At 33.7% G+C, this 1,153,433-nt stretch overlaps 11 protein-coding genes, 1 non-coding gene and 1 pseudogene across 14 annotated transcripts; 6 read left to right on the forward strand and 7 right to left on the reverse strand.

Annotated features, from left to right (window-relative positions):
- The first annotated feature begins 10,109 nt into the window (after positions 1-10,109).
- Positions 10,110-32,022, forward strand: LOC149409339 (uncharacterized). Its single transcript, XM_089649812.1, has 11 exons — positions 10,110-10,252; positions 12,833-12,960; positions 14,403-14,576; positions 14,704-18,461; positions 18,554-18,713; positions 19,557-19,628; positions 19,788-19,965; positions 22,066-22,257; positions 27,530-27,870; positions 28,397-28,541; positions 28,674-32,022. The coding sequence occupies exons 2-11, from the start codon at positions 12,851-12,853 to the stop codon at positions 29,901-29,903; spliced, it is 6,360 nt and encodes a 2,119-aa protein (XP_089505938.1). The 5' UTR covers positions 10,110-10,252; positions 12,833-12,850; the 3' UTR covers positions 29,904-32,022.
- Positions 32,023-36,462: 4,440 nt separating this feature from the next.
- LOC149409340 (pupal cuticle protein 20-like) lies at positions 36,463-37,636 on the reverse strand. The gene is made up of 2 exons (XM_089649777.1): positions 37,620-37,636; positions 36,463-36,850 (listed from the first exon to the last, which is right to left on the reverse strand). The coding sequence occupies exons 1-2, from the start codon at positions 37,634-37,636 to the stop codon at positions 36,463-36,465; spliced, it is 405 nt and encodes a 134-aa protein (XP_089505903.1).
- A 4,132-nt stretch (positions 37,637-41,768) lies between these two features.
- LOC149409341 (uncharacterized) lies at positions 41,769-113,761 on the reverse strand. The gene is made up of 24 exons (XM_089649778.1): positions 113,699-113,761; positions 112,919-113,133; positions 112,188-112,548; positions 108,616-108,795; positions 107,926-108,209; positions 106,754-107,192; positions 101,521-101,804; positions 99,486-99,957; positions 90,199-90,488; positions 88,229-88,608; positions 73,849-73,877; positions 73,277-73,560; positions 71,848-72,270; positions 67,652-67,780; positions 66,486-66,624; positions 64,842-65,053; positions 64,063-64,450; positions 60,619-60,812; positions 59,424-59,780; positions 54,839-54,944; positions 54,105-54,316; positions 52,526-52,940; positions 45,079-45,290; positions 41,769-42,162 (listed from the first exon to the last, which is right to left on the reverse strand). Exons 1-24 carry the CDS (start codon positions 113,705-113,707, stop codon positions 41,769-41,771), a joined length of 6,408 nt encoding a protein of 2,135 aa, XP_089505904.1. The 5' UTR covers positions 113,708-113,761.
- Positions 113,762-257,344: 143,583 nt separating this feature from the next.
- On the forward strand, positions 257,345-264,582 carry LOC149409342 (uncharacterized). The gene is made up of 4 exons (XM_089649810.1): positions 257,345-257,471; positions 258,521-259,710; positions 259,921-260,154; positions 263,479-264,582. Exons 1-4 carry the CDS (start codon positions 257,460-257,462, stop codon positions 264,044-264,046), a joined length of 2,004 nt encoding a protein of 667 aa, XP_089505936.1. The 5' UTR covers positions 257,345-257,459; the 3' UTR covers positions 264,047-264,582.
- Positions 264,583-280,771: 16,189 nt separating this feature from the next.
- LOC149409343 (chymotrypsin-2 pseudogene) lies at positions 280,772-290,984 on the reverse strand (annotated as a pseudogene).
- A 40,027-nt stretch (positions 290,985-331,011) lies between these two features.
- Positions 331,012-745,825, forward strand: bma (SCY1-like protein bma). The gene is made up of 19 exons (XM_089649833.1): positions 331,012-331,090; positions 379,421-379,499; positions 383,436-383,723; positions 641,223-641,447; positions 651,476-651,610; positions 673,832-673,952; positions 693,469-693,564; positions 710,070-710,215; positions 720,724-720,854; positions 728,585-728,699; positions 738,504-738,649; positions 739,213-739,366; positions 739,748-739,997; positions 740,314-740,450; positions 742,395-742,611; positions 742,724-743,034; positions 743,292-743,357; positions 745,224-745,364; positions 745,625-745,825. The coding sequence occupies exons 3-19, from the start codon at positions 383,553-383,555 to the stop codon at positions 745,649-745,651; spliced, it is 2,589 nt and encodes an 862-aa protein (XP_089505959.1). The 5' UTR covers positions 331,012-331,090; positions 379,421-379,499; positions 383,436-383,552; the 3' UTR covers positions 745,652-745,825.
- On the reverse strand, positions 387,055-389,475 carry LOC149409345 (uncharacterized). Its single transcript, XM_089649834.1, has 7 exons — positions 389,320-389,475; positions 388,974-389,160; positions 388,631-388,840; positions 388,344-388,538; positions 387,870-387,902; positions 387,640-387,695; positions 387,055-387,405 (listed from the first exon to the last, which is right to left on the reverse strand). The coding sequence occupies exons 1-7, from the start codon at positions 389,340-389,342 to the stop codon at positions 387,315-387,317; spliced, it is 795 nt and encodes a 264-aa protein (XP_089505960.1). The 5' UTR covers positions 389,343-389,475; the 3' UTR covers positions 387,055-387,314.
- On the forward strand, positions 389,588-392,117 carry LOC149409346 (uncharacterized). Its single transcript, XM_089649835.1, has 7 exons — positions 389,588-389,825; positions 389,985-390,171; positions 390,305-390,514; positions 390,607-390,801; positions 391,243-391,275; positions 391,450-391,505; positions 391,740-392,117. Exons 1-7 carry the CDS (start codon positions 389,803-389,805, stop codon positions 391,828-391,830), a joined length of 795 nt encoding a protein of 264 aa, XP_089505961.1. The 5' UTR covers positions 389,588-389,802; the 3' UTR covers positions 391,831-392,117.
- Positions 606,278-606,350, forward strand: TRNAL-UAA (transfer RNA leucine (anticodon UAA)). Its single transcript has one exon. It is a non-coding gene; the product is annotated as a tRNA-Leu (tRNA).
- Positions 745,826-757,999: 12,174 nt separating the features above from the next.
- CalpC (calpain C) lies at positions 758,000-853,049 on the forward strand. 2 transcript variants are annotated; one of them, XM_089649929.1, is made up of 11 exons: positions 758,000-758,420; positions 777,780-777,927; positions 835,566-835,635; positions 838,934-839,186; positions 839,505-839,688; positions 841,397-841,471; positions 844,451-844,796; positions 847,389-847,948; positions 850,338-850,602; positions 851,413-851,471; positions 852,626-853,049. In XM_089649929.1, exons 2-11 carry the CDS (start codon positions 777,790-777,792, stop codon positions 852,650-852,652), a joined length of 1,977 nt encoding a protein of 658 aa, XP_089506055.1. In that variant the 5' UTR covers positions 758,000-758,420; positions 777,780-777,789; the 3' UTR covers positions 852,653-853,049. The 2 variants fall into 2 exon arrangements, with proteins under 2 accessions (XP_089506055.1, XP_089506054.1); XM_089649928.1 differs by lacking the exon at positions 758,000-758,420 and adding an exon at positions 767,063-767,145.
- A 6,782-nt stretch (positions 853,050-859,831) lies between these two features.
- On the reverse strand, positions 859,832-1,114,017 carry LOC149409349 (ras-GEF domain-containing family member 1B-like). 2 transcript variants are annotated; one of them, XM_089649899.1, is made up of 11 exons: positions 1,113,565-1,114,017; positions 1,018,594-1,018,849; positions 958,053-958,199; positions 891,992-892,204; positions 878,018-878,163; positions 874,010-874,154; positions 872,185-872,412; positions 868,952-869,095; positions 868,297-868,481; positions 866,585-866,736; positions 859,832-863,100 (listed from the first exon to the last, which is right to left on the reverse strand). In XM_089649899.1, the coding sequence occupies exons 2-11, from the start codon at positions 1,018,735-1,018,737 to the stop codon at positions 863,018-863,020; spliced, it is 1,587 nt and encodes a 528-aa protein (XP_089506025.1). In that variant the 5' UTR covers positions 1,018,738-1,018,849; positions 1,113,565-1,114,017; the 3' UTR covers positions 859,832-863,017. The 2 variants fall into 2 exon arrangements, with proteins under 2 accessions (XP_089506025.1, XP_089506026.1); XM_089649900.1 differs by lacking the exons at positions 1,018,594-1,018,849; positions 1,113,565-1,114,017 and adding an exon at positions 959,745-959,930.
- Positions 1,114,018-1,134,792: 20,775 nt separating this feature from the next.
- LOC149409350 (paramyosin, long form-like) lies at positions 1,134,793-1,149,755 on the reverse strand. Its single transcript, XM_089649836.1, has 16 exons — positions 1,149,571-1,149,755; positions 1,149,402-1,149,458; positions 1,146,398-1,146,484; positions 1,144,911-1,145,077; positions 1,142,909-1,143,146; positions 1,142,305-1,142,424; positions 1,141,878-1,142,144; positions 1,141,294-1,141,540; positions 1,140,853-1,140,980; positions 1,140,118-1,140,230; positions 1,137,266-1,137,455; positions 1,136,677-1,136,811; positions 1,136,374-1,136,568; positions 1,136,165-1,136,260; positions 1,135,664-1,135,945; positions 1,134,793-1,135,573 (listed from the first exon to the last, which is right to left on the reverse strand). The coding sequence occupies exons 1-16, from the start codon at positions 1,149,685-1,149,687 to the stop codon at positions 1,135,376-1,135,378; spliced, it is 2,637 nt and encodes an 878-aa protein (XP_089505962.1). The 5' UTR covers positions 1,149,688-1,149,755; the 3' UTR covers positions 1,134,793-1,135,375.
- Positions 1,137,463-1,140,111, reverse strand: LOC149409351 (paramyosin, short form-like). The gene has a single exon (XM_089649837.1). It carries the CDS (start codon positions 1,138,808-1,138,810, stop codon positions 1,137,977-1,137,979), a length of 834 nt encoding a protein of 277 aa, XP_089505963.1. The 5' UTR covers positions 1,138,811-1,140,111; the 3' UTR covers positions 1,137,463-1,137,976.
- Positions 1,149,756-1,153,433: the final 3,678 nt, after the last annotated feature.

Here is a 1,153,433-nt window from a genome sequence, read left to right on the forward strand (position 1 = left end):
TACCGAGCACGCCATTATGTATGCGCTTGAATGGGTGAAGGTCTGTCCAAAGAAGTATGTCATTGGAATCTTCTTAGATATAACTGGTGCCTTCGATCACGCGTGGTGGCCGATGTTGATCACCAAAATTAAAAATAGAGGCTGCCCACCAGACCTTTTTAAAATCAACTGCGATTACTTAAATGATCGCACAATAGAGATCGTTTATGGTGATCAGAAAATAGTGCGTAAGGTTGATAAGGGATGCCCACAAGGCTCCATATTGGCACCTAAATATTGGAATATAAATTTTGATGACTCCTCCAGGTTACCCTTTCCTGAAGGATGCACATCGGTCGACTACGCTGATGATAAGTTGTATCTGGTCTCGGGGGACAGCAGAAGGGAAGTGGAAAGAAAGGCTGAAGAAGGTTTGCGAGCAATCCTCAGTTGGGGTGAGAGGAACAAGTTGAACTTTGCCCCCCAAAAGACCGTGGGACTCTTGATGAAAGGCACCCTCAGTAGAGGAAGAAATCCTTTCATCAGAATGGGAGCCTCCACTATTCAATTTGCAGACTCTGTCAAATATCTTGGTGTAACACTAGATCGATCGTCTTCCTTTTTAACTCATGTTAAAGAGGTCTCCAGCAAGGCCCAGGCCCTCTTCTTGAAACTGAGAAGAATCTCTACAGCTGAGTGGGGGTTGCGATCCCCAGCGCTGCGACTACTTTATAGGGGTACATATGTAGCGCAAGTCTCGTATGCTGCCTCCGTGTGGGAGCACCGTTTGGGGAATTCGCTTATACTCTCGGCTCTCAAGAGGGGTCAGCGAACCCCCTTGCTGGCGCTCTCCGGTGCTTATAGAACCGTTGCTTCAGACGCTTTGCCCGTGTTGGCCGGTATTTTGCCAATCGATCTAGAAATTAGGGAGGTTTTAACGAAGAAAAAGTTGACCAGGGGACTCCCCGCTACCCATCTCGGCGTAACTCTTACGCCAGGCGGTGTCGGGACTCTTCCTGGACTGCTTAGACAAATGAGTGATTTGTCACTCAACGAGTGGCAATCTCGCTGGGATAGGTCGAATATGGGAAGATGGACTTTCTCCTTCTTCCCATCAGTTAAAATCAGAATGGAAGGAGCCCACATTAAATTGGATCATCACATGACCCAAATTTTGTCAGGACATGGTGAGTTCAGGGGGAGACTACATAGACTCTCCCTGTCCCCACATCCAAACTGCGCGTGTGGTAGTTCTGATCAAACCGCTGAGCACATTTTGTGGCACTGTGAGATTATGATGGATGCAAGAGATGAATTATTGGCCGGTTTGGAAGTAACAACGAGACCGGTTTGGAACTCCGATCTCGTCTCGAACAAAGTGAATTTCGAGTGTCTGAGGAAGTATACAAAGATCTGGGTTGAGAGATAGTCTGATCTTAGAGTCGAGTACTAGACTAAAAACGATAGCTTTAACGCCAGGTGTTGCTCCTGGACACAATGGACTACGAGACAATTGTTTTCATGTACATATTTATAACTGTTTTTTTTTTCTTTTCTTTCTGTTTATTTACTGTATTAATTAGCATTCTACAAATTTTCTGTTCCTGATTATACTAATGTTTATTATTTGCATCTAATGTTTACTTTCTATCTCTTATTGCAGGTTATTTTGGATATTTTGTAACAGACTGATTCTGCTTATAATTTTTTTAAGATTTTCTTTTATTTTTATACACTGCTTTGTATCTTGTTCTTTCTTTTCTACTATAGAGTGACCTGCTTGCTGGTAGTAGCACTGAACTTATATTTTTCTTGTGTCAGTCCGGCGTACCCCAACTCTGGGGTGACAGAAGACCTCGTCCGTGCATATCAAACTTCAAGATCAAATCACGATGAGGGATCTGTGTCATCGTCTGCTCGCAGCGCCTCCCCTGAGGTCAGGAACTGGACTGAGGATGGGCCGAACGTGGATCGGCAACCTTCCGCCCTGCCTCCAGGTATTCCGACGCTTTCTCCTCATGGTCTTCGGGATATTCCCAACCCCAACTCACACTTCTCGTCGAGGCACAACCGGTTTCCTGGCTTAGGGGCGCGGAACCTGATTCTCGTGAAGCCAATCCAACGCCCAGCTTTCTCTCCCTAGGTCTGCCTGTTAGTGGGTATCGACACCCCCTTCACCACAGAAAGAGGCGCATACTTTACCATTTTTCTTTTTTGTTCTTTTTGTAGGTGGCTGTGTATTATTTTAATTCTTCTCTACCTATTGTTGACATTTTGTAAATGTGTTTTTATTATATTAACCAAGTAGAATAGAACTTACTAAAATTATTAAAACACAGCACTTGCATACTGCGAATAACATCGTATGCATGGACATTTTGGAGGTCTTGTTTTGAAATTTTAAATGTAGACTCGTTCTTTCAAAAAAATTAGCGTCCTTGCGAGAGCTCTGAAGGGGTACCATCAGTACCTAAAACAGGGCGGGGAAGTGGTGGGCCTCCTCCAAAATGGCCCAATGTAGGGTGGCCAAACATGATGCAGCCTGGACCTTCTGGCCCCGTACCGCCCGCCCCTCTGATAGAACAGAGGCAAGCCGTACGTGAAGTGCCAGCCGGACCTGTACCTCTGGTGGACCAGAGGTACGCATCACGTGCGCAGCAAGAGCCAGCAGGCCCTGCACAACCAGCACCCTGGACCATTCAGGGATGCCCAGTACTGATGCAGCCTGGACCTCATGGCCCTGTGCTGCCCGTACCTCTGCCCCACCCGGGGTACCCAGCGCCGATGCCAGGATCACCTGCAGGACTGCTGGAGCAGTGGGACGTGCCATGGACACAGCCTGGACCACCTGGACCATCTGGACCATCTGGACATGTGCCGCCCGTACCACTGCGCGAACAGGAGTATGGCGTGCCGGCACGGCCAGATGGCCCACCCACAGTCAGTACCAGCTCCATGCCGAGATTCCCGCCCCAACCTACGGCGGATGAAATGGCCCAACATACCAGAGCCTGGGTTCAGCATGATGGCAGTCCCATGGCTCAGCTGGCCTCCGCCCTGACAGAAGCCATCAGAGCTTCAAGGGCTCGGGACAGCCCCCATACCACAATCGAGGACGATCCACGAATGGCGGCCCTTATTGCCAGACAATCAATGGCCAAGGACCTGCCTCCATTCTCTGGAGATCCACTGGAGTGGCCCACATGGAGGGCACAGTTCACCCAGTCTACCTCCACATGTCGGATGACCTCCAGCGAAAACTTGATCCGCCTACAGCGGGCCCTCAAGGGGAAAGCCCGAGAAGCCGTCGGCCCCCTTCTGATGGACCCTGCTCAGGTTCCGGAGATCCTTGCAGTCCTGGAGCAGAGATTTGGAGGGACTACTTCACTCGCTGCTCTGATGCTGGACAAAGTGAAGAAGCTGCCCCACCTCACAATTGAGGCCTCTCTGGAGGATATCGTAGACTTCTCTGGCACAGTTCAAAACCTGGTGGCATCACTCCGCTCCCTCAACAATGATGGCTATCTGACGAATCCAGCGCTGCTCAGTGACATCGCAGGGAAGATGCCGCCCATCTTGCGGTTGGCGTGGCTGATGGAAGTGCGGCACTACGAGGCCTCCGCTACCATTTGCCAGTTTGCCGCCTTCCTGAAAACCGTCGCGAACGCCATCCCAAAGTCCGGTTTGGTTGACCCCGCGAGGTCCCGCCCACGCCGTGAACATTCGTTCTCAATAACGGAACAGTTTTCGCGAAAAAACAGTGCTCAAAATCGTGAAACATGTGACGAAAACCGTTTCGAGAACACGTCCGCCGCGTCAGAACAGTTTTGGCGAAAAAACAGTGCCCGCCAACGTGATACCTGTGACAGTTTCATAAATACGTCTGCCGAGTCAGAAAAGTTTTCGCGAAAAAACAATTCGAACAAAAGTGACACTTGCGACAACAGTTTAAACACGTCTGCCGCGTCAGAACGGTTTTTATCGCGAGAAAACAATATTTACAACAACAATTCTAGTGAAAAACAACAGTTCGCGAAAATTAATCGAAAGCCCCAAATTTTGTCTGGTAATAATCGAGAAAATAATCGAAGCGGGGAAAAAGTGCAAAACAGTTACGGTGAAGTTCGCGAGTTCGATAACCGCGCCGGGTGTGTTGAGTGTGGTGAAAATGGCCACCAACTTAGCGAATGTCGCACTTTCGCCGCGAAAGACTTAAAATATCGTTTTGAAACAGTGAACGACGCCGGTTTGTGCCGATTGTGTCTCAATGGCAAACATTATACAAAACAGTGCAAAGTTAGTGAATGGTGCGGCGTGGGGGAGTGCAGATCCCCCCACCACCGACTTCTTCACAACTATAATAACACTCGTGATAATGACATTACTGTGGCAGATGTTCACAATATGTGACGCCACACCGAAAGTGCCGTGTTAAAAGTGGTGGGAGTCATATTGTCAGGCCCGAAGCGGCAGATTAAAACCTTTGCGCTTCTGGACGAGGGCTCAACAGTAACCCTTATTGACGCCACCACAGCACAAAAACTCGGCGCTACCGGACCTACCCGTGAGCTACGGCTACACGGAGCGAAGAACATGAGCTCATCAGACATAACGTCCCGCCGCGTGCCAATCACTCTACGCGGCGCCGGAATGGCTGATGAGTTTATTATCAAAGCCAATACCATCAAGCAGCTCAGCCTTCCTGTACAGAGGTACCACGGTCGCTACATCACCCCCACACTTCTCATCGGGCAAGACAATGCTCACCTTATTGTCTCGAGGGAAGTGCGCGACGTTCGTGATTCTACGCGAATATTATCACGAACGGCGTTGGGGTGGACCACCCATGGCGGAGGGACCTCTGAACATGTGAATGAAGCTACCACATTGGCCATACGAGCCACAATGTCACCCAGGCGGGTGACATTGTGGCTCGCTCGCTCGCTCACTGTATAATGCCTCCCTGCCGGGAGGCATTATACAGTGCCCCATGGAACATCTGGCCCCGTACCGCGAGCACCTCTGATACAGGCGGCCGTACGAGGAGTACCAGCTGGATCTGTGCCAGCACCTTTGCAGAGAAGACCACCCAGGCACCATGCCCGGTGGCATTCTACCATGCCCCATGGACCATCTGGCCCCGTACCGCGAGCACCTCTTATACAGGCGTCCGTACGAGGAGTACCAGCAGGATCTGTGCCTGCAAATGGTACGAGAAAATCAGTCGGCCCCGCGAAAGGGTCTCCCAGGTACATTGAAGTAAGGCGCCAAAACGTTGGCCTTACTTCAACTGTGGCAGAGACACTGCCCGACATCAAGAAATTCTCCTCATTCAATCATCTTATTCAAACTACCTGCTGGATACATCGTTCTATTAAAAGGTGTCGTGGAAAAAGCCACGAACAACCGAATAAACATTTAAGAACCGATGAAATCAAGGAAGCAGAGGCCCGATGGGCAAGAAAATGTCAAGAAGAAACATTTTATCGTGATATAAATGCGCTCCAGAAAGGAGATCCACTTCCAAGTGACAGTCGGCTCAACGCCTTGAGCCCCTTCCTTGGACCTGACGGCCTACTGAGGATGAACTCAAGAATACGAGCCCTCAGTAACGTGCCCCAAGCAGTGCAGACACCTATAATTTTGGATGGTGATCATGCATATGCACGACTTCTAGTGAGATATCATCACCAGGAAGCCGATCATCCGAATAAGGAGATAAAAATGGCTGAGGTGCGAGGCAGCTACCATGTGCTGCGACTGCGAACAAATATTCGCAAAATCGCCCACAACTGCCCCACCTGCAAGATGCGCAGGAGCAAGCCAGCCCCCCCTCTGATGGGGCCCTTGCCGCCATCAAGGCTAGCCCACCATGTTCCTCCATTCACCCCTGCTGCAGACGGCCGAGTGAGGACCGCCCGGATCCAGACGAGCACCGGATTTTACGTCCACCCCGATGTGAAGCTCGCTGTAATCCTGCCGGCTCCACCTATCGATGCAACCTCAACAGTACCACCAGCCCAGCACCATCCCAGAGGGACTGGCCGCCGCGGACTGCGCTGTACCAACAAACGTCCTATTTTTTAGTTCAGCATAGCTAAACGGGGGGAGTGTAACGGACGTAGTTGACCACATTATTTAATTTCATAAAATCTGTTTTACATTTATAAAATGTGCCTACCCCACGCCACTGGCGAAATCATCACTCCCCGCCACTGGCCATTTTGTTCCCGGCCGCTTGAAAAACTTTGTCTACGAACGGCATCGATACCGCATCGCCGGCTTACCTGCCGCGTGGATCGATGTCCAGCATTTTTTCTATGTAAAATTTACTAGGAAAAATCAATTTTTAAATATTGCAAATGTTTATATTTTACTTGTTCATCCCCTCGGCGGTAGTCAAATAAACACTATTTTCAATATACTACCGCTGAGGAGATATTAAAAAAGCTGTTTTTCACACATATGTACAACCAATTTTGAACAATATTTTTTACATTTTTTGCGTGTACAAAAATCCAGGAACCTCGTAGCATCGTGAATCTTATCTCTTTCTGAGCGCTATGTTACGGGGGACCTGGGAAAAATACTAACTTAACATGTTTTACAAATTTGATCGCTTTGAGATCATATTTACACATTTATTTACAAACTTTTCTTATTTTTGTCGTATCTTGGCAAACAAAAAATCTAGTTGTCAAGATACACATTCTTATAACTACTATGCATTTAAACTATGTAATTGTCATTCATGTAAGCCTTCAAAATCTTTTCTAACTCGCAAATTTAAGCGACCACCTTCGACTGTGCTACCGGCAAAATGAATATGCGACATTTTGCCGGGGCTTATAAACTCATAACTAGCGCGGGTACAATCCTCCACCACTTTTGGGCTCCCAGCCCAATGTCGGGCGCGAGTCATGCTTATTGAATATAAGCAGCCACATAATTGAAAATAAATTAGTTCATCTTTACCACCGAAACCAAGCGTTTTATTATCTACAAGTGACTCCTGCCCAACATCTGCCTCACCTCGCCAAGTCTTCTGCTCCAAGATCTTCTGGTGTTACCTCTTCAAGACCAGCCGGCCCTCTGGAAAACCGCCAACGCCAGAAGCGAGCAGAGACGACAGCACACCCAGTGCCCAACATTCACCAAGCCTGGGTGCGGGAGGCAGATTTCATCATAAATACTACTACTATCATCATCATCGGCCGTAAAGGAGCATTCTCATCGGTTGAAGACACGGTTTGGACCCGGCGCCTAAATCTACAGTCTTGTGCGGACTCCCGTCCAGTACATCTACCTTAACTTATCTATTCACCTACCTACCTTTCATATTATGTTTACTTTTATTTTTTATTTTTATAGTCTATCTTTTTCCATTTAAAAATGTTTCTGTATGTTATGTTATGTAAAAGCTTGTTATGTAAAAAACTTGTTATGTAAAAGCCCACCAGGGCGTTGAAATTAATAAATAAATATTTTATAAAATATTAATGGTTTACTTTCAACACCGAAAACATATTCAACCTTCGCAACATAACTATCTTTCATAATATATTTGCCAAATAACTAACCTGATGTGGACACATAATTACGGCTATTTATTTAAATTATTTTTAACTGCATTCTAAATGATTATCAACTGATTAGATCATCCATAAATGATAAAAAATGATTAATTCAAAATTTATGAAATATACGAAATAAGAATATTATCTACTAATATTACACGAGTTATATTATATACTTATTTCTACTTATCAGTTAGTAATGGCCGGAAGAGCACTTAATTGCTTTTACCATTTGTTTGACATTATGCGTAACAGATGCCATCCCGAAAAAACGCAACATCTTATGCTCCAAGGCATTTGACACGTCTATTGATCATAAAAAATTATTGAAAATATTAGAAATCATAGGAATAAGAGGGAAACTTCTAAAACTCTTTGAAAATTACTTGAACAACCGATGCATGAAAATAAAACTTTTGAACACCTTAAGTAAACAAAGGAAAATATTAGCAGGCGTTCCTCAAGGTTCCATATTGGTACCAATTTTATATATTATTTATGTATCTTTTATTAAGTACATTTTTAAACGTGTAAAACACTTTGTATATGCGGACGATACTGCATTGGTGATTTCTCGCAGTGATTTGCAATTATGTATTGAACTATTACAAAAAGATTACATTGAACTTTTGAAATGGTCTCACGACTCTGGTTTAATTATAAATGCCAAAAAAACTAAATTGATACATATTAGATCACCCAATGCTAAGGCAAATATTATTACACCTGAAATAAAGACACACACTTCAAATTGCTTACATGTTGGTATTCCTGCAATATGTACATGTGAAAATATTGAGCTGGTCACAGAGTATGTATATTTAGGTATTATTATTGATTGTTTTTTCAAATGGGACTTACAAATAAATAAAGTATGTGAACGTCTGAGATCTATTGAGATTATATAAATTAAAATTCTATGTTCCAATAAGTACACTTAGAATAATTTATTTATCACTAGCTGAATCTATTATAAGGTATGGAATCACAGCTTGGGGGCTTTCATGTAAAACAAATATAAACCATGTTCAATCAGTTCAAAATTCACTAGTTAAATTATTAGCTCATAAAAGTTTATACGAACAAAGGCATAATGTTCCATACCTTTATCAGAATCTTAAAATTTTGTCAGTAAGATCAATTCTGTGGTATAAAATTATATTTCAGCATATGAATAGCCCTATATACATAAATAGACTAGACCACACTTACAATACTCGTTTTACGTTAAATGAAGGACTAATTGTACCTAAGCATTTAAACAAATATGGACAAAGAACACTGGACTACATGATACCTAGTTGCTTAAATATGTTACCTGCTGAAATAAAAAAATGTACAAATGTAAAAACAAATATTATGTTGAAAAATTGGCTCGCTGAATAGGTAGATACTATCACTGTTGTGTATATGTTTTTATATTTTTAAAACAAATTGTTATTTTTATTGTTATCACTGTTGTCATTAAGTAAAATAAGTTTTTATCTTTTTTAAATATTTTTTATGTGAAAAGTTGTCATCGACAAACTACTGAAAAGTAGTTTATTGGAACTTTTCTATTTTTTTCTGTATTTTTTATTTTATTATTTACTGTAATATGTATTTTTTGTCTTGCTTTCTTAATAAAAAAAAAATTTAAAAAAAAAAAAAAAAAAACACTTCGGAAAACTTTCCGCAATCCAGCACACTCTATAATAGAAATAAGACCTACATATTGTTAGTCGAAATAATTTTAAACGGTAAAGAAACTAGATAAAAATCACGAAAAAAACAGGAGGGTAATATTTATTAATCCCACGGGAAAAAACGACTATTGCTAAATTATTAACAATCTTTTCAAATTATTGGTAATCCCGGTTAAAAAGGGGGAATTAAGGACTAACGAATGAATTACCAGGTTTCCATAAACTTTTTGTAAATTACAAATATATTATCATGACTTCACAAAACATGTCCATGAAAATCCGAATATTTTTGTATTACAACGAAAATTTTTTGCACTGTCGTGATATATTATCAAAGCACATCTAATATTTTTAAATTGATGTTTTATTAATTGCCCTGACGATAAATTAAAACATGTTAATTTATCGTCAGGACAAAAATCGATTTCTCTCCGTGCAGAGAGTCGAAAAAGAGGTTAAATATCAGGGATATTAAAAACAACCCAGTTTTTATTGCTCTTTTTTGTACAAGTACTGGAAAATAGTACAATTTTATATTAAATGAATTTTAAGCTGTCCGATGCCCATGCCACTGGGTGAAATATAAATAAAACAGACTGTTATTATTATTGATTGTTTCCGTTTTACTTATGCATCGATAAACAAGAAAATAAAAATAGTTTACATCGTATTATAATCGAACTGAATCTGCCGGAGTAATTTTTTAAGTTAATACTGATAAATTAGTTCCGTAGTCGAAACAACAAGCACATCTTACTCTTGCGGTAACCATAGTTGATATTACTTCGAGGTTCGGTTCGCGTCTCCGCTATTAAATTTGTGTTCACGCAATTCACGGTCTTTTTCTCAGTTCGTCCATGGTGTTGCCGACGGTAGTTTGTCTCAGCTTTTAATTAAATGTTCTAAATTCTCAAAGCGCAATGTTTTTTTTGTAAGTGCGTAATTCGTAGTCTCCTTCAATGATGTAATATAGGAATATAAGGAAACAATCAGCATTGTACTAACAAACACGTAAGTACAAAGAACCGCCTCTCGCATACTTATCACCCATAGCGGAAGGAGCCAAACCCTCCGCGATTGTTCGCCAAACGCTAAACTCAATGGCGAATGTCGATAATTTTGAATAGCAATGTTTACAGAATGCCAAAACAACCGGCTAGTTATTTTGCGAGCGATGCGTTGCGGTCAGAGGAGAAATTGTGTTATGTGTTTTTAGAAATCTGCTTTCACATCACGTTTTTTCACACCTGACAACTAGTTTTTATATATAAACATTTTGTACATTTCATTGATGTAGCCATCTGTCATACTTGCCCAGATTTGCGAAACATAATTGCCCAGGTTAAATAAATAACAAAACGATTATTTTATTTATTTTTTCGCGGTGCAAAATCAGATTTGCCGACTTCCTTAATTTAAAATTTACACATTTATTTACCACACCTGTCAAACACGTACTTATTAGAATCTATTATCATTTCAGGCACGAAGTTTCGTGCTTAAACATAAATTCTGATTCAAGTCATTTAAATAAATATGCACAAGCATAAACGTGGTTCAAGCGTCTATTCATAATTTTATTAATTTAACATAGAAACTTTATTATATATTATCTTGTCAGTTATGACAGTCTTGTCAGTTTCGTTTTAAGTCGCGTTATTAGTTTAATTATTATCGGTTATTATTTGTTTTTTCTTTCCGTTGATAACTGTGTTATGTTATTACACAACGAGTTGGTTCTGTTCTGCCCTCCTAAGCAAAGAAGACTTTATCAGCTTTTGTTAAATTTGAGGTAATGTGCTTCCAGCTACATGATATTGGGGACTAGTCAATAACCTATTTGTTCCCATCAAATGTGACTTTTGTCAAGATTGTTCATAATACTTAATTGATGAATGCAGTATTTACACACAGATAACTTCGTTAAATATTCTTTCAATATAATTGTCATAAATAATAATTTATATTATGTTTTCAAGATAAGCCTTTCTTGCTTAGAAGGTTAAAATTGCATCCAACACAATTTCAAGCGTAGGTTTCATGTAGTTTAAGTGTTTTTGATAATAACTGATAAAACCATTTCACCCACTAGATGTTCTACCTTCTATATTTATTAACAGTAAATTCTTATTTTGATTGCTATCACATATTTATTTATATATTGTCGATTTTAAATTTTATCTATCATTCCGCTACAGATAAAATATCCAGAACTGACAATATTGTGCGTATTGAATTTTATTTTGAATTATTGAATCTCTGTTATTGCTGTTTATTTATACTGTTTTTTAGATAATACATTTTAACATGGTGTTTGATAATGTGACAAACAAGCTTCTGCTGTGAATATTTACTCTTGAATATTACTCTTTGTGTTTTTATTACGATGAAATGTCACACATGCCTTTGGCATTTCCTAAGGAGCAACATGGTGGTAAAAATTATTATTATACCCACATACAACTGCTCTGAATTTAACCATTGTAATTGCATATTATGAAATGTCCAGCGTAGTCAATTGAAATAATATTTTTATGAGTGAAAACTCAAATTGTAATGGACTTGTAGAAAAGACAATGGATGTCGCACATTAAAATAAAAATGGATATATTTATCCAAGACACTATCTAGATTGCATTTAGTTCAAGCAAAATCTTGCAATCATGCATAAAGATAGCAGCCATAAAATATGCGTTAAGAAAATGAAGATTATATTGGTAGCTCTCAGTCGAAGTATGATTCAGTTAAAAATGATGTAAATCAATATGGTCGAATTAACTCAGTGGTCAGGTCACTTCCCCAGCAAGGAAGAGGCCCTGGGTTCAATTCCTAGATGCGATGAAATATTTTTCTGTGTAACCCGTAGGAGCCATCAAGAATATTCAATAAATAAAAATACATTTTTGTCAAGGCCAACATGAAGATGCTAAGTCCTCCATCACAATATAAGCAACATTTTCCGCTTTCTTTTGCGGTAGTAGGAGACTTTCAAATATTGCCAGGTTATTATGTAAGCTGGGAATGTTTGTCTTTATTTAAAAAATAAAATAAAATTATATATACTGGGTGAGCTGCGGTTAATATACTTTAAATATATACATACATTTGAATTGTAGGTTTAGCGCATTGATACATTTCTACAAATTCTAGTTTATACAATGGTGGATTACTTATGTTTGCGACCCCTCTAGGGTTGAAAGTTCATCGCAGAGAGCAGTTGATTAGAAACAGGGTGCTTACTGAATGATAGAATCTTGTATTATTTACATTGCTAATGAAAAATTATGTTGTTGGATCTAAATATGCATCAAAATCCATCCGTCATCTTTTGTTGTTGGATCTTAATATGCATCAAAATCCATCCATCATCTTATGTTGTTGGATCTAAATATGGATCAAAATCCATCCATCATCTTATGTTGTTGGATCTAAATATGCATCAAAATCCATCCACCATCTTATGTTACTGGATCTAAATATGCTTCAAAAGATTCAAATTGCTTAAAATGCAAATACGATGTTTGGTTATTGTGTTGTGACTGTGATCTTTAGAAGAGACAATACAAATTGGTTGATGGTTTGTTTGAGCAGATCTGTGGGTGATGGTTGATGCAAGGCCCGCCGGGTGCCTCGGATGGACCGACTGATTCTGAGCTAAAGGCCCTTACTCAGCGCCTCAACAAGCACATCCAGCTGGGACTGCAGAACGACATTGCCAGGTAGCCATTTTATGTTAAAATATTCAGAAAATTCTTAAAAAAAAATTGTAGTGATAATCATAAAAAAAGTTTGGTGACACTTGGGAAAAGAAAAAAAGATTATTAAATATCAAAAAGACTTCAATACATAAAAAGAATGTATTTAATATATATTATCTAGTAATTTTTTATTGATGTAAAACCTTTTCTTGAAAATTGATAACGTAAGGGTGCAATTTGTAAGCAACTCTTAAACATAAATATTATCTTCAACATTCAGTGTTATGAACCTCAAAAATCCTACATTCTACTCATTCTTCAGAAATCCGGTTTTGAGAATGGGCATGCTAGGAATATTGCAGTTCATATTCCATTCAATTTTGCTGGAACCATGTTCAGTATGAACACTTTGACCATTTTCTTTAATGTTTCTTTGAACATTTTGCTTTTAGCACTGTTTTAGCTTATGAATATCTTATCAAAGCTATTCCCATAGTTATTCCTTTTCACTTTGTTTTATTTCTCAACAATTTTATAAACAAAACGTATTAGCGATATGTTAGCTCACTTTTAATTATTTTTTTACTTTCATGTGTATTTCTTAAAATTTTAACCATCCAGTTTCTTGCTGTAATTTCCTTTTCATTGGTCACTGCTCTCTCCACTTAGCACATAATACCAGCCGTAGCTAAACCTTTGTGAAGGTCTGCTGGAATCAATTATTTCCAGAAACACAAGAGCGGAATCCTGAAAAAAAAAACGGAAAACACAAAAGACTGTTCCAAACTATATTTTATGTAAAAGACCACAACATGTACTCAATTTTTATTATGCTCATGTTTGAAACATTGATGGCTTCCCCCTTTGCTGTTTGCTTCAGTTCAGTTAATTTTTTTTTTACATTGTTAATTATTATGTATTGGGATTTGATGTCACAATAGAAAAACATTACCTGCTCCAAACTTCAATGAATGTTTTTCAAATTAATTTACTTATTCGTTATGCATTGTCATTTTTCTTTGTAGTAACCAACTTTATTGTGCTTTGCAACTTTGCATAATATTTTTTGTTGTTTTGGTAGGGTTTTGGAAAGAGTCATGGTCGAGTAGAATAAAGAAATTGTAAAAAGAAGTTGTAAGTTGGTGAACCACTCTCCGTCTTGCTTTTCACAACAGTTCATGAGAATAGCACCATTCCATACCTCACCGTATTTTTTACTTACTAATTGACTTGTTGAAATAACCCTTCAAATAGTATGAGCATGCTTTATATATTTTGCTTAGATTTTGTTTCTTTTTTTCAGATGTATATTTTCTGTTAATATTTGAATGGTCTTCCAATGTTCATCAATTCATCCCAAATGTATTTAGGTGCGTTGTAGTTTTTTTAATTTTGAATTTTTAGTTTTATTTTGTTTTCATTTAGAGTTGTACAGATGATTTTAACGGTACTTTTTATTCAAGGATTTTTGATGAATCTCTTTACACGGATATTGAGCTCATTCTTGGCAAATTGAAAATATCAACACATCGGTGTATTTTGAAAACAAGATCACCAAGATTTTATGAAACATTGGAAGGTATTTTGAAGAAAGGAGTCAGCAAAGAAACATTTATAGAAATCGAATCATTCATCAGGTGTGTATAGTAATTAATTTATCAGCAACAATATATAATAAATAATTTACCAATTATTGATAATTTGAATTAGCTAATTAATTACATTAAAATGATGTAGTATTTAACATTTTTTATTTGTTTCCAGTGACACTTACTCCGAATGTAATGTTAAAAGACAAGAAGATGAAATTTTGGAATACTTGCAGGAAAATATAACTGAAGAAGATTTGTTAAATGCTAACCAATTTTCTATCAAAACTCTGGAACCATTTACTCCGGATTCTGAATTATTCCTTACCCCCAAGACCAGCCCTTCTTGCGTTAACAGTACTATCACATCCACTTTTACTAACCCGAGAGTTGACTCATCAGTTGGTGAAAGTGTAAATGGCCCGGAAGAGCCAAACCTTTTGGAGCAGGAATTAACAGAGCAAGATGAGCTATTAACAGCATTTCAGTCCATATTGAAAACTCAGAAAACCGTTGCAGGAAAACTTACTCCAGCGTCAAGGATAAAACCAACAACTCTGTCATTGAGATCTAGTCATACATCAAAAGTTTTCAAACATTCTGGAAGCTGTGATTTTAGTAGATTTAAGAGATTAAATAATCAGAGCGTTAATACCCAAAAAGGTAACCCTTATAGGCCAAAAACAGAAGGGCATGAATGGGCCAATCCATCATCGCAGTTCTACAGTCCTTGTAGAATTAAAACGGATCAAGCTATAATATCATACCAAGACGGTGATAATAAGAAAGAAAACTTCACTTCGCACCTCAAGAAAGAGGTTCGTAATGATTTTAAGTATGACGAAAACTCTCAAGTCAGTGAAGGTTTTACCCCCGATAGCTTAGTGGATGAAGATGATGATAACAGTTCACCATCTGACTATTTAACACCAGGCACTAACTTTTGTCCCTCGCTCCTGGAACCAATAATTACCAACAAAGTCTTTGTGAAGTCCAGGAGTCACTCAATGCCAGTAGAAATGGAGAATATAATCACAACTGTAGATTCTGGATTAGAAACAACAAGTGTTTCTAGCGGGCTGGTGGAGAGTTATGGTAGCCCCAGAGAACATACAGAATCTGAAACTTCCGGAATTGACTTTACAGAATCTCTCTTCTCCAGCGACCCTCTGAAAGATGACGATTCTCAAAGCTATTCTTTAAATTATAGTCGTCATCCAGATGCGGGTCACCAAGATGTACACAATGTCAAGGAATTAATTTCGATTAAAGAAAAAGGTGAACCATCTTTATTGAGTCCAAGTTCACAAACTTTTATTGGAGAAACTTCTAGTTCATCCTTGATTGGTCGCATTATTGATAAAAGAAATAATGCCAACCATACCAGTCAAACCTGTCAAGACTTGGTTGATCTTGGAATCTCTGTGAACTCGGATTCACCGTATGGATCTGAATGGGGCTCTGAGAGATACACCAACAGCAACACTGCTGAAACAGACAGCGAAGATCTCGCCAACTTGCACTACAGATGCGAAACGGAGTTTTGCAAAACCTCTAGCAAAGAAGAAAAAGAGCGCCTTAATGAAGAAATTGTTATTCTAGAATCCTCGTCAGTATCGTCCGAAACAGGTTCCTGGGAATCTATTTTCCCACCCAAGAATGTTGTGGAAATCAAAGAAGTCTGCTATGCATTTATTAAACATGAACAAAAATATTCCTCTGATTATAGTGCTTTTGTTGTGAAACGCAATACATCAGATAATGATCACATGTTAAGTGCAAAAATTAAAACTGCCTGCTTCATTGACGCAGCCGCGCTCGCAGATGACGGAGAATTATTTTTGAATTCCAAACCAACAAAAAGTTCTTCATCCGAAAGTGCCAACCATTTTCAGAGTTCTGAACCGATTATTAACAATAATTTAAGTCACATTTCTCCAGCCATTCTAGATGGAGAAAATAGTTCTGAAGCCAGTAATAATGAAGATTCGTTGGAACTTGCAGAATTTGATGAATTGGAAAAAGCTGTTTCTACACATGAGAGCGAAATAAGTTATGCTACCCAACATAATGATTCAAAATTCAGTCATGATAATTCAGCTTGTACAATGTTTGAACAAGATGGAGGTGAAAAGTCCCTAACAACTAGTGATTGCCAATCTAATACTATGTCTATGGAGTCAACTTGTCTTGTCCCCAAAACCCCTAGTAATTCTATAATGCAAATAGATTGGAAAAGATCATTTCAAGGAAATGAGAGTAATGGCACTCTTCCGGACTCTCCTAGAAGCAATTCACACTTTGATTCTCCGCATAGAATGCAAAAGTGTGATGACTCAATGCCTATTGTTTCAGGCGGTGCAACCATTGAAGATTTTGTTACCAATATTCAACAGACATCCCATTCCCTGCCCAATTGTCTGGCTTTACTTATGAGTGAAGGACATAGAGGTAGTCCCAAATCTTCTTGGATTGTCGATATGAGTGACTGCAAGAAGAATGATCACTCGGAGGCTGAGAGATATATGTCTTTGAACCATTCTGTAATAGAAAAAGATTCATACGACAAAGTGAGTGATGAAAATTACTATTCTGAAAAAAAAACATCTCTTGGCTTCTATGTTGACTTCTCAAACATGCCCACAGAGGCAGAGGCCAAATTAACAAGTCTAGAAAGTGACAAGCTGAAACAGAAGAAGAGCTTGTTTTCCATGTACGTGGACTTGGGTAACAACAAGAACTTGAAGGAAATGCCATCAAGATTGGTGTTAAATACTGAAGGAAAAAGGGACATCTCTTTGAAAAGTGTCCAAGAAAATGAAAAACCAGTAGTATTGTCAAATGAAAATAAAGATTCCGAAGAGGAACAACACACAGTTGTAGAAATGATCGCTGATAAGATTCCTCTTCGATCTAATCCGCAGCTGAACATGTTGAGAAAAGAAATGGATCCACTCTCTAAGAACAATAAGCCGGGGAGCAATGTGAACCGGCATTCGTGGAATTTTACCGACTGCAAAGCTGAAGCTGAGCCCCAGAATAAACTAAAGAATCTTCATAAGCACAAAAGTTTGAGTATGAGTAAGTTCACGGAGACCTCACCTGAATTTATAAACCAGATGAATACTAAAAAGGAATCAAACTACTCTCTGTCTGATGTTTCTCTGGTTGATGATCTGACAACTTTCTCCAAATCAGAAAGTAGCTGTTCTGAAAATATTGCCATTGCTCTTGATAATAAAGGATTTCATCCAAATGTTGAAGGAGTTAACGCCAAGAAACACAAATGTGATGCCAAGTTAAATGAAACATTTGATAAAAGTAGTACATGTTCAGATAAAAATAATTTAACAGAAGACACATCTCCCACGATCACAGATAATGAAGAATTAACTTTTCACCCAGAACCAGTAGTTGCCAAGGTTGAAGCTCAAGACCCAATGACTGACTCTATTGAAGGTCTGATTGAAGATTTACCAACATCAGACACAACAAGCATGAACTCAAAAGATACAGAAAAAGAGATTGATACTAGTGATACTTCTAAAACTTCAAACTTCGTACGTCTTTCAGATTTAGACAAGCCATTGCCCGCTCTCAACTTGGACATAACAAGAGAGCATTTCAAAAATCCCGTTAACTCTAGAATGACAAGATCTATACCTGAAGCTTCCTGGGTTGAGGATAATCGGATGACCCATTCTACTGAAATATTTTCATCATTTCACTCTGAAAATATATACAGTTTGACCCGCTTATTCCCGCACTTGAAAAACGAGTTAAGCAAAAGTACTCCAGGAAGTCTCGGGGCTCAGAATAGGTCATTGACTTATCTCCCAACACCGGGACTATATCTAAGGGATACAGAACTTCTGTACTCTGATGTGACCGAACATAGTAGCTTGCAGAGCAGTTCCTGTTTTTCTGCAAATGGTGAGAATATAAATAAAACTTCAGAACATTTTGTATCTTTATAAACCTCACATGATAGTCATCTAAACACACTATTATTAATTCTTTGGTAGATGGGAGTATGGATGAGCAGCAATCCAGTAGCCTTCTGCATTGCAAATCTCGCTTGGGAGAAGACCTTCTGAGGATGTTCTTGGAGGAGATAGCTCCTGATGTAACTGTGGATGTTGCTGGGAGGAAAATCAAAGCCCACAAATGTATACTCTCATCACGGTGAGTGCTCATCACACTTCTCAGTTTAGCCTTGCGCCAAAGACACGGCAATATTACTAAATGGAAATTCATGGAAGGCAACAGAATGTATGCACTTGTTTCAACATGGCTAAAATGTAATAAACTCGTTTTAAACTACAGTCAAACTTTTTATATAAACATTAAAAACAAACCTCACAATACTTTAAAATTAGAATATACAATACAAATTGCAATCAAGTGACATGTTTGCTGTGCAACAAACTCGCTAAAGTTGAAAAAATTCAATACTAGTGGACCCAGCAACGCTTCTTTATTGCCAATGCCTTTCTCGGGCGTGTCTTTAATTAGACTCCATATCTCATTCTGGTGCAGAGATATTGCTTTAAGTAACCCTCGGTTGTCTCCGACTTAAGTTATCCCTAGCCTAACGGTATTTTCTTATTATGAAGGGATATTTTTCACTAAGCAAAGAGTCGTGCGGCCAAAGGCACGTAACTTATTCTATATACTCAATTATTTCCAATGCGAAAATGCGTTCTACTTGCAGTATTAATTAAAGAATCTATAATATTTCCAAGCGATCAAATTTTCAAACCAAAAACACATAATTTTGTGTGATTTAGCATTAATTCGCATATGCGCTTTAATAAGTTTATTTTTATTAATATTCTATTAGTATTTTTTTATATTAACTGGCCCTTATTTTAAATTTTATACGTATATAATTTTTTATTGTAAAAATGTGTGTACTTTTGTATAAAAAAAAAAGTGGCCAACAATATCTTATTCACTTCTCATCACTTCTGTCCAATTTAATAATATTTTTTATCAAGGATCCCATAACACTTTATTTAATTTTAGATGCCTCTACTTTGCTGGGATTCTGAGTGGCTCCTGGGTACAGAGCTCTGGAAATGTTATATCTTTGGATGGGTATGTATGCCGTTGTGTTCTTCCTACAAACTTGTTAATTTTTAAGGAGCTAAGCTGGCACCCAAGACTGCCAATGCTTGCTTAGAAATAAAAAATAAAATGATTATTTTATCTTGAGAAGTGCGCAATAATAATTACTTTTAATTCTATTTCTTTTAGGTTTTCATTCAACGTGGTACACTTTGCCCTGTGTCATATATATTCTGGAGCCTCCACTATTCCTGATTCCATTAGTATATTTGAGTTAGCCGCATTATCAGACATGCTTTCGTTGGAAGGGCTGAAGGAAGTTGTCATGTACACTCTGAAAGTTAAATATTGTCACCTATTTCACAAGGTATGTTCGAATGCAATGTTTTTGAATTCTTACAAAATCATGTTGGTTCCAGCTAATTATAGAAAATACTGGTTCTAATTGTCAGCCCGCCTGGTGTTTCATCCGAACATATTACACGCCCGCCCCAATGTTTCAATTTTTAAAAAACATAACATTTTGTTCACAGGAGACCCGCCTACAGTGATAGTGATTAGTTGTCTAACATTGTCTATTAATTTAGAATATATTCGAATGTTAATTAATGCAGATTATTTCAACCGACTTAGGTTAATTTTGTGTTTCTTTATAGTATGTATAACTCACTCTCGGATAACTCATCAAACTGACATTTCAAAATACCTATAAAGAGTGTTATGAAGTTATGAAAAGCGATGAAACAAAAACTAGGTTAAATAGGTTACATACATAACTAATTAACATATTATTATTTTTTTGGTAAACTCATGTTTTAAGACAAGATTTTTTATGCATACCACAAAGGGTAACAATTATTTTTATAGGCAATAAAGTCCCGTTGGCGTCATGTATATTTTATCAGGAGATTTTTCAATGTGGATGAGTGTTTCAGGCTAATAATTATTGCTTATAAAAATAATTAACATAGTTTTTGTTTCATCACTTTGGATGACTTAATATCACCTTTAAAAGGTGTGTTGAATTGTTGTTTTGAGGAGTTATCACGGAACCAAGAAAAATATGTCAAGTTTATAAAACATATTACAATAAAAAATATTTATTGTTATGTTATTTAATTTGTAGAACTCCATTTAATTTTATTAATAAACTAGCTGTACTCGCCACGCGTCGCTGTGACTCAGTCTGTCTGTGCAGAAAAATAATCCGTGTTGCTTTTATGTCCAACAGATGGTGCTGTTTTTCTCCAAAAAGTTGTTTGTCCAACAGATTACCCTGTTTTTAAAAAAATCATGTTTTTATCCTTCACTGGTGACATCTATATATTATAGTTATAATTATATTATGTCCAAATTTCAAAGCACTCAGTGAAAAACTTTCAGAGATTTAACCTCTCAGACATAGAATTTTATTTATTATGTGTCCCTTTGAGAACTGTCAGAAAGTGATAATTTTTGTGTTATTTACGAGTTTTACTAAAATCTTCATAACTCACGTTTTGGGAAACGTAGCCTCATTCTAAAAAATGTTTTGGAAAGATTATGAAATCCACTATTGTGTTGTTATACGTAAATATTTGCGTTTCTAAATATACATTTTATGAAAACTTCAAAAATATGTAAAAATCGCTTACCATTATTTCAAAGCCTTGAAAAATGTACTTTTTTCTGAGTAGCATAAAGGAATAACACTTTATATATTTAAGAAATATATTTAAAAACTATTAGTCACCTCCAAATATTAACCGTCCAAACTAAAATATTTTTAATAAATTATTTAGAAACGCAATAAATTATTAACGAACATCTTGACAGTTTCAATCGGCTTAGATAATGCACCTCTACATTCCATAGATATTCTTGAATACAGACGCGTAGCGTTATTCATTATCGATACTCTGTTTTTTAAATCATGGCAACCCGTATACTAGTGATGGAAATAAATCAATTTTCGTAAAATCTCGCGCGTTTACGTGAAAAGACGTTCTAATGTCTTGACCGCTATTATCATATTTACGTCTTTTGACGTTCTAATGTTCTGAGTGGTTATGATTTTGAACAAACAAACATTTAGATTTCCATATAGATTTTAAGTAAATAAAATGTAATAATATTGATATTATTAAGTTCTGCAAATACTTCAGTTTTTATTATTTTGACAACTATTTCGGTGTGGCCTCGAAGTGGCCAGAAAAAGCTTTAACAATAATAAAATACTAAACTTGCGGAGCTTAAGAATAACAATATTATTACATTTGAAATACTTTAATAAAATATCTAAAAAAAAAAAAAAATTTTGATTTAACTGATTGCGAAAGAGTGCAAATCTGGATTAATGAAGTCAACTCAATTTACCTTTACGAAAGCTTTGTGGCTCTGGGATGTGATAAATTATTTTGTTTTCCTTGTCTAATTTACAATGTCTTGTGGTGTAATACTTAACAAACATTATTTTTGTCTCTTCTAGCCGTGTCCAGTTTGCTCGGTTGGTGTGTTGGAATGCCTCCCACTGTCATCAGCGTATGGGTTGGATGAAATCTACAGGAAGAGTTTGGATTGGATAACTAAATATTTTGTGCGAATTTGGCCGACAAAGGAATTTGCTGCACTGCCCAGAGAGCTGATTGACAAATGCTACCAGCAACATGTGGTGTATATGGTGAGTTGAAGTTTTTTTTATGTTATGTCAGTAGGCAAGTATTTCAAAAGATTCCTCCCCAGTTAATGTTACTCATTTTCTCTCTTCATAAAATATTATGCTTTGAGAGTGATTATAGTTTCATAAACAGTTTTTGTTATTACTGAAATGTGTTTCATTATATCATATGGGGGAACGGGTATATGGTACATAATACATACACAGTATCTTCACATTAGATCCAGTACTGCAACATGTAGAACTAAGCTTATCATTCTTTGGTATATACAGTGAAACCTCTATCTATTGGTTTTAAAGGGACCTATCGAAATAAACGATGAATGCGGGAAAACAATGAATGCGGGATTAAGAGGACAAAACACAAGGAGATACGATCCAGTAAAGATACCGTCCTCCCAATCTGCATAACCGTTGGTAGATTAAAATTATAAGAAGAAAATAAGTTTTAGATGTAAATAAATGTATTTATTTAAAAAAAATACAAAGCTAAACAGAACCAAGTTTATTGCATTGTAAATACATACATAATCTTTCATGGATATTTGTTTTTTTACTGTTTTATTTCCGCAAGTCAACAGTATATTTTCAGCTTTGCAAATGATATTCTTTTCGGCATCAGTTATTGAGTGTGCGAAGTAGAAAGTTTTCAATCTTTCAAAGAGGGTGCATGCTTCTAAAAATGAAGGTACAGGCAGCGGCTTCTCTTCATCAATATCGACCTCTTTTGTTGTCTCCGTCAATCTTGCGTCACACAAGCTTTCGATAGTTTTTATCCCACAAGTTGGGATATTGTCGTCGAAAGTAACAAAATTGTTAAAATTTGTCAAATTTGGTACCAAGAGATAAGAATTTTCTCCAGTTCGCTAAACTTTGATTCTTTACTGGTTTTTCTAGTTTTCGAAGATTTTCCGCACTTTTGAATTTGCTCCTGAATTTCGTTTTTTTTCAAGAAAATAGAATTTATCGTGGATGCCGCGATTCCTAAACGCTTGGCTATATCGATGCGTTTTTCAGCGGGGTTTTTTTCCACCTCTTCGATAATTTTCAATATTTCTTGAAGAGTACGTACTTTTTTCATCAAACGGCTCATTTCGAAAATAGTTTAAAATCTCAAAAAGGATAACTGCAAACACTCCACTAAGTTCGGGTATCTAGCGACAACTGACGACAACTAGCGACTGATGGCGGCGACAAACTGTTATTCTTTCTCTTTCTCTCTCAAAAGTTTCGCGCATCGTAACGAGTGCCGTCTGGCGCCGTTTAAACATAGACAAAAAATATCAAATACGCGACGTAATTCCTACGATGAATGCGGGAAAATGGTGGACATAGAAACGATCAATGCGATCTATTTTTGTATGAAATGAATTCGGACTAGAAGAAATAAATGATACATCCGGGAAAACGATTATTCGAGGAACGATAGATAGAGGTTTCACTGTATTTGTTTGTAACGCTCTCAGGGTGCAATATGAATATTTACGTACATAGTTGTTTGTTGTATCCTATATACACTTGAATCTTGCAAATAATATTATTTTTATGCGGTCTGGCATACAGCCATCAAACAATCTTTAATCTAGTCTGCACAAACAATTTATTTCTTTTGTGTTTGTGCAGACGGAAACGCAACCCTTTTATTATGTTGGAATGTGAGTGATAAATTACTCCCAATCTCATAAATATAAAGCTTGCAAGATTGAGTTTGATTAGAGGCACTGCAAAAATACAACTTTTGCTTCAGTGAAATCAGAAGATCCAACATACTTTAACGGCCTCGGTTATAATCCAAGTGGTTACAATTCTTGGCTACGAATCTGGAGGACGCAGGCTTAAATCCTGGCTTACGCAAGTGAATTTTATTAGATTAAACCATTGATATCAGAATAGTTAAGCTAAAAAATTGGCCCTCACCTCCAAATTTTTTAAATCTGCAGCGGTGTACTAAATCTAAAATAACTTTTAAATCATATGTTTAACCATAATAATTTTAAATATTTGTATTTTGGATCAAGTTATGTAAAAAATATATTTTGAGTTAAAATTATTATAATATCAGTAAATGTGAAAATAAAAAAATATATATAATATTATATGTATAACAATTTTTTTTATTTGGTTTGACAGTCCTCATACCATGCGTTTCTTCAAGCGAGGTTATTGGGTCCAGAACCACTCGCCATTTTGAAAAATCCCTATGACGCCGATTGCTAACAATCACGACGAAACGATTGTTTCATTATCTATGGAGCGATGGGTATTTAAAATTTGAAACGTCGAGGCGCCGACGTCGTTGGTATTTAAGACATAGCGATACACCCCCCCCCCCTGTCAATCCGGTGGGGTTTTTGATCATTAGGTTGATATGTGTTTCACAATTTCTCAATTATAAATAATTTATAGTGTATTTGCGGCACGTTCCAGAGCGGTAGATACTTTCAGTATCGCTCTGATGAAAAACCACCATTCCGAATCGAAACATTGCTTGATATGGCTTAAGCTCTATTTGGTGATAAGCCAGATACCTCCCCACCTTCCTCCCACTATCTTCCAGCCTTACAACATACCCTAATTATGGATGCCATAGTCTCATTGGCTCCAGAAGGTTGGGAACAATTGTAATTTGTTTGGTACTCAATAATTTGGCATACAAAATCGTTGGTACTGTTAGTTGAGTAAATTACAAGGTGATGTTTCGTACAAGATAGGTGTGTGTAGTTGACCCATATAGAGTCATAATTATAGGGCTCCAACTTTATCCCCTCCAGCGTTTGAGGGTGATGTATGATCGGGCGTCCATATTTTATGAAAGTATTTTTATCTTTTTTTCTATCTTGCGAAAATACATATTTTTTTTATATTAGAAAGAGAAATAATAATTCTTTCCAGTTTGCCTCAAATATTAAAAAATATTTGTAAATATTATCAAATACATAAAACATTAATAAAATTTTAAGAATAGCCAAAATGAATAATTCATATTTCGCGCCGCTATCGTAACAATCGGTTTAACTTTAAAAATTATTTCTAATTTTTTATTATATGAATGAGATATAGTGAAGGTACAATTTTCTTACTAATTCCCCAAACAAAACATAAGTGTTTTCGAAAAATCAAGTTCTCTCATTTTTTCTACGAGTGGATTAAAAAATTAAGTAAAATTAGTAATAATTTAAGTACCCTGATAAGTAAGATAAGTACAGTAATAATTTGTACCCTGAAGGTGCTTGAGTAAAGCGAAAACGGTCGGTTATAAAAATTATTAAAAACTTGTGGTTTTAAAACAAAAAGTATTTTATTAAATATGTCAAACCACAAAGTGATTGTTTTCTACAATAATATAAAATTTAATTATTTAAAAATAGTCATGTTTATTTTAAATGCATACACCGGAAAGATAATTTTATATAGTTTCTTTAACAGTATTTGTTTTCAATAAAAATTTAAAAAAATATATATATGTAGCGCATTTGAAATACACAGAAAACATTGCAAACTGAACAAATGTGATGAATATACTGAAGGGTCAAGCAAATAAAACCATATATACAAATTACTGTATGGTACCATTGGTAATTTTTTTCAAGTATTAAGAGGCATTATAGAGGACATATATGCAAATTATTATCCTAACCGTAATAAAACGGGATATTTGTACAGTTTGTTATATGATCCCAGATCGTATAATAACTTTGGGACTATGTCACCACATAGGATAGAGGCGCAAATAAAAAGGGATATGAATAAGGCAAAGTGTAGTACATACATATTATATTACTAGAAACAACAGCCTTCCTCTTCTGGTGGCAGTATCTTATATAGGTTAAGCCCGATCTTTGTCTTAATATTGCATGATTCTCTGTCTATCGAACAGGACCCAAATTCTTACTTATTGATATATTACTACAAATCCGAGTATTGATTGGCAAATGAAATAGGATTACACTTAGAATTACAAATACACCTATTGATTAAATACCAATAACCCCTCCGACTTTTCGCGAACTTGAAGCTAAAATGTCTTTATCGAAATGTCAATTTCACGAAAACGTTGTGTTATTACCGCCTCACAATCAAAGCTCTATAAATGAAACATTACTGAACGGAGCCGAATAGTAAAAACTGTTTTAGAAAGGTTACAAAATAGGCTTTCAAATTGTTGTATCATAAATAAATATTAACATTTGTAAATATTTAAATTTAGAATGGAAACATGAAAAAATTGTAAAAATGACTCACCTGTAATGTTTTATGTAAAAACGATACTAAAATCACGGATAATGTAAAAAAAAACACTTATTTCATCGTACAAATGTACAATAAACAATTCTGTCACTTCACTTTTTGACCATTTCATACAAAATATATTTTTAAAAAAATAATTAAACTTGCGAGGCGGGTCGGCACGTCAAACGGCTTTCTTGGCGTCGTTTTACGATTTGGCGGGTAAAATTTGCTTCCACTGAGTAGGTCTTTTTACGGGTTTCTATGGATAACTTTGAATAGAGATGTGAAGCTTCATTCAATACGAATATTCTACTTTTTGTTTTAGGGATGTCACTAGAAGAATAACGGAGTTATGACGATTTTTGTGGAAACACACGCTTTGACGTGTAAACACGCTTATTGTACTTGACTGCTATCGTTATTTTATCGTGTATATCTGCTTACGTTGCTGACCGGTTAACAAATCGTACAATCCAAACAATCCGAAATGATCGCTCAGTAAGTGTTTTTACAAATAATGTGGAGGGTGGCTCTTATTAAATCAAAATCAATATCTTTGTAATAATTAAATCGACATGAGCACACCTGTTAACGAAGACTGAGAATGGAGAATTGTCTCTTCCTGCCAATACTGAGAATAATATGAGTGGTAAGGCAGAGCAGGTCCACAGGAAACCACAGCGTCATGTAATGCGGCATACAGTTAAGGACAATGGAAGCTGATGCTAGCCAAAAGGAGGCGGCAGCTAGCAGTTTGGCAACTGATATTGGTAGTAAAACTATTGAACTGATGTATGAGGCTCATGCAATGTTTAATGAACATTTTACAGTCCATTCACAAGATAGCCAGGGTGTGCCATATAGCCGAAGCTACGGGTGCAGGCCTAACTCACGCGGGAGCGGACATTTGTCATGCGGAAATTAATGGCCAGGCCTTCTAAACTTCTGGGAATATCAGAAATTCTGAAATCATTATCATAATAATATTATGTATACAGATTTCAGGAAACAAATCAGTACCTCCATGTAATCCAATGTCTTTCAGACGGCAGATAACGTCTTGGAGACAGTGACCTGCTGCGACAAGCTGCTGGCTCTGCTGCCCCGTTGCCGCTGGAGCGCAGCGGTGTCGGGAGCGGCGCGCCGGCTGCTGGGTGCCTGCGTGCGTCTAGCCGGTGCGCGCCTCCCGGCTGTGCTCAATTCTCGCAACTTCCGAGCATTGGCCGGACCCGGGGCCTGGACCCTGCCGCGCCTCGAGGATGCGCTGGCAGCCGCCGCCGAGCGGGCGGCTCCGCGCCAGGCATGCGAGGCACTTGCCGTCGCCCAATCCATCATGACAGAAGAAGGTGGAAGGGCTTCACACGCCTTTGTCGATCTACTGAGGAGGTAAATATATATATATTTTTTTTTTTTTAAAAAGAAAGACAAACATTCCCAGGTTACGAATAACCCAACAATGTTTGAAAATCTCCTACTACCACCACAGAAAGCCGAAAATGTTGCTTGTGTTGTGATGGAGGACTTAGCCAGCCGAGGAATCGAACACGCGACGCTCGGGTGAGAGGTATATAGGTAGGTAGTATATATATTTAGTATGTAGCCTATATATATAGGCTCTATATACACATAAACATATATTTATATGTTTATGTGTATATAGTTTTTACAATTCATATGTTGAAATTGCAAAGCCTCATAAAAGAGACGACTGATAACCATAACCATAACCATAACCATGTAGCCTATATATATAGGCTCTATATACACATAAACATATATTTATATGTTTATGTGTATATAGTTTTTACAATTCATATGTTGAAATTGCAAAGCCTCATAAAAGAGACGACTGATAACCACATAGGAAAACTAATAGTGCCTTGAATTTTATATTTTTAATATTTTATTATAGGCTTGTGGTTCGATGTGAGGGTGTGCTGGTACGCGCGGGGGCGTGGCGCAGCCTGGTGAGGACTCCGGCTTGGAATGCTTTAGATGCACGTACGCGCACTCGTCTACAAGAATTGTCTTGTCTTGTGAGAGCACCGAGAACTGAGGTAATATCCTAACACTGCAAAATTGCCATCACAGTAATTACTGCCTCTTATTTAGTTATTTACATTTCAAAGTGTCAGTTTCTGTTTCATTTGTAAAATATTATTTATTTAATTGTTTTCTTCATTTTCTAGGATAAGCACAACCTCAATGCTTCAAAGTTACTAGATTTACATCAGATGAGAAGATCTATTCAGAGCCATTCAACAACTGGAACGAGCAGTACTCGAAGTGCTTCAAGTAGCTCCAAAGTCTCTGTTACGCTAGGAAGCCAGAGCAGGAAGGCTGATAATGCTCCACTCAGTGCTTCTAGAAAGAGTCTTCCGGGAATAGGTCAGTCCCGAGAATCCAAGACTCACCGAAGCCTCATTCCTCGATGCCGCAATACCAAGTTTGAGAATACTAAATCCAGGTATCTGGAACCTAAACCTGTCTATAAAAGCACTAGTGATTTAGCGACGACCCAAGCTCCCATTTCGTCGGGAGAATCATCTCGCAACATCAGCCCGGCAATGCGTCGGGCCCCTCCGTTTGTTAATAAACTTGACAAGAGTAATGATTCCAAACCCTCCAAACAGTCAGAGCCTTGCAATGATTCGGAAACTTCTCCATCAAAAACTGACAAACCTATTCACAGTGAAAAAATTGTGAGAAACCATTCTGAAACAAAAGTACCAAAATTACTTTCATCAAGTAAAACATCCTTGATACCTGCTGCAGTTCACAAGAGTGCAGAAAGTATAAATACTAACCGCACAACCAAAGATAGGGAAACCAATGCGAGGCAAGTAGTGAAGAATACACCTCCTGTAAAACACATTTCTAGATTGTCTAAAATGCCTGTTGTTGACAGTAAGAATAAGGTGCCACTAAAGAAAACTAACATAATTGGAACGGTTCAGAATAATTCCCAACTCACCAAATCCCCTCTTTTGGATTCCAAAAAGATTCAGAATAATAAGTCTTTTGCGGACAAAAAAATTGTATCCAAGGCTCATCCCAAAGTTTGTGCAAAAGCCACAACGAAGTTGGGTGTAAAATCCAAATCGGAGGAACAACCGAAAGATATGGCCAAGCCCAGACACTCCTTCTATAATCCAACACAAAGCACCAAAGCGAAAACTGTTTCTCAGCCAAATATCCATGAAAGCAAGAGTGCAACTAACTCTCAGACGAAAAATACCTCAAAGCCAAATGAAACTGAAATTAAAAACATGGACCAAACATTAGAAGAGATTTTTGAAGCCAATCAGAAGAATATTCCCATTATGGAAAGGTCAGGAACTTTTTTGAAGGATGAACCAACGGTCATCGATAAGAATATAACATCGGATTCTACCGTTGAAATGTATCCAAAGCAGTAAATAGATTTTGGACAGATAATTTTGTAATTCTTTTGCGTCGTAAACTGAGTTTGAGGCCCTATCCTATATTTATATGTTTAGTTTTAATCTAAGTTCTAACTGTGCAAAGTATATTTAATAACTCTTGTTTTTACTTGAGACCTCTTGACTATAGGTTCTTTAGATTTTTGAAAATACATTTAACCTTTTTCTCGACATTCCAAAATCTGCGGAAATTGATTACAGACATTCATTTTGAGCTGTCCGTACATTATTTCAAACGAATATTATCATTATGGGTTTTTGTTTTGTTTTGAAAATATTGCACTACTATCTACGCTGAAAGGATAAATGGCGAAAGGGCCATATAGCTGTATGGCGCTTTAACATTTTATTTATCATTTTCAGCATCGATAGAGACTAAAACTTATATTGTGCTGGCCAGTGTATTGCTCAGATATCTTCCGGGTCTGCCTAATGAGTATGTAATTATATTGTGATCTTATTTGTTTATTAGTGACAAGATTCTATAAATTGTAAACGTACATACATCACTTTGGGTTATATGATAAATGTACATTAACATATTATTTTACACGCTTTAGCGTTATTGTGTCATGATAATATTTCAGAGGCATTTTATAGTGTAAAATTTTCTTATTGTTGCCATTATTTTTTTGTTATTACATTTTATAAAAATATTACATACATAGGACACAACATCATTATGTAACATGCATAATAAATAATCCATACACCATCTCTATTGGTGACGCTCTATATTTGATAACTTTTGGACAGGAAATAATACTTTTGCCCATGTTGAACAACAAAGTCATTTTGTGGATTAACTGTACATAGTATATCTTAATACTCTTTTTTTGAGTTTAAACTAGTTATGGACACAACCGTGTAATATAGTATGCCCTCTGGGCAATATGACAATCTGATTTTTCAACTCAAATAATATGTACAAAGATAAAGAACACATTATGTAGAATTATTTTCAAAATTTTATACATATGTTTGAATATGCATGTTACTGATACTGTTTTTTCTAGATTCAAGAATCTTATTTACCATCAGTGCCATCATAAAGTATTTACACTGTATTGTTTTTGGGACTCCATTCTCAGCATTTTGAGAGCATCTCTTATTATTAATAATTTGTAAAAATTGATAATTTAATATTATTTATGACCATGAAGTGTGACATCTTGTTAGGTGCTAAGAATTTACCACAGATTTTTGTCACATTCGGTTTTCTGTAAAATTTTAAGTGAACTTACTTCTTTTTTTTTTTTAAAGAAATGCAAACATTCCCGGGTTACGAATAACCTGACAATATTTGAAATATCCTACTACCACCACAATAAGTGGAAAATGTTGCTTATATTGTGATGGAGGACTTAGCCAGCAGAGGAATTGAACACACTACGCCTGGGTGGGACCCAACGCGATATCAACTCAGCCACCGACCGGTCTATGTACCGGTCGATATATTTTATTTTATAGAAATGACTACTGATTATTGCAAGCATCCTTGAACTTATACTACAATACATTACATCACAATACTTACAATAAATTACTTTTCATCACTCACCCACACAACGCCGGTACCACGCACAGCTCCTGGCCACCACAATAGTAAACAATTACTTTACTTTCGGACATTACTTTTCTGCATGGCGGCAAGGAGTAGCGCATGGTACCGCTGCTCCGAAGTGGATGTGTACTAGAGCCTAATGAATAGATACAGACAATGATTATGCTTATGGATAACTACTGAACTTAACTTAACCCTATCTGCTCAGCTGTTGCTTATATGATCCACTGTACACAGATGTTTGATCAGCATTGAAAAGGTTGAGAATGATTTAAATTCAATGGCAGCCTTACATTGAATATATGATCAAATAACTACACATAATACATACTGTTAATTTTATGTAAATATTTATCATCACCCCATTTCGCACAGGACTATTAAATTTGTTGATTTTGTATGTCCTGTAGATAAGTATATTTGATCTCAGTCAATGAAATTCTCAGTTTTTAGAGTTTTTATTTTTAAAAGTTATTTCTTTTTTAAAATTTTATAGGGTCATAATATTTCCTCTCTCTATTTTGACACCTAGTGAGTAATTATTTCAAATTTATATTTAGACAATTTTTTTAAATTTATAATTATTTTTCTTTTACATTCCATTTTTCAGCATGTTTTCTTGAAAAACTTATTTTTAATGAGATAACTTATTTATTCCTTATTTGAATGTGCTTTTCATTTTCAATTTTATTGGAAAAACTGTACAGTTTGTAGGTACTTAATAGTTTATAACTTATTGTAAGATAGAACTGTACTATTATTCTGAAGGAAAAGATCTTAGGTTAAGTCTAGTTAATTTCATTGAATATGTGTAAAGTTTTTCATACCTATACTTTTCCTGGTTTAAAAAAATAGTTGATAATGACACAAGTTATCTCCATAATAAGATGTAGCAACTATACTTAATATATTTTGCTGTCCATAATGAGATGACAACTTGAAAACTTTTGAAAAATACATGATACTATTCTCTTAGCATTACATCACGTATTATTACAAACAATTAATTAGCATTCTGTGTCCGACAATAGTGGCGTATATTGCCCCACTCAAATCTCCTAGAGATTGGGCTAGTCAGGTTGGTGGCAGAACAGTGCATTTTTAATTTGTGGACATGTGCAATCTATCAAACATGACATATAGAAATTTAGTTTTTAGTTAGTGTATTTTCTTTAATATGCATACGTACTTCAATTCTGAGTGAACAGTTGGACATAGTACCTTTGATATTTTTTGTCGATCTTTATCGGCTTTTTGCAATTGTGAATTCTTATACAAATATTGCTTTGTATTTTTATAATATTGGATAAATACGTACATTATACTAAATGTAATATGTATGTGTATTGTGCTTTCTGAACCTTTTAAAAATTCACCATCCAAATAAAATCAGCGATCATTACTTGATTGCGATAAGTCTGGTTTACATAATTTACAAGAATCGTCCACCAGTAATGTAATGCACAAATAGGCCTTTCTACTTACACTGAAAAAATCTTCACTGTATCTAGAGCAAGTACATAATTGTTGTGGTGTATGTAATTGCTTAGCAAGCTTTCTATATTAATGTGTTTGTATCCTATCTATCTATACAAATGTATTTTAAGTAGGTATAGATTAGATAATATTTCAAATGGTCGCCATTTTTTTTCTCCTCTTTTGACAACTGATTTTGACATTTTCTCTGGGATAGGGAATGATTGATTGTATTACATATAATTAATACAATGTCTAATGCTTTTTTATAAACGTATTAGTAGTATTTTTTGACATTACCTAATTTATGCACCGCACTCTATGCATTATTCTTTTCTCATCTCTTCAGCAACTATTGTATTGATTATGTAACTTCTGTTTACAGATGTGTTCTTAATTATTAAAAAAAAACATTTTTCGCACTTGTAATATCTTACCTCAATAATATTTTATTTTAAATATATCTTTATCTATCATAAATGTTCTAACAGGGATGGGAGTGGCTTGTTCGCCATATTAATTGTTTTCATAGTAAATATTAAAAAAAATTGCCAATTAATTAACCTGCCCATGTTGTATCGAAGTTTAATATGCAACATATCCTTGCAGCCACTCCTACTAGACTTCAGTCAACTGTGTAATTTTTATATTGTCAAGTGAAATTTGGTAATTATCCATTATTACTTAATAAAAATATGTATATCTTAGATTAAATCACCCTATTTTTAGTTTTAAAGTCAACTAGTTTTGGAGTAACAACTCTTTGTTGCTTCTAAGCCGGTCCACTTCAGAACATGAATAATGAGGTTTGAACAAAGATTATAATATATGTGTATCTTTTTATTCCTTGTGTAATGTTTTCTAAAAAAAAAGAACAATAACATTACGTATTATCTGTCTGTTAAATATTTTGTTTATAAGATAACAACATATAATTATTATGTGCAACATAATATATGTGCCATAGACTGTTTTCCAAATATAATATTATAAAAAATAACCCGATTATTCCAAGATAATACATAATTATTTATGTTTTAGTTACTCTTTTGTAGTTTATCTATTGTTAGGATATTGTCATTCCAGAAGAATTTTTCAAAAGTTTCTTTATTTTATTATTTTTCTCAGTCTTAAAGGCGTACTCTATGAATTGACACATTCTAGTCTTGTCACCTGATTTGTACAAGTATTTTTTCCCATGTTATAATTTATTTATAGTTTATGGCATTTTTATGCAATTTGTGTCATTTGAAAAATAAAATGTCTCCAGCTGACGTTTTTGTGATTTAAGGATTAGTTCTTACTAGCACTATGTATTTGAATACATAACCTCTAAAAATAATAGTCGCCATTCAAAATTATGAACAGGCATTTCTCACTATAGTTTTATGGTTTTCTTCTTTAGAAAAGTCACCTCTCTAATACAATTTAGTTTAAACTTAAGGTAGAATGTTTGTTAGAATACCACATTTTTCATAATTGTTTGTTTTCTCTTGCTGAGGTGATGAAATGGATATTTTTAAAAGTGAAAGTTGTTTTCAAGTCATATTTATCAGAATGAACAAGTAGCCTTATTAAAGTTTCTTCCATTTAGAGTTTGTAATAATTGCTGCCATTGTAATTTTAAAGTAGGTATCATAATTATTTCAAAGATGTACAAAACTTTTGGTGTAATTCAGTTAATAGAGAGTGCCATTTTAAAGTGACTTTGTTGGTGTTGTTATAACAGCAGGTTCTGTAAATGTAAAGAATGTGGATTTGCTATGATTCATTTGGGGTTCTGTTTTGTCACTGTCTCCAGGACGTGAAGGATTTTTCATGTACTAAACATTTTACATACATGCATGGCATTTGCAGCATGAAATTGATTGGTTAAGTTAGGAAAAATATGTGATGAATATTATTTGCAAAATGCATTCGTACTTATTATATTATATTTATGTAAGCGATTTTTTAAGGGTTATTAAAACCAAAAATGTTACCCTGTGTATTATGTAGATGTCAGATATCCTAATGTATAATTCACTCTAAATTATTATCAAAGTACAAGAAGTGTTTCTATTTATTATACATCTATATTATAATATGTAATGATTACATGATGTAATAAACATACTTAAATGTGCTTAAAAATATGGTTTTTTTCTTTACTATCAATACCTATTGTCACGGAAATAATTCCTACTGTGAAAAATATATATTTTCCTGACTTCGACTGGCAAGATTTTTTTGGTGAATTTGGATTGGCACCGTTTCCGGCTGGGAAACGGCACTTCTTGAATGGACGCCGGAGAAAGAAACGACGTAGATTCGATTATGTCTGATAATCAAAGGGATTGTTCTGTGATTCGCTGTTGACTGGGGTTCGGCTTGTTGTTTATCATTATTCCGTATGGCTGCAAGTACGGAGTGCGTTTCCACGATGGTTTATGTGAACACTTCAAGAAGCAAGTAATGTTGTAATCATGTCGGATCAATCTTACAATCCTCACTCCATTATGAACTGGCCCATGGCTTCATTACTGCCGCTGAGGGATTGCTACACGCCATTCCGAGCGATATCCTGAGCTTCTCCGCACCACAACATCCTGACAAACGTGAGCACTTACAAGGATAAATACCAAATTTCAATGGACATCCATCAACTCGCTCCTTACGAGGTCACCTTCAAGACATCTGGGGATTGGATTATTGTTGAAGGGAAGTACGAAGAAAAGCAGGTTGTTAGTTTAGTTCAAATTTCACAGGTCCACAGGTATGTTGTTTGTTTAATTTTTGTCTTGCAATGGTTACCTGCTAAGTCATGGTTTGTTTTTGGTTAATACATTGCATGATTGCTCTTGGCCGATTTTTCATTTCAAAACAAAAAATGGAACCTTTCTTTTGTACAATGACTGCGCCAGCCTTGACCCACTATAACCTGGGAAGATCTCATATGCCCCGGCAATAGTTTTTTTTTACTTAAGATTTGACACTGCGTGCCTCAATCGTTACACTATACTAAGTATTAATTATAAGTAAGTATTGTATTTCAATAAAAAAAAAACTAATTATCATGAAAGGAAAGGTGAAAAGGAATCGACTGATGGTAAAAATCACACCTGATTAATTTGACCGCAATGGTTAGATTACATTACGGGGAAGTAAAACAGCTGCTTATCACTAACTCGCTTATATGAAATATCAAAGATTGAATGAAATTGGGGAGGAGAGGAAGGTGGGTTTGGACAGAAAAGTCATTACTTATGAAAACTTTGAATAATATTCATAACATATTTACTGAGACATAAAAATTATAAATTATTTTCATATAAATAATAGCTTAAATATGGCATAACTGATTATTACAAAATACCAACTATAATAACAACTATCACTGGCATTTTTAATACTTCCTGTTTAAGTTGAGCCTGAAATAAAAATCTAGATATCCTTATTCATTAATATTTAAGGCACATTTTAAATCTCAAAACCGTTGAGTCAAATTATTGTTATCTAGTATTTATATCCAGTTTGAGAGTTAGAGGATTGCTGGTTCTGTGCAAAGCCTAATCCCTGGTTTGATCCTTGGTTGTAAGATGTCTGGTTTGATCCCTGGTTGTATGATCCCTGGTCATAAGATCCGTGGTTGCTGGCTTCCTCCCTCTGGTTGAGCTCGATGGACTTGAGGATGGCTTCTGGGATGGGGGGAGGGGTGGGGAGGTGATCTCCCTGTGCGTGGAAGCCGTTCTCATCAGCCGTGTAGGTAACAGTGTACTGGTGGCCGTCAGGTCCGGTGTAGAAATACGAGCCCTGTACGGTTTGCGCGTCTCCCTTTAGGTAGACCGCCTCCTGCGCTTGAATTCCGTTTCCTGTCTCGTAGCTAAAATGCAATATTAAACCACTTTATAAAGTGGTTTAAAACAAAGATATTCTTTCGTTTGTGTAATAATGTCAAGCCACAAAGTGTTTGCTTCCTTCGATAATTTAATTGTAATTTATGTTGTTACTGTTTAAAATTTTTATTACCTACCCTGCAGTCTGCAGTGCACAAAAAAGAGCTTAAGTAACTTAGCATTTTTAAAGTGTTTGTATATTTCATATTTTTATTTGATAAAACCTAATCAGTTAACATAGCAGTGGGGCCCCATTTTTTAATTTTCCCCAGGGCTCTTGGTTACCTAGCTACGCCACTGATTAGAGGGTATTTGGCATCACAGAGTAAGGTAACACCGACAAGACATAATATATTATAACGGATCAATACGGTCTTTCAAAAGATGCCGCAGCCTTGTGTGGGGGACGTCACCTCGCGTTGGGCAGAGGAAGCATGAACCTGTAAAGTTCTGGACGTAGCTATTCGAGAATACTTTGAAGTTGTGAGGTGGTATGAAGAATCCCAAAGCCTACTTCATTTTTTAAATCAGATATGCCTTTCCTTGTCTCAAAAAATCCATAATAAATACATTAACAGCAAAAAAATACAACGATATTAGTTCATTATGCGCCACTTTACATACCACGGACCTAAAAGACAGAGCATTTGTGAGATTTTGTATGAAAGACATTGAAGCCAAAAAATAAAATTATAATATTTCATTATTCACCACTTTGTATACAAATCAATTTAAAAGTTAGTCATACAAAATGGCTGCCAGGCAATTTCCCCTCACCCTAGATTTGGCTTCATTGCCATTCATAGAAAATCGCACTTAAGCTCTGTCAGAGCCAAACGGAGTAAAATACTGGCACCCCTTGTCAAAACCAGTAGACGCCTAGGTAAGGCGATCACTGTAATAAATACTATAATCTGGATGATTTATATTTTTGTGTCGCGCGGTTTTCATGAAAAATAATCTGAAAAATAATCAGAGCTTTGGAGCCTTGTAAATTCGGCGCCCGGAGCGGACTACGCCAATTGCGCCCGCGTTGGGCCGGCCCTGTATTCTGTTCAGAGCTTTTTAGTTCCATGGGAGGGAGGCGAGTGGTTCATGGAAAATCCCCTATTTCATTCTTTTGGCTTCATTCATACATGACTCTGAGTTTAGTTTTAAATTCTTTTGAAAAGCAGAGATAACAGAATTTTTATTATTTTCCGTTTATAAGCAATTAAAGCCGGGGTCTCCACCTGATATTTCTGATATTGAAAAAAAGTGATCAACTTATCCAGGCGCCTCTTTCTTTCGCTCCATAGGTTATGGTAGTACACGAAACAAGGTGATCGCGATTAAGCTCAACTATTTCTCGCTTTATTAATGAAATGAATACCAAGGTGACCTAGTGTTAAGTATAACAAATATCAAATGAATTAAAGCTTAGCAAGGGGATATTTTTGGATACAAAAGTATATTATGTAGAATATTATAAAGTCATAAAGGCGTCCTGATGTCATACAAACATAATGTATTTCCATATCATAAAAACACGAGGCCTGACTCGTTGTCAAAAACACGAGTCACGACTCAACACGTGAAAAAAAAACTTCAAGAAATATTACGTAATAATTATTTTAAAAAAATTGTGATGCCTTTAATATCAAACTCGTATTTATTTATTATTCGGTGGGATTTTTTAAAAATTGTTTGTGATATCTGTTTTTCAAATTTTATTTATAAGAAATTATAATATTGTTACAAAAATAAATTCAAGATAAAGCACGATAAAATAGAGTAGTATTTATTTTTTGGTGTAGGATTTATAGAGTTTATACATTATACAAATAATTCATAAATGTGGCTCAGTTAATATATATATGTATATTTATATGTATATTTATGTATATATATATGTATATATATATATACACATGTGGATTTAACTAACGTAGTTAACTGTTTTTGGAGTCGACAGCAGTTCAGTTTTTTAGTAAGGTATTTATTTATTTCTTAAATAATACCAAATCTGTTATTTGTTTTACTTCTTCGGGAAGATCATTAAAACATTTTATCCCTTTGTAAATTTAATTTGTGGGCATTTGTTATGTAGAAAATAAAATAGTTTTGATGGAATATTTATGTCGTAATGAAGAATTAATCGTTTTAATGTGTATTGAATATTATAATGTTTTCTTTATCTGCTTTTATTATTGCTCCCATTTATAGGATTAAACTTACCATTATTCTTAAACGCCCTGGATTTCTTCATTATTGTCTGATTTGATGGCGTGAGGTGATCGTTAAGGTAGATTGATACGTTTTGCAACCCCGGGAAGGCTGATGTCTGCGCAGAAATAAATTTAAATATCGCTTTTGAAGACACTCAATAATATTTTACTTGGATTTTGGAATATGTTTGTTATTATTTAAAAAAGACAAAATTATAACTAGTATAATACGATAAAACAATGAGATAAATAGTAATTCGGAAACTTTGCTTAATATGGCTCACCAGGAAAGCCTGTGATGAAGTATTTATTATATCAATTTCCTTGTACACCTACACAAAAATATTTTTTATATGATTGCTACTTGTCTTGTGAAGTGTGGGGAATAACATTATTATGTTATTCCCCACACTTGCTGCTTGTCTTGTGAAGTGCGGGGAGTAACATTATTATTAGGGGATCGTAAATTTCGTTTTTACGAAATAGATGCGATAAAAGCGAAATCTGCATTTTATTTGCGATAAAAGCGAAATTTGAAAATTAAATACTTTCGCACCCTTTTACGTTACGTGCTTTCAAATGTTGATCAGACGCGCTAACAATTATTACAACTCTGTTCAAAACAGACAGAGACGGCACGAGTTGTTGCGTAGATGAGGAGCGAGCGTATTGCGGGATCGTGTTTTGGAGGGCGCGAGTCAATCGCGCCTTAAAATTCGAGTTCTGGTTTGCTGCTTAGCTAAAAAGTTGTGTAAATTGCGGAATCGTGTTTTGGTAGGCGCGAGCAATTGCGCCTTTAAATTCGAGTTCAGGTTAGTTGCTTAGCTAAGAAGTAGTGTATGTTGGCGTCCGTCCATCTCTTGTCTTTCAATCAGTCACTCGCTCATGCGCGTATGGTATAGTTGTGTTATTAACGTCAATATGGGCTGCCCGAAAGTAGAATTATCTGAACGAGTAAAAAAGTTCAAAGAGGATGGCTTGTATTTAAGCGATACTAACATCGTAACGTGCAAATACTGCAACGTGCGTTTGGAAGGAGAGAAGTTAGATACATTGAAGAAGCATACGACTTCTGTTACTCATTTAAGAAAGAAATCTGATCCTGATCCTCAACCAAGGTCCTCTGGAATAAAAAGGCAATCCACAATAGTTGGTGCTTTTGAATTGCAAAAGCGTGCCAAAACGGAAAAAGAGGAATTTGTGCTTGGCACTGTAAAAATTTGTTTAAACTAGATCATCCAGTTGTTCGCAGTTACATGGAAAAATATGTGCCTGGCTCGGGTAACCTGCCTTCTGGAGATAATTTGAGACGTAAGTACGTACCACAGTGCGGTGTTTCGGAGAAAGATGATGTGAAACAAAAACTAAAGGATCAGCCTGTAGTTGTGGTGGCCGACGAAACTTCTGACAAACAAGGCAGACGTGTCTTTGAAGTTTTACTTAAAACTGTCTCTTCAGAACCACAGTAGTCCTGTTTCTTAGCAAGTGTAAATCTGTTAGACACTGCCAATGCTTCCACTTGTTCTCAAGCAATAATTGATACTTTGAAAGAATACGAAATTCAATACTCTCAAGTACATGGTTTAGTGTCTGACTCTGCAAGGTACATGGGTGCATGTTTCAACTTGTTAAAAATACTACTGGGTGACCATGCACTGCACTTTCAATGCTGGGCGCACAAAGTGAATCTCGTGGGTGACATTTTTATAAAAGAATTTAAGGAACTGAACTCTATTGTGGCCAAGACAAAGTCAGCCTTTTTGCATTCTAGAAAAATGAAAAGTTCTTATTTAAATTTTCTACGACAGCATGCTCCACAATTAACTCCAAAACTTTATCCTACGCCTGTTGTAACCAGGTGGAATTCTTGGTTTAAATCTGTGATTTATTTGAATGAGTATATGCAGCAAATTATCGATTTTCTTAATGAATACGAAGACGACAATTCTAGCACTATTTACTTCAAAGAATGTTTTGAAAATGACATTCTAACCAGTAAAATTCAAGCTCAACTTACATTCGTATCAGAATTCTGTCCGAAAATTATGAAACTAATTGACAATTTAGAAGGTTAAAACTATTCGTTTGCACACATTTTGTGGAGTTAATTAGAAGATTTGAAGTCCTCTCAATGTGAAGGCTCTTTTGGCGAAAAAACAATGAATATTTTATTAACCGAAAATTCTATTGATCACAGCATGATGTTGAAGACAGCAGCTCAAAAGAGAAATTGTTGGTACACATGGGGGGCCGAATTGTTGGTACACATGGGGGGCCGAATTGTTGGTACACATGGGGGGCCGAATACAACAAATGAGTACTACAAGCACATTGGCAGATTATTATCGGAAGCTCTGTGTTAAGTCCGGGCAACGCTGGGGACTTGAGCTCTTAAAATGTAAATAAGTTTTGGGGTGGTGGAAAGTATTGGGCGGAAAAGTTATTATAATATGAAAACTTTGAGTAATATTGATAAAATCTTTTATATTTCATTTAATAAATATGTATTATAAATTATTTTCAAGTAAATGATATTTTCAATATGGCATACTGATTATTGCACAATATCAACAATAATAACAATAACGCCATGGGCATTGTTATTCCTCCTTGTTTAAGATGAGCCTAAAATAAAATTCAGGGTATCCTTATTCAAAATAATTGGTTAATATTTAAGGCACATTTTAAAATTCTTCGATATGAGTCAATCTATTGTTATTTAATATTTATATCCAGATTGAGAGTTGAATGATTGCTGGTTCTGTCTGAAGCCAGATCCCTGGTTAGATCCTTGGTTGTAAGACTTCTGGTTTGATCCCTGGTTGTATGATCCTTGGTTGGAGCCCTGGTTGTATGATCCCTGGTCGTAAGATCCGTGGTTGCTGGCCTCCTCCCTCTGGTTGAGCTCGATGGACTTGAGGATGGCTTCTGGGATGGGGGGAGGGGTGGGGAGGTGGTCCCCCTGTGCGTGGAAGCCGTTCTCATCAGCCGTGTAGGTGACGGTGTACTGGTGTCCATCAGGGCCAGTGTACGAGTAGGAGCCCTGCACGGTCTGCGCGTCTCCCTTTAGGTAACCGGTTTCCTGCGCTTGGATTCCATTTCCAGTCTCATAGCTGAAAAATGAAAAATAACACTTTTAATTTCAGTCGTACATAATATACAGGTACAATCATTCATGAATCTTGTCAGTGGCAGATAAAATTTAGACAATCCTATTCCTTTAATGCAATCAACAATTCTATTTTAATATTATTATATTACATTGTTATTATCAGAGATGTGCTTTATTTCAAATAAATCCATTTCAAATGGAAATGCAAAATAAAATGGGTATTTTCCATTTTGCATTTTAAATGCTTTTCTAAAAACCATTTTGAATTTTGCATTTTAAATGCTTTTTTCAATGCATTTTCCATTTTAAATGCTTTTTTGCAACATTCTTCCTACTATCTCCACTCATCTTTTTTTCATAAGCCCCAAATATCAGTCGGTCCTTCAACCTCGCTATGAGAGATAATTTACATTTGTCAAGTTGCTCCCTGGAAGGAGCCCTGGCAATTTAGTGATACCATTACAAAAAATACTGATTCAAAAACTGAACATGGGGCCATGACGCTGTAATATTAACTGCTAAGTTTCTATGTTTTTACGTTGGCAATATTAGTCCAGCGCAAATTTTTTGTGGTTTCATAATCTGTAGTCGTGGTGTTTTTGGATTTACCATCATGTAATATGTTTGTTCTACATTGATATCCATTATTAAACGACAAACATGTTCAGAAATTCTTTAATTATTTTATTGTTTGACCTGAGAAACAATTTTGCATTTTCAATGCATTTTTAAAATAGGTATTTTGCATTTTGCATTTGAAATGCTTTTCTAAAAACCATTTTGCATTTTGCATTTTCAAATGGAAAAATTTTGACCCATTTCCATTTTGCATTTCAAATGGTTTTGGGTACCCATTTTGCACATCTCTGGTTATTATTACACTGTCTGACATTTTCATCTACCACACTGAGGCGTGGGAAGATGTTGACCACCCATTGTGCTAGTGCAAAAAGTATTGCATAAAGAATTAAGAATGTAATGCCGGGTTCCATTTCTCCAAAAACACTTTAAAAAAAATTGTTCATCTTGCCAATCTTGAAAAAAAAGACGGTACTTACTCAAAAAAATCGTTAAAATTAGTCTGAGCACTGTGCGCGTTTTGTGATTTAAACATAATCTTTTCTTCCTCTTCAGATTAACTTGTGAGGGAACAATAATTAATAGACAAGAACCTCTAAATTTCAATTTGATACTTAAATAGTGAGAGCGTCCATAAAGATACAGTAAATAATTGCGGTTCCATCCTAACAAATACTGAGATATTATATCTGGTTTCGCATTTCGCATTATATAAATTAGGTACGCGTTGCAAACAGATTATATTAAACACCATTAAGTGCATGCATCTTTTTTTCGTGTTTACGGGTTAGTTGATAAAAATCAAGTTTTATGCAATGTTTCAACACATGTTCGTACAAGATTTATTGACGGTAGCATATTATGAAGATCAATTAATGAAAATAACTCACGGCTGACCTACTGCACATAATAGTCAGAGATAGTATAACCAAGTAAAAAGTGCATTGCTATTAAAAAATGTTCACTAAATAAAACTAAAGTGTTTTAAAGCTTTCATTACCTTACCCGAAATACTATTACGTTACCCGAGAATCGATTACGTTAACTAAGATTTCATTACGTTACCTAAACAGTAAAGTTACAGAAGAATTATCATTATCAATTAAAAATATCATCAAAAAATACAACAAAATATTCATACACGTTACTCGTCACACCGAAAATGTGTAATTCCTCCAACAAAAACAGCATTTGCCAAGCGACAATTTTCCTATATTGCTCCCAAGATATTCAATTCACTCAATATAGATATCAGAAAATCGGAAACCGAACATCTTTATATAAAAAAAATATATATTTATATCAAAATTGGCTGTTGGTAAAGGGAAGGAACTATTGCAAAGAGTGTCGCGTGTCATTAAATTAAATTAACTGCTCTTTTTTCCATTATGTTCAAATGTTTTCTTCTTATTTTTATTTTTTTTTTCTCTCTTAATTCTGTATATCCTAACATCGACGGCCGGCATAGTCCAGTGGTAACGCATTGGACTGCCATTCCGAAGGTCGCGGGTTCGAACCCGGCGTGCGCATTAAATTTTATTTGATTAATTTGTGTTATTTCACAATTAATTAATTAAAATAATATATAGTATATTTGCGGCACGTTCCAGAGTGGAAGATACTACCAGTATCGCCCTGGTGTAAGACCACCATTCAGAATTGAAACGTTGCTCCAAATGGCTTTAGCCGTGTTTAGTGACTAGATCTGAATAGCCAGGTACTTCCCCACCTTCCTCTTTCCCTTCCCCACTTACCTTCAGCCTCACAACATCCCCCAATTGGGGATGCCATAGTCTCACTGGCTCCAGACGGGAGCAGTTGGGACTCTTGTGAGGTATTCACTATAAAAAAAAAAAAAAAAAATCTTAACATTGTAATCTAAAGAAATATGGCTACCATAATACGGGCATGTGCCTAGTATGGTGGCTATAGAAAACAAAAAACTGTAATCATTAAAATTTATATGAATAAAGAAACACCAAAATATCGCTTGAAAGCAAAAATTTTCAACATTAAAATTACTATAATCTATTAAAATTTTGACATACATTGTAAAAAGCTTCAGACTTCGAAGGAATCTTTATCACGATAAAACATTGTTTATTGGTAATAAATAAAAATATGAAAACATCAAGTGATTTAAATATATTTTTTTTACTTGAGGTTGACACAAAAAAACTTACTGATGTAAAAAAAATGCAATTTATTCTATAGAATCTCTTCGTATAATTCGTAATCCGGTTAAAAATGGATTGCAGGTCTTTAACGAATGAATTGATAGGTTATATACCCACCCTAACTCACCCTATAATATAAATATCTAGTTTTTGTAGCTTACTTGTAGTTATAGCTGCCATCTCCGTTGTTCTCGTTCACGTACTTCAGAATGGGGACGTCGTTTTCAGCTGTGCGGAAGTTGCTTCCCTGATGGCTGCCCTGGTATCCGCCCTGCCCACCGTGCCCGCCCCCGCCCCCGCCCTGGTTAGGGGGTAGGTACTGGCTATCCAGGCGCCCGCAGGAGACCATGCCGAACAAGAATGCAAAAAGTACCTTAAACAAAATAAATGTCGTGAGTAGTGTTAAACCTAAAAAAATTATAACATGCGTTCTACACTTGAGATAATAAAGAATAAGATTATTTCTCCGGATTATTCGGAAATACTAAAAACTCTCGGATATTTATCATACTTTAAAGTGAAGTGAATCTATCTAATATCGAATATGAGAAAAAATTAATGTAGCTTGCTAATAATTTTCTAAAACAGTTTATGTAAAACACTTTTTGACCACATACTTATAGTACGTACACCAACGCAATAATAAAATACGATATCGAAAAATGATTTTAATTAAAATAATCATTTTTCCGTTACGAGAGCTGAACTTACGATTTTCATTTTAAGACGAAGTTAGCTGATCTTGTAATGAACGCAATGAAGAGTATGATACACATTGTGGATCAAGTGAAGAATATATAGTTGATCCCCTCCCATACTGTGTAATCCCTCACGCCGGGAGGTTACCTTTCTCAATGAAATTAAATGATTCTTATGCTAAAGATGCTGTAGGTACTAGCATCTTTCACAAACGTTTATAGGTTCAAATTATGTTCAACAAGGTGATCGAGATATGTACAGAATGTTTAAATTACATTTAATTTGAACACGTACCGAATTACATACCTACATATAATTTGAACACGTTTAGTTTGATTACATTTAATTTGAACAGATAACCGAATAATATCGCACAGTTTAAGGCCAAGATAAGTTTTAAAATTCTAGTATTGCCGTGTTTAAGTTTTTAGTAACTAAGTCATTTTGAGCATTCCCTTCTTTAGCCAACGTTTCGGACAGCTTTACAGTGTCCATCATCAGAGCAGTTTGTCCGAATCATTGGTAGAAGGAGAAAATACAGCATGGCATAATAAACAAATAATATCAAGCACGATAATGATTAAGGCCAGTTTATCATCATAAAGGTGTTCGCTGTGGAAATATTTGGTGTACACAATCGTAGTATTAAGAATAATTTATTTTTACTTTTATTTTGTACTTTTCCTTCTGTTTCGTGCTATAATAATCTGGTTTGTAAATAAAGAAGTCGCCAAGACCATTTTCAGGTGCATAAATATTATTAAATGTAGAGCTGAACTCAATATGTGAAACTTCACGGAACTAAAATTGTCAATTTATCTGACCGAAATTTCCTAGTTGGACCGTGAAAGTATCTGTTATTTCTACCGACTTCCCCAAAGAAAAAAACTTAACCCTAAAAAGGATAACTTTTAACTTTTAAATTATGAGAAAATCAACTTGTCCGGATGGTGTAATAGTTATTTAATCAATTAGACTTTAGGGCATCAACGATATCTGCTACTAAAAACGTTATGGTAGCCACAATCGTTAAACTAAAGGTACCTTGAATGGCAAGAGTGTTTTGCCGAAGGCGGTTGTGTTGCAAAACGAATTAACTTATTTTATTAACCGTAATAATAATTTAAGCACTAAGCTTATTATAGCGCCACATTTACAAAATCTTCTTCGTACTAATATATTAAATAAATTTAAAGCTGTTCAGGTTCACTTCAAAATGTTGTTATTTTCATTTTATTCATGAAGAAGCCGTCTGTGTAAGTAAGATTAGAATAACTATCTGATATAGGTAGATACTGAGACGAATTAGATTTTAAAAAGTAGGTAACTAAAATTTTATGTTAAACGGGTGCTTATATTGAACGCTGTTATATTTATACATAAAATAATAAATATCTTCCTGCCAAAATTTTACACAATTACATACAACAAGGTTATTCACACACAAGTGCATGCAATTAAATTAGACTACCAAAAAAGGACAAATCGAAAATGCAAAGCAGTTTATTCTACAAAGGGATTAAAATTAATATCATTAATCGCTGCCGGAAATTATAAACAACTACACAATTTAATATATTCATAATATATTTGAGGAACCAAATTGAGCAAGATAACATTTTATGGTATGTAAATAAGTTATAATTAGTAATTTGTAAACATACATGTCAAAATAACAAATATGAAAATAATAAATAAAATAAAAAAAACATAAAATCGTCTTTGATAAGTCAAGAAACAAAACTCATTGCATCAAATATCTAAATATAGAAAATCTTTTCTATTAAAAATTTAGGTAGGTATTATTTACTAGTAGCTACCAACCGGTTTTAACATATTAGTTTTTCAAAACTCCTTTATTTATTATTGGACACCTTAAAATACACAATATGGCTGGGCGTGGTTTTTGAAATTATAATAAACATAACCAAACTTATAGTTGATGATAACACTGGAGTTTTTTTGGAAAAAGTTGCAATGATCTAATTGTTTTGATGAAGGTTGTAGGGTAAATTGGTTATGGTATAATTGTGTGTGAATGTGCAAGTACGAGCATTTTGAATGGATAATTTTATTATGCAATTTTACCGTTATTGCTCCCTTTAGAATATCGCTAGTACTAATTTCAGAGAAATACAAAGGCAAACGAGCTGCTCATCATAAAGTTATTAAACCCTCTAAGAGCATCACTGATTATCGGTATCGATATAAGAATAGAAACTGCGAACAAATTATATTATTGAGTTTAAATACGGAAATGATAATTTGAAACAATAGGTCAGTAAGCGTGAAAGAAAATAGAATTTCACTGTCATGAGTGTCAGTGAGAAGATTGTATGATGTCAGAAGAATTGTCATTTCGAGAGTCGGTAAAAAAGATGACTACGTTTGAGACCATGCACGAAAGTTGAGAAGCAATGAGATCATACTATGAAGAACAGCTTCGCCCTTTTTACGCAAACCTACACATTAAGGATCCAATTTTTCGTATAATAAACTAGACACCGTGTCAGGTTAAAATTACACAGGAGTAAATAATTCGTTCTAAAACTACGCAATGAAAATCTTTTATTTTATAGCGAGACTGATGAGATTTTGTACACTTGACCTTCATTACCTATACTAGATTTCGAGAAACTTTGTGCAATCCCCGGGCAACGCCGATTTGAGCTAGTTGTACGATGTATTATACATTTTACAACATATTATACATTTTAATAAAAATTAGAAATTTTAAAATTGGAAATTCATATGTCATACGCATAGACATATGAATATTAGTAGACCTGCCCTAAGTGATTAAAAGCGTATTATCCCCACTCCCTATACCGGTTCCATTGGAGCCGGCTGGGCTCGCGTATGGCCTCAAGTGAAATTTGAAAACGTGACGTCCTCATTCTTGTGCGAACTATGGTCGAGGCATCATCGGTTCATTTTACGAAATAACACGGCAAAATGTTGACTTGTACTATGAAAACTTGTAAAAATAGATGTGAAAAAGAGAATAAACCCAATTGTCGTATTACATTCCATATATAAGCATTATTTTACTTTATTTTAAGCATATTCACATCGTATAATATAGATCAGTTTTAGAAACATATACTATCACATGGAGAAACGTCTGGACGCGAAACACAAAGCTGGTTGGTTGCTGCGCAAATTTGCGCTCCCATGTAAAAATGTCTATTCATTCAAAAGCAGATTTTACTTTTAAGAAGTAAATGGTGATATTATAATGCGAGATGCCTATTTACTGTCAGATTGATTTATTGACGAATCACAGCCAGTCTTACGCCCTTCGTTCTTCAACAGTTGATTTTACCCCTCGCCATTATCTTCTCGTCTATTAATTCCTATGTCTGTGGTCATACGGCATATATTCTGGTCTAATAATGTGTAATTTCTATCACCTAAGAAATTCTAAATATATAGTACTATAGGATTCATAAGTCTTATACTGATTTATAAATGTGGAAATTATAACAATACAATTATAAATGTTCTCCAAAATGCGCTGGAAAGAATCTCAGACTTGTGATGTCCCGAAAGAAACCATTCATCGGTTCTGAATGCAATTACTAATGTTATACAAATTGACCCTGGTAATAAATTACATCTTTGCGATTCTTTCAAGGATAAAGAAACCATCCTGTCACAATGTTCTCAAAATTTGTATTGACAGCATCGCCATTCCATCGTAAGAATAGTATGTACTAAATACACGATTTGGCTGTCCTGAAACGGGAATCCTTCCCAGTTGGACAGACAAAGGATCATTTATAAGTACAATAAGAGCTAATATATAGCTATTAAACTATTACACACAAGAGTTGATGCCATATTTATAATTAATTAAAAAAAATCAATAAGAAAATATTTTTTTAAACTTGGTCACAATTATTTTTACATTTCTTTCCTAAAATTTGATTACACTCGAAAAAATTTGAAATGATCTATCGAGTTATAGTGTATACTAACAGCCGTATTGTGGTCTGCGATGTTATAGTCACACAATGTTCTTAGATGTAGCGATGCAGCGCCTCACAGATGTTCACCGAAGGAAGGGTGCATGGGTTCGCTGCTTTGATGCGCCACAGAATAGCCAGGACGAGTCAGCGCTACCAAAGATCGGACAACACTCTTGTCCAGGCCGTTGCCCAGTGGCAGGGAGCGCCTCTACACCAGAGATGGAGAATTTCACTCAAGCCACCGTATAAGCCATCAATTTATTCATTTTTTATTTATTTCTATTTGATTTTTTTATGTATTAACTTAAATGTAAACTTTTATGGCAGGCAGAGCATTACCGCTCTGTCCAGCTGAAATAAACATTATTATTATTAGAACAAGCAATGTCGGGTATTAACTTTCTATAAATAATATCTTCAATATATTTCCATAGGGTTTACTTGGCGTTCAGCTTTTCTTTGACCGATGCTCTTAATATTCAATAATATTCATGTATGCAAGGGATATTCACTGCACGGTGTAGGGATATACCACTGAAGGGATACAACGATAGAAATGTTATAAGAGCGTGTCCGTGTGCCTGCAGTACTACATATTTACTTTGGGTGAAATTGATCAAACGTTCGAATATCAAAACCCTCTCCTGCACAAATCATCGATTTCATTAATATATCTGTCGCCCAGGGGCCGAATATATATTTTCAAAATTGGTGACATTTTTCGTTTTTTAATTCAAGTGCTACAAAAAATGCTACAAAATCATGGACACTACCAAAAAATGTTCAAGTTTTAGTACATATAAATATTCTTTTTAATGTTCAATATAATATTACTGGTGATCCTTTTGATTTTACAATCAAAACGATGGCCTTGTTTCAAAACCAACGATAGTTTTTATTTTTTTTTTATTTAAAAATATATTTATAATATTACATTATTTCCAATTTTTTCAATACTTCATTCGTATATTATATTATTATGTATGCAGGTACTGTTCGTTTTCTGTAGTTATTATTTTCTCTTTTCGTGCTTTTGTTTTGTGTAATTGGACCATTGTCAGTTAATAGGTAAATAAATAAACTTCTCATTTCTTTCGGTTTATGTCTTCCGCACCTGGAATACATTTATTAGCATTTTGTTCTAGAGTGAATGACAATCTCAGTAATTACTGCCTTTCTGAGGACACCATTTACAATCGAAACTTGTCGAAATAGCTTTATCTTTGTGTAGTTTATTTATTGAACATCAGGCCTACTTGGTGGAGGAGTAAGGTTTCAGACTATCAAGCTGGAGGTGCGCAATTAAATTTTATTTATTAAATGAACAAACACACTTTGAAACACACCACATTTATTTTTGAATTAACAAAAATCGCCAATCGAGTTTTGCTTTTCCAAAGCTTCGTCAGAGCTTATTACTAACTAAAAATAATAAGATAAAGGCACATATATATATGTATTCTTATATATATATATATTCTTTCCCTCCCCACTATCTTCAGCCTCGCAACATACCCCGTTGGGACTCCTGTGTGGCTTCACATAAAAAAATGGCTTGAACAAACATAATACATGCAAAAATACGATGCAATTGTAATATAGAAATAATAATGAGTACATTTAATAATATGATACGAATATTAATAATAATAATAATACATATTAGTGCTATGGTTGTCGCAGTGGAAAACATGGTGGAGTCGAATAGATTATTCCAACTCATAGTCACCGGTCACACATCTACAGATTTTCTGCTCAGTGCTACAATGGAGTCTAATTGCACATTGAATTGCGTATTTCTGAACAGAATGTTAAATCAACAAGGATAAGGCAAACAAAGCAATCAAACCCTCCATTATAAATTATGTGGCTTGGTTACGTGCACCCTGTGAGGTGGTTTATATCAAAAAGTGTCTGTATCAGCCCATGTACACTTGGTTAGTAAGTAATTTGAACATTTTATATTTACAATTGAATATGGGCAGATCTTTCCATAGCTTTCTCGTGCACTCAGTGATTGATATTCGAAAGGATTTGGTATAAACACTGAATACACGTAAGTACGTAGTACACGGAAGCTGGTTTATTTGGAATATAATTCTATAACAATGCAAGTAAGATGTTGCCCAAAGGCCGTCTAGCGAAAGAATGGTACTCTCTTGGCGAACATGACAATATAACAGGTGACGGTAGGTCGGTAAAACCCGAACTTACCCGAACCTTTTAATAACCAAATACTACAGTACCAAAGTTTAACAAGGTCATGAATGTCCATTTTAAAATTTGACATAGTCTACATATCTACACTATACAACAATCCTAACTGCCATCGGGATGGTATTAGCACTACATTGTTAAATGGTATCTTTGCATCTCTGGACTATTTTTTTACTAACGCTATCTGCTTTAAGATTCCTGCATTTACCTACCATTCTATCAATATCCTTGTCAGCAACATTGATAAAATAAAAATTCATTGAGATGTAAAATAAATAAAATAAAATCTCGGCATTTAGAATCAATTCATTTCCATGAGAGGACTTGACATAAATAATTATTTCAGAAATGTTACGCCATCATTGAGTAGATATAAAATATTTGAATAATTAAAAAATTTGGTAAATTTTTCCTCGTCAATGGAGCGAGATGCTAAATTTTCAGCAATTTCAAAACATTGGCAACTTGGCAGGTTTTATCGTGAGCGGCATGCAGCGAGCTAGCTTCTTTTCAGAAATAAAATTGGTGATTTTTGTGTCATACAAAGAATACTTTTCACTTAAGTAAGTTAAACAATGTTCTTAATAAAGAAGCTCATTGTTAATTAGCTTAAATAATTATAAATTTTAAATGACAGGTAGGTATATAAATAGTTTTAATAGATTAAAATGTTAACATCCTTGGTAAATGGGTTCACAAATAAACATCAAATGATTTAGTATTTGTATCCAGATTGGGAGCTGAAAGATTGCTGGTTCTGTCTGAAGTTAGATCCCTGGTTAGATCCTTGGTTGTAAGACTTCTGGTTTGATCCCTGGTTGAAAGATGCCTGGTTAGAACCTTGGTTGTACGATCCTTGGTTGGAGCCCTGGTTGTATGATCCTTGGTCGTAAGATCCGTGGTTGCTGGCCTCTTCCCTCTGGTTGAGCTCGATGGACTTGAGGATGGCTTCTGGGATGGGGGGAGGGGTTGGGAGGTGGTCTCCCTGTGCGTGGAAGCCGTTTTCATCAGCCGTGTATGTGACGGTGTACTGGTGGCCGTCAGGTCCGGTGTAGGAATAAGACCCCTGCACGGTTTGCGCGTCTCCCTTCAAGTAGCCAGCTTCCTGGGCTTGGATTCCATTTCCAGTCTCGTAGCTGTAACAAACGCATTTCATTGAAATCGATACCTGCATTATACGTATGTGAAGTAAAAAACTCTAGGGATAGCATTAAGGCTTGTTAATACGCTTATCATACTTTAACGCACATGCTGAAAATGTATGGTACATCAAAATGGAGGCAAATGGTACAGGGTTTGATGGTACAGGGTAGATGTTATTTTGATGTGAATTTGGTTGAATTTACTTAGATATAACAATCACAAAAGTTAATTCTCTAAAAAACATGATATTAGCGGGTCCATAGTGAGGAATGTGGACGATTTCTGTATTATAACTCAGATTTATAGAGGTTTTTTTTAAAACTCAAAATTCTAATTTAAAAGTGGGTCTATGAAATGCTACATTATTTGAAATAGAAGAATTTATTCAATATTAATGTTTGTTGGAAAGTAAAACATCGTGTGAAGCAGTCTGAGTTTTTTTGTAATAATTCGTAATTTTCAGTCAAAATGCAAAAAAAATGACCTTGTATAAATGCAAGTATGTGCATTTGATATGACCATTTTGCGAATGCTGGTTCAATAAATTAAATGATTTATTAATGATTTTGATACGTTGCAAATAATAATTAAAAACACTTTTGAAATATGAAGTAATCGTCGGATTATTATGTTTTGTTTCGTGTAATACAGCAGTACTTAAAATTAAGGAATATATTTTTTTTAGTCAAAAATTAATATACCAACAAAAATCATGTTTGCTTATGAAAAATAACTCATACAAGATTTTATTTAACAGTAAGTATACTAGTCCAATAACTTGTCACCTGAAAGGGAGGTTACCTTGCATCAGATCCGGTGGTTCTGCTTTTTCTTTGTCACCAAAAAACTAAAGAAAGTTAGAGAATTTCATGCTTTTATTTATCACAATGTTGCGTTCTTTGATATATTAATCACAGTATCCCGTGATTTTTCACGGGTCCGTGATACTGTAATATTATAATTTATTGGAACCACCAAGAGAGAGTCCTTTTACAAGTTTTAGCCTTCACGTTTCATTACTAAATTTTAATTTGTTCTATCAATTAAATGAGTTATTATTATTTTTCCGGTGATACAAACACATTTAATAATATTTTAAAAACTAAACCAGTTTTGAACTTTACATTTAATTAATGATAAATTAAAAAAAAACTCACTTAAAGTTGTAGCTGCCATCTCCGTTGTTTTCGTTAACATACTTCAGAATGGGAACATCGTTTTCAACTGTGCGGAAGTTGCTTCCCTGATGGCTGCCCTGGTAACCGCCCTGTCCACCGTGCCCACCCCCGCCCCCGCCCTGGTTAGGGGGGAGGTACTGGCTGTCCAGGCGCCCGCAAGAGGCCATGCCGAACAAAAACGCTACAAGTACCTGGAACAGCATTAAATATCACGAAGCTTATTATCGAGAATACCAAACAGCAATATATTTTCTTAAGTCAAACAAATGATCACGAGCAATGTACGTGATAAAATGCTTTTTCTGATCTATTCGCTATAATTATCAGACAATGGATTCCCATCTCATATAATTTGTCGGTAGTGATATGGTTATGATAGTTTACAAATATGAAATACCTTTATCAATCAAATTCCACATCCGTACACAAGTTAACAAACTCAGTGATTGCGTTTGTTAATTTAGAAAATGGAGGCAAAATCAGATTAACTTGTTTTTAAAGAATGTAACGTGTCTACATTTAAAAATAGTATCAGTACAGAAGACAAATGAAAATTTTATTAAAACTTATTCCCAACATTAAAATCTCGATAACTCAAAACTGTTACCACGTTTCAGGGTTTATGAGGCCTGAACGGGGAAGACATTAAAACACGTTTCTACACTTGAAAGAAAAAAATTGAATATCAATTATTTGTTCGAACGAGTACTTACTATCTTCATATTGAGAAAAATGTAGTTGTTCTTGTAATGAACACAGAGTAGAATATGATATGCATTGTATGTAAAGTGGGGAATATATAGTCTTTCCCCTTCCATACTGTGAGATACCCGGGAGGTTACATTTCTCAATGGAAACAGAGATGATCTTAATAAATTCAGTTACTCTTCTAAATGTCTTTCACTGAAAGTACAGCGTGTTAAACAAGGTGATCTACTTTAACAAGAATTTTTCAATTAATACCTGCACATTTTATTTAAACTGTTCACGAAGACCGAGGTCAATGAAGATTTTTTTCATGAAGAGTAAATGTTCGAGAAATGAAAACGGACGTTTGATTATGTATACTAAATTGTTTACTATCAAAGTTTGCTTAAGTTATTATCAAACCAATGTCACTTTTAGCGAAGTTAAGTTCAGAACTATTATTTATTGTTTTTAGTTTTTTGATGAACTTTATTCACGAAATGATTAATTCTTTTCTTTTAGAAACACATTTAAAAGTTAAATCAATCAACCTCATGGCGCCTAACTCATATTGAAACAAAATTTGTAATGAATTCCTCATCACGTACGAAGGTTTACGTATTAAAGTTTCCAGATCATTCTCTGAGTATGTCATTTGTAATGAATTTCTCATTACTTACGAAGGTTCACGTATTAAAGTTTCCAGATCATTATCTGAGTAAAAAAAATTGTAATGAATTCCTCGCACACATACAAAGGTTTACGTATTAAAGTTTCCAGATCATTCTCTGAGTTTAAAATTTGTAATGAGTTCCTCGCACAAATACGAAGGTTTACGTATAAAAATTTCCAGATCATAAAATAATGAGTATAAAATTCAAAAAGTAGCCTACCGGGTGAAGAAAATATACGGGCGTCAAGGATCATGCTATTGATAAAGTTGTAATTAGCAAATTTTACTAAAATATATGTTCGAGGAACGAACAAGGGTTGGGATAGCCGTATTTTAAAGGGCTATTCCACACAGATAAAGCATGGATAACGCCTATGGCTTATGACAGGAGAATGCGATAACACAATTTGTAAGGTTAATTCACAGTCAGCTTACCGGGTGGCGAACGAAATCTGCATCTCGAAAATCATCTGTCAGCACTGGAACGGTGATCGTTGTACGGTAGAACGCGTTATGTTGAATTGGATTGCGATAGTTGCGATAAAATACGTTTAAGAGATTATTTCGATAAATAACCGGCGATAGTGCACACATTGGTTTTGACAAGACGAACGTTTCGATGCGATTGTACGGCTCACGGCACTCCGTGATTATAGTTGACGTGTGTGATTTCAAACTATACAGTTCAAAATCTGACCATACTATTGGTCAGCACACGGCCTGTCAAAAGCAAATCGGCGTGACGGAACAATAGAAGTATAAATAGCTGTCAAAGTAGTTAAAATATAATAATTTACGGCGAAGGTAAACTTGTTTGCGGACAGTTTTCAAGTAGTTCAAATAGTTTTTGTTAGAATTACGAGGTTGCGATTTTACTCATGGTATAGAGAAGAAATCCGAAAAGACCCGAGAAGTAATTATACTTACCATCTCTCCTGTAAAAAAGCTTGGACATGTATTCAGAATGATAAAAGATCATCTTCCGCATAAAATACTAACGGCAAATTTCTAAAAAATTTTTTGCTTTAAAACGCTATATAAAATATGTTCAACTTCCCTCTAAGTGCACAGATAATTATGCAAATATGTTATATTTAATATATATGTCATGTTTATTTTAAGACAACAAGGTTCCATTATTTATTTATCTTAAATTTGTACTACGTACATGTAAAAACCCCCTGGGCATTAAAAAAATAAATGAATGAACAACAATGTTCCATTTAAACTTTGATCTATGTTCTATTATACTTGAACTAAATATAATTTTAAAATAAATAGAATTTTTGATTTGAAATCTGATAAAATGTTAAAATTCTGTGAAACAACCCGTCCGTCCCTAGAATCGAAATTGAAACTTTGAACCACAATATCTCAGTTTCAGGAGCATGAATAAGACAGATATGCCAGGAATTACCTTGTCGAAGAGATAGGTCCCTGACCCAAATAGGATAAGTGGAAAAAACCAATGTAGAGGAAGAGATATAATATATTATGACATTCTCACCAACCCTGATATTGCGTAATGCATGAACGCACTGACACATAGTACATTCTCATGACTTGCATCACATCTTACAGTTTTAATCTAATATAAAACATTCCCAGCACATCCCACATTGCACAAATACAAACTTAGCTACAACCTACCAATATACTGATTGGTAGGTTGTAGCTAAGTTTGTGTTTTTACGACTACGTAACAAACAGCTAAATAAATGCAATGGTTAGTTTGAAAAAATATCAGCCCGTAGTAAAAACAATTTATGTTTGCTAAAACACATCTATTTTCAATTTTCCTGCCATCTCTTGTATCGGCTAGTAGCCAATTTCAGAGAAATTCTTGTGGATGCGCGTGCCACCAAAAGTTGAAAAAATGCATTGCTATCGACAAAAAAGTCTATCTACTAATGACTGTAAGTGGGTTAATTTCCACTACCAAAATATACATACACGAAAACCTACCATTTACATCATATATTTGATTGGGTCGATTTTTTAAATTTTAATACAATATCTATACACATTTTTACCTATTAAACAAACAGTTAAATACATTTAAGATAAACCTTAAATTAACGTTTCATGTTATACCACTAATAACCATGGCCGGCTACAAACATTTTACGACGCTGGTATCGTGTAATGATTTATCGTCGTAGCAATAGGAACCGATAGATAAGGCATTTCTAGCACAGGCAAGCAGTGACTGGCCAAATTTATGTTAATTCACAATATAAAATTTCAACTAGGGCAGTTAGTACGCAAACGAAATGTATGATTTTCCGGCATGTTTACATACTCAGGCGGTCTCACTGCCTCGCCCGACCAGCGCTCAGATGCCCCTTACCCATCGTGATTGCCAGTTTCATTACAGAATGTCAACACCATGACGGAAGGTCAACTCAATTTTCCATAAAATTTTCTTGATTTAAGTGAAGCCGTTAGTAAATCAGAACAAAAATCCTAAAACAATTCCACATATAAATGTTTTTTCAACATAATATTTTAAAATTATTATCTTACTGTTCCTTTGAATCTCCTAATACGGAGACAATGATTTTGGGTTAATTTCATTTTTCGATTTCTGGTAGTTTTTGATTGAATATCCGTTGATATTATGAATATAGTTGCGTTGACCAAGCAATACCAGACTAAAAAATCTTAGCCACTTTCATCACTCTGGACTTAGAGGCGCCGCGCTCGAGATATTTGCTGCTTCCGCAGAAGGATTTTCTATTTTATAATTGAGATACACCAAGAAGGTTTTAATTTCGTCAAACGCATATTCTCTCTGAAAGAAAAGTCGCAAAAACGCCCAGGCTTCCTTGTGCAAAAGAGTGCTCAGTTAGCACTCAGGGTTTTCCCCATATAAAGTTGTTTTTTTTCTGATCATATAAAATTTTTGTGTAGTGCTAATAAGCTTCTCTAATTTTATGTAATTCTCTTAATGTGCACCTTATTTAGGTGAAACAATTAATGAACGTTTGATATTAAGGTTTCAAGTCGGTTGGTAGTAAGCCAGCGTTGGAATTCTGGCAATGCTGAGCCGAAAGCCGTTTTCATAGGAAAGTTGGAGAAAATGGAAAAACGTTTCAACAAACAGAGTATCCATGAAAAAAAACAACAAAATTAAAACAAAAGAACTAAGTACAAAAACATTGGTAAACAAGACTGATTCTATTTAAGGTTTCGATTAATCTGAAAAAAAAAACTCTCGCGATCTAGCGGAATGAAATTTTGAATGAAAGTTTCCACCTTCAGCTATGAAGTGTCCTCTGAACTTAAAAATTAGTCGATGGATAAGCGACCTTGTATGTTTCACATTTTTCAAAGTCGTTGAATGAAAAACAAAATACCGTTGAAATCTCTAGCGAAGCCGGGTAGTAATCGACTTTATTTCATTCAACTCTTCAGCTAACTAACTACTTTGTGTTAAGAAAAAAGATAAATAAAAATTATTCAGTCTGCTAAGTCTTAAGTTAAGCAAACATAGCATTATCGGGTATCGTCTGCACTTCAGTCGCTGCTTATCCTTTGAGTGTTATGCCTCTTGTGGTGGCCATTTTCTTAATTAATTTTTCGCAGAAATATAGAAGAAGAACTAACCTTGCAAGCTTTCTTCGGGAAGGTATTAAAGGTTCGATCGAGCGCCCTTAGTGGGACGTGTGGAGATTCTGAGATTCTCAAAATATTTTTATATTCATATTTTAAACATTTCTATTATATATAACATTGATTACACAGTTAGATGATAAGAAAATAATAGATCTGTTTTAACATATAAATAATGTATTTAAATAAACATGGCATTATAAAAAAAGGTAGGCAAAGATGTATCCTAGTCCAATTATTGTGCCTAGAGCATTGATGTTAGTCAATGGTCTAGAGTCTAGATCGTCTAGTATTTGTATCCAGATTGGGCGCTGAAAGATTGCTGGTTCTGTCTGAAGCCAGATCCCTGGTTAGATCCTTGGTTGTAAGACTTCTGGTTTGATCCCTGGTTGTACGATCCTTGGTTGGAGCCCTGGTTGTATGATCCCTGGTCGTAAGATCCGTGGTTGCTGGCCTCCTCCCTCTGGTTGAGCTCGATGGACTTGAGGATGGCTTCTGGGATGGGGGGAGGGGTTGGGAGGTGGTCCCCCTGTGCGTGGAAGCCGTTCTCATCAGCCGTGTAGGTGACGGTGTACTGGTGTCCATCAGGGCCAGTGTACGAGTAAAAGCCCTGCACGGTCTGCGCGTCTCCCTTTAGGAAACCAGCCTCTTGCGCTTGAATTCCATTTCCTGTCTCGTAGCTATAACAATTTTTTTTTTTTGAAATTCGATACTTAATGTATTTATTGAAACACACTTAAAGGGAAACGCTAGAGCACGTGTTTTTTACCCTGAATATTCACCACGAAATCATACCACATAGGGAAGTAAAATTTTGAATTGTTCGACAGATGTCTTCGGTCATGTATGTATTTATTTCATTTCAAGAGTGTAATAAACAAAATATATATTAATATTGTAGTTATTACCGATTCGTTAATATTATTTGCAATCACAATTTAACAACTCTTAATCGAAAATTTGAAACAGAAAAAGGTACATTTATGATCAAATATACATAAAAGGTTGCATCTGGGAATTTTACCCATTATTTTAGCCTTGCCTGGGTATGCTTCGACCCTGATTCATATTTAATTGTATCAATCTACAACAAAGAACTACCAATGTTATCTTCATTCTTCTAACGCATATTTTTACTGGCTTCATTTTTACTTATGAACGCAAGATTCTCGTTTAAAAATAGCCAATATATTATTTATTCGATTCTATTGTCAATTTTCCGGAATGACTCACATGTTTAAGCATCGAGGTGGAATTACAGAAGGTTTTACGTTTTACATCATTCTTCAAGACCCCATTTATATGGTTCACGAGTAGTGCGTATATTGTGGCAGTCGCTTTATAAAATAATGTATGTTTATTACCAGTGACAAGTATTTGAAGCATTTACAATGTATTTCTAATTATAGCCGAAAAATATTACATATTGTGCTTGTACTGGCTTTAAAAAAGTGCTACAGCTATTTCGCCCTCTGAAGGCATTATCAAAATGTCTATAAATAAAACTAATATACTTACTTGAAGTTATAGCTGCCATCACCGTTATTCTCAGTAGTGAACTTTAGAATGGGGACATCATTTTCGGCTGTGCGGAAGTTGTTCCCCTGATGGCTGCCCTGGTATCTGCCCTGACCACCGCCCTGGTTGGGGGGGAGGTACTGACTGTCCAGGCGCCCGCAGGAGACCATGCCGAACAAAAGTGCCACAAGTACCTGAACAGCAATAGCACAATTTTAACAACATTTTTATAGTATTCAAAACAAATTTTGAAAGCAGTTAGATTACATGAAATATGACTTTTATAGATTAAAACACCTTTATTAATTTTTTCGACCTTTTTTGTATTATGAACTTACAATTTTCATTTTGAGATATAGTTGATCTTGCAACGAACAGCGGAAATAATGTGATATTCATTACAGATCGAGTAGAGAATATATAGTTGGTCCCCTTCCATACTGTGAGATATCCCGCGCCGGGAGGTTACCTTTCTCAATGGAAACAGAGATGATCTTAATACGAATTAAAATGCGCTTCTTAAATATTTCACTTGCACGGAGGACTGACAAGGTGATCGAGTTCTTCAAGAATTTATCAAATAAAATTATAATGAAGCCAATTAATCCATGATGTTCACCTGGAAATAGAAAAGTGGTTCAACAATTTTATTCCAATTGAATATAATCAGCAAGTAAGAGAGACGATTGGTTTATAATTGAGCAATAAGTATACAGCCTACGTTTTGCAGTCTGTGTTTATCATCAAGTCATCTCTTGCAAACGGTTATTGCAGGATAACTAACTAAGATTTAACTTAATGTGGTTGAATCGCATTTCTTTAAAATGTCTATTAAAGTTTTTATTCGATAAGCAATCAACGAGTAAATGAGTAGTAAAATTTTAATGCGATAAAAAACGATATGCATTTTAAAATAATTATTTCGTAAACTGATGACGAATGTTAATATGCTCGTGAATTGGGAAAAATGCGTGTTCTCCTTTTTATTTCGTTGAATTTCACGTTACTTAAATGTATTGTGTACCTATGTATATCACATACATGGATACTTCCTTAAAATGTAATTATTGTTTTTTTGTCAAACAAAAAGCATAAGAATTATAATGTCCTGTTGGGTTTGACATAACCTTAATGATTAGTGTAAGATGTAGAAGATAAAATGGATAGAGAGGAGTAGTATAAATACAGCTCGGAGATTGCCATAGGAAGCTAAGTATAAAACAGATGTTTGCAGAGTAGTCGGGATGAGCCAGTGCTACCGAAAATCGTAAAACACTCTCTTCCAGGCTGTCGCCCAGTGACGGAGCCCCCCCCTACTCCATGGATGGAGAATTTCCCTCAAGCCACCGTAATACAAGCTTTAAGTTAAATTATTATGTTATATCTTATATCCTATATTCAATTTTATATTTTTCAATTCATTTATATAAAACATATATTTTCCAAGATTAATGTGCCTCGCATAATTTATTTGAATCATCCCAATTCATTCATTATAATTTTAAAAAATTTAAAAAATCTGAATAAGCGCAGTGCTCGTAGTGATTCATATTCCCAAGGTTGGTTTTTACTCAGTTTGTAATGCTTCTGCCTAAAAATAATTTAATAATAGAACTACCTATACTAATTATTGAAACCACTATTTCACTTTAGACTTCCTGGAACTAGAATTATATCTATCGATACATTAAATTTCTTATGTTAGCAGATATATTTCTAGAATATTTACGTCACTTTTTGGAGTCCCTGAAGATGTCCTTATTTATATATATATATTTATATACATTTGGCATTTAAATTACATTTAATTGAGTTACTTTTAAATGTTGATTTTATTTCCAAATAGTATAAAATAAAATCGCTATCTGCGTCTGTCTGTTTGTGCGCTTAGTTCTTCTAAGCTACGCTACGGATTTCGGTAAAGTTTTAACAATCACTTAAAAAATTTCTTCCAGAAGGTTTATATATATAATACATGTATATTATATTCGTAAGAAGTAGAGAAAATTTATTGTTTGTCAAAGAATTCAAAACCTCAAAACTTTACTCTAAATCATTCACAACCCCGTGCAACGCCGGGTACACGACAGATAGTTTTGATAATAAAGTAATATTTAAGACACAAGTTTTTTTATGCATAGCATTTTTATTTTTAGGCAATAATTTTTTTTTTTTTTTTCGTTGACAAATACATTTTCTGTAATTATTTAAATTATGCGTGTATTGAATTACCAACAAAACGTTTGGTGGACGTCTGTAATGTCAGGCTGCAAATCATATTAGTATCTTAATATGATTGGCAAGGAGTTGTTGTTAGCAGAAAGTTTCTTAAGAGTTAATAATTAGAGGTCAGGGTTGTTGTTGCGTAAGCGGAATACAAACCGTTCATGAATCAAAGAAATAATCTTTGATTACTCCACACCTTATTTTCTGTACACACGTGCTGACTTAACCGACCTAACTAAAAACTTCTGAGAATCAAAACAATATGTCGCTGTGTGTAAAATGTCAACAATTGAAATTTTTCTAAAAATTAGTCTATTTATTTTATGACCTTCTAATGTCAGCAACAAAAGATCAACGTAACCACCTTGCACTATAAATCGGTGAAATATCAAAAATGCATCAGACTGATTTCAACAATTATTACGCGTCAGCGCGGCGATCTAGCTTAGGGTAAAGTGCGTTCTTAAAACTATAATAAAAGTATCGCAGGATTTGTGAATCTAAAAAAATTCATAAAAAAAATTGCCAAAGGAATATACATCTACACAATGATGTTAAAAAAATACAAGACACGTTATATTCATACTAATCGAACAAAAAAATATAGCACCGCTTTTGAAAAGGATAGCCACTCTAGAGGAGTAAAACCGCGCGGGCTGTCTCAGTAAAGTATCTTTACTCTATCAATTAATCTAAATAAAGTTACGCATTTCATATTACTGCACCAACACCCGAAATTAGTGGGTTTAATTTATGAAACATAAGTAGAAAGTCGCTAAATAAATGCAGGAACGCTAATAATCACATTTGTTTTTGTCATCCGTGACGGGCGTGATCGAAATCTCAAAATTAAAAAAAACTCATTATTTTCATTTAAAAGGATCGCATTAGTAAAATAATGTATAGTTGTATCATCAAAAAAATATGGGTGGTCAGGGTATTGTTTTAAAATAAAAACTGTTTGTTTAAGTACATAAATAAATAATTTTATTAAATTAACATGGCATTTGAAATAGACAGAACCTTATCGTAATATACGTGTATTACAACGCGATGTCAAATTTATTCTTTTAACATACAATCAATTAATCTAAAAATTAATAAAGTTCTCAGTTAAGTCCGTCATTTTCATGGTGTTTTATGTTTTTTAATCTAAGGGCCATTTAACCAGTAAAAAAGCTGTTAGCGGTGGAGAGGTAAGATTAATACAATCTAGTATTTGTATCCAGATTGGGCGCTGAAAGATTGCTGGTTTTGTCTGAAGCCAGATCCCTGGTTAGATCCTTGGTTGTAAGACTTCTGGTTTGATCCCTGGTTGTATGATCCTTGGTTGGAGCCCTGGTTGTATGATCCCTGGTCGTAAGATCCGTGGTTGCTGGCCTCCTCCCTCTGGTTGAGCTCGATGGACTTGAGGATGGCTTCTGGGATGGGGGGAGGGGTGGGGAGGTGGTCACCCTGCGCGTGGAAGCCGTTCTCATCAGCCGTGTAGGTGACGGTGTACTGGTGTCCATCAGGGCCAGTGTACGAGTAGGAGCCCTGCACGGTCTGCGCGTCTCCCTTTAGGAAACCAGCCTCTTGCGCTTGAATTCCATTTCCTGTCTCGTAGCTGTAACAAACGCATTTCATTGATACCGGTATGTGAAATAAAAAAACTCTAGGGATAGCATTGAGGCATGTTTAATACGCTTATCATACTTTAACGCACATCTCATAAAACTAATCAACTTTTATTTAGGATACGATTCGTTGCTAGTAAGTCTTAGTATTATAAACCTTAAAGTCGCTTTATTATGTAACATACTAATGCACTAGACCCATTCGGTGTTTACACATTATAATGGTGTATCAATTCTAGTAGATAATGGTGAGAAAATATAAAAATTCAACTGTATTTGATGTTTTTAAATATACTGTGTAAATATAGGTAGCGATTATCCGCCAGTGAAAATAGGCAAAAATGAACACGCTTTCCGTTTAGAAAAGATAAAATAACTTACTTGTAGTTGTAGCTGCCATCACCATTGTTCTCGTTAGCGAACTTCAGAATAGGGACATCGTTTTCAGCTGTGCGGAAGTTGCTTCCCTGATGGCTGCCCTGGTATCCGCCTTGTCCACCGTGCCCACCTCCGCCTCCGCCCTGGTTAGGAGGTAGATACTGGGTGTCCAGGCGTCCACAGGAGGCCATGCCGAACAAAAGTGCTACGAGTACCTGAAAACAATGATTTTTTTTTATCTTCGAGAATTGTTTACAGTTTTTATCAACATATCTAGCAATTTTTTCAACTGTAACATCGTTACAGTCAACAACTAGAACATTTTGCACTCGACGTTTGACTTAGTCGCTGAACCGAAGTAATTTTTTATCAAAAATTGTAAAATTACGTTTTCAACTCAGTAAAACGACTTCCGAAAAATATTGGTTTTCGATATAGGCAGAAGTAGTTAAAATTTATTGATTGATGATATAAAGATAAGAAAATATTTCAACATGTGACATTATAAGGTATTGATGAACTTACAATTTTCATTATGATGTTAAGTAAGCTGATCTTTCAATGAACACCAAGAAGAGTATGATACAACTGTAGTACAAGTGAAGAATATATATAGTTGGTCCCCTTCCATTCTGTGAGAATTCTCGTGTTGGGAGGTTACCTTTCTCCGTGGAAACAGAGATGATCTTAATAATTCAGATGATCTTCAATAATACCTCACTTGCCCAAAGGACAGAACAAGGTGATCAAGTTCTTGGAATTTTTTAATTAATATATCAATTTGTGTTTTTTTTCTCGTTATTTAATCTATTTTACAAGAGCGAAAAGGTACGATGATCGAGCTTTAAAATGTTTTTAAGAAGGACGTTATTAACTATAAGATCTACAAGACCAGTGATATTTGATTGAACAAAGTGCACTGCAAATATTTTGAAGTTGCCGTAATCTATCGATAAAATTGCCTCTTGCCAGCAATGGACTAATTGATACGTGGATATGTTTCGTATAATTGTTAATTCTAATCATGTTTGTGCGCCTTAAGCTTAGTAAGAACGTTTTAACTCATATCTTTTGAACTTTGGTTGGTAACTATTTTTACAAATGTTACTTTTTTTATTTATATTTTTATCTTCTACTGTTATTATAATACATAGCCAGCCTCTCAGAAAATTTGTTAGGATATTAATGTCGTTTTTAACGTTAGTTTTATATCGTTTTGCTTTATATTCATAATCAATCATGGGTAACGGGGTGATTTAGGCACAAATAAATAATGGCAAATTGAAAAACTATTACCTTTTAAGTGTAGAATTTGTACAACTGTCAGCACCAGAATAATTCATAGATACCACAATGTCAATAATGATCATATCTCACATGCTGTTTACCTACGAGAACTGCAAACATCTTTAAGAGTGCATCGGGATGTACATGGGAAACTGCGGAGATTCCTAGTTTTTTATATTTTTTTATTTTTCCAGCTCCACGCAGGAGGTCTCAAGGAAATTTCTCTTATGGCCTATTTCATTTTTAGGAATGCTGTGTTTACGGTATTTTTATAGAAAAAAAGGAGAGGATGTTCTGGGAAGAAAAAAATATGAGGTGCGGTTAGGAATCTGGGGGTCGGTACATCCAGGAGTAACATACATTTGAATCTCTCCCGCTGCTGTACAAGGCAATCTTAACAGGCCTCTCCCGATCCGGCTTGTTACGCAGCTGGTAAGCAGACCTAGACCATCCGCCGCTAAGACCTAGAGCACCCTTCCCACCATGAACCCGGGCACCTCTGCTAAGTCGCCAAACGTAGCGAACCACATGGGTTTTTATGGAGTAAAAAAATTTGATAACATTTGATCTCCAGTGATTTTTTTTCACCTTAAACATAAAACAATATCAATATTATCGATTAGGGTTGGGTATTGGAAAATTAGGGTTGGGTCAAGGGTTGGCTTATCTGCTGAGCGACCACTCGAAGATTTTTCCACCCATTAATTGATGTATCTACTAAAATTTTGATAAATTTCAAATGGCTAAAGGGTTTTTCGTTGTTATTTTGTTATTTTTATGGAATGTATGAGTTAATGGATCATATCTCCATACCCCAACAAAGAGTTTACGTTATTTTATTTTTTTATAATATGCCCACATACACATTATGTATTTTAGGTTTTATGGCAATCAAGGTGCAACTTTCAGGCCATAAATAAAATAATTGGTTCCAAGGGTAGTAACATAATAACATAGTTTTACTTTTCATTTGAGTATTTGTGTTATATAATAAATTAATTTCCGATTATTTGTACGGGTTAAATCTTCCCCATAGGAAAAACTAAACCCTTCCACACACTTTTCCACAAATGATCATCTAGTCAATCAACATTATGCAAGTGCATTATATAAGCAAAATAAATACAAAATAGTACAAAAACAATACGTCAACTCACCAGATATCACTCCAGATATTTTCATATCAGAGGGTTCGGCTCGGTAGAACTCCTAACAAGGCCTATAAATCCTACTGATCCCTAACATAAATATTTAAAAAATCTTTCGTTATCCTACATATATTCAAAATGACCAACTTTTACATCTTTTTATATACATTTTTTCATAGATCTAATACGCCTAAATTTTTAATGAGAGAGCTAGGTATAATGCCAGTAGACGAAATAACAAATATATTTATAGTCTGAGAATGCCATTTTTTTTTAATTTCATTTCCTAAATCTGTGTATTTTATTATTTTTTCAGAAACAGATTTTTAAATATTAAAGGTATTTGGAGTGGGCGGAGTGTGGAGGTGGTCTCCTTACGCGTGGAAACCGTTTTCTGCCGTAATGGTGTCCGTCAGGGCCAGGGTAGTAGTAGGACCCTGCAAAATCTGCGCGTCTCCCTTCCAGAAGTCGGCCTCCTGCGCTTGAATTCCGTTTGTGGTTTCATAGCTTTAACAAACGCGAGATATTGAATAAAATCAATATATTTTTTAAGATCAACATACGATAAGACAGAACAGGTGTAAATGGTCAAATATTCGTAAGCCAAGAACACAAAATAATTCATATTATAAAAATTTTTTTAGATGGCGTTGGCAACCAGAATTCGCATGTGCTCTTATTAGTGGTAATCTACATAAACTGAATCAGTTCTTTATAAATAAATAATTTCATAATTTTATTAGTCGGAGGTGAATAAAGTTTAAGCGCAATACGTAAAACTCACTGTTGGGAAGGAGGATATCCTTTTTTGTGAATTAGCTAAAATAATAATTATCTTTTGTTTTAGATTTAAACTGACTATACAATAATTGATTTTATAAAGAGAGACGCTAATGAGGTACACGATGGACGCATTTGTAACTGCTTCTTTCTGGTAATAACTAGTATAACTGCCCAATGGTATAGTGCCTTCCCCCACCCCCGCCCTGGTTGTGGGGGAGGTACTGGGTGTCCAGGCGCCCGCAAGAGACCAAGCCGAAAAAGAGTACCTAGAAAACAAATACCGTAAAAATATTTATATTTTATTTCTGTTATGAAAACAAACATCTAAAACGCTCATTCATTTTTATAAACACATCGTTTTTATGGGTGATGGGTGAGAAAAATGTTTTTAACAAAACATTTTTTTCGTAGTTCGGCTATGCTACTCTTCTAGCTTGTTTTTGAAAACTGTTTTTTACGATGTTAAAGAATAATTTGAAATTTTGGGCACTTCATTTTTTAACCAAAATTGTATTAGATTTGTATTTCACATTGCAGTTATTGTGAGTTTTCGTGGGCACATTAATGATATTAATTACCAGTTAATAAATTAATATATAAATAGAAATTCAACATCATCACCAACACATTAAAACAAACAGAAAATGTTTGTTAAACTTAGTTGAGAATATATAGTTAGTTCCCTTCCAAACTCTGAGGATTCTCCTTGTTGGAAGGTTACCTTTCTCAATGGAAAGAGATGGTCCTCATAATATTGCATAAACGATGGTAAAATGTGAGCGGGTTTTTAAGGAATATTTGAATTAAACTAAATGAAAATCTTAAAACATTCTGTTATTCCTAATTATTGTATTGGTTTGGTACATTAGCAAATGGAAACGAGGTTGTGCTGTGATTTAAAAAGACTAAATCCGGTGACCGTCCGCCCGCTATAGACACTCTTCTAAACAAATGCGTAGATTTTTTCGGAAATATTATTTTACATGTACAATTTCCAATTAAATAGGTCTGATGTAAACAGTTTCAATAAATTTAATAACGGACACGGGCTTAATGTAACGGTGGTAACTACTTTTGTTATAAATTAAATTCTGATAACCAACCCTACTATATAAAAACTTTAATCATTTTTGCTATTTTTTATTGTCATTTATATACGCCCGTGGGCCTTTTAATATATAATCCAGATTAGAATATTGAATATCTTAACTCGACCGTTTTGCATTTCATATGTCTGTAAATTTATTTTAACATTCCATTTCTGTTTTAATAATTCAGTAGACTAGTTTTTAAATGTTAAATCAACGCGTTTATTTGAAGTTTCTTATTCGCATTTTTCAATATTATGGTACCTATCTGCCCGAATAAAGTTTAAAAAATAATTTTCTCAGAGATAATGACGTTTTTTCGTAGAAATTGTATTCCTTATTTGAAATTACAATAAAAACCTAAAATGTATGGTTTATAATTAAACGGTTCCATGATAACTCAACACACCTTTAAAAAGTGATATAAAGTGATTAGAAACGATGAAAAAAAATATAAACCTAACCTAACCTAACTTAACCTACTTAACCCAGTTAATAAAGTTTTTGTTTCATCACTTTCCATGACTTCATATAACTTTTTAAAAATATGATGAATTATCATTTTGATGATTTATCCAGTCACCGTTATTATTATAATATATTACCTTTTATATAACTCTGTGTATTTTTAGTACAGGATGTTTCATACAAATGGTCATTTTTTTGGGATACTGGGTGGCGAATGGTTTTGGTCTTAATGAGGCCCATTTGTTAGAGGAAACACGGTGGCCGGAAAATCATTCCACATAAGTAGAGCAAATATCGCCGTACAGTTACCATTGGCTATTTGGGTGTTTACCTGCTGTGTAGTTGTCAATGACGCTCTTTGGAGCATCTTTGATTAAAATCCTGGTAGAACAAGGAAGGCATTCCCAGCAGCCTCCTGTGCTCCAAAGACTGTAATTTGTTCTTTATAATATAGGAATAAATTAAAAAGGTAGAGTAAGGAGATTATATTATTTATGGTAATAGACGTCGGTAATGTCAGAGGAAGACATGGCGCGACCGAGGGAAACAGTTACATGTCATAATAACAGAAGATTTTGTAGGAGTGTGTACCGAAACAGCGTTGTGTTTATATTGTCTAATCCATCTACCTACTCCTGCCGGACCACGGCGTGATGGTTATTTGGTAAGTCAAAACAGAGGACATAAAATTAGGCAAAAACGAGGTTGCAGACCAGCAATAGCTGCCAAAGTTAACAGAGAAGCGCATCTAGGTTTTTTATAATATATAGTCCTGATCTATTGTCTGTTGTTTTTAGGAGGCTTAATAACGTAAGGCAATCTTGAATTCTACTATCATTTTTAAAGTAATATTTTTCCCTACTTTAGTTTTTTATACTAGTATTTTCAGATTCTCTAAGAATAGTTAGACCTCTCTTTCATCAAATAAGTATACAAGATAATTTATTAATATTAAAATTAAGGTAGACTTCACGTATAACTTCTGAGGAACCTTGTTTGATAAAATTTAAGGTCACATATTTTTAATGATAACATTGAAGTCTCTCTTACCAAAAAAATAATAAATATTTCTCTCTAAAGGGTCTTGGATAAAAACTATCAAAATCCCAAAACTTAATACAAAGCACACACAAAATACATATCTCTATCTAGGTATAACATATTTTAACATCCTTCCATTATATGACCGGTCAGTGGTTGAGTGGGCATAGCGCTTGGGTCTCACCCGAGCGTCGCGTGTTCGATTCCTCGGCTGGCTAAGTCCTCCATCACAACACAAGCAACATTTTCGGCTTTCTGTGGTGGCAGTAGGAGATTTTCAAACATTGTTGGGTTATTCGTAACCTGGGAATGTTTGTCTTTCTTTTAAAAAAAAAAAAAAAAAATATCTAAAAAATATTGAAGATATTCAGGAAAATTTCGGATTTAAAATAAAATTAAAAAATTACCTAAAACTATTATAAAAGTCCATATCTTACTCTTATTATTATTTCCTTCAAATCTTGAAACTGTATTATTGATAAATCTTGCCTATTCCATACTTATCCCTTTGGTTTTGCAAATATATTATTTACTTACTTACATGATTCCATATAATTGAGCTAGGATTCACTCACCAAACACAAGAGCCTCGTCTCTTTATGGTGAGGAAAAGCTATTATTATTTACCTTTATAACACTGTATAATATGCATAAATTGTATATTTATTGTAAAAAACATACAAATATTAAATAAATAAAAAAATATCCGACAACAGAAGCCGATTTAGACTTCCAGTTAAGAAAAAAAAAATTTTTAGACTTTTAACGAATACGTACGAACTTTTGCGCTGTGGTTGGATTGACCTCAAGGGTTTCACCATGAATTGGAATTCGTACATTGATAACTGCAAAATGTTTAAATACATAAGTAATTTTATTCAATTTGAGAAATTAATCATAATAAATAGCACCTATCCTTAATACATAGCACATATCCATAATAAACAGCACCTATTCATAATAATATATCACAACGCAAAGGTGTCTTTATCATAACAAATAAATTAACCTTACAATTGAGAGCATTGAACAGTGAGCAACAAGGTACATCGCAATAATATCCATAAAACATAAACCTCACATGCATAACATTACGTAATTGCGTTTCACGAATTTGCAGCTAAAGGTTAAGTTCATAGATTTTAAATTTGATAGCAGCGAAGAGATTAGATCAATAGAATCTAGTATTTGTACCCGGATTGGGCGCTGAAAGATTGTTGGTTTTGTCTGAAAGCAGATCCCTGGTTTGAGCCCTTGTTAAAAGATCCCTGGTTGAAAGCTCCCTGGTTTGGTCCTTGGTTGAATGATCCCTGGTGTGATCCTTGGTTGTATGATCCTTGGTTGGAGCCCTGGTTGTATGATCCCTGGTCGTAAGATCCGTGGTTGCTGGCCTCTTCCCTCTGGTTGAGCTCGATGGACTTGAGGATGGCTTCTGGGATGGGGGGAGGGGTGGGGAGATGGTCCCCCTGCGCGTGGAAGCCATTCTCATCAGCCGTGTAGGTGACGGTGTACTGATGTCCATCAGGTCCGGTGTAGGAATATGAGCCCTGTACGGTCTGCGCGTCTCCCTTCAGGTAGCCGGCCTCCTGCGCTTGGATTCCATTTCCAGTTTCATAGCTGTAACAAATATGTGTAAATAAACAATTAATACTTTTATGTTAACGAGTACATGCATGGATTCTTATATTAGAATCCGATATCTGAGTATATACACATTTCCTCGATCATAGTTTGTGACCGAATAACGTCGTACGAGAAGGCACAAATCCATTTTCATCGAAAAATGTCGGTTTGGGTGCTTTTAAATCTTACTGAAGTCTGATTACTTTTTAATGTTTCACAAAGACCGATTAATAATATGTGTAACAGTTTCATAAAATTACGTTGAATATATTTAAGCACTTTGAAGCGTTCTCGGTAGATGACGCTAGCAGCTCGATATTTATTATTTCCATTATTCACGAAAAATATATAGGTACATGTGACACAATATTTTTGTGTGCAAACGAAAATTGTTTTTTTATTAAATTTAAATCTACGAAATATTTGATATTTTTCCAAACTGTTTTTATTGGATATTAAAATATATGTTGATAGCCGCAAACGAAATATTACGGAATTTACTCATTTAAGTTCCTCGCACAGTTTTATAGGCTCACAATAATTTTTAATGATTTTAGCATTTTACGTGGCATTTTGGCACTATGGTTTATGGTTTATTAGGTTATGGTTAAAAAAAATATTTTTACTTTTATAATTGGTGTTATTCCACAAATTACTAATTAAAAATAATATGTGGTATATTTGCGACACGTTCAGTGGATAAACTTTAAATTAACTTCCTATTCTGAGACAAACATTTATTTTTGAAACCTTGCTTGAAATAGCTTTGGCCATGTTTGGTGACCAGATTTGAATAGCCAGGTACTCCTCCACCTGCCTCTTTTTCATCTCCGTCCTAACGTACCCCAATTAGGGATGCTATAGTCTCACTGGCTCCAGACGCTTGGGAGCAGTTGGGACTTTTGGAAGGCTTCCCATAAAAAATTCAAAAAATAATACTTACTCACTTACAGAGAGTATTTTTATGGCAGAAAGTTTATAAATAATTATTATAACTCACTTGAAGTTGTAGCTTCCATCTCCGTTATTTTCATTTACGAACTTCAGAATGGGGACATCGTTTTCAGCTGTGCGGAAGTTGCCACCCTGATGACCGCCCCCTTGTGAGAACTGGCCACCCTGATGACTGCCCCCTTGCGAGGACTGGCCACCCTGATACCTGCCCCCTTGTGAGTATTGACCTCCCTGGTGGCCGCCCTGTCCGCCCCCGCCCTGGTTAGGGGGGAGGTACTGGCTGTCCAGGCGCCCGCAGGAGGCCATGCCGAACAAGAAAACCACGATTACCTGAAAATTATATTTACTAAAATGTTAAAATTATTTGCGCACTGTTTCCACAATACCAAAAGGGGGTAAATCTAGCTGCTGTAGCCAATGTAAATTTATTTTATTATAATATATTCGTGCGACGCGCCTAAAGTTGTTCATTGTAAAAGGAGCACGAAATTTGATAATCAACAAAAAAAAACTAAGGAAAAATTTCTAAGATAGGTTTATTTTTATGCACATTGAAAATAATAAATAAACTGATTTGACTTAATAATTTCCTAACAAAACATTACTTGTCGATCTTACAATTTTCATGTTGAGATGATTTGGTAAATCTTGTAATGAGGACCGAAGAGAGTATGATAAGCATTGCAGAGCAAGTGAAGAATATATAGTTAGTCCCCTTCCATACTGTGAGATATCCCGCTCCGCGAGGTTGCCTTTCTCAACGAGTACACAGATGATCTCAATATGAATTTAGTGCTCTTCTTTCATATTTCACTTACTCAAATCATGGAACAAGGTGATCGAGTTTTAAGGAATTTTGTAATAAAAATTATTCATATTATTTTTTAGAATAACTTAGTGAGTAAAACCTCAAATTAAATCTTTAATTATTGAAGACAATGTTAGCGATTCTTAAAAGAATATATGAAACAGAAAAATCAGAAAAGGATACGGTCACATCTAGGACTTGAACCCAGGACCCTTGCCTTGCCGGGGCACAGAAAAAATAAGACATTTTTATCGAATAGACGCTGTCTAGATTACATTTAGTTCGGGTTGAATCTTGCGATAGTTGCCGATAAAATGTGCGGTGAGAAAAATGAAAACAATATTAGTAGTTCTTATTCGAAGTATGATACAGTTAAATATGACCGAAGGAGATAGCGTTCCATTAGCTCAGTGGTAGAGCTGTGCCCCGGCAAGGCTAGGGTCTTGGGTTCGAGTCCTAGATGTGACGGTATACTTTTCTGATTTTTCTGTTTCAGGTTTTCAGGAATCGCTAATATTGTCTTCAATAATTAAAAAAATATTAATTTATTAGTTTTTATTTATTGATTTTAAACCATCATGAAATTTTTAATTTGATAATTACACTTTTCAATGAAAATAAAATAGAACCCTGAAAAAAATCAACGATTTATTTTATTTACAGATGTTAATGTTATGTAAGACATAATTTTTGGGTTTGGGTTTGATTGAGGATTGAACCATCCTCCTCAGGGACTGGAGTTAACCGCGCTAACAACTGATACAAATCGCGATTGGGTAGGATCGCTATTCATCATGTATGTTAACTGCTGTAATGTAATCCGATCTCAGAGAAATGTCCGCAAATACACCCACATATATATATATATATACATATATATATATATATACATATTGTCCTCTTCCCGTAGTATGTTGATCCAGTAAGAAGTTGTTAGACTAAGTTGATCCACCTTTAACACCAAATAACTTGGCTATTATGGAATACATCTGTATGAACTGACAACAGTGGTACAATAATTATCAATGTTGCCAGTTTGCCAGAAAAACCATTTGATATACTGTTAATAAAATTTTCAAAATTTGTATGGAAATCGGATGCATAATTTATGTTGATCTACCCAAATTGGCATACTTATGTTGATCTCATATATATTGATCTATTCCCGTAGTATGTTGATCCAGGTAAGAAGTTATTAGACAAAGTTGATCTGTGTCCCTATATATGGTTTTACTAAATGAACCAATCAAGGGGCAATCGGTGGACTGTTCATCACAAGGTTTTATGTGATTCCGTAATCTTTTGTGATATTGAACTCAAAGTATTAGTCTCTAGAGTCGAATATCGCATGAAATGACTGTGAAATGGTACCGTTTCAAATCAAAATGACGTGTGTTGCTTGAATTGTTTATAAGAAATGTATGCGTATTTAGATCGAAACGAAAATTTCGCAAAAACAAATCCATAAAAAAATCATAACTTAACGGGGGTACACGGGTTCATAGGGTGAGGTTTGTCTAGGTCCTGGCGGCGGATGCGTTTTCCCATCTACTGCGTGGCGGGCCGGATTGAAATAAACTGGTTGAGGGATACCTTTCGACCACAAAAATCCAAAATGGCGGCAAAAGGAATAATGTTATGTAGGAAATTTTGAACCTGTATCTTTTACCATCTCTCCTGATTACGCTTCGTGACTTAGTAGGGGAGGCCGGGTTCTTGGTTATAATGGGTAATTAATGGATGATTGGACGCGGTTGGAGCTAACTAAAAACTGTCCAAAGAAGCGAAGCTAGCAGTCCACAATGGAGTGCTGGTACCTACCCTAATATATGGAAATGAGGCATGGAATTGGCAGAAGAAGGCTGAAAGTAGACAGAATATGATGCCATGCCTCACTTCCATATATTAGGGTAGGTACCAGCACTCCATTGTGGACTGCTAGCTTCTTTGGACAGTTTTTTGCTATCTCCAACCGCGTTCAATCATCCATTGATTACCCATTTTAAATAATTACCCATTATAATCAAGAACCCGGCCACCCCTACTAAGTCACGAAGCGTAATCAGGAGAGATGGTAAGAAGTTCAAAATATACCATATAACATTATTCCTTTTGCCGCCATTTTAGATTTTTATGGCCAAAAGGTACCTATCCCTCAACCAGTCTCTTTCGATCCGGCAAGTCCACAATGGAGTGCTGGTACCTACCCTAATATGTGGAAGTGAGCATGAAACTGGCAGAAGAAGGCTGAAAATAGACTGAATACTGTAGAAATGAGATCCCTGAGGCATATGTGCGGTAAAATCATGTATGACGAAATGTGCGTATGCTGTGTCTATTCTAGGGGTATTTTATTAGAGCCTGTTTATATATGAACGGGTCGTTTCTCCAACTCGTTTTATCGTAAGTCGGCTCGCATGTGGAACGAGCTATCGGCATCTGTTTTTCCTCCTCCATATAATCCGGGCCTCTTTAAGACCCGCATTAATAAATTCATTCCTACAGACCCTACCTTAACCCGCCCCATAACGCTGCCCAACTGGGTGGCGACATAGTTTCTCTGTATTTAACGTGTAAAGACAGGGGCGCTCTAGTGAGATGTGTCACATAAAAAAGTCATACCTCCGAATTTGAATATGGAGACATACAAAATGATCTATATTATAAGTTATAACCAACTTTCAACAATTCACACAATTTTTATCGATTATCACTTTTTATTAGGATTTTAAAAAAATCGTAAACTTTATAATCACATAACTCTTGAAAAGAAAGTCCCAATGATTGGCATAAATCATTCAAATCGAATAAACATTATTTTTTAAATATTAATATTCTGTTTAAATTATTGTCACATCTTACCGGAAATCGTTATATTTTAAAGTTCTCTAAATAAAATTAAATCTTCTTATTTAAAAGAATTATCTCACATTTAATATTATTTAAACAATATGACCGGAAGTCGGCATCTTTCAGTGGAATATACTAAAAAAACACCACAAGGTGGTTACAAATGCAATTATATTTAATCAATTTTTTCGGTTTTATTTTATGTGAAGAATTTTTCACAGAGGCCCAATGAATATTAATGAAATACAATGAAATCACTTGCTTCATCGGTAGAGGAGACCAAAGCCAATTGAACCAATTTGACTTTAACATTTTCTACGTCTTGCATATAAAGTTTACGAAAAAAATACTTATAATCAACGTCAGACAATTTAACTGCCCACCAAATTCGTATATGATTTTTTTTCAATCTCATATAAATTAAGCTATATTCTCATAAACCAATTGAGTGAAATGCTGCAATGACCCCGACCCCGGGGTTAGTATTAGTTTAATTTAGTTAGGATTAGTTTAAACTTACTCTTCAAAATTTCATTTTTTTTAACGTAATACACTATATATCCTCAAGAAAATCTGTTTAATCACGAACCGTAACTACTTGATGTAATAAAAAAAGAAAAACAAATATATGTTAATATCATAGTTTGCTTTAATCTCGATAAAAACAGAAGAAGAAAAAGTTTTTTTTTATGAATGAGATAAAACTTTACCCCAAACAACGTGTAAATATATTAATTAAAATCAAAATATAAACTTCACATTAGGAAAGAGGACAACGAACAAATAATTACATTGACTAAGTGTTACGGACGGACATGCACTTGAGCAAGACTTGGGAGCTGTACTCACAGAAACTTTAAAAAAACTTGGGTTTATTTGTAGTACGGGGTCAATTATTATTATTATTATTATGTAATGAGCAGGCAGCATTCTGCTGATGCGCTCATATCTGATTTTACAACAAGTTTGACAGTAATTGAGTTGTACTGGTATAATTATCCCCCGAAAACATTAAAACGGAAACAATATAAACTACTTTTTTAAAAGAAAGACATACATTCCCGGGTTTCGAATAACCTGGCAATATTTGAAAATCTCCTACTACCACCACAGTCAGCTGAAAATGTTGCATGTGTTGTGATGGAGGACTTAGCCAGCCCAGGAATTGAACACACTACGCCGCGCCTGGGTGGGACCCAAACGCGATGTCAACTCGGCCACCGACCGGTCTAAAATATGACAGAGATCGCTCCAGTGGATAAGTAATAAAACGTAGTTTATAGGCAGTTTATAAAAAAAAAATTGTCTAAAGAAACAGATACATTTTTAAAACAGTAATAAATAAAGTACATTCTGGAATCGTTAATAAGTCGTTTTGAAATATTTAGCCGTGTTAAGTAATCAATAGTATCCGGAAACGCGGTGGCAAAACGTGGAATTCCATAGCCGTTTTTAATTTATTAAAAATATTTATAAAATCAAAGACAAAACAATTAAATGTATTCTAATCAGGGTGTCGTTATAACAAAAGAACGCCGGCATGGATATATCGCGGCGCGGGCGGCCACGCAGCTGCATTATCTTAACAACGAAGTTTAGGTCTGATCAAATTCACAATAAAGTATTATTTTTTAACGAAATTAGTTTTAATACAGAGAATATCCAAATAAACCTTTTTTGTGTATAAAAACATATCGGCTTCTTTGTCTGGATGTGGTGTGATTTGATTTGTATTTTTTTATGAAACATTATTATGAAGCATCGAAGAATTATCAATATTTAAATAAAAAAATATTGAAGTGTTTTACGCTCTCCTCTAGCTGGTATTAGTATAACATGCACGTGTTCGGTTCTAGAAAAACTGTGAAAAAAATCAGCTTCTCATTGGGTGGTCATGTAAAATGAGTGTTATTCATTGATGTATTAATGTCACATGTTAGTCTGCTATTGTTACAATAATATTGAAATTTTGCCATTTTGCCGTGCTAAAAACATTTTATTCAACTTCTCGAAATTAGCTGTAGATTTTTAGTTTTGAATACCACACCAGAGTCCCAACTGCTCCCGTCTGGAGCCAGTGAGACTATGGCATCCTCAATTGGGGTTGTTGTGAGACTGAAGATATTGTGAACCTCGAAGGAGATGAGGAAGTTGGGAGAGTACTTGGCTCTTCAGATCTGGTTGCCAAACACTAATTGTAAAATAGTACAAATTAATTTTAGTAAAATTTATTTGAGCCCGCGACCTTCGGATTGCTAGTCGATAGCCTTACCCCTCGATAACGAAGGCCGTCATTTAGGAACGTTTTAAATTATGTTTTACATTTGAAAGTAGACGTTTATTACAATTTGGGAGGAGGGTATGTGCACCGCCGCCCCGGGAACCATTTATTGGATAACCTACACTTCTGCCATAGGTCTCCCCAAGTTGTTGGATATGTTTGGTGACTTATCAGGTGTGCCCGAGTTTATGGGGTGAGGTATGTGAGGGGCTTGGCGGCGGATGCGCCTGCCTAATAACTGCGTGGTGGGCCGGATCGATTAGTCCTCTTTCAACGCATCGCCTTGCAACGCAGTAGGAGAGTTGGATTCTTATGTATATCACTCAATCACACTGAACCCCAGATTACTACCCACCCATCATACCTATTTACTTCCCAGAACCCACTCTCCTTCCTTTCCTTCAAAATTCCCCCAACACAGCATTCACAAAGATGACATAGGCCCTGAGGGTTACGATTTTCCTCAGAGCCTCCTGAGTGGATATGTTGTAAAAAATATAAGAAATAAACAACAATCTCGCTAAACGTTGACGGTGACCTATGGTAGGGGTGTTGGTTATCTAATAAATGGTTCCCGGGGCGGCGGTACACATAATTGTAATAGTTCTCGAGGGCTCTGATGTACAGACATTATGGCTCTTGTTGATTGACGAACATATACTAAAAAATCGTTGGTTGGAATCGTAGCTTGAAATGACTTTAGCCATGTTTAGTAATAAACAAATTAGAATAGATTTTTTAGCAATCATAATTTAAAATTTGTAAAATTTAATTCTCACCAATCTAATCGCCGCAATTTTAATAGGCACATATTATGGATATTACGCTTTGTTTCAACTTAATCATTACAAGAAACTTACGTCGGGAGAGATGGTAAAAGATACATTAAAATAAAATTTTATTCAATCAAAGTTCAAAATTTCTCTTATAAAATGACCCAGACAAACCTCACCCTATGAACCCGAGCACCCCTGCTAAGTCACGAAACGTAGTAAATGATGTATTAAATTTACAATTTTTGTTTAATCAAGTTCAAAAGATTTTTTTAGCATGGATTTGACGTTTGCGAAAGTTCCATTTCAATATAAATACTCGTGAGGCAGTCTATCCTCTGTAAGTATAAAGTCATTTTCATAGAATATGGATGTACTAACAGGATCTAAAAAGTACGACAACGCGCGCGAAATTGGCGGTTAAGTTACAACGCATGCAAGCCGTCAAGTTTGTCAGAAATATATAGATCAAAAAAATAAATCGTGTAAAATGTATATGCGACCGAAAAATGGGCGTGGCTTACAGCTAAATCTCGATGACACAAGTTGATCTGTAGGGATTTACATATGTATGCCAGCTTGGGTAATGGATCAACATATCCGGGGTGGATCAACAAATGCAAACGGATCAACAAATACCTGGCGTACCGTCGCGCGAGATCAACATAGTACGAGAGGGGATAAATATATATATATATATATATATATATATATATATATATATATATATATATATATATATATATATATATATATAAAGTTGACAGAATGCATTGACATCGACAACGAAGATATCTACCGTGAAATAAAGGGAAATTTATTTTTAAGTCTTCAACAAAAAGATAACGGTCACATCTGTACTCGAACTCAGATCTCTAGTCCTACCAGAACCAAATTGATCTACTGATATCTAATTATTCGGTCATTTTCTCTGGTCGATCTAACAATATTTAACTTTCTTAGGATGGGTTGTTTCGAAAATATTTGAACAATTCATCAAATTTCGAAGTTCATTTTAAAATTCTGTGAAGGTTCTATTCAATTTCTGTTATTATATCATTAAAGGCCATTGTTTCAAAAAATGAAATAGTAACAGAACTTAAATAGAACCTTCACAGAACGATAAAATCATCTTTCAAATTTGATGAACTGTTCAAATTGGCAAGACGATTTTCTTGTTCTGAAAAGGTTCTATTCAAGTTCTGTTATTATTTCAGTTTTGTGAAACAACTGGCCAATAACGATTTTTTTTTTATTTTTTTTTTATTTTTTTTTTATTATTTAATAAAAAAGGTAAGTATAATATATATTAACAATAATGATATATAAAAATTAGTTTTCACAATTTTTTTGAATTTTTTGATGTTTCTCCTTTATGGAAGCAGACGCTTGTGTTTAAAAGAGATGCTGAGTAACGAGATGAACATTATTTATATAAGTATCCTTATTAATAATTTAAGGAGTTAAGAATATTAAAATTATAAGTGTATATCAACAATGTACAATTTAACGATTTATGACGTTACATTATTTAATTGGCGAATTTCGTTATTTTGATTTTTTACATTGAAATGATCTTTGATCGCTTTGAGTAGGGTTTTGTCGTCTTCGATTTTTCTGATATTATCAGGTAGGTTATTAAAGTATTTTTTGCCTAGAAATGTGTAATGATGTTGTGCAAATGAGGTGTTACATTTATGTATTGGAAATATATGTTTTTGACGAGTACGTCTTTCAGTTGAAAAATTGTGATTTTGTTTTTCTTTTATTATTTGAATTATTATGTTTTTTCGGATAAGATCGTTAAATTTTGGTACTTTAAATTCTTCAAATAAAAGTTGAGTTGGATAATCTCTCGGTTTTTTCAATATTATTTTAACAATCAGACGTTGTATAATTTCAATAGGTAGGAGATTAGTTTTGTATGCGGATCCCCAACTGGTTACACTGTATTGGAGATTCGATTGTACTAATGCGTAGTAGACTGAAGTTAAATTTTCCAATGATAGAAAGTTACGCAGTTTCAGAAAAATATAAATTAATTTCCTTATTTTGTTAATGGTAAGGTTAATTTGATCTTTCCAGTTAAGGTTTTTGTCCATTATTATTCCTAAGTATTTAATTTTATTTGTAATTTTTAGTGTGGCACAATTTATTGTACAGTGATTTGTATTATGTTCTTCAAAGTTGTCGTGTATAATTATGTCAAAATTTTGTGGAATATCGTTTGATTTTATTGCGAATGGCAATACATGGGTTTTTTCGCTATTTAGGGATAGTAGGTTTATGTCAAACCAGTATTTGAGTAGATTTATGTCTTCTGTTGCTTTTTGTTTTACTCCTTCCCATGTATTATCACTTTCAATGAGTACTGTATCGTCCGCGTATGAGGTTATACTACCTAGAATTGACTGTGAGAATATCCCGTTTACATATAAGATAAATAGTAATGGACCCAGTACCGTTCCTTGTGGGATTCCATATTCAGATGTCTCTTCATCGCTGTATATATTGTTTATTTTGACGTATTGTGGTCGATTCTTTAAGTAGCTTTTTATCCAATTTGCAACATTCTCCTTAATGTTCAGATTATCTAATTTTTTCATAAGTTTTAAGTGAGATATGCTGTCAAATGCTTTTCTTAGGTCTATGAAAATGCCTAAACATTTTTTACTCTTATCTAGGTTTTCGTATATGCGTGAAGTAACGTTTGCAATTGCATCTTGTGTGCTGCGCGCTTTTCGGAATCCATATTGGTTATTGTGAAGTATTTTGTTGTTTTCAATAAATTCCATGAGTTGAGATTTAACAATTTTTTCGAATATTTTTCCAATATTAGAGATAAGAGAAATTGGTCGATAGTTGGTAACATTAAGGGTGTTTCCACTTTTAAATATAGGCGAGATAATTGTTTTCTTATAATTTGATGGAAATATTCCTTTTTTAAGGCTCAGATTTATCAGGTGAGTTAATGGTTTAAACACATAGTTTTTAATAGATTTTAGAATTTGGATCGTTATATTATCATATCCTGGCGACGAACCTCCGTTCATATTTTCAATTATTTTTAAAATATCTACTTCACTTATCATTTTAAATCGGGACAATGAGTTTATATTTTGTATATCTTCAATAATTGGTTTTGTAGTTGATCCTTTTGTCACGTTAATTTTTTTGGCGAGGTTTTGCCCAACTTTTGCGAAGAAGGAGTTGAATACATTTGCCCATCTTTTTGGATTTACACTAGCGTTTATTTTTACTTTATTTTCATCTTCAATTTCATTGATTGGTTTATTTTTTTTATCATTTTCTATTGCACAATTAATTGTTTTCCAGATTATTTTTGGGTTATTTTCGGAGTTTATTATTTTATGTTTATAATACTCATCTTTACTGATTTTAATTATGCGTGTCAGCTTATTTTTGTATTTTTTGTATTTGCAATCCAGTTCTTTGTCATTTGGGAAATTAACTGTTTTTTTGTAAAGTTTACTTTTTTCTCTAATTGAATTTAATAATCCCTGTGTGATCCACGGTTTCAAGAATTTATTTTTAGCTAAATTTCGATTTGGAATTTCCGTTTTAGAATTTTCTATATGTGTCGCTAAAATGTTTTCAAAGTTATTTGAGCATGATTCAACCTCTTGACAGTCGATTACTTGTTTCCAATTTTCCGTTTTCAAATTTTCAATTAATTTCTCTATGTTTAATTTGGTATATGATTTTTTTATCGACATGTTTTTTGTGTGAATTACTTTTCCATCTTCGTACAAAAATATACATGTATGATGGTCTGTAATGTTATTTTTCCATACAATGGTTTTAATTTTATGAAGATCCTTTAAGTTAATATTTGTCCAGAAATGATCTAGACAGGATGGTTTTTGACCTTGAATTTCACGCGTGTTTTCATTAGTACACGATTTAAAATTATTTTCAGTCATACAATTTAAGTATTCATGTTTAATTTTACTATCATTATTTTTGTTAATGTTGATATTGAAATCTCCCGTTATTATGCATTTCTTATTTTTGAATTTTGATATTATATGCCGTATTTGTTCAATAAATACGTTAGCATTAGATTCATGGGTTCTGTATATTGCTATTAAAGAATAATTCGTTTTGTTGTTGCTAAGTTGAATTTCTATGCAGTTTGTTGAGTCCATATTGTGTTCCAAAAATGTTACAATGTTAAATTTATTATGTACCCATACCACTATTCCACTATTTTTATTAATATTTGTGTTTGTTTATATGTAAGTATATTCGTGTAGATTGTAATGTGGTGAGTCACTATTTGTGAACGTTTCCGTTAACACAATGACTCCCGGCTTTACTTGAAGATTATTTATATTGAGAATAAATTCTTCAATGTTTTTTTGAAGGCTACGTATATTAAGGTGGATTATTTCTATACCAAGGAATTTGTCTGTGATGATATCGTTACACTCTTTTGCACTATGACTCTTGAATTCACTGATTTTGAAGTTGTTTTCCAGTTGTATGTTAATAAAGTCATCCATTTTGTCGAATGTATTAATTGATGTTATTTTTTTTTTTTTTTCTTATTACTGGTATTCAATTTTTTGAATTTCCATATTCATCATTCTTTTTCGGTGGGTACATTTAACATCATTTGCTTTATGGTCCGTAGTTACATTTGTTTTGTATATCGTATTTGTTTTGGTACAGTTGAAACACTTTGGGGTTTTGTCCTTTTTCACGCAATCCTTGAATGTATGTTCTTCGCTGCAATACATGCATCTTGGTTTATTTATTTTGTTAAGGCATTTGATAGAGGTGTGTCCAAAACCAAGACAATGGTAACAATGCATCAGTGGGTTGCAGTCCTCGATATGGGCTCTTATGAAGCCTATATTTATTCGCTGTTTCTCAATTAGTTCTTTACGAATTTGGGCACTTGTTTCGATAATAACATTACACAGTTTGTCACTCTTCTTGTTTTTTTTTAATTTCATCACCTTAATTTGATTCAAATTTTTGATATCTTGATTTTGACTAATAATGTCATTCATGAAATTTTCTTCGCATTCTTCGTTGTATTCAGCACTCACGCCTTTAATTATCATGCATGGTTTCTTTTTTTCAATATTTTTGGCGATTATGCCAAATTCAGTTTTATTAATTTCGTCTCTTAATGTTTCGGCGTCCGTTTTCTTCGGACAAGTAATCAAAATCCGATTTTTTGTTGTTTTTTTTAAGCTGTTTATTCCAATCCCTAATTTTGAGGCTGATATGGATTCAGAAATGCATTTTTCAATTTCTTCCGAAGTTTTTTTGTCTTCTGCCGATATAAGAATGGCATAATTAGGTTCGTTTGTCCAATGTTTTTTTTCTTTGGTCATCTGGGCATAGGATGGTGCTTTAGTATTTTTATCTATAATTTTTTCGATTTTTTCTACCAGTAGGTCGTTACGTTCAATTAATTTGTCTTGCAATTGAATTATTTTATTTTGTAGTTTTAATTGTTCACATTTTATTGCTTCTTCCAGCTTTTTAATATTGTTTTCCAAACTTTGTTTTAATTTCGAGTCTTTTACAGTTGTTATTTTATTAATATCGATTCTTATGTTTTCTATTAATTCCTCCATAATTATATTTTTATTAAATTAACACTGTAGTGACATCTATTGGTTTACTTCTAGTTTTTGAAAGATATTGCTCGGTAGATGACTGGTTTCGCTTGGTCCATTTGTCGATAGATGGCGTAGTACGACAAATTATAAATAATTATTTAAATTATAACGAATGATTTCTGATTTTTTTTTTTTTTTTTTAAGTGTCGATTTTTTATATTGTAGTTGAATGTATCAGATTATAATTTAAGATCACATGGATTTGCCTTGAGAATCACTTTTTGCGTCTATTTAATATATGAAACACTATTTGACACTAGATAATGTTCTTGATCAGTTTTAGGTAGTTAGATAAAGTTTATAATTGTTATTTTATTTTATTTATGTTGAATTTATCAGGGAAACACTGTTTAGTTCATTTCTACTGTTGTTTTTTTTTGTTTTTGTTTTTTTGTTTTTGCACTATTTTAAACTGAAACAATGATGTTGACAAATTAGGTTTTAAAGGTTAGGTTTGTTGAGTAAAGTTTTTGAGTTTATATTATTGTTTATTTGAAATTCACTCTTTTATGCATTAAACTTTGATTATTCACTATTAAAGTTTATAATAACAGAACTTGAATAGAATTACAAACATTGTCCTTAATTATTACCAATATTAAAATTTATTCTCAATATCAATTAACTCTCAATAACCCACGTACGTTTGTCGACGTAAGGTGGCAGAGGAATTTATATAAATTTTTTATAATTGATAATCCGCGGCAAATAAATAAAATGCTTGGTTTTAATTGAGCACTGACCACACTGCATTTTTATACACTGCGGCTGAATGTAATCAATCCATCAAAACCATCTCATGTAGACACAGCGCGTGTTGATTTTGACTGGTTCGCATGGAACTCTGACATTTTGCAATAATACCGAACCAGTGGGATGACTGGCTAGTAGATAAAAATCTAATACGTGGAGATTTTGTAGTTCAAAAAACGCAATTTAAAAAATAAACAATTTCTTTGATTTCGTACACGGATTTTTCATGAGCTTTCTGGTATCCTAAATCAATCAATTTTATACAGATTTATCTATTCTTGTGGTTCTCGGCGCAGCTCTCTTCAAATTATTAGTCAGCCCATCTCACCTGCGTAGACTGACACAAGTCGTGCCAACTGTCTAATATAGTGCCACTGATAATAAGGACTGTTCGGAAAGTAACTACCGTTTGGCGATAAATTATTAAAAAAAAACACTATTGATATAAATATTTTATTAAATTCCTTTTAAAAAAACGGTTTTTCACTATTTTTCAACATGGTCGCTACTTAAAGTCATAGAGTATCACCAATTAGCCTTAGTACAGCCTGGACTTGTGACTTTATTTTCAAAATAGCATACAATACACATTTTTTTGAAACACCATTGCATCGTTTATTCCTGAACAGTACCAACACCATTAGATTAAGAGTAGTTTCACATGCTTATGAAATAGTTAATTTTAAATGAATCTAGCATAATCAAAACAAATTAATTTACTTTTAGATAAATGTAAAATAAAACAAGTGTTAAATTTTAAAACTATTTTCTGTGTATTCCTAAAATTTGTGAGTTGATTTTTATTACCATTTTTGTACAGTGATGTAGATCTAAATAAATTTACAGAATACATAACATATTTACGGCATACTGATTTAAGTATTTGTAATAACCCCTACAATTTCAAATAGGTTGACTAAGACATTAACACATTAAAATAAAATAAAATTGAACCCCAGATGGAATCCTTGAGGAATTCCACATTAATCATGAACGAAGATTTTAAACAATTATTTTTCACACTGGGCTCGCTGCAAAAAATAGTTTGTGTTGTTTTCTTATGTTGTATTATTTATTTCTTATTGTATTGAAGATAATATTGTTGCTTTTTGTAATAAATATATATTTTTTAAACATTTACTAAAAACCAATTGATATAACTTGGTAAATTATCTTTGAGTTCAAAGTATCAAGTATTAAATTATTTATATAGCGCCAATTCCTTCTTGACAAGAGAACTCTTCCCAGCGAGACAGGCATGTTAAAAACCAACAAAGTTGCAGAAAAATGCAGGAAAACATACCTTTTGTCCAAAAAAGGTTACCTTTTCAAAGTAACATTAACAAAACCCATTATTCAATTGGTTTTATAAATGTTTCTGTAGGAATTGTTGATGCAATAGAAAATGCAGTTGTGTACACAAAAATAATTTTATTCAAATAATACTTCATTCGGTAAAAAATGTATAACCTATAATAAATAACACCAATTCATAATATATCGCAATCGGTTTTCCTTGTCACAACAACTTTCAAGAGAATAAACTTAACTTGGTTTAAATAGGCTTTCATACAGTAATAGAATTTAATATTTTACATCAATTACTTGAAATTAATAACTGAAATGGTAAGTGCAAACTTTGAATAGTAAGTCAAATAAAATTAATAAAGTCAGTTACGATAAAAAACATTCACCTTTTTACTTCGCATGAATACTATTTGATGTTTGTTTTATGAAATTGAAACTTTAGCTAAGTACACTAATTTAAAAGTTGACAGCAGTGAAAAGATTAGATTTAGAATCTAGTATTTGTATCCAGATTGAGCGTTGAAAGATTGCTGGTTCTGTCCGAAACCAGATCCCTGGTTTGAACCCTTATTGAACGATCCCTGGTTGATAGATCCCTGGTTTGATCCCTGGTTGAATGATCCTTGGTGTGATCCTTGGTTGTACGATCCTTGGTTGGAGCCCTGGTTGTATGATCCTTGGTCGTAAGATCCGTGGTTGCTGGCCTCTTCCCTCTGGTTGAGCTCGATGGACTTGAGGATGGCTTCTGGGATGGGGGGAGGGGTGGGGAGATGGTCCCCCTGTGCGTGGAAGCCGTTCTCATCAGCCGTGTAGGTGACGGTGTACTGGTGGCCGTCAGGTCCGGTGTAGGAATAAGACCCCTGCACGGTTTCCGCTTCGTGTTCGCTTCCAGCGTCCTTCAGATATCCGGACTCCTGAGCTTGAATTCCATTTCCAGTTTCATAGCTGTAACAAAAGCAATTTGTTAAATCTTCTATTTAAATTTTAACATACTGGTAGGCATGACTTATTTATTAAATGAACAAGACTTTTCTTTCCTCAGAAAAGGGTACATTCATACGAATGAATGTGTTTTTTTATCGCCGCCAGATTTTGTCAGTCGCTTTCAGTTAGCCAATGAGTAAGGGAGAGCATTCAGAATGAGTGAGGTAAAATATATTTTATCACTTACTGGCTATCAGCAATTAATGATATCAGCAAAAAAAAACATCACACATGCTCAAGAAGGTATCTTCCACAACCTCCAATTAGAATACCAACCGTATTTCAATTGTTTTCGCAAAAAAATTGAAAAAACGGTGGTTGGAAAACTTTTTTTTTTTGTACTTAACGCTAACACACTTTAATGAGTAATAATTTCGTAAGCCAATCATAACAGTTATCGCTAGCAGCTCTATTTGTGTGGTTATTCAACATTTCTCACATTGAAACATGAATATCTGTATGTATATCTTGAAAATACTTCATGAATGCACAATAAATACTATGTAACCTTCTCGGACCGGAAGGCACAAATCGAACCATGTAAAAGTGTTTAACTATAGCAGTGTTTATCAACCTTATTAAATTGTATCATGCCCCACTTCAACCCCACAAAAAATTCACACAATATGGATGAAAAATATGCACTAAATGATGTCGGCTGAAAACAAAAAAAAAACTCGCATAGCCTAAATCACCTGTCAACTTTGTCGTTCACGCAACCTTGAAATATTTCTTGGATATCGGTGGAATTCCAGTTTCAAACCAAAAACTTATTTTTTCTAAAGTTACTATTAAATTACTCTTTTCTCGAAAGAAACCACCAACATCGCATGATTTTTTTTTAGTTTTTTTTAAGGCTGAAAGGATGGATTCGAATTTTTCTTCACGAAATATTTCCAAATCATTCGAAAAGTTACGAAATGGAAGACATTGAAATATGTCAAAATAAGTTGACAATAATTTTTTGCACGTCATTTAAAACGGTCAAGAAAAATTGTTTTCGTTTATATCATCCTGAAGTATTAAAGGGCAAGTACAAAAATATGTGATTTTGGAGAACTGATTCAAATGATTGAATACAGACACGCTTGTTAACTAGCTCGGAAACCTTTTGAGTTTTGTAAAACATGACGGATTGTTTAGAAATTTTAAGAATTGTTAATAGTTAATTCTTTGATAATTGCCCCTCAAAACATTCTAATAGGGCAGCGGGGCACTTTGAGACAGACTGAACAAGAGTATTAATTGAAAGTGGCATGATTTTGAAGCGCAAAAGTTTAGGAATTATTCATTAAAAACATACATTATTAATTAAGACGCTTCCATCAATATTCAAAGAAAATATTATAATCCTGAAAAAATAAATAACAATTGCAAAAGTTTTGAGTAGTAAAAAAACAATTACACAGAAGTCGGTTGGTAAAAAAACATAATTTTTTTTTTGAAGCCATCCTAAAATCCAATTTTAGTGAAAGAATATAATACTATTTTGCGCTAGAATACAAATAATTCAGAAACAGGAGCAGATTAAAAAAATACTTTATAACTCACTTGAAGTTGTAGCTACCATCTCCGTTGTTCTCATTCACGAACTTCAGAATGGGGACATCGTTTTCAGCTGTGCGGAAGTTTCCACCCTGATGACCGCCCCCTTGAGAGTACTGGCCACCCTGATGACCGCCCCCTTGAGTGTACTGGCCACCCTGGGGTCCGCGCCCCTGAGAGTACTGGCCTCCCTGGTGGCCGCCCTGTCCACCCCCGCCCCCGCCCTGGTTAGGGGGGAGGTACTGGCTGTCCAGGCGCCCGCAGGAGGCCATGCCGAACAAGAAAGCCACAAGTACCTGAATACAAAAATTGTTCGCAAATATCACTGTGATTAATGTCGATTAATGAACGAAAGAGTAATTTTTAATCTGCATGTATAAAAAAATCGCTCGAGTGGATAAACAAATGCACACAGATTCAACTTCAATAAACTTTTTGTTGAACTTACAATTTTCATTTTGATATAAAGATAGCCGATCTTCTACTGAACGCAAAGAAGAGTATGATACACACTGTAAATCAAGTGGAGAATATATAGTTGGTCCCCTTCCAAAGGTACTGAGAGATTCCTCGCGGCGGGAGATTACCTTTCTCTATTGAATGAACGAAAATTTTATCAAAAATTTAGATGCTCTTCTTTCATACTTCAATTTCTCAAAGGATTGAACGAGGTGATCGAGTTTTAAGGAATTTCATAAAATAATTATTCTACATTCAATTATAGCAAATACAAAAACATGGAGGTAGCTACGCAAAATTATGTAGCGGTACAATGTTTAAAAAATATGGAAATAGCGCCAAATAAACAAGATGAAAGGTTTGTAATTGAGCAATTCGTTTGATGCATTTTTATGTTTATATGTGTGTGTTTTACAATCAAGCACGGGCGGGAAACGCACATGCTACGCGTTGTTAGTACATTTCTACTTTTGGTTTATAATTTTCGCCTCCTACGAAAATTTTTTTTGCTATTATAAGGACGGGTTGTTACACAGAATTTGAATAATTCAACAAGTTTTAAAGTTGATTTGAAGGTTATATTTTAGTTCTGTCAAGATTTCAGTTTTGTTAAGCAACTGGCCGATGATGATATAATAATAGAACTTGAATAAAACCTCCATGACTTCCTATTAATTTAAAATTTACGAATAAATTTTTAATGTTTAACTTAGTTTACACTTTTAATACTGGTTTATTTATTTTTTCTTTTCTCATATTATGTACATCTTGATAGAAAATTGTTTACATCATGTATTATGTTCATTTTTTACGTTTTTGTTTATTAATTTTGTTGTTGTTGTTTTAAATAACCCTTTCCTTTCCTTCTGTTGACACTGTATTATGCTAATCAAGGGTTTAAATTAGTAAATAAATAAAATATTCAGATAATGAACTAACTAACTAATCAAACCATCACAGTATCTCCACGCATTGGTGGGCTACGAGGATGGATCGCAAAATATATTTTTCAAGACTCACACTCCTTGCTTCATTCACATTTATAAATTGCCTCATAAATATGTACACCTTCGTTATTATTCTGACATACATGACCCGTTTTGAGTATTGATTCACTTGGCCATCGCGTCATGTTTGTATTACACTTATTTTTTCGTCCATCCACTGTACTAATGCGAAGAAGTTGATTGGGGTCCCAATACGTCGATGACGATGTAGATTGGTTTCACTGACAAGTGGTCAAGTTTTATTTAGAAAGAATTTGTTAATTGGTGGAACGCTATGACAAATGAATGAATTTAAATGGCGACTATGTTGAAACATAGTGTATAGCTGTAGTTTAAAAACGAATGTTATAAAATTTGTGTCTCTATGTCGGTATTATTTATTTATAGCCAATCAGTGGCTACCTTCCGATAAGCCCTCCTATCACCACTTTGGCCACTCATTCAAATTTTATACATCGAGTCTTTTACTTCAATAAAATTGATGAATTTATTATTTTGATGCATATTTGATGGCCATGAAATCAAAGATCAGCGCCATTTTGTATTTTTGGCATATAATTGTTTCCATTGGCGATGCAATTCTTCGTGTAATATTTTAAATCGAACCGTTATCAATAACACCCCTTACGTAGATGGCGATAAGGTTTAAATTCCTTAACACCATCCACCTGTTTTGATTTATGAAAGAAAAAAACATGGCCAAAAAGTGCCTTTATTTTATTTTGTGGATGTTGTGTGGATAAATGTTTTTTTCTGATCATTTTATGAAAAACTTAATTTGCAACATTATACAATAAAATCACAACCGAAAATGAGTTCGTAAGTAGGAGATTTTGAACTTTAAAGCATGTGCCTTATACATTATTTTTTTCTGGGCTTATAAAAAGACTTATCTAAAAAATACTCGATTGTTTCAAAGGCCAAGATGTGTTCAACTCGCAGTAATTAATTAAGGCATCTGTAACATTTCTAGGCGACCAAATTTTCAATCCAAAACACATGATTTTGCATTATTACGTAGTAGACCTAAAACCGGCGTTTAACGATGTGATAAATAATTCGCCTGACTGACAGCGTGGTTCACTGCATTTAGTTCACAATTTATATTATCAATTATAGGTAATATAGGGCTTAAAATCGATAAAACACATTTTACATAAAATGCAATGTTTTAAATAATTAACATTTAAAAAATTCAATAACTTCATAAAAAATAGCTTTAGTCTTTTACAATTATAATTCCTAATAAACATGGAATTTTAAAGTTATTGGTTTAGCGAAACCACGCCTGGAACGAGTAAAATTTTGACGTCTCTTGTCAAAACAACCAGAAGTCTAGCTAGATAATCATTGTCATCAATAATATTCGGATGATGATGATGGTATTTTGGTGTAACGCCTTTGAGCGAATAATAATGTCAAGGGTGATGTGTTAGGACTGGCATAAGTATTATCAGCGCCTTGGCGCCTTGACAATTCGGGGCCCGTAGCGCAGTTGCACCCGCGTAGGGCCGACCCTGGTTATTAATAGGTACTAAAAGTTTAACTTACTGTAATTTATAATATACAAGTATGACACCTTCGTCTTTTTTTAATAAATTAAAATTAGTTAATTTTTTTTAAGTCTCTTTGTCTGTTTTAAATAACTAAAGTCTGATTTTTGTGCAAGCTTTCGAATAATTACACGTTGATCTGAATCAAAAAAAAAAATTGTTAGGATGTTATGATCAAAATAATCAAGCATTAAAGACAGCCAATTTTTTTTTACTTCTAGTGATACTGACATTTACAAATCCTTCAACAAATTATTAATATCATTGGCATTTAGGAACTTACAGGAGCCGGAAGGTCTTAGAAGCGTAAACTGGGGAGATTTTTTTTTCAAAATATAAGAAGCCCTTTTATTGTAATATTTTTTCCAGTTGCTTCAAAACTCCAGCATTTTTAGAACCACAATAACATAAAATTTTCTTAACAGTAGCTACACAATTTACTATCACGAGTAATTTCTTTTACTCCTAATACTAAAAATATGTAACATTCTAAAAAAAAATAGCGAAACCACATCTGATTGATCATTTATGTATTATTGATAAATGATAAATGACAAAAGCGTTCTATTTTTTTAAATACTTTTCTCAATTATTATTATTTGGTGTTTATTATAATTGTGTTCATATCAAGCTAATATTATTGCGCACATATTTTCAAATTAACTCTTTTCTTTGGCGCTTCGGTGTATTTAGAAGAAAATAAAATATTTCGTGCCATTTGTACTAACGAATTAATCCAAATTAACTTTCAGAATATTTTTAATTACCTTTATAGTTTAAAATATTTTGGCTAAGTTATTTGCACAATTAAATAAAATGAAAGTGGGCCCCAGGTTAAACCCTTGAGGGATTCCATATTCGAGTTTGTAAAAAATGGTACTAAAAATATGATTGGATTAACATTTTTTTAAATCCCAACCAGGAATTATTACTCGTAGATTCCTGGTAAAATAAAATTTTACACGCAAAACACTTCAATTATCTCAACTAAACGTATGTTGACAAATTGTCATCAAACAAATGGTTTAGCATTGGAGAGTTAAGCGCAGAAATAGAAAGATTTATGCTTGGAATTCAGGATAGAGTCATTCATTAATACTAAAAAATTGTCACGATAATAATTATTAAATACGAATAATTATTCTCCTGACATAATTAACTTTCACCTGGCCACTTACGTTATTTGTTGAATCGCCGTTGGTTTCTATCAAAGATATTAGAAGAACGAGATGTGCTATGAGCAGTTCATACTGTGTGGAATTGTTTTGCCCAGTGTCGCCGGTTTTGTTCACCAATACTACTGCACACCTTCGCTTACGCTAAGGTATCCGCACTAATACATAGAACAGATTTCTGTGCGTACACGTCCCGATAGTATTCAAAGTACCCTAATTAGGTAGTACTCCGCCTACGGTCCGGCGGCCAACATAGCATATCTAGTTCTTCTAATATCTTTGGTTTCTATTTTTGCGTGTGGCTATGTTAGTTTCCGGCACTTTTTGAATTTCCGACGTACGGGAAGCCACGTCGGCAATTCGACTCGTCACCTAGGAGTTAGATTTTTGAAGTTTTAACATGGGATATATTTTAATAATATCAACCGCGAGCCGGATCATAAAGTTTGATTATTTAATTAAAATGCGACCCGAAGTACTAAGCGAGCGTTGTCGGTTGCCGATGTGATAATTACATGTGGTTCGCGAAGTTTGATTGGATAAAATCCACGCAATCCTGTTTCGCACGGTGACGTAAATCACGGCAGAACACCTTTGCCTTGCCTGGCCTTTACTGCCTTTAGTTGTGGCGAATTCCTGGCGGAAGCCCTTGACGGAGCTCATGACTCAAACTTGTAAAATACCCCGAGTCCCTTGATGCCCAATCCTGGTGAATGATGGTGGAGCCTGCTGCCCGGCTGGCTCAGTCGGTGGAGCGTGAGTTCGCGGAAGCGGTCCTCGTATGCATTCCTCGGATTCATCCCCACGAATTCACAGCTGCATCTCATCAGCACGCGTTCGGCGGTCGTAACAGTGTTTCTCGAGATTTATAGAATTATAGAAATCAAGGTCCAACAGGTACGCTATTTATGTAAAAATGTATTCAGTTGTTTTGTCGCCCTTACTAACACTATTTTGGGGTAGTTGAAACCCTTGTTGTATTTTCTGAAATATATTTTTTGTTCTCTAAAATAACTCTTTTATTTACAAAAATGCTGGGGAGAATCCTGTATTTATAACCACAATCCCGAGGAGATTCACTTGCTCTACCTATTTACGTTACAAATTATACGAAGCATATAATCAAAGATACAAATCAAATTGATGATTTATGTAGAAAATGTTTGGCTTTTCCGGAAACTATAGAACATATTATATCGGGTGTTCTATATTAGCGCTGTCCGAGTATACATTTAGGCATAATCAAGTTTAAAAAATAATATACCAAAGTTTGGTAATTAAACATAACTTGATTGACTGCCGTAATATAGCACCATATTGTGAATACGAGCCAAATTCATTTTTAGAAAATGAATTTTATAAAATGATAAAACTATACTAACAGACCGCACGATTAGTCATAATAGACCCGATATTGTTTTACATGACAAAATTTAAAAAAAAAAGTAGCCTGGATAAAAAATCAAGACGTTTACTTTATTCAAAAGATTATTATTCCAAACCAAACAAAACCAAAATATAATAAGTAAAATTTAATATTATACACGTTTTTCAATAAATATCCAAAAATACATACACTGTGTGTGTTTGTACAAATGTGTGTTTTCATGTTTGAATATATGTCTGAAATTTTTTTTTTCTACTATACCACATAAATACCTGTAACACTCAATCACAAACACGGTAACACCTCAGCACAGGTTCTCCTAGTGAGGTGTTCACGTAACATACAATATCACCCACACACAATTTTACCTATATCAACCCATTTTCTTTATTTTTGTACCGTTTTTCTGTACTACAATATAAACCACTGTAATCATTTGTAACGTGTATTCAAGAAAAGACATAAATAAAAAAAACCTTGATGTCGCTACTCCAAAATTCCTGTAATATTAAAAAATCTGTTCCTGAAAAAATAAGAAAATACACAGATTTAGGAAATGAAATTAAAAGAATTTGGCATTCTCAGACTATAAAAATATTACCATTCGTTATTTCGGCTACTGGCATTATACCTAGCTCTCTCATTCAAAATTTTAGGCGTATTAGATCTGTCAAACATTTTATACATAAAAATGCAAAAAAGAGTCATTTTAAATACATGTAGGATTACGAAAGATTTTTTAAATATTTATACGGAGGGCTCAGTAGGATTTATAGGTCCAATTAGAAGTTCTACCAACCGAACCCTCTGATATGAAAATATCTGGAGTAGGTGAATTATATTGCCATTTGATCTCTGGTGATTTGACGTGTCTTATTTTGTATTTATTATGCTTATATAATGCACTTGCATAATGTGGATTGACTAGATGATCATTTGTGAAAAAGTGTGTGGAAGGGTTTAGTTATTCCTTGTCTTGGGGAAGATTTAACCCGGACATATAGACGGAAAAAAATATTTGTATAGTGCCGTTTTCGTGAGAAAATCACCACAAGGGCGCTCAACAACTTAATTTATGCATTGATCACATCGAATTATAACTAATTACTTTTGACTTAGATAGAAACTTATAACTAGTGGCTTAAAACTAAAATTAATGTCGGGTGATTTACAACTAAGACTTTTAATTAATGACTTAAACTATACATATTTTTATGACCAAGACTTTTTTTACGACTTATTACTACGGCTTAAACTAGAGATTAAGACTAACATACATATTTACATTTAAAAATACAGATTGCTATTATTTTTGCCCGTGGTGTCAGTGGTAAAGTATAAAATATTACAAAAATAGTTTACGCGTAATAAAGGGTTATTACATTAATGTGAGAAAAAAAAGTCAAATAGAAAAATCCCCTGGACTGAGCAATGAAATACTACTGATTTTGGATACGACAAGTTGAAAAGGTGAGTCTTAAGTTTTGCTCAGAACTCAGATAAGATCTTTCGCAAATGTGAAGGGAGTTTGTTTCAAGCTGTTGGGCATGCTACTACAATAGCTCGGTCTCCAAAATTGGTATTGTGATTGCGCATAGGTACTGAAAGTCTACCTATGACTGTTGAAGATGCTGATCGAAGGGTTGCTTGCCTAACATTAATATCGTTTGAAATGCACAGTTCCGACAAGGGTGGCGCCATATCATGTACGGCTTTGAAAACCATCCAGCAGAGTTTGAATTGGATTCTCTCAAGACACTTAAGCCAATGAAGGTTCCACAAATGTTGTGAGATGTGGGAATATTTAAAACACCGGTTATCAGCCTTGCTCCAGCATTGAAAACTGACTGAAGTCTGTCAGTCTATATTTTAGGGAGACTTGTGTATATGCCATTGCAATAGTTGAGTCGTGATACGACGTAAGAGTTTACCAACATCTTTGTGGCGTTAGCCGGAATATTTATTCTTATAGATATGATTTGACGCAGGTGAAAGAAACCTGCGCTTACTGTTTTGTTAATTTGGGATTTGAGAGAGAGATTTTCATTTAGATGAACACCTAGGAGTTTAATGCCATTTTTAGGGATGATGTTATATCCAGAAGTAATGAGAAGAGATTTGTCTAGCATTGACTGGCGCTTTTTTGTTGCTGCCAAAGAAATTCTGTTTTGGAGGGGTTTAGTCTAAATTTGTTCAAATACATCCACTCTGTTATGGCACCAATGCATTTAATAGTGATATATTTTAATTTGTCTTTCTCATTCGGTGAACATATATATTAGAAATATATTTGCTGATCGTCAGCATAGCAATGGGAAAGAATTCCGAATGAATCTATAATTTGATGAACAGAATAAAAAGTAGGGTCACCAGGACTGAACCCTGGGGGACTCCAGAAGTCAGGGTCACGTAGGGAGAGTTTTTACCGCCCGCTTGTACAAATTGGGTTCGGACACAGAGGTATGATTTTATCCACTTGCAAATTTCACCGCCCATTCCAAAAGTTTTTTCCAGTGTGTCGATCAGGAAATTGTGGTTGATGGTGTTAAATGCTGCACTCAAATCTAATAATTACAGCAAAGCTAGCATACCTGACTCATTTGCAAGCATCAAATCTGACAACACGCGCAGTAATCCAGTCTATGTAGAATGGTACCTCCTAAAGCTGGTCGAGCGAGCGCTCCTCCTCCTCCTATAAACGCTCCGAGCGCTGCCGTTGTTGAGTTTTCAGACTACATAATATTTAATCTTCACACTAAACTATCTTTGGCTCACTGAAAGAAATAGTTAAATAAGCTGTCATTTTTAGTACAAACCAATTATTATTATATTTATATTATGATATGTATCTTAAAATGTTTATTTTTTATAAATTTAATTTAGATTAAATTTGATAATATTATTATCAAGTTCTGCAAGTGTTTTAGTTCTTTTTTTATTTTATTTTTTTATATTTATATTTACATTATTGTTAGATATTATCACTGTTGAACTAGCGCTTGGTTGATTTTCAATATGTTTTATTTTGTTTTAATATTATTATTATTATAAAACTTCATCAATGTGTATGAATGTTTATGTATTTGTATGAATGTGTGCATAATATATTGTTGCTGTACAAGTACATATATTTTATACTATGTATATGTTTATAGTTTAACTAAGTATAAAGTATAATAACAATAATAATAATTCCAGAATGCATACAGGGGTAGTGCAATGCAATACATCCCATATTTGAAATAATATACATAGTTAGTATAATAGATAAATAGATGAAAACGTATTTTTTTCAAATAAACATTCGCACAACCGCAAAGCAAAGCAACAACGACTTGTTGATACAATATTAAAATGCTGTTGTTTATTCACAAAAGTTTTTATTCAACAAAAATTTTCATTTGGTAAAATGAATGAAATATAATAAATAGCATCAATTCACAATATATCACATAAATCGGTTTTCCTTGTCACAACAATTTTCAAGAGAATGAACTTAACAAGGTTTAAATAGGTTTTCAGACACTTATAAAATATACTATTTTATATCAGTCACTTAAAATTAATAAAAGTTTAGATCATTTGTTATAGTGAAATAATTAAAATAAAACAGACATTAACGAAGTTAATGCTAATATCTGTTTTTTTTTATTCAGAGTGAAAACTATTTGATGTTAAGTTCATTGTAAAGTTGAAAAGATCAGATTTAGTATTTGTATCCTGATTGAGCATTGAAAGATTGCTGGTTCTGTCCGAAACCAGATACCTGGTTTGATCCCTTGTTAAACGATCCCTGGTTTGATCCCTGATTGAACGATCCCTGGTTGATAGATCCCTGGTTTGATCCCTGGTTGAATGATCCTTGGTGTGATCCCTGGTTGTACGATCCTTGGTTGGAGCCCTGGTTGTATGATCCCTGGTCGTAAGATCCGTGGTTGCTGGCCTCTTCCCTCTGGTTGAGCTCGATGGACTTGAGGATGGCTTCTGGGATGGGGGGAGGGGTGGGAAGGTGGTCTCCCTGTGCGTGGAAGCCGTTCTCATCAGCCGTGTAGGTGACGGTGTACTGGTGGCCGTCAGGTCCGGTGTAGGAATAGGACCCCTGCACGGTTTCTGCTTCGTGTTCGCTTCCAGCGTCCTTCAGATATCCGGACTCCTGAGCTTGAATTCCGTTTCCAGTTTCGTAGCTGTAACAAAAGAAATTTGGATAGTTTATTAGTATTTTTATACACTGGTAGACATGGTTTGTTTAATAATTTTTTTTTTTAATGCTTCCGATTTTGTTGTCCGGGTTAAATCTTCCCCATAGAAAAAACTAAACCCTTCCACTCACTTTTCCACAAATGATCAGCTAGTCAATCAACACTATGCAAGTGCATTATAAAAGAAAAAAAAATACAAAACAATACAAGAACAACAACACGTCAACTCACCAGAGATCAAATGGGAAAAAAAATCACCGACTCCGGATATTTTCATATCAGAGGGTTCGGTTCGGTAGAACTTCTAACAGGGCCTATAAATCCTACTGATCCCTCAACATAAATATTTAAAAAATCATTCGTTATCCTACATGTATTCAAAATGACCGACTTTTGCATCTTTATATATACATTTTTTGATAGAGCTAATACGCCTAAATTTTTAATGAGAAGGTATAATGCCAGTAGCCGAAATAACGAACGGTAATATTTTTATAGTCTGAGAATGCCAAATTCTTTTAATCTCATTTCCTAAATCTGTGTATTTTCTTATTTTTTCATTAACAAATTATTAATTATTAATTTCTCTTAAATATATTATTAGTATTCTATGTGAACCTCCATACATACGTAATACATAATTCAATAAATTCATAAGCCAATCATTACAGTTATTTGAATTTAAAAGTTTTGTCGGTAGATGACGCTAGGAGCTCGATTTTCGTGGTTATTGTACAATTCTCAAATTCAAACTGTGAAGCACTGAACGAATGATCTTAACATTTTCATAAACTAAACCTTTTTTAAATTAATGCAAAAGAAAACATTATATCAGTCTTTTTTTTAAATTTTAGTCCGACTATGACATTTTTTTAAAGGCTGAATGAATTGGGATACGTATTTGTCTACACGAACTGTTTGAAATGGGTAACCCTAAAATATATCAAAATTAGCTGCTAACAAATGCGTCGAAGGCAAAATTTCATCATGTTCAAATGGTCACATAATATGTCCTCGCTTATATTGTCCAAAAAAAATAATTTTGGAGAACTGATAAAAAACGTTGAATACAGACAAGTTTGTCGCGAAAACATTTTTTGTTTTGTAAAGCAAATCGGTTTTTTTAAAAATAAATATACAAAAGTTTTTATAATTATTTATTTGCTCACTGTCCACCAAAAAAAAAAAAATAGGCCACCCATTGGGCGTGCATATTAATTAAGCCGTTTCTATCAACAGGTAATAATCCTGAAAAGAGAAATTACAATTGCTACAGTGGTTACAGAAACGGGTGAGAGTTAACGGAGATGTTGCCAGGTGTGAAGGAGGGGGGGGGGGATTAGTCCAAATTTTTTTTTTCCAAGTAATAGCTTTAGGTGGTAAAAAAAATTATAACTCTGAAGTCGCTTGATAAGAAAACATTTCAAAATAATTTTTAACACGCAGTAAAAAAATTGCTATTATAGTGAAAGAATATAATAATATTTTGCTCTAGTAAACAAGAATCAGTTACATGAGCAGATTTAAAAAAAAAACTTTATAACTCACTTGAAGTTGTAGCTTCCATCTCCATTGTTCTCATTCACGAACTTCAGAATAGGGACATCGTTTTCAGCTGTGCGGAAGTTTCCACCCTGATGACCGCCCCCTTGCGAGTACTGGCCACCCTGATGACCGCCCCCTTGCGTGTACTGTCCACCCTGGGGTCCGGCCCCCTGAGAGTACTGGCCTCCCTGGTGGCCGCCCTGTCCGCCCCCGCCCTGGTTAGGGGGGAGGTACTGGCTGTCCAGGCGCCCGCAGGAGGCCATGCCGAACAAGAAAGCTACAAGTACCTGAATACAAAAAATTGTTCGTAAATATCACTGTGATCAATGTCGATTAATGTAAGAAAGAGTAATTTTTAATTTGCATGTATAAACAAATCGCTCGAGTTGATAAACAAATGCACACATATTCAACTTCAAAAACTTTTTGTTAAACTTACGATTTTCATTTTGAGATAGAAATAGCTGATCTTCTACTGAACGCAAAGAAGAGTATGATACACATTGTAAATCAAGTGGAGAATATATAGTTGGTCCCCTTCCAAAAGTACTAAGAGATTCCTCGCGGCGGGAGATTACCTTTCTCTATAGAATCAACGATAAATTCAATAATTATTCAGATGCTCTTCTTTCATATTTCAATTGCTCAAAGGATGGAACAAGGTGATCGAGTTTTTAAGGAATTTCATCAAATAATTATTCTACATTCTATAAGTTATATTGGCTCTATCAGTGAAATGGTTTGGCGGTACAATTTTAGAAAAATATTGAAATACGCGCCAATATATAATAAACAAATGAGTGGTTTAACTGAGGAACTCGTTCAATGCACATTTATGTCTATATGTGTGTGTTAACATCCATCACGCACGTTCAGGAAACGCGCATAATACGGTTTAAATTTAGTTATCTACTTTTGGTTTCACAGCAAGGCTTGAATATGCGACGATTGGGATGATTTTATTATTTATAATAAATATAGAAAAATAACCGCCTCTAAATATAAATTTTGGTACAAGCGTGTACATTGTTATTTTTTTTGTTTGTTTGAGGTTTGTTTTCGAGTAAGTTCGAAATTAGAATTTCTTCATGATAAATTTGAAAATAAATTGGTCGCTGAGGAAAAAATGATTAAAGATTTTCACGGCCAACAGTATTTTGGTTATTTGTTTTTGGGGTGTTATGCCGTGTTGCGCTAACTCCTTCTTTTTCGGACAGCATTGCAGTGTCCATCATCAGGGCAGATGTGTTATTTGTGTAAAATAAACAAATAACCAAAATGGTCGCTGAGGGATTAATATCAGCTTTTAAAATGCATTAACATTGCTGAAACAAAAGATTTTTTTTAATTCGCTATAGACTTCTATTACTACGAGTTTACGGACAAAAATATTTGCCTGATGGAGGAAAGACTGAAAATATTTCTAGTCTATTTGTTAAAAAATATAAATTTCCAAAAAAGGACATGTAAAAAAATTAAAAATATCATACCGGAAAAAATATATATAGAATTTCAAAGTGAAGTTTATAAACATGTTGAATGTAAAAAAACATTTCTAGGTTAACAAACAAGAGAAAGAAGAAACCAACTTTGAAAATAGTGGAATTTTTAAAACAACGATCTTAATTTAGTCCTTCTGTGTCAAAGGAATAATAATAATTCATTTTAGATGTTATTCAATATCCTAGTGTTAGTAAGATCATAGCGTTAATTTAAGTGCTATGTGTTTTGCCAGAAAATGATAAGGAAGACCATTAATATTTTTTTATATTATTTTATTTTCAATTTGTATTGATATTTCAGCGACTAATTATTGCTTATAATTATTTGTTATCTTTAATGCTATGCATAAAACATTGTCTTATAAACATTAGTTTATCATTTAAAAAAAAAAAAATATTTGACAAGTCAAAAATATTTCACCAATGTACCGGACAGCGGGTGGATGTACATACATAATTATTAAAATAATTAAGGAAATGAATATTTACTGTTATCACGCATTTAACGATGCCGAATCCCTTTAGAAGCTTATCACCGGACACGTATCATGTGTCAAATGGGATTTAACCGTAGTAATTATAATTTGGTTATTTTTCTTGGTTCCGCTCTTAATGCATCCCGTTTAGAGATAAGAATAATTGCTGTACATTAACACGTGTTGAATTAAAACTCAATAAATATGCAAACAACTGGCACAATCAGTCAGTTGTCCGACGACATTCGCAAGTTGTGTTTCTTTGAAAATCCTTACCTAAGGTACCCCCCCGAGAGCGAGAGGAAACCGGCATTTACAGTCGATGTCACTGGCGTAAGTATCTGGTACAACCAACAAATGAAGATATAATATGTCTCGACGCCATCTAGTGAGAAATATAGCACTAACAAAGCCTTTCCTACAATAATAAAGTTCGTTGTTTACAGGAGTAAAAAATATAATAAGCAGTAATTGTTGATTGAGGTACTAGTACATATTGAATTATTTGGAGGGTTGGAAATAAGCCGACATGTTTCAATGGTTTCAGAGCACCTGACCGGACATCAGAAGGCACGGGTTCAATTCCCGTTGGCAGCATTTATTTTTACTCGGAAGATATTTTAATTTTATATCGATATTTCAGGCGACTAATTATTGCTTATAAAATGGTTTAGGTAGGTGTTTTAAAAATACAAAAAATTGTTTCTCCCTATACATACTTGTGTATAAGGACGTAATACTGTCATGGCCATTGTTTTACCACACACGCCTCACAGATCTCATTTCTAGAGCATCAGTCTACTTTCATCTTGCTGCTTTCTTGTTTTTGACAACATTTTTTTATCTACCTTTAGATAAATGGTAAAAAAGATAGTAAGAAAAGCTCTTTTATGTAATATAAATTCTCTATAAGTCTATAAAATATATGGATTCATTTTATATTTGTAGATGTATCCATTACTAGTAGCCATGCCGCTGATTTTGAAATTACCTATTCATTCTGTAAATTTTATGCAGTTTTAACCTGGATGCATTGAACGACAAAACATTTTTTTTGTTTTTGCTATTCTATTTTATCAAAAAAAACTGAAACTATAGTAATTAAATCAGTTGGGTTAATGGGTGGAAGGACCTAACGTCCAATGATGACGTGTGAAAAAGAAAAGAACAACAAAAAATTCCACTGGAGACCAAAATTTCATTGGAATTGTTAGTTACTCCAAATAATGTCCGGCAACACCGATTTAAGTAAGTCAGGTACGTCTCTTAATACCCTGCAAAAAGTTGATAATTTGACTATTTTAATTTGGGCTTATCATTAATAATAAGCGATATTTGAAGATGATAAAGTCAATTCGAGTGATATTTTGTTTGATAATATGTGTATTTAAAGTGTAGGTACATATTTATATCAGATATATATCTATACTATACTTAACCCTTTCGGACCATGTGATTTTTGAAAATATTTGGTTTTCGTTTATCAATAATTGTTGGAATGACTAACTTTGCTCGCTTATTTTATATTGGCTACTTGTTCAGGCGGTAGCCATTTTTGTATTTTGAAGTAATTTTGGTGTTCAATTCTTTCTTCCGATTTTTTTTAGCTCTGATGTTATTTTTTTTATGTAATTTTTTAAATGCAATAAATGTTTATATTTTTGGAATACAGTTTACGATTTGTTATTTTATGTGTAACAAGTCCTCAGAGACAAAATTTTCAATTTAATGAAAGTAGCAATAACTTCTTAACTATTGAAAAATTAACATGACGGCCGGCATAGTCCAGTGGTAACGCATTGGACTGCCATTCCGAAGGTCGCGGGTTCGAACCCAGCGTGCGCAAATAAATTTTATTTGATTAATTTGTGTTATTTCACAATTAATTAATTAAAATAATATATAGTATATTTGCGGCACGTTCCAGAGTGGAAGATACTACCAGTATCGCCCTGGTGTAAGACCACCATTCAGAATTGAAACGTTGCTCCAAATGGCTTTAGCCGTGTTTAGTGACTAGATCTGAATAGCCAGGTACTTCCCCACCTTCCTCTTTCCCTTCCCCACTTACCTTCAGCCTCACAACATCCCCTAATTGGGGATGCCATAGTCTCACTGGCTCCAGACGGGAGCAGTTGGGACTCTTGTGAGGTATTCACTATAAAAAAAAAATAAAAAAAAATTAATAAAAATTATCATATATATTATTAAAAAATTATCATTATATTATTAAATTATTAATAAAAAATATCCAATAACTGTTCCAACTTTTGTCGAGTATCAAATCTGTTCAACCACTGCCAATTTTAATTCAGTATGAAAGGGTTAATACATAGTTCCCGCAGACACTTCAGGTCCTATGCGTAATGTGGTGTCTCCCTGATATGCCTTATTTCCTTTGCCTTTCCAGATAAGTAAGTATTCTGGAAAACAACACACCTCCCCATAAATCTAAGCATTTTCTCGACAAAGCGCAACGCTTGCAGTGCAATAATCATTAATTAGAATTTCAGCAGGTAAGTTGCCCAATAATAAATGCGATTAGTTTAAATACATAAATAATTTTATTAAATTAACATTTCATTTGGATGAGAAGGTTAGTATGGCTTATTTAATATATAACCTATCCATAAGAATCAGTGGCGGCTCGTGACTTTTGGGTGTACTAGAGTGCTAATATTATAAAAAATGGCATTTCTGATGTTGTTATAGCTTAAAATGATTTTTTTTTTTTTTTTCGAAAATCGATTTTTTGTATGAAGATTTTCAGGAAATTTCAGTATAGCCGTGCGCCGCACGGAATTCCTGAAAATCTTCATACAAAAAACCAATTTTCGAAAAAAAAAAAAAAAATCGTTTTCAGCTACAACAACATCAATTAAGCCATTTTTTGTAATATTAGCACTCTAGTAACCCAAAAGTCACGAGCCGCCACTGATAAGAATACATCACAACGCTCGGTCATTTTTAACATAACTTTCATTATAAGGTAGTCAAAACAAAATTTTGAAGTCGGTTTCTTAAAAATTCTATCTAAATATATTGGGTGCAATGAACAATGGGTTCAATGAAAATTTAATCACTTAACTCAGGTCTTACACGAACTTCGAAAACGGCACCGTTAATATTTTTGCGTGAACTCTAATTAGATTTTGAACTCCCATAGCTTGTTATCTAAAGGTTAATTTTACTGATCGTAAAGTTGAAAGTGGAGAAAAACTACATCAATGGAATCTAGTATTTATATCCAGATTGGGCGCTGAAAGATTGCTGGTTCTGTCCGAAGCCAGATCCCTGGTTTGATCCTTTGTTGAATGATCCCTGGTTTGATCCCTGGTTGAATGATCCCTGGTTTGACCCCTGGTTGAATGATCCCTGGTGAGATCCTTGGTTGTATGATCCTTGGTTAGAGCCCTGGTTGTATGATCCCTGGTCGTAAGATCCGTGGTTGCTGGCTTCCTCCCTCTGGTTGAGCTCGATGGACTTGAGGATGGCTTCTGGGATGGGGGGAGGGGTGGGGAGGTGGTCTCCCTGCGCGTGGAAGCCGTTCTCATCAGCCGTGTAGGTGACGGTGTACTGGTGTCCATCAGGGCCGGTGTACGAATAGGAGCCCTGCACGGTCTCTGCTTCGTGCTCGCTTCCAGCGTCCTTCAGGTATCCCGATTCCTGTGCTTGGATTCCATTTCCAGTTTCATAGCTGGAAACAAATACATTTATTTTTATTTTTGTAACGCAAAAACATATCATGTATGCCAAACACCGCATTAATGGAGAGGTACAATAAGAAAGCGACTGAATGGTGGTGTTGGAGCAAGTCGACTAATACGGTTATAGTAATCGGCGAGCATGGAGAAAAATGGAGGTGGTGCGTTGTGACATGAAAACTATGTTTTTGGTTGCTAAATTTGCGAAAAATTAATTTCCTGTCACATTATTTTTCCAGCTAGCAGAGATTGCTGTTCCAAACACAAATGTTGATGCTATATTTGAAAGCAAAACTCTAAAATGGTATCACCTGAATCTTTGTGAGAAATCAACTTTATCTTTCTTACTCTTTCCCTCTTATCATATTTTTGATGTATTTTTATTTCGGATTATGGAATCCGATATTTTGTCTTTAATGTAGTCAGATAACTTAACAACAATTTTTTTAATACTATTCGCTTTTAAACCATAACTTCAACACATATTCAAGGTACTTAAATTATTTGGCATTAATTTCGTATAAATTGTCGATATGTTAAACTGCGCGCTATTTGGTTACAAGAAGGCTATACATAGTAACATACCTCAATAACAACAATGATAATTAATTTATCGTAATACTATTCGTATACTTTCTGTTAAAATAATTTCTGACGCAGACTTTTCGCTTGAACAAAACAAGACACCGGAGAAAGTTTTCAATTTAAGAACATAAAGTAACATACTTGAAGTTGTAGCTGCCATCGCCATTGTTCTCGTTCACGAACTTAAGAATGGGGACATCGTTCTCAGCTGTGCGGAAGTTGCCTCCCTGATGACCGCCCCCTTGCGAGTACTGGCCACCCTGATGACCGCTCCCTTGTGAGTACTGACCACTCTGTTGACCGCCCCCTTGTGAGTACTGGCCACTCTGGTGGCCGCCCTGTCCACCCCCACCCTGGCTGGGGGGGAGGTATTGGCTGTCCAGGCGTCCACAGGAGGCCATGCCGAAGAAGAGTGCGACGAGAACCTGAACACAAGATATGTCTTATCTTTATGACATGCATAAATATATATTTACGATGTTTTTGACATCATGTAGAACGAAACAAAGATTTTTCACGAAAACGGCGCTATATAAATTATCTTAATATTATTATTATTATAAATTATTCATTAATTATATTTTATGTAATGTTATTTTTTTTATCACGTTTATTATCTTCGGAATCGCTTTGATCACTTTTACCACTGAACTAAAAATGGATTTGAGGGTTATGTAAATAAATCATTTAATTATAATTTTTAACCACTAAAAATCACAATAAAAGTACATGCTATAAATATGTAGTTCGCATTTGTAGGAAAAATAAGTATAAATAAATATATATTCAACGCCAAAGAAAGATTCTTTAAATAACTTTAGATTTACTTACGATTTTCATTTTGAGATAATCTAGATGATCTTGTAATGAACACCGAGAAGAGTATGATATGCATTGTAGATCAAGTGCGGAATATATAGTTGGTCCCCTTCCATACTGTGTGATATCCCGCTCCGGGAGGTTACCTTTCTCAATGGAAACGGAGATGATCTTAATACGAAATTTGATTCTCTTCAATAATAATTCACTTATCCAAAGGATAGAACAAGGTGATCAAGAAGTTCATAAATATATTTTAATACCTCCAATTACCCATGTACCTACATAAGTTAAGTAGAAGGTGGCAGTATTTTAATTCAAAATCAAACCAAATAAAAAACTTGACTGTTTTTTAATTGAGCTGTATATATTATGAACTAGGTCTGTATAGAATCCATCCATAGTACGTGATTTGCAAGTTGCTTCTAGTTGAAGCGAATGAATCACTCATCATCTCCTGTCAGAAAACATTGCTTTATTTTATTTCTAAATACTTACGCATTGTCTTCATTTTCTAACGTAAAATTGGTTAAAATGGTTTAATATTTTTTGGTATTTTCACGTTTTAAAAGTAGGTACTTTATATTATTGATGTAATTTTCAAATGTCTCTGTAAATTGATTGGCATGGTTCGTTGCGTGGTTCACCGGGTTTTTTTTATAAGGGACAGATTAAAAGATAGACTGACTTATAAAGTATCCACAAATGATTTTATTTTCTTCGTTTATAATCAAACGAAAATAATCATGTTTTTATATTTTTATTTTCAATGTTAATGTTTCAATTAACCTGAGGGATTGTAATGCACATACCCACAATAGCTGGGAATGGTGGACAACATAATGGACGGAAATATCTGGTAACCAAATATAAAAAATCCTTTCAAGTAACTTTCCAAATTTGAGGACTTTTTTATGTGAGCTGAAACGAATTAGTTATTATTATTGCGATGATGAAAACTTTATCTTTATCGGAAGTTGCTTAAACCTCGTGAGTAATTGGTGAGAGAAGTTGCATTTGATTTTACTGTAACCTCCATTAAGTGAATCTCTTTTACAAACATATAAAGAGATGTTTTACTGATTATTAAGAAATTTGCCGACCATTTCTTGAAATAAATCATTTTTTATTACAAATAAAGGGTTCATTTTTTTACTTACAAATTCATTGGGATTTATAAATAATTGATAAATTTGAACATTTAGAATTTAGGAAAAGTAATATTAATAACCAAATATTCTGTTAAGAAGAGTTTTCTTTATATTTATTTTCGCATTAATGCATATTATATTAAAATATTTAATGTTATTATTTAGATACCTTGGTTGCTTGAATTCTTAAAATTTTTATAGTTTTTTTTACAATTACTTTACCATAAAACCTAATAAATTACCTTTTCCCACCGCTTATTACTGTATTTTTATCTAAGCTTATTCATAACTTTCTACACTCTGTATCCTGATGAAAAACCGACGGTATTGAAACAAGTTAATATTTTTTTATTAAATAGTGGTGTAATCAAAAGTTTGTTATTTTCATTTACTTAAAATGATGCCACAAAGCGAATTTGTAATTATTGAAGAAGCAATAAGCTGTTTTTTATTTTTTTTCTACACAATTGTAAATGCTTTTGTGTAGTTTTATTTACGGGCACGAATGCACTTTTATAATTATACTTCAGCTGACCTTCCTCAAAAACATTTCAACAAACCATCAGGTTATTATATTTGCTTTAAATAATTAAGAGTAACGTAATTTTTTCTTCGTTGGGATGTGACTAGCTTTCTTGATTAAATATTTGCGTTCAAAGTACTGCGCGGAAAATCTACAGAGTTTACACCTAACTAATATACCGATTGTTTCTGGGTTCTGCAGTTTCTAATACTGCCAATTGATTCGATAAAACAATAAATAACTTTGTACCACTTAATCCTTACTGCCTACTCGAAAACGCTGTTTAAATTGTGACTATTAGTTGATTTATAAATGGTGTTGTTAATAATTATCTAGAAAATTAAATACTTTAAACACATTATATTTACCAATTTTTTCAATAAAATGACTTTTTTGCCCTCTGAATTAAAATTAAGAGATATTTCTTTTTCATATACATTTAACATTTTTTTATATTACCCCCGACACAGAAAGCCCTGAGGAAAATGATTTATGTCAGGGCCTATGTCATATTTTGGGATGATGTGTGGAGATTTTTATTAAAGAAAGGAAAGCAAGTTCTGGAAATGTAAAAGGTATGAGGGTTGGTATGAATCTAGGGATCAGTTTGTCTAGGAGTGACTGACATATGAATACCTTGGGAGGGTACGGCGCAAGGCTATGGGTCGATCTTGAACACACTCCACCCGATGAACCCAAACGTAGCGAACCACTTATGGTGACCTATGATAGAGGTGTTGGTTATCCAATAAATGATTCCCGGGGCGGCGGTACCTGAACCCTTTCCTCCAAATTGTGAAAAAAGTTTTCTTATAAATTTAATAATAATTAAGGTCCGGTACAGATTATAAGATTCGTCAGGTAAATTAATTACTAGAACGGTACCTCATAATGATATGTGTAATTTAATTTACAATTTAGGCAAACATTTTTAAATGTTGCTTTACAAGTGCTTCATTATAAGGGCAGTAACAATAAAATATTTATTTTTAAATTGAAACTACCACAAATAGAATTTCTATTACAAGCCCTAGGCAAAAATACCTTATTTTTGGAGATAGATGAAATATGTGGGTATTATCGAAACTAAATCTGTTTGGTGCCCAACGATCTATTAGGGAAATCTTGGAGAAAAGCAGTTTAGGACTAAGGCCTAATTAGACAAGAGCTTAAATGAAATGGCAGGAGTATGTATTATCTATGTTAAAGGCAATATCCGCGCTTCTAGCATCGAAGTCGGCAAACTTAGCTACATTGGTATCGAGGTTGTAAATAATAAAGCAAGGAATATTATGCTTGTGCCATAGTCTGATGAAGGCAACTTGAAGATAATGGACCAACGGGAATATAAAACAGTTATTCAACACTGATTAAATAATAAGCAATATGTCAAAAATGACAATGTGGCAAAAGAACAATTATACCTAAATCATAAAAAAACTCCATTTTACGCAAACATAATACAACGGCCAGGAAAATATTCATATCAATAATACATCCAATAAACACTGTATTCAGGTTAGTTTTGCTGGTATAAAAATTGTTCACAAAATAAGTAAGATTTTTTATAAGGACATAAATAATTTTATTAAATCAAAACATAAATTATATCTCATTTGGATGCATTCTTATGGCTAATCGATCATAATAATTGAAAACAATTATTCATCACAAGCATTGTCGGTTATTAGAACAATTAAATAAGTATGAACATATTTTATACAATAAGGTATACTTGTATAATATTGCACGATAAAGAACCAATCCTACAACGACAAGACAACGAGTTGACCAGTTGCTGCTAATTTACGCATATACGCGGATTGGTAATGACATATTTAGTTCATAGATTTATTTGACTGTAGCTTAGAGGTAAATAAAATAAAGGCATTATGTCAAAGGAATTAATATTTGTATCCAGATTGGGAGTTGAAGGATTGCTGGTTTGATCTGAAGCCAGATCCCTGATTGGATCCCTGGTGGTCGTAAGCTCCCTGGTTGTAAGATCCAGAATCGTAGGATCCGTGAGCTTCCTCCCTCTGGTTAAGCTCAATTGATCGGAGGATGGCTTCTGGGATGGGGGGAGGGGTGGGGAGATGGTCTCCCTGTGCGTGGAAGCCGTTCTCATCAGCCGTGTAGGTGACGGTGTACTGGTGGCCGTCAGGGCCGGTGTACGAGTAAGATCCTTGTACTGTCTGTCCCTCGTGGGCACTTCCGGCGTCCTTCAGGTATCCGGCTTCCTGTACTTGTATTCCGTTTCCGGTCTCATAGCTGAAAAACGAAAGATTTTATGCAACAAATCCTCTGGTTCAATACCTAAGTATATGGTTAATATTGTGGTATTTGAGTAATGCTACTGGAGATTTCAAGCAACGCAACAATTTGTTCATATAGAAAGCTGGTGTGTTTTGTCAGATCTAATTAAAAATGTGCCTACAAAGTTAGAGTGTCTTCTTTCTTTAATGCCTATTGTAAGGAGCAAGTGAATAATAGTACAGTGCGCTTTGAATTTAATCACTTGTGATGATGACCGCTGGCATACGAAAAACAAGTAATAACGCAGAGGAAATAAATTTTAGATACGCATCACAAAATATGACAGAAATCGACAACAATTTTATATATTTTTAAAATAACTCACTTGTAGTTGTAGCTCCCATCACCGTTGTTCTCGTTAGCAAACTTCAGAATGGGGACATCGTTTTCAGCTGTGCGGAAGTTGCTGCCCTGGTGGCCGCCCTGGTACTGACCGCTCTGGTATCCGCCCTGTCCAACATGTCCACCCTGGTTGGGGGGGAGGTACTGGCTTTCCAAACGGCCACAGGAGGCCATGCCGAAAAAGAGTGCCACAAGTACCTTTAAAGAAAAATGAGGAATATTATATAAGTGGAATTTTGAGAAATAGAAATATTAAAATCAAAAATGTTTATTATCAAATCAATATTAATTTTACGCTTCCTCCTACTTTAGCTAACTTTTTTGACAAAATTACAGTGTCCGTCGTCAGAATCATCTTCCACATCTGGACACATCTGCCCTGATGATGGACACTGTAATGCTGTCCGAAACGTTGCCTAAAGACGGAGGTAAAACAACACGGCAAAATATCCTAAAAATAAAATACTTTTGGCCGTGAAATTCTCAAAACATTTCAAGCAACACCATATTCAACAAATTCACCGAGTTTAATAAAAAATTAAAAAAAATAACTTTATTCAAATTTAAATAATAAAAAAATCTTTGTAAATAAAAAAAAACATCGTGTGTAGTACGTATTTTAGTTCACTTTTTCTTTAGATTCAGGTAAAATAGAACAGAAGAACGATTTAAAGTAAATACAGTGATTTTGATGGCATTGTTTGCTCAAACACAAACAAATAGACAATGAATTGATAATTGGTTTATAGCTATTTGTTCTTACGATTTTCATTTTAACAGAGTGTTTAGTGTTGACTGTGTGGTTGATTTGATGCACAACTGGAGTATGATACGCATTGTAGATCAACCTGTGAAATATATAGTATTTCCCCTTCCACGTCTCGTGGGATTCCTCGCGCTGGGAAGTTGCCTTTCCCAATAAAAAAAGAGACCATCTCAATCATCTAGATCCTAAAAATGCTGAGCCATCTTGCTATGTAGATACTAGCAGGGAAGGTAAGCAAGGTGATCGAGTTTTGCACAAACTATACTATTCCCCTATAATAGATCAGCCGATAGTTAAACTATACACCAAGGGAAATACTTTAAGCAAAGTATAAGGTTAAATTAAGTGAATGTGATCCCACTATATTCTTTTTTCCCATGTAAAACTAACAGCCGATGAGTAACTGCATAATTTGTTTAATTAAACATTCGGAATATTTGTTGTGATCTTATCACAATGAGAAAAATGAATAATCGAGGCAGTGTTTCATTCATGGTTGAGAATTATTATTGTGAATACCTACGGCATTCAAAGGATTTTTTACAAATTTACGCCTGTTTTTTCTCAATTACATAGATAAATATTTTTATTTTATTATAATTATAACAAAAGTACGAACATTTAAAATATCAATAATTTTAATGCTTCATCACCTTAGACGATTTTAGACACCTATTTATCGCTATTGTTTATTGTTCCAAAGTGTTTTTTTGTTTATTTATGAAACTGGCATCCTCAATTGGGGTTCCATGATAACTCAACACGATGACAATTCAACTCACCTTCAAAAAGTCTTTAAAAGCGATGAAAAAAAGACTAATCCATAAACCTAACCTATGTGACCTATTTAACCTAGTTTTTGTTGTATCACTTTTCATGAGATGAACGAAGTATGCATGAAGAATGAGTTAATGATGAATGTAAGTAAGTCTAAAGTAATGGTGTTTGAAAGAGAGAGTACGAAAACAGTGTGCAATATAATTGTGAATGAGGAATACTTGGAGCAGGTGGATGAGTTTGTGTATTTAGGAAGTATGTTTACGAGAGATGGGAAGGCTGACAGAGATATTGAAAGAAGGGTAAATGCAGGTAATTCCGTTAATGGAGGACTGAACGCCGTTGGCGCTAACAAAAAACTGTCCAAAGAAGCGAAGTTAGCAGTCCACAACGGAGTGCTGGTACCTACCTTGATGTATGGAAGTGAGGCATGGAACTGGCAAAGAAAGGATGAAAGTAGATTGAATGCTGTTGAAATGAGATCCCTGAGGCGTATGTGTGGTAAAACCATGTTTGATCGTGTGAGGAATGTGGAGATCCGCAAAGAGTGTAAGGCTGATGTAAGCGTAATGAGTAAGATTATGAAAGGGACGCTTAGATGGTTTGGGCATGTAGAGCGAATGAGCGAAGATAGGAGTGTAAGGAGGATATATGATGCAAATGCGAATGGTAGCAGAAGTCGGGGACGCCCGAGGAAGACATGGCACGATCAAGTGAATCAGATACTAGAGTCGGGCCATGTCAAGAGTCAGAATAATAGAAGAGTATGAATGAGACGATGTATGAATGTGAATGAGGCAAGAAGTGTGTGCCAAGACCGAGTTGTTTGGCGGTCCGTCCTCTCTGCCTACCCCTGCGGGGAAACGGCGTGATGGTTAGTTAGTTAGTTAGTTAGTTTTTCATGACTATATGTCACACTTTAAAGTTGTGTTGAATTGTAATTTTCATGATTTATCCGTAAAATGCTATTTGGCTGCAGGGAGTTGTATAACTAGTAGTTAGTTACTTCCCAGCTCCGCCAGAATTGGAAATGATGTTTGAAAAAAAAAAAATTCAGATCCAATACAAAAGCGGAAACGTTTCGAATCGGATCGCTCTAACATCTCTTAAAGAATATGAAAATAGAAAAATATGCAGAAAATTAAATGATCAAGACAAACACTTCATGATCTTACATTTCATATGACTTTTCAATTTTAATATTATTTGAAGAATGTTAATATTCTTGCAATAACCACTATAACCATGAAGCGTGAAGCTTTGATAAATTAATTATAAATTAACTCTTCCTTGCTAGGCTGGTGCCGTCAACAGATTTGACATATATTTAATTATTTCAATATATCTGTAAACATACTAAACACATACTTGAACTGTTCTACAGCCATACATTTATATATTGGATACATAAATATTTATCTAATTCAACAGAAAAAACGTTGTGTAGAAAAGTAGGAAAATAATAGTTAACATTATATCTGCGTGAATTGATAACTTGCCGAGAGAGGTTGGCTCACCATGCTCGGTTGTCAGTAGCAGTCTGGTGTAGCGGTCTGCCGGCTGTAATGGATATATCTTGCGTTTTAGGTAGGCAACACTTTACGCTATACGCACCATAGCTTGGTCTTTGGCCTTTTTCAGCATATCACTCACCATACACTACCAATGGAAAATATAGCGCGCTTATAGCGTGGTTTGTAACAAGCTTTAAGATGGTGACAGATTACGTTATAAGTATAAAGCGTTTGATATAACTCCATATTGCTCGCTGTACAATAACGTGCAGACCTGTCACATCTAAAAAGGTTAGCTATTTGCGTGGCAACGAAAATTATGCGACCCCCTCTCCCACCTACGGTAAGAGAAGGGGTCAGAAAAATTAACGCGGCTGTTATCTGTCAAAGTGACAGATTCAATACAAATAAATGATACTCCGCGGCATTCCCCCAACTGAACTGACCCCCTCTCCTGAGTTAGAAGATTATAGCGTAGTGTGTCACCCCAACATATAATATTTATATGCCACGCCAAAATTATGCGCACATAATATAGCGTAATGTGTCTAAGGCTTTATACGTGGCCGTTGTTTTTTCTTCATTTTCAGCATAAGTACATAATATTATACTTATGTCTATGGTTACTATTATGTAAGTAATAATTGTAAACTTTTAATTTTTATCCATCTTGAAAATTTCAAACTTTTATGTGTGCAACTACCTGTGTAACGAATACCTCGAGTGATTTTCTAGTACCGTAAAGGGTAGTTAAAAACAACCCAAACTTTTATAATGATTAATTTAAATTTTATAAACCTTTGTTCCTTAGTTGGGATTTGGATTCAAACAATGGACTTCGAAAGGTAGGTTGTTACAGACATCAAAAGACCTTTCAAATGACAATCACGATCGTCCATTTACTCGTCAAATAAATGTTAGTCACTTAATTTGATGTTTTACTTATTGAAGACCAATGAATATTATGGATTCTTTAATTGAATGAAACAAGTTCATATTTTGCATGTTGTTATTCCATCTGAATACATTGTTTAATCTTTTAAAGGTCCTCGGTAAAGTTATTTTTTCTCCATTGTTAATTTTAGAATGTAAGATTCAATCTTCTTAGATATAATATAACGCAGGTACATCCCGTATATTACACGAAATGCCAAGCTGATTTTTAGCTTTATTGATCTTTACTCTTTATCGTTTACGCAATCCAAATAAATCTACCATTCCTTCGCGGAAGAAACGCAAAGAGAATAGAATTGCAAAATTTATCTCCTAATGTGAAAAAATGCACCATAAATATTCCACCACATTAAAAAGTGTTTCTAAAATTTTCACAATACATTTATAGAGAATTATTAGAAACAATTCGTTTTAATATAGATCAAAGTAAGAAAGCAGCCTGCAATAAACTATTCGCATTTACATTTTCATCACTCGAACGATTTTTGGCATATAATGGCAAATCGCTTACCACAATGTGCCAAAACGTAATAAAAATATGGGATAAAAATATATGTGATAAACGGTGAAATTTAGAACTGAATTCATTCCCTTAAAACCGCAGTAAGCAGAGCTCTTATATTTTCATATTCATATTTTGAGGAATTATATAAAATAAACCGAAAGCACCCGTTGCTTGAATGGATGATAATAATTTATTTGTATATGTACACGATGGCGCAACAGTCCATGCTCAATTTCCTTTTGCAGAATTTTTAATGGTAAATAAAAATAATTATTATAATACATTTTTCCGCATTCGTGTCAACGTGTATTCTGCTTATGTTTACTTCCCAAATGTCAAAGTCGTGATGACCTAATAGGCCATTAAAAAAAGGCATCTTCCGATAGGGTGATCATTTTTGCGCCCCCTTTACCGCAACTAGCGGTGGGTCAGGTAAAAGAAGAAAATATCCTAGATAACTTGTCCCTTTCCAGAAACACAATAATGCTAAACTACAGAAAAAATTCTGTGGTCAAAACAATGAATATTTCGCAGCGCTTAGATTCAAATCTGGCTAGGGCTTAGCCGAGGGTAACGACCAAACTTGGAATGAATCCAAATTGTTTTACTGACAGGTTGGATCATAATAGGAACTTAAATAATATTTATATTTGCATTCAGAACTATAGAATCGTTTTTTTTCTATTTGAGTCAGTGTTTGTCCAAACATGACTTATGGAACTTACGTCATATGAATATCTGCAATAATAACACTGGAATATTTTTTAGAAAGTGCCTTTGTAAATACGACTATTTTTAATGTGAATTACTGTAGACTTTTTTTATATCTTTTCGAGTCGATCTATTGGTCTTGTAGACGATACCTTATTTTTGAATGGTATCTAAATATATGCCTTCAGAAGATGAAATAGATGCCAAGCGTAGTAATAATTACAAACCAGAACTAATTAAAAAATGAACTGCAATTCAATATAAATTTATTTTAAGAAAACAAAAAAAAAAATACAATGGAAATCCACAAATTAAATTTACTAACAATAAGTAAAAATCGTATTATTGAGTGTTGTGTTGTCTGATTAAATATTTAATGTTTTCGTATTTATCATTTAAAATTAACTTCACCTCTCTTATCTCGATGTTTAGAATCTTTTACATTAAATTCGCGTCTGTGTCACCTTTCCTGTCATCTTTTCTATGTATTATCTGTCTATGCTCCGTTTTGTGTTGTTTTTATGTGTTTTTATGTCAAAACATCAGGTTTGGGTTAAAATGTGCAAATCATTGTTACAATTTTTGTATTTTATCTCGTATTACCTTTTACAAAATTCTCTTTCATTCGACACCTTAAAGCCTCTGAGCTAACAACTAGAATCATTGCAAATTCATATAAATTAAAACGCAATAAATCAATCTGTTAAAACTTAAGTGTTTTAATAACAACCATCTCTCATCTATCCATCTATCTCTGTGCGTATCCCTGCGCAAAGAAACGAAGGACTTCAAGAAAAGCAACTCGCCTTACAACCGACGGCAGAAGTCCTGAAGACTATCGCAGGAGCGTACACGTGTTAAATGACCTGAATACGGATGTGGATGTTTGACATGATCAAATTTATATATTTTTTTAATATTAAAATATAAGTACTAAACAATGTTTCCCATGATACGAATTAGGAATCTTCAAAAAAATATATTAATTTAATTTTAGATCAGTATTATTTCATGTTTTTAATCCGACACATCTCCGAATATGACACGACTGAACCATTTGACCTCTCGCCTTGGTTTAATTTATAACATCTGAGTTGCGACAAGGCGAGCGAGTATTGTTATTATTTTGTATGGTTCGGCAAAAAAACATAATAGTTATTTTTACCAGGCCGTTACTCATTTTTAAAGCATGCTCAAAATGTTGGTCATTTCCGGGATATTATTGATTATTTTTGCATTATCTAGAATCTAGGTGCCGACAAATGTTTTATTTAGTTGTATATTACATAAGAGTCATACTACTTGGAGGTGGTGGGACTATGGCACCCCCAATTATGAAATGTTCTGAAGATTGCCAATAATTTCCAGCAAAGTCAGCTGTGGTGATTGCACGTAATAAATACATAAGTTATAAATGTTTAAGATGTGTTTTACTATAATACATCTATTTTAAAAGGTCTTTTAAAATATTCAAAAATAGTTTGATTGAGGATTGTATATTCCTTCTCCTCTTCGACTGGAGTCAACCGCCAAGCTAAACCTCGACAAATGCCTATCGGGTAGTATGAACATTTATTTAGTATATAAACTGCTGTAAAGTCATCCGATTTCAGAAAAATGCGCATGCCCGCGTGTGTGAACATCGTAAAAGTATGTCAATTTCCACTTCCAATATTTGCATTCCTTTATTCCTTAAAACAAGTGAAATTAAATTATATATTTTAAAATTAAACAATAACTTTGTAAACATCACTTATAGGTAAATACTTAATGCCGACCGGGTTTCGCTACAACCGTAGCTTCATCAGGGCAGTATAATACTAAACATCTAAAATATAAATTAACATGTGTTGATATCACGGTAAGTGGACAGTCTGAGCTACAGTGGAAGAGGTAAGGATAGGTGGGAGATTGAGAGGCGAGTGCTCTTTGTCAATAGGGAACAATCTGAGCCCTAAAAGCCCTATACTCAAACTGTCCACTTACCGTGATATCAACACATGTTAATTTATATTTTAGATGTTTAGTATTATACTGCCCTGATGAAGCTACGGTTGTAGCGAAACCCGGTCAGCATTAAGTATTTACCTATAAGTGATGTTTACAAAGTTATTGTTTAATTTTAAATTATAATGTCACATCACAAAGTAACCGCTTCATATGAAGAAATAAATTATATATGTTTAAAACTTCCATTAATCCTATACTTATCATCATAAGTTATTATTTAACCACTAATTATAAGTTATTACCTAACCACTAAGTAAACGGATAATATGCAAAGTTCTTGCAATGGTTTACCTAGGACTTACTGGAATTATTTGAGTTTTTTTTAATTCCCTGACTCTTCAGCAATTCATCGTCCTCCTTTAGCTTCCACTTCCAACATTTGCCTGCAGGGGGCGGTACCGCCACCGTTGGGAAGCCTGATCTAAAATCTAAATATATAAAATTCATTGGCTTTGCCACTTTGATAGTCCGTGTAGTTTGACCGTAGCTCGGCGACACTCATCACGATTCAATGTCTTATTATTTGTTTTAACTACAAAATACTTTAAAAAGTTAACCGTAGTTATTACGCGGAGAAAGCTTATTGATATAAAATATATTCAGAATGTCCGGGGTCAAAGTGCAGTAACTTCAATAGGTAATTCTACATGATGGTAGGATCAAAAAACACAAATATTTTTATCCGAAATTCCAACTTTTTTTTTCCATACAAAAAGACATACCTACTAAAAATCGTCAGTGTAGGTACACACTTACCCTATAAATTCGCTGTGTGCTTGTCGAGCGGGTTACCTACCCCAGAATGCCCCCCGACCAAGATAACACCGAGAACACCACGCAGCCAGCTCTTCATCTTATGCGTTAAACACCAATGACACTATCAGCATCAACGATGGACCCGGACAAGCCGAAGCCGAAGCGATGAGAGATATAAAAAGGAACTCAACACCCCAGACAGGGTTAATCTTAAATCTTCAGTCACCAGGGCTATTTGTAGCTATCGTTGTTAGATTCTTCATTTGAATTTATATTTTACTCACTTGTACTTAATTATCTGTTTTAAAATAAATACTTCTACTTCGTCGACTCATAATTTTAAAAAGTTTAAAATAGTAAATACCCAAGAAATTTAAGTAGTGCGAGACTGGTTGTTTATTATTTGTCAGTGACGCGTAAACCGAGAGTTCGAAATTATAACAATGCGCTTCAAAATCTCTGTTTTATGATATTTTAAACCAAATTCGAAGAACAAAGAGAACTTACGAATTTACACTTTTAACGATAAAAAAATATTAATAACTTATTAAACACTTCACTAATGTCATCGCTTTTTTAATAATTTAACAGATTTTCAAAACGTCCACCTTCAGCTTGCATGCAAGTATGTAAACGTAAAATGGTATTATTTACAACTCGTACATTGTTGCGTATTTCATCTGCAGCTTCGTGAATATTGTATGTGAGGTATTTGTTTATAATATTTCTTTAGAGTAAACAAATTACAGCTGTTCTTTTACAAGCTGTAAAGCGGGGGAAGGGGGGTAGCGGGTGTTAGTTCTAGGATTGGCCGGTCGATTTCAAATGATCCAAAAGCAATAATAATGCAGTACGCACACGCTTTGCGTTTGTAACTGAAAAGTACATCTAAAAGTTGAAATTTCAAAAAAAGTTTTAAATCTTTTTTACTTCTACCATCTTGTAGAACCATCTCCCACTTTCACCCCGGCCACCCTGTATAGATTTTCTAATAAAGTATCTGTAAAATGCGAATGTGTTATGAGGGCGACAGAACACGTGTTCATAAAAATACCAATATTGTCGCATTTCGTAATTACATTTATCAGGAAAAGAACACCTGAACATATGTTCCAATATATTCTGAATGAATTCATATTTTATCAGGAAATGGATTACCATAACGTTTTTTTAACAAGATTTCAATAAATTAGCAATACTCATTTTTCTCGGTGTATTGGGTGCAAGAACCCATACGACACAAATCCATTGACCGAAACTAGGATTTCAAAAGGATACATTTCTTAAGCAAATTAATACAACTGCAAGTTTAGTAAGTAAGTATATACTGGCAGTAACATTTCAATTCGGGATGGATTTCTTATACCGGTGTAATGTTATCGGATTTTAATCAACCCGATAATGGACACAATGGGCTTAGATTAGCCATCTTTCATTATTGCTAATGTCATAATTATTGAGAAGTAGAAACAGATCAATGAGTAGTAAAATTAACATTTCCCAATACATTATAATGGTTCATCTGCAAATGCCAACGATTAATGCAAGATAACCTTATAATTATTGATTTGCACATAAATTATTACAACCATTATGTTAAGTAAAAGCATAATTCAATTGAAAATTCAATATAATATGGTTTGAAAAAAAGGAAATTTTATTTATGCATATAAGGAATCACCAGAACAAACCAAAAATAAACTAATAGATAAGATAGCAACAATAATAAAGGTAACTGGTATATTATATATTTATTTCGGCTGCTGGCATTATACCTAGCTCTCTCATTCAAAATTTAAGCGTATTAGATCTATCAAAAAATTAATAAATAAAAATTCAAAAAATCAGTCATTTTAAATACATGTAGGATTACGAAAGATTTTTTTAAATCTTTATATTGAGGGATCAGTAGGATTTATATTGACGTCTCAAAAACCCAAGCGTGTCTGATTTCGGCAAAGAGGGAGATCAATGACTGTCTGGTGCAATTTGATGGGAGCACTCTCCCCAATAAAGACTCCATTAAAATGCTTGGAGTTACTATATCAGACCAGCTCAAGTATCGGGGATCCATAGAAGCCCGAGTAAATCAGGCCTCCAAGAAGTTGGGCGTCTTGTACAGGGCTAGGAGATTCTTCAGCAGTGACCAGCTGCTGACCCTGTACAAGTCTCAAGTCCGCCCAACTATTAAATTTGGGAGCCACCTTTGGGCTGGTGCCCCAAAATACTTAATAAACCTGCTTGAATCTGTGCAAAGGAGAGCGATCCGTCTGATTGACAATCCGTTGTTAACAGACCGATTGCCTTCTCTAATGCATAGACGCAATGCAGGCATGCTGTGTCTGTTCTACAGGTTTTTCAATGGAGCCTGCTCCAAGGAGCTAGCAGCATTGATCCCTGATGCACCGGTGCACGTGCGCGAAACTCGAAGGACACGAGCTGAACACCCGTTCACGGTTGACGTTGGCTTCATGAGAACAGGCCGTTTTTACGACTCGTTTTTGTGTAAGTCGGCTCGTATGTGGAACGAGCTACCGGCATCTGTTTTTCCTCCCTCCTATAAACCGAGCCTCTTCAAGGCCCGCATTAACAAATCCCTTCCTACAGCCCCTACCTTATTCCGCCTCACAACGCCGCCCAACCGGCTGGTGATATAGTTCCCCTGTCTGTACACTGCACAGGCAGGGACACTCTTGTGAAGTGTCACATAAAAATAAAAATAAAAAATAAAAAATATGCCGTGTTAGAAGTTCTACCGAACCGAACCCTCTGATATGAAAATATCTGGAGTGGGTGAATTATTTTCCCATTTGATCTCTGGTGAGTTGACGTGTTGTTCTTGTATTGTTTTGTATTTATTTTGCTTTTATAATGCACTTGAATAATGTAGATGGACTAGATGATCATTTGTGGAAAAGTGTGTGGAAGGGTTTAGTTTTTTCTTTTGGGAAGATTTAACCCGGACATTAAGTCGGAAATTATACATATTATTATTGCCCTGGTGAAAGATAACCTTTCAAAATCAAAATAACGAGGTAGGTACTTCATAACCACAAACTTAGCATCTTTTTCCTTTTCCACTCCCTTCAGCTTCACATTATACTTCAATTATTGGGAATTCAATAACCCTTCTGGCTCAAGAAAGTTGGGAGTTGTTAGGTCTCTTAAGTGATATTCACATTAAAAGAAGTGATTGTAGACACTAAAAAAATGACTGTCAATATAGTACAGAACTGGCAATTCTGTAATAGGTCAGTTAGTTTTGATTTTTTGATATATGCATAGAGGGGGACATATCATGACAAAACTATGATCCTCAAAAGATATACTGAAAGAAAAAGTCCACGAAATCAAACAAGTGCGGAGGCAAAGCGCTTGAATACCAGGTATAGTGATTTTAATAAACTTAACACCAATTTAACATTGGAGGAAAATGAGAAAGCTTAAGATAATAAATGAATATTCCATATCTAAATTAGTATAATAAACTTCTAAAATTAACTAACAAAATATTTTTTTTAGCATTCACCCTACTTAGAAGAAAATTAAAAGCATATGCAGTTGTAATTTAGTCAAATGTATAATTATTTTAGCAAGTAGATCTGTTAATTAACATGTTACTACATATTAAAATATAGTGATTCGATTGAACCTGAAGACAAGTGTTCATATTTAAAAAGCTATCATATGAGTAAGCTGCAAGGTGCAGACAACCTGTCATGTTACAGCTTTGTGGGATTATCTATTCAAAACATATATAGGGTTTTCCAATAAGAGGTGTTATTTTGAATAGCCCGATATTTCGGTAGATGTTACTTTTAAAGCTGTCATTTTTTTGACATTTGACAAGTAGAAACTACGCCATTAATAAAAATGGAACGATACACGCCCCAACAATGCATTAAAATTATTAAAATTCACTTGAGTTAATCAAATGCAAATCATTTTGAGTGATGAGGCCCATTTCCACCTCGGTTGCTTCGTCAACAAGCAAAATTGTCGCATTTGGGGCTCGGAAAACCCAAGAGTTATTGTTGAAAAGCCTCTCTATTCTCTGTTTGGTGCGGTTTATTGTCCGGCGGAGTCATTGGACCTTACTTTTTCGAAAATGAGACTGGAGCAACAGTTACGGTGAATGGATTGCGCTATCGAGAGATGATTAATGATTTTTTATGGCCGGAATTGGATGGTGTTAATTTGGACAACGTTTACATTCAACAAAACGGCGCTACGTGCCACACAAGCAACGAAACCATTGATATTTTACGATTGAATATCAAAATAACACCTCTTATTGGAAAACCCTGTATTTATTTATTGTTATTAAGTTTAATTTGTAGAACTCCATTTTAATTTTTATTTTTTATATATTCAATAATATTGTTATTGGGTTTATAAAAACAGTTTATTTTTAAACAAGTTCTGCTGTGTAATTATTATTACGCGTGACAGCTGTTTCGCCCTCTGAAGGCATTATCAAACTGTGGGTAGCCCACTTACAGACGATACATTTATATTATTTCTAGGTAGGTATTTTAATTTCAATTACTGATTTCTTAATTGATTTTTGAGTAAAATATTAGAAATTATTAATGGTTATTACCCCAGCAAAGTTTCCCCAATTAGTGTAATGTTTAAATTTGACTGAATGTCTTAATGTTAGTTATTCCCAAACGATGACTCATAGGGTTATTTTAATAGCATAATTAAGTACTTCATAGTGTACTCATATTTGCCCTAGGTTTGAAGATATCTAGTAGGGGTGAACGAATTATATTTGTTTGTTCATTAATTAGAATAGCTTTCGGATTATTAGAGTTTTTGTTAATTTCTAACTGTTCTAAAAGATTCAGTTTACAGCCTTTATTTTGTACGTGTAACGGAGTTGGTTTATTATTATCATTAAGTGAGTGATTTTCATCTAGGAGATGTTTGGCAAATTGAGATTGCATTTTATTATTATTTTTAAAAGATCTTATATGTTCTTTGAACCTAGTGTTAAAGGACCGGCCCGTTTGTCCAACATAAACAGCGTGGCATTCATCACACTGGAGTTTATAAATGCCACTATTTTGTAATTTGAGTACCTTACTTTTTGAGTTTTTAAGAGATGATCCTAAGTTATTATTTGTGCGGAAGGCAGTATCTAAGCCACACTTTTTGAGGACTTTGGCAATTTTATTAGATGTCTGTCCGATGAATTCTAAACACCCGAATTTATTATTCGTCTTATTATTAGTCGCTGGGTAAATTAATTTAAGGTTATTTTTGTGTTTGTTATTATTAATTATTTTTTCAATGTCTCTACCCTTGAAGCCATTATTTTTAGCAATAGTTAGGATTGTATTTTTTTCCTTCTCGTATGCTTTCTTGTCGAGTGGGATGTTATTAAGCCTATGTACCATTGAGTGGTAGGCAGATAATTTATGTGACCATGGGTGTAAAGATTTATAATTAATGGTCGTATCTGTAAACGTAGGCTTACGGAAAATTTCAAACGTATGTTTATTATTTTCTCTACCGATTGTTATAGGTCTAAAAAATTGATTTTATTATTACACTCTCTTTCAACCGTAAAGCAGATTTTACGGTTGATGGAGTTAGCAAATGTGACAAAAAGATCTAATTGTCTGTTGGTACCTTTCCAACAGACCAAAATGTCGTCAACATAACGAACATAGTAAATGATGTGTTTGTTAAAGATTGAATTTAAAATTTGTTTTTCAATGTAATCCATAAATATTTCTGCAAGAAGTGGACTGAGGGGCGATCCCATTGGTAATCCGTCGTTTTGTTGATAGAATTTATCGTTAAACTCAAAGTAGTTAGTTTCCACACAAATTTTAAATAGATCGAATAATTCTTTTTTAGTAACTGGGTTTATATTAGATTCGTCTAAAATATCTTCAATGATTTTAAGGCATTCTTGAATAGGGATATTGCTAAAGAGACTGACCACGTCTAAAGATATGAACTGGCAATTGTGCGGTAGATTTATGTTTTTTATTTTGTTTACAAGTTCGAGAGAATTTTTAACGCTATGTTTTGGGTAGAATTTAGTATGTTGTTTGAAAAGAAAGTTAAGTTTTTTGGCGAGTATTGTCGTCGGGGCGTTTATAAAAGAAACAACGGGACGTATGGGGATATTATCCTTGTGAATTTTAGGTTGTCCGTATAATGCAGGAGCCCTTGGATTCATCACCATTGCACATTTTCTAGCGTATTTATTTGGGAATATTGATTGGCAATTATTTATTAGGTTGCGCACGTTTATTGAAATTTTGTCCGTTGGGTCCTTTTTTAAGATTTCGAAGTCTTCTGGCTTTAGGAATGCTTCTACTTTATTTAAGTAATCAATTTTGTTTAATATAACGACGGAATTCCCCTTATCCGCTTTAGTAATTGTGAGGTCGCTATTTTTAATTTTGGCTTTAATATCATTTAAAATTTCCGTTTCTTTTATATTGAATTTATTTTTATTTTTACTGGTTGATTTCAGAGTTTTTCTCAAGATATCCGCTGTTATTTGTTTAGGTAAGCCGTTATTTTTTATTTTAGACAGAGAAATTTCTGTGTCGATTGCCAAACATTCAATTTGTTTTTTAGTGATATCTGAATTTATTTTATATTTGAAGCCTTTATCTAGTAAATTTATTTCATCTTCTTCAAACGTTTCACCTGATAGGTTAATAGTTTTTATATAAAACTCCGTATTTGTATTATTTTGATATTCGTTGACTTTTACATTTTTATTTTTAGATTCGACAAGTTTTTTAAGTTTATTTTCCTGAGTTTTGAATTTATCATATATAATTCCGCCGATGTGTTCACGAGTATCGTAATCCAGGGTATCAAATTCCCATGGATGCAGTTTAAAAGTTAATTCCGAATGCAATACCTTGATGTAGTGAAGTATTGTGTCCCTTTTCCGACAACATTCCTTAGTCTCCTCTTTCAGCCATATCCTCTGCGCTCGATGCACAGTTTTTATGGCTGCCGAGGATTTGCTTTTGGTAGAAATATGCACGTACTTGGGGATCACGTTTAACTTCAAACACTCTTGGTTAAACCAAAGGTTTTGCACTATTTTCCTATGTTTTAATTTTAATCCAAGGGCTCCTGCATTATACGGACAACCTAAAATTCACAAGGATAATATCCCCATACGTCCCGTTGTTTCTTTTATAAACGCCCCGACGACAATACTCGCCAAAAAACTTAACTTTCTTTTCAAACAACATACTAAATTCTACCCAAAACATAGCGTTAAAAATTCTCTCGAACTTGTAAACAAAATAAAAAACATAAATCTACCGCACAATTGCCAGTTCATATCTTTAGACGTGGTCAGTCTCTTTAGCAATATCCCTATTCAAGAATGCCTTAAAATCATTGAAGATATTTTAGACGAATCTAATATAAACCCAGTTACTAAAAAAGAATTATTCGATCTATTTAAAATTTGTGTGGAAACTAACTACTTTGAGTTTAACGATAAATTCTATCAACAAAACGACGGATTACCAATGGGATCGCCCCTCAGTCCACTTCTTGCAGAAATATTTATGGATTACATTGAAAAACAAATTTTAAATTCAATCTTTAACAAACACATCATTTACTATGTTCGTTATGTTGACGACATTTTGGTCTGTTGGAAAGGTACCAACAGACAATTAGATCTTTTTGTCACATTTGCTAACTCCATCAACCGTAAAATCTGCTTTACGGTTGAAAGAGAGTGTAATAATAAAATCAATTTTTTAGACCTATAACAATCGGTAGAGAAAATAATAAACATACGTTTGAAATTTTCCGTAAGCCTACGTTTACAGATACGACCATTAATTATAAATCTTTACACCCATGGTCACATAAATTATCTGCCTACCACTCAATGGTACATAGGCTTAATAACATCCCACTCGACAAGAAAGCATACGAGAAGGAAAAAAATACAATCCTAACTATTGCTAAAAATAATGGCTTCAAGGGTAGAGACATTGAAAAAATAATTAATAATAACAAACACAAAAATAACCTTAAATTAATTTACCCAGCGACTAATAATAAGACGAATAATAAATTCGGGTGTTTAGAATTCATCGGACAGACATCTAATAAAATTGCCAAAGTCCTCAAAAAGTGTGGCTTAGATATTGCCTTCCGCACAAATAATAACTTAGGATCATCTCTTAAAAACTCAAAAAGTAAGGTACTCAAATTACAAAATAGTGGCATTTATAAACTCCAGTGTGATGAATGCAACGCTGTTTATGTTGGACAAACGGGCCGGTCCTTTAACACTAGGTTCAAAGAACATATAAGATCTTTTAAAAATAATAATAAAATGCAATCTCAATTTGCCAAACATCTCCTAGATGAAAATCACTCACTTAATGATAATAATAAACCAACTCCGTTACACGTACAAAATAAAGGCTGTAAACTGAATCTTTTAGAACAGTTAGAAATTAACAAAAACTCTAATAATCCGAAAGCTATTCTAATTAATGAACAAACAAATATAATTCGTTCACCCCTACTAGATATCTTCAAACCTAGGGCAAATATGAGTACACTATGAAGTACTTAATTATGCTATTAAAATAACCCTATGAGTCATCGTTTGGGAATAACTAACATTAAGACATTCAGTCAAATTTAAACATTACACTAATTGGGGAAACTTTGCTGGGGTAATAACCATTAATAATTTCTAATATTTTACTCAAAAATCAATTAAGAAATCAGTAATTGAAATTAAAATACCTACCTAGAAATAATATAAATGTATCGTCTGTAAGTGGGCTACCCACAGTTTGATAATGCCTTCAGAGGGCGAAACAGCTGTCACGCGTAATAATAATTACACAGCAGAACTTGTTTAAAAATAAACTGTTTTTATAAACCCAATAACAATATTATTGAATATATAAAAAATAAAAAAATAAAAAAAATAAAAATAAAAACCCTGTATTATTGGAATAAATATGATTATAAAAATAGTATTTTTTTTATGCACAAAATTTGGCTCAATATTCACTCAATAACGCTTTGGAAAGACGAGATACTTATGTAAGTTGAGCTTTCGAGGACATTTATTCAGCAGTAACTAAAGCCATAATAGTGGTGACGATGATAAAGTTTAGATAATACGGTAATCACCATTGTTTTAAGACAGGAAGGAATAAAAGCAGCGATTAGAATGAGAGTGAGATAAATGCACAAGTCAACGTAAAAATATATATTTATTTGTGTGGTGGGTTAGAACGAAATTATATTTTTCTCAGAATTGAAATCGTGTAGGATGTGCTTTGTAAATTTAACAATTTATTAACATAGTACATCACGTATTTAAAAAAATATTATATAACATCTAATGAAAAAGTAAGTTACATATCTAAATCAGTCTGCTTTTTGCAAAAGAAATCATTGATTTATATGATAAGTTTTCGCTTCCCGATCGGTTTTAGAAATAATAACTTTTCGACCTCTTTAAGTAAGTTTAAGTTAATAGTTGTTATAATAATAAATGTTCTTTCCGCTCTGGTGAAAACGAACTGCAGAAACATGTAAAACGTGTGAAAAAACATCACTTCGCGTTGGAATGGCACGATGTTACACGATAAAAGCATGCGAGTATTTATGTCTTTATGATGTAACGTGCGGAGCGATGTTTAAAAACAAGCAAAAGATGGTAAGATAATTATAACCCTTGAATTATATAATGTAATTTGGTATCCGTGGTAGAGGGGTAAGGCTCTCAACTTGCAAGCTGGAGGCCGCGGGTTCAAATAAGTTTAGCGTGAGTAAGTTAATTTTATGTGATTAATTTGTGTTATTTATTTATTCGTTAAAAATAATATATATCATATTTGCGGCAAATTGGAAGATACTTTCCGTATCGCTCTGGTGTAAGACCACCATTCAGAATTGAAACGTTGCCTTAAGAGGAAGCTACAAGCCTTAAATATGTATATTCTTGGTATACCTTATATTGTAGGTAATAGACATTGAAATCGCTTAACAAACGGAGTCTAGAAACGTTCGATTTCATGCACAAAAATGGTTTTGATTTATTTTGTAAATAATTTTATAAGAAAGCAAAAATGTTAATCAAGTGAAACTGCCACAGATGATTTTAGCTACATGACTGTATTTTTTAAAGTTATTTCCTTTACGCGTTCATACATTTCTATTGTAAAATATTTTTTAGTAGTTTACATTTATATTTTTTATTGAGCTCATTTTTTATTTATTTGTATTCTACTCAAGCGAAACGATAGGAAAATTTTCAATTTATCTAATGCACATTCATAATTTTATATATATATTTTTTTTTTTTATTTGAGACACAAACAGGACATTTAAGGTACATTCTTGTAAAGTATAAAACAAATTTATATACAAATATAAATGTCCCTAGACTAATGTGTCTGCAGCAATCACATTTGCATATTCACTATCAAAACAATATCATTATTTTTTTATACAAAGCTTAAAAATTACAGAAATTATAAGACAATAAAGTACACAAATTCGTTATAAAGTTTAATCAAAATAGTGAATTGGCATTAAGCTTCGCCTTAAATGATTGTAGCCGTGTTTAGTTACCAGATTTGAGCAGGTAAATTTTATGTGATTAAACAGAGTTATTTCAAAATTTACTCATTTAAAATAATATATAGTATATTTGCGGCGGAGTGGAAAATTCACTCACTCTGGTGTAAAACCACCATTCAGAGTTGAAACGTTGCTTGAAATATCTTTAACCATGTTTAGTGACCAGATCGGAATAGCCAGGTACTTATCACCCTCCTCTCCCCCATTTCCTTCCCCTCCCCGCTAACTTCAGTCTCACAACATACCCCAATCGGGAATGCCATAGTCTCACTGGCTCTAGACGATTGGGAACAGTTGCTCTTGTGCGGTTTTACATAAAAAAGAAAAATGAAACCATCAAACAATAATAATAGGTCATCCATAGATGAATTGCGTTATAATTTATTATTAATATTGCGATGCGGCAAAACGTGACATAACCCTTACAGTAAAACTAGTGACCAAAGCAGCAAACATTCCCTTTTTTGACGAAGAGTAGGTACCAAATTGTAATTGGTACAGTTCACAATGAAGTACTGATACCAACCTGATGTATGGCGTGAGAGAAATTATCAAAACTGAAAGCCGTAGAAATGACATCGCTCGGGCTATCGTGTGAACAACTTTGTATGGCAGTGTTAAAAATGCGAAGATCCGGAAAGAATGCTAATTTGATGTACGCCTAGTGGTTAAGATTAAGAAAACAACGCTTAGATGGTGTAAGGACAACATATCAAGTGGATGTTAATGGTAGAAGAAGTAGGGGACATCCGGCCCATGACCTATCAAGTGCATCAAAAGTCAAGTCAAGAGTCAGAATAATTTAATAAAAAAAATTCAAAATAATTGTTTCGTTTTCACTTACCCTAGAACTCTTTCAACAGCTCGGTATCATGCTTTGATGACTTATTTATTTTAAAATATAAGTCAAGATTCCGAGCACCGATAAACGATAACTTCCACACTTCATCATTCTTAGAAATTGTGTTGCTGGTGTGGAATACAAGCATCATAGTCTGTGTCTATGACATTTAAAAAAATGTTATTTATTTATTTATTCCTTTAGATTTACACACAGTACAGTATGATACATGATATAATTAAAATATTTTTAGTGATTATAGATTATTGTACCTTATCAGGTCGAAATTATTGATTCCTAACTAGGCAAATTGCCCGTTCCAAGGAACCAAAATATGTGAAAGTAAGTGTGTGATTTGTCTATGTCTATAATATATCTCATTAATTTGTGATGTTTAATCGTTACAATCTTATGATAGAATCGAGCTTGAGCTGTTGTGTATGTTTCAGTTGTGTATGAGCAATAATTAGAATAGTGGAAGATACATATAGTGTGTGATTAGTCCATGTCTATACTATGTTTATTTATTATGTGACGTTTTTTAACATTTTTTCGGATTCTCCTCTACCCAGTCCAATCAACCATTTAGTTATTATTGGGCCTATGTAGGAAATATTACAAGATTTTATTTATATACTTTGCCGTATTGCTCGTTTTTATATAGTTTTGACGAACATCAAGTACATTAAATTGTTTAAAAAGCTCATCGCTAGAGAACCTATATGGTTTGCGCATTATGACTTTAATTATTGATTTCTGGGCCTTCACAAGCGGATCTACAGTTGATCTTCCTATATCAAAATATTGAATATTCAACAAACAAAACAGGTTTTTTAAGATTTATAAAGAAATACAATATTATGCGTTATTTTTAAAACTTCCCTGAACCTAGGAAAAATTTATTTTCTGCCATGTAAAGGTCGTTCCGCTATGTTTACAATAGATGTACCTATTTATACGGGTTATTGGCAGCTTTAAGATGACTGAAATACTTAATTGTTTACGCTTTAGCCATTTATTTATTCACTTTAGAGTAAGAACTGAGCAGAAAACTTTTTTTATATTTTGAATCATTTATTGAAATAAATATGTTTCCTTAAATCGGATGGCAATATTGTCACCTAAAAGCGTTTATATAATTTTATCTATATTATAACTTAACCTTAGGTACCTACCTCACCTTTAATAAAAAAAATCGATTCGAAATTAGCTACATCATAAAATGTTGTAGTCGATGAAATATTTGAGAGGTACAAGTATTTCTAGCGCCCTTGAGGTGATTTTTCACAAAAACGGCGCTCTACAAATTATCCAATTATTATTATTATTATTATTATCATTAAATGTAACTAAACCACGATCATGCAATATTTTTTAGCAATTGTTATTACTTACAAAACCTTTCAGCACACACAAATTTAGCACTTTAAACGCGGCAAACTTCATAATTAACTATGTAAATTATTCGAATGTTTTAGCTGTATAGATAAAGTCATCGACCAACGAAACCTAGACAGGTGGTGGGGATTTTACAAATGGCACCAAAACCAAAATTATTGGATTAAAAAATTGGGATTTCGAAAATATTAATTAAAAAGAATTTGCATTATTTCGCAGTCAAAAGCATTGCTTTTATTTTTTTTTGGTCTGCGAGGAGTTTAATTGTCTTCCAAGATGTTTACGAAGCGAGGTGACGGAATCAGATGGGGAGATTGGTTATGATTTTCTCACTGGTGAGCCGAATTTGTAATAAACGCCATATCTACAATTTATACGGTTAAAGCGCATTGCTGAAAACCACACCTTCAATGAACAGGGTTATTTAAGTATTTAAGCCCTTAATTTGAAAACAAACCACGATCCTGCATTTGTATTTACATAGCCAATGCGTCACTAATGTGCCCTTCCTTTGTAAAGGATGGAAGGATAACAGACAAACTTAATTAGATGAAACCATGAATCTTAAAGCCCTGGAAAGAGCATTAGTGCGGTTTTGTGTGAATGACATTGAAATCAAATCTGGGGTGAGGGGAAATCGACTGGCAGCCATCTTGCATGACAAACTTTTTAAATGATTTGTATGCGAAGTGGTGCATAATGAACTATTATTTTTTTTTATTGCAATTATGACGGCTTTTGTTTATTTTTGTAGGTTATTTAGTGGGTTTGTTCCACCTCACCACAAGTCGGCTTTATATTTTTTTTCAAATAGATGGCTTTTTCGTTGGAATGTCCCGTGTGTGCTGTTTTGTCATGTTAAGTTTCAGCGTTTGTTTGGTTTTGTTTTGATTCACTGGTGGTGGGCATTATATGTTACCAGATCATTATTTTACAAAACACAATTGTAAAATAGTAATCTGGCAACATTGAAATTTTGGAGCAAAAGCGGGACAACCTAAAAAATTTCACAAATGAGACATCACAAAGTATACTAGATGCTCGCTATGGCGGAGTAAAAATATACTATCCAAAAAGGTTACTATTTTGTCAGTATTGACCGGACACGGAACACACAAACAAATTTATAGATTAGACGAATTTCAAAGCGCTCGAGTTAAAACAGGATTCCGCTTAGCTGAGTCTAATACAAAATTTTCCAGCCCCGTCAACGTAAAGAACACGAATGGCTAACGCATGTATCCATCGTGGCTATTCTTAGGTTAATAGTTAAGGTAATCTTGAAAAAACGTTCTACATTTTGTACTGAAACCCTTTTTCAGTACAAAGTGTAGAACAGAAGAAATTCGTTGGTAAATTTAGTTTAATTTTATTCCACGGTAATGTCTATCTGTAATCCACTTGTCTCTTCTTAGAATTGTAACTGCTTTCTTTATCGTGTTTCCACTTTCACCTGGATTTGAGTAAATTTTATACGTACCTCAAATTCAAACACACTTGGGCGAGTTCATTTAAAGGTGATACCTTAAAAAACATAGAATGACTAACAATGCCCGAATATTAAACGTATTTGACGTACTGAATATACGCCAAATACACATAAAACACTACTAAAGAATATTTTTTTACTGAAAAAACCACAAATTCAACAATCACAAACTAACATAAATGGACAAAATAGACTAGCGTACATACAAAACATTAGTCGTCTCACTCGTTATAGATAATACGGAGGAATAGGAACAGGTTAATAGAAAACGAAAAATTGTCAACACTATCAGAGGAATATTTTATAATAATATTTTTTATTCTATGATGTGGGGAGGTTACGTCCGATGTAGTTATACGCATTGATTGTATAATAGATATGTGAATATAACGATTTTTTGGAAATACAAGTAAATATAAAAAATCATAAAAATAAACGGTAATTATACAAATAAAACAATTAAAAAATGAAATATAGATTTACCAAACCACATACGGAACGCATAATCAAATTGGCGAAATTTCAAAGCAATTCAAAGCGGACCGGGTCAACCGGCCATCGCAAATGTCACCTGAAGAAACGTAAAATTAGCAACCAAACGCGAAATGCGAAAATGACCGTGTTTTTGAGGATTGGTAAAAAATGGTGTCAGTCTAAAAAAATTTAGAATATTATTAAGCTTAAATATTTTAACCCGAGCAGTAAACGGCCCTCCTCATCGTATACTAGCGCTGCAGCGGCGTATTAGGGAAACTCGACAGGCTTTGAAGAAATAAGCCAATCCAAAAGAATATAGGGCGCTCATGGTGTGGTCTATCACAGGCACCAATAATAACAACGATAGTTATAGTTGTAAAAATGGTAATAAAAAACGTTTTAATCGTAACTTTTCTTTGATTACATATTGTGCAACAAAGTTTCATCACAAATATTGCATTTGTAATGCATAATCCACCAATAACATTCTAACAGATTTTAAATATTTTTGAAAAGACTTACTAAACTGTGTTCTTACAAAAGTCTGAAAATGGTGTCACAGATTAATTATACTATGTTTTCTTGAAGAATTTGGAATAATAGCAATATAATATACGAGTAATTATATCTTCACTGGGATATCCCGTGCTTAGGATTTATTTTACGTATTATATATACATAGTATAGAGTATAGAGTAATCATAAATTTATTTTTTAGGAAATAAATATAAATAATATATATCGCAATGTGTTTTTTTTCTCATTTAAGTGTTTTCTGTTTCAGTCTGTATTTGGTGTCGGTATATAATCTATTTCTGATCTCCCTATGTTTGTTTTTAGCCCTTTTTTTGAGATTTAAATGTTTGAATATTGTTATAAGTTTTGAATGAGGGTGGGATTTTGTTGTAGAGTTTAGTACCATAGTACAGAGACTTTTTTGCCCAAATATTTTATTTATAGTTGCTTGTTGGATATGTTTTTGACACTGAGATATAGTGTTTATAATATTTGTGTTAGTTGTTATTTCTTGTATTTTGTATTTATGAATATTAAGGAGAATTGTTTAATAATAGAGTTTAAGTCAAAGCTTAATGCAAATCACTATTTTGATTAATCTTTATAACAAATTGGTACACACCATGAATACCAAAAATATGCTTTAGATAAATTGAAGGTTTTTCTATAGTTTCGCTTGAGTAGAATACAAATGAAAATCTCAATAAAAAATATAAATGTAAACTACAAAAAAAAAATATTTTTTCAATAGAAATGTATGGACGCATAAAGGAAACAACTTTTAAAAAATACAGTATTATAGCTAACATTATTTATTTTATAAAATAAATAAAAAACAGTTTTGTGCATGAAAACGAACGTTTCTAGACTCAGTTTGTCAAGCGATTTTAATTTCTATTACCTACAATATACGGTATACCAAGAATATACATATTTTTGGCTTGTAGCTTCATCTTAAGTGACACAATGTTAAGTCAGTTGAAGATTTGGCAGAAGATACCTAACCTAAAATATTTGCGCCTTCCTAATAAAATTAAAAATACAAGCACGCTAATGAAAGTGTACAAAACAAAAAACCATCTGAATCTTTGATTAAAAACCAGTTATTTCGATAATAACGGGAAAATTACAAATTTAATCTCCCGTATGTAATACCTCAAAATAGATGTTACTGCAGCGGTAATGACGGAGTTGCTTTATCTGAATTAGTGAGAGCGAATTATATTCCCAACGGCATTACATCACAATTCAGAATTAAATCATGACTACCTACCGACGCAATGCATGTATCGCTTAATAAATGTACGCGAAATACAAGTTATCACCTAAAATTAATCATTGAAGAAGATAACATTAATAAATAATCTTAAGGAAATTTTTTTTTTTTTAAAGAAAGACAAACATTCCCGGGTCACGAATAACCTGACAATATTTGAAAATCTCCTACTACCACAGTAAGCTGAAAATGTTGCTTGTGTTGTGATGGAGGATTTAGCCAGCCGAGGAATTAAACACACTACGCCTGGGTGGGACCCAAACGCGATGTCAACTCGACCACCGACCGGTGAAATAAATGAATAATCTTTACCTTCTTTATTTTCTGTGTCTTTGTCTGCTTTGTATGTCATTAATATTTGCTAGTATTCAAAGTTATTCTAAATCTGTCTTATACCGAAAGACGATGAATTTAGGGAGATGAATTCTTATCAAAACCTTGTACTGTAGTACCTTAGCCTAAGCTTTGCTTTTCTTTTCCTAAACACGCTCATTAAAAAAGATAAATACATGTTATTAAAATAAATACCGTAGTCCAATTATGTATCTAAATTTCTCGAATAAACAATAAACAGTGTTAATCTCAAGTGACCTACCAGGTAAATATGGTACTGTAGATTATCTGCCTATACATAATATAAATAAATAATTATGATTTCTTAAGTACATTCTACCATCACGTTCATCAATCAAATTTATTGTAAATATAGCAATCGACGAACCGGTGGATGCAATCTGTAAGCCATAAATTGATAATAGTTTGACTAGTCTATAGTTAGTAATAACGTAGATCATTGTAGAATTGCTTGTGATTTTGTGATTTTGCACAAAAACGGCGTACACAAATCATCAAAATATTATTATTATATAAGCAACAAAAGTTATTCCAATAATTTTAAACTTAAGAAAACATTATTACAACATTTAATTCCAAAAGCAGTGATGTAACTCAGGTTACACGTATGTACACACAGTAAGTAAAAGGATAAATAATACTTCATGCTTAAATCGTTGTAGGTTATGTGAAAAATATCCTCATTTCCTGTGAGGCAGTTAATTAACCTAGTAAGTCTTTTCAGGGGCGTCACATAAAATTATCCCGTACATTGAATCCTATTTTAGCCAGAATGTGTGGTATTGATAATAATAAGCCATTCATAACTAACATAATAAAACGTAATCTCTGGGTCTCAAACAACAAGTGGACAGTATATACACTGACTTTAGTAAAGCTTTTGATATGGTTCGACATCGAAACTTCGATTGTTGGGCATCAAAGGTAAATTATTGAGTTGGATTGTTGGTTATCTTAGCCAAAAGGGTGCTTAGTGTAAAGATTAATTCTGTACAATCTTAACCCCAGAAGTGGGGTTCCTCAAGGGTCCCACCTCGGCCCAATATTTTTCTTATTATTCATCAATGACATTGTTGACCAATTTAATGATCTAGAAGTTCTGCTATTTGCTGATGACTTAAAAATATGTAAAAGAATACGAAATGTATACGATTGTCAAATTTTACAGACTAACTTAGAACAGCTTCAACAATGGTGTGAACTAAATGCTTTATTTTTGAACATTCAGAAATGTCAAGTAATTTATTATTTATTTTTTATATTAACTCCACACAGGAGGCCCTGAAAAAAATAATTTCCCTCAGGGCCTATGTCATCTTTGGGGATGCTGTGTGGAGGGTCTTTTTGTGGAGAGGAAGGAGTGAACATGGGTCTTGAAGAGTCCCATGTTGTAGGAGGGAGGAAACACAGAGGCCGGCAGCTCGTTCCACAGCCGAGCTGTTGAACTTAAGAACGAATCGTAAGTAATACGATTTTCCAAAACTCGTTATAATATCTTATAAGAATATATATTAAATTAATACCAGCGTCACAAATTCGTGACTTGGGTGTAATATTCTATGAAAACTTGTTATTCATTGCACACATCGACTATATAACTAATAAGGCTTTAAAGATGCTTGGCTTCCTTTGCAGAACTTTAACTGGTTTTAAGTCCATAGATTGTATGAGAACCCTCTATATTTCATTAGTCAGAAGTCAATTGGAGTATAATTCACCTATTTGGTCCCCTTTATATAAAGTTCACTCCAAAAATATAGAAAGAGTTCAGCACAAATTTATTTCTTAAGTACGTAAATTTTAAGCTCGGAATTCCTATTGATTACATTAATTATGTCAGTTTGATGAATCAATTGCATCTAATAACACTGTCTGACAGGAGAATTATTTCAGACCTGGTTGTGTTACACAGAGTCATTAACAACTTAATTGATAGTCCTGCCATCCTTGCCACTATTAAACAACATGTGCCGACTAGGAATACAAAACAAAATATAACATTCTTCTGTAATACATACTCGACTTACTATCAGACACACTCACTGTCCAATAAGATGCATGATCTGGGCAACAAGTATGGGGGTGCTATTGATTTATTTATTGACTCCATATATAGAATTAAGCATAATCTACACCAACACTTTGTCGAATCCTACAAATTAGAGTAGCGTTGGTAAATTAGTTTTAATGATTTGTCTTATATGTAGTGTTGTTTTAATTTCTTTTTTACTTTGTGTTACTCTTACGTTTTACTAATATTGTTTCATATTTAGTTTTTTTTTTTTGAATTATTTCTTAATATTTTCTCATTATACTTGTTCACAATTTTACAATTGTGTATTTTGTATCTTCTTTAAAATGGATTACATCTATTTACTGTCAGTATCTCCTGTATAATACAGATATTCTCATATGTACACTGCATCATGTATCACTTCTATGTAAAAGCCTTTTTAGGCGTATATATATAAATAAATAAATAACCTTACAAGCAATCTGCAGCAATTGCAATATCCCTCCTAGAACTAAGGCTGCATATGCCTAGAAATCCCGCGATAAATGCTGTTGGAAAAAGCCATGGGAAAAAACCAAGCTCTGTAATGTGAAGGAATTATAAAAAAATAGTACCTACATAAACGGTGTCTTCTGCCCCCATACCTGAAGTACACTCTCCAGAATGCAACTCTATAAGTTAAAGTGAAGCAGCCTTGTGAAGCAGCCTCACAAGGTTGGTCAACTACTTTCAATTGTTTGTGTAAAAATGCCATTATTTTTATCAATGTATTAGTTATGTCGTTTTATTACACCCCGTTTCCCACCCTTTAAAGCAACATTCTGATACTACTCGATGAATTTGATGTCTGATTTTGAAAAATTCTACATAAAGCCCGGGAAATATCGGGATCTTTAGCTTTATATCTATCTATGTACATAAAGTTCAAAGTGGTTTAGCTCTCAGACACATACGGTGCGGTGACCATCCGAGGGATAATCCATTAATTTTAATTTTATATATTTACATTTTGTATGTAATCACTACCTATTATTTTTTTCATTTGCATCTTTATTTTAATATATTTTATTATTTTTCTTCAAATGGCTACCTATTTATAAAAATAATAGTGTCGGTAGGAAGCGGGCGGCATTGATTTGATTACTATACAGATCTACAGTTTTCTTCTGAGACTCATGAATTTTTGAAAAAAAGAAGAAGTATGTTAGATTTAGAAAAAAACTGTGTAAAAACCCGGTCAACGCCGGAGACTTCAGCTAGTATTTAAATTCATTAAACCAAAACGAATCAACCCGAACCTTCATCTTTAAATCCTGCTTACTGGTTAAAAATACTGTTTTTATAAGCAGTGATGCTTTCAAAATTATCTCGAGAACCTAGCAGATTTTATTTATTATTTTGACCACAACTTGTGTTTTAAGGAAAACTTTGTTTATTATGTGTATCTACCACTTTCACATCCTTCATGACTAACCCCTTGAGAGAATACCATTTTCTCGTTAGCTATTATCCGATGGATATCAATTCGTTAAATATGTGAATCATTTCCATTCTATCTTCCAAAAACGATACGACGATAAACAATATTCCGACCCAGATGTGTAACACTTCTGTAATAGATAAGTCCAAAATATAAAGGTTACAGAACCAATCTGCTTATGACGAAATATTATCCATAAAGAATTAACACGTCGTGCTTTACAATTCTACAAAATATCGTGTATTATAATAGTAGTCTCATCGCGAGGGTTGGTCTGGACACTGAGAGATTTGTTAGGAATGTTATTATAGAATATTATATAATATAGTCGAATGAGGTATGTTATTATTACCTTCTTGTAACTATATTCTGTGCAGTTGAAAAAATCTGTCACTGCTATCGGCAGCATTTTTTTATGTTTTAAAATGACGAACTATGATTTCAAACTTATTGATTGATTTTTAATAAAAGGGACACAAAACACTAAAATAAAGTCGGAAACTTAATGACGTAAATGACGAAGGCCATACAAAAATATGCGTCGCCCGGCTACTGTATACGGTCGAATTTTCCCTGGCAAGAACTCCAATATAATGTGGGAATCTTAACGGCACAAGTGAAGCTTTCCGCGCGGTATATTTTAAATATTTCTGATAAACGTATTACTAAAATCTCAGATATTTCTAACTGAACCCCTCGGGATGTTACCAATTTCGTCGTCTACAAAAAAAAAACGTTGTTCTTACCACAAATTTTATACATGAAAATTTTTGACATATTTTTCAAACCGCTTAACGCAAAATATTTTAATTGCATGAAACTGTTTTTATTAATATTAAATATAAATATCACAAAAAAATATATTATCGTTACGAATTCGTCCGAATTAATTAAGAAGTGAGCCTTGAGCAAGCCCCATTATTACAGTCTTACGGCGTCTTAATGCGTTGCAATAAGAAAACTGTTTTGGAATCTAATTTGCTAAATATTTTCACATTTAGTGTAGTAGTAATAATTATTAGTAGAGATATTTATTATTTAATTAAAGAAGCGGAGCGACAAAGCTATTAATTATTAAAGAAATTTAAGTTTCCTCTAAAATCATGGAAAATATAGTTTTTCAATGACCTATATTTTATTATTTAAAATCAAATAAATAAAATAGCACATATCAATACTAAATATTTGCTATACCTTTTCATTAAAAATAATAATGTTCAGTTTGGTTGGGAATTTCGAATTTGTATGAAAAAAGTTTTGTATGAAAACGGCAAAACCATTCCTCTTGAAAAACATTAACACATGCAGCAGATTGAATGCTGTTGAAATGAGATCCCTGAGGCGTATGTGTGGTAAAACCATGTATGATCGTGTGATGAATGTGGAGATCCGCAAAGAATGCAAGGCTGATGTAAGCGTAGTGAGTAAGATCAAGAAAGGGACGCTTAGATGGTTTGGGCATGTAGAGCGAATGAGCGAAGAAAGGAGTGTAAGGAGAATATACGATGCAAATGTGAATGGTAGCAGAAGTTCCGAGGAAGACATGGCACGACCAAGTGAATCAGACACTTTAGTCGTGCCATGTCAAGAGTCAGAACAATAGAAGAGTATGTATGAGACGATGTATGAATATGAATAAGGCAAGGAGTGTTAATTTTTCCGACACATCCTTTTAATGAGTAAAGAATTAACCCTTTCAGACGGTGTGTATATTTGAAAATACGTAGACAGCAGATTTTTTTCAAAAAAATTGCCTTTTTCGTTTTCCAATTGCTGATATAACTAACTGGCTTGGCACATTATAATTATTTTTTTCAAATTTAAGCTACCAGTTCAGGCGGTAGCAATTTTTATAGTTTGATAGACGATTTTTGTGATTGATGTAAGTGCTGAATGTATTTTTTCAATGTTTAATTATTATATATTTTTTTATAATAAAATTTATAATTTTTGGTATACATTGTAATATTTGTAATTTTATGTAAAAAAGCCCTCTAAGTACTCAATTTCTTTCAAAAATTAAAAACACAAATCATTCACAAATAACTATTCCAATAATTAAATATATTCTACCGCTGCCAGATCTAAAACGGTTAAGAACCGCTTGGGTATTGACGGTATTGATGTACGTCTATGAAGTAATTGTATTACAATTTAAAATATTTCATCGAAGTATAACAACATTTTAAAATGTGATTTATTTCTTTGTAGTCATTCACTCTTTTAATAAACAGTGAATAACTAAAAAATAGTTTTAAGTAGACAAGTCAACGAGTCAGTGGTGAATGTTTCGGAGCAAATACACCTTACTTCAAGATCGGACCAATGAACTGATTCTCAGTACTTACTGGGTTACATTATAAATACATAGTTAGTTTGCAAGCAAACATGACTGGACATTAATATAATATGTGTGTCTAATACATAGTTGAATGATTAATTAACGCTTTTTATCCGGTGCTATGCAGTAATCCACACGAACTTTGAAAGTGTGTAATCTGAACTGAGTCTCAATTCTCCAATAGCGAATAAACGTTATTTTTTATGATCATCATCTACGAACGAAAAATTACCCATCGTCTCGACGAACTTTGTGGAATATTTTTTTTTTATATATTCTTGAATGTCGAAGGGTTGAAGAGATGATATTTTTGCAGACCTATCATTATTGTCTACGTTTTTGATGATTTTGACGTTTCTATGATGTGACTTGGAAATATCAAAAAAAATAAATTATACTCGCCTTAGTTTCGACATCTACAGCTGAAGAACGTTATGATGGTGTTATTAATGGAGACACGGTATATACCAACCGACATACTAAGGATGTGTTAACCTAACATTCGTCTGTAAGAATCGACCCTCAGGGGATACGTTTTTGTTGGTCTCAATGCAGCTGCTTCAGTTTGCTCTATATTATGCATTGCAGCCACAATTGCCAGTAAATTATCCATTATATGGAACCTTAAAACAACTTTGTAAAAATATACAATGCCTGTCATTTAAAAAGCGCACAGGAAGCGATGGAGGTTAGGAGACAATAAACTAGATTTTGATAGCCGTCGGAGACAAGTCGGTGTCGACTGGTTCGACCCACTCGTTGTTCAAGTGGAATGAATTTTGACGACAGGACTCGAGAATAAGTAATAGCGACCAATAATAATAATATTTGGCTAATTTATATAGCGCCGTTTTCGTGAGAAATCACCTCAAGGGCGCTGTACAAATATATTTCTTAAATATTTAATACTAGAACTTCTGACTTATCTCTAAGACTTATATCTAGTGACTTACGACTAAGGCCTATAACTACTATCTTAACGACATATACACGAGTATTTACATATTTGGCAACTTAAAACTAAAATTAAAATTAACAATTTAATCTTACTAACGCCAGAAGAAGAAGGAAGTTCTATTATATTAGGGTGAATTTATTGTTAGCTGGATATATTATATGTTAAATGAATTAAATTAATGAATAAAATCAATCAATCGCCAATCTTAAACGCATTTAGATGATTCATCTGCCAACAATTAAATCGATTAACTTGTTATGTTCCCGCTGATATTGTCCATTGTCCACTGGTAGGCAAGTCAATAGCAAAATTGAATGAACGGAATCGCTAGATAATGTAACAATTACGGTATAAAAAAATGAAAAAAAAGAAATATTTGGATAGAATGACGGATTTATGGAAATGAGTGTCTGAAAAAGTGAGTTTTTAGTTTGGATCTAAATTCTGTTGGGCTGGTTATACATCTCAATTCCATAGGAAGTTTATTCCAAGCCTTGGGGCCGGATACTCCGAATGCACGATCACCAAACTTAGTGTTCGGATTTCGCTTAGGCTCTTTCAACCTTCCAATTGCAGATGATGTCGCTGATCTAAGAGTTGACTGCCTTAGACCAGTATTTTCCGGAATGCATAGCTCAGTAATATACGGTGGCGCCATTTCGTTGATAGCTTTAAACACCATCCAGCATAGCTTGTACTGGATCCTTTCAGGACACTTCAGCCAGTGAAGATTTCGGAGGTGTTCCGAAATGTGCGAAAACTTGGGTACCCCGGTGATAAGCCTCGCTGCGGCGTTGAACACTGATTGTAGTTTATCAGTTTCGCATTTAGGAAGATTTGCATAAATGCCGTTGCAATAGTCAAGACGTGATACTATATATGAGTTCACAAGTAATTTAGTTGCCTCTGTTGAAAGGTTTCTACGAACTGACTTAAGTTGTCTAAGGTAGAAGAACCCCGTGCTAACGGTCTTATTTACCTGACTTTTTAAAGAAAGGTCTGAATCCAGATAAACTCCCAGAAGTTTGACGGTTGTTTTAGCAGTTACGTCGTTGCCGGAAATAGCGATTGGTGAGTTTTCTATTAAATGTTGGCGTCTATGTGTGGCTGCCCAGAGAAACTCCCAATGTATGTACTTTCGACGGCGATTGCGAGTGGCCTGGATTGGTGAATTGAGACCCTGGTCGGTGTATTATTGTGTCAATTCAAAAGATATTATAGTTGTAGTTAGGTACTTGCGTTTATAGAAATATAAAAAAATAACGCATTTCTTCGGTACATATTAAATAACCCAAAAATATTTATGTAATTGGTTTTCTTGCATTAATCTACTTATTTCAATATTCTAGTCTGCTTTGTTATCTCTCGTATAACATACCTCCCAAATACACGATCACATTCACTTGCACCGAGCATTCATTTTCTTTATTCTAAGAACCCAAATTTTGAACCAACGAAATTATCTAATTTAAAAAAATAATCACAATACGGCAACATTTAAAAAAATAAATTATGTTGACCTCTTTCAAAAATGAACACAAAACATAATGTCTCAGTCAACAATCATGAAAATTTGTTTCGTGAAACGTTTGACCTTGGTCGATAGATTAATTGTATTAAAAAACCTCATAAATATGTTATTGTTAAAATAAATTGTCAGTTATCAACGGCATTAAAAATAATAAAGATTTAAAAATTAAGCAAGCAATATTTTTCGCAAGATGACTGCGACTATGCAATGATAGTAAAATTATGATGCAGTATATTGAACATATAGGGCTTTCATTTTACAATAAAAGTTTATACAAAATATTACTTTTTCAAACAGAAATAATCAAAACATGTGATGTCTAACCATCAGAGTGGTTAAATTCTTCGGCTATGAATCCAGCGTGCGCATTTTATTAATATGTATGTTTGGTTATTTCATATTCAATTATGTATTATGATATTTTTTTTATATTTAGAAAATGAAAAAAATGGTAATGTATACATCTGATATTTTAGTGGCTCGCTTGATGGTGGTTTTAGGTACTATTATTTTTATTATTATTTATGTATTGCTATGGTGAAATACTATAATTCAGAATCGAAATGTTACACATACCATATATATGTTACACATATCACATACCTCTTCCTGATCTTCTCCAATTGGGTAATGGGTATGCTATAGTCAAACTCACTCCTGGTAATTTAAACTCTTGTGAAATATTCACATTAAACTGCAACATTTTCATTTAAAAAAATATACGTTGCAAAGAACATTTTTATTTATTTATTGAATGGTTTGATTTACTCTTTTCTAACTACCTGACCATTACGCCGTTGCCTAGCAAAGTACTAAGTACTAGGTTCTAAGTTCTGTCTAGCCGAGAGGACAGGCCGCCACTCAAACCATATTGGTAAGCACTGCTTGCTTCATTCACATTCTTACACACTCCGATATTCAAATTCGGCCCGACCCAAATATTAAATTCTCTTGATTGTACCATGTCTACTTCGGGTTTCTCCGCAAACTCTTTTCAATCGAAATTAAGATAATGAGCATTTTCCTCAAGTTATGTATATTGTGTTTTTGTAATGTCCCAAAATTCTGACACGTGTTTTTATAGTTCTGTTTAAATTTATATAAAATTCATTTTTTACATAAATTTTTACATTTACATAAATTTAACAATTATTTTTATGTGTGTGTAAGATTAAATTTTGGGTATCATCAATTACTACCATTTTTGGAAAATATATAGTTTTACGCAAATTTTGATCAAAATCGATGACGTTTAACATTTCTAATATTGAATCCGTTATTTTCATTCCTTGATTTCGTTTATTTATTTACTTAGTAACGATTTTCCAGGGGATTTTACATTCGAATTGTTCATACAATTATACAAAATTCTATTACTATTGCACAATTAATACAAAACTGATCTGTACTCTTGTGTACCACTGCAGCTTTCCTGGCTGTGGGAAAAATCAAAACATATTATATGGTAAGCATAATTTCAGGAAATTAACCTACTTAACTACACTAGCGGACGAGTCATACTTTATTGTCACATGAAAGTAGTGGTGAGAAAAAAATTGAGGAAGTTCCTTGATATTCAGATCTGGTAACCAAACACGGCTAAAGCTATTCTGGATGGCGGTCTTTCTCCAGATCGTTTCTGGGAGTATCTTCCACTCTGGAACGTGCCACTAATGTACTAGGAATATATTATTTTAAATTACCAAATTGTATGATAAAACAAATACTTTATAATTGTGTTTATTCAGTTGACTCAAATAATGCTCCTATACCAGCGACAACGTGGATGAAACTCTTGATATTTCACAGTATACCATAAGTCTCTCTGATGTAAATAAAATATAATCGTGTTTATTCAGTTGACTCATAATAATGCTCCTATACCAGCGACAACATGGATGAAACTCTTGATATTTCACAGTATACCATAAGTCTCTCTGATTTAAATAATATATAATCGTGTATATTCAGTTGACTTAAATAATGCTCCTATACCAGCGACAACATGGATGAAACTCTTGATATTTCACAATATACCATAAGTCTCTCTGATGTAAATAATATATAATCGTGTATATTCAGTTGACTTAAATAATGCTCCTATACCAGCGACAACATGGATGAAACTTTTGATATTTCACAGTATACCATAAGTCTGTCTGATGTCAAAACTAAAATCAAATCGGAGGGACCGGTTAATATCCACACAATTTTTTTTAATTTTTTTTATTTTTTTTTTTTTTTTTTACTAACTAAATTTTTGATACATACAATTCAGGTACATACATAGTAATATAGATTGAAAGAGTAACAAAAAAAAAGATTTACATCATTCTTCCACGGTTTTAATTTATTTATTTTTCAGTGTGTTTTTTAACTAATTTCTTCCTTTTGACTTGATCCAGTTTTGTGTTTGTTTTTGATATCTGATATAAAATAAACAGTAAATTAAGTTGGTTTAAAGGAATTTACGAAATTAGGAGCCATTATTCATAAATTATTTAATAAATCAAAACATATTTGAAATTCCAATGAAAAAATAACACTTGGCTATTACAACGATTACGATTTAGGTTCTCATAACTTCTCGAATCCGGTTCTTGCAGTCGATCAGTAGTTTATGACCATGCATCCCGAAAGGTTGGTACGCGGGCCTTACTGTATGTAGGTACTTGCGATGGAAGTTGTAGTCCTAAAATTGTTACCCGTGTTGAAATTCACGTAGTACCTATTTAAAAAAACAAGCTTTCCCAGGTTACGTATAAATAATCTGAAAATTTAAATTATTATTAAAATTATATTAAATTTTCTACTACCATCACACTAAGCGGGAAATGTTACGTTTGCCGTGATGATGGACTTAAACAAGTGTGTCCCACGGTGGGGCATAGAGGTGGGGCACCACACTTGAGATGAGACACGTAAGCATTCTACATATAAAGGAGAATAATCATCGTCACACAAAAAAATTTTAGCAACATAAGCGAGTTACTCATTAAAAACTTAATCGATTGGATATAACTAATAGAGGGGACCTAAGACTGAAATTAAATAAGTTAGATCCGGACATTAAATTTCTTTGTAGCAAGCGTAACTGAATTAAATAATGAATTAGTCGTAAAGAAATGTGTGTGTTTGTACTAAATTTTAATTGTAACATGTGTTTTATTATTGTTTTCATTTTTATTTTACTCTAATTAATTACATTTTCATTTTGTCTTTTGTAATAATTTCATTTATAATATATGTATTAAAAAAGGTTTTATTTAATTTCATTAGGGGTTCATATGTTTACAAACATATAACAATATGATTTGAAAATTAATCTGCTGTTTAGTTAAAAAATATGCCGGTGGGGCATCTGACTTTTGAAAAGACTACGTTGGGGCATGACATAAAGAAAGAAGGAAACAATAACTTAAACAGTCGAGGAATTGGACTCACGTCACATTTTGAAATCAGCTACTGATCAATCGTTACTACACATCTTAATCTCCTAGATTGCCGTTGATTTTCTTAATCTGATGTGATTTAATATGTTTGCTATCTTAGATTTAACCTGTTTGTGGCGTTAATTATAATGTTTGACAATCATTTAGAGCTATAGCTGATAAATCCTGAAAAATAATAACTTATTTTATAACAAAATAAAATATGAAAATTGATATTAATGTATGGTTCAATTAAAAAAAGGTTACCGATTTCTTCATAACACTGTACGTGTCATCTTTTGCAGACTTAACACAAAAAATACACACATGAATAGCTAAACGATGTTACATCATATTCAAACTCGACCAGCCGTCCGCCCGTCGGCAAAAAAGGCGAAGCTTAAAAAAAGCAACAGTAAAAAAGGCGATATGTAATTTACGCTCATGATGTTCTTCTTCAATCAACGAGTTTTTAAGGAATACTGGTAGTCGTGATGCGCCATAAAGGATATGACTAGCCGTGCAATTGCGATTGATAATAATTATAAAAAATCTACGAATTTATATAAATCATTACGTAAAACCATCTAGTTTCAGGTAGAGCCGTACGGCGTGCAAGCTTCCAATCGCGATTGGCGCTGCTGTTGTATACAGGGTAAATCAGATCACACGTGCCAGAATGTATTCATTGGTGATTTTCTGTTTGTGGTCTATTTTCTTGCAAGGAACACTGTTACAAAAATGAAGTATACTATGTGTCCTACCCCCGGACACCTTGTGTACCTGCATAAACGGGAGGTAATTCTACATGATAGTTCAAGTAAAAATGATTAATAACTTTTTAGAAATTTTCAATGTTTTAATGTAGTTTTAAAGTTGAGTTGCTTGTATCGAAAGAAAAAATAATGTGAAATAGTATTATTGCATTGGAAAAAAATAAACTAAATTTCTTAATTTTTTGCTTCTCCATAATGTAGAATCACCTCTCGAAGTTTGTGCACTTTACCCCAGAACACCCTGTATATATATAGGTTTATATATATAATAAAGGGATAGAAAGAAAACGAAAGATTAAGACAAACCATAAAAGTTTGTAAGTACAAAATCTGATTGGATGAGTTAAATAAAACATTTTCTCTCGATCTTCTTCTTAGTCAACGCAACTGCTTTCAGTTCGAAAAGTTATTACCACCATGAGTTATTGGGGTCTGCATTGGGTTCTTCTTGAAATGGTTATATATCACGGTACATTTCAGTCAACTTCGAAATTGAGAAAATATGTCACATTTATAGTATCTTATCTTTCAAGTGTTCAATAAGAAAAAAACGTTTTCAAATCAAAAATAATAATAATTTTAGGAAATGAAATAAAAAGAATTTGGCATTCTCAGACTATAAAAACATTACCATTTGTTATTTCAGCTACTGGCATTATACCTAGCTCTCTCATTAAAAATTTAGGCGTATTAGATCTCTCAAAAAATGTATATATAAAGATGCAAAAGTCGATCATTTTGAATACATGTAGGATAACAAAAGATTTTTTAAATCAGGGATCAGTAGGATTTATAGGCCCTGTTAGAAGTTCTACCGAGCCGAACCTTTGATATGAAAATATCTGGAGTCGGTGAATTATTTTCCCATTTGATCTCTGGTGAGTTGACGTGTTGTTCTTGTATTGTTTTGTATTTATTTTGCTTATATAATGCACTTACATAGTGTTGATTGACTAGATGATCATTTGTGGAAAAGTGAGTGGGAGGGTTTAGTTTTTCCTGTGGGGAAGATTTAACCCGAACAATAAAATCGGAAGTTTAAAAAAAATAAATGTTTATTTCAGCTGGACAGAGCGGTGTGGGCAATGCTCTGCCTGCCATAAAAGTTTACATCTAAGTTAATACATAAAAAGAAAACGAATAAAGAAATAAATAAAAATAATAAATAAAAAATGAATACATTGATGAGCACATTAGGACTTTATGGTGGCTTGAGTGAAATTCTCCATCTCTGGTGTAGAGGCGCTCCCTGCTACTGGGCAACGGCCTGGACAAGAGTGTTGTCCGATCTCTGGTAGCGCAGACTCGTCCCGGCTATTCTGTGGCGCATCAAAGCAGCGAACCCACGCACCCTTCCTTCGGTGAACATCTGTGAGGCGCTGCATCGCCAGGGGAGGCCAAATAGGGCTCTGTATGCGTGGTTGTACTGTACTCGGAGTGTGTTCATGACGCCTTGTGTGTATCTCGTCCATAGCTCGCTAGTGTAGAAGCTCATACAATATGCTTGGAAATGTTGCTTCTTCACCGGAGGACTGCAATCTTTTGGCAAGCATGTTAGCTCGCACACTCAGTACTCTTCTTTGACGTTCTATGTCTTTTTTATCATTTAGGTCATCGGTGATGACATGCCCCAAATATTTGATTTTGCTGCAAATTTTCAGGTTGGCCCCACCGAGACGTATGGGTGGAATGAAATAATCCGTATAGTGTAATAATTCCTAGTAGTGTGATTGAAAGAAGTTTTCATAAAGGCTTTTGAACACTATCCGAAGATAACAGACTTTGTCCATAACCTTATTAAAATTTTGATTAATGGATTAATGTTGTATTTATATATAGGTTTTTTTATTTATTTTATAAATTTGTTTCGAAAAATTGAACTATCATTTGTGAATCTCCTAAGTGAGCTTTGGTATTTATTTTCCAAACTTCACACCACGTCCCACTTCTGATGTGTTCAGTTCACCCTGTATGTTATTCCTCAATAAGTAATAGATGCGTTACAAACAAGCTAGTTTAGATAAAAGAGAGCTTCTAAAACCGAAAGTAACCCATTTTGGTTTCGAGAGATGCATGTCAACCATTAGCCGAAGATAAAGGAAAATAGTGGCAAGACTGAGAACATGAGTACAGACTCTTCTTGTCACTCAGTGGCGTTCAAGATGAACCAAGAGGGCTAAAAATTACCATAATACCTTTGACAGACCACGCTATGTTCTCGTGTCTTGGCATATTTTAGCATATCGCTCTCCATACATTCCCATTGTGATTGTATGGCGATCGATATGCTGAAATCGGCCAAGCCATAATGCGTAGAGAGTAATCTGGCCCCAAAAAGGTCATTAAACATTGAATCGATGCGATAGACAAGAAGTGCATAGAACCGTAAAATAACGATCACTTTTAACAGTTCCTAATACAAATTTGCTTGGTTGATGACAGTGACAATGAGGGCCAGTTGTTTCACAGTACGTGAATAGTTCATGAAATTTCAAAGTTAATTTTCAAGTTCTGTTATTATTACTTTATGGACCGAATGTTTCCCAGAACTGAAATAATAACAGAATTGAAAATTTAAATTTGATGACTTGTTCAAAGTCATCAAACTGGCCATTAGATTTTTCAAAGTTGCATCTTTAATTTTTATTCGAGAGGCCTGGACAGAAACTGGCTTATGACGAATAACCAAGCTAAGTAAGCATTCAATGAGATGTAGCTGACTATGGTGACGATAATAACGATGAAAGTGTCAAGTATCAAGTTGCAAGTCAAATGGTCTAGACAAATAAAATAGTAATAATATAGTTAGTGGCCAAATATCTCATTAATTTTCCTTAGGACCTCCTGTGAAAGCGTAAATTTTTTTAAATAGTCAGATATGTAAAGTTTTGCACAGTGGTAACATAACATAGTACGCATCCCAACGAACAAAGGAAAATAAAAAATTGTCACTTAATAAAATAACGTTGTAAAATAAACGCCTTTATGTGAAGTATTAACATTGTTATATTTTACATCCTGATGAAGCTCGACTGTAACGAAACCGGTAGATGTAATAATAAAAAAGTCGTGGTTAATAAACAAAGTGTTTTATTTGATTTTAATATTAACATTATTAATTTTATTTAACAAATACAGAAGCTATCATCGGATAGAAAGGTTTTGAATGACCTTGTTTTGGGAATAATTTCTTGAATGGGATAATTGACGGAAATTACTCGCATTCATCAAATTGTAAATACCAATGCGTCATACAAGACAGCAATAAAACTTTCAATGTAACAGTTGCAAAAGTAACTGTCATTATTTTACTACACTATTTGCTCTGCAATGCCAAGATGAACATAATTATAGCCAATTTGTGGATATTTTTAACTTTCATTACACAATCACATGAAAATAGTATTTTTTTGGTAAATTTAAAATTTTTAGTCCTTGAATTAATTCAATTATATTTTTGCACTTTGCCTCGAGCGATTGTTGTTTGTATACACCATGTTATTTAATTAATATAATTTCTTAAAATATTAAATTGGAAATATATGAACGGCTGATTGTACTTTAAAGCCAATGAATCCACCAAGATTTCACCGTTTATCCCATATTTTTAGGTTCTATAAATGTGGCACTTTACGACAAGCGATCGTTCAAAAACGGTTTTGCAAATTTACCATAATATGCCAAAAATCGCTCGAGTCATGGAAGTAGATTTTGTAACAGCGGGAGAGAAAACAACAAAACAAATTAAACATCTAATCAAAATAGCGGATTACAAATTATAGTTTTTAAAAGAAATGTAAACATTCCCGGGATACAAATAACCTGACAATATTTGGAAATCTCCTACTACCACCACAAAAAACGGATAACAGTGCTTGTGTTTTGATGGTGGACTTGACCAGCCGAGGAATTGAACGTGCGACGCCTTGGTGGTACCCAAACGCGATGCCACTAACCGGTCATTAATTGTAGCATAATATATTAAAATAAATGGATGGTACCTATAGTTAAGGCCCCGTAGCAACTGGTCGAATGGAGTTCGATTATCAACGAGTAGGTACTGATAATTTCCTTTTTTTTCTAAAATCAGTACCGCCTTTCAGATTAATTTACATAATTTCATAATTTTTTAAATTCATCTTTATTAAGATTAATATTAATATTAAGAGTTTGGGTAAATATAAATATAGATTGAGTCTTGAGGTGCGTATAAACAAGCGAGCCGAACTGCCAAACTGAATCACAACTTACGGAAAGAATTCTTTTCCCTTAACTTGTGGCTCGGGTCGCGTGTTTTTTCTCGTGTCTATACGCAGCATTAAATGAATGTTTCTTGTTATGGTTAAAGCGACAACTCTTATGTGAATTAATAGATTGATGAAACTAAAATACCTGATGTACCAAAAAAACTCAATTTTAATTACTGTTATGAAGCACATAAATCCTTTTGAAAATTTGTACTAACAAAGCAGCAACCTGTTTTCTGATGGAGCAAAAACGAAATTAAATTTTCCCAGCTAATAGTAGTTAGTAATAATTAGAAACTTGTAAAAAGCGTAATTTATCGTAAAAAGACCTCTTCAATGTTTTCAAATGCCTTTTATGACAAAAAAAAATGTTTGTCTGAAGATTGATCAGGGACTGGAATCAAGCACGTTACTGACCTTGCCAGATGCCGATCGTGTAGGACTGACATTTATATGAGTGTATCTTCCGAGTTTCAACTCGTTCGGATGCTTCCATGTTTGTTATTTGTTTTTGGGGTGTTATGCCGTGTTGCGCTAACTCCTTCTTTAGCGCAACACGGCATAACACCCCAAAAACAAATAACAAAAATACTTTTGGCCGTGAAAATCTTAAATCATATTTGGATGCTTCCATGATTTGTATTTATTCACTATCTAAAACAAAAGTGAAAATTAAATAGATGTATTTAACCCCTACTGTGCAGCTGGCTACATTTGCAGTCCAGTAAAATTATGACTACCTTGAGGTACACTGCAGCAAGTAGTTTGTAGTAGAGCTAGGTTTTAGACCTATTAAAAGTATTCTGTTACTGTCCATCAAAATTCCACAGCAAAAAAAGTTAATTTTGTAGAAGTGTGTATGAAATTTAGGTTTAATATATTTACAAAATTTTACCCGTCACATAGAGGTTAAAAAGGGATTCCCGCTGTAGTAACTACTAGTCAAATACATATATCTTTTTCAGTAGGTTCTGGAAGTTAGTAACTGGTGTTGTTACTGTATTTAGTTATAAACACCGCAGTGTTGTGTCAAAATCTGTAGGTCAAATGCTACCCTCTCTTTGTTTTGAATAATAATGCTCTTCGGATGCAGAATATTTTATGAAATTAAGTCGTGTAAATATTTTAAATTGAGCCGCTATCAATAAGAACACTTACGTAGATGGCAATAAGGTTTAAATTCCCGCTTAACACCATCCGCCTGTTTTGATTTATGCAAAAAAAAAACATGGCCAAAAAGTGCCTTTTATTTTATTTTCTTGATGTTCATGCATAAATATTTATTTTTTTTTCGATCATTTTTAAATAACTTAATTTGACACATTATAGATACAATAAAATTATAACCGAAAATGGGTTTGTAAGTAGGAGATTTTTAACTTTAAAGCAGTTTTCACAGGCCTTTACATTATTTTTTTCTGGGCTTATAAAAAGACTTATCTTAAAAATACTCGATTATTTCAAAGGCTAAGATGTATTCTACTCACAGTATTTAATTAAAGCATCTGAAACATTTCTAGGCGACCAAATTTTCAAACCAAAAATACTACGCATGGCATCGCCTTAAGAATATTTCTTTATAATTGTATTTCCGAATAACTTTATTTCTGAAAATGTAGGTGCATCATGCAGTGGTAAATTTTTTACATGGGAGCATTTATTCTCAAATTACATAACATGCAAACAGGATAAAAAAAAACTCATACTCAAACAAACATTTAATAACAGATATGTTTTACAAGCCGTTAATATCATATGTAACGAAAACATCTGTTTTTGTTTTCTTTTTTATTATGGTTTTATTTTCGCCTTACGTGAAAAACAAGGAATATTTACGTATGTGTTTCGATCAAGAAGTAACATAAAGTTTGATCATAATAATATATGATTTCTGGACATGCTATTTGTTAAACATGAGTATATATACACACAAAAATTTTTAGAATGAATAATATGAAAATGAAATAGAATTTCATTATCAGAATACTATTTTTTACTTTTTAATTAAAAACGCGGAGAGAAACAATTGGAAAGTCACCGGACCAAGTGTGTAACCCTCAAGGTAGAAAAACAAACAAAAAAACGGTTTTTTTTCTCAACCAGCAGCCATTAATTTTAACACTTTACTGATGTTTCAAATTTTTTTATCAAAACAACTTAATTTATAGTTAAGTGCAAGTGTTTTGTTACTACCCAACAGTGATTTTTTTCATACTTTAAAAGCCAGTATATCTTCTTGCTTTGAAAGTATGATCCGAATCATCGTTGGATTAATAACAAAACACAAAATTCTTTAAGTTCAATTGTTTGGTTACTGAACCAACAATGATTTGGATTGTACTTTCAAAGCCAGAAGATACACATATCCATTAAAGCAAAGCCTCACCATCATAAATAAACAAGCTCTTCTGAATGTCTTAAGACCTTCGTATGTAATAGTTTTTATAAATCATATAGTCAGTATCGGAATAAAATCAATATTGATCGCTTCAAAAATTCAATTAACATTTAATATAAAACATCGCGAACCGAAACAAGATCTATCACAAGTGAACATCTGAACCACAATCAATGATCCATGGTCAAAATGAATTGACCAAAAGATTTAATCAATAACATTTCTGATATTTACACAGGTCTTACGTCACGTGACCACACATCCTCAAGTCCTTTGTGCAGGTATTTCCTAATTATTGTTTTTTCTTGTTTTTGTTTCTTTTAATTTCAGCCATACGGATACGAAAGGACCTTCTATTCAAATAATAGCATTCGTGAACCTTCTCCTTTGTTTCCACGAATAATTATTTATTATATTTGCAAGACGGAACATGTATCAATCAATGGGTACATTCATAATCGCCAGACAGTTAAACTTATTTATTGCAAACTTACGAAAGGCCAATCATTCAAATAAAAATTTATACTTACAATCTACCAACACAATATTATTTCAAATGTAGGATGATGTTTATTTTGAAGACAAACCACGATCTATTTCCATGGAGATTTACAAAAAATCCATGCCACTGAACTGTTCTTAGCACAAAAGAAAAATCGTTCTTGTGCTTCAGAAAATATGCACAAAACTTTTTAACGAGAAACTCTTGGTCATTCTATCCGTCAAATTCGCTTCCATGTGAGTTATAGAGCTTTCAAATGTAGAAAAAAAGACAAGTCACCGTTTTTGTTTGCTTCATACGTCATACTAATTTATAGAACGAGAAATTAACGTAGGTCTTCGTCGAAGCTTGGCAGTAGGTAATCAGGGTCGGCCCTGAGCCAAACGGCGCGTGTTGCTAGTTAAAACCTCAAGGGTGCTGTGTTAAGTGTTGGGTATTATCAACGCCTTGGCTCCTTCGCGTTTTGGCAAGTCAGCGCCCGGAGCGAACTGCTCCAATTGCACCTGCACAGTCCGGCCCTGTAGGTCACTACTAAACCCATTCTTATTAAAGAAGTTGGAAAAGGGTTTCGATATGTCCATTTTAATTTAAAAACAAATAATTTGTTACGAATTTTGCATAAAAAACTATTGACTCGTTCTCGGGAGGATGTTAAACAATGACCTCTGACTAACATCTACAATTATTAATTCGTTCTGTTTTTGTTTCTAAGACAGAAACTAATTACTGTCATTCTCATAAATATAATACCTATTCCTCTTGCAGTTGTATTTAGTGAATCATAATAGTCTAAAGTACGAAACACATTTGACTTTGAGTGGATTATCGATCCTAATGCAGAATAAAAGTTATATGGATAATTATTTTTTCCTGTGTTTCCAGCGAGAAAACAGTAATAATGCGATTGTTGAGATAATAAGACTTCGAAGTATACAATACAATAAATAGTTTGGACATCATTCAAATAAAACAACTATTTTATTTTCACTTGACATTATTATTTATTTCACAGAATAAAGAATAATCAATATTTTATTTATTATTAGATGAAAATATTTAAAAAAATGTGTATATTATTTAAGGTGTGTAAATAATTAGGAGAGAACAGAAAATGTCCATATGACAACAAATGAAAACAGTAAAAGTCCTTTGCTGGTACTAATTTTTTTCACATTTTACTTTTCATGAGAATTTACAGTATCCTGTACAAATAGTTCAAATACTATTTCGACGCCGGAAAGGCAAAAAGGCGTAAGCGACAATTATATCAAGAATGAGGTAGTCATACCGTTTTGATTAGATTGTATGATCAAAACTATTATTTGCCTCACAAAACTCATTTTTGTTTAAATTGTCGCTTACGCCCTTATGCCTTTCTGGCGTCGATATTGTCTTTCAACGTCACTCACTTTAATGCACTAAAAAGACTTGCAATACACTTTTTTTGAATTCTTGAAACCGTAGTATCCGTTTTATTATCACTTATTACATTAGCTCCATATTTTTAAGAACTCATTATTATTTATAAGTGACACGAAAAAATATACCCGTTTGTGTTCATCGTTCAAAGTCAAAAATAGTACCAACAGCCGTGACAATAACCAATAAGTTAGTCTGTAGGATAAAAAGTAAAGAATTACAGAACAATTTATTTATTTATTTTTTCATGTTCTCCATGAAACGGTTATACACCAATATATCTTGGAGAAGATTACAAATTAAAAGGTTTACACAGGCAGTTTTACTATTTTGTCACATGCGTTATAAGATAGTTACTGAATTGTCTGTAGGTGACATTTAAAATGTCGATGGCTAATGCAGAATCGTTAAGCAGTTGAGTCGCTCTGTTTATTGGCGCGTTCTGATAGGCTGAAGTCCTCGCTTTCGGAGCATATAAGAGTGCATGGGATCTCCCTCGAGTATAATTGTTAGGGACATAAAAGTTAACCTCTTTCAACATAGGCGGATAAACCAACCCAGCCGCGAAGCAAGCTGACGCATGCGCGGTGGAGATTGTGGAGAGAATAACAGGTCATATTTTTTCCTTTTTGACAGCCATCGAGCTGTTGCATTTATAAAATTCAGATAAAATTCATTGTTTATCGGTTAATTAGTAAAGTTCTGTGATCAAGGACAGTGCACGTGTAGTGATTGATTACAAGTGATTATCATTTGACAATACGTTCTGTGAATACCTCTTTTCTTGATATTTAAAAATGGATCTCAAAACTTTGATTAACCAGCGTGGAATTTGCAAGGCGAAATTAACTAGGTTCAATGAATATATAAACGGTGATAATTTGTCGCAATCTGAAATTGAAGTCAGATTGAAGAAACTTGAACCAATTTTAGACACTTTCGACTCATTACAAGATAACATAGAAGCAATTTCGCCGGAAGAATTAACCAAAACAGAAAGGCAAGCATTTGAAAATTTATATTATAATCTTGTTGCTAAGGCTAAAGATAAATTGTTAAATAAAGTTCAGAATACAACATCACATAACATACGTTTGCCTATACTCGAGTTGCCAAAATTTAATGGGAGTTACGAAAAATGGTTGAATTTTCGGGATACTTTTGTTGCCTTAGTTGAAAATAATCCATCTTTAGAAGTTATTCAAAAATTGTATTATCTGCGATCATGCCTCGAAGGTGACGCAGCTAAATTATTAACCTCACTTCCAAATAACCAGGAGAACTATCATACTGCATGGGAGATGTTAACTTCTCGCTATCAAAATATAAAAATTATTATACATAAGCACGTTGAAGCATTATTCAAATTGCCTGAAATAAAATTTGAAAATTCCGTAGCATTAAGGAATCTTATCGATGAATCCGAACTACATTTAAAATCGTTAAATAAGTTAAATATACCCACCGAAAATTGGGATATCATGTTAATATATTTATTGTCGCGAAAACTAGATAGTGAAACTCGACATCATTGGGAAGTATTTGCCACAAAAGATAATCTACCCACATATAAAGAGTTTATAAAATATTTATCAGATCGAGTTCAGATTTTAGAATTTGCTGGGATTACTGAAGGAAAATTTAATCAAAATAAAACTTTTCCTTTCAAATACCGAAAAGAAGCTATGATTTATTTAACGCCTCAAATGACAAAATGTATTATTTGCAAAGGCGATCATAAGGTTTATAATTGTAAAAATTTTTTAATATTAAATACTCAGGATAGAATTATAAAGATACGTCAAGTAAATGCGTGTTTGAAATGTTTGTGCTTGGGTCATAAGCTAAAAGAATGTAAAAGTAAATACAATTGTCGTATATGCGAAAATAACTCGCACAATACTTTGTTGCATTTAAAAAAGGAAACAGATAATTCGAAGTCTCAGGATAGGGATTCACCATCAACATCAAATAATGAACCTTTAGTTACAAATCACTCTACGAAAATATCTAATAGTTTTGTTTTGTTATCTACCGCCGTTATTAAAGTGTTGAATAATAACGGAAATTTGATTAAGGCTAGAGTTTTATTGGATAGTGGTTCTCAGTCCAATTTTATAACAGAAGAATTTGCAACAAGGTTGCAATTAAAACCCAAAAGGGCAAACATACCGATTACCGGAATCCAAAACAAAATATTGAATATTAAAAATAGCATAAATTTAAGAATTTTCTCGAACTATTCACCGTATGAAAGAGACATAGAATGTCTCGTTTTGAAAGAAGTAACAAGTCATCTGCCGCAAATTTCTTTACAGAAAAAGGATGCCAACATACCTGATGGTCTTCAGTTAGCGGATCCTGCCTTCTATGAAACAAGCTCCATAGATATGCTACTCGGAGCGGAAATCTTTTGGGAAATTATGAAGCAAGATCAACTTCGAAATGGAGACTCAGGACCCATATTACAGAGAACTGAATTCGGATGGCTGGTGTCAGGACCCATCGTCACAACAAAAATAAAAAGGCCAGTAAAATCTTGTCAACTATCATTAAATATAATCCATAAACAGATTGAAAACTTCTGGAAATTAGAAGAATTCCAACCGGTGAAGCACCGGAGCCATGAGGAGCGAGCGTGCGAGGAGATTTTCAAGGACACTTATAAAAGGAATGACAATGGTCGTTTCATGGTAAGCTTACCACAGCGCCCCTGTGTTAAACAGTTGGGAGAAACGCTGCCCATGGCGGAAAAAAGACTTTGCAATTTGCAAAGGAAATTTTCTTCAAATCCTGACCTGATGAAAAAATATAAAGAATTCATGCAGGAATATATAGACTTGGGTCACATGACCCAGTGCGAAGCACCTTCTAATGAAGATTGTTATTTTTATTTGCCACATCATGCAGTATTGAAAGAATCGAGCACTACCACTAAGACTCGAGTGGTATTTGACGGTTCAGCAAAATCATCCAATGGTATATCGTTAAACGATGCTCTCATGATAGGACCTGTTTTACAGAAAGATTTAGCCGCACAATTGATATGTTTCAGAAAACACCAGTACGCGATAACAGCCGACATTGAGAAAATGTACAGGCAAATATTGGTGCGACCCGATGACAGAGATCTACAGCGAATAGTATGGAAAAATTTCCCGGAGGAGGAAATTCAGCATTATCGACTTAACACCGTTACCTACGGTCTGGGGCCGTCATCATTTTTAGCAACTAGATGCCTCCAGCAGCTGGGAAATGAAAATATATCATCAAACCACAAGGTCAGTCAGATTATAAAGAATAATTTTTATGTGGATGATTTAATTACTGGAGATGAAACTGAAGAAAACTGTTTAATAATTAAAGAACAACTAATATCAACCATGGCATCCGCTGGGATGAACTTAAGGAAATGGCGGTCGAATTTGCCCTCGTTATGTTCGAAGGAAAAAAGCATGTCAGATATGATTATTAGCACAGATTCAAATGACAACAAAATATTAGGCCTGTCTTGGAACAATCAGCAGGATAATTTCTTATACACAGTGAAGTTATTAAAAAATCCAATTAATAGCAAACGACAAATACTGTCATGCATTGCGTCCATATTTGACCCGTTAGGATTAATAGGTCCTGTTACTGTTATTGCTAAATTATTGATGCAAAAATTGTGGCAGGCAAAGCTTCAATGGGATGAGCCTATTCCATATGATATGTTGAAGACATGGGAAGCATATGTGAATGAACTGCCTCAATTAAATAATTTAAGAATAGGTAGAAAGATAATATGTCAAGATCATGTAAATTTACAGCTACATGGATTTTGTGACGCCTCAGAAAAGGCATATTCGTCCTGTGTTTATATGGTGTCTACTGACAAATTGGGTAAGAAGTACTCCAATTTGATAATGTCCAAACCACGGGTAGCGCCTTTGAAAAGTGTTTCTCTACCCAAGTTAGAATTATGTGGAGCCGTATTACTGACAAGACTAGTGAATTACATTAAAGATGCTCTATGTACTCCGGATATACCTACTACATACTGGTGTGATTCCCAAATAGTACTGTGCTGGATCAGGGATCAGCCGGTAAGATGGAACACTTTCGTTGCTAATAGAGTGGCGGAAATCCAGGAAACCAGTCAGCCGGAGCAATGGAACCATGTACGGTCAGAAGACAATGCAGCAGACGTGCTTTCCAGAGGAATCGGCGTTTCACAGTTATTAATTTCCAGCATTTGGTGGCATGGTCCAGATTGGCTGACGTTGGATTCAGCGTGCTGGCCAAATTCCAACTCATTTTGTATTGATCCACCAGAGATCAAAACAAGCTCGGCACTGTTGTCTGCTGTGAAACAGGACTGGGACATTTTTGATAGATATTCCAATTTTTCCAAATTACAGAGAGTAACAGCATACCTTAATAGATTTATTTTTAATTGTAGAAACCCTTCGCAGCGCCGCTATAGTAAATTGACAGTTAGTGAGTTGGAAAATTCAGTAAACAAATTAATATCTCGGGCGCAATCATACTGTTTCAGAGACGAAATTCGAGCTTTAAATAATGGAGGTAATATACCTAGGAATAGTGCACTAAAGTCATTAGATCCTTTCATTGAAAGGGATCTAATTCGTGTGGGGGGAAGGCTCTCCAAAGGTAAATTGGTAACCGAAGGCCAGCAGCACCCAATTTTGTTACCTTCGCATCATAAATTAACAGAGTTAATTGTAAAACACTATCATTACTTGAACTTACACTCGGGAACGCAGTCATTATTGGCGTTGATTAGAATGAAATTTTGGCCGATTAAGGGAAGGAATATTGTAAAAAAAATAATAAAAAAATGTATAATTTGTTATAGATGTAATCCTAAATCCGAACAGCAGTTGATGGCCGACCTGCCAGCTGAAAGAATAACTGAATGTAGGCCATTTCAGATAACAGGAGTGGACTACTGTGGACCAATATTAATAAAGTCGGGTATTCACAGAAAATCACATAGCGTTAAATCATATATTTGCTTATTCGTATGCATGGTCACTAAAGCCGTGCACTTAGAAGCTGTGCTGTCCTTGAGCGCAGAGAGTTTTTTAAACTCTTTGAAACGGTTTATCTCGCGTCGTGGTAGACCAAGCAAAATGTTCTCGGACAATGCAACCAATTTTAAAGCGGCTAATAATGAACTAAGAGAAATTTATAATTTTTTAAATATGTCTAATGATAAAATTGATAATTATTTATCCACATTAGGAATACAATGGCAATTTATACCAGCTCGTGCGCCGAACTTTGGGGGGCTCTGGGAGGCTGGGATAAAGTCAGTTAAGCATCACTTAAAAAGAATAACCAGTATCGCTTCATTAACTTATGAAGAGATTAATACGGTGTTGTGTCAAATTGAATCTTGCTTAAACTCCAGGCCACTGTCTCCCTTATCAAATGATCCTTATGACCTTAATCCCTTGACTCCCGGTCACTTTCTAATAGGAACTAGTTTGGCGGCGATTCCAGAACAAAATTTGGAACATATCACATTCAATCGATTAAACAATTACCAAAAACTAATCCAGATTGTACAATTTTTTTGGTCGAGGTGGCGGAAGGAGTACTTAGCAGAACTTCAAACCAGAAGCAAATGGACCAATAGGAATCAAAGGCAGATGCGGTCTGGCGACATGGTCGTAATAAAGGAGGACAACGTCCCCTCTTGCTACTGGAGGCTGGGACGTGTGAGCGCTGTTCATCCTGGCGCTGATGGAAGAGTTCGCGTGGCGACCATCATCACGTCGAAAGGCATCATCCAGAGGGCTATTTCAAAGATCTGTCTGTTGCCAATAGATGACAACGAGGAGTTGAAAATGTCGACACCCCCACCCAACGGACCAGACGCTGAGTAAGCGCAAAAAAAAAAAGGTTTTGTGCAAAACAATATAAAAAGTTTCGTGATAAAAACAATATAAAATTTTTGTGTATTATCATAAATAAAAAAATAATAATAATAAATTAAAAGAAGAAAAGGAAGAAATAATAACAAATAAAAGGTAAAAACAGTGCATAAAAAAGTGGATAGCAATAAAACTTGCGAGTTTGATAAAAAATGTTCAAAATAAAAAAAAGGATTGTAGATCCGTATGTACTAAGAAAAAAAATGAACGCTTATAAACCGAGATAGCCTGCTGGCTATATGTAATTTCAAACTACACAAATACATCTGAAGAAACTAATTATAAATGTGGTAATGAACTATAGAAAAACACAAACCCTTAAGAAGGATGACCAGGAAACCAGCGCTCCATGTTGTGTTGTCTATATTATTTGTTTTATGTTTGATTATTGTTATGATTTCTGTTAGAACAAGGTTATTGGAATTATCTTAGTTGTTAAATTATAGTATAGAATAGCTTAGCGAATTGCATGAATTTGATTTGAACGAAAGTAATAATTTTAATCTCATAATTAATTTGTATAATTTTAGTTAGTTTGAAATTGTCATTTCGTTTTTAGAGTAGTCTTATGTTTAAACTTATGCTTAGAAATAGGTTACCTATTATTTCAAATATTTATTGTTAATCAATTTTTTTTGTATTAACAGTAATAGTAACTAATTACTATTTTTGTTTCTTCCAAATTAATTTTGGCATATATGTAGATATTTAGCCGCTTAATTTTTATTCTTATATTTTGGGGTTTGTTTCAGAAAAAATGACCTCCAATCCTTTTTTCGGGGAGAGTTTATGTTAGAAAATAGAGTTTAGTGTAGCTTGCATAGATGTCGCTATATGTAGATACTCACCTTTCCAACAGACTGTTAAAAGTTAATAAATAAGTTGATGTTTATGTTAGGATAGTTTTTCATAGATGTCGCCATAGATTCTTCCCTGTTAAAGGTTATAAATAGGTTGATCTATCATTTTTATGTCTCTTCTGCAATAAACATTTCTGGCGAAATAAGTGGGTTTATATTTCTACCTTGATCCAAAAAGAAACAAGCTCCATATTTTTAAGAACTCATTATTATTTATAAGTGACACGAAAAAATATACCCGTTTGTGTTCATCGTTCAAAGTCAAAAATAGTACCAACAGCCGTGACAATAACCAATAAGTTAGTCTGTAGGATAAAAAGTAAAGAATTACAGAACAATTTATTTATTTATTTTTTCATGTTCTCCATGAAACGGTTATACACCAATATATCTTGGAGAAGATTACAAATTAAAAGGTTTACACAGGCAGTTTTACTATTTTGTCACATGCGTTATAAGATAGTTACTGAATTGTCTGTAGGTGACATTTAAAATGTCGATGGCTAATGCAGAATCGTTAAGCAGTTGAGTCGCTCTGTTTATTGGCGCGTTCTGATAGGCTGAAGTCCTCGCTTTCGGAGCATATAAGAGTGCATGGGATCTCCCTCGAGTATAATTGTTAGGGACATAAAAGTTAACCTCTTTCAACATAGGCGGATTATGTATTGTACCAGAGATTAACTTAAAGTGTTTGCCTAAAAATATTTTTCTGCGGGCTTCTAATGTATTGAAATCGAGCATTCCTGTTAAGAACAAGGATGTATACAGGAATGGATAGTATGTATATTCCCTCATATACAGGTAACGCATAAACCTTTTTTGTACTTTTTCTATTTCTAAGATATGGTTTTGTTCAGAAGGGGCCCAAATAATGGAGCTGTATTCCAGGATACTGCGGACAAGCGCTTCATATGTTCTCCGTATTGCAATTCCATTAGTAAATGATCTCGCATTACGAAGAACAAATCCATGCATTTTGTTGGCGCGGGAGACAATGTCATATATGTGGGATTTGAAAGAGAGATTTGCTTCGAAGATCACCCCAAGGTCACGAATCTCGTTTTTGCGGGTTAATATATTTTTATTAATGTGATAAGGGAATAGAAATGTATCTTTGGATCTTGTAAATGTAACTACACTGCATTTATGGATGCTGAAGGGTAATTTATTTAATTCCGACCATTTGACAAGAGAATCAAGATCATTCTGCAGAAGAATGGAATCGATATAACTTTTGATAGCTCTGAAAAGTTTGATATCGTCAGCAAAGAGTAGATATTTTGAGCGGTTAATGGTCTTGCCTATATCATTAATGAATAAAAGAAAGAGGAGCGGTCCTAGATTCGATCCCTGGGGAATCCCGGAGTTAGTTTTGTATTCGTGAGAGAACTGGTGTCCGTAACTGACATACTGACGACGATTGTGTAAGTAGCTAGCTACGAAAGCGATAAAATCCTGAGACAATCCGATGTCACTCAATTTTATTAGTAAAATATCATGGTCGACTTTATCAAATGCTTTTTCGAAGTCTGTATAAATCACATCGACATGTCAAAATTTTTCAAACGATTTATTTATATAGGTGGTGAGATTCATAAGGTTTGTTGAGGGTGATAGAGTGGGACGAAATCCATGCTGATTCTCGGTGAGTGTATGTTTTGTTTGATTATATATTTGTGAGTAAATTATGGTTTCTAAAAGTTTTGCGGGTGCTGATAAGACAGCTACAGGTCTGTAATTATCGATTGCCGATTTTTTTCCTTTTTTGTGTATAGGCGTGACTTTTGTTAGTTTCCACATTTCAGGGAAATGTGGAAAAATATATCTCCCATTGTTTGTTTTCTCAGATAATGATATTTTTTATTAACGTTAATCTTAAATAACAAACACTTTTGATCATGGCAAATGGGCAAAGGAACTTTTAAGAAAATATCAACTTACACCATCAAAACACTATTAAATACTATTATAAAAAATGTATCAATATTTTTTTTGTTCCTTTATTAGATGGAGACAAATCTCTATCAAAACGTCAACCGATTATAGGTAAGTCTTATAAAAAAACATCCGTATCAAATGTTATTTGGTAACACTAATTTATTCATAAACATGTTTTGTAAATAAAGTTTTTTTTACATTAACACCATACAGGAGACATCTATATGTCATCTTTCGGGATGCTGTGTGGAGGGTCTTTTTCAGGAGAGGAAGGAGTGAACTTAGGTCTTGAAGCGACCCATATTGTAAGAAGGAGAAAACACAGAGGCCGGCAAATCGTTCCACAGTCGAGCACTTGAACTCAGGAACCACTCGTAGAAGCGATCCGTTCTCGTGTAACTTTTCTGTGTTTTTTTGACAGGTGTTTTTCCCGACCATGCACCGGTGCCGAAGGGATCAATGACGCAAGTTCCTCGGAGCATTTTCCAACAAGGAAGCATACCTACCTGACGCCTACGCTCTAAAGATTGCAACCCGTTTGTTAATATAAGGACCGGACGTTTCTGGGCAGAGTCAAGGGATTTTTTCAGGTGCTTTGGGCTTGAAACCAAAGATGGCCGGCAAATTCAACAGTGGGGTGCACTTACAATTTGTAAAATGTCAGCAATTGTGTACTATAAAGTATCTGCGGGCCCTGTACATTATGCCCAGCCGTTGAGCTAACTTGACCATGGCTTTGATGAACCCCCGTGCCCGAACTGGTCACATAGAGTTATACCAAGCTTATCAATGGAAGACATGTTGAAGATTGCTTCACTTGATTGATTGTTTATCATTTCTATCCCTTTTAGAGACACTGATATTAATACAATACTAATTGGCAATAACTTATTTAAATCAATTCTTTTATCCATTATTTGGGTTGGTTAGAAAAAAAACGATATGTCAAACATTCATTCAATGTTTTGATAATTTATTAATTTTGTGAAAATAGTTTTAAGCGTTATTAAATATATTATACATACTAGTATATTGGTAGGTAGTTGATTTAAAGCTTCAACACGTACTTAAAAAAATGCTTTTTTCATGGGTTTGCTGCTTTGATGCGCCACAGAATAGCCGGGACGAGTCAGCGCTACCAGAGATCGGACAACACTCTTGTCCAGGCCGTTGCCCAGTGGCAGGGAGCGCCTCTACACCAGAGATGGAGAATTTCACTCGAGCCACCATAAAGTCTTAATGTGTTCATCAGTTTACTCATTTTTTATTTATTTAGATATTGATTTTTTTATGTTTTAACTTAAATGTAAACTTTTATGGCAGACAGAGCATTGCACACACCGCTCTGTCCAGCTGAAATAAACATATATATTTTTTAAATATTTTCCGATTTTATGTCCGGGTTAAATCTTCCCCATAGGAAAAACTAAACCCTTCCACACACTTTTCCACAAATGATCATCTAGTCAATCAACATTATGCAAGTGCATTATATAAGCAAAATAAATTATAAACAATACAAGAACAACGCGTCAACTCACCAGAGATCAAATGGGAAAATAATTCACCGACTCCAGATATTTTCATATCAGAGGGTTCGGCTCGGTAGAACTCCTAACAGGGCCTATAAATCCTACTGATCCTTCAACATAAATATTTAAAAAAATCTTTTGTTATCCTACATGTGCTTAAAATGACTGATTTTTGCATTTTTATATATAATTTTTTTGATAGATCTAATACGCTTAAATTTTTAATGAGAGCTAGGTATAATGCCAGTAGCCGAAATAACGAATGGTAATATTTTTATAGTCTGAGAATGCCAAATTCTTTTTATTTCATTTCCTAAATCTGTGTATTTTCTTATTTTTTCATTAACAGATTTTTAAATATTACAGGAATTTGGAATAGCAAAATAATATAATTTAATTATTATATTATTATCATAAATTAATTATTAGGAATCAATAAATTAAACTCACAGATATCAACCGATTTGAATGATAACTGATGATAAAACTTCCATGAAATATTTATCTGTTCATTACAGTTCATTATATTTATCACGTTGTGTATATTTGAAAAAGGTTGATCAGTCAGGTAAAAACTCGGCAAACTTTGGGCACACGGAGACGGCCTCTACATATTTCAATCGGTTTTTCTCTTCAGTGGTGTCAATGCAATGTAACGAATTGTTCTGCACAGCCCAGCTAACGCAAAAAATGGTACTAATCTAGGCACGATTAGCCTCAGCCAATTTTGGTGAACTCTACAACAAGTGACCCAGTATCTCACTTTCTCCTTTAGTTGAGGCTAGTTTGTACACCTTTGATATTTAGCTAGGCATACGCCTCTGCCGCTCATACACTTGTCTAATTAAAAAACAATTTCGGATAGGTAATTCTGATCTATTAATGGTTGTTTGATTAACCAGAAGATCGGTCCATGATATTTTCAGTTTGCGTAACCAATGATGATATTTTATTATTGCGCTATTCATTGAGAATATAGAAGCCAGAGTTTTCGAGTTCGTCACGAAATGTTAATATTAAAATAAAACGTTAGTATTTTAATTGAATGGTATGTTTTAGTAAAGTTTTTGTCTCAACGATATCTTTCCAATGAAGCCAATTACTAAGGACTAGCTCTTTCACTGAATTTGAGCATATTCCCTAATTTTTTTTTTCTAAATAATTTATTTATTTTATAATATTTAAATACAGTATAATATATAAATACAGTATAATTATTTAAATTTACATAGTAAGAACATTTTTCAAATAAAAATTAACTTGTTTACCTTTACAAGAGTCTAAAACTCGTGTGTTAAGGGAAAAAATAAAAATCAAAACTTAACATATCTACATAATTATGTAAATAGAAGAAAAAAATTCATAAAAACATATAAAGTGAAGAGATTTTTGTTTTTTTTTTATAAAAAATATATATAAAATAATATAGTGAAATGTCATCGTCATTCTAATTCGCTTAATTATTTAAGGTAGTGAAGTTTATTTTATTTTTAAATTATAAGTGCATATTTGATATGGTATGAATTATTCCATTTACTATGATTTCAGTATACTATTCATCGAAAGAGCTTCTACTAAAGTTATTTTGAAATAATGCAGTGATAACTTTGTATATAATAACGAATTTATTTCATTTATTATAACCGACCGGTTTCGCTTCATCTGGGAACAAAATTAAATAAATAAGTTATCGTAAATAAATATTTATTTCGCAATATCGTTAGTATATTGCAATTCATATATTTAGAATGCTTTGTTTGGGTATTGATTAATACCACGATAATTTTTTAGTTTACCACTCCACTAGGACCATTGATGGTTTGTTTGTATTGGTCTAAATCATTGGGATTCAACATAAAATTAGACCCAATACCAAAGTGGATTCTCAGAAAGTGTCTGAAACAATTTAGACGAGAACTGCTCAAAAAGGCCCTTGTCTCACGAATTTAAAGAAACCCTAACTAGATTATGAGGATTTAAGTAATTATCGTCCCGTGTCAAATTTACCGGTCATCTCAAAAATCCTAGAAAAAATTGTGATCAGGCAGATAACCGCCCATTAGGCGAAAAATGAACTGCTGTTAAAGTACCAATCAGCTTATAGGAGGTACCAGAGACAGCTACAAAGACTGGATTACTGCTCGTGTTGTCAGATTTGATGCTTGCAAATGAGTCAGGTAAGCTAGCTTTGCTGTCATTATTAGATTTGAGTGCAGCATTTGATACCATCGTGTACAATTTTTTTTTTGGACTGGGCGGTGAAATTTTTAAGTGGATAAAATCATAGCTCTGTGGCCGAACCCAATCTGTATAGGCAGGCGGTAAAAACTCTCCCTACGTGACAATGACTTCTGGAGTCCCCCAGGGTTCAGTCTTGGGGCCCCTACTTTTTATTCTGTTCATCAACGATGTTGTCAAAATTAAAGATTCATTCGGACTTCTTTCCTATTGCTATGTTGACGATCAGCAAATATATTTTTAATGTTCACCGAATGAGAAAGACAAATTAAAATATATCACTGTTAAATGCATTGGTGCCATAACAGAGTGGATGTCTTTGAACAAACTAAGATTAAATCCATCCAAAACAGAATTTCTCTGGACAGCAAGAAAAAGCGCAAGTCAATATTAGACAAATCTCCTCTCATTACTTCTGGCTTCAACATCATCCCTAAAAATGGCATTAAACATAGGTGTTCATCTAGATAAAGACCTCTCACTCAAATCCTAAATTAACAAAACAGTAAACGCAGGTTTTTTTCACCTGCATCAAATCAAATCTATAAGAAGAAATATTCCGGCTAACGCCACAAAGATGTTGGTTAACTCTTACGTCGTATCACGACTCAACTATTGCAATGGCATATACTCAAGTCTCCCTAAAATATACACTGACAGACTTCAGTCAGTTTTCAATGCTGCAGCAAGGCTGATAACCGGTGTTTCCAAATATTCCCACATCTCACAACATTTGCGGAACCATTGGATTAAGTTCCTGGAGAGAATTCAATTCAAACTCTGCTGGATGGTTTTCAAAGCCGTACATAACATGGCGCCACCCTACTTGTCGAAACTGTGCATTTCAAATTATGTGAATATTAGGAAAGCAACCCTTTGGTCAGCATCTTCAACAGCCATAAGTAGACTCTCAGTACTTATGCGCAATCCCAATACCAATTTTGGAGACCGAGCTTTTGCAGTTATACCTTACCACTGACACCACGGGCAGAAATAATAACAATCTAAATTAGTAAACGTAAATATGTAAGTTAGGCGTAAATCTATAGTTTTGTCCGTCGTTGTAAGTCGTTTTATAGTGGTATTGTGTAAATACCCACTCGGTCATAAAAAAATGTATAGTTTTAAGTTATTAGTTAAAAGTTTTAGTCGTAAATCGCTTTACCTTAATCTTAGTTATAAGCCACTGGTTATGTCTTTAGCTATGAAACTTAGTTATAAGCCAAAAGTAATTATTTATAAGTCTAAATGAGAGGAATAAATTAAATGCACAAATTGAGTTGTTAAACGCCCTTGATTTTCAAATACTATGAAGGTTCTACTCAATTTATTATACCATTATCGGCCAGTTGTTTCACAAAACTGAAATGATGGAGGAACTTGAATAGAAAATCAACAGAACTTGAAAACCAACTTTGATGAAATTTGATGAATTGTTCAAATTCTATGAAACAACCCGTCCTAAGAGTTTGGCAAAAATTATAAAAAATAAAAAATATTGATTACTTTGCTTACATTTCTTAATACCTGACCTTAGTTGTAACTATCGTAAATTACATATATTTTTTTAATGAATAGCCCAAAGTTACCCAATTTGAAGCAAAAACCATAAAATAAACGTTTTCCTAAATAGCATGCACAAATAATGTTGACGACCTTCCATAGAAGTGGTTACGAATCGATTCAATTATAATAATTAAACTAATGGAACATCAATACAAACCGTGGTATTAACTGCGGTGCGAGTCTGAGGTAACAGATCAGAGAGTTATTTAGAACAGTTTGGCACGAAATCGAATTTCGAGATGTTCAATATAATTATTGCTTTAAATTCATTTGAATAAGGTCAAATCTCACAAATGAACATCGGTGAGAAAATTGAATTGCATTAACACAGGTTTTTTTTAAACATCCAAAGACTTTCATAATTCTGTTTTTCATCTTTTTACATACATGCTGGAAACAAAAGTGTCCTAAATAATATTTTTTTTTAAATAATCAAATTTGAAACTTTTAATCATTGTAAAAAAATCGTTGAAATTGAAGAATGTTTACTGGTAGTAAAATAATTATTCGGGGACGCTCTTCTTGAAGGACCAACATCATAAAATAAAGGATTTAACATATATTACTAATATAACTACTAAAGAATATAACAATTTATCAAGTATAAAATTAATTATCAAATTCTTAGGAATTTCTATTCAAGTTGTGCGCCAGCTGCTTCAAAGAAATTAAATTAACAGAACTTTCACGGAATTTGAAAATCAACTTTTAAATTTAAAGAATTTTAAAAATTATGTTAAAAAACCGGTCTCAATAGATTTAGCCTCGCTTGAAAATTAAGAACAGAATAGCAGATTTCTATTCAAGCTGTGCGCCAGCTGCTTCATAGAAATGAAATTAACAGAACTTTCACGGAACTTGAAAATCAACTTTTAAATTTAAAAAATCGTAAAAATTCTGTTGAATAACACGTCTCAATAGATTTAGCCTCGCTTGAAAATTAAGAACAGAATAGCAGAAATGGCCGAATGACGTGATTTGTGTAAATTTATGCCATAAAAATACAATCGATTTACACACATTCGATTTTTAATTATCTAAAAAAATGTTTCATTAATTATTTAAATAAATTTTAATCAGACAAAAAAATGGTTGTTAGTGTACACTGTGTTACTAGATTACACTTTTTTAAATGAAGTTATACCTTATATTATGTACCCCTAGCTAGGAGGAGGAGCAAACCTCCAGAGACCAGAAAGAACAAGATACCGTCCAATAATATTGATTCCGGAAAAGGGTACCCCACAAAACTGCTCATCAGTTCACTTAAATTCATCCCCATCCAAAATCACCCCAAAACTTCCCCAACGTTGGACCCTTGTACGACAATCACATAGAAAGGTCACACTAAATGACAACACTTTGTAGCAAAGTGCATCAATAATTTTTGACGTCATTGTATGTTTGATAATTCTAACTCAAGCTGTATAATATTTATCTGCAAAGTAATAAGCATTTTGGTTTAGTCATACTCATGACGAAACTGCAGCAGTTGAACAACGATAATCTACGTTTTAATCCTGTCTAGTTGGTCATCTCGTATTATAAGAACCATCCGAGCTATTTGAGATCATTTACCTTGGCATTTGCGTGGCTAACAATTGCACGAAAGAGGAACAAAGAAATAAATGTATCGCAATTCACATCTAAAAATACTATGACAGAGCACTTTGCCAAATAACTATCTACCAACCAACCTCTTAGCTGCCTTCTATGCAACAACCTGACCCACATTTTGAAATGTCTTAGAACAGATATAAAGTAAAACATGATTTTATTATTTGCGTGTATATTGATTATTGGCACAAAGCTAGTGAATGTTATTAATATTTAGATACTGAACGTCATTTCATCATGTTGAAAGATGCATCGGAAATCTTATTTTATGTGAAATCTACGTAACTAAGTTCTGTGAATAGTAAACCAAGCGTCCTTAAAAGTGGTTTCTAATTTTCTCTTAAAATCCTCTGAAATCATAAGATTTGTAAGTCGGTTCCTACTTAAATACTTGAGGAATTACAAAAATTTTCTAAAGAAACGTCACCATCTTAATGACAGTTATTTTTTCAAACTTTCTTCAGGCAAATAGGAGGTATCACAATATTTAAAAAAAATTCTTGAAAGAAAGTTAAAAAAAACACAATGATTTCACACTAAAACAAAATCATTAAAACAGCCGCCATCTTGAAACGGAAACGGAACGTAATTTATAATAAATTTACAGACAGACGAAGTGCAAAACGGTCGAGTTAAAACAGGTCTTCGCTCCGCTCAGTCACGTAATATAATTACGTCGCCTTTATTTGGTTTTATGCATTCTTTAAGTATGCCCAGCTTTTGTATAGAGGGAGAAAAACAACGAAGAAAAGTTTTGTAGATTAGAGGCAATTTTTTATGTTGATAGAGAATAATGTTTTTAGCCTTAGATATTTTACATTAGATATCTTTAATTTTTATTGTTGAAATATTTAAAAAAAACACTCCTTTCACATTGGAATTAATTTGGAACCAACAAAAATACTACAGAAAATGCATTCTAGGGTAGACGGAACTAATGCAAGAATATTGTTTTCGTAGATTAAAACAGGTGGTATATAACCATTAAATTTAAATATAATTCATAACAGCAGCGTGTACAAATGTTAACTAAACCAGGCAATTTGGCTGTCCTAAAACGGGAAAATTTCCTTGTTGGACAGCCAAAGCTTCCTTAATATGTATGTAATTATTTGTATCTAATAAATAAATAAATAAATAAAAAATAACCACAAAAGTTTATTGTGCTAAAGTTGCTTATGGATGGGACTTTATTGTTTCTTAAAACTAATTTTAGGTAAGGGGAGAGAAGGAGGAAAACGGGATAAGTACAGGAGATGTTCCCGATACATTCCATAATCACTTATTGATTTATGATATTCTTGTCGCCTTAGTCGCCGTCATAAGTTTCCTATGCAAAATACTCATTTAGAGAAGCTGCAGAGAATCTTGTTCACTAATGAGACTCTCATGATTCCGGATCTCATTAAATACGTACATGCCTACTGTCTTCATATTTTTCTGTACACACTAGGTAAAACTGTAATACAAAAGCATTACCGGTAAGACAATTCCCTTTCGCTCAAATTACAACTAATTACTCAAGTTTCGAGTAATTTTTACTGAACAATTATTAATTTATTGCACGTTTTAATAACATTTTTCTAAAATAAAGTTTACTAAAAAGTGCTATTAGAAATTTACGTGATAAATAAAAAAAGATATTAAGTGAAGAAAAATAATTCTCAAAAGAGAAAAATGGTGCCTTCTTTGTATCAAAAATGGTGGCTGATCATTCGCGTAATGGACTCAACAGAAAGCATTCTTGATTTTTTTGAAAATGTGGATCCTAATAGTGTTAGGAATGTGGTGCCTAATAGTGTTAGGAATATGGTGCCTAATAGTGTTAGGAATTTTGTGCCTAATAGTGTTAGGAATATGGTGCCTAATAGTGTTATTATTAAAGAGCTTTTTAAATACATCTCACTTTTATTTTCGGGATGCAAATCTTGGGATCGGAAATGAAGTCATTTCCTGATGGTCGATAGAGCTAAAACTCGGCAGATAGACTGGTTGTCGATGACAATGCATTCTTTAAATTTTTAGTGTCAATCACTTGTACACGCGGACATATAGGTATTTCTCGGAAATTGGATGACATTACAGCAGTGAACACACGATATAAATATCGGTCCTACCCAATCGGCCTTTGGCGAGGTTGCTCGGTTGACGCGAGTCCCTGGGAAGCAAGGTATAATCTTCAGTCACACCAAATTTTTTTTTTATGTTTTAAAATAAATGTATTATAAAAAAAAACTTTCATTTCGGATTTTTTTCGTGTTGATTTTTGTCTTACATGATCAAAGTTTGCATTAAAAATGATTAACAATTAGAATTTTAAAGCTCTGTTTGCTATCCACAGTTTTTAACGTCAAATCCGCTGTTTAAGTTTATTTAATTAGGAAACATGTACATATTGTAAATATGTTCTTGATTGACAAGGGCACTGAATAAGACATTGATACGGGGATGAACGCAGAAAAAAAAACAATTCAAATGATGAAATAGATGTGTGTTCAAAACTTTCGACGGAAATAAGGTTAACAATGAAATAAAAATAAAGTAAGTTTGTCTTTAAAAAATATTTTAAAGACAAACTTACAAAAAATAAAAATGTTTCCAATTGAATTAATCTCAAGAATAACTCATCTCAATTAGTTTCCTTAAGTAACATTCCATTCTTCAAATAAGTTTAAAATCATTTTATTTTTAATTACCTACATACTGTAATAAAACAATGTACACTCCATTTCCAGCCACAAGCTAATGCTTCTATGGAAGAGGGGTCTTGAAATATTTGATCATATATTGTAACAAATAAACAAAAATGTACTTATATAATAATGAAGTTGTTAAAACAAACTTGATTTGTGGCAATGTAAGTTAAGACTGGCTATCGAAAGAGTTGGTTTCTTACCCAGGCATCCGTGGGTTTATGAATACACAAAACATAAATAAAACCCACGAATACGCAAAATTATTCGTAACTTGAAAATGTTATTTTATACCACGACTCAATCTTTGTAGGTATACTACAGTTTGATCAGATATTATATGTAGAAACCCTTTGATAAGTTAGTTCAATAAAAGGGCACATCTGATGCGGAAATGATAAAGAAGATTTACCGTGTGAAAAGTGACTCGGTCTGACATTTTTTCCAAATTAGTTCACGCGCTCATGCTCATTGTGTCGCCACGCTTTGTTTCCCTAGTCGACCCATCTCTGACATTATAAAGCTATGTCGAGACAAGGCCATCAATACAATATGAAGGGTATGGGAAAATATCGTGCGTAGTCACTTAACAGACTGAATTCTCAGAAAAAATCTAAATATAGAAGCGAAACGTGACGTGCTTTTTTCTAATAAAAGGGATTTATATTCAGGAACCATTTTAAGTTGTGTTTTTATTCTAAATAATTCAGATGGCGGTATTGGGTACTGCCTTCCCGGGAACCATTTATTGGATAACCAACACCCCTGCCGAAGGTCACCCCAAGGTCAGTTCGCCACGTTTGTCATGGGCTTGGGGGTGGATGATACTGCGTGGCGGACCGTATTGGTAAAGGCTTAAGTGAGACTTATTGACTTTTCTCTCTCGACCCATAGCCTTGGGATGGGTGGATTTATATCTACCTTAAAATACATTCCTGTCACTCAGCGAGCACCCCATGCAATTGTCCTCCAATCACACAAACCGAAAATATCTAATATCTTGGTATATACTTCGACCGTTATTTAAAATGGGACAGACATATTGAGTCGGTTAAAGGAAAGATAAACAAGTTAATTTACTTTTTCAAAAACGTGAAAAATATATTAAACATATTTGATATAAAGAATATATACCTCGCATTAGCACAATCTATAATGGAATACGGCATTATTGCCTGGGGCTATGCCAGTAAAAAATACATAGACACACTAGTGTATAAAGCTCAGAAAACCTAAATAAAAGTAATACTAAAAGTACCAATACTAATACCCACTTCAACCATATTCGAAAAATTCCCAGTGTTGAAGATTCAAAAATTATATTCAAAACAAATACTTACTTTCCTTTACAAGAACCTAAACACATTTAAAACTTCACAAACTTCTCGCAATACTAGAACAAGACATGCACACCAACTACTAATACCAAAAACCAACACATCCTTTGGACAAAAACACTACAGATTCCAGGCTATAAAACTATACAATTCACTTCCAACACAATATAAAACATCTAATCTTACAGAATACAAAAAACACATATGGAACTGGCTACAATCCTTTTAATATTTAATTATTTATATTTCACTTTTTTTGTTTGTTATAACTATGGAAAAATCGCTTTTATATTTTAATTTTTATTGTTTCTCTGTGTAACCAACTCCACTGTATTGTTTTAGTATTATATAACTTTACAATTGAAAAAGTCCTCCACATCACAGGTGAACTCTTAGCGTGGAGGACAATATACTATACCATTGTAATACAAATATATTTAAGAATAAATAAAAAAATAAAAATTTTTAAAAAATATGTCCGTCACTTCTTGACACAATTACCCTCAGTTTCCTACCTAACCCAAACCAACCCTAATACCATTTTTCTTTCTAGAATGTCCTCATTTCCTAAAATATACTCCACATAGCATCCCCAAAGATGACATACAAATAATACCTCTCAGAGCTTTTTTTGTGGAGGTTTTGTAAAAAAATGATGTGAAGTAGATATGATTAGGTATGTCAACTTACACCACGTTAGGGAATGGTAAATATTCTCCATGTTTATTGATCAGTTCTGAACATCCAGGTAATTACTAACCTTCCTCTCTCTTATATTTTTCTCGTATCCACTTCGATCAGCCTCTCTTTCGTTCTAAAGATTTAAAATATTACTTATTTTTAGAATATTTATAACTACATTTTGGAGATTCTGCATGATTGACAGACTAACGGTTATCAATTTTGAAATTTTTAGAATGTCAATTTATTTATTTATCTACGGTAAAAGTACTTTTGTGATTCAGTGTAAACATATTAAAACGATAACTAAATTTTACAAATTAAGTTTACAATCACATTTTGTGTCCGGCTAGTCCAGTGTTAAATTATTGCATTGACTTTTAATCCATTCCTGAGAGCAGAACAATATTTCCTTTTGCTTAGATAACCAACCATTTGGCATCAAACCCATCGGTAGCAAATTGTCATCATCAGGAAAATTGAGAAAAAATCAATTTCTCTTCCTCTTTCTTCTTTCTCCTTAACAGCTTTTTTTTTCTTTAAATATCTCGATTTACGCTTTCAGAGATGCTTTTCGAAATGCTAAGAATAACATGATATTATGAATTTGAGGCTGTGTGATCCGTTGCTCGCTACAAAAACAATATAGTGATGCACAGATGTGAAAATTACGCATAAAAAAATTGCTATTTGGATGACATAATTTCTCACGCTGATCATGTCAATAACAATTTTGAATTTTTGTGCCATCGTTGAAATAAAATGCATCTAAATGCGTTGTTAAGTCAGGTTTAAAGTGTTGGCCAAGGATTGTGAGATTTACGTCACGCCACTGGTGATAACCCCAGTAGAGTACGAGTCAAGTATCATTGATTTACCGGGTTTGTGGGTGCTAATAAATGTTTAATGATGCTACATAAGCAACATAGGTTCATATGGCTATAGTAGAACTTAAATAAAAAAAATAAAAAATTGGTTTGACTGAGTATTGAACCTTCCTACTTAGGAACTGGAGTCTACCAATCAACTCTACCAATCTCGCTAAATGCTGATTACGTGGGACCGACATATACTAGTATTTCATATATTAACTGCTTTAATATCATCCGATTTTTGAGAAATGCCTAAATTTTGCAACCAAGAGTGGATCATCGACGACGAGTCTATCTACCGAGTTCGATCGAATATCGGGAAGTGGATTAATTTCTGCTTCCAAGTTTTGCATTAATTTATTACCGAAAACAAAAGAGAAATTCAAATAAATGAATTAAATTTTAAAAAGTGGAGTATTGAATAACCATTTACTATTTTCTCGAAGCATCGCATGGAGAACGAAAAGTGTATTTCCTTTGTTTGTTTGTTACCTATCAAGGAAGAAAATCGGGTTGGCGTAAGATTCATAGGTGATGGAAAATGATTTCAATATTTAACTTCAAACTTTGAATAAGTTTCGAGCATTTTAAAATATAATATTTATAATGTTGTTAGGCATATTTTGAGAGCTGTAAGTAGACGGTTATAGTGTTTTTGCATCCTCCGTTCAATTACAACAATTATGTGACTTCTTTCTCTCCTGTTACTTTCGCGGTATTAAAACGAAACTATGACGGCCGCGCAATTTAACACTTCGCTTCATATAATTCAAAACTTGGGTAATATGTGTGCACAGATTGTGATGTATGAGGTATATAGCTGATACAATACCGACAAGTACTCACAACTCGTTGGAGCAGAGCCACAATGTTTTTGTTTTCTGTGGCCGATGAGAAACAAAAAGTGTTGTGCAACAACATTTTTTATTTTTGTCCTATGTTTTGAAAACATTTGGTCGATGGAGACCAAACTTAAAAGCCGATAAATAAATATTTAGAGGAGTTTGAGAAAGAGATCCAAGATGGATGCCCCTTATCTATATCGTGCCGCGGAAGACCGTGACACTTTGAAGTGCTTGTCATCAACCTTCCACAGGAGATAACACTACAAAAAGAAGTTACACATTAGAATACATTTCTAGTAATAACAATGAAACCCGATTTTGTTGCGTCTATTGATGTACTTCGAATAGTGTTTGGTTAACAAAACATTTTCCTATTGCCCTGGTATATCATAACACAACCATTCGAATCTTAACGTTAAATTTTTCATAGCAGGCCTAGATAAATTGATTTTTCCGTTTTATTTTTAATTATTTCTGATGAACCTATTACTAAAATCTCAAATGTTTCTAGACGAATTCCTCAAAATGTTACATGAAATGTTCATCATCTAGAAAAAATTATTCTCATTTTATAGTTTATACAATTTTCAGTGGTGAGGTACTGTTTTAATACATTTTAAATAACTCGCTCTAAAAGATATATTATATTTATAAATATTATCAAGAATTATAAAAAATATAAGGCTCGAGCAAACCCCCGTTATTAGTGACTTGTGTCGCTTTAAGGCCGTTTTAACCATACAAACGTAGCGTAAACTTTTTATTATTAGTAAAAGAATGATGTATTATAATATTATAGAGTGCAAAAATGTAGAGAAAAGGCCATAATTACTTTAATTCCCCCCCATATAAAACATAGATCCTTCTTTACTACGGACGCTGAGATCTTGAGTTCAAAATCTGAAGCGAAAAAAAAGGTATATCGCTCTGGTGTAAGACCACCAATAAGAATTGATTTTTTAACCATGTTTAGATTTCAGTTACTTTGCGACAATCTTCTGTCACTTGTCCGTCTCTTGCCTTAATGAGACGTTATACTTACAACTTTTTCTGCATAGCTGGGACTCCAATGCGGCAACACACAAAAGTTAGGTACCATTTGTTTTTGGTTTATTAATTTATTATAAGTCGACCCGTGTAAGAACAAATCATTATATCTTACCGAAATCCCCCAAAGCGACAAGGCCCGATGCCGCACAAAGTATTCAGTGTTCATGTATGTGAGCATCACCAGGTAATTCGCTCTGCCTGTGATTCCACATAATGCTTATATACGTTTCAGGGTTTCGACATTATATTGAAACTAAAAACCATAATCTTCCCACGGCTCTTAAAAGTAAGAGGCCGAATATTCGTAAAATGCGGAGCATTTCCCCACCACGGTTTCTTAATTTGTATATGCAGTTGTACAAATAATACAGCTACGGCAAGAATGACTTGTAACATGGTCGCGGTGCCGTAATACTGCAACTATCTTCTTGGTATCTATATGATCAATGACCAGTATCATCTTATATTTGAGTCCTGGACGCATTAGAGCCCCACTTACCGGAGTAAGGCAATAACTAGCTGCTGCGGCCAACGGTTAGTAATTTTACATCATATGAAGTTTAAAATCTGTTTGTATTTATCAGCGAAAATTCTTAAATGGTGATTAAAGTAAAATTTAGTATGTATATAATCAGTGATGGTAACATTATAACATAATTGATACTATCAGAATACTAGTAGGTTAGAAGATACATACACCAAAGAAACATCTCTACAGGCCTGCAAGATTAACCCGTCGAAAGGGTATTTTTTTAATTTTCTAATCAACCAAAATGTCCTCTGAAATAATAATATTTGTAGGTAGGTGCCTACCTACAAATGTAATATATTGAAAAACATGCAAAAAAAGCAGAAATAAACACGACGACTTCACATAAAAAAAAGAAAAATTCTGTATCATCAAAATGGCCACTACCTTGAAACGGAAACGGGATATGCCACACAAATTTACAGACAGATGAAATACAAAATTGTCGATTTAAAACGTTACTTCGCAACGCTCAGACAAAAATACCATAATGTGATATTTCACTTATTTGAAAGAGCCACAGATACGCTGCATATAAAATTAAAAAGCTAGTTTATTGGTATATTAAATTCAATGTTAGGTTATTAGTTATTATTATGTACATTGATAAAGATTTTGTTTTACGACGAACTACACAATTCTAAGTTATATAATAATATTATGACATTAATAATTGTATATTATATGAAGACAATACACATATTATCTTAAAATTAATCCACATTAAAGTATTTTTGTTATTTGTTTTTGGGGTGTTATGCCGTGTTGCGCTAACTCCTTCTTTAGCCAACGTTTCGGACAACGTTACAGTGTCCATCATCAGAGCAGTAGCATGTTTGAGGCAGTGTGTGATAATGGACACTGTAACGTTGTCCAAAACATTGGCTAAAGAAGGAGTTAGCGCAACACGGCATAACACCCCAAAAACAAATAACAAAAATACTTTTAGCCGTGAAAATCTTAAATCATATTTCACATTAAAGTACATTTAAATTTTTTTCTGTCAATCTTTAGATGAACAGTTTTTTTTTCTTTATTTTTTATTCGATTCTCTATTTTCAGGCTATCGGGAAGGAAATTGTAAATATGTATGTATTATATTGTATCGTATAGTGTTCATATAGATTTTGTACGTAAAAAGGAAAATGTCGTAATCATAAATTTTTCTTATTTTTAGATTGTTTTTTTTTATTAGTATGTTTTTTGAGTGAGGGTATCTGGGTTATATTTTTTTCATTTAAAACCTCTTTTGGTAGCTACTTAAGCATAAATTATACTAAATAATACAATTATCACAGCGCATAATTTGTTGATTACTGCAGGTAAATCAATTGAAGAGGGAGATCATGATTCAATTGAACGATTTGTGATTTTAGGGAAAAGTTACTTTCATTTTGACTATAAAATCCACCGTCACGTATTATGTACTTAAATCATAAAACCCACTATCAATAATTAATAATCAATCGGTGACCGTTTGTAAATCATACGGGCTTCCATATAACGCACTTAATTTTTTGACTGATAAAAACACTTTGAAGTAAATATTGTTAGACATATGAATTCACTTTTAATAATTAACATTCTTGAACAGTTTAGAAAGGCTTGAAAATTAAAATTTCTCTTGAGTTCTGCATGAAATTCTTGAAGACTTTGTAAAAGGCTTTCGCCAATTTCTCACATAAATTCTCTTTGCATAAATTAAGTTCCTACCCTTGAAATAACCAAAAATATTTTGAATTCATTTGAAAATTATTCATACGAAAGAAAAATATCAGTGAAACAATTCACACTTTTCACGCCAGTTACAAATCTTCAGCGGCGTTTCAGTTGGAACCAGAAAAGTTTTCTAAGCCTATAAATTTTTTTTTTTTTTTTTATAGTGTATACCTCACAAGAGTCCCAACTGCTCCCGTCTGGAGCCAGTGAGACTATGGCATCCCCAATTGGGGGATGTTGTGAGGCTGAAGGTAAGTGGGGAAGGGAAAGAGGAAGGTGGGGAAGTACCTGGCTATTCAGATCTAGTCACTAAACACGGCTAAAGCCATTTGGAGCAACGTTTCAATTCTGAATGGTGGTCTTACACCAGGGCGATACTCGTAGTATCTTCCACTCTGGAACGTGACGCAAATATACTATATATTATTTTAATTAATTAATTGTGAAATAACACAAATTAATCAAATAAAATTTATTTGCGCACGCCGGGTTCGAACCCGCGACCTTCGGAATGGCAGTCCAATGCGTTACCACTGGACTATGCCGGCCGTCAAAATGACATAACTACACAGACATATGAATATTAATAGACGAGAAGTTAAAGGCGCGGGGTTAAACCATGAGTTACGGGACGCAGAGAAGAAAGCTGACTGTGATTCGTCAATAAATCAATCTGACAGTAAATAGGCATCTCTCATTATAATATCACCATTTAGTTCTCAAAAGTAAAATCTCCTTTTGAATGAATATACATTTTTATATGGGAGCGCAAATTACTCGCCACGTTATGAACAAATTTGCGAAGCCCAAATTCGGCAAAATAAATTTCTTCTATTTTCAGAGTCGAATATATTGTTCACGTATTTAGTTAAGACACTTTTATAAATGTTCATAATTTACTTCCCAGCAACCAACCATGAGCACACTTGAGAATCGCTACATTCGACCAATGTTGGAGGGTTGTCACAACCGCTCTGTTCCTATTAATAATAAAATAATTAAATCTTTAAGAAAATATATAACATTTCACTTTTAAAAAGATAATAGAAATGTAAAACAACTAAAAAAACAAATGAAATTATATACACACAGCTTTTACCAGTGATTCCTAAGAGTATTTGGAGTAAAAATTTGGACATCATTTTGCCGTCCGATGACCTATAACCTAGCGCATTACGTAATATGCACTCCTTCTCGTTCCAGCAGTACCGTACATACGAAACAAGCGCGTACCTAACACGCGGTCCGTTGCGACGTGTGATAGTATAATCCAAAGATAATATATGATCGGTGGTGACGTGCGATAGAAAAATATAATATTTTTAATTTTAATAGATAAAAAAATATCATCGGACAGCAAAATGACACATACATTTGACATTTTCATTCCAAACATGCTCACTGTATCTACATTTTACTTCCAAACATACCAATTTTTCACAATTGATAACCAACCATTTATCCTATATTAAGTGTTGTTTATGAGTTGTGTAAAATTCAAAACTCGTTTAGTAATAACGCCATTAAAGTGGAATAAATTAAAAAATGATTGGTTTATTATCTTTTATTAATACGACGGAGTTTCAAATGATACTATTATGTATTTTATCAAAGCGCAAAAGGCGAAGGCACATCCCTGATTCTTGTGCACGGCTTTGTGTTTCGCGTCCATCGCGTGATAGTATATGTTTCTAAAACTGATCCATATTATACGATGTGAATAAGCTTAAAATAAAGTAAAATAATGCTTATATATGGAAGGTAATACGACAGTTGGGTTTATTCTCTTTTTCACATCTATTTTTACAAGTTTTCATAGCACAAGCCACCATTTTGCCGTGTTATTTCGTAAAATGAACCGATGATGCCTCGACCATAGTTCGCACAAGAATGATGACGTCACGTTTTCTAAATTCACTGGAGGCCATACGCGAGCACAGCCGGCTCCAATGGAACCGGTATTGGGAGTGGGGAATAATACGCTTTTAATCACTTAGGGCAGGTCTACTAATATTCATATGTCTATGCATAACTACCATTTTTGATGGAGTTATGATATTCTAATTGGCCAATGATCTAAAATTTATAAAATCACTATAGATCTCAACAATTTTTAAGTATTAAAAATAAAATTGAGAGGCTCCACGAGTTCAGAAGTCATTCCTCAATACTGAATCTTGTAAGGCTACACGAGTAGGGCAGTCATTCCTCAATGTTGAATCTTGTAAAGCTACTCAAGTAGGGCAGTCATTCCTTAATATTGAATCTTGTGAGGCTACACGAGTAGGGCAGTCATTCCTCAATGTTGAATCTTATGAGGTTACACGAGTAGGCCAGTCGCTCCTCAATATTGAAAAATATTTAAAGATAACTTATATCCGAATCCAAAATCTCATTATGTTTCAACATAGTATCAATAATATGATAATATTTAGATGATTTGTATAGCGCCGTTTTTGGGGAAAACCACCTAGAGGCCGCTGAATATATACCTAAAAGGGTTGAGCACAAACAAGTAAGTTTTAAATATATCTATTTTCTCGAATGTAATGGATACAATGGCAAGAAGAGTAAAAAATAATACCTACCTAATGGTAGTGATAATTTTTTTTGAATTATTTACGATTCGCTTGAACTATGTTCAATCACTTCTGCCAAAAAGTAAACTAATAATTTTGCTAAATGCATTGATATAATTCTAATTAAAAGTTGTTGTCTTAATAAAATTACAAACGAATCACCTGCACTACTGGCACTTGCTCGTATTACAACGTAATACATTTGCAATTGAATTACAAGCGTTATAATTATTCATCGAAAAGTTCACACGAACCAGCCGGCTTTTTAAATGTTGAACCATATAATTAATTGTTTATTTGAATGATTATTCACTTGTTATCGGAGTTCATCATGTGGCAAGTTCATAATTCGTCTATTGCTACTATTCGTGATGAAAATAGTATTGCGCGCCACATTTTATTCTTGAAATCGTTTTAATATTTCACCAACCTAATTGTTGCAAGAAAATTAACCTGTTGCACTAAATTTGTTCTCACAAAAAAGGTTTTATACAATTTTTACAATTCGAATTCAATTTTCGAATTCATGTTCTCACCACAAAAGTGCCATGTGTAATGTGTATTACTGCTAAATTAAGAAGAAGAAAAACTGATTTATAGAATAGAAGAAATTTTAAATTTAAGATTTAAGATTTTTCTGAGAAAATCGGTAATCGCAATAATACATGACGCTTGGCTTACAAATATTAGGTACCTTCCTAATAATTATATACACAATAATTATTACAATAATTCCAAGTCTGCCCATTCTCAGATGCTGTGAGAAATTAGAAGTCTAATTAATGTTATAATATTGTCATTGGTAATAAAAAGTTCACATTATTCCTATTTTCATCTATGCAAATTTCAAGAATGATAATGATAATTTTTATTTTATGTTGATGTACACTTATTATATTTAAGAGGAAGCTACAAGTCAAAAATGTGTATATTCTTGGTATACCTTATATTGTAGGTAACAGGCATTAAAATCGCTCGACAAACGGAGTCTAGAAACGTTCGATTTCAAACACAAAACTGGTTTTTATTTATTTTGTGAATAATTTTATAAGAAAGCCAAAAATTTTATCAAGTGAAATTGTCACAGATAATCTAAGCTATAATACTGTATATTTTAAAAGTTGTTTCCTTTACGCGTTCATGCATTTCTATTGAAAAAAAAAATTTTTAGTAGTTTTCATTAATTTTTTTATTGGATAATTTATTTTTTTATTGTATTCTACTAAACGGAACAATAGGAATACCTTCAGTTTATCTAAAGCATATTTTTTGATATTAATATTGTACACTAATTCGTTATAAGGATTAATCAAAATAGTGGTTTGGCACTAAGCTTCGCCTTAAAGATGATTCGTTTAAAATGAAACACTATCTGTGATGCGTTATCTTATGTGTCCTGACGAGACCCTCATCATATAAAATAGTGGTTTGGCACTAAGCTTCGCCTTAAAGATGATTCGTTTAAAATGAAACACTATCTGTGATGCGTTATCTTATGTGTCCTGACGAGACCCTCATCATATAAAAATACTGGTTTGGCACTAAGCTTCGCCTTAAAGATGATTCGTTTAAAATGAAACACTATCTGTGATGCGTTATCTTATGTGTCCTGACGAGACCCTCATCATATAAAATAGTGGTTTGGCACTAAGCTTCGCCTTAAAGATGATTCGTTTAAAATGAAACACTATCTGTGATGCGTTATCTTATGTGTCCTGACGAGACCCTCATCATATAAAATAGTGGTTTGGCACTAAGCTTCGCCTTAAAGATGATTCGTTTAAAATGAAACACTATCTGTGATGCGTTATCTTATGTGTCCTGACGAGACCCTCATCATATAAAAATAGTGGTTTGGCACTAAGCTTCGCCTTAAAGATGATTCGTTTAAAATGAAACACTATCTGTGATGCGTTATCTTATGTGTCCTGACGAGACCCTCATCATATAAAATAGTGGTTTGGCACTAAGCTTCGCCTTAAAGATGATTCGTTTAAAATGAAACACTATCTGTGATGCGTTATCTTATGTGTCCTGACGAGACCCTCATCATATAAAAATACTGGTTTGGCACTAAGCTTCGCCTTAAAGATGATTCGTTTAAAATGAAACACTATCTGTGATGCGTTATCTTATGTGTCCTGACGAGACCCTCATCATATAAAAATACTGGTTTAGCACTAAGCTTCGCCTTAAAGATGATTCGTTTAAAATGAAACACTATCTGTGATGCGTTATCTTATGTGTCCTGACGAGACCCTCATCATATAAAAATGGTAGACATATATTTATATGTGTTTGTACATGGTATATGTGTTTAAATGATTGCATTTTTGTAAAATCAGGCTTAATTAAATAGACAAAGTCTGGCTCAAAAGTATATTTTATTTAGTTACCTAAATCGTGAACTTTCAAGTTTTGAAAGTTGTAATTTCTTGGTCACGTTTATATCAATTTTTGAAGGATTTCAAGTAAACCATATACCTGGTTGGACATGCAGTGGTTCTATCTTATGCAAATAAGAGTGACAATAATTATTTTTCTTAGATCTGTTTAGAAATTCTGCAATTGAAATCTTTACTTTATTTCCAATGTTGACTCAAATAACGAGGTTTGCTCGACGCACACATTTTAATTATTTCTGAAAACATATTGCCAAAATCTCAAATATTTCTTGAGATATCCCTGCGCATATAAGTTATTTATATTTAAGCTTAGTAAAAGTGGGACCCAACCATTAAAATATTTTATGAAAAACCGTTAGAAAATTTTATAAAATGGTTTTCAAATATAAAATTTGCGATAAGCTCCATTTTATTTTTTTAGTATGTTCCCGAGGGATCCCTCTAGAAACATTTGAGAATATATTAATACGTTCATCATAACTGCTTTAAATAAACCCCACGGAAAGATCAATTTTCTAGGCATGCCGTGGCAATGTTGACCATCGGTCCGTCTTATAGCTTTGAAAAAATATAAACTTACTCTAAAAAAAAAACATCAAAAAATTTACCGGAGATCAAAATTTTATTTACAGTTGTTACTGCAAACAAAGTCAGGAATTAATTAAAGTACATCCTGTATACTGCTATACGTAGGTACATTTTTAATTAACCGGGATACAACTCCATTGGAGTCGTTTCATGAATGATTCTTGTGTTTAATATATATGTGCTAACTCATTTTAAACTCCTCGTTTTAGGTTTGACGAATAAAATTCTTAAAATAAAATAACGCCATTGTATGATTAAAGCAATAGATTAATCAACAAAATATGTATTTTGTTAAAGATTATGATTTGTGTTTATCAGATTTAGCGTCTTTTAGAACGATATAAAATAATTATGCATAAGTTGTTTTGATATTCTTGTAGGTTTCGCCGTTGCCCGTTGGTACATTTTATGATTTTATTACGGCACAATTCGCTGAACTCTATAAACGTAAATGGCAGTGGACTTATTTCTCTTAAATTTCAACGCAATAGTAATTGATGGGGTTCTTTGGTATCTAAATGATTTTCCGTTCAATGTAGAAGTGAATGCACCAACACTATCTTTAAATCATTATATTAATATTATTTTATGTTGTAAATGCTGGCTACGTTATAAATATGAAGGTGATTTAAATATTTAGACCGAAAAAAAATTGTATTTAATTTTGTTTTCGGTAGCGAATGAAAGGGAATGGTAATTAATTCAATTAGGGAGGATGCTTTGGATACTGTTGTCCTGGGAACCGGTCACCTCAAGTTATGATTGGTGATTTAGCAGGAGAACCCAGGTTCATCGGGTGAGGTGCGTTTAGGATTCGCCTGCCCACCAGGTGCGTGGCGTGCCAGATCGAGAGAAACATGTTTGAGGAGACCTTTAGACCTCTCCAACTAGTCTCTATTGACTCATCGCTTGCAGAGGGGTAGATTCGTAAGTTCGTCAGTTCTGGACGCACCGATCCCTAGATTCCTACCTACCAATCATAAATTTTTCCTTCCCAGAACTTCTTCTCCTTCTTTTCCCTAAAAGACACTTCACAGAAGATCCCCAAAGATGACAAAGGCCCTGAGGGAAATTATTTTCTTGGGGCCGTATGGGTTTAATGTTAAACAAATAATGAATTTAAATCTTGGAAGCGGAAATTAAGGCGATGCACTACGTCGTGTAATATTTTAAATTGAGCCGCTATCAATAACAACCTTTTCGTAGATGGCGATAAGGTTTAAATTCCCGCTTAACACCATCCACCTTTTTTGATTTATGCTTTAAAAAAAACATGTCCAAAAAGTGCCTTTTATTTTATTTTGTGGATGTTCAGTGTTCAGGTATAAATATTATTTTTTTAAGATCATTTTATAAATAACTTAATTTGCCACATTATACAATAAAATCATAACCGAAAATGGGTTCGTAAGTAGAAGATTTTGAACTTTAAAGCAGTTTTCATAAACCTTTTACATTATTTTTTTGGGGCTTATAAAAAGATGTATTCTACTGGAAGGTTTTTTTTTAATTAAAGCATCTGAAACATTTCTGGGCGACCAAATTTTCAAACCAAAAACACATGAGTTTGCATTACTACGTATGGCATCACCTTAACCCACTTGGCAGACAGACTCGTTGTCGATGACAATGCATTTTATCAAACTTGCACGCACGCGGACATAAGCGCATTTCTCAAAGTACAGCAGTTTATATGTAAAATAAATGCCAATCCTACACGATCGGCACCTGGCAAGGTCGGTAACGCGGTCGACTTCAGCCCCTGGGAATGAAGGTTCAATCCGCAGCCAAACCATACTTATTTTAAAAGTCAACAAATTTTTTAAAATAGACGTATAATAACTTGATTTAAAAACACATAAATCTTATGCGCGAGTATATATCCAAAATATTAAAAAACAGAACTGCATCAATAAGTTCACTGATCAGAATTTCAAAGTAAATTTGAAATTTTAATGTTGTAATAATATAACAGTGTTTTATTTTGCTGTCGTACAACTAACTTCAGATTATCTAAGGATTTAACGAAAGACAGAAATCACGTTGATCTTTGTCCTTTTTTAAATATTATAAATCGGGTTCCGTGATAACTCAATACAATGACACTTCAACACCCCTAAAAAATGATAAATAAAGTCATTAAAAACGCAATTTTTTTCCATAATCTAACCTACGTAATTGAGTTTTTGTTTCATCACTTTTCATGACTTCATATCAAAGTTACTTTTACTTTTTAAGTGTGTGTTGAATTGTCAATATGAAAAATCGATCACTTTTATAACATCTAAAGAATACTTGCAACACTTTCGATTGAACTAACGCGCTACACTATCCACACAATAATATACAGAACAGAACAGACATTAGTCTCTAATAATTGTGGTTTGCTCAAGGTTCACATTTTAATTAATTCCGATGAATTTAGATTTCCGATGTATTTAGAGCTATCTCTACGGATATAAGTTATTTGTATAAAAGATTAATAAAAACAGTACCTAAGGATTAAAATATTTCATGTTGAAACCTTTGAAAATTTCTTAAAACGGTTTTTAACTATAAAATTAGCGGTAAGCACCAGATTTAATTTTTCTAGACGATAAATTAGTAACTTTTCAAGGGATCCCTCTAGAAACCTCTGAAATTTTAGTAAAACGTTCATCATAAATAATTATAAACTCCATAGAAAGATCAATTTTCTAGGCCTGCTAGGGCAAACTAGACCATACGTCCGTTAATTACGCCGAGCCGCGCGCTGAACAATGTTTTTACACGACTTCATTTTTTTGGAGATTTATGGGCAAATTCAACCATAGCTCTGAGCCCATACACAGAACCGCTCGTCGCATATTTTTATGCATTGCTTCTTCACTTACGTCGTTATTTTAGGGTATTTTTTCGTCTTAATAAATTATACATAATATTTGTGTGTCGTGTAAACCTATTTCTCAGGAATGATTTGATATTTAACGAAAGCGAGAGCATTTCCGTGATCTATTAATGACCGATGAGCCCAGCAGTGAAGTCATATTATTAAAATGCCGCCGGCCGTTACGTTAAGTGACCCGGGAGCGCAGGGCCGTACCGTGCCGCGCCTCGCTTTGCCTGACCGCCTCGGGGCGTCTCGCGCTGGGTTGAATAATGACTATGGGATAATAGCTGACAAGTCATTAGTTAAAAAAAGTAATCAAAGCTTGTTTTATGCTGTATACCTGCCTATTGATTAAATTGGTACAGTATTGATAAGAGAACACGAAGGGAATGATTAAGAGCTAGTGGATGAAGCAATTATTAAAAAAATGTTTCAAGAAATACTACATGGTTTTCCAATAAGAGGTATTATATTGAATAGCCCGCTATTTCGGTATATGTTACTTTCGATGCTGTCGTTTTTTAACATTTGACAAGTAGAAACTACGCCATTAATACAAATTGAATGATACACGCTTCAAAAATGCATTGAAATTATTAAAATTCACTTGAGTGAATCAAATGCAAATCATCTTGAATGATGAGGCCCATTTCCACCTCGGTGGCTTCGTCAACAAGCGAAATTGTCGCATGTGGGGCTCGAAAAACCCAAGAATTATTGTTGAAAAGCCCCTCTATCTTCAACGTGTGACTGTTTGGTGCGGTTTATGGTCCGGCGGAGTCATTGGACTTTACTTTTTAAAAATGAGGCTGGAGCAACAGTTACGTTGAATGTATTGCGCTGTCGAGAGATGATTAATGATTTTTTATGGCCGGAATTGGTTGGTATTGATCTGGACAACGTTTACTTTCAACAAGACGGCGCTACGTGCCACACAATCAACGAAACCATTGATCTTTTACGATTGAATATCAAAATAACACCTTTTATTGGAAAACCCTGTATTAATATACATTTAAGTGGTAGCGCCAATATTAGTAACAAATTGCAATAGAATTAAATATGCATTGAAGAATGAAGTAATAATTGTATAACAGTAAGAAGGAAATGAGAAGGAGAATTAGATGAAGAAAAAGATAGTATGGAAGCATGTGCTATTTAGATCTGAACACCAAACTCGGCTAAAGCAATTTCAGGGCAACGTCTTGATTCTGAATCTTGGTCTTTTACCAGGGCAATACTGAGAGTATCTACCACTCTGAACCGTTCCGCAAATATACATAGTATCATAATTTTTATACATATGTCATGTTGTATCAATAAAATGTCAAATAACACGTATTAATCACCTTTTCAATTTAATTTAACCGTGATTTAAACCGATGATATCGGGATCCATATTCTAGGATCTTAACCACTCGGTTACGGAGATTGGAAAACTATATATTTTGATGCGAGATCAAAAAGGGCCATTAAAATTTATCCTACATAGTTTTCGATGAGTCAGCGAAAACGGTAAGAATACCTCCCCGCGGTTAGTGTCTTATTACCGATTATACGTAAACGAGATCGCCATTGGGGGCATAAGCATTAACCGATAATAATAATATTACGAAGCCCTTGTTTTAGTTCATTGATTGTAATTTTCGATTACATAGAATAGGCAATCTGCCTATCCAGGAACTTATGTCGACCAGGGGGCCTAGCAAAGCAAATTTATAACTTTGCAATATCCGATCGATGGCCGTAACAACCGATGCGCGCTGTTGATAGACAGATATTGATAACCCCATAAATCATTATTCGACATACGCCAGCAAAACTTGAGGTATTATCTATGAATTGACCTTCGTAAATGTCAAACGTCATACAGTTACGCAAAAATTTTCATAAATTGGCAATGTTGAACTGAATTTCTAACTTAAATGTGCATTGACAGTTCACATTTACTTTTTGACACTAAAAACTGAGTTAATAGGGTCTTCATTCATAACTTGTAAACAAGTTTTGTTTCCGCAAGCCCGAACCAATGAAGCATCACTGGCCCGAACGGATTCAACTATAATGTTATTATAAATGTGACTATAAAGAATCTTGGAACATGTACGTTTCAAACGTGGGGTCATTTCTGGAACAAATCAGACGTAATATGAACTTTTCCTCAATCAAGTATATATCACAATCTCGTCTTGTAAACATCAACGATACTAATTATGGTAAACAAATTTCAGTAAAATGAATATTTACATAAAAAGTTTAAAAAACTTTACTTAAATATGAAGCAGATTCTTTTTCCACTTTTATTTTATATTCCCAATTACGAGCAGATTTAGCTAAAAAATAAATTGCATTTAAAACATTAATTTGTTCTGCACTGACTGTGTCATAATTCCCTTAACAATAATAAGCCGTTTATATAAATATTCGTCAACTATGCAAATACCCGAATGTAATATAGCCCCAGTCCGGCTCTGCCAGGCAAGTCAATCTATTGAGAGCAAGTGTCTAGAACATAAAGTCATTGGGTGCATTAAAAGCTATTGCGAAACAAACATGTTCTCTCGAGATGCTCGCGCAGGGCCGCAGCAGAAGCATCCAGGATTATATAAGGCAGTACATCCTTGATACCCGTTGCAATCTCCGCACGTAACTTGTCTTAGATTATGGGTTGATTTTTATGTGAATATCGCTCCAATCGTGTGGAGCCAGTTAGACTATGGCATACCCAATGTGGGTATGTTATGAGGATAATGGAGGGGAAGGTGGGGAACCTAGCTTTTCAGAGCTGGTCACCAAACACGTCTAAAGTCATTTCAAGCAACGTTGCGATTCTGAATGGTGGTATTTCACCAGGGTGATATTCTATAAATATTATTTTTATTGAATAAATTTTTGAATATTTTTTGATTCGTAGCCACGTGACCACGGAAGCCGCCACTATACGATTTTACTATTTAACGAAACAAGAAATCTCCAACACTTACGAGAATTAACTAAATATCACTGGGGTAGGCGGCAGGATAGACTGCCAGACACTTCTGTCTTCGCACACACTCTTTGCTTCATTCACATTCACATATCATCTCATTCATACTCTTCTATTATAGCTGTCACATGACCCGACTTAAGTATTTAATTTACATGACCGTGCCATGTCACCCTCGAGCGTCTCCGATTTCTTTTACCATTAACTTCCCTGTCATATTTTCTCTTTACACTCTTTCTTCACAAAGATTGTTTTATATTTATGAACTCAAATAACCAAAATGTTAAAAAAAAAATTACTTTGTATCATCACAAGAGGTCCTGAGGAAAATAATTTTCATCAGGGCCTATGTCATCTTGGCGGATGCTGTGTCGGGGATCTTTTTAAGGAAGCAGAGGAAATGCTGGGAAGGAAAATGGTATGAGGGTTGAATTGGAATCTGGGAATCAGCGTAACCAGGAGTGATCAAGACTCCATCCCTCCCAATGTGGTGAAAGGTGATGAAATTACTTCTAATTAGGTACCTTCTCCAGAATGAGATTTCAGAAAAATCAATAAATAATGACAAGGAAAAACAAACATACAATATAACAAAAATATTGTATAATGTAATATTACGTTTACACGATGACCTTGCTTTTTTCAGGAAATGTGCAAGTAACTTCTTAAGTGATCACCAATTTGAATTAGCTATCGTGTCACGATATCTGCATTGCACCTAGGTTTTTTGCGTTTAGAAGACGACAAAGCAATGTTATGGAAAAGTAGTGGCTTAATTAAATCATAGCGCTGAAATGTAATCCCGGGAAAATAAAGTTAATACATTCAATCGATATAAATTACTTTGTATTACTTGTGCAAGTAACTTATGATGCCACATATACTATTCATACATACAAGTAGATGTAAACTAAAGCATTACAAAATGAAATCAAGTTGTTTTAAAACAAGTTTCGCCTAGATTGCTTAAGTACCTACCATCTACATACCTGCATATAGAATTATTGATTTTATTTTGTTTTGCGTGCTCACATAAAATTGCAACAGGTTCCTATTTTTATAAATTTGTAATTCCTACTGTTACCAGATCTGTACAGTTTATGTTTATATTTGGTTTATTTATGCTACGTTATGTTATGGTTATGTTGGGTTTATGTTGTATAATCATCTGTATATTTATATACTCTCATTCGTTGTTTTTATTTGTAAGTTTTGAGACGTAAGAGCTTCATATATGCACGTATAGATGGTGGAAGTCCGCAATATGGAGCCAGTGGCCAGTAGTCGCCAGGGCCAGTGGGAAGGCTCCCAGATAAACTTACTGTTTCAGATTCCAATTAGCTAGCTTCTAGTTAGGTCGACTATCGAGTTACCAATATAATACGAGGAGTATTAAAAAATCCTTGATTAATCTAAAAGAACCATTTATTTATAAACTCCTTCCACGACGAGTTGCAGACCTGTTTGTACAAACACAACAGCTGGCGCCGCCGTAGTATTAATCGGTGGATTTTTTTTGCTGTCACACGACAGAAGAAAGTGCAACCAGGGCTAAAGTCACGGGCGTGACTTGCATTTTTTTTTTCAAAAAATGTAAATTGTTTATGTGTAATTGTGTGTAAGATAAATAATAATAATTACATTACAAACTCAAAGTTTTCTACAGAAAACACATAAACATGGACTTAGTAGGTATATTATTTCCAGAAATACGTAAATCAGTGCTGTTTCATAGAATTACAACATACAAATTCGACTCTGCCAGACCCACCCACCATTGCTAACTCTCAGAACCTTATTGAGAACTAAACCATTTTATAATGTCAGATGGCTCACATTTTATGGGCGTATTTTTTTCACTGCTGATTCTTAAGCCTTTTTACAAGGTATAATAATGCATACAAACCTGCGCAAACTTACAATAATTACTGTATTAAATGCAATCAAACTTTATTAAGAAATTTCTTGTGGGTATATAAGTTATTTTTTTAATAAAGATAAACATTACGAATAACCTGACCATATTTGGAAATCTCCTACTACTATCTTGACGAAGAACTTAGCCAGCTACGGAATTGAACTCACAACGCCTAGGTGGGACATCGGCAACTCAGCCACCAACCGGAATTATTACAGCAAACATTTTTTATTAAATTTTTGTGAAATTGCGAATTATTTACCCAGACACCAATCGAGCTGTAATTTTGGACGATATTAAAAAACTTTAAAATACGTATTGGTTATTTACTATTTACCACAGATGCTAACGTAGATTTCTATGACATCTCAGAAGTTTATACTTCGAATTATAGTATAGTGCATTCGCTCTGTTGATGTTTTCTTCTCGTGTGACTTTCTCATCAAATGTGCGCGCAATACTCTTGACTAGCCAATGTAAAAGCGGCCCAAAGTGAACGGACTTGCTTTCGAAGTAATCTGTCATTTCTTCGCAGAGCTGGCTTGAAAATGGCGCAATGCATTGTATTTTTTTTTAAATCACGATTGCGACCTGCAATCGCTTCGGAATCTATGAAGTCGGTGATATTTGAACTATTCCGTGATCGTATGTTGATTATTTATGACAGATATATCAAAATTTAAGAGATACACTTAAAAACATACAAGTTGATATTTTAGTGAATATGTTGAAATAAAAAATAAAAATTTCTAGACATATAAGTTTTTAGAAGTTAGTAATTTGGTTTATTAAATAATTTATATTATATAGTTTAGTAGCACGGTTGATACTTCAATACACTTTCAAGCCGCATGATTGAAGTGTCAAGGATCGCCCATAAATTGCGAATCCCAATTACTCGTATGATGGATGAGCTGTGTGAACACTGCGGTGGGTGTGCGATGGAATCCTATCTGAACGAATTTAGTGCTGTAACTGATGCTTGTTGGAAATAATAATAATGGCATTTTCGTGTTTTATACTTAAAGGAAGACTAATATATAAATACAATGAAATAATGCGCTTACTTTCATAAGCGTTGTACTCTAAAAAACTTACAAATGTTGAATAAATTACATGCTAAAGGAAAGAGGGAATTAGTGTGTGAGTCATCTAACGAAATGCAAAATCAACACTGAGGCACGTACCTATTTACTATAAAAATGTTATAGATCTGTTGGCTCACCTAGGGGGTAAAACCAACTTTTGAGTATCAAGCGTGGCAAGACGGGACGACGCTCTAGCACGTAAACGGAACGACAGTCATACACGAAACGGCACTTCATTTGTCCATCCTCGTGACTTCTTCTTTTTCAGTTTTTTCTTCCCGGCCGCCAAAACTCTGTGCGGTATATTTCCTTCTATTCTCACTAAAATTGACAATCTATTCTAAATAATGATTATTTTTTAATTTACTATGCATTCCTTTGTATATATTTAAAAAGAATTGTTTTGTTTTCCCTAATAAAAAGACTTATTTACTTTCGTTTTTACTTCCTTCAATAAAAAACAGTTTTAATGTTTCACATCTGGGGAGCGTCCAGTTATGGCTATTATTTATTTGCTTGGCTTGCGAGATAAATTAACACTTTACTTAAAACACGTGATTTACATTCATAGGTATCATTGTCCTTTTTGCATACAGTCCTTTATTATTCATGATTGCGAGATTTATCTAAAGCATTTCTATTATAAACTGTTACTGACGCTAGTACGAATAGGGTTCCGCGGAGTTGTTTCAAGCTGCAGCCTGGAGGGTGGAGATTGATCTTTTAATAGCCACCCTCCGAAAGAAGTTGGCGCCAGAAGAAAAGCGAAGATAATATTTCCCAAGAATTACATTGAAACCGATGATTACACGAGTATGGCATTTCTTTTACAGGTTCTCTATATACAGGATTTTCAAATAATAGGTGTTATTTTGATATTCAATCGTAAAAGATCAATGGTTTCGTTGCTTGTGTGGCACGTAGCGCCGTCTTGTTGAACGTTGTCCAGATCAATACCAATCAAATCCAGCCATAAAAAATCATTAATCATCACTCGATAGATTCACCGTAACTGTTGCTCCAGCCTCATTTTCGAAAAAATAAGGTCCAATGACACCGCCGGACCATAAACCGCACCAAACAGTCACACGTTGAGGATAGAGAGGCTTTTCAACAATAATTCTTGGGTTTTCCGAGCCCCAGATGCGATAATTTTGCTTGTTGACGAAGCCACCGAGGTGGAAATGGACCTCATCACTCAAGATGATTTGCACTTGATTCACTCAAGTGAATTTTAATAATTTCAATGCGTTGTTGAAGCATATATCGTTCCATTTTTATTAATGGCGTAGTTTCTACTTGTCAAATGTAAAAAAATGACAGCTTCAAAATAACACCTCTTATTGGAACACCATGTATATTAGTCATATTATAAAAGGTATATTAATCACTATTCATCTACACACGCCCCTGATAGCTACGCTAGCTAACTTTGGTTAGTATTAAAACACCAAAGTGAATAATAATATTCAATATTTTTTATATTATTCAGTAAAAACCTTAATCTGTAATATGTAATCATTGAAGATATTATTACTCGATAACGAAAAACGTGACACAGATAAATCAGAAAAATATTCGGTCGCATCTAAAAATGAACCCAGAACCTCAACCTCTTCCACTGAGCTAACCCACCCTATCTACTTCGGTAATATTTAACTGGGACTAAAAATACTAACATTAGCTCAGTGAAGCCCCAGCAAGGCTGAGGTCCTGGGTTCAATTTCAAGATTTTCCTGTTTCACATTTTTTGTTTAAGAGTTGTTTATACTGTCTTTAATAATTGAATAATAATAGGTAAGTGTAGAAAAGGAGAGTTATGTTGCAATATTGACGAGAGATGTATGTAATTTTTAAAGCATTGTTTTAATGAATTTCGCTATGCTCCGTTATTGCACCTCACAGATGCATTAAAATAAGGTGTTTTACTATTTGATTGATGAACGCAAAACTCGAGGCAAATTAAAGTAATTTTGATATTTACTTATGAAATGCTTTTTGAAATGAATGATCGCATTCATCATGATATTAATCCAGCAGCTTGGCCTAGAAGTCTAGAGGCAATGTTTTTGCTTGCTCACAAAATTTGAGGTCATTGATTTCTTGACCCGTTAGTGAAAAAACTTACAAAAATACTGGTACTTGTGTCATTCTGAAGATTGCGATTTGTAAAACGTTTATTACCTTTTAAAAGAGGGTGGAACGTGAGTCGTGAAGTTTGGAGAGAAGCTTATAAAAACAGGATCATGGTTGGTTTTTAGAATCATACGAAACTTTCTCGGCTTTCAAGACCTGAAAATGATTTATTTTGCAGTCTGCCAATCTATTATTGAGTATGGTATCATAGCATGGGGAGGCGGCACTTCATCTGCACTAGACCCAATCATAAAGGCTCAGAAAACAATTTTAAAAATAATTCTAAGGCTACCTATAATTACAGACTTGAATCTAATTTTTAATATTATGAATGTATTCGATGTTCGGCAGCTATATGCAAAAACTATCCTAACTCATCTATACTCAAATATAAATAATTACTACATAAAAAGTTCAAATACACGATGTACTCGAAGCAATAACAAAATCTTATTACAAATTCCGAAAACACATACTACGTTTGGTCAACGAAATTTTAAATACTTTGCGACAAGACTCTACAACATTCTTCCAGACAGCATAAAACAATGTGATTCACAAAAAAATTTCAAAGATAATGTAAAAATTTGGATTAAAAATAAAAATAGGGCCTTTACCGGTGCATTCACCCAAATTTGCAGTTATTGAAGTCACCACATTACCACCACATTATTGAGCGAATACTTCTTAATACAAGTATAGGTATGTTCAATGGTATTAGGAACTAACACAAATAATTCTGCCTCAACACAGGCTAGCCTAGTGAGGCGGTATTTGAGAAACCACAACTGTGATTTTAATTTCTATTTACCTTCAAAATATTATGTTTGTATTAATAGTTCTTCATTTTGGTTAAATTTATAAACTTAAATATAAAAGTTACAAATTAATGTACACCATAATATGTATGTATAGTTGTAATGTGTAAACTTTCCTAAATAAAGATATTATTATTATTATTATTATACGATCTGTTTCATATCTACATTTCAAAGGATGTTAAATACTTGTTTAAAATTTGAACCTTGTTCTGCCAAAAGCGCTTGGTCTACAGTAGAGTGGTAAATATTCTCAGTATCACCCGGGTGAAGGCTACCATGCAGAAAAGAAAAGTGTGTTTGGTGACAGATCTGTAAATCTAATTACTCCCCATTTCCCTCCCAGCCTCACAAAAAACCCCAATTTTTCGGTGTACGGTTTTCTGTTATAAAAAAAATGGTTCCATGATAACTCAACACAGTGACAATTCAACACACTTTTAAAAAGTGAAATAAAGTCATTAGAAACGATGTAAAATATTATTTTTTAACCTAACCTACTTAACCCAATTAATAATGTTTTTGTTTCATCACTTTCCATGACTTTTTATTACTTTTTAAAGATGTGATGAATTATCATTGTGAAGATTTATCCGGTTACCAAAAATATAAGCTGTAAAAACTCTCTCATTGTAACTAAACGGTGAATAAACACACATTAAAATAAACGGTATTTTTCTTTAAAAATAAATCTGTTTTATTTTCTTAATTAAATCTTCTATTTCATCCAATGAATCCAATATTTTTTTGCGTAATACGATGATTTCTTTCAAAGTTTAATTTCTTTAGTTTATTTATTTTATAAAATAAAATAATAAAACATATTGATTTGGCCCACCACATTGCATTGTATTCTGCAAAACCGTCCTAACAATCCAGAACAAAGCAATACTATACATTATTTGAATATATAATGTGAACTGAATATATATCAACTGAAAATGAGGCTAACGTTGACCCATGATAGTAACCCAGGATTAATGGCCTGTTAAAAGGTCACACTTGTTGCTCTCCGCTCAGCGATTCCCATCAAAATGAAAAACCTAATAAAGCGAATGGTGTTATGGAATTGTAATAAACATGATGAATTAATCAAGCGATACATTTGGCATCAATTTTAACATGTCTTAATATCACCCATTATTACTAATGCGATTTTGTAATCTCGCATTTAAATTAATTTATTAACGTCTTAGAACATCATTACACAATCGACTTGTATTTTAATCGACAGTTGGGTATTAAAACGACTTCGCCCAAAAAAAAATTTTCAGTGTCGGGTAAGAATATTCCTGAGAAAAAAAATCTTAAAAAGAAGGTCGACGTTTAAAGAAGTGAACACTGAATAAGAATTTTAACTCTTCTCAACTCTCTTAAGTTAATGGGACTATATTATTGATATCATACATAGCAGTAAAAAAACGTTAAGAAAACGAAGAACATGTATTAGGTCAGTGGTAGAGAAATGCCTCGGCAAAGCTGAGGTCCTGGGTTCAATTTCTCGATGCGAATATCCGAATCTTTTTCTGAGTTTTCTGTTTCAAATTTTCGTCTGGTCCATTCAATTCCATCCCGGTAATTCATCACATCTTTAAAAAGTGATATAAAGTCATGGAAAGTGATGAAACTAAAACTTTATTAACTGGGTTAAGTAGGTTAGGTTAGGTTAGGTTAAAATGTTATTTTTTTTTCATCGTTTTTAATGACTTTATATCACTATTATATTATATTATATTCCCATTGGCGTTATATGAGTCTGAAGGGACTCGGAAAGAGAAGCAGGTGAACAGAGGTAGTTTGTTAAGTACCTAGCTATTTACATAGATCTGCTCATCAAACACAGTTCAAGCCATTTCAATGATCTTTTCGAATGTGAATGATACTGCAAGTTGATATTTATATGGAAACAATAGAAAGAATAAAAAAATATTAGGTTCAAATGTTTTATGGATTTTATTTTAAAATAAGTCGAACTTCAATCTGATAATATTATTCAAACGTTTAGCAGTCATCGTTCGTCATGCTTCTCTAATTCAAAGTGAAGGCATCACGCACTTTACCGACACCTGTTGAAAGTCAGTCAAAGTAAGCGGTATATTTGTGTGTCCGTATTTTAATATTGGATCATCATTCTTTTTTTATTCTTTTTTACAATCATTATTTTTTTAAATTTGGGTGGCGAGCTTCGGTACCGCCGCCCCGGAACCATTCATTGAACCAACCAACACGTTTCTCTACGTTTAGTGATTCAGCAGGGATGCCCGGGTTCATCGGCGAGGTGTGTTCAGGATGCACCTGTTACCAGCTGCGTGGCGTACCAGACCAAAGAGGCTGGTTTGGGGAGACCCTTTAACCTTGCCAGCTGGTCTCTCGACCCATCGCCTTGAGCCGCAGTAGGAAGGATATATTCGCATGTCCATCACTCATGGACACACTGCTCCCTAGCCACCCCTGATACTTTTTTCCTTCCTTTCCTTCATTAAACAGATCATTCACACAGCATCCCCAAAGATGACATTAGTACCAAGGGAAATTATTTTCCTCAAGGCCTCCTGTGTTTAACCCTACGCTAAAAGAAAGTTCTTAAAGACAGAAAGTTAAGAAAATAATAAATATTATATTCTTAAAAATATATTACTGCCACAAATAAAACAAATTTGTTTTAAAAGAGGTCACAAAAAATGGTAAATATAAATTAGTACTGTATTTATCTTTTTAAAATAGGACGCACTAGCACGTTCAGTATGGCTACATGAAATTTGCACAGCTTTTTCAAACTGGGTTTTCTATTTTAAAGCATATATGATCGCATGTGCAATTTCATTGCATGGATCTACGGATTATTACATTACATGGATCTTTTACATAACCGATTAACCGCAAAAAGTTAGGGAAAGACATCATCATCGGAATATTCAATTTAATTATATAAAAAAAATCATTTAGGGCTATACAGGGATAATCGCTGAAATTTTTTAATGAATATTTCCCAAATATATTAGTTAAATATACGTACTTTTTTAATTATGAACAAATTAGTTTTAGTTCTTCTTCGTAAGCCGGTGCTTGTTATGAATCCAACCACGATTAAATATATATATATATATATATATATTTATAAATATTGATATGAGTGTAATTCTGCTGTTTTGGAAAATTTTATTATACAAATTCCTTATTCAATTTTAAATAAATCAGCCGTTGGAAAATTTATGTCGAGAATAATCACACATTGATTAAATATTTGGTATTATAAATATGGTAAATTTGCTTCCGCTAGAATGATTAGTATCGTATTATAAGACTGGAGGAGGGAGGAGGGGGGTGGGGGTGTCAGAGGAAAATATATAGTCACCAAATGGTGGTTTCTCGCCTACTCTGTACTGCGAGTGTATATACTGCACAATCTACCATCGAACCTCTTCTAAAAGCTCAAAAAATGGTAATACGTGTCATTAATAAGCGACCGACAAAATACCCTTCCACTCGACTCCTCATAGAGTATAAGGTCTTAATTATACGACAACTCCACCTAAAATTTTCGCTAATACATTTCCTGCTCAAATATAAAAACAAAACTCTTTTACAACACAACTACACCACCAGAACAATAACCAACGATCACTACAAAGTACCTTCACTACATACCGCGTCAGCTCAAATAACTAGCTCCTAAAATCTTTAACCTTATCCCTGAAAACCTAAACACCGTGAGTCAACCCCATTCCTTTAAAAAACAAATTACGAAATGGATCCTTACAGACGGAATACATTACAATTACAATACCCATTCATTCTACACTCTATCAATTTAATCACCTTTCAGACAAAACATAATATATCCTCATTCCCTAACTTAGCGGTATAGTATGTTAATAAATAATTAGTCTGATCTATCTTATAATCTTCTTATAATTCTCTAACTTCTCCATTCTCTTCTTGCAACCCAAACTAGCTTTTCATCATTTTTCTTTTTCATATCATAGTAATGTATAGATTCTGTTCAAACTGTAAAATTCACCCGCCATAACACAGGGTCATCCCTAGCATGGAGGGTGAAATATCACAAAAACCATATGTACCCTCTAAGTCTTGTATTAATAAAATAAAAATAAATAAATATAAAATCCTCTAAGTTTATAACTATATTTAATAATTGTCCATCAATGACGATTAATTAGAAATAACGTCAGGCTCGCCTAAAACTTAGCATAGTAATATAAGACACAATATTATAAAGTGCCGCAAACTCGCATGGTATATAAATTGTGTAATATGTATATTTTGATTTGGTGTTGGAAAAAATGGATGGTAATTTTTAGTATTGACAGGTATGTGTACGTATAAATAATATCGACATCCTTACAATCATCCTTTCCTTTATCGGCATCATGAATCACAAACCTAGGATCAGTAGCACGGATCGGAAGCAGTTCCACCACCTGAGGACGGAGAGGAACGGTTAATTAAGAGTAAGGTCTAAACTAATTTTTTTTTAAATAAAACGTTGGAACAAACATCCAGTACGCACGTCAGCTATTTTATGTATTTATGATTTAAATTATAAAACCTAAACCATTAAGGTAATGGTAAGATGTGTTCAGGATGCGCCAGCCCACCAGCTGCATGGTGTGCCAGATCGGGAGAGACTGGTTTTGGGGGACCATTTGACCTCTCTGGTCTCTCGACCCATAGCCTTGTGTGTAGTGAAAGGGATATGTCTGTCACTCCTCCTCTAGATTCCTGCCCAACCCTCATAACCTTTACCTTCCCAGAACTTCATCTCCTTTCTTTCGTTAAAAAAGACGCTCCACACAGCATCCCAAAAGATGACATAGGCCCTGAGGGAAATCATTTTCGTGGAATTTTCTTAATTTTAGAGACTACTTTGGAATTTTTCGTTAATCTTGCTCGATCTAATTGGGTTGAAATTATTATTATTAGTAAAGGACAAATCTGAGTTCCAACGCAAATGGGTCTTTTGTAATTGAAATTGAAGCCCATCAAAATGCTTCATCAATCCTTTTATTTAATATTTCATGATGATTGAATAGAAGTTAGAAATATGTACTATTGACAATAACTCAAACATAATTGCCAGAGTTGCCTTTGAATCACGAAAAGTCGAAATATTTAATGGCTATATTTCATAACTTATAATTTTAAAATAGCCCACATCCGTACTAGATATTTGCTTCACCTTTTGATTTAAGAAATATTAAAATATATGAAGTTTTGTATGGAAAAGTTAGCGCAGCCGTTCCTCTTAACACACGAGTGTCGAGTATTAAAATGTATACACGAATGCTTCAACCTTCCGGTGGTAGACTGATTTGTCTGGCCTTTAGTAATTGAACCTCCGGCTTTCATGGTCATCAAATCTCGTAAGCCTTTCCACCTAGACAAGGATGCGTCCGAGACAATCACAACATTCTTAAAATGTACCCCCAAATGTAATACATACTCTGTATTATCCCTATGAAAGACCACATTTCATTCGTATTATCATGATGGATGACATTTCATTAATATTATCAAGATCGATGACACCACATTTAGAATACCACATTTAATTTATATTATCATGATGGAAGCCACATTTCAGTGCTTGAAATTACTTTAGCCGTGTTTCTTACCAGATCTGAATAGCCAGGTTCTTTCCAACCTTCCTATTCAAAGTCCCACCGGTTTTGGAAAATGGGGAGCAGTTGGGACTCTTCTTAGGTACGGACAATAAAATATTAGAATAAATAGAGTAGGAGAAAAATAATATCGACAAATTTTATCGTATCTAAATGTTGTAAACGTGCTGCAATCTATTTAATGTTTGCTAAAGGTATAGTTTCCTTTTTTATAAGATTTTATTAATAATTAAACGCAACAATTGCAGAGAAAGTAACTATTACGAAACTCAAAATTTAAGAAAAAATATTTCCTTTTTCGAAAAACGTTTTTAGAAAAACAAACGACTGTACCAAATTGATAGCGATAATACTAGATCTTTGATTATATAAATGTCTACTAGATTAAAAATGATGGAAAAGTAAAACTAATTGATCACGATTATGACGTTGCTACTCTTACATAATATTTCCGAGCACGGAACAATACATAGTTATTAGCTTGAATTATTAATCGTAGTTTAGCATTTTAAATAGGGAGCTTTCATAAGATAATAATATTATATTGGATTCATTTAGATTGCTTTGGGTGGAGCGCTTATGCAAGTGATTTGCGTAATCGAAACATGTTAACATTTAGTGATTCTTTTGAAGACTACTACTAGCGAGACCAGTGAAAAAAGGGATATTATAATTATAGGATTCGTGAATCTGGAAATATTTATAAAAAAATTCTTTGCCTATTTATTCTTTTAAATTTTTACTTTGAAACAACCCGTACTTAGGATGGGCTGTTTCTCAGAATTTGAAAAAATCTTTCACAGAACTTGAAAATTAACTTTGAAATTTGAAGAATTACAAATTTTCTTACAACTCTCTTACACAACTAGTCCTAAATGTTCTTTTAGCACAATGGTTGTACATTTCGAAACGAATAACTCGGTTGTAACCATCGCAAATCTGGGAATGCGTGAAATTAGCAGAATTGACGCAAGAAGCGTCATCAATTCCGCAGGCTTCGATTATCGTCCGAACCGTGACACGAGTCGCACCCTTAAAACATTTGGCATTTACCGCTGGCAAAATCTGTTTTCTCGCAAAAAACATACTCACGCTAAGTAGACTGTGAAACGAAATAAATAAGTGGGATACTATAAGTTTTAAGTGAAATGCACACACAAATAATTTTAATCATAAAATAGTGTTGAATTTGGCCTCACATATTGACTAATTTTGTCACTCGTAGAAAAAGTGTGAACAGTGAAACTATGCAACTAGACATCATGTTTTTTGAATTGAGAGGATAAACTGACATACCTCTTTATATTGTAACAAGTGCATTTTTTTTCACATTTATTTTACATCTGGTCCTGTCATCAAATTTTTGATTCACAGTGTCACTTATTTTACCACTATCGCGTCATAATATAATACTATTATAGTGTAAATATTCTCTCCCTCAATAATTAATTTTGTGGATTCATTTTTATTAATCTCTTTGTATACACCACTTTTTAATCAAAATAATCTGAAATCTAAACTGTTTTAATGAAAATTAATAAGAATAGACGAACACGTACCAACAGATTTTTTTAATTGAACGGTGACTAATTATTTATTGTTATAACGAAAATAATAATTGAAAATAGATCATTATTAGATATAAATATATCAAAAACTTTTATAAATTAACACGATCGAATCATAGATGTAAGATGTACTAAGGTGTCCAAATAACAAACAAATATTTAAAAATCATTTATCATGAATCACTGTTTTTTTATTAATTTTAATAATTGACTTAACAGTTTCGAATTTCAACGTTATCTAACCCAATGAATTAGTAGGTAAAAAATAACCATTTATTTATATCAATTTAATATTTTTTTTCAAAAATAATTGAATTCAGGTATAATAAATTATTAATATTTAAACACTTGAGTTGTTCTTTGAGTCAAATATTGAAATGTCTAGAAGACTTATTGATATAAAAAATTACATTTCTAAACTATCTGTCACTTTAAATCTAAGACTAACTAATCAGGTCACCATCAAGACATTTCCCCGCTGGGCAGGCAGAGAGGAATTACCGCCGAACAACTCGGTCTCGGCACACACTCCTTTGCTTCGTTCACATTCATACATCGTCTCATCGATGATATCATACATAGTATTTGATTCTATTTGCAAATGTCGGGTTCTCACGATTCAATTGTTGCTGACCTATTTCTATTCAACGACACAATTTTCAGTAGGAAATGACCCTCCAATTCTTTTAAATTGGACAATTTTTATGTTTCTGATATTTTACAGGGCAAACATAGAAAATTTTCATTTTGATTTGTAAAAAAGTTTATTGACTAGGAATTTTAAATGTTTAGGGCATATTTTTTATGAGAAAACCGCTCAAGAGTCTCAAATTCTCCCCGTTATACGGAGCCAGAGAGACTATAGCATCCCCAATCGGGGTATGTTGTTGGACCAAAAGATGTGAGTATCAGAAGGATTTAAGAAATATTAACTTTGGAAAGTACTTGGCTATTCCGATTTAGTAACCAAACACGGTTTAAGTCATTTCAATCAAAGTTTCGATTATGAATGGTGGTATAGCACTAGGACGATGATGAAAATCGATACTATTAAAAATATTATAATAATTTTTTTTAAAATTTTATTGTCCGTAAAATTTTCACGTTACGTTTTTATTTATAACATAGCACTTCAACGAGTTTTAATCTCGAAACTCGTACATGTTTATTTACTAGGCATGCCAATGATATAGGATCTAGAACCCCGGGCACCAACATATATTTCAACTGGTACGTGTTTAATGTAGCGTCTTTAATTTTAAACGAGTTTAAGACACAACACTTAAATCAAAAGCGAAAACACGACTATGGTCAACGCACGATATTGTATTAAATAATCGCATACCAGTTGAACCGTTCACAGGTCGTGTCGATTCGGCATCAAACACACTTGAATCAAGTAAAGTGGACCGATGAACTTCAATTCAATCAATTCAAAAGATTATCCAACAAAGCGGAAACTACCTAACGATTTAAAAGAAAAGTTATGTCGCCAATTTAAAGAAATACCTTTAAGACGAATTGTTTGGCAGAATTTGAAAAATACATAAAATTTCAAAGTTGATTTTTATGTTCTGTGAAGGTTCTATTCAAGTTTTTTTATCATTTAATTATTGTGAAATAACTTACCGGCAATGCACAAGTACAAACATCACCATTTTATCGAAGCTTTTTGAAGTTTTTTATGCTAGTAGAACATAATTTGAAAAAATAAGGGGTCATTACATATGGAGGATATATATTTGAACAAAATAATAAATGCCAGATACTGCATTCCTTATAATTTACAACAATTCCACAATATCGGGGGTACTATCGTAGCAATACTACATACACCAAGAAAGTTGAAACTCTAGAATGGTCATCAGATAACAATTTTTTTTATTATTTTATGTTCATTTTCTAAAAGGGATTATCCAAAACTAACATGTAACCTCCCTACAGTGATGCTGTCTGACATTTATTTACATCGTGACCTTTTGAATTTTCGTGAATTTGATCATTTCGCCACCGATATGGATTTAAGAATGCACTTACGATACAATGCAATATTGGAACACTTTTTAATAGGTATTGAACAATTGTTTTTGGCATTTGCACAAGAACAAGCACTGCTTGGGGCGAGGCCGTTCTGGTGAAGCTCTTTCAATGGTGTTGGTAAGTAAAAGCGGATGCAGGATAATATACAGTCAGTCATCGTTTTAAAATAGACACGTGTTGTGTGTCTTTGTTAAATCGACACCTTTGCTTGTTTTTTATTTATCTTAATTGAAATGGCTTTTAAAATTATGACAGTTTTTTGATAATTGTCCAGTACAAAGATAGCAATACATTGCTATCTATAATAGCCATATTTAAAAACATTCGTTTCTGGGTGGGCTGGGCAATTATTGCTACAGTTAATTTTTTACACGATTCTTAACGCAAAAGGCTAAAAAATATGTAAATTATTTCGGTTGGAATTTTAAGATTCAATTCATTTTTTCTTCTTCAAAATAGGCTAAAGTTTGACTGTGATATTTTCGTTCATCATTTTTAAAACTAAAAAGAACTTAATAATACTAACTTTACTTCATTGCGGTAGTACATTATTTTGGATATTAGAATTTACGTACCCACCTACATGTACATTACGTATTTCGGTACAATTTTCGATTTGAATCCTTCATTTTTCATGGGCGTATCTATTGTTGTGTGTGTTACATATGTGTTGTGTATAAATTAATGCACACTGAAAACCTTATTAAATGGATATTGATTGAAGTAACGTATGTTACATAAAGATGTTTTGGTTTATCCTCATATTTCAGCTAAGGTCTTATGATCTCTTGATTGATGCTTCCAAGGGCATAATGTATGACTGTTATTTCGAATTTAAAATACAAACAATACTAATAGTTCATATTTTAAAATGCTAGGTCTAAAACATTATTAAAAACTTTTTGAAACTAATATTGGTAGCCGTCAATGATTTCATGAGAGGTAGTAAATAGTTTTTGCCAAATAATTATCAAATCAATCGATTTTCAAGTATCGTTAACAGCAATAAAATGCTATTAAGGTGATTGCTATACGGTTTTTCTACTTAATCGTGGACATATAAATGGCCTATGGTAAACGTGAACCGCAGGTGTGATAACCCACCTGGCTGTCACGGAATATCACGATATTACTATAATAATACTTTCGTAATGTAACATCCGATTGAAATGTTTTGCGTTTTGCAGAAGGTGATGTAAATCCTTTCGTATCTAGATTGTGAAGGAGTTAGGAATGCATACAAAACTTCAGATATCAATTCCGTACCATGAGTTTCAATCTCTTATTTTTAGTGTGATATTTTAATAACCGATAATTCACTTGAGAGTAATTTTTTTAATTGTGAAAATCGCAATTTCCCCCGACTGTCCGGAATCAATGATATAAGGGAGTGTTGAAGACAGTGTGGAACGGAAGAAGATGGAAAGAGGTAGTTTATTATGTTTATTGTTATCACCAAAGACGGCTAATGCTATTTTAGCAAGATTTCGATTGTAAGAGACACTTACAGCAGGTAAGAGTGTCTACCACTCTAGAACGTGTCACAAATACTAGATTATACCAGAAATACTAATTATTATTATTAAAATATTTTTTTAAAGTAGGTAAACACTAACGCAAAGCATTCTTCCTTACATATTTGAAGAATGGGGTTAAAATTGTTAGATGTTCCAAAACAAACGAATAATATCTTTATATTCGGTTATCATTACTAATTTAAAACACAAAGCATAATGCATTTCATTTTTAAGAATTAATAAGCTTGTACAAGCGTGTTACATATTATTTTTAAATTTATATATAATACATGCAATACAATACATAATTAAGATCAGTAACACACTTATTAACATTAAAAAACCATAATTATTAAGATTAATAACATATAAATATATTACATTCACAACACATAATTAAATTAATATTCAAAATACATAATATAGATCAATAACACATAAATCAACATTCACAATACATAACTAACACTCTATTCAGATACACACATTATTGTACCGTTACAAAAATACAGTAATTATAATAATAATAAGTGCTTTTTTTTTGCTGTAACAAATATATATTATGATATCCTCACTGGGATCTCCCGTACTGAGGATGTAATTTACACATGATTAAAATTTAGTAGAACGGATAATATAAAGTAATTATAAATATTTTGAATGATGTGTTTTTTAATAATTATAAATATATTATAAGGTGTGTTTTTTTCAGTTGAGTGATTTCGGTTTCAGTCTGTATTTGGCGTCAGTATATTATCTATTTCTGATCTCCCTATGTTTGTTTCCAGCCCTTTATTTTAGATTTAAATGTTAAAATATTGTTGTGAGTTTTGAATGAGAGTTGCATCTTGTTGCAAAGTTTAGTACAATAGTATAGGAAGCTTTTTTGCTCAAATGTTTTATTTGTAGTTGCTTGTTGGATATGTTTTTGACACTGAGATTTAGTGATATGTGTTAGTTGTTATTTCTTGTGTTTTGTATTTATGAATGCAAATTACATAGACACTTTACCTTCAACATTATTTTTGAGTTATTCTTTCAAATAATAATGTCACTAGTTCGCACATTTAATCTAGTTAGATACCTGATCGATTGTGTTGTGTAAGCTATGTAATCTAAAGCTTTCAGTTTATTTTGTTGAGTATGTGTAATTTGTTGTGTTGGTACGTCGTTATCCTAATTGAATATGGTGTTAATTAATGCTAAGTATTGAATTACATAACGTCATTTCCAGGGGTAGGAATGACGTTAGAGAGTTTTTGTAGATGTCTTTATTGAGTGAATTGCAATTTGTTGTGTTGGTATTTGTAATTTGTTGTGCTGGTACGTCGTGATCGTAATTGCATATGGTATTAATGTAAGCGAAGTATTGAATTAAATGCAATCTAGTGTGTGTTATAATGTGTGTATCCCACGGCAAACACAAGATATTTTGTAAGGCTCCATTTTTAAAAACCTCTGAAATCATTTTTTTGTTGCAAATCCCATATCCCGGAAAAATATTCGATCATACTGACTGCCTCACAAAGCTCATTCCTTTGTCGTGACTTGCTTAAAATTTAAAAGAAGATCGTATTTTGTTATTTACTAGGACTTAGAATTATCTCTTAAAAACAATAATTACTCAACAATTTATTATTGCTATTATCACATAGAATATCAGTTAAATTACTTAACGCATTCATTGTTATACACAAACGCAATGTTGGCGTCTTCGTACCCAGGGTCAAAATAATTTGTTGACGTTTACCCTTGAAAAGTCTTCAAGCCTCGTATAATTGTTTTTACATTGAATACCTGAGAAGTCATAAACAGTATTTATAAAAACTTTTACAACCTAAGTAGAACAGTTTATTGATTTTTTCAATCACTTCCCATCATGACGGATTCTGTGCTCTGATTCGTTCATTAATCATTTTTTAATCAATCAATCATTTAATGTGAATCAATCATAAACGCTCTTTAAAATAAAATATAGCTGTCAAATCAATGATCCCAGGTATTTACATGTATGTTAAAATCTTTTAAATGTCAATAATAATAATAAACTAATACCATTACATGTGTAACTTTGTTAAATTGATATAGCACCATGTGAACGTCACTTTAAAGGACCTTGTATGGAATGAGTTTGAATTGAGATGTTATTGCACCTCTTATCGACTTTCCACCTTTGGAATATTGTAATATTATAACATATAAACTGGTCTTTTATAAAACGATTAATATTATCATTATACTTACACCATCAATATGAGTATCAATTTTTTATTGAATGGCATATCGGACGTATTGCAGAGATGGGATGAGAAGTAGAAGAAGGTTTAATGACTATTAAAATCGGGTCACTTATCAAGCATCATTAAACGCCACTTTAGTTAATCATGAGAATAAAAAATCTTGGAGAGGAACGGCTGCCTTCTCAAACTAAACTTAAATTTGGATTTAAGGCCAAATTACCCAACCAAAATTAATATTTTTTATTCAAAAGGTATATTAAATATCTAGTACGGATATTTGCTTTTTGCATGATTTTAGAGGCAACATTGGAACTTCTTGTGTTTTAATTTATTTATTGATTTAATCATTTATTCAAAGGGTGTAGCTTATAGGTTACATCCTATTTCTTCCAGCTAACCCAACAAATACAAATTATATTACATAACCCAACAATTACATATTAACAAATGTAAGTAAATAAAAAATAAAAATAAAACAGAGGTATTTAATTTATATAAGATATTCATTTTAGGTGTACCTAGTGACATTTGTTTAAAAGAAATGTTTTTTGCGATGATTTAAATTATGTCGGTTATTTGTTTGATGCTACGTGGAAGGTTGTTTTGTACTTTAATGGCCATGTAGTGTGGTCCTTTTTGAAATATAGTTTTGTTTGCTTTTGGGATTAATAAGTTTTTTGTGAACCTGTTGTATGTTTATGTGTTGAGTTTTTTTGTGGGAACTTTTCTGGAGATGATCGAACTAACAGGCATAACTTCATTATATATATGTCCGTCATTGTCAGAAGTTTGAGATTTTTTAAAATTTGTCCAAAATAATATTTAAAATTGTATTTACTAAATCAATAATCTTGACCTGCCTAATGTTCGACATCGACATTTCTCCACTTTCTATAAATATAATATACACGTATTATACATATACACCTTTCGGAAGAAATTTTCTAAATGATAGTGAAAACCATCAAAATCCGGTGTGTGGTTTAGAAGAACTAAGCACAAACAGACAGACACGAATATCAACTTTATTTTATACTATTTAGAGATACCTACATTATTTTGTAAATCTGGATAAACATAAATCAAGTCGTAAGTTTTCATTAATATGTAACAATAACGTGATTATATTCCTTAAATAGGTAACGAAAATCATATGGGTTTTGTAATTTATTATCGCTTGGTATGGTGTAAGTGTGTCTAGACTGGTTGAAATTAAGTAGGTACTAATCACTATCGTGCGATATCAATCGAAAATCATTCAGGTTACTTAAAAGTAATCGAAGAATAAAAGTAATGAGCCTCAATAAAATACGTCTTCGGTTACATCCTCGCGATCCGTAGATTATATGCAGGTCACTTTTTTTGCGGCGTAAGTCATATCCAATTTTAATAATTCACGAAAATTACCTATCGCAATAACTACACTAAACTTATCAATCATTTTAAATATCAAGGCAATCGTGAAAGTGTTGCCAATAGTAAATATCGATCATTTGCAAACATAAGGTTGCCCAAAAAATGCACGATGCTACATTCAAGATTTGCATAATACTGTCCGTCAACGGTGGCGAGAGTGCATCTCAAGTTGCCAGGCCGGCCGCAGGAAAATATGCTTGCACTTTCAAACAAATTAATTTTCAATAATATGAATACAAAAATATACTGCCAGCAAAATAAAAATGTTGTGACCGGAATTAGATCTGAAATTTTTCGTTAGGGGCTGACGGTTTTACTAATAACTTTACCATCGAATCATTTTTCAAACTAGTCGTTTTTTCTCAGTTTGCATTTCTTGAAACTTTTACTAGGTACTGTTTTATTTTTTTTTACGAAATAAATATGATATAACAACACTACAGGTTGTATTATACCTTATTAGTTTTTAAAGTACCTACCATTTATACATTTAGTATTATTGTTTATTTCTAGCGGCTATACTCAAGCAAATAAAACCCACTCGGGAAGCGCGCGATTCTGGAACCGCGCGATTATCGCCGTGTATACCCACGCGTAGCTGAAGAAAACTGTTACCATTAATTAAATTATTGGACGTGATCAGCTATCTCGCTCTTGTGCTTGAAGCAACATTGCAATCATGATGAGGTGGGGTGCTCCCCAATATTGGGGAGGAAACAAAATATGGTTCTGACATTTCTCTACCTGAATGAGTGCGGCTACTAACTTTGGCTCCACCGACGAACTTTCTTCGGAGCGTGCTCGAATTTCACCCACTTATTCAGACTGCTGCGACAACTCAGATATATTGGAGCGCATGAACCTATGTGTTCTTGATGATTATTTTAGACAGCGTCATCATAGATTATCATTCTGTCTGTAGTACCAACTTACCAATGGTTCTCCCGGTTGGAAGGAGTATATTGCCCCCGAACCAAATCTCTTCCAATGTCGATTTATTTTGAGTCAGCGAGTAGGGATTAAAAAAGAAAACCTTATTGATTCTAAAAATAGTCTCTCCTCATTGGTCTTCACCACTAGCTGCATTTTTTGGTAATTTGTTGTTGTTTTTTTATATATTTGTAAACCTTTTGTTTTTGCAAACATGTTATATAAATTACCATGTTTAATGTTTGTAAGGCAAGTATAAGAAATTGAATATTCTTTATCTGATTGTTATTTATTATTAGTAATGCAAATTATTAGTAAGTAATGATGTTTCAAAGAGAGAGTACGAAAACAGTGCGCAATATAGTTGTGAATAGGGAATACTTGGAGCAGATAGATGAGTTTGTGTATTTAGCAAGTACGTTTACGAGAGATGGGAAGGCTGACAGAGATATTGAATGGAGGGTAAATGCAGGTAACTCCATTAATGAAGGACTGAACGCAGTTGGCACTTACAAAAAAATGTCTAAAGAAGCGAAGCTAGCAGTCCACAATGGAGTGCTGGTACCTACCCTGATGTACGGAAGTGAGGCATGGAACTGGCAGAGAAAGAATGAAAGTAGACTGAATACTGTAAACATGACATCCCTGAAGCGTATGTATTCTAAAACTATGTATGATCGTGTGAGAAATGTGAAGATCCACAAAGAGTGCAAGGCTGATGTAAGCGTAATGAGTAAGATCAAGAAATGGATGCTTAGATGGTTTGAGCATGTAGAGCGAATGAGCGAAGAAAGGAGTGTAAGGAGAATATAAGATGCAAATGTAAGAATGGTAGCAGAAATTGGGGAGGCCCGAGGAAGACATGGCACCACCAAGTGAATCAGATACTTGAGTCGGGCCATGTAAAGAGTCAATAATAGAAGAGTATGTATGAGACGATGTATGAATGTGAATGAGGCAAGGAGTGTGTGGTGTGAACGAGTTGTTTGGCGTTCCGTCCTCTCTGCCCCTGAGGGGAAACGGCGTGATTGTTAGTTAGTTAGTCGTTATGTATAAATAGCAGGGTATAGCACGTTTATACAGAATAGGAATATTCATAAAATTACAAATAACTTTAAATTAAAACTCTAATTAAATAACCAAATCAAAACAATTTAATTCGACTGCAAGCCGATCTTTCTATCTATCTAACAATATAATAACTCTTTATTGTCTAATGATTTATATTTGTACATAGGTATATAAAATCCTATTTACTTATGTTAAAAACTACTATCAATTATTCGTATTATATGTAAGTATTTATTGACCTTTACTCACATATTTTTTTAGTAACCCTTTAGTACAACAAACAATGTTTTTCATACATATCGAATACATTAACATTTAGAGTTTTATTATTAACATGCATTGTCTCATTCGACACTGGCAGTAATCGATTTTATCCGAATCAATTTAATATTGCCATATTATTAAAGCATTATATTGGAGCATCGTAATTCCACCGAGCATCAAACTATTAGAGTTTAGAGGCCACGAATAAAAATGTCAGTTGTAAATGTAAACCATCATAATTACATAAAAAAAAGAATCATGGCTATTTTTTCATCACAACATTCATATTTATGTTTCTAATGCGTTAGTTGCAATGCTGCAGATATAGAATAGCATGTGAGACACCACGCTTTAAGCATGCTATATTTTCGTATGCTGCATGGCGAGCGAAATAATAATAACTAGCAGTTAAAAACCCGCTCCGCGGGTTTTTGCTGCTAGGCCCTGCGGGCGGCACTTGGTTGGGCTGCGCCCAGTTTAAGTGATGTTAACAACAGTTACATTTAATAGATAGATATTAGGTCATTCACAGAGAGAGGGTGAGTATATATTGTTAAAAAACGGAACAGGAAGGAGTTAATGAATAATAACATGCTCAATTTAGGCATAATAAGAATGACAGTTGTTTGAATAAATGAAATTTTACGTATTTGTGATGGATTATTTCAAATGAAACACTATTATTGACTACATGTCTACAACTGATATTAACTGTTATGGTACCTAATATAATTTGCTCATAGGAGACTTGCAGTGCTTAAATATGTGTTACAACCGTCAATGTCTATAAGTTGAATCAATATCGTATAGTTTGTCACAACAATTAAAGATAGTTACAACAAAGTTGACTGAAATAATACATTATTACATATTGATTAATTGTACCCGTGTTTATGGATAAAAGGAGGGTAATTGTGCAATGTGATTAGCAGTCGGTTTAATTAAAAGGTGTGAATTTTACTCCAACTGGTGGTAATTCTTTTCCTAAAACTGTTACTGTATCTAATAAAGTTTAAAGTTAGATTATATATACACCTTCATCAGGAGAGTAAAAATCTATATATAAAGGTAGATTATTACAATATAGCGCCCCTGAGGTAATATCTCACAAAAGCGGCGCCATGCAAATTGTCCAATTAATAAATAAATATAATGTTTACATTTTATTATGTACGTATGCATTGATATACAATGGAAATAGATAAAATAATGTTATCCGATTAAACTTTATTTTATTAAAAAACAAATAACTTTTTTAACTTCACTTTATTATATACAACCAATACATGTTTCATGAACGAAGTATACACCGAAGTCAAAAATTAAATATAGATTACAATTGGAAAAAAGAAGTGGAAGGAGGGGGGAGGGGTAAGAGTAGGCTGGGTTTATAAGAATTAGGAATTACAATATGAGAGACCAGTTAAGTGGGAAAATATTTAAAAGAGAGTTTATAAAAAAAAATTCTTGTTAATTACATCTACTTTTATAAACATGTTCTCTTATTTCTAAAATTTCGAAATTATTTATTTGTGATGCTTTATATCCTGTGTGAAGTATTTTAAGACCTGAAATTTTTTATTGCATATAACCATAAAACAATATATTCATAAGACAAATAACATTTAATAACGGTTATTCTAATAAATTGATAGTTGAAATACTAAATAAAATAATTAAACATATTATCTTCAAACGGTATTTTTACCCTAGTTCTTAAGATATAAATAAACAATGGCGTAGAATTCTGTTTGTGGATAACGACACTTCTAAAATTATATATATATAAACATTCCTGGTACTATTCAACCGGAGTTTTACACTAATAACAGAATGAATAAATATATTCTTAATAATATAGATTGCGAAAATCAAACAAAAAAATCAGGAGTTTATACACTCAATTGGGCTGGATTGTAATTTATTTTACAAAGGTAGAACCAATAGAAACTTTGAAGTCAGAACTAAAAAACATCTCAGGTTCTAAATGGAAATAGTGAATATGAGTTTGCAAATCATCTTTTGAATCACACTTTCGATAAAAATTCAGGTCTTAAAATACTTCACTCAGGATTAAAGCATCGCAAATAAATAATTTAGAAATTTTAGAAATTAGAAAACATGTCAATATAAAATCAGATGTAATTAATAAGCAAAAAAAAAATTATAAATAATAATGAAAAATGCCATTGCAAAGTAGAACTAAACTTCCAGAAGAAATCTTATTATTAAATGCTTGATGTTCAAGTAATTTTGCATATTTAAATATACGCGCCAGTCATTTGATTCGTTTCTTAACCGCCAGAGGGGCGCTCTGTCGGCCACCTAGCCGCGATGCGTATCGGGAATCGGCCATATTGAATTAACGCGTGCTTTTTCGTCAAACGTCAAACGTAATCACGTAATTGTGGATAATTTTCACTGTAATGTAATTAATCCAATGGATTATGAACTTTCTAAGACATATTTTCTTCGATATTATCCAAAAATTGTATGAGCAGAAACGATATTTTTTAAGAAATATCGTATTACATGTGGCGATTCTATTTCAGTATGAAATGGTGTCTTAATCTTTAAAGTCTTATTTAAACACAATTTGAATTTGACCAATCACAGGGCCTACACCGTCCAGACGCTGGAGTAATAATATTATCAGATTAGTTCTACCGAGCGGAACCCTCTGATATGAAAATATCTGGAGTGGGTGAATTATTTTCCCATTTGATCTCTGGTGAGTTGACGTGTTGTTCTTGTATTATTTTGTATTTATTTTGCTTATATAATGCATTTGCATAATGTGGATTGACTAGATGATCATTTTTTGAAAAGTGTGTGGAAGGGTTTAGTTTTTCCTTTTGGGAAGATTTAACCTGGACATAAAATCGAAAAAATTAAAAATTAATATCTATATTTTGAACTTCTTCAATATTCACAAATTCGTTTTACGGCGTCATTTTAATTTAATGAAAATGAAAAATACTTTGTAAGAAAAGTTGGAAGAAAAAAAGAAAATAATGATGTTTATTTCAGCTGGACAGAGCGGTATGTGCACTGTTCTGCCTGCCATAAAAGTTTACATTTAAGTTAATACATAAAAAAATCAATACAGAAATAAATAAATAAGTAACTAAAAAATCAATAAATTGATGAACACATTAGGACTTGAGTGAAATTCTCTATCTCTGGTATAGAGGCGCTCCCTGCCACTGGGCAACGGCCTGGACAAGAGTGTTGTCCGATCTCTGGTAGCGCTGACTCGTCCCGGATATTCTGTAGCGCATCAAAGCAGCGAACCCATGCACCCTTCCTTCGTCATCTGTGAGGTACTGCATCGCCAGGGGAGGCGAAATAGGGCTATGTATGCGTGGTTGTACTGTACTCGGTGTGTGTTCATGACGCCTTGTGTGAATGCTGAAATAGGCTAAGCCATGATGTGTTTAGCATAATCTGCCATCTCCATTACAAGTATTGTGTATACAATGATGTAGCTACGAGTGGCGGTTGGTGACCTATCTCATTACCCAATTTAGAATGATTCACTGAGTCATCAAACCACTTTCAAAGAGTAGAACTCTCATCGGAAAAACTCCCCAGTCCTGGTTTGTGTTCTCTCCTGTACTGAACGTATAGAGATATGCAGAGCTTATATTAGAAACTCACCAAATTTCAATTATCATCTCAATCAAATGATAACGAAAATAAGTATCAAATATGTAGATAAGTACCTACACAACTTTATTCAAAGTACTAGCAGAGATAGGTCGTCTCAAAATGTTTATATACAATTCTTCCTTCTTACACGTCTATACGAAAAAAAAAAAAAAAACAGAAGATACTACAATCATGAATGATGAAGATGAGTTAATAGCACAGTTAAGTTAGAGTAAAAATATATTTTCAATATTTGCTGTAATTTTTTCATTTCATTTATATTTTTTGTAAATTCTATGGGCATGGAGAGATAACTAAAACGTTTGAATTTTTATTCAATTTGCCTAGTGTTAAATTAATAGCGTCTGGTTATAACTGTTAAATGGGAAATTTCGAATATAAAGCTTAATATAATAAAAAAATAGTATTTAGCGTGCTGTTCCACGGTCCGTTAAGGACTCGACATAAAGCGAATGCTGTAAGAGAACTGTTCACCACGGTGGCAGTGTGCTGATGTTGTCAGACTTTTCTGCGCCGGGTCTTTGGTTTACTTAGATTCCTTAGTTCAGACAGGCTTTAGTAAGTAGGTAATTAAGTACTGTACTCTAAGGGTAGGCTGTGTAGTCTTTTCGATTGTAATCAATATTATTTTACAATAATAAATGTTTCCGTTAACAAGACTCTAGTGTATTTTACTTTACTTTTATTTTACTCAAGCTATACTAGTACCAGCGAGAGATCGTAGATGATTTCATCGTTCTGGCATCTTCTGTCTTTTTCATTTTCAAACAAGACGGGTGAGGAAAAAAAGAAGACGATCATCGATGACTCTCGTTGGGACTAGTTTATTACATTATATTGAAAATATTCGAAGCGATGCACAGGCAAATCATTTTTAAGAGAGTCTTGTATTTGACTTGTGCGGAGAAATCAAATAGTATTATTGTCCCAGCGTCTGGACGATGTAGGCCCTGTGATTGGTCAAATTCAAATTGTGTTTAAATAAGACTTTAAAGATTAAGACACGATTTCATACTGAAATAGAATCGCCACATGTAATACGATATTTATTCAAAAATATCGTTTCTGCTCATACAATTTTTGGATAATATCGAAGAAAATATGTTTTAGAAAGTTCATGATCCATTGGATTAATTACATTACAGTGAAAATTATCCACAATTACGTGATTACGTTTGACGTTTGACGAAAAAAGCACGTTCATTCAAGATGGCCGATACGCACCGCGTCAAAGATAGCCGACAGAGCGCTCCTCTGGCGGTGAAAGAACGAACCAAGGGGCTGGCGCGAATATTTAAATATGCAAAATAAAAAGATTTCTTCTGGAAGTTTATTTAAACTTTGAAATGTCATCGTTTCTAAAACAAACATTTGATTCAACTTAATGACAATAAACAACAACTCTTTGCATGTACGATTTTGAAAAATATTGATATTTAATATTATTTACGTAAATAATAATTTCGCATTATTTTGACAGAACACCGATATGATATACGCGAAAGTATAGGCACTGCCAACTCAATAAAATAACATGAAAGACAATCGGAAGATAGAAACGCTTCGTTGATTGTAAAATTAGCCAACAAATCTCTCTAATCTGACATGTACTTATATGTATAATAAAACAATCATTTTGCCAGGTATAAATATTTATATAATATATATTAAGGTATTATTCGGAAACGCTGGACAAGGATAATACGAAATATTTTTAAGTAAAACCTTCGGATTTACCTTAATTAATATAGAAGGAATCTGAATGCATTCGGGAATTTTTGAATTTTAGCATTTTAATTTTTAATCACGTAAAATTTGCTTTCGTTGTATTGGATGACAGCCGGAATAATTTCTATTGATGACATTTTCTTTTTTTGGTATTCCTGATATGAGTGTCTAGAATTTTTACCATAATTTACTCTATGCAAATATTATTTTAGTATTTTGGTTTCTTTTACAAGTAAGGAAATATTTAAAAAAAGGTTATTATAGGTTAGGATAGGTTAGGTTGGGTTATGCTAGATTAGGTTAGATTAGGTTGGATTAGTATAGTTCAAGTTAGTTTATAGGTAAGGTTAGATTAAGTTGGATTATTATGGGTTAGGATAAGTCAGGTTATGTTAGGTTAGGTAACGTTAGTTTGGGTTATTATGGGTTAGGTTAGGTTGGGTTATTATAGGTTAGGTTGGATTTGTATTTGTTAGGTTAGGTTAGGATAGGTTAGGTTAGGATTGGTTCGGTAAGGTTAGGTTAGGTTAGGCTAGATTGGATTATTATAGGTTAGGTTAGGATATAGGTTAGGTTAGGTTGGATTATTATAGGTGAGTTAAGCTTAGGTCAGGTTAGATTATTATAGGTTAGGTTGGATTATTTTAGGTTAGGTTGGATTATTATAGGTTAGGCTGGATTATTATAGGTTAGGTTAGGTTATTATAGGTGAGGTTAAATAAAATAATAGTCAAATAAATCATTTGTGCTAAGTAGGCACTATTTTGCCGGAATATTGTATTACATTATATTTTTTTAATTTACGTTTTTCAATTGTCTCTAGCCGCTCATTTCAGGAATACCGACAAAAGAAAATGTTATCAACAGAAATTATTCAGGCTGTCATCCCATACAGCGAAAGCGAATTTTCATTTAACGTAATTAAAAATTAAAAAGCTAAAATTAAAATTTTCCCAAATGCTGTTCGATTCCTTTTATAGTAATTAAGGTAAATCAGAAGGTATTATTTAAAAATATTACCTATTTTCCGTGTCCAGCGATTCCGAATATTTACCTATATTAATTTACCTTTAGCCATTTAGGCAATTATTCGGGAAAGGTAAAGTTTTACCCGAACAACTGTCATTATTATTATGCCTAAACGCCTTCCTGTTCCGTGTTTTAACAATATATACTCACCCTCTCTCTGTGAATGACCTAATATCTACCTATTAAATGTAACTGTTGTTAGTATCACTTAAACTGGGCGAATCCCAACCAAGTGCCGCCCGCAGGGCCTAGCAGAAAAAAACCCGCGGAGCGGGTTTTTAACTGCTAGTATATTATTACTACTTAAATATATTTTTTTAAGTAATGTGTTTGAATTTTCATTTGAGAAATTATATTAAAAAAAAATCAATAAAAAATATATAAAGGTTCTCATCATGGGAAATTTTACGAGAATGGCGGAAGCTACAAACTCAACATCCTAGTTTTTTTGTTGTTAATTTGCCGCACTTAAGCTGATATTATACGGTAGTCTGCAGACATGAAGGCCGATGGACCGGACGCCTACAACTGAACTTTGCTTAGTGACTTATCTGATTCATAAATCCTTATTTTATTTTAAGTACCTGACAAAGGCGTGAAATACTCGTATTATCAATTTTTGGAATTATTCCAACTTACTTCCCAAAGTTCCTCTTCCTTTCCCCATCACCACTACCTCACAACCTCACAACTGACAACCCCAATTGTGGATGCGGTAGTATCACTTGCTCCAGATGGTCGAGAGCAGTTGATTCAGACTCTTATTGTGCTGTATTCAAAACTACACCATCTGTATCCTATTTCTATACTTAGACTTCTAAAAAATCACATGTTCCTAGGTTTTCTTACGAAACTATTTTGGATGTTGAAACTAATATTTGAGTTGTTTCTCCATCGAAAACAAGAGCAGTCTATGCATTCTTCCTCCATATAGAAATAGTACTATGTGAACTACATACTTTATCATTAGCACTGCTTTTACCAACCTCTTGGAAAAGTGTATGTAGATTTGCAATGATTATCGCCAAGGCAGAATTGCGTAATTTATTGTGTGCTGATATGTTATACTATAACAAAACCTTATAATAAGATGAGATAATGCATAGAAAATATTATATAACAGATTCTTATTCTTGTTTTAACTAGCAATTATTTTGGGATACATGGCAGCAGAAATGCAAGAGTTAAGTACATAATTGAACCTTACGTGAAGTCTATTTTGAATCGGTAAAAATATCGCTTAAAATATTTCATACACGGCTAGGAATTTCCAGAACAAAGATTTTACTTGTTTTTTTTTGTCTTGAACTTTTGGTAAACAGATAGTTCTCCGGAGTTCGGTCATTCAGACAATAAAACTACGAAATCTTTTTTTCCATACAAGTAAGTTCGAATTGGAAAAAAAGTTAACTTTATTTGTTTTAAGATGTCCATAAATTCTTACGAAAGGCACAGTAGAGATATAACTACTCCAAAAACTAAGAACTAACTCCTGCCGAAGAGATGTAATACAATATAAAACTAAATAAAAAAAATGTGAGTCTTCGTTTGTTCAAAATCTTAAATCTCCGAAAGTTCGTCACCAATTTCTTTGAAATTTTGACACAACGTTTCCTTCGAATACGCGTGTGTTTATATATCTATATTAAATATATGTCACCTGTCACGGGTAAAAAGATGTTTTTTTTTCACCTGTGACACGTGTTTTTTTTAAGAACAGCGCCATCTGTTGAACGTAAAAGCAACACGCGATATTTTTTTCTCTATCTGCACAGACAGACTGAGCCACATAACGTGTGGTGAGGTACAGCTAGTATAAAATATTTACTTAAAATCCATAGGTAAGTACCTACCTACTTGATTTTTTAGCTAAATATGAAACAGAACAAGACAAATAAAAATATAAGGGTTACAATTAGGAATCAAATCCAGGATCTCTTGTCTTATCGCGAGAGGCGTCCGACCATTGAGACATATTTATTAATGGTCATATTTGTCGGTATCATATTTCAAATTCAGAATTTTAAATATCATCTTGTAACTAATTTTTCTCATATTTTTGGCAGTTGACGGCAAATATGATGTTTTATAAATAGGTCCCAATGGTCAAGTGGTTAATACGGTATTTTGAATTATGGGGTAATTAATATTCAATAAAATACCACAACTTTTCAAAACGTTCAGTACCTATTCGCGATTATTGTATTTTGCATTCGGATAGTGGTTTATTTCTCAAATTCACTATGGGTTTTTTTCTCGACGATTCAACCGAAGATAATAATTTAAAAAAATTGCAAGTACTACTACTACTACTACTTAAATACTTCCTGATAAATTTTGATAAAAATAACCTTACTTTAATCAACTGCTTTAATTAAAGCGATGCCATACGCAGTAATGCATAATCATGTGTTTTTGGATTGAAAACTTGGTCGCCTAGACATTTTTCAGACGCTTTAATTAAATACTGCGATTAGAATACATCTTGACCTTTGAAATAATCGAGTATTTTTTATATAAGTCTTTTTATAAGCCCAGAAAAAAATTATTTATAGGCCTATGAAAACTGCTTTAAAGTTCAAAATATCCTACTTACGAACCCATTTTCGGTTATGATTTTATTGTATAATGTGGCAAATTAAGTTGTTTATGAAATGATCGGAAAAAAATTAAATATTTATGCCTGAACATCCACAAAATAAAATAAAAGACACTTTTTGGCAATATTTTTTTCTTGCATAAATCAAAACAGGCGGATGTTGTTAAGCGGGAATTCAAACCTTATCGCCATCTCCGTAAGGGTTGTTATTGATAGCGGCTCAATTTAAAATATTACACGACGTAGTGCATTGCCTTAAGCTAAATTCATATTATTTTATTTCTGAAATCCTTAATTCTTTTCACCTAAAGCGTATTACTTAGCAAGGTCTTCAATTCGCGTGTTGAAAGAATTGAACCTTCGTGCGACGGCGCCTTCCTCGAGAAATTTGTATTTGAACATAATTATCCATCATTCTCATTCGGATTATTAACGTAATAAGATATCGTGCTCCTCTTTGCAAAGTTCTAGAAACAAGCCACGAGTCCTAACAGTGGCAGGAAGAACACTTCTACCTAGTACAAAATGACTGAATGTTATTTTTTTAATTTAGCGTAGTAATAACCAAACATATCTTATATTTTCTTTTTTAGCTTCAATGGTTCCGTTCACATCGAAAATCACGCAATGCGTTGAGTCGCTCCCAATTAGCAAAAAAAAAAAGTAATATCATAGACATATGAATATTAGTAGACCTGCCCTAAGTGATTAAAAGCGTATTATCCCCACTCCCCATACCGGTTCCATTGGAGCCGGCTGGGCTCGCGTATGGCCTCAAGTGAAATTTGAAAACGTGACGTCATCATTCTTGTGCGAACTATGGTCGAGGCATCATCGGTTCATTTTACGAAATAACACGGCAAAATGTTGACTTGTGATATGAAAACTTGTAAAAATAGATGTGAAAAAGAGAATAAACCCAATTGTCGTATTACATTCCATAAGTAAGCATTATTTTACTCTATTTTAAGCTTATTCACACCGTATTATATGGATCAGTTTTAGAAACATATACTATCACATCACAATGTAGCGATTCTCAAGTGTGCTCATCGTTGTTTACTGGGGTAAGTAAATTATGAAACATTTGTAAAAGTGTCTTAACTAAATACTCTGAAACTAACTACGACTCTGCAAACAGAAGAAATTTACTTTGCCGAATTTGGACTTCGCAAATTAGTTCATAACGTGGCGAGTAATTTGCGCTCCCATGTAAAAATGTCTATTCATTCAAAAGCAGATTTTACTTTTAAGAAGTAAATGGTGATATTATAATGCGAGATGCCTATTTACTGTCAGATTGATTTATTGACGAATCACAGTCAGCTTCACCCCCTTCGTTCTTCAACAGTTGATATTACCCCTCGCCATTATCTTCTCGTCTATTAATTCCTATATCTCTGTGTAATATATTCCATCAATGCTCATGATTTTAGTAACTGTTTTGCTAGTAGAGTCTCAGTGCGTTGTGCGGGCGTCTTGTGGACAGAACCAATAACTTAAGTATTATCAGCTTCATTTGACTGTTGTGAAAAATAAAAAAAGTTCTAGATCATTCATAATACAATATATGCTTCACACAACGTTCTTCGCGAGACTCATCTAAGTTAGTCATGAATACTTTTGCTACTCAGCTAAAAACGGAACTTTGGTTAAAAACTACTAGCTGATGTGTACCCGGCGTTGTTTGGGGACTTACAAATGGTTTGGGGTAGTGTTTTGAGGTTAAGAGACCCTTTAAAGATATAAAATTCGGTAGTACATTATTTTGACGTATCTCATAGATTTTAGCTAGCGTTAGCAATGTATTTTTACGACTTGGTTACAAAACATTGACTTTTCTCTGCTTTTTATACTTATAATATGCATATATATATAAAATTCCGGAAGAAATTTCCTAAATGATAGTGAAAACCCTGTCAAAATCAAATCTGATGCGTAGTTTAGAAGAATTAAGCGACAGACAAATCCTATCAAAAATCCGTTGAGTAGTTTAGAAGAATTAACAGACAGACGCGGATTATACTTTTCGTTTTATACTATTTAGAGATGAGTTCATGGATGGTACTAATTGCACGTTATGATTTAAAATATAATAAGAATTATTTCTTTGTTCATGTACGCAAGGAATATGAATAAATAGTTTTGTACGCATAAAAACTAAATTCTTTCAATAATATCGCACAAACACAAGATTGTATAGATGATTAAATTCATTATTATAGTTGTATGCTTTCCTTGGAAGAATTGGGTTTTATGTGTTTTTAACTATTAAGTCACATTTATATTTCGTAAGTACATGCGCAAACAAATCATCTTAATATTTTAAAGCGCAACTTGAAGAAAGGGTTTTTTCTTTAAATAATTAATTTAGCGCCATTGATTAATGCATAGTTATAACGTACATTACGCTTACTCTTTATCTTTGTTACTAATGCTTCGTACGTAATTCTTGATTAGATTTGAATCTCGTAAAAATATACAATTCAGTTGTACCTAGACTGCTTGCAGTTGGCGACACTTTCGCACAATTTTTAGATGTATCAGTAATAATAACAGTTAAGGTCAGCATAATACTTTTCTAAATTCATAATACTTTTCTAACTTCACTAAATGGACATATATTATCACTTGTTTGTAAAAGCCCATGTGGTAGTATAATACATATAAATAAATATTCATTTAAAAAAATGCATTTACCATGAGGTAATACTATTTATCGCCTTTTTGATAAATTGTTACCCATTGTGATTGTTTGAAACCTTTTCTATCCAGAAATCAGCAATATGTTATAAATTATTTAACTATTACTTTGTAGTTCTTAGTTAATCAAATTGTTTTGTGTCACAATGTTATGACATAATTTTTTTCTTAATGGTTTATTGATCACGGTCTACGAGTCCCGTAGACCAGTGCTCCGCAACCTTTTCTCACCTACGACACACCAAATTTCTTCCTAGAATTCCGCGGCACACCAAAAGCTAAAATATATAGATGTGAAATTGATACACAAATTTTACAATAATTTCTTGTTTTTTATTTGAAAAGTATACATATATACATATAACTATAACATATTTATTTTTACGCAATCTTAATAATTATTATAAAATAATAATAAATCAATGAGCGATTAATTGTTAAATTAACCTGCGCTTGTTTCAATGAACACAAAAGTTTTATATTCGGCTCGATTTTTGACAACGCAATCCGAAGTTCTTGGTCAAGACCTTTTAAACATGACCACTTATCATTTTTAATTAATACAAGCATTGAAAAACTTTGCTCTCATAAATATGTCGTTGAAAATGGAAGTAGTGTTAAGAATGCTTTGACGGAAATGTGAGGATATTCTTTTTTAACGTAAATCCAGAAAACATCTAATTGATCTTGGTAGAGGTGAAGTTTTAATGTCATGTCATTATTTGAATCTGTAAATTCCACTCGAATTTGCAGAGGCAGTGCTTCCGTAGAATATATTGCATTGGTTGCATAAGGATATCGAATCCAATCGTATTGTTCCATATTAATGGAATAAAAATACTGATCAAATTTCTGCTGAAGCATACTTGAATGTTGTTGGGCCAGATCCACAGTTAATTGTTTGTTTTCAATTTTACTGTGGTTGATCCTTTGGTACATTTCCAAACATCCTTTTTGCAACTCTTTCTGCCAAAGTTCGTTATTAATTTCATTCAAATGCTCGAATATATCAGCCATGTATGCAAGTTTGGCTATCCAGTAATTATCATCGAGGTGCTGATATAGTTTGGGCATATTTTGATTAAAAAGAAACTCACATACCTCGTGACGAAGCTCAAACAATCTAGCCAAAACTTTGCCTCGGGATAGCCAACGAATTTCAGTATAAAACAATAAAGATTCATATTCGGCTCTCATTTCTGCACAGAGTATACCAAAGTTTTGCGAGTTTAGGGCACTTGATTTAATTATGTTTACGATTTTAATGCATTCATTCATCGTGTTCAAAAGTTCCTCATTCAGTAAATTTTTGACCATCAATGCTTCTCGATGTATGCAGCAGTGTGTAAATTGTAACGTTGGATTTTTTTGTTTACAAAAGAGACAAAACCCTTTTTACCGCTGTTTGCCGCAGCGCCATCCGTGCAAACAGCAATGCAATTGCTCCATTTAATATTAAATATTTTGAAGAAATCATCGGTTACTTGAAAAAATTCTTCACCGGTAGTTCGCTCTGGAACCCCCTTACAAAATAAATAAAGTTCGTCAGCGAAAAGTACAATAGCTATAAACTGTTTTTTTATTTATTTTTAATATCGGTTGTTTCGTTGATCTTAAGTGCAAATTTTTCAGCCAATAACAGTTTTCTAATTAGTGTTTCTAATATATTGTGAATACGTCTTTTAACAGTATATGCAGACAGTGAAAAATAGAAAAATATTATGAAAAATATTTTGTCATTGTGTATTAAATACGTAATGATATATTGTAAAATGTGAAATACATTGAATTTGACCGCGGCACACCTGTGTCCGACTCACGGCACACCAGTGTGCCACGGCACACCGGTTGCGGAGCACTGCCGTAGACAACCATATCGATTATGTATTTGTTTTAGTGCTGTTAATATAATAAGTACTTATTATTCTCTGTAAAAAAGCATAATTTTTTAAAATTTATTTTTGAAAGTATTCACCTAGTACAACAAATAAATAGGTCAAATTTTATGAAATTTATTTTTTATTTATTTATACGTGATAATATATTACAAGATTTCTTTATATATGGTATATTAAATCACCATACTAGGCGACTGCCTGTTTCATGATGAATTTTATTTGTTGTATTTAAAATAGGTACATAGTTATCTACGTCCTAATACAATCCTTGTACATAAACTGAAAATACATTTTTAGAATAATTAAGTTTATCACGTAGGTACATCAATGACTTTTGACTCTGTTTTTTTTCTGAAGAGGAAATTATTTAATTTATTTTCCTCATTTCATGTGTATTTTATGCTCTAGATTTTTTCTTAGAAATTCAATTGATTTTTTACTATTTATTATTTAAAAGATTAAAATTTAATTTTAATGGGTTATTTTGATATCCAAAGAAAAATTTAATTTTTTAATATAAATGATCGAATGTTTATTTCATTAAGAAGAAGGTATGCCGTTAACAATGAAAAATAACATCAGTCAAATGACCACCGCGACCACGCCTACAGGACCATATCCTTTTCATGAAATTTTCCATAACCAAATCGCAAAGTGGCTGCCTTATGTTCTTGATAGCCTCACGAATTCCATCTTTGAGGTCTTGAATCACCGCTGGGCTGTTGGCGTAGACCTTCTCTTTCACGTGGCCCAAAAGGAAGAAGTCGCAAGGTGTTAAATCACAAAATCTCGGTGGCCAATTGTGATCACCTCTTCGAGAGATAACACGATCCGAAAACTTTCCCGTAAAAGATGGCACGTAGCGCCCTCTTGTTGAAAGTAAACGTTGTCCAGATCAATACCATCCAATTCATAAAAGAAACATTAATCATCTCTCGATAGCTCTTTGAATATCAAAATAACACATCTTATTGGAAAATTCTGTATATATGTAAGTAATTTGTTTAAATATAAGATATTAAACTCATTCGTCAATTCTTCTTCAGTACAATTTTCTTAGTTCTATATTGAAGAAATGTCATTTGTTTCATTAAACCATCCTTGTCATTTATGTATGGTACAATGATTGCGTTGCATACATTTTTACTGAATAATTCTAGAGTAATGAATAAATTATCGTTTACAACTCCACGGGAACATAGTACATGAATTCATTCAATTAATATCGCACACCTATCTATGTATATTATAAAAATAGAAGAAAATGAGAGTTGAATGATGTATTCGAAGTCTCTGTTTGTTCAAATAAACAAAAAAATAAAATAAAATTCTATTTTGTTGTTCAACAATCGTTTGACCCTTGACTCAGAAATGCATAACATAATATATAATAAGTATGTGCTGGATAAATGATATGACTAAAGTTTTTCTTGATGAAACACGGATATTATTCTTGAACTGATGGTGTGGCGAGTAGCGATGAGTAAATCAAGAAATGGGTGTTTGAAAAACTTATACATTTTTTCTAATAGGATGTTGGATTCTCTTGCGTACTTGGAAGCGATTGCAAACCATTATATTCATGATATTATCACGAAAAGTAGTGTTAACACGATAAAGTTGTCAATGAAGAACTTTAGCTTATTTCATAATATAGTATTTTCCTCCAGACAATTTTTGTTTAAAACTTCCTTGTAAATGTTAGTTTATTCTATGTCAGCAGAGCAATTTGGTGATAATAGGTCGAGCCCATAAACATATCGTCTGCAACTAGTATTCACAGAACAAACATTCCAGCATCCCTGTTAATTATTATTAAGATGAGACATTGGCCTAAAATAAAACCAGAATCATAACGTCGTAAGTGAAGAAAACGTGCACAAAAATATGCGACGCGCGGCCATGGTGTATTGAACAGAAGTGCGTTTGATTTTGCCTTATTAAATCTAAAATAAGGTGGGAATCCTAGCGACAAAAATGATGAAGTCGTGTAAAAACCAATTTCCGGCGCGCGGCCCGGTGTAATGGACGGACCTACGGTCGACTTTGCCCTAGCATCGTACTTTTACTTGAATTTTTAGTTTTTGTATAACTTCCATAAAACAATTATATCTCTGTATAACCAATGCACTAAACTTCCGCATTTAAACTTGCACGAAGTTCAAAAGGCCCATTATTCCCAGACATGCGTTCATTCAATTATTATTAAACTGAAGTATAATTTAATTTCCTTTTAATAACAAAAGTAATTGGCTCATTTGTCTAGCGCAATTAGTGAAACATCCGCCGAAGGTCACGTGTTATGAGATTTAAAATAAATGATTAATAATGAATGGTTTATCGCCACTGTAATTTATTTTTAGCAATGAACCGAAGCGATTTTGATCGTGTTTTTTTTTTGTTCAACTTCTAGGCGCTGGGCTAAGGATGGGTCGAAGCAATTTGGACTTTTTTCCAAACCTAAAATATATGTAATAATCTAGTGTTATTGAACTCAGTAGCGGAGGAGTTGAACTCGTAGTTTTGAGGTTTGCAAGATAAAATGAAACATAAAACGCGTATGATTCTACTGGACAAAGTAGTCGAGACGATTCACGTGAATGCAATTGTATTTTTTGCTGTAGGTATTCTTCATCGGCTTTCTGTATTTTTTTTCCTCTAGCCTCCATATTTTGAAATGTAATCTTTTAAGCGAACTGTCAAAATTACATGGGTGATGTTTACGCATTACTTTCGATTTTAAACGATTTTTTGTTTTTGAACATATTTCAAAATAAAATACTGAAAGCAAGTGAAAGACTCTGTCAATTTCTGACGTATTAAAAATATTTAATATCAATATGAATACAAATATGGATCAAGTTTTTACCGATGGTTTTTAACGTGTATACTGTATTTACCATTTTATACGAAAAAAACCAAAAACCAAAAAAAAAAACACAGTTAATTGGACAAAAATATTACAAAAATTATCGTCACTTAATTTTTTCGTTTCGCAATATATGAAAGAAAACCTTGTAAAATATTTTTCAAATGCTAAAAATGTTTTTTTTTCGGAAGCGCCTGTGTTGGCTTTTAAATACAAATACAAAGTGTGGTGTTCTCTTTATCAAACCATTTAAATCGTACATCTCACTGTTAAACAAAATGAAATAGAATGACTTCCATGAGTTCGTGTCAGGCTTGGAGAACTATCTCTCAAAAACACTTTCGGTGTGTGAATTTGGGAGACATATCTCCCAAAATTGCTCTAGGTTTTATAAATGGATTGTACTTTTTTTAAATCTCTCTAATATAATTTTTTTTGCGTTTCGCTTGTATCCATCAAAATGCAAATTTTTTCTGGTAAGTATGTTGTCGCGCGTCGGACCTGGGGGGGCCCTGACTTACCCTCGGCCAGCTCAGAAGCGGGGCATGAGACGTCTCTCTCATAGTCAGGGTTCGGGGTCAGCGCGAGGCTCAAGAATCCATATCCCACCGTCTACACAAAACACTCCCATACAACCGCTATCCCCAAATGAAAGAGGTTAGGTTTTTATAAATCAACATTGTATTTGAGCGGCAAAATGGACATTACATGGGTGAATGACAATAGAATACAGGTTGTTACATCCTAACTAGAATTATCATCAAAGGGTTCCCTAATCTCTCTCTGGGAAATAATTAACAGCTCTCTCTAGACCGACAGGTAGCGTGGACGAATTTAGGTTATTAGCGGACACATTCAAGGGTAATAGGAAATGTAAGAGACTCACAGCATGGTGTTGTCGGGGTATCCTGTTGATTGCAGGACTGTGCGCCGTGTTTCAAACAAACGGTGCCAGCCTGTCGATGTTCAAAGCGCGACATTGTCGTACATTTGGCTTCTCGACCGAGCGGTGCGAATTGGAACGCGGGCGCCGAAACGAACACACGTCCAGCTAGGTCAGAGGTCGGCGCGTAAGAAGGAGGAACGAGGAGCTCGGTCGCCGGGGGTGGGGGGAACTGTAGCGGATCTTTTGCGCGTTACGTTTGACCCAGCAACTAGCCTGGTAATTCCCGCTACTCAAGTTGGCAACTGTAGGATCTTTGCGCCTAAAATCTGTTATATGACACCTCCCCCCGCGCTCGTAAAAAGGGCGACGTGGTAATGGAGCATCAGGGTTAAAAGATCCTCTATGTGCCTCCCTTGGGGTTTTTTTTGACAAAACAAGAGTTGCCCTTAGTTTGAGAGACTTGGATGGCCAGAGAGATGCCTAGCTAAAACATAATGACTAGCTTATGCCATAGGCTAGGTAACAATATTTGTGGGGAGAAATGAGGAAGGGTACATAGCATGTTTGGAGCAAATAATTTTGGGGAGAGAGCAGGTGTGGAAACAACAAGTAAAATTATGCAATTAGAAAACAAAAGACATGGTTATGCAATTGAAAGACAAAAGACAAAATTATACAATTGAAAGACAAAAGGGCATGGTTATGCAATTGAAAAAACAATAGACAACATTATACAATTGAAAAAAACAAAAGACGGAATGTTAAGGTGTGATTCTAGGGTTTCATTGGTCTGGAAGCTAAGTTTGCGTTGCGTTGGTTTTTTGGTTTCGAAGAGTTGCGAAGGAAACGAGATTTCACTGACTCTAAAAGATTACATTATCACTGTAATCTGACCCATTGAGATAACACTCAGGAGTACACTTAGGCCTTGGAAAAAAACACTTTGCTTCGTTGTGGGCGTTGATGTTTGTGAAGTGAGGCTGTGGTTTGCGGGGCTGCGGCTATGGTTACAGTGGTCATTGGAGAGAGTAGTCCAGGTTCCGTAGTTATGCCAGTACGAGTCCTATGTGCTATTATGGTGGGCACGGATCGTATGTGTTGGTTATCGGAGCATAATGTAGCTCAGGATAACTTTTTAGAGATGCGCAGTTTGTGTTTACTGGAGGGGCAAAGGGTAATTATGTTTCACCCATGACCTGGTATGTGTCACTGCATGACAGAGCAAGAGACGGTATAACTGGCATTGGCATTGAGGGCAAGAAATTTGAACTCCGGGACTAGCGTGTCCGAAAGGTAGTTCAGAGTGTCATAAAGTATAGTGGGACAACTCGGCTTGCAGTGGTGTGACAAACGTCATACATATGAGTGGTATTGTCTGTGGTTTCAGGAACAAGATGGAACAAGTGTGTAGCGAGTAGTAGTCGAGGGGCCTTTGTAACCACAGCGCAGGCTGCTAGGAGGTGAGGCTCAGCTTGGCTGCTGGAGATGGCATCCGCCTGGGCTTCTTTTTAAATCCGGGGGGAATTATTATTAAAGCAAATTTCTTGAAGTTTACCTGCCTAGGGACCAATGAAGAAAAGTTTGGAGAGAAACAAAATGTGTCCAGAAAAAATAAACAAACGAGGTTTAACTGCCGGTCCGGAGAGTGACGAAGAGTGTGAGAGAGAGGTAGAGAGAGGTTCCTAACTAGTTTTGATTACATAAACATTATCCTTTATTAGGATGACTTGGCGTTTGCCGAATGACAAACTGTCTTGGTTGAAAAAACAACCGGCCTTCTTTGGCCTATGTTAACATACAGGTGGTAACATTTTCGTAGGATTTCAAAGAACAAGACAAAAAAATTCGTGAACGAGTCACGGCAACAGCAGGGAAACTAATTCATGAATAAAGGTTGTCAGAAAAGACAGACGATACGCCAAGTGCGTATCATACATATTCAAAATTCATGAATGTGTTTCGTTGAGGAGAGAAAAAAAATGACAACATACGTGAAAGGTGAGGTAGGAAGCCTGTTGGTGACCGGAACAATTACCGATTCGAACTCGAAGTGAGGGCGAAATATGGTCGACAACAGATTTTCCACTTCATACATATGCCTGAGGGCATGGGGGTAGGGAGTGGGAGGAAAAAGGACGGGAATTGAGTTACGAAATTTGCTAGAGACTGGACTAATTTCCAATTCAACCTCTATGTGAGAGTGAAACATATTCAACCAGCAGATTTCCTGACTCTTTACATTTTAATAAAGTGGATTAATTTTAAACAGCATTTGAATACACATTGTACTAAAGAGGCTAATCTTTTGCGTGTATTTGGCAAAAGATTAGGGGTCGTTTTAAACTTCTACATGATTGTGAGAAAAGACAGACCCTAGTTCCAATTTCACAAACCTGGGATTCTTTTTATTCGTTTCCCAGACGACGAGTTTAGTGGTTTTGTGCCCATCGATTAACTCCTGCGGCACTATGCCCCATAATTGACAGTGAAGCTGAAAACTAGTCCTTTTGGGATAGTAGATATTCCTGGGCTTCTTTTCTTTTTGGAAAGCAGCAAAAACAGGAAGTCCACGGGCATTGGCGTTGAACAAAGAGGTTTCTGTGAAATACTTACGTAGTTCACATATAAAGGTTTGATATTATTTCGTTCGCACGATTCATGGTGAGTATTGTAACGTCTTCACGTATAGTGTACGAGTATGCAGTATATGCAAGGTACAACTCAATTATAGACAGAAGTCAAAGAGTGTAAAAACAGTTCCTTAAAGGAGATGACGATGTCGATATTATGTCGTTCACACGAATCACGGTAAGTATTATTATTACGTCTCCACGTCTCGTGTACAGGGTTGTACACAATTATACACAAAAGCGGTTCTCATGACATGTTAATGACACACGACCAGATTATACACAAGGGCGGTACTCATGGCAAATTAATGTCACACGACCAAATTATACACAAAGGCGGTACTCATGGCAAATTAATGTCACACGACCAAATTATACACAAAGGCGGTACTCATGGCAAGTTAATGTCACACGACCAAATTATAACACATGGTTATAAGTATTAAGTAATTGTAACGAACTTCTCGTGTAGTGGTGGATTTTTTAAGGATCTCTCCTATCGCGTGACAAATTTTACATTTAAATATAATTCAACAAAAGCTAGCAGTATCATTTGATACTGTTTGCAAAGATTTGTTAGATTGACTAACTCCGTAGCCTGGAGAGGCGTACGATGGAACAATAGAGAAGATAAACAATTTCAATGTTACTTCATTTGTTACAAGGTGCAAGATGATGGTAGGAGGTATTTCTACTTACATCGTGCGATGGTGAGAACAGGCCCATAATGGCTTTACATACTGTTCATTGTAGCGTGCAATTGGGTTGCAAACACTTGGTTAAATGGTGAGACAAAGGTTGGATGTTTATATTATGCAACGATGATCGAACAAAGTCCTGTTGATTTACGTTGTGATATAATTATTTGCGTTCGAAGATCAGGATAACCGTAAGGTTTTACTAACCTGTCCCGTAGGGTTGAAACGTGAGGTACGAGACATACGTGACGTAACAGTAGAGAAAAGAAATCGAGATCTCGTCATACAATAAAAGACCTTAATGGGTTTTACATACTTTTAGTTGAAGCGAATCCAGTTATGGTATGTGGTTTTATAGGACCGACATTTGGTTTTCTTTTATAAATACAATTTCCCAAAATGGATGTGTCAAAATCCGATTTTTGGTAAATGTGAGCTTGGGTAGGACGCCATCAATTTTTGAAAGGAAAAAATTGAAAAAAAATGAAAAAAAATTATATACATACAAAGAAGACAATTATGTTATTAATTGCTACTTGGTTCTTGCCTTTGAGACCACTATAGGGTTTTACATACTCAAGGTAACGTTGAATTGGACAAGAAAGAATTAATGGCTGTACTTGACAGGTTTTCTTTTTTTTAAAAAGGGTCGGTATTTAACACTTTGGAATTTACAAAATCCGAACTCTTTTGGATGGCACTCTTATGAGTGATTACCAATCGTTATTTTACAAGGAACAAAAACAAAAGTGGGGTGGTTCTTTCTAACACGACGAAGGGAACAAAATGAAACGAAAATGGGGTGACATGACATAAACATTGCATAGTGTAGAAGTTGAGAAGCAAAAGCGGGTTCGCGACTTCCCGGCGATTGTAACTCGAAAACGTGTCTCTATTCTAAAATGATCAGTTTCAGAACAGGTGAGAAAATAAAACGTAAAAAGAGAGAAAACGATTGTCGTGAGGGAAAGAACGTTATTACAGGAATAATATTTCATGGTCATAATATGTTAATATACATTTATTTACAAAGGTAGGATAAACTCGTTTTTGACGAATAGGTTGACATGTAGTTGACACTTTACACGCCTAATTATGGTAAGACTTCATAAGCTTACAATAGTTTGTGATAATACACAATGGGTTAGTTTAAAGTTGCTGGGGTGGTGGGGCAGTTTCAACTGTCTCCTCACTTCCAGACTTTACAATGTCCTTAATATGGTAATTACCAGTATGTTTGCCAGAGGAGTCGGACAGGTAGTAAACTAAGTCCGATATTTTTCTTACAACCTTGGCCTTGACAAAACGGGGTGCCAGCTTGGCAGAGAAGTACAGGGCTCCTTGAGAGAGGGTGTTATTCCTTCTCCAGACAACATCGCCTACATTAAAAGTGATGTGTTTCCTACGTAGGTTATATCTGTCCGCACTTTTTTGGTGGGCCAGCAATAGGGCATCAGTAACTTCACTATAAATGGCAGTAAGTTCTTCCAAACGATGAGCGTAATCAACGGCAGGATTGCTTGTGGAGGTGGTTGACGTGGGGAAATTCGTGTTCCAGTGCAATGAACCATGTACCACCTGTTCCATACCGTGTTTTAAAAAGAAGGGGGTGTAACCAGTGGTTAGGTTAACAGTGTTATTCATGGCAGCTTGAATTTTATCTAAATTCTTACACCAATTACGTTGGTCTTTGTCAACCAAAATGGCCAGAGCTGTGTTAATAGTCTGGTTATACCTTTCGACAGTGTTATTTTGGGGAGTGTACAAGGTATTATAATAAATATCTTTAATCCCGTATTTAGCAAGGAAATCTTTAAATTCTTGTGCTATAAACTGTTTTCCGTTGTCAACTATTACGGTTTTGGGTGTTCCGTAGGGTATGAAAATGTGTTTTTCCACAAGTTTGACAATGGCGGCGGCGTTGGCTCTTTTTAAGGGGAAGATCCAACAAAATTTGGTAAAGATATCCACAATGCTGAGTATATGCATGTGTCCAGAATAACTCCTGGGAAAAGGTCCGACGAGGTCCATAGATAACGATTGGAGGGGTCTATCAGCACGTTTGGGTTTTCCCATTAGGCCGGCAGGGGGTGCCGTACTATGTTTGTAAGCTTTACATGTTTCACATTTGGAGATGTAGTTGCGAACTTGCTTGAAAAGACCAGGCCAGTAATACTTCAAGGAAATCTTTTTATACGTCTTGAAGGTTCCTGGGTGTATAGAGTCGGGGGCACTATGATTGTTGATGATTACTTGTTTTCTCTTTTCGAGGGGCACAACGAGTTTCCAAGAGTAATCTTCAAGGATGGACAGTGGGGCCTTACAATTGCGATATAGTTGTCCTTCTTTTATAATAAAATTGGGAAACTTTTGTTGATTGTTTTTGCACCCTTCATAGATTTTAAGATACCATTCATCTTTTGTGGATGGGGTAGAGGCAATTGTATCGATGTTTAATGTGGCAAGTTCAATTCTTGACAGGGCATCTGGGACAATATTGTCCGCACCTTTACGGTGGATGACATCGAAAGTGTATTGGGACAAGCGAGAAGCCCAGCGAGCGAGTCTGCCGGAGGGATTACTTAGAGAGATCAACCATTTCAAACTACTATGGTCTGTGACTACAGTAAATTTGCTACCGTCTATGTAACCGCGAAAATGGTGAACAGAATCCAATACTGCCAGTAACTCTTTTTCGGTGATTCCGTAATTTTTCTCGTGTTTATTCAAGGTGCGGGAAAAATAGGCTACCGGGTGTTCGCCATCGGGGAATTCCTGAGTTAGGACTCCACCGATCCCTACGTTAGAAGCATCCGTGTGGAGGGTAAAAGGTAGTTCAAAATTAGGACAATTCAGGACAGGGGCTGTTTGAAGAGCATTTTTTAAAGTCGTAAAAGCTTCTTCGGCTTCAGTAGACCAACGAAAGTTGCTGATACCTTTACGGATACCAGTAATTTTGTTTAATGGGGCCGAAATAGTGGAAAAGTCTTTAATGAATCTCCTATAGTAACCTGTAAGTCCAAGGAAACCTTTGACTTCTTTCGCGTTTTTGGGTCGGGGGAAATTTGCCATTGCTTCCACCTTAGTAGGATCTGTTCTCAGACCTTTTTCGTCGACAATGAATCCCAAATAACGCAGGCGAGACTTACAAAATTCAGACTTCTTTAAATTGATGGTTAAACCAGCAAATTTAAGTTGTTGAAAAACTTTTTCCAGCATTAACAGGTGTTTTTCGAAGGTGTCACTAACGATGATGAGATCATCAAGGTAGCAGAATAGGTTGTTGTCAACTTCAGGGCCGAATAGTTTGTCCATCAGCCTCTGTAGTTCGGCGGGGCTATTTTTTAGACCAAAAGGTAGCCTTTTAAAGTGGAACATTCCCCTACCAGGTACAACAAAAGCAGTTTTTTCGCAGGATTCCGCATCTAAAGGTATTTGCCAGAAAGCTTTGCTTAGATCAATGGAAGAAATGAATTTGGCATTGCGTAATTTGTCTAAAGTTGCGTGAACGAAAGGCAGTGGGTACGCGTCGGCTTCAGTGCAAGAGTTCAATCGTCTACTGTCGAGGCAAAAGCGTGCAGAGCCGTCTTTTTTTGAAACCAAAAGGGTTGGGTTGGTCCAAGCACTTCTGCTGGGAACTACCACTCCCATTTTCAACATTTCATCAAGTTCATTTTCTAAAAGTTTCAATTTTTGGGGGGCTAAATTGTAGTAGCGTTGCTTGATTGGTGGGCCGTTGGTTTTGATGTGGTGTTTTACCAAATTAGTTAAACCCAGTCCGCATTTTTCGAAAGATATTGATTCAAATTTGTTGATCATTTCCTTTAATTGGAGAGCCTGGTCAGTGCTTAGGTTTTCGTGAGGAATTATAGTGCGAATCTCACCAACTTGAGCGACCGGAGGTTTTTGGCCAAGAGTATTAAATACTTGTGGAGCAACGTTAAAAGCCTTCCAGAAGTCAACGCCAAGGATGAAATTCTGGGATATAGAGGGTACTATTAGAAAGTTAATTGTAACTGTGTTATTGTTACATTTAATTGGTAATTGCAGAGTACCGATGACTGTCTGGGGAGTATTGTCCGCAGTTGTCACGAGTGTAGGTTTGGAAAAAACTTTAAAACCGTTGTTAACAAAAGGCAGGTGGGCATTGTTGCCAAGGCAACTAACAGATGCACCACTATCTAGTAGTCCAGAGAAGGGGACATTGTTAACGGAGAACAGGGCATAAGGTCTTCCATCTTTAGCTTGTTTGCAACAAACCGAAGAAACATTTAAGGTCTGGTTAAAATATTTAATGTGTGATAACCAATCAGTCCATTCCTTAGACCTTGGTACAGAATGAATACCTGAGAGGTTATTATTTAGTTTTTTTGTTTTCTTGCGTGAAAATTCGGTGGGGGTTTAGAGAAATCCACTTGAGGTTTAACAAAGTGAGGGTCTTGCAACCTTTCCATGTTATTTCTTGATTTTTTGAAAATTTCACGCAGTTCGTCGCGTGGAGGAGAACGATCCCTGGAGCGATGTCTCTTTAAGGTTCTGGGTTCTTTAGCTTCCAGAAATTTGGCCTGCTTGAAACAAGTGGTAGCTAGGTGACCTACTTTTTTGCAAAAGGAGCAAACTTTTTTGTTGTCAAATTCTGGTTTTAATCCAGAAGGACGGCTTGGTACAGTGATATTGTCCGTGGTGGTTTTGTTGTTTTTCCTGTCTTGGTGGGATTCCAAAATGAGGCAAACTTCGTTTAAATGGGCCAACGACACAATTTTCTGTGAGGTGATAATGTTTTCATATCTTTGTAGGAGGCCATCAGTTATAACTGGTAATAATTCGGCTTCCGGGACAGGGTGGGAAAGTTTGATGTTGATGGACTCGGCCCTCTCTATGAATGTTGCCACCGTTTCGTTTACTAATTGTTTAATGGATAGTAACGATAATTTAATTCTGTGTTGGGCCTCTGATTTGCCGAAGCTAGTGATCAGGGCTGATCTGAGTTTATTCCAGTCCTTGCATTTTGATTTTTGTATTCGGTGCCACGGGATTAATTCTGGAGATATTAGTTCTATAAAGTTTTTCTGCAGCACGTCAAATGGAACATTTTTAATTGAGGCCGTTTCTTCGATTCGGTCAATGAAATCCAGTACATCAGAAACACCGTTATATTTGATCTTCCAAGGAGTGAGATCGTATGTTTTTTCTTGTGCCGTGATGGGTGCATTGTCTTGTTTTACTGTAACATGTGTCCTGGTTTCTTTGTTAGAAACGGGGATTTCTAAAACTGGGGTATTGGGTGCCTTGTCTTCACTTGCAACGGATAGGTTTATTTTCCTGATGAACTTCTTGTTGAATAACAAAGCGTATGCTTTCAATGCTGACTTTGATTTGTTTAGTGGTGATATTCCTCTGTCTTTTAAGACGGCTTGTAGGTGCACTTTGGATAAGTTGTGTACATTGGGAATGACACCCATGTCCAAAGATGTAGCCATTTGATTGGAATTCATTGTTAAAAAATGGTTTAAAAAAGGAAAAAAAACTCCGAAATTTTTCTAAGTCTTTTTGAAGAAAATTTGGCCAGGGGGACACTTTAGGATTTGCATTATTTAATTTTGTGGGCACTATTCGCACTTATATTCACTGCACTCGAGGAAAGGCACGAAAAAGGCACAGAAAACAGCACTTTAGAAGCGAAAAAAAACACTTTTGATGGAAAGATTTTATATTTGCTTCATTTACTGGCACTAAATCGTGAGATTGAACACACGTTCTTATTATTGCGTCGAGAAAGCACTTCTTTGCAAAAAAACACTGCACTTCTGAAGTTAATTTGAAACAGTTCACTTAAAATCACTTTTATAACAGTCAAATGCTGAAAAAAAAAACAAGAAAATGGACGAACACCGTACCTATATAATTAATCGGGATAAAGAATTATTTGTGTTTTACAGGTTGTAGCTGATATACTTTTAGAAATCAGCTTCGATGGGCCGTTGGGTGTATTGTGCTTTTTTTAAAAAAAATCACTTCCGGTGTAAAAATTGGCTTCACAGTTCTAAATCCTGACTGTTATTATTACGGTGCAAATTATGCCGAAATTAAAACAGTGGGTTTGTTTTGTTTAAACAAAGAACACAGAATCTATGTTATTGAAGAAACATTATGTTCAAACTTTCGTTATCACAGCGTTTTGGCGGGAATTTCGTGCGTCTCTTTTATTCGTTCGAGAGGATTCCTACCGTTATTTTTTCGCGGCAAAATGCGCTTGGCAACAAACAAAAGTTCTCGCGGCGAAAATGCGCTTGGCAACAAACAAAAGTTCTCGCGGCGAAAATGCGCTTGGCAACAAAATTGCATAGTACATGTTTTCAAATTGGGGGCAATCGTAAAGGCAATTCTGTGCAGTCGGGAAGGATATGTTTAAAAAAATTCTGCCCTAAGTTGGTCGCCAGTGTCGCGCGTCGGACCTGGGGGGGCCCTGACTTACCCTCGGCCAGCTCAGAAGCGGGGCATGAGACGTCTCTCTCATAGTCAGGGTTCGGGGTCAGCGCGAGGCTCAAGAATCCATATCCCACCGTCTACACAAAACACTCCCATACAACCGCTATCCCCAAATGAAAGAGGTTAGGTTTTTATAAATCAACATTGTATTTGAGCGGCAAAATGGACATTACATGGGTGAATGACAATAGAATACAGGTTGTTACATCCTAACTAGAATTATCATCAAAGGGTTCCCTAATCTCTCTCTGGGAAATAATTAACAGCTCTCTCTAGACCGACAGGTAGCGTGGACGAATTTAGGTTATTAGCGGACACATTCAAGGGTAATAGGAAATGTAAGAGACTCACAGCATGGTGTTGTCGGGGTATCCTGTTGATTGCAGGACTGTGCGCCGTGTTTCAAACAAACGGTGCCAGCCTGTCGATGTTCAAAGCGCGAAATTGTCGTACATTTGGCTTCTCGACCGAGCGGTGCGAATTGGAACGCGGGCGCCGAAACGAACACACGTCCAGCTAGGTCAGAGGTCGGCGCGTAAGAAGGAGGAACGAGGAGCTCGGTCGCCGGGGGTGGGGGGAACTGTAGCGGATCTTTTGCGCGTTACGTTTGACCCAGCAACTAGCCTGGTAATTCCCGCTACTCAAGTTGGCAACTGTAGGATCTTTGCGCCTAAAATCTGTTATATGACAATGTAGATAAACGCACAACCGAAAGTCCCTAGAATTGTGATCTCTACCGATTTAAAATCACACAACATACTTCTATCGGCTTATGTCTTCAGTGCACATATGGCGTAAAACGTATTGGAGAAACCCAAAACCACAGGCCTTTTCAAAGTGTTTAATTGTGTACAGTGCTGAGTGTTTTACAAAACAACTGCGAATCATTTGAGATTTATCTCTGCATAACAGGATTTACGGATTTTCTGATAGATCAATCGGTTCAAACCACAAGCGACCAATTAAAATTATTACAAGTTTACCACAAGGATCTGTTTTTATTCCACATATCATAGATAGTGGATTTGGAGAGTGGCTGTAATATGTCCCAATCTCTTCAATATTCTAAGCGAACAAAATGAATGATAAATATTAAATAGATATAGGATTTGGTTACAATACATTAATTCACAACAGAAGGCATTTTTTATGAAAATTACAAAACCGCTAGTTAACTAAGGGTGTGCTAATTTTGTAGAACGACGTTATTATTATTAAAATATTTATTGCGGTGTTCATACAAATAATATACAGCCGCAGAAAACAATATAACTATTACCTGTGTCCCATGAAGTTTACAGCTCTTGATCAGCGCCAAAGATATTAGAGATCTAGTAACGTTTTATAAGATCACCAACTGACGTGGACCTGGCGTTGCTCGTAAGTATTTGTAAAACTTGATCAGTCATGTATTCCTCAGGCGTCCTCGACTTGTTCAACCATTCACTTACAAGTGATATATTCTCCTTACATCTCTCGTTCATCACGTACGAATCATTTTACCAAAAAAAATATTTGATTCATGTCTTTCTCGGGCGTTCTCAACTTTTTCTACCATTCGCTTTACGTATCAAATCTTGTTGTAAAACTTTACTATTAAAAAACTAGATTAAGTCGACTTTAATTCAACTCTGTATCTCAGACCAGTGCAGAGATAATCAAAATCCAAGTTTTGCATTGCTCACACTGTAATACATTTAAACCTTTAATGAGCTTTTATGATACTAAACCAACGTAAAAAACCAAGCAAACTCTATAATTTGCTGAAAACCTTTTTAGTAAATTTTCAAACTGTCAACACTTTTTCTATGTTGTTATTTATTAAGAAAAGTAATGATAACCTATTGGTATGGTATGCCATAAGAAAATAAATTAAAATGTGACAGTAAACTGATTATTCTGGTACGATTTCTTTTTAAATATCATATTGACCAGTTTGAAAGTTTAAATATTTTATATAATTAATATTTATTTCATAATAACGCAGGTCTTTTATTTTACAGTATCAACCTATAAATAGAATATCTGTTTATCTGCAGCAGAGAAAGCGAGAGTGGTGGGCTCGAGAGTCATGAATGATGTCACCATTTTCTCCTAGAACTACCAGATTATCATGTACTTGCTACCATCAAACATCATTTCCATCAGGAGCTTTGTAGCTTTAAAATATTCACTAGGATGCCGAGCTTGCCTAATTAATTATTTTTGTTCAATAAATACCAAAAATCTCACTAATAATATAAAGCTTTGCAACAAAAAAACCATTGAAGCAATTTTTGGCATACTATGCAAAGTTTGCAATAACATTTTGAGCAATCGCTTGTCATAATGTTTCACATTTATAGAACCTAAAAATATGGGATAAACGGCGAAATTTAGCTTGATTAATTGGCTTTAAACTGCAGTAAGCAGTTTCATATGTTTCCATATTAATACTTTGAGGTGTGGAAATTAAATAATACGGTAAATGTATAATATGTCACCAATCGCTCGATTGAAGATATATAGCGGATCATTGATTTAATGGAGTCTTTGAGAGAGCCTTACACGTGAGTGCCAAAGCAGATAGCATAGCTTAGTGGAATGCCTAGATTTTATGAACTCTTTTCACTAAGCAATAATATACATACAATTTTCTTTCTCCTCGAATGTTTAGATATTTCTTCGGAGGTTTGCTTCATCAATCGTTCCTTAAAGATTATACGAGGAAGGAAAAACGTAGTTATATTCTGAACAGCCCAGTGTCTCACCTTCGTTTCGTCCCCAGTCGGGTTTTGTCCACAAGTCAAAAGACGTTAGGTGAACCTTCGTCGTAGATAGGGTGTAAAAATTATCTTGGTGTTACGGAGGAAATGTTGGCAAAAGGCAAACACAATCTCCACATAAATAATAATGATTAGAACTACGCGTAATAAAGAGAGTTGCAAGCTTAGTCAACTCCGGAAAAGCTCGCTAATATTTTCGGCTAGAGTTTTTAGGCAAAAGTAAGATTTTAAGCTAGGAAATATAAATTGTTTTATCTTTACTAAAAACCGTTGTTTAAATAGAATTAGAGTTGATATTAAGGAGAAAAAATAATTTTGTAATGGTCAAATTCAGTTAAAACGTTTGAATAATAAACCGAAAGGCTTATTTGACAACTCTGTACCCAAAAATGAAAACCAAAAAATATTCTATCATCTAGACCAGTGCTCCGCAACCTTTTCTCACCTACGACACACCAAATTTCTTCCTAGAATTCCGCGGCACACCAAAAGCTAAAATATATAGATATTAAATTGATACACAAATTTTACAATAATTTCTTGTTTTTTATTTGAAAAGCATACATATAACTATAACATATTTATTTTTACGCAATCTTAATAATTATTATAAAATAATAATAAATTAATGAGCGATGAATTGTTAAATTAATCTGCGCTTGTTTCAATGAACACATAAGTTTTATATTCGGCTTGATTTTTGACAGCGCAACCCGAAGTTCTTGGTCAAGACCTTTTAAGCATGGCTTATCATTTTTAATTAATACAAGCGTTGAAAAACTTTGCTCACAAAAATATGTCGTTGAAAATGGAAGTAGTGTTAAGAATGCTTTGACGGAAATGTGAGGATATTCTTTTTTAACGTAAATCCAGAAAACATCTAATGGATCTTCGGAGAAGTGAAGTTTTAATGTCATGTCATTATTTAAATCTGTAAATTCCACTCGAATTTGCAGAGGCAGTGCTTCCATAGAATTTATTGCATTGGTTGCAAAAGGATTTCGAATCCAATCGTATTGTTCCGTATTAATGGAATAAAAATATCGACCAAATTTCTGCTGAAGCATACTTAAATGTTGTTGGGCCAGATCCATAGTTAATTGTTTGTTTTTGTTTGTACTATGGTTGATCCTTTGGTACATTTCCAAACATCCTTTTTGCAACTCTTTCTGCCAAAGTTCGTTATTAAGTTCATCCAAATGCTCGAATATATCAGCCATGTATGTATGTATTGTTTGTACTATGGTTGATCCTTTGGTAAATTTCCAAACATCCTTTTTGCAACTCTTTCTGCCAAAGTTCGTTATTAAGTTCATCCAAATGCTCGAATATATCAGCCATGTATGTATGCAAGTTTGGCTATCCAGTAATTAACATCGAGGTGCTGATATAGTTTGGGCATATTTTGATTTAAAAGAAACTCACACACCTCGTGACGAAGCTCAAACAATCTAGCCAAAACTTTGCCTCGGGATAGCCAACGAATTTCAGTATAAAACAATAAGGATTCATATTTGGCTCCCATTTCTGAACAGAGTATTCTCTTGATTTAATTATGTTTACGATTTTAATGCATTCATTCATCGTGTTCAAAAGTTCCTCCGGTAAATTTTTGACCATCGATGCTTCTCGATGTATGCAGCAGTGTGTAAATTGTAACGTTGGATTTTTTTTTTACACAAAAGACAAAACCCTTTTTACTACCCGTCATTGCCGCAGTGCCATCCGTGCAAACAGCAATGCAATGCTCCATTTAATATTGTATATTTTGAAGAAATCATCGGTTACTTATAAAAATTCTTCACCGGTAGGTCGCTCTGGAACCTCCTTACAAAATAAATAATGTTCTTTAATAAAGTCCTCGTCAACGAAAAGTACAATAGCTATCAACTATGCTTTATTTTTAATATCGGTTGTTTCGTTGATCTGAAGCGGAAATTTTTCAGCTAATAACAGTTTTCTAATCAGCGTTTCTAATATATTGTGAATACGTCTTTTAACAGTTTTTGCAGACAATGAAAAATAGACAATGTTATGAAAAATATTTTGTCATTAAATACATAATGAAATATTGTAAAATGTCAAATACATTGAATTTGACCGCGGCACACCTGTGTCCGGCTCACGGCACACCGGTGTGCCACGGCACACCGGTTGCGGAGCACTGATCTAGACTACTGACAAGAACCGAATCATTCACATGAAAGCATACCTACATACTGTGTCACGTCTATCGAAAGTATTTCGACCTCCTCAGCATTGATTTGAAAATTAGTACTGCTGTGCTTTTTCTTGAATGCTACCGACTGTAGTTAAGAAAAAAATCTACAATTTATTTATTTTGTTGTATTCTTTAAGTGATACATTATAATTGTAGATCTATCAATCACCGTACTAGGCTAGTGCCCGTTTCACGGGAGTCAATGTTGATAATTTGGTTGTGACAATGTGATGTAATAATCTGAAAGATAATAAAGATTTTTTTGGAATTTTTCGAATTGAAGTTATCTAGGTATACGGCAGACAACTTATTGCATTAATGATAGAACGTCCAAACCCTTGTCCTGCCGGAAGGAGCTTCCGGAAGGACAATTCGACGAGTGTGCGTCCTGCCAGCAGTACGCAATTTTTTGCGGTTTTTGTATGAATATAAGAGGCTGTCCTTCTAGCAGTACTCGACTTTTATGCATGTTAAAAATAGGCAGAGGTGACAAACTTTCTGTATTTTATTTAATAAAATTAGATATGGGCGCTTATTAACATAACAGGGTAGAAAATAAACAAGAAAATGAAAAAAAAAACGAAAGTGAAAATTGTATTTATTTTGAGAAAATTAAAAAAAGGTATAATAAAATAAGACATGGGCGCTTATTAATATAACAGGGTAGAAAATAAACAAGAAAATGAAGAAAAAAAAACGTAAGTGAAAATTGTATTTACTTTGAGAAAATTAAAAAAAGGATTATGCTGGAATTCCATTCGCGATATGGTAGGTGAAGCAGTTTCTTCCTGTCTGTGGAGAGCATAAAACACATCGCGGACCACATGTCTTGCAAAAAAAGCTCGCCTTCTGCTGTTTTTTGTTGACTCTGGAGCAAACTATACATTTGCGTTGAACTCTCTTTCTGTCATCTGATTTTGACAGGGCCTCAAGAATGTGTTCTCCGCTGTGAGCGATGTTCTCGTGTGGTGGCGGCTCATTCTCTTGTAGGTTATCATCGTCATTAATAGTTAGAGCTAATACCAGGTTGGTAGTAAACCACCTGTGAGACACCTGATCATGTTCGGAGCGAAAGAAATTATTAAAAACCAAATACGCATTCGTTTCTATAATGCCCAGAACTGAGGCATATATTCTATGTTCCCATTTTTGTGTGCCCCAAGCTTTCTCCAATGCCAATCCATCCTGCCTAATGTGATTGTGAATATCGATAGCCGCAGCCCCGTCAAAATATTGCTGGACTAATTTAGGCCGATCGACTTCTCGGTAAAATAAATTTCCTTCATCGTCCCACCTTCTTTTGCGTGATGGCAGGCCAGGCAGTGTCGTTTCGCAAGTGGCTACAAATGTATGAATCTTTTTGTCTCTCCAGGCACAGGCAGTGAGCTGCACAGAGTCTTTTTCTGCTGTACTCACAACAGATGCCCCCTTATGCGTAGGACACTGAGCTGCCATCTCAGACACAGGATAGAAACTATGTGCTGTCTTTACCAGTCCAATAAAATACAATCCAACTTTGAATAACTCCACAGCTGTTTTGACTGAAGCAAACCAAGAGTCACCAACTATAACTCTGCCAGAACCATACCATGGCTCTGTCAATCTCAAAGTAGTTGCAGTTCCTGCGCCAAATTCTCTTTGCCATTTCTTCGTACTCATTGCTTCTTTGCCCTCATTAATTTCCATTCTGATCATAATGTTTGTGTCACTATCACACGCTGTTTTTACTTCACAACCGACTCCTTTTGGTTTTCTTTTAATCTTCATAACTGCTGGCATTCCGTTTTTGAAGTACGCACCCCTTCCATACCAGGCGAACATGGATTCATCTACAGTTATTTTTGACCCAGGATGGATGGTATCTTTTAGTTTATCATTCACCATCGTTACTAATGTTCTAGTGTTACGCCATTTATCAGAAAAATCAAGGTCTGAGGATTGTGTGAAGCGCAATGCCATGAGAATGATCTCAAATCTTTGGCGGCTCATACCAAATCTTTGTCCAAAATTTGCAGGGGGATATATTCCATCAGAGGTGGTATTCCAATAGGATCGTCGATCTGGAAGTTCTTGAAGAGTCATAGCATATAATATGCCAAAAACAGTTAATAATTCCTTCTCGTTCAACAGTTTTTGTCTTGCTGGAAACGAATAGTTGGTGCAATGGACTATGTAACTAAGCTTCTCTCTCGGAAATATCATGAAAAATGCATCCTTGATACTTCGTGCGGGCCCCAATGGTACTAGCAAGGTAGCTTTGAAATAGCCTTGTTGTCGTTGATCGACACGTATTGCTTCATGAAAAGTCCAGGTAACACCCTTTGCAACTGTTGTATTTCGAGCAGAATTTACGTTGCTTGTACTTGAATTCGGATGTACTGAAATACTTGTCTCGTCATCTTCGCTCGAAGAAGAAGAACCCGATTCAGACGATGCTGAAAAAAAATCCATTATTAGTGATCAACAGACGCAAAGGGGTGTAGGTACTCAATATATTTAAACTTAAAATTATTTTCCAAATAAATATAAGCAATAATTATTAGCCAGAAACACCCATACAAATTGAAAAAATCTTCCGAGAAGAAATAATAACCGCCGACGCGTCGCGACGGTACTCACACCCTCCTGATTTCCGGTCAGGTGATCGATCCATTGAGCTACGCCGGCCTATCTCCTGTCCCGTCAAATTATTCAATATGTATTAGAAATATTTCGTTCAACAACTATTGCTTATTTTATTATTTCACCTAAGAACAACATACTTTATTATAGTAGGGAAGGCAATTTTACTTGCTAAATTCCCCACTAGATAGCGTCGCGACAAATTATGTCTACATTTTATTGGTGAATACTTAGAATTGTCAAATATTATTATTTTTCGTCGTCGGCAGTTATTATATCTTCTCGGAAGATTTTTTCAATTTGTATGGGTGTTTCTGGCTAATAATTATTGCTTATAATAATTTGTAATCCTTTGTGATATGCATAAAAACCTTGTCTTATAAACATTAATAAAGTTTATCAGTTAAAAAATAATAAAAATATTTTTAATACACACACACCCAGGCACAGACACACAGGCAAGCACGCGCCCACACACACAGACACGCAAATACATACGCATACATACCCATACAAGTCAAACTTAGCAAAGTTAATTTATGTTGTGCCTGTCAAAAAAAAATTGTCAATCACGTAAATAATGGAAACGAACAAGCAACCTCCAAGTACTATTTTTTCTATGGGAATATACTAGGCTTACTATAAACGTAAGCCTATGAATAAAATAAGAAAGTTTGTACTTACAATGTTCTTCATTTGTATTTGCTTCCACTAAATTGTCATTTTCGGTTTCAGCAATTAGAACTCCAACGGGCACGGTTGATATTTTTTTGTCAATTTCCCAATATACCCTTGCATAATTGTTTTCTAACTTTTTTACAGTGCCCCAACAATAACTAATGTCGTAATTATCACCAAAATGTTTGCGACTCCATGTGTTTAGGCCATCATTTTCGTCGAAATACGTGGCTTTGACGCGAACGCGGACCCCACGTCTTATACTCGCCGCCATTTTGGCCAGACTGATCGCAGAAATACGATTCAAAAACTCGCTGAATCAGAAAGAGACGCACTATGCAATGCAGTTAACGGCATCCTGCTAGCAGGCCTACAAAGCCGCATATAAACAAAAAACTTACGTCCTACCGGTAGTACGTAAAGTCCTGCTGGCAGGACGCTGGACGTTCTATCATTAAATATATCCATTTTATTTGTTGGAGTATATCGATTGTTTCATGCTATAAATGCAATTGTGGTCATTCAGGAAATGACTCGGTGCCTTGAGGCTCTAACATCTTATAATAATACAGCGGTATTATAGTTTATGGGATATTATTACATGCAACTTTTATTGCATCAGGGATTATCAAATTACGAAGAACTATTAGATATGATGATGTGTGTGGCATTTTCAAAGGACCTTGAGCTTTCCATGCAAGCATACATTATTAGGTACGAAAATACAGACCCAGTTTTTCGACCATGAAATGTGAAGTTTTTAAAATATTGAACATTTAAATATGTATTATTTCAATGGCTTCTATTTTCAAAGTTAATCTTTGTATTTATTGTACTTCAAAAGCGTATTGTACTTCGTAAGCTTTGTATTACTTGTACTTTAAAACTCTTTAGTATTTATCATTGTAAAGAAGAATGTAATACCAATAACTCAACACATAAAATAAAAAGGGAACTGGGAATCGAATCCAGGATATTTGTCTTAAAGGGACAACGCAACTTGACGTAATTTTTATAAGTCTTTATTATTATTTATTTATTTCGAATTTATATCCCTGATTCTTGATATTCTCACTCCAAATTATGCCAGGAATCACTGACTGATAAAGGATACGTTTCTTAACACCCTGTGTAATAAATAGTGTACTCAAATTTATACCAGTTAAATTTCGTAGAGATATAATAAAATACTTTTATACAATTTAATATTTGATACATATACAGGTATATTTTTTTACTGCAAGATACATTTGTCATGTATTAAATAGGGGGCTGTAGGTTATTGTGATGTTGTTATAATTTCGCTGTGTTCGTAATTTCTCATATTTATGTTATCTAATCCAAATTTTGATTTTATATTAGGAGAATCGTAGGATAAATTCACAGATTCCTTATAAAATGTGACCAATAAAACATTTTATTTGTCAACCTTATTGTAAACACTCAATCCCTTTTAATTTCCAGTTATATTTCTTTTTCAATAATTAAAAACATAATGAATTTACTGTCAAAAGCTGTTTATTGTAGAATTAAAAAAAAATTGAAGAGAAATAATGTAAGGGAAAACAAAAGAACAATGATTACCATGGTAAAATAATTGACGAATAAAATAAATTGGTTACCATGGTAATAAATAGATGAAACTAGTTACTGTGGTAAGGGAAGAATCTAATTTTATTGTTCTGGTGATAAAAAAGCTGAAGAGAAATCAATTGACATTGTTACATACATCTTTAAAATTAAACAAAGCCAAAAAATGTATGTTCAAGCAGCAAAGACTAAATAACGGAAAGCTTTGCGGTCATGAAATTTGTTCAGCATTATTTAATGCGGAGTTTCTTAATATGGAAATATTGTTGGAAATAAGGATCGATCAAAAAAAAAAAAAGATGGATGCGGATTTAGCGAAGCGTGGTGGTAAATATTGATATTATTGAAAAAGGAAATTTGTCGAATTTCGTTGCATGCAAAAGGTCTAAAAATAAAACAACACTTGGTTTTAACTTAAATATCTAACGGAGACAACTATTAAAGTCATGCACAAAATATTTTTTAGGATTTAGTTTGAGTTATTTTAATAATTTTTGCTTATTTTCTAACCTCCAAACATAAAATTAGTTGAGAAAACTTTAATGCATCTTTTGCCATCTTCCAACATATAATTAGTTATTTCTTGTAGAAATTAAGTTTAAACCAAGTGCAGCAAAATTAAAAGATATTAATATTTAAAATATCAAATGTCAAACTAAAATATGTGGTACACATCGTGTGACAGGTTGCAAGTTTTTTGTATTTTCAAGGATATAATTTGCTGGGATAAACCGCATGTCCCCTTTAATATTTTGATAAAAAATTTGTATAATTACTAAGCAAGATGTATAATTAATTAAGAAAAAAACAAACACAAATTCAGATCTTTGAGGTTCCGGATTTCAGAAATAATTAAAAAATGGTTGGAACAGTTTATAAAAAATCTTGTTAATTTTCATATTCAGTTTTTGCACGATCAATATTTTGCGGCATTCCTTAGAAATAATAAGTGATTTACAATGATATACGTTAGTATGGAAACCCTTTAAACGAATAACAAACACCATTATGTTTTTCCTTAAATTAGTAAAATATGCATAGGTATCGTAGGAATGTAACTACTTAACTTACTGTAATAAATATGACAATTTTAACGAAAATTCAAAGATGTATAATTCAATTTTTTAACATATTATTTTGGAGTCACCATTTCAAACAACTAAGGCTTTAATACTAATACTTTTAAACTTTATTTATGCATGAAATATATGATCAGGTTTTTTATATTGTCTTTTCCTTCCATTTTTCCATACCATTTACTATCACTCTATTCCAACCATCATTAAGGGTATGACGAACATGAAATGATTTAATAAAACAAATCTTCACAAGCGTTTGTAAAATAAAAAAAATTAAAATTGTAGTAATTTATTTTGGGGTATTCTGCCGTGTTGCGCTACGGCCTTCTTTAGTCAACGTTTCGGACAGAATTACAGTGTCCATCATCAGGGCAGATGTGTGGCTGGTGAAACATTGGCTTAAGTATTAAGTAGCGCAATACGGCATAAAACCCTAAAAATAAATCACTATAGTTCTTTGGCAGTGAAAATCTCAAATAATAATAATATTTTTGCTCATTACGGAGATTTCTTACAATTGAATGTCAAATTTTGTTCTACCTTTATACCAATAATAACCAAACTTAAACCCAGTATTGTAAATATTAGTAGCATCCTGATGAGTATTTCACGTCTTCCCTTTCACCCGCGCCCAGTGCGAAAGAGCGAGACATCGCCATGGTGGATAGATTAATTTTTTTACACTTTCAGAGGTCCGCGGTGGGGTTCTAACTCCCATGCAACAGTATAAATACTTGTGATTTGGAGCGCAGAAGGCATCATTCGGGGTTTGAATTGGTGTGGCAACAACCAAACTATAAGAAGATGGTTTACACTGTAAGTTTTAATTTCGATTTAATACAATTTGTTTTTTTTTTCTCAATATACTATACATAGCTTGTCATCGCTTTTGTTTATTAATCACCGCGTCTCATATTCAAAATATTGCATTAATTTTCTTAAAAACTTATTTCTTAAATTTTACAGAAGAGGAAAGAAAAACACTTTTCAAAGTGCATTCTAATTTACTAAATCAGCTTTTCTGCAAAAATTTTAATTTTCAACTTCAACGTAAGAACCGTAGGTCACCAAATTTGGCCCATGTCATCGATAAGCATAATCGAGGTTTAAAATGTTCATTTCGAAATGATACGTAAGAACCGTATGTCACCAAATTTGGCCCATGTCATCGATAAGCATAATAGAAGTAAATGTTCATTTCGAAATGATATTTTGTTTTCGATTACATCAAAAATGCAAGTTTTGAAATATAAATAACGATTTTTATGTTGCGTTTTTAGCACAATTGCGCGGATAACCCAATTGAACAGTATTAAATTGGTTAGTTTACATAAATCTCCCATCCTCTAAGTCGGTTAGATTTGTATTAAATTTGTATGAAAAATCGGGTTAATCAATAAGAAAAAATAAAACATCAATCTTTTTATGTTTTCTTGTTGTATATAACTAGCGCATTGTTGTTTTCTAAACGAAGGTGAATTTTGTAAGCGTTGCGACTCTATTTAAATTACTTATATATAACCAATAAACGATATGTCATTAGAGCAAGAGCCTGCAGGCAGCTGTGGAGGTGGTACTGAAGAATAGCATTTGGTTACAAGAAAAGCGTGAATCACGACTTGAGTCCGGTAAAAACTTGGCATTACCTACGAGTACAAATAATATTGTTTCAAATGTGTAAACATCTTAAATAATATTAAAACGGAAAATTCCTGACACTCTGAAAGCAAAATTGTAATACACGTAGTAATAATCAATCTCATTCGAAATTGTTACGATTTAATACAAATAGATTAAGTTAATGTTTTCTATTAATACTAATCAAAATTAAATTAAATGATGTTTACATCCTGTTTATTTTTCAGTGCTGGATCGGTGTTGCCCTACTTGCGGTAGCAAGTTTGGGATCAAAGCTGGATAATACATACCTTCCGCCAAGCAACGCCAAGACAGCAGGAGGAAGCTCAGCTTTCCTCTCAGCTCCTTCTTACATCACTCCCGCGAGACAAGGCGCATTCGGATCTGACTTCAGCAAAGTTGAAACTTTCTCATCTCAACAGAACTCCTTCGGGGCACCTCAAAATGGTTTTAAGTCATCTTTCGCATCCCAATCTGGGTTCTCCGGTAAAGGGGGACTTGGTGCAGGAGGGCAATCAAACTTCGGTGGATCACAATCTGGATTCGGTCAAAACAACGGGGCCCCACTTAAGCTCACCCAAGGATTTACTGGTGGAGTAGGAGGCTCGGGATCATACGGTGGTGCTTCTTCATCGTTAGGAAACTTCGGCCAATCTGGGCATACTAGTGGTGGTTCTGGATCAATCGGAGGAAATAGTGGATTTGGAGTAAAGAGTGGATCTGCTGGTTTGGGAGGAAGTTCTTTATCCGGAATAGGACACGGAGGAGCTTCAGGATTTAGTGGACACAGTGCATCCTCTGGATTCGGCGGGCAAGGAGGATCATTTGGACAAAGTGGAATATCTGGATTCGGAGGTCAAGGTTCTGGATTTAGAGGTCAAAGTGGATCTACAGGATACGGAGGACAAAGTGGATCTGGATTCGGAGGTCAAGGCGGATCTACAGGACACGTAGGACAAAGTGGATCTGCATTCGGAGGTCAAGGCGGAACTACAGGACACGGAGGACAAAGTGGATCTGCATTCGGAGGTCAAGGTGGATCTACAGGACACAGAACACAAAGTGGATCTGCATTCGGAGGTCAAGGCGGATCTACAGGATTTGGAGGACAAAGTGGATCTGGATTCGGTAGTCAAAGTGTGTCATCCGGTTACGGTGGATCCTCCGGAGCTAAGGGCGGATCGGCAGCATTCGTACAAGGTGGTTCGGCTGGATTTGGAGGACAGGGCGGATTCGGTGGATACAGTTCAACATCTGGATCCAAAAGTGGATCTCAAGGATTCAGCGGCGGTTCCCAGCCATCATTCGTTGGACAAAACGCATATTCTTCCCACGGTTCTTACAAGTCTCCAGGACAAGAAATCCCAATCCTTAAGTCCGTAAACGAAAATAATGGGGATGGCAGCTACAGCTTCAGGTAATAACAAAAATATAATATAGTTTCTTAAATACTTTCGTGGATAGTAAAATGAAATTTGATATCTGGTTTGTTCGTGTACATGTGAAAAAATGGATGATTATTCGATTAAAAGACTTGCATTACGTCATAGCGATATGATAATAATAATTTCACATTGAGGTCAGCATTGAACTTGAGACCGAATATGTAACGCTTGTTGTGTTGCAGTTACGAAACCGGAAACAGCATCAAGGCCGGCGAAAGTGGTCTGGGAGGGCAGGGGGCCAACGGAGGCTTCGCTTTCACCGCACCCGACGGCGGCCAGTACTCCGTCTCCTACACCGCTGATGAGAACGGCTTCCACCCCATGGGCGCTCACCTCCCTACCCCTCCCCCAATCCCAGAGGCCATCAAGGAGTCCATCGAGAGGAATCTTAGGGATGAAGCCAACAACCCCAATGGGTAAATACATTTTTTAAACTTTTATATAACCAAAAATAATTGTATTTGGGTGCGTATGTATTTAATAATAAATAAACCGTTATTTGAATGCTACATAAAAAAATAAGTATTGCTAATTCCGGAATATATGTTCAAGCACCCGCATTTGCCTCGATAATCATAATGACAACAGGTGTTCAGAAAATTTAAGAAATTTTCTGAACACCTGTTCCGTCGTCGGGATAATACATTCGTATTTTATTAAATTGTATTAGGAAACCTATCAATTTATTCGTTAAGAGCCTGCAATCCCGTTCTTAAACGGATTACGAATAATTTGAAGAGATTTTTATAAATTAGCAATATTCAATAATAGTAACTTTTCACCGTGTATGAATTCTTATGTCAGGTTCTCTAAATTGATGAAATTGTCACCTTTCTAATGCACAATTCAAAACATCGTTTTTGTTGTTTTACGCCAAGAATTTAATTTTCATTCCAGTGCAATTTACAAAAACGACATAGGTACTTCTAGCATGAAGCTTCAGATATAATGTTGCAAACCTATAAACCTACATAAGTATTACAATTAAGTCCCGTTAAACTGCTTTTCGTTTTTTTCGGCCAATTGTTAACTGCTTGTCACAGGTCATTTTTGATTTTACTAGTCCCGACTAATATTATTAACTAACTATTTATAAATAATCTAAAAACTTTACAGTTTTTAAGTATCATTAACTAATTCTGTATTAATATACCATATTATTAGTTAAAAGATTCTTGTATCGCAAAGATGAAAAAGAACCTACGATCATTGATCTTTTCAGTGTTTAGGGAGCACTCAGTATTATTTCTTTCCGAGTCTCCCCACTTATTTTAGCCATTGAACATACCGGGCTTGGGCCGTTCAAGCTTTTAGGCGGAATTCGTATCAGAGTTAACACCTTACTAGACAGTGCTTATTCTGATACGAGTTTGCATTTAAATTGGAATCGAAAATACTACATTGCTCTGTAGTCAACCGCTGAACAACTCAAGTCCACAAACTAGGATTTTGGTCCGTGGCCCTTCTCCGATAGCAGCGGCCAAGCCTTACAGAAATAAGACGAGGCCGCACCCAGGGGGCACCACTCGAAGGTAGAGATAGTATTTGTTGTCTGTTAAAAGAGATTACCAACCTTTTGCTCATTTTGAGCTGCGACAGTCCTACCACGCTAAGGATTTACAATCCTGAACCCCCCCAACATTCATAAATCCCATTTCAACCTAATAATATACTTTCATGACATTTTTTTAATTTTAATTTTTAATTTTTTTTATTAAATAATTAATCAATAATTCATACAATTAGTTTGCACTATTTTTGATTTTTCAATATAATAATAATAATTATTATTATATTCACTTAAGGTCGTATATCTATATACATTTCCGCACGCACATTATATTTTGTATATTGCATATGCTCAAATGAAAAAAAAACATCCATAAATCACTTTTATTGCTGGTTTTGCAAACTCATTCGTAGTATTGAAGCTATAACGGATAAAATTGAACCTGTAAAAGAACTGGCAGTTAATCAGTCATATTAAGCAGTCTATCATTTTAACCATTGGATGTATTATAATATTCACATCTAATCACAACACCCAGAACTACGAGGTTTAAACGAATAGATTTGTTCCTCTTCAACAATCAAAAACCGTACATCACGTGACGTATTGGACTTTTACCATAATTAGATGTCGAGGTACCGGAATAGATTTCTGTTGTTTTTTAAACAATAATACTAAAACTACCAATGATTTATATTAGTTATGGACATTTTCTCAAAGTAACAACTAACAGCAAAAGGGGAATAAGTATGTACCCACAATTTAATATTTTTTTTTTTATTATTTAATATATATATAAAGTGGGTACAGGATATAATGTGGGTACATAAAGTATATATTTACATTACAAAATATATTTATGTTCGCAATCTCACCAATGAAGAAACTGGTTCTTGTGCTTGGTGAGAGAGTTACACTAATTATAAGAAAAATAAAATATCATTATGCTATAAGTAAGTATATAAATGATAGGAACAATATATAAAGAGACAAAATCTAAATACAGTGGATGAGTATAGACTGATAATAAATATCAATGAAGGGAAAAACAGGCAATTATTTAATTGATTATTTCTGAAAGAGTAACTTTAGTTTTAGTTTAAGTATGTTAATATCCTTTAATTTCTTTATTTCAATCGGAAGGTTGTTGAAATACTTTATTCCTAAATATTTATAGTTATTTTGCATTTGTTTGGTTTTACATTTTGGAATTTTGATATTGTATTGATATCTTTTAGATAACTGGGTTTCAAATTTTTTGATTATATTATCTTTATAAATTTGGATAATTGCATTTTTCTTGAATATATCTTCTACTCGGGGCACCCCGAAATCTGTAAATAGCGTTTCTGTTGGATACGTGGACTAGATAATTAAAAAGAATGTTCAAAATTGATATTTATCGAAAAAAAATTCAGTGCTTGTGTTATGAAAATGCCAATAAATTGGAGACATGCGATAAAATATTTTTGAGCTAATTAAAAATCACTAATTAATTTACAAAATCAAACTAGCAATCGATGGTGTCTTTAAAACAGATTATTCTTTTTAAGTTGCAACACCAACTGAGAAGTAAAATCTGGACACGATAGTATTACGAAATAACAACCGCATTCGGAAAAAAATTCACTCAACGTGAAATAAATTCGTGACCTTTTCACGCTGCTGTACTGCCCCACGGTCTGTTACGTTGATTGGAACGTTTGCGTTGTTAAATACATGTATTTGATCTCACTTATAAACATGATAGTTCTCATTTTTGGGTTTTTAGTCATTATTTAACTGTCATTATTTGGTCATTTTTGTGTTAGTTAATTAACTGATCCAAAATAATTTAATAAAGTACCTGTCTTTTTTTTAAATGTATACCACACTTTGAAAGTGTTGTTTCATATTCGGATTGGATTATTATTAGTAAGTCATCCGGTTCTGCTTGCAATATAAATGCACTATTAAAAATAAGCAGGTGTGACACAACGCAATAGGTACTCGTACATATATAGGAACATACCAAAAACCAAGGAAAAATGATTACTAACGCTCAGAAAAAAATCAATTTCTGTGTGGTTCGCATTTTAATATTATAAGAACGTATATCAAATTTGCTCCTATTATTCAAATCCTTTTTAGATCTTCTGTAATGCTTTATTTGATTATTTTTATAATATTGCATTATGTACCTGATAGTTATGTCGCATTCGATCACGTTTGTTTATTATTGTTTTTTTAGAAGCGATGATGGTTCGTACAAGGGAGAAGGATCTCAAGCTTCTCAAGGATACGGATCTCAAGGAGGATACAAATCACAGGGACAACAAGGATACGGATCTCAGGGAGGATACAAATCATCACAGGGGCAACAAGGATATGGATCTCAGGGAGGATACAAATCATCACAGGGACAGCAAGGATCTGGATCTCAGGGAGCATACAAATCATCCCAGGGTTCTCTAGGATTTGCAGGTTCTCAAGGTTCGCAAGGGTTAGGAGGTTCTCAATTCAGCAAGAGTACTCAAGGATCTTATGGATTACAAGGATCAGGAGTTTCTCAGGGAGGTCTAGGATTTGGAGCATCTCAGGGTAATCAAGGATTTGGGGGATCTCGTGGAAACCAAGGACTGGGAGGTTCTCATGCCGCCCAAGTCTTCGGAGGAAATTCCCAAGGAATCAAAGGAGCTCAAGGATTTGGGGGATCTCAGGGATCCCAAGTATTTGGAGGTTCTCACGGTTCTCAAGGAGCGGCTATCAAGAGTCATTCATCCCAACAGTCATTCGACAGCACAGGATATCACTATTAGGCTGTTTCAAGGGGAAAGCTGGTAAAGTTATTTTATTTCCAAATACATATAAGTTGCATTTGTCAAATCTGAAAACTTCCACCTTTCTGCTTTGAGGCACTCTCAAAGAAAACCAGTATTCCATCAAAATTACTTGAGTACGAAATAGTTTTAAGGACAGTTTTAAACAACATTAAAATTGACGTATTTAATCATTTACCGTGCATTCAATCCGATGGCGATCCGGTGTTTATAATATTATTCTGGTTTGACGTTATGGTGAATTGTGAAAACATTTTAATATTTGAATTTTTCATAATCTGAAATCAAATGTAAAATGAATGTTTAAATTCTTGATTAAATGTTTTTATTACAGTCTACTTTGCTGTATATTTAAAAAAGGTTTTTTCATTATTTTTTTTTTCTGTTGGCGATCTGAAATTTGCTATTATCCCTTCTTTAAACAACATTGGTTAGAATATTGTATTATTTGTCCAATTTATGTTTGTATGAGTATCAATTACCTCTGTTATTATGAATTATTTTGCTTTGTGCTTTCAAATAAATATCTTATAAAACTAAAATGTGCGATGTTTACCTTCTATCAAATGCGATTGTTTGTATCTTTTATGAAATTATAATGTTCGTGTTCTCGTAATTTTCTAAACAAATCGTAAATTCAAATACTTTTAAAGTAGTCATAATTATGCACAGCAGTATCTACCTATGTAGTTTGCGTAGAAAATACATTTATTTCAGGAACTGTTCGATTCATCAAGTAGAAGTAATTTTGGAAAAAATGTATCAAGTATGTTCTTTACAAGATTTGGCAGATTATATGACATATATAGAAGATTTATTTATTCAATAATCTTTGAAAAATCAACAGTTGAATATTATGAATTGAGAGAAAAGATTATGTAAATTGAAAAAAACCAACATAATTTTATTCTTATTAGAAGGATAAATGTATGCGCATGAAATAAATTAAATACAAAACAGAATTTTCTAAACAAAAACAGAAAAGTTTCTCATGGCATGACGGAAAAACACTATTTTGTTAGCTTTTTTAAATTAATTCATCTTGTATAAAAACACCAATAACAAAAACTCACTAATGACAAAAAAAATCCTAAAACCATTATATATAATAAAAAAAATCTTTTGTATACCGGTAGTCACGGTTGTCATTTATTGGTAACCATACGAAGACAAGATGTACATAGAAAAATCAATTCATTACAGAATTATTAATTTAAACCACATACAAGTACTCATTAAATATCATCAAAATACTTATTAATTGACTTTTTATATTGGCTAGGCTCGCAAATGAAAACGTCCATCTTTGATATTATGTTATTGTAATTATTACATAGTCTGTCCAAGAAAGAGTTTTGATTGTTTGCATTGATCTCCTTTGAACAGGCCAGAAGAGCGTGTAGAGCACGCAGGTACAATAAATCGAATCGTATTTAGCAACTCTGGACATTAATTTTATTATTAAATAATTTATACAGGAATAAAGCACCAATGTGATGCCCCCGTACACTCATTGAATCAATTTTAACTCATGAAGCTGCCGCAGCGTGGTTATTAAATCTTACAAACGACCTGTAGCATATATATATATATATATATTAAGAATTTGTTTTGAATTGCTTCGATTTTGTTAATGTGCAATTTATAAAGTGGAGATCAAACAACCGAAACGATACAAACTCCACATGACTTCGTACTTAATCAAAGTAAAGTTGCTTGATAAAAAATACTTTAAAAAAGGTTTTGTGTTTCTAATGATGAAACATAATAATTTTGCATGTTTATTTGTGATTTGTTTTATATATAGATTATATTGTAGTTTAATGTCAAGGTTATTGTGATGTATGGTAATAGTCATAAAGCTTACTCCAGAGTCCGTCAGATGTCGCTAGAGTGTAACAAATGCTTGTGAGGTTATAGTGACAAGAAACAAGCTTCTCGAACCAGAGAATTACCAACCCTAATTAATTATGGCAATGAACAGTGTAGCTAAATCAATACCTATTTATTTATAACGTAAATAAACACTTTTATAAGTAGAACCTTTTACTTTTTAAGATAGAGTTCCCAACACATAAATCTGAAAAGTAAGAACAGGCATAACAGTTATTCTAAAAGCACGATGATAAATGTGAAAAACATTCATATTTATTTTATTTGGTTTTACGCACAGCTGGGTTTTTACATGGATTATAAGAACAGAATATACCTTGTGAGATAAACTAAATAAGAAGCATTAGTAAAACATGTAACAGTAAAATATAAACTAGAAGAATACTACATATAAGACGCTACCATAATTTGTAGGATTCAACAAAGTGCTGGTCTGAATTACACTTATTTATATAAACGGCGTCAGAAAATATATCAATAGTATCCTCAAATGTGTTGCCAAGATCATGCATCTTTTTGGTTAGTGTAGGAGTCTGACAGTTGGTTGTGTATGTACTGCAGAGTAATGTAACATTTTGTCTTGCGTTCATAGTTGGTTCACGGAGGCCTTTCATAATGGCGGCGATGGCAGGGCTGTCAGTTAAGTTTTTAATAACTATGTATTACAACCAGGTCTGACATAATAATATAATCACTTCATGGATTCAAAATTAAAATGTAATATTAAACCACAAATTTAAGAAAATCCTTGAATATTTTTAGGCTTTTATATTTTTAATATCAATTCACAGGAATGGCTTTGTACCAATATCAAATATATATTGATGGTAAATAATATATATCGGATTGTTTGAAAATCAAAACAAATAAGATTATTTTCAATTATAGCAAACATTTGAAAGCATATTACACAAGAGAGAAAAAATATCAAAATATTTGATGCATATGACCGGTCAGTGGTTGAGTGGGCATAGCGCTTGGGTCTCACCCGAGCGTCGCGTGTTCGATTCCTCGGCTGGCTAAGTCCTCCATCACAACACAAGCAACATTTTCGGCTTTCTGTGGTGGTAGTAGGAGATTTTCAAACATTGTTGGGTTATTCGTAACCCGGGAATGTTTGTCTTTCTTTTAAAAAAAAAAAAATATATATATATACATTATGGATTATAATGTCGTGCTACACACGGAAAAAATACTATTTAATATGGTCGTGCAAGGGTATGACTTTATCTTCAGCCCTCTTATTATATCTTTCGTGCGTAATATAACTTTACTTTATCAAAAACTAGCTGGCGAGTACCCGGCGTTGAAGGGAGTTTTTCTTAGGAGATAGGAAAATAGATTTTTTTTAGGTCTTTTTGAGATTTACCATTCCGTATTATATTATTTTGACACATCTCATAAGGTTTAGCCAGCGCTAGCAATGTAAGCGCACGAAAATATATTATTTGTGACTTTATTAGAAAACATAGACTTTTCTCTTATTTTATAAATGCACGTATTATATACATTAACCTTTCCGGAAGAAAATCTCTAAATGATAGTGAAAACAGTATCAAAATCAGTTGAGTAGTTTAGAAAAACTAAGCGCACAAACAGACAGACGCAGATAGCGACATCGTTTTATACTATTTGAAGATTACTACTGTCAACAACTTTTTATTCAATTCAATTCAATAATTTTACTCCTTTAACCCTAGAAGCCTTATCTACGCCTGCGAGGCGTACACAAAATCTTAAATTCTATTTCTCTTTCTAACTGTTGAAGTTAGCGCCTCGTGCTCTTTAACCAACCCAGTGGCCGACGGGAGCTCGCCGATGGTACCTGTATCGCTAAGATAAGTCCAGCCATTTTTGAGTTTTTGAGGTATAGTACGCCTGCGAGACGTATGTTTAGGCTTTGTGTAATTTTTAACTAAGATTATGTGTTTTTACTTTGGTGAATTTTTCGTCCATTTTATGTTTATTTTGGCATTGTTTCAGATACCAACATGTCATGGTCTAATGTATTAAACAATAACGATATTTTCTGCTCATGCTTCGCAATCTGCCAACTCAGGGCGAATTTATCGTGTTCCTGCAAATACTCTTCGCAGTAAGAATGGAAGCGGGATGTTTGGTCAACTAATAAGGGTCAATCATGTCACAGAACTTCAGCTATGAGTAATGTCCGCACCTCTCGAGGACCAGCTCAAATTACAAATCAAATCTAGTGGGCATTTTCCAATCAAATAGGCGGGAAATCCACGATTAATTGAAGAATTCGAGATCTCGACCTGTTGGCAGTTCTACGTTTTGTTTTGATGGCCCTCTGACACTTCTATCGTACAAGCCAAAACCTGCAAGTATGTTTTACCGTTTATCTTCTTGTGATGAAAATGCAATAATTAATAATTCAAGTGGCAAACCAGACATGATTCATTTATACAACCAAACAAAAGGAAGAGTAGATTTATATGATCAAATGTGCTCCTCAATGACGTGCAGCCGCAAAACTAATAGATGGTCAATGGGTGTATTCTATGGCATCTTAACATGGCTTTTGTCAATTCTGCTGTAATTTATGGCCACAACATGATCAAATAAACTCTCAAACCAAAAGAGAATTTATTAAACAACTCAGCATAGATCCGGTCAAGCCTTGGATTCAGACTTGAAGCTCCGACTAAAAAATATAAGCCAAATTCTCGCAAAACCTACTGATTCAGGTAATAAAATTCAGGTAGGAGAACCAGAGCCCGAAAATCGTAAATACTGCCCTTTTTGCTGCTAAAAAAGAGAATGTCGAAATTAGTGTGCTGTAAGTGCAAAAAGTCGATATTTTCTGAGCACAAAGTTGATGTCTCTGTATATTGCTCTAAAAATATATCTAGTAATTAAAAGCATGATTACTTTTAATGTTTGCCCTAAGAATAAGAAATTAATCTTAAAAAAATATATGAATATTTAAAAAAAACATATGTTCAAGTTGATTTTTAAGAAGATGATTTTTTTGTTTGAATATAAGCATAATGTTTTGATTCGTTGTAATAAATACCTGTGATAGTAGTTTTCATTGATAAAACTGTGTTTTATTATTAGTTTACATACCAACCTTAACTTTCTATCGAAAAATAGGGCACAAGTAGGTATATTTTGGCCTACTGGCTGTCATTAACATGTGTACGCTTCTGAGACGTATGTTAAGGCTTTATGTACCTTTAAAATAGATTAGGCTTCTAGGGTTAAAAACAATACAAAATTACATTTTAATTCGTTTTTAAGTACATTTGTAAAATAGTATTACATAATAAGTAGGCGGTGTATCAACTATACCAGCATCAAAATAGCTTGCTTTTTAAAGGCAGCTTCACCTTCAGCTAAATATGTCGATATCCGAATTGATTCTGTTCTACAGCAAGACTGCTCTCCCCACCGGCATGACCTGCAGGCAAGTTGGTCCTGCAGGCCGGGAGATCGAACAGTCTATGTTGTCGGTGACGGAGATAACCATCAGGAACATAGAGACTAATACTCTCCATGATAGTCGGATTTTCAAACCATCCACGAATCAGTTTGAAGAAGTGTGATACAATATGCATTTGACGGCCGGCATAGTCCAGTGGTAACGCATTGGACTGCCATTCCGAAGGTCGCGGGTTCGAACCCGGCGTGCGCAAATAAATTTTATTTGATTAATTTGTTTTATTTCACAATTAATTAATTAAAATAATATATAGTATATTTGCGACACGTTCCAGAGTGGAAGATACTACCAGTATCGCCCTGGTGTAAGACCACCATTCAGAATTGAAACGTTGCTCCAAATGGCTTTAGCCGTGTTTAGTGACTAGATCTGAATAGCCAGGTACTTCCCCACCTTCCTCTTTCACTTCCCCACTTACCTTCAGCCTCACAACATCCCCCAATTGGGGATGCCATAGTCTCACTGGCTCCAGACGGGAGCAGTTGGGACTCTTGTGAGGTATTAACTATAAAAAAAAAAATCTCTTCTGACCCCTAGATGGTTCATACCGAGCACGCCCAAGAGAAAGTCAGTAGGATAGAGCCACGGGTAGTAGCCATACTACCTCAGGTAGAGGAATCTCAGAAATTATATATGAGCGCATCAGTATAACGCTGCCTGCTCATTAAAAAAATGATATTAATAATATTACTCCTCCATGTAGTAATGCCTTGGTTGTAAAAATAGTAATGTTCTCTGAAATATTAAAGTAAATAGAAATAAAATAAAATACGAACCAAATTCATTTTTAGAAAACAAATTTTATTAAATATATTATGATAAAACTATATAAACAGACCGAAAGATTAGTCATAATAGACCCGATATAGTTTTACATGACAAAATTTAAAAAATAACTTATATCATTGATGTATCTATTCCAAATTTCTGTAATATTAAAAAATCTGTTAATGAAAAAATAAGAAAATACACAGATTTAGAAAATGAGATAAAAAGAATTTGGCATTCTCAGACTATAAAAACATTACCATTTGTTATTTCAGCTACTGGCATTATACCTAGCTCTCTCATTAAAAATTTAGGCGTATCAGATCTATCAAAAAATGTATCTATAAAAATGCAAAATCAGTCATTTTAAATACAAGTAGGATTTATAGGTCCAGTTAGGAGTTCTAACGAGCCGAACCCTCTGATATGAAAATATCTGTAATCGGTGAATTATTTTCCGATTTGATCTCGTGTTGTTCTTGTATTGTTTTGTATTTATTTTGCTTATATAATGCACTTGCATAATGTTGATTGACTAGATGATCATTTTTAGAAAAGTGTGTGGAAGGGCTTAGTTTTTCCTATGGGGAAAATTTAACCCGGACATAAAGTCGGAAAAGTAAAAAAAAAAAGTTCCAGATTTAAAATCTTCAGAATATCTTTCCTCTAAATCATAGGTCTCTTCAAGGCCAAGAATGAATTTATTTTACCACACAGATTTACCAAAAACCATTTAAGTTAATAATAATGATTGGATTATTTGTATAGCGCCGTGAGAAAATAACCTGAAGGGCGCAAGTTCCATAAATTTACGTCTAACAAATGTTTTAGATCTAAGTGTAATCTAAATACCACGAACACTAATATTGTGGGCATTTTCACGTATTGAAATGATTTTGCAACATTAATTTAAAGTATTTATGGCCCAGTGAAACCAAAACGATCATTAAAAGATTTTCATTAATAGGCCCGGTCACAAAACGAGTCACGAGATACATAAAATGATTCGTGTAAGCTGTATATGGAATATGGGAAATAACAATCTAGTAATACCATCACAATATTATTAAAAAAATACTATTACCTACAAGATGTAAATGCTAAGAAGAGCTATTGTGCTAAGCCTCTAGCTGTGTGACCTTAAAAATATATTACTGCATCATTACTTGATTCACACAGGAATGCGAAACATTATCGGGTATTAAATAGATTAGACCTAAAGTTACCTAGTTTAGACCTAAAAATAATTAAATTGATGATATAAATATTTGAGAAACACATTGTTCATTCAACGACTTTTCACAATGTTTCTATTCGAGGGTGGTCTTGGCTGTTGTTTCAATAGATGAACATAGGGAAGGCAAATAGTGTCCTTATTCTACCAATATTTCAATGGAATCCGAGGAACTGCAGTCATTAATCTCTTCAGCATGACGCATAGCCGACAAACGTGCGACACGCTAGCTGAATTTGATCTTTACAAAATGAGAACTGATCGTTTCTACTAGTTATACCTCTATTTAATAGATCGGCTACGGGATAATCTGATACCTCCTTCCTACAACGTGGATCTCTTCCAGACCCAGATATACTTTTTCTCAAAAAGTTCCACCACACAGTTTCCCCAAAGATGACAGAGGCCCTGAGAGAAAATGATTTTCTTCAAGACGTGTGAAAAATGAAAAATTTATGGCTTGACTTTTTAAAATTGAATTGCCTTCTCAAAACGCTATTCTTACAAATTAATTTGCAAGTTTTAATACATATATAGGGTTTTCCAACAAGAGGTGTTATTTTGATATTCAATCGTAAAAGATCAATGGTTTCGTTGCTTGTGTGGCACGTAAACGTTGTCCAGATTAATACCATCCAATTCCGGTCATAAAAAAATCATTGATAATCTCTCGATAGCGCAATCCATTCACCGTAACTGTTGCTCCAGCCTCATTTTCGAAAGAGTAAGGTCCAATGACTCCGCCGGATCATAAACCGCACCAAACAGTCACACGTTGAGGATAGAGAGGCTTTTCAACAATAATTCTTAGGTTTTCCGAGCCCCAGATGTGACAATTTTGCTTGTAGGTGGAAATGGGCCTCATCACTCAAGATGATTTGCATTTGATTCACTCAAGTGAATTTTAATAATTTCAATGCGTATTTGAAGCGTGTATCGTTCAATTTATATTAATAGCGTAGTTTCTACTTGTCAAATGTAAAAAAATAACAGCTTCAAAAGTAACATCTAACGAAATAGCGGGCTATTCAAAATAACACCTCTTATTGGAAAACCCTGTAATATTATTACCAATCATGTAAAAAAGGGTAATTACCTTTGGCTAACTGTGGGGGTATTTCGGATTCATGATTTATGACTGTGTGAAAACATGACCTTCAAAGAGAGCAACAGGTGATATTCAGTTAGCTGAGCCGTCAACATATGTAAGTTTTTGCTGGTATGATTCCTCTACTGAGTTCTATGACTAGCTACAAGAAACCGGAAACTTTCCAACTGACAATTGCATTCTTCAAAACTGTCTTTTATAAAAACTGTTTTTGGTGCAATGTTCAGAGGGCGTAAAAATTTTGAAATTCACAAATCCGAAACAAGCGTCTAAGTACCGTATTCATTAAACACAAAAAATATATTAAAATGTGGTATTACTTTGGCCTACAAATATATCCAATAAATCAGGTCCTGACAAACATACAGAAAGAAAAAAACGTTTATTATTACAAAAAAAGGGTTCGGAGCTTTGATATTATTCATTGGTTGCGGTAAATTCTCAAACTAGAATGTAAAAAGACTTCCCATGATACTTTTACGAGTTGTGGAAAGATGGCGTTAGTAATACTTCGAGGAAATATTTAAATATATCATTTTATATTGTAATTCCTACATATTTAGGATACAACCTCTTCAAGGTATAAATATTAAAATTATTTATCTCCATAAACATCTTAAAGATCGTCCGTAAATGAAAAAAAATACTAAATAAGAAATACTCCTCGCCTCAACTCAGTAGAAAAATCATATTAAATTGTATTGTATTGTATTGCATTATAATTGTAATTGTACGTCAAAAATATTTATGGTTCAACTGATAAGCCCAAAGCTATTTGAAAAAACATATAAAATTCAATTTATTAGGTAGATAGAATAGTAAATTGACCATATTTTGTAGTAATAAAAATGCCTGTTTTGAAAAACAAAAAAGGCAGCAGACGTAAAAGCCAAAATTCTTGTCAGCTTATAGTATTCATATCTCGTATGTTGTTTTTTGACCTAGTAAAAATAAAAATACGTATTGATTTTGAGGATTGGTCAACAAAATAGATGTTTAAAAAGATTACTGGGCCGTTTTGTTCAACCATGGAAAAGTAAATCAATGAACTAACGCCATCTGTGACGTTTCAAAATAAGTGTACAAGCAAAACAGATTTATCGATGATTTTTCTTTTGACTAACTAACTAACTAACCATCACGCCGTTTCCCCGCAGGGGTAGGCAGAGAGGACGGACCGCCAAACAACTCGGTCTTGGCACACACTGTAATAAAGGCATTCACAAAGTAATAACATTTTATTAATGAAGAAAATATTAGCGATTCTGAAATGAAAATTTTAAACATATTTTCTAAGAGTAATTAAAAAAAACACGCAGTGAAAATAAAACAAATTTTGCAAAAGTTTATAACATAAATTTGTCAAATTTTCTTTAAATAATTTCTGTTTTTGTGTGGGAGAAACTAAGTTATTTCTTCGTGAAAACTTTATTTAAGTGATTATAATAGATGTGTTAGTATAATTGGCAGCAGCGGTGCACAGTGGTTGTAGCTGAAGGACCAGTGTTTGGCGAGAAGCTGGGGAGGGGACTGGGCCGGGGGATGGCTGCAGCCACTACCATCCCGGGGTGGAGGTGCAGTTGCACTAGACGTGTGCTGGGATGCCTTGTTGGATTTCATTAATTTAAAATGCAACATTTCGTTGAGCGAATTAATTGTGTATCGTGTTGAAAGAAAAATGAGTTGTTGTCATTTTAATTACTGCCTTACCTTACATTTTACAGCCCTGCGCATAGTTGGGGAGATAATAATGTAATAGTAACAATATTCATTGAATTTCTTATACCTAATAGCACAACTACCATTTACATACAATATGAGTTATTGACTACGCTACTACAAAGAATAAAGAAAGAAAGAAGAAAAAAATACGATCGGTTACATAAATAACAAAAACCAAATCATATAAAATAAACACTAGTACGAAGTAAATGAAATCAATGAAAAAGAAAAAAAAACTGTTACGCAGTTCCTCGTTAAAATATACACTGCTAAAGTGTTTAATAAGTACAGCTTTATATGTAGGAATATTGGAAACATCAGCTGTATTAACGAGGGAGCTTCCAAAGCTGTGTAATCTATTTGTAACAGAATTGTAGCCTGAAACCTTATTATGATTTTCTCAATAATACAGACCAGGGAACCTTGTTCTGAAAGGTAGGGAACATGAAAGTTAATCAAATGGATATAAATGCAACACATGTCATAGAAATTACATGTAGCATTATTTTCAAAAAAATGAGATTTTCAAAGACCTTTAAGGAAAGCCGAACGAAAAAATTATGAAATGTCAATGAGGAAATAGATTTAACTTTTCAGTCTCTCCTCACTGACATCAAATTTATCAATATCAGAATATACATATTTGCTTCAGAAGCAAAACTAGCATCCCTACTATCTGTAAAATGTTAACTCTACATGATTTAAAAAACTTTAAGGCCTATAATGATTTTCAGCTTTCTATTGCATATATGGTTTGTTGCGTTCTCCAGTGCTACGGCAGCGTCGGTGGTGCCTCCAACTACTTACTCCCTTGCGTGTTCTTCCGCTTCAGAAAACAAAATTAGCGTTTTTTACAGTTTGGCCAGTTTTGCGCCGCATGGATTTCCTGAAAATCTTAATGCAAAAACACGAATTTTCGAAAAAAATTGTCTTCAACTAAAACAACACAAATAATGCTATTTTTTAAAATATTGGCAATCTATTACACCTAAAAGCCACGAGCCGCCACTGCATATAAACCTTACCTAACCCAACCCAACGTAACATATTGAATCAAGTTTTTTTCACTTTTCAAGGATTTATATCTTCTAAAGTGTGCTGAATTGCCACTGTTTTGAAATGTCCAGTCACCCATAAATACACTACGCATAACATGGAATTTATGTTGCTCAAAAACTCAGCTACATAATCCAGTTCAATAAAAGCCTTCTTCAGAATTTATAAATTAATATTGTTAGGAGTAATTTCATTCATTCACATTAATTCAACAGAGAGAAATATATTTTTTAATAAATACGTATATTTTTTATTCAACATCTAGCGGTGAAATATTGGACAATTGTCTTCTATTCAAGTGTTCATATTTTGCTAATCTTACGTAGTACACAATTATTGTAAATGATAAATTATAAACAGCTTTTTTTCTTATTCATTAATAATAATTGGAAATTCTCTTTACTTATACGAAAAGTGATTTATTTATTTGTTATCACGATAAATAGTTGAACAAACGATTTTAATAGAATCTTTCGATCAGTCAGCAAAGTTCGTTGAACAATTCTATAAGTTTTGGTAGGTTATTTATTAGTGTATTTATTTAAAATATTTTCTCGCCTATGGAAAAGCCTCAAACGCTCTCCCAAAGATGTCAGCAATATCGTAAAAAAACTAAACTTTCACATTTTTTAATTTTCGTTTTTTTGGAATATCCTTAACAATTGTGTTGTTTCCTACATTAGGTACGTTACAGAGTGGTATATACTGTCAGTATCACCTTGGTGAAAGACCACAATTCAGAATTGAATGAATGAGACCTTGCTTGAAATGGCCTTATCATTGTTTGGTGACCAGATCTGAGTATCCAGGTAATACCCCTCCCTTATCATCTTGCCTTACAATACGCCCCAATAAGTGGGGATGATATTTCAGGTCAGAGACCATCCCATGAGCGATCTCGTTTTCAACTTTCTCGGCGAAACTCGGCGGAGGCAGAAAAGCTGAGCAGAAGTGAATTGGCGGTTCCACCTCTCCCACTTCGGTAAAGTCGAAACTAGTCCGAAATGGGATTCTTGAGACAATAGCTTATACACGGTGTCCGGAAACTCGTAGTACAAGCGGGAAACTGGAGAATCTACACCACATGGGGAACCCAAAAAAACAAAAAGTTTTTTGATTTGAGCATTTTCAAAAAAAAAAAAAACCAAAAAAAAATTTTTTTCGGCTATTTTAGGGTCAAAGTTTTTTGTGGTGTTTAGGGTTGAATAACAGATGTTTTAACCCTGCAGAGCAGAAATATTTTATGATTACACCGGGTTAAATGAAGGGTGATTTCAAAATAATGCTTCAAATCCGAGTTTCTTCATTTGTTTTACTTTCAAATAGTTTTAATTAGTTGGGTACTTTGATCTTCAGTAATAATTTATAAGAATTTGATTAAAAAAAAATCAACTTCAAACTCGATTTACTCGATAACGAAAGCTCAAATTAAAAAAAAATATACTACAAAATCGACTCCAAATGTGATGTAGATTCACCAGTTTCCCGCTTGTACTACGAGTTTCCGGACACCCTGTATATATACCTTTTCTATAGATCTTCTTCTAGGTATATACCTATAGAGGTACGCCACTACTTGACTTGAACTTTATTCTAGAATTTTCCTAACAAGCTTCTAGGATTTTCTTTTATTTTTTAATATTTGTTTCTTTAGCAACTGGAATGTTCGAGAATGTTTTATTTTCCACCTAGATAAGCGACAACGTGAACGAAATGGTCAGTACATTACCAGCAACCGCGACATCGAATTATTTTGCCTACGTGACGCGCTTCGGAACATTCTCAAACCTTCCTTTCGTAAATCATTTTGTTGTATTTTCTACGTTTATTTATTGTTTTCGGATGAATTATTAAAAAACCACTTCAGCCAATTTTCATAGTTATTTATTAATAAAAAGAATACCGAACATAACTACTTACCTTTTCTATAAATCATGCTAACCCATTGGTCGGATTTTGCACCAGTGTTCTAAAATTAATTATGAAACACCATAATGTTATAGAATTTCCTTCTTCTGGCGCTAGTACAATTAGATAGAGTATTTATTGATGTATTTGTAAATATATATATGTCATTAAGACAGTAGTTAAAGGCCTCAGTCGTAAGTCACAAGATATAAGTATTAGATGTAAGTCACTAGCTTTAAGTCAGTAGTTATGAGCCTTAGTCATAAGTCACTCGAAATAAGTCATAGATGTAAGTCACTAGAATTATGAATTCTAGTTGTAAGCCGTCTGTATTTATTATTTAATGAATATATTTGTACAGCGCCCTTGAGGGGATTTTTCACGAAAACGGCGCATTATAAATTAAATTAGCCCAATATTATTATTATTAAAATAAAGCCAGAATCTAAACGAAGTAAGCGAAGCAGCCCTGGTGTATTGGACAGGCCTGCGGTTGAATTTGTCTTATCAAATCTCTAAAATAATGTGAGAAGGTGGCCCGGAAATCCAATATTGTATATTATTTATTATTATTATTTATTTATTAACGCCCTATTGGGCTTTTACATAGTAAGTTGACAGTATATGTATATAAGTGTAACATGTACATGGATAAAATAGCTAAATATAATTTACTCATAAGGTAATTATAAAATAATATGGTAAAGTAAATCAAAGTATGAAGGCTTGACCTTTTTTTTTAAAGCTAATAAATACTACAAGTTAATACTTAGCAAAAAGGTCTAAAATTAGTTGCCTTTTGAAACTCTCAAAGTTATTAACACCAAATATGTCGATAAGTTTACAATATTTGTTTGCAAGGTGATGAATTCTTGGAATTGGTGAGTACAAAGAGTAGTTAGTATTGAGGTTATTGTTACATTTAAAAGTGTCTATGCTTCGAGTTTGTCTGGCAGGTACATTCATATAAATTAATTCCAATAATTCAGGGCCTATGTATGCCTATTCATTTTATGTATGCCTATCTTGAAGGAATCGAGTTTTTATACGGACAAAACTATTTATTCATATTCATATTGCGTAATGGGCGCAAACAAATAATTCGTTTTGATATCGCTCACATTTTAATTATTTCCGTAGAACATATAACTACAATCTCAGATGTTTCTAGAGGGATCCCCATGGGTGTAAGTTATTTAAATTTTAGATTAATAAAAAATGGACCTTTTCATTAAAATATTGTATGTAAAATGGTTTGAACATTTCATAAAACGCTTTTAATCTATAACATTAGCGGTAAGCACCAGATTTTATTATTCTAGACGATGAACTACTTACTTACCATTATACAATATACGCTGTGTGTACAGCACTGGAACGTGAAGAATTTTCAAGCTGCGTAAATTTATACTCGTTTTACTAGTCCCTCATCGTACTAGTATCTTCTGTCTTTTTCGTTTTTATATAAGCCATGTGAGAAGGTAAAGGACGTCTAGAATTGTCGACAGCGTACGTACGAGTTCACGATGATACTAGTATAATAAAGTCTTTCTACTGGGAAAATGTTATTACATGAATAAGCACAATGCTGTTTTGTTTGGTTCGTGAATAGTGGTAACGCTTTTGATTTCAGCTTTACGGAAACGGGAGAAACGCGTGGTGGGCAGAAGAGAATTAACACAAATGGTTTCATCTCTTCTAATTTTTTTTTAAATTTCACCTCCAACTCTAGTTCCTAACAGCGTTCTCGGATTGCCTTGAGATCATCGTCCCGTGATTAGACCCGTGTAATTGGGCTGCATCCATATATGTCAGTGTGTGTTTAAGTTCATAAATGTAATTTCGGAAAAGAACGGCGTAGACTGGATGATGGACTCCTTCAGACCAATGGTCGACACCATAGTGGAGGAATTAATCCATAACGAATCCTCCAGTTCGATTGCTCGACACTATGGCGGTGGAGATAATCGATGGTGAACCCACCAGGCCGGGTGCTACTCACTGGTGGGAAGCCAGCGGGTCTTCCTAATCCTCCAGTGAGATGGTGTTTGGTCTTCGACGCCATGCTAGATGAAAGGTCGGAGTTGCGGTGGACCTTGATGACTCTATCTTTGTACATATGTTGGGCGCGCGTTCGGCGTGTTTCTCGACTATTCATCTGTGCCGAAGGGATTAATAATGCTAGTTTCTTGGAGTAGGTACGATTTCTGTATTTGAAATATGTATTTCTTTTGTTTAAATTTTAGATAGATATAGTATTTTTTTGAGGATAACGGTGTTCATTCGAACGATAAATTACTAATCGTCTCCTAAATAGAAAATAAAAGACGATAATGCTGAGGCAAATATTTTTTAATAAATTCAGTTCGCAAACACTACAATTATACTATTACACGATTTTTCACGGATTTGCCCTAAATAAATTGAAAATATTCCATAAATTTAAAATTTCCTTTATTATTTGTTTCCACGACCAAATAACTTTTTATTTTAGACCGCATACGAGTATATATATTGGTTCCATCAGACAAATCCAGCACATCCCGCTGAGCAGCTCCCAACTAGCAAAAGGCCAAAATATAGTGTAGCCTTCCCATTTAGCTAGTTCTCGCGGATCAGCGCTTTATGCAGGCGTCGGTTGAAGGTAACCAATGATTCATAATAACAAAAATCTGCAAGTGGGTCAAACGTTATATTATTTTATCCATTATGCCAAACCACATTCAGGTACCTACAAGCAATGCGGATAAAGGTTATTTTAAAATGGAACAATTTTCACACGAGTAAATTTGGCTGTTGCGAATACAATATTTCTTTTAATAGAGAAAATCAAAAACAACATACTGAAATGAAATATTTTATTTAGTTAAAATTAATATATTAAAATGTACATTTTTTTAATTATTTAGTAGGTTTAAAGTTTAATTGAGAATAAAATTAATTTAAGTGAATCAAACATAACAGTTTTTTCGGAATCATGGTTTTAATCAAAATAATGCTTTAAAATCCTCTGCAGTTAGACACATAGACGATGTGAATAGTGCAATGTTAAAAAAAATAAACTTAAGAAAACAATGAACTTTTCTTAAAGAAAACTAAATTTAAAGAATGTAGCTACTTAGAAAACCACGACTTCGTATGCCTGGTAGGGTATGTGAAACGCACTTTGACATTGATCCGGCTAAGGTATGCTTCCGAGGCCAGCATGGCTAGAACTGAGGATGGTTGTTTCAGAGAATTTGAACAATTCTTCAAAATTCACAGTTAATTTTCAAGTTCTGTGAAAGTCCAATTGAAGTTTTGTTATTATATCAACATTAGCCAGTTGCTTCACAGAACTGACATCAAGCGTACTTAGCCAAATTTCAATCGTTCTGACGGGCTTTGAAAAATGCAAACATTATTACATTATTAAACTATTTTAACTATGAAATTGATATTTGTGAAAAAAATAAGAAAAATACTGGTATTAAAAGAAGGTGAACAATAATATACATATATTTTATAAATTGACTGCAATTTCTTATTGGAGAGTTTAACAAGAAAGCACTATTTGTGTGATTCGATCCAGTCGATGAAAGAAGTAATCCTGGAGAAGACCCCTGGGAGGGAAGCCGAGGCGCAAGGCTTCTCACTCCAGGATACTATGCCCACTTGGTAGCCGTCCACCAGAAGTGGGCCGCCGGAGTCACCCTGCAAAAAAAGATAACAATAATTATAAAATTATTGGTAGATTAAATTAGAACGTGGGACAAATTTATATGCATAAACCCTTCACCATTATATTAAACTCATCGTCAAAAGAAAATTCAAAGAAAGGTAAATTTTAATTTTGAGAAAAAATATTTCTTTTGATTAATTTATATCACGCCTATTAAGGCTTTTACATACATATATATAAAAATATTTACGAAATTATAAACGAAAATAGTGCAGGAAACGACTATTTAAAACAATTGCAAAAAATGTCCAAATTTCACTGAACTTGATCTACACAGTATATTGGCACAAAACATAAATAATCCAAAATATTTTTGTTCTGTTTCAGTTGACAAAATTATTATGTGTTAGTCAAATTAAATACCTTTATTAAAATCTTCCACTACTTGATGAAAAAAACTTCAATAGGGTATGCTTATATATTGAAATTGATGTACTAAATATATCAACAACATCGAAGTATTTGTTTCCTAGCTGTTGAATCCGTCGCATAGGAGTGTGATATTGGGACGTTGATATAGAATTGCTACAATAATATGGATAATAATAATAATATAATAATGATAATAATACTGTTTTGTGATTTAATTTGTTAAAGATTATAATAAAATAAGTTTCACAGAAACAATTCAATCAATATAAATATTTTGTATAAATTTTTAAAAGTTGTTTTCTAAATTATATAATGTTTTTGTATTTGTATGTATAGCAAAAACCTATTGGGTAGGTTAAAAACAATTTAAAATGTTTCATTTTACAGCATCCGCGAAAGTTTTGTTTTTAAAATTGTGTTTTTTGACAATTTAAATAATATATTTTTTTGTATTTATTTTGGCATTCACTATGTAACAATTTCTAGACATTTTTTGTTTTTAATGAGTTTTATTATTCACAATGTACATTTGTCACATTTCTAGTTTTATTATTCACAATGTACATTTCTTAAATAATATACTCCCAATATCGCCCTGGTATAAGAAAACCTTTTTCCCACTACCTTCAAACTCAACAACTTACCCCGATGGGGAATTCTCGTATCATAGTCTCACTGGCTCCACACGATTGGGAGCGGTTAGGACACTTGTGCGGTATTCAAATAAAAAAATAAGAAGATATATCTTACAATAAAAGATATAAATTTGTTTTAGACAACTTTAATTTTAATTGTACTCTACCGGTTTCGGAAGCACCCTTCCCTCGTCAGGAGAATATTAAAACTAACCTATGACACAAATTGTTGACAGATATATACACAAAAAATAGAATTTAGGTAGTTTTAATATTCTCCTGACGAAGGAAGGGTGCTTCCGAAACCGGTAGAGTACAATTAAAATTAAAGTGGTCTAAAACAAATTTATATCTTTTATTGTAAATTATGACGAGCCACAAAGTAAATGCTTATTACAAATATATAGAAGATATATCGTTTACTATTACAGATTTTTTCATACCTATCATAATATCTTAAATCTAGTCTTCCATAAATATGTTTCTTGTCTTACTATAAACTAGCCACAGGTGCATAGTAAAAAAAATTTCTAATTCATTTTTACGATGATTTTTCTATTAAAATTTCGCTTTTAAATAATTAGGATTTTTTTGTGATAATATTTTACTCAGATACTGAATAAGAGTTCGTTTAATATAATCTTTGGGTTTGAGAATTAGATTATGTTCTGTGACCGTAAGATCTTCGAGATTTAAAGCCACCTACCGGGATAATATTTTGCAATGTCTGGCGTATTCCATAATCCACCTCAGGCAATAAGAATCTTCGATTCTTGGCTTTGATTGATTTTATCTTATCCGGATTAAAAATGACCTAGAAACAAGTAGCTTCGTCAAATCCAAGATAAGATCCAAAATATTTCTAAATTCGCTTTTAAGGAGTCATGCTTTTTCTATTATCAACAAAATCAAATGAATTTCTTTAAGAACTCAATCCAGGTTTATTATTTTTGTTAACATAAAAATCTCTAATCATTTTTCAAAACAGATATTTAGTCACGATTAATTCAGCTTTTAAATTAATTAAAATATTGAAGGCAATATTAGTGATTTCTAAACGAAAATCTGAAACAGAAAGATCAGAAAAGGAAACGTCCCAGATGTGACCGTTTCACTAATATTGCCTTCAATATTTAAATATTATAATTTGAGGTTTTACTCAATAAAGTTATTCCGAAAAATAAAAATTTAAATTAATTGATTAAATTAACCGTTATTAAATAAATATTTTTTATTTTATGTTATAACATTTATACTCTAAATTAATAGAACAAAAATTACCTCCCATTCATACGATGAAGATACATGCGATTGACATTATGAATTTTTTTCAGCAACTTTTTATTTGTATTTTTGAAAGTTTAAAAAAAATTTGTCTTTCAGTTTACATTTTTTTAGGACTAGGCCGCCATTTCGAAAAGCAATATTATGGCACCATCTTTGTTTTTCCTGCTGAAGATGAGCGTTATGATTTTATTTATTTTATTATGAAACCACAAATATAGTTGTAGTGTAAATCAATAAACCTTTTGTAAATTTCTTGAAAGCTTGGGAATTTTACAATTCATCCACTAGTGGCCTAAAGTATTTAAAAAAAAGTAATTGTACTTACGTGTTCCTCCATTATCTATGTCTATGAAGAAGCGTTTGTTTTTATGTTAAGTGTAATAATCAATGTTGGATACCCAATAATTCCTGAGAATGTTGTCATATTCTCTCACGTCGCTGGTTTCAACTCTCTCCAAATACAGGAAATTTGATAATGCTTGGCTAAGACTTACGTTCCATTTTTCTTTACATCCTTCTGCCTCAGATTGGAATACACGAGCATATAAGAAAATGAGTATTTCATAAAGTTTTCGTTGGTGAGCGCAACGTTTGATTTCAATGTTATATTGAAGATTTCACGGATTAATTGAAAATCACTGATGTTGATTGTTTGAGGTTTAGGTACATTTCACTGACTTTTGTCTGGTTCAGTCACGCCGGCGCAGCACAGATTAGACATCACGGGCATGACGCAAATCAGGGATCTCCAAACTTTTCAGCCGGAGGGCCACATTGACTACTCCAGTGAGTTCGGAGGGCCAAAACCGTTTTAATTTCTAGACACCCATATTTTCTGTCCTAGGGAGGGGGGGGGGTAGACAATAGAATTTTCAGAGGGATGAAAATATAGCTTTAGATAACGTAGCTTTGAAGATAATTTTTGATACTCGTTTCTCAGACCTTGATATCATTGCGAATCAAATAAAGATTTTTCAAAAAAATCCTCTTGATGTATTCGCGCGATACTTGTGGACGCAATGTATTGGTGCCAAGTACCTCGCCAACGAGCATATTTATTTAAAAAATTCGCGGAGTTTTCGCCCCTTCTGAGCAAGGTCTTAGCCATTAGCTGTCGCGGGTCCTTGATGACACTGGTCATAAGATGTCGCGGGCCGGATGGAAGACACTGGCGGGCCGGATACGGCCCGCGGGCCGTAGTTTGGAGACCCCTGACGTAAATGATTGATTTAAAATTTCATTAATTGATTGAAGCGAACAATCAACACTGACGATTATGTTAATTTTAAGAAGATTGCAATGATTGTTTGAAGTTAAGTCACATTTTTTATGACAAGTTGTGAGGCGGGTTAAGGTTACGATTGAATAAAGCTATTTATTAATGCAAGTCTTGAAGAGGCCTACATTATATGAAGAAAGAAAACATTAGTTTCACGCACGTGCAACGGTGTACCGGGATCAATGCTGCTAGCTCCTTAGAGCAGGCGCCAATAAAATACCGATAAAACAGACACAATATACCCACATTACATCTGTGAAATAGAGATGGCAATCGATCAGTTAACAATGCATTGTCAATCAGACGGACCGCCCTTTGCATGGGCATCAAGTATTGTAAGGTTCCAGCACAGAGGTGGCTCCTAAATTTAATTGTTGAGATGATGACTGTTCAGTGGATGAGATAGCATCGCATATAGGTCCTACCCATGCATCCTGAGTTCATTTACTCGGCTGGCTAAGTCCTCCATCACGACACAAGAAACATTTTCCGCTTACTCTGGTGGTAGGAGATTTAAAATATTTTAAGGTTATTCGTAACCCAGGAATGTTTGTCTCCGTTTCTGAGTCTCTCCGTTATCTCGAAAAATTGAGTTTTCCGCGTAATTTTTTCCCAGAAACTCTACTTTCTTTCGGGTCGAGTTCAACAGCCAAACATTGGGCTTACTCAGATGTGGAAAAGTAATTCTGCAGAAATTTCTCTTCATCGAACCAGCGAGCGACGAGAAAGAACGGCTACCGCTGGGGCAGACTTTGCTCTATTTAGAGTTTTTTTGGAATCTTTTGCACGTTTTCAGTATTGTGAAAGGTAATCCAATGAGCCATTTTATCCGGAGTGCATTATAAGCCATGTTTATGAGTCTGACTGCTTCAGCACAGTGATGGTCGAACCACGACATTGTACACGCTGTGGCGATTTTTACAGAGAAGGGAATGTAGAATTCCATCGCTTATGTGATTAACTTTCCCACCTCCCTCCTTTTCACAGATGGGTACTATGAGCTAAAACATACCGCACTCCAAGGAAGGCTGTCCCGTAGTGCCATATCTTCCTCTTTACATGCTTGTCAGGTTGACTGTTCATGGAGGATTGGACAAAGGTGGTAATCAGGCAGTGTTCAGAGGTCCTAAAGGCGCTGTACACTACACTCAATGGTATGAAACAGATCAAACAAGAGAATACGCAGATTCAATAAACTTCTCAGGGATAACCTCGGAATGCAATGGATGATAAACTACATAGATTGATTGAATGAATGATAGAGGAATTCGGTGAATGATAAACTACATAGATTGATTGAGACTTACATTGCACTGTCCTTTGCCTCCTTCTGTCAGACCGGCACAAATATTGGACTCCACGAGTCTGCCAGGATATGCGGCATCGCAGAAGTCTTCCGGAATGATTTCAATCTTAACCTTTTGGAGATTTGACTGCACAGATCCTTGAGTCTATAGAACAAAAATGGCCCACAAACATAAACATACTCAAAAACAGAGTGAGGAAACTAACAAATAACTTAACACATCTTTAGATGTCTCAGACACATCGTAAATAAAGATTTGCTCAGAATGAAGTACTTTACCTTATGCCAATCAATAATATTATATACCATTAGAGAATGAGGTAGAATTTTAAAAAACACACACAACTGCACAAACACAAACAACAATTCTATTTAAAACATTTATTTATTTATTTATTAACGGACATCGTCCAAATTACAAAATAATAACACGAATAAAGTAAAATGAAAAATATAGGAGTAGACAAAGGTACATGAAAGCAAAGACATATGGTAGATATAATATTAGAAAATAAAGTGACAAGTCGAATCAAGTCAAGAATACGCCGTGGGTCAGGACCACAGGACACTTAACATTCCGTCACTTGTTTAGCGACTGGCAAAAATCATTTAGAGTTATCCCAAAAAAGTTAAGGTTTTGACGTGAGTTGACCAGTCTACACATTCTGAACAATGGTGAATAATATCCATAATTTGTCGAATGATGGTTGAGGAAGAGCAGTTCATTATTTCTGAGTCTTTGCGAGGGGATATTGAAGGGAATGAGTTGCAGTAGAGTAGGTGAATCAATAATACCATTTATAATTTTGAAGAAGCAAATGAAGTCATTTCTTTTCCGACGGACTTCCAAAGGAGAGAGGTTTAGAAAAAAATACATATTCATCAGAACTTCTGTTTAGACGTTTGTGTTCGAATATGGCGCGGATACCAAAATAATAACAATATAATATGTAGTTGAATGATTGAATATGATGAAATAAGTTATTTTATTTTTTATTTACTTATTCATGTAACATGTAAAATATAAGTTGACAATCAAAACTGCTTTCAAACGTGACTATATAAAAAACATGAGTAGAGAAATGTGTCATACGTAATTTAAATGAGACAACATAAAGGTAGACAAATTGTTTTATTTTTTTACTTTTCCAGAGATACATAACTCAGAAGGTAACGTAATGTAACAGTGTAGAAGAAAGGGCGTTGGTGGTTGTGGAGGGGAGAAGGGGGGGATTAAATAAATAATGTTTATACTATGGGTGTGGTATGGTAAAATATAGCAAATTATACCTTACTTGACCTATTTGCTACTATTTAAATGTTTGAATACTAATCAAATTGAAATGCCATCACAATATTGTTATGTAAATCAATCTGGTGCTTGGCTGAAATTATCCAATCTGGTCCTCAAACCTCTTCCTTTGTATCTAACCACTATGACTCGAAATTTGTTTGCCTTCTGGACGCAAAGTAAATAAGAAGAGGACAAAAAACAAAAGATGGAGTTCTAAAACAATATCTTTCAATGAACATTGAAACCTTTTTATTTGGTTAATGGGTGTGTATTTTCACAGCATTTAAGTGTTTACTGTAATGTTTTTTTTACATTTTTAAAATATTTTGGAATATACCTAATTTATCTTAAGTCCGTGTTAAAAATGGGTTTAAAATGAGTTAAAAAAATATTTATATCTCCGTTTACATAATGTAAATAATGGTGACCGGATAAATCATCAAAATGATAATTCATCACATCTTTTAAAAGTTGTATAAAGTCATGGAAAGTGATGAAACAAAAACTTTATTAAGTCGGTTAAGTAGGTTAGGTTAGGTTAGGTTTAATTTTTTTCATCGTTTTTAATGATGTATCACTTTTTAAAGGTATGTTGAATTGTCGATGTGTTGATTTATCATGGAACCGTAAATAATTAATGGTTGTTGACTTTGCGCAAAGAGCCAGAGATGGCTATTTTGTATTCGTACGCAAGTATTTTTAAAATTTCAATTTGTTCATATTGTGTTACTAAAAATATTTTTATGTATGATCGTAAGATACAACCCGAACTAAATACAATCTAGACAGTGTCTTAGAAAAACATATATTATTTTAATTTTAATGTGTGACACCTTTTTCTGCAGTTCTAGGATGAATATATTATTTATGGAATAACTTAATGAGTAAAACAAATTGCAGAGAAAATGAAGACAATATTGGTAGTTCTTATTCGAAGTATGATACAGTTAAATATGACCAGAGGAGACAGGGTCCCATTAGCTCAGTTGGTATAGCCGTGCCCCGGCAAGAAAAGGGTTCTAGGTTCAAGTCCTAGATGTGACCGTATCTTTTTCTTTTTCAAATTTTCGTTTAAGAATCGCTAATATTGTCTTCAATAATTCAATTTTACAATTTGAGGTTTTACTCCATTAAGTTATCCCAAAAATAAAATTATATATCTACTTACGTCTTAAGCAAAAGCTACCGTAAAGTAATTTATTTTTGGGGCATTGTGCCATGTTGCGCTACTTCCTTCTTTAGCCAACGTTTCGGAAAGTAAGGCTTAAAAAGAAGGTAGCGCAACACCGCATAATAACCAAAATAATAAATCACTACAATGATTTTGGCCGTGAAAATTTCAAATCAAAAGTTCCCTTGATCTAGTCTGGATTTTGATATAATATGTAGGTTTTAAAGCACTTACACATTCAAACCACCTAACGTAAAAGTTAGTAATAAGCATGTGAAAAAATATGTTTCTAATTGTTTCTAATTTGATAAATTAAATCAAATATTTCATCTGACACCATAATATTTATAAGAGGTAACTACTTAAATGCCTACCTACGGACAAAATAAACCGTATATTTTATATTAATTTTAAATTTAAAGTGAGAAATTATATAATTTCACATTTAAAAAAAAATCTTTACTGACCCTTTAAAACAGCCACCGTCATGAAACGGATTCTTTGAAAGAAATTAGTCTATTACCAGGAGTGAAGAAATGATATCTTCAAACCATTAAGCAACTCAACGAAGACTCAAAGTAATTTGATTATTAATGTATATAACGTGTTTGTTCATTCTTGACTGTTCGTAACGTTATATTCAGAGATGTGCTTTATTTCAAATAAATCCATTTCAAATGGAAATGCAAAATGCAAAATGGGTATTTTCCATTTTGCATTTTAAATGCTTTTCTAAAAACCATTTTGCATTTTGCATTTTAAATGCTTTTCTCAATGCATTTTCCATTTTAAATGCTTTTTTGCAACATTCTTCCTACTATCTCCACTCATCTTTTTTTCATAAGCCCCAAATATCAGTCGGTCCTTCAACCTCGCTATGAGAGATAATTTACATTTGTCAAGTTGCTCCCTGGAAGGAGCCCTGGCAATTTAGTGATACCATTACAAAAAATACTGATTCAAAAACTGAACATGGGGCCATGACGCTGTAATATTAACTGCTAAGTTTCTATGTTTTTACGTTGGCAACATTAGTCCAGCGCAAATTTTTTGTGGTTTCATAATCTGTAGTCGTGGTGTTTTTGGATTTACCATCATGTAATATATTTGTTCTACATTGATATCCATTATTAAACGACAAACATGTTCAGAAATTCTTTAATTATTTTATTGTTTGACCTGAGAAACCATTTTGCATTATCAATGCATTTTGAAAATAGGTATTTTGCATTTTGCATTTGAAATGCTTTTCTAAAAACCATTTGCATTTAGCATTTTCAAATGGAAAAATTTTGACCCATTTCCATTTTGCATTTCAAATGGTTTTGGGTACCCATTTTGCACATCTCTGGTTATATTATGCATCGCCTTTGAAACGCTTTGCCGTCTGGAAATGTTTGCTCGTGTGTATCAACTAAATAGCTTCAATTTCTCTCGGGTGCAATGTGAGCGGAACTGACAGTTCGCAAAGCCCGATGTGTAATGAGGAAGGGGTGGGTTCGGGGTTGAGACAGGGCCTGGGGAAAATGTATGTCGCTAGTAAAACCGTCGTAAAACGTCAAAACCATACGAAACAATGAAACCGCATTAGCAACGTCTGCTGATATTTGTAACTTGCGTGTTACTGGATGAAATAGGTGCTAGCTTTTATAGGAGAAACTCTCCAGATAAAATTACAATTTTTATAAATAACGTCAATTTTTTTAAATTTAAAAACACACAAAGATAAAATGTTTATATGTACAATAATAGTGAATTTAGGTTAAGTTACCGATTTCCGCCTCACGCCTAATACGCTTCTTTTTAAATACTCTGTTTCAACTTAATTACTTCACCAAACAACTATTTATGTCGGGGCAAATGGTACTCGTAAAAGATGCATTCAAGTTCCATTTTTATAAATCTAAATTTAGAATATCATGTGCGACTTCTATGATTTGTCTCTTTCTTACGCAAAACTGATTAAAATAATCCGACCTAAGAATCCAATAACCTTGCATGTGCAAGTTTTTCCATCTCCTCCGACATAAATAGTTTTTTTCTTGTAGTAATTAAGTTGAAATCAGGTGTATTGAGCGTGAGGTGGAATTCGGCAACTTTATCAGAATTTGTTGAAAAAATGCCTCAAACGTAAGTACATATTTCATAAAAAAGATCAGTAAGATCGAACAAAGAGGATTATCTGCGCTATAACAAAATTATCTGAAACCAACAATGATATTATTTAATATAGGAATATATTTTATTTTCGTTATCTTGAAACATAATATAAAAAACCTACTTATGTTTTGTAATCTTCTTACAGACTGCCCAAGAGTTTAAAATATATTCAACCGAAGTGTTTATTCACCGACACCTAAGACCTAGGTTTTGTTAAAAAATTAACACACTGCTTTCCCACGGAGATAATCAATGTATTTTCGTACTTCGATGTTGGTATCTTTTAAACAATATCCTGTCTCCTTACTCAGAGCAAGATGTTTTGACCATCGCACAAAAGATTCTGGATCTCCTGATACTCTAATCAAACCGAATGGTAGAGGAATTAGCATAAAATAAAATAGATATGGAAGAAAAAAATTCTTCGTTACTCACGTCGTTAAGTCCCCACCCGATGAGCACTGCCGGGGCCCATGCTCCCGCCACAAAGTCTCGCGAAGGGAGCTTCACTGGACGCGCGTTCTCTCCCAGGAACATCGGTGAAACAAGCTGAAACATTGACACGATCGTTCAAATGGGCACGGTCACATGGTGCCATTTGCCAACGCTGCTACATTGCCTCGACAAGTCACCACTAGGAATATTGAAACTGTGATATGAAATGTCCTTCGTGGCGACTGGCGATTTGAGATGTCAAGTAAAACTTGAGATAAGTCATCGTTTTAAATTGAAATCGCATCAACGAAGCTCAGACAAAATTCTTTCTTAAGGCGATGCCATACGTAGTAATGCAAAATCATGTGTTTTTGGTTTGAAAATTTGGTCACCTAGAAATGTTTCAGATGCTTTTATTAAATACTGCAAGTAGAATACATCTTGGCCTTTGAAATAATCGAGTATTTTTTAGATAAGTCTTTTAATAAGACCAGAAAAAAATAATGTATAAGGCATATGAAAACTGCTTTAAAGTTCAAAATCTCCTACTCCCGAACCCACTTTCGGTTATGATTTTAATGTGTAATGTGGCAAATTAAGTTATTTATAAAATGATCGGAAATAAAATAAATATTTATGCCTGAACATCCACAAAATAAAATAAAAGGCACTATTTGGCCCTGTTTTTTCTGGCATAAAACAAAACAGGCGGATGGTGTTAAGGGGGAATTTAAACCTTATCGCCATCTACGTAAGGGTTATTATTGATATCGGCTCAATTTAAAATATTACACGACGTAGTGCATCGCCTTAATGAACTTGCCATTTTTATAATAATATATAGATATTGATACTGACATTTTGTCGCACAACTTAGGTACTTTCGCGAACTTTTACATGTTTTTTTTAATAAAGCCTTATAATAATTTTAATTGCTTACTAAATAATATAGCTTCATTGTTGTAAAAGATTATTTGGCACCATAACAATTTTTAAAAAAAGTACCATATCACAAATGCCATCTCTTCTTTAGTTTTTAACTAATTATTATGACTTATTTATATTTGTTTTTTTTTTCGTCTTTATGCTAATTACTTGTCAATTACCTCTGTATGATCCAAATTAAAATAAATTAATAGTATCTTTTTTTAATAATAAAAGCTATTTATTATTTACTATTACTTTGTAAACTATTTTAAATTCAACGTTGCACCGCAAGTTAAAAACCAAAAGCTTATGTAATTGGAGAAATGAAAACATTTAAAAACAGCATTTTTTAATGAAACTTGTGGCTGACAATAAAAACCCATTTTAATCAAGGGATTTTTTTTTTAAATTTCATGATATATTTCATTACAAAAATGTATCTCTTCGAAAGCTTTGGCAGCAAATTATGTCCCTATGTCGATCAAAGCTTTACTGGCTTAGCGCAAATTCACTTTGAAATAATTAACACCGTTCGATGCCCATATTGAGATTGTTAAATTGATAATTAATCGACAAGCTAACAGACCGACTTATGGGATAATATCCCACAAGGGATAATGTACCTGTGTTATAATCTAAAACTGTTCAAGCCATAAAATGAAAACTTTACAAAATATGATGAAAGCGATTATTTATGGATTCGTAAATCTAATTAAAATCCTGAAGTTTATATGAAAGTAATTTATTCTATAAATTGTTGATGTAAAATATTGCAATTCTGTTTTTTTAGTGTGAAACCACACAAGATTCCCTATGGCATTCCCAATTAGGGTATTTTGTGAGGCTGAAAGTAGTAGGGAGGAGAAGGAGATGGAGAAGAGGAAAGTGAGGAAGTACCTGGATATTCAGATCAAGTCGCCAAACACGGCCTAAGCCACTTCAAGCAACGTTTCAATTCTGAATGGTGGTCTTACACCAGGGTGATATTGAGAGTATCTCTCATTTCGGAAAGTGCCGCAAATATTCTATTTATTATTTTAAATTACTAAATTATGAAATAACACAAATAAAATTTGCATACGTAAGCCAGGATTTGAACCCGCGTCCTCCAGCCGAGTGCCTTACCCCTCAACCACGAGATATTTTACACGAGATAGTTAATGAGGCCATTTTTAATTAAGATTTGAGGGTAGAGTTATTTCGTTTACGGCCTACTCTAAACATCCCAAGAAAATTGTGCGCACAAATTTAGTTCTCAATATTAATGTATACAGTAAAAATTCTTTACCATGTTGTACTTTGAACACTATTCAATAAAAAAAGCACTAAAAAGTATCATTCCATAGAAATAAGGCTAGGAATGTTTTATCTGTGTACATAAATCCTGTGTATTTATGATGTTGTGGTCAGGAAGTATAAGTTAATCAGTCGAAAAGTTGATAATATTATATCTAATAATTGGAACTCGGTACACAGAACATAAATACATACCTTTACAAGAGCGATGTCATTATGCGCAAAGTCATTATTGTAAACTGTGTAATCCTCATGGCAAATTATTTCCTTCATCCGAATTGCCCTCTGGACATCAATGGAAATATTATATTCAATAATTGTAACTCGGTACACAGTACATAAATACATACCTTTACAAGAGCGATGTCATTATGCGCATAGTCGTTATTGTAAACTGTGTAATCCTCATGGCAAATTATTTCCTTCATCTGAATTACCGTCTGGCCATCAATGGAAATATTTAATACGCCATATTGAACGGTTGGAAAGGGTTCAGTATACCTGAAATTAAAGTTAATTACTAAGAAACACAAACTTAAATCAAATATCTGGAAATATTATATTAAAAATTAAAAAAAACTAGGATCAGCAAATGTACATCGTGGCTTATGTATTTAACGTATTGATAGATTGTATTATTAGCCGTCGGGAGAAAAATATGAAAGTCACACTATTGTCATTTTTGAGTTAACTCTACAATATGTAAGCCATAGATATAAAATTTCATTGTGTATTTTTCAGTTATCAATAAAAATCAGTTCTAAAAAATGTGCGGAGATGAGGCCGATCTATGAAGTGATGATGAAATTAAGGCTAGTCTCACGATGTTGGAAAATTTTATGATTGCATTAATAAAGTGAGTGACATTGAAAGGCAACATAATACATGTTTTGCAAATTATCATTGTCAATATTTATTTGCCTGAAATACGCATACAAATTGAAAAATATCTCCTGAGTAAAAATAAATGCCGCCGACTGGAATTGAACCCGCACCCCTCTGATAGCCGGTCAGGTGCTTTAGATGACTAATCTTAGTCGGCTTATCCCAATCCGCGAAATAATTCAACATGTGCTAGTATTTCATTTAACAATTATTGCCTGTTACATTTTTTTACGTATAAACAACCGGATTTATTTTTGTAGGAAAGGATTTGGAAAGGCACTAGATGGCGTTGAGACATATTATATCTACATTTGTTGGTGAAATATTTTGACTTGTCAAGTATTATTATTTTTTAAGAAAATTTAATGTTTATCAGACAAAGTTTTTTATGCATAGCACAAAGGATAACAAATGATTAGCAATAATTTGTTATGCCTGAAGAGTGCGGATTCAATTTCGGTCGGCGGCATTTATTTTTACCAGGGGAATATTTTCAATTTGTATGGGTATTTCAGACAAATAATTATTTCTTATAATAATTTGTTATCCTTTGTGCTATCCATAAAAAAATATTGTCTTAAAAACATTACTTTATCAATCAAAAGTAATAAATGTTTAGGACTATTCACTTCGGATGCTTTTAATTCCTCTGTAAAGTGAATAAGATTTAAAAAATTAGCACCGCAAATCACCTTTACTATTTTCATCTGACATCTTTTGAACCTTCTATGTTTTCTCTCAAATATTGACATACCTACCTTAAAAAATTACACATACTTTTTAAAAATCTGTAATATGTAAATTTGTATTCTTCTTTTTTTCTGATAGATAAATAATAACACAACATGACAATTACGAATAATTTTAATGTTTCCCATATTATGTATTATTGTAAGTTTTGAAATCCAATTATTAGCAAAAATTTACTAACAAAGCATCTAAAAGGACTTTCCAATTCATTTCCCCAATCAACATATTATTTTGACATTCCGTAGTAAAGTTGTGAGAGGGCGATCTATTGCGAGACGTGAGTAAAAATGGTATTCTCTCGGATTGATTTACTGACCGTACGTTTATTATCCTTCGTAGAATAAAGTGAAGGTATGTATATCTATTGGATGGAATCTTAGCTCCATATCGGTCACCGCGATCGCGAGAGGCATTCAGCACCAATCATTATCATGCCAATGGCAACCACCGCGCGTCCCGCATCTTCCCGCAGCCGACGACCTCAAGCCCCCACCCCGTGGCAAGTTGACCTGTAGCAAGCAATAATATAGCCCATATAGCCAGTCCCACTGGAGAAATATACCGATTTAAGTGTGTTGTGGGCGGGTCCGTGTAAGATAATTTCTTTCCGTATATCTGTATATTTTGTTAAAAAAATTATTTTATATAATTTTTTTTTTCTTGAGCTTATAAACAAATATTTGGCCTAGATCTTATTAAAATTGTTGACAACAGTTTACTTTCAAAGCAGTAAAGGTCATTGACCCATGCGGACACTAATCCGCAGACCTCTCCAAAAACTGCAATTTACATCTACGGGTAGTCCCTTTTTGTTTCTATGTACATACAAAATAGACTTTTTATTGGCTCCGATGATTTGATAGCCAGTGCAGTTGGTCGTGGCAACAGCCGGTACTCTTACGTGCTACATCTCTTTTGCCTAGTATATTTTGTTTATGTGGAAGAAGGTATTTTTTATTTTTTATTTTGCTTAGTTATTTTAAATGTGCATGGAGGATTACGTGCATCGCTCAAGAAAGTTAACGACGCTGGTACTCATTGACAACGTTTGATTTACACCCAGTAGAAAAAAAATGAAGTAACGTTTTTTTTTATGTCAGGTATATTATATTGTTTTACCCGCAAACGCAGTGTCCCGCAGTTAGGATGGTGTCCTTGTCAAGAATTGACCCTCCACAGTCATGATTGCCCAGCCTGCTGCGTATAGAGACCTATGAACATATAATCACAAGATCATCTTTTAAGGAAAACATGCATTTGTCGAAAAAAGTATACGTGAGTATTTACTTAACTGTACGAAAACATTCACAATTATAACATAAATAAATATAAGTTACACAAAACTTTGCAGTCGCTTTAGCCATGTTGATGTTTTATATTCAAATTTTGAAAATCTGAGCGCTGAATGGAAAGGTTGTAGGTAGCAAATGAAGGTCGGAATATTGTTATATATTCAGATCTGACCACGAAACATAGCTAAAACCTCTTCAATTCTAAATACTGATCAGTCGACATTACCTTGTAATAAAATGTAAATTCAATATATTATGATTTGCTTACGGTCTGTATAAAAAACTATTCTGAACTTTATCAAAAACTTTTTATAAAATGCACAAGTGTCACCCGAATCCAAACATTTATTTTCCACCGCCAATTTATTTCTTAGTCATAGTCGCCCAATTTGGTGATATCATAAATTGTGCATCTCTTTGACTCTGAATGTCTCACCTAGAAGGAACTTGTCAAATCTTTTTTAAAAAATAGACATACGCCTCCTCGCTTTTGCGAAGATTTTATATAATATGTGATAAATGATGTAAAATTAAAAATAAACGACACTCATTTTTAACTAATTATATCAATTAAATATGACCGACATGTTTTGTAAGCAATGCTCACTTCATCAGGGTTTATTTATTATTATTATTTTTTTTTATTAGTAAAAAAAGATAAATGATTTACATTACACAATATTGAATATAGTACAGTTATTAATTACATAATATATGTATTTGATGTACCCCCATAAATAAGCAGGGCTTGTGTGTATGGGGGTGTTGTTATATTGGTTTATATTTGTTATGATTCAGTTCAACTGTTCGGAATACTTTTTAAGGTGGCTTTTGAATTCGTTTATATTTGTATTCATGTTTCTAATTTTTTCTGGTAGTGAGTTAAAAAATTTAACTCACTACCAGAATGTATGAGATATTCATGGTTGAACTGTCCTATTGTTTTTTTACATTTATGAGTAGGAAGTATGGACGTTTGTCTAAGATTTCTGTTATTTTTAAAGGGTGCAATTTTATTTTGAATATTGTTTTTATAAATTTGTAATGTTGCATGGTAGAAGTAAAATGAACTTAATTTTCTGATCTTAAATTGTTTGAATAAAAGTTCGGACGAATATGAATAGGGTTTTTTTTAATATGGTTTTTATTATTAGTTTTTGTGATACGTAAATTGTTTGTGTTTGATTTTTATATGTATCGCCCCAGCCTATAATGCCGTATTGTATAATTGATTGACAGAAAGCGAAGTATGTGGTTCTAAGTAATTTTTCGTTTAAAATATCTCTTAAGCATCTAAATATATATGATAGTTTCCTTATTCTGTTGTTCAGAATATTTATATGTGGGGACCATTTTAAACGCTGGTCTATTGTTATGCCTAGGTACTTAATATCGTATATATATATATATATATATATATATATATATATACTTAGTAACTAAATTACAAATATCGACTAAAATATGCAGTGGGTGAAGGATGTGTACATTGAATTCGAAACATGACAGTTGTTTTAAAACAATAAAAGTGGATACAATAAGTGTCGTTATAAATTTTTAGTTTGGTTTTTTTTAAGAATTAATAAAATTGTTGCTGTCTTTCTTCTAAAACAATCGATTGTTGTTTTGAAAGAGTGCTTCGCTTTTATACATACGTTAGGGAGGTACTTTTGATGTTTCATATTTAAACATACACAATATTATTATATATAAAGTTTGTTGTTGCAAGTACCGTAGTTGTTGCTGTTATTTAAAATAATGAAATAAACAATACATTATTGAAACTGTTTTTTTTTTTAATTTTTATATAGTTACATCTAAAAACAACACATTAGACTAGGTACTTGTTGTTCTTGAAACATAAATATCTTTACAAAATGAAAATAATAAAAACAATCGGAAGACAACTTGCCTATTTCATTAATTGTTAATGTTGCACAACCTAGTGGAAATAGAGAATACAGAAGGAAAAAAAACTTTAAAAATTAAGCGCCTTACATATTTGACGCTGCTATTTAGTCATCGCTTTCTCAAACAAAATATACTATAAGCCTTCGCTGCGCAGTGATAATGTTTATGAATGGAATGCATACATTTTCAATTAAATTCTAAAGAAAAATTATTAATATTACGTTTTTTAAATATCGTGCGCTATCGACGGAACGGAAATCCTCCGCTTTATCACACGTAAATAAAGAAGGTACTTTAGAATTAGGCACTGAGGAATTATTGTAGAAACGTGGATACATTCTCATTCCTTATTTACAAACATGTGTTATGTACATTTATAGTGATTTACTCTTTCTTATTAAAACTGCATTATGTTTTACGCATGCCTAATACCTAATACTGTTGTTTAAAACTATTCTTTGATATGTTATTATTATGAGATTAAGATTTAGATTTTTTAAATTTAGAGTTCCTACGAAACTCCTGTTTTCTTTTGTTTTAACTAAATATGAATGTAACTATTTATGGAATGCTCCATGTATATATTGATATATGTCTATATTTGTTTAAAAAATGGATGTGTATGTGTAAACAAATATATGTACCCGCCTCTGAACAGAAACCTTCTAGTGAGGCGGGTTACTTTCACATTTGTTATATTAAACATGTAATTGCAATAAACGCCCGGGTTTCCGGCAGTAAAAAAAAATAAAAAATAAAAAATCGCATTTCTAAATTTAGGTGTATTGGAGGGAAGGAAAATGAATGTTTACCTCCTTCATCGTACATGTCAAAACTTTTTATAATGAAACGTACCTACAATGAATGATTATTTTATTTATTTATTTATTTATTGGATGATTTTTATAGCGCCGCTTTTGCGAAATATCACCTCAGGGGCGCTGAATTATGAACGACTCTAGCCCCTCCAGTGTCCATGCAGGCAGCATTTGTTAGTATATATATGTACAATTACAATACAATAAAATTCAGTAACAAATAAAAAATACATAAAAAATAATAATAATTGAAAATAATAAATAATTTAGGTACACCACAAACAAGGATTTCACAGCCATTTGACGCATATTTTATCAGAATATCTACTTACAAAACCAGTGGAAAATATTAGCACCAAAGGTGAAAAAGCTACTGAAATATTAATTCCATTCATGGAAAATAAACAATATTTCTCTTCATGTTTAACACAACCTGGGTTTATTAAAAAAATAAGATAATAAAACCTCTGTTTCCATTTCACTCAAAAATTTCCAAATAGGCTTAGATCTTCCTAATCCCGAGCGGCTCAAAGTAAATAAGTCTGATATAACGTGTTAGTTTACTTATAAATATAAGTAAACTAACACGTTATATCAGTATTATTAATTAAAAAAAATATCATAATTATAATTTTTTAATTAATATCAGTATTATTAATTAAAAAATTTGAAATATAAATACATCGCTATATTATTTAAATATTTATTTAAACACTCGACAAAAACAGCTCTCCTGCGACCGTTTATACAAACATTACCACAAACACTATCGCAAACATTATTTGTTCTCGTCCACATTCCATTTCCTTCCTTTATTGAAACATTGGGATTCGATGGGCGTGGTCACAAACATTTTATTTGGCGGTCCGTAATGAAAACGTATCTACTAACCACATACTTGATGTTTGACGTCTACCTAAATGATTACGTAGAAGTCCAAAAATTTCAAAATTAGTTTTGAGGGGGAAGAGATACTTACGGTTTTAGCGATAAGGTTGTATTTGTTACATTAGAGAGAAAACACAGATTTTGAATTAGACCATACATACCTACTTGAAATTTTTAATTTGTTTAATGAATCATATATCGATTTGAATTTGGCATTTGCTTCCGCGTCTCTGAAACCGATTTCTAAGAACAAGTTTTAATTATACGACTTACAGTTGTAAAAAAATGTTTCTCCAGAAATGCGAATTGGCATTTGATTTATTTGATTTATATATTATTATTTATTATTTAATCGATACAATTTTTCTCAATTCAGACTTTCAAAACTGTTTAAGAATTTCAAAAATACAATTAATGGACTTTATTTAAAGGTAAATTCTTGATAGAAACAATCGTCCATTACGAAATTATTTATTTACAATTATTTAAACTTATAATTACTAAGCTCGCTTAGTGCAAACATTTTTAATGCTCCGTGAATTAACTCACCGCGCGGTGGTTGTCAAACAAATGGAACGATCCACTCCCTTTTCTTTCCCCGTTTCACCCGGGCGGATAATGTTTTCATCCGCAACGGTAAACACAAAAATTGCGTCTGCAAATAAAAATATGAACATTTTGCATGTTTGAGCAAATTTTTGTGGTAATGTTTGCGTAAACGGTCGCAGGAGACTCCACTTTAGAGGAACACATTTATGAGAGGTGGGCATTTAATTTCGCTAAACAAAACACAATTTGCGAACACTGAAATTAATTGATCAATTACTAATCATTCTTCTGGCTGGCTCTCAGACATGTAGGTCTGAGAGCATTTACACATCACCGTCTCTGCAATAATGTGGGCACAACGGCTGGGAAAGCACCTTATCTTACTGATGGAGGACCAGCGTTTACAGTGAGAACCCAGGGTGCCTCATAGTGTATAGTTCATAGGAGCTAGGGCAAAGGTGTAGATTTCAGAGTACCGCTGATATTTCGCATTATGACATTAAGCTAAACGTCGAACATAGAAATATGGGCGCTTATAGCATTTACTGAAAACATCCATGGTAGTGGATACCGTTCTCTCGAGTGTATTGGCGTAGTATCTTCAGATTTTTCCCGCGGTTGAAAATTATTTATTTACTAAGTCCATAAAATTAAAAACTTCACTAAATTAAAACAGAAATGTTTTTCAATCACCAAGAGTAGAGAAACTAAAGTAGACCACAAGACTAGTGCAAAAGTTTCCAACCATAAGAACAAGGGAACACTCACATTATATAGATTTTAGTGTACAAACTTTTACTTATTTTCCGGAGTTTTTCCCTTCTCTTATGGTTGGAAATATTGTACTGGTCTTGTGCTATACTTTGGTTTTTCTACTCTTGGTGGTTGGAAATCATCAACATATTTCATACCATAATCACCAAGATTGAAAACCTATTATTTTTTTATTTACAAATTTCTCACGATTTTAATGATTATTTCTTACTTTTACTAATAATCATTTAAAAAGTTAATTATTTACATGTTTTTACTCCAAATTGAACATCTTCAATATTTGATAAATAATTTAGACTAAATATTTCTATTGGCTTATCTCTTAAGTAGTGTAACGAGTCTTGTTTCAGAATCAAGTATAGTGTTATATCAATTTTTTTTTATTCCTTATCTACTATTTTTCCATTTATCATTGAAAAATATTTTCTTTTAAAATCCCCCTTGGGCTTTATATACATACAAACACTAATAAATAATCCATTATTGATTTATTTCACGTAAATGTGGTGGAATAAAATCAACAACAAATATACACAGTTTTAATAAATCATTCACGTGTTTAAATATAATTTCGCATTTAATAGATATTTTTACAAGTTGTTATTGCGCTGCCTCTTGTAACCATTCGAGGTAAATAGTTCAAGATTAGTGGACTATTATTAGCAGGTATTGAATGCATGAATAAAAATACTCACCACAAAAGGAAATTCGTTTTTTACGGCAGGCGTTCCGTTAACAATTCTATAATGATCGCCACCTGAAAGATATAATCGAAAGCGTGTTATTTGTTTAATTATTTTTCAAACACAATTATATATGAAAGATTTTGCAACGGTTTCGATTGTTTAATGAAAGCGTTGTTGAAACATTTATTGGACATTTTTTTTTAAATTTATGGGTTCTTTTATTTTACACGAAGAAATGAATAATTTAAATTTAATGTTTTTTATATAAATAGAATGGCGCCACCTTACAAAATTGCATATTTTCTTTGTACAGTAATCCATAAGTTGCCTTGGCGATGTACGCGTACTTTGTCTGTTTATGTTGTGTTAGGTGTGGAAAGGTATGGCTATGGCTTATCTTTAGGGGTACCTCCGCATACGCCTTTGGAAATAAGGAAAACCATAAAAACCTTATCTAGGAGGAGATGGCCGCTTGTCACCATGAAACAAAGCGGCCTTCAGTGACCGCAATAAAAGAAGTCCTGCATTTTGTGGTGTGTGTATATCTGCTCTTGTGTAAATGTATACATATGGGAGAATAAAATAAAACTTACATGAATACATATGGGCAGATTATTATATATACATATATTATTAATACATATTATATAGACCTACCTAATTAAACGTAAATACAATTGCAGCTTCTGTAATGCATCTTTCAATACGGTTTAAATATTAGACAAAATGGTTTAATGTTACATTAACATGATTTTAATAAAAATTATGTTGTTTCATTTCGAAGTGTAGTAAATTTTAAATATTATTTTTTACATCGCATAGATGGAACACTTTTGAGCACTACGCTATAATCAAAGAGCTACTTACACCAAACAATCCCAATACACAAAACAATCGCAAATAACTTTACAAACATTGTTAAAAAAACTTTAACACTGGGAACCGTATATAAATATTTCAAGAGTGAAGGTTTCATCCAACTGAACAGAAGATGGTGTTTTAATCGTTATCATTATGTTGATCTCTTTACTTAATCTCCTTGCGATAATGCTAACACCTACAAATGACATTCATAATAACTAGAGAAATCGGATTACCAAGTCAATTGTCAATTAATTCTTTTATCAAATTTCTTATCGCATTTCCGTCTAATTATTATCTTTTTGTTGAAATTTGCCATTATTACCGTGTTTAAACACGAAAATAAAGTATTATTTCATTATCAGACAACTAAACTTTGCATTCGTACTGAAAGCATATAGAGTTAGCTTTAACTGTGTGGTCAACTGTTACTAACTAACTAGCTAACTAACCATCACGCTGTTTCCCCGCAGGGGTAGGCAAAGAGGACGGACCGCCAAACGACTCGGTCTTGGCACACACTTCTTGCCTCATTCACATTCATCCATCTTCTCATACATACTCTTCTTTTATTCTGACTCTTGACATGGCCTGACTCGAGTATCTGATTCACTTGATCGTGCCATGTCTTCCTCGGGCGTATGGCGTATCATATATCCTCCTTACACTCCTATCTTCGCTCATTCACTCTACTTGCCCAAACCATCAAAGCGTCCCTTTCTTAATCTTAATCATTACTTTTACATCAGCCTTTTACTCTTTGCGGATCTCCACATTCTTCACACGATCAAACATGGTTTTACAACACATACGCCTCAGAGATCTCATTTCAACAGCATTCAATCTCCTTTCATCCTTTTTTTGCCAGTTCCATGCCTCACTTTCATACATCAGGGTAGGTACCAGCACTCCATTGTGGACTGGTAACTTCGCCTCTTTGTACAATTTTTTGTTAGCACCAACTGCGTTCAGTCCTCTATTAACGAAGTTACCTGCATTTACCATTCTTTCAATATCTCTGTCAGCCTTCCCATCTCTCGTAAACATACTTCCTAAATACACAAACTCATCCACCTGCTCCAAGTATTCCTCATTCACAATTATATTGCACACTGTTTCCGTACTCTCTCTTTCAAACACCATTACTTTAGACTTACTTACATTCATCATTAACTCATTCTTCATACATACTTCGTTCATCCTAGACACGAGAGACTGTAGATCATCCATACTATTAGCAACCGGCACCGCATCATCAGCATACAATATGCAACTACTTTCAGATTACTAAAATTCTCGCCCAATCCCACCTATTTCAATTCTTGCATACAATTATCCATGTATAGATTGAATAACCACGGTGACATTACGCAGCGTTGTTTAACACCTTTTGTGATATCAAACCACCCCGTAAAACCACCGTTTACCCTAACACATGCAACGCTTCCATCATACAGAGACGCAATTGCCTGAGTCAGATTTGTATTCACTCCATACTTGGACAGCAAACTTCCATAGCTTTTTCCTGTCGACTCAGTAGGATGATTTTTGTAGATCTACAAAGGAAAGTTTTTGGTTTTTTTGCCAGAAACTTCTCAGTGAGCATACGCAATGGGAAGATCGAAGAATGAGGTCCATGCATATCATAAAAAATGCATTAATACCCCAACTAAACAATACCACAAAAAAAAGATATGATATTATTACGTACCTAATAACATATAGGAGTTTCTCTTCTTATATATATATATATATATATTTATGTATTTAATAATTAACTGTTTTATATATATATATATATATATATATATATATATAAAAGAGTAAATCTATAATTGGTTTCTCAGGTAAGTTGTAGTTGAATACTACACTTTAATATTAGACTTTAAACTTTGTATAAAAATTTTAAATAAACAATTTTTATATATACAATGTTTAAAGTGTAAAATTATGTTTTTACATTTTCACATTAATCAAATAATATAGATTATTCAAACAATATTATTGATTAACACTTTCTAATCATGTGGCGATACTTGAATTTAATACTTTGTTACAAATATACTTTTTTTTAAATTTCTCTTACTTACATCATTAGCACCGTAATATATTAGAGACTTATAATAAGATTAACATGTAGTTATCAGCATAAAGATTATATGTTTTATATAATTGTTGGCGAATGCGCGATGTGAATTATGTACAAACGTGCAGTAGGTAAAGATATTTCCTGAATTTCCCTAGTAAAAGTCCATGAAACAAAAATACGTGTAAGTATTTTTAATTTGTTCACTACAATTTGAATGTGATCTTTTAAAAATGGGAACTGATGGGAGTGACGGGCATGTTGAGAAAATAAACAAACTTAAATAAAAACTGATATAAATTAATAAAACACCATTATTTTTAAAAGCAATAATTATTAGCCTGAAACACTCATCCACATTGAAAAATCTCCTGATAAAAGATACATGACGCCAACGGGACTTGAACCCGTGTCCTTTCGATTTCCGGTCGATAGCTCTGACCACTTATGGCGGCTTATCTCTTATCCGCGAAATAATTCAATATATACTAGTGTTTCATTCCACAATTACTGCTTATTACATTTTTTAACCTGAAAACAACCAACTTTAGTGTATCTTTTATCAGGAGATTTTTCAATGTGGATGAGTGTTTCAGGCTAATAATTATTGCTTATAAAATAATTGTTACCCTTTGTGCTATGCATAAAAAATCTTGTCTTAAACATTAGTTTACAAAAAAAAAAAAATAATTAATAAAACACATTCATTTAATATATTTTATCCAATATTTTACTACTTTTAAAATATATTTCAATCTTCACTGATTAATAAGGCACTAAGCAATGATTTCTAATGGATAAATAATAACCTACCTACCCACGAAGAATATTAATGTTAGTTTTTGTGTCAGATTGATATGAGGTCTAACAAGAAACTTGGGGTGACATTAAAATGAAGGAGAAAGGAACGAAAATAGTTGAAAAATATTTGACTATTTAATGAAAGAAAAACATTCCTGGGTTACGAATAACCTTCAAATATTTAAAAACTCCCACTCCATCCAGCCGAATAATAGAACTCACAGGGCATGGAGATGTTTGGCAATTATTTTTGCCGTTTCAGGGAACGTATCGATTCTAAATGGTCTTTCACCATCGCGATCTTAACAGCTTACTTGTGGTGATTTTTTACATGGTGCTATACAAATTATCCATTCACTATTTTTATTATTATTTTCTACCAATTTATTTATTTATCGTTTCTTTACATTGTATCTTTTTTTTAAGTTAGAATTTTTAACCTCGCTAGGACAAGCCTGTGTTGAGACCAATTACTTGTCTATAACTTGTCGTGAATATTTTAATGGAAAAATACTTTTGCGAACATAAACAAAATACATTTCCAAACAAATGCAATCAACAATCATCCCTTTCATAAACTTACTCACCCAATTCTTTTTTAATATTATATTTTACACTTCTTACAAAACTGAGAAATAAGTTTGGCCCGTGAGAATAAAAGTAAAATCATATTTAGTCAACAAAAATCATTAAAATCATTTCTGGTAAATCAGATATATTTACTAGTCACCGCACGCCACTGTTTAGTGCCGCACTTACTTTGCTTATCGGCGCTAGTACACGAAAACATATAAGTAAATAAAATTTCTGAATATCCCATTTGCAAATCTTTTAAGCACCAGATTCAAAAACAGCAAATCCTTTGAGATATATTTGTTTAATAGTATCATTGTGCTCATTCTTTTATTTATTTAATCCTATTATCCAATGGTTCACACTTAAATCACGTCGTGGGACGTGATACCCGTTTTATGGAGAGGATGTTTAAATGAACCGGGGTTATTCCAATAATGAGATGGATTTCATCTGTATTGTTTAAAGATCGTAATTATCTTTTTAAACTTCATAATTACGAGTATTAATACTTTAAAAGTAAAAATACATCGAATTCGTAATTCGTAAAAGTGTCCACGGTTGCTACAGTGAGTACGTCTTATTGTGTAGTGTGATATAATATATTATTATGAATGTACATGTATATACTAAATACACATACTACAGTGAATATATTAATATGCATGTACATGCATATACTAAATACACATACTAGAGTAAATGTTTAGTATTTTGTAGTGTGATACAATATATTATTATGAATATACATGTATATACTACATACACAAACTGCAGTGACAATTTAGTAGTACTCTTGTAGTGTGATATAATATGTTATTATGAATGTACATGTTTATACTACATACACATACTTCAGTGAATATTTAGTATCTTGTAGTGTGATACAATGTATGGATGGATGCACATTGGATGTATGGATGCACATTGTACATGTAAATTCTACATACACAACTACAGTGAATATTTAGTAGTAGTCCTGTATTGTGTTACAATATATTATTATGGATGTACATATTTATACTACATACATGAGTATATACACTAGTATGAACTAGAGTGAGTATTTATTACTGCGCAGTGTAATACAATATTTAGAACGTAAATGTACATATATATACACACATTCGCTAACACAAATAAATATTAATATGAGCTTTTATATATTTTTTAAGTTTTCTATTTCATAATTTCTTTGACAAATATTTATTTTTTAATAATTTTCTTCACTTTTTTATATCTGTGGCATGCTTTAAAAAGCCAGTATAGACGTAATATAAATAAATACACTAGTGATCGCTTAGCAAGAGCATTTGGATATCGCAGTGCTTCCGTTGTGTAAATAACGAACTTCTGGAATCGACTGTTACTTATTGGTTGACGATCGCAAAACTATAAAATTCTTGTTATTGATGTTTCTCGAAATTCCGAACGTCAATTTTTAACTTACCGGTGGTGGCGGGAAAAGCACTGCCTTAGCGAATTGAGAAATTACCCCATACAACATCTTGTCTCTTGTTAAATCTTGTTGTCTGTTGAAGTTTTTGCAAATATAGATAAGTTTCCATGAATAATTTTGAAAGTAGCTATTATTTTGTGGTTATCCATTATAAATAAATAAAACAATGTAACTTTGTTCGAAACACTAATAAAAAAAAATATTGGTTCAAACAAAGAAACAATGTTTCGTTTAGTTTCTATGAAGTTTGGTTTGTTTGAATGTTATGAATGTTTTGGTTACATTGTTTCATATAATTTCTACGAAGTTCGAATGTTTGAATCTTATTACGAGTAGTCTTTTGGTTACATTCATTCATTTAGTTTCAACGAAGTTTGACTGTTTGAATGTTATGAATGTTTTTGTTACATTGTTTCATATAGTTTCTACGAAGTTCGAATGTTTGAATCTTATTACGAGTAGTCTTTTGGTTACATTCATTCATTTAGTTTCAACGAAGTTTGACTGTTTGAATGTTATGAATGTTTTGGTTACATTGTTTCATATAGTTTCTACGAAGTTCGAATGTTTGAATCTTATTACGAGTAGTCTTTTGGTTACATTCACTCATTTAGTTTCAACGAAGTTTGACTGTTTGAATTTTTATTTATTTATTTGTTTGTTACAAAAATATTACAGCATAGATTTTGACTGTCCAACTAGGAAGGTCTCCCGTTCTAGGACAGTCAAATTGACAGTAAATATACTTAATGGTGAAATCACCGATACTATTTATTTTGACAGATTACAAGAGTGAAAGCGAGGATACGTGTAGCCTTTATATTACTATATTTTAATACATAATAAAATAAACAGTAAAATAATATGAAAATAATAGAAATAAAATAAAAATAAAAATTAAAGAAAATAAAATTAAAATTAAAATTTTAATTTGTAATAAAAATTTAAATTTGTAAACATAAGAAATAAACCAGGCGCTTGTATCACATAATTATCATACAATATTTTTTAACATCTTATTTTTTAACGTAAAATAAAATTAAAATAATAGAAATAAAATTAAAATGAAAGAAAATAAAATAAAAATAAAAATTTTAATTTGTAATAAAAATTTAAATTTGTAAACAGAAGAAATAAATCAGGCGCTTGTATCACATAATTATCATACAATATTTTTTAACATCGAAATAAGACTATAAGACTTAAGAAATAAATCAGGCGCTTGTAACACATAATTATCATACAATATTTTTTAACAGTATTTCTGACTCCAACCTGCCTAAGTCTAGTAACCATTTTGTTATTTTTGGGCCAAAGGATGGCATTTCACATAGTTTTAGTTGCGAAGGAATTTTGTTATATAATTTTGGTCCCAGGTATGAAAATATTTTATGAAAAGCCGCTGTGGTACTTGTTGGAATATAAAGGTCATTTCTGCCTTTGCTTCTGGTTTGATGTTGGTGTTCGATTGTTTTCATTTTATGTTTATTTTTATGAGCATAGATTATTGTCTTCTTTATGTAATTCTGTCGAACATCGAGTACATTAAATTCCCTGTAGAGAGCGTCGCTCGGATATCTGAAAGGTTTCTTCATAATAACTCGTAAGATCGATTTCTGTGCTTTTAATAGCGGGTTTAATATTGTTATTCCTGAACCTCCCCATCCAATACAGCCGTAGGTTATTATCGAATTACATAGTCCGTAATATATATTTTATAAGTGGTGTGTTTTTAAAATTTCCCGCAATGAAATGAATATGTGAATCAGTGAACGCACTCTTTTAGCTAAATTTTCTATTTGGTATTTCCATTTCAGGTTATTATCAATTATAATTCCAAGATACTTAATAAATTTAACACATTCAAGAGTTTCACAATTACATGGAGAGTTATTATTTCCAAAACTACAGTCAATTTTATGTATTGTGAGCTAGTGAGGTGTTTTGGGTTGTCCTGTAATAGTAGCGCTGAAAGTTATGTATTTGGTTTTAGATATGTTTAATGTAAGCAAATTACTGTCCAGCCACTGTTTCACTCTATTAATACCGATGTTCGCAAGGTGGTGTGTTTCTTTCCAATCCTCTCCTTCAAACAATATGACGGTGTCATCTGCGAATGTAATTATTTTACTACCCACATGTTGGTTACATAGTTCGTTTATGAACATAATAAAGAGAAGGGGTCCTAGTGTACTTCCTTGTGGCACTCCAAAGTTATTTTCTAGTGAAGTACTAGTAGCCTCATTAATTTTTGTTAGCTGGAATCTATTAGAAATATAACTTTGTATCCATTGAAAAGTTTTTCCCTTTATTCCTATATTTTGCAGTCTCTGTAATAGTATTTTATGGGATATTGTGTCGAAAGCCTTGGCTAGATCCAGGAACAGGGCAATGGTTTTCTTGCCACGGTCTATATTTTCTGCAATGGTTTTTGTGAGACATGCGATAGCATCATCTGTTCCTTTACCCGACCGAAAGCCGTATTGGTTTGGGCTTAGAATTTAGTGATTCTCCACATATTCGCTCAACCTTGATTTGAAAATCTTTTCAATAACTTTAGATATTGCGCTTAACAGTGATATAGGCCTATAGTTTTCTACAAGAAATTTTGGTCCACTTTTGTGAATCGGGATGATTATTGATTTTTTAAAGTGATCAGGAAATATTCCCGAAGCAAAACTTAAGTTATAGATATATGCCAGCGGAGTAGATATCTGAGATTTCATTTTTTTTTATATTTGTGTATTTAGAGTATCTGGACCCTTAGCATGTGTAGTTTTAAGACTGTCGATTGTTTTTATGATCTCTTCAACAGTAGTTGGTTTAATTTCAAGTGAATAGGTTGGATCGTTTGTTTTAATGGCTGACGCTAAAATTTCTTCAGTGTTCTGAGTATTTATTAAAATATTATTCGCTAGATTAGTGCCAACAGATGCAAAACAATGATTAGTATGACATGCGATTTTTTGAGAATCAGTTATAGTCGAATTTCCGATTTTTAACTCAACTATAGGTGTACTGGTATTTCGTTTAGTTTTTGTTATGTCTCTAACAACGTTCCACGTATTTTTGCTGGAGTTGTCCTTATCGAGTAAAGATTTATAGTAACTCTCTTTACATTTGCGAATAACGTTTTTACATAATATAATTTAAATAATGTTAAATTAACACCAGTATCACAAATTCGTGACTTGGGAGTTATATTCGAATCAAACTTAACATTCACAGCGCATATAGATGATATAACTAATAAGGCTTTAAAGATTCTTGGCTTCCTTTGTAGAACCCTAACTGATTTTAAGTCATTGGATTGCATGAAAACACTCTACATTTCACTAGTTAGAAGCCAAGTGGAATATAATTCACCTATTTGGTCTCCTTTCTATAAAGTACACTCTAACAAATTAGAACGGGTTCAACACAAATTTCTTAGGTACTTAAATTTCAAGCTTAAAATTCCAATAGAAAACATTAATTATGTAAATTTGATGAATGGACTTAATTTAATTACGCTGTCTGACAGAAGAACCATTTCAGACCTAATTTTATTATACAGAGTCATGAACAACCTTATTGACAGCCCTGCCATCGTTGCTGCTATTAAACTCTATGTACCGACAAGAAATACTAGACAAAATACAACATTCTTTTGCGACACATATAAAACCAACTATCAGTCAAACTCACTTACCAATAGGATGCATGATTTGGGCAACAAGTTTGGTGGTATTATAGATATATTCCATGATTCCCTTTATAATCTTAAATTCAAATTAAACCAACACTTTGTGGAATCATACAAATTATTGTAATAGATTTAACGATTAGATATGTTATTGTAATGTTTTATATTATATTTTGTTCTTTGTTATTGTTAAATATTATGTTGTTTAAAATGTTTCTTTACGCCATATTCTTCAAAAACTACTTGTATATTTTTTTAAAATTCTTCACTTTTATAACTCTTAGTATAAATTCTAACTCGATAACTTATGTAAAACTTATTTATAATCTATGTAAAAGCCCCTATGGGCGTATAACAACAACAATAAACAATAAACAATATGTTTCGGTATCGGTAGTAGTTTTGTTGTTTAGTATCGTTCAATGGGTCTTGTTTTGCTATTTTATGAAGATGGTTCCTTTTATGTATAGATTTTACAATGCCGTTACTAATCCACGGGGTGAGTTGTAGTTTATTGTGTGAAATGTGTTTTATTGTTGAGTGTTTCATAATATATGCATTGATTTCATTGATGAAATAGTTTAGAGCATTGTTTACTTCAGTTTCTTTATAGATAAATTCCCAATTTTTTTTATTAAGATCATTTAACAAAGCCTCAAAGTCGATAACCATTTTATTATTGTTCTTTATTTTTTTGTGTTTTGAGTTTGGGATACTGATTGCAATGGTGTAATGATCAGTAATTGTCTTATTCATAACAAATGCATTTGAGCTTGTTATATTTCTGGTATATATATGATCCAAGCACGAGCTTGAAGTACCTTGTACCCTAGTTGGAGAATTAATATTGGAAATAAGATTACTTTCTGCCATTGCACATAAATAGTCATCACACTGTCTATGCTTTACTTCTCCTATTGTATTTATATTCATGTCCCCGATTAGCATGTATTGTGGTAAATTTTTTGATTTTTTTATCTCTACAGTGAGACTCTCCAGGAAAGGGTGGATGTCATTGAACGATGGAGACCTGTATATAGCTAGGATAAATAAAGTCTTATTTATGTTGATTTTTAAGCAATTACACTGATGTATGTCTATTTCTTGAACAAGAGAATTTAATGTGATATCGATATAAACTACCACTCTGCTATTTTGATTAATATGTGTTGTTGTGTGATATTCATTATAGCCTGAAATTTGTTTGGTGATATAAGAATCACTTAATCTGCATTCTGTGAAAATTATTACATGGAACTTTACCACAGATTTTATTTCATCCATAAATAAAATAAAGTCGTCCAAATTATCCATAGTTCTAATATTCTGATGAACAATATTAATTTTATTAGATCCCCAGTCGAATTGCATTATTTTATAATTATCTTCACAGATTATTTCAGTAGTCGGCATTGTGATACTATCGATTTCATCATGTTGGTTATATATCATTAGAATTTATATTTATATTACTCTTTGTTTGTGATAAGTGCGTTAAAATAAAGTAAACAGTTGCAATGCCTTTTGAAATGTATAAATATGTAGTTAGAAAGGAGCCTGAGAATTTGCAGTAAATTTCTTTCCAAGTTTTACATAATATCGAGATAATTATATAAAGTATTGACAGTGAACCTTGGGTAAGAACAGTTTTTTTGCTGTTGGTGATTATGTGGTTACATGGCGAGAGTATGCAAAAACATGAGTATAAAATACTATTAACGAAACGATCTACATTTTCCTTAAAGAATAATAAGAAGGCTAGAATTTGGACCAAGTAAGGTAATTGGTAAGTATTGTAAGGATATTTGAAAGTGAGATAAGCAACTATTACAATAATTATGCTGATACATAAGAAGACTATTAGAGAAAATAAGAGTATATTATTTTGAGTATGTGAATTGTTAATAATATGACTCATGCGAAAGCATGCATGGAAAGTAATATTTACAGAATAATCTACTTTTATCTTAAGGAATGTTAAAAAATCGTGAGTTAGGTATATAATAAGATTTGCAATTATTATAATAATTTTGCTGGTACAAAAAAAAGCTACTAAAGAAGGTAAGAATGCATTATTTTTAAATATATTATTTTGTATATTTTGGGTATATGAATTGTTAATAGCGTTATTACTTAAGTAAAAGCTGGCAAGGAAAATATTATTTACGGAATGACATATTTTTATCTTAGACGGCATTAAGAAACTTGAGTTTTTGCCAAAGGAGGAAACATATAATAGGAATAGTAAATAGTGAAGATTAGCAATTATTATAACAATTGTGCTGATGGAAGAAAACACTACTAAAGGGAGTTGAAATCCATTATTTTGGGTATTTACATTATTTTTTGTGGTGAGATTCATATAAAAACTTGCGATGCAAATAATATTAATGATATTAACTGAATGATTATCGTTTTGCAGCACAGTAAAGGTTAATGTTGGGATACCATTTATCATCAGTCATAGTAGTTGACGTTTTTCTCGATCAAGATCAAGGACATTTTTTATCGTAATAATTTTGGAGGTATCAGTTTGTCTTAGTAGAATACGCCCAGAAGTCGTCCAAGAGTGTTTAAAGTTATTTTCTCTAGCAAATTTTTTAGTTTGAGAGAGTAGAAATTTTCTTTTTTGTGTTAGGTGTTCAGACACATAAATCCGGTTGGCTTCTTGCGATAGTCCCAAGTCCGCTGTATTTAGTTTATTTGTGCCGGTGGTAGCGGATTTTTTATATGCTTTGATTTTGTTTAAGAAGTCATCACGAGATGTAATATTGTTGAACGTCACTATTATGGATCTGGGATTCCTCTCGGACAGTTTCGGTCCTAGCCTGTATATTTTTGTAATTTCAGCTTGCAAGGGTGTAGTGGTATCTCCGTAATTAATAATCTTTGATATTTTGTTTAGGGTTTCAATATTATTTTCGGTGTTAGATTCTGGAATACCTCTTATATCGATATTGCATATTTGGGCTAGGTACTCCAGCCTGTCAATTTTGTCTTCTTGTTGGGAGATAGTGTTTTGTAGGGCAGAATTTTGCGTATTTACTTCGATCATATCAGTATTGACTTGTTTCTGTGATCTTTCGATCTCGATTATACGCTTTTTCAATTCATCGTGTTGTTCCGATATAAATTGAATTGAATTTATGATTTCTTTGTTTTGCAATATGATTGATTCATATTTTTGGGTATATGAATCAAATTTTTTTTCCACAAATTCCATTATAGCTGTTTTAAAATTGGACAATTCTTCAATAAATAGTTCAGAGGTGAGAAGACCTTGGTTTGCGCCATCTATATTTGAGTTTTGGAATTTGTCAGTGCCGCTTGACTGACTGTTTGCAGATTTTGATGGTTGTATTGTCTGCTTGGCATGTTTGACGATAGATGGCTCTTGATCATTTGATATCTCACATAACAAGGTTTTAGTTTTGTTATTTTTTAAACTTTTAAGGCACTTTTTGCATTTCCACTGTATATTTCTAGCTGCACGGCGTGAGGTTTCCACATACTCAGCGCAAGTAAGATGGTAGGTGTTTTCACAAATAGCACAAGATATGAAATCAGCTGGAGTGTCAATGTTTTTATCACAAGCGATGCACTGTGTATTCATGGTGAATTTAATATAAAAAAGTGATTTCACGATTGATAATATTGATTATATGATGTTAGTAGTGATAGTTTCACGTAAGTTTCTAGAAATATGGCACTTTTGTGTTTTATAGAGGCTGGCTCGTTTCAGAATAGTTTGACAGTTTGTGTCAGTTTTTTGTGAAGACCAAAACACTGAAAATAACGCCACTTCACGAGATAAAAAGCACTGGTTAGATGCGCGGTCTTTGATTAAGGATAGTTGAGTACTGTAAGCTTCGTTCAATATTGATTTTTTGTGGTTTTTTTATTAATTTAACGCAGACATAAAAATACGTCAACACTAGACTCTGTAGATGTCGCTCGTCATCCCTGTTGATGAATGTTTTTGTTACATTGTTTCATATAGTTTCTACGAAGTTCGGCTGTTTGAATGTTATGTAGGTTAAACGCGACATTCGTTAGAATCTACTTGTTCATAGATGACGTTAATGATTTTATTAAATTTGCGAGTTATGCTTTGCGAAATTGAGATTTAATTTTTAACTACGCCTGTAGGTACATACACAACATGTTAATGAATACATAGTTTTGTCTGAATAAAATTATCATTTTTTTCTAGAGAAGCACACAGATACAATATTGTATTGAATCATTGATATTATAAAAAAAAATGTCTCAATATTATAAAGCATACCTAGCAAAAAGCGTATATTAATAAAATAATTAAATTAACGCCATCTATGAAGACGTTCAACCTTAAGTTTTGTATTTAAATGTTTACTTAGGACAGGTTGTTTCACAGAATTTGAATAATTCATAAAATTTCAAAGTTGTTTTAGATGTTCTGTGGACGTTCACCAAAATCTGCGAGCATACTCCAGAATTGGTCACCATTTATGTCGAACACCTACGGTGTCAAGCATCGGTCTGGAGAATTGGAACGACCATAGGGCTACAGGAACCCCGTCCAACTAGCGCCCGGATCCTGCCGCTGCCACTGGTTAGCGCTCGCAATATACCACCGCCACTGATAGGAACGGACTGTACGAGAAGGTACTCGTACCATACGGCGTCGCTCATCTGTCGCTGTGACCATATTACTGAATTCACTAGTATTTGTCTCCACCATCCACGGTATAGTGTAGGGGCCTGGGGAATTCGCCACCGTTTGTCTCCACTTTCCACGGTGTCAAGCGTCAGCCTGCAGGAATTTGTCTACATTTCATCTTCACCACTAGTGTCGAGCACCTCACCGGGGCACCAGAAATATTCGTGATCTTCCCCACCAAGTTGACCAGGTTGAGTACAGATCTACATCCCGACGTGATGTAACCCTGCCAAAATGCATCCCAACGAGATGCATACATCAATACTGTCCACATAATAATCACAGTGATACGAATATAAACCTATTCTATTATCTCTACCTACCGTTACCTACAGCACCGTTCTTAATCGCATCTTCTCACGCTTATTGACGTTGGAACAATGGAGTTATTTTACCTATTGATTCTCATATCAGCAGCTCGGCACCCGCCAGAGGGAAGCTATACCCGGGAATTAGTAATTTGCTCTGAACAATGCTTCACCACATAGGGGATGCAATTAAACACCTGGCTCCAGATAATTGGATTATTGCGAGGTCTCCGCTAACACCCTGGTGGTAATGTATTTAATAGTTTGATAGTTTTCTGTCTTGACTTGAGCTGTTAAAATAAATTACAAACAACTTTTAGCAACACTGGGAGATATTTATAAATCTTCTATTTTCCGCACGACGGTTTTACGTTGTTTCACAAACATCTAATATTTGTGAAACAATATAATACCTGTTTTCACATTGTGAATCACAGTTAATTTGTTTGAAATGTGAAAACGTAACATCAAAGTCGATCAATTAGATCAGTATGCAATACAGAAATCTCATGATCACGTATGTTCGGATTAATTATTACCATTATCGTGATTTATTACGGTGTAAATTAAACATGGTTACTTCTTTAAATTTTATTACCATTACCACTGTTAAAAATATACTATACTACATAGTTAATACAATCACCGGAACTTTATGAAAACGTTTAATTACTTTACCAGAAAAAAATAAGAATCCTTTTAAAATACCGCGACAAATATAATATTTTTTTAGTAATATTTAAATAACTAAGGACGGATTTTTTCTGAGAATTTGAACAATTCATCAAATTTTAACGTTCATTTTCGGGTTTTCTGTGAAAGACTTTTATTTTAATTTTGTTATTATATCATTATAGGCTAGTTGCTTGACAGAACTGAAAAAAATTGAAAAAATCTTTGACAGAACTTGAAAATTAACTTAACTCAACCTAACAGACAATCACTACGTTCTCACCGATATGTCAGTTATTCGTAATCTGTTTCTATAAAAAAAAATTATTATCAAAACTCTGAGTTGTATCAAAATAGAACTTATAAAACAATTTGGTAACAAATCAAATTATTGTTTACGATAGCTTAATTGGTTGTCCATTCATTTTCTTTATAGTTTTAATATTGCATCTAGATAACACACATATCACTATAATTAACGATATACGAGATTATTCTGATGTTATTATTATCACAATATTATTTCTTTTGGGTGAATTGAAATCTATTTGTTTTAAGAATGGTTTGTTTTTGTATTTAATAATCTTTATTTTTATATAGTTTCTTAAAAAATACCTGTTTTCTAAACAACAAATTATTCAGTGAAGGGGAGATTTATCATGAACTGATACCTTTCTTCTCAGGGCTCTACATTCCAACCTTTAACCTTAACAATGATTAAGACCGACCCTTTGTCTTTTAAGGTGTTTCATTATCTACTAATGTACGTAAGTTCTCACATTTCTTGTTATCTTTTTAAATTTATGTTTTAGACCAATTTGCTTATGAAGTGGACGCTATAGCCCGTGAAACAGACAATCGTGGAAAACACCGTCATTTTTGTATGTATTTGTTAGGTAAAGTTAAAATTGACTTATAAATTTAACTAAGGTTATTAAATAAAATGACATGATTTTTGTTCTTCTTTCTCATGTATTAATTGTCAACATAGAAATTTCCTTGTGCTCATCACTTTATGCTGTTTTCGTTGTTGCTGAAGACTTCGATCTTCTTGTTCTACTTACAGCGTTAACATCACTCCGAAGCAGTACCCTCGAAAATCCGGGAGAGATAAAACGATTCGGCGAATATTTTGAAATATAAATGAGCAGCCAACAACGTTCTGTTTCTTCGTGCGTTTAACGCTTGCGACACAAAATCTTCCCACATCAAACGGAGAAAAATAAAATTTTGATCGCTTTTCCACAAAAATACAAGAATTTTCACTATTCGGCTGACTTCAAACATCAGAATACAACACCTGACGACATAGCAGACGTTGGAGAACGCGTTCTTGTTGCTTTATACGGCAGCGTCATGGAAAAGGAAACCTTGGATAAAGTTCATTGCTTAAAATACAGATTCTATATCGCTTTTTGCCATCGACAAATGACGCTGGACGGAGTCATGCCTTTGGTACCTACCGCCGAGTCCAAAAATGGTATACAATCCTAAAAAATCAAGAAAACTGGGGGTGGAAACTTGACATTAGTGGGCTTACTCCAGTTACAATGACAGAGAAACCAGCATCCTAATCTTTTCATTTGATGCAATACTAGGTAAGTCAGATTGAAGTTCTATGGTATGTAGGTTCTGTGATGGTCAATCATGTCAAAATAAAACAGAGGATCGGATCGATAGTGAGTACAAAGATGAAGAGATCAATGGAAGCCCAGATTCTTAGGAGCACAGACAATGAGTTAGAACATGAGGAGGAGGGCAGTAGCTATAGGCATGAAACTAAAATTGAATAATGGAATATCAAGATCGTGAATCTGTGAATTAGATCTAATGGATACAATAAAAAATGTGAACATATTCTCTTCCTCCTCCTGGTCATAACGGTGTGTAAATGAGTTTACTTTGGTTTTCCAAAATTATCATAATTATTTATTTATTTTGTAAGAAACAAACAACTTTTATATAATATACAATGATAGATATAAATATACAAGTTAACTGAAGTCAAGTCACAGAAGTTTTTTATGTTAAAGTGCATTAGTAATAATTATGCAATGCATAGCCCCAAAAAATTACAAAAATGGATAGTTTTACCATTTTTTGGAAACATATTCTGTAACTCGTTACATATAAGACTTGAAAAATGTTAGAATCTATATTTTCAGGATCAACCATAGGGAAATCATTTTGAAAAATCCATTTTTAGCACCTCTAATCCAAAGTGGCGGCTCGAGCTCCCCATCCCCAAGGTCGAAAAAATGTTATTTTCGCAAGAGTCGCAACCTAAACAAAATTGCTACTACTTAACCTTTTACAAGGCAAATGCCTTTTTTGTCCTCACTGACTGGACTTTATCGTCAAATTGTTTTTATTTTAATTGCGAATGCCCACATGGACTTCCAGTAAATTGTCTTAAATTATTAATGGTTCCGCTGTTGTTAAAGTGAGGGGTTTCCGAAATAATTATTTGGAAGACACTGGGGTTTCTTTTTCTCTTTATGATATTCGTTCTTATTTGTATAAACATGTAAGATTAGTGAACGAATTACATTTGTTAAATATAATTCCGCCGATGTGTTCACCAGTTTCATAATCCTAGGTCTAGGTTATCAAATTCACTTAAATGCAGTTTTAAAGTTAATTCAGAATGCAAAACCTTGATAAAGAAAAGAATATAGTTCCTTTTCCGAAAGGCTTCCTTAATCTCCTCCTTCAATATTATCATCTACGCTCGTTGCACAGTTTTTATAGCTGCCTAGGATTAGCTTTTGGTAAAAATATGCACATACTTGGAGATCAAGTTTAACTTTAAACACTCTTGGTTAAACCACGGCTTTAGCATTATTTTCCGATGTTTTAAATTTAATGAAACATTACTTCGGTAGTTACATCAGCAATATTCAATTTATTTATTGTTATCATGTTTAACTTGTTTAATGTGTAAAAGTGCATTTTAATATTAAGTTTTTTAATGTTGAATAACTAACTGAAGTCCCCGGCGTTACCCGGGCTTTACACAGTGTTTTTATGTATTTAATATAAAAACTCTGTGTAAAGCCCGGGTAACTCAAAATTATATTATCAAAGTTATGTATAATCGGAAAAGAACATTTTCAACCGATGAGTTATACAAAAAATCCAAACTATTCTGTCTCCGTAAGCTATTTATTTTGCAAACTATGAAATACATCTTTAAAAACAAAAATAAATTCGAAATAAATGAAAACAGAATCAACATTAGAAATATTAATGTATTTTATACTCCCCAAACGAACACAAAACAAATGCAAACACACTACAGTTTTATTGGACCTCATACTTTAAATCTTTTACCGAAAAATATTCAAGTGTTTACTAAACTTCCTCAATATTTAAAAGAGTTAAATAAATAGCTTTTCGATACAGTATCAATTTATGTTTCTCTTAAAATATTCACCATAAATTACACTAAACACTTATAACTTCACTATACACTACTGTAAACACTTTTTATACAAACCCCTTAGACAAAATGTAATCTTGTTTTTTTTTGTATGCCCGTAGTTTGTTTATTTCTAGGTACAATAATATAATAACTTACATATATATATATATATATATATATATATATATATATATATATATATATATATATATATATATATATATATATGTTACCCACGCACAGGCTGCGCCTTAGTGGGTTCCCATTATTCGTATTGATTTATATAATATTGTATGTAATTAATGTATAAAATTGAAAAAAAAATAAATATAGACAATTACCTTTCTCGTGTTTTGAAGGTCAGGTGTGCGAAATTTCATCAGTCCCGGAATAAAACCGTAGGTTTGTATACATTTAAAATCCACGCCGCCGATCTGAGACACGCTTCTTAATATAAATAGCTAGATATTATCATTAAATAAAATATGTATTTTTTGGAAAAAATCTTTGTGTTCGTCTCACAAAAATAGCCCAAAGAGTGCAAATGATTGAAAAATACATCAGTTTTAATGAAATTTCACAATTTCTTGTTTTGTGAGTTGTTCGTGTGAGAAGAATTCTCTTAAGAAATCCTTAGAGATATTTTATCCTGTGTGGCGCTCTTTTGTTTATTCATTGAAGATACGATCGTCTCTGTGCCTCTCCAGTCAGTAAATTCCATCGAAGGAAAAGTGCCGGTAGATTCTCTTCACAATAATACTCTCTTTATACTTTTATTCTGTATATTTTTATTCTTTATACTTTTATTCTAAGGTTTCAGTTAGAAAAGACTCGAGAACTGGTGGAAAGAAATGTGAGATACATAAACTTGACCTGCAAGCAATATCGCATGGAAACCATATCCGATTGGAAATCTATAAACTTTTTTAAAAGTAATTTTGTTTCATATAACCTTTAAATCATTTCCGCTAAAATTGGCTTCCTGATATCCGTTGACCAATGTTTGGAGGTTTTCAAATAATAATTAGGTTTTTGGATTCACTTATTAAAAAAATCTTTATTTGTAAATGTTGACATTATTAACGACTCTCAAACCAAAATTTAAAACAGAAAGAGATTCGGTCGCATCTATTGATTTAGCTAAACTCAGGTCCCTTTCCTTGCCGGGGAAGTGCTCTGACCACTAAGCTAATTCAATCATAACAACTTACGTCATTTATCACTACTACGGCAAGTAAGAGGTCCTGGGTTCAATTCCCAGATGCGATAGAATCTTTTACTGTATTTTCTCTTCCATCTTTCGTTTGAGAGTCTTTAATATTGTGTTCAATGGTTAAATATTAATTAGGTACTTAAACACTGTTTTGCGTAATCTCTAATGTGTTTTCCATTCAAAGAGTTTGAATTTAGATAGATCCCTCCAACTGGTAGTTTTATAAAAACTTTTATATTTTTGTGTGGTTTTTTACAAAAATATTGATAGATTGTTTAAATATTCTGTTGATTGTTGTGGGCAGCTGAATAAATGAGCATACACGTTCCTTACCAATTTCATGAAAAATATGTTTAGTGATTTGATTTTCTTAGAGTAGAACATCATTTCAACCATTATAGCACACCACAGCCCTCAACATTCTCAACAACTACCTAGAACCATTCATTCTTATTCATCTTTAAGAAAACGGTGAACGTGCTTGAGATGTAGCTATTCAGTGTTACTTAATAAACATGATTGAATTTTTGACCTTAAAATAAATCAATTCTTGAGCCTTTTTCTGCTCCTCTCCAGATAAAGGAGTAAAAAAATTACTAGTTGTTACAAAAAAAAACAACATTATGCAATTAAGTTAAAAGTGTTGCGAAAAAATTTAGACCATTAAAAATTATATTCAGGATTTTTCAATAAGAGGTGTTATTTTGAATAGCCCACTATTTAGGTAAATGTTACTTATGAAGCTGTTATTTTTTTGAAATTTGACAAGTAGAAACTATGCCATTAAAAAAAATGGAACGATGCACGCTTCAAAAACGCATTGAAATTATTAAAATTCACTTGAGTGAATCAAATGAAAATAATCTTGAGTGATGAGGCCCATTTCCACCTCGGTGGCTTTGTCGAAAGCCTACAGTCTACAGCCTCTCTATCCTTAAAGTGTGACTGTTTGGTGCGGTTTATGGTCCGGCGGAGTCATTGGACCTTACTTTTTCAAAAATGAGGCTGGAGCAACAGTTACGGTGAATGGATTGCGCTATTGAGAGATGATTAATGATTTTTTATGGCCGAAATTGGATGGTACTGATCTGGACAACGTTTACTTTCAACAAGACGGCGCTACGTGCCACACAAGCAACGAAACCATTGATCTTTTACGATTGAATATCAAAATAACACCTCTTATTGGAAAACCCTGTATAATAATATAATATTTGAAACAGAAAAAGATACGGTCACATCTCTACGATATTTCCATTTTGCCAACGAGAAAATGGGTTTTAAATAATAGCATTGGGTGTCTTTTTCATATAAAATCCCATCATGTGTACATTCCTTACTTTGATATTTAATCGAACAGAGCAGACAATTCTACTCTAGTACACTATTTTATATAATAATATATTTATATTTGAAAAAGTTGTCGATCTTTATTGAAACATCACATATAAGATATAAGCACCAGCATCTTATTTAAAATAATACCGTAGCATTTATATAGCGCAATTTAATGTCATCTCATACAACATTCAATCCAAATTTCTATTTTGCATTGTTTACTTTGACTTGTAGGTCTTAAACCAATAAGCGAACTGCTATGTCAAGAGGGTTAATATGGTGATTCTGAATAATTACCTAAAATCTTCATAAAATTACAGAATTATAAAAACTCACTCAAATGACAAACAATACAAGCAGAAGAAAGAGTGATATGAATAATGCAACACGATTGATGAATAATATATAATTTACTCAACAATTGTACACATTTTTGAAAAAAGGAAGATATATTTTTTAATCTTTATGTATTATATTTCGAAGAAAATCTCTACTTCAGCACATTACACTTTATTACATGAGGGCTTAATAGACGATATTATTTTTTTAAATATTTTCTGATGAAACATGCAATAGGAATAGGGATATCTTGCAATAGGAATAGACAACATTTATCTCAATACTGCTAAAACAAAAGATAATTGTAATGAGTAAGTATCCAGATGACAGTGAATTAGTTTATTTACACGTGTAAGATCTATCAATTGCTTCTATTAAACTATGATTTATATAGATGGTCGTCGCAAGATGAGTAAACGGATTTTACAGCCCCGATCGGAACCAATGTCACCCTCTCTGAAAGAATATTATGCAAAGAGCATATGAATGCAATAAAATACGAAAAAACCAGAAAAGGCGTAGCCTAACGTCAAAGAGCATAACTTTAGTCTGGAAATGTCGAGCGCAAAAGTAATGTTATGAATTCCCGGTGCACCGCACCACGAGCATCGGAGTTCGTTTATCAAATAGAGAAAATGGGAGTAATATCAAACTTAACGTAGTTTTCCATAAATTGCAGAATTTTTGATTTCGGTAATTTTATTTGAAATCTCGTAATTTGTTAACTCACGGGTTTATTCGTTTGTAAAAATTAGAAATACTAGGATTCATCTAAAAAAATATGGGTTAACATCACTGAAGAGATAAACTATGAGTTTGTCTGGTGTACCTGAAGTGTGATCTTTCTTTTTACTTAAAACTTTATGAAATACTGAAATTATGATCGTCAAAAAATCTTATTTTGATCCTAAAAATATGTACAAACTCGCGAAAAGAAGATGAGAAACTGAAATACAAAATTACCTGTTTGATAATCCTGCTTATTTTCTCACTGATGAGAGTCGTAACATAGTGAAAACTCCACATAAAGGCTTAGAATTCTTCTAAATTACTGGTACGAGTGTAGTTCCGCCAATTAATCTGGGTTGCATTCTACAGGGGGACAATAATTTCTCTTCCGATAGCAAACCTTCGATGGGAGAGGGCATCGGAAGAAGTAATTTGTTTCTTATAAATGTCACTTATTAACTTAAAAATAAGAGCTCGTTGAGGAGGTATGTCCTACCCTCATCATTGTAGGGAGTGTTGGTATAGAGAACCTCATTAAAGGGTCAATCACCCCAGGGAGTGTGGTGCTTCCGAGCAGCTAAGTACATAAAACTTTCTAAAGAGAGATCTATGGTCTAGAATCTAGATTCTATAGTCCAAAGGCAAAGGCTCTATTATTCTACATCATCCCAATGAGTCTAAAATCATCCAAAAAATTGCAATCACAAGCTTAAATAATATCTCATGTGAATTGAATTCTCTTTAGGCCTTATTATTTCACCCGTATAAATTATATCTACGTAGTACTTTTGTAACAATGAACTTTAAAATATAATTCCTGTATTCACTTGATAATAACTATAACTCAATTAATTAATCATTTGTCACGAGTGTATTGACTTTTTTTAAGGATTTTTCGAAGGAAGCAAAGATTAAATTAAAAACTCACTTTATAATACTCGTACATCAATTAATATTGGATTAATAAATGACTCCCAACTGCCGCTTATTCCAAGCTTGGTTAGGGCTTTTATATTAACTATTACAGTTGCGAAGTTTGAGATAGGCGAAACCTAGTTGGCTGTAGTTTATTAATTCAATGAAAAGTGGTGTTTTACTAAGTGAGTTTTTTTAATTTAATATAAAATAATCATAGTTTTTTTGCCAGTGTCTTGAATGGGAAATGATGACTAACTAACTAACCATTGGGGTAGGCAGAGAGGACGGACCGCCAAACAACTCGGTTTCGGCACACACTTCTTGCCTCATTCGCATTCAAACATCGTCCCATACATACATACTCTTATATTATTCTAACTCTTGACATGGCCCAAATCGAGTATATGATTCAATTCTTCCTGCAATGTCTTCCTCGGGCGTCCACGATTTCTGCTACCATTCGCGTTCGCATCATATATTCTCCTTACGCTCTGTTATGAAAATAGTTACTTTTGTTGTATAAATAATTATTTTCCTAACTAAAGTTAGTAATATTTCATATTACCCCGGGTAAATTACAGGGGTAAATGAACTGACTTTTCATAACAACTCTTTTCTTCGCTCATTCGCTCTACTGTCCAAACCATCCAAATTTTAATGGGAAATGCAATACAATTTATCCACATTGGCAAGAGAGCAAACAAAGATAATTTTAAAAAAATATATGCGAACGAAGTGAATTTGAAAATAATAAATAATTTAAGTAAGTGAATTACTATTGTAATAGGAAAATATATTTTTTACCAACCTTTATGTACCGAGATCAAATCCGGGTTAGATTATTTACTCTGGGTTTTCATTATATTTTTATTCAGAGCACAACAAATTGTATTGTACTCAGTTAACTAATTTACTTTATTAAATAATCATGTACCTACACTACTATAAATTGAAGAAAATCATCTAACCGGCTCCTCACTATACAAGAGCTAGATCTACACTTAATACTCATGAGGAACAGATGCAAGACATTTTTCATACAAAACTTAAATTTGAAACTGATTGATGATGAACCCATTTTTTTGGTAGAAATTTTAATTTATATGCGGAAAATGTGTGTTTCAATGTAAATTGGTCATTAGTAATTCAAATTTCCGCTGATCAATTTTTGCTATTTTTTATTTCATATTATATCGTCAGATTTGTGAAACAAATAACGCATTAAAAAAATCGTATTATAAAGAATTAATAAATAAAAGAGCTAAATATTTTCCACACCTTATGGTTATAAAAATTTTTTCAGTTTGTTCGTGTCTTTTGGCGACAAATCCTAAATTATGTTGTGTACTAAAAAGGAATATTAAGTTAGAAAAACGCAGGTCGTGTTCATTTTATATTTACAGTACCAACTGTAAGTGGAAATCTTGAATATCAAATATCAACTTAATACCACTTATCAACATAAATACACAATATGTTGTAATTCTTTCAAACTTCCTATGAAAAGTTTCGCTGTCCACCAAACTTCACGAAATAAAAGCGATCAGGGGCGTAGCGTCGATTCGGGAAAACGAGGGCTTCTTCTCCCGGCTTGGGGGCAGACCGGGAGACATAGATTACGAGTTTGCTTCACATGGTGCGCTGGGCTATCGCTAAAAGTAATTCACTTTAGATGACCGTATTTTACAAAAGACGTGGTTATAATCCGATTGAACATTACGATTCTGTAATTTAATAAACAATAACTAAAAATTATCAATCATTCAATATCTTTCAATTGGTTATTGAAATAATACTATATAATAATAAATATAATGATAACGACTATATCACGTTACAATTTGAATTTGAATACAAATAAATAAAATTCAAAGTACATTTTTTTCTATAGTATTTTAAGAACATTAAAAATAGACTTCTCGTTTCTGAATTAAGTTTTTTATTTAAAAAAAATGTTAAATGAGGAATGTTATTGATTAAATAATATGGAATATATATATATTTATATTTTTTTAGCTGCGTGTTCTTCGTCTACTTCTAATTGCATATATTTTTTTTTAATTCTATGAAATGTAACAACTGTCTCATAAAATTCTTCGAATAGGTATGCTATAAATATAGCAATATTAAAAAAAATGCATTATTATTTTATTTTAAAATTTATTTAGATTTTTGTAATAAATGCGAAATAATACGTAAGTATTAGGATAACACGGTAGAAGATCTTTTTATAGGTTAGATTCGTCCTTCCTTACCTCGAGTTATCTTACGCCGCGCTGCGCCGGGTAGTGAATGCTCTGTGTAAACAAAAGGCAAAGCTGCCGTGGAAAACCATTTACAGGAATACCTAGTCCCGGCGGGGAATTTCTACAGGGCGCACCATTCGAATAAATTAAAAAAAATATAAATATAATTTTATAATTGTTTTACTCTCTTTTCTTTTATTGTGTTTATTTATATTTATTTCATAGTCCTGTTTTAAAAAAAAATAATGCTTCTAATTTTGGAAGAATCTTTTCTTTCAAATAACAAATACGCCCAAACGTACACAGTTCCCATTTTTATAATTTTGTAATTACCACAGACATAGGAATTAATAGACGAGAAGATAATGGCGAGGGGTAAAATCAACTGTTGAAGAACGAAGGGAGTGAAGCTGACTGTGATTCGTCAATAAATCAATCTGACAGTAAATAGGCATCTCGCATTATAATATCACCATTTACTTCTTAAAAGTAAAATCTGCTTTTGAATGAATAGACATTTTTACATGGGAGCGCAAATTACTCGCCACGTTATGAACAAATTTGCGAAGTCCGAATTCGGCAAAAAAATTCGGTTCTATTTTCAGAGTCGAATATTTCGTTTAAGTATTTAGTTAAGACACTTTTATAAATGTTCATAATTTACTTCCCAGCAACCAACCAGCTTTGTGTTTCGCGTCCAGACGTTTCTCGATGTGATAGTAACAACTGATTCATATTATACGATGTGAATATGCTTAAAATAATGCTTATATATGGAATGTAATACGACAATTGGGTTTATTCTCTTTTTCAAATCTATTTTTACAAGTTTTCATAGTACAAGTTAACATTTTGCCGTGTTATTTCGTAAAATGAACCGATGATGCCTCGACCATAGTTCGCACAAGAATGATGACGTCACATTTTCAAATTTCACTTGAGGCCATACGCGAGCACAGCCGGCTCCAATGGAACCGGTATGGGGAGTGGGGATAATACGCTTTTAATCACTTAGGGCAGGTCTACTAATATTCATATGTCTATGGTAATTACCTATTATTACCAGCTCTGTAATGTTTTTGTTAAGTTATGTTAATGTTATACCTATGTTATGTTTGTGGTTGGTTTATGTTTATGATATGTTATGTTCATATTATGTGCATGTTATGTTATGATATGTTTGTGTTATGTTCATGGTATGTTTGTGTTATGTTTATCTTTATGTTTTATAATCACATTTATTTACTCCCATTTATAAGATTGCCAATTTCATAGTTCTGTTTTAAAAAAAACGCTACTAATTTTAGAAAAATCTTTGGTTAACTATTGAAAAACGCCCACATATATTGTACACAGGTTGCTATTTTTATAATTTTGTGATAACCTACTATTACCAGCTCTGTACCGTTTATGTTACGTATGTTATGTTATGTTATGTTATTTTTATGTTTATGTTATTTTTATGTTGTTGTTTTTACTTGTATTATTGAGTAGAATCACCTCCCGAAGTAAGTACGCTTTACCCCGGACATAATTGTTACATTGTATTTTACTAACTTATAGTTTTTTACCGCTTTTATATATTCAATTCATTATTTTTAATAATATTTATCGTCCACGTAAGCCGCAAAATGAATGCTTGGGAGTAAAGTTTTGAGGTCGTGATTTGTAGTGTGTATCGTTTTAAGGTGACAATAATATTATGGTTTAATTGACACTTTTTTTTAATTTGCTTCACTAAATTATTGTGCCATGTCTTTCTCACTTCTTCTACCATTTGGTTCCAGTTAAAACATTATTCTTACACTCTTTTCTTCGACCATCCCATAAATAAGTACACGATTTTCTTGATTGTGCCATGACTTTGGGCATCCCTCACTTTTTTACTGTTAAGAAACTCAATTTTATCGATATATAATTCGATTTCGAATATATTCCAGTGTAGAGATAATGCATATTAACGAAACAACGTTACATCGTTAAAACACAGAGAAAATATGCCTGTAAGATGTATCTACATAACATACTATATAAGCGGCACCTTCTATAGTGATATACACTTTCATCATCGCCCTGTCGAAAGACCACAGTTCAAAATCGAAAGTTGTTTTAAATAGCTTTAGTCGTATTTGGTGACCAGATCTAAACAACCTGCATAATATGAACATCTTCAACCTCACAACTTATCCCAATTGCAACAGTTGAATCAGTTGCAACTCTTGTGCGATATTCACATAAAAAAATACTTAACTACCATTAACTTTAACGTGATATTTTATTCTCTTTATTCTCTGACGGCCGGCATAGTCCAGTGGTAACGCATTGGACTGCCATTCCGAAGGTCGCGGGTTCGAACCCGGCGTGCGCAAATAAATTTTATTTGATTAATTTGTGTTATTTCACAATTAATTAATTAAAATAATATATAGTAAGAGTGGAAGATACTACCAGTATCGCCCTGGTGTAAGACCACCATTCAGAATTGAAACGTTGCTCCAAATGGCTTTAGCCGTGTTTAGTGACTAGATCTGAATAGCCAGGTACTTCCCCACCTTCCTCTTTCCTTTCCCCACTTACCTTCAGCCTCACAACATCCCCCAATTGGGGATGCCATAGTATCACTGGCTCCAGACGGGAGCAGTTGGGACTCTTGTGAGGTATTCACTATAAAAATAAAATAAAAAACTCCTTTATTAGTTCACCTGGTTTATTTGCCCGAACCATCCAAGCGTCCTTTCTTAAAGTATTTCTCAATCAATTTCATTACCCCTTGAATAAATGTGTTAATCATTCAATAATGATTGAAAATAATCTTACATTTGGAGATGATTATGAAAGGGACAAAAAAAGCAAATGTTTTCAAAATAATAACTGTACATTACATCTGGAAATTACATCTATTTTAATTTTAAATACAAATATATCGGTGCGCACGTCCATATTTTATATCGTAATGGATTTTGATACACGCAACAACTGTTACCGCAACTAATGTCTCTGGTGTGCGGATTTCCTTACTAAAGAAAGATAGTCTATCAAATTAAAAACATATATATATATAGGTAGGTGCCTATTTTTATCCGTGATAAAAATTACACTTATTACTTTAAATATAATTAAATTATTATATACATATTAAATTATTACCATAAGTGTAATTAAATTAAACTCTTTCTGCAAGAAAATTAAATGGAATAGTTAAAAATTACAATATTATTAATTTCCGTGAAGCACACCCTGTGAGTTTGTTCTGCGGAAATACCCTACCTATAATATCTCACCACAAACCAGTGGCGCGCCGGAACTTTCACCGACATTCGGTGGTTTAGTAAAAATCAAAAGTAAACTATTTTAATATTATTAAAAACGAGTAGGTACAAAATAAAATACGTTATTTTAGCTATTTGAAGTGTGATTTATTTATGAGTTTAAACGTAAAGTTTGGTTTTCAAAATAACATAATATAATAATTAATTTTTTTTAATGTAAAAAAAAAATATATTTATTTTTAAATTTATTCTAAACATGTTCTTATGATAAGATTTTGTTACCAATTAAAAAAAATATATATTATTAAAACTTAAAGTTACAAAAAAAAGGGTCCACCATACCATATTTTTAATTTTTTTTTATCAATAAAAAAGGAATAATCTGAAAATCTTGCCACTTTCTCTAGAAATTAGATTTTACAATATTAAAAATAAAAAAATCATATTTTTTTTTATTTTTTTATCTTATGTATTTTTAATATTTTTTAAAAAAATATCACAAATACGAGTACGATTTTTAACGATTTATGGAATTTTTTTCATCAATATTAAAAATGTTATTCCGGGCCCCATTAATTTTTTTCCGTTTCTAAAAGGGCCCACCCATTGACGTTTCCTTGTTTCCCGTGGCGGCGTCAGGTCAACCGGGCGCCGGCGCACTCCCCTCCTCGACTGCCAAAAGCTTTGGTATAAAAGCGGCGTCTGGTGAAGCTACCCTCACTTCGAACCCGTTCGGGAATCGAGACGCACAGCGTCACTCAGTGAGACCGCCGGTAGTGTCGCGTGCCAAACTTCCGACGCCGCAACAGGTAGGATTCTCACACAACTTTTTGCTGTTTTAAAACCATTACAAAAATTACTTAAAAAATTAATTTTTGTTTCGGACGTCTTTGAAGGCTTTTTCAATTTTTTAGAGATTAAATAAATATGAAATCAAGGTAAAAAAAAATATTTTAACGCAAAAAAAAAAAATGAATTAAAGTATTGCATAAAAAATGTGCCCTTTAAAAATGACAATATTAATTAAAATTTAATTATGCATAAAATTTTTATTTAATTTTAAATTGTGTAAATAAATAATTTCAAAACTTTTAACTTTTATCACTTTGGCTTAGAGTCAAAATATTATATCTACATTAATCATAATGTTGAGAAAACTGAAATTAAAAGTTTGCAAACCATGGGACACAACATTTTGTATCTAATGTCAATTTTCTAACAAAGTTTGCTTTGGCATAGAGATATAATGATTTTTATGGAGATAAAATATAAATGCTCTTATAAATAATCCCTGGAGGATTTACAATGTATTTTAATATAAGCTTTCATGTAGCACGGTTCTCCGGAGAAATAAACAAACGAAAAATGTTTAAAAGTAGTAGTTATTTTGGACGTTAGGTTTAAAATATACAATAATTAAAACCATAAAAGGTAGACAATTTTTCGTACATTTCAGTACCTACTTAAATCATTTTCGACCAAAATTGGAGATACAATATTTTAATTAACATTTTTGCAATTATTTCTTCCTCCACATGTTTAAAGAATTGTTTTATTAAAAAAAAAATTGTGGATTACCTTTTTTACGAATCATATTTATTATTTATCACATCTTTTATGTATTCTATGGATTGTTTTTTATATTCTTATTACATATATTTTATTACTCTGAAATATGTAATACATTGAAAAATACGTACCTTTCGGTATAAATTAAATTATTATAATTGAATTAATAATAATAAATTATAATAATATTTGAACTAAACGTTTTTACGCAAAATTACCTCAAGGGCGCTGGTTATTGTTTTATAAATTGTACCTGCAGTTTTGTTAACTTCCACCATTGGGAAATTGTTTTTTAGAATTGAATTAAATAACTTACCGAATATATTATCTCATTAATAAACTTACTTTAATATATATACTACATTATTTTTAAAAAAAAAACAGTATTTGTGTTATTTTTTTTACATCCCGAGATTAACGAAAATATATTAAGAATATTTTTTCAGTTCTTTCTCAAAACTTTATTTGATTAAATTTTTGAAATATTATATGAAATATTTAGCACATTTACAAAATAACTATAATTTTCAAAACTCATTTGTGTTTGATGGATTCTCCTGAGAACCGTGTTTCATGGAAACATCAACCAATAATCCATCATTTTGGATGGCAGTTTGGAATATAAACCATAACACCGTGACACTCTTCAACATCAAATTGTTGACATTGTTGTTGATGGTAAATGCATTTATGAATAAATTGCACTTTATTTGATTTATTTACTAGATAAAAACGTGAAAATATTTATCATTGTTAAAATGCCTTGCACTATCGGCTTTCTGTTTGATGGTGCATAGAAAGATCGATAATTACTTTTTTACGAATTTATATTTATTTATTTATTACAATAATATTCATTACATTTTATGCAAGGAAGCTTTCGACTGTCCAACTAGTAAGGTTTCCCGTTTTAGGGCAATCAAATTAACAGGTTTCAAATTATCCTAGAGGAATACAGGATTTGAGAATACAGAAAATAAGTATGTAAAAGCGAAGATACATAAAGATATATAAAAGGCGTTCGTGATAAATAATTATCAGATCACATTTTTAAGTAATATTTCGGAATCAGTCCTGCCTAGATCTAATAACCATATTAAATAAATAATAATATTGCAATATTACATATGCATACTGTACTGATAAAAATATATATTACATAAAACTCAATTTGGGTACAAAACTCGTAAGCAGGTAAATAAAAAAATACATTTATGTGTACCTAATCGACAATTTTTTTTATAAAAATCAACTTACATAGTCAACACTTCACAGATTCAAATTAAAAAATTTTAAAACGAAAGACAAACACTCAAGAATTACGACAATATTTCTTGTGAAGATGTGGAGTGATGGAGGACTTAGCCAGTAGAGGAATTGAACTTGTGACGACCCCGGGAAAGGAACTGACGACTTTGTGAACTCAGCCACTGATCGTATAATAAGTAATCAAAATTAATTTTGTCTAATACTCATTTTTTTGTAATTAAATTTAAATTTATGAATTACATTTGACAAAAAATAATAAAAGTTATTAATGGTCATGTATACTTTATCAAAAAAGCGGAGCTCTTGAGCCTGGTAAGGTAGCAATTAGTCTTACTTTGGTAGAACTTTATTATGTTCTATAGACTACCGGTATAATATAAGTAGCTCATAATTAATAACATCCAAATACTTAACTCTGTATAACATCTAAGTATAAAATCTGAGATGTAAAATAAATGTTATTTTTAGTACTTTTAGTTTGTTTAACCTAAAAGTTTCGTTAATAAACCTAAAATAACCATTCTACGTGGCGCTAAATATTATTTCATTCATAATCATTTTCCTAAGCTCATAGAAGAAATAATTCTCCTCTCTATTCCATATCTAAGCGTATTTCAAAAAAGAATTATACGACTCAAATCGAAACTGAACATTGGACATTTGTCATGATTAGAAAAAAAAACATGATGATTTTGCACAAAGGACGACTTCTGTTCAGTAGAACTGAGAGAGTAGAAAGAATGTAGAGAGGTTCTACTGCGAACTCAATACCTTAACACTAAACGCCACCAATATTTGTCAACCATCGCAAATGGAAATTTGCACAACGAAGATAAATACATGACGTTTTTACTATTCTTAACTTATTTTAATAGGTTATGCGTTTATTATTTGGTCAATTTTGTTTGTTTGGTATCTCAGAGAGATTATTCTGCAAGATCCAAAACATCAAGTTACGTACATACATTACGTAGAGAAAAGTAATGTTATTTTAAAAATCTAAATTATATGTCGGAAGTAGGCGTTGATTGGATTAATAACCTGAATTCTTAATAAGTGAGGGTAAGACCACTCTTTTCTAGTGGCCTCATTTCAACGAGAATTTCGTAGAAGAATGTAAAATAAATTTTATCTTATAATATCTAAAAGCTTGATAGAAAAATCCACTTATGGTAACCTTCTTGGCAGGACGGCTTTGGTCTAAGTTTATAAGTCTTAAGTACCTCTTTAAGCGTCAGTGAACTGGATCCCTCGTAGGATGTCAAATAAAAAAATATATAGTTTATTTCTATGAATTACAATTGCGAACATAGACCAACAAAAAGCACAATTTTTCCAAGAATACTATTTATTTTGGGTAACGAAATATAAACATAAATGAAAATAATATTATTCGGCATAAAAAAATCCAACGACGTAAATACGTAAAAATAGATTGTTTTAAAGGAAAAATTGTGGGAGCAATTATTATTTCAAGTTAGAATATCCCAGCTACGAAAAACAGAATTGTGGATACTTTCTCGTTGATAATTTGTATTAAAAAAACCTTTACCTCATCGTCTTATTTTTCCAAATCCGTTTTATAATTCGCTACACACTCCGCTCAAGAGAGACCGACCCACAATCGGCCGTGTGGTTAATAATGAAAGAAAGCTGCAATTCTTTTATCTGTTGCGAAACATTTATTTTTGGGCTCGCATAAAATAATGGCACGGAAAGTTCAAACACGTGGAAAAAGTTTTTTCCTTCAATAAGGAATTTTCCTCTTATAATTTTGTTAATGTAAAAGAAATAAAATAATAATTACGAATATTGTATATTTGCAACGCGCAAGAGCAGGAGACACTTATATTAACGCTTTTGTGAGAAACCACCATTTAGGTTAGAAATGGCTTCGATAATTAAATTAAACAAACACTCTGTTTTAAACGACTAACTTATTTTAATTTATTCACCAACCAAGCTTCTTTGCTTAAATGGTAAACAAAAATACACAGAGTGGCCGTATACCGTCATATATATAATACAGGTAAGAGAGGGAGTGAATAAAAATAGAACCATGTAATAGTGAGGCAGATTAATTTATATAATAGGACAACACAAAGATACAAAATAAAGAAACGGAAAACCAAGGGAGAAAGTGATTAAGAGGTGGTGAGATTTTTTGATGATTTAAATGGATACTTACCTTATTCCTTTTTTTATTTTTAGAATTTCAAAATACCTATATGTTAAATCATTAGACTTATACAACATGAGAAAAGCAAACAACATTGATTTGTCATGAAACGTTCAATTGAAATCTAATTAAAAAAATAATTGTTCATTTAATTAGTCGAGGGCGAGAAGCTCAAAATCCTAATCCTAAATACTAATGGATAAATTAGATTGATTATTAGGAATATTGCTTTCAGTATTAACAGTTTTCTTTACTTTCATAGCTTCGTAATTATGCAATCTAATGCCAAAACTATTTTTGCAAAGAATATTATCACCAGTGCTATGATAAGATAGTTTAAATCTTTTTCAACTATGTGGTTGACGATTTTCAAAAACCGGGATGAGAAAATTTAAATAAATTATTGGTTTGAAACATAGTGTTTGCTTCATTTAATCATATGTCAAACGAAAAAGTATTTGCTTCTAACGAAAACGTGAAACCTTTATATAATAGTCATTTACTTGTATTTTTATGTGTCTGTCTCGGTAGAAATATCCAGAGTTGAGACTGGCAAGTATACACGTATATAAATTTTATCATTTGCTTATAATAGTATTTGCGTAATAATCGGCAATGTCAAAAAAGAGTTAATTTAGAGTAATGGTAACCATGTTGAATTGGAATGATGAGTTATAAATACGCTTAAAAATAGGTTACGGTTAGACTTAAGGGTAGTTAAGGATGAGTTACTCACTCTAAGGGTGAGTTCAGTGGTTATTGCACGAACTTTATTGATTTACCTTTATGAGCGGATTTTAAATTGACTTCAACCTACTTGTTTGTCTTCTTTTGTCGATTAAGTTATTGCATAATTTAGGATTAAAATATTTGAAGTTTCTTTCTCCAATTGTTGTTACTTTTTTGGGATCTAATAAGAATTATTTGGATTCACGTCGCGTGTTTCGTGCATTTTGTGAGAATTTTTATAAAATTTGTTTGTATAAGCGAGTATGTAGGTACTTGGATATTATTAAGTATACTTTCAGTGCTTGTCGTTAAAGGAGACTTCAAGAATAACTTTAAGGGTTAATTTTTGCACGGTCGATGGTTAATCCAAGTCAGAAAGAATTGCACCTCCCCATGCAATTGATCCGTTTTTGAAGATCGTTTGGCAGATAGCAGATTAGACAATTTTCATGCAACTTTAAATTGAGTATATTTATAATATTTTTATCAAAATAATAACTTTTTTGTGATGAGAGTTTGTGAGATATTATGTTTGGCTAGTACTCCGCATTACTGGTGAAATTATTTCAGGTAAGGTCTGTGGGACCTAGCAATATTTAATTTTATTTTTTATGTGTATTTCACGTTTCTTTTCCTATTTTAAATTAAAATTTCATAAATTACAATTAATCTATTCACCATGACTTTAGTCGCGGCCAAAGTTAGAAACTGTTCTGAAATTCATTCAAATTTAAAAAAAAAACACCTTTTTTGTCTCGTCGCTCGTGAGCGCACTACCATAATATTTAAAATATAATGGTTTCTATGCCCTCACTGTTGCGTTGCAACTTACAACGCTTACTAACACTTACCGTACGGGAACCATTTATCAATATTTTATAAGAAGGATCATAGTCTTTGTGATTAACTTTGGTTAGAATTTTTAGCTTAAAAAAAGGCACATTTTAGGCAGGGAAAAATTTAGTGCTCTAAATAAATATGAGTATGTTGGTATTGTATGGCTGAGATACGTACTGTGTCTTGCGATATTTTGGGTTAGAGCATATTGTACACCTGTGTTTACGCCAGGAAGGTAGTTGAAAATCATCAACCACAAAAAATTAAACTACATACATTCCTTCAGCCTCACAATGTAATTAAATTGGAATCCTTATCTCACTGGCTCTGGACAGTTGAAACTCTTAGGCGGTATCTCATAAAAAGTAACACTCATTATTTTAAAATATTCAAAAACAAACATGACAATATGAATATTCTAAAAATATTTGAATTACCCGACTGAACGAATTCTCGCAGCGTTGAAAATGCCAATATTTTATCAACATAAATTTACGTTCATAAAATACACATTCCTATTTGCAATTGCTCTATACGACAGGTTGAGAGACCCATTTGCATTATGCATAATACACGTGAATTTAAATATACATGCACATATTTGGTTTGAATCAATACAAAACATAGTTTTGTGTGAAAGTTTGCAAATCCCCAATTATTTGCGGTTTTAGTTAGATGTAACTTCAAACAACTTTCTTCAAAGTGAATATGGCCGTCTCAAATTTGAGGAATTTTATGAGGGTGAATAATGTTGGTAATGGAATTAAAAGAGGAAAAAGAAAGGTAGAGGAAAGGGTTGTTAGTTTAGAGGATAACAGTAATATTAAGAAAACCATTAAAGAAAGTGGGAGAGAAAGAATAATTTAAATTTGTAAATAACACTGGAGGTCTGACCTCCAAACATGTTGATGGTATCATACCAGAATACGCGCATTAACAGCAAAGTCATGCGCGCCGCGATATACTTTTTAACATTTGCGAAAACTCATAAATAACTTCTTGAGCGCCGCTGAATTCATATGGAACAATAAAAAAGTCAATATACTCAGCTATTCTGAGGAATATACTATTTTTACAAATATATTGTAACGTACAAATAATTACTAGATGATCAGATGAAATTTTTCTTCGTGGTTATTTATCATGTTGGCCGCGCCTCTGAGAGCAGAAGTGACAGACGCGTAGAGAAGATGGCGGCAGACGTGAATTGGTCGGCATTGATGGGTAGTGTTTTTTGGCGCTCTTGACGATAGGCTTGTTGCCGGTGACATTCAGAGAATTCATGGGATTCCGAGTTAACCTGTTTTTGTTTGATGTTGCGAATTTTTCTTGACTGGTCCTCAAAGTGTCGATGGTCGCCAATAGTCGGATTCTGGGCTCTTGAGGAGTGGAGTGGAATTTGTTGCCCCATATCGTAGAGATGGCGTGTTTCCTTTCCCACACTGGGTCTTGTGGAGGGGCGAAATTTGTTACGGAACGGATTGTTTCTGAAGGAGGATTTCAGAAAGAGCTTTTAGACGGAACCTAGGACCTTTGAAATGTCCTCTCAGATGATGGCTGTTGAAGGATCTTGTTGTTGGAAAGTTACTCTCCGGGAATTGGATCTGACGTTTAAAAAAATTAGATAATTCTCTCCCTCTTTCTTTCGCTTCCAATACATTATGATTTGTGATATTTTACGAGGTATTTATATAATCATTATTTCTTTCTTGCATTGACAGAATGTTTTTTATTTGGCGTTGATTTGCCTTAGTAAAAGTTTGTTCTTGAAGTCAATAATTTATTTAACAACAAGGGAGTTGGGACCCTCTTCCCACTAGTTGAAGACGGTAACAGGCTTCCCACGCAAACTTGAGATGGTTCAACAACAGTTTATGCTCTCTTGTCGTTTCTCCCGACAAAAAGGTAAGTGACCATCTTCATATTTTCTGGTAAGAAAGTACAATTTTCAAAAATATAATTTTGCAAAAAAAAAGAAGTTAATACGAATGTAAAATCAGCTGATCGACGGCAAAAATGAGTTAAATAAAAATTTCGTGTGATCTGCATCGGTGCCGAACCGAAAGGACAATAATTTTACAACGTTAAAAATATTGTCTTGGAACATTTAAAAGACATGTTTCATTAACATTATCAAAAGCGAGATCTGTGAATTTCGTAAAAATAAAAAAATTTCTACATAATAATAGAGGATTCAATAATCAAACTTTCCCTCAGTCGTGCACGGGTCAAAATTAACCCCCGATTCTGAAGAAGTTTTATTTTTTCAATTTATCCCTTGGACATTACACGGTTATTTTTATAAAATAAGTATTCCTAAAAAATCATATCAATCGGAATATTACTAAAGCGTGGAGGATGGGGTCTAAATTCAAAATCACGATCTGTCGAGCAATTTACTACATCAATGTAATTCGAAATTTAAATTAGAATAAAAACTTTTTCGCGGTTTGAATAATTATCAATCTCCCAGATAAGATATTCCGCCAGCATTCAAAGGCATTCGAAATTATTATTAGATACCGTGTAACGAGAAATTTCCTTTTTGATGTAATTTAAAAAAAATGTAAATTCAGTTTTTAAATTGAAAAAAAAAATCTCTTTGGATAAATTATATATACCTTTTTTTAGTAGAACTAAGAATTTTTACAACAATTTATGTCGATTTTAAACCATATTAGTACATTCAGATTGGGTTATTCTTGACTCCTTAATTTGACGGTTAACGTGTATCATTGAAATCATTAATTTTAAAATTCTTAGTGCGCTTATCAGCATTAGTTATCGAAATAATTAAATTGTTTACTGTATTGACGAAGTTCGATTTGATAAATTATCTACTTTATTCGAAACGTTCATTCGAAAAAAATAAAGTTATTTAAACGAAATTCTATCAATTATCAAAATAATCTATCGAAGTGGATCATTGTTCACCACTGCCAATCACTTTTTTATCTATAATACCTCACAAGAGTCCCAACTGCTCCCGTCTGGAGCCAGTGAGACTATGGCATCCCCAATTGGGGGATGTTGTGAGGCTGAAGGTAAGTGGGGAAGAGAAAGAGGAAGGTGGGGAAGTACCTGGCTATTCATATCTAGTCACTAAACACGGCTAAAGCCATTTGGAGCAACGTTTCATTTCTGAATGGTGGTCTTACACCAGGGCGATACTGGTAGTATCTTCCACTCTGGAACGTGCCGCAAATATACTATATATTATTTTAATTAATTAATTGTGAAATAACACAAATCAATCAAATAAAATTTATTTGCGCACGCCGGGTTCGAACCCGCGACCTTCGGATTGGCAGTCCAATGCGTTACCACTGCGCATAGAAAAATACTTTCATTATAAACAAGTTTTGACTTTGACATTTATTTACTTTATTTCTGTGGAATGAACTTGATAGATTGTAATAAAGCATTTCATTGATTTTCGATAAAAGTGTGGTTCGGTTTCTTCTCCATGTGTATATGCATGTATACCTGTAAGCGATATAAAGTTTCAGTTTTATGTAATTATTGGTACTTTGTTTTGTTCGTTTACTCATTTGAGGTTGGCTATCATCAGGGAAATCGTCATCCTTCTGAATGCAGCCCGAATAAATTTTCTTTTCTTGTATTTCCTTATAGTGTTATATTAACCAACTTATGTTAAGCTCACTAAGTTATTATGGAAAAGTTTATAAATATCTTCATCGCCTGTTGTATTCTTAATAGTGTGCTTTAATAATATACGTACGCGGAATAAGTATTCTAACAAACGCAAAGATATAGCTAAATCGAAAGACATGCAACAGCTTGCTGGGAAATCAGTAATTTTCTCTTGAAAATCTTGAAAAAGTTGCAAAATATAGATTTTTCTGAAACACAATTTTTAAAGGCAGTTCCGAAAGGAAAAAGACATATTATCGTATGAAGAGCTTATTATTTTATTTTTTTCGAATTTATATATGTTTTAAAATAAATCGCAGAAGTCCAATTTGTAAATAAGTCAATACCCAATAACAAAGGTGGTTTAGTCTACCATAGTATGGAATCTAAGTAACCTGCGTAGTATATTGATAATGCAAATTTATGAAGTTGGTAGCAACTTGGTAGTTGCTACCAACTAGTTGAACCTCTGGGAATCTTGCGTTTTGGAAACTCCATAATGTATTCGAACGGAACGTTCCGGGGCATTTCTCAGCGTAATCACATTGCTGTTGTGGTGAGGTTAATAGTTTACATTTTGCTCTGAAAATAAACTTCAAACTGCTTTACAACTTTAATTGAAAAAATTAAATTTGCATAGTACTATGTAAAACATATATTAATATACATTTAACCAATTTGAATAATTGAATTTATAAGAATTATGAAGCCGAAGATATTGGTACAAGAAGTCGGGGACGCATGAGAAAGATATGACAAGTTCAAGTGAATCAAATTGATGCTTGTATTGGGTATGTCAAGAGCCAGAATCAAAGAAAAGTAATATATCTAAACCAAAAAATTAACTTTTATTTTCTTCGTGAGATATTATTCATTTTGTAGACTCATTAAAGGTTCAAGGTCTCGCCTCAAGTGATGGGCGATTAGTACCAACCTTAACAACGTACGACGGGTAGCGTTGGTATATATTTTCTAATGACTTTATATCACTTTTTAAAAGTGTGTTCAATTGTCGCTGTGTTGAGTTGTCATGGAACCATAACCGGCGACCGGATAAATCATAACAATGATAATTCATCACATCTTTAAAAAGTTATATAAAGTCATGGAAAGTGATGAAACAAAAACTTTATTAACTGGGTTAAGTAGGTTAGATTAAGTTAGGTTAGGTTAATTTTTTTTTCATTGTTTCTAATGACTTTATATCACTTTTTAAAAGTGTGTTCAATTGTCACTGTGTTGAGTTATCATGGAACCATATAGATCATCCGTGCGGCATTTATATAACAAAGAGTTTGTATGAGACAATGTATGAATGTAAATGAACTGGTCGTTTTTAGTTAATGTTATATTGACCGGTCGGTGGCTGAGTTGAAATCGCGTTTGGGTCCCACCCAGGAGTAGTGTGTTTGATTCTTCGGCTGGCTAAGTCCTCCATCATAACACAAGCAAGATTTTTCGCTTACTGTAGTGGTATTGGGAGATTTGAAAATATTGTCAGGTTATTCGTAACCCGGGAAAGTTTGTCCTTCTTGAAAAAACAAAAAAAAAAATCATTGAGTGTATGTCAAGACACAGATGTTCGGCGGTCTATTAAAATAAAAATGTATTGAATAATATCAACAAATATCTCGTTCGTAACGTACTATTATTGGTTTTATTTTATTTTATACAAAGTCATTCATCATTCGAATTAAGCATCGTCGAAAGAAAAATGAAGCAAATAAAAAGTTGTCGTTCTTTGGACACGAGGACACGCCTACGACAAACTTGTATATGTATATATATACAAGTTTGTCGTATATGTATATATATGTTGTATTTTTTTCTTCACTAATTTAAATATTATTTTCTTGCTACAGTATTATACTTTTACTATATTATACTGTTTTAGTTATATTTCGACCGAATTTGAATACAGTTTTTTATGTATTCCAATTCAAAAACAGTAGTTGAATTTAGGTTTTTAAAATTCCTAAAATAAAACATTGCCAGTAAAAGGGAGGTTTTCGAAAAAAAAAATATGTTTGGGTAAAATGGGTAACCATACTTGTAACTCGTATACTCGTTAGATGAACAAAGAATTTTTTTTATAATACTTGTTTTTTTTATTTATTCACGCTATGAAGACTTCTACATGTACTTTTACATTGTTGTAGGTAAATTTTTCAGGAATTCAATAATAGGTGTATAGTACATAAGGGAAACTAAGTTTTAACGATATAAGCAAGTACAATTCAAGATTTCTGTTGTACAAAGGAGTTTTGATAATTGCATATAATAACAAAAGTACAAAATAAGTATTTAATGTACTGTATAGTAACTTTATTGATATTTATAAAAATAAATACAAACTGTTTATTGTAAGGCTTGTTTGTATTTAGCAAACATTTATTATGTCAGATTTGGGTGTTTTACACTAATACAGCGATAAAAGTTTATCTTTATGCTTTTGAACACCTAATTTAGAGAATCGACAAACAGGTTGCAGCAAAACAGACAGTGCAATTTTAGGGTAGGAACCTGGGAGAGGTCTCATTGCGTCGGGAGGGTTGTGCCGTTTCCAAGGTTCGGTTCGAACCACTTTTTTCTTTTTAAACATGGCCGTTCTTTTGTCGCTGGCTGCAATTTGCAACTTCTCTCTGCTGGGCCATCTTAATGAAAATGTTTTTAAGCACCGGTCTCACACCTTGGAAGAACTCGAGGACCAAATTCGGGAAAAGTAAATAGCCGTCGAAGTGTACCAGAATGCATGAGTAAAAAAAATAAACTCCATTTATGGTAGTCTTGCCTTTTTTTAATAGCCCTTAAAAACTGCACTGTCTGTTTTGCAGCACCATGTATTTTTGTTCGTTTTACACATTTTATAATGTATTTACTTCTGACGATGTGTAAAGAACAAAATATATTAGGTTATTATTTTTGTTTTTTTTTTCTTACCTCTTCTCTTACTAGGATTCGCATCAGAATCAACTCTACGGAGGATTGCTAGCGACGTTACTTTAGCCAATGTTTATAAACAAAACAAAAGTTGCGTTGAAAGGGGAGTCCAACAGTGGGATTTGGACTATTTAGTTTCATACTTATATTAATATATAGTTGAATGGTCATTCATTTGTGTTTAAGCTGTGGACCTTTTATAATATAATCAATTATTCTTTGGCAATGAGTTTTATAAAGGTATACGGGTACTTACAGAGGTGGAGGAACATTCACTTGTTGGGATGCACTTCGATTCCACTGTAGTTTTGGTATTAGCAAACTTTATTTATTGTGATGCGTTAAGATGATTTTTATTGCTATGCGATGCGTTATGGGTAATAATGTTCACCTCGCGTCACGGCTGTTGGTTTTTGACTGACTCCCGGACAAAGAGGATAGGTATGAAGGAGAGGAAAACGGGGTTCAGGAACAAAATTCGTTGCCATAAACAATTCTCTATGAAACGACAATTGGCCATTATTTGGCGTAAACAATTTGCCTTAAGATGAACATTTATTTGATGGCAAAGGTAAAAAGATTTTTCTTAATCCATTGCTGTCTTCATGGGAGCCAATCGGTGAATTTCCGTATAACCGTTTAGTGATTCTCAGAAATATTAATTATGCAAACAATTAAATACTAACTTTGCTGCGGATTTACAGAGTGGTTAAGACTTTCAAACATTTTTAGTAATTCGGAAGGTAGCTCAGTTTTGCTCCTCAAAAATGCAGGTTAATACTATGCGGAAACATACTCGTTCATCGATAAATCACGTTTTTAAATCAAAGAAATGGAAACTGCATGAGGAGCGTCATTTAGAAAAATGTATACTAAAGAAAAATGTAATACTAATACTAAAAGTATTTCGTGGGAAACTTACATTACTTATTTCATCTAGAATGGATAAAAAGCGTTTTTATAAGCAAAAACCTGAAGGTTCCCATTAAAGGCCTCTCTTTTTTATTTTAAATATGAACAAAATTAAACGTGTTATTAGTCATTCTAGTTTCCTATTTTACTCTAAGGACATGAAATTAAATAATTCTTTTGACTCCGTAGATGACTCGACCAGTTACAAGAATACATAGGCAAAATTAATCAATATTCAAAAACCATAAACTTTATCTAAATAAGTGTAATGTTATTATAACCTTTACGTAAAAAACATCCAATTAATTATCCTTACGAATTGAAACACGTACCCCTACAACGAGTAGAAACAATCACAGATCTTGGAGTACTGCAAATTCTAATATGTTTTTTAAGTATCATGTTGAAAATATTCTAGAAAAAGTTTATAAACAATCGGACTTAATTATAAGCATTTCAAAGCCTTTTATTGTAGTACACACACTAATTCTGCTATATAGGTCAAAACTCGAGTTTGCCTCAGTCATTTGGAATCCTTAATATCAAAGATAAATTTATCGTATTGAAAATATCCAACACAAATTTACTAAACACGTACATTTACACATGTACACGTACACGTACACGTATTATCCTAGTTTATTTTACTGTTTTAAATAGCAGCATCATTCGAAAACTGTATTTCTTTACTTGTTTTATAAAATTATTAAATTCCTGCTAACTTTTATTTTATTTTGATTGTTTTTGTTATTTATAAATATATTGTGTGGGTACAAATTGTAAATCAATAACTAAACCTAATAGAACTTTATTCGTCTAGACTCTTGTCTTGAGCATGTGAATAATTACTGTTTAGGCTTAAATGACTGTTTGTTTGCTAAATAAAATAAATACAAAATATTAACATTATTTTTCTTGTTTACATTTTATAATTAACCGAAGTATTCTTATAAATTGAATTTTTAAATATTATATAATATGATAAACACATGTGTGAATTAAATATTCCATCAGAAGACTTACAATATCATTTCTTATTAAATACTCTAAAAATACACACATTGGAAGACAGGCGTAAAAGAAACGACTTAACTTTTTATTCAACATTCTAAACTCTAAATTCGACTGTTACGAACTTCTGCAACTCATAAACAAATAAAATAACAACACGACAAAATACACTATTCCACTGCAACACACATAAGCGCAATTACATTGTAAACTCCCGAATACAACGGTTTCACACTATGGGAAACCAATACTTAGGTGTTGTCGATATATTTATTATTAACTTCGCGAATTTTGTGGATTACGTAAAAGACTTATTTCAACACTATTCCTTAATGGAAGTTATATTTTTATTGACCAGTCAAATCGTTGTATTTTTTAATTTATGTTCTTGTTATTTTTAATTTTGTTTCTTGCATATATTAATTTTAATGTAATTTTATTTTTATTATTTCTTTCGTATGTTTCAAAACTTTCATTAAAATTGGTTGTTTCAAAACGATCATAAATCAAAGAATTTTTTATATTTAGATACGTTTTTTATTACTTTTTGTCATACAAATAAAAAATAATTAAAGTGAAGGTACATCGTGTATTCATATTTTCGAAGTTTTCTGAATTTGGCACTACCTGCGTAATGGCCTATTTAACGGTATTAATGACGCAGGTTCACAGGACGCAAGAAGCCCGTAGTTTGAGTTCACGTGACGGAACTCACCACGGGGGCTAATAATAATTGTCTGTCGGCTGACATTTTCCTCGCGCGTCACTGCAACGTGATGTGGTTGCGCTTCAGGCCGTGCCATCAACGTATCCAGGTAATTTTATGAGATATTGTTCACATAGATATCCCGAAATTTGCATAAACCTATTTAGATAATTTATATATTTGTTAATTTTTGGGAAATCGACAGTTTACATTTAATCAGTTTGTACATTAGTGTTATTTAGTAAAATAAAACTAATTATAGAGATCCTCCTTGTGAGTTTAACTGAGACAGCATAATTTAAATTAATGAGAAAGGAATACGAATTAAAAAAAATTATACAAAATAAAAGATTATATAAATCATACGAAAATTTTACAAAACAATACATTTATAGCCATGGAGAAAGGTTGTAGATATAAATCGAATCATAATAGAGATGTAAAAAATATAAACAATAGAGACATAAACATTATTCACAAACCATCAGAGAAATATTCTTTTATGGACCTCTTGTATTTGATAAGTTCGCAACTGAAAATATCAACCTTAGATAATACGCTATTGTAATTATTGCATAGTATGTTCAGGCAAGAATTCTGTTGAGAGTTCGTTTTACTTTGATCAACCCTGAACAGGACACAAGAGCGTGTTAAACGCGCAGGTACATAACTACACTTATGTTATTTATCATTTTCATCGATACTTTTACGAGGCTTACTATAGGACATTTACTAATTTTATTACCACTAATGTTTGTTTTCCGGCTGACAAAGTCCTCGCGCGCCACTGCAAAGTGATTTTGTTACACTTTCGGGTTGGTCAGTCTATGTATCGAAGTTTATGATATGAAACATCTTTCAGCGCACCTAGGGGGGTGAAACCGAGGAGGTGACCACTCTCATTTGGCCAGCTTCGTGACTCGTCGACTCTTCCCGCCCGGCCGCCAAAACTCTGTGTGATCTATTTGCTTCTATTCTCACTAAAATTGGCAAATGATCTTTTCTAAGTGATGGTGAATTTTTAATTTATTATAATATATTCTGATATCGTAATAATATATTAAATCACGCAATAATATTTTTTTAATAATGAATATAGATTTATTTTATTAACAAAAACGTAAAGACTCTCATTTTGACTTCCTTCAACAAAAATAATAATAATAATAATAAACATAATCAGGTAGAAATGCTAAGAACTTTTTTTCCATAGGAAAGCTCATAGCTCAGAAATGCACAAAATAATTTGCAAGGCAGATAGAAATATTACACCTTTAAATTTATACGATGAGAATGCCAACATTTTCATAAATCCAAACCAGGAATTATTAGATTCCTGGTCAAATAAAATTTTACACGCAAAACACTTCAATTATCTCAACCAAAAGTATGTTGACAAATTTTCGTCAAACAAATGGTTGAGTATTGGAGAGTTGAGCGCAGAAATAGAAGTATTTATGCTTGCCATTCAGGATAGAGTCATTAATACTTAAAATTATAGGAAGCATATAATCAAAGATACAAATCAAATTGATGATTTGTGTAGAAAATTTTTGGCTTTTCCGGAAACTATAGAACATGTTAGGTATATCGGGATGTTTTATATTAGCACCGTCCGAGTATTCATTTAGGCACAATCAAGTTTTAAAAATAATTCACCAAAGTTTGGTAATTAAACATAACTTGATTGACTGCCATAATATAGTACCATATTATGAATACAAACCAAATTCATTTTTAGAAAACGAATTTTATAAAATATATTATGATAAAACTATACCAACAGACCGAACGATTAGTCATAAGTCATAATAGACTCGATATAGTTTTACATGACAAAATTAAAAAATATAACTTATATCATTGATGTCGCTATTCCAAATTCCTGTAGTATTCAAAAATCTGCTAATGAAAAAATAAGAAAATATACAGATTTAGGAAATGACATAAAAAGAATTCGGCATTCTCAGACTATAAAAATATTACCATTCGTTATTTCGGCTACTGGCATTATACCTGGCTCTCTCATTAAAAATTTAGACGTATTAGATCTATCAAAAAATTTATATATAAAGATGCAAAAGTCGGTCATTTTGAATACATGTAGGATAACGAAAGATTTTTTAAATATTTATGTTGAGGGATCAGTAGGATTTATAGGCCCTGTTAGGAGTTCTACCGAGCCGAACCCTCTGATATGAAAATATCTGGAGTCGGTGAATTATTTTCCCATTTTTTCTCACCAGAGAGGTGAGTTGACGTGTTGTTCTTGTATTGTTTTGTATTTATTTTGCTTATATAATATACTTGCATAGTATTAATTGACTACATGATCATTTGTGGAAAAGTGAGTGGAAGGGTTTAGTTTTTCCTATGGGGAAGATTTAACCCGGACAAAAAAATCGGAAGCAAAAAAAAATCAATTTAGATGTTTCACATCTGCCAGGCGTTTTGTGACGGTAATTATTTTTCTTTGCCGTTCTTTAAAGTATTTCTAAAAAAACAAAACCAAAGATAATAACCACATTTTTTTTTTATAATTATTTAGTTTTTGAGACTCGGCAAGGGGGTCCGAATATAAGGTATTTGAAATACCAAAAATTGATGTCATTAACGAATTTGATCCTTTAATTTTAATTTCTCATGTAACCTAATGAATTTATTTAGATTTTTACGTGATACCATACTAGAGCGCCTCTCTGTACAGTTTAAAGACAGCCCCCCATGTCTACTTTTTATATCAAAACTTCCCGAGCTGTTCGGAAATCATAGTGGAAGGGGTGTCAAAAAGACGACCCTCGTGAAGATCGTTGATGTGTACTTAAAACAGAGTTGGTGACACCACATATCATTGTGATACACCTGCATTGATTTGGTGCGGAGGGGAAGAAGATTGTCAACTGCGGTTTGAATAGTTTTTCTCTTGAGAAAGTCCGCAATAACTATGCATGTTCGATGGATCCCATACGATAATAACTTCCCGACAAGCGCCTAGTGCCAAACACTTTCAAAGATTTTGGAGATGTCCAACCCAACGGTTTGAGTTACTAGATTAGTTTGCTACACGATCGGTTTCAACAAGATACCTATTGCTAATCGATTAAAGTGTTGTTATTCTCAAGGTATGTGAACAATTTATTATTGAACACCCTTCCAATACCCCAATACCTTTGAGAGTACGCAGTGGGGAATCGAGTTTTTGAAGAATCGAGTTTTGTGCCCGCTCCAGAGGATTTGACATAGAAGGGATTGTAGCCATCTGTCACTGAGGTGATTACCTTTCTTTCATCGAGTGCAAAGTTTAATGGGTCTTCTGAGCTAAAACAGACCACAATCCAAGCAAAGACGCTGAAGAATGACCGCATACCTTCATCTTTACATGTTCGTTAAGTTGACTGTTTATGGAAGATGGGACAGAGGGGCTCACTATTAAAAAAAAATTGGCTCTATGTGATGTGACGTCGGTTGGAATTTCTACGAGTTTACTTAATTCAAGGATAAGATTAAGGGTATTGGGAGTAAGTTAGGTTAGGTTGTTAGGTAGTTAGATGGTTAGGTAGCAGATTGCGAATGTTCGGTTTTTTGGTATTGATTTTCTGTTTTGTTTGGGGATTTAAGAAGGGTTTTGGAGAGTAAAGTAACCGGATACACTAAATAAAATAGCATGTTCTCTGACTGCGGTACAGGGCAATGTGGCAGAAGAGTCTGGCTGTGGATGTTGACATATGAGTACGCCCCAAACGCTGGATACTGGTTCCTCACCGGTCTCGAACCGGCACAACATCAGCGGTAGGTTCTTTTCGTTCGCTGGTGGTGCATCTCACCCTTGGTCGTAAGCCCAAGGGTAGGGACCCTGTACTCCCCATTGGCACGGAGAAGGGTAACCGGCTTAAGGGTTCTCCCTCAACCGATCCGACCTGCAGTAAGAAGGCCGACCAATTCATCAGTGTGTTCCAGATGCATCACCCCCCCCCCCATGCCCTGCTAAGTAACCAAACGTAGCGAACCACTGTGGCAGAGGTGTTCATAACCCAGAGTAAAGTTCCCGGGGTGGCGGTACTGCCTCCCAAATTAAGAATAATCCTCCATGATCAAAAGTCACTATAAAAATCAAAGAACTTTCAAAAGTAAGGCTTATGCCTACTGTTCATAGGGGAGGTTTAATGAAGGTATAAATGAACTTTCATTTGAAAAAACTTATTGATTTTGAGGAAATCATACAAAATAAACATTATTTACTTTTATTATTTGAGATTTTCAAGGCCAAATGTATTATAAGTGATTCATTTTGGGATATTACGCCGTTTTGTGCTACCTCTTTATTTAGCCATCATTTTTGACAGCATTACATTATATCAGGGCAGATGTGTAATCTGATGATGGTCACTATAATGTTGTCCAAAACGTTATCTAACACGGTGTGGTAAAACACGGCATAAAACCCCAAAAATAAATAAATTTGACCTTGGGTATCTTTTTTACCTACTGGACCAAGCGTACATAAAATTTTAAGTTTTTGTTTTGTATTTACTTTTGTGAAGCTTCAAAAATCGAATACCCAAATTTTGTAACCACTAACGTATCGTATTCAATGTTTTAAAAAAAGTCAACTTATAGGGCTCAAATAATAAAATAAAATAAATAATTATTTACTACTCAACTTATAGCTATAACTTCCATACTCTATTCTTCAACTCCCATTCAAATATCGTCCAGCACAACTTCCAATGATTCCGCTGACATGTTTTGACGTTCAAAGAGATTAAGTTATTGACTTGGGAGAAGGGTGACGGGATGTATTATCGATCGACGTTTATCATCATAACGTCATTAACGGCTTTTGACTGAACATGAACACGCCATAATAACGTTATCTAACACGGTGTGGTAAAACACGGCATAAAACCCCAAAAATAAATTAATGTGAACTTGGGTATTTACCTACGGGTCCAAGCATACATAAAATTTTAAGTTTTTGTTTTGTCCAAAAATATCTCTATAAACAGTTTGTGTTACCATTGTTAATATCAGTAAAGCATTTCTTGAATTATATTTAAGGATTAAAGTCATTTTTAATAATTTATTTTATTATATTTATTAAATGTATAGTCCATCTAATTCACCAGAGGTCGCATTGTAGTAATATTTACAATAAAACTTTAACATAGATTTACTGGTTTTATTCTGCAGAACAACTCATCCCTGAAAACGACATAACGAAGTCAAACCAAGCTAGTGCGACAAGATTAGCTGAAATAGGTGAAGTCTTGAAGAAAATATTATTATTTCTCTAAGGGTACACTGATGTACAATGCATAGTGTAGGTACTGGAAACTAATGATCACTCTAACTGTCCCGCATTATTGGGCACAGAGTAAATGCTTATGCATATAATTATAATGGTACCTATAAGCGGTATTAAGCTTGTGATAACCATGACTCAATATTATGATGAATAAAACGAAATATCTGTATGAATAAAAGGCAATGTCCGTGTGTGTGTCTGTGCTCTAAAGACTGGTAGAAGACATCGGGGGCCCCCAAGGAAGACCAAACGCATTATCTCTTTACTTGAATGAGACATGTAGTCGAATTGGAGTCGATATAACAATATAGTATATGGTAGCGAATGGCAGAAAACATCGGGGGCGCCCAAGGAAGACCTTACGCATTATCTCTTCACGGGAATGAGGCATTTTAGTGCGCCCTACTGTCGAATTTGGCAGCCATCTCTGGTCTGGAGCCCCAAAATACCTGAAAAAAACCCTTAACTCTGTGCAGAAACGGGCGGTCCGTTTGATAGATTCCCCAATCTTAACAAACGGACTGCAATCTTTAGAGCACAGGCGTCAGGTAGGTATGCTGTCCTTGTTCTATCGGTATTACAATGGAAGATGCTCTGAGGAACTAGCGTCATTGATCCCTTCGGCACCGGTGCGTAGTCGAGATACACGCCAAACGCGCGCCCAACATTTGTACACAGTTGACACTTGTCACATGAGAACGGGTCGCTTCTACGATTCGTTCTTAAGTTCAACAGCTCGGCTGTGGAACGAACTGCCGGCCTCTGTGTTTCCTCCCTCCTACAACATGGGACTCTTCAAGACCCATGTTCACTCCTTCCTCTCCAAAAAAAGACCTTCCACACAGCATCCCCAAAGATGACATAGGCCCCGAGGGAAATTATTTTCTTAAGGGCCTCCTGTGTGGAGTAAATATAAAAAAAAAAAAAAAATGCAGTCAAATTGGAGTCGATATAACAATTTAGTATATAGTAGCGAATGGCAGAAAATATCGGAGACGCCCAAGGAAGACCTAAAGCATTATCTCTGCAGTGAAATAAGATACGTTATCGAATTAAAGTCCTTATTATCTAGTTTTTTATAGAAACAATGTGGATTTTATGATATTAAATAAGTGAATATTGGAAAGACATGAATCAAATAATTATTCGTGGTAAAATGATGCGTACGTGATGAACAAATAAAAAGGTTTATAGAGAATGTACACCGAGCTATTTACTGATATGAAATATTGTTGAATTATTAAAAATAATTTGTTTTCCTGTTGAAAACGCGACTAGAGGCCTATTAACGAATTAAATTATGTATGAATTTCAACGGTACAGCACAAATAAATAATGAGGAAGTCGGAACACGTGTTCTTGAAAATAATAAATTCGCATCTCGTCCGCATATTCATTTGTACAAGGCCTCCTGCGTTGAACACTTGTTCAACGCGTTCATATGTGTGAAGTGGAAGAGAATGGTAGAAGAAATTTGACATCTGAGGAAGAAAAAGAACGACCAAATGATTCAAATTCTATCTGTAAGTGTTGTAATAATGTTTTTTTCTTTTAATTTTATCAATAAAAACAATCAAAACAAAAGTTTTCCGAATAAATTTTAGTTGTAGGTGATAAAAACTCTTTTTGGTGGGTTATATTTTTAATAGATTGAAAGCCCGGTTTTGTCCTTATTTAAGGGATGAAGAAAAAATCTTTTACAAATTATATCACTGAAAAATATTAACACCTTTAACATCTTTTTAGAAGAAACATTTAATTCTTCTCGGAATTATGTTTCCTGTTTGGTAAGTGAGAAGTTTGGACAGACAGCAAGCATTATTTATACTTTTTCACAGTCTTATAAAGGTATTGAGGTTGTATTATTATTTATTTTTTCAAATAAAAGGTTGTAGTATAAATCTAGTGTAATAAGGACGGGTTGTTTCGGAGAATTTAAACAATTCATCAAATTTCAACGTTAATTTTCAAGTTCTGTGAATGATTTTTTCAAGTTCTGTTTTCGTTTCAGTTTTGTCAAGCAACTAGCCTACAATGATATAATAACAGAACTCGAATAGGACTTTCACAGAACCCGAAAATGAACGTTGAAGTTTGATGAATTGTTCAAATTCTCCGAAACAACCCGTCCTTAGTGTAAACCTTATTAATATTGATAAAAAAAACTTTTATTTTATTAACACGAAACAAAGTTTTCACCGATGAACTCCGGTGGTGAAGCCTTTTTTAGAATAGAGCTTATAAATCAATTTTTCAGCGTATTTTTATTGGAGCGGCCTGTTTTAAAATTGAATGAGAGCGTTTGTTGTCTAGGGGAACTTTTGAAACAATGCCAGTGGCTACGTTATGTTTACACCCTTTTAATATCAACTAGCCGCATATTTTTCAACGCCAACAATCGGCTTTGTTGTACCGTCGATTCAACAGGCTGAATATATTGTGAACCTTAATAAACCTGTACTTTTGACAGCTCATTTTGTTCGCGATGAAATAATTCAAAGCTCTCGAAACACTGGTTTTCATTTTTATTGTTGTATTCCGCTTGGGAATCACACGAAAAATTTGAAACAGCAAATAGACTTGTTTATGTTATTAATTTAGTTGTAATTTTTAGTGAAATACATGAGCTTTGATAGCTTTTTTGTTTCATGCTTTTAAATAATTCGTTTCATTATGGTTGGCTTGTATCAACGACAAGCACCTGAAAAACGCTTAATAAATTAACTTGAACACTTAATTTTTCTTAACTTACTAGTTATTTAATTACTCTACTAGGTACTTCCTTAAAAACAGATAGACCTCTCCATATATACATCTTAATGTTTCAATATTGATGAAAAGCTTCCAAAAGGTGAAAATATTTCAGAACATCTGAGCTCCAAATTTTAGTTAAAAAAAATAGACCTCGATTCAAAGGTCTAAATGCAAATAAATAAATAGCTAGCTTAAAGTAAAAAGAATGTGGAGGTCAGCCTTTATAATTTGGAAAAAAAGGATGAACGCAAAATGCAGAGCCCAATGTCACAAATCGCTTTTATTCAAGATTGTTTTCGAATAAGGCATCTTGTTGTGTAACGGGAATCTGAGAACTTATTTGTATTCTTTCTTGCATTAAAATAAAATTGGTTTTGATTTACAATCGTTGAGTGGAAATATAATACTTAGAAGTCAGGAAAAAAATATTTTTAACAGATATATTTTCACCTCCCTGCTGTTTATCATGGTAAATTTTACTTTATTTTTAGAAGATTGTATTTTTTTATAAATAAAGTTGTATAGCGGCCACTCCATAATAATTTTAAAAAACATTCCCTTCTCCGTGCGAGATATATTTAAAAACGCGCCTTAAGTATACTTCAATAAGGGCGGCTTGCACCAACTATCGCAAATTTTATCTTAAATTTTATTTTACTAAACGCATTTAAGACCCTAAATACATTTAACTTAAATGCGTTTAGTTGCGTCCTGCACCACGCAGTTGGGTGGCGATTTTAGTTAAACGTCATTAACGCGTCGGTAAAACAGTTACCGCGTGTTTACCGCCATTAACGCGTAAATAAAACAGCTACGATGTTTCATTTTACTTGAAGTGTCAAAATATTTTGTGATTGTGTGTGTGGTTTAATAGTGTTTTCATTTATTTTATGAAGAAAAAGTTAAAGCAAATAGACATAATGATGAAATAAGACAAAAAGAGCTTCTGTTGTTGGAATTAAAAATAAAACAATTATCCGAGTAATTTTGTTTTTATTTATTTGTTTTAAATATTATATTGTTTTAAAGTATTATAAGAATGCTGTAGGTATGATTAGAAGTTTACAACCTTGCAAAGTACTCCTCGATAAGGAGTGTTAGCTCCAGGTGACGAGCACCTCGCTGATGTTTTTATTGGTGTTGAATTTTAACTGAGGTTCAATTTCTTGCACTAATAATGATGTCATTTCTTTACTGAGACGAAATCTTCTTTGAAACTTCTTGGCACTGAGTGTTTCAAATAAATTTGCTCTTGTGTTTACTTATCTGACTATATTATAATTTATTTATAATTTCTATAATATAATTTCTTCATGATCGTCAGAATACAAATCCCAAATGTTCATTGTGAATACAAATTAAAATGAGATTTTAACCACAATCAGAAATCGAAGAGAAGAGATAGAGAGAAAAAATTTGACAGTACTGTTTAGAGTAGGGCTAAACACGTTTAACTCGGTTAAACGGCCGCTTTTGGGTATTTAACTTTGACAGTTCTTTAAACGCATTTAACGACTTAAATTTTGTGGTGCAAGACGCCAAGTCCACTTAAATCAAATAATGTGTTTAAAATTATATTTAAATCATATTAAACTTATGGTGCAAGCCGCCCTAAGAGTTATTTTTTGGGTTAAATGATTATTTTGGTTGTCCAGAACTAACCAATGGTTTGGGCATGTAGAGCGAATGAGCGAAGATAGGAGTGCAAGGAGGATATATGATGCAAATGCGAATGATAGCAGAAGTCGGGGACGCCCGAGGAAGACATGGCACGATCAAGTGAATCAGATACTCGAGTCGGGCCATTTCAAGTGTCAGAATAATAGAAGAGTATGTATGAGACGATGTATGAATGTGAATTAGGCAAGGAATGTGTGCCAAGACCGAGTTGTTTGGCGGTCCATCCTCTCTGCCTACCCCTGCGGGGAAACGGCGTGATCGTTAGTTAGTTAGTCAGAACTAACTAAATGTCTGCTTTTCTATAAAATCTAAAACCTTTTCTCAGTCTAAACTACACTCCAATTTTGCAAATCATTTTTAAATGTGATCAATTAAATAATATAAAACTAAAAACTTACCTTGTCTATTTCCCTCCATTAAAACGATGGCCAAGAAAGTCTTTTAAAATAGGCTGCATTGATAAACATAAAAAAAATAGTAACCTGTTTAATTGGGTTGCAATTAAGTGCTGCTAGCCCTATTCTTGGGGCCATAAGTAGACAGTTCTCTTGTTTGTTTGTTTGTCGAGTTTATCTCGTGTGTGCACAGGACCTCGGTGTCAGACAGGCGCAGTCGGTGCGTGGAGCTTTTGGAGTCAAGTTGACCCATTTTGTAACCGAAGTGAGGGAAGGTGAATTGAGGTATGTTTAGGAGGAGTGAGGTAAGGAGAGGTGAGCTTTGGGTAAACAATACCCAGTCCTGTGATGGACAGCGAACAGGAGGGTAAGTTTGGGTATGAGAATAATTATAATATACAACGCTCTTGTTTTGCAATGAAGAAGTAAGAAATTTTTTTATTGTTATAAAACACATTCTATTTGGTTAGAGAATTTGTAAGGAGGCTGTCACATCGTTTTTTTATTTTTCTTTCTTACAAGAAAAAAATAATAATTTTAGGAAATTTAAAAAATAGCTTATATTGGTGCTATTTTTAATATATAATTTGGACAGATGTTGAATGTTTACCCACACATACAAAAGGCATTTATTTTATTTAAAAATATTATTTTTATGAATATCTAAGTAAGTCGACACTGTCAATAATTTCAATGATAATGTACGGTGTAACCTTATCACACTTTAATATGAATTTAATTAACGTGAAATAATAACCAAAACTAACAAAAAATAAGGCAAAGAAGTCATAAACATTTTTATTTATTGTTATATAGGTAACGATATTTAAAAAAAATTAATACGGAATGGGAAATATATTTTTTGACAGATAACCGATAACACCGTGAATATGAATTCTACGCTTTGCCTATTGTTTTTTTCATTTTATTCTTGATATCGAGTTTATATCACTTAATAAATCGAATCGAATGAAATAAAACGAAAAAAAAATTGTTTGGAATAACTTAATGAGTAAAAACTGAAATTGTAATATGTAACTCTTTAATACAATATTAGTGATTCTAAAACGCAAATTTGAAACAGAAAAAAATCTTAAAAAGATACGGTCGCATCTAGGACTTGAACCCAGGAAACTCGCCTTGCCGGGACGCCGCTCTACCAACTGAGTTAATGAAACCCTATCTCCTTCGGTCATATTTAATTTAATAAAAATTATCAACAATACCTACATTTTCTCACCGCACATTTTTATTGGCTGCTATCTTAATGTGTGACAGTAAGATTCAACTCGAACTAAATGCAATCTAGACAGCGCCAGCGTCTTGGATAAATATATCCTATTTTTATTTTAATGTGCGACATCTATTAACTTGGATGAATATTTATATTTATAATAGTGTCCTACGCAATGTGGTAAGATCATCATAATCTATTTTAATAGAAAATTTTCAGAGTATTAAAAAAAATATTTTTAAATAATTGAGATTAAAGAAATATCTTAAATAAAATACATCCCATGGGAAAAGTTTTCCACAAAATGTACGAATTCAACAAAAATGTGATCGCTTTATTCAAGATTATTTTCGAATAAACATCTCGTTGTGTAACGGGAATCTGAGAACTTTGTGTTTTATTTGTATACTTTCTTGCATTAAAATAAAATTGGTTTTGATTTACAATCGTCGAGTGGAAATATAATACTTAGAAGTCGGGAAAAAAAATATTAACAGATATATTTTTACCTCCCTGCTGTTTATCATGCTAAATTTTACTTGATTTTTAGAAGATTGCATTTTTTTATAAATATTTTTTACCAGTGTCATATAAAATTATTAGTTAGAATAATTAGCTAGCAATATTGAAAGCATACGAAAAAACTTCGATTAATTCAGAGGTTCATTTTAAAATAAGAACGATGAACATTTTTCAAAAATCACACCTTCATTACATTCTAGACAAGTTTGAACTCAAAGTATACCTGTAATTAAACTAAAACTAATTTCTGTTGCTGATGCCTGAATAACGTGAAATATTCCTGCGTAGTGCGTAACATTATTCAAGGTCAATTAACTTTTTATTTTCACACTTGGAACTGGTAATAAGTATTATAAATCACGTCAGATGAGCGATAAAGTAACCAACATTATTTTGTGTATTAATAATCCTACATTACAGAGAAATGTGCTTTGGTTTTGCTGAACTAGGTTCAGTGGACATACTTTAGCGAGCCGTTTCATTCGTCCACACATATTCTATGAATGGCTATCCATTTCATAAGCGATGCTACATTTTCTACATTAGTATGAATATAACGTGTTTTTTTTATGATGTCATTAGATAGATGTCGTAATTTTTAAAGTATACTAACATTCGATAGATATATTTTTTTGAAAGGCAATGATCCGGAATCAATTTTTTCAATACATATCTACTCTCAGCCACACAAATCCTACAATTATAAATTCCAGCAATTTTTCACACGTCTGTGCTAATGTTTTTATTTAACTAGAAAACTAGCCCGCAGTCTTCTAAATCAAGAGTGAATGAATTTACCTCTGTGCTTCATTTACATTATGAGTGATTACATGAATCCAAAGAGTTATTATGATACTAACGTATAGCAATACCGCCTATTGGAAATCCAATTGACTAGAAATATGTGCTAAATTTTACAAACATATTTTTGAAAACTTATTGCGTACAAGCAATTTATGTTAATGACAATCAGTCGGGAAGATGGCTTGAAGTGTATGGGAATAGGCCTGTATTATCAAATCGATAACGTTCCCACCTTAGACATAATTAGAAAACACTCTTTCCTGAGGCTTTCCATTCCCTTGGTTTCCACTCCTTTCCTTGTTTTTCGGGACTCCCATCTCGCTTTTCTCACCCCCTTTGCTTACTTCTGTTTTCGTCGACATTCAACAGGAGGATTCAACCTTCGTTTTCAGTTTCATTTTCCGTTGTGACCTTGTCGTCTACCTCATCTGTATTCTTTTGATACCCAAGAATAAACTCCGCTTAAAATATCGACCTGCCGGCTGTTTTATTAAATGCGCTGAAACTTTTCAAACGCTTCAAGAAGATAAAAACGTACAATCTTTTTTTAAGCTTTACACTAAAGACTATCATCTTAAACCCCACAGATAAATAAAAAGGCTACAGAACAAACTGAGTTTAATATGAAATGGAATATTTTATTTGTTCCATTTTAAATATGTACATAGTTATCTAAATCCTAACACAAACGTTTAGCATGATTTATTTAAAATTATAATTTTTTTTTTAATAAACCAATCACAGATTTTTTAATTTAAGTTTAATTTGTTCATTTTTTCTTCTACTTTTATTTCTTTTGGTAATTCGCCAAACATCTTCATTGCTACGTACACCAACGACTTTTGACGCTGGATTTGTCGTTCTTCATTTCATTTGTGTTTGCGTTGTAGGTTTTCAATTTTTGACTTAAAATTAATTATTTTATAATTAAAAATAATGAAATAATTTATTTTTTTAATGCCAAGATATTTTACTCCGTCAAAATTTCCTTGATTATAGTATTTCTATATTTCTTCATTATAATTCTCATATCTTTATTTTTTAGTATTGTCAAATGCTTAATTAATTCATCGTTGGCTAATAATAGAATGCTGCTTCTTTGATTATGGAGGGTTAATTCTAACTCAAATTAGAAAATCATAACACAAAAATAATAATCAGAAAAGCAATAATTGTTACTTGCAGTTGGAGGATTATTTATTTTTCGTTGTTGTAGTTTTTTTACACTATTAGCTATTTTGATCTAAAGTGCGAAAAAAACTCTTTTCTAAAGCAGTGAATGGTTTCGAACGGTGAAGTTTAACTGATAATTATATTACGCAAATATTCTCCGAATTTTTCGTGAAATAGATGAAGTTTGATGTTATATTTAGGTAGATAGTACATGATTTCAAGGATAAATTTTAAAACTAGTTATACCTATGAAACTCATATAATCTTGATTTATATTTTATCACGACGGAAAATAAAGTAGGTGATGTGCGCGCGGGGAATTCTGATATTCTCTCCGCAACTGCCACAAGTGTTTGTTCCCAGGCAATACGGCCAGTCAGCATATTACATTTTATTTCATTGTGGCAACTGAGATCCCCAAAGATCGTCAAATCCCTTCGGATGTTTATTCGACTACTTCATAAGTTCTCTATTTGTCAAACGGGCCAGTGTAGCTTAAAAATAGCACCATTGAATGGATATTCGTTTTTATAAATGGATTTTTAGAGGCAATAATTTACGTTTAAGCAAACCGGAGAGTGATTTGGTTCTAAATTACCTTTTCGGTTTATTTTGCTGTACGAAAGGATTCTTTATCTTTTTTTCGAGCTACGAAACGTTTTTAGAATAATGATAATAATTCATTCTGATTTAAATGGTTCAATCCACATTGTAAAATGTAAATTGTGAAGAATTTTGAGGTAGTATCTTTTACACAGAAATAATGAGCTACTGCCTTAATATTGTTTTTAGTTATACTTAGTTCACTACTGAAATTGAATAACAAATGATGGTTAAGTAAATTAATGATGTGTTCATTTAAAAAAACCTTTAACCTTATGATTTATTAGTACATGATACGATTTCATTGATATTATCTTTGAGTAAATTGGCTTATTGTGTTCTACGGTACCTTCTTAATTATAATAGCTTAATTTTATCAATATCAAGAGATGACTATAGGAGGCTTATCTTTGTGTCCAGTCGTTGTTCTAGCATAGAAATTTGAATGTCATTGAAAATTGTAATTGTAATCGTAAATGTTTTACAGAAGGTTTGATACATTTAATACATTTCAGGATTTAATACATGGACGATCGATAAAGCCTTGATACAAAATTGTCGAAATCCCTCATCTATGGTCAGCTAGTAATATTTGCGAGCACGGTCAGAATATGAATCCGACAGCCGGTAGACAAAAGCCGCTATGTTTAGCGTGGCCTCCAAGGTAATATATAACCTTTGGATAATTTCGTTAGTTATACAAAATAACTGGCTTATTATTGAATGAAATCATATACACGATCCATAAACTTAATTAGTTCATCTAAGACGCGATCAGTTGATTCCGTTCTAACTTTGAGAAAAAAAAGTTGTTAGTGATAATTAAAGACCTCGTGAACTAATTAACTACCTTTTTAGCGTCACAAAGTACATGCGGACTGACAATGTATATTCAAGTTATTATTTCAATTGGCATTGTCAGTTTATTAGTATTTTTTATCTTTTACGTAGCCGTCACACGTGTTCGAATGTCAATTCATGAACAGATACGCCAGTGTTACCAGTCACGTTAATTTTCATTATCAATATCGGTCTGGGTATCAACAGCGCCACTGTGCTCGGGAAATCGGTATAAATCGATAGTTACGCCTGTCGATTTGCTAGCCCTATGGTGTGAACTCTCCTGAAGATTGGAGAATTTTACCTGTAGAAGTGTTTAAGAGTGTACGGCATAGTTATTTCCTTGATTTTGCCAATTATAATATTTTTCCTCCAATTCTCCCCCAATACTTCTGTGAGCCACACAGTTTTTTTCCGAAAATTTCCATTAGCTTATTTAAACCCAATAAGCCAACAGAGGTTCCGAAATACTACCGACCCGTCTCGCTTTTAAGTACATATACAAACTCTTAGAGCAAATTGTGATCCACAGGATTTCTCCAATTCTGTAGAACATGTAATGATCTGCCCTTTCTACTTCAAACTTTTCCATAAGGCTTTGGTTATATATATATCCGGGGTAGGAAGGTCCTCCCTGCCGTCTTTTCTTTATTACACACCCCTTCAAGTGTGTACATCCTAGTTTGTCTACGTGACGTACGACCTTGAACGTACTCATTTCACGTGACGGTTCAGTATAAAAAGGCTTCACCGAACGTTGTGTTGGGTTTTGTTTCTCGGTTTAGAAACCTAGTTATTTATGTTTTGTGTGGTATCCCTTGGTTCTTTTGAGATAGAGTGAGTTGAATCCATTACCGCTGTTTTTCAAAACCATTTTATAAACCTTATCTTCTAAGTCGCCTGCTCACCCCCCCCCTAGCTACTCGATTCTACCTATCGTAGGGTAATGTGAATATAATAAAGTGTTAGATTTTATATATGTGATATACATACGATAAATTTATGGTGTTAGTTGTCGGCGCCGTCCATGTATATATTTTGGGAGGGGAAGGAGAGGAAAGGAAATGAATTTTTTTCAAGTTAAGATTGACTCCTCCGCTTACCAAACAAAACTGATGGATGATAGTTCGAACAAGGCAATCGATATCTGCGTGTCTGGATATCACAACCGGCCGGGTCTCCCCTTGTTCCAAATCGGCAACCTTCACGCCAGAATAAAGGAAACCAGGTCTCTTCACCAATTTCAGAATTGCCCCAATCTCAAACACCTCCAGGATAAACTACTTTACTGAGTGTAGAAGGGGAAAACCATAACATCCCTTTATCACGAATCTAGTCGCGAAAATGTGACACGTAAGGTCCTAAGTTACGTGCCACCTCTAGAAAACGTTGTAACTCCCACGTCGTCGGGGATTTACATCCCTTTCTAGGTCAATACATAGGTAACACACGACGATCTTGTCGACATTTTGCCTGCTTATTAACGATAGGTTGTGTGCCTACCCATTCAGCCAATTATCATGTGAGATATATGTAAGGTCTACTCGAAATGCCAAATTTAGGATGAGGACTGTCTGTATTTTAATATTTGGTTCCAGTATTTATTTTATGAGGTTACTAGCATCCTCGTGTATTAGGTATGGGTAACTTCTACTGAATACCTATCCTCTCAGGTAAGGTATAAACGGATAATTGGTTTGATGTTTTGCATTTAATTTAAAGAGGCTGCCTACCTCTCGAAAGATACCTGTTGAGAAAAGTTGTTCGGTTGGTAGTTTTATTTTGGAGATTACCATCTCCCTCTTTCGTCTTTAGATTTGTTTTCGTGCATCCCAATTCGTAACTTAGAAAGTCAAACAATAGATGAAAAGTATTAAATTAGAAAAGTCAAATAACAGAAGAAAAGTTTTCATTTTGTTCCGTCTGGTTGCATCCGAACGCTTTCAATTTGGGACGGCATACGCTAGCAAAACTTCCCCTTTGACTGACTGTACTCCGCGCCTCTCGGCCTATATATGAAAAGTCATTGGCCTGTCTCTCACTCACAGCTGATTGACAATCCGTCTAGGGTATTCCTTTTAATGATAACATTATTTGGGCGGCAGGTGTCGTAAACTTAGTTGTATCCGTCTTTTAAAGGGGGTCCTCTGGAATTTAATAAATAATATAAAAAACTCACCCAGTTAGGCACCTCTCATTCTCAGCGTGAAGCTTACCTGGTTACACTATATAGCTAAATCACTTTAATTTTCGACCTCCTCCCTACGCTTATAAAAGGGTAATTAAATATTCCTGTAAATAAAATTGTACCTCCCTAATCTGTTAGGATTCGAACCCACAGTTAATAATCTATTTGATTCTCTGGTTTTCGGTCTCCGTGGATAGAATGCCATCTCGCCAAATCAATAACTTAGCCCGATTAAACACTTCCTGCCTTTAAGTACATTCACTCTATTTTAAAACGCAATCAATATTTTTATTATTTTCATGCTTTTAAGACAAGCAATCTAGTTCGAACTGTATACGAAGTCACGTTTAAATCAACACAACTTTATAACACAATCGCGATTGCACAACACCTGGCGCCCCTGAGGTGGGTTTTTACAAAACGGCGCTCTACAAATTATCCAATTTTTATTATTGTCATTATTATTAATTGTTTTCCCACTGAGTCGAATCACTTTCACTTCGCACAAAACCGGTTCAATAATATTTCACTTTAGTTCAAAATTCCACAATACTATTAACACCATCTGAATCCACTAATTCACTGCAATTTCACACAACACTTCTCATTTGTATAGATTTCATGGAGCTGTCAACGCACTCAAGTTCCAAACCTGACTGTCGCTCCGGTCTCCTTTCCCGTGGGAATCTGTTTACTCAAGGCCTGTCTGTCAATAAATCTTCCGTCGTTGTTTAAACAAAAAATTTTTAGAGCACGTTATTTTATTATTTATCGTTTATTTTTGTGGATGTCCAAAACATCACAGCCTCCCTTTAGTTCTAAGCCCAGCGGGTAATCTCGCTTCCTCGTGTTAGTCGATGGGATTAGAAATAACTATAGGTAATTTACGTTTCTCGAATACCTCTGTATTTATTTTTTAATTTTATTTTAAATTTTATTTTTAATTCTTCCAAAATGTTGAGCGCCCCTGTTCTTCGGTTTTTTCTTCGCAACCTACCATCTGTTTATTTTTTGGTTTCCGTGATTATCGGCTTGTTCTACTGGTGAGTTTTTTTCCGCCCTCAGCTTTTTCAAGTGTTTCGTGCCTCTATGGGTAGAAATTCAATATGTCATGTCACACTTGTTTATTTAAGAATTTTAAAGTCTGAGTTAATTGTTTAAGCAGTGTTGTTTCATCTCAATACGTTATTTGTATTATGTTCGAGTGTTATTTATTTCCATGTTGATTTGTTTTTATTTTGTGTCCTCGGCTGTGATCCGATGGTTTTTTGTCCGTCTGTGTTATTTATGACTTAAACATTCTCTGCCTTTTAGATCTGGAATAAGCAATAATTGTTTACAGTTATTCTAATATCAATGGTATAAAATATGCCATATACTTCACGATATCTGAATGCAATGTTTATTTTAGATTTGTCCCAGCTATCTTATTCTTGTGTTATAATTAATCCGATTTCGATGTTTGTTTATCCTTTGGCTTCGTTGTTTATGAACATTTTAGATGTTTTTTGTCGTCACAATGAATTCAATGTTTTCCGGGTCTGTCTGTTTATTCTATTTTGCCTTTGAAGTACGATGTCTCTGTTATCATTTTTGACGATAGGTACCATTTCTTTTGCTGTTAATGTGAATTAATAAGGTTTATGAAATCCATTTTTTTTTTTTCAACAACAGTAATGAATTCAAACCAGCTTGTATATCTATCTCTCCTGGTTTGCGGCATCAGATGTAATGATCTGCCCTTTCTACTTCAAACTTTTCCATAAGGCTTTGGTTATATATATATCCGGGGTAGGAAGGTCCTCCCTGCCGTCTTTTCTTTATTACACACCCCTTCAAGTGTGTACATCCTAGTTTGTCTACGTGACGTACGACCTTGAACGTACTCATTTCACGTGACGGTTCAGTATAAAAAGGCTTCACCGAACGTTGTGTTGGGTTTTGTTTCTCGGTTTAGAAACCTAGTTATTTATGTTTTGTGTGGTATCCCTTGGTTCTTTTGAGATAGAGTGAGTTGAATCCATTACCGCTGTTTTTCAAAACCATTTTATAAACCTTATCTTCTAAGTCGCCTGCTCACCCCCCCCCTAGCTACTCGATTCTACCTATCGTAGGGTAATGTGAATATAATAAAGTGTTAGATTTTATATATGTGATATACATACGATAAATTTATGGTGTTAGTTGTCGGCGCCGTCCATGTATATATTTTGGGAGGGGAAGGAGAGGAAAGGAAATGAATTTTTTTCAAGTTAAGATTGACTCCTCCGCTTACCAAACAAAACTGATGGATGATAGTTCGAACAAGGCAATCGATATCTGCGTGTCTGGATATCACAACCGGCCGGGTCTCCCCTTGTTCCAAATCGGCAACCTTCACGCCAGAATAAAGGAAACCAGGTCTCTTCACCAATTTCAGAATTGCCCCAATCTCAAACACCTCCAGGATAAACTACTTTACTGAGTGTAGAAGGGGAAAACCATAACATCCCTTTATCACGAATCTAGTCGCGAAAATGTGACACGTAAGGTCCTAAGTTACGTGCCACCTCTAGAAAACGTTGTAACTCCCACGTCGTCGGGGATTTACATCCCTTTCTAGGTCAATACATAGGTAACACACGACGATCTTGTCGACATTTTGCCTGCTTATTAACGATAGGTTGTGTGCCTACCCATTCAGCCAATTATCATGTGAGATATATGTAAGGTCTACTCGAAATGCCAAATTTAGGATGAGGACTGTCTGTATTTTAATATTTGGTTCCAGTATTTATTTTATGAGGTTACTAGCATCCTCGTGTATTAGGTATGGGTAACTTCTACTGAATACCTATCCTCTCAGGTAAGGTATAAACGGATAATTGGTTTGATGTTTTGCATTTAATTTAAAGAGGCTGCCTACCTCTCGAAAGATACCTGTTGAGAAAAGTTGTTCGGTTGGTAGTTTTATTTTGGAGATTACCATCTCCCTCTTTCGTCTTTAGATTTGTTTTCGTGCATCCCAATTCGTAACTTAGAAAGTCAAACAATAGATGAAAAGTATTAAATTAGAAAAGTCAAATAACAGAAGAAAAGTTTTCATTTTGTTCCGTCTGGTTGCATCCGAACGCTTTCAATTTGGGACGGCATACGCTAGCAAAACTTCCCCTTTGACTGACTGTACTCCGCGCCTCTCGGCCTATATATGAAAAGTCATTGGCCTGTCTCTCACTCACAGCTGATTGACAATCCGTCTAGGGTATTCCTTTTAATGATAACATTATTTGGGCGGCAGGTGTCGTAAACTTAGTTGTATCCGTCTTTTAAAGGGGGTCCTCTGGAATTTAATAAATAATATAAAAAACTCACCCAGTTAGGCACCTCTCATTCTCAGCGTGAAGCTTACCTGGTTACACTATATAGCTAAATCACTTTAATTTTCGACCTCCTCCCTACGCTTATAAAAGGGTAATTAAATATTCCTGTAAATAAAATTGTACCTCCCTAATCTGTTAGGATTCGAACCCACAGTTAATAATCTATTTGATTCTCTGGTTTTCGGTCTCCGTGGATAGAATGCCATCTCGCCAAATCAATAACTTAGCCCGATTAAACACTTCCTGCCTTTAAGTACATTCACTCTATTTTAAAACGCAATCAATATTTTTATTATTTTCATGCTTTTAAGACAAGCAATCTAGTTCGAACTGTATACGAAGTCACGTTTAAATCAACACAACTTTATAACACAATCGCGATTGCACAACACCTGGCGCCCCTGAGGTGGGTTTTTACAAAACGGCGCTCTACAAATTATCCAATTTTTATTATTGTCATTATTATTAATTGTTTTCCCACTGAGTCGAATCACTTTCACTTCGCACAAAACCGGTTCAATAATATTTCACTTTAGTTCAAAATTCCACAATACTATTAACACCATCTGAATCCACTAATTCACTGCAATTTCACACAACACTTCTCATTTGTATAGATTTCATGGAGCTGTCAACGCACTCAAGTTCCAAACCTGACTGTCGCTCCGGTCTCCTTTCCCGTGGGAATCTGTTTACTCAAGGCCTGTCTGTCAATAAATCTTCCGTCGTTGTTTAAACAAAAAATTTTTAGAGCACGTTATTTTATTATTTATCGTTTATTTTTGTGGATGTCCAAAACATCACAAACATGATTCCAACAGAACAAGCAAGCCATAACTGCTGCGACCAGGTGTTGACACTAACAACAGACGTTGAATCTGGTTTCCAGAAAAAGTTTAAAAACGCGGAGGCCATTGATCTCTCTGTGGTCTTCGACATGGTGTGGGATAAGGGCCTCCTTGTTAAACTCTACGACATGATAGAGGATGGCAACACATTACGACTGAATGTGAAACTGCTGATCGCACTTTCATGGTTTTTCTAGGGGGGGAAAAGCAATAGAAAATACCTCTCATTAATGGTGTTACCCAAGGCTCAGCACTTTTCAACATTTAGATCAACTAGACAGATGACAGCTCAATACAAAACCCTTAAAGTAGCAAGATATCCTTAATTCTGACCTGAAGGCGATGGAAGAATATTTCCTCAATTGGCGACTAAAGCCAAATTGGTCGAAAGAGGTTGCATAACTGCAAGATATGGTATTTTTTTCCAACTCAATGCAGAGCTTGGTATTAAATATTAATTGGTATTAAATTGAGTTCGATGGAAATCACAGGCAAATCACAGGTAAAATGTGCCTGTGATTTCCATCGAACTCAATTTAATACCAATTAATATTTAATACCAAGCTCTGCCTTAAGTTGGAAAAAATAACCATATCTGGCAGTTACTTTAGACAGTAACCTGAACTACCGGCAGTACATGCAAACAGTGAACAAAAAACTAGGAAAAGCGCAATTCCTTTGCATGATGGTGCTGTTTCTCGCCATGCAAGCATAAAGTCTAGAAAACCCTAGATAGAAGGAGAGAGGCTTCTCCGGTTACCGTGGAATTTCGCCTTTCAGTCATCCACCTCCAGTCATTTCTCCTTGTCGTACTATTCAAATCATATTAACACGTACCCAGCTCACTTCTTCTTTGGACTACCTCTGGATCAGTAATCAAAGTTGGTAATGATTTTTGGCGTCCTTTTTTCCATTTTATTTCTACATCAGTTTAGCCCACTATAGTCTCCGGGACCTAGAAAATCGTGCTCAAATAATGTTTAGTCCATGATTCAGTTTATTTCCAGTACCTTAACGTAGTTGTAAGTTAAAAAAGGTTTTGAAGTTTTTACATTCAAGATGCTAATTTTTGTATTTATTTTTTTTGTTTTTTTTTTTGTCTTATTGCATAATTGAAAATGATGGAATAAAATAAGGCTCTTGTCTTATTTTAGAGTAGAAAAAGATATATTAAAGCTCTATGTTCTTGATAGAAATGGGGTATACTGAATAGTGGTACTGACCTTTAAAATAAATACATCATAAAGGCTTTATCAACTTTCATGGTGCCAGAGTTCAGCTTTCGAGACTTTAAACCACTTCAATTTTTTTTAGTGTGAATACCGCACAAGATTCCTAACTGCCCTAATCATCTTGAGCCAGTAACACTATGGAAACCCCTGAAGGTAATGAGGAGGGGAAGGATATGTGGGAAACAAATAAAATTTACCTGCGCACGCTGGGATTCTAACCCACGAACTTCGGGTGGCTAATCGAGAGCCTTACCTTTCTATCATGGAGGCTGTAATACATAAAGATTTTCCGAATAATATTTATATAATAATATTACGAGACAATATCTTAGTCCAGTCACTCCACACAACGCACGTGTGGTGTCCCAACTAGCAATTAATAAATTAAATTCTTGAACTTGGAAAAAAAATTGGCTTGCATTTTATGCACTTTTGTTTCCTATTTTTACTGCTCACGAGTGCTTGGATGAAAACATTAAATATTTATGTATAATAATATAAATACATGAATTTAAACACACTGTGCCACAAAATGTTTTTTTCTGCAGACAAACATAATCTAAATTAGTAAATTTATTATTTATACGTCACCTGATTTCAGTAAATGGTATAATTGTTGTTCTTCGAATCTAAGAAATGTATTTATCTGTAGAAGAAATAAATACAAACAGAGTCAAATTATTAATGGGGATTATACGAATAAGTTTTCCGAAACCCTGCGTAAACTAAATTGCTTTATTAGGACTTTTATTTAATACATTTAACAAAGAAAGACAAGCATTTCCGGGTTACGAATAGCCTAACAATATTTTGTAATTTTCCACTACCACCACAATAAGAGAAAAATGTTGCTCGTGTTGATTGAGTACTTAGCCTGCCGAGTAATTGAACCAGACGCGATTCCAACTCAGCCATCGACCACCGTGGCGTTTCGTTAGACTCCATAATTCGTTTTGAGTTAGCCTTGTAGGGTAAATTATAGGCAGTTTACATCTCCCGAAAATAATGACAACATTATTTTTACCCACATTCTTGTGAGGCTGGCATCACTGTAAGCCTGCGCGCGAGGTATCGCGCGGAAAATATTTTATTCTGTTTCCAGCGGTCTAGCCGTCGGGTTAGCCCTAAATCTCCTCTAGCGTACGCGATCTGTTTGTTAATAAAATTATTGTAACGTGAGTTTTGTTAAAATAAAAAATAAATTGGAAATGTCCGAATTCTCATTATTACACACCGAGAGTAATCACGCAACCTTGGATTCTGCGGATTGGAGAACCACAGAATCAATCCGCAAACAACCCAATTAAATTGGTGATAATAACAATCCTCCAAAGGCTCAATATCAACAATTGGTCTTTTTTTTATTTTTTAAATTGTTAACTTGTTTTTCAATCATGCAAATGGTGTTCTTTAAATAGTTATGGTGGTAATAAGTTGTAACAATGTATGGGACATGATAACAACAGGATAAACTTTGATTCCAGCATTGAGAGCTCTAAGATATCGAATCAGTGAAGTGAAAAGGTATTACCAAAACCACCTCAACTCAGAACAGGGTGCTGAATAAAGTTGTAAAATTTATGTAGAACTAGCTGAAGTCCCCGGCTTTGACCGGTCTTTAAACAAAGGGTTTTTTGATTTCAACACCTGCCCACCCGCCGAAAAATATTTTTCGGAAAACTTTTTATAAGTTAATCTCTGAAACTATATTTAATCCACATATTTTGAAAGAGGTTAATTTACATCTAAAAGGTGTACTCGTGGAAGTTCTCATGCTCTTTATTTTGATCCAAAAGCGAGGACTTAACTGCTTAACGCTTCTGTATTGACCATCACTTACAGGCAGTTTAGCAAATAATATATTTTGACGCATGTCACACAATTAACCTATAAAACCATACATGTGCCTCAACTTTATAATCTTTTCCGTGATATTCTTCATTTTTTACTTTCCACAAAAACACACACATTGACCCACTCAAACGACTGTCATCTAAAAACTGTGGGTCCAAAATGGCCGAAACTTTGGTGAGTAACTATCAAAAGATGCACAACTATATTCACTAGTTTTTGTTGACGAGTACCGCCATCTTTGCGTTGAGGTCGGAAACTTTTCAGACCACCCTCGTATTGTTGTATAACCGTTTTACGGAGAACGTGAGAAATAAATAAACAATAGGTCTACTTTGTGTGCTGCCTGCGTTTAGGTGGATTTGGAATCACGCAAAGTGGACCTCCGCTGCGGAAAACCTGCAACGAGAATTTGCACTTTGTTTTTGCCATTTTCAAATTTCAAACACTTTTCAAGCAATGTGATGGTTAGGGTAAGGTAGGAACTAGATAAATTACATTCCAGTAGGAACTATGCATATTCTCATTTCCCAACCAAACAACATGTAAGTTCCTTCCTAACGAATCTAATTACGCTTATTCTCGCATTGTATACCCTGGCAATGATTTTAACATGAACACTCCCAACGCTTGGTTTATGACCAGCAAAATACGTGAAAACTACTGTGGTTATATTTATCCCTTGTGATTCTATAATAAAACACGCTGAATGCATAATTCTAAAACATTCTATTTTTATCACTAATATTCAAATTTCAATATTTTAATTCTGTTTTTAGATTCCTGGAAAACATGGAAATTGTGTTAGTTTTTTTGAAAGCTGCAGTTTTCCTCAATTAAACTATAAACCATATATTTTCATTTTAATTGAATACGATTGCTTAATTAATTTATGATAAAAATGAAAATATATTAACCGTAAACAAAATTACACTGCCAAATTTTAATCCGACACATTCAAAAGAAAAAAATTTAAACGAATTCTAGTTAAGTGCTTTATGAACCAGTTCTTTGTTAACGTATTTTTCCAATATCTTTTCTATCTTGTACTTCCTGGCAAACAGTAATTCATTTTAAAACAAGGCACTACATGCAGAAACAAAAAAGGCTTATTTCACAACTACACGGCCGTATATGAAATAGTGTCACTTAACGTAATACGGACAGTTGTGTTCGTCCTAAATCAGAACATGTTTCGAATAAATGCTTCATTTCAGTACTCAACCGGTAGCTCATAAAACAGAGAGAATTTTTATAAAATCTTTATGAGGGTTAACAACTGTTCGTATTTTACGGCAGTGGTAAAGTTATTATATCACAAACCTACCACGATGATTTTCATTATTATAGTTTTTTATTAGGAGTTGGAAGGATCAACAACACATTTTCTAACACGTAACCATAAACCAGTACTATAATAAGTGGTTTGTAAAATCATTCATAATACTATTTCGAATCAGGCATGGTTCCTTATACTGAATTTAACAATATAAGGAACCATTTTTAAAGTATCGGGAAATATTTCAAATAGTTTATACTTGCACTGAGTTGAGTATCTGCAGTCAATTATTTACTTTATGGAAATAGATTAATTTTGTTTTAGCCACTATTTTAATTAAAAAATATATAAATTATTCGGAAATAATGGTTACTTCTTGGTTATAAGGTTTAACATTACAGTGAAAATGAAAGCATAAAATAAAAGACAAATAGGCGTAAACAAAAGCATAACAATACGCGGTGAAAAAGGTAAATTTATAAATTATTGTTGTAAAAATTATAACATGAGACTAGTTAAATTTTCCTGGTGTTTTCGTTATTATTTTTTTATGTGAACAACACAAGATTTACATCTGCTCCAAGCCATCTGAAAACAGTGAGACTATGGCATCCCCAATCGGGGTATGTTGCGGGGCTGAAGGTAGTGGGGAGGGGAAGGCGATGTGGATAAGGAATATGGGGGGCTTCCTGGCTATTCAGTTCTGGCCACCAAAGCCATTTCAAGTAACTTTTCTATTCCCAACGGTGGTCTTACACCAAGGCGATATGGCTGAGAATATCTTCCACTCTGGAAAGTGCCGGACATGAGCCAAAACTTTAATTTAATAAATAATCTGAATTTGCTGTTCAAAAGATTGGTTAAGTGGGTTACTGAAAAAAAACGAACGTGCATTAAAATTATTCTAAATAACTAACACTACTTATTATAAACACACTTCATTAAATTTTTAACAAAATTACATAATGTTTCAATATAATAAAAAATGCGCCTATTTTTAATGTTCTTTATCATGTTTATACAAATCAATACTTTGATATTTCTGTGTGAATTTTTATTTTTTATATTTCATAGATGTAGTAAGTAAACTTTGTGTACAAATGTATGAATTATTAAAATATAATATGTATGCGTGTATTAATATTTAGTATAACAATATAATACATACATATATTTACTAATATAATACGTTAATTACACGCCGCAGATAGTGATGCGGGTAAAGACTACTATGTTATAATATATAATAAAACTAATTTAATAAAATAAACATCCTTTAAAAATTTCTTAAGTTAAATGTAACGAAAATTTTCATGCAAAGATAAAAAAAACTTGATTATAAAAATTCTTCTGTGAAAGGTCGATATTCGTAAAAGTCCAACGGAATTCCTGTTTCGAATTTGTTTGATTAAAAAATTCCAACCATAAGTCGTATAAAATTTTGCACATGCATTACGTTCTGCCGATAAAGGAAAAAAAGCAGAGATTTTTTGTGATGTCCCCACGAGCCATTATCGATTTAAGGAATGTGGACAGGGAAGGAGTGGGTAATGCAAGCGGTTAGGTAAAATGAAGAAAGCGAAGAACTTTGCTCTTCATATCTAGTAAATAAACATGGCTAAATTCATTTCAAGCAAGGTTTATTAATTGTATTTTATTTTGAAACCGAACGAGAGTCAAATACAAATAACAAATACCCAGAAAAGTTCAACCTTATTTATTCAATACAAAAAAATTATGTTGATTAATTAAACTTTCCCAAAAAATTACAGCAGAGCAAAAAATGCTTAGCCACCGGAAGCCATTTTGAGGGATAATTTCAAAATTAAAAAAGATCTTTAAAGGGAGAGAAATGTTTATAACTATTAAATTATTTACTCTTTCATCTAAATCTTTGTCTATCACATAATTGAAAACAATGAAACTAAACAAGGCTCTTATCTTATTTTGGAGCAGTGGAGGATGGTGACCGGATAAATTATCAAAATGATAATTCGTCAAATCTTTAAAAAGTTATATAAAGTCATGGAAAGTGATGAAACAAAAACATTATTAACTGGGTTAAGTAGGTTAGGTTAGGTTTAATTTTTTTTCATCGTTTTTAATGACTTTATAACCCTTTTTAAAGGTGTGTTTAATTTTCTATGTGTTCATTTATCATGGAACCGTAGAAGATATATTATAGCTCTATGTTTTTGATAGAAATGGAGTATAACGAAAATAGCGGTACTGACCTTCAAAATCAATACAAGAAAACGACTTTTTGAACTTTTATGACACCAGAGTTCAGCTTTCAGAGTTATATTTATATAATGATATAAAGTGTGAATATTTTCGTCCAGTCACTCCACACAAGGCAAGTGAGGGGTTCCCAACTATCAAGTTATAAAATAAATACTTGAACATTGATGGGAAGCATAAGATGGGAGAAATTTATTTCATAAACTTTCTTTTGCCCTTTTGAATGTTCTATTATTTATTTGCTGGTTTTGTGGAGTGAATTTGAACACACTTTGCCCCAAAATGTTTATTCTTCGACAAACTTAATCTTAATCCTTAAATTTATTATTTATTCGTCACCTGATTTTAGTAAATTGGAATATATGATGATCCTCGAATCTTAGAAATGTATTTATCTGTAGACAGATTAAATACAAACGGAGAAAATTTATAAGGGGATTATACGAATGAGCTTTCCAAAGCCCTGCGTAAAATAAATTGCTTTATTTTGACTCTTCGGTTCAAAATAATGAGGCTTCAAAAAGAAAATACACGAACATTTTTATTTCATTTATAAATGAAAGACAATTATTCCCGGGTTACGAAAAACCTGACAATAATTTCGACAGTCTCCGTGGTTGTGTGGTGAGGCTCTCGACTACCAAACCAGAGGTCGTGGGTCCAAATCCCGACAAGTAACTTTTATTTGATTAATTTGAGTTATTTTCCAATTAAATCATTTAAGATAATATTATATACTATATTTGCGGCACGTTCCAGAGTGGAAGGTACTCTCAGTATCGTCTTAATGGCTTTGGCCGTGTTTAGATACCAGGTCTGAGTATCCCGATAGTTCCCCACCATCCTGTTTCCGATCCCTTTCCATTCCCCGTAATCTCCAGCCTCACAAGATACTCTAATTGGGGAAGCTATAGCCTCACTGGCTCTAGACGGTTGGGAGCAGTTGGAACTCTTGTGCGGTATCACATTACCGCTGCCCCGGGAACCATGTATTGGATGACCAACACCTCTGCTATAGGTCACCCTAAGTGGTTTGCTTCGTTTGGTGATTTAGCAGGGGTGCGCGGGTTCATCGGGTGAGGAGTGTTCCGGATGTACCTGCCCACCAGCTGCGTGGCGTGCCAGATTGGGAATGGCTGGTTTTGGGAGACCCTTTGACCAACTGGTATCTCGACCCATCGCCTTGTGCCTCAGTGGAAGGGATATATTCACTGATCCCTAGATTCCTACCTAACCCTCATACATTTTATCTTCGCAGAACTTCATTTCTTTCCTTAAAAAATACCATCTTATAATATCCCAGTGTGGGGTTAACATATTTTCATGAAACTAAATTCATAAAACTTTCTCGGTTAACTTATTGATTTGTTTTTACAATAAAAACACATAAATTTGTTTTTGACAACTCTATTTTTATTTTCACTCTACCGGTTTCGGAAGAACCCTTCCTTCGTCAGGAGAATATTAAAAACTGATCTACTACACAAAATATTGACATATATACACAAAAATGTTAAGTGTTTGAGGGAGGGGTGGACAAAGTGGAAGGGGTAATTACGGATTACCTACGGTAATTACGGATTTGTTTTTAATTCACGAAGTACAAAAATGTTTACGGGACGCCTGGCAGATTAAAAACATCAAAATTTCGAGTCAAAAGAATGAGACTGAAATCCATTGATACTTTAAATAGCTCTTATCGAAATTCAATTAACGGTAAACCCCTCTTTGTTATAGACTAGCAATAACAATGTTATAGGCAGCAAGTGAAAGAGGAGAGTCGAAAAAATTTGGAAATGCATAACAGAATGTATATAATCCGATATAAAATCAATGAAAATTAGATATGTTTTAATTATGCATTGTCTGTGGATTTTTTTATTTTTTTTATTTGGTACAATTTTTTTTACATTTCAAAGTTTTCCAGTAATGTTGGCCTCACTGGGTGGCTTGCCCGTGCTGAGGCCTTCATTTTATAATATGAAAATATAATCTTCATAATACATTTAAAGAGAAAATAATACATTTAAAATATAATCTTTTGTGTTTGTGAGTGATGTGTGTTTATATTGGTTTTGTGTGTTACACGTAGGTTTTATTTATGCTATGATATTTTGGTTATATTATCTTTTTTGTTCTTTTATCCATTTTGTAATTTTGTGTGTGAATTTATTTTTATTTTCCTCAATTTTAATTTCAAGTTTTGCACTGTTGAAAGCTTTTATAGCATGGTATTGGTAGTGTCTTTGACCAAAACTTTAATTTACTGTCGGAGTTATTATTATGAAGATAAAATCCAGTAATAAGCGGACTGATTAATCACAGAATATTCAGTTTTATTAAAACTATGTAGTTAACCGAAAAAAAGTTTTACAACGAAAGACATAATATTCCATACTTCTATCAGAGTCTCAAAATTCTTTCAGCGAGAGCAATTCTGTGGAACAAAATTATATTTTAGCACATAAATAACCCTTTATATAATATATAAACAGGCTAAAACACAATCATAAAACTCGTTTTAACTTTAATGAAGGACTTATTGTACCTAAGATTACAAATAAATATGGACAAAGAACGTTAAACTATATGATTCCCAGTTGTTTTAACATGTTACCTGCTGAAATTAAAAACTGTGCCCAAAACAAACAATTGGTGAACTTACTAAAAACTTGGCTTATTGAAAGATTTATTTTGTATTAGCTTAGAATGATATATTAATCTACAAACTTTTAAAATTGTTACGTAGGGGGTTGTGTCGGAGAATTTGAACAATTCTTCAAATTTCAAAGTTAATTTTCAGGTTCTGTGAAAGATTTTTTCAAGTTCTGTTTTTATTTCATTTCTGTCAAGCAACTACCCTATGCTGATATAATAACAGAACTTGAATAGGACTTTCTCAGAACCCGGAAATCAACATTGAAATTTGATGAATTGTTCAAATCCTCCGAAACAACCCGTCCTTATGTTTACATAATTTTATTTTGCTATATTTCTGTATTTTTTTTTTAAATTTTGTTTTATAAAATTGTAAAAATGTAACTGTAAACTCACTACAATAATTTTTCACTTGTAGCAAACACTTTGTGGGTATACATAATTATAATAATTAAAATAAAATAACTTTGTTTAAATACCACTTTATTGTATATATTTATAACCAACCGGTTTCAGTTCAGCCCGAACCTTCATCAGGGTTAATAAAAACATATTATTGTGTTTTTATTAACCCTGATGAAGGTTCGGGCTGAACTGAAACCGGTTGGTTATAAATATATACAATAAAGTGGTATTTAAACAAAGTTATTTTATTTTAATTATTATCACTACAATAAGATTTATAATGTAAAGAACCCGCTAGGAAAACCGCTAAAAAGTAATTTATCGGGACTTTTTTGCCTTATATTTGTAAAGTGTCTAAACTATTAATAAAATTTTAAATAAAAACCCTCCCAAACCAATACGAAAGGGAGGGGGGAGTAAACACATCCTCAGTTTTGTACGATGTCTAAGTTACTTTTAACATAGCATGGTCAATAATTTACGCAAACAAACTATTTTCTAATGAATCTGCATAAAAAAATATCCCGTTACTATTTTTTATAATACCTTCCCCCACCCGGTTCACTATTACATTTTTTTTTTAATTTCTCACCACAAACAAGTGTATTTTACTGAAAATTGTTTCATACGTATTTGGGTTACGGTTTTTATTTATTTAGTATTTTTGCATTAAAACGGTAGGTGTGAAAAAATTCGACTTTTATCGGAGTATTACTGAAAAGCGAAAAAAGAGTATTAAAAGACACATTTGCTATGCGGTACATGACACGGTGCCTTCAGGTGTTGTGTGTTTTTTACCTTCACGTACGTTAAGGTTTTAACAGCATTTTTTACGCTTTGATGTTGGTTTTTTGGGGAAATATTAATATTTATATTCAAGAGATAAAATATACAACCTAGCTAGTTATCTATATATGGCGTTTTCTGCGGGCAATGGCGGTTCGTGACTGTTGAGTGTAATAGAATGCTAATATTACAAAACATTTAACAATATTATCATATGCCCATTGCAGACACAATAAATCAAAACGTTCTGTCTTCAAAGTCGTTTTATTTTCAGTACCAGTATGTTAAAATTATGAAATGCTGAAAATCTGAGAAATAAAACTGAATATTTTCTTCTCAAATTATCTAAATTTTATGAAAGACGCACATAATCGGTAAGTTTCATAAACTTACAACCGACATCCTTTTGGAAAGAGCTTTTCATAATCATATTTCAAAGGTAAACGTATTCTCTTCAAAAAGAAATTTCCCATATTATTTTATGTGACATCGCACAAGAGCGCCCCTGACTATACAGTGTACTTGAAGTGAAATGACACTAAACTGCGCAATATAAATTCCATGTTATTATTATTATTATATAACGACAGTGGAACTATATCGCCAAGTGGCTGGGCAGAGTTCAAAGGAAGGTTAAAATAGGGGCTCTAGGAAAGGATTTATTAATATGAAACTTGATGCGCCCCGGATTATATGAAGGAGGAAAAATAGACGCCGGTAACTCGTTCTACATGTTACACAAAAACTAGTTGGAGAAACGACTTGCTCTCGTGAATTCGACATAAAATTTAAACGTGTCTGACGTTCGTGTGCGCTTCAAGATTCTTCGAGCTGGGTGCATTGAAATACCTGTAGAATAAACTCAGCATGCCTAGATTGCGAATTTTTATAGATATGGCGATCGGTCCGTTTTAACAATGTCAATTAAATGGACCGCCCACCTTTTCACAGAAACAACTAGGTTTATTAGGTATTTTGGGGTTCAGTCCCATGTTACTTGTCCATAATGTAATTAAAATATAAAAACAAGTTTTGTTTGCATGGCGATTAGATGTTTTTCCTTTAAAATATATAATGTACATTTTTATATAGTCATAGTTCTCATCTCCCCTAGTTAATCTTCTGAAACAAAATATGAGGAGATAAGAATTAATTGTGTATTTTTCTTTGTTTCAGAACCGACGCTTGTGGCGGGAAGACGAAACCATTTTACGACCGTAATTTTAAAAAGGATACCTACATACTATTGCAAAAAGTATCTTCTTTCATAATATCATTATTTACTCTAACGCGAAATTAACTGGCATTGATTATAAATAATTTATAAGCTTTCATATATTCCCAACTTGATATATCATTATTTACTCTTACGCGTAATTAACTGGCATTGATTATAAATAATTTATAAGCTTTCATATATTCCCAACTTGATAACGTTGTTTTTATATTAAATAATTTTAAAAAATCACTTCGAATATATTTTGCATTAATATTGGTGCATCATATATCCTCATTACACTCCTATCTTGGCTCATTCACTCTACATGCCCAAACCATCAAAGCGTCCCTTTCTTGATCTAACTGATTACGCTTACATCAGCCTTGCACTCTTTGCGGATCTCCACATTCCTCAAACGATAATTTTTTTTATTTATTTTTATTTATTATTTTAATATAGATCATATGGGTTACATTAATACAAGCATATTTTGCAAAATATAATATTAAGGTTCATAATTGGTCATGTATACCTTATCAGAAAAGAGGAGCTCTTGTGCAATCATACTTCCATCCTTTCTTTTCCAGTTCCATGCCTCACTTCGATACATCAGGGTAGGTACCATCACTCCATTGTGGACTGCTAACTTCGCTTCTTTGGACAATTTTTTGTTAGCGCCAATTGCGTTCTGTCCTCTATTAATGGAGTTACCTGCATTTACTCTTTTTTCAATATCTCTGTCAGCCTTCCCATCTCTCTAGAATTCTAGAAAATACTTCCTAAATACACAAACTCATCCACCTTCTCCAAGTATTCCTCATTCACAGCTATATTGCACACTGTTTTCGTACTCTCTAGTACCTATGGGTAATAAAGTTTGGTCGGTAAATTTGTTCATAAACGCGTAACTTTTAAACTTTAGGTAGCTTACGAAAATGTAAGATATTATAACCAACTAACCATCACGCCGTCCCGCAGGGGCAGGCAGAGAGGACGGAACGCCAAACAACTCGGTCTTGGCACACACTTCTTGCCTCATTCACATTCATACATCATCTCATACATGCTCTTCTATTATTCTGACTCTTGACATGGCCTGACTCTAGTATCTGATTCACTTGATCGTGCCATGTCTTCCTCGGGCGGGCGTCCCTGACTTCATCTACCATTCGCATTTGCATCGTATATTCTCCTTACACTCCTATCTTCGCTCATTCGCTCTACATGCCCAAACCATCTAAGCGTCCCTTTCTTGATCTTACTCATTACGCTTACATAAGCCTTGCACTCTTTGTGGATCTCATTCCTCACACATTCCTCAGATATTATTAATAAAAAAAATATTGTAACCTTTCCTTTGAAGCTTCAACTGCAAGCTGGTTTAGAGCCAATCTATGAATAGAAGCGTATTTTATTTTTGTATTAGTTTTAATTGAAAATTTAGTACTAGGTGTAGGTATAAAGTATAATGTAAGTATTAATTCAATTTTTATTTCACAGTCTTTTTCACTAGGGTTTCCTGTTCTGGGGCGGTCTGTAGTTTTGCTTGAACTTGCACTTTTAGGAGATCGGAGGTTTATTTTTTCCTTATACACTACCAATACCTAACAACATACAGTTATAAAATAATAAATTGCACGTCGTAGTTTCGGCAGCAATATCTTTTAACTGACACCTTTTCTAAAATATATTATTTGTGGAATAAATTGTATAAATAATAGCGACATTGGTCAGTATTTTTTTTATGGTAACTAATTTAATTTACCTCTTTATTTTGAAAAACCATTATATGTAAGTAGACATATTTAAAATAAAAATATTGAAATAGTCAAACATGTATATTTTATGACCTCCTCAACGATTTTTTAAATGTTTTAAATGTTAAGAAAGGGAATATTTTACGAACGACGTTCACAGTGTGGGCTTTCGATATCCGCGCAACGTTAAATTCTGAACGATTATTCAATTAATTTGTGAGCGGCTTTAGGTCTGGGTGCAGTGTTGTTAGTTTTAAATGTAAAATAGATTACCTTTACGCTTAACAGAAACGAAAAAAATCACTTTACATGTTTCTTGGGAAAAATTTCAAAGTTTAATGCTTATTTATAAATCATTTATGATCCCTAGCTTTATTGGAATGTATAAGTACAGGGTTTTCCAATAAAATGTGTTATTTTGAATAACCCGATATTCCGGTAGATGTTACTTTTGAAGCTGTTATTTTTTGACATTTGACAAGTAGATACTACGCCATTAATAAAAATGGAACGATACACGCTTCAACAATGCAATGAAATTATTAAATATTTATTGTTTTTGTGTTTAATTCGTGGAACTCCATTTATTTTATTTTTTTAATTTAATTAAAATGAAATTTAATAATATAATTATTAAGTTCTGCAAGTATTTTTTTATAAGCCGAAACAGCTGTAACAATAACAAAAACCTTAAAATACTTGCAAAACTTAATAATTATATTATTAAATTTCATTTTAATTAAATTAAAAAAAAAAAAAAAATTATTAAAAATCACTTGAGTGAATAAAATGCAAATCATCTTGAGTGATGAGGCCCATTTCCACCTCGTTGGCTTCGTCAACAAGCAAAATTGTCGCATCTGGGGCTCGGAAAACCCAAGAGTTATTGTTGAAAAGCCTCTTTATTCTAAACGTGTGACTGTTTGGTGCGGTTTATGGACGGGGTAGTCATTGGAACTTCCTTTTCGAAAATGAGGCTGGAGCAACAGTTAAGGTGAATGGATCGCTATTGAGAGATGATTTATATTTTTTTATGGCCGGAATTGGATAGTATTAATCTGGACAACGTTTACTTTTAACGACGCGGCGCTACGTGCCACAAAAGCAACCAAACCATTGATCTTTTACGATTGAATATCAAAATAACACCTCTTATTGGAAAACTCTATTTATATAAGTCCTTAGAGTTCAAAGATTAGAAAAACATTATCCTTGTGTTATTATTATTACTAAAATTAAGCAAACAAACCAAGTTTCAAATTAAAATCATACCTCACGAAATTAAACATCTAATATGAAAATTACACTCACACTTATTATAAATGTCAAGCACAAATCTTATATTTCGATTTTTTGACTAAAATAATTTAAGTTTTGTGCCATTATGAAATCTCTAAACAACCTTTTTCCAAGAATTTGACACATGTAAAACCATAACAACTAAAGACGGGTTGTTTCGGAGAATTTGAACAATTCATCAAATTTCAAAGTTCATTTTCGGGTTCTAGGAAAGTCCTGTTAAGGTTATGTTTTTACATCATCATAAGCTAGTCGCTTAACAGAAGTAGAAAAATCTTTCACAGAACTTGAAAATTAACTTTTAAATTTGAAGAATTGTTCAAATTCTCCGAAACAACCCGTCATTACTGTTTCAAAATGTGAAACTCTGTTAAAAATAATAACTACTTGGAGATGTATCTTTGCTCTAGGCTATAAAATTAAATATATTACCAGAAAAGTAAAGCACAAGTACATCCGACAGAAAATACAACAGTTTAATGGCAGCGTAAAAATTTACAACTAAGAACTATTTACTACTAAATGTCATAAATGCTATAATGTTAGTAGCACCATTAAAGTATTTTGTCCACAAGTGTTATTTTTTTTAAAAGGAAGGTCATAGAATTTGTGTGTTTAAATCTACACCAAAATTAACGTAATCACATTTTAAAATTATTGCAATCAACTAGATTTTTTTTAGTGTATTTAGGAAACGTATAGTTTATTCATTTGAATTAATTTTGGATGTCATTGAAGTACAATTTGTATTGACGCTCCTATTAAAATGTGCGACACATAAAAACAAGCAACAAAAAAAACTTTAATCTTTTATAGCATTTATTAAAAATAATTCGTGCCAGTTAAACGGAGAAGCAAGCATAACGTCGGTGTTTGAGCTCGTGCCGCGTCGTTACAACGGCGAAGTTTCTTTCAGATCGTCGATCGTAAATGTGTCAAGATTCCGTATCATCGCGGAAACCCGAACGGTGAAGGTTGGGAGCGTAAGAGTTCGAGTTCAACGGCGCTGAACAATTACTCCCTGGAACGAACGATGCTCGCTTCCAGCATGTTCGCCAAGTTCAAGAGCACGCCAGTGGTGGTGCACAACCCGTGGGACAACAACCCCATCACGGAGTCCTTCGACATCGGCAAGGAGGTGGCATCCTGCGGCCCCGAGCACGTCTGGAAAATCCATGACGGCTACAGGAAGAGCGACGTCAAAGTAAGTGAAACTTGTTAATCAATGATTTAAAACTGGGCTAAAAGAATTATGATCAAATTGTCAGGGTAAAAAGTCATACTGCAATTCCTCGTCTATCTAATGATGCATATATATTATATATATTGGTGTTTAACAACGTGTGTGTATTTTATTATGTTAAACACTTTTTTTAAAGCTTTTACAGAATTAACTTAATCAATGCTTAATGGCTCACAAACATTGATGTATTATACTAGATTAGCCCTGTCTAGTTAAATTCATTTTAAAAATAACGCCACGTAGCGTACGTCACAAATATGGAGATGAACTTAACAACCTAACTCTGTTTAAACTCCTTGTACAAGCGTTCAAACTCGTAAGCGAAACCACGGAGAATTTGTTGTCAGAGGTGTTGTAATATGGACATAATTCAAATTTAAATATTTTAAATGGGTTATTTTTGTGATTGAAAAAATGAACTTGCCCAGCATAGCTGAGAAGTAAAATAGTTTACTCTTGACCAACAAAAGGTAAAACGCAATGCAAAGTGCCCATTTCGCATTGCGACACAATGCGTGGGCCTTTTCATAAATGTGCACGTGAACCAAACCAAAATTGTGTTGGGGTTATTTTTAAATGAATATGCCGTGTCTAGTCTAATTTAGTCTATGCTCACAAAGTATGTATTTATGTTTAAGTAAAAATGTTGTATAAATAACAAACATGTCTTAAAACGATTAGCATTGATACTAAATATGAATATTATGACAACCGCAGACATCTAAATAAATAGACATGCCCTAACATGAAATCTGGGTATCATTTCGATGAGCAGGGGCCTTAGCATGAGAAGTCGATATAGCCCTATAGCAATACGATATCGTTAAAATACGTCATCAATGAGCACTTAACGACATATGCTAGCACGATCAAAATATAACAACCGACGATTGTTAAAATTTCTTGTCTATGGTCAAAGTAGCGACGGTATCGTTAAAATTGCGAGCATGAGAATGTATCGATAGGATAACTTCCGACCGACGGTTGCTAAAAGCCCGCCGAATATAACGTGGGGTCTTGAGTGTCAGTTAAAACTTTGGTTGGCTGTCGATATACATATTTTTTTTAATAATGTCGTTCATTATGCAAAATTTCTGGTTCAATGAAAGGAGGCAGGTTAGGGAAGATCGTAGGATTGAAAGGCGTCTTTTACGCGATCAATTGAATCCGTTCGAACTTGCAGAGACGGAATTCAGACAATTGTTTCGAATATCTCGCATTATGGCTAGAGATCTCATTGATGAATTAACTCCTTTTCTAGTGTCAAAAAATACATTAGGACTTCCAGTATACATTAAAGTGAGAGTATTAAACATTATTGATATCTTAGTAAAACAAAAACACAATATAAATCTATCCACCACTGGAACGACCACGTGAAATAAATAAATTTGTTTCGATTGCTGATGATAATTTTTCACAATAAAGTGATTAAAATGATCAAAAGTGAAGTTTGTTAATTAGTTGTATTATTTATGATGTTGACAGATACTCGCACCCATCAGCTTCTTTGCTACAGGGAGCTACCAACGTGGAGTAGGCCAAGATCACTTCTTGGCGATAGGGCAAACTACCGTTAGCAAGTGCATAAAACTGTTTATGAAAGCAGTTTTAGAACATCTGTACAGAAGATGGATACATTTTCCGGCTACAAATGAAGCCCGCAAGCAAGTAGAGAGTAGTTTTAGGGAAAAATTAAACTTTCCACATGTTCTGGGATGCATCGATTGCACCCACATCGCCATCGTCACCCCTTCCAGACACGAGGAGCAGTACAAAAACCACAAAGGATTTTATTCGCTGAATGTTCAAGTGGTAAATATTTTTTCAGAAATAAAACAGCCGGATTGTTGTTTTCAAATTTTATTGAAGGTTTTTTATGTTTGATAAACAGGTCTGCGATGCTACGTTGAAAATATTGAGCATCAACACACGCTTCCCAGGTACTGTCCATGACCAATTCATTTGGAATAATAGTTTAGTCAAAACTGAAATGAACAGACTATACAATCAGAGAATTGGGACATATTTCTTGCTAGGTATGTATTTCAACAACTCATTTTAAAAAAAGGCAAAAAAATTATAACTTAGTAGTTATATGTACCTATTATAATGGGTGTTTTGTTTCAATCAGGCGATTCTGGATATACACTCGAGCCTTATCTGATGACACCAATATTGAATGCAGTCGAGGGGAGTGCCCAATACAGATACACAAAGGCGCACTGTGAGGCGAGATGTTCCATAGAACGCCTATTTGGGGCATGGAAGGCTATATTCCGTTGCCTCAGGAAAGACAGAGTTCTCCATTATGAGCCCGATGCTGCTGGTCAAATAATTATTACTTGTGCTATACTATACAACATGATGAAGCACTATAAGTCAGTTTCCTTGTTGAACTATATGCATTTAAAAAAGTAAGGCAACAGTACAAAATATTAATAAATTGTTCTCTATTTTCAGATTAACAGACTATTATAATGATAATGTAGAGTTAAGAGAGGTTGAGCTGCTGCACCAGCCTGAAGATGTCAGCAGGGTTGTTGCAGCCCGCAGAGTGAGAGACGAACTAGTGCGAAAGTACTTCTCCCACGAATGATAATATATTAAACAAGGAAACTGACTTATAGTGCTTCATCATGTTCAAACATTGTATCGTATGTACCTACATTGTAAAAACAATTCACGCCTCATAGAGACATTGCAAGAGTTTGAAGAACTGCTACTAATCAAGTATACATATATGCAAAGCGCTGCATGCAATATTTCTCAAAAAGAACTTCAATAGTACTTTAAAACACTGTATTGTATGTACCAACACTGTAAAAACAATTCACGCCTCACAGAAACATTGCAAGAGTTTGAAGAAATGCTACTAATCAAATATACATGTATGCAAAGCGCTGCATGCAATATTTCACAAAAAGAACTTCAATAGTACTTTAAAACATTGTATTGTATGTACCTACATTGTAAAAACAATTCACGCCTCACAGAGACGTTGCGAGAGTTTGAAGAACTGCTACTAATCAAGTACATATTCATATATGCAAAGCGCTGCATGCAATATTTCACAAAAAGAACTTCAATAGTACTTTAAAACATTGTATTGTATGTACCTACATTGTAAAAACAATTCACGCCTCACAGAGACGTTGCGAGAGTTTGAAGAACTGCTACTAATCAAGTACATATTCATATATGCAAAGCGCTGCATGCAATATTTCACAAAAAGAACTTCAATAGTACTTTAAAACATTGTATTGTATGTACCTACATTGTAAAAACAATTCACGCCTCACAGAGACGTTGCGAGAGTTTGAAGAACTGCTACTAATCAAGTACATATTCATATATGCAAAGCGCTGCATGCAATATTTCACAAAAAGAACTTCAATAGTACTTTAAAACATTGTACTGTATGTACCTACATTGTAAAAACAATTCACGCCTCACAGAGACATTGCAAGAGTTTGAAGAAATGCTTCTAATCAAATATACATATATGCAAAGCGCTGCATGCAATATTTCACAAAAAGAACTTCAATAGTACTAATCGTATTCATCCTCTGACTCCAACTGCAACGTATAGTTGGGCGAGTTGGCAAATGATGTTGACCGTTGTTTCGATGGTTGAGTTCGTCTAGAATTAGAAATGTTTTATTAGAGATCTTATTCATTCTACTTTCATCGTACCTCCTAGCTGGACTGCTTGCCTCTCCAAGGACAATTGTTAATAATCGTGTTCCATCCCTTGTGAACATACTTCGCAATCTCTCAAGTGACATATTAAATAATGCAATATTTAATTTAATTTGTTCAGTTTTGTACATTAAATGTTTTTAAAAGCCTGTATAGATGTATAGCAAATAAATACCTCGCCAACTGTCGTTGGAGTAAACAAACCCTTTCACGTTCCACTGCCGTGTATCTCTGAAACAAGAGATGATAATTCATTAATTTACTAACTTAATTTACCTTCTATAGTAAATTAGTTATTAGTGCCAGTGAGACGAGACCAGAAAAGCACCATGTCTATGTAGACACTGTATCTTGCCCGGTCTCGGGGTGCCCTGACAAATAATTACAAAAAGGAACAGGAAATACCTCAAAAATGTCAGCAAATCGATCCATTGAACTCTGAAATGATAAATAACAACTCATTAATTTAATTTAAATAACAATAGGTAGTCGACATACTAAAAGGAAGATTATAAATTAATTTATTCATTTTGAATTTCTCGCCAAGCTGGATTTTACATGTTTATTAAATTTTTTTAACACAAAGAATATCTAAACAAACAGATCAATAAAAACTCCACCGCGCAAAATGGAAAAATAGTACATTGGGAATAGTACAATAAATAAATGAAATAAGTCAAAGCTGGGCATTTTATTTTGTTCTACTAAGATTTAATTCTAATTTAAAAGTACAGTGCCACACTTATAAGTTGAACTTACTCACACTTATAAATTGAATGAATTTAAACATGAATTGACGCTATTTCTTTATATTTTAATCTGGCAACTTACACGTGTAGCGCTGTATTTGGGAGTGATTCGAAGAGAAATAGGAAATACCTTAAAAATATTGGAGAAATTATTAATAGCTCCCACAAGCTCCTTGGATGATTTGTTGCTAGCCTCCTGCGCCATCACCATCCGAACCCCCACATCTGGCTTGTCAGTTAGCTTCCTCTTCTTGCTCGGGCGAGAAGGGGAAGCTAACTGCGCCGTCTGCAAATCTGTGGGCCCTTCTCCAACTTCATCGGAATACTGTAAAACACACAAATAATTTTCATTGATAATGAAAGATCAACTAAATTTTGACAGAATATATTATATTAACATTTTAAGACATTAGTGACCTCAACATCCTGCATTATGAGTTCAGGTCCATCTCCTATACAGCTTTCTGGAAGTCCGCTGCCCTCAGAACTGGCTCTGCCGATGATGTTGATGACCTTCTGTGTCAGGTCAGTTAACACCGGTATCTCGGCAGTGTTTCCAGTCGTGAGGGCAGCTCGCTTGGCATCGGCGTTTTGGGCGCGCGATTTGCATTTTAAGTCACGCCATGTCTGTAAAATGTAAAAATAATGTCAGGTTAAAAGTGATTTACGGTCTTATATCAAGTGTCTCGATGATAGATTATATTAGAAGGTCAGCAAAGTTTGCTGCAACCAGTTTGTATAGGTAGGTACAAATACTCACTGTTTTCCACTGCTCGGCTGACTTAGGAGGACCCAATTCTGCCAGTTGTTCCGCCAAATTACGCCACATCTCCTTATTTTTTTGGGAACCCTGAGGTCCCACAAACCTTCCAGCCGCGAACTCCGAATGGTCAGCCATATAGCTGGTTAACAAATCCATTTGACTGGTCGTCGACCTTACTCTCTTCCTGAAATCATAATATCAGCATTTTGAATATCTTAAAATACTGCGTATGATTGAAATATTAGTAAAAATAACTTCAAAATTTTGACACAATAGAATGTAAGTATATCTCTTTGATAATAATGGAAATTCTTTCACATAAAAAGATAAATAAATAACTTACCCAGCTACCATTGCTTGCGACATCGTAAAATATTAAAACAAACACGGCGGTTAAAATGGTCACGCTTGAAATCTGACGTTTGACGTCTATTCAATTCATAGACAATTCCGTCCCAGTATTGCCAGCGTATATCGATTTGTATTTATTGCCTTATCGATGTCGTTAGAGTTATCAATAGCATTCTCATGCTAGGGAAGTCGTTATAAAATGGTCCCTAATGGTAAAAGGCCCCTGGGGCCTTAGCATGAGAATCGATCGAACTTAACGATATCGGATTGCTAAGCGTATCTACCGACCATTTTATAACGACTTCCCTAGCATGAGAATGCTATTGATAACTCTAACGACATCGATAAGGCAATAAATACAAATCGATATACGCTGGCAATACTGGGACGGAATTGTCTATGAATTGAATAGACGTCAAACGTCAGATTTCAAGCGTGACCATTTTAACCGCCGTGTTTGTTTTAATATTTTACGATGTCGCAAGCAATGGTAGCTGGGTAAGTTATTTATTTATCTTTTTATGTGAAAGAATTTCCATTATTATCAAAGAGATATACTTACATTCTATTGTGTCAAAATTTTGAAGTTATTTTTACTAATATTTCAATCATACGCAGTATTTTAAGATATTCAAAATGCTGATATTATGATTTCAGGAAGAGAGTAAGGTCGACGACCAGTCAAATGGATTTGTTAACCAGCTATATGGCTGACCATTCGGAGTTCGCGGCTGGAAGGTTTGTGGGACCTCAGGGTTCCCAAAAAAATAAGGAGATGTGGCGTAATTTGGCGGAACAACTGGCAGAATTGGGTCCTCCTAAGTCAGCCGAGCAGTGGAAAACAGTGAGTATTTGTACCTACCTATACAAACTGGTTGCAGCAAACTTTGCTGACCTTCTAATATAATCTATCATCGAGACACTTGATATAAGACCGTAAATCACTTTTAACCTGACATTATTTTTACATTTTACAGACATGGCGTGACTTAAAATGCAAATCGCGCGCCCAAAACGCCGATGCCAAGCGAGCTGCCCTCACGACTGGAAACACTGCCGAGATACCGGTGTTAACTGACCTGACACAGAAGGTCATCAACATCATCGGCAGAGCCAGTTCTGAGGGCAGCGGACTTCCAGAAAGCTGTATAGGAGATGGACCTGAACTCATAATGCAGGATGTTGAGGTCACTAATGTCTTAAAATGTTAATATAATATATTCTGTCAAAATTTAGTTGATCTTTCATTATCAATGAAAATTATTTGTGTGTTTTACAGTATTCCGATGAAGTTGGAGAAGGGCCCACAGATTTGCAGACGGCGCAGTTAGCTTCCCCTTCTCGCCCGAGCAAGAAGAGGAAGCTAACTGACAAGCCAGATGTGGGGGTTCGGATGGTGATGGCGCAGGAGGCTAGCAACAAATCATCCAAGGAGCTTGTGGGAGCTATTAATAATTTCTCCAATATTTTTAAGGTATTTCCTATTTCTCTTCGAATCACTCCCAAATACAGCGCTACACGTGTAAGTTGCCAGATTAAAATATAAAGAAATAGCGTCAATTCATGTTTAAATTCATTCAATTTATAAGTGTGAGTAAGTTCAACTTATAAGTGTGGCACTGTACTTTTAAATTAGAATTAAATCTTAGTAGAACAAAATAAAATGCCCAGCTTTGACTTATTTCATTTATTTATTGTACTATTCCCAATGTACTATTTTTCCATTTTGCGCGGTGGAGTTTTTATTGATCTGTTTGTTTAGATATTCTTTGTGTTAAAAAAATTTAATAAACATGTAAAATCCAGCTTGGCGAGAAATTCAAAATGAATAAATTAATTTATAATCTTCCTTTTAGTATGTCGACTACCTATTGTTATTTAAATTAAATTAATGAGTTGTTATTTATCATTTCAGAGTTCAATGGATCGATTTGCTGACATTTTTGAGGTATTTCCTGTTCCTTTTTGTAATTATTTGTCAGGGCACCCCGAGACCGGGCAAGATACAGTGTCTACATAGACATGGTGCTTTTCTGGTCTCGTCTCACTGGCACTAATAACTAATTTACTATAGAAGGTAAATTAAGTTAGTAAATTAATGAATTATCATCTCTTGTTTCAGAGATACACGGCAGTGGAACGTGAAAGGGTTTGTTTACTCCAACGACAGTTGGCGAGGTATTTATTTGCTATACATCTATACAGGCTTTTAAAAACATTTAATGTACAAAACTGAACAAATTAAATTAAATATTGCATTATTTAATATGTCACTTGAGAGATTGCGAAGTATGTTCACAAGGGATGGAACACGATTATTAACAATTGTCCTTGGAGAGGCAAGCAGTCCAGCTAGGAGGTACGATGAAAGTAGAATGAATAAGATCTCTAATAAAACATTTCTAATTCTAGACGAACTCAACCATCGAAACAACGGTCAACATCATTTGCCAACTCGCCCAACTATACGTTGCAGTTGGAGTCAGAGGATGAATACGATTAGTACTATTGAAGTTCTTTTTGTGAAATATTGCATGCAGCGCTTTGCATATATGTATATTTGATTAGAAGCATTTCTTCAAACTCTTGCAATGTCTCTGTGAGGCGTGAATTGTTTTTACAATGTAGGTACATACAGTACAATGTTTTAAAGTACTATTGAAGTTCTTTTTGTGAAATATTGCATGCAGCGCTTTGCATATATGAATATGTACTTGATTAGTAGCAGTTCTTCAAACTCTCGCAACGTCTCTGTGAGGCGTGAATTGTTTTTACAATGTAGGTACATACAATACAATGTTTTAAAGTACTATTGAAGTTCTTTTTGTGAAATATTGCATGCAGCGCTTTGCATATATGAATATGTACTTGATTAGTAGCAGTTCTTCAAACTCTCGCAACGTCTCTGTGAGGCGTGAATTGTTTTTACAATGTAGGTACATACAGTACAATGTTTTAAAGTACTATTGAAGTTCTTTTTGTGAAATATTGCATGCAGCGCTTTGCATATATGAATATGTACTTGATTAGTAGCAGTTCTTCAAACTCTCGCAACGTCTCTGTGAGGCGTGAATTGTTTTTACAATGTAGGTACATACAATACAATGTTTTAAAGTACTATTGAAGTTCTTTTTGTGAAATATTGCATGCAGCGCTTTGCATATATGAATATGTACTTGATTAGTAGCAGTTCTTCAAACTCTCGCAACGTCTCTGTGAGGCGTGAATTGTTTTTACAATGTAGGTACATACAATACAATGTTTTAAAGTACTATTGAAGTTCTTTTTGTGAAATATTGCATGCAGCGCTTTGCATATATGAATATGTACTTGATTAGTAGCAGTTCTTCAAACTCTCGCAACGTCTCTGTGAGGCGTGAATTGTTTTTACAGTGTTGGTACATACAATACAGTGTTTTAAAGTACTATTGAAGTTCTTTTTGAGAAATATTGCATGCAGCGCTTTGCATATATGTATACTTGATTAGTAGCAGTTCTTCAAACTCTTGCAATGTCTCTATGAGGCGTGAATTGTTTTTACAATGTAGGTACATACGATACAATGTTTGAACATGATGAAGCACTATAAGTCAGTTTCCTTGTTTAATATATTATCATTCGTGGGAGAAGTACTTTCGCACTAGTTCGTCTCTCACTCTGCGGGCTGCAACAACCCTGCTGACATCTTCAGGCTGGTGCAGCAGCTCAACCTCTCTTAACTCTACATTATCATTATAATAGTCTGTTAATCTGAAAATAGAGAACAATTTATTAATATTTTGTACTGTTGCCTTACTTTTTTAAATGCATATAGTTCAACAAGGAAACTGACTTATAGTGCTTCATCATGTTGTATAGTATAGCACAAGTAATAATTATTTGACCAGCAGCATCGGGCTCATAATGGAGAACTCTGTCTTTCCTGAGGCAACGGAATATAGCCTTCCATGCCCCAAATAGGCGTTCTATGGAACATCTCGCCTCACAGTGCGCCTTTGTGTATCTGTATTGGGCACTCCCCTCGACTGCATTCAATATTGGTGTCATCAGATAAGGCTCGAGTGTATATCCAGAATCGCCTGATTGAAACAAAACACCCATTATAATAGGTACATATAACTACTAAGTTATGATTTTTTTGCCTTTTTTTAAAATGAGTTGTTGAAATACATACCTAGCAAGAAATATGTCCCAATTCTCTGATTGTATAGTCTGTTCATTTCAGTTTTGACTAAACTATTATTCCAAATGAATTGGTCATGGACAGTACCCGGGAAGCGTGTGTTGATGCTCAATATTTTCAACGTAGCATCGCAGACCTGTTTATCAAACATAAAAAACCTTCAATAAAATTTGAAAACAACAATCCGGCTGTTTTATTTCTGAAAAAATATTTACCACTTGAACATTCAGCGAATAAAATCCTTTGTGGTTTTTGTACTGCTCCTCGTGTCTGGAAGGGGTGACGATGGCGATGTGGGTGCAATCGATGCATCCCAGAACATGTGGAAAGTTTAATTTTTCCCTAAAACTACTCTCTACTTGCTTGCGGGCTTCATTTGTAGCCGGAAAATGTATCCATCTTCTGTACAGATGTTCTAAAACTGCTTTCATAAACAGTTTTATGCACTTGCTAACGGTAGTTTGCCCTATCGCCAAGAAGTGATCTTGGCCTACTCCACGTTGGTAGCTCCCTGTAGCAAAGAAGCTGATGGGTGCGAGTATCTGTCAACATCATAAATAATACAACTAATTAACAAACTTCACTTTTGATCATTTTAATCACTTTATTGTGAAAAATTATCATCAGCAATCGAAACAAATTTATTTATTTCACGTGGTCGTTCCAGTGGTGGATAGATTTATATTGTGTTATTGTTTTACTAAGATATCAATAATGTTTAATACTCTCACTTTAATGTATACTGGAAGTCCTAATGTATTTTTTGACACTAGAAAAGGAGTTAATTCATCAATGAGATCTCTAGCCATAATGCGAGATATTCGAAACAATTGTCTGAATTCCGTCTCTGCAAGTTCGAACGGATTCAATTGATCGCGTAAACGACGCCTTTCAATCCTACGATCTTCCCTAACCTGCCTCCTTTCATTGAACCAGAAATTTTGCATAATGAACGACATTATTAAAAAATATATGTATATCGACAGCCAACCAAAGTTTTAACTGACACTCAAGACCCCACGTTATATTCGGCGGGCTTTTAGCAACCGTCGGTCGGAAGTTATCCTATCGATACATTCTCATGCTCGCAATTTTAACGATACCGTCGCTACTTTGACCATAGACAAGGAATTTTAACAATCGTCGGTTGTTATATTTTGATCGTGCTAGCATATGTCGTTAAGTGCTCATTGATGACGTATTTTAACGATATCGTATCGCTATAGGGCTATATCGACTTCTCATGCTAAGGCCCCTGAAGGCAAACTACATGACCATATTTTTGGCACCAGGGTGGTTCGAGCATGCTTTGAATAAATTATGTCATCAATTGTACATTGACCACCTAAGAGGGAACATTGAAATTACCAAACCAAGGGCAGAAAAGTAAAGTTCGCTAAACTAAGCCAAAAGTTTTCACCGTTGTTCATTAATTGATTTTTCTGCGCTGGTTCTGAATGATTGTTCTTAAACGAATCGCCTACTAGACAAATTTCCGAAAGTGGGACAGTCACGCAGCCTCCCGCGCTTCGCGCAATTCGGTTTGTTCGCCTTTCCATCTTCAGCTCATGTCAACCTTCACAATGCAGTTTCCTTCTTCAGTGTTTACATCTGCCTGGACACTGCACGACAAACTGAATGTTTGCTAAATTAAAAAAAGTGCGACATGGATTACTGTCCCAAAAATCAATCATAATACTTCATTTTTAAACTACTGTACGTACAGCTCGACACGCATCACAAAGAAAAAAATAACGTCATAATGTTATTTTTGTTTTTCAATCATTTTTAATAGGGTTTCATCATACTTTTAAAAAAAATTATAGAAATTGGAAAAGGCGAAAAACAACACAAGAAATATTATTTCCAAGGTATTGGCAATAATAGACTTACATTAGCACAATATGTCGTCGTTTAAGTTGTGTTGTCAGTTTTATAGATAATAATTACCGATGAAAATATTTATTCAGAAAGTGAGCGATAAAGAACTTTTGCTTTAACTTTAAAGTTTTCACCTTAACGTTTAAAATTCAGACTTTTTCCAAATAGAGCATCGGTTTTTCTAGGAATTGATATTAGATGGCGACACCTTCGGCCATAAAGGCCGAATCAAGCTCTAATGTGTATTATTTGAACTCCCTAATTATTGTGGTAGCACTGGTAACTAATACATTATTAATCAAACTATATCAGAGGCCACAGATTAAGTCGATTCTACCAAACCACTGAAGAAGTTCAACGAAATCTGGTTTAGATGAATCAGTTAAATATTGAAAGGTCTTGAGAAGTCAAGGAGGTTATAAATCTCAACTGGAGGAAGAGTCAAATTTTCTAAAGCCCTGCGCTGTGTACTCTATACTGTTTAGGTATTTTATTTAAATCAAAGCAACTGCTTCAAGGCATTCATTCAACCCACGTGATTATCAATATTCAAAATCGCAAGTAATCGGTATATAAAATAAATTCAAAAGGCGCAGAGTTAAGATTAAATGTTTTGGAAACATCGTTTGGCCACTCTAGGGAGGTAAAATCGACTCTTAGCAAGATTGTTCTAGCAACGCTCTTGCACGGAACGATGCTTTACTCGGCCAGCTTCGTGACTCGTCGGCTCTTTCCGCCCGGCCGTCAAAACTCTGTGCGGTATATTTGCTTCTATTCAGACACAAATTGGCAATGGATCTATTCTAAATGACGGTCAATTTTCAATTTGTTATATATTTATGTGTGTGTATTTTGGAGATAATTTTTAATGTAAAAAATGTAAGGACTTTACTTTAATTTTCACTTTATTCAATGAAAATCAACTTCTATGTTTCACAACTGCCTGGCGTTTATATTACGGCTATATTTTCTATCACAAGTATAGTGGTCTTAAGTAAATGTAAAAAAACGTAACATCGACATGGTACCAAACCCAAACTGAGAATTTTTTTTAATGAATATCTTATAATTATTGATTAATTTGTCAATTTGGCTAAAAATACATCCCCTAAAGGCAATGGGCCCGTGTTTTTATAGATACAGTTATTATTTGACAGTCGTAATAAAATTGTTGTTTTGATATAGTATAATCTGTCACATCTGAATTGCGATAAAGAGATTTTTCCAAAACGGTTATAAATCACAAAGCTTTCAACTTTTATAACACAATCTCTAGAAGAGTTAAAATTCGCTAAAATAAAAATAAAAACAATTATATTTTCTACGTGAATTTTGTACCGTACAAAAGACCCACCTGCTTCCCTAACTGCGGTATCTTGTTAGACTTGCTGAAGCTTGGAAAGTACCTGGCTAAACTGATCTGGCCAATGGCTAAACGTGTCTAGTATCATTCTAAGTATTGATTTGATTCTGAAAAGTAGACTTTTTTTAAAGTTTTTACCAATTATGTAATAAATAACAACATATTATTAGTTATAGTAAATACCCTGAAATGTATACTGTATACCGTGAAAATATTATTTTGAGTTTTATTTTTACAAATACTGATAATCAAATTGTTTTGATTCATATAAAACTAAAACAATATTTTTAAGATCTTTACGATTAGATTACAATCTGACAAATAAAATTCCTGAATTTTAGAGATGAATATTCGAATATCACATTCGTGACCGCAGGAACGAAATTATAATTGCAATTTAGACATTCCCGAAACATCGTAACTGGTCTTAATACGAACGCCTTCTCATTAATCGATCACAATGTACCCTCTTAATGGAAATCAAATATCTATTAATATACTTACTCTCAGTGAATTAATTATAAATTCTTCGATCAAACTGTAAATGTTAAGGTTATGGATTGTTAACCATTGCGTTGCCACGACAAGTATTATAATTACCCTACTAAAACATTAAGACAGTTATAAGAAACTTTGAAAAATTATATTACTTGTTTAGATAGTATCCATTCGGGGGCTTAGAATCACAAGGGCCTAACTACAAAAACTGGTGTTTTGGGTAACGCTTGGTTTCGGTAATGCCATAATCATATTTATTAGTGACACGAAACTCTATCTCGTACATACAGCCATTTAAGATATGCAGTTGGACATATCAGCTAGGTATACAGTTAGTCACATGACTATTCCAATTTTTATTTGCGTTTATCTGAAAACTGTGTTTTTGTAGATACGCCTCTGAGATCTTGAACTCCCGGATTCAAATAGCCATTTTGATCGTCATCGAAGTCTGAGTGTGTTTTAATAATTTTTTAATATGTTTTATTTTTATTTAACAGCTGAAATAATGCAACGAAGAAAATAGGGCGTACATAAATAAATACATATTTCATAATAACAGAACTCACTGTTAGTTTTTTTAACTACTTCGGGCCTGAGATTTTCTGATTTGAAGTAAGGATTTAAATTCCACATTCACAGAGGTACATGATTATTTTACAATTTCTATCTAAACGATCAAAATTTTACAAAAATTTACAATTTCTATCTAAACGATCAAACCAATCCATTAAAGTAGGCAGTGTGTCACTTCAAGACACACGCAGTTTGCAGGGTGAATTTTTCCGTGATGATATCCAACCTCCGATACGAGCGGGCACCTGAAGAGAATTTCAGTATTACATATATTACAAAAGTTTAACTTCACTTTAGTATCAGCACAATGTTGTTTTCACTTGGTAGGTATTTGAACGATATTTACAAAATGTAGTAAATGATCTGTAATGTACCTCCGTTACGATATCGCTAATTTTCGCTTAATTTATACGTAAGTGGTTTGCTTTTCTCATTTCTTCTTCCAGAGCCTCCCTCAAATTGCCTTATTTTCTATCTCGTTGAGCGTAATCTTGTAAATTTAGTCAAAGTAATACTCAAACAGATTTTTGAGAAAGAGTTTTTAAAAAATTTGCATTACAATTTGCACATCCTTCACATAATTTTTTTTTTGTGACGTAACGTCATAATATTATAAAATATTATTGTAATATTATAAAAGGGGCTTCTTTTAAAATACTCATTTTTCATCATAGTTTAGATTTTAAGCTTTAAATTAAGGCTTGTTTATATTTTATACCATAAATATTGCTAATTGATTTTTACAAAATTGATGATTGCATTTTCATGTGTAATAATTACGAACCAGTATTTTTATCATCAGATATTTCACTTATTATTATAGTTATTCCAAGTCTAATACGACTGTTGCATTAAATATTGTTTATGGGAATTTACTTATAAATAAACGGTAGTCTCATTCTAAATGAATAATACGAGAGGGTTTTTTCAAACACGGTAAAAGCTAAAATAAAATACAGGAATAAACGAGCGCAGAGAAAACAATATGCTTACATTTTACATTGTTGACTGGGTTCATTCATCAGAACACAATTATACATCGTACTTACATTTTCATTTTCGTTCAGTCATTTACGGTGGGAAAATTTTGCTGACTCAGTGCCTCACAAATGATTTATAACGTAGTTTATATCCTCACAGAGATGTTCACACACAGAGCTATTCTCTTGCAGAGGTAACCCTTCGGTTAGTAAATTTCTCTACGATTTGGTCCTTTTTTTATTAAGTTACCTTCAGATAAGAAATACACAAATTTAGACACAGCTTTTTTAATATTACTACATAAACCATCTTTTCTCTGTTTTAAAACTATCGCAATGGAGATTATATGTGTTGGTTTTAAATTCTTACGTTGATGGCCTGCATTAGTCTTTCAGTCAGTTAACTTCTCACGGATGTGGTCTCCCTTTGAGGGCATCAATGTCTGGTGGGTGAGACGATTAACTCACGCTATCAAACGGATCATTTTTTTTCAACCCTTTTTATCCCAAGCTTGGTGGTAAACAAACATGTACCAAACCATTTTTAATTTGCATTATTTTCATGTTTTTTTAAGGTGTATATTTCTTAAAGGATTTCTTTTATCTTCTCACATATCTTCAGCACATTTTAAGAGACCTATAAAAACATGCTTAAAAATCCATCTTAGGGATGATTTTCTTTGATTGGTACATTCTGTGCTTGTTCCACAAATCGTATAATAAACCGGTTATTTTGCTCAATAAAATGCGGCATTAGATGGCAACATATAAATAAGTATATTACCGCGGGATTAGATGACAACATATAAATAAGTATATTGCCGCGGGATTAGATGACAACATATAAATAAATATGTCGCGGGATTAGATGGCAATATGTAAATAAATATGTTGCTACGGGATTAAATGGCAACATATAAATAAATATGCTGCTACAGGATTAGATGGCAATATATAAATAAATATTTTGCTACGGGATTAGATAGCAATATGTAAATAAATATGTTGCTACGGGATTAGATGGCAATATATAAATAAATATTTTGCTACGGGATTAGATGGAAACATGTAAATAAATATGTTGCTACGGGATAAGATGGCAACATATAAATAAATATGTTGCGCGGGATTATATAGCAATATAAAAATAAATTGATATGAATACATCACTACTACTCTCAAACGGGTGGGGTTTTTTACAACAAAACGAAAAAGAAAAATTAAAATATATGTGTAATAAAATATATATATTAATTAATAGTAGCATCCTAAGTCAACATGTCTGGCAAAAGCGGATTGCTTAGGTAATAATTATGGTGCAATACCGTGCAGTTTCATGGCAACGTTGTAATCGAACTCCAAGGCAGGATTCAGCAGAGAAAGCCGGGATGTCCCTAATATTCCTTCCTCGATAGGGCGGAGAGTCTTGTCATCAGCTCTTTTCATTTCAAAGCCAGTCCGGATGCTGGATGAGCCGATGTCTTCCGAATTCCAATCTATAAGGGTGAAGCCACCAATTTAAAAATAATTACGGGATTTTTGAACAGAACTCATCGGCCACCAGAAAAAAAGAATGCTCACTGCTTTAGACTCTTGAACAATAAATAAATCTCCTTGATTTTGAACTGCTAAGGTTTTGTTTTTCGAGCCAGAGCCTAAAAAAAATTGGGGTTGGCAATCTAACCAATGCCCAATCGTCAATAAGTAAATACTGTGGATACACATCGAAAACATAAATACAAATTAAGTAGAATGATCCACCCACTTTTTTACAAATTCTTTATGTAATTGTCTGTTATACGTAGTCACTAAGTTACTTTAATGAGTTAGCCCACGAGAGTTCAAAAAACTAATATTTAAATAGCTTTAAAAAACGTACAGATTCTAGTCATTTCTATTTCGACGTTTTAAGATAATTTAATCTAAAATAACTTCACTATTCGATATGTCTTATTTTTAAGGGTAGCAAAAAGAATAATTTGATCATTATATCTGATATCTTCATCGTTTATTAAAACACAAAAAAAATAATTAAAGAACAAAGAATAAACAATATAAAAAAAAATAATTGTGAACAATTTGTTTTAAACTCCATTGTTTACGAATAATATTTATTCATGCGAAAAAAATAGAACGGAAAACGAAAACTTTTTTTTGTGTGTGCTTGAAAAACATTTTTTTTACTTTTCTCACCATTTTAATAGACAGTTCTTTAAGCGTGTTTCAATTTAATATATATTCGTGTCCGCTATTTATTATTCGCACATGTCACAGGCAGCACAAAAATAATTAAACACATAAAATGTTTTTATATTCCAAACAAGTTCTCTGATAATTTAAAAATATTAACTACAATAACGATATTATAAACGGTACTATTTAGTTTGATTCCGTTTTCCACTTCGCGGTCATGTTTTGGTCAGGAATTGTTCATTTTTACTAGTAGTTCGGTGTTACAATTATTCAACGCTACTGCATTACGTGAAGATAATCATATGAAGTACATGTAATGTATACTACTAATAGCAATCGTTGATAGACCGATGTAAATACTAGATATAAAAACATTTTGGAAACTTTTTATAGTATTGATGTACACAAATGTAGACAAAACATGTCTTGCTTGTACCAAATACCATATAATATTAATAATACGACAAACTCCAATGAAAAAGTGGTAATTTCAGCAGCTCTAGCCGCAAAATGGAACTAGTGTGGGATGTTGACGTTGACATTCCTATCAATGTAAATTGAATTTATTTACTATTTAGTGGGGGTGTTTTGCGCTTTCTAATTTGTATTTCGATTAAAAAAATATATATAAAAATGTTTAAAAAGGTGGGTTCCGTGGTTAAGTTTACTAACAAATAGCAAAAACACGCCCATGTCGTTTTCAAAGATGCCAAAAAAACGATTACCAGTTATACTAGGTGAAACGATTTGTTTAAATGTCAACAAATAAAATGTTCTTTATTACATAAAACGCGTATTAAACCATGAAATTATATTTATAAAAAAAAATTAAGTCATTCGAATTTCTTCTTCTATATTTTAATAACTTAAGATAAAACATTTTACGTTAATAAATCCATTAAACTGAATGATATAACCAAGGCGCGTAACTCGGCGATAGTGTAGCAGATTGCAATCAGAATGTATGGGAAACGTCAGAAGTTGGAGGTATTATTAATATTAAAGTGTGCCTGGGTACCTATACTTGCACCAATGTAATAAAACAAATTAAAGTAGTTGCTTTGATATTCGTACAATCATTAAATTAGATTTAAGTATTTTACGTAAGTTATTTACATATTTTTGGATAATTTAATTATTCAGAAAATACGGTGAAGATAAGATTCACGAGAAAAGGGTAGAAAAAAAATCATACTACAGCGGTTAAAATTAAACGAAATTTTAGACTCGCTTTATCTTTAGGCACTAATTTTCAAAATTTCGAATTTTCCGCTAATTCTTTTATATGATAAAAAGTATTCCCAATGAGTAACTTGCCGTAACTTTTCTCTCATATTCACGAAATTTCAGAGCGAAAATTGGAAGACAGAATTTTTATAGAAACCGTACACATTTTAACACACGTGATATCTTGCCCGGCTGTCGTGATATTGATTCTCAAATATTTAAACGGTTTAAAATGTTTTCACTTAGGGAAAATTGCATGCTGCATTGACAAAAATTGTCACCTCAATAATTACTGCCATTCGCCTTAATATCCGTCTGAGATGGATCAAGCCTTATGTCACAACCATAATTCAAGCAGTTAGAGCCAGGGGTTTCTCTTAACATTTCCATGACATGCCACCATGAATTCCACATGGATCACATCTGGACTTCTATGGTTGATTTTGTATATCAATGATATGGACACATGTTTTAAAGACTCTATATTCCAAATGTTTTCAGATGACACAAAAGTTTACAAAAAAGTCGCAAATATTAATGATAACTTATTAATGATATATATATATATATATATATTAATAGGCTTGAAATGTATTGTGCGAAGAACCAACTGTTCCTCAACCTGGAAAAATGTAACCTAATAACTTTCACCAAAAGCATTAACCCTATAACATTCCCGTAAAAAATCAATGACTTAGAACTAAAAAGATATAGTGAAGTAACGGACTAATAGGGAATAATGGACTCAGGAATGTCTTTTCGATCACATATAAATTTCATCTTTGACATTTTTCCTCGTAAGAGTGACTAAACCATTCGAATCATGAAATGACAATACTTTATATCTCTTTTGTTCGCTGAAAATTAGAATAAAATATTGAAATATTAAAACAAATTCGATAAACGTTCTGAAAGATGACTTTAAATGCTTTAAAAATTATCAAAAAACTAACCTACTAACCACAACGCCGTTTCCCGCAGAATTAGAAAAAGATAATATTAACAACTACGTCTTATTCGTATTCTTACATTGTCTCATTCGTACTATTGTATTTTTTTTATTATTTTGCCTCCAATCTGCCAGACTCAAGTGCTTCATTCCTTTGATCGTGTCATGTCTTCCTCGGGAGCCCTGAAAAATTTTGGAAAATATATACACAATTTTCTGGACCGTCCAAAACTAGAAAAAATTTCCAATCTTTACTCCTTCAAGGATAAAATCCAATCACTATAAAACACTCACCTACTACCTGTGCTGAGCTATACGCCTTAGAGTGCTTGATCTCCACGAATAATAGCAAAATGGGTTCGGTTATTTTTGAGAGGAAGATTTTGTGAAGGAAACTAGTCGTGTTTAGCAGATAAAATCAATTGCTTGAAGAGCCGTCCGTGACAAGATTTATAAAGTTACCTCCGCTGAACAGTGCATCTAGCCAAGACGGAATATGACCTGACCAATTAGCAGTGGCGGCTAGTGACTGTTGGAGATACTATAGTGCTAATATTACAAAAAATTGAAATATTGATATTGTTGAAAATGAAAAAGATTTTTCGAAAATTTGATTTTATGCATGAATATTTTCAGGAAATCCGTGAGGAGCACGGCAAAACTGAAATTTTTTGAAAATCTTAATGCAAAAAATCGAATTTAAAAAAAAATCGTATTCAGTTACCACAACATCAATAATCATTTTTTTGGAAATTTGCACTCAGTACACTAAAAAGTCACGAGCCGCCACTGCCATCTAGGAGGTTTTACTAAAATATGCCTTTTTTAGTTGGGGAGAAGCTAACAAAGCTAGCCTGATCACCATGGAAATTGTTCATGAATTATTATTTTTTTAAATAGCTGTCACGGGACGTTTGGCATATGTGAAACATTTATATAGATTTTTATTGAAGGAAGTTAAAAGGAAATGAACAAGTCTTCATATTTTTTTAATAAGTTTTTTTGTTTTATTATTAAAATATACGCGAATAAATATATTACAAGTTTAAAAAATCATCATCCATTAGAATACATCCATTGCCACATTTAGTGAAAATGGAACCAAATATACCGCACAGAGTTTTGACGACCGGGCGGAAAGAAATGAAGGACTAATGGTAGGACTACTAACGGGACACTGCCATCTCTGGAGACACATGCAGTTGTTACAAAAATTGTAAATTGTACTGAAAATTTATTCTTTTAGTCAAAATATTGTAATTTTTTAATTCGTTTCAAATGAAGGGCTTAGTATTATTCACCCAGTATAACTATTATGCAATAACGATTTATGCATATAAATCGTGCATGAAACTGCACTGTCTTTTTGGCTGCACACTGTATTATAATATTAAATATATTTCGATCATAAAAAATATGCAATAATTTACATATGGACTACATGGGAAAAATCTTTGCATAAATAATATGGCAACAATATTTCAGGGCAGTCAACATTGGGAATTTTAGTACGTCGTTATTATTTTTTTTCGCAATTTTTCGGACTTTGATCTATAAAACTTTTTTTTTATGCTAAAAAAATCATTTCAGATTCATAGAACTTCACATTCATTTTGTTTAATGAACATCAAAACTACCACATAGCTTAACATTTTTAATCTCGGGCCTCAAAAGCGTTACTTTGAACAATGGCGCATAATTACATTTCACTACCCATTATCTACTGTGAAGAATCCCCTTCAGGCGGCAAATCAACAGTTTTCTTTCCGCGCTATCGGTTTGTCTTTGTTAAGGGTAAAAGCAAACAAGATCAGTGGAAAATTAATCACTTTCACTGAGACCGATAGCCAATAGTGTGGGAACTATATTTACTATTAGTTTGTTAGTAGTAGTTATACACTACTGGCAGTTTTTATTTAGATAACCGAGTGTGTGGGAATTGGATTATATTTTATTTTTATTTTAGTTAAAATAATGAATTTGAAAGATTAAATTACACAGTCGAGGCAGTTTATAGTTAGTAGAACAAGTTTCAAAATGCTTGTGATGTAGTAGAGGTATTTTTTAGTTAGTAATTTGCAACATTTTTTTTTTAATTAATAAAAAAAAGATACACAAATTACATTACACAATATAATACAGTTTTTAATTACATAATATAATATTTACCCCCATAAATAATCAGGGCTTGTGTGTGGGGGGTGTTGTTATATTGGTTTAAATTTGATATGATTCAGTTCAAGTGTTCGGAATACTTTTTAAGGTGGCTTTTGAATTCTTTTATATTTGCATTCATGTTTCTAATTTTTTTCTGGTAATGAGTTAAAAAAATTAACTCCGAGATATTCATGGTTGAACTGTCCTATTGTTTTTTTACGTTTAGGAGTAGGAAGTATTGACGTTTGTCTAAGATTTCTGTTATTTTTAAAGGGTGCAACTTTATTTTGAATATTGTTTTAATAAATTTGTAATGTTGCATGGTAGAAGTATAATGCACTTAATTTTTTGACCTTAAATTTTTGAATAAAAGTTCGGAGGAATATGAATAGGGTTTTTTTAATACAGTTTTAATTATTAGTTTTAGTGGTAGGTAAATTGTTTGTGTTTGATAATGTAACAATTTATTTGTTTCGTAATATACTTTAGTATTTATTAGAGTGAGCTTGCGTGTATTAGTTATATAGTTTGGAGAAGTATGTAGTTAGTAGAGCAAATTTATAATATGCATAAAATTATGTAGTTTAAGCAGTTTTTTCTTAGTAGAGCAAGTGAAGTAAGTATTCGTGATATAATATTATAGACGAATTAAGTTAGGAAGACGAGTTTGTTAACGTTACTTTCCGATCACAAGAAAGAGAGAGAGAGAGAGAGTAATATTATGTGTTTAGCAAACACATAATGTTATTTTTTTTTCTCTGTCTTTTCTGTTTCACATTTCGTTTAGCTTTATTGTTAATAATATTGCTCTTCTCGAGTTACGTGTTAATTGTTTTGTTTTTAGTTTATAAATAAAAAAATAATGATTCGATGATTCTCTTCTCTTTTTTCCTCTTCTTTTTCCACTGTTTTATTTCCCCCAGCGACATTCCAATAATAATCTCTAAATAGTATAACATAAAGTCGCTATCAGCGTCTGTCTGTTTGTGCGCTTATTTATTCTAAATTACGGAACGTATTTTGATAGGGTTTTCACCATCATTTAGAGAATTTCTTCAGAAAGGTTAACATAAATAATACTTGATATTATATTTATAGAAAGCAGAGAAAAGACGATGTTTTATATTCAAGTCGTAAAAATATATTTCAATACATGTACTATGGAATTGTATATGTTAAAAAATCATAAAGTAAAGTTAGCGATAAGCCCTAGCAACGCCAGGTACACGTCAGCTAGTTATATATACAGGGTGTCCGGAAACTCGTAGTACAAGCGGGAAACTGGTGAATCTACATCACATTTGGAGTCGATTTTGTAGTATATTTTTTTTTTATTTGAGCTTTCGTTATCGAGTAAATCGAGTTTGAAGTTGATTTTTTTTTTTTTTTTTTTTTTTTTTTAATCAAATTCTTATAAATTATTACTGAAGATCAAAGTACCCAACTAATTAAAACTATTTGAAAGTAAAACAAATGAAGAAACTCGGATTTGAAGCATTATTTTGAAATCACCCTTCATTTAACCCGGTGTAATCATAAAATATTTCTGCTCTGCAGGGTTAAAACATCTGTTATTCAACCCTAAACACCAGAAAAAACTTTAACCCTAAAATAGCCGAAAAATATTTTTTTTTGGTTTTTTTTTTTTTTTGAAAATGCTCAAATCAAAAAACTTTATGTTTTTTTGGGTTCCCCATGTGGTGTAGATTCTCCAGTTTCCCGCTTGTACTACGAGTTTCCGGACACCGTGTATATTACAAAAGAACTAAATAAAGGCCTTGTAGATTTAAATTTTTTGTATTATTATTAAAAGACCTATAAAAAGACAATCCACCATTAGAAAATAAAGTGCTCGAAACATGTATTTTTTTTTTGTTTTAATACGCATGTATCCATTCCTTGCCGCAAATAAAAAAACAAAAAAGTCCCTTCTCGCCGGAATAATAATACGCGGTTGAATAAAGGGTTATCTCACTCGCGCATCAGTTCGCTCATGGGCCAACCTACTCTCAATCTAAAAACTTATCGTCCCCGGAACAATTTGTTGGATAACCAACACTCCTGCCATAGTGGTTTGCTACGTTTTATGAATAAGCAGGGGTGCCCGGGTTCATGGGGTGAGGTTATTCTAGGTCATGGCGGGTAGGATCGGTAGAACTGGTTGAGGGAGACCTTTTGACCTCTCCAGCCGGACTATATCTCGACCCATCGCCTTGCATCGCGGTGGGAGGATTGGATTCATACGTCCGTCATTCCATTGAATTGACACACGGACCCCCAAATTCCTACCCACCGCTCATACCTTTTTCCTTCCCAGAACTTTCTCTAAAAAGACCCACCGCACAGCATCCTCAGAGAAAACTTTTCCACGATAACTCAACACAGTGACTACTCAACACACTTTTAAAAAGTGATATAAAGTCATTAAAAACGATGACAAAAAATAATTTTAACCTACCCCACTTAACCCAGTTAATAAAGTTTTTGTTTCATCACTTTCCATGACTTTATATAATTTTTTATAAGATGTGATGAATTATCATTTTGATGATTTATCCGGTCACCAAGAAAACATAGGCCCTGAAGGATTTTTTTTCCTCAGAGCAAGTGAAAAAATAATACTCTCACAGTAACTTTTGGGTGAGGCTTGCTATCTCATCCGCTCTCACTATTACCAAAAGTGCGTGAGGGGATAGTAACATTTCAAGTCGCGGGCTGACTGTCAGCAGGTACCGAAGAACCGACTACTTGTAAATCCGTGTAACCCAAGCCGTAGCGACCAGAGGTGCGTTCGTTGATGAATGAGTAGTTTTATTTATAAAATTAACTGGATTAACATAATTATCTCCAGAAAATACAATAAATCCATAAGCCATGTGAGTAAAACTCAAGATGCCAGCCAAAAGAGAGGCATGGATATTCAAAGTGTTAATTTAATAGTATTTTTATGTTATTTCATAAATGTCTCTGATAATAAGAAAATATAATACATGGTGTGTGTAATATCTATTTAGTGGTATACATTTAATGAAATTTAAATTTATGAATTAATCGGAAAAAAGGCACTAAAATGACAAACTGCGTGGGATTACTGTGTCACCCCTCATCAAAGTTTTATTTTGCATCTTGGCATGTCGAAGGTTATCCTTGTCTGTGACATTTCCACTAAGGGTACTGTGTAAATTGGTTAAGTCCATGTGGGTCGTGACAAACAAAGTTAGGGTAAACATTAACAGATATAGTGGCAGAGTAAAAAGAGAGTGCAGTAGATCGAGTTACTGATGCCGCTAAATGGGGATAAAACCCTAGGCGTTTGTGAAAGGGACGGGTCTTAGACGGTGTCAAGAATAAGGGATAAATAATGTTACGAAAACAATTTAGCGATATAGCCCTTAACCTATAAATAAATAATTCTTTACGCTAAAAAATAAACTGGAGCACTGTTACCCAACACACTTTCATGGCTTCAATTTTTATGCGCTTTTAATTAAACTTTACTCTGATGTTAATATGTAATATAGAACTTTTCTCTCCGCAAAGCTGTTTAGGGAACAGAGTTAAGCCTGCAGGGGAACTTGGAATTTGAACTCAATCCATCCGAGCGTCTTATCGACTGTGCTTTTCACCGCCCTGAAAGTTATTGATGTTTTTAAGAGTGTAAGGGGGCTGGGTTATTGATGTTTTCAAATTTTATCGTATTAGTTCCATAAACTGGTTTTTAATTATGAAACCAGTTTTATATGAGATTAGTCAGAAAGTGTTAAAAATATTAATTATTCCATTGAAAATATGTCTTTTTTATCGAAATTATTTATTAAAAAACAATTATGTGCATGTTTGCAGTCATTAAATACTTTATGTATTTTTGACTATCTATTTTCACAACGACAAAAAACACTTTTATCATTGGTTTTATTAGAAAAATTAACTGGCATGCTTTCACAAAATAACAAATGAAGTTAATTTTGCAATAGTATATTTTTTTATGAAACACATTTATACATACATTAAAAACTCCCTTTAAAAGCGGAAATCTGATTAATCTAAATTACTTTGGGAGTCAATTTATGTTACACGTTTTTAGATTTGAGCATTTGTTTTTGAGTAAATCGGGTCCCTAGTTGGAATCTTTTAGGTCAAATTGGAAATAAAAATCTGTCGCTTTGGTGTGTAACTGTCTTCAAGTGCGTCGAAACGAAAACTCGGCTCCAAAAGTTTTTGAACCCTTTAGTTGCCGAAATAAAATATAATCGGAAAGCTCAGACAGATTTTTTTCACAGAACTAATAAATTTGAAATAATTTTTGGGTGTGTGGACTTCATACAGATAAAAAAATGTATACCACTAAATAGATACTACACACACTGTGTTTTATATTTTCTTATTATCAGAAACATTTATATAAATAATATAAATATAATATTAAATAAACTCTTTGAATATCCATGCCGCACTTTCGGCTGGATCTCGAGTTTCGGCCACCTGTGATCGAGCACAGTCGATCGATAAAGGTTTTATCGATAATATCGGTAACTTATCATCATTCCTAAATATGACTGCAGATCGCCAACGAACAGCAAAATAGTTGACACCAACTGAGTGATCTGTATTTATACGATGTGAACTGTTGTTTGTACGTTAGCGATCTGCAGTCGTGCTTGGGAACGATGTTACCAACATTATTGTCAAAACGTTTATCAATTAATCCTGCTAGATATCCTGGTCGTCGTGAAGTTTAAATATTGTGGGGAGTAAATTATGTAACACATTGTAAAAAGAGCAAATTAATCATTCCAACAAAAGGTACATTCATGTCTATTATGCAATCCACCTTTTAAATTATTGAGCTTTTACTTGAACCAAGACCGTTGGGTACGGAATGAAAATGCTAGTTTTCTATACATTAAAAAACTTATGTTCTTAAATATCATAGAATTATGATAAAATATTTTGTTAAGTGTACATAATTAAAATATTGTTTTATTTTGTGATATTTTTATTTTATTCATAAAACATTTTTTTGGTATATTAAAATGACTTTAAAGTTGATGAAAGAATTTTTTTTTCTTAAATTACTATCAAATCAAATCGTAATTAAGTTTTTTTTAATAAAAATAGAAATGTAAATATGAGGTGATATAGGAAAATATGTTTCTATGACTTTTTTTTCTTGTAGGACCACGGGAGAGAAATCTTTGGTAGTCGATTAAACATTTATTGAAAACATACCTTTCAAAAAAATAAAATAAGAAAAATAAGTTTTTTATATTTTTTATTGACAATTGGTTGAGATAGAAAACGCATGTGTGTAACATTTGTTCGATTACTAAATAAAATACTATTGTTAAATATTGTTAAACTATCACAGACCTGTGAAATATGACATTAATATAATGCGTGAAGCAGTGCGCGGGGACTTTTTCCTGACCATCGGAGTTAAATTGTTGGGATCGTTGGATGTCAAATTGGATTAATTTGAGTTAAAAAGTGGTACAAATTTTGTACAGAGAATATTTAAAATTTCGATAAATCTGTTCCAATTTTTTAAATGGCAGTTTAATCAATTTTCTATTCATAAAAATATACTATATACCTATATAGGTACTTCACAGCTCGTCTGAATTCTTCAAACAAACACTTAATAGGCAAAAAATCTAGAGATCATTAATAATTAGTGTTTTTAATTACTAGCATCCTATAAACTAAATATATTTATTATAAATTTCGTTTTCTTAAAAAAACACCAGGGGAGTTATTCTGTAACTTTTGCGTTATATAAAAAGGCGTTCAAAATAAAAACAAGTAAAATCAGTCATGTGTAATTACATTGTCAGAACTTCTTTGTTGTCTTGATCCTCTTTATAATCCATCTTCATCAGAACTCCGGGTATACTTTTTAGACAAGCGATACACATTTTTTATATACCTACCTATATATAAAAGAAAATGGCAACACGTTTGTCATAGATTTCATCCGCTTTCCCCCGAAGTATTTACAGTAGTGTAGGTAATTTCGGATTATAGCTGGAAGATTAGCCTGGCGAAAAAGGGGGCAATCCCGCTCCCCCCGGTGAGCCAGAAAGCCGAGAGCCTCAAGCAGTAAGGTAATTTCTCATACACAATGCATTGTCACGACCGACTGGTGCGTTTAAGCCATTCCCAGCTGATCCTGTGTGGAAATTACTGACGCAGCAGGTGGGCGCCTGGTTTACCGAAAGTGACAGGACGCGTTCCTTGTCTCACGAGCCAGCCCAGACTTAACTATTATTACGTATTTATCAGTACTTACCAAGACGTAAAGCTAAAGCACAAGAGTAAATTATATCAAAATCTATCCGCACGTAATATATTTTTTAAATCTTTTATAGTATACTAGCCCAGACCCACGAAAAGTCACTAGATGTTACATTATCCATCAGCCTTTTTGTCCTGTATGCAATATTATGGACCCAGAGACAAACATTCTAACACTGTGCATTATACAAATATCACTGAAGTCTAGCTCTGTACCCTCTGGTTGGAAAAAAAGTGGTCATTAATCCTATTCAAAAGAAGGGAGACCTGTAGAACCCGGCCAACTATCGCCCCACAGTGATCACATCTGTTTTATCCAAGAAGGTGGAACGTGTGATCAACGACAAACTGCTCACATACCTCGAGAAGAAGAACATTGTTAACGACCAGTCAATCCAATCAATCCAGATTTCGGTGGAACCGCTGTTGATGATGAGACATGTTTGAAGTAAGTGCCTGGAACGTTACGGTGATACCTAAACGGTGGCACTAGAGATTTCCAAGTCTTTTGACCAGGTTTGGCACAGAGGACTCGTCAACAAACTACCTAATATTGGACTTCACGTGTCCATGTGTAAGTGGATTGCTGACTTTTTGAGGGTGATGTCGGTTCAGACGGTGGATGATGGTTTTACTTTTACTTCACATTCAATAAATGCTAGCGTCCCACAGGTATCGATATTCCTTCACAAAATCCAATAGCTTAGAGGGCCTTGCAGCAGATAATGGACAGTTACCTCGAGCGGGTTTCTTGTTGGGGTTAGAATAGCCTAGTCGAATTTAACGTTTCAAACACTCGAAATCATGTCTGATTGTGATCATGTCATGACAATCTTCAACGAAAGCAATCTTTCCAATATCCAGTTGATCGATATGTTTAGTGTAACTCTAAGTGACCAACTGAGGCACTTGCGCTCAATCGAAGCCAGAGTAAAGTTAGCCTCTCATATGTTGGGCGTATTGTACAGTGCCCGCAGATACTTCAATAGCATACAACTGCTCACCATGTAAAAATCGCAAGTACTCCCCACTCTTGAATTTGGCAGCCACCTCTGTTCTGGTGCCCCTAAATACCTCGACTCTGTTCAGAAATGGGCCTTCCGTCTTACAGACTCTCCTATCTTAACAAACGGATTAGAATATTTAGAGCACAGGCATCAGGTAGGTGTGCTGTCCTTATTTTACCGGTATTACAGTGGAAGTGGCTCCAAAGAATTAGTATCATTGATCCCTTCGGCACCGGCGCATACCCGAGAAACACGTCGAACGCGCGCCCAACATGTATACAGGGTTGACATGAGAACATGTCACAAGAGAACGGGTGGTTTCTATGGCTCGATCTCGAGTTCACTAACAGTTCGTCTCTGTGTTTCCTCCCTCCTATTACACTTGGGTTCTTCTTTAATGTATCAGCCGGTGAATACCAGAACGTCCTTTGAACAAAAGAATTGTACTTATAAAGCTCCGTTGCTTTATAATATGCTCGGCGAAAATATTGAAAAAATATAGGTTCGTTGAATCGTTGAAAGTTCGTAAAAAATTCCATACTGGCTGAGAGTGGTGATTTTGGATTGCCCATGTCGTGGATTCTGTCATGAATTACCTTAGAAGCCCCATATTCGATATGATCCATCTATGTTTATGTTATGTGATTGACTTATTTGATTGAATACGAGTATAATTGTAAAGCTGCTCATATCGACAAAGGAATTGTGAAATATTTAATATCTTTTTAAATAATGTTAATGCTTTACAATTATACTAATAACGTATGTCGATAGTACCTACTAGGTCTAACTATAAAATAATAATAAAAGAGATGGGGAATGATGAAGAGCATTATAATGCAAAATGCAGTTTAATGGAAAACGATATAAAATAATATAAGTAAATCACTTGAACTAAAATAATCCAGGCATTATTTTCAATAGTAATTTTCAACAGTTGAAAATCTCCAACGATACCAGCTTTGGCATTGGATGGAATTATCTTCAACACCTAGTACTACTATGGACCTAGAGACAAGCATTTCCCCACTTTTCCATGAAGGCCTATATTGGGTAGGTATCTAATAAAATATTTGAAAAGGGCTGCGTCTCGACATTCTGGGAATAAAATTGTACAACATTCTTTCTTGAATGTTGTTCAACAAAAAATGTCACGATTCATTGAGTATTATGGAAATAAGTTTCAAAGTCGATTTCACTGCGTTCAATGAAGCTGAATAATTTGTGTAATGTGAAATGGAAATCTGGAAAATAAGTAGGAAACTTGATGACATAAGGAGTATATTATTTGATCAAGTTAGCAAGTAAGCGATTGGCGTCGTTGGAAGGGAATACAGGTCACTTGCAGTATGGTTTTATTATACACATGGCCTCCGTGGTCGAGGGGTAAGGCTCTCGAATAGCATGCCGAAGGTCGCGCATTCACATCCCGGCGTGCGCAAGTAATTTTTATTTGATTGTAATAATATACACGGCACGTTCCAGAGTGGAAGATACTCTCAGTATCGCCCTGGTGTAAGACCACCATTCAGAATTGAAACGCTTGAAATGGTTTTGGCCGTGTTTGGTGACAAGATAGGTTAAGGAATGAAAGTAAATAGATTTTTCCTTTTTCAACGGCACTTTCTTGAAAGCAAAAAAGTTTAACCAGTGAAACTGTCACAGATAACCTTAGCTATAATAATGTATTTAAAAGTTCTTATGTATCAATATATGTTTTAAGTTCTTTCCTTTTCGCGTTCATACATATCAATTTATATAAATATTTTTTATAGTTGTTTAGATTTTAATTTTTTACTGAGTAATTTATTTTTTTATTTGTATTCTACTCAAGCTAAACGATAGGAAATTTTTTAATTTGTCTAAATCATATTTTTTGGTATTTATAATTTACACCAATTCGTTATAAAGATTAATCAAAATAGTGATTTAGCATTAAGCTTTGCCTTAACTTACACTGTTAAGTTCTGCCACCAAGGACGGCGTTTATAAATAGAATTGATTTTTTTACTAGAAAATGAAATCAACAGTGTAATTTCCTCTCACGCGCTTCCTGCTGCCACACAACAATCTCAAAAATATAAGGGAAATGCTAAATTGCACTTCTAAAATAATTTATTGTTGGATTAGGTTAAGTTAAGTTCTATTATTAGGCTTATTCTTATATTAGGCTAAGTTTCATTTGGGTTATATTATATTAGGTTCAGTGGCGGCTAGCTCTAAGAAGCGTTGGAGCGACGGATCTTTGTATCACATGTCATAAGTCACGTGGTGCGAGCGAATTCCACATCGCGAAACGTCACCCGGGAACATCATCAACTGACAACTACTATAAGCGCAAAGCGTGGATGTCGACCATAGTGGGTGCGCCTGTTCTCACATTGCCGGAGGATTGGGGGCGGAGCTACGAAGTTTGCCGAGTGAACACGAAGGCTCAAAGCGGCTCGGAACTACGAAGTTTGCCGAGTGTACACGAAGGCTGGCAACAATCAACTTGATTTTGAATAATTTGTTTGAAGTCTTGAAGTTTGACTGTGGTTTGACGTTCGAAAATCTCTCAAGTATGAGGGAGATTTTGAGTTGAAAGAAACGAAACGCTGCATTCAATACTGACTTGAAGGTTTCAGGGTTTTCATTCTCAACCAGAACCAGTTATGGTAGAAAAGGTATGTAGCCCTACCCTACTACAATCACAGAGCGTGCAGCGTCTAGCCCTGCCCTTTTGGCCAACATAAACTAATTTGTATTCCATTTTTTTTTAACCTAACCTAACCTAACCTAACCTTCTACTTCCTGGTTACGAAACCATTACTAGGATAGGTTATTGTACTTTTTATTACTAACCTCCAACTTACCTAGCTCTGGTAGTTTGTATTGATATTTGAAGGTTATGTTTGTATTATTTAAGCTTTCTGCCAGAAGCCTGACCTCACAATTGTTATTTAATCTTATATATTCTAGGTTTTCCGAATAAAATCACAAAGTAGAAGAAATTTGTATTTAATCCGTGACCTATCCTGATATTCCTTTACGATAGGCCTACTTCACTAGTAACTCTTAAGATCATTTAAACTTGAATGCACTACTTGTATTTTTATGACAAAGTGCCTTCTTCGATGTAATTGTTATGCAGTCTTATGGAGAAATAACAACCAACCAAGAAAGCCAAGTTCTCATTGTCACAGGTTTAAATTTGCCGGGCAGATATGAAGTGAAGTTCGGATTTCGTAGCTCCGCCCCCAATCCTCCGGCAATGTGAGAACAGGCGCACCCGACCATAGTTTTCTCCGAGACATGAACGGCGCTCGCCAATGCATTCGGTGAGATGGCGCCACTTTAGTTTAGAGTTCGCATACCGATCACTCTAGTAGGTCGGTACGAGCTTCAAAATTGCTAATTGCTAGTATCTTTGACATGGCTTAGGGATAGATAAGCAATATTTTTAGCGCACTGCCTATTTTAGTGAGTACAAGCCGCCACTGATTAGGTTAGGTTATATTGGGTTCAAAACTTAATTAATCAATATGTTTAATAGTTAGATTAGGTTATGTTATATGTATCCCTCAATTCATTTTGCATATTGTTTAGAACTCGGCTAAATGTCCCTGTATTGTCCCCTGGCAGTGTTTATATCAGCACGTTTATGAGTGTGCGTGGGAACTGATGTTAATTACCTACGGTGAAAGGTCTTATCGCAATTAATTATATCTTCCCGACACACCCCCAGCCGGCGCAGCCTAAAACCACAGGGGGGTTATTGTTGGGAGTTAGATTGTCACTTTACACTAATAATGTGTCCGGACTAAAATAAAGGGACTATATATTATTGCGGTAATGAAGCAGACTACAACTGGTCAGTAATGAGTGGGGAATAGCTGCCCACATTGGTTTATAAATATATGGTTTCAATATGTCAATGCTTTTGAACGTGCATACTATATTGATGAAACATTATTTTTGGTATGCTAGCTATTTTGAGCTCTTCTTATATTATACAAGATTTATATCCCAAAGTTAAAGCTCAACTGCTTATTGCTATCCGTAGAAAATTCTCATTTTCATACAAGAACACAAATGGAAAGTTATAAAAGCTAAAGTTGTAGACCACTTTACATTTAAATAACGGTAAAACAAACAAAACGTACTTGTTTTATGGCGACACCAAACAAAAACCTACCGGTCTGTACAACGTAAAAAAAACTACATCACCACAAGGTTAGGCGACGTTCTGAGTCAGATAAAAAAAATCCTTGTCAATTTTATTGCCAAATTTCGTACACTTAGGCATTAATTATGTAACCGTTTGGCACTTGAGAGAAATTCATTTAACGATCTTGTGTTAAAGTTCTAGTCTTGAAACGTGAATTTCAGGACCATAGCAAATGGAAGGTTCTACCTTAGAACTTGAAGTTTCTTGTCTAATCCTCTAAATTAGTTTCACCAAAATGGGCGACGTACAATTTGACTAAGCTTTTCTACTAGGATTACTTTGGTCGAGAGTGCACTTGAATATTTTGGGTTGAAAATCTGGATTTCACACCACTCAATATAGATAATAATTGAATTTGAAGAATAAGCGATAGAAAAAGCTTTTAATTTCCTAAATGTCTTACTAACCCATCACTTTTTATCAGCTTTTTTATCTTTCTATTCAAAATAATCCTCACTAGTAGAACTGTAACAATTTAAATAATATCGTGAAACTTATTGCAAAATGGGGCGAAGTAATAGAAATATGGAATTGAAAAAACTCAAGTACCATCGACAGTTAGTTATGAGGGCGATCTCACTGCATTGGATGAATCATAATAAATATATTGGCAGTTCGCTGAAATCTCGCTAGTAGGAACTGGTATGAATAGTTGAAGCTATGGTTGTCATCAGAGGCGGCTCTAGGGATCCAATCGTGGTAGGTTATTTGAAAAAAATGTGTGACTAATCTTTATTTGATATTGTGAAAAATGCCCATTTATTATTATCTATATCAATTTGTTATAGTATTTAGAGTCCGCGTATTATGTTAATATAGTAAATTGGAAATAAATACACAATCTATGTACTTACAGCAAATTATTTTTAAGATATTAAGTTTTAATGTAGTTGTGTACAACATTAAAGTAAATAAGAGTTTGATTCTATTTGACAATGATCTTTTACATTTTTTGTTTTGTTTCATTCTTCAGCGTCATTCTAAATCGTTAACAACATAAATAATTATTCCAAACCTTTCCCGAACTATCCAATTGAAAAACAATCGTTGTTCCACACACTATAAGCGTTTGAAATGAAAAACCGACTTTGTTTATGTCACCATCTCTGTAAAACATATAATATTCATCGTGTTGTCTCCCTCACGGTCATGACCTAAGCGTCCCTAAGCTTTTTTCGTTACCTAATTTTTACTTCGACAAAAAATATAGTGCCATCTCGTTTATTCTATGGCGCGCATAGGGACAGAAGATACCAAAGTGGACATTCTTTAAATTGACCCAGCGAATCGTGTGGACTTGTGAATGAAAGCTTCTATTAGAGACAACAGATGTCACTGCTAGTCACTGGCCGCCGCCGCGCCGCTCGCAGCTCTGCTATTTCGCGTTACATTTTAAATAAATTAATAATAATGCCAGTTGTGTTGATGCACATAATTGATTATTATTGTTGTTTTATAATTTTGGGGGGTCAAACACCAATTGACCTAAGGGAAGAACCGCCACTGGTTGTCATAGTGGAAAAGATTATAAAGTCGAGTTGATTTAACAGGCACACGAATTTTAATAACTCTTAAAATTTGAGGATAGTATACGAAGTTATTCAGTAATTTAAAACTACAAGAATGTAATTTTAATTCTCCGGGTTGAAAGTAGCGGTAGTTATATTAGACATTTATGTTTTGAAGCAGATAATATTCAGGGTTGTATCAACTTGTATTGATCATATCTAAGAAACTTTCTTTGTACTTTCTCGGGGTGTATGTTAAAGGTACACATTGGAGATGCATAGTCTAGCTGTGACCTCACAAGGAAGCAATATAGTAGTTTAAGCTTAAAGGAAGGGTGCATGGGTTCGCTGGTTTGATACGCCACAGAAGAGTCAGCGCTACCAGAGATCGACACTCTTGTCCAGGCCGTTGCCCAGTGGCAGGGATCCCCTCTACACCAGAGATAGAGAATTTCACTCAAGCCACCATAAAGTTCTAATGTGTTCATCAATTTATTCATTTATTTCTCTATTGATTTTTTATGTATTAACTTAAATATAAACTTTTATGGCAGGCAGAGCATTGCACATACCGCTCTGTCCAGCTGAAATAAACATCATTATTATTAATTGACTCAAATTTATGAAAAGTCTTCAAGGTCCAAGGTCTTTGATGGATGATACTGATACAATTTCGTTATTATTAATTGAATACGATGTAGATATTCGATTTCGTGAACGGTAAAAACACTAATATTACGTATTACGAAACCTAGAATTTACATGGCTTTATTGGAAATTGTTAAGGTAAGTTTCCTGTCGAAAATAGCTCCAAGGTCTTTGATGGATGATACTGATACAATTTCGTTATTATCAATTGAATACGATGTAGATATTAGATTTCGTGAACGGTAAAAACACATGTGGAATCATTTTATCACGTTTAGGGATAAATTATTTATTTTACACTAGCTAGCAAAGTCTATCTATATTTTGCTGGATGATAAATGCATCATTTAAGCATTTAATAATCTTGAAAAGCTTCAGGTGATCTGAAAATAATAAGTTGATTAAGTTTACCTAGGTAAAACTATATCCACCTTACAGCACTTACGGAAAGATTTTAATTTGCATTTCTGAGTATAAAAATAAACCGTAACTTCTTGGTCAAGAACTAAAATGCCATGCCAATGTCACTCTGCCATGGAAGTTGTAAAACTAAAAATAAAATGAAAAAGGTGTATTTTTAAGATGTGTAAAATATTTTGTCATTTTTTTTTGTAAATTCGTATGTTATAACAACCAGAAAGTAAACTACACCTTAAATGCACCGCGCTTATAAGTAAGTGGGTTAGTAGTAGCTACTATTAAAATTTATTAAAAAAATCTTACGAATTAAAGTCATATAATAAAAATAATATATTTTTCACGTATGACGTCTTTATACGATTTATACGATCTAATAAAAATAATATAAGCATAAATAAAAAGTTCAAGTCACGAAATTTAAATAAAGCAAAAATCTTCGCAGGGAAAATCTTGACGAAAATGAATTACTTATTAATTTCAAAACTAAATTAGCTCGGAGCTTCAACAAGTACTGTCGCGCGTGGGCGCCGAAATGTGATGTTGGTGAAAATCCGCGATGACATCATAGGTTCTCCCGGCCTTACCCGAGTGGGGTCGCCATTAAGCTACGGGGCCGCAATTTATGATGGAAAATGTTGATAAAACTGATTATTATGAAACAAGAATGATTCATACTAAAGTCTACTAAAACAATAACAACGTATAAATTGAGAAAGACGAACCAAATGAACGACCAAGTGAATCAAATATAGGCAATAATTCAAGTGACAGAAAATAAGTATGTTTATATTAGACGATGTATGAATGTGAATGAGGCAAGGGGTGTGTGCGAAGTAAGCGTTGTGTGGCGGTTGGGGTAGCAGTGTGATGATTATTAACAATTTGATATTTCAATAGAGATTAGAGCAGTTCTATAGCGTCGTTTTAAGGGTTTTTGGTAGGTATAATACCTAGGCCTTGAGTACGTTTAATGTTAACATTAAATAAAAAAAATTAACTTTTCTTTTTAAGGACGGGTTGTATCTCAGAATTTGGACAATTCATCAAATTTCAAAATTAATTTTCAAGTTCTGTGAAGATTCTTTTCAAGTTCTGTTATTATATCATTATTGGCCAGTAGATTCACAAAAATGAAATGATGAAAGAACTTGAATAGAACCTTCACAGTAAAACTTAGTTACAAGCCAAAAATAATTTGTTATAAGTCTAAGGACCAATGCATCAATGAACGAATGTATCAAAACGATTAGAAAGAAAATAAAAAAAATATATTTTCTGGTCTGTAAGTTAATTTCAGAAGAATAATATTTTAAACCTCTAAGAAACCATTGGTTCCGACCTCAATTTCGTGAAAATTTACCAAAAGTGAATTTTTCATAAATTATTTTTATATGAAACGACATACAAATTATTTGACAATAAGGTTTTTAATACATTTGCCTAATAAAAAAGAATTTCAGTTTAAAAAACGTCAGATGAGCCATTCTTAAATTTTTTTTTTATGTTAATGCAAATTTTTATTTTTTAATTGTGTGTTAATTTTTAATAATAAAAATTGAAAGCTTATTTCAAAACCTTTCAAAAACAGTTTTTAGATTTCGTATATACGTTCAGGAACATTCCATTTATTTTGATTTTATTATTGAAATATGCCAGAGGCCTGAGGAGTGATTTTTTTAAGAGATACTCCCTAAAAATTAAAGAAAATTTTGAAATACACTTGCGTACAAAACGGTCATGGAAATTTTCAAAAACTCATCATAATTTTTTTCTTATAAAACCTCCATACCACTCAACAAAAAGCCTATTCGAAGAATTCAATTTTCTTACATTTAAATACTTGTATGTGAAAAATACTGTTATTCATGTTATAAAAGAAAAACTCAAACACTTAACTTAGCAGGCTCAAATATATATTTGCTCTAAATTAAATAATACTTCTTTTGTAAAACACCATTATACTCGCAAAAGGAAATGTCTTTAATAAATTACCGAAAGAAATCAGTAGCATTATTATTGATTAATTTCTACATCGAAGTCTTTTATCAATTGAATAACATTTTCATCACGTTTTTTAATTGGCTGTTAATTTACAGTATGTAATACACATCTATTCCATCCATAAGCAAATCATTTATTGTATAAATTCTAAAATTTGTGAAAAACGTGACTGAAATATGTGCAAAACTGAGTGAAACACATTATTTGAATGAATGAATTAATTATTTACTGGACAAATTGTATAGCGCCGCTTTTGTAAGATATCACCTCAGTGTAATATAAATAAATAATAAAATGTCAAGTTTTTATTTTAATTATCTTTGTACACAAATATTGTAACTTAGTCACTTCAAGGTGTGGACGCGCCTTTATATTGTGAGGTTTGCAGCCCGGCGGGAGACGGAAGTAAAGATGGCAGGCGACGTAAATTTATGGTCGGGCTGAGAGAAGTTATGGTGGTTTTTTTTTTCGCTCTTGTGGGAGTTAGGAGTGTTGGTAGTGATGTGGCAGGATCGCTAAGTGGTTCCACTGGAAGGATCTTTGTTTTTTGGACCTGTGTGGTCATTTTGTGTCGCGAGGTGTTTCTTTGATTTGTTTTTGTTTCCCTATCAGGATGGTGGAGGTATGATTGTGTAGTTGCGCTGGGGCCACTCTTATTGATGAACTTTGTTCCTGCGTTCTGAGAGCGCCCAACCTTTGGAGGAAGATCGTTGGTAGTGATGATTAGCGATTTCCAACAGTCATCTTGCTGGATGGATACAGAAAGGTGCTCAAACATCGAGGAAAGGACCTCGGAATTCACTCCAAGAGGGAAGAAGCTGTTGGAGATACATCTTTGTCGGGGCCTCAGATTTGGAAGTCAATGCTACCTTTACTTTAGAGGAACACGCTTTATAAAATCACTATACATGCATCAGTCTCCACACCACCCTATCCCTAAGAGGGAGGTTCTGAGCTGAGATGACTGAGCTGGAAAAAACCCTTACAACATCTCCATTTAAAATATATATATTTTTAAATTGATTGCATAAATTTGCCTAGGGGGGTTAACCTCCAAACGTTGCGTTTAGTCATCAATTTTCTAAACACTCTGGCGAGAGGGTGGATGGGCAAAAATTGCAAAATTTATTTTGGCCTCTCTTTTAAGTCTAAAGTATCGAGTTAAAATGATGATTACAATTAGTAAAAATATTTTTTTTTAAATCTTGGGGGTGATGGGTTCAAAATTATTCATAAATTAAAATGAACACTTCTGAAAAATCGCTTAATTCAACGCCGAAACTCCCCTTCATCGACCACTACTTGCGTAACTAGCGGACACTACCTGATAACGAATACCGATACTTACAGAAATAAACAAACTTTCAATGTGTAGTTTAAAAAAATAAATATCTCTTAATTGGAAAATTCCTTTATAATCAACAAGCGCAGTTGATGATGTAGTAGCGGCAGTAATCTGTCATGCAGACGTTAAGTTCATGATTGATTGAATAACATGACGATTACACGTGTATCATCATTTTGAAAATGAAAAAAATTAATAAGATGTAACTATGTCCGATATCTGGTTGAAAATACCCTTTCTTTTACACCGCACACTTTTGTGGTAGTGACAGTGTCTTTTAACTTGGTACAAGGAAGCATATTAATTATATTTACTCATCGGGTGTTGAATCTGCAAACTGGAGATAGAGATAATTATATAACTGAATTAATCATGTCGATCCCCGTGCGTCGCTAAGCTAATGATTGATTGAACAATGTTACGCTTACACGTGTTATTATTCAATATAATATTGTCAGGTGAGCAAACAATGTACACGGGCACGATGAAGGTTCATTTTATCTCGGAGATGTCACCGAAAATACAGTCGCATCAAAACAAGTTTGACGCAACAGATATTTTAGTAAGTAGAAGGATTTATACATAAACCTTCAAAACCGCTCCTGTCTAGAGGTGGCCGGGAGCGAGTCCTGGATTTATTTGGGACCGGGGTGTATTGTCCCATATACAAATCCCTCCCGACCCGCCCTATCCCCCACGACTCCCACCAAACTCCGCCTCTCCTTTCAGAACCGGTATCTACCCTATCTTTGCCAACAACTTGACCTAGTGTTGGGTTCATTATTGGACGGGTTTTGTTGGGTCTACGATTAAACAGTCGTTTTATAAACGTTACAAATAATGGAGATGAGCAGGTAGGATGAAAGGGGACATGAAACCTTCGTTCGTCCTGTCAGAATTATATAATTCTCTGCTTAGGTAATACACTACTTAGGTAATATTGTGATTGTTTATAAAAATTTCAACTGAATAGAACAAATTTATGTGATATTAACGAATTGTCTTTTATCTGGAAATGATCATTCGAAATTGGCATACCTAACGACTTATCAACGATTCCTGGGCTTTTTTTGAGAAAAAAATGTATTTTAATACAAAAATGCCAAAAAAATTACTAGAAATAGAAACGCCAAATTGTATATTGGCCTGCTTTTCGTCGCTTAAAACATTAAATAAGCAATTAAGGATCTTGAAGTTGAAATTATTTAACAGCCATATTTATGTGTGAGCTTTTTGTAAATTAAATATTAAGTTTAGTTAATAACGTAACATTAAATTTAGTTAATTAATAATTATTTATCGGTTTCTTTTTCCATTTCTAATTAAAACATTGCTCATCAATACATTCAAAGACATAACACAAGGGCGTGCAATGAAATCAGAAAAAGACTAGCTAATACTCAAAATAGTTTATGCTACGAAAGGACGATATATCACGATGCGCTGCGAGAAACCATAAAACCACACCAATGAATAAATAATTCAATATAGATTATATGAACCGTATAAAGATATTAAGTTATTATAAGTTATTTGTAAACATGAATGTACAAATAACTAAAATAAAATGTTACCGCTTAAAGTTCGGCTTTCTTGATAATTTTAAAATATTTCGATTTCGCATTAATTATGAATGTAAATTATGTATACACTTTACTAAAATAAATTGAAGTGGGTAGATTAGTAAACACGTACTTAAACACCTTGCCATTAATTTAACGATTATTAATTTTTCTACCCGATAAATAAAAATTGCTTAAAATATTCTCCATTTTGCATTACATAGACTTAATTACTTGCTTACAATATACTCGTACATAGGAAACAGTGTTAGTAGAAGCTATTTTCAGACCAGTTCTTGAGATCAAAGTAAGATAATAATTTGTCCTTAAAGGCCGGAATTGAAGGCTTAGAGATTTACGATGGATGTGAAAGTAAATGTAAAAAGTATATTAGAAATTCCAGGGAATCCATAATAGAGTAGGGGATGTTACAATAGGTGTTTATTGTTTAATGCTCTCTTTTTGTTTTGACAATTTGGAATCTATTGGTTTGTCATGAATCTTGTACTTACGAAAAAATGTATTCACCAAACAAAATTATAATTTTTAGCGTTTGTCAAACATTTTTTTTTATAACATATTATACCTATTCAGTTAGTTGCGAATCAAACGAGCAACCAGCAGAAGAAAATTAAAAAAAAACTCAAAACCTTAGATTTAACCCCACACAGAAGGACTTAAGGAAAATATTTTTTGTGGAGGGTCTGTTTTAAGGGAAGGAAGGTTGGGTAGGAATTTAGGAATCAGTGTGACCAGGAGTGATGTGAATATATCCCTCCCACTGCGGCGCAAGATGATAGGTCGAGATACCAGTTGGAGCTACCAAACCAGCCTCTCCCGATCTGGCACACCGCGCAGCTGGTGGGCAGGCGCACCCCGCACACACCTCACCCCTCCTAAATAAACAAATGTAGCGTCCACTATAGCGGAAGTGTTGGTTATCCAATAAATGGTTCCCGGGCGACGGTTCCCAAACCCGCCTCCCAAACTGAAACCACTCACAACAACTACTGTTTGCTTAAAGATAATTTCAACGAAACATATTTCAGGTTGAAGTTGTAATATTAAGAGTGGTAGGTACTATCAGTATCTCCCTGATGAACGACAATTACAAAATTGAAACAATATTGGTTGAATAGATTTACGAAACGACTGTATCTGAACAACCAGGGAATATCCAATCTCCTTCCCCCCCCCCACTGACTTCAACTCTTTCCAGTTGATTTGGAGTTGTGGCTCCTGCACACTTTTTAGGTTTTATAAAAGTGTGTATAAAACAGTAATATCATTTTTTGACAAATTGCGTAGAAGAATTTATTGATTTATATTGGTTTTAATCTTTTCTTTCCTCTAACGTTATAAAACTAAACCGTAACCATCGTAACCTCTCTTTAGCTGTAGGATAAGCTTATTATAAAATAAGAGATTATGACAAAGCTCTCAGTGGCACCTCACAACTCTAATTATCTGGCTATCTTACCTAAACACAAGAACATTCCCGTGATATTGATGAAGAAGGAGCACCTCTCCAGGCTTCCAAGTTAGTAGATTCCAAATCCCTCCGTGCATGAAACTCACACTGTTAGTTCCACATCGATCCCGCCCAGCAGCGGCAATGTATGTTTACTTTTGATAAAGTATGCAAACGAGCTTCGTCTCCTGAACGTACTTCGATTATTCAGACTCTTACTCGGAGAAACTTTATTTTAGAACCCACACTTGACTGAAATCACGTAAGCGAGTTATTTAAGGAACGCTTTTCGGTGTTAATCATTATTGTCACACCTCTGTTTTCTTGAACATCAACGATTGAAATTTTTATTAAAGTAGGGTATTATGTAAAAATGAATAACATTAAAATGAACACCATCACATAAAAACATACATAGAAGGCTTCTGACGTCATTGCATTCACTGCATTCACGAGAAGTCTCGTTTTTAATAGACATTTTAATATGTTGATATCTTTTGGATATCAAATATGTTATTTTTTTATAGTTTTCGGAAAAATTTAAATTCTATTAAAATTGTTGTTTGGGCTGTGGAATGGTGAAGTAATACAAATTCATACAAAATCAGGAATTTCTCTTATATCCAGACAAAACAAGGATGTTTAAAAACAATCTTTTGAGAGTCAAATTAGAGGAGGAATAATGGCAATCATTCCTGTCATCGCAAGATGTTAGTTATTTCAGCTGCTGATAATTTCGACCACTAGACCAATAAACGTATATGCATCTAAAATTCATAAATTAATAATAAAATATAATACTCCTATAAACCCATTTTGTAATTAGCGTAGTTTAATAGAGATCAGAGGAAACGTTGAATCATTTGACGACACTATGGAACGTTATTTGATGAGCCTGATACGGAGTATATACCTAATACATCCCGTGGTGTTCACTCTTCACCGCTTAGCATTTTATCAAGTGTAAATATAGCGTAACCGGCTGAGGCGGCAACCTGCACAGTGCACAGTTCATGGAAAGACCACCACTCAACTCCTGCCGTGTCGGGAGCAAATTCATCTCAATAGTGGCGAGCATCGGCGGTTTTCTCTAATGGTCGACTGTGCAGTGACCTCCCAAGGAAGATCTAATCTACGACTAACTTAAATTATAATATTACTAAAGTTTGAACAACGTACCACTTCTGTGTAGTAAAAATATTCAGCAATAGGTAAAAGCGTGGCGGTCCTTATGTGCGAATCCTGAAACGCACATATAAAGCTAAAAAAACCTTATGGGTTATTTTTCATACAACAAAACTACGGTTTTGAACACCAGATAGTGCGTCTAAATCAAAACTCACTATTCAGGAGGAACTTTTTTTATTATTTTTTTCTTATCTTCTATGTTTTTCATCCATTTTTTTATTTTGTATATATTGTACGTGTAATATAATATTAAAATGTATTGTTTGGATACTAAAAAATTTTTGCCATTTTTAAAATTGAAGTTAATCATAGTGGAATTTAATTTTAAAATTACTTTTTTGATTAAAAACTTTGCATTAGAAGAAATATAAAAGTTTATCCGCCTTTTTACTATTGTTCTTTTTGTGTCAAAATTAATCATGTCACGTAATTTTTATGAACACTATGCTTTTCTCGTATCCTTGTGGGGGGTCTTACAAATTATATTTTATTTTTGTACCTAATACCTTTTTCTCCACACGAGTACACATCAACTTAAAAAAAAATATGAAACCAAACTATATTCGGTGAAGAAGCAAATAAATTCATTCATTTTTAAATCGCTTCATTGAACTCATAATGATTTAAACCACGAACCGCCACTGTCAACAAGTAAAGCGAATTCGGAGGGACGCTTTGCGATCAGTTATTGCTTCAGGGGAAATATCTTATTACCTTTCACGCCTCCGCGCAAGGGTAAAATTGCTCAATCAATATTGTAAAGTTATTATTACTATCGTGCTAAATTATTAACGCTCCAGCTCTTTAACACTTTTATTTACTTCGACATTATAGAAATACTCGTGTAAAAGATTTACCTTCTAGACGTAGTTAATAGAGCGTCATTCAAATAATTGCCAGCACTTGTTGAATGCGGATTATTCAGAAATATTATAGTCATGTTGTAAAGGTTTAAAGCAAATTTTTTAAATATTTAATTGTGATTTTAAATCTTTGAAAAATTGTAGAATTAAAAGTATTCTTATATTAGTTTTCGATTGGTAGATTTGCGTGCTTTACGAGTAGGTATATTATATATTTATTATTATAGTCGGAATGTACGACCGCAAGACTAAAGCCAGACTTAAGCAACATCGATATTTAGGTATGTATGCATCGTTTTTTCAAAAGAGATATTTTGCACAGATATTCATCTGTCTGCGTAAATTGATTACAAATAATGTGTGTTCTATTGTTTTTTATTGTTCGTGTTAAATAGTTTAACGGTAAGTTTGTATGTTATTATTTTATGGATTGTAATCCATTTTTAGTGTACGCTCGAACTCAAGGCTTTGCATCTTCATGATTGTAAAAATGATAAAGTTGATCTGGGGTAGCGGTAAACAATACACTTTTTGAGTTCGCTTTGAGTCAAGACCTAAAATACAATTAAAGCCCAACCCTACGGTAACCAGTGGAGCGTACCGTACTATACCCGATGTTAACAACTTTACTGGTGACTGTATTAAAACTGAAATCGTGTAGATTATTTGATAATCTTAATTTATTTATTTAGACACATATTAACCACCAAAACTATTATTAATCCAAGCTTTGTGATATACTTTCAAAATGAAATCTGTCTAATCTTTTACCGGTCAAAATTACTTTTTATTAATTTACGTAATTGTGTTAAAAAATAATAATTTCATTGGAGGTTGCTGTAAAACACTATTTAACACTGAATATTCCATTTTTTATGGACTCTCTTCTAGTGAAACTTTGCTAGCAGCATGATAAAATATACCCTTCATTACAGACCGCAGATCGGAACAAACGATAAATAGATTTCTTCTCTATGATGTGAGGCGTATTTTATCAATCTTACTTAGGATTATCGATGGGATGATTTTATATAAGCGTTTCTCGTAATATTATGAAGATTTCATTTTAGTATAAATATTAAGTAGGTACATTTTTTACCATTCGACGCGACGATTTCAATCGAGAAGAACTCCTAAATTGATTTCGTATCTTATCTATCCATATCCAAATGGCCTTACTAATAAATTTGTATATTCATTTTATACCGCTGATAAACAACCATCAATAAATGGTTAATGGTTGTTTATCAGTTGGGTAAAATTAAAAACCAGTTTATTAGTAAGACGGAAAGCATTTAAGGATTAGTATACAAGATGTCCGATGATAAAGTGTACTAACTTCAGCAGGTGATTCTACATGATAGTGTAAGTAAAAAAATAAACTACTTTTTTCGAAATTCCAACGATTTAGGCAAAAAAGTTGAATTGTTGGTATGGAAAAATATTTTTTATGGGAAAAAACAACGGATAATTCTTATCTTATTTAATTCCACCATCATCATCAACCTTCTAAAGTTAATGCATTATATCGGATATCCTGTATTATATCCACAATTCAAAGGCGTGATGTAGTGTTTAAGTTTTCACCACGCGTCGTGAAAGGAAAGAACGTATACCAGCGTTCGCCTGGTTTGTTCCTTCTTAATCCCATTTTTTGCATGGATGTGGAAAAGAGGACACAATGTTGATTACTGGTTATTCCCTGATGCCGGTATTTTTCCGCAGTCAGATTGCATCGGGCGTAGGCAGAACAGAACATATGTGCTCCAGGGAACTGGTGGAGTTGAAATCCTTCAGCAGTATGCTCTGATGTATGCTCTTGTTCACATTTACACAATGCTGACTCGTGTGTAGGAACTATGTAAGATTTCTGATAATCAAAGTCCCTAATTCCGGCTATACATTCATCTAGTAGTTTTGTGAACAGTAATCCTCGCGTTTAAAAAAGTGTGTTTCAAATTATCTCTTATTTAATAAATCAAAAACAAAATTTCTTCCGCAATCAAACATTTGTGATTAGGTACATAAATACCTACTTACTAAATTACAAAAAAAATATTTATTTAATGTAAATAAGGAATTAGACAATATGTCAATAGAAACGTCACAAATTCAATGAAAATTCAATGAGGATTCTTCGGGCCAAGCTATAACTGTTCTAAAATACACTTTGAAAAAATAAAAATAAAATCATGTTTCCGTTCAAATGGAAAAACCCACACCAATATGCTAAAGTTTGTTTTGTAACCACGACCTCGTGACTCGGAGCAAAACTAACTAGCCGAGTAAACACCGCTATGTGAAAGTGAAGTTGACATTCTACACATTATTATTCCCCTGTTTACATTGAATAGCTTTGCATTCACAGTGGGTGCATTTCCGATGCATTTAACCGCCTCCGTTCTCTTGCCCGCAGTAACCTACCATGCATTATTGTCTGGTTAGACAAATTCATGCAATGTAATATTATCTATCTTCGGGCGTATTTACCGGATCTTCGATCTGAATTACTGATAGTTACGTCCAGTTATATTTACGTTGAACAATCAACCCACTTTTGTTGAGTTTGCTGTTTAATTAGCAAGAGCAATTTACAACGAATATTTATTTTTTAGGATTTTCTAGATTTCCAGGTCATTATTGAAAAAAAATAAAACAAATCTCTTATCATGATGGAGTTAATGCTTTATCCACCGCATAGAAAAAATCTGATCCGCGGCCAGTTACTTCCATCACGTAAACAGGGAGTGATTAGACAGACCATGGTTGTAAGGAATTGCAAGATGTCTGTTTAAGCGTATGTTGGGCTAACAAGATTTGTATAAACACAATTTATTTCAGAAGTCGTCAAAAGACTTCTAGTTCTTTCAATCTTGGTTATTACATCGTAGCATGAGATTCAAAGATTTTTGTTTCCTGAAGAATTATTGAAAAAAAGGATGAATATGATACCCGTTTTCTTCGTGTACGCTTTATCCCTCTCCAATAATATCACACACACACGTGATATCAATGATAACTGTGCTTTTTTGTACGATGGATAATTTTAAATAACTCAAAAGAAAATCAAATTGAAAATTATATTTGAAATAATAGACGCTCTTCTTCACTGTCAACTTTTTTTACTAAGGAATTGTCATGAGCTTTAACGAAATACGTTAAAAAGTTCTCGGCGCATTGCACACCGCAGTTCATCTGAAGGTATTCATTATTTTACTGGATTGCTAATGTAGCCAGCCGCACGACAGGGGTTAAAAATATATAATGCATGAGATATTTTTATGAAACCCTGTTTATTCCAATTCATAATTTGACCTATTTAGAATATTTAATGATAAATTCTGATTGGCTTTTCAACTCGGTTTCAATTTGTACTTCGTTACAAGAACTTTTTCTGAAATTGAACTGCTGAAATCATAAAGTAAATCATCGTCCTAAAAATACATATTTTCGAGATGTTAATGTTTTCTACATACAGAATTTTGTGTGGCAATCAACTGACTATTGCCGTTATTGACATTGGAATGGCTTTAGCTCTAGTTTGACGACTTGATTATGTGTGCGGTAGTACCAACAAACAAAACTTTATAATAGATTAACTTTTAAGGCTTGTGTAAAGCATTTATTATAAAAAAAATAACAAGTGTTCTTCCCACAAAAATTGAAATACATTTTTCTTCCTAATTGTCGAGATTATGATATAAAATTTACCAACAGTCATTGAAGTATAGAAAATCATATCTAGGTATGACAACCGAATAATTAATAACTGGCCAAATAATCTTTTGTCTTTCCGTGGAATGAAGTCATTCAACCAATAAATAAACATAATGTACGACTATCATCATATTTCTGATTGGTTGGCTGCAAATTACCATTTTTGCATTCATTATTTCCTCGTATTAACTGATTATTATTCCGAATGTGGATCCTTTATGAATAAACATTTTAATGGTATTTGCACAACATGATTGTTCGAAGTAAAACCCAATATAAGTGTTTGGTAATGTACCAAAAAGCGTCGATGCATTTTGATTTTATTTAATAGCTCTTAATAACTTGACACACAAAAATTCATTTTTATAAAACTAATAATAAACGGTGGGCAGAAAAATTAAAATTAACAATGCTTACATTTTAAAAATTTCTTTTTTTTTTCTTCTTGTTTACTCCACTTAAAAAGCCCTGGTGAAAATGAATTCATGAAGGGCCTGTCATCTTTATGGATGCTGTGAGAAGGGTTTTTATGAGCATCGGAAGAAGAAGAAGTTCTGGGAAGGAAAAATATATGAGGGGTGTCCAGGAGTGACGTATATTAATAATAAATAATGATTGGATTATTTGTATAGCGCTGTTTTCGTGAGAAAATCGCCTCAAAGGGTTATTTATGATTTCTTCCCACTGCGTTGGGTCCAGAGTAGAGCTGGATCAATCGAAGATTTTACACGACCCAGGTCGTGAAAACTCGCTCTTCCGATTACCCGTCACCCGGCTTCACTTTCGTTTGTCGAAGTTAAATAGTAGGTCCTGTAATTGTGTAAACTGAGCTTACCAAGTGACTTAGGTCTCACTCTCGAAACATAAACATAGAGATGGTTAATCTGAAACTTAATTGAATTGTCACTGCAGTTTCAGTTTCTTGTTACCAGAGTCACATGCACATGGATACATCTATCTAAGCTCCCCTAGCAATACTGGCACATTTGAGAATGTGATTTTAGTTGAACGACTTTTAATAAACTACAAAAATTTAACAAGATTTTTTTCAGACATTTCAGTTTAACTCGAACCGATATTATTAATCAAAATGGTGTCAAGTGATTTCGGACCTTTTAAAAAGCGCAAAAAACTTTGTATGTGGGCCAGAAAATGGATTATAAGGAGAAACGAATTGGGTGCTTCTAAAACTATATTGAGAATATACCGAAGGTTTTCGCAATCATTTGCGAATTTCGGAAGAACAATTTGATGTACTGTTGTCTAAAATTCAAGAATTAATCAAAAACCAGGACACAGTTATGCGCGCGTTTGAACCGGCGAAAATTACGCTGAGATACCTGGCAACGAGGGATTATTTTTCAAGTCTAGCTTATATATACAGAGTTTAAAAAAATACGGTATTATTATTTATAGAAGAGGTGTTAGTTGCAATATTTTATGTCCTAAAATTTGTAATGAAGGTAAAAAAAATATTATTTTTTTAATCATTCAGAGTTGTTCTATTTAAAAACAATAACTAACTTACAATAACATTTCAAAAAAATATTAAGTGCAGTATAACGGGCTTTAATATATTGTAAACTTCTTGCTTCTGATCCCAAAGACATCGATGGCTTTGGTATAGATCCATAAATCTTAACATCATATCATCCGACCACTTAATACATTTTTCATTGAAGTATATGCCATAATGGTAGGTACTAGGTACGTATAAATTAACCACTCACTAGGCACGTCTAACGTCTACTTTCTTTGAAGTAGATGCCATAATGATAGGTACTAGGTACGTATAAATTAACCACTCACTAGGCACGTTTAACGTCTACTTTCTTTGAAGTAGATGCCATAATGGTAGGTACTAGGTACGTATAAATTAACCACTCACTAGGCACGCCTAACGTCTACTTTCTTTGAAGTAGATGCCATAATGGTAGGTACTAGGTACGTATAAATTAACCACTCACTAGGCACGCCTAACGTCTACTTTCTTTGAAGTAGATGCCATAATGGTAGGTACTAGGTACGTATAAATTAACCACTCACTAGGCACGCCTAACGTCTACTTTCTTTGAAGTAGATGCCATAATGGTAGGTACTAGGTACGTATAAATTAACCACTCACTAGGCACGTCTAACGTCTACTTTCGACCGCAAGGAACTAAAAATCGCAAGCGACTTGAAACATATGTTAACACTTTTCGATTCGGTGAGAAAATCGAACGATAACTCATACTTGAACAACAAAAGTAGACGGGCTTTCAACTTTCGCCGTTCAACTGAAAACTTGAAGAATTTTGTTGTACGGGTGTTCACATTTGTCGATTAGCTTTCATTCAACACAGAGTTGATTAACTAAAATCGCCCTGTCTGAACGGGGTCAAGACCCAGGTGTGGCTCATGAGCGGGTTTCAATGAGCGGTAATTTACGATCGACTCAGGACTAGCCGAGAGAATCCAGTCAAATCTATACCACAGTTCCGTACGAAAACAATTCAAAATACCTCATTTCGAGAAAACTGTATTTGCAAGTATATCACAAATGCCTCGTTCCATGTAAAAGTATTATGATAACCTATCGTGCAGTAGGTTTACACAAAAGGTTTGTAATTTATCAACCAATCTTATCTATTATATCTCATACCTTAATTTATTTATTTATTGGACAATTTGTATAGCGCCTCTTTTGTGAGATATCACCTCAGGGGCGCTTTACAGTTGACGCAGGTATTACAAAAATATAAATATTACAAAAATAAAGTGAAATTAAGTTAAATAAAATGAAGTACATGAACAGGTGATGAAGTACAGGAACAGGAAGATAGAAGATAGAAGATAGAGACTCTGCAGAAAGAATCCTAGGTTGCGAAGAAACTGGACCAGCTTCTGCAGCGAGAGAGTCCACCGCGTCCACCAACAGTGCCAGCACGAGGTTTGTCATCCGTCCAGGTATGTGTCTGCTGCTAATTAAGCGCTGACACACTATTCGCACATATACACCAGACCTTGGCAGCACCTCTGTGACGTTCGGCAATTCCATCATTCATCTCCATGTAGTCTTGTTCCTGGTATTGTGTTAGTGGTGCATTGTGCCCATAATAAAAGTTGACGGTCGGGATAATAAATTACCCTAGGCTTAACGAAACACTTGTTAGGGCGTTCAGAGTTTCCGAGAATTCCGTTTAAAACATCTGGCGTATCTACAGCTACTGATCAAGTTTACGCAAGTTCAACTTCAGCGAATTTAGAATATTTTTTAGCAGTATTTTAAAGTTGTTGTCTCCCTCTAATTTGTTTTTTATATTTAAGCTCACACTTTTTACTTCTTGTTTAATAATAATTTGTATCATGAAGATGCTTGAGTAAATCGAAACCGGTCGATTCTAAAAATTATTAAGAACTCGTGGTTTTAAAACAAAAAGTATTTTATTTTATTAAAAAAAATCATATTGCTTTTTTCAACAACGGTGACCAGATGGCCCACGCTTTCCTATATATAATGAATTTATATATATAATATTCATACTATCATTTATTTTTTATTCATTTTTTTTTTTATGTGACACCTCACAAGAGTGTCCCTGCCTGTGCAGTGTACAGACAGGGGAACTATGTCACCACCCGGTTGGGTGGCGTTGTGAGGCGGAATAAGGTAGGGGCTGTAGGAAGGGATTTGTTTATGCGGGCCTTGAAGTGGCTCGGATTATAGGAGGGAGGAAAAACAGATGCCGGTAGCTCGTTCCACATACGAGCCGACTTACACAAAAACGAGTCGTAAAAACGGCCCGTTCTCATGAAGCCAACGTCAACCGTGAATACAATAATTACAAATTTTGTATTGCCGTCGAGCACATTTGAAAATCGGACATACTTTTACAAAATTGAATTCGAACCAGCTTTTGGCATTTAAAATCAACAATATTTTCATAAAAATGACTTTTAAATACGTTGTCATAATATATTATTCCCATGAGTATGAAAATTAAATGAATGTATATATTTTTAAACTACTAGTTATTTTCAACTATAATACCAAGTATATTCAACTATTAAGTGGAATAAAGTTAGAATATTCCGATCAATGTATAGGTCGAATAGAGTTAGTATAAACGGAGTAAAGTTTTTATTATTGTTTTTTTAGGTACCTAACATATCTAAATTTTATTACTAAAACCGGAGTTGAACACGGTTATCCAACTCACTGATTTTTCATTCTCGGACTATTATAATTACTAATAAAATTAATATTATTTTTGATTTACGCAACAAAACAATCCGTAATGCAAACATATTAAAATTTGAAGCACTTATTTTAATGATAAACCTTTTCTTCCTTTTTACTGAGACTTTTAATAAAATTGAGGTAAAAATACGTACCTTTCGATTTCCTTTTGCTTTGTGACCGTGGATTCATTGCTATTGAACTTGCACTTCAAGGCTCTCATTCCGACCCTAACTAGTTGAATCACAGAGGCAAGATCCGCAACCCGCTTTGAAAATATCTACGCTTTATTAAAGTTCTGCGATTTTATTAAGCTGACAAAAGGAATGCAATTCTCGTTATTATGAAAGCTTTTCATTACTCTTTGAATCAGAAATATTCATGAAATGCTGCAGCATACTTCGGTGATTGTAAAATTCCTTTAGATTGGCTTTTATGGCGATGTTATTTTGTGGTATTCTAATAAATGTAACAGAAATGATTTAAATTTCAGTTCAAAGGAAACATTCAGTACATATTAAATAAATACCAAACCTTTGTTTTAGAAATTATTAAAGCCTGTTGAAAATTTTGGGTAAGTTTTTTAATATTTTTGCATAAACACTTTTAAAGAAGACCGAAATCATTGTAGTTGTTTAAATTGATTATTTATCTAAAATATGTGAATGGGAAAACCGGATGGAAAACGGCCAGAGAGACGAAACCTAGTGAATTAAGAAAAACGCGAAGATGTATGTGGTTGTTGTTTTTATAGAGCGAAACGTGTTCGTGTTCAGTCATCTGTGCAAACTTAAATATATTTTATCTTATTCGTAAAAAGCATTTATTTTGTGGCCTGCCATAATGACAATGTAAACACGAATGTTTGTTTTACACCACTTTTTAAACATAATATTATTTTATTTATTACTTTTTGGGTAGAGAATCAACCTTCAAAAGTTAGCCTTTTTTACACTATACAAACTGCAACTAATTATAAATTTCCTCCTTATGTTAAAAAAATTATATTAAATAAAAATGGCACTATAATATTGATATTATAATACAAAGAGAGAATCTACACAAAACAAATTAAACTCTTGACAAAAACAGCAGCAGAAAATTTTTTATTCATGACCGAAAAACTTGAATCCACTTTGAATAGGACAGAAGAGCGCGTGGAGCGGGCAGGTAAATTAAATCTTATTTAGCAACACAGACTTGTCCTAGTGAGAATAAAAATTCTAACGTAAACAAATACAATGTAAAGAAACAATAAACACCCGGCATTCGTTTTGAATTGCTTCGATTTTGTTAAGGTGCAATTTATAATGGAGACCAAACAACTGTTGCAAACTCCAGATGAATTCGTAAAGTTAAAAATTAAAGCAAAAGTTTAGTATTTCTAACGACGAAACTTAACATGTTGCAGCTTCATTAGTGATTTGTTATACATGTAGATTATATCTGTATACTCGAAGTGTATTAATTTTATAAATTCGTCTTACGTTGGTTTGAGGTATGTTAAAATAAATTTGTTGAAAATTTTTTATTTATTTAAATTTGTTTTTCTTTCGGTTTAGTCTAAAACTATATGCGTAAAAACACCTACTTTACTAAACGCCCAATTTTCACAAAAGCAAAAAGAATTTGTGGAAGAAATGTCGCTTATTATGTTTTATTTATGTTTACTGGTTTGTAACTAATAATCTTGCTCGGTTTATCTTTTTCTCATTTCTTTTCTGAAGTAAAATAAATACGCACCACTAAAACCTTGGCTCTGACATTTGGGATTCACGTACGGTGAAGCGCAAAAAAAATATTTTTCTCATAGGAAAGATATATTGTGATTGAAAAGATCTTTTAAAGTATCCCGTGAACAAAGTGAATCAACATCAATACGTTTTATTTGACTTAGTGTCCTAATTTCCATAGCCTTCTGTATAACATTTCGGCTTCAGATTATCGACCAAAAGACCTATCTTCTCCCAACCGTCTGTTGTGATTCCGAAGGTAGTGGATGTTATGATAATGAAGGTAGTGGAGAGGGAAGGAATATGGAGAGGGTAAAGGTTGGGAAGTAAAGTATAAGCAAGTATAGTTGGGATATATTCATATCTGATCATTAAATATGGCTAAAGCCAATTCAAGCAATGTTTGGATTCTGAATGGTGGTCCCTTACTTAATATTTTCCACTCCCATATCCACACCAAGGTTCACCATAGCTATAAATATAATTATTTAATTTTTGCTGTCGTTTTATTCACTCTCTTCTAAATTTTCCCTTAAAATAGGAAATAATAGTTTAGTATCAAAAACTTCCAAGTAAATAATAATATTTCCAGGTGAGTTCGCTAAGCCGTCGATGTGAAGTTTTCTGACGTTTCTATTTCGATCGTAAACTTTCATACTCAAAGTAAAATTATTCTAACAATCGCTCTGCTTAAGTTTTCGAGGTTTATTGTTTTTCAATGGTTTTTTAGAAAGGGTGATTTTTTCGTTGTTACACTCCAGCTAAGGTTTTGAGAAGTCATAGAAAGAATTTCTTAACCCGGTTGTTTTATATTTTTGATTTTATTTAATCATATTATTTTATAATTGGAATTCTATTTATACCTTATACGGCACAAACCGATTAAAATAAATTATTGCTGATATTTGGCAGCTTTTGGAAGTACTGATGTATAAAAAATTCTCAGTTGAATACTTAGGACGGGTTGTTTCGGAGAATTTGAACAATTCATCAAATTTCAACGTTCATTTTCGGGTTCTGTGAAAGTCCTATTCAAGTTCTGTTATTATATCATTGTAGGCTAGTTGCTTGACAAAACTGAAATAAAAACAGAACTTGAAAAATCTTTCACAGAACTTGAAAATGAACGTTGAAATTTTATGAATTGTTCAAAATCTCCAAAACAACCCTTCCTTAATTATTTTTTTTTAAATCGTCCAATTTTTCTGGCTGCCTAGCCTTTTTTTTCATTTATGCCGTAAAAATCATATAATTGAAAAATATGAAGTCTCATATCATGTCATTACATGACTTTGAGAATTAATCAACACGTCATTGGAGAAGACCCACCCTTTCCCAACGGCTGTATGAGGAAACTGATTGTTTAACCTCCTTAGCCGCACACGTCAGGAATCTATTTTTTTTTTTAATAAAAGACGCAAGATTTATTTTTAAACTATTCTAGACCCTTCAATGTCCCTGTATGCATGATTGTTAGTAAGAATTAATGTATGCATACTTACATTAAAAGTAACACAAAATAAGAACACATGAGAGATGTATTCGCCTGGTGGTTTGGCATCTAAAATTAAATAATAAAGAAGGAAAACAATATTTACAAGCAAGCCTCGTATTGAGGGCAATTTACACCACTATCACGGGACAGTCCCGGTAAGAATGAGCGTGGCGAGTATCCTGGCCACAACGAGCCCAAGCACCCGCGTCCCTTAGACTTAGAGATACTCCCAAAGACCCTAGGGAATGAAGTGAGCCTCAGGTCACCGGAGGCAGGACGAAACATTTCCAAGGCCCGCTTATGATGCCGGGGAGGCACCCGTGGTTCGTGGGACGGCCGCACCGGATTAATGTCACCTTACTGGATGCAGGAACAGGGTCTATTCGCCCCCATGGTGGAGAAATGAACAACACAGTACGACAGAGTTCAGTGCGACAACCTTATCATAAACCAATTTGTTAGTACCAAATAAAAAATCAAATAACAAACTTAGAAAATAAGTTGTAATCAACAGCAAATTGACCTTTCATAATAGAAAAAAAAAGAAGGAAAAATGATTAACATAATAGTAAAGAACTAAAAACACAAAAAAAACATTTTTACAATCATCAACGCGTTCCTAATAAATAGGGCCCAAAATCAAAAGTAAAAGGAAGAGTATTTTTTTTTTTAAATTTTATTTGGGAAACAAACAGTTATACAAATATATTTTAATACAAATCATTTTTACCAAGTTGCATAAACCAGTAAAGTTTCCACAGAAGATTCATTTTATATATAGGTAGAAAAACATATGAATATAAATAATACAATACAATATAAATACTAACTAGTAGAAAAGGAAAATTTCCAAAAAAATAAAAAGACTACAGATTCAACCCATACAAAAACAATACACACACTAACACTACAAGTTTCCCGCGACGATCGAACGCTACTCTCTTAGGAATGCTATGAATCCTACGAGGCTCGTATTGAACACATCGATATTTGTGCATAATCTATTAAAGGTGCTACAGCTTCTTCTTATAAATACATTTTCAAGATAATTAGTATTGCTCTTAGGAATATAGGTCCGGAGATCGAGTTACTCTTAATGGACATCTGAAATGAATATTTTGTAAAAGGTATGGGCTATCAATAAAATAGTGGATTATCTTATATAGCATTACTAGGTCTCTGATATCTCGGCGTTGATCAAGAGTTTTAAGGTTCATGGACACATTGTTTTCATCATTTCGCATGCGATAAGAGACATATTTCAAAAACTTTTTCTGATTTTTCTTTCTCTTCTTCTTTTTCTGTATGCATAAATAAACAGTGTAATGAACGGGCAAAAAACGGTGTTAAAAGCCAATATACACAATAAATGAATAAAAAAAAAAAAATAATAATAATAATTGCATTGCGATCATGCAATAAGACAAAAAAGTTAAACCAAAGAGTATAAAAAAAAAAACACACGCACACACAGAAAACAATCGTGCATAAATAATATTAAAGTTGTGATAAAAGAGTAACCGTGGAGTGACAGGAACAATACGCTTGGCACCTGAAACAATGATGATTTTAATCTAAATCAGCAACTCTTAGCACAGGCCATCTCTCTACCCAGGAATTTAAAAACTTTTTGAAGCATTTAAAATTCTCTCTGTTCAACACGAGATCGGCATACCATGCCGGTCTTGTAATCCCTATCAAGCCATCCAACATTTCCTCTCGGGCATCCTTCATCATCGAAGTGCCACAGAATGTGCTCGGCTGTCTGGTTAGTGTCACCACATGAACAGTTGGGATGAGGAGACAAGGCAAGACCATGTAGCCGCCCCCTGAACTCCTCATGATCGGACACCAATTGCGTCATATAGTCATCCAGTTCTATGTGCACCCCTTCCATTCTGCTTTTGACTGAAGGGAAGATATAAAAAGTCAATCTACCCTTAATTGACCTATCCCATCGCTCTTGCCATACACTCAGTGTTCTATGTCGAATGGCTTTCAATAAGCCAGGAAGGGACACCGCTCTACCCGGTGTCAGTTCGACTCCCAGGTGAACAGCGGCCATACCTCTTGTCAATGCCTTTTTTGTCAAAACTTCTCTAATTTTTAGTTTAATGAGTAAATCTATTATTTTCGATAATCATTTTTGTGATTTAATAACCTCGGCAAAGGCGCCAACTTTCGCATTGGCGGCGGCACAGGTATTTGCCAGGTTTGCGAGCTCATTACGAATTATATTTATACTTACTTCTATAACTGAGCGGTGCTCCTTTTTCATTTTATTTTTCATCTCATTCACCTTTGCAGAGATTGTCGAAAGAGGGCTCCAAAATGGGGACCTCTTCCTCGACTGGCGTATCGTAGTTGTCACCTGAAATGAACTGTTCCTCAATCCTGCCACTTTTTTTTGCTGGGTTAGGCGACGAGTTTTTGGCCACGTCACCAGTACCAGTGGAAGTATTTCCAGAAGGAGCGTTCGCTGCATCCTTCCAAAATGGATGCTGCTCCTTCTTTACGAAGTAAGCTGCCATGGATACTGGTAAACGGTGAAGTGGGACATCTGGGACTACCAGCCTCCTTGTGGGCTCGCATACTGTCCAAGGTTGGGGAAGGTTGTCTTCTTTGTGAGGATATGTCCTTCCCTCTTGCTTGCACAATTTTAATAACTTCCTCCTTTGAAAGCTCGTAGAGAGCAACTTCCTTCTCGCCGGAGGAGTCCACGGAGGACATATTACATATAATAAAAATTAATTTAAAAGAAACAACCAACCTAAAAATTAACAAACAAAAAAATCCCGACAAAATACAGGAACTTACCGCTGCTGAAATACAAATGTTAGTTACAAAATCTGCAAACTCACCAGAATTTCACAAAATCCGAATTTAATTATGTAATTGAAGAGTAACACCGTACGGACAATAGTTTCTGCCGCGTTTTTATAATTCAGATTAACTCAAAACAAATTTAACGTCACTGAATATTTTCGCTAATCCGACCCAAAAATTAACTAAAAAAAATATTTTCAACACTTATTTTGTACTACTTTATTGCTGCAGTATAGAAATACGGTAAATAGTCGCCAGAAATGCGATTAAATATGATTATAATTAAGATTAACACCGTTTCGTTTCGCAAGTAAACAAACCGGTGCACGCAGGTAGGTATAATAACTGCCCGGTTCGGCCGGGCGAACTGAACTGATCAACACGTCAGCTTAGTGAAATAAAATAAATATTTCATATGTGTGTGATGGAAAAGCTTAATTCACGTGGCACTATTCATAAATTTATGTTATTAGCCTGATTTCGGAGCCAGCAAAGTTTTCTGCGGTTTTCTTAAGCACACACCTTGGACTTTTTTTGATGAAAGGAGATGAATAACGTATTGTTGGTGAGTCTCATTTCAACCTCCCATTTTACCTCATTCCTTTGACAGTAGCCCAGTCTCTTTGATAACTTCACCGGGTTGTATGTGGCAATGTCTCCTGGTTCCACAATGCGTCTTCCCAGGAATCTGAGCTTTGTTTCCAATAGGGCAGGACATTGGCACCACAAGTGAATCTTCATCTTCTTCATATTTTCTGGATCTATTTGTGTTTTCCACTCCCGACAACAGTTTGTGCCCCGTTAGTGGTCTTACCAGTTCTCTCAGTGAATTTCCGTTCATATTGAGTATTTGCTTGTTCGACTAGGTTCTGGTCTTACTCGCCTATTTCTTGCAAGTTACAAATTGAAATTGTACAGTATTTCCTATTCCTCATCTCCTTCTCCTCCTCACTACATTCAGCCTCACAACATAGCCCGATAGGGTATGCCATAGTCTCGGCTGTGCACGGTTGGGAACAGTTGGGAATCTTGTGCGATACTCACATAAAATTGCCTTACTTTGTTTGAAATATGACTCTCCACTACTTTGGCTGCTAATAAGTTCTACGGAACATCTTAAGTAAAGTAAGCCATAATAAGGCTTGTTGGCGTGCTCACGGGGTAAATCTGGATAAGCCCTGCAACTTATCTGGCTCGAGGTTGCGGTATTATGTATTCCAATTGCATTGAGCAGAAATGTACACAATACATCACTAAAGCTTATTTTAACCATATTTAATTGTATTAATTATTAAAGAATTATGAATGGATCGTACTCTCGTATATCAATAATGATTGGGGCACATTGTTTTAAGTTATGTGAAGACTGAAGACAAGCAGTGTAATGCACAACATCACATACCAAGGAACGGCCTATATCTACAACATTTATTCTTGCATTCTATATTATAATATTAGGAACACTACAGAAGCGTTCACAGTGCTCAGCACAATCAGTACATTACACCAACCCTAAGAAAATGTTTTGAAGCGGAGAGAAAGGAGAATGCTTCGAAGAATGTTGAAAACTACACGGATATTTAGATCTCGTTATTAAACGGTTTTCAGAAACTTTGTAATTCCATAGCGGTATTTCCGCTTAGCCTGTTTTTTATTATTCTAGAGCGTGCACTACGCAGATATAATCAGAAAATGATATCATCTTTTTGAAATTAAAATTCAACAGTTTCGCTAAAAATTAGAAATTATTATATAGGCTATCGTTACAATTTAACACTGAAAATTACGAACGGCCCACTTACAAATCCCGAAACAAAGTTTTTTCTCAACTTTTTTCTGTGATAAATTGTACCACTTTTTATTATAGGGGTAAAACTATATTTTCTCTTTCATTAAAATGTTTCTTTACTTACATTTATCTTTTTTCATTATTCGACAATCCAATATTATATTAGATACCAATTATGAAAACATTTTTGTTAACGAAATAATACATGTTAAAGAAAATTGAAATAACTAAATCACGACGTACTTCACATTAATAATCCTTGATCAAAATTATTATTTTCTAAATGACGGCCTCCGTAGTCGAGGAGTAAGGCTCTCTACTAGCAAGTGGAAGATCGCGGGATCTAATCCCAAGTAATCTAAAGTAAATTGTATTTGATTAATTTGCGTTATTTCACAATTTATTCATTTAAAATAATATCTAGTATACTTTCGGCACGTTCCAGAGTGGGTATCCCCCAGTATTGCCTTGGTGTAAGACACTATTCAGAATTGAAACGTAAATTTGAAATTACTTTAGACGTGTTTGGTGACCAGATATGAATTTCCAGGTACCTTCCTCTTCTCCTTATCCTTACCCTCACCACAACCTTTAGCCTCACAACCAGAGATGTGCTTTATTTCAAATAAATCCATTTCAAATGGAAATGCAAAATGCAAAATGGGTATTTTCCATTTTGCATTTTAAATACTTTTCTAAAAACCATTTTGCATTTTGCATTTTAAATGCTTTTCTCAATGCATTTTCCATTTTAAATACTTTTTTGCAATATTCTTCCTACTATCTCCACTCATCTTTTTTTCATAAGCCCCAAATATCAGTCGGTCCTCAACCTCGCTATGAGAGATAATTAACATTTGTCAAGTTGCTCCCTGGTAGGATCCCTGGCAATTGAGTGATACCATTACAAAAAATACTGAACATGGGGCCATAACGCTGTAGTATTAAATGTTAGATAGCAGTTTCTATGTTTTTACGTTGGCAACATTAGTCCCGAGTAAATTTTTTGTGGTTTCATAATCTGTAGTCATGGTGTTTTTGGATTTACCATCATGTAATATGTTTGTTCTACATTGATGTCCATTATTAAATGACAAAATTGTTTAAAAATTCTATAATTATTTTAATTGTTTGAATGCGAAACCATTTTGTATTTTCAATGCATTTTGAAAATAGGTATTTTGCATTTTGCATTTGAAATGCTTTTCTAAAAACCATTTTGCATTTTGCATTTTCAAATGGAAAAGTTTTGACCCATTTCCATTTTGCATTTCAAATGGTTTTGGGTACCCATTTTGCACATCTCTGCTCACAACATACCCCGATTGGGGATACTATAGTGTCACTGGCTCCAGACGGTCGGTAGCAGTTGCGATTCTTGTACGAACACATACATACCCGTTACTCGTCACACCTAAAATGTGTAATTCCTCCAACATAAACAGCATTTGTCCAGCGACATTTTTCCTATATTGCTGCCAAGATATTCAATTCACTCAATATAGATACCAGCAAATCGGAAACTGAACATCTTTATGTAAAAAAAATATTCAGAATTGGCTATTGGTAAAGGGAAGGAAGGAACTATTACAAAGAATGTCTCGTGTCATTAAATTAAATAAACTGTTCTTTTATTCCATTCTATTCATACGTTTTCTTCTTTTTTTTATTTTTATATCTTTTTTTTCTCTCTTATTTCTGTATATTATGAATAATTATCACCTACCGCCTAGAGTTCACAGTGAAATACGCTCCATATTAAAATTGCATAAACAGTAAGGATTTGCAAGTAAATACAAACAAAAAGTGTTAAATACTTTATATTAATTGGTGTTTTCAGTAATCAGTCAGTTATATTTCTTAAATATATTGTGTGCTGTGCAGTATCGTGTTTTAAAAATATTAAATAAAAACATTTCTGAAATCATAAACGTTCAGAACGCGCAGGCGCAAAAAATAAGTTTGTCATTGGTTGCAAGTGTCATCATTTTCTCGCTATTGGCTAATAGTGTCATCATTTTTTGAATCGTGTTTAACTGATTGCGGGAAATAGGCGCTAGTGTCATTTTTTTTCAAAGAATAGTGTAAACATCGTCTTAACTCTTATAAAACATGGATCTAAACGAAAACTCGCTCAACTACATGACAAAGGCAAAAGATCTACTTAGTTCCCTTATCAAAATTATAAATGACATTTAAAATTTAACTATAAAATAATAACCTAATAACCTCCTTAATAACCTCCCCAAAATTATCAATGTTTTGCCAAAAAACTCCAACTAAATAAATGTAACCTGTACTATCAGAATATCAGAGGCATCAGAACTAAATTAAATGATTTCAGAATAAATGTACCGACTTTCTCACACGACGTCATCATGTTAACGGAAACTTGGTTAATCCCATCAATCTTCTCGGCTGAACTTGGATTTCAAAATCACAACATCTATCGAGTAGACCGGAGTCTAAAAACCAGCTCCAATACAAGAGGCGGAGGAATCCTGATAGCTGTCCACAAAAGGGTTACTTCGAAAGTGCTTAAAAAATTAAAAATAGTGATGTTGAACAAATATTCGTGTTGCTCGAAAATAAAAATGCTGGCAAGTTAATATTAGGATGTGTATATTTCCCGCCATCTTCTAATTCACAGCTTTATAAGAATCACGTGGAAGATGTAGAAATTTTAAGGTTTAAATATCCTAGTGCTAAACTTGTAATAATAGGTGATTATAACTTGCCAAATATATGTTGGAACCATGACGACCCCGAATTATCTGGTGTTAATTTGTCAACTACAAATCTCAGCGAAAGAGAGATTCTGGGTATGTCGAATTACTTATCAATCCCACAATTAATCACTAATATAAATAGTCGTCTTCTTGATCTAGTGTTTTGCAGTGAGCCCACTGCTACCGTATGTAAATCCTTGGATGAACTATTGCCTGTAGACCTCTACCATCCTCCTCTTGATATAACTATTCCATTTATTAACAACACTTATCTTAAAAATGTCAAGTCGCATTATAATTTTTATAAAGCAAATTTTCCTAAAATTTCTGATTTCTTAAATTCAACAGACTGGTCTTTTCTGGAAAACACAGATATTAACAATAATGTCAATACATTTTATTCTATTCTTAATGATGCCATTGCAAATTTTGTGCCCATTCGACATAATAAAATCTCTCATTTTCCAAACTGGTTTAGCCCCGAATTGATCACATTAACATATAAAAAGAAAATTGCTCATATAAATTACAAGCGATCCAGAATGTCAAGTGATTACAATACATTTCAATTGTTAAGAAAGGAGTGTTGTAAAATCTCAAAATTGTGCTATAAAAATTATATTGATAAAATTGAAAATGATATTCGTGTAAACATAAAAATTTTTTGGAATAACACTAATTCTCAAAAAAATTATAACTTGGGTATTCCTCCTTGTATGAACTTCAATGGGAAAATTGGTTGTAATGATGAAAACATTGTAAACTTATTCGCCGATTATTTTAAGTCTGTATATGAAGAGGATATACCTAGCAACGAAATTCCCCAATTCTCATCAAATCTTAGTCTGGATATATCTGAAATACGCATAGAAATTAATGATATCAAAAAGCATGTAAATTTGTTAGATGTTAGAAAAAATGCTGGACCTGATAATATTCCACCGGTGTTAATTAAGGAATGTTTAAACGGCCTAACTGTTCCTCTTTTCCTAATTTTTAATCAGTCTCTAGAAACAGGTTGTTTCCCTGATACATGGAAACACAGTTTTCTTACCCCTATTTTTAAAAAAGGGGACAAAACGGACATTACAAATTATAGACCGATATGTATCCAATCAGCGATACCCAAACTTTTTGAAAAAATTGTACTCTCTAAGATAACTTCCAACATACAAAAAATTATAACTTCCTACCAACATGGCTTTTGTTCAAATAAATCTACTTTAACTAATTTACTAATATACGAAAACTTCATATCCAATTCTTTAGCAAACAGATGCCAGGTTGACTCAATATACACTGATTTTAGCAAGGCCTTTGATAAGGTGTGTCACAAAATATTAATTAATAAATTAGCCACACTTGGAGTTTATGGTAGTTTATTAAATTGGTTTATTAGTTATTTGTCCAATAGAAGTCTTAGTGTGAAAATAAATGGCACAAATTCATACACATTTATAGCCACAAGTGGAGTGCCACAAGGCTCTCATTTAGGGCCCATTTTGTTTATTATATTCATAAATGACATTGTTGATATATTTACTAAAATAAAAGTATTACTTTTTGCTGATGATTTGAAACTTTATAAAGAGATTAATAACATAAATGATTGCATTATATTACAAACTAATTTGAGAAATCTTTCTGAATGGTGCTCTATCAACAAACTTGCATTGAACATAAAGAAATGTCAGTTCATTAATTTTTACAGAAAAAATAATCCAATATTTTTTCAATATACATTAAATGATAAAAACTTAATTTGCGTCAGTGAAATTATTGACCTAGGTATATTGTTCGATAGCAAACTAACTTTTGTGTATCATATTAATAACATTATCAATAAGGCTCTTAAGACTCTTGGATTTGTTTTGAGAATTTCAAAAGACTTCAATAATTTAGGCACATTTATCATGTTGTACAAAACCCTTGTTAGATGCCAACTAGAGTATAACTCTACATTATGGTCTCCCTTTTACAATATTCATTCCGATAATATTGAAAAGATTCAACATAAGTTCTTGAAGTATATAAACTATAAATTGCATATTCCTGTAGAAAACATTGATTATAACTACTTACTAGATAAATTGTCCTTATTAAAACTTTCTGAAAGAAGAATAAACACAGATTTAATAGTACTACATAAAATACTTCATTACAAAATTGACTGTCCTGAGTTACTCCAATTAATCAGCATCCACATACCCAAAAGATCTTGCCGAAATTTACTACCCTTTTATTTTTACAACACAAGGACACTGTCTTATCAAAATTCCCCAATTCCAAGACTTCACCGTCTCGGAAATAAATACTCTGATCTGGGAGATATATTTCATCTTAAAAATAATCAATATAAATATTGTTTATTTCAATTCTTTTATAGATCGAGACACAAATAGACATCTATAATTTCCGCAATATATATATTTTTATTTTTATTTTGAATATCTATTTATGTGAGACTTCTTATCATTTTTACTAATGTATCTTATTTTATTATATGCTTTTGTTGTAACATTTAATATTTTTTTCTTTTTTCGTTGTATTATGTTTCCTTTATTGTTTTAATTTTGTAGAATCTATAATAACTGTGATACTCTACTATTAAACTTTGTGGTGTGTAAAAGCCCATTAGGGCGTGTAATAATAATAAATATATCATAACATCTTAACATTGTAATCTGAAGAAATATGGCTACCATAATACGGGCATGTGCCTAGTATGGTGGCTGTTGAAAACAAATAAATGTAATAATTTAATTTTTTATGAATAAAGAAACACCAAAAAAAAAAATAAACATTAAAAAAGATAATTTAAAAATAAATAAATATTTTTAATAATTCATTGAATATAGCTATAACTTTGTGGCTATCCATTATAAGTAAAGGAAACAATATAACTTTGTTCGAACCACTATATTTTTAAAATAAAAAATAAGATAGGCTTATCTAAAAAAGACGCTGTCTAGATTACATTTAGTTCTGGTTGAATCTTGCGATCATACATAAAGATAGTTGCCAATAAAAATGTGCGGTGAAAAAATGAAGACAATGTTGGTAGTTCTTATTCGAAGTATGATACAGTTAAAAGTGACCGAGGGGGATAGGGTCCCATTAGCTCAGTTGGTAGAGCGGTATCCCGGCAAGACAAGGGTCCTGGGTTTGAGTCCTAGATGTGACCTATCTTTTTCTGATTTTTCTGTTTCAGATTTTCGTTTAGAAATCGCTAATATTGTCTTCAATAATCACTATATTTTTGATTAACCCCGACCGGTTCCGAAACAACCGTTTCTTCCTTAGGCCAACAACAATATTATATGTTAAATAACTTAACATGAATAATATTACAAAAGTGTAGAAGTGGGGATGGAGGCGTGAATGCGGATTATTTAAGGGTGGGGAGGAGATTCAACGGGCGGTGAGCGGGAACATAATATGTTATGCTTAATAAACATCTTAGATGGGGTTTTAAGATATAATTGTCTGTCTGTTAATAATAGACTCACACTTTTTTCGTGATCTGGCTTCTAAGTTATCTAACCGTTTTCTGTTATTATTTATAATGAGAATATTGAACCCCGTATTTTAAAAATAAAACCTTGGTTATTTGCTATAATTTATTAATTTTAAATTGGGAATATTCATCGAAAACATTAATTACCCCTCTCTGTTACAATTATTGGATACATCAAAAGAAAGAAGAATTTGTTTTGACCTATTTTATTTATTTAAAATCGTTACCAACCTGTTGAACTCCCCTAAACTTCTTTCGTTAATATTTTTCCATGTACCTGGTCGATCAGTTCGTTTCAAATTACCCTATCATTGCAACAATACAGGATCCAACGCTGAACTCAATTCCATAATGAATCGCCTACATGTACTTGGAAATAAATATGTTTTGGATGAACCTATAAACATTGCTAGTTTAACCTCATACAAACACTACTTAATTAAAACTGTCTGTCAGCGCTTCTCAGATTGACTATAATCAAATACAGTTTTAAAGTATTGATTTCTTAACACTCATTACATAATATCCGGGATTTATAATATGTTGTATTGTATTTATAATAACCTACTCATTGTACTTTTTTATGTTGATACTACTATTTCTATTGATCTCTTTTATGTATTTTATATTATATATTTTTTTATCTATTTATATTCTGTATTCATATGTAAAAAAATGTTATTCTTTTTTAAAAGCCGCTATAATCGGCGTTAATAAATAAATAAATAAATTTGACTGGCGAAATGGGAAAAAAGATTATTATTAACATCTTAACCCTTTCACACCCGCATTATTGTTTCCACACATATAAAATATGTAATGCTTGATATTACCACAGAAAATTTTTGGCATTTAATTTTTTTTAGAAATTTTTCCATGTTAATTTGGATTAACATTGGGCGTCAGAGGGTATTTTTTAAATAGTAACGTAAAATAAACATAACACAAAAGTTATAAAAATAACTGTTTCATGTCAAAAATTCACATTGACAATGTTATGATAATCTCTAAGGTACAAACAAATAACATTTTAACTAAAATTCATTCATAAATAAAGAAATATTCAAGGATAGTAAATCTTTAAAAATTCTCCATACTAGTCGAAAACATGTCCGTCACTACCTGTGTTAATTTGAATGAACATTGAAATTCATTTACAATATTCTGGCAAATGACTGTGAACAGTGAACTGAACTGATTTTATTATTATAGAACACATCTTAATGCGTTAAAATATTTGTAATTTGAGTAGAAAATATTGATATCTCACCTTAAATTAGTAATCAATAACGACAGAAATTTTATGAAACTTACAATCAGCAGATGTCAAAATATTTATCGTTGTTGTGGCGGGAATAAGATTTCAACCGAGCGGAAAAAATAGACGCCACAGAAAAGACTACAAACTATAAGAAAACGAAAACATGGCTTTTCTAAATCGCTACAGTTACGGTAAAAAAATTCACAAAGTTCATGTTAATTTGAATTAACACTGGGGCTGAAAGGGTTAATGTTTTTGATTCTAAAATCGAAATAATTACGCGTTGTTTTACCCACATAAAATGAGGAACAATCATTACAATTCTGTTACCGGAGTGAGTTTCTACATGTCACTTTTTACTATGAAAATACTCTATTTTTGAAAGATTTTTATTCTAATGCATTTTCTTATACTTGTATGTATTTGTATTTTTACTGTCTATGGGATGTGCGGGACTATACTAACCTCCCCACATTCCGGAATAAAGATAATAATAACTGTTGCTATTATTCATATCTGGTTTGTAACATATGCCTGGGATACTGTAGCCGGTGGGCCTACAGCATCCCCGATTCTGGGGGTGCTGTGAGGATGAAGGATGCGAACTGGAATGGAAATATAGATGTTCTGGCAATCAGATCTGGTCACTTAACAACACTTTATCATCAATTATCAGCAACCTATTAATTGTATTAAACTGAACCTACATAGGTAATTTAGCCATTGATTTCATGAACAGATGTATTATTTTATATTGAGAGTATAAGAGTTAGCAAGTAGCGGTCTGTTTTCACTACGCACCGATCCCTTTAGTTTAGGACGGGCACGGAGGGGTTGACTGACCCTTTGACGCGCATTTAGGGAAATGTTCTCATCTCACTGGGCACGTTGGGATGAGCTGTTATGTGAAGGGTTGAACTGGGGAGGGTGTATTCCCCTATGATCCCTTTTAAACAGCGTTTTCAATAGAGAATAATAAATATTATCAACAAATAAATTATTTCGAAGGGTACCTACGTCACTACGAAAAATGATCTGGTTTGGGTTTTGCACGGTTTGTTTTTTGGTTCTGTTATAAGCCAAGATTTTTCTTTACGATGTATTTTTTAATTGAACAGCGAGTTCGTTGTCCCTGGGTCATCGCGGGTACAAAGCCAATAAGATATTCGTATTAATGTTGGTACTTTTAAACATCAATTAATAAAATTAATTTTTGTTTTACATTACCTCCACACGGATACCCTTAAGGGTAAAAATGGCCTATTTCATAATTGGGGATGTTGCGTAGAGTGCATTTTCTCTGGAAGTTCTGGAAAGGAAACAGGCATGAGGGATGGGCAGGAAAGGAGTTAGTGTATCCAGGAGTGATGGACGTATGAATCCTTTGTATGAAGCCTAGCAGTAGGTAGACAAACTTCACCCCATGAGCCCGGGCTCTCCTGTTAGTTCACCAAACGTAGCGATCCACTTTTGGTGATCTATTGCAGGGTTGTTGGTTATTCAATAAATGGTTCCCAGCGCTGCGATACCCTTACCCGCCTCCCAAATTGACAACATATTTTATAATACTTACAATTAGCAAATTATATTAAAAGTGGATCTTCATTATTATCGTGTATTCAAAGTGAATGACTCCCTCAAAAATATCACCTTGGTTCAGAGTCCACACATCGAAAGTGAAAATCTGTTTATAGTTTTCTTTTTAAGTTATGAGCAGATCTGATTTGTTAGGTACTTCATAACCTTCCCAACCCCGTTTTCATTTTCCTCCTTCACTACTTTCAGTTTCATACCATTCTTATTTTTTGAGTTCTTGTTCCGGGCAATTGAAAATTTTTGTTAGGTTTCAAAATTTAAAAAAAAATCAATTATTCGTGGCCAAGAGGTTAAGATCCTCATCTACAATTCGACCAGATCTGAATAGCTGGGTATTTCCCATCACTCCTCTTTCATACATGTATCACCCTCCCAATCCCTTCGACCGCATAACATATCGCAATCCAGGTACGTAACAATATTTTAACTCGATACAGTCAGCAGTGTGACGTACCAACCAAATTAAAAACTTTAAAACTGGTTAGTTTGTTGAACATTTTGAATTTCATTTATTTTCACGATCAACCCAAAAATATTAAACCGCTATGATGGACGCAGTTTAACTCGCTTAGTTGTATAAACAACCCGAGAACACATGAAACACACCCTCCTCGTGAAATGACCAAAGTGCACATATCAATAAGGCTGCATACAAATATCTTGCCCTCGGGCTGTGGCACAGCTAGTAAATTGTGTGTACAGTACGGAGAAATACGTAGTTACAGTACCTACGTATATGAAACGATGTTGTGTTGCTGGGCGCATTGTGTATTAATCGTGACTCTGTTTGAATACGAAATCTAACAATGATTACTCAAAACCCTTCTTTTATCATAAAATATATATGTGTTTATATTTTTATTTAGCCGTTCAAATGAGTACAATTGTTGAATTAGTAGTAAAAATCTGACTAGCCAGCAATTAGTTATAATGCCAATATGTTACAGACCCTACCAACAAATCTTAAAAAAAATTTTCGACTTAAATGTTGCATTAGCTCAATGACCGGAGGTCACGACTTTAATTCATCCATTTTTTTAATTTATTTAATTTGTCAAATGCATCCATTAATATACATCTATTAGTATATTTTCAACTAATTCTAGAGCACATGATTCCTACTCTCTATGAAAAATGGTACTGGTACCTTCTGGTAATGGTACCTTCTTCAACTATTAAATGACAAATATCTAAAATACCAAAATTAAGTAGTAATAATAATAATATTTGGATGATTTTTATAACGCCGTTTTTGTGCGATATCACCATAAGGTCGCTGTACAAATATATAATATATTTCTACAGTGATCTATGTTTATTACTAACTATATATGGAGATAATATACAGTACCATACTTACCTGGTAGGTCACATGAAATTAACAATAAATTAAAATTAACTGATTGTTAATTAGCGAAATTTCAATATAGGATTTAGGACATAATTAAAAAAATAGGACTTTCCGGTTTTTATTTTAGTAATATATTTGTGTATGTGTATGTTCTTTAATGAGAGTGTTAAGGAAAGGAAAAGCAAATTTTATGCTGGGAGGTTTTAATTTTTTTTTTAATATTAACTCCACACAGGAGGCTCTGAAGAAAATAATTTCCCTCAGGGCCTATGTCATCTTCGGGGATGCTGTGTGGAGGGTCTTTTTGTGGAGAGGAAGGAGTGAAAATGGGTCTTGAAGAGTCCCATGTTGTAGGAGGGAGGAAACACAGAGGCCGGCAGCTCGTTCCACAGCCGAGCTGTTGAACTTGAACGAATCGTAGAAGCGACCCGTTATCATGTGACAAATGTCAACGGTGTACAAATGTTGGGCGCGCGTTTGGCGCGTATCCCGACTACGCACTGGTGCCGAAGGGATCATTGACGCTAGTTCCTCTATGTGTAGTTACGTTAAAAAGAAAACATTTTTATTGTAATTAGTTTTTGTTTTTTAGCTAACATATTTATGTTTTTATATAAAAGAAATATATTTTTAAATAAAAAAAAAAAATATAAATATATATATTTTTTTAAAATATTTATTTATATATATATATATATATATAGTCCCTCGGCATAAGACAGATTAAAAATAGTGTACAACCTTCCGTTTGTATTTCAACTATATATCTATCTACTGAAAACAAAACTAGAAAATCTCTAAAATCCCTAGAATGAGATCTTCGATGTAAAATAAAACCTCTGTGGCCAATCATTTTATAGATTTTTGCACGCCAGAAAGACCAATGGAAGAAAATTAATTCTTTAAAAATATATATTTATATTAAACTCTCCAGGAGTAAAGAATTTTTTTTTGATTCAGGCAAAACAGCTTAACACTCTTCACTAAATATAATAAAACACAATCCTAATAATGGTTTATGTATCTATTAAAAAATGTTCAAAAATAGTTGAACAAATTGGATAAGGATTTTGTTGTAAAACATGATTTTTAAAGAAAGTTAAAGCATGAACCATGAAATTTGGTCCCGTAGAAATAACGCAAATAGCCGGTTTATTGTAACATGAAAATAATAACGGCATTTTATATATAAGTCTCTGTCCAAAAAACACAGTTCCATGCCTCATTTCCATACATCAAGTTAGGTACCACCACTCCATTGTGGACTGCTAACTTCGCTTCTTTGGACATTTTTTTGTCAGCGCCAACTGCGTTCAATCCTCCATTAACGGAATTACCTGCATTTACCCTTCTTTCAATATCTCTGTCAGCCTTCCCATCTCTCGTAAACATACAGTGGGTTGCCATATTAATAGGGACACCTACGGAAAATGTGTTTTTCACACTTTGTCTTCATAAAACACAGATGTTTATGATTTTAGGTGCGGTTATTATTATTTATTAACAAGGATATTGAATTTTGAAAAATTTAAAAATCGTTTTTGTCCTTAATCTGCGATTATTTTTTTTTTTTATTATTTTTAAACATTATCGAACAAAAAGTTAATATTTCGTAATTTCGCCTTTAGCCGCAATAACAACTTGTACACGCCGTGGAATACTCTTAATGCACAATTTTTCAGTAATATTTAGGTCAGGACAATGATGCCACACCCGGATGAGGGTTTCGATGAGCTGCTGCTTCGTTGTGATCACCTCCTTGGCAATCTTCCTCTTGGTGAGCTCCTACAGGTTTTCAATAAGGTTCATGTTAGGGGAATTCCCCGGTCAAGGTAAAACCTGCACATTTTTTTCAGCAAGGAATGCAGTGACAGTCCTGGCTTTATGACAGGGTGCGGAGTTGTGCATAAAGACGTATTCCTGGTCACCAGGGAACCATTCTCCGACTTGAGGCAGTAATCGATTTTCCAGTATTTGTCTGTACTTATCCTGCCTCATAGTCCCTTGCACGATGTGGAGGCGCCCCATCCCTTTGGAAGAGATGACTGACCACACCATGATACTGGTAGGGTGTTTGATTATCTCTACAAGGCAGTCCGGATGAAATTTCTCTCCTGGACTTCGTCGGACGAACGATGATTTGTCCAACAAAATTTGGAATATTGACTCGTCAGAGAAGCACACCTAAAAAAGGCCATAATCAGACTAATGGAATTTTTTTAAAGCTTGAAAAGCACAAAAATGTTAATTACCATATTCCAGGTCTCTATAGTCATGTTTTGGTGTGCGTTGGCTCATTCCAGTAATTTTTTCCTCATGTCTACTGTGAGGCGAGGTTTTTTAGCTGGCCAATGACCAATGAGGTTCTCCTCAACCAATCTCCTCTGGACTATCCTTTGGGAGACTTCGATATCTTCTTTGTTAATCATCAAGGTCAGACGAGCCACACTCTTTTTGCGGTTTTGGAGACAGACGTCTTTGATTTTGCGGTCAGTACGAGGTGTAGTGATTCGTTTTCTGCCACATTTCCCACTATGATTCAATTCAAGGGGCAGGTTTTGATTGATTTTCTAATTTATCCTGTTAACCACAGACTTCAAAATACCTATATTGGCTGCTATTTCCCTTTGGAAATGCTGATTGTTTAACAGTAGTGTCTTTACTTTCGGACATTTTCTTGGGGACGTGTCTGAAGACCGAGCAATACTGAAAAAACAGAACATTGGACTCAATATGGAAAAACTATTCACTGAAATAAGATATGAAAAAAAAAAATTACAATATTAATAGATAACTAATAATTACTTAAATTTTTGTACAACTAAACTGTTAAAACTCGTAAATATAATTATTATGTAGGTATATTTATTTACCAGAACTTCAATAACGCATTTTCACAAAAACGCTGGCGACGTGGAAAAAACCTTAAATTTTCGAGGGATGTGGCACTTTGCGAGTGTTGCCACTTCTTAAAAGTGTCAGTGGTGATACCAGCAACAAAAATGACGAAGGAATGGACATCATATCCAAGTTATTTAGAAGTAGAGACAACGTAAACATAAAAATCAGGAAATATTGGAACTGTCCCTATTAATATGGCAACCCACTGTACTTCCTAAATACACAAACTCATCCACGTGCTCCAAGTATTATATTATCCACCGCTCTCACAACTTACTATTATATTATTCACGCTGTTAAATATTCTCGATTTCGATAGTAAACAGAAGAATATTGTACAACTTGTTTGAATAAGAATAAGGGGCAATAATAGATAACACAAAAGGAAAGTGGGCGTTTCTACATTTTTACTACTTATGTATTCTAGTATTCCCAGGCAGAGCTCCACATCATCAAAACACATTTCAATGGAACGTACCTCGTAACTTCCGTCGTGTTATAATATTGGTGGGTGACAGCGACCATCATTCTATAATTAACAGGACCATTACAATGGGATACCTATCAAAGGCGAATTATCCATACATACCAACATCAGTTATTAAAATGCGATTTTATTTGTAATAATTCAAATTTGGAATTGAAATAAAAACTTTTTTTTAAATACATCTATTTGAATTTCACTTTTGCTTTCCGTAATGAATGAATGAATGAATGAATAAAGGCAAATCTTGGAAGTGGAAATTAACACGCTTCTCGACATGCGTGTGAATGCCACCAAAGCTTATAGAGTTCATTGTCATCGACCGAGATTCAGCTTCTTGGAAATGGATTAATCCGCTTCCAAGATTTACATTAATTTATTAAAACAAAAATAAAATTCAAATGGATGTGTGTAAAAATACAACATTGTATCCAAATAAAAATGTACTAATTACATTTCCAAAATAGTAATTAATGCTAAATCACATTTTTACAATGAAACAAAACATAATTTGTTTTTTTGTTTTTTTTCAAGTGTTCCAATATTCAAAATTGTGTGGTCACATTGATGACACTTCAGCAAAATATGACTCGAAAACGATTGTAAAAACTACATTTACCTCATTTTAACGACGTCAGTGGTAAAAACGGTCCACCATTTTCACATTCTCGTTGTAATTATAGCAAAATATAAAAACGAAACTATTTTTTTGCTTTGATTCATTCAATAAAAAATGAATTTACTACCCCACGCGAATTCAGATTCAGTGTCACAAGTTTAGAAATAATTTGAAAGTTTTCGGAAAATCCAAAATCCAAATCCAAACAATAGACACCGCAATGTTTCCTATTGATAATGTCTTTCTCAGGCGCCTCCGACTGCTTCCACCATTCACTACTGTAAACCACAATGTAACTGTTAAAAAATACATTTATACATTTATTTGTCCAGAGTACTCTAATAATTGACATAAATTTTGCGATGGCGTCTTCAGTCCGTCGGTAAATCTAAATTATTATTTTTTTTTAATTTTCAGTTCCTATTATTAATTTTATTTGTTTATTGTCAAAAACAGTGAATAAGGTTAGTTGAGATACAGAATTGTGTTTAAAATATATATTTATTGCAATCTTGAGTTCAATGAAGTTTAACTGAAAATTTTATACCTCAGAAGAAATGTAAATTACATACATTCAAGAGTGAAATAGGACTTAAATAATTAGAAACGTCCTTCGGGCTACAGGATTTAAATATTAGAATAATTATAGATTTATGGTTGTGTTCGGAAATTTTCAGTCTTGAAGCTATAATTTATCATATGTGATAGGCGGTCCCTGCCTTAATGCATTTGTGTAATGCACTGCCTCACATTCACGGTATCATAAGATTTTATATAAGTAATAGAAAAAAGTAAAATAGCACAGTAATAACGAGGCAATACGTGCGCCAAACATCAATATAACAAACCAACGCTCTACTCATGAAGGATTTCCGCCGTTCATTTAAACCTTAGAAATTCCGTACTAGACGCGCGTCGTGCACACGTCGAAATGCCGAAGACGTGACGTCACATGACGTGCTTTCACTACGGGCACTACCTATAATGTCTGAAACTGCATCAGTCAGTTTTCGATGCTGCAGCAAGGCTGATAACCAGTGTTTCCAAATATTCCCATATCTCACAACATTTGCGAAACCTTCAATGGCTTACGTGTCCGGAGAGAATCCAATTCAAACTCTGCTGGACGGTTTTCAAAGCCGTACGTGACATTGCGCCACCCTACTTGTCGGAACTGTGTATTCTAAACGATGTTAAGATTAGGCAAGTAACCCTTCTATCAGCATCTTCGACAGCTATAGGTAGACTCTCAGTACCTATGCGCGATCCCAATACCAATTTTGAAGACGGGCTTTTGCAGTAGCATGCCCAACAGCTTGGAACAAACTCCCTTCATATTTGTGAAAGATCGACAGCTCATCTGAGTTCAGAGCAAAACTAAAGCCTTATCTTTTCAACCTGTATCCAGAATAATATACCGTTTTTTTTCAGTAGTATTTCAATGCTCAGTCCAGTGTATTTTTCTCCTTGACTACTCACTTTAATGTAATAACCATTTATTATGCGTAAACTATTTTTGTAATATTTATACCTTACCACTGACACCACGGAAATCATAACAAACTATATTTGTTAACCCAAATATGTATGTTAATCGTAAATCTCTAGTTTAAGCCGTAGTTGTGAGTCATATTATAGCGGTATTGCGTAAATACTCACTCGGTCATAAAAATATGTAAAGTTTTAAGTCATTAGTTAAAAGTCTTAATTGAAAATCTTATTTGTTAGCCACTAGTTATAAGTCACTAGCTATGAAACACAGTTATAAGCCAAAAGTAATAAGTTATAAGTCTAAGTGATAGAAATAAATTAAATGCATAAATTAAGTTGTTAAGCGCCCTTGAGGTGATTTTCTCACGAAAACGGTGCTGTAAAAATAATCCAATCATTATTATTATTATTTAAGACGCGTGATACTTAATAAGAGATACTAAGTACGAAAATATCTTTGACATATCTGTTTCAAACATCCGTTCCAGTTTCTAGTATATTATACGCTTCACCTCTAATTGGTACAGTGCAGCGCGTGCATTTGCGCCGCAAACGAAGACGCATCCTTGGTTGTTGACATTACGTTACACATGCGTATACTAAACCTTTGAAACCAATTAGTTTGGATCAACGGATTTGGAACTAATTAACAATATTAGAGCGCTACTAATCTAGATACGAACTTGACGGTATAATTCGGTATTAACACTGCGAACGGTTTTCGAGTTTACTGTTTGTTTTTGATTATTGAAATTGTTTTTTTAGGTTTGTAAGGTTAAGGCAAAAACTGTAAACAAGATATTTCAAAAAATGACTCAAATCGAGATTATATTAATATTAACCACTAAACAATTTCTATAGCGCCGTTTTCGTGAGAAAATGACCTCAATTGCAAGACATTATCATGGCTGTGTTGTTGTGATCGTTAGTTTGCCGTGTACAATTTTCAAAGTCGATATACCTATCGTGGAGTGACGGATAGGCCACGTTATCTTTCGGGTTGGTTAAACTAACTTCTGGTGGGAAAAAAGAGTTAATGAATTGCTGCATTGCAATACCTGTATTACCAATATTGTGGAAAATGCAGTATAATGTTTTTATTGTGAGCTTTGCAAACAAGTGGTAATAATATTTGCCTTCGGAAAATTGCATATTATTGACAAGAATAGTAATGAAATTGTCTTCGCAACCTCCTATTTTATTTAGGTAGCAGAAACTTATTTACATTCAGTAAGTCATTTATTAATTGGAGTAATGAAATTTTATTGATTATACTTTATGACTGTCTTATCTTTCAGGGCAGTGGATTGAAAATACCCATCAATGACTGTATAATCAGTTGTATCTACTTAGGTGGTCTTTTATGATTTTATTAAATTTACGGATAGAGAATATCACAAAAACCATCACGAAGGAAAAATTGTGTTACAATTTTAAAGGTTTAAGAACAGTTGGTTTTTTCGTACAATATATTCTAAGCTTATTAATTTACTAAATCCAACATATTAATTATGGTTCTGGGTCTGTCTGTGAGTGATTGTAACTTTGCTACAAAAAACTGAATTCAGAAAACCAATTAAGTACCTAACTACGGTGTAATATTTTTAGGTATAGACACCAGGTTTACTAACCGGTTTCAGTTCAACCCGAAACTTCCTCGGGGTTTATAATGAATGGTTCGGGTTTAACTGAAACCGTTTGGTTAGAAATATATATACCTACATACATATATATAATCGGTATTCAAACAAAGTTATTTTATTTTAATTATTATAACAAAAGTGAAAAAAAAACACAAAGTGTTTGCTACAAGTGAAAAATTATTTTTATTGGTGATGTAATGACTGCTTGCTTTCAGTTGGCTTCGTCGAATGAAATTTTGAGTATCAAAGAGTGAGGATATTCCATTGAGGTTATATCATAAACTGTGAATACAGTTAAAAACGTGCGGAAAATTAAAAGTTATTTTTTGTGATTAGCTATGATTTTCGTACCTAAAATTTTAGAATTAATAATATAGAACGTTATGTTATTCACACTAAGCTGATTATCCCTTCCGAGGAAACAGATTCAGATGTAAGCATTTATTATTATTTTTCTCACTTTAGAACTGCGTCTAGAATATTATTATTATACGATTACTACATCTGTAGTGTAACTTCAGACAAACACATAATACCAATTAGAGATCTGGAAATCACCTTAAATTCTTACATTCCATTTAGAAATACGACAAACGGTAAACAAAGCAAATAAATTAATTGGTTTTATAACTTGAACTACGAAACTAATTAAAAACCCAATTATGAATTATTATATTATGTAATCCTGGTTTACCAAACTTTGTTGAATATGTTCAAAGAGCCTTTGCTAAGATAATGTCCTGTAAAACGGGAACATGCCAAACTCTAAACACAGACAATGAAAGATTAAAGTATTTTATTATTATTATTATGTAATGAGCAGGCAGCATTCTGCTGATGCGCTCATATCTGATTTCACAACAAGTTTGACAGTAATTGAGTATTCAATCGTATAAATCAGACATGTCGTGCATAAACAAAGTATTGAAGACTCCTTCACGTAATTATCTCACGCAAACGGCACGACAGAAATGATCAAAACATTTTTGTTATTGTTAAACAAAATTGGTGAATTAGAAACAATTCCTGTAACAAATCATAATGTAAGAACCGAACTATAGAATATTATAATATAATAAAATTCTGTTGATCCAATTTTGAAAATGACACGTACGAGTAAAATCAACGCAAATATGAGTTCATAGAACCAAATATAAAGCAGGACAATACATAGCACAATTTGCTGGACAAAATTTCTATCAATATAAATTTAATAAGAGGGGTTTTCCTGTAATCCTTAAATAAATTAGTATGAGCAAAATTGGACATTCCTGAAGCGAAAATTACTCCGTACTTCTACTAATCTAGTGTTGGGCTTGTGGAATTGTATTTAATTAATTGTTTTTTGGAAGTGGATCTGCAAAAATGCAACGTATTTTGTAGATCGTAGACACAGACAAGTGACAAAATTGTTTTAGTAATTTTATTTAACCAGAACATAAAAAGAGTTGTGCAAATTTCAGAATGCCATGGCTCGCCGTTTGAGAGTTTGGCAGATCCATCCCGGGAAGAAAATATTAAGAAATTAACATTATCTCTTCAAAAAAAGCAATGAGACCTCTTAAATTGATTAGTGATTTTTGGGTTAAACATAATATTTATTTTTGGTGGAAATGTTTAAAATCCTAATCGGTATCCCAGAAGTTTATTTGAAGATATACATGTTACTTAAGGTAAGATGCATAATATACTTACCACGTAAAACATAATGTATTACACGTAGTATAAAATTCTTACCATATATTACCCTACATAAAATTAAAATACGTGTTGCCTTGTCAATTATTAGTAAATAAATCTGTCACATAGCAAAGCTTTGCAACTATTCAAATGTATCAAAAGCAATATATATATTTTATAAAATAAAGGTAAATAATGTGCGATACAAGCTTAATTTTGGATTTAGGCATGATCTGGATGCCTTAAAAAGAAATCCCTCTGTAATTTAATTATAATTAAAATGAAATACATTTCCCGACATTAGTAGACCCACACGCGAGGCCAATGCGCCGTACAATTACAGGGTGCAACTTCATCCAAAATAAAAGAAATATCTCAGCGAGCACAATTTCAATTTAATTTAAGTTTAAATGAAACTCTGTCTCCACTCAATGTTATTAATATTTCGTCATACAGACTAGCATGGTTTACATAATTAATCCGATATCATATTAATTGCGAGAGTTTATTGACTGAAGTTATGAGTTAATTTTCTAGAAACTTCGGAGATTGTATTAATGCATGCAAATCAACTGCTATAGGAAAACGTTGTTCAAAGCGCTCGCTTTGCTCTAAAAGTTTGAAACAGTTAACTTTCTTTTGATAAATAAATAAATAAATAAATAAATAAAAAAAAATAAAAATAAAGTTACAAAAAGTTAAAACTTAAGTTAATTGCATTTTTACTGGAGTAGAGTTAAAACAAGCAGGTTAGGTTTGATTGGTGTCAAATCAAAGAAATCGTGGCAGGAAAGAAGGAGGGAGTATAATGAGTACTACAGGAGTACAAGTTTTGAATAATTATAACAAAAACCAATTTAAATAACGGTTCAATATTTTAAATTGTCAAACGATGGTGACATTGAATGTATATTTCACACCGAAATGATCTCAAATTTTCAAAATTTGATTTGCTTCGTGATGATCTCTATAGTATGTAGTGGTCTTTCTACGCATTTCATTTAGAGTTGGAAGGAAGGGGGTTATTTGTATGTAATATTTATTCTTTGGATTTGGACATAAAGGTAAATAGAGTTAAAATAACACCATTCACTAGGCCTCGCAAAAGAAAAAATACTGATTTTACCTACAGAGTTTGTCAATCATTTCTTACTTTTCGTAAGCACTATTGTAACGTCAAAGAATTGTGCAAGTTTGGATTGCCACGGTAGTGCCTGATTATTGTTTTGTTGAGAGTTTTTCGGGTGGCTGCCCTGCGATCGGTTTGACGGGCGAACAAAAATTACGCGGGTAGGTAGATTGGGAACAATACGCGGGAGGACGATTCCGCGGTGCGCGTGGCGTTAGGCGAGAAAAAAATGGAGATTGAAATTTTGAGAAAAAGATCGCGCGGATACCTTGAACTTATCCTTTGGAGACTTTCCGTTTTAAATTTAGAAAACACATAACCAACGTTTCGACTCCTGTGTGAGATCGGCCTGTGCTTGTTCGAGTGTTGTGGCTTGAAGAGATGAAAATATACAATCGGTTATTTGGATTAAAAAATGGTTTTATTTGTGAAGCGTAATTCCTTGGAGACTACACTGGATTACCAAGCATGCTGTCGAGGTGACACAAAGATGAATCATCATTGTTCCGTTAAACGTTCAATGGATGCTGTTTAATTGAGGATGGCCTCGCGCACTCCATCAGACGAATCTCTACCCGGCGCAACCTGCTCACCGCTGGCGGACTCTCAAAACACCTTCAGACGTGACAACATGATCAAGGTTCTTCAATGCTTTTACACATTATGTCTTCTTGCCTTAGCCCCATAATAGCCCTGGTGATTGACAAGGGTCCATGCTCATCAGACGCTCATCAGACGCTCATCCGACGCTCATCAGACGTGACATCAAACGTGACATTGGCGCTCCAACGTAAATAAAGTTTTAAAACAACTTTAGGTGCTCGTATTTAAGCCTATGACAAGGGGATACTCTCTATCGTATCAAATTTAAGATTAAAAATTGTAATTTAATAATTTTTAATGGATAAATTCTCTAATAATATGCTTAATGTTTATATATAATGTGCATTACGAAGTACTTATATGTGTGCATTGCGTGGTTGCGTTGTGGCTTCGTTCGCTTTACATTGATGTTTTGTTCGGTAGACGGTGTACAATTTTGACGTGAACTAGCTTTGTTCGCTTATTTGCTCGAAATATATTTTTTTAAATTAACTACTGAATGATATTCGGGCACTGTTGTTTTAATCCACTGGTAACACGGACCTGTCAGTTGATATTGTTTTGAACATAGTGACAGCGATAATGTTTATTATTGTCGATCATTTGATATGTCATTACATTTGTAAATGCGAGCTATACACTTATATAGAATTTGAACACATTTGTTACGACTTGCGGTAACGTGTTAGTGTACCAGATTTTTTTTTAAATTTAAGAGTTAATGTTTTTTAAATAATTTTTGAAAAATTTCTCAAAAAATTTTTTTTTTTTTCCTTTCAATTAAAATGGCGATTCCTAACATCAATAGTTGTACGAGGGAGGAGTTGATGATACTTTTAGAAGATGGAAAAATTGTTCCAGAAGCAACCCTAACAGCGATGAGACAACAGGCACGTAATTTTAATCTATCATTAAAAGAAGGGGGCTCCGAATCAATAGACAAATCCTTGGATCCTCAAGTAAATAATATAACAAATAACTACTATTATTCAGCAAGAAAGGAAGATGAAGTCTATTCATGGCAGTTACGTTTTGACGGGACGTCAGACGTCAGGGATTTTTTGTACAGGGTCGAGGAACTGAGTAGAGCCAGGAAAACTAAGACAGAAAATTTGGTTTTGGGTTTTGGTGAACTTCTTGAAGGAAAAGCGGCAAACTGGTTTCGTGCAGTAGATAAAGAGAATTTAAATTGGAGTACATTGAGAAATAAGCTTATAGATCGTTATGAACGCGAAGACAGCCAGGTAGAAGCAACGCGATCAATTTACACTATGCGACAGGACCCTAACGACACTGTTGCTGATTTCGTGGACAATTTGAGAATAGCGAATTCCAAATTACTAGAACCCCTTTCTGATCAGCAGTTAGTGCGTCTGGCAAGGCATAGTCTTTTAGACAAATATGCAAGTGTATTAGCCTCCAGCGACACATCCGATCTAGAGTCCCTAGTTTTAGCTTGCACAAAAATAGAGATGTACACTTCAAAGCAACCCTCACATAGTCAACCTCGGCGAGCTGTTCATTTTGAAGGACCGACTTCTTCTTCTTCTTCTCGAAATAATTCTTCCCAGAACAATAGATCTTTTTATTGCAATTTTTGTAAATTACAGGGCCACTCTTGGAATAACTGCAGGAAAAGGCAAAATCAAAATCAACCTCGGTTTTCAAAAAACTAAAGGGCGGTTTTCACCATCTTACGTACGAGGATGAGGGGAACCGTACTTTGTTTTCATCTTTAGAGTGTTCTAAGACACGTGCAATGCAGGCATTCACGCCTCTGGAACATGCTAAGGATGACATCAGACCACATATTAATATTAACATTGCAAATAGGATCTTTTCATGTTTATTGGATAGCGGCGCTTCGGTTAGTTGTTTTGGGGGGAATATTTATAATTTTTTTACTAGTTTAGGATTTGAATTAAGATATTTAAATTCTTTTGTTACCACTGCAGACGGTAAACACCAAGATGTAATAGGCACGATGCGAATACCTGTTACCTTTAATGAAAAAATTAAAGATATTTTATTCTTTGTAATTCCGTCACTTTCACCTACGATTATTTTGGGGGTTGACTTTTGGAGACAGTTCCAAGTAGCTCCGCAACTGTTTCCAGAAGTAAACATCACAAGTAATGATTTTGAGAGGGGCATTAATGAAATTAGAAAAATTACTGCAGCTTCTTTTCTCTCTCCAAAAGATAATTGGAAGTTAAAAGAAATCATCAAAAAATTTGAAACAATTTCATTTGAAAAATGTGGGTTAGGACTCACCCATCTTGTGCAACATCATATAGAAACCACGGGACCACCGATAAAGCAACGTTACTATCCTTTGTCTCCAGCGCGTCAACGCTTATTAGAAGCTGAATTAAAGGAAATGTTAGCTTTAGGTGTTGTTCGCCCTTCACGATCGGCTTGGTCTAGTCCAGTGCTTCTAGTAACAAAAAAAGATGGTTCCGCAAGATTCTGTCTTGACAGTCGAAAAATCAACGCAATTATGAGGCGAGATTCATATCCACTACCATACGTGTCACGCATTTTGGACAAGCTTCGTGGCGCGCGTTTTATTTCGTCTGTGGACCTCTCGAAAGCTTTTTGGCAGATTGTTCTAGATGAGTCCTCAGCTCCTGTCACAGCATTTGTTGTACCTGGTTATGGTCTTTACGAGTTTACGCGTATGCCCTTTGGCCTAAAAAATGCACCCAGCGAATTACAACGTCTAATTGATAAGCTATTTGGCCCTGAATTTGATGAAAATGTGTTTGGATATGTAGACGACTTAATATTAATATCGGTTGATTTTGAATCTCACTTAAAACTACTACGAAAGGTTTTCGAACGATTAAAAGAAGCTGGTCTAACAATAAATTTAAAAAAGAGTGAGTTTTGCAAGAAAGAACTAAAATACTTAGGTTACGTGGTAGATTCAGAAGGACTACGGACAGATCCGGTTAAAGTTGATTGTATCAAACAATATCCAATCCCGAAAAACTCAAAGCAAATTAAAGCTTTCATTGGATTGTGCGGTTATTACCGCAGGTTTATTAAAGACTTTTCCACCGTAGCAGCACCGTTAACTAAACTTACTGGCTCAAGAAAAGGAGTAAGTAATTTTAAATGGTCTCAAGAAGCAGAGGACGCATTCAACAAATTAAAAGAAGCCCTTACAACAGCTCCCGTAATGAATTGTCCAGACTTCAGCTTACCTTTCATTATACATTGCGATGCCAGCGCAGTCGGGATCGGTGGAGTTTTAACGCAGAACTTTAACGGTGAGGAACACCCGGTGTGTTACTTTTCGCGTTGCTTAAACGTTCATGAAAAAAATTATGGTGTCACAGAGCGCGAGCTTCTTGCAGTTTTGGACTCGGTTAATCACTTCAGACCATATATAGAGGGGACTCATTTCACTGTGATTACGGATCACTCAAGTTTGCAATGGTTGGTGTCTCTTTCGAACCCTACCGGTCGGTTAGCTAGATGGTCTACGCGATTGTCGCAATTTTCTTTTGATGTCATACATAGAAAAGGCAAATTACATACGGTACCTGACGCACTATCCCGTATGGAAGTCTCATTATTGTCGACAGGGGATGCGCCTGCTCCAGTTCCCACAAGTACTGATACGTGGTACAATAATTTGTTCTCTAATTGTCTTAATGCACCTCAAAGATTTATTAATTTCAGAATTCTGGGTAACGAACTATTTAGACACTGTAAGACCCGTTTCGCCCTTTGCGAAGATACGGCGTGGAAATTAGTAGTACCTGCAGAGAAACGTATAGATATCTTGAGGAAAGAACACGAATCAGACCTTTCATGTCATCCGGGAATATTTAGGACTTACAAAAAGGTTCATCTACATTATTATTGGCCTGGAATGTATAAGGATGTGAAAAACTTCGTAAATCGGTGCAAAACATGCAAAGCTCATAAGATTAATACAGCTGCACCGGCGGGGATTTCTGTTAATCCAAAAATAGTCAACAGACCAATGAAAATGTTGTCCATTGACCTTGTCGGTCCACTGCCAAGAAGTTATTCCGGATTCACATATATTTTGTCAGTCGTAGACGTGTTTTCAAAATACACATGGATTTTCCCACTTAGGAACGCTACAACAAAAAGCATTGTTAAAAATGTAGAGCAGTACATTTTTCTCATTCATGGGGTCCCACAAACATTTGTTTGCGACAATGGCAAACAATTTATATCTAATGAATTTAAAAAATTACTCTCTGACTATAATGTTCCGGCACCTTTCTATAATGCTTACTACACGCCACAAAATAACGTCGTAGAACGTTATAACCAAACGATAGGTACTACACTGTCTATTTTGACCGAGTCCGACCAACGTAATTGGTCTAGGTTTCTGCCACAAATACAGTCAGCACTTAACAATACGGTTAACTTCGCGACAGGTTACACACCTTTTTTTTTAATGCACGGGCGTGAACAAATAATTGATGGCAATTTTCATAAAAATTTGATCTCTAGCGGTGCGGATTCGAATTTAGAGGAATCAAGAGATAGTTTTGCTAAGAAATTAGAGGACTTGGCTCCGATTTACAATAAAGTTTCGGAGGCCTTGTTGCAGGCTTATAGGAAAAATGCTCAACATTATAATTTACGTAGGAAGTCGGTAAATTATGAAGTTGGAGATGTGGTGTGGAGGAAAAATTTTGTCCAATCGAGTGGACCCAATTTCTTTTCGCACAAATTGGCTCCGAGGTTTGTGCGAAACGTTATCAAAAACAAAGTTTCTAATTTAGTGTATACCCTTGCAGACATGCAAGGCAAGGTAGTAGGAAATTTTCATGTTAAGGACATAGTTCGTTTAGATTAAGTTTAGTTTAGTATATCATAGGAAGCCAATGAAATAGTGTAAAGGACTACCAACCCTTCATGCTGCTTCATTCCCTTCTTTATGTGTTTGTTCCGGTCACGTGTTCTGGAGTTTGGTACCTTCAGGACTTGTGCTTGGAATAAACGCAACATTCTAGTGTACTGATGATAGATTTCATTTTTTTATCCTCGTTGGACTAGAATAGGAACATCTTCACAAAAGATGTTTCTCTGATCCTAGTGATCAGTGGCGCCCATTAATTTAGTTTAGGTCTTAATTCTTTATCATCACTTAAACTTTACTGAGATTTATTCTTATTTACGTTTTGAGTAATTTTCATTTTTTTAAATGAGACGATTCGTCTTCTTACTGTTGTGAGCTTAGTAGTGCGACGCACACACGCACACACACACATTGGTACTTTCCGTCAGCATAATGGACATAAGTTTGGTTGTCATTATCCTTTGGTCTGAACCCTTCTTCCACAAGTTCATTGGAGTTTTCTTATACTTTTGTCAAGTATCGAAGTTTTATTAGTATCCAAAGAGTCTCCAGGGGACTTGGAAAGAAGGATTCTTATTTTTTTTGTGTGTGAAAGAATTGAGCAATTTTTCATACACAAGATTATGTGATTTCTATTTTAGTTGTTCAATGTACTAGTTTTATGGTTAAATATATTAAGTTTAATATATATATATATATTTTTAAGTCTTAGTTTCTTAAGGAAATTCTCAAATTGTGTTGTTTCAAACAAAGGGAAGTACATACTGCTTTGGCGTGCTTACCTATTAAATAATTCCGTCTGGATATTATCACTTAACCTCTGCTACGTAAGAGTGTGTCTTTGTACAGTTTTGTTAGTTATAAGTACAATTTGGTTAGTTATAAGTAATATATGCATAAGTATCTCATTGCTAGTACCAGTGTTATGCTGTAAATTTTGTAGTACAAGTGTCGATCTCTTGAATTGTGCTCGTACACCTCGTAACCTGTGTCAATTATCTAAAGCACATAGTTGAACACCAATTATATTTTGTTTGTCCAAGAAATTTCGACTCTTTGCTTACGTGGTAAGTGAAATTTTTGTTAGAATGCCATCTAGGTTACTTCCTTAGTCATATTTCTTGAGCAAGCAATGTTCATTCGAAGAGAATATGCTGGGTATTTTTTATATGTAAACCCTGATTCAACCACGATAGACAGGTTTATCTTCTGATTGTAAAACCTCATCTAAAATTCTTGCCATTAAGTTATGTAAACCCTGCTCTGAACATTTTTTTTACATCAATTTTGTAATTGATTTAGTGAAGATCTCTTAGAGATTTAGTGGATTTTTATTTTGTTAAGTTCTATTGTTTCAAGTTTTTATCTTAGAATGGTAATTTTGATTTATATAAACATAGGGAGAGAAAGAGAGTTTAGGTAGTTACTTTATTTATTTTCTGTTAAAAATATATATGTGTTTTTGTTTTCTTCTTCAAAGAATAAAGTGGGAGCTTGAGTTCTCCATACTCACTGGTGTCTCAGAGAGATTGTCTCTCGATAAGTGAGTAAGTGTTTGCGAATCTCATATTAGAGATATAAAAGTGAAGGTACAATCCTCATGTAAATATTAATAATAATAACGGTTGTGCAACACCAATCTGCGAATTGGTTTTCTCTTTTCGTTTTCTTGGTTTATAACTTGTTTAGTTTTATGGTTTTCTGTAAAAGCTTATTTATTTCTACTAGCTTTGTCTTTTATGTACATGTCCGGGAAAGAAAGGTATTTGCGTGATTTTTATTGTTTTGGTAATTTTACTTCACTTCGCGGCGTAAAATTTCCGGGGGTTGCGGGGAATTGTAACGTCAAAGAATTGTGCAAGTTTGGATTGCCACGGTAGTGCCTGATTATTGTTTTGTTGAGAGTTTTTCGGGTGGCTGCCCTGCGATCGGTTTGACGGGCGAACAAAAATTACGCGGGTAGGTAGATTGGGAACAATACGCGGGAGGACGATTCCGCGGTGCGCGTGGCGTTAGGCGAGAAAAAAATGGAGATTGAAATTTTGAGAAAAAGATCGCGCGGATACCTTGAACTTATCCTTTGGAGACTTTCCGTTTTAAATTTAGAAAACACATAACCAACGTTTCGACTCCTGTGTGAGATCGGCCTGTGCTTGTTCGAGTGTTGTGGCTTGAAGAGATGAAAATATACAATCGGTTATTTGGATTAAAAAATGGTTTTATTTGTGAAGCGTAATTCCTTGGAGACTACACTGGATTACCAAGCATGCTGTCGAGGTGACACAAAGATGAATCATCATTGTTCCGTTAAACGTTCAATGGATGCTGTTTAATTGAGGATGGCCTCGCGCACTCCATCAGACGAATCTCTACCCGGCGCAACCTGCTCACCGCTGGCGGACTCTCAAAACACCTTCAGACGTGACAACATGATCAAGGTTCTTCAATGCTTTTACACATTATGTCTTCTTGCCTTAGCCCCATAATAGCCCTGGTGATTGACAAGGGTCCATGCTCATCAGACGCTCATCAGACGCTCATCCGACGCTCATCAGACGTGACATCAAACGTGACACTATTTAAGTGAATTCGAATAGACATTAAAAAACCTGTGTCATTTTAATGTTCCAGGGTACTAACAATGTTAGAAAATAACATAACGTATCATGGAATAGCGTTGATACTGAATTTTTGTGACAACTTGTTAATCAGTAAAATGGTAGGAAGCACAAATCAGGTTATTCAACTGTAGTTGCTTGTTTTAAATGTTTGTGCTAGTCCTGACGGCATTGTAAGCATGGTTTATCAGGACGTGATTTTAATAATACTCCAGTGATTAATAATTTCTGAACTTAAATTAAATCATTTGGGTCATTCATGCACTGGTGGTCTTAAATGGGAAACTGTAGTTCGTGATAAGCTTGTAATCTCGCACCTTTCATGAAAAACAGGAACTGGACAGAGTAATTATCCCATTATGTTTCTTTGCGTTTGCGTGGTTCCTCGAATAAATTAATGTAATTAGTTGTTCTATGAAAACGGGTTGTTGGAGACCAGTTTTACCGACTTGAAAGGTATAAAATATTTTATTACAACGGAGATAATTAGAGAACTGTGTGTTTTTGTTTTTTGCTTTACTGAGATCTCATTTTTTCGAATTTTAAATAAACAATTGACACCATACTCCTGGGGGGGAATACACAGAGAAGGCCACAATTCTCAACTTCTAACCTCCTGACAAAGCTTATTGGTAAAAGGTATTGCTAATATTAAATAGAATCTCTGTCTCCTTCCTTTGAGAAGTTAGACCACGGCATTGATGCACAGGACTTTAATACTTCAATTCAGAATATAATAGTGTCACGAGTTTCGCTACGGCTTCACAACTCTGGAAGATCACTCAAACACAAAGTTTGCCTTTTAACCTAACCTGTTATGTGGCATTTCTCCATATTATAATAGTTTTACTAACAAGCTTCGTCAGTGATTTAAATTTTGGAAAATTAAGTAATGTAATGTTCCCTTTCATCGTATATAATAATGTTATAGTCCTACCAATTTTTTTTGACGTGAAATATATTTTGACCCGCGTAGGATAGTAAAACCCCCTCTTGCGCAGCAAGCGTGGCAAGACGGGATGGCGCTCTTGCATGCAACATGGCTTCATTCAGACAGTCCGTGACTCGTCAGCTCTTTTCGCCCGGCAACCAAAACATACAATTAATAATACATTTATTTGTGTATATTATTATATATTCAGGAATTTATTTTTTCTCGGAATTTTTTTCAATTTGTGTTTGTGTTTCAGACTAATGAGTATTACTTATAATAATTTGTTTAGTAAAATAATTGTGTATAATATTTTTAAAAAATGTCAAGACTTGTTTACTTTGATTATTACTTCCTTCAATAAGAACAATTTCGATGATTGACAATTTCATATGTTCCACTGTTTTCTCAATGGCAAGACTGACTACTTCTTTTTATGTCTAGTGATCATGAAAACGTACCCAAACCCATCCCGGAAAAGTTATTTTAAAGAATTACCAATCTCTCGAATCCAACCGAGCAAGATAATGGACATTTATACAGAGATATCCTGGCACGTAACATTTTTCCTAGGGAATATATAATTATATATATATCATTTGTCTATTCAAAGCGGCCGCCTTTGTCTGCTCTCTAATCTCTTAGCATTACTTTCATCCAAAGGATGCTCTGAATTCCTCGCGGGCAACCACTGATTAATTATTTTCACACCTCTCTGACGTGCTCTTCATACTTGGTTCACCGAAACTATTGATTGAATATGGCCACTCATTTAATTTTAAAATAAAAATCCATTTGTTTTTTCTCACTTTTTCGTGAATGAGTGCAAATATTTGAGGTGGAAGTAAACCCATTTCCCAACTCATAGGCTCGCTGTCGATGACAATGCATTCGATCAACTTTTGGTGGCAGTCACTCACACACACGCGGAAATATACGCATTTCTCTAAAATTCAACTATATTACAGCAGTAAACATATGCAATATATGTCGGTCTTATCCAATCAGGATTTGGCTCTGTTGGTAGAGTTGTTGACTCCAGTTCTTGGGTAGGAAGGTTCGATCCCAAGTCAAATTATTTTTTTTAAGATTTAAAAGAAATTTGAAAAGAGATGGAGTATCATAGTATTTGATTACGTATCTTTATGCTATTATTATTTTTCTTTCAATCTACTAATGTTTCCAAATTGATTTTACTAGGCTTAAGACGGGTTCTTTCGCAGAATTTGAATAATTCGTCAAATTTCATAGATGATTTTCAAGTTTTGTGAAGGTTCTATTAAAGCTCTGTTATGATATAATTGTTGGCCAGTTGTTTCCCGAAACTGAAATGATAACATTTAAATTTGAGCTTGAATATATCCTTCACAGAAAATCAACTTGAAATTCGATGTATTGTTCAAATACTGTGAAATAACCCGTCCTTAGTCTTAGGACGTGTTGTTTGGGAGAATCTGAACAATTATACAAATTTCAAAGTATATTTTCAAAGTTCTGTTAAACATTTTTCAAGTTTTGTTATTATTTCAGTTTTGTCAAGCAACTAGCCAATAATGAAATAATAACAGAACTTGAATAGAACTTTCACAGAACCCGAAAACGAACGTTGAAATCTGATGAAAAAAAATCGAAGAAGAAAATAATATTGCAATTTTTAAATGAAACATGAACAGAGCAATAAAAAAAGGTTTGGGTCGCAACTGGGAATCGAACCCAGGAACTCTGTCTTACCGGTATAACTGAACATATTTTACGGCTTTCGTGGTCGAGGGGTGAGGCTCTCGACTAGCAAGCTGAAATTCGCAGGTTCAAATCCTGGCGTGTGCAACTTTATTTGATTAAATTGTGTTATTTCACAAATACTAATTAAATTAATATAAAGTGTATTTGCGGCACGTTCCACAGTGAAAGATACTCTCAGTATAGCCCTGATGTAAGACCACCATTCAGGATTGAAACGGTGCTTGAAATGGCTTTGGCCGTGTTTAGTGACCAGATCTGTATAGCCAGGTACTTCCCTACCTTCACCCTCCACATTTCCTTCCCCTCCCCACCACCTTCAGCCTCGCAACATATCCCAATTAGGGATGCCATTATCTCACTGGCTCCACACGATTGGGAGCAGTTGGAACTCTTAAGATTAAAAAAAAACACCTTTAAGCAATCTGCCATTTCATGCAATTTTTGAAGACCTCATAACTCAATCTTAGAATTACATACGCATAAATGTCAAATATCGCGTTGATAGTTAAAACCTTTAAAAATTATTTCAAAAAAATTTGATACAAACTTATTTTTATTTATTCAATTTATTTTATGTTATAGTACCTACCTATTTCTTACTAAGAGAATCGAATGATTTTTGTCAAAAAATATCTAAATATTTTACTAAAGTGAAATCGAAAACAAACCTTAATTTAGAAAAAAGCTTAAGAAAATTTCAGATACTTATTTAATATTAATCTCTGATTTTCAGGATTTAAAATTACAAGCAAATTAAAATTAAAAGAATCTTTAAAATTTAAAATTAATTACTAATATGTTGAAAAATGTTTTTTTTTTGTACTGGTTCAGTTTTTTGTTTTGTTGGATGTTAGTTCTATTTCTTACAAACTTGAGAATCTTAATTACTTACCCTTTTTTTCTATTTTAATAATTTAATTATCATTAAAAGGCAGGCCTGAACAAAGGGTGGACAATTGCTTCGTAATATACTGCTGCGTATACATTTGCGAAACGAAACGCGAGCCAAGCCTAAAATTATGGGAAAGGAACGAATCAACCGTAAGCGGCGTTTCGCGCCATTAGTTATTGCTTCGTTCATTCTCCATAATTCGATGATCGGTTCGCGTTTCGTTTCGCGTGTGTACGTACCTTAATAAAACTATTTTAACTAAATGAAAGGAATCTGGTGAATGGTATTTTTCCCACAAGATTTCATTCATTTAGTTAAAATGATAATATTTTGACTAAATGAATGAAATCTGGTCGGTGGTATTTTTCCCACAAAGATTTCATTCATTTAGTTAAAATGATAATATTTTGACTAAATTAATGAAATCTGGTGGGTGGTATTTTTCCTTGTCAAAATTGAAATCGCAGATATCTAAACGAAATTATGTTTAATATTTCGAGACAAATTTCGGCCTAGGTAGAGAGATAAAGAATTGTATTAAAAAAATTATATACCAACGTAGATTTTTTTTGTATTCATTCGTTCATTCCAAAAATAGAATTCTCTACAAAAGTAAATGTAAAGTAAAATGACAAGAGTCCTGGGTTCGTGTCAAAGATATGACCGTATCTTTTTCTATTTCAAATATTCGTTAAAGAGATGGTTATAATATTGTTTTCAATAATTAAATATTACAATTTGAGGTTTTACTCATTCATTTATTCTAAAAACAAAAAATACATCCTAGACTTGCAGATAACGTCAATAAGATGTCGCACATTAAAATAAAAATAAGATATAATTATCTAACACACTGTCTAGATTGCATTTAATTCGAGTTGAATCTTGGAATCACACATAAAGATATCAGCTAGTAAAAAGGTGCGGTTAAGAAAAGTTCTTATTCAAAGTATGATACAGTTAAATATGACCGAAGGAGATAGGTTCCTATTAGCTCACTTGGTAAAGCGGAACCCCGGCAAAACATTTGTCATGGGTTCTAGTCCTAGATGTGACCGTATCATTTTCAGATTTTTCTGTTTCAAATATTCGTTTAAAAATTGCTAATACTGTCTTCAAAAATTAAATATTACAATTTGAGGTTTTACTCACTAAGTTATTTAAAAAAAAATAAAACAATTAATATTTATTATTTTTTTGATAAATTAATGTTTTTAAGACAAGATTTTATTTATGCATAGCACAAAGGATAACAATTATTTTTATAAGCAATAATTGTTCGCCTGAAACACTCATCCACATTGAAAAAATCTCCTGATAAAAAATACATGACGCCAACGGGACTCGAACCCGTGTCCATTCGATTTCCGGTCGAAAGCTCTGACCACTGAGCTATGGAGGCTTATCTCTTACCCGCAAAATTATTCAATATGAAAATGTTGGTAAAAACACAGCGAGGTAATTTTTCCTGGTAGTTATATCATATTGTGATTGCGTGAGTACTTGAATATTTATTTGCTGCATTTGCCACAAAAATGTTTTCTTGAGCTTAGTTTCAAATTCGATGGCAACATCTGAACTTTTCACCATCGCACGTCTCACTTAGGATTGAATGTTTAAGTTCCATTAAAATATAAAATTGTTACCCTATAGGCTGAATCAGTAGATATATATTTTCTTTGCCTTTTTTTAATTTTTGACGTACCCATAACTACCTTTTACTAAATGTTGGGTTGGTAAATATTTTAGAAATACGTCTTATAACTTACAATATTTTCGAACGCACTAAAGAAATAGCTTTAACCATTGGATAAGCAATAGTTCGGTTGTAGTTTGAGATGAAATAATCTTATAATAATATGAAAATCACACTATAAACTTAAGAAAAAAAGTTAAACATAACAATTTTTTTTATAACCAATGTTTTTTTTACAAATTATTCACTGTGACATTTTTCGTAAGAAAGTTTTCGCCAAGCCATTTAAAATATTTCTAACTTAGCGAAGAAAATCTTCTTGTTAGTGAGTTCTGAAAGAGTTTTTAATATAAATGAAGATTGTTTTAAAACTATTATCATGTCATATAATTTGCATTTCACTTGAAAACTTTAAAAAAACTCAAATTTTTCTACTTGCTCTTAAAACGTAATACGTTAGGTCTGGTGTTAGTAGTGTTTTTAAAAATATTAACGCCGATGCCGCCAAACGTAAAACGTTAGATCTGTTATTAGTAGTGTTTATAAAGATACGCTGATGCCACCAAACGTAAAACGTTAGATCTGGTGTTAGTAGTGTTTATAAAGTTACGCTGATGCCACCAAACGTAAAACGTTAGATCTGGTGTTAGTAGTGTTTATAAAGATACGCTGATGCCACCAAACGTAAAACGTTAGATCTGGTGTTAGTAGTGTTTATAAAGTTACGCTGATGCCACCAAACGTAAAACGTTAGATCTGGTGTTAGTAGTGTTTATAAAGATACGCTGATGCCACCAAACGTAAAACGTTAGATCTGGTGTTAGTAGTGTTTATAAAGTTACGCTGATGCCACCAAACGTAAAACGTTAGATCTGGTGTTAGTAGTGTTTATAAAGATACGCTGATGCCACCAAACGTAAAACGTTAGATCTGGTGTTAGTAGTGTTTATAAAGATACGCTGATGCCACCAAACGTAAAACGTTAGATCTGGTGTTAGTAGTGTTTATAAAGATACGCTGATGCCACCAAACGTAAAACGTTAGATCTGGTGTTAGTAGTGTTTATAAAGATATTAACGCAGATGCCACCAAACGTAATCCGGTAGGTCTGGTGTTAGAAGTGTTCATGAAGACATTAACTCTGATCCGATTTTTTTTAATATTTTATGATCGACAACATTATTTTCGGAACCTGCCTGCAAATTATGCAAGTCGGAAGAAATTAACTCTGAGTGTGAAGGTTTTTTTTTTAATTGTATGTGTAATCGCAGAATAGCCCCAACTGCTCCCAACAGTCTGGAACCATTGCATCCCATATCGAAGAATGTTATGATGCTGAAAGTACCGAGGAGGGGAAGGAGATGGAGAAGAGGAATACTGTGAAGTAGCTGGCTATTCAGATCTGGTCATCAAATAAGGCCAGACCAGAGCGATACTGAGAAGATCTTCCACTCTGGAACGTGTCGCAAATATGCTCCATATTATTTTTAATGAGTGATTTGTGAAATAACAAAAAATTAATAAAATAAATTTTATTTGTGCATGCTGGGATTTGAACCTGTGACCTTACCCCTCGACCACGGAGGCCGTCATAGTCACTGTTTTGGGAATCTATTTTGAATACAGTTAGAGCGAGGACGCTTTACTGGAACGTTGTATAATTACCTTTCTACTAAGTGATATTGCTTGGCTTAAGTATCTAACTGGCTTCCTCCTTTTATTATGGTTTACGCAAATTACGGGTTCCGGGTAACGTAAATACGTATTTACATAAACTGAAATTTAACTTTTGTGTATAACAGTTGCCAGGCTGGGGGACATTAAGATTATTATTCAAAAAGTTTTACGGTAATAATCGTCGAAAAAGCGTATATCTGTAATTAATGTAAGTATTACCTAATGTTATTTGAAACATATCAACAAATATTGTGCATAGCAGGTTGATGAGTTTGTGTATTTGGGAAGTATGTTTACAAAAGATGGAAAGGCTGATGGGGATATTGAAGGAAGGGTAAAAGGATGAAACTCCATTAACAAAGGACTGAATGGTTAACAAAAAAGTTGTCCATAATGGAACAAATGATACAAACCTTCAGGCATGTAAGTGGCAGAGGTAGGATGAACATAAACTGAATTATGTAGAAAAGAGATCCAATTTATATATAATTTGGTGTAAAACCATGTATGACCATTACCATGTAGGACGGTTATACGGATTGGACATGTAGAGTGAATAAACAATGAAATGAGTGAATATATGTATGACGCAAATGGGAATGTTAGAAAAAGTCGTGGATGCTTGAGGAAGACATGGAAAGATCAAGAGAACCAAATAATTGAGTCGGGCCATGTCAAGAGTCAGAACAACAGAAGGGCACCTGTATATGAAGGGCATCTGTGATGTATGAATGTAAACGAAGCAAGGAGTGTGTGCGAAAACGGAGTGTATAGGCGGTCCATCTTTTTGTGGGAAAACTGTGTAATGGCTAGTTAGAAACAGGTCGATATAAACAAAAGAATATTAAATAAAAAGGAATAACTTAACATAAAGTACTTTAAAATTATCGTATCCTTCAATTAAATGCATATTCTTATATTTTATATCCGAATTTTAATCACACATAGATTTATCGCAATTTTTATGTTTGCCTAAAAAACCTTACAAAATTTCGGCCATTTATTATGGTCAAAATAATGATGGCATTCCGACGGCACCGGGCGAGATAATTCGTTTCAAATGACTCGCGAATTTGTTCGTAAATGCTCATACTAAAATACTGAGGCCGGCAATTCGGAAAAACATTCCGGGAAAGTAGGCGAGAATTGGCAAGAATCCGGCAAGACAGTCGAGCGAGGCTAAAAAATTACAACTTGAAAATGTCGCTAAGGAATTTATGATCGCTCCAATAATATGCGCCCCGTGCTTGTTCCCGGCGCTGCCATTACGTGATCGTGTTAACTTTACGAATAAGTAAATAAAGTACCTACTTACTTTGTCTTGTATTTAATATGCTGACTCGCGTATACTACGTGCCTTCTGGTGGTAAGGACAGATAATAACAGAAAAATAAAATTATTGCACGTTATATTATGTACTAGGAAGGAATATTTTTGGACGCTTCTTTTACAATTCGACGTTTCGAATAAAAGTTGTAACAGTAGATACTAAATTGCTGCGCGTTCTAAAAGCTTATATGTGAGTGGGTACCAGCATATCTACAAACGGAATTTATTCTTATGTCTATACAACTTTTAAAAAAAACGTGTGATATATTAAAACCAGCGTTGTAATCTCCCCGATTTCCTCATTTTATTATTTTCTTAGTTTATCATTTTAGTCTTCTCTGTTATTAATAAGTTTTGTTAATGTTTTTAATTCGAAGCCAGATCACAAAGCAGATTATGTTATATTAAAAAAGTATATTCAAATGAATCTTTTATTATTTCAATCCACTTAAATTTAACGTTATTTTAACATGAATACAACTAGATTCCTGTTAGAAAATTATGTAATAAATCCGAAAAATCGTAAATCTGGCGTATTTGGTAAAGTAACAGCTAAATAAGCATCAATCCTTCAAAGCAATCCATCAAATATTCATAGCTGTGCTTTTATTACCCTTCCGACGCGAGCAACCGACAGATATGGATTAATCTCAGCGAGTAGGTAGACAGAAAGGCGCAGAACGCAGCTCGTCTCGTGCCTCGTGTCACGTGTTCCGTCGCTGCTCGCGACGGGAGCGACTGCGACTGCCGCAACTGGCCCCTCCCACCGGCCGAGGCACCCCGGGGGAAGGCCTTGGCCCACATGGCAGCCTGTTGCTGGAGCTGACCTACTTCCCACGTTTCGGCGCTGACTCTCGCCAGACTTGGACTTGTTGCACGCACCCCTGTTTACCGGCCCGGGAGGGACTGCTACTGACATGTACCATTATCATACATTGAATATAGCCGGCGTTGTTATATACGTCTAATACAATTTTTACACTTAAAACATACTTACTTTTAGGTATTAAAAGAGTAGCGTGTCATAAAGATAAAACGTACATGCTTTCGGAAACTATACCGAGCTGAATAATATAACATTAATTACAAACAAGCCTGCTTATAAATTTATAAGCATATAAATATATTATATTATTTTTATATTCCGTGGATACTTAAGACAGTAACGAAGAAAGCCCTTTTAGGTGTTGGTACTTTGATTGATGGTAAATGAAGAATAATGGAAAGCATACAACAATTTAATGGTTGATAAATTACTTTTTATTTTTATTTCATAACAAAAAACAGATAGATTAATGCGGAGCTCGTTGAAGTAACTGATGAAAAAAAGTACGCTCTGACAAATAAATGCAGAAAAAACCAACAAATCGAAAACAATTTTTTTTTTAAATTCATCTTTTTTAAATAGAATTAGTAAAAATATACCTTTTTTTATTGTTTTACTGGGGATTCTCACTTCTTCCCAAGGGACTGAATCTAAACTGCTGTGAACAATTAAAATATCTTTCAAAAAAACACTGTTCACAATAACAATAATATTGTAGCTACTAGAGTTTTGTTTTGATAATAATGAAATTGAGTAAAAAATAATTAGACTTTTGAAAAATTTATTCATGTACATAAATAAACCGCGATTCTGAATATACTCATATATGTACTCGTATATTTTTACAGTCAGAATAAATATATCGTTCTTGAAAAATGGTTTAAAGGCTTTACTGTATATACGCTCCATAATTGATCGAACGAAATCTTATGTGAATTGTACTCCGCGTTATGTTTGTACAACGTAATAATTAAATAATAAATTATAAATAAAATATTATTACATAATTAATAATTAAAACCCATAAGGACTCCATCAAAAGAAATTTTTTAAAAATTTAATGTGTTCAGCATTATAAAACTGTACTCAAAAAATGCACTTTTCAATTTTAAAGAAAAATATGAGTACCTTGCTGAACAACACACCTACACTACAAGGACGAAATCCTCAAATCTACTAAACATTCCAAAATTAAATACATCTTTCTGCCAAAAGAACCACTATTTCCGTGCTATAAAATTATATAATGCCCTTCTTATTGAAATTAAAAACACCATGGGTATAGAAAAGTTTAAAAAAGACATCAAATTATGGCAACCAAACATGAAGATGCGGAAATCTTTAAATTTATGAAGTAACCCCAACGCGACCTACAGACAACAAACATAAATACTTTTTGGTTAATTTATTTTATATTTTGTGGAAACAAACAAATTAGAAGATGAGGAAATCATGATCAACACACATACAACAACCTACAGTCCACCCCGGAACAGGAATACCTAGTGAGAAGGACTGAGAACAAACTACATCACTTTATATCTTTATGTTACTTAATATTGTATCTTTTTTACATTACTTTATATTGCCGTTAAATAAAAAAACATTCCTTTCTGTTACATGCGTACTTTGATAATAAGAGGGAGAGGTCGCTATACAGTATTGAATTGTTTAGTTTAACATGTCTCAAATGGTCCGCGAGTCTCACCCATTGACCGTGGATTAACGCCCGTTCCACATTAAAATAAAATAAAAACCAACTTGGTTACAGACTTCCGCCATTATAAAAAGATTGCGACTGTCTCCACAAAGCAGCTCGCCTAGCTGCTTCCTAGCGAGAGTCACTCAGCATTTTTTCACTTCTGCGGGAGTGTTGGTCGCAACAAAAAACCATAGACAATTCCGCGGAAAAGAAAAGTAAAATAAGTACTTGATTAACAGTGTATCAATCAAGCACTTTACGCAACTGCATCATAACAGTGTTTGTAAAAATGAGTAAGTAAGAATCATTTCAAATTTACGCACCCTTAATTTAGTTAGACAGTAAACATTGATTAAAAAAATGTACTGGAATTCCTTACTAAAGAATAAAAAAATCTCCATATAAAATGCACTAACCCCTGGACGTTCAGCGCACGCACCCTCCCGCTTCTTACCGCTCGGATTGCGATCGTTTTGGCGGGCTAAAAAAATTCAAACTTGGATAATTAATTTAATCATCAAAACTAACTATAAAAATACCAGTATTAGGTTTGAATGTGGATATTAATAATTTTTTTTAATGGACTCAAATTCCCTATTATTAGTATTTTTGTGATATAAACATACCTACATGATAACATATTTATTTTATTATTTAAGATTCCGGAGACATGAAAAGCCTGACGGAGTTTGATTTCGTCGTAGGACGTAATACATTTTGGAGTAGTACAATTATTTTATTAACTTAAAGAGCTGATCTTCTTTTCACAATGATTTAGGAAGTAACTTTCAGGTTGTCAAATCCGCAAAGCCTGGAGTAATCCGGACGCTTTTACCAATCATTGGTAAAAGCGTCCGGATTATCGTTATTAACGATTATCATCTATAAACATCTCACATTTACATATATTTTTAGTTTTTTTTTTGTTATTTTTTCTTATGTCTTCCACTACACAATGATTACCCTTGAAAATTCTCCTCCATAACACAAACTGACCCTAGAACAATATACCATAAATGTAAATAAACAATGCGTTTAGATTTATCGTGGTTTACTCTTGGCGTGTTATGCCGTGTTGCGCTACCTCCTTCTTTAATCAACGTTTCGAACAGCGGTACAGTGTCCATCACCAGGGCTGATATGTAATTTTTGTCTATACTTATTTTCTACCCTTATTTGTCTATTTTTGAGTATCTCAATTTTACTATACTTTGTATTTTAATTTCATTATACAAGGAACCTTTGTTCTGAAACATATAGATAGTTGTTTATTAAAATTATTAAAATAATGGACAAACAAAATGTATTTTTTAAATTTTATATTTACATTAGCATGGTGCTGTAATTCATTGCGTTATCTCCAAAATGCATAAAGTCTCACAGCTATTTCACCTGTCGAAGGCACTGTTCAACTGTCGAAAAGCCTTTACTGACACGTGTTAGTGTTGTAGGCATACGCTCGTATCGGCGAATACAGGCTTTTACGCTCCAGGCTGAAACGCTAATGAATTCAATCATTGCATAACGCGCCAAACAAGCGATCGTTTGTACCAAAAGCTTTTTCACTATTTATAGAGCTTTCACCCGGTAGACGTGAAACCCGTCAACCATTATGTGCACCTATATTTGAAATACTTCAAGCCACCGTTTTTTTTTAATATTAATATTTATCATGACATATGTAACCCGATTTTGCGCTATTGAAGTAAACATTCAGATCAGAAAGCAACTACAACAAAAGAACTGAAAAAATCTATTTCATCTCTAAAATGCCAAAAAAACTAAACTTTTCGGCTTAAAGAAAACAGATATTTATAAACACAACGTTTCTTTCATAATAGCACCCTTTTTATGTATTCATTATAAATTAACGCCCTATTGGGCTTTTACAATAGACTTGATACTTCTCTGAGAGGATACATTGATGTATGTATTGTTGTTATATTGGGTAGTACACTTGTATTAGTATTTTTTTTAAATGGTTGTTATAATTATTGGGTATGTTTATATTACCAAGCTAGGTACATGCCTGTGTTTTGGTGGTTAATTTTATAAACAGTACATTAAAATAATATATCAAGTAGGAAAAAAATAAGAAATTAAAAGAAATATAAATAGTATGTATATAATTTATAAGAAAATAAGGAGTATTTAGTTTAAGAGAATATAAGTATTATATAATCAATATATAAAAACTTACAAATAAAAATTACATAAAAATTATATAAAAATATATAAAAATTAAAACATTTATAAAAAATTAAATTTTCGAAATCAATGTACTAATAATAAATAACTTAATTGTTGATATTTTATATGTGCGAGTTAGTGTTTATTTATATGTGCGAGCTAGTGTTTATTTGAAATACATAAAAAAAAATTGTAAGAATTTATCAAAAGATTGAAATATAGAGGAATTTAAAAATAAAAAATAAAACACAGAATATAGAATACATAACATACTAAGGAGTAAAGAATTTAAAAAAAGATGTAAAAGAAGTTGTTAAAATTAACTAACTAACTAACTAACTAACTAACCATCACGCCGTTTCCCCGCAGGGGTAGGCAGAGAGGACGGACCGCCAAACAACTCGGTCTTGGCACACACTCCTTGCCTCATTCACATTCATACATCGTCTCATACATACTCTTCTATTATTCTGACTCTTGACATGGCCCGACTCGAGTATCTGATTCACTTGATCGTGCCATGTCTTCCTCGGGCGTCCCCGACTTCTGCTACCATTCACATTTGCATCATATATCCTCCTTACACTCCTATCTTCGCTCATTCGCTCTACATGCCCAAACCATCTAAGCGTCCCTTTCTTAATCTTACTCATTACGCTTACATCAGCCTTGCACTCTTTGCGGATCTCCACATTCCTCACACGATCAAACATGGTTTTACCACACATACGCCTCAGGGATCTCATTTCAACAGCATTTAATCTACTTTCATCCTTTCTTTGCCAGTTCCATGCCTCACTTCCATACATCAAGGTAGGTACCAGCACTCCGTTGTGGACTGCTAACTTCGCTTCTTTGGACAATTTTTTGTTAGCGCCTACGGCGTTTAGTCCTCCATTAACGGAATTACCTGCATTTACCCTTCTTTCGATATCTCTGTCAGCCTTCCCATCTCTCGTAAACATACTTCCTAAATACACAAACTCATCCACCTGCTCCAAATATTCCCCATTCACAATTATATTGCACACTGTTTTCGTACTCTCTCTTTCAAACACCATTACTTTAGACTTACTTACATTCATCATTAACTCATTATTCATGCATACTTCGTTCATCCTAGACACGAGAGACTGTAGATCATCTATACTATTAGCAATCAGCACCGCATCATCAGCATACAACAGGCAACATACTTTCAAATTATTCAAATTCGCGCCCAATCCCACCTCTTTCAATTCTTGCATACAATTATCCATGTATAGATTGAATAACCACGGTGACATTACGCAGCCTTGTTTAACACCTTTTGTGATATCAAACCACCCCGTAAAACCACCGTTTACCCTAACACATGCAACGCTTCCCTCATACAGAGACGCAATTGCCTGAATCAGATCCGTATTCACTCCATACTTGGACAACACCTTCCATAGCTTTTTCCTGTCGACTCGGTCGTATGCTTTTTGTAAATCTACAAAGGCACAGAAAAGTTTCTGGTTTTTTGCCAGAAACTTCTCAGTGAGCATACGCAATGAGAAGATCTGGTCCATGCACCCCCTTCCACTCATGAAAGCACCTTGCACATCCCATATTTTATCCTTTGTTTCCTTTCTTACTCTTTCAATCAAAATTCTACCATACAGCTTGCCAACTGAACTAAGCAGGCTAATAGCCCTATGATTCCCACATTCCATACGTGACCCTTTACCTTTGTATAATGGCATGATCACAGCCCTTCTCCAATCTAAAGGCGTGTAACCTTCCTTTAAACATTGGTTAAAAAGATTGCACAACCATGTGAGAATTACACGGCTACCTCCTTTAAAATATTCAGCAGCAATATTGTCAAACCCAACAGCCTTACCATTCTTCATACATTTAATCGAGCTTTCTATCTCATCCATGCTAATTTCGGTAACATTCACTCCATCGTCATTCATATCTGATTCGCCACTGGAATCACTGTCATTCACTTCGCTTTCGAAGACTTCCTCGAAATAATTCATCCATCTCTCTTTTATTTTTTCCTCATTCGTCAACATTTTTCCATCTTTTGATTTTATCACTTTCATGCTTCCGTTTTCTGGGCCACTCCGGGACCTTTTGACTTCTTTCCAAAACAACTTAATGTTTTCTTGGAAATGGTTTGTCATTTTCATTCCTTCTTCCTCTTCCAGGCGTTTCTTTCGTTCTTTCACTCCAACTCTTACTTTTTTCTTACATTCCTTATATACTTCTTTCGCTCGATACTTCTCTTCGCTGGAAGCACTGCCAGCCGCAATCAGACACAACCATGCTTTCTTCTTTTCTGAGACCAGTGCTTTAATCTCATCATCCCACCATGCATCACCTTTCTTCCTACCTTGCGTACTTATTCCACAAACCTCCCTAGCAGATTCACAAAGACACACTTTTATGTGGTTCCATGTTTCGTCTATGCTTAGACCATCCATTTCCTTCGCATTCAATCTTATCTCTGCACAATTCACATACTTACTTCTCACATTATCGTTTTGAATTTTTTCTATTTTGACTCTTGTCGGAGCTGGTACCGTTTTCACTTTAGAGCGCCAACCGCGAAAGAGGTTTACTCTCGACACTACAAGAAAGTGGTCAGTTTCGACCTCAGCCCCTCTGAAAACTCTTGTGTCCTCGGTAACAGCTCTCAACCTAGAGTCAATTACTACAAAATCAATAATTGACCTCTCATTTCCTCTTTCCCACGTATATTGGTGGATACCTTTATGATCGAAGAAAGTATTCGACACAAACAGGTTCCACTCTAAACATACTTCAAGCATTCTGTTCCCGTTGTCATTCGTTCTTTTATCCCCAAACATACCTAAGACCAAATCAAATCCGTCACGTCTAATTCCCACCCACCCATTCAAATCGCCTGCCATTATAATCCTTTCGTTCATATTTTTTAGTCTCATTACAACATTCACACCAGTCCAAAAATCATCTTTCACTTCATCGCTTTCAGAATTAACAGGGGCGTAGCAAATAACAAGAAACACCCTTGTCAAACCGATTTTAAATCTGATCCACATTATTCTCGGACTTACACATTCATACTGCAACATACATTCAATCATTCTGGGAGACAGTAGCGCTGCAACACCTTGACAAGCCCTCTCCGTATCTGGTCTCCCAGACCAAATGACGAGCCTATCATTATGCTGCATTGTACCGCTACCTTTTTTCATACTCTCTGTTATACAAAGTACGTCCAAACATTTGCTCACCATAGTATCACACAGTTCGTTCATCTTTCTTTCCATTCCTCCTCTAATGTTCCATGTACCAATTTGACATTGATCACGTTCCGTCCTCCTCTTTGCGCCACCGAAGGGTTGGCGATGTGATGGATAGCGAACCTCATCGACATCTTTGTCGGCCATTCCCTTCCAAGTACTACTTAAACATCTAAATTATACAAATATATATATATAAAACTATATATATATAATAATATATAGTTAAAATTATATATATATAAAACACGCCTAACAATAAAATAAATGAAATCGAATTCAAGAAATACAGAAATAAACTAAATAAAAAAATATTAAACACAAAAAAAATATACTATAATAACAAATTTAAACATTGTTTCAAGGACATTAAAAAAACATGGAATGAAGTAAATCAAGTATTGGGTAGGAAAAATAAATCAGATTGTGATGAAGTCATATCTAAATATTTCTTAAATTCCCAAACTGCGGATGTGGTGGCAGAAAACTTTGCAAAATTCTTTGACGAAGGTGTAAATCAGTTATTGCACGAATGCAATGTTCGAGCGTCTGAGTTGAAGCAAGAACATTTGCAACATTCAATGTACCTACCAAGAGCTAATGCAGAACAAACTGAATGCATTATCGGAAGAATGAAAAATTCAAAGACACCGGGCGTGGATCTAATTCGCATGTATGATCTAAAAAAACATGTTAAATTATTTAGTCCTATAATTACTCACCTAATTAACGGAATTATTGACACAAGTCACATTCCAGCTGAACTAAAATGCAGCATCATAAGGCCCATTTTTTAAAATGGAGATCACACCGTGATAAATAATTATAGGCCTATTTCCTTATTACCCGCATTAGAAAAAATATTAGAAAAATATATATCTATAAATTTGGATAAATATTTAAATAATTTGGGCATTATTGATGAATTTTTGTTGTTTGTTTTTGGGGTGTTATGCCGTGTTGCGCTAACTCCTTCTTTAGCCGACGTTTCGGACAGCGTTGCAGTGTCCATCATCAGGGCAGATCCGGTAGATCCGAAGATGTGAATCATCACAATCCACACATCTTCGGATCTACCGGATCTGCCCTGATGATGGACACTGCAACGCTGTCCGAAACGTCGGCTAAAGAAGGAGTTAGCGCAACACGGCATAACACCCCAAAAACAAACAACAAAAATGCTTTTGGCCGTGAGAATCTAAAAACTTACCATTATTGATGAATGTCAGTATGGCTTCCAAAAACAAAAAAGCTGTGATAAACTGCTCGAAAATTTTTCCAATTATATAAATTCAGAGCTTAACTCAAAAAAACATGTACTAGTATTATTTATTGATTTCTCAAAAGCTTTCTATACACTCAGCCATACACAATTAATCAAGGTACTCGAAATCATAGGAATCCGTGGTAAACTCCTATCATTTTTCAAAAACTATTTAACAAATAGAAAAATGTATGTAAAGATTTTGAATGTAATGAGTAATTTTAGATTTATTAAATCAGGGGTGCCACAAGGATCAATTTTAGGACCAAAATTATACATTATATATGTAATTGCCATGTCTAAACTTTTTAAAATAGCCCGTAGATTTATTTTTGCTGATGATACTGCACTAGTTGTCTCTAATGAAAACCCTGAAATAGCCATTCAAGAATTACAAATTGACTTTAACGAGCTACTTAAACGGTCTCATGATGTAGGATGAATTATTGATGTCAAAAAAACTAAATGCATGTATATAAGATCACCGAGCTTGAAAATGTGGAACTTACCTAAAATAACTGCACATAATTTTGATTGTATACATAAAAAAATGGATAATATTTGCTGCTGTGAAAAAATTGATTTTGCAAACGAATATACTTACCTTGGCATAATCGTAGACAGTAACTTTAAATGGGACAAAAGTGTGATCAAAATTTGTAACCAGCTCCGATGTTTGGCGAGTAATTTTTATAAATTAATATTTGTATTGCCTCGATGTACTCTCAAACTTATATATCATTCTATGGTCGAATCAATACTTAGATATGGAATTCGAACTTGGGGACACTCGAGTAATATTAATATTATTATTATTTCATTCAAAATCTACAAACTGCTATAATTAAAAAAATTGTAAAACCTAGCATTTACAAACAAAGAAACAACTTAAAATTACTGTATGGCTCTGAGGGCCTACTCCCAATTAAAGGGCTTCTCTGGTTTATTATAATTATGGATAATGCGGGAGAAAATGCGTACAAAAAGCCATTGGTGCATAGTCACAAAACAAGATTTACTGAAAAAAAAGGCCTAAAAATTCCACTAATATCAAATAAGTATGGTAGCAGAACACTTGACTATTTGATACCTGTGATTTATAACAAATTTAACGAAAACTTTAACTTGAAAAATAATGAGGAACCTTGCCCTAAACTGACAAAAAAGTGGTTAATAAATGAACAAAACGTTCATCTATCCTAAACATTATATTTGGTATTAATATTTAAACTTAAGCTAATGTGTATTATGTTATAACATTAAATGGTTGAACCTACAGACAAGCTGATTGTCACAGCTTTGTGGGACTACCCATATCTTATATTGTATTAAATGTAATTATATTAAATTTAATAAATAAAAAATAAAAAATAATTAAAAATAAAAATAAAATATATATATATATATATATATATATATATATATATATATATATATATATATATATATATATATATATATATATATATATATATATATATATATATATATATATATATATATATATCATATCTATCATCAAAGTGTATGTATTACTAGGTAAGCAAATAAGAAAAATAGGGTAAACTGTTGATATTAAGTATAGGCGCGTTACAGTGACATTTTTGAATATATTATTTTTCAGCGTTTTTGAATAAATGCACATGCTTAATGTGGAGCTTAAGAATTTCAATCTTTTGATTTTGATTTTTGAAAAAAATTGAACAAAAAGTACATTCAAAATAATATTTTAAAATACATAATAACTGATTTCCGGGAAGGTTTCAATAAGAGAATATGATATGAAAATTCTTTAGTAAACTAATTAAGAAGTTTAAAAAAAATAAAATCGCAAAAAAAAACTCTTGCCGTATTTTAATAATATGCTATCGCTGTGTAATTAAAAACAAACGTTTTCGGCAAGGGTACGCATATATGAAGGAAGGGTACGCATATATGAACAAAGGGTACGCATATATGAAGGAAGGGTACGCATATATGAAGGAAGGGTACGCATATATGAAGGAAGGGTACGCATATATGAAGGAAGGGTACGCATATATGAACAAAGGGTACGCATATATGAAGGAAGGGTACGCATATATGAAGGAAGGGTACGCATATATGAAGGAAGGGTACGCATATATGAAGGAAGGGTACGCATATATGAACAAAGGGTACGCATATATGAAGGAAGGGTACGCATATATGAAGGAAGGGTACGCATATATGAAGGAAGGCTTCGCATGTCTGTCATGGAGCACACTCCTCGCTCATAAATATTTCGTCTTTAGCAATTACTTAACTTTCTGATGAATGTAAAAAGAGATACCTACATTGTGATGAATAAGTATGTATTTATTATATTAATACGAAATACTTTAAAAACTAATAACACAAAAACAAATGCTTATCCTATAAATTTATACTGCAACTGAAAACACAGCGTTTTCCTTGACACTATTTTTGAGACCGTGTTTTTATTTACCACGGCAGTATAATTCGAACCTTTTCACTAAGCACTACATTAATTGTATTATCCATCTACCAGACGAGAGTCCTACCCACCTGGCTTCTGTCTTTTTTCCTGAACTTAATTTAAAAAAAAAGCTAAATGAACATTCGCATGTTTTGCTTTCTACATTTTATAAAAGCATCAAGAGACGCAATTTATAAACGTAGCAGAAGATTAGGTAATAATATTCAGAAACAGTTTTTTTTTTAATTATTGTAGTAATTTTTTTACATGCTTTAATGAATAAGTTTACTTTTGCAAAAATAAAAATAAATACAAAATTTCGACAAAATTCGTACCTTCGAGATAATAATTATTTGCCTCCCACGCGTTCACAAACAGACGTCAAATATTTTAATTGAACTGACTACAAGGTATCAATTATCGCCCTTGAATCATTCGCAAAAAAACGGCGTTATTGAAATTACTCGTGTATTTTTAGGTTGCCTTCCAATAAGGCAAACACAATCCCAACCTGTGTTGATGGTGTTCTTTTTTGTCTGAATGTTTACAGTCCATTTATGGAAATCCAACCAAAAATTTGATCACCCGGACCTCGGGAAAGCAGTTACAGATTTGCTTTAATTAAATAACTTTGTAGAAATAGCACAATTTGTCATTATGTCGGTATCTATAATATGTTTTCGAATTTGATTTTTTGGAATGAGTAAAACACACTTGATCACTTCATAAAATAATTTCAATTTTCTCTGCTTGTGATCTTATCTTTGTAGCAGAAATCCTGTTGTTTTTAAGATTCAAAAACGTTAGAAAAGTGAGCTCTTAATTTTTTCTTCTACGGCATTTACAATCCTTAATAGGAGTAATCAGTATAAAAGTTTCACGTCCGGGGAAACTGTGAAGTAAAGCTAGTATTACCTACATCATTAATAGAAGCTCATAACTAATTCACGTCTGGGAATACCGTGAAGTAAAGCCAGTATTACCTACATCATAAATGGCAGGTCATAACTAATTCACGTCCGAGAAAACCGTGAAGTAAAGCTAGTATTACCTACATCATTAATAGTAGATCATAACTAATTCACGTCTGGGGAAACCGTGAAGTGAAGCTAGTATTACCTATATCATAACTAATTCAAGTCTTGGGAAACCGTGAAGTAAAGCTAGTACTACCTACATCATTAATAGTAGCTCATAACTAATTCACGTCTGGGAATACCGTGAAGTAAAGCCAGTATTACCTACATCATAAATGGCAGGTCATAACTAATTCACATCCGAGAAAACCGTGAAGTAAAGCTAGTATTACCTACATCATTAATAGTAGCTCATAACTAATTCACGTCTGGGGAAACCGTAAAGTGAAGCTAGTATTACCTATATCATAACTAATTCAAGTCTTGGGAAACCGTGAAGTAAAGCTTGTACTACCTACATCATTAATAGAAGCTCATAACTAATTCACGTCTGGGGAACCCGTCGTAAAGTAAAGCTAGTACTAAGTACATCACTTACTTTTTATGGCATCCGATTTTGAAATTAATTTCCATCGCCACGAAAACGAAACTTTTGCCTTTGTAACCCAGTAATAAGAAGCGAAATAAGTTTTATTCCAAAACGGTAGACAAATTAATTAAATTAAATGAACTGTACAAAATCTATACCCTAATGGCATTCAAAAGGAATAGATAGACGCAAATAATGCAAAGGATTCCACGGACAGCAATGGGCACCAACCGTTGCATTCTGGAACAGTTAAACATCCAAAGTAGGCTGTCAACTATTTTCCTACAACGATAAGATACTTTGAACACGTTGCTCACCAAACTGAGAACTCGATCCGGGAGACGCTCATTCGGTTAGAAGTGGACAGGAGAAATAGAGAAAGATCATCGATGCGTTGGACTGTTCATTGATCAAGTGGTGGTACAGGCATCCGGAAAAGGTCGGTGATCGTGGTTCTCCTTGCAGCGCATGACCATGAGGAGTGGAGGATCCTGGTTCTACAAGGCAATTTGAGTTGAGGTCACGATGATCAGCGAAGAGGCAACGACTGATGAAAAAGTTTACAAAACAGTATTAAAAACAAAAAAATAATAATAAAAACATGTTCGCACAGCCAATGTTATATGAATGGGTGTACAAAAGCGATATCGATCGTCCAAAAAGGTTATTTTTGTCCCGTCGGTAATTGGGTACTTTTGCGGAGAGTCAGTGCACCCGATTATGGCCATTCCAGCCGCTCGCTTTGAGTAAACCCCGGAACACACCAAGCGCTAGACACATATTTGTTTACCTCTGCCGGCCGGCCCGTTCGCCAGCCCTCCTGGCAAATACGCAAATAGGCACACAATATAGGCACACACACCGCTCGTCCGATACATAAGTTAATGATTAAATGCTTAATTTGTACGTTTCTTGTTTGGGTTTTGTTTCGAGAACAACGCTAGATAGATAAATAAATTCGTGGGTTGACCTTATTTACGGATTTATTGGGTAACTTCTTCTTGTCATCTAGCATATAGCGAGGTACAATATGAGCCCAATCGTACGTATCCATTTCGGGTTTTGTTTAGCGAATCTCTCCAAGATGCGGAAAATAACCATGTGCCTTAAAATAGAGTTCCATTGACTTAATTTTGTTTGGAAAACATGCCTAATGCTGTTTTATCTGCTTAAATTGTTACTCATATCGGTACAGCATTAACATGAATCATTTGAATGTTTAAATGCTTAATTTAAAGGTTTCTAGTTTGGATTTTATTCTGAGAATATCGGTAGGCCGGCGGCGTGGCGCGTTTCAAAATAACGAAGCTTGTGTACTGTTATTTTATGTTTGAAAAATCCACGTAATTTAAAAAAATATATGTAGATATTATACTTTATTGGCAAGGTTTTTTGGTACAAACAGGTACATACATAATAACATAAAACATGAACAAAAAATCGCACAAAGACTAAAATTATGCATGGATATTATTTTATTTAAATTGGACTATTTAACGAATACATATATGAACTAACTCACAGATTAAAAAAAAAACTGAGGTATACTGCCGTATCACAGGATAGGGAGTTAACTTTGTAAATCACTCAGATGATATGGTTTTGATGACGCCAACCATAAGGGTATTGGTTGCACTTGAACCAAACATGATGCATAATCCTAAAATACAGCACTATTAGTCATCAGATACGGAAAGGGTCTGAAAAGCATTCCACGAGCTTTCCTGAACTGTGAGTTTCTGAAAGTAATAAAAGAAACAAAGTATCTAGGGCACATTATCAACAGTAAGCTGACGGACGACGATGACATTGAACGGCAGGGACTACTGCACAACATAATTTCAAATACATTCAGTAGAAGATTCCAGCTTCGCAGCCCATGTGCAAAAATAATGCTATTTCTTCACGGAAGGGCGAGTACCACGTTTTGCACCCCTCAAAAGAACCGGGCGGAGATTTAAGGGGGAGAACAAACAACTCCCAAAAATGTAAAATGACTGTATTTTTAATGTATATGCTTTATAAATCTATGGAATCTGTTTTTTATATCTGTGGGATTGCACAAACTCAACAAATTCCGGAATAAACACTTATTATTATAACTGATTATCATAAGCAATAATTGTTCGCCTGAAATACCCATACAAATTGAAAAGATCTCCCGAGTACAAATAAATGTTGCCGATGGGAATTTTTATCCTTTGTGCTATGCATAAAAAACCTTGTCTTATATTACATTATATTATATCATGGAAGAATTATTTTACGTACCTAAATAGTTACAAAATTAAATAGGCAGATTTTGTCAGATAAGTGAATGAACGATTAAATGCTGATTTTGTTCTGCTAACCCGCCAGGAAAAGTCAACTTACATTTGGTCAAATATTAGCTTACTTGTATAATTTACTTAAGAAATATTTTAACGGTTTTTCTTTCTACTTAAATGGTTACATTATAATATATTACTAAGGTACAGTAATTTTCTGACCCGCAAATGAATAATTATTTATTTTGAGGGTAGGTGGGTACTTGTCAAATTTAGGTTTTGTTCTGCTGATAGCGCTCGGAAGAAAGACATAACTTTGATGCTTAAAAGGGCCCTTAGAAGATGGCTTTATTTATTTTATTTTCTTTTGGAAACTTTCTTACTTAAATCTTTTTCACTGCTTTTATCTTCTCTTATCAGCGCAGCATCCTGCAGCCCATATCTTGAAACAACTAATTGGTGTTGTACTTGAAAAATAGTTTTCTTTCAACAAAAAAATCTGTCAACGAGGTGCTCTGTAATCATTAAAACTACACAGCTTTCCTGGGTAAATTTTCTGGTTTTACGAAAATATGTTCAACTCACCTAATTAGTTTTCAATTCGGAGAAATAAAATAAGACACCACGTTATTTGATATGCTTTGTATATTTCTGAATAAGAAAAAAAATTGTTGATCCCGGGTTAGAACTACCAGTTATTTACAAAAGAAACTTAGTTATTTACATAAGAAACTACGTTTTTAGTAGCTTTATAAAGATTCTCTTAAAACTAACGAACGCTGCAAATTTTTGGAAAGTTTCAGTATTTAAATTTGCAAAAGTTGAATATAATCAATTGTTTTAACTATAGGATACAGTTTGTAAAACCTTTTGTTAAGACGTCTTTTCATAATTAATTATTTTTTTACAAGTAAGTATTTTATTTTCAAACAAGTAAGTAAGTACAGAACTGAAAATAGCATTTGAACATGGCTATTACTGCGATACATTGAGGTTCGAAACAGAACACCATTAGAAACCTCTGCAATCAACTATTCCATACAAACATCATATGTGTATACATCGGGGCAGACGTTTACACTTTAATGTTATACACTGTAATGCTATCCAAAACGTTGGCTAAAGAAAGAGGTAAAGCAACACGGCATAATACCCCAATAAATAAATCACAATTATCTCAAATCATATCTCACAGCTTTTCCGGTTTTTTATTTATGTAAAGAGAAAAATACGGAATCAATGAGCTGTTAGCTTAATTGTACTCATATAAATGTATTATACTCAATACTGTGTGCATGACACATGTAAGTTGAAAAGATAAAGGTGAGAGAAAAGTCTGCAAGATAATGGATTTAAAGGTATATATTAAACTTATTGAAACTAATTATCGCATTAATTTCTGGATGGTGGTCTCACCAGAGCAATATTACGAGTATCTTGCCCTGCAAACTTGGTTCTTAGAGATCAGAACGCTTTTGTTTCTATTTAGCAAATAATATACTTTCTTTCAAAAAGAAAGACTCACGTTCCACTTCCATCATTATAAGCGAAAAGTTTTTTGCGACTTGGCCGGTAGGAGTTTGAACCTGCGCTACTGAATGAGAACCCAACGCTTGGGACCGCTTTACCAATTAACCAATCGTATACAATGTTTCGTAACAAAATCGGTCCACGGCAGCTTTGTTCTGTTCCAGCCAATCCTAAATCCAGGATTCAAACCTTTAACTTTGAATCCGCACAATAATTGTACGAATTGCCGTCTGCGGTGAGTCTACAATGACGTGATGATTGCTTTGGATCAGTAACTACTTCTCCACTTCGACGTAAACACCATGGAAAAACATAATCATTGTAAGTGTCGTTCGCCGTGTGCTTTTGTCGCTGTGATTAGTATTTTTACGTACCTTGAAATCAAATTGATTTAATATCAACAGAGTGCAAGCCCCACTTATCGCATTAAGATAACCAAAAGCTGGTGAGTACAACGTAGTGTAATACTTTGTCTTTAATGTTGGTTAGTGCAATCCTGCAGGGATCACAGGTGTTCATTTGGAAAAGAGAGGACCAATTCCTTTTCTTTCACCCGTACGTTGCAGGCTACCGCGTCACATGTACGTACAAGTTTTTAAAATCCTTTCCTATCTTGTTATTATGATTCGGACTTCTGGCTCAAGTATGCGGAGTTTGATTAGTATGCCAGATTAAAAAGAAAAAAGAGATCAAAAAACATTTTGCTGACACTAAAGCATACCCACATAATGCATAGACTAATCCATGCGACATGACGACATGACATTGACATGTAGGTCTTTATGTTATGATAAAATATGTCTGGAATTTTAAAGGTGAACACAGAAACTCACCACATCTTCAATGGTTCGCGCCGATACACTGAAGCATATAAGATGTTGTTATTATTACAGGACTACTCAAAAATAAAAGACTGGAAGTGAACTAGATCAAAATTGAGTACCTAGTAAAGTAAATAAGCAAGTAATCAAACAAATTGCTGTTTAATATTCATCAGCTTCTCAATAAATCACCTCATTTTAAGCATCAAGTTTCTTCAAAGTTTTCGAATAATTACTGCCCCAACCAGACGCCCGCGAGCTAGAAATTTATAGCTCTTTGGTATTTCAATTTAATTGTTCTTCTTGAGAATAGACATAATTGAATCAGAGAACAAAACCGATTTAGCAGCGGTAACATTAACAAAGGGTTGGGTACAATGGATTCCTTTCATACCTTACAACTATTTCATTTCCAACATGTGTTCCTTGTTAAACATGATTTGTAACGAAACTTATTCGAAGGCAAATTTGACTCAAAGGTGATTTCTACTTCCTCGCACATTGTCGGATGCATCTAACAAATAATGTACCTTTAACTTTACGTACCGGAAGTTTCCCATGTATAGTGGAGCGATCGTGTTTCTTAATATTCCTTTTGTCCCTTCCAGCAACTGAAAATTAGTTTATACCCATTATTTTAACCGTACATCGCCCATGCACAAAACTCTCGTTTGAAGGAAGTAATTTTATTACCACTATCCGGTGAGGGAGGGTTCATGGAAAAAGATAGAAAAAGTCACAATGGGTATAGAAAAAATCTAACATCGTTATACAATATAGTATCACAAGATGATCTACAATGACCCCAACTTATGATTCAGTGGAAGATATATGAAATACAGTGCACCTTATGACTACGTTTTGTAAAAATACTGATGATAGACAACCTAAAACAGAAAGGAAAGATAAACGAAATGGGAAAAAAAAATTATGTTAAATGCAAAGGGTTAACAAAACAACGGAAACACTTTAGCTCATAATAAATTAAAGTCCCTGATAACAAATTGAGCACAATTAATTTATACTTAGCAAAAGCTAAAAAAATTATGGGAATATTAAATTAAAGTACCAGTGGCAGGCACTTTATCGAAGTCAATAAAATGTTATTAGCTACATTACTAATTTTATGTTGGCACTTAAGCGAAACGGTATTCTTGAAACGGTAACTAATTTTGGCTGGATAGCGGTCGACCGACAAAAAAATAGTAAAAATTTTAAGATCTGGCGCTCGGTAACTTATTCTATAAAAAATATGGTTTAGGTATTCTAATGTGCCGGTGTGGACAAATTGTTAGATTTCATTCCCAGGCTTCGTGGGTTCAAGCAGGCTTGCTTAGTCTCTAGTATTGCACAAGCATAATTTTCAGCTTGAATGAATCGAATTTTCAGCTTCAATAATGAATTATACCCCGGGAATTTCTTCCTTTGAAAATATTTTTTTTTCAGAATTTTGAGGATAATATTTTTTAAATTAAAACAACAATTGCTATTGTGATTGCTGAGAATGTTGAAAAAAATAACGCCGAAAAATAATCGCCTCTCCTGTACAAATGAGTAAACACGACGGGCTTGAGCCGCGGGCGAGCGGAAGCACACGCTTGATCACCTCGTGATTTTATTTTCCCCAGCTGTTTGAAAATACCTAGAATGATTTACAATCCTTTCGTTTGTTCAGTGCGTTCCGCTTTGAGAAATTTCAATAACAAAACCTAGTAATTATGACTGCCGAACTTTTTAAAGGATAACAAAGCCTTGAGACAGCAGTTAACAACTAAATGTTTATTTCACCAATTAATGAGAGCCCTGAGGCGTATGTGTGTAAAACCGTGTTTGATCGTATTAGAAATGTGGAGATCTGCAGAGGGCAAGGCGTGTGTGTGATTATTATGAGAGTAAGATTGAGAAAGGGTCGCTTAGATGGTTTGGGCATGTAGAGCGAATGAGCGAAGAAAGGAGAGTAAAGAGAACATATGATGCAAATGTAAATAGTAGCAGAAGTCTGGAACGTCCGAGGAAGACATAACACGGCCAAGTGAATCAGATACGTGAGTCAGGCCATGTCAAGAGTCAATAATAATAGAATAGTATGTATAAGACGATGTATGAATGTGAATGACGCAAGTAGTGTGTGCTAAGACAGAGTTTTTTTTTTGATGGTCCGTCTTCTCTGCCTACCCCTGCGGAGAAACGGCGTGATGGTTATATGGTGAGTGAGTGACAATTTCGACGATTTTCATAAAATAATTTAGATGGTTTATTCCATCCTTACTTTTCATTTTTAAATGTATATTAATAACGCACAATAGTCCCATCTAAATTAAGGTTACGTTGTGAAATTGAATTTGGTGAATTGGGGAACTATGCCGTGTTGCGCTACCTCCATCTATAGCGAAAGTTTTGGAGAGAATTGCAGTGTTCATTATCAGGGCAGATGTGTGATTCTTTTGATTAAATTTATGACAATTCATTTTTCAAGTTTAATTACTGTGTTCATCTTAACTGATGTCTCTCTAGTTTGTCATCTAGAACAATTAATTATATGGGGTGTCCGAGGTTAAAGTGCACTTACTTCTTTCTTTCTTTTAAAGTAAAAACGTATAATTAATTCGCCGTGTAGGTCTGGCATTATTACTGCGCGGAAGCTAAATCTACCTTCCCGCGCTATCGTTTCTCTCTAATTGCCGCGTTTCATGTCGATAACTTTTACTTTATTCGCAAAGAATCTGATCATATAATGTATCTGTTAGTGTTTAACTTTAAAAACTTGATTTTTTTAATCAAAACTTGTTAATATAGTGTGTATTTATCTTAGTGTACATTTATGAAGACTTACTTGAAGGAAAATCTTTATTCAATGCTTGTTTTTTCCAAATATTTACTTTTAACATTGTATTTATTTGTCCATAATTTTAATTACTGTGACAAATACACGAAGAATGGGCAGACATTCATTGGTTTTACTGGCTACATGATGTAAATAAACATCGAAAGTGGACATTATAAAACATCGTTTAATTATTCAAAAGCACCGGCATTAAAAGTGATTAATAGTTAAATAATTGTATCGTTCAAAGTGTTACTACATTTTGTTTGCAATTATTCAAAAGCACCGGCATTAAAAGTGATTAATAGTTAAATAATTGTATCGTTCAAAGTGTTACTACATTTTGTTAATTTTAGTAGAGTTATCCTTTGAATTTGGTTTAAAACATATGAATTATGGCATAATTGTCCGTTAATAAATAAATAAATAAATAAATAATTGTAAACTTCAAATGCTCAGCCTAATGTTATTGTTTACTTACGGTTTCTATGGATACGGGCCAACACAACGTTGCCACCTTGTTCTTGGTAAGCTCACGGCGAATTTATCGGGTAAGTTTGTCCTCACACTAAGGATTTTTAGCACGTATGTCTTTTTGTATGGGAAGAAAAAGTTGGAATTTCACTCCTGCCATCATGTGGAATCACCTCCTGAATCTAGAGCACTTAACCCCCGTTCAATTATTAAGAAAATTATCAATTTTTATTGAAAGGCAATGTGGTTCTCAGGCAAATATAAAAAAAAATGTTTTTCACAAATCTTACAATTTAATCAGGTTTTTAAGGGTTTGAGCTGGTAGTATAATTTTTAATATTAAAAAAAATGTGAAACAAAAAAAAATTTCGCGCTCGCGGAAATTAGAACCCGTGATAATTTAATTCGATTTTCGAGGATCTGAATCGTTCGATTACGAATGTCTTCAGAGTCATGTAGACTGAAGATTTAAACGTGATTATGATTATGAACAAAATTAATTCCTTAGTCATAGAAATAATTATCTACCAGGAAACTTACTTACGACATTACTGCTTTAAAACACTTTTGTTGATTGGAAGCAATTTTCCTTAAGTTGGAAAATTTTTTTCGGAATTTAATAATGTAAGTTCTCCTTCAAAGGCCGGCTTTGCATTCTGCAATTTCTTTGATGCAGAGGTAAATACAGTTTTATTTCATCAAAGATAAATTTATATTAAATTGTGTCTTGGGTGTAACCTTCCCGCCCCTAGTTAGCTCTTGCACTACAATCGATAAAATCCTGTTTAATTTTTATTTTTTTAGTTCGACTTACAAATTCGAAACAAGGGATCTTCACTGTTAATGTTACTACAGGAAATAGATATTTTAAATATTCGGAATAGTCGGATTATTAGTTGTTCATTTTTGAAGTATCATTTAGGAACCAAAAAGTCTAGAAATTAAGGTAAAGTTGTTTCGCAGAAATTCAGGTATAAAAGTGATTATTTCATTTATACATTCTACGCCGATTCTAGGTGCGTTTTAGCTTTCTATCAAATTGTAATAAGCTGAATAGCTTAGCAACGCGATTGCTGTCCTTTTCTGCTGACAATATATTTTTTAAAGCTTAAACGTACTTGGAATCGGCATTTAACGGGGACCTTTCAGCAGTATAAAAAAACTAAATTGGGCTAAATGGCCATTTGATGACAATGTTACATTTGAATTTCTGTAAAACAACCCGTCCTGAGAGTATCGGAGGAAGACATGTCGCATTGATATGTCAGGGAGCGCGGAACGCGGTCTTCAAAAGAACAAATATAATGTTTGTGTAGTGTAAAAAAATGTTAATAATAGTAGCATTAGTAGAAAATACACACATGTATATTGTATATGATTAAAAATTATGATTGGCCGTGTTCTGAGATTTTGACGAGATTTCCATTAGCGTGAAATATTATCATGTATATTAGTTTATTACAAGACTAATTAATAATAACTATCATTTTCACTGTGTCAAAAGAACATGCAATTATAAAATTAGCCTTTTGACCATACTGTAGTATAAAATATATAATTTAACTTAAATACATTATTTTAACTAAATACAAATAAAAAGTAAACATATATTACGGTGAATACAAAGTATTTTATTTTCATTAAATTAAAATGAACCCGCAAAACGAATTTGTGAATATTGAAGAAGTTCAAAATAAAGATATTAATTTTTCAATTTTCCGATTTTATGTCCGTGTTAAATCTTCGCATAGGAAAAACTAAACCCTTCCACACACTTTTCCACAAATGATCATCTAGTCAATCAACATTATGCAAGTGCATTTTATAAGCAAAATAAATACAAAACAATACAAGAACAACACGTCACCTCACCAGAGATCAAATGGGAAAATAATTCACCTCCAGATATTTTCATATCGGAGCGTTCGGCTCGGTAGAACTCCTAACAGGGCCAATAAATCCTACTGATTCCTCAACATAAATATTTTAAAAATCTTTCATTATTATCTTTTACTGTCTTCTTTAATTGATATTCATAATGTTATTGGAAATTATTCATGGTGGAATCGCTGTGAAATGTATAAATTAAATATTTAATTTATTTATGGATCTATCTTGGAAAACATCAGTTTTAGTTTCAGGTTTGTTGAAACAATTATAGTAACGGTTGTGTTTTTCTTTAATTATTCTGTATTGATTTAATAACGAGTAGAATTTATCTTATTAAGTTTGAAAACCTGCATTATGAGCTTTATTTTTATGAAGCGTAAATCATAAAACTAACAAAACCATTATTTTCATTAATTCCATGCACTCTCTAACAAGTTTCAGATTATCCTATCCGGTTAATATCTTCACGGGTTGAACTTGTAATTGATATTATTCTGTTCCTTGTTTGGAAGGATAAGGAGAGCTCAGATTGTTTGTTGTGGAATAAGCGATTCTCGGAATTAGAGCCCTTAATGCGAGCAGCGCTGGTTTAGTCTACCCTCACCCCTCCCTATCGCACTCTTCCCCCTGCCTGCAACCCACCCGTAGGCACTGAAGTAAATAAATATTGTTAGTCGGATGAACCACGTCATAATAAATTTAATGATTCATATTGAGGGTAGGGAAGTTATGAAAGTGTTGAGAACTAGTTCACACCGTTAACGACTATTTTTAATTTTTCAGGCAAATTTGTTCGCCATTGAGAACAACTCATGTGGTCTCACCGAAATCGTTGTAACTTCCTTGGTGTAGTGGTGAAAAATATAATCTAAAGAGGATGTTAGATAGAAAAAAAAACGCCATGCTTTATATACAAATCTAGAAGTTAGCCACAGGAGAATTAAAATATGCACCTTTATGGATCCAAATGTACCGACTGTGGACCTCGCATCCAAAAAAGTATTTTTCTCTTATTTGATAAATCAATGGGACTGAAATTTCAATCCATACCAAACGATTTATAAGTAGGTATTTAATTACTCTACCTACTTGTAAACAATATATTTATTACATTTTTTTAAAAAACGAATTATATAATTTGTCCGAAGAAACGTCACTATCTCAACGATAATTATTTTAAAAACTAAAATAACTTTGTTTGAATACCATTTTATTGTATATATTTATTACTTATATAGGTTATAAATATATACAATAAAGTGGTGTTCAAACAAAGTTATTTTATTTTAATAATTATAATTATGTATACCCACAAAGTGTTTGCTACAAGTGAAAAATTATTTTAAAATATTCTTCAGGCATTGAGGTACAATAATATAATTTCGAAAGTCCAAATAAATTCCAAAATACTGAAACAATAAAACTGCTACCATGTTGAAATGAAAACGGAATGAACACATACATTTACAGACAGACGAAATACAAAACGGTCGAGTTAATGCGCAATGTTTCAAGTTAGTTAGGACTGGGAAAAAATCTTGTTAACATTGCAGCTTTATTCATCGTGTGTACTGATACCGCGGGATTATAGAGCAACATAAAATTATCAATATATAAAAAATAGTTACATGCTAACTCAACACAGTGACTATTCAACACCTTTAAAAAAGTGATATAAAGTAATTAAAAACGATGAATTTTTTTTTGTAACCTAACCTAACCTAACCTAACCTACTTAACCCAGTTAATAAAGTTTTTGTTTCATCACTTTCCATGATTTTATATAACTTTTTAAAGGTGTGATGAATTATCATTTTGATAAAAAATATATGGATTGATTTTTAAAATACTGGTCTACTGCTCTACGACGGGTTGTTTTTTATAACAGAAGGAAAGACTTTACTTTTTTAAATATATTAAATAATAATGGCATCCTGTCTGGAAAAAAGGGTGTAATAATAAAATTATGGAACAATGTAATACTTTTATTTGTCATTTTCCTATAAATAAGACTGAAAAGGCATGCGTTTTCTCCTTTGATTTATTAAGGCGTACTTTAACTAAAAATAATTTACCGGGCACAGGGCAAATATTTCTCTCGTTAATTTTAAAGGTGAATATGAATAATTCATATTTTATTTTAAGAATAGTTGAAGTGTACCCGGCGTTAGACGAATTTTCTCTACTTTCAACAAATATAATATCCATGTATTATATAATTAGACTTTTCGGAAGAAATTTTCTAAATTATAGTGAAAACCCTATCACACTCAGTTGCATAGTTTAGAAAAACTAAGCGCACAAACAGACAGACGGGGATAGTGACATTGTTTTATATTATATAGAGATAATCTTTACGTTGCAATAAATAAACAAAAAATCATTTTAAAATACCCCACAGTTTCTTGTGCTCTAATAATGGTTAACTTTATTGATATCCGCATCAAATAGTTAAGTATTGTTTTATAAAAACTCTTTATTAAAATGCAATTACATACTTCTAAATCATTACTGTAAAAATAAATCTTCCGTACAGCTTTGATTTTGAATAATGGTTTCCCAAGCGTCACCCACAATAATGTTATAACGTGGGGTTAGGAACAGCAGGAAGTAATCAGTGCATGTGTCGACAAATATGCGGTTTGCGGTATCCGCTGTTTGGATATTTACTATATTGTGCACAGTGTGTTTCGATTGGTTTCCTCTGTAGGCTATTTCACATTAGGTCCTGCAATATTTATCCATAAAAACATTGACTACATAAATCTGAGCTTCCAGAAAAACTGCGAGTATTGTAAAATATTTATTTGATATAAATTACATTTTTTACAATAATCTCACTATCCACGTCTGTTGCAACAGATTTTGATAGTGTTTTCACTATCATTTTGAAAAATTCTTCCGAAAGGCTTACATATGCAAAACATGCGTATTTTATTTATAGAAAATTGAGGAAAGTCGATGTTTTATAATCAAGACGTACATAAATATTTTCGGGCACTACATTCCTAACGTTAGCTAAACTTTATGAAATATATCAAAATAATATACTACGGAATTGTATATCTTAAAAAGGCCTACATAAAAGTCCGTGATCATATATGTCTATCTGCTAAGGATAATCCCCAGCAACCGGGTACACGTCAGCTAGTACATAATAAATGGCATAAGAAATAAAAGTGATTGAAAAATTGCTACGCCGATGAAGAGAATGAGATCAGTACCTATATAAGTAAAAAGTACTATCATATAGTGTATAATAGTATAGGTTGTGGTAACATTAAATAAAAAAGAAACATGTTTCGATGATTTTATTGCATTTTTCTAATGATGTTACGAGTGTTCAATTTCTTTAAATAATTAACTTTTTTCTTGAATATTAACAATTAATTTTTCTTTTTAACTCATTAAAAAGATTATACCCATCAATTTAACATATTGAAGAAGAAGATAATACGAATAAATATAAATGAAACAAGAAACAGAATAAATGAAGACCAAGAAAAATAAAAATGTAACGAATACGAATTGAACCCACAGGATCTTTTATTAAACCAAATGTTATTGTTTATTTTTTTATTACTTCAAGAAGACTATTATTTTTTTATATTTTCCGACTTTATGTCCGGATTAAATCTTCCACAGGAAAAACTAAACCCTTCCACACACTTTTCCACAAATGATCATCTAGTTAATCCACATTATGCAAATGCATTATATAAGCATAATAAATACAAAATAATATAAAAACAACACGTCAAATCACCAGAGATCAAATGGGAAAATAATTCACCGACTCCAGATATTTTCATATCAGAGGTTTCGGCTCGGTAGAACTTCTAATTGAACCTATAAATCCTACTGATCCCTCAATATAAATATATAAAAAATCTTTCGTAACCCTACATGTATTTAAAATGACTGATTTTTGCATTTGTATGTATAAATTCTTTGACGGATAAATTTTGAATGATAGAGCTAGGTATAATGCCAGTAGCCGAAATAACAAATGGTAATATTATTATTATTTTATCCCTTTGTATCTATAATTATTATGCTTTTTGTGTATAAAATAATGGAATTTGAATATTATATTTATCTCTTAATGACGAATTAATTTTTAATTGTTTGAATGTATTTATTGTCATAAAGTAAATATAAATGTAAGTAATTCAGTTGTGTTTACTAGGCATTAGTTGTTCATTGTAACAATGATATTGATTGAAAAGTACATGGTATGGATTTATAAAATAAATAAAGTAACATCACGTTTAAGTTTATTACATTTGAAGTAATATAGACAACTCACTTCTTTAAAATAAGAAATAATATTGACATATTTCATTTAATAGTGTACCTATATTATAAGCAAATATAAAAGCATTAAAAAAATAATTTTGAAATATATATAGGTAAATAAAAATAAAGAAACAGGCAAATATATATATTCACTACGAAAAGGTTAACTCGTACAATTCGGAAAAGTAATTATTAAGATTTATTTTCATCACTAATACGGTATCTTTTAACATATCTGCAACATCCCCAAATGTATTACCAAAATTATGCACTCGATTTATAGGTGTATGAGTTTGATGATTGGTTTTAAAATTTTCTTTAAGGGCATCTAAGTCGTATCTTGCCGATTTATTAGCATCTAATGGTTTTATATCCTGCATCCTTAAATGATTCTTGAAGTGATATATTGTTAGTATTCAATATATCAATATCATAAACCCTTTTGAGTAAATCTTCAAAAAGATTTACTATGATTTCGGTATTGTCTACATTGATAAACTACAACCATTCTTTCGCTGAACATTAGATAACATATTTTAGATAATTCTTTGAATTGCCATCTTTTTAGTTCAAATAGAAAAATCGTTAACATTTTTAGATTTTTTATATATCTCGTGCATTTGTTTTTTTATTTAAAATTAATTATTTTGTAAACCATATAGGATAAAGAGATGTTTTCAAATTAAGTATAGGAGCATAAAGTTATTTGCGATATTGAGTGTTTTTCGTACATATCTTCAATTTTTGGAACGTGGACATTTTTTAAAAATGTTGCTGAAGGGAATGTAGGTTGTTTTCAAAATTACTTTTAAAATTATTCTTTGTACGATCCCCATTTAAAAATAATAATATAAATACTTTACTTTTACTTTATGGAGAAAAGTTACTGATTCAAAATATTGCTAATTTATTTAAAAATCTGCTCAAATTATTCGTATTCCTCTTCAAATCAGGACTGCAGGCATTTAACAGGGCTTACAATTGTTTAATAGGCAACCTCCTCATTCGATAATTCCATACTGAATTGCTGACGGGACAAGAACGTATTATTTTTTTTTTAAATTATCTACCTTAAGGATATTTCTTAGGATGTATTTCATCATCTTGCTTATAAGCTGTCAGAAGCGCTATGCATAGGATAAAGTATTTTTTCGATTTCACCAACGCTCAAAAACGCTTATGTATTAGATAAAGTCCCTCTTTACTAAAGAGTACTCGAAGAAGCTGATAGCGGTTATATATCGGGTAAGTTAGCCGAGTTTCCTACCTATGGTCTTTGAAGCTGTGAAGCTTACAGTTTTATTTAGAGTTTATTGTTTATTTTATTTAATACAGATTTATTTGAGCATTTTGCCAGAATTGAAGATGCTGAAGTATTTGACGGGTCGCGGGCGTCAATAATGCGAATACAAAGAGTGAACAATAAGGTTGTGAAAAGTTTTTGGAAGTCTTGAATAATGTAGATTTCAATACGTGCTTTATGGAATCCACAACCGAATCAACGATAAAATCTCTCGGATAACCACCACCGCTATGTTATTTTATTATAAATACATGACGAAATTGTTTTTCCTGGATTATCTTAAAAAAAATAAAAACTGCTGTATTTTTCCAGCGACGTTAGGTACGGTTTGTAATGTTATTTTGTGTGCACACATAATATATTATAATACCAACATTATCCTGTTACAAGCATTGTACATAGAAACACAATAATGTAATAAATTCAACTGTCTTCAGGAATAACGCTGCACCAAAAGGAGTGCTCAGAGGCTATTGTACACCTCCATCCAGTGTACGTTCACTTCCCTCAGAACCTGACTCTCTAAAGAGGTTTATTTATAAATTTGTTCGGTTCCTAAAGGCTATTCTGCAAACATGTTGCAAATCGCAATGTCACCAAGTAAGTACCTCTGCTACTTCAATATCATACTACAGTAGCACATACAATAGTGGTAAATAGTCGTTCCAACCAATGAAGACTATTAAAATTATGAAAGCACAAGCAAACTTTATTCACAAGACTCGTCGGAAAAACTACAAGCTCAGTGTTGTCGCTTAATGTCATTGCCATTATAGAGAAATGATAATGTTAATCACTGAAATCACTTTCCCTTGTTTCAGGTGAAAACATGTATGCCTCAACAGAAATTATATTTTCTTCATAAACTTGCAAGTAATCAGCAAAGCCTATTTAATTAGTATATATAATTGTTTCCAGGACAGGTGGCCTGGATCCAGAATGATATTTCTTGTTTACTAATCTTGTATATTTTAAGTTCCATATTTGTTAATAATTGTGTATTAAAAAAATATTTTTGTTAGAAGCGAATGGAAATAAAAATAAAAAAACATTAATTTTTTATTGCAATTTTAATTCTGGTTTTCAGTTTCAATCGCCTCTTATCATCTTCATCCTATTTCCTTAATTGATCTTAAAGTATCAGGACCCTCTGGAGTCTTCTGTGGAGAATTCTCTCTTCCTTTGTCTCCCTTCTCTTTAATGAGATGGTGGCTTACTTGAGACAGTGGCCGCCTCACACCATACACCAGCTGCGGCTGCCTGATCGTTAAGGCGTGCGAAGCAACGGGATGCTCAAACTATCCAACGGTAGAAGGTCTGAGGCGGGGGCTCTGTAGCGGAGACTGCATACTCAGCAATAGCCCTGGAAATGGACGGCTATCGAGGAATGCTTCGTCTTCATCTTCTTCTACGAAGAATACCTCCACGAGCACCTCTTCTGCAGTGGCATTCTGATTATCTGGAAGTAAAAGAGAGAATACTGCACTTTCAGTTTGCATTTAATAATTTACTATAAACGTTCCCGAAAAAATTCAAGTAATTCTATGAAACTTCATTTAGCTTTTGAAGAATACTTGTCAATCAAAATGAAAATTTTAAAATCTATAAAAATTATAAAATAAATTTGGCCTCCGCGTCTGTCTGTTTGTGCGCTTACGTAGAGATTTTTTTCCGAAAGGTTTGTAAATATAAAACATGTATATTATATTTATGGAAAGTAGAGAAAAGTCGATGCTTTGTAATCAAATGGTAAAAAAATATATTTTAGGACCCTAAAATTGGTAACCCTGGCTAAACCTTACGAGATTCTTCAAAATCTTAGTACATTACTACAGAATTACACATCTTAAAAAGGCCCACAGAAAAGTCCTGGTTGAAATAAGGATAACCCCTAGCAACGCCGGGTACAAGTCAGCTATTTAAATTATTTTATTATACCTTTGTCTAATTAGATACGTTTATTGTTTTGTGTAAAATAGTAATTAGAGTTTACACAATAAAAAAAAATCATTTGTAAGCGACTTTAAAAACATTATCCTTGTTTACATTCTAAATTTAAATATTTTTAATATTTCATCCGCTTTCAAGAACAGTATTTTATTTTGAAATACATTAAAAATAGCGAATTTATACAGAATCTGTATTCTGACATGCATATTGCAAGGCCTTGGGGATTAACAAAAAGAACAATTCTCAAGAAAACTGAGTAAACATTGTTTGACTTTGAACATTCTTATACATATCTAATATTGTTATATCTGTTGCTGAAGAATTAATTTTATTTCCTAGAGACATCACCTAGTAGATTTTTTTTATTTTCAAGCGTTTGGTTACTCTCGTTTATTAATCATGAAAAATAAGACAAATCTATTAGTTCGACTTAAATCTCTAGTAAAATAAGACAAATCTATTAGTTCGACTTAAATCTCTAGTAAAATAAGACAAATCTATTAGTTCGACTTAAATCTCTAGTAAAATAAGACAAATCTATTAGTACGACTTAAATCTCTAGTAAAATAACATAATAATTAACAAACCAAAAACCAACGAGATGTCGCCTGTTTACCGTTTTGACGTTTGCGATTTCATAGAAACAATCGAATTTTAAAGACAGGCGTTGCAGTAGACGCGATAAAAGCGCTGTTGCCAGAAAAATCGTATAATAGCTATGTAGAACATTTGTTATGTGACACATAGTTATAATGCATTTTTTAAGAGTTTGGTGAAAAAGCCCGATAATCTAATAAATATATAAATAGACTTCCTAATGCGCTTAACAAGTTTACACATGTGTTTGTTCCATTTCCTCTTCTGAGCACAATCATCAGTTTTATCAAAAGAGGTTTTGTAATATAAAAAAATCATTACTTTTAACTTGTAATACAATTTATTATGTTGTAATAACATTTATGGATAAATAAGGATTAAAAAATCTGTAGATATGTAGTATAATTCCGCTTACATATTTAGATAATTGTCTTTATCGTTAGGGGAGTAGTCGTTGCCAATATTTTATTAAACATCTCCGATAATTATACTGTTCAATTTTTCGAAACGGGCGTCCCCGACTTCTGTTACCATTTGCATTTGCATCATATATTCTCCTTATACTCCTTTCTTCGCTCATTCATTCTAGATGCACAAGCCATCTAAGCGTCCCTTTATTAATCTTACTCAGAGGCGGTCCCTGCCTTAGTGCATTTGTGCACTGAACTGCCAAACATCGATATACGTTAGAAATGTAAATTCGTATATCCACTCACGAAGAATTCACGCCAGATCATTATAATATTCTTACCAATCAAAGTTTGTACTAGACTCCCGCGCATGCGAAAAACAGTGTAATATATCAACCCGTGCATTTTCGGCTTTGCCCGAGACATGCCATGTACCTTCTATAGGCACTGTCTCTAGAGGTCGGAACCGTGAAATGAGCGAGACAGGTAGAAACCCATAACGGATGTTGATGTGTTAGAGCAGTGGAGATAGAAGCTGGTCGGTGCATTATCGGCGCATGCGCCGAAACATCCTGATATATATCAAAAACCTTAAACATGCGTAAAACGTTTGGAATGCAGTAGTTAGGATTGACAGATTTCGAACTAATTAACAATGTTATAATATTTTAGCGTTACCGGCGCGATCTACATATCTGCAAACTTGACAGTATTCATTATTGGCGATTGACGCGACGTTTTAACGGTTTTTACGAGTTTTGCTCTGCAAAAAGTTTTTTAAAAATGAGTGCTAATGAAAACATTGCGGTTAACATTGATTTTATCAAAAGTAACCGAAGTTCATTTAATCCCAACAAACTAGAGATGATTTTGCGAATGCTGACGGAGCAATATCAATTTTACAATTATTTTACAAGTGTAACTTGGTGGAGTGTTTTAGTGAAATAGTGAAACTGTTAAACATAATTTGTACTATTCCGATGACAACTGTCGAGTGCGAAAGGTGTTTTTCTACGTTGAAACGTGTAAAAACATTTCTGAGGAATACTATGTCCCAAGATCATCTCAATGCTTTATCAATGATGATCATCGAAAAAAGTTTGATCTCGTCTATACCAGACTTTAATAATCTTGTACCTAATTGAAGAATTTTCTCAAATGAAAGAGCGACGAATGGATTTTCTCTACAAATGAATTATTTGTACTGGGTATTTAGTTCCCTTTAAATCACTTTATTTTCCTATTTTACATGTTACCATTATTTGTGAAATGCACTGCTGGTAAATTCTGTCACGAGCCGCCTCTGATCTTACTCATTACGTTTACATCAGCGTATCTCCACATTTCTCACACGATCATAGATGGTTTTACTCACATTCGCTTCAGGGATCTCATTTCAACAGCATTCAATCTATTTTCATCCTTTCTCTGACAGTTCCATGCCTCACTTCCATACATCAGGGTTGGTACCAGCACTCCATTGTGGGCTGCTAACTTCGCTTCTTTGGACAATTTTTTGTTAGCGCTAACTGTGTTCAGCTTCAACTGCGTTATGCAACATAATATCTATACATTTGTTAAGCCCAAACAGTAATTAACTTCCCTCGGTAGAAAAATATCCTAAATTAAGCACCGAAATTATTAAAACACGTTTCGTTTTATTATTTAATATTTGTAAGTATGAAAATGAATTCACAGTGTATCTTTAAATGCAAGATAAACATTTATTTGCTTTGAGATTTTTGATATATTTCAAACGAGTCGTGTTTTATAAAAAAATTTCACCATTTTCGCTAGATTATTATCGTTTTTTTTAATATTGGCGCGCTCATTCTTTCATTCGTATTATTATCCATAATTTCCGACATTTCTTTCTTTATGCTGTCGGTGTGTTTTTTTTTTGTTTCTTCTATTTGAGATATAATATTTGTTTCATTACGTCCATTTTTTTTTTTCTAGGAACTGGATAATATTGTCTTCATTTGGCATGTTTGTTGTCTTGCCTCTGGTATTTGAAATTGTAGGTTTATAGATAAGAAATTTTACAAGAAAAGAAAGATAAGTAATTAAAATTAAATAAACCTCGGTTAAAATGATTTTTTTTTGCGTTTAGATAAAAGCAATGTGATGACAACTGGCGCCAGTTTCGAAATAAATGATATGGATTTTATTATTTCAATCAAGACAAATAAATTTCGATTTACTTTACAAAACCAAATGTATTGTTAGTGTTATGATCATTTCACTCGTAAACCAATTGATGAACAATTTTGATGTTAGTCTATTTATCACTGCTGATATGTAAAATAATTGTAAAACAAATAATAAACAACTTTTACTGTTAATGTAATACTATTTAGTAAATATTTAGAAAAAAATTATCAATAGTGTATTGTTGTTACACATTGAGTTGATTTCTAATTATTGATGTAAATCATCGTCCGGCGAGATACACGTGTATTATTGCAATTTATTGTAGATGGACTACCGTATAACACTAATAGCTTCATTCAAATTCAAACAACATTATTTTGAACAGCTATAGTAGCTACCAGGGGTGTCTGGAAAAAGAACTTAGGGTAGTAAAATTCAACCTATTTCAATTATTGTTTTTTACACTTAAGCTCTTTTAACGCCAATGAAGATATTGTATCAGCGGTACGAGAAATGCATTGACGTTCAAATAGATTACAGTAAAAAAAATGAAATTGATTAAGTTTTACTAACTTATGATCATTTTCATCAATTTCCACTCGTATTACGATTCTAAATTATTTAATTCACTAAATGACGTCATTTTCATGTTTTAACGTTCTTAAGGTGTAATTAAAGAGCGGGCTTAAATTTATGTCTGTAAAATTTCGGTTTGTTTTCACCTAAGGGTAGGTAATTGTCTTCGATCGCCGGTCAGCGGTTGGTTTTATACGAATGGGTTAACGACTGTCAGTAAAGATTTAACGGTTTGTTTTCCTCCGGGACACACTTAAACTTCTCCCCGGCGGTATTGCCCTCGGACGGGACTAGGAAGGGTCGGGGATGCCTAGAATGGTGGAATTAAGCGCGTAGGTGATCTACAATCATGATGATTAATTACTTACTAATTTTTGTTAGATTTTTGATTTTCATGATTTACTACCATTTAAAAACTATTTTACTTTGTAAAAAAATATCATGGCGTCTTGTCATATTTTTTCATATGTATTGATATTTCATGTATTATTTTTAGAAAGAAGAAACTTATAGAAAAGACATTGTAAGCTGAACATTGTTGAGTTTTCTTAGGTATAAAGTTCGCCAAGAAAATCTATACAAACTTCGTGGTGCCATAGCACACCTGAAATATTTAGGTGGAAAATACGAGCAGATTTTTTGCTTCGGGATATATTTATTTATCTTATTTTGTGTTTGTACCAAACACAAGATTTGACATTTTCACTCCGAGCAAGAAACATACGCTGATGTACTCCAAGTCTATTTATGTTGTGTTAAATATCGACAATTCTCTGATAAATAGGTATTATTATAAAATACAGGTTATACGTACAGATATAATAGTATGTACTTATCCACATAAATAAAAGCCAATATCTTTATGTGTGTTCCCTACTCAAAACTACTGGACCCATTTCGTTCATAATTTCAAAGTTTGTTCTTATAAGCGCCAAGTTGTAAAGATACAAAAAGTAGCATTATCTCTGCACTGATTCTACATAGATTTAAAAAAAATAAAATATAGTTTTTTAAACTAATAAACTACATTATAAACTATATTATAGAGTAGCGAATGGTATTATAAATTCTGGGATGCCCCAAAAAGACTTTATTACTACGAATTATTTCTTTTCTGGAATAGGATACGGAGTCAAATTAAAATCAACGTAATGAATTCTTTTTTATAGTAATAGTGTAAAGTTTTTGATATTAAATAAAGTGAATGGTGTAAAAGTTAGGGACCCCCGAGGAAGACATGAATCAAATAATTATTTTGATAAAATGAGGCGTGCATGAAGAACGAAGAAAGGGGTGTTAGGAGAATGTACTATGTGGAAAAGAATGGTAGAAGTCAAGGCGCCGAGGAGGTCATCGCGTGATCAAGTGAAAGAAATACTTATTTGTGTTAAAATAAGCCTCAGGTATGTATGATAAACGAAGGTGCATCGAGAGTATTTTACGCTGTACCTACAATGGTTAGCTAGTGGGTTCTAGATACGATGCGTTTTGCATGGGCGAACATTCCCGAATATTTTAGTAGCATCGCTACAAGTATATGATGAATGAAGATTGGGATGTTAGGAAAGACGTAGTAAAAATGGTAAAGAATTCGGGAACGCCCAAAAAGACATGGCACAATCAAAGAAAAACAAGGAAACTTTTCACAATATTATTTCCACCTTAAAAACGGCTCTTATTCACTATCTCTAAACTTTTCTCGAAGCCTTTCATAACCCCGTGCAACGCCGAGTAAATGTCAGCTAGTTGTTAAACAAATTATTCTTGGTGACCCTGTTCAAACTATTTTTACTACATTAGTATGCATAATATAAGTACCAATCTGCTCACGGTGCACGTATATTGACTCCCACATCAATTAAGATTATGGCCGAAGAGTATTTGCTGTCTTTTATCAAATTAATGTATTTTTACTTTAGTCAAAAATGTAAATTTACTTTAAAGCAGTTGGTAAGTTAATAAATATAGGGCAAGGACCGCTTTTTAAAGTCGTATTACAAACAGAAGTTTTTTAAAAATCAATATTGCCCATATCACACTACTCGCGAATACATTTGGGTGGGAATATTTATTTGTGGATGAATAATGTTTTATAACCGTAATGCAAACAATCCAACATGACGAATCGAAAACCATTTCTGCCGCCATCTTTCAGAATCAAGTCATTCGCTTCCGAGACAAATGTGTTATGGCGTTCCTCTGACGACTTTCTTCTTGAAAGAAAAGTGACACATCTCAAAAATCACAATCTTTAAAATAACTGGAAGAAAACTCTCTGAAAGCAATAATATTTTATAGCAAAGTGTCACTTCTGTACCATCCCTACTCACCGCTAGTGTAACTATTCTTATGTTGAGAATATCTTGATAATAATAAATAATAACGCTTCAGTATACGGTACCGCAAAAGCGATTTTCAGAGAGGATCTCACATTAATAATGTAATATTTTGACATGCCTCAAAAACCAACTGATAAAGTGATCCTCTATCTATTATATATTTATATTTATAATTTAATTTATTCATAACTGCCAAGTTGCCAAAAAAATGGTTCACCACATTGAATAATGTCAACAGAAGTTCAAAGCTTTCTTTCATTAACCTAGAATACCTTACAAAGGATTTGTTTGACTTAGATTTAGACTTTTTTTAGATTTTTTTTTAGATTTTTTAAATTACACTCCACATTGCTAATCATATAATAATATAAAGATGACTGTGTCGTCGCCTACCTTCAAAATAATCACAATCAATATCCTTATTACTTAATTAGGGTCACTAGAGGCGTAGGGTCGTGTATAAACCATATTATAAAGATTAAATAAATATTTGAAAGGCATATTCAGTGTTTGGAAATATCAACGTGCGCAATTTGTTTTTCCTGACTTGTCTGGGCTCAATATTCATGATCGCAATAATCTGAGCACCCCTATTTCACAAACCAACTAATGTTTCTCAACTACGGAAATCTAATACATCCTACACATCAACAAGTTTCCGAATTTACCCACCACTTGTTGCTCCATCAACAAGAGTTTTCTCTTCCTTTAGCTCCTCCTCGCGTAATTTTCTTTAGTTTCGTTGAATTTTACCTTTTTTAACGACTAGCAAACTCAGATTTGAAATGGCGCAGCGTTATGGTGAAATTAATATCGCCTCAACCAGGCAAGTGAAATTTCCCAGTTCTAATCCAGGCAGTAGGTAACTACTGACTCTTTTGTGTATTCTTACTTTTTGTGTGTTTTTCTTATTCACATTAATTAAGTTTTATCAATATATTCATTTTTTTACTCTGCTTTATACATACAACTTTTATGTACAAAGTTTTTACGGGCTTTTCTACTACCACACTACGCACATTTAGTAATTTAATATTGAAAAAGTAATAATGTCTCCATTATGTTCGACTTGGAACATGGTCGTTTTCTACGAGTGCAATGCTTAGTCACGTTTCAAGGAATAAATCTTGTTCGAACTTTATTTTAGTCATTCCCACCCACACCTATTTCATTTCATTTTTATTACTTCTGTTCGCGTTCTGCGCCCGCCCATGCATCAGTTGTGATTTTCATCCCTATTTTATGTGAATGTAAAAATGTACACATTTTATGACTAGATAAGCTTGACTTCATTTTCATGTGATGGTTTATTTTAAGCCTTGTCACCTTTCAGATTATACTGAAGATGAAAATAATAATTTTATATCAGAAGTCTACTACTTGCAGGAAAGGTACGCCTACAGTTTATCACATAACTGTGAGCCTTTTTATACGATGGGACACCACATAATGTAAACATGTATGTAACTTTGAATTTTTTGACGCTTCTTTTGAATCAATGTATATGCAAGTTGCTAAAAGTAAATATGTTAAAGGCATAAATTTTTTTTTTAAGATCTCGTTTTCGTGTTATATGGTGCCCTTGAGAAGATATTTTAAAAATTTCCTACAAAAGGATACTTGCAAAATCGTTATTCGTGTATTTGGACGGATTTTAAAGTATACGTATGTTTTTTTTTTCCTTGATACATCGATTGATTACCATACCAATGAATAATAATAACTTTCACGAAAGATTTTCTATCATCAAACAAATCGCTTTGAATAACAGGTAGAAACAAAACTAGTAGACAAATAAATAAAAATTTGACAATTAGCATCAAATAAATTTGTATTTAACAATTCTTCCAGCTCTAATAATATAAACATCAATAAAATTTTCCAATGGCGTACAGTCCTGGATACAAATATTTTTTTCTTCTTTAAGCTTTAAAATCAATACTAAAGATAGTGAAGACAAACTTAGCCATTCGGGCATATATAAACTGAATTGCAATGACTGTTCTGCTTTTTGCATCGGGAAAACGGCCCGGAATGTAAACATAAGAGTAAAAGAACATCTCCAATGTTTAAATAGTAATGCATTTACTAGACATTTGACAAAAATTCTGGTGCTAAAGTATGACATAAAAAGGGAATCGGAATTAGGTTAAACAATTTAGAAGCCCTCGAAATTTAAAAAAAGCCGTTAATTATTACTCAAACATAATTAATAATCAAATAAATTTAAATTGTAGTCACATTTTGAATTTATTCTGTTAATCTCCGCTGAAACTGTTTACTCCCACCCCCTACCTACCCATCCTATAATATTGTGTCTCCCTCTATTCCATCCTCTCTAATATTCTTGTTTTTCTCTAATCTATTTCTATCTCTTTCTTTTACCAATAAGGTGCATTCTTTTCTATTTGTATCGCTTTCACTCATTGTTTTATTTTCTTATGTATATATATATATATGTGTCTCTGTATGTAGTTATCTTTAGTTAATATAATAAGCCCTGGCGAAGCTTGAGATAAGCGAAACCCGGTTGGCTGTCATTATTAATTCAAATAAAAAGTGGTATATTACAAAGTGTATTTTTTCATTTAATATTTAAGTCAGTACATTTACAGGAAAAACTTAGGCTTCTGACGAGAGAAGTTTGATACAGTCAGCCTCTATAACGTTTGGTTTTTTCTCAATTGCTTATAAATATATTACATGGTGCTTTTTTAGTTTAGTTGATCGTTTCAGTCTGTATTTGGTGTCAGTATATTTTCTATTTATGATCTCCCTATGTTTTGTCACAAGGTTTTTTATTCGAAATATTAATGTTAATATTGTCTTGAGTTTTAAATGAGAGTTAATGTTAGTAATATATAATGTTAAGAACCATAATGTAGGACGTTATTTTGCCCAACTGTTGTATTTGTGGTCGCTTGTGTTTTAACCCTGAGATCTATTGTTTCTGATATATATCTTAGTAATAATGTACGTTGTAAGTAAGCACTTTTAAAATGTAACTATGTAATCGAAATTGACGATTCTTACACAATGATCTGACCCGGTAAACATTAGTAAAAACACGAATGTAGAGAATACCTCCGAGGTTGTGTAGGTGCAATCAACACGTAATGTAGGTGCCTACAAGTTTCACGTTTAGAGTTGAAAAGGAGAATTAGACGAGGGAAAATTTATAATATATAAACCATTCTCAGTAACTAGAGACCTACTTCTGAAATCCTAAGGCGGTCGTGGTCGGAGAATAATGAAGACTAAACCTTTCTATTTTAGGCAGAAATTGAAAGGGCTGAGTGGATTGCTAGCTGTTCTTTGTCAGTTTACTGATGATATTTTAGGTTTCTGTACGGCATGATAGAGGAAATCGTCAAATAAATAGCAAAGGCAAAATCATGGTACAACACGAATCTTAATATATATAATAATAATAATATATACCTATAATTCTATATTCTTGATGTAAACTTTCACGCACAGAAATATTCCTATTACAATTAAATAAACACGCTGTGACAAGTAAAATCTTTGCCATAGCTCACCGCTAGTAATTTGCTACATTTGGTGACTAGCTCTAGACTCCATCTAATGCTTGTGTACGGTGACACGCTGACCCTGATTTCTACCCACCACTCATACTTTTTTCCTTCCCAGAACGTCCTCTCCATTCTTGTTTATCTTGCTTGCTTATCTTATCACGGCCATTATTGAAGAGTGGAGGGAAAAAACAATTCTTAAAGATATTTGAATTATTTCATATTGCTTCTGTATTGTAAAATCACGCCAATTTTTTTTTTTTAATTGACACATATTTTGAGTGAATTTCAGAGAAGCATTTCAAAAGTAGATTAAAGTATAAAACATGAAACACGTTATTCATATCGTTGTCACCATTTTAAAACTAGCAATTATTAAATATGTTTTTGGAATTTGAAATTCTTAGTTTACTTTTTTTTCTGTACTTCGTGTTGTTGTTTTGTCATTACGTTCATTAATCATAAAATTAAAAATCTTTCACTGTATATATATAAAGTTTTCACAAATCACAAAAAAAAATAAAGATATAATAATAAAAACAAATATTCGAATCTTCTATAAAAATTCGCGAGAAAAACTCGGTAGAGATTAAATTACAAATATCAGCTTTTAAAACATAAACATGGCTTCCGCTTGAACGAGTAGCTAAAATTTGATAAAAAAAATATTGCGCCAGCCAGTAATGTAAGCAATCAGAAAACGAAAACCACCAACACTTATTCAGTAGCACCCACCTTTAAATAGGGAGTAAACAAAAATATGTAAACTTTTGTTGTTCTTGATTTTCATTGAAAACAATTTCATTCGTTCCCCGGACCAAAGGTTACATTATGTTTAAAAATAAACTTACTTAAGTTAAAATTTTAATTATTTCGTAACATAATATTAGCGAAATATCAGTAATTCATTTTTATCCTGTTTATTTATTTTTCCTTTGATGTTAATTTTTATCCTGTTTCTTTATTTTTCCTTTAATGTTGATTTTTATACCGTTTCGCTATTTTCCTTTAATGTTGAATTTAACCCGTTTCATTATTTTACCTTTAACATTGATTTTTATGCCATTTCTTTACTTTTCCTTTAATGTTGATTTTTAGTGTATACTGTAGGTAGGGAATCATATCTTTTTACGTATATTTTCTTTTTTTTTATACGAGTATTACGTGAATATTTTTTTTACAATTTTTTTCCAATATACAATTACATTAGTACGTAAATGTCAACAAAACTTTATTTATTAATTTTTTTTATTTCTTTTCCGATTTTATGTCCGGGTTAAATCTTCCCCATAGGAAAAACTAAACCCTTCCACATACTTTCCACAAATGATCTTCTAGTCAATCAACATTATGCAAGTGCATTATATAAGCAAAATAATTACAAAACAATACAAGAACAACACGTCAACTCACCAGAGATTAAATGGGAAAATAATTCACCGACTCCAGATATTTTCATATCAGAGGGTTCGGCTCGGTAAAACTCCTAACAGGGCCTATAAATCCTACTAATCCCTCAACATAAATATTTAAAAAATCTTTCGTTATCCTACATGCATTTAAAATGACTGATTTTTGCATTTGTAAATATAAATTTTTTGATAGATCTAATACGCCTAAATTTTTAATGAACGAGCTAGGTATAATGCCAGTAGCCGATATAACGAATAGTAATATTTTTATAGTCTGATAATGCCAAATTCTTTTTTTGTTATTGATGCCTTTTTTTACTCATTTAAAGTACGCTCTAGCGTGTTTAAATCGCACTTTATGGAACGCACGTTTTTTAAAGTTACCATGGCAACATCAACAAATCAACAAAATGTGAAGTCGTCAACTTTTAACTATAAATCTGACAGGAATATTTTAAACGTCAAATAAAACATTACAAATATTTCAAAAATTTTATTCAAAGTTTACATCCTTTTTTACATCGTTTACATTCTAATTATTTAAATGGATGTGAAAAGAGCAGTTCGTATTATTTGAAATATTAATACCTCCGTTTTTTAAATCGGAGGAAATGCTGTTCAAATTAATAGTATTCTCGGAAGTCAATGAGGCTGCACTTCCATTAATGGCAGTTCCAATAATGTTTGAAACATTCTTCTTATTGCTAATGCTCTCTTCCACGTAACCAGTCGCCACAGCTGCCGATTTCCATCCTACTTGTCGTTGGATTTGATCAATTGTCATGCCACTATTTGCCATAATGGTAGCGGATGTACGTCGAAACGCATGTCCTGTATATTTCTCAGGATCTTTTAATTTAAGATAGCGTGCGATTTGTAAGGGGCATGATCCAAATGTGTTAATACCAACCACTTGATTGGTGCACTTACCCTTATCATACCGTAAGAAAACCCTGTCTGTACTTACATTTTGGGGTCGCAATGATAAATATTGCTTCATCAAACGCACATAATCAATTGCACCACTGTCGGCAACAGTAAAACGTCGAGCCTTCACTGTTTTAGATGGTTGGATGGTAATAAGCAATACACTTCCTTCTTCTTTGATATCATATAAGCGTAAATCGCACAATTCACATCTTCTGCAAGAGCCAAAGATTCCGCAAATGGCTACCACCACCACCTTAAAAAATAAGTACGTAATGTCCGGTGCTTCCGTGAAAAACTTCCGCAAATCATCTTCTTTGAATACATACGCCTTCTTAGCAACGTCATCCTTGCTAATTGCCTTCATGAATGCATGCACTTTCACAAATGATTTTAAATCAACCCCTTTATTTATTCTCAACAGACATTGCAATTTCGAATGTATGGCCCACATAGTCGATGCTTTGTACTGTTCATTTTTACACTTCATCAATAATGTTGAATTTTTCAAACTTGGCACTCCATCACCCTCCAAAGTCACGAGCCGCCATTATATATATACTCATCTCTCTCATTTCGGACTTGACGTGCGGCTATCTCACTCGCTCCAGTCTATACCAAAGCCAAAATTAGGGGGATGGGTACACTAAGGAGATATGCGTAGCCTAGGATTCTGCCACCATAACCAAACTTGAGGTAAGTTTATTTTATTGTCAAAAGCGATAATATAAAAATAAAAATAAAAGTAAGTCCCCAATTTTAAATAAACAGTTATAACTAATCACCAGTCCAATTTTAAAGTTGTTTCCTTTCTCCCTATCTGACCCCACCGCTCCCTTACCCCTCTACCTACCTGTCTCTGACGCCCCCCACCCCTTCTCTAAAATGCTTTCTCTTTCTTTTTTTTTTTCCTCATAAGATTTATCTGTACTATATTTAATTTATATATTTATTGTCTTGAAGAAGGTTGGGAACAACCGAAACCGGTCGACGTATATAATAAAATAAAATGCTTTAAAACAAAAAAATCCTTTTCATTTTGTATAATGTCAAGCCACAAAGTGTTTGCTTTCTTCGATAATTCGATAATATATTATTATGATCAACCGCATTGTCAGCGTTTCAGTATAAATTACAATATAGGTGTAGTAGTATTTAATGTAGTTGCAGTAGGTTCTGCTCGCCGAGGTCGTGTCGATAAGGAACCACTCATAAAATACTGCACATAGGAAATAATATCAACGTTGCAAATGTAAGTAGGTACAAGGTAAACAAATCTCGAATGGGGACAAAAATTTAAAAACAAAATAAAGAGCAAAATAAAGATAACTTTACATACATCCCATCAAAATGTTTTTCATAAATACCGTTTTATATGTTTTTTTTAAGTCTTCAATGTTGCCAGAATTGCAGGTAGAAAAAACCTGCGAGAAATTCAAGATGGCCGTCTGACATTTGTTTTGCGGCATTGAAAAAAACAAAAGCAATCGTTTGATATGTCACATTTGGAATGAGATTCAAACGATATAATGTAGTTATCGTGATGAAGATGCCTGTGTTGAATGAATAATAGGTGGCTGCTTTTGGCAGATTTACACGTGTATCGAGACTGAGATCGAGACGGTTGAATGCAAGGAATCGTGCTCTAATTAGAGGCGTGGGTGTTGATTACTGAATTATTATCTCAACGTTTGCGTTTGCATCATGAGCCATTCAGATGGAATATTATATATTACATTGCAGAGCAGCTGAATCTAAGGAATGAAACTTCGGAGAAACTGAGGAGTATCTACTACCCCATTAGTCATAATTCAAATATCAGTATTAGACATCGGATTATATGCATAATAAATGCCTAAAATCTATTTATATTAAGAAGATTGTCTGTGGCGGAAGGTGTGGATTTGATTTGTGTGTAAATCTACACTTTTATTGAGAGACTGATGAAATTTTTACATTTGGCCTTCAAAAAAAGAGAAAGGCCAGTGCCGGGAACTTAAGCTAGTTTACAGTTTACAATAAAACAGAAAAAAAGACTACAATATGTATGTGTTTATAATTATTTGCATTTTTGCTCGCCATGGGTAAAATAACGTCATTTTCTGAAGGTAAGCAAGCACAACTCGTTCATCTACATCTACTACGTTTTGCTCCTCCATCCATGTTATGAACCTTTCATATTCTTTTTAATAAACGTCTTTGGATTTTTCAGGTATTAACCGCGATTCTGCTTTGGTATTTAAATTTTGAATGTTAGAACTCATTTTACAACACACAATAACTAATAAAAACTGTGATGTCAACTATTAATCTTATGTGACAGATTGCAAATTAATGTTTGTGTTTTTCATTTCCATGACAACAAGATATTGTGATGTCACATCACGAATTCATTAATAGTTCTTATTTCCAAATTTTTAATAATAATATCAATATTTATGTTTTCAAAGTGTACCAATAAAAAAATAGCGTAAAGTATTCGTGGATAACTGGTCTTTAAAACACTTGCTTTGTTTCGAGCACTCGGCTACGCCGTCGTGCTCGAAAAATCGCACGTGTTTTAAAGACCTGTTTATCCACTTATACTTTAATATACTATTATCTTCTTTATTTTAATAACAGTAATTAAAAAAAAATGCAATAAAGGGCCAAAAAAATGTATTTTCAAATATACGTAAGAAAAGGGAATAGACACGGATAGTTTTTATGAATGATAAAATATTACCATGGGTATATTTTTGGTTTTTTTATATAAGTTTATTGACAAAATCAGCTGGTTACTGCATTCAGTACAGTTTTTTTCAAGAACACCAGCAGAACAGTAAAAATAATTTTCAAAACTAAAACGAAAATAAAATAAATTATTAATTATGTTAATATTTATTAAAGGTAAACATTTGTTTACAAGACAAGGTTTTATGCAAAGCACAAAGGATAATCCATCATTATTGGCAATATTTATTATTAGCCTGAAACACAAATATATTTTTTTAAATCTTGCAAGAAAAAATAAATGCCGCCGACTGAAATTGAACCCACACCTTCTGATTGCCGGTCAGGTATACGGAAACACCGTGCTACGTCAGCTTATTTTTAACAGCCAAATAATTGTTGAATGAAATACTACTAATAATCTAAAATAATGGTATTTATGCGTTCAAATATTTGGTCGATCCGGGTTGAGATGAACGTGAATTGACATTACACACGTAAATCATTTATTAGTTGTAGCTTACATCTAGGTTAAGGTAATATAATGTAAACGACAACCAATTAACATTTTGCCGTTTATCCTCAGGGGTGGAGAGTAGCGTAGAAGATACATACGTCGATGTATACACTCTTCTGTTTTCTGACTTTTGACATGGCCTGATTTAACTATTTGATTCACTTGATCACGTACTATGTCTATATATAACAAAGACGGAATACACACGTGTTTCCATTGAAGCGATGAATCACTGCCATAATAATACATATATAAAGATGGTTTAACTTTATAAGCAACATAAAAACCGTAATAACTTATTTTCAGAACGATTTATAAAGGTATAAAATCTACCGATTGAGTTGATTTGCAAATTCGAGATATATATCTTAGATATAATTGAGAATTTAGAATTGTGTAGGTATGAAAAAATAAAATCAACATATAATGTTTTCGTGAAAATGTTTGAAAAAACAGATGTCGAAGACCCCGCAAAAGATTTGGTTTTTGAAAATCTAATCTATTTACATAAATAACAGTGTCTCGCCTAGTGGATTTAATAATTATATAAATGAACATTTTTATTCCGAATTTGATGAAATTTTGCATACTTGACCTACAAATCAAGAGAAAGGTCAAAGTTTACATGAATTTAGAAAAAAACTACACCCATCCTCTTTTCCCACACCTTAAAGTAGAATGGAGAAACTTTGTGAGGTAATTTTGTCCATTTGGCGTTTAAAATATGAGAAAAATGACTTTATACATCTAATTTCGAAAAACTTTGCGTAAAACCCGGTCAACGCCGGGTCTTCATCTTTATATCTATCTATTTACTGTACATATAACAATATATATCAAAATAAGTGTCTTGGTGTGACTTTAAAATAAGCGAAGGTCAAAGGTGAACATTCCCCTCATCCACTTTTCCAATCCCTTAAAGTAAATTTTTTTTATCATTTGACCTTCAAAATTAGAGGAAATAACAGTCCACATCTGATTTCGACAAATTTTCTATGAAGCTTGTACAACGCCGGGGACATAAGTAGTAAATCTTTATGATATATAATGTCGGTGTAGCTTTGTTTTACTTGCTTTAATGCAGTGCGATACTTTTTATAAAATTATAAACACTTGATGTTCCAATTAAGAATATCATTACGTCTCCATCTTTGCGTATGATCGTTTTTACTGTTTTATTTCTAGTTAAGAACTCGTTTGTGGAAAAAATTTTTTAAACAACAAAAAATGGAGTAGTTTTCCCATTCAAACGAATTGTGGAAATAATATTTATATCAGTTGCGTACTTATTAAGAAATGCCTTGTATAATGAAGGGCGTAAAATATGAAACTCAAGAAGCAAGATCAGGAGTATATGGCGGATGTCGGATAGTATTATTATAATATTTTGATGTTAATGAAATACGTGGTGCTTACTTTGGTGACGGTTGCTGAATAAGAATACTTGTGATTCGTCTTGCAAAGCACTTGATAGATTGCACGCTATGTACTATTGAAAATCTTTTAACTCTGCTATTGGTCTTTTATAGAAGGAAGATGCTTCTGACTGTCTTACTCTGTACTACGAAAATCATAGTTATAAAGTTCTATCCTCACTGAAAAAAAGGTATTCCAAGTTCCATAGCTCATCATGGAAAAAAGCGTTGGAAAGCGACATATTTTATTTTTTTTCTAATTCTATCAAAAAAAATTGTTTTCTTCGTTTCAGTGTTGCAGATTCTCAAGGATTCACCATTTTCAAGGAAAATCAGAATTACAGCAATATTGGTGCGCTAGAAGTATTTAATTTTTTTTTTGTTTTATTTCGTCATCACGTATTTTAGGTTAAAGTATTTTTCATAATATATGGGATTCTTGAAGTATTTGAATAATTAGAACATGAAATTACAATTTTCGACAAAGGAAAATGTGGAAAAATCAAACTGTGAAATTTACCATACAGTCGATTGAACTCTGATTCTATTTCACGTTTGATTTCACAATATTGAATGTCACCTGCAGAGTGATACTGGTATATTTGAACGGATCCATTATTCATAAAAGAGTGGTCACGGGTAAAATATTTGTTTTCTGTGAAAAAAATAACGAACTTTCGGAAATTCTGATAACTCGTGAAATGGACATTAAATACCGACTAACCGATCAAAAATATTTGTATGCATTTTGAATTATTTTGGTAAAGCACCCGTTTTTTTATTATTTTTTTATTAAAAATGTGAAATGCGTTTGTAGCTATTGAGCAGTAGGTACAATTATTTTTTAACCATAATTTTAGACATTTGTTTGATAAATGGTTTATTATTGTGTTTTCCGTTAACATGATTACTCGATTTAAACACTAATTATCATTTTTATTTTGATTGGATAACTTGTATAGCGCCGTTTGTGTGAAAAATCAATTCAAGTGCGCTGTATATCACAAAATATATCACTTATACAAAAAAAATTATGAAAAATTTGGATTAAAAACTGCGTACTGGACGCTACATTACCAATATTAATTATTGGTGGTACCTTATAATAGGAGAGCGTGTGCTGAAGTAGACACTTTCGTCGATAATTTATTTGGATTCAGAATAAAATGTCTCCGACTCTTGCATCTCTTTATGTTGAGTGTTTCTTTTAGTTTAATTTTATGTAGATATTATATATCATTTGACTGAGCATGTTACACAATAAATTTACCTATTTATATACTAACTGAGTTTTTATAACTAGTTTATTCTCACTTATATGTGAACATCTTTAAGAATCCAATATAAATTAATTACAATAGTTGGTTATCGGTTTATGTTAGTTAATGCTTAAAGGTAACGTATAATCTTAACTGTATTTTTATTCCGAGACGAAGATGTTTAAGAAACATTTGACAGTTTTACTTGATTAAGCTAACCAAAGTGGATTAGGCTCACTAACTTAACTAGGCAATATAATTTGAGCAAATTGGATTCTTTAGAGATAAGTATCTATTATCTACAATAGTTTCGTAGGCACCACCTAAACAGTTCCCGAGAAACTTAAATTACTTTCAAAGAATTACGAATTAAAAAAGTCTGTTGTGTAGCAGTTTTGTACCTTTAGTAAAAATATTCTTTTATGAAAAAGAAAATTCTAGGAAAATCACATAAGTTCTCAAATGATAGCGTCGACTTAACATCATAAGCGGTGGCTAGAAATATTAATACTACCTAAAAGTTTATGTCGTCGTCGATGCTTAGAGGATTATATATCCTTACGGATTGGGAGATAGAGCTTGCTGGAAGATGTTTTAGATAAATTTTTTCATTTATATTTATTCATGTCGGCTTAGATCGCACTTCTAGAAATTATTCGTTCATTGCATACCTACTTAGCTTTCGTTGCATCACAATATGTTAAATATCACTTATATCTTAAGCCAGTGAACACAGCATCACTGCTCAGAGAGTAATTAAACGGCGACAGGACCATACAAAAATTCTTCACCCAGACTTGTCTTGAAGTCAATAACACCGATGGTATTATATTTCGTAAGAGAGGTTATAGATTTCGAAAAAAAATTAAAAACATAAACAAACTTGTGTACGTGCATAACATATACATGCGAGTGTAATAGAGCATCACGGCTACTAGTTTTTCTAATGGCGTAGGACTATTATTGGTAGATAAATTGTGAACATTGCTCTGCTAAACGGTTTGAAGAACCTACCAGCTAAAATACTTGCTATGTCTTTACGTCATGATGAGTTACATAGCGTATTACTCGGGACTTGATATTAGAAAAATATATATAACACACATCTTCCTCTGCAGAAATGGTCGCATTACAGCTTAATACTTACGATACGAGATTTACTTATCAAGAAGCATGCCTGGAGTGAAACTCATACACAATGTCTAGAAACTTGGTGCTTAAAAATATTATCTTGTACTATCGAGGAGTCTAAGTTAGCTAATAAAATACATTTACTCATTAATCCAATTGGGAGGTGAGTTTGGGTAATTTATTGGATAATCAACACCTTTGCCATAGGTTACCCCAATAGATCGCCAAGTTTGGGGGTTTCAAATGGTTTAAGAATAACTAAAAGCATGTGGTTACGTCGGATAGTAAAACTAGTTGCATGACATAAATCACCTGGGAATAGCACTTTTAATGGACGTTACATTGCAAAGTTATGTTGGCTGTAAGAAACAGTAAAGTTGGTGTTATAAGGCGTTTGATTACAATAAATGTCCATTACTTGTTGTACTAACATGGAAGCCAGATTTGCGTGAGTATTTTTATTATAGAAACAACTTTGCGACTTATTTCATATTTATAGTCCCGTCTAAAATATTGTCATCTCCCTTGTTCCTCTCTTCAAATTCTAATCTGGCAAAAAGAAGAAAAAAGTCTTAAAAAAAACTACCTACTTGGCAGTGTGTTGGCATAGTAATTTAATCAAATTCGTTACATTATTGTTACCAACAAATAATCGTTACTCTTATTAACTCGAAATCATTTACTTAATATTGCGAAAATTGGCCAATAAAACGGTTGAACTGTGCATCGTGTTGTGGATTAAAATATAATTTGTGTTTATGAGGCTTACATCTAAGAACTAAACGTGATGCATGTGTTGTGATCTTTCCAAGAAAGCAGCAAAACTTAAAGGTAAGGCCTTATTCATTCTGTTCTGTTTTCGAACTTTTAACTCAATTGAATAAGCTTCAATAATCGATTAAAAAAAATAACGAGCACATTGTCATTAGACCGACATTCAGGGGTTAACAAGTACATTAAAGAGTACAACCACAAGTACAAGACACGTACAACCAGAACATTAAAAATATCGTAATTTTTTTACAAGTATATTGATTTATGGCTAATCGTTTAAAGGTTCAACTTCTGTTACAATATTGCATTTTTAATGATTTTAAGTGGAAAAATATACGCATAATAAAACGCTTTAGTGAAAACATTTAATTGAAGATTTTATTTATTTATTTCATGAGATTTGCCCTTCTTCGTCATATTACTCTAAATCACCAAAAAAATAAATTAGTATGACCATCCTAGGTCAACCGGGCGACTCTGGGCAGTTTGCGCCATCATTTTATAACTATACAAAATGGTGTAAAAAATAATTTCTTTGTTTTTTTTACGATGGAAATATTATTTGAAAAAGATTTTGTTTACATTACCAAAATATTTTTTGTCAAATTATTTCTCCACAAATAATGTGCTGTGGTATTTTATATTTTTTGTAGAAATTATTTTGTTCATATTTTAAAGGTACAGTTGTAAAAAGATGCCGTCGGACGAATATTAAAAAAAGTTGGATAAGTACTCCGAGTATCCAGTTTTCCGTTTTAATCACGAAGTTCCAAATACAACGTATCTTATTACGTTTCAGAATTAGGTACCTACTATAGCAAATTTAATATTAACGTCTATGTACACTATTTTACAATTAAAGTTAATTCATGGGATTTAAATAAGCCCGTTTGAAAGGAATATATTAATAATAATATTACGTCTTTCTTCAAAGCCGTTGAGTACTAACTGGTCGTATGTGAGGCGTAACTCCACTTAAATTGTGATGTGTGTTAAATGGTGTAGCATTTGTTTTTCATGAAGACGTTTTTAAAAACGCTCCCATACCAAGGTCCCGCGAAAGTTAATTTATATCATGGCCCAAGGGTTGTGGAGCCGAATGGTGTATATATTATAAAATTACATCATTGTCCGATGTTTTTTGTGTACTCAGGTCATCCAGCTCTCCGTTTTCCAAAAAAAAATCCAAAAATACATGAATATGTACTAGTGTTTTGTAATATAAATAAATATCAGTGGCAATGAGGAAGAAAGGAGGCTGTGGATATCCATACATTCAAAATATAGCAAAACTTTAATTTATTAAGCGTTACATACGCCCCTCCATATTAAAAGATTTGGGTGGGTATTTCATGATCACACGTTTCTCCAAACATATTATAATTTTGGTACAATCGAATAATATCTGAAAAAGCTTATATATACCATCATTGAAAAAAAAGCGGAAAACCTGTTCTAACCTCAAATAAATCGTCGTAATCCACAATACAATTTCTTTAAAATAAGATCTGCAAAAACTAATGATCTAAAAAAACAATAATAATATTTCCAATAAAACTATATGCAATAATATATTTTGTTTTTAATGAGTTTTTATTATTCACAATGTACATTTGTTACGTATAAATTTTTTTAGTAAAATTAGCGACCGGTTTCGACACGTCCGTCCGTGTCATTAACTAGCTATGTTAAAATGTAGTTTTAACATAGCTAGTTAATGACACGGACGTGTCGAAACCGGTCGCTAATTTTATTAAAAAAAATTATACGTAACAAATGTACATTGTGAATAATAAAAACTCATTAAAAACAAAAAATGTCTAGAAATCGTTACATAGTGAATGCCAAAGAAATACAAAAAATTGCAATAATATAACCTACCTCTGTGTGAGGTGTTGGCAGTATTATATCGAAATCCCTTTGATATTGAAGTTTACGAGTGACAACGAAACACGAGAGGCAAAGAGGTGCGAGCGATGCTGTATGATATCACGCCATCGCCATCGCCATTGCCTATTCCTATATCTAAATAGAGACCAGTATACTGTATCTTGATGCCTCCAGGAAAGTTCTTTGGGAATGCCACAAAGTAAGTAAAAACACTGAACCATTTCAAAAGAAACAAGAAACTACTTCTTTATTAATATTGTATTGAAAACAAATAAATGGGTTCCTTGAAAAAATAGACCAGCGACGAAACAAAATATACAAACAACAAAACTAACCTAACTTAACATTTTCTAAATTTATTTAACCTAACATATTACTGTATCTGTACCTGTAGATCACACTTCTGGCAATTATCTTGAGAAGACAAGCTAGCAAGTAATCATTTTTCTTGTCAAAAAAAAATTTTTCTTGTCAAAAGAAATCATTTTTCTGGTCTCTCAAGACAACCTGGGAAAATTTCTCAAATCTTTAAAATTCTCCCGAACATAAAACATATAGTTTATTACATAAACGTCCAGCATTGCTACACTCACAAATAAGCTTCTCCCAAATTATCTGCTCTTAATTATAATTTGAATAATCAGACGATTTTATAACCCATACTGCCCTTCTCTTTTCAATCCCATAAATAAAAAAATTCCGCGTCAAAATCGTCTTATTCCAATTTGAAAGAAATATATACTGAATTAAAGCACTTGAGACTAAATTCGCGTACCAATGGCTGCCAGAGTCATAGACCTAAAAAGCCCTGACGGAGCATTACGGCGTGCGATTTTGTACGAATGGCATTGAAGCCAAATCCGGAAATTGCCTGGCAGCCATTTTGTATGATTAGCTTTCTATGCAAAGTGGTGCATAATGATCTTTTATTATTTTATTTGTATTTTGTTAATGCAGTTATAACGGATTATGATTTTTTATATAATGTAAGGTATGGTATTTGATGAGACAAGGAATGGGATACATCATAAAATTTAGTTTTTTTGGGCATATTTCATACGCACCTCTTCCTCCGCACCCCGCGGCTTCAAATTGTTCTTGAAATCTAAATCTTTTGTCCAAATGAACGGTATGTGTTTGCGATTTCAGCGCGAGTGGTGATTTGCCGCGCGCGATCGCCGCAATTACACGAACGAAACGCGCGAGTCTTAACGCACCATCTGGACAGGCTCTTAACTAAACTAAGTAATTACTTCTGTTGAGTCTAACGAATTATAATACATGCATTTCCAAAGTGTTCAAAAACAATACATCAATTTCCTAAAAATTCTTATTAGGTAAATATAAAACGCATTGGGTGGGGGGAATACGTAAATGTTTTCATCGTGTGACGTGCTTTCAGTGCTCAGTAGGATAGTTATCAATTAAAATTAGATGAATTATGGAAATCTAAATAAATTCAAGCTACCTACCTACCTAGGCAAAAGCAGACACAATTAATATTGTCGTTATCAATATTAATTTAAGTTCTGTGAACCTTAGCAGACATCGCGTGGTGTTGATTATTCCGGATTGATAGCTCGTATCGTTCTTACGAACTTTGGCGGAGTAAAAACGTACTATAGAACACGGCTACCACCTTAAAAGGATTGACCAGATACGGAAAACACAAATAAATTTATAGACAGGCGAAATTAAAAGGCGAGTTGAAATTGAATTTAAACATTTCCCAGATGCGACACAATTTTTTTCTATCTTATCAGTTTCACTTTTTTGTTTGAGAGTATATTGTATTCATTCAATTCCGCTGAGCCGTTGACTGTTTTCACCGCCATAAATATTTTTCTACTTCTTGTTTTCCGTTATTTTGTGTTAATTACGGAAAACTATATTTTACCATTTTAAAATACTCTGTATCAAAGGCTAACGAAAAGTTCGAAAACTTTCTTTCCAGAGCAATTTAACTCCAATAACCATAGTGGTCTTTGTTAAGCACCTGAATAAATTTAATGATATGTATTAACACTTTGAGTGCTATTTAAAAAAAGCTAGTTTGGTTTGTTAAGCACCAAGGCGTTTTTACAGCTTGTTATTATAAGATAGTACAATTTCTTCCAGATTTGTGGGTGTGTGTTATACCTATGTATAATATTATAATCGTGATTTGTAATTAAATTAAATACTTAGAATTTCCACAAACAAATACAAACAAACTCGTTTATTCATTATTGAGTGATTATTATTTCGGTAAAACTTTATTTATTCTCATTGAATACGCATACGGTCCGCGTGCTCTGAGCTCTTGTCCATGATCTCCGTGCTCATAAAATCTTCGAAATATTTTTGTCGGTGAAAGTATCACCTATCTAATATATAAATTTGGATTTGTGAATGTACCTACCTATATGATTCATGTATGTTGATTATATCCTGGTTATATACGGTTCCCACAATTAAAGAAAAATTAGGGGGATCTGAACATTAATTTAAAGTCAAAAAGCACAATGTATGCTACACCATCTTAAATTTAACGAGATCTGCGTCGATCTGGTTCAAAACCAGTATAGAAATGTAAGGGAAACTGAACAACTGAATGCATGTTATCTATAGTTCTTCTTCAATTTGGATCAAAATAGAAGAGATGGAGAAGAGTTGAACATACACATTTTGTCCAAATGATTACTTGCCATCTTGATTGAGTTTAGAACCTATTTGGTTCAAAATCAGAGGATGTTAGAGTGGAGCTTCTCAAATCTGTAGTCAAGACGAAAAATTTCGGAGGACATCTTTAAAGAGAAGGTCAGGACACGAGTACACAAAATATATTTTTGGTCTAATTATTCTACTACTCCATAAGGTAAGCTCAAGGACCTCGTGATTAAGGGAGGAGTAGGTACATAAAAAAAAAATAATGCTTTAAAGGTGATGTGTAAACAATATCCAAAATCTTATTAGATTTAGACGTAATTCAACATACAAATTAACATAATTCATTTTTAAAATAAACTATATACATAATTCAATATTCAAATCAAGTACAAACATAATTCAAAATACACAATTTTAGAGAATTAGCATTTTAACAATAAGCAACGTTAAACACATTAATTTTGTTTTTTGGAAAATAATTAATAAACTATTAACACTCAAATACAAGTAGTAGTGCTGAGCGGTGGTCGTTCATTGGGATGGCTATTAGGCTCTTAGTTTTAAATCTATTGCTTATGCTGTCCGAGGGTGAATTTTATTGATGAAATATTCTTTATAACTTTGATATAAGGTATATATTTATTTATATTTATTTATTTAATCTTAATCGATAAGAATCTTTTTTGACATTTACTACAAGTAGAAAATTTCGACTTTCGCTATTAATTTACCGTTCAGTAGTGGCTTTTCAAGAACTTGATTAGGAAGTTAATCTTTATCCGCTGTGTGTCTGATCCTGCGCCATCCTATTTTTATGTTTTGATCTCTGAAAAACCAACTATCTGATAGTATTATTGTCCTAGCGTCTGGACGATGTAGGCCCTCTGATTGGTCAAATTAAAATTGTCTGTTTCGGGTAAATTCCGCTAACTTGTAAATTAAGACACGATTTCATAATAAAATATGATCGCCTCATAATAATACGAGATTTCTTCAAAAGCATCGTTTCTGCTCATATAATTTTTGGATAATATCGAAGAAAATATGTTTTAGAAAGTTCATAATCCATTGGATTAATTACATTACAATGAAAATTATCCACAGTTACGTGATTATGTTTGACGTTTATAAAAAATCACGCGTTCACATGGCCGATACGCACGGCTATAGAGCGCACCTCTGGCGATATAAAAACGAACCAAATGACTGGCGCGAATATTTAAATATGCAGCTCACAATACTTGACTACTTACCATTAACAAGCGTAATAAAAAGATTTCTTCTGGAAGCTTATCACTTTGTAATGGCATTTTTCATTATTATTTATATATTTTTTGCTTATTAATTATATCTGATTTTATATTGACATATTTTCTAATTTCTAAAATTTCCAAATTATTTATTTTCGATGCTTTATATCCTGGGTGAAGTATTTTAAGACCTGAATTTTTATCGAAAGTGTGATCATTATTCAAAAGATGATTTGCAAACTCAGATTCACTATTTCCATTTAGAGCCCTGCGATATTTTTTAGTTCTGACTTCAAAGTTTCTATTGGTTCTACCTTTGTAAAAGAAATTACAATCATCCCAATTGAGTTTTTAAACTCCTGATTTTTTTTGTTTGAATTTTGCTATCTTTATTATTAGGAATATATTTCTTCATTGGTGTAAATCGCGAGTTTTTTTGTTTTTATTCTAGATAAAAGAAAATTACATTTTCACTTATTTAACTAGAAATAACATATATATTATACATAAATATATTACACACCGATATTATTCACTTTCATTGTTTTGTTGATTGAGCATAAAACAGAACAATTTTTTTTAAATGTACCTAAACTTTTTTCATTTTTAATTAAATTAAATTAAATATTAACAGTTGAATAGTACTAGGATTGTTTTTATATATAATTATTTTAGAAGTATCGTTATCCACAAACAGAATTCTATTCCATTGTTTATTTCTATCTTTAGAAAGACCGTTTGAAGAGAATATGTTTAATTTTTTTATTTAGTATTTCAACTATCAATTTATTAGAGTAACCGTTATTAAAAGCTATTTGTCTTATGAATATATTGTTTTATGGTTATATGCTATTTGTTTTTTTAATGTCTTAAAATACTTCACTATAAATAATTTTGAAATTTTAGAAATTAGGAAGCATGTTAATATAAAAGCAGATATAATTAACAAGAATTTTTTTATAAACTCTCTTTTAAATATTTTCCCACATAACTGGTCTTTCCCGTTTAACGATATTGTAATTCCTAATTATTATAAACCCAGCCTACTTTTACCCCTCCCCCCTCTTTCCACTTCTTCTTTCCCAATTGCAATCTATATTTAATTTTTGACTTCGGTGTAAACACAATAAAATGTAAACATTATGTTTATTTATTTATTGGACAATTTGCATAGCGCAGCTTTTGTGAGATATCACCTCAGGGGCGCTATATTGTAATAATCTACCTTTATATATAGATTTTTACTCTCCTGATGAAGGTGTATATATAATCTAACTTTAAACTTTATTAGATACAGTAACAGTTGTAGGTAAAGAATTACCACCAGTTGGAGTAAAATTAACACCTTTTAAACCGACTGCTTATCTCATCGCACAATTACCCTCCTTTTATTCATAAACACGGGTACAATTAATCAATATGTAATAATCTATTATTTAAGTCAACATTGTTATAACTATCTTTAATTGTGACAAACTAAACGATATTGATTAAACTCATAGACATTGACGGTTGTAACACATATTTAAGCACTGCAAGTCTCCTATGAGCTAATTATATTAGGTACGATAACAGTTAATATCAGTTGTAGACATGTAGTCAATAATAGTGTTTCATTTGTAATAATCCATCACAAATACGTAAAATTTCATTTATTCAAACAACTGTCATTCTTACTATGCATAAATTTAGCATGTTATTATTAATTAACTCCTTCCTGTTCCGTGTTTTAACAACATATATATATACTCACCCTCTCTCTGAGAATGTCCTAATATCTATCTATTAAATGTAACTGTTGTCAATATCACTTAAAATGGGCGAAGCCCAACTAAGAGCCGCCTGCAGGGCCTAGCAGAAAAAAACCCGCGTAGCGGGTTTTTAACTGCTAGTATATATTATTGACGCTGCTCTTTAAAACTGACAACTTCTTCATCTTCAAACCATTATATTTCTCTAGACGTGAAGAAAAACTGGACGAGAAATGTACCGCTTGTAAACCAAACGGCATTGTTCGTCTTCTATTAATGAAACCTAAACAACGAAATAATGTTTTATTTCGCTTTTCACGATATATGCATTTATGTGTTCTTGACTGGTAAGGAGGTTTTTTGGTAGTTTGGAGATATTACAAGAATATTTTACAAAATATGGATTTACTGCAACATTACAAGTTGCGTATGTGAACGAGGCTTTATATGTAAGACTTTTTAAATGGGAACCCTTTATATTCTGTGTTTTGAGAATTTTTGGCATCGCGAAATATGTTTTATTTATGTTTCCAATTTAAATCCCACACAGAACGTCGTTTTCAATGCCTCCACGCTAGTGCCTAGTCAAAGAAAACCTTTTTGTGAGATAAGCGGAGGAACCGGCGTATTTTGCATATTTATTACAGTACTGAGCACCGGTTATCATAACAGGGGTGTGAGGAGTTAAAACTCTCACAGGTGCGGGGCCTTCGCAAACTGAATATTTAAACAGGAAGCAACCATAGTCGAATCAAGTTCAAACCCAAGTTGAACATTGAGTTATTATTACATAAACATAAAAAAAATACTTTGGGTAAGTACATAGAAATTAAAAAATATATTTCATATATAGGCCTACTTCGCAGCAAAGCAATAAGCTTCTTGCTCTGAATTCAAAAGATGGACGGTTCAAATCGTCAAACGTTATGTAGAACGTTTCACAAACAGAAAAAAGTAAAACAATACGTAAACTCGTACTAAAAGTGTAAGACAATATAGTATATCATTATTACGAAGAATTAGTTCAAAATTTGTATTTAAACTCCCAAATAGACAAAATAACATATTTGTTATTTGTTTTTGGGGTGTTATGCCATTTTGCGTTTCGGACAACGTTACAGTGTCCTAAAGAAGTAGTTAGCGCAACACGGCATAACACCTTAAAAACAAGTAACAAAAATACTTTTGGCTATGAGAATCTTAAATGACATAATTCTAATTTTACAGGGTTGGTTGTTACAAATAATGGTGGAAATCTACTTTCCGTAATGAATCGGTTTATTATGAAGGGTATCGTTTCAATAAGTTGATCTTGTAAGTATTGTGCTGTTTTTATTGTGATTTCATCGATACCATATGAAGATGTTGGTGTGAATTTAAATAAAATTTTATTATTTTGTGTTTAGTTGTTGGTTTTAGTTCAAATTTTGTTCTTTGAGAATTTTAGTGTTTGTTTATGTTCGGGTTAAAGTTTTGAGGTATAGTTATTTTGTTCGCTAAATTTTCACAAAAAAATTGTTTGTCTATTTTACTAGTTGATGTATGTTTTTGTTGAGCGAGAGTATACCGTATTCGGTGTCGATTTCTTCCAATAAGTTTGTTTTGTTTTGGTTAGTGTACATGTTTTCTTTGATTATTTGCGAGATAACTTTTGGGTTATTATTGGATTCATCTATTTTAGTTCTGCAGTAATTATGTTTAGCCGATTTAGTAAAATGAGAGCAGATGTTTTTATAGTTTATGTATAATAGTTTCAGGGAAAGGTCATAAGGACTGTTTCTTACTTGGTGACGAATTTTGTCCCTTTTTCTTATATACTCAAGTATTCCAGGTCAATTCCAAGCTTTTTACCATACATGTATATGTATGTTTCATTGAAGTCTGGTTTTGCATTTTTAATCAACATCTAGGTCTTTTTTTAGTTTTTCATAGTCTATAACACATTTATTCCAAGATCGGTTTTGAGTCAGTGGACTGTTGTTCTTTGAATGAAAGTTAGGGATTAAAGTGTTATGGTCAGTTATCGTGGATTGAGGTACGATTGTGGAACATTTTTTGTAGGTTTTTATCATTATGTGGTCAATCCAAGTTTTCGTGGGAATTGATTAATTCATTTTATATTCTATTCTTGTTGGAACACTTATTGCGGCAGATATCCCTTAAATTGAATTTGTTACACCTTCACAACGTTTGGTTTTCCAAAAAAACAAAAAACTTCCTAATTCTTGCTAAGATTTTTTGCAGAAGCAACTGCTAGCATCACATTACGTATTTGTGGAAAGTGAAATTTTATGAACCTGTCACAAAATCGGCTAAATAGAAACGTAATTAATTCGGTAAATTTAACTATTTATTAAGTTATTCGTTCAGCGTGGTCGTATAACAAAACGTGTTCATTTTTCTACTTGTCGGGTTTATTTAACAATTTGATCACAAATACTTGGCGCGTTTTATTCAATTTGATAAATTTTAAATGTGAATCCATCGGCGTATACTTGATAACTGTGATTCTATTACATGTACGCTTTTATTGGTTAAAAATAATAATAATATCGATAGTTTTTGTGCCACACAGAGAAAAATAACTGATATAAAATTTTACTTATTTATTAAAATTCTAGTAAAATTATTCATATTGCTGTTAAAAACGGGACTGCAGGCCATAAACAATGCATTGACAGATTTCCTAACAAAGTAAACCTTACTTAGTGCAAAACTCACCCGTAGAGTAAAAAAATTAAATTTTTCGGAGATTAAAGGAAGAGATTAAAGTAAAATTTTACTTTTAAAACAAATTTTTTATTTATGTATGAATTACATTAGTAAACACACTATTATCCAATAATAACAGTAACAGCAGAACAGAGTATTTATAGAAATGAAGGAAGAGCTGATGCTGAAAACAGCAATGTTAAATTGTGTGTTAAAACACATGTGTAAAGATGATTTATGAATAAGTTTTTGATGAAATTTATGATTTAAGCAATAACATAAGTTTATCTTATTAAATCGTAGACCAGGCATTATGAACACAATCAATATCACCGAAGAAAAAAAAAATAGTTTGTAAGAGCTGAGTTTTTAATTGTTCGTGATATTCTGAATTATGTCGGAAACTTCGTGATAGAATCATGATTTATGTGTTTGACGTTTTGTAATATGTAATTTTAGGTAGGTACTCATTGTTATGGATATTATTAGGTTTCAATTCAATCTTGTTTATTTTGGTGGAATATGTCTGGAGAAGACACAATAATTACTGTAACTTCTGATGTCTGCCGTAGGAGGACATTTTGCAAAAGATGGAGACCGCGATATCTGGAGCGAGAACAGTGTTCCGAACTATCTGCTGAAATGCAGTTGAAAATTAATAGTGATTATATTATAAACATCTATCTTTAATCATTAATCATCTCTCGATAGCGCAATCCATTCACCGTAACTGTTGCTCCAGCCTCATTTTCAAAAAAGTAAGGTCCAATGACTCCGCCGGACCATAAACAACGCTAAACAGTCACACGTTGAAGATAAAGAGGCTTTTCAACAATAACTCTTGGGTTTTCCGAGCCCCAAATGCGACAATTTTGCTTGTTGACGAAGCCACCGAGGTGGAAATGGGCCTCATCACTCAAGATGATTTGCATTTGATTCACTCAAGTGAATTTGAATAATTCAATGCGTTTTTGAAGCGTGTATCGTTCCATTTTTATTTATAACGTAGTTTTTACTTGTCAAATGTCAAAAAATGATAGCTTCAAAGTAACGTCTATCGAAAACAGTGGGCTGTTCAAAATAACGCCTCTTATTGAAAGTCCATTGTTTTTGATATTTATTTGTATTTGCTTATTAATCTATGTTTGAAAATCGCTCTATCCATCATCAAAATGTTCCAAACCTACTTGCTAGGGGAGTTATTGTTATATGCAGGTATATTAATTACAACTATAGGCATATTCAACAAAAAAACAAGGATCCTGGCCCAAATAGTGGAACATAACTCAGAAGATATTAGAATCACCAACTGTTAGTGATTATTGACTTTATTATATACCTAGTTCTAAATAAAAATAGTAGTTGGAAAATTTGCACAGCGCCGTTTTGTGAAAAATTACAGCAATGATTTCCTTGGTTCTCTAACTTCATTATTTGCAAACAGGTACAATTGAAACTAAAAACCAGAAGAAATTTTGTTAAGGGGTAAACTTCGGTTTATGGGCGAAATTCCTAAAAAATAAAACTAGTTATTTTTATACTAACTTTGGGCCGGGGAATCCGAATCTGGAAGAATTAGGTTGCGGCAAGCAATATTAACTGAATTACACGATTTTAAAATTTCGACGCACAAACAATTTAACTGGCCATTTTGAACGCTTTTTGACAATAAAACTAGTTATCTTTATACTAACTTTGGGCCGGGGAATCCGAATCCGAAATAATTAGGTGGGGGTCGGCACTATTAACTGAGTTATAGGGTTTTGAAATTTCGTACGCGATACATAGAAACCATGTTTTATTTATCAACAATCAACTGTGACTTAAGAAAATCAAATTAACAACTATTTTAATTTCAGCAGTGCCAACAAAAAATAAAAAGTGTTGCCATATAATAATATCAATAATATCTTAAGTCATAATTGATAAATAAAACATGGTTTCTATGTATCGCGTACGAAATTTCAAAACCCTATAACTCAGTTAATAGTGCCGACCCCCACCTAATTATTTCGGATTCGGATTCCCCGGCCCAAAGTTAGTATAAAGATAACTAGTTTTATTGTCAAAAAGCGTTCAAAATGGCCAGTTAAATTGTTTGTGCGTCGAAATTTTAAAGTCGTGTAATTCAGTTAATATTGCTTGCCGCAACCTAATTCTTCCAGATTCGGATTCCCCGGCCCAAAGTTAGTATAAAAATAACTAGTTTTATTTTTTAGGAATTTCGCCCATAAACCAAATTTTTTCCTTGTTCAGTCATGTAAATCATCGATCGAGATGCTGGTAAAACTATTTTATAAAATTTCACTGCTAGTCTTTAGAAATATATCTTATCAAACAGATCTCACACCAACACTTTGAACCATCGAAAAATATTTTACCGCATTTGTAAACTTACCAATGAAATGAAATCAAGTGGAAATGTTTACTTTATTCATGATGAGTTTGATAAATATTTTGCTGTTTATTATTTAAGTGATTATACGTTACGTTGGTAAACAGTCAATATCGATAAAATCTCACTTAAAGTGAATTCAAAAGCGTACAGGTGTTTAGGGAACTTATTGCAGAAGCACGAATACTTTTGTATTCAAGCTATACTCATACTGAACTTATTCATCTATAGTACCTACTTATCAGAAGCCTTTAAAATAACAAAACTGATTCATCGGAGAACAATATGGCGGCAAAAAAAACTTCTCAGCGATTATTCTACGTAACCGTCATTAGCAAATGTATATCATAAATGAAATTCCCTAACCATATAGTACCTACAGCCATAAATAGATCTACAAGATGAAAAAAATAAAACATATATTTCACGTTTTGACAAACGTAATATGATTTTCAAATTAAAATTGATTTTTTACGATAGGTATTTACATTTTTTAAGTAAAAATTATGAAGCAAACGAAATAATGCCTTATTTTTGTTGTTGTTGATGAAAAACTTGTAAAAACAACTGCCTTGCAAAAAAATTCTTTTTTTTTTTTTAAAGAAAAGTAATCATTCCCGGGTTAAGAATAAACTGACATATTTGAAAATCTACTACCACCACCACAGTAAGCGTAAAATGTTGCCCGTGTTGTGATTGAGGACTTAGCCGGCAGAGGAATTGAGCACCCTACCAAAACGCCATGTCAACTCAGCTACTGACTGGTCAAAATATTTCTTACTTAAGCGTAGGTACTCCACTTTGTATCTGCTAATGTAAAAAAGTGATAAAAAATATGCAGATATGTGATGTGGGTACGTAACACAAGCCAGTTCGCCAAAAGGTATTAAAGCTATCTAAGTAAATAACGTTTAAAGGTAAAGATTGTATGATTTCCACATATGCTGACAACGCATGTAGATAGAACATTCATTTGACGCCCTCGGGATAATAATTCTCAATAACGGCACACATAAAAATAACCCAGATCAATGCCTTAAGAACATCTTGTAAGCATTTTATGAATATGTAGCCCACAACAATGAATTCAGGGAATTTCATAATGATAAGGAGTAACAAAATCATAAAAGTGAGAGATAAAAAACTACGTAAGCAGTCCACGGCCGGCCTAGACCTGAAAACAACCCTTAACCCTCTTGTATGGTCGTCATGCACGAAATATGAAAGAGCAACAACAAAGAACCACAAGGAAAATTGACGAGAGATGTCGGAGTAAAAAGAAAGAAGAAATGCATCTGATAATATTTCGAATCACATATCGGCGAACTGATTTATTATGTATATATTTTTTTTGTATTTATTAATCTTTATTAATTCCATTACATGAGCAATATGCTGTGCCTGTTTTGTTATCGGTAAATATATCGTGACTGTCGTGCAGGTTTTTTGTGACGTTTTTACGTCGACTTTTAGAAACATGTTGTTTTTTCCAGTTTGTGCAGGTCTTCGAACAGTCCGTACCATATTTAGCTGTACCATAGGCGGCAATAATATGTTGTTGTCCTAAAAAAGGGAATCATCAAACCCGCAGGTGTCAACTTGAGGTCAACAATTTTACTTCGTTTGTAAAAACCATCAAATCGTCTCGATTTGTATCGCTTAGTGACATTTGTTTTGATGCATTAAATAACTCGAGTACCGTCGTTATTTTCATCTTGGTCAATATTATTATTTTGTTTTGGAAAAAGTGGGTCATCGAACCCGATTTCGATTAAGGTCGACCATTTTATGTATCCATATTATTTGAATGTATTATCAGGCTTTCACGTTTGTTAAAGTTCTAGTATCGTGAGCGGTTCAAACATTGTCAAAGTCAGTCCTATATTTGAAGACATATATTTAATAATATCTTTTTCGCATAAAGTTGCCTAAACTCCAAAATACAGATTCGCCGAAAAATTTCATCCGAACTGCTTTTGATCGGTTATTCAAGAAAGATTAAAAATGTATCAAAAGATTAAATTTATTAAATCGCGATGCACAGATATATTGAACATGTTTAGTTTATGGAGCATCAATGGATCTTAGAATATTTTACCACGATCCCAGGAATGCATGTTAATGAACCAATTCCTTGGAGCGGAATTTATCTTCGTGATTTGATTTGTTCTCATGCGTGTGTACGAGAATAATAAATTTGTTTTGGAATGTTTAGAAAACAAGGAGAGTTTGGCAGTAAGCCCAATATATTTTTCTACAAAACAAGTAGTAGGGCTTTGGTCGAGCTCTAGACAACAATGTACCACATATATATATATATATATATATATATATATATATAAATTTTTTTAAAGGTGAAAAAAATTATTATTTCCTTTTTTTATTTCTGCAATGTTTCACTGCAAGTGTTTGTCAGGTGCCTCTGACTTTTTCCACCATTAACTATTTGTGTTTAGTATTAAATCAAGTCTTTAAATATAAAATAAAATAAAAAAAATCCTATACAGAAAACCAAAAGGCAACTGAGAAAATTCGTGCCCAAAGTTGTCCCTTCAACCTGTTGATTTCCGCATGTCGCTCCACCTTTAAATAGATAATGAATCATTACCGTATCTAAGTGGTCCTTGGTACGGTAGTTGACCACTTACATTACTCGCTTTGAATAAAGTTCTGTGTTCCATTAAGATTTCGTGTTACGTCGAAAGCCTTTAACGAAAGTTAATGCTTGCAGAAGTATTTTTTTTATAAATAGCTTTCAAAGTTGACATTATTTTACGGACCGTATCGATTTGGTTTCAGTATCTACTTTAAGGGGTTTCCTATTCGTTTGGGAATAGAGGGTAACTTCGACATAACTTCTTATATTTTTTACCATTTTGTAGTTTTAAATAAAATGCCTACAGAGTTATTTTGGCGTTACATAATAGTATGTCGTTCCGTCAGTGATTCCGAGCACCCCTGTTAAGTTACCAAATGTAGTAAATCCCTTGAGGTGACCTATGGCAGAGCTGTTATCCAATTAATGGTTCCCGGGATGGCGGTACCCATACCCGCCTCTAAAATTGATTAAAAACATACAAAATACCTTAGAATAACGATACGAATCTTTATATGATATGGTCCCTGATCTATATCTTTAATTCTAGTATCTTCTGTTCTGTTTTGTTTTCCTTCAAGACGTGTGAGAAGGAAAGGGATGATTGTTGGTGACGTACTTATGAACTGTCACTAGGAATTGTTAAAATCATTTGAGAGAAAAAAATTCCTTTACTTGAATTGCGCAGTTATTTTTTCATTTACCAATGAATTAATTGCTTTTCAGCATACTATCTGAAAGAATCTAACCAAAATTATAATTCATTGCACTGTGGCTGGTAGAAAAATACTCTAATATAATGGAATCTCCGGAAGAAACAATTAGACTGCTGCACTTCAGTTTGCAAGATGCGCTGAATACGAAGTAAATCACCAATGTACTTTGCTCTGACTATGGTAAAGGAATTCATGTTTATTATTAAGAGCGAAATTCCGCGCACGGCCCAAAACAGCTGTTTTCTATCCAAAGTTTTAATTTGTTTTTATCACAAAATAAAGTTAGTTTTTCTATAAATAATATCTTTTTCAATACCTCGGGGGATGAAAATGTGTTACAATTTTAGTCCGCGTTAAAGTTAAAGTGACACTTCAGACCACGAAAAATATTAATTGTTTTAGTTTTGGTACAATGCACTAATTATTATGCATTCATAATAACAAGGGAATACTGAAAACTCATTTAACCCTTGTCTGATATTTGATATATGGGTAAGGATCAAATTCTTTGCAAAGCTACACAACAGAACGTTACATTCTGGAAAATATGTTACACAAAGTTAGGTCAACGCTAATCTACATCAATATAATTATAAATTTCCTTAGTGACAAGCCGAAAAATTTCGTTTAGCACAATTGAATAAAATTATTACGCGACGCAAACCAAAATATTTTATAATTCATAAATTTAACTGTTGGATTAAAATGTGTTGACGTATTTTAAATTTAGAATAAGTCTATTTATTATGTTTATTTTTCGTAATAACTTTATTGAGTAAAACCTCAAATTGTAAGACAAGGGTCCTGGGTTCGAGTCCCAGATGTGACCGTTTCCTTTTCTGATTTTTCTGTTTCAGATTTTCGTTTAGAAATCACTAATATTGTCTTCTATTTATTATGATTCAAAACTGTGAAACCAATTAAATCTGTACATTATACATCAAATACTTATCACATACTTAAAAACAGCTTCAGTGCATTGAAGATGCAAATGGTGTTACACAACAGACTTTAAGCACCCAAAGAAAATTAAGTAAAACTAAAATGTAATTGTAACCCTAATATTAAAATTGAAAATTAAGAATTACAGCGAACTACTAATTCTGGTATTTTTTTAAATATAAAATCTTAGAACCCTCTTATCAGGAAATTCATTCGAAATTATCTTATCGACATGGAAATCAGTTTATTTTATTTATCTATGTATAAAATATGCAAAGAATTCGTTAGTTTTTTGCAAAATAACATTTTTGTACTTTTTTTAATTTCCATTTTTTGTTACAAACGTGACGGACAGCCACGGCTGTAACATTTGCAAAGAATTTGGAACTGACACATATGTGTAAGTTCCATTCTCTTTTTGATAGGATTTCATTTTCCCGTGGATAAATTGAGAGGGAAAAATCGTTGTTTATTAAAATACATTTTTTATTCATTTACGAAATCAAGTAATTCAAATTTTAACAGCGTATGTTAAATTCAGAAAAATTAAGCTTGCGCATCTCATTAAAATATAACTTTCCTTTCTCATACCTTATTTTGTGAATTAGAATAATAATTATGTATATAATTCTCATGTATGTATTTTTCTATTCTCTCTCTGTTTATTTTGCATTTTTGCCTACATTTTTGTTTATTGTTTATTTACACTAACATTTTAGAATGTTTGAATGTGATGCAAGCATGAATATAATGACATACGTTTATTTGCAATAATAGGATTTTTTAATAACCCGCAATTTATGTCCCAGATTTAACGATTTTACCATTCATCAATGTCATGAACATCTTCAATCTTCTCCAGGTATAATTTCTCATCAAGCTCGGAATACCTAAGTAATTGGTTCAGCGCTTGGCTTAGGTACTTACGCATATAACATCGTCTTTGAAGCGTGTCAACACGAAGTCGGTGATATTATTATTTAGACCTTCTCCAGCATGCAGAATATCCCTTAAATTGTAATTTTTTTTTTTCGCCTAAATAGAAAATCTTCAAAATTATTGCCATTTATTTTTCCATTCCACGTGGGATCATTATTATTTACGCAGCTTGATTTTATTGTTTCAAAAGAACTTCTGAAAAATATTATTAGAATTATATTGTTTTATGCATGGTTTTGAAAAAAATTGTTTTCACTAAAATTCTAAGCCATTTATTTTTTTTACATTATTCCATTATTTACTTTCGATATATATATTTTTTAAAGATTTTTTCCCATTTGGATTTTAATGAAATGATATCTTATCATGTCATAAAACTCTCTCTGTGAACTGATCATTTCCGTAAAGCCAAATGGGAAAAAAGTCTTTCAAAACAAATATTGAAAGTAAATACTCAAATGGCTTAGAATTTTTGTGAAAAGCAATTTATTCGCATAAATACCCCTAAAACATCATCTAACTTTACAAAAGTTTGCGATAAGCCAATTTTTGTACAGCTTAAATGTTACACCGAACTTTATATTTATATCATATAACCGTCACTCCAAAAATACGAATAACGTATTGCTGACATTTGTGATTCGGCCTATTTCTACGGAATTATTTGGTTTCAGTGTTATCACAACAACATATTATTAAATCATCATTTTGATCGGCTTAAATAGTTTAATTAGTGTTAAAATTATGTGAACTTTGGGAACAATTACAAAGAAACTTATTTTGTTCCAAGGAACGTCTACATGTCTACAACCTGCCCGAAGCATGTAGACTCGTGCATTCTTGACACTGTCGGGAGAGTCTCCGGTAGCCAGGAGATAATCGTTGTGACCGGTCGACGACATAACAGGGGTTATTAGGTAATGGGAGTGAGTTCACAGTTTACCTAGCCTGGGGTGCCATTTGGGATAGATAACATCACACATGTGATCCAGATAATATATTTGTACAGGATGTCGGGGGTAAAGTACACTCACTTTGGGAGGTGATTCTACATGATGGAAGGCGTAAAAAGATAAATAACTTTTTCCGAAATGCCAACTTTTAAGAAAGACATACGTTATTTCTATTGGGCTTCTTCCTAGGAATGTGAACATTCTAAGTTAATGTTGTTATTAATATAAATCCTAATGTTTTCATACCTTTATTTACAATTTGTTGAATGTGGGCCGTAAAATCTGGTTTCTCAACCATTATTAAATCTAATTCCTCATGGGCATATAATAATAATAATTATTTTTAAGATGTAACAACTTATAATTTCTTGAAAGAACTCGGTACTAAATTCGTTGTTGAATTACAAAATTTATTAGTCTTGAAAAGTATCTCATTTTCAGCGCTTTTAAAATAAAATTGAAAAAAAATGTTTATTTGTAGGCACTATCTATGAGATTTTGTAGTTGTGACTCTAGAACAGAAAAAAATATCTTAGTATTATTGCATTCCAAATACTGGCGTCCGAAATTCACAAAAACAAACAACAACAAAACAATACGCAATATTCACCAAAGATTTAAATGTCAAAGTGCTCCCAATTTATTTGCAAATAGAATTCGGTGTAATCGATAAGGTATTATAATTTGCGAAGTCGTAAAATAATGATTTTTTTTTCTTCCCCATCCACCCTTCTAATATAATATGTTTTGCGCAGTGTTACTTCGTGTTCAGATTTGCTATGTAAATCTGAGAGTAAAAAAACGATACGGAATCGACGGAGTAATAAAATTAATAAAAAAAAACTATTTTATATTCGCGAAACAAAATCTCATATTTTACGATGATAATTATTTGACGGAAAATACATAGCGATTCCCGCAAATTTTAATTAAACGTTCTCTCGCCTTTCGCAAGCTGAGAACAATTTATTTGCTTTATCTGTTTTACTTTTTGATGCTCTTAGAATGCCCACATTTTATAATATTCCTTCGTCAGTAGTTAAATATTCAAGCTTGTTTATTTTTTTTTATTGCACTTCGTCTACTTAATTGCAATACACTTCGTGTAAATAGATTAAAAACATTTCCGTTTCCAAAGCAAACTCGTTGTTTGCAAGAAAAACTCTAAAAGTAGAGAGGAATTATTAATTTCCATTCTTAAATCTAAAAGGGTAAAGCTGCAACACCGAGAGAAAATGAAGTTCTGTTTGTTTCCAATTCATTTTTTTTTCTTTTCAAGAAGCGGTTCCTATGGATGACTATTCTTCCTGCTGGATGACCGTCGTTGTGGTAATATACACAACAATAATCAATTTAAGCTGAGGGGTGAATGAAATACCTTTAATTTAAATAAAATATAATAATGTATAAATCTGCAAAAACGATATAGCTACGCTCTGTAAGCAGCGTGCTACAAAATGTATTCCTCTCTACGAGCGAAACGTAACATGATGCTAAGTGCTCGATCTTCATACTTACCAAATAATCAAATTAACGAGCTAGTTTACAAATGTGTGCTCAGATTGATATCAAATTATATTTATATACCATTATACTAAGGACTGCACAGTGCACTAGAGATGAGAAAGTTCTGGGAGTGAGTCCGGGTTCTGAGTTCTCGGGTACGAACTGTACGACGCACGGTACCGTCTCCGAACTCGGTCCAGAACCCGTACCAGAACCCGTACCCGAGCGGGTCCTATTGCGGTTCCGGACCGACTTCACCACTCACCGACAACTCGCGCAAGTGACGCGAATAATTAATACACTAGAAGTATATACTAGAACAGATGTTTGGAACATATATGTCAAAAATACTTGGGTCTTGCGTATGGTGACCGGATAACTCATCAATATCAAAAAGTGAAGAAAATTGTCATTTAGTGGAGTTATCATGGAACCCTTGCATATACATACCGTAGGCGGGGGATATCTGGAGGCATCTCGCTTAATTACAAGGTGAGTAAGTGAGAAAAAATATAATACTGAATTTAGAACCAACAGTCTCAGAACTCTTCCTCGCTTACTCGTCCATATAAGAAGAGTGTTTCCCTAATCCAAATACTTGAGACACCCGTAAAGTTTACTTCACTACTAACTAGTAGTGAATAGTAAGAAGTATTAGGGGGTATTTCACTATGTCGGGCTAAATATCTGACTAGCTATCCGTTGGCTGGATTTAAAGATCAGAATAACTTCGTTATTCAACGACGACCGTTTCACCATTGTTTCGAACTTCCGGATAGATAACACTCGAAATAGTCTGGCAACATCGCAAAATGTTTGCAGTTACTCAATCTACTGCCACGGCTGTCATGCGTCACAGTCCGCACACCGCGAAGTGTGCATTTTTTTGGTTATGTTATGTTGATTATCAGGTTATTTTAGATAGATTCGTGTCGAATTAATACATTGTTTCTTATTTTGAACATAATCAAATAATTCAGGATGGATCATACAAGCATTCAAATTCATTCAACAAAATTCGACTCACTTCTCAGCTGTTAAACTCGGAATGTTTTGACGCCATCTTTGATTCGAGGAATAGCGCCTAACGTGAAGTTCGAGCACTGATTAGTCAAATCTAACTTTAACCCGAGCGTTAGCGTTATTCAGATATAGTGAAAACGAAAAAATGACTAATCCGCGGATTAGTGCTTGGTCAGAACATAATCAGAGATAGTGAAATACCCCCTTATACTTCGGACGATACTCGACACAAGGTACGAGGTACTTTGATAACTTGCATCTTTATTTGGGAGATTCTCTAAGAGTTCAAATATCGCACAGACGGTTTTCATAAATTTGAGTTTTTGAGTGCTTAATAATATATTTTGTTAAGAGTTCATTTAAATATTAGTTATAATAATGCTTGAGTTCAAAATTTTATGCATTTGGCAAAAATATAAAATAGATTTATACGTTTAATCTTTTTATAGCGTAATATGTAACGTTTAGTTTATTATCAACCACAAGGGTATTTATTTTTATATCAGGGCTTATTTTATCTTTGGGAATGCTGTGTGGACTAATTAGTGTTATTTCACAATTTATTAATGGGAAATATTATATATTACGTTTGCGGCACGTTCCAGAGTAGAAATTTAGAGTTCAAATTCATATCACTTATTGACATATTCCCAAATATTTGTCTCGCCAGGCGCCAGCACACGTCTCGTCGCAGTATTTGGTAAGGGTGACGTGCACACAAGGTAGGTAAGTAGATATAAGTGCGAAATACTACAGAACAGGTATTTGAAATAAGTGTTTATTCTTACTTGTACTAGTTGTTCAAGTATCAAGACGAGCTGGTACGACTCACCTCTAATGCGAATGCGTGGGGACGCTGGAAGCCACACTGCCGAGTGCTGAATACACACAAAGAGGCATTCGGGTCCAAGTCCGGGTCTGAGTTCTATGGCAGTAGTTCATTTGAAAAGGAGTAAGAGTGGGATTTGCTTCCCGCAAAGAACTCAAATTCAAGAACTCATTCCGGCTACACACCACTACGGTGCACACCTGAGTTCGGCATCGGGGAAATAGACAATATATTATATTATGTGTTTCGTAAACACTGAGTGATTCGTTTAGCTGCTACTTAATTAACAGCGGATATTAATTAATAGCGTTCGGGACGTAATGGCACGTTTCTAGATTAGAGTAAATAAATAATTATTATTTTTCGGAATAACTTATTGAGTAAAACCTCAAATTATAATATTTAAATAAATAATTGTTAAATGAAGAAAAATAAAACATTTTATTTACAAACTAACCAACTATATGTGTGCTGCTATATTTTTGGGGTAGTAAGTACCCCTGTAGTTATAAAATTTAAAATATTTTCAGGTTATATGTAACCCGGGAAGGATTATAACGCCTTTATGTAACTGAATCGATGAATAGCGCAATGAAGTTACTGCTGATCTTATAAAAATCTCAAAAACGCGCAACAATTCAATTTGTGAGCCACCTCTGGGCTGGAGCCCCACAATACTTGATACACCTTTTTGATTCTGTGACAATCTAATACGCAGACGCATTATGGGTATGCTGAGTTTTTTCTACGCGTATTTTAATGGAGTTCGATCTAAAGAGCTAGCAGCATTGATCCCCGGTGCACCGGTGTACGTTCGTGATACTTAAGCGGAACACATATTCAGAATTGATGTTGGCTTCATGAGAACGGGCCGCTTCTTCGACTCGTTTTTGCATACGACGATATTTTTATATGAGACGTGGAATGAGCGAACAGCATTTTTTTTTCCTCTTTTATATTATCCGGGCCTCAAGACTTATTACTGACGCTATCGAGAACAATTTACTCGTGTCATCGCTAATTATATCGTATTAGATGACATGGATTGGTGTCAATTATCGTTTAATAATAATTGTTAATCTAATTTAAATGTTTTGCGTAACCACACAGAAACTCTCAACCGGTGAATAGATTACCACGAACTGTTGCTGTGTGTTTCAAATCAGGCAAAACTTCAAGTTAAGGCTCTACGCTTCCGATCAAATAACTTCAGTTACATCTCGTAGTTTTACAGTCCATTTATAGCCATCGATTTGCTAACACCTTCCTATGTGAAAACTTTCTAGTTCCTTTTTCTTAACTGATATACTTGTGAATCGTTAGAGATGCTTGCAGAAAGATTTCCGTTCGAACAAATTCTGGAATCGACACGAGCAGCTCATTTCTTCGAGTCACTTATGTTTGTATTTCCCGATAAATTTCTTCACTTATCCGAAAAATATAATATTGGCTCTGATTTCTCCATTCGTTTTCTAATCGAACAAAGTACCTCAAATTACATTCGAAATTATGTATTTTATAACTCGGACGTACACTTGATTTATCATTCTAGGAAGACTTCTGTTAGATTCCCAGTTCGATCGCATTTATACGACATTCAGTCTATATTCATCTTTCCTCACTCTGTTCCGTGCCTCACTGTAAACTACTAGCGTCGCTTATGTTAATATTCTTACTTAGCCAATAAACGACAGTTAAACTTCAAAACAGATTATTTATAGGAATATAATGAATAAATGATTTATGGAAGATATTTTCTCGAACGGATCTCAGATAAATAAAAGTATTTTACTGCATATATTAAAACACTTATCTACATAGTTTCCAATAAAGTAAAAAAAAAATCTTTTAAACCCTTGACATGCTTATCTCCTCTTCCTGATCGTTAGCGAGCTATTTACGTCATGATTACAGAGCCGGTGTCGTGAGTGAATCTTCGTTTTTATGCGAGAAGTACTAACTTTCTTGTCATTATCGTACTTAAACTGATAATGGTAATAATAATAATTGCTCTAGTTGGAGCTTTTTCTTAGAGCAAGATAAATTAGTCTAATTGGACGTTTTCTTGATTTTTTTCTATTCGTTTTAGAACTCTTTTTTATCTGGTATCTAAATAGGTTTTGTGAGATAGGATGAATAGATTGGAATTTTAGTGTCGTGGTTCAAATTTTCTATTAATTAAAATGTTATTATCTCCGGTTCGTTTTATGCTAGTAATTAAGAATAAACGGTCTTTACTTATGTATTTTAAATGAGAAATAAATATATGCATCAAGGAAAAAGGGTACGATTGAAAATTAGGTTAGCCATGCTTCTCTTATAGAATACATTTAAAAACGAATTTCCGACAAAATGAAAAGCTGTTATCGAGCATAAGTTTGCATTTTCTCAAATAAATGTCTACAAGAAGTATGTATTCACTAGCTTTCGCATGATAACGTGATATCTTTTAGCTTTGAATTTTTTTCGGATTGCTAAAAATAAGAACCTTAATTTTTATAACGTACTCTATTTTTGTCTACATCTAATACAATATATCAAAATTAATTTGGTCACGGACCATACACACGTGAGATATAGGATTGTATGGAAACAGTGGCGGTTTTCTCTGAAGTGCATTTGTAAAGTGAACACTAATAAAAAACAAAACAGGAAAAAGTAGTACCATACAAAACCCACCAAAACTTTTCGAGAACGAGTTGGTAATGCACCTATAATTATGTAATGAATTCAGCAAATGGGATATTCCGTGCTAAAAAATATTATACCAAAAGTACATAGGGTGCTTCAGCGCTAACCCGTGCGAGAGTGAAATTTTTGGGAATATTTTAGGTATCTGTAAATTTTGCAGAATATTTTTCAATAATCAGTACACTTTTTCTGTGTTTATCATTTTTTAAGTTGTTGTTTAAAATAAGTTGTTACTTTATCATATGAAAGCCCAAAATGTGTATTGTTTCTAGGTCGCAAATTCTTTTAGATCTATGGAAATATATATACTTTATTGAAATATATACACATGATAATAGAAAAGAAGAAAAATTTATGGATGTGCGTAACTTTTTTGGTCTTTATTAATCTCCGATTAAACTCCCAATGAGCCACGAACCGCCAATAAGCGAGCTCATTTTCTGTTGAGGGAATGAGTCTGTCTAATCCAGTTAGAAATATCACCCTGCATGGATATCTCTCTCTCCGCACTCTACCATGATACGGAAAATTGCTCATGCAAGACTTCTCGTATAGCCAGTAAGTATATTTTCGTCGACGATATAGTTATTCCAATGTATCTGCAATACTATTAAATGAAACTTTATAACAATAATTATTGTCATTTTACACCTATCATGACTGTCAATTTTTGTTTGTCTATCTTTAAACTGTTTTTTTGCTCTCCGTATGCAATCATGTTAACCGTCAATATGTGTATCATAAATACATAAATAGAAGATATGGTTTGAGATTTTCATAGCCAAAAGTATTGTATTGATTCTTCCTTTAGCCAATGTTTCGGACAGCATTACGTGACAACATCACACATCTGCCCTGATAATGGACACTGTAATGCTGTCTGAAACGTTGGCTCGAGAAAATGTTAGACAACACGGCATAGTACCCCAAAAATAAATCACTATAATATAAATAGAATATTATTGCGCAAAGTTGTAGCTCTGTTATATTTGAGATTTGAATTTAACGATATGAAAGTAGTAGGTAATTAGTGTAGTTTTAATGTTTAAATTAACTGCGTTTATTTATTATTAAGGAAGACGGTGTTCAGATAATTGCCGTGAGCACTCAAACCGTTAGCTCATTGTATTCGTTTCTTCTCATTCTTTTGAGTTTGTTTTCAGGTATAGTAAGGGTCCTATTTTTTCCCAGTATTTCCCTGGAGGATCCCTCTTTGTTTGGGTTCCCTGAAGGCACCACGAAGGAAAAGTCCACAGAGGAGATCTAAGCTCTTCTTTCTTCTCCCATTAAGTTTCCCAAAGACCATCGATATTATATTTTTTGTTTGAATGATCCATTTTTGGTCACACGAGCACCTACCTAAGGATGACCTACCACAGCAGAACCCCGAGTGCTGGGACAGGGTATAATTACTCCGCGATGTGACCCTTTATCTCGGAGTCACCGTTCATGCCGCTGTTTCCCAGTGTGATTCATTCTGAACAGGGAAGCTCACACCTTGGCTAGAGCTTGACTATTGCAGGTAGTCTTTTCGCTCCCCGAGCGATGGGTTTGCCACATTCCCTGTGCTTCAGAGTGACCGTAAGTTATTAGGTTTATTTTTTTAGACTGGAGATGTTTTAAGACGTTGATACTGTCAAAAGTATAGTTGTATAACGAATCGATTTGTGCCAAACAAATGAGTTACACAAGTACTGAATGTGTATGTTAGAGTTCCCGATCTATGGAGAGTTAAGACGTCGCATTTATCACATTGTGTGTAAAATTAAATAAAAAGAAAATTTTCTTTTACGCAGCGATCTTTGTATGATAGGCTCTTGATGTAAAGGTCTCAGAAGTCTCTTTTCACTGTACCACCATGGGGGCCACATCTGGCCGCCGTGCTACCGGCAATGGTGCAAATGAATTCAAACATCTCGTCCCACTACTCACTGTCTCTCTTTGGAACTTTCTGTGTATGTAAAAATTTGTATGGTGTCATAGGAAAGTATTTGATTTGACTCTATATGAATATACTATCTCTCCACTAACTTCAAGAACAAGAACACAGCCTCGGATGAGAACACGTAATATTTCAAAATTAATTATCGAATTTAATTTAACACACAATATTTTTGGTGTGTATAAATTTATTTTGTGCAATGTAAGAACAGTCGGGTCTGTTAGAAATTGTTAGAATCACAATTATAGATTTGAATAATTTAAAAGCAATTTCATTTTACTGGTGTTTTTCAACTTCATTATTTGTTCCATATACCACTACAATACTATTTTCTCCTGGTTCAGTTTCAGTTTCCTTTTCCCCACCTCCTTCCCCTCCTGACTTCCTTCAGCCTCACAATATACCTCAATTGAATAGGCTAAAACTTAGTTTATAATTTTAATTTCATTGTTAAAGTTTTTTATATTCATGTAATAATATCATAATAATTACATAGTCAGTTCATGTTGACAAACAAAACATTACAGCTTTCTGAAAAGATAAATGTGAGAATCCGTGAAAAATAAAATAGCGCCCACCTTGGGCAGAGCAACACAAAGCGCGCAGTCAGCTGCGAACAAGTTCTACGCTATTTATTTTTAGGATTTTGTAATACCGGAATCAAAATGTTGTCAAGAACCAGAAAAATATCCACCACATCGGATAGGCGCAAATGGACGAACTTTTTCCTTATTCAATGTAAAATATTTTCTTTTGTTAAATCTACAAATTTTAATGTCAAACAATTTGGATAATTTATACAGATTGATTAGTCGATAAAGCGTCGTGTTAAGTCCAATATCATGGCACAACCAACATTTTAAAAGGAAATCAAATGTTAACAAATTATTCGGTTATTTGACTATTTTGTCTTTTTTATATAATGGTTAAGAATTTATAGGACGTATAGTGACAAATCACCTCAAGGGACACCGTTATTCAAATGATATGAATTGAAGCATTCAGTGGAAAAGAAGTGTTATTGCTAAAATTGCATTAGGGGGCCTAATCTGAACCTTTCACAACGTCCGGGCCGCCGGTTAAGCCACGTCACAAACCCGTACTAACCTTTCCCTTACGGTATTAAAAAAATCCTAATGCACCGGTGCTATATACACTCGGTAAATATCAATACATTCTAATTATTACATCACATAAACAAATTTATTGCGGAGGAATACCTAAAATATGAACGCTGTGTTTAGTATATTTACAGAGATATTTTAGCAATTAGAGACGATGTCCAATCAGTTGACAACACCGGCAAGGAAATTTTAAAACCATGAATTTACTAGTTTGTTAACCCAAAAGATACAGAATAGGCCCCCGAGATATGGCATTCAAAGTTTTAAGCAGAAAATGTTCATATAATTATTTATGAAAATTATTACAAAACAAGGAAACACTATTATTCGAAATATGAAGTAAAAAAAAATCTGTCCAAAATATTCACACAAGGCATTTAATTGCAGATGGGTAACACACCTTTTTAATACCACATGAACATATTTAATGATATTGTGATAAAACAGTATTTAAGTATACAAATAACCAAATAATATAATTTTATTAGAATGAAAAAAAGAAATTTACGGCAACAAATAAATAATAATAACTAGATTTTTTTTTTGTTAATACCCTAGAAAATATTATTTGTTGGGTTGTTTTAAAAAAAACACGGCACGAAATGTCACAGGATTGACTGCATCAGTAGTTTTGCGGTAGACCGGATGGACAGAAGAACTGCGTAGGTACTACTCTAGTCAATATACACTCAGAGGCATCGAAATGTACGTCATTGTTTTTGTCAGGCAATAAAACAAGGAATATACTATGGAGTTTGAGCTAATAACAGGATAAACACCCAATGTTTCAATTTCAAAAGTATTTATAGAAAGTATTTACTTAAACAATAATGATGACCGTCAAAACTTTCTCACTACATCTTACAATAATAATTATAAGCTTTCGTTTTATCTTAGGTACTTGTACTAATGTATGAGAATCAGTTTACCGGGTATGTTTTTATATCACTGATACAAATATTTCATATAATAAAGGTATTTATGGTGATGGAACTTTTCACTAAAACCAGTATCTTTTTCCAGGGTTGATTGCAATAATACGATTTATGGGATGCCTCGGAGAGGCATTAGCTTGATTAAAAAGATTAGAATTGGTTGCTTAGATGGGATTAAATTATGCAGAGCAAATAGACGGAGAAAGGAGTATCAGGAGAATAATTGACGTAAGAGTGGGGTTGCCCCAGGAAGAGATTGCGCTGTCAAGCGAATCAAATAATGTATAGAGTGGGCATGTACGAACACGTACGATGAGGAAATGTATGCAAATGAAGGAGGAATGTGAGAAGTAGTTTGTTGCAAGACATCCATAGTCCATTCAATTTCGCGAAATTCCTTGCAAATGGTTGGGTAGTTTTGAATTTTTGGTATATAGTTTAGGTTGACAAGGATTTAAAGCAATGAAGCAGTACTACCTCCGATGGGAGCGAAATGGGTAGAGTTGAACCGTTCACTTCTTCAAAAGAAATACCATACAAAGATATCGACCTCTCTATTACCGAGAGCGTGGTACTAGTTTCTAGTCCTTTTTTACGGTGTTAAACATAAAAATTAACAAAAAAATATTACCTACAGTATTTATTTCTAAATTTTCGGGTAGATAGGTAGTGTAGGTACCAATTGTACTTTATTTATTTTTAACCAATAAATTAACAAACATTTTTTTAGGTATAATCCAGCTCACTAGGCTGAGCCTGTTCTGAGGTAACTTAAACTGTAACTTTTTACACCGTAGATCAACTTGCCTGCCGAATATTGATATTTCCTAAACCTATTAACGTCTAATGTGATATTCAATGTTTTATTTTGTTTGTCAAAACGTCCTTAAACCCAGTTTTGAAGTCTATGTGAAGTACATTTAAATGTTAGACGTAGACCAAAACGTGATTACCCTGGAAGTTTTTCAACGGCATGTTGGGGAATCGATAAATTCCGCGATTTGTAATGTCCAGTGTTTACTTCAATATATTAATTCTGATATGAAAAGGAACAAAGACTCTATTTATCCTTAATAAACATTTTTACGAAAGATTAAATACGTAATTTCTGTGTCTAATATTAGTATTATGTAAATATAATATAACTCTGTCATGTGTTGTTGTGTATCTTGTCATTTATGAAACGCCTGAATGTTGATTATGATTTGATGAAAATGGGGTCCGCTCGCGTGTACCCCATTTAAATCTCGTGGACCATCAGATTTTTTCTCGTTAACATTAATTTACCCCAGCAAGCCAAAATCGAACCCTAGGGGTCCATATATACCACTTTGGGAACCCTATGGTCTAAACCAAATAAAACCACTGCTCAGTGATTATTTTTTATTAAACACTGTTTTTCCTAAATGAGTTCGTTTGTTTAGTAATTTATTTATTGAACTAACATTAAAATTACATGAAAATTATTTATTACAAATAATAGTTAGTCCGACAAAGCTGTCACATGACAGTTTGCCTGTAGGTTCCACCAAATCATTTTTTTTGTATTTATTACATAAAATATAAATTCTAAGTATATTTCCCTTTACTAACAATTAACGCATCATTAATTGTAGTTTTTTAGTGGTGTAAAATTCTAAGTATGATTGTTGGGCCCTTAGTGTTTTAAAAATATATTTACATTAATTTTCGGCATATTTTGCTTATTTATAAGTACAAGTTCCATTTGCAATAAACACAAACGATACACCTAAAATTTTTGACATTATCATACATAAAAATTTCAAAACTCACAATAAAAATTATTGCATATCAAAGTGCACAATATTAAAAACAACAAACACAATCAAATAGTAAGAGTAATTAATGATAATAATCAGATGTGAAAGGACCAAACATGCCAAGTTGTGAAAAAATAGAAAATTATTACACATATAATTAAAAATCTGAATTCTTTGTCGATCAAAAACCTATATTTAATATACTACGTCATTGACCAATCACCTTTGGAATACGCTATCATTAGTTAGGGTTCCGCATATAAAACTAACCTTCTCCCAATAGGAGTCTATTATTCGAAAATACATGGATTGCTCACGGATTAACCGCAACTTTGTCATTTTGGTGAAAGGTCTCTCATTATTCTCAAATTTTAAGTTTTTACTAAGTTTGTTAAACGTTTCGAAAAGTTTTCGAGCACTCAGCCTCCACCCTTTATTTTTGTAAATTATTGTGGTGTGTCTGTGCAGTAGTGAATTTTGTACAAGCTTTCTTTTGCATATCCTACACTAGCAATAAAGACCTAACTTTTTTATTTTATTTCAATTAATTTGTCAAATCACAAAGTGACGGCTTTCTAGGAAAATATATTATTTCAATTAAAGAATACTTTTTATTGACAGTAGGCCCTCAGCACCGTACATTTTAAATTATTGGTGTACATTTCGTGGGATATTTTGTTTACTATTGCAGTTTATAAATTCTGTACTTATTAAATAAAAGCAAACATTATGTGCCAAAATGTTTAAAAAATAAAAAAAAGCAATAGTTTAATTGTATCAAAGCCGTTCGCAATCTACCCAAAAAATTATGTCCAACATTTCATCTCTTCACTTCTTAAGTTATAAATGTGACTCCTGGTTTATTCTGAATTATTTGTGATTTATTTAAAGTCTTCGTCTATTAAATCTCCCTCGAATCAAAAAACTCTCCGGGGAAATTTTCCAATTTGAAAAATTTTGTAAGACCTGTTAGGAAAATATATCTTGATATTATAAACAGATTTGAATTTCGGTATTTTTAAAGCTGTTATTTTGAGGTAAAATTGTGTGTATGAAATCAAAAGATTCATTTATTTTTTTCATTGACTGTTATTTGATAGATTTTTATTTACGGAAGAGGAATATCTCATGCATAAATAAGTTTATCTCATTTACACGGGGTATAAAGGGACGTGCTTGACATGCTTTAATGATAGAACGTCCAGCGTCCTGCCAGCAGGACTTTACGTACTACCGGTAGGACGTAAGTTTTTTGTTTATATGCGGCTTTGTAGGCCTGCTAGCAGGATGCCGTTAACTGCATTGCATAGTGCGTCTCTTTCTGATTCAGCGAGTTTTTGAATCGTATTTCTGCGATCAGTCTGGCCAAAATGGCGGCGAGTATAAGACGTGGGGTCCGCGTTCGCGTCAAAGCCACGTATTTCGACGAAAATGATGGCCTAAACACATGGAGTCGCAAACATTTTGGTGATAATTACGACATTAGTTATTGTTGGGGCACTGTAAAAAAGTTAGAAAACAATTATGCAAGGGTATATTGGGAAATTGACAAAAAAATATCAACCGTGCCCGTTGGAGTTCTAATTGCTGAAACCGAAAATGACAATTTAGTGGAAGCAAATACAAATGAAGAACATTGTAAGTACAAACTTTCTTATTTTATTCATAGGCTTACGTTTATAGTAAGCCTAGTATATTCCCATAGAAAAAATAGTACTTGGAGGTTGCTTGTTCGTTTCCATTATTTACGTGATTGACAATTTTTTTTTGACAGGCACAACATAAATTAACTTTGCTAAGTTTGACTTGTATGGGTATGTATGCGTATGTATTTGCGTGTCTGTGTGTGTGGGCGCGTGCTTGCCTGTGTGTCTGTGCCTGGGTGTGTGTGTATTAAAAATATTTTTATTATTTTTTAACTGATAAACTTTATTAATGTTTATAAGACAAGGTTTTTATGCATATCACAAAGGATTACAAATTATTATAAGCAATAATTATTAGCCAGAAACACCCATACAAATTGAAAAAATCTTCCGAGAAGATATAATAACTGCCGACGACGAAAAATAATAATATTTGACAATTCTAAGTATTCACCAATAAAATGTAGACATAATTTGTCGCGACGCTATCTAGTGGGGAATTTAGCAAGTAAAATTGCCTTCCCTACTATAATAAAGTATGTTGTTCTTAGGTGAAATAATAAAATAAGCAATAGTTGTTGAACGAAATATTTCTAATACATATTGAATAATTTGACGGGACAGGAGATAGGCCGGCGTAGCTCAATGGATCGATCACCTGACCGGAAATCAGGAGGGTGTGAGTACCGTCGCGACGCGTCGGCGGTTATTATTTCTTCTCGGAAGATTTTTTCAATTTGTATGGGTGTTTCTGGCTAATAATTATTGCTTATATTTATTTGGAAAATAATTTTAAGTTTAAATATATTGAGTACCTACACCCCTTTGCGTCTGTTGATCACTAATAATGGATTTTTTTTCAGCATCGTCTGAATCGGGTTCTTCTTCTTCGAGCGAAGATGACGAGACAAGTATTTCAGTACATCCGAATTCAAGTACAAGCAACGTAAATTCTGCTCGAAATACAACAGTTGCAAAGGGTGTTACCTGGACTTTTCATGAAGCAATACGTGTCGATCAACGACAACAAGGCTATTTCAAAGCTACCTTGCTAGTACCATTGGGGCCCGCACGAAGTATCAAGGATGCATTTTTCATGATATTTCCGAGAGAGAAGCTTAGTTACATAGTCCATTGCACCAACTATTCGTTTCCAGCAAGACAAAAACTGTTGAACGAGAAGGAATTATTAACTGTTTTTGGCATATTATATGCTATGACTCTTCAAGAACTTCCAGATCGACGATCCTATTGGAATACCACCTCTGATGGAATATATCCCCCTGCAAATTTTGGACAAAGATTTGGTATGAGCCGCCAAAGATTTGAGATCATTCTCATGGCATTGCGCTTCACACAATCCTCAGACCTTGATTTTTCTGATAAATGGCGTAACACTAGAACATTAGTAACGATGGTGAATGATAAACTAAAAGATACCATCCATCCTGGGTCAAAAATAACTGTAGATGAATCCATGTTCGCCTGGTATGGAAGGGGTGCGTACTTCAAAAACGGAATGCCAGCAGTTATGAAGATTAAAAGAAAACCAAAAGGAGTCGGTTGTGAAGTAAAAACAGCGTGTGATAGTGACACAAACATTATGATCAGAATGGAAATTAATGAGGGCAAAGAAGCAATGAGTACGAAGAAATGGCAAAGAGAATTTGGCGCAGGAACTGCAACTACTTTGAGATTGACAGAGCCATGGTATGGTTCTGGCAGAGTTATAGTTGGTGACTCTTGGTTTGCTTCAGTCAAAACAGCTGTGGAGTTATTCAAAGTTGGATTGTATTTTATTGGACTGGTAAAGACAGCACATAGTTTCTATCCTGTGTCTGAGATGGCAGCTCAGTGTCCTACGCATAAGGGGGCATCTGTTGTGAGTACAGCAGAAAAAGACTCTGTGCAGCTCACTGCCTGTGCCTGGAGAGACAAAAAGATTCATACATTTGTAGCCACTTGCGAAACGACACTGCCTGGCCTGCCATCACGCAAAAGAAGGTGGGACGATGAAGGAAATTTATTTTACCGAGAAGTCGATCGGCCTAAATTAGTCCAGCAATATTTTGACGGGGCTGCGGCTATCGATATTCACAATCACATTAGGCAGGATGGATTGGCATTGGAGAAAGCTTGGGGCACACAAAAATGGGAACATAGAATATATGCCTCAGTTCTGGGCATTATAGAAACGAATGCGTATTTGGTTTTTAATAATTTCTTTCGCTCCGAACATGATCAGGTGTCTCACAGGTGGTTTACTACCAACCTGGTATTAGCTCTAACTATTAATGACGATGATAACCTACAAGAGAATGAGCCGCCACCACACGAGAACATCGCTCACAGCGGAGAACACATTCTTGAGGCCCTGTCAAAATCAGATGACAGAAAGAGAGTTCAACGCAAATGTATAGTTTGCTCCAGAGTCAACAAAAAACAGCAGAAGGCGAGCTTTTTTTGCAAGACATGTGGTCCGCGATGTGTTTTATGCTCTCCACAGACAGGAAGAAACTGCTTCACCTACCATATCGCGAATGGAATTCCAGCATAATCCTTTTTTTAATTTTCTCAAAGTAAATACAATTTTCACTTACGTTTTTTTTTCTTCATTTTCTTGTTTATTTTCTACCCTGTTATATTAATAAGCGCCCATGTCTTATTTTATTATACCTTTTTTTAATTTTCTCAAAATAAATACAATTTTCACTTTCGTTTTTTTTTTCATTTTCTTGTTTATTTTCTACCCTGTTATGTTAATAAGCGCCCATATCTAATTTTATTAAATAAAATACAGAAAGTTTGTCACCTCTGCCTATTTTTAACATGCATAAAAGTCGAGTACTGCTAGAAGGACAGCCTCTTATATTCATACAAAAACCGCAAAAAATTGCGTACTGCTGGCAGGACGCACACTCGTCGAATTGTCCTTCCGGAAGCTCCTTCCGGCAGGACAAGGGTTTGGACGTTCTATCATTAATCATTAATTCAGGACATTATTTGAAGTAAAAAATTAATCTGAAATTTTGCTCTCCGGTGATTTTTTTGATGTTTTTTCTTAATTTTTCAAAAACAATTTTAAATTTTTTTTCAACATGTTGTTACTGAGTGATCAGCCGAGTAACCGCCCAATCCATCACATTGACCCCAGCAGTCCAATACCTACGGATTTTCTATGTTTTTATTTTGTAGTAAAATACATCAAGAATGTCACCGGATTCCAAGTACGTCCTTTTACACCCTGTATACTTGCTTACAAAACTTATATGAATTGCTCGTTTTCCCCTTCCCTTTCCGTAGAGGCCTTAGCCACTTATGGCTACCCTGGTTATGACCAAACCAATTTTCTAAATTATTTTTCGACTTCTTCAGAAAGCCCCATTTTTTGTATTTTATCAAGTATTTTTTTCCTGCATTATAAAGTGAAAGCGATTCGTTTTTTAGTTTTCATTAATGAACAATGAGATGAAATTAATTCCACTATTTGATTTTAATCCCGCCATCTTTATACCACATTAAAACCTTAATATGGAGTACTACTATGCAAAAGGCAAAGATATATTAACATACATATGCCGTGGTTTGCGATTTTAGGTTATTTATCCTTTTCACCTTTGCAGCATTATTTTTATCCTTTACTCAAAGCTATTTCCGGAGTGGATTCTACTTTTCATTTATCCTTTGGAACATATCATGAATTGAAATTGAACGGGTCCTTGAAAAGCTTTATTGAGGGAATAAATCGGAGTTTCATCTTTCCGTTTTTTATATCCGCCACTGAACTCTCTCCAACTATTTTCCAAATAAACTACAAAATAGAAAATAAACCAGAGTTCTGTAAATTATAAAAAAATATACCCAATTAGACAAATTTATTTATAATTCGAACAAAGAAATCAGGTTTGGATAACACTTTATTGAGTATTAAAATTAATATGTAAACCAACTGGTTTTGATTCTACCTTTCGCAGGGTTTCATAAACAACTAAAATAATTACATTGGATGTGAGCATATAAGACGCAGAGAGAATTTCAACTTTCGTTGGGTGGCGTGGGGGAGAAGAGTAGACAAGAGTAAAACACCCATACAACTCGATCTACATACTTATACATACCTACTAAGCTTATCCTACACGAGAAAAGACTTATCCATGTCCAGTGGGTGCCAAAATACTGGTTAAAATTTAATTTAATTTTTTCCATAATGTTTGCACTGTAAAAAATAAATATATACTTGACTTAAACACGAAAACAATAAAAGTGCAACCCGAACATTTTAAATGGGCAAAAAAGAAATGAATAAATTGTTTCAAATAACGTGATTCTTTACAGAACCGACGAGTCTTACTTCACCAAGTGAAGTCATGGCAGTGTTTCCGACGTTATCCGATAATAATATTATAAATCAAAGGAAAAAACGCGACTACGGAGCCGGTAAGTTTTATTTTGTTCTTTGTATTTCCAAGTATATGAGAGGAGTAGGACTTAACCGTCCTTTTTTTGTGAGGGAGCACGTCTCACACGTTGGTTCTGGTGGGATTATCTGCTCGTATCAAAAGATTTCCGAATCAATACAGCATTGGGTGAGCCTTGTATTGTGTACCTTGATCCCACATGCGAACTACCGTAATACCAAATTCTACCATACAAACCGGGGGATGTTTTCAGACGGGATAAACTATAAACCTTTTATGATTTGTTGGTGTAGGCTGCAGAAGGTATATGCCAACATTTCAATGCTCAATGCTGAGAAAACTTGTGATTTTTGTCATCTTGTTAAATTTGCTAAAAATATGTGTATCATGTAGCTCCAATTAGGCTCGTTATTTATTTATTTATTTTTTAAGACATACACAGTACAATAAGATACAGTTAGATATATTTAGTTATTACATAGTTGTAGTACCTATTACGTATGTCCATAAAATATCATTACGTAATTTCGCCTGAGATTGTTATAAAAGGAAGGAAGTGTGTGGATAATAATAAAAATAATAAATAATAATAATGAGTTTATTTATTATACTGTTATACGTGGTGGAATTATATAGTATTAAAATAGAAAATAAAACATTTCTTAACTTATTTCCACTTGTTTATTTTACCACTACCGGTTTCGTCCTATTATGGACATCTTCAGGCTGGCAATTGAAATTCTTTTGTTACAGAATTTATACAAAATTAGGTACACAATGTCAAGGTAGGTACAAAAGGTAGTGGTAAAATAAACAAGTGGAAATAAGTTTAAAAATGTTTTATTTTCTATTTTAATAAATAATAATAATAATAAATGAATTGAAAACAAGAATTATAATAAGCTCACGAATTGTAATTGACTGTTAATATGTACATAGGAGTTTTGAAAAATGATGTGAAAATATTTTTGAAATATGTCATGCTAAGAAATTTAATAAGTTAGTTTTGTATGTTAGAAAGGAATCATGAAAGATGTCTAAATGTAGTAACTTTTCGTAATGGGTGTATGTTGTGATTGCGCGAGTAATTACTGAGTTGTTTGCTGCATTGGTATTGTTGGCTTCAATATGAAAAAGTGTAGTGTGCCTGGTACGCCTCGTTGGAACATTTAAACCAATGACGGATAGCAATTCGGGACTATCTATTTTATTATTTAGCAGATTATGTAGAAACAACAGGTCTGACAATGTGCGTCTTTTTTGTAAAGTTAACATATTATTTGTAGTTTTGTTGTATTTCTTGAGCAAATGTTTCGAAAATTTATTCTGTATACTTTCTACTAAATCTATGTATACCTTATATTGAGGATTCCATATTGTGGAAGCATACTCCAGTGGACTTCTGACCAATGAACAAAACAAAATTTTCAGAGTCTTAGCACTTTTGAAAACTTTGCATATTCGTAATAAGAAACCTAGCATTCTGTAGGATTTTGAAATAATGTGTTCAATGTGCTTGTCAAAAATTAATTTGCTATCTAAGTAAACACCTAGATCTTTACACGTAGACATAGGTTGTAAAGGTTTGTTATTCAAGTTGAATGGATAAATGATTTTGTTTTTATTTCTGGTAAATGTATCGAGTGACACTTAGATATGTTTAAGGACAATAAATTTGATTCACAATATACGCACAAATTATCAAAATCGCTTTGCAATTCCATACAATCGGGTAAACTCTGTATAGCTTTATAAATTTTCATGTCATCCGCGTATAAAACAAAGTAACTATTTTTAAAGCATACGTAAATGTCATTTATATAAATATTAAATAAGAGTGGTCCAAGATGCGATCCCAGCACACCTGAGACGATTTCCGTTAAGCAAGATGCAAAACCATTGACAACCGTGATTTGATGCCGATTGTTGACGTATGATGCGATCCATCTATAGAGGTCACCGTGAATTCCTAGACCTAATAACTTTTGTAATAGAATATAATGATTAACGCGGTCAAATGCTTTAGAATAATCCGTATAAATGGAATCTACCTGGCATCGCATATCCATTTGAGCATGAAGAAAATTTGTAAAAAATGCATGATTTGAAGTTGTGGAGCGATTTTTCATAAAGCCGTGTTGATTATTTAAGAGTGAGGGTGAGATAGTAGAATATAATTGATCGTAAACAATTTTTTCCAATACTTTACTTAGTATCGGTAATTTGGATATAGGTCGATAGTTCGAGACATCATTTTTACTGCCATTTTTATATATTGGGGTAATCAAGGCTGTTTTCCACTTGTCGGGAAATGTTCCTTCAGATAGCGATAGTTTGAAAATAACGAAAATGGGGGGTGTCAATTGTTTACTACAATAATTTATGAAGATCCCTGGAAGTTGATCATCCCCTGGCCCCTTTTTGATATCAATGGACTTAAGGAATTTGAATGTGATGTCTTCATTGATCTCGATTTAGTTGATTATGCTATTTGAATTAGAGCAAAGACTGGCATTGCTTGTATGTGCAGGTTGAGCATTCGAAAATACAGATCCAAAATACTCAGAAAATAAGTTGGCTACTCCTCTACTGTCATTAGCAGTTTTTTCACCGTAAATCATATGATCAGGGATGGCAGGAGATTTTCTTTGAGAATTGACGTAGGACCATATTTTTTTAACATTATGCTGTATACCGGATTCTATTGTAGAAATGTAGGTTTTGTAAGCTGCTGAAGCGACTGTTTTTTGCCTTTTGCGAAGCAATGAAAATGAGAGATAATCAAGGGGGTTCCGATAACGCTTCCATTTTCTAAAGAATTTTAATTTTTCGTTAGTTATTTTTATTAAAGCTGCCGTGTACCATAGTGGGTATTTTCCAGATTTCACAACTTTCTTAGGAATAAACGCTTCGATAATCTGTTCAATTATAACATAAAACGAATTTTAACGCTGTATTTACATCCGGTGCATTTATAACGGTTGACCAGTCGGTTTCTTTCAGTCTATCATTGATCTCTGCATAATCTGCTTTATGGAATAATTTTATTGTTCGAGGAATTGAGAGGGTTGCAATAGTGGATGGAAATTCTAGTTCTACAATCAATGATTTATGATGAGCATCTTCTTTAACTAATGGGTGGTCGGCAAGCGACACATTAACTGAAGTGTTACAGAAGACGAGGTCCAAAATTCGACCGTATTTGTTAGGTAAATGGTTAAATTGGGTTAAATTTGCAAAAGATAAGCAGTTAAGTAACGCGAGTGCGCATTGATCTCTATTACTTGGCATTTGTTGATTATTCCATTCGATATTGGGCATGTTATAGTCGCCAATGATTAAAAACTTGTCATTTGGAAAACGGATTGTTAAGTCAGAAATAGTATTGGTATGACTGGTAAATAATGCTAATCTTTCTGATGATGTTAATTTTGGACCGACGCTAGGTAAATACACGCAGCACATATGAATATTATAACAATGACGATTCGATTTTGATGTATTGACAGTTATCCAGATATCCTCAGCGTCTGATTTCCAAGAGCGAGGGGTAACAAAAAATTCTTTTTTAATTCCATGAGTACGCCTCCGCCAGTTGATTTACTAGTTCGGTGTATATCCCTATCATTTCTGTGAACAGAATAGCGATTATCGAATAATTCCTCATCTCGGATATTATCTACTAACCAACTTTCGGTAATGAAGATCAAATCATAATTATTGAGCAGTATATTTTGATGAAATTCCTGTGTTTTCGAGCGCAAACCTCTTGAATTTTGATAAAAAATTATTAATGAATCATACATTGAGAATTTTCGGTAATTACATTATTATGTTCGGTTTCTGTAGAATATATTTGAAGAAGCACAACATACTATTAATATCAATTAAAGTGAGTGAGTATATTATAGAATGTAGTAGTGAGCAGTTAGTGTAATTATTAGCATGTGGGGTTAATGTAAAAAGGGTGATATTGAAAAATTTTGAAAAAAAATACGAAAATAATAGTAGTTACGAGAGGATGGGTGGTTTAACATTGCAGTGGTAGTTAGGTAAGGTTTTTTAGCTGTAGTTCGAATGAGACGTGTATGGATGGTGATGTTTCGTTTTTTCCGTATGTAGATTTTTGCACTTCTTATCCATAAAAACTGTTGTTTTCGTTTTTAAAGGCTTTAGCGCACCTCAATATAGATTTATTCTTCCGCATGAGATGGTCGTTGACGAAGATCCTCTGGTCAGCTGCAACCATCCCGATGGCCTTGGTAGTGATTCCTTTTCTTTGATGGCTGCGACAAATTCGTCTTTCTTCTTGCGGGAGGTGAATTTGGCGATTATGTTACCCGGACGTCCATCTGTCGTGGCTTGTGTACGATGGCGCTTACTGATTCTGCTAACGTATTCAATGTCACTTTGATGGAGAGGGCATCCAACAATCAGTTTCCGACAACCGTCGTGTCGGAAGGACGTACTGTTAAGATATGTCGTGCAACGCATGTAATATCATTATAAACGAGTGCCTCGCGTTTATCCAAAACAAGGCGGACACTCTCGATGAGATCGCGATCACGCAATTATGTACCTCCGCCTTCTCGGAGGAGGAAATAAAGAACGCGAAGACCATCTTGTTCGACAAACTTCCGGACAAACGAACTCTGCGGAAAGGAGACGGCAGGATTAGCCGAGATCTCCAGGACATCCTGAAGGCTTTGAAGGAGACAGACCCTGACAGGCTACCTGTATTCGTTGCCAGACAGCTACATAAATTGCCTCCCGTCAACTTTGATAGTGTGGACGTATCCAAACTTCTAAAGGAACTAAACGCTATGAAAATGGAAATAACACACATTAAAACCGAATTAAAAGATTCTTCGGCCACAAGAAATGATGAGTTAAAACAAGAACTGGCTTTAATAAAAGAACAAATTACTAAAATTCACGCTCCAAATAAACAAAGCGATTTGGCCGAGAACTCGCAACAAAATAGTGTCGAAAATGTAGGTAATACTCATCTCAAAAGTAAACAAATACCGACAGAAGAATCCTACTCAACGGTTGTGACCAAGAACGCATACAACAATGCAACTAACACACACAAGAAAAATACTCAAGAACGCACCGAGCGTAGAAACAGTGATCGCTGTGATCGACCGAGTTTGCACTTCGAACGGCCCGAAAACAACAAACAGAGAACGCGCGAGCACGGCCCGCGGCCCGAACCCCGGCCTTCCGCGACGGGCGAAAACGGATATACATTAGTAACGCGGAAAGCTAACCGAAACTTGAGAGGTAAGGCAACGTCAACAATATTAAAGTCGGCCGACTTAATCTCAACGGTTTACATTTCGCGGTTTACCGTGGAAACCACCGAGGAAGACATCAATGCCTACCTAGCAGAAAAGGGTTTGGAAGGTACTAAGATTGAAAAAATCAAACCTTTCCGCCCTACGCCTTTTAACAGCTTTAAACTTTCTGTCAAAGCGATCGAAGTAAAGAGATTCCTGGCAGAAGAACTCTGGCCGGAGGGAATTGTATTCCGAAGATTTATAGAATCGCGCATATCAACCAAACATCAAAATGACAAATAACAATTTAAGAATTATATCCGTGAACTGCAGATCAGTTCGCAGTTCTGTAAAATTTATACATGATCTTTGCGAATCACACGATATTATATTAGTTCAAGAAACGTGGTTACTCCCTACAGATATTGACTTCTTATCGCATATACACCCGGATTTCAACAGCTTGGGAACCTCTGCCGTTAATATCGCCGATGGGCCACTCCTAGGAAGACCGTACGGTGGAGTGGGGATAATCTACAGACAAAATTTAAGGGTTACCGCAATCCCAATGCATAACTGTCGGATGGCCGGACTCGAGGTTAGTTTGATTTCTGAAACATTAAGTATTTTTACAATCTACATGCCAACTTGTTCAACTGACAACTTTGAGGAATATTCTAACTGCCTTGCCTCCCTACAAGCAATAATTGACGATAAAGATTACATTAACACAATTATTATTGGAGATTTCAACGCTAATCCCGACTCACTCTTTGGATTGGAGCTAATCTCTTTCTGTCAAGAATTTAAATACGTATGTGCCGACATCGAATTATTACCTGCGGATTCTTACACCTATATCAGTGACGCACACAGCTCTACCAGGTGGTTAGACCATTGTCTGGTAACGAAAAATATTTTGAAGCAAATTGTTGATATGAAAATATATTACGATATTGACTGGACAGATCACCGGCCTCTCGAGCTGATCTTACAAACAGATGGAATAGCAACAACGGAAGTGTTTACATCTGAGTTGAGGGATCCAGCACTATGGAATCCGAATAATATACTCGATATCGGAAAATATAACTCTTACTCGCAAACCTATCTCCTCAAAATCAAGTCAAATAAAACATTTTCTGAGGGTGGTGGCAACCCTACACACGCCAAAATAAAATACCTATACGGCAGTATAGTAAATGCTCTGCGTAGCAGTGCCATTTCTGTGTTTACTAAGCGTACTATCCAAAAACATAAGCAAGTATGTGGGTGGAATGAATTTGTAGCGGATAAATACGATGAATCCAGACAAGCGATGCTCACTTGGATAACTAACGGGAGACCAGGCGAGGGTCCTGTCGCAGAGGATAGAAGGGCAAAGCGTGCTGCCTTTAAAACAGCACTAAAACAATGCCAAAATAACTCGACTCAACTCCAGATGGACAAAATAGCAGGGGATCTAGATAATCGTGACTTCAAAAAATTTTGGAACAATTCAAACAAACTGTTAAACATGCGTTCTAAAATCTCGTGCAACATACACGGAGAGACAAATCCAGAAGTAATTGCAAACATTTTTAAAGAACATTTTGCAACTACTACACCGACTATCGACTCAAGTGAATCACATTTAACTGCTTATGATGATATCGATCTCACCATCAAAACTAACATGATAAAATCGGCCATTAGTAACATGAAATCTGGAACGTCTGCAGGACATGATGGTTTAAGCACCGAACACGTCAAACATGCAGGGTCAACGATTATGGGACTTCTGGCAACACTGTTCACCGACATCATAAAGAGTGGCTATCTACCCAAAGACATGACGAAGACAATTATTATACCGATAATAAAATCCAAACTGGCAGACATAACTTTACAGGAAAACTACAGACCGATATCCATCGCCACGGCCATCGCTAGAATATTTGAACGAGTTCTCTTAGATCAAGTCGGATACCATATGACAACGAAAGATAATCAGATGGGTTTCAAGAGAGAATGCTCTACTGACTCAGCTATATTTTGCGTAAAAAGAACGTTAGAATACTACAGGAAGAAGAAAACAACAACTTACGCATGCTTTCTGGACCTTAGTAAGGCATTCGACAGAGTTTCCCACCCCTTATTATGGAAAAAACTAAAGGAAAGAGGGATACCATGGAAAGTGGTAAAAATTCTCGAATCATGGCACCGTCAGCAAGAAAACCTTGTAAAGTGGAAAGACGGATTCTCAGAACCCTATTTCTTGAAAAGCGGGGTCAGACAGGGAGGATGTATGTCCCCAGTACTGTTTAACCTATACATGGACGAATTAACCCACAGATTAAACAATGCTGGAGTGGGCTGCCACATCGGAGGTCTATGTGTTAATAATATGAGCTACGCAGATGATATGGTTCTGATGGCACCGTCAATACGGGGATTGAGAATTCTCCTGAAAATCTGTGAAGAATTTGCTCACGAAACCAACATGATCTATAATGCGAAAAAAACAGCACTGTTGGTCATAAAACACGGAGAAGGCCCAAAAAACATTCCCCCTGTCTTTTTGAATGGTGAGATTCTGAAAACAGTAGAAACCACAAAATATCTAGGACATGTCATCAACAACAAGTTAACGGATGATGAAGATATTGACAGGCAGAGGCGTGTACTGAGTATAAAATGTAACATGCTCAGTAGAAGATTTGGGCTCTGTAGTCCACGAGTGAAAAGGACGCTCTTCATAGCATTTTGCACCACCCTGTACACATGCGAGCTCTGGGCTAATTTCAAGAAAAGAACAATGGAAAGGCTTCGGGTGCAATATAACAACGCTTACCGATTGATGTTCGGACTCCCCAGGCACTGCAGTGCCTCCTCTATGTTTACAGAAGGGCGAGTTCCAGGATTTGCAGCTCTGTTAAGAACCAGGATTGCAGGACTGAGGGGAAGGATAAACCATTCCAGAAACATTCTTATCATAGAATCCCGTCTGACTTCAGGATCGAGCATTGAAGACCATTGGAGAAAGATACTTGCTCCCACAATCTTAGATCCGATGGATTCCCGTGTCTCTCTGGTTTAATTTCATCTTTATTTTAATTTTTAATTTTTAATCCCTTTTTATTTATTTTACTATATGTAAATATTATCTGTACTTATATCCTCTATGGGATGTGTGGGATTGCACTAACCTCCCCACATCCTGGAATAAAGAATTTATTATTTATTATTAATAACTGTTGCGATATTCGACATCATGGTAGGTAGATTCTCGTTGGCGGTCTCAGGCATTCCATGTATTTCTATATTGTTGGATAGTAGTTCCTGGTCTCTTTCGTTGTTTCCCCTCTCTAACATGTAAACTGTTTGTTTTAATTCTGAGACCTCCATTTCTAGCTTATCAACTTTAGCTAATTTTTCGTTTATAGATTTCATATTACTTGAAAAATCTTCCATGACATTATTATTATAAATTATGACTTTTTCGAATTCCGCCATTTTACTGCTCATTTTTTCTATTTGTAGCGCCATTTTTCTAATCTCAACAGTTAGGAGTACGTTGCTTTGATCTGCGGAGCAGGATTGTATATCTAAATTGTCCAGGGTTTGGATACAATTATTGCACTCCCACGCATCCTTTTTACCTTGTGACATACGTTTAAAAACACTTGCCGGAATATCAGCGCATTCGAAATGGATGGTGCATTTGCAAGTTGGACACTTTATACACTCAGCCACTTTCAGCTGCTTAACGCAATATTTGCATGTTGTATCCATCTTATGTTTGGCTTGTGGCTGCAATAGGTTACAATACTGTGGGTAGCTTGAAGATTTTTGAAGAATAACTAAAACTCTAGATTTAGCACTTTTTACACTCCAGACAAGCACTCACTTTCGTATTTTAATGCACTTCTACGAATATTATCAGCTGGTATAAAAATTGTAGGATAAGGGTCGATGTTTTTAGAAGAAAATATGAGATTATTAGGGAGCGAAATGACAAACGTCAGACTTGTGATAATTGTTGTTGTTGTTGTTATAAATGCTTATACATTTAATATAATGAATACAGAGATTGCAGAGTCTTTACTTGTTGACAGTTGGTAGGTGAGAGAAGCTGAAAAAAAAATACCTACGCTACTTTACATACTGTTTTATCAGTATTGCCAGAATAACAATAAAACATAGACTTAAAAAAAAACACAAGAAAAGCCTTGTTAACATATTTCGTGATCCAAATATTTAATTGTTCAATCGAGCGTTAAATTTCCAATACGATTATGAAATTCGAATAGGATGGAGACAAATGATACCAGGAAAATGTAAGCGAGTCAGAGCGCTGGGCTATTAGTCGAAATTGAACATTAAAAATTCATTAAAATTTATATGAAAGGATCTTTTTTTTATTTGATCTATGGTTATAAAGGATTTTTTTATCAACACCACCATTCAGAGAAAGTTAAAGACCACCATTCAGAATTGAAATGGCATCCGTGTTTGGTGACCGGATCGCCATCACCACCTTCCTCTTCCCCATCAGATCCTTCCACTATGGTTATTTCAAAGTCTCACTGACGCGGGTGTACGGTTGGGAGCAGTTGAGACTCTTGTGCGGCAGTCGTATTAAAAAAATGATAATGTAACGCATTCAATTTTATTTTTTATTGGGCCCTGATGGGTTTTTGCAATCACTTTTTTTTCAAAAAAATTTGCACTGAGTTCAAAAACTGAACTGAGCAACTAATTATTTTTCAAATATTCATAGAGATATTTTTAATATTCAATAAACATGAAATATTTTACTCAAGACCACCGTTGAACAGGGGAATTTCTATTAATGGGGTTTTTGAATTTCGGATTACAGTCTGACAAATACATGTAGATAAAAATAATTTAACACTGATAAGTAAAATGGTATAATTAATGTGATAGTGATAAGTAAAATGTAATAATAATGTAAAGTGACAAGTAAAATGTAAAAATAATGTAATAGTGATAAGTAAAATGTTTTCGTATTGCGAAGTGATTTATCCAGTGAACATATTCTTTCCAAGTCTCTTGGATGGAATGGAAACTTGGACGTTGAAGTAAACAAACGATGTCCAGATTGGAGGTTTTGAATTGGGGATTTGTGGAGGATGCTTGAAGAATCCGGGATTGTGGAGAACGCATAGAGCATGTGGGCAAAAACAAAACTAACGAGATAACATCACTTCGCTTGCATCGTGAATGGGAACATTTTACTTTATATGTGACAAATAGCATATCTGTAGTTATTTTAATTAAATGAAAGATAATCATTCCCGGGTTAAGAATAACTTGACAAAATTTGAAATCTCCTACTACTACCATATTAAAAATGTTGCTTGTTTTGTGATGGAGAAATCGGACACACTACGCCTGGTGGGACCCAAACGCGATATCAACTCAACCATCGACCAGTCATATAAAGTATATATATAGTTGTTTTGTAGTTAAATGAAATTGTTTTAAGCCTGGTTTTTTAATCAACGTATTTTCCTAAACTTTCATCATAATTAGAACGCCTTCAATTGAAATATTCAATTCCTTTGACGTACCAAATGTACAGCAAATATATGCCAAAAATATATTATTGAAGCTCTTCAAAAATAACAAATCCTCTACTAGATTGTGTATGCATAACACTTAATCGAACAAAAATGATATAAAAAATATTCCAAGTTATAAAACCACATTCGGACAAAGAAACTATACATACTTTGCAACAAAACTCCATAACATCCTTCCCCAAGACATAAAACTAATAAAAAATCCTAATGAATACAAATCATTAATAAAAATATGGCTGAAAGAGGTCAATGAAAAAACCCTAATGAAAACACTAAAAACGATATAGAAGACACTAAAAACGACATAGAAGACACTAAAAACGACATAGAAGACAAATAAACCATATTTAAATAACTTTAGTCCGCCTCGGCACAGGACCCCCTAGTGAGGAGGACTATGAAATACAATATTTTATACTTAATTTCACCATTATATTTTGTATGTAACAATTATTTTATATAGTCGCTAAAATAAAAATAAAAATAAAAAATAAAAAAAATAGGTCACCCAAACTGCATGATAAGGTTCGAATGTCAGATCTTTGGTGACCTAATTAAGAGTGAACTATTTAAAAAACTAAAAGTACCCACATATTATTATGAACATTTATATTATTATGAACATTTATATTTATATAATGTATATATATATATATATATATATATACGACATATGTATATATATATATATATATATATATACATTATATAAAATATATATATATATATTGTCCTCTTCCCGTATTATGTTGATCCAGTAAGAAGTTGTTAGACTAAGTTGATCCACCTTAAACACCATATAACTTGGCTATTATGGAATACATCTGAATGAATTGACAACAGTGGTACAATACTTATCAATGTTGCCAGTTTGCCAGAAAAACCATTTGATATACTGTTAGTAAAATTTTCAAAATTTGTATGGAAATCGGATGCATAATTTATGTTGATCTACCCAAATTGGCATACTTATGTTGATCTCATATATATTGATCTATTCCCGTAGTATGTTGATCTACCCAAATTGGCATACTTATGTATGTTGATCTCATATATATTGATCTATTCCCGTAGTATGTTGATCCAGGTAAGAAGTTATTAGACAAAGTTGATCTGTGTCCCTATATATGGTTTTACTAAATGAACCAATCAAGGGGCAATCGGTGGACTGTTCATCACAAGGTTTTATGTGATTCCGTAATCTTTTGTGATATTGAACTCAAAGTATTTGTCTCTAGAGTCGAATATCGCATGAAATGACTGTGAAATGGTACTGTTTCAAATCAAAATGACGTGTGTTGCTTGAATTGTTCATAAGAAATGTATGCGTATTTAGATCGAAACGAAAATTTCGCAAAAACAAATCCATAAAAAAATTATAACTTAGCAGGGGTACACGGGTTCATAGGGTGAGGTTTGTCTAGGTCCTGGCGGCGGATGCGTTTTCCCATCTACTGCGTGGCGGGCCGGATCGAAATAAACTGGTTGAGGGATACCTTTCGACCACAAAAATCCAAAATGGCGGCAAAAGGAATAATGTTATGTAGGAAATTTTGAACCTGTATCTTTTACCATCTCTCCTGATTACGCTTCGTGACTTAGTAGGGGAGGCCGGGTTCTTGGTTATAATGGGTAATTAATGGATGATTGGACGCGGTTGGAGCTAACTAAAAACTGTCCAAAGAAGCGAAGCTAGCAGTCCACAATGGAGTGCTGGTACCTACCCTAATATATGTTGCTTGAATTGTTTATAAGAAATGTATGCGTATTTAGATTGAAACGAAACTTTCGCAAAAATCAAATCCATAAAAAATACCTACTGCGTGGCGGGCCGGATCGAAAGAGACTGGTTGAGGGATACCTTTCGACCATCAAAATCCAAAATGGCAGCAAAAGGCATAATGTTATATGGGAAATTTTGAACTTGCATCTATTACCATCTCTCCTGATTACGCTTCGTGACTTAGTAGGGGTGGCCGGGTTCTTGGTTATAATGGGTAATTAATGGATGATTGGACGAGGTTGGAGCTAACAAAAAACTGTCCAAAGAAGCGAAGCTAGCAGTCCACAATGGAGTGCTGGTACCTACCCTAATATACGGAAGTGAGGCATGGAACTGGCAGAAGAAGGCTGAAAGTAGACTGAATACTGTAGAAATGAGATCCCTGAGGCATATGTACGGTAAAATCATGTATGACAAAATGTGCGTATGCTGTGTCTATTCTACAGATATTTTATTAGAGCCTGTTAAAAGGAGCTAGCAGCATTGATCCCCGGTGCACCGTGCACGTGCTTGATACTCGACGGACCGAGCGGAATACACGTTCACAGTTAAGTTGATGTTATCTATACATATACGAACGAGTCGTTTCTCCGACTCGTTTTATCGTAAGTCGGCTCGCATGTGGAACGAGCTATCAATATAATCCGGGCCTCTTTAAGACCCGCATTAATAAATTCATTCCTACAGCCCCTACCTTAACCCGCCTCATAACGCTGCCCAACCGGTTGGCGACATAGTTTCTATGTATTTAACGTGTAAAGACAGGGGCGCTCTAGTGAGAGGTGTCACATAAAAAAATCATACCGCCGAATTTGAATATGGAGACTTACAAAAAATTCCGTCTGGAGCCAGTGAGACTATGGCATCCTCAAAGGAGACCTCAAAGGAGATGACGAGGAGGAAGGTGGGAGAGTACCTGGCTATTCAGATATAACCAAACACTAATTGTAAAATAGTGCAAATTAATTTTAATAAAATTTATTTGAACCCGCGACCTACGGATTGCTAGTCGAGAGCCACCTCAAGTAGTTTGATATGTTTGGTGACTTAGCAGGAGTGCCCGGGTTTATGGGGTGAGGTTTGTTCGGTTCTTGGCGGCGGATGCGCTTGCCTACCAAATGCGTGGTGGGCCGGATCGATTAATCCTCTTTCTACGCATCGCCTTGCAACGCAGTAGGAGAGTTGGAATCTTATGTTTATCACTCGAACACACTGACCCCCAGAATACTACCCACCCATCCATACCTATTTCCTTCCCAGAACTCACTGACCTTCCTTTCTTTCAAAATACCCCCAACACAGCATTCACAAAGATGACATAGGCCTTGAGAGTTACGATTTTCCTTAGGGCCTCCTGTGTGGAGACGATGTAAAAAAATACAAAAAATAAACAACTATCTCGCTAAATCGTTGGCGGTGACTAATGGTAGGTGTATTGGTTATCTAATAAATGGCTCCCGGGGCGGCGGTACACATAATTGTAATAATTCTCGAGGGCTCTGATGTACAGACATTATGGCTCCTGTTGATTGACGAACATATACTAAAACATCGTTGGTTGGAATCGGTGCTTGAAATGACTTTAGCCATGTTTAGTAAAAAACAAATTGGAATAAATTTTTCAGCAATTTCAATTTAAAATTTGAAAAATTAAATTCTCACCAATCTAATCACCGCAATTTTAATAGGCACATATTATGGATATTACGCTTTGTTTCAACTTAATCATTACAAGAAACTTACGTCGGGAGAGATGGTAAAAGATACATAAAAATAACATTTTATTCAATCAATGTTCAAAATTTCTCTTTTAAAATGACTTAGACAAATCTCACCCCATGAACCCGGGCACCCCTGCTAAGTCACGAAACGTAGTAAATGATGCATTAAAGTTACATTTTTGTTTAATCAAGTTCAAAAGATTTTGTTGATCTCATATATATTGATCTATTCCCGTAGTATGTTGATCCAGATAAGAAGTTATTAGACAAAGTTGATCTGTGTCCCTATATATGGTTTTACTAAATGAACCAATCAAGGGGGCAATCGGTGGACTGTTCATCACAAGGTTTTATGTGATTTCGTAATCTTTTGTGATATTGAACTCAAAGTATTAGTCTCTAGAGTCGAATATCGCATGAAATGACTGTGAGATGGTACCGTTTCAAATCAAAATGACGTGTTTCTTGAATTGTTTATAAGAAATGTATGCGTATTTAGATTGAAACGAAAATTTCGCAAAAACAAATCCATAAAAAAATCATAACTTAGCAGGGGTACACGGGTTCATAGGGTGAGGTTTGTCTAAGTCCTGGCGGCGGATGCGTTTGCCCATCTACTGCGTGGCGGGCCGGATCGAGAGAAACTGGTTGAGGGATACCTTTCGACCATAAAAATCCAAAATGGCGGCAAAAGGAATAATGTTATGTAGAAAATTTTGAACTTGTATCTTTTACCATCTCTCCTGATTACGCTTCGTGACTTAGTAGGGGAGGCCGGGTTCTTGGTTATAATGGGTAATTAATGGATGATTGGACGCGGTTGGAGCTAACTAAAAACTGTCCAAAGAAGCGAAGCTAGCAGTCCACAATGGAGTGCTGGTACCTACCCTAATATATGGAAATGAGGCATGGAATTGGCAGAAGAAGGCTGAAAGTAGACAGAATACTGTAGAAATGAGATCCCTGAGGCATATGTGCGATAAAATCATGTATGACGAAATGTGCGTATGCTGTGTCTATTCTACAGATATTTTATTAGAGCCTGTTAAAAGGAGCTAGCAGCATTGATCCCCGGTGCACCGTGCACGTGCTTGATACTCGACGGACCGAGCGGAATACACGTTCACAGTTAAGTTGATGTTATCTATACATATATGAACGGGTCGTTTCTCCGACTCGTTTTATCGTAAGTCGGCTCGCATGTGGAACGAGCTATCAATATAATCCGGGCCTTTTAAGACCCGCATTAATAAATTCATTCCTACAGCCCCTACCTTAACCCGCCTCATAACGCTGCCCAACCAGTTGGCGACATAGTTTCTATGTATTTAACGTGTAAAGACAGGGGCGCTCTAGTGAGAGGTGTCACATAAAAAAATCATACCGCCGAATTTGAATATGGAGACTTAAAAAAACTTCCGTCTGGAGCCAGTGAGACTATGGCATCCTCAAAGGTGACCTCAAAGGAGATGACGAGGAGGAAGGTGGGAGAGTACCTGGCTATTCAGATATAACCAAACACTAATTGTAAAATAGTGCAAATTAATTTTAATAAAATTTATTTGGACCCGCGACCTACGGATTGCTAGTCGAGAGCCACCTCAAGTAGTTTGATATGTTTGGTGACTTAGCAGGAGTGCCCGGGTTTATGGGGTGAGGTTTTTTCGGTTCTTGGCGGCGGATGCGCTTGCCTACCAAATGCGTGGTGGGCCGGATCGATTATTATTATTTTTATTTTTTTTTATAGTGAATACCTCACAAGAGTCCCAACTGCTCCCGTCTGGAGCCAGTGAGACTATGGCATCCCCAATTGGGGGATGTTGTGAGGCTGAAGGTAAGTGGGGAAGGGAAAGAGGAAGGTGGGGAAGTACCTGGCTATTCAGATCTAGTCACTAAACACGGCTAAAGCCATTTGGAGCAACGTTTCAATTCTGAATGGTGGTCTTACACCAGGGCGATACTGGTAGTATCTTCCACTCTGGAACGTGCCGCAAATATACTTTATATTATTTTAATTAATTAATTGTGAAATAACACAAATTAATCAAATAAAATTTATTTGCGCACGCCGGGTTCGAACCCGCGACCTTCGGAATGGCAGTCCAATGCGTTACCACTGGACTATGCCGGCCGTCAAATGAAACGATTAATCCTCTTTCAACGCATCGCCTTGCAACGCAGTAGGAGAGTTGGAATCTTATGTTTATCACTCGAACACACTGACCCCCAGAATACTACCCACCCATCCATACCTATTTCCTTCCCAGAACTCACTGACCTTCCTTTCTTTCAAAATACCCCCAACACAGCATTCACAAAGATGACATAGGCCTTGAGGGTTACGATTTTCCTTAGGGCCTCCTGTGTGGAGACGATGTAAAAAAATACAAAAAATAAACAACTATCTCGCTAAAACGTTGGCGGTGACTAATGGTAGGTGTATTGGTTATCTAATAAATGGCTCCCGGGGCGGCGGTACACATAATTGTAATAATTCTCGAGGGCTCTGATGTACAGACATTATGGCTCCTGTTGATTGACGAACATATACTAAAACATCGCTGGTTGGAATCGGTGCTTGAAATGACTTTAGCCATGTTTAGTAAAAAACAAATTGGAATAAATTTTTCAGCAATTTCAATTTAAAATTTGAAAAATTAAATTCTCACCAATCTAATCACCGCAATTTTAATAGGCACATATTATGGATATTACGCTTTGTTTCAACTTAATCATTACAAGAAACTTACGTCGGGAGAGATGGTAAAAGATACATTAAAATAACATTTTATTCAATCAATGTTCAAAATTTCTCTTTTAAAATGACTTAGACAAATCTCACCCCATGAACCCGGGCACCCCTGCTAAGTCACGAAACGTAGTAAATGATGCATTAAAGTTACATTTTTGTTTAATCAAGTTCAAAAGATTTTGTTGATCTCATATATATTGATCTATTCCCGTAGTATGTTGATCCAGATAAGAAGTTATTAGACAAAGTTGATCTGTGTCCCTATATATGGTTTTACTATATGAACCAATCAAGGGGGCAATCGGTGGACTGTTCATCACAAGGTTTTATGTGATTCCGTAATCTTTTGTGATATTGAACTCAAAGTATTAGTCTCTAGAGTCGAATATCGCATGAAATGACTGTGAGATGGTACCGTTTCAAATCAAAATGACGTGTTTCTTGAATTGTTTATAAGAAATGTATGCGTATTTAGATTGAAACGAAAATTTCGCAAAAACAAATCCATAAAAAAATCATAACTTAGCAGGGGTACACGGGTTCATAGGGTGAGGTTTGTCTAAGTCCTGGCGGCGGATGCGTTTGCCCATCTACTGCGTGGCGGGCCGGATCGAGAGAAACTGGTTGAGGGATACCTTTCGACCATAAAAATCCAAAATGGCGGCAAAAGGAATAATGTTATGTAGAAAATTTTGAACTTGTATCTTTTACCATCTCTCCTGATTACGCTTCGTGACTTAGTAGGGGAGGCCGGGTTCTTGGTTATAATGGGTAATTAATGGATGATTGGACGCGGTTGGAGCTAACTAAAAACTGTCCAAAGAAGCGAAGCTAGCAGTCCACAATGGAGTGCTGGTACCTACCCTAATATATGGAAATGAGGCATGGAATTGGCAGAAGAAGGCTGAAAGTAGACAGAATACTGTAGAAATGAGATCCCTGAGGCATATGTGCGATAAAATCATGTATGACGAAATGTGCGTATGCTGTGTCTATTCTACAGATATTTTATTAGAGCCTGTTAAAAGGAGCTAGCAGCATTGATCCCCGGTGCACCGTGCACGTGCTTGATACTCGACGGACCGAGCGGAATACACGTTCACAGTTAAGTTGATGTTATCTATACATATATGAACGGGTCGTTTCTCCGACTCGTTTTATCGTAAGTCGGCTCGCATGTGGAACGAGCTATCAATATAATCCGGGCCTTTTAAGACCCGCATTAATAAATTCATTCCTACAGCCCCTACCTTAACCCGCCTCATAACGCTGCCCAACCGGTTGGCGACATAGTTTCTATGTATTTAACGTGTAAAGACAGGGGCGCTCTAGTGAGAGGTGTCACATAAAAAAATCATACCGCCGAATTTGAATATGGAGACTTACAAAAACTTCCGTCTGGAGCCAGTGAGACTATGGCATCCTCAAAGGTGACCTCAAAGGAGATGACGAGGAGGAAGGTGGGAGAGTACCTGGCTATTCAGATATAACCAAACACTAATTGTAAAATAGTGCAAATTAATTTTAATAAAATTTATTTGGACCCGCGACCTACGGATTGCTAGTCGAGAGCCACCTCAAGTAGTTTGATATGTTTGGTGACTTAGCAGGAGTGCCCGGGTTTATGGGGTGAGGTTTTTTCGGTTCTTGGCGGCGGATGCGCTTGCCTACCAAATGCGTGGTGGGCCGGATCGATTATTATTTTTTTATTTTTTTTTATAGTGAATACCTCACAAGAGTCCCAACTGCTCCCGTCTGGAGCCAGTGAGACTATGGCATCCCCAATTGGGGGATGTTGTGAGGCTGAAGGTAAGTGGGGAAGGGAAAGAGGAAGGTGGGGAAGTACCTGGCTATTCAGATCTAGTCACTAAACACGGCTAAAGCCATTTGGAGCAACGTCTCAATTCTGAATGGTGGTCTTACACCAGGGCGATACTGGTAGTATCTTCCACTCTGGAACGTGCCGCAAATATACTTTATATTATTTTAATTAATTAATTGTGAAATAACACAAATTAATCAAATAAAATTTATTTGCGCACGCCGGGTTCGAACCCGCGACCTTCGGAATGGCAGTCCAATGCGTTACCACTGGACTATGCCGGCCGTCAAATGAAACGATTAATCCTCTTTCAACGCATCGCCTTGCAACGCAGTAGGAGAGTTGGAATCTTATGTTTATCACTCGAACACACTGACCCCCAGAATACTACCCACCCATCCATACCTATTTCCTTCCCAGAACTCACTGACCTTCCTTTCTTTCAAAATACCCCCAACACAGCATTCACAAAGATGACATAGGCCTTGAGGGTTACGATTTTCCTTAGGGCCTCCTGTGTGGAGACGATGTAAAAAAATACAAAAAATAAACAACTATCTCGCTAAAACGTTGGCGGTGACTAATGGTAGGTGTATTGGTTATCTAATAAATGGCTCCCGGGGCGGCGGTACACATAATTGTAATAATTCTCGAGGGCTCTGATGTACAGAAATTATGGCTCCTGTTGATTGACGAACATATACTAAAACATCGTTGGTTGGAATCGGTGCTTGAAATGACTTTAGCCATGTTTAGTAAAAAACAAATTGGAATAAATTTTTCAGCAATTTCAATTTAAAATTTGAAAAATTAAATTCTCACCAATCTAATCACCGCAATTTTAATAGGCACATATTATGGATATTACGCTTTGTTTCAACTTAATCATTACAAGAAACTTACGTCGGGAGAGATGGTAAAAGATACATTAAAATAAAATTTTATTCAATCAATGTTCAAAATTTCTCTTATAAAATGACTTAGACAAATCTCACCCCATAAACCCGGGCACCCCTGCTAAGTCACTAAACGTAGTAAATGATGCATTAAAATTACATTTTTGTTTAATCAAGTTCAAAAGATTTTTTAAGCATGAATTTGACGTTTTTGAAAGTTCCATTTCAATATAAATACGCGTGAGGCAGTCTATCCTCTTTAAGTACAGAGTCATTTTCATAGAATATGGATGTTCTAACGGAATCTAAAAAGTACCACAACGCGCGCGAAATTGGCGGTTACAAGTTACAACACATGCAAGCGGTCAAGTTTGTCAGAAATATATAGATCAACAAAATAAATCGTGTAAAATGTATATGCGACCGAAAAATGGGCGTGGCTTACAGCAAAATCTCGATGACACAAGTTGATCTGTAGGGATTTACATATGTATGCCAGCTTGGGTAGTGGATCAACATATCCGGGGTGGATCAACAAATGCAAACGGATCAACATATACCTGGCGTACCGTCGCGCGAGATCAACATAGTACGAGAGGGGATAAATATATATATATATATATATATATATATATCGTCTAATTTATCCAAATCCCCGGCATAAATTAATTTTCCGTGCAGAGACCATTCTCTTTTTAAAATTGAAATGCCAAAAAAACTTGATTCTCAAATACTACTATTTCTCATGTGTAACACGTGTTGTGGACAAGAAAACATAAGTTTGTATGCGGTTCCGATACACGACACAAACTTCTATGCACGGAACTTAAAGATTACGATAAAATTTTATCAATTCAAAAATTATAAACAGAAATATTGAATGAAATTATTTCGTGTGATAAATACATAAAAAAACAAGTCTCATTTTAACTTTTAACTACACAAGAGGCCCTGAGGAAAACAATTTCCCTCGGGGCCACTGTCATCTTTGAGGATACTGTGTTATATTGATATTGTGTTAAACTGAAGAACAAGTCGTAGAAGCTACCCGTTCTTATGTGACAACTACCTGCGGTCTGTTTAAGAAAATAAATGAGGAATTCAAAAATATTGGCAATTATTTCATGAAAAAAAAAACTTGTGAGACGTACCTGGCTTACTAACCGTGAATTCTGAGCTTATTTGGAATATATATATATTTTTTAAATAAAGACAAACATTTCTGGTTTACGAATAACCTGACAATATTTGAAAATCTCCTACTACCACCACAGTAAGCTGAAAATGTTGCTTGTGTTGTGATGGACGACTTAGCCAGCCGACGAATTGAACACACTACGCCTGGAACCCAAACACGATGTCAACTCGGCCACCGACCGGTCAGATAGCTAAATATAGATAGCTCTTTAGTCTTCGCTGACTACTCTTGTTTAATTCATCAAAAATATAAAAATCACTAGATATTGAAGAATTAAGGTTAGGGATGGGCGGTGAACAGTGTCGACCCAAAAAAAATTATTATATTTGAAAAAAAAAACAATCCTCTAAAAGTGTCACCGGGGAAAAAAATCTTTTTTTTTTCAGGTAGGTACATCCAACACCATGTATAATGAAAACATAAATGTTAGTCAAGAGCTTACTAATATTAATGATAGCAATCACACTGTGCCAACTTAAAGTATACTTATAACTTTCCAAAGCACTCAGTATACAACTCGGCGAAAGCACATAAAATTAAACTAGGGACGGTTTTGATTAGTTCTGGCCCCGCGGCCTATTTACGTACTCATGAACATCGGAACGTGGCTTTGGCATTTCTAAATAAATACGAAATCGTTTTACTTTTCTTATTACGACAATTTACATTAACCTAGGTAAGTGCCTGCGTACCCATGGAAAATATTAATTATAAAAGTTTTTACTATTTATGTCCGCAAGTGTCTCATGTTACTTCAATCGTCAAATAAATCAACGCACTCTTGTCTTTTTTGATCGATTTCAAACTTTAAAATATGTAGAATGATTAATTGACAATAATAATTAGAAGACAGAAAGTTATTGTAACCTAAAACGGGATTTAATTTATTGTACGATGTAATTTATTTTATCTACGTCCAATGAAAGGTCCAATGTGCGGGTAGGTTATCAGCAAAGTTTCACATTATTCTTTGTATTCGTAGAATAAAAAAAACTTTAAAAATATTATTTCCATATAGTATATACATTACCAAAACCATAATAAGGAAGCCTAATAAAATTAATTTCTAAATTAGATCGTACTTTCCCAGCTGGAAAATTCCTGGAGTTTTTCCGAAATGTTTTATACTTTTAGTAAGGCTTTAAAATATATTAAGATTGAAATTTATTCCTTACACCACGAATCTTGCGTAAATTTTTAATGTGTAAAACATTAAATAATAATATATATGGAGTGATTTCTGAACAAATACTTTAGTATAAAAATTTAAGAAAACAATAAACAGTAATACGTAAACAATATGGCTACACGCGCGTTAAAATAAATAAATTAAAATACAGAATCATCAATCATAATTTACTAGTCATCCGTCATTTGAAAAGTTACTAAAAGTATTTAAAGGTCGACATGCACTGAATATGGTAGCAAAAGTTTTCAGGGACTGGAATATAAAGTGTTTTATATTTTCACGGTCAGTATAAACACCAGAATCCAATTTTGAAATCTATATCCGGGAAGCAACGGGGTAGTACAACTTGATAGTCATAATACGGGATGCTTTGGTTCACTAAAAGACGTGAAACATTTATTTCAAAAAAGATCGGCTGTAATCGTTGACGTTGTATAGTTGCCCAAAACGATGGTTCAAGTCGGATGACATCTCGGAAAGAATCTGAACCGAATTTTTTCATTATGCACTTCGTAAGTTCAACCAGTACCTATATGTCTATAAATTGTTATTAGTAATTTATAACTGTTTCACCACTGTCTTTACCTCCAATATTTGAAATATATCCCATTTCATTTTATACATTTATGCAACCTACCTGCTAGGATTGCAGTAGTATTAGATACCAGTTAATAATCTTATTTTTGAAATCTTTGCATAATGATGCATCACTTCAATATTTATACAAAAAACAACAATAGTCAAAATTTTGACCAAAAAAATCTACAAATTTAGAAACGAAAGCCCATTTTTAACAAATGCCTTTTGTAAGATAGAGAGAAATATTATCCAAAACATAATATGGTTAAGTTAGGTTAAGACAGGTTATTATTTTTTTTTAATTTGGTTGTTTCGTTTTATAGACATGTTCTCTTGGAATTGGAGAAAATATACGTTCGCAGGTATTATTAAATAAAAATAATAAAGTAATAATTCATACTTTCGTTCCAATATCATTTTTTATGTAAATGCAATAAATGATATGCTTTAGTGCAATTATGTACAAACGAGCAAAATATTAATTTTGCCAAGATATACCTGCAATTATAAATATGTTCTCAATTTCAATTTGTCTTCGAGGTGATAAATGAACAAGTAAACGAAAACTAAAAAAAACAATTCGACTCCCTCTGGCTTTCATAATTTTATATAATATTCATGTGTAAGTTATTTCAGAGACGATATCATGAAATGGAAAATCAAATTGATATCTTCCTTTTATTGATCTCCGACAAGAAAATTTCATTTCCCTCATGAAATTCTCATTGTTTCAGGCTTCAAGCCTCGTGACACCACCAAGCAAAGTAAGTGGACCCGTGGATGATGCCATATTCAATAATTATTATTAACATTATTATTGTTAAAATCAGTGTTTGAACAAACCCATTGGCTCAGGTATGCGTCGTATTTAAGAAATCTATTATAAGATAGGGAATTGAAATCGGGTGTCTGAGATCTTAACGAATAAGAGTAAATGATAGGATTAGAATATAAGAATTTGTTTTATTTATACATACCACCCCTTCTCACTCAGCAAATGCAGCATGTCAGATATAGACACGTATCCAGGACTTAAAGCCGTGTTTTACGAGTCAGTGAGGCTAAATTCTCTGAAGAACTTCTTTTAAAATTCTCCAAAGCAGTATGTTCGTTAACGTAGAGATGTATAAAATAGATTGATCTTATGATTGTATTTTGAATTTGTATTTTATGCAGGGTCAAGAGTTGTTTACGATTATATTATTATCTGGGAGCTCTAAACAATGTACTGAGTACAATTTATGTCTTTATAATATGTAGTATATCTGCCCGCTACTGCGAGAATTTTAATATGTCTTCCATAGCGCTCCTGTTCCTTATGACTTTTATAACTACTTAAAGTAAATCAGTGGCTAGTTTAAAAATCATAATTTATAAATATATAGGCTCGAGAATAAATTATTTTCCGAAAAAATACCAATATACGATTTATATTATTTATAATAGACGACTCATATTTACGATGCTTTGCTATATGCTACCTAATAGTGTGGAATCAACACTATATTACACGAAGCAAAAATTTTAAAATGCTACCTGATGAAACTGATAATCTTCTGGTAAGAATCATTCTTTTCAATTCCTTAATCCGTGGTGTTATTGAGTGTGGGTCAATGGTGTGGAATCCACACTAAATTAAATACATATATATAGAATCTAGTATTGAATATGTTCAAAGAAAAGTCAGGTGTCTACCATCTACTGGACTGTTACCAACAAAGCACACATATTTAAAATTAGAAAGTGTAGAAAAAATAAATTATTTCTTAATTTATTATAAAATTGTGAATAATTAAGTACGAAAATAATTATTTTGTCAATCAAATCAAGCCCATGTTTACGAGAAACCTTAACAGGATAATTTGTCTACAATGTATTGGTCATACGACGATCTTACTAAAACGCACACTATAATAGATATTTTTCCAAATATTTTATTTGAAGATATGTCGTCGTCGTATCTGCAACTGAGAAACTGCGATTTTTAATTTTAATTTACTAAAAGAACTTTCATTTTAATTTAGTTTTCGTTTTTCATGTTTTATTTTTGTTGTTTTCAGAGAAAAAGTCGTGACCTTGTTTTCACTTTTTTATATTTTTTATATATTCTACACCCATTATCGATAGAGTAGGTACCAAAACCATTTGAAAGAAATGTTACAAATATTGTGTGTGTATATGTGGGTGTTTGTGTGTGTGTTTATATGTGTATATATCTTTAATAATGTGTGAAAATGTGTTTGTGTGTGTGCATGTGTTTTTATGCGTCTGTGTTGGCTCACCGCTACAGAATCAGTGTTTGTTTTTGCTACGGACGCTACGAATGCTACGGATGCATAGTCCACGGATATTTATATTTGAAAGTAAAAAAGAAATATTAACTAAAAGCATGTATCATAGTTGTCAGGTAAATGAATAAATAAATAAATAACTTAGTAAGTAAGGGATAGATCTAATTCACCCAAGTCTGTTATGATAATGTAATTTAATTGAGAATCTAATATGTGATGCGATAATATTTTAGCACAATATTTGAGTTGATTAAACGAAGTTCTCCGGTTCAAGTTAATGTTGAACTTACGTGGTTATAACATTGAACTTGTGGCGCTCAACTTCAAACCACAACCTTAAATCAAATAGGCAACTCGGTGAAGCATCCAGTCCGTATTATTGTATATTTATGTTTAGTGAGATTTTTTTGGGCAAAGAACGAGGCAAAAAAAAATTCTTCCCGTTCCAACAAAATTTTACGTGAGAAGTCTATTAACTAAGAAGATAAAGGATTTTTTGTTAAGCAGTAATTTAAAAGGTTTTCCTTTTAGAGTTTTCTCTAAGCGCTACCAACTTTTAGTAGATAACTTAATGTAACGATATTTTTTAGGATTCAAAAAAGTAAGTATACCTACCTACATTCTATCTCGGTCTTTCGATAAAAGAAATTCTTATTCATCTTTCTACTTTTGATTATGTGATGTGCCAGTTTGCGCCGATTGGAATTTGAAGATTAAATCTAGCACCGTTGAAATTTTCATCTAATCATTAAAAAATAACGTTATTGGTATTGAAAAATATAGTTTTCAATATTACTTATTTATGAATACGTTCGATTTAATGCACCAAAATAATATTTTTAATATTTCAAAGGAAATTTCTTTGCTACCGTAATATGTATCAAATGAGTCGGTACAATTTGAAGCATGTTGTTTTTATTGGTTGAGCACTACCATATTTACAACAGACCGTTTTTTGTTGCTCTTAATAAACATTTCAAAAGTAAAACATTGTCTTTTAGTTTTGTCTACACCATGGCAAATATAAATATCTCAAAACTTTACATAATTTTGAATACGTGGAACTTTCGAAGTAATTCAGTACAGCTGATAATCGATGAATGTTTGAGAAAAAATAGAGAATTTTCGCCTACGAAAGCAGACAATAATTCAATTTTAGTTGTGTCCTGGACGGAAAAGATCACATTCAGTTTTCCAGTGTTTGTGACACCGCAGCGCTGTTGTCTTACAAAGATCACACTTTGACGAGAAAACCAATACCGTTGAAGATTTCTCTATGTTACTTTTTCTATTGCTTTTCTAAACCTGCAACTTTTAAAAGAACCATATAATTATGATCCTGATTAGTAACTCACTTTTAGTATAACAGCGCTCGATTACTTAATCATTGAAGACAATATTAACCAATCTCAAAGGAGAAATATGAAACAGAAAAAGTTTCGGTAGCATCTGGGAATCGCATCCAGGACCCCAACCTTTTCCGGAGCATTGCTTTGAACACTGAATTAATTCGACCATATTAACTTCCACAATTTTTAATTGCATCATATTTCGACTAATGAGAACTGCCAACATTATCGTATTTTTCTAATATAGAGTTTATTAAGTTGGTCTTGATTTGGAAAGCATTTATAAATCGAAAAAGCTATCAAACGGTGAGCTCTGACTTTGTAAAAAGTTCTTATTTATTTAGAATTTCTAGTTCATCAAAGTTCCTTCAAGTTCATAATAAAATTAGTATCTTGAGTAGTGGAGCCATAAAACATTAATTTAACTGTTGAAAAAAGAGCTTTGTTGCATGGTGCTAGTTGTTTATAACGTTGTTATTATTGTTTGTTACTGAAGAATTAATACTAAAAAAATATATATCATAAGCGGTAAGCATAAAGATTGTATAAATCTCCTTAGTTTATTTAATTTCATATTTATAACTAGATAACTTTTATAGACTTTTTACCTATTAAGTAGGTACCTATATATAAAATACTAAAGGTACTGGTACAATAATTTTTACCTATTAAGTAGGTACCTACATATAAAATACTAAATGTACTGGTACAAGACTTTTTACCTTTTAAGTACGTACCTACATATAAAATTGGTTGGATCATTATTTAAGAATACACTACACCTTTTCCCAGTGAAATAATCAAACGAAGAAAAATAATGCGACTGTACTTGTAGCGTATATTTTAAAATCAAACCATTTTGCAAGCTAAATGTAACAGAAGTGTTGAGATTATTATAATTATTTACGGTAACATGTAATAAATTGGTTAGTTAAATAATATGTTTTTTGTAAATATATTTGGTGTAATTAATAAAAACATAACACAGATTTGATAAAACCTTTACGAGGTATTGCTATAAACATTGTTTATGCGATAATTGAGAAACTAAAGTACAAAGGTACGAGCAGGTGGTTAAATCAAATATCAACTCGCAGCGAAATTATGTTATGTAAGATATTAGTAACCCATTGAGTTATAAGTCTTCATTCGATTGTAGCTACATGGTTAATATGCTGTGCAAGTAAATACTTGATGGATGTAGGTATTATTATTCATAACATTCTCGATAAATTCTGGAAGCCCAAATAAAAACATAAAAAAGCACTCTATTACTTACAAATGTAGAATACGTTCAATTTACCTCTGAACAGCTTACTTAAAAGATAGTTTATGGGTACTTATAATAAGTACGCACGAATACTCACAATAATTGCGGGTACTCGTGCGTATTTCTTCAGATATGAATATCATTTCATACCCTTACGCACATTTTATTGTTGTGGTTTCAATTTAAGTTTTCTTTTAAAGGGATTTATTTACAGTACAATTTTGAAAAGGAAATAAAACGGAATAATTATTTATATTTAAAACCATTAGATTTTTTTTTTTCCGTTTTAAAATTTTCCACAGCGTGGAAAATTAATGTGTAGTAAATTAACATAGGATGTCCGCGGATTTTGACTAAAATGGTTTTATGGTAGCAACCATACATCATGCATGTACTTATTGTTTGCTTGAATACAATCAAATATACCTCTTTTTACCGAGCATTTACTTTTAGCAATTCATTAATATATGACAATAATCTTATGAACTGTAGGTACGTTTAACATACTTTGCTTTGCTTTGTCATGTCTTAATTTTAAAGATGTCGTAAAAACAAATACAATTTTAGAAATAAGATAAAAGTATCATTAAATTTTTGTATTTGAAATAAACTGTTCAATTTGGGAGGCGAGTATGGGTACCGTCGCCATGGTTAACCAACACCTCTGCCATAAGAAACCCCAAGTGGTTCGCTACGATGACGGTGATTTAGTAGGGGTGCCCGGGTACATGGGATAAGGATTGTTTAGATGTCTAAGTCTTGATGGCGAGTGCGTCTGCCCACCTTCTGTGTGACGAGTCCAATTTGAAGGGACTGATTGAGGGAGACCTTTTTACCTCTCCAGCAGGTCTCCTCGATCTATCATCTTGCACCGCACTGGTAGGGATGGATTTAACCGTCCGTCACTCCTGGACGTACTGACTCCCAGATTACTTCCCATATCTTCCTCTCCTTCCTTTCCTTAAAAAAACCCTCCACACAGCATCCCAAAATATAACATCCTGTGTAGATCTTATGTAAAAAAATGACTTTGATGTTTAAAAATTAAAATAATTTGATTTCGTAGACGACAAAAATAGAAAAAAGCTTTAACATGAAAACTTTTAATCAAAACATAGTAAAATTACAAGGATTTAAAAATTCAAAGAACACAGTTCTTTTATTTAAGGATTTCGCAAGACAACTTTTTATCTCGTTCAATTAAGAATGCTCATAATATACTAATTCCCAGATAATAACAGGCAAAAAGACATTTTGGATCTATTTTGTTCAGAATATATACGTTGATGTTTTTTTACTTTCTACTTACATACAGACGCATAAGGCAACTATGTTAAAACAACACCACTTTCATGGAAGTTTTATTTAATCTACCCGGTAAAAGTCAATTAAAAAAATAAGTCCGAAATATAAATTTTCCGAAAAGGTGAAACTATATTATTCACAATATGACATTATTAATGGATTAAAACTGACGAAAAAAACTGAAATAATAGTTAATATATTGAATTACACTAATTTACCTAATAGTAAATTATTCAATAAAATTGAAATTGTTATTAAAAACATGATTTTAATCACACATGAAAAATCAACACAGTCATTCGCGGGTAACTTCATGATGCAGCATAGCGCGTATGCGTAAAAGTAGCGCAGTCCGAAAAATGCCACGTTGCGAGACATTTTTATTAATAATAATTCTAAATAAAAAGTGTACAGTTTTTTATACAATGTGTAACAACCATACCATTAACGGTTGTGAAGTGATTTTTTATTATTGTCAGATGTGGAAAATATAAAAAAAAGTTTATTAGTGAGGCCCGAGAAAGAGGATGAAAGCTTACCATATTGAACGAGACCCCTTGAGACACATTTTTTCATAACAAAATTAACCATCAAATATACTACGCTTTAATAAGCACGTTCAGTAATTTTTTTCTGAATTTTTTTATTTTCTTAACGGGAAAGAGATTACATTATCCTTTTTTTCAGACGAATTATGTTTACAATTTTTTTTAGAATAGAAGAGAGTTCCTTTGTGATGAAAATTATTATCGATGAAATTCTTTTTTAGAGAACATATATTAAAACATTATTTATATTTTTAGTCGGCCATTGGCAGCTTACATTTCGTGATTATAGTGTATTTGACTGACCCAATTCAATATGTTTCTACACTCTTGTCAAAGTGTAGAAAATATGGATTTTTTTTTTTTTTTATTGGTTTTCAAGCTACAATCCCGTTAAACTTCAATAAAACAGTTTGTCAACAGGATGTTAATGATCAATTACATACATACAAAAATAATATTATTACTATTACTATACAATTAACACACCTAAATTAATATAAACTATCTCTATTTAGTAACCATTGTTTCAGCATATATCTCAATCTATTTGTGGAATCGCAATTTTTTTATATTAATGGGTAACATATTAAGCATTTTTGGCACGTTAAATTCTAGGGTTCGCCGTCCGTATTTATTATTATATTTTGGAACAAGCATTCCTTCATTCTTTGTAAACCTTGTATTATATTCATGTTCCACTTTCCTTTTATAATCAGACTCAGATATATGTTGAATCAATATTTTGTACCATAATAAGGCCTGCACCGGTAATATTGTTAAATTCCGATACAACAATGATATGTTTCGTCTCTGTGAAAAAATATGTTTTTGAGCTAATAACTTAACCATAGAATTTTGTACTGATTGCAGGTGGTTTAAATTAGTTTTACAAGAGTGACCCCAAGTAGTTAAACCATACCGTAAAGTTGATTCTGCTAGTGATAGGTAAATAATTTTTAAAATATTCACCGGAACGAAACATTTCAGTTTGTATATCCTACCCACTATCGCTCTCAGCCGCTTGCAAGTTTTGTTTATTTGTGTATCCCATTTGAAATGACAATCAACAGTCACCACCAAATAAACGTATTCATTTACCAGTTCAATACTTTCACACATACATGGCTGTAAAATGTTTTGATGAATACATATAAAGTTATGTGAAATTATTTTAGGCATGATCTGAAATGAAGCATGTGGAGACCGTATGTGCATCAATTTAGTTTTCTTGGTATTAATGATTAGACCGGCGTCATGTGACCATTTTATCAGGGACGTAAAGTCATGTTGCATATATTTAATCGCAATGGATAATTGTTCATCAGATATGACAAGAGCAGTGTCTTCAGCATATACAAAGTGTCTTACATATTTAAATAATTTTTTCATTATTGATACAAATATAATATAAAGGGTTGGACCCAAAATCGACCCCTGCGGGACTCCAGCACAGATTTTTTTCCTCCCACTCATTTTTTCTAATATTTTTACACATATATGTCTATTAGATAAATATTTTTTAAACAAATTAAGTAGGTTACCTCTAATTCCAATTGCTTCTAAGATTTTTAATAATTTTGTGGGTCAATTGTATCAAACGCTTTGGAGTTATCTATAAATAGTACTAAAACATGTCTTTTATGGTTAAATTCATTATTAATATAATTTGAAAAGTCCTGTAATAAATTCTCTGTGCTTTTTTTCTTTTGAAAGCCATATTGTTTTTGGTCTATAATGTCAAATTTTTCTAAGTATTTATTTAATTTTAAGGAAATATATTTTTCAAAATTTTTTTCAAGTGCAGGCATTATACTGATAGGTCGATAGTTTCCTATTTCTGAGTGCTTTCCTCCTTTGTATATAGGTCTAATAATAGCACATTTAAGATCATTTGGCAATTCAGCTTCTATGATAAGTCTATTAACTAAGTGCGTTATAATAGGTCCTAAAATATCTATATGTCTTTTTATGTCGTACATTCTTATGTTATCCATTCCCAAGGATTTTGAATTTTTCATTTTCTTAACAATATTTTTTATCTCAGTGAGAGTTGCCTTTGGTAAATACATACTGTGAGGTAATTCCATTTGATTAACATTGGATGCCTTAAAATCACATCTGTGCAAAATTTGGCTTATACTATCTGAGAAATAATTTACATATTGGTTTGTTACACTTTCCACCGTCTGTTCCTTTAACACATATCGTGAGATGACTTCATCACAATTACTTTTAGTTTTTCTTCCCAACAATTTATTTATTTCATCCCATGTTTGCTTAGTATTATTGAAACTACGTTTGAATTTATCTTTAAAATAACATTTTTTTCTTTTAGTAATTAATTTGTTGACATTATTTCGCATGTACCTGTATTCATTTTCATAAGTTTTATTACAAGGAGAATTTTTCCATCTTCGAAACAATAAATCCCTTTTTTTATTAACTCTAAAATATCTGTAGTTATCCATTTTTTGATCGCATGTGGTCTTTTGGTTGGTTTTTCAAAAAATGATACAGTGCTTTTTTCATATAAATTAATGAAATTATTTTTAATTTGATGATACAAAAAGGTACTTTCTTGTGCATTAAGTAAAGAATTCCAATGTATTTCTCGGATGTGATTATCAATATGTTTCAATAATTTTTATTTATACATTTTCCCAACTATTTACTATCAAAATTAAATGTTTTCCGATATTCAACCGGCAGTAAGCCAATTTGGATTGCCTCTAAATAGATTAATTATATAGATTATATTGATCTGGTATTTACCAGAAATTAATTATTGTATTGTTCTCTTGTTTTATTGTGAATTTATCGGTAGGTGAACGTGCAATAATTTGCAGCATTTGGTATTTCACAAAACCAGTTTTGATTTGAATTTGAAACGAGCACTAAGCTTTTAAGGTTTAATTTTGTTTTGTTTTCTGAAATGCTTTGTTAACTTCATTGATTTATTTTGATTTATCAACGAGGCTGAAAATTGATAGATATTACTTCGGAAAGTTATCGGATTGATGTTTTTCTTTGTGTTTTCTATTTATTTGGGATGCTCTCAAATGGACTCGAATTGCAAGAGTAGAGCGCTATTTTATGTTGTATAAACTACGTAGTAGAAGGCATACCAGGAGTTTTATCCCCTCGATATCACTTTTACAAGTAAAACTTTTTAAAATGTTATTTTTTTTTAATTAACACGCTTTTCAAAGCATTTTGAATTAAATTCTACTGCGGTAAAAAAGTAAAACAAGGATGGTCACAACTAAAAATAGTATTAAATCCAATATTTTTTCTGTAAATGTTTCGATTTAACGATGTAATTATTTTTGATGATTACTTAAATTAATAAGAAAGATTTAAAATAAATAAAAAAATCAAGAATTTTTATCAAAGCAAATTAAATGAAATCTTTGAATCTACACAAATATAATTTAATTTAGACGGTCAAGCCATTTAGAGTTCTACTTATGTCGGGATGGTTGTAATCAGTCAACAGATTCGTATAAATAAAATGAAGTAGGTAAACAAAACAAACAACATTTAATTAAATTTTGGTTTAAGTAGGTACTTAAAAGCACGAAATAGAATTTTGATCAGTTACGTTGCAATGTAATAAAAATAAGTGTTTTTAATAGTAATTTCAAAACGAAATGCGACCAGTGGACAATATAAAAGACACACCTGTAGACATCCCTAGCAAGTCACAAAAATGTTACTTTGTTAGCACAATGTGACACGGAATACCTACGTCATTTGCTGTGGTAATACATAGACTAGAAGTTCTGTGAACAGTATATCTCTCGTAATGTTGATTATTCCGATTGGACAGCTCGTAACGCTCAAGCCAACTCTGGCGGAGTAAAAAAGGTACTTTACAACACGGCTACCATCTTGGCAGAATTGATCGAATACAAACACACAAATTTATAGCTAGATGAAATGCAAACAGCTCTACGTAAAACAAGACTAGGCAGCGTTCAGTCAAAAAGTGATATTATCTAGATTTGATTTTACAATTTGTGTTGTTATGTAACGGTCAGGATTGAATTAATATACGAGCTGTTTTCTGTACGGTTTAGGTATTAATATAATTATTTGATGTATTGTGGGCTAGTGTAAGAGAGATAGCAGAATCCATGCCGAGTTCTGATAAAGGTTTTCCAGAATCACAAGGCATATGCTGAGAGCAGTGGGCGTTTTATAATTAGGATTTTATATTTATGATGCTATATATATTTGCTCTCCAGGCAACAGTTGTACGGGTATTTTCGTCTATTGTACAATATCTTGTACTATTTTAATGAATGATTTCATGTGTAGAATATCATTGCTAAACACACTACTGCCGGTCACAAAATAACTACGATAATAGATGCGTAATAAAGGAACTAACTAATCATGAACCGGTCGGTGGCTGAGTTGACATCGCGTTTGTACCCAGGCGTAGTGTATTCAATTCCTTGGCTGGCTAGGTCCCCCATCACGACAAAACAAATATTTTCCGCTTTCCTTCGTGGTGGTAGTAGGAGATTTTCAAATATTGTCAGATTATTTGTAACCCGGGAATGTTTGTGTTTAGCCAACACCTAAGACAGTGATACAGTGCCAATCCCAGCATTACACATCTGCCTTGATGATGGACACTGAAGTTATACCGTAGCGCTGTCTAAAATGCAGACTAAATAAGGCGGTAGCCCAACACAGCATAATACCCCTGTTGCGTACCGAATCGATTCGACTGTAATTCGACTGTAATTTATAACAAGGAAATAATTTAAAACAATCGTGTTTATCACAAGAAAAAATAGAATTGCGAAGGGAGATATTTACTTTATGAATGTTGTTGCTTCAACTGGAAGTTTTTATGTTGGTCTTGAATGTTGTATGGGCACTATAGTTTATAGATGTACATTTAGTATTGTTTCACTCCAAGAATAGTTTTTGCATCACAAATGTTTATTGTTTCCAACATGAACGATTTTTTTAATCACTCTCGATAATATACAATAGTTATTTAATGTATGATAATTTTGGCTGAAAATTAATACTTTATTCCGATAATTTCTTCGAAGTGGCGACAATATGCAACGCTTTGCAATAGCAACGAAAATAACATCAAAAAACAAAAGACACTTGCTTTTGGCCTGCTATTTATCAAATTTTCTTGCTTCTTTTTTCGAACCTAAGACCTACAGGAAATGGAATAAAAACAAGGGAGGGCGCAATTTAAGTTGGAACCGGATTGTTTGAATAATAATAAAAGTGTTTCAATATTAAACAACCCCAAAAATAAATAAAGGAGAACAAAATAAGGCAATGGAGGTGAAAGAAGAATATTGCGAAATAGGTATCTCAGTATATCTTGTTAAACTAAATTTTTTATAACATTATACTATTTTTGTGTGCATATATTACATGATTTTGTAGTGTACAAATTTGTGCATTATTATATTATTTCCTAAAGTAAGCTGACGCTTGTGTTATAAGAAAGGAGTGCTCGTTAATATAAGAAAAAACTGTACTTACAAAGATTAAAAAAAAAAAAAAAAAAAAATTGATCACAACAATGATTTCGTGTTCAATGATGTCACGGAGAGAATTCATAGACGTAGAAATGAATTTATATTTTCTTTTTTAATTTAAACACATTTAGAGTCAAATAAATTCGGCACTTTTTGGTAAATGTAAACAACAAATTGTCGTAATGCTTAAGCAGTTTAAGTATGCATTATATCTTTTTTAATTTTATTTAAAGAATTCTTCAGCTAGCGTGATAATTATATTTCAATCCTTATTTTTTTTAATCTCTTTTATTCGCGTGTTACTATTGTTTTCGATTGAATTTATAGTCATAAATATCAATAAACAATTACATTCTTGGGCCCATTCAAGCAAATTGTTGATAAAGGCCTTCTGATTAACCTGAAAAAACCTGTTAACCTGAGATACGCCAAAATACTGTTTATTTGGAATACAATGTCGTTATAAAACACCAATGACGGGTTGTTTCTTGTTTCACGGAATTTTGAACAATTCATTAAATTTAAAAGTTTATAATCAAATTCTGTGAAGGTTCTATTCAAGTTCTATTTTTATATAATTAATGGTGAAGGACTTCAGAAAAATTAAATAATAACAGAATTTGAATAGAATCTTCACAGAACTTGTTAATTGACTTCTTAATTCTGTGAAACAACTTGTCCTAAGATTTTCTGGTATCGTCATAAAAAATCACTACAACGCTAATATTGTTTTTTATAACAGTAAAAAAAAATGTGAGTGCCTCGTAACTATTATGGCTGGCAATTACAGTAAATGTTTTTATTTATTTTATGAGGATGTAATTTTTAACATTTACCATCGTGATTTATTATTTTCTTGTCAGCTTTTACAATCCTGAATAACGGCGGGTAAATATTAGGTTACTCGTAAATAGTAGAATCAAAACATCGCTTTTCATCAATATTATTATTCTACAGCAGACCCGTGATAAGTTATGGTTATTATAACTGCAGGAATTGTGAAACTGAAATGATTTATAAAATATTTACCTCAAGATTATTGGCCAATCAAAAAATAATAAGAGAGACCAACCGAATGTAAACCGTTAGTAAACTAAAAAAAAGATTAGCTAATCCAGTTTAGATTAAAATTAATTTGATTTTTAACACTCAGCGACTCAACTATATATTTTATACGGAATTAGGATAATTTTCCTCAGGGCAATATGACATAGATCTTTAGGGATGCTTATGTGGGGGGTTTTTTAAAAGGAAAGGTTAAAGAGATAGTGCAGTGAAATAAAAATGGAGTAGGGGCGGAATCAGGGGGTCTGTGTGTACATGAGGGACAAATGTATGAATCTATTCCTCCCACTGCGATGCAAGGCAATGGGTCGAGAGTCCTGCTGTAGAGGTCAAATAGTACACATCTGCCTCCAAGACCTAGAAAAATCTCACCCAATGAACACGAGCAACCTATAGAGTCACCAAATATAGCCAACCACTTGGAAATATAGTCCGGCTGGAGAGGTCAAAAGGTCTTCCTCAACCAGTTCTCCCGATCCGACTCGCCATTGAGTAGGTGGTCAAACGCATACTTCGCCAAGACCTAGAATAACCTCACCCCATGAACCCGGGCACCTCTACTAATTCATAAAACGTAGCAAAACCACTATGGCATAGGTGTAGGTTATCCAATAAATAGTATCCGGGACTGCAATACCTGTAATCGTCTCCCAAATGAGTTATTAATAAAATATAAAATAATTTTTGTTCCTACTTTATCGCTTGGTTCCTACAATCAGTTCCAATTTAGAAAATTATAAGTTTGGATAATTTTACGTATGTAATGTAACATTATTTTCTTTCAATGTTGATTTTTTTCATTTACTGTAGGCAAGTATCAATAATTTGTATCTATTCTCTTTTTTATATTTGCTATAACTACCAGAGGTGGTCCGTAACTGAAATTGCCAGTAGTGCATTTCACTTTAAAATGTACCTAGTGTGATATTAAGATGGAGCAAATTACCTACTGTAATTCGTTATATCTACTAAGTTTATTATTATTATTTCTTGCTGAAGCAATCCCAATGAGTTATAAAACTCATCGTAGAACGATAGGAACTTACAATACATATATGGGAATTAATAGGTACAATTTTACATTGTTATTTTGATGTCAACATTATAAGTTTCACTTATGAAACAGTACAAACATAGAAAAAAATCACATCAGTTATATTTGTATAATACTTCTAGCAGTCAGAGTTCTCAAGATCATCTCGAAAGTAAATGACATGCAATTCATCGTTGAAAATAAAGCGAAACCGTTTGAATTCACCGCGCACGAGTTTCAATTTCGTAGCGCTAACATTGTACGTTAGTATTTCTAAGTGAATACATACCAAATGCGTTGGATTACGCATTATCAAAGTGTTGCAAAATTCACTCGCCGTTAAGGCGCTTCGATAATGCACCGGCTGAGTCTGCATATCTGCACTGCTCTAACACGTAATTTGACGTAATTAATCTGTCTCCGTAATCCTGTCTTCTAATCCGTTTCGGTTAGGTCCGGGACATCAATAAAGCCCGATGCTGTTTCAGTAGTATAGTAAAACAAGGCTCTGTGCATATCGGGTTATGCACGGCCCGCTTGCTCTAGTGCGGGAGTCTTGTATTAGAATTTAGCTCAAATAATGACCTGGATGGAATCACCACTCGAGAATACTTTCATACATCGATGACTGGGGCACAAATCTCGTTGTAAGTTGTTATGTAAAGACTGAAAACAAACAGTTCAATGCACAAATGCACGTACCAAGGAACAGATAACTACCAGTATTGAGTTGGTTTATCTTATTATATATTATTTAAATAGATACTAAAATAATTTTTACAAAACCTACAAAACTATTATTACCTACAAAACAATAATATATTGTTTATTGTTTTGTTGTTTCTCAACAAATAATATATTGTTTTGTTGTTTCTCAAACTTTTTCAAATATTCTAAAGCTATCCGAGAGAGTTGGCAACAAATCTCTTGAAACAGGTGGATTTTCTAGGCCGTATAAATAAAAATATAAAATTTTTATCCAAATAATCACATATTTTTAGGTAATATTTGAAGATTACCCTGTGCTGCTGGATTATTCATAATTATATTTACTGTCAATCACCGAACAAAATTTCCTAATAAAGTAACTAGTTTTATTTTCTTCGACTATTACAAGATTAACTATGTTTTTTTTTTTAAATTATGAGAATACCGCAGTCACAACTGCTCCCAACCGTCTGAAGCTAGTCAGAGTATGGCATCCCTAGTTGGGATGTGTTGCGAGACTTAAGGTAGCGGGGAGGGGAAGGAGATGAGGGAGAGAAAGAGGAAGGTAAGGGAGTAGGTACATACCCACATTCTTTTATGGTAAACTTCTCAATTTATTTTGTTAGTAATTTCTCGATAAATTATTCAAAGAGATTCCCCCGCCGGTAAATTTATGCAGAGCAATCCGCTTATATTTATTTCCGGAGTGTGGAAATGAATTAATTGGATGGACCCTGTGGCAACAAACGAGTAAGTACAGGATGGAAGATGGAACCAGAATTTTTCTTAGGGGAGATCTTAGGTTGCGTATAAACAGGAGAAAATTACCGCGAGCCGAGAAAGCCGAGAAAGCCTCGAAATATGAGAAAGGAACGAAGCAACCGTTACGTTTCCTTTTTTGTTTGCTTCGTTCCTTTCCCATAATTCGTGGCTTAACTGGTGGTAAATTTCTCTTGTTTATACGCAGCATTTTACTTACAAGAGTAAGCCGACATAGCTCAGTGGTTCTGAGCACCTGACCTAACATCAGAAGGTACGGGTTCAATTCCCGTTGGCGGCATTAGTTTTACTCGGGAGATATTTTCAATTTGTATTGATATTTCAGGCGACTAATTATTGCTTGTAATTAGTTAGTAATAAATATATTATATAATGTACATATTTGGAGAACAAATTGTCACTTATCCAAAATTGATGAGATTTCTATTATTTACAAGAACAATTCATTTGTAAACAGTATTTTTTTTATAAGATTTCCATAAAAGTATTTTTACACAGTGTTCAAAATTTGGATTTTGTCATTAATGTTTCTAATGTCTTCCCGTAGTTGATTGAAAAAAGTGCTCCCTTTTGTAGGTATAATAATTTTGTGAAAATAATATATTTAATTTTGGGCATGGAAAAATATATAAGTCGAGTAACTTATTGATTCCGCTCCGAAAGTCTTTACTTGTGCGGGAAGGTTAAATGCTTGGTGCTAAAATAACCTTTTGTGTGAGAACACGTCATTAAAAATGTTTTCGAAAAATCATTTATCTGAATGTAACTAGCTGTTAAATGGAAACTACTTAGGTAGATTATGGATATTTATATAGATATATACACACATTATCTGGTAATAGGGTACAATTTATGAACACATCATTAAAATACAAAAAATAGTTAGTTCCTTTCATGGTTAATCTTTCCACCGCCTACGGAGATCAAATCAGAGTCTTTCTGCACAACTTATTTAATATTTACGTCGTTTAAGTCAATTTGCATGACATTTCGAAAATAACACATCACGTCTAACGGTTCCCTTTCAAAAAATATATCCACAAAGCGTGCAAATAACATAGAGCTATTTTTTTTGGAAAGAAAATATTCTGAAATAAAGTTTAAAAGCAAATAATAAAATATATTAATATGATGATTACAAATTATAACTCAATTCAAACATCATTTTAAAATATGTACTGAATTCTGAATTCAAATAAATGGATTAAGAAAAACACGATGCACTGCGCAATTTACTACTTTACACAATATCTTTATACAAGGTTTTCCAATAAGAGGTGTTATTTTGATGTTCAATCGTGAAATATCAATGGCTTCGTTGCGTGTGTGGCACGTAGCACCGTCTTGTTGAAATTAAACGTTGTATTAATTAATATCATATAATTCCGGCCATAAAAAATCATTATTTATCTCTCGATAGCGCAATCCATTCACCGTAATTGTTGCTCCAGCCTCATTTTCAAAAAAGTAAGGTCCAATGACTCCGCCGGACCATAAATCGCACCAAATAGTCACACGTTGAGGCTAGAGGCTTTTCAACAATAATTATTAGGTTTTCCGAGCCACAGATGCGACAATTTTACTTGTTGACGAAGCCACCGAGGTGGAAATGGGCCTCATCACTCAAGATGATTTGCATTCGATTCACTCAAGTGAATTTCAATAATTTCAATGCGTTGTTGAAGCGTGTATCGTTCAATTTTTATTAATGACGTAATTTTTACTTATCAAATATTAAAAAATGACAGCTACAAAAGTAACATCTACCGAAATAGCGGGCTATTCAGAATAACACCTCTTATTGGAAAACCCTGTATCACGACCATTTGACTCGCCATCTAAAATTCTCCCACTAAATTTGCCTTTAAGGGCAACCACAATAGATTGGACAAATAATGGCCTTCGACTTAATTGAAAATTTCTATAAATACATTTTTTAATTCATCATATATTATTTTTGATGACCTCTTTAACGGAGAAGTTTAGATCTTTAATAAGTTGATTCGACAGTTGGTAGTTAGTAGTGGTAGTTGACTTTCACCTTAAAACTGTGAACCGTAGTGAAAGAACCCAATTCAAAATCGATACTTGTTGCTTGAATTGGATTTAACTGCGAGTGATAAGATTTCAATAGTCTGGTACTTCCCAAACTTCCTCTACCCTATCTCCTTTCACTTCTTCCCACTCTCTTTGTCCCTACGACATACCCCATTTGGGAATGTCGTAGGCCCCACTGGTTCCAAGCAATTGGGTCCCAGGTGAGGTTTAGATATTATTAATCATTGTGTCACGCAGTCATGCGGCGGATCACTATTAGGCCATAAACTTAAACGGATCTAGAAATCGGCGTGTAAATTATTATCAAGTAGATTTTTCAAATAATGTAAATACATCTATACATTATATTATTACACAAACCATTATTGACATATCTGGTGAAAAGAATACTAATACTTGTATATATCTAGGTACAAGCTAAATTGAATAAAAACTACAGATTGTATAATAGTATAAATAATAAATTTATAATTAGACTGCGTCTTGTGACCATTTTAGCAAGGAACTAAACTTCTTGTTGAATTCATTTATTTATTTATTTATTTATTTATTTATTCGTCAGATTTGATAAGAGTTGTGTACGCAGCATTTAATATGACATTGAAGCATTTAATATGACATTGAAGCATTTCATATGACATTGAAGCATTTAATATGACAGACAACATTTTTCACTTTGTGAAAAACATTATTCATTATTGATACAAATAAAATATAAAGCGTACATCTAAAAATTGATCCGCTTAGAAACACCAACACATATTTTTTCCTCCCATTCATTTTTTAAATATTTTTACACAGAAATGTATATTGAAAAATGTGTTTCTTTCAAATTAAGAAGGTTTTCTCCGATTCCAATTGCTTCTAAAAGTTTCAATATTTTTTTGCTGATCAATTGTGTCAACCGCTTTGGAGTTGTCAATAAATAATCCTAAACATACATTTTACAGTTTATTCCATGATTCAAAAAAAATGGCGCAGTTCTTCGTTTTGAATTATATATTATCAGCAGTAATTTTTTTAACCAGCCTGTGATATCAGTTAACGGGGTTTGCTGGTGGATGTGTAAAGTTGACCGCGCACAGAGCTCTAACTTCCAGACCAGAGTGTTTGCAAACTCGCGGAGTCGTGTGGTGAATAAATCTCTGTGGGTAATGTTACTCGTACTACTTCCAACCAAACTAACATTTTAAAGCAGAGGTTCCCAAAGTGCCGTATAATATATATGCATAAGGGTATATAGACTTGGTCATCAGCGAGAAAAAGAATTGCGTCCACAAAATTTAAATATTGGTACACTCGTATATATACGTCATCGACATTCAGATGTTTCGTAAATGACATAATACACGTAACACAGATTATATTTACATGATACTTATAATGAACTTAAAAAATAATTTGATATATCTAAAACCGTTTATTTATCAGTGAGTTATACAAATGGAATGTTCATTCCTTTTCTTACAAGAATTAAAATACAGAAGTAACACATTGGAAGGCTTGAATTTTCCCAGTTCTGTAGTACTTAATTCACAAACTTCTTCTTCCAACGTCCAGGATAAAGGGGCTTTTATAGCTTTTCCATTTTATACCTCGCAGAAAAAGATTTTTACGCAGAAGCCAATCTTCTTAGGAAAAAAGTACAAGGTTTTAAAATCTGCAGCCTACGGCAAAAAATAATCTTTGTTTTAGTTTTAATTGAAAAAAACAAAAACGAGAAATGTTACCGGAGACGAAAATTTAATCTATAATTTAAATCCAAATAATTTCAGGAATCACTGGTTAAAGTAAGTCTTTATCTAAAATACTCAAACCATGACTAGACCAAACCATTTGTTTCCAAACAGGTAATAACCTCAAAATCATAATGTTGAATAGTCCCCATGACCTTATAGAGTTCGACTCGACTGAGGGTGCTACTTTTCCTGGAGTAGTTGGCTTCCATAATATTGTATGGAAGTACTTCCATAAGTATGCCCTCAGTGCTTTTGATTCTCCATCTCCATTAAATCAACTATTCATTATCCATACTGGCCGTCTGCTAGTCATACTAGTGTCCAAGAGCCTCACACGTTTGTCATTATTATTCGAAACATGATATAAAATGGCTCACGTAACATACTCATTTTAACAAAAAGAAAAACATTCCCGTGTAACAAATAACCTGAGAATATTTTAAAATCTCATACTACCACCACAGTAAGCGGAAAATCTTGCTTGTGTTGTGATGTATCCAGCATGGATTAACCAGCCGAGGATTTTAACATACTACGCCTGGTTGGGACCAGTTAACAACTCAACTTGGGTCAACTCAGATACAGACCAGTCGTGGCTGAATTGACATCGTATTACAAATGCAAATTTTTGATAAAATTAGATGCGCATATTTAGCAAAATGTTAAGTTTTTTTTTATTTACAAACATATAACATAAATTTTAAGAAAATTTGTGAAAAAAATATCATTATTTACAGGGTGTCAGGGGGTAAAATAAGAAAACTTCGGGGAGTGATTCTTCAAGTAAAAAATAAAATTAAACCCTTTTTTCAAAATTTAAATGTTTTAAGGTAGTTCTTAGGTTAAGAAGTTGAATTTTTTGTATGGAAAAAAAATGAATTTCGAAAAAAGTTTTTTTAATCTTTTTTACTTATACCATCGTGACGAATTACCTGCCGAAGCAAGCGGATTTTACCCCTGGACACCATGTACATATAACTGACTTGAGATTTTAACATTGTGAAGATAATAATAATTTTTATTGACCGGTCGGTGGCCGAGTTGACATCGCGCTTGGGTCCCACCCAGGCGTAGTGTGTTCAATTCCTCGGCTGGCTAAGTCCTCCATCACAACACAAGCAACATTTTCAGTTTACTGTGGTGGTAGTAGGAGATTTTCAAATATTGTCAGGTTATTCGTAACCTGGGAATTTTCGACATCCTTTTTTTTTTAAATAATAGTAAATTTAATTATTTAAAGATAGCATATTAGTATAGTTACTAATTAAACCGAATGCAAGTAGTAGTTGGATTATTTTAGTTCAAAACTAAAACTGATTACATTCCATTTATAAACGTATTTCAAAAAAACTTGTCGCTTCACTCCAATTTATTCTATCTATTTGAAATTTGCTCACAAATAACGTGAATTAATAACAAAGCAACCGTTTATTTCTACTGAAACGGCCCAAACGCAAAATTAAATGAATATTAAAAAAGAGATACAGACGTTTTATGAGAAATTTAGCCGAAGAATAATTTAAAGTAAGTTTTAGATTAAATTATTTTTCCTTCATTTTAAAAACGATGAAATGTTAATTAAATGGGTAGGAAATTAGTGATTGTAATAAAAGATTTCCACCAAAATGACAGTGCTCCAATAAATAATAACTATTAGAATTATAACTGCATAAAAATGGTGTGTTAAATGTTATAAAAATGGCACTGATACTGTTATTGGGGGGTACCATGCCGTGTTTTGCGCATCACCATTCTTTGGCCAACCTTTCGTACACACGAAACGATGATGATCTGCTCACAAAGAGTAAGCGCAATACGTCATTATATCCCAAATAAAATATTGTGATACTTTTGGCCGTGATAATAACAAATCATATCTTTATTCTAACCGTTTTAAAAATCAAGAAGTTATTAACACAGGAAATATTTTCCAAAAGTTGTCAGAGAAAATGTTCAATTTGCTTGCTTCATTCATCAAGAACTGAAATATAATTTCACTTTCTCAAGTTAACGCTGTCTTTCTGATATTCCATTCCAACACAGTAATATGTTTTATGTTCCCTTTGTCCAAAATTCATATCACAACTTCCCAGTGAGAATAAAAAGATTTCTCTCTCTTCCATAGACTGAATATAATTTCATATTTTAGTAGGAAGCAGTAACTTTGCGGTTTGACATACTGATAATAAAACAATTACTTTGTTTATAACCATGAATTTAATACCTTGAAGATGCTTGAAGTAAGCGAAACTGGTCATTTATAGAATAATAATTTTCTTCGGTTGTTGTTTGTTTTCCATGGTAATTTGATAAAACAGAACGTGATAAAATAATTGGTTACGTTAGGTAAGGTAAGCTAGATTAGGCTAGGGTAGGTTTGTTGTTTGTACTTTTTAACGTTCTATTTTATCATATAACTGTTTTCTGTAACCCACAACAGACAGTTTTTTTGTTTTCCATGGTAATCTGATAAAACAGAGCATGATAAAATAATTAGTTACGTTGGTTTTCTGTAACCTACAACAGACAGAAGAGTTTTTCAAAGAAAAGATGTGTGTTCCTTTATATTTATATATAAAGGTACACTCATATATAAGTGCCTTTATATAAAGGTACTTATCTTTACCAAAAAATTATGTATATTTATTTATTTAATTATTTATACGCCCATTGGGCTTTTACATACATAGTATATAAAAAAAGAATATTCTGAAGATTGTAAGTTCACAAAAGTTATAGTAAAAATACATATAACCATATCCATTTGACATATTATAACAGCAAGTAAATAGTACAAAAATAAGAATATTCCTACTCCTAAGTTATACAGACTTAAATTAGTTAATAAGAAATGTAAATGCTAGGTAGTAGCAGCAGTAACATGATACAATACGACACATAGTGTATGAGGCCTTTGAGTAAGAAAGCTAACGAAATAATTATTATTGGCAGTATTGTTAACAAATACCTATACTGCGTTTGACTGGTGTAGTGGCCTGCTAAATCGAGGGCGATCGGTCAGCCATTTTACATAGTTTATATTAAAAAAATATTGTGCAGATTATAAATATAGAATAGTAAAGCAATAATATAACATTCACCATTAGACATATAAAACCAAGCAAAAATCAAATCTAAACATGATAGTTTGTAGGTATAAGCCTGTTTTGTCGATCTTGAGGAAATAATTCAATAAGAGGTGCAATAGCTAGATGTTTATTGTTTTATTTTAAAAGTTCTAATACCTATTTTGGTTTTAAATTTGGAAACCGATTGGAAATGATAGACATCGATTGAACTATATTTGTTTCCAAGTGTATGAAGCCTTTGAATTGGAGAGTTTACGAAGTAAATATATATATGTACATAATTTTTTGGTAAAGATAAGTACCTACCTAAACCCTTTGAAATAAAATATTTCATTTATAAACCAGTACAAAATTACAGACTCAGTAATACTTTCAAGCTCAGAAAACACTTTTTTCTGAAGTCAATCAACTTTTGGTCGCTATCACACATACACAAGCGGAAGTTGGATGACATTACAGCAGTTAATATATTAAATAGATTTCGGTCTTACGAGATCTTATCGAGGTTTATTTCAGTTGTTAGCGCAGTTGACACCAGTCCTTAGGAAGGAAGTTTCAATCCTCAGTTAAATCGAATACGAAAAAAACGTGTTTTGGAACAAAAATTGAAAAATACGTTTTATAATTAAAAAAATAGATTTTTTATAGTTAAGACATGTTTGAAACAAGGTATTTAAATTATTCATTGATGGGAAACTTTCAAACTCTTCAGGTTCATAGGATGAGGTTTATCCGGGTCTTGGCGGCGGATGCGTCTTTCCACGGGGATTGAGAGAAACAGGTTGTAGGAGACCTTTATACCTTTCTAAAAGGACTCTCTCAAAATATCGCCGAGCACCGCAGTGGGAGGGATGGAACACACTGACCCACAGGTTCCTACCCACCCTTCGTTCCTTTTTCGTTCCCAGAACTTGCCATCTTTCCTTTCCTAAAAATACCCTCCTCACAGCATTCCCAAATATGACAAAGTTTCTCAGGGGAATTATTTTCTTCCGACCTCCTGTCCGGAGCAGTTAGTCTTCCGGTTTGGAATGCTAGTTTCTTAATAACTATACCAAGAGACGGGAAACTACTTCCCGGGAAACGGTTTATTATCTGTGGACTGCTCACATTCACAAACTATTTCAAAATTATCTTAAATGTTTGGTAAGCGGAAAAAATGTGGGTACGTGAATAAATAAGGCCAAAGAGGTTCTAACAAAATAAGCATTTTAACAATAACAAATAAATATCATGATAAATAAATTTTATGAATGTATATGAAACTGTACAGCTAAACCCTTCCTCCGTTTAAAAGTCAAAATATTGATCAATCATTAAAAAAAAACACAAATTAACATCCCATTATAACGTTATCCCAACGAAGCAAAAACATTTAAAAACCAACATCATCGATAACGTCATGTCACAATTACCCCAATCTAATTTACATTATTATCACGTTGTTGCGTGTCCATTAGTAACCGCTACATGGCTACATGGCTACACTGTTACACCACTCGGCAAGAAGACCATTAAGTCAAACAATAATTTCACTGTTGATCACGGGTAAATATTATTTTTACGCGGCGTCGGGGAGGATTTGTTTGAGCTGTGACGACGTGCGACCGCGACGGTCGGATAAGTTGTGGGACCGATCGACCGCTCAATCTGGTATCGCGCGGTGACATCGCAATGGACGTCGTGGTTAATATTATGTGTTTCTACTCAACTGACACTATTGCTTTCAAAGTTGAGCAATATGACAAACATGTTACGTGTATATCTACTGACATTGTTACAACTAACATGGTGTTAGTGAATTGAAAGTTTTTAAAGTGTTCCTATTTTTTTATACTTGCTTGACAAATATTTATCAGGTTTATGCGCTTAGTAGCTGCACGTCATATTTTATAGGCTTTATAGTTTTTGGGTGTTTGCTTAAGACAAGAGTATTTTGTTGTATTATTGTTTTGCAAAAGTTTGTTTGAATTTTGATGTAGGTTTGATGTTTAGAAAGTTATTAAAATATATATGATTATTCGTTTCGGTGCTGACAATGAACATGTTAACCTTTAGATATCAGTCAGTGTGGCAATTTAAGCAAACTGATCATCGAAGAAGAATATTACTTGTTCTTGATGTGATATTTTTTTACTAAACGGCGATATAAAATTGTCCTAAAAATGATCATTTCTTAAAACGCTCAGTTTATTGATAATGTTAGTTTCTCCTCGAAAACTTTGAAGATCTGTAATATTCTATATTTCTTCTTACATTGTCACTCTGAGTGAAAGTAAAAGATATGCTAAATATAACTGACTAACTCACCATCACCCCGTTTCTCTTTAGGGGTAGGCAAAGAGGTCGACCGCCAAACAATTCGGTCCTGGCACACACTCTACGCCTTATTCACATTCATACGTCGTCTCATTTATGGTCTTCTATTATTCTGACTCTCAACATGGCCCGACTCAAGTGTATGATTCACTTGATCGTGCCATGTCTTCCTCGGGCGTCTCCGACTTCTGCTACCATTCACAATCGCGTCGTATATTCTCCTTACACTACTTTCTTCGCTCATTCGCTCTACATGCCCAAAACAATATAAGCGTCCCTTTCTTAATCTAACTCATTACGCTTACATCAGCCTTGTATTATTTGCGGATCTCCAAATTTCTCACATGATCATAGATAGATTTACCTCACATACGCCTCAGATATCTCATTTAGTCTACTTTCATCCTTCCTCTGTCAGTTTCATGACTCACTGCCATATATAGCTTCGCTTATTCGAACAACTTTTTGCTAACGCCAACTGCGTTCAGTCCTCCATTGATGGAGTTATCTGCATTTTCCCGTCTTTCTTATTTTTTAACGATAAAGTAAAGTTTATAAGACAAGGTTATTTATGCATAACACAAAGAATAACAAATTATTATAAGTAATAATTACTCGCCAGAAATATCCATACAAATTGAAAATATCTCCCGAGTAAAAATAAATGCCTCAATTATTATAATACCTCGATTACTCAAATTTGCGCCCAACCCCACCTCTTTCAATTCTTGCTTACTTGCTTAGTGCTTAATCTATTAATGCTTAATCTTGCTTCATCCATGTATAGATTGAATAACCACAGTGACATTACGCAGTCTTTTTTAACACCTTTTGTGATATGAAACCACCCCGTAAAACCACCGTTCAAACTAACATATTCAACACTTTCCTCATAAAGAGATGCAATTGCCTGTGCGAGATTCGTATTTACCCCGTACTTGGACAACATCTTCCGTAGCTTTCTCCTGTCGACTAGGTCGTATGCTTTTTGTAGATCTACAAAAACACAGAAAAGTCTCTGGGTTTTTACCAAAAACTTGTACCTGAACATACGCAATTTGAAGAACTGGTCCAAGCAATCCTTTCCACTCATAAAAGCACCTTGCACATTCCATATTGCATCCTTTGTTTCCTTTCTTACCTTTCAATCATAATTCTACCATACAGCTTGCCAACTGAGCTTAGCAGGCTAATAGTCCTATGATTCCCACATTCCTTAGGTGACCCTTTACCTATGTATAACGGCATTATCACAGCCCTTCTCCAATCTAAAAACGTGTTATCCTCCTTTAAACATTGGTTACAAAGTTTTTCCAACCATGTGAGAAATATACGGCTTTATCTCCTTTAAAATATTTAACAGTAATATTATCGAAACCGACAGCCTTCTCATTCTTCATAAATTTAATCGATCTTTTTATCTCTGCCATGCTGATTTTGGAACGTTCACCCCATCATCATTAATATATTATTAGCCTTTCCAACTAAGGTCACTCGGGTTGTTTTCGAAGACTGCAAACCAAATATTTATAATTTTTAAAAATATCTTATTCAAAAATAGCTCAGATTTTATTATTTCAGAGAATATAGGTTATGTACGCGAGACATGGTGAATTAGCATTGAAGCGGCAAGTGTTAGCGAGGCCTTACCGAAATCCCCGGTAAGGCCTCGCTGTGGGGTATTTCGCAAGCCTGTTGCATTATGCAAATTATAAATCACTCATTCATACAGATAAATTTTAAATTCGCTTTTCGATGATAATTTCAGTTCGATGTCCTTGTCATTTTTAGAGCATTTCCTTGTTATTTGAAACAGATTTTAGTAATAAGAAGTGACGGATTTTTCTATAAGCTAAGCTTGCACGCCCCGGTTTAAAATAAACAAAATATACTGAGCATTTCAAACAACACTTGGTGGGAGATTATGCAAAACTTTTTTTTTTACCATTGTATTTAATGTAATTCTTACAAAACTGAGTACCTATATTCAGTTTGATTTTGAGAAATCTCTCCTTTTTACGTATTCATCTGATTAAATTTGCATTTCAAATTAAAATCCCGAATTCATGAACGCAGTAGGAAAATGGAAACATTCAATATAATTTCTATAAATCCCCGATGCAATCCCATCCAATAAGTAATGCAAGTACGAAAATATCCATAATTTTAATATATTTTACAAAACAATAAATGTTAACATATTTTTATTGAAGACGATGGTCAGGATTCCCTTCGACTTTATAAAAAAATACAGTGTGTGGCAAGCCTACGCACGACGGAAGTGAAACTTTTAGTATTCTTCTCTCTCTCTTTTCATTTCTTATTATTATTATTCAGAATGCTGTACATTATAGTTTTAAAAAGCATAAATTTATTTATAGGCGTGTTGTTAACAAATGAACGTTTAACTAGATTCATAATATTGACATATTTATAAGTAGCATGTGATAAAAAAAAATTAAAAGTTATAAAAATATGGGATTCGAACACGGGACCTGCATGACGAGTGTCGAACGCTCTGCCTCTAGACAGCGAGTAGAGGTATCTCGCGCGACGAAAACCGCGTATACAACGTGTACTCCTCAATTGACTTGTCCTGCGCTTATTTTTATAACGGAAAAATTCGCTTCCTCCAATCGATCGTTTCAAACCGAATTAGAAGGTTCAATCGCAAAAATTCTAAAAATAAATTACTCAATAAAAAAATATAAATGTGCATTTTTGACAACAATCATGTAGATATCTTCTTATATGTATGCTTGACAAAGTCGCAGCACGAGAGCATTTTATCACTTTTCCTCGTATTAAAAAAATCACAAAAAGAAAAAAAAATAGTTAAAGCGGGGATCGAACCTCGGTTCTTCACGACGACAATCGGGCGCTCTGCCTCTAGACCGCGAAGCTGAGTTTGGAGAGTGACCTAAACTAGGTTTATGATATTAGCTAGGCTCCTATAGTGAAATGATCACGGTTTTTCGTGACGGTCATGAGTCGGTTTTACTCCGGTCCTCGAAAATGCATAACGCGCGTAAAGAAGTTTCACTTCAAAAGTATATTATTAAAGAGGAATATAATATTAATAACACAATAAAACCCAGAAAACATAAAAAAGATAACGGTCTCAACTGGAAATCGTACCCAAGATCTCCGTATTACCGGTACAAGGTCTTTAATCACTCCACGTAAACTGTCTATTTTTCAACTTTCAATGCTTAGTAGAATTCCATCATATTCATTTAATTAATGGACCGGTTTTGCAAAAATAACATCAGTTCATAAAACTATTGTAGGAAGTTATGCTTCATTTTCTTATTATAAATTTTCCCACTTTTTGTCCGGGTTAAATCTTCCCCACAGGAAAAATTAAACCCTTCCAGAAACTTTTCCAAAGATGATCATCTAGTCAATCCATATTATGCAAGTACATTATATAAGCATAGTAAATTCAAAGTAATACAAGAACAACACGTCAAATCACCAGAGATCAAATGGGAAAATAATTCACCTCCTCCAGATATTTTCATATCAGAGGGTACGGCTCGGTATAACTTCTAATTGGACTTATAAATCCTATTGATCCCTCAATACAAATATTTAAAAAAAAAATTGTAATCATACATGTATTATAAATGACTGATTATTGCATTTTTATATATAAATTCTTTGACAGATCTAATACGCCTAAATTTTGAATAAGAGAGCTAGGTATAATGCTAGTAGACGAAATAACAAATGATAATATTTTTATAGTCTGAGAATGCCAATTTTTTTTTTGTTTCATTTTCTAAATCTGTGTATTTTATTATTTTTTCAGAAACAGATTTTTGAATATTACAGGAATTTGGAATAGCGACATCAATGATATATATTATTTTTATTAATTTTGTCATGTAAAACAATATCGGGTCTATTATGACTAATCGTTCGGTCTGTTGGTATAGTTTTATCATAACATATTTTATAAAATTCATTTTATAAAAATGGATTTGTTTCGTATTCATAATATGGTACTATATTGCGGCAGTCAATTAAGTTATGTTTAATTACCAAACTTTGGTGAATTATTTTTAAAACTTGATTATGCCTAAATGTATACTCTGACGCCGCTAATATACAATCCCCATATAATATGTTCTATAGTTTCCGGAAAAGCCAAACATTTTCTACATAAATCATCAATTTGATTTGTACCTTTGATTTTATGCTTCTTATAATTTTTAGTATTAATGACTCTATCTTGAATGGCTAGCATAAATCCTTCTATTTCTGCGCTTAACTCTCCAATACTCAACCATTTGTTTGACGAAAATTTGTCAACATACGTTTGGTTGAGATAATTGAAGTGCTTTTCGTGTAAAATTTTATTTGACCAGGAATCTAATAATTAAAATAGCATTATTATAATGATATTTATGTTTGTTTGAAATTATGTTTTCCAACAGGAAAAATGTAAACTTTTACGAGAATACAAACAATAAAATATAATATATGTAATTCCCAAGCGTGATACTAAAAAAAATTAAACTTTTAATTAGACATCGAAAAATAAAAAAGAATTCTCACAATTGCAAATGCAGTATACGTATCACAGTGTTGAACAAAAATGTGCCAGTCTGAAGATGGACATAATTGCCTTTAACCGGTTCAGTAGGATAGTAAATAAAAGGTAAATTAAGTTTTATTAAAAAAGATTTATCATACTTTATTAATGTAAATAAATTATGCAAGATAATGAAAACATGTTACATCCTTAAATCCTTCACTTTCAAAGTAAAAATAAATACATTAAAGCACGCTCTTTACTGCGCTACAATTCTCACTCAAATTAAACTTTAATCGCTCTCCCTTTATCCTGCACAAGGAATTTGAGGCACTATGTATTTATGAAACTAAGCTATTTATATTTACAGCATTCTGCAGCTTACTGCCTGTTCACAGTAATAAAATGGCACGTCTAGAGAAAACTTCATCTTTGCTCCGGGAAACCAATTTCCGTGATTCAATAAAGATATCCCGACGTTTTAACGGTCGGTTTCCTAATCGGAACAACGCTTTATTTGCATCGCACAAATTGCGTTTTATTCTCGCAATATTCTTACTTCACTGTTACTGCTGGTAACTACTGATATTTTTTTCAATAACTGACACCTCTAATTTATATGAACTTCAGAGTATCAGAAACAAGTCAATTTACAAGTTCAACCATAAAAAGTATCGTTTATAGTGCTATTACTGCTACAGTATATAATTTTCACCAAGTGCACACGAATTCTATTATCATTGAAATTTCATAAAAAATTATTACGGTTACGACGTAACACTGAAAGAGAAACTTATTAAGATTGCTAATTAAACAAGCGGGCAATGTGGAACTATAACGATTTTCTATAAGAAATTAGTCAAATAAAATAAATAATTCATACATTTAAAAATAAAGAAAAATAATAATTTGTAAAAAATTTAATAGTAAATTAGTAAAAATAATAAAGAGTAGGTTTACAAAGATGTGATCTAACTTGAAACTAAAAAAAAATATTTTTTTATGATGCCATGCTCTCAGTAGCTAAACAACCTTATGACTGGTCAGTGGCTGAGTTATAAACGCGTTTTGTGTACCACCAGGCGTCGTGCGTTTTTTTTCCTCGTTTGGCTCCTCCATCTCGTCACTAGCAACATTTTCCGCTAACTGGTGTTAGTAGAAGATTTTCAAATATTGTCCTGTTATTCTTACCCCAGGAATAGTTATTTTTTTTATTTTTTATGAAATCCATTCCAGAAATTAAGTAATCACAAATTATTCGAAATCAAAAAAAAAAACATTTTAAAAGTTCTAAGGTATCGTACCTACCTATAACATTTATATAAAATCCTCGTGTGAATACCATCACTGTTACAAGGTTGTGACTGTAATAAGATTTCCGACAAAACTAATTTGGTTGGCGGCAGTTTAAATCTCTGAACAATAAATCCTTAGAAGTTTAATATTTATCTACAAAATTGAAAGTGTACAAACTTCAATAATACTTTTTTAACACCTACAACCCTGACGTACAATAAAAATTGTGTCAATTTTTCCCAAAGTAATATCAAATAAAGTATATTTCTAAAATACCAGACACGCCCCACAAGTTTGTAGCTTTATTACGCCGACAACACTCTTCTATCGGCGTTGAATACATAAACCGCTGAAAGTGTAATTGAGTCCTTATTCCCGAAAAATAATAATATCCTCGTACTTCCGAAGCAATTGATCCTAAAACAATTCAAGAACTTACTCTCTTCGACGTCGGTGACGACAGCTTAGCTCATAATGTAACGCGATGTCGGTGACAGAAGTAACTTTGTGTTATTTAGGAATTATATCAAATTACATTTTAAGAACCAATAAAAGAATTCATCATACATATGTGTGATTCACACAATAATATGTTTATAGGGTTAATTCATAATCTTACATTCGTTTTGATCATGTAAAATTGTAGTAGCATAATTTTGGTACGTAAACTTGATCAGATCCAACCTGTTCTAATGCTATCTCGCACTTTTTTTGTTTTCTTTACTTTCCCTAGCCCTTAACGAATTATGTGTTCTCTTTATTTATTTATTTATTGCATCTCACTATACATAAACCCCTTTTTTTACATAAAATCAACCTCACTAGGACTGAGCTTGTATCTCTTTAAATAAACGATTGTTGCATTTTGTTCCAATGTACGTATAATTTTCAATAACTTATTGTGTGCTTGTAGCTTCGTATTTTGCGTTTCAAATCATTTAATTTCAAACGCACTTCCATCGCTTTATCTCTTTGATAGAATTAGTTGAATGCCATTGGTTGCACTTGTTGCATCGACAACCTGTTGGACAGTTTACCAGAATTTATACAGAATTACAGAAGGTAAGTTTGTTAACGCTAATTCACCAACTGAATCAGTGCTTTGACACCGACTCAACCAACTCAACTCTAAGCTAGCGTTGATAAACAGTAACTTTATGTGGCAAACCTTAAACTAACTTGTTTTTTTTTTCATTCAAAATGATTAACCAGGTGGTCCGTTAAGTCAACAGAAAACATTTTCCAAGTTTTCGCTTTCTTTTTCATATCGTATAACTTAAAACAACTGTTGAGTTTTGGATCGTAATTTCTTTATTAATATTGAAATAGATTTATTTGAAGTTCGCCTTTGTTTCCAGGAATGTATGAATGAACTACTGCTAATCTTGGAAGCGGATAATAACCCACTTCGCGACTCCCAATCGATCTAAAACTTGGCAAACTGGTTTTTGATGACAATGCATTCTATCAACAAATGGTGATAATCATGAATGAGCACGCATTTCTTAGAAATCGAATGACATTAGAGTGGTTAATTACGAAATAAATGTCAGTCCCATCCGATCGGCTATTAATGAGGTTGCTGGAATTCTCGACTCCAGTTCCTGAATAGGACGGTTCAAAACTCAGTCAAACTTTATTTTTATAAGTATTAAAAGACTTTTTAAAAATAAATGCATTATATTTTTTAAAAAAACGTTTTTTGCGGGTTGATTTTTTAAAAAATATTGTTGTACTTAAAAAAATATTGAATAACTTAAATATTTTTTTAATTATTTGAAGAAAAATACATATTTTGTTTTCTGTGATTGCTTCTTTCTTAACGGTACTTCCACCAAGAGATATGGAGCTGCAAAATTTCCTGATTACTTAAAAAAAAACTTTTAAATTGGTACGTAAAGTTATTCATTAGTTCAGATTTCAAACTCTGCGTTGCGTGATAGTATTGATAGTTAATTTTCATAAGGATAAAATCAAAATATTTACACCCGTGTGTTTTACAGCGTGTTTGGTAAATGGCCTATTATCTTTATACTACGTTTAAAAAAGAGTAAAGAATTGTGTAAATATTCCACTAATTGCGACTAACTTTTCTTTGCTGTTTATTTGTGAAGGCAAAATACACAATCCCAGAAAACCGCTCTGTATTTATACGCACATTTGTGTATGTGTGGAGTTAGGACATAAGAAAACAATGTTTGCCTCAATGAATAAGTTTCTGTTTTACTGTCACCTTAACTCCTTGTAGCTTATGATGTTACAAACCGTCTTTTTATTCTTCCATGAAGATTACTCGGAGAAAACTTAGTGATAAACTTACATAAAACTGTATACTATGCTCTCTGCCAATCCCTACTAGATTACGGCATTATAATCTGGGGTGGCTGTGCACAATCTACCATCGAACCTCTACTAAAAGCCCAAAAAATAGTAATACGTGTCATTGATAAGCGACCGACAAAATACCCTTCCACTCGACTCCTCATAGATTATTAGGTCTTAAACATACGACAACTCAACCTAAAATTTTCGCTACTACATTTCCTGTTCAAATATAAAAAACAAAACTTTCTTACAACACAACTACACCACCAGAACAATAACCAACGGTCACTACAAAGAACCTTCACTACACACCACGTCAGCTCAAAGACAATTCTTCTTCCTAGCTCCTAAAATCTTTAACCTTATCCCTGAAAACCTAAAAACCGTGAGTCAACCCCATTCCTTTAAAAAACAAATTACGATATGGATCCTTACACACGGAATACATTACAACTACAATACCCATCACCTTTCAGAGAAAACATAATATATCTTTATTTCCTAACTTAGCGGTATAGTATGTACATAATTAATTAGTGTGATCTATATACAAATGATTTCTCAAAATTTTCATCTTCTTATAATTCTCTGACTTCTCCATCCTCTTCTTGCAACCCAAACTAGCTATACATCATTTTTTTTATTTTCATTTTTTTATATTATAGTAATGTATAGATTCTATATCCGAAAACTGCAAAATTCACACGTAATAACACAGGGTCATCCCTAGCATGGAGGGTGAAATATCACAAAAAACCACATGTACTCTCTATGATACAATCATGTATCAATAAAATTTGAAAAAAAAATATATAAAATAATGCTAATTTATTAAAAATCTAGTCAAATTATTCGCATTCTAATTAAAAACGGGACTGCAGGCCCTTAACGAATGAACTGGCAGGTTTTCTATGAAAGTATCATTAGAACACGTGTTCGTAAAAATATTAATATTGTCGCATTTCGTCATTATATTTATTAGGAAAGGATATATTCTGAATGGACCAATATTTTCTCAAGAAATGTATTGCCATCGCATTTTAACAGGATTTCAATGAATCAGCCATACTCATTTTTCTTCGTCAATTATTACGATACATTTCTTTAACCAGGTTTTGTACTCTTTCTATGTTTGCAGGTATAATACACAATAATTTATACTAATGTGAAAAAGGATTATGATTTCAATACTAACTCGTTTATTTATACTCTACCTTAACTTTCCTTTGAGCAATATGGCTTATTATAATTATAATGTTGGATATGATGTAATACACGTCTAATCAATTAATTAGGAGATTATGTAATTTAGTTATATTCCAATGTATGAATGTAAATGAGGCAAGAAGTATGTGCCAATACCGAGTTGTTTGGTGGTCCGTCCTCTCTGCCAACCCCTGCGGGGAAAAGGCGTCATAGTTAGTTGGTTTTTTTTTTTTGTAATGTACAACGATATAATTTTTTTTAATAAAAATGATTAGCTCCTGTTTTTTCAAACTCATGTTTGTTCTAGAATACTTATATTGATTATCGACCTGCGTTTGATCTATTTTTTATCACCAGTCAAGCATAACCGCATGAACAATTCATTTCAAATAACTTACTAACGTAGTAAAAATATACTAAGTATAGTAATGGTTGGATTAAGTGCATAATTAACTAAGAGCACGGTGGTATTATTTTATTTAACGGAAACACATTTCAATCAGTAATATTTAACATAATTTGTAACTGAAGAAAAAATTACAAAATAATATTTGTTTTTAGCAATTTTCATCATAAATCAAGCAAACAGAGATTTTAAGATTTTAACTCAACAAAACGTATTTAACTTAAAAGTTATGGAAAAATTCGTGAATTTTATTTGCTGAAGCACTGAAAAAATATTTTTAATCAAATCAATTAAATCAACGAGACCATTTGTTCAGTGCCAAATAAACGTAGGAATTCACGTTTATGATCCACGATACCTACTCACGAGAAGTAGGTACTGAGTATAAGATATAAAGGCTCCAGTTGGATCGATTGTAGGTTGGACATCAAAGGGCATTCACAGTAATATCAAAGCATTGTGTTTGTTGAGAAGAAAAATGCTCATCGGGTTCATGGAATACGAAAATAAATAAAAAGTAGCTCTCAATTAGGAAAACTGTGGAAAAGTTTACAAAGCCCTTTCATGTGACCATTTCCCTTGCTAAAAATACTATCTCATTAAGAAGAGCGTGAAAAATAATGAATTTATTTTTTCTGGTATATTTATAGACTGTTTTATTACGTCGTTAACTTGGAGAGTGGGCATTACTTTTGTTATTAATTTAAATATAAGTAAATTCAGTAGCGGCCCTCAAAATAAATGACAGTAAAATATAAAAACAACGCAAATTATAAAGAGGAAATAAAATGAAAACACAACGTTCTTTCATTTCTGTGCCAATCAATAAACGATTAACACACTTTGGAAACTTTGAAAGAGTTATAAAATAAAATAAACAGGCTTAGCGATGTTGAGGTAATCAAATCACCAGGCGGGATACGCTAAGAAAAGCACAGGATAGTGGACGAGTTTAATTGTTTCCAAAGAACGGGGTCTGCCGAGAGGAGAGTTAATTCTATTTTATTTTAATTGCAATTGCATGGCACATTAATGCATACAGTTAAATACAGGGTTTTCCAATAAGAGGTGTTTTTTTTAAAAACAGGTGTTATTTTGAATAGCCCGTTATTTCGGTAGATGTTACTTTAAAAGCTGTCATGTTTTGACATTTGACAAGTAAAAACTACGTCATTAATAAAAACGGAACGATACACGCTTCAACAATGTATTGAAATTATTAAAATTCACTTGAGTGATTCAAATGCAAATCATCTTGAGTGATGAGGCCCATTTCCACCTCGGTGGCTTCGTCAACAAGCAAAATTGTCGCATCTGGGGCTTGGAAAACCCAAGAGTTATTGTTGAAAAGCCTCTCAATCCTCAACGTGTGACTGTTTGGTACGGTTTATGGTCCGGCGGAGTCATTGGACTTTACTTTTTTGAAAATAAGGCTGGAGCAACAGTTACGGTGAATGGATAGCGCTATCGAGAGATGATAAATGATTTAGTATGGCCGAAATTGGATGGTATTGATATGAACAACGTTTACTTTAAAAAAAACGGCGCTACGTGCCACACAAGCAACGAAATCATTGATCTTTTACGATTGAAAATCAAAATAACACCTAACTAACTAACTAACTAACTAACCATCACGCCGTTTCCCCGCAGGGGTAGGCAGAGAGGACGGACCGCCAAACAACTCGGTCTTGGCACACACTCCTTGCCTCATTCACATTCATACATCGTCTCATACATACTCTTCTATTATTCTGACTCTTGACATGGCCCGACTCGAGTATCTGATTCACTTGATCGTGCCATGTCTTCCTCGGGCGTCCCCGACTTCTGCTACCATTCACATTTGCATCATATATCCTCCTTACACTCCTATCTTCGCTCATTCGCTCTACATGCCCAAACCATCTAAGCGTCCCTTTCTTAATCTTACTCATTACGCTTACATCAGCCTTGCACTCTTTGCGGATCTCCACATTCCTCACACGATCAAACATGGTTTTACCACACATACGCCTCAGGGATCTCATTTCAACAGCATTTAATCTACTTTCATCCTTTCTTTGCCAGTTCCATGCCTCACTTCCATACATCAAGGTAGGTACCAGCACTCCGTTGTGGACTGCTAACTTCGCTTCTTTGGACAATTTTTTGTTAGCGCCTACGGCGTTTAGTCCTCCATTAACGGAATTACCTGCATTTACCCTTCTTTCGATATCTCTGTCAGCCTTCCCATCTCTCGTAAACATACTTCCTAAATACACAAACTCATCCACCTGCTCCAAGTATTCCCCATTCACAATTATATTGCACACTGTTTTCGTACTCTCTCTTTCAAACACCATTACTTTAGACTTACTTACATTCATCATTAACTCATTCTTCATGCATACTTCGTTCATCCTAGACACGAGAGACTGTAGATCATCTATACTATTAGCAATCAGCACCGCATCATCAGCATACAACAGGCAACATACTTTAAAATTATTCAAATTCGCGCCCAATCCCACCTCTTTCAATTCTTGCATACAATTATCCATGTATAGATTGAATAACCACGGTGACATTACGCAGCCTTGTTTAACACCTTTTGTGATATCAAACCACCCCGTAAAACCACCGTTTACCCTAACACTTATTGGAAAACCCTGTAGAATGATACGTTTGGTTTTTTTATCAATTGAACCAATGGAAATTTCACTTCACGTAGGTATAACGTAACAATCTTGTTAATGTTATATGAAGACGAGTTTATTACATTTCCATATTCCTTTTCACTAAACTGGGGGCTGAATGCAGTATTCGAGGGTAAAGAATAATTATAGGAAATTAAAAAACCAATTTGACAGAAGAAACAATGAAGTAGAATGTTTGCAGAAGAAATGAGATTCCCTATATGACCGATTATGACCGATTTTATAAAAATAAATATAACATTTTAATGTCGAGGTAGGCGTTGTCAAATAACAGATTGTAATTGTAATAATAGATTCAGTTCAACATTTTTAACATAATGATTCCTAAATTAATTTATTTGTAATTGAACTCCCATAGAATACATCGGAAGATTGAAGTTATTTTTAGATAGATGTAGGTATTTTAAATATGCTTTGTGTTCAATTTTAGGATTTTAATGTTTTTTAGAATCTCGAGTTATTTTTTATATATTTTTTTTAAATTGTGTAATTGAATATTTTTATTTGTTCAAATGAAGCCGAAGCTTTGTGAGATTATAATTTAGAATAAAACAATAAGAGAGTAAACACCACTTTCATTTTTGCCGACCGGGTTTTGTTACAACTGTACTCAAATATTTTATTAAATTTCATTAATTATAGGTTCATTAAACATTGTAAAAATGGTTGACAGTTTTTTTAAGATTTCCTTAATTTGAGTGTAGAATGAATGGGTATTGTAGTTGTAATGTATTCCGTGTGTAAGGATCCATTTCGTAATTTGTTTTTTAAAGGAATGGGGTTGACTCACGGTTTTTAGGTTTTCAGGGATAAGGTCAAAGATTTTAGGAGCTAGGAAGAAAAATTGTCTTTGAGCTGACGTGGTATGTACTAAAAGTACATTGTAGTGACCGTTGGTTATTGTTTTGGTGTAGTACTACTTATAAGATAATCAGATTATTTTATATGCACACTTAATCTAAAATAACCCTAAATCTACATTCTAATAAAAACAACTCTTTATTGATAGTGGTGACTAGTATAAAGTATTCCTACTTATGAGTCATTTTTTAGTGTATATCTGAATCCATTTGGGAATTTACAATGATTTATGTTACTTGGCAACATGTTGAACATTTTGGGCACGTTGCTAGGGTTTGCTGTCCGTATTCATTGCTATATTTTGGAACAAGCATGCCTTCATTCTTTGTGAACAAAGTATTGTGTTCATGTTTCAATATATTTTTGTATTCAGAGTCAGATATATGTTAAATCAATATCTTTACCCATAGTAAGGCCTGCATAGGCAAGGTATTTATGTTTCGATACAACAATAAAATGTTACGTTTCTGGGGAAAAAAACTGAAACTAGTAATTTAACCATAGAGTTTTGTACTGATAATTATATGGTGAATTATGAATAACTTCAGTTTATTTTCTAAGTACGTTCCGTATGCTTCTACTTTCCATAAATTCGATTAGATTTCCTTAAACAGTTCATTCTTTTAATATATAATATATATTTTTAATTTCCAATATTTGAGTTTACTGCAATGGGTCGGTAATTCTTAACTTCTTCAGGATTGCCCGATTTATTGGAGTCAGTTTTGTTGGAGTAGTTCGTTTACAATTTAAAAGAAAATTCATCAAAACTTATCTTTATTATAATTTGCATTACTTATAAATTTGTTTTTTAATATTAAAACAAAAATGTTAACTACAATAAGTTCTAAGGCCTGGGGCAATACTTCATTTCACGTCGCTTATAATAGTTATTATTTCGCCCTCTGCGGTGACTTGAAATGTTTCCATTTTATGTTCAGCAACACTATTAGTCTAGATTTGTTGTATTTGGGTCTACCTGTATGAGATAGGTACAATAATATGTAAATTGGTATCAAACCGTCCTATCGAATAAGCACTGTAGTTTGAATTTAATTTAAGTTAATTGAATAATTTGATGAAACTATAATATTTACATTATTTCGAACATCGGAATCACCATAAATAATTTCGTGATTACCCAGAGCTCGGTAGAATGAGTACCTACCTATACTAGTCCCAGCCAGAGCTCGTAAGTATGCCATCGACAAAAACTATATTAGAAATTCATTCACTTGTACACAAAGTAGACTACAAAAATACATATTAAGTCGCTATCCGAGGCCTGTATGTTTGTGCACTTAGTTCTTCTAAACTTCGCAATGGATATTTCCAACCCGCCAAATAATTCAACATGTACCTACTATTACTTCAATAAACAATTACTGCGTATTTTATTTTTTCCACCTGTATACAACCAATTTTATTTTTGTAGGAAAGGCTTTGTTGGTGCTAAATTTTCCACTAGATGGCGTCGAAACATATTACATCGGGTTGGAAATAAGCCGACGTGGCTCAGTGGTCCAGAGCGTCTGACCGGACATCAGAAGGCGCGGGTTCAATTCCGGGGAGATATTTTCAATTTGTATTGATATTACAGGCGAATAATCATTGCTTATAATAATTCATTATCTTTTGTGCTATGCATAAAAAACCTTGCCTTATAAACAGTAGTTTAACTTTACTAAAAAATAATTTAACTTGGTTTTAACCACTATATATGTTGCTGGGAGTTATCCTTAGGAAATATACATATATCGTCCCAGACTTTTCTGTAGGCCTTTTTAAGTAGTACAATTCCATAGTTTATTATTTTGATATATCTGATGAGGTTTAGCCAGCGTTAGCAATGTAGTATATATAATAAGATAATCAAGAACCTATCAAAATCCGTTGCGAAGTTTAGAAGAACTAAGCGCACAAACAGACAGACGCGGATAGCGACTTTATGGATAGTGAATTTACAATGGATAACCACAAAGTTATAGCTACTTTCAAAAGTATTTATTTTAAAAATATACTGTTTAGTTTATAATGTTTAAGTATAATGGAGAAATCAAATACAAATAAACCATATTGTAACTGTCAATTTTCAGATAATAAAATAAATAATGTTGTTCAGTTCAAAAATTTTATTTTCGCGGATAATAAGAGTATCTGAGCAAAGTGCTCTGTTCATACAAATGTTAAAACACTGTTAGTTACTCATATCATAATATATCTGGTTCAATTAATAACCAAAATAATGAATTGGGGAATAGCCAAATTCCACTTTCAACCAAATTACACCTGAATTAATAATAACCTCAAATATTTAATTTGATTAAATGCAGATAACAGATTTAGAGAGATTTCTTACTGGTAAGTTACTTCCGACAGTGTTTCAGTACTGTCTGTCGAGATTTCACAAAATTGTCGTGTATTTCCCATTTTTTGACGTTTTGTCGTGTCTTAACGGTGACGACAATGTTGCCAAATCTATTTCTCGCTCTGTGACATAATACGCTTGTTCTCTGTTCGGTACCTACCCGCTACCAAAACATTATCATTATCATTATTTCTAACGTAATCAATATTAAATAATAATTTCGCGATTTTCTTTTCAAGCTTAAGTACACAAGTTTCATGGAGTTATACATTACGGGAATATTGATGGATAACCTAAGTCAAGACCTTACTCCGGTTTTTAAATGTTTTAATTTTTCGGGTTGACCAGAAAACATTTTCGGATTTTCTGTTTTCTGACTTTAAAAATAGCCTTTTTGAAAATTTACTGCGATAAAAAACGTAATATAGTAGGTTCTCACAACTATTGAAAATATTATTTTTTCAATACGGCTGGATAATCTACAAATGCCAAGAATCCCGAAATTTTCCCACAAGGAAAACTCGCAGAAAACCCAATTCTTGAAAATTATTAAAAATTCCCCGCAATTTGACGTATTCACCATGTTTTGGCAACCCTGATGTGGATATTGTAGACCATAGATATATTACTCAAGTAGATAGGTTGGAAGGTTTAGCAGATTCAGTAGTACTAACCAAACGGTGTGTTTTGACGTGATTTTTTAACTTCGTGTTTTATTCGTTTTTAAATGACGATTTTTAAATTCTACGTGATATAATATACAATAAAACTTATATGTGCAGAAACAACATTTATTGGCGTGAATGATATCTATAGATAAATATTTATTAAACCTTAATATTTGTCTCTGGATTTCCTGTAGTTCCATGTAGAGCCGCCACAATTGTTCGGCAATAAGCAATAATAAACAATTTGTATTTTTTTGTATTTCTTGGCCATTAACTATGTAACAATTTCTAGACATTTGGTTTTATTTTTCAATGTACATTTGTTACTTATACTTCGTTTACTTTGCTACCGACACCTTCGACACAACCGTTTAATTAACTAGTTTTAAGATTGCTAGTTAATGACGCAGTTGTGTCAAAACCGGTAGCAAAGTAAACTAAATTTAAGTAACAAATGAACATTGAAAAATAAAATTCAATAAAACAAAAACAATTTATAGTAAAAGGCTAATTATTTCGCTCGATTACGAGCACCTTAACAAGAGCTGGTGCTGCAGGACAATTTTTCTAAATCTGCCAATGAGTTAGCTTTAAAAGTCCCAGACTTTCAGTCCGATTTAAAAACCCACAACCTTCGACTATAAAGAGGTGTCTCGCAGAAATTTTGAAGTAAGATTCTTATCAGGACCACCTACCTAAAATAAAATAAATGTAAATAAATTTAATAAATACAATTAAAAATGAACACCGAAAGTTTTTTTCACCGATCGTCAAGAGCCGAAATCAGCTTTGTGCCTTCAGGTCACGGCGTTGAAGGATTGCGGCTCGGGGACCCAATAGGCACCCAGTACCTACGTACCCACCTGTCAGCCCGAATCGACGCGGTCTGATTTTGTTTCGGGGGAAGAAGCAGATCGATTGTACATCTCCCCACCTCTCTCTAAAAATAAACCCTACGTCTCTGAACCTAAGAGAGTTTTCGAACCATCTCTCCGGCGAATTACTCGGCGGGTGCTTGGCAGCTCGTATTGTGCGACCGATACGCGTTGACTCCTGCTACTTTCATGTTTTGAGAAATTCATTGTTTATTTGAGAGAGCAACACCTACATAATATAACGATTCATAAAGGAATCCCAATAGCCAAACCAATTACGTATCTCTTTAAGATTCATAAATTCAAATGAAAGTAGAGTTAAAATTAATATTTTTGGGCGTTATAGGGTAAATAATTGGATGACGAAAGAAGTCAATTAAATTTGAGATAAAAATATGTTCCATATTTTACGTGTGTATTAGATAGCGGTAATTTAAGTTGAATTGGTCAATTCAACACATAAAAATCTTTTTTAAATGTATACATACCCTCGAAATAATGTACCTGTTATTATTCCAGTTTTGTGATGCCCCTCGCTAAAAATTATGTAATAATAGAACTTTAATACAACCTTCACATAACTTTAAAATCAAATTTCAAATTTGATGAATTGTTCAAATTCCGTGAAACAACCCATCCTCACGACTTTTTCTTTCTTAAAAAATGTACTAAAATAATTTGACATGATAGCAAAAGATTTTTTTTTGCTTACTCGTATATATTACTACTAATTATTTACATGCTAGTCATGGCTTCTCGGTGGATCATTTCAGATGCTGGTAGCGTTTAATCTTGATTGTGTTAGTAGGTATCTAGTATCCATAATATAGAAAAGTGGTCTCCATCGCAAACTTTAATCAAGCTATCGCTGTAAAAACAGCAAGAATCATAATATTTAAGTGAGACAGAATTTCGGTCGATCGTTAAAACATTACGCAGAAAACCGCGTGGCCGGCTAAGCTGAAATACGCGGGGTTCGGGCACCTGTTGCGGAGCTCGGGGTACGCCAAAACTACCCGAGGATAGATTTAATTCCTTCTTTCATACCTTCTGTATCTTTTATTTAGTAAGTCATACTTTAGTTATTACATTTTTTCTCATGCCTTGAATACTCTTTCTTCTTATTTCGTTGTGATATAATAATTCTCGTAGTTCAATATAATAATGTTGATTACTCCGACTTGATAGCTCGCAACAGTCGTAACGCTCATGCGATCTGGCGAATTATAAAGGTACTATCAAAACAGCTCCCATCGTGACAGGGTTGAGAGGACACGGAGAACACACAAAAAAAATTACAGATACACGAAATGTTAAGTGGTCGAGTAAAAACAGGACAAGAAAGGACCAAGTTCAGTCAATTATATTTAAAACTCTTTCTAATGCGATCAAAGATTTTGCAAAAATAAATTTTTAGATGTCGAATTGCAATGTCTTTATTTCACTTTCTTTTTTTACTCTATTTGGGACAAATACATTTACCACCAATATTAAGTGAGGCAGAACTGGTAAGTTAAGACTGAATGCTGTGGAAATGAGATCCCTGAGGCGTGTGTATTAAAACCGTATTTAATCTTGTGATAAATGAGTAGACTCGCAAAAAATGCAAGACTGCTGTAAATGTAATGAGTAAGATTAAGAAAGATACACTTAGATAGTTTGGGCATGTAGAGCGAATGAACGAAGAAAAGTGTGTACAGATTGGGTAAGCCACAGAGGTATGATTTTATCCAATTAATAATATCATCATCCAGTCCAACAGTTTTTTCCAGTCTGCCGATAAGGAAATTGTCAAATGCTGCACTCAAATCTAGCTTACCTGACTCGTTTACATGCATCAAATCTAGTCTAGTCCAGTCTCTGAAGAATGGTACCTCCAATAAGCTGATTGGTACTTTGACAGTAGTTCGTTTTTAGCCAGATGGGCGGTTATCTGCCTGATCACAATTTTTTAGGGGTTTTTGAGATAAACGGTAAATTTGACACGTGACGATATTTACTTAAATCCACAGAATCTAGTTGGAGTTTCTTTACATTGATGGGAAAAGGCATTTTTAAGCAGTTGGGGTATCTCGCCTAAATCAAAAATATTTTTATACAGGTAACCTAGGAAGGGTACTACATGTTTTAGACACTATTTGAGAATCCACATTGGGATTGGGTCTAATGGCCTTGCGCCAAAGCGGGAGGGATATATTCAAACATTTTTTACTTCTTCTGAAACACTGATCCCTAGATTCCTACCCTCCCCTCATACCATTTTCCTTCCCAAAACTTCCTCTTCTTCCTTTCCTTAAATAGATTTCCACGGGTGACATCAAAAAAATCTCTACAAATCATTTAATTGTAACATCCCGTGATCTTTCACCAGTTTGTCCTAGTGCCTTAAAAGACGACAAAATTCTATTTACACGGTTATCTTATTAATCAGTCATAAATACTTTGAATAAATAGTTTTTTTCCACGCGTCGATTAGTATTTCAAACAAAAAAACTTGTATTGTTTTCACTTTATAAGTCTTTGTTGTGTATCCAAAATAAAATATAATAGTACAACGAACGGAATTGTAATTCACGTAACCTGATCTTGAACTTCCGCGAAAATGTTATTATCAACTCTAACAATACCTGAATCCTAATTAGTTACAAGGGATTTACTGAATATTGCGTTACAAAATAGATTTAAAATTTGTGAATACATTTAATTTCGTCGTGAAAATTAATCATTTAGGCAGAGTAAAAATATTAAATATCTTAGTTAAATATAAAACTCAAAAAAAGAAAAAAGGATAAGGTTATAGATTGAGGTATGTCAAATAAAATTTACTTAAAGATTTTTAAGGTGAACCTTTCAAAACACAAAATGGCGCAGTGGCAATGATACATTTGAATTTACGTGAAAAAACCCCACCTTAGAATTAATATAAAATACTTTTTAAATGTGAATTTCGTGTCACGAAGGTGGTGGTTGGGGGAAAGAGATGGTGAGGAGAAGGTGGGAGAGTACTTGTCTATTCAGATCTGGTCACCAAACAAGGTAAAAGCCATTTCAAACATATTTTCAATTCTGAATGGTGGTCGTGCATCAGGGCAATAATGAGAGTATCTTTATAATAAAATAATAACACTTCACAGTGAAAGTATAAAATAATTATATTTCCTAATAAAAGTATAAAAGTAAAGGTGTGCATTTTTTGTTTTTTTATTTATCTCGGGAGCCATAACGATGCAGCAAATTGCATTGTGATTAAATTATAAATCGATTGGCTCGCAGTTGATGGATTGGAGTTGTTTCCGGGCCGCCGCGCCGCTTTGTAATCAATCAAGAACCAAATGAACAATGCAATAAATAATTCATTTCCGTACTACATCCAGGATTTCTTTTGAAGGAACAATGACAAAAGTGGATTCCAATTATTAAGTTAGACTTTTTTTAAAGCGACAAAGGCGTCAATAAAATTGGCAATAGATCTATTTTAAATAACGATGAATTTGTGATTTGTAATTATAATAAAATAATTGTTACATTATCAAAAATTTAAGGACTCGTTTTCTTTCATTAATTTCTGGAAACGATGCAAAATTGAATTATTGTTTTTAGTATAGAGAGGGAGAAGGACTTCAAAAACTAAATCAATACCAACTGTAAAAGCAAATTAATAGAATTAAATAGACAAAAAGGCAAAGAAAAGTCTTCAAAATCCAATCCACGTGCTGGAAATTCTAGAGATATTTATGATTTCCATTTGAGAATACCCAACGTCACATCGAGGAGATTGGCCCCTTTATTTCGTCAAGTGGCGGTGAAATTTGTCAGCAATTCATTTTGAGAACTTTTGATGTTTCGCAGATGAGTTTGCGTGAATTTGGCCACGTATAGAACCGGCCAACTACATAGATAATAGGGGACATCTGGAGCCGCCAATTTCGTGAAAATGCCTTCCACAAAATCAATTCTAAAAACATCAATATTCGAAAAAAAAAAATTTACAAAATGAAAAAAACACTTAGTTTTAAACCACTTTATTTCGAGTTATATTCGTCGACCGGTTTCGATTGGACTCAATCTTCTTCAGGACAATAAAATATAATACTGATTTTATTTTATTATATTTTATTGTCCTGAAGAAGATTGAGTCCAATCGAAACCGGTCGACGAATATAACTCGAAATAAAGTGGTTTAAAACTAAGTGTTTGTTTCATTTTGTATAATGTCAAGCCACAAAGTGTTTGCTTTCTTCGATATAAAATAATTTGTTCTATGAGCATTCAGTTTTACAAAATACCCATGCTCTGAGAATTTTATAAGTTTTCTTCTTGCTTCGTTGTAGGCTGGAGAGTGGCTCGGCTACCTGTAATCTGTGATACCTCATGTAAAAATGGATTCAGAAAATAATTGTAAGATTTCTCTACATGTGCGGTTACTGTCAGTTGTTCTTCCCTCCATGCAGTTCAGAAGAGAGGAATATTCCGGTACAATTTATTCAGACTACACCGAGGCCATATCCAGAACCCTGCTATTTTGGAGCGCTTGAGTCTTCTGATGCTCCTCTTATGTTCCGGATGATTCTGAGACAGTGTCATCACAGATTATTCTATCTTTCTGCATTTAGGACTAACCTAGCAATAGTTTTACCGTGTTTTATGTAATATTGCTCCTGAACTTAATCTCTTCGAATATCGTCTTATTTTATGTCAATGAGGAGAAATTCAAAGAGGATATCCTATTGACTCTTGAAATAATCTCTTCTAATTGACATGATCTTAACCACTGCCTGATTTTTTTTTTGTCTTCGTAGGATCTATCTTAAAAAATTGTAAATCTTTCTTTTGTTGAATGTATTATAATGTTGTATCTAATATTTTTCAATGAATTAAAAAAGAAAACATTTCAGTTGAGAAACACTCTTTATATGTCAAGAATAATAAAATATGCGTATATATAACAACATTTCAAAATATCCATGTCGATGAATAACTCAACATGAAAGGGGACATTGTTTCATACCTGTCAATTTTATGAAGCACGAGTTTATGATATCGAAAGTAATTTAGTTAACCACAATAATTGATTGGGTGGACAGTATTTGACACATTTTGAATATTTAACACGAGCATCGAATAGCTATTTGGTCGGTTCGGCGAATGTTCAGTATGCGACGCAGTTTGCCTCCCTCTTTTCTAGTTGTATCTCTTTCTGTTACCAACAGGTGTTCTTCTTTTCTGTTTTTTATCTCTTTCTCTCGTTGTATTATTTTTCTAGATTTATCAGTATGTAAATTTAATTAGTTAATGTATACCATGATGAAGCTTTAGACGAGCGAAACCAGTTAATTCAATAATAGCGGTGTACCTACAACAAAGTGTATTTTTCATATTTTTATCAAATTTAAAATAATGTTTTTAAAAGAATTTTTTTTATGCAAAGCACAAAGGTAAAAAATGATTACAGTCAATAATTACTAGCCTAAAACACAAATATATATTTTTTAATCTTCCGAGAAAAAAAATGCCGCCGACGGGAATTGAAGCTGCACACAAAAATTAGATAAAAAGCAGTGATTGTCAAATAAAATACTTATATTTATTCAATTATTTGGCGGTTAAAAATAAACCGACTTGGCATAGTAGTTATGTGCTCCTGACCGGCAATCAGAAGGTGCTGGTTCAATTCCTGTCGGTGGAATTTAATTTTTCTCTGAAGATTTTTTAATTTATATTTGTGTTTCAGGCTAATAATTATTGCTTTTAATATGGTACTGTTTCATGTAATATTATTGTAAGCAGTTCAAATCTCTATACAATCAATAGACAGATTTTGCAAAAGATATGAATGAGTCATTTTATACTAACTGGATTTCTGCCACATATTCAAGATGTTTTTAAATTTATCTACACTTTGTAAAAAAAATGTATTCATCCTTTATGCAATACGCCGGCTCATTACGCTTTGAGGGGCAATTACCCGGGGATGCCTGGAACATAAAAGTTTACCGAGAAACCAGAGTGCTTTTTATGAGTCAATCTCTTCTTGATGGTGGTGTCTGGCATATTACAGATTAATATGGCATCAAGAAAACGCTATGAATATGACACTTTTTAAAGGTTAACAAAATCAAGTAGAAAAATTTGTTGACTCTAATTTTGACTGTGATGAAATAAAATATATGGTTAACATAAGAGCATAAAAAGTTGTATATTAATCCCGTTCAAGAGTTCAGACTTCTCCCAACTAAACGTAGCTAAGGGAACTATGATATCACCATCTGAGGATACTATACACGAAGGAAAAACTATGGGAAGGAAATTGGGATGAGGTTCTGGCTATTCTTCAGGTCAATTCAAGCATTTTTACGAATGTGAATATTGATCATAAAAGATATAAATTTATTTTAGACCACTTTAATTTTAATTGTACTCTACCGGTTTCGGAAGCACCCTTCCCTCGTCAGGAGAATCTTATAACTTAGTTTTAATATTCTGGTGCTTCCGAAACCGGTAGAGTACAATTAAAATTAAAGTGGTCTAAAACAAATTTATATCTTTTATTGTAAATTATGACGAGCCACAAAGTAAATGCTTATTACAAATATGAATATTAATCTTTTACCAGGAAGGGCCGGACGATTGATAAAACCGGTGACTGGATAAATCATCAAAATGATAATTCATCACATCTTTAAAAAGTTATATAAAGTCATGGAAAGTGATGAAACAAAAACTTTATTAAACGGGTTAAGTAGGTTAGGTTAGGTTAGATTAGGTTTAAAAAAAACTTCGTTTTTAATGACTTTATATCACTTTTTAAAAGTATTTTGAATTGTTCATGTGTTGATTTATCTTAGAACCGTCGACTGCCAATGTATATTAAAACTATTATTTCAATTTGACACTGTCAATTTATTGATATTTTTATTTTTTTACGTAGCCGTCTGAGGTTTAGGAATGTCAATTCATTTTCAATAGAGGTCTGAATATCAACAGCGCGACCGTGCTTGGAAAATAGGTATAAAATCATTGGTAGTTACGTCTATCAATCCGATATTGTAACGTTATTCACTTCATTGTGCTAGACCCCCATAACATGAGGACCTATCTGCAACTCTATGTCATAGTAATGAATGTAGCATTCTTTTCTTACAAAAATTATGTTACCAAAGAATCACTTAAATATATTTTTTCTTGGAAATTTAGAAAATTTAAAATTTAAAATGAAAATTCAAGTTTGTGCTTAATTATGGAAAAAAATAATTCTGTGGTTCACTTTATAATAAATTCCGTTACGTATAATTCAAAAAATGGATACGTTTTAAAGTGAATGATTTTTTTCCTCTTAAATCAACATGTTTTAAAACGTTATTCCATTTACCCTTTCGAAATTTAAACCCTATTTTTTGATTAAAAATAATTACACTCATAAACACACAAATGACATTTTTATACTGCTTCCAAAAGTATATTAAGTATTCAATGATTCATTCGAAAGCCGAAAGAGATAATTATTTTTCACGTCGAATAACATTAATTAATTAATGGTGCGGAAATGTAAATATAAACTGTTTTAGCAATGGTTAGTAATAATAATATACGAGTATATTCAATAAACCATAATTACGAACCATAAATTATGATTACAATAATTTATAATTGTATACAGCTTTATCATGTCTAAATCTTGATTTAATACGTGACAGACACATTTTTTAGACATTTTCATTACCTCTGCTATCTCTCTCACTTTAATTCGGCGGTCGTCTAACATAATTTGGGGAAGTTTAGCAATTTTATCGTCAGTAGTTGCAGTTTTTGGACGTCCGGAACGTTCATCGTCTCCCAAATTTAAAATTTCACTCTAGTAAATGATGATGCAGAGTACCCATACACAGAGTCCAACTCATCTTTGATTTGAGTAGGCGTATTGCCTTTCAAAAACAAAAATTTGGAAAAAGCTCGATACTCAATTTTTCCATTTTCACAAAAACACACACATCGACTCACTCAAACGACTGTCATCTAAAAACTGCGCGTCCAAAATGGCTGAAACTTTGGTGAGTATCTGTCAAAAGATGCACATCTATATTCATTAGCTTTTATTGACGAGTACCGCCATCTTTGCGTTGAGGTCAACTTTTCAGACCACCCTCGTAAATATAAAACGAAATATTTAGACCTTATTTACATTAAATGACAGTGTAACAACTGGTTTCGGTCGGAAAATAATAACATACTGCATATCTATACTCAAATGCCGTAAAGAAGTCATGGTTGTGACTTCCTTATATTATTAAACTTATAGTAGAGTAGTGTTCATAAAACAAGAGTAAAGAATAGTGTTTCAATACTCATTTTCTATCCAATGACATTACAAAATATATAAGCTGTAAAAAATATGTGTGTATGCACGAAATAAATAATAAAACCCGGCGGCGTTCTCAAATTCAAAAGTTTCGTCGAATACTACGTTCCACATCACGGATGTGACCGAGCGCGTATTCGCGTATACTAAGACGAATGCGGAATACTGTATAAGACGACCTATTGCTGCTAGGTTTTCCTTCTTATATTTATGTATTGTTACGTTCGCTATCTCCCTCAAAATCTTCTGGAAGCAATCGAAATAATTGTGTTTTTTTCAGTCACTGATCACTCATATTTTTCATCACCGAGCCATACTTGCACATTTGAACAAAATTTTCTTTGCAGGACTGCTCCATCTTCATATTCGAGAAGAAGAGCGCGGAGAAATTGCACAAGCCGAAGCGCAAGGAGACTGTGACTGAGATGCTGCGCAACTCGGTGCGCCAACTCGAGCGGCTGCGACAATCCAAGCTGCTGACAATCCTGCACGCCGTGGAGGAGTGCGGCGAAACGCTGTGCTTCGCCACCGAGTCCATCATGTGCAGTCTGGCCAACATACTTGCTTTCCAGGTAAACGTATTTCCATACTGCTTAATAGTGATAATATAATCATAATCATTGTTTCATAATGCTTTTACACAAACAAAGCAGTGAATACCGTTAGTCTAAACATTAGGGCGCACAATTTACAACCGCGCTGTGCAAGCGGGTTCCCATAAATGATCTCATCGGACTCCATCCCATAAATGATTGGAGGAGTGCGGTTAAACGCTGTGATTTTCCACGGGGCCAATCGTGTGCAGTCTGCCAAACATATTGGCTTTCAAGTTATACATATTTAAAATCTCCTTAAAAGTGATAAGATGAGTGGAAGAGGGCGGCAAAACGATGTGCTTCACCACCAAGCCCATTATATGTAGTTTGTCCAATAATAGCTTTCCCGGTAAACATATTTCCATTCTGCTTGACAGTGACGAGATGAATGGTGGATTCCGCGAAATTCTGTGCATTGCCGCCGAGTCTTTCTTGTGTATTCTGGCGAACATACTGGCTTTCTATGTAAAGATATTTCCGTACTGCTTAATAGTTAGTAAATTAGTGCGGTGAGACGCTGTTCTTTGCCACCGGTCTGTGAGGTCTGTCTGGCAAACACACTGCTTTTGTAAGCTCAACCTATTTCTCACAAACGATGAATTGACAGATTTATTCAGCGGATAGAGCATACAGATGGTTGTAGTTGTATGACTAATACTGGCATAAGAATTTTAGAAAAATTTAAAAGTATTTTTGTACTCTACCTTACTTGCACAACAGCACTATACTCGCCTAGGAATAATATTATGTAGAAATTTACCTGAAAACATTAAAAGTGATTCTGAATATCTTTGAAACTCTTTTAAAACGATTTCAAGGAGAGTTTAAAAATTGTTTGATTTAAAAGGTATGCTGTAGGGGCTTGCGCAAGACCCTTATTTGAATTGACTTGAGGTCGGCGAGTTCCTTGGATCAAATCATTACCTAATAGGGATAGTGAAACATAACAAAAACTTGTTGCCATTTTAAATAAGTCGTAAAATAAATTTATTTTATGTGCGTAATAAAATATCCCTAGCCGCTTTTTAAGCCGGCGTATGTGATGAAAGAAGAAATGGGTGTAAGGAGTATAAATGACGTGGAAGGGAATGGTAGATTAAGTCGAGGATAGCCAAGGAAGACATGGCACGATCAAGGGAAACAAATATTTTTATGGTCAAATATGGCGTATGTGATGAACGAAGATATAGGTGTAAAGATTAATAATGACGTGGAAGGGAATGGTAGATGAATTAGAAGACGGCTGAGGAAGACATAACACGATCAAAGGAAACAAATTATTTAAAAATAATCTTTTTAATTCTTAATAACAATATTATTTCCACTTTTCAACTGAACCCCGTTTTCAGGTACACTAGAATCCGTAAAGCTTTACTGCAAACTAAGCATAACACTGAGAAACGTCTAATACACGTCAGCTATTAATTTTTTATTAAATAATTTATTAACTAAAACAGCACTGAAGATGGTGGTAAGTGTGTGAATTAATGTTATCACTGTAAATGTAAATATCTGCCTTTGTGTTTCAAGAACAAGTTAAATGGTAGAAACCTGAGTGTTTTGGTGAGTTATTTTCAACATTATTTATATCGATGATAGTATCAAAGTATTTCAACAAACGACACTGAATTATACGTTCAGCTTATTCGAGATGTAGTTAAATTAATTCCCTGAAAAATAAATGAAATTGGAAAATAATAAATCAATCAGAAAAAATGGTATAGCTTTTAAATTTCGTTAATTTGATCGTCTGTAAATAATTTTCATTCGTCGTTTTAATGAATAAAGCTCAATGTTATTTTCCGAAATAATAATGATTTTTTTTCATATACAGCGTTAGAATCATCTTGTCAGGTTTTGCAAAGGTATATTTTAATTGTTTTTGTCTGACCTTGCGCAAATATTTCTACTTCGTCCAGCTTTTCCATCCAACTACCTTATTTTAATTCTCTCCTACACACAGTGAAACGGTTTTCATAACGTCTGGCATATTTACAGAATAAATGCCGATACAAGAGAATGCACGGAGACTGACGTTAAATATTTGATCACAAAATGAGAGGGAGAGTGGGGTATAATGTTTGCATAAAAGACTGCAGGGCTCTATGATGATAGATGCACGGTACCAAGGTATTAACTTAGTCAAATTCAAGGAAATTCGTGGTAGAAAATGTATTATGCTGCCCCTAAATATTTACCTTTAAGTAAGCTGTACTATTTACGAATAGAATGAGGATTTACACTTGAAGTGCTAAACGTAAAAAATTTAATGGAAATAAATGTTTAATTGACTCCACTAACACTCGCTTAACACCGTACATCCTAGTCGATTATTATCCTATATTCATAAACACTGTTTTGTATTAGAAATTTAATCCTCGATTAGGCAATATTTTGATCACGAAACTCACATCTTGTGTTATTATTTATTCTTTGCTGCACACTATTATGTATATATTTAAGTTACGTGAACATTCACCTTTTTTATCTTTTATCTTTGAAGCTGTAAATGTTAGTCAAATTGAAAATACGAAAATAATCCAGTTAATAAAAAGAGAAGAATAAATAAACGAGTAGCTAATGATTTTTATAGGACTTTATTTTCTACTTACGTGATAAAAGCCATATCTTGAACATGCCTTGTCAACACTTTGTAAAGGTTCACAATTTTATTAACTACATGAACTTTAAGAAAAGATTTCTAAATTTATTTGTGGATAACATTCAAGCTATCATTGTGATGTTTGATGTTTTTGCTGCACTCTCGAGCGCTGTGATTTCAAAGATCAAAGATTTGTATAAAAACTTAAAATATTCTGAATCGAAACTATATATTTTTGTAGGCTTTTGGAAAATTTGAATTCAATTCCTTGGATGGCTCAGTTCTTCACCACGCCACGAACAGCATTTTCCGCTAACTGTGGCGGTGGTAGGAGATTTTCAAATATTGTCGGGTTATTCGTAACCCGGGAATGTTTATTTCTTTAAAAAAATATATTATTTAATTTTTTTTCAGGATCTTTTATACATGTGTACCTCTCTAGACAACAGATAGTTACTGAAATAGTCCCGTAACCTTTGGAATTACTTCTCCCCTCTCTAATATCACGAAAGTAGCCAATTATTTTATTATATATTAACCGATATAGGTATTAAATTTGTAGTTAAAGATGTTGATGTAAACGTACGTATTAATATGAAATACGTAGGCAGAGAGGTTAGACCGCAACACATTTCCGTCTCGGCTCACACTCCTTGCTTCAGTCACAATCATAATATTGCATATCGTCTCAGTTGTTATTATTACTCCTTTTAACTTTTGACACAATTCAAATCAAGTTTTTTATTTTATTTTAATTGATCATGCCATGTCTTCCATGTACATTCACAACTTCTTCCACAACATAAATAAATGAAAATTTAATTAATTAGTATTCAATATTTTTAAATATATACGCCCTTACGGCATTTAGATTAAAAAAATAAGTGTCGTTTTATTCCCAACTTTGTAAATGGTATTTTATGTAAAGGGAATTTGGCGTGGATTATGTAATCCAACGTATCCATATTGACATTATAATAGCAAGCAATAGAACATAAATAAAATATAAGAACATAATTAATGCAAAATACTTACAATTATTCTTACAATAAATACAAATAAAATAGAAAACAGTGTTTATGCTTTACCCGCCTACGTACAGTAAATAGTAGAAATAAACATTAAAAAGATGTACTTAAAGTAAAGGGTAAAAGTCAACATTAAAACTACGTTACATTTGAATGAAAACGTAAAGCAAAGAAAAAATTAAGTTACAAATTTGAATGAAAACGTGAAGTAAAGGTTAAAAGTCAACATACAAAGTGAGTTACAACTTTGAGTGAAAACGTAAAGTTAAGTGTAAAAGTCAACATAAAAAGAATGTTACAAATTTGATACAATAGTATCATATAGTGTCTAATAATCCAAAAAAATGTTTGAAATTTTTAACATGAAAATTTCAATGAATTTATTTCCAAGTTTATGTAGCTGGGTAAGAATGAAATACAGTTTGTATTCGAAGAATAAACAAAGAACAACAGTGGAAGTCGGGTGCATTCATTAAGCTCTAATTTGTACAAAAGTACCAAGTCGTTCATTGTTCTTCTTGAACAAAAGTCGGTTAAATCTAGTAATTTCATTAAACTAGCATAATTTATATTGTTCTATTGTATGGTCTGTTTGAAACTGACAACCGTAAGAATTCGTGTTGAACTGTCTAACTAAATAATTGATATGCTTTGTAGTATTTGGGAAAAATAGTGGAATTGTAATCCCAATTACTACTTCTTACTAAGGCAGTGAAGAGAATTTTAAAATCTTTTACTGTTCTTAAAATAAATCCGATACATTTCATGGCTTTATTGAATAAGATCAAGAACCTTAACCGATGCTGATATTTTTTTAAGAAAAGTATACTTTAATGAGAAACAGTTAATTTTTTGTTTATAGAAAATGATATGAATTGACACTTATCAATACTTCAAGTTATAGATTTAGGAGAAACAAATGATGCGGAACAGGGTTAAATTTGAAGATATTAATAAACACTTGTGTATAGTCGCGGTGTTTTAAGATTTTCTGAGATCTTTTAAAACAATTGATATAAAATAGTTGGGAGAGAATCAAAAAGATAACGTTGTGCGAATCAACGAAAACAAATATAATCCACTTATAAAAATCAATTATTATTAATAGATATTTAGTTACAAGTGGTATTTAATCGTAATATATGTTTTAATTTATTAGGATCTAATATGTCTTCGGTTGATTTCTATGACATCTTGCAATCGTTTCGACGTGGAATCTATTATTGTTTGTCAGTTTGCCGTGTTCTAGTCACCTCAAAATCAGACATGAATATAACTGCTTCTGTCATCTTATATCTTCTCATAGGCGTGTAATCTAAATTACAAATCCTTTTCTTACATATGGCCCACAAATTCTGTGTGGGGTTCAGATCGGGTGAATTATCAAGTCAATCTGGTTACAATTTAGTTGCTCTTAATTCAGCGTTTGGGGAAATCCAGTTTTGAATTTTAGAATTTTTTTATGTTTTTAAGGGCGTCTCCAGTATTTTCCAGTACTAAACAACGTTTTAAAGACGGAAATTTTCATTCGGATCTCAATTTTCCGAACTATCATTATAAAAAATGAATTATTTGTTCATTTAAAGGCCTTTAAAATGTGTTGAAAGGATGGATTTACTTTGTAATTATCAATTATTTTACAAGCAATAATTATTAGCCTGAAACACTCATCCACATTGAAAAATCTCCTGATAAAAGACACATGACGCCAACGGGCCAACGCCAAAAAATATTGTCTTAAACATTAGTTTACCAAAATATAATAATTTGTAATTATCCTTTGCAATGAAAAAAATATTGCTGCTTTGGTAACCATACTATTTAAATAACTTCGCATACGGGTGGCTTTAAATGAAATCATTTTTTCAGGGCCTATAATATATTATCGTCATCTTTGGGGATGTTCTTTGGAGTGTCTTTTTTAGGAGGGAGTCCAGAAGTATTTAGAAGCAACGCATGTTTTAGTAGAAAGCAAATCTTACCATACCCGGGGCTTTTGAATACAGAAACGACCAGTTCTTATATCATGTTATGATGTTATGTGCCAAAAATGTCTTATATTTTATACGACAATGAAATCGAATTGAAAGTCTGTCAAATTAATTTAATTAAATGTTTAGTTTGATATGCTCTACATTTTTCTCTGACGTGTCTTTTGTCTAGTGAGTGAATCCAACGTACCTACATTATATTAATATATATATATTTAAACTGACCATATTATAAAAATGTTAAATTCTAAAATTGATGATTTTAATTTATTTTATAATCGAATTAAAAACCGGCGTTGCTAAATAATAATAATTACAAATGGCGCCCACTTTAAGATTGAACTCTATTTGTAATACTTGATACATCTACGAGTATTTTTTTGTTGTTGTTCCTATCTCTAATATCTACTTTTCATTTATCTATTAACTATTAGTTATTAACCAACCAAATTTGAGATTTTAAAATACTTTCTTACTATTTTCGCACTAAATTTTTTTTTATATGACAGTTTATTCTCAAAATTTTCAAAGAAAGCATATGGTGGAGATGATGTTACGAGTTGAAAACGGTAACTGTAAAGGTTGATGTTATGAGTTAAGTGCGGACAAAAAAAGCGTTGCAAATTTCATCACCAATAAATATCTGAAAATTACCAAACGGTGATCATTTTATTAGAATTTCATTTCTTGTTGATTTCTAAAAACTGCTACAATAATTATTTCAATTATCTTTGAGAGGAGCGGTTTTCAGAGCAAAATACATAAATCATAATATTATATTGACAGTTTTAAGTTTATTAAGTGTGAACTCACCGTTAGAGAGTTTTTCTGATTTCGAACAGTTATTTTGGGGTTATAGTTAAGATTAATGTCGCCTTAGTTAGTGAAAACAACATTACGCTTACATATTCTTATAGAATACATTACGCTTACATATTCTTAAATTAATCTATAGTTAGTGAAAACAACATACATGCTTACATAAATTACGTTTAAACAATATTGGCCCATATATATTGGACACTAATAAAGAAACAGTAATAGTTGGTATATTTTAGCTGGATATAACCCGCCGCACCAGGCAATCCTGTATTGAGGCAGAAATTTGAACAAAATTAATTCTTACGATGTCTATGGTCTACCTATACATATAGAAAATAAGATCCTATAAAACCATTTATTTTCTAGTAGGTCCCTGCAAAGCTTTACCCATCGTCTATAGTACAAAAACTTTTTACGAAATTCGATAGACTGTGTTTGTTCACGGGTTATTGCACGACATTTGTTGAATATTCATTGTTTAGTGGCGATTTTAAATAGATTCAAATTTTTTATTTGACTTGTTTCGTCGGATAGATTATTCTATAGTGTAGGCTATTATGATAAAAAGTATATTTTTAAATATCCAAAGGATGTGGGTCTGTAATGGACAGAGACCGCTAAATTATCCCACATAAGTCCTATTTCCTAATAGGACAGGGGAAAAAAGATGTAAGATGATAAAAAACACATCAAATAAATAATGTTATTTTGTCGGGCTCCCAATTAACTGGATCCCTCAACTCTTTGAAGCACGGTTATATCAAAAATCGTAATGTAACGTAAATAATTAATTTATTAATGTCGCAAAGTAATTATCGTACTCTATTAAATAATACAAATTATGTCCGTTATGGGAATTTTACACGACGCTTGTTTTCATGCTGACCCCATTTGGAAACTATATCGGGACACTTATGAAACATCTTTGTTTTACACGATCATTATTTTCATACTTACAATTGCATACAAATAGTTAGCATTAGAGAAGAAATAATATTTTGGGACGGTACTAAATCGTAACACCTTGAACATAACCATGGATCACACGAAAGAATTAGATCTGTTCATCAAAAGTTCAATGTTCACTATACCGTACAATAATACATTAATACATTGACAATAAGTTATAACGTTTTAATAAAACGTAAACAAACAGGGTCTGCCAACATTTCCTAACTTACGAAGGAAGTTACTGAGGTTGAGAAGTTGGTTAAGTTAAAAAAGGAATTGAGAAAACACATTTTCCTCAAATATTGATGTTTTCTTTGTGACATATAATATGTACTTACATTTAAGTATATAAAGTATACGAGTAACTTAAGATTAACATCTGATCTCTTTCTGAAAGAAGAAAATCTCTTTCTGGTAAATTATACAAGTCAAGTGTCCACCTTTTTTGCATTTGACGAATGCGTGTTCTCTTTTCATAATAAAGCATTATTAAAAGTGACAAATGTATGAAATATATATATTTTTTAATTATGCATATTATCTTAACTTGAGAAATATGTTTTCAGCTATAGAGTTTTTTTTAACAATTTAAAAAAACAACGAAATAAACATGTATGCATTTCCGTATAATATATAGTTACGTAAAATAATAACAGACTATAGACCTTAAAAATAATGATCGCCATCAAATCGCTACTAATAGAACAAGTCTTTTTTGTCATCCCGAAGCTGCGTGAAAACATGACCAATGTGGAAATTGTACTAAAAATAAATCGTGTAAAAAGCCCTCTGGGTGCGTCCGGCCATCCAAACTCTCCATAGACTCCGGTGGGACTATTATATATTGCGAAGCTCTTTTTAATAATAATAAATGTTCGGTGTCGACTTTCGCTTAAAGGAAACACACATTTATAAATTATTAGTAGTGTGAGTACCAAATAGAATTGAATGAGAATGCATTATCCACCGTCTACCAGGAATGTACCGTTATAAGTTGAAGATTTTCAAAACACAACCTGCGAGTGCTTTTTGAAGGTTAAGTGAGCTAATTTTTTGCCTACCTACTTACCTTGCGGTACGCCGCTTGTGGCGGAATGTGGTTTAAATATATAATATTTAATTTTCACAAAAATGTTTTATTTATAATTTCAAATAAAAATATATATATTAAAATACAATTTTAATTCTAACAGCCTGGAGCTAGTGGTACTATGTATATCAATCTCGTTGGAAGGATGCTGTGTGGAAATTAAAGAAAGTCGTTAAACAAGCTAAACAATAAATTACTAAAAAAAAATTTGATGGTTTCTTAGCAAATCGAGAATGTCTTCGTTTAAATAGTACCTAAGAACGTTGTGAGGCCGAAAGACTCATTGAATAGAGAATAGAGGGTATTTTCTTTAGTCATGGGAAAAATAGTAAAGAATACGAATATGACATTTATTTTTTTTATTTTTTTTAATTCCTTTATTTTTCCCAATTTTTACATTAATTACATACAATATTATATAAATCAATTCGAATAATGGGAACCCACTAAGGCGCAGCCTGTGCGTGGGTAATATATTTAAATTATTATTTTATTGTACCTAGAAATAAACAATAATTATAATAAAAACAAGATTACATTTTGTCTAAGCGGTTTGTATAAAAAGTGTTTATAATAGTGTATAGTGAAGTTATAAGTGTTTAGTGTAATATATGATTAGGTGAATATTTTATGAGAAACATAAATTGATACAAATTAAATAAAAAAAATTTCAACTGCTGTATCGAAAAGCCATAATTTTAATTCTTTTAAATATTGAGGAAGTTTAGTAATCACTTGAATATTTTTCGGTAAAAGATTGAAAGTACGAGGTCCAATGAAACTGCTGTGTGTTTGCATTTGTTTCGTGTTCGTTTGGGGGGTATAAAATACATTATTATTTCTAATGTTGGTTCTGTTTTCATTTATTTCGAATTTATTTTTGTTTTTAAAGATGTATTTCATAGTTTGCAAAATAAATAGTTTACGGAGACAGAATATTTTAGATTCTTTGTATAACTCATCTGTTGAAAATGTTCTTTTCCGACTATACATAACTTTGATGATATAATTTTGAATTATTTGTAAAGGTTTGATATGTGTATGAAGCGCACCGCCCCATCCTATTATTATGAGTGAAGATTGCACCAAAGAAAAATAAATAATTTTCAGTTTTTCAACATTGAGCACTTCTTTTAGTCTGTAAAATGTGTATGTAAGATATATTTTAATTTACAGACAGTATTATTAATTTGTGACTGCCAATTTAATTTTGTATCAATAACAATACCTAAATATTTAATCTTTTCAACTTTTCCGAGTTCGAAGCAAGATGAGCATATTTCTTGATTACAGTTAACGTTATGTATTCGAATTTTAAGGTTATTGGGGGGTTTATTTTTACTATTTTTAGAAAAGGTTAGGTAAAATGTTTTATTATAGTTTATTTCAAACGGCTTTCCGAATCTGAATGGTGATTTCGCCACAGGTTGATAATGAAAGAATTGGAAATGAATATCGTATTAGGTACGTCAGGTATATTGATGTGTGTTCTGAGTAAACTAATGACTTTTTGTTTGCAGGAGGCCGGAGGTGGGCCCTGCGTGGGGCCGCCTGTGACGGGCGCCTCGGCCCCCATGGGCCCCCCGCCCGCCAAGCCGCAACACGCCCGGGAATACCATTTCATCGACATGGAGATGCGATACGGCCTGCTGCAGGTATGAAACCAACCATTCCTTACTTGTCTTTATGTTTAAGGCGGCCTTAAAAACATATTTTTTCTAATTATCTAGATACATAAAACCTTGAATTAAACATTTTAAGAAAAAAAAAAGTTTTTTTTCTCAACTATTGTTACAAAACACGGGCCAGTGATTCTCAAACATAAAATATTAAACAATTAAAATAAAATAACAAAAACTTTTTTTAATAAAGAAAAACATTCCTAGGTTAAGGTTTATCTGAACTTATTAATGTGGGGCGATGAAATACTATCGGACAAATTAAATCCACTATGCCTGGGTATGCCCTTTAACATTAATTATTTTGACTTAATATATGGTTTACTCACTGTATTGAATTAGCTTTCAAATTCATACTGATAAAGCGCAGTTCACAAAATTATGCATAAAATGTTTTTAAAAGTATATTACACTGTGCCCTGTAAAACACACGTGCTCATCCAGTCCCATTGTCATGATTTTTATTTTTTATGCTAACGGCACAGGCAGAACGAAAGAGTAGAGTGAACAAAGGTTCCGAGTTTATTTTATTTTTTCCCCCATATTTTTCTACCTCAATTGATCAGCCGGAATCGATTCCAGGTGTTCAAGGGTGTAGTTACAGGTGCGAATTAACAACTACGTTGACCAAAAGAGTGATCGACCATTAAGAGACGAATCTAACTGTTATAAAAAATGGTTAGAAGTACTTTATATAAGTCGAAAAAATTACCAGTTTTTATTTCGCAGTTGACAACGCAGTTAGGAGGATACTTTAAAGTATCTTCGATTGCAAATTATTAGAACAGACACGTTCAATAAAACATGGGATAGTGTGACACGATTTACCCATCTATGAATCTTCATTTTTGGTGGAAATATCAAAGATTAAGTAAAGCTAGTAGACATTGTTTTTACAGTAGGGGCAAGCGTTAAAATAGATGGAACAAACCAAGAATAAACACACATACCCATAAGATCACAATTTCTTTTTTTATATTAATAAATCAGTTCTGTTAAATATTAAACAAAATTTTAGTTTGTACCTGCATTAATTATATTATCAATGATCCCTTTAAAATATTAGTTCAAGCTGAGTTAATAACATTGAAAGGCTCGACTCAATTAGCCTTCGCCTATTTAACTTTGCCTCGACGTCAAACATCCCAGTCACTTTGAAGTTCAAAACGTTAATCCAATATTGTATTATGTACATAGGTAAGATTTCAAAAATATTAAATTCTTTTTTTAATTTTTAGTAATAATTTTCAACACATTTTCAAAATCTTTCTTTATTTCTTATTAGTCACAGACGTACCTAATTTATTTCAAGTTTTGGTGATTCTTGTTGATGACTAATGAATAAACGCTGTCTTACCAGTGGTGGTTTGTTTTTCTTTCCTAACCAATACCACCATCCGACTTAATTTTCTGTCCAAAATTTATTTATTTGATCGAAAACAATTTTAAAACGTACCTATATAATATACAGCCAAGAGTGACAAAAAATTGTGCTATTATCAATTTTGGTGTAAAATTGTTGATTCATAAAATCACAACGATTAAAAAATGAAAATGGCATAAAAAATTAACAATACGAAATTCGGAAACTCGCAATACAATCGGGAAACTGGTGAATCCACATCATATTTTGATTCGATTTTGTGATATAATTTTTTTGTTTTCGAGTAAATCGAGTTCAAAGTTGGATTTCTTTAGGTCAAATTTGAAATAAAATCGGTCGCTGGGGGTAATTATCACCTTTTTATTGTTTTTAAAATGCGTCGAGGCATAGACCCGGTTCCAAAAGTTTTTTAGTTACCGAAAAAATTGGAAGACGTTTAAAATAACGAAATGCTCAGGTTGAGAAACAAAAAAAGTGGGTGTGTCAAGCCTACGCAAGACAGAAGTGAAACTTCTAGTATTCCTCTCTCTCTATTTTCATTTCATCATCTCTATTTTCTCTCTTAGGTTAGTTTGAAAATTAGAGGTTAAATAATTCAACGACGAAGCATGGATTTGCTTTTTCTAATATTTTCTTATAGATGAATGACGTTCGATTAATGTATAGTTCCAAAAATTTTCAATTTATTCACAAGTATACAATATTACATAAATAACAATATTACAATTAAAAATTACAAAGAAATTACAATGACAATGATGTGTTCATCACCTCTATCTCGTCACTACTCATTTTTAACACTGAAATTCTGTACCAAACCGTATGAACCACAATCAATTACGTATTTCACTCGTATTACACTCACGACGCAGTATACTAACCAAGCAGCTGATGCTTGGCGTGGCGCAGTTCGCTGGTGTCTGAGAGAGAGGAAAGAAGAGAAGAGAGAGAACGTTCGTGAGCGGCTCCCCCACCTCAACAAGCGCATATGGTGAGAGAGGGACAGTGAACGGTGAGCGGTGGTGGGGGTACCCGCATTTTCGTGTCGATCCTGACTCGGTTTTACTCCGTCCCCGAAAATCCATTACGCGCCTAAAGAAGTTTCACTTCAAAAAGGTTTTTTTGGCTAATTAAGTGATAAAGATCCACCAGTTTTCGCAATATGAATCTCTGACACCGTATATAGATATATAATTTAAGTAATTTAAAGATTTATGAAAATTACATATCTTAATCTCTGAGTCTCAAACAACAAGTGGACAGTATATACACTAACTTTAGTAAAGCTTTTGATAAGATTCGACATCACATACCTCTATATAAACTTTAATTGCTGGGCATCAAATGTAAATTATTGATTTGGATTGTGATTTATCTTAGCCATAGGGTGCTTAGTGTAAAGATTAATTCTGTACAATCTTATATATTCGAGGCCACAAGCGGAGTTCCTCAAGGATTCCACCTCGGCCCAATATTCTTCTTACTATTCCTCAATGACATTGTTGACCAATTCAATGATGTAGAAGTTCTGCCATTTGCTGACGACTTAAAAATATATAAAAGATACACGATTGTCAAATTTTACAGACTAACTGAGAACAGCTTCATCAATGGTGTGAACAAAATGCTTTATTTTTGAACATTCAGAAATGTCAAGTAATACGATTTTCCAAAACTCGTTATAATATCTTACATGAATATACATTAAATAATATTAAATTAATACCAGTATCACAAATTCATGACTTGGGTGTAATATTAGAAAAAAAATTGTCATTCATTTCACACATCAACTATATAACCAATAAGGCTTTAAAGATGCTTGGCTTCCTTTGCAGAACTTTAACTGATTTTAAGTCCATAGATTGTACGAGAACCCTCTATATTTCATTAGTCGGAAGTCAATTGGAGTATAAGACCTATTTGGTCCCCTTTATATAAAGTTCACTCCAATAATATACAAAGAGTTCAGCACAAATTTCTTAAGTACGTAAATTTTAAGCTCAGAATTCCTATTGATTACAATTATTTCAGTTTAATGAATCAATTGCATCTAATAACACTGTCTGACAGGAGACTTATTTCTAACCTGGTTGTGTTACACAGAGTTGATAACAACTTAATTGATAGTCCTGCAATCCTTGCCACTAATAAGCTCCATGTACCGACTAGGAATACAAGACAAAATATAACATTCTTCTGCAATACATACTCAACCAACTATCAGACACACTCACTGACCAATAGGATGCATGACCTGGGCAACAAGTATGGGGGTGCTATTGATTGATTTATTAACTCCATTTATAGAATTAAGCATAATCTATACCAACACTTTGTCGAAACCTGCAAATTAGAGTAGCGTTGGTAAATTAGTTTTAGTGATTTGTCTCATATGTAGTGTTGTTGTTATTTCTTTTTCACTTTATGTTTTACTAATATTGCTTAGTATTTAGTTTTTTTTTTTGATTATTTCTTAATATTTTTTCATTATACTTGTAATCAAAATTTTATAATTGTGTATTTTGTACCTTCTTTACAATGGATTACATCTATTTATTGTCAGTATCTCCTGTATAATACAGATATTCTCCTATGTACACTGCATCATGTATCACTTCTATGTAAAAGCCTTTTTATGCGTATATATAAATAAATAAATAACAATATAAAGTTTACTCTCATGGCTATACGTGGAGAGAGTGGATGATACCAATAACAATCAAGTCAACAATCATGAAATCGTATTATCTGCAACCAGAATATAATCTTGTGAACTTCTGAAACGATATTATCTAGCAGTGAGTATGTCAGCTTGTACATACATCGTACATTGTACGAGTACGTATAGTACATTTATTGCTGTAGCAGTTGAGGAAAAATTCATTTTCAATGAATAGCAATCGAACTAATTCAAGAATGTATTCGGCGTAAATGGGATTTATTATCAAACGATAAACTCACTCTTTATTTTTTACTGAATATATTATTTGCTAACATTTAATCATAACATAGTGTTATTAACGAAAACAACGTTGGGAAATATTTTTTTTTTAATTTATTGAATTCTAGATAAGTTTATAAGTTAAAGATTTATATTAACTAGTTTCCGGTTTCACCTTTTGGCCCACCACATATTTCACAAATCAAATTATTTTCGAGCACAATCAGACATTTACTTATATAAAACCTGTCAATTTTTCAAATTTAAATTAAGACTGTTCAAAGTGTTCAAGTACAGTATTTATATCAGTTTAGGTAACGTTTATTTGTGGAGATACTCCGGTAGTTTTTCGGATCCTATGGTGGCTTATAATGTTTATGAAACGCAATAACTTGTATATTTTTCCTGTTTTAACAGATATATGAATATTGGCTAATAAACTATTTTATATTTTTTTTTATATGAAAAACCATACCTGACGTAAAATATTTATTTTAATTTTATGACCTATGGAAAAGGGTTGGCACCTAAAAAATAACCGACAAGCCTGAATACTTTATTTTAATGGCTGACAGTTTCAATAAGTAGGTATTTTGTGAGTGTTCACTTGGTCCGGTAGCCACGTATAATTTATGAATGGCTCATTCTGATAAGGTTAATTCTTCAAATTATGGTTTTTTGGAAATAGATTTTGTTTTTTTATACAAGTTTATAAGCTTACCTTTGGAATCATTATTAATTATTACAGTAATTACACGCAAATTCTTAAGTGAGAAACCTGTTTTCTTAAAAAATACAAACGTTTATCGCATTTTTAACCACACCAGAAACCTTTTTTAATTGAATTTGGAGTCAGTTAAACCCTTCGGCAAAAGAAAAAAAGATAAATTACAATTTTTGTTATCGGTTATAAAAATGCAAAATATAAATGTACTAGCTGATATGTACCCGGTGTTCTGGGTGTTATGCTTAGGAAATTTAAGATATACAATTCAATGAAACATTATTTTGATGTATCTCATAAGGTTTAGCCGGCGTTAGCAATGTAAGCGTCGAAAGTTTTTTTTTCCGATCTAATTACAAAATATCATCTTTTTTCTACCTTCTTTAAATATAATATGCATATATTATATACATCAACCTTGCAGCAACCCTATCAAAATGCGTTGCGAAGTTTAAAAGAACTAAATGCAAAAACAGACAGACGGGGAAAGCGACTTTATGTTTTTTTATTAATTCAAAAACAATAATTAGAATTGAATGATTATGTTTTCCAAAACCACAATATCTACATTTACGATCATCTGATTCGTAAAATCCCACTTACTTCATTCTACCCGCACCCGATTCACCAACCAACTTCTCCTTGCAGTCTTGATTTATATTTACCACACTAGTTCACCATTCTCTAATCCATACTCCATTTATGCATACCAGTTTTGCCAGTTTTCAATTCGTGAGTCGGGTATGGGTTCCGCCGCCCCAAGAACCGTTTATTCGCTAATTAATACCCCTGCCTAGGTCACCCCGAGTGGTACATGGTCCCTCTAATATGTAAACTTTTGGCATGGATGGAGTAAAAAAATGATAATAAAACGATTATTTCATTCAATAATTATCATCATTTAGATTAGATCCATCAAAGGCGCGCTAAATAAACTATCATCAAAAATACATATTAATTTCTTATTTAAATAAAAATTTGTAAAAATTTAATTGGTTAAATTGTAATATTTTTTTAATGAATACCTTTTTTTGTGCTGTAACCCATACTTACATAATTTCTTTTATACTCTATTTGAGTACCAAAAATTCGATTTAAATTTCAGTTTTTGCCGTCGTTGGCCACAGAGATCTGGGAGGTTTTGCCCTTTTCTGAAGAGCTGGATGCTTCGCGATCTTTAACAGGAAGCTACAAGCCTAAAATGTGTATATTCTTGGAATACCGTATATTGTAGGTGTAATAGGCTTTAAAATCGCTTGACAAACGCAGTCTAGAAACGTTTGATTTCAAGCACAAAACTAGTTTTTATTTATTTTGTAAATAATTTTATAAGAAAGCAAAAAAGTTAATCAATTGTCACAGATAGTCTTAGCTATAATAATGTTTTTTTTAAGTTGTTTCTTACATTTATATTGAAAAAAAAATCTTTAGTTTACATTTATATGTTTTATTGAGTAATTTAATTTTTTATTCGTGTTCTACTCAAGCGAAACGATAGGAAAACCTTCAATTTAACTAAAGCATATTTTTGGTAATCATAATGTACACCAATTCGTAATAAAGATTAATCGTAAGAAGGGGAAGAATATGGGAAAGAGGAGGGTGGGGAAAACCTTGGTATTCAGATGTGGGTATTATATATGACCAAAGCCATTTTAAACAACGTTTCAATTCTGAATGGTGGTCTTACACCAGGGCGATACTAACAGTACCTTCTCCACTCTGGAAGTTGCCGCAAATATACTTTTATTGTTTTTTAATTAGTAATTTGTGAATTAACACAAATTAATCAAATAAAATTTTCTTGCACAAGCTGGAATTTTATCTTACCCCTCAACTACGGAGGCTGTCGAATTAGTCGGTTTCCCGATAAGAGTGTCAAATTCGGCCCGTCCGACTTATATTCCAGCGTCCTACTCGCTGGGCCAGTAACCTCCACAAACTTGAGAATAAAGAACTAGTTCTGCCGAATGCTTAAAAAATGTTTTCTCAATACCTTCATACATTAATACCCAACTTGATGTATGATAACAAGAACCCACGCCGTGAGCTGCTTACACACTCACATCCAAAATTTTAACTTTTAATATCTTAATCGTTTTAAAAAGAATAATTTATGAAAAAAAGCTTCCGCAAGCCAAATAACATAAAAAAGTCTCCAAGATAAACAAGGTCGTAAAAACATTATCCTTTCCGCGTCGATGCCAATAACCATCAAAGAATCAATAACTGAGGCCAAAAATAGTACGTATTTATTAAAATTTTCAATCATTATCTCTGATCTTCCAATTTCGAGGGGAAATATCCACAAGCCGGAGTGGAAGCGGGAGATACACTACACAAGGGACCTGAGAGAAAATACAGCGGAAGACTGAGGACGAAATGGAGCGCAGCGAAGATAAAATATATTTTAATCTGATCAGGCGGCGCTGAAAACCTTTTAACATTTTTGCTTTAAAACATATCAACAAAGTTTTATCGAATTTTTTCCCTTACGAAACTTATATATTTTTTTTATTAGAATGTATTAATTAACATTTTATGGATATTGGTGATTTGAAGACAAATTTTAACTTGAATGAAACAATGTAACGTTGAACCACTGTGTAAAATTTAGAAACTATTATTCAAAAGTATAGATATTTGAACATAAATGAAACGATGTAAGTTTGTTTGACCCATAATATAAAACATAAAAACTTCTAAAATAAAATAATTTTTGTTTCAAAACCGCGAGTTTTTAATAATTTTTAGAACCGACCGGATTCGCTTTACTCAAGCATCTTCAGGGTACAAATTATTACTTCTACAATAATATAAAAACTTCTATTCAAAAGTAAATAAATTTAAACATAAATGAAAAATGTAACGTACCACTATATAAAATAAAGAAACTGCAATTAATACAAGAGTCTGAAGCGACTTATTTTTATTGTTAAGAACGCTTATTTAGCTGGGTAACGTAATAAAAGTCCGAAGATTTTCGTAGTTCTCTGAATGTGGGTATCCTGGAGAAACTACACAGGATAGATATATCTGATTTTTATAAATATATAAACACTTAATTCGATAAGACGGTACTATTTATAAAAATCATTATTTTACAAAAACGAGTTATTAGTATAATAGTGTCAGCCGGTGTGTGGCATTTTAGCTGGCATTGTAAGGGATTAAGACTACGATAAATAAATAAAAAGTAAGAATTATTTCAAATATTTTTTTTATTTAAAGATAAGCAATACGAACGAAGGCTTTTTTGCTAATAAAAGGTATTTTTTATTTTGTTTATTTATAAATAAACAAAAAATTTTAAATTTTCCTAAAGGAAAACTAACAGATTTTTTACATTATTAAATAATCAACTTATAAAAAATACATATAATATCTAATGATAGGTTTTCACTTAAAAATTTAATTATAATAACAAACTAAGGGTCCAGTACCCGTGGGCAAAAAAATATTTACAGAAAATACTAAATAAAGTAAAAATAACATCGGATATAAGAACACAAGTAAAATACAATATATCAATTGTATCCTCACACAACACCAATAATCACCAATATATGTATATACCTACAACCAAACTGAACAGATGTTTTTAAAATGAATCACTTGTAATTGGACAGGGTTCATATCAACAACATGATAACTTGCAGTATGTTATTAATTATTATTTAATAATAGCTAAGGTATCTTTTTTAAATGTTCCTAAACTACACGAAAATATGTCAAATAATATGGTATAATCTGATTGTTACTTAAAATAAATATTTGTAAACATGACAGAGAAAGCTTTTATCAAAATTTATATTATATTTGTATTAACAAGTCATTTGATTACCAAAATGGCATAAGTTCAATTTAAAAATATTTTTAAAAAATCCTTTTTTTCTCGGGTTTTATATTTTGTGTACTAAAAAAACACACATCAACGTATTTTTTTCCAACATTTAAGAATAGCTTTTTGATATCAACTGGCATTGTCTCCCTCTACTTGTTTATTGAAACCCAAATAATAAAATCATTATTGTTATTTTATCTCGTAAATGTAGTACGATTTTTCAAAGTTCAGATTCAATTGTTTACATTGTACCGTTAGCACCAATTAGTCATAGCATTCTGTGACGGGTTTAAATTAACATGAACGCCAGCATGAAAATATTTTTGGTTAGATCACAAAATTACTTATTTTATACAAGGATTTTTCACTTTTGAGTTGGAAGGTTAAGTTAATTATAGAAACATTGCATATTTACATATTTATATTATCAAATTATAGCTAATTTATATATTTACCATCCTAGCTTTAGTATTGTGGTGCTGTTTATTATAATTAAGCAGGTTTATTTACATAACTTTGCGCAGCACTGGTACAGCTGTAATACTTCGGAACATATTTTTTTTCTTTTTCAAAGAAAGACAAACATTCCCGGGTTACGACGGGTTGGACACATCACGCCTGGGTGGGTCCCAAACCCGATGTCAACATCAAGTTATTAATGAAAACGCGCTACACAATGCACGTCTTAACTTGTCGATTATTCCACGTCAAAATGCTATTACTTCAACGTCTTAAGTGCCATTTCAATTTAACTTTTAATGAGCAATTTGTTATTTGCATTCAAAATGTAACCTATGGGAATTTTCAAGCGGAACGTACAAGATTCAGGATATGAAAGTCTCGTATAGGATTTAAAGCAGAGTTAAAGCAATTAAAAACAAGTTTCATTAATTGCGAAAGTTTCTTCTACCCTCTATCCTCACCCATCAACTCTTCTATGAAACTCCATTGGTGATATAAAACTTGACTTTTTGATAAATAGAAGCACCATAATACCGTACGCTCGGGATATGATCGGCAATAATCTTTAAATTTGTTTTATTGGTATCGTCACGAGACGAAATTCCACAAAACGTCTAAATATTTCATGTTCCGTAGAGTAAAGGGATGTGTCCACTTATTGACGTGCCTCGAGCATCGTTCCAGTGCGGGACCGCAAGAGGAGCAGCCGGCAGATGTTTCATTAATAAGAACTGATTTTTTTGAATCCTATATATAATAAACTAATCAATATAACCTTCAGAGGAATCTTCAAACCAAAAATGTGTACATTCCTGGTATACCTTATATTGTAGGTAATAGGCATTAAAATCGCTTGACAAACGGAGTCCAGAAACGTTCGATTTCAAGCACAAAATTGTTTTTTATTTATTTTGTGAAACAATTTTATAAGAAAGCAAAAAGTTAATCAAGTGAAACTGTAACAGATAAACTTTGCTATAATAATGTACTTTGTTATAGTTCTTGCTTTTATACGTTCATACATTTCTAATGAAAAAAAATTTATTGAGTAATTTATTTTTTTATTTGTATTCTACTCAAGCGAAATGATAAGAAAACCTTTAATTTAAAGCATATTTTTTTGTATTCATAATGTACACCTATTCGTTATAAAAATTAATCAAAATAGTGATTTGGCATTAAGTTTTGCCTTCACACAGTTTTCGTGCGAAGGTTACATTGATAAGGAAACATTTTTTCGACAAATAAAGTCTTCTGGAAAGGTCACACTGCGCCACTGGCGGTGGTACTAGTGTCGAGAGAGTACTTCAGGGAACTTGGCAAAAATAGCAAAACTTTTGTGTACTCTATAAAAGTAGTTTGAGTAGGGTAAATACTGATTTTATTCATTTTTTTCCAGAAAGTTTCATTTCAAATATTTACGTGAATAATATAAAATGGAGGAAATGAAAGTGCGCAGATCATCAGTGGGAACACACAATTTAGGAAAGGGTTCAAATATTCATAAAGATTTAGTCTCACAATGATAAGAGGCAAACATACCAGAAAATATACTAGATAGTAGTTATCGTTATTATGATTTCTCAACACGCCCTTCATATTGTCTAGATGTGTTACTTTCTGTTACTTTTATAGTATACTGGTTTTAAGAAAGGCTTTCGAACCCCTTGGATTGGCGACCTCCAGATTGATCCAAATCTACTTCCGGAACTATGAAGAAAAGGAACCTCACTGAGAAAGTGATTCTCTCCCGCGATTTTTCGCGGGTCTGGGTGTTTAATATATAGTGATATTGGTGTTAAAATTATGCCAAAGAATACTTCGAGGAAATTGTACAAGGAAAAAATATGGTTTCTGTTACATACACAGTAATAAAAATTTTGCAAAAATTATTTTGACTTTTAATTGAATAATTATCTATACTAATACTAATTATTTTTTAATTTTCAAAAATGGTAGAATTTTTAAATAACCTTTAATAATGTTGACATTTAACATTAGTGTTTACTAGCCTTTACTAAATTCCTTTGTGTAACATATTTTCCAGTACGTAACGTTCCATTGTGATTTCCGTTATGGAGCGTTTTATAGAATTTTGTCTTTACCCATATATTAACATAAATTATCTAATAGAAATCTTACATTTTGAATAAAAACGTCATCAACATCAGCAAATAAACCAAAAAACCCGACAATGAGTTTAAGTAAAAAAAGAAATATATTTTTTAGTAAATTTGAATCAGACTCGCGCAGAAGTTAATCAAACCACAACATAGCTACTAAAGAAAATATACTTATTTTTCTTAAGCAGTTTTGAATAGTAAAAAGTAATTGGCATGTCAGAAATTCTTGAAAAATTCAGTTAACAAGTTAAGCAAGTCACGACACAAATCGTCAACTCATCCTCCAGACTCATGTAACTTGCTTCGCGCTATTACATTTTGCACTTAACAAACTGCATACAGCAATATCACAAGGATAAATCCAAAAAACTCGCTGTTCTACCGCGCTACCTTATTTTGGGAGTAAGTGTAATCTCAAATCAGAAATCAGTGTTATCAGAAAAATCTCAATTCGTATAAATTTGTTTAACCATGTCAGGATTAACAAAAGTTATAATTTCCATAGCAATTTTAAAATTACAGTGTATTTTATATACATTATTTACAATATTTTTTTGCTACGTTTTCTACGCAAGAGTCAGTTTTACCCCCCTAGACGAACCAAAATATGTATCACGTCAATAATAAAAATAAAATAACACAAAACAACAAACGTTGATTCTGAGTGTAAAAGTTGTAATGTACGTACTAATCTTTCGTTGAATAGTGATTAATTGGAAATACATCTGATATATGGTATATATATCTAACAGAGGTATAGTATGAGACACACGTAGATAGTATTAAAAAATAGCGCTTCGGCTTTATTGATATAACGCTCATCAGAATCCGATGTCTGTCACCTGATGTGGTAATTAATTTACTAAAATCATAAAAAATATTTTTGAAACAATAAATTTCTATTCCCGAAAACGCTAATAAAAAGATACAAATGTTTCCATTGCATTCCGTAAATTAATCCTTCCGGCCTAGAACCAAGGGTCTAAACGAACTATGATCAGGAGGTCAGGCGGTCAGGCGTGAGATGATATTTTGATGAAATTCCGTGTTAGTTCGTAAAAGCTCGAACTGGTCGGAAATGGACCTCCATACCACCGGTCAAAGTTAAAGCTAGTCAATAATTTCTTAACGTACCTACCTACCTAAACGCGTTTGTTAAACTAGAGGAAAAATTACTGCAACAATAATAATAATATTAATTTCCAAATTACTAGTATGAAAAGGGATGAGGTTTATAATTATTTAGGATACCCACAATCAAATAGATTAGACCATACTAGTATTCAAAACAATATAAGGATTGAATTTCAAACTAGGATCAGGATAATTTTAAAATGCAATCTATCTGTTATAAATTTAGTAAAAGCAATAAATACTTGGGCAATACCTCTATTAACGTACTCATTTGGCATAGTTAAATGGTCCAATGCAGACTTAGATAACTTAGAACGATTTATTAGAACTACGCTAACAAATTTTAATTGCCATCATTTAAATTCAGCTATTGAACGAATTAATTTACCTAGAAATTTAGGAGGTAGGGGTATAGTCAAAATACCTTCTTTGGAACATAATCAGGTAGAAATGCTAAGAAATGTTTTCTATAGGAAAGCTCAGAAATGCACAAAATAATTTGCAAGGCAGATAGGAACATTACACCTTTAAATTTATACGACGAGAATGACATAATAATAATGCTTTTTTAATTATTAGATTCCTGGTCAAATAAAATTTTACACGCAAAACACTTCAATTATCTCAACCAAACGTATGTTTACAAATTTTCGTCAAACAAATGATTGAGTATTGGAGAGTTGAGCGCAGAAATAGAAGGATTTATGCTTGCCATTCAGGATAGAGTCATTAATACTAAAAAAATATAGGAAGCATATAATCAAAGATAGAAATCAAATTGATGATTTATGTAGAAAATGTTTGGTTTTTCCGGAAACTATAGAACATATTATATCGGGATATTCTATATTAGCACCGTCCGAGTATACATTTAGGCACAATCAAGTTTTAAAAATAATTCTCCAAAGTTTGCTCATTAAACATAACTTGATTGACTGCCGTAATATAATTCCATATTATGAATACGAACCAAATTCATTTTTATAAAACGAATTTTGTAAAATATATTATCATAAAACTATACTAATAGACCGAACGATTAGTCATAATAGAACCGATATAGTTTTACATGACAAAATTTAAAAAATAACTTATATCATTGATGTCTCTATTCCAAATTCCTGTAAAATTCAAAAATCTGTTCATGAAAAAATAAGAAAATACACAGATTTAGGAAATAAGCTAAAAAGAATTTGACATTCTCAGACTATAAAAATATGACCATTCATTATTTCGGCTACTGGCATTATACCTAGCTCTCTCATTAAAAATTTAGGCCTATTAGATCTATCAAAAAATTTATACATAAAAATGCAAAAATCTGTCATTTTAAATGCATGTAGGATAACGAAGATTTTTTAAATATTTATGTCGAGGGATCAGTAGGATTTATAGGCCCTGTTAGGAGTTCTACCGAGCCGAACCCTCTGATATGAAAATATCTGGAGTCGGTGAATTATTTTCCCATTTGATCTCTGGTGATTTGACGTGTTGTTCTTGTATTGTTTTGTATATATTTTGCTTATATAATGCACTTGCATAATGTTGATTGACTAGATGATCATTTGTGGAAAAGTGTGTGGAAGGGTTTAGTTTTTCCTATGGGGAAGATTTAACCCGGACATTAAATCGGCAAAGTATAAGAAATTGTATTTTTATAAAAAATCACCTCAAGGGTTCTGTTAATATAATAAATAGCAGCGAAAGCATCGTATACAGAAACCACCTTGTCAATGGGAAATCGAGCATTCTATTTATAGACATCTTAACCAGCCACCCAACGGGGAGAACTTACTGGCTAGAACAGGTGTAGCCCGATTGCCGTTGGTGACTGTGAGCTTGGCTGGCTGCAGCTTTGCGATTGAAACGGTAATAACATTGTGTTCTTGAGTTTCAATTTTCCGGAATTGTGCGGCGGCGGAACTGTTTCCCGCAGTGAACAACATCCCGGAGAATACTGTATTTATAATTTACAAGCAACATAAACTTTATTATTTCCTTCGTTTAGCCTCCAACCATTGTTCTGTTTTGTTGGTTGAAATAAAATGGAAATACAAAGTTTATTTTTTTAAGATCAAATGAATATTAAAATTAATCGGTTCACATAGTGGCGTCTGTTTATCTCTGAATAATATAAATAAAACCGCTATCCGCGTCTGTCTGTTTGTGCGTTTAGTTCTTCTAAACTACGCAATTAATTTTGATAGAATTTTTACATTATTATCAGAGAATTTCTTCCGAAAGGTTTATGTATATAATACATGCATATTATACTTATATAAAGTAAAGAAAAGTCCATTTTTAATTAAATCGTAACAAATATTTTGGGTCCTTTCATTGCTGACGCTGGTTAAACCTTATGAGATACATCAAAATAATGTTCTACGGAATTTTATATCTTGAAAAAGCCTGCAGAAAGTCTGCAATTGTATAAGTCTATCTCCTAAAAATTACCCTAATCAACGCCGGGTACACGTCAGCTATTATATCGCATGCCCGTAAGGGATTTTACATTATGATAAAATATTATAGTATAACAGGAGTAAACATGAATTAAATAGCAAATACACATATGCAGAGACAATGGATGATTTTGTGTTTGTTTACATTAGTTACTACTCGTATATAAGACGTATGCTATTATAGCTTAATTGTATCTGCATTCCGTGTATTTGAACACATCTATTATATCTGCGAAAGTATTGCTAACTACAACTAGCAATGGTTTAATTATGGATTGATTTACCATGAAACATCAGTAGCTGCATATTTACCACCATTCAACCAACACCTTTTGGATCGCATCCACGATCTAAGAGGTTTTGATTTAACACATCATCGCGTCAAAAATGTAAAGAGGGAATATTGCTAATCACTAATCTGACTGATTTTGTAACTATCATATTATAAATTATTATTTTTTTGGTAAACTAATGTTTAAGACGAGATTTTTTTATGCATAGCACAAAGGTTAACGGGACCGTTGGCGTCATGTTTTATCAGGAGATTTTTCAATGCGAATGAGTGTTTCAGGCGAATAATTATTGCTTGTAAAATAATTGTTATCGTATTATAGTCTAGAGCCGGGGGATAAAACATTTAAGGTAAACGTGTATTTTTTTAATATTATGTATTTATTTATTTAAAAAAGCGCCAAATAATAATATATATGAAATAGAGTTCAAGAAATACAGAAATAAACTTAATAAACACAAAAAAAGATTATAACAACAAATTCAATCGTTGTTTCAAGAACATTAAAAAACATGGAATGAAATAAATAAAATATTGGGAAGGAATAATAAATCAGGTTGTGACGACTTCATATCAAAATATTTCCTAAAGTCTCAACAGACGGATGCAGTTGTAGATCATTTTGCAGATTACTTTGATGAGGGAGTAAATAAGTTATTACACGAATGTGATTGCCGAGCGTCTGAGTACTTGCAGGAATATTTACCGCATTCAATGTACCTACCGAGAGCTAACGCCAAGCAAATTGAATTAATTATCGGAGGCATGAAAAATTCTAAAACAGCTGGCATTGATCTAATTCGCATGTATGATTTAAAAAAAACATTACAAATTATTTAGCCCCGTAATTGCCGATTTTATAAATAAAATAATTGATACGGGCTATATTCCTGATGAGTTAAAATGTAGCATTGTGAGACCTGTCTATAAAAATGGAGATCACACCATAATAAATAATTATAGGCCAATTTCCATACTACCTGCTTTGGAAAAAAATTTAGAAAAATATGTTTCAATAAATTTAGATACATATTTAAATAGCTTGAGCATCATAGATAAATGCCAGTATGGCTTTCAGAAAAAAAAAAGTTGTGATAAATTGCTCGAAATATTTTCCGACTTCGTAAACTCGCAGCTCAACTCTAAAAAACACGTTCTGGTACTTTTTATCGATTATTCTAAAGCATTTGATACTCTAAGCCATAAACAAATAGTTAAGGTACTTGAATTCATTGCTATCCGTGGAAAACTCCTCTCATTTTTTAGAAACTATTTATTGAATAGAAAAATGATCGTAAAATTTTTAAATGTGGTGAGTAAATCCAGATATATTAAATCTGGAGTACCTCAAGGGTCGATTTTAGGTCCGAAATTATATATTATTTATGTCATTGCGCTCTATAAACTATTTAAAAAAGTTCGTAGATTCATTTTATTACATTATACAAGTTTAAGTTTATTATACAAGTGCGGTATCAGACGATACCGCACTTGTAGTATCCAATGAAAACCCTGAAACAGCTATTAAAGAATTGCAAACCGATTTTAATGAACTACTAAATGGTCTCATGATGTGGGACTAATTATTAATGTTAAAAAAACCAAATGCATGTGCATAAGATAGCTTGAAAATGTGGAATATACCCAAACTTACTGCACATAATTTTGAATGTATACATAGAAAAATTGATAACATTTGCCTTTGTGAATCTATTGAATTTACAAATAAATATACTTATTTGGGCATAATAGTAGACAATACATTTAAATGGGATAAACATGTAGATAAAATATGTAATCAGCTCCGATCTATGGCGAGTAATTTTTATAAATTAAAATTTTTACTGCCCCATTGTACACTTAAACTTATATATTTTTCTATGGTTGAATCTATTCTTAGATATGGAATAAGAATTTGGGGGCACACTAGCAGTACTTATATTAAATATGTACAAAATTTGCAAACTGCAATAATAAAAAAAATAATCACACTAAACATTTATAAACAAAGAAAAAATCTTAAAATACTGTACGGTGCAAGAGCCTACTTCCAATAAAAGGTCTCCTCTTGTATATTACTACTATGGACAATGCGGGAGAAAGCTTGTACAAAAAACCACTGGTACACGGGCACAACACAAGATTTACAGAAGGAAACGGGCTAAAAACTCCTCGAATTTTAAATAAGTATGGAGACCGTATTCTTGAATACTTGGTACCTGTGATCTTCAACAAACTAAATAAAAACTTACAAATTGTGAATAATGAGAGACCCTGCCCTAAAATCATAAAGTTGTTGTTAATAAATGATCAATCCATGTACCTTTGAACACCTTAATGTAAATTCATAAACTCTTTGATTTTAGTGAGGTGCATTAGATATATTATGTATTTACAATTACTCGTTAGAAATATATTTTGCGAATGTCTGCAATAAAATTAAATCTGTGAAAAGTACCTACTTAGAAATAAGACTTACTTATGTACACATAATCATACAATGTTATAGACATAGACTTAAGATATTTTGATTAGGTGGATCCTGCAGACAAGCTGGCATGTGACAGTTTTGTTGGTCTACCTATTTTGTTATATAAAAAATAAAAATAAAAAAAAATAAAAAAACTATTAAATGAACGGTGTAAAGCATAATCATGTTTTTTGAAATTTTACACAAAACTGATAAAATTAATTAAACCAAAGGTGATTGATATCAGAAATGTGCATTTTACGTTCTGAACTTTTAAATATTTTTTTCATCCCAAGATTACTCAGGATTGAGTCCTAGCTTAGCTTATTGGTAGATTTTAAACTATCTGTAAGCGAGATTCATTCAAATACCTTTAATGATATTTTGTAAGAAATGCAAAACAAATACATAATTAATGATAGCTTTACTTTGAATGATATCATGATATATACATGATATCATGATATGATATGAGTTTTATTCCGTATACATCATAGTAAATAAAAATTCATTGCGGTACCTACCTGATAAAAATACGTAACATAATACGTGTTATCTTTAAAATAACGTGTGTGCTTAAATTAAATAGTTTTTCTTTACAGGGTGCTCGGGGGTAAAGTGCGCTAACTTTGTGCGCTAACGCTTGATTTTACATGACGGTTTCTACCGTCATGTAAAATAATCATGTAATACTTCTGTAAAAAAGAAAACTTTTTCGGAATTCCAAACAGATTATTTTCCCATAGAAAAAATATTTTTCCATAGACGAATATTTATTTTCTCATGACAAACAATTTTACCTTTAAACATTGGGATTTAGAATCAAAGTTATGTATTCTTTTTATTTGTAATATGCAGAATCACCCCTCGAATTTAGCACACTTCACCCCCGAACACCCAATAAATATCTATATATATAATCGCCAATCGAGGAAATATTTATCCATAGGTTTTAAGTCAGAATAAATAACGTGCGCCAAAAACGCAAAGGTTATTTCACCAGCATGTTCATTGTTACCGCGTGTTAAGTGGGGCCTCTGACTACAAATTTTGGCGCTACATAAGGGGCTGCAGACAGACAGTCAAAAGAGATCACTAAATATAGGGGAACAAATAAAAATATTGTCCCTTTAAAATAACAATACTCACCAACAAAAAAATCGATATTCCGCTGCTTCTAGAGTTGCACATCGCTGAACACCATTAACCATGCTTGGATATCCCCGGCTATATCCAAGCTGCATTCCGGGGACATCCAAAACATGGCCTTGCAACCTACATAAAGTTGGAGTTGCAGGATATCACCCAAAAAATCACTGATTGATTTCAAGCGATCGGAATTAGGATAGGAAAACTTGCTGTATTTAATATCTGACAACCGAACCGCACAACTAGGTAAGTATGGCAGTCACAAGCACTTCCATACTTTAACACACCATCACCGGGCGGTATTAGTAGGAAATTTCAACAGCCACCAATTTCTATTTACTTGACGACCAATAAAGCTCGAGAGCAAATCACCGATTGGGCATCAGCACAGCATTATCAACTCATTTACGATGCTAAGCAAGAGAAAGCTAAGCTTTTTTGTGCTCTAAAAAAAACCTATGAAGGCTCCGATAATTGTATTGAGCAGCTTCCCACATAGCCAACACAGAAAGTCGTGTTTAACATAATAACACGAATTCTTTTTTACCTTCTGTAATTCGATACCAAGATGGAATATTTACTGAAATAAAACCGGAGAAATAAAAAAGCTCTGAAAAGAGATAAAGTTCTCAAAGCCAATAAGCCAACTAGGGATCCGAAAAGCTACCGGCCCATCTTGCTTATAAGTACCGTGTACAAACTCTTCTAACAAATTGCGCAACGCCGGTCTACCCCTATTCTAGAGATCGTAGTTCCACGAGAATAAGTCATACCAGAGCGTTATTGCTGCGACCAAGTGATTGACACTGACAGCACACATTTAATCTGGTTTCAAGGCGGTGGTCTTCATTGATGCGACCTACGACACGGCTTGGCATAAAGGTCTCCTTGTTAAAATCTATGACACAATAGAAGATGACAACACAGTGCGACATATTGAACAACTGCTAACTGGTCGTACTTTCGGGGTCTTTCTCGGGGAGAAAAAACACCTCTCAACAGGACCTTAACGCTTTTTAACATTTACACCCGATACGTTCCTCTCACGGAAGGCACAAAATTACCTACGCAGATGATATCGCCGTCACAGCCCAATCCAAAACCCTCAAAGTAGCAGCACATAAGTAACCACTGCACACATATAATTTTAAGTTTAACATATTTAAAAATAGTGAAAAAAATGTATTTGTTTTAAAGTGTCGGTTTTAGAGTTATTTTACAATCCACGCAAAAACATTCAAATTTAAAATTATCGTCAAATCTATCGTATTTCCTCACTGTGTTCGTAAGTATCTACGAACCTGCATCCGGCGCTCAAAGTCAAGATATTTTCTTAGATATTCCATAGTTGGAAACTCCCTACTTTCGAAATACTTTAAAAACTTCTCGGTTTCTGAGTATTTGATGATAGGACTTATCGATCCCAAGAAGTACCACCCAGCAGATGGTACTTCAGAGGAGGGGATTATAAACTTTTTTAGATAGACATTTATTGATTTGAAGTACTTACTTATAATTCCAAGGTTAAAATATTATTTTGTAAGCTTGCCGAATTCCGCTGCACGCAAAGGCTTTAAAAAAAAGCAACACTTGATTTCAAATTAAATATCTAATGGAGAAGATTATTCAAGTCGGGGTTTAATTAAACTTGTACAAAATGGGTTATTAGGGTGTTAGTTAGGGTTATTTTAATATTTTTTGTGTTTTTCTTAACCTTTGAACATAACTTTGATTGAGAAAAAGTGGAACTTTAATGCGTATTTTACCATCTCCCACGACATAAATAGTTTTGTATTGTAATAAGTAAGTTGAAAGCAAGTGGTATTTATATTTTTTTTATTTTTAAAAGAAAGATAAACATTCCCGGGTTACGAATAACCAGACAACATTTGAAAAACTCCTACTACCACCACAGTAAGCAGAAAATGTTGCTTGTATTGTGATGGAGGATTTAACCAGCCGATGAATTGAACACACTACGCCCGGGTGGGACCCAAACGCGATGTCAACTCAGCCACCGACCGGTCAAATTATTTGCGCACTAATCGTTCAGTGGAATTTAACAAGTTTGTCTTTATTTTTTGCCAACGGTTTGAGACTTAAGTTGATATTTAAGCATTTTTCCAAAGGGATACTGCGTTATTTGATACATTTGTTTGGTAGTATATAACTAATGGTTGACATAGAGCTCAGTTGGTAAGCTATTTAACTGCAGCCATCTCTTAATTCTTATATAAATCTCGTCAATAGTCGTCAAAATTGGCTTAATGATTATTTCACCTCCAAACCACCGGATTTCTCCAGGCACAAAAGTTTGAAATCTTTCCTAAACTACCTTATAATTTGAAACTACATTATACTTAGTACCTAATGAATTTGTTAATTTGGACAATATTGTAGGAACTAGTAACACCATTGTAATGTGTCATGTAATAATATAATATAATATAATAAACACTATTACCTTGCATAGGTACTTACCTAACTTTTTATTTGTAACGAACAAATTTATGGTCACTTATTATGTCTTCACAAGTTTCAACACTACTCGTATCTTCATCGGGGTAAACAAGACAAAAAAATCAAGATTTTTGCAGTAAAAATACCTGAAATTTCAATATTTATTCACCATCGTATTGACTCACAAATGAAAAATTTGAAACATAAAAATAGTAAAAAGATTCGATTTGAAGTTTTACTCAAAACTTAATTTCACTGTACAGTAAACAGAGCAGCCAAATAAATATGCCGTAAGAAAATGAAGATTATGTTGGTAGTTCTAGTAGAAGTATGATTCAGTACTCTGAATATATCTCAGATATTTGTACTTATTTAGACTTTCTAAGTTTCATGACAAAGTGATAAATATCAATTCAAACTCCTGTCTCAACGAAACTGAAATATACTACTCCATACAATTATTTTTAACTCAATGGGATATCGTCTTTATATCAGTTCTAAGAATGTATTGTACCCCTTACGTAAATATGTTATTATTTAATTGTCATCAAACGTTCGATAGCTAAGTAAAATATTTTTTGAAAGTTCGTAAAATGATAAACAAATGATAACAAGTGAAAGATAAACAAATGGTAGTTCATTCCAAAGTCCTGAATGAAATGAGAAAATGAATGAACTTAAAACCGCAGATTTTATTTGTATATTCAAATTTAGGTCGAGCCAAAGTTAAGTATTTATATATTTTTCAGATAACTGAGGCGTTGGTGTTCCTACACTACAACGTTCACCTCGTGCACCGGAACATCTGTCCAACCTCCATCGTGATCACCAAAAAAGGGACATGGAAACTATTCGGTCTTGAGTTCATAGGTAAGTACCCTTTTCTCATTATACAGTAAACTAAGCTGTCCGAAACGTTGGCTAAAGAAGGAGTTAGCGCAACACGGCATAACACCCCAAAAACAAATAACAAAAATACTTTTGGCCGTGAAAATCTTAAATCATATTTAATCGGTCATGAGTTCATAGGTAAGTACCCTTTTCTCGTTATACAGTAAACTATTTGGTAATAAGTTCATAGGTAAGGGCCCTTTTCTCATTATACAGTAAACTATTTGGTCATGAGTTCATAGGTGAGTGTCTTTTTCTCATTATTCAGTAAACTATTCAGTCATGAGTTCATAGGTAAGTGCCCTTTTCTCATCATACAATAATCTAAGCCTTCAAACAACTGCAGATAAATTTTTTTACATAATTTTGAATGTTATTATAATCGTGTTTATTTTTCCCTATCAAATTCAAACGCTAAAATGGACTAGCATTTCAAAGATTTGAAAGATCAAATAAGTTATGTTGATTTAAGAAGAAAAAAACATTTCTCATTAACTTAATGAAGGAAAATCGCGAAAATAAATATTTGACATATTGAGCGATCGGCAAAATAAATAAATTCTTCAAATAAAATCGTTGAAATAACGCTTGGAGCGTAAGCAAAATAATGAAGTGATTCTATGAATAATGCTATTAATAATAATTTTAAAAGAATTGGATGTGTTTAATTTTTTTAAATATATTACATACTTCTATTTCGTTAATCTAAAGTTGTTATATTTTAGAAGGTAAGGCTGTTTTTTTTTAAATTTTGAATACCGTCTTAAACTAAATGGCACTTTCTACATATTTTGGTACATATTTATAAAATAAAGTCGCTATAAAGTATAATGTCTGTTTGTGCCCTTAGTTCTTCAAAGCTACGCAACGCATTTTTATGGGGTTATCACCATCATTTAGAGAATTTCTTCTTGAAGGTTTATGTATATTACATTTATAGAAAGAAGAGAAAAGACAATGAAAGTCGAAAAAAAAGTTCGGAGGTTTACATTGCTAACGCTGGCTAATGGCCTGCAGAAAAGTCCACGATGGCAAATGTCTATCTCCTCGGGGGAATCTTCAGCAACGAAGGGTACATGTCAGCTAGTTATAAATATTTTAAATTACAGTAGAAAAGGTTTTACAATAGGTAGGATCGTTATTTAGAGATTTTTAATTAATCTTACTAATAGTTAATCCACCGATTTGTAGGTACAGTTATCTAACTTTTCTCTTTTAGACTAATATATATTTTTTACTCCTATTTTTTTTTATTTCTAAATAAAATTATTAAATAAATTAAAACTCCTTCTATTGAATCCATACTTTCAAATCCCTTGGTATCCCAAAGGATAGTTTACAAGCGTTAATTACTTTGCCTTTAATAATCCGATTCACGCATTTCAATAGGTAAGGTAGCTAGAAAAACTTATTTGACAGTGCAAGAGGAAAGCGATAAACATTTGAATTTTGTTATTTTTTACTGTGTTCATTAAAAAAGTGATATAAAAGACACTGTTCAACTTATTATAACGGTTAACGAAATTAAAAACAATGATTTTTTTAAAGCGTGCTGGAATAAAATGCTGTACTTTTTTTACAACAAAAATAGTTATTTCAATTCTGTCATAAAATTACTTTTTTAAACTTCCTGAAATATGAAATGTGCAAATAACCAATTGTGTTTGCTATGGGTTCGTTCCATGTGCCAATGCTAGGAAGTATGTAAGTGTAAAAAAGGGTAATTATTTGTAGATTTTTACTGACGCAAAGTGAAAACAGTGTTAGATCACAAGCCTAGTTCATTGATGTTGGTAAGAGTTAATGTTCTCAATTTTTAGAAATAAAATTGTTTAGCCACTCATATTTTAAGTAGTGACTCCGTCTGTAACACCGGCTAAATGAATTCTAGAACTTTGAATTTAAGGGTCATCGTTTTTAAAATATAAGTGTTAGTTTTGAGAATTCAAACGAGTGATAAGATATCTACAAATAATATATTATTTTTAATCGAAAATTATTTTAATCGCATTTTAAAGTGACAGGTAGTATCACGGTGGAATAAATTCAATTTTCGTCTGATTTTAAAATCACTTTCTGAGTATGCCGTTTTAAATATGATCATTTTATTTCAGTGCATAAACAATATACTTTAAATATTATTCATTCGTGGCAAATGATTATTTTGAAATTACAGATTATATACCACCAGACAAGTTATGAACAAAATTAAATATTATGAAATTATCTAGTACACTTGCGGCACATTCCAGAGTGGAAGATACTTTCAGTATCGTCCTGGTGTAAGACCAACATTCTGTATTTAAACGTTGCTTGAAATGACTTTATCCATGCTTGGTGACCAGATCTGAATAACCCCCACCTTCATCTCCCCTATCTTCTTCTCTCCTCTACTACCTTCAGCCTCACAATATTGTGGATGCTATATTCGGTTCCATGATAACTCAACACAGTAAAAATTCAACACACTTTTAAAAAGTGATATATAGTCGTTATAAACGATGAAAAAATTTTTTTTTTTCATCTAACCTAACCTAACCTACTTAACCCAGTTAATATTTTTTTGTTTCATAACTTTCCATGACTTTATATAACTTTTTAAAGATGTGATGAATTATCATTGTGATAATTGTGATAAACCTAACCTAACCTAACCTAACCTACTTAACCCAGTTGATAATTTTTTTATTTCATAACTTTCCATGACTTTATATAACTTTTTAAGGATGTGATGAATTATCATTGTGATGAATTATCCAGTCACCGCTATATTCTCACTGGCTCCAGACGGTTGAGAACAGTTGGGACTAAAAAATCTTCATCCAGTTCCTTATATAAAATAAAGCGACGAAAACCTTGACAACGTTTACAAACGTTCTGCCTCCCAATGACTAACTGCAATCGGGCTTATTACAGGTAAATGCCCATGTCTGATCGACTAGTATATCTGCTACCTAGCACTTCTCAATCTCTTGTTGACTGATTTTTTTTAATCAAACTCAGAAACAGGAAAAGGAGAAATCAGATCTCAAAACAAAGACATTAGTCTACAACACTAATGTTAAGCATCCCATCTCAATTTTATGTTTTTGACTTGACAAAAAACGGGGTGCCAAATAAATGCAGAAACAAGTAAATAAAGCGTGTAACGATAAAAATAAATCAAATATTGAGAGGCGCGTAATAATATTGTAATGGTGAATGTACCTAAGAATGTGCCACCGATAACGAATTTTTGCCCTAAGATACCTACTTGCACCTTTCAGAGCAGACTTTACGTTATTTGAAATATAAGACGGCTTTTTAGATACCTTGTGGTATCTGGAATTCGCGTTGGGCTGGATTATAGTGACTTTTGCGTAATTTATATCTAATATTTTGACACCTTTTCGGTTTTGTATTTCATGTATTGTGATTTTGCTTATTTTATTATTTTGAAATATGAAATATACTTGTACTTGCACAAGTTGTGGAGTAAATTATAATTGTTATTGACAACTCTACAAGTTTTTTCAGAAGTCGGATAGGACAGGCCTGCGTAAAGTACCTAAAACCATTCTCTAGGGAAATATATGTAAATAATTAGCTGAGATTATTCAAATTTTGCAGAATAGTTATAATGCCTCCACTGTATGACATTTCTCATTCATTCTGATGGCAGTATTCTACACTAGCGCCACCAAGTGGCACGAGTTGAGATTTTAATTTAATTTACACTTTAATGGATTTTATGCATGTTCATGCCTTGCTACCCTAGCGCCCCTAGCGGCCAGAGTTGACAGCCAGTACAAGTAAATACTGTCAGTATTTTACTGGAGTTGAACTATTATTAATATTCTAGGGTATTTGGTTTAATGTTTCACAAAATTCAAAGTGTGCCTCGTAAGTATGACTGCTATCACACGATACCCCAGAAGAAAAGAGAGATTGACGTATTACAAATAGACGAAATTATCGTTATTTCCTTTTTGAACCCCTTTCAATGAACATGAACACCCATGGCACTGATAAAAACACCCCTCAAATGATTGTTAACATTAAATTGATGCAACAGTTGTTTGCACAAGAGTTTAACACTATAGTATTTTCTTGTTGTGGGCCACATAAAACTCATCCGAAAAAAACTATGTTCGTGCGGCCATCGGATTACTAAGGTACTAGAATTTGTTACGCCTGGCTTTACAAGGGAGGGAATATATGTAGCTAGTTAATTCAACAGTAAAAATTTGTAGCGCGTATTATGAGTTACTTAAGCCCGTATTAGTGGCTTAACCAACTGTCCTACAATTTATCTTCGTTTTTGAGAAATATTTTTATAAACTGGTCTTATTCGAAGATATCTTGTTACTTTTTTAGTATTCACCTTTATCACCATCCATACTTCATAATCCTAATAATAATGCATTATGTCTAGTAGATAATATGTGGCTACATTTATTTTACCCTAATTACAAATAATTCCCATCTGGTTTCTTCCCCAATCCCCACAGCATCATAATATAATATCCCATTTGGGGTTGCCATTTACCATAGTTGCACTGGCTCCAGACAATCGGAAGAGGTTGGGAGCAGTCGGAACTCAGGAGCGGTATTGACATTAAAAAGCGTATTAGATGATTACAAAATAATTATTTTGACCTCTCTTAAGCATGATGAGATTTGATTATTGTGTTAAATTCACTTTGAGAATGTATTTTATTCCATGTCAGCCCGCTATATCCTGAACTCTTCGGTCCATGATGCTTTCTTTTCAAGATCCACCATTGAATGGTCGCCAGACCCGCAGGCTTCTCCTTTCCCTTTTTTCCCGCTTTTCTTAATAGTAAATTCCTTGAATGGCCTTAGATTTAATTCTCCTCGTGGACGTTCTCGGATCTTCGTATACTTAGTAAAATTCCAGCTATAGTACCCCAACTATACCTATCCATAATTACTGGTGGGCGGATTTGTGACGATTTGTGTACCAACCCACACTTTACAATTCTTTGATAAAACTTCGATGTTTTGATTAAAAATGTTTGTGTTAAGCTTTTTTTCAACTTTTTCATACTTTAAATTAAAACATTGAAGATATTTCAAATACAAAAATCTAAAAAGGAATTTTTTCCAGATTCTAAAATCGTATTTTTTGCGATATCTTTAAAATAAGAAATACACAGAACACTTAAAATACCAAGAAAAAATTCTAAAATTCGATGAGAAATTATTAGTATTTTAAGTTTATAAACAACTCTCTATTAATAATATTATAAATATTTCCATTTTAAGTATTTTATGTCAGTTTCAATTTGAAAGATTTTTTCAGACGCGGTCGTTTATAAATTGAATAAAAATTTCAGCATTTTTTTTTAGTAAGACCTATAATATATAGAACTGGTTGCAATAAGTAAGGTAAGTTCTGCTAATATTGCCTGGTCGGCCAATATCGACTACCACCTTTTCTCCGAAACGTGGCAATGTCGCGAGTAGATTATCCCTGGAAGGAACCTCACGTGCTCAGCATATCCTTGAGATATCTATTTTTACAAGTTTCTGTGTAATTTTTCGGTAAGTTTTTGAGAATCGTATTAAATTAATCGCAATACGTATCCCAATTTCTACTTTCAGCCTTATTTAAAGGTTTTTACAAATCATATTATTTGTATTTTTGTATTACTTCAAGGTATGATGTTAGTTTTGTTAAATGGATTTGACGGGTAATATGGCAACAACGGAGTGGGCCAATATGGTTTGGTAAGCCATATTACCTCCGAACTATTTTGTCATAACATAGAAACAAAAACTCAGATAATGGCTCCCACAGTACCAGATTCTAATTTAAAACGCAAAACATGGAGCCAAAAATCTATGATAAAGGCCATTTAAGATGTAAGAAGCAAGAAAATGTAAACCAACGCTTCTAAGCAGTACGGGGTGCCTATAGCAATTCTGAAATGTTGATCAGGGAATAAAGAAGTTGAAAAGTTTAAATATGCTAAAATAGGAAGAAATTTTTTTTTCTTTTGAGCCCAAGAAACTGCTGAGAAAATGGAACCAATTTTATTTGGCTTAGTAAGAAAATATGTCATAATGCAGTAAAAAATGAAATCACTCATTAATTTGGTTTTACAAATCGCTAGGGCGCGCCTTTGATTTCAACAGCAAAACACTGTACTACCGCATCCCCCCCAGCTTTTGACTTCAACAGCAAAAAAACTGTGCTACCGCACCCCCCCCAGCTTTTGACTTCAACAGCAAAAAACTGTGCTACCGCTTCCCCCCAGCCTTCAACTTCAACATCACAAAACTTTATTGCTACGTCCCCCGATCTTTCGACTTCAACAGCACAAAACTACAACACTGCAAATCATATTTCTCCTATTCCAAAATTTTTCCAAGGAAAAAAATGGTAAGCGAAGCCGGAAGACTGCCAAATTAACGTTGCTGACAGCATGTAAATCGTCACTTGAAAACTCCTTTAAAAAAAGGAAGAGAAAATTTGACAATTAATAAAACGAAAGGAAAAGGAAGAAATAGGACGACTAAAACCAAGTTTACACCAATAATGATGAGGAGACCTTCAGCATGTTCTACTTCGGAAGAAGATATTAAACCTTACTAGGTCTGCTCAGATGAAACCTCCGGCAGAAGCAATTAAAAAGATACCAAATTTAATGCTTGTTCTATGTTTAATGTTGTCTGTATTCTGAGGATACCAGAGGTGAAACATGTATAGTGTTTATCTTTAAGTTCTGGGCCCATGAAGAAAGTACATGAGCAGAGACGGGTATATTTTTCGACGAGTTTGGTAATGGCAAATAACTGTAAAGTTTTTTATTTTATTTTATTTCAGTAACGGTAGGATAATACGGCTCACTAACGGGCAATAACACCCGGCCATTTTTTTCGATGTTTTTTTTCCAGGATTTTGAAAAAAAACATCGAAAAAGAATATATTATTATATTTATCAAAAAAATTGCTTTCTGATCAATATAATTTACTTATATGAATACAAAGCAATGCTTCATTAATTTAAAAAAATGCAACGTTTTTATGATTTCGTAAAGAACGTATTTATTACCAATGAAGATTATGGTGTGAGATATTGATTGAGCGTTTGATTGAACAATTGATTTTGTATTAGGACGGGTTGTTTCGGAGAATCTGAACAATTCATCAAATTTCAACGTTCATTTTCAAGTTCTGTGAAAGATTTTTTCAAGTTCTGTTTTTATTTCAGTTTTCTCAAGCAACTAGCCTACAATGATATAAAAACAGAACTTCAAGAAGTCTTTCACAGAACCCGAAAATGAACGTTGAAATTTGATGAATTGTTCAAATTCTCCGAAACAACCCGTCCTTAGTCTTCCACTATTCTTTGTGACCATTTTTTTTAAATTCTCCACGTCAGATATTCTCCCAACGTGGATGGCAATATACATTATACAATCTCGTTAATTAAACAAAATGGGTTAGTTAAAAGAAAATAAAATAGAATCTAAATAATTCGCAACCATTAACGAAAACATTTTTATTCTAAGGAATTAATTTTACCCACCGCGAAATATCACTGAAAGAAGGTAACTTCTTTATTCGGGTCGTGAATGGCCGGGAGAAGGTAAAATACTATGTGCGGAGCAACTTTACTAAACTCGGACGTTAGCCGTTCTGTATTTTAATTTAATTAGCTTTTGGCAGATCGTTGTGTCATTCATATTGAAATGCTTTATAATTTATTTTAAACTAGCCCAGCCCGTGGAAAATCACGGGGTATCATAATTCCAAAGTGGAAACAGACAATTAAGAGGAAGCTACAAGCCAAAAATTTGCATATTCTTGATATACCTTATATTGTAGGTAATAGGCATTAAAATCGCTTGACAAACGGAGTCTACAAACGTTCGATTTCAAGCACAAAACTGGTTTTATTTATTTTGTAAATAATTTTATAAGAAAGTTAAAATGTTAATCTAGTGAAGCTGTCATAGATAATCTTAGCTTTAATACTGTATTTTTTAAGTTATTTCCTTTATGCGTTCATACATTTATATTGAAACAATAAATATTTTTTAGTAGTTATAATTAAATTTTTTTATTGTGTAAAATATATTTTTATTTGTATTCTACTCTAGTGAAACGATAGGAAAACCTTCAATTTATCTAAAACATATTTTTTTATTCATAATTTACACCAATTCGTTATAAAGATGAATCAAAATAGTGATTTGGCACCAAGCTTCGCCTTAAAAGAATGTTCTGTTCAAATATTATATAACAAATGGTACCCTAGAATGTTATATTACATTATACTGTAATGAATTTGCTGGAATTAGATTAAGGTAATAACATTTTTCTCTGAATGCATAATCGTTGTGTTACATTTTTATTGTTTTCAAATTTACTAACCTCGACACAGGCTTGTCCTAGTGAGGTTAAAAATTCAAACGTAAAAAATATAGAATGTAAAGAAACATTAAACAATAAATTTGATTGTGCTATGTCTTCCTCGTTCATTTTTTCTGTCCTTATATGCTGACAAACTGCTTTGGCAGTTTAGCGGGATAAATGATTAAAAAAAAAAAAAATTAAAATATTTCCAAAAAAGTAGTACAGCAAACAAATTATAAAGATTAATCTTTTTTAATGTAGTTAATAAAATAAGAAAAAATCAAACATTCAACAGGAAATAATAATAATAGATTTGTACAGTTACGCATTGTTTACCCACACACCAAAACAAAAATGTTAATTTTTTTTGTGGAGATATAGCTTCATTTAGCAGTAATGTTTGCTTACCTCTCTTTGCGGCTTGCAAGAAATGTAATAACAAAAATATTTTGCCCACGGCAGTTCTGGATCCTCTGATACATGTTTCCACCAATAACCGCCTGTTGTTCCAACGTTCCGACCCCATCCCTCCTAAGTTATTCCTTTGTCCTCACCCTGATTAACGCGTACTTTCTCATCAAAGAATATTCCGTACACTGTGAAATTGTTCATTTCATGAGAGTATATTATGAATATCATTATAATACCTCTTGAAGTTAGACAGTATTACATTCCATTGTTTCTCGGAATGGAAAGAAATAGCATGTTGATGAGGTAACGACACAGATTTTGGAGTAAATAAAATCTAGAATAGTAGATTGATATTTCCTCATAAAAATACTCAAATATTTTTAACAGAAATTTTGGAGGCCGGGTACCATTTATTGGATAACCAACACCTCTGCCATATGTCACTCCATGTGGTTCGCTAAGTTTGGTTATTTGGTTCATCGGGTGGGGTGTATTCAGCATATGCGTCAGCCCACCAACTGCGTGGTGTGCCAGATCGGGAGAGGCTGGTTTGAGGAGACCTTTTAACCTATGCAACAAGTCTCTCGACCCATCGCCTCGCGCCCCAGTTGGAGGGATATATTCATATGTCCGTCACTTCTGGGCACACCGAACCCTAGATTCCTACCCAACAGTTATAACTTTTATCATCCCAATATCTCTTCTCCTTCTTTTCCTTAAAAGGACCATCCACACAGTATCCAAAAGATGACATAGGTCATGAGAGAAATTATTTTCCACAGGGCCTCCTGGTTGGGGTTAATATAATAATTAAAAAAAGTGGGTGTGTCAAGCCTACGCAAGACAGAAGTGAAACTTCTAGTTTCAGCTGATGCTTGGCGTGGCGCAGTTCGCTGGTGTCTGAGAGAGAGGAAAGAAGAGAAGAGAGAGAACGTTCGTGAGCGGCTCCCCCACCTCAACAAGGTTTCACTTCAAAAATGCCACAGCCGAGAATCGAACCTCGCTTAACTGATTGAAAGCCAACCACGCTGAGCACCAACTGTAAGCAAAGCCGCATAAATTGATTATATTATGTAGGTTCTGAAAATATGAGAGCTTGTTATGTTTTATAATGTTACCTACATCACACCCAAAATATAATATATTTTTAAAAATAATGTACAATGTACAGAAATAGAATCCCACACAAGATCGCGTAGTGCGCTCTAGCGAACGGATATTTTATCAGAGGGAGATAGTTTTAATTTTTTTTTCTGTAAATTATTACATATTATCAAAATAAATAAATTAATTAAATAAATGTAATACAATTATCATAATATACGGATTAGATAATAATTTTAATCCAACACAATAACGCAAAGCGCGCTCTAGCGGAGTAATGTTTTATCACAGTGAGATAAGTGTTTTTATTATTTTGCAATATTATTTTCTTTTAAAAAATGTTCTGACCTACTAAAAAATAAGATATTGAATGAAAAAGGCGTTAAAAACAAAAAAATAATGTGCGATGGCCGAGAATCGAACTCGGATCAACTGCTTGGAAGGCAACTATGCTGACCATTACACCACCAACGCCAGTTGTCGGGATGAGCTAAGAAGCATTTATATGTTACTTCAAAACTTTGACTAGATCAAATGAACTTTAATCGGTGGTGGGGGTACCCGCATTTTCGTTTCGGTCATGAGTCGGTTTTACTCCGGTCCTCGAAATTGCATGACGCGCGTAAAGAAGTTTCACTTCAAAAAATAATTAAATAATCTTTTCTGTATTGACAATTATTGACTTTGAAATTTTTAAATAACGGAATATACAAATAATTCCTTCTTCCTCCTCGTAAGATACAGAACTTGAAACAGTTCCCAACCTTTATTAGAAAAACTTTGCAGCAAAATATTTAAAACATCACACTTTCTTAACAGGTACCTATCAACTATTGATGTAGTCGTTATAAGCCCTGACTAAGCTTAATTTAAGCGAAACCCGGTCAACAGTCTTTGTACCTAAAAATACATAGTATTATTAAATTTGTGGTGTATTTAAATTTTTTTATAATATCCTAATGTCACTCACAAAAATCACAAACTGATATTATTTATTGCGACATTATTCATAGATAAAAGTAGGTCAGTTACTTTATTAGCCGTAAATACTTTTATTGTTACTTAATTATTTAAAATAGCAATAATTATTCGCCTGATATACCCCTACAAATTTAAAAAAATCTACCGACAAAGAATAAATACAGACAGGAATTGATCCCACAGCCTTCTGATTGCCGGTCAGCTTCTCTAACGATCCTTATTCCGAGCCCGCCAAATAATTGTATATGTATTTAATAAAAACTAATTCGTGTTTCAGAAGTGTGGGTAATAAATCTTGCTCGGTAACAGCTGAAAGTAAGAATACAATTTGTTTATAATAATACCTATGTAAAACTCAAAACTTCCAACTGTTTTGGCAGTTGAGGTGATTTTTACTAAGACGGCGCCATAAACACCATCCAAATATATTATGAATCCGTATGTATATTAATATTGTGTTCCTTCACCACAAATTCTCTCCACCCCCCCCCCCCAAACCCCGTCCCCTCCGCCCTCCGTAGATATTACTTTCCTCTCTCATTAAACTTTACAAGCACAATTTCGAATGTACTATTTTATATAAAATTGAACGTACTATTTTATATAAAAAACGGTTACAATGCAGACGATGCTACTGTAATAAACATGTATTATTAAAACTCCATAATGTCTACATTCAATTTTCCAATGTTGATGATACACTAATTGTTCTTGTCCGATCACAAGTAAGAACCAATAAAATTATTGGAACAAGGTCCAGAGATGGAAATTTAGAGTTCTATTTCCGAAATAACGTACCGTATATGGTAATTTTGCACCACGTAACGTCGTCGATTAACATTATTATTTAATATATTTAGAAAGGGCGGAAACGCGATGCATAAACATCCTCGTGGCAATGAATACGAAATTCGCTTTACAGCGCGCAACGTCTTGAAGTGCTTAAATTAAATTTGGTTTATTTCACAGTATTATTGCCGATTTGCATAATATGAAATTCCGGTGAATGTGCGTACCTAAAAGTTGAATGTTATTGAACATAAATAGGGGGCAAACTTTATATTTACCGCAACTTGATACAATAATTTTGTATTAAATTTATTTACTGCAGTATAAATTTCCTTCTGAAAGGCAAATTAGCTTGTTATATTACGTTTTAGTTTTGAAATTGAATTAAAATTAAATTTTAAATAAGAAAATTGAATTGAGTGTTTTTGGAGTTCTGTATAGCGTATCGTTGTATGCACACTTACAATGAAACAATTACAATGCATTCAAAAAAATTTTAGGTCACTATAAAAATAAGATTAAATTAGGACTAGTTTAGAGGCATGAGTAGTTGAGAGGTTTCTAACAAGTTACTAATGAAGAAAGCCACCGAATACGTGTTCATACATTTCTATAGAAAAAAAATATTTTTTAGTAGTTTGCATTTATATTTTTTATTAAGTAATTTATTTTTTTATTTGTATTCTACTCAAGCGAAACGATAGGAAAACCTTCAATTTATCTAAAGCATATTTTTGGTATTCATAATGTACACCGATTAAAAATAAAGATTCGCCTTAAGGGCCTTAAGGCATCTTGCATATTCGGTTAGGCGGTCAGATTATTTAAGCTTTGCATTAACATCCAAATAAATGGAATATTTCTTAACCTTTTAGTGCGATGAAATACACTTTAAAATTCAATATTAAAAATAAACATATTTACAGGAGGAAATATTACGTTTTTTTTAATTAACTAAAATTACTGATAACGTAATTTTATTTTAAAAACATCTTTTGAAAAATTATTATAAACGTAACTGTCACTTCACTTTTTGTTGTTTCATACAAAAGTAATTAATAAAAAATTCACTAAATTTCATCATGTTTTTCAAATTGCGGTCGGAAATTTTGGTTTCATCGAGGTGTAGATAATTTTTTTCTCTGTGGTTATCTTTCATGTTGAAATATGTAGCATGGTGTTTTCTCTTTCTAACATCGTTTATATCATATTTTAACCATGGCTGTAAGGGAGACACGACGATTTCAAGTTATTCCCAAAAGCGACAAATTAGACCGAAGGGGTTAAAAACATAATGTGTTCTGCTTAAAATGGAAAGCAAATGGAAAAAGAGAAAAAAAAGTGGGTGTGTCAAGCCTACGCAAGACAGAAGTGAAACTTCTAGTATTCCTCTCTCTCTATTTTCATTTCATCATCTCTATTTTCTCTCTTAGGTTAGTTTGAAAATTAGAGGTTAAATAATTCAACGACGAAGCATGGATTTGCTTTTTCTAATATTTTCTTATAGATGAATGACGTTCGATTAATGTATAGTTCCAAAAATTTTCAATTTATTCACAAGTATACAATATTACATAAATAACAATATTACAATTAAAAATTACAAAGAAATTACAATGACAATGATGTGTTCATCACCTCTATCTCGTCACTACTCATTTTTAACACTGAAATTCTGTACCAAACCGTATGAACCACAATCAATTACGTATTTCACTCGTATTACACTCACGACGCAGTATACTAACCAAGCAGCTGATGCTTGGCGTGGCGCAGTTCGCTGGTGTCTGAGAGAGAGGAAAGAAGAGAAGAGAGAGAACGTTCGTGAGCGGCTCCCCCACCTCAACAAGCGCATATGGTGAGAGAGGGACAGTGAACGGTGAGCGGTGGTGGGGGTACCCGCATTTTCGTGTCGATCCTGACTCGGTTTTACTCCGTCCCCGAAAATCCATTACGCGCCTAAAGAAGTTTCACTTCAATATTGCTACGGTGGAATGTTGCTATGCATTCTTTACTATTGTGGGGTAGGTAATATAAGATATGGTACATAGATGCAATCAATTTGCACAGTGAACAGCTTCATTTCCTTTGATGGAAACTTGGACGCCAAACTATTCCAGTGAAAACAAAGTATGCTGAACAGTCTGGTAGAGTATGAGAATCATCATCATCAGGGATGGGCACTGTTTTTTTACATTAATTAGAGCTTTGGAATCATAATAAAGAAAATAGAAGTGGATTGATATTAAAGATTTATTAATTAATATACCTGGGTTTAAACACATACCTGTGGACCAATTCTACACCTGAGCTATCTATCTAGTACCTAAGATCACTCGATGCAATGATTCGGGTTCCTAGAAACGGGATGGAGACTCCACGGGCCTGAGGAGCCCTCCATCTCCCTCCTCATGGCATCAGCGTCTGGTCTTGTAGCTCTTTCCCCCCTCTGGCTGGTGTGCGTGTGGACCCTCGACATGAGGTCGGTGGAATCCCTAAATTCCACAAATAAGCGGACACGAAGATACGGTAGTGCGATGTGTTGTCTATTCAGCTGCTGTGCAGCTCGAACATGGTCGGATGACTTAAATATCCCGCGGATATGAATGTTACAAAGACGGTATCACCGCCCGCCATTATAACCGGAATTCCGTACTTGAATTTCCCGAAAAGACAAATAAATCAGCGCGGTCGCTCCTCGACCGGCTGTAAACTTAACGATCACATAATACTACTAAATTGCACACCGATCCGTTACACTTTATTAATAAATAATCCACATTTTTGTGACCAGTCGGTAACGTGCCGTGGCCTGTCGGCGCGTTCCCAAAAAGTGCTCCGAACGACCAATAACCCTCTGTAGTTCAAATCTTAAACTATTCCCGGAGAAAAGGTGAAACTGTACAAAGCCAGTCGATTATAATGAACTGACTGCAATCTAACCGGGGTAATATGAAACATTATTAACTTTACTTAGGAAAATAATTTTATATAAAACCAAAGTAATTATTTTCATAACAATATCTTACACAATTTCTAGGTTTTCTTCATGCCTTTCTGTTAGATAGATGCTATCATTATTCTGTAACTACACTCTGAAATTGTTACTTTCAACTATTTTCAAAATCGAACGCTTAATTAGAGGACAAACATAGTACATATTATGGGTGACCGGATAAATCATCAAAATGATAATTCATCACATCTTTAAAAAGTTATATAAAGTCATGGAAAGTGATGAAACAAAAACTTTTTAACTGGGTTAAGTAGGTTAGGTTAGGTTTAAAAAAATTATCGTTTTTAATGACTTCATATCATTTTTTAAATGTGTGTTGAATAGTCACTGTGTTGAGTTATCATGGAACCCATATTATGATACTATATTATAAACACAGCCGAAATAAATAAAAAATCTTCACATTTCTCACACGATCACACATGGTTTTAGCAAATTTACGCCTAATTTCATTTCCATAGCATTCAGTCTACTGCCATACATTAGTAAAGAAGCCAGTAATTTAGGATACTTGTAAAATAAATGTCTAATGCATGATTTCCTTTGATAAGTTTATTAAAAGTATCTACACCTAAAATGTTTACTTTTTTAAAATTCATAAATTTGAAACCTTAATTTAAAACAACTATTTAGGAAATTGCCCTAATGTTGTTTGCGCTTACTATTTAAATAAATTCACTTCCAACTGTTAGAACTATTATTTATCAATTGTATTCCTGAAAATTCCTCGATTATTATTCAGTATTCCTGATTAAATATATATTATTTTTTTATTTTAGTATTTAGGAAACAGACAGTTATACATGTAAATAAATTTTAAATTTTAGTTGAATATAAGATAAACCAGTTATGTTCCGTTTACAATCTTTTTATAGTTACAGGTTAGGAAGAAAATAGATATTTAAAGACATTGGTAAAAAAAAATAATTAAAAGAAGAGGCGAACAAAAAAATAAAAGTTGTGATTAAGGTACATTGTAAGGTTAATTTGTTTTTTAAAGTTTTTAGGGTACAGTGAAAAATATCTTAAAGAAGCCATATTGTAAAACATAAATAAGATATCACCAAAATTTCATTTTAATTATAATACAAATAAAGGTATGGTAAAGTAGTAATGGGAGTTCGATTAATGTAGACAAAATGTGTGCAATGTAAATTTAACCTCTTACGAGACGTATGATATGCCATAACTTTATTAAAAGTATTTTGTTTACTGAAAGTTATAAGATTAAAGAATAGTTTTAAATTGTGTATGCTACATATGCCCAATGCGAATAGAAATGAAAAGAAAAATCATTGGAGTATTTGAAAGGAGTCATGCTATTTTGTTTATATCTGCCTCAGAGGAAATTCGAATAACCGGAGAACCGTCATTTTTTCTCATAAATATATAACAGTTTTTTGTCCAAAGATATTTTATAATTTTTTTCACTTTTAAATTCCATGGTTTTCTTCATTAGTAACTTGTTAGAAGGCGTGAGGTGATCATTGAGGAATATACGGCTTGCTACTCCTGACAGGCCAATATCTGCTGAAGTCAAGGTCCGAAGGAGAGCAGCTACCAACAAAGCGTCCTTGCAATCTCGCCGAAGAAGACGTATGATTATATTTGATGTAGATGTGGGTGTAGATGTAATTTTAGAAGCTGCTGTTGGCCATGGTCGCACTCTATGAATGAATTTAATGTCCTCTTTTTGTAGTTGGTTCCCAACTTTCTGGGATATATTCATTATAATATCCTGAAGGTTTTCACTTTTTGACATCGGCAAATTCCGCAAATTTCAACATTACGTATTCTATCATATTGTTCTCGTTGGTTCATTTTCATATTAACGTCCTTTATAACTTCCTTCAAATTAATAATTTCGCATTCCAGAGAATCAATTTTAGTGGTTTTACTGCTCAAAGCTATAACATTTTGGTGTTTAAAGTTTCAATTTGTGAAGATAAAAATTCCACTGATTTTATAATAGGTTCTAATTGATATGTAAGGTCCTTGAATCTTGCGTCTATCTTATAAACAATATTTTTTCCATCTCTTTAAGTTTGTCATTGAGGGTTTTTGAGAGCTGGTTAAGGATTACATTTAAATGTATAGGATTGTTGTCATTACTTTGTTTGTTTGCCTTTGTATTATTTTTCGTGTTGTTTAAATTATAATATCACTTGTTAACTTAGAAATAATAATAGTTAACGTAATTGGTTTAATTTCAAACACTCTTTGGAGGTTTAATAACCAATGAGAGATCTCCGCGGTGAAGACACTCTTTTCTCACTTCAGTATTATTATTTAGTACAAAATGGTAACAAGGATTTATTGGAGTTTTATTTTGTTATTGATGTTTATCAGCGCTTGTAGAACAGATAAATAATATCACTTAGTAGATTGATTAAAACTGTATCGATTTAGCACCGGAGTTTTAGATTAGGATACTTATTTTTATTGATGATCACAATAATTACAGATACCAATGCTTATCAACTGTTAAACGTTATTAGGTAGTATTGTTGTATCTTTTATCTACTAGAAAAGATCCCGGTTACAAGGAATTGATTCCATTGCTGTCACTGGAACCGTAGATACTATTTAAATGTGGAACTTCTGGAACCGGAACTTTTGGAATATTTATCAAAAATGAAAAAAAAATGTATTGTCATAATTTTTTGTGGAACCGGTTCCTTAACTGGAAATACAACCGGCTGATCGATCGGAACCGATGTGGGACTAGTTATTTATCAAAGTAAGGAACCGGTTCCTATCGGTCTCGAAAAACGAGCCACTTTTTGGGCAAATATAGAGCAAAATCTAACTCTAAAGGAGCCGAGTTGGCCTTGTTGGCAACGTTTGTGAAGATTGCTTTGCAGCAATCTCCTTTAAAAATTATGAAACCCTTGTGTTGCCTACAGTGGTACGACCAGCTATTATTATTATGTACAAACAAAATATACAGATATTGCTGGTCCCACTGCAGTGTAGAGAATCCGCTATCCGGCGCCATATAAAGTGGATCTGGAATCATCAATGTACCATCTCGCATCAGATATGTCACCATCTCATAAGCAGGTCGAGAAAAATTCAAGTGTTGATTATATATAAGCATACAAGATGTATCTATGTATGTAAATGCCAGTGACCGGACAGAAACAATGGACTGATTGTTCAGGGTGTCGCGTTACGTCGCACAATGGGACCGCAGACCTCGAAAGTTGGCACCGAATAAGTGGCTATAATTACATTAAACGTTTATTGATTTTAGTTCCGTACAGGCAAGATGAGAAAAATTACACAAAAAAAAAATTTAAGAATGTCATATTTAGTTACTCCTTGTTAAGTTTTATGGGAAGAAAATACCTCTTTATCTTTTTACCTTATAAAATTATGTTAGCGTTCTCGCTTTGATTACAACACCTTTAAGTGCCGAGCCACTAAGCTTTTGTATTGGGAAATTATAATTTTTAAAAGTGTTTCTATACGGGTTCTGATGTGCGGTGTATGTACTAAATGTGACTGCTTTAACCAATAATTTACAAAATTCATAGATCTGATGTTTCAGATACCAATTTTATCTTTTTTTGTTTATGTTTCTTACGCATATAAGATAGGTCGACCTCTTTTTGTTTGGTCGATTTATTAAAAAAAACAGGTCTTTCAACCTATTATCATTATTTATTAAATAGAGGTTTCATGGTATCTGCGATGAAAAAATATGACGGAGTTATGTGGAGCACCAAACTATATAACTCGAAGTTTAATAAATTTACTAAATTTTTTTAATCAAATAAGGTGTTGATTTTTATTTAAATTTATTTCATATCATGGAGGTTACCAATAACTAGTATAGTGTAATAAAAGTACCTACCACCAGATATCGTACCCACTTTGATTTGGATCCGAACTTATGACATGTTTTGTTTTATTTAACTTATATAGTGTTGAAATTTACAGCCACAAGGATAAAAATTAGATTTATTCAAATCATTTTAAAACGTGATTGAAATCCATTAATTGTCTTTCTCATAATACATCTAGGGATTAAAGGTCCCAATATTCGAATTTTTTTGAACACGTGTTAGGAAACCTGTTTACTCTTTAACAGCCTCCAATCCCGTTTTCAACCAGAATACGAATAATTAAACCAGATTTTTAATAAATTTGCAATATTTTAAATCTGAATCACTCAGCAACTAATCTCTTCAATGAGAAAATCTCACAATAAAATTCTAACACTTGGAGTTTCTGTTTCAAAACAATTTACCTAATTTTCCGAGAAATTTTTCAATTTTCCCGGAAGTTTTTTTTTTCAGATATATATAAATTTTCCAATATTGATAATTTACGATATGAAAACATATGTTTTCATAAAAATTACACGACCAATTTTTCGACCAAATATTAAAATAGATTTTTTTTAATGTTTCAGTCTTTAATATTTCCCAAAACGGAACATACAAAATATAATTTTTGAAAGGTGTGTTTAAAAGAATTTTTTAGTTTAGTCTTAAAGTTTATCAGGAAATTTGTGAAGTCATCCGGTTGAGGCATGCAATTCCGTTTTTAGCCTGATTTTTAATAACTTGAAGAGATTCTTAATAAATTAGCCAAACCCTTCTTTTTTCGTGTGTATATAATGTATTAATAGAGAATAAAATTAAGCTAAATATTGTATTAAGTAAAACGTTAAAATATGAGAGCATTGTACTCGTAGGTTATCTCACGCGTCCCAAGCAAAGCGAATCCTTATAATTATATTTAACCGTCTTTAATTATAGCTAATCGTGTACGTAGGACAAATCTTCAGCTTGTTATTAAAACTCGTATTTTTTCAGAGCGTGTTCTCGACATCGAGAGCCCCGAACCGATGCCTTGCACCGCCTGGTCTTCCCGTTTCTCAAAGATGGTGCAACCCAACCTGGATTACATTGGTAAGTAATTAAGTACTATCGTTATCCAGGATTATCACTAGGTGTGCCGAAATAACTTAGGTAAGTATGTATGTATAAAACTACTTACCTCCAGATTTACCCTAACATAACCTTACCTAAATTGAACTATAAAAGTAATTACCATGCCGGGAATTGCTGAGAACTTTACATGTCACAAAATTTGATAAATTCAATCTCTCAAACCACTCCTCAAACGGTGAAGCTTTACGAACCTTCTTTTCTTCTGCACTTTTTTTAACTCCACACAGGCTTATGTTTCAAGGATGCTGTGTAAAGGTTCTTTTAAGTTAGGAGAGAAATATGTAGAGGAAAAGGTTATGAGGACTGGGTAAAAATATGGGCGTCCCTGTGTCCCGTGGGTCGAGAGAATCCAGCTGGAGAGTTTGAGGGGTACAGGTTTCAATTAGGCACATACTAGAAGCATGATCTAAATGATTATGATCCTTGCTTGAATATGAACTAGAAGTTAAATTTCCTGATATTGATTTTTTATCTGCTCGAACTAGGACATTTTTTTCCAAAATTGACAAACCTCAGATTTTCGATTAATTAATTCATTTATTTATTGACACCCTATTTGGGTTTTTACATTTTAATGACCAAATAGTAAAAACACTCACCCTCAATAAAGTGTCTTTACGTTTTTCTTTAGTAGAGGAAAGGAAGCGTATTTGGAATACTGTTGGTAATTCGGAATACCGTCTTATCTTCGGTTCGGGTGGCGGAATCTATCGGTAATAATTATAACTATTGAAAGTCGAAGCTGTGAGCCTTGATTTTGGCCAGTATAATAGTTCTCCTGTGTCTGCGGATGAATGCTGACGTGTTTTGTGAAGTTGCTCCTATCAAAACTTTTTCGGTGAGTTTTTAATCCAATATAATCACCCCATATTCCAAACTATTTTATAACATTATAAATGAAATCACTTCAGAAAGAGTTATATTTTTATAGTATTGCTTTCGTTTTTGCATTTTTTAATACGTTGACATGTGATATAAGAAAGATCTTTTAGGTTATATGTTGCTAATGCGGAATACGGAATGTGATGCAAAATCGGAATAGTATTCCAAATTATATTCATTTTTTTTCAGTACTTTTATTTAATTTTACAGAGATGTCGTCACCAAATTTGTACCAGAAAAGGAAGAAGTGGGATTCGAATGATATGTGTGAAGCCATTAGTGCTGTTCGCAATAAAAAAAATGGGATATTTGATGGCAGCTAAATACTTTAAAGTCCCACGTACAACTTTGTTTCGACTCGTATCCGAAAAAGATGCGGACCCTTTGACTTTAACCTCAAAGAAAATTGGCCGAAAACCAGTTTTTAGTGCAGAGTTCGAAAAACAATTGGTAGACTACGCCCTTGTAATGGAAAAAAAATTCTATGGTCTAACACAAATGGATATCCGACGATTGTCTTATCAAGTGGCTGTTAAAAATAATCATCCAACTCCTTTTAAATCGGGAATTGCTGGCAGATACTGATTGAAAGGCTTCCTAAATAGACACAAAAATGTGTTAACTATGAGAAAACCTACAGGAACCTCGTTTGCAAGAGCCATCGGTTTTACCAAAGAAAAATTGGACACATTTTACGACATACTAGAAAATGTGTATTCAGAAAAAAACTACCCCGCCGACCGTATATTCAACGTAGATGAATCAGGACTATCTATCGTTCAAAGTAAAATCCCGAAAATCATTGGACGCCGTGGTAAAAAACAAATCGGTGCACTAACTTCGGCTGAACGAGGGTCTCTTATAACTATTGTGGTTTGTATGAGCGCATCAGGCATATATGTGCCTCCAATGATAATTTTCCCCTGCAAAAATATGAATCTACAGCTCATGAAAGGAGCCCCGGCTAGATCTGTTGGAGTATGTCATCCATCTGGGTGGATACAAACTCACCTATTTACCCAATGGTTTTTACGTTTCATGGAGAAAACTAAACCAAGCGAGAGCTCTCCGGTTTTGTTAATCTTGGATGGTCATTATAGCCATACAAAAAACTTGGAGATTGTAGATTTGGCTAGAGCGAATCACGTCTCCATAATATCACTCCCTCCTCACTGCACACACAAAATTCAGCCCCTCGACAGGTCATTCATGAGTCCTCTGAAGGCCTATTATAGCGAAGAAATTTGTATGTGGCTACGTAATAACGCACGAGCTTTGTCAGTATATGACATAACGGAGTTATTTGGAAATGCTTATCGCAAATGCCAAACCGGAGAGATTGCAGCAAATTGATTCAAAGTTAGTGGAATCTATCCCTTCAACCGGCATATTTTTAGCGATGCTGACTTTCTTGCTGCAGAAATTGAAGAGTCTGAAGTCCAGCATTGTGCAGAAGCGTCAACAACACCCATGATGGAAGTTGAAGCACGTCCATTAGCTTTAATGGAAAGTCCACCCGAAGAACAAAGTCCTTCCTTGGTCGCGATTGAACCCCAGCCGTCAACTTCGCGTGGAAGACCCAATCGCACTATCATTACCCCATTTGATGTTTCCCCGATTCCGCAAACTAGGAAAAAAACATCCAATAGAGGGCGTAAATCAGCGGTTTCAACCGTTATATCAAGTTCTCCATACAAGAAGCAACTAATAGATGAACAGGAAAAGAGGACTGCCAAGAACAAGCCCAAGGGTACAAAAAATTCCAAAAAGAAAAAAACGACAGATATTGCTACTGACTCGGATTCTTCTGCATCGGAAGTAATTGATGACAGTTCCTCTTCTGATATAGTCATCCCTCCTGGAACTAATAAACCAAACGATGAAGACGCAGTGTGCTTTTTCTGCAATGGTCCTTTCAGTCAGGATGTAAGGGGAGAACTTTGGGTCAAGTGCCTAATGTGCAACCTCTGGGTACACAATGAATGTGCCGGATGCGAAACAGAAGAGTATGTATGTGATTATTGCAAATAATTAACAAGACACTATTATATTCTGAAATATTAAAAGTGAATATAATTTGGAATATACTATTCCGAATTACATGCACTTTTAAAAAAACGCATTTTTTCTCATTCTTTAATTTTTTATTTTTTAAAAGCACTGTAATATTTTTTTTTTAATTTCTGTTCTCGTTTCCTAATAAACTATTAGTTTCTTAAAATTTAAATAGACTTTTATTCGTAAAAACATTGTTATCTTATTTTCTGCACCCTAAAATGTAAATGGTATTCCGAATATGCTTCCTTTCCTCTACCTATTCATCTCATTTCAAGTTTGCGTCATGATAACTACTTTCATTGTATCTTACTTCAATTATATTAGATTTTTCTATAACGGAAGATAAATAGAAATCTTTACAAAAGTTTGCAGAAAGAAAATAAAGATTTCAAATTAATTTGAGAATCGGTGAGAAGAATATGAGTTTTCAGACAGGATTTTTTTTTTACGTAAATGACAATTATTTGCAATTCTACAACGTTTTAAAACTATCCACCATCGTACAAAATATCAACAAATGAACTTGTAAAAAACAAAGTTTTTTTGTATTTTGAAATGACTTTTAAAACTTAAAATAAAATGGTTTGGCTGAATATCGAACCTTCTTTTCCAGGGATCAGAGTCAACCGCGCTACTGACCTTGCCATATGCCGATCGTGCAGGACCGATATTTATTTCGTATTTTAACTACTGTAATATCATTTGATTTCAGAGAAATGAGTGTAAGATGTCCGTGTATGTGTGCGATATTGCCACCAAAAGTTGATAGAATGTATTGTCATCGACAACGAGTCTATCTGTTATCAGGAAGTGGGATAATTTCCATTTCCAACATTTGTTTTAATTAATTACCGAAAACACAAGTGAAATTAAAACAGAAGTATTTATTTATTATTTTTTGAGAAAGAAAGTTCATAGAATGTATTGTCATTGACAACGAGTCTATCAGTTATCAGGAAGTGGTATAATTTCCATTTCCAACATTTGCTTTAATTCATTACCAAAAACACAAGTGAAATTCAAAAAGAAGTATTTTTTTATCATTTTTTGCAAATCAATCTCGATAAGTTATAAAACTCATTTGACCTGAGGAATTTACTTTATAACGTAATAGTAAATGCTTACCTTGTAGAAATGATTTAAATGTAATGATGATAAAATTAAATGAAAATAACCATCTTTGTTTTCACCGTTATTTTATACATAAATGCAGATAGATTGTGGTTAAAATTACACCACAAAGTAAATTTGCAATCATTGAAGAAGTGTGAACTGTCGAACAGCATCACATGTTAATCTCACCACAATAATCTGCCATAGCGCTGCAATCGGGATTGAACTTCGGCCTTATGGAAAAATAAGGATTTGTGGAAAAAAATGTTCACGTGATTCCATTACCAAATTAATTATCCGTATTTACGTTCGTTGGATAAATCATTCAAGTAAAATGGAATTTTTGGAGATCTCATATAGGAGTTTGATGGCATATGAATCACAATTATATATAGTTGTATTGTATTCATAATTAGTAGTAATAGTACAGCACTAGAATGCAATTAAAAGCTATATTTTCAAAAGTGACAGGTCAAATAAAAACTATTTATAAATACGTAATTTTGGTACACTTTTCAAAGGCGTTAATAATAAACCACATTTTTTTATAATTTTATCAAAGGAATTTTTTTGAAGAAAGGCGGTTTTGTGCCATTTAATAGTGCTTTGAAGATATATGAACATTTAAAAGTTTAAAATAATTTAAAAAAATTGAATACCTTTATTAATCATTTAGAATTGTCTATTACAATTTACGTCTGAAAATATTATTTTGCTTTTGGATAGGTCAAATAAAAATGTAGTGATTATGTTTTATGTATAGATTACCTACATAAGAATTCGAAATGAATTGCGAATACCAATTGCATATTTCTCAATAACCTCACGAGCGAAAATTGTAATATTAGTTATTACTCTGAGAAAGACACAGAAAAACGCTTATTTCTCCATCGTATGCTCAATTGGGAAATGGAGTGGTATATTAATTATTACATTCATAAACACGTCACGGAAAAGCACTTCAGGCAAAAATAATGTTGGTCAAAGCCAGTGGCAGCTCGCGACTTTTCCTGAGAACCTTCATACAAAAAATCGAATTTAAGAAAAATAAAATTTTCAGCTACAACAACATGAATAATTCCATTTTTCGTAATACTAAATGCAGCCTTTGACTCAACAACTAATCAACTAATCGCAACACCGATAAATGCTTACTCTTAATTTTTTGGAGGGTCGGTATTCCAACAATATTTGGACGAAAATACTTTTTATATTTTTTTATATATATATATATATATATATATATATATATATATATATTTATCCCCTCTCGTACTATGTTGATCTCGCGCGACGGTACGCCAGGTATATGTTGATCCGTTTGCATTTGTTGATCCACCCCGGATATGTTGATCCACTACCCAAGCTGGCATACATATGTAAATCCTTACAGATCAACTTGTGTCATCGAGATTTTGCTGTAAGCCACGCCCATTTTTCGGTCGCATATACATTTTACACGATTTATTTTGTTGATCTATATATTTCTGACAAACTTGACCGCTTGCATGTGTTGTAACTTGTAACCGCCAATTTCGCGCGCGTTGTGGTACTTTTTGATTCCGTTAGAACATCCATATTCTATGAAAATGACTCTGTACTTAAAGAGGATAGACTGCCTCACGCGTATTTATATTGAAATGGAACTTTCAAAAACGTCAAATCCATACTTAAAAAATCTTTTGAACTTGATTAAACAAAAATGTAACTTTAATGCATCATTTACTACGTTTCGTGACTTAGCAGGGGTGCCCGGGTTCATGGGGTGAGATTTGTCTAAGTCATTTTATAAGAGAAATTTTGAACATTGATTGAATAAAATTTTATTTTATGTATCTTTTACCATCTCTCCCGACGTAAGTTTCTTGTAATGATTAAGTTGAAACAAAGCGTAATATCCATAATATGTGCCTATTAAAATTGCGGTGATTAGATTGGTGAGAATTAAATTTTTCAAATTTTAAATTGAAATTGCTGAAAAATTTATTCCAATTTGTTTTTTACTAAACATGGCTAAAGTCATTTCAAGCACCGATTCCAACCAACGATGTTTTAGTATATGTTCGTCAATCAACAGGAGCCATAATGTCTGTACATCAGAGCCCTCGAGAATTATTACAATTATGTGTACCGCCGCCCCGGGAGCCATTTATTAGATAACCAATACACCTACCATTAGTCACCGCCAACGATTTAGCGAGATAGTTGTTTATTTTTTGTATTTTTTTACATCGTCTCCACACAGGAGGCCCTAAGGAAAATCGTAACCCTCAAGGCCTATGTCATCTTTGTGAATGCTGTGTTGGGGGTATTTTGAAAGAAAGGAAGGTCAGTGAGTTCTGGGAAGGAAATAGGTATGGATGGGTGGGTAGTATTCTGGGGGTCAGTGTGTTCGAGTGATAAACATAAGATTCCAACTCTCCTACTGCGTTGCAAGGCGATGCGTTGAAAGAGGATTAATCGATCCGGCCCACCACGCATTTGGTAGGCAAGCGCATCTGCCGCCAAGAACCGAACAAACCTCACTCCATAAACTCGGGCACTCCTGATAAGTCACCAAACATATCAAACAACTTGAGGTGGCTCTCGACTAGCAATCCGAAGGTCGCGGGTTCAAACAAATTTTATTAAAATTAATTTGCACTATTTTACAATTAGTGTTTGGTTATATCTGAATAGCCAGGTACTCTCCCACCTTCCTCCTCGTCATCTCCTTTGAGGTCTCCTTTGAGGATGCCATAGTCTCACTGGCTCCAGACGGAAGTTTTTGTAAGTCTCCATATTCAAATTCAGCGGTATGATTTTTTTATGTGACACCTCTCACTAGAGCGCCCCTCTCTTTACACGTTAAATACATAGAAACTATGTCGCCAACCGGTTGGGCAGCGTTATGAGGCGGGTTAAGGTAGGGGCTGTAGGAATGAATTTATTAATGCGGGTCTTAAAAGGCCCGGATTATATTGATAGCTCGTTCCACATGCGAGCCGACTTACGATAAAACGAGTCGGAGAAACGACCCGTTCATATATGTATAGATAACATCAACTTAACTGTGAACGTGTATTCCGCTCGGTCCGTCGAGTATCAAGCACGTGCACGGTGAACCGGGGATGAATGCTGCTAGCTCCTTTTAACAGGCTCTAATAAAATATCTGTAGAATAGACACAGCATACGCACATTTCGTCATACATGATTTTATCGCACATATGCCTCAGGGATCTCATTTCTACAGTATTCTGTCTACTTTCAGCCTTCTTCTGCCAATTCCATGCCTCATTTCCATATATTAGGGTAGGTACCAGCACTCCATTGTGGACTGCTAGCTTCGCTTCTTTGGACAGTTTTTAGTTAGCTCCAACCGCGTCCAATCATCCACTAATTACCCATTATAACCAAGAACCCGGCCTCCCCTACTAAGTCACGAAGCGTAATCAGGAGAGATGGTAAAAGATACAAGTTCAAAATTTCCTACATAACATTATTCCTTTTGCCGCCATTTTGGATTTTTATGGTCGAAAGGTATCCCTCAACCAGTTTCTTTCGATCCGGCCCGCCACGCAGTAGATGGGCAAACGCATCCGCCGCCAGGACTTAGACAAACCTCACCCTATGAACCCGTGTACCCCTGCTAAGTTATGATTTTTTTATGGATTTGTTTTTGCGAAATTTTCGTTTCAATCTACATACGCATATATTTCTTATAAACAATTCAAGAAACACACGTCATTTTGATTTGAAACGGTACCATCTCACAGTCATTTCATGCGATATTCGACTCTAGAGACTAATACTTTGAGTTCAATATCACAAAATATTACGGAATCACATAAAACCTTGTGATGAACAGTCCACCGATTGCCCCCTTGATTGGTTCATTTAGTAAAACCATATATAGGGACACAGATCAACTTTGTCTAATAACTTCTTACCTGGATCAACATTCAACATACTACGGGAATAGATCAATATATATGAGATCAACAAAATCTTTTGAACTTGATTAAACAAAAATGTAACTTTAATGCATCATTTACTACGTTTCGTGACTTAGCAGGGGTGCCCGGGTTCATGGGGTGAGATTTGTCTAAGTCATTTTATAAGAGAAATTTTGAACATTGATTGAATAAAATTTTATTTTAATGTATCTTTTACCATCTCTCCCGACGTAAGTTTCTTGTAATGATTAAGTTGAAACAAAGCGTAATATCCATAATATGTGCCTATTAAAATTGCGGTGATTAGATTGGTGAGAATTTAATTTTTCAAATTTTAAATTGAAATTGCTGAAAAATTTATTCCAATTTGTTTTTTACTAAACATGGCTAAAGTCATTTCAAGCACCGATTCCAACCAACGATGTTTTAGTATATGTTCGTCAATCAACAGGAGCCATAATGTCTGTACATCAGAGCCCTCGAGAATTATTACAATTATGTGTACCGCCGCCCCGGGAGCCAATATATTAGATAACCAATACACCTACCATTAGTCACCGCCAACGTTTTAGCGAGATAGTTGTTTATTTTTTGTATTTTTTTACATCGTCTCCACACAGGAGGCCCTAAGGAAAATCGTAACCCTCAAGGCCTATGTCATCTTTGTGAATGCTGTGTTGGGGGTATTTTGAAAGAAAGGAAGGTCAGTGAGTTCTGGGAAGGAAATAGGTATGGATGGGTGGGTAGTATTCTGGGGGTCAGTGTGTTCGAGTGATAAACATAAGATTCCAACTCTCCTACTGCGTTGCAAGGCGATGCGTTGAAAGAGGATTAATCGATCCGGCCCACCACGCATTTGGTAGGCAAGCGCATCTGCCGCCAAGAACCGAACAAACCTCACCCCATAAACCCGGGCACTCCTGCTAAGTCACCAAACATATCAAACTACTTGAGGTGGCTCTCGACTAGCAATCCGTAGGTCGCGGGTCCAAATAAATTTTATTAAAATTAATTTGCACTATTTTACAATTAGTGTTTGGTTATATCTGAATAGCCAGGTACTCTCCCACCTTCCTCCTCGTCATCTCCTTTGAGGTCTCCTTTGAGGATGCCATAGTCTCACTGGCTCCAGACGGAAGTTTTTGTAAGTCTCCATATTCAAATTCGGCGGTATGATTTTTTTATGTGACACCTCTCACTAGAGCGCCCCTGTCTTTACACGTTAAATACATAGAAACTATGTCGCCAACCGGTTGGGCAGCGTTATGAGGCGGGTTAAGGTAGGGGCTGTAGGAATGAATTTATTAATGCGGGTCTTAAAGAGGCCCGGATTATATTGATAGCTCGTTCCACATGCGAGCCGACTTACGATAAAACGAGTCGGAGAAACGACCCGTTCATATATGTATAGATAACATCAACTTAACTGTGAACGTGTATTCCGCTCGGTCCGTCGAGTATCAAGCACGTGCTCGGTGCACCGGGGATCAATGCTGCTAGCTCCTTTTAACAGGCTCTAATAAAATATCTGTAGAATAGACACAGCATACGCACATTTTGTCATACATGATTTTACCGTACATATGCCTCAGGGATCTCATTTCTACAGTATTCAGTCTTCTTTCAGCCTTCTTCTGCCAGTTCCATGCCTCACTTCCGTATATTAGGGTAGGTACCAGCACTCCATTGTGGACTGCTAGCTTCGCTTCTTTGGACAGTTTTTAGTTAGCTCCAACCGCGTCCAATCATCCATTAATTACCCATTATAACCAAGAACCCGGCCTCCCCTACTAAGTCACGAAGCGTAATCAGGAGAGATGGTAAAAGATACAGGTTCAAAATTTCCTACATAACATTATTCCTTTTGCCGCCATTTTGGATTTTTATGGTCGAAAGGTATCCCTCAACCAGTTTCTTTCGATCCGGCCCGCCACGTAGTAGATGGGCAAACGCATCCGCCGCCAGGACTTAGACAAACCTCCCCCTATGAACCCGTGTACCCCTGCTAAGTTATGATTTTTTTATGGATTTATACATAGGTACATTTCTTATAAAAAAATCAAGAAACACACGTCATTTTGATTTGAAACGGTACCATCTCACAGTCATTTCATGCGATATTCGACTCTAGAGACTAATACTTTGAGTTCAATATCACAAAAGATTACGGAATCACATAAAACCTTGTGATGAACAGTCCACCGATTGCCCCCTTGATTGGTTCATTTAGTAAAACCATATATAGGGACACAGATCAACTTTGTCTAATAACTTCTTACCTGGATCAACATTCAACATACTACGGGAATAGATCAATATATATGAGATCAACAAAATCTTTTGAACTTGATTAAACAAAAATGTAACTTTAATGCATCATTTACTACGTTTCGTGACTTAGCAGGGGTGCCCGGGTTCATGGGGTGAGATTTGTCTTAGTCATTTTATAAGAGAAATTTTGAACATTGATTGAATAAAATTTTATTTTAATGTATCTTTTACCATCTCTCCCGACGTAAGTTTCTTGTAATGATTAAGTTGAAACAAAGCGAAGTAATGATTAAGTTGAAACAAAGAAACGGCCTAGATGAAAGCGACACTCAGAACCGAAGAAGATATAACCTGAGAACGAGAAGAGCCGACCCCAACAGCCTACCTAGGCAATGAGTTGGGATAGTGCTAGGAAGAAGAAGAAGAAGAAAGCGTAATATCCATAATATGTGACTATTAAAATTGCGGCGATTAGATTGGTGAGAATTAAATTTTTCAAATTTTAAATTATGATTGCTAAAAAATTTATTCTAATTTGTTTATTACTAAACATGGCTAAAGTCATTTCAAGCTACGATTCCAACCAACGATATTTTAGTATATGATCGTCAATCAACAGGAGCCATAATCTCTGTACATCAGAGCCCTCGAGAACTATTACAATTATGTGTACCGCCGCCCCGGGAACCATTTATTAGATAACCAACACCGCTACCATAGGTCACCGCCAACGTTTAGCGAGATTGTTGTTTATTTCTTATATTTTTTACATCATATCCACACAGGAGGTCCTGAGGAAAATCGTAACCCTCAGGGCCTATGTCATCTTTGTGAATGCTGTGCTTGGGGAATTTTGAAGGAAAGGAAGGAGAGTGAGTTCTGGGAAGTAAATAGGTTTGATGGGTGGGTAGTAATCTGGGGTTCAGTGTGTTCGAGTGATATACATAAGAATCTAACTCTCCTACTGCGTTGCAAGGCGATGCGTTGAAAGAGGACTAATCGATCCGGCCCACCACGCAGTTATTAGGCAGGCGCATCCGCCGCCAAGCCCCTCACATACCTCACCCCATAAACTCGGGCACTCCTGATAAGTCACCAAACATATCAAACAACTTGGGGAGACCTATGGCAGAAGTGTGGGTTATCAAATAAATGGTTCCCGGGGCGGCGGTACACATACCCTCCTCCCAAATTGTGATAAACTTCTACTTTCAAATGTAAAACATAATTTAAAACGTACCTAAATGACGGCCTCCGTTATCGAGGGGTAAGGCTATCGACTAGCAATCCGAAGGTCGCGGGCTCAAATAAATTTTACTAAAATAAATTTGTATTATTTTACAATTAGTGTTTGGCAACTAGATCTGAATAGCCAGGTACTCTCCCAACTTTCTCCCCGTCATCTCCTTCGAGGTTCACAATATCTTCAGTCTCACAACAACCCCAATTGGGGATGCCATAGTCTCACTGGCTCCAGACGGTAGCAGTTGGGACTCTGGTGCGATATTCATTTTTTTTTTATAATGAAAATAGAAATATTGGTTCAGTATTATAATCAGATAATGATTAATACATCAGTGAATAACATTCATTTAACATGACCACCCAACGAGAGGCTGATTTGTTTCACAGTTTATGGATGACATGTGCAGTGCTATACTAATAGACAGTTTTTAGTTAGCTCCAACCGCGTCCAATCATCCATTAATTACCCATTATAACCAAGAACCCGGCCTCCCCTACTAAGTCACGAAGCGTAATCAGGAGAGATGGTAAAAGATACAGGTTAAAAATTTCCTACATAACATTATTCCTTTTGCCGCCATTTTGGATTTTTATGGTCGAAAGGTATCCCTCAACCAGTTTATTTCGATCCGGCCCGCCACGCAGTAGATGGGAAAACGCATCCGCCGCCAGGACCTAGACAAACCTCACCCTATGAACCCGTGTACCCCTGCTAAGTTATGATTTTTTTATGGATTTGTTTTTGCGAAATTTTCGTTTCGATCTAAATACGCATACATTTCTTATAAACAATTCAAGCAACACACGTCATTTTGATTTGAAACGGTACCATTTCACAGTCATTTCATGCGATATTCGACTCTAGAGACTAATACTTTGAGTTCAATATCACAAAAGATTACGGAATCACATAAAACCTTGTGATGAACAGTCCACCGATTGCCCCTTGATTGGTTCATTTAGTAAAACCATATATAGGGACACAGATCAACTTTGTCTAATAACTTCTTACCTGGATCAACATACTACGGGAATAGATCAATATATATGAGATCAACATAAGTATGCCAATTTGGGTTGATCAACATACTACGGGAAAAGATCAATATATATGAGATCAACATAAGTATGCCAATTTGGGTAGATCAACATAAATTATGCATCCGATTTCCATACAAATTTTGAAAATTTTACTAACAGTATATCAAATGGTTTTTCTGGCAAACTGGCAACAGTGATAATTATTGTACCACTGTTGTCAATTCATTCAGATGTATTCCATAATAGCCAAGTTATATGGTGTTAAAGGTGGATCAACTTAGTCTAACAACTTCTTACTGGATCAACATAATACGGGAAGAGGACAATATATATATATATATATATATATATATATATATTATTTATTCTATCAAACATACCAGTAAGTCCTTCAATTGTATTTCTTTCCGAGTCCTGTGTTCTCATTGCGTACCATTTTCGGAGCATTCCTAAAGACAACATATTACGCCTTATGAAATTACGTCTGTATCTGACACTGAACTTATGTTTTTTGTTAATAACAGATTTTTCGTTGCAAATAACAAAGTTTTGTTTTGTTTCCCCCCCCCCCCTGCCAATAGCTGTGGTTCCAGATGTTTCGTTGATCAATAAATTTTTATTATTTCTAATTTCAGTAAAGTTCACAAACTTCTTGAAATCCATCGAAAGCTTGAACTTCCCCCAAGTTATTGTTTACTTCTAATAAATTTTCAGCTTGATGATTGTAACATCTATTAATAAATCCTTGGGTATGTAATGCATAGAAATGGGTTACGTCTACGTTTGAACAATCTAGAAGCTCTTGAAATCAAAAAAAAATCCCTTAAAATAAATAAAACCAATTTTTTTATACTTATCAAATAGCTCCATTTAAACATGATCTCCTCCCCTGAAGCTGCTTTTACCTCCCTCTCCCTTCTTTCTCCGTATCTCTATTCTATCTTAAATTTAAATACACTGTAACTCTGTTATTCATTTAATATGTTTTTTATAACCCTGATTAAAGTTCTGAGTGAATCGAAACCGGTTGGTTTTTTAAAATTAAAAATATAAACAATAAAATGGTATCAAAATTTTTTTTTGAATTATTATGATTATAATATCAGTCAACTTTATTGTGTTTACGACCTTTGTAATGGGTTTGATGATTTTATTTTATTTTATTTTAAGCCACGCTGGGTTTTTACACCTTCACCCCTTTTTTTATTTCACTTGTGCAGACGATATTTTTCCTAACCTGTAAAAGTACTCTCCCGCAAATGCATTTTGTTTTTCAATCTAATAAAAAATTGTACCTAAGCGTTCCAACACAACAGTTAGGTAGAAATGTGTTCCAATCAATTGAAGAAATGCAACGAAAATATATGACTTTATCCGTAATCCATTAGCTATTGGCTTTTACAAATCCCTGTTTTTATATGTTGTACAATCCAACGCAATCCAATTTATAGTAAATACTCTATGCTACAAATTAAATACTGGCCAACGGTTGGATGCAATACTTTTTGCTTTTTATCGAGATTTAGAATTTCGTTAAAAGAATTTTAATATTATTGCATGTATAATTTTAGAAATTGACAACATAAAAAAAGGGATTTTATTGATTTTCAGTTAAAAAACAGAAATATAAGCATATCGCTTTTAGAAGCCAAACAACATGTATTTAGTATGGTACAAATTAATTTGCTCTTGCAATACGCAAAAATAAACTAAGAGACATAATTTCTAACTATAAGAGAAGTTTAAAAAACTAATATTATGTCAATAGCTTCCAACAAAGCCTAACTAACTAAAAAAAAACTAGGAAAACGATTAACTCAATTCTGTCTAACCTTCCACATAAACCCACCAACACAATCGAATCTCTCATCTTAAAGAATTGTAAAATTAGGAAACTCGGTCAAATATCATCAGCATTTAATGAGTTTGTTGGAGAAAAGTTGGCAGCTGCCATTTCATAATTCCCGAATGGCTGTGATACAATCTATGCAGAACGAAAGGCACGACAATCCTTGTATATGACTAAGACGAATAAGGATAAGGTATTAAAGGTCATCTCGAAACTTAGGTCGAATGCAGTAGCAGGAATCGATGGAGTAATACCGTGCATCCTTAAAACATGTAAATAAAAAATAGCCGTGCACCTAAACCAACTTATCCATTTTTCCATGGGCTCGGAAGTATTTCCAAACTAATTAAAGATAGTAAAAATTATACCAATTTATGAAGAATACGATAAGAAATGTTGTATGTATTCTACCTAACTGTATATATTTTTATATGTATTTCTAACTATCGTCCAATATCAATTTTATCGGCATTTTCAAATTTTCGATGGATAAATCACGAGTGTTGTACCGCATGGATCGATTTACGGTCCTCTACTTTTCTTACTATATATAAATAATCTAACAAAATATGGCGTCTCGGGAAATCTTTAATTTTACGCTGACGATACTGTGATTTACTATCATTAAACTGAAAATATCAAGGAACTTGAAGCTATAATGAATAAATATCTCGCAAAGCTTGCTAAATGGCTGCGATTAAACATATTAACCTTCAATGTAAAAAATAACATTACCTTATTGTGCCAGGAAGATGGAAAACATGATCATGAATATCATTATTGGAAATGAAAAGCTCCAACATGTACATGTAACGAAATATTGGCGGTTACTCATAGACGCTAACCTCTCATAGAACTTCCATGTTGAAAAATTAAAATCCAAAATTTCCCCAATAACTTGTGTAGGTACTCTATCGACTTCAAGGTGTGTTCCCCATGTCATTACGCTATGATCCACTCCAACCTGAGTTATCTAGTTAGTATCTGTGGCACTGTTACCAAAAAACAAACATCCGAAATACAAGTGATTCAAAATAGAGCCGTAAGGAATATATATCATATACCACGGGTTACACGGTTCCATGATAACTCAACACAGTGACAATTCAACACACTTTTATAAGTGATATAAAGTCATTAGAAACGATGAAAAAAAAAAGTTTTTAACCTAAACTAACCTAACCTAACCTACATAACCCAGTTAATGAAGTTTTTGTTTCATCACTTTCCATGACTTTATATAACTTTTTAAAGATGTGATAAATTATCATTGTGATGATTTCACAGACACACATTCTACAAAACTTCCTTTTACGATTCCGACAAAATATAACATCGCAACTGTCATTCTACAAATGATTCAACACTCCTCACACACCAACACTAAACCAATTTTTAATTGCGATATACACCAGCACAAAACACAATCACAAAATCCAATACACTTATCGTCATCCACTTACACGACTAAATTTGGAATCAACTCCTTATAATACACCGCATATAAGCAATTCAACGCCTAACCTAGTAACCTAAGACTTCCTGCAACAAAAAAAAACATTGGCCAAAGCTATTTCCTCGGCAGTTTTATTAATGAGTGACACGTTCTCTCTTTGGAACTCCAAAAGTTCTGTGTTTATTTCTTTTAATATATTTATGAAATGTTCTCCATTTAACTGTGTTAAATTTATCAAGTCTATTTTGATATCTGTTTGAAATGTTCATTGAACTCCTATTTATAATTCGTTTTCTTATTTAAAAATGAGTTTATTTTTTTTTATTGTTGTTCATTTATATTGTCTTTTCCGAAGTGAGTTCTTTTTAAGCTCACTGGGAATAATAAAATAAAAATATAATTGTTACGATTTTGTAATGTACGAGTATTATCACTGAATATAAAAAATAATGTTATGCTTGAACAAAAAATGTGTTTACTAATAATATTTTCCATCTTCGTTAACATTTCCTAAACATTTCGCGAACTGTAAATTAATGTATAAATAACTTAACCCCTTGCATGTTAACACTGACGAGTAACTTGACACTTAACCTATGAACGTTCTCGCAGCCCCGGAGGTTCAGCAAAATGCCGTATGCAGTGTACTATCGGACATGTATTCTCTCGGGATGACCATTTGTGCCATCTTCAACAATGGCCGCCCGCTCATCCAGGCCAACTATTCCTCGTCCAACTACAGCAAGCAGATGGAACTGGTAAGAGGACTTTCTTAATAAGTGATTTTTATAGGTTCAAGTAATGTAGAAAATTTTACAAAATTTTTGTCAACAAAACGATTTTTAGTGGGTAAAATAAACACAGTATTTTCAGCATGATGTGAATATTATAATAATAAGAATCCGAAATGGTGAACATCTACAACTATGTAAATATTTTCATTTTGAGGAACGAGTGAGGATGGGAGATGAATGAGATGACGTTTATGAATTCCAATTTGATAGGCGGACAAAACATTTATCGGAAAACCAAGTTGTTTATTCCATAGGTCACTCTGAGGGGTCAACTACGTTGGTAACTTACCTCCTATGTGAATTTAATGATAAAAAATAGAAAAAAAAGATAAGTGGTTATTAGAATTATACCGGTTGGAATAGAAATAACCTTTTTAATTAAGACTTGAAAATAGAAATTGAGTGGGCACACATTTTGCGAACGATGTCAAACAGTAGAAGAGGTCGCCTGGCCCAAATATAATAATTTTTTTTAACTTCCGATTTTATTGTCCGGGTTAAATCTTCCCCATAGGAAAAACTAAACCCTTCCACACACTTTTCAACAAATGATCATCTAGTCAATCAACATTATATAAGCAAAATAAATACAAAACAATACAAGAACAACACGTCAACTCACCAGAGATCAAATGGTAAAATAATTCACCGACTCCAGATATTTTCGTATCAGAGGGTTCGGCTCGGTAGAACTTCTAACATGGCCTATAAATCCTACTGATCCCTCAACATAAATATTTAAAAAATCTTTCGTTATCCTACATGTATTCAAAATGACCGACTTTTGCATCTTTATATGTATTTTTTTAATAATTATTATTATTAGTTTTCGGATATCTTACTAAGTTAAAAGTACCTTTGTGAATACCTCACATAGTTCCAACTGCTCCCAACCGTCTGGAGCTAATGAGATTATGACACCTCCTATTGGGGTATGTCGAGAGGCATACTCTATAGGCATAGACATAGGCAGCCTCTCGACATACCCCAATAGGAGGTGTCATAATCTCATTAGCTCCAGACGGTTGGGAGCAGTTGGAACTATGTGAGGTATTCACAAAGGTACTTTTAACTTAGTAAGATAGTGGGGAGAGGAAGGAGCGAGTGGTGGTGGGGGAATACTTGGCTACTCAAATCTGGTCACCAAACACAGCTAAAACCATTTCAAGCTACGTTTAAATTTGGTCTTACACCAGGGCGGCACTGAGAGTAGCTTCCATTCTGTAACACTATACATATATTTTAAATGAATAAATTATGGAATGATATAAATTTATCAAATCAAATTTACATGCACACGCCGGGAATTGAACCCGCGACCTTCGAATTGCTAGTTGAGAGCCTTACCCCTCGACTGCGGACACCGTCAAAACCTACATGATTATCAAAAGGTCCGCCTAAAATAAAATCTTCCAGCAAATGTTCCCGTTTTGTTAAAGAACCACTTTAAAAAAAACTTACTAAAACAGTTTCTTTTTTAAATGATCAAACTTGTGTGATTTACCCAAAAAACAATCAATATTTTTCATTGTAATTAAATCAATTGTAGGCAATTTATTAAACTTATTGGAGCCTAGATGCTTGCGTTGGCGCCAGGGGTAGTTTCTACCAAGAACATGAAAGGGGCTCCAAAACCAATTATTGGGGTTAGCTCATCTGAAAGCAAATTAGTTTAGAAAAAATAGGGTTTGATATAAACGGAAATATTTTTAGGTCTATCCGCCTTCCCTTTCGAATGAAATGTAAAAGGTAGATGATAATATTTACCTACACATTTCCCTTCACAATAAAGCCCAGCGGAATTCTCTTATGCAGGGCTGGGCTTCCAAGATATTTTATCGCCTGGAGCCGGAATACGTTTAAATGTAGGTTATATTTATAATTTTGTTGAAGAACCTTCGCTCGCCATATTTTCAAAAGTTGTGGGTGGTAAAAATATGTAAAATGTATCGCTTTATTTTTGGATGGATATAAATAAACAGTTTGCATTTAAAATGTTTTTATTTTTTTTCTTCTTTCGTATGGTGGAGGGTAAGCGGGGGACATCTAGGTCTGCCAAACATTCTAGGGCCTCAGGCGTCGCCATATGAACCTCATCAATCCCGCCAGGGAATAAATGGAGCGGGCATTCGTAATTTAAATGATATTTCAATAATAACTGTGGTCCAATTGAAACAAAAATTAAAGTGCTTTTTTACATTAACCCCTCACAGGACGCTTTGAGAAATATGTTTTCCTTCGGATCCCCTTTTCATCTTATGGGATGCTGTGTGGATGGTCTTTCTTAAGGAAAGGAAGAAGAAGAAGTTTTGGCAAAGGTAAAAGGTATGAAGGTTGTATAGGTATCAAGGGATCAGTGTATCCAGTATTGACGGACGTATATATGCATATATCCCTCCCAGTGCAGCGCAAGGCGATGGCTCGAGAGGCCAGTTAGAGATGTCAAAAGCTCTCCTCAAACTAGCCTCTCCCGATCTGCAGGCGCATCCTGAACACACCTCACCCGATCAACTCCGGCACCTCTGCTAAAACACCAAACGTAGCGGACCACTTGGGGAGACCAATGGCAGAGGTGTTGGTTTTCCAATAAGTGGTTACCAAGTGCTGAATATGTCCAAATAATTATACTTTAGTAGTTTACAAAAATCGTAAGTTTATATTTTTTTTGTGGAAAATTTTACAAAACCTCTTTCATACGGCAATTTTAGAAAAACAATATTATCAAATAATATGGCTAAAATAAGGACTTCTAACTGTTAAGAACGTATTATTATTTTGGAAATAGCTATTTTTTGTGTTTATTTATTATAATTTATATATATTACAATAATTTTAACAATTACATAAAAGTACTAACTGTCATTTAGCAGCTTGCCAGCTGATTAAGACTTTGGGTGCAGCTACTTCCTTAATATCGCAATTTGTAAACAGACCTGCAAATTAACGACGGTTTTTCTTTTTGGGAATGTTCGATATTGTTGCTCTTGGACGCAACTGTTTCCAACCGTCTGTAACCAAATAATCTCAAAAATCGCTATTTCCAAAATAATATTATGTTCTTAACAATTATACGCCCTTATTTTAGCCATATTATTTGATAATATTGTTTTCCTAAAATTGCCGTATGAAGGAGGCTTTATAAAATTTTCCACAAAAAAATAATAAATTTACGATTGTTGGTTAATTTCTGCTAAAAACTAAAATTACAACAAACTAGCACTACTACAAAATTCAGAGCGTACTAAAATATAATTATTGGACATACCAAAAAATTCCCAAATGGGATATGTTATGAGGCTAACAATGGTTAGGTGAGGAAGAAGGTGGGGAGGAGAAAGGAAGTACCAGATCTGGTTACCAAAGAGTGCAAAAGTCTTTCACCGGGGCGTTACTGAAAGTATATACCACCCTAGTTAAACAAGTAAATAATACTGTTGTAATAATTATGTAAGGGAACTTGGGAGCATTTCAATTGCAGGCCTTATCTTAATAGACACGTTTAGCCATGTCAAAATTTGAATCTTGATCAATATGATTCCAATTCATTTAATTTTTAAGCACATTAGGATAACTTTATTTTAAAATAAGTTTGAATGGAAATCAAAAGTGTTGTTCACATCATACATTGGTGAAAATGAGTAATGCTGATTTAATTAGAATCTCTTAAAATTATCGATAAACTTGTTAAAAACGAGACTTAAGGCCGCTTCCTGATAAACTTTTAGTAAATTCATAATAATATCGGAACACGTGTCCATGCACCCGCGTTTATCTTAATAATATATAGTAAAAATATTAACACGTCTTTCAACATCGTGACAAAACATTGATATTTTACTAAAAGTTTATCAGGACATCTATCAATTCATTAATTAATGGCCTGCAATCTCGTTTTCAACCGAATTCTGAATAATTTCAAGAGATTTTTAGTAAATAAGTTTTTTTTCTGTAAGTATTCTCCATGCATATTCACAAAAAATTCTCGTTTTCTTCCAGTTTTTTTCCGTAAGAAATTTGTTCGTTTCTAAATAATAGTCAAATAGCAAACATGAAATTTAATCTACAATTAAACAATGTTCTGTGCATCAATAACATACAGTATGTTAATTTCAATATTAACTTGGATGTTACATTCTCCCCCTTCCCTAACCCACAGTTGTTCCTCAGCCCTTTAGCCCTTTTAAGGGTCTACTGATTTCAAAAAGGAAAAATTTTAACAAGGTTCTCGTTGGCTTTTCACATTTTTGTATAAACAATGCGTCCCTAGATCTTTTGTTGGGACTTTTCAGTATCTCAATATATTATTTATACCATAATATTTTTACGCATTCATTATTCACATACAAAGGAGAAAAATCCATATTTGCGTAATGTCGCAAGAGTACTGTATGATATAATTATGTAGTACGTTATGATATTATTTTGTGAAAAATAGTAATAAAAACCATGCTTTCCCGATAGGTTCAAAAATTTTGTGGATAAAATAAATCAAAGTTGAATATTTGGCTAAATTTTACCAATAATTCGAGCCATTAGAAATAGTATAATGTATGTAAAACTACTTCACAATAGATATTTGGCCATTTTCAATCTATTTATCACAAATGAAACATTATGCATTTATGTAACAGGTGTTTACCTACGCCACAAAAAAATTACAGCAATTTTTTTTTACTTGCTGTACACTGTACAGTTGAGTTACAAGAGTAAAAAAATATTGTGTATTTTACATACGTAAATTTTTAGTCGAGTTGCTGTGCAATCAAGCTTTTTTTTACGTAGTTATCACATAGAAATATTTTCACAATTTAACAACAACAAATAAATAACGGTGATTAAAATCCACGATAAGACTCAAATTAGTAAATAAGCTAGCTGGAACGAGCTGGCGACGCCAACACGCTAAGAACGGAATCCATTGACCTGATTTTCTCAACAGCTTAATAATGTGTATTATGGCCTAGAAGCGCCCACATATCCATGGTCGATGTTCATCTTAACGCCACAATGCTAACTATCAGCGGATCTTTTAAGTCTACACCTCTCCCTTGATTCCCCGTACTTGCGAATATATCCCCGAAACATATCAGGTGAGAGATTGCAATGCTGAGGGAATACAAGAAGGCGCTGCAAGAAAGCCCAATACTTCTCCCTCGTTGTCTCTCACCCTACATACCGCTTGAAGACCCAAAAACCCTTTTGAATGGAAATAGAGAGGTTCCTCCAATTACCTTTCACTCCAGAAGATAGGTAAAAACTTGAGTGCCAATCCGCTGACGTGAGAAATGCCCATTACGTGCACAACCCCACTGAAAAATAGTCTAGATTCTCATTGCCTCGTAAACTCTGGTCAACCATCAATAGGATAAGGTCTTCCCACTGTTGCTGTGTTCACATGATACATAGGTGGGGCCTTAAAGAGTCGATGATAAGTGCGGTGCGGACCACCGAATGTGGTCAACGAATGCCCGCTTCATTAATTCCCCGGCGGGATTGACGAAGTTCACAGGACAACGCCTGATGCCCTAGACTGGCTCACAAACCTTAAAGTTCCCCTCTGACCCCCACCATACTAAAAAAAGAAGAAGCTAATAAATTCTCTTGGTAGTTCAGTACCTACTTACTAAAAGTTTCCAGCAACAAATAAGCCAGAAGTACATCACTCACGTGTTAGCTACAGACATTGTGGCTGAAACCAACCGAGCCTGCTCCTAGCACAATCTTTGTGCGGGAGGGCAACCTTGATTCTGTTACAAGCAAATATTATACGCGGTTAATGGGAGTCAATAAACTCATTGTTCATATTTTACGCCAGTTTCTGGTAATTCAAGTTATTATTAAAGGCATGTTTGAAACATAAAATTTTAAATAATATTTTTGTTTTCTAAATAAGTCGTTTTTTTTCCTCGAAGATAAAGAAGAATTTAGTCGCATCTAATCGGAGGTTAAAAAATCTTCAGATAACGATGATAACTGTTCTTATGCTTTTTCTGGTAATCTCCTGCGCAAACTTTGCTCTTTTATCTCGGACGCAAAGAAAAAATAGATCGCATATAGTAGAATCACTAATAAATTACTCAATATAAACAAAGGATGGCTGAAAATATCTATATCATCCGCTTTGGAATTTATTTGACGCATTAAAACAAATGTTTTGAAGACCGTCTGATCTGTATAAGATCTCTTTCAATTTTTTTATAAAGATTTTTCATTGCCTGATTTTGTGAGCGTAATCAATGGCAACACAGCATGTAGATTTTATTCATAACTGCAATGTCTCGTCTAGTGTAACCGAAATTAAAATATGAAATATGCCCCTAGAAAGAGCATACCTCCACTGGAAACCGATGATGACACATTATTATCTGAAGATGTTTTAACCTCCGATTAGATGCGTCAATATGATTTCAATCGTGCTACAACGACTGGGTTTTATATAACACGCAAAATGTCAATTCTTCGCTTAACACGATGACAACTACAACGCAAATTTTTTTTAAATGACAGCTGATAAGCTGCAGTGATGTGTGGAGTCATTTTTGTATTGGTATTGAAACTAGGAGGTCTAATGTGTTGTATTTATAAACTGCGGCATATTACTTATTGAGCTACGTTCACCCACTTTACCTTATACACATAAATGTACTTATATTTGATCCAAATGGAATCTTAAATCGTGTATACCTTCGCCGCTCAAAGTAATTCCGCCCCATCAATTTGTTTCTTAAAATAACTCATCTCGAGCCCCGGTTGTTAAATAAAAACTCAAATACCTTTCATTTTTAAAGGCGTATCTCATTTAAAATTTCGAAGGTAGGTACTTCAATTAAACCTTTTTATTCACAAGATTTAAGATTAAACATTTGATATGGTCTAAGTTGCCAGTAATCAATTAATCTTCCGCAAACTTGTTGCCCAACTTGGACGAAATCAAATTCAATTAACGTTGGAATTTCAGGCTTAATGTAAAATAATCATGACCAACTTTTGATAGAATACTTCATAAATCATTCATTTAGTCGAAATATTAAAACGCGCTGGTCGTCAGTTATATTCGATATTTACATTTATATAACTTTATAGGTGACTTTTTTAACCCGCGTACTGTATGCGTATTTGAACATGAGTAGATTTCCGAATTGTTTCATCCCTATCAGAGAGAATACAATATAGCGATTGTTGTTTTCCAATTTATTGCCGGCATTACTGGCTTTGCGCAGTATTTCTACATCTATTCGGATTTTCTCATCCGACGATACATATTTTTTTTTATATTTTGAATGTGAATGTTCAATGTATGTTTTATTGTTTTTTAAATGTGTAATGTTGTATTTTTACAAGGTGTATTATTTATCATTTTAAGAGAAATGCGCCCTTGGAGACCCAATATTCTTTTGAATAAAATAACACTTTTTTCCTCGAAATTCTTAAAAAAAAATTATCAATCATCTAAAATATTTTCTAGGTAAAAGTTTGAATTCATTTCAGAAAGGTTAAAAGAAACACTATTGTTTGAGGATACAACAAAAACCAATAGTTAATTAGGTTATGTTAAGTCTTCCTCAATTCTAGTTATGTCTCAGAAACGTTCCACAAGGCACATAAGGAAATTTCAATGAAAATTGTTGTCAACGAAGTTAGTGAAGATTTTCGATTCTGAAAAATAATAATATCATTATTTAATAAATCTGCAACTATTAACTTGTAAATATGTAGAATACATAACAATTAGATAAAGTAGAGGATACTCATAGCCTGACTCACTAGGCTAGCGGCTGGCCTGTATTGAGGCAGTCATTTTAATAGATAATTTAAATACTTGTAAGTATACGTAAACTTATATATATACAGTAATATCTTGTTATAATATAAAACTCAATTTTTTATTATATTAAAATGCAAATAACTTTGTTTACATCACTTTAATAAATATAACTTCTACATGTTTCATCAACAATGTTCACCTCATCCGGTACATACTTGCTCCTGATGAGGTGAACATTGTTCATGAAACATGTAGAGGTTATATACCTATATTAAAATGATCTAAACAAAGTTATTTGTGTTTTAACATAATAAATAATGACATTACAAAGTGATTTTTTTCAGAAGAAATTTTCTTCGAAAAATCATGTTTTTTGTTGCATCAATAGTTTCGAATTTGAGTGAGGGCACTGGTAAATTACTTTTTGTCCAAATTATAATGTCCTTTTTGAAATTTGTTTGGATATCACATTGTTTTATGTTCTCTGGAGTATTCTCTGAGAATTATACAATCTTGTTGTAATTTACCTAAAATTTATTTATTCGAAAGTAGAATGCATTACAGGAATTTGGAGTAAATCTTTGTTATTGTTTCGAGCACAGCGAGTATATAAACTTTTTGTTTAGTATTTATGTATGTTTGTAGAAAGGTGCGTGAGGATTGTTTTTGCGTATATCTGCCGAATGTTAAACACTTTCCTAATATTAAAGATTAAGTTCGATTCTGTAATAGAGGTAGCCAATGAAATATTTTAATTGTGGTTTTCTGGGCTTTTATGATTGGGTATAGTCAAGATGAAGTGCCACCTCCCCATTCTATGATCCCATACCCAATGATAGATTGACAGATAGCAAGAGCAAAACGTGTTGTAAGTCGAGAAAGTTTCGTATTGTTCGGAAATAATGCATTGATTTTCCAATTTTGTTTGCAATTAATTGAGTGTGGAGATTTCATTTTTGGTTAATATTCTATTTGAGTAGTGAGCTAAATGTCGGGGCACTGACAGCATGGACATTATTGAACGGAAAACAAACGAATTCATTTCAATCGACAGACATTTTTACACATAATAAATTGTATGACTGAAATGCTGCTTTGTGTGGGGGACTTTGCGTTCATTTTTGATAAATTGACGTACAGTACAATAATATCAAAAAATTAAAAAAAATGTTGAATTGTTTCAGTTAGTTCATAATATTATAACATAATTGAATTTATTTTGAGAAAATGTTTACACCAGATAATTTAAGCGAATTCGTTGAATAATTCTCGAGTTGAACAATCTGATATTTTTTATTATTTTAAAGAGTCTTCTTTAGACAATTTACAGTGGAAATTAGTTAGTTTTATATGATCTTCCCCAGTCTATTACTCCACGTAGCATTGATTGGACTAAAGCCTAGTAAACCTTCTGTAGTATAGGTTTCTGAGGAATATTTCTAAGTTTATGGAACATTTTATAGAATTTACATGTTCTTTTAATATTTATTGCAATATATATTCCGTCCATTTCATTTATTGTCATGTATATATTTTTTATCATGCCTGCACATTAACATAATCCTTTTTGGTCAGTATTGAGTTAAGTTTACAAGAGTTATAATTAATAATTTTGAATTTATTTTCCAAAAGTTCTTGCCTTATATCTTATCTTAGGTCTTAGTTTAAATGTCATGAAGTAAGTTTTGTCTATATTATTACCTTTTTTATTTTCTTTGGGTTACCTTATTTCGGTAACCAAAATCATCACAATGATAATTCATCAAATCTTTAAAAAGTTATATAAAGTCATGGTAAGTTATGAAACAATAACTTTATTAATTGGGTTATGTAGGTTAGGTTAGATTTGATTAAAAAAAAATCATCGTTTCTAACGACTTTATATCACTTTTTAAAAGTGTCTTAAATTGTCACTGTGTTGAGTTATCATGGAACCCTTATTTCATATTTCATTGGAAATTATTGATAATATCTTTTTCAATGATTAAATATTATCATAAACAATATCAGTAATTTAAAATGTGTTTGCTCTTGAACCAGATAGAAAATTAATAAATGGAATTAAATCCTAATCATGCAACCTAATTTGGAAAGCTATTGGCTTACGACAAAATGTATTCGTAAAACGCAATCCAATGCAATTGGGTTATAAAGCGTAAAAATAGGGAAAACACATCGTAAAACATTTCCTACATATCAAAATTGCCTTGGTTACAAATACCTTGTTTATGAGGGTAAAAAAATAGTACGAGTAGAGGAAATTAGGGTATTTTGCGTTCCTTGTACCAGTATTTGTTGGTTTTTCAGCGAACACTGAAAAAATTAGGCCGCATTATTGTAAAGCGATTTTATTACCTAAAATCCAGTGAACATCGCGATACTAAGATTCAAAATTGCATTGCGTGCTTAGTGTGCATGACGGTATGAAAAGCGCACGTTACGTACGTGGGTCGAGTGTGTTCTTACCTTTAGTATTTTATATATTCTAAGCATATGTATCGTATTGTAGAAATTTTTGTATGTATACGCATAGGTACCATTTATACCCACTCGTTATCGAAAAACCAGATGAAATACTGCGTTAAGTATAAGTGAGAAACAGATAAAGTATAATTTGAATGTATTCTATGATGGAACTGTATTCTATGACGGAACTATACAGTGTGTAAATTATAAATAAGTATATTATAATTAATTGTGTGCGTAGTTGGATGATCAGGTGCACCTGATTTTGCCACGCATCCCCAGCGGGCTGCAGGAGGGCGTCGCGCGGCTCATGTCCCGTGACTTCAACCCCCGCCCCACCGCGCAGTTGCTGGCCATGATCAAGTACTTTGGGTAAAAAAACTAACTCTATTCTTTTTTTGTACTTTTCGATACATGTGTCGTATTAATAGATCTACATTTTTACAAATATTCTATTATTTATTTGTTTCTTCTTTTCGTATATCTTTATAGGTCAATATAACGTGTTTTTCTTATTTATTTTGTATCTCCCTATTTTCAAAGGCGTATTTTATTTGTAAACTGTACATTTAATAACTTAAATAAATCACCTTGTATGCACAACTATTTAATCAAATTAATCGACATATTTTGAAACCAACGGTGTTTTCATCAGGATTACTATCCGATTATTTTGATTGAATGGTGGTGTGTGGAAAGTGAATTATTTACATTAAATTAAAATGACGCCACAAATTGATTTGCAATTGTTGCAGAAATGTACATTTTGGTTTGGTTTTAATTCTTTATCGTAGGCGTAGACCTGACTTTTACTAGCAATGAATTTAAAAAAATTCTATTATTAATATTTCGTCACGATTCAGTTTTTTTTCTTTTTACTTTTTCTACTTCGTATTTGTAAATTAATTGTTTTATCAAATTTCATTATGATACACGGATAGAAATGAGTTTTGCTAATTTATTGAGAATCTCTCTTAAAGCGGGATTGTAGGCCCTTGAATTGATAGGTTTCCTGATAGACTTAGTAAAATACGAATTTATTGCCACGATATCGGAACACGTGTTTATAAAAATCCTAATATTTTCTCATTTTGTCATTATAGGCATCAAGGCAAATGCAGGAGTATGAATACGTAATTTTTTTTATTTATATTATTTACAGAGTAAAATAATGTATGTTAATTAAGATAATCCATAAAACTAGTTTTCACTGCTTTGTTTATTTTTAATGTTTCTCTTCTATAGAATCTGACGATTGTGTTTAAAAAGGTGTTGAGCATCAGTATTAAGAAAGTATTTTAATGTTTATAATTATGATTCAAGGAAATTTGAATATTAAATAATATAAAGAATGAACAAAAAATTAAATGAATTAATTAGTATTAATTATTTATATATTACGAACGTACTAAAAGTTTATCAGGAATAGTTTTTAACCGGATTACCGATGATTTTCGCATTAGCAATTCTCATTTTTCTCCGTGTATTTAAGAATTTTTCTTACAAAAATATGTCATATAATATTGGCAACCCAACTTTTCCAAATATTTCGAGGTCGTAATAATTAACTTTATTTCTCCAATTATTTTGTTTTTCCTTCATACATATTATATAATTTATACAATAAACCCATATTTTATCAATGTTTTCTATTTATTTTGTTTCATTTCTTAATGTACGTTTACCGCATTCATTTAACTTTTCACTTATCTTTGTCAATAAAGCATTCCACTACGAATTGCCAATATCAAAATAGAAATAGTTTTATGTGTATCTCAAACTTATATTTAATATTTGTATTCCTACTTCTCTAAATAATAGAAATAGTATTTTATTCCGAGTAGTAGGTATAAATATTATATTTATATTACATTTGGTATTTGCAAAAACCGAAATAATATTTCGGGGCGGAGAGGAATGAAGTAAGTTGGAACGGGGAACACGCGGCGACATGCGGGTCAACTCAGTGCGAAGTCAGAGCAGCGATGAAATCCACTAGATGGTACCCATGAATAAGGTTTGAACATGAAACGCTTAGTAATGAGTGTCTTTCAAATAAAGTTTATGAAGTTGAGTATGCATTTTTTAGGTAAATTTCTATAGAAGAATTGCAGAAGGAGCTCATGATTTTATGAGATTTAGATGAGATTATCAGATTTCTATCAAACTTGTTTGATAAATTATCGATACTATCAACTACATTGCTAGACGGTAAGCAGTACCTTATGACTCGTAACCGACGTGTTCTTCATTGACAGATGTCAAAACAATAAGGTATTTATTTTCATAATATCTGATCATAATTATATCTGAATATATTGGCAAGATAAATAAAATATCGGTTATTTTCAATATTTATTATTATTTTTTGCAAAAAAGTTACATAAAACAAATAATTATGTAATGTAAAAAGCATAAGATTCAATTTTTTATATAAAGGCCATCATTTATTATTTCATCAGTTAGGAATAGTAAAAATAATTTACATAATAATTTACTAGATGTCATGTCAAAAACCGGAGGTCAAATACTTAGGACACATCGTAACAGCGGAGCTCAATGATGATATGGATATTGAGCGACAGAGAAGATCACTGTGCATCAGAGCAAATATGATTTCTCGATGATTTAACAAGTGTGGCCCGAAAGCAAAAAGGCAACTTTTTAACACATACTGCACGAGCCTATATACCTCGGAGCTGTGGACCAACTTCAACAAAGCATCTCTAAAAAGAATGGAAGTACAGTACAACAATTCGAACAAAACAACAATTAGTAACCTCTGGAAAAAAGATTTAAGGATTATATTCTAGGATTATAGTCCTCCATCACAACACAAGCAACATTTTCGGCTTTCTGTGGTGGTAGTAGGAGATTTTCAAACATTGTTGGGTTATTCGTAACCTGGGAATGTTTGTCTTTCTTTAAAAAAAAAAAAAAAAAAAAATATAGGTTGGTTTTTGTATTTATTTGTAGATGATGAACTTACCTACATGTTAGAAGTAACGACGCGCTCTGTCAAACTAATCATTTGATACGTTTAAAAAAAATCCGTGATGTCGAAACATATCAAAAAAGTTGAACTATCGTGTTAATCAAAAGCGATTTTATTAGTGACAGTGTTATCCACTAACTCCATTTTGATCTTGCCTAGTTAATCCAAAAGAGTTTATAGCCTGTGTTTTTTTTTCAAACTAACTACCACACCTATAAATCGACGGCATAATCTGGGTTATAAATTTGAGAATGTTGTCTATTTATTTGGGGATTCCGTATCAGTAATGAAAGACTTGAATTATTGAAATATACGAGAATACCACTCCTTAATAAAAAACTCATTTTATTTTACCATAATTTATTAAATAAATTATTCTTACAACTAATATAACTGTATAATTAGAAATTTATGTAAAAGCACAGTAAGGCGTGAATAAATAAAACTAGGAATACGATTCTAGTGAAGGGGCACTCTCTAATATTCTGTGCAGCTGGTAGTCAGCCAGCTGGCGAAGTGTTGCATAAAACGAGATTTATAGTAAAAAAGTCAACTTGGGCTAGAAATGATACATAATAACATAACGACTAGCCTTTAGTGTGATCTCTTTTCTCATGTGCCTACACATTTACGTATTTATTTTTTGTAAAATGAAACGTGCTCTCACGTCGAACTCACCTCGGTTACTGAAGATTAATAACTTGCGTTGTGATTTATATAATGCGGTGATACAAGGAACAATATCTTAGTATGAAAAAAACTGTTTTTATTTATTTAAGCATTGTTTTAATGCTTTTCAAAATAATTTTATTTTCTCATCGTTTAGACGACATTGACGTGGTGATAATGTATTTATTTAAAATTCTTCTGCATTTAGAATTAAAGGATATAATCGAACTTAAAGCTATTTTTAGAGGTTCTGTAAATATTTTTTTACGCAAGTGTTTTAAACATTTTAAAGCGTTTTGTTTTCTCATTGTTTAGAAGAATAAATTATCTGTTCAAAACATAATATTATTTTCTTATAAACAATATGGAAATTTATAAAAAACTGCGTCAAAAACCGCAATTATGCTGCGCTTGCGGTAACATCCCCTTAAATATTATGTGTATCGCAAACTTACTTACAAACTTACTAACTTCCAATGGTAAGGTATGTTCTTCTTTGTTCTATTATTCCATATCTTAGTAATATCATATCTAAATCGGTAATGTGTATTTCGTAATGACATTAAACAATTCAACAATTTTTTTAAACTATTTTTCTTTGGTATGACCGTACATAGTAAAGCTAGTATTTAGTAATGAAACATAACGTTTTATTTTACCTACTTTGATATGATATTATTTTGCTATGCCCATTGACATAGAGCTTTTGGGTATAATTTAAATTAACAATCCTGGGTCATGTTTGCAGAACACATGGAGAAAAATGACTATTCCTAATTTATTACGAATTTCTTAAAATTATTGTTGATTCTGGTTTTAAACGGGATGCAGGCCTTAGGAATGAATTGACATGATTCTTAATAAACTTTTTGTAGATATATTATTATGATGTCGGGACAAGTGTTCATGAAAATCCGAATATATTTGGATTACAATGAAAATTATTTGTATTGTCAGGAGGGCAAAACGATAAAACCTTAACAATAAGACCAAGCTTAATGCTAAATCACTATTTTGATTAATCTTTATAACAAATTGGTGTAGATTATGAACACCAAAAAATATGCTTAAGACAAATAGAAGGTTTTACTATAGCTTCACTTGAGTAGAATAAAAATATAAAAATAAATTACTCAATAAAAAATATAAATGTAAACTACTAGCAAAAACATTTTTTCAATAGAAATGTATAAACGCGTAAAGGAAACAACTTGTAAAAAATACAGTATTATAGCTAAGATTATCAGTGACAGTTTCACTTTATTAACTTTTTTTTTCTAATAAAATTATTTACAAAATAAATAAAAACCAGTTTTGTGCTTGAAATCGAACGTTTCTAGACTCCATTTGTCAAGCGATTTTAATGCATATTACCTACAATATAAGGTATACCTAGAATATACACATTTTGGCTTGTAGCTTCCTCTTAAATTCATGTTTTATTAATAAGGCCTGTAATTTATTATGAAGGCAATAATTGATTTCTCTCCGTGCATGTATTAATTTTGTATTTTGAATATTCATTATTGTCTTCCCAGTGGGGTGCTGTAACATTTTCCATTTTTTGCCAATGATACCTGCATTATATGTTGTTTTCTAATATCACTGAAAAAATATTTTTAGAAATTTAGAAAGTCATTTTTCTGGAATACAAAGAAAATGGAAAAAGTCGTTGCACCTAACTAATTTAATCCCACAAATAAATAATACCTTTAACTTTGAAGGTTTTTCGATTATGATTGTTTGTATTCCTTGTAAGATAACTCCCGGTTTTATCGAATACTATTTTTCCTTGATAACCACTAATCTTCCTTAGTTTCGTAGAAATAAAAGATGCCGGTAAGTATTATAATTTACACTAAAGTTGGTAAGCCAGTACCTTGTTATTTGTGAGTCGTGTAATTTTATTCGTATTTATTTTATTTTGACATGAATTAAATATTTTGTATTCAATAATTTTATCTTTGTTGTTTTATAAAATAAGTTAGTTCTAATTCGTATGAATGATGCCTACCCCAATTAGGTATGAGATGTTTGTATTTAATTTCCGATTATTTGATGTTGTGAACCAAATCCAAATTTTATTATTTTATTTTTTGTTGTGTTATTTTTTTTACGTAATTTTTTCTTAAATGCCCATCCAAGAATAAATATAGAATACCAAAAAAATACTGTGTTCACGTAAATTCATTTTCTGCTTTGTTTTTCGGGCAGCTCTTAGTGTTTTGGCCTAAATTTTTGCAACTACGTACATAAAATAGGTATAATCTCAACATACACAAAAATAAGCAGGCAATTCCCACAAAAAAAAACTAACATTTCTTTAAAAACATAGCGATTCTGATTCAATACAAAAACATAGAAAAACAATCAAATATTAAGGTGCTCAAAAACTAGCAAGTTTTTACGGCAATATATTGCCGTCAAGATTTCCATTTTGTTGGACACAATTGCCTAACATTGTCACGTATTTTATTCTTGTCGAGTTTTCGCCCTGTCTTGCCGGTGAGTTCGCTCGGCTATTTGACGTCTATATTGCCGGTCAAAGCTATTCCCTTCTCGCTCTGTTACATTATGAATGTGCCTTTATTCGTCAGTTACCAACTACTGATCTCTGTTGTGAATATTGTTGGCAGATATGGCAAGACATTTTTTCTTCCTCGTTTACGGACACCTTAAAGCCTTGTTGACAAATGATTTCTAAGCAGATTCCGTCATCAATATCACAATATTTACTGATATTTAATGGAATGAATACGATATTCATAGAACTATGTTCATTATTTTTGTCCAAATACATATTGATTATGAGTATTTATTGATATTTTAGCAATTTGTCGCGACATACTTCTCAGTGAAAATTTCACATGATAAAACTTGACATAAAATTGCATCTAATATGTGTTAAAATATTTTTACTGTCCAGTTCTCTAGAACAATCGCATAAAAAATCGTACAACAACTTAGCAGACAGAGACATTTCATTTACAAATATAAACAGCGGATTATGTTTTTCTGCGAGACTTGCCTACAGTTGGCTTTTCCCTAAGGCTTGCCTACAGAAGCATGGTATTTTGGCGTAGTAGTGATATTATTAGAGACTATTTTATAAAATTGTTACAACATATAAAATATTTTTTATGGAGTAAACTCAATCAGTTCTATACGGGCTGTTGATGGACGTACTTGACTAAAAAAAGCATATAAAATGTAACTGGACAGTAAGTTTCCTAACACTCTGTGTATACTATTTGATAACTATTTTACCCTTTCTAAAACTTTTTTTATTTTATAATATAATATTTTTATGAGTCTAAATCTGAAAGTCACACAAAGATCACATACCAAATTCAAACACAATTCCATTTCGTTTCACATGACGTGGTTTTAACACATTATCTTTCTTTGATTTAAATCATGTCTTACGTCTTAAAGAGTGCTAAAGCAGTTTAATCAGAATTTTGAAGAGAACTTCACATATAATTTAAAATAAGTTTATTGATTAAGGCGATGCCATACGTCATGTAATATTTTGAATCGAGCCGCCATCAACAACACTCCTTACGTAGATGGCGATAAGGCTTAAATTCCCGCTTAACACCATCCAGCTGTTTTGATTTATGCAAGAAAAAAACATGGCCAAAAAGTGCCTTTTATTTTATTTTGTGGATGTTCAGGCATAAATATTTAAATGTTTTCCGATCATTTTATAAATAACTTAATTTGCCACATTATACAATAAAACCATAACCGAAAATGGGGTCGTCAGTAGGAAATTTAAACTTTAAAGCAGTTTTCATAGGCCTTATAAATTATTTTTTCTGAGCTTATAAAAAGACTTATGTAAAATCCAGGAAAAATTTAAAGGCCAGGATGTATTCTACTCGCAGAATTTAATTAAAGCATCTGAAACATTTCTAGGCGACCAAATTTTCAAACCAAAAATACATGATTTTCCATTACTACGTATGGCATCGCCTTAATTAAGTAACGCAAGTAAACACAAACACAAACCACAAGCAACAGTTTTTGAAAGCTATGGCTTTTAGTCAACACTTAAACATGTATCTACGAAATAATACAACACCAAGACTTGGTGTTAGTTGCATTGCATTTATAAAATTATTTTTAATAACGAAACTTTTACAGAACATTATCAATTTATTCAGCATTCTAAATACATTTTGACTTCATTTGATAATATTTTAAAAAGTTGAACTGACTGTTATTATAAAACTTATTTGAAAAATTCTCAACTTTTAACTTGTGTTGGTAATGCATTCACATAGCGAAATATTTACCTTTTAACAAAACATTTTCAACACCCTTAATGTCTTAAACTTTCCAATATGGTTTCCGTTATGTAAAAGCATTATCTATCTTAATTTACAACAAATACCCCAGTTGTATCATAAATAAAACTGTTGTTTTATTATAGGGACTCCGTTATCCCCGTTCTGCAAGGTCTCGACACCCTTCTAATGAAGGAGCCTAACCACAAAGCCAACTTCTACCGCACTACCATGATGGACATAATGCCGTACATACCACGTGTGAGTATTTTGTTATTTTTATTTTATTGTGAATTGCTATTCTATGTCAAACTTGCTATGGGAATATTAATGAAAATGCAATAAACCCTACCAAAACCATACATCCTTAAACTGTGTTACTTTGAATTCACGTAACAGCATCTGATAAGCGTATTGAATCGAACGAGAATAAATTAAAATAATCCTTTTTTTATTATTGCTGAAACTATTTCTGATTTTCAATATTATGAAAACAGAAAAGATTTGAGTGCGACCGAAAAATGTGTCACCATTTTGATGGCATAGTAATTTTTAATTATTTTCTGTGTGTGTGTGTGTGTTTTTTTTTAAATTAATTATCATCATATATTATCTGTACTCCGAAGTTCATATTCTCTTGAGATTTGAGTTTAAAAAGTAACAGCATGATAAGTTCCTGATAAAATATTAGTCATTCAGAATATATCTATAACACGTGTTCTTTTCCGAACCGATATCATGACGGTACGCTGCGATATAAATATGTCAATACCACTATTTGTATGAACACGCGTTCATACAAATACTGATATTGCTAAAACGTTTGCTTTTGACTGATACTTTTTTACGAACTAATTCAATTCATGTTTTATAGGCCCGCAGTCTTATTTTAACAGGAAAACGAATAATTTAAACCGATTTTTAATAAATTAACAGTATTTCATAGCAGTAAGTTTTCTCCGCGTATCAGAAGGGACACGATAGGGTCCCCTAGGTCGCAACATTGTAAAAACGTATTATTAAAACATTTCCGTTTTAAAATTATAAAACTGGTAAAATAAATTGGTTTTGAAACTTGTCGAACCTCTTAGATTAAATAGTAAGAAGTACAAATTTATTTATTTATTTAAAAGGTAAAATCGTTTACTTTTGTGTAAAAATAATTACTATTTCAGATATGTGACATTGTGTATACATAGGGCTGTATAATACTATTATTATATAATGCTGGATAATTATTATACAATCTGATGACGATTGTAGCGAAACCAGGTCGGCATTAAGTATAAAAAATATGAACGGTGTTTACAAAGGTATGGTTTTATTTTAAAATATAAATATGTATAAAGTTTGTATTCCTGCTAAACTAGTCGATAGTTGAATAAAAGAGCATTGGAGGCACAAAGTAGGTGTGGAAGAGAGCTCAGCCTAACTATAGTTTGTTTGTTTATAATGGGCGCCAACCTGCTTCCTGGAGAAGACACCGGTCCCATTTATCAAACGCGGTAAAAAGGCCTATTAACCTTGATCGAATTTCCGCTCCGTGCCCCGAGACAGCCTAGCACTGAGGGATGCAGCTTCTCCATTTACTGTCTCCCCAGCTTCAGTCCATTTACATACTTATTTTTCTTTTGTAAATTTAGGAGACGCAGTGCCGGCCGAACATATACATCATCATCATTTTTCAGTAACCTTTTCCACCAGCTCATCATTATATATTTAAAAAAATTATGTCATATAACAACTATTATTCCCATCTTGTATTATGTTTGGCGCTTGCATACCGCCACCTAACCAGGTATACGGGGACATTGGAGGTCTAGAGTCCTTTTTAATGAAATTGTAGTCATTTATACCAAAAAAATTAGCTTCCTTGAGAGAGCCCCGAAGAGGTGACAATAAGTCACCTATACCGGGACGGGACGAGTCCCTCCAAAGCAGTGGCGGCCGGTGGTCAAAATATGTGGGGGTTCACCGGATTACAACATTAAGTCAGAAAATAAATTAAATAAAAGTACATACGTATTAATAAAGAAGTTCTTTTCTCCGCTCATTTTGTTTAGCGAAGACCTCTATGATTCTCGTGTTGAAATCAGGCATAGACTGAATAAACCTTTTTTCAATGCTTAACACTGATATTACGTTCAGTCTGTCCGGGCTCAACGTGTTTAAATGATTTTATTCTTTTTAACGTTGAGAAACATCTTTAGCTTTCAACTGAGGTCATTCCAAAGGTCATGAATGGTGAACACACGTTTTAGTAATTTCACAGTCTCGGAAAAGTCTTCTAATAAACAAGTACTATAAAAAAGTTGTAAAATTGATAAAGCGCCGTTAGCTTTTGAAAAATCGTCGCGGGCGTAAATTGCACAGAGTTCACCTTTTAACTGAACTTTATTTAGGAAGTCATATGTTTTAAGCTTCACATTGTAATCATGTTGTGGGAAATTTGACCTGTATCGATTTTTATTAACTAGCTCATTATGGTGTTTAACTTAGGCACGGTAGACTGAATCCAATTGCATTCTTATGTCAACTTTTCCTAAAACCTTTAAGCCCAAAATTTTTTGTAAATGTAAATGACAAGAATTATGTTTTTTGATTTTATCAGAAAGGTGAGTTACATCAGAAACACCGCTGATTGTCCAAACTGAATCAACATCGTAAATTAAATACGGAAAACAAAATAAACTATTCAATTGATCACATCCACAGAGCCACGAAGCTTTGTTATACATTGTTTTGTTAAATGATCGAGTAAACTTCTTCGATCCAGATTTGCACTCTTGTTTTATTATCAGTTCAGGTTTAGGTGAACCGGCATTTTTTATTATCACTTTTTTTTCAAATCTCGACCTATTGTTCTTAATGTATTCCACATTCAAACTCATTCCTAATTTATACGTTGAACAAACACAAAGTAATCATAAATTAGTATAACCTGCAATTGATATGCCTTATTAATAATTGATATACAAGATCGATATAACCTGCAAATTAAACTTCAAAACTTTCGCAGAGTAAGAAAAGTTTCAATTGCAACAGACAATGCCCGGCAACGGCGAGTACTGACTGAACTGATAATAAGTAATCTGACTATCACTCATCTCTTAATGACAAGTTTTATCCTGTATGCTTGTATCGAAGAAGCGGAACATTCGCTGAAAAATAGCAGATGGTAAATTGAAACCACGATTTCGACAATAATATCAAACATACGCGTTTTAATTTAATTTTCTTCTGAATAAACCGTTCCTTCTGATGTGGTGGTAAAACCCCGAACGCCGTCCTTTATATGGTATTATTTGCAAAGAATAGTATGCATTGGTATGTACCCACGCTTTCGACTGTTCAACAGAATATGCGACAAAGCAGTTAAATTTTGGATCGCAATCGAAAACGAACTGCTACGAACATAGGCACAAGTCGGTCTGCAAGTTAAGCGCGCTTAATAAGTAGGTACCTTTTGAATGAGATACTATAACCGAACAGAGTTTCGTATTGTGATTAGCCATGTCGGAAATCTCGTTGGTTGTTCGGCGCTCGGGAGCACATATTAGCTGGCCGCCACTGCTCCAAAGGTCCCATTTATCAACCGGGTGAGGCTCTGTATCCACCTATATGGGGACTGTTTTACGTGATGGTTTCCGAGTTATGATTTTAAAAGTATTTAATTGGAGTCCTAGCTCCCAGACAGGTTAATAACGCACTGTTTACTGCTAGGTGTGGAAGAGATCTCAGCCTAACAATAGTTTGTTTGTTTATAATGGGCGCCAACCTGCTTCCTGGAGAAGACACCGGTTCCATTTATCAGCATGGTAGGGCTCTGTATCTACCTGTATCAATGATCATGGGGACTGTTTTACGTGATGGTTTCAGATTTATGATTTTAAAAGCATTGTTAGTTTAATTGGAGTCCTAGCTCCCATACAGGTTAATAACGTACTGTTTATTGCTACTGTTTGCAGCCGGGTAGGGCTCTGTATCTACCTACGTATATCAATGGTCTTGGGGACTGTTTTACGTGATGGTTTCCGAGTTATGATTTTGAAAGAGTTGTTTTCAACATTGGTTCAGTCCGGGTAAATCTGGTTTCCAAGAAACTGGGCGTTTTGTATAGAGGACAAGCAAATTTAAATAAAAATGTAAAAATTATGTTAGATGTGTTAATTAAAATATAAAAAATGTTCCCATGTTTATATAAAACCACATGAAGTGTATCTATTATTTAAATTGTAATAAATAAAATAAATAGTGACCAGTTAATAACCCTATACAAATCCCAATTATGTTTAACAATTGAATTTGGGAGCCACCTCTAGGCTTGCGTCCCAAAAGTATTGATAAACCTACTTGATTCTATGCAAAGGAGGGCGCGGGCGGTCCGTCTGATTGACAATCTGTTGTTAACAGACCGATTGCTGTTGTCGCAGACAGAATGCAGGCATTCTAATCTTAGTATATTTCAATGGAACCTGCTTCCCTGTTCACCGGTGCACATAAGCGAAATTCTACGGATACGAACGTAATACCCGTTCACTCGTTTTGTATAAGTCGTCTCGTATGTGGAACAAGCTACCGGCATCTGTTTTTCCTCCTCCGGACCTCTTTAAGAACCGCATTAATAAATTATTTCTGACTGCCTTAACCCGCCTCATAAAGCTTCCTAAACGAATGGCTATATTGTCCCTTTTCTTTAAAATATTTACATAAATGTACAGTCAGGGGCGCTTTTGTGAGTGTCACAAAAAATAAAATAAGTAACCATAAAAAATTGGTTTAAATTTATGTCATAAAATGTAATGACTAGCTCATGGAAATAGGCTACCCTATTTTTAACTAGTATCACTACGGTAACGCCGATAAGGAGGTATTCCAATGCCAGCCAGGTACTTCCACAGCCGGTGAAACTCCTCTTCGAGAAACTCCTGCGGTTGGGTGTGAATGGATGAAGCCTCTCCAAAGCGGTCCCCATCGAGGTAGTTGACGAAGATTGCGGAAAGTACGGATTACTAACGATCTTAAGGAAGTGAGCCGGCGCGGCGCGTTGGTATACTGGGCAAATACGCTGCCATTGACACTGAGATTAAACTTTTATATCACTGAGGTAAACATAAGAAGGAACCTTTCACGATTGGGGAAAGTATCACACTTTGACACTACATCTATTTTCACTGCTGGCTCTGATAAAGTCAGATTACTTCTCCGATTCGTTCGATTAGTCGAATTAGCCGCATCGCGTTTCGATACATGTTCACTCCATGAATCGTTTAAATAAATCCACCAGACTTCTAGCGTTATATCGTTATGTTGAAATGAAAAGTAGTGACTTGTCGGATTTAGATCGAATGTCCTCTCTGCCGAATTCAATAGTGAGGAGGCAATGAAGATCGCCGTCCGTGTTGCCAACTTGCAGAATCAACAACGGGCACAAATCGAAATGGTGGAATAGACAAACTGGAGCTAGATGTTAAATAATTAAGAGTACATGAATTCAGTTCGGAATATATTATGTCGTTGTTAAAAACATTATTTTAATAGAAATTATCAAAAAATAACGTACTTTGTATTCTGATGAAAGAAAAAGAAACCTTTGGCTCTTAAACATGCGTATTTTTTTTTAATTAATATCGCGGTTTAAAATGAATTATTGTCATTTAAATAAAATTTAACCACAATATTATTTTACAATAATTATAGAAGAAATATTGCTGAAAAAATATGGTTCTATAAAAGTATAATCGTACTTATTTAAAAAAAAACATTGTTTCTAAATATGATAAGTGTGCAAAGAAATTGATTTTGGGTGGTGGTTGCTTACGTTTTTCGAGGATGAACTTTAGTTTAAAACATTAATTTAAAAACATGATTGGTTATCTTCTTTTTTAACAAAAGTGTAAGAAATAAATTAAAGCTAATAAATTTTTTTTATGATTCGCGATTGATGCCTCGATGCCGTGGAAATATATATTTTTTAAATTAGTAAAACAACTAAATTAGTAAAAAAAATGAAAAGTAAATATTCTACTTAAGAAGCAATTTCTTCTCCAAATATAGTATACATATTAATAAAAAAAATAATAATAATTGTCTTTATCCCAGAAACTAATTACATCATATTTTTATTTAAATATTATAGCTACTAATAGTACATTTTACTTACAATATTTTTTTCCTACTTCTCTGGATTCTATACGTATATCTACAATAACATAATGTACACTCCTCTTCCAACCACCAGCGAATGCTTCTCTGGAAGAGTAGTATTAAAGATTGTCATTTTAAATTGTAAACCTTATTACTTACATGTACTTTTTCCTTTAATAAAAAAAACTTAAATATTCAGAATCACTAAATACTTACCTGAGTACTACTAAAGCGGTCCTACTTTTCTTCCTACGACAAATTTGAATACTTATAATATAGTTAGTACTTCTCAAGTAAATTTTATTATTCCTAACTTTGCAGTAATCAACTTAATTTGTTAAAATACTATACTATAATTAAAATTCAAAAAAATCCGGACGCGCCGAGGTTCTGCGAGTAGATGCGCGCCATTTTGAAAACACATAATATTATGAAAAAAATCGCAAAGCAGTAAACTTATTGGTAAGTAGATATAAGTACTGTTTGTCGAAATTTAATAAAAGAAGCGTAAAAAATAATATTAAAGTCGGGAATAATATAATGGGCAAAATAGTGTCAGCAGGGTCTCAAGAGGATAATGGAGCATTTCGTTCATAAATTTTGCTTCACACAATCTAAATACCTTAAAATGTTATGTGAATGTATTTCATCAACAAACTTCATTACTTACAATATATTTTTAAATATTTATTTAATAAAGCGCACCTTCTTCGCCTAAACCTTCGATACTGTATTTATTGATGTACTGACCGTACTTGTAATAAAATAATGTCCTTTATAATTTGATTAAAAGTTACTACCGTTTCATGAATTCTTTTTTCCCCGTGCCTACTCCTACACAATATGTTTCCACTCAACCTCCCTGTACTGGACATCTACGCCAGTGACATCGACTGTAAATGCCGGTTTCCTCTCGGGGGTACCTTAGGTAAGGATTTTCAAAGAAACACAACTTGCGAATGTCGTCGGACAACTGACTGATTGTGGCAGTTGTTTGCATATTTATTGAGTTCGAATTGAACACGTTTTAATGTACATCAAATATTCTTATCTCTAAACAGGATGCATGAGAGCATTAAGGAACCAAGAAAAATAACCAAATTTTAATTACTACGGTTAAATCCCATTTGACACATGATACGTGTCCGGTGATAAGCTTCAAAAAGGGATTCGGCGTCGTTAGATGCGTGATAACAGTAAATATTCATTTCCTTAATTATTTTAATGATTATGTCCATCCGCCTGCTGTCCGGTACACCCCCAACGTGAAAAAGTATTTTTCACCAAATAGTCTTCTCGGACAGCAAGGTATCTTCTTAAGGGGTTGAAGAACTAAGGTTTTCACAGAAGGTGTGTTGGTATCTTCCAAGTGTAGATATTCGTTGAAGTTTCTGTCGTTGAGAGATACTGCTATGTTGTCTTCAATTTCAATTAAAAATCCGTATCTTTTGATGGCATGAAGTGATCGTTAAAGAAATCAGCTTTCATATTTCAGCAGAATGAATGAACGAATCGCCTGTTAAGTAAATGGCGGCCTTCGGTTATGTGACCCACATGTCAAGTGTTTACATTTGAGGTATTTGTTTATAATAAACAAATCTTTCGTTTGTAGTTCAAGTTCGTGAATCAGTGTTATTGTTATTACTGTCTCTCATGTGACTCTTCTTTAATTGAGTTTATCTGAACCTTATCTGTTTCCTTATAATTTATTCTAATCTTTATTTCAATCTTTATTTCAATTACGCCTTGTATAGTTTTTATTCATCGGCTTAGAGGATGAAGCTAGCAGCTTGTACAGCAATAACCTTTTTCTTGAATGATTTCCACTCTCGTGCCATTTGGATAACTTCAGCGGTAGATTTGGAGGGGAAGTACAGGAAAACATAAGGACTATAAGTATTTGCAGTAGCGTCGGAAAATTCACCTTTTCCATCTGGCGTGCCAATGAACTTCGATTTCGTCATATTATATGTGCACGGTTCTTCCGGGTGATTCTCCCCCGGCAGAAATAACCTTTTCTGGTATTCTGTTTTCATTTCCACCTGGAGAAATATTTCTTTCATGTTTGCAGCAACGGAAATTCTTTGTCCCGTATCTAGGAACCGAGTTGATTCTCTCCATTGGAGCGCCGTGATGGGAACAACATAAACATTATCTTCATTGTTTTCTCGTGTAACAAAGCTGTCACCATTATCTCGTTCGATTAATATTTTTAGTGGATACACTTCTTGTGCCGCTAGTGTTCCGTTTTCACATGGATTAATTTGCTGATAAGTATCACTCGGCAGATTTATAAATTTCACAATTTTCAAAGATGTCACAATTTTCACAGATTTCACTATTTTTACAAATTTTGAATCGTCCTCGTGAATGGTGTTTCCAGGGCTCCATACGCCTCCGGATGATAATGCGGCATCATTAATTTCACTTTCCATCAGCGCCATATTATGTGCCTGGTTGTCGACCCCTTTCCTTGCGAGTCGTTTCTTTTCGCTTACATTACTTAGCGACAATGTTTTTTCAATATATTCTTCATTTTTATGAAGCTGCCGCACAAAGGTTGTCTCCGGTATGTCCTCAGGCAGTAGTGCGAGGGTGGACTTCCAGCCACCCTGACGAGTTGCACCGTGTGCATTTTCATTTTCTTCATTTTTATGAAGCAGCCGCACAGGGGTTAACGGTAGCTGTGGCTTTTCTATCACAGCCCTGGAATCCTCTGGCGGATCCTGAGGCGAGAACAATGTCTCCGGTATCTCCTCAGACAGTAGTGTGAGGGTGGACTTCCAGCCACCCTGACGAGTTGCACCGTGTGCATTTTCATTTTCTTCATTTTTATGAAGCATTTGCTCAGAAGTCGACGGTAACTGTGGAATGTCCATCACAGCCGTGGATCCATCTGGCGTAATCTGCTGAGATGAGAACGAAGTCTGCAGGTTATCCTCAGCCAATATTGTGAGGATGGACTTCCAGCCACCCTGGAAATCTGCAAACAGTGCATCCAAATACCGTGCAGTCTCCTCTTCTTGTAGACGCTGTGGGCGCCCATCTTCTTCTAGTTGATGTTGTAGTTATGAGGTTGAAGGAAGTGGATATGGGAAGGATATGGGGAAGAAGAAGGAGGGCTAGTACCGGGCTATTCAAATCTGGTCTCCAAACACGGCCAAAGCCATTTCAAGCAATTTTCAATTATGTATGGTGGTCTTACCCAAGGCGATACTGAGAGTATCTTTCACTCTGGAACACGCCGAAAATATACTTTATTTGAGTAAATGGTGGAGAAACACAAATTAATCAAATAAAATTGACTATCGCACGCCGGAATTTCAACCCGTTACCTCTTGCTTGCCGTTCGGTAGACTTACTCCTCGACCACCCTTGCCAAATTATAAACCACAACCGAATATTAAATGAATTGAAAAAAAAATACACTCGTCACAATACATTTTAACGAGAATTATCTGTGTTATGCGGTTTAAAAAATGCTGTTAATTTTAGGATTATTTCTGTTATACAACAGCGTAAATACCCAGCAATCCAATCCATAAATGAATATCACTATTGCACAATTAAGCATGTTTTGTGGTCTTGTTAGCATTGACGCAAAAATATAATTTTATAAAAAAACGTTAAAGGTTATACGAGCTTCAATCTCTGAGCCGATTACCTTGCCAAATGACACAATTTATTTTATTTATCGACATTTGATTATGTTGCGTATTGCATCAGTATATTTTTTGGCGAAATGTTTCTGTTTACTTCCTAAATTTTGTATGAATTTTTGCTGGGTGGCTTATTTCAAAACAAAGACCGCAATAAGTAGTATGTTAATATTTGCGAATGTATAATTGCTTTGCGATCGTTGGTGTTTTCCGTGAGGGTTGTGGAGAGACACGAGTTGAATGAGTTGAATGATTGCAGAAACTGTGGTGGCAGCACGTGTGGCCCAACCTGCAGATGGAGATCAACATGGGCGAGGTTCTGGCCGCAGTGCTGATGCCCGTTATGTACATGGTAAAGGAAGCTTCCATGGAGGAGTACGAGATCCACATGGTGCCGACACTTAAGTAAATATCCATGCATTCTATTGAACCAAACGATTTATAATACGTTGTTGTTCCTAGTTCCGAGTGCAAACTTTTCTAAAAGGGAAGTTGCTCGAGCTCGAATGACAAACGTGAGTTCAAACTTTCGTTCAAATTAACATTTTTTTTACCTACATTTTTACTATGAATTATTATTCGCTTCCGGCTTAAAATTATCAATAAAATTATAAATTCTGATTTCTTAGAGTTTCATTTAAGAAAATAAAAACTTAAGTAAATGCTTTTCCGTCGTATAAAATGGACAATTTATTATGATTCAAATTCAAGAACTCATGTTTGCCCCAAAATAATATGAAAAGTTTGTTACTATAGTCGTATTCGCGATAAGTATCTTTGACTATGTATTAATTAATGAACAATCCGAACTGCTTCATTTTGGGGTTGGAGTACTTTGGATTGTCCAAATAACGGGCACCTATCGAAAATACGGCTCCCTAGGAACAAAACCAAACTATCACTAAAGGCTTGATAGAAAAAAGTACCATTCACTAAGTTACCACCAGAACTCTGTTTGCATCCACCAGGACCATATTTTCATCGCCGAAGTCTATTCAGGCTTCGGTGACCATTCTGGAGAACCTTCAGTATGTTCTGGAGAAGACTCCGCGGGAGGAGATTCGTTCCGAGGTCTTGCCTCTGCTCTACAACGCGTTTGACAGCTCTACCATTCAAATTCAGGTAAAATTCGAATCTCTCTTTTAACCAGATATTGAATAATGAATTCCTTTGCATGTGTAATTCATTATCTCATCTTAAGTGAAGAACTTTCATCTGGAGAGACTAATTCAAATTTCATAACAGGTCAAGCTTCTTCTAAGATTCAGAAAAAACATGGGAACATAGGTATCTGTGATACTTATTTGGCAGTGCATCCAATATTAGCATTGTTGGAACAACTTCGATTTTCATTTTTATGTGTCATTTGAAAGAATTTACTAAAAGTTTATTCAAAATAATGTTTCGGAAAGGTTTATTGTTTCTACAATTGCAACGTTTCACTGGTGAGTAGGTACATGAAAACGTTTTTAAGTTAATCATGCTGTGTTTTAATGAATCCAGAGCGCTGCTCTTAACGCCGTCAACGACGTGTCCGACTACCTGGATGAATACGCAGTCAGGAGGATGGTTATTCCCAAGACCAGGATCCTGTTCGAGAAGAACCAGGGAGACCTGCGCATCATCGCCAGCGTGCTGCGTTGCATCGAGCGGACCATCGACCGCCTGGACAAGGGACAGATCATGGACGAGGTGCTTCCTATGCTGTGGGAAGTGCGCATCAACGACCCGACCATCGCTGTCCGTGTTGTCAGTAAGTATTCATAACGAATATTTCTCTTTTATATCATTATAGAGTGTCGTTCTTTGTTATGCATTAGTGGTGTGGTGTAAAAGCGGCGTAAGAAATAAAAACCTACATTTCATCTGATCGCGAATTTTTGCGATTAAAATGCTAACTTTAAATATAAAATTTCCAGTTTATGTTTTCAGGTATGTGCTTGCGAACGTAATTTCTTTAGCGTTTTCTTATGCGATTGTATATAACTACTTATATTTTATCTTGTTTTGGGATGTTGATAAATATTTTAAACATGTAATTGTCACTCACTCAGCGTATTAATTTCCAGGCATATATCGACTCATGATGAGTGATAAGAAGTACGGTTTGACCGTCAGCCTGATGGCCACTCGGGTTATCCCGATTCTCATGCCGCAGACGGTCAACCCGCAACTCAATTTGGAACAGTTCGGAATCCTTATCGAGGTAAATGAAGATGATGATGATGATGATGATGATGATGATGATGATGATGATGATGATGATGATGATGATGATGATGATGATGATGACGGACGATAACGATGACGATGACGATGACGATGACGATGACGATGACGATGACGATGACGATGACGATGACTATGACGATGACGATGACGATGACGATGACGATGACGATGACGATGACGATGACGATGACGATGACGATGACGATGACGATGACGATGACGATGACGATGACGATGACGATGACGATGACGATGACGATGACGATGACGGTGACGATGACGATGGCGATGGCGATGACGATGACGATGACGGTGACGATGACGATGGCGATGACGATGACGATGACGATGACGATGACGATGACGATGACGATGACGATGACGATGACGATGACGATGACGATGACGATGACGATGACGATGACGATGACGATGACGATGACGATGACGATGACGATGACGATGACGATGACGATGACGATGACGATGACGATGACGATGACGATGACGATGACGATGACGATGACGATGACGATGACGATGACGATGACGATGACGATGACGATGACGATGACGATGACGATGACGATGACGATGACGATGACGATGACGATGACGATGACGATGACGATGGCGATGGCGATGGCGATGACGATGACGATGACGATGACGATGACGATGACGATGACGATGACGATGACGATGACGATGACGGTGACGGTGACGATGACGATGACGATGACGATGACGATGACGATGACGGTGACGATGACGATGACGATGACGATGACGATGACGATGAAGATGACGATGACGATGACGATGACGATGACGATGACGATGACGATGACGATGACGATGACGATGACGATGACGATGACGATGACGATGACGATGACGATGACGATGACGATGACGATGATGATGATGATGACGATGATGATGACGATGATGATGATGATGATGATGATGATGATGATGATGATGATGATGATGATGATGATGATGATGATGATGATGATGATGATGATGATGATGATGATGATGATGATGATGATGATGATGACGATGATGATGATGATCATGGGAATGTGTGGCGAGCGATATGGTGAATAATAAATTACCTTAGTCCAAAAATGGTGAAAAGAATTTTTTTTCTGTCAACAACGTAATAAAGTTGTAAAATAACTCCTAAGAATCAACCACTCAAAATAAAACTTTATTCATAAAATAACCAAGAATTCCCAAAACACACTTTACTAAAATTTTATTCGTTAGGCTGAATACACTAGTAGGTTCAGCAATCATTCCCAACAATGGCCTAGGAATCATACCATAAAAGTTTTCCATTAGGTACCAAAACTTTTTCAGCTTCATAAATCCGGAAACTTGCGACATCTACCGGAAATTATGGCAAAAATCTTGGTAGCGACGCCTCCTGTCGGAAAATAAATATATTACATTTATTGCGCATCCAACAACTGTTTGGTTTGCTTCCCGGCTAAATAAACTTTTCAACACCTAAATCAGTAAAATATTGGCAGTATTATTTACTTATATTGACTGGCATCTATGACCGCCAGAGGCGCTAGTGTAGCATATTGCATTACTTCCTGACTATTATAATTAGCGGCAAATAATAATTGAAATTGTATAAAACTTGGTTGCGTTGTATGAGCAAAAAAGTAGTTAGGTCTTTGTAGGTTATTTAATATTTATTGTTCAATTTTCGTTTCCTATAATTTATAAATAAAAAGTAAAATATTTCACAAATAAAATTATTCAAATGTATGAAAGAAAACCAATCCGCAATTTTTTTGGTGTCTGGCCGGGATTACTCCGGGGCCCAAAATTCGTAGATGAAATAGAAATAAATTTAGTTGTCTGCTGGTCTTTAAAAATGTTCTCATGCGCGCAGATACTTCGCGAGATGTTTACGCTGGTGGAGAAGAATCAGGTGACCAAATTGCGCGTGGACATGGCCAACGCACACGCGCAGCAGCTGGACAAACGCCCTCTGCGCCACCAGATGAGCACGGACAACATGAACGCGCCGCCCTTCAACATCCCCAACCTGCGCGTGGAGCAGCGCAAGACTTCTAGCGCCGAGGACATGGCCAGGAAGAACTCCACAGGTTATTTGCTTATTAAACTAACTAAATGTCCTTCTCTCAACCTATAAAATGAAAGATAATACCTGATATATATATAATGAAATGTTCGTGTATAAAGTGTACCGGGGCGCAGGTGGTGCCGGTGCAGTTGCTCCCACGCCCCAGCCCGGCACCAGCGGCGGGTCGGGCCTGCTCGGCTCATGGTGGTTCGGCGCCAGCTCCTCGTCACAGGACGGCAACAACTTCCTGCGCGTGGCCAGCGCCTTCCCCAACCGCCGCCTGTCCGACAACACGCTGATGACGCCCAAAATCCGCATCGCACCCTCGTGCGCTTCCTCGCCGGGGGGCTCCCCGGGCTCCACCGCCGGCCTACCCGTGCGCCGCCACTCCAGCATCGGCCCCCAGGAGCGCCGCGGCTCCCATGTCAACCTCTCTCCACCGACTGTTAGTTGCACACTTTATTTACAGTATTTAATATTTCCAATAGTTAGCTTCCTCTTAGTTGCACTCCGGCATTGCGGAGTGGCATTTTAACCCTTGGACTCAACCTTAGGGGCACGATTTTATTGTCCGCGGTTGGGAGTAGCCTATTTAACTGCCTTACGAAGATACTAACTTACTGTAGAACATTAGATGATATTGTATTGTATTGCGGCGGTATCGAGGAATTGAATAGGAGTGACCTGGTAATGTGTCTGCAGGGCCGTTACGGTGGACGCGGCGGATCAGGCTCCAGCTTGTCTGTTCCATCCTCCACAGCTTATGCTGTAAGTGATACTCAAGATCAGCAACAACACCGTGCCGTCTCTCTCATTCTGTCTTACCCTTTCCTCTTTCAGTTTGGCTTTGTCTGTCCAGTCTCCTTAAATATTATCAGTACGGAGGGCTCAAACGATCTGCTTTCGATTGTCTCTCCTCTTAAATGCACGTAGCCGATTGTAGTTGACACGAGCCTTCCTTGCTAGTAATATCCATGTGCAACTGCGATCCGTCCGAGGAAAACCGCCACTGCAGCACCTGTATTTGGCGGACTCCTCTCGCTGTTGTCATGTCGGTGTGTCCACAAGTCATCATGCAACCGATCATTGCACGCACGTCTTGACGGGAACATACTGTCAACCGTTTGTTTTTGTTTTACCAGCTTCATGTTTCGTTTGCATCTTTACTCATTCATCTATGTTCAAGTTCAGCTCATCACCTGGAGCCGGATTTGATGAAGTGGAATACTGAAGCAATATCTTTTATATTATGTGAAAGACGACTCCGACTAAGTCTGGAAATGTTTACACCCCAGATGTGTTTCCCTCTTACCAAACCTCGCAAATTAAAATAGTGCGATCGATTCAAGTAAGCGGTTTTATATATAATTTACCCAGGATACTCGTTTTTATGCAGTAGATTAATATTTTAAAAACAAATAAAAATCGCACGTACCTACCTACTTCATAATGTATGTAGTGGTGACATTCCTTTGATGGTGTATGTTAGTAGGAGGTACGTATAATATTTACATAATATTGTATATGGGCTCATCGATGATATTCATTGTAAGACCCTACATGAAAAAAAACATTCATATAAAATATTTGTGTAATAGGTAGGTACTTAAACTTGTCATCAACGCAGAATCATTTCATTTCACATTTTTTTTAAAACGATTTATTTTTAAAGAGACCATTTAAATAATATAGATACTAACGTAAACCACGTAAAAATAGATAATGATGAGGATCGAAGAAAGTTAAGATTTAAAAAAAAACTAAATTGCTTTAAAAATGTGGAAATGAAAACAGCATAAAGTAATAAAAAGTTTTACACTAAACTTCCCCACCTACATCATTCCATACCATTTGTGATTGTCCTTACATTATACACACACATGCGCAACATGGATTTTGTGTAACAACCTAAAATATGATTCAAAGATACCTGAAGATTAAAATTACCTTCGAATTAACATTCTATGGAAATACTTACACCACACATGCTCATTATGTTATAGCTGTCTGAGATTACTGAATATTAATAATACATCGTCAATCTAATAAATTTACACAAATTGAATATATTTATGATCAGTAGTTAACAAAAAATTAAAATACAAACACAAAATAGTAAAAGACATAAATCCATGCGGCCGTGTTCACTGTCCATCACCTCTATGTGAGTCCAATGACTGTCGCTATCTGTTCTTCTATGCAGCTTGCACGGAGCATGATCGTGAGTACTCTTCCTTATGTAGTGAAACAATCATCGTACAACCAACCAACCTACTTGAGTGTATCATCTAGCGTTTGTGCTTCTTGTCAACAATCATGTCATACGGAATGCTTTATTTTTGTAAATGTTTCCATACGCATTATATTGTGATTTTTAATAGTGAACGTGGTGAAAAAATCCACACTCAAGCAAATGGTACATGAAAATTGTATTAAATTTTTAAAAGCAATTTCTTATTGGCAAATAAAATTTAACGACGAAAGATCACGACGACTGACGGGTAGCCTAAGGGTGCTGGTCAGTTGTTGGTTTGTTTGTCTGTTTGTTGGTTAACCTCCGTTAGCTAAGGGCTCTGGCTAACGGCTGAGCGAGGGTGGAGTTAACCGGCGCGCGTGTGTGTGTGTGTGTTGCAGGGAGGCTCCATGCCCAACACGTCCAGCAGCGTGCCCTTCCTGCTGTCCTCCAGCATGCAGTCCATCCGCTCCCGGCGCACGTCCGCGGCCATGGGGGGCTCGCAGGGCTCCGGCCTGCTTCAGCAGCTGGGCACCGGCATGGTAAGGCACCTCACCGGCTCCGTTCAGGGCCACCATTGGGCCGCCATCAACAGCCGGGTGTTCCCCCCGCCCGTTCTTGCCGTGCGGAAGTGCCCCTCCCTTAATATCACCTTTAACGACTAAAACAACAGCGCCCGCGCCCGCGCCCTCAACCACTTGATTTTAGAAGTAGACTAGCGGAATGACATATTTAAGGAGATGGACTGCTTATGCTTTGAAGAAAGATGAAATGAGCTAACCAACTTTATTGTCATTTACAGTACCAGCTGTTTTCCGGCCGTACATAAGATGTAAACAGACATTCTTTGTTCGTGTTTCTGTACGTGTCTCTCCGACATATTGTACGGACATATTAAGGGAGGAAACACATGCCCTATAGTAGTCACGCATCAGAAACACGATTGTTTACCGTGGAATGTACATCTCAGAGACGGTTTGCAGGGATGATATCAAAAGAGAGATAGGGGACTATCAGAGGACTATATGTCCCAATTAAATGTTTCTTGTAATTATTATTGTACTTCCCAGTCATCTCTTCATCAAAGTGTTGCTTTGTTGGATCTTTTCCCACCCTGAATACACACTTCGGGAAGTAATTTTCAGACATGCTCATGACAGTTGCTTGTGAAATTTCAATAAATTTATGTCAGTGTTCGATTCTAAGACTGTTCCACACAAGAATTGTAATATATTTCATAGGTACTTTCATTCTACGAATTTTCATTGGAAAATCGACTAAAAATAAGTCGTTCAATATTTAACTTGTGACTGATTTTGAAAGTAACAGCCAAATACTAGTTTTTGTTGAAAGTTTTTCCATAAAAAAGACAACAAAGTGAGATATTTTCTAAAATCAATACTTTTTGTCAATAAATTATCGTTACTATTTTTGATAAACCATAAACGTGGTTTTACTTTAAAATATTTGTGATAAGAATTATTTCATGTTGGGTTATTCCCCAAATCATTCTACAATATTATAATAACATGAAAATTATTTATGATTTTACTACTTAAACATGAATAGCTGTCACAATTTGGAAATGCACAAAGTAATTCAGCATATTATTATGTAGGCGTAGGTATAATATATTTATGGATATTATGTTTATTTTACATATCCGTATTATCAGGTTCAGTACCAGTCTTGGCCAGTAATGGCTTAAAAATTACGACATGTAAACTAGGAACACTCTGTCGCCCATATTCAACATGCTATAACTTTAAAACTAGAGTAGGTAGATTATTTCAAGCACTTGGCCAGTATAAAAACAACACGTCGCGACAATTGCCAGATTTACACTGAGCATTGGAAGTTGTATTGAAGCACACGCCAATTGGCGGGTGCGGAGTTGACAGTAAACCTGTTAAGTTAGTTACTTACTTGAAGTTAAAAACCTAATTTATATCATTCACGCTGTGCAACGTACAGTCCTCTTTATATCGCTTCCATAGTCTGATTTTTTAACACCCGACGTTTTGTGGACTCAAAACGCTTTCAAATCCGTGATTGTTTAAACTTTAAAGTTTAAGCACTTGAGTTATGGCGTTGGTATTTACACGTAGTGCTGTAATTTCTTCAAAATGGCCATTGTTCATATATTTTGTAATAATTTAATGCCCGTGAAAAGCTTGTGTACAAATATTTGTTCATTAAATGCATTTGAATAAAAAGTGATGTTTGAAAACTATAAAACACTCAATTAATTTGGTCATTTCTTGAAAATTACCTCCTGAAAAACGTGTTTCTAAATGTTAACTGTTCTCTAAACATTATTAAACTTAGTGAGAAGATGTAACTTCCTGACTATCGCCTTTTGTAATGTTCTGACAATCTTGTGCCCAAAATATATTTACCCCAGATCTCATAAAATCATTTAACTTTTAATAAACATATTTATCGATAGGTTAGTTCAGCCCAGTTGAAGGGCGCTTTGAAATTTTTCGTGTCTGTCTGTCTGTGATTGTAAAGAATTCTCAGCTCTGAACGCTGAAGAGAAAAGATTTATGAAATTTTAAATTATCGACTGAGTATGTATTTTGAAGTGAAGATATGACGATAACTTAGGTTGACACGAGTGTTTTATTATATTAATGTTTTATCCTAGATACTTTCTAGAGTAAGAATGTAAAATTAACTATTCTCATTAATGAATCTGCAATTTGTTATGGCTGTCCCTACTGTACGTATGAAGCGAATTATATATTTCTATCTCCGTATGATGCTAAGGTTAAATGTATTGTATTTATTTATATTATAATAACTATTATATTTGATAAAAGTATAAAAATGTTTGTAAAATTGAATTTATAATTATTGTCTTCAATCTGTTATTTCGTCAGCACTATTCCTCTAAATGTCTTCATAAAAATATTACTTGATCAAATATTGAAATAAATCATTAATTAGGTATCTATCTTAAGCCCTTAAGATGAATCATAAAGTCCGATTAATTATTGTAAACGTATTCGGCAAGGAGCCAAAATGATAAATAATACCAGGTGTTTTTTTGCAGAAAACCTTGCAACTAACTAGGTAACTTGGCTAGCGTCGGCTGCTCTACCCTAACCTTTACCGTATTGTCTTCGATCTAATAATTCCGACTGTAATGCTCCCTCCAATGGTTGTGCCGATTGCTCAAATTTATTGCTAAACCTTTTTTATTTATGCGCACACAAAGGCTCCTCAGCTGCGACTTTTAACGGGACAGAGTCTGGCAGGCGCCCCCTGTTAGTGGGGGTTGAGTGCTCCAAGTCCAACTGCTTTCATTTCAAATCGGCCTCTAAAAAAACTGATACATTTTCTAGTTTAGTTTCTCCGTAGATGACGTAAGCATGAACAATTCGCCTACCTAAAAAAGGTTACTATTTCTAAGCCATGAAATTCATTGATTTTCATTTTTCCTTTCAGGCGGCCATTTTAGTTTCAAAATCACTAACTTTAAAATAAATTTATATAATATAAATGATAAAACAAGACTTTTCTACTTTAATTTGTTAAGATTTATTACCAACAACATTGCGTTTGGATATTCGAGCTTTTTAACTGATAAGTTTAGAATTTTAGAGGTGTCTATTGACGGTTTTGTAAAAAATAGAGGGATATAGAGTTTTGATATTTGATAATAATGATAATGACTGTAGATTTTCAGAAATAAAATATTTAATTAAACTCACAAAGTAATTTTCACGGTTAACTGCATGGCACGAAAAATACAATTAATTTCATCAAATTCTACGGAAGAAAAATAAGATTAAAATCAGCTGTTTTTGAATTCCAGTAAAAATGAGAATTAGTAAAGATTTGTAAAGAGACGGACCTGTTTATGTAGGATTATAAAGATCATCATTAACAACAACAAAAATATCATAAAACTCAATAGAAATGTTTATCAACTGTTTTCGCCATATTTTTTTAAATCCATCTAAGTCCCATTCCAGTGTCTTAATATATTATGTATTGTTATTATAAAGGGCAATGTTGAATATCTTTTAAGGGAAACTCTCTTCCCCGTGCTTTTTTTCAACGAGCCCATAATTATCTAAAACCTATCTATCGGAAATGTTTCGAAGACAATCAATAAAAAGTAGGCGACCAGATCAGTTGGGTTCTGGACATAGGCTTCGGCAAAAGGGTTTTTCTTTCAGCTAAATTGTGCATAGTATAGAAAGGTAATTTCAACCTCATATGGATCGTAGCTCCATATGGTTAATGTTGAGGTTAGCCTTTACGGTGCGGTGTACGGATTTAGTTACTACACAATATGAGGTGACTTGACGGGGCGACGCGCGACGCCGGCCTCGGAACTTGGCTTGCGACGGATTCCAACCTATGTATGGATCTTAGCTTCATGATGAAGGTTAGTCTTTACTATGCGGTGTACGGATTTGGTTACTACATAATATGAGGTGACTTGATGGCGCGACGCCGGCCTCGGAACTTGGCTTGCGACGGATTTTAACCTATGTATGGATCTTAGCTTCATGATGAAGGTTAGTCTTTACTATGCGGTGTACGAATTTGGTTACTACATAATATGAGGTGACTTGATGGCGCGACGCCGGCCTCGGTACTTGGCTTGCGACGGATTCTAACCTATGTATGGATCTTAGCTTCACGATGAAGGTTAGTCTTTACTATGCGGTGTACGAATTTGGTTACTACATAATATGAGGTGACTTTATGGCGCGACGCCGGCCTCGGAACTTGGCTTGCGACGGATTCTAACCTATGTATGGATCTTAGCTTCATGATTAAGGTTAGTCTATACTATGCGGTGTACGGATTTGGTTACTACATAATATGAGGTGACTTGATGGCGCGACGCCGGCCTCGGAACTTGGCTTGCGACGGATTCGACTATCAAGTTTTTTATTTTATGTTATTTTCACATCAGTCTTTGAATATTTTAAGTCGATTATCAAAATTATTCCTCAAGCATAATATTAAATCATTAAATTTCTTTGTAAATATTTTTTAAAACCTTGTTTTAATTGTAAAAATGTACATAAAACATTCAATTGAAAAGAGTAAGCCCTTTAAAAAGGTTGAAACAATTTTTGAGGTTCAGGGAATTCGACTCCCTTTTTAATTAAAATATCAATTCCAAAAGTCTTTAATTAATGTAGATAGATTTACTAAATGAATTCGTCCATTTGTTTGTGTAAAGGGGGTCGCGTACGATATATTAGAATAAAGATGGTCGTGATAGTATTTGTAAAATATTGTATTTTCTTAAATAACTTAATCAGAGATTTTAAAACTTAATGAGCGAATTTAATATCGCTCACCAAACTGAAACACAATAAATATTTGAAGGCACATATTTGGATACAGCTGTGTTAAATGTATTATTAATACTTATTGGGTCGATTAAACGTGTACAGTATCGGAAAAGAAAATAATTAACCAATTTGGCAAAGGAATCCTTACACATTATTATTCCTCAATAACTATTTTTTTCAATAACTTAATAACAATGTATATCTCTATAAAAAAATATATCTTTGCAAATTCTATTTCAAACTTTTTTTTAGTTTATGAGTAAGCACATATCATCAATAATATAATTTAGGTAACGGAGATCTTACATTAACCATGCTTTTGTATTTGATTCAATAAAAAAATAATGTCGCTTGTATATTTGTACATAATATTATATTATATATATTTTTATAAATATCTCTATAAAGCTTGGGTGGAAAATTGCGGTATTTTTCTGATATAATGTATATATCTATATATATTTTTTATCACAAAAATGCATTCTATTTCTTAACGCAGTTATATAAAAGTATGTTAATTAATTTAACTTAACTTAAATGATGAATTTTTGTCTTTTTTCATTATTTTGTAGATTTAATCATTTGTTATTGATATTTTCATTACTTATGAAAAAATTCATCTTAAGCTACCTACTTATATAATTTTCTTTCTAAGTGTACGATCATTTATGAGTGATTGATTCTATAAAATAGATTCTTCGTTATTTACACAATGTTTGCATCTTACCAAACATATGTTTAGTATGTAATAATTGTGGTCAAAACGACATATATATGTACTCTCTGTGTGTGTATTAAAATAATGTACATTTTTCGAAGAGGGAGAGATTATTAATGAAAATATATTATCATCTAAAACACATAGAACATAATCTTTCAATCATTATAAGTGTCATTGGTGGTTTCAATAGTATTTAAAGTAATTATTGGTAAATACATCACACTATAATAAATGTAAGCATTCTTAATGATTACAATAATATTTTGTTATTATTAAAAGTTCAAGAAGTATTTTGAAATGCTTGATTAGTTTCCCGGCATGATGTAAAGTTATCAGTACTATAAACTGTCCCCCAACCTTCATCATCACAATGCGTAAATTTTAATTGATGTTTAAATGTACCTACCCAAAAATAGGATTCGATTAATATTATGCAAACTATCAATGTTCAGGGTGATTGATTTATCCTGTTGTGATTTGAACATCAGTACCCCTCCCCCTCGGTTTTTATTTGTAGCGCAGCATCGAAATCAATCCACTGGATATATTGTGAACGCCATATTAAAAAGAATTTATATTACTTAATAAAAATAAACTAAGAATTCCGAGACATTCTTTGGAATACTTGGTTAGAAAATTGGTATATGTGAATTGACGCTCACAATACTTTTGAACTTCAATTTCAAAATACTTAATTCAGAACGCTTATTAAGTGTGTCCCCTTATAAGATTTATAATCGCGTTCACTCATCCCGTAGTTGAAAATGTATAATATTAAAAAAATCATTTGAAAATATCGCTTGAGAGGATAATATATTTGTTCTATATGAGTGTTTTTTAGAATATTTAAAATATTTCAAAATATTCCAATCTTAAAACGATTTTGTAAAATCATTCCCAATAAAAAAAAGGGTAACTTCATTAACATATTTTATTTACTTTTAAAGATTTGGTTTAAAATTCTAACGTCTCCAGATATAAAAAAATAAACAATAAGTACGGAAACCTATCCCCACACCATGATTTAAATGTCTTGGCGTCACTATACTATAAGGGGCGTAATATTGTTAACTATGACTCTTAGGCAGTAACACTTTGTTTTCTCTGAAATGTTTAAAACCAGAACGCGAAACTGGTCGATTTACTTTACAGGAGGGTATTGGTTTCTTCCACATCAATAACATCAGTCAGTACCGATTATTTACTTTTTTATCATTGAACCATTGTTCAAAAGTATTTTGGTTTGGTTGAGATGATGTAGGTGTAAATTAAGTTTGTCATTGTTGAATTTTATCCCTTCGTATAGTTTCAAAATATTGCAAGAATCTGATCTCCAAGTGAACCAAATGCTTTCAAGATAAAAATACATTGATATTCCCATGAAGTAATTCAAAACATTGTTTGATTAGTTTCCTAACTACATCATCGAAGTACACGAAAATCGTAAGCGATGCTACTTGTCCCCTAACATTAGTCGCGATTCATCTATGATGATGCATTGTATTATATATAAAAAATGTTAAGGTGTTGTACTATAATAATATTTAAGAAAGATGTGTAATTTGTCTGAAAATCATGTGTTATAGGTATTTAAAAAAACTTGGTACATTTACATTTAACGTAAATTATTGTCTTCTTCTCGATTGTTCCAAAACGATTCAAATATCCACTTTGTCTGATTCATTTTAATTTTAAGAAAAACATTTATAATAAACCTAAGTAATTAGATTAGGACAAATGGTGTCAAAAAATCTTTGTTGTGCAATTAATATTAATACATATATCAGTCTTTCAACAATAAATTCGATGGAATAGTAAATTCAAGAAAATTGGTGTTTGAAAATTGTAGTATTAGTATAATTTAGTATGATATATATTAACTTGCCAATATAATTGAACAAGATGTTTTGAGGTCACTTAACCCAGTCTGTTACATTCGGATGTAAACAATGTATAAAAAACTTTGAGACAAATAAAGAAAGAAAAAACAGAAGACGAATGTTTTATTTTACTTACTAATAATTTTTATAATTTTCTTGGAAGAACCGAAATGGTAAGTGCCTAAATTAATCACTTTCTTTACAACATGTTATTCGTAATTAAAGTCAAAGTGAGCATGACAAATATTATAGCGTTTTTAGTCTTAGTGGTGAGAGAAATAAAATTTAATGGAAGTAGTACTCTTGGATATGTTGTTTTCATCTTGAAGGAAAGATCACAGATCTTCCAATATTCCTCCAGGTCGCACTTTGGCGGTGCGCGAAGGCGAAGACGTAAGACCTAATAAAGAGAATTATAGTCTCGGACGGCCATCCCGACGAAGGACCGAAAGCGCGAGAATCGAAAGTTGAGAGTGAATGAGTACTATACTGACCCGAACAGTTGGCACTTGTAACGGATCGACGCCGGATACGCATGTTGGTCTCGGACAGCAGTCGCGGCTGGATATGCGAGTGCCACCACTCACCAGTAACGATTGTAGCGCAGTCGTTGCTGCTGAGAGCGAATAAGTAGGTACTGACTGACTAACCGCCTACTAGATGAGTTTTGGACTGAGTAATAGATGCGGCATTTATATAGGCGCTCCCGAGGTGTCTTGAAGAGCGATCTCGGCAGTTCTAGAAGGTGTAGAAGGTTTATAATTTTGCAACTAAATATTATTCGGTAACTGAATAGAATGATAAAAAACAGCCGCTTTAATTTATTGATTTGACCCTGTGATATTTTTTTTGCCTGCGGTGCTTTCTTAGAGGCCCGGTTGGAAAAATAATTTACATCCCACTCTTTTCACCTTCATGAAAAATCTCAATAGATACCATTGTCTCTCTGATACAAGAAAAGCGGTATATTTCGACAAAACTTAGACCAGTACGGTCTAGATATGAACCAGAACGATCATTGCGGGCCAGAATACCGCGAAAATTTAAAACCGTTTTCAAGAAATATGTTTATAAACAGACCCACACGATCGTATCAGCCAGTTCTATAAGGGATTTAAATGCTGTCTCTCCACTAGTTTCAAGAACAAGAACAAACTGCCTTGAATGAGAACATTTTTGGTCAGTCGGGGGCTCGGGGGCGCTATGTTAGGTATTATCAGCGCATTGGCTCCTAGGCTCCTTGACGCCTTGGCAAGTCGGCGCCCAGAGCAGACTGCTCCAATTGCACCTGCATAGGAAAGTGGTGGGTGCCTTCTACTGACTGGGAATAATATTTGGAGTCAAATAAATTGGGGCACAAAATTTGAATGTTAGCAAATGGCTTTTTTAGGGTTTGTTAATATGAATTGTAAAAAGAATCGCAAAATTGTTGTTAAATGATATGGGTACTGTTGTTAAATGATGTGGGAAATTAAGGGGACGAAGTAGAAAAGGTAAAGAGACAAAAGGGCAAGTATCTTTTCAATTTGTTTTTAATCAAATCATCGTAATTTAGAAAATCTCACAAGAATCCCAACTACCAGAAACCAGTGCTGAGGTATTTCCAATTGGACTAGGTAAGTTGTTGAAGAGGCTAAAGAAAATGGTAAGTGCCTGGTTATTCAGATCTGGTCACTAAATACTGAACGATTTAGATAGTCTTTCACCAAGGCTATACCACAAATATATCATGTCTTGTTTATGTGATTAATTATATTTGAAATAATGCGGCCCCAGGACCTGACCTGATGTCAAAGAATTTAACTGCTCGGCCACGGAGGTCATCGTAAAGTTACATAGGTCATACGGTTGTTGCAGGTTGCAAGGATCTCATTTGGTATCAGAAGTGCATTGAAGTGAAGTGCATTTACTATTCTGATCTTCCAATAATTGAACTTACGGTATTCGGTCATCTGCCAATGTCCTCATTAGCCATTCCGTATTTTGCGAACATTTAATTTTAAAAGAAGTATTCCCAAGTTATGAATAATATTTTAACCATCCCTACTTCCATCATTACAAGCGCAAAATGTTGCTCGTTTGGGAACCCGAATAACCGGTCATCATTTCCAGTATTCAGAACCCACCCACTTATTTCATTTGGCTAAATTCTATCAATTTCAACTCTGAATAGTGAATAGGTACCATAGCTTGGCACAATTCATTTCCTAATTGCAATCCATGTGCATTTTAAATAAAACATTTCGATTCTCACTCCGTCTGTAACTCCGGTTCAATTAACTCGAGTTTTTTGTTCAAAATTGATGACTAGTAGAATCGTTGACTAGTGTAATAATTGGGAACCCCCGGTGTACTGCTCCTGCTCCATGACTTATTCTTTTACAACTCTTTCATTATTGTATATGCTATTCTGCTTTTCTTATTTTATTATTCTTATCTTATTTCTTTTTTTTACTGTACCAGCTGTTGCAGATGATTTCCATTCGTTTATATTTTGTTTTTTTAATCAACTTGTCTTGTACTTTTTAATTCTTATTTTCTGTTTTCTTTTCATATGTTTATTTTTCCCTGTCTAAGGTTAACACATTGTTTTTCTTTTTACAGACACTGTAAGCACTCTTATATATCTGTGTTTACTAATTATCTCTCTTACTTTACTTTGTTATCTTATTCAATACTTACTGTCCTCTTTACAGACCATGCAGATCTTATTTTTACACCTTTACTTTTGTTTTTACTTATTTACCGTTGCCCTTATGTGGCACTTTTTGGATTGATTATTGTTTTTCATTATTCCTCTTATTTTCTCTTCTTTTTACATGTATTTTTTCCGGTTTTCTTTTCTTTTTTTTTAGTAACAGCAACGAGTTTACAGGCAAGAACTGAACTCCGTTGTCTGTTTTGTTTTGTTTATTTTCCCCATTAGGGGTTGGATAACGGGCCTCGTCCCCGCATGCACGACTGGAGCTTCTTATTATTCTTACTTACATACTTTCTTACCGGGGTACTCCGCCAATCACCTGCGCCACCCCTGATGAGCGTTGGTGGTCAGAGGGGTGACTGTGCGGGCTGGGGTAACCTCCACCCTGCCTCCGACCTCCTGACGCTTCTTTCCCCTAGGTTCTTTAGGGTTTTATCCCTCTTTTTCCAATACTTATCTTCAGGGCACCACCGGGTGGTCGGTTAAGGGGTGTGGAAGTCCTGACCTGCACCAGTCGCCCCAACCACCACCAATTTCTCAACAGGACTGCCAGTCGTGGTTCGGCGAAACTCCCCCTTCACTCTATTGTTTACTTTACTTTTATGTGTTTTCAGGTACTGGAGTGTGGGTCCCCTCCACCAACTATCTGCCTGACACTTAATCTTGATTGTTTTGTTGTTTATTTTTCTGTGTTGTCCTTAGTTTAGTACTTGTAAGCGCTTGCATACCGCTTCATAACACCGTATGCGGGGACTTTGAAGGCCTAGCTTCATTTATATAAATTGTAGAGCCTTTTATTCAAAAAAATTAGATTCATGCGAGAGCTCCGAAGGGGTGACCATAAGTCACCTATACCGGGGTGGGATAGGGTGGGTGTACCTTCAAAGATAATCATCTTATTTGACCAATCTATTTTTGATGTACCTGTAACCATTATCTTTACATTGCGTTAATATTATAAAAAGAGCGTAGTTTATCGCAATGCTCAATATCGCATGGTGATACAATGAAAAACTTTTTCTTTGTGCCAAACCCGTTTACTTGCAATTCCTCAGTTTCGGATGAAACGTAGTGCGGTTCCAAAACTCTCAAGTATTTAATATACTGGCAAGTAAAATACTGCTAAGAATAGAGGAATATAATCATTCGTGATAGAAGTGGTTGAGTGAATAAGCATCTTTTTACGCAACTGTTAACTGTACTTGATTCTTTGCCGTGTATATATGAGGCCGAGCACGGCAGCGGCCTATCGATAGAGATGGGGTATCTGAAATGTGCTATTACCACTGCGGTAACGGAGACAACGGAACCGGTTCACTTCGCAGTGCCTACTGCGCGTGCGATCGCAGCCTGGCCGCTGCACATCCAAGACCGAGATGCTCATCATACTAATGGAGCTTATCACAACAACTCTCGATGGATAATTCCGAGGTGGTAAAAAATGTTTTATGGAACTCCCTCAGCATCCGCTTTAAGACTAATGAACTGCTTGATCTGGCAAATTTGAATCTGGCAAGGACTTGAACTCAAGACCTCCACTTTGCCTGGGCGCTGCTCTATCAACTGAGCTAATCCGACTTAATTTGCTTCATTCATAATTAACTGTATCCACACTTCGAATAAAAACTACCAACATTATCTTAATTTTATTAAAGCATGTTTATATTGACAGCTATCTTTACGGTATCTTTTTCGAATCGTTAATAGTGTATTCAATAATAAAATATTACTATTTGAGCTTTAACTCATAATTTAATCCCAACAATGTATATGTTTTAATCTTATATTCTTATACGTCGATTATTAAAATTACAATATGATATATTTATCCAAGATCCTAAATAAATTGCATTTAGTTCAAGATGAATCTTGCAATCGTAATTAAAGTATGATACAATTAAATATGACCGAAGGAAATAGAGTCGGATTAGCTCAGTTGCTAGAACAGCGCCCCAGAAAGGAGAAGGTCCTGGTTCAAGTCCTAGATGCGACCGTATCTTTTTATGTTTCAATTTTTTGTTTAAGAATCGCTAAAATATTGTCTTCAATCATTTTTTGTTAATGAAATTCGCAATAGAATTGCGATTGACGGAACTTCATACGACCCTTCAATATTTTCGCCCCAGTTTATTTTGTGGACAGTAAACAGTACCTACAGTGTACGAATATGTACTGTGTAAACTTTTGATTTTACTTTCCATAACTACTCTGAACAATACAATTATAAATAAAACAAATAATGAAATGAATTCCAAATGGCTCTATAGAAAGAACAATTGAACAAACCACTGTTAATCATTGCGCTGCGTCACTAAAAATGCAATGGAAATACCCACCATTCTCCCGTTAACGGGTAGTCGCAAATGTCAATCGCTTCTATTTTTTCTATACACGATCAATTAGCACGTGAATTGACATAAGTAGATATATCAGCGACTAAGTCACAGGGACAATGTAACCGCGTTGGGAATGTGGACCATCTCTACCTACAGGTAATGTCTTAAGACATGGCCAGTTAATTTATGGCCAGTTATTTTCTTAGCCTCGCTCGTACTGGTAGTGTCGCAGAAAGAAAGTTACGAAACTAATTGAAAGAATTTCTATCATTTCCTTACCAGAGGTCTGTTGTAGCCTAGTTAATTTCTTCAGAACAATCAATGAGGTGAAAATTAAAAGCCCATTCAATCAAAATAATAATAATTGAAGTTTCTTTTAAATACAATGAAAGTTTTGAAATAGATATTTCGCGAAGATTTTGTTTCGCCCATCGATAGCGAATAATCCGTTTAATGGCATTTTAAAAACACGTTTTGGTAACTAATATTGTGATAAAACAAATACGGCTTTCTATAAAACACGTGTTTAGTTTTGATGTGTCTTCGAAGCATTTAAATATGTTGCTTTAATAATAATTGTGCCTGTCGGGAACTTTTGCACAATTTTGGCTGTTTGCAACCGGGTTTTAAAAGGTTAGTTGATTAATAATATTTTTTCACGAATAACATACTTTTTTATGAAGACTAATGATAATCCCATAACATGTTATATCATATCATTTCATGATTTCGACCTTACTTACATACATTGTATACAATGTTTCATCGAACCTGCCTCCGATAGATAGGGTAATATACAATCAGATTTGGCTGTGCTGAAACTGATTGTACATTAATATAATATACAATCAGATTTGGCTGTGCTGAAACTGATTGTACATTAATATAATATACAATCAGATTAGGCTACGCTGAATTACATTAATTTAATATACAATCAGAGCGTTACATATTTCTGTCATGATTTGTGAATTATCTCTTACATAGGTATCAATTAAATATGCTCTTAGACGTGTGAGAAATGCCGAAGCTACCTATGGATGTTTTTAACTGTTTTCTTTAATATTATTTGATCATCTCAGTAGGCACTATATAAAATTAGTAAATTAAAAATATGTAATATTTGAAACTATCCTATTCAGGCACCTAATGGAATCTACTGAAACTTATGCAAATCTAGTGACTGTCAAAATGAAAGTGCCAAATTGTATGTAATCAATATTAAAAGTGAACATTAATACCAATCTTTTCCTCCTTCATATAATCCGGGCTTCTTCAAGACCCGCATTTATAAATCCCTTCATACAGCTCCTACCTTAATCCGCCTCACAACGCTTCTCAACCGAGTAGCAACATAGTTTGGCTGCCTTTTCACTGTATGCACAGTGGCGCTCTATCGAGGCGTGACATATAAAAAATGTCTTTCGTATTCGAAATAAGTTTCGATTTTTTAGAATTTAAATCAATTCTTAACGTCGTTAGCTCATTGTCTGTCCAAGTTGAATGTTCGATTTAGAAAATCGGATTACGTAAACAAGCCAATTTTGTTGTAATTTGATCGCTTTAACGATCAAAGTATTTCAAAACTCGCCAAACCGGCTCGCATTATTGTCCCAGTCCTCGATCACATTTTAATACACACAGATTACCAAGTTATACGATTTACACCAGTTTACTTTGTTGGTTTACTGAGCTGTGTTGTTTTCTTCAAATAATAAGTAGGCAGGTATATTGTATGTAATAATAATGAACAATGCGCAATTTTACCATCACAAAATAAACACGTGGCTGGTCAATTCGACCACCATAAACACGTGTCTTGTTTGATTATCACAAGATGCTATTAATAATAATAATAAACGTTGTTTTAGTTTTGCATATTAAAATATGTCAATAAGTCTTTGTTGTGATTAAATAATATTATCTTATCGTTGAAGAGCAAAACGGTGATTCAGATATAAGATTTACACTTTGATCATTATAATACAATGTGTAAGAACTTTGTGTTTTGTCTTAGCTTAATTTTTATACTTAATATACAGGGTGTTATGGGACAAACATGACTTACTTTAACCATTGTTTCCTGACATTATTTGGAATAAAAATATTTATGAAATTTTATTCTCCGGTGACTTTTTCGATGTTTTTTTTCTTCATTTTTTATTTGTTCGGAAAATTTAAAAAAGAACCTCTCCATGTCATTAGATGATAAGCTGAGTAATCGCCCAACTCTTTCAATGACCCTAGCAAGACCTACTGATTTTCTATATTTTTATTTAAAAACATAAAAAAGTCACATTTAAATTTCGCATAAAACTTTTTCTCCAAATAAGTACATACATCCCTTCACTATTTACAATAAAAATCGTAGGTACGTCGTGGTGAAAACCACCATAATGGGTAACCGGACAAATCAGAACACTTACAAAGTCATGAAGAGTGATTAAAAAAAATTAAGTTTTGTTAGGTTTTAGGCATTTTTCGTTCGTGTTAATGTTCGTGTTCATTGTTCGTGTCTTTGTATCTTGAACTACAATAAGGCAATGAGTTCACCCACTATCTCAATTTGTAGTCCGTGTAAATCCAGCCCAGCAAGTCGAGGTGCTGTGTTCGCTCTGCGCCTCGTTCAAGGTTGGAGTCTCTCGTTCTGCCTCTGATTACCAACTTTCACGTTCAAGATCTGCTCATATCGCGATCACCAATCACCGGGAATATCATCTGTCTTCTAAAGCATTAAGATTGTTACTAATGACATCGATCGGATAGAAATCAATGAGTAAGACTTCCTAGACCGTTTGTATTCATATTTTAGAATTTTTAATGTTTTGTGTTGTAAGTAGGTACCTACTTTAAGTATTATTTTCATTAAATCTACATGTAAAGTATATATTTATTTTGTATATTTGTGAATATTTAGATCATTTGTGATGGTAGATACAACATTATTTAAAAATTATCATACTTTTTAAAGTAGCTATAACTTTGTGGTTATGTAAAATAAATAAATGGACAAAGTATTGTGTTAAATGAATAAACACAGTTTTTAATACACCACTTTTTATTGAAGTAATAAATGACAAAAAACCAGGTGCCACTTATCTCAAGCTTCGTCAGGGCTTTTATATTAAGGCAATAATACGGTAATATTTTAAATTGAGCCGCTATCAATAACAACCCTTACGTAGATGGCGATAAGTTTTAAATTCCCGCTTAACACCATCCGCCTGTTTTGATTTATGCAAGAAAAAAACATGGCCAAAAAGCGCGTATTATTTTATTTTGTGGATGTTCAGGCATAATTTTTTTTTTTTTTGATCATTTTATAAATAACTTAATTTTCCACATTATACAATAAAAACATAACCGAAAATGGGTTCGTAAGTAGGAGATTTTGAACTTTAAACCAGTTTTCATAGGCCTTTACATAATTTTTTCTGGGCTTATAAAAAGACTTATCTAAAAAATACTCGATTATTTCAAAGGACAAAATGTATTATACTCGCAGTATTTAATAAAAGTATCTGAAACATTTCTAGGCGACCAAATTTTCAAACCAAAAACACATGATTTTGCATTACTACGTATGGCATCGCCTTAACAGTTAATATAAAAAAAGCCCTGACGAAGATAACCGAAACTTGGTTAGCTGTCATTTATTAGTTCAATAAAAGTGTTTTTTTTAATTTTTTTAGTGTGTTTTTTTTTATTTATTTAATGTATAATTTCATACTCAAAAGTATTTGCTTCTTTCGAAAAATAAAAGAAACAATACAAAGGCACAAAAATAGGCTTTTAGAAAAAGTCAATAGGTATCCCATATAAATAATAACCGAATATGTTATCCGAGAAACTATCATTTAAAATTGTAGCTGCCAAAAATATGGGAGAATGTAGTTGCAATACGATAATATTGTTAATTCTGAATTTTGAATACGAGATTGACGAGATGACGTTTAACAACTAGGTCCCAATGATCGAGTGGTTAAGACGCTGTCCCGGTAAGACAAGACACCCTTAGTTCGATTCCTATTTTCTGTGTAATGTTTCATTTGTCGTTTAGATTTATTAGTATTTTCTTCTTCTTCAATGAAGCAATATTACTTTTTTGAACCGCTATATTTTTTTCATATGAACGCCGATTTAATAATAATAATAATAATCTATCAAAAAAATTATATATAAAGATGCAAAAGTCGGTCATTTTGAATACATGTAGGATAACAAAAGATTTTTTTAATATTTATGTTGAGGGATCAGTAGGATTTATAGGCCCTGTTAAAAGTTCTACCGAGCCGAACCCTCTGATATGAAAATATCTGGAGTCGGTGAATTATTTTCCCATTTGATCTCTGGTGAATTGACGTGTTGTTCTTGTATTGTTTTGTATTTATTTTGCTTATATAATGCACTTACATAATGTTGATTGACTAGATGATCATTTGTGGAAAAGTGAGTGGAAGGGTTAAGTTTTTCCTTTGGGGAAGATTTAACCCGGACAACTAAATCGGAAGATAAAAAAAAAAAAAAATATATATATATATACAAGAAATATATGGCATAGAAATATATGGCTACTGGCATTATACCTAGCTCTCTAATTAAAAATTTAGGCGTATTAGATCTATCAAAAAATTTATATATAAAGATGCAAAAGTCGGTCATTTTGAATACATGTAGGATAACAAAAGATTTTTTTAATATTTATGTTGAGGGATCAGTAGGATTTATAGGCCCTGTTAGAAGTTCTACCGAGCCGAACCCTCTGATATGAAAATATCTGGAGTCGGTGAATTATTTTCCCATTTGATCTCTGGTGAATTGACGTGTTGTTCTTGTATTGTTTTGTATTTATTTTGCTTATATAATGCACTTACATAATGTTGATTGACTAGATGATCATTTGTGGAAAAGTGAGTGGAAGGGTTAAGTTTTTCCTTTGGGGAAGATTTAACCCGGACAACTAAATCGGAAGTTTAAAAAAAAAAATATATATATATATTTACATTCGTTATTTCGGCTACTGGCATTATACCTAGCTCTCTAATTAAAAATTTAGGCGTATTAGATCTATCAAAAAATTTATATATAAAAAATGCAAAAGTCGGTCATTTTGAATACATGCAGGATAACAAAAGATTTTTTAAATATTTATGTTGAGGGATCAGTAGGATTTATAGGCCCTGTTAGAAGTTCTACCGAGCCGAACCCTCTGATATGAAAATATCTGGAGACGGTGAATTTTTTTTCCCATTTGATATCTGGTGAGTTGACGTGTTGTTGTTCTTGTATTGTTTTGTATTTATTTTACTTATATAATGCACTTACATAGTGTTGATTGACTAGCTGATCATTTGTGGAAAAGTGAGTGGAAGGGTTTAGTTTTTCCTATGGGAAAGATTTAACCCGGACAACAAAATTGGAAGCATAAAAAATAATATTTTATTCCAGGATGTGGGGAGGTTAGTGCAATCCCACACGTCCCATATAAATATACATATAGATTTACATTGTATAATACATATAATAAATTTACTAATAAGGACAACTATGCAGGGTGTGGTCTTGAGTGCGCTTGGGCCCAGCGCTCACTCAGGAGTGGCGCTTGGTGCTGGTAGGCTGTGGTCACTAACGTGTTGGCGGAGGCCATTAGCCGCATCCTGGCTCCAGTGACCCGGTGTCTCATCAGGCCGGCAAATCCATGCAGTCCTAGTTCCATGAACATCGTCGATGCGCTGCTGTATCGTCGGTATCCAAATATTATTCTACAGGCGTCATTGTATTGAATTCGGAGTCGTTCCATCGAGCAAGTTCGGTAGTGACACCATGTCTCACACGTATACAGGCCAGTACAGAATGCGTTGAATAGTATTTTTTTAACGGTATTGCTGCATTTGCAAAATCTGCGGGCAATCATATTGGACACTATGCTTAGGCTTCTCCTTTGTCGTTCGATATCGCCATCGTCCGATAGGTCTATTATATATTATCTATAGATTTGTTTCGAAAGAACCATTAACTAACTTAACATGTTGTTGTAATGTTAAGTTAGTGTATATAAATGCTCAGCATCAATATTTGAAAAATATGGTGGTTGAAACAATGTAACGTTGTTTTATTTATTGTAGTTATCTCATTATTTTCATTATTAAATTTGTTTAACTGCCCTGATGAAGGCACATTTATGATGAAACCGGTTGGTGTTTTCGTAAATAGTGACGCACACAAAGTAAGTGTTTAGATTAAGGAAATTAAAACAGCTGCCCTAGAAAGCAGATTATATTTCTATAAAGACGAATGTATACCTACATACCTACCTAAAAAATATACGAATATTATGAATAGGGACTGTTTGATTTAGTTGTACTCGTATGTATCACCAGTAATTTTAGCTTGTAGTTGAGCTAATAATCTCCCATTAAGTTGTATTATATTATAAATCAACCAATGTTTCCAACTTTTAATCTTGTTGACATTTTGTGAGCAGGACTCCGCAGTCCGCAGGACTGCGTGTTTGGTGTATTAAAAAATGTCTTGAATAATAGGCCAAGTCCTCCCCGGTATTATTGGTAAATTGGTACCAAAACTGTGCCACCCTGTGTCAGTTCGTTCTACCTGAAGAATTCCCCCCGATCGCGACAAATCTGATATTTTACTAAAACAAAGCCAACCACAACAGATCGAAACTGTTATGATGAAGGATTGCTAGAATTGATAAACATACTTAGCTTATTATTTATACAGTGGGATATTTTGTGGAACGTTTTCTCGTGTTTTCTCTGCCAACGATGAAAGTGGATGCTAAGCGTATTTATACATGGTTGTTTGTAAAAAGAAAACTACATTAATTTAATCTTCTTGATCTTTAAATCAACTTATTTATCTGTTTTTAGAATCGATTTCACTGTGTTTACAATGGGGATAGTTTGTGATTTATTCTGATATATGTGACAACATTGTAGATTTATTAATAAATCTCTTCAAATTATTGGTAATCTGGTTAAAAACGGGATTGCAGGCCGTTTCCTCATAAATTTTGATTAAATATCTGATATATCGGAACCCGTGTTCATGCACCTGCATTTGCCTAGATAATATACGATGACACAATGCGTAAATATTAGGATTTTTATGAACACGTGTTTCAACATCGTGATAGTACATTTGTAGTTAGCTAAAAGTTTATTCGGAAACCTATCAATTCATAAGGGCCTGCAATCCCGTTTTTAACCGAATTACAAATACTTTGAAGACATAAACAAACAGTCTTTGCTATAATTTATATCAAATTAATATTTCTATGCACTATTCACGAAACAAATAAATGTCGCGTTTCTATTTGGAGTTTGTGCTTATTCATGCACAATGATTTCTGCCTTGTCAAGATTCTAATAAAAATTTCAAATAACTTAAATATTTTCAGAAATGTTATTTTTATTCATTAAATACGATTGTTCTTTGTTACTTAATTAGAAAGTTATTGCAACGCTTTTGTTTAGCTATTTAAACTGTAAACATACAGTGCTTTGTGTTTTGTAACGGGCATAAACTGCATTTCGCAAATGTCTGGATTACAGTTGTAGCTCGAACTATATGGAAGATAATGATTGTTAAACTCAATTAACAAATAAATAATCATTAATTTTTGTCATAAAAACATTTACTTTATTGTATATATTTTAGATCTAAAACATTGTCTTGTAAGCTTTAAAAATATATTTCCCATATATTTGTAAAGCTTACAAGAATCTAACACGAATACTGGAAAATATATAAGAATAACAACAAAATTAATTTAGTAGAATCTATCCATCATTTGACTTTTAACGATGTTATGCCAATTGTTCACTTTCTTTATTGTTTATTGTTTTAGTTTAGATTAGATATTGTTTATCTCTGCCGTACTTATACCTGATCTCAATCTAATAGTTAACTTTTGTTTATTGGTTGATCACGTATCCCCGAAGCGTCTTTGATTAATTTTTTAATAGTGAGTATAAAATAAATAGGAACTTGATAACTAAAGAACACAACTTTTGCTAACAGAATTGAATGTCTTATCTGGAAATATTTATGCACCTGGGCTAGAAATGATATTTAATTAACTAATTTATATACTCAAGATATGTTTATCAGCAAGAATGATCGGTCGATATATCGAGTCCGCCATTATGATTGGCTTCGCATTTTTGCATAATTATTTCCTTTTTCTTCGCCGATGTGTCGAGTAAACATCAACCGCACAAATCAATTATAGGCATAAAAACTGCGCCGCGCCGGTTCGACGCGGACACGCGACTTTAGGCATGGTCTTAGGTCATAGTAGTTAGGTTATGCTTAATCCATGGAGTCATGAGAGTATTGTATTAATTTGCGAGTTCGCGCTTATAAAAACAAATCTTCTCATAGATCCGTTATCCTATATCAGGTATCAGGTCAAACCAGATGAAGGTTAAGTCACATAATAAATATTATACCTTATGTTCTTACTTACGTATTCTTCTCCAATCCTAGTTGATATAGTCAGCTCTAAATACATAATTAACATGTCTTTGCGCGTATGCCATGCTCATCGTGAGAATTTATTGTTGTACACCTACCTAATGAAATGATTTTTTTTAATTGTACCTAACGGTTATCACTAAGGTTTTGTACAGAGAACCATATTTTATTTTCCAAAGCCCATATAATAAAGAATACTACAAGAAGTGCCTTCCATACAAATTTTAATGGACACAATTTTCTATTTAGCCCAATGTCCAGCGCTTTGTCTCACTTACACTAACCTGACATCGTAGATCTCCATCCCATTTGAATTTTTGTAAGCGCAGTTTTGTATTGGAAATTTAAGCCTCGATTAGGCAAATATTAAGATCACAAAATACGCCCAAAAAACTGAAATATGCTTAGCATTATGCATTACACGTATGTTTTCCATTACCTACACATATAATATGAGGATCACAAAAAAAACTCAAGTGCAAAAATTATATTTATCCAGTAAAACGTTGCTATTTAGGTAAAAACAATAATGTTTTACTGAGTATTTGAATCCAATACACTGTCTAAAAACTCTAACTTTTTTATGTTATCACAAATTTACCATTTCTCTGCTATACATGCGTATATTGGCCAAAACCACAGATTCGATGTAAGAAATTTAAAAAACCAAAAAGTACCAATTTCGTATCAACAACAATAAAACAAATACATTTTGGTAGGCATGCGACACCCATCGCAAACGCCACAGTCGAGTCTGTGATTGATGAGGAAGAAGGTGCCCGACGATGGTGAAGAGAGGGACGAGGCTCGGGGAAAGAGAAAGAAGGCGACGTGAATATTACGAAGTTGCCCAAACCAGGTGGGTACTAGTGAGGTGAATAACGGTTCTTTTCCGATACTTGCTTTAACGAACATAATATCATACCTGTTATTTAGTATCATAATATTACAGGTTTCTAACTTTTTCTAGAAGGGAGGCTGGACATCAAATGTTTATACTCGTATTTACTACGTACTTGATATCAAATATGCCCATCTAGACGCTAGCCCACGAACAAGACATTAAGCTCCATAACTAAATATTTCTAGTATCCAGAATAAGTTTTGTTTCCGCAAATGGCCGAGACACAAAACTTTTTCGCATTAATGATTTAATTATACAATTCACTATTATCATTTAGAACACGTTGGAAAAGTATCCAATGATCCAAGCTCATACAATTCAATGGATTAGTAATGTATACGATTCTGTGCATTATACATATGAGCATTAAAGACGGTTTTTGCACGTTGGATGCTGTCATTAATATCGTATAAAGTTGACGAAGATATTGGCTTGCGGGTCTCAGTGGTCATGCGCGAAAAGAACGTACATTCTAGCATTCTTGGATACGGTTTACAGATCGCTTCCACACCACACTATTATTGCTTGTATACTTGTGTTTTACGTGTTTCACAGTATTAGAAAATATATCTGTATTTAGTCTCGCCCGCGCTGTTTGTACCGTGTCGCTCGTTGTGCGTACACAGAAACGGGACGATAATATAATATTTGTATGATTTTTAAAGCGCTGTTTTTGTAAAAAAAAATCACATTAAGGTCGCTGTAGAAATATTAAAATATTTAAATTGCAGTATTGCTGTTTACGGCTAGAAGTCCAACTCTTTTAACTTTAAAATGCAAGGGATGCGGAGCAAGCAAAGTCAATTTTTGTTGCTTTCACCATGAGAGAATTTTAATTTAATCACGTGCTTAACGAGTAGGTATGTAAAATTCATGATTTGCAATAAAAAATAAAACAGCAGCAAAACCAAGCAAGTACATAGTGGAAATATTGACTTAATTAATTGAACCAAAAATACTACCATGTATGGGGGTATGAAATACATAATTATTTCTACTGTTCAGTTTGTATATGTTTGAACATTATCCTTTAACTGTTAAAAGCCTTCATGGCGTCAAGCCTGCAAAACCTTTCAAGGCGTGAATAAATAAATAAAATAGTAGAGTTAAAAATATGATTTCCTTATTCTCGCATCGTGCGTTTATTTATCGGTTCCGGAAGATGAAAACCATATACAAGGTGTATCGGCACTAACCCGACAAACTTTAACCAGCTATTCTTTAGCACATTTGAAGTAAAAAATGGTATGGGCACTTTGCTGTCCGGTATCATTTTTTTTCAATTAAAAACAAATAACTAAAAATTTCCACACAACATCACTGTCATTGGCATTGCTTTTCGTGTTCAACAGCTGTTATAAGCAAGTATGTCGAAAAGCGTCTTCGCTCTTTCGCACACACTAAATAATAATAGTTAAAAATGAGACGAATGGTGCCGTGCCATTTCGTTGTGATTGTAAAAGTGCGCCAATATAGGTACACACGTGCATTATTCAACGGAATTCGGATTAAATATTGCCAGATGGGTTTTCAAACTTTGACAAAGGATAAAACAGTGGTGACATGTGGTGAAAATATGAATAATAATTTTTTTATTAAAAAAAACGTTACCGGACAGCAAAGTGCACATAAGATTTTTTACTCCAAATATGCTACGGAATAGCTGGTTAAAGTTTGTCGGGTACCTTCCGATACACCCTGTATACAAAATAAAAATAAAAACGTAAATATAACATTTTCACCACAAATATACATTATTTCTAACTTGGCTTGATTTCACGTTTGACATGCAAAAAATATACACTCACAAAATAGTTAATAAGTTTAATAATAAACCATCATAAATTATCCTAAAAATAATTACGATCCTTCACCCACACATTATAAAATAAATAGTCTACAAAAATAATGTAAAAATAATGTTAAATATTCGAATAACCACCGTAAACGTTAACGAAGTATTTGAGTAAATAACGTAACAACAGTCGGCGAACTAATATTTGAAGGTATAATATGTTATCAATACCTGTTAGCGTTATATTAGTCACAACTCTTGCGGGTGCCCGGCCTAGTACCTACTCGGCGAGTAAGAAATGAAAGTAGGCTATGACTGGCCCGTCCCGGTGGTTTCTAATTCCGAGTTCCGAGCCTGCGCTGCGGGGTCTATTGCCTACTACAGTCACAATACCTACTGCCGGCTGCTGCGGGCTGTCTGTGCTCGCAGTTTGCTGCTTAGTGCTGTGTCCGCTCTTAGCTGGTGCTTGCTCAAGCTTGCCGCTGCCTGCTGTTGCATTAGTGGCTTGAATCTGCGGATGGCGGAAGTTGTGACAAATAAAAACAGTTTGTTTTGTATCATTGCATCGCCTTGATAATCTACCAATGGCACTTAACCGCCAGATTTAAAAGTAGGAATAAAATTGCTGTTCTTTGTTTTGATAATCGTCATCGTAGTTTATTTATATATTTAACGCCCAGAGGGCTTTTACATGTAGGTGGTACAATTTTAATGACAGTTATATAAAATTTCTGCGCTTTCTTACTTATTTTTTAGAAGTTTTTTTTGTAATTCTCATAGAAATACAATTGTGCATATTTTTAAAGTTAAATGGCGCACCTGCAATGTTAAATAAATTTACGTTTAAATAAACACAAATAAGATTTCATTATTAGGACTGGCAGACATTTTTTACTCTGTTGTCTTGCTTTTTAAGGCACAGAATTAGTATTAAAATATGTGTATGTTATTTTTGGAATTCCTAGGGAAGGTTTTGGCTGAACGAAACCGGTTGGTGTTTTACATTTTTTTATACAGGTATACGCCGGGCAATGGGTATATATTGATTTTATATATATTAGGCATTAAATAAGTGGAAGATTATTAAATATACTTCCTATTCTATGTTTCCATTTAGGTAAGTAGTAACAGCTCGGGCGGTCTGGAAAATTATCTGGGGACCTATAAAAGTTAAATACTAATGGTTGCGCTTTCCCCGGAGCGTGAGTTTGTCTCTCCACCACTGGAGTAAACAACGTGGATGATTAATTTATTGTTTTACAATATCATAACTACTCATTCAAAAATAGTTTATTTCAACACTAATTAAGTGATTAGCGTGCATAACTTCGAAATTAATTAATCTAAGTAAAAGCAGGAGCAACATAAATTTCTCTTTAGAGTATTTTTGAATAATGATGGAATAGTTTGAACTTTTTCGCAAATATTGCAAAGGAATAAATTATTATCTCGGTCTTGGATTCAGAATATCATCGACATGAAGTAAGGCGCGGCTAAATGACTAAAATTTAAAATATTAATCAGAACCTTAAGAATATAAGCACTTCAATTATATACGTGTAGTAATTACTTGGGGAAAAAAAGAGATAAATATTGTGTTTTTTTTGTAGTTTTTTAATTGCATACATAACTTATGTAATCGTACTTACGCTTTAAAAATGAACACTATGTAAATATTCGCCGCTGGGAATGATAGGAATTTCAGCAATATAGCAATTTGTGGAAAAACGAGTTTAATTTTTCCAAAATAAAGTACATATTTTTCACCAATCATATCCATTAAAGGTATGAAAACACTAGGCTTCGTATTAAGAACAACTAAAAACTTTAATTCTTTACAAGCCATTAAACTATTATACGTATCTCTAGTAAGAAGTCTAATTGAATATAACTCAGTAGTTTGGTCTCCATCTTACAAAATTCACATTAACAACATTGAGCGAATACAAAAAAAATTCCACGTTTTATAAATTTTAAATTAAATATCCCTGTCGAAGACTTAAAATACAATTTCTTATTAAATACTCTAAAAATACATCCATTAGAAGATAGACGTAAAATAAACGATTTAACGTTCTTATTCAAAATACTAAACTCTAAAGTCGACTGTTGTGAACTCCTGCAACTTATAAACATACACACACCCACAGTAACAACACGACAAAATACAATATTCTACAGCAGCACACATATTTTGATATTCTGGAACGAATTTATTTTTATGTCCCTGATAATTTCATCAGAGCTAGACAGCACAGATTATTTATTTTTCCAAGGGGCAGGACCAACCTACCAATGATCATGCCTTTGGGGAGAATAACCACTTTGTTAAATCACATTTCTTCTGTGATTGACATTTTCAATTTGAACCAAAGAGAATTTAAGACGGCAATAAGCATACTATTTAACAAATCTGGTTAATCAGATAGGATTGATGTATTTACCCATGCAAATAAATGTATGTACTGACTTCTTATAAACTGTAATTTATAAACTGTTATTTGTGAAATGTAAATGGAATATACTGTTTTTCACAATAAATCAATAAATCAATAAAAAATCAATAAGAGTAACTACATTGCCCACTCTCCGATAAAACGACTTCACACCATGGGAAATCATTACTTGGGTGATGTTGACATATTCAATACCAACTTAGCAAGTTTTGTGGATCATTTAAAACATTTATATCAACGATACTCCTAAACACATCATGTAAACCTACAAATAGCTGTAATTTTCTGTTTTTGTTTCTTGTGTTTATATGACTTGTTGCATAGCTTTTATCAAATGTAATTTTATTCTTATTTTTTATATTTCAAAGTATCTGCCAAATTAAAATTATACTACCAACCATGTAAAAGCCCTCTGGACGTTAACCCTAAAATGCATACTGTTGCAAAACTGCAACATACCGTTCAAACCACCTTTTACTTAATACTTAATGCATGCCGTTTTAGAAATATCAGTTCACGGTAATATATTTTATCGAGTGGCATCACCTTTTATTTCTTTCGCGAATGTCAAATGTCACTTTTTCTTTAACAAAGTGAAGATTCTCGAAAATTGGTTGGAGGTTAGGATTACAGTTTTGTTTTGCTGTTATTATTTTGATTTTCTTAGGTAAGTAGATACAATAATACAATACTTATATGTAATAACTCGTATTTTTCCGGTACACTTATTAGTTTTGAGAAATTTTTTTAGGTTTTTTATTTTTTTTCATACGTAAATTGTTCATATTAATGTTTATTAAATACATGGTGTTGTAAACCTGCAACAATTATTTTTTAACCAAATATCATTAACTAATTACAAAAAAATAAAATTCTTTATATTTCCTTGCATATGCATGTAAATATCTAAAAAATATTTTTTTTTCCAGAAAAATAAATAAATCATGCATTTAAGGGTTAAATAAATAAAAAATATTGATTATAAAATAAAACACAAACACTTTGTGTTTAACCACGAATTTATTATTTCATATATCAAATAATATATATGAAATATATGAAATAATAGGATATATGAATAGTAGGATATATGAAATAATAAATTCGTGGTTAAATACAAAGTGTTTGTGTTTTATTTTATAATATCATGTCTAACCACAAAGTAATTGCTTCCTATGAAAAAAAAAAAAAAAAAAAAAAAATTGAATTACATCCTTTCCCGGTACATATATTTGAGAAACATGTGGGTTTTATGTAAGGTGTATATTTATGAACTACGTAGGTACTCGAGTGACCTAATGTATCTAAATAATTACCGCATTATGTACGTACCTTCATTTTGACAAGCAGTCACATAAACAGATACAAAGGCTATCATAGATATTATTCTTAATTATTGAAGAAGATGAAATTAATAAATCCTCCATGAAATATGAAATAGCAAAAGATACAAGAAATCAAAAGCTAATTGTCTAAAGTGTAAATCGAACCCAGAAGCTGTGACTTACTGTGGCTCTGTCTGTCTGCGCAGATAGAGAAACAATAGCGCGTGTTACTTCCAACAGACAAATGGCGCTGTTTAAAAAAACATGTTTTTACCTTTCACATGTGACATTTATATAATTTAGATATATAAAAACACATGCGTATTCGAATGTAATTGTGTCAAAATTTCAAAGCGATCGGTAAAGAAGTTTCGAAGATTCAAAGATTTTTAACAAACGAAAATGTACATTTTTATTATTATTCCGTATCTACGGGACATCTGTTGACTTTACTATAAATGTGGAACTAAAATAACATATATACACAGACATAGGAATTAATAGACGAGAAGATAATGGCGAGGGGTAAAATCAACTGTTGAAGAACGAAGGGGGTTAAGCTGACTGTGATTCGTCAATAAATCAATCTGACAGTAAATAGGCATCTCGCATTATAATATCACCATTTAGTTCTTAAAAGTAAAATCTGCTTTTGAATGATCTTCTTTTTTGAATGATGATTATCTTTTTAAATGTGGTTTACATATTATAAGCTTCAATATATAAATTCTTCTGCAATTGAACAATTTGTTCCTTTAACGACTTACAGAGAAACTCTATACCCAAAATGGTTCTCAAAAGACCTGATAGACTTAATTTACCTCAAAAAATTATCTCATAAGAGATTCAAACAAAGTCGCCTGGCCATCGATTATACTGCGTTTCAAAAATTGAGGGCAGAGTGCAATAAGCTCTCCGCAAAATGTTACAAAAATTACATTAGTAATGTCGAAGGCTCTATCATGGACGACTCAAATTTCTTTTGGAAATATGTTAAATCCCAAAAAGAAAATGGTACTTACATACCTAGTAGTGTGTCATTCGATTCTAAATTATCCCAAAATCTTCAGGAAACTGTTAATCTTTTTGCTGATTTTTTTAGCGGCGTTTACATTAATGCAAGTGAAGACAGCAATATTTCGTGCTTTGATTTGGTTGAAACTCTTGATATATCTGACTGTAATGTAACCATAGACGATATTATATCTAAGCTGAAGAGTCTTGATTCCCGAAAATCCGCAGGACCTGATAATGTTCCGCCCAGGTTTTTAGTAAATTGTATGCATACATTGTCATATCCTATTCATAAGTTATTTACAAAGTCACTCTCATCAGGTGTATTCCCGGACCTTTGGAAGTTTAGTCTTTTAACGCCCATTTTCAAAAAAGGTAATAAGAGCGAAGTAACAAATTATAGGCCAATATGTATAATGTCTACTTTACCCAAACTTTTTGAAAGCCTAGTACTAGATAAGTTGATATCCCGAATCAATCGAACCATCTCTCCCCTTCAACATGGATTCATTAAAGGTAGATCTACTCTTACCAATTTGATATTGTACACGAATGATATTGTTAATGCCCTTAATGCATCACATCAAACTGATTCCATATATACTGACTTCAGTAAGGCATTTGATAAAGTAAACCACAAAATATTATTACGTAAACTAAAATTGTTGGGAATAAGAGGGAGCATGTTGGAATGGTTTAAGAGTTATCTATTAGGAAGGTACTTAGCAGTCAAGATAGATTCGTTTACTTCTTATACATTTGCTGCCTCGAGCGGAGTACCACAGGGATCTCACTTGGGCCCAATATTATTTTGTTTGTTTATCAATGATATTGTTAATATTTTTACTAATGTTAAAGTCCTGTTATTTGCCGACGATCTGAAGATATACAGAATAATCAAAGACGATGACGATCGCGCAATTTTGCAGTTGAACCTTAATAAACTATGTGTGTGGTGTTCTGTCAATGATTTGCAACTAAATTTAGGTAAATGCCAGATTATCAGTTTTTACAAAGGCAAAAATCCACTTAATTTTTCCTATTTTATGAATGGTGCTAATCTTCTTCGTGTATCACAGATTCGTGATCTTGGTGTTATATTCCACGAGAGTCTACAGTTTAACGAACACATCGATGAAATAACAAGCGATGCGATGAGAATACTAGGTTTTATTTTGAGAATGGGAGCAAATTTTAAAAGTATGTCAACATTAAAACATCTGTATTGCTCGTTAGTACGAAGCAAATTAGAATACAATTCCACCGTATGGTCACCGTACTACAAGGTCCATTCTCAATCATTAGAAAAGGTACAAAATAAATTCCTTCGGTACATTAATTTTAAAATGAAAATTCCAATCGAATTTATAAATTACAATAACTTGCTTGCTGAAACTAAACTTCTTAAATTATCTGATAGAAGAGTGTTAATTGATTTGCTATTTTTATTCAAAATTATTAAATCTTTAATTGACAGCCCTAATTTGTTGGAACTTATTTGCATTAATGTTCCTGCTAGGCAAACTCGCAGTAAAGATACTTTTAAATTTAACAAGAACCTCAACACTAATTATTCTATTTTTTCACCAATTCCTAGAATTCACAACCTTGCGAATAAATACTGTGAACTTATAGATATGTTTGGTTTTGACAATTTTGTGAGCTTTAAAAGGCAACTTATTTCGATTCTATCGGCTAATAATTAACTTTTATAGCTTTAATAATTTTATTACATCTTCTCCCATTCGAAACCTTTCAAGTAAATTATATCCATATTTGTTTGTTTTTTATTTGCTCTACTATACACTTATAATTGTATGCATATACCTACTAACTACTTTTTATACATAACACTATGTTCCATCTCAGATCTTATTATTTCTTATTCATGTCGATATTGCTAAATTCTATTAGTTTTTGCTTTTTACAGGTGCAACTCTTATTTTGTTATTTTTTTTTTTTTTTTTTAAATCTCTGTTATAATGTTCTTTACCTCACGAGTAAGTTACACTCTAATTTATATTGGTTTATCGATTTGTTAAACTCACAATTAATACTGGGTTTAAACACACCCACTTACTTACTTTTTATGTTGAACTTTCTTTTACTTACTATTTCATGCTTGGGTATATTTTATATTGAATCCATCTTATTAGTGTTTTGCTAATTTGCACAAAATTTTATTATATGTGTTGCTTTCTTACAATTAACTCCATTTATCTTCTTATGTTCAATTATTGTAATCAATGTAAATGTATATTTTCATGTAAAAGCCCATTAGGGCGTAAATAAAATAATAATAATAATAATAATATATATATATAATTTTTTTTTTTTATAAACTTTTTTTTGACTTGTCGTATCCTCCCATTGAAGTTCTTAGCAAGATTGGTGAAAGTCCAATAAAATTTACATTTACCAAATCAGCCGATTTGGTAAAAATTCCTTTCCAAATTCCAAACTGCATGTTGCATGAATAGATAAGGAATTTTATTTGTACTGACAATTATTACGTAACTGTTAATTAGCGTTTGAATCGGATTCAACCATATCAACTTACGGACAGACGGACTTACACTTAGAAGCTATGATAATATAAAGCTACCCAACACATGCTGAATTTATAATATGTGATTAAAATTAAAACAAGTTTTTTAGAAAACTTAAATTTCTGTTGACCTATCAGGAAATTGAAGTAGCTAAGAATATGAGCTCATAGCGAGAGTTCGACGTTGTTTCATATACAAGTATTTATAAGTAGCCACTGAATGCTCTGTCCCAAATATTTGCGAAAAATGTCGGAACGTCGAGGAAGAGTTCTATTAGAAAATAATACTTCCTTTGTGCACGACACTTGGATACTGGATTTTAATCGCTATGCGAAAGAGTTAATTCAGTTACGTTTTTAAGGCATGTCACCATTTTATATTTGAAGGGCATTGTTGAATAATATTCAAAAAATTGTAAAACTGTACTATATGATGTATGCGTACAATAGACGGCGTTTATGATAAAGTAGCTGTACACCGCAATGCGTTGCTGTGGATCAGTCTGTCTGTGCACATAGAAAAAACAATAGCGCGTGTTGCTTTTACGTCCAAAATATGGCACTGTTTTTTTAAAAAAAGCATGTTTATCCAACAGATTATGTTGGTTTTTCAAATGGGGATTTTCCTCAATGGGGGTACCACATTGATGAACATCAATAGGATACTATAGGGTTTTCCAATAAGAGGTGTTATTTTGAATAGCCCGTTATTTCGGTAGATGTTACTTTTGAAGCTGTCATTTTTTGACATTTGACAAGTAGAAACTACACCATTGATAAAAATGGAACGATACACGCTTCAACAACGCATTGAAATTATTAAAATTCACTTGAGTGAATCAAATGCAAATCATCTTGAGTGATGAGGCCCATTTCCACCTCGGTGGCTTCGTCAACAAGCAAAATTGTCGCATCTGGGGCTCGGAAAACCCAATAGTTATTGTTGAAAAGTCTCTCTATCCTCAACGTGTGACTGTTTGGTGCGGTTTATGTTCCGGCGGAGTTTTGGACCTTACTTTTTCAAAAATGAGGCTGGAGCAATAGTTACGGTGAATGGATTGCGCTATCGAGAGATGATTAATGATTTTTTATGGCTGGAATTGGATGGTATTGATCTGGACAACGTTTACTTTCAACAAGACGGCGCTACGTGCCACACAAGCAACGAAACCATTGATATTTTACGATTGAATATCAAAATAACACCTCTTATTGGAAAACCCCGTACAATCATTAATGCCATTAGACGTATACATTGCAAAAAACACACAAAAATCAACAACATGATTCCATTCAATGTCACATGTTTTTTTGACCTTATTCGCCTGGTTGTTGGCATGTTTCTGTAATATTATGTAGGTACCTATAAACTATATTACATTTCGTATGTTGTTATCTTTTACATTCTACTATTATGTTATGTTGTATAAATGAATTATATGATATTTCAGACCATGCGCGATGACTGACTTCGAGCGCATTCAGCGCTCCTGCTTGAAGCGCGGTGAGTTATGGGAGGACCCGGACTTCCCGGCCACGCAGGCCTCTGTTTTCTACCACCAGACCCCGCCCTTCCAGTTCGAATGGAAGAGACCCAAGGTGAGAAAAAACCAGATTTATTGACTACCTTGAACACCGAACCAAATGTTTGTGCAAACATGAAATATTGGGGCAGGGCAACGATGTTTGTGTTCCAACAAACAATAGACGTTATGGCCCCGACAAAATGTTTTTCTTTTTGCCCGATGTTTTGAAAACATTTGATCGCTGGAGACCCCGACTTTACAGAACTATTGTATTCATTTAAGTTGTCAATTGGCGAATATCAAACCCTTATCTCAACCAAATCCCAAGTCTAACCAGATGGCTATATTTTGAAAATGACAATTTATGGCGATACACTACGTCGTGTAATATTTTAAATTGAGCCGCTATCAATAACAACCCTTACGTAGATGGCGATAAGTTTTAAATTCCCGCTTAACACCATCCGCCTGTTTTGATTTATGCAAGAAAAAAACATGGCCAAAAAGTGCCTTTTAATTTATTTTGTGGATGTTCAGGAATAAATATTGAATTTTTTTTCGATCATTTTATAAATAACTTAATTTGCCACATTATACAATAAAATCATAACCGAAAATGAGTTCCTAAGTAGGAGATTTTGAACTTTAAAGCAGTTTTCATAAGCCTTTACATTATTTTTTTCTGGGCTTATAAAAAAGACTTATGGTTAGTACACACGCAAAGCTCACATCAAAAGTTAATGTACAGCGCATCATCTTTTCTACCGACACACGACGCTATCAAATATTTGTACCTATGGTAGGAGAGGGGGTCAGTTGAATTCGAGAGCGGCCGAGGAACATAATTTCATCTGTCAAAGTGACAACTTTACTAAGGGAACACGGAACTTAGTTGGTAGCTCCGTAATTAAAATGACCCCCTCTCCTTTTTGCGGCGGAGAGGGGGACGCATAACTTTTCAAATATCGCGTCGGGAGCGGTTACGTAAAATAAATTCGGTTAGCGAAGTTCAGAACCACACTTATAGCGCGTTATCTTTTTACGTGTGTCGGGTCTGTATGGGATTGTATGGCGAGCGCTATTGTGCTTTATATTATCTGTTGATGTGAGCTTTGCGTGTGTACTAACCATTATCTAAAAAATACTCGATTATTTCAAAGGCCAAGATGTATTCTACTCGCAGTATTTAATTAAAGCATATGAAACATTTCTAGGCGACCAAATTTTCAAACCAAAAACACATGTATTTGCATTTCTACGTATGGCATCGCCTTAAATGATTTTGTATTTGTAAGTAGTATTAACTTTATGGCCCGCCATAATTTACAATAGAACATATACATTTGTATTTGACCAGTTTATTTTAATAACAGTCAATCGGTTTCACCATAGTACCATTCCTTCATCAGGAGAATATTAAAATATTCAGTTTTAATACTCTCCCGATGAAGGAAGTGTACTTCTGAGTGTAATCAAAATAAAGTGGTCAAAACATTTTTTTTGTTTAAATCAGAATAATTTTCTGCTAAAAAAATTATAAAACACGTAGGCACTTTGTCGTTTGTTTGAATTCTTCACACAAGCAGTTCCAATTTTGAAATTAACACAAAAATCCAAAACAAAATTGAGTTCATTGAACAGAACTACGCAGGATGAACAGACTACCTTTATGAATATTTTTGTAACGTGTTTTTATCATCAAAATCTTTCTTATACAGGGTTTTCCAATAAGAGGTGTTTTGATATTCAATCGTAAAATATCAATGGTTTCGTTGCTTGTGTGGCACGTAGCGCCGTCTTGTTGAAAGTAAACGTTGTCCAGATCAATACCATCCATAAAAAATCATTAATCATCTCTCGATAGCGCAATCCATTCACCGTAACTATATTGCTCAAGTTAAATTTTCGAAAAAGTAAGGTTCAACAACTCCGCCGGACCATAAACCGCACCAAACAGTCACACGTTGAGGATAGAGAGACTTTTCAACAATATCTTTTGGGTTTTCCGAGCCCCAGATGCGACAATTTTGCTTGTTGACGAAGCCACCGAGGTGGAAATGGGCCTCATCACTCAAGATGATTTGCATTTGATTCACTCCAGTGAATTTTAATGCGGTGTTGAAGCGTGTATCGTTCCATTTTTATTAATGGCGTAGTTTCAACTTGTCAAATGTCTAAAAATGACAGCTTCAATAGTAAGATCTACCGAAATAGCGGGCTATTCAAAATAACACCTCTTATTGGAAAATCCTGTAGTTTCCCTTCTCTACATTATTTAAAATGATTTCTTAGAACATTATTGAAAGAATGGAAAAAACCATAATATTGAATCTTGTGTTGACGGTAACATATTCCTACTAACTTCCACGCAGGTTTATCTTCAAAATTAATTATGTAGGTTCACAAAATACCAGTTTAGGAATTGAACTGCGCAGCGAAGCCATGCGATTTATGGTTAGTACACACGCAAAGCTCACATCAACAGATAATATAAAGCACAATAGCGCTCGCCATACAATCCCATACAGACCCGACACACGTAAAAAGATAACGCGCTATAAGTGTGGTTCTGAACTTCGCTAACCGAATTTATTTTACGTAACCGCTCCCGACGCGATATTTGAAAAGTTATGCGTCCCCCTCTCCGCCGCAAAAAGGAGAGGGGGTCATTTTAATTACGGAGCTACCAACTAAGTTCCGTGTTCCCTTAGTAAAGTTGTCACTTTGACAGATGAAATTATGTTCCTCGGCCGCTCTCGAATTCAACTGACCCCCTCTCCTACCATAGGTACAAATATTTGATAGCGTCGTGTGTCGGTAGAAAAGATGATGCGCTGTACATTAACTTTTGATGTGAGCTTTGCGTGTGTACTAACCATTAGGTAGGTACTAGAAGGTAGCGGTTTTTTGTACCTAACCGACCCGCGACCACTTGATTCTGGAATCGTAAATCGGCGCGCTTGCCCTTGCATCACTTCAAAACTTTGGATGCTGCCAAGGTCAACGACATTCTTTGACAATTTTTTTACTTGTCATCGATGTGACAGTGGCGAGTCTGGTTAATGCCTCGACTTTATGTACTTATAATGACCCAATCACAGTCGAAAAAATCTTTAAATTTTCTTTGTTGCAGAGAAATCGACATTTTTATTTTACCCTTAAAGGGCTTTTACACCTAATTCAGAAATATTTATTTGAAAAATCAAAATGAAAATAATATTAAAAATGCACAACAGTTAAAATATATTATAGTAATTATTATTATATATAATTATAGTCAAAATAACTTCTTTGAAACATAATCAGGTAGAAATGCTAAGAACTTTTTTCCATAGGAAAGCTCATAGCTCAGAAATGCACAAAATAATTTGCAAGGCAGATATAAATATTACACCTTTAAATTTATATGATGAGAATGCCACCATTTTTATAAATCCCAACCAGGAATTATTAGATTCCTGGTCAAATAAAATTTTACACGCAAAACACTTCAATTATCTCAACCAAACGTATGTTGACAAAATTTCGTCAAACAAATGGTTGAGTATTGGAGAGTTGAGCGCAGAAATAGAAGGATTTATGCTTGCCATTCAGGATAGAGTCATTAATACTAAAAAATAAAGGAAGCATATAATCAAAGATACAAATCAAATTGATGATTTGTGTAGAAAATGTTTGGCTTTTCCGGAAACTATAGAACATATTATATCGGGATGTTCTATATAAGCACCGTCCGAATATACATTTAGGCACAATCATGTTTTAAAAATAATTCACCAAAATTTGGTAATTAAACATAACTTGATTGACTGCCGTAATGTAGTACCATATTATGAATACGAACCAAATTCATTTTTAGAAAACGAATTTTATAAAATATATTATGATAAAACTATACTAACAGACCGAGCGATTAGTCATAATAGACCCGATATAGTTTTACATGACAAAATTAAAAAAATAACTTATATAATTGATGTCGCTATACCAAATTCCTGTAATATTCAAAAATCTGTTAGCGAAAAAATAAGAAAATACACAGATTTAGGAAATGAAATAAAAAGAATTTGGCATTCTCAGACTATAAAAATATTACCATTCGTTATTTCGCCTACTGGCATTATACCTAGCTCTCTAATTAAAAATTTAGGCGTATTAGATCTATCAAAAAAATTATATATAAAGATGCAAAAGTCGGTCATTTTGAATACATGTAGGATAACAAAAGATTTTTTAAATATTTATGTTGAGGGATCAGTAGGATTTATAGGCCCTGTTAGAAGTTCTACCGAGCCGAACCCTCTGATATGAAAATATCTGGAGACGGTGAATTTTTTTCCCATTTGATATCTGGTGAGTTGACGTGTTGCTGTTCTTGTATTGTTTTGTATTTATTTTACTTATATAATGCACTTACATAGTGTTGATTGACTAGCTGATCATTTGTGGAAAAGTGAGTGGAAGGGTTTAGTTTTTCCTATGGGGAAGATTTAACCCGGACAACAAAATCGGAAGCATAAAAAAATATATATATATTGGTATATAGCATTTGATGCACACATTGAATGTACCAAACCCTTTTTGTATGAATTTCGCATAATAGTCTCAACTGCTCCCAAGTCACTGGGTCGATGACATCATTGAAATCCCCAATGGGTTATGTCGAAAGGCTGAAAGAGTTAGGAGAGGAATGAGATGGGGAAAGGGAAGGTTGGAAAGTACATTCATGATTAATCAGATCTGGTCATATGTTCATGCGTTTTGATTCTAAAGGTGCACTTTGACCCGGCGAAATTGAATATATTTACTACCTACACGGAGATATTGGACTGCTACTGATTTATAAAAAATACTTCAAATTATTTATAATCTGGTTAAAAACGGGACTGCAGACCGCATCACACTTTTAGTAAATTCGTAATAATATTGAAACACGTGATCATCACCTGCATTTTTCTTAATAATATATAGTGACGAAATGCGAAAAGTGTTCAGACATCGTCACAAAACATTGGTAATTTACTAAAAGTTTATCAGGATACCTATCAATTCATTATTTAATGGCCTGCAATCCCGTTTTTAAGCGGATTACGAATAGTCTGAACTAATTCTTAGGATGGGTTGTTTCGGAGAATCTGAACAATTCATCAAATTTCAACGTTCATTTTCAAGTTATGTGAAAGACTTTTTCAAGTTCTGTTTTTATTTCAGTTTTGTCAAGCAACTAGCCTACAATGACATGAAAACAGAACTTGAATAAGTCTTTCACAGAACTTGAAAATGAACGTTGAAATTTGATGAATTGTTCAAATTCTCCGAAACAACCCGTCCCTAATAAATTAGAAATATTTTTTATCAGCTATTCATTTGTGAAATGATTCTTAATAAATTAGCAATATTTTTTATGTCCGTGTATATTTTAGAATATTTCATCCACACATGTTAAATGACGAGGAAATCAGCTGTAAACATTGTTTATAATAATAATACTTTTATTCCGGGCTACAAACGTTATTACCCAAGTGTGTCGATTATATATTACATAAGATAGAGTGTATTGAAGTTTATACGGATTACAGATTACAAAAATGTCATAATGATAATAATATTTGAATGATTTCTACAGCGCCGTTTGTGCAAAATCTCCTCACCTACATTTCTACAATGATCTATATTATTACTAACTATATATGGAGATAATATACAGTGCTATACTTAACTTTTAGGTCACATGAGATTAACACTTAATTAACATTAACTAATTGTTTATTAGCGAAATTTAGATACAGGATTTAGGACATAATTGGAAAATTGGATATAATTGGACTTTCTCCCAGGAACGATGAAACAATTGTTGATCTAATTATATTATGTATCACTTATGCGTTTATTTGTATTATTTGTGAATTGAGCGAGTTTTTATGTAAAGTTTGTAATTTTATACAGATATTATATTGATATACAGATTTATACAGGCGTTACTGGGGGTTATCCTTGGGAGATAAATATTCCATCGCGGACTTCTCTGTAGGCCTTTGTAAGATATACAATTACGAAGTACATTATTTTGATGTATCTCAATAGGTTTAGTCAGCGTTAGTAATGTAAACTCCAGAAAATATATATTTTTCTGACTTAATTACAAAACATCGATTTTTATCTACTTTCTGTAATTATAATAAGGATGTATTGTAAATATAAACCTTCATAAAAATCTCTAAGTGATAGAGAAAAGCCTTTCAAAATCCGCTGTGTAGTTTAGAAGAACTAAGCGCACAAACAGACAGACGCGGAAAGTGATTTTATTTTATAATATTTAGAGATTATGTATAATTTATGTGTGCCTATTTATTATTAACTTTGTTTTTACAACTGGATTGTTCTCACGTAGGTGAGAACGTCTTTACATTCCCCTTGTAAATATATTTTTTTTTTATGTGACACCACACAAGAGCGTCCCTGCCTATGCAGTGTACAGACAGGGGAACTATGTCACCACCAGGTTGGACGGCATTGTGAGGCGGAATAAGGTAGGGGCTGTAGGAAGGGATTTGTTAATGCGGGCCTTGAAGAGGCTCGGATTATAGGAGGGAGGAAAAACAGATGCCAGTAAACAAATAAGTTATAGAGATTATAGGCGTTTAGATAGATTGCAGTAGTATGAAAATGACAATGCATAAAACAGGTTGAAGGTATATTGCAGGGATGGCCAACAGGTCGACCGAGGTCTACCGGGAGACCGCGAAGCTGATTTAGGTAGCCCGCGAGAGTAAAATAAAGTGAATAGGAAAATATGACAAAATAACATCATTTTGAGATGTATTTGCGCGAAGTACTGAATAAGGTACCTACTCACAAGCTTCGGTCGCTGAACAGTTGAATGATGATATAAAATAACAAAAGATCTTTGAACATACTCAACTCATCTGTTTATTCGATTTTCAAAACTGACTAGTTTCAATCACACGTTACCGGTCCACTTATTGCTCGCAAATAATCTAGTGTTACCTACAACACCGAGTATATATATTTATTTTAATTTTATTAAAACACAAATTACTTTGTTTACATCACTATAATATTTAATAAAGCGATAAGTACTATTTAATAAAGTGATGTAAACAAAGTTATTTGTGTTTTAATAAAATAAATTATTTATTTATTTAATATCAACGGTATAAATATACCATAAACAATGATAACATGTCACAGTTAAAATCGTAGAAATATTTAAAAAAAAGAATAATAAATATATGTGGCATTTGATTGTGAAATGACATTAGAGAGTAAGTAAGTAAGTAAACAAGAGATATAAGTACATAAGTTTCTATTAAGGTAGAATTAGATTAAATTAATATTGATTGAAAAGATTTGATAGCATAGCCCTCTTGTACCTACCTTGCGTGCAGTTAAATAGATCTGCCACATCTGCGTATCTATTACTAACTTCATGCAACCTAGGTACAAACGAGTGTTTGGAATACTCAGTCCTGATATTGGTGCATTTAAACAGAAATTTTAGAACGAGTAGCTCTCGTGGGTATATGAAATTCAATGAGGTTAATTCAATCAGGACTGTCTACACTACCATTTACATAATACCATCACAAAGTGATAAGCTTTCAAAGGAAAAGCGAGACCTTTCGAGCCGGACTCTCGGCCTATCGCATTATATGTATATCGGTGACTCCTAGACACATCGACCACTATTCGATTCCTACCCACCCCTCATACCTTTTGCCTTCCCAAAAATTTCTTTCCTTCCTTTCCTTAAAAAAACCCACAAGATAGCATCCCAAAAATAGCGTAGGCCCTGATGGAAATTATTTTTTTCAGGGCACCCTGTGTGGACCTAATATTAAAAAAATCGTAAATTTGAAGTATAAATCATACAATAACTTCTTTCCAATAAAACTTTAACTTGTAACTCTGCCCAAGAATGATGTTGAATGTCTAACTCTACCAGATTTCTGTTTGCCGAAGGAGGCCGACGAGTGATGAGTGATGAAATGCATTCACTGATTATCGACTCATATCCGCTTACCTTTGGCATAAATATTTAATGTTCCAACTTTACGAGTTATTTCATAAACGAATGTGTATAAAGTACCTTGACTTCGCATGTTTTCGCTGTTTTAGCTCACATTTCACGCGCTGTTATAGCTTAATGGAAACGCAACAGCATGACGGTAGATCTTTAGAACATGTAATAGCTGGTTCTTGTTATTCTTTTCTCATGCGGTTTGATGTGTTAGACCACTGTTTTTTTAAGTCTTACAGAGCGTTTACAAGCAATCTGTTTTATTTGGAGGATAAAATTGAATAAATTGGAATTAGAGACATTTATACAGTGTTCATCGCAACATAATGTAAAATCAATTCCATATTCTAGAGTAGTACATGGGTACTCTCAGTATCACCCTAGTGAAAGGTCAAAATCGAAATTGCTTTAGCTGTGTTTAGTGGACACATGTGTTTAGCTAAGTACTTTCCAATTTTCCTCTTTTCTTTTCCAATTATCTTCTCTAAGTGGATTACCCAGTAGAGGATGCCCTTATCCCATTGGATCCGGACAGTTGGTAGCAAATGGCAATCGTGTTCGACATAACGTTTAAAAAATTGGGTTTAAAAATGGTCTATTATTAGAATGTACACGGCGCCACAACCCTTGGGCCACGACGCCCACGAGATATATTTAAATATTGGTTACAACAAAGGCGTTTCATCGGTAACTCTGGCGGAATTTAGGTATGGAACCTTTTTTAAAAGAATTGTACGTTAAAAAAAATATTTGATTGTTTTTTTAAATAATTGCCTGCAAATGCCAGCCTTGTGCACAGTTGCATGATCGTTTTAAATTTCCAATAAAATTAATCGTTTAGCAAAAATTCTTCCTTGTCTTATCTTGGGTATGAATATAAAAAATAAAATATATTTAGTGGAGCTCGACTCAATTGTTTACGGATTATTTGATCTTTGAAACATTGTAATTTATTTTAACAATACAATTTTTTAATCTTTATCTATGTAACGTAATGCTACGTAAAAAGTCATAGAATAGGGAATAACAAAATATCAAATTATTTGCCTAATCGAAGCTTAAATTTGCAATACAAAACTGTGTTTACGAAATTCAAACGGGATGGAAATCTACTATGTTAGATAAACTTTACAGGGAAGAAAATGTATAAACTAAATGGAAAAAAAACATCAAAATTAAAGATTTAAACAATATTTATTTTATAAATCTTTTACACACTGTTATGTAGCTAAAATATGATAAGTCAATAACATAAATAAATTTCAGGTCTATTAATCTTGTAACAATGCTTTTCTTAGATACGTCAAGTGCACTTAGGCTGGCAGTATATCACTAGTTAATAAGTTAAAGTTTTATCTTGGTTTTATTGAAGACATGTTTCATTGCAATCAGATATCTATGGTTCCCATAACATGTTAATCGTAACTCCATTACAAATTAGGTTCATACAATTAATCTTAAATTGGGTCTATTGCGGTGATGTTATTCCTGGCTTCGCATCAATCAGTGACTCAGCTTTTCTTACAAACAATTTGTATTTCTCAATAATCACCCATTACCGGAGCGTATCTAACCTACACTTATAATCATAGTTATATTTACAGACTTAAATAAATAGATAATAAATTCCACCATACTTATTCGGTTCTTCCTTTATGAGTCTAATGCGTCTTTCGCCGTTTTGCAACGAAACGGGAATAAAGTTTCTCGTTAACACCTAGCTGCGAATTTGTGTTTAAACCACGTTCGGTTGCACAAAGTTAAAAATGTAATATTTCTAAAAAAACTGTTGGCATTGGAAAGATCACGTTGTGTTAAATTTACCGTGATTGTTAACCTGTTAACCGGGGAATTCGGGCTTTCAACGGGCGCGAACTCCTTCACTAGGACGTATCAGTACGTCACGCCCGGAGTACGTAATTTCAAATTATAATTTTTTTTCATTTATGCAAAATGAAAACATCGAATTAAAAAAATATAAACTTTACAAACAATTATAAAGATTACAAAAAATATAGAAAAAAAGTTATAATTACAGAAAAAAATAAACAAAAGCACACAGATAAAAGAGAAACATTGAGTTTAAAAATTTAAATATGTAAAAATTAAAAACTCAATTTCCGTGTGATATGCTCGGAAATATACGTCCCGCTTGTTCCAGGGCGCAACATATATTTCAAGGACGTATTCATATGTCCTACCCGTACCCAATACTGTTTACGTTTGACGTATTTATACGTCCCGACGGTTAATAGGTTAAGGCGACATAAGAAACTACTAACGGGAGTCCGTATGAGGCTCTCATTTTAATTAATATCGAAGATAATGTATAGATATATATTTAGCGCGATCCGTATAGCGTGATGTAAGTAATTTATATTTTTGATTAATAAAAAACATAACCTTACCATTAAAATATTCTATGAATTAGTAATTAGATTAGGCATATTCTTATTTTTGTAGAACAGGTTTATACCTACAAAGAATTATTGTATGCATTTACTCTTTACTTGCTGTTATAATATGTCAAATGGATATGGTTATATGTATTTTTACTGTTACTATTGTGAACTTACAATCATCAGAATATTATTTTTTATGAACTATGTATGTAAAAGCCCAATGGGCGTATACATAAATAAATAAATAAATATTATATTAATTGTTATATTAGATTAATAGTTATTTGTTTTTGGGGTGGTATGTCGTGTTGCGCTACTTCCTTCTTTATCCAACATTTCGGACAGCATTGCAGTGTCCATCATCAGGGCAAATGTGTAATCGGTTATATTAGAATATAATATAAGCTTTTTACAAAGAAAAAATTAACATATCATAATTTTTCGACAACAATTTTGCTGTTTTCATTGAAAACTTCTTAAAATCATATCTCATATATTTATATATTTGTGTTATTTATTCAATCGTAAGTCCAGCGGTTATCTATGATTCAACGATTTTTAGTATTAGGATTAAGGCGAGCACTGACAGTCTTAACGAAGACACTGTGCTTTTAGTTACCCCGGTAGTGTAGTGCACGTACACGCTTAGTACCCCAGTACGCACTAGTACGCCACGTAGTACAAAGTTATGCAAAATGTTTTTTTTTGTTTGAAAACTGGTTTAAATGCTTTAATTAAATATTGCGAGTAAGACACATCTTGGCCTTTGAAACCATCGACCGTTTTTTTTCAAGTCTTTTTAAAAGCCCGCAGAAAGTACCAGGCCTATAAAAACTGCTTCAAAGGTCAAAAACTCCTGCTTAGGAACCCCTTTTCGGTTACGGTTTTAATGCATAATGTGGCAAATTATTTTCTTTAGAAATTGATCGTAAAAAATCTAAATATATGTGCCGGAACTTCTCTTAGTAAAATGAAACACAACATTGGCGATGTTTTTATCATTCATAAATCAAAACAGTAGAGATCTGTGATCGAATCCCAGTTTTCCATGAATAAATAAGTTTTATTAATTAATCTCTCTCTCTGAAATCGTCTTCTTCAAAATTGACGGTTGCGATATTTAGTTCTACTTCATTAACCAGAGATAAAAACTCTCTGGGTTAAATACATTTACATACAGACGAAATGCAAAACGGTCGTGTTAAAACGGGACTTCGCAACCCATTTACGACCAATATATTCATCACGTGTCTTGATTTTTGTTGTGTGAGGATAATGCATGGTTATATGCCATTCCGTAAAGATTAGTTTGTTACGCACAAATTAAATCCTATAAAGTTATGTACACACATATTCATGTTCGCCGTTGCGTCTACACGCTCGAGCAGCTCGACACCAGACGCTCAATCAAATCGTAAATTTCTGTCTAAAATCGAACAAGAATTACAGTCCTTGAATCGAACAAAAAAGTGTCGAGCGAGAAGGTACAAAATGATGAACCAAGTTCGAATGAGCGTTAAACTATCGAGCTTGAACATAGCTTAATGTTGCAAAAAATCTTCATGTTAAGATTATTTTGCCCTTTTTCTAAAAAAGCCTCCATCCGCCACTGATTATAACCCAAGATAGTAAAGTGATGTATAGTTAAAGAAGTACATTATTACTCTTTTACTCAAGCTTTTTCATGGTATAAGTAATTTATGGCAGTGCATCTAATCACCATGTAAAACGTGTTGTGAATAAAGAGTCGTTGTTTGCTGGCGGGCGACTTCGACTTCTATCGTATTTATGCCAATGCGGTGGACTCTTTCCCTTGTTCTGTTCTATGACCGCGTGTGAAGTCGCTGGGAGAGATGTTATTGTCTGGCACGCATCACAACAATAACTCATTAGTATTACTACGCTATAAATATGGGTCTTGGCTACTAGGCGATCTCATTTATTTATATCACTATTAGAATACAAAGTATTTATTTCACTATTAAAAATACATTTAAACAAACCAAATGAAAAGAAAATTTATGAACTCGTTAAATAGTGATTATTTTTGGGTTTTTTAGATTTTTATAAAAATACGTTTAAAAAAGGGAAAAATTTAAAATGACAAAGTAAAAGTTGTTTTAAAGAATGAGTTATTATTATCACATCTAGAGTCGAGAAACAGCGGCGTTCTTGTGAGGTGTAACATAAAAATAAAATACCTAATCAATAAGGTATTTTCGCTGTTTTTTTTAAATCGACGAAATAAATAATAAAATTACTATAATTCAGGTATTTTTATGTTATTGTTATGTTGGCGAATAAATTTTCTACAACGATCACAAATGTGGCATTTTCGATTTGCCGCCAAAACCACAAGTTCGTTTTTATTCGTGAATTCGGCAGCGTTGATGTCACGCCGGGCGTCTTCGGTGACAGCCATCTTTCCGGCCCGTGGCGTTTTCTTTGTCATAATGACGTTGTAACCAGTTAGAACCATTTCAGAATGTGCGGTTTTAGATAAAAAAATAAAATCAATAATTATTAATGAAAATATTAAAATTACACGTTTTAGTACAATGTTCAGAATGAAAAAATTCAATTTAAACCTTTCACACATTTTTAACGGTATTCATAGTTTATATTTTAATATCCCATTGTGTGATTATTTCAGTGAATTTTAACCTCTTAATATGCAGATCTCTCAAAGTGCGATTTTTTAAAGCAGTTTTCCATTATTATAAAGATAACTATTCATGATACATAATTCTAAACTCTAAATCAAATTTTTCGGAGAAAATTCTTCTGAAAGCTTATCACTTTGTGATGGTATTATTTATTTTATTAAAACACAAATAACTTCCTAATTCCTAATTCTGATAAATTCCGCTCACTCTTACCCCTCCCCCCTCCTTACACTTCTTCTTTCTAATTATATATTTAATATATATTTAATTTTTGACTTCAGTGATAACTTACTCCCGATGAGGTGAACTTCTTCTTTCGTTCACGAAACATGTAGAGGTTGTATATAATAAAGTGATGTTGACAAAGTTATTTGTGTTTTAATAAAATAAAAACTAAATCAAATGTTCATTTTAATGTACGAACATATCGAAATATTGATTTTTATTTATTTATACTGGGTTTTTACAAATGATCCCAATTACGTGAGAACAGTCCAGTTATAAAAAACTCAGTTAATACACAAATAAGTACAAAAATTACAAAAACCTACTCAGACATATGATACATTAATTTTCATACATCTTAATAAAGATTCTGATAAAAGGGATTTTTTTTTGTCCAATAACTAAAGTATTTATAATTTTGCTGTAGAAAAAGACTCTCATTCTCACCCAAAGACTTTATAGTTTGGTTGATCGGTACTTATAACTTCGGTGGTAAAAAAAACTTTAATTTTGGGGTCTCACATAAAGAAGCGTACAGTTATAAATACATACTTATATGGATACCGATTAAAAAAGCATGATTCACAGATTCTGTAACATTCATATTATTATTTATTACTTCTCCCCGCAGAAACTGTAATGAAAATAATAATGTTCCTAGTTATATATGTACATCGTCAATTTACCAGATACGTCTATTAGTCCTAAGCAATCCATGGTAAATCTGCTGTCAGCTGGCAAGCAGGCGGCAACTAAGCCTGCCGCATGTAGGTATTGAAGATTTACCGTATCGTCTGAGATTCTAGAACATGATCGGGGATCAGTAAAGTTGATTCGCCGTTGTTTTAACTCCACCGTATCGGGATGGAACGACTGTACGATAACATATCTATGTATGATAACGATGGCTATGTGGATTTCAGTAGTTTGGTATTTAATATAAATCTTTTTAAAGTATTTAATCATCACTGAGGAATCGACTGAATCCAAAAGTTTGATAATATTGTTGTCAGATTAATTACTAGAAAAATTTAAGACCATGGGGGAAAGTTGGCGAAAGGTTTTATTGTTAATAAAATAACCTCACGTAATTTTTATTTAATTGATAATATATAACACAATTATAACTAGTGTATTTATAATACAAGGTTTTCCAATAAGAGGTGTTATTTTTATAGTCAAAGAAAAATGCCATTTTTTAATATAAATGATCGAATGTTTATTTCATTATAAAGAGGAAGGTATGCCGTTAATAGTGAAAAATAACACCATCAGTTAAATGACCACCACGACCACGCCTACAGGACCATATCCTTTTCATGAAATTTTCCATAACCAAATCGCAAAGTGGCTGCCTTATATCCTCGATAGCCTCACGAATTCCATCTTTGAGGTCTTGAATCGACGCTGGGCTGTTGGCGTAGACCTTCTCTTTCACGTGGCTCCAAAGGAAGAAGTCGCAAGGTGTTAAATCACAAGATCTCGGTGGCCAATTGTGATCACCTCTTCGAGAGATAACACGGTCCGGAAACTTTTCCCGTAAAAGATCAGTGGTTTCGTTGCGTGTGTGGCAAGTAGCGCCGTCTTGTTGAAAGTAAACGTTGTCCAGATCAATACCATCCAATTTCGGCCATAAAAAATCATTAATTCCTTAATTAATATTATAAATAACACCTCTTATTGGTAAACCCTATACATTATCCCCAATTAGTTTAATAAAACTCATTTCGGGAAAAACAACATTATACAATTAAAGGGAAATTATTTTTACACAAGCATGCGAATTTAAAAGAAAGCTCATTGTTGAGCGTACATAGATTTTAAAACAGAATATACAGTATTAATACAGTTAATTTAAAAATATTAAAATTAGAGATTATACATATAACTGTCAATTTACATGCCGTCGGGGCAGGTAGGCGATTGCGCCTAATTGCAGATCATCAATCATCAATACATAGTAAAACAACCTAAATACGTTTGCAGTCAACATCACGCTTATTCGTCTTAAGAGAAAATGAACTCACTACGCCTAGGTGGGAACCCGAACCATTTATTTTCATAAAGAAGAAAAATCGGTTTTCTGTATCAGCAAAAAAAAAAAGTTCTGGCGTTTTTTTGACTGAAATATAAAAAACCAACGAGAATATTATCAAAACAGATTTAAGATTTTCACGGCCAAAAGTATTTTTGTTATTTGTTTTTTGGGTGTTATCAGATGTGATAACACATCTGCCAACATCTGCCCTGATGATAGACACTGCAATGCTGTCCGAAACGTTGGCTAAAGAAAGAGTTAGCGCAACACGGCATAACACCCCAAAAACAAATAGCAAAAAAGATAATATTATCGCCTTTTTTAACCCCACAAGGAGGCTATGTCCTCTTCATCCTCACCCAATGAACCCGGGCACCCCTACTAAATCACCAAAAGTACCGAACCACTTGGGATGACCTATGGAAGAGGTGTTGGTTATCCAATAAATGGTTCCCGGGGTGACGGTACCCAAATCCGCCTCCCAAATTGTATATATCTAACCAAACCTACAACTTCATTTCCAACTTGAGCTTAATTATCATATAAAAATTTTCAAAGCTTTTAAGTCGGGTAGTAAAACTAAACATAAAAAAAACAATTAATTTAAATGCGACCATTACTTTAACGTAGATTTATAGTACCTACCTAGGTTCTGTATATATTTGTTTAGAGGTTTAATTGCAGCCGGATGTACAATTATGATGATAAATAGACCGTTAAATGACTGATCCAGCTTTACCGACTGATTGATTCTTCGTCTCGCGTCTAACTGTGATTGTGGAACTGTTGGGGATGCAGAACAGAGTGAAATTTTAAATCGATACTTTTTCTTTTCCGTTATTTGGGTTGGATTCCTTATTCGTGTTACTTAACTACTATTCTAACCCAACGCCTAAACATCTTCTGAAAACAATTACAAACAACAACAATCAATATTAAATTATTGTAAATTTATTTTTCGGATCGTTATTGCAGGTAAGTTTAAAATGTTCATATGCATGTGCATTTTTTAACTGGCGGATTGGTTGAAATAAACTTTAATGACTGTTAAATAGTTACAAAGACAGTATAACATGTATTAATTTCAACGCGTTACGCCACAAATTACACCTTCAATTTTATTTTGATTTTTTTATTTATTTCGTAAATTTTAAAATACACACAAAGATGAAAAAAACATGGACTGACGTAATAATCCACGATTATCACCTGGAATAGATGAATTTAAAGTTTTATATATTCTAATTACACTAATATTATTAATATATATTTTGAGTGTACATTTGAAACTTTGCATCGAAACGAGCAGTGGCTGACACAATATTTATACACAGAATTTTAAACAATGACATTGACTGTACTGAACTTCTGTTCTTTATTAACTTTAACATACCTTTGAGACGTACACTACATACAGTGATATTCCACACGCGAAATTATAAAACAAATGCAGCATCTAATTCGCCAATTAACCGAGCTCTTCATACTCTAAATAATATTTGTCTTAACTCTAACATATCTAAGATATTTTTTTCGGATTCACTGCCCAAATTCAAACGTGGCATCATGTCAATAATTTAAACTATAAACACATACACCTATAAACTACACAAGTCACCTGGTAATTAAGGAATAAATATACTATTAAAATAGAAAATAAAACATTTTTTAACTTATTTCCACTTGTTTATTTTACCACTACCGGTTTCATCCTATTATGGACATCTTCAGGCTGGCAATTGAAATTCTTTTGTTACAGAATTTATACAAAATTAGGTACATAATGTCAAGGTAGGTACATATGATTGGGTTATTAAATTACAATGGTTCTTTAAGGTTAATATGTCATAAATAAGAAATAATAATATAACAATGGTCACTATAGCAGAATAATCGATAATTTAGTAAATAAAATAATGAATTTTCCTGCATACCACGCAGGACAATCCGGAAGAGAAGAATCAAACTGTACAAAAGAACACCTCCTTAGTTGAGCAAATCAAAAAGTGGGGGGGGGGATTATGATCTATTGAACATAATTTTGCATTTACCAGAAAACAAAAATTATTTCTATCAAGATAGAGATGTCAAAACTCTTAACGTTTGCAACAAAGGATCAGAAGATTACATAATTAAATTACACAACTGTTATTTAAGGTAAATAAGTCATGAATAACAAAATGTTCAATAATCATCAATACATACATCGCAAATTACTTAGAATAAAATGTTACCTCAGAGTCTAAGGTAACATTATTAAAATTAATTACAATGGATATATTAATGGTGACTGAGCACCATGTTCCAACTGTTTATTCATGACATGTTTACGATCAATTTTCTTCGTTAGGCGATTAATTTCTAGTAATAATTTCTAACCGGTAGTGGTAAAATAAACAAGTGGAAATAAGTTAAAAAATGTTTTATTTTCTATTTTAATAATATATAATTCCACCAAGTATAACAGTATAATAAATAAAGAATAAATATACCATTTGGCAGGCATTACAAGGAAACATATCATAGGTACACAACATGAAGTATATTCCTGTATATTGTTTCAACTCTGTAAATCATGTATTGTTTGTTTCTATAATATAAAATAAAATAAAATAATATTGCGTTTTCACGACACATAGCTTACAGAGAGACTGGTGATTTATTGTTACTCTGTCGTTTTATTCCATTAAAATATGTTTAGGTATTTATTTTATTGAACATTTTATAGAGGTATATAATAATAAGAGAAAGCATAGAAACGGGTTTGCAAGGTGGCAATTGCCTGTAAGTTTATTCCAACCTACCTAGGTAAAAAATTATAATATTAGTAAATGTTTTATTATCTTCCTTTTTTGCAATAAATGGAAACAAGGATATCCTCACTGAGATATTCCGAGTTGAGGATTTAATTTTTTTTTAATTCTGTCAAATTGTAGTCATTATAAATATATTTTGTGGTGTTTTTTCGTAAATAATTATAAATAATATATTAAATGGTGTTTTCGAGTGTAATTCTTTATTTGAATTCAGTATATTTTCCATTTCTGATCTCCCAATGTTTTGTATCCAGCTTTTATTTAGAATTTAGTGAATGAGAGTGGGATTTTAATGTAGAGTTTCGAACCAAAGTATTTGAAGCTTTTTTGGCCAAATGTTGTACTTGTGGTAGTTTGTTTGATATATTTTTGACCCTGAGATCTAGTGATTCTAATATACGTGTTGAGTGTTATTTCTCGTGTTTTGTGTTTAAAGAAGTATTGCCAATTAAGTCAAATATTATTATTTTTTATTTAATACAAAAGTGCAAATCCTATCATATTGTTTTCAATACGCTAGGGTTCCTGGTAAAGACCTAAAACATAAGCATTTTCATATTTTGTGTTAGTTTCATAAAATATTTATTCTCGATAGTTGTACCACAGTTCACTGGTAGCAAAAGCGGTTCAACGCCTTCTGACGGAATCGCTACCATCGGCAGAAGTTGACAACATCTAGAATAGCGCAAGGCGGTCGTGACGTCAGATTTTTAAATTAACGTTAAAAGTGTATATTTTTTGCAGTGGGTAATCACGAGTGACAGAAATGTCTCAACAGGCATTGAACGAGGGTAACCGATATCTGAACACGTTTTAATACGATCAAATATCTAGTTAAAATTATAGTTGTTAAAACTTCATTTTTATGTCCACTTATCGAATTCGATAAACAACAATGTGGTTCGAATGTATGTAAAAATCATCGTTGCACTAAACATATAAGTAGGTTACAATTTAACATCCCACCACTAGCGGCGTATCTTGAGAAAGAATGAATACCTACCTACACATAAATTCATTAGTAAATAACTGCTATTATTTGGTACTATTTACAATATACAACAGTATTAACTCCGCATAAGTTGTTTTTTTTTTATTTATTAACTTTCAAAAATACATTTTTTACAATTAAGTCCCGTTAAACTTATTGATATCAGTTTGTCAACGGGTTCTTTTAACAATTACTTTTTCAATACATATACAATTTTAACAAGTACATAAAATATACACATAATTACATTAGTACAAAAAAAATTCTTTCACATAACCATTTTTTTAACATACATTTCGTTATTTAGTATCATGTTACTGCTGCCACTACCTAGCATTTACATATAAACTTTACATTTCCATTTAACTAATTTAAGTTTGTATAACGTAGGATTAGGCATATTCTTATTTTTGTAGAACAGGTTTATACCTACAAAGAATTATTGTATGCATTTACTCTTTACTTGCTGTTATAATATGTCAAATGGATATGGTTATATGTATTTTTACTGTTACTATTGTGAACTTACAATCATCAGAATATTATTTTTTATGAACTATGTATGTAAAAGCCCAATGGGCGTATACATAAATAAATAAATAAATATTATATTAATTGTTATATTAGATTAATAGTTATTTGTTTTTGGGGTGGTATGTCGTGTTGCGCTACTTCCTTCTTTATCCAACATTTCGGACAGCATTGCAGTGTCCATCATCAGGGCAAATGTGTAATCGGTTATATTAGAATATAATATAAGCTTTTTACAAAGAAAAAATTAACATATCATAATTTTTCGACAACAATTTTGCTGTTTTCATTGAAAACTTCTTAAAATCATATCTCATATATTTATATATTTGTGTTATTTATTCAATCGTAAGTCCAGCGGTTATCTATGATTCAACGATTTTTAGTATTAGGATTAAGGCGAGCACTGACAGTCTTAACGAAGACACTGTGCTTTTAGTTACCCCGGTAGTGTAGTGCACGTACACGCTTAGTACCCCAGTACGCACTAGTACGCCACGTAGTACAAAGTTATGCAAAATGTTTTTTTTTGTTTGAAAACTGGTTTAAATGCTTTAATTAAATATTGCGAGTAAGACACATCTTGGCCTTTGAAACCATCGACCGTTTTTTTTCAAGTCTTTTTAAAAGCCCGCAGAAAGTACCAGGCCTATAAAAACTGCTTCAAAGGTCAAAAACTCCTGCTTAGGAACCCCTTTTCGGTTACGGTTTTAATGCATAATGTGGCAAATTATTTTCTTTAGAAATTGATCGTAAAAAATCTAAATATATGTGCCGGAACTTCTCTTAGTAAAATGAAACACAACATTGGCGATGTTTTTATCATTCATAAATCAAAACAGTAGAGATCTGTGATCGAATCCCAGTTTTCCATGAATAAATAAGTTTTATTAATTAATCTCTCTCTCTGAAATCGTCTTCTTCAAAATTGACGGTTGCGATATTTAGTTCTACTTCATTAACCAGAGATAAAAACTCTCTGGGTTAAATACATTTACATACAGACGAAATGCAAAACGGTCGTGTTAAAACGGGACTTCGCAACCCATTTACGACCAATATATTCATCACGTGTCTTGATTTTTGTTGTGTGAGGATAATGCATGGTTATATGCCATTCCGTAAAGATTAGTTTGTTACGCACAAATTAAATCCTATAAAGTTATGTACACACATATTCATGTTCGCCGTTGCGTCTACACGCTCGAGCAGCTCGACACCAGACGCTCAATCAAATCGTAAATTTCTGTCTAAAATCGAACAAGAATTACAGTCCTTGAATCGAACAAAAAAGTGTCGAGCGAGAAGGTACAAAATGATGAACCAAGTTCGAATGAGCGTTAAACTATCGAGCTTGAACATAGCTTAATGTTGCAAAAAATCTTCATGTTAAGATTATTTTGCCCTTTTTCTAAAAAAGCCTCCATCCGCCACTGATTATAACCCAAGATAGTAAAGTGATGTATAGTTAAAGAAGTACATTATTACTCTTTTACTCAAGCTTTTTCATGGTATAAGTAATTTATGGCAGTGCATCTAATCACCATGTAAAACGTGTTGTGAATAAAGAGTCGTTGTTTGCTGGCGGGCGACTTCGACTTCTATCGTATTTATGCCAATGCGGTGGACTCTTTCCCTTGTTCTGTTCTATGACCGCGTGTGAAGTCGCTGGGAGAGATGTTATTGTCTGGCACGCATCACAACAATAACTCATTAGTATTACTACGCTATAAATATGGGTCTTGGCTACTAGGCGATCTCATTTATTTATATCACTATTAGAATACAAAGTATTTATTTCACTATTAAAAATACATTTAAACAAACCAAATGAAAAGAAAATTTATGAACTCGTTAAATAGTGATTATTTTTGGGTTTTTTAGATTTTTATAAAAATACGTTTAAAAAAGGGAAAAATTTAAAATGACAAAGTAAAAGTTGTTTTAAAGAATGAGTTATTATTATCACATCTAGAGTCGAGAAACAGCGGCGTTCTTGTGAGGTGTAACATAAAAATAAAATACCTAATCAATAAGGTATTTTCGCTGTTTTTTTTAAATCGACGAAATAAATAATAAAATTACTATAATTCAGGTATTTTTATGTTATTGTTATGTTGGCGAATAAATTTTCTACAACGATCACAAATGTGGCATTTTCGATTTGCCGCCAAAACCACAAGTTCGTTTTTATTCGTGAATTCGGCAGCGTTGATGTCACGCCGGGCGTCTTCGGTGACAGCCATCTTTCCGGCCCGTGGCGTTTTCTTTGTCATAATGACGTTGTAACCAGTTAGAACCATTTCAGAATGTGCGGTTTTAGATAAAAAAATAAAATCAATAATTATTAATGAAAATATTAAAATTACACGTTTTAGTACAATGTTCAGAATGAAAAAATTCAATTTAAACCTTTCACACATTTTTAACGGTATTCATAGTTTATATTTTAATATCCCATTGTGTGATTATTTCAGTGAATTTTAACCTCTTAATATGCAGATCTCTCAAAGTGCGATTTTTTAAAGCAGTTTTCCATTATTATAAAGATAACTATTCATGATACATAATTCTAAACTCTAAATCAAATTTTTCGGAGAAAATTCTTCTGAAAGCTTATCACTTTGTGATGGTATTATTTATTTTATTAAAACACAAATAACTTCCTAATTCCTAATTCTGATAAATTCCGCTCACTCTTACCCCTCCCCCCTCCTTACACTTCTTCTTTCTAATTATATATTTAATATATATTTAATTTTTGACTTCAGTGATAACTTACTCCCGATGAGGTGAACTTCTTCTTTCGTTCACGAAACATGTAGAGGTTGTATATAATAAAGTGATGTTGACAAAGTTATTTGTGTTTTAATAAAATAAAAACTAAATCAAATGTTCATTTTAATGTACGAACATATCGAAATATTGATTTTTATTTATTTATACTGGGTTTTTACAAATGATCCCAATTACGTGAGAACAGTCCAGTTATAAAAAACTCAGTTAATACACAAATAAGTACAAAAATTACAAAAACCTACTCAGACATATGATACATTAATTTTCATACATCTTAATAAAGATTCTGATAAAAGGGATTTTTTTTTGTCCAATAACTAAAGTATTTATAATTTTGCTGTAGAAAAAGACTCTCATTCTCACCCAAAGACTTTATAGTTTGGTTGATCGGTACTTATAACTTCGGTGGTAAAAAAAACTTTAATTTTGGGGTCTCACATAAAGAAGCGTACAGTTATAAATACATACTTATATGGATACCGATTAAAAAAGCATGATTCACAGATTCTGTAACATTCATATTATTATTTATTACTTCTCCCCGCAGAAACTGTAATGAAAATAATAATGTTCCTAGTTATATATGTACATCGTCAATTTACCAGATACGTCTATTAGTCCTAAGCAATCCATGGTAAATCTGCTGTCAGCTGGCAAGCAGGCGGCAACTAAGCCTGCCGCATGTAGGTATTGAAGATTTACCGTATCGTCTGAGATTCTAGAACATGATCGGGGATCAGTAAAGTTGATTCGCCGTTGTTTTAACTCCACCGTATCGGGATGGAACGACTGTACGATAACATATCTATGTATGATAACGATGGCTATGTGGATTTCAGTAGTTTGGTATTTAATATAAATCTTTTTAAAGTATTTAATCATCACTGAGGAATCGACTGAATCCAAAAGTTTGATAATATTGTTGTCAGATTAATTACTAGAAAAATTTAAGACCATGGGGGAAAGTTGGCGAAAGGTTTTATTGTTAATAAAATAACCTCACGTAATTTTTATTTAATTGATAATATATAACACAATTATAACTAGTGTATTTATAATACAAGGTTTTCCAATAAGAGGTGTTATTTTTATAGTCAAAGAAAAATGCCATTTTTTAATATAAATGATCGAATGTTTATTTCATTATAAAGAGGAAGGTATGCCGTTAATAGTGAAAAATAACACCATCAGTTAAATGACCACCACGACCACGCCTACAGGACCATATCCTTTTCATGAAATTTTCCATAACCAAATCGCAAAGTGGCTGCCTTATATCCTCGATAGCCTCACGAATTCCATCTTTGAGGTCTTGAATCGACGCTGGGCTGTTGGCGTAGACCTTCTCTTTCACGTGGCTCCAAAGGAAGAAGTCGCAAGGTGTTAAATCACAAGATCTCGGTGGCCAATTGTGATCACCTCTTCGAGAGATAACACGGTCCGGAAACTTTTCCCGTAAAAGATCAGTGGTTTCGTTGCGTGTGTGGCAAGTAGCGCCGTCTTGTTGAAAGTAAACGTTGTCCAGATCAATACCATCCAATTTCGGCCATAAAAAATCATTAATTCCTTAATTAATATTATAAATAACACCTCTTATTGGTAAACCCTATACATTATCCCCAATTAGTTTAATAAAACTCATTTCGGGAAAAACAACATTATACAATTAAAGGGAAATTATTTTTACACAAGCATGCGAATTTAAAAGAAAGCTCATTGTTGAGCGTACATAGATTTTAAAACAGAATATACAGTATTAATACAGTTAATTTAAAAATATTAAAATTAGAGATTATACATATAACTGTCAATTTACATGCCGTCGGGGCAGGTAGGCGATTGCGCCTAATTGCAGATCATCAATCATCAATACATAGTAAAACAACCTAAATACGTTTGCAGTCAACATCACGCTTATTCGTCTTAAGAGAAAATGAACTCACTACGCCTAGGTGGGAACCCGAACCATTTATTTTCATAAAGAAGAAAAATCGGTTTTCTGTATCAGCAAAAAAAAAAAGTTCTGGCGTTTTTTTGACTGAAATATAAAAAACCAACGAGAATATTATCAAAACAGATTTAAGATTTTCACGGCCAAAAGTATTTTTGTTATTTGTTTTTTGGGTGTTATCAGATGTGATAACACATCTGCCAACATCTGCCCTGATGATAGACACTGCAATGCTGTCCGAAACGTTGGCTAAAGAAAGAGTTAGCGCAACACGGCATAACACCCCAAAAACAAATAGCAAAAAAGATAATATTATCGCCTTTTTTAACCCCACAAGGAGGCTATGTCCTCTTCATCCTCACCCAATGAACCCGGGCACCCCTACTAAATCACCAAAAGTACCGAACCACTTGGGATGACCTATGGAAGAGGTGTTGGTTATCCAATAAATGGTTCCCGGGGTGACGGTACCCAAATCCGCCTCCCAAATTGTATATATCTAACCAAACCTACAACTTCATTTCCAACTTGAGCTTAATTATCATATAAAAATTTTCAAAGCTTTTAAGTCGGGTAGTAAAACTAAACATAAAAAAAACAATTAATTTAAATGCGACCATTACTTTAACGTAGATTTATAGTACCTACCTAGGTTCTGTATATATTTGTTTAGAGGTTTAATTGCAGCCGGATGTACAATTATGATGATAAATAGACCGTTAAATGACTGATCCAGCTTTACCGACTGATTGATTCTTCGTCTCGCGTCTAACTGTGATTGTGGAACTGTTGGGGATGCAGAACAGAGTGAAATTTTAAATCGATACTTTTTCTTTTCCGTTATTTGGGTTGGATTCCTTATTCGTGTTACTTAACTACTATTCTAACCCAACGCCTAAACATCTTCTGAAAACAATTACAAACAACAACAATCAATATTAAATTATTGTAAATTTATTTTTCGGATCGTTATTGCAGGTAAGTTTAAAATGTTCATATGCATGTGCATTTTTTAACTGGCGGATTGGTTGAAATAAACTTTAATGACTGTTAAATAGTTACAAAGACAGTATAACATGTATTAATTTCAACGCGTTACGCCACAAATTACACCTTCAATTTTATTTTGATTTTTTTATTTATTTCGTAAATTTTAAAATACACACAAAGATGAAAAAAACATGGACTGACGTAATAATCCACGATTATCACCTGGAATAGATGAATTTAAAGTTTTATATATTCTAATTACACTAATATTATTAATATATATTTTGAGTGTACATTTGAAACTTTGCATCGAAACGAGCAGTGGCTGACACAATATTTATACACAGAATTTTAAACAATGACATTGACTGTACTGAACTTCTGTTCTTTATTAACTTTAACATACCTTTGAGACGTACACTACATACAGTGATATTCCACACGCGAAATTATAAAACAAATGCAGCATCTAATTCGCCAATTAACCGAGCTCTTCATACTCTAAATAATATTTGTCTTAACTCTAACATATCTAAGATATTTTTTTCGGATTCACTGCCCAAATTCAAACGTGGCATCATGTCAATAATTTAAACTATAAACACATACACCTATAAACTACACAAGTCACCTGGTAATTAAGGAATAAATATACTATTAAAATAGAAAATAAAACATTTTTTAACTTATTTCCACTTGTTTATTTTACCACTACCGGTTTCATCCTATTATGGACATCTTCAGGCTGGCAATTGAAATTCTTTTGTTACAGAATTTATACAAAATTAGGTACATAATGTCAAGGTAGGTACATATGATTGGGTTATTAAATTACAATGGTTCTTTAAGGTTAATATGTCATAAATAAGAAATAATAATATAACAATGGTCACTATAGCAGAATAATCGATAATTTAGTAAATAAAATAATGAATTTTCCTGCATACCACGCAGGACAATCCGGAAGAGAAGAATCAAACTGTACAAAAGAACACCTCCTTAGTTGAGCAAATCAAAAAGTGGGGGGGGGGATTATGATCTATTGAACATAATTTTGCATTTACCAGAAAACAAAAATTATTTCTATCAAGATAGAGATGTCAAAACTCTTAACGTTTGCAACAAAGGATCAGAAGATTACATAATTAAATTACACAACTGTTATTTAAGGTAAATAAGTCATGAATAACAAAATGTTCAATAATCATCAATACATACATCGCAAATTACTTAGAATAAAATGTTACCTCAGAGTCTAAGGTAACATTATTAAAATTAATTACAATGGATATATTAATGGTGACTGAGCACCATGTTCCAACTGTTTATTCATGACATGTTTACGATCAATTTTCTTCGTTAGGCGATTAATTTCTAGTAATAATTTCTAACCGGTAGTGGTAAAATAAACAAGTGGAAATAAGTTAAAAAATGTTTTATTTTCTATTTTAATAATATATAATTCCACCAAGTATAACAGTATAATAAATAAAGAATAAATATACCATTTGGCAGGCATTACAAGGAAACATATCATAGGTACACAACATGAAGTATATTCCTGTATATTGTTTCAACTCTGTAAATCATGTATTGTTTGTTTCTATAATATAAAATAAAATAAAATAATATTGCGTTTTCACGACACATAGCTTACAGAGAGACTGGTGATTTATTGTTACTCTGTCGTTTTATTCCATTAAAATATGTTTAGGTATTTATTTTATTGAACATTTTATAGAGGTATATAATAATAAGAGAAAGCATAGAAACGGGTTTGCAAGGTGGCAATTGCCTGTAAGTTTATTCCAACCTACCTAGGTAAAAAATTATAATATTAGTAAATGTTTTATTATCTTCCTTTTTTGCAATAAATGGAAACAAGGATATCCTCACTGAGATATTCCGAGTTGAGGATTTAATTTTTTTTTAATTCTGTCAAATTGTAGTCATTATAAATATATTTTGTGGTGTTTTTTCGTAAATAATTATAAATAATATATTAAATGGTGTTTTCGAGTGTAATTCTTTATTTGAATTCAGTATATTTTCCATTTCTGATCTCCCAATGTTTTGTATCCAGCTTTTATTTAGAATTTAGTGAATGAGAGTGGGATTTTAATGTAGAGTTTCGAACCAAAGTATTTGAAGCTTTTTTGGCCAAATGTTGTACTTGTGGTAGTTTGTTTGATATATTTTTGACCCTGAGATCTAGTGATTCTAATATACGTGTTGAGTGTTATTTCTCGTGTTTTGTGTTTAAAGAAGTATTGCCAATTAAGTCAAATATTATTATTTTTTATTTAATACAAAAGTGCAAATCCTATCATATTGTTTTCAATACGCTAGGGTTCCTGGTAAAGACCTAAAACATAAGCATTTTCATATTTTGTGTTAGTTTCATAAAATATTTATTCTCGATAGTTGTACCACAGTTCACTGGTAGCAAAAGCGGTTCAACGCCTTCTGACGGAATCGCTACCATCGGCAGAAGTTGACAACATCTAGAATAGCGCAAGGCGGTCGTGACGTCAGATTTTTAAATTAACGTTAAAAGTGTATATTTTTTGCAGTGGGTAATCACGAGTGACAGAAATGTCTCAACAGGCATTGAACGAGGGTAACCGATATCTGAACACGTTTTAATACGATCAAATATCTAGTTAAAATTATAGTTGTTAAAACTTCATTTTTATGTCCACTTATCGAATTCGATAAACAACAATGTGGTTCGAATGTATGTAAAAATCATCGTTGCACTAAACATATAAGTAGGTTACAATTTAACATCCCACCACTAGCGGCGTATCTTGAGAAAGAATGAATACCTACCTACACATAAATTCATTAGTAAATAACTGCTATTATTTGGTACTATTTACAATATACAACAGTATTAACTCCGCATAAGTTGTTTTTTTTTTATTTATTAACTTTCAAAAATACATTTTTTACAATTAAGTCCCGTTAAACTTATTGATATCAGTTTGTCAACGGGTTCTTTTAACAATTACTTTTTCAATACATATACAATTTTAACAAGTACATAAAATATACACATAATTACATTAGTACAAAAAAAATTCTTTCACATAACCATTTTTTTAACATACATTTCGTTATTTAGTATCATGTTACTGCTGCCACTACCTAGCATTTACATATAAACTTTACATTTCCATTTAACTAATTTAAGTTTGTATAACGTAGGATTAGGCATATTCTTATTTTTGTAGAACAGGTTTATACCTACAAAGAATTATTGTATGCATTTACTCTTTACTTGCTGTTATAATATGTCAAATGGATATGGTTATATGTATTTTTACTGTTACTATTGTGAACTTACAATCATCAGAATATTATTTTTTATGAACTATGTATGTAAAAGCCCAATGGGCGTATACATAAATAAATAAATAAATATTATATTAATTGTTATATTAGATTAATAGTTATTTGTTTTTGGGGTGGTATGTCGTGTTGCGCTACTTCCTTCTTTATCCAACATTTCGGACAGCATTGCAGTGTCCATCATCAGGGCAAATGTGTAATCGGTTATATTAGAATATAATATAAGCTTTTTACAAAGAAAAAATTAACATATCATAATTTTTCGACAACAATTTTGCTGTTTTCATTGAAAACTTCTTAAAATCATATCTCATATATTTATATATTTGTGTTATTTATTCAATCGTAAGTCCAGCGGTTATCTATGATTCAACGATTTTTAGTATTAGGATTAAGGCGAGCACTGACAGTCTTAACGAAGACACTGTGCTTTTAGTTACCCCGGTAGTGTAGTGCACGTACACGCTTAGTACCCCAGTACGCACTAGTACGCCACGTAGTACAAAGTTATGCAAAATGTTTTTTTTTGTTTGAAAACTGGTTTAAATGCTTTAATTAAATATTGCGAGTAAGACACATCTTGGCCTTTGAAACCATCGACCGTTTTTTTTCAAGTCTTTTTAAAAGCCCGCAGAAAGTACCAGGCCTATAAAAACTGCTTCAAAGGTCAAAAACTCCTGCTTAGGAACCCCTTTTCGGTTACGGTTTTAATGCATAATGTGGCAAATTATTTTCTTTAGAAATTGATCGTAAAAAATCTAAATATATGTGCCGGAACTTCTCTTAGTAAAATGAAACACAACATTGGCGATGTTTTTATCATTCATAAATCAAAACAGTAGAGATCTGTGATCGAATCCCAGTTTTCCATGAATAAATAAGTTTTATTAATTAATCTCTCTCTCTGAAATCGTCTTCTTCAAAATTGACGGTTGCGATATTTAGTTCTACTTCATTAACCAGAGATAAAAACTCTCTGGGTTAAATACATTTACATACAGACGAAATGCAAAACGGTCGTGTTAAAACGGGACTTCGCAACCCATTTACGACCAATATATTCATCACGTGTCTTGATTTTTGTTGTGTGAGGATAATGCATGGTTATATGCCATTCCGTAAAGATTAGTTTGTTACGCACAAATTAAATCCTATAAAGTTATGTACACACATATTCATGTTCGCCGTTGCGTCTACACGCTCGAGCAGCTCGACACCAGACGCTCAATCAAATCGTAAATTTCTGTCTAAAATCGAACAAGAATTACAGTCCTTGAATCGAACAAAAAAGTGTCGAGCGAGAAGGTACAAAATGATGAACCAAGTTCGAATGAGCGTTAAACTATCGAGCTTGAACATAGCTTAATGTTGCAAAAAATCTTCATGTTAAGATTATTTTGCCCTTTTTCTAAAAAAGCCTCCATCCGCCACTGATTATAACCCAAGATAGTAAAGTGATGTATAGTTAAAGAAGTACATTATTACTCTTTTACTCAAGCTTTTTCATGGTATAAGTAATTTATGGCAGTGCATCTAATCACCATGTAAAACGTGTTGTGAATAAAGAGTCGTTGTTTGCTGGCGGGCGACTTCGACTTCTATCGTATTTATGCCAATGCGGTGGACTCTTTCCCTTGTTCTGTTCTATGACCGCGTGTGAAGTCGCTGGGAGAGATGTTATTGTCTGGCACGCATCACAACAATAACTCATTAGTATTACTACGCTATAAATATGGGTCTTGGCTACTAGGCGATCTCATTTATTTATATCACTATTAGAATACAAAGTATTTATTTCACTATTAAAAATACATTTAAACAAACCAAATGAAAAGAAAATTTATGAACTCGTTAAATAGTGATTATTTTTGGGTTTTTTAGATTTTTATAAAAATACGTTTAAAAAAGGGAAAAATTTAAAATGACAAAGTAAAAGTTGTTTTAAAGAATGAGTTATTATTATCACATCTAGAGTCGAGAAACAGCGGCGTTCTTGTGAGGTGTAACATAAAAATAAAATACCTAATCAATAAGGTATTTTCGCTGTTTTTTTTAAATCGACGAAATAAATAATAAAATTACTATAATTCAGGTATTTTTATGTTATTGTTATGTTGGCGAATAAATTTTCTACAACGATCACAAATGTGGCATTTTCGATTTGCCGCCAAAACCACAAGTTCGTTTTTATTCGTGAATTCGGCAGCGTTGATGTCACGCCGGGCGTCTTCGGTGACAGCCATCTTTCCGGCCCGTGGCGTTTTCTTTGTCATAATGACGTTGTAACCAGTTAGAACCATTTCAGAATGTGCGGTTTTAGATAAAAAAATAAAATCAATAATTATTAATGAAAATATTAAAATTACACGTTTTAGTACAATGTTCAGAATGAAAAAATTCAATTTAAACCTTTCACACATTTTTAACGGTATTCATAGTTTATATTTTAATATCCCATTGTGTGATTATTTCAGTGAATTTTAACCTCTTAATATGCAGATCTCTCAAAGTGCGATTTTTTAAAGCAGTTTTCCATTATTATAAAGATAACTATTCATGATACATAATTCTAAACTCTAAATCAAATTTTTCGGAGAAAATTCTTCTGAAAGCTTATCACTTTGTGATGGTATTATTTATTTTATTAAAACACAAATAACTTCCTAATTCCTAATTCTGATAAATTCCGCTCACTCTTACCCCTCCCCCCTCCTTACACTTCTTCTTTCTAATTATATATTTAATATATATTTAATTTTTGACTTCAGTGATAACTTACTCCCGATGAGGTGAACTTCTTCTTTCGTTCACGAAACATGTAGAGGTTGTATATAATAAAGTGATGTTGACAAAGTTATTTGTGTTTTAATAAAATAAAAACTAAATCAAATGTTCATTTTAATGTACGAACATATCGAAATATTGATTTTTATTTATTTATACTGGGTTTTTACAAATGATCCCAATTACGTGAGAACAGTCCAGTTATAAAAAACTCAGTTAATACACAAATAAGTACAAAAATTACAAAAACCTACTCAGACATATGATACATTAATTTTCATACATCTTAATAAAGATTCTGATAAAAGGGATTTTTTTTTGTCCAATAACTAAAGTATTTATAATTTTGCTGTAGAAAAAGACTCTCATTCTCACCCAAAGACTTTATAGTTTGGTTGATCGGTACTTATAACTTCGGTGGTAAAAAAAACTTTAATTTTGGGGTCTCACATAAAGAAGCGTACAGTTATAAATACATACTTATATGGATACCGATTAAAAAAGCATGATTCACAGATTCTGTAACATTCATATTATTATTTATTACTTCTCCCCGCAGAAACTGTAATGAAAATAATAATGTTCCTAGTTATATATGTACATCGTCAATTTACCAGATACGTCTATTAGTCCTAAGCAATCCATGGTAAATCTGCTGTCAGCTGGCAAGCAGGCGGCAACTAAGCCTGCCGCATGTAGGTATTGAAGATTTACCGTATCGTCTGAGATTCTAGAACATGATCGGGGATCAGTAAAGTTGATTCGCCGTTGTTTTAACTCCACCGTATCGGGATGGAACGACTGTACGATAACATATCTATGTATGATAACGATGGCTATGTGGATTTCAGTAGTTTGGTATTTAATATAAATCTTTTTAAAGTATTTAATCATCACTGAGGAATCGACTGAATCCAAAAGTTTGATAATATTGTTGTCAGATTAATTACTAGAAAAATTTAAGACCATGGGGGAAAGTTGGCGAAAGGTTTTATTGTTAATAAAATAACCTCACGTAATTTTTATTTAATTGATAATATATAACACAATTATAACTAGTGTATTTATAATACAAGGTTTTCCAATAAGAGGTGTTATTTTTATAGTCAAAGAAAAATGCCATTTTTTAATATAAATGATCGAATGTTTATTTCATTATAAAGAGGAAGGTATGCCGTTAATAGTGAAAAATAACACCATCAGTTAAATGACCACCACGACCACGCCTACAGGACCATATCCTTTTCATGAAATTTTCCATAACCAAATCGCAAAGTGGCTGCCTTATATCCTCGATAGCCTCACGAATTCCATCTTTGAGGTCTTGAATCGACGCTGGGCTGTTGGCGTAGACCTTCTCTTTCACGTGGCTCCAAAGGAAGAAGTCGCAAGGTGTTAAATCACAAGATCTCGGTGGCCAATTGTGATCACCTCTTCGAGAGATAACACGGTCCGGAAACTTTTCCCGTAAAAGATCAGTGGTTTCGTTGCGTGTGTGGCAAGTAGCGCCGTCTTGTTGAAAGTAAACGTTGTCCAGATCAATACCATCCAATTTCGGCCATAAAAAATCATTAATTCCTTAATTAATATTATAAATAACACCTCTTATTGGTAAACCCTATACATTATCCCCAATTAGTTTAATAAAACTCATTTCGGGAAAAACAACATTATACAATTAAAGGGAAATTATTTTTACACAAGCATGCGAATTTAAAAGAAAGCTCATTGTTGAGCGTACATAGATTTTAAAACAGAATATACAGTATTAATACAGTTAATTTAAAAATATTAAAATTAGAGATTATACATATAACTGTCAATTTACATGCCGTCGGGGCAGGTAGGCGATTGCGCCTAATTGCAGATCATCAATCATCAATACATAGTAAAACAACCTAAATACGTTTGCAGTCAACATCACGCTTATTCATGTTATGTTATCAAAACATTAGTATTTATTATGGTGAATTAGATATACACTTTATGATGTAATGTTAAAAAATACTTCAATTATTATCGTAAAAAACTTTTTTTTTTAAAAACAACGTCAACTGCCAAACCGTATCCTCGTCGATGCAGTGTTGTCGCGTGGTGGAATATTCCAGAACTAGCGTTCAAACGGCCGTTCGCCATTGGAGTTTCTAAATTATAGATAAAGATGGTGCATTTGTTGTGATACATTGTAAATTGTATTTAACTTTTTAAACAAGGTTTTAGGACTGTTACCGAATGGTAAACATATCGTTGAGTATTCTGATTTCTGAAGTATGCAAAGAGTTGTTATTATTAAAAAATCGCATGCACGAAGTTAGTGTATTCTTATTTTTCGCCTTTTCGCAAACCAATCATCTTCATCTATAATTAATGACTGAAAATGCAACCACTTAATCTGTCTACACCTATGCACCCTCACTTCAGTTTTATTCACAACTAGCCGGCGGATACCCGACGTAGCTCGGGGTTATGGATGGTTTGGAGTAAAGTTTTGAGGTGGTGCATTCTGTTATAAATTTTAAGGTAGAAATATTTTGTTAAGAAATAAAATAAAAGTATCATTTCAAGATGAACTTATGTGTACAAGACAAAGTTTTTACGCAAACACAAAGGATAACAAATTATTATAAGCAATAATTGTTAACCTGAAACACCCATATAAATTGAAAAAACTTCATTGAAAAAATAAATGCCGCCGACAGTTTATTTTGTATAACAAAAACGTAGTAGAGTCACGTGGGGTAACCGTGCGCAATTTTTACGTTAGGATTTTTGTATTAAAAAGCTTTAGGTATTTTACTCAATTTTATGATTTATTGAAATGATCGATTATTAAGGCACCTCAAACAACCATAAAAACCTCATATGGTTCATAAATGAAACAGTTATATAAAAAAGTTTACATGCATGTCGATGGCGTACACTTACCCCGTGTGCGGGGTAAGTATACGCATACCATGGGGTAAGTGTTCGCACCGCGAAGAGTTACCCCCTATTTCCATGGTTTTAATTATCGGTTTTCGGACCATTTTTGCATCTACATTTCTCTGCTTCTGATGAAGTTTCTTTTTATAGAGACTTGAGGTAATTATTTCAGACTTACAAGCATTTTTTCGTCGTTTTTGTGTATGTGTTGCTTTTGGCAGAGGACTTACAACAAATATTGGGACGTGAAGGACTAATGTTGCATCTTGTTGTGGAGAGCTGGCCTGAACTTCAATTACATCTTCAATCAGATCGTAAGAAGCTGACAAATAATATTTTTATTAGGTCTGAGAGACATTTTTGGGCTGCTCGGTGCCGCATGTATTTCGGCATAGCAAGAGATCTGATTGTTCAGAATATCTGTGCTTATTATTGATCCTATGTCACTTTGCTCTTGATTAGCTAACGGAGAGATAATGGATACGTCAGGTTGGGGCTCGAACATATCAGTAACAGAAGCAGCTGCAAAATCAGCTTCGGTGAAGAGTTCACTGTCTAAAGGATGTATTCCGCTTACTTTAAAACCTGATACCGCATTCCCCACAGTTGCAACTTTCTTGAAGGTTTTATCGAAAATCGAGACAACTTGGTATTGGTTGATCTTGTTGATTTCAGCATACTCGTAAACAAATTTTCTCATTGTCTGCATTGTCAGGCCATAGAACATTTCGTCAGTTTTTTCAGTTGTCGGACGATATCTCCCCATTGAAGTTGCTATTAATTTTGGTTTTAGGCGTTTACGCAGAGTGGCTTCACTGATTCCAAGAATATCTGCAGCAGCCCGCTAACTCTTCCCCTCTTTCATAAGCCTTTTTGCAGTTTCAATCTGCTCTTGAGTGCAAATTGATCTCTCCGGGTGCTTTCTCACGTACACACGCGGCATATTTCACTGTAAAAAATAACGAGAGTTGAAGTATTATGCTATAAAGTCAATTTTATCTATTGGGGTAAGTGTTCGCACTCGTCCAACTGCGAACGCTTACCCCAGCACACTTACCCCATCACACCAAAATTCAATAAAATATAAAAATCAGATTAGTGGTTATCTTTATTAGAATTATCACTTTTCACCCGTCTAACTAACAATATTTCACCAAAAAATATCATAGACCACGTCGCTCTGACACAGCTGGTTACACAATAGCACACATCGGTAACGGAAATGAAAAATTTAAAAAAAGCACGAAAAAAAGTAATTTACCTACCAGTCATTATTGACAAATCAGCATCCACTGTACACATGTCCCGCTTCGGCGCGAACCAGAACGCTACTGAATTAAGGAACGCGCGGGCGCTTGACAGGCACAATCTTGTCGGAAACATCACTGCGAACACTTACACTCCGCGTACGGTTACCCCACGTGACTCTACATAATATGAAACAGAGTGAAGGTGATTTTGTCCCCTTGACCACGAGATAATATAATTTTATTATACTAACTAACTAATGATCACTCAATTTCTCTACAGGAGTAGGCAGAGAGAATTCACCGACATATGTATCTGTCTTGGCACACACTCCTTGCTTCATTAAAATTCGTATACATTATTATGTTATCTTCTCTTTACATGGCCCGACTCAAGTGAATAATACTATTAAGTTAAGCAACCTTAACATATAAATTATCATTCTGAGAGCACTTTTGAAGGAAGGAAATAATTATTTGTGACGGTATCAGTAACCACTTTATTCTACCTAACTCAATCTGAAATAGAACACGAACGTAGATCTCTTTATTTAAACCGACTAATTCCTTCAAAAAAATAATTTAACTTACACCAACTGCTTACTTAGGGGAAGGGAGGGCAGGATGGAAGGCTTAACTTTGAGATGTAAAAAAAAATAGAACAACATAATATTAATCCTTTATTTTAATAAGTCTTCAGAGAGATCTAACATGCTTATAAAATTGCGTTATCAAAAATAATTAAAATTGAGAATAAAATCTGTTAAGACTCATACAAGAAAAACAGGAATAATTCCATCTTGCCCTAACCCTGAGGGCAAAATGGAAAGCTTATAAGGGCAAGATGGAATGAATAGGATATCCTTGCATTTTACAATTGACACATAAGACAACCGTTTTCAATGTCTGAACATAGTTCATGTGCCCAACCACAACACTATGGACACTGTACCCAGTCCTCTGTTGGCGGTTCCATATATGCTTCTCCACATAATACACACAACACATCGTCTTGTGTTGACTGCTCCGGATGTTGTAGTATGTTCTCATCTTTTCCTGTCCTTTTCCCCTTTCCTTTACCCTTTCCTTTGCCCTTTCCTTTGTTTTTCTTGCCATTGATGACCGAATTAAGGACTAATTTTGGTTTCGCTTTCAGCTCCTTATTTTTTCAATAGTTTCTTTGAATGGAGAACTAGTTAGGATTTCTGATTTTTGACATCTCAATTTTCGTTTCTTTATTGGAGGAGTAACTTTTGGTGATGGAAGTATTTTAATTGGAGAAACTAAGTACGAGGTGGATGGTAGTTCCAAACTCTTATCAATAACACCTGAACTTGTTTTAAATATACTGTCTTCTGACATCGTATTCTGTGTATTATCAAAATTAAGTTGAACTTCTTCATCCTGTTTTTTTTCATAACCATATGGACAGTAGATGTTTCATTGGTAATATTGTCTACAATATTGACGTTTATTGACGAATAATCATTTGTGTCGGTATTTTTGTCTCCCTCATCAGTCTCAATGAAATTTTGTTCGCCTTCAATTACTGAAGCGTTTTCATAAAAAGTGGCCGGTGCAAAGTCTAAATCTGTAAACAAATGTCTATATATGGGAAGATGCCAGCCTTTCTAAACCCACTAGTGGCATTTTGCACAATAGAAATTTTGTTCATAGGCGATGAATACTAGCCTAGCTATATCAAACTGATTTACTCTTCTTCCAGGATGATTCTTTTGAAAAGTGTCTAGGGCTTGCTCAAAAGCCACTTTGAATGAACGGTTAACCGAGACGTCCAATGGTTGCAGCTTTTGGCTTGTGTGGAGGGGGAATACTGACCATGATTATATGTTTTTCTCGAGCAAAATTTAAAGTTTCTAGGTTTTGATGAGTAACATGATTATCTGAAATTAATTAAACAGGTCTATCTGCTGTTGGTCTTGTTTTCTCAATAAATATTTGAAGCCAGTTGTTAAAGGTGTCATTAGTTATCCAGCCCGAATCAGAACACCAAGCTTGAGAGCCATTGAGAGCTCCATCCAAAAGACGTTCATTCATTCTCTTCTTGTGTCTAAATATAAATAAAGGTGGAATGAAGCGACCAGTTGCACTGCAAGCACAAATCATTGTGGTAAGTTGCCTTTTTTCTGCTGTTGCTACAACGCCTACTTTTGTTTTGCCTTTTGTAGAAATTACTCGAGGAGGTTTAGAGGCACTCACTTAGGTCTCAACATCAGTCTCATCCATATTATAGATGTCGTCGGGTCGTGACATAAAGGTATTTTGAGTAATAACCATTCATAGGTTATCATAGAACCGATCCACTTGCGTGCGATTAAAAGCAGAACAACGAGCTAAATCTGTGGGTCCCGGTGTCCTGTAAGTTAGTTGGTGATGCCTTTTCATAAATCCGTTAAGCCATGCTCTGCCAGCCTTCTCACATGTAAATGGATGCGGTATTTGTTTTGTACCGCCACCTCATAAGCAAATTGCTGTAGACTTTCTTTTGTTAAGCCGTAAAAAAGGTCCCGTCCAATGGCAAGGTCACAAATTTTTCTCCCAAGTTCTTTCGAAAAAATAGTCTGAAATCTACCTAGGTTTTTGGACGCGATACCTTTTTTGATATAGCGGTGTAAGTTCCGATCGCAATTCCATAATTTCTATGAAGCTGCGCGTATTGTAGTAGTTACAGCTTCGTCCATTGCTATCTGCCAAGTCAAGATCCAAGATCCTATGTTGCTCTTTCTTATATACTTGAACACCATCTATAAAGAGAATCATTCTCAGTTGAAAAAAATTAAAACAGAAATCAAAATAATTGCACGCGGGCAAAATGGAAACTATCCCATCTTGCCCTAAAATGCAATTTTCCATCTTGGCCATAAGCTAACTGCCAATAATAATATCAATATCTTAGAAAATCCTTTAATTTTTTTCCTCTTTAAATATCAATTCATACAATCTATCCCTTATAGTTAGTGTTTATAAAAACAAAATGGTAGTATTACTTACTTTGTATGAGTAATCACACTTTTAAGAACACTGATTTTGTAATAATTCGTCGCGAAAATACAAAACACGCGTGTAAGTCGCTTGGTGGCGCGAGCCGAACCGAGTCATCGGACATAAATACAACATGGGCGCTTATATCTGTGTGCCTAGAGACACGGGCACTTTGTCGCGCGGTTTGCGATAGGTAGATAGTTTCCATCTTGCCCGCTCCTTCCATCTTACCCTCCCTTCCCCTAGTTGTGTAAAGAAACATCAATTTATATAAATAACTTCTACAAATTCAGCGTACATAATCTGCATGATTTATCCACGCATTAAAAAAGAGTGGGTACTTTCGTTAATACCATTGTAAAGCTTTTTATAACACTGCAATCATCGTAACCTTGGAGAATAGTTGTAAAAACAAGTGATGATTAAGTGCCTGACGATGTCTGCATATAAGTAATAATGCGGGGGTCTTCAGCTTGGTCACAATCATTTATAATATAATGTGAACTTGAAGCGACGAAGCACTATTGATGTTCAACTTACGCAATGCCTAACGCCTGTCCATATTATTACGCCTTATACCATCCTCGACGCTTCTAATCTGAATAATGAATCAATGAAATAATAATAATCATTCAGGTATACGACGTTTTGAGATGGGAAGGTATTGAGTGGGAGGCCTACACAATAATTACATATTATGCAAACGGAATTTACTTCTGTAAAATGTGGAACTAACGATATGGCTCCTTTGCTTATTTCATGACACCATAGCTCAAGAACGAGATTGTTTTTCTGTTTATTATACACACGCATATGACGCTGGCATATATATATGACTGAGGCATATGACTCTGATCATCAATTTATAAAGGAAAATTTTTTTGGAGTAAGCAATATTTTGGGGTGTGACTTTTTTTATTAAATGAAAAAAACACACATATAATTCACCACTTTCTTAAAAAATATATATATTTAATAATATGAATAAAATAAGTACTTAAATAATAAATTTACACAATGGTAAGTATATTATTTAAACTTATTAAGCCATCACACGTAAACGCACCATAATGTTAACGGCTGCGTTCTGGTATAGGGGAGACCGAGGGGTTTTGAAACAAAGGTGAGTTGAAACAGTAGCGATTTCTCCGAACTTAAAACCTTTGGCGAATTGGCAACGTCGCTTTTCAACCGTTTACCTCCGCCTGCTGGCTCGTCAGTTCGCTTCGGTGCCGCGAGTCGAGCGATTGTGGAGTTGTGCGTGCCGTGTCTCAAAAATCGTCAAAAGTAAGTTTTTAACGTTTTTTTACGATGCCTATATTTTGATAATGGTTTTGTATTTTGGTTTAAGTTATATGTGTTTCGAAAGCTCATTAACTAACGATTTATTACATATGTTTGGTACAATTGATTTTTTTTGTATTTGCTTAAATTTGATTAAATTTTATTAAATTTGATTAAATAAAAAATGGGAGGTTTTTTCGTACTGAAGAGAGTTGAAACAGACTGTTTCAACTCTCCTCGTTTTCAATGTTATTTGTTTATTATTTTACGGGCACAAATAAAATGTTTTTTTGTTGATTTAATTTGTTTCAGAGTGCCTACTTTTTATAAAAGAATGACAGAGGTATGATGAGTCTCGAAATATATGATCTCGCAGCAGAAGAAGTAACTTTGCGACAGAAAAGTCTCCGTGACGCGGCTTCGAGTTACAACCTGAACCATACCTCCCTCTACAGGTATATTAAAAAAAACTGCATATGAAGCTAAGGAAATGGCGACTGCTCCAGCGGTTGGATATCCCGAAAAGACATTTTTTAAATCTTAAATTTACCGGCTACTCCTCCTCAAATCAGCTACAAAACAGAAAACGTACCCAAGTCTGCAGAAAACTCTGATATGAATTCACCTGATCTGGCGATATCTGAAGTAATGCTTAATACTATCACGATACCTTCAACCACTGAAGATATAATACCTGTAGCATCTACATCACGAGATACTTCAGTTACTGTGACAGCAATTCCATTCTCACCTGAAACTCTTAGACCCTTGCCAAAAGCTCCACCAAGGAAAGGAAATCAAACAAACAGACGCAAAGTGAAATCCGCTGTCTTAACTGACCTTAAATACCTTTAAATTATATCATAATTTTTATTTTACAGCCCTTAATACTTCTCAAAAATCATTTGTTTCAACTCTCCTCGACCCCTGTTTCATCTTACCTCGGTATGAGGGGAGTTGAAACAAGTTGACTTGTTACGGTTAAGTCGATTTTTAACCACAATATTTAACGCTTACAATTTCTTAATGTTAGTCATTCGCAAGTGTAAGGAATGTCCTATCGATTGGTACTAATATCATACGATTTCTGTCTATAGTATTTGGTGTATGACACAAAATTTGAAAATTGTTTCAACTCCCCTCGGTCTCCCCTAGTTGACGTTTAAAACATATGTTTTTAAAAGTTTAAGAAAAAAAATATCTGAGCACTTCCCACCATTCCTGCTCCATATCTCATCTGAAATTGCCACCTTTCTTCCATCCGTAGCACAATCCCCAATTGAGGGTCCCATCATCACAGTAACATAATATAACAAAATATTCTTCTTAATGCAACTTGAGTAAGCTAATGCGGTTGCCTTCTTCAGCTTCGTGGCATATTACATCGGCGAAATAATACTCGTTTGTGTAGCGGAGGTGTACTACGCTCGTCCGTACCAAGAACAGACGTGCTGGGACCGTTACCTAAATTGCTTCACGTGGCCCAGATAACATAATATCGTGATGAGGACGGGAAATGATCTATGCAATGCAGTTCAGCGTAAACATTATACAGCGGCGCTGTCACTCAGATAATTCGCATCGGTTCGCACTGACCTGTTGGTAGCTTTGTTCATCGGTCAGAAACCTAAACACGGGCTTTCGCAGATCGAAAAAAAAATGGTTTTAGAGAGGTTTAAATTGTTTCTATAAACCGTTTTTGTGCAAAATCACCTCAAGGGCGCTGTACAAATAATATATGATACATTTCTACAATTATCTACCTTAGTACTAACTATAGACTAGTCAAACTATTATCATTTTATGGCTAATAGCATCCACCGGTTAGTCGATCACCAATACAAAGCCATATGTACAACGCATTTGATTGATGAACGTGATGCTAGAATGTACATATGTTATTATTATTATGTATTTACATTTTATACACGCAGATAATACACAGTATCATACTTGCCTGGTAGATCTCTTGAGATTAACACTGTTTATTGTTTATTAAAGAAATCTAGACATGGTTCGAACGCACAGGATATTATTGCACTTTCAAGTATTTATTTTAATAATATGTAGGTATTTTTTTTTTTTTAATGAGCGTGTTCAAAATTATAATTGACATCAACGCACATTCTCTCCTGGCTGTCTCCTGCTATCTCCTTTCAGTTTGTTTTATGTCTGGGAATGCGGTATCGTCCTCTTAATCATTAAACCACCTTTATTTAGGCTTCTCTACTTCGTCCTGCAGGCTTATCTTGGAGAAACTTACTTGGTGGTTGCTTCCAATAATGCCATCACGTCTTATTACGTATTCGCGTCTTACAATTATGTTTTAGGTCCAGCCCAACCGAGTTTTATAAATCATGTTATTGACAACATTGCACAACAATAATTTATAGAACTCGTGGTTGTACTTATCCCCCAGACACAATTTTCTTGTACGGCTCAAAATATTGGTTATACATCCAAAATACTTGTAAGTGAAATTCCTGGCAAACCGTTATTTGAATATTTGGGTTAGGGTGTTTCAAAGTTCGTCACATTTGACAGAAAGGCGGTCCATTTCAACTTTTCATAAATTTTGATCGTTGGTAATAAAAAAACCATGAATTTTTATTTATTTTATTTCTATTATTTTTTAGACACAATCCACATAAGTTTTGTTAACACCTCACTAGAAGAACTTCTGGGGTGTTAAAAAATTACCAAATAATTATACAACAATAATCTGTTCAGTAGAACTAAAAACATAACATACATGCTAATTCAAATTTGCTATGTTTAGTTTGAGGTGAGTATGTTTTGGAAAAAAATATATTTATAAACTTTAGTTTTTATCCTAGTCCAGTCAAGTTAAACATGAAAAGGGGGTTGTGCTTGCAAAAGGTCCAGTCATTCTGAATTTTTTATATGTTGTTAGGACTTAAACCAGTATTAAAAAAAAAATTTTGCAACTTCGAAAGTGCTGTGCGAGCGGCAGTGGACCTAAAAAACCAGGAAATTTTCGGATTTTTTTCAGTTTTTGCTCAATATCTCAGTAAAGGAAGGGTCTTACCGGTGTAGTCGGTAAAGATACTTTTAAAGTAGACTAAATTTGCTATAATTTGAGACCAAAGCAAGCTATATAAAGCCATTGGTTTTCATGATACAGTTCTTCAAAAATAGGCAATTTTTTCCAAAAAGTGAAATTTTTTCGAAATGGTCTCTTATTTTGTAAAATAATTTCTAAAATACGCATCTCACGTCAAATATTGTATGATATAAAGTTGTTGTAAATTTAATAAGCTTTTATTTGAGACTAGAATGATATCTGTAGACTTAACGGTTCTCTCAAAAATGGCAGATAACCAAAAACAGTCATAAGTAGGTTTTGGGTGAAATGCAAAAAAACTGTTCTCGCGTCTTTTTGTGGTTTTATTTATCAAACAGTTAACAGATTTTTGATGAAAAAAAGAAAAGATATTACATCTATCGGGAATTACGTCATCTTCAAACATTGTTTTATATACCTACATACCAAAATGCTTGTAAAAACATCATGGTACCTACTATAAGGACAAATTACATGTACACAAAAAATAAAACTAATATATATCATGTAGGTATTGTGTCTTGGTTGCCAAATCATGTCTTTCTTTTTATCTTAGCTGGGAGAGGCGCCCAGTCTGTAGTCGGGTCATCTTCATCGTCCGAGCATTTCAGCTCCACATCCGGGACGTTAATGCAAAATTTGCCACCGCATGACTGACAGAGGACTGAGCAGTGGAGCCCAGCCTTTCTACACGAGCAGCTCCCAGAGCATCCTTTATTGCATTTACACGAAATTTTTCGCAAAAGGGCAGGAGGTGCGGGATCCATCGTGGTGGGGATGGGGGTGAGTCCTTGAGAAGACAGCTTTCACCCCCATTCAGTGGGATTCAAGTTGACTCCCCGCCACTTCTGCACTTGGAGGTAGCACCTTGCTGCATGGTGGCCTGCAGCATCTTCCGTCGGTGGCAAACGGGCGAGGTTTATGTTTGTTGAAGTGACAAACGTCTTATACCTCAGGAAATCCAAAGTATCCCTCGCGATGTCACCCCCATATAGAGCCACGAAGCACTTGATGCCTGCTTCACTCACGGTTTGTGGGGTAGAGTCTGGCCGAAGGAAGACCTCCACTTGCTCAGCAAGTGGTTCAATCTTCCTCAGAAGTGTGCTGATTTTGGTTTTTCCTTGGCCAAACGGTGCTGAGGTGGTATCGCACCCGGCAAACGCGTGGGTAAATAGTACCGTTCCTGGTAATTGTCGGGAGTCCTGGTTATTGTAGGAGGTCGTACAGTAGTGACAGCAACCAACTTCACCCTTCGTGCTCTTCTGAAGATAGACGTTTGTCTCTTCGGCGCCTAAACCATTGAGAAGAACGAGCAGGTCGACATCTTTTCCCACTATGACGACCCGATCGGCATCTGCTCTTTTTGATAACGCCATCATGACGATCTCTCGATCAGCATCTTCTTCGGCAACAGCCACTTCTACTCCCTCCTTCTGAAAGGCGTCACAGAGAAGAGTTATAAGGCGTCTCTTATTGTTTTCATTCCCCAAATATGCTCTTGAGCAATTTGAATTACTGTGGATTCATCGAAAGTCAATTCGTAGCTGGAATGAGCTGCGTAGCGCCGGAGTCGTTCCGCTGTTTTGGTGTTTTTTTTTTGGTAGCATCTTCGGGGTAGCCGTCAAAAACGATGGAGACGTTCTTCCCAAAGTGGTTTCGGACGTAGGTGATATAACGTGCCAAAAGTACTCGAACCGTGCTTTTCCTCTGCCACACGACCTTGTGCAAGAGGTAGCCAACATCCAAAATGACGTGAGTGCTGGCATCTATCGGCGTGTGGCTGGAAAGAGGAGTGAAGGCAGAGTACAGAGTAGATTTTGTGCCCTTGCGCATCCTTTGTTCATTGAACAGAGACATCGAGAACGGGGCCAACTCATACTTGAAGTCATCCTGTAAATACTGTTCAGATTTCTTTGCAATACACACTCGCTGAAAAATTGTGAGCGGATCCACAGCCACTCTTCTGTTTTTGTCCGGCAGTTTAACGGTTGAGGTGATTGATGCCAGTGTGGTAACTTTATTTTTCCGTTTTATTACTACCTTGTCGTACATTTTCCCCACAATTTTCATTACTCCTTCCGTTCCAACTCTCTGGGCTGTGTGGCAATTAATTTCAGGACCTGCCAGTAAACCACCACTGATAGAAATTAAACTGTCAGTTTTGGGAAATGGAGGGTGGAGAGCAAACCAGTTTTTTAGTTTTTCCACATCACTATTATCTCGGATGATTCGAGAAGGTCTCATGTCTACATGCTGCTCTCCAGTATGACATGATAAGCTGCAAAAACTTTCCAGTTCTTCACAAAGGTTCAACATAAACACCATTCCTGTTGTTCACCTTGCCAGAACACTTTCGGAGATTCCTCTTCCTTGGGTCAACCCACCGTAGGTTTTCATGGATCGCATCAGCTTCTGCTCAATTGTTAGGTCTGACCACAACCCAGACCAAAACTTGTCAGACCGGCAAATGGTGAAGGATCCTTTTGTGAACATGTCGTATTCGCTTTTATCCATCCGATCTTGTAGAGCCATCATATCCTGCAGGTAGAGGTGCGCGCTCTTAGCATACAAAAAATGTCCAGCTGCGTGGAAAAAAGGGAGCATCTTGTGGACAGTGTACAAATGAAGGTTCCAATCACCAGCACGCTCTGCCTGGATGAATAGTTTTATCAAAGTGGTCAAACGAAAGTATTGCACAACTGTGATGTTGGACCATTCGCTTTAATTTTCTCCAAGGCACTTTTAAATTTTGCCTTTAGTATTTGGTAGGTATCAATTTCTTCTGCTGATATAGTGAGAGACCTTTCAGTGTCTCGCAGCAATTTTTGAGTCTCGTCTCGCTCCTCAGGAGTTACGTCAACCTCATAAAAAACAATGCTGGCCAGTGTGAGGTTTTCCAAAATGTGGGCTCGAACAGCTCGTGAATATGCGTGCCCATTCATATGGGTGCCCATGGGTATAGGTACTAATGGGTACTTGAAATTTGAAATATTCGTAATTATATTATAACCCTTGGATAAACCCACGATGATTAATGGATTTACTTCACAGCACATTAAAACCATAAAAAGACGCGAGAACAGTTTTTTTGCATTTCACCCAAAACCTACTTATGACTGTTTTTGGTTATCTGCCATTTTTGAGAGAACCGTTAAGTCTACAGATATCATTCTAGTCTCAAATAAAAGCTTATTAAATTTACAACAACTTTATATCATACAATATTTGACGTGAGATGCGTATTTTAGAAATTATTTTACAAAATAAGAGACCATTTCGAAAAAATTTCACTTTTTGGAAAAAATTGCCTATTTTTGAAGAACTGTATCTTGAAAACCAATGGCTTTATATAGCTTGCTTTGGTCTCAAATTATAGCAAATTTAGTCTACTTTAAAAGTATTTTTACCGACTACACCGGTAAGACCCTTCCTTTACTGAGATATTGAGCAAAAACTGAAAAAAATCCGAAAATTTCCTGGTTTTTTAGGTCCACTGCCGCTCGCACAGCACTTTCGAAGTTGCAAATTTTTTTTTTTAATACTGGTTTAGGTCCTAACAACATATAAAAAATTCAGAATGACTGGACCTTTTGCAAGCACGGATGTACATCTTGACTGGACTATCCATTCTGTGTGATCTGTTTAGTTCTATTTTTGTAATGGTAAATTATCAGCAGGTTGTTTCAGATTAGGTGGCAAGCAGTTTAGGTAGCATACAATTTGATGGAATAGTTATAATAGGATCTTTGTCCGTGGGTGGAGAGTTTATTGGGATGTTAAGAGTTAGGTTTTGACATTGTAAGAAAATATGTAGTTTGTATTTGAGGAAGTAAATTATCGACGCTCTGGCATAAAGTTTTCTAATTGACAAAACGTTGAACAGCTTGTAAATTTTCTCATATTCAGTGCCCTATGTTGCTGGAAGAAGTAGTCTATTAGCAGACTTTTGTGCTTTTTCCGCCGGTTCCAGGGAGTAATTAGTTGCACTTCCCCAAGACATTAGACCATATGTATAGATATATATAGATCGGGAAAGAGAAAAATATATCGATCTTATCATTGTACGTGGGAAGATGTTTTTGATATTGTTTAAGAGGTACATAATGTTTTTGAGTTATGATGTTAATGTGGTCAGTCCACCGTAGGTTTTCATCATATATGACGCCAATACATTAGGTTTGTTTTAGTCAGGGTTAGTCTGTTTTCACTGTGCCATTATTTGATGATAGCAAGAATGATGCTTTTATCCTTGATAGCTCATCATAATTTGAATAAAAATTTCATGGTCATCAAATGTCATGGAGTTTTAAAAACCCGAACGTCAAAAAGAAACGCCGTGACATTTCAATTCAATAATACCATTTGATTCAATATCCTAATCCTGCCGGAGATAATCAGCACAGGACATATAATAATCGTGTGAACAAAATCAATTCATAAGTAACATTTAGCTGGCAGTTCGATCGGCCTCTCGCTTTTGGTGCCGTTGACGGATGTCACAAACAATACGCGAACGGAACAGCATAACACACAGTGATGTCATGACGAGTTTACGAAACGGTTATTTTTTTATTCCGGGTGAAGCAATAGCCGCCCATATATGGCGTTGGCCTGTGAACCACGAGCTTGATGGTGCCTGGAATCTATCTAGACTCCATCCCGAGGTGCAAATCTGAGCTACTTTCCACAACGTATGCACTTTACGCTTTTCCGCTCTTGTAAATGTATCTTGGCGCAGAATTATTTTAACCATGAAGACCTAAGGGTATATTGCATTAAGAAGTGTTGTTTCTAACGCTCGTCACATTTGATGACCATAGTTAAATTGTCTATGAGCTCCATTTTAAAATTTAGACTTAAATCCTATTTTTTTAGTGTTTCATATTTTAAACAAATTGTCATCAGCTCTCATGGCGGTTATATTGGTTTGCTTTTCAGCCAATCACAGCTTGTTCAACTTTGATCAATTCATTTCAATTCTGATCGACGATTTGATGGTCATCAAATGTGACGAGATTTCGAAACACCTTTACAGTAAATCCACAAATTGTGATATTTAATCATTGAAGATAATATCAGTTGGATCATTATTGGTTTGAGCGGTTGAGACGTTATTTATGTTTAAAACTGTTCAGTTCTTTTAGTCGAACGTAAAATTAAGAAACACAATCAAAACGTTTGGTAAGTCTTAATACACCGTTTTACAATCGCTGTCGTAGGCCATTGTTGATTTTTACTATGTAGGTTGGCAAAAATCTTTGAAAGTACCCATTGAAACAATGGTGAACTTTTTATGTAGTTTTCACTTTTTTGTCAGCAAGAATTTAAGTTGGTTGGGGTTAGAGCAATAAACTTAATGATCTTATTCTTTCATTCTTCTAAAAAAAATTCCTTAGGCGTCGATTGCTTTCAATTTTTTGTTTTTTGCGTGAATGTTTCCAGTTTTTAGATGGATTACTATTATAGTCCGTGCGTAATAATTAATTTGAATTCAAAGGAGAAAATCAAACTTGTTAAAAATCTGTAATATAATACTAGTGCTTGCACTGATGAAATGTGAGTCATCGGTGATAACTCACAATCAAACATTACACTAAAAATCTGTAAAATAATATTAATGCTTGCACTGATGACTCACATTAGTGCTTACGTTGATGAAATGTGAGTCATCAGTGATAATTTACAATCGAACATTACACTAAAAATGTGTAATATAATATTAGTGCTTGCACTGATGAAATGTGAGTCATTGGTGATAACTCACAATCAAACATTACACTAAAAATCTGTAAAATAATATTAATGCTTGCACTGATGACTCACATTAGTGCTTACGTTGATGAAATGTGAGTCATCAGTGATAATTTACAATCGAACATTACACTAAAAATGTGTAATATAATATTAGTGCTTGCACTGATGAAATGTGAGTCATCGGTGATAACTCACAATCAAAAATAACACTAAAAATCTGTAACATAATATTAGTGCTTGCACTGATGACTCACATTAGTGCTTACACTTATGAAATGTGAGTCATCGGTGATAACTCACAATCAAACATTACACTAAAAATCTGTAATATAATATTAGTGCTTGCGGATCGAGTCTAAACAATGCTTTCTTTTAACTGATAACAATAAAACAATGTTTAATCTTTCATAACGTTACAAACGGCGACAAACATTTTATTATATGTGTTGCCATTCTGATTATGGGATAGATCATAAAAAAATTGGAATATCAGAACAGCTATACAAACATATATGTGCAGTCTTATGCAGATACTCTGGTTATTAGTGAAAAAACAGATACATAGTTCGTTATTTACGTAGTTCCTTTTTTCTCCAAAGGTTGCCTTCACAGATCCAGTACATTTTTAGGCACTAGGTAAAAATATATTTAAACTTTGTAAAATTATTTTACAATGTAATATTATTTATTTATGTAATATTATTTTACAAATTATTTTACAATGCCTTATTGTCACAAATAACAGTTACGAGGTAATCGACAATGTGGTGAGCATGCTTCTGAATAATTGGACGGATCAGACATACTTCCTTATACGAACATGCAGTGTTCAGTGCAAAGACCTGCACTATGACTTCATATGTGGCAGAGATTCTTCTTCAAATTTTTGAATCAGGATGAAGGAACGTGAGGTTAACAAAATGGCATTGCGCACGTGCTTCTGATTGGCTTGTTCCTGTATCGACTTGCCGATACAGGAACATTGCATTTGCGGACACTCCGTTAGGTTACAGCTATTCGGCCGCTGCTGCTTTGTACAAATACAGAATATAAAACAGGCAGAGGAACGGTGGCAAAACTATAAAAAATTTCAACACTTCTTGTTTATTTGCTTTGCGAGCTTCATCCTCGACTGATTACGGAAGACTTCTTTGTTGCTGGTGATAAATTGTGCAATTATTTTTTGCTTCATTACGCCATCCCTCTAATCCTATTTTACCGCTTAACGTTTTTAGTTCATACTTAATAATTTGCTTTTCTCCAACCCTTTATAACCACACTGGACCCATTTCTAAGGACTTAAAGACTTGATAAAGATAAAACATTCTATAATATATTTATCATCTCGTCAATTTAACCGATTGTTTACAGCATGTGAATAGACTAGTTTGATTATAAATAAGATTTAGATTTGTTTATAACATAATGTAAAACATTGAAGTGAATAGAGAATATGAAGAGTACCAGACTATAATTATCTAATTGAACAGTCAAGGTTTTGGATAACTTATACTTATGATATTAATCTTTTTTATCCATTTATTCGCCTTGCCGAGTTTCATTAATTCGTACCCGATAGTTCTCTTTCGTGGTCAGACCATCTCTCTGGCTGATCTGTGTTTCTCTTTCGCAACCAAGGACGCCATCCGATGATTGAATTCCAACAACGGTTATCCGTTAGACGTGCCACATGCCAAGCATAGCTCCACCTGCAGATTGTGACGGTAATGTCAGCTACCTTTGGCACTGGTTCCAAACCAATCATTAGTATTTCTATTTGGCAATGAGAAATTACAATTTTCGTTATAGATATACGTTCTCTGAGAAGTTCAAGTTTGCACTGCAAATAATTACATTTCCACTTGCACTTGTTTTAGGGAAAATTTTAAACTGTTTCCATCCTAGAATTGTATACAAATCACAAACGTCGTTTTTCCGAACTTATTGTTCCATATTTACTTATTCTTAATTGTTTTTTATTAGTAACCTGATTATTTTAGGTGAAGTAGATCGAGAAGAAGAAGGTTGGCAAATATCCTGGACATTCTGATCTGGTTATTGAACATTTCGATGGCCTAGCGCACACACGTGTAAAGTGCATTTTCAAAATTCAATTTATAAGAATATAACATGTTATTTATAAGATATAAAATAACAAAATGAATATATTCATTATTATTTGTGCTTTGCATAAAAACCTTGTCTTGTAAACATAAGTTTACGTTAAAAAAAAATAGTAAGAAAAGTAATGTGACTATCTAATTTTTATCAATTCTAGATGAAATAAGTCACGTAAATTTCCCACGAAACTTTTATGTGCACTAAGTCATCGATTCATAACCTTGGTTTTCAAATTATATTCCTAAATCCTAATTAGTAATATTCAACCGTTTCCTTCTATTATTAACCATATTATAATAGCCGCATTTGTTAAGGCCTAAATAATATAATACTGAAAGGGAAAGGTGTGAATTAAATTCCAATCACTTCCAATTAATGTGCACGAAGTGAAATCAGTTGAATTTCTTGAATTATTTTGACTTCAATGACTAATTATCTCCCGTAAACAATCCGGAACAAATTATTGAAATGTTACAATTAGACGGTACTTTTATTTATTTTTGTACTGTGCCCACGCAGCCACCCTTGTAAGCGGTGTTGACAAGTGACCGACACATGGCCGGGCAGTGTGGAGTCGCTGTCCCAAACCAACATGGCCCGGACCCCGGGGCCTGATATGGATCCAGCTCGCCGTATAAGGACGCCCCAAGCCTCCACGTCATTATGTTACGAAGCTTTTATTGTTATAAATATTGCACAGCATATGTTGCATATTAAATTTCGACGGTATTTTTTTCGACTTTACAGTATTACCTCATTAATTTTCCACATTATACAATAAAATCATAACCTAAAATGGGTTCGTAAGTAAGAGATTTTGAAATTTAAAGCAGTTTTCATAGGCCTTAACATTATTTTTTCTGGGCTTATAAAAAGCCTTATCTAAAAAAATACTCGATTATTTCAAAGGCCAAGATGTATTCTACTCGCAGTATTTAATTAAAGCATCTGAAACATTTCAAACCAAACCAAATTTTCAAACCAAAAACACATGATTTTGAATTACTACGTATGGCATCGCCTTAAAACATTTTATGTAATTTTCAAACCGTTAAACATAAAATATTTTAATTAATTTTAAATATAAATAATTTACATCCGTAGAGATTAATCATTAGAGATTTTAGTGATTCGTTTATCAGAAATAATTTAAATGTGATCGTCGAGCAAACCCCCGCTATTAGAGTTTTTTGTCGCCTTATACGCAATATTTTGGAATGAGATACGTAATCGAATGAAAATCGATTAAATATAGTTTTTGTGGAGTGCATTGTGGTATACAGTATTGAATGCTGGAATAAATAGGATACACCAGAGAAAGATATTTGCAATAGCGAAGCACTGCGAAGTTCACTAGTTACTTATAAAAACTCACAAAATAATCCAATCAGCTCAATTTTCTGACCTATTGTTGCAAATCCTCTCGACAAAGCTATTGTAAAACAGGCAATTCCCAAAAACGTAATACTCAGCCGGTGACTAAGCATTGCGTCCCAAGGTTTTAGCCATATTAATATATAGTAGGATGTGCAGCACGATGTCGCCTCCTCAGACGAGTTCTACTTACCGAAGGCGTTGACTCCCATGCATGTATAAGTCGTGTGGTAAACGAAACGTAATAATTAATATGAATAGTTTGTCGGTAAATTTGCATTAATTTAAAATTTTCTGTGGAAATCGAAAACAGAAAATTATCAATCAGTTGAGAAGCATTTTTAACAAATAGCATATTGTCATGTAATATAAATGGTTTCTTTGATCTATAAAATAAGACAATAAAGGTCCTCGCGTCCCCGACTTCTTCTATCATTCACGTTTGCCTCATATACACTCCTTTCTTCATTCTTTCGCTCCACATTCCCAAACCATTCGAGCCTCATTTTTTTAATCTTACTCATTATGCTTATGTTAGCCTTGCGTTCTTTGCTGATCTTCTCATTTCTAACACGATAATATATTGTTATACCATACATACACTTCAGGGATCGCATTTCTACAGCATTTAGTTTCATATTTGTTTAATTCCATCAAGGGTACAAATATTAAACCTTCAGACCCAAAACACGCACGTTCGTAGTCCTGTCTTACCTCGAGCATCCTATTTTTTTTGTCACATAGTCTTTCCAAATCCATTCATAAATAAACATTATTTCATTCCGTTATTTTTTTACGCTTTTTGCCCATACTAATAACATCAACGCAGCTCATATCAGTAACGAAACCTGCGATACCAACAATGTTAAACCGTTCACACTTTTTGTATCACCACGCTTACATTCGTACGCAATGGTATGACGATTTGGATGACAAAGAATCAATTATATTTTTTATATTTTGGAATTCTAAATGTCACGTGTTGAGCTTGGCGTAACTCCGTTAGAGTTTTAATAATTTAAAAAAGATAAACATTCTCAGGTTACGAATAAACTTACAGTCTTTAAAAATGTTGTACTGCAATCACAGTTAGCCGAAAATGTTGTTTGTGTTATGGTGGAGGACTTAGCCAACCTATGAATTGAACTCACGACTCCTGGGTGGGAATCAGACGCGATGCCAACTGTATTTGTAAATTGTTACATTTTATCAATAAGATTATCCAGAATCTTATAATATTATTCCACGCTCAATACCTTGCGGGAACCTTTTATACAATAATATTGTATTAAATTTGTCTATAATAGTCACTTAATTGTACGTCGAAGCTCTAATGATCCGTTTTGTTTCATTACAGTTTACGACAAAATCCATGTGTTTCGTTGTTGTTGGAATGCGATTCCATATAACCTATTACCACTGTCTTAGAACTTCAAAGTAGTAATTTATATTATTCCACGATCTCAGTTGCAGAGTGAAGATATTTTTCACCGTTCCGGGGTGTCCCAGTAAAACGGTAGCTGTAAAAAACGAGTTCTGCTTTGGCTCGTCCGCTTGATTTATCAGTTTAACCATCCGGTGACCAAATACTAGCTGATTGCTTTTTAGCATACTGATTCCCTCCGAGGCACAAACATATTAATTATAAATGTGCGTTTCTCAATCAGCACCACTCCCACACGCACAAACACTTTACATACCTCGAATCTTCTATCAATAGAAATAATTACTATCGGCATCTAGCCATATAAGAATTAATACGTTTTGTAGGCGTTTGTAATTCCAAGGCAATGAATATAATATTATTGAAAGGAACGTAAAACCGAAGCGAATGAATTATGTTTGGAACGGAAGCATCGGTTTTATGAAAGGTCTATTTTGATATTATTGCAGTGAAAGTAGTAAAATAAGATTAGAAAATAAAATGCGTGTTTAATAAAGTGTGAACTTTTGTCTGATTAAAAATTACGGTATGCGTTTTAAGCCTGTTCAGCCTATCGGTCAATTTATTTTGCTTTAGTATTTGTAAGTATTTTTTATCATCTACGTATGTGTGTACATTAGATTTTGTATTGAAGAGATCCGTGTTGTAGGAGGGAGGAAGCACTGAGGCCGGTAAATCGTTCCACAGCCGAGCTGTTGAACTTAAGAACGAGTCGTAGAAGCAACCCGTTCTCATGTCAACCGTGTTGGGCGCCCGTTTCGCTTGTTTTCCGATTATGCGCCGGTGCTGAAGGGATTAAGGACGCTAGTTTCTGGGAGCATCTTCCATTGTAATACCGATAGAATAAGGGTAACGTACCTACCTGATGACCTGTGCTCAAAATATTGCACTCCGCTTGTGAAGATACGGGAATCTATCAAAAGTTTTTTCAGGTATTTTGTAGTTCCAGCAGTCTAAAAAAGTGCCGACGAAGTTTCTCACACTGTGGAAATAAACAAAACGCAATAAAATGTATTATATATTTAATAGTCCATTAAATTAATTTATTTAAGTGACTGAAAATTGATCACGATCCAAAATTCTTGCATACACTGCATACCGTGAATATTCCCCGGTGAATGAATCGAAGAAAGCGGCGATACGCTCGTGACACGAGAATCGGGTAGCGGGCAGCGGGCACGGGCAGACCCGACGACCTTCGCGGCCCCGGCTAGTGTCGCAGGATTCGCCTACGCGATGCTCCTCGCTGCCCACCAGCCAATGCCGACTTGCCGAGGCAGTCCTACGTCCTCTGAGCCACAACCAGTTATTGCGAATTCCTCGCACGATTGCTGAAAGTGAAAATCTCCCCATATTATATAATAACCAACTTATTTTGGTGACCCCTCTAGTGAAATGTTCTCCCCACGGAATCTAGACCGGAAAAAATTAAAAGAAACTATACTCATAACTGTCACGTCTATAGTTTATTTCTTTTTTTTTCAGGAATACAAAAAGATATTTTTTATTTAGTTGTTAACATATTAGAGATCAGTCAATTGCCTATAGTTTTTTTTTTTAATAACATACCTTTTATGTAACATAATAATTTGTTTTACAATGGGTTATTTTGTATCTTACGTATAATACTGCTCTTACATTAAAAGCATTTGCTTTTGAGAGGAGTGTACAATGTAAAAAATATCAGTTTAATAATATATTTTAGTCTGAAATTTGTCTGGTTTTGTAAAAAAAAAATTTACATTCACCTCACACAGGCCTATGTCATCTCCTGGGATGCTGTGTGAAGGGTCTATTTGAAGGCAATGAAAGAGAGGAAGTTCTGGGAAGGTAAAACGCGATGGGTCGAGAGGCCATTTGGAGAGGTCAATGGGTCTCCCCAAACCAGCCTTTTAGTTGGAGGGCAGGCTCATCCTGAACACCTCACCCGATAAACCCCCTTTGGGTGCTACTTGGGGTGACCTATGCCAGAGGCGTTGGTAATTTAATAAATATTTCCCGGAGCGGCGCGCGGTACCCAAACTCGCCTCCCAAATATACATTTTTTCAAAAGTTCTATTTGAATTAAGATTTTTTTAAAGATATTCATAGTTATGGTTACATCGTTAATATGATTATAGAATTAAATAAAAAACATGTTTACGTATTTAGAAAGAGGAAAAATATCGTGCAGGATAAATAGAATGTTACATATCATATTATAATATTATGTACAGTGATTTTCTTCTGATACATTTTTTTTCAATTTTACGGAGACCTTCGTCACTATCCAATAAATCCATAAAACCAAAAAACAAGTTCCAAAAACCTTGTAAACTCAATCTAGGTTTTGAAAAATACACCTCGAATTTGTCATTGTGATAGCTTGTCGCTCTCCCCATGGGAGAATTCAGATCAGATAATATCTGTAAATAACTAACAGCTTTCTTTTGATGTTAACATATTTTTTAACCTACTAATCGCAAAAGTAACCATTGTCTCTTCACCGTCAAATATGCCAATATAATCAAATACCCTATAATATTAATATAACCTCCAACTTCTGACATTTACCATTTATTCTGATAGCAACATGCTACACTAGCATCTCCTAGAGCAGTGTTCCGCAAACTTTTTATGTTCACGGTACACCTAACTAATCAAGAAATTTTAACGGTACACCAATGAAAAAAAAAACAAGGTAAATTTTGGATAGGATTGGCTAGGCTTATTACGAATAACGGCGAACTTTGAGGTTAAACTACGAAAGCTGCATGTCATCATAATTTAAAAAAACATCCCAGGTTTTGAATGGTTTGTTTGGCAAAGCAGGGTTTGTTTAGCCGGGTTTGTGTAATTATGATTGATATTTATCACATAACAGAGACATAATGACCGCGAACTGTCACCAAATCGGTTCGAGAAGTGAATTTAAATTTTACGCAATTGATAATTAAAATGCACCTTTTTCCGCCGCCACCAAGCCAAAAAGTTTTCTTTTATAGTAATTACGGCATATCTAAAGTTTTTTTCTAAAAATTATTCGTAATAAGCGTGGCCACTCCGAACCAAAATTTACCAAAAACAATATTTTATTAATATTTATTATTAAAATCAATATAACATGAAAAGATGTTTAATGCGAAATTTGAGCCTGTTTAACTGAATACAGACGATCAAAATTTGGAACAATCGTTGATAACGCTGCTCGCATCTCTTCGTCGATCGTCCTCAGGCGACGACCCAACCAAACACTAGCATTAACGAATGACTACTAAACAAGCGGGCGCAACGTCGCCGTCGTAATTCGTAATGTTATGTTGTCACGCGCATGCACCCCGATAGCTCGTGCGCAGTCACGTGATAATGTAGCAATAGCACCCCACTTATGTAGTGTAGCACACGTGATAATGTAGCGTAGCGGCGTAGCACACGGCCACTTCGCAGCGATCGAGTCCCACCCACGCCACCTCCGGCCGCCGCGCCGCACAGAAAAGTAAAGACCGATTTACAGAGCACTTTGTGAGAAGTGACGCGGGACTCGCGGCACACTTACAAATGGCCACGGCACACCAGTGTGCCGCGGAGCACACTTTGCGGAACACTGTCCTAGAGTACAAAGCACGAGTCGTACGCCTTAGATTTCTCTCATGCATTTTATGGATTTTAAATTATATTCTTCTTTGTTTTACGTTAGTAAATAATAGAATGGGCGTAATGTCTCAGTAGAGGTAAAATCATAAGGAGGAAATCCATAATTGGTTTTATTTTGGCTATGTAATACTTATATACAAACTGAAATAAATGTAAACTCTCGATTTACCGAAAATTAATAAATAAATAGTTAATGTAAATAAATTGACTATCCACAATAATATGTTGAATTAATTAATATTTTTCATTTTCGCAGGAACACAGCAATAGACCAATTTTTGTGCACGACTGCCCGCCACAGTTCGATGTCCAAACAGGAAAAATGGGTAAGATCTTATTTCACCTCCACGCACTTATTGAGCGAAGCGATTCACAAACTTGAATGTATATTACGAAAAAACGATATATACAATGTATAAATTATTTACTTTATATCTTCCTAGTGTAAATATGTTTAGTAATGAACGATTCAACGCTGACTTTGAGGAAAGTGAAAAGTACTTACTTATGGGTAGTTATAAAAATGATACGAAAGTGTGGATGAGAATTTTCGTATTGAAAATTCTCAATCACAGTCGCTTATGTATATTTTTAGGAACAATATATTTTTTTGTAATTTAACAATATTTATTGACTAATTATTTGCGTGTTTGCGTATCAATGTATATTATTTGAATACTCACAGAGAAACAAATATTATTTTCATAATGGTAATAATGAGTAGAACAATAATCATGAAAATTCATGACATGAAAATGTTCGGTCACAGACGTTTGATATTTTTTTGTAGTTTTTTTTTATGTAACAGCATTTACGACTGTTTGCGTGCTTGCCTGTCATAGCATCTTACTTGAACGATATCACGGGTATGGTTTTTATAATGACGAGTAAAACAGCGTTCGCTCCAGTGAATTTTCCACGTATTACAATATCAAAATTATCATAAAATGGCATTGCACTGACCGATATACTATATCAGTTGTGAAAATTACCTCCTTTACCCTAGACAGTGAAAGTGAAGTGTTTCTTTAGCGATCCACAGCGGTGCCTTGTTACCAACACCAACACTTGCCGTTTGCTGATATGTTGCGGTTCCATTACGCTTTAATTACAAACTATCATTGTATTCTTACTGTGATTTGGTTTCGATAACATATTTTTAAAAACAATGGAGTTGTCTTGTTTGTTCTAAATTTTAACAATTTAAATTGTTTCAATTCATTTACCTAGTTATGGTGCGCATTACTACATTCTTTCCATATTATTATTTTTTTAATTTTCTTTGAAATATCTGAAAGAAACGTGTTTTTAAACATTGTAATGACCGGATACTTACTACAGGATTCGAGTCCTGTCAAAGAGTAAGTACAGACTACAGATCAGCTGACTGACATCAGTGGTACCCATACATATTTTCTAATGGACATTATTGAGAAAATTAAATTGTGAGAGCGACATTAATGATGGTTTCTAGAATATTTCTTGTTTCGAAAATTTTGTGGACAAAACTAAATATAGAACTTTGCGATAAAAAAATTATTGTTAAATTGGCGATAAAATTTTGTTGTCGCTTCCAATTTAATTAATTAATTTAATTTTATCACCAATTTAATATTCATATATTTTTAGATTGAATGGTGTGTTTAGCTGTAAAGTTGCAATAATTTAAAATGAAAGTTTTCGAGATGAGATAATACGGTAGGCATGCAGAACTCTCTACGGAAAGTATTCGCTGGGCGCGGCCAGTTACGGAAACCATTAAACATTCCGCCGTAACAATTTCACGTGTTGTGTTGTTACCACCGAATCCGTGCCGAAGAGGAAACTTTCAAAAAATGAGTAATAACACTGGCAGGTGGCTCGATTTACGATAAAATTATTTATATAAGTTTTATCGCGACGTTAGTGGTCACACCCCGCTCGAAGCTGGTCGTCGTGATAACCAATAAGAAGGATATTTTACAACAGTGATATTTAATGAAAATCGTTTTATTCTTGAACAACTGTTAAATACAACCCAAACATCATAGCATATTTTACAAATTTTCTAACACTTAATTTGATTTAACAAAGCCGTAGTTCACGATATATGTAGATTGTGCTGCAAACATAAAATTAATACTTTTACCTACAGCTCATCGATCCAGATGTATTGATGCTTCAGACTGTACATTTACAATAACAGATTTTCTACTTTATGGTTAAGATCTTCACTATCTTTTTTGAAGGTGCCGAAAGGGAATCTCCTGGTAACAATAACCGCATTTCATGTCACAGTAATATTATTTACTGCAAAGCGAATGGGCACTTGTCAATCTTCACACAATTCGTAATGTTGAGTGCCTGTAAAGTTGGAATTCGCTGTGACTTTTTTGACTTATGACAGATGTTACTACATTTTTTTTATTTTTTATTTATAGAATACATGATAATACAATAATACATTTTCTTACATGTGATACATTAAATCACCACACAAGGCGACTGCCTGTCTCGTGGCGACCAATGGTATATAGTTAGTATGTGAGGTCTAGTGTTAACATATGAATTAAATATTTATACATGTTTAAAGTATGAAAGATTATATTAGAATGAATTATAATGGAAATAGAAAATATAAAAATGTTAAAGTAGAAAGCAGAAGACAAAAAAAAAATGATTAAACAATGTACACTTCGATATATTAAATGCATTACTTGCATTATTTTCTACTTTACATGAGATTATAACCGGAAATCTGATTTGTTTACCTCTTTAGCATTGTAGTTGTATGTTGTATTTTAGTATCTGAACTTATTAAAAATTGCAATATGTTGAGCCTCGTTATTTTTACCGCTATTATAATGACGTACATCATTTCACTAGTCGTTTCTTGAGTTCTTCCAATACTAATATAATTATTAATTTTATTGATCCATTAATTAAATAATATTATACATTAATTAAATTCCATAAAGCAGATAAACAACGATATTTTTTTATTATTATGCAACGAATTAAAAGAAAGTTAAGCTTTTGGAATTATAATTATCATAAAGTGGTAATAATCGTAGGTACATAAATAAAGAAACGCGTTTAGTATTCTTTGAACCTAAGACTTAACAATATCGGTGCTTTGTTTTCATGTAAGTCATCGATTTTTTTTATTTATTTAAAATATTTGTGCATTTAAGTTTACAAATGACTGATTATGACTTATGTACAATAATTTTTTTATTGCAAATGGTTCTTACAATCTGTTTTGAATTAATCAATTGAGGTAGTTTTTATGGTTTCTGGTTATTACATCCTTTTTTAAAGGATATTTCTATTAGGCGTGTACAGTGTACGTACGAGTATATGTTGTTATTTTGGTGATGGGTGTTTATGTATATATTTGTGATGATATTTGTGTTTTCACGTTTCCTTGCTGCGAGTAATTGCTGTAATTTTTCTGATTTTTACTATTTTATGGTATTTTTTTATTGTTTTCTGTTATTTCGTGTAACTTTTTTTTTGCTGTTATATTTGACTGTTTTGTTGTTGTTGTTTCTTATTATTTTTTTGCTGTTTCTTATAGTTTTTTGTTGTCTTTTGCTGTTTCTTGCGTGAGTAAAGTGACTGTCGAGCCATTGATCATTGCAGGCGACCGCTGGTTCGTGTCGTGCCTCGGCGTGCTGTATCTCAGCAAGGGGTTGTTCTACCGCGTGGTGCCGGCCGACCAGCGCTTCGAGGAATCGTATTGCGGCGTATTCCGATTCCGCCTGTGGTGGTGCGGTGAGTGGCTCGAGGTGCTGGTGGATGACCGCCTTCCCACCGTCAACGGGAAGCTGGCCTTCCTGCACTGCGCTAACTCGGACCAGTTCTGGCCGGGTCTGCTGGAGAAGGCCTACGCCAAGTAAGTTATTTTATTTGTTATTATGTAAACGAAGCGTGCCAATTACTGTGATCATTTAATATTGACACCTATCCCTGTTGTACTTGTACCAAAGACTTGGTAAATCCAATATTCCAGAAGTTCAGCAATTCAATGTCAAGTCTATAGTATATACATACACATAAATTGTGCTATACTTACGTTTTGTCTGTTCAAAGCCCATAGCAAAGCAATTGTAAAAAGTGTGTACTTTTGTAATGTGAATGGCATCCGTAATTAAAAAGTTTTTATCTATTTCAAAATGTTGTCGTGAAACACAAGTTTTTATGTGTGTTTTAGATTGCACGGATCCTACGAGGCCCTGAAGTACGGCACCCTGCTGGACGGTCTGGCGGATCTCACCGGGGGCATCACTGAGAGCATAGTCCTCAAACCAGATCCGCCAATCACTTCCAAGTTTCTCAAAAACCTGTTGGATATGACCAGCATCATCACGTGCACTGTACAGAATCCGACGCAAACGGTAAGCCTGTAATGTAAATATCATGTACGTTTTTGCTGGAATGCCCTGTAGTTATATGATCGGCGTCTGCCATTGATGTATTATACTAGATTAGCCCTGTCTAGTTAAATTCATTTTAAAAATAACGCCACGTAGCGTACGTCACAAATATGGAGATGAACTTAACAACCCAACTCTGTTTAAACTCCTTGTACAAGCGTTCAAACTCGTAAGCGAAACCACGGATAATTTGTTGTCAGAGGTGTTGTAAGATGGACATAATTCAAATTTAAATATTTGGAACTCGTTTATTTTTGTGATTGAAAAAATGAACTTGCCCAGCATAGCTGAGAAGCAAAATAGACCAACAAAAGGTATAACGCAATGTACAGTGCCCATTTCGCATTGCGAAATAATGCGTGGGCCTTTTCATAAATGTGCATGTGAACCAAACCAAAATTGTGTTGGGGTTATTTTTAAACGAATATGCCGTGTCTAGTCTAATTTAGTGTATGGCGTCTGCAGATTACGCGTGGTAGCACTAATGTAAAGTCAAATTAAGTTTGAATGAAGCATTTAAAAAATAAAACTCTCCTAAATAGACATAGTGGCAACTTTGTTTCTTTGACATATAAATCGGCAGTGGTTGAGAAAGGATCACGAAAAATTACTTATATTATTCAGAAATAGTAAAAAGGATTTCGAAGGAATGTGAATGGTTAAAATTGTCAATATTTATTAGCTGACAAAAATACATAATATATTTGTAATAAGCATTTACTTTGTGGCTCGACATAATTTACAATAAAAGATATAAATTTGTTTTAGACCACTTTAATTTTAATTGTAGGTACACTACAAGTTTCGGAAGCACCCTTCCTTCGTCAGGAGAATATTAAGACTGTTTTAATATTCTCCTCACAAAGGAAGGGTGCTTCCGAAACCGGTAGAGTGCAATTAAAATTAAAGTGGTCTAAAACAAATTTATATCTTTTATTGTAAAAATATATAATTCGCATTACTTACATAAACTGAAAACTGAAACTACACAGAATAAAAAAATACGTGTTCCTGTAGTCTGTTCCCAACGTTTTATGATAAATTATTTAAGACACGCATTTTTTGCATTTTTATCAATAGATGACATAAACACGATTTTCTGTAGAGTTGATTGACCTGATACTAGTAGGTAGGTATAATATATTATGTGGCAATGTATATTCTTATCGGTTTTTTTCTATGGCTTGCCAATGATGGACGGAAGAGGGAGTATTTATTAGTAAAATGTAATTAAATATATATTTAATATGTTTAATGCCCAAGCAGAAGGAAGAACGAAAGAAGATGATAAGTATGGAAAAGCAAAAAGTGTATGCAAGGCCAGAGTTGTTTGGCCTGTTTCTGCCTCTGCATATAATCAGAAAGGAAGTGATACAGTAGTTTTACTAAAAGAAAATAATTTAAATGCTTTATTTTTCGCAAAGAAATCTCATAGCCTGGTAAAGGCGCCATTCTTCCATTGTCATATTATTGTGCAAGGATTGCCTAAAGTACGAGGATGTGGATTGATTGATTAATTATTAGTAAAACTACTCGGTTTAGGTCCCTATGTAAATTCAATAATACTTTTATTCGTGTTAGGGAAATTTTAATTCTTATTGTGAACCCAGATTCTAATAATATTTTTATCTTTTGTATTAAATTTAATTTGTAGACTAATCTGTTACAGGTTCGAACTCCACCGGAAAAACTAGCAAATGGAATCCAACATGGCTGTAACTACAGACTCTATGCTGTGGAAAGGGTGAGTACAAAAATATTATATTATATTAAGAGTACATTTTTTTTTACTCTTTTGTTGATGAGTTTTGTGGATGAGCAAGTAAATATTTACTATCTAACATAATAATAACATTTTGAGTTTGAATAGTTATACAGGGTGTCCGGGGGGTAAAGTGTACTAACTTCAGGAGGTGATTCTACATGATGGTAGAAGTTAAATAACTTCCAATGTTTATTCGAAATTCAAATATTTATTGTTTTGGTGTTTAATTCGTAGAACTCCATTTAATTTTTTTAAATAAATTTAAAATAAATCATATTTAATAATGTTATGATAATTATTAAGTTCTCCAAGTATTTCTGTTATTTTTACAGTTTTTAATGTGACAGCTGTTTCGGCTTTTGAGGCCATTATCAAACTGTGGATATGTCCACACGGCGACGACTTATTAATATGATTTTATTTATCCCCACCCATTTAAATTTCTATAATGTTCAATAATGAATAATTAAGAATTGGAATAACCAAAATATTTGGGAATCCAGCAGTGTTTGCACACCTGTTAAAATTAATGACCTAAGGGTTTTCTTAATTGTTGGTACGTGGGTGATTATGTTAAGGAATTACATTTTTTGGGTTTTTTGAAAATATTAAGCAGGGGAGAATTGATCATTTTTATTTGATTATTAATTGGGGTTATGTTTGGATCATTAGTTCTTTTATTTATCTCTAATTGTTCTAGTAAATTTAATCTAAAACCCTTTCTTTCTATGTGTAAAGGTTTAGGCTCGTTGTTGTCAAGCGGGACGTGGTTTTTCTCCAAGAGGTGAGCTGCGAATTTTGAATCAATTTTATTATTTTTATAGCAACGCATATGTTCTTTGAATCTAGTTGAAAAGGCTCTCCCAGTCTGTCCAATATAAACGGCATCACAGTCTATATGGTCGCATTTTAATTCATAAATGCCGCTATTTTTAAGTTTAGGGATTTTACTTTTAGAGTTTTTGAGGTAAGTTCCTATATTATTATTAGTTTTAAAAGCAATATTTAGACCACATTTTTTAATTTCTTTCGCTATTTTTAAAGATATTGGACCGAAAAATTCTAAACATGCAAATTTATCTAAATTATTATTACGTACCGGATATATTAAATTGATTTTATTTTTATATTTTTTCTTTCTTATAATTTTGTCGATGTTATTTGCCTCGTAGCCGTTATTAACCGCGATTGTTTTGATTATATTCCCATAAAATAATATTTATTTCTCAAACAAACGAACAAATCATCATTTTTTACCTAAAAACTACCTTATAAAGTTGGAATTTCAAATAAAGGGTATAATTTATAAGATGTGTAATTATTACTACGCGTGATAGCTGTTTCGCTCCGCTCCGCCCCCTTAGGATCGAACTCAACACTCAGGGTCGAACCCCCTCACGTGCATGCTATAGCTACGACCTTGCTGTGCCTTACCAATGTCAATTAACATCTAAATAATAAATACGGATTGCAAATTACATATTCGCAATAAATAATTTCAAAATTGTGTTTTGAATATGAATGTAATAAAATATTGTCTAGAGTTCCAAAAATTAATAGGTTATTCAGATGCACGCATTTATGTGTGTAGTTCAGTGATGCACAACCTATTTAGGGTGATGCACAACCAGGTGGGGCCGCATTACCTATTTTTCAAACCTTCGCGGGCTTTGGTCGCTGGTTGTAAACCACTGATTTAGTAAGATGTTTTGGTACATTTTTTTAAGTTCCTCAATTCGTTTGTAAATACAAATACTGTGATGTTCTATCCTTCAGGATATACAGCCGTGGACTTCTTGCCACAGACTCCCAACACTCCTTGGATGGAAGATACCTCTTTCAGTAATAAATAGGTTACTTGTTATTAACTGGTTTATTTAGAATATCGCGTGTACAATATAACCGCGTTGGTCAACCTTTATCGGTACTAGCTAGATTCGGTCTGCCCTGGGATTCCAATGAAACCCTACCTAAAGCTGAGACGCCCTCTGTCGTCGGAGGCTAAAACTAAGAGCACTGCCATCTGTGTCTGAAAGCCCGAAGCTTTATACACAACAAATACGTATACAAAAATAATCAATATAAAAAGAAGTTATAAATCTCGATTATTTTACAGTAGGTAAAGATCTTTTCATTAAACATGACCTGTTATGAAAAGGGAATAAGTCAGCAACCACTGTGAGCATCGAACAAGTCGAGCGTCCTGCCTTCCCGGCTATCAACTACCTCTATTATATATATATATATTTTTATCTCTTTTGGTTAGTTTGAATTAATAACCTTTATTAATTACAAGTACATTGGTGATGTGCTGTGCCTGTCTCACTAGGAACTCCTAAGTTGAGAGCAGGTGCGGTTTATAAAGTCAGCGGTTTACAACAAAAATACAACACAATATTAAATTTACAATTTTATTTTATTAGGTTTTACGCCCAGCTAGGCTTTTACATGCATTTTAAAACAGAATACATCTAGTAAGCCATCGAAAACTATACAAAAAAATAAATTAAAGCTAATGAATATAAAACAACACTAAACATGTAACAGTAAATATTATAGAGACTAGAATATAAGATCTAATATAAGACAAATCACTAAAACTACATTACCAACGCTACTCTAATTTGTAGGATTCAACAAAGTGCTGGTATAGATTATGCATATTAAATAGAGTCAAGTTTATATAAATGGAGTCAGTAAATATATCAATAGTACTCCCATACTTGTTGCCTAGATCATGCATACTATTGGTCAGTGAGTGTGTCTGATAGTTGGTTGTGTTTGAATTGCAGAAGAATGTTATATTTTGTCTTGTATTCCTAGTCGGCACATGGAATTTAATAGTGGCAACGATGGCAGGACTGTCAAAATGAAAGACAAGCAGCATCTTACCATAGAAATACATACTTATAAATCGGTTTTAAATGTTAAATTAATACCTTTGTTATTATGTTCCAGGTTGAAGTATTTTCAGGGGACACTTCTTGTTTGGTAAAATTCCGTAACCCTCTTGGGCCGGGTGAAGAATACGTGGGTCCATGGTCGATCTCTGGTTCAACAGAATGGGACAACGTCTCCCCGGAAGAAAAGACCAGAGTCGGGTTGAATTACTTGGCTGACGGAGAGTTCTTCATGCCCTTCACAGAGTTCATCAAGACCTTCACACACCTGGAGGTTGTTCACTTAGACAAGGACACCAGCCGAGACGAGCCGTCACTGAAGGGGAAGAACACTTGGCAGCTGAAACTGTTTCAAGGAGCTTGGAGAAAGGGAGTTTCTGCGGGAGGGTGTAGAAATAATTCAGGTTAATAACTTTATTTTTTTATTTTTTTTGTTGTTGTAATAAATCCCTAAAATATTTTGTTTCTGTATCGTGTTGTGACAAGCCGACCACTTCGATAAAGGTTTCATCTAATCCTGCGTTGTTATGCAAAATCTGATTAGAAGAATGTTACTTTAGAGCTCACAATCGCATGGCATTGGCTTGTCAGATGGAACCTTGTTATTCCAAAGGGGTCATCCGCCACATTATTTTTATTGTTATTTTATTCACTGCCAGACAGTGGTGGTTCAAATCATTGGAAGTTCAACAAGGCGATTTCAAAAATAAAGTAAATCGACTTTTTATGAGCAACTTTTCTTCTTCATCGAATATAAGTCACATTATTTTAAAAGACTGCCGATCTAGAAGGCCGTTTCGAAAAGAATTATGTAGCACAATTATTTGTGTAACAAGTACAAAAATAATTGTAAAAAGATATTAATTATTGCCTACCTCACTAGCAACACCTGAAATTTTTACTACATAATGAAAAGCAAAAAAAAATGTGATATGCACCGAAGAACACACACTCAGCACAGAGATCTTATGTCAACCGAATGAGTTCGGTAATGTCCGTAACATTTAACTTCAGAGTCCGAGCGTCGCGGCGCAGCGCACCGAACCCCGCAAATTTAGGCTCTGAACACATGACCGGAACCGTTCGAAACTGAATTAATTTTGTGTGAAAAATCCCTAAGGGATTTTTATTGTGAGCTGTTTTCCCTTTGGTGGATTTTTTTACTATGGAGTTTTAGCTATATTCTTCCATGCTACAGCTGAGTCAATCAATTATTTTTCGTACCCAGGTCACGACAACTCTCCCTTTGAGCGGGTTTTTAGGCACGCCGCCAGCCACCGTACCGGGAAACATATGAATCGAATACCGATTACCCATCACCCTGCTACTTTCACTTTCGTTTTTTTTTTTTTTTTTTTATAGTGAATACCTCACAAGAGTCCCAACTGCTCCCGTCTGGAGCCAGTGAGACTATGGCATCCCCAATTGGGGGATGTTGTGAGGCTGAAGGTAAGTGGGGAAGGGAAAGAGGAAGGTGGGGAAGTACCTGGCTATTCAGATCTGGTCACTAAACACGGCTAAAGCCATTTGGAGCAACGTTTCAATTCTGAATGGTGGTCTTATACCAGGGCGATACTGGTAGTATCTTCCACTCTGGAACGTGCCGCAAATATACTATATAATATTTTATTTTAATTAATTAATTGTGAAATAACACAAATTAATCAAATAAAATTTATCTGCGCACGCCGGGTTCGAACCCGCGACCTTCGGAATGGCAGTCCAATGCGTTACCACTGGACTATGCCGGCCGTTTGATGTAGGTAGGCAGTGAGTAGGTAGTAGGTCCTGTAACTGTTGACCGTGGACCGTGCAATAGATGTGAAAATGTGTAGACCAAGTTGCCCCAAGTGCAGGGCCGGTGATACAAATATATATCATCCTAATATTATTGATTACATTAATAACCTACCTAAACATCTACTGGTTTTGACGAGGGGTGTACAAATTTTACTCGCGCCCGGCGCCGCGTTGGCTTAAGGGCGGCCCTGCCCAAATGACTCAAGTCTAATTCTCACAACACAGAAATAGAAATGGTCAAATGAAACCGAAATTAATTGTCACTGCAGTTTCAGCTTTCAGTTACCCAAGTTACATGCACATGTATTGTTATTATTTTATTTTATAGTGTGATAGGATTGCAAGAGGGAGGACCAAATAAATAATGTTTGCAATTGCAAAATTTTTTTTAGGGTTTCATCGTTTTTACTCTTAGGTTACATGATATTTTATGAAGGTCAAATTTATATATTGATTGCAGTGTTTGCACGTCAGTGAGAACATCTTAATCATATTAAAGAAAAGCTTAGTACAAAATACGTACATAAGACAGAGGAGATTAAAAGTAAATTAAAAATTTAAAGATTACACAGGCAATAAATAGCAAAAATAATAAAAGCAAGGAGAGAAGATGGTCACTCGCCCCTCCACAATGCTTGAGTTGCGAGAGCGGTTCGCAAGACCAGGGTGCTGACAACTCGCTCACTCAGTCATAGATAGATTATGGTCGCCCGCTTAGCCACACCAGCACCCAGGTTGCGAGACCTGAGTGCTAACGAAAAAATAACCCGCTCGCTCTTTGGTGGCTAGTGAGTGGGTTTCAATAAGCGGGTCTTTCACGACCATCCCAAGACTAATTCTTACAGAACAATTATGATCGCACTCTTCTTCTTTAGTCCTTAAGTGCCAACTTCTTTTGGGTTGCGACCCCATTTTATAGAAGCTATTTATATTTTATTATATTTGTAGGTGATATAAGACAATCAACAACCAAAAACGAAAAATCACCTTGATTTTCTGTTTCGGGCATTGACTCCACAAAAACCCTTTACGACCCCACGTCGGGTGGTAGTGACCCCACAAAAAACACTTTATGACCCCACTTGGGGTATATATATATTAAAATAACAACCAAAAAACCGTGTTCATCTGTGGTTTATTGGAGTTATTTTTATCTCTCTAAAGTGAAATTAATGACAATTTATTTATCTTTTCAGATACATTCCACATTAACCCACAGATTCAACTGACTCTCACCGAAGTAGAAGAGGTGGTAATTTCCCTAAACCAGCACAGCATAATGGAGCCAAAAGTGATTGGTTTTAGTGCCTATACTTTACCAAGCAACTGGTCGGAAACTATTCAAAAGCCGTACTTTAAGAAAAACAAGTCCGTGGCAAACTCGCAATACACAAACAGTCGGCAAGTGAGCCATCGATGCCAACTAGATGATGGTTCCTATGTTATTTTGCCTACGACATTTGAGCCTGGTGAAGAATCGGGATTCACGTTAAGAGTATATTCAATGGAGGCCTTAAAACTGAGGCTTTTGGATATTAACCCATTAGTGTTAAAGTCAGCTGTAATTAAAGCACCGTCTCTGCTGGACACGAAAAGCTTCCTACAGTATGAAGCTGTCTTCTTGCAGTTAGCAGATGAACACCGGACTGTAAATGCTTTTGAATTGCAAGAACTCCTCGATGCGTGTTTGCCAAATGACTACATTAAAAGTTGTGCATCAATTGAAGTTTGTCGACAAGTTGTCCTAGCATTAGATGTATCCTTTTAAAAGAATTTTTATTATGATTATAATTCCGATTGGGAGCAGTTGGGACTGTTGTGCTGTTTCCATTAAAAAAAAATTTTACTGGAGTGAAATTTCACCTACCCTTAATACTTTTTTATGTTGAGGATGATATCTATAATGTCTTATTATAATTAACTAACTAACCATCATATAGTTTCTCCCAAGGGGTAGGCAGAGAGGATGAAATGCCACACAACTCTGTCTCGGCTCCCACTCCTTGCATCATTCTGTTATTCTGACTTCACTTGATCGCGCTTTATTTCTCGGGCGTCCCTGACTTCCTTTACCACTAAATTTCTTTTAATTATAATTTTTTATTTACATTTTATTTTTTTATTACGTTTTTTATTATTTTAGTCTCTCTGTATTCTGTGGTATTAACACATCTTGTGAAAATGGCCTTACAGCTATTGTAAGGCCATAAATAATCATTTAATATATTTTACGGATGTAATTATTTTATTAGATTATTATGATTATCATTCAATTATTCTTTAGAGACAGATTTGTAATCTCCGGTCAGAATTCAGACATCTCACAATTATTATTTATGATGTTGTCAATGCTGCAAGTCAGACCACAGTATCAACTATTTCTACCATTACACACCTTTAGCAGAAATCATTACCAATCATTAGGCTGGTTTTACTTACAAGTTACTCACAGGAGCGATTACATATCCATCCAACTTATCGTAAATAATGCTCACGGAAGTTTTTTTAGAAGTTTAATTTACGAACTTCTCACAGAGACCGCTACACCAGTAATTCTATTTTTGGTAAGATGGCTTCCTGACAACAACATGTTGCCGCCGACTTTGTAACAGGGACTTGTTTATTTACGGTTCATAAAGACGAGAATTTATTTACGGTTAGATCATGGATCCCCATTTCCTCACACAACGGACTGCCGCTGCAATAATATGCACAATTTTGTCAAACAAAAACGTAAGGGCCCGTAGAGAGAGTTGGATTAAGAGTTGTCTTCGTACTGATGGGGCTTTCGTTCGTTTAGCGGCAGAATTAAGTATTGAGGATCAACAACAATTCTTTAATTTTATCCGAATGACAGCAACTGACTTCGAATACATATTGGAAAGGATTGGACCGCTAATCAAAAAGAATGATACTCGTTTTCGGAATACTATTTCACCAGCTGAAAAATTAATGAGATCCCTGAGGCGTATGTGTGGTAAACCCATGTATAAGATTGTGTGAGAAATGTGGAGATTCGCAAAGAGTGCAAGGCTGATGTAAGCATAATGAGTAAGATCAAAAAGGGACGCTTAGATGGTTTGGGGATATAAAGCGAATGAGCCATGAGCCGAGGAAGACATGGCACGACCAAGTGAATCAGATACTTGAGTCGGGCCATGTCAAGAGTCGGAATAATAGAAGAGAAATGTATGAGACAATGTATGAATGTGAATGAGGCAAGGAGTGTGTGCCAAGACCGAGTTGTTTGGCGGTCCGTCCTCTCTGCCTACCCTTTCGGTGAATTGGCGTGATGGTTAGTTAGTTGGTTAGAAAAATTAACAGTGACTCTTCGATTTAGGCGTAAGGTAATGTTTTCTATGCATTCTTGTATTGCATTTTTGTATGCATTCATTGGAGATATCAATTTGTTGTGAAGTTTTATAGCTGATCCATCAGTTTGTGAAGTCGAATACTAGAATCATTATCACACATTTACACGGGCATTTTAAAAAAAAATGACATTGTGTTAATGATAAATAATGTTATGTTAGTCTCCATAGATTATTGCAGTGTATTGCTTCATAAAGCTGTTCATGGCGGCAAGTAAACTAGTCCCGAGAGTTGATATATGGTCCTTAGGAGCAACGGCAGAAGACCGAATCTTACTGTCGGTGTTGCAGAATTCTGTTTTACCATCCCGACAGTGACGTCAAAACTTACTGTAAGCGTCTCAACTTATCAATCTGTTTTAATAAGCTGTGAGAGAGCCGTAAATTCCCGCGTGAGCGATTAGACCTGTCAAATACTTACGTAAGAAAAACTTCTGTAACTTGGTATAAATTACGGTAACCGACTTATGGTATCGTTTACATTGGTTAATTTGTCATAAGTCGCTTACGTGAGCAACTTCCAGGAAAAAACTTACAGGTGTAAAGGCAGCCTTAAAATTAAAAATAATTATGTAGATAATGTGTTTTCACTATACAGTTCACCAGTTACTTTCGTTTAATCAATCCAAATAAACGTATTTTCCCAGCCATTATTAGTAATGTTTACTCGGCCACTGATAGTGACTAAAGAAAATACCTTTTATTATCAAAGAACAAGAATCGTGTATATTTAAAACCGTTGCTTTTATACATTTCCTTAACTGACTAATACAGAGTTCAGGAAGTGGTAGACTGAAGTTTGTGGATTTCAAAGACCTGATGTGTAGCCTGAAGCATTGGCAGACGGCCTTCAAGAACCACACCAAGGAGAAGACAGGGGTGCTGCGAGCCGAGCGGCTGAGAGACGCCATCCTGGAACTCGGCTACCAAGTCAGCATCGATGTCCTCTCCACACTTATTCTGCGATACATGAGGAAAGACGGAACTTTGAGGTTCGGAGACTTCGTGTTGGCAATTCTGCACCTCCATGTGGCTTTTGGTAAGTGAATTAATGATAATTGAAATATTCATAACTTTTGTTGCATCCTTCTGATTGAATTCACTCTAGGGACAAAATTTTATAATTATTTTCAAAGCAATTACGTACAAGTCATATATTCATATACATACATAATATTGTATAACATGTATGTTGGGAATGCTGTAATAATGTTGTTATGTAGGTTCACCGGGATTGCTGTGAAAATGTTGCATTATTTGTAGGTACATCGGGATTCCTGTGATAGTTTTGAATTACATGTAGGTCTGCAGGTACATCAGGATTGCTATGAAAATGTTGTATTACATGTAGGTACACTGGGGATTGCTATGAAAATGTTGTATTATGTGTAGGTACACTGGGGATTGCTATGAAAATGTTGTATTATGTGTAGGTACACAGGGGATTGCCATGAAAATGTTGTATTACATGTAGGTACACTGGGGATTGCTATGAAAATGTTGTATTAGATGTAGGTACTCTGGGGATTGCTATGAAAATGTTTTATTACATGTAGGTACACTGGGGATTGCTATGAAAATGTTGTATTACATGTAGGTACACTGGGGATTGCTATGAAAATGTTGTATTACATTTGCATACATCATGAATGCTGTGAAAATATGCCCTAAAATATCTAGCTTTATTGTCATTAAAAAATTCACGAAAATACAAACAAGCTTGCCATCTCGCACATTTCTAAAATATAATATGTTATCATCTCTCTCTAGGTAGCTGTCAAACAAGGTTTTATATCACTGAATTAAAAATAATGTTGATATTAATTCAAATTCTTTTTCTGACTCACAGCCATGTTCCAGTCAAAAGATCCCCTGCAAAGTGGAAGCATAAAGTTATCTTTATCAGAGGTAAGTTCTTGTTTATTATTTCCTCAATTTTTGTTTTTGTGTTTTTAATTTATTTTGTAAGAAAATCCCCTAAAAGTCCACATAACATTAACGAAGATGTTTGTTTTAGTAACACATAATTAAGTAAATGGTAGCTGTCGTAATAACCAAAGGACTGCCATTGGTCTGAAATAAGAAATCGTCTGTTTATATGCAGTTCGCAGTTAAAAAATTCATAAAGTTTTATAAATTCTTCTCAAATTATTCTTGGTTTCATAGAGGTGTACATTTTAATTATTCTACGGTTAACTGCTTCATTTGAATATAAAGCTTAGTGTTTTCTCTTTCTAACACCGTTTAGTTAACTCTTTGCACGCGGCCGTATCAACTGTTGTTACGGCAAAAAGTCTATACTTACACGCGGCTGTATCAACAGTTGACACGGAAACTTTGACGGCCGATATTCCAGCGCTCTTTCGTCATAAATGTATTTCTTGCTCACTTGGACATTCGTAGAACTATTACGATGCTGACAACTACAAGAATTTCTCAAAAATAAAATTTTATTTCATAAAAAAAGATCGATAATCAAGTGCGCCTTTTCGCGCCTTTTAGTCCTTTAGTTTACATTTTTGTCAACGGATGGCGTTAGTACTAGTATGTCATTCACAACTTTTCATAACTAAAAATGATAAGTGATCATGGTGTCCCACTTGTGTCTATCACCTAAGTACACACACGCCGAGTGAATGGCGGGACCACCTTCAAAAGATACGGTACATCTTTGTATGAAATTTTATGATTTTGTTTTTATAAACATCCAAGAGTGTTGACACACGAGAATTTGTTTTCATATTGTGGAGAATAATCTGTTCTGTCTATATAGTCCAATAAATCATGCCAGAATGCTATAATTTGACATTTAATTGCGTCCATAGATATTTGAAAATATGTACCGCGTACGGGTATAGATAAAACGGAGCAAATTAACGCGTTCAAAAGGTTAATATTTCTAACTATGACAGTAATGTTGACGATTTCTATGAGATGATACAAGCTGTTCTGAAATGCGAACAAATTCACTCCAGGGGTAAAAGTTATTTATTTCCAAAACCGAACAAGTTAGCCTGAATAGTTCAAAATTAATAAGTTGGTATTTTTGGTTTTTGTTTTAGTGGCTGAAGTCAGCATTGATGTGCTAAACATGACCCCAAGACATATTTGATGTTCTGTACGTGACCTGAAGTCAGCCTTGATGTTTTCTTAACGGGACCTGAAGTCAGTGTCAATGTCCAGAAATGGACTTGAAGTCTTGAATGGTGCCTTAATATAAATTCGAAAGATTTCTTGAGATTTAAATCATAATGATCCTTGTATGAAATACATGATTCTTAATTTAGAGCTACGAACTTAATGTCATCTATTTGTGGCTCGTATATAAAGTGATCTTAGTGTAATTGAACATGTTTAAAAACGTCTCAGTGTGATACTTGGTAATATAGACTTTATTAAAATTAAGAACGTTATTGCTGCTGTTAGCGCAAACTGACAAATTAATATTGTTAATTTTATTTCCCCAATAAAGTGACATGACATCAATACCATTCTTTGTATAGCACATTGTTACTCCCAAACACAAAATTTAGAAAAAATTTCTATTATCATTGGCTACTATTATTATCCTTTTAAGGCCAGTTGTTTCATCAATATTCAAGTCATATTGTCGTCGAGAGCAAATCAATGCCATTTCCTTTTTTTTCATTTCTGTGGTTCCCTCTAAACGCTGATTCTAGGCTTGTGACATTGTTTGAGCATATTGTGATCAGCTATTAAGAAAACGGCCATGTAAGACGACAATGTTACAATTGAATATCAGTGAAACAAATGGCTCTTAGTCCCAGTGCTTGGATCTATGTGTGCACCTAAACTACGCTAAATGCTTTAAAGTGACAATCTGTCACACCAAACCTTGATGGATCGCATAAAAGTCAAACACCGAAAACACCGTAGCGAAACAACGAAAATACATTACAGGAACCTATTTTCAGGCAAATAAATATATCAGTGGAACATGGTCCTTAAATATTTTCAAGGATATTAGTAGTATGCAGTGGCGGTTTTCTCTAAAGTGCGTTTGTGCGGCGAACCCCCATTAAAAAGATGAGAAAATAAAACAAACTTGTTTTATAATAATATAAGCACATTATAGATAGCACGCAATTAAAATTTCGCCTTCAAAACCAGCGCCACCGAAAAATACGATACATATTCCAAGTTTGTGCGAGTTGAAATCCGCGCCAAACTCTTCATACAAAAGAATTTTAGCCGGTACAGACCCTATGACGGTGACTTATACAAAATTTGGTCTTTCTTTGCAAAAATAAGACAAATTGTGTGCGTCGATCACGCGGTATGATATCACGTGACCTCCGAACATTGACGAATGTAACCGAAGAAACCCGAGAACTTCGCGGAATGACTGGCTGACGTTTGACCTTTGAACCATAGGGAAGCAAGTGTTATTTTTTATGTTATATTATTATGTTATATTTATGGTATTTAACTCTGTAGTCATTTTTGTACATATTTTTGTTTTCTTGTTTCTGCATTTCTCCAACCGTTTGCTTATGGCATTTGTAAATCTACTACCTATTGAAGTAGACCGATTTTGATTTCTGTTTTCGTATTTTTTTTTTAGATAAGTCGTTATATTCCTTAATTATATTTGCGAAAGTTTCGGCAAACGCCCCATTGTCGTCGCTAGTTATGCAATTTTGTGTTTTGTCATCTCCAGTATTCTTTCGGATTTCAAATTGAAAGCGTTTGCGTATATGTTTATTTATGCGTTTGCGTTTATTGATTGTCGCGAATATTTTGTCATAATTTTTTTATACAATGGCGGAATACAGTGTTGTCTGTATAAAAAAATAATGCCAATACTTATGAAAAAAGGTTGGAAATTAAAAATAAAGGGCCTCCGCGTCCTGACCTCTCATTAAACCAGGTTTGTGCCGCGAAAACCGAGAAATCTTCACTCGAGTTTTTAAACGTGAGTGGTACGCGAGGTGTACTTGGTTATGTGGTTGCGAGGAAACCAATCGGTTATTTTGCTTCCCCTGTTTAGTTTTTGGAGGCGACCCATCGTGGTGTAAAATTGGAGTAAACGATCTTTCCTTTATAATAAAAACACATAAATTTGTAAGGGATCTTCCGAAACCGGTAGAGTGAAAATAAAACTATCGTGGTCAAAAACAAATTTATGTGTTTTTATTATAAATTATGATGAGCCACAAAGTGAATGCTTTTTACAATTACGATCTTTCCTTTATTAATAATTATAAATATAATTTAATTCCTATAAAACTTTTCTCATTATCTAATAATTGTCTAGTGTAAAGTGATTTAAAAACAATAATATGTAGGTACCCCTCCCACTAACTTTATTTAAGTTGTGTGACTGCTGCCGTATTCGACTATTTGACGAAGGACAACAGTAAGTAAATTTTAATTAGATATGTTTATCTTCTCTTGAATTTCTGAACCCCCTGTTAAAAAGACCACGAACCGCCACTGGTAGTATGGCTGAGACCAAAAGGTTGATTATTTTGACTGGCTCCAGGAAACACTTTCATTCACAGGGGACCATCCAGTGGATGGTCTCCTGCTGTCTTTCTCCATATCACGTCCAAGGATGTACCTAGTGTCTGCCTGAACATGTGGTATCTCGCTTCTCAGATTTTAAAGTATATTAAAGGGATTTCCTATCAACCAATTGGAAAGGTCAGTCTACGTGCAGACTTTCCGATAATGATAATTACTATTTTCGATGTTAATATAGCAGGAAGCTATAAACCTTTAAGCTTATGATATTTCACTTCAACGACAAGTACTTTAAGCCCACCCGCTTACCAAGTGTAGTAAGTAAATACTCATACACGAGTGAGTGCAGTGGGGAAATGGTGTTGGGTACTACCATTGCCCGAGCGGGCTAACACTTATGTGCTTAAGGAACTCTGACCCACTTCATTTACGAAATCTCAAAATACATACCTACCGTTATTTGTAAAAGCTCCTTGGACATGTACCAATAAAAAATCCATAACCGGTGGTTATACCAGGAAATTAGACAGCTTTTATGTTTATGTGAGATTGATTTTTAGGTTCATCAGGCTAATGTTATTGAATCCATGGATCTTTATTTATTATTATGTTCTGTACAATGATTCATTTGGGAATACAAATAAAAGAGTTCAAATAAAATAAATATTACACTTTATTATCATAATGTACAATACAAGATAATAAATACATACATACAATATGAATTTAGTACCTGCGAAAAAATTTTAGTTCATCAAAATATTCAAAAGTTTTACAAATTTAAGTTTTACAGATATATTTTTCAAATTTATCAATATGTAGTTACAATATTCACTTGCTTAGAATACATAAATGTATATTATATACAGCGTAAAATTACGATCACATCAGAATGTGTGGATTACATCTGCAAATGAAGGTGTCATTATTAAATGTCACACTCTGAAAAGATCCACATTAATCTAGCTACACAATGTTGAAAGCGAAACATGTAAGTTGATTCGCCATTTAAATATTTAACATATACTTAAATAACATTGATAACAAAAACTATTGTTTAAATGGAATGACTGCAAGTTTGCAAACAGGAATGATATGGTGACTTCATACATCTGATATTACACGGGGATGTTTAGTATACTAAAATATGAAATCAAATACATAACACATATTTTCATATAATACATACTATATATTATATAATACATATAGTGGTATTGGGAGATCATTCATTCTTCATCGAGATGGGTTTGGTGATGGACATGGAATAGAAATCTAATATTGTGCAAACATCAGAATAGCGCTACAAATATAAATCTTTCATTTGAATTACATGAAAACTCCCTTGCAGAAGCATCTACAGAAAGATAATTCATTTAATTCACTTATTTACCGTATTCACAGCACTTTTGATGATGACACAATTTCACTAAATTAACAATACAGAAAATTATGTTAAGAACATTGAGACCGATGAAGACATTAATGTACTGTAAACAGTTAACACCTATTAAACACCCATTATAATTTATATTTGAATATTGTTAACATGACCTTTTAAATAAATTTTAAAAAAACACTGTTTCTATTGAGCTTATCCGACTCTTTTGAGCCTGGGTAAAAATATTCAAAATGTGTTCTGACTACATACGGGATAAAATTCAGTATTGGGTTCATGTGAGTACATGATTTAACTTGACAGTTTTTAAATATTCAAAATGTGTTCATGTGAGTACATGATTTAACTTGACAGTTTTCCAAACCTTTTGGGAACAAGATTTCATTTGAAACTGATAAGCACAAATTGTTTGATGTGCGGAAGCAAAGTATGAATATTTCGCGCTATTCAATGCTGTTTCGAAACCACTTAAAAAAACACGAACGGAAAGAGACGGCACCATTTTTACTAAACATATTATTCTATTCATTTGAGTCTAAAGGAAATCGTAAACGTACAGTATTACAAGTTTTTATTTGGGTAGCTAAAAGGTATCTATTTTGGTTCAGGCTTTCTCATGTTATTTTTACAGTAAGGGGTGGGAAGAAATTGAATAGTTCGCGCTATTCATTACACATTGTTTGAGAAGCAATGAAAGCACTGTTTTTACTATCTTATACTCGTTTGAGTCTTTGGGAAACCATTCAAAGATGCATTCACACAACATGTAGAAGAGAAAGAATCATTTTTGCTAAACTTAAACTCCGTGCATATTGGTCCATGTCTATAGCATAGATCATAGACATATGAATATTAGTAGACCTGCCCTAAGTGATTAAAAGCGTATTATCCCCACTCCCCATACCGGTTCCATTGAGCCGGCTGGGCTCGCATATGGCCTCAAATGAAATTTGAAAACGTGACGTCATCATTCTTGTGCGAACTATGGTCGAGGCATCATCGGTTCATTTTACGAAATAAAACGGCAAAATGTTGACTTGTGATATGAAAACTTGTAAAAATAGATGTGAAAAAGAGAATAAACCCAATTGTCGTATTACATTCCATAAGTAAGCATTATTTTACTTTATTTTAAGCTTATTCACACCGTATTATATGGATCAGTTTTAGAAACATATACTATCACATAACAATGTAGCGATTCTCAAGTGTGCTCATCGTTGTTTACTGGGGTAAGTAAATTATGAGACATTTGTAAAAGTGTCTTAACTAAATACTCTGAAACTAACTACGACTCTGAAAATAGAAGCTGCCTTACTTTGCCGAATTTGGACTTCGCAAATTAGTTCATAACGTGGCGAGTAATTTGCGCTCCCATGTAGAAATGTCTATTCATTCAAAAGCAGATTTTACTTTTAAGAACCAAATGGTGATATTATAATGCGAGATGCCTATTTACTGTCAGATTGATTTATTGACGAATCACAGTCAGCCTTACTCCCTTCGTTCTTCAACAGTTGATTTTACCCCTCGCCATTAGCTTCTCGTCTATTGATTCCTATGTCTGTGGCATAGATCCAATATGCAGATTCTTTAGTGTTTTTTTTTAATAAATCTGTATAAATTCAGATGCTTGATGACTATGGTTTAGCATAGGGATTTCCATTCTGTTTTAGCTCAGGCTTTCCTTGGTTCTTGAAGTGCTTTCCAATAGTCCTCACTAAAGTGAAAAACTGGAATTTATTAACGATCTGATGAAATTAGCAGCATTTGGAAAGGGAGAATTCGAAAACAACATTTGGGAACCACTGATTTAACAAATGTAATAATTTGATCAAAGCTACCTACTCTAAGAACTGATTGAAGCAGATCAACCATTTTTGAAATTCATACACACCATCTTCATAACTGTTGAAGGAAACAAGAAACTCAAATATTGTAAATATGACTAGGGCCATCTACAACGGTAAACCCATACATCATAATCAGGGCTATAAATGGACTATTAACTTTTAAGAAGAATTAATATGATTACAAAGATTACATATTTGTTTTTTTTATTTATTCATTTTTTATCGAGGTAAGTATACACGAAGGAAAAAAAAATAATGTCCCAGAAAATGGTAAAACAATAATCACCCTAAATAGATTACGATGTAATAGAATGAGTGTAATATTACAACCTTTGTACATTATCAATATGCTTCTGTTCTTCTTCTTCTTCTTCAATGGCGCTACAGCCCATTTCGAGCCTTGGCCTCCTTTAACATGAGCCCCCACCGCCCTCTGTCCTCAGCCGTCGTCTTCCAATCTGCAACATGGAGTAGTCCTCTGGCATCTTTCCTGACATCGTCCTCCCATCTCAGCCTAGGTCTGCCCGCCTTTTGTTTGCCTCCCGGGTGTCCTGTTAGAACCTTCTTTGGTACACATGTGCTTGGCATTCGGTGCACATGTCCGGCCCATCTTAGTCTTTGGAGCCGTAAATGAGTAGAGAGTCTGGGAGCTTGGTAGATGTCATATAGCTCCTTATTGTGGCGGATTCTCCATGCCTCTCCCTCTCGCACCTCTCCTAAGATTCTTCGAAGTACCTTTCTTTCGAAGGTGTCCAGCCGTTCCGCAGACTTTGCTGTCAGTGTTCCCGCCTCACATCCATAGGCCAAGACCGTTCTAATAATATGCTTCTGTTATGAATTAATAATTATTATTATTGTATTTTAAAACAATGTAAAAGGGCGAGGTTTTAATTATTTAATAAAATATATTGTTAGCATGTTGAATGTTAATTATAAATTTTTTTAATTTAGTGAGAGGATGGAAACCTTCGGGAAATTGTATCTTTTTTCCCTTAAAGATTGATAATTTAAGTGCTGTGAATTCATTCAAATTTATGGACACCATTTTTTGACACTTTATTCTGACTTTAACGTAGGTTGTTTGAATTAATAATAATTTTATTGTAAAATGTAAGAGTTGAATTTGGCAACTGTGGAATTGTTATGGCTAAATCTTATGTTATAAAATGTAATTTACAAAATGTTCTTTATGGTTTGGTTTTGGAGTTCAACTAGAAATAAAGTAGGAAACACATTTTGTAGCAAGTTTAAATAATTAGAATTCAAAACATTCAGACTTTACCTCTTCAATACCATCATATAATAGAAGACAAAAGGGGTTAAAAAATACAAATTAAACTTACTTAATGATATTTACCCCATATTATTAAAGTGTGTCATTTGGCTTCATTTAATTTTAAGCCCAATGAAAACAAAAATTATATCCTCAATCAGGTTGAAATTATAAAATTACATAAGTTTATATAATTTAATAAACATTTCTCAACATCTAATTTTCAAATACTTTTTGGCAATCAACTTTACGCGCTTCTTTAAAAAAATATTGTTATCAGTTCAAAATCTAAAAATTGTTATTTACTTTCAATAAGAATACTGAGTAGCATTACATATATTTTCATTTGCTACTAACCTTTATTTTATACGATCCTAAAAATTTACAATAATTATTGGATCTATTCCTCTTGACAAAACAATATAATATGTAAAAACTAAAGATTAATGGCAAGAATTTAATTTCATTACAAAAAATTGAATGAGAAGCCAGTGATTAGGAAAAACCATATTAGTATTATTGGACCAAAATAGTTAACTTGACTGTTTAATGAATTTGATATTTTAAACGCCTTATATTCCTTGTATAATGAACCATAGTTCAATCAACTGGCTCACAGTAAACACAAAATAATATACTTATTCAAAATATTTAATAAAATTACATTCCCTTATTTTGAAATATACAAATCATTTATCACACAACTTAAAAATGAGATTCACATAAGTATTAAACCTAAAATATAGTATTAAAGTTTGAAATTGAAAATTCTAAATGAGCACCATCTTAAAATAATAATTTTCGAGATCAAAATTTTATATGAATTAAAATAAATCTTAAATGGAGTGTTAAAAGAAAATTATTTGTAGACATATTTGCTTACAATTGCCATGCATATTTTTTAAACTATTATAATTGCAGAAATTCAAAACAGTTTTTATCTTTGAGATTCTAAATTAATATTTTCATTAAAATTATATATTAATAATGAAGCTATTTGTAGAAAATAACGGCCATTGTTCCCAACTTTAAGATCGATCAATCTGAGGCTCCAATCAGCCAAGCTATTTATTCAGTAATGCTCGATTCGCCTGTTTCCAAACATCTTTATCGTTGATAATCTTAAGTGGCCCCGCCTACTTTCATAAAATGTTAAATTAATATTGATGAGTTAATATTTTACTTATTAATAAGGATAATTAGTTTTAAGTACCGTAATACATAAACCGACATTTTATATTTCTTAACCAACGCATGTAAATATGTTAAAAATAAAGCCTTAGCTTGACTTATACTAGTGCTGCGAAAGTGCGAAAATACATTTATACAAATTTGACGATTGATGTTTCTCCTCCGTCTGTTAACATGAAACTAAGCAACTTGGACAAAATAAAAACCAAAAGTAGCAAGAACTTCACGCAGAATGGGAATATGAATATTGTGGAGTTTACAACATCATCCAGCATTCGAAAGGGAATTTTTGAAAATCGAAGTAATTTTTTGCTCACTTTTTATAACTAAACCTCTTACTAAGCCAGAGGTTAATCTAGCTGTTTGGTTCCTCTAGCTCGATAGGAAAGTTGCATTGGGAAGAGCGTAATTGTGCATTAGAGGAATGTTGAGCTAAAATTTCGGTTCAACAGTTGATTAGTAGGATTGGGAACAACAGCCGTAAGTCTTACTTTCCTTTAAATCGCAAAAATTTATGACGAAATCCAAGTAGCACAACTTTTCCATTAATTTGACAAAACTGAATGAGGAATTTTAATTTATTCTGTTACTACAGATTTGGAATTGAACTCTGCCAGTGGTGTAATAATGTACTTACCAGCGGTCATGACCTGCTAACAAGTTTCTACTGTTTCTAAAATTTCTTGCCAACTGCCAAATGATTAGTCATTAATATGAATTACATTGTAATTATTACTTCTTCACTTATGTACAAGAAGTTAATAATTATTGTTATTTAATTTGAATTAGGAACTATTTTTTCTTAAGGCATTGTAAGCAAATAGGTATACTAATTTCAACAGCAGATGATGCAAAGTAAAATGTTAACATTATTTCTCACCAAGTCCATTCCCAATATTTTAATATTTTGCAGCCTTCAACTCGTCATGTCTACTCACAACACAATAAGAATAATATATTAATATTTCAGATATTTTTTATAGGAACTACTGTAAATTAAAGTAGGTAAAAATAAAAATTTATCTAATTTTAATAATCTCTTCTTTGAATAAATATAAAATGAATCAGTTGATTCTCAAAACCAAGCAGTCACTAAAAAAATAATTTCCATTCATAATACCAAGAGTAGGAAATAAAAAAAATAAATTTAAAATACGAAATTGCACAAATTTGTGTTGGCGGCATTTAATCATATATTAGTGTATTTCACATATTATGTAATTCATTATTCTAAGATGGGAGGACTCATGAGTATAAGTCCATTTTTGGTCATTTTGAGATAAGTATCAAAATATGTATTTAAAGGTTTTCGTGGTTTTATTTTTTATATTTATATATTAAATACAATACAAAAACATTATTTAAATGTTAAATTATCACAAGCTAATAATAATTTTCTTCAATTTGTTTTTGCTCTACTGTAAAGTTGTTGCTTTGTGCTTATACTCATAAGTCCTCCGCCATAGATTTATTACCGCACTTAGTGATCAATTACTATACTTAATAAAAATTAAAGAATTAATTATGAAGAAAAAAAAACTATTTTAGATCGGTGGTAATAAAGCACACTTCTGAAATGGTCTGATCCTTCGGCCGGGAGAAACGGCAAAAAAATTATGAAAAGAACTCTTGATAATTTCTATTTAAGTAAATCAATAAAGATTACATCTTCCATAAAGACAGCTGTTATATTATGATCTAATCTGATAAGATCCCTTTATCTTATGACCAGTTAACTCGTTATTAGAATAAGAGTAAAATAATTGATGATCTTAATTTGGGAAAAGTTGCGATAACAGTTGTTAATTGTCATTCTGAAAATCTTCTCAAACCCTTATTAGGAACTAGTTAGTTGGATATAGATAAACACAAATATTCATAATCTTATATAAAAAAGAAATCTAAAAATTATAGTATAAAAATGTGGAAAGTAAAAATGTTTAATATTTAAATATAATTCAAAAGGACTGGAACGTAATTGAAGTTTTCAACCAGGATAAATAACATATTCTGTATTACCATTATTCACAGATCATAATATCTTTCAGCCAAAATCTTGACTAGAATCATGCCGAAGAAGACCATCTCTATTAGAAGACGTACCAAAGACCTTAATTCATACATAAATCCTCTTTCATATTAAGTGTATGACATATACCTACAACTGGAATAGCATTACAAAGATAATTGTCTAAATGTGACACTCAATAATGGTTGTCATCATTAAGTTCTCCAGACTCCGCCATTGCATTCAGGCATGCCTCAGGCTCTTGTAGCGGTCCTTCTCGTGGTGGTCGTACGGACCCTCTCTCTCAAATGTGGCGAGCTCCATTCCTGCAAATGCGGTCAAATACAATTTTACAACATACAATGCTAATTCATAATTCCGATTAAATATGCTGAAGTGTCCATGAGATAAGATTATTTTACGAGACGCGGTTAACGCTTCATTTATGGTGCTAAATTATACCGCGCTCGGTGCCAGACTCTGAGTTACCCCATACAAATTCATAATAACAATAATGCTTTTTTACAACAAAAATAATAACATTAACTATCAACAGTAGTTATGAAAGCGACGTAGTTCTTCTTGCACTGGTATAAGCACATTGACTTTGCTTGTAATATCGCGCAATCATAAACCAAACATAAATGTGTCGAGTAAAATATGTATAAGTTTAGCTGAAATTATTTATTGAAATAAACATTTTACATTGGTGATCAGCATTTGGAATATGTTACACAATATAATATACATTTGGGTACCATAATATACCTATATGTACATATGTATTTATTTTTTTACAATAATTATAAATTCTAACAGCCTTATAAAAAAAAGTGGTGTAAATATTATGCAGCGCGTGAGTTTAGAACAGTGAAAAACTTGACTTACCATGGCGCTTGTTCGGTTAAAATGTTCTTAAACCAGGCTCGAGGCCGGCTTTACCACCAACGTTGAACAGGTGTTTAAGAATCGAATTAGTTCAATACTATATTAGTTTCGACGGTAAGTGATTATGATAATACGTAATTATAACTGCAAAATTGAAAAGACTTATAAAAGTAGCACCTTTACGTGTAAATTTTTTACTACAGGAAAATGTAAAAAACTTTTACCTTGAAACTAATTTTGCTACAAGTAATAAAAGAACTTATAGGTAATGTGTAGGAAATTAGATATATTATAAGTGCAAAAGAAAATAAAATAAATAATGCAACAATATTTTTCGCAAGAAACACAATATTTATTTTTTATTTTATTTTATTTTATTTATTTATTTAACGCCCAGAGGGCTTTTACATGTGGGTGGTACAAATTTAATGACAGTTTTGAAACATAAGAAAGAAAAGAAAGAAATAATAAAAATAAAATTACATAAGTATATGCGAGAAACAAAATTAAAAATATCAAGAACATAAATTAAAAAATACAGCGATTTGACTGGTTTACAAAAATATAACTTCCATTTAGGAATACATAGTATTGAAATAGGTCTTAGTTAATGTTAAATATATCGACATCACCTAAGTATTGGTTTCCCATAGTGTGAAACCGTTGTATTGGGGAGTTCGCAATGTAATTTCGCTTATGTGTGTTGCAGTGGAATAGTGTATTTTGTCGTGTTGTTATTGTAGGTATTCGTAAGTTTATGAGTTGCAGAAGTTCGCAACAGTCGAATTTAGAGTTTAGAATCTTGAATAAAAAAGTAAATCGTTTATTTTACGCCTGTCTTCCAATGTGTGTATTTTTAGAGTATTTAATAAGAAATGATATTGTAAGTCTTCTAGTGGGATATTTAATTTAAAATTTATAAAACGCAGAATTTTTTTTTGTATTCGCTCAATGTTATTAATGTGAATTTTGTAAGAGGGAGACCAAACTACTGAGTTGTATTCAATTATGCTTCTAACTAGAGATATGTATAACAGTTTAATGGCTTGTATGGAGTTAAAGTTTTTAGTTGTTCTTAATACGAAGCCTAGTGTTTTCATGCCTTTGTTTACAATTTGGTGGATATGATTGGCGAAACTTAGTTTTTCATCCAAAATAATTCCGAGATCTCTCATTTCCGTGACTCTTTCTAAAGCTGTATTGTTAATGGAATATTCAAATAAAACAGGATTTTTATTTCTGCAGAAAGTCAGGGTTTTGCATTTGTCTACATTTAAAAACAGATTATTTTGTACGCACCAATCTTTAAACTTATTAATATTTGATTGTAGTATTTGGCAATGATTTACATCAGTTATTTTTTTGTATAGCTTGATGTCATCAGCAAAGAGCAATACCTCGACATCGTCGAAGCAATTTGTTATATCGTTAATGAAAATGAGAAACAAAACGGGACCAAGGTGACTACCTTGCGGTAGGCCACTGGTCGCACAGAAAGCTTTCGATAGCAAAGATTTTATTTTAACAAATAGTTTACGATTAGTTAAATAGCTAGTAAACCATTTTAGCATGTTGTCTCTTACTCCTAGGGCAAATAGTTTTCGGGTTAGTAGTTTATGGGATACTTTGTCGAATGCTTTTGAAAAGTCTGTATATATGCAGTCGACTTGTTTATTTTTTGCAAAAGATTCTAATATAAAGTTTTGAAATATTGTTACGTTAGTTGCGGTTGATCTACCTTTGATAAAACCGTGTTGTTTTTGGTCGATTAGTTTTATTAATTTGGGATAGATTTCATCAAGGACCATTGATTCAAAAAGCTTAGAAAGTACTGACTGTATACAAATGGGGCGATAATTGGTTATGTCAGTGTCGTCTCCTTTTTTGAGGACAGGTGTAATGAAGCTCGATTTCCAGCGGCTTGGAAAATATCCAAGGAACAAGAGGCGGTAAGTACACAATACAAGTTATAAGTTATAAGTTACAATAGTACTGTAAGCGGTTTAGATAATGCATTGGAGCATTTTTTAAGGAATATTGGTGGAATGTTGTCTGGGCCAGCAGATTTTTCAGTGTCTAAGGAAAGTAATTTCTGTTCGCAAGATTTTTGTGTGATATGGTTATATATATATGTAAGTAAAAGGTTTCTAAATATTCCGATATAACCTAACCTTACTTAAAACATATTTGAGGTAACTAGGTATCATAATTATAAAGTTTTATCTTCTTATTTTTAAGCAAAACCTTAAAGATACTCCAATCAGAATTTTCCTTCAGTTATGTGTAGCCTGTTTTTCAGGCATGTAACTTTTATCTGAACAGGGACTATATTATTATGTAAATATATTTGTAATAGACGTGTAAATAAAGAGAACGCTGTATTTCTACATGATTCTTCAAGCTCAGCTTTCCTAAGTGAATGCCTTATATCAATCTGAATGTAAGAAGCTGATTTTTTATTGTTTCTGAAGAAATAAACAAGCAACGCCAAGGAACCAAAGTTTTGCTAATCTTAATATGCATTCATAAATAACATTAAAGAAAATCACATCGCAAATAAAGTTTCCGCCAATGTATAAACATAAAATACAATGAAACTCGCCTACATAGAAGGATTTAAGGTAGCTGATAAAATGTCCTAAGCATGAAAACTGAGAAAATGGGAACCTTATGTGAGGGTTTTACTGTACTGATATTTACTAAATTAATATATATATTGCGCAACCCCAAAATTAATAAACAGTTTTACATTATTGCCAAATGTGAGATAATTTTATTACAGGAATATATAATAAGTTTTTGTTTCTTATCACTTAATACTTACGCAAGCTGTAATACAGGATTTCATATAGGATCAGTTAATAACCAAGCAAAATTGGAGTCAGTATTGAATGCAAAGTGATGGGTGATTGATGTTGGTACCTTGCTGGGTCAGCACCGGAGTGGTCAGCAGGTAGTTCCAGGTGGAGTCGTGGCGAGAGATGCCGGTCTCCATGTGGACGCGCAACAGCTGTTCGGACACGTGGCGGGCCAGGGCGCGGCACTTGTCCAGATTGATACGATTTCCAGACACTCTATAATTGAAATATACATAGCACATTAATGCAGGTCCATGTAGCAAGTAACAAAATAGTGGAACATTTAGATGATAAATTTGTTATGTTAATTAGGAGGTTAGATCTAGAAAAAAACCCGCGGAGCGGGTTTTTAACTGCTAGTAATAAATAATTATTAAATTCGCTCAGCACACGTAACCTCAAAAACTTGTTCGATTTATGCTCCGTGACTGACTGCAACGCGCGGTGCTTGTCAAAAAATGATTTTTTTTTCCCTTGCCTTCCCCGTTTCAAATGCGCAGAGAATGTTTTCCATCTGTCACATTACATTGCATTTTAAACAAAATTGTGTAAGGCAACGCCCCTATTTCAAATATTTGTGGTAATGTTGGAGATAATGTTTGTGGAAACAGTCGCAAAAGACACCGTTTTAAGCAAACATAATTTTTGTTTTAATAGAAATTTTACTTTTTAATAGGACTAAAATGTACGGATATATTCCACTTTTTGAATTTTTTTTTTTCAAATATTTAAAATTTCAAATTTATTTTCAAAATATTCACTTAAAATTGCCTCACGTAAAAAAAAAGGATTGGTACACATTTTTTTGTGAAAATGCTTCGCAATTTGGGGTTACATGCGGTCTACATAACAAAACTTGTGATTACATAGATTTACATAATTCAGTGCCTTTTCTGAGTCAGCCAAAATTCAATTTTTCATATAATCTACCAGATGATGCAATTGACAAATCTTTATTCCTGAAGGCACTTTGTTGAAGTGGTGAGTCGAAATAAACCTCTACTTGTGAACCATCAATGAAAACCTCGATACAGGCTTAGGACGGGTTGTTTCGGAGAATTTGAACAATTCATCAAATTTCAACGTTCATTTTCGGGTTCTGTGAAAGACTTATTCAAGTTCTGTTATTATATCATTGTAGGCTAGTTGCTTGACAAAACTGAAATAAAACAGAACTTGAAAAAATCTTTCACAGAACTTGAAAATGAACGCTGAAATTTGATGAATTGTTCAAATTCTCCGAAACAACCCGTCCTAAGCCTTTATCGAGGTTAACAATTTACATTTGAATGAAGCAAACAAAAGAGTAACCACAAACATAAAGCAATTCTACATACAAACACAAAATATTTCAAAATTAAAGAAAAAATTGGATGTGTTACCAGATGGGTAATTTGACAGCATATTGTAACAATATTTGAACAATGAAATTTGTCATCGTCGAAAAAGGATACGGTATATTTCTGCTAAGATACAAAACCATAAAAAGTATGACCTTTTTAGGTGGGTTCGATATTTTACTGACACAAGATTGACATTGATGGATCACAAGAGGACAATCACACTCGAATGAGTTGCTTACGACTCGGTTTTGTAGTCGACAGCTTGGCTGTAGAATGATTTGCCGGCTTCTTTATTTACTACCTCTTATAACATGCGTCTCTTCAAGACCCAGGTTCACACCTTTCTTTCCTCAATAAGACTTCACAACAGTATCCCAAAAAAATAAAATAAGTGATGGAAACATTACCAAAGTACTTCGAATTGAGAATGTACCTGGTGGAGGCTGCCTGGTTGATGAAGTGAAGGTCGCGGCAGGTGACGCTGAAGCACGGAACGGCAGGCTGAGTAGAGGCAGCGGCGGCAGCCAGCGCTGAGCGATAGCGAGCGTGATTGCTGCCAGGCTCCATGCAGCGTTCCAGCGGGGGTAGCTGTTGGGCCACATTGCCGCACCGGCCCCACTGAAAATATCAATCAATCATGTAATCGTTATAAGACCTGGCAGTTACTTAGGACAAGTTTATTGGAAACTTCAACCATTCATCTTATAATAACAAGGTTCCTAAGGTATTTAAATCTAAAAGTAGCAATCCAAGTCCAATTCGACATTTGACAAAAAATCGAGCCAGTGCCCGAAATAACGTTTTCACATGAAAATATTTTCGTTTTGAGAAAACTAGAAAAAATGAAACCGGTTGAAATTTTTTTTGTTTCCCTGTGTGGACGTAATGTAAAAAAAAAAAGTGCAATTGAATATTATTTATTTGAGTATTGTATGAACATATTTAAGGCTTAAAACCATTGAGAACATGACCATTCTGAATCTGTCCCATTAAAGCATGTTGGCATTCAACAGAAATAAGTGTATATATACCATAACCACATAAAGCTGTGTAATAGGTATATTATGTAATATAGAAAATAGTCTTACAGTTTTCTTCAGACGAGAGATGGGTGTCATATTCAGGGCCCCCACGATGGCCATGAGCGAGTTGAAGTTGCCGAGGTTGAAACACTCGCGGGCGCACAGTACCCAGTGCTCCAGTACACGAGCACGCTGCTTGGTCTTCAGGGCCTGAAAAGTCATCAGTACTAATTTAATTAATACTTATCTTATGTCTTCTGTAAATTGTAGAAAACAAAGTAGCTATCCACGTCTGTCTGTTGATTTTAATAGGGTTATCACTGTCATTTAGAGAATTTCTTCCGGAAGGTTTACTTATATAATTCATGCATATTATATTTAAACAATGTAAAGAATAGCCGATGTTTTGTAATCAACTCGTTTATACTAAAATAAAGTCGCTATCTGCGTCTGTCTGTTCACTTAGTTGTTCTAAGCTATGCAACGGTTTTTGATAGGGTTTTCACTATCATTTAGAGAATTTCTTCAGGAAGGTTAATAAATATATTACATGAATATTATATTTATAGAAAGTAAAGAAAAATCAATCAACGCCGGGTACTTGTCAGCTAGTTTAATACTATTTCTGATTTGGTAATAATTATCACTTCAGTTCAATAAATTTCATTCTCTTGTATGTACTCCTCTTTTAAAACTTTTCATTAAAAATGGTGACGAATACCTACTATTGTTATTGTTTGTGAATCAATAATTTTTTTGTCTATAAAATATGTACCAAACTAGAACACATCATCCCTGATCATGCAAAACTCACCAATACATATAATAATTAAGTCAGAAAATGTAGTTTGAAAGTTAGGATACGAAGGTAAAATCAGATGACATGATTTGAGTTTTTTCACCCCCGATGATGGACACTGTAATGCTGTCAACGTTGGCTTAAGAAAGAGGTAGCATAACACGGCGTAAAACCCCAAAATAAATCCCTACAGTAAAATCAGAGACCTTTACATTTTATCTGCCTACGTGAATAATAATAGATGAGCTTGAAAATCATACAAATTTCCAACGTTAAAAGACATATGGTTAGTTTTAAAACATCAAAGAAGAGCCATTACATAATGTTTCAAAGTCTCAGTTTTGTTTTTTGCCCTAAAACTGCAAACATGTTCACTTGCTTCCCGGTAAATATGTAGTAGAACCTCGTTAATTCGAAATCCACGGGACATCAAAAATCAAATTTCGAATTAACGAATTCCCACGTAATTCGAAATTTTATAAAAAAAAAACGGCGATAATCGATTTTCTCGGCCGCCTCTTCAAATCCGGGTGGTATTTTAGCTGTAAATTCGTATTAATACCAATTATTTATTTATTTTCGCGGCCGATTACCGTAGCGGCAGGCCCTTTAAATTCAGATATTCGCAATAAATTCGTAAAAATGCTATATATTTACGCTTAAATCGAGATTTCGCTGCCGATTTCGGTCGCGGCCTACCCTTTAAATTGAGATATTCGTAAAAATACGATATATTTCCGCGTAAATAGAGATTTCGCGGTAATTTTCCGTCGCGGCCGACCCTTTATTTCAAATATCTGAATTTAAATTCGTAAAAATACGATATATTTCCGCGTAAAACGAGAATTCGCGGCCGTATTCCGTCGCAGCCGACTCTTTAAATTCAGATATTCGAAATAAATTCGCAAAAATACGATATATTTCCGTGTAAATCGAGAATGCGCGGCCGACCCTTTAGATTCAGATATTTGATATAAATTCTTAAAAATATGATATATTTCCGCGTAAATCGAATTTTATCGGCAGTTTTTCGTCGCGGCCGGCCTTTTAAGTTCAGATATTTGAAGTAAATTCGTAAAAATATGTCATATTTCGGCGTGAATCGAAATTTATCGGCCGATTTCCGTCGCGCATTTTTAGCGTATTTTTTAACTTGGATATTCGAAGTAAAGCTAATAAAAATACGATATATTTCCGCGTAAATTGAAATTTCGCGTCCGATTTCCGTCGCGGCGGGCCCTTTAAAATTCAGATATTCGAAATAAATTCGTAAAAATACGATATATCTACGCGTAAATCGAAATTTAGTTGCCGATTTCCGTCGTAGCGGGCCATTTAAATTCAAATATTCGAAATAAATTCGTAAATATACGATACATTTACGCGTAAATCGAAATTTCGCGGCCGAGTTTCGTCGCGGCCGACCCTTTAAATTCAGATATTTGGTGTAAACTCGTAAAACTACGACATGTATTTGCGTAAAACGTATTTTCTCGGCCCTTCAAACTCACATATAAGAAATAAATTTGAAAAAGTACCTACGACATTCCAGTGTAAATCGATTCAGATTTACAAAATAATAATACTTATATTAGGACGATGTATAACCACGTAAAAATACATTTTTCGGCGTTTTACCGCCACGGCTGACTTTTAGATTCAGATTTACGAAATATTATGATTTATTTTCGCAAAAATCAAATTTTTTCGAATTCCACGAAAAAAATTGTCGTGGGTTATTTTTATAAATTTAGAATTACGAATTAACGAATTTCGAATTAAAAAATATTTTGTATGAAAAAATTTTTCGGCGGAAATTTTTTTGGCGAATATTTAGAATTACGCGTTTTTTCGAATTATCTGGGTTCGAATTAACGGGGTTCTATGTATAGATATTCAGAAGAAGCAAAAGGTCACAGAGAGGTTAATAATAATTTTACAGAATAGAGATAGATATTTCTCTCCATATTATCGTGTTTTCTATTATCAAAGGGAACAAAAACCAAAGAAAAGTAGTTGTTTTTGACAGGTTGATGGTTGGTGGAAAACTGTGGGGTAAAACGGTTATGGTTACAGTGGAATAAGTGATGTGAATTAAGTAGAACAAACAGAAGAAATTTTATTTTTCATATTAATTCCACACAAGAGGCTCTGAGGTTTGCCTCCGAGCATTTATGTGTGCAGGATCGTTTTAAGGAAAGGAAGGACGTCTCGAAGAGACCAAGTTGTAGGACGGAGGAAACGTGAAAAAATGCACAGTTGGTTGTGCAAAAGAAAGACTTCTCAGGTGCATTTGCAAATGAAAGATGTATTTTTGGCACGTCTCCAACTGTAACAGTGCCAAAGGGATCAATAATGTCAGATATTAGTGCACCTTTTATTGAAATACCAGTAAAACCGACAGCATTCGCATTTGACATGTATTTTAAAAACTTTAAAAAAAAAATTATGAGGCAGTATTATCAGTTTAATATAAAGAGCCGTATACAGCAAACTATACCTTGAGTATGTCAGAAACGACCAAGTAGCTAAGACGGTTGAACCAGTCAGCATAGGCCTCCAAGTTCTTGGTTTTCTTGGGCTCGTGCAGTCCCTCCTTACTACTGGAGGGCTGAATGAAGGACTGGATGAACTCCTCCGGACCAACGAAGGACAGCCGGTGCAGCTCGATAAGAGTCAGCTGCCTGGCCAGCGCCAGTGGCACCAGCCCAGTGGATAGAATGTCCATCTGAAACGTCAATTGTGTCATAAGAATGTCTTGTTCTATCATGGTGGTGGGGGGTTTACCAAACTACCCCTCTCTCTTCAGCCTTAAAAAATACTGCAATTGGGGATTCCATAGTTCCTCTGACTCCAGACAGGAAACCTGTGAATTTCGTATATGTCTTGGAATTTAAAAGTCCACCAGGGAGTAAATACACAGAAAACGAGCTGGGAAGCTTTCTGAAAAGGTAGTATGTTGCCCAGATTTTCAATTTGTTTATTTGCTAAAAATGTTCTGTGGAATAAATTAATGCACCAAACCCTTTAAAATGCGGTTTTCAATTCTCTTTAAGAAAAGACACATAAAAATAGCTTTTATGTGGTTAGGTTTTCTATGAAATGCAAATGTTAATTTATTTTGCAGAAAATATCTATAAATTTTTATTAGCAGAATATTTGAATTTATGCAGATTTCATATGTGTGTAGGTTAGAGGGAATTGGAAGTAATTTAGTTCGAAAATATCTAACTAGGTACTATAAATAATACAAAATGAAAAGCGGAGTAATAATTCATGTTGTTAAATGTATTTTTTTATTTATTTTTCAAGGTTTTGTCCAAATCTCTATATTTTTTATTTATCTAATATAACTGTTAATGATTCTTCATCCACAGTATCACCTCCAGTAAAGTACTTTAATTTCGGGAGGTGATTCTACCTGATGGTAGAAGAAAAAAATATTTTTTATAAACTTTTTTCGAAATTCCTATGGTTATTTTCTCATAGAAAAATATTTTTTCCGTAGAAGTTTTTTCATACAAACAATTCACCTTTTTTACCAAAAAAACTACCATAAAACGTTTTTTTGAATCTTTTTTACTTGTACTAACATGTAGAATCACCCCCCGAAGTTAGCGCCCTTTACCCCGGACACTTGTATATCATGGAACTGCGAGTTCGTAAGATTTCGATTTCGTTAGCAGATCGTAAAATGTGCTAAGTGTAAAGTGATTACAGTGTGTGTAGAAATATAAAGATACGAGTATGAGTACCAACAACTCTGCCATAGGTCACCCCAAGTGGTTCACTTGGCGACTTAGCAGGGGATTCCCGGGTTCTACCCAACTACCACGTGGCGGGCCGGATTCGGAGAGACTGTTTGATTTTACCTCTCCAGCAGAGACTCTCTCTTGCACCGCAGTGGGGGGGATGAATTCAAACATCTGACCCCCAAAATCCTATCCACCCCTCAAACCTGTTTCCTTCCCAGATCTTCCTCACCTTCCTTTCCTTAAAAAAACCCACGCAGACCCAAGATGACATAAGCCCTGAGGGAATTTATTTTCCTCAGGGCTTCCTGTGTGGAGCTAATGTAAAAGAAAACATATTTTATACATATTACGAATCCGATACACAAAAAGTGTTTTATTTTCAATCTATCGAATGGCTTCATTCCACAGAAGGACCAAAATGTCCTGCAAATTCATTACGATAATCATAACTCCTTTTATAACATGTACTAGCTCTTGTTTTAAGGGCCAAGTTAAATCGTTACCAGCAGCAGGATTCCAAGCCCATCGCTTCCAGCTGGGGGAGATTGAACAAGGGGGGCAGAACGTTACCTGGGTGAGCTGGTCCACGCTTGAGACGGGCTGTATGTCCGCCAGGGACTCTTCGTAGCGCTCCAGTGAGGTGAGGCGGTCCAACAGCTTCTGCAACAGCACGGACACCTCGTCGCGGATCGTGGCCATGTCCTCGGCGGCGCAACTGGAACAATGTTTAAAACGATACTTAATACAACAATAAAAATTCATGCACAATCTATTTTTGCGAACTACTTATTAGCATTATCCACAATCCGCACGGCAAGCATTGGAGGCAGTTCCCAACAAAACATAAGTTTGCAGTCAAAAGGACAAAATAAAAGTGTTCATCATTTGTAACTATTAAAATATATTCGACCCTTTCCAATATCTATCCAACAATATAATAGCCTTTAATATAGGTGTAAAGTTACAAGTACAAAATTTAAAGTGCAACAAAATATAAAAATACAAAAGTTAGGAGAAAACAAAAAATGTTAAAATTACGAATTAATGAAATATATCAGATAATAAACAAGGCAGTTAAAATACCTGGATCAAAAACAAGAAAAAGTCTTCACAATTGTCATATCAAAGAACTATACTTTGCATATGCATGAATTAAGAGTTTGCATCGACTATGTGGTTTTCATTTATGCTTTACATACTATTATAAAAAAGTATAATATATTAAATAAATAAAATGAATCTAATCGGAAAATAAATAATGAAATACATTTCTTACAAATCGCACAATCTATCTTATAATTAATTATCTTGTTGTAACTGTGTTTTTTATGAATTTGATTCTTTGAATTTGCAGATATTATTAAATAAAATCGTAAACAACTTTACTTTTCTGAATGTTCTGAATTATTAAATGTAATTGAATTGAAAATAACCACGCGGCACACGCATTTGTTGTGTATTTGTTGCGTATTGAACAATGCCATAAGACTATCTCCAGAATGCTATAAATTCAAGCAAAACAAAAGTAAAAACAAATACAGGGGACAAAAGACTGAACAATACTCCATGGTTTGATGCTGAACTTGATACACTTATTAAAAAACGAAATAGTATATTTAAACTTTGGAAACAAAATCAAGAAAGTATTCCTTTGACAATAGAAAAAAATAAAGCTCGTAATACTGTCACCAACTATAGAAGATACATTAAATCTAAATATTATACGAAATTGATTAATGAAAACATTAATAAGCCACAACGAACATGGAAAACAATCAATTCCATTCTATCAAATAGCTCGCGAAACCCAACAATAGCTTGTAAATCTCTAGTCATAAATGACAAAGAAGTAAAGGGACCAAAAGAGATTGCAACTGCATGTAACACATTTTTTCTCTCAGTTGGGGAAAGTTTAGCATCAGTCATAAAAACCTCAAAAACTGATGTAAATACGATCTACACGGAACTTCAAGCAAAACAATCTTTTAACATGATCAGGACAAATAAGAAGGAAATCTTACGGATCATATCTAACCTTAAGTCTAAAGCAGCAGCTGGTTCCGATGGTGTAACCTCTCTCCTTCTCAAAAACTGCAAGGGTGAACTGGTGGATGACCTCATTTACTTAATAAATCTCTCTCTATCAAAGGGTATATTTACAGATAAACTAAAAATTGCAAAAATTATTCCTGTACATAAAGATGAATGTAAAAAAAATGTCCAAAATTATCGTCCAATCTCTATACTTCCAGCTATCTCTAAAATTTTTGAATGTGTCATTAAAGAAAAACTATTGAAATATCTCGAACACAACAAAATTCTAACGTCAAAACAATATGGTTTCAGACGACGATCTAACACTAAATGTGCAGCTTTCGATTTTATATCAAATCTGCAGAAACATATAGATGACGGTGATTTTACGGCGGCAATATTTATTGATCTAAAGAAGACGTTTGACACGGTGGATCATAACGTATTGATCGAAAAACTGAAGCATTTGGGTATTGTTGGTACACCTCTGGAGCTTTTCCGATCTTACTTATCAAATCGCTTTTCGGCAGTAGAATTTGGAGGAGAAATGAGTGAATTAGGTAAAATAACATGTGGAGTACCACAGGGATCAATTCTTGGACCGTTGCTATTCCTAATCTACGTGAATGACATAACAAAGTGGGGTATTAAAGGAACCATACAATTTTATGCTGACGATACGGTAATTTTTTACAATAAACTGAAACTAGCGGAGCTTGAAACGGAGATGAATGCTGATATTTCCCATCTCACAAACTGGTTGAGAATAAACAAACTAACTCTTAACGCAAAAAAAACTCATTATATACTTTTCGGTAACAAGAAAATTTCGGCCTCGATTTAAAATTGGAGACAACTGCCTCGAAAAGAAAATGAACACAAAATATTTGGGTCTGATCGTAGATTCCCAACTCTCGTGGGATCTCCATATAAATCATATAAAAGAGAAAATTACCCCTATAACTGGTGTACTATATAGGCTTCAAGGATTACTACCCATTCCTTTACTAACTTCAGTATACTATGCCATGGTACATTCACACCTTTCCTATCTCTGCTGTATCTGGGGTTTTGCCTCAAAGAAATTGATAGCTGACCTGCAGGTGGTTCAAAACCGAGCTCTCAGAAATGTGTTTGAACTTCCATGGGACACTCATGTTAGGGACATCTATTCAGTTTCTGGTATCCTTCCAATTACAATCCTTCCTAAATATGAAATCACAAGCACCATCCTACAAATTACCCAAAAATCTACTCACACCAACATCAAGCCACTTTACAATCAAGACATCCACAACCACAATACTCGAAATAACAATAAAATCCGCATTCCTCAAACACACACTACAAAATATGGGTTAAAATCACTGAACTATATTGCCTATACACTATATAATTCGCTTCCAGATATGTACAAACACATCCACCATAATAAAAAAATTACAAAGCAATGCTTTAAAAGAATATTTTTTAACTACATTTAAAAATGAAAATATGTAACTGTGTTGTCATTTCTTGTTGTATCTTATCCATGTTTTTCTTTTTTCTTTCTGTACTTGTTTTCTATTGTTGTTTGTTCTACTTAACGTGTCATTATTTTAATTTATAATTTTTATGATGTATGTGAAACTTATATTTGTGCAGAGCGCATAGAAACTGCGTCTCTCATTCCCTGTGGAAGTGTACGACAGTGAATTTGTGTGAACAAATAAAAAATAACAGGATATTCAGCCGCATGCAACACTGAATTATTGTTCCCAGTCAAAAACGTGGAAAAAACTGAGAGTCTAACGAGGCGTCTAATTTCAAGGGGTTAGCGTACAGTGATATTAGACTGATTATGGATAAATAAAGTGGTATATTACGCTTTAGTGCAATCGCTCATACAGTACGGAATTATCGGGTGGGGAAGGGTTTATAAAACAGCTCTACAACCATTAATTACTATCCAAAAAACTACTTATTAAAATCATCCTAAAAACCATATGACTTCCCTACCCTAGAATATTTTCGAGAATTTCAAGAATTTATGGTATACTGACATAACATTACTAACAACCACACGAATACAAGGAAAATGTTGATATAGATCTCATTACATTGTATTTTATTGTGTCGAACCTTCGAGTGATGATGTACAAAAATTTTAATAAAAATACGTAAAATAGGACAGCGAAAAAAAAATCTGAGAAATATTACATATTTTTTATTGTTTTATACCGAAATGAGAGGAACGAAAAAAATTAAAACAAGGAGATATTATAAAAACGTACCTACATAACACTGGACAACAAAAATACGTAAAACAAGATAAACAAGTATTCTAATTTCAAGGAATTGACACTATGACCTGAAACTGATGTTTCATATTCACTATTATGTAATGGAGGTGAATAATTAAACATACTATGACTCAAAATAAGTAGTGTAGGTCAAACGACGCGTTTAGTTTCAATAATCTGGCATCCAGTGATCTAAAATAAAGCAGTTAAAAAATGATGACAAATCAGTAGTGAAAAGGTTAATAATTTAGTAGATTCATACCGTTGAGTGATTGAGCGCAGCAGAGCCATAACGCGGTCATCGCGGAAGTCATACGGGAAGCTGCGCGTCCACTCGCCCAGGAGGCGGATCAGGGACGTCATCTCCGAGAGAAGGGCCTCTCCGGCGGCTGTCCCGGGCACAGTGACCTAGTGAATAAAACAACACAATAATGCAGACTCCTAATCGTGGCAATTGGCAAAATAAACTAACGCACTTCGCTTGCTCGAAATAACGCAAATGCGGCTATCATTTCGCCAAATACTGTCACCAAATTAACTTTCAACTCTACCGGTATTTATGGCCCAGTCGTTTGAAATCTTGCCACATGAATTTAACGTCGTCAGATCGGCATTGAGTGCCATTGGAAATTTCCCTGTTAAGATAAGATCCGTCAATAGTTTGTCAAACACTTACGGGCCGAGATTCGGCAGTTAAGGTTAAACGCAACGCTCGTTGTATTCTACGTGCTCACAGATGGCGTTAATTAATTAATTTTGTTTAAATACGCTTTTGCAAGGTATTGCTTTACAGTATTAAGACAAATTATTTGTATGCGCCCTCATATACGCAATATGAATATGAATAAATAGTTTTGTCCATATAAAAACTCAATTCTATCGAGAAAGGCATACAAATACAATATTGGATTGAATCATCGGTAAAATATTGTATTTGTGTGCCTTTCTCGAAAGAATTGAGTCTTTAAACGAACAAAACTATTGATTCATATTCATATTGCGTATATACGGGCGCAAACAAATGATTTGTCTTAATATTGTAAAGCAATACCTTGCAAAAGCGTATTTAAACAAAATTAATTAATTAACGCCATCTGTGAACACGTAGAATACAACGAGCGTTGCGTTTAACCTTAACGGGGACCGTTCAAATGTCACACATTCAAATTGTTACTAAAAGTCCATTTAAAGATGGCATGTGTGACGTAGGTTCAAATAACTAGGTATAAGAGAGTAGTATACAAAATACATCGAAAACCATGGAAAACAGTAACTTTATGTACATATAGATCACATTATTTAGGTTTATGAATACGAAAACCCGCAAAGTTAATAATCAGCCCTGATCGGACTCTGACAAAAACAAACTTACGACGAAACAGATGTGGGTTTTCATACAAATTTAATAAAGTACGCGAAGTTAGTTTCTCATTAAACATAATATTGTTCCTTCATAAAGTTACCAATGTCCAAAATTAATTAATATACCTATATTGCTATTTGAAGTTTCATTTTGTTGCCGGCAGAGTTAGCTTAGGGGCAGTTTTGATTACCACACACAACAAATGTTATGCAATATATTCGCCACGAGTTCTCATTTCACTACAGAAAAAGGTTATTCAGTTGAAAATTCACCGCAGGTCGCGTGTAGCTTGATAGACCCAAGTACAATAAAACTTTTATACAGATTTGTTGTAGTCGAACCTTCAATATTATCGAATCGATAATAATAATAAACATATAAACCACGATGATCCTCTTACATGCATTTTCATTTTTTTATTTTTTTTATTTATTTATTCATTTTCGTGAAATCGTAATCGAAATCGTTTACATGTAATCAGTTTGTACATAAGTATAGGGTTTTCCAATAAGAGGTGTTATTTTGAATAGCCCGCTATTTCGGTAGATGTTACTTTTGAAGCTTCATTTTTTGACATTTGACAAGTAGAAACTACGCCATTAATAAAAATGGAACGATACACGCTTCAACAATGCATTGAAATTATTCAAATTCACTTGAGTGAATCAAATGCAAATCATCTCGAGTGATGAGGCCCATTTCCACCTCGGTGGCTTCGTCAGCAAGCAAAATTGTCGCATCTGGGGCTCGGAAAACCCAAGAGTTATTGTTGAAAAGCCTCTCTATCCTCGTGTGAGACGTGTGACTGTTTGGTGCGGTTTATGGTCCGGCAGAGTCATTGGACCTTACTTTTTCGAAAATGAGGCTGGAGCAACAGTTACGGTGAATGGATTGCGCTATCGAGTGATGATCAATGATTTTTTATGGCCGAAATGGGATGGTATTGATCTGGACAACGTTTATTTTTAACAAGACGGCGCTACGTGCCACATAAGCAACGAAACCATTGATCTTTTACGATTGAATATCAAAATAACACCTCTTATTGGAAAACCCTGTATTATGTAGTTAAATAAAACCAATTCTGGATTTTCTCACCTTACCTCTACCGAGACAGCATTCTATGCAATAAGTAAATTAAGTGAATTAGAAGAAGTGCGTGAACAATTTTTTATACCGAATATATAGATACGCAATTTTTTAAATAGGTAGGTTCGCGTATTTAATGTTGTAATAAATCCTTGTTTATAGCTCGTGACCTCGCAGTATTTTAAAATGAACAGATTTTGATATTATTTTTATAAAACTTAACAAAGACAATCCACAACAAAAGTATCTATGGAAAACTAGGTCGGCCTATAAAATTTACGATTGATAGTTTATAGCAAGAATCGACGCTTAGCGGGACCTTTCAAGTGAAAAAAAAGCAAAATATCGCTGATCGTCTTTTCTGATGATGTCAAATGTGACGGTCGGTCAAACAACCGAGCCATAGAAATCCTAAACCGAGCAATAATCGTGCAAGTAACCCATTTTGACGTCAAAATACTTTTAGATATAATTGCAAATGAGCATTGACTATACGATTATTTGGACTGGTAAGCAGAAGGCAGGCCTTTTAAACTTGTGCAACAGTAGACATAAGTAGACAACTACACTTTGATGGATATATTGTATTATGTAGATATATCAGATGCCAGTTCCATTAAATTCTACTTTAGTGTAACTGAAGTAATCAACTGCTCTCAGGTTAATTGCACTCAACTGGAGACATCATCAAGCGAAAAAAGAGAATTCGTGGAAAATTCAATTCAGGGGCGAATTATATAAGGGAGGGTTTAGGGGTTTCAACCGCCCCCTCCACCATTGGCCGCAGATTTGCGTAGGAAAAGATAAAAATAGTACTAGCAGATTGCATTCCTGGAAAACAATGTTATTTTTAACATATTTTTAATCAATTTAATTAATAAGCTGTAACAACTCAGAAATTCGACTCCATTGGATCGCGCACAATACTTTAATTGAATATTTCCGTCAGAACGAACCTCTTGTATTCATAATATTATATATCTACAGTTGCAGGTATTAACGTGTAGCTTTATCTCATTTGTAAAAGTGTCGTATTATTGTATCTGGTAATTTCTCAAATGATTCGGCATTTTTTGAAGTACGTAGGTTTGAAACAATAATCATTATAACACATCAAACCAAATGTCAGTTGAGAACAAACAAACACAGCAAATCACATGCACATAATATTATTTAAAAATACAAGTCATTCAACAAAAACAGTTATAACCAAAAACGCTAAATTTGCAAGTGTTCCAATTCCTCCGCTTAGTCAGTTTACAATAATCACTTCTTGGTGAAATGCTAAATCGTTGAGCGGTTTACTGTTTGTAGTTATACACACTGAGGAGATGTTTATACCTCTGCGCGGATAAAATAAAATGATAATGTTATTTAACAATTCGGAAAACGTTTAAGCTTTTATTGATATGTTTAATATCTTCGTCTAACCGTGTTTCATGATGAAATACACCAACGCGTAAAAGTAAGTAGTGATAACTATTAAGTTTACAGATGTCGGGATATAAAATCTCTCTTTTAGTCTCACAGAAATCGTTGTCTCCTTTACTGTCATGGTGAGAAATATGATCTATACGTGTTAGAAAGAGAAAAACCACGCTTTATATTCAAATCTAGAAGTTAACCCAGAATTAGAATATGCACCTTTACGAAACCAAAGGTATCGATTACAATTTTAAAAAAGAGACTTGTTAATTTTAAATGAATCGACAAAAAAGTGAGGACACAGTGTTTTATTTTTGGGGTATATGCTTTGTTGCGATACCTTCTTCTTTAGGCAACGTTTCGGATAGCCTTACAATATCCATCATCAGGACAAAGCTGTCCAAAACGTTGCCTAAAGAAGGAGGTATCGCAACAAATATGTATATGTATCGGGGTATTTGGGGTATTGGGGCATGAAGCAAAAAAAGGTTATTTTTTAACCTCCAATTGACGTCCAACGCTCCCAAGGCCTTTACAAAAACTATCTTATATTTAAGCTATTTAAAAAAAACGTTTAAAAAAAACATACCGTAAAATCTTACCGGGGAAATCACTTTTTTGTTGTAACTTTTGAATGAATTATGGAAAGTTACATCATAATGGTGTAAGTACCTAATGCGTTTACAACGCAGTACGGACCAATCGTTTAATTTTCAATGCATAAAGTAGGTATTTCGGATGTCAAAAAATAAAACAAACAAAAAAATGGTGTTTCCCGGGGATCGCGGACTGGTGTTACGCCACTGCAGAGAGTGCACAATAACTTCATTTCGGAGCGGCGCGCGGCGTGATTTACTCCTGAGTACACTTTACCGGAGAGCTCGCCCAGTATTTACTTCGGAAATTTTGGTTCAGCTAAACCAATCATTCCCAAAAAGGTCTATATCGACAAAATTGTAAATGGGGTTTTGTTACCAGTAGAAACGCGTTGCGCACATATACTCAATAGCAACGTTTGACCAAACTTGTACAAGAGCTTTGCAAGGATGGTGCAGACTTGAACTAATTGTGCTTGAATGGACTTCGTAGCAGAATATTAATACGTCAAACATTGTAAAACTTTAAGAAGACTTTTGACAATTTAATTTAATTATTACTATTACTAGATTTGTATTTTATGTTTTCCTTAAAAAATGTGTAACTATAAAACAACATTTATTATTTATTTAACAATTTTCCACCCCAAAGTAAACCCTATAATGTTTCAGCTTCAAAAACATTGAAGTTGATGAATTCGTAAAATATAAATACTACCCAAAGCATAAAAAATCGTTACGTGGTGTACGGGATAAAAAAGTTTGGGAACCTCTGAGCTAAACCTTAGAATATTTCACGGTGAATCGATGTAAAAGTTTCTTTGAAGTACAAAAATATCTCTCGAGTAATTTTGAAACGGCACACCAGTAATGAATGAAAAGTACCAATTCATGAACAGGAGATAACTGAAAATTGCATAATCTTTCAGAGAAAGCATCATTTTGCGTTCTCAACGTGAACTAATCATGTCTTTCATGTCTAATGCTACTATATTTAATATATAAAGTCCTTGTTCACAGTTTAAGATACAGCTCCATTATTTGGGTTCCTTCTGAACAAAATCATATCCTAGAAATAGAAAACGTACAAAAGAGGTGTATGTTTTACCTGCATTACATTCCTTGCTCAAAATAAGAATGCCCAATTTCAATACCTTGGAAGCACGCTGAAAATCTAAACCAAACGTGAACAAGACGTGCGATAAATGAAAATTCTTCTTTTTTTTAATGAAATAAAAATATCATCGGAATTCAAAATTACAGCAAATATGCTCAGAAATCGCTGGTTAAAATCCCTTTTGCTGATACGTAGTATATATCGTAATCTAACAACGTAGTTTCTGGTTTGTGACATAGTACCCCGGGTATACAGTACAGACAGAGGGTGCTTGTACGATGTCACACAAATCTGTTGTACCTATTCTATTTGTCAATATTCTCAAAACACTTTCTGAAGCTTTTCAAAGCAGATATTCAGTATTCAGTATTCTAGTATTTCGAGACAACAGAGAGACTGCCTATTGAATTTTTGACGAGTTTGTGAACTTTGACGATGAATAGTTAAGTTTGTAAGTAAATAATTGTACGGAATGACGGACGAAGCGATGCGACGCGGCGGTTCACTGTAATAAGTCACCTAGGTAAGCAAACTAAATAAAATTTGACGAGGAGCGCTGTAATCTATCGATGTTAGACCCTCGGCTGACGGGATTTAATTGCCGTGGACAAAAGCTTTAATTCGGTTGGATATTTTCGGATTTCAAGTGGATAAAACAAAGTTAACTCGCTGTAATGGCCGTGAAGCTTTTTTGTTAAGCTTTTTCTATCCGAATTAATTTCTTCGAAATGAGAACATTTTAAATTTTCGTAATATCGGAGTAATTCGTTAGTCACTATAATTTAAGCTTTTTCCAAAATAAACATGATATTATTAATATAGGCTGTTCGGTGATTATACACTACACTGTGGGTGATAAATTACTTGGTGTAAAGGAAAGATGGTTGACTACGGGTCGAAGTTTCTCGACTTCTTTCAAAAGGTCTCCCTCAACCAGTCTCTCGCGATCCGGCGCGCCACGCAGCAGGTGGGTAAACACTTCCGCCGCCAAGACCTAGCCTTTTTTAATCATAGCGAATCACTTGGGGGTGACCTATGGCAGGGGTGTTGGTTATCCAATAAATGGTTCCCGGGCCGGCGGTACCTATTAATCTATCTATCAATATATTAATAAAGAAGAGTGGCTTGTGGATACGTTTTTTTTTTTAAATTACTCTCTAGATCTGATTTAGAAAAACTGTGTGTTAAGTGCGGGCAACACCGGGGACTTTGACTATTTATTTATAAATTAGATTGAAATAGCTCGTTCTTTCTAAGTTTGGTCTCACCCTGCATGCCGCAAGTCCCGAAAACCCTTCTGGATGGAAGGAGAGAGAAATGTCCATCTCGTACACGACCCCACTGGATTCTCACTGCACAATGGGTTAAGGTCCTCCCACAGCCGCTGTACCCATATGATGCACAGGCAGTGCCTTAAAGAGTCTGCGACGTTTGCATTAGGTGCGGCGCAGACCACCGAATGCCCGCTGATTATTTGTTAATAAGTCTGTGTAAACTTTGTATTGGGGAATGTAAGCCATAGTTAGAATGGAATATATTATACAAAAGTGAAATTTTTATGTTTATCCAGTGGTCCAGTCGTTATTTTAGAAAAGTGTAGATCGATTGAATGCAGGAGTTCAGAACGATCAAATTTAGAGTGTAATAATTTTAACAAAAAGGAAGGTTGGAATATTTAAAATACTCATTACGATGAGCTAAATTACTTATTCTGAAGGATGTTATGTTTCTATTTTCTTTGGATTCTTTCCACATTATGATTATGAATTTCATAGAAGGGCGACCATATACTTTTCAATTCTAATTGATAATGCATAATGAAAGATTATGTCGGTAGTTTTAAAATAAGCGTTGCTCAAGATTAAGTATTGAAATGAGATACCACAAATTTAAATGAGATTCGTCAAAAAGAGAATCAAAAACGAGGGAGATTCACAAAATACTATTACGAACTAAGTTTAGTACGGAGCAACATCGTTTGGTCAAAATAAACTCAAAGAAATAATATTAAGCGTGTGGGGAACATTAAAAAGCGATTATACCAAATTAAACATTATTAAGCAATTAAATGGAATAAAGCAGTCTTGCAAAACTTTATTTACTGTCGTTACAATAAAGGTAAATAGCAAAGACTAAAAGAGACCAAGACATCGCTTCTAAACTAGTCCCAGCGAGAGAACTAGACACCGTGCTAGCCGACCTGGATAGGCTGGGGGAGAAAGGATTGTTGGAAGCAAAAATAAATTAATTGTCGTAGGTGGAATGGCTTCATGGAGGGAACAGCTCTTCTTACCAGACTTTAATTAGTAGAGATTCAATGAGGCTGGAACTGAGTCATTTAGATACTCGATTATATTTTGTGTATACACTATAAATAAAACAAATAAAGAATATTCTTTAAGTTAACATAGAAGAAATATTTAAATATACATTCAGAATAGCACCAGTGATTAGCCACGAAATCGATACCGAAAATTGAAAAATTACGAAAAACAGATAATACGTTTTCTCGGTAGATCTTTATACCCAAGTTCTCCCAACACGAGATTTATAATGTCATTTTTAAATGTTTGTATATTCGAGGGCGTATAATTAAATAAAAACACACGAGAGAGCGTCGCTAAAAATTCAATTACGAGAATAACTGCCACAAACCAAAATAAGACATCATACCGAAGGGCCAAAGCATCGTAACTTATTATTGTTAACATTGCAGTAAAGCAAGACGGCTACAAGTCGTAACCATTACTTCAGCTATGTGGGCAAATATACTTTATTCGCAATAAAAAAAATGAAGCCGGGAAACGCATCTGGCATTAAAAACAGTTAATTTCATTTAATGACAAAAAGCGCATTGTTGTAGAACATAACCCGGCAGTAAAACACTCCACGTATAAGAGAAAAACGTACTAAATGTGTAGCCCAGTGGGGATGAAGACGCGCAGAGTGGAATGACATGTGTCTTTTACATTTTAGGTATTCCCTCTAAATCTGGCTAAGGTTTAATTATTTTAAGACAGTCAAAAACATTGTTTGTAGTAGATCATTTGTTGGGTAGTAGATCCTTGTTTTGAAAAGGAATTATTTACTCACTGTTGGATTCAATCGTGATCTAAAAAAATACCTTACCTAATATAATATTTATCATCAATTAGGTATCAACTCAAAATGTATTTTCAAAAGTCAAGTTTCAGGCTTCAAGTCCAGGTGACGCCAGATTTCTGTAAAGTTTCTGTAAATTCTGTTATTTTTATAATATTCAACAATAATTGCAATTATTTTTTAGAAAATACATTAAATGGTAATGGCTGCGCGTTAAAAAATGTTATCTTTATAAATGTTTGAGGTTTATCTTAATTTATCTGGTTTACGTTAAAGTGTTTCTTGTTACAAGCTTAGGATCAGTCTTCCGTACAAAGCCTCCTTCGTTTCATGTAACATTAGTGAAAAAAATACTATAAGCTAATAATCCATCAAATAATGCTTGTCGAACCACTTTTCTAAAGCATGTTATCTTCTAAAAGTGTAACGTCATCTTGTGAAACGTTCAATCTCTAGAATAAAGCAGATAATCTTTTTGGATATCTTCACTAAGAAAGACTATCGAACGGTGAGTTGCGATGTCATGCAATGTATCGAAACATTATAGGTATTTATAATTTAAAAAATATATCTATCGTCTATAATGACTCAATTATGTTTTAAACTATTTAATATTTTTATAAAATTAATATAATACATTCCATATCCATATTTTCGTAGGCAAATGATATTTCTAAAAAGTCATTTATTTTATCGCAAAAAATATTCTGGGTTCATCCTCTGTTTTCTGAAGCAGTGAAAACTTGTACGTTGAGCTCTAGTGTTTTAGAATATTTTTCTACCCGATATTAACACCTATTTTCAGGTAGTAAAATTATTTCCAGGAAGAATTATTTATCTTTGAAATATCCATTTTATGGTTTTACAGAGTCTTAAGACTAGTCATTGCTTGTACTATTTTAAAGGGCGAAATTAAGTAATTAGACTTAGTCGGCTAGCAATTAATTCTAGTTATAAAATAATTACAAAATGAAAAAGATTTTTTGTTTTAAACCACTTAATTTTATTATATACGTCGACCGGTGTCGGTTGTTCCCAGCCTTCTTCAGGACAATAAATATATAAACTGGTTTACCGGTTATAATAAAATTAAGTGGTTTAAAACAAAAAATCTTTTTCATTTTGTATAATGTCAAGCCACAAAGTGTTTTCTTTCTTCGATAATATAAAATAATTCATATTTTTTTCCCAACCGTATAAAAGTGAAGGTATATCTAAAATACCATAAATTTTCGAATGAAATTAAACACAAATACGTTACAACCACGAAAATCTTCAAAGATATTGAAAAGCAAAAAACATACATAATATTAAATAATTAGTTACATTTTCTCAAGACGGCTTACATATTGAGCAATGTACACTTGTCTACTTGACTTAAAAATAAATATTTGCCTGATTTTTACCCCGTTATATCTGGGTTCACAGAAATATTTTATAACTGTGTCATGGACGTCATCAATGTGCAAAATACATAACATAGAATATAAACTGTGAAAGAACTTGTTATATTAATTAATTAGAGAACTTGCGAAATGGCAGCCTTAGTCGGAAGGTTGTATTCGTGCGGATAATTTCTATGACGCAATATTGTGGAAAATTTCAGAAATCTCTCATATTTCAGAAATTTCCGTGCGCAAAGCTACATTTAATTACTATGAAATTATTTTTGGAAAATATAATGTTAAGTAATAAAAAGGATTTCTTCTAACCTTTAAAAGACTTTCTTAAAAGTATTTTCCAATCGATCATTGTTAATAATATTTACATTGATTGTTTTTATGAAAAATCGATGGCAATATATAAATCCATACAATTTGTTTAAATACCGTTTATTCACCGTTGAGATTTATCAAAATAATGGAACTGGATACTACGAGTAATAGAAAGCGAAAAAAACACAAGAAATGAATTATTTCCGAACGTTTGTATTGCTTTATCCGGTTCAATCATAAAAACAAAACATTACAAATCGGTCAATAATATTATAAAATTGGAACGGAATATTTGATGAACTTTATACAGGGTGTATCGGCACGTACCCGACAAACTTTAACAAGCTATTCCTTAGCATATTTGGAGTAAAAAATCTTATGTGCACTTTGCTGTCCGGTAACGTTTTTTTTAATAAAAAATTTACCATTCATATTTTCACCACATGTCACCACAGTTTTATCCTTTGTCAAAGTTTGAAAACCCATCTGGCAATATTTTATTCGAATTCCGTTGAATAATGTACGTGTGTACCTATATTGGCGCGCTTTTACAATCACAACGAAATGGCACGGCACCATTCGTCTCATTTTTAACTATTATTATTTAGTGTGTGCGAAAGAGCGAAGACGCTTTTCGACATACTTGCTTATAACAGCTGTTTAACACGAAAAGCAATGCCAATGACAGTGATGTAGTGTGGAAATTTTTATTATTTTTGTTTTTAATTGAAAAAAAAATGCTACCGGACAGCAAAGTGCCCATAACATTTTTACTCCAAATGTGCTAAGGAATAGCTGGTTAAAGTTTGTCGGGTTAGTGCCTATACACCCTGTATACAGTGTAATAATAATAATAATAATAATATTACGTGTATTTCTTAAACGTAGTATATCTATTTATTTTCGAAACTGTTGTGTCTCTTTCAAATTGGATACATCGTTTCAGTCCTGTCGTTGACGCATGTACTGAAGTTTTAACTAGCTCCAAAATGATTATTTATTTTAGTTATTTTCCATGGAGTATTTATAAAGTAGATGCAAAATTTTAAGCTGAAAAAAATATCATACCTTAGAAATTCGCAACATGTGTTCCGTGATTGATTTTTTTTGTGTAACTACCTATATTTCATAAAAATTAACATGCATATTAATAATAGAAAATTTTCAATTGCGCTAAGAATCCTCTTATATATTTGATTTAAAAACAATAAAAACAAAAGTTCAGAAATTCGGAAAGGTCGCTAAACCTTTCATATTATTAATGTCATTATTCATCCGAGCGAATAAAATCTTTTACGGTGTATCCAAAATATGAAAACATAATAATATTTCAATATAGAATTTCATCTCCTCATATTGTGATTAATTGACACGGGTTATAATCACGCCGGATGAATAGGTCAAAATGTGATAAATATATTATAACAGCGAGGTAGTGAAAATGTCAAATGTGTCGTTTCTCATCAATGAACACAGTTTCATATTTTATGAGAGTGTTTCTCATTTAAAAAGTAGGTACCTACATAAACAAACACCTTTGACGTGCGGCGACTTTTTACAACATTTAGAGAGGTTTTTTTTAGTTTTTGCATGTAAAAAGTCTGTTGGGATATATTTTAAGTTTATTCATATATAATGATCGAATTATAAAAAATAATATTTCGGATATAAAACAACCAGTTACAAACATTTTCTTCTAGAAAACGATTCTACCCTAGAATGAGGGGGTAGGAAAAAAGAGTTTACAATTAAATTAATTACATATTGACGTGGAAAGCATTGAATTTCGGATTCAACAATAGATTTTTTTAAACCCAACCTTACCTTATCGTTGACGATATAACAAAATACAATCACAACATAAAGTAAAGTTCATAAACATATGTTATTGTAATAAAAATATCATTTTATAACTAGTTCGTGTATTCATTCTGACATTAATTGGACGATTTATAAATGCCTTTGTAATAAAAACCTTATTAATTACACATTGTTAATTTGAGTACATTATTTTATTAGCATTACGTTACCGAACAAACAATATAGTATACACAAAATTATAGTGTTTTATTTAATAATGAACTTTACAAATCAACTATTTTCAAAAACAAATATAAAATTGTTAACATGGAGTACACCCGTACGTAGAAAAAAATATGATATTAAGATATAAAACTTCGCAAAATTACTTTGTTTAGGTAAAAATATGTTAAGAATTAATTATTTTGTTTTCTGAAACTGCGACTCCTCTGTATTAGTAAATTGGTGTTAGGAGGTGCTGCTGGAATAAGCCCTGCGCAAGTCACCCGAAGGACCAGCCCCAGAACTATGTTTATTGTAATTGTGTTATTGGGACAATTTATTCTATGCATCCGCTAAACTTGCTAGACAGTATTCCTCAATGTTTAAACCCGAGCTTCTGGAACATAAGACGAGCCAATATAGCCATTGGAGTATAGGAAAAAAGAGTAACTCACCCGTCCCAGATTCTCGAAAAATGAATGTTAAAATATAAAATAACCATATCTTATTTCGTGGTAGTGGTTATTTTATACAACAATCCTCCCTGTCTGAGGTATTATTTTACACTGACGTCTAATGAGCTTCAAATAACCGTAAAGTCACTTTATTGACATCTTGCAGAAATTATACCTGTCATTGGGACATTTTGAGATTTTGAGATTTTGAGATTTCCTATCCCCAAGTCTTTGCGAATGCATACCTACCAATCCCATACATATTAGGTCAACTGGTATTTTCTTCCAATGGTAATGTATAGGTACTGTGTGCGATAATAATTTGTGCAAAAATTCCAGTATAAAAATTAGATTTAAACAATTTATGACATTCCTCTATATTATTTTTGTACATTTACTGGACCGGGATTACCCTAGAAAAATTAAGACAAATGAGGAAGTCATAAGGTTTTTAAATCTAATTATTACAGTATTCAAAGGTTCGCAATTAATGGCGCTAAAGGCTCTGTTGTGACCTCTCCCGTTTTCGCATAAGCGATGCATGTAACAGAACGAGAGGTTACAATGGAGCTGAATTATGGCTAGTCAAATCGGATTTCAAATCATATTCCACATTCTCATAAGCGACGCAAGTAAAACATAGAAGAGTTACAACGGAGTTCTAAGCAACAATACCATAACCATGACCGGTACAAACAATATCTAAAGACATAGATATTATGATGCCTCACCGCTAATAGCTTCTTTGAAGCATGTCTCTTTTTCTTATACGCGACGCGTGCATCAGAACAAAAGAGCTTACAACTGAGCGGTAGAACAATAACCACGGCCCGTCAAATAGTATCAAAAGGCAGACCATGGATAACTCCATTTATCCCATTTTTCGTCATTAATAGCTACAGGAATAAAACCAATAACCATGGTCCTTTAAATCGTTACCTATCTAAAGGTGTAAGTGAGAGCTCCGTTCTAACCTCCCATTTTTTTAAAGATAAAGACTCATGAAATAGAAATATACATTACAACGGATATCGGAACATGATATTTCACACTATCCGCCAAATCGATACCTAAAGTCGAACCGCTGATAACTCCTCCGAAAGATGTTTCTTTTTCTTCTGCAACGAATGGATCATCATCCAAATACGTCGACTCCTTAGAATAAAAAGGATCTATTTAATTCTGAAATGTAACACGGTATTAGAGCCTATTACCGTATAAACATTTTGTATCTGATGAAGCCTCGTTTTTCTACTAAAACGAACTTCGGCATCGAATACATAGACGCACATGTAACAGAAAGAGATCTCACAACAGAGTTCACACTTGACGCATGACTTGACGGTATCTACCTGTCCGGCGGAGGTATGCCGCTTGCACAGCATGGCGAGCAGCTCATGCGGCCGTACGTATAGACGGCTGCAGAGTAGAAAGGCGAACAGGAAGCCACGGTCAGCGCCAGGACGCAGCAGGTCTACCAGCGCCTCGAGGGTGCCGCTGACCAGCTGCCCATCACGGTACTCTAGCTCGGACACGACCATCGAGCCATCTCCAGAAGAAGACATCTGTAACAATAACTACAATTAGCACGTAATGTACACGAACCTATTAAATCATGTAAAATGCACAAGTTTGCCATTGAATTTAGTTATTGGAAATGTTTTAATTGAAGCAAATTTTTATGTTTAAAGGCACAAATTGTTGCGCCTTAGTAAATCAGTTTTGGGGATAAATTTGAGTATTACAGTATTTCTGTATGCCTACTTACTAATGAGTAGGTAATACGATTTTTTTTTAAATTTAATAACGTAAGAGTGTATCTACTCGTAAACATACAACTTGATTGACAGTCCTGCCATCGTTTCCACTATTAAATTACATGTGCCGACCAGGAAAAACCCAGACAAAATGTAACATTCTTCTGCAATACATACACAACCAACTATCAAACACACTCACATACCAATAGGATGCGTTACCTGGGTAACAAGTTTGAGGGTACTATTGATATATTTATTGACTCCATTTATAGAACTAAGCATAATCTATACCAGCACTTTGTTGAATCCTACAAATTATAGTAGCGTTGGTAATGTGGTAGTATTGTTCTAGTATATATATTACTGTTATATATTTTACTAATATAGTTTCATAATCAGGATATCAGTTTACTGTTATATCATGCATTTAAAATGAAAGTATAATTTTCGATAGTTATATTCCGTTCTTTAAATCTATATAAGAGGCCGGCTGGGAGTAAAATCAAATAAAATAAAAATAGAATTACAAGCTACGAAGCTTTTCCAAGAAATGCAATTTGTGTAACTTTATTGGATACTTTTAAAAATGAAAAATTCATAATATTATGTCTTTATTTTTAGATGATAATTTTATAGAGCCGAAATGGTTTTTTTATGAAGAAGCTCTCTAACGAAGAACTCGAACGTCGCAAAATTTGAAAAACAAGTCAAAAATGAAGACATAACGCCATAAAGTATGATTTTTTAACTCCACACAGGCCCTGGAAGCCCTCGGGGCCTACGTCATCTTGGGGATGCCGTGTAGAGGATATAAGAGGCAAGTGAGGAGTGAAGCTGGGTCATGAAGAGACAGTGCAACACAGAGGCCGGCAAATCAGTATACAACCGAGCTGTTGAACTTTAAGCACTCATCAATAGAAACGATCCGTTATAATGTGACAAATTTCAACTTTTTACAAATGTTTGGCGTGTTCCCCGACATTACACCGGTGCCGAGAGGACCAATGACGCTTTTTGACGTTATTAAAATATCGGTAGAACAAGAACGGTTATTGCATTCCCACCCGACGCCTTTGTTCTAAAAAATTAAGTTAATTTATTTATTGATACATTATAAGTATATATACCCGTGCTGAGGCCCCCATTTTACAATTTTATGTGACAAACTGTGTATGTAAAAAAAAATTACTGAAATGTATTAAAATTGTGTAAAATTAAACGAATTTAAATGACATAGTAAGAAATAAAATAAATAAAGTAAAGTAAATTTATAAAAATAAAATAATTAAGGCAGTTATAAAAACTAAGCAATATCTATGTAATTATTGGTCCGGCTGTGAATAATATGTGTACTACGTGGGTATGTTTTTTGTTCTTTTAAGATAATTTTATTTTTGTAATGTATCCAGTTTTGGTCTTTAAACATATTTTAATTTTGTTTGTGGAATGTTTTGTTGTTTGAAATTAAGGTAAGAGAATCAGCGCAGTTTCAGCAGTAGTTAAAATATAAATAATAAAAAAAATAAATCATTTCAAAATCAGAATAAACTTGCCAATTGAATGGTTTTAACACTATTTTTTTATTTATCCTTGCCTCATTCACATTCATAGAGCGCCTCATAAATACTCTTATATTATTCTGACACTTGACTTTTGCTACCATTCACATTTGCGTCATATATTCTCCTTACACTCCTTTCTTCGCTCATTCGCTCTACATGCCCAGACCATCTAAGCGTCCCTTTCTTAATCTTACTCATTACACTTACATCAGCCTTGCATTGTTTGCGGATCTCCACATTTCTTACACGATCGTACATGGTTTTACCACACACACGCCTCAGGGATCTTATTTCTACAGCATTTAGTCGACTTTCATCCTTCCTCTGCCAGTTCCATGTCTCACTTCCATACTGTTAATTCAATTAACATTTCCCTAATTGAGAATAACTCGTGTTTAGGGAGGGATATACCTATATGAGTTATGTTGTCTGAAACGTTTTCCGAGCCCTGGCCTAGGGCAATAATGATCGGGATCATTAGTATTGAAGTGCGCTCCGTATCGCTAGCGAGGCGCCACGTAGGTGGTGTTTAGCCTCGGGTAGAGGAACCGATTAACTAATCAATACATTTTGACGTGGAACAGATGAGATGAGCGTGTTGGGGTGGATTTATCCAGATTTAGGCGAGAAGTAGGATTTTTGCACCAACATTATAAATATTATTCCAGCTTCCACACTTGTGTGTAACCATCTTCCACACTTTTGGTACCATTTTTAAAAATTTGGATTCCATCCTCCACGCATTGTAATTCCATCTTCCACACTTTTTCAATCCATCTATCACACTTTAGAGTCCACCTTCCTCGATGCATTGATTATCCATCTTCTATAACCTAGTTCCATCTTTCAGACTTCAACCCTTTTTGATTCATCATCGACACATTGTTGTTTCATCTTCCATGTCTTGTTTCCACCTTCTATACTATTTGATTCCAGCTTCCACACTTTTTGATGAAATACTATTTCCGTTTATTTCTTAAAACCTCGTTTAAAACTGAAGACATAAAGATAGCGCTTTATATTTAAATTTACCAAGATGCATACGAGAATCTATCCCTATAATGTTGTTATATCAATATCTACTTATATGCCTAACATATTATTTTATCGAATCACCTTTTAATAAACATAGCTAATAGTTATTCATGCAAAGTGCATCTCAATCAAGTTTATCGTCGATTGAAAACAACAATCACATTGATAAAAAAACACAATTCCCATAATTGAAATAAACAATTAGGTGCATCGAATTACAATTCAAAAGCATTCCCTGTTTTCATAAATATTTATGTCCAATGTACAAAATTCAGCATTCAGGAGATTGTATCGGTCAGTTTATGTGGCGTTAACTCACAATAGAGATCACAGACCGCCAACCGAGAATTTAATCTCTTTGTTCAACATTAATGTTCCGCTAAATGTTTTACGAATTTTGGTGGTTTTCCAGAGCAAAATGTTTAGCTTTAAAAACTTTAATAATAAATCAGGTTTATGTATATAATACTTTTCACAGCTGTAATGTTAGTTTTGTAAATTTCAAAATGTCACTATTCAAGAAAGCTGCTTTCCAATTGTATCAATGCTCCCACAATTTGTTGGTTATTAACTACTGAATTAATATGAAGCATTTCACAAAACAAAACCACGTAATATCATTAGTGTCAACAATGCCAATATAATTAGGGATGGCTAGCTGTATTTGATTTGTAGATAGATATACAAATTCAGGGTGTCCGGGGGCAAAGTGCATAAACTTCGGGAGATGATTATACATGATGGTAAGAGTAAAAAAGGTTAATAACTTTTTCAGAAATTTCGTTTTTGTTTTTCCATACAAAAATATTTTTCCACTAGAGAACATTATTTTCTCCACACAAACAATTCAACTTTTATACCTTAAAACGTTGAAATTTCTAAAAATATATTTTTCCTTTTTACTTGTACCCCGGACATCCTGTTTGTACATTTTAGACTAGATACGTTGGCACTCTTTGATTAATTAATCAAAATAAGCCGCATAAACCAATTTCCCAAATAACTTCTCTAAATGCATGCGGTATTGGTATAATGCTAATTACTAAACAAACTTGTTTAAAAATATACAAACTATTTTAAATATCAGTGTTGGGTATTAATATGAACTATTTTTTTCTTTCTTCGGAATTAACCAACAAAAATTTGAAATATTTTTATTTATTTATTTATCGTTTCTTTACCTTTTTTAAGTTAGAATTTTTAACCTCACTAGGACAAGCCTGTGTTGAGGTATATGTTTATTTGAGGAGTTTTATTTTGTACTGTACTCTTGTCACACATGTTTTACAATTCGATTTAAAAAATAAATAACAATATTAATAATAAACCTATCATTTCTTTTATACTTAATGAGAACATCCGAAAATGACGCAAGTCTACGTAGTGAAATGAGTACGTTTGTTAACTGCTCGGAGGAAACGAAAACATATTTCCGTATGACTTGTAGAAGTTTCTGATCGAAACGAACTCTCTATTATTTTAAGTTATCATGTGAACTATATTTTCTGGTCTGTGTTTTAGTTTTCACAATGTTTTTTTTTAAAACTGTTTTTTTAATTTTTTTGTCATATTAATAAATAAACATCACTTCATCAATAACGGCAAAATAATTTAAATATATATATCTATCAGGGAGCGAAAAACCTACTCAATTTCAGTTAGTAGAGTACATTGATTTTTTTAAGACAGGCAAACATTCCCGGGTTACTAATAACCTGACAATATTTTCTATTGCTCGTGTCGTGATGGAGGACTTAGCCAGTCGAGGACTTGAACTCACGACGCCTGGGTGAGACCCAGACGCGATGCCATCCTAGCCACAGACCGGTCTGATTGAACCTTGAAAATTTCCCACGGGGATTCTGAAAGTTTTTGTTTATAAGTTTGTCCTATTCTAAAGACAACAGCTTAACGGAATCCGCACAGATATAATTAATCCGATCTTACGTGGTCGCTCACCGATGTATTGGTGATCTTTGGAAGCGTCGCTGACACAATAAGTATTTGTTTGAGGTGATCATTAATTCCCAGCTATGAGGTAAGCTTAGCTTAGTCTGGGTGTAATCACTTGAGGACAGAGACCATTTAATACGGACTCACCACAACTAATCCAATAGGACTAGCTCGGGTCAACATGCAAATATGTAGATCTAAGTCTTCACACTTACGGAGTATGGACCCACATACGTGTGAATGTAAACCTGTAAATGTCATTAGACATTATTTTTTTTAAATTTAATGCTAATTGGTCTATGTCTATGTAGTATGGGCGAATTCTTTAAGCCGTACCTTTTGACAGGAATGCGGAAAAAACTTAGAAAGTAACATTATCATACAGCTCAATTTCCAATACAAGAAGATAAAATTTCCATCTATTAATGAAAAATTTGTTTACGAATGTTGTAAACATCGAATTTGTTATGTTGAAAATATCGATATTTTTTGTAAACTCGTTTGTTCAACTATTTAGGTGAGGAATTAGCGAGTTTGTTTCATAATTTATATGTTAACAGTGACAACGAAAAAGGTCCTAATGTGGCGAGTAGGTACTCTTATGTTAAATACACAGGAGTTCGCAACAGTCAAGCCAATTTCACAATATAAAAACAGAAAAATTAGACGCTTATCCTTCGTCGATCCTAAAGTTCATATATGTTTTAGGTAACTAATGAGTCAAGTAGAATTTTTATGACAGAAAGTTCTAATGGTTCTCAGCAAAAATCCTAATGTATTCATGCTATTGTTTTTAATGTGATTTATATGATTTACAAATTGTAGTTTTCTATCAAAAGTCTCAAATTTTAGTTGACATCTAAAGTTGTATATAGTGTATCGCATAATTTAATTGTATTAGAGATTTGTTTCAAGAGAAAGCTATCGTTTTACAACTGTTAATATTTAGAAATAAATTGTTGGTTACACACCAATTATAATATTCATTTAGGTTTGATATAAGCTCTTGGTAACCAAATTAACAATTTGCCCTATCTTCCTAAATTCTTTAGTTTGTGAAGAAGTCATTTATGTGATATTTTATCAAATACCGGAAATCGGTATATAATAGATTGCGAACCAAATTAGAAATTTGATCTTTATTCCTAAGTCCTTTGTGAAATCTGTATATAATATCGTCGATTTGATTTTTTTTTATAAATGCATTAGAAAAGTAATATAAAAGAAAAAATGGCAAAATCTAAGCATATGTTATATGCATTTTCGGGTTCTAAAAGATTAGATTTCCCAGTGTATTGGATCTTCCTACATAGTTGAAAATATAGCCCATATTATACATAACATTTGGAAACCGCTGGTACTAAATTTAAGAAAATTTAATTTCATTCATATACAAGAGTTCTAAAAGATTATATCTTCCTTCAACTTGTCATATAGCAAACTTGCGTATTCAATTTCTGAAATACGTGTGTGTGTTGATCGACTTCCACGTGTCATGTTTCGCCAAAGAGAAGCTTTAGATCAAGGCTGCCCAACCTTTTTAACAGTTGGGCCAAATTGACGATTTTGAATCACTGGCGGGCCACCACCACTGAATACCTGACGGTTCCTATTTCCATGGGGGGGGGGTTGTTAGAGAATTTCGCTGAGAAAAAATTCCATATGTGATATGTGATACAGAAAAAACATCATATGTGATTCCCCACAACAATTTTTCGAATTCCATGGGGGGGGGGGTGGCTACAAGATTCCATTTCGGAAGCAAAAAATACTACATCAAAACCGGTGTATTTTTGTTTAAAAAGTAAGTTCAACAGGTTAGATTTTTTCGTCGCTGATTCTCGTTCTGAGTAGCCCAAATAGCGATAAATGGCCTTCGTTGGCAACACTGGTGACCGCGCGCAAGCGGCATGGTTTGTTTTACCGCGGGCCCGCGACACTTTTTCGAATTGGCGGATTGGCGGGTTTTTTGAAAATGGTTTACGCGGGCCACTTATAATTCGTTCGCGGGCCACTTTATGGCTTCGAGGGAAAATGGGGGGTGGCAAAAGACTACAAGTGGGCTGTGAAAAGCTGAAATGGCGGTCAGAGGATTTAAAAAAACATCTTAATTTATTCAATATTAGTCTTACGTATATCGTTTATCTTTGCGAAAATCTTGCATTTGATCCTTATTTGAACCGTTTATTTAGAGAATAGGTATCTATTAATAATGGATGAATAGTATTTTTTGTTATTTAGATAATATTGCTTAAAAAAAAATTTTTTTTAATTAAGAAACAGACATTTCCGGGTTACAAATAATATCAAAATGTTGAAAATCCACCGATTTCCATCATTTTAAGTGGAAAATTTGGATTGTGCAATGATGGAGGATCAAGTAAAGGATCGAACCCCCAACATCCGAGTGGAACCAATAACTACCAGGCTACCGACCGGTTGGTTGTGATTTCAAAACATGTGGTTTTCGCTTAAATTTTCGCTCTTTCCGTGAGTTTTGACATATTTTTTAATGTTAAGGTGGGGGAAGGGGCATGGCAGAAAAATAAACTTATGAAGTGGGCTGTCAGTCAGGTTGGGAACCACTGCTTTAGATAATATGAAACACCAAAACGCCACATAAGAAATAATTTCACATAAACAGGTTCGAACAGATACGATCTCAATAAATTGGCGAGAAAACTCATACACACAAATTTTATTAACCAATAAGGCATTGAGAGAATTTCACGTATCATGTATCGCAAGTCACAAAATGAGAATCTTTATATAATAATATGATACGTATATGCGACATAGTATGAGAAACAAAGCCCGCAAAATAAGGAACCTAGCCGTTATAACACCATATAATGGCATTAAATGGGGTTGATTTAAACTTTCCGGCATCATTAAGCGTGTAATCCCTTGGAAAGACTTTTCCCGTCGCATCCGCCAATGCGGTGAGGAAGCCGCAGCCAGAATCTCGAATGCTGTTAGCAGGAACAAAAGATTGCCACGTGGAATATTGTGATAGTCCGCACTCCGAAGAGATGAAGTAATATGAAGATAAGCATAGAAATACAAATAGTGTTGGAAGTGGTCTATTAAGAATTCAAATATAAACTGATTTCTCCTATCTCCAGCCCCTTTGACTCCTAGTCCCCAGACGGGCCAAGAAATTGAGCATCTGTTTGAGAAATAACTTCGGTGTTTAAAAATATTTTGATCAATTTCATCGGAAGTAAGACTGAATTGACCTTACTTCGGGTTACTGTCATGCCCACTGCATGTATATCGGTTTGTCTCTCCAATGAAGATAAAATTACGAAAAATAATTCTTGGGTCACAATTTGAAAATGTTTATTACGGACCTCATTAATATTAATTGTTTTTTTTTTGTAACTTCCAATTTTTTTTTTTTTAATTATCGAACTTCTTACTCAGATTATTTCTATTTTTTTCTTCTTTAAATCTTCAACAAATAAATAACTTCTGCTGACAAGTGACCGTCTTATAATAATCCACTGTATACAGTATCTACCTACATACCTTGGTATGGTACGTGGTATGTGATGTACAATTGGTCAACGTCTGTATTTAAAGAAATCATTAACGTACGTTTTTCACATAAATAATCTAAGTAAAATATTGTTAATAAAATCTAAAAACTTTTATATGTGTATATATAAAAAAATTGTATTTTTATATATCAATGCTAGTTCCTCCAACCTAACTAATCTAATAAATCATTATACGATACATTAAACACTCACCTAGAACATTCAGTTTATCGTATTTTCCACCCTGTTAAATTTGATGTGATTAATTTAATTTACTTTAATTGATATAATCAATTAATTTAAACTTTTATTTAAATTTAATTATTTATAATTTTATTTATTTATTTTAATAAATTTACCAATTTATAATTTAATTTAAAAATCTTTAAAAGACAACAATATCACGCATTTTATGATAGGATACCTATCCGTTATGATTGCAAAAGTGACGATATATCGAATAAAGATATTATTTTTGCTTGGTAAAACTATACATATTATTATTAAAAAACTTCATAACTTTATTTTTTTTTCAAACATCGATATTGTTAAATTTTCTGAGGGTAATTGATGTCAATACATAACAAACAAACATATTTATTTTTAAAATGCGTCAAACATAAAATTACATCCAATAAGTTCATCGGAGTGTATTAATAAACTAAAATTCAATTAAATGTAATGAAATAAGTCTACACAACGTTCCAGTTGCATTGGATTTCTGATGGTGTCCCGCCCTGTCGCACTTCCGAAGCGCTCTGTGGAATGCACTGTACGGCGCGTGCGGTGTGTCTAATCATGTGAGTGTTAATTCGATACCGGTTAATCTGTATGTCATGTAATAAGTATCGGTTGGTAAAGGATTGATTCAAAATCAATGGACTATGATTTCTGAAACACCAGCCATAGAGAGAAAATTTTAAAAAATTCAACGATATAATTTAATTGAAATGTACGAGCAAATATTGGCGAACTTCTGTCTTCGTCACGTTTTTAGTTTGAATTTATAAAACGGAAAAGTTTTATCGGGGCGAACTGAACATGTGTATTTTTGTTTAATATAATCGCAACGTGGAATGAATTTATTCGTGTGACACAGTTCATAATTTTTATGCGAAAATGTTTTTACTTTACTTTTCTGAATTGACTGGAGTCCTGTTTTATCTCGATCATTTGACATTTCAACGCACTGTATATTTGTTTACATAGGTCTCAATCGTAACAGATTAGGATAACTAACAGAAAGGATTGCTTTGATATTGAATAAAAGAAAGATGAAGTTAACTTAATTTATTTAAAACAAATAGTAATATGAGACTCTCAAATTGGCATGGTTTACATATTCTCAAGGGTGTGTGCTGCGAAACGAAGATCGCAAGCACGGTTGGAATTAATGGTAGCAATTTACAATTTGTGACAAACGTTTACAAAGAATATTGTCTGACCTGTTTCTCAGATGGGCGCCACACAGCTCTTAGAAAAGAACTGTAAAACTTATAAAGGTTTACATGATGACCAGCGATTACATCAGTCAAATCAAATCAGCCATCAAAATCTCCCGTAAAGTTTGTCGTCTGGAGCAGTTGCTCGAATCCTTCCAGAAGAACATGATATATAATGCGAAAAAAACAGCACTGTTGGTCATAAAACACGGGGAAGGCCCAAAAAACATTCCCCCAGTCTTTTTGAATGGTGAGATTCTGAAAACAGTAGAAACCACAAAATATCTAGGACATATCATCAACAACAAGTTAACGGATGATGAAGATATTGACAGGCAGAGGCGTGTACTGAGTATAAAATGTAACATACTCAGTAGAAGATTTCGGCTCTGTAGTCCACGAGTGAAAAGGACGCTCTTCTTAGCCTTTTGCACCACCCTGTACACATGCGAGCTCTGGGCTAATTTCAAGAAAAGAACAATGGAAAGGCTTCGGGTGCAATATAACAACGCTTACCGATTGATGTTCGGACTCCCCAGGCACTGCAGTGCCTCCTCAATGTTTGCAGAAGGGCGAGTTCCAGGATTTACAGCTCTGTTAAGAACCAGGATTGCAGGACTGAGGGAAAGGATAAACCATTCCAGAAACATTATTATCATAAAATCCCGTCTGACTTCAGGATCGAGCATCGAAGACCATTGGAGAAAGATACTTGCTCCCACAATCTCAGATCCGATGGATTCCCGTGCTTCTCTGCTTTAACTTAATTTCATTTTCTATTTAATTTTTTAATTTATTAATCTCTTTTTATTTATTTTACTATATGTAAATACTATTTGTACTTATATCCTCTATGGGATGTGTGGGATTGCACTAACCTCCCCACATCCTGGAATAAAGAATTTATTATTAATATTATATATAGAGGTGTTTTATTTTGGCACGTTCAGGGTTGCCACCGTCCTCAAGAGATGTATTTTTTGGCTTGATTTTAGCTAGATAAGTTTGCGAACATGAGTTGTAAATTCCGATATCACGTATATTTTTCGGATTCCATAATGCTGGATCCCTTAATATAGATGTAAATACTTCCGATGTTATTATTCCATTCGTATTTAAAGTTAGTTCGAGGGGTTGGTGGTCAGTCCAATCAACATCGTAATGTATTTTCATATCGATAATTTGTTTGTAAATATTTTTCGTAACTAGACAGTGGTCTAACCACCTGGTAGTACTATGCGCGTCACTGACGTATGTGTAAGAATTCTCAGGTAAAATTTCGGTGTCGGCACAAATGTATTCGAATTCTTGACAAAAAGATTTTAGTTCTATTCCAAAGAGTGAGTCGGGATTAGCGTTGAAGTCTCCGATAATAATTGAATTGATATAATCTTTGTCGTCAATGATCGTTTGTATGGAGGCCAGGCAGTTGGTAAACTCCAGAAAGTTGTCAGTTAAGCAAGTCGGCATATAGATCGTGAAGATGGTTAAATTTTCAGTATTCAGACTCACCTCGATTCCGGCCATACGACAATTGTCCATCGGGATTGTGGTAACCCTTAAATTTTGCTTGTAAATTATCCCAACTCCGCCGTACGGCCTACCTAGTAGGGGACCGTTAGCTATATTGACGGCAGAGGTGCCCAAGCTATTGAAATGCGGATGAATATTAGACAAAAATTCAATCTCTGTTGGGAGTAGCCACGTTTCTTGGACTAGTATAATGTCATATGATTCGCAGAGATCGTGAATAAATTTTTCGGAGCTACGGACCGATCTGCAGTTAATCGAAATAATTCTTAATTTATCGGTTGTCATTTTGATTTTTGGTTGATGTACGCGATTCTATATATTTACGGAATACAATTCCTTCCGGCCATAGTTCTTCCACCAGGTATTTCGGCCCTTCAGTTGCTCTTACAGAAAGTTTAAAGGTGTTAAATGGCGTAGGACGGTAAGGCTTAATTTTTTCGATCTTAGTATTTTCGAGACCATTATCTGCAAGGTAGGTCTTTACGTCGTCCTCGGTAGTTTCCAATGTAAACCTTGAAATATAAATTGACGTAATTAAATCTGCCGACTTCAGTGTCGTTGAGGTTGCTTTTCCTCTCAAGTTGCGTTTGGGTTTTCTAGTTACTAATGTAAATCCTCTCTCATCTTCCGCAGGAGGCCGAGGCCGCGGACCGCGGTCACGCGATACCTGTTTATTATTTTGTTTTAAAGCGTGTGCGAAGTTCATTCCCGGCTGCACTGGACTATTTGTAGTGTGTTCGTTCATTGTCTTTGTGTGTGTGGTTAACACTGCATTACTAGAACCAGTCGATAAGTAGGATGCGCCGCCCGTCGGTATTTGTTTATTATCTGGAAATGGTCGCTTACCCACATTTAAGTGGTTAATAATTACTTCCGAATTCCCAGTTAAGTCACTTTGTTTGTTTGGGACCTGAATATTTGCAATTTGCTCTCTTATTAGTGCCAGTTCTTGTTTTATGTCTTCATTTTTTGTGGTCGATGAATCTTTTAGTTCGGTTTTTATATGAGTTATTTCCGTTTTCAGTGCATTGAGTTCCTTAAGGAGTTTGGACACATCTATGCTGTCGAAGTTGATGGGAGGCAATTTATGCAATTGTTTAGCAGCGAACACTGGTAGCTTATCAGGATCGGTCTCCTTCAATGCTCTCAGGATGTCCTGGAGGTCTCGGCTGATTCTGCCATCTCCTTTCCGCAAAGTACGTTTATCCGGAAGCTTTTCAAACAGGATAGTTTTCGCCTCCTTTATTTCCTCTTCGGAGTAAGTAGAGATGCATAATTGTGTAATTGCAATCTCATCCAGAGTGTCTGCTTTGTTTTGAATGAACGTAAGACACTCGTTTATAATTATATTACATGAGTTACACGACATAGCGATGCGATACCTTCTTCTCTCGCGACAATGTCTATATATATTTTTTAACATGAAAATTCATTTACTTTAGTATAAATTTTTAATCAATTATTTAGATCGCAATGAAGTGTGTTTTTACCATGTCCCATTTCTGCATTCAATTTAAAAAAATTAGGCATGTAAGTTTTTTGTATAAATTTGGAACAACATCGAACAAAATCAAGAACATTTCTGGTAAACAATCCGTTGGTTCCATTCCGTGACCACATTTATTCATTTTTAAAGCTTTTTTAGTGGCTTTTAAAGAAATTTATTTAATATATGTTCAATTGTATTACTGTGAAATGTTATTTTATTTTTTTATACATAACTGAAGTGTCCCATCAACAATCTATTGTATCTATCAATAAATTGAAGATTTTCTCTGAAGAATACACACAATTACCATTCATTAGCATGCTAGGCCTTGAGAAGTACATATTATGGTACATAGGTCTCAGAATATCAGCACTGAAAATCCCAACTTCTAGTAATCTGGTATTGGTGGAAATGTTTAAATAAAACTTAAAATTAACTAATTAAAAGTATAAAAATTGTAAAATAATGAACAAATTTTGGCGAAAAAGCCATTATACTGCAGACACTTCTCGATCTATCTGCTGGCGCTTGGCGGTGAATATTCCCCGATTAGATTTTCCAGCAAACTACCACTCGGTGACCGGAATGCAAACCTGCCCGGATGCGCCAGTATCCGGCTCATCTCTATCTGAATTCAATTTGGACTTAATCGGTTGGGAATTTTGCTTAGATTTGGGTCACTTCGTGTGGCGTGTAAATATATTGATTTAAGATTTTTTTGTATACAGTCATGTGTCAATATAAGCATCGGTACTTGGAATATCACACATTCAATCTGGGAACAGAATTCAGTTAACCCTTAGGATACGACCAACTACAATTGCAGTTCAGTGAAATCATGACTACCTTAAGGTGCACTGCGATATTTGGGTCACTTCGTGTGGCGTGTAAATGTATTGATTTAGGATTTTTTGTTTACAGTCATATTGTGTCAATAAAGGCATCGGTTTTTTTTAATGTCACACATTCAATCTGGGAACAGAATTCAGTTGATCCTTAAGATACGACCAACTACAATAGCAGTATAGTGAAAGCATCACGCAGGCCCCATTGATATCATACAAATTGGTGCACTATGTAATCGGAAAAACTTTTAATATCAATTTGCATAGCGACGTTTTTGTGAAAAAAATTACTTACCTTCTTGACTTTATCTTATTATGTGCAAATAGATACATTACCATAGTTTGTAGCAGTTCACATTCGCCTCGCTACATTTATGGAATTCTTTACACAACTCTATCTGAAGACCGCTTTCCTCTATGGGACTCGCGGTCTATGGTTGATCGCAGGGAGCGCGACGGAGAGCAGTACCAAACGGGCGGCTTTGGAGCGAAGACAGGTGAACGGGACGGTCAAAGGATTCGAGCAACTGCTCCAGACGACAAACTTTACGGGAGATTTTGATGGCTGATTTGATTTGACTGATGTAATCGCTGGTCATCATGTAAACCTTTATAAGTTTTACAGTTCTTTTCTAAGAGCTGTGTGGCGCCCATCTGAGAAACAGGTCAGACAATATTCTTTGTAAACGTTTGTCACAAATTGTAAATTGCTACCATTAATTCCAACCGTGCTTGCGATCTTCGTTTCGCAGCACACACCCTTGAGAATATGTAAACCATGCCAATTTGAGAGTCTCATATTACTATTTGTTTTAAATAAATTAAGTTAACTTCATCTTTCTTTTATTCAATATCAAAGCAATCCTTTCTGTTAGTTATCCTAATCTGTTACGATGGAGACCTATGTAGTTTGATTTAACATAATTGAAATACAAATGTTACAATGGCGACCAACGTGTCATATAATTAATATTAGCCAAAAATATTGCGTTACAAGTTCCCTCGAGTATAACTGAACTTTTATAAATTAATAATTATTTATTTTTATACAGGGTATCCGGGAGTACTTCAGGAAGTGATTTTACGTGCGGTAGAAATGAAATAAAAAAATAGAAAATTCATAGTTTTTTTTTTATACAAACATTTTTCCGTGCGAACAATTCAACTACTTAAAAACGTTAGAATTTTGTAAAAAGGTATTCTTAAATTTTTACTTGTATTATCGTGTAGAATCACCGCCTGAAGTTAGACCTTGTATTATTTGTTAATAACAATGTAGTGGACCGTTTTAGACTTTTTGTATGGCAGTAGATCAACGCATTTGCGCACTATTGCATGATATGACACTCTGTAAATGTCTTTAGGTAGGTAGGTTTTTTCTGCGAATACCGCACATGAGTCCCAACTGCTCCCAACCGTCTGAAGCCAGTGAGGCTGAAGATATTGAGGTGGAAAAGGGCATGAATAAAATAATTTGTAATCTATTCTTTCGTAGATGGCGCTAATTTAATTATTTTAGAAAAAACACTTTTTGCAAATTATCTTTTAAAATAGAAGGAGAATTTGTTTGCGCCCGTAAATAAGCAATATGAATATGAGTAAATACTTGTGTCCGTACACAAAATCAATTTCTTCGAGAAATCCATTTATTTATTTTACAATACTGTATGCAAATCCATTGTTATATGTGTATATCTTTCTTGAAAGAATTGATATTGTACGGATAAAACCATTTTGTTCATGTTCATAATAGATATATACGGGCGCGAAAATTGATCGTAATGCTTTAAATCATAACAAAGTTTTTTTACTAAAATAATTAAATTATTGTGATCTATAAAACAGCAAATTATGAATAATTCAATTATTGCCATCTACAAAACATAAAATTGTGAATAATTTAATTATTATCATATGTAAAACAGCAAAATATGAATAATTCAATTATTGTCGTCTATAAAACAGCAAATTATATGCATCCCTATAACGTCAGCGAGAATATGAATTAATTCATCTAAAATATTGGAACACAGCGTTCAGAATCACTGCAATTTTATTTAACCTCATTGGGATGACCCCGTGGCTAAAAGTTTCGTTACCTATCGAAACTTCACAAATCAGTCGTTTAAATAAAAATTACCACCATTTGCATCCTCCAAATAATTTACGTATAAATAATGAATCTTGAAATCTAATATTTCGATTAGGTAGGTAGAAGATGGGTAATCTGGCCACTAATGAGAATGCAAACATACCACATAATTGAGCACCATAATATAATCACGTATCGTGTTTAAGTATTACCACTCGCATCCCAGTAGGAGATCTAATTCTATGTCAGGTTGTAAATAATGTATTGTTTGCGCCATCCATCGGGTCCCCGTGGAATGAAATGCAATCGGCCAGGTATAATTCAACACACTCCCCTGAGTGGCGTGTTTGTTGTTATTTCTCAGCGAACAGTGAAAAACATGAGGGAACAACGAAGAATAACAATCTCCAAATAGAAAAACATGAGAAAGCTTAGTTGTATGTGACGAGTAATCAAAATAGCAGTTTGTTCATTACAATAATATAAATTGTTTACAAAATTATCATAATACTTGTGTTTAGATACTTGCAGAATAATTATTGATACCTGTACTATGTAGTGTATTAGCGACATTATATAATATACATTGTCACCATGAATACACCATTTTCTGCAGGGAAATATATAATTTATAACCTTTTTGAACATATTATTAAAAGTTCGTTTTCTACAGTGGGATTTACAATGCAGAAACTACGAACAGTTGATTGGAGCTGTTCCGAAAGGAAAGTCAATACTCAATCAGCCAGGAGGAAGCCGGACGTCAGTACAGAAGGTTCTTAGAATGCAGGTTGCTTCAAATCATAGCACTGTTGCCGATACTAGAGTGTTCGAAGTAAACAAACATTTGTACTTGTTGTTTGACGCAATCTTAACAGTTTCTTGAGAATTGTAATGGCTTTCCTACATACAATCGTATATATTCGTAATTTACTAAAAAATTATCAGGAAACCTGTAAATTCATTTATTAATCCCGTTTTTAATCGAATTACCAATAATTTGAGGATTCTTAATAAATTCGCAATACTCATATTTTTTCTGGGCTGAAAAAAATTGCGCCCATAACTGATACTGATACTGACCTACTACAAAGGCTTCAGGGATTACTTCTCATACCTTTACTAAATTTTTAACTATCTATGCTACATCTGTAGCTTCGTCTCAAAGAAGCTGATCTGCAAAACGAGCTTTGTGAAAAGTTCTTCGTCTTTCAAGGGACGGTTCCATGATAACTCAACACAGTGACAATTCAAAACACCTTTAAAAAGTGACATAAAGTCATTAGAAACGATGAAAAAAAATTTAAACCTAACAACCTACTTAACCAATTTAATAAAGTTTTTGTTTCATCACTTTCTATGACTTTATATAACTTTTTAAAGATGTGATGAATTATCATTTTGATGATTTATCCGGTCACCGACAACCTTATATCCACAACTACTAACTAGAAAAAAAAAATCCGCATTCCTCTAACACACAATACACATAATGGGATAAATTCTTTGAACTAGTTTACCTCGACGCCATATACATAATTAACTCTCTTTCAAGTAGTTATAAAAACAGCCAACACATAAAAAAAACATTTAGAACATTTAAAAATGAAAATACATAATTTAACATGTTTTGGTTCGACTTGTTTCTTTCATTCTCTCCTTTTGTTTTTCAGTATTTGTATTATTGTGTTCATTCTATTTTGATATATGTGTCTGGATATCCTATTTTTGTAAATTCCTTTTTGGGTTTGTGTTTATTGTGTATCTTGTTTATTGTTATTTTTTTCTTGTTGTTCGTTCTGCTTAACCTCAATTTTATTTTATTTTGTACTGTATTGCGTGTAATATATAATTTCGAATTGTCTTAAAATAGCTATGTAAAAAAGTATCACCGCCCACGTGTATTATGTAATATATATAATATTTTATAAAGCATCAAGATTGCTCTGTAATAATGAAAAAGAAATGAAAAAACACAATCTTTGATCAAAAATACTTTTTGCAATTTTGTGGCCAGAGCGCAAAAGATTTTGATACATGAAAATAATTTGGCTGATTTTGAAATTGCTTTTAGAAAAACATATTCAAATCAATTATGGTAACAATGTGATTTTCTTTAAATCTGTAAAAAAAACATGTAGTTATTTGAAATATCTTTTATTACAAAAATAGAAAACACTTGAAAAATAAATATTTATGGAGGTAAATTTAATGTGTAAGTATATTTGAAAAAATTCAACTGTTTTTTTTTATATTCTTGATATTTATCGGAGAAATTGTTTTCCAGTAAGGCTTCAATTCAAACGCACGAATGATTTGCGGCAATACTAGACTGGCATATTGACGGGTTTTCGAGATTTTTGACAGCCGGTTTTGTATTTGATAAAACCCGTAACGATGGTTTACTTTGCGGTGCCATTTTCACTTTCAGACACAAAATTAAAATCAACGGATAAAATAATACTAGGTATTAGGTTCTAAGTAAAGATATTTATAAATTACTAAACCAAATCCTAATGGATGGGATCGATATTTATTTCTAATATCAACTGATGGATATTTTTATAATGTCAACCAATTTCAGTAAATGCGTTTGTGAGCGCGTGTGTGTGCGTGGAGAACTATATTTGATAAAAACATATAAGATTTGGGAGACGGGTTTGAATACCGCCGCTCCGGGAACCATTTGTTGGATAAACAACACCTCTTATTTTCCACAGGGTCTACTGTGCGGGGTTGATAAATATAAATGTATAATAAGTTGACAGAATGCATTGTCACGGACAACGAGCCTATCTCCCCAGTTTCAGCTCCGTCGGATGTCGGGAAGTGGGTTAATTTCAACTTCAAGATTCCATTTTTATTTATTCATCCATTCAAGAAAAAAAAAACGAAATTCAAATACATGTATTTGAAAATGATCGTACTTGGAAAAAAACAATTGAAAATATTATTAATTATTATTTTTTTTGGTAAACTAATGTTTTTAAAACAAGATTTTTTATGCATAGCACAAAGGGTAACAATTATTTTACAAGCAATAATTATTAGCCTGAAACACTCATCCACATTGAAAAATCTTCTGATAAAAGATACATGACGCCAACGGGACTCGAACCCGTGTCCTTTAAAATAAAGTTGGTTGTTTTCAGGTGAAAAATGTAACAAGCAGTAATTGTTGAATGAAACACTAGTATATATTGAATAATTTCGCGGGTAAGAGATAAGCCGCCATAGCTCAGTGGTCAGAGCTGTCGACCGGAAATCGAAGGGACACGGGTTCGAGTCCCGTTGGCGTCATGTATCTTTTATCAGGAGATTTTTCAATGTGGATGAGTGTTTCAGGCGAATAATTATTGCTTGTAAAATAATTGAAAATATTATTGTTAAACATAAAGTAACTTGGTAACTAACTAATCATCAATCACGCGTTTGGTTGAGCGTGGCGAAGTTCTGTTTTAAGTCAACTATTTAGCACTTCGAATGTCTGTATATTTTTTTGTACGTTCCGTTTCCAGTTCAATAAGGTGGCCATTTTAATGGATCAGTAACGATTATTTTTTCAAATGTGAAGTAGTCGTGTAAATTTTTACTTTCTTATGCGTGTTTTTAGTTAGTTTTTTTTCTGGAAAAATTCTATAATAATACCTTATTTAGAAAAATAAAAATTAGATTTATAATTTTTTTTACTATATATATATATACAGTTTTACTAATAAAAAACCACTTACATCCGTTAAACGGTGTTTTTGTCACACGTTGTACAATCTCAGTACATTTTTTTAAATTCGATTTATCACCAACAAAAAATGTGTTTTATTGGCTGCGTAAGATTTGGCAACACAGCACTTTGGCAGGTCCACGCATGTGCCTGACGTGCTATGCGTGTGTTTTTCACGAGAATATTGACAGCTTCGCTTTTTGATTTATAATGTCATTTAAAACATATTTCGTTAATAATTTCTATTCTAATGACCAATTCGTTATTATATTAGTATAATTCAATATATTAACTATTATTTGTGTTAATTTTCGTTAGTTTTAATCCATTAAGAACATCATATTGTGAACATAGTTTTATGATACCCGAAAAGAGGGTTTTTTGTACATATATTTTTTTAATTGACTTTTACCGCGTGGTTTTAATAAAAATTTCATGAAAGTACAGTTTTATAATAACATAAATGCCTTGAGAATGTGAATCATTATTATAATTTTTACATTTTTTGATTGTATGAACGAGATAAATAATAAGTAATAGTAATGTTTTCACATACGCGGTCGTTTTTCAAATTAATAAAATTTATACCACGTTTTTTAGTAAGACCGTCAGTATTTACTCACTCAAAAACCTCAAAATTATAACATTTAAATCTCAAATAAAAAGCTGGATACTTAATATAGGGAGATCTGAAATAGAAAATATACTGATATCAAACACAGAGTAAAACCGAATCTACTAAACTGAACTATACAAAAAAACACTATCTTACTTATTTTAAAATTATTTAAAAGAAAAATTATACTACATGATTTATGTTTATAATTAAATTCATATGTTACTTTGTTGTAATATTATTTTCTTATAATTAAATTATAATATGTAAACGAAATCCTCAGCACGAGAGATCCCAGTGAAGATATCATTATGTCTATATGTTACTAAGAAAAGAAGACAATAAATCATTATTATTATTATTTAGCACCTAAATACATATCTTGTGATTTCAAAGAATTTTGTTTTTTTTTACTAAATAAGACAACATTAGATAAATACTGCGAGGTACACAGAACTACTAGTATAATAGGTTCTTTTATACTAGTTTTTTTACCTGCGTTCATTATTCAGTCGCAGTTAAAATACGATAGAATTGATAAAATCCCATCTATCATAATTAGTGAAAGGATTAATTAAAATTTAACAAACCAAATTCATTATTTTCATTTATAATTTATGTTACACATTCGCGATATATTATAAAACATTACTCTTGCATTTGTGATACTGCGAAATAATAAATTATTAGCGAAAATCCATTTGTAGCATCAAAATGTTTTGATTCAGAAACGAGAGATATACATTATTATTAACTACCTGCATTTGGGATGTGTAGAGCGCCCCAAAGAGGGTCAATATCAATTGTCAGTGATTATTACGTAGTTTCTATAGCGTTTTATGTTTTTATGGAAAAGCTTTCTGACTTAGAATTGAACTTTCTTAAATCCACATAACATCGAGACATCGACATTACAATCTGGTACAAGATCATCGGCGTGTAGAGGGTTCGCCTTAATTTGCAAAATCTAATAAATACTTTGAAGATACGTAGATAACTCACAGCATCCTAAATAAGTTTCAAAACTACATTCTGTTCCCTTTTACGAGTATATCTTAACGCTTGATAGCAGATTTATTATATCAAAGAATATCTATTAGGTTACCAAATTCCGCGCATCCGATTGTAGGCTAAATTCAAAAGCAGTAAAATAACGGTTTAATTATTTCTGGATTAGGTTGAGAATCCAGGAAAAAAACACAAACAAATTCATTTGTAATCGTAAATAAGGATTATTGTCTACTTTTATCGTATAACTTAAATGCATTTAAAAAATAAAAATAAAATAAATAAAAATGAAAGACATAGAAACATTGAAGATCAAATATATATATATATATATATATATATATATATATATATATATATATATATATATATATATATATATATATATATATATATTTTTTTTTTTTTAATGATAAAGCATGTCTTATAAACATTAGTTTATTATTTAAAATATATATATGTTTAATTCACCAACAAATGAAGATATAATATGTCTCGACGCCAAGTCAAAAATATTTCACCAACAAATGAAGATATAATATATCTCGACGCCATCTATCTAGAAATTTAGCACTAACAAAGCCTTTCCTACAAAAATAAAGTTGGTTGTTTACAGGTGGAAAAAATATAATAAGCAGTAATTGTTGATTGAGGTACTATTACATATTGAATTATTGGGCGATGGCGATATTTTGTATTGATATTATTTGTTATCCTTTATGCTTTGCATAAAACCTTGTCTTATAAACATTCGTTTATCATTTAAAAAATATATATATGCTAAAACAAGTTTGTGTGGTGGTTCATCCTTAAAAAAACGGAACGATCGTTAGTTAGTTAGGCCGAAATACACGTGTGGTGGTCGGGTATGTAGAAGGGTGCAATGTGCATTGATCTACCAAAAATGTTATTCGAGCCATTTGCAGCTGTGCAGAAACAAGGAAGATATTTTTTTTGTAATTACAAAACTAACGACTATGATACTATGATGCTATGATTTTACTAAGAAAGAAAAAAAAGAAATTGTTTAAGTGACAAGTCGTGTATTCCGTTCATGTTCAATGCATATGTTTCCACGCTCACACCGCGAAACCTGGGGATTCATGAAAAAGTTAAAAAAATTTTTTTGTTCATTTACGTTAATATTTGTGTACGTTACAAGGCGTTCAAATAAAAATACCTTTTTAATAATTATTTCTTCACACGGTGAACCTGTTTGTTGAAAAGGATCAAACACATTAACCGTTTTAAAGAATATTTATTTAATTATTGAAGACAATATTAGCGATTTCTAAACGAAAATCTGAAACAGAAAAATCAGAAAACGTTTCCATTCAAAAAAACTTTCCGTGTCCCGGAAAGACAAGGGTCCTGGGTTCGTGTCCTAGATGTGACCGTATCCTTTTCTGATTTTTCTGTTTCAGATTTTCGTTTAGAAATCGCTTATATTGTCTTCAATAATTAAATATTACAATTTGAGGTTTTACTCAATAAAGTTATTCCGAAAAATAAAAAAAAAGAATATTTATTATTTTTATACATTTCCTACTGTTTGTTGGTACTCGTAAGTTGACTAGAACAAACACCCAACAACTCAAATAGAATACTGTTAACTAATTAATCAACCATCTGAATTTATACGTTCTAAAGTTGATCAAGTAAATAAATGGACAAAAATTAATAATATGTTAATATTTTCCGAAAGGAGTTGCAGGTTGTAAGATTATAATAATGTACATTATTTTCAGATTAACCTTTTCGATAACTTATGGCCCGACTCAAGTATCTGATTCACTTAATCGTACCATGTTTTCCTCTGGCGTCCTCGACTTTTGCTACCATTCGCATTTGCATCATATATCTTCCTTACACTTCTTTCTTCGCTCATTCGCTCTACGTGCCCAAACTTTCTTAATCTTCTTCAAATTTTGCAAATTCACTTTGTGGCACCATTTTATTAATAAAATAATTAAAACACTTTGTTTTTACCACAATAATCTTTATTTTTTATATAAAGTCAAATTGAAAAAAGTTTTGGTTTAACATTAAGACATTTAAGTAAATCCTGGGTTAAGTCATTAGGCAATTTCGAGGAATTAAGTAAGTTATTTATAATTGTTTTGCTTTCTTCAACTGGGACACTTGGGAACAGGTTGACGACATCAAAGGATACTAATAATCAAACTAATTTTGTGAATAACCCTGTCTTTAACATATTTCCATTGAAATTTTTGGTCTTTGATCTTCTAAGCACCTCCCCTTTCCACCTCTCACCCCCCCCGCCCCTCAACAACCATCCACACTACTTCCTTTTCTACCCACACCTGTCTCTATATACTTGACAATTTAGTTTTTAGTACATTAATTGTCCTGATGAAGAGAACATCGTTCTCGAAACATGTTGACTTTATATAAAAAATAAAGATTATTGTGGTAAAAACAAAGTGTTTCAATTATTTTATTTCTTAATCTTACTCATTACGCTTACATCAGCCTTGCACTCTTTGCGGATCTCCACATTCCCCACACGATCAAACGTGGTTTTACCACACATACGCCTCAGGGATCTCATTTTAACAGCAGACAATCTACTTTCATCCTTTCTCTGTCAGTTCCATGCCTCACTTCCATACATCAGGGTATGTACCAGGGTAGGTAGGTACGGTTATTACATTTTTATTAATATAGATGGTGGCCGTATTCGAAACTGCCGTCTTATCCTGCCAGAGTTCGCATTAGCGTGGATCCTTCTAGGAGCTGTCAAATTGACATAAGAAATGCTATAAAAATTGTGTAATTCTTTATTAAAAATCTCATAATTTCAGAGGAAATTTAATTTTTTTTTTTTCATCGAAAAATTTAAGAGAATATATATTTTTTTTAGACAATGTATAGATAGTCCCGCGAAGCTGCCACATCGCTGCAGGTTTTATCTCAATATACAATTATAATACAATATAAGTCTCCCGTTATATAAAATAAATAACAGACCCTTACATACAATCATAGAACTCACTAAAGCGCGTCCCAAGTACACTAACACTTTGAATGACAATACGATAACGTACATTCAAAAGTACAAGACAATATAGCACACAGATAACACACATTCAAAAGTAAGACAATACGATAACACACATTGAAAGTGAATATAAAATTCTAGTTAACTAAGTGAAAAAACCTTTTTTTTTCTGGAATAAAAAGCTTGTAAGTGAAAAAAAAATAAATACATTAATTTATATTGGAATTAAAACTTTCAAATAATGTCTTTCCTTTTCTTCTTTGTTTACTCTATTTTTTTATAGATATACAGATTTTTCATTTATAAGCCACATCTTTACAGTTTTCATGCTTAAACTTTTATTTTCTCCAAAAGCAAATTTATTTTTGAGCTTATTAAAAATCACTGGTAGTATAGTGGTTTTGATATATTAAATAAGATAAGTTTAAAATCATATTTTTTTGGAAGCCTGGTCTACTGTTCTCAGAACTACTTGTATTTTTAAAACAAGTTCTCTTATACAACTTTTTTGTGTAAAAAGATTTTTAAAACTATTCGAAACCTTGAAACTAAACAGGTTAAGGTTTACAGAATTGGAGTTTTAAATCTATCCGAGATTCTATTCCTTGCTATGGTTGGTAAATAAATAACTTTATTAATGCACGGCTCGGCTCGTAGCGGCAGCCTGCAAAACTGCGGCCGGGCTCGTTCGCTCATTGGGCGAACAGGCAGCACAGATTCTTCGCCAGACAGTTTGTTACCGGAGGTGGAGGCACGCAAGGGAATCGCTGTAATTAATTGTGAAGGGTTGGAACATACTCCGCGCTAACTGAATTAACCCTTGCATATCGACTTACTTTGTATTATGTACACACGCTCAGACGGTAGACAGCAAAGTTGGCTTATGATCTCTCAAACGTTTTTAAGGCGAAACTTAATGATAAATCACTATTTTCGAATAGTCTTAATAACAAATTGGTTTACATTATGAAAACAAAAAAATATGCCTTAGATAAATTGAAGATTTTTCTATCGTTTCAATTTCTCCAATGATATGAATTTATTGTTTTGTATTTGTGTTACATTACTTACTTCATATCAACCTATCAATTTGATTGTCCTGGAACGGGAAACCTTCCCAGTTGGATATTCATAGATTATTCTGTAATTGCATTTTTTATTATATAATAAATAAATATATTATGACTAAGCATTTCATTGCACGCAGCAGTAGACAATTTTTTTTCCAAAATACAAAAAACGGAGTAGGTACACCGAAAAAATCATTAATTTGAGAAATTATAGATAAATCAATGATTCATGTGAAGTTATCAGCAATTATCCTTTCCTGAAAACCTTTAAATGATTTGTTATTTTCAACTGCCCAATTTTTTAAATTCCTACTTTAAATAACTGACTGAGCGTAGCGAGGTCCTGTTTTCACTCAATCATTTGGCATTTCATCTATCGATTGATTTGTTTGTTACGTTCAGGTTTCAGTTCAAGATGGTTACCATTTTAATGAATCAGTAAAGATTATTTTTCAAACGTAAAATCGTCGTGTTTTTTAATAAAGTAGGTACGCGTTCAAGTACCTACTTACAAATCTTGTGATTTTAGAGGAAAATTTTGGTTTTGATTTTGATTTAAAGTAAGAGATTATTAAACTTATTTGAATGCGAAATTGCAAAACTACTAGTGTAGTAGGCATAACATTTATCGCACTGTCGCCTCTCATCATCACTTTCTAAGTATAATTTCTAACTCCGCCAATACCTAATTGGAAAACGCAGATCTATACTCCACAAGCCACAAAACGAATAAAGCTCCCTTGTTGATTTCTAGTTGACCATCCGATCCCGGGTGGTTACATCAAAGAGGAAGTGGTATCCTAGAGATATAAAGTTATTCCCTGTGTTATATTTTCCGTGCTCAAATATCTATTTATAGAAGACGTAGGAAGAAGGTTTGGCCTACCGAAAGACTATATTAATATTCCATATTATAACATAGTCCCAGTTCCGGTAAAGGAATGCCAACCCCGAAACATTTTTAAGATGACAAAATTAATAAAAAGCTTTTGCAGTATTATAACGGTCATTATTATTGTTTACCCATCATACTTGATTGGTAAAAAACTTTGAAAGGAATTCTATAAATGAAGGAAATTAAAAGTTACTTTTCCTTAATATTGATGGGCCAGAGAGTTCCGATAGTGCGGCCATAGAAACATATAACTCACTCTAAATAGCCCCACATAAAACGACAAACGGCTTGATGAAAACCATATCAGGATTATCTAATAAACCGCTTGAGAAAAAAAAACATTGACTACCGCTGATAAATGCATCACCACTACAATACTTCCAAAAAATGGTACTTAATATTTTTTGATGGTGAAAGCCAAAAAAATATATATTGTCGATTGTAGGCAGGAACTAAATAATGTATTCCAACACATTGTTCTAAATAAGTAATTCTATCACGTTGGAGGAAATGAGATGTTCAATCATATTTATTGTACTTGATAAAATGATCAATCACATTACCATATATTGATTTCACGTGCGAATATGGCAATGACGAATATGATGCGTTTCTAATTGGGTGATGAAAAAATTATACATAGTTTTCTTAAATATACTAATCAATGGTAATTATTATCTAATACAACAGTTATAAAAATGTACGCGTAATTATTTAACGTTTTTTTCTTAAATTTTATTTTTTTTTACCTTTGTACAAAAAGTGATGAGCGTGGAATTTTGTCCACACGGTTACTAATTTTATGGTATTTATTTTATTGACTACTAAAATATACTCAACTTCAATTGTCCCAATGTTCGCGAATAAAGTGTGATAATATTTGCAACAACCTTCAAATAACTATAAGAAAGTATACATGCTCCGATACAATTTAATGACTGAAATATCTTAGTAAAAATGAGAAATTTCAGAAAAGAGTAGAAATCAGATAACCTGTATATCCAACTAAAACCAATTACTGCGAGGTGCGCGCAATGTCATTTCCATAATGAGGTGTGGAGATTTGATATTTTTAAGGGCTAAAAAAAGGAGAAGACGGATATTTTTCCATATTAAATTGTCTAATTTTTTTTCATAATGTTAAAACAACGAGGGTTAAATTTACTGGTGGCATAATTGGTTTCAGCGTTGTTATTTCGTTCAAGCACAGGGTTAAAACACATAAGATGGAGCATTTTATTTTAAAAAACTACAATAAAATTTAGGGCGATTGTTCACTTTTTCGTAACACATAAGATGGAGCATTTTATTTAAAAAAACTACATTAAAATTTTGGGCGATTGTTTACTTGCATGAAAAACAATTAGGCGTTTACCACAGACATAGGAATTAATAGACGAGAAGATAATGGCGAGGGGTAAAATCAACTGTTGAAGAACGAAGGGAGTAAGGCTGACTGTGATTCGTCAATAAATCAATCTGACAGTAAATAGGCATCTCGCATTATAATATCACCATTTAGTTCTTAAAAGTAAAATCTGCTTTTGAATGAATAGACATTTCTACATGGGAGCGCAAATTACTCGCCACGTTATGAACTAATTTGCGAAGTCCAAATTCGGCAAAGTAAGGCAGCTTCTATTTTCAGAGTCGTAGTTAGTTTCAGAGTATTTAGTTAAGACACTTTTACAAATGTCTCATAATTTACTTACCCCAGTAAACAACGATGAGCACACTTGAGAATCGCTACATTGTGATGTGATAGTATATGTTTCTAAAACTGATCCATATAATACGGTGTGAATAAGCTTAAAATAAAGTAAAATAATGCTTACTTATGGAATGTAATACGACAATTGGGTTTATTCTCTTTTTCACATCTATTTTTACAAGTTTTCATATCACAAGTCAACATTTTGCCGTGTTATTTCGTAAAATGAACCGATGATGCCTCGACCATAGTTCGCACAAGAATGATGACGTCACGTTTTCAAATTTCACTTGAGGCCATACGCGAGCACAGCCGGCTCCAATGGAACCGGTATGGGGAGTGGGGATAATACGCTTTTAATCACTTAGGGCAGGTCTACTAATATTCATATGTCTATGGCGTTTACTCACTTTCTTATCAAATCTCCTAAAAAAACACGAATAAATCGACAATAATATGTGGGGCACTTTAAGTATCCTCCAACATCTGTGTATATAAAACGTAATTTCCATATGTGTGTGCCCTATAGACTCAAAAACTAGTGGACCGATTACGCTGAAAATTTGAAAGTTTGTTTTTGTTAATACCAGGAGTGTTTAGAGAGTAGTATGAATGTAAGAAGAAGTCGGAGACGCCCGAAGAAGACTTGTAGCACTATCTCTGATTTGTAAAGAAATACGTAGTCGAATTAAAGCTAATAATGTAGTTTTTTAACGGTAACAATGTGGATTTCACGGTACTAAATGAAGTGCATAGTAGAAAAAGTCGGGGGAGCCCAATGAAGACTCTTCCTTGGACGGCTCGTAACTTTCGGGTGTTCTAGAATGCTAACATTAAAAAACTGACACGATTTTTTTTAAATTTTTTTTTTATAGTGAATACCTCACAAGAGTCACAACTGCTCCCGTCTGGAGCCAGTGAGACTATGGCATCCCCAATTGGGGGATGTTGTGAGGCTGAAGGTAAGTGGGGAAGGGAAAGAGGAAGGTGGGGAAGTACCTGGCTATTCAGATCTAGTCACTAAACACGGCTAAAGCCATTTGGAGCAACGTTTCAATTCCGAATGGTGGTCTTACACCAGGGCGATACTGGTAGTATCTTCCACTCTGGAACGTGCCGCAAATATACTATATATTATTTTAATTAATTAATTGTGAAATATCACAAATTAATCAAATAAAATGTATTTGCCCACGCCGGGTTCGAACCCGCGACCTTCGGAATGGCAGTCCAATGCGTTACCACTGGACTATGCCGGCCGTCAAAATTGACATGTTGAATGACCTTGACCTTGACCTTGATGTAGTAGAATATGTTTTGTTTTTGAAAATTCGGATTTTGTATGAAGATTTTTAGGAAATCTGTGCAGCGCACTGCCAAACTAATATGTCCTGAAAATCTTCATGCGAAAAACGTTTTAAACTAAAAAAAACACCCATAATGTCGAATTTTTCAAATTTAGCGACCAATCACACTCAAAAGTCCAGGAGGACATGAATCATATAATTATTTGTCGTAAAATAAGGAGTACGTGATGAACCAAAAAAAGAGATGTGTGAAGATTCTATATCGTGGATATGAGGTCGGAAACACCCGAGGAAGCCATGAAAAAAATGATTATGTATGGTAAAATTAGCTGTGTTTGATGAACGAAGAAAGGGGTGTAAGTAAAATGTATGAAGAAGACGGGGACGCCCGGGGAAGACATGGCACAATCAAGTGAAAAATTAAATACTTTTAAAAGTAAATTCTTTCAATTCTTTACAATAATATATCCACCTTAAAGAAACACTCCAGTTTTCAGGTACACTAGAATTCACAACATCAAATTTCTACTCAAGATCATTTATAACCCTGAGCAACGCCGGGTACACGACAGCTAGATCGTGATAAAGTATGGCAACAATTGCAACCGCCTTGAAACGACTAAAAGAAAAATAAAAGGTGCAGCGGGATGTAAACTAATAACTTGGGAAAGATGAGCAAAAATTAGCAAGGCATAAATGCTCTTTGCGATATCTGGGATGGGTAAGAACCAGTGGCGGTTCTTCCCTTAGGTCAACTGGTGTTTGACCCCCAAAATTATAAGACAACAATAATAATCAATTATGTTCATCAAAACAACTGGTCTTATACTTAATGTATTTAAAAATGTAAATGTAAACAGATGCGGCGGCGAGTGACTAGCAGTGATTTCTGTTGTCTCTAATAGAAGCTTTCATTCACAAGTCCACACGATTCGCTGGGTCAATTTAAAGAATGTCCACTTTTGCATCTTCTGTCCCTATGCGCGCCATAGAATAAACAAGATGGCACTTTATTTTTCGTCGAAGTAAATATTAGGTTCCGAAGAAAGCTTAAGGACGCTTAGGTCATGATAGTGAGGGAGGGAACACGATGAATACTATACAATTTACAGAGATGGTGACATAAACAAATGTCGGTATTTCATTTTACACGCTTGTTGTGTGTGGAACAATGTTTTTTTTCAATTGGATAGTTCGGGAAAGGTTCGGAACAATTATTTATATTGCTATCGATTTAGAATGAAGCTGAAGAATGAAACAAAACAAAAAACGTAAAAGATCATTGTCAAATAGAATCAAACTCTTATTTTATTTACTTTAATGCTGTGCACAACTACATTAAAGCATTAAATATCTGCATTAAAATATCTTAAAAGTGATTTGCCGTACATGGATTGTGTTTTTATTTCCAATTTACTATATTAACATAATATGTATTTAGAGCCGTGGACTCACCACTGGATCCTTAGAGCCGCCTCTGGTAGGTACATAACTTTACATCTTTTTAAATGTGTTCTTTTTCGATTAAAAAATAAGACGTAATGTCACCATTCTGATAGAACAGTAAAATTTACCAACATAAAGATTAATTCATGTTAGTCTATCATCATTCTGTTGATCCGGGTTGCGTTGGTAAATTTTTTTGAAAAAAAATTTATTACAAAAATCTGTTTAAATTGTCATGATTAGCAACTCACATCTTTGAATTATTATTAAGTTTTAATCTTAATTACCGTAAATTGTCAAGTTGGTGTTATCATGATTACAAATATATTTTTAAAAAATCAGAGAAATTTCCTTTCTAACTTCTAACTTCTAACGATTATTTTCGACCCAGCTTTTTTCTCTCATAACGACAACAATAAATTAAATGCCAATTTATAATTAATGATACAATTTAAGATGCACGATGTCTACACAGAGCTAACAGTGTTACAATATATTATAAACTAACTACTACTTCGGGTAGAGAATCCGAACTCTCCGAGCAAAGCGTGAGACTTCAAAACTTAGAAGCCGGCTAATTGCGTACACATTATTATCGTCAACAGATTGTTAAGTATATTATATATTATGACACGTGATTTAAGTACGTTTTGGCGTAAGATACCAGGCTAGCAGAAGCGCGCAGGTGTGATGCGGCCCCGTTAATGAACGGGAAGGAACGGGGATGAACGGGAGGGCGTGTTATGAATCTGATGGGTTGACATAAGGAAATTATACCCTACAACGTGGCGACGGCGATGGGCGTTACCTGCGATCAATATGCTCCCGGCGATGGGTTCTTTGATCACATCCATCAGCCTGCAGGCAAATTACACCGATGAATAGTTCGCAAATAGATTTCGAATGGATTGCGACCCATTATGTTCCAACAAACCTCCCCCCGTTGAATACAAACCGTTGCCCATTGAGCGATTAATTATGGGATAGATAAACTGTTGGAATGCGTTGAAACCTTTTTAAACAATAAAATTTGCGTAATATTTATAAATTTAAAAAAGTAATCTCAATTATGTATAATATGTTTTGTTAGTGTGGATATAATTTAAAGAAACATGGCTTTTTACCCTACTAAGAGAATAGGAGAAACTATTCTTGAGTTTATGCTCATTTCGATCTTTATTAATAAAAGTGCTGCAATTTGGGTACAGTTTTGTAGGTGCAACACACAGAGTCCAAAGCCACAACATTACAAGATCTGAAGACCCAAAATACTTGAAAAAGTATTGAGACATGGGCGGTCCGTTTGATCGATTTCCCAATCTTAACAAACGGATTGAAATCTTTTGGGCACAAGCGTCAAACTGGAATGCTGTCTATGTTTTGCCGGTATTTCAATGGAAGATGCTCACAGGAATTAGTGTAATTGATCTATTTGGCTTCAGTGCGCAGTCGGGAAAAAAGCTAAACGCGCGTCTATCATTTCTACGACTTGTTTGTCAAGACCCATATTCATTCTTCCCCCCCCTCCCCCCAACCTGTGTGGAGTTAATATTTTTTGAAATAATAGGTTTGGATAACGTACATAATTGATATATGCGCATTTGACAAAACAGAAAACCAACTTTCAGAGATTGCTCTCGTGAAACTCGTCTTCTATCAGCACTTCTTTTTTTTCATTTCTAAATCGCATTATAACTAGTACCTACCTACCAACCTACAAACTGTGGACATTTTTGTCGTAATTTTTACGTTAATTATTCGGTCTGTCCAGGGAATTTCCAGTTCGTGACCATACATATATTAAAGGCATCTTTTTCTTCGTGTTGCTTTTCCCGGGGTCCACGCTTCTAATCCATATATGAGTGACTAGAAAAGTATATTTAAAAGATATTTCTGATGCTAAATCATTTATTCATCTAAATGATAATATTTCTACTAATTTATACTGGTAATTCACTTAATTTATTGGGTATGGTCCTAAAGATACATAAATCGTACTAAAAAACATGCTTTATTTTGTAATATTTACAAAAGATATTAAGATATTTGTTTAAAAAAAAACTACTTATAGTCTCATTATTAAGTTACAGCCTATTGGAATAACATTATAATATTAAAAATATAACTGTATACAGGGAGTCCGGGGTAAAGAGCGCTAACTTCGGGAGCTGATTCTACAGACACCCTGTACTGTTACGATTAACAACAGGAAAACAATCACAACATCTACGCGCACAAAACAGCGTCCTAAAATTTGATTAGTTTTGTTTTATTCTGGAATACAAATATGAAGAAATACCACTGAAGAAGAAGATAATACTAAAAAATCTAAAACATGAAACAGTACAAGACAGATAAAAATAAAAAGATAACGGTCACAAGTAGGAATCGAACCCAGGATTTCTTGTCTTACCGGAACCAGTACGACTTCTGTTTCATGTTACGTTTAGATTTATTAAATGCTATATTACATTGACGGGTATGATCTTCAGAATCAGTTAAAAATAAAAAAAGTTGTTCTCAAATATGTACGTTTATAGCGATGGACGGAGCTTTGAAAAATATTAATTTAACTTAAAAAATATAAGACGTTTTACCATTTTAAGAAGCTCTTTTCAGTATAGCTCTGAAGAAGTGTGTTAAAATGCCGAGAAAAGCCAGCTACAAAAACAAGTTTAAATAAAACAACGATAAATGTTATTCAATCGAGGAATTCCTTTAAACTAAAGAATATTAAGGACGGGCTGTTTCGGAGAATTTGAAGAATTCTTCAAATTTCAAAGTTAATTTTCAAGTTCTGTGAAAGATTTTTTCAAGTTCTGTTATTATTTCAGTTTTTTCAAGGAACTAGCCTATAATGATTTAATAACATAACTTAAATAGGACTTTTACAGAACCCGAAAACGAATGTTGAAATTTGATGAATTGTTCAAATTCTCCGAAAAAACCAGTCCTTAGTATTCGAATAAGTAAAAATGTTGTTGAGTAGAGTGCTGACAAAAATATTATGCAGAGAGCAGGGTGCAGCTTTGCATTGGAAAGTTTGCTTAGCTGTGTAAATTGACCTTCGCACCGTAGTCATAGCTGTGCATAGCGAAACACATTAAGGAAAAACCCGTGGCTGTTCCGTCCCTCGGTAATGTACATACTCAGTCGAGTCGCTCTTGTTTGAAGCAATTAGCAATCCACCCAGTTAATGGCCAAGCTGTCGAGTTAGAAACATTTACCTATGCATACGATAGAGGTCAGGACTAACACAGCGAAGCACATATTAACGAACTTCGGGCGGGATGGATAGTTTTACCTTTTACGCCGGTCCCAACTATATGTATATGTTTTTAAAAATGTGAACAATACCTTCCTCATCCTCTAATTCTTGTCTTGTGTTGAAGAATATTTCATCAATAGGAAACTATACTTAAACCCATAGAACAGGTAGTAAACCAATAGATCCTTACAGTTATCGCATCGGATTTAATTTTTGTATTGATTTGTGTGGAAAAAAAAAATAACTAAATGGCCCACCACTGACTCCAACTTCATTTTATGTTATAGTATGCTTTAATTTCAGGCAATAATATTACAGGTGGGGTGTGGTGAGTACTAGGTAAAAACGTATTAGAATAAATGTATTATTTTTAAAGATTTCGCTGTTTAAAGCAAAATTCATTTTCTCGAATGCGACCCTTGTTTATGCCCACTTGAAATATATTTTTGTCAACAGGGAAATAAAGCCACAATAATAATAATTAAATAATAACAATGGTGTTTCTGCTATCGTGGTACGAGAACACGCCGTCAGATGGAATGCAGGAAAACACTTCTTCTTCTTGACATATAAATTTATTAATTCACAATATATTTGCAGAGGATCTTATTTTCCTCTGCTAAAACTTAAACTGAAAGAAATAAAGGTCTAGTTTCCTCTATTCTTCAGTTTTTCCTAGGTTTACATAAACCTAGTAATTATCTCACGACTGACTGCCTAGGTACGTCTGTACCTACCAGTTATAGCAACACTCTAATACTGTCTCCTGCGTAGGTACGTCTGTACCTACCAGTTATATGAATACTGCCCTTTTTCTGGGAGGTATCTGTATTTAAACTAAATTCTGAAGGACATTTTACCAAAATAAAGATGTTCCACCCGCTCGTTGGCAAACAACATTCTTAACATAAAATGAAATGCAATCAACTATTTTTAATGATACAGACGTGATTTAAACAATAGAAATATTTTAAAGGAATTATTTTGAGGGAGATGAAACTTTATTTGGGGTTTTTATTACTATGGGACAGGGGTGGGAAAGGTATTGGCAAATATTTTTAGGCATAATGGTTTAACTAGGGTGATCATAAAATATAAAGCGAACAGCTCTATTTGAAAGCCGCCGCCGCTTGCAGTAAAATGTCACTAATTCTTAAATCATAAATGATACAAACAAGGCAATATGTTTATAAAAATACCAGGCCAATGAATTGTTTTATTGTAGGGTCGAATCTGCAAATGTGGGAAGCTACATTAACTTTGAAAATACGAACTATGGGAACGGGCCTCCTGAAGGCTAAATTTTATTGAGCAATATGTAAACGTCGCATTCTGGAAGATACATACCTCCTCCCGTGAAGGTACTTCACAAAATAGGCAAAGAATGCGACTGTTATCTTTATTAGGTACCTACTGCTTGTCTACGAAAATTACCGGTTAAATTTATCAAATGTCTAAAATACAAATATTTATGCTACTCTTAAAACTCGAAATTCCGTGAAATATGTAAATCTTATGACTAAAAATTGTGTAGTAGGTAATGTCTTAAAACTAGAAATTCCGTAAAAAATGTAAATCTTATGACTAAAAATTGTGTAGTAGGTAATGTATTAAAACTAGAAATCCCGTAAAAATGTATATCTTATGACTAAATAGTTGTAGTAGGTAATTTCGCATTCACCTCCCCCTTTAAACCCGCCTTGAGCATGTATGTATGTAATATCTTGTATTAATTTCTTCGCACTTTCTACTGAATTTACACTATCTAAATAGTCGTCCATGTAATGTTTTGTTTTTATTGCTTCGACGGCCTGGGGAAACTGAGATACAAATTGATCCGCGTTTTTATTTTTTACGAATTGCGCCGAACAAGGTGATGATTTTGCGCCAAAAATCATTGAATTCATAGCGTATACAGACGGGGCTACCTTACGATCTTTTCCTCTCCATAAAAACAACTGAAACGGTGTATCTTCATCAATAATTTTAATTTGTAAAAACATTTCTTGGATATCGGCGGTGAATGCAATTTTGTTTTGCCTAAATTTAAAAAGCATTCCTAGCAGAGAATTATATAGATCGGGCCCGGTTAAAAGCCTATCATTCAAAGAAATTCCCTTTGATTTTGCCGCCGCATCAAATACAACCCTAAGCTTTCCTGGCTTATTTGGGTTGTAAACAGCAAAATGTGGTAAATAAAATTTATCCGAGCTATCCGGATACCTACCACTGAAATTGAATTTTTTTGCATATCTTTTATCTAAATAATGTTGTATTTTGTTGCAGTAGGCTTCCGCAAATTCAGGGTCTTTGTCCATTCTCTTTTCTAAAGTTTTTAATCTATTTTCCGCAACCTGAAGACTATCAGGAAAATATCTTTCTTCTTCCTTCCACAGCAAACCCGTCTCCCAATGACACCCCTGACTAGCGCGTTTTGTGGTACTTTCTAACAGGGAATATGCACGTTTATCATCTTTGCATATTTTCGGGCTCACTACTCCCATCTCGTCTATCTTAAAACTCTCTTTGATAATTTCATGCAATTCGCTATTTTCGTTTTCCTGAACATGAAAATTGAATTCCACACTATTTCCCGTTTTATTTGAAATATGGCCGAGTGCGACCCAACCAAGCTTTGTATAAGATAATGATACTTTATTTTTATCTCCCTGAACTATTTTTCTGGAAATAATTAATTCCCAGTTGTTTTGCCCAATTAACATTTGGGGTTTTACATTCCTATCAAAGCGAGGAGCGTTCTTTAAGTGTTTATTACTCGCAATGTAAGAATTAGATAGCGCCATTTGAGCTGGTATCTTTAAATCCCGAACGGTTCGAGCACTAGCTATGTACGATTCTACTTCGTTTTTACCTTTTATTTTTACATTTATTGACATAGAATCCGCGTTGTTGGAGCTCATTTCATTGACTCCATGCAATGAGAGGTCACTAACTGGTCCAGACAAACCGATTTGTTTGGCTACTTCTTGGTCTAACAATGTGACGGTTGACCCATCGTCTAATAGCGCATGAATATCTCGGCTTCCGAGTGGCCCGTATACCGTAATCGGAATAATTTTTAAAAGTACTTGATTACTTTCCCACGTGTTTGTGACAACTTCATCGGTTTCCACCCGATTGTGATTAACCAATAAATCATGAAATTTTTTGTTTGGTGATTTTAAATTTACTTTACAATTAAAACGGGAATGTCCGTACCCTAAGCACTTATAACAAACATTATTATATTTAGCAATTTCCCATCTTTGCGTTATTGGGACATTTTTAAATTTCTCACATTGCCAAATCTGGTGTTCTCCTTTGCAAACACAGCACGGTGGTTTTCCATTATTAGTGGTGTGATAAAGGAATTTTTTTGACGTATCGTACGAACGTTCGAAATGATTATTTTTGGATGCATAAGGCCTATTAAAATTTTGTTTATTTTGATGTTGATTAGCTTGCCGTGGATGATAATTATTACTATACTGCTTGAAATGGTTATTGGAAGCGAATTTAGTTTCGTTACTGATTTTAGAATTAAAACTTATTCCTGAGTCACGTGAATTAATGACGATTTCTTCCAGCCAAAGTGATAAATAGCAGAGTATTGGCTGTGTTGTGTTCCGCCTATCTTTGTCTGTAAGCCACAACGTTCGTAGTGTACTAGGCAGTTTACCGATTAATGTCGACAACAAATCTGGATTGTGCAAATGTCCGATATTTTTAAATGATTTTAACATAGAAATTAAATTTTTTACTTTACAAGAAAATCGAATTATGGCGTCTGAACTGGTATTCTCATCTAATTTACTTAAATTTCGGATCTCACCAATAGTTTTTTGTATGATGTGATCCGTGTTGCCAAAAATATTTTCTAACGTATTTATTATTTCCTTGACATTGCAAGGAGATAATAGAAGGGAAGAAACCGCGTCACGCGCCTCTCCTTTTAACGCTTTTTGTAATCTATATAAATTTTCGCTGTCAGATACTTTTAAGAAGTCTGTGGTATGATGGTATATTGATTTGAATGCAATCCATTCAATTGGATTGCCGTTAAATGTGGGAAGATCATTAACTTTGGGCCTGGTATTATATAAAGACATTGCCTTACCAATTGATTCCGCGAGACGGTCTTCAGTTATAGCAGGTGTTGGTCCCTGGAATCGGCCCTGCGACTCTGGCCACTGTTGCCCGTCGCGTTGCTCTGCTAAGTTGAATGGCTGCTCTGATGTAGGCAGCTCCCAGTAGCTACTGCTTGGCTGCTGAGGCTGCGTCGACTGCAGCTGAAGAGATTGCCCTACCGAGGGCTGCTGATGCGATGTTCCTCTGGGTGGGAGTAGCTCGTACCGCCCGCCCTGCTGCTGCTGCTCCAACCGCTGTCCCAAGTGCAGCGGAAGAGTCTGCTCTGCCCGAGGCTCCAATTGCGATGGGAGAGTCTGCCCTGCCAAGGGCTGCTGCTCTGAGGATCCTTTTGGTGGGAGTGATGTGTACCGCCCACCCTTGTTCTGCTCCAACCGCTGTTCCAATTGCAGCGGATGAGCTTGTTCTACCCGAGACTCCATTTGCGACGGGAGAGTCTGCCCTGCCAAGGGCTGTTGCTGTGCAGTTCTTGTGGGCGGTTGTAGTGATGACCGCCCATCATGGAGCAGTTCCTGTTGCTGCTCCATTTGATCTCGAAGAGGCTGTTCATCGCGATTTCCAAGTTCTGATGATGAACTGTGATGTGACTGGTCCACCCAGTCATTGACTCTATCCTCGAGAGTCCGTTGCGAAGTCCTTGATGCAGCTTCTAAAACGAGCGCCGCATGTTGCTCCTCTGCTTCCAAGACTGACATTGCTGCAGCCATCTTTGCTTCGGCAGCCTTTGCTTCAGCCATCTCCGTAAGTAGGCGGGCCTTTTGTCTCGTGATGTGCACCTTGGTTGCTGAAGCTTTTATTTGAGCCTCCATCCAGCTGCTGCTGGTTCCCGCCTTGCTGCCGCAGACAGATGACGTCTTTGAGTGCTGTCCCGCTTCCATGATGCTGCTGTTCCCGATCCGGCTCGAAGGACCATATGTTTCTGCTATCGTGGTACGAGAACACGCCGTCAGATGGAATGCAGGAAAACACTTCTTCTTCTTGACATATAAATTTATTAATTCACAATATATTTGCAGAGGATCTTATTTTCCTCTGCTAAAACTTAAACTGAAAGAAATAAAGGTCTAGTTTCCTCTATTCTTCAGTTTTTCCTAGGTTTACATAAACCTAGTAATTATCTCACGACTGACTGCCTAGGTACGTCTGTACCTACCAGTTATAGCAACACTCTAATACTGTCTCCTGCGTAGGTACGTCTGTACCTACCAGTTATATGAATACTGCCCTTTTTCTGGGAGGTATCTGTATTTAAACTAAATTCTGAAGGACATTTTACCAAAATAAAGATGTTCCACCCGCTCGTTGGCAAACAACATTCTTAACATAAAATGAAATGCAATCAACTATTTTTAATGATACAGACGTGATTTAAACAATAGAAATATTTTAAAGGAATTATTTTGAGGGAGATGAAACTTTATTTGGGGTTTTTATTACTATGGGACAGGGGTGGGAAAGGTATTGGCAAATATTTTTAGGCATAATGGTTTAACTAGGGTGATCATAAAATATAAAGCGAACAGCTCTATTTGAAAGCCGCCGCCGCTTGCAGTAAAATGTCACTAATTCTTAAATCATAAATGATACAAACAAGGCAATATGTTTATAAAAATACCAGGCCAATGAATTGTTTTATTGTAGGGTCGAATCTGCAAATGTGGGAAGCTACATTAACTTTGAAAATACGAACTATGGGAACGGGCCTCCTGAAGGCTAAATTTTATTGAGCAATATGTAAACGTCGCATTCTGGAAGATACAAATGGTATTCTGAACCGTGCGGTTTCGTTTCGTGAATTACCATTACCAGTACGGAAAATCTCTATTTTTAAATACATGTATTTGTATTTTGATTTTGTGTCCTGAAATAATGTGATCGAGCTGATATTCTGCAAATACACGTTGTCGAGGACAATGCATTATATCAACTTTTGGTGGTAATGCAATAAAATATGCGTATGTGTTCGCATGGTATATTTTTCGGGAATTGGATGACAGTACAGCAGTAAATATACGAAATAAATGTCGGTCCTACCCAATAGGGATTTGGCTCGGTTGTTAGCGCGGTTGAATCCAGTCCTTGACCTGTGTACATTATATATGTGTTGGCAAATTATATGTAGGTAACTTACTAACTTACATAAATATATGAAAAGGTCATATTTTCGCAGGGTGACCGGATAAATCATCACAATGATAACTCATCACATCTTTAAAAAGTTATATAAAGTCATGGAAAGTGATGAAACAAAAACTTTATTACATGGGTTAAGTAGGTTAGGTTAAAAAAAAATTTCGTCGTTTCTAATGACTTTATATCTCTTTTTAAAAGTGTGTTGAATTGTCACTGTGTTGAGTTATCATGGAACCTGTTCGCAGATACAACAAATAATAATGTTATAATAGTCACAATTTGTAAAAATATAGATGAGAATAAATCGAGAAATAATGCTGCAGTAATTGAATAACTGTTATTATACTCCTTTTTACAACTAAGGTACCATCTACAATAATGTATCTACATATAAAATCCATTAAGACGCGACTGTATAATATACATATATTATTCAAGTCTAAGCATATATATTTGTTAATATGGAATTCGAAAGCACTGGAAGTAAAGCCACAATTATTGTGGAACCAAACTTGATTACTTATGAAAATGGTCACAGCTTGAGGCATTATTTGTAAATACGGGAAAAAATACGAGAAATAAAGTCATAGCAGTTGTACCAGACTAACTCATTTACATTTATATTTATATTAAAGAAGTCACATGCCAAGCACATATTGCAAATACGGAATTCGATCATCCGGGAAATCAAGCTTCAATTGTCGAACAAGACCGACTCAAGTATATGTATGCACATTTGAAATAGAAAAAACATGAATAAATAAACCTAGAAATAAACCGATAATAGTTGGACTAGACTGGTTCAGGATCTGAATTACCTCTAAAATAGATACCTCTTTGTGTACCTTCTGTATTTGTAGAGTTTTTGATATGTATTTATTATTATAATACGTGTACCTTATACTAATTAACAATATTATCTGTGCACACAGTCAATAGACGAACGAACGACAATTTTTTTTACAAACTTGCAACAATAACTGTTTCTTTCCGTTTTCTGGCTTTCACTCTTCAAGCAGTAATACGGTGTTGCAGAGTTACAATTATTTCTCTGGGAAGTGGTTAGTTCAAATACATTTACCAAAAGCCATCAAGCATCTGCATAAAAGTCACCAACTAATACTTGTGATGTTTTGGACATCCACAAAAATAAACGATAAATAATAAAATAACGTGCTCTAAAAATTTTTTGTTTAAACAACGACGGAAGATTTATTGACAGACAGGCCTTGAGTAAACAGATTCCCACGGGAAAGGAGAGACCGGAGGACAGTCAGGTTTGGAACTTGAGTGCGTTGACAGCTCCATGAAATCGATACAAATGAGAAGTGTTGTGTGAAATTGCAGTGAATTAGTGGATTCAGATGGTGTTAATAGTATTGTGGAATTTTGAACTAAAGTGAAATATTATTGAACCGGATTTTGTGCGAAGTGAAAGTGGTTGGACTCAGTGAGAAAACAATTAATAATAATGACAATAATAATAATTGGATGATTTGTAGAGCGCCGTTTTGTAAAAACCCACCTCAGGGGCGCCAGGTGTTGTGCAATCGCGATTGTGTTATAAAGTTGTGTTGATTTAAACGTGATTTCGTATACAGTTCGAACTAGATTGCTTGTCTTAAAACATGAAAATAATAAAAATATTGATTGCGTTTTAAAATAGAGTGAATGTACTTAAAGGCAGGAAGTGTTTAATCGGGCTAAGTTATTGATTTGGCGAGATGGCGTTCTATCCACGGAGACCGAAAACCAGAGAATCAAATAGATTATTAACTGTGGGTTCGAATCCTAACAGATTAGGGAGGTACAATTTTATTTACAGGAATATTTAATTACCCTTTTATAAGCGTAGGGAGGAGGTCGAAAATTAAAGTGATTTAGCTATATAGTGTAACCAGGTAAGCTTCACGCTGAGAATGAGAGGTGCCTAACTGGGTGAGTTTTTCATATTATTTATTAAATTCCAGAGGACCCCCTTTAAAAGACGGATACAACTAAGTTTACGACACCTGCCGCCCAAATAATGTTATCATTAAAAGGAATACCCTAGACGGATTGTCAATCAGCTGTGAGTGAGAGACAGGCCAATGACTTTTCATATATAGGCCGAGAGGCGCGGAGTACAGTCAGTCAAAGGGGAAGTTTTGCTAGCGTATGCCGTCCCAAATTGAAAGCGTTCGGATACAACCAGACGGAACGAAATGAAAACTTTTCTTCTGTTATTTGACCTTCTAATTTAATACTTTCATCTATTGTTTGACTTTCTAAGTTACGAATTGGGATGCACAAAAACAAATCTAAAGTCGAAAGAGGGAGATGGTAATCTCCGAAATAAAACTACCAACCGAACAACTTTTCTCAACAGGTATCTTTCGAGAGGTAGGCAGCCTCTTTAAATTAAATGCAAAAAATCAAACCAATTATCCGTTTATACCTTACCTGAGAGGATAGGTATTCAGTAGAAGTTACCCATACCTAATACACGAGGATGCTAGTAACCTCATAAAATAAATACTGGAACCAAATATTAAAATACAGACAGTCCTCATCCCAAATTTGGCATATCGAGTAGACCTTACATATATCTCACATGATAATTGGCTGAATGGGTAGGCACACAACCTATCGTTAATAAGCAGGCAGAATGTCGACAAGATCGTCGTGTGTTATATGTGTATTGACCTAGAAAGGGATGTAAATCCCCGACGGCGTGGGAGTTACAACGTTTTCTGGAGGTGGCACGTAACTTAGGACCTTGCGTGTCACATTTTCGCGACTAGATTCGTGATAAAGGGATGTTATGGTTTTCCCCTTCTACACTCAGTAAAGTAGTTTATCCTGGAGGTGTTTGAGATTGGGGCAATTCTGAAATTGGTGATGAGACCTGGTTTTCTTTATTCTGGCGTGAAGGTTGCCGATTTGGAACAAGGGGAGACCCGGCCGGTTGTGATATCCAGACACGCAGATATCGATCGCCTTGCTCAAATTATCATCCATCAGTTTTGTTTGGTAAGAGGAGGAGTCAATCTTAACTTGAAAAAAATTCATTTCCTTTCCTCTCCTTCCCCTCCCAAAATATATACATGGATGGCGCCGACAACTAACACCATAAATTTATCGTATGTATATCACATATATAAAATCTAACACTTTATTATATTCACATTACCCTACGATAGGTAGAATCGAGTAGCTAGGGGGGGGTGAGCAGGCGACTTAGAAGATAAGGTTTATAAAATGGTTTTGAAAAACAGCGGTAATGGATTCAACTCACTCTATCTCAAAAGAACCAAGGGATACCACACAAAACATAAATAACTAGGTTTCTAAACCGAGAAACAAAAACCCAACACAACGTTCGGTGAAGCCTTTTTATACTGAACCGTCACGTGAAATGAGTACGTTCAAGGTCGTACGTCACGTAGACAAACTAGGATGTACACACTTGAAGGGGTGTGTAATAAAGAAAAGACGGCAGGGAGGACCTTCCTACCCCGGATATATATATAACCAAAGCCTTATGGAAAAGTTACCTACGGGACTTAAGGAAAATGTATCGTAGAAAGAAGAGAAGGAAAAGTTTGAAGTAGAAAGGGCGAATCATTACATCTGATGCCGCAAACCAGGAGAGATAGATATACAAGCTGGTTTGAATTCATTACTGTTGTTGAAAAAAAAAAAATGGATTTCATAAACCTTATTAATTCACATTAACAGCAAAAGAAATGGTACCTATCGTCAAAAATGATAACAGAGACATCGTACTTCAAAGGCAAAATAGAATAAACAGACAGACCCGGAAAACATTGAATTCATTGTGACGACAAAAAACATCTAAAATGTTCATAAACAACGAAGCCAAAGGATAAACAAACATCGAAATCGGATTAATTATAACACAAGAATAAGATAGCTGGGACAAATCTAAAATAAACATTGCATTCAGATATCGTGAAGTATATGGCATATTTTATACCGTTGATATTTGAATAAATGTAAACAATTATTGTTTATTCCAGATCTAAAAGGCAGAGAATGTTTAAGACATAAATAATAAAAGACAGACAAAACCATCGGATCACCGCCGAGGACACAAAATAAAAACAAATCAACATGAAAATAAATAACACTCGAACATAATACAAATAACGTATTGAGGTGAAACAACACTGTTTAAACAAATAACTCAGAGTTTAAAAATAAACAAGTGTGACATGACATATTGAATTTCTACCCATAGAGACACAAAAACACTTGAAAAGCTGAGGGCGGAAAAAAACTCACCAGTAGAACAAGCCGATAATCACGGGAACCAAAAAAATAAACAGATGCTAGGTTAGAAACGAAGAACAGGGGCGCTCAACATTTTGGAAGAATTAAAATAAAATTTAAAATAAAAATAAAAAATAAATACAGAGGTATTCGAGAAACGTAAATTATCTATAGTTATTTCTAATCCCATCGACTAACACGAGGAAGCGAGATTACCCGTTGGGCTTAGAACTAAAGGGAGGCTGTGATGTTTTGGACATCCACAAAAATAAACGATAAATAATAAAATAACGTGCTCTAAAAATTTTTTGTTTAAACAACGACGGAAGATTTATTGACAGACAGGCCTTGAGTAAACAGATTCCCACGGGAAAGGAGAGACCGGAGGACAGTCAGGTTTGGAACTTGAGTGCGTTGACAGCTCCATGAAATCGATACAAATGAGAAGTGTTGTGTGAAATTGCAGTGAATTAGTGGATTCAGATGGTGTTAATAGTATTGTGGAATTTTGAACTAAAGTGAAATATTATTGAACCGGATTTTGTGCGAAGTGAAAGTGGTTGGACTCAGTGAGAAAACAATTAATAATAATGACAATAATAATAATTGGATGATTTGTAGAGCGCCGTTTTGTAAAAACCCACCTCAGGGGCGCCAGGTGTTGTGCAATCGCGATTGTGTTATAAAGTTGTGTTGATTTAAACGTGATTTCGTATACAGTTCGAACTAGATTGCTTGTCTTAAAACATGAAAATAATAAAAATATTGATTGCGTTTTAAAATAGAGTGAATGTACTTAAAGGCAGGAAGTGTTTAATCGGGCTAAGTTATTGATTTGGCGAGATGGCGTTCTATCCACGGAGACCGAAAACCAGAGAATCAAATAGATTATTAACTGTGGGTTCGAATCCTAACAGATTAGGGAGGTACAATTTTATTTACAGGAATATTTAATTACCCTTTTATAAGCGTAGGGAGGAGGTCGAAAATTAAAGTGATTTAGCTATATAGTGTAACCAGGTAAGCTTCACGCTGAGAATGAGAGGTGCCTAACTGGGTGAGTTTTTCATATTATTTATTAAATTCCAGAGGACCCCCTTTAAAAGACGGATACAACTAAGTTTACGACACCTGCCGCCCAAATAATGTTATCATTAAAAGGAATACCCTAGACGGATTGTCAATCAGCTGTGAGTGAGAGACAGGCCAATGACTTTTCATATATAGGCCGAGAGGCGCGGAGTACAGTCAGTCAAAGGGGAAGTTTTGCTAGCGTATGCCGTCCCAAATTGAAAGCGTTCGGATACAACCAGACGGAACGAAATGAAAACTTTTCTTCTGTTATTTGACCTTCTAATTTAATACTTTCATCTATTGTTTGACTTTCTAAGTTACGAATTGGGATGCACAAAAACAAATCTAAAGTCGAAAGAGGGAGATGGTAATCTCCGAAATAAAACTACCAACCGAACAACTTTTCTCAACAGGTATCTTTCGAGAGGTAGGCAGCCTCTTTAAATTAAATGCAAAAAATCAAACCAATTATCCGTTTATACCTTACCTGAGAGGATAGGTATTCAGTAGAAGTTACCCATACCTAATACACGAGGATGCTAGTAACCTCATAAAATAAATACTGGAACCAAATATTAAAATACAGACAGTCCTCATCCCAAATTTGGCATATCGAGTAGACCTTACATATATCTCACATGATAATTGGCTGAATGGGTAGGCACACAACCTATCGTTAATAAGCAGGCAGAATGTCGACAAGATCGTCGTGTGTTATATGTGTATTGACCTAGAAAGGGATGTAAATCCCCGACGGCGTGGGAGTTACAACGTTTTCTGGAGGTGGCACGTAACTTAGGACCTTGCGTGTCACATTTTCGCGACTAGATTCGTGATAAAGGGATGTTATGGTTTTCCCCTTCTACACTCAGTAAAGTAGTTTATCCTGGAGGTGTTTGAGATTGGGGCAATTCTGAAATTGGTGATGAGACCTGGTTTTCTTTATTCTGGCGTGAAGGTTGCCGATTTGGAACAAGGGGAGACCCGGCCGGTTGTGATATCCAGACACGCAGATATCGATCGCCTTGCTCAAATTATCATCCATCAGTTTTGTTTGGTAAGAGGAGGAGTCAATCTTAACTTGAAAAAAATTCATTTCCTTTCCTCTCCTTCCCCTCCCAAAATATATACATGGATGGCGCCGACAACTAACACCATAAATTTATCGTATGTATATCACATATATAAAATCTAACACTTTATTATATTCACATTACCCTACGATAGGTAGAATCGAGTAGCTAGGGGGGGGTGAGCAGGCGACTTAGAAGATAAGGTTTATAAAATGGTTTTGAAAAACAGCGGTAATGGATTCAACTCACTCTATCTCAAAAGAACCAAGGGATACCACACAAAACATAAATAACTAGGTTTCTAAACCGAGAAACAAAAACCCAACACAACGTTCGGTGAAGCCTTTTTATACTGAACCGTCACGTGAAATGAGTACGTTCAAGGTCGTACGTCACGTAGACAAACTAGGATGTACACACTTGAAGGGGTGTGTAATAAAGAAAAGACGGCAGGGAGGACCTTCCTACCCCGGATATATATATAACCAAAGCCTTATGGAAAAGTTACCTACGGGACTTAAGGAAAATGTATCGTAGAAAGAAGAGAAGGAAAAGTTTGAAGTAGAAAGGGCGAATCATTACATACTAAAATATTTCTGACTAAACAGAACTAAATACGTTCATTGTTTTCCAATGTGATTGTTTACACCTAAGAAAACGTTGTGTCCTGCCTGAAGTAAGTCAACACTCGTTAAAACTGCGCGCAGTTGTTTGCCATAGAACAAACACCCTCTACGCTCTGCGCTCTACGCCAACTGCAAACGGCGCTACGGTAAGCGATTGCTACAAATAAACCTTTCTGTGTTACCTGCCAGCAAAATTTAACGATTTTCCGTTGTAATGATTTAAAATAGATCAAAATAAGACGGAACATTTTTAATACAGAATATTCAGGGGTAAATTAATGCAAAGGTTTTGAAACTTTATAAATAACCATGTTTAGTCATACTCAGTGTTGACTTCAAAATTCCGAGAGGTAATGCCGCCATCTTGGATACGTGTGTAATCTTTCTAATCTTGGTTAGAATTTAATAACTAATAACTGTAATAAGCGGTTGTAAATCAACATACCTACGGAAAAACAATTATGGCTTTTTGATTGCTATTTACCGCAACACAGAAGCATGAAATATTTTATACAGAACAGATTTTTTTGAAAAGGGTTGCATTCTATTTGCGGCCATAATTTAAAATAAGGAGTAAAATAAAAACATTAAATTAATATTAGACACATTTTAACTATTTCACTTTGTCTTGAAGGGAAGGTTTGAATGTGATTTCTTAAGAAAAATAAGAATTGTGCAAATTACATTGGTTGGCGAGGAATCCAAAGATTGAGCAAAGCGTGATTTTGTAATAACACATCAAATTTATATGGCGCAAACCGATTTGTTTTATTCTGGATTAAGATATAATGCAACCGTTATCAAAGGTAATTAAAGCGACGAATTCCCAGGAGACAATCATTGGTGAATGAAAATTCTATATACGCCATGATATAGAAGTTAAAAGTGCATTGAGAGCTGAATTGTATTTAACCTCCTGCGAATAATTTAAGAGTAGAGTTGAAACGCGGGCAGGGAGAACACTGACCCGGGAAAGGATATGCATAATAAAAAAGTTAACCCATGGGAACCGGAACATATTGGATGCTAACAGAATACTACTTTTTGCATTGAATAGACCCCGTTCTAACGAGGGTTAGTTAAATATGATTTATTTCGAAAAATAGTTAAATGAAAGTGTGATGGAACTTCATTGAATGAAATATTTCCAGCAATTCTATGTACTTAACTTTACTTTATTACAGTACGTCAACCGGCAGGTAAATGTGGACTTAAAGCTCCGCAGTAAGAATTCAAAGAAAGTTTGAAAGGGAGATATGTAAATGCGAATGTTAGAGGAAGCGTGCTAATATTAAAAAAAAACGATAATAATTAAGCGGAAATGGTGAAAATATTTAATAAAACACGACTCGTTTGAAAAAGAACAAAAATCTCTCGACAAATGCTTTAGTTGCATTTAAAGATCCGCTGTGAACTTGTTCATATCTATAACATATTAAATAAAAGAAAAAACGTGATTTTAATAATTTTAGGAAACTATTTGCGATTTTTTTTCTATCGAAGGAATTTCATATAAGTACCGTTTCGGCTTTACAGATGTATACATATTGTCTTCAAAAATAACATAAAGTGTAAGGAAGAGAAATATGTTTTAGAATAAATTCAGAAGGCGAGGGCTTAAAACCCCCGCATTCTGAATTTCTACCTACATAAATATAACATACTTCCCAAAAATACTTTTTCCCAAAAGTATTTAAGCTCTAAGATAATTTCTATTCGTTCGCCGAGGTAATTATATATATAAAACTCCCTACGAAGATTATAAAAAACACGTGGGACCGTTATTTGACTTTTAAAGGTGTGAATAAACTCCCATTTCTTGAAATGCTACTTAAAACATTTGTCGAGAATTTTTGCTTTATTTTAAATAATTGGTGGTATATTAAATATTAGTTTGTTTGTTGTATAGTAGTTCCTTAATTTGCTACATGAGAAATTTTATGTAACTCTCAGGACGTGTTGTTTCACAGATTTTGAACGATTCATCAAATTTCAAAGTAAATTTTCAAATTTTGTGAAAGTCCTATTCACGTTCTGTTATTATATCGTAATAGGCTAGTTGCGTGTTAGAACTGAAATAATAATAGAACTTGAAAAAATCTTTCACAGAACATGAACATTAACTTTGAAATTTGAAGAATTGTTCAAATTCTCAGAAACAACCCGTCCTAAAAAATTAAATCGTTCTTCAATTAAGCAACTGATCTCCAAAGCTATTAAAGCTTGTCATTATGCTTTCTCGAATATTGATCTATTTTGAGTTCTATTGTAGTTATGTTATCATATCATTATTGGCCACCTTCAAAAATTACTTTTAAATTTTATGAATTCTAAATAATCGTACGAAGGTATACTATGAAAGCATAATAATATACGTACAAGAGAATTCGGCAACAACCTAAAAATATTTATTTAATATATCTTCTCAAATGAATCCTACAAATTATAGTAGCGTTGGTAATGTAGTTTTAGTAATTTATCTTAAATGTTGTATTGTTCTAGTTTCTATTTTTTTTTTTTTACTATTTTTTTTTTCATTATATGATTTTCATTGTAATCACAGAATTATATTTGTGTATTCAAAGATCTATTTTGTACCTACTTTATAATGGATTACGTCTTCATTCTTTTATCATTTCCTATATAATACAGATCCATAAAAGAATATTTCTCTGATGGTTTGTGAATAATGTCTCTATTGTTTATATTTCTATTATGATTAGATTTATTTCTACAACCTGTCTCAATGGCTATAAATGTTTTGTTTCGTATTTTTCGTTCGATATAATCTTTTGTTTTGAATACATTTTAAAATTCATATTCCTTTCTTACTAATTTAATTTACTTATTCCTTATTATGTTGTCTCAGTAGAGGTAAAGTCACAAAGAGGATATTTATAATTGGTTTTATTTTGGCTAAATAATACTTATGTGCAAACTGAAATAAATGTAAACTGTCGATTTCCAGAAAATTAATAAATAAATAAATTTTATGAGGCACTCTTGTGAGGTATCACCTAAAAATAAAATAGATTATTTAAAAAATTAAATGACGCTGGACTCGCCGATTGTGCTAATTACAATGAAGATATACTAATTCAGATATAATATAAGAGAATTCGATGTAGGTTATTAAGTCTACCCTTCAGAAATTCAATGGTGTGATTTCACTTCTGATAAATTTTCCTACGTAAGTGAAGAAAAATATTTGTCTTCATTTCAATTTCCGTGTTATTATTCCAATTATTGAAACGTGCGCCAGCATACAACAACAAAGAAATATGAAAAGTGAAACAGTGCAGCGCCTTCAGTTAAATATAAACATTAACGTAGAACCCAGGAGGCACAAATTGCACCTGGAAATGGATTACTTTTCACGAATCTCGTTTTCATCTGCTAAATCTTTTGAATCCTGTGTAGCTACAACTGCAGGTACAATGTGCATAATAGGGGGAAGTTCAATTATTTACGAACATGTTATTTTTGTTGAAATCAAATGTTCACTGAGCGAAGTTGCCCTTCAAGGCGAATTGAAATGAAAGCCATGTTTCCATTTTACCGACTGTAATATACAAACGTATTAAGCTAATAAAATTCAGTAGGTGTAATTCTCTTCATGTGTATTTCGTACAAGTGTAATTCCATCCGTGTGTAATATTAGCAATGTAATATTGGTACGTCGAATTCAAAATATTACAAGGGGGAAGATATTAGAATGTTACAACATCACATAAGTGGGAATAGTAAGGAAATATATTTCTGAAAAATTAAATGTAATTTTTAACTTCAGTGGTTTGCTTCAATGACATACATTTAAAACAATGACAGCATTGCGTGTATTGTCTGCCCATTTAATAGATGCCTTTTTGTATGGATTACAGTGATTTATTTTATTTTAAGAAAATGGGATTGATCTTCAGTAGAAGCGTTGTAAAAGATAGAATCCACAAAAGCCAGAAGAAAAGGAAAGAGTCGTAAAAATAACCCGTTCACTAAGTGCATATATTTCCACCGCATAACTCTCGTAAACCGGTGCCGAAAGGATTTAAGTTCTTCAGAAGTTCTCTTTTTGATATACAGAACAAACAAAAATAGTAACATGTTGTCTTTTATGGTAGTAATATTGCAAACTGGTCGTTAACGAAAAGAAGACATTTCAAGTTCATTTTCGCATAATCAAGATTTGTAATCAAAAAGTGGCTACAAAACTCAACAGTATGTTGCACTTGAAACTTTCACAGGATCAACACTTATTTTACGGGTAATATAATAGTATCTGCGGTTTGTGTAAGTTTGCTCAATTTTTGAGACAAAATGAACTCTAGATGAAATTGAGCCATTGTTTCTTAGCTGGTCACACCGAGTTACACTGGAGATGTTAATCAAAAGCTTGTTAGTTCTTACCACACAAAAATTTTCTTTGTAAAATGTCAAAAAAGACCATAAGCTATGGAAGAATAATTCTGCTGGTTGTATTGTTCTAATTGTTACAGAAATTCAGAACAATCCGTGCTACCAAACGGATAATGCAATATATTCACTGGTAGCAAGTGAAACGATTCTTGTAGATTTAAAGAAAAACTCATAGATATATGTAATAAAAGCATACCAATCTTAAAATAATAGATTCACGTCTTATTAAATGATGTAACGGACATAGTGAATGGAATAATAGTGAACGTAAGTATCTAATGAATGTGGGTGGGTTAGTAGTTATCTTCCATTTTGACAATCATATCCTGTAATGGAACAGAACCTATAATGTATTGTACTCTCCATTAAGAAAACATAGACATTATAAATAATAGTCACAGACTTTAATGCACGTCACAACGTTTTATGAGAAGAATGTAAAGGAAAATTTCCTTAAAAAGATTTAAAAAAGTTTCATAGCAATACCATTTTATTCTTATCACTATAATTAGTTTTCATTGTAATGTTTATCTTTTTTACCAACCTTTTTTAATATTTAATAAGGTAAACTCATGCAATTCACTATTCTCTCATACGCAACACAAACAGATTATTAAATTTCGTTTGAGCATCAAAGCCATGAAAAACATGTTTTTATTTATTTTTAATTTGCAGAATTTTTTGCATAAGAAACCTCATTATTATTTCTCCCAGAAGCTGTGCGACTGCGCATATAAATATCAAACACCTCAAGTCAGGCCGGAACACTGAATCAAATTGACCTGTTAACTTCTAAGAGATCATTCGACTGAACAAACCAACTCATACCAACCGGTATCTACACGCAGAATCGCATTACCATCCAGCGCAGAAGAGAGGACTTATCCACACGTTGGTGACCCGAGCAACAAGAATATGTGAAGAGGCAGAAATCGGATCCGAACTTATAAAATTAACTGATGCACTAGAGCGTAACGGTTACCCCGCAAAACAGATTAGGCAAATCATAAGAGCCAAATTTACCCCAAACGAAGACAGAATTGAACAAGAGTCAAAAGGCTGCGCTTTCTTACCTTATGTTCACAATGTGACAGACAGAACCGCTAGGATACTGAGGAAAGAAAGCATCAAGACTGTCTTCGAAAACACAACTAAAATACAGGACTTACTAAGGCCTGCAAAAACTAAGTTTCCTCTGGAAACAGATGGAGTTTACAAACTCAACGGTTCTGGATGTGACAAGGTTTATGTCGGTCAGAAAGAACGGACAATCTCCAAAAGGATATCTGAACACTCCAGAGCTTGTAAACTCGGCCACAAATCGGTAATTTCCGAGCATTTAATTGAAACCGGGCATTACTTTGGATTTGTTCCTAAAGTCCTGGGGAGACCCTAATCTTATAGAGCACGGCTGATTACGGAGGCAATGAAATTCACAAAAATCCCATAAATATTAATAGAGACGATGGAGATAAGCGCAATAGTTCTTGGTATCCGGCAATAGACGGCTACACCAGAGCTAAACGCAGAAAAACACTTTAAAATTATACGTTGATGTCAGCTCTTAAAGGGTTGGAGCTGGCAACACGATATCACATCTTCATACATAAGCTCACATTTCACCCCAACTTTAGATAACACATCTGCCCTGATGATGGACACTGCAATGCTATCTAAAGGTTGGCTAAAGAATATAACATAACATAATACCCCAAATACAAATCACTATAAGATCATTAACTGTTATTTTTTTTAAATATTTTTCATTAGCTAATAAATAGGTTTCATATATTCCCCGTGTACAAATTTTGTTATTAATATGTTGAATAATTAGAACTTGTACTCCTGAATTAGAATTTGCACTAAATATACATTCCGCGTGTATTCACGTGGAATGTATTTCTTCCGACGGCACAAGTCGGTTGACCTAAAACCACCTCAAAGCAGGCCGGGACACTGAATTAAATGAGCCTATTAACTTTTAAGAGATCATTCAATTATTTTTAATTAACTGATAAATAAAAATATTGAAAGATCTCTTAAAAGTTAAGAGGCCGATTTAATTCAGTGTCCCGGCCTGGTTTGAGGTAGTTTTAGACCAACCGTATTGTAGGAAATACATTCCACGTGAATAATTAAATGCTAAAGGAAATCGCATCATATCATGCCGTAATGAAATTCAAGTGTGCTATGAATTGGCGCACTTATTGGCGCCGCAGGTATTTAGGGCGAATTCTAGCTCAAGAGCACAAGTTCTAATTATCCAACATACTCGTATCAATAACAAAATTTGTACACGTGGAATATATGGGAACCTTTTATGTACATTTGTAGCTTTAGTACCAAATTTCGAACTTTTTACAGCAATCTTTTGTTTCATTATGTTAGATGTGTGGTTTTCGTGGTCAATGTGATAAAGGGAATGTGTATCTGAAAGTTTACTGAAAACCAAACTGAAATATTCTGAAAATGCTCTTGCATGTTCCGTTGGCTTCGAGTTTCCCAAATACAAAATATGTACATTCCGGAACACCTTTGACGATACAAGATTTGACGTAGTTCCAAAAGTTTTTCGCGTAAAAGATATATTAGTTTCCTTATTGGATAGCGAAATTTTTTTACGCGACTTAATTTTTAATGTCTTGACGGAGAGAAAATGTGTCGCAGTGAGCTCGGTTTTTGATTTTCTTATGTTTATTAAAATACTAATTTTTTTTTCTTGGTAACATTGATAAGGGCTGCATTATAACGTGGAGGACATTTCAAATACAGCGAAAATTTATGGAGAGTACGAATATGCGTTGGGAGAGTTACAGAAATATTTGATTTAAAATTTGATGACGGAAATGATTTAAAGATCAGAAATAAGTTACACTTGAACTAGAAATTCTCGATGCTGTATAACAGTGGTGATTTCAGTCAAGGCAAGAAAGCTCTCCGTTCTATATAAATATTTTTTGCATAGAATACCCATTGACAAGTTGAAAAAGCTGAGTTAAACTAGAGATTTTCGACATAAAAGCTATGCCTTTTTCAATATACCGGAATCACTGATCGAGGGAATCCAATGTTTAATAGTAACAGTTTTCCAACATAATCCTTACAGTTTTGTTTTTCTGAGTGGAAAAAACATTATTTCCACAGAGCAGGTGAAACTGCCCTATGCCAGAGCGAATTCAATTTCCCACAAACTTAATGTGACGGAAAGTGGGATACCAACATCAGTTGCATCAAGTAGAAATACATTTCAGACATGTTAGGAATCTTTCGGCCTGAATTCACGTCTTGTGAATTCAGGCCGAAAGTTCAGTCGAGTTCAACTGTGACGGATATGATTTCTCGGAACGTTTATGCTGCATGGGAAATTTTAAGTCATAAGTTTAATATGGAACTGTGTACACTTCTCCTTCTCCCGCTTTCCGATACATTCGTAGGTATGCACATATATATGCGTATATGAATTTACATAACCTAGGAATGACAAAATTGTAAAATATAAATTCATAGTTGTCATAAGTCATTTGATTTATCAAAGGAGAAGCGAATCCAGAGGCTGTACCAGGAGAGGGCCTCTGTGGGCGGAGTCAGCTAAAGTAGGGCAGGTCATGGGTTTCTGAAGACTCCTTTCCGAGGCCACGGGTCCCTGACCCGAATAAGACAAGGAAAAGAAGTAAAAACGGTGAGTTCTGAGGTCATAAAATTTTTAAATGTTTTTTTTTCTGTAATTTTAATGATTCAGCTTTCAATTTGATTTTGTCGATTTAACTGGCGAAAATTATAAAAAAACACTATTCTATTTCATGTAAGAATTTTGAAACATTATTAATTTGATTTATACTTCATATATTTTGTGTGCTTCATCGGAAAGAAAATTAAAAAAACATAAAGTTGAACTCAAACCAAATTTTTTTACAGAACACAAATATGTTTTGCAATATGTCAGTGTTTTTTTACGTTAGCAGAATCTGAAAATATATCAAGATAGTGATGTCGTTAATAAATTGTCAAAACTGAAAAATGTCGGCAACCCTACATAATTTTAACGTCCAACTTATCCAGAACAGAATAATCTCTAAAACTATTACTAGTGTGATACAATATTTGATTTATGAACTGAAAAATGATGTCAACGTTATATAATTTCATATGCAACTTCTATGAACAGAACAATCTCACGACACTATTCGGTAGGGTGCTCTATATGATCCTACTTGTTCCCGACCCCCAAAGGAAAATATTTGTTGGATTTCGAATAAAAGCTTTCTAGCGTAAGTCGGGTCGAAGCAGCGCCGAGTATGAGTCCGGGTGGGAAAAGACAACAGGGAGTCGCATTAGACTTATGTCTGATACAACTTTAAGTCAGATCAGATTCCGATACCTAATAGATCTTTGTCCAAATGAGGAACGGGATCGAACCGCCCAGCGCTAAGTCAGGGTGGTTTACGTTGTTTCTGATGATTTTCACGATAAATATTATACGAAAGCATATTCGTGTCAGATAAAACTCAATGCAGTATCAAATATACAAACCATAATGTATGTCCGATTATCAGAGGAATATAAAAGTACTTTGGTAATTGATTAATTCTAAAAAACGTATTTTTTTTTAAATAAATGGAAATTCACTTATTTTATGTACAGAGATTCCTAAATGATAATGATAATCGTGTATATAAAAATATCAATCGTAATGCATTTAAAATATTTAAATACATCATAAAAAGGTAAAACAGATGCTGTACCGTTACTTAAAACTAATGAGTTTGTGTACGAAATAATGTTTATTTTAATTTTTATCAAGAAAATACCGCATATCAATATTCGTAATATTTACAAACCTTAAAATATATCATGCATAAGTACACGGTGTCCGGAAACTCGCAGTACAAGTGGGATCACATTGAATCTGCAACACATTTGGTGTCGATTTTTAATATAATTTTTTTGATTGGGGATTTCGTTTTCGAGTAAATCGTGTCCGAATAAAAAAAAAAAAGTGGGTGTGTCAAGCCTACGCAAGACAGAAGTGAAACTTCTAGTTTCAGCTGATGCTTGGCGTGGCGCAGTTCGCTGGTGTCTGAGAGAGAGGAAAGAAGAGAAGAGAGAGAACGTTCGTGAGCGGCTCCCCCACCTCAACAAGGTTTCACTTCAAAAATGCCACAGCCGAGAATCGAACCTCGCTTAACTGATTGAAAGCCAACCACGCTGAGCACCAACTGTAAGCAAAGCCGCATAAATTGATTATATTATGTAGGTTCTGAAAATATGAGAGCTTGTTATGTTTTATAATGTTACCTACATCACACCCAAAATATAATATATTTTTAAAAATAATGTACAATGTACAGAAATAGAATCCCACACAAGATCGCGTAGTGCGCTCTAGCGAACGGATATTTTATCAGAGGGAGATAGTTTTAATTTTTTTTTCTGTAAATTATTACATATTATCAAAATAAATAAATTAATTAAATAAATGTAATACAATTATCATAATATACGGATTAGATAATAATTTTAATCCAACACAATAACGCAAAGCGCGCTCTAGCGGAGTAATGTTTTATCACAGTGAGATAAGTGTTTTTATTATTTTGCAATATTATTTTCTTTTAAAAAATGTTCTGACCTACTAAAAAATAAGATATTGAATGAAAAAGGCGTTAAAAACAAAAAAAATAATGTGCGATGGCCGAGAATCGAACTCGGATCAACTGCTTGGAAGTCAACTATGCTGACCATTACACCACCAACGCCAGTTGTCGAGATGAGCTAAGAAGCATTTATATGTTACTTCAAAACTTTGACTAGATCAAATGAACTTTAATCGGTGGTGGGGGTACCCGCATTTTCGTTTCGGTCATGAGTCGGTTTTACTCCGGTCCTAGAAATTGCATGACGCGCGTAAAGAAGTTTCACTTCAAAAATTGTTCGCTAGAGGGATAATATAAGCTGTTTTAAATAGATTTTTTTCGTAGACGGACCGTCAATTCGCGCTGATCCAAAAAAAGGGTTTTCTGTATGTTGCAACACAGTGGGTAAACCCCACCCCTTGCCTTCGGCATCTGACCGTAAAAATAGTCGGGATACTATTTGCAAGTCAGTGCCATATCAAACGGAATTCCCAATTCGTGAAACCAACAATGGGAGACGGTGGCAATCCACTTGGAAGAAAAGAATGGGGAAGATGGAACTATGAAGAAAGCTGTGCAAGTATAGCTACTTGAAATAAAGGAAACTTTCCAAACAGATTTGCGATCTTTCATATCAACTATATCTGTGGTAAGACTTGTGTTTAGTAGCGCTCTCAACAAATTATTATTTCAAGCTTTGAGGATGCGCATGAAAAAAGTCGCTCGGAAAACGAATTAATTCAACATTTCAGACCTAAGAAACCAAAGGTATTATTAGGATTACTCTATAATAAATAAATAGAGAATAATTAAAAAATATATATTTATCTTTATACCTAGGATATTTAACGATGCGCAGTGAAACTTTCTTCGAATTTTGTCAATATCTGAAACCAACGTTATTTCTTGTAATTTAAGTAAGAAAAAACATTTCGTTGGCGTATACCCTATAGCCGTTACCGTAGTGTACATTATTCAAGTGCGAAATTTAAAGAAGAAAAAAATTGTTATGGAAAATTAAGAGAGTTAAATAAATTATGTAAGGATATACTCGTATGTACATCGTTAGCAATTATGTAGGGGTCTTGTTAGGTTCTAAATTTTTAAAATACGAGACTGCCGATTTTCGCAAAATCGGATATCTTACTCGACTACGACAATTTCAATCGGAAACTGAAAGCTTATGTCACTTATATGCAAATGTATAAGGATCTCAAACTGTAATCTTTTGAATTCTATGAAATGTACAAAATATCTGTGAAAGGTGCAGTTTGAAAACCAGTGAAAGAATTTTCGAACGGTTTACGAAAATTCCAGTACATATTTTTCGCATAGAACTTAAAAGCTAACAGTCTTAAAACTTTTTCACCGAAAACCTTATTAATTTTCCTAAAAACCCATATAGAATATCAAGATAAATCATTCGTAGCTTTTGTTGCGTTAGCAGATTCCAATGTGTGTATTTTTCAGTGCTGACCGTTAGCAGAATTTGCAGGTTATAGTACTGACGATGAAGCATGCTGAATATTGGAATTTTTTTCAAGATGTGATCGTATAAAAGTACCATATCATAGCTGGAACAATTATAATATGTTCCTGATACCCTCTTCCCACTTGTTAAATGGTTCTTGCTTCCGAATAAAAAAGTATAATATGCAGGATATTATACAGGGTTTTCCAATAAGAGGTGTTATTTTGAATAGCCCGCTATTTCGGTGGATGTTAATTTTGAAGCTGCCATCTTTTGACATTTGACAAGTAGAAACTACGCCATTAATAAAAATGGAACGATACACGCTTCAACAACGCATTGAAATTATTAAAATTCATTTGAGTGAATCAAATGCAAATCATCTTGAGTGATGAGGCCCATTTCCACCTCGGTGGCTTCGTCAACAAGCAAAATTGTCGCAACTGGGGCTCGGAAAACCAAAGAGTTATTGTTGAAAAGCCTCTCTATTCTCAACGTGTGACTGTTTGGTGCGGTTTATGGTCAGTCATTGGACCTTACTTTTTCGAAAATGAGGCTGGAGCAACAGTTACGGTGAATAGATTGCGCTATCGAGAGACGATTAATGATTTATGGCCGGAATTGGATGGTATTGATCTGGACAACGTTTACTTTCAACAATACGGCGCTACATGCCACACAAGCAACGAAACCATTGATCTTTTACGATTGAATATCAAAATAACACCTCTTATTGGAAAACCCTGTACTTACGGTTGACCATGATGTATAACCTATTTTTCACGAGGAGAACCCGCTTTAACATTTACATGCTGCATTAATTCGAATTTTTTCAAAAACATTCCCTTTATTGGAGGGTGCCTGTTTCCAAACTAACCTTAGTATAATATGCAAGATATTATACTCACGATAAACCCTTTCACACAAATACCACGTCGCCTTATCCTCGGCGGGTCGGGGACCCGGCAGCGCACGGATCTCACGGGGCTGACCGAGGAAGAACGGATCGTCTTGGTCTCCCACTCCTTGACATTGAAGTAGTCACCAATGCTCCGGAATACAGCGCATGTGGAGCACACCTTGAAAGAGGGGAACTACAGAAGCCAAGGTATTTGACAGTAGTGTGGATAGTCAAAAGCAGGTGAACATCAGTGTATATTTATATATGTACCTATATTTTACAATATATAGTACTAACACGTCGAACTTGCTTGCTTTTGTAGAGGGACACTGCTCGGATATCTATGAAGGGTCGCACGGATGGCTAAACCATTCAAATTCGATAGTTCCCTCGGACAAAGTGGTATTCCGTTATTTCAAATTATTCAGCACTGACCATTTATACCTTCACTTGTAAATTAGATTCACCCCAATTTTGCAATGCGGTTTTTCAGTACAAAAATAAATATACGAGAAAAAACAAATCCGAGAAGATTTTTTTTCTATATATGAGAACAGAGCTCTAAGCGGGGAAGAAAAAATGCTTTCTTTTTGGACCGATGTTTGTAGACGACTTTTAATAAACACGGTCAATTAATTGCATGGGCGAGGGGGCCATGTAAAACCCTGGGTTAAAAGCTCTACTAGTTAGCACTAAAAAGGGTTGAAAATTCTTCTCCATTACATTTTTTTGCTACAATTTTGTAGCCATTTCATCAAACAACCACACTGCAAAACATGGGATGGTATTTTTTAACCCTTATATTTTACAGGCATATTTGTAATCCTGATGAACTCCTCTCCAAGCATCCCATTCCTTATTTTCCAAAGTGGTTCTGGGCTTGACCATAATGAACAAGTGTGTGACGTTACAATACCCAGACGATATTTTTTAAGTATTTATACGAGATGTAATTGCACCACTCAACCTCTAGTCGTCTATTGAGATTTAATCTATTTAAAATAAATATGTGTTGATGTTCAAATGACAAATTACTCATCTTATTTCTAAAAGCTGTATTAATATTATTATTAAATTAAACACAACATTCATATCCTGTTTGTAAAAAGTGAACACAAAACTAATTAATTATTAAAAGCAATAATTACTCACCTGAACTAGCCACACAAATTGAATATATCTCCCAAGGGCATTGACCCCGCAACTTCTGATTGCCAACCCGCCAAATAATTCAATATATACTAGTATTTCAATTGAATATTACTCTTTATTATATTTTTTCACCTATAAACAACCAACTTTATGTTTTCCGTAATTCCCGTCGGTGGCATTTATTTTTAGTCGGGAGATATTTTCAATTGGTATGGATATTTCAGGCGACTAATTATTGCTTATAATATTTTTTTATCCTTTGTGCCATGTATAAAAAAAACTTGTTTTATAAACATTACTTTGTCATAAAAAATTACAAAAGGTAATTGAATTATTTTGCAGGTGAAATTATTTGATGGAGGATTTTATTTAATACAAAATTTTTTTAAATCTTTTTTAGCCTGCACTTGACTCCACGGGAGTAACGGCAAAATTGAAAAATATCTAGTCAAATTTTCAACAATCTATTTTTCAATAGTAGGGGAGAAAAAAATAACTAGCCAAATTTTCAACAATCTAGTTACAATAGTAGGGGAGAAAAATAACTGGTCAAATTTTCAACAATCTGGTTTAGAATAGTAGGGGAGAAAAAAATGCTCGTATTTGCCGTTCCGATACACATTAATAGTATAGTATATAATATTTCCGATCTCAAAAGGTTAAGCATTCTCGGAAAGAAGCGAGAGCATAAATTGTCTATTTTCAACGGAAACCTTTTAATTAAGTTTTACACTTTCATACTTTTCAAATCGGAAATAAAATACACTTTTCAGAGGAAATTAAATTTTACTCCTTTCCAATTGTTAAATGGTTTGTTGTCTTTGTGAAATTACTTCTTTTTTTTACTCAGTAGAATAAAGAAGAACACAAGAAACACGTCTTGTGGACATGTTCCTTGATTCAAATATTTGTCCATTCAAGACTTAAATTTCTAATACGAAATTGTGTTTACGAAATTCAAATGGGATGGAGATTACGATGTCAAGCGAGTGTATTTTTAATTTTTATTAAAGGCACTTCTAGTTTTCTTCCCTTTCTTTAATGTGTTTTTAATTTTCCACAAATGACAAACAACCAGTAATGCTTTGAAAATGAATGTTTATCAGTTGTGTAAAATTTTGAACATTTTAACACTTTAATTATTAAGATGGTATGATTTAAAACACAAAAGTTGAGGTGAGTAAAATAACGTGAGACAGTTATTTAAAAACCGTGAAAAACTAATAAATAAATGAGTACAACGGAACACAATTCGTTTGAGAATTCCGCGCTTAATTTAATAACCTTTTAAAATGCATTAATCGCAATTAAAGAAACACGTAGTTAGTTAAGTACATATGCGATTAAAACATAAGAATGTATTGTTTTGATTAACTGTTTATATTTAAAAACGCAAACGGTTTCGGTTATTTTGAAAAATAAACTAAAACACGTCCACCTCTATCCTTAGGTGTTTCGTAATCTACACTTGTTTCCACAAGTAGATGTCGACCACCGTGGGTTTATTTATCTTAAGTGTATACCTTCTTTTCTTTATTTATTAAGTTTCTCTAAGGCGGTAATTCATCTTATAAATATTATCAAACATCGCTTATCGCTTTGCCCGGCGGCGACCCTGGAGAAAGAATAAAAAGTTATTGATATTAATTCATAAACATCTGTGGAGCATGTTATGGGTAAGTCTCTGCGCTATCGGTAGGCTCCAGGAACTTCAATTCAAAGCAAAGCAATTCAAGTTATTTATGTAACAAAAGTCATACTTATTCCTTTTTTAATTCCGTATAGTATTGTAATTGAGAACAGGGTGAGCCAAAGCAAAGCGAATGACGTTAATAATTTCAAAACTCACCGCAAGGCCTTCGGGAAACTCAAAATGAAAAGAGGTGTTCATGAAAAGGTATATTTATAAATATATACAAGTTTATAATTATATACCTTTTATACATAAAATTATAAATATATATAAACATAACATTTTATTATATATGTAATGAAATGTTATTAAATGACTACAAAAACAACCCTTATTGGACAAGGTGTAGGTGTATTAGAATGATTTTTGATATGTAATAAAAATTAAACAAACAAAGGAGATGATTCTAAGATTTTTTTTAACGATAGGAAGAAATGTGAAAAGCGTTTTTTTTCCGAAAGGCTTTTTAAAATTTTATTAGCGTGAACATAAAGTTGACATAGCGCTAACGACCAATAACAGTGTATGGAACATCAAATTACAACTAGATTAAAACTTGTTACCACCCACTGGTCACTTACTTACAAAGTGAAGTGAACAACTGCGAGTTTGATGACCTCTTTTTCCAAATCATGATATTTACCAGTTGAAAAATGATTCAAAAACAATGTGTTACCATGCGGCAATATGACTGTATCGAACATGATACTGTTCGATGACCCTATTTTCAAAAACGAAATCATAATACAAAGGGCAAAAGCTGTTACTAGGCGAGAAATTATTGGCGCGCAATATTAAAACTGAAAAACATGTTGTTTTGCAAGCTGACGTCGACGTCAAACAAACACCCGTGGATAACACTGTAAATATCTCACTAAAACCTGCTGGCTACCTACTGAATTAGCCACTGCTGATGATCACCTAGAGGCTGGCCAATCCCTGCTGCTGCCGATTGCTGGTCACTGATGCTGACGACCTGGAGGCTGCCATTTCTTCCTGGCGACCGACTGAACCAGCCACAGATGCTGACAACCTAAAGGCTGACGAATTCCTGCTGGCTATAGACTGAATTAGCCACTGCTGCTGATCACCTAGAGGCTGGCCAATCCCTGCTGCTGCCGATTGCTGGTAACTTATGCTGACAACCTGGAGGCTGGCCAATTCCTCATGGATACCGACTGAACCAGCCACAGATGCTGACAACCTAAAGGCTGACGAATTCCTGCTGGCTACCGACTGAATTAGCCACTGATGCTGACAACCTAGAGGCTGGCCAATTCCTCTTGGCTACTGACTGAATCAGCCACTGATGCTGACAACATAGAGGCTGGCCAATTCCTGCTGGCTACGGACTGAATTAGCCAACGATGCTGCAACCTAAAGGCTGGCCAATTCCTGCTGCTGGCCACCGCTGTTGATCACCTAAAAGCTGGCCAATTCCTGCTGGCTACCGATTGAACTGGCCACTGCTGCAGCAGTTGCGCGCCATTTGCTGTATCGTATGGCGCGATGATGCACAATGTGCTCCAATCTGAAATTATCGCTGAAAGAATTTCGATTGTCTCAGTTTCTATCTGCGTATTAAAACCCAGTTGTATTGAAATACATATAACTATTTCTTGTGAATTGGGTTGGCTGTAAGAAATAAAAAGTACCTATAAGCTACACCCCTTTGTACTTTCTGTATACCAGTACAATACATCTAATTCAAATGTGAATTTTGATTTGAATCGTCTTTCTTTTATGATGGTTTGGATAGAACACCTCACGGTGGTTTACTTAAATCATTACCCAGGTTGAGGGACAAGGTGCAGGCAAACACGTCCCGTACAAAAAGTACAACAATATGTAATAATAAAATCAAATAAATAGGTAATCAAACGTAGTATTTATCGAAAGGATTATTTATTTTAATGAGTTGAAAAAGAATAAAACAAAAGATTTCAAAGATCAAAATTATAAATTTTAAAAATTATTTAAAAAAATCGATTTACGTTGTTTTGCCATTTTTTTATTTATTGTTTTTGTGTTTAATTCGTAGAACTCCATTTAATTTTTTTATAAATTTAATTTAGATTAAATTTGATAATATTATTATTAAGTTCTGCAAGTGTTTTAGTTTTTTATTATTGTGACAGCTGTTTCATGCTGATCATGTCATCGGTGTAACCAGTAATAAATCAATGTATGCACCTTCAAAATTTACATTTGAAATAGTATAAAAACGTCGTCTCAATGTGGACTAACCACAGTTTGAAAATGGCCTTGTAAGCCGAAACAGCTGTCACAATAATAAAAAACTAAAACACTTGCAGAACTTAATAATAATATTATCAAATTTAATCTAAATTAAATTTATAAAAAAATTGTTTTGCCATGTTTGTGAGTGTCAAATGGGAAAGTAGTCTTCGAAGGGGAAGAACCCAGATCCGATTTAAATTAAATTAACCCATTGATAAATATATTTAACAGCATAATATATTTTATACGAATCTTTCTATGAAAAATTCAAATACAAAGTAAGTAGCTTGGGATCCCCATATTAATGAAAAGTTTTATATTAAAAAGTTCTAGAATATTACTCCGAGATGTCGGTATAAAAAATAGTAGTTGATATTCTTTCTCCGTATTATTCCTAAATTTAATCATGATTCGATACCTTTTTAATTTAACTTTTATTATTTATCATTTCTAAATATTTAACATGATAATAATGCATCTTTATAATATATATTCAGAGGTAAAATAACAATAATAAAACAATGTACAAGTATTAACTGCCGCAAGATATTATTAAATTTTTTTTTCAATTTTATTGTCGAATTATGGTTTGTTCAACCTAACCTAACCTACCTTGCCTACCAATCAAAAGTAGCATAACCTAACATAACGACATTTTTTACATTTAAACTTCCTTGTTTAAGGCAGTTAAAAAACGAATCGAATAGATTATACTATAATATACCTGGCTCTAAGAAGCATTAGATTAAAGTAGGTAAAACTTAAGTTAGGTTAAAGAGTGGTAAACATTAAGATATTAAATTAAGGCTAGGTTAAGCAGAAAGAATGTAGATTAAGTGATATTTAAAATGTACAATAAGTTAAGCTAAAGTTGAAGCTTAAGATAGGTTAACCTGAAGTTCAGTGAAGCTTAAGATAGGTTACTGAAGGTCAGTTAATCTTAATATAAGTTAAGCTAAAATTAATTTAAGGCTTAAGCTAGATTAAGCTGAAGTTCAATGACTTAAGATAGGATAAGTTGAAGTTCAGTGAAGCTTAAGGTAAACAAAGCTAAAGATAGTTTAAGCTTAAGCTAGGTTAAGCTGAAGTACCATAACTTAAGAAAGGATAAGTTGAAGTTGAGTGATTCTTAAGGTAAACTAATCATTAAGCTTAAATAGGTTAAGCTGAAGTTTAACGACATGTTAAATTGAAGTTCAGTCAAACTTAAGTTAAGCTAGATTGAGTTCCGGCTTAAGAAAGGTAGATTAGAAGGGTGGTCTTACCTGAGTGGGCTCATCAGCCTCGCTGGGCAGCGCGGGCACGGAGGTGGAAGGGGCTCCGCCGCCGTTCATGCCGCCGGGACGCCGCGCCCCTCCCTTGGCGCCGGGAGGCGACTGCGAAGACTGCGAAGACTGCTGCTGGGCTCCTCCCTGCAACATCATGATGGATTATAAATACAGCTCTATCGTGTGGTTGTACTGAATGGCATAGAAGCAAGCCGAGAAAGAAGTGGACCAGCGTCAACATCAAAGTCAACATAAGTCCAGAAACTCTCAGTATCGCCCTGGTCAAAGACCACCACCTTTCAAGAACCTTTCCTACATCTCCTTCCCACTCCAATGGGACCGACTCCGTTCTTATCATATTTGAACAAATTTCTCAATCCTGATATTAGATTTTTTGTTTTCAGCAAAACATCGAGCATCCGGACTCCACCAGAAATTACTTTCCGATCCCTGATTAAGTGGATGTAAATTAACATTTAATATTTTATAACTGGCAAGCCGTCAAATTAAACTATGCTAGCAGCCTACCACGGAGATCTGATACAGTTTCCAAACTGGAAAAATAAGGATGATAATATAAATAAGATTTCTGAGGTATACACCTCAAATGAATACCTTACATAAATTAAATACCTCTGTTTTTTTTTTTTATTTATATACATTTAATAATAATAATACCTGGATGACTTTTATAGCACCGTTTTTGTGCAAAAACACCTCAAGGGCGCTGTAGTTAACATATAATTGTTGGGTTATGTAATATAATGTTTTTTTTTGTGTTAGCTGGAAGTAATAGGATGTAACCTATAAGCTATACCCTTTGTATTTTTGTGCAATAAATATTTTTTTGAATTTGAATTTATACGTGTCTCAGCCAGTGTACGCGTAACGAAGAACATTCAGAAAGGAATCATTAAAGGTTTGGAGAATTAAGACAGATGAAAAGAGAATTCTGAATGGTGGTCTTAAACCAGGGCGATACTGAGAGTACTTTGCACTCTGGAACGTGCCACTAGCATATTTTATATATTTTTTAAATTAGTAATTTGTAAAAGAACTAAACTTAATCAATTAAAACTAATTTTCGCACGCCGGGATTCAACCCGCAACTTCCATCGGGTTATATTAATAATGAAGAGTGTTTATGATGGGACGATTTATGTAATTCAATCATGGTTTCCACGTGAAAAGCAGAAATCTATAAAATACATTATACGTAGACACACCAAAATAAAACGCCACCATCAACATAATACATCAATTTCACTTATACATCATGTCCGAGGGTAAAGTGCGGGTAATAATTCTATATAGTAGCAGTACCTAATAATTCCAAGGTTTTAGGGTAGGTTTCAGCTTAAAAAACTACGAAAATTTGAAAAAGGTTATTTTTTTTTTACTTCTACCAACATGTATAATCATCTAAAGAAGTTATTACACTATACCCCCGAACAACATGGTTTTGGAGTTTTTCTTCATATACGCAAGGGTTATACTTAAGAAACGCTCAAAATGATCGAAAATAGGGGATAAAAACTAGGGATTATCTTAAATTAATCATAATAATGTCGCTTTGCAACATTGATAAGATTATCGATCAACGCCGGGAATCGCAAATACTTAATACATAAACGCCAATATTTTAATTGCAAATAATAAAATTCATCAAATTAAATCCATTAATCTTACTTTGTATGATCTCGGCGACTGTGACGAGACCGACTCCTCCATCGGCAGCACACAACACTTTAAGCAGCTAAACATGATTAAAGTCTACAACACCACAGATCACTATTTTTTAAAGGATGAACAAAAAAATATTAAGTAATATTTAAAATTTCTAAATAAAGTCAAGGTATGTTACATTAAATCGGATTTTCTTTTTCTTTTGGCCTTGTTTTATTTAAATTTTTATCAAGCAAACAATATTATTATATTTTGGGTGAAGGTTAAACATTCCAAAATAATAGTTCTAAATGTTTAAAAAAATATATGATTTTATCAATAATCAACCTAATAAATATTCGTATTACACGCGGTGAAAAGGTAACGCGGCACGTTAGGTCGAAACAGTGAAAATCTTGACTTATTACCACTGCATTTGTATGATTAAAACGTCCTTAAACCAGGATTCTGCCAACTTTACCATATCAACGTTAAACCGGAGTATAACGAGAAAGATCAAGAAAGGGACGCTTAGAAGGTTTGGGCTTGTGAAAAGAAGAGTATAACGAAAATTCTTGAAGCGAATGTTAATGGTAGAAGAATTCGGGGATGTCCGGGGAAGACACATCACGATCAAATGAACCAAATACTTGAGTCGGGCCATTTCAAGAATCAGAATTCCAGAAGGATATATGTGAGAGGATGTATGAATGTAAATGAAGCAAGGAGTGTGTGTGTTCGGTTGTCCGTCCTCTCTGCCTACCCCTGCGGGGAAAGGGCATGATGGATAGTTAATATTTTTTAGCTAAATATAAATTAATGATTAGATAAGAAAATCCGACATAAATGACTTTGACCCAATTAAACACTAGTCATAATTGTTCAATTCAATTGTTGAAAACTTCGACACCGCATAAAATCAAAAGATTAAATTTGCAGACATATTATTATTCAATAATCAAAAATTTTTTAAATAAGTATAAACACATGGAGTAAGGAAAAGAATATCGCGAAACCGCTGGCTTAAAGTTTAAAAAAGCCTCGAAAAGTTTTAAGTTCGGTCGCGGAAAACAACTGCATTGAACGCAATTCAAGAAATTTTGACGATACAGTGATGAACCTGACGGGAATCGTATCGATATGCGAAGGTACCAACGTCAACGTCTGGAGTCCGCGCTTCCACTGCCCCGAGTGACATGAAGGAAAAATTCATTTCAACTTATACCGTTTTGTTTACTAAAGACGTGGTGGGTTGATGAAGCCCGTATTACCAGGAGCAATTTTATTTGCACATCGCTTTTATATCGCAATCTTGAACGTAAAAATTATACATCGCTGCAAAAACTGAATAGCAATCGATTTATAAACATTTTAATCTACTTCTTAAACATATTAATTGCTTATTTTCTCCGTATTAGTTTTCGTTGGGATTTGTTTTTCATAACCGAAAGGTAGTTTTTTAATTACAAATTTAAGTAGGATTTTTTAAAAATGTATGTTATTCTTTTAAAGGTATCTTCAAACGCAATTATTTAGAGAAAGGATATTGATATTTTTAAAAAGTTAATTAATTTTTTACTCTAAAATATCACATTTATGACTTTTTTAGGAAAAACAGAGATAAACAAGAACGGTTGTCAAGAGTAAATAGTACAAAATTATAAATTTTTCTACGAAATGAAATAATCACTGTTTGAATTTTTTTTTAAAACGCCCAATTGGTTTTAAATAACCAACCGGTTTCCTTTTAGGCAAGTTTTAATATATCCCTGATAAAGCTTGTCCAAAGCAAAACCGGTTGGTTACTGAAAATAAAGTTGGTTACTTCAAATAAAGTATTTACACTGTTTTTTTTTTTAATGTCACTAAAATTAACGATAATGAAGGCATTTTTAAGTAGCCGAATAAATTTTCTATAACCTTTTAAAATGTTTAATTATTGATTTTCCGCCAATACGACATGTTATTTATTGTTTGGTAAATGACGTTGCAGTGGTCACATCGTCCAACGTTGGTGACTGCCGTCTTACCAGCCAGTAGCGTTTTCCACGTCATAATGATGTTGTAGCCGAACAGTCTACACAAGCACGCTAACAATAATGGAACCCGAGTGATTGATTTCGCAGAATCAAGAAACCTAATCGTGGCCTCGACTCAATTTCCAAGAAAAGACATACACAAACGGACCTGGACGTCGCCAGATGGTAGACACCATAACCAAATTGATCATGTCCTGATAGAAAGAAGGGGGGCAACGAGCATCACAAACGTAAGGACGTATAGGGGTGCCAACTGTGATTCAGACCACTACATGGTGGTGGCCACCTATAGGAGCCGAATTGCAAACAACAGGACACAAAAATCACCAACTATTCCAAAAATCAATACGGAAGCTCTAAAAACACCAGAAGGCAAAGAGCAGTATCACAACGCCCTTGTAAATAGACTACCAGATCAGATCACTGAGCAGAACTCCCAAGAATCACTCGAAAAAGATTGGAATGATATAAAAGAAGCAATCGTAAGAGCAGTGGAATCAAGTGTCGGAAACATGCCCAGACAGCCCAGGAACCCGTGGTTTGATGAAGAGTGTGAAAGAAAGATAGCTGAAAAGAATATACTCAGAAAAAAGTACTTGGAAACGTCAACAAGAAACAAAAAACAGGCGTACGAACAAGCGAGAAAAGAAACGAATAAGCTGATACGGGGAAAGAAAAGAAAATTCTTGAATGATATACTGCTAAAAATGGAACAGGACTTTGTCAATAATAATCCTAGAGAAGCATATAGGGGAGTAAACTTCTTCAAGAAGGGTTTCAAACCGAATACAACACTATGCAAAGACGCTGATGGATCAATTATATCAGATAAGGAACAAATAAAAACAGTGTGGAAAAACTACTTCTATAAACTTCTCAACCCTAATAGCGACCTGAGAAGTCACCCTACCAACATCCCCACTGAATCAAGTAATGAAGAATCAGCGAATCCACCAACAATGCAAGAAATAAATGCTGCACTAAAGAAACTTAAAAACAACAAATCACCTGGGAAAGACAACCTCCCGGCAGAGTTGTTCAAATATGGAAATGAGCATCTGAGAAATCTGCTACTCAATTTAATAACTAAAATATGGACACTGGAAAAAATCCCAGAGGAATGGCAAATAAGCATAATATGCCCAATTCACAAGAAAGGTGATAAATTAAAATGCGAAAATCATAGAGGCATATCACTCCTATGCACAGCATATAAAATCTACACCATGATACTGAAACAAAGAATTGATAAATATGCAGAAAACCTACTGGGAGAGTATCAGGCAGGCTTCCGCACCGGTAGATCCACAACAGACCAACTGTTCACCGTCAGACAGATCTTGGCAAAGTGCTGGGAATTTGACATAGACATACACCAACTATTCATTGATTTCAAGCAAGCATATGATAGCATAGATCGGGAGTGTCTATATGACATACTACTACAATTCCAGATTCCACCTAAATTGGTTAGGCTCATAAAAGCCACAATGTCAGACTCAAGATGTCAGGTCAAAATAGACGGAGAATTGTCGGAAGAATTTACAGTATCACAGGGACTTAAACAGGGGGACAGTCTGGCTCCCACTCTCTTCAACATTGTGCTCGAACATGTAATACGAAAAACACTAATAGACACTGGCTCCAATATTTGTTTCAAGAGCAGTCAAGTTGTCGGATATGCGGATGACATCAACATTGTCGGAAGATCAATTTCAGCCATTAAGGAGGTCTTCGACCCTTTAGAAATAGCGGCGCGGGAAGTAGGACTGCGAGTTAATGTTGACAAAACAAAAATGATGGTACAGAGCAGGAACCCTTCGCACAGAAGAAGAAGTAGTGCACTATTTAAAGACAACTACTCATACGAAGTGGTCGATCAATTCACCTACCTGGGCTCCAGCCTGACAGAGAACAATGAGGATCCAGCAGAAATCAAAAGAAGAATCACAGCAGCCAACAAAACATACTTCTCTTTGGTGCCAGTGTTTAAGTCACGTAGTGTCCACAGAAAAACCAAAATAACCATATATAAGACCATTGTAAGAACTGTATTGGCATATGGATGTGAGGCGCTGACACTGACAGTAAAGATGGCTGAAATGCTGGATACTTTTGAAAGAAAGGTGCTGAGAAGAATATGTGGACCGGTGAAAGAGGACGAACAGTGGCGTATCCGGCACAATAGAGAATTGTACGATATATATAAGGCCCCTAGCATCTCTGCACACATGAGACTCCTCAGGCTGAGATGGGCTGGTCATGTACAGAGAATGCCGGATACACGCGTCCCAAAAAGAATTCTGACTGGTCACCCAGGTGGAAAGAGAAAAGTGGGAAGACCCAGACTGAGGTGGGAAGATGAGGTAAGAGGGGATGCAGCACAGCTTCTCCAGGTGACAAACTGGAAGTCAGCCGCTGAGGACAGGAGGAGTTGGAGGCGACTGTTGCAGGAGGCCAAAGCTCGATATGGGCTGTAGCGCCATCGAAGAAGAAGAGAATGATGTTGTAGCCAGTTAGAATCGATTCGGAACATTCGGTTTGAATGGTTTAAACAATAATTGATTATAATCTGAACTATAAACTTAAAAAAATTTAAATTTTAAAAATTTAAATTTCCACATATTTTTAATGGTGTTCATGGTTTATGAAAATACCCCATCCATGTCCCATGTAAAACGGGCAGTGGAAAAGAGCTGCACACGTCGTCGCCAAGGAAATAGGCTTTTATAAGCATCAACGTCACAGAAGCTCCGATAGCTATGATGGGCTACGCGGCAGCTTTCCTTTGAAAAGGATCCTACTTAGGTATGCCAGCTACGCCGCGAATTATCGCTTTAGATAGTAATGAATTCGAACCTTACCATTTAAAACAGCACTCGAAGCTAACAATACGTTAATGTTAAAAACAAAACATATACTTAGTAAATAATATTTTCATAAAAATCTACGGTTGTCCGCTTTTTAAACTCCACACATCATTGACCTCTAATCGGAATTGTATATTTTAGCACAAATGTATATTTAAGACAAAGAAATAAATAAATAAACCATGGCGACGATATTTTATAAAATAATTTAAACGTTTTAGGTCGACCGAATTTCGTTAGACCATAAAAAATATTTCTGCTTCTTTTGATATCATTTCCCATCAGACTCTGGGAAATCTAGCTAGTGCAGGCTGCAGTTCAGAAAAACTCTATGGAACTACTAATTCGTACTAGTTATAGATGTTTCAAAAGTCATTAAGTGTGGTTTATTTTATATTCCCCTTGATTATCCATAAGATATGTATTTGCGTCACCGCGTGATGTGACAAAGTTATCTGATTTTTTGAATCGCTAGTGCAATTTGTAAAATTTTGGAATATTTCTTTATCCCATCTTTCTCAGGGGTTTTCACACCATTTTTTGGCGCGTCCGATTGCTTAATATATACATACATGTCTTATAGATGTCTTAAGTTAATATTAAGCCCCGTTGAAACTTGGGTTGGTTACATTATAATAAACTTCAATAATTTGAAGCTGTAAAATAAATAAAAAACAATCAAAAACATTTCAACAAACTAAACCCGACAGCAATAAAATTAAATTAAATAGTGATATGAAACACAATTATTGTGTATTATGTTATCAGTTATCGCATTGTTATCGACTACCACACATTGTGAATATGTAGGTTACATAACACTGCTGTGTCTAGATCCTTATCAATAAAGAATTTAAATCGCAGGCTTTTTCATAACAAAACTCACGAGACAATTGGGATACATTCGCTCGTAGGTTTCACCCGATAAAACTTGAGCAAAGTGCACAGTCTGTTGGATAAATATACCGAATAATGTTATGTAACGTAAAAATATGGAAAATATACTGAAGAGGCGAGACATGCTATACATCCCTCCCCCCCGCTTTGAACATAGGCATTGCAGGGGAATTCTAAATCGTTATTTTAAAGAACTAATTTAAAATACCGTTCAAAAATTTGGTCCCCATACTATATAAAAGCACATCAATTAAATTGAGTTCAACATACATTTTTAACGTTCATCAATTTCAAAGTATCCATTACGTTAATTTAATGAAACTACTTAATTTAACCGACAAACCTTGCAGAAATAACATGAGTTACTTAATAAAAACATAAAACTGATAACTTTCCGAGTACCAAATGGTAACACAACAGTTCCAGAGTTGTTGTTTGTGAATTCGTCGAAAACAAACTATTTCATTCGTTCCCTAGTCACAAGGCTACGTTCACACGCTTGGTAAATTCAGTACCGTTGATGTTTTAAAATATTAATAAGAAATTTCCAATATTTTTGTAATTATGTTGATTTTTACCCTTTAGTATACTTTTTCTTAAGGTTTTTCCATTTAATATGGGCTACAGGTAACATTTTTTTTAATACTTCTATTTGAATTTCGATTTTGTTTTCTTGAATAGTAAATTAATGAATGAAATGGAATTTTGGAAGTAGAAATTAACCCACTTCCCGACATCCGATCAATCCGAAACTCGGCTGATAGACTCGTTGAAGTTGCATTTTTCTAATTTGCATTCATTCATTCCCGAAAATAATAGTGAAATTCAAATAGATATATATTTTTAGTAGATAGTATTTCGTTGGGACTTTCTTAAAAGACCAATAAAAGTTTTAGGCAAAAAAAGACTTGTAAATAGGCAATACAACATCATATTCAAAGAGTAATTTTCATAATCATCGTCGCCCTTCAAACCTTCACACTCCTTCCTGTCTAATGTATTCGTTGAATCCTGCAGGAGCCAGTTTAGAAATCGTGTGCCTCCGGAACTTTATGCTTCCATTCGCTTTAAATGTCGGATTCTCCCGTATTCTCGAGTTATTAAAGTGAGTGGAGGTGTCCACCATAAATTTATACCATTTGGACAGTGCAGCACACAAGTGGGTAGTTAGTTTTTGTTATGGTACTGGAATAGTTTTCTATAACCGGTGCTTTTCGGATGGTATCTTTATTGTATTTTCAACGAAAACCTTGGATACATTTTTAAGGTTTTTCAGCTAGCCGGTGTGGGTAAAAGAAATGTTGTATTAAACCCAACCACGAGGTTTAATACAACATTACTAGTCAGTGTGGGTAAAAGTAATGTTGTATAAAAAAATCAACAATATATGTTTAGCGATTTAATCTCAGAAATTAAAACCTATGAACAATTCGAACACATTCTAAACTCGCGAAGTGTAGCTTTTTGGCACCGTGTAATTTAGGTAACTTTTTATGATGAGTATTTCATAATCATGAGTTACGGAGCTTTGCAGAGTATATACAGATTTTTTAAAAATAAAATAACGTTGAAGCTCGGACAAAGGGCGAAATAAGTAGTTTAAAACTTCCGAGGTTGAGTTAAGCCGTATTAAACATCAAAGTTGGGTTTTGTCTTATTAAACTTCGTAGTTGGGTTAAGTCGTACTAATCTTTGAGGTTGGGTTAAGCTGTTTTAAACTTTGAGGTTGGGTTTTGTCTTATTAAACTTCGTGGTTGGGTTAAGCTGTAATAAACTTTGAGGTTGGGTTTTGTCGTATTAAACCTCGTGGATTGGGTTAAGCCGTATTAAACTTTGAGGTTGGGTTAAGCCGTATTAAACCTCGTGGGTTGGGTTAAGCCGTATTAAACATTGAGGTTGGGTTTTGTCTTATTAAATTTCGTGGTTGGTTAAGCCGTACTAAGTTTCGAGGTTTTGTTTAGCTATTAAACTGAATTCATGTTGTTGATTTGATATGAATAAATGGTAAGTAAATAGATCATGTTCTTCCGTAATGCTGACTTTACTTTTATTTTAATGTTATGGATTAGTTTTATGTAAAAATATGCAATGGATGCAGTTTTTTTTTCAATTTAAACGATATTTCCTTCCTCTCTGTTCTTTCACAATTATCAACAACAGTACAACCAAAACCAACAATACATGAATAAATAATTGGACCGACATGGTTGGAATGCACGAAAAAAGCAATTGTCAGCAATAATATGTTTGCACTACAATCGAGGCCACAACAACAACATATTTTGCAGAATATTTATTAATTTTCAAAACAATTTTTTTGCGAAATATGCTACATTATTGCGTAAATACAAATGAGTGTTATTATATTTTCCCGTAATTGGTTGCACAACAATTTTGATCAATTATTTACCAATGAAAAATTACGTAGGTATTTATACATGAAAACATTGTTTTTCTCAAAGGTTTGAATGTGGGAGGCGGGAGTGGGTACCGCCATCACGGGAACTGTTAATTGGATTGGATAACCAACACCTCTGCCATAGGATACCCCAAGTTGCGACTTAGCAGGTGACTGATCCGGGTTCATGGGACGAGGTACAACCAGGGCTTGGTGAATGCGTCTGTCTACCAGTGAGGCGGGCTGGATCGGGAGGCGTTGGTTATGGGAGACCCTTTGACCTTTACAGCCGAATTCTCTCGACCCAATTGTGGTAAGGATGGATTCATACGTCACACACTGATCCTCAAATTCCGACCCACTCTCCACAACCCTTTCCTTTCAAGAACTTCATCTCATTCCTTTACTTAAAAAGACCTTCCACACAAGATCCCCAATGATAACACAGAACCAAAGGAAATTATTCTCCTCGGGGCCTCCCATGTGGAGTTAAAGAATTTTTTTAAAGTTTCTAAAATTCACTGCAACCATCTCTAAATTGCACCTAGTTTTGATTCAATGAAAGCTCCACTCCGAACACTTTTCTCTCCCTGTGATTTCCAGCTTTTTCATCCAGAGAGGTTTTATCGCTCTTCACTTTTTTAACATATTGAATCCCTTTACTGAACAATCCATTCTGAATAGCTAGCGTTGATTACGGGATCAACTCCAGCCGTATAGGCAAATTTATTTTAAGAGAGTTTATTAAATAATTCGCATTAAAACAATCAAATAATCAAACTGAACATTATCTTACTAAAATATGTTTTAAAGGGTGACCGAATAAATCATCACAATGATAATTCATCACATATTTAAAAAGTTATATAAAGTCATGGAAAATGATGAAACAAAAACTTTATTAACTGGGTTAAGTAGGTTAGGTTAGGTTAAAAAAAAAATTTTCATCGTTACTAATGACTTTATATCACGTTTTAAAAGTGTGTTGAATTGTCACTTTGTTGAGTTATCATGGAACCGTTTAAAAGAAATGTGACAGAAGTGACTGTGACACAATATAATTAAGGAAATTAAGCCCCATCTAATGTGGTTTCAACACAAAAGGTTAAAACAAAAACGGAACGAAAATAATTTAGGTTTTGAAACAAAATAATATATTCAAAGAGAATAATGTACTTTTTTATTATTATTTATTTATTTATTGGATGATTTGTATAGCGCCGCTTTTGTGAGATATCACCTCAGGGGCGCTTTACAGTAGTTAATGCAGATATTGCAAAAAATATATAAATATTACAAATTGAAATTGAAATTAAGTTAAATAAAATAAAGAACAGAAACAGGTGACACGAAGATGGAGAATCTGCTGCAAGAATCCTGCTGGTGAGGAAACTGGACCAGCTGCTGCAGCGAGAGAGTCCACCGCGTCCACCAACAGTGCTAGCAAGAGGTTCGTCATCCGTCCAGGTATGTGTCTGCTGCTAATAGAGCGCTGACACAATGTCCTCTCATGGATTCCAGACCTTGGCAGCACCGCTGTGACATTCGACGAAGATAGAGGATGGAGACTCTGCAGCAAGAATCCTAGGTGGTGAGGAAACTGGACCAGCTGCTGCAGCGAGAGAGTGCGCGGCGTCCACCAACAGTGCCAGCACGAGGTTCGTCATCCGTCCAGGTATGTGTCTGCTGCTAATTAAGCGCTGTCACAGTATCCTCACATAGATAACAAACCTTGGCAGCACCGCTGTGAGGTTCGGCAAGTCCATCTCCTTGTACAGTTGTTCCTGGTGATTATGTTAGTGGTGCATTGTCCCGCAATAAAAGGCGACGGACGGGATACTTATTGTAGATTGAAATGGTATTACGATATGGATTCTTTTCAAGTTAGTTTCAGCCTCTTTAAAGTGTGCTTAAGGATAGCCACTGTTCCGATGGCATCAATGGAGACGTTTCGGGTGGTTTTCATTGGTAATAAAAATACTTTTGGCGGTTTTTTACTTCCAATGAACCGCAATCCGGCGTGCAAAGCAGCCTCTCCCGGAGGAGTTGACTCGGGAACAAGTAGCCCAGACCTCAACCCTTGAATGGAAAAGGGAATAATGAGAATACTGGCTGCATATTCTAAAGGAAAGCCTGTGTAAATGCTGAACTAAAGAGCAGGGGGTTTTGTAAAGCAAAGAAAACATTGAACGCTATGAGCCATGTTTGGAGAAAATTTTATATGCTGTTGTTTATTTGACTAATTCAAACTGAAATATCACCATAATGTATTTACGGAAAATACGAAATATTTTTAAATAATACCTTCTGATTTACCTTAATTACTATAAAAGGAATCGAACAGCATTTGGGAAATTTTTAACTTTAGCTTTTTAATTTTTAATTACGTAAAATGAAAATTCGCTTTCGCTGTATGGGATGACAGCCTGAATAATTAATGTTGATAACATTTTCTTTTGTCGATATTCCTGAAATGTACGGCTAGAGACAATTGAAAAACGTAAATTAAAAAGTTATAATGTAATACAATATTCCGGTAAAATAGTGCCTACTTAAAAAGCACAAATGATTTATTTCGCTATTATTATCATTATTATTTTATTTAACCTAACCTATAATAATCCAGCCTAACCTATAAAAATCCAACCTAACCTATAATAACCCAACCTAACCTAACCCCTAATAACCCAAACTAACGTTACCTAACCTAACATAACCTGACTTATCCTAACCTATAATAATCCAACTTAATGTAACCTAACCTATAAACTAACTTGAACTATACTAATCCAACCTAACCTAACCTAACCTAGCATAACCCAACCTAACCTATAATAACCTTTTTTTTAAATATTTCCTTACTTGTAAAAGAAACCAAAATACCTTTATTTTATTTTTCGAGCTTGGCTAAAATAGTACCACTTACCTAGTATTTGCATAGAGTAAATGGTAAAAATTCTAGCCACTCATATCAGGAATACCAAAAAAAGAAAATATCATCAATAGAAATTATTCCGGCTGTCATCCAATACAACGAAAGCTAATTTTAATTTTACGTAATTAAAAATTAAAATGCTAAAATTAAAAAATTCCCAAATGCATTCAGATTCGTTTTATATTAATTAAGGTAAATCCGAAGAATTATTTAAAAATATTTCATATTTTCCTTGTCCAGCGATTCCGAATAATACCTTAATATATATTATATTCCTGGCAAAATGATTGTTTTATTATACATATAAGTACATGTCAGATTAGAGATTTGTTGGCTAATTTTACAATCAACGAAGCGTTTCTATCTTCCGATTGTCTTTCATGTTATTTTATTGGGTTGGCAGTGCCTATACTTCCGGGTATTGTTAACTTCATGTCGGTGTTCTGTCAAATAGTGCGAAATTATTATTTACGTAAATAATATTAAATATCAATATTTTTCAAAATCGTACATGCAAAGACTTGTTGTTTATTGTCATTAAGTTGAATCAAATGTTTGTTTTATTTGTAAATGCGTATTAAAACTGTAGTTTCACGTAAATAATTACCGTTGTTTGAATAAATGAAATTGTACGTATTTGTATATCGCTCTTATGCGCTCTGTCGGCCAATAGAGAAACTACTCCAGCGGCCGGTAAAGGAGGGATTGACATTTTTAAGGAACCTTGGAATGTTTGATTCTTGACAAACGTCAAATATATAAAACGTAATTGTGAATAATTTTTACTGTAATGTAATTAATCCAAAGCATTGTGAACTTTCTAAAACATATTTTCTTCGATATTATCCAAAAATTATTTGAGCAGAAAAGATGCTTTTGAAGAAATCTGCGGATCCTATTTTAGTATTAAATCGGGTCATAATTTTCAAGTTAGCGGAATTTAACCGAAACAAACAATTTAAATTTGACCAATCAGAGGGCCTACATCGTCCAGACGCTAGGACAATAATACTGTCAGATAGTAGATTTTTTTTTCTTTATTCATAAAATATATTTGAATATAGTTTTTTACATGCTTTTCGACTACCACACTAGACACATGTCCGTATTATGGTAGTCGAGTCGGTAGATGTATTAATACTGTAGTAGATAAAATAGATGTATTAGTACTGTATTGAGTTTAGTATTTATAAAAAACCTTCGATTTTTAAACGGGTTGATTTTTTACCTGTTTAATGTTATTCTTTTAGGCATGCATTCTACTCTTTTTTTCACACAGATGCTAATGATACTTTTGAGATGCTGCGTGAAGGGTCTTTTTTAAGGAAAGGAAGGAAAGGAAGTTCTCGGGAATTTAGGTATCAGTGTGTCAAGGAGTGATGGACATATCCCTCCATCCATCCAGAAGACGGATCCAGAGACCAATTGGAGAGGTGAAGGGTCTCCCCAAACCAGCCTTTCCCGATCTGGCAGGCCAAGCATCTGATGGGCAGGCGCATCCTGAACACACCTTACCCCTGCTAATTCACCTAAAACAGCTCTCCAATTAACTGACTGATGAGGTGTTGGTTATCTAATAAATGGTGCCCGCGGCGGCGGTACCCAAACCCTCCTCCCAAATTGAAATAGGGTGCCTTATTTTTAGGTCATAACATATTTGTCATAAAAACGTTTCACATATTACATGATTTGTTTGTAGTTCCGCTGCCCACAGAGGAATTACAATACCCCAAACAGCAAAACTATTGTGTGAAAGTGTAGATGCATAGGTTGTTAATAAAGCTAGCGCCATTTCAAAGTAAAGTTTTGACTCTTTGAAGCTATGTGTGGCTGAAACAAAACTAGGTCATTTCTGAAATGAAAGCTTACCTCTAAACACTCATTAGCAAATAATTAGCAGAGATGAATACATTACAAGGGTAACGTCCTAATGATTTTTACCGCGGGTTTCTGTGGCGATATCAAATTGTATCATCCCGAGTTAGCTGACCCACGTCGTACACCCCGTCATAATGATGTTATGAATATTCAGCACCGCTGAGATTAAAATACAACCACTTGGATAGTGCGGGACTTGACACGCAGTCAGCGATAAAATCTAGGCCATCGCGTCCGGGAGTAAAGTCGGGAGACACAACTGTGTTATTTTTTTACAAATAGTTGCTAGGAAGCCTCCAAACTCCGTCGTTTTGAGGATTATTGAACACCATCAAAGTAAGTTATGATTTGAGAATTTCACGGCGAAATGAATTATAGTGATTTATTTTTGGGGTATTATGCCTTGTTGCCGGGTGGAGTATTTTTTAATTCCACAATAATTATGCTTAAATAATAATGACAAAAATCTTTTCCGCCTTCAAAGAGTAATCTCCACAAATTTATTTTATCAAAAACCCATATTTTGCTAATTAAGAATATCGATAAAGAATTACTGCAGCCTTGCTCAACAATGCTACTTAAACGCCAAAGTAATTAATCTGATATTTATTAACCTTTTTATATCACAATACAATGTAAAAGCCCCGAAATATAAATATAATATAATATGATGTAAAAGCCACGAAAAGGGGCGTTAATTAATAAATAAATAAAATAATATTATAAAGATTAGGGAAAAAACAGAAAGATTTGAATTTGTTTTATTCTTCATCCAGGCTCCGTAGAGTATCTACGCATTTGACGTAGTCCGATCGTAGATACTCTACGTAGTAGATCGATCATTTTTCACGACACACTTGCGAAGTGATCGAGTCAAAAAGATTCAATCGATGCGCTGCATACCGTATTGACGAAGACCATATCAGCCGTAGTCGTCGACACGACTTATTCAAAATACCATACGGCAGAACAGATATTCTAGCACAACATAGCATGACAAGAGGAATGGTGCTATTGAATGAAATCTCAGAAGCACTAGATATATATAATTCTTCTTTAAATAGCCTAAAGATTTTTTTGTATAATAATTATCTTCATAGGTGTTAAGATTGTCAAATTGAGAAAAAAAAAGTTTTTTTTGTATAATAATTATCTTCATAGGTGTTAAGATTGTCAAATTGAGAATTGTACAGTAATTGGATAATCTATCTGTTGGGCAGTAAATAAAAAAAAATAAAAAAAGAAGTTATAGAAAATATGCCTTAGATATCGATCAATCGATGCACCATGTACCGTGTTGAAATAGACTGGAGATTTATACATTTCACACCAGGCGTGGCGAGCCTCAGATTTATTCTTCCTTACCCAGAGATTTGCTAGCCATGCCCTTCCCCAAGAAAAAGTTTTCAAAATACGAACATATTCATTTCGATCAACCTTCCCGCCATCGGCAACCGGTTCCAAAATTATCTGTAAAAAATAAGCCTTCATGGCCATAGCCATATCGCTTTTCGGTAACCGGAACCGTAATGAGAGCCTATTTCAGATTGCAACCATCTCTAATTCTTTGCCAATCTCGATGATCGGAATCGAGACGCACAATCACGGGTGCTGAGTTCACAGCTGATCGGTCGAATGATTAAATCTTTTTTACCATTGTGACTCGATCAATCATAGATGGTTCGTGATCGAATCAAATCGCGTTCAGCCCAGGTCTAATTATTTGACTCCGTCTCGGATTCTTGCGGGATTGTTTGTCGAGAAATGTAAAAAACACATATAGAATATTAGATTATTTTATTAACGGCATGAAACAAAGATAAATCAGTTAACAATCCTCGATTTATTATTGGCCCTCCAAAATTTTTACTATAATGTACCTGAGTAACAAACAAAGCTGAAAGAAGCACTTTTAACTCACAAATTTAGTTACATTGCCTTATAGTAATCGGTTTATTAAATATATTCGTTTTTTTAGGTTTCAGGTTCGAATTCTTCCACTCAGAAAGAAAACATTTACTTTCGAAAAAAATTATCTATTCTATCTATCTATCTATTCCGTGCATTAAAAAAAGGTACACATATATATTTCTTCCGGAAAATTGTATATATGTATACAATTAGGTACTGTTATAATTTTCGTATTATCAAATAAGTTTTCTAATGCACCGTAAGTTTGATCAAAAACCAACGCTTATTAATAAGCGCTGCTCTAAAATTGTATTTCAAACGAAAATCACTGCAGGATGTAAACTTTTTTCTTGTTGTTTTGTAAATTTAAATTTATAAACGTAATATTATTTTAAAGTGCTGCTTCAACTAGCGAAGTTTCCATTGTGCATTTACCACTAAACTTTATTAAGTCACTCCGGCGAATTCATTAATTTAATATGCACTTTCTAGTGCATTTATTGTAGTAAAACATTAAGGACGAAATGTTTCACAGAATTTCAAAATTATCATCAAATTTCAAGTTCTGTAAACGTTCTATTCAAGTTATATTATTATATAATTATTGGCCAGTTGTTTCACACGCTGACATAATAACAGAACTAATAGAACCTTTACAAAACTTGAAAATTAACTTTGATATTTGATGAATTGTTGAAATGCAGTGAAACAACACGTCTTAAGATCAATCAAGTCTACTTTATCGCACTTAGGCTAGAAAATATTACCAGACGCGATGGGAAAAAAATCCGTTTCTCCCGGAAAACCTTCAAGTGCGGATGCAGGCTGCAGAGCTGGCCGACGGGTTCAAAGACCTCAAAACTCAAAGGGGTCAATGATATTTTTTCATACATCGAGATGAGGTCGTTACAGCATAGTTAAGGCTATGTCCTAAAAATTAAATGAAGGTATGCAGGCACTATTAATAGATGCAGGCATAAATTAATATTTTTCCTATCGCTAATCGCTAAAATTGTCTTCAATAATTAAATATTACAATTTGAGGTTTTACTCAACAAATTTATTCCGAAAAAAAAATATATATATATATCCTAGACTTGCAGAAAAGTCAACAGATGTCGCATTTTAAAATAAAAATAATAAGACAGGTTTATCTAAAAGACGCTGTCTAGATTGCATTTAGTTCGGGTTAAATCTTGCGATCATATATAAAGATAGTTGCCAATAAAAAATGTGCGGTAAAAAAATGAAGACAATGTTGGAAGTTCTTATTCGAAGTATGATACAGTTAAATGTGAACGAAGGGGATATGATCGCATTAGCTCAGTGGTAGAGCTGTGTCCGTATCCTTTTCTGTTTTATTATTATTATTAAATCGCTAATATTGTCTTCAATAATTTAATTTAAAATATTTCCCATCTGGATTTCTGGAAGTTAATTAAGTTTTCACTTTCACAAAAAAAATTGGCAAAGGAATACAACTTTGGGAGATTTTTTAAATAAATTAATATTTTATTTTGACTTATTTGTTGTATAAATTTACACATTAAATTATTTTTTAACTCTACCGACTATCATATTAGGTTCATACCGTGTAATAGAAAAGTAAATTCTAACGTTAGGACATCTTCAGGACGAGAAAACAACATAGATATAAGATGTACCTACGTGATATTTAGTCAGTTAGGTTTCTATAGCGTAAAAGTGTTTTGGTTAATCTGCTTTGGTTGCATTTTTTTAATAAATGTAGGCTCTCGACTATATTCTTTTAAATTAATTACAGGTTACATTATTTTTCACAATTGTATTGAATATTGTAAAGCGCTGTTAAGCCACGTATGTTCAGTTTGTTACAAAAAAATAGAAAGGCAAAGGAACATAAAGGAAATGATAAAACAACGGTTCCATGATAACTCAACACAGTGACAAATGAACACACTTTTAAAAAGTTTAAATATAAAGACAATAGAAATTATGAAAAAAATATTTTTTTTTACCTAACTTAACCTAACCTAACTTAACCTAACCTAATCTACTTAACCCAGTTAATAAAGTTTTTGTTTCATAACTTTCCATGACTTTATATAACTTTTTAAAGATGTGATGAATTATCATTGTGATGATTTATCCGGTCACCTAAAAAAGCAACCCGTAAAAAACACGTTTTTTATCGATTTTTATTAATACATGTATTTAAAAATACGTTTTTTCTTCTTTTGGTTCAAACCAAAGTTTGGTTCAATCCAATCAACTGAGGATTGAACCGTCATCCCCAGGGACTGGAGTCAACCGCACTAACAACTTAGCCAAATCATGTTTGATAATGCCAAGAACCGACATTTATTTCAGATAATAAGTATTATAATATCACCAAAAGTTGATAGAACTCATTGTCATCGATAACGAGTTTATGTGCAGAGTTTGGTTAAGTGTGTTAATTTCCATTTTCAATATTTGCATTCATTCTTTCATTCACGAAAACAAAATTGTAATTCAAATAGGTGTTTTTTTTAAATGTTAATATTTTCTTCTTTGTGGGTGTTTTTTAAAAGATTATTTCATTTACAGTATTATTATTAGTATGTTTGGTCATTTTCGACTGTATAATCTTTGCAAATTTTGAACTAAAATTTCTATTATTATAATCTTAAAAACTTATTTGTAACGTCTATAGTGCGCGTAGTGGGTTAGTTATAATCTAGTTTCGTTTTAAATGCATTCTCCTCTTTTAGATATTTGTTATCAGTTAAATATTCTGCATGCGTAAAATGTTTATAATTTCGTATGAAATAAATAATTAGGTGTAACATGAAAACAATCTATAATTTTCGAAATATCTTTGGATCGATTAGTAAAGCCTGGTGAACAAATAGTTTTTGATTGGGAACTGAATGAAATGAAATGCTCTCCATTGAAAAATATCATTAAATGCTTAAGGTAAGTATCTCAGACTGGTAAGTATCAGCGCTCGGTATCAGGCAGCGGTTGGGGTAAATATCAGCTCGAGTAAATCTGACTCCAAAGAAACTGGGCTTTTTAAATAGAGCAAGCAGATTCTTCAATAGTGCAAACCCTTTAAAATCTCAAATAAATCCAACAATTTGGGAGCTCCTCTGGGAATCGATTCTCCAATTCAGGCCATTGGTCGACATTCTAATTCTTGAGTTTCGTCGAATACACACTAACATACGCCAATCGTCAAGAGTCATTCCACTCGAACAATGAGTGGGTCGAACCACTCGTTGTTCGAGTGGAATGACTTCGTCGAGAACTGATGCCCTGGGGAACCCCAAATTGGGTCTGTTCAAAGGAAGGCGGTCTGTCTGATTGACAATCTAATGCACGGGCGCAATATAGGCACGCTGCATTTGTTTTATGGAGCCTGCTCGAAGAGACTGGCACCTGTGCACTGGTGCACGTAGGAAAAACACTATTAATGTCGGCTTCACGAGAACGGGTAGATTCTGTGACTCGTTTTTTGCAAGTCAGCAGCATACACGCTGAACTATTGGCATCTGTTTACCGTTTTCCTAAAAAATATAAAATTTAAAATATAAATTCCTTCCTACGGCCACTACCTTAACCCGCCTCACAACTCTTCCCAACTGTGTGGCGATATAGTATTTACTCTGTACAGACAGGGGAGCTCTTGTGAGATGTAACATAAAATAAATGTTTGAATCACGATTTAAGCCTAATCTCCTGATCGTTTACAGTTCTCAATGTAAAACGAGTCACAATAAAAGCTCAGCATTTAATAAAGACAAATGACTATCAAGGTTCAGAATGCAAGCTAAGGTAATAACCCCCTACAACCTACCGGCTCCCCCATCAGAGAAATACCCACCCCCTTTCAGCGGAGAAATAAAAAGACGTCTTACAATCTCGGAGCACGGAGTTCTATCACAATCAGAGTTAACCCCGGACTGGGAAGCGATCAAACATGTGTTTGTAAATACAAATACAAATACCAACTCTGGACTGTGCAAATTTTTAAATACATTATTTGAATTTCGATTTTGTGATTGAATAAATTAATGAATAAAATGAAATCTTGGAAGTGGAAATTACCCCACTTGAAACTCGACAGATAAACACGTTGTCGATAGTGGCACTCACACACACATTTTCCTGAAATTGGTTGACATGTATTTACCACCCAATTAGGTTTTGGTATAGGTGGATACCATGATAACTCAACACAGTGACAATTCAACACAGTAACAATTCAACACAGTGACAATTCAACACAGTGACAATTCAACACAGTGACAATTCAACACACTTTTAAAAAGTGCTATAAAGTCATTAGAAACGATGAAATATAAAAAAAAATTAAACCTAACCTTACTTAACCCAGTTAATAAAGTTTTTGTTTCATCACTTTCCATGACTTTATACAGGGTGTCCGGAAACTCGTAGTACAAGCGGGAAATCGGTGAATCTACAACACATTTGGAGTCGATTTTGTAGTATTTTTTTTTTTATTTGAGCTTTCGTTATCGAGTAAATCGAGTTAGGAGTTGATTTTTTTTTTTTTTTTTAATCAAATTCTTATAAATTATTACTGAAGATCAAATTACCCAACTAATTAAAACTATTTGAAAGTAAAACAAATGAAGAAACTCGGATTTGAAGCATTATTTTGAAATCACCCTTCATTTAATCCGGTGTAATCATAAAATATTTCTGCTATGCAGGGTTAAAACATCTGTTGTTCAACCCTAAACACCAGAAAAAACTTTAACCCTAAAATAGCCGAAAAATATATATATATTTTTTTTTGTGAAAATGCTCAAATCAAAAAACTTTATGTTTATTTGGGTTCCCCATATGGTGTAGATTCTCCAGTTTCCCGCTTGTACTACGAGTTTCCGGACACCGTGTATAACTTTTTAAAGATGTAATGAATTATCATTTTGACGAGTTATCCGGTCACCGTATAGGTGATGTCGTCATTGAATTCAGTCTCTGGGGAGGAAGGATCAATCATCAGTCAAACCAATTTTTTTAAATTAAGTTTTAATAGACATTTTAAAAATTCACAGCAGTTTAAGAGCCAGTCCATAGGGAAAAAGGTTCAATCATCAGTAAAATAAAATCTCTGAAATTGACTACTTGCCGGACCTAGAGATGGCTCAATTCGATCGAAAATTGAAAATAGAAATAAAAAAAATTATTTTGTTTTTGAGAACTTTGAATACAAGTTTTATTAAATGTGTAATCTGTGATGTAACTTCACAAAAAGAAACGTATGGGTACTAACTGGACTAAGGCGTATCCAACCCGCGTTCCAGGGCACCTAATGATGACAGCATAATCGTTAATCTTATGGCGTTAATATTATAATAATCGTTAATCTTATGGCGTTATTATAATATTAACGCCATAAGATTAAAGATTATGCTAATGATGATAGCATAATCGTTAATCTTATGACTTTATTGTAATATTAACGCCATAAGATTAACGATTATGCTAATGATGACAGCAAAATCGTTAATCTTATGACGTTATTATAATATTAACGCCATAAGATTAACGATTATGCAACGGACCGGTCGGTGGCCGAGTTGACATCGCGCTTGGGTCCCACTCGGGCGTAGTGTGTTCAATTCCTCGGCTGGCTAAGTCCTCCATCACAACACAAGCAACATTTTCAGTTTACTGTGGTGGTAGTAGGAGATTTTCAAATATTGTCAGGTTATTAGTAACCCGGGAATGTATGTTTTTCTTTTTAAAAAAATGATGACAGCATAATCGTTAATCTCTTGACGTTATTATAATCTATTGGCGTTAATATTATAATAACATATATTTGCTAATAAGTACATCATTTATGTAACGTATCATAATACGGGCAAAAGATTGGGTGGTGGTCAATAGAAATAAAATATTAATGCAACACGTTAAGAGAACAGTAAATAAAATTGAAACTATTTTCAAAATTAAGATAATCTTTAAGTACCTGAAGGTAAAAATTAACGTACGATCCGACGGGGGTCCCTAAGGTACCCCAATAAAATCACGTTGGTTGTAATAAATCAATGTTTGCTGAAAAACACAATAAGTAAAACTCGAGTCTTAGGTACTTGATATGTGGTTGTGAATAGTCTGTCTATTGGTATTTAGTCACTAAACTTAAACAATAATGATATTTAAACTCCCGAGGGTGACATTGAGAATATAATTTACTCAGGAACAAGGTGCACATACCTATATGTATGCTAGAATTTAAATTAATCAAATTCTACGTGTGGGATTCGAATCCTATGATGCCAAGCCTGAGGGCTTACTCACGGCCACAGAGATCATAAGAACGGATATATTATATATTATTTATGTAAATAATATAGATATATTATTTTTTTCGACATTATGTCCGGGTTAAATCTTCCCCACAGGAAAAACTAAACCCTTCCACACACTTTTCCACAAATGATCATCTAGTCAATCCAAATTATGCAACTGCATTATATAAGCATAATAAATACAAAATAATACAAGAACAACACGTCAAATCACCAGAGATCAAATGGGATAATAATTTACCGACTCCAGATATTTTCATATCAGGGGGTTCGGCTCGGTATAACTTCTAATTGGGCCTATCAATCCTACTGATCCCTCAATATAAATATTTAAAAAAATCTTTCATATAATCTTACATGTATTTAAAATGACTGATTTTTTCATTTTTATAAATAAATTCTTTGACAGATCTAATACGCCTAAATTTTGAATGAGAGAGCTACATAAAATGCCAGTAGCCGAGATAACAAATGGTAATATTTTTATAGTCTGAGAATGCCAAATTCTTTTATTAATTTATTTAATCAAATGTTATTTACATTATTATTAAGACGAATTTTATTAGTTGCACAAAACAACCACAAAAAAGCTAGCCAAAATAAATCATCCCCAATCCTCGCTCAGAATAGAACGAAGCACCTACAAATCATCTACAAATCTTCTACAAATAAACAAACACAAAGGAACAATTCAGAAGGATTGGAAAATTTTCTCAATAAATAAAATAAATCGATGCAACAAAGGAAGAAAAGCCACATTCCTTTTGTGTAAAATGCATTATTATTTTTTGCCATCAAAAGGTATATTATCCAGTTCAGTTGCCGGTTTTCCAAAGCAAAGAATGTTACAAATTTTAAAAAGTATTTTGCTTTCGCAGCGATCATAACAATGTCGCATGTTTTGTATGATGTTCTACCCACATTCGTCTAGTTTTATAAAGAAATGGATTTATTACCCCACGGTTGTTGGATTTGTATGCTTTAGTAAGCCTACCATTTGTACTTTGTAGTTTTAAAACAGGTTTAAAATAAACTACGCAGTGAAAAGAGAATATATTTTTTTCTATTCTTCAGTTGTCTACTACCTAATAATTTCAAATGCTCCACAGTCAATATCAGAATGAGACATGATTAAACTCGCTGGTATCGGCGTACAAAGGTATTTTATCCAAATATAAGTTTATTAATACTGACCCCTGGAATCTATCGAGAAAATTTTTGTATTTTTTTAAATCTTTTCCAATAAGCTTAATCAAACAGGAATATTTATAAGGCAACATGTCGTAAGAAGAAGTAACGAAGTTGATGTTTACTCCTCAGCTTTGTCTGAATATCAACTATTTTTTAAAATATTTTCACTGTAGATACTAAACAATTTAAAAATACAAATATTTAGTTTGCATATCTTGTTATGTGACAAACATTTCAAAGATACATATGCTCAATACAGATATTACGCTTTGAGTTGAAAATATTTGCGTTGACCTGTAAATACTATACAAAAAATCTGTGTAAATTTCAGCATACCAGAGTTCACCGTACTCTATATCTGAACATGTGTTTACGTAGGTGTCCTTTTCCGAATAAATATAATGAACGAAATGCGAAAAAAAAATATTTTTGAAGAACACGTGTTCCGACTTCCTCATAACTTATTCGTGCTTTACTGATAGTTTGTTATGAAATTTGTCAAATCATTCGTTGTAGGCCTCCAGTCCCGTTTTTAAAAAGAAAACCAATAATTTTACCAGATTTTTAATAAATTAAATATATTTTCTATCAGTAAGTGATACGTGTAATATACATAACAACTAAAACAAAGGATTATAAATTTCCATTATCCTCCGCTCTGACTTAGCCAATATCTTTCTTCACTAAAACTGTAAAGGAGAAAGCATATGAGAATATGAGAAAAATTAAGATTCGTAGTATTCTCAACAGTGCGCGCTAGAATGAGGGGAAAAGTCTTGAAAATTAAAAGAAAACCTTTTTTATAATAGCATCATTTATATATATATATATATATAATATTAATAAATATTGTATATAAACATTATAAACACTCTGTATATATATATAAATATATATATATATATATATATATATATATATATATATATATATATATATATATATATATAAATATATATACAGAGTGTAACAGGACGTGTCCAACAGAATTAAACCAATTAGTGGAAAACATTTCTAGACTAGCCTTTTTTTATCTCCGGTGACACAAAAATATATTTCTGAAGCAATCATATTCATTATATTAGAAAAACAAACCGAAAAGAAAAAAGGCAAAAAAGAAGAAAGATTGAGAGAACTACGAAATTCCGGCTATTTCTGTTTGGGTTGAAAAATAATTTCTTGAGCGTAGTGAAGTCATGTTTTAACTGGAACGTTTTGCTTTCGTCTGTCTGTAAATTCTCACTAGATCGATATCTTTGGGCTTTTTGTACGAAACAAATTGGCCCTAAAAGCATAGATATGCCAATATATAGAAAGTGCAATTCTAATTCGGAGCCTACTTATACATCAATGAAAAACTCTGAAAGTTTAATCCATAGACTATCAGAGTTTTTCATTGGTGGATATAGTTAGGCAATAATATGACGTCACAATATTCATGTTTCCGATTTTCGATCGGAGTTATAGGGGGTATAATATATACCCAGGGGGCTGGGTCCACTTATAAAATCTTATGATTTCGGAGGAAATTTTGGTTTTGATTTACAATATAAAATCAGAAACATACATTTTTGGACGCCAGGTCTACTAACTGTTTTCAAATATTTTGGTTACAGCATTTTGAATAAATATTCATTCATTTGCAGGTTTCACTTGAATTCTCTATAGCAAACTTCTCTCTTACCAAATCTCTCTCAAGGATCATTTAACGAATTATATTAGAATCTACGAAGTGCAACTATCAGCGATTTTCTTTTGAGCAATCATTTCCTTACAGATATCCCCTTGTGACAGGTTGTTGGAGAAAGCCATCGTCATTACTATATTCAGGTAAAGGACAGAGAAAATGGTTCACGTAAGTGAAACTAGGTTTATGAGTAGAATGATCTGAAGAAAACAGAGGAAATAATTACGATTATTTTTGTTGAATTTTGTTCGAGGAATGTTCTACATTTATGGCTGTGAAAAACTCGTACGTAGAAAGAAAGTATTTACATGGACTTCTGTATAAAGCCTTACAATTGGTATATTCTTTGATATAGATATTTATTACTATAATATTATACTAGCTGTCCACAACGTTGCCAGGGCTTTGGCCAGAGCTTTTCTAAATCAGAGATCGAGAATTATTTTCCTAAGGTTCATTAATTTCTATTATGAACGTCAAGTGTTAAAAATTTCATTAAGGAAATTCAAAATTCTGTTTTAAGAGTGAGAAAGAGAGTGACAAATAAAATACAATAATAATAAAATATAATAATAAAAATATAAATCTCGAAATAAAACTGTGTATTCCGATAAAAAAGGCACACCAGATATATTCTTCTTTTTCGTTGCAGGGAGGAGAATTGAAAATTTTAATCATGCCATGACTTCCTAGGGCATCCTCGTCCTATTCTGCCATTCACTTTCACTTCATACATTCTCCTTAGTCATTTAGTTCACTTATTTGATCAATTTGTCCCCGACTTTTTCTATAATTCACTTCATGTAGTATAATAAAGTATGCAACATTGTAACTACATTATATTGATTTGAATTGGACTCAATCCCTCGTTGTATATCATTTCAGTGCGAAGATAATGTGTAAGTATTTTTCGGGAGTCTCCTACTTCGTCTAACATTCAAACTACTGTCTAAAAACTCCTCGCATTAATAAGAAAAAACGTTGAAATTTTCAGCGAAATTATTCGAGTAGTTTTTGAGCCTACGGGTCATACATTATATTATACGACGTACAAGGCCTTTTATTTGTAAAGATAGATTAAAACCGATAACTATTTGATTTTTATTCAATGATATGGATGATGAAAACTTTATTTTTTAGTTCCACATCACGTGAAATTTGCAGAGAAAATTCTGAAAATTTTGTTAGTAAAAAGGAACATAACGGGATCATTATAAAATAAAAGAAAACGATTGCAAGATTACCTAAAAGATTAATGAATTATACACAGATCGTCTGTGCAAATTTAAAGTCTGAATCAAGTTTAAAAAACACCATTTAAACTCCTAACAAAATGGGATTTCCATTAGATAAAGTATCAAAATTTCAATAATCCTACGTTGCAATATTGACCAAAAATTAAAGCACAGATTTGTGTCAAAGGGTCAAAAGCTCTCGCAGGTGTACTCAGGCTAAATTCATATTCCCACGGAATCGGACTGCAAGGACCACTAATTAATCCTCGCTGTTTGCAGCACACCGGAAACATTGAAAGGGTGGCCCAGTAGCTATCCTACCACGCCGCGGACTATCAACTATCGGAGACTCGGTTCTCAGTAACACAACCACTGTTCGGTGCTAATGTCCAGTTACTACGAGACGTGTTGACGAAGTGGCGGTAGAGGAAATTTCCGATATTAATATTTGCCTACGACGGACATGGTCAATCTACGGAAATCAGGCGAAATGTACGGCAAATTCAGGTACTACGGTTTTGAAAGCTAATTTCATTAACGTTTGAGTCAAGTTCAAGGGCAACGGCAATTCGTTTCTACGACACGTTCTTTAGTTCAATAGCTCGGTTGTGGAACTCATGTTCACTCCCTAAATAAAAATACTCTTCACACAGCATCCTCAAAGATTACATAGGCCATGAGTGAAATTATTTTCTTAAGGTCCTCCTTTGTGGAGTAAATGTAAAAAAAAGACCAATTTGTGCAACTTACAAAAAAAACTCTCAAATAAATAACATTCAATATTACTCAATATACACTAGATCCATCCACTTCCCCTGCCTCCTACCATTCCATTCCCATGGGCTAATGTTACTCTTAAGATACATATGTTCACTAAATTAAGATACATCAGTATACATTATAAAATATTACAACTGTTGGTTTTCCGAAATAAGATAAAATAAGAAACAACAAAGTTATTATATACGAACGTAGAGATAAATATTGAAACAGTATAAACATTCAAAATATTATATGACTATGAAAAGGGGGAAAACGACACGTGTCACGTGGCCTTTCGACAAAAGGTAGTAAAAAAAGGGGAAAACGACACGTGTCACGCGGCCTTTCGACAAAAGGTAGTAAAAAAATAACTTTAAAAAAATTGAACATTTAAAAAGCTCCATTCGAAAAGGGGAGCTTTTGAGCGAAATGCAATTATCGTCAACCTGATTTTGTATGGAATGTGACGGGCGCGACGTATATAATAGAATCATAGCGGCAATTTCACCGCGCGTTTCGCTAAATACTAAAAACTTCACTGGTTTTTGTTTGCTGAAGTACGAAACTGCCGCTTCACAAACTGTCACATTTTTTTTAAAATTTTTATCTGATCAACGGTTTATATTTGTATTTTTACCGGGTATAATCTTCTGCAAACTTTGCCAAGTATAAAAAGGTATGCAGCGTGGTTAGGAATCCGGGGTCAGTGTGTCCAGTACTGACGTTTGAATTCATCCCTCCCACTACGGAGATGATTTGAGAGAGTTTTGCTGGAGAGGTAAAAAGATCTTCCTCAACCAGTCTCTCCAAATCCAGCCTGCCACACAGTAGGTGAGCAGACGAATCCGCCGCCAAGACCTAGTCGATCCTCACCCCATGAACCTGGGAACAATTAATGGTTCCCGGGGCGGCGGTACCATACCCGCCTCCCAAATTGGAAATTCGTTGAAATGAAAAGCTGAAAGAAAACGAGCTGAAAGAAAACTGGCATCTCCAAACTACAGACCTTTCGACTACTAGGACACAGACAGGCAAATTAAATATATTGTCTGTTCAAGAAAGATTTCCTATGTGAAAATGATAGATCAATTACATGAGCAGTAAAGAAAAATCTTATTTCGGTCACACGGACACGCCCACAACACAATTTCATCGGTTTATCTCTGCAGTTATAAAATGTACCTATGTGTTATAAAAATTAATGAATATATATGTTTTCAATTTTTTTTAGTTCTAATAATATATTTTTAACAAATTTTACGAATTAAATTCATTTATTGTGTTTTCTCGACCAAACCACAGATACCACTATCGTGATACAGGCGCATGTATCATGGTAGTGGTAAAGCAACGAGAAAGATAATATTTTGTAAAACAAAAAATAAATACAGTAATAAAAAAAATATTTTAACAACAATAAAAAATAAAGCTAAACTTCTTTTAATTTTACGTAAAAAAAAAAATTACAGTACATTTTTTAGTATTTTTTCACCTACCGTGCTAGGAATGTCCCTGTAATGTAGCGGTGAAGTTTGCAGATTGAAATAATGACATGCATATATAATTATTATTAAATTATACAATTAAGATTATAAATATATGTTAATTTAATCAAGAAAATTGGATAATGTGAGCGATGTATGCAGGGATATTAATTGTATATTTATGTCCTTACATACATGGCGTTATTTGATTTTGAAAGTATGGAGTCGGTTATCGGTTTTTAAGTTATTATGCAGAAGATTGAAGATTTTAATAGCTAGGTAGATGAATTTTCTTTGTGCTGGCGTAGTTTGGGCATATTGTAGGACCGGTTGGTTATAGAAGGTGCCCGGGGTAAGGGAGTGATTCTCCCTGATGGTAGAAGTAAAAAAGATAAATAACTTTTTTCTTAATGTAGAAGATACTCCCAATTCTACAATTCAATTTTTTAACGTAAAAACTACCTAAAAACATTGAAATTTCTAAAAACTTTATTGTGTTTTTACTTTCTATTTACGAGTATATATAACGTTAAGAGGACTCAGAGGGCTTGAGACATAGTCTGTGTTCGTAGTTCAAGCACCATATTGTTGGGTGAATCATAAAAATACTTCAAGCCTTAAAAAAAGTCTAACAAAGGTTACGTATACGTTTTAAATATATCGGAAAATAAGAAATCTTTAAAGAAAGTAAGCTTGGCGAGCGTGGTTCGGAAAAATATAATAAGGAATTAGGGAATCAAAAACAAAATTTCAAATTACATTCAAAACACTACCCTTATGGTTGAAATTATTTTTCTGATTTGCTACATGCTTCCAAAAACACGCGACAGTGACTATGATTGCGAAACAATAATTCCCCGATGAAAAGTCGTTCGTTATTTATTTATTTACTAGCGGACCGTGTCCAATTACAACACAGTACATATTACACGAAGTTAATACACGGAGAAATGTTACAATAAAGGATAATTAAAAAAAAATGCTGCTACGACGAAAATAGGGCACATAAACAATAAATATAATGTCAAGTCAAGACAAGAACAAGGTTTTGATGGAGTTCACGACTTTTGCCACATTAATATAAAATATTAATTGCAAAAATCATTAAGACTTATACCAAAATTTAAGGTCCTGATCCTGGTCCGGAATCCATAATTACACGAGCGTTGATTGAGGACAATCAAATCATTATTTCTGAGTCTACGGGAAGGGATATTGAAAAGGACGAGTTCCAACAAAGTAGGTGACTCAATTACACTATTAATGATTTTAAAAATGCAGAGGAGATCAAAGTCCTTCCAACGTTTTTCTAAAGAAGGAAAAGTTATAAAACTTGAATCACGAGGCGTAGGAATAAAAATATCTTAAAACTGAAGAGTCTCGATGAACTTGCAGAAAGATGAAACTTCAAAAACTTGCATAAATTACAAACGAAATTCGAAAAAGTTATCATTAAAAAGCAAGGCTCGCGACCGTGTTTTTTCGAACAGAAGTTAATATTGCCATTATGTACCCCTCCAACAGGTTCAAGAAACTTCTCATTTCGAATGGAAAACTCTAGGAAGAGAATCTTCAAATCTTCCTAACATCACAGCGTATTGAAATAATATTATCATTTGATTCAACTCCGGGAAATGCACTGCTTGAGTTGGGTGAATTGGGGTTAAGATTGTCGCTTTAATGTAAATAAAAACGATATAATAATATAGGTTTCACACCTACGAGTTTGTTCTTTTTAAATATTCAATAAATATTTATTTTAAAAATGCACCTAATAGGATAAAACATCAATAACCCAGTATGCATATAATATATATATATATATATAATATATATTTTAATCTCGTCGAATTTAATGTTTTAAAGACCCAATCCTGTCTGATTACGTCTAAAAGGGATCCAAATGATAATCTAGTCTCCTTCAACGGAAGCAATCTTCCGAACAGGCCTTCCATTGATATGCTTGGTGTAACTATAAGTGACCAGCTCAGGTATGGGGGCTCCATCGAAGCCAGAGTAAAGTTGGCCTCTCAGAAGCTGGGCGTACTGTACAGGGCCCGCAGATACTTTAATAGTACACAACTGCTCACCCTATACAAATCGCAAGTGCGCCCTACTGTCGAATTTGGCAGCCATCTCTGGTCTGGATCCCCAAAATACCTGAAAAAACCCTTGACTCTGTGCAGAAACGGGCGGTCCGTTTGATAGATTCCCAAATCTTAACAAACGGACTGCAATCTTTAGAGCACAGGCGTCAGGTAGGTATGCTGTCCTTGTTCTATCGGTATTACAATGGAAGATGCTCTGAGGAACTAGCGTCATTGATCCCTTCGGCACCGGTGCGTAGTTGGGATACACTACTAAACAACTGGGAAAAACTGTGCTGAGGTGATCACGCGTGTTCATGTTTTATAGATGTGAATTAAGTATTAAGATCAAGAATAAAATAAATATTGTAAGAAAGCAAAAACAATACAGATAATAATTATATTTGATGTTTTTCTGTTACGTTAGCTTTGGTGTTATAAAGTAATGAAAAAAGCACTTATTGTTGATATCAAAACCGAAACAATATATTTAATTATACGGTTTGGTGTATTCTGTGTGGATTTTTTGAATCATGTAAACATCTGATTATTGAAGAAAATTGCGTAATACTTAAAACGTATTTGGGTCCTGTATTATGTATTAATGTCCGTGGGTGGTATATTTTAATTTGATATTAAGGGTGTTTTTTTGTTGATGTTCTGGTTATTTTTGGGCCTTTAATGGAACGTGAAAATTGGATTTTATGAGATAAAGGTTTGCGGATTTAGCATAAAATTGCCTAATTGTAATAATGTTTAAAATATCCGTATTTAAGAATAACTTTTTTGATAATTGTGTTTCGTGCTTGTAATAATGGGATTATGTAAATATTGGTTTGACTTCTCCAAGACAGTATGTTAAACACATATTTTTTTGTCATGTGTTTTCCATTTTACCCTACCATTAAAATGAATTCCAACATTTACTGAACATTATTCAAATTTACCTGTAAATTTTGTTCACTTTTTGAGATCTGTATTAACAAACAAACCCATGAAGTATTGCATCCACCAAACTATGTTTTTCTATATGTGAGCAATACATGTCTTCACATGTGAAATAAAATATTTGTGGATACTTTATGTAGGTGATACCTACCTTCCTCTTCCATATCTCCTTCTCTTCCCCACTAACTTCACCCGCACAACATACCTACTCCAATTTGGGATCCGATCTTAATAGCTCCGGTTCGCAGTAGTTGGGACTCTTGTACGGTAGCACTAACACAAAATTAATTATGAAAAATGTATACCTAATTTTTGCAAGCAGCAAGGTCATATTTCATACAAGGAATTTGAAAAGAAATATCTGTTAGGCCATGAAAACACTGGCTATTGAAACAACACACAAGGAATGTGCCTTGCATATGATGAACTTACGCAATTATTATTTGAAAGTTTTGGAACAAAGTTCTTTGAAAATGGTCTAGTGATGCTAATGGAAAAGCGAATGAGCAGACAAGAGGGGACGGGATTAGCATTCCATTGGATTCACCGCCACACTTCTGGTGTGCAAAATTATACCATTTTCCATTCCAATAAGTCCCTAGCAACTACTTCTCCCGCTGTAAATACATCATCGCCAGCACCGCCTTCGTTTAATCAAGCGCATAATACATACATCGTAATACCGGAAGTATTGTCGTACGTTTTGTGGATTAATAACTCGAGTGCTTTCTGTGTTAAAGAAACATAGAATAATAGAATCACTCTGATGGAAATCCAATACTTTTCATTATATCCAATCAATTAGTTAGCCACACAAAAAGCACTCACTCCTCGACATTCCATAAAAAACAAAGCGAATCCCCACCCTACACGACTATGAGGATCGCTTTCCACACCTAGACATATTACAGAGGTACTTAATAAAGATACATGAATGTGCCTTATTTATTAAATGGCTATAAATGACGGAAATATATAAGGTTTCGGAAGTTCAATTGATAGAGACTATAGATTCTGAGTTTGAGTCTCAACGATTTTCTCAATGATATTATTTTCAATAATTAATATTACTATCAAATGTAAAGCTTCAATATGTAAATCCTAATTTTTATTAAAATTTTCTTTTTAGTTATGTATATGTACAAAGCACGCGTGGCTTAAATTTGATTTTAATAAAAATCTACAGTTTTATTCCGAAACTGGAGGGGCCCCACCACTTAACTAAGGAAACTGATTGTTAACCTCCTTCGTCTTACACGTCAAAACTATATATTTTTTTAATAAAACGACGCTACTTTTAATTGTTATGAACGACTTTAGACCCTCCAGTATCCCTGCATACAGCGTTTGTTATTATACACATTTAAACTCACTAACAAATAAACAGTAGGTTAAAAAATAAAATAAAACAATAAAAAGTAAATTCTCCTTATTATCGGATCTAAATAGAAACAAAATGTAAAAAGTTTTTAAATTAATTTGTATGCATAATTTGGCAATAAAAAGATATCTAGTGCAATTTAACTTACTATCTCAGGGCTCTTCCATTGAAATTGTTTATTTATAAATAATATAAAATAAATTACCATTTATTTCGAGACAAAGTCATGAAATTGTGCACACTTGACCTTCAAAACAAGAGGAAATGTCTACATGAAATTTCGTAAAACTCTGCGTAAAGCCAGGCAACGCCGAGGAAGCTAGTTCAGCTAGTTGTTTTATAAAGGAAAAATATGACGTAGGTATGTTGAATTACCCTTTTAGAGCGTATACATCCTCCTGTGTTCTGTTGGATTAATTATTGAAATATGCAATAATGGATACACTTATATCTCGTTAAAAATGAATAACATACCTCTCTGAAAAGTGAAGGCACATCTAACTTAGATACTCATGCACAAAAACGACGTTAAAAGTTGGGGGAGAGGGATACTGATATTCAAGTATGATGTTTCCCCACCATCCGAAAAAAAAAAACAATGAGTGGTAGATATGAAATTCTACAATATTTTTAGTAGGTATTGGAAATGATCTACTTTGTTAAAGAAGTCTACATTATTGACATCCCCATGGGACTGAAACTCACTTCACGGATGTTTCTGCATATTCTGTTCCGGGATAGTGATTCAACACTGGTCCCTTTGTTAAGGAATTCAGACACATTTCACACAAAACAATTGATTTAACTTTGGAGTTGGTAGAACTAGGTTCGAGAATATGTTATGCTAACATCGAACGGATGTTTTAATTAGACATTAAAAAGTTAGTTCGTGTTTACTCTTACGATTGGTAGCAAAACTTTTGCGCGCGTTTAATTTCCATATTTTTCTTTTTATCGTTCTTAAGTCGTTGGTAAGCATAAAATATATTAATGGCATAAAAATATGTCAAGCATAACATGTAAATAGTACCAATAATAAGTACAAAAGAGTAAGATAAAATCTACCCGATTTACCTAATGTTTCTGTTGCTGACAACTAACTTTGGCTTTCTAGGAATTTCTTTCAAGCTTCACCATTTCAAAGTTCAGTAATTGAACTATGTTATACTATCAAAAATACAAGTTGATACCTAAACCACCACTAATAATATGAGAATACCAAAACTGGTTCACAATAATCCTCTCCACCACTTCCAACAATGGATATTATTATTTAACCCTCCAATGAGCAATGTGGTCTGGCCAGGCTATTTTGATTTACAAATGTGGTTTTCTTTTTTTTCCGTTGGCTTTTTGGATACCTTTACTATACAACTTGGTGCTATTGCCGATGAGTTTGCGTTTAGTTGTTAGGATAAAAAAATAATACAAACACTTCCAAGGATGTACCACATGGCCTGCAGCATCAAGATCTGGTGGGTCTGCGATTCAGATACCAACTACCCGCTGAATGGTAAAATTTACACCAGAAAACTTCGAGATTCTGATCGTGAAGTGAATGAAGAATACCGACCGAAAATTATACATGAATAACTTTTTTACGTGAAGAAAAGTACTTGCCGCCGTTGGTACTGTACGCTCTAACAGGGTGTGGGACTACTTTAACTCATCCCACATATGATAACACTTGTATAATTACTCCGCCGCCTGAAGCCCCGGAAGAGCTAGGCGCGAACGGGAAGATAACTCTCCGTCATTCTAGTTTCAACTTTCGACCAGACCACCACTCTCCACTACCACCGTCTCCGCGTTCGCATTACTTGTAAATTCATTCTCGCAAATAAATTCAACGAAGATCGCAGACCTTTATCTTTCAATCATCCAAATTCCTTGAACACTGATTTACGGTACCGGCAGCCACCGTAAATTACACTCCACACATCGCTACCATACTGGCGACCCCTCGCTGCCATAAGGGTGTCCGTCACGTTATATACACATTTACAACATATTGACCCGTTTTACACTCTGTCCACACCTGTCTCTGTTTAAAACTTGTTTGATAGCCCAAACCCCTTATATGGCCTAGCCAGGCCACATTGCCAATCCAAAGGTGTAAAAGTACATTGCCCATCGGATGGTTAATTATTTCAGAGCTACGCAAGTATTTATTTTTGTTGTTGTAATAATCCAAACGATTGAACATAATAATCAATATTGAATACGGGTGCAAATAATTAAGCCAACACTGACTTCAGACTACCGGAGATTAAAAAAATCTTCTCGAACCAAAGCTTTTAAACGAACAGGGAATAGGGTTTATCAATTTTTTATTAATTGTTCGATTTTACCTTCGTTTTAATCCTGTGTCGTGCAGGCTTTGTTGCATGCTTTAATTCAGAATTTCGCGTCGCATTATTTCGCTTTAAAATAATAAACTAAAACTTGTGACAGGTATATATATACTTGAATAAGGAAATGTATATATATATTTGTTAGGTTAAGAAATATTTTAAATGTGAAAATACTAAAAAATGTATATTATGCTCTTGTCCACTCCCTGCTTATTTACGGAATCATAGGTTGGGGAGGATCTTATAAAAACAACCTACACTCAGTAAAAGTCTCACAAAAAATTATTATAAAGGTAATACTTAAAAAAAACTCTACTTTCCCAACAAAATTGCTTTTTAAATTGTTTCCAGTACCAAATATTGATGATATATTTAAGCAAACTTCAATTATAAAAATGTGTAAAGAAAAAAATAACACAGAATATCAAGAATTTTACAAACTGATGAGAAATGGAAATCAATTTATTACGCCAATCTTTAAAACAACTCAAATGCAAAACCATTATATTTACCAAGCCATAAAAAACTACAATAATCTCCCTTCCGAATTGCGCTGTATTACGAACCAACAAGAACAAATAAATAAAATCAAACTTTTTTTCCAAAAAAACTTATATTAAAAAAAATATGTATATATATATATATTATATTTATATTTTACACATAACATTGAATCTAAGTAAGAATCGTGGCTCCCTTATCAGGCACAAGAGCTCCTCTTTTCTGATAAGGTATACATGACCAACTGTGTACCTAAATATGATATATTGCAAAATATGTATGATTTAATGTAACTATGATCTATATTAAAATAATAAAAAAATAAAAATAAAATAAAATAAAAGGTTTTCTAATGGCAGAAAAAACAGGGTTGCGGTTCGGAACAGGAGATAAAGCTTGTAGTGAACAGGATGTCACATTAATCCGTTGTCCAGTGTTTTGTGCGGGGCTAATTTACTCATACTCGAGCCCCATGGGTAAACCAATAGATATGTTGGGTAAACTGAACATTATAGCGGAGTTGACCGAAACAGTCAGATTCAACTGCGCCGATGACGGTTTTATAATTACTAATTTATAATTTGCAACACCGTTGTCCAAATGGAATCATTTACTCTTGTTTTTGTTCAAGAGCTTTCTGGTATCCAGCTTTGGACACATGCCTTCCTCAATAGTTTGCAGATATTGGTGGCTCTCGCCCATCTTTATGGTTCATGCCCAGCATTCCACTTAAGGTTGGAGATTGTGATTGTAATGTCAAATGACATGTTGTGAAGGGTCAACTTTCCCTGTTTCCGCAATCCAATTCCTCTTCCACCCCAAATATTTCCAGTACTTATTTTGGTTCCATAGTCCAACGGTTGGCATTATTACGTAGTTAGTAAAAAAATTAATGTCAATAGTTAACAATTACTTTCAAAGTATGAATAGAGCCAAGATATACAAGCATAATAATTTTATGTTCAAAAGGCCGTTAAAAGAGTCAGCAATGAACACACATATTACCTTGTTTCCTCTGCATCTGCAATATCAACAGCAGCGACGCACCCGACTACATTGATGCTATATGTTTGTACATAGAATAGTAAATCTCGCGTCCAAAAAAGTATATTTCTAATTTTCTTCTATTTAATAAATTGAATAAATTTATAGTAAAAAGTTAAATACCTACATACTTAAATATAAACCGTAAACATCCCGCGAACTCTAAATATAAATGATATAAAGGTAGTATCCAAGAAGCCCGCCCTCTTGAACCGGAACCGGAACGTAACAAAAAAAATTACAGACAAATTAAATGCCAAATGATTAAAGCTAAAACATTTAAACATACTTCCCAGCGCTTAGTCAGTTATAGATGTAAATCAAAGATTTGTTCAGATCTGGTCACTCAAAACGGTAGATGTCATTTTAAGCAACTTTTATCTTTTTCACCAGGACGACGCTGAGATTATTTACTTCTCCGGAACTTGTTAGAAAAAAATGTATACAAAATTGAAAACTTGACATAAAATATAGGTAACTTGAGAATATGTTGTATTATATTGTCGTTTATTCGAAGAAATGAATTCTCGTGGAAATATTTCCTGAAAATCCGCATGGATGCTTCAAACCTCGTAAGGATTGCACGAGCTTAGACGACAGTAGTTTGAATTTTCAGCTTAGTGAAAAGAATTCCATATTTTATTTTGCATTGTGCTCCTGAAAAAGCAATTATTTTTCAATGTATCTTGATTGTGGATCTGTTTGTTGCTAAAACTAATATTCAATAGCTCAAAATAACTTTTGAGGCTCATACACATCAATGTACAAGTAATTTGTCATCGAAGCGTGTGATGTTTTTGTCAATTATTATATTACTTGTACGCCTATCATTTAAGTTATAGTTTCCTCTGGGAAGAAGATTCTACCACTTTGAAGGATTGTTGCTAACAATGGGCACAATTTTTTTCTTTCTACTGTCCTCAAAAATGGTTTTGTATCTTTTCGATAGGCACTAGTTTATTTAGATGTAGAAAATGTAGCTTCTTATTAAATTGAAAACGTCTACATCTTATTTGCTTAGCGTGTTAATAAAATCAGTATTCAGATAAAGGTGTATCTTAAGTTCGTTTTTCGCTTTTATTTTAAGTCGATCGTAATCGATAAAATCTTGATTGATTTGGGATACTATGTCGTGTTGCGCTTCATCCTCCTTTAGCCAACGTTTCGGACAGCCTTACAGTATCTATAATTTGCCCTGCCACATCTGCCCAGATGATGGACACTGTACATACGAGGGTGGTCTGAAAAGTTTCCGACCTCGACGCAAAGATGGCGATACTCGTCAATAAAAGCTAGTGGATATAGTTGTGCATCTTTTGACAGTTACTCACCAAAGTTTCGGCCATTTTGGATGCGCAGTTTTTAGTTGACAGTCGTTTGAGTGAGAAAAAATTTTGTGTCGAGCTGTTATTAATTTTTTGTTTTGGAAAGGCAATACGCCTATGCAAATCAAAGATGAGTTGGACTCTGTGTATGAGGACTCTACACCATCATTTACCTCGGTGAAATTTTGGGCTTATATTAGTATATATTCCAAAAAATAATCACTAAATCCTTTTTGATAATCGATATCTATAATCTATAAAATACAAAATAGGCTTCTAAACTGTTATTGGGAAGCAGGTTTACCCGGGGAAACTATATGGATGTTTCAAGCATTTACGAGGAAGGAAGGAAGAAGTAAGTTTAAGTTCTAGGTACTTGACACTAACAATCCTGGATAACATGAGTTCATTTATAACGGAAGAATCAAAAAAATATATACTAGCTAGGTGGACAAGACAAAGGCTGCAATATTATATTAAGAAAATAAATTTATAGGAAATTATAAAAATTTAATGAACAGCAAAATAAAAATGGAAACACAATAACAATAAAGCAAACTAAATAAATCAGTATGGTTAGTATAGTCTGAATTAGAGGAGAGGAGTATTTATCGTACCCAGTAAAAGTACCTACCGGGTATTTTACTTTGTACTTGTGGCAAATCTCCAAAATACCTGGTTCCAAAATATTCACATGTATTTTATACTAGGACTGAGTATTTATTACTTTCTGTCCCCAGTCCCCAGACAGGTATAAAATACTTGTGAGTATTTTGTAACCGGTATTTTTTTTACCTGTACTCACTGTACCCAGTAACAAAAAGTAGTCACAGGACCCATTTCTAGCCTGCATCCATCTCTCATTAAGAGGAGAACTGATCCACGTTACTAGGAGCTAGGTTGATTCAATTGCAAAATGGTATTAGAAAAAACAATGTTCGTAAATGCAGGAGTGTGTTGGTACGTATATCGCAAATAATAAGTATTTTAATCTATAACAAATAATTATAAGCAATAATTAGTCATCCGAAATACTAATACAAATTTAAAATATCTCCCGAGTAAAAATAAATGCCGCCAACGGGAATTGAACCCTTGCCTTCTGATGTCCGGTAAGGTGCTCTGTATCCACTGAGATATGTCGGATTATTTCCAACCCGCCAAATGATTCAATATGTACTAGTACCTCAATCAACAATGACTGCTTAGTATTACAGCAAAAAAAAATACAGCATTGAAATTTTACAGTTAAATTCCCGTTGGAGGCATTTATTTTTACTCGGGAGATATTTTTAATTTGTATTGATATTACAAAAATATTTGGCTCGGCAATTAGATTTTTTTATTTGGAATATATTTTGCCCCGTTATAAACAGATTCTTACCGCATAAATAAACAAATGAATTAATTCAGCGGTGATTAAATTATGAAATGAACGTTATAGAAAGGTTTTTCGCTACAACGGGAGAAGAACTGAAATTAACTGTCAATTTTCATGTCCTCTGGCATGCCAAGATGGGAAAAAAACAAGTGTTTTTAGTTTTATTTTTACTTTGTACCGCAAAGAGTTACAACTGACCGATTTCCAAAGATAAGAGATATTTATAATTAAGATTAATAAAAACAGTACCTTACCAATAAAACAATAAACATAAAACGGTTGAAAATATTATACAACTATAAAATTAGCAAAGGACAAGATTTTATTTTTCTAGACTATGAATTAGTAACTTCGAGAGGAATTAAATTAGAAACATCTGAGATTTTAGTAATACGTTTACCAGGATGTATTAAAAACGGTAACCGGATATATCATCACATCTTTAAAAAGTTATATAAAGTCATGGAAAGTGATGAAACAAAAACTTTATTAACTGGATTATGTAGGTTAGGTTAGGTTAAAAAAAAAATTTTTTCATCGTTTCTAATGACTTTATATCATTTTTTAAAAGTGTGTTGAATTGTCACTGTGTTGAGTTATCATGGAACTATTAAAAACAACCCCGCGGAACGATCACAGGGTTGACAGGGCCAATTCGACCGTAGGGCCAATGCGCCGGGTTATGAGAAGAATATTTTTGTACACGCCTCCTTCACTTAAATCGTTAAGATTCCCAATTTATTTTAGAGTATTGTATCGTCTTGATGGGATGTTATGATGCTGAATGATGGATACGGATGGAGAAGATAACGGTGATGTGTGATCTAGTCTGATCTAGTCACTAAAGTAATTAAAAGTATTTCTTTTGGACATTTAATGTGAAATGTCGGTATCTCGCCGGGGCGACACTGAGAGCCGAGAGAACCTACCTATATTTATGGAATAAGGCAATCAAATATTTAACGATTTATACATTTATATTTCAATGCGTAGAACTACCTTCTTTTTTGTTTTATGAAACAGATACTTTGTGATGTGACATTATATTTTAAAATAAAAACAATACCTTAGTAAACACGACCTTTATTTTTTTATATCCTAATAAATACCTTATTAATAGGTATATTAAAATTCATCCTGCGTATGTTTGTGTTCGCAAAACTCGAAAAGTTGTAGACCGATGTGACTGAAAATGTAATGGAACCAAAAGTTGTAGACCGATGTGACTGAAAATTTGATGGAACCAAAAGTTGTAGACCGATGTGACTGAAAATTTGATGGAACCAAAAGTTGTAGACCGATGTGACTGAAAATTTGATGGAACCAAAAGTTGTAGACCGATGTGACTGAAAATTTGATGGAACCAAAAGTTGTAGACCGATGTGACTGAAAATTAGATGGAACCAAAAGTTGTAGACCGATGTGACTGAAAATTTGATGGAACCAAAAGTTGTAGACCGATGTGACTGAAAATTAGATGGAACCAAAAGTTGTAGACCGATGTGACTGAAAATTTGATGGAACCAAAAGTTGTAGACCGATGTGACTGAAAATTAGATGGAACCAAAAGTTGTAGACCGATGTGACTGAAAATTAGATGGAACCAAAAGTTGTAGACCGATGTGACTGAAAATTAGATGGAACCAAAAGTTGTAGACCGATGTGACTGAAAATTAGATGGAACCAAAAGTTGTAGACCGATGTGACTGAAAATTAGATGGAACCAAAAGTTGTAGACCGATGTGACTGAAAATTTCCAAGTTTGTTCTTATCAGTGCCAGGAGTGTTTAAAGAGTGGTTTGAATGGAATTGACCGGTCAGTGGCCGAGTTGACATCGCGTTTGGGTCCCACCCAGGCGTAGTGTGTTGAATTCCTCGGCTGGCTAAGTCCTCTATCACAACACAAGCAACATTTTCAGCTTACTGTGGTGGTAGTAGGGGATTTTCAGATATTGTCAGGTTATTCGTATCCTGGGAATGTTTGACTTTCTTTTTCGTGAGGAATATTTCACGCAATGTCTCTGCACTGTAATGAGATACGCTGTCGAAAAATGTAAAAACATACCAACAAGTCTACATTTCGTCGACTTTCGAAGTCGACGAAATGTAGATTTTTAAGAGTAACATTGTGCTATACAATAAAGAATGGTGGAAGAAGATGAGAAGCCCCAGAAAGACATTAGCAATAGAGTTTTAGTTCACTAGCTTTACATATGAATAGTTGTAGACGGTTCTATGATAACTCAACACAGTGACAATTCAACACATTTTTAAAAAGTGATATAAAGTCATTAGAAACGATGAAAATAGTTTTTTTTAACCTAACCTTACCTACATAATCCAGTTAATAAAGTTTTTGTTTCATCACTTTCTATGACTTTTTATAACTTTTTAAAGATGTGATGAATTATCATTGTGATGATTTATCCGGTCACCGAATAGCGTATGTAGCTAGAGTAAGTGTCTACATAAGATTTTTAAAAACCACCGCATCTCCTTTTCAATTACTATCAGTTTTCTCAGAATTTTGGTAATGCATCTTCAAAGTTTAATTGGATTAAATTAAAAAGAAAACCGTGTAAGGAAGGTGGTTTATGGGTGCCAGCTCGGTGCATTGAAAGCTTTCCTTCGTTGAAAGCTTTTAACAAACTCAAGCAGAGCGAGCGCTGAAACTCCTCATAAATGGCAGCGTAATTAAAACGAAAAGTTGTTGTTGAAAATAATAGGTACTTTTGTAAATGGCAATAATTAAATCAAGATTTATATTCTACTTTTATTTGAGTTCCTTCATCCCACAAACATAATAAAATACAAAAGTTAATGTACGCTAAACCAAGTTGACGACATCCCTGGCACAAACCGGCTCCAGAGGTGACGGGTCCGAAACTCGAAGAATAAATAATTATAATACATTTTGTATCGATTCTCCAATCCATTGGTCGACATTCTTATTCTGGAGTATCATCGAAGGTTACATTAGTACATATGCCAAACGTCAAAAGACATTCCACTCGAACATTGAATGATTTCGTCGAGAATCGAAGCCCTGGTGAAAGAAAGACATTCAGAATAGACCCGTTGCTTGAAATAGCTGGTTTAATGCCAATCTTCTTCTTCGAAAACTATTAACACTTCCCCACTCCTTTCAACCTTATAACAAACCCAAATTCCGATTGCCATAGTTACAAAAGCTCCGAGCGATTGAGACACATGTGCAGTATTCATATTCGTATTAAGAAAATACGACATAAATCTGATTTTTTTTTCACACAAACGCGTTTATTTAAAAAAACAAACTACTTTCAATTTCTAAAAGCATTTTACCAAAGTATTTTAAAGTTTTATGGTAACGATGACAAATGTTACCACATTTTAAATTCGATGTGCGTACCTACTCGTGCAATAAAGGTAATTTTTAACGCTTGACATACAAACATTTGGTTTTGAATTTGAAAATTGATTTGTGTTTTTTTTTGTATCGATAACAAGCAATAATGTTATAACTGACTCGGAAGTAGCACTACACACAATGTACTGATCTTGAAAATTTTAGTCGGAATTTTTTTTTACTAACAGGAAAAAGTTGGAGAACCATGATTGTACAAAGAAAATCAAATTTCCCCTTTGTAAAAGGCACTAATTTTAGATTGGTATCTGGTATAAAACCTTCGCATCTTAAAATAACTTTAAAATGAAATACAACAACTTTGTGTACATCACTTCATATAAGATGTTACGTTAGGGCCCGTTCCCACTTCCGTTTTCAAATCGGAGGCGGGTCCCGTTTTAAAAACGGATGCTCTACGGCCCTTCACACCTCCGTTTTAAAACGGATCCGTTTTAAAATCGGATCATACTCAACGAAAACAAATAATTTTCATTAATAAAATAATTAAAATAATTAATAATTCCCTACAATTAGTAGAACACTTAAAATGTTTGGAAATCCCCGATAATGCATTATTAGTATCCTTTGATGTCGTCAACCTGTCCAAAGTGTCCCAGTTGAAGAAAGCAAAACAATTATAAATAACTTATTTAATTCCTCGAAATTGCCTAATGACTTAACCCAGGATTTACTTAAATGTCAATTTGATAACAAAATTTTCAAACAAAAAGACGGCTTGGCAATGGGTTCAAGTACCAGTCCTTTAGTAGGTGATATATTTTTAAACCATGTAGAAAATAAAATCTTTAATAGCTCTGCCTTATTACTAAAATATGTGTTCCTTTGGAAACGATACGTAGATGACATTTTTTGTATATGGACCGGTATCAAAAGACAACTTCAAATGTTCCTTAATTTTTTGAACAAACTTCATAAAAACATTAAATTTACATTAGAAATAGGAATTAATTGTAGCATAAATTTCTTGGATTTAAACCTAACTATAGTTAATAATAAGATTGAATTTAATATTTTCCGAAAAGAAACATACGCTGATATAATTATACACAACTCATCTAACCATCCATTTTCACAAAAACTCTTAGCTTTCCATCATTTGATCAATAGATTAATTAATATCCCGTTATCCCCAAATAATTTCAAAGCTGAACTTATCACCATTAAAATAATAGCATCTAATAATGGTTATAACTCCAAATTAATAAACGACATACTAAACAAAAAATATAAGAAAAAATTTCATTTGTCCTACATTTACCCATTGCTTAGGGATAATATTAAAAAGCAATGGAGAAAAATATTGTTTGTAAATCATCAAACATCTAATTTAATAGGGGAAAAAAATCCTATTACAATACAGCCAGCTTTTTATACGAATAATAAATTGAAAAATTATATTCTAAATAACAAGGACAAAGTCTTAAAAATGAAAAAATCCGGAGTTTACCAATTGAATTGCAATGGTTGTAACCATTTTCACATAGGTAAAACTTGCAGAAATTTTGAAACAAGGATTAAGGAACATTTGAGATGTCTAAATAGCAATAATTATTCGGAATTTGCTAACCATCTAATTGAATTCAACCATTCATTTGACATAAATACTGGTTTTAAAATTTTACACACTAATGTTGGTGGTTTTCAGTCAGACCTTTTAGAAATATTAGAAATTAGGAAAAATTTCAATAGAAATTTAAATATTATTAATAATCAAACTAATTTTGTGAATAACCCTGTCTTAAACATATTTCCATTGTAATTTTTTGTCTTTGATCTTCTAAGCACCTCCCCTTTCCACCTCTCACCCCTCCCCTCAACCCCCCCCCCCACACTACTTCCTTTTCTACCCACACCTGTCTCTATATACTTGACAATTTAGTTTTTAGTACATTAATTGTCCTGATGAAGAGAACATCGTTCTCGAAACATGTTGATTTATATTTAAAAAAAAGATTATCGTGGTAAAAACAAAGTGTTTTAATTATTTTATTAATAAAATGGTGCCACAAAGTGAAATTGCAAAATTTGAAGAAATAATTTTCAATTCAACCAAAACATTTTATTTGCTCATTTTTCAGTAGACGATCGTGCGCAATGGACGACGATGAAGCTCTTGTTGTCATGTGGTACTTATTAAAAAGAAAGAAAAAAGTGAAAAGAAAATTTTGGGTAAAAGATTTTCTGTAGGAACTTTCGAAGTGTTAATAGGTTAGTTGAGAAGTGATTAACTAAAGTTCTTTAATTATTTTAGAATTTCTATCACTTCCTTTAACCATCTACTGGAACAAATTTCAGAGAGCTTAACGCATCAAAAAACAAAATTGAGAGAGTGCATTTGTCCTGCAGAAAGGCAATCGATATTTTTAAGGTAAAAAAATAATTACAGCTCAAATATTTTTTTATTGTGAGTTTACTAAACCAATGCGCTCTTCCGAGCATCGTACAGCTCATTTAAGCTTTAAAATAAAGAAAAATAAGTAAAGTTTAAAAAATAAAACATAAACTTTGAAACATGTTAATAATTTTGATATATAAAAGTTGTGTACACCAAGCGTTTTGTTTTTATTTAATTAAAAATAAAATATTGTAGTTTGTTGGATACTGGGTCTTCCAGTGGCGGTCCGTGAGTTTTTAGCGAGCTAGATTGCTAGGATAAAAATACGTTTTATATATTTACTTAACAAAATAACGAAATACAAGCACGCAGCTTGCCTGCTTCCTTGCGACTGGGATCGGGCGGGGAGGGGTCGGGGCGTGGCGGGGACTCTGCCGGAACGACTAGGCGACAAGTGTAAACAGCTCCATACAAAACTATGAGCGAGCGAGTTCCGACACCGTACCAAAATGTCGGATCCGTTTTCAAATCGTGTCATACAAGTGTGAAAAGCTCCATACATCCACTAGAGCCGCTAGGGCATTTGTTTTTAAAACGGGACCCGCCTCCGATTTGAAAACGGAAGTGAGAACGGGCCCTTACACGTTACACAAATACCTCAACATGGGCCGCCCTTTAGAAGGAATATGCCACTCTGTACCACAGCGCCCACGCCGCAAATCCCAAATGCAGCGACCGGTGACCCGCTGGCAAAGCCCAAAATGTCGATCTTGACATTGTCTTGACGTGGTCTAGACATGGTCTTGACCTTCGCCCCTCTCACAAAGCACGCGACGATTGCAAAAGCAGTCGCCCGCTTCCGAAGGCCCACCAAAATGACCACCGCACAGTTTCCCACTGCGGGGATTCTAGCTTCCTTTTGCTCTACTTAAAGGTACGATAGCACACCCTTTGGTTTCGTGGGTCAATTCGTGTGCACATACCAGTAATTGCAGTGCATTTCGCTCTTCCTGAAGAAGCTGAGAACGCGTTGAACTTGACTCACGCCGTCGTCATAGACCCGGACGCCCGCCGTAATGGGTGTCGAATACACTCTTTGCCCACCTATGAATCTGTTAAATTGTAACTTACTATATTGTTCAGAGAGACTAACCCGTGAAATATAGCTAGGTTTATATGAGTGAACTATGTACCCTCCTGTTATAAAGTGACAAAATAAAGCATGTACCCAACTAGGTATAGGTAATTATTTCCATCGAGTAGAATAAGACCCCCGTTTCTAGTGATCTATGACGAGAACCCGAGTCTGTACTGCCCGCCACCTGGCGACAGTGGAGAATCCTATGCCCCTGACTGTCCACTGCTAGTCGAGGTACCCCAAATCAGTCACCAGGGCCAGACCTTTCCCCGTCAGACCTGGCTGGGCCAAGACAACCCACCAAACCCCGATTTACAGGTTCACCGTGGAACGTAGAACCTTATGGTGCAGCGCCGCCAAAGCCGACGACCCTGCCAAGGTAAAGTGAATGTGCACGCCTTAAATACCTGGCTCCTGAGGGACATTTTACCATAAACCTAACCCTGACATCTTTTCTACACTCTGAATCCCATTTTTAAAAAGTCAAAACGAACCCGCCAATCAGTTAAGGAACATCCCTGCCTTCTTCGGAATAGATTTAACTTTGCATCTCCTTTACTCTTTTTTTTTAATTTATAATTTGACTTTGGTGATTTAACATTATGTCTGCTCTGACGAATACACGACTGTACCAAAGCCAGACATCGTGTTCGATAGAATACACAAATAAACGTTTTTTTTTATTATTTTAAAACTTTGTATAACAGAGTTACGTATTTCCAAAAAAAATAATTAATTCAGCGCCCTTGATATATATCAAATATATATAGCGCCCTATACACTTATGATTTATCGCAAACACCCAACAAATCTAGGAGAGAAAAGTTTCACGGGAATCACATCAGGAAGTTCCGATTTATATACGAGTAGGTAGCGGGAAAACTAAATCTATGCGCGGAGAGTAAGGAAAGTTCCGTGCAAATAATCGTTCATCGAGAGAAAGTTCTAACGAAGCTCACGGTAAACTAACTGAATGTTTAATATAGTTAAACGGGACCGCTATTTTATTGTCGTTGGGGGTTAATTTAATTACAATGTTCATAATATTTTCCTGGAATAATATTTAGTAAAACATTAAGATGTTCTGCTGGTTTGTGTTAAGCGTTTTGTTTTACAGCTGTTTTGGCGGATAAGACCATCTTCAAACGGTGGTCACGTCAAGTGAACTTAGTTACCCGTACCCCCTTGTAATGGGAAGTTATTTTTTTTTATTTCTATAAACGTAAAACTCATGTATGGTATACATAAAACTTACGGAAAAAATCTCTAAATTGTTAAATCTCTAGTAGTTTAGAATAACTAAGCGCACAAACAAACAGACGCGGATAGCGACTTTATGTTATACTATTTAGAGAAAAGAACTTACTTTTTTTTTAAAGACGTTACACATTAGTTTGACGGGGCCAACAACTTTCTCCTGAGTGCTGCGATGCTTGAGTCTGGGCTTGAGAATATTTTTGGAGTTGTTTGTCCTCTCCCTTAAACCTGCTCGCCCTTCCGTGAGCATGTTGGAAGCACTGCAGTATATGGAAAGGCCAAACATCATGCTAGTGGCAGCTTTGTCATAATTATTATATAATGAGTGTAAGTACTACACTTGATTTCCCAAGTTACTTAATACTTTTCACCGTCTCTGTAAATGATTAGGTACAATTTAGTACGCACCTTAGATTATTATTTGATACCAAAAAAAATATTTTACTAATTTGAAGTCATTTAAAATAATATGGAGTTCTGCAAATAAATACGTTAGGTGGTTCGAAATAAGTGACAAACCAAGTGAATAGATAATTCACACACACCTCAAATATAAATGCCTTCCAAGTATATTTGAATGATATTTTATTAATTTGTATATTCGAATGAAAACGAATGTCACCACTGGCAAAGGTAACTTTGACAATAAGATCGAGACAGCCGATCAATATTGCGTACTATGTCTCGCGTACCGCCTAACAACGTATTCGCCATTACCTACATTTGATTATGGATTTGTACTGAGATATCGAATTTACGATATCTTGGGAGAATATTTGGATCGTGAAACACGTCCACAACTCCTTTCTTGTGTTTGTTATTCTACAGTCACAACACATAAATCTTTTTTCACTGTGGCAATAACTACATAAGACATTATGTTTACCTAATTTCGATAAGATTTAGTTAGGTATCTAGGCAGTTTACCGCCTATTAAACGATGACCCCACCGAGAGACAGCCTGGGTTCTCGTTGCCTCGCAAAACCTGGTCCGCCATCAATAGGTTATATCTCCCATAGCCGCTGTACATACATGATGCACTGATGGGGCCTTAAAGAGTCGGCGATGTGTGAATGTGGTGCGGTGCAGACCACCAAACATGTGGTCAACGAATGCCCGCTCCATTCATTCCCGGGCGGGATTAATGAGGTCCACATGGCGACGCCTGAGGCCCTAGATTGGCTCGCCGACCTGGATGTCCCATTCTGACCCCCCCACCATACGAAAGAAGAAGAACGATGTCCTTTAAGAAGCAACAAATTATGAACAAACATTACTATTCATGTTTTTAAACCATTTCATTTTCAACCATCCAATCCATGATAGCCATATTAAATGTCACGGTTCTACGCTAAGGTGTACTGTTGAATGCCGAACAACATACAATATATTTCACATTATCACAGTACGAAAATCATCTCACAAAGATATCATACAATAGGTACCTAAACTAACTTGCAAAGCGACTGTGCCTATGTTCGCAGAAATTCGTTTTGTATTACAAATATTACCATATCACGGACGGCATTCGGACGTTTAAGTAAGGAACGGTTTGTTCAGAGGCTTGTTAAACGGGACCGCGTTTGTGTGATATTGTTGTCAATTTTGTGGCTCCAATTTAACATCTACTCTGTTTTCAACCATTGTTCCACTAACAGCTTTCTTCAATGCAATCTGCCACATGTATCATTATGAGATGAGCGCTTAGTAGTCAGTTCAGCGATAGTTAGTAACGAGTTCAGTTTTGAAAAATCTACCGAAATCCTTGAAAATTTACCGAATTCACATAATGTCTACAGAAAACGTAGCGAAGTTTTTGAATCCTTGGATGAAACTTTTGAAATTTCCCGAAATTCTCTAGCCGCCCATCGGGCTTTTAATACACATAGTGTACAACAACATTGTAAAGATTAAAAGTACATAATAAGTAGTAATCACAATAACATATTAATTGTATGACAATGCAAGCAAATAAATACGTATGTGTAGTACAAACCTGTAGTACAACAAATAATAATTTACCGACTGGTAAGATATTATTATAATAGATCTTATTTTTATTATAGCGAATAATTAAATATTCTACATACAAAATACGATAGTGAATACATGTATAGTAAATTGTATTCATTAGCCTTCCTCACTAGGGTGAGGCAAACTAAAAATATTAATTTCTGTTTTATTTGTTTTCTATGTCGTTTTTAAAGTTTTTTCGTTAATCTCTTTCAGCAAGAATTTTATTCTTGATTTGTAATCATTACATATCGCTATATATTTGAGGGAAGGATGTTGTGGAGTTTTGTCGCAAAATAACAGAATAGAAAATTTGAATGATTACAAATCAAGAATAAAAATCTGGCTGAAAGAGATTAATGAAAAAACATTAAAAACGACACAGAAAACTAATAAAACAGAAATGAATAACTGTCCGCCTCAGCACAGGTCACCCTAGTGAGGACTAAGAAACACATTTTACTATACATATATTTAAAATCACATTTTGTATGTACAATGTTTTAATAGTGGCTATAATAAAAATAAATGCAATTTATTTGTCCGAATGTGATTTTATGACCTGGAATTATTACTTTTATTATGTCATTGTGATTTGACCTAGTGTGATGAAAATGGATTCAGTATTTTTTAATAGTTTCAATAGTAGATTTTTAGCATATATTTGTTGTATATTTGGTACATCAAAACTATGGAAAATTTCAATCTAAGGCGTTTTTATGGGTACTTTCAGTACGGTCTTTATGATTTCTTTTTGAATTGTGTTCAGGTTATGAATATACTTAGATAGATTTCTTAGATTTTAAAGAAGTATATGAGTTATGTAAGTTTCGTAATACGGTTTTCTGCATCGTGCAGAGAATCTAATTTCCGGGTCCCGTTGGCGCCATTACATATTGAATACCCCGCAGAAAATATTATGTGCATCCTCATGCACATAATATGAACAAATGCACCTCCCCTTTCTTAAATAATAAATAAATGTAAGAGCGGACGCAGCACTTTTAGGGCCTAAGGACGGGTTGTTTCACAGAATTTTAACAATTCATCAAATTTCAAAGTTAATTTTCAAGTTCTGTAAAGGTTCTGTTATGATGTAATCGTTGGTCAGTTGTTTCAGATAACTGAAACAGTAACATAATTTGAATATAGTTTCACAGAACTTGAAAAATAACTTCGTAATTTGATGAATTTGTCAAATTCTGTAAAATAACGCGTCCTAAGTCTTCGAACATTCAGTTTGAATTCCAAATGGAATTCTTTACGCGTAAACTTAACGTATGTTATAATCTACGCGTACGTGAATGGCGTTAATTGAATTATTTAATAAAATACACTTTTGATTTCAAGCAAAAAACTGGATTTTATTTATTTTGTAAAGAATTTTATAAGAAAGCAAGTAAGTTAATCAAGTGAAACTGTCACAGATAATCTTAGCTATAATACCTACTGTATTTTTTTTAACTTGTTTCCTTTACGCGTTCATACATTTCTATTAAAAAAAAAATTGTAGTTTACAATTATATTTTTTGTTGAGTAATTTATTTTTTATTCGTATTATACACAAGCGAAACAATAGGACAATCTTCAATTTATCTAAAGCATATTTTTGGTATTCATAATGTACACCAATTCGTTATAATGATTAATCAAAATAGTGATTTTTCATTTGTAGTGTGGCAATGAGGCGTCCTACCCACTGTGTGGGTAATACCATATTGTACCGCCAGTTCTAGAATAAACTCATTTGCAAGCTGATGTGCCTTTCAATTATACCTCCGTACATTACAGCATTAAGCCTAGCCTTAATGTTTTTTTATTATATTTATAATTTATTTGGACGTACATATTACTACAAGTTATACGGTTCTAAATTAAATTATATTTAATTAATATGTGAATTATGTATGTACTTAATGATTTTTTAATTTCAAGGGTAAAAAAATGATGCTGCTTATTTAGTTAAAGACAGCAAATACCTTGTCACACGAAGCTTCTGTGTGAACGGGGCTTTAGGCTTAGTGGGAATAAGACATCGAGGTTATGGTTGATAGATATTGAAAACCATGTGATTTCGGCGCCCTTGAGGTGATTTAAGAAAAAAATCTAATTTATCATTGTTATTTTGCCACTATTAGATGGAGCGAATAGAGGAATGGTATAACCGGTCATGACAATATTCGACAGTTAAGGACTGCGGGATTTGATTCTGGAAGATTCGATTAGAAAAACATCAACGTATTATGTAATATACCTAATGTGTGTTCTTGAAGAAAATTTATAAAAACATTTTACACTTTCAGCAATCTGTTATTGTGTCTGAATTTAAAACGGATGTTTTTTATAGATCTTGGGGTCGCGAAATTGCAACTCCATTCTATCAGTTGTAACACACCCGAATTATGTTAATGGCTATGTTATATTGGACAATTTATTTTTAATGCATCCGCTAAACTTGATAGACAGTATTCCTCAATGTTTAAACCTGATCTTCTGTAAAATAAGTAAAGCCCGGATTGTATTATAGGATTTAACTAAATTAAGTCACCCGTCGTACTTGGGACCAGTCTGCCAGATTCTGGATGCACTCGAAATATGATAATATATACCTACTATTAAATTATATTCATAATGATTTCTTCATGTTATACGTCCATCCTCCTGTCTAAGGTATTTTATACTGAGCCCTGCAGAGCACCAAATGAGCATAATGTCACTTTATTCACATTTTGCAACAACATCCAGTCATTATAACATTTTTGGACGGGTACATTGGGTACGTAGAACAATTGCAGGATTTGAGATTTCCTATCCACCAATTGTTCGCAAATGCATACCTACCATTCCCATATATATTGCGTGAACAAATCTTTAGCGCTGAAAGTATAAATATTTATAAAAACTCAAAACACATGTCTGAGACGATGTTTTATTGTATTTTTTAATAGCCATTACGTGACAAGAGCGTCGTCCCGTCTTGCCACACAATAGTCAGTTTTAACCCCTAGATGATTCACATTCAAAAGTGAAATCGATTTTGCATCCTACGAATTGGAATAATTAGGCAAAGTTCCACCTAAATCAGCCTTTTCAATGCAGGAGATATTTAGATTCAACTAACATTGGACAAGTTGATGCTTTGACTATTGTAGGGGGAATGGAACACCAATATGCTAAGGTGAACGTTGATACTATTCACGAATATAGAAGTTTCAATACCATCGTGTGTAGTCTAACTAAACATCAAAGCCAGTTCTCAGTCGATCGCAGTTGCCTTTAGGACTGAGTTTGGTTTATAGGTCAATGCAAAGCCGAAATGGAAAACCGCAAATGAGCATTTAATATAGAGCTTACGGTGACCGGATAAAGCATCAAAATGAAAATACATCACATCTTTAAAAAGTTATATAAAGTCATGGAAAGTGATGAAACAAAAACTTTATTAACTGGGTTAAGTAGGTTAGGTTAGGTTTAAAATAATTTTTCATCGTTTCTAATGACTTTATATCACTTTTTAAAGGTGTGTTGAATTGTCGATGTGTTGGTTTATCGTGGAACCATAGCTTACATGTATAATGAAACAGTTATACCATTGTGATATCAATATTTTAAATACCTGTTTAATTTCACTTTTATTAAAACTAAATAAATAAATAAAAAACTTAATCAATTTTAAAAATAATGTACCTACCAGATTTTGTTTTGTATTCGTCACAGTTATTAGAAAGTGAGAAGTAAAATTATTTCAATAAGGCATTTGTACATAATACAGACTCTCAATAACAGTGATACTGCAAGAAGATCACAACATGTGCGCAGTACTAGATTGGGTTCTTCTTTAATGTATCTGCCGGTGAACACCAGAACATCCTTTGGACAAAGGAGTTTTTCTTCTAAAGCTCCGTTTCTATATACTATGCTCGGTGAAAATATAAAAACTATAGGTTCGTTGAATCTTTTCGAGAAAATGGTAAAAAATTCAATACTAGCTGATTGAAGGTGATTTTGGATTGCCCATATCGTGGCTTCTGTCATGGGTTATTAGGTGCCCCATATTCAATGTGATCCATCTATGGTTGTGTTATGTGATTTTCTTATTTGATTGAACATAAGTGTAAAGCTGTTCATCTCGACACAGGATTCACTAATAAGATGAGCAGCGGAGGACAAATAAAAATAAAAACAACGTAAGAAATAATAAATGAGAAATAACGTAATGTTGATACGTTTCCTCCAAATACATACTGTTTTTTTTTAATTTAAATATTACTGGTGTTTTCAATTAAAATAAACTAGCGTTCCTCTACACGGTTTTGCCCGAAATTAAAATTTTTCAATTTTTATTATTATTATTATTATTAAACGAATTCTCTTTAAAACACAGAAATACTTAAAACTTGAAAAAAGGTAAACGAAGTAAAAAGGTTTTCTAAAATACTTCGTTTGGGAAATATTAAGTATTGGTTTGATAATATAATATGTTATTACTTTAACTCGAAGAGCGCATGTATAAAATCATAATTACTTGAGGCTTTTTTGTGCTAAAGATTATCCTATAATCCGATAATACAAAAAAATGCTTTAAAAATGTTTTCAAAGTAATTTCTAGTTTGAAATGGCGGCTATGTTTGTTTTGCTTAAGGCAAATTGCCTTCACAATTTGTCTGTAATTTGAGTATTTTGTTAATTAACAATTTATACTTTTATTAGACTCAGACATGTTTTTCTATGCCCAAAACTAAATACGTCTTTTGCACAACATCATTATACTTACCAGGGAAGAACTTTTTTCAATCGTCTACCAGAAGAAATCAAAAGCATTAATGATAAAACCCGAATACTGCTCTCTGTCAAGAGACACTTTAAAAATATTCTGAAAAAAAAAAAACTACTGTCACTTAATTAATTTCACAAATATCCTTAGTTTTCCATAACTTCCTTTCTTTTTTATAAATTTATTATATTAATATATTATCCTTCACTACTATAAAAAAAATACTACAGCAAACATACATTTATGTACGATGAATTATTTAAGTACTAACTAACAACAACATTTATGTACACTCCCCTTCCATACACAAGCAAATCCTTTCAATGGAAGAGTAGTAAAAAGACCCAAGATGTAAAATGAATTATGTACCATGTAAACATATTATTAAAAATAAAAAATAATTACAAAAATAAAAAAATAAAATTAGATTGAATGCTGCTGAAATGAGATCCCTGAGGCGTATGTGTGGTAAAACCATGTATTATCGTGTGAGGAATGTGGAGATCCGCAAAGAGTGCAAGGCTGATGTAAGCGTAATGAGTAAAATCAAGAAAGGGACGCTTAGATGGTTTGGGCATGTAGAGTGAATGAGCGAAGAAAGGAGTGTAAGGAGAATACACGATAAAAATGTGAATGGTAGCAGAAGTCGGGGACGCCCGAGGAAGACATGGCATGACCAAGTGAATCAGATACTTGAGTCAGGCCATGTCATGAGTCAGAACAATAGAAGAGTATGCATGAGATGATGTATGAATGTGAATGAGGCAAGGAGTGTTTGCCAAGACTGAGTTGTTTGGCGGTCCGTCCTTTCTGCCTACCCCTGCGGGGAAACGGCGTGATGGTTAGTTATTTACCCTTTTACATACCATCAGTGAATATTAACAGACAGTTTTGGCGGCATGAATTTCCGCAGCTTTTTCTGTTAACAATTTATGGATCAACTTAACCACTTTCGGCAACATCATTTCCGTCAATAGTTATGTAATAATAATACAATTATTTGGAATATAACAGATTAGCAAATAACATATTATGTAATACGTAGTAACATTTCATCTTCATAATTAAATATGTATATTTTTATTTAAAGATGTACCGCCATAATAAGATATGATTTTGTGTACGAGTACTAGGGGGTGTTAATTATTGAGTGCATGAAGATTTCGATTGAATAAATAAATAGCACTCATACAGACAAGCTTTTTATGGGGTACATCATTAAATAAAAAAATATAGATTAATAATGATTATGAAAATAAAAGGTTAACATTATTGTCAAAAAATAAAACTCTATACGCCATATTGTTCGTTTATCTTTTTTATTAAAAAAATTATTGCATTGAAATTGGGGAAAAATCAGGTAGTAAAGTTGTAATTTATAAACTCTTGCAACACGTGCATTTAATGGTAAAAAATTCATCATACCATAGCGCACACTAATTAAATAATCCATTGGCAAAAGAGAAAGTTAGCGTTTTCACACAAAAAATCTTTACTCTGCTTTACACTAGTTTTAAAAAAGCAAATCTGCTGAAATTCTAGAGAAGTAAGATCCTTTCGAATTACGCTTTACTTTACGAAGAGAAACAAAATAAAATTCAAGCTCTTTCAGACTTTCACTTACAATGAATGCACTTACTTAATTAAATAAGAAGAAAACCAGAAAAAAGAACTCAAAATATAATTAATAAAAGCAAATTTGTGAGACATTTGTCGGTTTCTTCGATTAAAATCGGTCCAAAAGATTTTCGAGGAAGGTAAACACATTTTACCGTGGAACTTTCAGTCTGGATTTCCGACAAACATAATAAAAGAGAACCGATTCCATTTCACAAAATGGTCCACTATTGATGGTAAAACTGGCTAATCGCATTAGAATTCCGCGGAAGTAATATTGGATGGGAGGATTAGCGGACCACATAATCCTACAAACAGCGGGGTTCGCACTTCAGGGACTTTAAATAAAGTAATAAAGGACGAAGGGCATCAGACTAATGCAAAACCCGAACGCTCGAAGTAAGCACTTAGAAAATTCGAGGGCAAAGTTGGCTCAAATGCATAGATACATGCACATAAATGTGTATATTATATTTGTGCAGGTGCCCCACCCTGTGGTGGGGCAAAAGTAATCACCCTATTAGAAAACGCTATAACTTTTGCAAATAGCGCCAAATGTCAATTCGGTTTTGACATTTGTGAAGTAAACAAACGCAGAGTACAAATTGACAAGACATGAATCGGTGTACTCCGCAGGAACGCGGAATAACAAAAAGTACCAAAGTTTATCTTAAAAAAAATTACAGCAAAAAAAACATCGGGTGATTACTTATAGATATAAATTAATATTTCGGTACGGCTGCGATATTAAATGTCGGGTTACAAACAACAGTTACTGAATTATATAAAGGAATGTAGCTGAATATTATCAATGAATGCATTCAACAAATCACAGGAAAACTGAAATTAATTATTACACTATAGTAGGAGGGGAGAAAATTAAAAATATGCGAAGAGATATTTTATATTTTTTTATCATCAACATAGAGGCTACAATCATTGAGTCTTAGAACATGGGCAGTCTAACATGTCATACATTTCAAAGAAAGCTTTTCAGAGCACGTCTGACTCTCATCTGGTTCCATGACAAAAACGATCAGTGAAAAAAAAAAACATTGATAAAAAGTGATGAAAAAACGAACCTGGACATGGTAGCATCGTGAGTCGTGAGTAATGATTTGAGTATTACTTGGCAAAACAAGGACCGACCCTATTGTTAACCTCACTAACCTAATTCCTACAATAATCAGAGTATTGGCACATTGCTAGTCATTCGAAGGGAGCCTACTATGGCTCGATACAAAGGGATATCCCATCAATACCATGTTTTCAAAAAATCCCCCATTTTTTCAAAAATATATTTCCTCACGTATTCAATTGAGAATTATTGGTCGTAGCTCCACTCCTTACCACGCTCACGTTGTATTTTTTGTGGCTCTCTAAACATTAAAAAATTGCCTCCCCTCCGTTTAACATCGAATTTCTTCCAATTCCGAACTCGACTCCAATCCTCCGTATAGTTACGAAATTTACCTTTTTTAGTAAAATTAACATATAAATTCGCCTTCCCTCTATCCATAATATGAATTAATGAAAATTGAAAGAAAAAAACCTTAATTGAACATGTTCTATTTTGCCACTGTTCTGTTTTCTCGGTTACCCTCCCATCTTAAACCTCATCATTGAAATTGCGTTAAGATGTTTCTTCTTTACAATTAATATAATAAAATTAAAGAGTTCAAATCCCAGATTTGATTGATTTGTGTTATTTATTAATTAAACATAATATATGCTAATATTCCAAAGTGGTAGATACTCTATAATAAATATCACAAAGAAATGTGGCTTGAATTGTCTTTTGTCGCGTTCGGTGACGAGATCTTAATACCCAGGTACTTTACCACCATCCTTTTCCTCATCTCCATCCCCTCCTCACGACATATCCCAATTAGGGATGTTATTGTTTCTCTGACTCCAAACGGTTAGGAGCAATTGGGACTTTTGTGCTATACTCACATAAAAAAGCTCGATAAAACTCTTAAAATATGCGCTTTTTACAGTTTACTTAATTTGGAAGCGTCTCATATAATTATGTTATTTTTCCCACGAAAATTTTAATTTCATAAGTAAATATGTTGGCATACGAAATTGAATACCTAAGTCAAATAATATTACATTTTTGATATAATGGGTCTTGATATCGGTTACAACGGCCGGGAATCCCAGATAAGAGCGGCAAAAACTGTGTCTTTGAAGTTCCTTGTTCATTCCACCAACTCGAGTTTCCCGACCAACTAGCGCCGAGGTACGAACGAGGAAGACTTTTTAATTATTCCGGATCATGTTTGCTCTCAGTCCGTCTAAGTTCTAAGTTCATAATGAGTAATGAAGTTTCAATTAAAATACAGTAACATATTGTTGTTTGCGTTGTGCAAAAATTACATGACAAATAAGTCAAGCATACAAGCGAGTGAATCTCTTTAGTTCATTGTGGCTCAATACAAAGTTGAAGAAAACTTTTAAAGGGAAACTCAATTTATTTTCGGGCGTGAAAACTGAAATAAGTGATGGTTGAAATAAATTAAGTAGTTATAAAAGCAAAGGGCTTAATTTATTAAAAAAAGTTTATTTGATGATATTAATAGTTTTAAAGGAAGCAGAATCCATGACAAGGTACATATCAAACCTTACCAATTCGGGTTTACCTAAAAGAGATGACTTCATCATTAATATACTTTATTATCTTTTGAGTTAAAATGCCAGAATTAAGATTAATGATGCGTACATAAATTTATCAATCTTTCACGGCTGAATGATTTTGAAGTTTCGCAGAGTCGTTCAAAATCTTCACATGAATTAAAATTTATGGTTTATTTCAATATTAAAAACAAAGGTCATTCTGAAACTTATCGAAGTGACACTTGGTAGAAAGTCGTAAAAAAATATATTTAATTTATTAAGATTGGAATATAATGGACAATGGATGTCAATGATACTAAATTACAGTATTTTATGCCGCTATCGTGTGGTCGACTTTTATACACAAAAGTTTCGGCGAGAGAATATGAAAAGGGATTCACATAAATTTGGTTGGTCTCAGTTAATTTAGTAAAGAATGATCAGATCTAGTGATATAATGTTAGGTTAAATTTGGTCAGTTCTAGAATAGTGTGTTTAGTTTCATTGAGATATTAAGGTTAGGTTAGGCTTAGTTAGGTTTAGTGATGTGAAGTACGTAAGGTAAAGTTTGAACAGGTCTAGTAAATTAAAACTAGATTATATGTTGTCTGGTCTTGTGAAGTAAGTTTAGGTTATATTTGATCAGTCCTGGCGAAGTTATGTTAGATCAGGTCTAGTGTCGTAAGATTAGGTTACCCTTGGTCAGGTCTGGTGAAGAGAGATGGGAGAAAGTTTGGCCAGGTAGAGTGAACAGAGGTTTCGTCAGATAGTTTATGGTGACGTAAGATTGGGTTTTATTGGTCAGGTCTGCAGAGGGGTCAGGAAAAGTTTGGTCAGGTCGAGTAAAGCCGATGCTTGTGCTCAGAGGAGGAAAACTTATATATCACCAACTACTTGTGTATATTATTGAGAAAAGTTATAAAATTAAAAATATCAAAGGTAAGTTATGTAAGATTGGATTCGGTTTGGTCAGGTCTGGTGATGTGAGTTAGGTCAAGTTATGTGGGGTTAGATTATGTTTGTATTTAAAATGTCTAAAACAAAGGAGATTGGAGAAACAAGAGATGAGGAGACAAAGTGAATCGACTTACCACGCAGTATAGTCCACTGGCGCTCGTCCTACCGGAAGAGGGCCCGGGCTGCGGGGCGGGCGGCGGCGGCGGGGGCGTCCTGCGGTGACACCCGCTGCAGGAGGCCACGTCGTTCAGCTTGCTGGCATAATAATACATTGCCATGCAAGCACAACTGGGGTTGGTTTGGAGGGTGATCGTTGGTGAGACGGGGCCGGGGGCGCTAGCGCCTCCTAGCCAAGAGTGTCCGCAGTTGCTTCAAACAGTTTTCAGTCGCCTGCAAAGAAAATATACCTCGATCAGCTTTGACGAAACGAATTACAACATAAATCTTTTATCAGACAGGCCAAAATATGGAAAGCTACTGCCCAATGAAGAGGTAGCAGAGATTCTGATAATGATGGGCAATAAACACTAAATCGCACTTGAAATGTTTAATAACATCTACGAATTACGAATTGGATAATTACACCAATGCATCTAACACACCGTTAGTCTACCTACCAAAAACAACTCGAAATATGAGAATTCCATTCAAAAAAATAATCATAAGTTTGCTGTGGACACGGAGAAGTTTGGTAGGATGGTTGCCAACATGTTCTAAAGACTGGGTCACCACAAAAACTTAAATTTCGAATGGTATGGTCGGCTGCTTTTAACATTTCTATTCTCAATTTACGTATTGCATCTCACTATCAACCTCACTAGGACTAAGCATTTATTATTTTAATTACGATACAAGGGAATTCTATGTTACTAAGGTACGAAACTTTTCCAGATCAATTTCACTTATTTATTTCTTTACGCACTGAAAGATTTCTTCGCTTGATGAAAGATACATATAACCTATAATGAGAAATATATTTTACTGGCAGAACTTATTGGTTAATAAATAAAGTATCGTGGTTTCATAACGATTGTTAGCTTTATTATTATATATCATTTCACATTATAACGTATCATGAAAAAACAGTCCAAATAATACCCAACTCAAAGGTCTGTCGCGTGTTTAATGGAATCGGTAAAAAACATTATATTCACTTAATTGGATACTTTCTACGTGCCAGCTTAGTGTGTTACAACGGAAATGCCTAAAATAATTAAGCGAAGGTCAAAAAATTGTCAACAGTTGTTAACTCCTCAGGCCTTTGTGAGAAGGTCGGATAATTACCGCTTTGCAATAAAATCCAAATTTAATAAAATATTTCTGAATATATCTGAAAATTAAAAACTGCCTTTAAAAGGTGATAAAATAAGCTTTTAAATTTTATTGATATATTATTTTTTTTAATGCGAACATAAAAAATAAATTAATAATGGCACACCTTACGTTTTTTGTAACTAAAATAACTGATAAAGAAAAAAAATATATATTTACATTTTGTTGACAAGTTTATTAAGAACATTATGGTCACTTCACTTTTGGTCATTTCATATTAAAAAAATTTAAAATTTCTATTTTTTTTTTCAAATTGCGTTCGGAACCTTTGGTTTCATAAAGGTTGCACATTTTATTTCTTTTGTGATTTATTATTATAAATATATAACATTGACATTATAAAATTGAGATATTGCATTAAAGAGGAAATAATTTTGTTTTTTTACAAATTATCCTTTTCTGAATATTACGAACTGAGGAAAATAATTTCCATCAGGACCTATAACATCTTTGAGGATGCTGTATGTCAATATCTTCGTCTTCGAATCGTAACTTCAATGTGGGCTCGTATAAAGTCCTAATGAGATTGATTATTATGTTAAAAGCAATGGTTTATGTTCTACGAGAAGCGATAAGTAAATAAAAATGTAGGATTAAATGGGATTTTTATTGAACCAAACAAACATTTTTTTAGTTCATCCTCCGCTCTTTTCCCCTATTGACTTAAGGCGATGCCATACGTAGTAATGCAAAATCATGTGTTTTTGGTTTGAAAATTTGGTCGCCTAGAAATGTTTCAGGTGCTTTAATTAAATAATGCGAGTAGAATACATCTTGACCTTTGAAATAATCGAATATTTTTAATAAGTCTTTTTATAAGCCCAGAAAAAAAGAATGTATAAGGCTTATAAAAACTGCTTTAAAGTTCAAAATCTCCTACTTACGAACCCATTTTCTGTTATGATTTTAGTGTATAATGTGGTAAATTAAGTAATTTATAAAATGATCGGAAAAAAATAATTATTTATGCCTGAACATCCACAAAATAAAATAAAAGGCACTTTTTGGCCGTGTTTTTTTCTTACATAAATCAAAACAGGGGGATGGTGTTAAGCGGGAATTTAAACCTTATCGCCATCTACATAAGGGGTGTTATCGATAACGGCTCGATTTATATATATTACACGACGTAGTGCATCGCCTTAATTCATTTATTATCTAAAACTAAAAAAGATGGGACACATAGATTTTCTAAGGATGATCTCTAGAATCTAGACCTGTGCCTGCTGCAAGAAGTCTCTGGTGTTCACTTTAAATAATTCCTATTCAAAAAAATATAACAGGGATACAGTGACGTTGGTGTACAGTAACGCAGCGTAGTGAGTGTGAGTGACTGATATTTTTGAAAAGTTGAAACGCTTTAAATTTAAGCCTGCAAAGAGTAAAAAATAATATAATTACAATACCAGTAAATTTAAAATCTATCGCTGACGAGGTAGAACTGTGGATCAGAAAAGTTAAAAACTCACAGCTTGATTGCTTCCCCAGCTGTAGACGCTTCCTCAAACCAATTTAAATTTTGCCCGAAGTATAGAGGATATCAGAAAGCCATTCTTACTCTTTTTCCTAGTATTATTTATCACTTGATTATCAAATTTACCAGTAGCTCGTGAATCCGCAAGATTCGACGGTACATACCTGACAAAAACAGAGGAGAAAATATGAAGGGATCTAAAAAACTACTGAGTTGTCTGCATTATGGAAATCGCTTTGGAGTCAATATTCTCGATTGGCTACATCAACAATTAAATTTCTGTCGAAGTTTGGATCGTTGTATCTTTGCGAATTAGGTTTTTAAGCGCTCGTGGAAATGAAATCTAAAAACGAGACCGCTTACAGATGGTAGTTGAGGAGTTACGTGTTTGTTCATCAAATTTTGAACCGCAATTCGGAAGAATTTTTTCGAAAATTCAATAATAAAATTATTACCACCTATGTACCACCATATAATTATTACCAAAAAAATGGTTACATGCATTTTGATTTCCTTTATTCATATTCATAAAGTACATTTACTTTTTTAAATAATTTTTATTTGGTTGCCGCGGAACAAATCCCATTCACCAGTGTGTCGAGAAGCAAATAAATTTGGCAAACACTAGACTATTACCATTTGATTTCATTGCCGTAAACACGGATGACTATTATTTTAATACATCCAAACAGTACCACGTATTTACACAGCTGTCGTGTTGTGGAATATGAAAACTGAAAATTATCCCCAGACAATTTAATAGTTTACTGGTTACCCGCCTAATTTTATAAACTCCAAAAAGTTATTGGTCGCCCATTCAAATTATTTCGAAGATATTACGACCACGTTACACAGCCTATAGTGAAAATGTGAATGGTTGCAGAATCCTGCAATATTTCGAAGCATGAAATTCGGCTAGGGATATTTCAGCAAATATAACGTAGCCACGTTAACAGACATTTATTCGGTTTGACAAGCTTTTAAATCAAACTATGTTTGGATAAGATTTATCACCGTAGGAAAAACTGATTCAGATACTGCTATCATGTTTCAGTAATATTAATCATAAAGCAGAGAAATTGAAGGTATGGAACAGAAACCTACTCAACGCTGAGTGTAGTTCCGACTGGAATTTTTAGGTCACATGTAAACAATTTTCACGAGCTTTTGTAATACACATTTAACATTAAAAAAACTAAGAAAACAACCCATATTGTTTTTTTTTCCATTTTTTAAAAGGTTTAATAGAAAACAGATTCATGAGACATGCCTAAGAATAAATACATATATTTGTTGTAGGTCTCACTCAAAGAATTCTTTCTTATTTTACTGCTACTCTATTTGTATTTCATTTTGCTTAAATAATGTTATCTTTAATATTTAGAAAATAAAAACAAGGGTCGGGTTATCTATCTAAGCAAACTATAAATATACATTTAAACTTTAAACTAAAGTATATTAAAAAACTGAGAGATTTAATAAATCATTTTAAAGAAACTCATAATTCGGTTTTATAAGACTTTCATACATTATGACCCATACTGTTTTTCCCATTTTTTTAAAGGTTCCATAGAAAACAGATTCATGAGACATGCCTAAGAATAAATACATATATTTGTTCTTGGTCTCATTCAAAAAATTCTTTCTTATTTTACTTCTCCTCTATTTGTGTTTCATACACACAACAACAGTAAACTTAACCAGTCACGATTTTTTTCTGTCCACAAAATATTTAAAATAAAACTTAACACACTATTCCTGTGCCATTGTGTTCCAGTGTAAAAGTTGTGAATCTGTTCATTTCTTTGTGTCCTCAACAATAAAATAAAAGCCCGAAGATTTAATAACAAATAATAATAACTTTACTTAAATTCAATATTTAATATTATTGTTACACCAAAGGCAGGTAATCTGCATTTCCGCACGCCTTGTGACCGTAGTAGGTACTGATACCTACTTATTACTACTTGTAAGTGAACTAATCAGGTGAGTTCAACCTACTATTAAGTTTTATTAACCTAAATCCGAACTTATCATGAATGCGCAGACATACATATCCCTTGCACAAGATGCCATCAATGCACTAACTAATACTGTGATGGATCCCAATAACAAATTTACAAAGGAGCATATTGCCAAAATAATGCCCAAAACTAATTATATCCTAGGGTCCATAGGCCAAATGGCTGCAAGAATGGCTACCCTAGAAGGCGAATTATCAGTGTACAAAAATATTCCTCCTGCTGTAACCACTAATAATTTGCAAACAAATAACATCTGTGATATTATTGCTGAGATGAATGATCAAAATTTAAGGGGAAAAAATATTATAATATGTAACTTCCCCGAAAGCGAAGCAATAACCCAGACTGATAATATGAAAGACGAAACTACCAGCATAAAAAAAAATCATTTTCGACCTGGACAACTCTACCAATTCTCTTGACCTGAAAGTTTACAGAATCGGGAAAAGGGATAGGTACTAATAAACCGAGGGGTGTAAAAGTCGTATTCCCTGAGTCTAAATGGCCGAAAATCCTACTCGGCACAAAACACTCGCTGAAGAATAACATCCGCATGTACCCTGACCAATCAGTTGCTCAAAGGAACTATCTAAATAATTTACGAATCGAACTATAAAATAGGCAATCATCAGGTGAGAAAGACATTACAATCAAGTACATCAATAATCACCCAACAATTGTAAAATTAAATCCAAAAACTTACCCACAAACTAATAATATATTATCAAACTGTAAGAGGACTGAGAACGAAACTTTAAGAACTAAAATGCACATTACCTACGATGAATTACGAAATGTATGCCCTTACTGAAACATGGCTCAATGTTGACATAAACTATCAAGAGCTGGGGTTTTTTGATCATTTCATTTACAGAAACGACAGATGTCAAAGTTCCAGCAATAAAACAAGAGGTGGCGGCGTACTATTGTCAGTATCAACCAAACTGACTTCGAAGAAACTGAAATGCCTTCACAAACATCTTGAACAAGTGTTTGTAATGGTTTCCTTAAAAAAATGAAAAACTTATAATCGGTTGCACATATAAACCACCATCCTCCGGCCTGCAAACATATAAGGAGCATCACCTTGAAGTTGAAACTATGCGAAGAAAATTTCCTGATGCTACATTTATTCTGATGGGTGACTACAACCTTCCAAATATTGTATGGGACATTGAGAACATCACGTCCTCGAGTCCGGACAACATCAATCATGGCTCACATGAAATTATAGAAATGTCGAACTTTTTAAATCTGCATCAGAAAAACCATGTGTACAACATCAATTCTCGTCTTCTCGATCTTGTCTTTACAAATTCTTCTAGTGTTAATGTGTATGCCTCTGATGAAATGATTCTTCCAATCGATAAATACCACCCCCCTCTAATAATCAATTACCTCAATACTTATGTTATGGTAATTGACCCCACGATTGTCAAGCGTTTATTAAAAAAGCAGATTACCCAAAGATTATAGGATTTTTATCTACTTATAATTGGGCTTATGATCTCACTTGTAAGAGCTCAAGTTTAAATGAGGCCTTAGAATACTTTTACACTGTAATTTATCAAGCAATCGATAGCTTTGTACCGCTACAAAAATATTACACTTCTAAATTCCCTAAATGTTTCGATTCTGAACTAATTAATCTAACGTACGATAAAAAAATTGCCCACAAACGTTATAAAATAAATAGAACGCTAGATTGTGCTAGGAAATCGAAAGTATGTTTCAAGAAATACACCAACAATGTTGAAAATTCTATTTTAACAAATATTAATAAATTTTGGAATTAACTCCTTTCGGAAAAATAACTCTAACTTTCCCGGTACAATGTTTTACGGGAAAAAAGTGGGTCATGACAAAAACGATATTGTAAATTTATTTGCAGATTTCTTCAAGAATGTATATGTTGAAGACAATGACAACATATTATCTGATAAACCCCAATTTACCGAAAGCTCACTCAACTTGCATAACATCCATGTGGTAGTAAATGATGTTGTGACTTTTATCAAACAGCTGGATATCAGGTCGAATTCGGGGCCAGATATGATTCCTTAAATATTACTTAAAAACTGTATTCATGTTCTAGCTCTTCATATTACTATAATTTTCAATTTATCCTTGTCTACAGGTTGTTTTCCTGAAATTTGGAAAAGTAGCTTTATAACACCTATTTTTAAAAAAGGATATAAATGTCAAATTAAAAATTGTAGACCCATATGTATTATGTCATCACTAGCTAAACTTTTAGAAAAGATTATATTAAGTAAAATCATGCATCAAATTAAACCAATTATATCAACATTTCAACATGGTTTTATGCCAGACAGATCTACGTCATCTAACTTATTGCTTTACGAAAATTTTATTTCTAATGCACTGTCCAAGGGTCTTCAAGTTGATACAATTTATACTGACTTTAGCAAAGCCTTTGATACTGTTTCTCATCGCATTTTAATGGAAAAATTAGAACACTTGGGAATAAGTGGCAACTTTCTCGAATGGCTTAGAAGTTACTTATCATACAGAAAATTATCTGTAAAAATTACCTCCACAACTTCTTACACTTTTTTGCCTTAAGTGGGGTCCCCCAAGGTTCCCACCTAGGACCAATTCTTTTCCTACTATTTATTAATGACATTTCACTGATTTTCGATAATATTCACTTTCTTCTATTCGCCGACGGTCTAAAGATGTTTAAATCGATCGGTAATTCTTCTGATTGTTTAACTCTACAAATGAACTTAAATAAACTTTGTGAATGGTGCATCGTAAACAAATTACATCTTAATATCAACAAATGCCAAACGATCAGTTTCCATAGATCTAAAATCCCTTTATTATTCGACTACTCGTTATGTACTTAAAAGCCCAATAGGGCGTCAATAAATAAATAAATAAATTATGCTTAAATAATGTTATCTTTAATATTTAGAAAATTAAAAAAACAAGGGTCACGTTATCTATCTAAGTAAACTATAAGTATAAATTTAAACTATAAACTAAAGTATATTAAAAAACTGAGAGGTTTGCATCTAAGATCTGTTATACATTTTCCCTCTTTGTAATAATTTGGCGTACTGAACAATCGTTTTACTGTGACGTAAAAAAATAAACACATTTAATACATCATCAATCTTTCAACTATGACATTGGACTTGGCTTTATTTTCGATTCCAAATTTAATTTTCTATTCCAAATCAACCCAGTAACAAACAAAGGATTAAAAAGCTTAGCTACATTCTCCGTAATAACCAAGACATTTATCGACATTAAAAATCTTGTATTCTTCTTTAGTTTGAATTCAAGTCGAATATAATTCTTCAATCTGGTCCCATCACTTCGAAATCCACTCCGATTCCATTAAAAAAATCAGCAATTTCTAAGATATATTAACTAAAAACTGGGTCTAACAATAGAAACTATAAATTACAACTAGTTGATGAAATAATTAAAAATATTAAAACTCTCAGGTAGAAGACTTGTTTCACACTTTTATTTTTAAAATTATTAACGTAATTAAAGATAGCCCTGATCTAGTCTAATCACCTTCAATATACAACTAAAAAACTTCAAATTATTAAATAATTTTTATATCAGGACTGAGTCATTTAGATACTCGCTTGTACCTAGATTGCATGATGTTGATAACACTTTCGCAGAAATAGAAGATATGTTCAACTGCACGGAACATAGTTACAAGAAGGCTGTAATAAAATGGTGACCGGATAAATCATCACAATGATAATTCATCACATCTTTAAAAAGTTATATAAAGTCATGGAAAGTGATGAAACAAAAACTTTATTAACTGGGTTAAGTAGGTTAGGTTAGGTTAATTTTTTTTCATCGTTTCTAATGACTTTATATTACTTTTTGAAGTGAAACTTCTTTAGGCGCGTAATTCGGGGACGGAGTAAAACCGAGTTAGGATCGACACGAAAATGCGGGTACCCCCACCACCGCTCACCGTTCACTGTCCCTCTCTCACCATATGCGCTTGTTGAGGTGGGGGAGCCGCTCACGAACGTTCTCTCTCTTCTCTTCTTTCCTCTCTCTCAGACACCAGCGAACTGCGCCACGCCAAGCATCAGCTGCTTGGTTAGTATACTGCGTCGTGAGTGTAATACGAGTGAAATACGTAATTGATTGTGGTTCATACGGTTTGGTACAGAATTTCAGTGTTAAAAATGAGTAGTGACGAGATAGAGGTGATGAACACATCAGTGGCACAAGAGGAAATATCCCCTGAGAATCACCAAAGAAGAGGAGAGTCTGATTCACACAGTGATGACATTAAAATAAGGTAAATATAACCTATAAGAGTTGATAAATATTTCACAATATAGTAGTATTGTTGGAATGTATATATCTCGCACTTTAGTTACCATAACCCAATTATCACGACATTAGGAAATGATATTCATGAAATTGACAATGAAAATGGCACATGATTGGTAAATTGTCATTGTAATTTCTTTGTAATTTTTAATTGTAATATTGTTATTTATGTAATATTGTATACTTGTGAATAAATTGAAAATTTTTGGAACTATACATTAATCGAACGTCATTCATCTATAAGAAAATATTAGAAAAAGCAAATCCATGCTTCGTCGTTGAATTATTTAACCTCTAATTTTCAAACTAACCTAAGAGAGAAAATAGAGATGATGAAATGAAAATAGAGAGAGAGGAATACTAGAAGTTTCACTTCTGTCTTGCGTAGGCTTGACACACCCACTTTTTTGAAATTGTGTTGAATTGTCACTGTGTCGAGTTATCATGGAACCAATAAAATACCTCAGTAATAATAACAAATAAGGTTAGCTTAATACTATTCTTCTGCGTGGGTTATATATAATTTTAAATGAATTTTTTATTTTTGATTACTTTTCCACTGAATTATTATGTACATGTTCGTAAAGGCCCGTATAGGCGTACGATATAGAAATAAATACTTGATTTTTAAATAGATAACAATAATGAAAAACCACCTGACCCAGCTTCTGTGGAATGTTAATTCGGGGGCATTCAGTTCCAGAGCAAACGCGCCGGCAGCCCTCCGCCAAGCGAGAACTCAGACTAGCGCTAAGCACTTTAATTTGTCACATTCGTTCTCCAGCCATCGCATTGCCATCGATCTGTTCCGAAGGTGTGCTGAAACGACTATAATTTATTCCCTATCGGGGACACGCACGTCGGACGTTTTTCAGTCGCATACACATTTAGCGCAGATATAAAACGGGAATTCTATTCATTCTGTTCCGCCGAAACAATGGAAGATTTATAGGAAGGTTTGAATCATTTATTCGAATGGATATGGTCCAATCAAAGAGTAACAGGAAAAGCCGCGTTTGACAAGAGCTTTCTAATGCCAAAAAAATTATCGAAAAAAATTTCATTGAGATTTCAATCAATTTTTTTTCAGCTAAGCGGATACTTTACGTCTTCGGTAACAGCGGATTTTCTATATTAGTATATAAGTAATAGTAACCGAGTCGACAAATACAGGCATTTCCAAATGTTCACATTTGAAAAATTCCTGTTAACTGACGATTCTAATAACCGGTACGGTGTTTGATTTAATGTTGATTACCGTTATCTATTATTGATGGCTTAATCAATGGCTAATATAATAACACAGATTAAGTTATAATAAAATAATACACAAATAACTTGGTTTACATCACTATAATAAATATATCCTCTACATGTTTCATGAACAATGTTCACCTCATCAGGAGCAAGTATATACTAAAGTCAAAAATTAAATGTAGATTACGATTAAACAGTGGAAGAATTGGGGAGGGGAATTGTCTAATTGAAGAATTAGACAACCCAATTTTGAAAAACTCCGCACACTCTTACCCCCCCCCCCACTTCTTCCACTGTTCAATTGTAATCTATATTTAATGTTGACTTTAGTATATACTTGCTCCTGATGAGGTGAACATTGTTCATGAAACATGTAGAGGTTATATATGTTAAAGTGATGTAAACAAAGTTATTTGTGAATTATTCTAATAAATAATGACATCACAAAGTGATAAGCTTTCAGAAGAAAGACCGGCCTAGAATCGACGACTAACGGGTACCGTTCAAAAGTTTAAAAAAAATTGTAATATGCGGAACGCTGCATTTGCAACACGATCTAAAATGGTTGATACCAAAGATATTAGAAGAAAGAGATATGCTATGTAGGCCGCCGGACCGTAGGCGGAGTACTACCTAATTAGGGTACTTTGAACGGTATCGGGACGTGTACGCACAGAAATCTGTTCTCTGTATTAGTGCGGATACCTTAGCGTAAGCGAAGGTGTGCAGTAGTATTGGTGAACAAAACCGGAGACACTGGGCGAAACAATTCCACACAGTATGAACTGCTCATAGCACATCTCGTTCTTCTAATATCTTTGGTTGATACTCTCAGTGACGCCCCGGCGAAAGACCACAATTCACAATCGATGCGTTGCTTGAAATACTTCCCCACCTTCCTCTTTCTAATCACATTCCCCTCCCTTCAGCCTCGCGACATACCCCAATTGGGGAAGCCATTGTTCTTCCCTCTCCGAGCAGTTGCGACACGCCCTACCCTCATAAAAAGTGCAATAAAATAATGTTGTCCTAACAAAGCGACAAAATGAAAACTTGGTAAAAGAAATGGAATCGGTTTGGTTATAAGTTAGGTAAAGTCAGAATGGGTTTCAAGGAGAAACACTTTTTTAATCTATTTCAACACACATTTTGTAGATTGTCTATTAAGTAATAATGATTCAAATTATTAATAAAATACTATTAGTACAGCGCCCTTGAGGTGATTATGCGCAAAAACGGCGTTATACAAATCATCCAAATATTATTATTATTATCAGCCATCCATATATGCATCACGGGCAAGAGTCTGTGAAGAGTGGTGGAGAACTAAAATAAAATGTAACATGTATTAAACAAAATAAAATCATTTAATCCTGTACCGACACACAATGGCTGGCAAATAAGTAATTCGCCCAGTCTCAATATCTCTGTATTCAAATGTTAGCGGACGAGCTCAAGTGCGAATTTCTAAGAGATATCTGTATTCATATCGCTAAATGGATAATTCAAAAATAATGACCAACTCTGAATAGAAAATGGTGTTGATGTGCGTAGCATTGGCGTGTTGTGACTTTCTTACAATTTTATACTTGTTTAATGGTTGCCCGGACGCTATTCCTTAATTTATTTATTACTTATTTATATTTATATTGTTAAATGATTATAAATGTTGGTTCATAATATGAGAAATAATGTAAATTGTTAAAAACATTTTTTTTTAATTATTCAAAATTATACAAACCACATGTAATTGCTTAATTTTTGTTGAAATTTCATAATGAAATTACTATTGGGAAATCTAAATACTCATATCCATAGATGAATAATTGGAAAACAGTGATAACTAAATCTGAATTAAAAAGGACAATGATGTGTGATGAATTAGTAAAATTAGTGGTACATACAAAATCATTGGAAAAAAATTGTGTACCTAAAGACACTTATTAATACTGCCTTTACCCGGTTTTACGTATTTTTTTTACAATTTATCTGTAATTTTATTGTAAGATTTGGCGGACATCGTACATAAGAGAATTGGAATTCTTGTTTTTTTTCTTTTTAACGTAAAGCATTTGGGAGAGAAAACAGCGCGCCCAGGGGGGTAAAACCGACTCTTGCGTAGCAAGCGTGGCAATACGAGACGATGCTCTTCAACTGAACAACGCTTCATTCGGTCAGCTTCGTCTTCTTCTTCTTTCGTATGGTGAGCTTCGTAACTGGTAAGCTCTTTCCGCCCGGCCGCCAAAACTTTGTGCGGTAAATTTGTTTCTATTCTCAAAAAATGGCAATGTATCTATTCTAAATGATTGTTTTATCATCAAATAATATATAAAGACTTGTTTACATTCATTTTAACTTCCTTCAATAAAAATCAATGTCAATGTTTCACATCTGCCAGGCATCCCGTGAAGGCTATTTTTTTCCTTATTAAATATTTATTTGACAAATGCATTTTCTTGTGTAATTTTTTTTATTTAATAATATTTTTTTGTTACATACATAAATATATAAATTAAATATAAATTTTATATTAAGTAAAAAATAAAAAAAAAACTATAAAACTATTTTTTTATCTTATATGTAGATATAAGATTGAAAAAAAAATAAAAATTATACAATTAAATAAAAAATATAGTACAATAATATTCATATATGTATAATATCAAAAAATCCCACATAGGCATCGCCAGTTCGTGGGTATACTTTATATAATTATAAATTATAATATTACGTTTTAAAATATTAAGAAAATATTTATAAAACAAATAATTCCGTATTTGTAAAGTTACAGCAGGTAGGATTTTATAGCAGGTATGTATTTGGCAGTAAATAATATTAACAATACGATAACAACAATATATACATAATGATAAAAAATATTGGTTTTAGAAAGTTTTTAAAATCTAATTACAAACTATTAACAAAATTAAGTACTGCGCAAGAGAGGTTGGTACCTTAGAGTAATAATATACACTCTAAGGTTGGTACACAGGAAAAGCTAGTGACAGAGCAAAGTGGGTTAGAAGCGCGGTCAAAGTGGCAAGTTGGTTTAGGTACCTACGGAGAAGTGGCGAAAGGTCGGTATCACCGTCACGCACTACGCCAAGATTTTTTTTCGTTTGATTTTAATGTAATATTGATTGGATTATTGTATTATTGTATAATAGCGTCGTTTTCGTAGAGATGCATCCTTTACTAGCTATGTGTGTAATATATTTTATTCGTGCTTTACCCCAGAGAACTAAAAATAAATCATTTAAATACATTTTTGTTTATTGAACATGTAGGTACTTTTTTATGTATTTTTTACTCGACATGCCATTATAAATATCTGTTCCATGATAAATCAACACAGTGGCAATTCAACACACCTTTAAAAATTCTTATAGTCATTAGAACCGATGAAAAAATAATAATTTAAACCTAACCCAACCTACTTAACCCAGTTAATAAAGTTTTTGTTTCATCATTCCATGACTTTATATAACTTTTTAAAGGTGTGATCATTGTGATGATTTATCCGGTCACCATAAATATCTTACCATATTTTTTCGTAATTTATAAAAAACCAAAGGCTAGAAAGAGATGTGATAACGGCCGGCATAGTCCAGTGGTAACGCATTGGACTGCCATTTCGAAGGTCGCGGGTTCGAACCCGGCGTGCGCAAATAAATTTTATTTGATTAATTTGTGTTATTTCACAATTAATTAATTAAAATAATATATAGTATATTTGCGGCACGTTCCAGAGTGGAAGATACTACCAGTATCGCCCTGGTGTAAGACCACCATTCAGAATTGAAACGTTGCTCCAAATGGCTTTAGCCGTGTTTAGTGACTAGATCTGAATAGCCAGGTACTTCCCCACCTTCCTCTTTCTCTTCCCAACTTACCTTCAGCCTCACAACATCCCCCAATTGGGGATGCCATAGTCTCACTGGCTCCAGACGGGAGCAGTTGGGACTCTTGTGAGGTATTCACTATAAAAAAAATAAAAAAAAGATGTAACAGACATTGGTTTGATAAGTAAATGCGGGAAGTGCTTACCTATTCAGATATTGTCGCTAAACAAAGCTAAAATCAATGCAAATAACGTTTCTACTAGAGCGATACTGAAACTGTCTTCGACTCTTGAATAATTCTACCTACAGGTAAATGGCCCAGAAGTTCAAAGCGTGGCATCCACGAGTCGCGGGTTTAATCCTCGGCTAAGACCCCGCATTTAAAATATCTACCGACATATTACATATTTCCCATAAACACGTGTTTTTAATATACGTAATTTTTAAAGATAATCTCTATTCAGATGCCAATTTGAAAAATAAATTATAAGAAATTCCCTAAAAATAAAAAAATCGCAATACCTCCGAACATTATAGAGATGCTTTATACTAGGCGAGGACGTCAATCAATACCTAATCAATGGCTGGCTACCCCACAAGAAAAAGTGCGCCCTACTGTCGAATTTGGCAGCCATCTCTGGTCCGGAGCCCCTAAATACCTGTAGCGTCATTGATCCCTTCGGCACCGGTGCGTAGTCGGGATACACGCCAAACGCGCGCCCAACATTTGTACACAGTTGACATTTGTCACATGAGAACGGATCGCTTCTACGATTCGTTCTTAAGTTCAACAGCTCGGCTGTGGAACGAACTGCCGGCCTCTGTGTTTCCTCCCTCCTACAACATGGGACTCTTCAAGACCCATGTTCACTCCTTCCTCTCCACAATAAGACCCTCCACACAGCATCCCCAAAGATGACATAGGCCCTGAGGGAAATTATTTTCTTCAGGGCCTTAATATAAAAGGAGTTAATATAAAAAAAATAAAAAAAAAATGTGGATTTTAGACTTCTGAAAACAAATCTTTTATGTAAAGGTTTTAAGATATATTATAATGAACTATCGACAAATGGTAAAGAAAATAAAAGTCTTGCAGCTTCTTCGTGGGTTATGCCTAATTCTCTAAAAAAAAGGTTTTGTTTTTATAATGTTTTATAATTTTGTAATTTTTTTATGACTGAATAAAAAAATAGTAATAGTAATCCAATGTGGCATGTAGATTTAGTATTACTTTAGATTATGTGTATCAATCAAAATAATCGGTATATTTACATATACTTATTTTTACATTGTAATTGAAAATAAATAAGAAAATTTATTTATGAATATAAAGTAGGTACACGCTCCCTCTGATCATCCATATAGTACCAGAGACAATACCCTAAAATAAAGCCAGAATCTTAACGACTTAAGTGAAGCAGGCGGTTGTATTTGCCCTATCAAATCTCTAAAATAAAGTGGGAATCTTAACGACGTAAGTGATGAAGTCAAGTAAAAACAATATTCGGCGCGCGGCCCGGCGTAATGGACGTACGTACGGTCGACTTTGCCCTAGCCTAGAAAATCGATATTTCCGCGGGGTTTACTTTAATTATTTCTGATGAACGTATTACTAAAATCTCAAATGTTTTTAGAGGTATCCCTCGGGGAGTTACTAATTCATCGTACATAAAAATAAAATCTGGTGCCTACCGGTAATTTTATAGTTGAAAAACGTTTTATAAAATTTTCAAACCGTTTCATATGAAATATTTTAATGGTAAGGTCCTGCTTTTAATAATCTTATGAATAAATAACTTACATTCGTAAATATCCCTCTCAAAGTATTTGTGATTTTAGTAATACGTTCATCAGAAAAAAATAGAATGTGAGCGTCGCGCAAATCCCGTTTGTTAGTCATATATCGCCTTAAGTTTGTAGCAGAAGAATCCAGATTAATTCATTAATAATAAGCAGCTCGACGCTACTTAGGTACGTACTTGCTACTTGCTACTTAGGTACGTACTCGCAGTCGAAATCAAAACAGAGCAACCTACGTACTACAAGCACCTACTTGTCTATCGACGACAATAATATCGCAAGTCCGTCTTTCACATTACGAGAACTCACCATAAGGTTTGAGTCTACCGACTAGGCATAATTGCCGCGCCGCCGAAAGTTCGCGAAAGGCCCAGATTGAGCGAGTGCCTCGAATTTAGTTGCAATCCAACTACCTGCTGTTGCCGCCGGACGAACAGTATAAATAAGCCCGACGCAGCGAGTCAGTCAGTCAGTTATCTATCAGCCGTCAGTCAACGAGGCTCAACGAGTGATCACCCGCGCTCCTCTTACTAGCGCGAAGGACAACGTACTCGGCTTCGCCCGTACCATCATGGATTCTATCGGGACATCATCTTAGCGCCTTGTCCAGATCGCCGTCCCTGGCAAGCGCTACTCGGATTACAAGCGCCCTGGTTCCAGCGTCTCTGACCAGCGCTTCTTCCACGCCACCATGACCACCACGAGGACACGCAGCATCCTCACTGGTCTACGCCACTCCCGCTCTACCGCCTACAAGGTCCACCGCACCTTCGGCCTTCCGTCAGCACTGGAGTATTGATTCCCCAGATCGCCAGTGCCTGACAGTCATCGAGTCCCGGTCACCAGCGCCCGGCGTCGACTCACTGACCCGCGTTTGACCACCACACCATCGCAGCAACCGGAGTATTCAACATCTGTCCTACGTCATCTCCTCGTCTCGCAAACTGACTCAATAAACACAGTGAACTTCACGACACGCCTTTTATTTCGTGCCTTCACCACTGATCCCCAAAAGTTAATCTTCATATTTTTTAAAGTTTATAATGGATCCTTAACTAAGTCTTTCATTCACAAGCCATACTTGACGCTGGGAGAATTAAAATGATGGGAATGATGGGAGAATTAAAATATGCCAGATTATTATAACAGGGGAATGAATATATATTTTTTGTTTAAAACATGTGTTCGTTTGTTAGAAATAAGTATTAGAATGGCATTATTATAGTGCATTAATATGATATAAATGATGCAGGCAACAATAATTTATTGTTTATCCACTTTTATTTACCATGGGCTTAAACTGTTTAACATTATTAAAAAATGCGTTAAAGTAAATTCTAGTGACCGGTGGGGATTAGTACTCTGGGAAGTTCGTCCCGGCCACCGTTAAATCACATTATTCGTAAAGCGCATAAGCTCGTAGGGAAAGCCAAAGGGTGGAGCCTCAAATTAGTTACCCTCAACGAAGGGAACTAAGCGAAGTTTGTTATGTATTGTTGAATGTTGGTTACGGCAAAAAATTTTTTTAACCTTTTTGTGATAATCGTCCAATTTTCGCATCACTTCACATGTAGGACGGTGTAGCGATCTATGTATATTGTATCAGTACGAATACTAGTAATATAATAACAAATAATAAAGGATTCAAAAATATTTAAAAATCTGTTAATGAAAAAATAAGAAAGTACACAGATTTAAGAAATGAGATAAAAAGAATTTGGCATTCTCAGACTATAAAAATATTACCATTTTTTATTTCGGCTATTGGCATTATACCTAGCTCTCTCATTTAAATTTATAAATTAAAATGCAAACATCAGTCACTTTAAATACATGTAAGATTTTTACGAAAGATTTTAAATATAATTTAATTATAAGTAGAGTTGATACTATTAAATATCTTGGTATTCAAATAGACGATCTTCTTAAATGGAATGTACATGTTGCAAACCTAACGACAAAACTGAGGAAACTCATCTATTTCTTTAAAAATGTTAGGGATATTTTAAATAAAAAACAACTGAAACAAGTTTACTGTGCTCTTGTTCAATCGTCTCTTGAATATGGTATTGTCAGTTGGGGTAGTGCCACACATACTTGTCTGGAGCCATTAGCAAAGATTCAAAAAATAATTCTGAAGGTTATTCTAAAAGTCCCATCAAGAACAAATACTGATTTTATTTTTAAGACACTAAGGACGGGTTGTTTCGGAGAATTTGAACAATTCATCAAATTTCAACGTTTATTTTCAAGTTCTGTGAAAGATTTTTTCAAGCTCTGTTTTTATTTCAGTTTTGTCAAGCAACTAGCCTATAATGATATAATATAAACCCGTCCTAAATGTTCCAAACCTGAAAAAATTATATTAAAAAAATATCCTGCTTCATCAATTTAAAAATACCCATATGTATGAAGAACGAACAAGCACTAGAGCCTTGAGATATTCACATGTAAAATCTTTTGACATCCCAATTTGTCAAACTTCTTATGGACAAAAAAGCTTCAAATACAATGCTATTAAGCTATTCAATTCTCTACCTATTGACATTAGAAATACACAAATCAAAACTTTATTTAAAAATGAAATCATTGATTACCTCCAATAAAATATACATTGAACTATTTCATAACATACTAAAAATTGTGCCTACTGTGTATATATGTATAATACGCCTTTTGGTCAAACAGAAACTTTATTAATTAATTACTAAAAATTATTATTGCTTCGTTTCCACTGTCTACATTCATTCTTGAATTGTATAATTTAAAAAAAAAAAAAAAAAAAAATACTGATTTTATGTGATTAACAACCACTATGTAAATTGCCATCTCAACACAGGCGTTCCACACCTAGTGAGATGGGTCACTATAAAAGTATAATAAAAATAAAAGTGTGCTAATAAATAAAAATAAATAAATAAATTTATGTTGAGGGATCAGTAGGATTTATAGGCCCTGTTAGGAGTTCTACCGAGCCGAACCCTCTGATATGAAAATATCTGGAGTAGGTGAATTATTTTCCCATTTGATCTCTGGTAATTTGACGTGTTGTTTGTTCTTGGATTATTTTGTATTTATTATGCTTATATAATGCACTTGCATAATTTAGATTGATTAGATAATCATTGGTTGAAAAGTGTGTGGAAGGGGTTCGTTTTTCCTGTGGGGAAGATTTAACCCGGATATAAAGTCGGATAAATAAATATAGAAGAAAAAATCAGTTATTGCCATTTTCCACCGACTCGTGTTATTGATAATCCTCCTAAAGTTCTTCCTTAAAAATCTTCCTTCTCACACGTTTTGAATAAAAAGGAAAAAGACAGAAGATACTTGATTGATGTCGTCACGTACGACCTTTTTCTGGGAATAATTTATGCTTACCGGTGTTAATTTTAGCGTTTGTTGACTTACCGAAACGAAAATACTGGTTCTACCATATCAAGGAACTCGAATGTATTCGTTTTATGTTAGTATTTTTTGTGTTTGCCAAACGCATACCATAAGATTCCCAACCTATAACAATAGTTAATAATTCTCAATAATGTAGTAAGCAGTATATTGCATCCCTAATTTCAGGTAATTTCAAAGTGTGACGCTGAAGGAAGTGGAGAAGGGAAGAAGTTTGTAAATTGAAGTGATTTGGTAAGACATGGCATGTTTAAGTATATCTTTTTATGTCTATACTGCACAAGAGTCCCAACTGCTCCCAACCCTCTAGAGTTAGACTATGGCATCCACAAGGTAGTACACAAAAATTTATTAAAATTTAAGAACAATAGGAAAACCAAAATTGATTTTATTTTAGCTATATTATACTTATGTACAAACTGATTAAATGTGAACTGTCGATTTCTCAAAAATTAATAAATAAAAAATAAAATAAAAAATTTCAAAAAATTCTCCAATGTTTCTGCATGATAACTTTTTCGCAATCTATTAAGACACTGTGGCGAAGCCACCGACAAACAAATATTATTACTTTTTTTTAATAAAACGAGAATTTTTAATGTACTTACCAACTTCTAATGACAATAATTTTTATGATTATATAAATATCTTTGTTTTGTCCACTTACAGAATATATTATGCCGTCAATTGTTTGTTTCAACCAACCGTTAGTATTTCAGTTGCAAGTATGCGCTTTCCGAAGCTTTACTAATTCAACAAATGCAGAAATTAACGAAGAAAAGTTAACTGAAAACCTCATTAAAATAATACCATTCCTTATTACGTTGGTTGTATAGATACATTGACGTGGTGTTTTCGATACCGAGTGTACAGCGTATTGGGACAGAAAACAGGATAAATCAATTGGAGTTTCCAGGTAAAGCATATACATTTTTAGTATCCACTGGATTAATTTACTTTGAATTTTTGTGAGTAAAAACTAGGAAAACAATAATTATTATTATTATTCTCAATAATTATTTTACAAGTCTAACTCCGGGACGAATTTATTTTGTACATCTCCTAGGACGAAATTTCAAAATAAATTCGCTTTCAAATCTTGACACTGAATGTGTCAACGATATATTTTTTAAAGATACCACTGCTTATCTGAGGTAGTTGAATGTAATGAAGATAGTAAAGTTTATTTTTTACTTTTGCTTTTTTTAAAATGGTATCGCGAAAGTGAAATGTAGTATAAGTCCGGGACGCACGAGAAAGACGATCCAGTGAATCAAAAATACTTACCAAACAATACCATGTCAAGAGTAACATAAGATAACAGAAGAGTGTATATCTCGGAGTAGTAATTAAATTTTATATTTGGGACCTACACATCAAAGGTATTTTGGAAAAACTCATAAAGTTTCTTTAAAAATCTAAGAAAAATGGTAAATAAAAAAAGTGGGTGTGTCAAGCCTACGCAAGACAGAAGTGAAACTTCTAGTATTCCTCTCTCTCTATTTTCATTTCATCATCTCTATTTTCTCTCTTAGGTTAGTTTGAAAATTAGAGGTTAAATAATTCAACGACGAAGCATGGATTTGCTTTTTCTAATATTTTCTTATAGATGAATGACGTTCGATTAATGTATAGTTCCAAAAATTTTCAATTTATTCACAAGTATACAATATTACATAAATAACAATATTACAATTAAAAATTACAAAGAAATTACAATGACAATTTACCAATCATGTGCCATTTTCATTGTCAATTTCATGAATATCATTTCCTAATGTCGTGATAATTGGGTTATGGTAACTAAAGTGCGAGATATATACATGAGCACTTAAATCCTTAATGAATCGTGCAAAAACTGCATCGATTGTTGTCCCGTGTCGGGAGAGAACGTTCGTGAGCGGCTCCCCCACCTCAACAAGCGCATATGGTGAGAGAGGGACAGTGAACGGTGAGCGGTGGTGGGGGTACCCGCATTTTCGTGTCGATCCTGACTCGGTTTTACTCCGTCCCAGAAAATTCATTACGCGCCTAAAGAAGTTTCACTTCAAAAAGATAGGAATAAGTCTATTACGTATTATCTAATTCTTGGATCGAATCCGGCATTGTAGGATAGGGATCTGCTACATGTAGGTACTGCACGAGTTCCTTTCATAACCTGAATATAAATCTAAAAAGAAACATAAAGACCATACTGAAAATATCCACAAGAACGCCTTTGATTGAAATTTTCAATAGTTTTGTCGTACCAAATGTACACAGATATGCACAAATATGTTTTATTTAAATTATACAAATATACCGAATTCTCTACTTGACCGGGTATCCATCACACTAGATCGAATCAAAATGACATAAAAAACATTCCAAGTTATAAAACCACATTCGGAGAAAGAAACTAAATTTATTTTGTAACATACCTCCACAAAATTCTTCCCCCAGATAAAAAAATAAATGAGTATAAATGAAGAATTAAAATCAGTCTGGAAGTGGTCAATAAAAAAAAAACAAAAACAAAAAACACTAAAACGACAAAGAGGAAAAATAAAATAGAATTAAATAAATTTATTCCGCCTCAGCTTGGCCTCTGCACAGAATACCTTAGTGAGAAGGGCTAATTCACCATAATATTTTGTATGTACAATGTTTTATACAGGGTGTATCGGCACGTACCCGACAAACTTTAACCAGCTATTCCTTAGCACATTTGGAGTAAAAAATGTTGCGTGCACTTTCCTGTCCGGTACACGAGTAAAGGGTTTTTTTCAAGTATTTTGGGGCTCCAGACCAGAGGTGGCTGCCAAATCCAACAGTGGGGCGCACTTGCAATGTGTACAGGGTCAGCAGTTGTATACTATTAAAGTATTTGCGGACCCTGTAAAGTACGCCCAGCTTCTAAGAGGCTAACTGACTTCAATGGATCCTAACTGCATATAAATTTTACATAATTACAAATTAAATGGCCGAAATTGGATGGTATTGATTTGGACAACGTTTACTTTCAACAAGACGGCGCTACGTGCCACACAAGCAACGAAACCATTGATCTTTTATGATTGAATATCAAAATAACACCTCTTATTGGAAAACCCTGTACTTTAATAAGATTATGGCAAGAACCGGAATAACAGAAAAGTACGTATGAAACGATTAATAAATGTGAATGAAGCTTGAGTGTATGCCAAGACAGAGTTGTGTGGCGGTCTATCCTCTGCGTAACCATGCAGACAAACAGCGTGATGGTTAGTTAATTAATTACGTCACGGTTTAAACATTCCATTAGAGGATATTTAATTGGCTATTAGAACACATACAATTGGAAAAGGTCAAGAAAACATGTTCTAAAAATAGTTTCGTTTGAAAGTTATGTATTTCCATCAGGTTTGGCCAATGTTGTATAGATTTTGTTTTACAATAAAAATGTCGGATTATGTACGTTAACTTAATAAAATTGCGAATTAATTAACATTTCGACTGTTTACTTGGATTTCATATAAAATTTGTGAGAACTAATTAATATTATTTCTGGTTTCAGAGTAGGTATTATTATATTAAGTACCTCCTTTATAACAAGAAGAACGAGTCGTTCGCATTGAAATATTTTTCCAGATTCTATATTAAAATAAAACCAAAATTTAAACCACTCAAATTAAAAATGAATAATGAACTTCCAAGAATTCATCCTATGAAACTAAATTTAATCCCGAAAAAATATGTAATTATTTAATTTTGTCTGAATTTTAATCTGTACTTGATGTGAATAATGTAATGAAAAGTCGCACTGGGTTCAATTTGATGATTGTACAGTGAATGTAAATTTGATGCACACATCTGCCCTGATGATGGACACTGCAATGCTGTCCGAAACGTTGGCTAAAGAAGGAGTTAGCGCAACACGGCATAATACCCCAAAAACAAATAACAAAAATACTTTTGGCCGTGAAAATCTCAAATCATATTTGATGCAAGGGTAGTTTCAAATGATTATTTATGTAACTACTTTTTGTTTCTGTATTCATTCCATCCATAGAAAAAAGAATTACACTAGAAATGCTTTCCATTAAACATATTTGCATTTCCCAGCGCTACTTCTCCCTCACACTTGACATTGTACATCTCCATCCCATTTGAGTTTCGTAAATACATTTTTGTATTGGAAATTTATGCCTTGATTATGCCCATAAGGCACTTATTCTTCATTCTATGGTCTGCTTTTACCCGCGGCTTGGCTCGCGTGGTATTGAGGACAAATTACGAAAGTAATGTTTTTCCGGGATGAAAAGTAGCACATGTCACTTCCCGGTCATCCGACTTACTATGCAAAAAAAAATGGAATTTTCGTCGTATTTTGGAAATTTTTAACTTTGATGAAACCCTGTAACTGTAGGTTATAGTTATGTCAAACGGTTCGCCAAGACCATGCATTCGTCAAGGATGATTTTCATTTACTTTTATGTGAATATTTCACAAGAGTCTCAACTTCCCAACCCTCTGGAACCAATGAGACTATGCTATTCCCAATTAGGTTATGTTGTGGGGCTGAAGGTAGTGGGCAGAAGGAAGAGATGGCAAAGAGAAAGGTGGGGTAAGTACCTACATATTTTAATCTGGTTAACAAACATGGCTATAGCCATTTCTGGTGGTCTTTCACCAGGGCGATACTGATACTATATTCCATTGTGGAACGTGCCGCAAATACCCTACATATTTAAAAAATAATAATTTTGAAACAACTTAAGTTTAATAAATAAAATTTATTGCGCACCCCGTTATTTTAATCCGCGACCCATGTATTCATGACCAGGGAGGATGAGTCGCGGTGATATGAACTGTGAAACGTATTTTATATACGACCTGACGACGGCACTATTGTGCTAAAATGTATTGGCACAAAATTACAGTGTTTCATAATATTATGGTGGACTTATAAAAAATATTTAAATCATTTTTAAGTTTTCTGAAAAGTCTGTTTGATTTATTGTGTTTAATTCGTAGAACTCCATTTAATATTTATGTTTTTTTTTTTAATTTAGTGTAAATCAAATTGAATAATATTATGTTTCTATGGCATTGAAACTGGCTTTCAAAGCCATTTTCAAACAGTATGAAAATGGCCTTGAAAGCCGAAACAGCTGTAACAATAACAAAAACCAAAAATACTTGCAGAACTTAATAATAATATTAATAAATTTTATTTACATTAAATTTAAAAAATAAATAAAAAAATCTGTATGACCCAACTATTCGTGTATCCGAAGTGATGGCGCTAGCGAGTTAATCAACAATCAACAGTGAGCCAACCCGTCACGGTTAGGGATGAGAAGGGAAAAGGATGGAACAGGAACTGGCTGCAGGCCAACTTCCTCCCCCCTCCCCCTTACCCCGGGGGCCGGGTTAATCTGCACTAGGACGCATCGATCCGATTGCACTTCGGACCCATGGAGCAGAAATCATGCTCGTGCTTTTCATTATTTTTCCAACTTTCAGTAGTTACATTCGAACTGATGAAATAGTTCTTATTTTAAGGGGGCTCTGCCTAATCTGTAGCTCATTTTAGCAATACTCTTTTATTTACACAGATCAAAGTATACATTTCAAACATAATCGTACTCGTGCTTTTCAATATTTTTCCAACTTTCGGTAGTTACATTCGAACTCATTTATTTATACTGGGTTTTTACATTCGAACTCATTTATTTATTTATTTATACGTAAAATTCATAAACCAAAAAAATAATAATATAAAATTATACGTAAGCTCATTAAACTGCAAATGATACTAGGAGAGACAAGAGACACGAGAGTTACATTGATACATAATATTATTATCTAAACATATTATTTTGCAGCAGCAGAAGTTTTTTTTGTGTCTGTATATCGACGAAAATATCTACTTCAGCACAATCAATCTTATTATATAGTCGACACATTTGGGTCAGAGGGCTAAAATAGGCGATATTATTTTTGAAAATATTCAGGTGAAAAATGCTACGGTGTCTTAAACAATGGGAATTGGGGACATTTATTTCAATATTGCTAAGACATCAAGAGTAATTCCTAGATCTCTTAAAGAAGACACTTTTTTAAGAATAATCTTATTAATGACAGGCAAAATTCTTTATAACCTTATTTCGAGTGAAATTTAAAATGTAGCATTTTTCAACATTTAAGTGAATATCATTGACAGTATAGCAGTTATTTAGTATATCGAGATCCATTTGAAGCAGTAGATGATCGGTAACAGACTTAATTTTACGAAACATTTTAAGATCATCGGCGAAAAAAGCATAATCAAGAGATTAATTTCGAGCCAAGGTCATTTATGAATATAAGAAAAAGCAGGGGGCCAAGATTTGACCCCTGTGGAACTCCAGAAGTTACAAATATAGGAGATGATTTGTATCCGTTAATAAGCACTAGTGGTGTTCTATTACATAATATGATTTAATCCAGCGCAAAACGTCTCCATGTATTCCTATTATTTCTAGTTTATTTAGTAAGATGGAATGGTGAACTTCTAAAGCTTTTTGGGAATCAGTATAAATTGCATTTACTTGTATGGTGGCTATAGAAACAAAAAACTGTAATCTTTTAAATTTTTATGAATAAAGAAACAAAAAAAAAACTGTAATCATTCATTAAAAGAATTACACACATAATTACAAAATTCCAAAAGATTTGAGTTGATAGATCTACGAGGAACAAACCCATGTTGCCTAGTGCAGAGAATAGACTTAAAATGTGAAAAAAAAATTGTATATCAACGATTCGAAAACCTTGGTAAAACATGACAGTATACTAATTGGTCTGTAGTTTTTTTATCAAAGATTGGTCACCTGATTTGAAAACTGGTACCACATGTGCTTCTTTCCACAAGTCAGGAAAAGTTCCCGTAGTCAAAGATGCATTAAAGTAATGAACAGCGGTAAACATAAAGAATTTGCACAGCAACTGACAAACAACTAGTGAAATATTTCTAATTTTAATGGGGCTCTGTCTAATCTGTACCTTGTTTTAGTAAACTCTCTTTTATTTACACAGATATATATAGTTGTCTAGGAATTTGAAAAAGTGGATTTAAATGCTGAGGATTATATCATACTGTAGACTTTTTTAAATTCGCGTGTCCAAACCGAATAGAGATATTTATAAAATTAAATCAAAGGATTAATAAAAAGTATGGCCGGGAAGTGTGGCTGTGACGCAGCTGCGCGGGTAGATGAGAAGTAGCGAGAAGGAAACACGAAACAAGAACATAAAAGGAACAAGCAAGGACTAAAGGAAAGAAGCCCTATCAGAATATAATTAATTTTAGGAGAGAGAGGAAAGCTGTTTATGGCCCTGGGTTGGTTGATTACCCATTAAGTATCAATGATTTCATTTAAACCTCAACTAACGGCACATAATTTTTAACGCAGTATTCTAAAAACCATATTATTCACATGTTTTACAAATTGATTACCAATCGGCCGATTGAGTTCAACTTGTGTACCTATATAGCGTCAGTAAACTGATTTTAACGGTGGTAGGAGAATTGGGTCAATTTCAACTCTATAAAAAAAATCAAAATTTATATTAAGCGTGCTGCCGTTTATTTTAAAATATGTGTATTGCGAATCTGCTACCTATGATCACAAAACTCAAAGATTTAGAATATGTAGAAACCTTCAATTTCCGGAAGAACGGTTGTCATTAAGGGGTGTATACAAATAAACAAAACCATAAAACAATGAATGTATTTTTAACTACAAAATTAGTACCTATAAGTTCTTAAAGGCATAATAAATGTGTACAAAAATCAAAGTAAAACGGTTTAGGAATGATTAAATCCTTAAAATCAACTACTAAATAATACACCGAAGGTTGTAGATATTATACCTCACAATTATAATAATTCCCATCTGTGATACTCTTTAAAAGCTCTCTCTTAATTACATAGATCCATTTGCACCATGGAACCTTACAGCATTATCTTGCTCGTGCTTTTCATTAATCCTTTTACAAATTAGTTCATTCAAAAACATAGAAGTCTTGTGATATTTTTATTTCGGTGCGTTTCATAATTTATGTTTCGATTCGACAATTCCCCATCTCTCTCCCTTATGTACGCAGATTCAATTAGAAACGATCCTTCGGAATACTTCAACCTCTTGTAGTCAGATACCTTGAGCTTCAGTGCATTGCAGTGAGGTTAATCACTATTTTATATTAAAAAATAGTGTGCTTTTTTCCCTAGATTTTTTAGACAGATTAAAAAATATTTTTATTGCATTTGAAAATTGTACATTGGGATGTTTTTGTGGAATCCATAATTTTCTACGAATCATGGGAACAACACAAATTTAATTTAAATTTCCCAATTTGGGTTTTCACCGATGTCGCCTGAGGACACCACCACCAATTAACAGGTTCGGCGGGAATCATTCGAAGATTGTTTTGTTATGAGGGAATTTTAACTTTTGGTTTGTATGAAAATCGGTTTGACCGTTTAAAATCCCAATAGTGACAAACGTGATTTCATTATATACATAAAACAAACTTCAAACTTCATCAATCCCCTAACTAGATCAAGAAAGTTGGAAACTGTGACTTATAGATATGTCCACCGGTGAAGAAAACTAGCTCCGCTAATTTCATTTTCGAATAAATTTATTTTATGTGACGGCTTGCCTGCTTTCGTTCCCCTTCATAATAATTTTATGGCCGTTAGTGATAGCGAGAGTGCCTGCTTTCGAACATTTTCCATGATCGAAGAAATGGCGGATTCATTTATGATGGATCATTTTACGAAATATTTATGGTCGCGCATTTCATAATTTGACAATTTATTTTTCTTACATTCTTCTATTTCGTTGGGCCCGTGGATACTGTTGGTCTTTTTTGATTAACTTCCTAGGTCGTTTTTGGTGTGAAATTCATATTGAAATAAAATAGTTCAGGATAGCTTGGAAATTTAGCGTGTTGTCATTTCTTTTGATGTTTGGTCATTTTGGTTTATTTGATTTTGGAACGCCAGAGAAGCAACTTTAGAAGTATTTTTTCGAGATATGTAGAAAAATTATTTTATTGTATTTATTTACTTGAGACACAAATAGAACATATATAGAACATGCTTGTACGTAATTAAAAAAATATGAGGATTCAATTATAAGCGTCCCTAGACTAATGCCTAATTGCTGATATGGAACAACATAACAAATAAGCTGTAATACAGCTATACACAGCTATTATTGTGCTGAATCTTCTGTATAAACTTTGATAGAAGTAAATTCTGTTAAAACCGTTAAAAGATTTATAAAAATAACTTTACATTCTGATTGAACCAGGTAAAATCAATAAATATATTTTTTTAATGATAAACTAATGTTTAAAGCATAAAAGATAATAAATTATTATAAGCAATAATTAGTCGCCTGTAATTTCAATACAAATCGAAAATATTTCCCGAGTAAAAATTAATGCCGCCGACGGGAATTGAACCCGCGCCTTCTGATATCCGGTCAGGTGCTCTGGACCACTGAGCCACGTCAGCTTATTTCCAACACGCACAATAATCCAATATGTACTAGTACTTCAATCAACATCAATTATAATAATTTAGAATCAATAAAGTAACTTAGTATGCTGATAAATCTATCAATAATTCTGGATCTCAGAGGATGATCATTTGAAGACCAATCTGAATTTCTTAACACACGCAAAAAATAGAGCATTTAAGGACTGTACATGTTCATTGGTGAAGTTTTAGGGACGGAAACAAAGTTATTGGTGAAGTTTTATCCTCTTATCCTAAAACCCTTCTTGTAAAAAGCAAACAAAATGCTAAAGAAGCTAAATTTCAATTTGAATGGTTTCGCAATAATGAAATTCGTGTGAAAACCCAGAACTATCCTTAAGAGTTCTAATCATTAAACACGCAGAAGACTTGAATCAATTGTCTTAATCATCACTCAGAGACTGTCATTTTTATTTTTAAAAAAAGAAAAATTATATTTATAACATAATTGATTTAACTGACAATGATGAATAATATGCCTAGTATATTAATCAAAAATAAAATGTGAAGCAAAACATTCAGGTAACTGTTGAGGAAATTTCTCTCCCCATTGCCAACTGTTTGAAAATGCAATTTTATAATTCAATATGTTTAATATCTATAAATATATCTCCATCTCAAACTAATATAAATAACTTTCTCTATACATTGGATAAATTGCTTGACTCTGTTTCCTTACAAAAGGAGATAATATTATGTGGAGACTTTAATATTGATATTGTAGATTTGAAGAAAATCAAAACACAAAAATATCGCTTCTGGCATTTCGTAGTATTAAGCCCAATAAGAGTTTCTGGTAACGAATCAATCTGCATTGATCATATTATGACAAAATCAAAATCAAAACCACAGGGAGCGGCTTTTACTAATGGCATAACAGACCATGGTGCAATTTTGATGAAGTTTACGAACTTAACTCTTAAGAATATTTCAAATAATAATGGAAAACAAAAACTTGTTGTTGACAACAACCTTTTGAAGACCAAATTAAATGAGGAAACCTGGGATATGGTTCTATCAATGAACGACGTCAATCGGGCCACTGATAATTTAATTACATGTTCGAAAACTCATGTGCAAAGTTTTACGTCAGTATAAATAAAGAAACATAATAGAAAATATCTAAAATGTTGGAATAATCAAATGCTTCAGAACACGTGATAAATTGCAGAATAAATGTAGAAGAGAAATCTATGACATAGAACTGTTGGAATACTATAAAAGATATCGGAACTGGTGTACAAAGATAATACGAGCAGCAAAGCAAGCACACTACAGAAGAAAATTAGATTAAGAAAATTTGTAACATTAAACAACAGTTGAGATTATAAAGGAGGCCATCAGCCTAGAAAAGGAACAAACCATAAAAAATTGAAAATGAATAATATAAATACTTCAATGGAAGAGAGTCCAAATATAATTACTAATCATATAAATAACTTCTTCAGTGACATTGGTCCAAGCTTCGCTATTCATTTGTGCAGTTCTAATAAAACTAGTGAGATGTGTCTTGTGAATGATTTTAATCTAAACTTCACGTTACTAGCATTTCTGAAGTCACAAAAGTGATAAATGATTTAAAAATGTCTTTTTCGTGTGGTATTGATTATTTAAGTGTATAAAATGCAGGTTTCCGAATTAGCTGGTTCCATATCTCACAGTATAAATATTAGCTTCGAGAATGGGATTTTCCCTTCTTAAGTAAGCTAAAGTAATTTTAAGAGTGGAGGTCGTCTAGATGTCAATAATTACAGACGTATATAGAGAGATTGGCTAAGTCGAGATTGGTATCATTCTTAGAAACATGTAATATACTCTCTAGCAATCAGCTCGGTTTCAGAGAGATAACAATAGATGTTATTGTCCAAAGTCACTAGTGCCTTGGACTATGAAAACAAACATTTAGCTGTGTTTTTAGATCTATCAAATGAATTTGATAGGTTTACAATGGATTAATCCTCAAAAATATATCTCTCTTGGCATTAACAGTACAGCATTAGGCTGGTTCATAAATATGTGATTTAGGATTAAGAGCAGTAAAGAGTTGGCTGAATAATAACATATTAACTTTGAATACAATAAAAATTATTCATCATTCTCTGCAGAATTGTAATTTCCACCCAGGCGTAAAGATTGATAATTTTTTAATATTTAATGACCATATCGATATGTTAACAAATAATATCAGGAGACTTACACTTATTTTTAAAGAACTTCGACACATATGGGACAAAGAGAAATTAAAAACCATTTTGCCTTATATCAATCTCTACTTTCTTACAACATAGTATATTGGGGATCATGTCTGAAGTCCAATATAGAGCCACTAAATATTACTCAAAAATTCATCGTTAAAATTATGTCCAAAAAAATCTGTTATCCATCCAACCTACTTTACGAGGAATGTAACGTTATGTGTATAAAACAGCTGTATATCACTCAAATACTTTGTCGATTTATATCAATGTCTAATTTGCAGAAAGAACAACAAACCCGTTCAACTAGAATTGGCTCTACATTGAACTTTATGGCCGTACATATTAAAACTTCTTTCGGTCAAAGAAAATATTTATATCAGGCACCACTTATGTTTAACATTCTTCCAAATCTTATTAGGACGGGTTGTTTCGGAGAATTTGAACAATTCTTCAAATTTCAAAGTTAATTTTCAGGTTCTGTGAAAGATTTTTTCAAGTTCTGTTTTTATTTCAGTTCTGTCAAGCAACTACCCTATGCTGATATAATAACAGAACTTGAATAGGACTTTCACAGAACCCGGAAATCAACATTGAAATTTGAACAATTTATCAAATTTCAATGTTGATTTCCGGGTTCTGTGAAAGTCCTATTCAAGTTCTGTTATTTAAGTCTACCAATTTCTTAGTTAAATTTAAAAAGTTAGTTCAGATGTTTGTATTGACAGACGAATGACTATTTTTTCATCATTGTCCTTTCTTAAATAATAAGATTTTATTAAAGTCCCATTTGCTAAAAACTGAATGTCAACTTAGCTGTCTTTATTATCTAGTTTGTTTCTTCTTAGGAATAATGATTAATGTTTAGTTATGGTTCAAATATTTTTACAATATACTGTCTAATTACCCATACGGTAACTCATCTAATTCCATTTGTTTTTCTTTTTTGTATATTTTGTGTTTGTACTTATTACTTTATGTTTGTGATTACTCTATGTTTCCTTCACTCAAGTGAAAATCGTTAACCTCGAAACAGGCTTAGTCCTAGTGAGGTTGTTTTGGTTTGAGAAAAAACATGATTTATGTATAGTTAGATGTAATAAATAAATGCTACTGAAGCATTCACATTTGCACATACATAAAAATACACATTTATATAAAATTTTGACAGTTCTGTGACGGTGGGCCAATACCCATACAAAGACCGATTATAATATTATTTAGAATGCTATACATTCCATATATCAAAATATGGAATGCATTGCATTGCACTACCCCTATATACGTTCTGGAATAAACTATTATTATTATTACTTATATGCATAATCTCTCTGTGTTGGATTTTCCTCCGCCACATCACTGTTTACATAGAAAATATAGGAAAAAAAACAATATCACTGAAGAAAATAAACATTTAAAAAAAATAATCTATCAATCTATATACTAATAATACAATCTATAATCTAATCTAATAACCTCTTACCAGAGGGCTCACTAGCAAACACCGCCACCGAAAAGGCTAACTTATTAGGGAAAATGTTTGCGGAAAACTCGACCCTCGATGACGGAGGTGCTGTTCCACCGTCGGTTCCTCACTGCGGCTTCTATATGAAAAAGCTGAGGATCCGGCATCGGGATGTACTCCACGTTATACGGGGGCTCGATGTTAACAAAGCTAGTGGACCTGATGGAATACCTGCCCTGGTATTGCAGAGATGTGCTGCGGAAATAGTTCCAGTTTTGACAAAGCTCTTCAAAATGTCCCTGAAGTCACTTCACTGTGCCCTCTGGTTGGAAAAAAGCTGTCATTCACACTATTCCCAAGAAAGGTGACCGCTCCAACCCGGCCAACTACCGCCCCATAGCGATCACATCAGTTCTGTCCAAAGTGATGGAACGTGTGATCAACGACAAACTGCTCACATACCTCGAGAAGAACAAAATTATCAACGACCGTCAATACGGATTCCAGCGGAACCGCTCGTGCGGTGATCTTCTCGCGTATGTGTCGCATGTTTGGGGGCGGTGCCTGGAACGTCACGGTGAGACCCAAACGGTCGCACTAGACATATCCAAGGCCTTTGACCGGGTCTGGCACCGAGGACTTGTCAACAAATTGCCTTCTTACGGACTTCCCGCATCCCTGTGTACGTGGATTGCTGACTTTTTAAGGGATAGGTCGATTCAGGCAGTTGCTGACGGTTTCACCTCTTCCTCACACTCTATAAATGCTGGCGTCCCACAGGGATCGGTTCTGTCTCCGACTTTGTTTTTGTTGCACATCAATGACCTTTTGACATGTGCACCGATTCATTGTTACGCGGATGACAGTACAGTTCATGATAGCTTTTTGTTTGACAAGCCCCCAAAGGGCGCACAAACTCCAACGGCTCGGAGGGCTTTGAAGCAGAGAATGGACGGTTATCTCGAGAGTATTTTCTCCTGGGGTAAAAATAATCTCGTCGAATTTAATGTTTCAAAGACCCAATCCTGTCTGATTACGTCTAAAAGGGATCTAAATGATAATCTAGTCTCCTTCAACGGAAGCAATCTTCCGAACAGGCCTTCCATTGATATGCTTGGTGTAACTATAAGTGACCAGCTCAGGTATGGGGCTCCATCGAAGCCAGAGTAAAGCTGGCCTCTCAGAAGCTGGGCGTACTGTACAGGGCCCGCAGATACTTTAATAGTACACAACTGCTGACCCTGTACAAATCGCAAGTGCGCCCTACTGTCGAATTTCGCAGCCATCTCTGGTCCCGAGCCCCTAAATACCTGGAAAAAACCCTTGACTCTGTGCAAAAACGGGCGGTCCGTTTGATAGATTCCCCAATCTTAACAAACGGACTGCAATCTTTAGAGCACAGGCGTCAGGTAGGTATGCTGTCCTTGTTCTATCGATATTAAAATGGAAGATGCTATGAGGAACTAGCGTCATTGATCCCTTCGGCACCGGTGCGTAGTCGGGATACACGCCAAACGCGCGCCCAACATTTGTACACGGTTGACATTTGTCACATGAGAACGGGTCGCTTCTACGATTCGTTCTTAAGTTCAACAGCTCGGCTGTGGAACGAACTGCCGGCCTCTGTGTTTCCTCCCTCCTACAAGATGGGACTCTTCAAGACCCATGTTCACTCCTTCCTCTCCACAAAAAGACCCTCCAAACAGCATCCCCAAAGATTACATAGGCCCTGAGGGAAATTATTTTCTTCAGGGCCTCCTGTGTGGAGTTAATATAAAAAATAATACAATTTTACAAAAATAACATTCCTTAATGTAAATGAACATTATATGCATGATATCTTTTGAAACAAACTAAATAATTTGAAAAAAATATCTATGGTGCTGTGCGTTTTAGCAAGGTCGTTGTATGTCGGAGACATTCTAGACATAGGATTAAAATTATCCACCGTTATTGGAAAAAAATTCGGTTCAAAATATGTTAGGATTACGTTAGGTTATATTATATTATATAACATGATTTGATTGATTAAATTACTATCTACTCGATTATTCACATTTTCATGAAACAAAAAGAGGTTATTTATTTTTGTCTTTTAACTAGACTCTCTAATTTGAAATATGTAAGTCTTTGTTCATAAACGTCCAGTAGATGGTAAAAACCTGTTCTTTAAAACCAAATCTGCGAAAATTTTCTTTGAACAGATTGAAGTGTAGATACATCTCTAGAAAGATTTATTGTCATCAAAGAGGTTGGAATATAACCTCTTCCTAATATGAACTTCCTAATCTGTAAATCATCAATTCAGTTGTTTCTGTGGAGATGTTGATTAAAACTCTCGAATTTACTAACGATAAATAATATTTTTTAAAGAGGATTCACGCGAAACTCGCGATGTAACGACGGTGGGGAGTAGGCAATCGCAGGGTTACGATACAGAATGAATTATGCCAGTCACGGTTAGCAGCTACTGCTCTAGCAGTGATACCAGTGGTATAAAATATTGTCATGGAAAAATATTACATAATGCAAATTAACGCAGTCCTTCTACACATCTATCTATATGTATATAAATGAATGTTTATTGGTTTATGCCCAATAAACTCCAGAACTGCTGGACCGATTTTGCTCATAATTTCAAAGTTTGTTCTAATTAGTTCCAGGAGTATTAAGAGAGTAGTTTGAAGGGTAGAAGGAGTCGGGGACGACCGAGGAAGAGAAGGATCGAATAATTATTTCTGGTAAAATGAGGGGTACCTACATGATGAACGATGAAAAAGGTGTAAGAAGAATGTATGATGTGTAAGAGAATGGTATAAGAACAAGTAAAAGAAAAGTATCGGGCACGGAACGATCAAGTGAAACAAATACTCATGTTCGGCAAAATACTTATATTTGGTTAAAACTTTACTCTAAACCATTAATACTTACGAGCAACGATGGCTAAACGTCAGCTAGTGTGTAATATAATTTTTTTTTTTTTTTTTTTTTATTAATATCAATAGCAAAATTTGTACATTATGTAGGTTTAAAGTATAATATAAGTATATTTTTTGTATTTTTTTCACAGTCCTCCTCACTAGGGTTTCCTGTTCTGAGGCGGCCTGTAGTTTTTCTTAAATTTTTGTATTTAGTTTTGAATTGTCTTTACATTGTCTTCATAATGTTTGTAAGTTGATTGTTACTTTGATCTCTAAGCCATGTTTTGACTTTTGTTTTAAATATACTCATTTCGTTTATTTTTTTGGTTTCATTTCATAGTTTACGTATACGTATAATATGAAACATATACAGGGAAATATATAGAATAGCACGAATACAGGCATTTCATAGCCGTTGAAAGTATTATTAGATAGTAGCTATGTATAAACAGAATAACATACAGTATAATGTGACAAGGTTTACTGTTTTCAGTTCTTTAATTAAGCAAAATTCAAGTCTTCATACGCCTTTCTAGAGTACATCCTCTCATTAGGTATCCATTAAATTAGAAAGCTATATATATATATATCCTACCAACTCCTTCCGTTCCCCGGGAACACCATCACACCTACGAGCCTGGCTATTCGAGAGGGTTGTACTAGACAGGGAACAGAGGCGGAGCGGCCGCCCCAGAACAGTATGAACTCGTGAAACTCGTAGTACACGAGCGGAACACCCGTTCACGGTTGATGTTGGCTTCTAGAACACGGGCCGCTTCTTCGACTGTTTTTTTTTTGTTGGACGGTATGTGGAACGAGCGACCGGCATCTATGTTTCTTCCTTCATATAATCCGGGTCTCTCGGCATTAATAAATGTGTTCTCACAGCCCCTACCTTCACCAACCTCACAACGCTTCTCAAACGGGTGGCCACATAGCTTCCCCGCCTTTGGAGACTGCTCTCTTGTGAGGTGTCACATAAAAAATAAATAAAGTTTTATACCTTTTGTTGAGCGATGAGACAACCGAAGGCTTTTCTTCTGGTGCCGATCTTACTGGAAGCCCAGACAACTCGTGTCAGTCTAAGAGGTTTCGAATGTAGAAGTGCGCCAACATCTTATTTTTTACCGTTCATGTTCTTCAGTCGAAACATTCATTTTCATTTCAAATTACCAAACATCACGGTGGTCTCAAAATCATTAAGCACTGTTAGTTGACTGACCGTAGTGGACTCATTTTTTAACTCGATTGTTTTGCATTTTGGCCGTCTATAAATGTGTTTGTACCTTCCGTTTCTATTTCAATAGTTCAGTAAAGATCAATTTTCAAATTTTAAATAGTTGTGTTTATTTGGATTTCCATATTAGCATTTTTTTTAATTTTGTAGAACCTACCTGACTGAAGAAAGTTTACAAAAGAAGGTATATAACAAATTCCCACTTAGTATCAAACAATTCAAAACAAAAAATAACTACTAAGCATAGAAGTCGTTGAAAAACTTCCAAAACCTAGTCCCCCTCAACACAGGATCTCCTAGTGAGGAGGATTACGAATATATATATATATATAAATATACATATTCTTGTAAAAATGTAAAAAAAATAAAAAAAATTGTCATTGATTTTGTGACTTTTATTTGATCAAATTGTTTAATTCTGTATTTGGATTTTTTTTTAAATATACAAAATATATGGTTCATAATTAAGTAGGTAGGTATTTAAGAACCTACTTACAAATATTATGATTTCGGAGGTAATTTTGTTTGAATTTTTTAAATAAGAGAAAATAAGAAACATACTTTTATGGATGCGAAGTCTAATGTTTACAGAACTACTATTTTAGGAGCCATCTGTGCTATTGTCCAAGTCAGTTTAACCTGTAAATTGGATTGGCCATTTTCAGCATTTTAGACGTAGCGCCGCGCTGTCTCAATTCGGTTCTGTGCTTTATTAAGGCTGTGAAGTCATGCACTTTTCCATCCGAAAACAAATGCGACGCGCTCTTAATCTTATGTTTGGTGTTACACTCCCCTCTGAACAATCAGATTATCGATTAAGATATGTTTCCATGATTCTTTGATGTTCGTGACTGACATAATTCATACACGTCTTTGTTTGACTGTGAAAAATATTGAAAACAATCTATTGCTCTATTACAACTCTTCTCGTTGCCACAAATTAATTTTATTTCTCCCAATCAAATTAAGAATCATTCTGATTATTGACTGATTACTAGCAGTTAAAAGATGAAAATTGCTGATGTAACGGTTTACATCTGGTATAAATTACGTGAGGCTAGTATTTTAATGTCAAAATTGGCAAAAGTGAGTTATTGCCACTGTGGGATCTAAAATAATACGTATTAATGTTCTCTTAAAAAGACCGATGTCGAGTGACTTTTTAATCCTTTTGAAAATTGTTTTGTAAAATGACCAATCTAGACGTTGGATAAGTATGAAAACATTTCATGAATTCCAAAAGGACCAGTGTCAATATCCGTTTATATTGCAACTAACTAACTATTAGGCCGTTTCCCGCAGGAGTAGGACGAGAGGATGGACTGCCAAACAACTCGGTCTTTGCACACACTTCTTGCTTCAGTCACATTGAGACATCGTCTCATACTTACCATTCTGTTATTCTTGTCATTACCTGACTCAAATATTTGGTTCACCAGGCGTACCAGATTTCTTCTACTATTCGCATTCGCATCGTGCATTGTCCTCAGTTATTTGTATTTTTCATTATTCATGCACTGTACGTGTCCAAACCATCTAAGTGTCCCTGTCTTAATATGGCTCATTACATGTAAATTCTTTATCCTCGCATTCCTTGCGGATTTGCATATTTTTAACACGGTCAAACATGGTTTTACAACACATTCGCCTCAGGATCTAATTTCTCCAGAATGCAGTTTACTTTCATCCTTCCTCTTCTAGTTCCATGATTTTTTTTTTTTTTTTTTTTTTATTTAATATATATATAAAGTGGGTACAGGATATAATGTGAGTACATAAGGTATATATTTACATTACAAAATATATTTATGTTCGCAATCTCACCAATGAAGAAACTGGTTCTTGTGCTTGGTGAGAGAGTTACACTAATTATAAGATAAATAGAATATCATTATGCTATGAGTAAGTATATAAATGATAGTAACAATAAATAAAGAGACAAAATCTAATTACAGTGGAGATGAGTATAGACTGATAATAAAATCAATGAATATCAATGAAGGGAAAAACAGGCAATTATTTAATTGATTATTTCTGAAAGAGTAACTTTAGTTTTAGTTTAAGTATGTTAATATCCTTTAATTTCTTTATTTCAATCGGAAGGTTGTTGAAATACTTTATTCCTAAATATTTATAGTTATGATATAAATAAAGGTTTTGCAAGTAAATACCAATATATCAATAACCATATATCATGTGGTATATATATGATTTACGTCATTTTAATTTATATTCTAACGGACGAATCATTGTATAATCAAAAACAACATTTAAAACTAAGTGCTTCAATATTATTTAATTAAAAGGGGGGTCACATAGTACTTTTACTTATTTAATTATTGTAGGAAATAATATTTGATGTAATTCATACGACAACAATCCGAATGACAACAATATAAACGAAACAGATTTTTGTTAGCATGTTTACAATTAAATCAATTTTACGGTATAAAATACACGAATTATTTCCGCAAGCACAAATCGAACAGAAACAGGAAATGCTTACGTTTCAAAGATTACCAACAGAGGAGAAGCGTCCTAAATTCGGCTCGACCTTACCGACACCGCGTTGAGGAAAGTGATAGTAGCCCCTCGCTTATCTCATTTATCTTAAAAACAAACAAGTATCTTTTCAAAAACTCACCCAGATACAATCTTGGACGACAATCCGATGCACGGGTGGGCTGCACAAAATAGTTCACATTCAAGTTTCGATTGTTAGCGATGAAAAGGTTAGTTTCAGATTCCGTGAACACAATAACAAGTCAAGGCGGGGCGAGTCAGCGTCCGTAGATCGGGGGTAACGGGGCGACACTGGCTGTGCTGGCTGGCGGCTGGCGGGGGCGAACGGCGGCGGGGCGCATGCGCAGAGCCGGGGGCGCCGCGCCGCCAAACATGAACGCCGGGACGCCCCCAGAAGGGGATGAAAGAAGAATTCACGGTCACCGCGGAGCTTGCGAGCCGAATATCCGAGAGATTGACAGTTCCTGTATTGCGGAAGTCCCCAAAAGATGCTGGGACCATTTTGTTATAATATGTTTCCACCATCACCGAATGAGAGCCTGCGCTGCGAAAACTGACGGACTCCGCGCGGAAAAAGTTTTCTTGTTTTTTGAGAATCCGAGAACTTTGACGTTGCCCGAAGAATATGAACAGAAAGCCAAATGATATTATTTATACCTGAGAGATTGTTAGAGCCTGTTATTGCCATGTTTAATATTACGAAAGACTTTGAACACTGCTTTTGTTAAAATATTGTTCGACTATTACAGATTTAAACAGAGAGCTTACGCCGCACATCGGAAAAGTGTAGTAGCTTGGCTCTATAACTATTCTTTCTTTCTGAATATTGTGCTGAAAATATCCAGAAATATGAGCATCCATAATTCCATGCTTTCAAAAGATTTCATATTATATTTATGAATACTTCCAGAGCTTTTGCACCGTGGCTTTGAGCTTTCTTCTGAGGGATCCGAAAGATTAACGGTTTCTACGGTACTGCGGAAAAGGCAAAAGTACCCACAATTCCGGGCATGGGCTTTTTGTTTCATAATCACTCCCAACCGCATAGCATACGTTATTATTATTATTATTATTACACTAGCTTTTTGCTCGTTGCAGGCAACCAATAGGTAAAAAATATGCGTGTAAACTTATGTACAAAGAAATAATATGTGTTTTGGTGAGTGTGTGCCTACAAATATATTAAAATATGTATACAATAAAAAGATGTAAATTTGTTTTAGACCACTTTAATTTTAATTACACTTTACCGGTTTCGGAAGCACCCTTCTTTCGTCAGGAGAATATTAAAACGATATTTTTAATAGTTTTAATATTCTCCTGACGTAGGAAGGGTGCTTCCGAAACCGGTAGAGTGCAATTAAAATTAAAGTGGTCTAAAACAAATTTATATCTTTTTATTGTAAATTATGACGAGCCACAAAGTAAATGCTTATTACAAATATGTATGTTTGAATGTGGATGAAACAAGGAGTGTGTGCCAACACTTTCCTTTTTGCCCGTTTCAGGCAACTAATATAAAAATGTAAATGATATATTAAAAATTAAATTAAATGTTTTCATAAAAAAAAACTCTGTGTTGGATTGTGGAAGAATCAAGTAGCGTTTGCCTTCACAATGGGTCCAGGGAGTTAACCGCTCAATTATGTATACATGCAACCGAGCCACTTCGATCGCCCGGGTCAAGGCGTTCAGAATGAGTCAAAAAAAGGCCTATGAGCTTACCGCTTTTCACTGAGCCAATCGGGTTGCGTAGTTCGATACGCTTAGTTCGATGGCCAACTCGGGTACTTTACGGTTCCATTAATTGAACATGTAAAGAAAAATAGTTCCATTACCAGTACCTATCTACAGTACATGCGAAACATCACTGAGAAACAGTAATTTGTGAATGACACTTATACGGATTTCGTAATCAACGGGTAACTAAACGCTCGGGACTCTTGCAGAGGTGTTGGACATCCAATTAATGGGTCCCGTAAACATGCAAAATGTAAAAACGACGTACATATATTTAACACTAAAAAAGAAATTTGTATAATCCAACATATTAAATGAATTTTTATTAAAATTTTACCATGTCAAAGTTCTGTGCTCCTGGTATATTGTACAGACCCCTTGAGGTGATTATTTGCATAAATGACTCCGTACATATCGTAATTGAGAAACAAAAAAAATATTCATACAAGATGTAAAAAAAATGGAAATTTGAAACTCTTTTTGGAATTTGTTTCAATTTTTTTTTAAATTAAAAAAATTTTGAAATTCAAATTTTTTTTCAAAAATGATTTTTTTTATGTATGGTAGTTTTTGATATTTGTAATGCTTATCTAAGTAGGTACCCAGTGTGTGGCAAAAAAAAGATTTTCAATTAAATAATACGTTTTGAATAATATTTTACTTCCCTAACTTCTGTGCTCCTGGTAGATTACTTCGTCCTCGAAATAATTTATCGAAGAAGGAGATTGTTATATCAAATTAAATTTAATTTCATTAAAAAAATACCGAAAACTGTGTCGTATACAATAAATATATACAATAATATATAAAATAAATATAATTTTTTTAATTGTCAGAATGTGCAACGAACCTACTTATTTCGATGCGTAAATGAAAAATCTTTAGCATATTATTTACGCTTTTAGTACCTGCCTACCTAGTACCTACCCAGCACCATCAGTGTAGGTACCTACAACTAATTTTATTTAAGCATTTGGAAAGAAAAAAAACAGTTTTCTCAGAAATTTTACCGATTTGGGTTGCATTGCCAACGGGTAGAAAGAGAACTAAGACATTTGAATTTTTCTTCAGTAAATAAAGCTTACTTCGATTTCTTACCGCTAGATGTCTTTAATAAAAACTTGGAACATCAATATATTTTGTTGGCATTGCTTTTTTTTCTTAATTTGCAAAATGTCTAAACTTTATTATATTATTGTGGAATAAACGAAAAGTAGTAAATGCAAACAATTCTTATGTTTATAAATGCTTTTGTCGACAATGTTTTACGAAATTTTTAACCTTAAAGTCGGCCTTTTCTTCGCAATCCTGTATTTCAAATCCTGTTTTTTAAATAATGGCGTGCCTGACCTGCCACAAAATTGAGTGCGCTGTCTTGCAAAAATGAACCGTAGAGTCGTCCGACTTGGGGCACCAAGGTCACTTTTCGCGGGCCAGAAATTCGTAATCTGTCGTCTGGAAAAATGAACAGTAGAGTCTTCTAAACTCTAAGGGTGGAGAGGTCAATTTTCCCGGACAGCAATCGTGGGATTGCGTTCAAACATATAGTATTCTACTACTTTATACTGACATGACGCCTCAAAACAGTGTAATAATCTCGCGAACATCTGTTCAGAATGACAAACATAGTTTTCACGCGGTCGGGAAATATTCCGAACTACGCCCTTAAAAGTGGGTACTGAAGTCGAATAGTCGAATTTTTAAAAGTCAATCACAGCAACGTGAAAAGCCGGTTACTTATTTTGGATTTAAGGAAAATAAAGTTGTATTTTCACGAGAGCGCCCCTGTCTGTACAGTGTAAAGAAAGTGGAACTTTGTCACCACTAGGTTGGGCAACATTGTGGTAAGGGTAATAAGAAGCCATTTATTATTGCACGTCTTGAAGAGACCCGGATTGTATGAAGGGGGAAGAACATATCAATATATATTTTTTTAAATTTATTAACTTATTATCTATTTTCATTGATTATTTTCTTTGCCAGTTTTACTAGCCGCGTTTGCTGGAGTTCAAACAATCATTTGGCACAATAATTTGTACTAGTTGAAAAACAAATTGCAAAATGGCGTCGGCTGATATTTATGGATAACATTTGCTGGATATTAAATAAATCGTAACATTTACATGGTAACGTAACATTTCAGCCATAAAAAACTCGGCAAATTTTATGAATCCAGAACTCACCGATCGAGAGTTGTTACTGCTTGTATATAACATAACATACAGATTTTAACTAAAACAAAAAGTCTATATAAGAATTAAATTTTCATCATCTTAAGGCGATGCCATACGTAGTAATGCAAAATCATGTGTTTTTGGTTTGAACATGAATCATGTGTTTTCTGTCCGAGTATACATATATTTAGGCATAATCAAGTTTTAAAAATAATTCACCAAAATTAGTACCATATTATGAATACGAACCAAATTCATTTTTAGAAAATTAATTTTATAAAATATATTATGATAAAACTATACTAAGGAGGGATTGTTTCGGAGGATTTGAACAATTCATCAAATTTCAATGTTGATTTCCGGGTTCTGTGAAAGTCCTATTCAAGTTCTGTTATTATATCAGCATAGGGTAGTTGCTTGACAGAACTGAAATAAAAACAGAACTTGAAAAAATCTTTCACAGAACCTGAAAATTAACTTTGAAATTTGAAGAATTGTTCAAATTCTCCGAAACAACCCGTCCTAAGGAGACCGAACGATTAGTCATAAAATAGACCCGATATTGTTTTACATGACAAAATTAATAAAAATAACATTGATGTCGCTATTCCAAATTCCTGTAATATTCAAAAATCTGTTTCTGAAAAAATAAGAAAATACACAGATTTAGGAAATGAAATTAAAATAATTTGTCATTCGCAGACTATTGAAATATTACCATTTGCTATTTCGGCTACTGGCATTATACCTAGCTCTCTCATTCAAAATGTAGGCGTATTAGATCTGTCAAAGAATTTACATTTAAAATGCAAAAATCAGTCAATTTAAATACATGTAGGATTACGAAAGATTTTTTAAAAATTTATGTTGAGCGATCAGTAGGATTTATAGGTCCAATTAGAAGTTCTACCGAACCGAACCCTTTGAGATGAATATCTGTGAATTATTTTCCCATTTGATCTCTGGTGATTAGACGTATTGTTTTGTATTATTTTGTATTTATTATGCTTATATAATGCACTTGCATAATGTGCATTGACTAGATGATCATTTGTGGAAAAGTGTGTGGAAGGGTTTAGTTTTTCCTGTGGAAGATTTAACCCGGATATAAAGTCGGTACATTCTAGCATCACGTTCATCAATAAAATGCATTGTACATAGGTATAGCTTTGTATTGGTGATCGACGAACCGGTTAATGCCATAAATTGATAATATTTTGACTAGTCTGTAGTTAGTACTAAGCTAGAAAATTGTAGAAATGTATCATATATTTTTACAGCGCCCTTGAGGTGATTTTGCACAAAAACGGCGCTATACAACACACACACACACACTTTTATGTGTACAGTTATATAAGTAAAAATACCAATAGTTCTTATTTTTTGAGTACCCGTGACGTAACATAATATGGAGTATGATTTAAAACAGAAAATATCATTAAAATTATAATTATATATATTTAATTTATAATATCATATATTTTATTATAATTTCAGGCTTAAGTGCTCAAACCACTCCACAATCCAGATCGCTAACGCATTCCTTCAGAGTGGACGCATCACGCGTTCCGAACGAAATGCCCTCTGATGTTCGGAACACCCCTCTCAAATGCCTCTTTTACGGCTGAACGATAAAGATTATTTTAATTCCCACCAATTTAAAGCTTAAATACTACCCACGATTATTAGGTAGGTACTTTTTTCACTATTTAAAAAAAAAAAAAAAAACATTATTTGATAATGTGGGCTTCACTGAGTGTTTTGCACATGCTGCCGCCTCCATTTTACAATTTAATAATATTGAATAAAAAGATAATATTATGAAACAATTAATTGAAATAAAATAGAGGCTGTAACGAAAAATAATTAAACCTATTAAATATTATGAGATACGGATGTATATAATGATGTGTGCATTGAAATGGTGCTATGTATATATATATATATATATATATATATATATATACGGATGTATATAATGATGTGTGCATTGAAATGGTGCTATGTATATATATATATATATATATATATTAGAGTTTAGCGGTCAAAAATGGTTTTTTTTATTCATAATAATAATAAAGAAGGATAGTGTCCCAAAAATAAATCACGATAAATGCGGCATTCATCAAGTTAAAACGGATATTTCGACGCTTCATAGCTCATGATGAAAATGCAAATTAATTTAACTTCCTATTTCGAATCGAGGATGTTGGAAAAACAAACCCTCGTGCTATTATAAAAGGAAAGGTAGATGAATTATCGAAGTAGTACATCCAGAGTTCAATGACATGCTTTGACACATCTTTTAGCACGCCTAATGGGGTAAAACCGACTCTTGCTTAGCAAGACGTGGCATCATTCTTGCACGGAACGATGCTTCATTCGGTCAGCCTCGTGACGCGTCGGCTCTTTCCGCCCGGCCGCCAAAACTCTGTGCGGTATATTTGCTTCTATTCTCACTAAAATTGGCAATGCTTTTATTTTGAATGATGATGAATTTTCAATTTGTGTATAATATTAGTAACAAAAATTTTAATCAAAAAATATAAAGACTTGTTTACTTTCATTTTCACTTCATTCCATTAAGGCGATGTCATACGTAGAAATGAAAAATCATGTGTTTTTGGTTTGATAATTTGGTCGCTTAGAAATGTTTCACATGCTTTAATTAAATTCTGTGAGTAGAATACATCTTGGCCTTTGAAATAATCGAGTATTTTTTGGATAAGTCTTATTATAACCCCAGAAAAAAATAATATAATAGCCTATGAAAACTGCTTTTAAGTTCAAAATCTCCTACTTACAAACCTATTTTCGGTTATAATTTTATTGTATAATGTGGTAAATTAAGTTATTTATAAAATGATCGAAAAAAAATTAAATATTTATGCCTGAACATCCAAAAAATAAAATAAAGGCACTTTTTGGCCAAGTTTTTTCCTTGCATAAATCAAAACAGGCGGATGGTGTTAAGCGGGAATTTAAACCTTATCGCCATCTACGTAGGGGTTGTTATTGATAGCGGCTCAATTTAAAATATTACACGACGTAGTGCATCGCCTTAAAATCAATATCGATGACGGCTATTTTTTTAACTTACTGTCAAATCTAAATTCAAACAAAGGGTTAAGTTTAAAATTTCTACTGGTAAATAATTTTTCTTGGCTGTTTAAATTTAAATTGGACATTGCAAATAGGTATTAATTAGGTCGCGCAATTATAGTTGATAAAAACTCATAATATGGGTCAATAAAAACTGCCAAAATATGGGTCTTGTAGTAAACCAGCAGAAGACCAAATACATGGCCGTAGGATGTACCCAACAAACCCCATCTCTCGTATGTGGAAGCCAAAATTTTGAAACGGTACCAAGATTCACATACCTGGGCTCCCTGATAACAAACAATAACAACACTACAGAGGAGATCTAGAAGCGCATAGTGAATGCAAACCGCTGCTATTTCCGCCTACAAAAACAAATAAAATCCAGACTGCTTTCCAGAACCACCAAGGTATTAGTGTACAAAACACTTATTAGACCAGTGCTTACGTACGCAGCCGAGACGTGGGTTCTAACTAAGAAAAATGAGCGAACACTGGACGTTTTTGAAAGGAAAATTTTGAGGCGCATCTTCGGACCGGTTCTAGAAAATGGATTCTGGCGCAGACGTTATAACAATGAGCTCTATACTCTGTTTAAGGAGCTAAACGTCACAAAGTTCATAAAACTGGGAAGACTTCGGTGGCTAGGTCATGTGAAGAGAATTACCGAGCATCAAGAACCAAAGTCCCTGCTGAGCTCAAGACCGATAGGGAGAAGGAGCGTGGGAAGGCCAAGGTTAAGATGGAGCGACAACGTCCTCAAAGATTTGTCTGCCTTGGAGCTTCGAAACTGGAGAGAGCTGGCGCGGGACCGAGATGAGTGGAGGAAGACTCTTGAGGAGGCCAAGACCCACCAGGGGTTGTAGAGCCAAAAGTGATGATGATGATGATGATGAAAAACACATATGCTTACGGTTGTAGAATTACTGAAACAGCATTTTGTCTTGCTTTTTTAATGTGAAACCGCACAACAGTCTTAACCGTTCCTAACCGTCTGGAGCCAGTGAGATATATGAGACTATGGCATCCCCAATTGCTTAAGCCTTGAATTTAAATAAGCAAAGAGTTAGTTATTTTCTTCTTAAAATTATTTAATTTAGTAGTATTGATAGTACAACGCTCCAGACGAAGTTCAAGTTGCCAACGATCAAAGCCTCCCCCACTCCCAATGCCGTCAAGAGTTTAAGTGGCACCTAGTTTAAAGGGTGCTTCTGTCCGAGTGCGAGAGCGGATCAACTCTACCTGCCCGCTGAAGTCGGTGATTTGATCCTCAATTCATGGCTCGATAACCGCAAGACGCGATGGGAGCTTTGAGAGCCATTGCCTTCACTCTACAAATCTGTACAGTCTCGTCACTAATGTTATGATGAACTACGTCTATCGGAATATACAAAGAAAGCAAACTTAATACGTCTATAAGGGGTGTTAAGGCAAGCATCAGACTAAGTTTAAGAGGAAGCTACAAGCCAAAAATGTGTATATTCTTTGTATACCTTATATTGTAGGTAATAGGCATTCAAATCACTTGACAAAAGGAGTCTAGAAACGTTCGATTTCAAGGACAAAACTGGTTTTTATTTATTTTGTAAATAATTTTATAAGAAAGTAAAAAAATTAATCCAGTGAAACTGTCACAGATAATCTTAGCTATAAGTTCATACATTTCTATTGAATAAATATATTTTTTAGTAGTTTACATTTATTTATTTTTTTTGAGTAATTTTTTTTTTTATTTGTGTTCTACTCAAGCGAAACGACAGGAAAACCTTCAATCTATTTAAATCGTATTTTTTGGTATTCATAATGTACACCAATTCGTTATAAAGATGAAACAAAATACTGATTTGGCACTAAGCTTCGCCTTAACAGTGATTTCTGACATTATTTGCAATAAAAAATATGAACGAAATTTTGACTACCAGTGATTTTTTTATGTTTACTTAACTTCCTTTGACAATATATGTACCATAGATATCATACTTAAAGAACCAAGGGAGATGGGCAAATAAATAATTAAGCCATCAAAAGGGAAATAAAGTGTACGAATTTATTAATAATAATCGTATATTCGGACATTTTCATTAATGTAATCAATGAAGACAATACTAATGACGAAAGTTGATCGATGATTAATAGTTGGCCGAATCAGTTCAGTGGTCAGAGCACTTCCCGGATAGGAAGATCCCCTGGGTTCAATAACCAGAAGCTACAACTCCGACCGAGAAGAAACCACCAACTTAAGCCATTCTATTCATATTAAACGAAGCTATAAGCATTTTTTTATAATAATTATTTATTATAGTTGAAGAAATTTACATATTTTGCTTTATAAATACATAATACTATTTCTTAACTATCAAATTGTTATTTCCTATTTTACTTATAATAAGGTATCATACACTTAATAAGGATCTAAATAATAATTAAAAAATAAATTAAAAATTCTGCAACAGAAACACCAAAACGTGATAATTTAAAAATGTGACTGAACGCCATTGGTACTTATAACTTATAACCCACCCAGCAATGTCCAGCATAGAATTGATTTTACAAATAAATAATTGCCCTAAAATCACTATTCTACAACGCTGCGACAAAGCAACGGCATGTAAAGTATTATCTCTACTATCTGTACTTGAAATCAGTGACAACTTACAGCAAACATTACCAAAAAATGTTTCCACTTTGAGTAGGCGCTGTCACATTATTTGACGTGAGAATAATGTTAGTCAGACATGCGACCACACATAATAATTACGGTCGCACCAGTACTAAATTCTGGGTTCACTAGCCAATAAAATCCACTAAAATTGTGGGCAACGCTATTTGCTAGAAAAGACTTAACCATTGTTGAATCCCGAACGTCTTTAGAAAACACCTCTATTTGAATTTCACTTTGGTTTTCGGGAATAATTAAATGCAAATGGAAGCGGAAATTATCCCACTCCGCGACATCCGATCGAGCTGAGACTCGGAAGATAGACTGGTTGTGAATGACAATGCATTCTATTTTGGTGGCTTTATGTTTAGATCTCCCAACGCTCCTTCATCTGGCAGCATTATAAAGAAGCCTCTTCGGTAGTCGTCTTCCATTCTCTATCTCTGTTCTACAGATTTGCGAATTACAATCTACAATCGATATAGCTGGTGATAGCCTAATGTCCGTCAGAAACTATTTTCTTGAATGACTCCGAAAATTCTTCACAGTTCCCAGCAAACCGATTCTTAGCTTAGCACCGGTCTGTGAATGTTTTATAGAAATTACTTTTATTGCTTCTCGTGAGCAGTCTCGATTTGACTTGTATTTGGAGATCGTAGTAGGATCTTTTGCCCTGGGGGCAAAATGGGTTAAAGAAAACCCAGCTGTCGATGGTGTGAATATCGCACCTTGATAGAAAGAAGGCTGATGAACTTTATTCATGGAGGATCTATGTTACAGTGAAAACAATGATATATAGAATACGCGAGATTTTTTAAGTATCCACCACACCATTTGTATAAGTATCAGTGCTTACAGGAACTAGTTAGTTATGGAATTAGTAATATTAATAATTAAGTAATGCACTTCAATGCGGAATTCATTATTACTTTTAGTAGCAATAGACAGAACTAGAGGAAACAAATAAATTGCTTACTAAAATAACATGACTACGCCTTGCCAATAAACATAATAATATGATCGATTTATGCAGTGAATTGTGGTTACCCCAAAAGAAGATAAACACGAAAATCGCGTGCACCGCGTTCGAACACAAAAACCCCCACAGCAGTACAAAACAATACTCACAATGACTCACGGGTCGTTTTTATGGAAAAGTCAAACAAGTTCCCCTTCGTGACGATAAGGTGAAGCACTTATGAAGGTAACTTGTAGATATTTCAAAGAAAGTTTTTAGAACGAAGAATCTTAATATACGACATCAACAACAACGGTATATTCCTTTTATCGGCTGGTAAGTCGAGAATCAAAATTAAGTGTCATTTGATTTTCTGCCAAAATGCCTAAGAAACTGGGTCGCAAAGTAATAATTTGTAAAATATATTCTTAACCCTGTTGTAGTGTAATTATTTTTCTTTATAAACTTTATTTAATTTTAAACGCTCTTCGAACCTGCCCTAATTTGAGCATAGGCCCGGAGTACTCATTCACGTTTCATTAAACAGGAGATGAATTAGAGCAGATTGCAGCACGGCTCCGTAGTAAACACAGCAAAACTTCGCGAGCAATCTGCACAATTCAAGAGCGCGGTTAATAAGCCGCCATTTAACAATGTGCAGCTGATTGCGATCAAACTGCGTGCAAACAGTATCTACTTGGATCTAAACATCATAAACTTTGAAAGATTATTGTCATTTTCTGAGTAACGTGGCTAACATTATAAATTCAAGGCAACATTCCGGCGAGGAATTTATAATTGTAAATTGGAACTACGCAACATCATATTACAGCTTGACATAATAAATTTATTTATATATATTATGTGCCCATATGGGCTAATAATATAAAGAAAAATACAGAATATCTTTAAAGCTTATATATTTTTAAGTCTCAGCCATTACGGACAATGAAGCCAAGCATTTTTAATAATTTGTTTGTTACTGTGTTGATGTGAAAAAAAAATTAGAATCGAAAATAATGCCAAGATCATTTATTTCATTGACCGAGGTGAGGGAAAAATTATAAATTTTATATTGATAGTTGAATGGTTGATTTTTCTAAAATATATAATTATTTGGCATTTGTTAATGTTCAGATACAGTTTTTTTTAAGTTTGCACCAATCTGGTAATTTATTTTAATTTAATTGAATGTGAATACAATTATCTATAGATTTTTACAAGTTTAAAGAGCTAAATTATTATCAAATACAGTATAAAAAGATATCGTTTATAAACAGTAAAGAAGTATTGGACCTAAATGCGACCCTTGAGGTACACCGCTTGTAGCCTATGACATGAGGTTAGAATTTTTTGTCACTTGAAGAATTCTATTAGTTAGGTATAATCCAATAATTTACCCTCTATTCTGAATTTTGAGTTTATTTAGAAGAATTTTACGGGTTATTTTGTCGAATGCTTTTACGAAGTCGGTATATATTCAGTCGACGTGGGTTTTATTTCCAAATGCAAATCATCTTGAGTGATGAGGCCCATTTCCACCTCGGTGGCTTCGTCAACAAGCAAAATTGTCGCATCTGGTGCTCGGAAAACCCAATAGTTATTGTTGAAAAGCCTCTCTATCCTCAACGTGTGACTGTTTGGTGCGGTTTATGGTCCGGCGGAGTCAATGTACCTTACTTTTTCGAAAATGAGGCTGGAGCAACAGTTACGGTGAATGGATTGCGCTATTGAGAGATGATTAATGATTGTTTATGGCCGGAAATGGATGGTATTCATCTGGACAACGTTTAATTTCAACAAGACGGCGCTACGTGCCACACAAGCTACGAAACCATTGATCTTTTACGGTTGAATATCAAAATAACACCTCTTATTGGAAAACCCTTTATATTGCTATTCAAACTTCAAGACAAACACACTAAATAAAAATCAATATTATTATCCACCTATTATAAAATCTTTTTACTGTTTCAGGCGAAGACCACACAGAAAACCCCTCGTGATCCCAAATGGGGTAGCGACTCATAGAATTGCAAAAGAATTACAATTAATCTTTATAACGAATTGGTGTACATTATGAATGCCAAAAATATGCTTTAGATAAATTGAAGGTTTTCCTATCGTTTCGCTTGAGTAGAATACAAATAAATTACTGAATAAAAAATATAAATGTAAACTACTAAAAAATATATTTTTGCAATAGAAGTATGAACGCATAAAGGAAACCACTTTTAAAAATACAGTATTATAGCTAAGATTATCTGTGACAGTTTCATATGATTTACTTTTTTTGCTTTCTTATAAAATTATTTTTTAAATAAATAAAAACCAGTTTTGTGGTTGAAATCGAACGTTTCTAGACTCCGTTTTTCAAACGATTTTAATGTCTTTTACAATTACATAGAATTGCAGTTCTTAATCAGAACTCAAATTTACATCACAAAATTATTACACTGGTGTGTAACAAATGTACACTTATTAAGTTTAAACCTGCCTCTTGGACTGTCAACCAGCTTGCGCTTTCACTAGTAACAGGTAATTGTAATTACGGGCACGCGAATGCCGCACAAAATAATAATTCCCATGGAAATGCGGGCTCTGAACCAAATAGCCCAAGCAGAACTCGCTAAATGCACCAACCGGAGGAGTAGGGGCAATCTCACCAAACATCACACATACCAAAATAATTATTCAATTCCATAATTCTTCGAAACTGCATTCACAATAATGTTTATTTTTTATTTTATTTTAACTGTATTTTACTTTCCCATATCGCTAAAATGTACCTACTACTTATTGACTGACCCCCTGGAGTCCTGATTTGACTCGACCGTATTGCATTTCGTTTGTCCGTAAATTTGTTTGTAAGTTCTGTTTCGTTTCAAGATGGTGGCCCGTTCAGTTTATCAGTAAAAATATTTTTTGTCAAATGTGAAATCGTTGTATATTTTTAACTTTCTTATTCGCATTTTTTCTTTGTTGTGAAACTTACCTGTCTGAAGAAGTTTGAGAAAAAAAAAATCATTGCTAAAGTGATATTTCTATTTCTATCTAATAATATTATGATGCTGCTCAACAGATGGCAGTGATACTTCAATAATGTCATGTAATATTCTAACTAATGTTATTTGTTGATGATTGAAACATGCTTACACATTTACAGTGGATCGAGTGTTAGAATGGTTTATTGTAGCTCGAAGCGGCAGGTAGGTACCTACCCGCTTCACCGACTTTCAGCTCTGTGACAAAAAGCGTTGACGAAGAATCCGAGAACCGTTAAATTGTGACACCGGCATTCGACCGTACGAAAATTGCCTACACAAAGTAAACGGTAACTTTTACATTATTTATTGTAAAATGAAAAGTTGACAGCTGAATGAAAAAACGGAGAAAATGAGCCGCGGTTGAAACTACGTAGAACTATCTACAGCGGCCATAGAATAGAGAAGAACCTAAGAAATGCTTTGTCGGGGTGTTTCGTGATTCAATCGGGCCTTAAATTATTTCAAATAAAGATCTGTGTTTCATCATCGTTATGAATCTTTCAATTTGATCAAATGGGATGGCCATATACCTACCTATGATGTCAGGCAAGTGTAAGAGATACAGAGCGCGTACTAAATGGAATAGAACCATCGACCAAATGCTAGAACCAAAAGTCAGTGGCGACTGGCAACATTTGTTTCCAATCAAATCTACATGGAAGGCATTTCTAGTGTGTGTTATCTATTCATTGGCGGTGGCCAACTGACATTTAGAATCTAACTGATTTTTTGAAAGGGCCTCGTACCACAGTTAAAAATAATTAAACTGTTTAAAAATTGTCATTTCAACTCTCGAAAGGTGCGAGAACGTTAAGATACGAAAGTGAACGGTAGAAGTCCGGGAAGACATGGCACGATCGAGTGAATTCTTGAGTCAGTTGATTGTAAGAATCAGAATAACCGAAGAGTAGTCGACGATGTATAAATATAAATGAAGCTAGAAATATACGCCAAAATAGAGTTATTTATTTATTTTTATTTAAGTACATAAAACAGGCATGGTGCCCTAAAATTTACATACATAATAATAACAAAGTGATGATAACAAAAATAGTAACAAAATGAATAAGCTAAATATGCAGAAGTAAATGACAAATAAGAATGGACAAAAGGTAAATACAAATATGTTCATAAACGATTTGTTATTGTCACACCTGTACTGGTAAGACACTGATTAGGTAGGTACAATTTTGCTTCTCTTAAATAAAGGACTTCATCACTCAATATCAGCTTAATAGATTAAAGGTAATACGTTTTTTTTTAATGTTTAAATTGGTCATTAAAAATGTCTATTTCATTATTAGAGCCATGTATAATGTTATAATTTCTTAATATTCGCGGTACAGGGGAAAAATATCTCATTGATTATTTATGTGGTAGGCTTTAACATAGAAAATGTCTTTCATCCTCCTTGTTGATTTTCTTGATGGTATATTGATGTTAATTTGGGATAAAATGTTTGGTGTATCAACTGATGCATGTATAATTTTGTGTAGAAGCAGTAAGTCAGAAAGTTTACGTCTGACCGTCAGTGAGTGTAGTTTATAGTGCAAAATTCGGTCATTATATGTTCCAAATTGACCAGATAAACCTTCACGATAAGCAATTACACGGGTTAGTTTCCTTTGTATGGATTCAATCCTATAATTATGAATCTCATAATTGGGAGACCAAATTGTTGATGCGTATTCGAGAATACTTCGCACAATTGATTTATACATATAATGTTAAAGTTAATTCTGTTCTTTTAGAACAATTCGTGATTCTTAGCGTTAATCCTAATACTTGTGATGCACTTTTTGAAATTGTATCTACATGTTTATTAAAGCTAAGTGACGAGATAAATGTCACGCCTAAGTCTTTGATTGAAGTTGTGTTTAGTAAAGGGATATTGTTAATGTGATATGTGTTTGAGAATTTATTAATGTTCTTTGTGAATGAAATTACGGCACATTTGTTTTCATTAAAATATAAATCATTTAGTGAGCACCATTCATGAAGTGATGATAAGTCTTTTTGCAAATCGGTGCAATCTTCTAATGATGTAATTTTTTGTACAACTTGGTCATCGGCAAACAGGAGATATTTTAATGTTTTTATTCTTAAAATTATTTCGTTGATAAAGATTAAAAACAGCAAAGGTCCAAGATGCGAGTTCTCTCTTTCTGTCACATGTTTCGCGTATGAGCAAGAAGAGTTCAGAGGTTTACATCTAATGTTACAAAATAAATATATATATATTAACATGGCGGGTAAATATCACACAAATTTTGATGTAAATTGTGTCGAACTTATTGTACGATCCATATTCGTTAGTTTTTACTACCCGAAAATTATTTGATTTGATTTGATTTATATCCCGAAAACCTTCTGAATTTTCCTATTCAAAGTACACCCGCTGTATTTCCATGCTTAAAGTGTACCGCACCGTGCAGAATGCCTGGTCACCAAATAGCATCACAGGTGTTCATATAGGTGTGCAGAATGTATCTATATGAGTATGTATGGGTATATAGAGCCAGAGTCACCGCTGTAATTCTAGAAGCTAGAAGCCTAGGCAACTGGTCCAAATTACGGAGTTCAGCCATCGATCGCCGATATTTTGGAAGGGTGTTTGGGGGAATACAAAATAAACACATTCTGTGCATTATGAGTACGACCAGTGATGGAGGACAAAACTTTGCAGATTCTGAGTAGGTCGCCTTTTGAAATTCCGCTGGTTCATTCCGTATTGCAATCTACTGCACTAGGTTTTTAGAGCGATGCAAATATTATAATTGCAGATTCTCTTTGGAATCTGACGATATTTTCGCCGAGTGGCTATTGCAAACAAATTTGAAAAAAAACTGTTCTTCGCATTGGTCATTGGAGAGAACTATAGTTTTCGTCCTTTTTTCAACGTCTAAGGTTGTGTTACCCAGTGTTACAATTATGAGACTACTTCATAGCCATAAAGGATTAAGAAAAATATCTTGTTACTACTTTTTTAAATGCAGGTTTGTGCATACACCCTTTTCTGTAACTTTGAGAGAAATAATTTACTGTTAAATTACCATTGAGAGTGCATTCTGTTTGAAGTGTAATGCGAATAAAAATGCTATATTCATATGAATTTTGAAAAAAACCTTCTAGTTCGGATAACTCAGGGAAGGTTAATCCCCAGTGCTACCAATACACACATATCCCTAAAAATATAGAAGAACACACAGATATATAATAAAACATTCAAATAATATATTTTTTTATAATTAATATATACATTATAACTCATAACACATCTCTCGTAAGTGGTACCATCTCGACATTAACTACCATTCCCGCGAGGCTTGCACCGCACTCTGAGCGTTCTGGCAATCACATAAGCAGAATGATTTTTTTTACGTTTTTTAAAACTGAACTCTATTTTAGGGCGGCGCGCATGCAGTTATATTTTTGACATTAATTGGCTATTTTTCAGGGACGTAAAATAGAATGCAAAAAATTGAATGAAAAATGCACCACTGCACATTGCCGATTATTAAAAGCCAGCTCGTATCGTAGTTTATTATTAAATTGTAACGATTTGTATGATCTCATGACAAGCCAGCTTGACATAGGTCTAACGTAACGTTATGTTTTATTTAATTAAAAAATATATTTTTTTAATAAATAATGCCGTCACAAAGTGAAAACCGGTTAGAAGAAGGTTTCTTCGAAAAATAATCTGTCATATTTTCACTTCTCACAATTCATCCTCAATGAATTTCCTACTATTGGTTCTTTAGACACATCTTTACAAAAGTCTTATTGCTGATACACATGATTCTGCCATTGAGACTTTCGTTGTATAATCTAAGAAAACTGTTACGTGCAATATTTATAAGAGGGAGAGGTTTCAATTCATCTCTCAAAACAACATTTTATCCATGGTTTCCAGTCCACATTGCGTAATTATCTGACGTGCTCAAGATTTGGAAACATCAATCAAACCATACAAGCCACCTACCTGGATCATTTTTTCAAAGAAGACGGGCGGTTATAATATACATGTTTTTCGTGCAAAGACTTTATTTCAGTTTCAGAAAGAAAGTACCTACGTTACGATCTGCAGCGTTTCTGCTGTTTCCCGAAGGCAGGAAATTGCCTCCCTCTTGAGGCACCGGCAATGGGTTGCTAGTTGCTAGTCTAAAGAAAATGCTCGACAAGTACAATAACTGTATAGTTCGAGCATCGTCCAGGATGAGTGGATCAATTAACAAGGAATAGCACTAGTATTGTAAAGTTTCAATTTGCACCGAAATTGAAACTTTACATTACGAAATACGAACAAACATACCTCTTTTATATTATACACGGTGTCCGAAAACTCGTACCTAGTACAAGTCGGAAACTGGTGCATCTACATCACCTTTGGAGTTCATTTTGCGGTATAACTTTTTGATTTGAGCTTTCGTTTTCGAATCAATAATCCGAAGCTGGAATTTTTTACGTCAAATTAAAAAAAAATCGATAGCTCAGGGGTTAATATCAGCTGCAAAATAAATGCATCAGTTTTTTTAACCTTTAGTGCGGAAAAAATGGAAAAAAGGTATTTTTAAATGGAATTTTTTTTTGCTTCTCAACGTGATGTAGATTTTCCATTAGTTTCCCGCTTGTATATTACGAGTATATTCTTTCATTTTCACACTGGAATAAAAATTATTATTACTATGAATTAAATTAAAGTTCGAGTGGCGGTTGAAGTGTTGATATTTTTCTATTGAAAAAAATACATATTTGTGTCATTATTTTATTTTTCATATTTTAAAAATTTTATAATTATTTGAAATATTTTTGTGGAACAAGAAATATTACGCCACCGGAATTAAAATAAATTTTATTAGAAGAGTTATTGCCATTTCAATTTTTTTTTAACCTCCCAGATTCTCTTCTCCTCCCAGATAACCATTGTATTTGTAAAATTAGTACTTTCATCAGATTCAAAAGATGTTGGCTTCGATTCACGCAGAGAGCAGGTCGCTAGTCTGCTGGCAACTATAAAAACCCCTACAGACCACAGAATTTGGTTGGTTCAGGTTGAGTGTTGCGATGCGATGGTTGGTCAATTTCGTCAGTTTCTCCTCTGGGAAACACGCGAAACATGTTTCCAAATTCAACAAAATAAAGAAAAAAAATCGATTGCTCTGGTAGCATCGTTAACTATTAATATGAAAAGAAGAAGACAGAGGTGGACAAAAAAATGGATAGTGGAACGAAAAAAATCAGTAATATGATGATACTAAAAGAATAAAAATGTGGCTTTTTACAATTTTAATCGTTGCATCTTTTTCGATACATTTGAACTGCTCCAAAAGGATCGCAAGAACTTCATTCCTGGTATCTCTATCAGAGTACATCTTGCTTGTGCTATACAATCTTCACACAATGTTTTAAAAAATCCGTCAGAACCTAATGATCGTTAACCTATCATTCGTCATGCCTGTCATTTTATTATTTTAACAACTCCGCACAGCGGCTTCCTAGGCAGACTGAGTAAAGTTGGTTCAACTCAACCACGCTACAGACGAATCAACTCGGTTAGCGGTTGGGTGATTGGATGGTGGTTGGGCACTCTGGCGGTGCAACCGTTCAGTTTGATAGCAACGCCCCCTTATCACGTTCAACTCAACCAAATTGATACAAGCACTCAACCAAATTGAATGTTATGTAACGCCCATTAAAATAAGCCTCCTTCAATTGCTGAAGCTAATGATAAGTGCAATTGAAATTAAAGAATCGTAGATGGTCCAGTATTATATTCGGCCTGCCATTTTACGGTTACACACAATACATAAATACGGGACGAGAAATGCTAAATGCATTAGATTAAATGCAATCATCGATTTTGTAGATGCGTACGAGGAAAAACATTTATAATGAACTATGACTTTGCCGCCCGGGAACCGTTTGGATAACCAACACCTTTGCCGTAGGTCACACCATGTCGTTCGCTACGTTTGGTGACTTAGCAGGGTAGCCGGGACCTTGGGTTGAGGTGTGTCTAGGTCTTGGCGGCGGATGCGGGCAAACCCGTCTATTACGTGGCGGGTCGGATACAGGTTGAGGGAGACCTTTTGACCTCTCCAGCCGGACTCTCTCATGACCCATCACATTGCACCGCAGCGGGTGGGATGGATTCATACTCCGTCACTCCTGGAGACATTGACCAGAATCCTACCCACCTCTCATACATTTTTCCTTCCCAAAGCTTTCTCTCCTTCATTTCCTTAAAAATACCCTTCACATAGCATCCCCAGAGATGACATAGGCTCTGAAGGATTTTTTTTCCTAAGAGCCTCCTGTGTGGAGATAATGTATACAAAAATCACGGCAAAGATTTGATCTATGCAGAGATTTTTTTACAATGCAAATAATTTTACGATGATTGAAATTAATATATTGTACATATAGTATGAATCCTATAATTTCTATACCCGCTATATCCGATTTTTTGACAAAATGATCTGAGTATGACATCTTGTTCACATTTTTGCGAGCAACAAGAGGAGCCTAAAATTGAGTTTCAAAACCCTCCTTATCACGACCAAAAACCATGTTAAAACTGCGAGTGAGAAACCAAATCCGCTATATCATACAGAAAGTTACTATCAAAACGCGCTATATCGGATTCAACCAATCACAAGCAGTTATTTTGCCAAAATACAATATGGCCGCCGCTCTGACGCCACGCTCGTGTGTCAAAATGATCTACGCGTGAGTTTCTAAACCCGCCATGTCGCCTCAGTTGACTTTCAAAATCACGAAGTGAGTATCAAAATCCGCTATATCCATTTTATTTATCGAAATTACTTAATTATTGCTAGACATATATAGAAAAATAAATGCTTTTCGAAATTTTATTACTCCAATTCATTATATAAAAAATTGTAATGCATTTACTTATGTACGCTAGAGATGTGACAGTTTTTTGCGGTTTTCTCCAAATCAATGAAAGTTGATATAGCGGGTATAGAAATTACACGACTCAGTTAACCTTTTATAGTGACACGGAGAGCACACTCAATTTTACGCTTAAAACAATTTAATATTTTACGGTATTTTTAAACAGTGAAACTAACAAGTTAACGAGTCATCGAGAGACTGCAAGTTTAAGGAAGTCGGAGAGCAATCCTGCTGGTTCCTAAATTCATAACTGAGTGAGCATTGTCAATATAATTAAAAGTCAAAACATTAAGTATTATTGTCACCCAAACTACTACCGCGCGGCTGGGTCCCTAGTATCTACTTCAAATCACTCCACCTTAAATACAGGCTGACCCATCCTCCATTTTTCCAAAAAAAAAAAAAAATTTAAGTTAATAAAATGGATTCCCAAGGATTCATCAATCTGGCTAGAAACGCGGTTGAGGCCCTCACTGAATTAATAATTGACCCAACAAGCAAATTAAACAAAGATCAAATTGCAAAAATGGTACCAAAAACAAATGCTATTCTCGGAACCATTGCCCAAATGGCTGCCAAAATGGCAGCACTCGAGGGTGAGCTGTCAGCTTTTAAAGCATTATCCAATAAACCTAACTCAGGAGTATCTACTTGTGAAGCAGCCGACGAACTCGAAGAAAGAAAAAAAAGAGCAAATAATCTAATAATCATAAATATTCCTGAAAGCTCTAAGCTCAACCAAATAGAAAAAATACAAGATGACAAAATACAAATTACAAATATATTGAATAAGATTGATAGTAACATTGAAATTAACTCTATCAACACTTTACGCCTTGGAGCAGTGAGGCCGGATAAACCTAGGCCCGTTAAGGTTATTCTAAAGAACTCCACTGAAGCAATAAATATCCTCAGGAGAAAGAACTTTTATCTGACCAACTCCAGTGTTAAAATCTTTTCCGACCAAACACCGAACCAACGAAAATTCTTGTCGGACCTCCGCCAAGAATTGGAAACTCGGATAAAGGGAGGAGAAGTTGGGTTAACAATAAAATATATGAATAACAAGCCCACAATAATAAGGTCAACTTCAAAAAACTCAAACACATCATCGGATACGGCCAAAATATCCGAGGCTGCGGTACCAAACTCATAGAGCTACAAACTACTCTTCCACTACTCCAACACATTGAAGTTTTTCTTCTTACCGAAACTTGGCTTGATCCTGATATTCACACCGAGGAACTTGGATTTTCATCTCACAACACCTACCGCCTTGACAGAAATCCAGCCACTAGTACTAAAACCAGAGGAGGAGGAGTTCTTATATCCGTTACAAAATTACTGCCATCCACTCGATTAATTTGTAAACATCTGGACGTGGAACAGGTATTCGTTTTACTAAAAACTAAATCAGGCAAAATTCTACTGGGATGTGTCTACATTCCTCCTGGATCCAATATCACAGTCTACAGAAACCACATAGATGACCTCGAAACCTTTAAAAATAAATACCCTGATGCCAGAACAATTTTATTTGGTGACTATAATACCCCTTGCATTGATTGGATGAATAAGGACTCTTATAACAACTTAAGCCTACCAGAAAATGCCCGCGAAATAATAGATATGACGAACTTACTCTCTCTACATCAAGTCAATCAAGTCTACAATACCAATAATCGGCTGCTGGATTTAGTATTCTGCAGTGATACCTCAGTCCATATTGCTAAATCAGTTGACGAGCTTCTCCCCCTAGACTGCCACCACCCCGCCCTAAGCATAACCATCACTACTAATAACTCACCAGATGACACAACTGTTCTTCCTAACCTAACTTATAATTTCTCCAAAGCTGACTATTCTAACATGAATCAATATCTTGCAAATGAAGACTGGTCATTTCTTCACAAAAATAATACTATTAACTATAATTTTGAATTATTTTACAAAATTATTAATAAGGCCATTGAAAGCTTTGTACCACTTTCACACTTCAAGGAAGCGAAGTTCCCAAAATGGTTCAGTGGCGAGCTAATAAACCTAGTTATCTGTAAAAAAATTGCACACAAAAACTTTAAAGAATCGAACTCTCTTATCGACTACAAGATATTTCACAACTATAGAACTCAATGTAAAAAACTATCAAGAAATTCATATTTCAATTATATAAATGGAATCGAAAACTCTATACCTTCTAATATACAAAACTTTTTCACTCACGTTAACTCTCTTAGAAAAAACAAACAAGGTTTACCCCTTTCAATGCACTTCAAAGAAAAGAGTAGTACTGACATGAATGTAAAAGTTAACTATTTTGCTGATTATTTTAAAAGCGTCTATGACGAAGATATCCCAGACAATTATATACCACCTTCGTCGCTTAACGAGAGCATACATATCCCTGCCATACACATCAACATAAACGATGTTATAAGTAAAATCAAATCCTTAGACAAAAACAAAAAGGCTGGACCTGATAATGTACATCCCAATATCCTGATAAATTGCATTACTTCACTGGCTGAGCCGATTTTTCTATTGTTTAATCAATCCCTTGACACAGGGTGCTTCCCTGATATTTGGAAATGTTGTTATCTAACTCCTATATTTAAAAAGGGTAATAAAAGTGATGTTACTAACTATAGACCAATATGTAAGCTATCTGTAATTCCTAAACTTTTTGAAAAACTATTACTTGATTAAATTTCGCCATGTATTAAACATCTCATTGTTCCGAATCAACACGGATTTTTGTCAGGTAGATCAACTCTGACAAATCTCTCGTTATATGAAAACTATATATCAAACGCATTAGCTAACAGAACTCAAGTCGATTCCATATATACGGACTTTATCAAGGCCTTTGACAAAGTATGCCATAAAATTCTCCTGATCTAACTACGTAAGCTCGGTATTGGCGGAAAACTTTTAGAATGGTTTGCTAGCTATCTAACTAATAGAGTTTTACTTGTAAAAATCAATTTGTTCATTTCCAATCAATTTATAGCTACCAGTGGTGTACCACAGGGGTCTCATTTAGGCCCAATATTATTTTTACTGTTCATAAATGATATTGTAAATATATTTGATGAAGATATTAATACGTTACTTTTCGCAGATGATTTAAAAATATTTAAAATAATCAAAAGTGCTGAAGATTGTATCTGTCTACAAAATAATTTGAACAGGTTAATTAATTGGTGTTCTCTTAACAAACTTCACCTGAACATAAATAAGTGTTATTCAATTAAATTTTACAGAATAAATCAACCAATTATTCATTCATATAAACTCAATAACTCAATCCTTACCTCTGTCGAAGAAATTAATGACCTGGGGATAACTTTCGACTCTAAATTAAACTTCATATCGCATATAAATAATATTAATAATAAAGGAATGAAAATGCTAGGCTTCATTCTTCGAAATTCCAGAGGTTTCAAGAATATTTCAACATTAAAAATTTTGTATACATCCCTGGTTCGTAGTCAAGTCGAATATAACTCCTCGATCTGGTCCCCCCACTACAAATTACATTCAGATTCAATCGAAAAAATTCAACATAAATTCCTAAGACACATTAATTTTAAACTCGGTATTTCCATTGAAAATATAAATTATAATTACTTGATGAAAAATCTAAATTTATTAAAACTCTCAGATCGAAGAATTATATCCGACTTAATATTTATGTTCAAAATTGTAAATGGTAGTATAGACAGTCCTGATTTAATTAACCTCATTGAATTTCATATACCCACAAGAGCTACTCGTTCTAAAATTTTGTTTAAATGCAACAATATCAGGACTGAGTATTCCAAACACTCGCTTGTACCTAGGTTGCATGAAGTTAGTAATAGATATGCAGATGTGGCAGATCTATTTAACTGCACGCAAGGTAGGTACAAGAGGGCTATGCTATCAAATCTTTTCAATCAATATTAATTTAATCTAATTCTACCTTATTTGCACTATACAAACGTATGTACTTGTATCTCTTGTTTACTTACTTACCTACTTACTCTCTAATGTCATTTCACAATCAAATGCCACATATATTTGTAATTCTTTTTTTTAAATATTTTAACTGTGACATGTTATCATTGTTTATGGTATATTTATACCGTTGATATTAAATAAATTAAATAAATAATTAAGCCTCGGCATATGCTGTTTGGAATTGCGATTTGGGTAACACCCACCTTTTTTAGTTTTCACAACTGCGCATAGGGTTTTGATTGTCGCTAAGATAGCAATTTTAGATATTTCACTTCTTGCGTTTGCTACATCTGTTGATATTATTGAGAACTAAAATTAATTTTACCAAAAGTTGGACATACTCTCCAAATTCGCCGTGCATTTAACGGCAACACGTAGTAAGGGTCGACAAAAGTCCGCCGATCGTTAGGTATTTGGTACTTGATAAATAAACTTTTATTTCGGTGGACAAATACTAGCGACGTTACTTGACCTGGACGCGCGCGGAACTTAAAACGCCTACAATTCTCAAACTGATTGACGATCCGTCAGATTGACAATCCGTTGTTAACAGACCGATTGCCTTCTCTGATGCATAGACGCAATGTAGGCATGCTGTGTCTGTTCTACAGGTATTTCAATGGAGCCTGCTCCAAGGAGCTAGCAGCATTGATTCCTGATGCACCGGTGCACGTGCGCGAAACTCGACGGACACGAACTGAACACCCGTTCACGGTTGACGTTGGCTTCATGAGAACGGACCGTTTTTACGACTCGTTTTTGTGTAAGTCGGCTCGTATGTGGAACGAGCTACCGGAATCTGTTTTTCCTCCCTCCTATAATCCGAGCCTCTTCAAGGCCCGCATTAACAAATCCCTTCCTACAGCCCCTACCTTACTCCGCCTCACAACGCCGCCCAACCGGGTGGTGACATAGTTCCCCTGTCTGTGCACTGCACAGGCAGGGACACTCTTGTGAGGTGTCACATAAAAAAAAAAAAAAAAAAAAAAAACTAAGGATATTACAGATTTAATTAATTAAATCTTTTTTTATATTATATTAAAATGTAACTTATGTTTATACTTTTATAAAAGTATATACATAAGTAAATAATTACATATTTAAAAGATATTTTTTATTGTTTTAAGCTTTTTTATATCAACAGGGTTTGAACTCTAGGTTCCTCCTAGGGACTTTTTGTAATTATTTATTTATTCATTTAAACAGTACAATAATTATAAAGAGTTATCTAATATGTTTGCATTATAACATTATGAACTACAATCTACCATATTTTACCCCATTACGACGTCTATGTGCTGACGGAAAATCGGCTCTACTCGGAAATAAAATCAACAGAACTCGGACTAAAGGCGAAGCTCAATTAATGCTAAATAGTGATTTTCCATTAATCTTTATAACGAATTTGTTTACATTATGAATACCAAATAAAATGCTTTATATAAATTGATGCTTTTCTTATCTTTTCCCTTGAGGAGAATTCAAATGAAAAAATTATTTACTCCATATAAAATATAAATGTAAGCTACTAAAAAATGTATTTATTCAATAAAAATGTATGAATGCACAAATGAATCAACTTTTAAAAAATAACATATTATGGGTAAGATTATCTGTGACAGTTTCCTTTGATTAATTTTTTGCGTACTTATAAATTTGTATACAAAATAAATAAAAACCACTTTTGCGCATGAAATCGAGTGTTTCTTGACTCCATTTTCCAAGAGATTTTAATGCCTACTACCTGTGTATTTGTCACGAAATAAGGCAAACAAAGAATATACATATTTTTGGCTTGTAGCTTCCTCTTAAGACGCGGCATTCTGCATTTCGAATTGTAGATGAGCGACGCCCACCACTTTTACTTATCAAAGAGTTCGTATAGGGTGACGAATCCATTGAATTTTTTTCCTATAGAACAATAAAAACATGGAAAAATATCTATTTATCCTTTAGTTTATTAACTTATTTACCTGAAATCTACCTTAAAGCGTTGGAATTTTGAAAAATTAACATTTTATTTTTTACTTGTACAATCACGCAGAATTACCTGCATCCTGTACGTAACAAAAACACCATCATCATTTAATGGCCAATACAAAACAAACTTACTCGGTTTTTCCAGTTATCAATGCATTAAATATGTCTTTAAATGGACGCATTCTAAGAAATAATATAAAATTATAAAAACAACTGGAAAAAGTTGAATATGTTTTGTAATACAGAGTTGTCCCTTGAGGATAATTTCTAATACTCGATTTTTTGCTTTACTTCACTTTTTTCTTTTTTAAATAAAAATTGAATTTCATAAAGATATTCGTAAATTTTATAAAAGTATACGTGATAGATACATTTGAATTAAATATGTTATTCAAAATATTTTTTTGTTTTAAACCACTTTATTTTGCTATATACGTCGACCGGTTTCGGTTGATCTCAACCTACTACTATTTCTAATTCTTCTAAATTATTAAGGCGTATTCCTATTTTATTTTTATGTATAATTTTGACTCCTGTATTTTTATCAAAAGTATGGTTAGTATTAATTAAATGTTCGGCAAAGTCTGAATAACCAGTATTTGTTAAACACCTGACGTGTTTTACTCTAATATTTCCAGAGTGGCAAAAAACGACTGCGGAATTCATTCAAGAAATAATCTCACAGTTTTAGAACAAACAGCTTCCATCGCCTTGTAGCAAACGAATTTTTGGCGACTCGGTATGCTTTTGTACACAAGCCGCGGCCTTTGGAGATTTCATATATTTCATATATTTCTCATTTTTGAAAAACAATATTATTTAACCGATAAATGCAATATTCACGTTAAATAAGGTATTCAAATATTTTAAATTAAATATTATTTACAAGAAATCACGTAATTTTAGATACCAAAAATTCTGACACACGTCCACTATGCCTGCCGACTGCGCGGGGACTTATTTATTTTTATTTATTTATTAATCTTAAGTTAGCTCACATCTTCGTGTGTGCTAATAGTTTTATAAACATGTACATTGTTTGGCAAACATAATCTTTCTTTAAATATTTCAATAAAGTCACAAAAAAAGAAACATTAATAATTGAGATAGACATATTTTCTTAATTCATTTTTGAACTTATTAATATTTTCTATCACAGCAATTTCCTTCGGGATTTTGTTATAGAGTTGAACGGCCTGGTACATCAGAGATTTTTGGGTGCTTGCATAGACATATGAATATTAGTAGACCTGCCCTAAGTGATTAAAAGCGTATTATCCCCACTCCCCATACCGGTTCCATTGGAGCCGGCTGTGCTCGCGTATGGCCTCAAGTGAAATTTGAAAACGTGACGTCATCATTCTTGTGCGAACTATGGTCGAGGCATCATCGGTTCATTTTACGAAATAACACTGCAAAATGTTGACTTGTGATATGAAAACTTGTAAAAATAGATGTGAAAAAGAGAATAAACCCAATTGTCGTATTACATTCCATAAGTAAGCATTATTTTACTTTATTTTAAGCTTATTCACACCGTATTATATGGATCAGTTTTAGAAACATATACTATCACATCACAATGTAGCGATTCTCAAGTGTGCTCATCGTTGTTTACTGGGGTAAGTAAATTATGAAACATTTGTAAAAGTGTCTTAACTAAATACTCTGAAACTAACTACGACTCTGAAAATAGAAGCTGCCTTACTTTGCCGAATTTGGACTTCGCAAATTTGTTCATAACGTGGCGAGTAATTTGCGCTCCCATGTAAAAATGTCTATTCATTCAAAAGCAGATTTTACTTTTAAGAACTAAATGGTGATATTATAATGCGAGATGCCTATTTACTGTCAAATTGATTTATTGACGAATCACAGTCAGCCTTACCCCCTTCGTTCTTCAACAGTTGATTTTACCCCTCGCCATTATCTTCTCGTCTATTAATTCCTATGTCTGTGGGTGCTTGTTTTTTTTCTTGTTGGCAATCTAATTTGCTTAGAATTTCTCGTCCCGTGTCCGTGTATCTCGTTATTGTAATTTATTTTTCTTTTCAGTTCCTTAGACATCATCCCTATGTTAATTTTATGTATAAAAATAAGTACATTCAAATACATTAATCAAATACATTCACTGACGAATGTTTGAAATGGTCTTATGTAAATCTTAATGTTAGAAAGAGCGCGCTAATATTTAACGTGATTGAAATGAACAGACGTAAGCGACTGCTGAGAAAATATTTAATAAAACACGACACATTTAAAATAGAAAAAAAATCTCTCGATATAGTTTTATTTGCATTTAAACATACACTCTAAATTTTTTTCATTCCTTTAACATATTAAATAACAGAACAAAACGTGTTTTTAATAAGTTTCGGAGCTTACTTTGCGATTTTTTTCTATCGAGGGAATTTCATATAGTTAACGTTTCGGCAAAACAAATGTATAGATATAATCTTCAAAAATAACATTTATTTTTTTTGGAACTTCAAGACTTAAGGAGTTAGCGAGAAACTGCTTATAAATCGGTAGAAATTGAAAATGCCGGGTCTTAAGTACCTAATTGTTCAATCTGGTTCAACAAGCCTTATCAATTTCTGAAGTTCCTTGAAGCACAAACGAAAATCAAAATGCTTCTGAAATTCAATTACCTCCGATGGAAATTTAATTTACCCAGTGGTGTGGGTGGGAGTACTTGGTTAAGTAGGAACATTGATTTCGCCGTTAACTTCAATAATGGCTAACGTGAAACGAATTCGTTAAGGCGCCTTATCCGGCACTACCTACCACTTAACCTCCCCAATAATATATACAATAGAACGTAGGTACGTACACCTTAGAACCTTAGTAGGCTTGTAATGAAAAATTCCGTATTTTATCAATTTCTTTCTTTATAAATGCATTGTCTTTTATAAAGTTATGGTACTTTTGCTTAATGAAGACTACACTCTCGACTGCAAGTTGTAGAAGTGAGATCCCCGAGGCGTATGTGTGTAAAACCATGTCTGATCGTATGTGAAATATGGAGTTCTGCAAAAAATGCAAAGCAGATGTAAGCGTACTGAGTACGATTGAGAATGGGACCCTTAGATGTTTTTGGCATGTAGATCGAATGAACGAAGAAAGGAGTATAAGGGGCATATATGATGCAAATATGAATACTAGCAGTAGTAGGAACGCTCGTGAAATACATGGCACGATCAAGTGAATCAGATACTTGAGTCGGACCATGTCAAGAGAATAATAGAAGAGTATGCATGAGACGATGTATGAATGTGGGTTGCATGATAAATCAACACAGTGACAATTCAACACACCTTTAAAAAGTGATATAAAGTCATTATAAGCGATGAAAAAAAAAATTAAACCTAACCTAAACTACTTAACCCAATTAATAAAGTTTTTGTTTCACCACTTTCCATGACTTTATATAACTTTTTAAAGATGAGATGAATTATCATTTTGATGATTTATCCGGTCACCATGAATGTGAATGTGGTCAGTAGTGTGTGCCTATACCGAGTTTTTGGCGGTACGTCATTTCTGCCTACCCCTTCGGAGAAACGGTGTAATGGTTAGTTGGTTTTAAATCTTCTAAACAGTCCAATGTGGAAATATAACCATTTTAGCTTCAAATTCTCAATCTCACTGTCTAGTGACATTTCGGTCGGTTACCATGACGTCACAAGCCTTTAGATCACACCCCCCCCCCTCAACCTTTCCCCACCCTACATCATATCAGTCTTTGTGGACGTATCAGATTCTGTTTTTGTTCTTTGCGAATGACAACGGAGACAGTCATAATATATTTGTAGCAAAACAACATATCATAAAAACATCGAACCGTTAATCTCTAGCATTACCAAATTTTAACAGCTTTTCTGTCCGGTATTTGAAAATAAGCCTTTATTTAACTGCATAAAAAGTCACGAACAACGACGCTATGGAGGTATCTAGTATCCACGAAAAATGAATTTATTAACGGTTGAAAAAATAAGAAAAAGGATTTATTTAAAAATAATGTCGAAACTCTGTTAAAGCCTGGTACTAAAAGAAGCATTGAATAAAATTAATGCTAAATCCTAATACAGGGTTTTCCATTGTCATTTTTTGACATTTGACAAGTAGAAACTACGCCATTAATAAAAATGGAACGATACACGCTTCAACAACGCATTGAAATTATTAAAATTCACTTGAGTGAATCAAATGCAAATCATCTTGAGTGATGAGGCCCATTTCAACCTCGGTGGCTTCGTCAACAAGCAAAATTGTCGCATCTGGGGCTCGGAAAACCCAAGAGTTATTGTTGAAAAGCCTCTCTATCTTCAACGTGTGACTGGTGCAGGTTATGGTCCGGCGGAGTCATTGGACCTTACTTTTTCAAAAAAAGGGCTGGAGCAACAGTTACGGTGAATGGATTACGCTATCGAGAGATGATTAATGATTTTTTATGGCCGGAATTGGATGGTATTGATCTGGACAACGTTTACTTTCAACAAGACGGCGCTACGTGCCACACAAGCAACAAAACCATTGATCTTTTACGATTGAATATCAAAATAACACATTTTATTGGAGAAGCCTGTAGTATCCACGAAAAATGAACTTATTAACCGTTGAAAAAAAATAAGAAAAATTATTCATTTAAAAATAATGTCGAAACTCTGTTAAAGCCTGGTACTAAAAGAAGCATTGAATAAAATTAATGCTAAATCCTAATAGTAGATGTTTCCTTTTTTAACTCTCTAATCACTCAAGCTGTTGGGAACACGCTTGTTTTCGTATTCAGTTAGAACATAACGAATCCGTTAACAATGAATCATTAGCGGCCATTAGGGAGGTAGGCCGAAATAAGTATGTATTTAAGCCTCACATCGAGACTTAACTGGATTATGATTAATTCACAAAGAGTAAGCGTGTTCGTTTACTTATGTCGTTTTACATTATGTGCGTTACTAGTTTTTTTTCTTGTGAAATACCGCAAGTGTTCCAACTGCCTGGAGCATCCCCAATTGTGTTATGCTGCAGTAAGAAGAGGGAGTAAATGGAGAATAGGAAGGTAGTAAAGTAGCTCACTATTCAGATGTGGTCACCAAACACGTCTCAAGTCATTTCAAACAACAACGGCCTCCGTAGTCGAGGGGTGACATTTAAAAATTATATACAGGGTGTATCGGCACTAACCCGACAAACTTTAACCAGCTATTCCTTAGCACATTTGGAGTAAAAAATATTATGGGCACCTTGCTGTCCGGTAGCATTTTTTTTTCAATTAAAAACAAAAAAAATAAAAATTTCCACACTACATCACTGTCATTGGCATTGATTTTCGTGTTCAACAGCTGTTATAAGCAAGTATGTCGAAAAGCGTCTTCGCTCTTTCGCACACACCAAATAATAATACTTAAAAATGAGACGAATGATGCCGTGCCATTTCGTTGTGATTGTAAAAGTGCGCCAATATAGGTACACACGTACATTATTCAACGGAATTCGAATAAAATATTGCCAGATGGGTTTTCAAACTTTGACAAAGGATAAAACATTGGTGACATGTGGTGAAAATATGAATAATAATTTTTTTATTAAAAAAAAACGTTACCGGACAGCAAAGTGCACATAAGATTTTTTACTCCAAATATGCTAAGGAATAGCTGGTTAAAGTTTGTCGGGTACGTGCCGATACACCCTGTATAGTATACTTGTGGCGCGTTCCAGAGTGGAAGATACTCTCAGTAATGCCCTGGTGTACCACCACCATTCAGAATTGAAACTTTGCTTAAAATAGCTTAAGCCGTGTTTGGTGATTAGATTTGAATAGCCAGGTACTCCCCCCCCCTTCCTCTTTCCCATCTCCGTCACCACTACCTTCAGCCGCACAACATACCCCAATTGGGAATGCCATACTCTCACCGACTCCAGACGGTCGGGAGCAGTTGGGACTTTTGTGCGGTCTTAAATAATTCTGCATGAAATCGCATAATTGTAACAAACCACAATATTTGTTTCTTTTCTAATAAAGTTATAACTGATAGAATAATAGAGTGATAGTTGTATATAGTATAATATTATAATTCTGAGAGCATCTACTGCTCTGGTCCTCTTGTGCTAATAAAATACTAACTAGAAATTCGATCAAAGTATCTTTGTAATTGCAACAACGATATTAGGAATCAGGAGTATGTCATTGAGACGCTCGCTTGAACCTAGATTACATGCAGTTGGCAATACTTTTTCAGAAATATTAGATGTGATCAACTGCACGGAATTTAGTTACAAGAAGGCTGTAAAAACATACCTAGTGAATAAATATTAATATTAGCTTTTATTATTCATTTGCATGTGTTCTTTTTTTATAATTTCTTATAATTTTTTTAAACAAATATTACTCTATTATCTATATCACATAGTTTTTAAAAGCCCGTATGGGCGTACAATATTATTAAATCAATAACTAAAATCCTACTTGTTTATAATAAATTAACAATAAAACAACTTTCTTGAAAACATACAAAAAAAAATTTTCACCACAAAATCTCAAAAAAAGTTAAGTGAAGAAGAATGTTTTTGGGGGCAATGCACGATTTTTTAAAATCATTAATATTTGTTAGTTTTTTTTGTTAACAAATCGCAACCTGAAATTCCAATAAATAAATATGACAACACTAATGCAAATGTCAACAGGGCGCGTATTAATAGGTAATTAATTCGTATGTTTGTGGGCTTGTATTATTTATTAACTGTTAGGTATCTACCTATCCGTAAAAAAATAATGAAATACTTGGTGAGTTTCCCCTTTCAAAATATGCTAATTTCACTTTAAAATATGTTTTTAAAGTGAAATTAGTTTTCACTTTTCCACTAATTCAAAATATGTTTTTTTTCTTATGGGGGGAGGGATAAGAATTTTTTTTTGGCGCTAAATAGAAGACAGCATAAAAACAAACTTGAGACATACTGATTACATAGAGAGAAAGGTGACGATTCCCACGACACGACGAAAAATCCTTTCGGTCAACCGTCGTTATTTGTGTTTATAATCCGGTAAGCGTGCTTCAGACTGATCGCGTGCGGCCTGCGGTGCGTCAATTGTACCGATAATCGTAACTCTGTGCAGGCACGTCCCAGTAGATTAGTATAAACAAACAATAACATTGCAATCGTTGTTATGATTATAATTTTTTGTTAAACTTTTTAAGATACCTACCTACATATAAAGTACAAATAAAGTGAGTCACGTGGGTATATACCGTCGCTTTACTAGGAAAACCTTATATAAAACCAAACCGTGTATTTTTCAAAACTTAATGATAAAGACTTCGTGGAGAGCTGAATACTTGCAATTCAATGCCGTATCTTAATAATGTTATAAAAAGAAACCCGTGTTTCCCTACCCGCCTAATTATTTTTACAACCAGCCACTACCACCCACCGGTGGATATGGTGGTAGATAGCCCTTGGTGTCACATCGAAAGTAAGAGAATTTGGTAAGGGTGGCTAAGCGTGGACGGGAGTGAGTGACGAAAATGTACTTTACTATGGGAAGTGGGAATGGCTGCGAATGCTTAAAATTATTTCAGAATGGGCCTGCCGACTAATATCATCCCAAAAATAACAGTCAAACTTTTCGGTTTCAATTTAGATTCGGTCTTTTCGTTTAAAAGTGAAATAAATAGGACCGAAAGCATCGGTTTCTTTATCTAAGACAACTCAAGTCTGTCCGAAGAAACCTTCCTACAGAGGCAATAAAACTACTTATCAACTCTTACGTAGTCTCACGTCTCGATTACTGCAACGGCATTTATGCCAGCCTTCCAAAATATCGAATTGCCAAACTTCAATCAGTGTTTAATGCAGCAGCACGGCTGCTAATAATTCTAATAATTCTCTAACAATTCGCACTTATAAGAACACCTACGAAACTTTCACTGGCTCAAGTGCCAGAAAGTAAAGAATCCAGTACAATTTGTGCTGGATGGTGTTTAAATCCATCAATGAAATGGCCCCACCCTATACACCTCTGAACTACGCTTTCCGGAAACCACTGGTCTGGTGCAGTCAACTTTTAGATCAACAACATCATCAGCTGGAGGCAGACTGATGGAACCTAAGCGCAAGCCAAATACTAAGTTTGGTGATCGTGCTTTCGGAGCATCTGGGCCGAAGGCTTGGAATAAATTCCCTCCGGAACTAAGGTGCATAACAAGTCCTACATAATTCAGGTCTAAACAACAAAACATAACTTTTTAGGCTCTCATAACCTTAAATTAAATATACCTGCCTGAAACTAGCCTTCTTGTATTGCCTATAATACATCCTAATCACACTTTTCTTATTGGATTTATATCATTCGAAATCTGTCTTATACCGAGGGAATTCAGGAAAATGAATTCTGATCAAAACCTTCTACTCTGGTACCGCTCAGCATAAAGATTTATTTTCCTTTCCTAAACACGCTCATTAAAGAACATAAATACAAATTATTAAAATAAATACCGGAAAGTCCAAATACGTCCTGTGCGTTCGAACCGTATCTAGATTTCTCTAATACAATAAACAGTGTTAATCTGGACCTATCAGTCAAGTGAGTCAAGTATGATACTGAATATTATCTGCCTGTATAAAATGTAAATAAATAATAACAATAACATGTGTACATTCTAGCATTACGTTCATCACTAAAATGCATTATACAATAAAACTATTTACTGGGTTTTCCCAATATTTGAATTTCTATTCCTACTTACTCTTTTTTAACCTGTAAGGTCATAGTATATAATACTGTTGAATTGCTACGCAAAGGCCCCTCGGAAAAAAATAAGAGGAAGGTCACTGTCTACATTAAATTCCAAAAAAAAATTTGCATGAAGCACGGCCAACGCCGGGGAATTCAGCTAGTTAATAAATAAATGGTAAATAAATGTTCAGACGACATCCTGTCAACTCCGAAGGCACTCATCGCATTACACCAACCCAACCAAAACTGCTACCGTAACGTGATGGTTATGCAAGTGCCGAATAAGATCACAGTTGTATTAATTGTTGCACTTTGCGTTGGCGAAAGCGACTGACGTAAACGAGCTGGTTTCAAAATAGAATTGGGAAATAATAAAACAATAACAGGAACTTAACTCAGATGTAGCATCATTTACAGATAAAAACAAATTATTGTACAAGTACGCAGAAAGTTAAAAGGGTGTAGCTTGCAAGTACATCCTACTCCTTACAGCTAACCCAATTCACAAGAAGTAGGGTACATAATATTATGTACAGAGTCCCAACTGCTCCCAACCGACTGGAGGCCGGAGGTAGAGGGGAGAAGGGTGGGATGGGGAAGACGAACTTGGTGAAGTACCTGGATATTAAGATCTCGTCACCAAATACGGCAAAAGCCAATTTAAGACAAAATTAGATTCTGAATGGTGATCTTTCACCAGGGCAATACTAAAAATATCTAAAAAAAAAATTTAAATTTTCTAACTTATTTCCATATGCGACGTGGCAAGAATTATGAGGTTTCAACATGTATGTTGATGAAACGTAAGCAGACATGATGTATTTCCTCTTGGCTTAGTTCACTCTGAGGCCTATCTTCCAGCTTTTCCATCCGCAATGAATGCTCCCATTAGTACTGCTAAAAACAAAGAAGGGGAGGCTCATTTCCAAGCTTGCCGGGCGAGTTTTTCTGTCAATCCTCAACATAGTCATATTTATATTATATATACTCTTGCTTCAGCTTCTCTACAACATTTTAACTTATGCAAGTAAAGGAATTGGCTGATGCTCCCCATGCGCCATTGTAACTATTCACATTAGTAAATGAGACATTTTCCGTAATCCGATAACATCTCATCCAACTGAATTACTTGCCGGAGCACGAATTCCATCCAATGTTCCAGGAAAATAATCCGAATGAGTGCACCTCTGAAGTTCGGGGATTACCAACTGGCTGAATATCACATTTTAAATATTTTACCAGATGCGTTGTAAGGCACGCACCGTGGATTTGTCGGGCTTGGACGCGTTTCGTCTGTAACCACTGATTAACATTGTTCTTGTCGCAACAAATATTATGTAATACGACAGTTCTAACTAAGAAACCATTTTCACTTACCACATTTTAAACTTTTTGACTACTCTTGAACATGAAATCACTCAGAGTTAAAATGGAGAAAGCTGTGTAGGCAATATAGGAACACCGACAGTAGCTCTGTTGTAACTTCACCATCTGATTCACTAATTTAAAAAAAATAACTGGTCCTGCTTCTCAGTGCTTATAGTGGAGCACTGAGAAGCAGGACCAGGGCATATGTGTCTTGAAGATGTATACAATATATTTGTGTCCCCCCAAACCCCTTAATAAATTGGGCAAAATTAGGAATGTGATTCAAAGACATAATTACGGTTAGGTACTAGATACACATTATGTTGATATAACTTTTAATTTATGAATAGCGTACCTGTTAGCGTTGTTATTGCTAATTAATCTAATTAAGATCATTAATTATCTCTTCAAATTAATGGTAATCCGTTTAAAAACGGTACTGATTTACCTAACTTTTAGTGAATTTATAATAATATCACGTGTTCATGAACCTGCGTTTGTCTGCACAATATATATTTAAGAATTGCGATAATGTGACATCGTGACCATACATAGATATTTTACTAAAATTTATCAGGAAACCTTTCAATTCATTCGTTAAGAGCATGCAATTCCGTTTTTAAACCATTACGAATAATTTGATAAGATTCTTAATAAATTAGCAATACTTTTTATTAGAAAGTTTTCTCCGTGTGGTGTGATAATAGTTAGGTACACTTGTATTCGATTCGAATAAACTGTGAATTGCCACCCAAAAGCAAGTTTTAATTCCAGCAGCGATACAGCCTTCTCTAAGATGACCATATAAATTATTGCGTAACGTAAATTATTTTATACGCAAACGTATTTCTACGTTAATCGAAGCGTGTATTTGTTAATAATCTGTTCTACTTAGTATCACTAGGTTGTAGGCACCTACCTATTTGTCCATAATATTCTTTTCCGTGTATTTTAATATTATTGTTACAGTTGTCCGTTCCGCAATTAAGTTGGCCAAGGCGTCCAATTGTTCACACATTGTTAGGAACAAATAGAAGACAGGTGGTAAAGTGATGAAGTGCCTACTGAGAAACGATGCCTACGGGCTGATTATTCTGTTCTACAGACGACCTGACAAACTAAGAGTTCTAGAGTTATTCCGGTGATTCAGAAACTGGGTGGTAGAACCCGTCTGGGGTGCTGGGGATGCTTGAAAGCGGTGCATATATATATGCCTGTGGGGTTTTAGGGAAAAGCGCGAGCGGTAGTAGCTAATAGTTCCGTACAATCAGACAACTCTGGTTAGTATTTACTCTAATGAATTAACAATGTAGATTGATGGTTCTTTCATTTTATTTGAAATACATTTACAACGGTATATAGTTAAGTATAATTGGTAATTGTTTTTTATATAATACCAGTATAATGCACATCTTATTGCGAAAGGAAAAAAAAAAGTTTTGAATTTCGTTCTCAATAGTGCATAACTCTGTCGACAGTGCTAAATTAAAGGTTTATGTTATTTGTGAACCCATAGTTGCATCGGGAGTTTAAATCCCAGCAGACATTCCGCAATTCTGCGATAAGCAGTCATCAACATTTTCAATATTATCAGTTCCAAACATCAAAATATGAACACGAGTAAATACATTGGTAGCATCATTTATGAATTTATGATAAAAAGAAAGGTCCAAGATGCGAACCCTGAGGCACGCCACCTGTAGCTTTAAATGTGTAAGACAATTGATATTTGAAGAGAAGATAAATAATATTCTTAAAAATTTAATAAGTTTCCGTTTATTCTAAGTTTCAACAGAATTTAATTCGTCATTTTAATTTTATGGCAAACCTTACAAAGACATTATAGGTATGACATGAAAAGGAGATGGAGAAATGAGGGATCGAAGTACGGATTGTAGGGTTTTTGGGATTATTTGAACCTAAACCTTTTGATGAAATAAGTAAAACGTTTTTAAATGTTTCGAACATTTTGGATGGAGTTATTGTTCACAATAAAATCAACTGAGGTTATTCACGTGTGTTTAAAATCATTGGTACGTTATAAAAACAATGTAGTTTGTTAATATTTTAAATAAAACACCTTGTTTTAAAAAACTTACAATCTTATCTCTCAATAATCACACAATGGTTGTGCAGTATTTTAGATCCACTGTTACAAAATCAGAAATTGGAGAAAGAATTGAATGCATTAGTGAGTTCCACGAATGCACTAATGAGTTCCATATTAAGCATGACAAAATCACACTCCAAAAAGCTACACGTGTATCGAATGGTAAATAGGTCAAGAATGGTACTAATAATAAAAACGTAGTGTACAGTCACCATTAACCTATTAAAACATCTGTTATTCTAGCAAGAATTACAAAGCATAATTTCGGATGCGTCTACGAACGCACGAGTGACTCCCAGAAACAAACAAGGCATGCCGAAATCAAATCATTAAGCATAATATGTATCAAACTGTGTTAGTACCTACGCAAAAACTTAATTTAATTTATTCTCACATTACATAGAAATCACCTACTTTCATTGTTCAGTAATAGAGATTTGTGAATAGTTAGTAGGTACCTGGCATCGGCCCAGTTTAACACTTTCTTTTCGTTTTGAAAAACATTGAAAACTCGTTCATTGATCGGCACATGATGGAAATGAGGATATAAGCCGAAAAAAGTAGCCTTGGCCTTGATATTCTAGAAAAATAATCTGCGAAAATTTCTAAACGGTAAAGCTAAATCGATCAAAGTGGTAGGTACTCTGAGAATCTGATTAGTGAAAGACTACCCATCAGAATCGAAACGATGAGCAAAATGGTTCTAGCTGTCTGATTGTCCTAATCTGAATGGCTACACAGAGAAAACTTACTTCAAATTTATTAATTATAAAATTATTCGTTTCCCGGTTAAAACGGGACTGCAGGCCATTAACGAATGAATTGACATATTTCTTAATAAACTATCAGTAAATAACATGGCGATGTCGAAACATGGGTTCACAAAAATTCTAATATTTTCGCATTTCGTCATTGTATACTGAACAAACGCAGGTGCATGATATATTATGAATGTACTAAAAGTTTATTAGGAAATCAGCAATACTCATGTTTCTGTATTCCATCCTCCCCCCCTCCCCTTTCCCTTCAGAATCACAACTTATCCCAATTGGGGTTTGCATAGTCTCACTGGCTCTGGGCATTTGGAACTTTTGTGCAGCGTTTACTCATATATTGTGTACAAGTAAAGTTATATAAATAGGCACCTACTCGCAAGTACATAAAGTTTTACCGTTTTTTGCGAATTAGATTTAAACTTTTTCATGTGTACTATCAAAGAAGCATATTTTTTTTAACCCACAGTACATAAAATATTTCAATTTAATTGTAAATTTTAAATACATTTTAGAAGTGTCCACCAAATACATTATTAAAAAAATAAAAAAAAATATAGAAACAGTCGTGTAAATTTTTTTGGTTATTTTCATTAAAAATCAATTATATTTAAATAACCAAGTAAATATTAAAATAATCCCCTCACACGCGCACTAAAATATTTCAGTTCGATGGTAGCTGGTTCTGATCGCCGACAGCAGCATCGCACCCCTCGTGTTGATCGCACCCTCGGCCGCGGGGAGGTTGCAGGGGGGCGGGGCATACATTACCGAAGGGTGATCGCCATCTTGGACCCCTGCGTTACATGACATCATCATTCCCCAAGCAAGCACTACCTCGCGCCTCAGACGCCCAACACAACAAGATGTATTGGTTAATCACAGCAATGAGGAGCGAATATTTTTTTGTTTGAATTTTTCGTTCTTTATTCATCAAAAGTCCAAAGGCTAGGAATGCTAGGAAATAAATTCAATTCAGCAATTTCTAACATTGTTATATTATATATTGTAGGATTTGAACCTGCGACTTTAGTATTGCTAGTCGAGAACCTTACTCCTCGATCACAGAAACCGCCAGAAATGACAACATGAATATATTACTTTTATTTCATATTTCTTTCTTACTAAATTTAATTTACTTATTCCTCATTATACTGTCCCAGTAGAGGTAAAGTCGCAAGGAGGAAATCCATAATTGGTTTAATTTTGGCTATATAATAATAATAATAATAATAAAGTGTTTATTCCGGTATGTGGGGAGGTTAGTGCAGTCCCACACATTCCATATAGAGATACAATAAAATATATAATCAAAAACAAAAAGATAGAACAGAGAACCAAAGAAAAGAAAACAGAATAAATTGAGAATAAAATAGAATAAAATGATAAAATAATAGAATAATAGAAAGTTGAAGCCTTTAGGGAGCCGTGACTATATTAGGAGCTAGTATTTTTCTCCAGTGTGCGTCAATGCTGGAGGATGGAATGAGGCGGGCTTCCATAGTGAGGATATTTCCAGAGCTTCTTATCCTTTCCCTCATTCCTGCCACCCTGGATCTAATAAGGGCTGCATATCCGGGAACTCGCCCCTCCGTGAACATACGGGAAGCGCTGCAGTATCTGGGGAGACAAAACATTGTGCGGAAGGCGTTGTTGTACTGGACCCGTAGTCTTTCTATACTACTCTTTTTGTAGTTTGCCCATAGTTCGCACGTGTACAACGTTGCGCAGAAGGAAAGGAAGAGCGTCCTTTTTACTGCGGTACTACAAAGGCGAAATCTTCTGCTGAGCATGTTTGCTTTAACGCTGAGAGCTCTCCTTTGTCTATCAATATCATCATCGTCCATCAGATTACTGGTGATTATGTGCCCAAGGTATTTAGTTCCTTCGGTCACCTTCAAGTTCACACCGTTCAAGGTAGCTGGAGGAATATTTTTCGGGCCTTGCCCATGTCTTATGACCAATAGTGCCGTTTTAGCAGGGTTATATAACATATTTGTTTCTTCAGCATACTCTTCACAGATTTTCAGAAGAATGCGCAGTCCCCTTATAGATGGTGCCATCAGGACCATATCGTCCGCATAACTGACGTTATTCAGACACTGTCCTCCGATGTGGCAGCCTACTCCTGCATTGTTTAGCCTTTCGGTGAGTTCGTCCATGTACAGATTGAACAATATCGGTGACATGCATCCTCCCTGTCTGACGCCACTCTTTAGGAGGAAAGGTTCGGAAAAATCATCCCTCCATCTTACTAAGTTTTCCTGCTGTCTGTGCCACGAGTCGTGGATATGTATGACCTCCGATGATATGCCTCTTTCTCTGAGTTTAGCCCATAGCAGAGGGTGAGAAACCCTGTCGAAGGCCTTGCTCAGGTCTAAGAAACATGCATATGAGGTAGTCTTTTTATTCCTGTAGTATTCCAGGGTTCTTTTTACCGTAAAAATAGCAGTATCGGTAGCAGTTTGCTTTTTGAATCCTATTTGGTTGTCATGGGTTTCCAGACTGGGTCCGATACTGTTTAATAATAGACGTTCGAATAATCGTGCGATGGTAGTGGCAATTGAGATAGGTCTATTGCTGTCTTGAGAGTAATAGTATAATAGGTGCAAACTGAAACAAATGTAAACTGTCGATTTCAAGAAAATTTAAAAATAAATAATTCCTTTATTTTAAAACATTATTTGATAAAGTTGGGATTACTAGGCGCTTTACCCAGTGTGGGGCCCTGAATAAAATACAATAAAAAAGGCGGTAATGAAAATTAAGCAATATATCTTCATGGTAAGTATAAGGAACATAAATAAAAAAACTTCAATCACAAAAATATAATTCAATTAAAAATGGGTTTTTGTTACTTAATCACCCAATAAAAGTAATCACAGTTTATAAATTTGAAATCGCTATTTTACTTGTATGCTAAGCATGATATATATATATATCGTGAGGTACGATGTATTTTGTATTATGTGTGTGTTTTAGGTCAGTTTTGAATTGCAGTTTTATTCTTCTAAGATATGAAATTTGTGTAAAATCGCCTCTTTTGTACTTTAATCTAAATCTTAATTATCCGTTTAAAATGTTTCCATTTTATGCTTCCGCCATTTTTTTATTTTTATTTAAATACCGCGCAAGTGTTTTAACCTCTCCCAACCGTCTGGAATCAGTGGCTAATGCAGACAGACTATGGCACCCCCATCTGCCAATGTTGTGAGGCTGAAGGTAATAGGGAGGGGAAAGAGTATCGAGTGTATGATATTTAAAAGCTTTTATTGCCTGATATTTATGAAGTCTTTGTCCAAAGCTTGTATTTATCGACGTACTTTTTTATATGTTATGCATGCGCATATCTAACTGGTCTATAGAAGTTAGTTTGTATTTGTTGAAATTTTGGATTAATAGTGTACATTCCAATAGTATTAATATTTCTACTTGTAGACACTCAGTTGGCAACAATATGCTCTCTTTTTTACCTGAAACAATCCCCAATTTTGGCGCAAATACTTCCAAAGACCCTCAATGTCAAATCGATCAGCTCAACATCTTAACTACAACATTGAGCAAACGTCGCAGTTTTGTGATGCTATATAAAATGTGTTTATTTCACCGGCATTGGCTGTGGGCCTAATTAGTAATCATTATATGTAGGATGATGTGTGGGAGAGATGCTGAATGGATCTAACTTAAATACTGGAATATACAATTTAGGTTTAATAATAAATATTCTAGCTACCATTGAACCTGAAATAAAATCTTTTGATCAATAGATACTTCGTCGTCGTACGAAAGTGAAACACTTACTAAAACTTCATCGTCCTCGTTCCCTGGAACGAAAATCCGAATAAAGGTTATAAACCACCCAAATGTATTCCGGTGCGCAAATGTGCGATAGTCATTATGAACTGATCATTCTGCATTATCTCTCTATAGACTAAAAGACCAAATCGTGGTATAAAACTAGGCGAAAAAGAGGCCCCTGGTGTTAACTGCCATAAAATATTGCGTAAGCAGCTATAACTAAAAGAAAAAGGACTGAGAAATCAGTGAAATGATTTTAGTTTCATTGGTAAAAAATTACGAGTTATCAATAAAGTAATATAAAAACTGAAAATATAAGTACAAAAACAACGGCATCAATGTTGTTAGAATCTTAAGCAAATATATAAAAAATAGCTTATTTGAACACTCCTGGTAGGAAAGATTACGAAATACTTCAACAATAAAAATACGAGTGACCGCGAGATGGTGAAGAAAAATCATCAAACTGTAAACATTTCGGAACACCTCCATCATGACCAGGGTTATCAAATGATTTCAAAATACATGTTTGTTTCATTCAAAAATGTTTGTGGATTAATTATCGTGGAAGATTTTCGTATTCGTTTTTTTAAATAGAACCTAGTCTCCTTTATTTGCCAGTTAAAATTAGTCAACAATGTTCAACATTACAAGAAATTAATAAATTTGAAACGTATGTTCTCTTGAAACAAATAACTTTTATCAAAAATAGGCAGCTCTGAAAGGTTGGACAAAACAGGTATGATTTGAAATTTTCACGGCCAAAAGTATTATAGTGTTTTGATTTTTGCGTATTATGCCGTGTTGCGCTACCTACTTCTTTAGCCAACGTTTCGGACAGCACTGCAGTGTCCATCATCACACATCTGCCCTGTTGATAAGAAAGAGGTAGCGCAACACGGCATACTACCCCAAAACAAATCACTATAGTGTGACAAAATAGTTAAAATTTACACCAAGCCGTAAGTATACTTTAATGTTGACGTTAGTGTTTTCTTTCGCATACATATTCTAGTAGTGACACGGAGAGCACACTCAATTTTACGCTTAACACAATTTAATATTTTACAGTATTTTTAAACAGTGAAACTAACAATTTAACGAGTCATTGAGAGACTGCAAGTTTAAGGAAGTCGGAGAGCAATCCTGCTGGTTCCGAAATTCATAACTGAGTGAGCATTTTCAATATAATTAAAAGTCAAAACATTAAGTATTATTGTCACCCAAACTAATACCGCGCGGCTGGGTCCCAAGTATCTACTTCAAATCACTCCACCTTAAATACAGGCTGACCCATCCTCCATTTTTCCAAAAAAAAAAAATTTTTTTTTTTAAAGCTAATAAAATGGATTCCCAAGGATTCATCAATCTGGCGAGAAACACGGTTGAGGCCCTCACTGAATTAATAATTGACCCGACAAGCAAATTAAACAAAGATCAAATCGCAAAAATGGTACAAATTCTATTCTCGGAACCATTGCTCAAATGGCTGCCAAAATGGCAGCACTCGAGGGTGAGCTGTCAGCTTTTAAAGCATTATCCAATAAACCTAACTCAGTAGTATCTACTTGTGAAGCAGCCGACGAACTCGAAGAAAGAAAAAAAGAGCAAATAATCTAATAATCATAAATATTCCTGAAAGCTCTAAGCTCAACCAAATAGAAAAAATACAAGATGACAAAATACAAATTTCAAATATCTTGAATAAGATTGATAGTAACATTGAAATTAACTCTATCAACACTTTACGCCTTGGAGCAGTGAGGCCGGATAAACCAAGGCCCGTTAAGGTTATTCTAAAGAACTCCACTGAAGCAATATATATCCTCAGGAGAAAGAACTTTTATCTGACGAACTCCACTGTTAAAATCTTTTCCGACCAAACACCGAACCAACGAAAATTCTTGTCGGACCTCCGCCAAGAATTGGAAACTCGGATAAAGGGAGGAGAAGCTGGGTTAACAATAAAATATATGAATAACAAGCCCACAATAATAAGGTCAACTTCAAAAAACTCAAACACATCATCGGATACGGCCAAAATATCCGAGGCTGCGGTACCAAACTCATAGAGCTACAAACTACTCTTCCACTACTCCAACACATTGAAGTTTTTCTTCTTACCGAAACTTGGCTTGATCCTGATATTCACACCGAGGAACTTGGATTTTCATCTCACAACACCTACCGCCTTGACAGAAATCCAGCCACTAGTACTAAAACCAGAGGAGGAGGAGTTCTTATATCCGTTACAAAATTACTGCCATCCACTCGATTAATTTGTAAACATCTGGACGTGGAACAGGTATTCGTTTTACTAAAAACTAAATCAGGCAAAATTCTACTGGGATGTGTCTACATTCCTCCTGGATCCAATATCACAGTCTACAGAAACCACATAGATGACCTCGAAACCTTTAAAAATAAATACCCTGATGCCAGAACAATTTTATTTGGTGACTATAATACCCCTTGCATTGATTGGATGAATAAGGACTCTGCCACCACCCCGCCCTAAGCATAACCATCACTACTAATAACTCACCAGATGACACAACTGTTCTTCCTAACCTAACTCATCAAGTCTACAATACCAATAATCGGCTGCTGGATTTAGTATTCTGCAGTGATACCTCAGTCCATATTGCTAAATCAGTTGACGAGCTTCTCCCCCTAGACTGCCACCACCCCGCCCTAAGCATAACCATCACTACTAATAACTCACCAGATGACACAACTGTTCTTCCTAACCTAACTTATAATTTCTCCAAAGCTGACTATTCTAACATGAATCAATATCTTGCAAATGAAGACTGGTCATTTCTTCACAAAAATAATACTATTAACTATAATTTTGAATTATTTTACAAAATTATTAATAAGGCCATTGAAAGCTTTGTACCACTTTCACACTTCAAGGAAGCGAAGTTCCCAAAATGGTTCAGTGGCGAGCTAATAAACCTAGTTATCTGTAAAAAAATTGCACACAAAAACTTTAAAGAATCGAACTCTCTTATCGACTACAAGATATTTCACAACTATAGAACTCAATGTAAAAAACTATCAAGAAATTCATATTTCAATTATATAAATGGAATCGAAAACTCTATACCTTCTAATATACAAAACTTTTTCACTCACGTTAACTCTCTTAGAAAAAACAAACAAGGTTTACCCCTTTCAATGCACTTCAAAGAAAAGAGTAGTACTGACATGAATGTAAAAGTTAACTATTTTGCTGATTATTTTAAAAGCGTCTATGACGAAGATATCCCAGACAATTATATACCACCTTCGTCGCTTAACGAGAGCATACATATCCCTGCCATACACATCAACATAAACGATGTTATAAGTAAAATCAAATCCTTAGACAAAAACAAAAAGGCTGGACCTGATAATGTACATCCCAATATCCTGATAAATTGCATTACTTCACTGGCTGAGCCGATTTTTCTATTATTTAATCAATCCCTTGACACAGGGTGCTTCCCTGATATTTGGAAAAGTTGTTATCTAACTCCTATATTTAAAAAGGGTAATAAAAGTGATGTTACTAACTATAGACCAATATGTAAGCTATCCGTAATTCCAAAACTTTTTGAAAAACTATTACTTGATAAAATTTCACCATGTATTAACCATCTCATTGTTCCGAATCAGCACGGATTTTTGTCGGGTTGACAACTCTGACAAATCTCTCGTTATATAAAAACTATATATCAAACGCATTAGCTAACAGAACCCAAGTCGATTCCATATATACGGACTTTACCAAGGCCTTTGACAAAGTATGCCATAAAATTTTCCTGATCAAACTGCGTAAGCTCGGTATTGACGGAAAACTTTTAGAATGGTTTGCTAGCTATCTAACTGATAGATTTTTACTTGTAAAAATCAATTTGTTCATTTCCAATTAATTTATAGCTACCAGTGGTGTACCACAGGGGTCTCATTTAGGCCCAATATTATTTTTACTGTTCATAAATGATATTGTAAATATATTTGATGAAGATATTAATGCGTTACGTTTCGCAGATGATTTAAAAATATTTAAAACAATCAAAAGCGCTGAAGATTGTATCTGTCTACAAAATAATTTGAACAGGTTAATTAATTGGTGTTCTCTTAACAAACTTCATCTGAACATAAATAAGTGTTATTCAATAATATTTTACAGAATAAATCAACCAATTATTCATTCATATAAACTCAATAAATTCTTACCTATGTCGAAGAAATTAATGACCTGGGGATAACTTTCGACTCTAAATTAAACTTTATATCGCATATAAATAATATTAATAATAAATGAATGAAAATGCTAGGCTTCATTCTTCGAAATTCCAGAGGATTCAAGAATATTTCAACATTAAAAATTTTGTATACATCCCTGGTTCGTAGTCAAGTCGAATATAACTCCTCGATCTGGTCCCCCCACTACAAATTACATTCAGATTCAATCGAAAAAATTCAACATAAATTCCTAAGACACATTAATAAACTCGGTATTCCCATTGAAAATATAAACTATAATTACTTGAAAACTCTCAGATCGAAGAATTATATCCGACTTAATATTTATGTTCAAAATTGTAAATGGTAGTATAGACAGACCTGATTTAATTAACCTCATTGAATTTCATATACCCACGAGAGCTACTCGTTCTAAAATTTTGTTTAAATGCAACAATATCAGGACTGAGTATTCCAAACACTCGCTTGTACCTAGGTTGCATGAAGTTAGTAATAGATACGCAGATGTGGCAGATCTATTTAACTGCACGCAAGGTAGGTACAAGAGGGCTATGCTATCAAATCTTTTCAATCAATATTAATTTAATCTAATTCTAGCTTATTTGCACTATAGAAACTTATGTACTTGTATCTCTTGTGTACTTACTTACTTACTCTCTAATGTCATTTCACAATCAAATGCCACATATATTTGTAATTCTTTTTTTTAAATATTTCTACGATTTTAACTGTCACATGTTATCATTGTTTATGGTATATTTATACAGTTGATATTAAATAAATAAAGGTGTAAAAACGCCCTGATTTCACAATACATTAATTGAGATCGATTCAACAGCTTGTCATCCTTCAGCATTTTGTTCAACTGGTAAACAAGATCTCGACGTACCGTGAATTGTTACGTGGTAGCTCGATTGCGTAAGCAAAACCAATTATTAAGGACGATAATTAAGTCCTGGATTCCGGCGAGCTGTCAGTAATAATTGTAGTTGATATTTCGTTATATAATCACGCGATGAAGACAAAAATGAATACGGCGTATGACATTGGTACATACCGAGGAGAAACGTTTTTATTAAAAACAAAAATAATTCATTTATAACACACGCACCAATTGGATGTTTTGGTTTCCAGTTTCACAAAATTTTAAATTATATACAAATACCAACTATTTTATATTTATATAACTGTTATATTGTGAATATTTCAATCAATTTTTAATAATAAGTATGACCTTGTTTTAAATGAATACCTATCTACTGCACTGTTTTTTTATGAATATAGTACTGTTTTAGGTACCTACTTCTCTGTAATAAGTGCGTGATTTCTGTACCACTCACTTATTTGTATAGGTACCTATTATTTATGTGCTCACGGCCTTAGCATTCTGCGAAGTCATCGGAATATTTTCATAATCAAAACTGTTTAGTTCACAGATTTTTTTAAACAAACTTTAACCCCATTTGGAGCTGCCATGGCGAGACTGCATTAAAATTTCTCTTATTTTAATTTGGCACCTTTTTATTGGTTTATGTCTCGATACTTGCTGTTAGTTAATCTTAGTCGACTAAAAGAATATTGATGGTCTTTGTGAACAATAAAAAATGCCTGGCTTTTTGAATTTATAGAACAAAATATATTCACAATAAACATTAGAAATATCTTTATTTGGAAATTATTGAATAATGTCTTTGTATATTTAATTACAAAAAAATTTTAAATGACTAAATATCAGTGAAACGTGGATCAATGGTAGTAACTATATTAGGAATTGTTAAACACTACGGTAAAAATACTATTAACCTTCCTACTTACCTAAATATGTTAAAAATTATATACACTGACTATCCTGTTTAAGTCCTTTTTATCTATTTGAATGAATGCAAATCTTGGGAGTGGAGATTAACCCACTTGCCGACTCCGATCGAGCTAAAACTCGGCAGAAAGACTCATCGTCGTTGACAATGCATACTATCAACTTTTGATGGCAACACAAACGCTGACATAAACGTATTTATCTGAAATCGGATGACATTACAGCAGTTAATATACTAAATAAATGTCGGTCCTACCCGATCTGCATTTAGCGAGGTTGGTGTGGAGTTGTTAACTCCAGTTCATGTGAATGAAGGTACAAGACTGCCTCCCCAAAAAAAAAATTATAAACAATAATTATAAATTGCATCGAAAGAGATTTCCGTCAGTGACAACAAAAAAATACCCAAATAAGATTTTATATAAGTCCCATTTGCTAAAAACTAAATGTCACCCTGTCTGTCTTTATTATCTACTTTGCTGCTTCTTTTAAATAATGATTAATGATTAGTTATGGTTCAAATATTGTTATAATATACTGTCAAATTACCCATCTTGTAACACATCTAATACTTATTTTTCTTTAATTTTGAAATATTTTGTGTTTGTATGTAGAATTACTTCATGTTTGTGATTACTCTTATGTTTGCTTCACTATAATGTAAATTGTTAACCTCGATACAGGCTTAGTCCTAGTGAGGTTGATTTTTATGTGAAAAAAAAGTGTTTTATTTATATTGAGATACAATAAATAAATAAAATATTAATACAAATATTTTTGGCAGTTTTATTTCCAAAACAACTGTGTATTTTTTTATTAATGTACACAGTTATGAATCGAGCAAGTATTTCATATACATATATTATATACATCGATGATGAGGGTCAGCAATCAAAAATGCCCTCTTTGAAGAATGATTAATCTGTAAATTCCATATAAAAAGTTAGAAAAATTTCCAAACAAAAGTTCTTACTTAGATTGTAAGCTTCTTCTATAAGTTGTATAGAATAACTTGTAGGCCCGGGCAGAAGTTATCCTGTCAAAGACTGCCTTCTATGTAGGGAAGTTAAAATTAGTACGTAATTTTGGTTGACAAAACTGAAAAAAAATAAAATTCGTTGAAAAAAAATTTTTTTTTAGATGTCGCACTACTTATATAGTACAAATTATTCTTTATTTGAAGCTGGAAAACCAACCACAGACGTTCACAAAGTTTCATTGAAATCGGTTGGGCGTTTTCGGAGATTAGCGTGTACGAACACCGTGACTCGTGATTTTTATATTTTAAGAAGATTATATGTGAAATTAGATTAGACTGGAATTTTAGGTATAACGTTCAAAAATACCTTGGCTAGTTTTCAAACTGCACATATTTACAGACAATTAATTTACATGCAATTAATTTACGGGCAGTTAACTTTGGTATTTTCATTGAATTTAAAACATAACTGTTTGAGGATTTTTGTCACTGGAAATCTTGGATATTTTCCTAACTGCCTATGTTTCACATTATCTCTGAATTATATATATATATATATATATATATGTTTATAGTATCTAAGTACATCGATGACCGTTACTAAACAAATGAAAAAATAATCTGTTTTATCGTTATTTTATTTGAACTGTATAAAAAACCGACAACCACAATACGGGCAATATGAGAAGCCACTTAGTCTGGTGTTGAAATATAATTAATGTAATATAAATGTAAATTTGAAATAAACATATTATAAATTCTGTGGGAATGCTTAGTAAGTACTCTCTAGCCGAGTATTCGTTTGTTATTAAAATATTAATCTTATAAGCCATACGAGTAGGAGTATGTGGTGTTCTAGAATTCATAAATAGTTAAGTTAGTAATCCAGCATAAATAATTAGACCTATTATAGATTTCCATGGTATTTTCTTTGGCATCTAATGATGCGTCTTGTTATTCAAGTTATCTGATAATCACGCCACTCTAATGAGCCTGATCGAATCCTTCACCTGTCAATTATTTACTTCGGCTGTAAACATTACGTTTGGTATCATCTCGTATCGCCAGCCTTGCTCTGAAGCTGCTTGCATGATGTTTATTTTAATTTGATTTTTCGTATCTTTATTTCTAGTATTTTTTTTTCACTCTTCAAGCTTTTAAGTACATCTGTTTGAACGTTGATTTTGTGTTCTTGATAGAATGAATAAATGAATGATAAGTGAATGAATGAAATGGAATCTTAGAAATAAAAATCAACCCAATTTTCCATTTGTTGAGCTGAAACGCAGAGCGATTCGTTGTCGATGACAATGCACTTTTGGTGGCAATCACGCTTACACACTTGGATGACATTACAACAGTTAATATACTAAATAAATGTCGGTCGCACCCAATCAAGATTTTGCTCGGTTGTTAAATCTTTTAGTTTCCTTAAATCTATCTACTCTATTTCTTAAAGTGAGTTAAAGCTATTTTTATCACTTATGTTAAAAAATAACAAAAAGACACATTTTCGTTTTCAAGAATTTTAAAAATAGATTTACATTATTTTTTTCCAAACCAGTTAAAAAAGCATGCAAGTTGCCCATTAAGATAATTTATTAAAAGCACCATCTTAATTATTCACATATTATTAATCTCATCATATTGAACGCCATAATGTGACGTCTGCCACGGTCCCGCCGCTGATAGCTCAGCTGTAACGTCTCTTTCCGTTACGCACGTCGTTTACAAGAAAGAGGGAGAGGTTACAACGGATCTATCAGCGGTGTCACGATACACACTCTTGGACCAATAGAAATGTTTGAATCACTGTCATTCTTTTAATTAATTATTTATGGACAGAGGCCAAATGTAATAATAATAATGTAAGACAATTTCGTGAAGTTCGCTGCGTGGATTATAATTTTATCATCGAAATTTTAATATCCAACTTTATAACTTTTGTGGAATTTTCCTCACGGACGCTCTGCTTACTGCCTTATTATCACGGTCCTGCCGACAAGAGCTGTGTTGTTTACATAATAATATGTATACATCACAATAATATATGATATATCGCAAGTATAGCAAGAGTTCGGTAATCAGGCCTTCCATAGTTCGACACGCTCAGTGATGACAATGCAATTCAATAAATACTCCAACATTACTCATATTATGTACGAAGAGTATATTATATAAATGTTTACAAAATCTTTATAAATAAAATAATAATAATAATAATAAGCCTTTTATTCTGAACTTCTTAATATAAATAAAAGGATAGAATAAAAACTTCTCGAACATTTTCACTGCATAGTTCAAAGTTCTTATTAATGCCAGGAGTGTTTCGTTATTGATTTGCATGGTTGAAGCAGTCGAGGACGCTCGAATAAGACTAAATCATTATCTTTGCGCTGGAATGAGATAAATATAGTTTTTTTAACAACTAGAAGACATAAATCAAAAAAAAATATTTTTGGTAAAATTATGCGTATAAAGGGGTGTATGGAGAATGTGCGATGTACAAGCGAATGGTTGAAGGAGCCGGGGACGGCCGAGAAGGACATGACACTAAGAATAAATCGAATACTCGGGTATGTATAGTAAAATGTGGCGTGTGTGATGAATGAAGAATGGGTTGTAAAGATAATGTTTGACGTGGAAGCGAATGGTAAATCAAGGTTGCCCGAAGAAGACATGGCACGATCAAGCGAAACAAATACTTAAATAAAATACTTTTTCAATTCGTAATAATAATATTATTTCCACAATTTTCAGGTATATTAGAATGTATAACTTCAAACTGTATTAAAAAAAACACCCAATGATACTACAGTTAAAATTACAAACAAAACTAAGTTAAATATCGTGCTCGAAATAAACAAATAGAATAATTACAGCGCAATTTCCATGACGATCACTTACTTTTTAGATGGTGTGTATCACACAGTTTCTTCTAGCGGGTAGGCAGATGGTTCCATTCATTATTTTTGACCCAGCGTACAAACAATGCTTCTTTCATATCCATCGCCTCCTGACACACTTTCGATTATTTCCGTATTTTACGAATGTGCCCTCGTTCATTGCTCCAGTAGTCCAGTCCAGTACAGTAGGCCGAAATCTCCATCGAACATCTCCCTCAACAATCACAACATCTACCATCTATTCTACACCCACGTTATTTCTCTTTATCATTCGTTCCTCGTGTATAGGTACATAATATTATAACTCATTGTTATTTTTATGATGTACATATTATATATAATAAGAGTGTCTGTTGCAGGCGGCATGGTTTTTATTTAAAATAAGAGGAAGGTGACTGTCTATATGATATTTTGAAGAACCACCGCATCCCTCTTTCCCATTCCTCAAAGCAAATTTTTGATAGTTGATGAAATTTTGCACACTAGACGTTCATATTCGCAACGCCGGAGACCTCAACAAGTCATCCTATAAATGTGACTAATTATTACTTTATAAGAATATAAGTGCAATTAGTAATCAATTAATATTTTAAGTTATTATGAATTCATTTCTTTTGGCCTTCCTTTGTCAGTTCAAAGCTTCACTCTCACTGCTATTTATATACATCAGGACAGGTATCAAAACTTCATTATGAACTGAGAGTAAATAAAAAATAAATCATGATAACAAGAAAAAAACTGCGCATAAATACACATTTATGTCTTTATTGCGGTAACCGGATTGCGCATTTAATCTATATCATGTCAGGTGTAATTTATTAGGTTTTGTGCGCTATTTATGTTTTGTATATTGAATTTGTTTGTATTCTTATATACTTGCACAATACAATATAATAAGTTAGGTTTTGTTTGTGCAAAATCCTTTTCGAAGCCGTTATTATTTCAGTTCATGGACTTTATTTTATTAATCCAGGACTTAAATGGTTTAGGTTTTGCATATGATTAAGCACAAACTAAAGCTATTATATTCGTCACTGTGGATGAAATGGTATAGGCTTTGTAAATGATTTCTCACAAATAAACGCATAGTATAGTTGTCTCCGTCACTGAAATAGTATAGGATTTGTAAATGATTTCTCACAAATAAACTACTATATTATAAATAGTCGTCACCTTAACTGAAATGGTATGGCTTTTGTAAATAAATTTGCACGAACAAATGCTACTCTATTACAATATATGTATATTCGTAACGTCGTGATGATAAAGACTGGTCCAGGCAACCCTTTCCCAAAGTTGTTTACAATGATCAATTTATTGACAAAGTAAAATACATTTATAAAAAATGTGAAAAATGCACATTAAAATAGACAATTATAATAATGTCTTAAGTGAGAACCCAGAATGGTAGATATTTTCAGTATCTCCCTGGTGAAAGTCCGCTATTCAAAATGAAAAAGTTACGTAAAATGGCTTTAACCGTGTTTAGTGACAAGATCTGAATAGCCGGATGCTTCCAAACCTTCATATTCTCCATCTCCTTCCCTTCCCACTTTCTACAGACTCACAAAATAAGCAAATTGAGGATGCAGTATGCAGTAGTCCCACTGCCTTCGGACTTTTGGCGGTATTCGCAGACACAAAACTAGGTAAACTTGACTTACCAAGAGGAAAACTATGAAATTTAAACATTTCTAAAAAAGAAATAAAATCAATAGTCTGGTAAAATATAATCTTATTATAGGCACCTCGGTAGGTATTTTATCACTTATCTCGATTTGAGAATATTATGTAATAATTTGATGATTTTCAATACATCAAACACACAGGTGTACCTACATCAGTTCCAATTTTGAAAATGTCATGGAAACTTGAAACTCGATGTGTTTAGCCAGTTTAGTGCGAATATATCGAATGTATTTGTCGGTGGATTTGGAAGTTCGATGTTTTATTCAGTTCTGTGGTAAGTACTTTTATAGTTATTAGTCGATAGCGGGAAAAGGCTTATTGTTAAAATTAAAACAGATCATAATAAAACCCTGCAATATTTGTTGTATGCTGTATTTATGATCGTAAGCCGCGTATTACAGCGTAGTATCTGTAATCTGTACGGGTCCGAGTATAGGTACATCGTTCTGGCGTACGTTTGGAAAGCGCGGAGAAAGTTGAGACAATAAAATGAATTCATATCGTAAAACAGTAAATATAGTAGTAACTAACTGTGTTACGTTATGGTCTCAAAATTTTCAGTTACTTGTTTTCTCATTTATTTTTTCATAAACTTGATTTTTTTAAATAATCTATACTTTAAGTATATATTATGTTAAAGAGTTTGTGCAAAAATGTTGTAAATTCATACAATATAAATTAGTTATTCTTAGTTGTTGTTCTTACCTGGATCGTAAAATTCAGTTTGTTTATAAATAAGTAGGTGGCTGTCTCCGTTCCGCACGCGAAGTTCTCATACTTTAATTTATAAACAATATAACACAAACACATCACAGATCAGCAATTTAAATACACAAGGCTGTACAAAGTCACCACTGATCGTATAAAACATTATTTCTTGGTTAACTTCAGTGCTTCAGTCCCACCTGGAAAGGTGTTTGGCGAAGAAGGTAATAACTACTTGCACAAAATGCCAAGTTATTCGGCGCGTACTTATAGATTTATATATGAAATGTGTTCCGAAAAGGCTCACTTAACACTGGTATTGTTCACTTGTTTCACTTGAAACATTTTAACACTTGGAAAACAGTTATTTCTAAAACATTTTGGCCGATTTTAGGGTAATCTGACACTTCTTGTAAATATTACAGCCCGCGCAAGAAGTACCTCCTACCTACAAACCGATTGTGCACGAGAAAACATAGCGATTATACCTACACCTACCGATTTGTATACATCACGAGCATTCCATAGAAGTATGCATTCGTAGAATGGTAACTTATAGAAGGTTAATTTTATAATTTTCCTGCTTTTTAAATCATTTAGTTTATTTTTTGCGTTAGCGTCTGCAAAATTGTGCAATTTATTTACCTCGTATAACCTTTTGTTCAGATACATATTGTATATGCACTATCGATTGCTTAATTAAGTGTCATAATCTAGCTATGATTGCAGTATAAACGAAGTGAGTAGTTGTTTGTTGTATCTACCCTTTATATCCCGACAAAAATTGATAACTGATAAAATGGAGACAGACTACACTCACTACGGTAAGAACTTACAAAGAAAATAAATCATTCACTTTTTATTGCATCGTCGTGTTCTGTGTCAGATAACATAATCTACCCGTTTTAGAAGCTAGAAGGGTTTTAAATAATGTTTTTTTTAAATAAAAACTAACTAACCAACCACCAAATAACTGGGTTTCTTCACACACTTCTTGCCTCATTCACATTTATACATCGTCTCATGCAATGTCTTCTATTATTCTGACTCTTGAATATCTGATTCATTTGACCGTGCCATGTCTTCGTGTACGAACACAAAGAACGCGTGTTTCGGCTTTCAGATTAGCCGGCGAGTAAGGGGTAGGGTTGCCATCCGTCCCGATATATCGGGACTGTCACCTATATTAAGCTGTCTGTCCCGACGTCCCGACAAAAGCCTTAAATGTCCCGATTGAAATTACGCAGTGCAAATTTTAATTTTCCGTGCGTCCAATAGCCCAGAGACTGCGGAGTCAATTTTACATTGTCAAGTCAATTATAACATGACTTGTACAGAGTTCTACAATTATGTTAAAAGGTACCCAGAGTTGTTGAGAAAAGCGAAATCTTCTGAAAAGTATGGCCAGCCAAGTACTTCTGCTAGTACCAATTAAAGTAACCTATAAAACAAACATATTTACTTACTTATTATAAAATAAAGAAATTGTTTGAGTATTACAAAATTTTTATTTGCTCCATGCTGCAACGTCCCGACGAGACCCTGGCCGAATATGGCAACCCTAGTAAGGGGCCGACTGGCGCAGGCGCGCCGACAATAATGTTTCTATCTAAACGTGTGAGAACGCACATAGTGAAGGCAGGTTCAGATTTGTGTCAGCGCGCTGGCGCGCCGAGAAGCTTTACCGGAATGAATTCTTAATTCCTACTCGCCGGTGCGGCCGGTTAGTGAAGCTTGTTTTGGAAGCTAGTGTCAAAACATAAATAAACAAGTCCTGTCAAAATGAGCGACTAATTGCTGCTGTTTTTAACAAATCGCCGATCTTGGATCAAAGAAGTTTACATAGCAACAGAAATGTTGTCGACAAGTGCTGGAAAGAAATCAGCAAGGATATGAATGAAAACGGTACGAACTAAGAAAAATTTATAATAACCTCAAATGTCACGAGTGAAATAAGGTATATTTAAAAAATCTTTCATTAATAAATAAAATTCATAAATTCACCATGAATTTTTCTACTACTATTGATTGGATGAATACCAATTGTTTTATTTCTTAATTTCAAGAAAGAATTCTCCAAAAGTAAAAAATCTTTTTCCGACGAGCTTGACAATTTGTTAAAACTGACAGCTGCTATCAGGCTACCGCGCAAATGGCGCGGATTTAACCGGCGTTCTATGTGTCCACAACTCGGCGCCTATCTTCTCCGGCGGACTCAGGCACTGAGTGCTGGTAATCTGAAAGCCGAAACACGCGTTCTTTGTGTTCGTACACTTCCTCGGGCGTCCTTGATTTCTGCTACCATTACCATTCGCATCATATATTCTCATTACACTATTTTTTTCGCTCATTAGCTCTCCATGCCCTAACCATCTAAGTGTCCTTTTCTTAATCTTACTCATGACGCTTACATCAGCTTTGAACTCTTTACGGATCTCCACATTTCTCACACAATCATGCATGGTTTTACCACACATGCGCCTCAGGAATCTCATTTCAACAGCATTCAGTCTACTTTCACCCTTTCTCTGCCAGTTCCATGCTTCACTTACTTACATCAGGGTAGGTACCAGCATTCCATTGTGGACATTTTTTCATAAATAATATAAATTTGCCTAGTAGTAGCGGCAGGATAATAACAAACAATGGATAATATTGGGATACATTTTTTCATGAGAATAAAACAAAAACACAACTTGGTATTATTTTTTAACCTTTCGCAACAATAATTTGTGGCAAAACAAATTCTAAAAAACTAAAAATGAAATGTCTAATATATGTGTTGACCGTCAAAAATATTAATTCATATATAATTTGAGTTTATATTAATTAAATGAATCATACGCAAGCCCGCGGTTTGTAGTTGGTTAACTATCTTTGTGGCTTGCGTATGATTCATTTAATTAATATACAATAATTAAATGAATCATACGCAAGCCCGCGGTTTGTAGTTGGTTAACTATCTTTGTTGTAATTGAGAATTTAAAATTATAATACCCTTTAAAATAGATTTGCGTAAGATGCACTTTAAATTTTACCAGCGTAATTTTATGACGTATTTTTAACATATCGTGAACCTAAAACTTAAAAAAATTGAGTTAGGTACTTTTATACTTTAATAACTCCTAACGTAATTTTTACTCCTTGTAGTATTGCGAGCTAAAAAACATTTTATCTATGGCAATGCCTAATGAAATGTCAAATTGAGATTTGACATAATATTTATCTTTGTTGAAAACAAAACATTCAAGACCGTTGATTATTTATGCCGTTGAAAATAATGCATTTCAATATTATTTCAGTATCCCGTTCTCCGGAAGATATGATTAACGTGCCTTAAAAAGTATGCCAAAGTTGGAATACTTTCTTACCCCATAATTATGAAGAAAAATGGTGAACCTCCCCAAATTTCGATAATGCAGTAGGTATGGTCGAGGGAACCCACTACTTTCCCGAACCATTTTAAGGATCACATATCTATATCAGTTCTCACGTCAAGACTCTAGTTTTGTTTAAACAATGCTTCTATTAAATTATTCTAAAAGTCCCCGACTGTCCTTACATGGTATAACATACAATTTTTTATACCAAAAACCAAGTGTTTTCATCCAAGGCAGCCTCTTCTTCTTCTTGTAGCCAGTGGAGAGTCAACAGTTATAAAGAGGAACATACATCAGAAAGTACTAAAGAAAGGAAAATCAAAACAAGCACGTTTCCATGGCAGCATACAACACAAGAACACTATCAGTTTCTGCCGCACCACAGGCAATTCCGACGAGAAACAGTGAGCAGTAGGAAGGGAAGGCGCTGTCCCCGGCAGCGCAGTGACCAGACGTGACCCCTATGAAGACGGTGGGACAGTGAAGAAGAGACTTCTGAACCTTGGTGACTAAGATCGGGGCTGAAGGGAACCTTCACTTTCACTGCTACTGCTATGTCAAAGGTGGCGCAGTGGATAGTGCATAAAACAAAGTGTTACAAAAGACAGTAAATAAAGGCACTTCCTGTTCCAGGCTGGGTCAAGGGGCTATTGCACCTCCTTATGGGGAGGGTGTTACAGTACAGACAAAGAAGCAGTACAATTCTAACCAATAAGATAAAAAGTAAAAATATTAAACCGATTACAGTGTCATTCCTAGAAGAAGATAAAATAAAAGCAAAGAAGTTCATAATGTTAAAACCTATTTTATATTACCTGGGCGATAAGTACATAAATAAAAACATTCGTACAGTATGCAGTTAGTAAGACAATAGAAGCAGAACAAAATAAATAACATAAAATAATAATTTAAGTTACATAACATCAATCATAGCGTACGATTCAAAAGGTAGTGAAAATATTTCTGATTCCCAAGGATACTAGTCCCTGATAGAGCAGCACATCTGACACCTGAAACAAAGTAATGATTCATTTTCAGTAATTGAAAAAATTCACCTTGTTCGATATGAGGTCGGAATTCCAAACCGGCCTAGTAGTAATGCCTTGCAAACCCTCATGCATTTCCTCTCGAGCATCCATCATGTTCTGACAGTGCCACAGAATGTGCATGACCGATTGGTTTTTCTCACAAAGGTCCATCCTGCTTGCAGAGAGTGACTGAGGCTAGACGGTCTTCCCCAAAAATTATCCATTGGGCATAGGCGCATTTCAACCACGGGTTACTTTCGACAGTATGAATAATTTTATTTTAATAGAAAAAATTAAAGTACGTAAACATATTGAATCACTTGGAAACCATTCTCATGTTACGTTTGTAATTATTAATCCAAAAATTCATTCTGGAAGGTTGTCATAGTGGCGTACACCCAAACCTAATTCCTCCAATAGAATTTTCGAAATCTTTTAGAAAGCATGAATGGTTTTTACTAAATGAACTTGAATTTCATACCACAAATATTTCACTTTAGAATGGTTTTTCCAAAAATTGGAAGAGAGAAAAAATGATCTAACCATAAACTTAAATTTGATAGATTGAAGATACTTTTTGTTTTAGAAATAAATATTTCATATTATTCTTTGCCTTTGTGTGTTTTTTTCTTCATTTTCCCTTTGATAATTTAAGTTCTAGTTGATTTGACTTTTTTGCAAGCATTATAATTCATAATTAATCTTTCCTAGCTGGGAACGTAATTTATTTTCAACACAACAAAACAATTTCTAATATTGTTTAACAGGTCCAATAAAATTCATGATATCCCAGTTAAATGTAGCTTTGGTGGCCTCCATGGTCAACGGGTAAGGGTCTCGACTAGCAAGCCAGAGGCTCCAGACGGTTGGTAGCAGTTGGGACTCTTGTCTGGTTTCACATTAAAAAAAGCTTTATAACAAGCATTATTAAAATAATGCTTCGTAAGTCCAACTTTTAGAAGGAATTGGATAAAGGAAATATTATATTTTTCATTTCAGTAAAAACAAATTAACTTGTCTGTATTATACCAAAATGTTTTTAAAAATGGGATACTTTAGATGTCAATTTACAATAACATACTCAAAATACAGCAAGGCTAATTTCTTCCTTGTAGTTAATATTTTTAGTAGAACTAGAATTACTATTTATTTTGTACAAAAAAAATTTGAAATTATATTATATAAACTTATAGAAAAATTCATCCGAAATTAACCATCTGTTGGGTATTCGTCAAAACATTTCGCCGGAAAGGTGAGGATCCACGACTACAAAAAAGCTTTAAATGAAATTGATTAGATGTCACTAGTATTTTAAGTAAAACACCTACTCGGTTTGTATGTGCTCCTGGGATCGCGAAAAAAAAATTTCAGGCAGGGTCGTCCGGTCAGCTCATGTGAAGGAATTTAAATTTAATGATCATTCCTAGGGAGTAAATAATCTTTTTACAGGTACAAATATCTCGATACAAACGATTTTTCCCTTTTATTGTACTATACCGCATGTTTTATATCCTCGGAATATGGAATATTGTTTGTAAGAAAAATAATCTCACATGACAAAAATCGAAAGAATTTAATTTTTGACATCCTTTCAAAGGGGATAGTTTTATAGTTTGTGGTCAGTAGAAATAGATTGATATTTTTTTGTTTACCATCTAACTTTTTCCTATGCAATGGTTTGTTTCTATTTTGTACGGAGAGCAAATTCTTTGATTTGACTGTTCGCGTCATGAACGTTTGGTTCGCTGAAACGCCGCCGTGGCGCAGTGTCATCGCTCTTGACCAATCATATAAATCGACAGATGTCATTCATTGGTTGAGAAAATAGGTAATCTTTAGTTAGCCTCCTCGGTTTTATGCGATCCGGCAGGGGCGTATAACTCTCGCATAACCTTGTAACCCTGATGGGAGGAGTTATCCTCAACCCAAATTCTTATAGACAAAGCTGTTGTGGCTGAAAGCTCAGATCTCATTGGCTCAGAGCAAAAATTGTATCTTGATCTCTCGCTCTCTACCGTAGCGACTCGTGTAACAGAAAGAGAAGCTAAACATGTGTTATGCTCCGATAAAAAAATAACGGTAATTTCCAAGACGTCATTTCGCAGATTGAACTCAGTTGAAGGTTTTAGCGTAAATATTTTGAATTTTCTTTCACCCATCTAAAAATAATGTTGCGTGCTAGAATTCTTCAAGGTGATAAATTAATGCCGTGTTGTGTTAAAGGTTGCTCAAATGGATTCGATAATCCAGTGCTAGGAAGAAGCAGCAAGAAATACGTTTGTTTGTGTGTGCCATTTCGCGATTGAAATCAAAAATACGGTACTTTTGGGATTAAAAAATAATGCGTTGCCAACGCTTAATCTTCCAATCATCATAAAATATCCGGTCTATCTCCACCAATTGAAAGAAGGATCCGATCACGTTGTTAAATACAGGTACTAACCTCTCGTTCTTTGATACAATGTTCATGATTCCTTAATGTACTTCATTGGCTAATAATTTGATTAATTTTCCTTTTCAGACCTATCCGTATTCCGACGCGATCTTATACCACGTATTAGGAGACTAAAATTGCTAAACAAAGCCACGATTACATCAAACAAGTTCATTTAAACCTCTCCAGAATTACATCATGTAAGTACCAGTATTTTCAATGATGTTTGCTGACGACAAAGCTGTGAAAATTATATGAAACCCTTGCAGGAGAACTTGAATAACTTCTAGTGCTATTTTGTGTATATATTCTTGTATTTTTGTGCAAGGTCAAATTAAATCCTATAAGGGTATTAAGTTGTTGCAGTAAGACAGAAATCCTGGGTTCGATTCCTAGTTGAGACTGTTACTTTTTATTTTTTTGTGTCTTGTTCTGTTTCATGTTTTGTTTAGATATATTAGTATTATCTTCTACTTCAATGATAAATCAATGCTCAATACATCGGTTGTACTGACCCTGTTCTGTATTACTGTCCATTGTCTTTTTGAAAATATAAAATATTTTGATGTGTGCATAGCTGTGGGTTTTTTTTATTTTCCTTTTCCTGCATTCCAGTATTTTTTTATTATATAAATGTTTTGGGCTAGTGAATGAACGATGTTAGCTGGGTGCAGGTATATTGTCTATGTTTGCTCTTTTTTTAAATGACCTTGAGATTTCTTTATGGTCCACCATATATTTACCTGTCTGGACCAAACGACCGTTTTATCTGTGGTCGTCTGTGGTTAAGGGGGTGACAAAATGGCGCCATACAAAAAGCCCGAAGATATCGATCTAGAGAGTGGTTTATTTATGCGATCCGGGGAGCCACAAAAAATATTGTCCGTACGGTAAAATTTTACTGAAATTTTCATCCGTTGGAGTTTGGACGGGGGCGGGCGGCGTGGTTTGCTACAAAACGGCCCTAACCGTAGGGAAAATCAGTATAATGGAACACAAAAAGGTTTTAAAAAGGTATGCATACTATTTTAAGTGTAATTAAATTATAATTATTAGTTACGTTTATTTTAGTAAAAAAAGCAACGTAAAATCGATCATCGAAAATACAAAAGAGAAGAATATAAAGTTTTTTGTTTGTCGATAGTACCAATAATTAGTTTCTTTGCCACAGAAAGTTATAAATGTGGTATGCCAAGATCATTATATCGAGTGCTTAAAATTAAAACAATGGTATTTACAAACAACAAACAAATAATAATTCTAGGTCTTACAGTCAAACAATAAACCACACAAAATACAGAGAGAGACCCACAAAAGACCTAATAATTATTATTATTAACCCAATAATCATTATACCTTCATTAAAAATTACAATTATTAACTATTACAATTGGCTATTGATACTATTATAAAAATAATTTATACGTTACAAATATATGTAATTGTTTTAATTGATACTTCAAGCAAATTTTGTAATGTTGGCAATTACATTTTTACTGGTATTTACTTTTAAAACGAAATATTGAGTAATATTTATTTAAATTTCTTTTTTGGGAGAATGGGAGATGTCTGGCGTTTTGGAAATTTGATGAAGAATTATATTTCCTTGGGCCATGTAGCCGAAGCCATTTAAGAAGATTCACCCCGAAACCCCCTCAACCTTGAAAAAGAATCGTGGGCTAAAGAAGCTTCGAAGAAGACTTTGGAGATAATTTCAATTATAAGAACCCATACATCCAGCGGCGTAGCTACCTAGGGGCTACGCGGGGCAGTGCCCCGGGGCCCTCAAGCTCAGGGGGCCCTCGAATCTTTGCCAGAAATCTCGATCAAACTGAACTTTTGGAAATTTCTCCCATTTTCAAAATAAATATGACAGGTTACAACTTGCAACCCCACTTTAATCATGACAACTCAGTTGAGAGAAATTCAAAAGTTATGCCCAGGGAATTCCCCTAAATTCTTTCTGTAGGTTGGCAGTGATAGTGATAATATGGATAAAAAGAAGAAACCCAGTGGTGCATAACGCAAACAACAAATCGACGGAACACAAAGCAAATCGACGGAATTTATTTAACCCCTCCGAAAATCGCCATGTAAGCACTTTAACTGTCTTTAACGAAATGACATTTTACGAAAACTTTTTGTTATTACCGCTTCACAATTAAAGCTCTATAAATGAAACATTTCTGAACGTAGCCGAATAGTAAAAACTGTTTTAGAAAAGTTACAAAATAAGCTTTCAAATTATTATATTACAAATAAATATTAGCATTTTTAAATATTAAAATTTAGAACGCAAACATTAAAAATAGGTTAAAAATGACTCACGTCATGTTTTTAGGTGAAAATGGTACTAAAATCACAGATTATGTAAACAAAAATATTTATTCTATTGTATATATGTGTAATAAACACTTTTATCACCTCATTTTTTTATCATTTCATATAAAAATATTTTATAAAAATTTAATATGTGAAGCGCGCGGCGCTACCGGCAGACATTTTGCGCGGATAAAAATTTTGTGTCAATTATGCGACTGTCAGCAGATTCCTGTTTTGTATTTCCATAGACAACTTGGTAGTGATGTGTAGCTTGATCTATAATCGACCTTTTAGTTTTTGTTTGAGGGATGTAACTAAAATAATAACGGAGTAAGAACGATTTCTATGGAGAGACACGCGTTGACGTGTAAACACGCTTATTGTACTTGACTGCTGTCGTATTTTTAACGCATATATCTGCTTACGTTGCTGAGGGGTTAAACAATTATTCAAGAGGAACAGTTTTACGGCTGCTGAAAATTGCACCGAAGTAGTTTGGTATTTTTTTCTGTGTGTATCTTATTGTTTCCATGCTAAGATTTGTCTCCGTCTTGTATTACTAACATAAAATTCTTTAATTTGAATGTTTGCGCCTCGAAGTTTGGTTCGCTGAAATGCCCCCACTGTTGTGCAGCGTCATTGCTCTCGACCAATCACATTCAAACAGATTGTATTAGAACAGCTAACCTTCAGTTATCAATACCTCTTCGGTTTTATACAATCCGTGGAGCCGCAAAAATAATTGCCCGTCTCATCCTAAGGAACAATCTCAGAAATAAAATTGTTATAATACATATTTTATTTTTAATTATTATTTATTATTTTATTATAAATAGTTAAAAAAAAATGACAATGGGATAATTTATTGTATCGCCTTTTCTTTCGGTAATTGTCTTCCCTGGAGTTATCTAATGAATGAAAAATGAAATATTTTTTGTTAAAAATTGTAGGTAAATAAATAATTTTTTTGTAATTACTATTTATTTATAATAAAACTTAGTCAAAAATTCATCTAAAATAAACCATCTTTTGGGCATTCGTTGAAACATTTCACCAGAAAGGTGAGGATCCACGGCTACAAAAAAGCTTTAAATGAAATTGATTAGATGTCACTGGAATTTTAAATAAAACACTACTCGGTTTGTATGTGCTCCTGGGATCGCGAAAAAAAAAATTCAGGCAGGGTCGTCCGGTCAGCGCAAGTCAAGGAATTTAAATTTAATGATCATTTCAAGGAAGTAAATCATCTTCATACAGGTACAAATATTTCGATACAAACGATTTTTCCTTTTTATTGTACTATACCGCATGTTTTATCTTACTCGGAATATGGAATACTGTTTGAATGTTGGAAATCGCATTTAGCAAATCGAAAGAATTTAATTTTTGACGTTCTTTCAAAAGAGACAGTTTTACAGTATATGTCAGTAGAAATAGCTAGGAAGTAGTATGAAATTTTTCTAACTGTTTCCAATGCCATGGTTTGTTTTTATCTTCTACGGAGAGCAAATTCTTTGATTTAAATATTCGCGCCAATATTCTTTTGGTTCGCTATGGGTTCGCTGAAACGTCGCACGGCGTCATCGCTCTTGTTCAACCAAATTCAAACCATTGCTTGAGAAAATAGGTAATCTTCGGTAAACCTCCTCAGTTTTATGCGATCCGGGGAGCCACAAAAAATGTCCGTACGGTAAAATTTTACTGAAATTTTCATCATGACTACCATACATAATATGGAGTTAATTAATTGAATTTTTTATTCCTGTCTCATAATTATCACAATACACTATGTTTAATTTTTATCTTATACAAAATGAAGTCCAGACTCTTGACTACTTGCAACACGGCCCCAATCGGAAGCATGTAGGGAAAATTAGTATAATGGAACACAAAAATGTTTAGTTATAGTAAATTAAGTGTAATTAAATAATATTATTAGTTTAGTTAATCTTAGTAAAAAAAATACAAATGTAGCGCCCTTGAGGTGATTTTGCACAAAACGTCATCCAATTATTATTATTATTATTACTTTATGTTTTTAGCAAATGGGACTTATATAAAATCTTATTATTAAAAAACGTACAGGCATGGAAAAATATTAAGACTGTATTGTATTGTATTATAGTCAGCAACAATATTGTCGCAACCTATATATTATATAATATGTAGGTTGCAACAATACTGTTGTTGAGTGAAGTTTATAATATAAACATCTTGCTTAATATTTTTTTTGAACTTAAAGGAAAGTCTCCAAGCAACGCCGACTACATGTATTGTCAGCGAGTAGTATTATAAAAAATACATGTAAAAAAATATTATAATGTATCCAATGAAAAGAAAAAAAGATCGTTCTGGACTTCGAGCTACGTCGCGTGCTTGCGACCGACCCGATGCGTTTTTTTCCGAAAATTGCCTCTATGAGTATATATTTTCTACGAACCTTGCAGCTAGATGGCTCGTACGAAATCAATGTAAGTAAAAACACAATTAATATATGCACGTGTATAAATACATATTTTTGACAACCGAACGGTGTTCAGAAATTAGTGGTAGATACTTTCCGAAAGAAGATGAAACTACATCATATTCTAAGAAAAAGTTATGATAATTTTTTTTAAATTTCTGTTATCTATTTTATTACCTCCGAAATTCCGAAATAACAAAGAAACAAAAAATGAAAGGTAGGCATTTAATTTTAATTATTTCAATGAATTTTCCGCCTGGCAATGATTGCCAGCCATAAAAAACATTACATATCTCGCATCTTTGTGGCAATACTGTCAATAAATGTCACTTAAATGTCACATTGAATTGCATCAGCTTTATAATTTTTACATGAATGATAATATTGTTGATGTATTGTTCTTTCTGAAGACGGTCTACTAGTTCGCATATATAACACAGGAATGCATAAAATCCAATTTTCGTGCCTACAACAAACGTCATTCTGCGTTGAGTTTCGACCTAGTTAAAAGCCAAACTTAGGTTTACCCTGTATTTTTCTCTCAGCTGTGAAATTATCATTAGTGGCAACTTGGATAATTTTTAAGCAAAACTATCATTACTTCAAAACAAATAATTAAGTCAACATGTCTGGTAGCAGTGTCAACAAGAGAAAGTGCCTTTCGATTCGTGAGAAAGTTGAAATCATCAATGAATTAGAACGTGGGAAGAAAAATGTTGATGTGTGTAAAAGGTTTTCTTTGACCTCTTCAACAGTGTCAACACTGTGGAAAAATAAAGATGTCTACAAATCCGCAATGGAAAACAATTTAACAAAAACAAAAAAATTTCGTAGGTGTGAGCGTGCCGACATCGATGAAGCATTGATCCAATGGTTCACTGAACAGAAACGGGCTGGGTTTCCCACTGACGGTCCCACCTTAAAAGCTCAAGCTGAAACATTTGCTGTCCAATTTGGATGCGATAACTTTGTATGTAATAATGGTTGGCTCGATCGCTTCAAAAACCGTCACAACATTTTATACGCAAAAGTTTCTGGGAAATCTGAAACAACGCAAATGATTGACAATAATTTATATCATAGTGCAGAAAGTGACATTATAGATGTTGCTCTCAAAAAAGATGACAGAGACAACGATAGTAATAAATTCCCAAGTGAATCAATCTCGATGCCTACAATTTCACAAGCTCAAGATGCAATGGACACATTAATGAATTTTTTTGAAGCCACTCAGCCAAACAGTAATGAAGTTTTTGATGCAATGAGTGTTTTAAGAGGAAATTTAAGAAACATTCAAGTAACATTGTTGAAACAATCAATTTTATCTATTTTAAATAAGAAGACTGAATAAATTTTTGTGTGTGCATTCAACACAATTGTAATTTATTATATTATTAAATGCATGCCTGTATGTATTATGTACTAGGAAATCATTTAAAAAAAGACACATTTATTTGTGCACACTGATAGTATTGAATGTTTCAAAATAGTTTCCAACACCCGACCGCAGACCCCTCGTACCCTGCAAATAACCAAAGATACTTGCTGTGTAGCCTTGTTTTTCAATTATTATTATATTATATTTTGGCATTTTGAACATAACCCCTTTGCCATCTCTGAATATACTTCGGCCGCCGAGATATTAACCCTTATCAATTAATGTTGCGTTAAAAACAAATAACATATTATTTCTACAAATTTTGCAAATTCACTTTGTGGCACCATTTTATTAATGAAATAACTAAAAACACTTTGTTGAGAGATCATTGTTCTCGAAACAAGTTGATTTAATAAAAAAAAAAAAGATTATCGTGGTAAAAACAAAGTTTTTTGAATTATTTTGATCTCTGGAGTAGTTCACGAATCTCTCTTCGTGTAATTTATTTTCTTTGGTATTTTAGTAAAAACATAGAAAATCTCTTTTGCTTACCTGCTAAAACATAACACTTAATAAAAATTAAATGAAAATCATTTCATGGGTCTTCGTTGGTATTTGTATTCATAAAAAAGAGTCATACTTAATATGGTGAGTTCGGACATGACCACGAAAGGTTTAAGGTTTGAGGGATATTCTTTATAAAATTTTGGAAAAGCCGATAAAAGTTATCCATTAGAGGTGAAGTGTAAAATATTATGTAGGTTTCTGAAAGCACAAATACTGGATTGATCATTAAAATTCGCCTGGTGAAGACAATTAAACAAATAGAATAGGAAAAAGAGAGCAGTCCTGCAAAATGGTGGATTTTCGAGGATGATTGAGCACTTTGGAATTAATTGATTCCGAGACACCCGGAAATTTGGCAGCTGGGTCAGATCATCGGGAATTTCTGCTTTCGATCATGGAAAAGTTCTTCAATGCAATCCTCACAGATAAGAAAACAACTCTGAAGCGAGTGGTATAGATCAATCTTGGATAGAAACCTGCACATCTCTTCTGGAGGATGCTAAATCAACTACAGGGTTTTCCAATAAGGTGTTATTTTGAATAGCCCGCTATTTCGGTAGATGTTACTTTTGAAGCTGTCATTTTTTGACATTTGACAAGTAGAAACTACGCCATTAATAAAAATGGAACGATACACGCTTCAACAACGCATTGAAATTATTAAAATTCACTTGAGTGAATCAAATGCAAATCATCTTAAGTGCTGAGGCCCATTTCCACCTCGGTGGCTTCGTCAACAAGCAAAATTGTCGTATCTGGGGCTCGGAAAACCCAAGAGTTATTGTTGGAAAGCCTCTCTATCCTCAACGTGTGACTGTTTGGTGCGGTTTATGGTCCATCGGAGTCATTGGACCTTACTTTTTCGAAAATGAGGTAGTATTAATTAATAATTCGATAGTAAACCAGCAAAAAAAAACAAGGGAAACGGATTGATGTTCCAGCCGGACAATTGTTTCTTAATATTTTCATATAATTTTGTGTTATGTGTTTTAATCTTTGAACCCATTAATGAATTTTTTATTTAAGTACATAAATTCAGGCATTGTGCCCAAAAATTTACATACATGGATGTTTAAAAAATGTACTTGTATTTAGTCAATTTTTGGACCACCATAAATTGGGTTTGATAAACAAATATACGCGTGAATATGGAATGTGGGGTGTTTAGTAAAGTTTACAGATATAATTAAGCTGTTTGGAGTTATACGTCAATAACAATATTTCTCACACGGGCACCAATAATTTACTATAATAGTTATAAATATATAATTATTTGGATATTAAGTTTCAAAGATATTTATTCAAATATTTAAACCTTTTTTATCTACTAGTTTTTTTTTTATCTAGAATTTAAAAAAGTCACATTATTCTGCTGTATCCAATTTGCGCTAAAAATAAATGAATGTTGAAGAAAATAGTGTAGAATTTTGTTCCTAATAATTTCATGAAAAGAGACATCTATTGGGCAAATACTAAAACTTATCACCGAAAAGGTGAGGTTCTTCGGTCAGCTAGAAGTTGTTATAAAATTCGCTAGATGACAATAATTTACAAGATAAACATCGCTTTCTCCGTGCAGAAAGTAGCTTCAAATTTTTTCCGCATTTACTGGTTCGGATGTGATACTTATCTCAACTCAAACCTCAAACCATTTCATGGACATGTTAAAGTCGATGATATTATTATTTCATGCTTTTTCTTGCTTGAAAAACATTGAATGAAGTGTCGCGTCTTCGTAAACATCGACGGAAGAGTTTAACAGCTCTCTGTCACAGAGTTGTTTGATACTATTTTTGTGCTTTTCGTGAAGTCTTTCAATTTCAAATACTGTGGTTAGGTTTACCTATTCCAGTTTCTGTGTTTGTTATCATGATTATTTGAAATACATAATTTTCTTCATCAAATAATTTATAAAATGCGTATGTACGTGGTACCGAAAAAAAGCACTAGGTATTCGTTATATAAGGTTCGTTGGCGGGGATGAAATGTGCCTACATACTTACCTAGTTGAATGATGGTTGTGCTTACAATCGACATCTTATCAGCCAAACGGCGCCTAGCGCTAGTAGAAGTGCTAGGGCGATGGATAGGTGTTAGGTATTATCTCTCGTCTCTTTGGCTCCTTGGTTTGCCCGCTCTGATTGCGCCTGTACAGGACCGGCCCTGCCTATTGTTCACCAAGTGTTGTATTCATGGCACCCTTTCAGATGATTATTTATTGAGCAATAGTTTGCCATCCATACTATTTTGCAATATATTTCTGCATTCAATCCATTGGAAGCATTGACTCGTTTCATAACCGTTTAGGAAAAGATCGGGACGTCGGAGGAGATAAATTTATTGTGATAAAGAGGTCGTCGATGATTTTAGAATCGATCGTAGAAGAAGAACATTACGCATTATTGGCCTTAACGTGGTGTAAATTTTAAGCAATTGATACACAACCGTGTACGTAAAAAAACTTACTAATAGAAATTGACATTTAACAACCGCAAAATAGGTTATGGAAAGATATATACATTGTTTATTCAGCAAAAGCGGGGTGATTTATCTGATGTATAAACTCATTTCTCGTCGAATTTCGGAATATTCTAAAGGAAGTTTTAATGTGCTAAAGTAAAAAACAGTAATATTAACAAATTGGAAAATTTAGATTAAAAAAATCCATGTATATTTTTACTATTTCGAAAAATTGATATAAGTTCGAAATTAAGAAAACACATTTTCTTTATTTAGGAAAACTGCAAGAAAATTGTAACTTCGTTGTTTATATTGTTTCCACAATTAAAAAATATAATATAGGTAACCCAGAGAACGACCAAATAATTGTCATGTTAGATTCATTGTTTTGCGCAACATAAACGTTGATTTCTTGGAATTGTATTTAGACGGAAAACACATGTATTAGTGTGCCAAAATGCGAAGTTGCCAGCTCATTCACAGCCCAGTTGAAGATTTTTTTAAAAAATTAATAATAACTCAAATCCGAGCTCTTACAGTCTTTGTGCAATGTTTACCTTACACACCATTTAATGATTGGGAAGGGTTATTTATTTATTTATTTATTTCATTTTATTAACGCCTAGAAGGCTTTTATATATACATGTTATGGGTTTTGTTGTTCAGTAGCATTATAAAATATTTTAATTACATAGCATAATAAATTGAGTATGAACTTACATAACAATGTGTAGGGTTATTGTTATGGTGTTATTATTTTATAAACATAAGCAAGCAAAGTTTATTGTACAAAGTACGTCGGTTGAATATTTTACAGAACATAGGTTAAACTAATACATAAACTTGAGAAAAATATAACAGATATAGGTAGGTAGTTAAGTAGATACAATTCAAGTATATAGTTACGGTGTTATTGGAATTTGGACAATGAGTTCGATAAGTTTATATAAATATAGTGTAGTTACAAGAGTACAATAATGTAAGTAGGTAATACACACAAGACAGGTAAGTTTGTTATTATTATTATAAAGATAAACACTACAGTTTGTTGTAAACCATCTTTGTAATCATCAATCTTTATTTTGCCCGATTGGGAATTTTACAAAACAAAGCTTAGTTAATGAAACAATAAAATATGCGTTTGAAAAAAAAATATGAATCTGTTACAAACATTCTAGTATACTGTATTTTAGTTTGTATACTGATTGATGATGATAAACATCAATTGAGCTATACTTATTACCGAGTATGTGAAGTCTTTGAATAGGTGAGTTTTGAAAATAATTGTTAGCAGATATGGGAACATTATATAGAGCGGTCTGTCGAGTGTCGCGCGTAGGTACACGGAGCGATATAAGACTCGTCAAATCAATGGCGTCCAGTCTGCCATTCGAAATTTTGAAAAGAGATACTAAGTCGCACACTGTGCGTCTCAATGATAAATCGGTTAAATTTAATAAGTTCATGAGGAAAGTGTAATTAAGATATTCGTTTGGGATTCCTAATTTATAATTAATAAATCGCAGAAATTTATGTTGCACTCTTTCAATTTTTAATTGGTGAATCTTATAAAATGGAGACCAGATTGTTGAGTTATACTCTAGATTACTTCTAACTAAACCAGTGAATAGCAGTTTGAAGGAATTTATTAATTTAAAATCTTTCGTTGTCCTTAATATAAAACCCAAACATTTCATGGCCTTGTTGGTTATTTCGTTTATATGAGGAACAAATGTTAGTTGCCTGTCAAAAATAATACCAAGATCCTTAATATTCAACTCTTTTTAGGAAAATGTTGTTGATGCTATATTGATGCGTAATGGGATTTTTGATTCGGGAAAAAGTTATCGTTTGACATTTATCAATATTGAGAAATAGTTCATTGTGGGTGCACCACTCTTGTAGCCTCACAAGATTAAATTGTAGTACGTAACAGTCATGAATATTTGTAATGGTTTTATAAATTTTGAGATCATCTGCAAATAAGAGAATCATAACTCCATCAAAAACCGTAGTTATATCATTGATAAACAATAAAAATAGTACTGGTCCTAAATGAGACCCCTGTGGGACGCCGGTAAAGACTTCGAACTGGTGTGAATAGTGTGAGTTGAGTTTAACACATATTTTTCTTTTATGCAGATAACTCTCAAACCATCTCAAAATATTCCCTGTTATTCCAAGGGCACTAAGTTTATGTATGAAAATTTTATGTGAGACTTTGTCGAATGCCTTACTAAAGTCAGTATACACTACGTCTGTTTGAAGACGCTTTTGCGTTGTATTAAATAGGTATTCCTGATAGATCATCAAGTTTGTAAAAGTAGATCTTTTTGCCATGAAACCATGTTGACGATGTGAAATAACTTTGTTAATCTCAGGCGAGAGTTTAGAAAGCAGAGCAGATTCAAATAGTTTAGGGATTGACGATTGGATACATATAGGTCTATAGTTAGAGATATCTGATCTATTTCCTTTCTTAAAGATTGGAAATAGAAAACTGGTTTTCCATTTTTGTGGAAAGGTACCAATTTTTAGAGACAAGTTAAAAAGTTTAGTTAGAGGTAATGTTAAAACTGATAAGCATTTTGATAAGAAAATTGGAGGAATGTTATCGGGACCAGCCGATTTATTAATATCAAGGGATTTTAATTTAGTTCTAATATCGCTTTCTTTGAATATACATTGGCTAAAATCGATCTTGTTGTCATTGTTAGCTGTAGTTGTATCGAATAATGGAGAGTTGTTTGCAGTATCATAGACTTTGCTGAAAAATTCAGCAAACAGATTGACGACTTCTTGGGGGGTATCGGCCATTTTATTATCTAAATACATGTTTGACGGAATACTAGAGTCATTATTATTGAGCATGTTCGCAAATTTATAAATATTCTGAGGATTAGCTGTTGCCAATTCTTCGCAGTTTTCGACACACCTTTTGTAACATAACTTGGACATATTTTTAGTTGTCTTTCTTAGTTCACAAAATTTTACATAATCTTTAGGATCACGTGACGATTTATAAACTTTATGAGCAATTTTTTTGTCTCTAATTATTTTGATAAGGTCGTTGCTAAACCATTTTGGGTAGTTGTGCACAGTGATTTTAGTGACGGGTACAAACAATTCAATTGCATTATTTAAAATTAAGTAAAATTTGTCTACCATTACATTTAGGTTTTCTTCAAAGTCAAGAAAGTTCCAGTCAGTAGACAATAGAAGATTTGTGATTTGCTTAAAATCAGCTTTGAAAAAGTTTAATTTTGTTGATGGAGATGGATATTTTTCTATTTTTGAACTGTAGCATTCGATAAAGGAGGGTGATACTTGTCGATTGGGAGAATATCTTCAGCAGATGCGGATACTTTTACAGAAGAAGAATTGGAAAACAATAGATCGAGAAGACGAGCGTTAACATTGTAGACATAGTTTAACTGCCGGAGACTTAAAAAATTTGACATCTCGATTATATCATGGGAACCATGATTGATGTTGTCCGTGCATGAAGTTTTATTGTTTTCTGTGTCCCACGTTACATTAGGTAGATTGTAGTCTCCTGTTAATATCAAAGTGGCATCTGGAAATTTTCTTCGTATTGTTTCAGCTTCGAGGTAGTGGTCTTTGTATAATTGAGCATCAGAAGAAGGGGGTATATATAAGCAGCCAACAATAATTTTTTCCTTATTGGTAGACACCATGATGAATAGTTGTTCCAGATGAGTGTAGATGCATTTGAGTTTTCTTGAGTTGAATTTCTTATTTACGGATATTAACACACCACCTCCTCTAGTTTTATTGCTATTGCTTCTATCTTGTCTGTACACTGTGTGTTCAAAGAAACCCAATTCCGTAGTATCAATGTTTTTGTTCAGCCATGTCTCAGTGAAAGCGTAAGAATCGTAATCCAGAGTAGGTAAGGTTGATTTCAGGTCCTGTAATTTTGTTCTTAGTCCACGTACGTTTTGATAAAATATTTTTATTTTAGAATTTAGTTTTTTGGGTTTGATTTGACTATCGACGGATTATTATTTATGTATTTTATCGTGATATCCGTTTCACCAGAAGATTTTCTATTTTCCAATTCATTTCTTAGGTCACTCAATTGTTTCCGCTGCATAAATGACTGATCTTGGTAAATACGTATATTATTTTTTAATGCGTGTTTCTTGCTTAATAGTATTTTCGGCCATTTAGCTTCCGGAAACTCGATTTTAATTCCTCTTGGTTTATCGGCACGCCTTTGACCCAATCTGTAGATTTTCAAGTCAAGATTTAATGTTGACATATCTAAATCTGAAATTATTTTTTTCACTGACACTATGTCGCTATTTATTGATTCAGTCTGAGATAACGATGTATTCTCCGGAATATTATGAATAATCAAATTTTTATCTCTGTAACTTTGTTCTTTGATTTCGGCGAGGATATCACAGACACTCTGAGTTTGTGAAACTGAGGGGGTGCACACATTAGGGGTTGCAGTTTTAAGAGCTGTTAATTCACCCTCAAGATTCGCCATTTTAACAGCCATTTGGCCAATTGTTCCTAATATGTCATTGGTTCTAGGAATAATTTTAGCGATATGTTCTTTCGTGAATTTATTATTGGGATCCATAATCATGTTGGTCAGTAAGTTCACTGCGTCCTTTGGGAGACAAATATATGCCTGAGCATCCATATTAAGAATGGTTTTTGGAAAGAAAAAGTTGTAATTATTTACTTGCAGATGTGGCTAATGGATGACAGCCTAGATATCTCATCGCACTCGGAACCAATATGTTAGTAGGTACTATACTGGCCAATACACTACTCACTGCGGCTTCGGTATAGGTAGATACCCACAAAGTTAACAATAAAAATACTAAATTGTTTGACACTTGGCGTATTCAAATATTAGTTTTGGATTATTATGAGTTGGTTAAGTGTGAATTAAATAATGCACAATGCAAGCTCTTACACTTCGCCACTTCGAGGTACCAAAATTTTACAGTGAATTTCGGTAAAACTCTTTAAATTTAAATATCTTTGTAATGACAATTTTTTGCGTCTGAACAGCAATAATAAAACTATAAATCATGACTATCAATCAGTTATGTGGTAAGGTTGTAAGGTCTTAAGGACTTTTCACTTGTAAGTTATATAACGTTGTTACATGATGGGGATGACGCAGACGGTGGTATGAATAAAATAATGAATCATTTAAAAACATTTATTTGATAAAGTATTATCATAGATAATAGTCACAAATTATAAGACTTTAAAGTGTGATTTGTTTGCTTAATTATATATAATACATATATATTAATATATACCCATTCGTTAACGATGGAAATGCGATAGACTGGCCAGTGGAAATATCTGCGGCCAACAGTGACACGGTGGGGAAGATTTCCCGGCTGAGACTTTTCGACTGGCCAGGGTCATTACACTCTTGCGGTCCGTATAGCGAACAGTTTATATAAAATTAGTATATTTCTCATCTATAAAATTAGTTAGTTTATCACCTCCAATAATCTCGTACACGGGATATATAACTAAACATAATCGAATGGCATCGTTAAAAAATATTATGCGTTCACTGAAACAAAACACGCAAATGAAAAGTGCACCTGATACTGAAATGACGTGTGGCGGCTATGCGCTCGGTGAGTGACTGTATAATGTAGGCATAATAAAAAAATGATATAAATAATACGAAGTAAGTATATCGCATTGCTTGCAAATAATGTCGCCGGTGTTATTAAGTTTACGATGTGTAGTGTAAATGTAAAGCTCTCCTTATTCGTTGGATACAGTTCTGGTCTCTTGCACGAGGTAGACCTGGGAGCCGGGCACGTTGGAGGAGGTGACGAAGGTGCGGTGCTTGGCGCGGATGAGGGTCAGGTTGCTCTCGGCGTTGTCGGCGCGGTCCTCGGCGGCCTCAAGCTCGCGTTGGAAGCGACGCACGCGGGTTACGTTCTGCTGGGATGTTCCCTCCTGAGACACACAAATACATATATTACATCAGTACTGCCACTTCACATACATACATTCATACACATCGTCATATCCACAAGGTTAACGCACCTGTTCTTGCAGCTGTCGTTTGTAAATGTTCACTTTCTGTGTGGTCTTATCCAGGGAGTCTTGCAGCAGAGAGATGTTCTTCTGGTCCTCTTCGCACTGGATGATCACCTCCTTGACGGTGCGCTCCTTCTTGCGCAGGATCTTGATTGTCTCGGCGTGCCTCCTCTTCTCCTCGTCAAGTTCAAGCTCGAGATCACGCATGCGTGCCTCCAGTTTGCTGATGATGCGCTTTCCACCAACGATGGCGTTGGCCTCGACTTCCTCCAGACGGACGGCGAGGTTCTATAAAACAAATATCATTAGTTTTGCTGAATTCGTTATCATTCGCGTCGCACTAGTGAAAGTTCTTAACAAAATGTGACTTGGTCGTGAGTTTGACTGTCCTGCAACGGAAATTCCTTCTAGTTGAACAGTCAAAACATTTTACAGATGTATAATATGCACAAAGTGTACTAAATAAATAAATAAATATAATAATACACATTAGAAGTTTGTTATTACCTTGACTTCAATCTCCAGAGACTTCTTGATGGTTTCAATCTTGACAATCCTTTCCTGTTCCTCGTGCAGAATCTCTACGGTGTGCTTGAGTTCGACCTATGGAACAAAACACAATTTGAGTAAAAAGCAAGTATGAATGTACCTAGTCCATACATCTGGTACAATGCATTATAATAAGTTTCAAGAAATTATCGCATCGATGTCTTTACCTGGACGCGTTGGTATCTCTCGTCGCTGATTCTCAATTCCTTTGTGATTTCATCGTAATCTCCAGCGATGGTGGAAAGCTCTTGTTCAAGCTTGGACTTGATGCTGGCCAGATTTACGTTGACAACGGTAAGCTCATTGATGCGAGTTACAGACTCCTCGTACTGAATCTCAACTGCCTTTTTGGAGCGGAGTGCCTGTGAATAGGGTTCATTATTAGTTGTGTGAAATTGTAAGGAATTATGTTATTTTGTTATCATAATCATTCTCTACGCAATTAAGTAAAATTAAAAGATCAAACTTACTGATTCGTAGTTTCCGCGAACCTCCTCAATCTCTCCAGTGAGGGACTGAAGGCGACGCTGGGCAATTCCGTACTGGTCGAGGGTAACTTGCAATTGGCGCTGAACTTCATCGTAGTGGGCTTGGATCTCAGTGAGCTGAAGAAAAAACAAGTTTTAAACTACCAAAAAAAAACTAATACTGTGACCCTTTATCTTCTACAGTTTGGCAAATTGAACATAATTTGCAATTTAAGTTTATCCATCCATGAACAAGGATAAAACAAATAGATTTAGCCCTTCACAAATGTGAATGTCAACCAGTTGCGAGCGGTCTATAAAGGTTGTAAAGATGTGCCAACTCTATGAAATATTAACAATTAAAGAAAATAAATAAATTTTTGATCAAATCGAATTATTTTACCATTAGTTTGTGAATATTTTTTATCTGATAATTGTTCTCGATAAAATCTTTCTAAATGACAAACTTAAACTTTTTGGTCAGATAATAAAAAACATTTTCAAATGGTCAATGCGCAATTCATACCGCAACTTGAAAAATTACCCACGAATTGAATCCATGCTCAAAATATCTTTGTTCATTTTGACATACCTGCAGAGATTGCTTCTTGATGGTCTTTTGCAAGTCAATGTTGGTCTTGTTGGCGACATCCAGGGACATTTCCAATTCGGTGATGTGGATCTGCATCTTCTTCTTGATCCTGATGACTTCGGTCTTCAACCTTGTCTCGGCCTCGACGACGCGAGCGCTGAGCTGCTCGATCTCAATGCTGGTCTGTTTGCTGAGGAAGGGAAATCAAATGGGTCAGTTTTACATTGCAGAAGTAACTTTAATTCTACAATTCCAAAAAAACAAAACTTTTTAGCAATATCCACTGTACAGAACCTCTGATAAAGTTACCAGCTTTGTATTGAAACAGGTGTAAAGAATTCAGAATAGTTTAATGATTTATGCATTCACGTACTTTCCAGAAGTGGATAAGCAAGTAGAAGCAGTTACTAGGTCACCTCAGAACGAAAAATTCGGGGTTAAAAATCATCAGTCAATAAATCTTGGTATATTAATTATTTTTTTTATTTATTTTAAGGGAAGTACAAGTAACTGTAGATTATAAAACTTCAGTTTAAAAGTTAACACAGAAAGATCTACTAAAATAATAAATACCACACTAAGTTCAACAATTTATTGTGATGTAAATATGTTTTATATCATTTCGATTTATTTCTACATAAGTACACAACATGATTGTTAACATAGGAAACTAGATGCGACTGATAATGAAACGTAAACCGACATCCGATATTAATAATGGAAATATGTACGAATATTACAGGGATATTTTAATAACCTTGTATCCATGAAATAATTTGAGCTTTTATGATCAAATGACTTAAGATCGCATTTCAAACAAGTGAGGGGTTGCAAAAAGCTTTCATCCAAATTAGTTGTGGTTTCGGTTTCCACCATCTTGGTGAACATCCGTGCTTTATGGGCAGCAACTTTTTGTTGACTTTCAAAAGTCTTAATTTTCATCGCGTCCATTTCCGTAGCGTCAGAAATATTCTTCAAACTACGCGTAACGAGTGTATCCGCGATGCTCTTAGCAGATTTTCCGCGCAACATTTTCGCTGTGTTTCTAAATTCCGCATCTTCACTGATCGACGAAGCGATAGGTTGCTGCATTCTTAGGAGATGTTCGTTTCTTCTGTTTTCGTCAAAGGTTTCTAGATTCCTCCTGTTGATCCTCCTTTTGGTTCTGGTGACAGCACTTTCGGCCCCGACGTGTTTTATAACGTTCACCGCGGACGCCGCCTTCGAGACTGAGAACGCCGACCGCCTAAGCACTTGGTACTGGGTGTTGGACGCGCTGCTCTTGGCGTGCTCGGCTGCTTCCCGAGCCAGGCGCCCCAGGTCCCGCTCGCTGTAGCATCGCACGCGGTTCCCGGGCCTGTAGGCCGGCAGCGCGCGCTCGTTATTCCAAGGCAGGTGCGGCGGTTCAGCGGGATGTCCCCTCTCTTTGGAGTTCAGATAATCTATCATCGGTTGGTAATAGTTTATTCCATATCCGTAATTGTCTTCATATACTGCTGTTGCTGGCCTCTCCCACTTCTTGTACGGTCTAATGATGTGTGACATTTTGTTATACTATTGTACAACTCATTCAATCGGCACCTCAAAGCAATCAAGGTTAACCTGCTAATCTCAACTACGGCTCTCACCACCAATACGTTTCTTTAGTAGTTTTTGGTCAAACTTGATGTGCCAACTTTAGGATAAATTTAATACATTAATCAGTCCCTGTCGATTTGTTGGCTATATTCTATTTACGGCCCATTCTTTAGCTAGACATAAATAATATCGGGGACGTTGGAGCTGCACTGTGCTAATACATAACACATAATCGTATTTGTAACCTCGATGGCTCATTTCACTGCTGCATACCAATGTTCAATTGCAGTTGCTCATGCAATTCGTTACAATGTTGCGGTGATACTTTAGTCTAGTCCGATGTTCATTAATAACGAGTTCTTGACACAAAACGCTACAATGAGTGTTTAGATTGAGAAGACGATAAACTGACGATTATGTTTAAACCGGCCATAGCACGTAATATTTTGCGATTGCGAGTTTGCTAATTAAAATATTATAAATTTGTTCCGACGAATCATTGTTAATTTAGTATGTTTTTTTGTAATTGACCAGAGTGAAATATATTATTTTTGTACAAACCTTTCAATTCATTTCAAGCTTTAAGTGTTTTGAAACCAAGCCAAGAATTAAGACAATTGTGTTGTGTGTATGTAGGTATTACAGATAGAGTCTATTTTTATACAACGCTACGAATGATTTGTAATGTGTGTATTCACTATCATTAACAGTGCCATTGACGTGTTACGGTCGTCTGAATCTCCATAATTATTTTGTGATTTTGTCCTCTTTCTTCTTCTTCTTGCTTTACTTCTCGCTTTCTAAAGCACTTGTTACATTAACATCGATGTCAAATTATTAATGCGGTGATGGATTATCGCTGAGTCACATAATTAAAATGATGACGATAAAAAAATCGTGCCAATGACATCATAGTCGATATCATTCGACAAGTCACCCTAACGAGTGGGTTGATTCTTGCGAAAAACATTTTTACGTGATGAATTTTCGCGTTGCCCAATTATAACTTTCAATTTAATTCTTGTCTTGACACGCTTTTGCCAGAGACACTTTACGGACATATTCTGACATCAAAAAACATATTATTTATGTTTGTAATTATTAAAATGTTGGTTCAACGATATCGTTGAACCAACATTTTAATTTTATCTTCTCTCAGGAGATTACGAGGCCGGTGTGCGTCAACCGAAAAGATTTTTCTTTCATAAAGGTTTGTGAAACAAAAGTAAGATATAATGTGGCTTTAGAGTTAAAGCAGTAAAATTAAAACTTACCGGATGGATTCAATTTCCTCGTCCTTCTCTTGCAGACGACGCTCAGCCTCGTGGCGGAACTGGCCGAGCTCGGCGGCCAGCCTCTGGGCACGCTGTTCCTCGGCCTTGCGACCCTGGCAAAAGTAACAAAATAAAGATTAATATTACGTTCCCCCCCAACATATAATAAGTTCGTTATAAAAACGATTGGTTCATAATAACAAAAACTTATACTATTGCCTAAGATCCACGATCCGTGATTTTGACCTCATGTAATATTTGTCTCAAAAGGTATTGTTCTTTTCATAATAAATACCTATGACAAACGAACTGGATTCTGTTTTCAACGTACGCAAATATGAATACATTATTATTCCACTAAAAAAGATCATTTTTAAGACTTGTGGTAAACTTAACTAAACTTAAAAGACTTACCTTGCTAAGCTCTGAGATAAACATACAATTTCAATGGAATTTCAAAATCTGTGGCTCAGTACCTACTACGTGTATTACTCAATGGCAGGATCTATAATTTAATGATAGCAACGTGACTCACGAAGTAGCAAATGTTTTGGCAAGGAGTGCAGATTCGGTCATTCTCAAGATGCGAACATTTTTTTTCTAAATCTTTCTGCTTCCATCAAATCAGTGAGTAGTTTTAGAGGACTGAGCTAGTAGAAGCTTAACCCCGTAATGTCAAGATGTGATTTGAGCCACTTATTGAGCCATTTTGATAATATAAATGATTGAACTTACGGCTTCAGCCTCCTTGTAAGCGGCGGTCAGTTCTTCGCGCTCGTTCTCCAGGCGACGAAGTTCCAACTCCAGCTCGTGCATGCGACGGGTGAGGTCGGTCAGCTGGTTGCGGGCATCGTGAAGTTCATCTAAGATCACAAACAAGGTATAAATTGTTAATTAACGTATTTAATTCGTCATATTCTCAATACTGGACACTCTTTGAACTCCTTAAAGGTGTTTGAATGTCTATGTTAATATTTCTACTGCATTTGAAAAACGCAGCATGCAACAATTACCTTCATATACTACTGTTCCGTATTATAAATAACAATAAAGTCCAAAACTTATAAAGCTTGTTTTGTAACAGTTTCCATATGAAAATGGCTTTGAATCTCATTTAATCTCAAAAAAATACTAAAGCTTAAGAAAATTCAGCAAAAGCTCATGATTTCCACTTACCACCAATCTTCTTGTTCTCCCTAGCCAATGTATCCTTCTGCTCCCTGGTCTTGTCAAGCTCGTGGGTGATGCGCTGGATTTCAGTAATCTTGATGCGCAGATCCCTCTGGGACTGCTCATAGATCAGCACGGTCTCGTCCAGCCTTGTCTTGATCTCGATGTTGATGCGCTCGAGCTGTTCGGTGCGCTTCTGGAGTTCCCGAGCGGTGCTGTTTGCCTTCTCCAAGTCGATGATGAGGACCTCGACCTAAGGACATGAAAATATGCTTAGTTGCATGTTTGTGGTAGCTAAACTAAATAATCTAATCTCTTTTTTATTATTCAGATAGTAGTAGAGTACGATACTCATAGAAGGTAAATATTTACTTAATCCCTTAACTTAATGCTCGTGAAATGACTTCTTAAGATTTTCGTAAATATCATACTTTTTGATGGTAAGTGATTTTTAACTGTTAATGCTATTCCGTTTAAAGATTTCCCATTTCCTGGAATAGGAGTTCGAGAAGAATTTTTGATACAAAGGTTTAGGTATAGATTATGAATTAAAATTACCAAATATTAATATTAATTATTTGACGTTTCACCTCGGATTGCAGGCGAGACTTCTGTTTCTCAATGTTGTTGATCTTGATGATCAGAGTCTCGATCTGCTCCTCCTGTTCCTGGATGCGGCAAGAGTACTTGCGGCGGATCTCCTCAATCTCCTCGGCTCTGGCGGCGGCTTCAGTCTCGTACTTGGACCTCCACTGCAGGGCCTCGCCGTTAGACTTGACCAGCTGCCTCTCGAGGTCCAGTCGAGCCTCGGACTCTTCCTCGAGCTGCACGCGCACGGACTCAAGTTCGATCTCAACCTATGAAAAATACAATAGTTTTTAACAAGTCTCCAATATTGCTGGTTAGCAAGATAATCACCATAAAATACTGTAACTATTCAAACACCGCTGATTACAAAATATTGTCATGGAGTCTGCTTCCATAACATTTATAAAGAGGTAAATGTGTGTATATTACCTGGTGGAGGGACGCCTCCAAGATGGAGCGGCGACGCTCGTCATCTTCAAGACGCCTGCGGGCATCTTCCAGCTGGCCGGCGATCTGGCTCCTCAGGTAGATGACATTCTCGATGTTGACCTGTGGAGTAAAATGTGACAGTCAGTGTCGAGTGCCGTTAGAAGAATATAGGCGGTTAATGTCCGACTAATGTAGAAAATGTGAATAAGGAAACCTTTCGCACTTTCAAAGCTAAAAGTTGAAAATTACGAACTACCCATACGTTAAACTAACTTTTTTGGAATGATCCGAACATTGACAACAATCAAATAAATATTTGAAGATACATCGCATCTGATTTGAAAACGAGTATTAAAAATGCATAACGTCATAGATTTATGAATTATTATTCACAATATCTTAAAAAGGGTCAATGAATTTCATTTTATTGGCTGCCGACTATGTTTGATATGCGTCAACATACTATATATAGATAGCCAGCCAGAGGGTGAATCACCGGTTGTAAGAAAATGTTATTCTTTTGGCTAGGAACTAACGTCTCGTATAACCGAGGGAAGGCACATTCTCCAACTCGAAACTAGAGCAATGAAAAGAGATGAATTACCTTCAAGTCCTGGACTTCCTTGACCAGCTCGATGTTCTCCTGGGACAGGCGGGTCTTGTGGGAGGTGATGTCAACGATGGTGCGGTTGAGCTCCTCAATCTTGATGTGAAGTTCGTTGACGGTGATCTCCAGGCGTTCCACATGCTTGATGCTGATCAGGCGCTCCTTGGTTACGCTCTCAACCTGGGCCAACAACTCGTACACCTCAGCCTGGAACTTGGCCTTTTCCTTGTCGCTCCTGGAATTAGCTTGGATTTAGTATCTTGTCGTTGCTCAAATCCTGCCTACTTACTATAATATTGTCCCTAAAAAATGTTTGTTGCTAAGCAGTATCTACAAAAATACACTTAAACAAACAAATATCATTACTCTTCTTTTTTCTTTGATTGTTCTTTATTATTTATTCGATACTCTAAAAGTGATCAATTTATTTTGGAGTGAGAATATTAGACGAGGTGTACTGTACTAACTATATCTGTAAAGTTTTTAAAACAAAATTCTTTATATTATAAACTATGTTTTGTTAAATAGTGTGTTGCTCGAAAATATATTGATCCTAGAACTTTTCAAACAAAGCCTTGGTCCTAATTGTAGTAATATACGAATTCATAGTTGGTGGTTTCGATCGAACTCTTTTCTACGAATGATGTTTTGAATGTCCTGCGGTGGAAATCAGGTATGAGTTGGTTCTTTTGTTTATTTCATCCTTTTTAAATTATTGGACTAAGTCAGAATTTTAGAATGTAAAAATTTTTACTCTAAAACATAAAATTATTTTTAGGATGCTATTTTTTATATCACCTAGTTAACTATGAGTTCCACTTAGTATATCAGAATTTTTTTAAATATTTTTTATTATTTTATTGGTATAATCGTTTGTGTCATTTATTTATTTTTATATTTTTCTTATAATATTATTATTTTGATAAGATAACATAATAATCTTAGATACCCTGTATGATCAAAATTAACATATAATTCGCAATGCAAACTCAAATTCCGAGTTTGTAACTTATTAAATAATCATTATTTTTTGGTAAACTAATGTTTAAGACAAGATTTTTTATGCATAGCACAAAGGGTAACAATTATTTTTTATAAGCAATAAACCAAATAAAGTTGGTTGTTTCAGGTGGAAAAAATGTAACAAGCAGTAATTGTTGAATGAGACACTAGTATATATTGAATTATTTCGCGGATAAGAGATAAGCCGCCATAGCTCAGTAGTCAGAGCTGTCGACCGGAAATCGAGAGGACACGGGTTCAAGTCCCGTTGGCGTCATGTATCTTTTATCAGGAGATTTTTCAATGTGGATGAGTGTTTCAGGCTAATAATTATTGCTTGTAAAAAATAATTATTAAATAATCATTCACAATCGCTGAACCCAACTGCAAAAAAATATATTTACAGCAATGTCATAAGTCAATCGCTCTTCAGAAAAAAAAACATCGCATATAAACACAGGCGAAAATATACATTACATAATATTATAACTATCGCAACAGATTAAACATCGCATGTAAAAAAAATGTACATGAATCTAATATTTAATAATCAATCGCTAATCATATTTAAAATTTTGTTTTTATAAGTCATGTTTTATATATTTAACACTACAAAATATTATTAGTTTTCGTTTTTTTCAGAGGTAGTAAAATTCCGTTCAATTTTTTATAGAAAAAAATAAGATTTAGTCGATGAATGTTGCATGATACAATGAAACATTTAACTTTGTGCGTTTTTTCTGCTATCGAAAGCACTGCCGTATGAAATTAACTTAAATTCGATTTCTTAATAATACTTTCTTACTCACTAAACCAGTAACTAGCGGAGTCGAAATTTTAACAAAATAATATGTCACAGAAGATGTGAAATGGGAAAACCAAATTCTATAATATTATTATATTATTTTTGGTTCCGTTTGAAAAATTAGAGCGATTTTAAATCATTGATTGTTTAAGTTTCAAGTTCACTAGTTTCACGGGGTGTTTTGATGCTAACCTGGCCTTCGCCTTGGAGAGGACATCAATCTGTTCCTGGAAGTCGATGACGATCTCCTGGTGTTTCTTCTTCAGCAGATGGGCTGTCTCCTCGGACTCGAGGTGCACATCCTCAAGCAGCTTGCGAAGTTTTCCCAACTCGGTGTCGCGCTTCCTGTTAATCTCGAACTGCAAACATTCAAAAGACAAACACGTTAGCTGGAAAAGATTTTAACACAATCTACTTTATGATCACCTTTCGCTTGTCCCTTATAGTGGTTTATTTTTATTATAATTTATGTTTAATTAATTTATTTTTTATTTTCTTTATGTTTTAGAAATAATTAAGTATGAAGTTTAGTGGCGCCTATTCTGGAGCGAGTACAATTTTATCTAATTTAAAAAAAAACTATTCGTTGTTTACTTTGACCCATAGAGGGTTGGCTATTTGCAACCTACAATAAATTATTTAACTGTTTGCGCAATATATATTTTGATTTTTATTTTATATTTGTACGTCTTTTTATCAATACTACACATTTTCTTGAGTAAATCTAAACAGGAGAAATGATTGAATTTAAATGGTTTAATGTAAGAATAACATGAAAAAAATAGTATTAAAGTAATTTCTATAATGAAACTAAACATTGACGGAAAAGGGTCGCATTAATATCATTACATAAAACAGCAAATACAATAAAATGGTAAATTAGTTTGACCTGCTCCAAAACTGCAATATCTGCATACCAAATCGTTATAGCTGTGAAAAAATATGATTAGCGCAAATCCAACGGCAAATAATAATACATTAATAAAAATAATAAATATTCGCATTAAATCGCATGTCAGATATATTTAGTAAATGTTCTAATTTATTTTATAAATATTTTTCCTGAATCGAGTAAACAATTTATTATTATTACCAAAAAAACATTAATTTATATTATTATCGATTTGATATAGAGAATGTACACTATTATTAATTTAAACTATTATACTATTCTTGGTTTGTAAAACATATAACCATTAAATTTTTAATAAAAATTCATGCTGTAAGTCTCAAATTACTGACTTATTATTTGAGGGAAGTAATTATTTTAGTATATAAAAATAATATCCTGCTTATTTTAACTTAAATTAAATCATACATAGGTACTTTACCTGCTTCCTCATCCTTCAAAAACGAGAGCATGAATTTATGAATGAATTAATATTAATAAAAATGTTTTTTCAAATATAAAAAATGGATGAAACTGAAAACTTGAATCTAACAATTATGCATTAAAAATAATTTGGACGAAGGGCTTAAAGCAATTTTGAAGAAACACTTTAAAAATCAAAATATTGATTATGCTAATTCCCAAAATCATGAAAAATCAGATAAATTTTTTTTTTTGTATTTTAATTTTTTTTTTTATTATGCGATTATGATTTGATTGATTGATACAAAATATAATAATTTGGGATGATCGTGGTTGATGGAAGGATAAAGATGTTGGTGTTGTTTACCTGGCTTTCGGCACCACCCTCAGCTTCTTCAAGGCGTTCCGACAACTGGATCACTTGGACGCTGAGGTCGGCTTTCTCCCTTTCGATCTAAGAGAATAAAAAAGATTTATAAGAAATTTTCCGATTTATTCTCTCAATGTTAAATATTTCAAAAGCTTGCACTCTTAACTTGTTAAGAATTATTTGGTACATTTTCAGCATCCTGTAGCATTATTAAAGCGTTATATTAAGTTGCATTGATCCATTCATCATCTGCCGAAATAAATACTGTTGTTATGAGTATCTATCTATGAGTACCTAATCTTTTGCTAATGTACACTACTTTATATTGTCTCAGCATATATTTCCTTCATTTGGTAAAAAAAAATCATCTTGGAATTCCTCAGCACAATATAAAAAATACATAATTTGATCTTTAACTTTCAGAGTTCAATATAAGAGTCCTAATAATCTCACGCATGGTGTCCCGTTCAACTAACCAAACAGCTATTAACTAAAAAATATATCCATTAGGTACGATTACTATATATTTGGAGATTAATAAATTTAACATTTAAATTCCAGAGAAACTGATTTTTCCGAAACAGCTGAACTACTAATATACGTTGAAATCATCAGGCCCTGCGAAGTCAATAAGGAAATTATTAGGAAGACAATAACTTGTGTACTAAACACAGATGGCGCTGGTAAGCAATTTTTGGTGGATTTAAAAATCCAAATTGTATTTTAGGAAATTACACCCAGTTCGATTGTCGATGTATCAATTAATGTTAGCAAATAAAAAGTAGCAGAACTGACCTGTTATATGTCCATATGACTAATTAGGACTAATAAAAAATAAGTTTTGGTAATAAAATGTTGCAACACTAAGGTAAGTACCACATTTCCGGGATAGAGTCGTTCAATTCAACCGGTGTGCATCTTTGTATTTATAACCCGCCAGGTATTATTAATGTCCCTTGTCATAACCGGGGCTGGCAGGCTTCCGGCCGCTGCAAGTCCGGAGAGGTAAGTCGATGGAACTCAAATAGACGGAATGTTCTAGGCGGCCGGACTTTATTGTTTGTGTCGAATTTCCCCAGTTATTCAACACGCAAGGTCACTTGGCCCACATTCAACTAGTGGAGGCAGCTTTCCCGAAATGGAACGGCTGAATCAGTGGAACGACTGAACCAGTGAAACTGTGGAATTTGTTCACGCTTTCCCACGCACTCCACGAGCCCACTTGCGCAATACCGACAATGGTACGACCAACTCGTACGACCCAGAAACAAAGTGAAATAGAGTCGCGAATATAGATTTAAAATTAACTAAAATTAATTATGAAATAGTAAAAAGGATTAATTTCATACTTTTAAAGCTTTATGATATAAAACGACAAGACTCGTTACGTTTTCCGAAAATCACAAGCTTGTAGTTATAACTTGGATGAAAGCTAATAATAAATTTAACGAAGTTAAGTTAATTTTATTGTTAGATGTCGTTGAAGTGAAGCATTCTTAAGGCTCATTTCGAGGATACAAATTTAGTATTGTTTATCGACCTTGTAATCGATTTTAGAATATTTCCAAAAGTAGATCTTCACCGTTGTCCGTCAGTCATTGCGTAACTTTAAATCCTCAAAATAAATACTTAAATGACGTGTACATTGAAAACCGCTTTTCAAAGAATTATGTTTTAACTCTAATGATTTATAATAATCTTTTGTTGTGATTATGTGATTGATGTGTTACGGAAAACAATAAGGAAATAGGTGTAAATGGATTTATTAAGTAATAAATATAAACATGCCAAGTAATTTCAACAAAACATTTCAAAACAGTTTTATTCATGGTTTTAGTCACAGCATCAAAAACAAAAAAAAAGCAAAAAATAGTAAAAAATGTTAATCCATACCTAATTATATTTCAACGGTGGTAAAGAATTGTTGGAAAGTTGAAGAAAATATCATGAAAGTTTCGAAAATATCAAAATCTTGATATTACAAATATCTGAACGGTTTAGCAAATTATTAGATTATGGAAATGATATAAAGAACCTCAGAGGGTTGAGTGAGATTTCTTGCACTGGTGAATCATTTGCCCGAATAATATTTAAAAAAAACTGTAAAATGAAATTTAAAGAAAATGAAAATATGTTAATGTTAATAAGGTGTGATGACAGCTTAACATGTCTGAACACATTTCACTTAAATGTCACCAAAACCTAAAAAAACTATTTCCACAAACATAATATAAGTAGTAAAACCAATAAAATTTGATTTTTTGGTTAAAAGAATTGTGGAGAAAAGATTGTAGTTTTGCAATTACTCAATAATTGAGTGAGAAGTTGTTGTTGTTGGAGAAAAGGCAGAATTGATTGGAAGTTATGTGATTTGATCAGGTTCGGCTGGCGCGCAGCGACCAAGGATCGCTTGAGCGGACTCGCTGGGACTGGGCGGCCAGAAATAGCGCGCGGAAGATATACGGTTTCACCATCGCCACTTCCCGAATGAGGATTTGGTTGGCTATATTTATATCTATTTACATTTGCACATTCCACTCGCTGCAAAATTTAACCACCGAGAACTTTTCTGGGTTTAGTAAATACATACTAGTTTAATAAATGTTATTGATAAGGGGAAAATAGATTTTGGTTATAGAAGGGGCAGTAAGAAGTTTGTAAATTAAATTGTTTTGAACATAAGCAGTTAGACTGCAAATATTTCGTTTTAATCACAATTTCGAATGGTTTTTCTTAAGCATATTTTGTTGTTTTAATTGTTAGCCGAATCTTCGGAAGTAGGGGGCGAAGCGATATGTTTTAACTTAGAAGTAGAACTTATCATATAAGCACAATAATCCTTTGTTCTTCGTTGTTACAATTCACAGTTCACAAGCAACTTAGGTATAGCGATCCACGCTCGGGCAAAGAGTTTTTTAGAGTTTCGCGTTGACAGCTCGGACAAAGTTAGTAGCGAAAAGCTGAGTTCACACTCGTTAGACGCTGGCGAAGGTGTTCTTACCCTCTGGCGCAACTCCCTTTCGGATTCCAGATCGTCATGAAGCAGACGAATCTTGTCCTGAAAAAGAAAACATGGATATCTTATATTCGGGGTGCACCACACACAGGGTATTATATATGTATACGACACACTTCACAAAGCACTTGTCACGTTAGGGAATAGGGCGCACCTCCAATCTGGAGAGCGCGCTCAGGTCGGCGCTGTATTCGATGCTGACGTCGGCGCTCCCGCCTCCCGTCGAGCGGTACGAGTACTTGGAGGTCTTGGCTACTGCTGAGGACGACATGATGTGGACTGCGCCGCTCCGCTCACAACAGAATGCCGGTCTCGGCTCGACTGAGCGCCGCGACGGCCGCGCTGTCGGCGCCAGGCTTCTCTGCGTGCGCATGCGCGTCTATTCTAGGCGGCTATTCCAGCCACGGCTATCGGGTTACCCGCCCGCCTTTTATAGGCAGGGTCCGCGCAGGTGCTCCAGCCCACCTGGCCTGGAGGCTAGTTCTTCCTACCTCTCCCCCATCCTGCTGGATGAACCTTCTTCATCACGACGTCAGGAAGTTCTTCCTTTCTCAGCGGTCCACTCCTTTGCCAAATACCCTTCTAACTCATGAACACATCCTTTACCGATATTTTACTAGTTTTTGTTTTTTGTTAATCGATCTTCAACCCATAACATTATAACATAAATAGTGGTAAATATGGATGTTTACTATAAATTGTTACTACTGAGGAATCTGTTTAGTCTTTATACAATGTTAGTATGTTTTGTCCGAAGACACAATACTCTTTCATTGTGTTTATTCATCAGTTTTCTTATATGGGGTGAAAGTACTGTTTTATTATCGAATCCAATTGTGCTTTATTATGATTCATTTCCAACATGGAAACAAAACATGGGGCGGATGCGGAAGGAGCCCAGCTTAGCTTTGTAAACATTGTTTTGTTTATCGAACAATGCTTACCATTTAAAACTATTGACTAGTTGCATATAACCACAGTGATATTACAAACATTTATATAAATGAATATTACAAACTCGATTAATGTAAGTATTGTTTACTACTTAAAATATAGAAATTTAAATTCGTTATAGTAAAATATTCAAATTATTTGATTTATTCATGTTTAGTGTTTTTTTTAGTGGAAACTTCGGGTACTGACAAATTTGCAACTTTTTTAGGCATTTAAAAATGTCAAAATTTGATGTATACCGCGTTTTTGGTAGTTAATCTTTATGAATAGATAATGTATGCAGTGTGATGGTGCAACAAATATGGAAATAAACAACGCATGGTTTGGAAACAAAGTCAGGGTCAATGGGTTGTTATGTATAACGCACAAGTGGATATAAGATGGAGTTAGAAGTCCTATAAATACGAACCTATCATATGAACCAAGTATTTGAGTGGGGTAAAGCAATGAGTGTGTGCCCAGTGTCGTACAGTCCTAAGAAAAATGAAAAAAAAATTGTATTTTTTTAACGAATATGGAAGGAACTTGTATAGCCAATTATTTATTTGTCAGGTATATCGGCGGAAGATGGTGATAAAATAAAATTTTCAAATTTTCATATGCAAACATGAAAAACTACACATAGCCATTGCGGGCGCCAATTAGAATTTTCTGCCTACTCCTACGGAGAAATGGCATGATAGTTATGTACGTTATTTTACCGATTGAAAAAGAAATTTACTGTACTTTTTGAGAATGGATTTTTAAATAAATAAAATATCTTGGCGATAATTAACGTTTCGTCTCTAAAAAGCATTGATACATTATTAATTGATTAAGGTGATGCACTACGTAGTGTAGTATTTTTAATTAAGCCGCTATCAATAACAACCCTTACGTAGATGGCGATTAGGTTTAAATTCCCACTTATCCACATCATCCGCCTGTTTTGATTTATGCAAGAAAAAAACATGGCCAAAAAGTGCCTTTTATTTTATTTTGTGGATGTTCAGGCATAAATATTTTTTTTCCTATCATTTTATAAATAACTTAATTTGCCACATTATACAATAAAATTATAACCGAAAATGGGTTCGTAAGTAGGAGATTTTGAACTTTAAAGCAGTTTTCATATGCCTATACATTATTTTTTGCTGGGCTTATAAAAAGATTAATATAAAAAATACTCGATTATTTCAAAGGTCAAGATGTATTCTACTCGCAGTATTTAATTAAAGCATCTGAAACATTTCTAGGCGACCAAAATTTCAAACCAAAAACACATGATTTTGCATTACTACGTTTGGCATCGCCTTAACATAAAATTTTCGGGAAAATTAAAAGAATGGAAAAATAATGTAGGCCTCTAGTCAAAGATGGAAAAAATTGTGTCGAGTATATAAAGGAAAAGGTGAAGATGTTAAATTAAAAAACTTAAGTTTTCTAATAATTATCACCTAAAAATAATATTTTAATTCTTATTTTGAATTTCTGAATTTTTTGAATTTCTTAGCTGAATTGGACGTGATTCTAATTTATTCGGATATTAATATTATGAATCTTCCTAGATAGCTTTAGAATGGATCACTATGATATGTACAGGACCAACCTGTCAATAACTCGGCCTGTTAGAATCGTGAATCTTTTTGCACAGTGAGACTCACATTCCCAAATAATGTTTTATAAAAAAAGTACAGCTAATGAATCAATAATAACAATTATACAGGGTTTTCCAATAAGAGGTGTTATTTTGATATTCAATCGTAAAAGATCAATGGTATCGTTGCTTGTGTGGCATGTAGCGCCGTCTTCTTGATAGTAAACGTTGTTTAGATCAATACCATCCTATTCCGGCCATAAAAAAACATTAATCATCTCTCGATAGCGATCCATTCACCGTAACTGTTGCTCCACCCTCATTTTCGAAATTGTAAGGTCCATTGACTCCGCCGGACCATAAACCGCACCAAACAGTCACACGTTGAGGATATAGAGGCTTTTCAACAATAACTCTTGGGTTTTCCGAGACCCAGATGCGACAATTTAGCTTGTTGACGAAGCCACCGAGGTGGAAATGGGCCTCATCACTCAAGATTATTTGCATTTGATTCACTCAAGTGAATTTTAATAATTTCAATGCGTTGTTGAAGCAAGTATCGTTCCATTTTTATTAATGGCGTAGCTTTTATTGGTCATGTGTTAAAAATGACAGCTTCAAAAGTAACATCTACCGAAATAGCGGGCTATTTAAAATAACACCTGTATTGGAAAACACTGTATGTATATAATAAGCTAGAAGCCATAATATGTTTCACTGGACTTCCTTATATGTCGTAAGGCTAAAGGTAGTGGAGAGGCGATGGAGATGAGAAAGAGGAAGGATGAGAAGTACCTGACTGCTCAGAGCTGGTCACTAAACACGGATAAAGAGATTTAAACTACTTCTCGATTTCGATTTTTTGTAAGAGATTGCTAATTTTAGTGGGAATAGAAGTAAACATACCGCACAGAGTTTTGGCAGCCGGGAGGAAAGAGCCGACGAGGCACGAGGCTGGCCGAATTAAGTGTCGTATTTGGAAACCACATTATTGCAAGTATGAAAACATTATAGAATCGGTTAAAAAAATGCTTAGACTATTATATTTCAAATGTGGACTACATGACCATCTTAGATCATACGACGCACGTCGTGAATACTTTAAGATTACACTTAAAATAAGAAGGCAGTTGACTGACCTAATATGTTTGCATAAAATTATCCACGGTCATCTTGATACCTCATTAGCAATATTGAAATAAATGTCCCCGATTCCCATTGTTTAAACACCATAGCATTTTTCAAAAATAATATCGCCTATTTTAGCCCTCTGACCCAAAATTCACCCCTCTGACTCAATCTAAATAAGATTGAGTGTGCTGAAGTAGATAATTTATATGGATTCAGAAAAAAATACTGGTATTGTTAATAAATATGTTGCACTGATTATATTATGTATTACCTACTTGCGTCTCTTACTTTTCTGTAATATTTGTGTTTCATATTTCATATTTCCGGGAATCCTTCCTAGTTGGACAGTCAAAAGC

Source organism: Hesperophylax consimilis, chromosome 31 (assembly GCF_061612785.1).
Source record: "Hesperophylax consimilis isolate HC1 chromosome 31, BYU_Hcon_1.0, whole genome shotgun sequence".
In the NCBI taxonomy this organism is placed as follows: Eukaryota; Metazoa; Arthropoda; class Insecta; order Trichoptera; family Limnephilidae; genus Hesperophylax; species Hesperophylax consimilis.

Bases quoted from the DNA above. Each gene is read 5' to 3' on its own strand.
- LOC149409350 (XM_089649836.1), bottom strand. From the start codon at position 1,149,687: ATGTCGTCCTCAGCAGTAGCCAAGACCTCCAAGTACTCGTACCGCTCG. The intron at 1,146,485-1,149,401 runs GTAAGAACACCT...TTATTCTCTTAG, and splicing joins AAAGGGAGTTGCGCCAGAGG to ATCGAAAGGGAGAAAGCCGA. The intron at 1,135,574-1,135,663 runs GTGCGTTAACCT...TGTGTGTCTCAG, and splicing joins AACGACAGCTGCAAGAACAG to GAGGGAACATCCCAGCAGAA.
- LOC149409342 (XM_089649810.1), top strand. The intron at 259,711-259,920 runs GTAATAACAAAA...GTTGTGTTGCAG, and splicing joins GATGGCAGCTACAGCTTCAG to TTACGAAACCGGAAACAGCA. The intron at 260,155-263,478 runs GTAAATACATTT...TTGTTTTTTTAG, and splicing joins GAAGCCAACAACCCCAATGG to AAGCGATGATGGTTCGTACA.
- LOC149409346 (XM_089649835.1), top strand. From the start codon at position 389,803: ATGTCGCAAGCAATGGTAGCTGG. The intron at 390,802-391,242 runs GTATTTCCTATT...TTATCATTTCAG, and splicing joins ATTTCTCCAATATTTTTAAG to AGTTCAATGGATCGATTTGC. The intron at 391,276-391,449 runs GTATTTCCTGTT...CTCTTGTTTCAG, and splicing joins GATTTGCTGACATTTTTGAG to AGATACACGGCAGTGGAACG.
- LOC149409351 (XM_089649837.1), bottom strand. From the start codon at position 1,138,810: ATGTCACACATCATTAGACCGTACAAGAAGTGGGAGAGGCCAGCAACA.
- bma (XM_089649833.1), top strand. From the start codon at position 383,553: ATGCTCGCTTCCAGCATGTTCGCCAAGTTCAAGAGCACGCCAGTGGTG. The intron at 383,724-641,222 runs GTAAGTGAAACT...TTTTCTTTGCAG, and splicing joins ACAGGAAGAGCGACGTCAAA to GACTGCTCCATCTTCATATT. The intron at 742,612-742,723 runs GTTATTTGCTTA...ACCGGGGCGCAG, and splicing joins GGCCAGGAAGAACTCCACAG to GTGGTGCCGGTGCAGTTGCT.
- LOC149409349 (XM_089649899.1), bottom strand. From the start codon at position 1,018,737: ATGGCAATGTATTATTATGCCAGCAAGCTGAACGACGTGGCCTCCTGC. The intron at 869,096-872,184 runs GTATAGTTTGCT...ATGACTTTTCAG, and splicing joins TCGTTTCTGACATACTCAAG to GCCCTGAAGACCAAGCAGCG. The intron at 866,737-868,296 runs GTACATTCTCAA...TTTCAATTATAG, and splicing joins AACCAGGCAGCCTCCACCAG to AGTGTCTGGAAATCGTATCA.
- LOC149409345 (XM_089649834.1), bottom strand. From the start codon at position 389,342: ATGTCGCAAGCAATGGTAGCTGG. The intron at 387,696-387,869 runs GTATTTCCTGTT...CTCTTGTTTCAG, and splicing joins GATTTGCTGACATTTTTGAG to AGATACACGGCAGTGGAACG. The intron at 387,406-387,639 runs GTATTTATTTGC...TTCTAATTCTAG, and splicing joins CTCCAACGACAGTTGGCGAG to ACGAACTCAACCATCGAAAC.
- LOC149409339 (XM_089649812.1), top strand. From the start codon at position 12,851: ATGCAAGGCCCGCCGGGTGCCTCGGATGGACCGACTGATTCTGAGCTA. The intron at 19,629-19,787 runs GTATGTATGCCG...TATTTCTTTTAG, and splicing joins AATGTTATATCTTTGGATGG to GTTTTCATTCAACGTGGTAC. The intron at 22,258-27,529 runs GTGAGTTGAAGT...AATGTCTTTCAG, and splicing joins AGCAACATGTGGTGTATATG to ACGGCAGATAACGTCTTGGA.
- CalpC (XM_089649928.1), top strand. From the start codon at position 767,072: ATGGTGAAGAGAGGGACGAGGCTCGGGGAAAGAGAAAGAAGGCGACGT. The intron at 839,689-841,396 runs GTAAGCCTGTAA...AATCTGTTACAG, and splicing joins TACAGAATCCGACGCAAACG to GTTCGAACTCCACCGGAAAA. The intron at 841,472-844,450 runs GTGAGTACAAAA...ATTATGTTCCAG, and splicing joins GACTCTATGCTGTGGAAAGG to GTTGAAGTATTTTCAGGGGA.
- LOC149409341 (XM_089649778.1), bottom strand. The intron at 88,609-90,198 runs GTGAGTTATAAA...CTTTTGTTACAG, and splicing joins GATGGTAGCTACAACTTCAA to CTATGAAACTGGAAATGGAA. The intron at 66,625-67,651 runs GTAAGGAGACCA...GCGACTTAGCAG, and splicing joins GCAGAAAACGGTTTCCACGC to AGGTGCCCGGGTTCATGGTG.